The sequence below is a fragment of the Sarcophilus harrisii genome, chromosome 4 (genome assembly GCF_902635505.1).
Source record: "Sarcophilus harrisii chromosome 4, mSarHar1.11, whole genome shotgun sequence".
NCBI lineage: Eukaryota > Metazoa > Chordata > Mammalia > Dasyuromorphia > Dasyuridae > Sarcophilus > Sarcophilus harrisii.
In genome coordinates this window covers 61,704,699-62,679,698 of record NC_045429.1, presented here as the reverse complement: position 1 = coordinate 62,679,698, position 975,000 = coordinate 61,704,699, and the positions used below count along the sequence as shown (strand labels likewise).

The following is a 975,000-nucleotide window of genomic DNA, read 5'->3' as shown; positions in this document are numbered from 1 at the left end:
TAGAGGTTAATTCTGACTACTCATCCCCTAAGTAAGTCAGTAAGTTTCAATGGATCTCTATTCCCTTAGAATTGGAAATAAACTCCTCTGACTTGAAAGTGTTTTATAACCTTCTACCCATTCTGTCTTTCTAGTCTTGATGCATATTTTTCCCTACCTTGTACTTTAGTGCACCTAAACAGACTTTCTTACTCTTCTTCCCACATGACAATCCATCTGTCTTCTGCACGTCTGGAATAGCCTCCTCCCTTGCTCCTCTTAGAATCCTTGATCTTTTAGACTTATTTGGGACAAGGACATGGCTGGTCTTCTCCACCCACCTACCCCCAGTTTCTAATGCTGATCAATCGTTTCAGTCATGTTTGACAATTCATGATCCCCTTTGGGGTTTTCTTGGTGAAGATACTGTAGAAGTTTGTCATTTACTTCTCCAGGTCATTTTATAGATGAGGCGACTGAGGCAAACAGGGTTAAGTCACTTGTCCAGGGTCACACAGCTAGTAAGTAGTATCTGAGATAGAATTTGAACTTAGGTCTTTGTGACTACAGGCCCAATGTTCTACCTACTATACTATTACTATATTACCTGTTCCCAAAGTTAATTAACTCATATCTGTTTTGTATACATTGGGTAGCCCAAAAAAACCCCGTTTGCCTCTTGTTTCCTCAACTGTAAAATAGGAATAATAATAGTACCAAATATACATTTCAATAATTATATTTCAATATAATTAGTTTTCTTTGCCATCTGATGTGTTTTATTTTAGTACTTTTAAAAACAGTGTTCTGAGAAGGAATCCATAGATTTCACCAGACTCCCAAAGGGGTCCATCACATGCAAAAAGATTAAGAATTCTTAAACTTATGAAGCTGTTACCTCAAACAACTAAAAGTAGGTCTCAGCTGAAGAGGAACCTCACAAAAGCCTAGACATTATGAAGCACACGTTTTGATGTCAGAAATCAATAAGTACTTGAGTAAACTAATAAAACACACCAAGACTTCTATCCCTTACTCAATAAAGCTATGTCATTGGTTAATAGTGCCCCAGGTGGAGAATCCTGACTTTATTGAAATAATAAAACCTATCTCACTTAAGTAATACCCAGATCTTGACGGGTTAACTCTTCAGAGGGAGTTGCTAGCTTATGAATTAACCTGAAATCAATAAGATTATTAAATTCAGTTCAATTAAAAATATTTATTAAGTGCCTATTAGAGTAAGGATAATATGTTGAGCATTGAGATGAAAAATAGCACTGCCCCTGAGACCTTCTCAGAGGAAAGCAGCATCTTAAATTCATTAGTATGGATCTGAAATGATTTAATATTTATTTTAAATCACTAAGAATAGGATCTTTATACCCTCCTATTCTAGTAGAAGTAAACTCCTTGAAAACAGACTCTGTTTTGTCTTTGTCATCTGGTGCCTAGCACAGTGCCTTGTATATAGTAGCAACTATTAAATGCTTATTGGAAAGAATTGGACAGAGGAGCCCTTCCTCTCCTATCCAATGACTATTTCTTTTTCATTCACTCTTCTCTTATCTTTTCAACAAAACAATCATACTCAAAAATAGCTATCACAGGCCTTAAACATTCAGTGACTTTGGAGACCCTTCATTCAGGGTTTGAATCTGTCTCCTGAACAACACCACCCCTCATAGCCCAAGTAAAAGTTTCCCTAATGCAAACTCAAGAGGCGCAGCATATGGATTCTTTTGAGTTAGGCTGGAGTTTCCCAATATCCAAACCCCATTCTGGTCACATATCAGTGACTTCCAGTATGAGGCAAACCTGCGAGATCTGCCCAGGAAGGAAGCAAGAACTTTTTTTTTATTATTATAGCTTTTTATTTACAAGTTATATGCATGGGTAATTTTTCAGCATTGACAATTGCAAAACCTTTTGTTCCAACTTTTTCCCTCCTTCCCCCGACCCCTTCCCCCAGATGGCAGGTTGACCAATACATGTTAAATATATTAAAGTATAAATTAAATTCAATATATGTATCCATGTCCATACAGTTATTTTGCTGTACAAAAAGAATCGGACTTTGAGGAAATCAAAAATGCAGGCAGACAAAAATATAGGGATTGGGAATTCGATGTAGTGGTTCATAGTCATCTCCCAGAGTTCTTTCCCTGGGTGTAGCTGGTTCAGCTGCTCTATTGGAACTGATTTGGTTCATCTCATTGTTGAAGAGGGCCACGTCCATCAGAATTGATCATCATATAGTATTGTTGTTGAAGTATAAAATGATCTTCTGGTCCTGCTCATTTCACTCAGCATCAGTTAATGTAAGTCTCTCCAGGTCTTTCTGAAATCATCCAAGCAAGAACTTTTTTAAAAAATTCAATGAAGGTTTCTAGCCTAGTGAAGGACTTTCGGCCAACTTATTCTTACTTATGAAGCAAATGAAAAGATATTCGATATAAAATTCTAATATGTTGAAGAGGTCAGCCTAGTGAAAAGAGTATTGAACAAAAGATTCAGAAATCAGTTCTGTTCCTGGTTAATCCACTTCCCCCTCTATGACTCAGTTTCTCATTCTGAAAAAAAAAGTGTAGCTGAATTGGTTAATCCCTTGGGATCCTCACAACTCTCAAGTTCTATGAGGCTATTATCTAAACCATGAGTGATGCTCAAGAAAACTCTGCTGGGATATATATAATATAATCACCAAATCTCTTGCCTTAACCCTGACTCTCAAATGGGGTTCACATGAAGCCCTAAGAAAAGGAAGGTGGAATAATTGGGTGAAGATTTTTTGCTGCTTTATCATTTCTGTCATGAAAACTTCTTGTTATACACACATACATACACCCGAGAGAGGGCTCAATGTGTGTTACAGACCAGGGAAACTGTCAGGAGGACCCATCAATATTGATACATAACTTTCCAGAACCAACCCAAAAGGCATCAGGTTAATAATAGAAACTCATCATGTTCCTCCAAGGCACCATGAGAGTGATAGACTGTGAAAAATAGATTCCCCCCCCCACCATTTTAGGCAAAGGAAGAAACATATAAGGGACATTCTTTGAAGGACGGTCCCCAGACTACAATACTGCTTCATTTTTATTTTTTTCCCAGCTATATCATGTTGGTCTATTAAAATACAACACCAGTGTGGGAGTAAGCCAGGGGCTTAGTATAGAAAGAGTAGCTGATCTCCAAAATGAACCACTTGCAAACAGGAGATTCCTTTCTCAACGGGCAACTCCCAAAGGAGTACAGGGACTTTCTGCATCCCAGTCCCAGTCAAACTAATGCTCCCACGATTGAGCAAGCTGCTTCACAGAGTTAGGTAGCAAAAGGAGAGAAAGAATAATAATTAATTAATACACAACTGAAAGCAAATTTGGGAGACTTGTCCTTTACTTTTGATAATCTCCTGGAGTTACTTCAGTAAACTCACCTGAGCTTTGGGAACTTCCAGCACATCCGGCTTAGACCTAATTCAGGTTGCAAACCAGATATATTTAGAGAGGTATGAGGCATGGAATCTATATACAAGAGACTTGACCTGATATTCCTTCTCTGACACCTTACTAGATGTATGTCCAATCACTTACTATACCTTGAGTCTTAGTTTTCTCCTCTGTAAAATAAACATAAGATTTTGATCTAGAAAATAAATAAAGTATTTATTAAGGAAACTGTATCATGTTAGGTGCTGGATAATATAAGTCAGAAGTACAGTATATATATATCTCATCCAGTCATTTCAGTCATGATCCCATTTGGTGTTTTCTTGGCAAAGATAGTGAAATGGTTTGGTATTTCCTTCTCCAGTTCATTTTACAGATGAGGAACTGAGGCAAATAGGATCACACAGCTATTTTGTACCCAAGGTCAGATTTGAACTCAGATTATCCTGACTCTGGACTCTTAAACTTTAAAGCTATACAAATTCTGGTATTGATGATGACTGATGATGATATAAATATCCAAGAACTGAGAGTGAAACCTTGATTATCCATCTCCAAATCCAATATCTTATCTACTGTGCAAAATAATGACACTATACGTTTGTGGGGTAGATGAGGAAGAAGAAGGAGGTAAAGGAAGAATACTAATAATTCTTTAAATTGCTGAAGACACTTTAATACTCTTCACTCTTTCTGGATGGAAAATAACAGATATCTTAAGAGAGAAAGAAGAGAAGATGAGTATTTGATAGTGGGAAGACAGACTCAACAGGGACTGAAGGAATTTCTTTATGGGTTGACATTAACCGAATGAAGCACAATAATTAGCCCTGTTCATCATAGCCATATATATAGGGCATCAAGTCAAAAGGGCCCTGCATTTTTTAAGAGAATTGTTGTACTATGCATAAATATTATGTTTGAGGTTAACTGAGTTTTAGTTTCTTTAGTTTGATGAATAAAAATGACCTTTATAATTGAGTAGTCAATAAATATTTGCCATTAAAAAAATAGGCCAGAACAGACCTATGATTTCATTAGCATTGGAAACCTCCAGAGGAAAAGACTGTTTATAATATTGTTCTGCACTTTCTTGGGTACTTGTATCTTCTCCACTTGCCTACACAAGGTGGTTAAGGGTGCTGTGGTTGGACAGGATTTGAATCCAAGTCTCATCTGCAAATTCAGCTCTTCATCCACTAAATCACACATTAATAGCACTCTATAAAGCACTTATCCTTACATAAATGAGTTACTATTACTTCTGCTATTATACAAGATATTGTGATGGCTATGGATATGGATAATAAATCAATGGATACGGTGCTAGAATTGGAGTCTGGAAGTGATGAATTCCAGTGCTGTTTCAAAAACTGACTAGCTCTGTGACCCTGGGCAAATCTGCTTCATATTTCTCATCTAAAAAATGGTAATAATAATAGTAGCATCAACCTTCTAGGATGGCTGTGAATTCTAAATGCAATAACATAGGTAAAGGGCTTGGAAACCTTAAAATGTTATATAAATACTAATTATGATGATAATGATGAAGATATGATCCTCGTCCCTCCCCCAGCTTACAAACACAGATCGATAACAATAGTAATTCACACTTTTATAACACTTTAAGTTTTATAAGGCACTTTTCTTATAACAATTCTATCCAATAGACCAAAAGTATTATTATCCCCATTTCATAGGGGGAAAAAACTAAGGCTCAGAGAAATGATATAACATAGTTATAATTATAAGATAATAGCATTTACTTATATAGTGCTTGTTATCTGCTGGCCCTATGCTAAGCACTTAACAAATGTCACTTCATTTGATTTTCATAGCAACTTTGAGAGGAAGGTGCTATTATTATCCCCATTTTACAGGAATTTAAGGAAATTGTGGCAAACCTGCATTAGGTGATAAGAGTCACGAAGCTAATAAATGTTTGAAGACCAAGATCAAACAACTAGCAAATATCATGGGGTTTAAGAGATGATCCAAAACTTTCAAGTCTTTTCAATGCTAGATATTGTCAGGCTATTCAAAATTATCAAAGAAGTGGACAAGCCAGGGAAGAGAACGCAGCCCCCCTGATTCCGGACTTTGTGACCTAATCCATCAATCTTCCCTTCAGGTTTTTTTTCTTCCCTGGCTGCCTCTACCCCTCCTTATCCTGACCCAGAGTCCTCTCTGCTATCTGGCTGCTGGACCTCTGAGAAATAGAAGTCATCGGAGGAGTCTGGTGGCTTAGATTAAAATGTCCAGTTTCATTCATGACCCACCCATTTCAAAATGAAAACTACGGAGTGAAAGGTGAGCTTCATATATAGCTAGATTGCAATCCCCAGAATCTCTTTTCTTTGCTAGCCAAAAATTCCACTCCAACCCTCTGGAATATTGGGATATTACCTAGGACTGCAGCTAATTAGTGGGGGGTGGGAGTAGGAATAAATAAAGCAACAAAGAGCCTCATGTTACTGGATGCTTGAAGGCTAGCTGATTTCCAACTCTATTGCTAACTAAACTATCACTATAGGAAACCATCAATTTTTCCAAGCCTGGAGAAGGATCTTCCTATAAAATGGGTACAAGAATGCTTGTATTCCCTGCCTTGGGTAGTTATTATGTGAAAAACACCTTTTCAATGAATTATTGGAATGGATGGCCCTAAACAATAAGTGGAGAGAATTTCTCATTTTCCAGAACTGAGTCAGAAAAAGGCAGCAGACATTATCCTTCTCTCCAAAGCTGTCTGAGAGCTAGCAGAAGGAGACATTGAATCATTCTGCATGTGTCAGTGAGCCATGATATGAGAACGAGGTCAGATGGGCCTGACAAATATTTTCAAGGAACAGGATTTCTGGAACTTAAAAATCCCAATTCCAGGAGAGAGGAGAGAAAGAGGAAATCTCATCCTTCCAGAAGCCATGTGAAAACTATCAAACCAAATTTAATTTCCAGTTAATAACCATGTGATTTTCAATAGACTGACCTTCTGCACTTTCCCTAAAGCCTAACTTCAATTGTCAAGAAGCTTTCCCACTATGATAATAATTAAGCTAGCATTTGTATTAGAATATGTTTGCAAATCACCTTGTGCGTGTGTGTATATATATATTATCTCTAGCAAGAAAATTTCATTAATGACTAGGACTTGAGGTGGGAAAAAGTATGAAAAAGGAAGGAGAACAAAATGAAATGGTTATTTTTATTCTCTTTACCTCCAGGACTCCTCCCAGAATATGAAAGAGGAAAATAAAAAGAAACAGTTTAAGTGTTAAGCCTGGAATAAGAAAGATCAGGTTCAAATCCCGCCTTCAGCACTTAATGGAGGACCATGAAACCAGTTTCTTTATCTATAAAATGGGCTCATAATACTTGTAGTTGTTGCTCACTATTGAGAGGCTTAAATAAAATTGCATATAATGGTGTCCCAAAAACTTTAGTGTGATTTTTAAACTTCTAAAACTTAAAACTTTATAAGATTCTGGGGACACCCTGCATAAATTGATTTGCAAACCTTGAAGCATTACTAAAAAGCATCAATTAATACTGTTGGAATCTTGAATGACTTTCACATGCTCAGACTCAGACCTTCATAGAATTTTAGCATTGGTAGGTGCCTTAAAGGAGAATTTGTCCTACTTCATCCCAAAATAGAAGCCTAGAGGTCTCAGCTTATGGTTGTGCAGTATTTGAGGCAGGTGCAAGACATAATGGAGTTTGGGTAAAAGAAAGCACTGAAATCTTAATGCTTTGAATTTTTGACCTAAGTCTTCTATGGGTTGTATGTTCTGAATCAATCATTTATTTCCCATTCTGCAAAAAGAACCAAGAAATTTGTAAGAAATATATATATATATATTTTAATTTTTTAAAAAAAGAAGCATTGTGAAAAGTCGAGCACCTACTCTGAACCTGGCACAATCAATACCAAAATATGCCTCTGGGACTCTAGTTTCAAGCTCACACCTGCAGACCTCAGCCTTTCCTTCCCCACCCACACAGAGTTCAAAAGAGAACAAAAACCAAACTGTTTGTTTTCTTCCTGCTTGCTGCTGCTGCCAATATCCTGATCTCTCAGGCTTTGGTCCCTGTCTACCCAAAGTTTTCTAACCTATCTGACCCTTCCAACTCACCTGTGATAGTCCCCTAATTCACATAGTAGATGCTTTCTCCCTCCTTCTCTTCTTTTTTCCTTTGTTCCTTCCTTTGTCCTTTTCTTCCTTCCTCCTTCCTTTCTTTTCTTCTTTTCTTCCTTTTTCCTTCCTTCCTTTCTCTCCCTTCCTTTCTTATTCTTTTCTTCTTTCCTTCTTCCCCTCTGTCCTCCTATCCTCCCTCCTTCCCTTCCTTTTTTCACTCCCCAAGTCACACAGGTAATAAGTAGCAGAAGGGGGATATTAATTCAAATCCTCTGACTCCAAAGCTAGCCTTTTTCCCATCATATTACCTTCCCGTAGCTCCTATAAGCTACAACCATTTCTATGTAGAAGTAAGGCAGGTAGATTTGCCTGCATATATTTGTATATTTGAAATACCATAATTGGCCTCCAGTTTTGAACCCTAGTAGCTTATGAGACTGCTATAAAATAGAAGTATTAACCCTATGGATGGACACAATGAAAAGCCAAATCTTAACAGACCAATTCACTCATGATGTCCTTGACCATCTATTCCAAGAGTCATGGCTCATTCCCTCTTCACTGAGAGTCAATCAATCAATAACATTTATTAAGAACCTACTAGCTGCCAGGCACTGTGCTAAGCATTGGAGATACTAATAGAAAGCCCATGGCCACAATCTAATGGGGGAATACAATACATAAAAGAAAGATGAAGGGGTTGGAGGAAAAGGAGAAGAAGAAAGAAGAGAAGCTATGGATTCAGTGACCAAGGTGAAGAAACTAGTCAGAGAAGTCTCAAAGCATTACAGCCAGTTGAGAAATGAAAGAGATATTTCTCTCCTCAAACGAAGATCTTCTTAAATGGAAATTTGGAGTTCAGGGCCCCACCTTCCAGCAGATGATGAGATAGAATACCAAGGCTGATGAGATTTCAGGATGATGAAGTTCTCCCTATTATGAGCTTCCTAGAGCAAGGTGAGAAGTCTCAAAGTAGCGCAAACAGGTGAGAAAAGAGGACATGTCTTGTAGAAAGTTCTATTGGAGCTGAAAAACTCCATCAGCTCCACCATATTGGAGAAATCCTCCAGTATCTCTGGGCCCTATTTTAGCATCAATCAGTTCTGTAGTCTGGAAATGTTGCCTTCATGGTCAATGCCCTATCACCCAAGTCATACTGCAATAATTTGGTTTGGTAAGAGGTGAGAAAGGGAGAAAGGGAGGGACTGGGGATCAAATTTTCACTTAAACTGCCTTCATCCAAACCACAGACTCAAGTGAATTCCTGGCATTGTAAAGGGCTCTTCATTGGAATGCAGCAGAGATTAGAACAGCTGTACTCTGGGAAAAAGAAGGCTGAGGGATGAGGTTGTGTAATTTGTTTAAATGTTACTAAGACAACTGTAAATCTGGTCTGCTTAGTAACAGTGTGAGATTGGAAGCCATGGGATTAAAAGACCATTCTGGGTCAGCTTCTCCTTCTCTAGCCAGTCATGCCTATTTGAACTTCCTAGCAGTGTTTCTATAAAACACTAAGACTCCCAATCCTCATGCTTTTAGTATCAAATATATAAGTGACCCAAGCTTGTGAAGCAGGAGAGGGGGAAAGTTGTCTTCTTAATGGAAAAGTCTTCTACTTCATAAAGAAAGAGACGTTTCTTTAATGAAATTTTCTGGCAATGCCAGTCGTCTAGTGAGACACCAGGTATCACACACATAAATGTTATACTCAGTCTTGTAGTTGCTTGGTGATGGAAAATCATCAGCTGAAATGATATAGCTAAAGTTTTAGGCATATTTCTTCTCACGGTCAATCAGGATTTTACATTGTGGTGACAAATGTCTTGTAAGGTGATAATGTCCTTTTAAGTTTTCACCCAGGGAGATAATCATCCATATTTATACTCTAGATAGACAGAATCAAAAAGGTGGGAGGCACCTTTGAGGTCACTGATTCTAATCAGTACCTGAGCAAGAATCCCTCATGTAATATTAATGTCTTCCACAACTGGTCATCCAATCTCTTCTTAAAGACTTGCAATAATGGTGAATCCAATTCTTCTGAGGCCGCCTACTCCACCTTTGACTAATTGTCAAGAAGGCTTTTCTTTATATCAAGATGAAGTCTGACTCTATAAAACTCCTACCCATCTGTTGCTCCTACACTGTCCATGAGACCAATCAAAACAAAGCTAACCCTTAGTCCCAAATGACCATCATTAAAAAAAAAAAAAAAAAAAAAGAATCCAACTATCGTGATCATGTGCTACTGGAGGATTTGTTAAATATCATTGAGTCAAGGATTTTGTTTGAAATTTCCCGTGTTCCCTTCTCCTTACCCCTAGCCACATACTCTGCCCCTCTGTGTTTGACAATTTCCATATCTCCTATCAGAACCGAATTGGCACATGCACAAAGGAGAAAGTATTTTAAGAGAAAGTATAATGGATAGAACACCAGTCCAGAAAATGGGACACCCAGTTTCTAGGACTGACTCTGGCAGTAGTTAGCTTAATGACTGGGAATGAATTAGTTAAATCACTCTGCTTTTCCATTTTTTCTTCTGGAAAATGGCAATTGAAATAGGGTCATAATATTTTCTGCCTAGGAGGAACCATTAAGATCACCTGGTCCAGTTTCCTCATTTTATAAATTAATAGACAGAAGGATCATGCAATTTACCTAAGGGTCACTCACAAATGCAGTCCTGGTCAACACAGATCTGAGCTCCCTAACCATCTTTGTACTTTATCAAATGAAATCATATGTGTGAAAAGTTCTATAAAATGGAACATTTCTTACACAAACACACACCTCAAGAAAAGGATTCAAATTGAGTATCAGGCATTAGATACCAGTATATATGAGTATATAGTGCTTTGAGAAGATAGGGATAAAGATCTAGAGGCTATCTAGTTCAACCCTATTATTTGAGGAGGGGAAAACTGAGGTCCTGAAGTCCCCAAGGCCATGAAGGCAGTAAGCAATAGAGGTATCATTAGAACTCACATACTTGGATTCCAGATTCAGTCCTCTTTCAACATTTCTATGATTAGAAGGGGATTATTCAGGCAATCAATAAACATTTATTAAATGCCAGACACTGTACTAAGTATCAGGAATACAAAGAAAGGCAAAACTCAGTCCAGTTCTTAAAAAATTCCATAGTCCAATGGGGAGACAATATGAAAAATATTGTGCATAAACAAGTCATATACAGGAGAAATTGGAAATAATAAAAAGAGGGGAAAGTACTAGTATTAAGGCAGATCAGCAATGCTTTCCTGTAGGAGGTGGGACTTTAGCTGAAACTTGAGAAAATCAGGAAGTAGAAATGAAGAAAGGGAATATTTTAAGAGTGGAGTAAAAATGCAGAGGTCAGAGATTAAGGGAGTATCTGATGTGAAGAAGAACAAATAGGCTAGTGTCATGGATCATGAAGTCTGTGAAAGGTTGGGGATGAGAGGCAATTTATGGCTTTGAATTCCAAGCAGAAGATTTTGTATTTCACCCTAGAGGTGATAGACGATCCCTGGAGTTTACTAAGTATCTGGAGAGGGAACATGTTCAGACCTGCTATTTATGAAGTAAGTTTAGCTGGTGAGTAGAAGATGGCCTGAGGTAAGAAGACTTGAAAGGAAGCAGGCTTCTGCAATAGTCCAGATGTAAGGTGACTAGGGCAGGCTTACCCATATGTGGTGACAGTACCAGAGTAGAGAAAGGGGAATATTTCAGAGATGTTACAAAGATAAAATCCACAGGTCTTGGACACAGACTGGACATAGAGGGAGGCGATGAGAGAGACTGAAGAGTCAAGGATGGCACCTGGGTTGGAAGTCTTGGTGATTGAACAGCTAGAGGTACCCTTGACAGTAAAAAAGGAAGTTAGGAGGAGAGGAAGATTTAGCAGGATGGATGATGAGTTCAGCTTGGAACATGCTGAGTTTAAGATGTCTATGGCACATCTACTTCAAGATGTCCAAAAGGCATTTGGAGATGCAAACCAGAGGTTAGCAGAGAGGTTAGAGCTAGATAAGTAAATTTGAGAATTATCAGGGTAGAGATGATAATTGAATTCATGGGATTAAGTCTCTCTAAGGAGGGACAGAATTTCTCCACCACCACTCTCTTTAGGCAGGCTCTCTATCTCTTTAATACATTCCAAGTTCATTTTTACCCGAGTCATTCTGATTTCAATTTAGGAAACTTTTACTAAGTACCTTCCCTAAGAAACAGAACATCTCCCTATTTGTTCAAGAACATATAAAATTTACATAAAACTTGGTTCTTTGTCTTCAGAGGACTCATGATCTAGAAGGGAAATACAGTGTTCAGTCATGCAAAACAGCATTTATTAAGTAGTTACTCTGTGCTAGCCAGTGCCAAGCTCTGGAAATGCAAAGGAAAAACAAAACTCTCTGTCTTGAAGGAACTAATATTTTAATGGAGGAGTCAAAGTTCTCATTTTATTTTATTCCTATGTCTCTCCCCATTGTCATATTAATATTAAACTGAAGGTTCTATTGCTGGTAGCTCAGGAATGTCCCCTTTATGTAAGAAGGACAGCCCATTATTAGAACCACTTTTTTCTTTTTGTAATTTAGAAAATAACCTAAGGCAGATATCTACATGCTGTCAACAATCCACTTCTAGGTCACTGAGGGGATAATGCAAATCCTATATTCCTCACACTCTAACTAGCCTATGGCCTGGCCCCACTGCCTCCTAACAATGGATGGAATGTGCTTTTCAGAACTTGCTCAGCAGGACGGACATGCTTGGTCAACCCCTGGAAAAGTGACTGAGGTCACTGGGACACAGACAGGATCCAGATGATTGGACCTCTAACCAGGCTGACTTGCTTCAGCAACATGCAGGGGATAAATTCTGGTGTTTTGCAGATGGAAGACATAGGGAGAAAAGAAAGGGAATCCCTAAAGTGAGGGAAATTTTCATGGACATTCCTACTCCAACAGTCAACAGGGCCAGGTTTCTGCAGTGTTATTATTAAGCAGGTGGAGGTGGTCCTTCAGAACTACTCTCCCTTCATATCATGAGGATTTTGCTTCTTTCTTTTGTTTCTGTGATCCCATTTTTGCCGTCCAATCTTATGTTTTGATAGCCAATCTTATGTTTCATGGACAAGAATAGATAGGGCCCTCCCCCCACCCCAGGTCTTTCCCTCCCTCTGCATCATAACTTACTTCTTCTACCCCATATCTGAATCCTCCAGGTCCTAACTCTGCCAAAACTTGTGTGATAAATCAATTTCTGCTAGGTTGCTAATGAATGATAAGCCTGCTCCTCCTAGTCAGCTCATTCAAAATTATAAAGAAGAGGCAGCTAATGGGTCTCCTGGCTTAGCTGGCTCCCATTTGTCTTTTTTTTCAAGTTTATGTTATTTTTAAAAAAATGTATAAACTTATTAGTCACTAACATTTTCGACAAACAAATACTTCTATTTGAAAGTCTAAGCTTTTGTAGTTTTTGTTTTTCCTACTGGGATAGATTTTTTATTTAATTTTTTTATTAATATCTAGTCTCTCAATTGAACAAATAAAAAACCCCGAGAAAATAAAGCCCTTGATATATACATACATAATACTGCAAAACAAATTCCCACATTGGTCATGTCTAAAAATGCATGTCTCCTTCTGCATTTTAAGTTCATCACCTTATTAAAGTATATAGTGAACATTAAATTTAACAAGGTAGTAACAAAATTGCATTGTTTTGTGTTCCCTTCTGAGCTTCTTTTTCTATTCTTTTTGATGAATTTTTTATGTCTTATTGATGTTCTTTTATTTCTTTTTTGGTGACATCTTTATCATTACCCACTAACTTTTCCCACTCCAATAAGTCTTTCATTTTAATGTTAGTCTACCAACTTCCCATTCTTCACTATGTTTCTCCCCTCTCCCACCTCGTAGAATCATAAAACCATTCTTAAAGTCACCATCAACAAAGTGCCTTCTATGTACAGAGTACATAGCACTGTAGGAGATAGCGCTGTAGGAGATACAGAGGAAATTAAGACACCTTTTCTATCTTCATAGAACTTACAGAATCAAAATCTCTAAGGACCATCTAGCCCAAATCATACCATGTCACTAAAAAGTGATCAATCATCCTCTGCTTTAGCAACTCTGTTAATAATAAACTCATTATTTCCTTGGACTGTCCATTCCATCATTGAACATTGCTAAGATGTTCTTCTTTATATTGACCTGAAATCAATCTCCATGTAACTTTCACTCATTAGTCCTATTTCTGCCTTCTGGGGTTTAGCAGAATAAATCTAATTCCTCAGTTATTAAAAATTCCTCATTTTGTTGTCTTTTTTTCTGTGTGTATTTGTACCCCAGTGCCCTAAGGCTTAAGTGCTTATTAGTACTAAGTGTTTAATTGACAATTGTTGACTAAACTTGAATTTGTCTTAGCTCAAAACTTGGTCTCAAATCCAATTTCAAGGCTTAAATTAAGTCCTTCATTTTCATAGGCAAAAGACACTGTCAACTAGGAAATAGGTAACAAGGGAAAGTTTAATAAAGGACATATCTTTGTGTTGACTTTTCAAAGAGAGGTATGTAACCAGAATGAAGAGAAAGAAGGATGATACCGTAGGATTAGGGAATAGCTTGGAGAAAAGCAAAGCGGAAAGCAGAGGAGAAATGGCCAAAATCAGAGTGGTGTCAATGGGTATAGATGAGATAGAAGTGAGTCATCTTTCAGAGGTTGAATTGAATAACCTTGATAACTTAATGTATATAAAATATAGGGGATAGTGGAAAAACAACAGATCTAATGACAGTCTTGAGATCCATTTGTGGAATCCATTTAGGGGTTCATTTTGTGGAAAACACAGAGTCAGCTGCCACTGACATAGAGGATCAGATTTAGGGGAAGAAATAACAAATACAATTTTTAACATGAGATCTGGGATCTAAATCTGTAAGGTACCTGCGAGCCATCTTGTCCAATCTTCTCATTTAATAGATCAGAAAACTGAGGGGCAAAAAGAGTAAATTTCTTGTAGGTTATAAACTCAATCCAAATCCAGATCCATTGCTCTTTCTACTTGACTATATTTTATCAATATTGAATATGAGATGATAATGGAACAACCAAGAGAAGATATCCTGTAGGCAGTGGATTTGAAACTTAGGGAAGTGGTTTGTATTTAAAGATGCAGATTTGGGAGTTGTCGACATAGAGGCAGTAGCTGGTAAACATGGCAATGAATAAGATTTCCCAGAAAATATAGAACAGCAAGAAGGACAAGGAAAGAATCTTAGAGACACATCCTGTTAGAAAGAAGACTAGGAGATGGTAAAGAGCAAAGAGGGAAATGAATAATAGTAAGAAAACAAAAAGAATATGGTGTCTCTGAAGGTAAAGGATGAATGAGGATTCAGAGTGATGGAGTAGTCAACAGTATCAAAAACCTAGAAAGAAGAGAAATTGAAAACAGGCCTTTGGATTAAGCTATAAGGAGGCTGTTAGATGTCCCCTGAGAAACAAGTGACTGGGGAGAACGGGGAATCAGGGGCATCCAGTATAGATTACTTTTTCAAAAAGTTTGGGTGATGATTCTGAGCTTTGATGAGTAGAAGAGTTGAGGAGGTCCCAATCAGAGAGCCTTAGTGTTCTTCATAATGATATGATATTGAATTTAATGGGAACCTTCAACACCCATTCTCAAAAGAATGAATAATGATTGTTTGGAAGCCATGGAAGACTTTGATGAAAATGTTGGGCGTTAAATAAAGTCTTTCAGCAGATTCTACTTATATTACTCAAACCTATTTGACCTGGGACTAAGGTCAGTTCTAATGCCCTGAGAGCAGCTTCAAAGCAAAGATATATATTGGGCACCACCGGATGCCAAGTTCTGGCAGGTTCTAGTTTTCTGGAATTAATCATAAGAACCAGAGCCTCAAGTGGACTATGTAAAAATGCCATTTGCTTCACAAAAATCTGCTGAAACTCAAGCTGATTTTGTGTGCCCTGTCTACTAATTTTTTTTAAACTGAAAAAACCTATCCTTATGCAATATTAAGAATACAAATGTAAACACACACACACAGTGGGAAAGTGAAATCTCATCTTTTAGCAACATTAACTTTCCCATTCAGCCCTTCTGTTATGATGAAATAGGCAGTGAAATGCCAGGCTCCTTTCAGATATTCTAAGTTGAACATTCCAAAGGCTTGGGTTAGACTGTGTGGGAAATCTATGCTTTTCATTCCCCAAAAATCTTGCCGTTAAATTGTAAACCTTAATGTTACATTGAGGTAGCTTTGAGAATTTAATTGCCCTGAGCTTAAGTTAACACTAAAAGAGGGGGGAATTGTAAGGAGAAGGGGAAAAAATACCCTTATCTATATTGCTTTGGAGTTGCATAATTGTATTCTTGTGCCACTCCATTAGTTTTAAAGTAGCCTAGACTATCAGAAACCAAAAAGAAAAACAAAAAAGAAATCGTTCGGTAACTCTAGAGAATTCTGCAGAATTCTAGGTTTCTTTATCTAGAGCCAAAGAGAACAATGACACTTAAAATTCAGTAAAAGAAAAGGGAAAATCAACACCTGTGTGGGAAATCTGAATCCCATTTACTCCTTTCATTTTAAAGTGTTTTCTGACTTCCCCTATTTACTCCTACCCCAATAAAAAAATTAATCATGTACTCTTTTCCTCATAAAGGATGTAACATTTGAAACTTTAGGCATCAGCTAGTAAAGCTAGCCAAGAGCAGAAAGAGTCTCACAATTATTTTTAGAGCTGAAAAAGCACATTTTTCCCATCTCCTCTAACTCACAGAAGACTTGAGAGAATTATCTCAAACTTTCCAAAAATAAAATTTTACCTTGGTAATGTAGCCACACCTAAAAATATTTGGCCCCCAAAAAGGTTTAAGAAAGTAAAAAATAAGAGCTTTGTAACCAACAGCTTGAGTTGTGGTCTTGGCTACAGTATTTATTAGCACTAATACTAGGAAATGTTCTTTATATATATACACACACACACACACACACACACACACACATATAAGTAGGTATATATATATATATATATATACCACATATATATTCAAAGTTGCAAGAAAAGGACACTTATAGTTGAATTAAGCCACAGACAACCAGCATGGGACTGTAGAAACCCAGAGGTTCCCAGTTCTAATAAGCAGGGGATTCAGGTGACCATGATTCATCAAGAACCAGCCTCTGTTTGCATGTGTCTATGTCCTTTGCCTTCAGTATTTCAAATCTAGCCTTAATTTAGTGATTCATGGCATTTTTATTCATATTAATTCTTCCTGCAAACATCTCTCATTCTTATATTTAGGCTGAACAATAAAGGACCAATAAAATCCATCAAGGCAGAAATGATAGCTAGAAAGCAATTATTTCCTTTATTCTTCAGATCTTACTTATGGAATACCCCATATGGTACATGGAAATACTGGAGATATTTTATAGCACATAGAAAAGACCAACATGGTCCATTTTTCTAATGAAGCTTATAACCTATTGCTTCAAATGATGTTGCCACAGAAACTCCCTTTGCTCTAAGGTAAAAAAAATCATTTTCCTTTATTCTCTCTTTTCCATTGTCTATGAAAAGTGACCAGACAGACCTCAAATTCTCCTTTTTTTGCTGAGGCAATTGGGCTTAAGTGACTTGTCCAGGGTCACACAGCTAGGAAGTGTTATATGTCTGAGGCCAGATTTGAATTCAGGTACTCCTGATTGCAGGGATGGTGCTACAAATTCTCCTTTTTGTCATTGTGAACTCCTGGAGTAATTCAACCAGAGGATGCTAAGACAAGGGAAAAGGAAAATAAATATTTTAGGCAAAATGAAGAGAGATTCCCAGAGACTCTGTGATACATTGGAAAAAGTGCTGGCTCTGAAGTTAAAATACCTGGATTCTGAAACTTATTACCTGTGCAATCATTGGCAAATTTCTGTATGCCTCAGTCTCTTCATCTGTAAAGTGAGTGTTGGGACTTGATGGCCACAGAGATTCCTTCCAGATCTATACCTATGATCATGTGACCATGAATGTGAAACAATTCATGTACTGGCAGACACAATTAATACAGTCTCCCTAGACTGTTTTTTTCTTCATTTTTTTCATCTTTATTATAAGGAATGTCTCTGTAGGTCAGGAACGAGGGAAGAGAAGAATTCTATTTGGAAATGAAAGTTATATAAAAGCAAAAAACAACAAAGGACAATGTGGAACTCTCCAAAAAGGTAGATATTCAAGGCTGATTTTCCATTCTCACTCAGGTAAGTGAAGGAGAAGCAGCCAACAAATGAAGTTACATAATTTTTAAAAGTATGAGGAAGGACGCTGTATCTTCAGAGAACCCAAACACTGGGTCATTTCAACCTCTAAACCAATCAGTTCTGTGAAAATTCAGATAAAAGCTTTGTGCAGAGCAAAACGATACTTAGTTAACCGAGTTTTCTTACTTTTAATGAATTGTTTTGAGACAGTATATACATAACCAATATGTTTCCAGTTAATCCCAAGAGATATCATGAAGTTTCCCAAATAGGGTCAAAACAGAGGGAACTGTCTGATTTGTTAATAGGATTGGGAAATTGATTTTGTTTCTGGTTTGGTTCCTTATGAATTTTAAGGAAGTCAAGGAAAGAAAATGTTGTTCAAATTAATTGGACTTTTTTGAAAAAGAATTATTCCATTATTAGAAACCTTTTGGAGAAAGGGAAGCAGAAGGAAAGAGAAAGAATGAATAAGTAGAAGGGAAAGAGAGAAGGAGAGACAGAGACAGAGGGACTGAAGCAGGGAAGGAAGAGGGAAGGGGGAAGAATGTGCTTTTCATTCCCCAACAATCTTTCCATTCATTATAAACAGCTCTATTTTATAGAATAAGAAAAAAAGAAAGAGAGAAGAAACAGAAGATAGAGATATTAAAGATAAAACAGTTCAAGTCAGAGACTAGAGAGACATTTGAATTTAGGGGTCAAAAAAAAAAAAAGGAAGAGCCATGGTTATCAAGGCCATGAGAAGGAATAATCAGAGAAACATAAAAGTTATGAAAATGCTATATCATATAACCCAAGAAAAAGGGCCTCATCAAGAAGGAGGGCTGTGATTTATGATGCCAAATGCTACAGAAAGGTCAAGGGAGTTGAGGAGCTTAGAAGAAGAAGAATAGTTTTTATTTCTACATCACTTCTAGACTTACAAAATACTTTACTTATGTTATCTCTTGTCATCCTCACTACAACCCTGGGAAGTTGATGCTATTATCATACCCATTTTACAGATGAGGAAACAAGGGCTAAGAGAGACTAATTCCCTTCCCCCGTATCACACAGCAAGTAAATCTCAGAGGCAAGATTACGAATTCAGCACTTTCTGACTCCAAATTCAGTGATTTATCCATTGCACCCCTTAACTGCTCTAAATGTAAGTTGGCTTAGAAAGTGATAGGACTGAGCCAAGAGACAAAGAAATGAACTTAGAATCTTTAACATTCCTTCCAACTATAACATTCCATCAGAATCATGATTTTTGAAAGTTGAGAATTTACGAGATCTCAATAAGCCTCTAATCCAACATATACACAAAAGAACTCCCTACTGTGATGTAACCAACAAGTGCTCATCTGGTTTCTGGTTTGAAGAGCTCCAGGGAGGGGGAACTACCCTATCCCCCACTACCTTGTGATCTCTTTGAAAGTAGGGACTGACTACTTTTTGCTTCTCTTGCTATTCCCAATGCTTAATATAGTGTCTTGACTTTTGAAAACTAATATTTAGGAAGTTTTATCCTGTCTTTCTCCAATTGTTACCTACCGCTTTTTGTTCCGTCCTTCCAAGTCAAATATAAATCTAATAGATACTACATATAACAGCATATAGCAGTCCTTCAAATACTTGAAGGCAGCTATCTTCAGATCTCCCTCAACTAATTCTTCTCTTCTATAGGCTAAATAACCAGTTCCATCTGTCAGTGCCCATTGGATATGGACTCAAGGACTCTCCTCTTCCTACTTTCCAAAAAGTATGTCAGCTTATCATTAAGCTGACATTATTCAGCTTATCAATGTTTTTCTTAAACTCTGGCACCTAGAAATAAATAGAGACAAAATTATGAATTCAGTTCTTCCTGACTCCAATCAGTGATTTGTCTATTATTATACCCCTTAGCTGTCCTAAATGTAAGTAACATTAGAAAGTGATAAGGGCAAAATACAGTTAGATGGTTGCCTCTGATTCCTTGGAAACTCTACTCTCAATGCTGCTCTTTTAAGCAGCTACATTAAATGTCTGATTCTCATTGAGCTTCTGGTCCACTGAAACCCCAGACCTTATTCAGAACTACTGCTGTCTAACTGTGTCTCCATCTTATTCTTGTGAAGCTGCTTTTTTTATACCTGAGTATAAGGGTATTTATCTCTATAAAATTTCCTCTTGAGAGCTTCAACCCAGTGCTCTAGCGTTTCAAGATCTTTTGATGTTCTAACTCTATCATCATGTGCATTGCTGTCCCTGCTAGGTATGTGTCATTGGCAGGGTACATAAAGGGGAGCAGAGTATATTATATCATATGGTTCATGGTATATATCATGCTGCAAAACCTTTGTCCAAGTAACTGATTTTTTTAAATGGAAACAAATAAAGATCCCCCAGGGTTACTCTACTGGAAATCTCCAGACACAGGAATAGTGATTTGTTAACACTTAAAACTTTAATCCTTCACCCTTTGTTCTTTGGAGGCAACATGATGTAGTGTGGAAGGGTCAAAACCCAGCTTACCGCCCACAACTCCCACTATCCTCCAGACGGTATCCTGAACCAAGACTAAGTATATATAACTGGGAAATATTTAATAAAATTCAAGAAAATACAATAAAGCATAGATAATGTTAATATGTGGTTTTTCAAGTAAATGGGTTGCCCAAGGGGATCCTTCTGCATAGTTTAGTGTCTCCCTTTTCTATTGGAGTAGAGCACAGCATAGAGTGCTAAACATGGAGTGAAGATTAACTCTGGTTTAAATCCCACCTTTGAATTACCAGTTACATAAACTTAGACTAATCACTAAAGCTCTTTTGAGCCCCAGATTCCTCATCAGTAAAATGGAGTTTAAATGTTTTTCTTTGTATTTATCCCCAGCACATAGTGCTACACCTGACACATAGTGAGCGCTTCATAAGTACTTGTTGAATGACTGATGAGTCCTGGGCGCACTTTTAAAAAGACATTGAGAATCTGGAAAGTGTCCAAAGAGAGGCAACTGTAATGCTGAAGAGATCGTGGGATATGAGAATCAGATGGTAGAATTGGGGTTGGGATAGCCTAGAGAAGAAAACACTTGTGCAGGAAAAATACTATCTGTCTTGAAGTATTTAAAGCATGTGGAAGAAAGATTAGACACATCATGGTTGACCCAAGAGGACCAATGAGAGAAAGAATGGTCTCCTTGTTTGCCTTTTTATCCCAATACATAGCATAGTGCAAGATACGTGATGTTTGGCTGATGGTTGAAAAACAATTTTAGAATTAATGTAAGGGAAAAACTCCTAATTTGAGCTATTCAAAAGTAGAATAAATTACCTTAAGTAGGAAGGAATATTTTCCCCTTCACTGGGCATCTGCAGCCAACATTATAATATTATCAAGGTTACTCTAATTCAGGTATACCTGAATTTTGGGGAAGTTTCTTTATAGCCCTGAGTTCTGTACTCCATAGAAACGCAACAGGTCTCACGAGGGGGTTCCAGGACCCCGAATGTCTGCCTCCCCCCAGACCAAATAGAACAGAAATTTTATGTTTTATAAGGATTTCACAATAAGGGCCGAAAATCAGAAATAATAAATGAATAGATCGACTTGGGGAAATTCAGTTGAACATTTCATTGTAGCTGAGCCATGTTTAAATTGCAACAAAATCCTCCACAAGCCGAATATTTCCTGGTGGTTTAACACTATGTACAGGACAGTACTTACACGTCTCTTAGAGGGCATCTGAGCATACCATGTTAGCAAGTGGAAAACCATCAAGAAATATGTAGCCAGTGCAGTGCCATTAATAACCACTGCCTGAGGTTCTATCCTGTGCCCTCCTTTCTAATAACACTTGGCTTTCAAAGGATGGGATATTTTAGTAACCAGAGGAATTTTTCTGACACTGTATTATATAGTTCAGTAGATGAGGTGAGGTTTGGGCCGTCAGGGTGGAGAGGGCTGGTATTGAATGTTCCAGTTCTCCAGTGAATCTGTGCTTTCAGTGATGTGACTATTCCCTCCAATGATGTACATAGCAACTTAACCATGTCTGCTTATGCTATACAACTCTTATCCATGACTTCCTGAAAGTTTGCTACATTGGGATCTACCCAACATACCGGTTGTCCTTCCCCAAGTCTTTACAGCAAGAATGGATGCTGGATAAGAAATCAAGAAGATACTAACAGAACACCAAGACTGTGGACTGTCCATCAGCTATTCCTCATTCTTATTCTGGCCAGTTCATCTATTTTTTATCACATGTCTGTTTAGTTACATACACCCTTTGCCCTATTTTTTTTTTTTATAATTCCTTGTATACACTGGAGCTTGCAGAAAATATTCTATCCTTTCCTCTCCATTTTCTCTTTTAGGGAAGATAGATAAGAATCTTTCTTAGGCCTCTCAATTAGACCTCTCCTGTTTCGATCCTGACCCCCTTACTTTCTCATGTCTAAGATGGCAATTTATTTGGCTATATCCAAGTGCAAAGGCTAGTTCACTCTTGGTTTAAAAACAATATAAAGGTTCCCCTTTCTCTGAAGTTTTATGAACTTATATCAGATAAAAAAGTTATTAATATAATCAATAGCTCAGAGTTCCCAATTGAGAAAATTCCTAACATTCATTAAACCTCATTTAGAGATTTAGCTCTGTATAATAACTAAAAGTCTGAGGCATCTCAGTCTTTGTTTTTGAGTCAAAATAAAGGTACAGGAAATATTAAAGTAAAAGAAATAAGTAATACATATTATGACAGTGTGTGTGTGAGAGAGATACAGACTGAGACAGAAAGAGAGAGAGAGATGGAGGAACAGAGAGAAAGAGAGAAAGGAGCACCAGAGACAGAGATAGAGAGACAGAAAAAGACAGAAGAGACAGAAAGAGCCAGAGAGACAGACAGACAGACACAGAGAGACAGAGACAGAGAGAGGAAGAGAGACAGAGACAGACAAAGAAACACAGAGAGAAAGACAGAGAGACACAGAGACAGAGAAAGAGGAAGAGAGAAAGCACAACAGAGTAAGCCTTTAAGATCTTCTAGGTGTGACTCAAGCGTGCTTTTCAGCCCAAAGATAAAGAAGTTCCGAATCACTCTCAGAGCTAAATGGTAATGCTGGTTGGAAGTACAAATCATAGCATGCTGTTTAGTTCTCAAACCCCTATTACATTTGTCACGTCTTGCAGGTTGCTCACGCCTACCTCATGCCTCCTTTTTGCATTTTGAGTAATCCACAACTTCCATTCTTCAGAGACTTCAGACTTCCATGACTCACAGCCATACAAAGCTCTCATATTTGGAATACCAATAGCTCAGTTAATGTTTATGGATGGTTTAAAAATCTGTGCTTCTTGGCAGCTATTGTCCCCTTTGCCACCATTCTGTCACTGTCCCTGCCAAAGTGAACTGAGAACCATTTTATATTTTTCTTTGTATCATAGATTGCCATAGCAGAAGAATTCACAAGTTGGGGACCTCCTGGTGAGGTACATCTCTCTCTCTCTCTCTCTCTCTCTCTCTCTCTCTCTCTCTCTCTCACACACACACACACACACACACACACACACACACACAAGAAAAAGTGACTTGTGTATGATTAGAGATCATATACTGAACCCCAGAATCAGACAGTGACTCCAGGAAAGACTAGGAACTGCTGAGAAAATATGTTCTTTGGAAGACACCAGTATAGGTGAGAAATGGTCCTGTACTCAGAAAACTGAGTTTGAATCTAAATTCCATTGCCTACTAGGGGCAAATCAAGGGACAGATGAGGAGAGGACTGGCTAGGAGGAAAGGAAACCTTTGAGTTGCCAGGCGCAATAGCATTTCACTGAGCAACTGCATCTCCTTCCCTCCCTTCTCTGGATCCCATGGCGTTCTCAGCTGCCTCACAAAGATTCCAAACATCTTCTGCAAGAAGACTTCACCAAACTGAAATTCTCAGTTGGTATTGCTGGATGCCAGAATCCAGACTTACTGTCATAAAGTGGTAGACCGGTGTTAAAGGGCTAGGTCCCCTGTGAATCACAACTCATCTTAAACAACTAGATGACCTGTGATAATATAGGTGTGTGTGTATGTGTGTGTGTGTATATATATATATATATATATGCATATATATGTATGTATTCATATATGTATAATATATATTATCACAGGTCACCTACTTATATATAATATAATTTATATTTATTATTATACAATAATTATATTATATATTTCAAATTTTGGAAGCAGGTCAAAAAAAGAACAGGAGGAGATAATCATCTCTTTAATTTTAAAGTTAGAATTGTATCACATGGACCTATGATTTTGTTTCTTTATGGAGCTCTTAGGACATTTCCCCAACAATTGCTTTGCAGCCTCTAGTCTTGGAGAGTTTTCTGGGGACACTTGAAAGTTAAATGACCTATCCAGGGTCATGACCCAGTCTATGTCAGAGGCAGGAACTGAACTTGGTCTTCATGACACTATCTCCTTTTTCATAACTGTTTGTCCTGACATGGGACCTTTATAACAATTCCTTTATTTTGAACAGCACCTTTAAAAAACATGCTCAAATTGTTTTCATATCTCCTCCTGCTTAGAAATCCTTCTGGAGGATTTTTGGGAGCTCTAGAATGTTTGGAAAAAAGGTCTCAAGTGTTAATAAGCCAAACTTCAGCATAGGCCTTTTAGCCACTAGGGAGTCTAAATAATAGCTTTAGGTTTAGATGTGAAGCCAAAGCAGAAGAGAAAGAAAAAAAGATGGAAAAGAAAATCAGTAGTTCTCTTGAAGACATACACTAGATTTATATTCAGGAGACCTGGGAAGAAAGACTTTTAGCTGCCAGGCTTAATAACTTTACACTGAGCAACTGTATCTCCTCCTGCCTCCTCCCTGAGTCAGACTGTAGCATTCTCAGCTGCTTCCTGCCATGCCTGAAGATTGCAAAGCTCTCCAGCAAAAACCTCCACCAATCTCCAATCCTCAATCCCTATTACTGGATGTCAGAATCCAGAGTCATAAGGTTGTAGACTGATCTAAAAGGCTAGATTTGAGCCTGAACTCTCCATTTGCCATCCAGGTGATACCATCTCTGTATCTTCAGGCTCACTCCTGAGCTAGAGGGTCTCAACTCTAGATCTTATGAATCAGTGTTTAAATTTACATAATACTTTGTAAATTTAAGATCTTTGGGATAGGTCCAAGAACTTATTCATAATTGTACTTTCTCAGTGAACAGTAGGACTTTAATAGATACTATAAAATGATTAAGTGGGTGAATGAATGAGAATGAAGAAAGGATCAAATCTGAGTCTGTGATTTCATTGATACAGGAAATTTCAGAGAGGGAGAGAGAGAGACAGAGACAGACACAGAGACAGACAGACAGACAGACAGAGAGACAGGCAGAGAGAGAGAGAGAGAGACAGAGAGAGAGAGAGAGAGAGAGAGAGAGAGAGAGGAGAGAAGAGATTTTGTCTATGTAGGTCAGCAGCTTCTCTTCAACTTATACCCTTAAAGAGTTTTCTAGGACACTGAGAGATTAAATGACTTCTCCAAACTCATATAACCAGAACCTGTCAGATAGCAATTGAACCCAGATCTCTGGAGCTAGCTTTCTGTCAGTTGTGAAACATTGTCTCTGAAGAAACAAGGTGCCAATCTGAAGAAAGTAGGTGCTGAGTTTCCATGGAAAGAAGACTAGCAATACTGTCAGAGGACTCTTAAATTCAAAAGGGCTGGTTTTAGGCAGAGGGAGAATGTGTAATGAGTTTGGGTGTTTGCTCCGTTTTCTGTTGTTCTCCAGGCCCAAGAGTCTGGACACAGAATCTCCTGAGCTTGACTTGTGAATTTTCACACCTTTTTTTTCGATTAAATGATGAATTTGATTTTAAGTCAGAGTAGTCACATAGTTTTTATAAACTTAAACTCAAAAAGGGCTTGGGTTGCAGTTTATTTTGTGTGTCTCTGGGTCTTTTTGAGGCATCTATTGCTATAATGCTTAGAATCTGGGAGAGTGATGGGAAATAAATCTCTTTCTGGCCTCTTTTCCATGACACTTGTGTGAATTTTGAAGTGATTATAGGGAATAGTCAGAAATGGTGACATTCTATAAATCTTATGCTCCCGTCCAAAAATGAATTAAATATAATCACAAGGGGTAGAAAGTAAGGTAGGGAACAATTCATCCCTTATCACAGAATCTTAACATCATTTAAAGCTGGAAGAGGTAACCACCACCTATGGGGTTTCAGAGAAAGCAGCCTGGACCAAGAAACTCTGCAGGTTTTAGTACTCACTGTGAATTCTCCGGGCAAGTGACTCAATCACACTGTGTCTAATACTGATTCATAAAGAAATTATAATCTGGCAAGCAGACTCTACCCCTGTGAAACCTAAGGTCATTAAAGCATATGTACACATATATACATACATTTGAATATTATTTATTATTGATCATCTATTTATTTATATGATAGACAATCCAATATAATAGAGTCATCCTTGGATTCAGGATTGTTAGGAGGACTAAATGAGATAATATTTGTGAAGCTCTTTATAATCCTCTGGATAAGGAAAAGAATTATTAAAGCAGTGCTGATCAGCCCCTCACCTATAATTTATAATCTTGGAGAGTTTCCTGGATAGCAGAGTTTAAACAGCTTGCACAGGGTCACACATAGCTAATGTGGGTCAGAGAGACTTGAACTCAGGATTTCCTGGCTCTAGGACCAAAAGTTTGGAAATGATTATGGGGGAATAGTCAATAAGAATCAGATTCCATCAATCTTGTGCCACTAGCCAAAAATGAGTTATTATAAAAATAAGAAGCAGAAAACAAGGTGAAGAACAATCTATCCTTTATCATAGACTTACAGACCATAGCATACCTCTTTAGCCATACTGCCTACTATGTAAATATAAAGAGTCACGTAAGTGATCTATACTTACAAGTATTTATAAAAAACCAATATGCTGCAGGCACTATGCAAAGTCCTCACAGCTACAAAGACAAAAGTGAATTGGTCCCACAACATAACATTTCCACTCTTTTTGTTATTGTTTCCTTGCATTTTTGTTTTTTCTTCTCAGGTTATTTTTACCTTCTTTCTAAATCCAATCTTTCTTGTGCAACAAGAGAACTATATAAATATGTATACATATATTTTATTTAACATATACTTTAACATACTTAACATGTATAGGACTATCTGCCATCTAGGGGAGGGGCTAGAGGGAAGGAGGGGAAATTTTGAAACAGAAGTTTTTGCAAGAGTTAATATTGAAAAATTACCCATGTATATGTTTTGTATAAAAAGCTATAATAAAAAATATATATTAAAAAAATGAATTGGTCTCAGTCCTCAAGGAGTATACATTCTATTTATTATGATGATGACTTTTCTGTTGTGTAGTCTCCCTCTTTTTGGTAGTTGTTCCCCCACAAAATCCAACTGAGTTTATTTCTAATGTCACCCTCCTTTTCCAGGCTTAAATGTACATAGGGTAAAGAAGAGGTCTAGCCTATCCTGGGTTAAAGCCCATAATTTACTGACAGAACTTGCTACCATTCTCCTCAACTGTTGTCTTTTGTCTTCTCAGGTGCTATCCTGCTGAGATTTCTGGATCTTTTTCATCATTCATAAAGACAAGATACAAAGGAAGGACCATACATCAGAGACAGACAGACATTCAGACAGACAGACTCAGTGAAAAGCTGGTGAGCAGAAAGATTTACTCCACTCTGTTCTAATCAACTCCCATGGAGAAAATCAGCTCTTTCTTCAGCAACCTCTGGAGCCTCATCTATACCAAACATGAGCAGGGCATCTTTAACACCATATGTCTGGGAATACTCCTGGGCCTCCCTGTCCTGGTCCTTTTAGCCCTCCTTTTCGTATGCTGTCATTGCTGCTGGAGTAGGTCAGGCAAGAACAGTGGGCAGTCAGAAAGGAACAAGAAGAAGAAGAAGAAAAAGAAGGGTGAAGAGGATTTATGGATCTCAGCCCAACCGAAGCTTCTTCAACTGGAGAAGAGGCCATCATTACCCGTCTAGCAGGAGGAAGGAAGCAAAGGCATCCTCCTCCTGAGACTTGGGATCTTAGATCCAGCCACCACTGTTCAGGGAAGAAAAAAATCCATGAATGGCTACTCTAGGTCCTCAGAGTGACTTCTAAACTAAGAAACGCCAAAGCTAGCAAAGAAAATAGCCCTGAGACCCATCGTGACTAGTAGGACTATATGTATACATGCAAGGGGTATTTTAGTCAATTTGACTTAGCCACTGTGGATGCTCAAGAGATGAGCAATATTTAATAATACCCATTGCAATAGGTGCATGCACATGCTTATGCCTACATTAAAAAAGGCAGATAGCCATACTTGGGTAGGTATAGCTGTAGTCAAGGGCACAAATGCACTGTTATACACAAACTTTGGGGAAGTTTGTGAATATACCAAAAAAGAAGATAAGGAAAAAAACGTGCTTGAACACACACACACACACACACACACACACAAAACCAGGTACATAGTCAAGGGAACAAGCACAGCACATACTTATATTCACCAGTTCACACCTGTATAGTCTCTTGTCTGTGCATGTGTACAAACATTCTTTAAATGGCAGGAATGCTTTGCTGACCACTATCTCCATTGCTCAAATTTCTAGATATAGGTCAACTTGTAATTAACATAGGTCAAATCAGTTGTGGGGTGGGGAGGATTTTTAGGTCTTTCCATCCCTGTAGGGACAGTTAACCTTTCACCTGGAAGTGCCTAGAACATTTTTATTGGGTAGTCCAAGGCCCTTGGGTTTCTGAGATATTACACAAATATTGATTCACATTTACATGCCATGTCCCAGGGTTCTTGACCCTCACACTGGGTTAACAGCTAATGTTGCTAACAGGATGGATCAAGTGGCATTTCTGCTCTCCTTACCTAAGATACAAGTGTTATACTTCCAAACGCCATTTAGTGTTTAGTTCTCACCCTCAGGGCTACACAGCTGAGAGCCCTCCTCCTAGCAACAGCTAAGCGAGCTGCCTAAAAAGACCAGGGGGATGTTAATAGCCAGGAAACTGTGGCAAACTAGTGGCTAGGTTGAGTGTACTCTTGTCCTGTCATGTACACGTGTAGTCATAGTTGTTCAAGTGAAGATGTAAAACAGATGTGAAAATGAGGAGTATGTTATACAAGGTAAAAAGAAGCCAAGGAGGCAATGCTGGGATTTGCACGTTGAATCCAGTGACCATTGAGTTGGTGGGAGACAGTTGGGTGAGTGTATGATTTGTTGGAAGTAGGAGGCAAAGGCTTTTGTAAAAGAATGAAAATGGTGGCACTGAAGAAAAGCAATGAAAGCCAGTGGATGAGCCCCAGGTGCATTTTTTAAAGGTCCACACTGCCAAAGGAACAATAATTCTGCCACTATTGTAGAAAACCTCAAAATGAAACCCTGAAAGCTTTTTTTCTTGCTTATCCCAAGACCCAACATTAAACTTTACTTATTGCCAATTATGGCAATGTTGATGACTATTACAAGGGTGAAATCTTAACAAAACACCATCTCAAAACAAAGTTTCTACCCACATAAGTGAATATTCCAATTTCTCTAATGGAAGAAGTATATTGAATTTGGATAATAAGGTACAAGAAAGAAACAAGTGAATGTAATATATGTTCGCAAAGTTGGTCACATACCCATAATAAGCAAAAAGTCAAGATATATTCTCAGTTTATCCAAGGCCAAAGAACTTTGGGAGGTGGGCCATGTTCCTTATGGAATATGCAAAGAACAGGCCATCCCAGTTAATAAAGGAGTGTGTTTCAAAAAAGGAGTGTGAATTCTAAGTCAGTTTTTTTAAAAAATGGGAAATATTTCCCCATGGAAGCAATGTTATAATTGGTTGTTCAGTGCCTAGAGCCCTTAAAAACATATTTAATCCAACATGTCACAATAATATAGAGGCATCCAGTCACAGGAATAACTTTACTAAGCTTGGAGTCAAAAATATCTAGTTTCAAGTCCTGCCTTTAACACTAGCTGGGTGACCCTGAATTAATCATTTAACTTCTGTATTCTTCAAGTGACTGACTCCCTAGGACAACCCACTGAGCCATAAAAAGTTGGTGAAGGGAGCCCCAGGGAATGTATTACAGAATTTAGAAGTTTCTGTAGTGCTTTCATGTTTGCAAACCACTGTCCTTAACAACAGAAGAGAATAAAAGCAATAGAAGAGAAACTGAGATTCCCCAAAGATGCATGAGTCACTGCCTAAGGTCATACAGCTAGTTAGTTTAGAATCAGGTTTCAAACTCAAGTATATAACAGATACAAGTCTATGATAATGCACTCACTGCCACCAATGAGGTTGGGTTCTAGTTCAACCATAGTTCTGTACCTTACAACCTACCATTCAGTTGGATACAACTAAAGAAGTGTTTCTAGGAGAGACTATATTCCAATCTCCAACCTGGAAAATCAAAAATGGCATGGCAGAGGACATGGAGACTCCATCCCACTGGTCTCCTATCCAGACTGTGTTTTCTGATACATGAATGGGTCTGGAGGGTTCTTTAGGAAAATAGCAAAAGTTAAGGGAAACTTTTCTCATCTCTAACCCCATAGCTTGAGAAAAGAGAAGAAGGCAGAGAAGGGACCCCAGTGAGAATAAATGATAGAAAACAAAAGAAAAGAAGCAACTGGATGCCTTGGAGAGAAGCCAACAATAGTAGCTTCTTATGTGGCTACAATCTTGACTTCTCTAAAAAGGACTCAACACAGCCCTAGGGAAAATTTGAGCAGAGGCTTCCCCTTCTACAGTTGTAGAGCTGAGTCAGAGACAGCTTAATGAAATTCAGCAGGGCCATGTCAAAGGATACCTCTCCCCAAAACTCAATAAATTCATTTTGTTGGTTTATTTTTATCTTTTGAAAAAATATAAATGAAGTAATATACCTGCACTTCGTTTTTTTATTTTCTGTACAGTTTGAACAGAGAAAAAGTATTTAAATAAAAAAGTCAACTCTTTCTATATTGCTTTCAATCTTACTGTAACTTTTTTGACATTAAAGATCACCCTTTGTACCCTGATGGACAAAAGCCGTTCTTGGAGACTGGGGTATGGAAGAGGTCCCTGCCCTAATCAATTCATAAGCATCATTCTACATCCTTACAGACTTTTTGCTTATTCAAAAAAAAAAAAAAAAAAAAAAAAAAAAGGGAAGAAAAGTTTCAACAGGAAGAAAAATGACATCTTTGACCACTGGTGAAAGTGACTTGTGGTTAGACACAAAAATGACATGTTCCAAAGGACTAATTTCAGAAGGAATGCACTGATGGCCCCATGCAGTGTTTAGGGTACTTTTTCTGCAGTGAAGTCAGTCGATCCCTTGTTAATTGGGAGAGAGGCCAGAGACAGAATTCTAATTCTGGAATAGTGTAGATGTGGGAAGAAATTCAATCAAAGGTTTTTATTATTATTATTATTATTATTATTGATTTGATCCTGACAAGGATTTACATTTAGTGGGGTGATTATGATGGTCTCTAATTTTTGTCCTAATGAAGATATGTAAAAATGATTTGTTTTCCTTTGTCTTATAGAGAGACAGACAGAGACAGAGACAGAGAGAGAAGAATGAAGGAAAGGAGGGAGGGAGGGAGAGAGGAAGGAAGGAACAGTGAGAGAGGAAAAGAAAGAGAAAAAGAGAGAATCTTCCTCAAGGGAATATGGCATTGACATTACCATCTGATCTGAACCTCCCTGTGGTAAACGGTTGTTACCATCACCTAAAGGAGCTAGGTGATGCAGTGATTAGACCTTTTTATGTGGAATTAGGAATTAGGAAAAGCTGACTTATTCAGTCTCAGATATTTACTAGCTATGTGTCTATGGACAAAGCATTTAACCCTGTTAGTCTCAGTTTCCTTATCTGTAAAACAGAGATAATCGTAGTATCTCTTTTCTATTCTTGTACATACTTCCAGGGTTGTTGTGAGGATGAAATGAAGTAATCTTTGCAAAGTACCTTAAAACTATTAAAAATATAATTGCAGATGATGATGATGATGATGATAATGATAAAGGTGATGATGATTCTTCATTTCTCACCTGGATGCACTACTTTGGGACTTCCCTTACTTTACCATGAAGGTTTTTATTGCAATAACCTCCATCATCCCAGAAGAGCTCATTATAGCTTTTCCTTCCACCCCCTCCAGCTTTTCCAGCTTCCTTTTATGTTTAGTCTTCACACATGAAATTTTAAGTTGCTTAAAGGCAGTCGCTGCCTTTCTTTTTTCATATTTGAATCCTCTGTGCTTCCCACAGTGACTGACACCTACTAGACATTTAATACATGTTCACTGACTATTGATTATTGACTATTAACTACTGTCATCTCACTGGGCTCATTTAATCCACCACTTCTCTCCTATGATGTGTCAAACGCCCTTTTAGACCTGCAAGGTGGGAGACTGGCTGTTCAAGACAATAGCCAGGTACAGATATTAGCCAATTGTACAGACCAGAAGAATCTCAGCCCATCCAAGACCCCTCAGATCTTGTAGGTCTTAGAACTGACTTGTGACTAAGAATGACTATATTGGTTTAGACTCAGTACCCCAATAAAAAGGTAACTAGAAATGTGCTTTGGAAGGACATGGTTGCCATCTTTTTGATGCCTTCCATAAATTTTTTCTTTCAAGGTCCAAGTCAGGTACCACCTCTTCCATGAAGCCTTCCTTGAGCTACTTGAGTGAGGGTGATCTCTCCCTTGCTTCTAATTTCAAATAGAACTTTATATGGACCTCTTTTTTGAGCATTGCATTTACAGGCAGTTCGTGACACAGTAGATAGAGTAACAGAGGCCTAGAGACAAGAAAACCTTATATATCAGCTGTATAATCCTCCATTTCCTCATCTGTCAAATAGGATATTAGGATAATAATAGCATCTGCCTCCCAGCATTGTGACAAGGATCAATCACATGGGGTAATAATTATGAAGGACCTGACACCTAAATGTTAGGTATTACTCTTATCTCATTCCTTCTTCTATCAAAGTTATTTGTATACAAGTTCCTCCCCCTATTGCAAACCTGTAAGTTCCTGAGGCCTAATACAGGATCAGACACACAGTAGAGACTTAGTAAATACTTGCCTGTTGAAAAAAATTGAATCTCCCTTTTCTGCCTCTACCACCACTAAGTTCTCTAAGTTAACCATCTTCAATCATCCAAGTAGGAAGCTTCAGTCATTAACTAGGACATGACAACGAGGGCTTTGTACCAGGGCGCCAATATTTAGAGGGATTGGACAGCACCTATTACTTCTAAGCAAATAGGTAGAAATGACTAAGCTTAGCATATATTTAGTAATAGCATAATTAGTTAAAATAGGAAGTTTCCTCCTAGAGGCAACCCAAAGCAAATTCCTGCTCCCTCCTCCAGTGGAAATTCCCCATAGCAGTTCCCAACTAACCTAGAGTCTCTTTGTGGGGCCGGAGAGCCAAAGTTCCCCTTCAAAATTTGAATTTCTCTTGATTGGAGGGACAGGATGGTGGTATTTCTTTCATGCTGCTCCCCAGTTGTGTTTCATGTGCTAGCTTCAAGCAACAGATTTGTTAGGATTTCACTTGTTTATTTAGATTTATATATTTATTCACATATAAGATCCTATTGGGATGAAAAACAGCAATAAATGCCCATTTATTTTAAAGGCTGTCTCTTCACCTGTCAGGTCACGAAGGGCAATGATCCTGAGCTGATACTGTCACCTGGTGGCCAAAATGGGAAGCTCTCTGTCCCAACATCTCTTCCTGCAGAAAGGAATGAAGCAGCTTTTATTTTGTTCCATCCTCCACCCCCATCAAAGCTTAGTTTGGTCATCCTCAACACATCTCTTTCACAAATGGACTGACATCCTCTTAATTCTCTTTCACTTTCCTCTCTACAACTTCTTGACTAATTATCTTAAGAAAATCTCTCTCTGTGTCTCTGTGTGTCTCTCTGTTTGTCTCTGTGTCTGTGTCAGTCTCTGTTTTTCTGTCTCTCTGTCTCTATCTCTCTCTCGTTCTTTCCCTTTGTCTGTCTCTCTGTCTCTGTCTATCTCTGCTATCTCTATCTGTGTCTGCCTATCTATCTCTGTTTCTCTCTATCTGTATGTCTGTGTCTGTCTCTGTTTCTCTCTTTCTGTCTCTGTGTCTGTATCTGTGCCTGTCTGTCTGTCTCTGTCTCTGTCTGTCTCTTTCTGTCTGTCTGTCTGTCTCTCTCTCTCTCTCTCTCTCTCTCTCTCTCTCTCTCTCTCTCTCCATTCCATTTGTGAGTTTAAAAAGAAAAAGGACAAAGATGGTAATAATAGATCATGAGAAACATCTTGACTTGGTACAAAGGGCTAGCCTTGGAATCAATAAAACTAAGGTTTGAGTCCCACCTCAGACATTTATTAGCTGATTGCCCCCGGACATGTCCTTTAACCCTTGATGCTCCTGCACTTCTCAGCAGTGGAGGGAGATTCCATAATAGTTCTCAACATTGATGAAACCACAGGTCCAGAGCCCCCCAAAAAAATCATCACTTTGAACTCTAGGCCATGTGAGTTATAAAGAGGAAGGGGTCACATCTTTACTCTAGCATTATGGTACAGTGGAACAAAGGACCTGGATTTAAATCCCTACTTTTCTTCTTACTTGTCTGCATTGGTTAATACAGGAGACTATGTGAGGAGTATCTTGCTAATGCTAATGATAGCTAGTATTTTGAGGGACATTTAACATTTCCAAAGCACTTTATAAAAACTATCTCATTATATGTATATTACATAATATAAATACTATATTTATAGAATATTGACATTTCATTAATAAGAAATTCAATTATAAGTTCTTTAATGGTAGGAATTGTCTTCTTTTTTTGGATCCCTGAATCCTGAAATACAGTAGGTGCTTAATATATGTTCATTGACTCATAATATAATAGCTAGTATTTATGTAGCACTTTAAAGTTGTGAAATCCTTTACATGGGCTTTACTTTATACGGAAATGATACATGTATATTTGATATGTATCTATTATACATATATATGATAAAAATATGCAATGCAATTTAAATATGTGGTATATTTATAGTATAGTACTGTACTATAATTATATTATAGTTATAGCAAATGTTTTATACATGCTCTCAGTTGATCCTCATCACAACTCTGTGAGGTAGATGCTATCATTACCCCCATGTAAGGGAGATTTAAGGGACTTGCCCAGGATCACCTAGAAAACATGAGCGGCAGCCAGATGGCATAATGGACCAGCTCTGGAGTCAGGAGGATCTGAATTCCAATTCAACCTTAGACACTTACAAGCTGTGTGACCCTGGACATGTCATTTAACCCCAATGGCCCTGCAAGAAGAAAATAACCAGTGTAGATTTTGAACTCAGGACTTCCTGACTCTAATTCCAGCACTCTCTCCACTGCCCCACCCAGCTTCCTTCCTCAGCATCCTGGAGAGGGAGGAGGATTGGTTTCAAGGATGGCTGGTGTATTTATTTTCCCCGTGGTCCTAGAGAAGAAAATCTGTTATTTGCCAAGTAGATGTTTGAGAGGCTCAAGGTGAGTTCATACTGCCACCTCCTGGCAATAGGGGATAAAACCCGGCCAGCCACACCAAGCTTCATGGGCAGCTCCCAGAGGACCTATTCAGTCCCCATCTGATGGGGACTCCCTAGGGAAGTGTTCACAGTAACGACTCACCGCTGTTTTAGCTAAGGACTTTCAGTAACAAAAGATGAAATCTCTCCTGGAAAGATCCCAGAACGTGTCCCTCCCGGTGCCTTTCTCTCACACCCTTAATAAAACTATAAATCAAAATCCTTTTCTATCAGAAAGCATCTCAATTCTCAGTCTTCTCCAGGCCCTTCATCCCTTCTTTCCCTATGCTAGGCTCTAAGGCTACAAAGTGCCTCCTTTCCAGGTGCTTTCTGCCTAATGAGACGATACGGGATATCCATAAATAACTATTAGAAAAGGTAGAACTATGAGAGCAAAGGGGAAAGTCACAGGGAGTGCTCAGAAGAAATCTGAGAAGACAGAGATCACTTTAAGCTTTTCTGTGACGGTTTCTCAGTGGTGGCACCTGAGTGAGGACCCGAAGCCCTGAGAATCTGGCATTAAATATAAAATACCCCCGCAATCCACCTTGGAACACATTTCTCTGTTACACGCTGTTCCCAGGGAAAAGCCGTTGCCTATAATGAGCAGCCTTTAACTTCATCATCAAAGACCATAGTAAAGAGGAAGGAGAGAGAGAAAGAGTATAATGAATCAGGTTTCAGCTTGATGACAGAAAAAAAAAACTTCCCGACAATAAGAGCTATCACAAAATAGAAGGACTGACTCAGAAGGGAGGCATGGGGTCAACCTCACTGGAGGTCACTAAGCAAAGGCCAGGGGACCACTTGTCAGATATGATGCCTTATGCAGGACAGTTGTGTCTTGGTCTCCTCTGAACATCTGGTAAAGCCTCTGGACCTCTTCTCGGAGTAATACCTTTAAATACATAAAATGAACTATGTGGGATTATATATTTTCTGATACCAATTATATGGATGTGATTTTTCCCCATCCGAGTATAGGAGTCTTCTGAATTCCTTCCATGAAAACTTTGAGAGTCTATGGAATCCTGCTTAAGAAATCCTGCAGTGGAAGGTTTCTTATTCAAATGTCCCTTCAGATGCTGAGATTCTATAATCCTGGGACCAGACCTCCGACAGCCTTTAAGACAATCTTTATCTTCCTAAGACTGGCTTTTTTCTGTTCAGTTATCTCTTCCAAATTGCAGCTCTCCCCATCTCAGTTCCAATTTATTGCAGATCAGCATAAGAAATTAAATGAGATGTATTGGTCATCCTGCCATCTGGGAGAGGGGGTGGGGGGAAAGAGGGGAAAAATTGGAACAAAAGGTTTGGCAATTGTCAATGCTGTAAAATGACCCATGCATATAACTTGTAAATAAAAAGCTATTAAAATTTTTAAAAAGAGAGAAAAAAAAAGAAATTAAATGAGAATTTGGTGGGGGGGGGGGGTTGCAGAAGATGCAGATATACAAAGACCTGCAGATAACAGAAAAGGTTTAGAAAACTCAGGAATGCTTAAAATATATGTATATCAATATATGTATATGCTGTAGCAATAGTAAATAGTAGTAGCAGCAGAAACAGCAGTAGTGGTAAGTAGTATTAGTAGCAGCAACGGGAGCAGGAGCATTAGTAGTAATAGTGTCTTCTGTACTGATCAGATCACATTTAAACTATTGTATCAAGGTCTTGGTAACCCATTGTAAGAAGAGCACTTCCAATACAGAGGAGAGTGACCAAGATGTGAAGGGGCCTAGAGATTCTCCCCAATAAGTCAGTCATTCTATGTAGATCAGTTGCAAGAACAGGAGATGCTCAGCCTGGAAAAGAGAAGACTCAGGAGAATACTTTGGCCACTACGATGGAGAGGATCGGCTATGTTCTGCTTAACCTCAAAGGGCGGAACTGGGATCAAAAAAGCAATTATAAATTGCTGAGGGAGCCACTTAATGGAAAATGGGGAAAAAATTACAAAGAGCAAATACAAAATTACAAACACAAAACTTTGGGTTCAATGTTAAAAACAAATTCTTGAAAACAGTAAAAGCCAGCCCAAGTAGGCAGGGCTGCCTCCAAAGAGGGCTGCCCTTCACTAGAGGTGCCCCAGCCAAGACTGAGTGACCACTGGGTGGATGCATTACAGGACTGATCCTTGTTCCGGGTTCAAGTTGCATTAGATATCTTAGGGGAATTCTGGCTCTCTGTGAAATGGATGAGTGGGACCTGCCTTACAGGGTCATGGAACCAATGGACAATAGCAAGACTGAAGTAAATTAACCAAGAGGAATCTGAAACCTTTGAAAGATGGAGCCTTTAGGCTTAATAGAAATTAATTAGAATTAATAGATATTAATTAGAAACTCAGACCAGCAGGTGTTGGATTGGACCTAAGAGGCATCAAGATTTAAGCTAATATGAACGTGATGAAATGTTTTCAAGAATAAGTCATGGTCCTGATGCTGCCCTCCTACGCCACTGCTCTTGTCATTCAGTTGCATGGAGCAGTTCTCCTGTTAAAAAAAATAAATAAATAACTGCACTTCAAGACTAATCCAGTGTTTTTCTCACAACATATTTCCCAGAGCCACCCACATGCATTCTCTGGTGACAAATGTCTAGATGCAAGCTTGGTTGGTACAATCCAGAAAAGTCACAGAGACTGGAGCTGGAGCAGACAACATGGTTGTCATCATCAGTTGCTTCCTCACTTCTGATTGTATACTGAGTGAGGCCATCGGAGAGGCAAGAACCAAAGTGCCACGAGAAACCTCAAAGCCATAACTACTCCTCCACATCCCACAATAATGGCACAAGGGGAGAAGGCCCCAAACCAACACCACAGGAACCACAGCCTGGTGCCTCCCAGGGTCTAGCAGCTTCTCCCCTGCCACTAAATCTAACCCCATCTCTTCTCACCTTGCTGCCTCCCCATCTTCTCTCACTCCTACCTCTGCCTAAGGTAAGCTAGACCTCCTACACTTCAGCCCACTATCTTCTTTCCAATAGTCAATGATGGACACCATCTGCCCTGTCATTGGCCTCCAAGGTCCCCTGGGTTTCGTCCCCTTTTCTGCTGGTTTACCCTTCAAGCCCCAAGGACCATCTGGCTTCCATTTACTCCAAAGATGAACCCTCCTAAATGTGCCGTCTACTCTAATTAAGATGTGAAGTCTTTGAGAGTAAGAATTGCCTCATTTTCCTATTCTATTACTTCACTTAATATGGTGTTTAATTTAATATATAATAATAGTAGCTAGGATTTATATAGCACTTTAAATATTACAAAGTGCTTTACAAAAAAAAGAACTGATTTTTATTCTCCAAAAACTTTAGGAGGTATGGATTATTATTATTATTATTATTCCCATTTTAAAGATGAGGAAACTGAGGCAGATGAAATTTAAATGACTTACCCAGAGTCACCCACCTAGTGTTTGAGGGAGGATTAGTGCTCAAGAGTTCCAGGGCTCCATCCACTGTACCACCTGGCTAGCTAATATGTGTCTGGCACATAGTGAGTGCTTTGTAAAATTTTTTTTCCTTTCCACGCCATTCTATAGAATAAAGATTGATCTGTAAGTCACTTGTACAACAGCTAACTTTGAGAAACAACATGGCACAGTGGAAAGAGCCCTGGTGCTGGGGCAAGTCGCCCAACGTCATGGTAAGTTTCCTCATTTGTAGAATGACAGGATTAGACTAAATGGACTCTGAAATCCCTTCCAACTCCAGAGCTATAATCTATGATATCTACATTTCAGTATCCTTAGCATCTCTTTCCCCCTTCGTTACCAGCTCCTATATATCTGTTCCCCATGTTGGAAAGAACGGGTTCAAGGAACCATATTAGTCACAGGGAGGATGGAAAAAAACAAGATTTGGCAACAGATTGGATACGTGGGTGAGAGTGCGGAATCGAGGGTGATACCAAGGTTTTGAGCTTGGGTGAATGGGAAGATGGCAGGACAAGGGGGAGCAGATGGTCTTCTCCACTGCTGTCAAAACCATTTGATGTCCTTGGACAAGAGATGTCAGAAGCTTTCTCTAGACAGATTACCTCATCTCTGCTGTTTTAAATCAAATGGACTGCTTAATTGTAAAAATATATTTAGTCACTCCCCTCTTTCCTGCCCTTCAACAAGGAGTGTTTATTTCCCTCCCCAAATTACAAATTCTTCCAGCTATATGACAAATGATCCCCTAAAAATACCCTCACTCCCATTTGGTTTTTCCTTTCCTGGCCTCCTTCAAAAATCTTAACCTGGCTTAAGAAAGCTGATTGTTAAATGGTCACTGATACCTCAAAAACTAATAAATGCTACAAATCAGAGGATGATTTATTTTTTTGCTCATTATCAAGATTTAAGAAAGTATGGAGGGGGCAGCTAAGTGGCACTGTGAATAGAGCACCAGGACTTCAGACATCTATCAGGTAGGCTGGATAAATCAATCATCCCTATATGTTTTAGTTTCTCCTGTGTAAAAAAGACTGGAGAAGGAAGTGGCAAATCACTGCAGAATCTTTAACAAGAAAAATCCCAAAATGGGATTACAAAAGGTCAGTGAACAACAAAATAGAAAGTGGGGGGAAAGAGATTAATAATATAGATTAATTATTTTTTATTTATTATTTATTATAGATTATTTTTCTGAAAGCCAGGTTTGGGGGGGGTTGTTTGTTTTCAGAGAGTTAATTGTTAAATATTTACCAGCACACCACTGTCTATTCCCTTTTTGACTTAAATTGTTACAGAATGTTGTTTATTAACTTTGTAACCTTTGCAGAGGGAGATGGATATGGACACAGTTCTACTTAAAGAAAGTCTAGTCCATTGGAGACTCATTTTCCATTAAGTGGCTCCCTCAGTTGGTTTAGAACAAACTTTCTAATTTCATTCCAAGGATAAAATGAGATAATATTTGTAAAGTACTTTGCAAACCTTGAAGCACTATATAAATGCTACCTAGGTATTATTTCCAATTAATCTCTGAAGGTGTTTGTCTTCCACTCGGCAGACGTGCTGATGGGCAAGATTTTCTCAAACCAGATTATGTCAATCCAAGCTGAGAAATTCCTCAACATCCTCAATAGTAATGAGAAAGCTGAGAAAAGGGAAAAGTTTGACTTTGAAATGCCTACAATTCAAAATATATAAAAGACCATTCATGATGCAAGAAAGGAGCTTAGGAAAGAGTTGGATCTCAGAATTATCAGCCAAGATGATCATTGAATTTATGGGAGCTAATGACTATGGATCTCACAATATTATTATAAGAGTAAAAAAAAATTAAGAAAGAAAAGAGTTCTACAAACCTTAAATTAATTTATATATACTTCACTATTATGATGATTATTATTACTTTTTACCCCTGTGAAGTAATAGAAGCATTATTATTGACATTTTACAGAAGAACAAACTGAGGCTCAGAGAGAAGTGACTTATTCAGGATCACTCAACTAATAAGTATTAGATTGAGGACCTGAAGTCAGTTTTCCTAACCTAGGGTCAAGCCTTTATTTCAATTACACCATATTATAATTTGGGAGAAATACTGATAAAAAGGGGGGGGGGAATTATAGGATGATATTCATTCTTACAGGTGGTTTCAAAATCTGGAGATGTCAAGGCCCTCCTTCTGTTTGAAAGTATAATATATAACTTAATACCTGAGTTCTAAACCATTTCCTTCCCTCTTCCCTCTCTCCCTCTCTCCCAGCTCTTCACCTTTTTCACTATCTCTATTAGTCATGAAGCAAATAATGCGGCTTCATCCCAAGTTCCTTCACTGTGCCCAAATTGTAACTTTCTGAACACTTGAGCAAAAATGTTGAGTTCACATGCATTTATATGGGGTAGGAGTGAAAGTAAAAAAGAAAAACAAAGAAAGTAACTTGGAGATTTGTTTTTTTTTTTTTTGTAATCAAGTGATTTATTTATTTTTTTTTCAGAAATAGAAATGTAAGGTACTGAATAGTAACCAAATTACCTAATAGAAAATGTTCCACAATGGTAAGAAAAAAACCCAAAATTATCTGACCTTTCTGAGTTTCCCCTAACAAGAATCAAGGCTTCCCAACCTACTGTTTGGAGGGTTTATAATATCCAACAATTTCAAAAAATTCAGGCACAAAAGGTTGCTTAACAACACCAAGCATTAGGAAAGGGTCTGGACAAATGAGTGAGGTTAGGACTTGATGAGTGGTACAGCGGGGTGGAGTAGAAACTCTATGAAAAAACAGTTTTTAAAACATGCTAAATTATTTTAAGTCTGGGTGAATACAGGCTAATCCACAAGGCAAACAGCTCTATGAAAGCAGTTATATAGATTAGACTAAGAATTGTCTTGAGATGGAAAATGGGCAGCATAATAAAAGCTTTATTCCCTAGAATATTAGAGGAATAAGATTTCATAAAAATTTCCATTAACCATATGTCTCAGGGAGTCTCTCTAGCCCTGCCGTCACCCTCTCCTTGCTTTTCCTCTCAACACCTGTTGGTGAGAGAAAGAGCAATGAGGGACCCAATGCCAAAGAAAGAATGATGGACTACAAACTTCTGGCAAATGCAGTAACTTCATCATTCTGTTCCCATTGGGTGGTCTTACTGGACAGACTTGTGTCAATCAATCAATTAACAAGCATTTATTAAGTGACTGCATTCAAGGAGCTTCTGTTCTATCAATAGGATGACATGCTCATACAAATACATACAAAATATATACTGAGGGAATCCAAGAAGTGACAGTTCCTGTAGCTTTTCAATTGGTGATTTATAGAATTCTCAAGCCATTTCATATCACTAGAATATCACTGGGGTAAGGTTGAACATCCTTGCCAGCATGGTATTAATTTGCTATGCAACCACTTTTTAAAAAATCTAAATCCTAAGTGCAGATAATGTTGCATCAGTGAAGATGGAGAAGAAAAGAGAATTGCTATGGCTTGGGGTTTGTCAGAATGTACCTGTAGATTGGGTTTCTGACGAGAACAGAAATTGGAGATCACACACATTCCCCCACACAGCTCAGATCTTAATTCAAGTTTAGCCAATGAGTAATCTACCCACCCCCATCCAAAAATCTATGCAACTTTATATGATTTCTTATTCCACCTCCCAGTCAATTGGATCTTCTGTTGATTATTCTCTTCCCTGCCAACATCCTTTTCTTCCTTCCCAGCACTTGCTTCCCACTGAAACCATGAGGGCGGATCTTCAGCTCCACATAAGGGATGGAAAATTCATGTCCTTTCCATGGCTCCCAGTTCACTCCCTAGAGGAAAGAAAAAAAGCCAAGAAGACTCAGGATATTTAGGAGACGAGAAGAGACAATGGATTGTCTTCTTTGCCTTCTTTGCCTGCTAAACCACTTCCTGTTTGTCATAGAATGGTAGAAGAAAACAAAGAGTGTGGTACACACTGGAGATTAGACACTGACAGGAGAACAGAATTCTAATCACAGCTCTGCCCATAACATAGACACTCTACCTCTCTGGACCTCAGGTGTCCTTTGTCTAAAATAAGAGCCACAACTTACCTGCTTAAAGGAGGAGGATGACTGGATGTTTTTCAGAGGTCCATTTCACCCCTATTATTGGGACAGCTAGGAGGCACAGTGGATAATTGTTAGAACTTGGAGTTAAGAAGACCTGAATTTCTTTTCAGGTCTCAGATACGTAGTAGCTGGGAACAAATTTCTGGATCTCTGTTTCCTTGTTTGTAAAATTAGGGGATTGGATTCAATAGCTTCCAAGTTCCTTCCAAAAATTATATGGTTCAAGCACTAATTAGAGGGTCTCTGATGAGGAAGATGAGGTCTTTGTCACCATATGTCTACTTTTGGGGGAAGTCTTAGCTTAATCAGAATGATATTTGGAAATGGAGCTGCCTTCTCACTCCTGGCAGAAGTCGTAGTAGGTATCAGTGTGAGCACAATGACAAAGCAAAGCAGGGCAAAGAACCCACAGAATCGTCTGCCTTCTGCAGAAAGAATATGTGATTCCAGTAGAGAAAACAAGCAGTTAAAACAGAGGTGATAAGGCTGAAAGGAACTTTAGGGACACTGTTCAACTCCTTCATTTTATAGAGAGGAAATTAAAACAGTGACTTGTCCAAGGTGTCACAGGTTGAAAATGGCACCCAGAGTTCCATCTCCATATCCAGCACTCTTCCCAGTGCACCATGCTGCTTCCATGACAAATGGGTCAACTTTGACATAGAGGACCAATTCTGCTTGATTGGTATTGAATTTAATCCCTTATTCCTTCCTACCCCTAGCACAGACACATATATACACACATACTCACCCTCACAAAGAGGAAGAGGCATCAATTACTAAAGCACTCTTATTGGCAAGATGTGCAAAACCAGTTTCATTTCAGATTGTTTGTTTTCTCCTCTGGAGAAACAAATAGCTCACTAAAAATTAAATTCTGTTTTCTGTCATTTGACTGGTGAGTTCAATAATATTCAATTTGCTTAATAACCTTGTGACCTGGCCAAGAGATGACCCAAGTGACCATTTTTGTGTATTTTAATTTGTGAGGTAAATAATAAATAAGAGTTAAATGCCTTGTAGCCGGTAAGGCAAACCCATTAACCAGATGAATGTCTTTCATTAGAGAATCTAGGGGAAGGTTTAAGGAATGCTAGTGGCTCATTTTAAACACCTGCTCGGAGGTGTTCTTTGAGCCTTCCTAAGCTATTTTCATCACTCAAGGACCTGGCCCTTCCATTGCTACGGGGCTTACCCTCACTTTTCCTATCTTCTGTGGACTGGGAGGAATGCTGATCAAGCCAGTACTAAATAAATCAAAATGGAATGGAGAATCTGACCTTTAAATAGTTTACAAAATGTTTTATCCACATTATATCATTTGCTCCTTTTTGTATATTTTTTACTTTTTTTTCTTTTTATTTATTTTCCATTTCAGCCAAGCTGGCCTGCATGCTATTCCTCTAGGTTGGTACTCCTTCTCACATCTCCATGCCATTGTCTAGAATAGATGCCTTTCCCCATCTTATCATCAAGGCTTTCAGAATCCTTAGTTTGTTTGAAAGTTCAAACTCAGGAACCAACTTCTACAGGAAGTCTTTCTTGATTTAATAGTTTCACTTTCCTCAAATTACATTGCATTTTGGTACTTAAAAACTGTATCTTTTAAATAGCCAAAGGATATGAACAGACAACTTTCAGATGAAGAAATGTTATGGAATATTATTGTTCTGTAAGAAACAATCAGCAGGATGATTTTAGAGAGGCCTGGAGAGAGTTGTATGAATGGATGCTAAGTTAAGTGAGTAGAACCAGGAGATCACTGTACACAGCAACAAGATTATACAATGATCAATTCTGATGGACGTGGCTCTTTTCAACAATGAGATGATTCAGACCAGTTCCAATGATCTTGTGATGAAGAGAGCCATCCATAGGAACTGAGTGTGGATCACAAAATAGCATTTTTATTCTTTTTGTTGTTGTTTGCTTGCATTTTGTTTTCTTTCTCATTTTTTCCTTTTTGATCTGATTTTTCTTGTGCAGCAAGATGTGTATAAATATGTATACATATGTTGAATTTAACATATATATTAATATGTTTGACATATATTGGATTGCTTGCCATTTAGGGGAGAGGGTGGGAAAAAGGGGGAAATTGGAACACAAGGTTTTATAAGGGTCAATGTTGAAAAATTATCCATGCTTTTGTTTTGAAAATAAAAACCTTAAATAAAAAGAAGAAAAATAAATAATAATAATAAAAGCTTATATAATTATCAATTCTGATAGACTTGGCTCTTTTCAATAATGAGTTGATTCAGGCCAGTTCAATAGACTTGTGATGGAGAGAGCCCCAGAGAGAAGATTGTGAGGATTCAGTGTGGATCACAACATAGTATTTTCACTTTTTATTATTGTTTGCTTGCATTTTGTTTTCTTTTTCATTTTTTCCTTTTCCATCTGATTTTTCTTGTGCAGCATGATAATTGTAGAGATATGTATAGAATAATTGCATATGTTTAACATATGTTGGATTTCTTGCTATTTGGGGAGGGAGTGGGGAGAAGGGAGGGAGAAAAAACTGGAACACAAGGTTTTGCAAAGGTTAATGTTGAAAACTATCTATGTTTCTGTTTTGAAAATTAAAAACTTAAAAAAAGTTATGTCCTTGAAGATAAGAATAGCATTACAATTTTGTCTTTGTGCTCTGCACACAGTAGATGCTCAATAAATGCTTATTAAGTTAACCTTCACAAACCCAGAGAAGCCACTATTATTTTCCTTCTGAGGAACTGAGGTAAAGAAATGTTAAATACCTTGACCAAGATCACCTAGTTAGAAAGTAAGGCATTATTCACATCCTTCTCTGACTCCAAAGCCAGTGTTCAAGATTCATTCCACGCATAGCAACATGATGATGTTTGTGGAAACAAGACCCAGGAAAAAGGATTTGAAATGACCTGTGCTAAACCCATGACATAGAAGGTATGAAAATCGGTGCTACTCAGAGACATGAAGGGAACAATTAATGAAGAAATCTTTGGAGCACAGAAGGGCAGAGGACACTCTCAGACACTAGCCTAGGTTGGGCAAACATGAAAACAAGAAACCGATTCAGGAAAATTCCATGGGTAAAATGTAGGGGAGTCTCTGAGTTAGAAGTCAGGTGGTTTGGAAGAGAGCAATTTTATGTGCTCAAACAGAAAGCACCTTGTTTTCTGAGGCCTCCAAGAACCTGAGATAAATAATTATGAGTCAAGAAGGGAAATGATACACCCACTAAGAAAGTTTGATCCATATTTAAACCTCTGTGAGAGTGAATGCAGTATACAGTGTCACAGTGTATTTTTTCCCTAATTTGTACATGATTTGTTCCCCAAGCTCACCCTTGAATTTTAGCAGGGAAAAAGAAGTGTGTTCTTTAAATGCCTGACTCAACTGGTTAGGCTGATGGGATCACACAGTAAAGAAAGGAACATATTCCAAGAAGAATCTGGGGAAAGGTCAGGTCCCAAAGGCACAGTATTTGAAGAAACAGTTATAGTAAGGTCAGCAAAAAGTTTCCCAAGCAGTAGAAAAAACCAGCCCGGAGAACTTTGTTCAGGAATAGCTTTTCAATCAATTCTTTTCAACAATCATACGAGACTACTATGTGCCAAACATGATGAGAGGTAAGCTCTGGCATTCAAGAATCAAAAGGAAACAATCCCTGTTTTTCAGGGGTGTATATACCATGCAGGAAGTGGGGGGAAGAAGAAGAAATGGGATACAAAATGTGCAGAGATGAGGACGTGCAAAAAAGTAAAACAGCAAATAAATAGAAACTAGTTTTGAAGCAAAGGGAGCACCAACCACTGAGGAAGCAGGAAAGATTTCTTGAACAAAGTGACCCTTGCAAAAAGCTACTCTTGGGAGAAAACACAGATGAGGAGGAGGAATATTCCAAGGATGAGCAACAGCATAGACATAGGTACCGAAGGGAGAGGGAACATTCTGCACAAAAAACAGCAAGTAAGCCAGTCTGCCTGAAGATTTCTTTGAAGTCAACCTGGAAATACCAGTTGAAGGAAGATTGTAGAGGGCTTTAAATACCAAACAGAAGATCTTGTAACTTATCTTAGAGGCAATAGGGAACTACTGAACCTTCATGAGTCACAGACTTATGTTACCACACTTGTGTATCATCCTGTACAACTAAGGAGCGACCTCTTGGAAAGAAAGTGTCTGAAACTTACCTCACTGTGTTTGGTTTCTCCGTATCGGCCATTGGGGTTTGCCAGGTGGCAGTTCTTATACCACCAGCCTCCATGATGCGTCAGGGCACAGTTGCTGAGAGCAATATCATTGTCTCTGTCAAAGGTGGTGAATTTCCATCCATTGTGGTAAGAGAGAGCATCACCTGTAAGGAAGAGATGGAAGAATAAAGTCTCAGAAAGTTACCCAAAGTGCTGACACTTTCATAAGGAAAAAAAGCATTAGACCAGGATTACAGATTTAAAGCAGAAACAAACCCAAAAATCTATCTAGTATAACTCCCTTACTTTACAGATGAGGAAACCAAGACTCAGAGAAGAGGTTAAGTGATATTCAAACAAACATCATAAAGTGCCATGTTCTAAAAATGACATATGTCCTCTTGATTATTTCTTGGCCAGATATCTCTTTGCTACAAATTCACCAGATAGCTTGGAGACAGAGAAATAGCATTATTTTAAATGTATACCTACAGTCTTTAAAAAAAAAAAATTCACAGTCTAGCTCTGTACTTCTACTGGACATTTCTACTGTTTCTTCAAATTCAACATATTCAAAAACCAAATTAACTCAATTTCATCCCAAAGAAAGATCTTCTCTGGAATACTCCTCTGACAATGCCATTGTTGTAAGATCATTGGATCATAAATTTTGAGCTGCATGAAGCCTTAGAGGTAATTTGATTATCTATTACCTTGCTCATTTGCTGTTCATTAGTCATTTTCAGTCATGTCCCAGTCTTTGTGTCACTATCTATAGGTTTCTCTTATAATCTTTCGGATATCTTAGATTCAGATCTCTATAATCCATCTTATTTTCTCATTTTCCATCCAAAAATTATTCTCATTGTCAGAGAAAAGAGAAAAAAAAATAAGGCTTGAGTAGCCCTTTTGTTCATTATCATTCTCCTATCTTCTTTTCCCTAATACAACAAAAACTCCTTTTTGTTGTCCACTGCCTTCTTCATCAGCCTTATCTCATCAAGAGAATGAGGGCTCCTAACACTTTTCTTACAGGACTATGACATAGTTTTGTGTTAATCCTCTATTATTCTCTTTCGTCTTTCCTGCAGATCTTTAAAAATCTACACTGGGTGGTGAGTTCCTTTGTCCAAACTTATTAGTCTCTTTTAAACAATTCTTCCTTTTCCTTATCATTCAGCTCATCAAAGAGAAGTTCTTTGCAGCTTCAGAATTTCATTATTAAGAGTTTCCCATACTTCCTGTGTTGACTTCTGTGGTAGAATTTAAGTCAGTCATTTAGAATGCATGTCAAAGAATGCCTGCCTCTATCACAAATGCTAGTCTACTAAGTCGCACAAATAACAAATAGGAGCCTTGCTCTTATTTGCTCTCCTCACCTTCCAATCTTAAACATCCATTAAAGACCAGCTTGAATCTTTTTTCTCTTCATGATTAGTCCAGATCTTACTGAATGTTTTCCAATCCCTCCTCTGAAAGGAAGAAAGAAAGAGAAGGAAAGAGAAAGAAAGGAAGGGAGGGAGGAAGGAAAGAAAGAGAAAGAAAAGGAAAGAAAAGAAAAAGAAAGGAGGGAGGGATGGAAGGAAGGAAGAAAGGAGGGAGGTAGGAAGGAAGAAAGGAAGAGGAAGGAAGGAAAGAGAGAAAGAAAAAGAAAGAAAAAAGAAAGAAAACAAAGAAAAAAGAAAGGAAAGAAATAGGCTTTTCCTGACCTCTTCCCTCCAGTTGCCAATGTCTTCCACCCGAAATTATCTTGTATTACATTGTATATATTTTGTATAGACTTATATTTATGCTTCTTTCCCTTAATGGAATGAAAACTCCTTGTGTTTGTAGTCCCAGTGCTTAGTATCTGACATGACAGAGGCATTGGATAAAAATGAACTTATTGGTTGATTAGTGCCATGCCCGGGCTTAAAAACTGTCTGTGGCTGGTGGGTGATGATGCCAGCCTGTGCCATCCCCAGATTGCCAGCAAGCAATAACCAAGCTGTCAGAGCCAAGAGTGAGCCTAGCATCCTTACCTGCTGTGCCCCTGTATTTCCCCACTGTCAGCTTGTATCTGTCCTTGCTAGAAGCCACTTGGAAAAAATCATAGACTGCATAGGCAGATTCATTTGCTGTCTGTAAGTCCACCCGCACCTCATATCGGACTGGTGTTCCAGTGGTAAGATTGTGTAGTTTCTCAAGTCCTGAAATAATAAGGAATAAGAGTTTAGTTAGTCCACCATTCAAGAAACTGACTACCCAACAAGACACCCATGTGATATCTAGGCCCATAATATAAAACCAGTCTCCTTTGCTTCTCACCCTAAAATGTATTTCCCACTATGAGGAAAGGAGAGAAAAGAAAGGGGAAGGAAGGAAGGAGTTCATGGGATCGGGCCACCAAAGATTTATGACCTCCCTGGGCAAGCTACCTTCCAGCTATCTGATCTTTAAAATGAAGGATATACTATTTGTCATTCATTTAACTCCCTGAGTAGGCACATACATTAACTAGAAAAGCCTTAGAAGGATGTCTGCAGTTAAAGGGAAAGCAAATACTATCAATTTTTGTTTAATCAGGGGCTAAGGATCCAATCTGGAGGTCTTTGAATTCTCCAACCAAGTGCTTCTCACTTTCTTGGCCTTTTCATTACTCATTAACACCTTCACCACAGCTGGGACAGGAAAAAGGAAAGGAGATAAAATCTTAATAATTACTGACATTAGTGATGGGGCCTCGGGGAACACTAAAATTGCTAGTGGGACAGCTTTGAATCCCATTCAACTTCCCCCAACTTTTTCAGTCTCTTTCCACAGATCTGTTATTTAATTTTTCTGGTGCTCCAGCCAAATGATAAAAGACAGAAACACAGGAAGAAAAGCTGCTTCATAGTATCTATCTTTAGTTTTCTTCCAAGCTCAGAGTATCAGAAAATCTGACCAGAGGCCTTCCCATGTGGTCACTCCATAGAATCATAGACTCTGCAAGTCCACTATTAATTATTGGGACCTGCTCTGAACTCATAACGCTTCAACAAACTGCCCAACCTTCCAAGGTCAGGATTATCCATCCAGCCATCCAGCCATCCACTCATCCATTGAGCATCCATCTATCCATCCATCCATCTTTCAGCACTATCCCTTAAAATTGTTCAGAGGTCATACCAAACCAGAATTCCCTCATGGGATCTCCAAAACCTTCCACATAGCTCCTCCAACGCTTAAAGAAGTCCAACTGACCAGTGTTTCGTCTCTGAAATACCTGTCATGGGAGAAAAGTTCATGACATTTCCCACTTTCAACATATAGACAGTTTGGCAGTTATTATTCCAATTGCATCTGACTCCCCACGACCTCATTTTGGGGGTTTTCTTGGCAAGGATACCAACGCAGTTTGCCATTTTCTTCTCCAGGTTATTATACAGATGAGGAAACTGAGGCAAACATGGTTAAGTGACTTGTCCAGGATCACACAGCTAGAAAGAGTCTGATATTGTATTTGAACTCAGGACTTCCTGACTCCAGGCCCAGTGCTCTTTCTTCTGTTCCACTTAGCTGCCCAGATAGAGAGAGAGAGACAGAGAGAGACAGACAGACAGACACAGACATAGACATAGCTATATCTATATCTAAATCTATGTCTATCACTGAGTACAGAAAAAGAATAGTATCCATTTTCCCCCAGATACTATTGAAGGGGAAAGGAATAAAAATTGTTACATATAGACTTGTTGGTTTCTCATTTATTTGGGTATTTATATTTAGTTATTTATTATTCATATTTTATAATCTATAATTTTATATTCATAATTATTATAGCAATATTAAAGTACCCATTTTGTGTCAAGCATTGCTCTTTTATAGGGGGCTGTCTAAAACAATGAGATTCATATTCTCCATCCTTAAGAATCTCATGTTATCATGAAATCATAGAGAAGGGAGTGATAGGGAGTTTGGATTGTGGGAAAGAAAAAAACATTCTTGATTTCTCTCTTTAAATTATGGGCCTTTTAGCATCTGTACAATGCACTGAAGCACTTTATCACTGACCACCTTGTGTTACTATCTAGATGTTTCATGTGAATTTCTCTTTGGGGGTACAATTAGATTCAAGGTCATTAATTCTTTGGCATGTCCTAGATCCCTTTGTCAGGTTAGGTAAGCCACACTGGATCCCTTCTCAAAATCATGTTGTTAGGTGCATAAAATAAAATATACAGGATTATTAAAAAAAACTATATTGAAAAAGTTATCAAAATAACTTTTTTAAAAAAGCAGATTCATGGACCCCAGGTTAAGTTTTTGGTCTTTTTTTTTTCAAGATCCCTTTTTTGCCTAGTCTGTTCAGAAAACAAATAACTGACATTTATGGGATGTTTTCCCCTGTGAGACCAGTGGTGCTCATTAGCCCTGTTTTGAGATACTTAAGGAGGTATCTACATGCCTCTATGTGTATTGAAGCGATTTACTCCACAACCACAGAACTTGGGGCAGGGGCAGCCCTGCCAGAGTTCAACCCAACATTTTCTAGCTCCAATTCCACTGTTCTTCCCACTGCACCACACAACCTTTTTAATAAATATTTGGTTGAATTGAATTGTTTAATGGAGACAATGAGAGCTGTTTTCTATTTCCTTTTCAAGGTAGCTTCCTAACAAGGGTAGTGGATAGAGACTGGAGTCAGGAAGTCTCAGTTCAAATGTGATTTCAGTCACCAGCTTTGTGACCCAGGACAAGTGACTTAATCTGTTTTCTCTTCAGTCAAAAGAGCTAGAAAAGGAAATGGCAAAGCACTCCTTTATCTTTGCACACAAAACAACCGAAATAACAACAAAAACAAATGGGCTCATGAAAAGTAGAACTAGACTGAAAACTTCTTCCTTCTTCCCTCCCTCCCTTTCTTTCTTTTTTCTTCCTTCCTTTCTTTCATTCACATTCTCTTCCTTTCCTTTTTTTTCTCCCTTCCTTCCTTCCTTCCTTCCTTCCTTCCTTCCTTCCTTCCTTTCTTCCTTTATTTCTTCCTTTCATTCATTCTTTCTCCTTTCTGTTTGATGGGGGGAACCCTGAAATTGTCCTCTTACTTTGGGGGGAATGCTTGAGAAGTTCTCCTTGAACTCTTGGGAAACTCTCCCCCTACAAAAGACCCGCTCCAGGGAATCAAGATGAAGTGGTTTCATTCTGTTATCTTGGTGGGACTAGTTGAGTCCAGAACCCCCTTACTTAGCTCAAACTTAAATTGTCTCATTTAGCTGGAGATCTATGTTTCTATAGACCTCTATTGAGCTGAAGATTGGCTCAGGACCACTCTCAATAAATGGTCCCATTCTACTGGAAATTTAGGCTTGGGGGCAGTAACCTCATTCAATTGCAACTTCAGGTTCAAATTTCTTTTAAAAGAGCAACTTTGGGGCTCATTTCTTTGCAGAGGACCTAAAAGTAGGACCATGCCAGGCCAAGGGATCTCTCTCTCTCTCTCTCTCTCTCTCTCTCTCTCTCTCTCTCTCTCTCTCTCTCTTCCTTTCTTTCTTCTTTTCATACTTTTTGCTAGTTTGGAAGGGAAACTTCTTTCAACCAGGGTAAATTGAATCCTTTCAAATGTGACAAACATGAAAGTCCCATTATAAGTGCAATGTCTCCACCTCTGTGTACTATCAGGATTGACAGCAGATAGCTCAGCTTGACCTCAATGGCCAGGCAAAATGCAATCATAACTAAGCTTAAAATGGATTCTTTCTTAGCAAAAAGGGCAGCCTGGCAGTTCCCTACTCTTTTCTGTCTACTTTCCTTTATATTCATTTGAATGCAGAGGCAGAGTTGAAAACCCAGTCATCCATCCTTCTTCCCACCCTGCTTCACAACATTTGCCTTGAGGCAAGAGAATTAGAATGCTAGCTCTCTTGTATTAATAAGACACACTGAATCTTGATTGTGTGTTCCTTCTACTCTTTTCAGGAGGGGGAGCAACCTTTTTATCCCTTCTACTTCCTTCCAAGGATGCTAAAATCTCAGCTATGGAAGCTCATACTTTTATCCTTCCTTGGGATTAATAGTCCATAATATGGTAGCACAGGAGTCAGGACAAAACAAAAAAGGAGTAAGTACCTTCTATTTAAGGGGAGCTAGGTGGCCCAGTGGATACAACACTAGGCTTGGAGTCAGGAATCCTTAAACCCTGTTTGAATCAGTTTCCATGTTTGTAAAAATGAGCTGAAAAAGGAATGCCAAACCACTCCAGTATCTTTGCAAAAAATAAATGAATAGATAAAAATAAAAATAAAACAAAACAAACAAAAAAAAACTCCAAATAGGTGTCACAGAGAATCAGATACTACTGAAATGACTGCACAACAACTACCTCACACTTAGCTGAGATCCTTCTTTACCCTTTATCCTAGAGCCCTATTTCTTCAAAGTTGTCCCATTCCACTCAATCTCTTTGTGGGAAAAGTAAGGAGTCCAGACACATTTTTAGGTTTGCCCTTCCTAAAACTAAAGGCAATGTTGGTTCCATGAAAACAGGACTTTAACTGAAACAATGTTAGGGAATATTCACCTACATAAGAGAGTCGAATAGAGCAAAAGTGGAACAAGGTGGGTGAGTAGTAAGCATCAGTAAAAGGAGATGGAGGGAGTTCTAGCAGGGGCAGCGTTCGAGTTGTCATGGCAGGATGTGTTTCTAATGTCTTCAAGACACTGTGAAATGATCTTATTTGGAGCACTTCAGGTATATCTGTGTTCTCAAGCAGGAATAAAGAAAATGAATGAAAAGATTGAGCTAAGTCATAAGATAATTGATCAATAGCTAGAAAGGACCTCTAGTCTAATGCTCTCATTTTACACATGAGTAAACTGAGATCCAGGAAGGTTAAGTGATTTGTCTCAGGTGACTAAGATAGTGTGGTAGGAGAGGCAAGATTATAATTGAGGTCCCCCGCAGCAGTAGTATAATCCAAGTTTCCTGATTTCCCAGTCCTTTAAGAATCTGACGTTTTGGGGCAACTAGTGGCACAGTGTATAGAGCACCAGCCCCAAAGTCAGGAGAACCTGAGTTTAAAATCTGATCTCAGACACTTAACACTTCCTGGCTGTGTAACCCTGGGCAAGTCACTTAACCCCAATTGCCTCTGCAAAAAAAAAAAAAAAAAAAAGACTCTGACATTTCTTTGTAGACCTATCATAGCACCTGCACAGGAAGTATTCTTGTATTTATATGTATAAGGTATACAATGACACCCCTTATATAAAAATCACTCATGTGAAATCATTTGAAACTAAAGCCTAATATAATATAGCTTTTCCATAACACAACCATGTCCCCCCACCACATTTCTGTCCCATCTCCCAGCTCCAGGATTATAGAGATATTTTCACTGTATCTCCCATCAACACTAAGGAGTCCAAGGTAATTTTGATATTAGGCTGTACTTTTTTGTTTGTTTAAAGAACATTGGACAAGAGAATAACATTGTAGAAGGGGAAGGCTGGGTTCTGGAGACTCAAGATTTTAATTTCTACCCTGAAACTATCTTTGCTATTGGTTCTCGGTCAGACCTCTCTATGTTTCAGTTTTTCCATTTGTTAAAATGAGGGAGTGTAAACTAAATGATCTCCAAGCTCTTCCTCAACTTTAATTAGCCTCTGTATGATTTAATGAGGCTTTCTACAGGCATAGTAATAGCAGCCTCAATCAACCTACTTTGTATTCCTTGATCTAAGAATCTGCAAATATTATTTGCCCAATTTCTATTAATTTGCCCATTCTTCATAAACTGCATGTTGTTTTTGTCATTTCAATCAGGTCTGGTTTGTCATAACACTTTTGGAGTTTTCTTGACAAAGATACTGGGGTGGTTTGCTATTTCCTTCTCGACTCATTTTACAGATGAGGAAACTGAGGCAGACAGACTTGCCCAGCGTCACACATCTAGTAAGTATCTGGGCTTTATCCACTGCACCACATAGTTGTTCTCAGAAACTACATAGTAGTTTATGAATAGAACACAAATCAGGAGAGATCTGAGTAGTGAGAAGGCCAGATGATTTCTCAGGTCCCTTCCAGCTATAATATGAATGCCAGCTGTTGCTGCCTCTTAATCATCTGAGCTTCATAAGGCTTTCTATGTTGGTAGAGGCACTCATTGTTCAGTAGTATTTTACCTTGAAAGCAACAAAACATCAAATAATTTTTCTGATGAATCCTAAACCATTCTCTACTTGGGACCTAAGGGAGCCGTATCTGTCATATCTCCTCTTACTTTGAGCAACAGCAAAGTCAGGCGGCTTTGGGAGGATTTTTAGTAGTGAATAAGAAAGAGGAATTTTGAAGAAACAATAGGTGATTTATATTGGCATACAGAGATTTAAGACTGAAGGGACCATATTTGAAATTGAGAAATCTTACACACTCATAAGCAAAAATTTAGAATAAATGAGCACTGAGCTCCTTCAACTCTCTATAGATTCTCCTCTGGAATCTTAGGCCACATTTTGCCACAGGAATTTCTTAGATAAATCAGATACCGATTTAATTTCTTTTCAATACTTCCCTTAATTTTTAAGCTATTTCTGATCTCCTGGTATAATGAATTAATTCCTAAGGCAAGGGGGGGGAGGTTAGAGAATAAATCAATACATGAGACCGCAAAGAAATGGCTCTTCAGGGAGTTCACCAACCTTTTGGTCAGGTGGTTTTCTAATTACTTTTCATATTTTTCATTATATTGGAGACTTTTTTCTGCCTTCTTGCAGGTGAAGTGCTATGTCTTCCCTCCTCTCTGGGATGTACTTTTAATTCTCTAGACTATATGGTAAAACTATTCAATAAACTCCAATGGTTCCCTGTCACTTCCAGAATCAAATATAAAATCTTGTTTGCTCTCCATAATCTGACTTCTTCCTCCCTTTCCATCTTTCTTACCCTGCTTCCTTCTATGGACTCTGCAGTCCAGTGACATTGGCTTCTTTGCTTCAAACAACACAACTCCATCTCTAGCTCAGAGCATTTTCTCTTGGCTCTCCTCCGTGCTTGAGACTCCTTCCTTCCCTCCCTCTGCCTTCAGACTTCCCTGATTTCCTTCAAGTCTCACTTTCTGCAAGAAACCTTTCCTATTTTCTTAATTTTAATATCTTTCCTCTAAGATAACTCCCAATTTATCCTGTCACATAGTAAGTATTTAATAAATGCTATCTGCCCAACTGACTGACTCTCCAGAGGACCCTAAAGCATGGATTCTGAAATCATAGGACTTGGATTGAAATCCTATCTCTGCTTATTTATTGCCTGGGTCACTTTGGATATGTCCCTTAACTTTCCTGGTCCTAAATTTTCTTATATGTACTATGAGGGATTAGATTAAATGGCTTCTGAGGTAACTTTCACTTCTAGAAATTGTAATATTATTATTGTAATTGTAATATCCCCCTGGATTCAAATCCCACCTTTGACACACATATTAACTATATGACTTTGGGCAAGTCTTGAACACTCTTAAATTTCAAAGCAGGTTCTGGCCTGCATTGATAAAGAAAATGTCCTTTCTGGGGATTCCCTACATCAACAAATCATAGATCCATTTTTTAGTTTTAGTTTTTGTTTAGTTTTTTTTTAAGCCAGTGGAATTATAATCCACAAACCTTTCAAGATGGAGAAGATGGAAAACAAAGATGGAAATATGGCTTTAGTCTACCTAATAGGATCACAAATGCTCTCTGACGATTCTAATTCTAACTCCCAGAGAATTCAGCTAGATCAGGGAAGTCTCTTCTGCCCTCTGCTAAGCAGTGAACTTCCTGCTGCCCACTTTACAGATTTCTTCTGGAAGGGATTTAGAGTCTTGGGCAGCTTAGTACTACTTTCTAAAGATGGCCCATAAAAATTGATGAATCTCCTGACTACAACAGATGCTGGAACTGTCAACAAAATGTACTGGGGAGAAGTCAGAGAATTCCGAAGTGTACTCACTTTGAGGAAAGAATTGGGAAAGCTTAAATATACAAAAACTATCATGGAGACTTGGACAGAAAACAAAAGCTGGGGAAGGTTGGCAGTGACTAAACTAATAGCTGACTTGGTTGTTGCTAAGTAACTTTATGCTTTTTTTGTTTGTTTTGGTGAGGCAATTAGGACTAAATGACTTGCCCGGGGTCCCACAGCTGGTAAATATTAAATATCTGAGGTCGAATTTGAACTCAGGTCTTCCTGAATCCAGGGCCAGCGCTCTATCTACTGTGCCCCTAGTAATTTTATTATTATTGGGTTCTAGGAAAAAGTCAGGATGGACTGCAGTCAAATAGGGAGGATGGACATTTCTGAGCAAGCTGACTTATTTTTTCCTCAGGTTACCATGAAGATATCTCTTTCCCTTCTCTGCTTTGGATTTCAGCAACCATGAAAGACAGCTAGAAAACGTTTGCCTAGTGGTCAACTATTGGCAAAATTGCCCAGAATTAAGACTTTGAGCCTGAAGGGACACTATCTATTGAGTTACAAAGATACAGATGAAAAGCAGCAGGTACAGCCTTGTGTGTCTGGTCAGGCGGAAGGCCTCCCGCATTACTCTCCTTTCTGTCCCTTTTACAAATCAATCTGGAATTCCCCACCCAAGCCAATTATTGCCTTTCAGCCATCAGAGGCAGCTGTGCGGTTAATAAGTTTTCTTCTTCACTGCTTATCAGACAGGATCATTTTATCTGTGCTTGCTCCAGTCCATTTGGCTTCAAAGGGCCCCTGAGCAAATGGGTAAATGAATAAAGTTTGAGCGTCCTGAGTTTATGCTTCCTTCTACCTAAAATGAGCTGGGGAGGGTACAACCAGAACGCTGCAGGGCAATGGGGGAGAGGAAGCAATAAGGTCTAATAGTGTGGGACACAGGCTAGAGAAGATCACATTGTACTTTATGGCATCTCTTCAGTTAATTGGATGAGTCTGATTGGATCAGGATAGGAGCCTCCATGAATTATATGGACACTGCTCAAAGAGAATAGAGCCAAGAAGCAGGAGCTTCAGAGAGGGCCAGAAACACCCCGCTTTTAGCATCCTGACCCAAGTCTGAAATGCCCTGGTTCCTGTCAGACAGAGTCAGGACCACTGCCCTTGGGCAATAAGCCTTTATTCAGATGGTTGAGGCAGATGATCTCTATGTAGATGGTCTTAGTCCAGAATGTCTCCAATATGTTTTCCTGGCACGAGTGGATTCGGTTAGTTGGCTATTAACAATGCTATTGCAGTGGGAAATGTGGGATAAAAGGAATCTAGTCTCAACTCTGAGACTTGCTTGCTGAGTGATGTTGATCAATAAATAAACATTTATTAAGCACTTACTGTGTGCCAGAGATTAGTGCTGGTGATACAGAGAAAGAGAAAGGAATTCACATTCAGTGGTGAAGAAAACATGTAAATAATTAGGTACATAAAAGATAAATACAAAACAAATAGAAAAAATAGCTTTGAAAAGGGGAAAGGACCATGGATTAGTATTGAAAGCCAAACGGTTCAGACCTTTTATTTTTGTGTCTACAGAGAGGCAAATTAAGGTTTGATGGATGTAGGAAAAAACTTCCTAACAATTATTGCTGCCCAAAAGGGGAATTGTCTGATTTAGGAGATAAATTATTCTCCCTCACTAGGCGTCTTCAAGCAAAGGTTGAATGACTGCTTATTGGTGATATAGGAGGGATTCATTTCTGATTTTAGATTGGACTGGATAATTCAAGCCCAGTTCTGTCCAAACCTGGAGACACAACTTTTTTTTTTAATAACTAGTATAAATCTTCTTAAGTAATGCTGCAGCTAAACAGCTCCTCCATTCCAAATAAAATGAAAAAATTAATTTCCCAAGGCTTTGTGGAAAAGCTCTTGCCAACCCTTTGGCCTAGAAATGAATTACTAGGTAAAAAAAACCCTGTAAGAACCAAATTACTCACAATCCATCCGCCTCCATCGGTGTCCATGTCACAGTACACTTTCATGGGCTGGTGGACATCACCATGCAGGTAGATAGTGTACATCCCACTGCCAAAGTCTCCATTCTGTTGCACCTGACTGCAGTCAGACGGGTGGGGGAAGCGAGCCCCGACTGGGAACCGAGGAGAGAAAGCACCATTAGGGAAAGGCAAAGAAATTATAAACAGTGCTTCACATTATTCTGGGAGTCATCCTCTGTTTGGCTGTTACCTCACATTTTGTTGTTTAATCGCTTCAGGCCTGACTCTCTGGGATCCCATTTGGAGTTTTTGTTGGGGCAAAAACATTGGAGTGCTTTGCCATTTCCTTCTTCAGCTCATTTTTCAGATCAGCAAACTGAGGCAGGCAGGGTAAGTGACTTGCCCAGAGTCACCCAGATAGTAAGTTTATGTGACTAGTTTTGAATTCAGATCTTCCTGACTCCAGGCCTGGCACTCTATCTACTGCTTACCCTAGCAGCCCACATATCTTTTGTATTCTATCTTTTCCACTTTGTTCTCCAGATATTCTCAAACACACCTAACAGTGTTATCTGTGTGTGTGTCTCTTTGTCTGTCTCTCTCTCTCTTTCTCTGTCTGTCTGTCTGTCTGTCTCTCTCTCTCTCTCCTCTGTTGCTCTCTCTTTCTGTCTCTCTCTCTTTCTCTTGTCTCTCTGTCTCTGTCTTTCTCTCTGTCTCTCTCCTCCTCTCTTTCTCTCCTTCCCCCTTTCTCTCTCTCTCTCTCTCTCTCTCTCTCTCTCTCTCTCTCTCTCTCTCTCTCTCTGTGTGTGTGTGTGTGTGTCTGTCTCTCTAGGTCTCTATCTCTCTCTCTGTTTCTATATCTCTGTCTCTCTCTCTGTCTCTGTGTCTGTCTCTGCCTCTGTCTCTCTGTCTCTTTCTCTGTGTGTCTCTGTCTCTATCTCCGTCTTTTTCTCTTGGTATATAATATACATATGTACATACATTTCCACACATATTTTGGGGGACTCCTGAGACGAGCCCTCAATCACAACACAGTTCCCTTTCTTACTTCTATATAAGCCATAATACTTCAAGCACTCATTCCTCTCTAAAGCTCCTCCATCCTTTTCCAGCATCTGCTATATACAATGCCTATAATAAATTATTCCCAGGCTCCGGACCCCATATTACCTGTGGATAAGTTAGTAGTTACCGTCCTGCTCTGCTGATCACCCTTAAAGGCTACCAGAGAGATGGTGTACCTTTTTCCTAGACCAAGGCCTTGCAGCTCAAACCTCTGCTCCCAAGGCCCCAGCTTCACCTCCTGGAATGCAAACACATGTTAGAAAACTGGTTATTCAATTTGAGAGTTTGCATCAGCTACAACATAACTTGTGAGGGAGGCATTGCAAACCGGCTCTATCATGGCTAGAGTTTGTGCTAATTTGATTTTTAAACAATTTTTATTATCTGCTGATAATCTTCATTGGTCCCCAATCTAATCAGAATTAATCAATCAAAAAACATTTCTTGAACACTTATAAGATATGAGAAATTTTATTAGGCACTACAGAAGACAAAAGGAAACATAAGATGGAAGCTTTTTTTCAAAAACTTTATAGTCTAATTTAGGAAACATAAAAAAGATAAACGAAAAAAGATAACTAAAAATATAGAAAGGGCAACATGACACGGTGGATAAAGAACTGGGCTGGGAGCCAAGAAGGTGGGTTCAAGCCTGGCCACAGAGACATATAGTCACTAAGTGACCAAGGGGAAAGATTTAATCTATCTTCTCACAGGCAATTAATTCCCTGACTCTCAATTACCAGTGAATTGCTGATCTTAATGGATAAAAGGGATTTCACTACAATGGGGAGTACCCCCACTGATAAACCCACAGATTGATACTGTACCTTTCCAGTCCCCCCCCCATCTAAAACAATAAAGGACAAAATTGAATATGGTAATAGCCTATGGACAATAGCATATGATACCCACAAAAAGAGATAAAGGAGTTCAGAGAAGAGAGCAAATGCCATGAGCTATGCTGTTTGGGAAAGCTTCATGAAGGAAATAAGACTTGAATGAAGCTTGAAGAGGCAGAATAGAATTGTGGAGTAAAAATGGAACAACATTCCATGTGAATTTTTATGAATAATAGTACAGAGACATATGCAGAATATGCTCAGGGAGCAATAGTGAGAGATAAGGCTGTAAAAATAGGCTGCAGCCAGAATTTTGCATCCTCAACACGTAGTTTAGTGGTTATTGATTTGATGTGACCTTAAATATCAGGATAATGAGTTTGTACTTTATCCTATAGTTAATGAGAAGTCATTGAAAGGTTTAAAGCAAGGGAATAACCTCAGGAAAGCCATATTTTATCAGCATTGAGCAAAATGGCTTTGTCTCATGAGAAATTGGACATTATTTAGGAAGTTACTACAATAATGATAATAATTTACTAAGAAAGTTACATTATATAACATTTTCACATTTACAAAAGAATTTATATTTTTTTATTTCATTTGAAAATAGAACTGAGATTCAAACCTTGCTTGGGCCCTGCTGACTCTAAGTCCAACAATTTTAACTGTTTCCAGACGTCATATTTTTGAGGTTTTTGTTTGTTTGTTTTTATGGAAGTTGGAAGAGATTTAACCTGAAACTATGAGTTAGTCCAGTAGGCAGACTTCCATTATGGAAACTCCCCCCTCAAAGTTTAGCAATTCCCTGGTAATTTACCAAGAGTAAATTCAAAGGGGGTCCCTGTGAAATTTAGCATATCTAGTCCTATAGAAATAGCATTTTAGACTTCTAAGATTGGTCTTCTCTGATCTCAACAAGTGGTTGTTTTGTTTAATAATTAATGTATAACAAACATAGGCTTAAAGTATGATGGGGTCATCTGCTTCCCCATCAGAAAAACAAAACAAACCTCAAAATAAAAGCAATTTCAAAGATATCACTCAATTCCAACATGAAATGAAGATGTGAAGGGTTTTGGATTGAAATTTAAATTCTTAGATGGAATAGTGGGATAGTGATACTACCAAAACAGGCATCTATGGAACCTATGGTTGCTTATGCTACCGGAGACTAAAAACTATTGAGCAGAGAGATATTTTTTTCCTTACACAGACCTCCTTCACTAAATCCAATCCACTTGCGTGCCATAGCATTACCTCCCTGGTGTCATGGTTATTTCAAGAGCAAAAGTCAAAAAATATTCCTCCTGCAGATCTCAACATACACGATCAGCCAAAGACATAAAGCTAGAGAGCAATAAATCCTAAAGCTCTGAAAGGGGAATGTCCTATTTCTAATGCTATTTTCTAATTTTCTACATTTCTAATTCTATTTTCTAATTCTAAACATGTTCAACCTGAAGATAATTAATGGTTTTTGAACCACTTTTTTTTCAGGATGTAAATTTCTTAAAGGATATGACCATTTTTTTTTTTTTGTCTTTTATCCCCAGTGCCTGGTACTTTAAGGAATATTATGTAGAAGTGAACCAAATTGAATGAAATCAAATCAAATTGAATTGAATCAAATATATTTAGGGTGAAAAAGATAATCTTTTGGGAGAAGAGTAGAATGTTTACCACAACTATTTTTTTAGAGGGGAAGTTTTTATTATTAGGTCTTATTTTGACAAGAAGATCTCAAAGGCAGTCAAAGAGTAAAATATTGTGGAAAATGTGGTCTAAAATGTTACTGCCCCATAAGATTCTTTTACCCTAGCCAGGTTAAGACTGTAGCTATCATTCATCTAAATTGGATATCTATCCAGAAATCATTAAATTGTCACTTTCCGAGAGTTGTGACATGGCACTTGCCTACTACTATTTCAGTAAAATGGGATCCTCTTCAGAATGACCAAGTCTAGCATGGTAACTCTGCTCAGAGTGGACACTCAGAGTGGACACTAGATAGATAGATAGATAGATAGACAGATAGATTTATCATATTGTCACATTGCCCAGTGATCAACAAGATGATCAACTGAGCTCAGGTACTTTAAATACAGGTGAGCAAAGGAAAGACAGAAAAAAAAAAGATATAAGAATTCAAGTACCTTGCTGGTGCCATCTGGAGCTTGATAAGTTAAAATATAGCCATCAATCTGAGCAGAAGGTGGCATCCAGGTCACAACACCACTAGACTGTGTCACATCAGATGCACGAAGGTTTCTGGGAGGGTCAATAGCTGTTAATAAAGATTTGGATAATTATTAAATTATTATTATTCTATTATTAAAATGAAAAGAAAAATGAAAACAAGGAATGAGGAGGAAGAGAGAAGGGGAAGAAATAGAAATGGAGATAAAAAGAAAAATAGAATATGTAGAATAAATATATGTATATACATGGTTGTATACACATATGTATGTATATGCATACTTGCATGTGTATTATACACACACAAACAGGTTTTAGAAAGTCATTCAATTCCAATTTGCCATGAAGACATGAATAAAGAAAAAAATGAAGACAAAGAGAAAGAGAAAGAAAGAGGTAAATATGTATTTATTAAGAGATTTGTAAGTCCTAAGCACAGAGAGACAGACACAGAGACAGAGAGACAACAAAAAGGAACTTTTTTTCTGTCTTCCATGTGCTCCTCCATACAAGCTCCAGATGTAATCATAGGTTATGAGTTACTCTGTAGGGAAGAAAATCTAAAATTCGGCAGGAGTATAATTCTCAATTATAATATTTGAGCATTTATCTCAATATTTTTTTTAACCAACCCTAAGATGTGTCTTGAAATTTCCATTTTAAAAAAAATCTTTGTCGGAAGTTATTTTAATTTAGCAGTCCTCCAAAAGATGCCTCCAGGCTAAAAAATTTCCATACAAGGTCTCAGCTTACGAGTAAATTACTGTGTTTTAATAGGAATCAAACAACTATTATTCTAAATTAGAGTTTTATGGGCACTTTGAATTTCTACAACATCAACTTGGTCTGATTTTCTCCAGTAAGAGGATCAGCATACCTTCTGTTTTTTCTGTTATATGACAGAATCTAATTTCCTGCTTTGGAAATCAAAACTGAATTTAAAAAGTAAAAACCTTAACATTAAAATCCAGTTTGTTTTGGTCTAACCCCTTGAAACCATGGTTCCTCTCAGAATATGTTGACTGTTAGACTGAGAATATAAATTAAATGAAATCTCTTGTGGAATATGTGATGCAAATAAGAGTTGCAGAGTTCAAATGATCTAGAGAAGAATCATTTAAAGGTCAGATAGTACATCTCCATCATTTTACAGAAGTAAAGCACAGAGAAGAGAGTTGGAATAGACCTTAGCAGTCATCTAGTCCAATCTCTTCATTTTAAAGAGGAGCAAAATGAAGCCCTAGAAAGTTAAATTATTTCCCCCAAAATTACACAAATAGTGGTGAAGCTGGAGTTTAAATCCCTCATATTATCTAACTTTACATCCATTGTTCTTTCACCAATCTGTTCATATATTTGTTAGTAATATATCTGAGAGGCTTTCCATCTTCCATTTCTCAGTTCCAAGTCTCCCCAAAAGAGTAAAGATACTATTGAACTATTTTGTACTTCCTTTTGCATCTCCTTAACTTTCTTTATGACCTCAGTCCAAACTCCAATGTCAGATTAGTACAACCAAATCTTCTTTCGGCAGGTAAGATTGTTCAAAGAACTAAACAATCTCAGAGACCAATATCATTGTGATATGAGACAATAAATAGTTTCCTTAATATCTTTTTTAAAGTCTGGCATTTTATACTTGGGTTATAGAAATCAGCATTGCAACAAGCTGGGTATGTTGTGTCAGATGTTGCTAGTTCTGAGACTCTGAACCAAGCAAAAAAACATTTTTTCTTGTCTTTCCCCATCCAAAATAAAATGAGAACAATACTGTGTGCCATCTTCTTAACTTACAGAAATGAAAAAGTAAATGAGATCGTGGCATATGATCTATGGTTTTATCAGAATGAAGGACTTCCCTTCACCAAATAGCAACATATCTATGACTTCATGGATAAATCTTAAGGAATTTCTTGGGGAGATTTAAGAATTTCTTTATTAAAGAGATGATGAGTGAACACCCAGAAAAAGGACCTGAGTGTCTGGTACCTTATCCTGCCAGGTGATCTTCAGAATCTTCCTAAGACAATTCACATGGAAGACATTCACTTTCCTGGCATGGGGCTGGTATACTGTCCAGGTTTCACAGGCACACAACAATGAGATCAACACGATGGCTCTATAGACTCAGTTTGTTGGTCAGGCTAATAATACCTCTCCTCTCTCACACTTTCCTTCCAAGCTTCCCAAACATTGAGCTAAGTCTGGCAATGTATGTGTCACTCTCATTATCAATGTGGACATCCCTGAAAAGTTTACTGCCAAGAAAGTGCACTTATCCACAGCATTCAAAATTTCACCATTTATTGTAATGGATGATATGGTGCTGGCTGATGGAGGACCTGTGTTTTCTTGGTGTTAGACCAAATTAGCACTAGCAGCAGAGAATTGATCCATATGCTGTTGCATCTCTGCTTCAGAGGTTTCATTGAGTGCACAATCATCTGCAAACAAAAAACCATGCATCAAGGATCCCTCCACTTAGTTCTGGCTTGTAGCTTTTCAAGTTGAAGAATTTACCATCAGTGGGGTAGCTGACTTTGATTCATCTTTGTCCTCGTTGAAGGCATTTGACAACATGGCGGAAAGCATCATTCTAAAAATCATGGCAGCAAGCACATAGCTTTATTTCACTCCACTGATGACTGGGAAAGCTCAAGAGCACTGTCCATTGTTCATAACAGGTGCAGGACAGAGGTCTGTATACAATATTTGTAGATTTGACCAAGGCCTTTGATACTGTCAGTCATGAAGGCTTATGGAAAATTATGTCAAAATTCGATTGCCTGGAGAAGTTCATCAACATAGTACATCAGTTTCATGATAGAAAAAGAAAGAGTGATCCCAAAGTACTAATGCAACCAACAGTTGTAGATCAGAGAAATTCTATAGGGTTTACCTAGCCTTCAGAAAAGTCTTTCATTGTATATGCATAAAAAAGATAAAGAAATATGGACTAAATAATATCTCAATTAGCTGGACTCAGAACTGGCCAAATGCCCAGATATGAAGAGTAATCATTAATAGTAACACAATTGGGCAAGAAGTTTCCAATAGATTGACTAGATATTTGGTGCTAAGCTGTTAACATTTTTGTCAGTGACTTAGTTAAAGGTACCAATAAGTAAAGGACAAAATCTGAAAGAAGAGCAGGATCCAAAAAGATAAGCTAAAACACTTGATTAAAATTAATAAAATGAACCTAAATAAAGACGAATGCAAAGTCTTTCATTTGTGTTCAAGACATTAATTCAGCACCAAAGGTTAGAAGATAAACAAAAGAGATTGACTCTGCAAAATCTATGAGCTTGACTTCAATTCCCAATAAAATCCTAAAATACATTACTAAAAGATAACTTATAAATATCTAAAAAAATAAGGAAGGGATCATCACAGAGAACCAAGCATAACTTTATCATGGACAGATCATGGAGAAAAAAGATTAGATCATACTTCTCAAACTGATAAATGGTAGAAGAATCTGAAAGGCAGAACTCAAGAAATCCCAATTACTTTTGTGAAGAAATATTTCAAGTCACCAATAATTAGGGAAATGCAAGTCAAAACAATTCTGATGTTCCATTTCACACCCATCATGTGATAAAATTGACAATAAAGAAAAACGACAATATTGAAGTAACAGTGGGGAAAATAGGCACATTGATGCGTTGGTGGAGCTGTGAATTGGTAGAGCCATTCTGGAAAGTAATGTGGAACTTTATCCAAGAAGTTACTAAACTGTACATACCATCTAACCCAGTGTCACCATTATTAGGCTATTCATAAAAGAACTAAGAAAAAGAGAAAGGGGTTCTTCCATATAATAATATTTATAGCAACTCTTTTGACACGGCAAATAACTAGAAACTAAGAAGCATCATCAATTGGGAAGTGATTGAACAAATTATAGCATATGAAAGGAATAGAATATTATTATGTGAGATGAAGAAATTATTTCTTAGAAACTGGAAAGATCTACATGAACTGATATAGAAAAAAAGTGACCAGAATTAGAAAAGTAATATCTACTATAATATCAATATTGTAAAAATGAACAATTTTTAAGATTGAGTATTGTGTTTAGTTTCTAGGACCACAATTTAGGAACATTGATAAGCTGAAGAGCAATAACTAGAATAATAATGGTACTTGATTTCATGGCACAAGAGAATTACTTAAAGAAATGGGTTTAACATGGCAGAGAAGATTCTTGGGAGAAGGGAACATGATAGATGTCTTTCAATACTTGGAAGACTATCATGGTCATGTGAAAGATGCGTTAGACATTTGTTCAATGTTGCTCCAGATAGGAGAAATGAGGAAAAATTGCAAAGGAACAACTTTTAAGTTTGAAGTCAGGAAAAACTTCCCAGCAATGAGAGCTTAAAAGTAGAACTGGCTACCTCAGGAGAGGGGGAAGTGTTTTCCCATTGGAGATCTTCAAGAAAAAGCCAAGTGATCACTCGTCAGTTGTCTTGTTATGAGGATTTTTTAGGGAGTGTGACTTGGACTAGAACCACAAAAGTTCCTTCTAACTCTGAAATTCTTCAAGTTGCTTGAGATAGATATAGGTTAAATAGCTTGCAGAAAGATGTTCTCTTCCTCTTTCTCCTTCACCCCTCCTCCTCTTTCTCCTCCTCCTTTTTTTTCTTCTTCCTCTATTTCCTCTTCTTTTTCTCCTTCTTCTCCTCTCTCTTCCTCCTCCTCCTCCTCCTCCTTCTCCTTTTTCTTCTTCTTCTTCTATTCCCTCTTCTTTTTCTCCTTCTTCTCCTCCCTCCTCCTCTTCCTCCTCCTCCTCCTCCTCTTCTTCTTCCCATTCTCCTTTTCTTCTCCTTTTCCTCTTCCTCTTTCTCCTTTTTTTCTTTCCTTCTTTTCCATCTCCTTTTTCCCCCCATTTCCTCCTCTTTCTCCTATTCTTCCTCCTCCTCATCATCATCATCTAGAAGTAACGATATAGTACACAAAAGGTGAACCTCAAAGCTGGAAAGATTTGGTTGAAGTCCAAAACTTTGACATATCTGCTTCTGTAATACTGCACAAGTCACTTAACCTCTTAATGCCCTAAACCATTTCTCAAGGATTGTAATAGGCAAAGAAATAGTCAATATAAGGAAATGGGGGGAGTTTCCTTGCCATGAGCTCCCTATAACAATACATGAGTTCTCAGCAATTAGCACAGTGCCTGATGTTTAATAAATGACACTTAATAAATGTATATTGATTAACTATACTAATGAAGTCACAGTTTTAAATGATAATAAATGGTATACGCTAATACAACATTTTAAAGTTACAATACATTTTACCTCTATTATCTTCTTTTTTCATCACTTTTATGATATAGGTAGAATATGGATAATTATTCCCATTTGACAAATGAGAAAATACCACTCAAGATCACATAGCTATTTGGGCCTTGAACCCAATCCAATTCCTCTTTCACAATGTTGTCTTCCAACCAGATAAAATCTATGATCTGAGAATCAGGGCATGAGTTATGGTAAATGAGGGGCTCACGAATAGTTTGAAAACAAATCCCAGTCATGCTTGACACAAATTCTTCCCACCCATACAGGAATGTTGTTGGCTTTGAGAACACAAAAAAGGGAATTCAATCTACCTGCTTGAGCTACTCTGAGTTTCTTTCAGGGTCATGGAAGATGGGGGAGAGGAATTAGATAAAAATAAGCATTTCAAATTTAACCAAAGAGTCAATTATAAATATGAGCCAGAGGACTAGAATAGAACTTTGTTTTGGTACCAAGCAACTGTCTAAGACTTAGCTACTAAGTGATCCCAACTTTGCCACTTCTCATGTGTGACTTTGAGGCAGACATCTGACCATTCTGGGGTCTCATCTTAAATACACAATGAGAGAGTTAGGTTACAGGATATCTGTGGTGTCTTCCAGTTCTAAAACTGAGTCTGTGATTTTTTAAATGATTGCTACCAGCATCAGGGAGGGTCTGACACAAGAAGTTTCCTTTGTTGACAAAAATCACAGATTCTTCTCAGAGTCAAGTACCCCCCTATATACGTACATAGTTAGCACGTACACGATTTGGCACACACAACCCAAAGGAAGAATTATTCAGAGACTGTTGTACATGAACTAGGATTCTCTGAGGTCTGTACTCTGAGATTTTCTGCCCATCATTTGAGGTCTACAACACATAAAAAACAAATATACAGTGCAAGAAGACCACCTAGCTACCAGAAAAAAAATAAAAATTAGAGGCAGAATGCTTTATTTCCTTCTCCCTGAGCCACACAAACTTTTAGAATTCATAGAGAAAATAAGAAAAATGAAAGAAAAGAAAAGGCTTCATTTCCTCCTCTAGGTAACAGTGGGTCCCTTATTACCTGTCAATGCTTTTGTGTTGGCTTTTTTGCTCTCCCGGTCTCCCTTCACAGCCCAGACATAAACAGAATAATCCATGCCAGGTCTCAGACCGGTCAGGATGGTGCTGGTCTTGTCCTTCCCCACTGGGATCTCCTTGGTCTCTCCATCAGCGGAGATGTAGCGTACCATGTACCTGTCTATGGCAGCCCGGACTGGGTCCCAGGATATAGTGGCTGTGTCCTCTGTCACCTGGTTAGTCATCAAGTTCTTGGGATCATCAATTTCTTCAAGAAAAAAAATTCAGAAAAGGATAAATATTGGCTTCAAGCGGCCCATCCTCATCAATTTATCCCTATCCTCTTCTCAGGTTTGGAAAGAGCAAGCTTAAATGATCAGGGATCACCATGCTCAACACAATAACAGTTATTTCCTTCATGACCACCCGGGGGAGCTAAAGGAGCAGGTAGCACCCAGTTCCCACTCCCCCAGCTTTATCCCAAATTTACTTTTTTTAAAATCAATAGTAGCATTTAATTATTTTTTTTTATTTTTAAGATATATTTTATTTATAATTTATGGACTAAAGTTTTTCCCTAAAATAGTACAATAAAAAGAAGCTGCAAATCTACTATGCACAACTTGCTATTCCTTTCAAATATATAACAAAATTAGCATGTAAATTTCTTTTTTTTCCTTTTTCCCTCTAGTCTCCCACCCTAGAGATAGTTACTATTAAACACAAAACTTCTCCTATTTATCAGTTTTTTCTCTTAATGCAGATAGTCTTTCTTCATGTGCCTTTTATTTTTAAATATAATTTTTTTATTTTTATTTTATAAATGTAACTTTATTTTTCATTAAAGAGCATTTTTCTCTCTCCTTTATAGCTTCCATTTTAGAAGGAAAAAGAGGAAAAAACCCTTTTAATAAATAATCACAGATGAACAATCAAAAAGTGAGAGGAAAGGGGTCTTCTGAGCAACATTTTGAGCCACAAAATCACTGATTAAACAGCTTCTGCTATAACTTCCAGGTGTTTACTTAGAATTAAAGATTGCTTTAGAGTTGGGAGAAACATTAGAAAGATTACTTAATATAGACTTCTCATTTTATACATTGTCCCACCTAGACACTCCTTTGGACATCTCCATCATACCCCCATACCCTCAATATCAGGAATCTTATCATCCTGTAAGATCACATGAATCTTAGTATTCATACCTTATCAGTACCTTCTGCTCCTCTGATTATGGCATGGAACAAAGAGTTCCTCCCACATAAGATTATAAGCTTTTTCATATTTTTATCTCCATTTTTTAGCATAGTGCCTGGCTTATAATAAATATTTATTGAACTATTAACTGATCTTAGATGAAGAAAGTAATAGAGGTCTCAGTGGGTTCACTGGCTTGCCCAAAGTTGCACAAAATCATGTGACTACTAGTCTAGTGTTACTTCTATTCTGTCATGTTGCTTTTCCTTACTTAAATATTGTTCTGGTAAATGTTTAACAAGTGACTCTCCAGAGAGATAAAATCAATATGCTTTTTAAATTTAATTCATATTATTAATTTTTCCTCCATTACTTTCTTAAGTCTAAACTATCAGCAAAATAATAAATCAAATCCTTATTTGTAGAATTTGCAGATTTCTGAGCTTTAAATGCTCATAACAGAAATTTGACTATTGGCTTTCACTGCTCATTTTGAGTAGGTTCCAGCATAACCCTGCCATATCTCTGTAAAATGAGTCTTTCTATTGCAACAAATCTATATAAGGGTATCTAAAGTCTTTGACAAAACTGACTTCTGCTAGTTTCCTTTAGTTAACTTTGTCTTTACCTTTTTTTCATGTATATATATATATATATATATATATATATATATATATATCTGTGTGGACATAATCACTACAGGTGCATGTACATGCACCATACATGCACACAGACACAGAACAGAAGCAACTTAAATTAAAGCAATAGTTTCCTTATTTAAAAACAGAAATTTCCATGGAAAAACAAGAAGACATGAAGATGGATGAATGATAAATACTAAAGAAATAATTCTCTTTTCCCAATCCCACCTAATTTTCTTTCCCTTCTTAACTTTCCTATTCAAATGTATTATTTTCTCCTTATAGATACAATCATGGTATCCCTATTATTTCTCCAATTTCTATTAATATTTTATTCCCCTTAATTTTCCCTCATCCATCTACTGTCCTTCATCCTACATCAAAACTTACTTTACATCATACCTCATTTCCTGTCTTAAAAGATTGTAGACTGGCACCATGGAGAGGCACGAGCTCCCCCATGAACTATAGTATTTCTCTGAAAATAAATCATTCATTACCCTTATCTGAGATCCAGTTTCATTATCTTTAAAATATTGTAGAAGCCAACTCTACCTTGCAAAATCATAGGAGCATAGTGGATATTATTTTCATAGTCCTTCTTCAAAGAGAATATAATTTGAAAAGGATCCTGAATGTTATTTTATGTGGTTCAATAAGCAAAACTCAAGAAAAAATTTTTCCTAGTATCCCAAGAGCATTTAAAGGTAAAAAAATAATTTTAAAAATCACAAGATGCTACCATCATATTTCTTTAAATCAAAAGGTCTTGTAAAAAAAAGTTTCATCTGAATCATTGGACAACACAGGACTACCACCATTTTGTTATTTTGTCTGAAGAATTCTAACATAAAACCATTCCAGAATGAGTCCTCAGTACCTTGATACTCTCAACATCAGGCAACAATAATAGTTTAATATCATATCATCATTATATCAGTCAGAGTTTAATGTCAGCTGACAATCTCTGAGTCTGTGAATTGGTTTCTGTTTCTCTCCTTTCCTATTACCTGTAAGGGCTTTAGTGTTGGCTTTCTTGCTCTCCTGGTCTTCCTTCACAGCCCAGACATAAACAGTGTACTCCATTCCTGGCTTTAAGCCTGTTAGAATAGTAGTAGTTTTGTCCTTCCTCACTGGGATCTCCTTGGTCTCTCCATCAGCTGAGGTGTAACGCACCGTGTACCTGTCTATGACAGCCTGGACTGGATCCCAGGATATAGTGGCTGTGTCTTCTGTCACTTGGTCAGTCACTAGGTTTTTAGGGCTATCAATCTCTGAAAGAAAAATACAGAACTATTAATAAGAACCAAAATATATGATCTGAAGTGCATTTATCTTGGTCTGGAACAATTTCAGGACTTTCTTGCAAGCATTTTATTCTGTCTTATTATATTATTTTGAACTTGTCTCATTTGCCCTGGGTGGGAGCACATGTCCCCAAATTATTGATCAGATTTACAGAAAGAGACAATGCTATATTAGAAAAAGCACAAAATTTAAGATCAGAATTCATTCTCTTCCCCTCATAATCCTATCCCTCTCGACTTTACTATCTTGGCTATAGGTGCCAGATCTCCACCATTCTTTCAATTACCCCTTGTCAGAATTTGTCATCCTTGACTCTTCACTTTCATTCCTCCCTCAATCAGTTACAAAGTCTTATACATTCCACTTTTCAGTATGTCTTGCATCCATCTCTTTCTATCCACATAGCCATATCCCTAGTTCAAGTTATTCTAATAGCCTGCTAATCAGTTTCCTTGCAACTATTCTCTTCCCTCTCCAATCCATCCTCCACAGAGCTGATAAAATGATATCTGTAGAGATATCTGTGCATTTCATTACTCTGAATTATAACTTTCAGTGGCTCCTTACTGCCTCTAGGATAAAACACTTCTGTTTAGCATTTAAAGCCCCTTACAAGCTGGTATTCTCAGGTTGATTGTACATGTTCCCATTTACATGCATTATATTACAGACAAATTGGCCAGATAACATGAAAACAGTTAACATATAAACAACAGAAATAGGATAAATTGGAACTAATCAATAGAGGAAAGGCACAAGTATTAAGGGGCATCAGGAAAAAAATTATTATAATTATTATATTATTAAGATAGGATTTTAACTGGGACCTGAAGTAAGCTGAGAGGTAGAAATAAGTAAAGATAGTCTTCCAGGCATGGAAGGACTGGCAGTGAAAATGCCTCATGAAGATAGAGTATCTTGTTTAAGGAACAGCACAGAGACACATGTCGTTGGCAGGTGAGTAAGATGTTAGAAATTACTATTCACAATGCGGTGTATATGCAGAAGCATAAATCATTCCAGTGATCAGGAGTCTGCACCATGACCCAGACATAAGAGGTACCTGTTTCCTAATAGTAGGGACCTTCTTCCACCTTGAGATGATTATATTTTATATATTGGTCTGCCACTCTCACAGACCAAGTTTTCTTCCTGCCCACTTAATGACAAAGACTAGACTTCCTATCATATGAACCATCCCCTTACCGATGTGACTGATTTCCCTGGCTAGACTCTGTTCTTCACATGTGCCCCAGGTGAGAGAATTTCTGGTTACAGCTCCCTCAGTATAGCACTACTTTCTCATTAAATCTCACTAAAGAGACACATCCCTCATCATTTCCCATCTTATCACACATTCAAATGACATATATATATCTATCACAGGCATATCCCCCTGAAAAATCTGTTGTCATTCAAATTTTTAACTTGAAGTTTTATTGCAGCTACTGTAATGGCAAGCGCTTCTTGATTTTGTATTCTCTTTTCCCTCTCATTTGTTCAGGGGAAGACCCAGAAGTATAGTCTAAGACAAAAGGAGGAGATAGAATCAAAACAAGAGTCGCAGAAATTTTTGCCCAATCATGATTTAGAGGATGCTAAAACTAAGTCTCAATTAATATAAATGTTAAATATCATTAAAAGGTCTCATGTATTCAGACTTATGTTATTCAAAGTTATAGGTAGGTAAAATATGGTCATTGGTTCTAGCCCAGTGGAATTCAAATAATGCTTCCACTACACGAGATTCATTATTTGTATTAATTGGGACCTTACTCATACAAAAACTCCCATTTAAAAGAAGTGGATGGAATTAGAAATGTGGGCTATATATAATGAGAGGAAAGGAAATATTGCTGTTGCTCATACAATATCATTCTGTACCACTTTTAAAGAAAGGAAAAAGGCTTGGATAAACCAGCTAGAAAGCAGATGGGTAGATAGGGACTGAGCCTCAAGTCTGGAAGCCCTGGGTCCAAATTGGTCTCAAACTCTTACTAGTCTCTTGTTTTTCTCAACTGTAAAATGGATTTAATAATAGCCTTAACCTCTCAATGTTATTATGAGGATCATATGAGATTCTACAAAGCAGGGCTTCTTAAACTTTTTCCATTTGCAATCTCTTTTAGTCCGAAAAAATTTTACATGACTCCAGGGTATATAAAATAGATATATAATATACAATATAAAATAGTTATATCAATCAAACATTTACTGATAATAAATCATAATTTCCCCATATAGGGTCATGTAACAAAACATGGGAGTCATGAAATTATGATTAGGGATGAGTAAAAGTTTATTAATTTATTAATGTGAGGTCATGTAAAAATTTTTCAGGCTAAAAAGGATCACTAATGGAAAAAATTTAAGAAACTCTGGCATAAAGCACTTAGGACAGTACATAGTAGCTGTTTAATAAATGCTTGTATCCTTTTTCCCCTTATAGGTCTACTTTGTAATCTCTAAGGTTTTCATCTTATCATGATTCATCACCTGTTGGAGCTTTCGTGTTGGCTTTCTTGCTCTCCTGGTCTCCTTTCACAGCCCAGACATAAACAGAGTAATCCTCTCCTGGTCTCAGACCAGTCAGGATGGTGTTGGTCTTGTCCTTCCCCACTGGGATCTCCTTGGTCTCTCCATCAGCGGATGTGTAGCGTACCATGTACCTGTCTATGGCAGCCTGGACTGGGTCCCAGGATATGGTGGCTGTGTCCTCTGTCACCCTTTCAGTTATCAGGTTCTTTGGGTCATCAATTTCTTTAAGAAAAAGTTTGGGAAAAAAATAAACATTGGCATCAAACAATCTTCATGAGTATTGGTGGAGGTATAGCAAGTCTCAAGGACTTTTATCATAGCCACTTTCTGCACAATTTTCAGGCTGTTCCTTTCATAGATACCTGAAGGAGTTCATGGAACAGTTAATTCCTGGTCCCCTTTTCCTAGGTCTATTTTAAATTTATTCGTTTAGACTATATAACTTCTCAAAGAAGGAGAAGAATGGATCACCTGAGGAACAATTCTTCTACCACAGAAGTAGTTCAGTCTTACTATTTAAGGCCAGCTGAGAACATCTGAATAAACAAATTAAGAATTTCCAGCAAGATGACTTGTATATAAGCCTCTCGCTTCCTCCTCACCTTAAAAATAGCTAGAAATGTGCCAAATAAAGTGGAAGAACAAATAAAATGTTGAACGGAAGGAAATTCCCATAGAAAAATCGGAGCAGATCTTTTGGAACTGAGGAAGTAAAGAAAAGGTCCTCATGCAATAAGAAATACTATGGGATAAGATAATACAAGAAAAATTTTTCAAAAAAGAATAAAACTATAGGAACTTATCTATAACAAAGCAAGAGGTGTTCATCTTTGCTTGAGGACTCCAGTGAAGGGGAGAACACGACCACCTATGGCAACCCATTTCACTTTTTGCCCTGATTGTTAGGAAATTGCCCAACATAAAATTGCTTCTTTACAGCTTAAACCAATTTCCCCTTGTTTTACCTTTTGAGCCCATGCTGATCTTTTTCTCACTTTTCAATCCTTCACATACTTAAAGACAGCCATTATGGTCTTATCTTTTTTTACTTTCATTTTTTATTTAAAAATTTTAATTTAAATCTTCCTATCTCCTTCCTTCCTGGATGCCTTTTTTCCAGACATCGTATAGTTTGTCAATATGGCCCTCATGACTAAAACAGTATTCTACAAGTAATTTGATTGGGACAAAATACATATGGAACTATTAAGCACCCCTGGGCCTGAAGTCCAGAAGATCTCAGACCTTAAACTCAGTCTGAGATACTTACTGACTATGTGAATCAAAGCAAGTCCTTTAACCTCTGTTTACCTCAGTTTCCTCAATTGTATACAATATACCAATATACTGTAAAATGAGGATAATTATAGAGGGTTGTTACTAGAATCAAGTATTTGTAATGCACCTGGAACATGACAGGCACTTCAAGAAATTCTTGCTCTCTGGCCTTCTCCCTTATCTTTCTGGTTTTGAATACTATACTTCTTTTATGGCATTTAATATTATATTCACTTTGTAATCCACTAAAACCACCCTTTTCGGATAAAAAGCTGTCTGGCCAGACTTCTCCAGTTTTGTACCTAGGAAGTTTGTTGGTCTGTTTAACCCAACTGTAAGACCTTTTATCTTTAGCAAATTTTCTTATTAGATTTTAGTTCAATATTTTATTCTATGATCTGGAAGGTCATCAGGGAAAAGTGATTGCACTAGGGTGACAGGGGAGTCAGTGAATTAGCAGTGATAGTAGCAGCAGCAGCAGCAGTATATAATCTCTCTCTTTCAGCTTTGATATCACTGGAACTGGGTAATCAGAATATCAGAAATATTATATCAGAATATATCAGGAATCTCAGAATGTCAGAATCTCAGAATATCTGATATCAGCTAAGCAGTAATCATCAAAATTATTCAGTACTGGTTAAAAATAGAGGGGTTGATCATTGGAACAAATTATGTGCACTATACAGAAGCAAATAAATATAATAGCATAGTAATCAATAAATCCAAAGATACTCACTAATAAGGTAAGCTCCAAATAAATGATAGGCATAATTTATTATACCATAAACTAATTCAAAAAGCAAAAAAGAAAATTCCCTTTCAATTATGGATAGGGAAAAATAATCAATTAAGGGATAAAGAGGATCAAAAAAATAAAATGGACAATTAAAAGTTGTGTATCAAGGGTCCAATGTAGTTATATTAGAAGAGAAGAGAAACAAATTACTTTGAGGGGAAGAAGGTCTTTGTAGCAAATTTTTCTGATAAAGATCTTATATCCAAGATAGGAATGGACACTGGAACTGACACACAGAACTATAGAAATTTAAGAATAAGAACTATTTCTCATTAGATAAATAATCAATGGATATAAAAAACAGCTTTCAAAGAAATCTAAGCTCTCACTACTATTTGAAGAAACGTTCCAAATACAAACTAAAGCACCTCTGAAGTTCTGCAGGACACACATCAGATGACAAAAAAAAGGAAAATGACAATTGTTTGAGGGGCCGAAGGTAAACAGACACACTAATGTCCTGAAAAGGGAGAAGAAAAGATGAGAGAAAATAGTTAAAATGCCAAGAAAAAAGCAAAAGGCCAAAAGGAATCACGGAATAACAGAAGGTTTTGTGAAATTTATGCATTATCTTATTTGGGCCAGGTAAGGGAAGGAAATTTTTTAATTTTTTGAATAAAGGAAGAATATAAAATTAAAGGAAAAAATGCAAAATCTATTTGTGATTAGGTCTGTCCCAAGAAGAGAGAGTAAAAAGAGAAGCCTAGTATCAAATTATTACAATGCAAAATTTGAGTACCTAGTAGCAGCTAAATGGTGAATAGAATGCTGAGCTTGGAGTCAAGAAGTCTCATCTTCCTGAGTTCAAATCTGACTTCAGACACTAGCTAGGCTGGTCATGTTATCCTGTTTGTCTCAGTTTCCTCCTCTAAAAATGAGCTGAAGGTGGAAATAGCAAACTACTCCAATATCTTTGCCAAGAAAACCCCAAATGTGGTTTTGAAGAGTCATACACAATCAAACAGCAACAAAAGCTCAAAGTAAAGATTTCTTTCTTTTGAATGGGCTGAAGGGGAGCAAGGAGAACAAAAAATAGATTATAGCAGCATTTGATAAAGAGAAAACAAATTAATCCCAACTATGAATATCAATAGGATAAATCTATCCATAAATAAGGAGTGTGACAGAATAAATTAAAAACCAAAACCTAATAATTTTTACAGCACAAGAAAACACACTTAAAACATAAAGATTCTTACTGTTAAAATGAAGGGTTGGAGTATAACTTATTATAGCTTGACAGGATCCAAAACAGCAGGAGTAGCTATCATGGTTTTAGACAGATTTCAGATGCAGCCAGAAAACAAACAGGGAAACTATATAATATTATACCTAAAGGCACTGTACATCATAATAATTTCTAAAAATCAGCCCAAGGCCCAATGAGTAAATTAAGGCATGAAGAATAAAAGATTTCTCCCTTCTTAGGAATGTGCATTACTAGAATATTTCTAGATGCAAAGGAGAGAGAGGTATAGTAATTTCTCAAATTATAATTCTTTCTGCATATGACAGTCTCTAAGCATTAACTTCATTGCCCCAATAAATTTTTCAATAAGAGAAATATAACAAAAATTTTGTTTATTCGCTGCATTTTTCCTTTGTGATGGCAAAGGATTAATGAGTCTTTCTAATTTCCTTTTTATTACTAGGGAAGTTACTTAGGTTAAATCTCCATATGGTCACTGCATAGACCATGATATGGGTGATGTAGTCATTTCAACTACTTTTATAAATGATATTAACTAATGTAGATAAATGAATAGTGAGGCAAGACATTATTCCTTAGAAGGAATGATTTAGTACTCCATACTTTACTCAAAACATTTTCTAAGTGTAACATGTATAGCAATAAAGAGGCTTACCTACAAATGGAAGCTAAAAACTGGCTTTCTCTAACCAAAATCTACAGAATGACCAGTTTACAAGCCATTTACCATAATCCCCTCTGGTACAATCTATGGTCAGGAAATATAAGAAATTGCTTTGTCATCCCCCAAAAATAAATCTGTGATCCTTAACAAGAAGTCAATGCACGTGGTCAGCTCCATTACCCTAGTTACAATTTTCCTCTAAGTCATGGGGATATATGAGAACTAACCAGGAGTTACTTATGGCATATGCTATTTAATAGCTAGCATTTATATAACATTTTAATTATTATAAAGTATCTTGCAAATTTAGCACTTTTTGCCCTCAAAACAAAAATATTTTTCCCGTATTTTGTTGAAGAAACTGAGGCAGCAAAGGTTAAGCAGTCACAAAGCTAAATAACTAAGCTTGGATTTCAACTCAGGTCTTTTGACTCCAAGTCCAGTACTCTGACCATTGTATCTCCTTGGTGTTAGGTTTAGCAAGCCATATGCCCCATCAAAGGAGATAGATTATATGGTCAGTTCAGTGAGAAATGTCCTATGCCCCAGATCCTCCAGTTATCCTGTTACATATATATTTCCAATTCCTCTTGAATCAGGATTCTGATGCTCCTGACTGACATCAGCTTGCAAAGCCATCATTGACTGGTATGTCTCTTCTGAACCTCAATAAGGAAAAATCATCTGAAAAGCTTGTGAGAGTATTACCTTTGTCAAAGTGCTTCTTTAATTTAGGAGTCTGATCTACCTGTCTGTCAAAACTGACCTTTATATGATGCAATACTTTTTTAAATAACAATGCTTTTTTATTAATAAAGTATTTTTTAAATCAGACCTGTGAATTTCATTGATATAGTAAACTGCTAACAAAGAAATTCCCTCTACCAATTCAATTAGTCACCTCCTCAGTAATCTATAGTCCTGGAGTTTTACCTGAAACAATAAGAAGTTAAATGATTTACTCAGTGTTTCTCAGCATTTATACTCAATCAACCTTTATTAAGTACCTACTATGTGCTAGACACTGTGTTAAAAGATTGGGGGTACAAGTGGAGATTAAAAAAATCTCTGTCATCAAAGGAGCTTACAATTGAATGGGAGAGACAACATGCAAACAAATATCTATAAACATATATATATTAGAAATATATATTTATATATAATAGAAATATAATAAATAGCAGGAAGGAATTAGAATTAAGAGGGACTGTAAAACATGTACCAGAAGTAGGTCTCTCTCACTCCTCTATGCAATAAACACCACCACCTCCAATAGCAAATATAAATTTTCTGTTTAATATTTAAAGACTTTTGTAACCTGGCTTCTTCCTACCTTTGCAGTCTTTTTGTATCCTACTGCCCTGCACATAATCCACAACTTTAGCCTCCTTATACTGCTACTCACACATGATGCTCCACCTCTGAACTCTATCTTTTTCACAGGCTGACCCACATACCTGCAATTCTCTCCTGTTTCCCTATCTCCTGTGTTCCTCAGCTTTTTTTAAGTCTCTCTTTAAGTCTCCACTAAAATCCCATCTTCTGCATCTTTCATATTTCTTGGTTCTCTAGTTTTCCAATATACAGTATATCTTATTTGTGCATAGCTATTTGCATCTTGCTTCCCCATCCCCAATTAAATTATGAACTTGTTTAAGCCAATTACTGGGGTTTTTTTGTCCTTTTTCTTTTTTGGATCATCAGCAGTTAACCTAGTGCTTGGTACATGGGTAGATGCTTAATAAATGCTTGTTGTCTTCATTTCCTGATTCTGAGAGTAGCAATTAAGGTCCCTCATATTGCCTCTCAAAGTAATTCTTAATTGGGAGAGGTGGTATAGACAGCCTTACTAGGAAAATTTTAATTGCTTATGAAAGTAGAGAGAAGAGTAGACTTTGAGAATTAAGAAGGATATTCAGAAGTGATCTAATTCAATCATCCTGTTTTATGAATGAGCACATCAGGACTAAGAGGGATGACATCACTCCTCCATCACAGAGCAACTCAGTCAGTCAGACATACATTTATCAAGCACTTACTATAGGATGGACACAAAGAAAGACACAAAACAATCACTGCTTTCAAAATTTTGATATTTTCAATATTTTATCATCTAAATTCTGGCTCCATATGCAGTATATTTTCCATTATATTCACTTTCTGACTAGAGTAAAAAAAATAAAGAAATGCAGTGTAGTATCTTGGAAAAAACATTGAATTTGTAGTCAAAGAACTTGAGTTTGAATTCCAGGTCTGGTACTTACCATATGTTTGGCATTGAGCAAGTTATTGAATTTCATTGAGTCTCCTTTTCCCTATCTATAAACTGAGGGAGCTGGACTAGATAACCACTAAAATCCAACTTAGTTTGCTTGTTTAGTCTAGTTTCATCCTATACCTGAAAATATGACTCCTAAGAAAATAGAATACCAATTCTAAAATAAACAAATCAAGAACTGAGGTTAATTATATAACAGCTGCAGAGCAATTTTAAATTGATTTTACAACGAAACAATTGTGTAGTGAGAAATGCCCAGATGGATCACAAATAAATGCTAAAACAACAACAGTGGCAAACTTCTCTATTCTTTTGTGGCAGCCTAATGGAGAGACCAATAAATCTGAAGTTAAAGAATCTGAATTCAAGGCTTACTGGATAATGATCCTTGGAAAAGGACTTACTCTGTACTCCTCAAGTGTCTCTTCTATAAAACAGAGATCATCATATTTGCATTATTTACCTCACAGAATTGTTATCCAGAAAGCTCTCCATGAACCATAAAGTCAATGTAAGGATGTGAACTATTATTACCTGTTGGGGCTTTCGTGTTGGCTTTTTTGCTCTCGCGGTCTCCCTTCACAGCCCAGACATAAACAGAGTAATCCTCTCCTGGTCTCAGACCGGTCAGGATGGTGCTGGTCTTGTCCTTCCCCACTGGGATCTCCTTGGTCTCTCCATCAGCGGATGTGTAGCGTACCATGTACCTATCTATGACAGCCCGGACTGGGTCCCAGGATATAGTGGCTGTGTCCTCTGTCACCCTTTCAGTTATCAGGTTCTTAGGGTCATCAATTTCTTTAAGAAGAGTGTTTGGAGAAGGATAAGTATTAGTATCAAGTTGACTATTGCCCCAATCCATCTTTTCAAGTTAAGTGAAGAAAAGTTTCTAAGACCATCATCACCTCCCCTTCCTTCTGCATAATAATAAAGTTATCCCTCTCATAGCCTCCGAGGGAATTCTGTAGAATTGGAAATACCTGATTCTCAATCCATAAGGTTTATTATTGTTAAGTTAATTCTTTGGGACATCTCTAAACTTGCAATTTCTCAGAGTTGAGGGAATTGGGTTTCTCTTTGCAGCAACAATTAAAACCACCAAAAAAAAAAAAACTGATTAAACTGGCTTCCAGTGGGATGTCCAAGTCATTCACTTAATTCATTTATGGTTTCTTCTCTAAAGAGCTCTGTGTATCTTTTAATAAAAAGTTTAGGAAATTACAAGCGTTACAAGTAGTTCAATAACTAGACCCTAGGGGAAAAAATAGACAAATTCCATAAAGGTACACTGTCAAAATGAAATATTCTCTCTCTCTCTCTCTCTCTCTCTCTCTCTCTCTCTCTCTCTCTCTCTCTCTCTCTCTCTCTCTCTCTGTCTCTCTCTCTCTCTCTCTAACACACACACACACACCTTATTGCACCTTCAAGCCACATTACTTTGACACCATAGAACAGAATCATGGTATGATATGACTTAGAGTACAGTGGTACCTGGTGGAATCTCTAGTTCTATTTTCTCATTTTGCATTAGAAGAAATTGAGGCCTTGAGAAGTTGAATGACCTGCCTGGAGTAGTATTTAGTATTTAGTATTACAGGTAGTAATTATCAGGACTAGACTTTGAAGTTAAGTTGTCTGATGCTAAATCTAGTGCTTTTTCCAATATACCTGTAATAATGGGGGGAATCAGAAGAGTACCACTGAGTTCCCAGACAGAGCATCCTTCAGATGATCAGTTCCCTTGTTAAAAATTCTGATTGGTCTCTATGTGCTTCCAGGTTTGCTTACTTTATAGAATTTTAAGGGAAAAGCATTCATTTTCACTCTTTTCTTCCTCCCTTGCCAAGATACGGCCTGGAATTACGAGAACTCATGGACTCCTCTTATGACCAGAGAAGGGAATAAGGATGGAGAGGAATTTTTCCCTCTTCCCCACCACTGGAAATGGAAAATAAGAAAGGAAATATGTAACCAAATGAATGTACATGTCTTTTAGATGTTAACTGGGGAAAATACATTTTTTTAAAAAAGGAGATTAAAAGGGGACAGGGTAGAGAAGAAGTACAGAAAGTCAGGAACAGAACCAGGAAAGGAGTGAAGGAGTGAGTTTGGCAGACTAAGGCATTTCCTCACAACGTAGGTTCCAGAGGAAACTCACCGATGGTAGAAAGGTACCTCAAATTATTTCATGTTTTGATATTTTAAATACCAATCTGCCAAACAAGTATAATAGGCAGATATAACAGACAAGTTTTATATACTTTCATTTTAAATCTTTGTCAATGCATATTTAGGAATTTTCTGTATAATAAGTATCTCTGTTGTCGTAGGGGAAATAAATAGTTGTCCAATACCTGATACAAGTAGTAAATTGAGTATCTTTCTAGAAAGAACCATAATTATCTCTTTGAGGCAGCTTCTAGACCATGAGTCAGACATAAATTCTGGATGATTTTTCCCTGGGGCTCTGGGTAGTGTATAAAGAACTAGAGGCCAGAAGATCATCCCTTTAGAACCTAGCCTTCTTCTGTAATGAATATGGTCCCTGCGAGTCTAGAACTTGGCCCCTCTCAGTGGCAGAAAGAATCCCTCATCCCTTGTCCTAATAGGTTTTAGGTCTAGCACCATCCCTCCTTCCCTATACCACATGGCCATCCCATTGTTATATCTTCTAAGATAGAAATACTCTTACAAGTTAACATCAGCTAGATATTTCTAAATAAATAAGCTAGTTTATGTTTTACTATCTTGACAACATAGAGTACTGGAAAGACTGCTTAATTTGGAATTAGCGGAAATGAATTAATAACAATAATAATAAAAAAATAAAATAGCATTTATGTGGTGTTTTAAGGTTTCCAAAACACTATATGAATATAATCTCATTTTATCCCCATAATAACCCTGGGAACTAGGCGTTATTATTTTACCATTTTACAAATCAAAATACTGAGAAATAGATTAAGGGACTTCTCCAGGGTTGCACAGCTTATTAAGTGTCTGAGACTATGTTTGAACTCAGATCTCCAGATCCAGGGCTCTACCCATTATATCACCTAATTACATTTGAAATCATTAGATTGATACTTACTAAAACATGGTCCTTAGAAAATTATCTATTCTCTATGTGTTATAATTGCTCCTTCTATAAAACAAAGACAATAATACTTGAATACCTATTCTACAGGACTGTTATTAAGAAAACACTCTGAAAGTTAATATAAAAATGAACTGTTATTTGTAATGATATTGTTACTAGGGGTTACCTGTTGGGGCTTTTGTGTTGGCTTTTTTGCTCTCTTGTTTCCCTTTCTCAGCCCAGACATAAACAGAGTAATCCTCTCCTGGTCTCAGACCGGTCAGGATGGTACTGGTCTTGTCCTTCCCCACTGGGATCTCCTTGGTCTCTCCATCAGCGGATGTGTAGCGTACCATGTACCTGTCTATGACAGCCCGGACTGGGTCCCAGGATATAGTGGCTGTGTCCTCTGTCACCCTTTCAGTTATCAGGTTCTTAGGGTCATCAATTTCTTTAAGAAGAGTGTTTGGAGAAGGATAAGTATTAGTATCAAGTTGACTATTGCCCCAATCCATCTTTTCAAGTTTAAGTGAAGAAGAAAAGTTTCTAAGACCATCATCACCTCTCCTTCCTTCTGCATAAAAATAAAGTTATCCCTCTCATAGCCTCCGAGGGAATTCTGTAGAACTGGAAATACCTGGTTCTCAATCCATAAGGTTTATTATTGTTAAGTTCATTCTTTGGGACATCTCTAAACTTGCGATTTCTCAGAGTTGAGGGAATTGGGTTTCTCTTTGCAGCAACAATTAAAACCACCAAAAAAAAAAAACTGATTAAACTGGCTTCCAGTGGGATGTCCAAGTCATTCACTTAATTCATTTATGGCTTCTTCTCTAAAGAGCTCTGTGTATCTTTTAATAAAAGTTTAGGAAATTACAAGCGTTACAAGTAGCTCAATAACTAGACCCTAGTGGAAAAAATAGACAAATTCCATAAAGGTCCACTGTCAACATGAAATATTCTCTCTCTCTCTCTCTCTCTCTCTCTCTCTCTCTCTCTCTCTCTCTCTCTCTCTCTCTAACACACACACACACACCTTATTGCACCTTCAAGCCACATTACTTTGACACCATAGAACAGAATCATGGTATGATATGACTTAGAGTACAGTGGTACCTGGTGGAATCTCTAGTTCTATTTTCTCATTTTGCATTAGAAGAAATTGAGGCCTTGAGAAGTTGAATAACCTGCCTGGAGTAGTATTTAGTATTTAGTATTACAGGTAGTAATTATCAGGACTAGACTTTGAAGTTAAGTTGTCTGAGGCTAAATCTAGTGCTTTTTCCAATATACCTGTAATAATAGGGGGAATCAGAGGAGTACCACTGAGTTCCCAGACAGAGCATCCTTCAGATGATCAGTTCCCTTGTTAAAAATTCTGATTGGTCTCTATGTGCTTCCAGGTTTGCTAACTTTATAAAATTTTAAGGGAAAAGCATTCATTTTCACTCTTTTCTTCCTCCCTTGCCAAGATACGGCCTGGAATTATGAGAACTCATGGACTCCTCTTATGACCAGAGAAGGGAATAAGGATGGAGAGGAATTTTTCCCTCTTCCCCACCGCTGGAAATGGAAAATAAGAAAGGAAATATGTAACCAAATGAATGTACATGTCTTTTAGATGTTAACTGGGGAAAATACATTTTTAAAAAAAGGAGATTAAAAGGGGACAGGGTAGAGAAGTACAGAAAGTCAGGAACAGAACCAGGAAAGGAGTGAAGGAGTGAGTTTGGCAGACTTAGGCATTTCCTCACAACGTAGGTTCCAGAGGAAACTCACCGATGGTAGAAAGGTACCTCAAATTATTTCATGTTTTGATATTTTAAATACCAATCTGCCAAACAAGTATAATAGGCAGATATAACAGACAAGTTTTATATACTTTCATTTTAAATCTTTGTCAATGCATATTTAGGATTTTTCTGTGTAATAAGTATCTCTGTTGTAGTAGGAGAAATAAATTGCTGTCCAATACCTGATACAAGTAGTACATTGAGTATCTTTCTAGAAGGAACTATAATTATCTCTTTGAGGCAGCTCCTAGACTATGAGTCAGACATAAACTCTGGATGATTTTTCCCTGGGGCTCTGGGTAGTGGTATAAAGAACTAGAGGCCAGAAAATCATCCCTTTAGAACCTAGCCTTCTTCTGTAATGAATATGGTCCCTGCAAGTCTAGAACTTGGCCCCTCTCAGTGGGAGAAAGAGTCCCTGATCCCTTGTCCTAATAGGTTTTAGGTCTAGCACCATCCCTCCTTCCCTATACCACATGGCCATCCCATTGCTATGTCTTCTAAGATAGAAATACTCTTACAAGTTAACATCAGCTAGATATTTCTAAATAAATAAGCTAGTTTATGTTTTACTATCTTGACAACATAGAGTAGTGGAAAGACTGCTTAATTTGGAGTTGGAGGAAATAAATTAACAACAATAATAAAAAATAAAATACAAAAATAAAACACCATTTATATGGTGTTTTAAGGTTTGCAAAGCACTTTATGAATATAATCTCATTTTATTCCCATAATAACTCTGGGAAGTAGGCATTATTATTATACCATTTTACAAATCAAGATACTGAGAAATAAATTAAGGGACTTCTCCAGGGTTGCACAGCTTATTAAGTGTTTGAGACTATATTTGAACTCAGATCTCCAGATCCTGGGCTCTACCCATTATATCACCTAATTAATTTTGAAATCATTAGATTGCTACTTACTAAAACATGGTCCTTAGAAAATTATCTATTCTCTATGTGTTATAATTGCTCCTTCTATAAAACAAAGACAATAATACCTATTCTACAGGATTGTTATTAAGAAATCATTCTGAAAGTTACTATAAAAGTGAACTGTTATTTGTAATGATATTGTTACTCAGGATTACCTGTTGGGGCTTTTGTGTTGGCTTTCTTGCTCTCCTGGTCTCCTTTCACAGCCCAGACATAAACAGAGTAATTCTCTCCTGGTCTCAGACCGGTCAGGATGGTGTTGGTCTTGTCCTTCCCCACTGGGATCTCCTTGGTCTCTCCATCAGCGGATGTGTAACGTACCATGTACCTGTCTATGATGGCCCGGACTGGGTCCCAGGATATAGCAGCTGTGTCCTCTGTCACCTGATCAGTTATCAGGTTCTTGGGGTCATCAATTACTTTAAGAAGAATGTTTGGAGGATAATGAGCATTAGCACCAAATTAGGCAAAGCCACAATTCATTCTTATGAGTTTGGGCAGAAATAGCAAGCTTTTTACAGAAATACAGGATTTAATAATTATAGGACAGGAGAGCTGGAGGGACCTTATCAGCCAATGATGTTACTGCTTTCCTGGATTGGAAGTGGGGAAGGGAGCTAAGGGAATAGATTTATAGCTCTCCAAATTGCTGGCAGAACAGTTTCTCCAGAGTAACCTTTTCATCCAGCAATACCACTGGTTAAATTGATCTCTCCCATGCCATCCAGGGCATATAATTCTTATTTAAAGACCACCATAACCTAGCTCCAACCTGTACGTTCAGTCTCTTTGGATATTATTTCACCTCCGACATCCTGCAATCTAGCCATATACCATATGTGGTCCCTCCTATCTCTTGTCTCCATCTCTGAAATATACTCCTTTCTTACTTCTACCTCATGGGAGTCCTCTTTTTCTTCAAGATATCATTAGGGCTAATATTTATATAGCACTTACTATGTGCCATACACTGTGCTTTATAATTATTATCTCATTTGATCCTCACAGCAACCCTGGAAGGTAGGTGCTATTATTATTATTATTATTATTATCCCTATTTTATAGATGAGAAAGCTGAGGCAGCAAGTACTACCTTCTGCATGAAACTTTTCTTGATCCTTCCCCAACAAACTACTGCTATTCTCCCTCCCAAACCACCTTATATTTAACTACCTTGTATTCATTTGTATTTATTCTCCTTATATTTATTATTCATTTATACACATGAGTTTAATGTCACTCTCATTAGAAGGTAAGCTCTTTGGGAAGAGGAATATTTCATTCATTGTATTTGTATACCCAGGCTCTAGCAAAATGCATGGCACATTTTTCAGTCAAGTTCAATTCTTCATGACCCTTTTGGGGATTTTTCTTGGCAAAGATGCTGCAGGGATTTGCCTTTTCCTTCTCTAGCTCATTTTACAGATGAGAAAACTGAGGCAAATAGGTTAAATTACCTGCCCAGGGTCACAGCCAGGAGTTGTGCCAGAGCCTAGCACATAATAGATATTTAATAAATGTTTATTAAGTTACTTAATGGTTGATTTTATGTAGAACTTCTTTGTGGAAATCCTTACCTTATATTTTGTAAGAATCCTAGACATGGTGCATAACTATCTCAATAAGAAAACCTTAGTAAAAGTTTAAGAAGTCTCTTAAACAGGGGTCATTAATACAAAATGTCATTCATTCATATAAATTCATATAAAGACTTAGAGGCTATCTGAACAAAATACTGTGGCCCTTGCTGTTTTTCTCAGACCTTCGACACTACTAAACAATAAGTTATTACAACTTGCTATCACGGATACCAGACAGCAAAAAATCTTAAAACTGGCCACCAGGTGGCCATTTATGAATCAGAAAATTTGTTCTCATTGACAACCAAGGGTAGTGAAAAGACCACAGAATTTGAATTTAGAGAACATGGGTATCAAATATCTCTATCGTTTAATAGTTTTGTAATCCTGAACAAATTATTTTACCTTTCAGGCTCAGTTTGCTTGTTTTTAAACTGGATTAATAATACTCATTAGCTACAGCTTTTTGTTTTTTAGCACACAATGGGCCTAAATGTTCTATCTAATGTGAGCAGTAACAGTTCTGTTACCTGTTGGGGCTTTGGTATTAGCTTTCTTGCTCTCTTGGTCGCCTTTCTCAGCCCAGACGTAGACGGTATAATCCACGCCTGGTCTCAAGCCAGTCAGCAGAGTGGTGGTCTTGTCCTTCTCCACTGGGATCTCCTTGGTCTCTCCATCAGCCGTGGTGTAGCTCACAAGGTACCTGTCTATGACAGCCTGGACTGGGTCCCAGGAGATGCTGGCGGTATCCTCGGTTACGTGTTGAGTTACCAGATTGGTTGGGCTGTCAATTTCTTTAAGAAAAATATCCATGAAGAAAAATTTAATGTTTCTCATTCTGAAAAACCAGTGTATACACACACACACACACACACACACACACACACATACACACACAAGAATTATCGAGCAAAAAATATCTAAGTCTATTTAGCTACACGGCGACTTCATTTTCCCAACCTAAACTAGGGACACGTGGCCAGACAAAAGATAGTCTCACAAAAACCAGAACATGTGGTTTTTCTGAAAACCTCTTTAGAAGTACTTTCTTTTCATAAAATAAGGAGCATCCCATTCCTTATCCCATCACCTTAATTACATGCCAAGGGTTGTGGTGGTTTAAGCCTTTAACCAAGGGGTGGTGAAATTGGAAGCTAATATCCTATAATCAGAAGTACATCTTTTAGATAAAGTCAACAATCCATTCTAACTGCTAGAACTTTGTCCTCAAATTGTGTTCTTAAAAAGTTTTCATCAATCTCCGGTTTCCTCCTCTCCCTGTTTTTATGCAATATGCTATTTTAGTTCCTGTTCTTTGAACTTCAAAGAAGTTTAGTTCGATGATTCATAATTTCACTAGCTTGGGTAATCCTGCCACCAGTACAGATTGCAACCCCTCTAGGCCTTAGCACACGGTCTTAGTGAGTTTCTGTGACTAAAAATATCATCTTTAACCGTTTGATGATTTAAACCTCTACAAAATTAATTTGTCTAAACTAGAATAATAAATATACTTTTATGTGTTGCCAGGCAATATGAAGATAAGTTTGGTCAAATATTTGGACGGGGGATCCATAAACAATTGGAGAAGGTCAGGAAAGGTCTTTTGTAAGAGGAGACATTTGAATAGAACTTTGGATAAAACCCCAAAACATAAAAAAAAAAAAAAAAATAGATGAGTCAAAAGGGAGAGCTAGGCCAGTCTATATTATGACTACTCTGGAGAATGGGGTCTGCCCAAATGGTTGTAAATATTGTTTCTCATGTCAAATGCCAATTTCTATTCATAATCACGAAGCTTACAATTTATGTTGATGGCAGAGAACACTGAATTAACTACAAATGAGCTTTTTTTTTTTTTTTTTTAACAATCTGTCAAAAGGCCATTTTTTTTTATCTCTGAAAGCATGGGTGGTCTCCCTAAGCAGGCGGCCCTGGATTAACAGATAACACCAACCAGGGTGGAGCGTTCAACAGAGAAAGAATTGCATCGATGCTCCAGAGTGAAGTTCTCTAGTGTCGGTGGGTCTCACAGTTGACTGTCTATAGGAAGGATGTAAGTAAGCTTCAGGATTTGTGAAAGCTTAAAGGCATATTCAGTACATTTGTTTCTGTTGTATTAGAATGCCAGCCACCTCCTTATTCTCTGAAAAAGAGCTACATTATATGCACAGTACCCACCAGTCACTGCAAGCCAAGATAAGCTTTCAACTCTTTGTCAGCCAAATGTTTCAAGCTTTCATGTCCAGAAATGAAAATTACAAAGTGTCAGCTAATTCTAGGAAAATGTTGCATGAACTTACAGTCTAATTAAGTGTGACTTACAATATGGGGGTGGGGGAGAGGGAGAAAACAACTTATGTATGTGAGAAAGCTTATTTGAGGCTAAAAAGACAAAAATTCAATTATAAAAAGAAATCACGTTTGTTTCTCTGAATATTTTGACACCCCAGCTGTCAAAACTGGGCACCAGTCTCCTGATGCAAGATCACCCTTCTCCCTGAGGGAATTTCTCAGTTTTTATTTTTTCTTTTCTCCTTGTGGGAGGCAGTATAATGTAGTTCTCTAAATACGATTTCTTGAGCCATGGGATTCAATACCAGTTCTGAAATCGTGTAACTATGGGCACACAATTTAACTTCTTCAAGCCTCAGTTTTCTCATCTGTAAAATGGGCCTAAAAATGCCTATTCTTGATGTTCAGTTTTGATGGGATGTAGCTCTCTTCAACAATGAGGTGATTCAAACCAGTTCCAATGATTGTGTGATGAAGAGAGCCATCTACACCCAAGAGAGAGGACTGTGTAAACTGAGTGTGGATCACAACATAGCATTTTCACTCTTTTTGTTGTTGTTTGCTTATATTTTGTTTTCTTATTTTTTTCCTGTTTGGTTTGATTTTTCTTGGGTAGCAAGATAATTGTATAAATATGTATGCATATATTGGATTACTAGCTATCTAGGGGAGGGATTTGGGGAAGGGTGGGAAAAACTAGACACAAGATTATAGAAGGGTTAATGTTGAAAAATTATTCATGCATATATTTTGAAAAAAAAAGTTTTAATAAAAAAATTAAAATAAAATAAAAATGGCTGTTCTGTGCAAGATTATTGCAAGAAGCAAGTGAAATAAGATCTGTAAAAGCACCTTCAAATCTGAAAGCCACCGTATACATTTAAGCTGTCAGTGTTACCTGTTAAGGCTTTGGTGTTGGCTTTCTTACTCTCTTGGTTCCCCTTCTCAGCCCACACATGGACAGTGTACTCCATGCCAGGGTTCAAGCCTGTCAGCAGAGTGCTGCTCTTCTCCTTGTCTACCGGCGTCAACTTGACCTCTCCTTCGGCAGAGGTATAGCGCACCACATATCTATCTATGTGAGCCTGGACAGGATCCCAGGAGACACTCGCTGTATCCTCTGTCACTTGGTCAGTCACCACATTGGTGGGACTGTCAATTCCTTCAAAAACATCAAATAAATAAAGTTAGTACTGGAGGATTTGGGGGGGGGCTGTGGATGAGGAAGATGGTTAGCTCAAAATATTCCTCATCTTGCCATTTTTGTCTTTATCTGGAAAATTGAAGCAGACTTATGTAAGTTTTCCCTTTCTCCCATTTAACTCCTTTCATAAGATACCTAGCACTGTCCCATATCCAGATACTGTTCCTCATCTTGCCATTTTTGTCTTTCTCTGGAAAATTGCAGCAGACTTATGTAAGTTTTCCCTTTCTCTCATTTAACTCCTTTCATAAGATATCTAACACTGTCCCATACCCAGAGAGAGCAGCTAAGTGGCACAGTGGATAACATATAGGATTTTGAATCAGGAAGACCTATTACTTCAGATTTGTCCTCAATCTGTCTAAGTTTCTTTATGTGAAAAATGGGAGATAATAATAGTATCTAATTTGTGGGATTATTGCAGTATCAGATGAGAAAACACATGGAAAACTCTTTGCAAATTTTAAAGTCAACTCTAAATGGATTTCTTATAGAGATCCAATAGTCTAAAAAAAGGATTGCAATGACTGCTCATACTTTGATAGGAAACCCCAGAAAACTTCTGGGGCAACCTCCAAGGGAAATCTCCAGAGAATCTGTGGCTATACTAGGTAAAGCCTCCACAATCATATTCCCAAGAATGAGATCTCTGACATTTTTTAGCACCTGTTACAGATGATCAGGGTACCCCCTTGATACTCCAATCCTTCACTGAAGGAAACATTCTTTGATCCTTTGCTGAACAAAGAGAGATGACTCTCAGCCATTTCTTATGGCTGATTCCCACGACTAGGGGATTGTGTTAAAGATTCCTGGTGACAGGACTGGGAAGAGTTGCCCAACTAGTGAGTTATAAGAGCCACAGAGGAGAAATAATTTTTTTTTAATTTTAGAGATTATCTTATAGCAGTTTCTCTCCTCCTAGACTCCATATGTATGCGGGGGAAATAGGAGATTTCTCTCCAGAGGAACTCCTGTTTAGATTTGCTGCATCACATCAAGAAGACATGGATTCTCCAACAAGGAGCCAGAGACCAAAGGAGGAGATCAGAGTACATGTCCAGCTTCATGAGACCTCCTTCACTCCAGTAAGTGAGGAGATTCCTCTGATCATCCTTTTCTCATAGGAATCTCTTTCTGTTCTTCTCATCTTCAGTCATGGTTCTAAGGGGCAGTTCTAAGAGTTTTAACATGCCCACTGTTTCAAATCCTCACCTGAATCCAAAAAAGTTGGAAGGGGTGAAGAAATGAATAAGAAATATTTGGAACAGAAGCAAGAATGCTAGCAAGAATAGGAAGAGAGATCAGGACTTTCTCTAAGTCTCAAATCTTTCTTAATATGCACATCATCCATTCCAAGAGCTATAACACATCCTCAATAGCAATAGGAACTATAATTAACAGGGAAACTTCCTGTATGTTTCAGGTATCCAACTACAGGATGAAATGCATGAAAAGAAAGAAGGGAATACCATCTGAGCTGGTAAGAATAAAAAGAAAAACATATTCTCTTCCCCTCTTTTTTCCTCCCTCTAATCTAAAGATGGCTACTGAAAAGAGATTTCTCCACTAGGCCATGCTTCCACTTCTCAGTACCCAGGAATAAATAAATGTGGAAAGGTAGATAATTTGGGGTATTTCCATGATAGAATCTTCAAGGAGGAAGATCACTACTAGAAGGGGCAAGCTCAGCAACTCTAAAACCACTCAGCATTATATCAAAAGCTATGGGGATGATTAAGCAAATTTTCCATTACAGATCCAAATGCTGGATGCTCTTTGAGTAGCTAAGGATTCCTGGCCAAGTCGGAGATGAGTAACAGCTGCAGAAGATGCTAGACTTCTCTCCCATATCCTTCTGCTCTGACCTCCTCCACACATTAAAGAGATAGCCTCCTACCATTCAAAACTACAGGAACCTGCCTCTGATCAGCCTAAAACAAAAAACCCAAAGGTTCAGACACATGGGACCAACTTTTGGATTTAAAACTTTCATTTTAATATAGGAAAACATCTCACTTTTTCAAGGGATGGGGGCAGGAACTAGATGTATAATTTCAGGGTACATAGAACTCCTTGGTGAAGAATTTCCCTTTACCAAAACAGGTCTTCACTCTCACTGAAACATGTTCTTCAAGAATTGCCTAGAGAGCTGAATTTAAGTGAATTGCTCAAAAGGAAACCCAACTTAATAAAAAATCTGAATTTAAATAACAGACAAGTTAGGAAAGACTTGTGACATTACCAGGGATGTATTCCAATATTCTCACATTTAAAAATTGAACTAAGTCTATCCATTTGCAATGATAAGACCAAGTAACATGTGCCCACAGGCAAGAAAGCCTGAGTTAACATGTTCATCCCATAATTTTTTTCAACTTTTTCTGTTAGGTGACAATAAATTGTAGGAGCTAATATTGGAATATTAGGGATTCAAGGGGGAAAAAACTTTCTTGTGCTAAGCCACAAGAAAATAAATGTGGAAGTAAAGATACTATAGGCCTCTAATTAAAATTCTGTTTCTTTCTGAAAATGTATAGTAGTATTTTAGGTCAAGGTTTCAGCTCAACTCAAAGCTAGAGACAGTAGTGACCATGGCCATGCATTAAAGGCATGCACTCCACCAAGACAAAGCTCCAAGGGCCTAGAGGCCAAAAGGAACAATTTGAAGATACCATATAAAGGTACTGGGGGAAAGGGAGTAATATTTAAGGGAAAAGTTGCCCTTGGCCATATAGGTTCCTATTAATCTTCTATAAATTCTTTGAGTATGTATTCTTCCCATTGACTGTGCATCCATGTAAGAGAGTGTATTCCAGTTTTCTAGAGATAGATTTTGTTGTTATCTTTCTTACTCTGCTTTTGCTTTGAGCTAATTGTTTCCTTTATCTGACTATTAAAAAGTAAATGCAGATGGAGACTTATGAACTATATGTTGATGTGTGCTGACTCAAAAAGTACTTTGAACTTGGGAAAGTAAACTTCTAAAGGGCCCAGCTAAAATTTTGGATTGTGATGGTAGTTATTGGAGATGCTACTGCCTATTTCCTGTGTTCCCACCACCACACTCATAACTTTTCCTTCACAGATTTCAGTTACGTTTCATTACATTTTAAAGAAATTCAGCTGCTTACCTCATCTTGGGCTACCTGTTTTCCACTTGTTTCCTACCTTCATTTCAAAGAATAGTAATTCAGCAGCTGAAAATTTCAATTCTGACTCCCAAAGGAAATTGTCAAGATTGTTCTGCCACCAACTTATTTATGATTCATTGAAAAATAAAGAATGTTTATGTAGGTCAATTCTTCCTCTAAAACAAGAACAGCCCACGTCACATCAACTTTATGGCCATCATCCATTCTCCTAGCCCAACAAATAGGAAGTAATAAGGAAGATAGCTTGGAAGTTTGCTCCCAAGGATTCTTTTTTACTCATTCTTGTCATTGGAAGCAAAGTGTGACCGTTAAATAATTGCTCCATCACACCCAAAAGTAAAAATTACAATCCTAGGCCCAAATTCCAAGAGCAAACTAGGGGAGTACTGTGATTACTACAGGCCAGCAAGAAGATTTTTAGATCTGCCCAAAAATCAGATGAAAGAAAAGCTAACTTTCTTGATCAAATCCTCAGCTAATCATTTATTGGTATGCCTTGTGACAGCTGGGCCACCATGGTAACCGAATTCAGTAACAGATTTATACTCTGAGTTGCCAATAGATTTTTTTTAATTGTATGTAGAGTTGGCCCACTGACAGAGCCCTTCTTCAGCCTGATTGCAAACCTGAAGTGCCAGTAACTCTACAGAAGTACAAGGTCTACAATGTCTTGAGCACTGTTTTGTCATTATACCCAGGAAGAGCTGGGATAAAGCATCGTTATCCTCGGATAGGGCAGAGAGAAGTGTGCTCAACTCTTTTTGAAAAAATGAACACTCCATTACTGTCTACTTTGCATCTTAATTATAGTGCCTTGCCCTTGATATCCCCAAATAAATAAATAAACTCACCATATAGAGAGTAAACTCTCCATAGCACACATGTATTTATTTGACTATGGTATGAAAAATATATGTATTATAAAATACAATATTAGCTAGGATTACATTGTATTATTGTTATTAACTTGAATAGATAATAACAATTGGGGGTAGTCACTGAGCTAATTTATAATGAGCTGCATCCAAAACTTAACAAGAGCAGAGCAGGCTAGATTGTTCTTTTAATGACCCAAAACCTCTCCTTGAAACAAAGGCTTGTTTTTATAATACCAATAAATTCTCACAGTATTGTATGGTTGTGAGACATGGAACAATACAATTCTGGAAGAATTTAAAATTAATATATCACTAGAAGACAATAGTGGCTGTGAGTAGGCAGCAACACATTATGAAGAGGAAATTATGAAGGGGAGTAAGGGATATTGTCAAAGAAATATATGAGTGAAAAAGAAGATGAGAGAACAAGGAATTGATAGACACCATATGTCCTCCATTGGTATCCTTACAATGACAAAAGAAAACCCATTGGGTGTATTCAGGAATAAATAAATGGTCAACATATGAAAAGGCAGTTTTCAAAGAAAGAAATCCAAGCTATCAACAACTTTATGAAAAAATATTCTGAATTCTAAAAAATACAAATTAAATCAGCTCTGAGGTTCCTGCTACCAGAAAAGCTTGTTCTTACCCAGAGACTCCAGTCAATAGACTTTTTTTCCCCCATTTTCGATTCCCCTGGACCCTTTGCTGTGGTACATAGAGCTCTAGTTGGGATGAGTCATACCAATCTCTTGTTGATAATCAATAAATGCAAAAGAAAAAAAGTGAACATTTTTCATGTTAAAGGATTTCTCTCTAATCAGCAGTCCTTAAACTCAGTCTTTAATGTCAAAGTGTGGGGTAAGAGAGCAGGGTCTATTTGGAAAAAAGGAATTTTTTAGCTAAGAAAATAAGTCTGAAAAGATTGTTCTGTTTTTCAGATGAAAGGTTTGATTAAAAGTTTCCCTTTGCAAAATACATATATTTAAGTCGTTTCAAATCTTTGTTGAATAAAAAAATAATGTCCTTTATAGTTGAATATTCATAATAAAATTCCCCGGGTGCATATCCCAATGAAATGTTCTCTCCATAACTATCACTTAGAAGTCTGAAGGCTGGTGAAAATAACAGAGAGAACTATTTTCTCTTTCCATATTCTTTCCCTGCATTCCCTTGTCATAGTACCAAGCACTGAGTTCGGTACACACAACTACCCCTTCCCAGTCACACCTGAAGGATTGAAAAATCACCAAGGAGAAAGTTTTATAAGGTGGCTGGGATAAATATCTCCAGCTAGGAATGACACTTTTTTCTTATTTTCCCTCTGTTTGATAATATGTGGACAAAGGTGTTGAGTATCTGAGTCCTGCAAACAAAGGAGATAGACAGAAGAGTTCACATTTAGAGCATTGTTTCCAGTCATTTCAGTTGAATGGACTCTTCATGATCTCATTTGGGGGTTTTTTGACAAGTACATTTCAGTAGTTTGCCATTTCTTCTCGTTTATTTTAAAGATAAGGACACTGAGACAAATAGGGTTAAGTGACTTGCCCAGAACCACACAGCCAGATTTGAACTCATGAAGATGATTCTTCCTGATTCCAAGCCTGGCATTTTACTTACCGTACCACCAAACTGCCCTAATTCTCTCTCTATTTCAGCCTAAACCAAGCTTCGGCAACCTATAGGGCACAGTATCCAAGGAGGCCATGGGAGACACATAAAGCAAGTTCTCTAATAAGACTTTCTTCTTGACATCTCTCCAGATCACCATTTAACTTTTTATGTACCTATCCTATGTTCCTTCTTAATTTAACATATTTGAATTACATCTTCCTTAGGTATTAATTAGTAATTATCAACTACTAAAGCTTAAAGCATAATGTCTCCTCTGAAATGTTTGAATTATACAAGAGAGCCCTGTTTAAAAGACACTCCTTAATCCTTGTCAATGAATAAATAAAAATTTGAAACATTGCCAGTCCTTGATCTACAGAGGTCACAAATAAGAAGCAAAGATTAACTATCTTTCTGTCTATCCAACTATAGGAGTTCTAGTAAAAGGTGTATCCTACTTAAATAGCAGGAAATAGTCAAGGATAAGAGTACATTGTTACTGCAGCCTTTCCAGAAGGCCAAGACAAATGAGTAATGTCATCTAATCACAGAGTAATCCAAATATGATCCATTTTTATGTTAGAAATAGAATAGGACAGATTTACTGTTGAAGTCATTATCATTCTCCTTTCCTACGTGAAAGTAAAAGAAAGGACAAAGATTTAAAAACCTGATATAACACAAGTAAGCCATTGAGACAGAGAATTTAATTTATATCAGTAAATTAATTCACATCCATCAATTAACATCCTCCTTATACTAAATTATTGGAAAACTCAGGCACATGTTTTAGATACTACTAATTAAGGTACTACTCTAAGGGGATTATCTGCCTGAAATTGGATCTGAGCTGATAGGGTCTGATTGAAGTATTCTAAAGTCTGTCCAAAGCTAGAGATATCAATACTATCTAAATTGCTGACAGAGCCGTGGAGGCTTCTGAGAATCAAGCTGGTGTCTTTGGCATATATCAGAGATTAAGATAGAATTACAGCTTCTCATCTGGCAGAGGAGAGCTATGACATCATTGTATTTTCCTAAAAAAATGTTAAAGAATTCCAAAAATTTAAAAAGAAAAGATGTGGTCTTGAACTGGTTGGTTTTTTTTTTTTTTATCCCAACATATTTCAGCTTTGAGGAACTCAGAATGGCAGCTTTTTCTGAATAGTTGGTGGTAGTTTGTGGGAGATTACAGTTAGAGATAACATGAATATGAATGGCCTACATGTGAGACTCAAGAAAAAAATCATAGAAATCGTATCAGTTACTAAGCAGTGATTGTTTCTAAGGCTCTGAGGGAGAAATTTCATCAACCATAATGTTGGTCTGTATTTTTATTTGCTGTTTTGAGGACCAGCCTGGTTCTGAGTCTTGGTCTTATTTTTCTACGAGCAAATGCTGAATTGACTTCATATGAGTGTCTACTGTGAATCAAGCCTTTCCCTTTCATACTCTTGTTTTAACTAGCAATTCAAACTTCAAATTCCCTAACTGTACTATTTGTTCTCTCATTCTTGCATGTGGTACTCTTGAATTCCTCCCTAGTTTGAGGACAAGGTGATTACAAAAGTCTGTAGAAAACTGACTTTTCATATTAAAGAAAATGAATTGGATTAGTATTAATTAATGGTTCTCCTGAATTGGGGGCTTTCTTCTTAAATCCATTTTCATCTTTTTTGTGTACAGATAAAAAATATAATCTCTGTTTGTTTTGAATCCAATTATCTTTGCCATGCTTTTGAGATTTAGCTTCCTCCAGCTTCACGATTCAACAAAAAGTCAGTTGAACAAATATTTTCACTAGGAGGCAATAGTGAAGCTAGGCACTTAACTAGGCATTATAAGCAATACAAAAATGAGTAAGTCATAGACCTTTCCTTCGCTTGAGGAGTTTACAATTTTATTGCAGAATCAGGACTTAAAAAGTGAAATAACAGCAAAAGACAATGTGAAATTCAGGCCTTGCAAATTCTGATCACTGTGGGTTAGAGCATCTTTATGGAACAAACAGAATGTGAATCAGGCTTTGTAGGATAGATAATATTGAGATAAGGAATCTTTCCAGGCCAGAAGAACAACTTGAGGGAAAATTGGGTCAAGAATGAACAAGTCATGTCTAAGGGACAATAAAAAGACGGGTCTGACTATATAGGGAAACAATGGGACATAAATTTGGAAAGGTATGATGGGTCCAGATTATGAAGAGCCTTGAGAGAAACAGGGGGAGTAGGAAATGACAGAAGATATGACATGACATGATGAGAGTATCATCTGAGGAAGATTAATCTGGCAATGAGGAGTAAAGAGGCTATAGCATATTTCTAGTGATGACTTCTACATAAATGAGGAATAAAGACATATATGACTGGAAAAGGAAAATGTTATCTTTTATATCTTCCACCAGTTACAGAGTGAAAGCAAGCTACAACATGTAGACAACTTGTGCATTTCATGGATATTCAAAAACTCAAGGAAAATCTTCAGTGCATTAGGTAGGTCTTTAATTGAATGTGGACAGGAATCAGAAAATAAAAAGGTATAGAAGGGTTGCAATCTCTACTGGTAGAAGAAGTATGCTCATGTTAATTAGATCATAGATCCGTGGAAATACCCAAGTGGACTGGAGTAGAGAAAGATTATAAGAAAAGTACAGTTTATCAACTCATTAAAATTGTATCTTAGCCAAATTGCTATCCAAATTTGATATTGTATTCATTATACTTCTTAAGCAAACAAAAATATGAACTTAAAGAAGCATTTTTTCCTCTGATCCTTTATATAGTGACATACCCCACACAGCAAAGGAGTAGCTACAGCAACATCACATTGAATTTTAGCCCTGTATTGTATTCTACTCCAAGCAGTCAAAACTAGCTATTGTAAGAATAAAACTGACCAGAACAAAGAAGAGTTTTCTCAGAGAAAGGTTCTTGACTAGAAAATTCTCTTCTTTCTTTATGTCTTGCTAAAGAGATTCATCTCAGTCCAATAGCATTATTTTCCACATTAAAAATGTAATTCTCTTTCTAATAATAATGATGATGATAAAAAACGATAGTAAGGATAATCATACCAACTATACTTTCCATGTTTTCCCACTTAACTTCAATTGTCATGAAATGTTTAGAGCAGTTTTCTTAAACTATGGCATTTTGGTTACTTTGGCTAATGGATAAATAAGACAAGATCATGGCAGTTTTTACAGTGTGTATATTTATTCTCCTCTTAACTTTTCTCTATCCTCACTGCTGTCAATTTCTGGTGTAAGAAATCTGAGTCAATTATAGATGGATAAACTTATAAAGCATAGAGAAGTAACGGAGGGTAAAAACAGCTTAAAGAAAACTTGACAAGATATCCAACAAAGAAAAGAGATCCCAGGGACATTAAAAGTAAAAAATGAATAGGAGAAAATAGAATAAAATGGAAAACACCTGTAAAGATAACACTGACAAACTGTTTTCACAAAGACAGTATAACTACATTTGGATTCTAACATCACAGGCCCAAATGTGTCAAAAACAGAAAGAACTGGCACTAAAGAGAATAAAAATGGCAAAATTCACTGGGATAGACTTAATGTATGTAGAAAAAATCTGATGGAGGCAATCTGATGGGAATACATTAAGGGACCGATATATACAATCGATTATCTGAAGAAAGGGAAAATACCACAGGGGGAAAAGATTCTTAGATTTAAAAAAAAGGCAACTAAGGAATCCTCAACAAGTACCAACTTATAAGTCTCTTCCCATCTATACAAGATATTCATGATTATCACCTAAATCCAAATGCATACCTTGATAAAGATATTATTAGTGTGGAACAAATAAATTTTTGCAAATGATATTCAACAATAAACCCATGTTACAAGATGACAAAAGTCTTGGAAATGATCAACTAATCAAAAACTGGTCAAATGAGCTTTCAAGTTATCAGAAATAATCTTTCTCTTCAAGACTCTCACCTTTAAAAGAAGATTATTGCCACCATGAAATTTTCCAATAAAACACTAAATCTGCCTCCCTCCTCCTATCCACCCCCATAGATGTCTATCTGGAAAAGGAATATATCTTCCCATAAACTTATTCTTCCCTATCTCTCATTAGACCCAGAATTTTTATATAGGGAGAAGGTAAAATAGCCAAAAGAAACATGATGAGGAGAGGCAGAATTAAAGTCTGAGAACATTTCCAAAGGAGTCCTTACCAGTCTTGCCATTCAGGGAAATTGCTTTGCCTTCCAATCCATCTTTTATGGGTACCACAGTGATCTTGTATTCAGTGCCAGGCTGCAAACCTATAAAGGAGCCAGCAGAAACAACATTGTGGATTACTGAAAATGACTTCATTCAACAGAGCAGCATTTTTAAGACCCAGAACAGACATCCTAGAGATTGTCCAGGTTTCCTTTGGATCAGAAGCAAATGAGATACCAAGCTCCTCCTTAGAGTATACATCTAAAAGGCATGCTAGCTGATCCAATGCAATCAAGAGGGGCCCATAAAGAATTCCTCTATATAGTGGTCTGACATTCAGTAGATATGAAATCGGAAGTATAAGGACACTTCCTAAAGCTGATTAGATTTTCTCCATTTGTGAAGAAGAAAGTCAGTAGGGACCACCACTTGCTTTTTGATTTGATCTGTGGACACAAGTGCTTTTCTAGTGACTGAAAACACTCCTGAAAGGGTCTTTCCCTCTCAACACAGTAATCACTTCAAGACTTTCAAAGGCTATTCCAACCACTGGAACAGCTCAGTTGTCAGTAATTTGGGGGATGGGAAGTTAAATTCAGTAGATTAAATCTGCGTACATGGAGTCTCTCCCTCTCTGTCTCTGTCTCTGTCTCTCTATGTCTCTCTTCTATCTCTCTGTCTCTCTTTGTCTCTCTGTCTCTCTCTGTCTCTGTCTCTCTCTTTCTATCCCTCAATCTATGTGTCTTTCTCTCTCTATCTCTGTCTCTTTATCCCTCTATCTCTGTCACTCTGTCTCTCTCTGTCTCTTTCTCTCTCTTCCTCTCTTTCTCTTTCTCTCTCTTCCTCTCTATCTTTTTCTATTTCTCTCTCACACACACGCACTCATGAGAAAGGAATTCAGATCCATTTTCTGAAATATTAGACCCCTCTAAGAAATGCCCTACTTAAACCTTCTAAGTAGGCAGATCTGAGAGAAGGTAGGCAGCAATAGAATATTGAGGCAGGATCTGAAAGGCTGAGGTTTTAGCTTGATCAGAAAGTTTATCATGTCTACGAAATTCAAGGATAGGGGTTCAAGTGTACCTGAAACTCTCTGTGTGGCAATTGTGTTATTGAGAAGTAGATTTCCCAGAATTACTGAGAAGCAGACTCCCTAGAAGTAGATTTCATCCTCACAGACAATTCCTTCCTCTCCCATAGTTCCCTCAGCCTTTGCACTGGACATCACCTCCCATACTGAATTAAAGTTCCATTAGCAATTTAAACTTTTCTTACCTGTAATGTCGTATCTGCTCTTGGGGTCACTGCTCTTGGGCACAGTCACTTCCTCCTCTTCTTGCCCTTCTAAGGTGCCATACCTGAGTTTGTAATAATCAACCTCCGCAGGTGGATTCTCCCATTCCACATCCAGAGAGTACTCTGTCTCATCAGTCACCCAACCAGTGCCGATCACAGAGGTGTCTAGGGTACAAGTAGAGAAAAGGAGAAAAAAATTAAAAGGGAATAAGATAAAAGGACTGGAGCAGACCTCCAACCAACCCCCAAATCTTTGCCACTGTTTTATGTGTGAAAACTTAAAACCAGCTCTGACAACCTTGTAAGAGAAACCTTAAAGATATACATGATAAATGAACAGAAGAGTTGGGCTTAGACCTTTTCCTCTTTCCTGTTATCCCTTCCTTTCCATTCTTATTCCCTCGCCAATAGACCTTTGTCTTGAAACCCTCATCTCTCTCCATGCCCATTATGTCAGACATCCTTCTGAGACCTAGATCAAGGAACAAAGGCTAATATAAAGTACTTCAACACAGTGGCCAGATTTTCTTGCATTGATATATTTGTCTCTGCCTCTGCTTTGAGAGAGCTAGCTACAGGACATGAGGTCTAGACACCTTGATAAAGAAGTTCAAGAATTAGCCTGGGGAAGTTTAAGCCATTTCCTATTGATTAATTCTATGGTAACCTGACCACAAATTTCCTCAGCTTTGCCAATTCTATTGTCCTCTTCCACCTACTTTCAGCCACCATAATTAATCAATCAATACACATTTTTTAAATCTGAATGCCAAGCCCTGTATTAGATAACAGGTACATATATAAAAATGAAACAATATTTGTCATATTCTATCAGAAGAAATAAAATGTGTACATCAAAGAATTTACAAAATATATGCAATATAAATCTAAGATAAATAGGGAGGAGCACTAGCAGCTGAGAGAATCAAGGAGTTAGAGAGTAAATGTGGGACTATGGGAGAGGAGGGAATTGTCTGTGAGGATGAAATCTACTTCTAGGGAGTCTGCTTCTCAGTAATTCTGGGAAATCTACTAAGGGTGCCTTAGTGCAGAATATGGAGTCTGGAGTCAGAAAGATTCATCTTCCCGAGTTCAAATCCAATCTCAGACACTTAATAGTTGTGAAACCCTGGGCAAGTCATTTATCTCTGTTTGCCTCAGTTTCCTCATCCTAAAACAAGCTGATGAAGGAAATGGTCAACTACTCTGCCAAGAAAATCCCAAATGGTATCAAAGAGAGTTGAACATGATTGAAAACAACAGCACAAATGGATTTTAAACATACAGGATGCCAGCAACAATCCTCTAGAAATCCCTTATTCCTTCTCCTCTTCTCAAGCCTTTAATGTAAAGGTTTCCCAGGGGTCTGTGCAAAGACGTGGAGTCAAATGTTAGATCTTGCCACTCTGGGACTGTACAGTTTTCCAGATTCAGAATATTTCAAATTCCACAACTTCCTATTCTCTTTTTTTATAAACATTAAATTCATTATTTGCCCTCATTTTTACCTTTAATCCTTTGCCCCATCCCTTGCTAGTCTAAATAATCAAATCTCTCCACTCCTCTCCTACGAATGCTGTGTTCTTAAAGAAAGTCATAAATTAGGCTGATTTCATCCTCCATAAATTTATGCTATATAGCTTCAATTGGCTTCTCACTGTGGCTCAACCATCCTTCAGTTCTACCCTTATCGACTCATTTCATGCCCCAGATATTGTGTCAATTATTTTCCTTCCCTCACATATATAGCCCAGCACTTAGTACACAGATGGTTTAGCCTTCTACTCACTTTGCTGAGATTAAAGCAATTTCACATGAACTGTCTCAAGACCCTACCTCCTATGTTCCTAAGCATTTCTCAATATGATTTCCCTATCTCTTCTTCCTTCTTTCTCTTCCCTATCCCATTCTCCACTGCCTCCTCCAAAAATATTCCCCAGGAATTGTCTTTCAGTTCTCCTCCACTGGCTCCTTTCCATCTCTCTACAAATGCCCTCATCTCACCACAATCTTAAAATAATCATCTCTACTTTTCTACTCCATCAAGCTGTAATCCCATCATTTCTCCCTCATTATTGCTAAACTTCTTGAAAAAGTTACATACATCCCACTTCTTCACAACCCATTTCTCAAAGTATTGCAACCTACATTCTGCTTGCACTACTCTATTGTAAATATTTCCTAAAAGAAACCAGTTCTCATCTCCCATATTACAATAGGCAAATAGCAACCTTCCTAGGCTTCCGCTTTTTCATTTGTATAGAGGGGGGCTTTTGAAGATCATCTAATGTAGGGGCATCCATAATAGGGCTTGCCTGATTGTGTCCAGATTCCCTAATGTGGAGGTCCTCCTCCTTTAATGGGTTATGAAGTCTGAACAAGCCAGAAAAGGATATGATCTTAAAAGTGGGAAGATTGAGATAGTCCATTTCTTTCTGTCTCACACTCTTTCTTGTTCTGTCCAGGGAGCAAAGATTACAGTTCACCTAAAGTACAGTAATCATGAATTGAAATTTTGGAACTGTTATAATAGTCTTCCAGATTTTATTATCTATTCCTCTATCAATCCATTCCTCATACCATCAATCCATTCCTCATACCACTGCCATAATAAGCTTTCTTTTTCATAAATTTAGACGTTATATCTCAAAATTTCTGTGAGAAGGGAAGGACTTTTTCCCTCTGCTCTCCCTTTTCTAGCTTGGATCTAAAATATGAGTATTTGTTTCTGTTCCCTTTCATTTGTCTTTCAAAAAGTCATTTCAGAAAGACAAACAAAAGGGAACAGAAACAAATACGCATATTTTAGAGCCACTAGACATGGGAGTCTAAGCCTTGGTGGCCAGGATGCTGAGACCAGCTAGCCTGGTAGAAAAATATGGAAAAGCCAGGGCACCTGAAACTCAAGCCAGAGGGAAATTTTGGATTTGAAGCTGGAACGGTGTTCTATAGGAACAGAGCTAAACTATGAACCTAATCTCTTGTCCATCCCTAGAGAGTGAAGTGATACAAAGGGAGAAGGAGATGCCTCCCACAGATTGGGAGAGTCAGTCTGTATATTTATGATTATACCTTTAAAGTAAATATTTCTTTGTAAAAATGATGATTATGTTGCTATATGGAACTGGGGTACAGGGGACTCACTCCTAACATTTGGGGAAACACCATCCTTGGTCTGTAGCCATTTGCAGAGAGCTTTGACACTCTCTCAAGCCTTTTCTTTTAAGGGTCTCAGAGAGCCCAAGTGGAGAGGGCTTGGAACCTCCAAGGAGGAACTGTGGAAATGTAACCTACCTGGACCTCATTCAATGGGGAACAAGATAGCAAGGTTACACGTAAAGTGAGGAGATTGGACTTGATGTCCTTCAAGACTCTTCTCAGCTCTCAAACCCTATCCTGTGATCTAATAACCTTCTAATTACCAAAGCCAATGGCATTTTTCTAATCCCCATCCTCCTCTTCTTCTCCAGAGTTTTGGAAATTCTTGCTCACCCTCTATAGCAGAGATATCATATTCTCCTGGATCTTTGACCACCCTTCAATGTGGATAGGGTCTGTCTTTAGCCCTTTTTAATCCCTGCACTCTTTCCCTTGGCAATCCAATTTATTATAATGGTATCATGACTATTGAATCTATATATGCAGTCCTGACTTCTTCTCACCTGTCATATCCAGAATCACAGAATTTAAGGGTTGGGAAGGACCTCAGTAGCCATTTAATCCAACCCATAGAATCCATACTTTAACATAACTGCCAAGTGGTCAACTGGCCTCTGCTTGAAGGTTAACAAGATAAAGGAACCTACCACCAATCAATTGCCAAGTCCTATTTCTTACTCCACCTCCACATTTCTTACATTCTCCCTTCCTCCACTGCCTAAAGGTCCCTGTATTATTGTAATAGTCTTCCAGATTTCATTATCTATCCTCTGTATTCATCCATTTGTCATTCCACTGCCATAATAATCTTCTTTTGACATAAATTGAGTTACATTATACCTCCGCTCAAAATTTCTTCAGCAACTCCCTATTATCCTAGGAATAAAGTTCAAATTCATTTTCCTAGAATTTAAGACCCTCCAAATCTTGCACCAGCCTGCCTTCCTATTTTTAATTCATATTGCTTCCCTCCATGCACTCTATAATCCAAACAAACTTTGATTCCAAACATGGCTCTTGCTTCCCTGCCTCAATTGCCTTTTCTTGCCCTGATGCCTATGCCTGAAATGCTTTCCATCCCCCTCTTCATCTGTTGAATTTCTATCCATTCTATAAATTCTAACATAAGTTCCCAAGCTTCCAGGATCCTTTCTTCATTCATTCATTCAATAAGCATTTATTAAGTTTTTACTATATGCCAGACATAGGTCTAGGCAGAAAACAATATAAATGTAGAAAATTAATTACAAAATATATACAAAGTCTTAGGGAAGCAGCACTAACAATTTGGGGGTTGAGATGGGCTGCCTAGAAGAGACGGAACTTGAGCTAAATTTTGGAGGAAACCAGAGATCTACAAAGTAGACATGAGGAGAGAGCGTATTCCAGCCATGGAGATCAATCTTTGCTAAAGCAGAGAAACTAGAGATAGAAAGTCCAATATGAAGAACAGCAAATAGCATGGCTGAGATCAAAGCCATTTTCATGATAACAAAGATGTCTTAATTTCAAATTAGATGTCGATTTAATCAAATCTAATAGAAATTGATAGATATGATTCACACAAACAAAAATTCCTAGGGGGCAAGGTGGAGGTGGTCCCCAATCGTTTTTAATATACAAAGGAGTCCTAAGTCCAAAAAGCTTGAGAACTGCTGCTGTAGCTAACTAACTCTCAATGAGGAAACTCCCTCTGCCAATATAAATTAGTACTCTGAGGCAAAAACTTCTTGAATATGAGAGTATAGGAAATATATATATATATATATATATATATATATATACTTGATTTGATATATATATACATATAAATATATATACTATATTTAGTATATATATATAGTACTTTTTATATATAACACTCTCTATAGAGAGAGAAAGAGTTATATAAAATTGTGCTTTTGGAATATCACTTTGACAGCTATGTGGAGACTGGATTGAAAGAAAGAGCCTGGAGGCCAAAGAACAATTAGAAGGCTATTAACAACAGTACAGGGTAGACATAGTGAAGGCTTGAACATGGTTGGTGACTAAGAGAATGGAGAGAAGGAGATGGATGCCAGATATGCAAGACTTGGCAACTGATCAGAGAGAAGAGTGAAGGAGAAGAAAGAAAGAGATAAGAAATGTAGAAAAGATGAAGACAAAATTTAACCCTTTTCCTTCTTTGCAGAGGTAAGAAGGTTGATTTATAATATAGTATATACTGTCAGAATGAATGACTTTGGCTAAACTGGTTTTTCCTCTCTTTTTTGTTATTGCATATTACATAGGATGGTTCACCAAATGAGGACGCAGGGAAGAATATATTTAGAAAATAAGGTGATATAAAAACAAAAGATACAAATAATTTTAAATATGTTTTTTCCCTAGAGACTGGATCTAAGGAAAAAAACTTGAGATGGTTCCAGGGAAGATTAATGAAAAAGGTTATGAAAGAAAGATACATTTGAAGAAATTGGGATGATTTTTCAAACAGAATAACAAAAACTTAATAATCACATTCAAAAAATATTTTAGTGAAAGTGACTCCCAAATCAAGTTCTTCCTGAGGACAAAACCAGAGATAATATGTTTAACTTGAATCAGGAGAGACATAAAGACAAACTTCATGGTTAGAAAATTTTACAAGTTTTTGGAGCAAGGGAGATTATGTAATCTTTCTTGCTCTTAAGACCTTTCAGAAATAGAGTGCCATTCATTAGTCTAAAATGGTCCTAGTGCTAGTTATTCTGCCAAAACCAAAGATTTCACCTAGATGGTTTTAAGATGCTCTTTAATCATTCTTAAATAAACACTTGATTATCTTACAGCTATTGACTTTTCGCCCTCAGTTTCTTCATCTGTAAAATGGGTATAATAATAATACCTACCTCGCAAAGTTGTTAAAAGAATTATATGAAATAATGCATGTCAAGAGCTTTAAGAGCTATATAAATGTGATCTATTATTATTGTTATGAATAATATTGAATTAGCTTCCAATATGAGCTTTCTTCTTCAAGTCTCTCACCACTTCAGTCCATTCTCCATATAACCACCAAAGTGATAAAGTTGTAAGGGACCTCCCTCCATGTACAGATGAAGAAACTGGGATAGAGTGACTTGCTAAAGTCACACAAGGCGGGATCTGAATGCAGGTCCTCTGCAGTTTGGGATCCCTGCATTATAGAATGGACTCTTGTTCAGCATCCTAAAGTCCTTTAGAACTTGGCTCTAACTGGCCTCTTCAAGGCCAGTTATTTATGAGAAATTACTCCCCTTCAGGTATTCTATAGTCTCATCAGGACTTGTTGCTATTCCTTTCAAATGATAACCTACCTTCTTTGTCCTTGTCTATGCCCAAGCCATCTCCCACAGCAGGAAAGCAGTCCTTCCTCTCCTTTGCTTCTTGAAATCCCTGTCTTAAGGACTCAGCGCAATACAAGGTCTTTTCTGATTTTTCCAACTACTAGTATTCTTCCCTTGTTGATTTTGTATATTTCATATACATAATACACATATATATGCATATACATGTATATATAAACATGCATGTATACACACACACATATATATATATACATATGTGTTTTTATATATATATATATATATATATATATATATATATATATATATATATGTATCTTCCCAGTAGAATGTAAACTCCTTAAGAGCAGGGACTGTTTCACCTTTTTCTTTTGTATTATCAACAACTATTACAGTGTTTGTCACACAGTAGATGCTTAATAAATGCTTATCAAACAATTGTCACATAGGAAGAGGAGTCACTTGAATCTTCAATTCACTCCCTAGTGAAGTGTTTAAAGTAACAGGGAAGAACAAATTCCACTCCAGGGATTGTCAAATCACTTAAAGATTATTTTTCTCCCCCCTCCCCAAAGTAAAATTAAAAAGTACCAAAATTCCAGCTAAGAGGCCTCATTGAGTCATGGCAACGTGACAATGACCCTGTAGAGCTCTGTCAGCAAAGCATAAGCTCTGGCTCGTCTTACCAAACTGGACAGGCTTTGGACACCAGCCTAACAATGGACTGTGCCTGGGATCTGAGGACCAGCCTAGTTAAGTTTGAAGAAAGCTAGTGACCAGATGATGAATTTTTCCATCTCAACAACTCATGAAGACTCTTCATGAAGAATTCATGAAGCCATGAAGGGCTCCACCCTGTGGTCCAGCGTCTGTTTTGATTCTTTATAATCATTGAAATAAGTCAAATTAAGCAGCACTTACGTGCCTAACACCATTGTGCATCAGGGGTAGCTAATCTTGACCTTAAATCTGGGTGTGACTCGGGAGCTACTTGGGCTCTCCAGTACCAAACCACTCTAAGATGGACCCAAGAAGCCTATGGTCACTCGAGGAAATTGAGGGCATAGGGTCTGGGGTTTGGCATTCCAGGATACCTTGGAAATCTCAAGGTACTCCAAGATTTTTCATTGGGTGTGGTAATTTGTAGGGAATAAATCACACCTCCCTTGCCCAGCCAACATCAAGATACTACAGGCTTCCAAGGTTTACCCAATCTAAAAACCTCCCAAGTTGGTTTCAGTGAGAACCTTTTTGTTGTTTTGGACCACAGACATCCTGATAAAGTCTATGGACCCTCCTCAGAATGATGCTTCTAAATATATAAAATAAAATACCAATTATCTTGAAATACACTCATCAAATACCCTTTAAAACAGTTAATGGATGCCAGGCTAAGAAACTGTCATGGAATTTAGGTACAGGTCAGGACACTCAGCTGCCTAAATGTAGAAGTTAGATAATAAAATCTATATGGATCTAAGGGTAATTGATGAGTACTTGATATATAGTGAGTGCTTAAGAAATGTCTATCTTTCTATCTAACTATTAAACTGTTGGCTGCCAACAGATACAAAGATATGGTTTGAATGATTTTTTATTTGGTTTGGGAGAAGAGCAGAGCGAGGTTCTTCTCATGACCATCATGGACATCCTTATGTCCTTTACCTGTAGAAGCTAGCAGATGCTGTGGATTACTGGAAGTCCCCTTTTTCACATTGCGTAAGGTGACAATATACTTGGTACTGGGCTGCAGGCCAAAAATCTCATAACTTAGCTGATCTTTGGGGACTTTAGCCTGCTTCATTGAAGTTTCCAGTCCTAAGGGATGGTAACTGAGCAAGTAATGGTCTACATCCACTTCTGGATCCCAGTTCACCAGCAGAGAGTCTTCTGTCCTCTTGAGTAGCTGCAGACTCTGGGGAGGAGGAACTAGAAACAAAAAGAGTGGGGAGAGACAGAGGAATCCATCAATAGACATTTATTAAGCAGCTCCCAAGTCTTTAGGACTAGCCTTTAGGGGCTAGGACAGAACCCAAGAAGGTAAATGAGGAAGACAAGTGACAGGATGTCAGAAAACAAGGGACATGATAGTCAGGGTACTTTGCCATGATCAGACCACACTAGACTAATACATACAGTTTTGGATACAACATTTTAAGAACATTGACAAAGTGGAGAAGGAAAGGAGAGATGGAGGAAAAATGGAGAGAAGGAAGGAAGGAAGGAAGGAAGGAAGGAAGGAAGGAAGGAAGGAAGGAAGGAAGGAAGGAAGGAAGGAAAGAAGGAGGGAAGAAGTAGGAAGGGAGAGAGGGAAGAAAAGTTGGAAAAGGAGTAGCCTGGGAAGCATCTGCTTCTCACCCTGGGAACAGTCAAGGCCAGTGAAGCCCTCCTCACAGTAGCACTCTCCTGTATCACAAAAGCCATGGCCGCTGCAGTCATTGGGGCATCTCTTCTCACTGCAGTCCTCCGATGTGAAATCCTCATGGCAATGGCAAACGCCCCTCACACAGATCCCATTCCCACTGCAGTTCTCGGGGCAGGGCAGATACCCACAGTCCTCACCAACATAGGGCTCATCACAAATGCATCGACCATCCACACAGCGCCCATGGCCACTGCATCCCCCAGGACAGCTGGGCAGAGAGCAGTCAGGACCTTCCCAGCCTTCGTCACACCTGCATCCACAAGTGTCTTGGGTGAAAATGCCGTGTCCACTGCAGAGGTTGCTGAGACCTGGGAGCAAGTATTTCAGAGCCCAAAGAATAGAGAAGGAGGAAGGGGTAGGGGAGAGGAAAAAGGAAAAACAAATGATGATGATTTGGAAACACCAAGGGAGATCTGAGAATCTTCTTCCCTAGAAATCTTAGAGAAATAACATTCTATTTCATGTCAACTCTTCTATCACTCAACATTGATTCAAAAGTGCTTTGCAGACTCAACTAAACAGACTCCCCCACAAAACCATCACCCAACCCAGTTCTTCAGTTCTCCATCACAAGATTAGACAAACCATTTTATTTCTCCTTTTCTTATCATTCCAAGTAACATTTATAACAATTCTCCTGATGCTTCCCTTTTCTGTGATTCTTTTTTTTTTTTAGGGGGGAAGGTGTGAGAACAGAAAACTAGCCTTGTGATTTTTGTTTCTATGAAGTGCAAACAAAATGAGGAAACATACTATGTCAATATTGACTGGCATCTACCCTACAATTTATAGTAACAGAGAATTGTGACTCCAAAGTCAATTCTCTATTACACAATGGTTGCCTCTTCTGGTAAATCCATAATAATAAAAATAATAATACCTCACATTCATGAGAGGCTGACCTTAGAATGATGAATATCTGAGCTTCAATTCTTCCTCTGACATATACTGGCTCTATGACCCTGAGCAAGTGATTTAACTTATCAATGCTTTAATCAGTTCTCTAAAGTGATATGTTCAAGAGGAGATGCTGAGTTGTACTGAGAGGAAAGGAGCTTCCTCATCAGGGAAATCTCTGTACCAGAAAAACCACAGGGCTGGTCCTCCTATCTTATATTTTCAAGGCCCTAATTTAAAGTTTTCAAAGTGTTCTGTGCATTAGCTCATTTGATCCTTACAACAAAGCTGAAAGAACTGAGCATCAGAAAGGTTAAGTGAAATCCTTGGTCAAACAGCAATAGTAGTGACAAGATGTAGGATCCAGTCATTTTCTTACTCCTAGTCAAGGGTTTTCTCATATTCTACTTGTTGCAAAAAGGACTCTAACTGCTTTGGGATATTAGATTTCTGAATAAAATAAAGAAGTTCTTAATTTCAGAAAGAGCCAGGGACTATTTCCCCCAAAACTGATGACTTAACTAGATTTCAGGTCTCCTGGTTTGTGAACCAAAGAATGAAGTCTTTCCTCATTACATAAGAACTGAAGCTAGGGTCCGATTCTCTGAATTAAGGCCAAATAAAATTCAAGGACAGTGGTTCAGACCAATTAGAACATGGTACAAAACATAGCCAGGTAGTTGTGAAACATAGTAGAAAGAACTTTGGCTCAGGAAACAGAAGACCGACTACCTCTGGAATGAGAGGATAATGTCTTTCCTTTTCTGAAGCTTGGTTTTCTGATGGGTAAAATGAGGAGCATAGACTATTAAATGAACTTCCTACTCTAAATCCAATAATTTTCCAAGGATAAGCATATCTTATGGAGGGATTAACCAGGTACTGGGATTTTTTCCCCCCACAGATGTTAGTTTTCACTGTACCTATAATCGAGACATAAGTGATGGGCAGATTAGTAATGGAAATAGGGTCTTGGATTTATAATTATTATGTCTTTATTTTTGCCTCCATATTGCAGACTCCTGTTGTATCGTACCCTTTTCTGCTTTCTGTATTACCTCTCTTTCTTCCTATAATAAGTTTCCAAAATGAACTATGCCCATCTTCCCTTTCTTTTGGAATATTTATACTATACGAATAATGACTCTGTTCATTATATTAGGGATGCTATTGTACCTCTCAGCCTACTTCTTAAATAATTAAAGTGAATTTTGTTAAATTTCATTCAGATTAGGGAATCTAATTGGGCCCCAATGAAGAAAAAAATAGATCACAAGAGCACGGAGCACAGTGATAGATGGCCAGTCAACTGTGGGACCAAATGATCTAGACATGGTATCTCTCATTAAAACCCAGGGCTTGGAACTAAAAGAGGCTTCCTCCCCTCAGTTACCAAGAAATTTCTGTTTTCTGGGTCTAGTTTCTAGTCAAGTAACTATACTCTAAGATTCTATTTAAGGGACAATTAGGAAACTAAGGGGCAGATCTTAGTTGAAGTAGTGATGGGGTGGGATAGGGAATGGATGAGAGGAGGAAGGAAGCTTAGCTTCAGAAATAGTCTGAGTATTGCCTAATCCACCAAAAATAGAGCCCTCCCCCACCCACTCATATTAATTTGTCAGGAAAAGTTCTGGGCCTTACCTTTCCTTTTCAGAAATATTGTGGCACCTGAAGTGCTACATTTTGTTCAAGCCATTTCCCCACACTAACTTTTTCTTCCCATCCATTGCTTCTATCCAAGACTCTGTCTTAACTCTAGGTAGGTGGGTAACTTTGTAAATAAAGCTGAGGATGAGGCAGCCCCAGGGGAAAGGATTAACTAACTACTGGACAAAGTTGGAGGAGGAAGCAGCAAGGTCCATTGTAGGCTGCAAGGCAGTGTGGCCCAATGGAAAGAGTATTGGACTGGAGACAGAAAACTTTCGTTTGAATGTTGCCCATGTAAGCTGTTTTAACTTTCTAGATCTCCATTTTTAAAATAAGAAGAGTGTTGTTGTTGTTAGTGATGTTGTTGAGTTGTTTCATTCATTCCCAAATTTCTCTGACCCCATTTGGGGTTTTCTTGGTAAATATATCAGAGTATTTTTCCATTTCCTTCTCCAGTTCATTTTACAGATGAGGAAGCTGAGGAAAATAGGTTTAGATTTATTATGATCCCTTCCAGCACTAAGAGAATTCTGAGGAAGCTTTATCTGAATGAAATAAACAGCATTCACATTTTAAGTAAAATAATATGCAAAATAGCATATGATATCTGAGTCAACATTTGGGACCTGTTCTTTTTTTATTTGTTTTTAATTAAAAATAGAACTCTATTACTGTTTGTAACTCAGGCTTTTAACATCTTCCTTGGGGCTAAGACTGAATTTGTAGGGAACAATAATAGCTAACATTTTTGCAACATTTCAAGGTTTGAAAAGGGCTTTATATTTTGTATCTTATTTGATTCTCACAACAACACTATGAGATAGATGCTGTTAATATCCCTGTTTTGTAAATGAGAAACTGAGGCTAAGGACTCTTCCAAGGTCTAGTAAGTATCAGAGACCAGTATTAATATTTCTAACTCCAAGTCTGGCCCTTTATTCCCTGCCAAATAACTGACTATATGACCGATTGGAGAATTTTTTTTAATTACTAAATTGGATTTTTTTCAATTAGCAAACATTTATTTTCTCTCCTTCCCATGTTCCCTTTGCTCTAAGAAAACCTTTGTAATATTGTTAATCAAAATAAATTCCCACATTGGCCATATTCTAAAATGGAACCACTTATAAAGACTTAAGAGTTCTGATCAATACAACGATTCTCCATGAATCCAGAGGACTCTAATGAGACCTTCTGACAGGGAGGTCATGAACTACATGTGTAGCTGGATAATTCTTGACTGAAATTCTTAATAAAAGTTTCAGGGCAATTCCGGAGTTCTGGAACCTGACCCTCACCCAGATTATGTTCCCAGGAGCTGTCATCCTGGGTTTCTGAATAATCCATGGAGCTCCTGTCTATCTATACACAGGATCCCAGCACCCATGAGGACCAAAGAGCAAGGACTAGAAGGGCCATAGATATCAGGGGCCATGGCTCACCCTGGAACCATCCCTCACAAGATAAGACATGGATTCACCTGGAGCTCCCTGGCAGCACTGTTGAGTGCCACATTTCTCCTTCATCTCCGCCATCTCTTCCTCCAGCTTCTTCACCCGAGTCAACAGGTCCTGGAGTCTACCTGACAATTCACAGTCTCCCTTTGGGGTCTGAAGGCGGATATTGTGCCGGAAGATGATGTTCTGTTCTTCACTGGTCTCCCCTGGGAGAAGAAGCCCTCCTCCATCATCTCTGAGTGGTTCAGGATCAGCCTCCACTTGGATCAGAGAGGACTTTGGTACATCAATCTTGTACGTGTGGCTAAACATAACTTGCTTCTCTTGATTATTGCAGATAGGAGGGTCAGGAGTTGCTGGCGCTGATGCTGTCTGTACTATGGACCAGAGCAGGAGCCCCAAAGGGCAATAAAATATATGGCAGAAACTCATCATGGGCTTCCTTGGAACTGATGAGAGCTGATTCTTCCTGGAGGCCTGTACCCAGAGGAGGAAATAAAAAAAGAGTCAAAGGACCACAGAATAGCAGAGTTAGAGACCCTGGTAGTCAGCCTCACCACATACTTTACAGATGAAGAAATTGAGGATCAAAGAAATCAATTGATTTGCCCACAGTCACACAGCCAGTAAGTGGCAAAGCCAGGACTCACAACTAGTCACTGGACTTCTGGAATAGTGAATAATTATTAAATGGATCAGGGTTCTTAAGTTCTTCAAAGTTATTTTCCTTTACAGTGTTATAAGTATTATTATATAAATAGTTTTCCTATTTTACTCTGTATCAGTTCATGTAAATTTTCCCAGGCTTCTTTGAATCCATCCCTTTCATTATTACAGTACAATGATATTCTATTAGATGCAATTGGGGGACAGTAGAAAATTATGGTATATGAATATAATAATATAAATGTGCACTGTGACCATATCAGAAAATGATACGATTTATTCCACATTCATTCATCCTACTTCCTGACAAAGAATGATGAATGAACTAATAATATGAATGAAGTTTATGTCATCCTTTTCTCAGGACTGGGTCCCATGGTAGCAGTGGAAGCAGAGCAGTTGATATCTGGGCTCAACATCTTGTTCTGAGAAGCTATAAAGATTTAGTGGAACAATTTGTGCTTACATCTCCTTGGAAATCCTTGAAATCCATGAATGAGGATTGGTTTAGTGAAAAGAGCTCCGGACTTGGGGAGAGGGGTCTCATTTTTATTTATTTTACTTGACTAAATTTATTAGATGTGAGGATCTTTATTTTGTTTGATAGAGGAAGAATCATCAACACTTTCCTTCCTCTCCATTCCCTTTTCTTGATCTTTCCAATTTATCCAAATCATTTGTTCATTAACAACAAGTAAGTACCTATTGCATGCCACTGTCAAAAATGCCCACTTTCTGGTCAAAAATAAAGTTGTAAAAGTTAACTCCTCCTCTCTCCTTGTCCTTTTCATCTCACTAATCCTCGGAGACACAAATCGAGTGCAGATGGCTTTCTAAATAAGTTTTGAATCAATGTAAAACAGCCCACAGGCTCTTGCCATAAACCACAGCAGGGCTGCCCAAAACCTTTCTTTACAGTGTTTTTTTGGAGGCTGGAAGATGAGAGCCCCCTAGAACCTCCCTACCATTAGCCCCCAATGTTACTTTTCATCATCAGCTATAACATGATGTCCTTGCTAATTACAGTCCCAAAGATTCTGCACATCATTCTCAGATTTTCCTGAACAGGCTAATTGCTCGAAAGAAATTGGGAGGGTAAGGGGACCTTTTCAACCTAGTACATCTGTCAAATATATAAGAGGGAAAAAAGAGGTCTGAATTTTCCACCCAACACACTGAAGGAAAGAGATTTTCCTTGTCTTAACATGTAGAGAAAAGAGTGACATAATCAAATTTCTCAACATAGACAGATGTCTGTTGGTGACAAAAAAGGGACATATGGAGTGGAAAATAGAAATTAGTGGTTCAAAGAAGTACCACTAATGGATGAAGAAGATTTTCCTAATGTTGAAGACTATTAAAATGAGAAATAGTTTCCCAGGAAATGTAATGGAAATCCCACAGAAATGTATTGTAAAACTTCCCTGCCAGGTTCTTAGGCAACAGAGAAGATGATAACTAGTAGTTCTTTTTCATACATAATTTTTCTAGTTCTGCTCAGGACAGCTTTGAGGGAACATAATAAGACTCAAAACATAAGATGATCCCCATTTTCTTGGGAGAAGATCTATGAATTCAGTCCCCCTGATCATTAACTAAATGAGATCATTCCTTGCTCTGTCTACTCCCCAAAGACAGACTCTGTCTGGGTTAGTGTACACATATGGAAAGAATCCACTAAGAGGTTTGTTAAATAAGGTGAATGTTAAATTTAAAAGGACTAGGATTTTCTTTTGAAAATAAGGGATTCAAGGCATTTTGTGGGTACTTTATTGGAATTTTCAAAGAAGCATAGTATAATGGTTAGACTGCTGGAAAATATGGTTTCAGATCCTATCTTTGACACTTACTAGCTGTCTGAGCATAGGCCAATTTAAGTCTCAGTATCCTCATTCATAAAATAAAACTAAAAACACCTCCCAGTGTTTCCATGAAGCTCAAATGTGATAATCTACAGAAATGCCATGTTAGTCGATCAGTAAATCCTATTGCTACCTTTCTGTGGCATGGCTAATTCCAGCCTTATCGTGAGACAAAGAACAGATCAATTGAAACTTCTCCCATCAAAGAAGTGGACTTGTTAACATGAGAAGTTATAGACTTCCTTTCCCTGGATTTTGTTAGAGAGTGTTAAATTGTTCATCTATTGGATTAAACAGGAGAAATTATTACTTATATTACTTATATCCCCATCTATATGGGATGGCTTAGGGCAGGGTTCTTAACCTGGGGTTTGTGAACTTGTTTTTAAAAAATTTTGGTAGGGGGCAGTTAAGTGTTGTAATAGATAGAATATCTATCTAGAATGGAGTCTGAGGTCAAATCTAGTTTCAAACTTCTGACCCCAGTTGCCTAAAAAAATTGATGATTATATTTCACTACAATTGGCTTCCTTTATAATCCTATTTATTTTATTTTACACACTCAAAAACATAATTCTAAAAAAGGGGTCCATAAGATTTACCAGACTATTAAAAAAAGGTTAAGAACTCCTAGTTTAGATAAAGTTCTGACTAGGGAAAGGGCACGTCATAGATGATTCTTCCAAACCAATGGCTAGATGACTTACTTTCAATTCAAATTCTCTGAAAAGAAATTGGCACACTAAGATAGGGATGAATAATACTGTCTGCTCTGAACAAAGAGCTGAAACCAATTTGTAGCCACTGCTAGGGATATTTATATTTAATGACAGGGTTTTCTCCCTCCCCCTCTTCCCTTACCCCAACATTACCATTTACCACAAATTGATATAAATGAGGTCAGTTTCTGGTTTTAGAAAAATTCATACTATCTGTGATTTCCAAAAGAGTCATTTTTTGGAAGATATTCCTAATGGTCTAAGCATTTGAGCAGACACTAATGTATTATACATCATCTCCATCTCTCTTCCTACTGACTATACACTATTACATATATTCTAAGACAGTTATTTCCTCACTGCATGTCTCAGTCTCTTTATCTGTGAAATAGGAATAACATTCTAATTCAGCCTTCTATCCTAACCCACAGGAGTAACAGGAAAATTGCCCAAAGACTGATTTCAAACAATGGTAGAAATTCAGGTTTAAAATACTGCTCACTCCCACACAGATGTGTTTCTAAACTCAATAAAAACGAAACAAATTTCCTCCTATGGGATGGGAAAATTGATATTGATGTTCTAACTTTCAAGAAAATGTCTGACATCTGCAGAGAGAGACATGTTCATAATAACCAGTAGCAGATCCTGACATTTTAGGGAGACAAATGGACCAATGTCAAGACTTTGACTTTTGACACAGTCTCCTGAGGAATCTAACAAGCCTTAACAAACAAGGTGTTATTCTTTCACAGAAAAAAAGAGATGTGGTGATCAAGAGCTCCCCAGAATTACCACCACAAAGATCAAGAGTCAGACTTTCTGACCAGTCTATCAAGAAAGACTCAAACATTTAACCAATGTTTGAGCCAACTGAAAGTCTAGTGTCCTAGTGCCATGAAAATGTATCTGTCATGCTTTGTGATGGAAGTTTGACCCTGCTCCTACATCATTATAAGATTCTGGGTCAAGCTGTTCCCTGTGGGAAATAGATGGAGTGGATAAGATCTCAGTACAGAAGAGCCATTTACTCTCCCTCTGAGCTCATTTAAATTCTTTCTCTGCACTTTGGTCCCATTGATCTAATTTGGGTGACTTTGCAAAGGCCTTTGGCTCAAAGCACCAAGGTGCTGACCTGCATTTTGATGGGTAAACCACTCAGCATGTATTGACTTTACCTTAGTGTCATATCCATCATCCAATACTGTATTTATTTTTATAAATGTTTCCATGGCAATTGGGGAAATTCCATGGTCAAAGTCAAATGAATAAAATAAGCTGACTTAAAATAAGATGAGTTTTTCTGAGAGATCCCCTGAACTTGGGGGCCAGCCAGAGTCCAAAACCGAGACCATTTTTTCCTGGATAATCCAGGCCTAACTTCCTCTTTAATTTCAACAGGCAAAAGATCAGTTTAGAGAGGAGAGGGAGCTTGAATTATCAAGATAATTGAGATTATGACTCCCTGATCAGTCATTGGAATTCCACAACTGTCTGTCAACAACAACTTTTTCCTGCTAGGGACCAGAAATTCTGCAGTGCTTGAGAGGCAATATAATGTTAAGGGGGGAAAAAAAGGCAATGTGGTGGAGGGAAAAGGCCACCAGCTTCAGAGTCAAAAGGCCACTAGCTTCAGAATCAGGAAACTTGGCACCAAATCTTGGCTCTGACATTTATTTGGGTGACTTTAAGCAAATCCTTTCTCTATGACCTTCAGTCTCTACCTCCCACAGTGGGGATAATTATTCTTATTATCCAGAAGATACTTTGCAAAGTTCTATGAGGATTGTTGTGTTTATGAAGTGTTCAGAGGGAAATAAAATTGATACTCAGAGGATGCTCTGAGGAAAAAATTATATTCAGAGGATGCTCAGAGGAAAAAGCAGTATAGGGTGATATGCTTAGCTAATAGCCAATAAGCTGTGTAACCCCTGAAATTCAACTTCATCTCTCCACATTTCCTCATCTCTCAAGTGGGGATTGTAGATTTATATATGAAGGGGACCTCAGTGTCTTTTGGACTAGCCCCATCATTTTGCAGATAAATAAAACTCTGAGTCTCATTCAGCCTCAGTTTCCTCATCTGTAAAATAAAGATTATATTAACACCTACCCCATAGGGATGTTGGTTCAAATGAGATAATATAGATAATGCATTTTGCAAACATTAAACAACATATAAATGTGAGCTATCCACTCAGCCATCCATCCCACTTTTCCACTCACACATATAATACATACAATGGGAAAGAGACCTAAATGAATAAATACATAAATGTATGATACATGAAGTCTCTTGGTTTGGATCGGGTCAGCAGGTAACCACTGGTCCTTCTGGGTTACCCACACTTCACATCTCAAGGAAAAGATTTGGAGTTATCCCTATCTAGGAACAGAAATGGAGATTATAGGGGAGAGATCTCTTCCATTCTCATGGGGCCATGTGCTATCTAACTAGAAGTTAGTTAATAAGAATAAATTTGATGTTACTTTCAAAATATCCTCTTAGCTGTGTTTCCTTCTGAATATCTTTCTGTTCTCTATTGTGCATTTTAAAATACGTCTTTGTGGCCCTCTTTTGGGGGGAAGGGAAACATCACTCTTGCTAATCCTCCCTCCTCTCACCCCACCCCAATTAAAATCAGAAAAACAAAAAGAAATTTTCCAATAACCACGTATCAATCTTCACTCTTCTCAAGATTTCAGAGTAAGTTTTAACACTGATGATCATTTCGCAGATACGCTAATACCTAAGATTTCATGACAATGATCTCTCCTGCTTTTTCCTTCCTGCCCCTTCCCCACTCCCTTTGCTAAATCTTCATCCATGTCCCAATGCTTACTAAAGCACGGTCCTGAGACTCTCCTGGAGCCTCTTCTCTTTGTTCTCATGCTCTTTTTCTCAGTGATTTCATCAATTCCTATGGAATCTGTTATCATATCTTTAAATGATTATCAGATCTACAAATTGCAGCCCTAATTTCTCTTCTGATCTCCAGTCCTGCTTCACTAACATAGGTATCTCAAACTAAAAATATTTAAAAGAGAAATCATGATTTCCCCTCTGAACCTGAACTTCCATTTATATTGTGCAGTGGAGAGAACTCTGAGTATGGAGTCAGGAAGTCCCAAATTCATATTCTGCTTCATATACTTTACTAGTTATGTGGTCTTGGGCAGCCTATTAACACTTCTGTTTGCATCTGTTTCTTTATCTGTAAAACAGGGATAATAATAGCACTCTTCTTTACAGAGCTGTGGTCAGGATCAAATGAAATAATATTTAGAAAGTGCTTATTTCAGCCCCCGGCATACAATAAGCAGTATGCTAGTTCTTATTTTTATTAGAACCAACTTTGTGATCATCCTCCCTTCTTCCTTCTCCCCTCTTCCCAATATACAATTACTTGTCAAGTCTTATTCACTCTGCCTCTACAATATGTCTCCCCACTTCTCCACTCTTGTGAGGAACACTCATCTAGGACTTTATCTACATTTAACTAGCCAATGACCACAGTCTCCTCCAGATTTTAGTCTTTCTCCTCTACCATCTGGCTTCTATTCCGCTGCCTGAAGTGATCTTCTGGATGCACAAATCTGGCCATGTTGTTGCTCTATTCAAAAACCTTCTCTGCCTCCATTTTACCTCTACTGTAAAATAAAATTTCTCTGCTTTTAATTAAAACTGTTCATAATCTGGTTCTGCTCTACCTTTTCAGGTTAGTTTCATATTACTACCTTTCCTGCACTCCATCCTCCAGGTGAATTAGTCTGCTCACTGACCTCTGAATTTGGCATTTTATTCCTTCCCTTGGGTCTTTGCACATGCAGTGGTCAGTTACTGCAATGCACTCAACTTCCTAGAGTCCCTATTTTCCTTCACAGATAAGCTTATGGACCCCCTTCTGTCAGAAACTTTCCTGATCTCTTCAGTTATTAGGGCTCTCAAATTATCACATATGTGGCATACTTCTATCTTCCAAGCAGAGTAGAGCATAAGCTCCTAGAGAGGGGAGATTGCTTTTGTCTTTTGGATTGAAACTATTACCTTGTTATTGTCCCTGCAACCATTTTACCAGTTAGAAGAGTAAGTGAGATCTAAGTAGCCAGAATAAAATAACAATTAATACTAAGAGTATGAGGGAGGAAATAAAGAAATCACTTACCAAACATGCCTTCTAAATTAATTAAGACCATATCCAGATATACTAAATTGAGAGAAGTTAGGTAGACCTGGTAAATGACTCTTGGTCTACAAGCTGCAGATAAATACCAGATACTTACAGTAAATCCAGAAACTTTACTCCAACAATACAACCCTAAGAAGGTGTTGGGTAACTTGACATAGTTATGTTAATGAGTCAAAACTAAGGGGGTACAGATAAGGCTTAGGCCATCCTTCCATTACAACTCTAAAAAAATCAGAACCAGAAACCTTACCCCTTGACCATTCTTTGGGTCCAAGCTGTCCAAGTATTCTCTGAAGTCAGCTTCCCTCTCCCATCCCATTTCCCATGCCATCTGCTCCTCTACAAGTCATTTCCTAATAAAGTATGATTGATCCATTGCTCGCTGCCAGGGTGATCCTTCTCAGAGAGTGTCCCAAGAACCAGGCTTGTTTGCCCTAACCCAACCAAGATCTCCTTATAACATAAGCCAGATACCTGGGCTGAGACTTACTCTGTCAACAGCCATTGCTACCATGAACAAACATGGCACCCTAAATCCTCTGGGAAAAAGCAAGAATCCACTGGATGACATGGAACCCTGTGGCTTTCTGAGAAGGACCTGCCCTGAGACTGGGCTTAATAGAACAAAAGTCTTTATAAATGCTTATTAGATTGGATTGGAGTAGGTTAGAAGCTGCTAGATGATCCAAATTGGTGAGCTTCTCTCTCCATTCATGTCAGGATTTTATAGTTTGTGTCCCTATCCCCCACTCCCAAATGATAGCAACTGCCCTATCTCTTGTCTCAAGGCCAAAAAGTTCTAGTTGTAGCTCTGTAGATAAGAGAACTGAGACCCAGAGAGGTAAGTGATTTTAGAGAGTTAGGATGACTCCTAATCCATCACTTCCACAATTCCCCCACAATGGGCTGTCTTCAAAAAACTTTAACCCAATGTGATAAAAGCTGCCCTTCCATATCTACCTTGTCCATTTATAGTCAGAATCAAATGAGAGCATGTTTGTGAAAAATTTTTGAAAGACTAAAAGTAAGAAATAATAATAAAGTATAATTATTATTCCTCAAGCAAATTATAATTGAACCAAATTAGATTTTGTCCAAGTACAAATTAAGAACATTATGTTTGCTCTTTTCTTGACTTTAAATCACTTTCCCATAGGAATTTGAACTATGATGAAAGAGAGAAAAATGTTGGAAGGAATAATAATATTGATATTATTAATGGTTGGTATTTATATCACTCTTGGTTTACCAATCACTTTTTAGAAATGCACAAAGCACAATGAGCCTTGAGATAAGTAGTAGTATCCCCATTCTTTAACAGATTGAAAAATTGAAGTTCAAGGAAAATGAATGATGCCCAAGGTCACATAGATAATAAGAGACAGAACTGGAATCTGAAATCAGACTTGGTTTCAAAAAGGAACATAGAATTTAGTTCATAAAGGGACCTTAGCTATCCTATCCCATTTTATAGATAAGGAAACTGAGACTTAGGAAAATCAAATGATTCTTCTAAGGTCATTGTGTAGTAGTAAAAGTTTGAGAGAAATGATTTCTGGGTAACTAATCCTTCTATTAATCATGCTAGTACATAATTAATAAAATATGTTGGTGACATTTTAGATACCAAAGACCCCTCATGGAACTTGCTCAATGCTTATATGTCCTTAGAAGAGTGGGTGTTCTGAGGGTATTGACTCTGACTGGTAAACAAGTAATGAGAGAGAATAAATATTATAATGAGAGGTGAACCTATTCTAATGAGAGGCTGTGGGATGTGGCTTTGATCATGTCACTTACATCCAAATCACCCCCCCCATCTTGTGCAATTTAGACAAAGGGTCTGCTCCCCTGACCAGCCTTGGCTTGTGGAACACAAAGGGCTGGAATTCCCCTTATTTTAATTTGTAAGGTATTCTAGTCCCGTGAGATACCAACTCCACCTAGGTAAAATAGTCTAGGTGGGGTGAAATTTTGGAAAGGTCAGAAATTCCCCCCAAAAAAATGTGCTATTTAATAATCATTCCTGCCAGTCACATAAGTGATAAATAGCACCCCCACGCTCTCTGACTTTAAATCGAGTGATGTTTCTACTAGATCGTGCTATTTATACCTTATCTATCTTCCTCAATACCCTCCGTTCGTTATTTCCAAAATCTACAAGCAGCAATCCATGTCTTCTGAAACACATCTAGCCTCTATGTCATTTGGAGATCAGGCTCTGCTGAGTTGGAATTTCTGTCCTTTTGAACATGGACAGAAGTGGGTAGATCTATAACTAAGGCAGGTAATATGGGCTTTGACTAGGACAGGAAATTTAGAGGGCACTGATTGAACCTTCCTGAGAGCACTTTCTCCCTTCCCTGCCCCTATCTATGTCTTTCTCCAGCAGCAGTGGAGCTCCCTACCCTAAATTAATTTTTTTCCACCAGTCTTCTTGCTCTTTTGACCACTCCTTCTCTGGGTAGCCCCATTTTCAGAAGGTGAGAAACTATAGTGTCTTGATGTGTATACATTCTCCTCTACAAGCATTGAAGTGGTACATCACATAAAGTTTTGGGTCTGAGAACTTTATGTAGTTCCTGAGTTCAATCTGGCCTCAGACACTTATTAGCTATGTGACCCTGGAAAAGTCATTTAACCTCTGCTTACCTCAGTTTCCACCACCATAAAGTGAAGATTAATAATAGTACCTACTTCCCAGGTTTATGGTGAAGATCAAATAAGATAATAATTGTAACTTGCTTGGCACTATGCCTATACTTAATAGGCACTTAATAAATATTTATTTGCTTCCTATGCACCACACCAAGACTCTAAGGGAGAATTCCCATCTCCCATCATTTGGCCCAGGGGAAAATTTTTACTAGTGATAATTGTAGAATGTAATATCCTAGATGATAATTTGAGTTCCTTTTAACAGAAAATGCCATCTTTCATATATGAAGATGATACCAAAAGGTATTTCTACCCTTGAAAGGGTAAGTTCTCTAAAATTCTCGGTAAATTTACACAGATTCATTTTCACTCAATCTCCTTGGAGACAGGTAACACACATTTGTCAGATATAGCTTGGATACCAACGTGACAGTATTTAACCAGCTTAGCCAATATTTTATTGCCAAAGCTGGTCATTAAATAAGTAAGGATCTATGACCAGCCTCATACTGAGCTAGTTTTTTTTTAATAAGCTAATTTATAGTTACATATATAGTTTTATATATATATAGTTAATAAGAGATAGATATAATCTATATATAATATAACTGTAAATAATATATGTAATGTAAATATAAAATAGCTATAGATATGAACTATATCTATTTAATACATATCTGTCTATATACCAAATTAGGCTGGATTGGGAGGAAAAGAAGAGGTAGAGGAAAGGGTAACTCCACAATAATAAGTCAGGCTGGTCTATAATGTTTAGACTTTTACTTTTTGTTTGTGAATTTTATGGGATTTTTTGGATAATACTATGTATGGGATTTTTGTGAGTATGGGAAAATCCCTCAACCTCTCAGTAACCCAAGAAACTCTCTATATTTACTCACAGATGAGTTGCCAAACCAAATTGATAATGGGAGCTTTTATGATAAAGGTTCTTACACTGAAAATCACAAGTCTAGACTAAAGAAAAAGAGATATGGGTCATTGAGGTAAGAAGTGCAGTCCAAGCCCAAGGAACTGTGTGGCTAAGACTACTGACCTGGATGGGGAACAAATGTTTTGCTTTGGTTTCAGAAACATGACATTCAGAGAATCAGCCTAATTTAGTAATAGAGAGTTGGCCTTTTAGCTGGGAAGTGCCTTAGATGCTATGTGTCCCTAGGAAAGCCATTTAATCTTTCTCAGCCTCAATTTCTTTATCCGTATAATGAGGTTGAGCTCAATGGTCTTGAAGGTCCCTTCCATCTCTCAATCCATGATCGTGTCACCTGAGATGGTCTCCTGAACATGACCAATTTGACTGAGATGGAACCTCCTGCGTTTCCTACCAAATCCCCTGCCATGTGAAGATGGGTAGCCTCCTCAATTAACTGTTTTAAACTGGTGATCCCAAGAAGATTGCTTTCTTTTGTACCATCTTTTTGGCCCTTGCCTCCAGGTTAGTCAAGCTAAGCAAACTCAAAAGGCCGACCTGGGTTACAATCTTATGTCTGGCTCATAATAAATGCTTCATTAATGCTTATTGATTAATGAGATTCAAGTTCCGTTTCTCATGCGTACTGGCAATACGGTTCTGAGAAAGTCATTTAACTTATCTTTCTGCATTGGTAGAGGGAGTTTCTTTCTCTAAACTAAGGAAATCATGTGTCCACTTAAGAAGAAGAATACTATTCAACTGGAACTTTAGCACAATACAGAAACTGGACTTCTTGGGACTCGTGCCGCCCCTATGAGACCTTCTACAATCTGTAGCACAAACAGTTGCCAGTAGAGGCAGGGAACACTGTCCACAGGCACTTTCTCGGGAACAGTCTACTACCCACACTTTAAACCAAAAAGAAAATTTTTGAAAGCAAAACCTCCAACCACAAGGCATCTGAGAGCAGCCCTACAATTTGCTTTCTTCTTCTGCAGGAATCTGCGCAGCAACCCAAACCAGTCTACTTAAGGGAACGGGTACTCAATGAGGAGACCTAGGTCTAAATAGGTGACCTTGAACAAGATACTTCACCTCCTGGGTTTCAGTTGCCTTCCCTGTAAAATGTAATATTTGGTCTGAATAATTCTTAATGTTTCTTCAATCTCTAAGAACTTATTCTCCAAGGCTCGATACATTTTTGTAGAATGATTCATCATTGAGAAGGAAGGAACACTCTATACTAAAATAATGTCAACCAATTTTTTTTTTATCAACCACCAATGGTTTTTTCCTTCCCTCAGGGAAAAAAAACATACCAAAGTTTTCCCTCTATTTTTCCCCTGCCTCTCAAGTGAGGCAAAGTTTGGAAAATGGCAAATTCTGAGGAGAGCTATTTCTATATGGAAATACATTTCACCTCCTACTCTACTACAGGGACTAAGCTTTGCAGCAGTTCTTTGCTTTTACCAGGTGAGCTTTCTGCTTTCATACAATCAGAGTGCCTTTTGGTATAATGCCATAGTCTCTTAAGATACCTCTGGAAGATATGAGTTCAAATTCTCCCTTAGATACTAATGAAATGTGACCCTCTCTCTTCCTTAATTTTCTAATTTGTAAAATGGGGATAATACTAATACCTACTGCCCAGGACAATTGTGAGAATCAAATGAGAATAGATATATAAAAGGGCTTATACTGTTACTCTGAGCAATATACTCTATCTAATATCCAGAGAACATTAGTTCTCATTGCTAAATCATTGTTCTCATAAGAATAGTTGATTATTACTACTTTGAGATTTTTCTTACAGTATATTGTAATTCTTGGTAACTCAAATTCAGCACTTATTAAAGGAAACCCTGACTGTTGCTGATGAATGGTTTTCAACATGAGTATATCTCAGCATTTCTGACATGTGAAGTTATAGCAAGGGAACATGGTAGAGTTATAAAGATATTTTTCCTCTTAGTTAATAGTCAAAAGTAAAAAACTGGCATCATGCTCTGGTCCAAGGCAAAATAACTCAAATCCTAATGCTAGTACTTTGTAAGGAAAATGTCATAAGATGATCAAGAAATTAAAATTATAAAGAAAATCCCTAAAGAAAGCACAATAAATAATGACAGAGACACAGAGGAACAGAGACAGAGACAGACAGAATTGCTCGAATATAAATGAAATGAAAATGAAAAATAAAAAATAACATCTTCAAGATGGTTTTTGGTTGATTTGGAGTTGGGGATTTTTTGTTTGTTTGTTTTGCCAGATAACCAAAGGACAGCCTTCCTAGTAAAAACTTTCTATTTATATATTGTTTATTGATACTTTCATTTAATTTTAATAAATTCCATAAGGTAGATAGGCAGCAAGTTTACATTTTTAATTTAAGGACAGTGAGGTAAAAAAAAATATCAAAATGAAATAGTGAATATCATGTGATAAATCCAGACAAGCGGCTGGAAGAGTAGAAGTATTTTCCTTAACTACCTCTCTAACACATTGTCCGTAAAACCTACTGTGCCCTTAAGTCACTTTTTTGTTTCTCATAGATAAGGGTTTGAAGAATAGAGATCCTTACCTCAGTAGTTCCTGGGCATACCATCCCACTCCTTTTGCCACCTTAGGAGAAAGCACTCTTGAAGGCTCAAGATTGTTCAGGATCTCTTCAGCCCTCCTTTGTCCTGGATAACCCTTCTTCCCTCTCTGAGTTTAAATCCCTTCTGGAAAAGACCAGGATAGCCAATAGGGATGCTTGGGTGTTGCCCTTTCTTCCAGAGAGGGATTCCATTTGAGATCTAACAAGGAATTTCTTCTCCCACTCTTTATATTAACTGGAAAAAAAATGAACAATTTTCCCCATTTCATCCTTCTGTTTTGTTTACACGGCAGCTAGAAACACTAAAGGATGTTTCCATTTAAGCAGATGCAAAACTAGGCTATTAAAAGGAGTAGAATATCTTGTGGCAAGGAAGAAAGGTCTTTAGATTTGAATGTGCTTATTTGTACAGTCTCATTTCTGTCTCGGGGGTTTCTGAGCCTTTTCTAGGCTGAACTCCCATGTAAAAAGTTCTTTGTGGTCAAACAGAATGGAGAATGCTGCCCTCTTGCCATTAGAGTACTTTGCCATCCAAAGCTGTGTAATACAGTAGAAAGAGACCTTGATTTGAGTTCAAATACTGTTTCTGAATATGACTGTATAATCTGGGGAAATGATACCCCTTCTTTAACTGTTTCCTCATCTGTAAACCAAGAAACACTAGACTATATGGCCTCTAAAGTCTCTGCTCCTAGAAAGAGCTAGGAGACAGAAGCATGGTTCAAGACCACCCTTCGCTTTCCCTCCTAGATTTCCCTACAGCATAAGCAACAAGGGGATCTAGGGACTCAGAACTGTGCCCTGACTTTCAGGACCACACCGCGATCCTTGCCATCATAACAAAAGTCTTACTCCAACCCTGACAAAGATGGTAGGGTCATAAAGAAAAGGCCAATAGAATCTCACTTCCTGATCCCTTTGCTGTTCCATTAGCTCTTGGGATGTCTGTCAGATAGCTCTCAACAAAGAATGGGAACATGAGTAAAAAATCTGCAAATGTACGCTAATTCCACTATTCAAATTTATAATTGTGAGTAATATGGCCATTGGTTCTAGCCCAATGAAATTATGTAGTGTGAATTCAAATAATGCAACCATTTTGTAGGATTTATTATTCAACTTTAGCTTTTAGGGATGACTATTAGCTTCTAGTTTCCTTCCATTGATACTAAGTGAAGGAAGAGGGAAGAAAGGAGGAAGAATTAAATTAGAGATTTAAGATCAGTCAACAAACATCAAAAATTCTTGGACCTTTTTATTTCCTTCCTTAACCCTCAACAAATGTTATTTGACACTCTTTACCATGACCCAATTCTCAGCCCCTAACATTGTCAACTAGTATGTCCCTGCCCTTTCTCAGTCTCATCTTTACAATACTTTTGTTATTTATCCTTAGAATAAGAGTTAACCTCATGAGTGTGCAATTGCCTATACAATATGATTACAAAGAAGGCCCTTTTGCCCACCAATAAACATACATTTTCCAACTAAATCCTTTGAATTTTCCTCATTCCTTCCCCAGCCAGAACTCTCCTGAATCTGTACTTTCAAAATGGAGTACTAATGAGTTCCATTTTACTCTACTCAATCCAAATTCTCCTTTACTTCTATGGACCTTTTAATACAAAGTTCTTAGGACAACTAAGTAGGGTAATGTTGGAACTACTAAATTTAACTTATATATATATTTTTAAAATATTCTTCCTGGACCTTGTTGATAACATATAGAAATGCTGATCGTTTATGTGGGTTTATTTTATATCTGCAAATTTGTTGAAGTTGATAATTATTTCAACTAGTTTTTTTTTTTAGTGAATTCTCTAAGTATAGCATTATATCATCTGGAAAGAGTAATAGTTTTGTTTCCTCATTGCCTATTCCAGTTTCTTCCATTTCTTTTTCTTGCCTTATTGCTACAGCTAGCATTTCTAGAATGATATTGAATAATAGTGACAATAACGGTCATCCTTGATTCACCCCTGATATTACTGGAAAGACTTCTAACTTATCCTCTTTACAATTAATATTTGCTGACCGTTTTATTCTCTTAGTCTGGCTCCTGTGGCACTTGTCTTTGCAGGTTTCTTTCTACTTTTTTTTTTCTTTATGCCTTTTTTTGTTATTGTTGCTGTCTCCTCCCATATTTTTCCTATCCCCGTAAAGAGGAATATTTGTCAAACTTAACTTTCTGTTCACTTTATATATTCCCCTCTCCTCCTGCCCCTTCAGAGTTTGCCCACTCCAGAATAATAAATACTATCTATCTATCTATCTATCTATCTCTATCCATCCATCTATTCATCTATCTATTAAACCATTTATCCACTGATCAACTTATCTTCCTCTGTTTTACATTATATGTCTACATGACCTTTCAGCTGACACATTCTGTGGTTCTAGTAAACCATTTTTGGAAGAACAAGCAGCTTCTTCCTCTTCTTTAGAAAGAACCTCAGATCTGTTTTGAGTTTTTCAATTCTCTGCATCCTGGCAAGTCAAGTCTTCCCTTTTAAAACCTCAGTTCTTATATTTAACATGTATTGGTCAACCTGCCATCTGGGGGAGGTGGTGGGGAGAAGGAGGGGAAAAATTGGAACAAAAGGTTTGGCAATTGTCTATGCTGTAAAATTACCCATGCATATAACTCGTAAATAAAAAGCTATAATTAAAAAAAAAACCTCAGTTCTTTTTTTCCATATTGAAGCTTTATTTCTTTTTCAATCCTAATAACTTTGAGGGGCAGAAGGAGAGAAAAAAGAGTAAAGACTGCACACTAAAGTTCAGTGCACTTCATTTTGAATCCTAGAAAAATTATAGAAAATATCATTAAAAACTGGGCAGCAGATATCCAAATAGTGGATGAAAGAGTCAGGATTTGAAAAAGTGCCTGATAGACTAGAACACTGAGTTAAATCTAATAGGATAAAATTCAGTAGGGATAAATATAACATCCTGCCCTTAGGTTAAAAAAAATCTTTAAAAGTATCATAATGTCTAAATAGGGAAATGGTGATCACAAAAGAGTTAGCATGGCTTCATCAAGTATAATTCATGCCAGCCTAACTTCATCTCCTTTTTTTGACAGAACTAACATATGGGGAAAATGTTATAGATATAGTTAACTTTGATTTTAATAAAGTCTCTCGTTCTAGTGTTCTTCAGAAAACAGGAGACAGGGATTAAATCAGTGAAGTCATACTCAAAAAAGAACAAAATTAGGGCTACTGAACTATACCTAAGATTCCTGCAGCCTGCATATTAATTTAGAAACATACATTTTAACATTATTTATATTGTATTTATATTTATTTAGTTAACTATTTCCCAAATACATTTTAGTCTGGTTTGAGGTCCATTCATAGGTTTTGATTCCCTATTAGATTAGATTAGATGATAATATAGCCAGATGAATTCAGAACTAATTAGATTTTTAGACTCAAAATGCAGCTGTTAATGATTTAATGTCAATATGGCAAGAGTTGGGATATCCCTCAGGATCTTTACTTGATTCTCATGAGTTTCTTATTACGCTCATTCAATTTGCAGATAACACAGTGGATAACAAAAAGTGATTAACAGATTAGAGCATGGAACTGAATGTGATAGGATGAAGTTCAAAAGGGATAAATGTAAACTCTTACCCTTAGATACAAAAAACATCTTAAAGGCATTATAATAACTTCTGCATAGACAGCAAGTATTTGAAACAGACTACAAGCACAATTGTATCATGATGTACCAGCCAAGAAGGTAACGTGATTTTGAGCTACATGAAGAGAACCATGGCTTCCAGGAACAAGAATGTGATAGTATCACTGTACTCTTCCTTACCAGACTCCAACTGGAAAATGCTGTCCAGTTCTGGGACCTGGAGCTGAAGAAAATCATTGATAAGCTGGAGAGTGTCCAGAGAAAACCAATCACAATGATGGGGTCTAATCCAGTGTCAAATGAGGATCCATTAAAGGAGGTGGACATGATCAGCATGATGAAGAAAAGGCTCAAAGAGCCTTCAAGTAATTGAAGGGCTGTCACATGAAGGAAGGACTAGACTTGCTCCATTTAGCCCCAGAGGACAGAACCAGAAGCAAAGAGTGGAGGAAGTGGCAGTGGCAAATTTAAGCTCCATGTGAGAAAAAAACTCCCTAACAATTTGCTGTTGAGTCATTTTTCAGTCATTTCTAACTCTTCATGGCTCTTTTCTTGGTAAAGATTCTGGAGTGGTTTGCCATTTCCTTCTCTAGTTCCTCAAATGAGAAACTGAGGCAGGCAGTGTTAAGTGAGGTCACACAGCTACTAAGTATCTGAGGTCGAATTTGAATTCAGGTCCTCTGATTCCAGGGTCAGGGTACTGTCTATCCACTGTGGCTCCCAGCTGTCCTTCAGAGCACTTCTAAAAGTGAAGAGCTACCTCAACGTGGTAGATTCTCCCCTCCTTGGAGTATTTCAAACAAAGGCTGAACAATTGTTTGTCAGATATTGTTCATTTTATGTAGGGGTTAGACTAGATGAATCCTGAGTATCTTTTATTTCAAACTTTGTGATGCTGTATAAAAATGTCTGTATATAAAGACCTATTGCTCTAACTATCACTGGCCTAATTCTTTTGTAAAAGCCTCCATAAGTCATAAAATGACTGGAGTAACATGAGAAAAAAGTTTTTAAAATTTTTGTAAGGAAATAATTAGCTCAAAGCAAAGCATTGCATATTATCTTAGTGTTTCTGAGAAAAATGTAGGACAAAATGTTCAGAATACTGTCAACTTCATTGTGTCAGTTTTCTGTCTTACAAAATCCCCAAACCCAAGATAGACCAAGGAATTTAATCTAAGGAAGCCTGAGACAGTTTCAATTGGTTTGAAGTTGGTTTGAGCTAGTTTTAGTTGAAGGCTATTTTTTCCCACTGGTTCAATTGATATTAACCTAATTCAGTTGAATACAAATGAGTCTCAACTACAGTGTCGGAATACCTGTTTTGACTCTTTGCTTAAGGTATAAATAAGTTATTTTGAACCTATAATTCTATTTGTCCCTCAATGTGTTTTTGCAAAATAGGAGGAAACAAGCTGATAAGAATGCATGTAGGGAGGTGAAATACTATCCTGTTAACTGTGCAAGAATAAGTGACTCTTAAAATAAACAGCAGACTGTGGGTTTAGCAGAGTAAGAAATGAATTCCTCATCAAGGCTAAGACCTCAGTCTTGCCTCAGATAATATTTGTCTCGCTCTTGGATCAATAGATTTTTTATATCTATCTCAGCAAAATGCATATATGCTCAGGATTTCTTTTCCTATAATGATTCACATGAACCAGTGATATATGGGAACAGAGGAACAAAAAGATGCTATTAGGACAAGGATGGAACCAAGTAAATGTATCTAGAAGGCTGACTCTGAGGATCATTTTTCTCCTCTACCACTGATTGTTAAAGAATTCATACCATCTATGCTAGATTAAGATTTGTCCTTGTACTTATTACTTGTTATTAATAACTATAGCCAACTTTGTATCTATACATAGCACTCCAAAGTTAATGAAATTTTTTCCTTATATTATCTCTTTGATCCCCTCCGTAGCCTTGAAAGGTAGAATTTATTGATATTCCCATTTTACAGGTGGAGGACCTGAGGATAAAAGAGAATAAGTGATTTGTGCTGGCTCATATAACTAAAAAGTTTCTGAAGTGGGAATTACACTCAGGTCTTCCTGACTCTAGTCCCAGTTCTCAGTCCACTGAACCACCTAACTGCCCCAGTGGTCACAAAGTTTTTGTATATATAATCTCATTTGATTTATTATTTCTTAATTTCTCAGTTCTTAAACATGAGTCAAATGGCATTTCAATTTAAAATTGGATCTATGAAACTATACAGAAGAAATCCATGCTGGAGTTGAGACACAAACTTGATAGCATTGAAGGGTTGGTTTTAATAAACCTGAAAGAAGAGAACTGAAGGATTAGGGGAAATCCTGAACTATATTATTGGAGATAATGACTGGACCTGTGATTTCACTGGCAAAGGGCCTCTCCCAGGTGAGAAAACTCTCTCTACCAACACAGGACAGCTCCTTCCTTCCAATCTTAGAGCACTGGGAAGTTCAAGTTCTCATAAGACGTGCTCATTGGAGACACCTCTTAAACTCAGAGGCCATCTCTCTACACCATGCTCCTCTTATTATACTTTATTTACCACCATTATCATCCCCAAAATGATCAAAATGAATCTACATGCTTACTTTCTCATCTCTTAATCTTAATTAGAATGATCTATTTATCTATATTTATAGCTAGACCTAGATCTAGAATATCAATTGAAGGTATCTGGATGAATACAGAAGAAGGAAATAAGCAGGATTTCACCAGAAACTTTTTATGGTAGACCATATCTTTACTCTTACAATAACTTGTGGGTCATGATTGAGGGATGAGATAGGGAGGAGTCAGATCTATGAATCCATTTGTAAATTTCCATATAAGTAAAAATATCTTTGTAATTAGATAAGTAATATCTTTCACACTAGGAATTATTTTTTTTCAAGTTTTTGCTAACATTTCCCTGATTAATTCAATAAAAATTCATTTAAAAGTATTATTTGATTCATAGTAGTTTTTTGTCATCCTTTTTCTCAATCAACATATACTAATAGTACAAATATAATTATGTAGATCTCTTTAACAGCTTTTTACTGAATCAGACACTAGTAACTCAGGAGCAGAATTTGATGTTCTGATGAGAAGAGGATGAGGATGATGGCCTGAGTGTAGGCAGAAAGTGTGCAATGGAAGGATGATTTCAAAGAGGCCTGAAGAGACTTACATGAACTGATGCTAAGTGAAATGAGGAGAACCAGGAGATAATTGTACAAGGCAACAAGAAGACTATATGATGATCAATTCTGATGGATGTGGCTCTCTTCAACAATGAGATAATTCGGGGCACTTCCAATGGTCTTGTGATGAAGAGAGCCATCTGCACTCAGAGATAGGACCGTGGGAACTGAGTGTGGACCACAACATAGTATTTTCACACTTTTTTGTTCTTGTTTGCTTGCATTTTATTTTCTTTCTCACTTTTTAATCTGATTTATTTTGTGCATCATGATATTTGTGGAAATATGTATAGAGGAACTGCACATGCTTAACATATATTGGATCACTTGCCAACTGGGAGAGGTGGAAGGGAGGGGGAATTGAGAATACAGGGTTTTGTAGGGGTAAATGTCAAAAATTATGTATTTTGAAAATAAAAAGCTTTAATTTTTTTTAAAGTGTTCAATGGAGACAGTAGTGAAGCATAAAGAATATGATGTCACTGTGGCTAATGTATGTCTTTGCTCTATTCCTATTCAGTAATTTCTTCCTTCTGTTTCCTTTCTCCCCACTCCCCCCACCACTCTCCATCATCTCTCAAGTTCTAACCAAGGTCTTTGATCAAATCAATCATGCTACTGTTCACATATGAAACATATCAATCTACATCCCTATAGTCTTACTATCCATAGTGTCTCTTATGAACAGCTATTGTCCTCATTAGAATGGAAGCTCCTTGAAGGTAGGGACTGCCTTTGTTTTTGTATTTGTATCCCCAGAATTTAGTAATACCTGAATGCTTTTTCAGTCAGTCAGTCAGTCACTCACTCACTCATTCACTCATCCTTTAAGTATTAATAAAGTAGAACAGACTTTAAACTTTAAAGGTCCTCTTCCAACAATGTGGATCTCATGCACATATTATGATCATAAGATTCCTTGATAAATGTGACCACAGAACAACTGTTCAACTATTCCTTTGATTATCAATATATGTAAGGTAAAGAATTTATGTCATTGGTCCTTTTTGAGAATGAGGCTCTTCCCCTCCCAGGTTGATTTTTTTTTTTTTTGAGTAGATAAAAGAGGCTATCTTTTGCCTCATTTCTTATATAGCCTTAATCTGATATAACTGAGTCTGTTGCCTCAGACAAACTGACACCTGGGAAAGACCTTAGTTTAAAAAGGCCAAAATACCCCACTGCATCTGGAGCTATTTCTAGTATTCCTGCTTTAGATCTTGCCACTGAAATCAGATGGCTCTGGAAGAGAGAGAGTGAGGCTGATGATTTTGCACAGGCTTCATTTAAACCCAATTCACTTGCAAGTCTGATATCACTGTAATATATTTATATTATAACATATATTACATTATATATTTATTCAGGAATAAAGGAAAAACAACATCAATAAGTTAATGAATTGAACAAGAAAATATATGCTTACTAAAAATATTTGCTATTGTCATCGAAGAAATCATGAGGAGAGTACAAAAAGAAAAGAGATTGCCTTAAAGATCATGAATCCTCCCTCCTCCAAATAATCCTGTTTTTAGATAACATCTGATTACATCAAAGCCTAGAATACTATAAGGCCTCCTTAAAGAAAACCATAATCACTCAAAAGGCATCAGTCTCACAATTCACAAAGGAAAAAATCAAATACATGAAGAAATCCTGTTCAGAATATTAGGAGGGGTTAGATGGATAGCATCCTGAGTTGGTTTGTCATGACCTGCTACTGTACAGAGATACTGCAGGAGAACAATGAACTGAGCCCAGAAGAGACCAGGGGGTAGAAAATACTGAGATTTTATATGGGAACATTTACAGCATAATCATTGATTCCTTTTGACACAAAAATCCATCTATCTACCACCACTGTTGTTCTGTTGATGCTATATAGCTACAAATCATGGAACACCAAAATCTCTGAACAATCAAAATTGTGGATCTCTTCAAAGTCAATGGAGAAATGAATCAAATCCTTGGATGGGGATTTGCTTTCAAGAAAGAATATAAAAGATATCCTTCAAGCAATGTATGACTGGAAAATAAGATAAGCCAGTCTTCTGAGAGAGTGGTAGCTTATAGATGGAAAACTTGAGTGTTTTAGTAGCACCTATGGAATGTTAAAGAATCTAGAAGAAAATCTCTGGTATACTGGTAGATGTTCAATTATATATTTATAGAAGGACATGGACAGAAATAAAACAGGGTTTTCACTAATAGAATTGAGAAATTTCCATAAAATTAAATCACAGACGTATTGAATTGAAACTGAAATGACAGAAAATACCAAAAAAATTTACTACAGATCACATAGATAATAACCTTTCTTCCCCAGAGATCCTTCTAAACCAGAACTCAGTTAGATCACTATAGGTAAGAGGTAGCGAAAGGGAGAATTCAAATCACAGAAATGTAGAAAAGTCCAAGAAACAAATATTAAGTATCAGTCCACTATTAAAAAAAAAACAAAACCACACACTGCCCTGTCCTTGAGTCTAGAAATATTCTGAAGTGCTGTAACTTTTGAGGAATCTTGTCTCACATATGTGTCCCCAGAAAAGCTATTCAAGATGCTCTATGGATCTGCATCCATTCAAAATCATTATTTGTGATCCTCCATTGTTATGTTTATTCTGACTAGTCATCTACCTGAAATTATCAGTTCAAAACAATGGCATTTATGAAATTGTGTGCTAAAAAAGTAGTAATGATGTGTTCCCAAATAAAGCTGGGTCACACCCTTCCACACAGAAATAGATTAGTGGGAAGAGTAGCTAAGCATACAGGTAAATCGTGGTAACACATATTAAGGGAGCATATAATGACCAGGCTACACATATGAAGGATAACTTGTGCTTCCGATGTTGCAGGGCACTTATGTCTCCTGGTGACATCTTCACACTGCTCATTTTGACCCTGCACTTTGATGAGCAATGCAATTGGGTATTGCATTATGTCTGAGCCATCTCTAAATGGTTGTTGTTATGGCAACCATACCCTGCTTCCCACTCCCACCCCCTTCTCTCTATCTCTGTCTTTTTGTCTCTGTCTCTGTCTCTCTCCGTCTCTCTGTCTCACTCTCTTCCCCCCTTCTCCTTCCCTCTTTCTGTCTCACTGTCTTGTATGTCTCTTTTTCTCACTCACTCTTTCTCACTTTCTCTCTGTGTCTCTGTTCTCTCTCTCTCTCTCTCACACACACACACACACACACACACACACACACACATCTCTTTCTTTCTATCCAGAGTTTCTCAACTGAACTCAACATCGCTATAATGGTTTCATTATCTCTGCCATCAACTTCTAGACTTCATCCCATGAGTATCACCTGTCAATCATCTCAATTCCACTCCCCTTGGATATGGTAACTGAAAAGCCTGTCCCTGATTGGATGACCTAAAAATTTTTTAGTCATAGACCGAGACCCTGTATGAGCTACTATACCTAATAAAAGTCATGCAAAGTATTCCCATACACAATTCATATATGTATGTTATGTGTATATACACATATAGCTAAAATGTACACATAGATACAGGGTATGTGTGTGCATATATATGTGTGTGTGTGTGCATCTCAGAGATATCTAGGTTTGATAGTACATCTTGGCCAGCAAAACAAAAACAAAAAATTCCTAAGCTTCAAACAAATTCTATCAATGAAGTCAGGGTTTTTTTTTCCCCATTTATCTGATAGAAATGACATTCATCTTAGTAGCTTTTAAACTATGTATATTTCTACACAATCCCAGGTATATAAAATGTTGCTTGATGTCTAGCACAGTAGTAGATACATAGTAGATGATCAACAAATACTTAATAACTTTCTTTTGCCAAAAAGTAATTTAACTTGTTTTTGTTTTCTTATTTGCTTGCTTATTCGTTCACATATTCCCAAGTCAGCCCAACTAATTTGTTTATATGCTATAAATTGAGTCTTGGAATTGCAAAACTGCAAATACGAACCTCCAGTCTTCTCTTTTTTTGTCTGCCCCTAAACTACCTAGAATAAATGGTTATCAGGGGAATGCCTTTCTTTGAGAAGAAAGTGGGGGCAAATGGCTTTCTAACTGCCATACATTGGAATGCCAGAAGTATCTGCCTTGGGGGAAGAGCAGGAGGAGGAGGAGGAAAAGAACTTGCCATAATCTGAAATTTGTAAATGTAGGTGGACAGTACTATTCACATTCACTAGTGAAAAGGTTCTGATTTCAGTCCTAGATGTTGCTTTTCCCAAAGTTTTCACTGAGATTTGAGTTACAAGAATTTAGTTTGATTGTAAGTGGAAAGCTATGTAGCCTGGGATATGTTCTTGCCACTAAATTAAGGACCACCCGGAAAGAAAAACTCCTCTTCTCTGGGCCTTTATTTCTCATCTGTAAATTGGAGACATTTGGGAGTGTTGATACGATGTTATCCTTTAATGAACTCATAATCTCTGGAATAACAGTGCCTAAAAGTGTTCCAAGATGTCAACCAGAAAGAGAAAACTGATAACACATGAGCAAGATGAAATGAAATCTCTCCACTTCCTAACTCTAAATGAAACTCTAAACCTCCAAATCAAAGCAGGAATGAGCCCAGGAGATCTCCTGAATATGATTACTCTCATATTATAATAAGAAAGCCCATGTTCTCCTGAGTCACAGGTTCCCTTCTCTAACCTTCTCTAATGCATCTTCACATCTGGAATGCAGACATCAGGTTCATATTACTTCCCATCCCTACCCCAAGAAAATCCAATTTCTACTTCTTGTCATAGGGTATCTTTTCTCAGGGGTGTAGGGTTACTCCTAGGCAACTGTGGGACAGGCAACTATCCCATATCACGCAGGGGAAAAGCCACACAGTAATGATGAGTTCTGCAAGCTAAATGCAGAAGGTCACTCACTGCCTTTTAACCATCTTATGCTCTTTTTCCTTGAAACCCAGAATTTATGTGTCATTTACTGGGAGAATAAGAGCAGCAGTTCAGTCAGATCATCTGTCTTTTACCAGGGAGATTCAATGCTTTCACCCAAAAGCATGGTCAATAGTATTAGAGATATTAAAGGAAGACTGATGGAGTAGAATTTGCAGCAAGTTCCTCAGATGCCCTTCAAATTAACCAAAATATTTAAAATTCATCCTATAGCTATCGTCTCTTTTTTAGATCAGGAACTAACTGGATAACCTAGAAGGAGGAAATAGAAAAAAATTCAAAGGGTGGCTCTCTAACAGCTGTGTGTGGTTTGATCAAGGCCTGAGTTTGACATTCTTGCCCTCTACCCAAACTTTTTAATGATAATATACAGAATTTAAATGCTACAGTATGACTTCCCCACCCCTCCCTCTGATGTTCCACCCTGCAGTCTGGCACGGAAAATTCTCCTTTTGAAGAAAATTATCCAATTCTGACTTTCTCTAATTGTACAATGACAGAATCTGAGTGGAAATAGTCTTCAGTCCCCATCCTCTCTATCCCTTATCTGAGCTAGAATACTTTCTGCACCTTACCAATAAATGACCATTCAGCTTTTACTTAAAGACTTCCAGGGGGAGAGATGAAGGGGGAGAGGGGGAGGGGGAAGGAGTCCCATAATCTTTTAAGGCATTTCTAATTCTCCCCAAGTTTTGTATGACATCAAACCTAAATCTGCCTCTTCCACCTATTGCTCTGAGTTCTGCCCTCTGGGCCAAGTAGAATAAGTTGAATCCCATTTTTAAGCCAGCGAATAATCCAAATATTTGAAGAAAGCTATCACACCATCAGATCCTCTGTGAGGATATCTTCTCATCCCTGTTTCTTTCGATCAATTCTTTTACTGCATGATGTTCAGGCTCTTCATCATCCTGATGGTCCTCCTCTGAATATACTTCAGTTTATAAATGTCCTTTCTAAAATGTGACACCCAAACTCAAGACACATATGATGAGGGAAAAGTGCAGCAGAAGTATCACTTCCCTAGTTCTCAACCGTTTGATTTTTTATTCCTATTATTATTCTGTTTCAATGTTTTCAAAAAGTGCTCCACTCCAGGCCCTTTCAGAAGATCTGGGAAGTCAACTATTTACATAATAGTACTAAGATATTATTTTTCTATTAAAATAGTCTTCCTTTTTCTAACTACATAACTTAATTAAGACTAGATTTTCTTCATATACTTCCCCCAGAACAATATATCACAACAAATGTAGAAGCAGATATGAGATTCCAAGTGTCTTCTAAACCAAACATTAAAGATTTTTTTAAAAATAGGTAAAACAAGGTCACTCTTCTTATTCATTTTAAAAAGTTATTTTTCACAAAATATGCTATTTATATAAATTTTTATTGTTACTTTAAATTAATAAATATTTTAAGTTTTGTCATTTTTAAATTTCTACTGTGGTAAAAAAAAAAAAACCCACATAAATAAAAACTCTTTGGAGGCTTCCACTTTCAGGAGTATAAGAATCATGAGAACAAAAAGGATGAGAATTGATGTTCTGTTCTAAAATTACTATTTTAGGGTTTGATACCATAAGCTTGTTACATAGAACTGAATTAAAAGGGGAACTCCTTGAAGGAAGGACCATCTTTGTGCCTTTCTTTTTTATCTCTAGCAGTTAGCAGAGTGCCTGGCATATACAAAATGCTTAATAAATGCTTGTTAATTGACCATTTGAATAAAGATCTCTTGTTGAGAGTCACTGGCTTTGGATTCTGAGAACTTAAGCTCTTACAATTTGTATGATCTTGGGGAAGTGATTTAACTAACCAGTTCGGTGGAGTCAGAAAGATCTGAATTTAAATTTAAATATATATATTTACTTATAATGTGGGCTGGACAAATCAGTTAGCCTTTTTCTTTCAACTGCAATATTGTGAGAATCAAATGAGATAATATCTGTAAAGTGCTAAGCAATAGCTCAGTAAGAGCTTAGTAACTGCTTGTTCCCTTCCTCAAATTCTCTAGACCTCAATTTCCCCCTCTATAAAATGAGGGAAGTAGACTAGATTGCTTTAAGGTCCCTTCCAGATAGGATCTTACATTAATGAAGTGCTAACTGCATGTTGGGCATCTCTACAGAATAGATTGCATACTGGAGTCAGAAGTGGAATCCCAGGTTCTTCCCTAGTTTGGAATTACATATTTAAAGAAAATCTAGCAACTTTTTGTAAATCATCCACAAAGAAGCCTGGCCGGCGCTGAAGACATTTGTGTCAAGTTTAGGCAGTACTTAATGAAGTCAATATTAAACACTTACTATGCGCCAAGAACTGTGTTGAGTGCTGAGGAATGTTTGCTGTTCAGCTTTCCTTTTCTCTTTTTTTTTTTATTATAGCTTTTTATTTACAAGATATATGCATGGGTAATTTTTCAGCATTGACAATTGCAAAACCTTTTGTTCCAACTTTTCCCCTCCTTCACCTCACCCCCTCCCCCAGATGGCAGGTTGACCAATACATGTTAAATATGTTAAAGTATAAGTTAAATACAATATAAGTATACATGTCCAAACAGTTATTTTACTGTACAAAAAGAATCGGACTTTGAAATAGTGTACAATTAGCCTGTGAAAGAAATCAAAAGTGCAGGCGGACAAAAATAGAGGGATTGGGAATTCTATGTAGTGGTTCATAAACATCTTCCAGAGTTCTTCGTTGGGTGTAACTGGTTCAGTTCATTACTGCTCCATTAGAACTGATTTGGTTCATCTCATTGCTGAAGATGGCCAGGTCCATCAGAATTGATCATCAAATAGTATTGTTGTTGAAGTAAATAATGATCTCCTGGTCCTGCTCATTTCACTCAGCATCAGTTCATGTAAGTCTCTCCAGGCCTTTCTGAAATCCTCCTTCACCCTTCCTTCTCAAAGAGAATTAATGGTATCACAGGTAATGTCTTAATTTGCTTGTGAATTAAATTTAAGTGAAGCAGAATTGAGCAAAGTTGCCAGTCTCCCTCTCTTCCAGAGTCAAAAGACAAAAGTAGAGATGACCGGTGGTAGCCAGTGGTAGCACTGTCTCTGCCAAGAAAACCCTTAATGGGGTCACAGAGTCAGCCACAATTGAATAACAACCATTATATATTAAGAAGATCTCCTCATGTGAAGAATTTTAAGAAACAGAACAGGGGAACATAGCGGAGAAAATTTGAATAAAGATAAGTGTCGGGAGAGACAAGTGATATTTTTTCATCCAAATATACTATAAATCACTTGGATTGAATGAGGGAATAGACAAGGAGTTTGAGGAACAGTACAAGCCTGGCACTGAGGCATAGCATAATGCTGATGGGAGAATTCAGTTGTGAAGGCATCGGGGGAGTTCTCTCCAAAAAAATAAAGCAACTAATAGACTCAGGGCTTGTAAATCCAATATGATGTTAAAATTCCAGTGTATCATCCTTTACCACTGCAAAAACATCTGACTGACATAACAATCCCCACTTTAAAGCTGATACATATATTTTTATGAAAATACAATTCTAATCAGACCAGCAAGAGCTCAATAATTATTGATAAATGTTCAAAAAAAAAGGAAGGAAGGAAGGAAAAAAGGAAGGAAGGGAGGGAGGGAGGGAAGAAAAGAAAAAAGAAAAAGAAATAAAAACATTAAGCACAAAGTGGTAAGTATTATATTAAGCCCTAGAGACACAAATATTTTTAAAAATAGAGACACATCTTGTCCTTAGGGAATTTATATTTTAATAGGAAAAGATAATGCATAAAAAGGAGAGCTGATTAGAGAAGAGAATTTTGTTCTGTGGAGGTGATAGAAAGTGGGAAAGAGGAATCTGGTAACCTTTGCCAACTCTCATCTCAAACCACTGACCTTCTCTAAGAGCTGCCCCAGAAAATTGTACACAGAATAAGACTTCATTCTCCTAACCACCCAGAAGATAATACTTCTCTGAATTCCTTACTGTAACCACCAGCCTAGAGAGGTTGCATACAGTTCACTCAGCCAGGGAAGAACGGTTAGGTGATCAACAGTTGTACTATTATCATCTCACTGATGACAAACATCTCCCTACCAGGCATCCATCAAAAACCTCTGAGAAACCTCAGCATGTTAGAGCAATTAGACTACAGAATGATAACCAGCAATGAATAGCTTCCATTTGCTCTGGCATCCAATTGCTTTTATGAAGAGTTGTCTAACTGCTGGACTTACAGGATAAAGAGAGTCACCTTGCCAGCAACTCTTAACTAACAGCTGATAATTGTGTCCTATGTCTGGTCTGAATCCCTTCCATAAAGAGGTAATCAGCACTGATCGTGAGAGTCCAGCAAATAACTGCTAATCCATTTATGTCTGTGTCTATGATGTTGACACTGAGTTATAGAAATACCTTGCACTTCTTATTCCTTTGTTTAAAATTACAAGCAAGCTTTAAGTAAGGCAAAAATGAAAGAGGTGGCAATATTTCCCCTATAAAATTGTGGAAATGTGTGTTTCATTCTTCTTGAACCACAATTAGCTAGAAAATGAAATCATGTCTTTTAAAAAATTAGCTTTGTTTGCTAAAATGTTTTACATGTAATTCAACAAATATTAGTTGAAAATCAGGTACGTGTAAGAAACTGTGGTAGGGACTAGGGATTCAATGAGAGCAACAAAGCCTCTACCTTCCAGGAGGTTACATTTTAGTAGGGAAGGAGGTTACCATAAACAAATACATATTTTGCATTTGTTAAATCCATTAATGCCCACAAATTGTTGCTTTGGGGTTTAAATTTCATTACTAACAAGTGTGAATTGATCATTTTCCTTCTTTGAAAGAAAATGGCTTGCAAGTACTTCTGAGAAGGTGAAGTTAGGAAAAGCAACAAGAAACATTTCATAGGATATTGGTTATCTTATAATGCAATGCTCATGATAAGGACCTGAAAAAAGATCGTGATGAAAATAAATGTAGCTAATATAAATACACTAACAATGTTTGCACAGAATGAACAAGAGGAATTTCTCAAAGAATTATCATATCTCAAAATTAAATCAACATGCACTTTGATACTCAATGCAATGGTAGGAAAAGATCAAGATTAGAAGAAATATAGCTGATGTCATGGCTTCAGAAGAAGAAATGAAAAAGGTTAAAGACTTGTAGATCACAAAGAAACCTTATGCCTTTACATTTTGAATATTTTCTTTTAAAAAAGAATTGATAGGCCCTAACCATGGTGAGTGCCAAATAATATTTTATAAATGAAATTGTATTTTGACAGAAGAAGATTTATTATAAAATGTAGGAGTCCTCTTTGGACCAATTGTTTTTGTATAGTCAGACCATAGACTTGTTTGAACAAAGATCAAAATTAGTAAAAAGTCTGAAAAAAAAAGTTACAATAAGGAAAAGATAAAGCATAAAATGGAAACAACTCAATTCTAAGTTAAATATTTAAGCAAGTAATTGATAGTGAAAAGAGAAAATTGATCATATGAATTTTATCAAATCCAAATATAATGCGAGCATTATATAATTTATAATTATGTAAATTAATTGCTACAACAGAAAGATCAAAAAAGCCAAGAAAATATCTAAGTCAATGAGCATTTAGCATATTTAGTAAGCAGAGAAATATGATGGCCAAAGGCAACATCAGTTTAGAATGTAGATCTATTTGTAAAAATCTCAGCAAGAGGAATGATGAATTATAAACAATATTATCTCATAAAACAGAGAAAAGCAGTGGATAATAAAATCAATTTAAAGAAAGCTTGGCAAGAGAGCCAGTGAAACAAAGTCATTCCCCAAAAATTTGAGCATGAAAATAGAAAGGCAACAAACAGGGGGGAAAAATAGAAAAGATCTGCCAAAGATTATTTCAGAAACTTATTTCAACCAAGGACAGTGGAACCATCAGTATATGAATTCTTTTATCACAGTACCAGATATTCTTATTAGGGTAGAAATAGTCCTTAAAAGAATGATGATTAAAAAAAGGAGCTGTATTAGACAAAGCTTCTATAGAAGATATTCATGCCATAGATGCTGCAATTGTAAGAAACTGATTCACCAAATATATGGAAGAAGGGGGGGGGGGAATCTTGAATTTTATTAATACCCTCCCAAAGTGCAAGAGAACATCAGCAATTAGTAATCTTTATGCCTTCTTTCCCATCTACACAGTCCTCAACCCTGAACTACCACACTGGAATGGAGACACAAAGTCAATGGCATTAGAAAGTCACCTCAACTCCTCAGGAGTACCCCTAGAATTCTAAAGGAGGAGATTTAGTCATCATGCAACATTAGTGGATCTAACTCATCTGGTATTGAGTGCAGGATAAGGATCCCCAGAATTAAAAAGGACTACATTATGAATTAGAAAGATTATATCCACCAACTTCCCATAGAAAGAAAAGAACTACAATGACTCGCTGATCAGCAATGACCCTCATCCCTCTGCCAGTGGAGTAGACTTAGCCAGCAACCAGAGCAAGGTTGCCAAGATGTGCAAAGGATCTGTAATCCTCACTCCTTCCTTTGTAACTGAAGAAGTGAAAAACAGGAAATACCAATGAAAAAAGTGATCATGTGATATCCTCACTAATTGGAGAGACAAGAAAATTGTGTTTTATTGTTTTTGTTTTTTTTTTTTTTTATATAAAACTTTGTTTATTAAGAAGTTCTCCTAAAAGAACCGTCCAATTAAGCCAAGGCTGTAATTCAAAGAAGCTGACTGGTCAGGCTCTGAATTTCAAAACCTATTATTACTTCTCTCTGAGTTATGTGTCCAGTTCCTCAGAAATGACAAAGGACAGGAGTCCTGTTTGTCTGGCCAACATAAAAACCACAATTCAGTTTATCAGTAAATTTTGTTTAAGCATTGTGTACTTTAGCTAGCATATTCTGACTGGGGTCATTAATTTGTACCATAAAAAAAAAGCTGAAGAATTGTTCACAAACCACTGGTCTACTTAGTCCATTTCACCATTTCTTGAGTAAAAGATCATACTAAAGCTGAGGGAAGAGCATTCACCATTCAATTCCATTTCAGCTCCATTTAACAAGTGTTTACTAAGCGCCTACTCTGTGCTAAGCAATGTATTCCATGCTGGAGACACAAAGACAAAACAATAACAACAAAAAGCTATTTCTGCCTCTAACAAGTTTACATCCTACTGGAGAAATGTAAACAGATGAGTAAGTACAAAGAAATTTGAGAAGACTAAATGCTTATAACTTTGGGAAGGGAAGGAAAAATGGGGTATGGCTCAGTAAAATATTTTAATTAAAGGCAGCACCTGGGCGAATTCTCAGAGAAAAATAAGGATTCTGAGAGGTTGTAATAAAAAGAGAAAACATCTAATTCAATTTAACAGGCTTTTATTAAAAACCTACTATGTTCAAGGCACCATGCTAGGCACGTACATTCCCAGGCATGATGAGCAATTTGGGTAAAATTATGAAGGCAAAAAATAAAATGTCAAGTTAGTGGATGTGGTACTAGTTCAGGTTAACTGGATCACAGTGTAAAGGAGAAGAATATGGAGCAAGAATGGAAAGATAGTGGAGGGTCTTGAATACAAGGCTGAATAGATTATATTTTATCTTAAAGATAAAGACAATCATTATAGGTCTAAGTAACTGATATTATCTGATCTACTCTAGATTAATTTGGTAGTTGTGTCTTAGATAGATAATAGAGGGGAGAGATTGGGAACAGAGAAATCAATTAAGCAACTATTAGAGCAGTCTACCTGAGAGGAGCTGAAAGCCTGGGTGAATAAAATGAAAGAAGGTATCATATTCAAGAAACATCATGGAAATAGAATCAACCAGACCTGACAACTAACTGAATATGGAAGGTAAGAAAAAAGGAAGAAGCTAGGATTAGGTTACAAACCTGAGTGACTGGGTCAATAGTAGTGAAAGTTTAGAGAAAGATGATGTTTTCAATTAGCTACAAGTTGACTCTGAAATGTCAAAATGAGCTATCTAAATGGAGCTATCTATCACGCAGTTGTTGACCATGTGTCAGAGTTCAGAAAAGAGGTTATCACTAGATAATAAGACTTGGGAATTGTCTTTCTAGAGATGAGCATTGAACCAATGGGAGGGAAGGAGACTGTCAAAGGAGAGAGAATAGAAAAGGGGAAAACAGCTCAGAGCAAAGAGCATGGAAGATAGATGCTTTCTCCCAAAGAAAACTAAAAGGAACAAATCAGGTGATGATTTCCTATCATTCAAACTATTTTACTTCAATTTGCTCACTAAGCATCCACACATAATATTGCAAATGACACCACTAAGGGAAATTAGGGAAATGTGATCAAGGCTAGGTAAATCCTAAATCATTGAAATGGTGCTGTTAGAGAAGATATGATGGGGATCTTCTCCTGGAACAAGCCAGAATGGATCTCAACAACTATTCTAAAATGAATAAAATGTGAGCATCCAAAGACCTATCTAATAGATAGAAAAATATCTCTAACTTTATAATCTCTATTTTGATGTAATTTCTACCTACTATGGTCCTAAATGTACTAAATTAACACTTCAAATAGATTTAGATTTTTAATAGCATTTTATTTTCTCAAATACATCTAGGAATAGTTTTCCACATTAATTTTTATAAAACTTGGTATTCCAAATTTTTTTCTCTCCCTCCTTTATTTCCCCCCTTCCCAAAACTGCAAGCAATTTGATATAGGTTAAATATGTGCGATTCTTTTAAACATATTTCCATATTTGTCATGTTGTTCAAGAAAAATCAGATCAAAAGAGAAAAAACCTACAAGAAAGAAAAAAACAAGCAAGCAAACAACGACAAAAGTGAAAATACTACATATGTATTTTGCTAAGGCAATTGGGGTTAAGTGACTTACCCAGCATCACAAAGAAAAATACTATATTATGATACACATTCAGTCTCTATAGTTCTTTATTTAGATGTATATGGCATTTTCCATCCCAAATCTAATGGAATTGCCTTGAATCAATGAAGTGTTGAAAAGAGCTAACTCCACCACAGTTGATCATCATATAAACTTGTTGTTATTGTATACAATGTTCTCTTGGCTTTTCTCACTTTACACAACATCAGTTCATGTAAGTCTTTTCAGGCTTTTCTGAAATCAGCCTGTTCATCATTTATTATGGAGCAATAATATTCCATTACATTCATATACCATGACTTATTTAGTCATTGCCCAACTGATGAGCATCCACTCAATTTCTAGTTCCTTGCCACTACAAAAAGGGATGCTACAAATATTTTTGCACATGTGGGTCCTTATCTCTTTTTTATGGGATACAGACCCAGTAGTGAGACTGCTGGATCAAAGGGTATATACAGGTTTATAGCCCTTTGGGCATAGTTCCAAATTGCTCTCCAGAATGGTTGAGTCATTTTACAATTCCACCAACAATATATTAGTGTCCAAATTTTCTCACATCCTCTCCAACATTTATCATTATTTTTTCCTGTAATCTTACCCAATAGATTTGGACTATTTTGAACAAAGGTCTTAAAACTAATGGAAGGAATTGCTACTGCTTATCAACATAACTCTGAGAGTGGAAGGAATGGTAACCTCTGGTCTAGATGATAGTGCAGTTAGGTTAATTTGAAACTAGTAGAATTAGTAGGTCCTACTATCAGTTTGGGCTGATATTAACTTGAAGTAAAGTATCTATCCGAAAGCCCCAGGGATATGTCCTTGGCCCTATAATGTTTGGCATTCCTAACAGTGACTTAGATAAAGCTATTAGTGTAATATTTGCTAAATTAATGGATGGCACAAAGAGAGGAGAGTTAGTTAATACACAAGATGCCCCAAAATAGCTTTGCAGTCTAGAATGATGGCCTACATACAACAAGTCCTGCACATGGATTCAGAATAAAATCAAATTTATAAAAATAGTATAGGGAAAGAATAGCTACTGATCATTTCCAATGGAAAAAATCTGAGGCTTTTAGTGGATACAAAGCACAATATGAATTAATAGTGTGACATGATGGTCAAAAAAGCAAATAAAACAATAGATGATATTAAGAAATAACAAGTATCCGGAACTAGAAAGGTGATTATCCCACTATTTTCCCATATTTACAAGCATTACTACATTCACCCATGATTATTTTGTATTTATAATTTTTACAAAATAAAATATGTGACATTTTTGTTCATATTTCTGGAATAAATAGTTAATTCCATCCTACTTATTGGCTCCTCCACTTCTAAAAATTTGGCCAATTATTTAGTCAATAATATTTATTAAATACGTACTATATGCCAGGCATTATGTTGTACACACTGATGATACAAAAAGAGATATAAGATACTCCCTTCTTTTGAGGAGCTCATAATCTTATGAAAGAAACATGTAAATAAATACAAACCAGCTATATATAGAATAACTTTGTAAATAGTCTACAAAAGGAAGGCATTAGGAGTAAGAAATGTTTCCTATATCAGTTGGGATTTTAGCTAGGACTTAAAAGAAATTAGGGAATTCAGGAAACAGATGAGTAAGAAGAGCATTTCAGCCATGGGGAATAGTCCAAAGTTTGGAAATGGTTTTGGGTGATGAATAATAAGGGGCCTGAGTCACTAGATTGCATAACGGGGTCTGTATGGTATAAGATTGGAAAGATAGGGGAAGGGCAGGTTATAAAGAACTTTCAAGGTCAGCGTATTTTATATTTGATACCGAAAGTGAGAGGAAGCCACTGGAGTGTATTAAGTGGGGGAGAGGGGTGACATGTTTAATCTAGTTTAGGGAGATGACAGTGGAAGGAAAGATGAATTGGCAGATCAACCAGCGGGTTATAGCAGTAGTCCGTGTGAGGGTGATAAGGGCTTATACCAAGATAATAAGAGTATAACGAAGTAGTAACAGTGTTACTTTGTTTATAACAAAGTAGTAACAGAGGAGAGAAGATAACATACTTGAGAAATGTTATGAAGGAAAAATGAACAGGCCTTGATAATAGATTGGACATGAAGGGTAATAGAAGGTGAAAAGTTGAGGATATCTAGGTTTTGAGCCTGTGGGATTGGGAAGATATTCCTCGATGATGATTGGGAAGTTTGGAAGTGGGGAGGGTTTGAGAGAAAAGGTAATGAGTTCAGTTTTGAACACCTTGAATTTAAAATGACCACAAGACATCCACTTTGAGATGTTTAATACACAGTTGGAGAAACTAAAGAGCATAGATCAGTTTGAGAATCATCAGCATAGGGATGACAATTGAATCCATGGAAGCTGGTGAAATTACCAAGTAAAATCATAGAAAGGGAAAAGAGAAAAGGATTCAGGACAACTGTGTGGGATACCTAAAGTTAGCATCACCTGGGAAAAGATCTAGCAAAGGAGGCTGACAAGGAGCAATCGAATAGAGAGAAGGATAACCAGGAAGAAATAATTTCATAACAATCTAGAGGAAAGAATATCAAGAAGACGATGACTAATAGTGTCAAAGGTACAAAGAGATCAAGAAAAATTAGGATTTCAAAAGGACCATTAGATTTGGCAATTAAAAGATCATTTAATTTAGGAGAAAGCAGTGTTGGTTGAATGATGAAGTTGGAAGCCAGACTAGAATTCAAGAGAAAGGGAGAAGAAAGCAATTGAACCATCTATTGCAGACAGTCTCTTAAAAGAATTTAGCAACAAAAGGACAGAGAGATATAGGGTGATAATTAGCAGGGATGGATGGATCAAGTTAGGCTTTTTTTTTTATTTCAGGGGTCCTCAGATTTTTTAAATAGGGGGCCAGTTCACTGTCACTCAAACTGTTAGAGGGCCGGACTATAGTAAAAACAAAAACTTTGTTTTGTGGGCCTTTAAATAAAGAAACTTCATAGCTCTAGGTGAGGGGGATAAATGTCCTCAGCTGCTGCATCTGGCCCACGGGTGTAGTTTGAAGACCCCTGCTAGATAATAGGGTAGCATTAGGCTTAGTTTTACAATGTATAAGAATTAATGATTCCTTCAACCTGTCTCACCAGATCCTTGAGGATATTCACAGTCCTTTATCCTATAAATCTATTCATTAATAAGGTTATGCTCCTCTGCTTCTTTTGGTTTCTTAAATTGAAAGATCATTATAATCACCAGATTTTATTATACCAGAGAGCAATTATCATTGCTCCCATCACCAACTTTCATTAGTTTGTATTAGTAATGTAACTCCCTTGTTCTGAAGTAGAAGGGAAAACCAAAAGCAGTAAGAAGGGGGGGGAAAGGGATTCTGACAAAATGTCTCTTCAGTAATTATGTACATCCCATACAGACAAATGTACTTAAAAGCAAAGTAACCACATATGTGGTTCCCCCTTCTTCATTACATCACATTTTCCTGTTGGAACATCATTCCCTATCATTCCTACAAATGTTCCTCTCCCAGAAGCAGACCCCTGTGGTTTATACAAATCATTAAGTTGAGGTTTTCTGCAGGCTGCCAGTTCAATTCAATGATTGAGGCCTGGAGTCTGACGTCACCCACTGGGGGACAGCCTTCAGATGACTAAGCTTGCTAGGAGTTTGGCTTTGCCAATCCAACAGGAGAACATTTCTACTTGGTCTTGTGGTCCCATGTTGGGGGTGGGAGGTGGGGGGGCGGTATAGGGAGAGAGAGTTTAGAAAAGAACCAGCTCAGAGTCACAGAATCACAGAATAACTAATCGAGAAAGGATCTCAATGATACCTCAGTTTATTTTGGAATTGAGAAAATGATTGTCCATAGTTACACAGCTCAGTATAATTGAGATTGAGATTGGTAGTTGTGGGATTTGAACTCAGTCTTTCTAAATCTAGTGTTCTTTTCACTTATATCCATTGGAGGAATTCTCATGTTAGAAGGATACCAGAATTATCATTCCAATTCTAATGTCTTTCAGTGTCAATAAAATAGGTCTCGTGGTCTCTTCATTACAAATTCATGACAAAGTCCCAATTTCTCTACTAGATAATTAGTAAAAGAGAATGCAATCCAAGCCCTGTGTTTCTATTGCAGAATAGATATTAGAATTTTAAAATGTGAGATGTAAAAAAGAACCTTAGTGATCATCTCATCATGGAATCAGAGATTCAAAGCTAGAAGGAACCTAATAGATCATCAAGTCCAACCTTTTCTCTTTACAAATGAGGAAACTGAGGCTCAGAGAGGCTAAATAATTTGCTCAGACTTATAAAGCTGGTTAGGGGAAGAGCCCACATTTAGAATCTAGGTCTGCTGACTCCAGTCCATTATATTGTGTTGTTTTCAGCAACAACAAAAAAAATTGTTCCAGTATAGTCACCAATGAACTAATGAATTTATAAGCTTCAATTATTCTTTTAAGAGTATTTGTTATCGGGGCAGCTAGGTGGCACAATGGATAGAGCACCAGCCCTGAAGTCAGGACAACCAGAGTTCAGATCTGGGCTCAGACACTTAACTCTTTCTAGCTGTGTGACCCTGGGCAAGTCACTTAACCCCAAATGCCTCAGCAAAAAATAAATAAATGAATGAATGAAAATAAAAAGTATTTGTTGTCTTATCAAGGTGGTATCTGGTGTTAAAGAACCCATGGTCCCCTTTGTATTCTGGGGAGTGAGAAGCAGCATGACAATGCATAGGGCAGCAAATTTTAAGTGAAGAAGATCCAGCTACAAATCTTGTCTACTTACTGGCACTGCCTTTGCTCACTTTCTTCATCTGTAAAATAAAGAGTTTAGATTTGATAGATTCTTAGGGTCCCTTTCAGCTCTAAGTCTATGAGTTGTACATTTAGAATTCCTTCTCCCCTCCAATTTATTTTTGTTTTTATCTCTTTCTTCATTAAGTGAGAGGGGCAAGATCTATATATCTATGAATTATATCAAGGGAAAGGAAAAGAGAAACATACTATATTCTAGAAAGCTCATAGCCAAAGAAGTCAGCAAGTCAAAGAATATTTATTTAGCATTTATTATATGACAGGCTACTGGGAATACAAGAAAATCAAAAAATAGTCTCTGCCCTAATTTTAATGGGAGAATCAACATGCTAAAAATTATATACATACAAAATATATACAGAGTAAACTGGAGGTAATCTCAGAGAGAATGTACTAGCAATGGGGAGCCCACCTAAAAAGCTTTTGTAAAAGTTCAGGAGTGAAAAGATGAGAAAACTGCAGTAGGATGGCAACTGTATGATCAGAAAGAAGAACATTTACAGGAAATATCATATTAAGGTAAAAATCAACATGCCTTGGCAACAGATTGGAGGGGTAAGAAGAAGGAGGAGTTGAGATTGACGTCTAGTTTATGATACTGGGTCACTAGAAGGATAGTAGTACCCTCTACAACAGTAAAAAAGGTAATCTGGAAGGGGAAAAAGCCTTGGAGGAGAGAGGATGAGTTTAGTTTCAGACATGATGAGTTCAATTTTGAGACAGCTGAGTCAAGATGTCCATCAGACAATTGGTGATATGAATAGAGATCAGAGTAGAGGTCAGATTGGGACTAAAAAATCTGAGATTCATCTGAAGAGAGATTATAATTAGATCCATGGGAGCTGATGAGATCACCAAGTGTGACAGTATAGAGGGAAAAGAGAAGGCCAGAGACAGGCCCTTGGAACACCCACAGGAATTTAAACTTGTAAATCAATTTATTAAACAAAATTTTTTCCTGAACATCTTATACTGAATACAAAGCTGAGCACCATGGATAATAAAACACATGTATAAGACATGGTTAATATCCCTACTATTTGTATCAATTCAGAAGGAAAAACAAACACAAATAACACAATAAAAAACAGTGCTACAATTAGATGCCTGCTGTAGTTGAATTTATAAAGAAATAAAAGCAAAATACCCTCATATACAATTTTTTACTACTCCTATTCCTGGAAAATCGGGACAAAATTAATTTAGATTAATGTAATCAGCAACCAGCCAAATTCATTATGGATTGGGGTTTTATCTGTACATAGAACCTTAGCAGTTTCCCTTATATGCTAATACAGTTAACTTATGTTTCAAAGAGTTGATCTAGAGTGAACTTTAAAATCCCTTATTATTCTAAATGATTCCATTGAAATGAAAAATGAAAAAAAAGGAGAAAATTTTATGATTGTATAGGAACTTGTAAAGAAGGATTGAAAAAATGTTTTATAAGAGGAAATGAAAAGAGAGAAGTACTGTTGTTTCTCTCCTCAACTAGAAACTGATAAGGGACCATGTAAGCAAGAAAGATTAAAAATCTGCACTGCTTTATTTCTTTGAGTTTTCCAGAGATGGCTATATAAGTAACAATGATAAGTACTAGAACCTTCTGATCTGGAACCATGAGCATTTACCTAATCTACTTTGTAGAAATTTCTTAGATGTGTCTATCATTAACTTAGGTGCCTCAACCTCTTGCAATACATCTAATTCCCCTTCCTGAAATTGGAGATCAACTTGAGTTTTCATTAGAGTAAGATTTTCAAAAGGACAGAGACAAAAAAGAGAGAGAGAGAAAAGGAATATTAACTAAAAAGTCATTTTCAATAAAAATTTGGATGTTGTGTGTAGGAATGTAGGGGAAAAGTTGCCACCTCTATGACCTCTCAGTCACGGTGCAGGATAGTCTAGCTGGTCCTGTTGTTAGCTGATGAAGATATGTTAGGAGTTGAAAAGAACTTACTTATCCCAACCAACACAGCAAATGGGCTTGGAAGAGTTGCTTGTGATGAGAAATGACTGTGTGCAAAATACAGATTTGACTTTAGGGACAAATCCTGCTATGTTGGCTAGGTACAATTTAAGATTTGCTTCACAAAAGAGTTATAATAATCCTGAGTTTATTGGATAGTTTACAAATTAATTGGAAGTATACCTTGTGAAAGTATCTGGTAGATGTGATTCAATGGAGAAATAGCAAGTGACAATAAAAGTACAGTTGAAATAAGAGAGATAAGAAAGCAGCCCAGCGAGTAACATCAAGAGATCAGCAAATGACATAAACAGCTTTATAGGAAGTAATAGGATATAACTTTCAGTACAGCCAAGTGTTCCACATAGAATATAATCTTTGGAGTGCAAGTTAAGCAGACTCTGTTTTGTATTTTTCCCCTCAGTGATAGCACAGGAATTTGTGGGAAAATGTGCCCCTGTGTTTATAAGAGGATTTTTCTTACATATATATATTTGTACTATGTTTAACTAAATACCTTTGCTTTAAGTTAAGGTGTAATATAATTTGGCTGTTTGTTTGTTTTGCTTCTTTTTGTTTTGATTTTAGAGAAAAGGATTGGAATGGGGCTCATGATATATGGTTTTAGTTAAATGCCAGCTGAAAGAGTAGATTGAGTACATTGAACTTGGGTATCACTTTGTGGAGCCCACAACGAGGAGAGCTTGGGCTACAAACTAAATGTTTTGTTTTGTTCAAATGAAAACCAGTCAAAGGCATTGCAACAGAAAGTGGGTGTTTCCTCATCAGTAAAGTCAATTTGAAACACTGTGTTTCAGTCTAAGCCACAAGAAAGCTGGCAAGTATATCCCCAATGAAAAAGGAAGCCAATCCCAAACCCCAGAACAAAATATACAATTCATTTTTAGGAGTTATGAGGTGGTATTCATCTGCATACATGTGTACACATATGAAGAGAATATGTTCATAATAAAAATAACAGTAACAAAGAAGACTAAAAAAGTGTGGGGGAAAGAAACTCAGACCTAGCACAGGATTTGGAGTCAGTCATTCTCTTTCCACAGTTGATAGGTAAACACATTTCATTTAAGTGAAAAACAGTGAGTCATTGCCACTTGTACTGAAGGAGGTGAGCTGAAAATAAGTATTCTGAATACCATCACCATCCCTCAAAACATTTATTTAAATGCCTGGTGTTTTCAAGGTACTGTGATATAAAAGCCCTGGATGTGGAGAAATAAAAAACTCACTCTCTGTTCTTCAATGATTTACAATATAATAATTCATAGCAGTTACTGCATTCACACAATGCGCAGAAACAACAAGAGTGCTTCCCATATGTGAATTCATCAGATCCTCATGTCCTCTGATCTCTAGGACAGAAAAAGTGAAGCTGTTATATTCTCTGGTTTACAAATAAGGAAAGTGCGATTTGGAGTGGTTAAAGGGACTCTTCAGGAACACAAAGCTACTAAATGGCTATTCCAGAAATAGAATTTAGGTGTGCTGACATCAAGTCTAGGACTCTTTGAGGGACATATTTTTTTTACAAAAGAGGCTCATCTTAGAAAGGATGAAAGAACATATTCTTTTTTCTAAGACCCAGAGTCTGGTGAACATGGGTCTTGATGTCAGTTTTGCCATTTGCTTTCTGTATGACCTCTGGCAAGTAACTTCTGTTTCTTGATCTTTAAATTAAATTAAATTTAAATTAAGGGAGTAGCAGGACAGACTTCAATTAGGATATAAATTTCTTGATAATAGTGTTTATTCTCTATTTTGTATTTTCATCCTTAAAACCTCGCACATAAAATAAATACTTTGTGATTGTTCGATTGGTTGGTTGATTGAATGGTTCTTTTCATATATAAATTTTATGATCCCATGATTGTAAGGCAGGCACACGGAGATCTAACCTGAGAAAAGTCAAGGAACCATTGGAAGAGTTAGCTGGTACTTTTGTGCTCACTCTTCCTCATTGTCTTGACCTGATAGTGTAGTCAAGGTAATAGATTCCTTTACTCCATGACTTTAAACCAAGGAAGAGCAGTCTCACAAATGTGTGAAGTGTGCTGGTGGGTCTGGACAAAACTATTATAACTAATGAACAAAGAATACCACAAATACTTTCCCTTTTGAGGTGGGTTAGAAATGTCAACTTCAAATAGAAAGGGGGAAAAACCCATTTTCTTTGTTTCCCTTTTTCCTTCCTTCCCTTTTCTCTTCTCTTTTCCTTCCTTCTTTCTTTCTTTCTTCCTTCCTTTCTTTCTTTCTTTTCCTTTCTTTCTTTTTCTTTCTTCCTTCCTTTCTTTCTTTCCTTTCTTTCCTTCCTTTCTTTTTCTTTCTTCTTTCTTTCTTTCTTTCTTTTTCTTTCCTTCCTTCCTTCCTTTCTTTCTTTCTCTTTTTCTTTCTCCCTCCCTCCCTTCCTCCCCCCCTCTCTCTTTCTCTCTCTTTTTCTTTCTTTCTTTCCTCCCTCCACCTCTCCCTCCCTCCCTTACACAATGCCCTCACAAACTGAATAGAACTCATTTGGGGGGCATTCAGCTCAGATGAAGCATCAGCACCATCTTGTGTGCAAACCATAAAACTTGTGTCTATAGCACAAGACTGAGCCTAATTGTTATGCCATACAGGTCAGTTCCTGCAGCAGTAGCTAGCAGTAAAAAGGTGTTTTCCACACTTTATTGCCAAGTTACTAAGTTAATCACATCTGGTATTGATGTTTAATAGGTCCAGATGTATGAAAAAATACAGATGTTTCTCATCCCCTACATATATATAATACGTCATCTCAGAGTCTGAGTGGAAGGAACTAACTAAATGGCCAATCTGGTGATATTATAGTGAGCATAAAATTTTCTCATGGTGCAGTCTTTATTACATAAGTGACTCTTAATTTGAGGAACAAAAATAAAATGCAATCTTTATATTTCTCCCAATTGCAACTGTGGGATCAAAGGAAAAGAAAATCTTCCCTCCTCTCCCCACCCTTCCCACTGGATGTAATTTTTATCTTCTCCAGCTTTCTTTTCCTTTCCCTACCCTTCTCCTTTCCCCACCCTTCTCCTTCTGTGCAGTTTTCTCCTCACAGTCACTACCACCATCAAATTGGCCCCACATACAAATAACGTGCACTGAACACATATGGACCACCCAAAGGCTCTTCCTCTTTCCCAGGAATCTCTCACTTTTGGCCAAACCACATCCATCTCTTATGTGGGAGAGGAAAGGCAGGAACATTGTGTCCTCTCTTGGAAAACAGCTGCTGGTCAGTAGGGAGGAGCTGCATATGGAAGGAGTGTTAGAGCCAGGCACATGGGGGTATGTATGTGTCAGCTTTGATGGATATAGACATCACATGGTAGGTTCAAACCCTGCCATCTGGACTATTTTTTCCACCCCAATGTCTAGGCTGCACTAATATAAAATTGTCATAATTTATTACTTTCCATTTTAAAGCAATTAAAAATAACCATAACTACTTATTGGAATATCTTCTCTAAAACCAAAAGCTGTTAAGGAAATGCTATCCATCCACATGGGAACAAAGGGGCAAGGATCAATTCGTCCAAGAAGAGCAAATAACACAGAAATGAAGAAGAGAAGAGGGGAAGGGGAAAGGACTGACAACTTTCTAGCTAGGGCTCAACTCTTCTGAAGAGAATGGCAGCATTATAGATTTAGGTTTGGAAGACATCTTAGAGATCATCTAGTCCTACTCTCTGATTTTAAAAATGAGGACACTGAGATTCAGAAAAATTACTTGCCATATTTGTCATTAATTTACATGTGGTTTTTGACATTAGAACGTAAACTCCTTCATCAAATTGGAAATTGAAGGGATGCCCATTGGCAATGGGAAATTGGGAAATGGCTGAATAAACTGTGACATGTGATTATAATAGAATACTATTGTGCTATAACAGAAAAGCCTGGAAAGACTTACATAAGCTGATGCAAAGTGAAATATATTGTTTTAAAGTAATAGCACTATTAAGAGATGATGTGAATTACTCAGTCATGCTTAGTAATATAATGATCCAAAAGAAGCTTGAAGGATTAAAATGAAAAAATACTATCCATACCCAGAGAAAGAACTGATGGTGACTGAATACAGATTGAAGCATAAAATATTTTACTTTATTTTTCTTGAGGTTTTTTGTTTGTTTGTCTGTATTTTCTTTCACAACATAAATATTATGGAAATGTTTTGCATGATCACACTTCTATATTCTATGTCAAACTGCTTGTCTTTTCAGTGGGACTGAGATAGGGAAAGGAGAGAATTTAGAAAGAAAAAATTAAAAAACAAATGTTAAAAATTGTTTTTATTTATGTGTAACTGGAGAAAAATTGAATACTAGATACATTTAATTAAAAAAATAATGATGATGAAAAGAATGTAAGCTCCTTGAGGGCAGGCACCAGGTTTTTGCTTTTCTCAGTATGTCATATAAATAATAAGAGGCTGTGCAGGGATTTGAATAAGGCCCTTCCTCCAAATGTAGGGCTCTGGGGATATAACCAGAGGCTCATCATCTATTACCTTTATGCAACTGAAAAAGAAAATAGGTAACTTAAAAAGAATCAGAGGACTATTAAGGGTAAAATAACCTCTAGATATTTTAAAATAAAGTACTACACATAGAAATCCTTAAACATAAAACCTGAGGATTATTTCTTCATATCTTTGTAATTTTTAAGTCCCAAAACATCCTTTGGGACCTCTGAAGTAGAAGGTAGAATGTAAGGTGTCCTTCTGAGAAAGAAACATTTTTCTTGTATCCCCATCATCCTGCCTATCATTGTAGGTCCTTCCTCAATAAATATTTTCTTGTGTGTTGAAAGATTCTCCTTTCCTCTTCTTTCTTGTTCATTTCTATTTCTTGATTGGGCTTTTTATACTCTTCTCTCATAGGTCATGACTGTTTCTTAGAATGATATTAGCAGCCCAATTAACAGACTATGCTGCCTTATATTGCTTTTCTTCATTCTTCCTTCTCACTAGTTAGCAGCTCTACTCCAGAGAGCAGGGGTGAGAGCTTCTACTTCTGTGGTATCTGCCCCATTTCCCTGCACAGACTTGGGCATATTGTGGGTACTTACTGTGTGCCAGTCACTATCCTGAGTAAGCCTGGAATGAAAAGAAAGGAGAAACAATTGTCTTGGAGGAGCTTACATACTAACAGAGAGGAAATGGAAATAACTGTTCATAGAGATTATGATATTCATGTAAATCTACTGAGATTAACCAGTTTTTCAAAAAAGAATAAAATCCACAGGAAGAAAGCTTTAGCTATAAGATTACCTTCAATTTACTCTGTGATAATGATAATAGTATTTATATATTTATGTGTATTATAGTATTTATATTTTATATATTATATTTACATTTAATATATTTTCATATTTATATATTTATATAATAGTATAGTATTTATACTTATGTATATTATAGTATTTATATTTTATATATTATATTTGTGTTTAATATATTTTCATATTTATATATTTATATAATAGTATAGTATTTATACACTTATGTATATTATAGTATTTATATTTTATATATTATATTTACATTTAATATATTTTCATATTTATATAATAGTATAGTATTTATACATTTGTGTATATTATAGTATTTATAATTTATATATTATATTTACATATAATATATTTTCATATTTATATATTTATAATAGTATCATATTTATACACTTATGTATATTACAGTATTTATGTTTATATATTATATTTACGTTTAATATATTTTCATATTTATATATTTATATAATAGTATCATATTTATATACTTATGTATATCACAGTATTTATATTTATATATTATATTTACATTTAATATATTTTCATATTTATATAATAGTATCGTATTTATACACTTAGGTATATTACAGTATTTATATTTTATATATTATATTTACGTTTAATACATTTTCATATTTATATATTTATATAATAGTATCGTATTTATACACTTATGTATATCACAGTATTTATATTTATATATTATATTTACATTTAATACATTTTCATATTTATATAATAGTATCGTATTTATACACTTATGTATATCACAGTATTTATATTTATATATTATATTTACGTTTAATATATTGTCATTTATATATTTATATAATAGTATCATATTTATACACTTATGTATATTACAGTATTTATATTTCATATATTATATTTACATTTAATATATTTTCATATTTATATATTTATATAATAGCATCGTATTTATACACTTAGGTATATTACAGTATTTATATTTTATATATTATATTTACATTTAATATATTTTCATATTTATATATTTATATAATAGCATCGTATTTATACACTTATGCATATTACAGTATTTATATTTTATATATTATGTTTACGTTTAATATATTGTCATATTTATATAATAATATCATATTTATACACTTATGCATATTACAGTATTTATATTTTATATATTATGTTTACGTTTAATATATTGTCATATTTATATAATAATATCATATTTATACACTTATGTATATTACAGTATTTATATTTTATATATTATGTTTACGTTTAATATATTGTCATATTTATATAATAATATCATATTTATACACTTATGTATATATTTATAGAGTATTTATAAAAATTTTTTTATTTGTCCTTTACAGATGACTAATCAGACTTCCAGGATCACTGGGCTAATTATCTGACGCAGCATTTGAACTGGGAACACAGCTTCTGGGTGCCATTCACTAATTACAATTAAACACTATATATAAAACTATAAAACACTAATTACAAGTAGTTTCCAAATTATTTGTTCTCACCCTGGGAAGTTATTATTATCTCTACTGTTCAGATGAGGACACTGAGGCTGAAAGCGCGTTAGATGATTTGTCTCCAGTCATACTCTATACCTATGGGCTGCTCCAACAGATTTAGTTATTATATATATATAATTGTTATATTATTATATATAATTAAATATATTATTTTATTAACTATATTAGTTTTATTTAATTAGTATTAAGTGTTATATAGCTTAATATATTAATTATTTAGTATAATTTTATTAATTTCATTAAATATGATAATACAATAATTAATAAATTAGTATAATATATTAGCATATATAACAGCTTCATGCTATGTTTTTAACACCGTTTAATGGTCCTTATTCAGCTACACCGGTCTCCGCCATTAGGACGCAAGCTCATTAAGGGCGGGCACCGGGATTTCGCTTTCCCCCGCGTCCCCAGCGCTTAACAGCGCGCGCTTTTCACTAAGGAGAAGCAGGAAGGGCGCCTTTGATTTTTCACGTCACCGACGGTCGCCCTGCACTACTTTTTCACACACAGGTCCTACAGCAGAGCGCGCCCCGCCGGGTGAGACCAACTTGACCTTCACGCGAAAGAGGCCGCGCCGTGACGTCACGAGAAAGGCGGATCCTGGGCCGAGGCCGCGCGCCCTCCCTGCTCACCCTCCCGGCGCATGCTCAGTGCTCACCGCACCGTCTCCGCCCCCTGCCCCGGCCCGAGGTCCCGCCTCCCCGCGTCTCCCTGCTTCCCGCCCACTTCCTTCCGTGTCAATAAAGTTGCGCCCCTTTGAATCCCGCATCCGGCAAGATGGCGGCCTCCATGCTGTGTTCCCTGCTACGGTCCGTGCGCCAGGTCAGTGGCGCTCTTAGTGGGTCCCCCGGCAGCTCTCGGGACCCCGAAGCTGACCGGCCCGGGGCCTCCCCCCGGGGAGCCGAGGGATGCGCGCAGAGAGTGTAGATGGGGGCCAGAAGAGCCCGCGAGGTCACTGGACAAATGAGCCGACCGCCCCGGAGAGTGATGTCGATGTAAAAAAAGAAGGAACGAAAAGCCAATAACGGGCATTTAGACGGTGCTTTTAGGGTTTGGAAGCGCGTTTTCTGTTGCTACTAGCGGCCTGGGGAGGTAGTGAGTGACGCCGGTTCGGCTTCCGTTTTACCGCCGAGGGGACGGTTAGACCACAGACCCAGGGTCTGAGCACGCTTGACCTCGGTCCGATCCCTCCGAGACGTTCCCAGGGCCCGCGAGTGGGGGCGCTCTTGGAGGAAGGGTGCCCCCGGGCTTTGCTTATGACGCGCTGCAGGCCCGCGCCCCCTCCCCCGCCCGGGGGCCCTCCATCCGGTTGGGCGGTTCCGGAGTGATTGACAGCTGTTACGGCCTGGCTCCCCCGGAGGAGCGCCCGCCCTTATCCCCATTTTATGCGGGAGGAGGGCGTAGCTCGGGACTTCCAAGCCCCGCTCTCTCCCGGTTGCCAAAGCTGCAGAAAGCAGCTGGAAGAGAGCGATCTCCTACTGTTTTAAGCCCTTCGCTTTAAAAATGAAAAATCCGAGAAGGGACATTCTTTGCCTGATGTCGCACAGCCAAGATGGGCATTTGGACGCTGCAGTCCGGGAACGCTCACCTTTTCAAACATTTCCTACGCCTTCCCTTCGCATGTTTTGTGTTCTTGCCACACGGGCTCCCTTGATATTTCTCCAAAGTCAATGTTCTCCTCTCCCAGTGCCTCCAAGGCTTCCCTCCTTATCTCTAAAGTCTAAATTCTGAGGGTTTTTTTTTTTTTAATGACACAGCTCAGCTACAAATCCCTCTCCAGAACCTTTGCTGATGCTCTCAGTTATTATATTCTTTCCTCCTCAATTTTCTTGTATTTCCTAGCCTCTATGCATTACTTTCTCTCAGCGGGAAGTCAGTTCCTAGGGCAGAATTTGTTGTTTTTGCTTTTGGGTTTTTTGGTATTCTCAGTACCTAGTTCTGTTGTTATGCATAGCAACCGCTTAAAAATATTTATTAAATAAAGGACTTTAAGGAAATATATGAGGAAGAGAACGTGGGTTGCTCATAAGCCAAGAACAAAGAATAACAAGTGGTCAATTGGAGTGATCCAATGATATTGGGAGAAATTGAGTAAGACTTCCAGTATATTGGATGGACTTATTGGGAACTTTGGGGAGAAGAATATTGAGAAAAGTCACATAGGATAAGAGTGGAATGAATGAATTGCCTCATCATTCACCAAAGGAATTTGCATACAAAAGAGGATACACATCTCTTGGAGTCCATGTCCCATGATTCCCCTTGTATATCCCCCTTGCTTCAGGAGAGCAGAAATTGTTTGATTTTTCTCTTTACTCTCATCACCTGGTATGGTGCCGCCTTCAGAACAAACATAGATACCAAATTAGAAACTTTAAGTGACATTTCACAAAAGCTGTAAAAGGAATAGATGATTAAGACAAGGAAAAAAGCATCAGTTTTACTGTGTCTGTTTTTTTTTCTTTGACCATCATTAGATGGTTCCTTTTTCAGGTACAGGACAGATACGAAGTTACTATGTGGACTGGAGAATGGTGCGTGATGTAAAGAGAAGAAAGATGGCCTTTGAATTTGCAGATGAAAGGCTTCGGATCAACTCCCTCAGAAAGAACACTATATTACCAAAAGATCTCCAAGTTAGTTTATTTTTCTAATCTCAGAAATTATACAAACTATTTCTCTTAAAACTGGCCTCAAACTTAACTGCCCCTTCACCCATAATTTTAAATTATCTTAATTGTTGTGACATTTTATCCAACATGTATTTATAAACTATGTACTAGATGCAAAGCACTGTGAAAGACACTTTTGTGGCTAGTCTAAAACAGAGAATTGGAGGGCTGAATTGGGAGGCCCACTTGAGGATTCCTTGCTTATCACTTGAAGTCAACCTGGCAATATCCATGACAGTTCCTGTCTGCCTTTCAAAGCCATATCCTTCTTTGGCTCAGTCATCTCCTCTATGATCTTTGATTTGCTCTTTATTGTTCTCTAAAGATCTGACACAACTTTTTTGTCTCCTCAAAAACATTACATAAAGACAGGCTCTGTGTTTTAAACTTTTGTAAAAAGCTTTATCAAGGGTGGGGTTTTATTTATGACTGAAAGAAATTCACGGAAATCAGGAGGTAGAGATGCTCATTGGATCATAGAGTACATAAAAGGTTAGGTAGGAAGGGACTGGATTATGAAAGACTCTAAAAGTCAAATGGAAAATTTTACATTTGATCTTGCAAGTAATAAGGAGCCACTGGAATTTATTGAGTAAGGTACCATGGGCAGACTTGTGCTTTAGGGAAATCACTTTGATGACTATGTGTAATGGAGAAAGACTTGAGATAGGGAGACTAATTGTGGAAAAGACTATTCAATAGTCCATGCATGAAGTAATGAGGGCCATCATCAGAAGGAAAAAAGGAAGGGAAGTACTACAAAGTAGAAATGACAGAAGTTAGCAACAGATAGGATGCAGGGGGTGAAAAAGAGTGATAAGCTGAGGATAAAGCTGAGGAGGATGGAAAGATAAGAGGGAAGGGGGGAAGTTAAAGAGTTAAATTTTTTAATATATTGAATTTAAGAGAGAAAAGAATCAGCTTTAGTAGACTGCAAACTCATTCTGAGTCACCAGTATCACAACCAAAAAACCAAATGTCATCTTAGGCTGCACTGAAGAGGGATACTAACCTGCACTGTACTCTCTCTTGGTTGGAGCACACCTGAAGTGCTTTGTCCACTTTGAGAAAGTCTATTCACTGACAGATTGAAACATGTTCAGAGGAGGGCTTGATTCAAAAATTTGGTATTTCGCTGTGCAAGTCAGCTGAAGAGATATTTAACTGAGAAGACTAGGGTGGTAGGGGGTGAGAAGGAGGAGGATGTCTTTTCTCTAAAATATTTAAAGAGCTCTCATCCAGGAGAAAGATTTAGATTTTTTCTTGATTCCATTGTATGGAACCAGATGTAGAGGCCACCTGTTCAAGCTTGGGAACCCATCAGTGAGATGTAGAAGCTGCAGAGGTAAGTGTAGACTCATTGTGAGGAAAAGCTTTTGCATAATTAGAACTGTTCATAAGTGCAATGAGTTGCCTCAGGAGAGTGGCTAAAAGACCCTTTCTCAGGAGTGGGGGATTCTTGATGACTGGACTAGGTGACATCTAAGTTCCTTTCATTTCTGAGATCTTTTGAGAATTTGAGTCAATGCCTAAAAAGCCTAAGAAAAAGCTTGTTGACCCTCTGCCGGAGAATTCACATAGACTGCTAATATAACGAATGACGATCTATGCAATAATGCTGCCTTTTTTTCCCTAGGAAGTAGCAGATCAAGAAATTGCGGCCCTTCCCAGGGACAGCTGTCCTGTCAGGATACGAAATCGTTGCGTCATGACATCTCGACCTCGGGGTGTGAAGAAGCGCTGGAGACTGAGCCGGATCGTCTTCCGGCATCTGGCTGATCACGGGCAGCTTTCTGGGATCCAGAGAGCCATATGGTGAATCGCCTTGGGCACCCCACAACAGCAGTACGACCCGTACTTGAGTGTTTGGCATTGATGTTAAAGATTGTGACCCCCACTGGAAACGAATGAGCAGTAAGCAGTAGCCATAGGATAACCACTTTTCTTAAGCTGAATTTTTTAGCAGGGAAAAATCTTGGTATTGTAGAACTCTGTAAAGGACTTGGTCTGTGCCTGAATTGCTTTCTGGTCACTGAACTTGTTATTTCTGGTAAAAAAAAAAAAATTTTTTTTTTTGATGTGAAGAATTGTTTGTGTTTTGTTATTTCTGCTTGATTTAAAGCAAAAGTCGACTAAAACCTTGCTGCCTGAATTTTTAAGAGTCCAAGCTGTGGTGGGTCCCATGAAGCTGGAGTCAAGTCAGGTCCACAAACATTCAGTGCCAGGTGTCGCCTTACTGCTGGGAATGCAGAAAAGGGCAGCAGGGAGTAGTCCTTTCTTCCAAGGACCTCATAGTTCAGTGAGGGAGACAACACAAAAACAACTAAATATAGACAAGACAGATGGGATCAGCTGGAGGTACTCTGAGAAAAGGCACCCAGGTTAAGGAAGGTCCGGAAAGGCTGCTTCTGAAGGTGGGATTTAGCTGAGTCTCTATAGCCAAAAGAGGAGAACATGGGCCCCAGAATAGGGGGAGGTGGGAGAGAAGAGGGGAAAAGGGGAGCAATCCTGAAGCAAGGAGACGTCTATACGTGAGGTCACGAGGATCACAGCAAAGAGGTGGAAATGACAGGTTGGTACAGGGGGCAAAGAGAGTTGAGGATAAAACCCTAGGTCTCAAGCCTGGATGCCCGAGGGAAGATGAAGCCCTTTGCAGGAAAGGGTTTTGTGGAGAAAAGATAATGAAGGTCTGAACCTATTTAAGAGGTCCATGAGACGGCCAGTTTGTCCTCTTATAGGCAGTTGGGGCTAAAGAAATCGATCTAAAAATCACCTACATGAAAAAGAGTTGAATCCATGGAAATTCATGAGATCCCAACACTAAAGTTTGGAGGAGGAAAAGAAGGCCCAGAACAGTGCTGAGGGTAGGCTGGGATGAAGGTCAGCGAAGGAAAGAAAGGGAAGGAGCTAGAGGCAAAGGGACAGGAGGAAGCCAAGGGACTTGCCCAAGGCCATCCAGCCTCTAGGTAGGATTTAATTCAAGTTTTGGAACTCCAAAGCCGCCTCCGGCTAGCTGGCCAAGAATCAGATGGGTAGAGAAGCAGGAGAGTGAGGGCAAGAAGGCACAGAGATCAAGGAGAGCCTAAGCCACAGCATCAGAGGCTGCAGAGAGGAGGGAAGGAGGCTGAGAGGATTTGGGCAATTTGATAGCTATTTTTCCATATGTAGAATGAGGATAACATTTGTCCTATTATCTAGCTCAAAGAATTGCTATCAAAAGTATTTAATGAATATGAACTGTATTTAAATAGCATTTCTGAAATACCCCAATCTAATCCAGTTTTAGTTAAGTTTTTAATAAGCAGAAGTTGGGATGGAGGTTCTTAGTATTTTTACTGCTATTTTAGGGGTTGAAATTTTTTGTCCTGAGGTAAATTACTTTCCTTCTTTCCATTTATAACTTAAGGAAATAGGAATTTTTACATGAAATTTCTAGTATTGTCCTAAGGAATTAGATAAAACCTTTACTGTTATATTCCTCTTCTGTAAATAATCTCTAGCACTTAATGATGAATGCCAAAAAAACAAAAAAAAAACCCACAAACCCAAAAAAGACAGATTGCTAGTTGTTTTTTCTTTATTTCATTACTGTTATTAACTGTTAAATTCAGGAGAAACTTGAGATTAGTTCTCACCATTATAGGCTCATCTGCTCACTCAGTTGTCAATTTTTTGTATATTTTAAAGTAATTTAATATTTATAGACATGCCTTGTGATGACACCTGATTTTAAACTTTTAAACTCAAATCAAGTCCTCTTTATACCTCATCATATAACAATAACTGAACATTCATTTCCCCCTACCTGTTTCTTAAGAAGCAAGGGCCAACTTATACCATAATCTATTAACCCAAGCTCAATAACTCATTTTATACCTGCTGCTTCCAAAATACCAAGTTGAAGGACTCAAGCATAAATGTCCATGCCAATCTTGAAGGAAAAGCAAGAATACTTTGAATGTAGGTTCAATCCCTTTAATTGTGCAGATGAACAGCAGAGATAATGAATATATAGCTTTTTAATTAGCAAGACGAAGTGAGGAAACAATGACCGTTTTCCTTGCACACAAAACAAACAGGGCACTAAGGCAACTTTCCTTGAAAGAAGTGTTTTTAAAATAAGCATGTTTTATTTTAAATAAATCCTCCAGCATGAAATGGAAAGAGTTCAGGATCTTTGCTTGGAAGAAGGCTGTGTAAACAATATACTTGTCAAATGCATCTGTGCAGCTCAGCGACAGTTCCTTATTGGAAAGGACATTTCCACATTAGTGGCTGAAAGAACTTTTGTCTCAAAATTCACTCTCTCCTTTGGCTTGTTTCTCCCTTGACTCTACCCAGGCTTTATTAATAGTTCTCTTCATTTCATCATCTCCATCTTCATAAATTTTCTTCAAAACATTCATCAACCCCTCACTAGGATCTGTGTCATTATCAAAGGAAGACTTTCTGTAGAGAGAAAGAAAACAAACCTTTACAACAAAGCTTCTCTGCAATTAACAAACAGTAAATTGGGCCATAGGTAAATGAGGTAAATATGTTGTACATATATTTGTGCCACTTCTAACAGCCAGTAAGAAGACAAGCTTAGATGCTTCATAGAAACTTGCCATCAATTCACAAACTGGCTGGCAGAAAGGAGGTGGTTGGCTAGCTAGCTTAGCTCAATTCATGATTAAAGCATGATACTATTAAGTCTAATACATATTCTGTCTGTCTCTCTCTCTCACTCACACACACACACACACACACCCTATGCCCCTACATAAATATCACTAGACTTTAAAATGTGACAAGTTAATTCTTAGCCACATGCTTTCCTTAGGATCTGCTGTGATAATAGAGAAGCAGCAAAACAAAGAACACCTTGATCTTTGCCCCTTTCATATGTCAGGTCAAAAAGTGGAAACAAAAATCAGTCTGTAAAAGCTTAAATGTCTACAGTCATCTAAGTAGCAATTCTTAGAAACATAAAGAAAAAAGACTCACTCCTTCTCTTTGCATTCTTTCTCCACCTGGGTCAGATAATCCCATTTCTGTTCCTGCTTCTTTTTGCATAATACAAGAACTGTATCAGTCTTGATCTAGAAGAGCCAGGGAAAAAATACAAACTTGATATGACAGATTTTTCCTGTGTACACTTTAAATATTTATTCTTAACTTTTCCAATCCAAAACAATTGATTGTATTATCTCATCTGACTCCTAAAACAATCCTCTAAGGTAAGCTCAAAAAAGTGGCCTGACTTTCCAAGAGGGACAACGAGCAGTGCCCATGACTCCAGCCTTATCTTCTGACTTTGTCTAGTAATTTTCCTAATGTGATACACACACCATAACAAGGAGGACTATAACAACTTGTAACATTTATGTTAATAGGGTTGCTTTAAAGAGCAATGAATGTGTTTTGGAGATATTAAATGCCCTAATACCCAAGGATCAATATTTTATTGTGAAAATACTACACAAATTGAAGGCAAAAGAACTAAAAGATACCAGCAGTTCTGCTACTTACTATCACAATTGCTTGGATGACTCATTTTATTTGGGGAGGGGGATTTCAGTTTTCTGTTTGTAGATAAGCAAATTGGCCTATGTGACCAACAAATTTAATTCTAATTCTAAAATTTTTCCAGAGGCTATTATTGTTGGTAAAGTGAAGGGTTGTCATGTAAAAGGGTATAGATTTGTAATGTGTGATCATCACAGAAAACACAAACAGGAAGCAGATTTTGACTTCATATAAAGAAAAAGATTCCTATTAGAGCTGTTCAGAAATGGAATGGAGCAGCTATCCCAGTTGTTTAAATAGTTTTCCTGTCACGTGAGGTATTATGAAGATTATCACATGTTGGAGATACAAAGAGACTCCTGTTTAAGATGGAGATTTTTCTGGATGACCTCAGTATTCCCCTCCAATGATAAAATTGTGTGATTCCAATCCTAATATTTCTTATCCATGTACTTCTCACAAATCCTCCATAGATGTTTCTGCATTTCTTTGCATGCTTCAGATTTAACCTTTTTCAGTTCCCTGGGTAATCCCTCAATGCTTTCAAAAATGTTTCCCTGCCCACAGATTTCTTTTGTGGACACTTTTAAGTCTAAATACATCAATTCTAACTATCACCATTTATATCATTTTAGAAATAATGGCAAGTCTGGGTTCTAGTCTCATCTAGAAATGCTCTTGGGATAATATAATTCATTTATGTTTTTCATCAATCTTTTTGCAGACTCGTTTTCCCCCTTCTTTTTTCCCAGTGATTTGTGCTAACACACTGTTCTTTATTTTGTACAACACCTCCCTTTATAACATTTTGTGAACAAAAATTTATTTTGAACTTTTGTTGCTCTGGCTCTCCATGGAGATCAAATGTTTGCTGAATGCAACTAAGCAGCTACTTTGGTCTACTTACTGTGAGGACATTTTCTATCTATTGAATTTCCAAGGAAAAAATATTGGCATCACTACCTTTTATCACCTATTACTATACATTTATCTCACTGTGAACAGTTTTATGATTTGATTTATTGCTCATTAATCTCACTTTCCTACCAATTAAATTTTATTGAAAGCTTTCCACCTCTCTGGAAACAATTGAGATTAGTGCTTTATTTTCAAAGGTCATTTTTATTTTTAAATTTCGACCACTGAAAAAACACAGATGGGAAGAAAAAGCCCCACTACTAAACAATGCCAACAGCAGAAATTAGGAATCTGTAAAACTGTATAATCTTGTGCCAATTGCCCAATTTTATCTTAGAAAAAAATTACAGAATGATAAATATAGTTCCAGTATATGATGCTAATTAGAAATAATGTGAGACTAGTTTATATTAGTGATGAATATAGATTATAGAAATTTACCCCCCCCCCCCTTTTTTTTTAAGTATTTATCAAACCTCCTGGTAGAAAAGAGCCTTAAAAGGCTGGCTTTATTTATATCTTAATCTAAATATTTCTCTTGAGGCTGAGTTGGAAGTACGAGCCTGACCCCACTGCTGATTCACAGAAGCTGTGACCACTTCTATTTCCAATATGGGCCAATTTATCTGGTCGTTCCCCATTTTCAAGGGAATCACTATACTAATGCCAGACTTTGTTGATACCCCACTGTTACGGGAGCAACCTACTTGTGGCTGCTAGGAATCTACTTCTGACCAGCAGAATAGATCCCTTCGTGTGAAAGGATATCAGTACAAGGAGACTGAAAGGCAGTTGCATTCTCTGACCTCTCTCCTCTTCCCTCTGATTTATTTCCTAATTCATAAAGCAACATCTGTGTCAGTAAGTAAAGACTGATTTGCAATTCCTTCCAAGTATGTTATGATTCATGGCTACGGGGACTTCTGGAGAACTGACCTGTCCCTTAACACTTAGGCATGGTCCTTAACAACCCACCCCAGTAGTTCAGAATTCTCAAATTTAAAGAGTCTATCAACTTAAACCCATTGTCCTTTGTATCAGGATTATAGGCTTGTGCTATGCTATCACACACCTGGTCATAAACTGCCACCATTGTTCCACTGCATTTTTTTTTTAATGTTCCAAATAGATTTTCATTATTTCCATGATCAGTAGTTAATGATAAAGTCAACTTCAGCCCAACTTCTGAATTTTCACTTAGCAGGGTCTGAGTTAATCAGACTATACAATATACAATGCAATTAGGCAATGTCTAATAAAAAAACAAGGAAAAAGTTAAAAGACTCACCTTTCTTAAACTACCTTCTACAGAGATGGGCTTCAAAAGATTATTGACAGTCATAGAGTAATTTTTCCCATTAAGATTCTTTACAAGAACTTCAAATGACCTTTAAAGTAAATAAAATGACAGATGCATTATCTTCTTGATTTTATGAGATTCTTAAGCTGTTATGAAGTCAAAAAGTTTGAGAAATTAAGGTTTTCTTTTAAGGGTCTTATAATCCTGCTTACTTCTTTGCAGTATTTGATGAATAAATATAAAGACAGTTTTTTTTTTTTTCAATCATAGAATGGGGAAATTGATTATAAGATTAAATAGATCTGAAGGTCACCCACGGAAAATTTTATCATGACCAACAAAGCAGTCAATGAGCCAAGGTAATATATTGTATACTTACCTTTCCTTGAACTGCACCTGTACATTCTCAGGGGGAACTTGCTGAACACCATTTAAGGTGATGTAGATTTTCACATATTTATCTGATTGATCCCATCCTACACACACAGAAAGATAAATCAATCAGACAATTCTCTGAATCTGCTCCATAATACAATAGGTAGCTATGGCCCATACTACTACTTGGCAATAAAAATAGAAAATGGAGGGAATGTAATAATGGCAGTGTTTCTTATGAATACAGTAAACATTTGTAAAATATCTTATTAGTTGAAAATCATTTCTCACAAGAATGCAGTACAGAAGGTAATCCTCCATTTAACAGAATGGTAAAGCTCAAGCTTGGTAAACTTAGGTGATTTTATCTTGTAAGCTAAACTGCAATAATTCAAACTTAATTCTGCTTGTGTGCGTGTGTGCATCCCCCACATTGTTGTGCTGACTCCATAATATAATCCTTTCAATCACAAAAACAAAATCTAGAATTAAGAAGCACAGAACTAGAAAAGACTTCAGACTCTTTTATAAATGTGAATGCTGAATATATTCTTCCCATGTACCTTCTCTTCCACACTTATTCTAGTGGTTTACTCAGCTCCACCACCTGGCATTTAAAAAAAAACTTTTGGTTTCACAGAACTTTTCTATTTCTTTATGCTTCTTTAAATGTCCAGTTCTTCATCCATTCAGTTACTTTATAATCAATCACATTGTTCACAAATCCAATATCACATGAATATAAAGCAGAAAAATCAGGGCTTGAACTCAAGTCTTATGCCTCCTAGACCAATAATCAAGGGATTTAGAACCAGCAAAGTACCTTAGAGAACACACTCATCTAAACCCTTCCATGTTGGAGATAAGCAAAGTGAGGATAATAAAGATGAAATTACTTGCCCAAGATGTACACTAATCAGCAGAGGTGGGCTCTGAATTAAGGTGAACTGGACCCAATCCAGAGAGGCCTATTATTAGATCAATGAGGATCCCAACCTTCAAAAACATTAGTAAATTCCCTTTATCTTAAAATCCTACTTATTCAGGTATTAACAAACATTTATTATATGCCTCATTGGTCTTTTGCTTTTCTTTGTATCCCTAGTGCTTAGCATAAGGCCTGGCACAACAGTAGATAGGTAATAAATGCTTGTTAACTAACCAGAGATTTTTTTAAAAGAAAAGCTTGTATTCCTTGAACCAAATGTTAACGTACACATAAATATACATAAAAGGCATGGTTTAATTATCAGGATGGAGTAGAAATGTTGATGTTATGTAAATGAATATTAACCAGGGCAGACTTCTAACAAAGAAGATGTTGAGCCAAATTTTAAATAAGAATAATGCAGGAAGGTAGAAAGAACACTCAACTGGAAATCAGGAACTAGGAATGGAGTCCAAGCTTCCTTAACCTTTTTTGCGAAATGGACCCCTTTGTCAGTCTGGAGAAGCCCATGGACACCTCAGAATAAAGTTTTTAAATGCATAAAATAAGATAAATAGGATTACAAAGAAATCCAATTATAGTGAAACATCAAAATATTTCTTTTTTAAAAAAATTTAATGGATTAAAATGGATTAAAAACCTGTTATCCACCAAACTCTACTAATTAGCTACAACATAAATATATTCACTACTTCCTAATGCAGCCCATTCTACTTTTTTAAAAAACAACTTTCCAAATTCTTAGAAGTTCCTTCAAATGAATCAAAATCTATTTCTTATTTCTAGATCTGCTCTCTAAAGCCAAATAGACTTTCTGCCATAAGACAAGTCTACAAATATTTGCAGAAGAAAACATTTCCCCTACTAATTTTTCTCTTTTCCAAGCTATACAGCTTTCAGAGTTCTTTCAACTAAGCACACTCGCAAAGCATTTTCAACCCTTTGAGCTTCATTTTGTCACACTTAATGTCCATTCCAATACTAAAAACCAGTGATCCTGCTGTAGAGATAGATTCTTTGTCTCATGTAACTTTTGTGGTTGGTTTAGCAAAGGACAGAGAAAAAACGATTAAACATTGCTTTGGATATAGTTGATACCCATCCTTCTCATCATTGCTCCTCCCCCACCTTGCACTTGTCCTTAATTTAAACAGTCTCATTCTCTTGCATAGGCCTTTTGTATGCAGCCTTGTTTTTCATCTATACTACAGAAAAACAATTCCTCAGATAAAACAAGAATTCTGAGACTCTTACCTCTTAACCATTTACGATAAAAATTAAAATAACAGAAAGAAATTATGTGTGATGAATTCACAAACAAGCAAAAGAGCTGAACGTGGCAGAAGTGGCCATACCATAATTGTTGATTTTCACTGTGTAGCCAACTGAAATGGGGGCAACCACAGCTGCTGGTTTCTCATTATCAATAGTTTCTCCTTTCTCCTGTCCCTTCTGCTTTGTCTTGTGCTTGATTTCTGCTTCTAACTTGGACTTCTCTGCTGTTAGGACATCACGAACTCTTTTCCTAGTGGCCTTTCCCAGCAAATCCTTTACTTCTTCCAGATCTTTGCGTAGCTATTTAAAGACAACAAAGTATGTTTATTGTGTGACCTGAAGAATCAAGATCTATTATACCCAACTTATTTTCTAATTGCTGAAATGGAAATAGAAATAAGTTCTTCTATGTTATTTTGTCTTGATCTCAAGGCATCTCAATGTGTGATTCAGAAAGACAGGTTTTGCTTGAAGCCTTCCTGTGAAAGGAAACTAGCTCATGCCACTTTTAGATAACAAGTTTTCCCTTTTTATCCAGTCAAAATTTGCCTTTTAACACACACAAAAATTCCACCAATAGTTTCTAATCCTCCCCCTCTCCCCCAAGGTGGGACCTAGCATAATAAATTTTGTCACTTCCACAGTGACATCACTTACAAATACTTACAGCTATCATGCTTTCTCTTCTCCAGGCTGAACATTCTTAGGATCTCCAACTACTCTCATGCAATAACGCCCATGGCCCCTCACTGTTCAGGCTGTCCTAATGTTCTGTGGGCCATCCCTTAAGTTTCAGAGTCAACATATAATAGAACTGATGTGCCTCACTGGTCAAGGAACTATGCGCCTTGACCTCTCTTAGGGACTCTAAATTCTAATTACCTTTTCTGCTCTTCCTACTGAAAAAAACTTTTTTGGGGGGGACTCCCCCTTTTAAGTTATCTCAAATTAATAGTCCATTTTGAATTCTCTAACTAATATGATAGGTTTCACTGGATATTTTGTAATGTTTTATTCTTTCATTACATAATGAAAAAAGAGCTCTATAATTAGAGTTGAGAAGAATAAGAGAGATCTCTTATTCTGCCTAAACATCTGCCTAAAACATCCAAACAACACTAACTTTCTTTCTGAAGCTCTGCTATGACTGAAAAGCCATAAACTCCCTCAAAACTGCAAAGTTAGACTAGATGTGCCGAGGTCCCTGTTTAGCTCTAGATCTATGACCTTATGAAGCGGGAATACATCTTTAAAAATCCACAGCCCACATTCCACACTACTTTTGTGATTATAATGCTATATTATCTACCAAATTATTTGGAGATCATATTTACACTGTTGTCCCTGTGGTATCAGCAAATCTATGATGTCTCTGAGTGCACTTAATGGGCTATCAGTGCTGCTTTTTGGAACTTAATGATGTAATGGTGATTTCAACAGTAATGGCATATCTACAGATATGCTTCTTATATGTTCAGATCACACATATGGTATTGCTGCTTATGGAACAAACATTTATTTTTCTTTAGTATGTTAAGCAAAGCAGATTTATCTAATACTTCTTTATTTCCAGTTCTTTTTCTACAAACTGAACTGTAGGATGATTTCTTAATAGTCAATGCACTCAAACTCTTGTCTGGGAAAACAGATGTAGAAATGATTTAAAAATTATTGTTCATCCTGTGTTTTATGGAAACTCCCAGAAACTTAATTATCTATCTTTGCCTTGTGCTAAGTCCTTTGTAGTTCAGCCTGGGATTCAAAGGGCAAAAAAAATTGAAGAATTGAGGAGGGGAAAATGGCAAAGGCTAAATGGGGAGAAGGGAAAACTGCAAATGATCGCCACCCACTCAAACCACCTTTCTGAATAATTGATGGCTGATCATTATAAGCCATCTTTTAAAAAAGAAGAAGATAAAAATCTAAAAATACCTATATGTATGTTGTTTTCTATCACACAAACACACAAAAGCCTATGTACAAGCTATCTGTTTATTTTAAAATTCTACCCTGATGAGAGTAGAACAAGTATTTTAATGGGTTTAAATGGCTTAAAAAAAAAAAAAAGTTATCTGATAAAAACTGACTAACTTGTATATGAATAACAGCTGCTAAAATAAAGTTCTCAAGCGGTCAAAGTGACACTTTATTAAAAATAAAAACACCTATTTAGAACATTAAAAAATAATTCAATGACAGCAAAGAAATTTATATAGTTGCCTTTTCTAACAGCTTCATAAATGCATTGTTCACAGTGGTTTTCATATTTAATTTGATATAAATCAGAAAAAGGCATTTTAGTTCAAAAGCCTCCATTTCTATCCTAACATTTTTAAGGAAAAGTAAAACTGGGAATATGTACTATATTGACACATTTTACAAAAAAAAAATCTTAATCCGCAAGAATGAATCCAAAAATTTACCAATTCTTTTAAATAAAATTCTGACAGACTGATTTTTTTTAAACATTATTGATTTATCAAAAAGTTATTAGACTAGTAACCACCAATTATTCAATAAAATAGTACAGAGGGGGGGAGAATCAGAGTTCCATAATTATCAGGAGGGGCCTACATGAAGAAGCCAGAAGAGAGGGAAGAGAGGCAGGAGAGGGTCAAAACAGCTTAAAAAAAAGCCAAAAAGATGATCAACAGTGTCAAAGGCTGAAGAGATCAAGAAGGATAAGTGATGGTAAGAGTCCTCAAGAAGGATAAGTGGTGATAAGAGTCCTCAGATTCTGGAAAGACTAGTTTCTGGTGAATTTAGTTAAAAGTCTAACTGCAAGGTTGAGAAAGAAGAAAAAAAGCAAAGGAAATGCAGATTGTAGACAAAGTCTTCTTTGGGAGTTTGGCTGCAAAAGGGAAGAGACCCGCCACAATCTGCAGGTGGGGAGGGATAATGGCAGGGACTAAGGCATGTTTGCAGTTACTAGGAAGCACTAGTAGATAACGGGAAAGGAAAGGAAGAGACTAAAAACAGTTGAGAAAGGATTCAATTGATTAAAGAAGGAATGGGATAACTCGTGCATGTAGAAGTGCTTGCCTTGGCAAGGAAATGAGCTACCTCCATGTAAAATGTGGTAAAGATGGTTAAAAAGGTGAGTGATAGGAAATGAAAGAGGACAGAAAAAGAGAGACCTGTTGGTAAATGGCCTCAATTATTTCAGAATCGGTATCCTTTGACGATTCATCACTGCTATGTCTTTATAAGTTCCATTTTGGGACCTTTTGTCTATTTTGGTCATTTGATCTGCCTTAATCGGAGTTATATAAATTATTGTATTTATGCAAATGACTCCCAGAACTATCTACCTCCCTCCCCAGTGTCTCTCCTTGGCTCCAGTCCCACACTGCCTGCTTCCTGATGGATATTTTTAACTATTTATTCTTTAGACATTTTCAACTCCACATGTCAAAAATGAAATTCACCTTTTTCCCTAAATTCATTCCTCTTCCAAAATATTAAACAAGGAAAAGTACAAATCACCAGGTTACTGGCATTTAAATATCTTCTCAAGTTGGCTCCTTCCCAATTCTTTAGACTTTATACATTTTACCTACCTGTCCTCAAACCCTCTAGTCCAGTTTATGTATATACTAGCCTCCTTACTATTTAGTACACAGGACTTCTCAATCTCCTGTCCTTGACTTTGTCTTACCTACACCCCATGCTAGAATTCATTCCCTCCCCATGCTAGAATTCATTCCCTCCCCATTCTGATCTGTTGGAGCTATTGGTTTCCTCCAAGACTCAATGTTTTAGGGTTGCCTAAAAATGCAAGGTAGATATCTCCAATTTGTTGTTTCTTCATCTATAAAATAAGAATGCCTGCTTCCCATTCACTACTGCATTCCGTACTCTTACAAGTCCTAAGCACGCAAAGCTGCATTATTAACACTCCTAGAAATGGCCTTTCACAGACAAGAAAGCCGAAGCCTGCAAGGTTCAGTCACTCCCCGAGATCACCTAACTAACTAGCGGCAGAACGGGACCTGGGAACTCCGTCTCTATGCTGATAGTTCTTTGTACTCAGAGTGGAAAGGGACGACTACGTCTCTTGGGGTTAACCCTTTCTCAGACAGGCTGATGTACACGTAGAAACGTGATTCACTAGAAAACTCTCCCCAGTCCTAGAGTTTGCAAAATGAAGTTTTAGCCAAACAAGTTCACGTCTTAGGAGCAAAACACACTGAGGATCCAGAGGCAGAACGAAAAGTCTATTTCTCTCCTGCTTAGCATCTCTCCGGATGCCGGGCACTGCTGCCAGGCGCCTTGGGTGGCCACTTTCCTTTTCCCCGAATAGCCCCCAGCGCGGATGACGAGGGACAGGGGTACGAGGCTCCGGACCGTCGGCCCGAAGTGACCCACCACGGCGCTGAGAGCAAGGTCATCTCCTCGAGCCGAGTACTTTGCGAACACCCGGCCAGTTGCCTGCATCCAGCACCTCTCCCCACGCGGTCTGTCCATAATTAACTTTCGGGAGTCACACCCTGGGGGGCTGGAGGCCCTCGGCCCAGGAAAGGCTCCCCCCCCAACCCCGCCTGCTCCAAAGTTGCGCGCTGCCCTGTCACGTGGGCACAAAAAAGCGCCGAGGGCCGGGGAGGGGGTGGGTCGGCGCGAGCAGGGCTGACTTCGGGCGTCCCCGAACTCGCCCCCCCTCGCCCGCTATCCCGCTCGTGTCCCACCCCGCTCCCGGGTCCGCGAGGAACTTTCTCGCCGGAGCCCAAGGCTTCCAGGGCCGCGCCCCCGCAGGCCGGAAGCCGGCGGGAGAAGGGGCTTTGCAAGGAGAGGGTGCCGGGACGGCCGCACGGGCCGCGCAGGGCTTGCAGAGGATGCTCGAGCGGCGAGAGGAGGAGCGCACGGGCGGGAAGGCCGCAGGGGCCAGGGCCTTACCTCCTCCAGAGCCGCCGCCATGGCTTGCCGCCAGCGCCAGGAGCAACGCGCACTGCGGTCACGCAGAAGGGAAGCCTGGGGATCCCGCACCGCTAGGACTTGGCTCTGGTTGCTGCTCTCGCCGCCGCCGCCGCCGCCGCCGCCGGAGCGCAGACCCGACTGGCACGAGCCGCTGCCCACAGCGCCGCCTGCGCACGGGCCGGACGTTCGCGGGACGCCTCTTAGGACGCCTGCGCGAGGATCAGACCGGAGCGAGTCTTTCTTTAGGCCGCCTGCGCAAGGAGAGGCCGGGTGCGACCCGGCCTGCTTCCCGAGCCGCGCCCCCTTCGCATTGCCCCTCCCTTCCTCTAGCGCGAGGTGTCTCTGGAACCTTCGTGAGGCACCCACGTGGAGCCTCCGCCAAATCCTATGCCCCGCCCAGTCTTTCGCGCACGCGCCGGCGTCGTGCGCAGGCCTTCGGGAGCTGCCCGGCCTTTGGAGGAGAAGCACACATCCTTGGCAGCCGCTACCTCCTTGTCCCGTCTTTGCTCGCGCAGCCGCAGCTCGCCCTACGGCCGGAAGGAATTCCCGATCGGGGGCGATCCGTGGCTGGGCCTGCGGCGTGAGCGGTTTTGTTTCCTTTAGTTGGCTGGGCTGGGCCGGGGCGCTGCCATCTTGCTTAAGATAACAAGGTTGAAGTTGGTGAGCCCCGGCGCAGACAGGCCCAGCGGGGGGAGGAGAGTTTGATTTAAAGCCGGGGCCTGTGGGGTCGTTACTGTTTGGGCTTCCGTTACATCACCCCCGCGGTGACGTCACAGCCAATTTGACGACACAGTCCCCGGGGCTGCTCCGGTGGGGTGGGACGGACAGGAACGGGCATCTGTTAAGCGCCCCCTCCTCGCGGCAGGCCCTCCTCTAGGGTCTGGGGACGCAAGCACAGAGGTGAGACCCGCCCCCACGTGCTTTCCTGCTCTGTAGGCCGCAAACTAATTTCGGAGGCAAGTCCGGGCCGGCAAGTCCAGGGAGGCCTTTCTCCTCCCCCTCCCAGGTATCCTGTGAGGGAGCCATTCCCGAGCGCACGCAGGGAATTATGGGATTACCGATCAGTTTGGCGGACTGAAAGGGGGGGGGGGTTGCAAGGGAGAGCGACGTTGAACTTTAGTAACTGAGGAGAAGGGAGCCAGTGAAAGGTTTTGTGGGGAAGAATGGATTGGAGTGGGGAAAGTAGAGACAAATACCTGGAAGGAGGTTTATGGTAATTTACTACCCCTGAGAACAAGAGGCTGGATTAGACTTAGAGTGGAAACATCCCCTTCTTCTGTTTCTCAGTCCTTTACAATCTAGATTCCAACTTTATTTCACAACAATAAGGTTGTGACTTTTTAAGATCTATCTTTGGACTCTTCCTCCCTCCCTTCTCAGAGCATTTGATTTCTTCCTGGGTAATTTTGTTTCTCCTACCTGTTAAGACCACTCCCCCTTTTCACTCTGTTGCTGGATCATCATCCAAATTTTATCACCTGGATAAAGGGTAAATCTGTACTAATCATGTCTGTGTCCCAGGCATCTCATTTTTTTTCTGCATCATTTTTTCATGATGGTTTCTCCATGAAACTTCAATTAACTATGTAGATGATTAATCCAGCCTATGTGTCCAGACCCAGTCTTACGTCCTGAACCTGTTTCATGTTACCAGATGCCTGTTGGCTATCTCCACTTGGATGTCCTATAGGTAATGTAAATTCAGTATGTCCAAAATTATCTTTAGAATATTAAGCCATTATTTTGTCTTGAATACATGCTCCCCTAAACTTCCCCATTTTTGACATCATTCTCCATTCTTTCCCTTACCTTCCCATATTTTTTTATTTGCCAAGTCTTGAAGATTCTCCTCTCACAACAATTCTCAAATCCATCCCCTACTTTTCATTCCCATGGCTAAAACCCTAGTATGAAATTCGTTACCATTTGTAAAGTACTTGTTTACAGTGCTTGGCATAAAGTAGGTACTTAATAAATGCTTGTTTCCTTCTCCCTTTTAGGTCTTCTATCACCTCTTCCCACCTCAGGTAGGCGGTACAGTATTTAAAGGAGTACTGGGTCTGGAGTCAGGAAGACCCCAGTTCAAATCAACCACACACACCAACTGTGTGACCCTAAGCAAATCACTTAATCTCTGGCTGTGTTTTCTCCACTAAGAAGAGGGGATAATAATAGTAACTCCCTTTCAGGGGTCTGTCTGTAAAAGTGCCTGGCAAATATAGGCATTTTATAAATGTTTGCTCCCTTCTACTTCCTTGAAGATTATAGTAGTCTCCTAATTGGACTGCTGGCTTTCTAGTCTTTTCTTCTGTCCAATCCATCTAACATACAACTGCCAAAATAATCCTTCTAAAGCACAATTGTTTCTATGTCACTTTCCTGCCCAAGACATTTCTGTGATTGCCTGTTGTCTTTAGGGTAAAATACAAAGGCCTCATCTTGGCCTTTACATACCTGGCTTCCAACTTAGTTTTCAAGATTTCAACATTATTTCTTTTTGCACATATTACATTTCACTAAAATTAATACCACTAAATAATCCAAAGCACAATTAAATAAATCTTCCAGATCCATTTCTTGGCTCAAGCTGTTCCCCATGCCTAGAATTCATTTTTTCTATCCTCTACTTCTTAGAATCCCTACCTAGCTTCCCTCAAGGTTTAACCCATGTTCCCGCTCCTATAGAAACCAGGTTTCTATAGGGATTAGAGTATTTATTTAAAAGGGAGAGATTTACTGGGACCAAATGGATCCATGATTTGGTCCCAGGGCTGAATGAGACTATCCTTTCCAAAAATCCAGCAAACAACGAGAGTTCTCAATGTCACATGGCTCAGATTCAGGGGTAGGGAGGCAGGAGTGAGGAAGTTAGGGTGCTGAGAGCTGGAACGGGACTCTGACAGGGTGGCACCCCCGATATGGGGAGAGGCATCTTGGTATCTGATATTCTGATAGCTAGGGTTGGAGAGAGGCATTCTGATATTCTAAAACATAAGATCATTTATCCTTATCAAGTATTCTGATAAAGGGGGAGGGGAGGTTTTACAGGACAATTATAAACTGAAGCAGGACACTTAGAGAAACTGAGGACAATAAAAGAGAACTGTGGCATAACAATTATATCCCCTGGAAATATGGAATGTTTTTTGTTTCATCCTTATTTTCCTAGAACCCAGCACAATTACCACTGGGGGTTGGGAAAGCAGGAAAGAGGTAGGTCCAGACCTATTATTTCATTGGTATTGGGAATTCATGTAGAAACTCCCTCCACCTGTGGTAGGCCATAATTTTCTTAGTACTTATATAGTCTTAAGAGAATTGCTGAGGATATTGAAAGATTAGGTGACTGGACTAGGATCACACAATTAGCATGATTTGAATTCCAGCTTAAATAGTTTATCCACCTAGAGCATGGTACTTCTGGCCTTGCACTTAGTAATAAGGGCTTAACAAATACATATTGGATTGCCTTATAGAATCTCTAGCTTCTTTTTTTCTAGTTCAAGTGTCACCCACAGAAAATCCATCCTTGCCCTTCTTTTTCTTAGTGTCTTTTCCCAGAGAATACTTTATATGTATGTATTTTGTATAGAATTTTCTCTATATATGTTGTCTCCTTAAAAATCAAATTGTTTCATTTTTGTCTTTGTATAACCAATATAACAATTAACACGGTGCATAAAATAACCACTTAGGACTTGTTTGGGAGAGTGAGTCTGTAAAGATAGAATAAACTAGCATTAGTAACTGATAGGATATCAGAGGTGCTAAAAGGAAAGGTCAGTAAATAGAAAGTGGAGTGAATAGAGTTCCCATAGACATGTAAATTTCCCTTCTATATCCAGAAGTATCCCTTATAAAAATGCTCTTTTTAATTAAACAAAAAGAGACAAAGAAAATCATTCACTGAAGCCAATTAATAAACCAAAAAAAAAATCTAACATTACACTGCAGTATTTCACAACTTTGGATGTCCCTCCCTGTAAAGCAATTGTGAAGTGCTTGGCCCATAATAGCCACTTAATGTTATTTCCTTTCTCCTTTTAGTCCCTAACATCTGTTGTCATTAATTATTCCTATCATCCCCATTCCAACTGTAGGAGAGATCTAATCATATTTCTACTTTGTAGCCAAACTTGTTTAAAATTTTGCATGGCTTTTTTGGGGGTGATTATTGTTCTTTCCAGTTGCATTATGGCGCTCACTCTGTATTATCTCCTGGCTCTATTTCATTTTCTTACAGCACAATAATAATGGATTATATCCATGGCCCACAATTTGTTTTGCCATTCTGCTTCAAAGGGCATCTCCTTGGGTTCTAATTCTTTGCTACCAAAAAGTGCTGCTATAAGCATGTGGGTGTAAACGAAGCTTTGATGATGTCAACTTAATCCTTTGGGGTTCCCCCCAGCCTGATATTTAAGCCTCTTAAGCTCCAGTCTACTTTGTCCAGACATATCACATTATTTCCCATCACTGGGAATAAAAAGACTTTGCAGAATAATTAAATAAACAGGTCCAGGGTGGAACAAAGGGATGGGGCTTACAATCAAGCCAATCAACCAAGCCGACCTCAAACCTACTACATACCTGGCAGAGAGGATGCAAAGACCAATGTGAAACAATTCATCCCTTCAAGGAACTTGCATATGTACGAAGCCTACGTGGATGCAAAGAAAACATTGAGCAGAAGGGATCTGGGGGGAGCTAGGGCAGGGTAACATTTGCGGAGCACTTACGTATTCCAGGGACTCCGTTAGGCTCTGAAGTACAAAGGTAGGCAAAATAGAGTCCCTGCCCGCAGGCAGCAAGCAGTCTAAAAAGGGAGACATCACTGAGTGCATGAAAGCTCTGTGCAGGACAGACGGAAGTCATGGGGGAAGGGAAGCTCTGGGCACCTGGGAACCGGCTAATTCCCCTGTAGAAAGGGGGATTCCAACCAAATGCTAACGGAGGCCGAAGACGCCGAGGGGGCGGTGAGGGAGCCGAGGCCAGGGGGCAGACGTGGGGCGGGCTCCGCGGGGGGTCTCAAAGAAGGAAGGGAGCAGAGGCTTCCCACCGGCCGTGTGACCAGCGGTGCCAGCAAGGAAGGGGTTACTGAACGAGCGAAAGGGGGAGGGGCCGAGGCTGGCGACTGCAGGGGGGGCCTCTGATGGGAACTCTGTGGGCGGGAAGCTGGCAAGTTCACTTTGGGGCCTGTTGCGCGTGCGAAGCCTTCAAGAAACCCCATTGAAATGTCCGCTAGGCCGCGAGGTGAGCGCGAGGCTCTGAGCGCGGCGGCCCTCGGGGCCCAGCCTGGCTCCGGCTGCCGGGGGAGGTAAGGGAGGGGGGGGGGGGGGGGGGGGGGGGGGGGGGGGGGGGGGGGGGGGGGGGGGGGGGGTGAGAAGCAGCCCCACCTTACAGAAAGCAGTCTCCGGGGCCATTTCCTTTGCACGTCTTTTTATTTTACAAGGACCAGTCATTCACACGATGAAAACAAGATGCCCTCCAAACGAGTTCTTGACAATTAGAAAAGTAAACGTTTATTGAGACAATGCACAATGAGTCGCACTTTTATAGCAAGCGTTAACATTGACAGCTGTACCATACAGAATACAGGGGTTTATGGGACACGCCCGAGTGCTGGCGGTCCGTGATTTGGGAGACAATGTGGTCGGCGAGTTTCTCATAGCGTTACAGGATTTGCACGGGGGAATCAATTCGTTTGTTTTAGAACTTGTTTTGAGAGGTATGGATAAGTCATTGTAACGTTACAGCAAAACAATTTGCACAAAGATGCTTTCTTTTACCTCCTGATCAGAACAAAGACGGGGATCACAAAAAGAGAAAGAAGGGTGGGCTGAGAAGGAATCTTTTTTTTCCCCCTTTTATTTGAAATGCAACATCCATGAATTACGTAAAATACTAAAAAGAGAGAAACTGGTGCAAAATGCTATTAAGAGATATTGAATTCTGGGACCACCTCCAGCATCACTTCTGTGCTTTGATGACACTAGAGTCCTTGGATGTCTTTATATTCTTGTAATTCAGTTTCATATATATTAGTCTGTGACTAATATGCAGTTTTCTCCAAATTACATGCATATTTTCAAAACCTTTGTACATCAAATACTTCCCACTGGGGAAAAAAAAAAGGAATTTTCTGAAAAATTTCCCTATCCAATGTTTTTAAAATAAAAAAACTTTCCCAATAAAACCTTCCAGAAAATGTGGTTTATAAGGTAATGAAAATATGGACATGTCATTAATGGTTCTGTTTTGCTAAAAGAGTTCCCTAGACATGTGCTAGACAATAATTCTGTATCAAAGGTGATTTACTCTCAAACTGGGAAAGGAAAGCCCTACCAGCCAGCTGTTATCTATAAAATGTCACATTTTCAAGTCCTAACTCTGGATCTTTTCATGCTCATTACTCTCTACAGAGTTAGTTCCTAGTTTAGTGGCTTTTATAGGGTTAAGGAAGTTCCAGAGACAGTATCCATTCCAGTTATATATATGTGAATATACTACACAGGTATTACATGTAGACAAACCAACATACATGTGGAATTTCACTGTTCAGGAAGTCTACTTTAAATCTTCAATTTACTGAAATTTGCTTATTCTTTTGTCTGTCTGGAGATGCAAGCAAGAGAAGCAAGTTATTTGGGATATGTTGATCAAAGCGATTTTTTTCTAGAAAGAAAAATTAAGTAAGATGCTGAAATAATATTTTACTGAGATACAAGAATCACATAATCCACATGGCTGTTTGATGAACACAGCTGATGATTCTAAATGACTGATCATCTCTTCCAATATTCCATGACACTTACTATGTTGAATTCTTACTGTGGTCATTCTGGTTTTACATTTTCTCTCATATAAGAAATTAAGCCATTAGGTTATATTACTTATTAAGTGTTTAAAACAAAGCGGTACAGAAAGAGAAGTAAAAACCACCATGTAGGGAGAGAAATTCAAAAAGTTGGGGAAACGTTTTCAAAACACTATAAAATGTTAGTGACTTCAGCAAAAAGATTATCTTGATTAAAAAAAAAATTTAACCCAAACTAATGGAAAAGAATATGCCGATTTCATAGGAAAGATAGATATTGGTTGCCTTACAAGATAAAGAGTGTATGCTGAACTGGTACATCTACCAATGTTTCTGATTAGCACTTGGAGAGAGGGGTAAAGTCTTATCTAAATGAAAATGCCTAATTAGCTAAATATACTTATGAGATGCTTCAGGATGTGGGAAGCTATTAATTAAACACATGCACTACTAAATTCAGCTTTGTTTTCTTTGACTTTTAAAGAAAATAAGAAATTTTGAAGAAATAAAATCCTCAGGATACATATATATATATATATACATAAACTAATTTAATAAATAGCACTTAATTTAGTAGGCAAAGAGGTGGAATTTGTCTCAAAAAAAAAAAACAATCATTTTTCAAAATGTTGTAAACAATGGATTTTGGAAGGGATTTGTTCTGCACTGTGCATTTTAGGAAAAGACTGTAATTGAACTAAGATTAAAAAACCATGTCAGAAAAGCACTCCATTGGTCAGAAGAATTTTCAGGGTGCTTGGCTGTTATTTGTTTAGTTCCTGAAAAGAATATAAAGTGAAGAGAGGGCAGTTTACATAATCCTCTAAAATTAACTGAAGTCAATCAGTTAATCAGCATGTAGTTATTAAGGGCCTTCTAGACTCCAGGCACTATCCTAAATGCTAGACCTAGAAAAATGAAGCAGTTCCTACCTTCACTGGGAAGTTGACATTTTCAAAACTTCATTTATCTCTTGGTCATATAGTTGGGAAAGTGATATTCCAACATGTTAAATGAAAATTACACCTTCCATATCAAATTTTGGTCCTTTCATCTTCCATCTTTCCTGCTGCTAGTGGCAAACAGATACTTCAGCATGGGACAGATTAAGCTGGCATGGCAGATCATACCATACATACATCACTGCTGGCACTGGATGAGAGAGGAAGCAACTCCGCACTATTAATGTAAGTCACTGAAAACACTAAACAGAATTCTGAAATGTCTTAATTTTCTTTCAAAACAAAATACCAGTTTCTAAATCCTGTACAACATGTACATATGTTTTTTTCTTGATCAAATATACATCGAGTTGAATTAATTTTATTTAAAGTGCTGTTCTTGACAGAAAAATGATGAAAATTATGTAGAATTTTAATATTCACTCACTTCTACATAAACTCTGTTAATCAAAATATAACTTCTAATATTAAGTTCTACACACCCTTCATCTTGGGATATAAAAATTCAAATGAACCTCAAGTTTAGCCAGCTAAGTCCAAATATCAATTTAAGGTAAGGTTTGGGTAGGGGGTGGGGGTGGTGAGGAGAGCAATAAGGAAGGAGTCTGTGACATTAAACAAACACCGTCCAGATAACTGTTCTGGAGGCATCTACAAGCCTCCTGTCCAAGTCTGAGTGGGCAGCATGTAGCCACTTTAATTTTTTCTTCTCAACTAAAGATAACCCTGCATCTTAAGCCCATTCTGCTTTCCACAAAAAGTGGAAGGCAACAGGGTAACTCCATGGGATCAGACTCCAGAAGAAATGGGCATCTTCTACTTAGTTGGCAATTTCATTCAGGAGGCTGAATCAAGGTGAAGGGATTTATGGGCACAAATGCCAAATTTAATGTTACTACATAACTAATAGAGGCCAATGTATTAAGTTAAAAGGTACCATTTTACATAAGAGATAGCATTTTCTAATTATTATTATAATTTGAAAAAGAGTGCTTTAAAAACCAAATTGTAGGGAACATCCAAGTCAAAGTTGACACACTAATAATGAACTAGGTAGGTAGTATGACCATCACTTTATAAATTAATACATTAAAAGCTTATAAGTTCAATTTATCAAAAAATGTTCATATTTCTCAAAGTGTAGCTGGCCATTAGCAAGTGAATCAATAGTGCTTATAATAGTTTTTCATTGTTTTGGAAATATTGGCGTTTCCCTATTTTGAAATTTTTTTTTCATGAAAAATGGCAGGCAAAACTTTTTTTTTTTTTTGAAGGAGCTCTTCTCAAGAAATGTGGTTTTGTTTTTTCCTAAATGGGTTATGTTTGAGGGATGTACATACATTTTTAGGATTAAGTAGTCATTTTAGGGGAAGTGGGCAAGACATTCCCTATGAATGAATTTTAATAAATTATTTAGGAGTAAAATGGCACAGATAAGAGAATCCCACTGCAGCTTCAGATGCTTTGCAAGCAAAAAGCTTGACGTTGAAGCCAATGATGAATGTTTAACTTTATTGTAAAGACCTGATAGAAGAATTAATTTGGGTTAAAAGCAAATGGGTCCAGAAGATCTCTCCCGCCTTATTCTTGAACAGATAAGATGGAAAACTTAATACACAACTAACCTCTTTGGCCCTGTTTAGGATATTTCCTGGCAAGACCTTTTTATAGACATGTTAAATATAATTTAAAAACATTTTCATCAAATTTTAAACAATAGTTTTACCTTTCAATGAAATAAGCATTTCTATAAACATTTTATATTCAATCAAAAATGTTACAAATGCTTTTGCACCTCTTCATCTTTGGGATAAAAAGGGCACATTTTCAGATAGTTACAGAAATCAGGAAGAGTTACACAGCATAAGACTAGAAAGTTTCAAAGTTGGCCTTTACTTCCCATTTCCATGTCTTTAACACAGAACTGTTACAGTAAATTAGTGTTTCCTTAGCAGGTGCTCATCGAATTTAAGTAGAATATAAATTCACTGCTCTTATCCTTCTGTTTACTTTTCTGTTCTGATTCTGTACTAAGCCCAATAGTTGTACCTGGACATTCCTAGATGTTCTGGTGAAAGTTTTCTAAGGCTACTATTCACAAAATACCCTTGGCATTACACATCCACAAGACTGTCACACCTGGGGCCATGCACATAGGCAGATTTTTAAGATTCACAGATTTCTTAAAATAATTGAGACCAAGGTGATAACAGGCTTATTTGAATTTGCTGAAATTCCAGTTCCCTTGGCTCTAGTGTACATGCCAGAAGACAGAGAATAAGAGAGCCTCAGGAATATCAAACTTCTATGAAAGGAGTTCATTTTCAAATGAGCCCAGCAAAAGCTTTTTTTTTTTTTTAAATGAATCTTTTTTTCAGGAGACAGGTCTGTGGTCGGTCATTCCTCTTTCAAAAGCAAAGTGCTTCTCTATAGGATGTATCCATCCTTCTTGTAAACTACTGGGATCATGTCTAGGATAAGTCCTAGACAATAGTCATGGCCTGCCCCTACAATGTGCTTTATTTTAAGTCCTGAAAATGATCAAGGCTTAAATTTTTAATCTCTTTCTCGCCCTGACTGATACCCCATCTCCCACCATGTCAACCCTGAAAGAACAAAAATTCTACTGTTTTATGCAAGATACAAAATAATTAGGAATAATTAGTTCTAAATAAAACATTTAGCTCTGAATTATTTATTTTCAACTTAACATCTAGATATAATAAAATAAGGTGTAAGAAGGTTGATGGTGGTTTTCAGTGAGGAAGGTGGAAAATAGATATTCAACATAAAACAGGACTCTAAATAACTTTCCTTTGAAAAGCATCACACCAGATGAATGAGAGACGCTGAAGGATTTCAGTTCGAGGCTTGCCTCCCTGGCCTTCCTTACTTCCCCTCAAAGGGACACTGGGACAATCTGCCAGGGCTTCGGATGCTTGAATCATTGTGTTCTTGTGTGTGAAATTGGGCAGGAACTACGTGCTCTCTTTGGGTGATTGGGATGGCTGAGGCTGCTGGGGTGGCTGGGTGCCTGTGGCTGTTTTGATAGAGTTCAGGGTTTTGCTAAACCAAGAGTTTTTTGCAGCTTGAATTTCATTCATGAGGGCTCCTCTCTGGTGTTCAAGCTCCTAGAAAAAGGGAAAAGGACAATCAATATTTTTTGTATTTAAAACCCTTCAGTGTAGTTGTTTAGCTATTTCTGGGCCTTATTGAAAATAGTTTTCATATTAGCAATAAGTAAATGGGCAGTGAAAAGGAGGAGAAAAAATAAAGTAGTCAATTCCTATGTTTAATGGCATGCAGCATGGTCTAGGAGGGAAAAGTGCTGGCCTGGGAGTCAAGCCTGACTTGGGTCACTCTCTGACCATCTAACTGGCCTTCAATATCCTCAGCTGGAAAAGAGTCAAGTTACCTTTAATGCCCTTTTCTGCTCTAAAACAATCGTCTCTCTGTTCTAGGAAAAGATAGTAGAGTTAGAATTAAAGAGTGTACTTATTTCTTCTGAGAGGTGAACTAGAAGAATTGTTTTTTGACAATGTTATTTGACATTTAATAGTTCCAATATATTTCATTATAGTGAGAGACTATGCTAGGGGCTATGCACAATTAAAACAAAAAGATAAGCTTCTTTCCTTGGGCACTTAAAAAGGTGTCTCACAAGAGGTACATATAATGACAATGGGTGTTTAGTTGTTTTGGGGCACTAGTGCAAAACATGACCACTATTAAGAAAATGTCCAATCTTCTCTTTTTCCTTTTGCTTGTCAATCTCTGTGGGTGTGTGTGTCTGTCTGTCTCTATCTCTCTTCTACCTACATCTTTTTCCCTCTCTCCCCTTCTCATTGGTCTCTACTTTGCCCATGATGGAAGTGAAGCAGGCACACTCTGAGTATTGAACAGTATGTCCAACCTAGACTGGCTTACCCTTCCTTAGCCAGATGAGCCTTCACTCGAAGAATCACCATATTGCTGTGGGATTTAATGCACACATTGGATCAGGTTTACTTTTAGTGCAGATCAGAATATGCCTGATCTGAAGTGATCCACTATAGATGGAATTTTTCCTAAAAGAAATTAATTTATAACTAGAAGAAGAGATTATGTAGAAGAGAATTTCATGAGACTGTCTAAAAAAAAAAAAAGTGCTCAAAAGAAAAGGGTGAGTGGCCAAACAGAAAGAAAAAAACGAATAAAAACTCTCAAAATGAGGGGTACGCAACGCAGTGTGCCTATGCACACGTGTGAACAAAGACTTGTGATCTGATCTCCTTATACTAAGTGGTCTCTGTGGGTTGTTAAGACTGAAATATTGTGGCCAAGATGGTAATAAGCCTTTCTGAATTTGGCCAGATCAATCAAGTGGTTCTTCAACAAGAAAAACATGTAGCCTACTAACAGACCCACATCTGCAGCCTGTCCAGCTAAAGAGGAATGGAGCTTTCAGGTTGGTCTCCAAGCCATACAAGGCCACAAAGTAGAATCGTCCTTTCTCAGCTGGCTTTAGAAACGGTACACAGGATCCAAAGGCCAAGAGGGGCTGGGCACTTAGAGTGAAGACAGGGCCCTCCCCAGAGTCTGGGAGGGGGCTCTCCCTCAGTGAGTCTCTCAGCTGGTCACTAACCTGGATTTTACACTTGGCCTCCACAAGCTGCAGCTTGGTCTGAGCCAGTTCCAGCTCCATTTCTCGCAGTTGTTTCTTGAGCGAGTCCTTCTCATCATCGATTTCAATGCCCTGGCTTTCTTTGCTTATAGTCGCTAGCTTCAGGGCTCCTTCCTTATTGAAAATCTCACTGCAGTGTTTGCACGCCATCACCTTGCCCTGCAACGTCCAAGCAGATCACCAGTTAGACCCCATTTCATAGGACTAGTCATTCCTGAGAACACTTTCACTTGGTGGTCGTTTGTTTAGTGATACTGTCTTCAGAGAAACTGTATGGGGAAAGAGAGCTAGACATCAAATGGGAGAAATCTGAGCTCAAATTCTCAGATCAAATCACAAAAGTGCTAGGAACCTCAGTTCTTTAATCTGTAAAATCAGAGGCTGTACTAGATGATCTCCAAGGGCCCTGATGTTCTAAATCTTACATACCATGACCTTCTCTGACACACGGGGGCCTGCTCAGCACCAGGTATTTTTCTTGTACTTCACAATACATAATAACGGGATTGGAAGAAGTCACAAGGCCATCCAGTATTTATCCCTAGAAACTGACAACATTATTATATCCAGGATGTCTAAGAATAACAACCTTCTCCAAAGGAAGGGGGAGAGAATAAGCATTTATATAGTGCCTACTGTGTGCCAGGCACGGTATGTACTAAGCCCATTAAGTCCTCATGACAATCCTGAGAAGATGCTATTATCCCTATTTTCTAGTTGAGAAAACTGAAGCAAACAGAGGTAGTGTCCAAGATCACACTGGAAGTGTCTGAAGTAGGAACTGAACTTCTTGGTTTTCTGATCCCAGGCCCAGCATTCTTATCCACTGGGCTACCTGGCTGCCTGAAAGATCTTCACAGATCAAAATTTCCTAGAATCATATCCTAGAATCTGAGAAATGTCTTCTTTAATGACCTGCATAAATCGAAAATGTCTTCTCAGTTCTCAGAATAGGTAGAAAATACATGGACACTCTCTTGGTTTGAAAAAAAAAAAAATCAACTCCCCCTCTCTCCCAAATAAATGTATGTTTTCCAAATTTAACACATTAATAGAAGGCTGACCACCAGGTGGCAATATAAATATATAGGCAGAATCTTTGTTTTTTCTGTCCAAAGGAAATTAGTTTGGCTGATTTGGTTGAAGATAACTAGACAATCAGCATACAAATATTTAATATCTACTAAATATTTTTCTCTATATTATTTATGAAAATATAGAGGGTGTTATAAAGAATGGCACATCTTCCAAGTCTGAGGGCTCTCAGGGAAGTTGCTAAGAGAGCTAACTTACAGCTCTTAAGCAGAGACAAAGCACAGCACTGGGGTCCCAGAAGGAACATCCCCCTGCAGGGAACACCTGTTGAGGCTAACCTATTCCTGAGGTAGCCACCCAGCCAAAGCTTCCCTTTTGTGTCCTGCAGTAGCATGGGGGGATGTGAAGGGGACATGGGGGCCAAGGTTTCACTCTCCTACCTTGACAACTTCTAGTTCCTCCTTGTTGGCTGCTTGTTGCTTTTCCAGTCTGGTACTCAACTGGGAGCAGATCTAAAGGAGAGAAAGAGAGTTTCTTTATGGGAAGAGGTCAGCTTTTTTTTTTTTTTTTTAAACGAATTGTGCATGTAATTGTTACCAGCATCCATAGAGAAGGTATAATTATCCTCACACTTTACAGATGAGGAAACTGAAGCTGAGAAAAGTTAAGTAATTTTGCCCATGGACAGATAGCTAGAAAGTGCTGTCTGGGGCAGGATTTGAATGAAGTTCTTTCAGAGCCCAACTTTATGCACGGCTACTAAGTTGCTTAGCTGTAAATCACCTCTTAGGTTTTAAAGGACACATCTAGTCCTCTAAATCACTGACCCATCTCCTCTCTGTGTATTTGCAGGAAGAAGCCTAAAAAAATACCACTTCAAATGGAAAGTGCAGATCTGAAGAAATATTTACTTTTCTCATTTCACTGACGGTCACATATAACTTCATGTTTCAACCTAGGTGCAAGCAACCAGCTAATATGGTCTGAGCCCCAACTTGTTCAGGGCTGTGGAATCTGATGAGCCACTACTTTGTATAACCCTCCTTGTCCAGAACCACAAAAAAGTTCTTTGAGGAGAAACAATGGGTCCAACATAAAAATTTATCCTTCGATAATATGGTGTGAAATGATATGTCCCAGCAAGAAGAATAGGCTAATAAGTTCAAATTTTCAATGCAGAAAAAGGCCATTTGTATTTATAATCTATAGCAATAAAAACTACTATTCAAACTTAACATTTTCTCTCTGTCATAATTTTAAAAATGATAATTTTATTGTTTTCCCAATTTAACATTAAAGCAATTTTTAACACTTTTTTTTTGAATTTTGAGTTTCCAATTCTAACTAACCCTCCCAGTTTCCTTCCTGTGATGGTAAGCAATCTGGTACAGGTTATGCATGTGTAATCATGTAAAAAAAAATTCCATATTAGTCATTTTGTATAGGAAGACTCAAAAAGAAAGTGAAAAAAGTATGTGTCAATTATATTCAGACAAAATCAGTTCTTTCTCTAGAGGTGGATAGTATGTTTCATCATGGGATTATTTTATTGCTGAGAACAATTAAGTCATTCACAGTTGTTCACTGTATAATATTGCTGTTATCATGTACAATGTTCCCCTGATTCTACTCATTTCACTTTGCAAGCAGTTTATGTAAGTCTTTCCAAGTTTTTCTGATAGCATCCTGCTTGTAATTTCTTAAGAGCACAATAATATTCTGATACAATCATATACCACAAGTTCAGCCATTCCCTAATTGATGGGTATCCCCTCAATTTTTCAATTATTAACTACCACAAAAAGAGCTGCTAAAAATATTTTATACAAGTAGGTCCTTTTCCCATTTAAATAATACCAGTAGTGGTACTGCTGGATCAAAGGATATGCAGTTTTATAGCCCTTTGGGCATAGTTCCAAATTGCTCTCCAGAATGACTAGATCAATTTACAACTACACCAACAGTACATTAGTGTCCCAGTTTTCTGATAGCCCCTTCAATATTTATTATCTTCATTTTTTTGTCATGTTAGCCAACCTGATAGGTGTAAGATGGTATCTCAGAATTCTTTTAATTTGCATTTTTCTAATCAGTGATTTAGAATATTTTTTCATATAACTCTAGACAGCTTTGATTTGTCTAAAAACTGTCTAAATCTTTTGACCATTTTTCAATTGGAGAATGACATATAAATTTGACTCAAATCATAAATAAGGGGGCAGCTAGGTGGCATAGTGAATAGAGCAACGGTTCTGGAGTCAGGAAAAACTGAGTTCAAATCCAGCTTCAGACACAACATTTCCTAGCTGTGTGACTGAGCAAGTCATTGAACCCCGACTGCACATGTCCTTCCCCCTCTCACACAAGCCTTTATTAGAAGGGCTTGCTGCAAAATGTCTTTCTGCTTTTCTTCTAATTTAGGTTAGTTACCTTGGGGTTTTTTTTATGCAAAACCTTTTTAGTTTTATATAATCACAATTATCTATTTTGCATTTTGCAATGAATGCTCTATCTTGTTTGATCATAAATTCTTCCCTTACCCATAGATCTAACAAAGCTATTCCATATTTGCTTAATTTGCTTAGTATCTAATTTGCTTATAGTGTCACCTTTTATGACTATATCATGTATGTACTTTGACCTTATCTTGAGATATTGGTCTATATCTAGTTTTTATCACATTGTTCCCCATTTTCTAGAAGTTTTTGTTTAATGACTTTTTCTCCCAAAATCTTGGATGTTTGGATCTAATATATGATAAACTAGATTACTATAGTCATTTACTACAATGTATTGTGTATCTAATCTATTCCACTGATCCACCATTCTATTTCTTAGCCAGTACTAGATTGTTTTAATAACTATTCCCTTATCATACAGCTTGAGATTTGGTCACTAGACCTCTGTGGGTCATTAAAAAGCAAATGAAATATTAAAATAAAAATGACCCTAGAAATAACATGGACTCTCTGGAATTTATTGATTGGGAAGGTATGTGTGTGTACGTGTGTGTGTGTGTGTGTGTGTGTGAAAGAGAGAGAGACAGAGACACAAAAAGAGACAGAGAGACTAGACTGACTTCATTTTGGTAACTGTGGAGAATAGACTGGAGTGAGTATAGATGAGACAAGGCAAGAATCGTATAACAGCCAAATGGAAGGCACAAGGGCCTGAACTTCAGTCACTGTGGAAGTGGAGAGAGAAGGTTGTTGGTGAGAGATTGCAAGCAGAAACAATGTGATTTGTCTGTCAATTGAAGAAATAGAGGAAGAGATGGAGAGTCAAGGATGAGATTCATCTTGTGAATCTAGAAGTCATTTGTTTTCAATCTAATCATTTTTCATTAACATTCATCCTCCTTACCCAAGTGATCTCTTCCTTGGAACTATAACAAGGACAACAAAACTTAAATGTGTATCCTCCATGAAAGCAGAAACCATATTCTAATCAAATTCTGTATCTTCCAAGCATCCTTAATAAAGGGTTTCTTGAATTAAGCTGAAGGCACACTGGTTCTCAAACTAACTTAAAAACTTACAAAGTCTTGCTGAAAGAAAGGACAGTTTCTGGTGCCCTCTCTGAGACAAAGGGCCCTCTCTTACCTGTTTGTACTCAGCAATGATGGCCGTTGTTTTCTTTATTTCTGATTCTGCCTTCTCGAGCTGTCTCCTAAAGACTTCTTTTAACTAGGAATTATAAGAAGGAAAGAAATAAAAGGGAGCCAATGAATGGAATAGTTTCACAAATATCTAAGTTTTGTTAATCAAATTATTGACAACAATAACAAAATGAATACAGATGTTCTTCACTTCAGATGGAGTGCCATTTTATAAAACCCAATTGACTTCAAAGACGTGATGAAGCTTGTCTTTTTTCTTGAAAAAGATTTTTTTTTCTATGAACAACAATAGCTAGTTAATAAAAATCTAAAAAGCACCCACTGTGTTCCAGGCACTGTACAAAGCACTAGGGATTGGGGGGGGGGGAAGGTAAAAGGCAACCCCCAAAGGAGTATAACTAGAATCTAATGGGGAAAGACAAAACACAAAAGGAAGATTAAAAAGTGGGGAGGAAACAATTAGAAAGCAATGTTATTGTAATATGAATTATATTTGTTATTTACTGATTGGTACTATTAAATAAACATAGTACCTATATAGACACATTCTGGAGTCTTAATATAAATGCAAGGTTACTGAAAAGTAGCAAACCCCTGTTATTTCTAGTCTGCAATTGCCTGCCTCTTGTTTCACTAAAAGACCATTCTCTGCGTCTCTAGACAGAAAAGTCTTATAACTGAATTATTAATAAAGAAACAAAAGTCTGCACATCTACCTAGTGGCCACTGCAGCTACCTTCCTAGAGGTGAGGGAGTTGTGAAGATGATGTCAAAGACAAAAGCAGTCTGTCTCCCTGACTTGGACTCTGGAAGATGAAGGAGGCAGGCAGTGAACCAGAAAAGCAAGGTTTCAGCAGGAAGTCAGCCCCTGCTCCAGGCATGTAGGCACCTGGATTTCTTACAAGCAATGATCACAAGATAATTATAAATACTGCATTTAAAATCATAACCCTGTATTTTAGCTTGAGAGTTCTAGAATTTTAGGGGCAGAAGCGTTCAGATGGAAGCCCCCTGAAAAGGTGAGCTCAGTTGTACCAAATTCATGAATGAGAGAATTCTGCTCCATATCATAGTATACTAGTCCAAATGAACGAAGAAAGAGCATCTTTGGGTACAGTTGCCTATATTATTAATGGGCTAGAGATTCAACAATTTGTAAAACACTGTAATTTACAGCTGGTCTCCCTCTAATTAAGAGTTCGTTTGTGAGATCCCATCATGCTTGTTACCTCCTGAGATGCTGAGAGCAATCTATAAATTTTGCTGATATAGGCCTAGCTAGTCATATTTATTTCAGCCTTTGAGAACATGTTATTTGGAAACATGAAGTAATGATACCAAGGAGAGGAAGAAGACTAGATTCCTAGACAAATACAACTGGTTACCCATTGACAGAGGCAAATTTCATCTAGATCTAAAAGGAAAGACTTCCCAGCAATTAGAACTTTCCAAAAGCAGAATGGGCTTCTTCAATGGGGATCCCCCATTACCAAAGATCTTCTAGTACCGGGCAACTGAATGAGCGCCACTTGTCAGGGATGTCAGAGAAGAAATTCCTATTCAGTAGTGCCAAACTAAAATAAAATGCCAGTAGTTCCCAGAAGGCTCATATTGATTCAAAAATCACAAATTAACAATCTGTGGTCCTATATTTTTATCTTGTCAAATATTATCAATTACAGTTTAATGTGGTTCAGTTGTCCCCCAAAAAGAAGGGGGTGATTAAGATCCACTGTCAGTTCAAATTTTCTCTGCCGATATTTTCTTCCTCCAAAATTAAAGCTCCTACTGAAGTTTCCACAAAACAAACAAACAAGCAAAAAAACCAACCCCACCATCACCACCACTATCACCACCATCACTACCACTGAAAAAAACCCATCCCAGGAAAATGATGTTACACTAGATAGCATTCCGGATCTGTAGTTGGAAGACCTGAGTTTGAATCTTTATCAAACTTGCTTAGGTAAATTGACTTAACCTCTTTGAGTCTCAGTTTTCTCATGTACATAGTAAAATGGTGAGAATTAACGGCTTCTCTATTCCATTTCTGCTCCAAATTTATGATTTCAAGGCCATAAGTTTCCCCTCTTATCTTTCGTTAGGATGGTAATAAATGTCCTTTGTTCTCGAAGAGGACCATGACCTCAGGGAGCTGATGCCATGACATGCAAGTGAACTGGATTTAAGTGAGGGAGGGCTGTTCAAGGTCCCCTGCAAACTTTTCCCTCCAAAGCCATCTGGGTCCAGTGGCCCAAATAGAGATCAATATGACTGGAGATGGCCCTGGATCTCTTTGGTCTTGTTAAGCTAAAGTCTTCAACAGTTCTGAGTTTGACTGAGACCATACCCATTCAGGGATGAAAGGTAGGTAGCAAATAAGGCAAAGAATGTTCTCTTTCCTCTCCCAGGCTGAAAGATTGATTTGTTTTTATTAATTTATTTTAGGTAATAAATAATAAAATAGAAAAGAGATAGGTGGGAAGGTCGAAGTTTCTTTTTTAAAATTTTAAGGTCATCCATAAAATAGATATTAGCTCAAACTCTAAAAAAAAATCAGGGCTAGGGTCCATGCCAAATAGGCCAATACTTTTTGCCTGTCACTCTGCTGAAATTGAAATGACTAGCTGATTTATAGCTCTGAGAAAACACTAAAATTACAGGCGGCCTTCAATAAATGAATTTATTAGTGGTTCTCTGGTTTACCCAGTTCTAAGTCTTTGAAATGCTAGGTATTATAAGCTAAACATTTGGCACTATCTCTATCTCAGAAGGGAACTCAGAATATACAAGTTACCAGAAGTTAATAATCAAGATTTAAGAAGTCTACACACTTTATGACTGCTTAGTTCTCCTAGTAAAATTCTAAATAAACACTTTGAAAACTGGCTTTTGGCTGACGCAATAATTGATTGTGAAAACGACCTAATGCATAAAACAAATCTACATGAGCTTTTTTGGTTCTTATTTCTCACACACACAAGATTTAAGAGATCCAGAGCACGGATAAAGTGGTACTGTTCCTTAGGGAACCTACTAAGTGACAACACTTGGGCTAAAAGTCTGTTCTGTTGCAAATACCATATTGTATCTTATCAGTTCTGTCTTTAATGGATCACTTTAGAAGTCACTGCATGTAACCTCCAGCTAGCTCCCTGAGGCACTGAGGCAGAAAGAGGTGACCTGACCAAAGTTGCACAAGTCTACAGTGATAGATCTTTTTTCATGATACCCTGTTGGAAGGCGATGGCCTGAAGTCTGGTCCCCAAAGAATGTTAGAGCTCTCCTGGGAACACTTCGGCATCATGTTCTAAGAGAATTTCTTCTGACTGGCTAAAGGAGTGTGTGACAATTCCCATTAGAAGTCACCTCCAATGGCCCCCATAGGAGTTAGCTACATCGTAGGAGTTTGATATCATTCATTGTCTTACTAAAGCTCCTGGATCATGTCTCTCATGTACTGAATTTAAAGCAGACTATTCAATGGCTTTACTAGAATACTTCACTGAAAGCAAATTCCAGTAAATATTCCTTTTTTTTTTTTTTGGTAAAAGGCTGCACATCCAGAAAAGAGAATAGAACCTCCCACCTCCCTACTCCCAGTGGAATTTATAGGTTCAATGTTTCATTTTAAGAAGATAATTCTAGAGGTTCCCTCCAAAAGTTTCTTGATTTTGAATGAATATACTGCCATAGCTTGGGTGGTCGTTATTGCTTGATTTTGTTTTATTTCTGCAGATACATAGTCCTTAGTTAGTAAACCCTCTATCCTAGAAAGTCAAAATACCTGAGCAGTTTCTTCCTCTTGTTTCCTCTTCTCCTCTTCAGTTTCCACTAGTCTCTGTTTGGTCAGGAGCAGCTCTTTATTTAAAACATCTGCCTTGTCTTCAGCCTGTAATCATAGGGAGATTGTCATTAATGGGTGTACATTTATAATATTTCCTATGATCCCAAATATTCAATTCAAAATTTTCAATCCTGGGCAAATACTGATCTGGCTATCTACAGATAGATGGAAATTATATTACATTATATCCATATTTATCATCTATTATTATATCCATCTTTCTATCCACAACCATGTATGATTAAAAGATGATGGTACTTTGCATGGATGTCTCCCAAGGTTCTCCCTTGTTCTTGTCTCTCTGCATCCTTTCTCTTAGTGATAGTGGTTCATGAATTAATTTATTTCAGAATCACAGAATTTTGGGTGAAAGGGCACTTAATGGTCATCTTTAATCTAATTCATAGTTGAAAAAGAATCTCCACAATAACATACCTTAGAAAGTCACTTAGGCCTCTGCTTTAAGACCTCCATCTTTATACAAATGATGCTGAAATCTCTTTATCTAACCCTCTTCATTGATAACTGTTTGCTGGCCATCTCCATCTGGCTATGCCATGAGCAGCTAAAAATATATCAATATATCCAGTATGGAACTTTCCTGTTCCCCTAAATCCACTTCTTTATCTTGATTGAGGGCATTAGCATCTTTTTAGTCACCTAAGATTTGGAACCTCAGAATTCTCTTGGATGTTTCCTTCTCCCCAGCCCCCCAAATCCAGTCAGCTGCCAACTCTTATCAACTCACACCTGCCCGTCTCGCCACTAAGAGAGCCACCACCCTAATTCAGTACCCAGCACTTCTCAACTCGAGAACAATGTCAGGTATGGTCTCTCTCTGCACCTCTTTCCCATCTCTAAATCCATTTTCCACATAGCTGCCAAACTAGTATTGCTGAAGAACAAATGGAACCAAGTCATTCCTTACTCTGCAACTTCAGTGGTTTCCGATTGCTTCTGGGATAAATTTTTAAATACTCATATTAGTATTTAAAGCTTTCTGCAGTATTCCTCCCACCTTTCTTTTCAAACACAGTTCTCATTGTTATTATGCTTCATGTTTTCCCCAAGTCTTTGCAACAGGTATTCCAGGTCTTTGCCTGGAATAGTATTCCATCATCACTTCTGCTTTTTAGCACATCTAAGTCTCCTCCAAAGCAGCTGAGTGGAGAAATGTATAGAATTCTGGGGCTGGAGGAAGGGAGACCTGAGTTCAAATAGGACCTCACACACTTACCTGGGCAAGTCACTTAACCCTTTTTGTCTCAGTTTCCTCATCTATAAAATGAGCCGAAGAAGGAAATGGCAAAGTGCTCCAGTATCTTCACCAAGAAAACCCCAAATGGGGTCACAAAGAGTCAGTCAGATGTGACTGAAACAAATGAGCCACAAGCAGCAACAAAGCACCTCCAAAGCACAGTGGGACAGCGGCCCCTTCCATCAAGCTTTTCCTGATTCCCTGGGTAGTTGGTATCAAAGTCAACGTGCCGAAATTTGCCCATCCTTACTGTTACACTAGTAGTGTTTCTTCTAGTGGAAGAGAAGTCCCTCACAGTTGAAAGAATTATGATCTCCTTACAGCTGGAGATTATTTCATGTTTGCCTCTGCACTCCCTGGCTCCCAGGCTGTTAAGTAGGTGCTAGCCGACCTAAGGATGATACACTTATTCATCCCTGGGCAGTGGCTGCAGAGGCTGACAGTTCTTCTCACACCGAGCCCCATCAAGACTTTTCTCAGGCTGCGGCCCCTAATAGTAATGCTGCCATGATGTGCAATACCCTGCTTCTTGAACACTTTGTTGGATATGTAGACTTTACTTCCCAAGATTCATCCATCCCTCGCAGCCGTGTGCTGCTAGCTTGTCTTAACCCTCTCAGTGCCGTTTCTGCTTCTATGACCATGTTCCATTATTTGAAACTGTGCATCCTTCAAGACTCATTGACTCTCTTGACTTGACATGCAACAGCCTTTTGACTGTCTTGTTGCCATCTTTCCTCTGTAGAGACTCTACATGTTCCCATGCTCTGCCAAGAGCCAGAACAATCAAGCCCAATGACTCCCCATTCCCTCTAGGATATAAATTCTTCTGTATAGTGTTTAAAGGCCTTTACAATCTGCCCTCCATCTACTTGCTGGCCTAATTACACCTTACAACCCTTAGAATCCTTCCCTATAGTCCAATTGGCTTTCTTATTATTCTTCATGCATCTCTCAGCCCTGTTCCTCTGTCCCTCGGGCTGGAATACACGACCTCCTCACTTCTACCTCTTGGAATTCGTCAGTATTCAGTTCCAGCACTATCTTCCACAAAAGTGGAAGCTTCTCCTGCTCCCTCCAGGTGCTCGTGGCTTCCCATCCTGTCCCCAATCACTTTGTGTCTTATTTTGCCTTTACCTATACACGCCCAAGTCTCCTTCAATAGACTGTAGGCTCCTTGATGGGAAAGGCAGTAGTAAAGACGGTACCTGTCCCAGGATTGGCATTGAATATTTTTTGATAAACTGAAATTGGATTTCGGAGATACTTGTGTCAATTGTTGGTAACAAGAAGAGACTGCGAAGAAGTACATGCATAGGTTAGATGAACAACCTAAGCAAAATGTGAGGAGCTAGAATAGCTCTCTGAATTGGAACTCTCCAAATCCTAAGAAGCTTGGAATGTAAAGAAAGAAAAGATTGGATCCAGATTGCATGAGAGGACACTGTCATTAACAAATGTCTCAAAAATGCACACTTAGTTGAATCAGCAAGAGTGGGTCAGGCAAGCTAACTCCAGGAGCTAAAGAAATTCTATAGGCAGAATCCCGATAAGCTGAGTTCTAACATCTGTGCAGAAAATCCTTTCAACTGAAGACCTCAGGTGGAAGACAGAAACTTTACTCCCAAAGTGCTCAAGAAGAGATGAATGCTGGGAAAATAGGAAATGCCCAGAGATGTCTGAACTGTGTAGTTTTAACTTACCTAATGTGTATAAGTTGTATTTCAAGAGCCTCTCAGATAACAAAACATTCTGAGCTGCAATGCACTTAGTGTGAGAGAAGGAGTCCTCTGGGACCTGTAAGGAGAAGGCCACGGACTCATTTCTCCCTGAAGGAGAAGGACTAACATCCTGATGAGAGGCAACCAAGATTCACTCAAGCAGTGCAGGGCTCAGTCAGGAAGCTTTCTGTTTGTATTCCTTCTTGTGCCACGTGTCCAGCCCCGCAGAGCTTTAGGCTCTCTGCTTGGTGGGTTTGGTTTAGTTCTGTTTTTGGGGAAGGCTATATTCTGAGTCTCTCCCAATCCTAGAGACCAACCTTTGTCCCAGATATATATGTAAAACCATACACTACATACTTCCGTGTTCAGTTCTTTCTCTGGAGGTGGTTAGCATCTTTCTACATAGATTCCTTGTAGTTGATTTGAATATTCATATTACTCAGAATAGCTCTGCTGAGTTTTATGGCATAGCAAAGTTGGCAGAGCGGCCACACTCTAGGACTGCACACGTCATTGTCCTAGAGCATCCTAATTTTTCACATTGCAACTGTCATATTTTTGTCATTCGGGATTTTGCTGTTACCAGGAATTTATGGTACAACAGACTCCCTTCAAAGACACGATCATTTGTAGGTGTGCTAGAGATTTTGGTCAAATATTAACATACACAAATCTAGAGTATACCCAAAGTCTTCCACTACTTTGGGGGCATCCTATATGTCTCTCTGTGCACATATATAATAGGCTTTCTATGTATTTTTTATGCATTTAGGAACATCGTTTTGAGAAGGGAGCCACAGGCTTCACCAGATTGCCAAAGGCTTCTAGGACGCAGCCAAGGTTAAGGATTTTGGAATTAGTCTCACTCGATGCAGAAATCTCTTCTGTTTCTTCTCGGATGGATAGTCATCCTGGAGGATGTTAGATAAAATGACAGGGAACTCACTTTTCACTACTTTGGGAGGCAGCTTGTTATGTTGTTGAATAATCTAATCATTAGGAGTAACTAACATTTTTATGCAACTTTATGGTTTGCAAAGTCCTTTACAAATACTATCTCATTTTAAATAGATGCTATTACTATCCCTATTTTGCAGATAGAAGCCAACACAGAAGTGTTTTGCTCAAGATAACACAGTTAATAAGTGCCAGAAATCATATTCAAACTGTCTTCCACACTGACCTGAAGTCTACCTCTCCTGGAACTTCTATGGAGCTCTATCCTCTGAAGAAACTCTGAACATCTGAAGACAGCAATGGTATCATCTCTCTCTTTAGGCTTTTAACCCTAAATGCTAAACAGCACAAGACTATCTATTTTTGGGAAAAGATTTCTCTCGTACCTGAGAATAATTCCCTTAAATTTATCTGGTTTGTTGATTTTATTTTTTTATTTCAGATTTTTTTTTAAAAATGTTTTTGGTTTTTATCTGGGGTTCTGTAGTGAGTATTCAATCAACAGGCATCCTACTGTATGCTTATGCTGAGAGTTGGTTTTAAGGTTCATGACACAATGGTCTTGATTTGGGCCATAGAAACATCAGTGACAAAGACGAATGCCCCAAGAAGATTTCTCTTAGTAAGTTTTAATTAGCACTCAAATGAATGTCTACCTTAACCACCCTTCATTAATAATAACTAAGATTCTTTGTGTAAAGAGTCTTTCAGCCTCATTTTATCCAAAGATCTATTGATTCATATTCTGGTTTTTCCATGCAACAAAACAGATCAACTAAAGGCAACTGTCAATAGTACTGTGGATCTACTAACAGCAGGATCAACCCTAGGCTGGGACTGTTAATGTTATGAACATTTCCCTAAGGCAAGGGAGAATATGAAATGAAAGGAAAGGGACAGTTCTACTATTTTTCTAAAAAGTAAAAAAGATTAAAGTTTTTTATTAAAGCAATAGGAAGTTAAGAGCTCCTATTGAAGAGGCACCAGTTACTTTTTTTTTTCTTTCTACTTAAAAATTCCTTTTCAGGAATGGAAGCGATGAAAAAAGTCAGAAAAAGATACAGTGAACTACATTTTTCTTTCCTCCTTGGCAGACTCTTCTCTGCTAAGAGAATTTTTAAAAATTTAATTTCAACTGGACTCTTACTGTTACAAAGCAATTCTTTTATTTTTCTCTGAATGACTCTTGATGATACTTCCTCTCCGAGGCCAGTGGGTGCTCCAAACCTCCAGTTTCTTCTCAAGTTCCCTATACCATACTCATCCATCTACCTCAAGCTGATAATTCTGTCTTCTACTCAACTGAAGAAATTTCACCTCATTACTCCTCCTTTACATCTAACATTCCACTACATCCTCTCCCAACCTCCTTTCCTTTATTTGAATCTCAGAGAAAAAGACTTCTTGCCAAGTCTAGTCCCTCTCCTTCACTGAATCACAGAATCTCTGACCTGAAAGAAACCTCAGAGACCATCAAATACAATTAAGGTTGGTTTCTATGTTTCCCATTTAACAGGTGTTTACATCCAGCTTTTGTAAGAAGTCTTGCTTCTTGGGAGGGAAAACCCATTTTCGTTGGAAGCAGTCCATTTATTTTGGACACTTCTAACCTTTAGGATATTTATACATTAAACATATACATTAAAATACATTATATATGTGTATATATATATTATTTACACACACACACACACACACACACACACACACACACACCCCTTAATCAACCTCTCTGAAACTTCCAAGCATTACTGCTCATTCTGGCCTTGGGAATCCCATTATCACCTATTAGTCCTTCCAAAGTGTCATACTCCAGCTAAGTCTTCTCAAAGCCAAGAAGGCTTCTCAGAATGATACTCAAATTAATGTTATTATCTGGAAGCCATTCACTATCCTGACTCCCAATTTCCTCCTCTTTCCATCTCCTCCAGAATGATGCTCTAGCGATTTCTTCTGTTTTCTCAATCTTGATCCTTCCCTGAAGCTAGATATGCCCAGATCTTTCTTATATTTATCCTAGATTTTCCTTTCCTTTCCCAACCAAATTGCTAAGAATAATGGCTATTTGCTGCTTCATTTTCTCACTGTCCATTCACACTTGTCAATCCTTGCAGCTTTACTTCTAGTCCCACCATTTTACTTGTAATCAATGATCCTTTCGGACTGAAATCCAACAGCCATTTTATCTGATGCACTTTTCCTGACTTCTGGTAGCTTTCAGCAGTGACATCCATTCCTTTCCTCCTACTTATGTGCCTCTTTTCTCACTATTTCCATAACATGAGTCTAATAATTCTGTTCCTTTCCATTATCTTCGACTGTATCATCCATCTCTCCTCCATTATTCTAAGATTATCTCAAGGCTGTTTTAGGTTCTCTTCTCTCTCTACATATTCTCTTATCAAATCATCATCTCCCACTGGTCCATTTATCATCTCAAAATCACAAAACCCCAGAGTTGGAAGAGATCTTGGAGGCCATCTAATATAATCTGTGACTGAAATAAAAATCTCCTTTCTAGTATCTCTGAAAAGTGATGATCCAGCTATTGTTTGAGGACATCTAGTAAAGAGGAATCTATCACTACTTCTCATAGTGTTTGTGCCATTGCCAAGTCCTTCTTATCTTAGATTCCTGGGCAAGATTATAACTAACATTTGACGGTTGCAATTTCTTTCTGGACTGTTTGGGACTGGAGTAAGGAGAGAGCTGTGGAATAATCCTCCCTTCCACCTGGCTCTAACAAATACAGGAACTGTCCTCAGCGGGTCATGGACTTGATTCAAAACTGACTTTTGACAGAACAGCTGACTCCTTCCTTATATAACATAGCCAACAATTTTCAGAGCTGGCAGAGTTTGGATGGAAGGAGAGAAATTATTATGTAACCCTTAGGGCAAAAGCTAAAGAACAGTATTAGATACTGGCAAGAAGGAACATGATTAGGATTATGTGACTCGATTTCTCACATGATAGGGCAGTTAGGGCAGCTAAGTGGGGCAGTGGATAGAGGGATGGACATAAGGTCAGGAAGACTCATCTTCCTGAGTTCTGATCTGACCTCAGATACTTACTAGCTATGTGATTCTAGTCAAGTCACTTCCCTGCTTGCCTCAGTTTCCTCATCTATAAAATGAGTTAGAGAAGAAAATAGCAAACCATTCTGGTGTCTTTGCCAAGAAAACCAAAAAAGGGGTCACAAAGAATCTGACATGATTGAACTGAATAAATAACAAGAGGAGGGTTAGCAATTGTTAATTGTCATCTTTTCTCTAAGAACAATTTTGTATCTCATTTCTATAACTTTAGGAAAAAAATTTTTTAGAACTATGATTTCTTTGCTACAATGGATTTCCCAGGTGAAGACAGTACCGTGCTAATGCAGATCTGTATCTTCTCTTCTACTCAGAAGTCTTATTGAGTGGCCTAGAGCAACAAGAAGTCACAATGGCATGCCCAGTCACAACAGCGTGCCCAGAGTCACAACAGCGTGCCCAGAGTCACAACAGCCACTTATCTCAGAGGTGGATTTAGGATTATTGTCAAAGATATTTTAGTTACATGAATAATTTCTTGTTTGCAAGTTGAGCTAAATTTCCTCTGGCTTTATATATGCTTGATATCAATCTTACTGTGTTTAGATTATAGATTACTGATCTAACAATTTGCTCCATAAACTATGTGCTTCACAATCCACATTATAAGGCCCTTCTCTCTTGAGTAATACAACTGCATCATTCAACTTTAAGGGATTCTTGTGACTGAACAGAAAACCCCAAGAACACTTGCCCCCACAGATATGGAGACACTAACAAGCCCGATAACAATGCCAATAACTCCCAAATCTATATATTTAAACAAAATCTATATCCTTAACATTCATCCTGCATTGTGAATTACCCACTACAACACCAGGAGGTTCTAATTGTACCTAAAACTAACATGACCAAAATAGAACCTTTTCTTTTCCCCTAGGGAGTCAATCAATCCCTCTTGAAAACTTCTCTATTTCTGCTAACAACACTTATCTCTATGTCATTCAAATCTGTAAACTCATCAATCTTGACTCTTACTTCTCCTGTCCTCCTTACTGCCCTGCTGAAGCTTATCCAAAAAGTTGTCAAGCTTTGTTCATTCTATTTCTTGACTACATCTCACATTAACTCTCTTCTCTTCATTTATTTGGCCATCACTTCCTGCCTGAACTACTGCAGGACACTCAGTTCTAGCCTGCTGAGCCTGCTGGCAGTTTCTCCCTTCTCCAAACCAGTCATTCCACACAGCTGCTCAAACGATTTTCACGAGGCCTAAGTCTGTCTCCACCATTTCCTTCTGAGAAGCCTTCCCTCCTCTCTCTAGAATAAAACAGAAGTTCCCCCAAACTTACCCTTTCGGACTTATTTCTTATCACTCTCCTTCGTGGGATTGAAATTTCAACCGAACTAGACACTTGCCGATTCTCCAAATGACACTCCCATCTTTCATCTCTGTGTAATCATACAACTTGTCTCCTGCACTTGGAACAGATTCCCCCTTCATTCCAACTGTTCAGAATCCTTGTCTTTCAAGCCTCAGGTCAGGTTCTAACTCCACCCCCTCAACTTTCCTTGATCCCCCACTCCTCTTCTCCCATTTTTCAGTTCTCTATGTGCAAAATTCCTTGTGTTATCTTTATTCGAGTTTTTGCTGTATCACTTCCAGTAGAATGTAACTTCTCATTTTTATTTTTCTCTTTTCTTTGATTTTGTATCCCTGGCACTTGGCATTATACACACTTAAAAGAGGTTTAATATGTGTGTGGAGAGGTTCTGAGGCTAAGGAAGCCTAAAGCCCAGAGGACTGAGAATAAAATCAGATTCTTATTTTGAAGTTAAGCAAAAGAGGGAATGAACGAAACATGACCAAAGTTAAGATAGAGTAAGGAAATTGCAATTAAGCATAAGGTACAATTGTACCTTAGTGTTTTTTAGCTTTTAACAAACTGAAGAAAAATCATTGAGAGAAAAATGATTTCTTCCTTATCTTAGTATCTCAAGAAATACCAGCTTTATGCTAGTAACCAGGAAATGCTTATAACAAAAAATTGTAATTGAACAATTTTATCAAAATGCTATCAGTTTTTTAAAATCGTGTGTTATTTCAATAAAGGTTTATTTTTAACCGAGGCACAGAAAATCTGTAACTTGAATCAAGTGTGAACATTATAGTGAGTGATGATCATCAGTAATGACTCTGTGGCATCCTTCTGGAGCCACAAAAGCTTTCTTGTACAAGGGAGTGGTTTTATGCAATATCCCAGATTCTCATTTTTATTGTAAACATCATAGTTAAGGGTATCTTATAGCTGGATCCCTAGTACCACCATCCCTGATAATGTTATATAGTTAACAGGGTAGCCACCTGGAAAGTCAATCCTGTGGACTCCAAGGAGGTGGTGTATGTCTGTTCACTTAATGTTTATCAGATTCCCCCAAGCCCTCCCCCACTCTTCCTGATTTTCCTATTTCTGTCAAGAATACCACCATTCTCTTCATCTCTCAGTTTGCAATCTCAGTGTCACCTTTGATTCCTCACACTCAAACTCATCCCACATATCCAATTTGTTTCTAAGTCTGTCTATTACCTTCTTAATAAGTCCTAAATATGTCCCCTTGGATGTCCATTGAGGCTGATACAGACACCTTGTGACTAGACAATGGCTTTCTGTTTTGGTCTTTCTGACCAAAGTCTCTCCCCATTCCAGACCCTTGTCCATTCACTGGCCAAAGTTATCTTCCTGAGTGCAGGTCTGGCCATGTTATCTTATTAATAAACTCTAGTAGTTCTCTATTACTTTTAGGATCAAATAAAAAAATCCCATTTTAAAGTCCTCAGACCTTCTCTACCTACCCAGTGCCTTTTCACTGGCTGTCCTCCATTCCTGGGATGCTCTTCTTTCTCCCTTCTATCTCCTGCTTCTATGGTCTCTTCCCAGATTCAGTTAAAGTCCCATGTACTTAAAGAAGTCATTTCTTATATCCCAAAGAGATCTTAAAGGGGGGAAAGGGACCCATATGTGCAAGAATGTTTGTGGCAGCTCTCTTTGTAGTGGCCAGAAACTGGAAACTGAGTGGATGCCCATCAATTGGAGAATGGCTGAATAATTTATGGTATATTAATGTTATTGGAATATTATTGTTCTGTAAGAAATGACCAGCAGGATGAATATAGAGAGGCTTGGAGAGACTTACATGAACTGATGCTAAGTGAAATGAGCAGAACAGTGAGATTATTATACATGACAACAAGAAGACTATACGATGTTCAATTCTGATGAACATAAGATGATTGAGGCCAGGTCCAATGATCTTGTGATGAAGAGAGCCATCGGCACCCAGAGAGAAGATTGTGGGAACTAAGTGTGGATCACAACATAGTGTTTTTACTTCTTTTGTCATTTGCTTGAATTTAATTTTTTTCCTTTTTGATCTGATTCTTCTTGTGCAGCAAAATAATAGTATAAATACTTATGCCTATATTGGATTTACATATATTTTTACTATGTTTAACATATATTGGATTACTGGCCATCTAGGGGAGGGAGTGGAGGAAAGACAGGAAATTGGAACACAAGGATTTGCAAGGGTCAGTAGTGAAAAATTATCCTTCCATGTTTTGAAAATAAAAAGCTTCAATAAATAAAATATTAAAAAAGTCATTTCCCTTCTTCCTCCTTCTGCCCCTAGTGCCTTTCCTCTGATATTACCTTCTATTGTTGACACTGCTTACATTTTGTATGTATGTAACTATTTGTATATAGTCTCTCTCATAAAAATGTGAGTACTTTTGAGGTCAGGCACTGTTTTTACTATACTTTAAATATCCAGTATTCAGCATGTTGCCCCTAGTATATAGGAAGCATTTAATAAATGTTTATTGACTAACAGAATTCTTGCAAACTGATTTACTCCCACTTTTATGGCTTCCCTTGTAGAAAAGTCCTTACTGCATTACTTTCAAGCTTCCAGATATGGACAGACAATTGTATCACCTCCAATGAGAGGAAGCTGAGAGGGGACATGATGACTAAATGTGTGGTCTAGCAATAACAGCACAGGCAGGATTTCTGGGGTTTGGTCTCTGACCCTGTCTTCCATGGAGAGAGCAAGAATTTAGCAGGCAAGGTTCTATTTCTTACCATACCTAAGGACAGAAGAGCAGGGCTGCCTTCAGCTTTTTTTTCCTTTATGAGGCTGGGAAAGAGTAACAGGGTCCTGTCCCTCTCTCTTTCTCTCCTCTACCAGGAGCTAAGAGATCTGTTACTTTTTTGTCCAGGCAGGCCTAGCTGCGCTCAGGTCAGGTATCACTGGGTGCTAACTATTTTTAAAAAGGATTTTATTTTTATTAAATAGGAGTAATTACTGACACACTTGTATAGTACTGAGCTGAGAGGAGCCTGAATTTGGTAATTCAATTTATACTCAATTGATATACTTAGTACAGAGCTAAAAATTCCTTCATAATCTACATTGTGATAATCCCCACTTAATACATTCCTCTTTAGAGCAAATCTAAGTAGTTACTTTGGTGATTCACTTTTGCTGGTAGGCTACGAACAATGTCAAAAATCCTAGAAGTCCCAGAACCTCAAGAGATTTTTTGTGGGACAAAGCGTGCAGTGTTCCTCTCTGCTACCAGTTTCAAGAACAGTTAAGAGCAAGGTGCTTTCCCACCTAAAACAAAGATCCACTTTTGGAAGTGCTTCCCTCTGAAGCTGAAACTTCAGGAACAGAGTGGTTACTGAACTCCTCTAATCTTCCTCATGTGCCGGGAAGCTCTTCATGCTCAAAGATCGCTCCCCCCACTTCATTTGCACCCTTTTCCCCTGGGGCCCCTCCTAAAACCTTCCTCTGGCCTCCCGCAGCCAGCCTTTCATCCCCCCACTCCCTGCCTGCATGTGCTCCCATCCTGCCCCTGTGCCCTCTTCAGCTCTCTTCTCTATATAGCCTTTGGAAGCTCCTCCAGGGCGCAGACTCATTTCCTGTATTTCCCAGACTCGGCACAGAGCCGGACACACATGTTGTTGGCTCTGTTACATCCGGCTCTTCACCACCCCAACAACAGGGCCCCGGTGCTGTCCATGGGATTCGTCGTTTCCTTCGTCCTCAGAGAGGACCATGACATCGGGGAGGTGACATCATGACATACAAGTGCTGCGTGAGGGAGGCCGCACCAGAGAGACCAAAGCTAAGTGACCCGGCCAGGGGACGCCCAGGGCCCAGGCTCCAGCCCCCTGGCTGCTGCACCCGAGCCCCCGAAGGACTCAGACGTGTCAGCGTCTTCTCCACAGGGGATGATAACGTGGAGCTGACGTCCACGCTTTTAAAAAACTGCTCTCACTTCTCAGCTCACATGGGGCTGTGCACGCAGTAGGTGCCCAGTCATTGTTCAGTCACGGCCAACCTCTCCCAAGGCCGTTTGGGGCTTTCTTGTTCACTGTTTGCTTCTCCAGATCATTTTAAAGATAAAGACAGAGGAGGCAGTGACTGGGTCAGTCGCCCAGCCAGGAAGGGTCTGAGGCCATATTTGGCCCCAGGAAAATACGTCTCCCTGACTCCAAGCCCAGCACGCTGTCCGTTGTGCCATCCAGCTGCCCTAAAATATCCTGTAGGATACATCAACTTAGGGACATTTGTATTAACAGCCATTATAAACTGGGTTTTGTTGGGAGGAAAAAGGGGAAGGCGCCTACTGATGAAACGTTTTCAGTGCGATGGCTAAGAGGCCACATTCTGCTGGACACTCTGCTGCCCCCCCAGGCTTCTCAGTGACATCATTATTTCCTGAATCTGGGTGCTCTTCATTGTGAGAGGGATGCTCTCATTTAAAGTACAGTTTTTTCAGACTAGCTAATCATAAGAAGAAAATGCTGAATGTGTGAGAAAGCAAAAGCAAGTAACTAATTCTCCTGTGAATCAAAGCTAGTCTTCTCTCTCTCTGAGGACAAAGGCAATTTCTAGAAATAGGTTAGGAATAGCTGCTTTCACTATCTTCCCAGCCACCTTTCTAAATCATGCTACCTCTATTCTGCCCAACATCTCCACCTGCCGTTCCCCACTTCTCAGAACCTTCCATTCTGCCCCAGGGATCAAGTTAGGCTCTGCAAAGTGAGCCATCACCTTTCTTACCTGGAACCAGACCTCCAGAGGCCACTTCCAAACCATGCTGTCATGTCTGTATTCTCCCACCCTTTTTCCAGCTTCCCTTTCTGTGTTGTTTTCTACCCATAAGAACATAAGACAGAGACTGTGTTGCTTGCTTGCATTTGTATGCCCAGTACTTTGTATTATCCATACAGGTATATTACTTCTAACTTTTCATCACATCAATTACATATAAATGAACTTGGACTAGCATCCCGATGACTAGCCTTGAAACTGGAAAGTCCTGCGACACCAGCTACATAACCACGGGAAAGTCCCTAAACTCTCAGGGCCTAACTCTCTAAGACGATATGATACCGATGACCTGTCTATCCATATGATGGAGGAAGCTTTTTCACCAATGAAATCACAAACCTAGACAATGCCAATCCTCAGTTCCAAATTTTATACATAATATAAAGAATAAGTGGGAAACTTATGGATTTAATGATGAAAAATTATGGAGGGAGGAGAACCTGGACAAAATTTCCTCTCCTGTTTACACTTTCAATCATACCTTCACTTGAATAACCTCCACCAATCATCTTGAAATGCATATTTGAAAAATAGAAAGATGTCTTATGATGAAGAGGAAAAGTGTCTTATGCGAAAGTCTTTCCTATCAAATTTCGTTTGAACCTCCTGTGTTTACTTACAGCTAAAGAAGTGTAATACTTTGGAAAGAAAGGCAGTGAATTGTTATTCTTTAGATGGAATCAGGCTTGTTGATAACAAAACCCATAACACGGACAAGTCATTATGTCAGAGGCCCACCTGATTTCCACGTCTTATATATTTCCTTGGCATCTTAAGAACTGACTGAATGTCACTGATATTGTAAAAAGGTTACTGAATGAGATAGAAGGTAGAAGTAGACCTCTTAGGAATATCTCCTTTTCCAGGGCTTCCTTTCCTCATTTGACAATGACCCCCACAATTACTCTATCAACAAATGAATTATTTTTCTTCAAGTTCTATTACTTATGGTTTTAAAAGACAGAAACTTAATTTTTTGTCGTTGTTGTTTTTAAAGAATAACAACTCAGTGCCTTTCTTTCCAAGGTATCCAAATGCTTTAGCTGTCAGTAGTCACAAGAGACTTAAAAGAACCTCTTTTGAGTATTCTAAAAGAATACTCTTTTAGAACCAAGAAGCGAAATCTTGCCTTCTCTCACCAGAGGGAAGATTTTTCTTTAAGGTGTAGAAGTCACATTCTTAATTTTGATTCATTAGTTTTACCTGGTCCAAGTCATTTCGGAGGGCAATTTTGCTGGTTACAAGTTCATGAGCAAGGTCATCGTTCTCTTGTTCTAGCCGCATGCTGGCTTCCTGTAACCTCCGGTTCTCCCTCTGTGAAAAAAAAAAAAAAGCGACAGCCAAAAGGGGAAGTTAATACCTGGTCAGACTAGCAGAGACAAAAGGCCAGCAGATAAGGGAGGACTGGGAGTGGGGCACAACAAGGGTGAATCTTAGAAGTGTAGGTAGGAGGAGGCGGAAGTGGCACAGTAAGGCAGGATTGCTGTTTGGGGGAAACAACAGTGAGTTAAGCCAGCGGTGCAGATGCAGTACTCTACCCAGCAAAATTCACAACTCCCCAGTACGCCCTCAGATCAAAACTCTCTCTGCTATAAAAAATGTGCCCTGAAAGGAAAAATCTTGCAGACGTATTCTCGGCTCTAAGACTTTTACCTCACTATGTATTAATATAGATTTAGAACCTACATGTGGGCCAGAAAACACAGAAAAGAATCAGTTTCTCATTCCCAATAGGAAACTGCAGGTCATAATAGGAGAATTGAAAGGAGGGCGATTAAGAAATACTTCTAAATCTTTTTTTTCAAACATTAGACAAAAATCAATCATGTCTGATTTAGACTTCAAGCCTGGGAATCAAGATACTCGGGTTCTACTACAGCTTTGGAAATAATTCATAACTGTGACCTCTTAGAATAATTTTTCTGGACCCCAATTTCACTGTCAGATGGAAGCAATGGTATAGAATAGATCAAGGAAATCATCAGATGAAAGCACTGTATAAATGTAAATTACTGATCTAAATTCCTCTAGGTCATTCCTAGAGTTTTCAAGTCAAGTCAATGAGAACACAATTAGCAAAATATATGGCTGAGATCCCACCACCCCACTGAAAAATCCCCTGACACTTCCACTCTTCTGTAAAGAGTCCCAGAATTACATTATCAACAAATGACTGGTTTATCTTAAAGTTCTATTACTTATGGTTTTAAAAGACAGAAACTTAAATATATATGTATATATATATATATATTTTAAGAATAACAACTCAGTGCCTTTCTTTCCAAGGTATCCAAATGCTTTAGCTGTCAGTAGTCACGGGAGGTTCAGAAGAGATCTGACAGGAAAGACTTCAATGTAAGATACCTTCCTGTTTTTCAAATATACATTGTCAAGGCAATTTTCTGCAAGACAGGCAAAAAGTCAAGCAAAGCAGTCAAATCCACAGCTTTGTGAAATATTGCAACAGAGTGATCTGAAGAGAGAACTAGGAAAGACACTGTTGTTTGTGGACCTCATTTTGAAACAAAATGCAACAAACAAGCTGGAGAGCTCAACAAAGTAGGTGACTAGGATGCTCCAGATATATGCCAAATTATCTCATGCGTACTGAGGACTGAGTGCTTATGGGTACACCACCCCTACTGAGCTAAGCTCCGGGGGCTCCACTTGGGGTCTTCCCAAGGCATAGTAGGGTTTTTCCACTTTCCATTGTGAGAAAAGTACAGAAGATAGATAGTGGCAAATTTTGGAAAATTATTTTAAGAGCAATTTTTCTGTTGATAATTTTTTGGGGGAGGGAGGAACTTTTTTTTATAAGAACATTCTTCCCTTTCCAAGGTTATTTCCTATATAGGACACACTGTATCCTCTGGAACAAAATACAGCATAGCAGCTTGTAATCAAGTCTAAAGTACTGCCTTGCCAATAAAACTTTCCAAAACACTCCTTAAATAAAAAAAGTTTACCCACTGGTAGATCAGCTTGTACCCAAAAGTAATTCTGTCTGTTCTTCAGTGGAATCTTTCTGTTTTCTCCCACCCGCCTACAGAAGCATGATGAAAACGTTTACATGTCACAGGTAAATACAATCAGTGTCCCCAGCACCCCTTTCTAAAATCTATGAGATAAGCAAATGGTCCACAAAGGCCAGACAATCCTGCTTTCAGTACCCTCTCTGACAGCAGTTTTTCTGACTGGCTGTGAGCTATATACAGGGACTTTTCTGAAGATTTATTTTATTTAATAAGTTTTCTCAGGGAAGGAAACAGGTATTTTGCAAACAACCAGAATTCAGTTTTAACAGAAGTTGCGCAACACAGGCTGCACCCTAAAGGAACTTTGTAACTTTTCATTTTTTTTTTTTTGTGAGCTCCTTTTATCTTAGTCTTTTATGTTAGCTGAATGACTTCACTACAGCTTAAAACATTCTTGCACAACTGTCTAATGGGCACACAAAAATCCCTTCAACTACATTTCTAATATACTGATTTGACTATAAGGAACAATGACAAGTTTGCAGCCACTAGGATTCTGCAGGTTACACTACTGAAGTAAGGTCAAATGAGTCTCCAGCTAAAGTTGCTGAACCTTTCCAGATCAGGATTTGGTTCAAAACATTCTTAACCATGTCCCAAAGTAATCGACCACCTGACTTTGGGTCAGAGATCAGCTGATCATGATTTTTGCTGAACAACAACAAAAAAGATGAATTCAGCTGTCTCCCTATAAAGATAAATTACTGAAATAAATTTTAACAATCCTTCCTTATAGGATATAGGCTAGAGAAAGATCTTAGAGAAACCAGGAATGTCAGATGGCCCCTTAAGATAAATACAAAGTAATGGGAGGGGTACTGTCCCTCTTTTGCAAGAAGCTTCAGTTCAAGTGTCTGCAAAGCAAGCAGCACAATGTGAGGTCTCAGGCTCCTGCTTCACTCACAGACAAGTGGGAAAGCAAGCAAAGTGGCTAAAAATGCAGTGTCCTCCTCCTCTTCCTACTCCGAGGATGTTACAAAAAGGGGAGATTATCTGTTGTGCTAGTGAATAAATCACTGCTACCAACACCAAGGAAACCGCCTGACCCTCGCCTCCCACAGCCAGCCACAAGCCAAAGGGAATCGGGCTGCATTATTGGGCTGGCTGTGCTGGACCCTCCCGAGGAGAAACTGGGAAGGGATGGATTCCTTGGAAGAAATCTCAAGGTGAAACAAATGAAAACTGGACTAAAAAGGAAGGAAGAGAGTTTCATTTTGATGTATTTCAGAAAGCTCTGTCTGGGTCATTCTGAAAGCCGGACAAGGAATTGCTCTCTGACTATGCATGTTGACTGATTTTTTGAGATTTAGTTTGGTGATCATGGGGCTCCTTTTGTCTTTGTGGGAGCATTCTATGATCTTGCACAAGCAGACTAGTCAGACTTGCTGAATGCTCAGAGCTGGTAAACAGACAATTGCTTCCTGCTCCCTCTCTGAAGAGACTGCAGTAGGCACTGTATTTCTAACATTTACAATTCTCACTTGACTTGAAGCACCCTCCAATATCACTTGGCCAGAGCTCTGAATAAAAATAGGTAGTCCTTTCCTCCGGGATTCCCTTCCCTGCTCTTCCATAGGGGAAGGATGCACAGCTAGGAAAGTTTGGTGAATAACTTTGGGAGGAGGATACTGCATTTTCCAGAGACAAACACAAATATTACAGACATACACAAATGAAAAACTTACCTCCTGCAAAGTCAGAGACCAACTACTGTTTTCAATCATAGGTACAAAAATAATAGAAAAAAGGATATCCAATGAAATGTAAGTGCCTACTAATAAAATTAGGAAACAGCAACAACAAAAGAGACACTTGTTAATTCTACTTGGTTAATATTTCCCCTTTAGAGCCTTCCCTGTGACAGCAAACATTTGGTGAAAGAAAGCTGACTTGAGAAAGCCAGTGGGCAAGTCCCAACTCAGGAAGCCCGATAAAACTCAAACTCCACCCTCTCCATGATGCTATTCTCAGCTTGCATGACGGATGAATATGTTTGTACATAGGATGATTAGTAGTCATGGTGTAAGTTGTTTCTACTGCTGTCATGAAAGCTGGGTGGGACTCATTTACATGTACAGTGTCAGAAACTTTACAAAATAGCTAATCTTCAGGCAACAGAGGGAGGTCTCAGTGCACAAAGAGCTGCTTGGCGATGGGTGTGTGTGTGTGTGGGGGTGTTGTTCAGATTCCCATTTGTGTGTGTCTGTGGGCTTAGGTTTGGATGAGGCAGGACAAGGAATTGTAACAGAGTTAGTTTCCAGGATGAGAGACTTGAGAAATATTCGCTGGCAATCAAAAGAAAATGTGGTTAAGGTTAAAGGGGGGAAAATCATCTAGAGGAATGAGGTTTTAGAAACCCAACTCTGTTTTGGGTGTGTTGTCTGCTGCTATGATGAATTTTTGGCACACAGATTTAAGTGACTTAAGGGTCAGGAAAAATGCTTCTCTAAGTGAGAAGCATTATTTTATTAGCAAGTATATACTCAGCTAGCAAACATTTCCTTTTTTTAATCTCACTCTTGAAAAAAATAAGTAACCAACAATATTGACATTTTGAGCTGACAATCTTAAGGCACACAAGGACAAATGTACCCAGATGACATATTTTAAAATTCTACACAATCTAAAAAATGAAGACTTAAAAATAACAAGTTTTCATTTTTGAAGCTTTAGCTTAAGACCATATGTGGTAATTTCCTCCCTTCTTTGCCATATTCCCTAAGGAGAATCTCTTACACTGAATGGGAACAACAGTTTCTGATCTTTTAAAAATCTCAACAATAAAATTAAATGACAGTTGGCAATCCAGATTGCATTGCTTTTCTGCATCTAAGACTGTCTTTGGAAATACCAGCTGATACTCCAACACGAAAATGAGATTTAAATAAAATAAACAAATTTCATAGGTGTTACAGAAACCTGTTAGTGTGATGCAAATTTTTCTCACTGAAACTAATGCAACAATGAACCATGTCTACTAAAGACAGAAGATTAATTCTGAATCATATCTTTCTCTAAATGAAAGTCACAGCACCTAGATGGCCTTGTTACTTTTCTTCTAAATCAGCTGACAATGTTTCGAGTATAGGCATAAACTGGACACCAATTCTTTAGCTTATGTCACCTTATCAGGTTTGGGTTAGGCTTTCTTTGCTTCCAAAAACTCAAATTCCTTAAGTTCTTTAATATCGAAGGGAATGTGTATCAGCTTCTTGGAGTTTATCACAAAGTTTTCCTTTGGAAAGGTAGGATCTTAGGGTGTGGTGTACTGAGCACAGCATTGGATTTGGAATCTGATTGTTAACCTGGATTCAAATTCCAATTTATGGCTTACTAGCTATGAGACTTGACACAAATCAGTTCACCTTTATGGGCCTTTTTTCATCAGGATGGGGCTAGATTTGATCTCTACGGTCCAGATTGAAGTCCTATATTCCTAGGAAAAAAATGTGGTATATAGCATAAAGAAAAGTAAACCAGGAGTCAGGAGACTGGGTTTTTAATTCCAGTGATTTTTGGGTATGATTTTTGGTAATCTCTCTGAGCCTCAGTTTCTTCATCTGAAAAAGAAGGAACTATACTGAATGACTTCTAAGAGCTTTCTCAGCTCTAAATCTATGCTCCTTACATAGAATTCAATATTGTAGAAACATTCTTCTTCTCTCGTTAGTCATTTTAAATCCAATATTTCATAGCAGAAACATTTTTCAAAAGCTAATAGTTGTTTCTGTGGCATAAGTGAGATTGAGTCAGAATAGTGTGAATTTATCTCCCTTTGAAGAAGAAAACTTATGCCCAGAGATGGACAAATTTATCTTAACTTCACTGCTTCAAGAAAAATCTAACCTCCATAAGAGGCACAGGCAGAGTACAGAATTTAATCTCAATTCTTTACCTCCTTTAGTGGGCAAAACAAAAGTTAATATGTAAATTCTTTCAATGATTGACACCCCCACCCCTTCATTAATGATAACCAAATAAGCTGACAACGTAGAAGCAATTAATCCATGCCACAAACACCGTATATCCTTGCATGAACAAAGCCCAATAAAATGGCTTAAAGAGTTCAAGTTACTTTAGCGAGAACCATCAAAAATCAGCACTTGTGGGAAGATTTTTCAATAAGCTTACAGTATAACTGGCCCCCATTTTTCTCTCAACCCCTTTATTATGTGAATACACACATATATTTGCTGAGGCAATTGGGGTTAAGTGACTTGCCCAGGGTCACACAGCTAGGAAGTGTTAAGTGTCTGAGACCAGATTTGAACTCAGGTTCTCCTGACTTCAGGGCTGGTGTTCTATCCACTGAGCCACTTAGCTGCCCCTTATGTGACTATTTTAAAAATATATCAACAACATGTAACCAATTTCAAAAACAAACAAAAAATTAAAACATTTAGACTTTGGTTTGTTTATATTGTATATGAATATAAGACTATCTAAAAATTAAAACTACCTATACAACAATTCAAAAGCATTATGAATTCTTACACCCTTTCCTAGATTTCCTATCTAGACCAGATAAGAAATTATAGCTTTTTATACTTTGGGGGGCTTCATACAATTTAATTATTAGCAAAATTCTTCAAGGCCCAATCCTCATTTGTGCAAGCAGTTCTTTTAATTAAACAAGAAACCATAACATCTTCAAAAATCAAGTTAATTTGACTTTTTTCTAAAGTTCTGCATGTAGAAAACTTATGAGGATCTTCAAACAAAACAAATCTGGTTTTTATAAGATTAACTGAAACTTTCACTTGATGAACTGATAGTCACAACTCAGGTATCAAGTTATTAGATGCAATCAAGACAAAAGTGAAAATGAAGCATGATGCTAATGTTTCCTAACACAAACATTTAGTCTACATTTCATTCCATTTGGAATCCGTGAATTCCTTCCTACCCTAAATTCTAGGTTTGATAGGTGAGCACTATACTAAACTGACAAGGTAATGAATGACATTTAGTAAGAGTTAAGAGAGTTAATATTCTATATTTTTCTGGCCTCGGCTGCTTTTCTTTCTACCTATGGGTTAACTTTCAATATGACAAAGAACAAGAAAATCCCAATGACTATAGGCTTCCACTGTGGGATTCAGAATACTAGATGCAGGCTAGTGTAAAGCTAAAGGCAGTTAGTGTTTTGAATTAAACCTAGAAATAGACAAAGAGTCAACATAAAAACACACAATAGGCTCAGGTATAACGCACAAGGCAAGGGCTCCCTCTCTCACACAAGACTGTGCTGACTTGGGTGGGGCTCAGAAAAGAAAGGATTTTTTCATAGCAGAGACATTTCCTAGAAAAATTTAATTTAGAGCCCTCAGATTTATACTGCTATTTTATCTACCTCCATAATTTACATTTGGGTGACACTGAGGGGTGGCCCAAATATGAACTCTGAGGTCTAACCCATATAAATGTATTCAGGGTCTATACAGGCTTCCATATATACTCTTCCAAAACAACTCTAAAGTAAGTGAAGCCAGAATCATTATTATTTACTTCTACATTACTAGAGATCTAAGCCCATTTCTGGGGCAGATCCATTGAAAGCTGTGACCTTCTTTATAACTCTTTGCATCTCACCTCCCATTTCTTTTCCCCCTCATTTCATACTAAGAGCAGGTGAATAATTGTCAGAATGGGTCCTAAGTATATTACACACTTCGATTCCAGTATCATTTCAAGTTGGCAGGAGATCTTTATCCTCTGCCCACCAGTTACCTTCCCATATACTTTTGCATGCAGCAAATGGACTTAAAAGGAAAGGGGTGATTTATGGGGAGGGTGAGGCCATCCCACAATTGCTTCATATTTTTTTTTTTTAACCCAACCTCTTCCTTTAATGACCTACATTAACTTTTCAGTTACTCTTTAGCTAACTACATTCCAAGGTCCCTATCTAGGTATTATATAACTCTGAGTGGGAAGATTTTAATCTTAGATTTTATAAGACACTGGTTGGCACTCACCAACGAGCCTTCACAATCTACTGTGACACTGACAGTTGAATATTTCTAAATAATATGGCAGTTTGGAAGATCGTTGCTTTTGATTTGCTAGGAAATATACACACTACCACTGCTACCTTCAAAACGTAATATAGCTGGGCATAAAAGCACTTTAGAAAGTCTGATGGCTATATATGTCTCAGAGATTTTCCTTAGCCCGGTAATGTATAAAAATGTTATTTTAATCAATCCACCACAGAAACACAGAACTTAAATCCATGACCCAGAATTCACCACATGTAGCCAGAAACTAAGGATTTATTTAACTTTAAAAACAACATTATGTCTTTAAGGAAAAAAATAAAAGCAAAATTAAAAAGGTAAATTTTACTTTCACCTTCCAAATACAAGTGTGTTATTGGTAGCCTATTTTGATGATATTAAAAAACAACAACAACAACAAAAAAAACAACTTTTAAAATTTGTATTTAAATTCCCAGAGTTTCCAGAATGATTTCAAATTATGATGAAAATAATAATTGACATTTATAAAGTGCTTTAAGGTTTGCAGAGTACTTTACATACTTTATCTTCAACAATCCAGTGAGCTAAGCACTACAGATATTACTATTTCCATTTTATAGAAGAAGAAACTGATAGACCCTGAGAACAAGTGTCAGAGATGGGATAGGACACCAGTTTTCTCATGATCACAAGTGCAGCATCCCTCTGATACACTCAAAACTGCCTCTCCACACTTGTAGGCTGTCCAATATACTTCTGACCTGTCATTCTTCCCTTTATCTCAGGGGTGTATTTGGAATCAGAAGACCTGAGTTCCAATCCCAGGTCAGCTACATAATCCCTTTTAGACCTTGGGCAAACCATTTAAGCTTTTTAGGCCGAAGTTTCTGTATATGTAAAATGTGAGGATATTGACTTTTCAATCTATCACCTGTGGCCTTATTCTTTATGTATGTATCAAAGGTGACACTAATCGGAAAACGGATGGTACAATCTGCGCTGTCTCCATTGGCTAGATTTCATAAACAACTATGAAGTCCCTCTAAAACAGCAAACCAATTATGATGTCTGAAGATTCTAAAAAAAGGTACTTTCGAATATTCTCTGTTTTGTTAGCATAGAGACAAAGAAAACAAGAGCATTGGGATAGGATGGACAAGGAGGAAGAAGTATGATGACAGACCGGTGCCTCAGGTCTCCAGAAATCCCATTGTAACACAGGAGACGCCCATGGTGAAACTAGAAGGAAGGAAGCCCATGATGACCTTCTCTTCCTCTCTAGTACAGAGGCCAACCTGGTAAGGAAGAGAAAAGGCTCCCCACTGTGGCGAAATGGAAGTCATGCATGTTAGAAGGATGCTTTGGAAGTAACAGATGATGAGTAGGTGTGGGAGCATCCCAAAAGTCTGAGTGTAGTTTTCAGTTTTAATGGCTGCCCTCAGACTGTTGGGACACTGTGTAACAGGACAAGCTCCAAAGCAAACCTCAGCCCAAACCCTGCTTGGAGATGGAAGTGCTGCAAAATGTTGGATAAAATGGCAGATGTTTCCATTGAAAAAAAGGAACTTTGCAAAGCTGCAGTGCTCCAGCAGTGAGGTCAACACTAAGAGCTGTGTATTAGTAAATGGCCCGTGGCAATCACTAAGGTGATGATGCACCAAAGCCGGCTTGATTCTGAACCTGCAGGGAGTGGGCAGATGTCACTGGTAAAGCTGTAATTTACGTTTGTGGAAAGAAGTGTCGTGAGAAACACCATTAATCTGCTTCATAGACCTTTGAGGGTTTATTCTTCTCCCAAAAGTATGAATGCTGATCATTAACAGCTACAGACAGAGGGGAGTTAAAAACATCCTTATGTCAGTCTTGACAGAGTTCACCTTCTAAAAAGTCTTTGGGGACGTAAGCACGTACAGCTAAAAACAGTATCTGTAATCTCTTCCTTTCTTATTCTGTAAGGAGTTGGGAGCCATTTTTTTCTCTCTGTCTCCCCCTTTCTCTGTCAGCGTCTCATGTGGGATCCCAGTATAAACGCAACAGCGGGAGTTACCTACAAACATACAAACTGAAAGAAAAGAAATATTATGTTTGGCTACTCTGGAGCCCCGATGTAAATAGAGGTAAAATGAAAACATTCCTATCAATGAAGCATTACTGTAGAGTTTCCAAAGCATCCACGAAGAAGAGAAAAAGCTCCCCCCCTCCCCCCCATCATTTTCCACAGGCTACAATGATGAACCGTGGGCACATTCTTTGGAAAGAATTTTTTCATGCTTCCCATACCTTGTATCTATCCATAGGGTCTTCTTGCTGCAGCTGACTCTCTCGCATGGTTTGATACTCTTTCTCATATTTCTTCAACTTCTTGGTAGGTACCTTAAGAGTGAAGGGAAAGCACATTTTAAGGAAAAAATCTAGGAAAGATCTGATTGACATATTCCCCAACAGATAAAAAAACTTAAGAGAACCTTTAGGCACTTCCCACAAAAGCTTGTTTGGTATAGAATCTGAAACATTGCTGGGACTGAAAAACTTTCAAAATTTTTGTAACAATACATGTAATAGTGTTAATACTTCTGCTTATAACGATTTCACAATCATGTATACTTACTCTACCACTATAATTGCTGCTTAGGGGTATAAGTGAGGAATAGAAAGAAGAATGAAATTTATTTTTTAAGTCCTAATGTTATTATTATTATTATTATTATTATTGCTAGGCAATTGGGATTAAGTGACTTGTCCAGGGTCACACAACCAGGACGTGTTAAGTGTCTGAGGCCAGATCTGAACTCGTCCTCCTGACTTCAGGGCTGGTGCTCTATCCACTATGCCACCTAACTGCCCCTAAATTTCTTTTTAAACTAAAGCATTCAACATGAAGAATTACTTTAACTGAATAATATTAGGATTATACTTGGCTTTCCCACCAAACCTCTTCATATTTGTCCTCAAATAGACTATACAGGAGAAAAACGTTGAGGAGGACTAGATTTGTGGGCAAGGGAAGGAAAGGGAATAAGCACTGATATAACCCCTATTATGTGCCTGGCACTGTGCTAAGCAATTTTACAAAAATCACCTCATTCGATCTTCATAACAACTCTGAGAAGTAGAAACTATTATTATCCCCATTTTACAGTTAAGGAAACTGAGGCAAATTGAAATTATGTCACTTGCACAAGGTAACACCACCAGTAAGAGTTTGAGGAAGCACTCGAGTTCAGGTACTCCCAACTCCAAGCCAGTTCTCCAAATTTCTGGCTCTTTCCACCATATCATATCATTGAGTAAAATGAAGGGACTGAAGTCTATCAATCAATAAAGGTTTATTAAGTATCTACTATGTGCCATACTGTGCTTTTCAAATGTAAATCCATGTGATCCTCATGACAATCCTGGGAAGTAGGTGTTATCTCTCACACACACACACACACACTCCCTCATTTTACAGTTGAGAACACTGAGGCAAACAGAAGTAAACTGACTTGCCCAGGATTTTACAGCTAGTAAGGCTGAACTTAAACTCAGGTTTTGATTCCAAGCCCAGTATTCTATCCACTGGGTTACCAGCAGCACTGGCATAGAAAGGGCCCTTCATGATAAGGAAACTTCTCCCAATGGAAGTTGGCACTTTCTCTGGAACTATGTCCCAAAAAGTTGCCTAGAACATTTGCCCAGGACTAGTTGGTCCATGCCAGAGGGAGGATTAAGACCAGATCCTCCTCCTCCTCCTGTCAGGTCTCTGCTTACTATGTCACTCTGTCTCCTATACACCAGAAAGCAAATCTAGAAGTTTGCCAAAGAATAAGAAATGCCAGAAATTGAAGCAGTATTGAATAAAGGTTCTTTTGGTTCAGGGTGAACTTTGCCTAATCTATGCTCTGTTTTATGTTTTCGTCTTTTCTGAAAAACTGTTCTCCAAACTCCCCAATATTCTTTCTCACAACACTCTTATAGAAATTAGAAAAAGCTGTTCTAATATGAAGTCCAAAAAGAAAAATAGTTTCATTGTATTTTATTCTATTCCCTATGAAATATTCCTGTTATCACAACTTTTTCTAGAACAGGTTAATTATCCATCCTCTTTTTAAGTTTTTAAGTTAAAGACAAGAAAAGGGCGTTGTAGGAATTATTTGGTGAGTCTATCTGCTGAATTCATGATGTTTTTCTTGTGGATAAATAACATTTCATAAACTTCTTAGTAGTGCTTCTCTACATTCCTAACATACAATGCCAAGAAGGCATAGTTGCTGATCAATACATACTTCCCTGGATATCTGATGTAATTATCCGTTACTGTTTTTAAAACTGTACTTAGTCAAATTGTCTTGTTAGTGTCATAGAAAGGCAAGAAGCCAGAATGAATAGAAAAGTGAGTTTACTGCTTGCTAGGGTTTAGGCCCATTGTCAATTAAATCAGAAGCTTTTGGTTTGTTTCTAAACTCCATGGAAACTGGGTATAGAATTTGTTAGATGAAAATGAGGGTGTCATTTGTTGTTCTTCATCTTCCTTCCTCTTTTCAAATTCTGTCCTTTCCACCAAGTGATATCCTTTTTGAATTTTGGGAGACCTGTAATGCTTGCTTCTGACCACAATGAGGAAATTTCACAAGCTTATTTGATTAAATGTGACAGCTTGCAACAATTCAATTCAATTGAATTTCTGGTAGGTGCAAGAAACTGTGGGACTATGTTAGGGTTGAAGATAAAAAGATAGGAAATGGCATGAATCCTGTCCTTAAAACTAACAATCCAATGGGGGATTTTCGGGGGGGGGGGCAGTGAGGGTTAAGGGAAGGAATAGGAAAAAGGAGAGGAGGAGAGAGGGGGGGAAGGAGAAGGGAGAGGAGGAAGGGGAGGAAAAGAGGGAAGGAAGGAGGGAAAGAGAGAGAGATGGATGGATAGAATTAAAATTATGGAAAAAGGGACAAGGTACTCAAGAAACATGGATGATGAAATGATTTTCAGCTTGGGGGATGATCAGGAAAAACTTCTTGGCAGCCTAAGCCAAGTCTTAAAAAATGAACAAGATTTCAACAGATAGAGATGAATAGACAACAGATCCCAAGCATAAAGGAAACTTATAGGAATTCAGATAGAGAATGCAGGAGATTGGGGGATACTTCTAGTACAGATGGAACAAAAAAACATGAAGTGGAGGAATAAATAGAAAGGTAGACTTTCTAGAATCAAAAAATAAACATTTCTATGTGATAAGAATAGCCATTGGATATTTTTGATAATTTGATAGTCACAGAATTTTCATTTTATGCTATAGTTACTGAATATTTTTTGGACAAGGTAGTGACACGGTCAGCAAACCTGTAGCATTAATTCTACTTTATAGTAATTCTACTATAACAATTACCTCCAAACTTGGGGATTACCTGAACTATTTCCTCAACTTCCCTTTATAACATCATCTACTTTTCAGCTTTGTTTTCTGGTCTCAAGTTTTTTTCTATATTTTGCCAACAATTGTCCACATTTCTTTTAATCAAAGGAAAAAAGTCACATAGAGTACAAATGGCTGGCAAATATATTTTCAAAGGAGTTGCTAAATTTCATAGCCATTGATGAAGGTTTCTAATTGGTCATGAGACACTAACTCTTTATTCTCTGTCTTATAAGACCATTAACAGCCTAGCTGTGACCAGCTGCAGTGCAACAGAGAGTAAGCCACTACCAGCTAATTGTAGAGCCTATGGGGTGGAGAGGGAGAAAAAAGAGAAAGCGAGGGAGAGAAGGAGGAAAGGAAGAAAGGAGGAAGGGAGGGAGGAAGAGAAAAAGGGAAGGAGGGAGGGAGGGAGGGAGAGAGAGAGAGAAAGAGAGAGAGAGAGAGAGAGAGAGCGAGCACGAGAACATTAGATGCAACATCATAAGTTCTTTTAAAAAAAAACAAACTATTTTCTGCAACTAATTTAGAACCAGCAATCTCAGTTCCCTACAGGGATCCTTCTTGTACATGTATATTAAGATATCCCAAGGCCAATAAAAAGAGACGTTCAAATTAAAGGAAAAAAATCTGGACAAAAAAAAAAAAAATTGGATTTAAGTACAGTCTCCTGAATATCACTGGGACTAAAGAGCAATGTCTGAAGAAGCTAAGCAAGGTTAAGGTCTTTTAGACAAGCTGCCCAAATAGACAGCTCTTCTACCTACCACAGGAAGTTTAGTTCACAGAAAGACTTTTTCTAAAATCAATTGCCATTATCATAATTCCTGTGATTCAAGTTCATATAAAAAGTTGACTAGTTTTACTCTTTACGCTAAGAGTTGAATTTCAAAATGAAAATTTAATGAAATCTGCTGAATACCCTCAAAAGGTAATCCTTTCCCATCTGGCCAGGAGTCTAGGCTGCTTGGCTTGATCTTGCTCAGGGAAACATAGCAGGTTCCCAGAACAATATGTTGCTAGGATACCATCCAAGCTTATTTGTCTTGTGCCTGTGGTGTGATGTTGAGTATCCACCTGTGACTGGCACAAAATGAAGGGAAGAAAAAAAGATGGGAAGGAAAGAAAGGGGTAATGGTTTAGGACTACTGTTATTTATGAAATAACAGAAAACACAAAGATGTTGTCATTTAAAAAACTTCATTTCAGGGCAAGACTGGTTATTTTAGACAATAAAACACGGGATAAAAATTTTCCTATCAACAAAAGATCTAAAGATTTAGGTGATGGGGAAAAAGATCATATCCAATTGTGAAGAAACAGTAAGAAAACTCTTTAATTATGCATTCTAATGAAAAGAACAGCAAGTCTCTCCCTGCAACTATGGGGCATGTCATAAAACAACCTATTATTCTCAATGTGGAGCGTGGATATCCCTCTCTTTAGTAAAAATTATTTGAATGTAATTCAAAACTTAAGGAATTCATTAACCTAATCACCAGTCTACTTGAAGGAATAGCAGTCTACAGACATTAATCATTTTAGGGTCCTACCCACTAAACTAATACCTATCTTATCTATTATTATTCTCAAGTGGAGGACATGATTCCCTATTGCATCCATTACAGATAACCTCTAGAAACTGTATAATGCCCATCATATAAAAATAATGCTTTATGACAATTAATAGCTGACACTTGGTGCTTTGTGGTTTGTAAAACACTTTACATATCTGATCTTTCTTGCTTTTCCCAAAATCCCTCTGAAGTAGAGTAGGAATAGTAAGTACTCTTCTCATTTTACAGATGAGAAATTGAGGCCAGTAGAATTGGTCACACAGTAAGTGTCCCAGACAAAATTCAAATCCAGATCTTATCTAATCACAAGAACAGGACCATTTCCAAAAGTACATTGCTTTTCATAATAATAAGTACTGAGCATTGCATAAAAATAAAAAGAACATGAAATAAATTAGGAGATATCCCAGCAATAGGAACAATATACATGAGAACCACCCCAGATTGGGAATGCTTTCAGTAGTTTATCATTATGACCTATTGTACAATTCCTTGTGTTCTGCCAGCGGTAGACCAATAAAGATACTTCCATCTTGGCAAATTAAACCAGTCAAACCAGTCTACTGAAATTTTCCAGGTGACAACTCAGAAAGACCTCAGATTGAAATGTGTTTGTAATAAACATAATAAGGAAAGAGGGTGAAACATAGTAGGCACTTAATGCTTACTGATTGATAAACCAAAGTCTGAATATATATTAATACTATTATGGATTCTGTAGGAAATTAAAGTTAGAAACAATCCCTGGCTCTCTTGAATAGATATGAAGTTCCTAAGCTATCATACACTTTAAGATGACATGGCAGGTGAAGAAGTAGAGTCAAAGAAAGGAAGGTGAAAATTCCAGGCAGAGGTATTTAGGTAATGTAACCTGGAGGGAATAACAATAAGCCAATTTATCTGGAATGGGGATTGTATAATGGTCACTTCTGGGAGACAAAGCAAGAGCTAGCTTCTGAATGTCTTAAAAAGGCCTTGAAAGTCCAAGGACGTGGTTAAAGATTACTATTATTCATTCTCACACTCATTCATTTCTTTATTAAACACCATGTGCCAAATACTATACCAAACAAACCTTTCCTCTTCCTCAAATTGATATTATTGTCAAGAGCACTATCATCCTCCCAGTCACCTAGGCTTATAACCCAAGAATCACTCCTGACTCTTTACTCTTTCTCCCTCCTCAAACCCAACATAGGACATCAAGGTTTGTCAATTTACCTCTAACATTTCTTGTTGTTCTCTCTTGATACTGCCATCACTTTACAGCACTTTATCACCTCACCTCACCTCACCCCTGGACCACTTCAACCGTGTTCTGCTTGATCTCCTTTTACATCTCTTTCTCTACTTTAGTTCACTTTCTATTCAGCTTTTAAAGAGATCTTCTTCTAGTGAAAGTCTGCCCATACCACTCTAACGTCTCCCTACTCACTAAATGCCAGTCTTTTCCTATCACCCCAATATCAAACAGAATTTTGTTTGGCATTCAAAGCCCTTCATAATCTGGCCCACTCCCACCTTACCAATTGCTGCTGCTGTTTTAAACCTTAAGTCTTTTCCCATGTACTCTTCAATCTATTAACACTGGTCTCCTTGCACATAACATTCTGTGTACATTCCCATGCTTGGGATACTCTCCCTCATCATCTCTACCTCCCAGCTTTCTTCAACTCTCATCTACAATTTCACCATCTGCAAGAAGTATTCTCCCCAATTCTCCCTTCTCTCTGCTGACTTCTCCCATTTATCCTCTCTATTGCTTTTTTTATATTTAATTTTTTGCATGCTGTCTCTCCTTCAGTCTGTGAACTCCTGGAGAGCAAGGAGTGCTTTTGCCTTTCTTTATATTGTTTGTGCTTAATACCATGCCCATCTAAATGCTTAATAGAGGTTTGCTTGCTTGCTGTTGACGACTTACCACAGGAAGACTGTGTTCTATAAGAGTACACATTCTTTATCTCAAAGTCCCAGTCACTGCTACACTGCACAATTCCCTCTGTACAACTGGCTTGCCCTTTTACCAGTTTTTCTATCTTCAAATTTATGTGTGCATGTGTACACACACACACACACACACACACACGTTCCCCTCCCAGCTTCAGTTAGATATAGTCTCAGAAGGCTCAGCATGTAATCATAATATTAATGAGGAAATAAACCAATTGTGATGCAACTACATCTTGGATCCCTTTATAAGATACAAATATTTCTCTATATGAAAAAAACAACATATTTGGTTGAGAAAACAAACTAGCCATATCCCTGGGGGTTTTAAATAGGTAAACTAGCCATATCCCTAGGGGTTTTAAATAGGTAAAATCTTTAGGTACTTGCTTCAGTCAAGGCACAGAACAGTTTAAATTCAAGAGTGGGAAAGACTGCAAGTGGGAGCAACTTTTAGAAAAGAACCCTTCAAAGCAAGGGAAGGGAATTTTTCTTTCATCCTCCCACCCCCACAATCAGCCAGGTAGATTTGAAGAGGAGTTCTTAGACCAGCATGAGACAACTTTCAGTAGGGAACAGAGAAAAACAAGACAGGAACACATGGATATGGAGAGACAGTAATCTGATGGAAGAAACAGCTTCAAGGAGCATGATCCCTGCCAAATGAGCATTGCAGAAATAAGATAACTGCAACCCAGGATGAGGATTCTATAGATGGATCTTCAAAGCACTGTAATACTAGAAGTTGTGAGTTGCCTTCACTATGTATATATCACATGTGTGCCTCATTACTGCTGCGCTCTTATTTAAGCCTATTCTTTCCATGGGATGCTCTGTATATTTATTGAAGAACGTGTTTGAACAACACCAACACTAACAACACAGATTATTTTGTAGCAACTAAAAAAAAACCCACTAACATCTTAGTAAATGCCTTTATCAGGAGTTAATTATACCTATTGGTTGATTATCAATGACAAGTGCACCAATTGGGGCTCATGAGTTAAGAGTGATAAGAGTGTAGTCCAAAAGGTTTATCTCTAGAACTTGAGAGTAGCAGCCACCATTTTTCAGACCTAACCCTCAAATGTGAGCAAGGTTGGGGGAGCATCCCCAGAAAGGATACAACAATTATTCTTGACAGTCAAAAAAAAAAAAAAAAACCCAAACCAATTTCACTTCCAGGTGTTGAGGGAGGTACAACGTTTAGATAAGGGAGTTCTACTTTCAAAGACCAAACAATCCATTGGGAAGGGGAATTAAGACACAAAAATAACTAAATTGCATATTATTATATGATAAATATGTTGTTCAGTTTTTCAGTTATGTTTGACTTTTTCTTCATGACCTCCCAACTGAGGTTTTCTTGGTAAAGACAGTAATAGGGTCATTTCCTTTTCTAGCTCATTTTACAGTTCAAGAAACTGAGGTAAATAGAATTAAGTAACTTGCCTAGGGTCAGTCACACAGTCTTAAGTGTCTGAAGCCAGACTGAAGTCAGGTCTCCCTGACTCCAGGCCCAGTGCTTTATCTACCACATTACCTAGCTGCTCTAATACATTAGAAAAATGCAAATTACAAATTACGTGTGAAGGGAGCATTATCAGCTGAGGAGGTGATATCTGAGGTTGACTTTAAAGAATGGGTAGCTTTTACAAACCAAGAAGAGAAAGGATATTCAAGGTATAGGCAGCTATGTATGTACTCATGTGTATTCAGGGTATGTAGTTCAGTTCAGATAGAGGGTACAGAGTAAATAGAAAATAATATTTATAGATAAGACTGGAAAGGCAGCATGACACCAGATTGTTGAAGGCCTTGAACAGCAGGAAGAGATGTTTGAATGTTCCTTAGGAGGGAATGGGAAATTACTGAAGATTTTAGGACACTATCTCATTGAGGTATTTTCTCAATTATTCTTCTCCAGGCTCATTTTAAAAGTAAGATTTGAAATCATGACAGATTTAAATTGATTTGGCCCTTGGTGCATCTTTTGCATCTGAATATGCTTGTAAAGATTTTATACATTAATAAAATGTTAATATACATTAACTATTTACATTTGTATTAAGTTGAAAATTTGTGGATCTGCATTCTTCATTTGATTTCTCTAGCTTTTCAAACTATTTAAACCTAATGACTTATAGACTTGTCACAGATTTTAGGACCCATTTATAAATAACAGTATTGTGTTAGCTACTTTTCATTCTTCATGATTTACCTCAGAATGTAGTAGGCTCATAAAAGTGTCTGCTGACACTTTTGCAATATTGATTTCTACTTTCTTTAGCAAGATCTAATATAAGTTGTCTGATCCCATGTTAAGGCCAACATTAGAAGCTTCTTGTAGTTTACAAAACCTGCTTATCTTTTCATCACTAATCCACTAAATTTTGTCTTGAACTTTCATCTGGACAGTACTTTTCATATCTGGTATGATTCTGACCCTACTCTTATATGTAAATGAATAGGGTATAAAATAATGATTCAAGCTTCAAAATTTACTGGTAGGGTCCTTATTAATCAAACAGCAGTACAGGTATCTCCATGACAACTGTGGTGGTCTAACTAACTAAACTGAGTCCCAAGGCTATTTCTATTCAATTTAATTCTGCAAAGATGGCTTAATGTCTGCTATAAAGACCCTACCAGTAAATTTTGAGGCTTGAATCATCCATGCAAATTTTTAAAAAATTAACTAATAAATATAATTTGACTTTTCATCAGCAAATACTTAAATGCAGCTTCCTGATTCTTACGTAAAACTGGAAACATTACTAGAATAACCAGTTTAGTCAGGCAGAGGGAAAAAAATAGCATAATGTGGCTGGTTATACAAACTTCCTGTTGCAACCAGGGGATCTAACAGGAAATCACAAGGTAGAGAGTGCGTCACAATATTCTGCAGGATGAACCTGCGAACCTAATGATAAAGATTTCATTTGAACTTGGGCTGTAGTTTTACGAGCACGCTCTACAAAATTTCTCTCTCCTAAATGAACAAATTTGGAAGGTTTTCTCTCAAATAGGTTATAGTATAAAAATTAATAAAATAGCTAGATATTTGAGTAATTCCAATTCACTGACTGAGATCTAATTTTGGAGAATCAGTCAGCATCAATTAATGAGAAGTTATAAATACCAACATACATAAATTCAAAATGATTGATCTAATGGTATTGCTAGAAAAGAAACATTCCTCGGTGATGCAAAACCAAAGGTCTATAAAGATTACAATTCCCTATCCATTGTGGGGATTAATAGCTTGATTTCTGATGGGAGAATTATGGGAATCCTACTATTAATAGTGATAATCACACATTAATATAACATGCCAAAAGGGAAAATATGACCAAATAATTCCCTTTTCCCCAAATCCATGCAACTCAAGACAAACAAAATGTAGTAGATACTCAGAAGGAATCTATCCTGGTGAAATATTCCAAGAGTAAAAAATAAATAAGAAAAATGGTCTAGTGGTTTAGTCAATGTGTCAAGAAAGTTAAATTCTGCCCATTTAATCACTGGTGGACTATGAGATCTTAGAAGGTCACATAATCTCCATACTTGTTTCTCCAATTTGTGAAATGGAGACACTGCACTAAAAATGAGAAATAAGATTGGCACACTGTTAAGTGAATTAACCTCCTCAAGCCAAAGTATAACATGGGAGTATAACATGAGAGCCAACAGAGTCAAGTGGGAAAAGTGCTAGATGCAGAGTCAAAAAAATTTGGATTCAAATCACAACTCTTGGTATGGTGACCCCCAGGGATGTTATATCACCCTTTATGAGTTCCAGAGTTTTCTAATCTGCAAAAATGAGGGGAATGAGAATAATAATACTTATATGACAGACTTCATAGGCTTTTGGGAAACCATTTTGTAAATCTTCAAGTGCTACAGAAAAGCAAGTTATTTTTAGTTTGCTTTTATTATTAATAAATCACTATTTCATTGATTAGATTTGCTCAACTAAGCCCAGTGTGAAAAAAATAAACTGTAGGGCAATTTAAAAAGTGCTAAATTAAGTGGCTTAAAAAGGGCAGATGCAATCTGTAGAGTCACTGGGTCCCAGACAAAGAGGAGTTTATTTATTCCCCTCTCAGGTCCAATGTTACTTGCCAGCCAGTAAGCTTTTATTAAGCTTTCACAGGATGTGGTGTGATATTCTATTGAGGGTAAAAGGATTAGAAACACCTTGGAACAAACAACACAAACACATTATTCATTATATTGTAAAAATCATCTAAATAACTTCGATTGATTTGAGCCAATTGAGCGCTAACAAAGTTTTGTACTATTAAAAAAAAAATTAGGGATAAAGTACCCTGACCCAAAATCATTCCCATTTTATTAACTTTTGTATGGAACAAAGGATCTAGCTTCAGGCATATTATCTGAAGGAAAATAGGAAGGAAATGTTTCCTCCATCAAAAGCTCATGTCCCTTGGTGTTAGTCTTTTTGCATGTTTCTCTCTGGATTTACAAGTGATATCCTTTCCTCCATTCCCTTTCACATTGAAACTCATTTTCCTGAGTTCAAATCCAGCCTCAGACACTAAGACACTCAGACAGCTGTGTGACCCTGGGCAAGTCATTTAATCCTATCTACTTCAGTTTTCCCCATCTATAAAATAATCTGAAAAAGGAAATGAAAAACTATCCCAGTGCTTTTGCCAAGAAAATCCCAAATGGGGCCACAAAGAGTCCAGAGATAACTGAAAAACAACCCAACAACAAATGCATACCCATTCTTACTCACTGTATTCATTAATCGTTAATTTATGTTCAAGCATGGGGATACAAAGTGCTCATTCTCTTTAAAAGTTGTAAAGCCACATCTTGAAAATTTATTAAATTGGGGAGTATTTCAATGCTCTTTCAAAAAAAAAAAAAAAAAGGTATAGTATGTCTAAAATTGATTCGAGTTTTTAAGTGATTTTTTGGCTAGAAGTTTATCAGTTAAAGATTATAGCACAATGTTGAACTAGAGAATAATAGCAATGATTAAAAAGTGCTAAAAATTAAGATCTAAGATGGTATACAATCCACTAGGATCCTGTTACATGTTACAACAGTATTGGTCGGGATCCAGATAGTACATTAACTAGATGTATTCTCAAACTTAGGTCAAGGAAACATGATACTCTTCTTTTTCAGAAAGTTAATTAAGTTTATTTAAGACTCAAATTTAATAGAGTTGCAGGTAAAAAAAAAAAAAAGTAACCTAAGATTTCCTTGTTCTTTAAAATCATCCAAGCAGATAAGATAACTGTCCTGTCCTTTTCACCATAGTAAGACTGCTAAGAAGCCTGAGTTAGTACTTTAAGATTCTGGTCAGAATGAATTTGATAGAAAATGAGATACATAAGTATTCCCTTCCCTTAAAAAGCTATAGCATACAACAGATATGTTTACACTATTAAGAAATGTAATTCAAAAGACTAATATGCAAAACTGATGGTGATCAAATCTGAAAAACATTGTCTCTTGGAAAGGTGGATTGAACAATAACTCTCCATCTGGGAGGGGAAAACAAAAAAAAAAATTGGGGAACAAAGAAAAAGAAGTAATGTTTTGTATTATTTCAGTTATTTAGATTTTACTTTTATGAGTGAGGAGAAACTGAATCAAAGTGACTTGGCTAGTGGAAGCTCAAGGATGATTCTAAAACCATCCATATAAGATTCAAGTTTTCAACCCAAAGGCAAAATTTAGAAAAAAAAGACCTGAAAAATCATCACTAAGAAGAAATTTTACTATGTATAGGAAAAAAAAAGTTACTATTTTACAAAAGAAAACAAAAGGATTATGAAAGTATAGAACAAAAAGGAAGTGAAAGATTCCTACTGTCCCTACGCCTTAAGTTCATAATTTTTCAGTATGCCTAAATTATCAGTTTTAGATATTTTCCTTTTTTTATTTTCTATTCTTTCAATTATCTTTATCTATTAATTTAGGTTTTCCTCCTTTCTTCCTAGACTAGCTCACTATATTTACTTAGAATTTTATTTAGAATTTTTAAAAAGGCAAACACTTCATGGACTAGCTGGCACAGGAATGGTTTTGTAAGTGAAAGGATTTTCGTGCAAATTTTTCCATTTTCTATATCTAAAGCAAAAGTTGGCAGAGAAGACATTGAGAAATAAATTTAAATATGGACTTCTGATTCTAGTATTATAGAACAGCATTAACATTATACTCTAGCCTTTCTTTCATTCTGAACTAAAAGTAAAATTCAGTTTTTATGCATTTTAGCAATTATCACCTACTCAAGTGGAAACTGTTTACGCAGTTAAAAGGACACTGTATATATAACTTTGTAGCACTTTACTAGAGTTAAGAACTCTACTTACTTTTTAAGAACTAGAAATTCCATTTAATATATCTTTTTCATTTCTCTGACAAGAGGTGATTCAATCTTTGCCAAAAAACTTCCAGGGACATCTCAAGAGGAAAGTAATCCATTCTCTACTCCCTTTTTGGATACTTCTAATTATTAAAAAACTCACTTAGAGTGAACTGAAATTTGCCTCTCTACAATTTCTACTTACCAATCTTAATATTGCCTTTTTGAACTATTTATTCAATAATATTGCACCAGACTCAGGGAACCATAAATAAGACACTGAAAAAAATACAGTCTAAAAGATATTTTAAAATACCTTTAAATTGCCTTATTTATAAGACAAAAGCTACAAAAATGTCATAAGGAAGATTCCTCATGATGGCATCCTGGGAACGTTTTGCTGAAGAAATGGCATCTGGGGTAGGTTACCCTTAAAGGATGGGTTAGAATGTAAACAGGCCAAGACATGGAGGGAAGGCATTCAATAGCATCAACCATGGAACATTTATTAAGCACTTACTGTGTGCCAGGCACAAAGGAAGAAATGGAAAGGACAAGCTGTGTTTGACAAGAAGAAATGAATATACTTTGACTAATGTATAACAGGGGAGCTAGAACTAAAACATTGGTGACATAGCATCTTGATCTCCTAAAGGCATAAAAGGCCCATTAAGCCCTTCAGATCAGGCAGATGTCTTCTCCTCTGTGGTACTATGACACATTTTACTGGGAGATGGGGAGATGGGAAGATAGGTTACATAACAAGGATCCAACATTTAGCCTATCTATGCTATGGGTTTTGTTAACTGTTGAATGGTTTATGAGAACCTCATTTCTTTCCAATAAGGGGCCAGGAAACTGGCCTGAGAAAGGTCCTAATTCACAATAAACTTATCATGTGGACATGGTCAAGTCATTGAAATTGTCTGGATCTTTTCTCACTTGTAAAATTAAGAACCTAAGCTACATGACCTGAAAGACACTATGATGCAGCAGAATGAGCATCTGGAATCAAGAAAACATTAGTTCAGACCCCTCCTCAGCCATTTATTATTGACTCCCAGGCTTAACTTGTCAGTTTTCTTACCCATAAAATGAAGAGATTAGATGCAAGGTAATTTAAGGTTGAACCCATGGTATTTAAATTTCAGCTTCAACAGTTTATGACTATGCTCATAATTTTTTCAGATGAGTATTTCTAGGGATTTCAAACATGACATCTGGGAACTTTTTAAAAAATATTTTCAATACAAATGATTACCTTTGTGATGCTATGAATTTTACTTGATACATTTAAAATATCATTTTAAGAAGGAGTTCATTTTTCTGCTAAGACAGTTCATGAAAAAAAGTTTAGAACCCCTGATTTAGAGTAACATTTATCACGCAAATACTGCCAATATTATAATCTCTAAACAACAATAACTAGTGATGTATACATCATAAAATATCTAGCTCAATTCTTCAATTAGGATTTTCTGCCTATCACTGTTGGAATCTTTACTAAAGTGTTAAGACATTACTTTACAAAGTGTTAAGACATTGGAGTTAATTTACTCTTAGAAAGAATTGTTTTGGGCCAGAACCTGAAACAAGATACTAAGTGGAACTGATTGAACAATGCTTGTGTTCACACCTTTAGAGAGCTCATAAGTATCTAAGTACTGAATGGAGTTCACACGAGAATTCAGGGCTGGCTTAGTCTGAGTTCACACCTCTAGATAACCCAGAATCCCTCTCCCTCCAGAAGGCGGAGTTAACCTTTGGGAGATCACATAAATGAAGGAAGCTCTTGGAGCAAAAGAGGAATTTCTCCAGAACATCAACAGGGCTCTGAGACAGAACACTCCGGAAGAAAAGACTACTTCTTCAGGTGGGATAGACTGGAGATTGAGAAGCCACAAGTCGGAGCTGGCTGGAGGCTGAAGAAAGCAGAGGCAGAAGCCAAGGACAAAGCGGCAAGAGCTCTTGGAGCCAGGCAGAGAGATAGGCCTCAACTAACCAGGCTAATTCAGAAGGAGAAACAAACGTTTGCATTTTTAGCAGCTGGCTGTGATTTTGGATCAATTGATTGCAACTGAGACTAAGGCTGCCTTCCAAGAAGGCCTTCCGCCATGACCATCTGCCAGTTCTTCCTGCAGGGCCGCTGCCGCTTTGGGGAGCGTTGCTGGAACGAGCACCGGAGAGGGGGCAGTGGCGGGGGTCGGCCTCTGCCGCAGCAGTACCCGGCGGCGCCCTCCGGTTGTAGCCGAGGGGGATGGAGCAACAGTTCTCAGAGATATTCTAATGTCATCCAACCATCTAATTTCTCCAAATCCCCAACTTGGAGGGGCAGCAGAGATCCAGGGAAGACATCCTTTGGGTCCTTTGACTCAGGAGCTTCAAGTAGTGGAAGCAGAAATGTGGGGTTTTCTCAGAAGAGATTCTCTTCACTGAACTCTAACCAAGTGGATGGGCAGAAAAATGAAGAGGATAAACTGACTGAAGGAATAGTAAAGGACATGGAAGTTTGGGAATCTTCAGGGCAGTGGATGTTCTCTGTTTATTCACCAGTGAAAGAAAAGCCAAATATATCAGGTTTTACAGATATTTCACCAGAAGAGTTGAGACTTGAATACTCTAACTATATAAGCAGCAATAACTTACAAAGCTATCTGAATTCTATCCAGCAATTAGTAAACCTGTGGAAGAGCAGGTTACTTGAACTGAAGAACATAAATTCAGCAACCAAAGGAGCATTGTTTTCCAAACTGAAGAATGAAGGGGTACAAGTGGTTCCTACCTTTGGATTTCAGAGTCAGCCAACCTCCACATTCGGTTCAGCAGCCTTCCCGGGGAGCAGCAATAACAGCCGCAGCAGCAGTGTCCAGAATTTCAGTTTTAAGCCTACTTTGGGATTTGGGGCCGCCCCGTCAGGCAACAGCACCTCTGTCTTTGGCTCACCGGCCTCCCTGGCGCTCACAGCTGCATCTTCCTCCGGCTCGACAATGACCTCCTCCACTCCCACTTCCTTTGGGTTCGGGGAGTCCTCCACTGTCTCGGCAGCATCTTTTTCATTCAAAAGCCCGGAAGTTTTTAGCTTTGGATCAGCGGGGTTTTCAGGATTTCCTGCTTCTTCCCCATTAAGCACAGCAGGTGCCACCAGCACCCCTGCTTTTGGGGGAGGGAGTGGCGCAACAGGGTGGGGTGGCTTCGGCCCCTCGGGCTCGGGGGCCAACTTGTTTGGACTGCCCACCAGCGGCTTTGGGCCCGGCGACCCCTCCTCCTCCTCTGAGCCGCCGACCAGGGCTGGTAACACGGCCGAGAACCTGTTCACACCCAAGAACGAACTGACAGCCGAGGAGCTCAAACAGTTTGTGGCAAAGAAGTTTACATTAGGGAAGGTTCCCCTCAAGCCACCACCGGAAGGGCTTCTGAGCCTTTAAAAGGACACTTTAAGGAAAGGGGGAGCCACGGGTAACCCTAGAGAACTTCTAAATTTACTTCTCTATACCATTTAAAATTTTTAAATTTTTGATAAAAAGATGCACTGGCTCCAGCAGACAGGTTTTATAACCCACCAGAAGAGCAGTGTCCAGTGCGAGCAGCTCCACTATCTCTAGATAATCGCCAGGTGATGTGGAGAAATCCAGAAAGTGGTGAATGGAAGGGACCAGATAGGTTAAAACTGCTTGGGGAAGAGGATTTGCTTGTATCTCTACAGGAGAAGGAATCAGATGGGTGTCAACGAGCCGTATTCGCCTTGTCCATCAGAGAGAAAGAGAAAAAGAAAAACCTCTAAACAAAGGAGAAGATTCAAGAAACATCTGATATTGGAAGAGCATGGATGATAATGAGACTGTTAAAAATCTATTATTGGATTCTTGGCACATTAATGGACAATGGACTTCTTTGGGACTATTTCTAGGACTTAGGGACAATTGTACAAATTCTCATGTTGATTCATGTTGTTACATTGCTACTAGACTGTGTTATATTGATGGACAGTGGGTTCCTTTTGGACTATTTTTAGAACTTATGGACATGTATAATGTTGTATATGAAAAATTGTTTACTTCAAAATGTTTTAATGTGTAAATTCTCCTGTTAATTCATGTTGTTTGTTACACTACTACTAGCCTGGTTTATTTTGCTATGTGCTTATGTAACTATGTGTAATGCCTCCCATATTGATGGATAGGCCTTAACTAACCGAGCTAATTCAGAAGGAGAAATAAACGTTTGCATTTTTAGCAGCTGGCTGCGATTTTGGATCAATTATTGATTGCAACTGCGACTAAGGCTGCCTTCCAAGAAAAACCACAACATATCACCTTTTTGTTTATGTATACATACTTCATCCAACTGAGAAAGATTTTAAAACAGGTATTAGGTAATATCCTCCAGGTATTCTGTACAGGGGCTCTGTTCCTATGGCCCATGTCTAAAGGATTACCAGGATTCTTTTCGAGATACAGGCAATACTCAGCTCAAAGACAATACATCTTAGGAGGAATACAAATCTTTGAGAAAGTCACAGGTTAGATTTGGCCTCTTGGGAGACAGAGAATTAGTAAGAAGTAATAATACAGATCATCACCATCATTGCTAACATTTATGTAGCACTTCAATGTTTGCAAAGTACTTTATCATATATCATGTTACACATATCTTACAATCCCACCATAAAATAGTGGCTAATGTTTCTCCTATTTTACAGATGGGGAAACTGAAGGCAGATACCGGTTAAGTGACTTGCCCAGAGTCATATAGCTAATAAGTATCTGAGTAAAGATCTGAACTCAGATCTTCTTGACTCTAAGTCGGACACTTTACTCACTGTGCCTGACTCCCACCAGAGTTGATATGAGTTAGAAAATAATCTGCTGACTGTGAAGCAACAGATTGGGAGTACTTCTGCAGGGTTCCCTTGGACCCCAATGGTAGGGGGCAGAGAGAGGCTCATCAACTAGCAACTCATAACACAGTTCTCTTAGATATTCTGAGATGTAGTCTCCTTTTCTGTCCTTCCACACGCTTAATGATTATTAAAATATGAATCGACTAGACACATGCTAAAGCTAAGGGTGGTGCTTTTAGCCATGTCATTTGATGTTAAAGGGAATGTGTAGATCTCACTGATGAAAATGCTTGAGGGAAGTCTGATGTGATGCCTGTGCTGGAGTCATACCTTACATCTACATAAAACCCAGGCTCGATTAGCTAAAATCCTCTAGGGAGCAGACATTCTGTTAAGTGAAATGTCTAAGCCACAGTTAAGGCAGACAAGTCTTTTAGTTGAGCATCTATTTCCCCACTGAAAAGAATTGAATCTTTCTTTGATGTCTGATGATCTCACAGTGCCACGGAACCACCATGGAGAGGCAAGGAGAGGAAGATCCCTGGTTCCGCATTCAAAGTCCTGACTCTGCCATTTCCTGGGGGTACCATCCAGAGCAGGTTGCTCCATCCCCCTTCTCGGGAACATCCCTTCCTCATCTAGAAAATCAGAGCAGTATCTGTCCTATTCATGTCCAATGTGAGTCATGAGAAAAATGCTCTGTAATCTACAAGATGCATTAGAAATGTGACTTTTTCCCAGCATCCATTTTCACCACATTGTGCTACATATATATTTGGGACATACTCAAATCACAGAGAGGATTTTGTTAAAGATTATGTGGATAGTGTTGGGCCTCAGGTCAGGAAAATTCATTTTCTTGTGTTCAAATCTGGCCTCAGATACTTTTTTGTTGTATAATCCTGGTCAAGTCACTTAAGCCTCTGCTTCAGTTTCCTTGTCTGTAAAATGATCAGGATAAATAAATAACAAACCACTCCAGTATCTCTGTCAAGAAAACTCCAAAAGGGGTCATGAAGTCATAGTGAAATCACTCAACAAAAACAAAAAGCTACATGTGCTCCTCATGGATGGTATGTATAATTTGAAATCTGTTTTTCTTGACTCTTTTATTAAATATATTTGTTTAAAATTGTGCCTTTTGACTCTCCAGTAAAAGTAAGCACATCAGTAGGGGTTCATGATCTATGCTTTTGAGCAGACAGACACTCACAGATATATGGAACTTGAAATACCATCATCTGATGAAACTACAGACAAGTTGTGTGTATGTAGGGCAAGGAAGCAGAAGAGGGATGTATTGAATTCTGGACCTTCCCTGGAAGCAGGCTTTAAAGAAACTATTAAGTTTCAAATACCCATGGGTATTCAACGTGGAGGCAGTACATCCCATAAGAGTCATGAATTAAAAGCTTACATTATTAGCAGGATTCTTTAAACCTTTTCCACCTGAGACTCCTTTTCACCTGAGAAATTTTTACATGACCCTGGGCATATAGATATATAAAACAGATACACAAACTAGACATTTATTGATAATAAATTATAATTTCAAGACACCCCCATCCCATATGGAGTCAAGGACTAGAGTCCATGAAGTCAGATTTCTCTCATTCTCAATGTCCTTGTCTTTTAAAAGGAGAAGGCCAAAAATAATGGTGGCAGAGGAAGATTTGAAAATGAGAGGGAGGTGCAGAGCATGTATGCCTGTTTCTCCCCATACCTTTCTTTGTAACCCTGGAGCAGAGAGAGGTAAAGGGTAATAAATACTTCAGAGATGCTTGTTGACTGAATGGCTGACTCATGACCCAGTGCCTCCAGAGGCATGAGAAAGGGAACATCAAGTACCAGACAGGATAGACAGTGACAAAGTATCTTCCCGGAAAAGTCGGGTTTCTCTGAGTGAGAGAATATGGAATAAGACAAAGATTTAACATGAAGACAGTGTGGTAATGATGGAATGGGAATTCCAGAATGCTCAGTGAAGGGGGCAGAAACTAGAGAGAGAAGGCCGAGGTGACCAAGGAAAAGGCTACAGGAGTGGTGTCAGGAGAGGAGATTTTTCATAGAGACAGTCACTGACCCAGGAATCACAGGTATTTGTAGAGGAGACAATTAGCCACAGGACTATGAGGGGTTGGGGCAAGGATGGTTCTGCCCTGATCCCAGCCTCAATCTGAATGGACAGGAGAGGAAAGGCCTAGTGAATGAGTCCTCACTGAATTTCCACATCATCCCCAAGTAGCAGTGACAGCTCTGGCCTAGGAAAAGAGAGGGGTACCAGCTGCTGACACAGTGGACAGAATTCTGGGCCAGGAGTCAAGAAGACTAGAATTCTAATCTGCTTTAGGCACTTCCTGGCAGCAGTGACCCCAGACAAGTCATCTAACCCGTTTGTCTCAAGTTTCCTCGCCTATAAAATGAGGATAATAGCATTTGGTTTGCAGGGTTTGTTGTGAGGATCAAACAAGATAATATTTATATCCTTAGCACATAGCACTATAAAAATGTTAGCTCATATTTATTAGTATTATTATTACATAAGATATTTGCCAAAAACAAAAACAAAAAAAAAACCCCTCTTAATGCAGCAGTGCCTGGTGCACATCACTGCCTCCCTTCCCCCATTCTTTATGTCTCTCCTGCTTAAGAAGTTTCGCAGCTACCTATTTATCTCTATGATAAAATACAAACTCTTTTGGCATTTAAAGCCCTTCACAACCTGGCTTCAGCTTACCTACCCAGAGAGCCAAAACTGGCAAGTAAGTGGGTGCTCCTAGTACAAAACGTTCCAATGTCTGGAAAGCCCTTTCTCCTCACTTTGACCCCAAAAGCTCCTGTCCCTTTAAGGGTCAGTTCAACCTTCCTTTAGGTGGCTTTTCCTGAAACCCTGTTATTAGTGTACTCTCCCCACCTTGTTCCCCCATCACTTTGCATTTGATTTTGATATGTTTTATATTTCTTATTTGTATCCATATTTTTTTCTTTTTCTCTCAGGAAAAGATATGCTGCCTAAGGGCTTCATTTTTAATATCATATCTCCAAAATCCAACATGGCATACCTGGCACATCATCTATGCTCAATTAAAATTTATTCAATTGAAGCATTTCTTGAGATTTTTGTCTCCTCATCAACCATGGAGCATTTATTAAGCACTTACTGTGTGCCAGGCACAAAGGAAGAAATGGAAAGGACAAGCTGTGTTTGACGAGAAGAAATGAATATACTTTGACTAATGTATAACAGGGGAGCTAGAACTAAAACAGAGAAGCCTATGAAAAGTAAGCAGGATGATGCTTTAGTAAGATAAAATGATAGAGGGAAGATAAATTGGGGAGAGAACATTTATGAGGTCACTCTAGTCACTCAAGTATGAGGTAATAAGGACTTGGTTGTTTTTCTTTATGGAAGTGGGAGTGGGAAGGAGGGGATAGAGATAACAAGAGACATTGTAGAGGTAGAATTGACAGATAAAAAGGCCATCTGGTGTGGGGCGTAAGACACAGGTGAGAGTCATAGATACCTCTTCTTCAAGTATGGGAAACTAGGCCAGTTATGTCTCTTAGTGCTCTAGATTTGAAATCAAGAAGGCCTGAGTTCAAATTTAGTTTCAGGAATTTAGCCTGACTAGCTGTGTGAGTTAGGCAAGTCATAAACTCTCCCACAGTCTCAGTTTCCTCTCCTGCAAAATTGGGGGTACATCTGGATAGGGGGGCTGGAGTCAGGAGGACTCCTCTTGATGAGTGCAAGTACGGTCTCAGATCTTATTAGCTATGTTATGCTGTTTGCCTCAGTTCCTCATCTGTAAAATGTAAAATGACTTGGAGAAGGAAATGTCAAACCACTCCAGTATCTCTGCCAAGAAAACCCCCAAATAGGAAAGTAAAACATGACTGAAATGACTAAACAACAAAAATTGGTATAATAAAAACATTTACCTTCCAGTGTTATGAAAGCACTTTGCAAAGCTTAAAGCACTATACAATTATTAGCTATAATTATTATTCAGAGAATAGTAATAATTCAAAAGTAGCTTGTCTATAAAATAAGCCAATCTTTTGGACTATCTCCTATTTTGATCATTCACCAAGGATTTGTATTCAATTCCAAATGAACTCATTTTCTATCCCAACAAATTTCCTGACTTACTTCTTTTTGTTATTGGAACCAACATACAGAAGGGGTTACCAATGAAGGCTGTGGTAAGCTTTTTCTGGAGGCCCTTCAAATAGGATAGATTTTCACAGGTCTAGGATCATTCTGTTTCATTTCCATTTCAAGGCAAGAGGATAATTCAAATAATCTTTCCTGGTCCTTTTCCAGTCTTATTATTATAATTATGTAAGTAGTATGCCATTGAGCTCAAACTTAAATGGATGTATTTTTCAGCTCAGTTGAGAGTATTAAGAGAAAAATTATCTGATGTGTTTTGAATACTTCACAGTTAGGAATAAGTACATCCTGGTGTTAATCTCTTCTGGAGCTTTCAGAATGGGCATTTCTCTGGGGGCAGCACATCAGAGCAAAATCTGAGTAATGAACAGATGTAATTGCCTCCAAAAGATTCCTTTACTGTAGGTTTGACAATATTATTGTGGGAAATGAAAATTCTTAGCATTTTTCACAGGTGTAGATGTCTAACTATAACGATTATTGCAATAGCCTTCAAACTTATTTCTCTGTCTTTAGTTTGCCTGCTATCAAATCCATTCCACACAGTGATGCTTTTGATCCACTAACTTCCTGTTTTCTTTTCTGATCAAATCTTCAGTTGTTTCTCAAGGCCTACATATAAAGTCCAAATATGTTACATTTGGTATTCAGAGTCCTCTCAAATCTTGTGCCTGCTTAATTTTTTTCTCTTAGGTTCTACTAGTCCCCAATCCAGACCAGACAGCCAGGCTATTCTAGTGTTTGCTTAACACAGGTTGCTCTGTGCTGAATCTCACTTCACTTGTCACTCACAAAACAGTCCCTTCCTATCCAAACCTAATTCATGTTTCAGACTTGTTCAAATTCCACCTCCTGCATGAAACTTTCCTCTTTTATTTCAGCTCACAATGATTTTTCACTTTTCTACACGCTCCTTGAGAGCAACATTTGTCTTTTACCTTTTTGTAGATCCAATGCTTAGCACAATGCTTGGCACAAAACATGTGCTTACTCACAGCAGCTGGATTGCACAGTGGATAGAGCACTGGCCCTAGAGTCAGGAGGATCCGAGTCCTGCCTTAAGACATTTAACACTTACTAGCTGTATGTCCCAAAGCAAGTCACTTGCAAAAACAAAAACCAAACCAAACCAAACAAAAAAAAAAACCCCAACAACCAAAAAACCCCCACTAAAAATGCTTGTTGTCTTGATTAAATACTTATAGCATCTACACCTGAATCACTCATTTGACATTTATCACATATTTCTAATTGTTTAATTTTTCATATGTAAACATCAGTTTTCCAAATAAGCTGTATGATCCCTGAGAAGTGACTGTACCATATATTTCTTTATATAATTTAAAATACTTAGTATGGTCATCTGTCTGGAAGGTAATTAATAAATAGCTATCAAATGAAGTATTTTCTGAATATATTATGGTTAAAAATTAATATTATTTGTTTTTTTAATTTCAAGCATTGAAATGTCCTAGAACTGATCTACTAAATTACAGAAGGGCTGCAGCTCAAATCAGTAAAGGGAGTTCCCAATCTGGAGTGTTCTATGCTAATGAAATCATAGATCCTTTGCAAAATTTTGCACTTCAATATTGGAGCCAAAAAAGACATAATGATAATAATGATTAATTTTTAGGGACAAGAAGCTGTCTTAATACTATGAAGATTAAAAAGTGGAAGACCTAGTATGTCTACCATAACAGGATTCATCTATTAACTAAATGAGAAGACACTGAGGATTACTTAAAATTGGCAAATTTTAAGCTCTCCCCAGAAGAAAAGGGCACTGGATTTGGAGTCAGAGGACCTGGGGTTAAATGTAATCTCCATCTCTATCTGTGTGATCTTGGCCAAACAATCTATCCCAGCCTTCCTGCTGTACATCTATGACTCAATAAGCTTAAGGTCATAGTACAAGCAGAGCACAGTCAGGCTGTGGGTAACACAGAAGCTTCAATAAGACATGGTTCCAGCTTCCATGATGTCTTTGTCTGCCTGCCAGGGAAGATGAAATATATTGCACACATGACAATACACGCCAAAGTGTCAAAGATAGACGGACAATACAGAGTGAAGAAAGGAGAGCCAAAAGAACAATATACATAAACAACTGTAGTGATATAAAGACAATGTGGAGAAGCCACAAAACTAGTAAAATTCATCATTCACTGATATTGTTATGTTATCAAAAGAAAGGGACCCATGAATAGTTGAAGGAAAAATGTATCAACAAAACAAGGAGCAGCTAGATGGCACAGTGGATAGAGTACCAGCCTGGAAGTCAGGAGGATCAAAGTTCAAATTCAGCCCTAGACTTACTAGCTATGTAACCTTAGGCTTAACTCCACTTAACCCCAATTACCTTGCCAAGACAAAACAAGACTCAGAAAGTAAATTATATATATATATATATATATATATATATACTTATATGTATGTATGTATATACACATATGTGTATGTATATACACATATATGTATGTATAACAGATTTTGTTTAGAGATATACTAAAATTAATTGTTTTTCCGAACAAAGGTAAATGGCAGTATTTTAGAGTGAGAAGGCCCTTTCAAGGCAATCACATTTATATGTGAATCTGAATGCTTTCTATATCAGCCTTGAGACCCTATCTGTGTGACCCTGGTCAAGCCCTTCAACTTTATTGTTTGCCTTACTTTCCTTACTTTCCTCACCTCTAAAATGAGCTAGAGAAGGAAGTGGCTAACCTTTCCAGTATCTTTGCCAAGAAAACCCCCAAAGGGGTTATAAAGAGCCAGACATACTGAAAAAAAAATTTAAAAACCAAGAAAAATAAAAATAATGTACTTTATAAACCTTAAAATATAAGATATAATTAAAGTACCATGTGAAGTTTCATGGGAAAGATTATGACTAATCGAGAAAAATTATGATCATGGAAGGCTTCAGGGAAGAGATTATATTGATGCTACATTTTAAAAGATGGGTAGAAATTCAAAGGAGAATGAGGAGGAAAGGAACAGAATATCCAGACATAAAGTATTATGAACCAAAACCTCTATACAGAAAAGCATCAGGCATGCATAAGGGACATTGAATAGTACAGTTTGCCTGATACAATATATGTATAAATGAGGAAATTGAAGCTGAAGGAAGGTAAATAACTTGCGTAGGGCCATACAGCTACTTAAGTGTCTGGTATCTCATTGAACTCAGATCTTTGTGACTTTAATCGCATCTATCTACTGAGCCACCATGCTGGTTTTATTACAGAAATCTACCAAGGCAGGAGTTAGGGCAAGTATTAAGGCATAGCAGGAAGAAGAGACAAGATTAACAGTAATATCTCTTCAATGCAATCCACAGTCATTTGAAAGAAATCAGTAAAATCAGTAACTTGGGAAAAGCAAGTTGAACAAAACAATTACTGTGTCTTTCATCCACAACAGCCCACTGAGGTAGTCTATTAAATCTTAGCTCCACAGATACCAAATTATGCCCAAGACTGAAATGGTGGAAAAAAAGGCTCTAATCACATTTGGGGAAATGTATGGCACTTTCAATGATCCCAAGAAGCTCACTATCACAAAAATCTATTTAAAAAAAAACCAGTAATATTTTCCTTGTGAAGCTACATAACAAGAATCTCTGATCACCATGATTTCAATAACAACAAAAATTACAAGCGACACAAAGGGAAGAGGCTTGCCATTATTTCTAGCACAAGCTAAACATGATGTCTTAGAATGATAAAATGGAAGAAGCAGTTAATTTGAGACAGAAAACCCAGATTTGCTTTTTCTAGGTTTGCTATTAGTCAATTGATGAGCATTTTTTTAAAGCACCTGCTATATAACAGGCATTATGCTTAACACTGGGGATACAAAAAGAGGCAAAAGAAAAGTTCCTGCCCTAAAAAAAAACTCAGTCTAGTAGGGAGACCATAACAAGTCATTAAATCCACCCCAAATTCCATTTTAAGATGATGAATATGAAGACCCAAATTGGAGTTAAATGATTTGATCAGGATCATGTAAGTATCTGAGGCAGAATCTAAACCCCAGTTCTTTCCATTTTCCTTCATGTCAATGCACAATCCTTTACACCAAATTGACCTCCCAGCCTTCCTAGCTTCTTTTGCCTGAAATGGTCCTAATAAGAATTTGGATTAAGAATTCAATTAAATTCAATATTATTTAGCAAGTGCTTACTGTGTGCCAGGAACTGCAACTCATTTTTTCCCCAGAGGAATGATGATGAAACACGTATCATTCATCTCAGGGTGGGAAGGTGCTAATCTATGACTACAGAAGGATTCATAAGGTGCTGGAAACAGTCACCATATCGAACACATCTTAGCTGTAAGGTTACCAAGAAGTGGTTTCAAAAAGAGAAAGTATCAATAAAATATTGTGGAAAAAAATTAAATAGGCACCATAACCTCTCCCCCAAGACACGTTGTTTTGAGAACAAAATGAAAATCATGACAGTGAATGGCCTTTGAAATTCTGATATATAAACGCAGCAACCAATACTCAGTAGAAATTTAAATGGAAGTAGAGCCTGCTTAGGGTACAGCTATTACAGTCTCCAATAGAATTGCTGCTCGACAGCATGGGTTGGACTCTATGTTCCCATTTCCATGGAAACCATTGGGAGGAAAAGGAAAGGAAAATGTCTGTTCCAACACCCTTACCTTACTTCCATCTAGTCCTCATTTCCATGGGAACAGGAGTTGAAAGACCTCCAGTAGCTGAAAGTGAAAGCTCAGTACTAGATTTCAGCAGCTGAATGTCAGCTGAGAGCACCAAATGACAGTTTATAGCAGCTGTTAAAATTTTTAAGTGGTGTTTTCTCTAATAAATTCCCCCTCTAATAATTTACAAGAGGGGAAACACACTATACAACTCATGCTGTGAAGAACACTCCAAAGGGAACTTTTCAAACTCAGTCTATTGCCTTCCTTCATAATTCTAATGTCAGACATCATTTTAAAAAAATAACCAGGAAAGGCAAATAAAGAGGAATGAGTCGTTTGCTGATGGAGCTCCTTTGATGTCATAGTCATCTCTCCAAAGGGTAGATGAGGGAAAAGTGAAGAGAGGAACTAATTTAAATAAGCTGAAGCAATGGGTATATTTAATACCACATCTGGGTTGCAATACATTTTTAGCAATATTAACTACACTTCACACATAAAATCTCTGAGATTAAAATCAATAGGTGTTCTCAAATAGGCATATTTGGAGTTCACCTGACATGTTTCATGTGAAGGGAAAATTTAAATGATCTACTCGTTGAATATGTTATACAAGGCTTCCCAAAAGTCCTAGTCAAGATTTAAACTTTAATTTCTTCACTAGGACTCTTGGGAGACCCCAAACTCATAATTAGTCATTGTGGCACTCTAAGGAAACAGCATAAAATGCACTTAAGTCAACTTGTTAAGACAAATTCAGATGGATTTTCTTTGTCTTTTTTTGGGAGGGTGGGGGTGGGAGTGAAGGAGGTTGATGGAACAAGAAAGAGAAAAGAGACCCTAAGATGGAATGAGGAGGTCTCTCGGGAGCTGCCATATTGGGGCTGGAAAAAAGAAGCAAGTGCTATGAAGAAGAAACATGTACTACATATGGTAGTATACCATTTTAATTAATTATTCTTGTTAACGAGGTGCTAAGCTTAATTGCTTCTATACTGCTGCAGAAGGGTAAGGACTGTCAGCATCTATTATCAAGCACACAGTTACTACCCTGTTGTTCTGGTTACAGTATTCTTCTCTCTGTGTGCATGTGGGTGTGCATATTACACATTTATGTTTCTCATATTTTTGTATTTTAAAAAACAAAAGTGAAAATAAAACATGATTGAAATTTGGTTTATAAATTTTCAGCTTGAAGAGAAATGTCTCCCTGTACTAAAAATAAATATCTTCCTTAAAATGTTGAAAATAGTTTTAATTTTTTTTTATAAAAAAGCTTATTTTGGTTTGACTACCCAATAATTTAAAGAAAAACTGCAGGATATCAATTTTTCCAACTCATTTTTAGTAGAACCATACTTCAATTTGTTATTCACCATAATTTGACTCAATTACATTTTCCCAAAGCAATACAAAAACCAGAATATTTTCTAAGATAATTCAATGCAATAGTATTGAGACATCTGCCAAAAAGAAAAAAGATAAAGAAATAGTTTACTAGACTGATGAGACATACATGGATCTTTTATCACAGTCTCAAAGGGAGTGATTCTCAAGACAAGAATGTAACTGAAATCGTTATAAATTTTATTTTGCACGGAGAAGATTCTTAACCTGGCTGTGGGCTAGACTAAGTATTCTTTTTCCTCGAAAATTCTGTGATCCACAACCCACTTCTTAAATCCTATAGGTGATCTAATTTATAATTAAATCTAGTATGTTTTCATAATCAAGTTAGTACAACTTTACTTAAATTATTTTTAGTGTTGACACAAATTATTTTACAAATCATCATCACTAGTTACATCTTTGAGATTCACTTTAAAATATTACAAATTAACATTTTAAGATATATACTTTTTTTGTAAATTAGAGAGGCAACCAGTTATTAAGCAATGACAATGGAACCATAATTCAGAATAATCAACTACTCATGGGCAACTAATTACCTCAATTCTTGTCCATGTAACTTGGGTTAGTTCTTGGGATGCAGGTAGATGCCAGGGAGTCTGATCTCATATCTTTATACCACCAAGCTATCCTTCAAGGATGTTTGCTTTGTTGCCCAAAGAAGTATGGTCCACTATTGTTGGTGGTTTTCCTTAGTCTCAGTTGCAATAAATAATTAATCCAAAATCTCAGCCAGCTGCTAAAAATTGCAAACGTTTATTTCTCCTTACAAATCAGCCCGGTTAGTTGAGGCCTATCTCTCTGCTTGGTTCCAAGAGCTCTTGCAGCTCTGTCCTTGGCTTCTGCCTCTGCTTTCTTCAGCCTCCGGCCAGCACCAAGGTAGAAGATATGATGAATCTCTCTCAACTCGAAGATAGGGCTTGTAGGCTTTCTTCCAGAGTCCTCCCTGACCCTGAGAGCTTCTTGCTTATATGCTGTGCACTGAGTACACACCCATCATTATATCACTGGGAAACCATTATTTGTTGTAGGATTAAATCAATGCTAAACTAGATTTAACCATTGTTTCTGTCAGTTCCACTTAGTACCTTGTTTCAAGTTCTGGCCCAAAATATCTCTAAGATCAAATCAACTCCAATGGCTTAACAGTTTGTAAAGATTCCAGCATCTCCCCCTTTCTTTTGATTTAGAACATAGGCAATCATAACCTCCTTGACTTCTTAAGGAGGTGAAAACTCCAAAAAGGTGATCACGCCTTCCCTGACATCTCAGGAAGGGAGATGAAAATACCAATAGACAATCAAATCAGATTAGGGGGTTTCTAAAGGGGCTCACTTGAAACAAGGTGAATACAGATATCCATCAATATGGGAGGCATTACACACAATTACATAAGCACATAGCAATATAACACAGGCTAGTAGTAATGTTAACAAATAATATGAATTAACATGAGAATTTACACATTTACACATTGTCCATTAGTTCATGTGCCAGGAATCCAATGATTCCTGTAAACTTTGAAATAAACAATTTTTCATAACATGAATCAACATACAGAATTATACATCTCCATAAGTGCTAAAAATAGTCCCAAAGAAATCCATTGTCCATTAGTTAATGTGCCAAGAATCCAATATCAACCATGCTCTTTCAGTACAGATGTTTCTTGAATCTTCTCCTTTACTTTGAAGAACTTGAAACAGTCTCTTCTTGTGTTAATACTGCCCTGTTTGATTAAAAGGCCTGTATTCTCCCCAACTGTAATCCTGATTGCTTTTCTGTTGGTTGATGACATCAGAGTCCTGAATTTCTAAAGACTCTCTGGGTGTAACCTCAGCTGCTATCATGCCCCACCTGTCCTTTGATTGATACTTAGGAGCTGGGCCCTGCTTCTCACTTCTCTGAGTCAATCTACATTCAGAGGCCCAGTGAAAGCCTTGATAGCATTTTGGACATGGGGTTTTGGGTTTTCTCTCACCCTGTCTTCTCATTCTATCTCCATATCTGCATTGGGCTCTCGAATGTCCAACTTTTCCACACTGAAAACATCTACGAGTTTCTCTAGAATTCTGTTGCCAAGAAGGACCCTGTCTTTCCATGTTCATCATAGTTTGGGTATAATAAGCATTTGTGCCCGCTGTGGCACAGCTTCTTATGATCTCCTCTAAAGGAGCATCTTTGTCTAGTCCCCATATAATTCTTTTGCAAATCTCATTGGCGTTTTCCTTAGCCAAATGCCTCATCATTATTTCTGTAGCAGCATTATCTCCAATGGTTCTGATCATAGCCATTTGCAAACGTCCCACAAAATCTGCAAAAGGTTCATTGGGACCTTGCTCTATTTTTGTGAAAGCTTCATTTCCATCTTTTTGTCCAGGGAGAGAATTCCAAGCTTTTATTGCAGCCTTAGAAATTTGCTCATACACTGGTATAGGATAATAAATCTGTTCTGAATTCTCTGCAAACTGACCTTCACCAGCTAGTTGGTCAAAAGTGATTTGTCCAATAGTTCCTGGTTGCCTATTGTGTAGGGCTTGAAGCCTACATAATTCATGATCCTCTGAAAGCCACAACAAATTTTGTCCCGGTTCTAAGCATGTTTTCGCTATGGATTTCCAATCATTCGGGGTTAAGATTTCATAAGACAAATTATCTAGCAACATCTTCACATAAGATGATGTAGCCCCATAAAGAGTGCAACCCTTTTTCAAATCTTTTTAAGTTTTTCCAAATTAAAAGGAGTGTATTGTCTTTCTTTTTGACCTGAAGAGTCAATCTTTTCCATCACAGAATATACATTTATAAAACCAGATATATCTTCTCCTTTATTTTTTGCTTTAATTAATGCTTCTTCTAATCTTGTCATATTCTGCTTCACAGGAGAAGCTGGCTGTGTTTCTGCCTCTCTCTTTTCCTCTTCTTCCGGAGATGAAGAATGATATAATTCTTCCTGCTGTGAAGTATCACACTCAGGATTGTACTTAACTCCATTATCTGAATTTTCCTGCTTATCACGTAGTTTATTTAGTTGGCACTTTCTTCTTTTTCATTTTAACACTTAAATAACTTCTTATGGCCAGTTGTATTAAATTATATGTATTAAACATGTCTTTAGAAATTGAGTTAGGGCCATTTTTATTACAGAATTGACAAAGATCCTCTCCTACTAGGTTCCATTCATCCAGATCCAATTCTTTCTCCAGAGAGAAACAAGGACATATTTTCTTAACAGTTTGTAAAAGTTCAGTGATCTGCTCCATAATTATAATCAAACCTTGGCTTTCCATAACTTTAACAATGCTCTCTAAACATTTTCCTTGTACAGAAACAGAAGGCTGTTTTCTAAAGATCTGTCCCAGCTTAGCTGAAATTCTACAAAATTTTCTTTGTTGTACTCACTCTAATTTCTCATTTGAGAAGACTTTTCCACTCGATCAGGATCACAGGCTTTTCCACTTAAGATCAGGATCAGAGGCTTTTCTACTGAAATCAGGATCGGAGCTTTTCCACTAAAATCAGCTGAGGGTCCTGTCAGCCCCACGTTGGGCGCCAAAATGTTGGTGGTTTTCCTTAGTCTCAGTTGCAATAAATAATTAATCCAAAATCTCAGCCAGCTGCTAACAATTGCAAACGTTTATTTCTCCTTACAAATCAGCCCGGTTAGTTGAGGCCTATCTCTCTGCTTGGTTCCAAGAGCATTTCAGCTCTGTCCTTGGCTTCTGCCTCTGCTTTCTTCAGCCTCCGGCCAGCACCAAGGTAGAAGATATGATAAATCTCTCTAAACTCGAAGATAGGGCTTATAGGCTTTCTTCCAGAGTCCTCCCTGGCCCTGAAAGCTTCTTACTTATATGCTGTGCACTGAGTACACACCCATCATTATATCACTGGGAAACCATTATTTGTTGTAGGATTAAATCAATGCTAAACTAGATTTAACCATTGTTTCTGTCAGTTCCACTTAGTACCTTGTTTCAAGTTCAAGTTCTGGCCCAAAATATCTCTAAGATCAAATCAACTCCAATGGCTTAACAGTTTGTAAAGATTCCAGCACACTATCTCTAACTTTGCAGATAGACTCAAACAATGAGCATTTCTTAGTCACAGAAGGAAAGATGAGGGTTCTTGCTAGCCCCTCATTCTCAATTTCCAACCAGTCATAATGTCCGCTTTGCTTCAGCTCTGTAACCTATCGTTGACTATGCCATCCATGATACTGAACTTATTTAGCTAATCATGACTTGTTGCCTGCCAGGGTCTTAGCTTTGCTGAGGAAGCTGTGATCCCATTTATTGGTAAATTTATGTTTTACTAATAAATTGTTCATGCTTAGAATTTTGCACCTTAGTTTACCTTATTTTGACCGTAAGAGAGTGAAGGCTCTAGCTCTGCTTTGCTATAGTTAACAATAGCTTCCAGATGGCTTCAATCCTTGGTGACATAGCATCTTGATCTCCTAAAGGCATAAAAGGCCCATTAAGCCCTTCAGATCAGGCAGATGTCTTCTGCTCTGTGGTACTATGACACATTTTACTGGGAGATGGGAAGATAGGTTACATAACAAGGATCCAACATTTAGCCTATCTATGCTATGGGTTTTGTTAACTGTTGAATGGTTTATGAGAACCTCATTTCTTTCCAATAAGGGGCCAGGAAACTGGCCTGAGAAAGGTCCTAATTAACAATAATCTTATCATGTGGACATGGTCAAGTCATTGAAATTGTCTAGATCTTTTCTCACTTGTAAAATTAAGAACCTAAGCTACATGACCTGAAAGACACTATGATGCACCAGAGTGAGCATCTGGAATCAAGAAAACATTAGTTCAGACCCCTCCTCAGCCATTTATTATTGACTCCCAGGCTTAACTTGTCAGTTTTCTTACCCATAAAATGAAGAGATTAGATGCAAGGTAATTTAAGGTTGAACCCATGGTATTTAAATTTCAGCTTCAACAGTTTATGACTATGCTTATAATTTTTTCAGATGAGTATTTCTAGGGATTTCAAACATGACATCTGGGAACTTTTTAAAAAATATTTTCAATACAAATGATTACCTTTGTGATGCTATGAATTTTACTTGATACATTTAAAATATCATTTTAAGAAGGAGTTCATTTTTCTGCTAAGACAGTTCATGAAAAAAAGTTTAGAACCCCTGATTTAGAGTAACATTTATCACGCAAATACTGCCAATATTATAATCTCTAAACAACAATAACTAGTGATGTATACATCATAAAATATCTAGCTCAATTCTTCAATTAGGATTTTCTGCCTATCACTGTTGGAATCTTTACTAAAGTGTTAAGACATTACTTTACAAAGTGTTAAGACATTGGAGTTAATTTACTCTTAGAAAGAATTGTTTTGGGCCAGAACCTGAAACAAGATACTAAGTGGAACTGATTGAACAATGCTTGTGTTCACACCTTTAGAGATCTCATAAGTATCTAAGTACTGAATGGAGTTCACAGGAGAATTCAGGGCTGGCTTAGTCTGAGTTCACACCTCTAGATAACCCAGAATCCCTCTCCCTCCAGAAGGCGGAGTTAACCTTTGGGAGATCACATAAATGAAGGAAGCTCTTGGAGCAAAAGAGGAATTTCTCCAGAACATCAACAGGGCTCTGAGACAGAACACTCCGGAAGAAAAGACTACTTCTTCAGGTGGGATAGACTGGAGATTGAGAAGCCACAAGTCGGAGCTGGCTGGAGGCTGAAGAAAGCAGAGGCAGAAGACAAAGCGGCAAGAGCTCTTGGAGCCAGGCAGAGAGATAGGCCTCAACTAACCAGGCTAATTCAGAAGGAGAAACAAACGTTTGCATTTTTAGCAGCTGGCTGTGATTTTGGATCAATTGATTGCAACTGAGACTAAGGCTGCCTTCCAAGAAGGCCTTCCGCCATGACCATCTGCCAGTTCTTCCTGCAGGGCCGCTGCCGCTTTGGGGAGCGTTGCTGGAACGAGCACCGGAGAGGGGGCAGTGGCGGGGGTCGGCCTCTGCCGCAGCAGTACCCGGCGGCGCCCTCCGGTTGTAGCCGAGGGGGATGGAGCAACAGTTCTCAGAGATATTCTAATGTCATCCAACCATCTAATTTCTCCAAATCCCCAACTTGGAGGGGCAGCAGAGATCCAGGGAAGACATCCTTTGGGTCCTTTGACTCAGGAGCTTCAAGTAGTGGAAGCAGAAATGTGGGGTTTTCTCAGAAGAGATTCTCTTCACTGAACTCTAACCAAGTGGATGGGCAGAAAAATGAAGAAGATAAACTGACTGAAGGAATAGTAAAGGACATGGAAGTTTGGGAATCTTCAGGGCAGTGGATGTTCTCTGTTTATTCACCAGTGAAAGAAAAGCCAAATATATCAGGTTTTACAGATATTTCACCAGAAGAGTTGAGACTTGAATACTCTAACTATATAAGCAGCAATAACTTACAAAGCTATCTGAATTCTATCCAGCAATTAGTAAACCTGTGGAAGAGCAGGTTACTTGAACTGAAGAACATAAATTCAGCAACCAAAGGAGCATTGTTTTCCAAACTGAAGAATGAAGGGGTACAAGTGGTTCCTACCTTTGGATTTCAGAGTCAGCCAACCTCCACATTCGGTTCAGCAGCCTTCCCGGGGAGCAGCAATAACAGCCGCAGCAGCAGTGTCCAGAATTTCAGTTTTAAGCCTACTTTGGGATTTGGGGCCGCCCCGTCAGGCAACAGCACCTCTGTCTTTGGCTCACCGGCCTCCCTGGCGCTCACAGCTGCATCTTCCTCCGGCTCGACAATGACCTCCTCCACTCCCACTTCCTTTGGGTTTGGGGAGTCCTCCACTGTCTCGGCAGCATCTTTTTCATTCAAAAGCCCGGAAGTTTTTAGCTTTGGATCAGCGGGGTTTTCAGGATTTCCTGCTTCTTCCCCATTAAGCACAGCAGGTGCCACCAGCACCCCTGCTTTTGGGGGAGGGAGTGGCGCAACAGGGTGGGGTGGCTTCGGCCCCTCGGGCTCGGGGGCCAACTTGTTTGGACTGCCCACCAGCGGCTTTGGGCCCGGCGACCCCTCCTCCTCCTCTGAGCCGCCGACCGGGGCTGGTAACACGGCCGAGAACCTGTTCACACCCAAGAACGAACTGACAGCTGAGGAGCTCAAACAGTTTGTGGCAAAGAAGTTTACATTAGGGAAGGTTCCCCTCAAGCCACCACCGGAAGGGCTTCTGAGCCTTTAAAAGGACACTTTAAGGAAAGGGGGAGCCACGGGTAACCCTAGAGAACTTCTAAATTTACTTCTCTATACCATTTAAAATTTTTAAATTTTTGATAAAAAGATGCACTGGCTCCAGCAGACAGGTTTTATAACCCACCAGAAGAGCAGTGTCCAGTGCGAGCAGCTCCACTATCTCTAGATAATTGCCAGGTGATGTGGAGAAATCCAGAAAGTGGTGAATGGAAGGGACCAGATAGGTTAAAACTGCTTGGGGAAGAGGATTTGCTTGTATCTCTACAGGAGGAGAAGGAATCAGATGGGTGTCAACGAGCCGTATTCGCCTTGTCCATCAGAGAGAAAGAGAAAAGAAAAACCTCTAAACAAAGGAGAAGATTCAAGAAACATCTGATATTGGAAGAGCATGGATGATAATGAGACTGTTAAAAATCTATTATTGGATTCTTGGCACATTAATGGACAATGGACTTCTTTGGGACTATTTCTAGGACTTAGGGACAATTGTACAAATCCTCATGTTGATTCATGTTGTTACATTGCTACTAGACTGTGTTATATTGATGGACAGTGGGTTCCTTTTGGACTATTTTTAGAACTTATGGACATGTATAATGTTGTATATGAAAAATTGTTTACTTCAAAATGTTTTAATGTGTAAATTCTCCTGTTAATTCATGTTGTTTGTTACACTACTACTAGCCTGGTTTATTTTGCTATGTGCTTATGTAACTATGTGTAATGCCTCCCATATTGATGGATAGGCCTTAACTAACCGAGCTAATTCAGAAGGAGAAATAAACGTTTGCATTTTTAGCAGCTGGCTGCGATTTTGGATCAATTATTGATTGCAACTGCGACTAAGGCTGCCTTCCAAGAAAAACCACAACATATCACCTTTTTGTTTATGTATACATACTTCATCCAACTGAGAAAGATTTTAAAACAGGTATTAGGTAATATCCTCCAGGTATTCTGTACAGGGGCTCTGTTCCTATGGCCCATGTCTAAAGGATTACCAGGATCCTTTTAGAGATACAGGCAATACTCAGCTCAAAGACAATACATCTTAGGAGGAATACAAATCTTTGAGAAAGTCACAGGTTAGATTTGGCCTCTTGGGAGACAGAGAATTAGTAAGAAGTAATAATACAGATCATCACCATCATTGCTAACATTTATGTAGCACTTCAATGTTTGCAAAGTACTTTATCATATATCATGTTACACATATCTTACAATCCCACCATAAAATAGTGGCTAATGTTTCTCCTATTTTACAGATGGGGAAACTGAAGGCAGATACCGGTTAAGTGACTTACCCTGATTAGTGTACTCTCCCCACCTTGTTCCCCCATCACTTTGCATTTGATTTTGATATGTTTTATATTTCTTATTTGTATCCATATTTTTTTCTTTTTCTCTCAGGAAAAGATATGCTCTCTAGGGCTTCATTTTTAATATCATATCTCCAAAATCCAACATGGCATACCTGGCACATCATCTATGCTCAATTAAAATTTATTGAATTGAAGAATTTCTTGATATTTTTGTCTTTCAACAACAATACTATATGATGACCAGTTCTGATGGACCTGGCCATCCTCAGCAACAAGATCAACCAAATCATTTCCAATGGAGCAGTAATGAACTGAACCAGCTATGCCCAGAGAAAGAACTCTGGGTGATGACTAAAAACCATTACATTGAACTCTCAATCCCTATATTTATGCCCACCTGCATTTTTTAGTTCCTTCACAAGCTAATTGGACAATATTTCAGAGTCTGATTCTTTTTGTACAGCAAAATAACTGTTTGGTCATGTATACTTATTGTGTATCTAATTTATATTTAATATATTTAACATCTACTGGTCATCCTGCCATCTGGGGGAGGGGGTGGGGGGTAAGAAGTGAAAAATTGGAACAAGAGGTTTGGCAATTGTTAATGCTGTAAAGTTACCTATGCATATAACCTGTAAATAAAAGGCTATTAAATTTAAAAAAAAAAAAAAAAAAGATTTTTGTCTCCTCAAAATGGGGGAGAGAAAAAGTCTGGTGGCCCAAAGATCAGCTGAGTTCCATTTGGTTGGAGATGCCTCTTTGAAAGCACACACTTGCCATCTCTGCAGACCTGGACATGGATCACAGCTTGAAGTCACTCTCACCATCATCCTCTCTGGCCATCTGCTTCCAATTTAGCTGACTATAGCATCGCACACAGCCTGTGAAACAAAACTAAGGGGCAGCTTTCAGCTCTGCCTGGCCATCAAATTCATTCGGTAATGTTTCCCTGATGTAGGTTTGTTTGCAAGGAACCAAGGCTGTTCCTTTCAGTTTAATAGCAATCCACAGGGCTATACTGACATTTAGCAGAAGGCTAAGGAGAAGGCTCCTATTGAGCCTTCAATAGGAACCATGTTTAGATTGTGTGACAGCTATGAACCTCAGGAGGTTTGAACTAGTTAAACATTATTGGTGTGTCTAACTCTCAGCCAATTAAAATTTGCTGATGATTCTGAATAGGATTACAAAATGACTTCTATCAATTAAAGAAGTAGGCAGCTGTAAATGGAATGGAGCATGAGTATGGAATGGAACACAATCTTGGTCATGGAGCTCCAATTTAGCACATTAGATCTTACAGCTACAGTGGAGCAAGGACATACCACCTAACAGCTCCAGGGCAGAAGAGAGTACTTGGGATCAAATTCCTAGAAAGATTTCTGAAAACAACTGCACAAAAATCCTGAAGCTTGGGACAGTGCACTTTCCATCCTGGAAACTGAACCCTACCATAACAGAGTTAAAAGCAGATTAATAGGCTAAGAAAATGAGCAGAAAACAAACAAACAAAAAAGGTTTCTGACCATTGAAAGTTATTATGGTGACAAGGAGGATCAAACCACACACTAAGAAGATGATAAAGTCAAAGCTGCTACATCTAAAGTCTACAAAAGAAAAAAAATAAGAATTGGGGCTCCAGGCCAGGGAAAAATTCAAAATGGACTTTGAAAATCAAGAAAGACATGAACTGATGCTAAGTGAAATGAGCAGAACTAGGGGATCATTGTACACAGCAACAGCAAGATTATACGACAATCAATTCTGATGGACATGGCTCTTTCCAACAATGAGATGATTCAGATAAGTTCCAATAATCTTGTGATGAAGAGCGCCATCTCTAATCAGACAGAGGACTAGGGAATTGAGTGTGGACCACAACATAGCCTTTTTACTCTCTGTAATTGTTTGCTTGCATTTTGTTTTCTTTCCCAATTTTTTTCCTTCTTGATCCGATTTTTCTTGTGCAGCAAAATAACTGTATAATATGTATATATTGGATTTAGCATTTATTTTAACATATTTAATATGTATTGCATTGCCTGCCATCTAGAGGAGGGGGTGATGGGGGAAGGAAAATTTGAAACACAAGGTTTTACAAGGGTCAGTGTTGAAAAATTACCCATGCATATGTTTTGTAAATAAAAAGCTTTAATAAAAAAAAATATATCAAGAGAGATAGAGGAAAAATTTGGGAAAGAACTGAGAGAGGTGCAAAAGGAAATTCAAAAAACTAATAAAGAAAAGAATGTCTTGAAAAGCAAAATTGGACAATTGAGAAAGGAGATACAAAAGCTCACTGAGGAAAATTCCTTTAAAAAATGGAATTGAGGAAATGGAAGCTAATGACTTGATGAGAAATCAAGATATAATAAAGCAAAACCAAAAAATGAAAATAATATGAAAAAAGTGAAATATCTCACTGGAAAAACAATTGACCTGGAAAATAGATCCAGGAGAGATAATTTTAAAAGTATTGGGCTACCTGCAAGTCATGATCAAAAAAAGAGCCTGGACAACATCTTTTAAGAAATTATCAAGGACAACTGTCCTGATATTCTAGAACTACAGGATAAAATAGAGAAAGAATCCACTTCCTGAAAGAGATTCCAAAATGAAAACTCCCAGGAATATTACAGCCAAACGCCAGAACTCCCAAATCAAGGAGAAAATATTACAAATATCCAGAAAGAAACAATTCTGGTGGAACCACAATCCATATAACACAAGATCTAGAGCTTCTACCTTAAAAAGATCAAAAGGCTTGGAATATGATATTCCGGAGAGTAATGGACTTAGGTTTGCAATCAAGAATCACCTACCCAGCAAAACCGAGTATAAAATGTCAGAGGAAAAGGTGGTCATTCAATGAAAGAGGATTTTCAAGCATTCGTGATGAAAAAACTAGAACCGAATGGAAAATTTGATTTTCAAATACAGGGCTCTGAGAAACATAAGAAGATAATCAGGAAAGTGATATCACAAGGGATATGACAAGTTTATCTATTGACAGTCCTACATGGGGGGAAATAATACTTGCAAATTAATAGAATATTATTATTATGGCAGTTAGAAGAAGAATGTGTGTGTGTTTATGTGTGTGTGTATATATATAAAGAGTGAGAGAGAGAGAGAGCGAGAGAGAGAGAGAGAGAGAGGAGGGAGGGAGGGAAGAGGGGATGGGTATGAGTTGAATATGAAGGGATAATATCTTTTTTTTAAAGTAGCTTTTTTATTGACAAAACATATGCAAGGGTAATTTTTCAACATTGTTGCTTGCAACCACTTCTGTTCCAACTTTTCCCTTCCCGCCCCCCCCCCCCCGCCCCTACATGGCAGGCAATCTCATACATGTTAAAGTTATGTTAAACATGTTAAAGTATATCTTAAATACAATATATGTGTACATATCCATATAGTTCTCATGTTGCACAAGAAAAATCAGATTCAGAAAGGTAAAAATAACCTGGGAAGAAAAACAAAAATGCAAGTAATCCACATTCATTTCCCAGTGTTTCTTCTCTGGGTGTAGCTGATTCTGTCCATCATTAATCAATTGAAAACTGAATTGGATCTTCTCTTTGTCGAAGAAATCCACTTCCATCAGAATACATCTTCATACAGTATCATTATTGAAATATATAATGATCTCCTGGTTCTGCTCATTTCACTTAGCATTAGTTCATGTAAGTCTCTCCAAGCCTCTTTGTATTCATCCTGCTGGTCATTTCTTACAGAACAATAATATTCCATAACATTCATATACCACAATTTATTCAACCATTCTCCAGTTGATGGGCATCCACTCAGTTTCCAGTTTCTGGCCACTATAAACAGGGCTGCCACAAACATTCTTGCAAATACAGGTCCCTTTCCCTTCTTTAATATCTCTTTGGGATACAAGCCCAGTAGTAGCACTGCTGGACCAAAGGGTATGCACAGTTTGATAGCTTTTTGGGCATAGTTCGAAATCATTCTCCAGAATGGCTGGATCCATTCACAACTCTACCAACAATGCATAAGTGCCCCAGTTTTCCTGCATCCCCTCCAACATTCGTCATCTTTTCCTGTCATGTTAGCCAATATGACACAGGTGTGTCCTGGTATCTCACAGTTGTCTTAATTTGCATTTCTCTGATCAATAGTGATTTGGAATACTTTTTCATATGAGTAGAAATAGTTCAAATTTCATCATCTGAAAATTGTTCATAAGGGATAATATCTTTTTTTAAAATGATGAAGAAAATAAGAAGTGAGAGAGGTATGTACTGGGAAAAAGGGAGAAGTGGAATGGTGCAAAGTATCTGCCATTTAAAAAAGAGGCAAGAAAAAACTTTTACAGTGGAGGGAAAGAAGGGGAGTAAGGGTGAATGAGTGAACCTTACTCTTATCAGAACTGGTGCAAATAGGAAATAACATACATATACAAGAGGGATAAAAAAATCTATTTTACTTTGCAGGAAAAGAGGAAGGAAATAAAATATGGGAAAGTGGGGGAAGATGATAAAGAAGAGGCTGTATTGAGGGAGAGAGTGGTCAGTAGCAAAACATTTTTGAGGAGGAACAGGGTGAAAGAAGAGAGAGAAAATAAATGGGAGGAAATACAATTAATAATAGTAATTAAGAAAATTTTTTGAATTTTCTGGTAGAATATTAGTGTTCTCTAGAAATATGATGAGCAGGATGCTATCAGGGAAAAAAAAAAACAGAAAGTACTCCTTAAATAAAGTGAAATATACTGTATACAAAATAATAGCAATGTTCTGGCATGACCAGCTGTAAATGACTTTGTTATTCTCAGGATACAATCATTCACACCTATTCTGAAAGACTAATGATGAAGGAACCGATCATGTCTGAATATAGATCAAAGTATTCTCTATTAGTCTGTCTTTATTTTTAACTTATTTTTTTTCTGGAGGGTTTTTATTTTCATTAGGGTGGGAGATCTATGTTTTCATTCATGGAAATGTTTTGCATAACTTCACATGTGATTTCTTAATTGTGGGTGGGGATTAAGAAAAGAACCTAGAACTCAAAAATCTTAAAAACAAATGTAAAAAAAATCTTGTTTTAAATGTAACTGAGGAAAAAATTAAATAAATAAAAAATTTAAAAAAGAAATTGGATCTAGGGAGATGAAAGGAGCTCCTTTCTAAGCTTTAAAGAAAAGGGTAAACTATTCTCCTTTTGACCAATTTTTAAAGAAAAAGATTTGCTATGTTTCAGGAAAATTTTTTGCTACAGTCCTCTATAGAAGCAGAATTAGAAGCAGCATTAGACAATTATTTCATGTCCTTTCTAGCTCTACAAAGTCTATATATTCTGTTCCGTTTTTAATGTAACTGTTAGAAATGCCTTAAAATGGTCTTCTGAGTTGAAATATTGTAATGTATAGAAAAGAAATCTAAGAGTATCCCTACCTTAGAGATGCCCTGGATTTATTTGAGAAGATGAAACTAATCAAAAAATGGAAGTTATGCAACTTAAGCAGGAAAAATATTTCATAGAGACAGAAAAGAAAAAAACCTCAGAGACTTTGTGAACCACAAACACAAGATACTGGGGTATGTAAAAATGATTATTGTCACAGGAATGAATATGTTAGTCTCCTGTCTTCTCAGGCCTGATTAGGCAATTAATAGAATAAGGCATACAATTTTATACTCTATAACTGAAGCATGTTATAGAGAAACTGGAAAGAAAAAAAAATGCTTCAAAGTGTGAGAGGAATAAGTTTCAATTTGGGGAAGGAAAAAGAAGAGTTATCAAGTTTAGAATAGGTTTATGGTGGATGTTGGAAAGAAAGCATAAAAGGAATATAGAGCAATAAGTATCCCTTCTCTGTTTCCATTAAGAGTAAGGGAAAATGGAAGAGGTTTTCATTTCAAAATAAGGGATTGTGATTAGATATGGGGAAGCTTTCCAAACTAGAACCACTTGAATAAGTAATAAAGGAATACAGAATCTTTTAAAGAAAAAGGTATACTATCTTTCTGGGAAAATGTTACAAAAGTTCTATATAGCAGGATCATGGGAGACATTAAATGATTATTTCATGTCCTTTAGAGATTTATAAGACTTTGAATTCTATATCATTTTTAGTGTAACTGCTGAAATTGCCCCCATTGTTTTCTGAGATAAATGTTATAGTTTTAAAGAGTTCTATATGGTTGGAGAATAGTTGAATAAGTTATGGTATATGAATGTTATGGAATATTATCGTTCTGTAAGAAATGATCAGCAGGATGATTTCAGAAAGGCCTGGAGAGACTTACATGAATTCATGCTAAGTGAATAGAACCAAGAGAATATTATACACAGCAACAACAAAATTAGCCCATCATCGATTCTGCTGGACATGGCTCTTTTCAACAGTGAGGTGATTCAGGCCAGTTCCAATGGTCTTTTGATGAAGAGAGACATCTACACACAGAGAGAGGACTATGGGAACTGAGTGTGGATCACAACATAATATTTTTTTTGTTGTGGTTTGCTTGCATTTTGTTTTTTCTCATTTTTTCTTTTTTGATCTGACTTTTCTTGTGCAGCATGATAATTGTGGAAATATAGAAGAATGATACATGCTTAACCTATATTGGATTACTTGCCATCTAAGTGAGGGGGTGAGAGGGGGAAGGGAGGGAAAAAAAATTGGAACATGACGTTTTGCAAGGGTTAATGTTGAAAACTATACATGTGTTTTGAAAATAAAAAGCTTTATATAAAAAAGGAGTTCATTATGTGTAATATGCTGCTATATTCTCAACAAAAATTTCATATAAAGACATAGAAATAAATTCCATAGAATTAAGGACCATATTCAAAGTAACTTAATTAGTAAATAAAGACAGGATTTGAATTAAGATTTTCCTAATTCCTATTCTAATTATGCCATGAAAATAATTTTAAAATTAAAAACTAGTGAGCTTGTTAGTCTTCTAGATAATAGAACGCTTGTCAGAAAAATACCCCTAAGATAAAGAACAGTCATTGTATTTTCAAATCTATTCTAGAATGACTGTAATTATTCCTTATGAACATTAATTTAATTCTGAAAGAATAACTTAATAGCTTATTCTTAAAAGAGCATTACAAAATTATCAAGCAGGAAAAAAACATTTCACAATCAGGGATAGAGCTGGAAAAAACTTCAGGATTTTATTAATAAAAACAATAGATACTGGGATCTGTATACAAAAGAACATTACAAAACAGCATAAATGTCTATAAAGAATGAGCTGAAGGTTTCTGAGAGAAAAGGAAGGAAAAGAAAAGAAGATGGGAGTCAGAGTGACAGAAAATTTAAGGCACTCATTTTGGAATTGCTTATTGCTGAGAAAGGTTAACAACTAACAAAACTCTACTTTGACTTCAGATACTGGTCCACATTTCACATATATGAGTTTCCAAATAAAAATACTAGTCAGACCTTTGGGTGTAATTATGGTAGTAATACCATAAGTTCTTATGTGACTTCTAAATATTTTTACTTTTTCCTTTAAGATATTGTATTTCCTCCCATTTGTAACATTCCTATTTTCTAGTACTATAATAATAAAATTGCATTACCTAGCAACTAGAAGAGAACACCATAACAGCTCATTTTGATCTGTATTTAGATACAGAAGATAGAATCAAGTGGTGTAAAGGCCTTCTAGAACACAGTTCACAAAACTTGTAGTCCTTTCAGTTCTCATGTTTCATTTCATGGGATATCACTTGATTGATAAATATTTTTTCATATATCTGTGCTAGAAATAAACAAAGATTTATTTCTCTGCTCCCCCCCCCCCCACTCTGGTATTATTAAGAGCATTTAGAAATAACATAGTCTGCAGTTTTTAATTAATCTAAAAGTTTGTCTTGCTCCCCACTTTCTGTTCAGCCTAAGAAGGACTCTTTCCTTAAAGTAAGTAAATGGTGACCCAACAAGGACAAGGGGGCTTTGGTAGAGCCAAGTAATCTCAATACTCTGAAGGGATTAGGATCATGATAATCACAGCTAACAAGTATACAGCATTTTAAGATCTGGACAGTGCTTTTATAAATACTCTTTGTGACTCCTTTTGGGTATTTCTTTGCAAAGATATTGGAATGATTTGCCATTTCCTTTTCCAGCTCATTTTACAGATGAGGAAACTGAGGCAAAGAGGGATTAAATGATTTGCTAAGAGTCACACATGTGAGGGTAGATTTGAACTCAGGGAGATGAGTCTTCCTGACTCCAGGCTCAGTATTCTGCCCCACTGCAGCTGTATCACTTAGTTGTTCAAATAATCTTCTTAGCAAAGTGTTATATCACCCAGAGATTTGTAACAGAAGGGTATGGGAGAGCAGAGAATTTAGAATTCTATTAGTAGTGCCACCGACTAAGAAATGAGGTGTGTGAAGAAAGTTCCTTCCTTAATGGAAATATTGGACTTCACAGCTCTACCCTCCAATCAGAGGGAGAATATAGTGAAGAGCTTGTTTTTTATTCTAACCAATAGAGGAGTCTGAATTTTATCCTAAAGTCATTGGAGAGCTTTTCTAAATTTCCTGAGAGACAATCAGATTTCCCAATTTAGGAATAACAGTTTGGCAGCTATGCGGAAGATGATTTACAGTCAGGGAAGGAATAGATACAAGGAGACCAATTAGGAGGCTAGAACAGTCTAGGGTAGAGGTGATGTGCTATATGGGGGCTCTGGGAAAAATGAAGATCCTGTGATGCTGAAGATATTTTTCAAAAGAAAAAAATTGAAGCCAGGGAGTGAGAGTAAAGAGCAAAGACAATTCCTACATGACAAACCTTGCTTAGATGACAGAATTAAGGAAGTCAAGAAGTTAAGTAAGCTTAGGGATAAAAATAATGAGTTTTGCTTTAGATATATTAAGGTTGAAATAACTAGTGCCTTATTGGTGAAGATGTCAAACAGGCATTTGGAGGTGTGAAACTAGAGCCATCCTAAGCCTCAGAGGAAATAATGGAAGTATATTTATGTTAAGTCCTTGCCTTCTTATTATGTCTTCCTCATTTATATCAAGTCTTCTTGTTATGGGAGACATGACTTAGACAGAAAAAAAGAATATTACAAAACAGCATAAAATCAATCGCCAAAAGCATATCAACTGATATTCAAGAATATGCAAATGCTAATCCTCACCTGAAAAGCTTAACTCTACCAAAAATCATTTCCTTGAGATATTTTAATTGCTTACACATCAAAAGGGAAGGGTTAGATAGAAAAAAAATCTTTTTTTCCATTAGAGAAAAGTTGGCCTAAAATAAAAAATACTTCTCCTATGAAAAACTGGCGTCTTGTTCTTCATGAAAGGATTTATAGAGTTAGACAAAAAGGCTAGGAATGGCCAGAGAAGGGAACAATGAGTGTGGGGTTTTTATTGCTACTTCCTTAATTAGGACAGATTGATGACCCAACTAAAGGGGCCTATTATGTAAGCACATTTATTTGGTGTACTGCGTCACACTTATATTCCTCAGGAACTCAGCATCATTTCCCACCTGGCTGCTCACCTTCCTGCACTTCATCATGGCCTCCACAAACTCATCATCCAGAAACTCTGAAATTTCCCCCTCCTCAGTATCCCCTGGTCCTGGCACCTTTCCTTACCAGAGAGGGCATAAGGGGATCATTGGAGAGCTCCTCCCAGATCTTTCATTTAAGGAGGCCATTTAAGGACAGCCTCTTCCTCCTCCTTCACCTTTTCCTTTTCCTCTTCCTTTTCTTCCTCCTCCTTCTCAATCATCATCTCTCATCCAGTACCTCCTTCCCCTCCTACTATGTTTCCCTTCCTCACTTTTCAGCTTCTTTTTATGCATCATCAACTCCCAGCTAGATTGTTAATTTCCAGAGGAAAGGATTTTATTTTTGCTTTTCTTTGTATTCTCAACACTTAGTAGAGTGTCTGACACATAATAGGTACTTAATGTTTACTAACTAAATGACCTTAGACATCTTAAAAAAACAAAAACAAAAAAGACTCATTTTTGCTACTTCATGAATTCTCTAAAATAAAGATTTCATACTTTTAAAATAATTTTTAGTAGTTCATGGGTTATTTCATAAAACTTTTATCTCAAATTAAATTTCACTGTTCATTACTGAGATGACAAGCTGCCAATCAAACTGTAATAATATTACTTAGACATTATATTAACTAAAATGAACTAAATCTAATGGCAAACAGAAGGTGGACACATTTTCAAGGTGAGATCAGAATTTGAGTTTTTGTTTGAAATTTGTTAACTATTTTACTATAACTGTTATTCTTTGCAATCCTATATATTTTATTTTATGTATTTATGTTCTAAGGGGTCAGTTTACCAGGCCAACAAAAGGATCCAGGATTCAATGAAGGTTACCAATCCCAACACTAGATAGAGGATGCTGGGTGTGGTAGTACTCAAATATGGATTTGCTTATTCACCTATATAACAGTGTGGTTTTATAGACAGCCAAAGAATGATGGATGAGAAGGACATCATTTCTTTCTGTTTATATATGATCTATATCTTTCAAGTAGGTTTGATAAGTTCTGAAAATAATAAATTTCTTGTGTAGGTTGCTATAATTCTGAAGTGCTCCTTGAGAACAGGCTTTCCACTCCCCCCTCCCCCCTTCTTGGAATTCTCTAAAAAGTGTGTGACTGGATCAATATTAAAATTGGCTTTGTTCAATTGTAATGTCTTCCTTTATTTCTGGGTTCCCTTCACCAAATACCTGATTCATTCATGTCTCTTTGGTAGTAAGGAGGATAACAAATCCTTTACTGATCTGATCCAAGGACACTTTACTTTAGTTCCTTAGGAAAACTAAATAGATCCCAAATATGAATGTCTTATCCCTTGCAAGGGAAAATTATTTGTACATTAGCTATCTTACACTGGATCTTCCTATAATCCAGGGGCTCTTTTCTAGGAGATTCAGACATCCTTTTAGCAGAAGGGGCTGGGGAAAGAGGGATCCTTTGGTTTACATTATTGCAAATTTCCATCTGCTATAATCATCATAAAATAAAATTACTCCCCAGTACTCTTTATGGTACAATATGAAATTCATAAAATGTAATATTTTTTAAAAGGGCAAGTGCAAAATGCATCCCTCATCCATGAATGTTTAACACTTGACATCTGAAAATCAGCTCAGGAAACAGCAGACCAACATTCACATTGAATATACAAAGCAATGAATGAGTTTGTGAAACAACTACAGTTAGTTTTCTATTCTTAAGTATCTCTTGCAAATAAATGTGCTGGAAAATCTATTCTGGCCAATGGTACACAATGTAAAATTTTTTAAATGGAAAATTATTTAGATTTTGATAGCACATGCTATTTCTTCATCATCAATCAGATATGAAATCCTGTGTGGCGATACTCATTTTCATTTCATAGAAAGCTTGTGATCAAGTTTATATTTGTAATTTTATGGATATACAGGTAACTCCTAAGTAAGGAAATTCTCTCTACCATGCAGCTCAGCATCTTCTGTACAATTTATAGTCTTAGAATAAGAATTCTTCATTTTCTTTGTGTTATGGATCCCTTTAGCAATCTGGTGAAGCCTGTGGATCTCATTTCAGAATGTTTTAAATGCATAAAAATATAGGTCAAAAAAGGTAAAAATTATATTGAAATAAAGTTATCAAAATATATTTTTAAAATAAGTTAGCAGATCCCAGGTTAAGAACCTATCTTAGAGAATTGATTACAGCAGGTATCACCTGTGCAGTACTCCCAAATTCTCTGAATCAGATTAAAATGTAATTTGGGAAATATTTAACAAATAACAATAAAATCTAACATAGAAAAACACATATATTAACATTATCTAAGTCAATATGTAGTTGCAGAAAGCTTTGTGTATGGTCTTCTGGCCCCTGTTTCTACTTGAGTTTGACAAACTGATCATGTGTCTTGCCAAACATCTCATAACCTTACACATACATGTGAGAAGCATGACTGGAATTCAGCTCTCCCTGGTTCTATTATGTCATGCTTGTTCAATATGACAATATCATATAACTGATGTTATTAGCATTAAATACTAGTATTAAAAGAATACTCATAATTAAAGGCACAGAGATTCACTTTTGGGACATAAGTACCTAAAGTCAGAAATTGATGACCAAAAGAGAATCTGAAAAGTGCCCTTTAGAGCAAGCCTTCTTAAACTTTTTCCACTCTCAATCCCTTTTTTACCTGAGAAATTGTTATATGACCTTGGGTATATTAGTTATATTAAATACTTACACAAATCAAACATTTACTGATAACAAATCATAAAGAAATTTATTTTAAAACAATTCTTTGTTATACATATAACTTTGCCATTCATTAAAGACTAAAACAAACTCGCGTACTAATAAGATGAATGTACTTGTTTATTTTTACATAAAGAGGTAAATCTTGGTAGAATATTTGATCCTCCAGGATATAAAACATTCAGAAATCTTTTACTGTTGCCAAATTTTTCATGACTCCCACATTCTGGGGTTGAGACCCACAGTTTAAGAAATTTGGCTTTAGAGTCAGTGGAATCATAAGATTGCTTATTAGGAAATTTTAAAAAATTTCTTGATCTTTAGAGCAAGAAGGTCAAGTATCATATGGAAAAGAAACTATTACGAAATATGAAACCTGAATGAAATGTGGATATCATTTAATTTTACAGGTAAGGAAATGAAGGTCAAGAATAGAGTTACCAAATTATAGATGAGGCCTTCGACTTTCTCCATATATTAGGGACTTAGAAACCTAAATTACGGTATTGCTTTACTCATGAAACAGTAATTCAAGTCAAAATAGCAAGAAAACAAAATATTTTTAGGGTCATATAATTATACCATATAGTCCTTGAAAAATACAGCTGCAGATAGTTTATACATGAATCAAGACTGAAAACTTCATTAGGTAACAAAGCAACAGTCTGTGTTATATATATTAAGAAACAATGTATTATTTGTCACACTCTGTTGAATGGTAATTAAACTTTATGGAATGATGTTGTTTAATGTGCCCACATTATAATGGATCTGCATATGATAATGGATATGCAAACAAAAAGAAGCTGCTGACATTAAAATGCTATTATTCTCCACCATCCCCCATCCTGTCATTGACATTTTCTATATTAATTATACATACCATAAACTTCAGAAACATTCATTACTAGATTATAAACCTTAACTGGATACAAAGAGTAAGTCAAAAATCATGCTTTAATTTAACTGGCGATCCAAATTTCTTGCACTTCTTTGCAATTTTTATATGGTATAAGACTACTTAATGAAATCCAACTGGCTCCAATTATTCCTAACTGTTCTATATGTACTTAATAGAATTATGTTCCCATATTAGTGTACATTTGTCTAAAAGGCTTTTTTTTCATGGTCTTAAATTGTGTTTCTGAAAGTAATTTTAAAAATTGTGTGTGTGTGTGTATGTGTGTGTGTGTGTGTGTGTGTGTGTGTGTGTGTGTGTGTTCGTTCTCATTAGGCCACATGATCTATGAAGGCAGTTTCCTTATTACAGCTTTACATAATTATCTGCCACACAACAGGTAGCTATTAGATATTTAATGAATGAGATTAATTTTAATTTAATTTAAATTAAATTAAATCCAATTTCTTTTTCATATAATTTCATGTCTTTCAGTTTTAGACTCATTATGTTAGTATTTGTATTTATTTTTCTGTGACAGTAATTATATATAAATTATATATAAATACATTAATATACTGAAAAAGCATAGACATCAATTACACAATTTTATCCAGAAAATTTAACTGATATCGATCAGTTGCCATAACAAGATGACCAAAAGAAATTAAAAGTGCCTTTAGTTTAACAAACACATTGTATTATACAATGGACTAAAAACACACGGTGCCATAATTGTAAAGAATATGATTCTACTGTATTCATTATTTGTTGATTATGAAAAAATACTTGCCATGACTGAGTAAAATAACACATTAAAGGCTCTTTCACTAAGTTGTCTCCTATTTATTCATCAAAATTACCCAATATTCCTTAAAAGATGTAATAGAAATAACCCATGTTAAACAACTCTGTGATAAGTATAATCAAAAATGACACTAAAAAGAAACAGCAATCTGAAAAATTGTAAGGAAAAGTTATAATGAACAATCTATTAAGAGTACAGGTACTGAAAAAATGAAATATCCCTTTCTTCTCTGAACAATGAGATGGGGGCATACAGGTACATCTTATGCATTGCATAACATTATCATAACATAGTTTGCTTTTGCCACTTTAAAAAAAAAAGAAGCAACTTAATGGTTTTTCTTTGTTACAGGAAAGAGTCTAATATTTGGGGGGGAGAGCAAAGAAGTGTATACAGAAACGATTGATGGAAAACCAAATGGTATCAAAAAAACATTTAACAAAAGAAATAAACAAGAACACCCAAAATGTAAAATGTCATGCCAAAGAATTACACAGAGGGGCAGCTAGTTGGTACAGTGGATAAAACACCAGCCCAGAAGTCAGGAGGACCCGAGTTCAAATTGACCTCAGACACTTAATACCTCTTAGCAATGTGACCCAATTACCTCACTTAATCTTATCCCAAATGCCTCAGGAAAAAATAATTACACAGATTTCAAGCCCCCAGGGTCAGTTAGGCTACTAGCATCTATTAAATACCTAGTAAGTTCCAGACACTGTGTTAAGCACCCAGTATGAAAAGGTAAAGGTCAGTTCGTCTTCTAAAGAAGCTACAGGCTAATGGAGTTATGGATCCAGATTCTGTCATTAGTTGTCCTTTCCATGAAGTTTTCCCATAAGGCCATCAACCACTCAGCCAAAGCTATTTTATTTTATCCCATCCTACATCTGCCATATCTTGAATTTCTCCCAAAACGTAGATCTTTTTTTTACATTTGTCTCCTAAACTGAATCTGATTATTTTCCTAAAATGTGGCAGATGGCTTATTTCCAGATCCTACCTACCTAGAAATTATACTGCATTCTAAATACAGAACAAAACTTTCAATAGAAATTGCATATATCCTAATATTGCCAGAAGCTTCACTGACATATAAGTACCCCCTTTTTTTTATCAATATAGGTTCATTTCTGTGCCTTATTATCTAGTGAGAATATGAACTCATCTGATTAGAATTCATTTTGCTTCAAGACATGAACACACTCATCTCACAGGTGCACTGTTCTGTAGCATAAAAAAAAAATCGTCATTGAATATATAGTGGCTTCAATAGAGCAACAGAATGTACCAAGGATCTATGCATCCATGACAGGGTAGAACGACATGACACTTGGTGACTCAATATACATTAACACATATTCTATCTTGGTCACAGTGTAACAGTTCCCCATATCTCACTAGATACATATTTCATGGACTGAGAGCACTACATGAAAGAAATCCAGTTTTGCCTTCCTACTCAAAAAGAAAAAAATATTCCACAGACACCTAAGATGATATGTATATACTTGGAGCTGGCAAAATGTTCTATGTGACCATAAAACCATTTTTTAAAAATAGCCAATTAATTTTTTAAAAAGTAGAAAACAGGTTATTTTAAATACCTTCTTTGCATATTTTTTAAAGTTATTTTTCTTCCCAAGAAAGGCACCATGGTTGTGAACAGTGATGTTCACTCCTTTGATCCTGTCATTACCCAAAAGAATACCTACCACTTCCAAGATCTATAATTCCTTTATCTAATTATTATCTCTCCCGATGCCCTTATTTCTCCTAAACCCATTCTTCATCATTAAAGCTTCCATCTTTAAGTACCATTCCTGGTCTATCACCTCTGTCCGGACTATATTCTTCTCTGTCTCAAAACTTTTAGTGAACCACATCAGTTCAAAATTAAATATTTTCCTTGAGACTCTTGAATCACTTGTCCTTTCAATGCTTGCCCTTTAATCTCAAGCCTGGGTTACTCCCAACTACCTCCCTGCTGCCTACTCACATACTCCTGAATAGAGTCAGAGGGACTAGGATGACTAAATAAATTACAAATTTATTCACATTATCAACTGGGCACCCATCACATCAAGGCAATCCTTTTATTCCCAATTGATTTTTTTTTCTTCCTCAAGATAGTATCTGTTCCAAACCTTTCTTATTCTACTTTCATGGTGTGCTTCTCCCCAACCAGATGACCTAGGATCTCAACTCTTATGTCACCAATAAAAACTGAGGTCATTTACTAAGAGTTTCCTCTTTTCTCCTATTTTCATAACTTCCTCACCTTATAAAAAGTTGACATAATCTCTGACAATTTCCTCCTTTACTCTAATCCCTTTTCTCCATATCAAGGCCAATTCCATTAGCTTCCATCTTTTCAAGCAGTTTGTGACCTTTTGTAACTCCCTCTTGTGGTATTCTCTTCTTTTGTATAATATATATGATGGTTCTCTGTGAGCAGGTTTCTTGGCGAGGTTTTCTGGAGGCAGCCTTAGTTTCAGTTCATCGTAATAATCACCCCAAATATTAGCCAGGAGTTAAAATCCAGTCCTTTATTGTGTCCTTCAAAGTCTTGAACTTCAGCCCTTAGCTCCCTCTGAATGTCTCCAGCCAGCACAAAGGTGGAATATGTAATGAATCTGTCTCCGCCTCTGAGAGTGGGCTTCTGTCCCTGGCCCTGAGAGCTTCTTGCTTATATGCTGTACACTGAGTACACACCAATCATTACATCATTAAGAAACCATTATTTGTTGTAAGATTAAATCAATTCTAAACTAGATTTAAACATTGTCTCCTCAGTTCCACTTAGTACCTTGTTTCAAGTTCTGATCCATAACATCTCCTGTAGGATCAGATCAATCATACTGAACCATGCTAAATTAGATAACTATTGTCTCTATCAACTCTAATGACTCAACACTTTGTAAGGATTCCAACACCCTCTCTTTTGCTGATCTTCAGTCTTTCTTTGTTCTTTCCTTATGCATAAAAACACACTCATATCTTTACTATTCTGGGGGGAGGGGAGAACCCTCTAGATTTTACCATATCCTTTCTCAGTGAAACTCTTTGGAAAGGCTAGTTTCTCTTGATGCTCCTACAACCTCTCCTTTTATTCTTTTCTTTTCTTTCTTCTTTTTTCTTTTTGCTGAGGTAGTAGGGGTTAAGTGACTTGCCCAGGGTTACAGCTAGGAAGTGTTAAGTGTCTGAGACCAGATTTGAACTCATGTCCTCCTGACTTCAGGGCTAGTGCTCTGTCCACTGCACCAACTAGCTGTCCCTCCCTCTTATTCTTTTCTAAACTTTTCTGCCATCTATCTTTCAACATCATTATTTAATTGAAACCTCTGTCTTAGGTAACCAGTGAGAACTTACTTGGCAAATTTAATTTTTCTCAGTTCTCATCTTTCTCTTCCATTAATCATGTTTTGGATAGTGTATTCTCTGTTTTATGTCAAGACAGATGGAGTTCTCTCTTGTTCTTTTCACATTTGTCTGACTAGTTTTTCTTAGTGGATCATGGGTTAATGTCACACTAACTTGGGGTACATAGTCTAAAGCTCTGTGTTGGGCTAACTTCTTATTTCTCACCATTTCTCACTTTTCTACTTAGTATTCTCATCAACTTCCATGGATCCTATGGGTTCAGTTATAATCTTTTTTCAGATGACTCCCAGATATATACATCCTGGTTCCAGTATCAGATTACCAAATAGCTTTCTGGCATTTGGAACTGTTTATACCATAGGTATTTCAAAGGCAACATGTCTAAAACAGAATTGTCTTTTCCTTTATGCCTACCCCTTTCTCAACTACTCCATCATCATTGGGGGTCCCACCATCTTTCTAGTCACCTGGGATCAGGTATCCCTGATCCCAGGAGATCTCAATCTCCTCACTCTTGCTCCTTATATCCCAACAATTGTCAACAATGATTACTTGTCACACACAATCCCTTCTCCGTGCTCTTACAGCCCACTTCAGGCCTTGAGCATCTCTCCCCTAAAATACCACAATATTTCTCTTCTCCATCTACCCTCCACATTGCCAAAGTGATTTTCTTCAAGTATTACTCCAACCATGCTACCCCTACACAAAAAAAACCTCCAAGGGTTCTTTATTATCTCTAAGATCAAATATGAATTCTGTCTGGCTCTTAGAGTTCTTCATGACTTCTTTCCAGACTTATTCATTACTCCCCTCTATGCAAGCTATGGCCTAGCCGTAAGGATGCTGGCCTTCTTGCTCTTCCTCACATATATCATTATATCTCCCATCCCTGGGCTTTTGAATGGCTATCTCCTATGTTTGGGATACACTCTCTCTGTCCTTACTGGAACTACTAGAATACCTATTTTTCTTCAAAGCCCAGTTTAAATACTACTTTCTACATATTCTGCGCGCGCGCGCGTGTGTGTGTGTGTTGTTTCTCTCATAAAATGTAACCTTCTTGAGAACAGGAACTGTTTTGCTTTTGCTCTATGTACCCCAGAGCTTAGCACAAATGTTTGGAATACAGTAGGTATTTAATACATAAGCCTTGACTGTCAAGAGTGCTAAATTTGGAGTCAGTAGAGATTGGCCTTAAAATCTCACCTCTGACATTCATTATGTGATCACAGGCAGATTAAACCCCTCAAGTCTACAGAATGAGGGTAATAATACCTAAAGTATTATCTGAATTATTTGGGGGCTCAAATGAGCTAAAATGTGCAAAATACTTTGGAGACCTAATGACTGTTATAAATATAAACTGATATTATTATTGCATCTTGTTTTACAAATTTCCTCACCAACTTATTTTGGGGTTCTACCCAAATGAGAACAGTTGTGCTTTAACTACCTGATCTTAGTAAATATTTCCTGCATAATAAAGCATACCTCTCATGCCTTATATACTTCAGTAACTCCACTGATATACAAATAATTTGCTCGGTAAAGGCAAAACTCTATACAATCTGAATCTTAAAAATCCTTACCATATATACCTTGGAATATTTTGAACTAGCTCTATCCATCCAATTCTATATATAATTAATTTTGGTGACAATATTTGTTCATTAAAAAATTATTTAATTACCACCAACAAAATTATCATAGATGAAAAGACTCTAAAAACATCATTAGTGATCATAACTATAAAATAGGTCCATTAAGATAGGCTGTCAACTTAACATAACTTTTTAACAACTGATAAGCCAGTAATTCTAGTTCTCTGAAAAGTACATTTCATTTATATTCTTTAATGGCAAAGAATTTTTATAATCCATCGTTTAAATATTTAATTAATTCTCCATCAACAACTAATTGTCTCTGAGCAGGTGATTCAAAGGACAAACTGAGAAGTCACATATCTACCCAACTTAAATTTCAACTCTGCCCTGATGTGAAACGAAAGACAATGAGGAAAGTTAAGGTGTCTTATATTACTATTCTGTTATACATTAATAACCTCTTTAAAAGATCCTCAGATCTTCAGGGGTAGCTAAGTGACGCAATAGATAAAGCGCCAGTCCTAAAGTCAGGAGGACCCGAGTTCAAATTTGGTCTCAGACACTTACCACTTGCTAGCTGTGTGATCCTGGGCAAGTCACTTAATCTCATTTGCCTTGGGGGGGGGGGGGGGGGGGGGGAGGGAAGGGGAGGAAGAATCATCAGAATTAGAGATTACATTGAACTATTCCTTAAAAAAAAAAAAAAAAAAAATTTAGCTTAATTCTTCCAATGAATTCTTTTATAATCATCGAAAATGCTAATATGTCAGGATCCCAACACAAAATCCTTACTATAGGAATAGTATTGAGATAACTACTCTAGTTAAGAAAATTCTCAGAAGATACCTTCTACCTAGTAGAAGGTACCTACTAATACGCTAACATTTGTGACCTTTCCTTAACAGATTTTTCCTGGGAACGTTGCTGAAGCTGTATCTCGTAATCTATAATTAGCAACAGCTTTGCTTGGGGAGATATATATTCACCTGTATTGCCCTCTAAAATAAGGTACAGTAACTCTTTTTATACTTAATACAAAATTCTCTTCATATGCTGACAGATCACAAAGTTATATAATGGATTTCAGGGTTCAGAAATGAGTAATTGGTTTAATAACAGACATAAACAAAAAGCCAATGAGTAAAAGCTAGATTATAATAGTCTAGCTGAAAGTGCTAAATAAAGCAGGCTTTCTTTTAAAAGATCAGGCTTCACAGATTAAGGAAAACATTTGTTTCTAACCTTCTCATCACTGTTGCAAAATTAAAGTAATAAAGGTCAGTTATCTTAACAAAAGTAACACTGTGTGAAATAACTAGTGTCATTGCAAAGTGCATGTGTAAAGTATTCTTTATAAACTTTTATCGATGCTATGAGGCCGATAAGACTTTGTGAAACAAACAGACAAGATATAGAGACCCCTTTCCTGATATCAATGGATGGATGGACCTTCAGTAACCCAGAAGATCACTTTGTACTATTTATTGATTATCTACAGTTCCCATTTGTAAGATCTCTTTCTTTCCCCTTACTCGGTTATCACTACTCTCCCTCAAGTTATTGGTATCCTCTCCCTAGCCTAATCTTTAAATCTGAGGGAAAGAGAAAGAAAAGAAATCATATTATTTTTCTCTCTGAAGAGTCAGCACTATGAAGAATCTACTCTCATCTCCTCTGCCTTTTCTTTTTCTCTTCTTATAAAATGGTTATCTTAAAGTAATTTATAGATGACACTCCAGCTCCTCAAGCCTGGCCTAATGGTGGGTCAATATGATGCTAGAAATGATGTCATCCCATCAGTTTCATACTTACAGGTTTTCACTTCTAAAACAGGTAATTTGGAAAAGGACTGGACCTGTAATTCATTGGTAATGTGACCTCCCAGATGAGGAATCACCTCCACCAAGGTAGGTCAGCATGCTCTCTGCCATGAGAGTTACCATGCCTAGAGAACTGAACAGTTAAGGGATTTGCACAAGTTCACACAGACAGCATGTGTCATAAATAGGGCCTTGAACTCAAGTTTTTTGGGTTCAAGACTGGCTATTTAATACACCATGACGACTTTCTAACAAACTAGCGCCAATAGAGGAGAAATCCTTCTACTTTGGTCCAGTCAACAATCATTTATTTAGTATTTACTATGTCTCAGAAACAGTGCTAAAGGCCAAAGACTGGTGAAAGTGATGTTGTAGTACATTAACTCAACTGGTAACTTGATTGTGAAATTCAAAACAAATTTAAAATACTTTAAAAGTCATTTTATGACTGAAGAAAGTGAAGTAGGATCAACATCTTTTTATGACCTAATTGAGAAATCTCTTGAGGGATATTGCATTGAGTTTTATACATTCTTTTAAAACAGATGATAATAGGTGGTTCTCCATTTCAGGATAATAATAAACCACATCACTTCCACAGCACACAGTACTTTTCAAATTGCTGTATATTATACAATCCAGTAAGGTAGGAAGGTATCATTATCCCTATTAACAGATTCACCACCTATCAGGTGAATAGAATGGCTTGGTTCATTCCCTGGGGGTGAGAAAGTGATAAGGTAGAAAAGAATGGTATCATTTTATTGCTTTGGAAAGATTACCAAAAGATAAAGCTTTGGAATTGGACTGAGTAGAATGTTATCTCTTGGCAATGGTTTGCTAACCAACCAAAATTTTCCTTTATCCTTGATCCTCTAACAAACTTATTTCTGGTGCCTTAAATGTTCTTTTATTTTATACACTTATTCCCACTGTCTGGGATTATTTCACTGAAGTTCCCTTTAATTGCTGTGTTCTTTTTAACTGTAGAATCCAACTAACTCCGTTGTACTACAGAGCATTCCTGCCTCCCCCACTACCACTGCCCCAGTATAGGTGGGTCATTTTGAATTCCATTTATTTTTATAGCTCTCAAGCAATATAGACTTAAGAGTTGTATATGGTTGTTTTAAATATTCTCTCAATTTCAAATTAATAATCAGATTACCTATTTACAGAGAGTTAGACTACTTTAAAGGGGGGAAATATTTTCTATTCGAGAAGGAATCTAAAGATCCAAAAGATCTGTTCTTTCCAATACAGGAAGTTTCAATTTAAGAGATCTAGGTATTCATTCGTGTCAGCTCTACCACCAGTTCTATGGTTGGAAAGAAGTCAAACTTTCTATGCCTCAGCTTCCTAACTTATCAAATGAAGGGATTTTAAACTGTGTCAACAATGAAAATATACACACCAATGAAATCATAATTCCTTGAACTTAAAAAAATTGTAATTGTGTATTATGAAAATTTTTATTTTAAACATATATGGAATGTGACATGATTTAACAAAATTATCACATTTATTTCCCTTTCTAAACTTTTTTTTTGTTTCTTCTTTATACTTTAAAATTATTTTACTGATGTTCTTTAAGTATAAATAGGGGAAATATTCCTTGTTAACCATAAATAGAGCAGATTTAGTATTGTGAAACAATGCAAAATTTCTTTTTTTGGCTAAACTCTTACTTAGTTTATTTCCAGTGAGTCCCTAAATGTCAAATTCCATTTTTATGACCTTCTGAAACACAAAAGCCCTGAAAAGGCTATGGATCACAGCACTTTCAGAAACCAATTTTTCTGCAATCATAGCCCATCAATAGTTGTTGCAGTCATGACCAGGATTTCTGAGAACCATAAAATTCCAAGTCTCATTTTTTTTATTCATATCTCATTTCCACTAATCACCTTTTATGAAGTCATGTAAACTTTCCAAATTTCTGGCTATGCTGTGTTTATAAAATGCCTTTAGAAATTCTGATGCTTGCTGGCTGCAGGGAAATAAGTTGATCGTTTGTGTCAAATGACTGCTAGATAAATTTTAATGTGAGGACATCATCCAGAGATGATAGGAGGTAAACTTGATACTGAGGCCAGGTATCAGACAGTTTCTAAGGGGTGCTTAAATTAAACGAAGTCTTTGTTTAGTTGATAATTCGATATCAGAAAGTGGATGTTAGTGTCCTTTCTTTTTTATTATAAGTTTAACAATAATCAAACATGAATATTTCGTATAATAAAGGATTGACTATGAAAATGTGAACTTGTATCACTTTTTTAAACATATATACTAAATTTGACACAATATTAACAAAACCATCCTTGTTTATTACCCTAAACTTTTTGTTTTCTTCTGTATGTTTGAAATGGTCTGTTGATGCTTTTATTTTTTCTTTTTTTGCATCCCTCTCATTACCCACTAACTTCCCCCTCTTCCTTTCACCCAATTCGAAGCTTTCTCTTGCAATAAATATCATCAAGAAACAATTCCATACACTGGCCAGGTCTTATTCTACACTTCTATCTAGCCCATGATCTTTCAACCTTAAAGTAGGTTTATGGTCATTCTAAAGCCATGAATAGCTACGACACTAAGAGTTCTGTAATATTTTCCAAGGTTAATTCCCTTTATATTATTGTGATTTATCAGATAAATTGTTCTCTTATTTTTATTTCACCCTATATTAACTGATCATATAAAAGTCTCCCTAGCTTGTGTGTGTCACTTACATGTGGATAGTGTCAATACTCTTGGGTTTCCCTCCCAATTATAGGGCTTATAGCTGATTCACTACATGTCACTAATAGTTAATGTCTTACGACAGCCCTGAGGTATTGTGAAAGAGATGGCTGGTTTGTCCTACCTTCCCCTAAAACACTGGGTAAAACTTATTTTTGTTCTTTAGCACAGAATATATGAATTATTACCTCTGATTTTGCATTAACTGAATCAGCAAAGAAAAACCCAAGACTTTTGCCTTTGAACCATTTATAGCTGAAACAGACATTATGTGATTTAGTCAGAAATCAGTTCTCCTTCAGTTGCACATGCTGTCTATTTCCAATGGGAAAAATCCTAACAACCTAAGCTGACCCAGACATAATCTCTCTTTTAGGATCCTGCAAGAGAATCTCCTTCCCAAAGGACTCCTCAGAGTTATCAGCTCTAAAAATCCTTAAGCTAACTTTAAAATATGATCTGACAAAGGTCCAAGAGGGACCTACCCATAGAAATAAATGGAGCAAAAATGCAAGGTATAATGCTATTTGTTTTATCTACAACACTTTAACCAAATATTCAAAATCCTAGCAGTCATTATAAGCTAATTAATAACCAAGGAAAAAAAAACTTTGTGTATAGTACTCTTGTACTAAATTTTTCAGAATTTTAGTTTTCGAAATAAATCCAATAATATTATCTCAAAGATATGAAGGAAGAAAAATTTTAAAAAGAATTTTATTTTTGTTGCCTTATTTTCAGAATAAATATATGAGGACAGAAAAACACTATCCTCATATAATTTTTTTTAACAGATTTTTAAAGCAGGGTTAGGAATAGACTTTAAAAAAAAAAAAAGCTATTCCACTCCTAAACTATTAATAAAGTGTTATTTACTCTTTTTAAGATTTTGAATTTAATCAAAAATAATGATAGAAATTGAAACAGTGCTCACTTGAATAAGATACTACTGTATATAGTGCTAAGGCACAAAAAGATTTCGGATCTCTCCTTTTATTTGTATCTGTGAGTTGATGTTGTTACTGTTGTCATCTTTCATTCCTGAGTAGGACCTTAATATCAGGAAGGTGATGCCATGACATGCAAGTGAATTGGAGATAAGTGAGGGAGGGCTGGGCAAGGTCACCTGCCTCACTTTCCCCTACAGAGCTATCTGCATTCAAGGGCCAGATAGAAATCAAGATGACTGGAGATGGTCCTGGATGATTTGTGAGTGTGTGTATGTATACACACACACACACACATACAGTACATCCATTCAACTGGTATCCTCATTCAGAGAGACCTGTTCATACATGTGTGTAGGTATCTCAACATGTAAATTTCCATCACAATTGTGAGTTGAAATACTTTTACATATTCCAATTGCAGCTAAAGTTCTACCTTCCCACAGTAAGCCTTTCCCAATCCCTCAATTCTAGTATCTTTGCTGATTATCCTATCTTGTTGATAAAGCTTTGAATGTTGTCTTTCCTCATTAGATTTTAAGCTCCCTGAGAGTATTCCCAGTGCTTTATACTGTGTCTGGCACATAGTAGGCACTTAATAGTTGTTTACTGATTATCCAAATAATTCACTGTCTAATTAAGAGGGTAAAGTATTGAAAGAGAACTGGATCTAGACAGCTAAACTAGCCAAATCAGCCCTCATGGCCAAAAAGAAGCTATAGCAGAGGTTCTCATAGGATGAGGGATTTATCACTAGAAGGAATCTTACAGGCCAAGCCCATCCCTCTCATTTTACAAATAAGGAAATGGAGACCTGCACAAATTAAGGTTCTTGTACAGGGTCCTTCAAGTAGAATTTGAACTCAGATTTTCCTGGCTCCAATTCTAGCACCTTATTCACTAGACCACATTCTCTCTCCAGACTAGTCATTAAAAACTGAATAAAGAAACTTTAGAAAATAAAAGCAGGAATCAGAGATTATATGTTGCAGGGATATGCCTGTTTCTACCCAAACCTGGGAGAGTTTTGCGATGTTATGTACTGTGTAGGATGAGGGAGCTGTGACTACTAACTGACTGATAGAATTCCAAGCCTGATGGTACACACCTATATAAAGAACTTACTTTAGTATAAAAACTTCAGTAACATGGAAAGAAAAGCTAAAGGAAGGGAACTGAAAAGCACATTTATTCTTATATATTCTTTGATATGTTCTAATCTACAGATCAACATCAAATTTCTGTTTGTTGCTCAGACAAAAGATCTGATCAACAGATCAGATATATTGCTTGGATATATTGATATATTTATTTTATTTATTTAACTATTATTTATTACTAGGTATTCTATATAACTAGTAATTAATGGGTTAAGTTGGCTAGTATAAGTTAATGGCTACTCTCCTCCTTAAGAATGACCAGAGAAACAGCTTTTTCAAAATCCCTAACTGTGGTATAATAAAAGAAAAATAAATGAGGGGTGCATATATAAATTCTAGCCTGATACATCTCTTAAAGATAGGAAAGCATCAGTCAATGCCCAGAAGTCCTGCATCTTGCTGGTCCCTCCAGTAAGAGAAGTGTAGACATGGAGCTCTTGTACTTTCTGGACCTGAAGTAGGCCAGACTTCAGATCATTCATATCCTTTGCTAGCCACAGAAATACATACTTTCACACTTCTTACACAAGCAAATTGATAGGAGGAAAAGTAGAGTTCTCCATCTCTATCTTCCAGTTGAAACTCAAAGAAATGATGATTCCATAGAATATTTATTTGATATTGTGTTCCTATTTTGGCATCTGTCTTCACCAATATTTAAATGTCAGTATGTCTAATGAAATGAGCTAAGTAGTATACAAAGTTTTCTAGAATTACTTCGTATATTTGGGAGGAAATACACCATTCACTAAAAGGCAGATGGTTCAAATTCCTTACAGAACAACAACATTGGACAATAGAATATCAAGGAGATGTAGGAGAGTTCTAGAGATCATCTCATCTGAAATGTACAAGAAAACCCTCCATAGCAAAAATTCCTAACCTTGTCATGGACCTCATCTGACAGTCTGGTAAGACCTGTAGACTTCTCCATCTTACCTGGGGGTAATTTTATTAATTGTTCCTCATGCCTCAATTTGTTTCCCTTTTCATTTCCACTTCCTAGTTTTCCTGGCTTCCTTTAAGTCCCACCTAAGTTACATTCTATTAATCAATCAATCAACCAACAAACATTTATTAAGTATTTATTATGTGTCAGGCACTATTCTAAGCAATGGGGATACAAACCAACCAACCAACAAACAAAAACCTCAAAGATAGTTCCTGCCTTTCCAATCTAATGGAGGAGACAACATGCAAACAAATATGTGCAAGGCAAACGATATACAAAATAGATAGGAAATAACAAAGAGAAGGCACTGGAATTAAGAAGGTTGAGAAAGGCTTCCTGTTAAGTGGTAAGATTTTATTTGGGACTTAAAGAAAGCCAGGGAAGTCAGTAGTCTTAGTTGGAGGAAGAGGGGCGTTACAAGAATAGGGGATAGCCAGGAAGAATGTCCAAAGCTATATTGTCTTGCTTATGGAACAGTCAGGAATCCAGTGTCACTGGATCAAAGAGTTTGTGCTGGGGAATAAGATGTAAAAAGACTGGAAAGCTGGGAAAAGGTAGAGTTCAGGAAGGCTTTGAATGCCAAACAAGAGCATTTTGTATTTGTTCCTGGAGGCAAAAGGAAGCCACTGGAGTTTTTATAGATTAGGAAAGTGATCATGGATTAGAACTGCATTTTAGGAAAATCACTTTAGTGGATGAATGGAGAATGGATTGGAATGGGGAGGTAGCCAGACCCACCATCATGCTAATGCAATAGTCAGGCATGAGGTGATAAAGCCCTGTGCCAGAGTAGGAGCAGGATTAGAGGAGAGAAGGAGGTGTATTTGAGAGGCACAGCAAAAAGGAAATCAATAGCCCTTTGGCAACAACTTGGGATATAGGAAATGAGAAACAGTGAGGAATAAGTGAATGAGGGACTGAGAACATAGCATTGCCTTTCATGTAATAAGGAAAGTAAGAGGGGAAGGAAGATTACGGGGAAAGATAATGAGATATTTTTTGAATATACTGAGTTTAAGATTTCTATTGGGCATCCAATTTGAGATACCTAAAAGGCAGTTGGAAATGTGAGACCACAGATCAGCATAGAGACTTGGGCTGGAAAGACAGATTTGAAAATCACAGGCATAGACATGCTAATTAAGTTCATGAGATCACCAAGTAATGTAGCGGAAGAAAAAGGCCCAGGATAGAAGCCAAAGGAGCTCCTACAGTTAGAGAGTATGATATGGATGAGGATCCAGGCAAAGGAGATAGAGAAAGAACCATCAGATAGGTAGAAGAAAAGCCAGGGGAGAAGAGTATCCCAAAAACCCAGAGAGAAGAGAATTGTCAAGGAGAAAAGGGTGATCAGTGTGAAGCCTGCAGAGAAGCCAAGGCTTCTTGTAGGAACTTGGCTGAAGTTTTCTTAATACTAGTATCTTCCTTCTGTTGATTCTCTCCAGTTCATGTTATATACACCTGCAAATTGTTTCTACATAGCTGTCTGCTTTTGCTTCCTCCCACCAACACTCCCAAATCCTTGAGAGTGGAACCTCTTTTTTTCCTTTTTCCCTAGCACTTAAAATACTGTTGGGCACATAGTAGGTGCTTTATAAATGCTTCTTAACTGACTTCTCAGAATGTTTTAAAATTTATAAAACAAAATATATAAGATAAACTGCTGAAATACAGCTATCAATGTTATTTTTTTTTTAATTCATAAATTCCAGCTTAAGAACCCCTGTGCTCATTTATTTTTTATTTGAACCAACCATTCCCTTTTGACTTTTGGACATTTTTAATTATTAAGGGATTTGTTCCCTTATGTAGGGAAACATGCCTCTCTGCATTTTCTACCTAGTGCTTCTAGCTCTATTCCCCGAGTCTAAGCAGACCAATTCTTTTTCCACATGACAAGTATCTTTCAAACACTTGAAGATAAAGAGAGCTATAGAGTGCCTCCCAAAGTGATTACATCTTCCCGAGGCTGGAGAAATGGGATTTTAAAACTGAAACTTGTAGATCATATTTCTCATTCTTTTACTATCCTGTTACGTCCTTTTATGAATACCATTCATGACACTCTCCAAAATGCAATACTCAGAAATGAACAAAATATTCTAGATATAGTCTAAGACATTACAGAACAGTTACAAACCTGTAGCAAGAACCAGAAACAAAGTAGGTAACCACCAATTGGAGGAAATGAACCATGTGATACATGACTATAATGGGCCAAAAAATGATGGGAGGGAGGGGGAAAGAATGGAGGGAAGTCTCAGGCTGGGCTCTAAGAACTCTATAAATATTATCTCATTTTATCTTTACAACAACCAAGAGAAGGAGGTGTGGTGTTCTCTTCTTTAAAATATAATGGTTCTCTCTGGGAGCAGGTTTCTTGGGGAGGTTTTCTGGAGGCAACCTTAGTTTCAGTTCAGAGTAATAATCACTTCAAACGCAGCCAGCTGAAAAAATCCAAACATTTATTTTTTATCTCTTTCCTTGGGCCCGGTTAGCTTTCTTAGAGGCCTAGCTCTCTCCTTGGTTCTAAGAGCTTTTGCAGCTTGTCCTTTGCTTCTGCCTCTACTCTCTTCAGCCTCCAGTCAGCACAAAGGTGGAAGATGGAATGAATCTGACTCCGCCTCCGAGAGTGGGCTTGTGAGCTTCTGTATCTCCCAGAGTGCTCTTTGGCCCTGAGAGCTTCTTGCTTATATGTTGTTCACTGAGTACACACCAATCATTATATCACTGGGAAACCCTCATTTGTTGTAAGATTAAATCAATGCCAAACTAGATTTAGACATTGTCTCCTCAATTCCACTTAGTACCTTGTTTCAAGTTCTGGCCCATAACATCTCCTCGTAGGATCAGATCAATCATACTGAACCATGCTAAATTAGATAATTATTGTCTCTAGCAACTCTAAGGAGTTAACAGTTTGTAAGGATTCCTACAAGGAGGTATTATCTCCATGTTACAGATGAAGAAACTGAAATAAACAGAGGACAAGCACCTTGGCCAAGGCCACATAGTTATTAAATGTCTGGAACAATTCTGAATTCTGGAGTCTTTCTGACTCCAGGCCTCACTTATTAACCACTGTATTACCTAGCTACAAGGCTCCTTATAGATAGGAACAAATTAAACAAAATAGAATACTTGGAGGTGGGGGGATTATTTTTTAGTAGTGTCATATAATATCACTAATCTGTTGTTTGTTCAAAAACAAAACTCTTGGAAGGAAAAGAGGAAAAATGGGGAAAGAACTGTGGGATTTATGGTCTAAAATTCCAGCATTTTCCTTTCATAGGAAAATGCTGAATGTAATGAATTTGGAGAGCAGAACTTAATTTAACAAAGTTTTATTATGCCCCTTCTACAGGCAAAGCATTACTCTAGGTACTGGATTAATCTGGTTTATCCTTAAATAACCCAGATATATTTTTGTTAATAAAAAGAATTGTTAAATGAAGTATGATTAAAAGCAATATAAGAGTTGTGTTGCTAGGGAAAGTCTCATCACTTTATGGTTATATATAGCAAAAAAGCAAGTTCCAAATAAGTCTCAAGAATTGCTCAACTCAAGTTAAATCAATTTAAAATAAATCAGATAGGATATAGACTGTAGTCACTTCTATTTTCCAGTTAAAAGAAAAAATGTTCATAGACTCAACTTGCATTTCTTATTTTCTAACCCATGCAACAGAGAGAGATCATCAACATGAAGAAGAATGAACAATTCCACAAATATTTTTTGTGTACCTATATACATATTTTTAATAACTTATATAGACATATAGAAATACAAAATCTATATAAATATCCATCCATGCTTACATTTTATAGTCTAATAGTATTTTATTTTTCCAATTACCTGTAAAGACATTTTTCAAAATTCACTTTTTAAAAAGATTTTGAGTTTCAAATTTTTTCCCCTCTTTCCTCTCTCTCCAAGACAGCATATAGATTATATATATATATACACATACACATACATATACACTTTTTATTTTTTAAATTATTATTATAGTTTTTTTATTTACAAAATTTTAACATTGACCCTTGCAAAGCCTTCTGTTCCAACTTTTCCTCCCCTTCTCCCGACTCCCTTCCCTAGATGGCAGGTAGTCCCATACATGTTTAATATGTCAAAGTATATGTTAAATCCAATATATGTATACATATTTATACAGTTATCTTGCTATACAAGAAAAATCAGATCTAGAAAGAAAGAAAAAATCTGAGAAGGAAAACAAGAATGAAAGCAAACAGTAACAGAAAGAGTGTTCCACAGATATTTAATAAGCACCTAAGTGTACAGAAAATTTTCCTAATGTTGGGAAAATACAATATTTAGAGAAAGCCCTGTCTCTGCTCACATGAAGCTAACAGTCTAGTAGGAGGACATACTATATGAATAACTTTAAAACAAAATAATGAACAGTACATAAAAGTTCCAAGGAAAAAAGGGTTTTTTTGGGGGGAAAAAAGGAGCATTTCCGGCAGTTTTAAAGGCTGTATAGTATAACAAAAGATAAAGATGAAAGGAAGAAACTTCAGTGGAAATACTGTATAGGAAAGTACATGTATATATTTTACATGTATGGAAGATGATCTATTTTGATTATAGTATAGAAGGAAAGAATAACCAAGTTAGAAAGATGGAATGGGACCAGACTAATGAAGGCCTTAAATGGAAAGATAAGGAGCCTCAATTTGGTAAATTTTGTTATTCAATCACTTCAGTCATGTCCAACTTTTCACGACCTCATTTAATGTTTTCTAAGCAATGACACTGAAATAGTTTGTCATTTCCTTCTCCAGCTCACTTTATAGATGAGGAAACTGAAGAAAACAGTTTGAATTAAGTGACTTCCCCAGGGACACACTGCTGCTAAGTATCTGAGGTCAGATTTGAATTTAGATCTTTCTGATTCCAGGACCTGAGCGCTATCTACTGGTCCACATAGCTGCCCTTACTTGGTAAATAATAAAGAAATGGAGGGTTTTGTGCAGGGGTTTAATATCGCTAGATTTAATTATAAATAATATATCTTAAATGTTAAAATAAAGAGGGCATCTCAACTTGGTAAGGAATTGACAACAAACAGGGCAAGTTTGTGTCATCATTAGAATTACACAAAAGGTAGGTATCCTGACTACACTAACTTTGGGATTACTCTGATCTACTTCTCCACCATTTCCCAGCAGCATAATGGTCATCATTAGGATAACTTCATTATCCTGTGAGAGAGCTCATCAGATGCAATACTCTTAAGATTTTATCATTACCTTCCGTCTCCCTGCTTACAGAATGGGATCATGAATTTCAAACCTCCATTGGAGAAGAGAGCCCAGATCAGCCTTTTCTCCATTTCTCACTTTACTACTTTGGAACTCCTCCCATTGTCTACACTAATATGTCCCCACATCACTACTTTTTGCAGTTTTCAGTTTAGTAGGATACTACTACCATCATCACCATTCTTTTCCATCCCTACGAGCTTTTCAGGCTCTTTTTGTGTATAATTTTTCTCAACAAGACAGTAAGCTCCTAGAGGGCAGGAACTGTCTTTTTGTATTTATATTCCCAGTTTGCAGCATTGCGGCATATAGCTGATGATTAAAAAATGTTTACCAACTATAAGTATAAGGAAAATAAGGAAAAGAAGATTAGATCATCTGATTTGTAAGGTATGTTCTAGGTCCATACCTTACAAATCAGATGATCTAATCTTAAGTGTGAGGAAACTGAAGTTTAGAGAAGGGAATAATTTGCACAAGGGTCACATGTCAGAGTTCAAACCTAAATCCTATGACACCAACTTCTTTGTCTGTTATCAACACAGGGCTTTCTCTCAAAACATGAAAAAGGTAAGGCAGGATATTAAGACACTGTAACAACAGTCATGCTATTAGTAATAGAGCCTATACTAAGGTAAAAGAGGACAAAGGAGACATCTGGCAGCAGCAGGACCTACATGAGTTGATAATGGATTGGATATAAGAGAGGAGGGGGAAAAGCTAGTCAAACATAACACCAAAGTTTAATGATTTAATAGTGGTATCATAGAATGACAAAAGTGAAGTCCAAAGAAATAAACAAAAGAGAGAGGGTGTTAGAAGAGTCATTAACCCTGGGTATAGATCGTTTGCATAAAAATGATCACCAAAAACAAGTGAATAAGACAGTCAAAGGAGAATGCATATATGAAGAAAGGCAGTTCCCACCTTCAAGAAGCTTACTATCTAACTGAGGATGACAACACACAAAAGGAAGCTGAAAAAAAATCTAGGAGAACATCTAAGGTCAGGAAAAATATGAGGATGACGAAGACAAAGGAGGTAGATGAACGATGAGAAGACTAGGTCTGGTCTAAACATGAACTTCAAATAACTCTTCAAGAAAGGGGGAAAAGAAATGTCCTTTGCCCAGATATGTCTGGTTGTTGTCCTCCGGATCTGAAGAGGACTAGAATGGATTTACTATGTTAGAGTCAAGTTAGTGTGTCCAACTGTGGCTGTAAGACCAATATGAGCTCAGAATGCTCTGCCACAGCTAGGATATAGAGTCCCTAATCAACATTTCAGGTGGACTCACTAACTTTGATCATTTTGTATTTCTTCTGATCTACTTCAATTCTGCTTTGCTCATAGAGCATAGCACCTTCTCTGATGAGGGCATGCCATGCTGAGTGGTCCTGTGCCAGTGTTTCCCATGCCATACAATTGATTCTAAAGTTCTGATGAGATACCTTGAGAGTGTCCTTGTATTGTTTTTTCTGACCATCTTGTGAGTGCTTGTCCTGTGTGACTTCTGCAAAAAAGTCTTTCTGGCAAGTATACATTTTGCATTCTTTACAATGTGGCCAGTCCAATGGAGTTGTGCTCTCTGCAGTAGAATTTAGCTCAGGGAGCCTTGTGCTTGTTTTTTTCTCCCCAGAAAGTAATACGTAAAGCACAGAAAGGGCAAGGTTGGGTCAGTTACTGATTGATCTGCGATGCCTTCTTAAGTTTTTGATATTTGGGGTTTGTCTTCAAGATAAAAATGAATTATTCCCACAAATGTACATTTTTAAGAAGTATATGGGCTTCCTGGAATTTAACTAATGACAATTTCAGACATTCTAACAATAGTTTTCAGGAATTATATTTTAAGTTAATGTATGTTTAATGTGCGAATTTATATCATATCACAAAATCTCATTGGGAAAAAGTGAGAGGCAATCTAATCTAATCAGTACCCAATCAAGATAACAGGATGAAATAATTTGATAGGATACAATTAATAGTTACCTTTAAATGAAGGAGCTGACCGGAAAGTGTATTCTGTTAGGCTAGTCAAACTTAGATATGTGTAACTTATTAAAGAGTTTTAAAATGTAAATTCTAAACTCAGAGAATTTTAGGATTCAAATACTTTCTTATTTTCTTCATTGCACAAGATTTAAAAAATGAAATTACTCCAGAACTTGATATATAGATGGGAAGATTACTAACAATAGAGAGAGGGAGACAGATTTGAAACCAGTGGAAACTATCTATGCCATGTGGTTTAAAAGGTTATTCAACTCTATCTCTATTTCCTTCTTACATAATCTGGATTAATGGCATAAAATTTGATTATTAAGATATTAAAAAATTTCACAAACGGTTGACATAGTAGTAGAAATATACAGAAATGGATTTCCACAAATTACATAATATAATATAGTTGTGATATATGTAAATGTAGGCTATATGCTTTTTTATTTATTCTTCCTATTAAACATGTTTCAAAAAAAAAAAAAAAGGTTATTCAAAGCAGAACAGAAAAGGGTGAAGGGGTATTAATATGGATGAGTGGGCTTACTACTAGTAAAAGCTCAATACAATAAAGAAATTGTATATGGAAGGATGGTGGAAGAGAACCACCTAAGAATAAAAAAGAACAAAAAGAACGTTAAATTAGAAAACAGAAAAAAAGCTTTCAAATTCTAGCTTGGGCATTATCACCTTAGGTAAGTCGTAACCATTCGGAACTTCAATTTCCTCACAGGGGCTAAAAATACCTCTAACAATCTACCTTACAGAGTAGATCGAAGCTGAGGAATAAACGAGAGAACATATACAAAGTGTTTTGTAAACCAGAAAGCATTATTAAAATGTAAGATACTATTATTAGGTCTGATTAATAATAATGGGTCTCAAAGCTGTCCTCATTCTATTCTAAGTTATTTTTCTATTTGTAACCATCAGAACCTTTTCAGTCTGTCCGATTCCTAGCTATTAAAATAGTCTTTCTGCTAGAGTTATAATAAATGACTTCAGGTCTTTGTGTCATTTGTCCTAGCAAATAACCTGCAGAGTCTTTCCCATTCCCAGGAACACTTTTCAGTTTAGACCGGCCATACAGGACTTCCAAAATTTTCTTACATTAATTTTTCTTCTCTCTCTGAGAAAGAGTGGAAAGAGGACAAGTTCAAGGTTAAAGTACTAATAACTGCTACCAAGAAAATGTCCAGAAATCACTTTTGAAAACCACAGTAGTTAATGGGATTTCACTATCATTCACAAGATCAGGGACATTCCACTGCTAAATGATGGGTTAATTCCAGAATGGAATTCAATTAATGCTAAGAAACTACTGAATAGCTTTAGGAAAAAAAAAAAAAAACCTAAATATTTATCCTATCCCCAAATTCGATTTATATAATGGCAGGAATATTGCACAGCAATGAATCAGATCATGTAGCAAACCAATGGATTTCATACTGAAAAAATCCATGAGAGCTCATCTCTCTTTCATATAGAGATGCTTCCCTGACCATAATTTTAAGAGCTTCTACCACACATAAAAGAGGAATCAATACTGAATCAAAAGGAGATGGCAAATATTCTCTTACAGCTTTTATAGCTGCACCAAACCAATGTTTCAAAAGAAAACTGCCCAAGAGGAAGCTCAGCACTCTGTAATTTCTCAACTAGTTAAAAAAAAAAAAAAAAAAAAAGTAACTATCTCACAGAGCCAACACAATGGAAACCAAGAGGATACAATGTAAACCACTAACCACCATACCTTTATTATTATAAAGTGTGATAAACGTATTTACAGAGCAGTAACATCTATTGCCAGGCGGCTGGCCAAAATCTGCAGGGCCATTTTTGCCTTCAGACACAGAAGAAATACCTGAAGACACTGTGTTTACAACAAAGCTAATCCTCCTGTCAATGGCTTGTAGAGCCCAAAAGGAGAAAGGTGTTTACTGGGAGGCATCTTATTAGGTTACTCATTTCTTGGAAAAAAAAATACATATGGATTATATGTGTGCATATAGCACATGTGAATGATTAAATAACTGCCCAAATGACGTTCAGAATCATTGTTCCTTCACAACAATGTAACCATTATAAAGACTCTCTTTTTAGATTATAGAGTCAAGAAATTTGACCCCGCTCCCATCCCCTCAAAAGCAAACACAAGTACACAATGAAGTTACTTCATTACTTCACTAGAAGGATGCCAGCTTTTTAAGAGGAGATTCGGGGACAAGGAGAAAAGATAAAACTCAAATTGGGTATTTACAATCACTTCTGATTTTTTTAAAAAATGATTTGAAGTTATTAGCCAAAGTGTGTTTTCACCTCGGCCACATACTTCAATGATTCTTGCAATAAATTTTAGATAAAGGTACTAACACCATATGGGATTGAATCACAACTACCTACTAGCCACGTGACCTTCTTGGGCAAGTCACTTCTGAGCCTCAGTTTCCTTGTCTGTGAAATGGGCATAATAAGATATGATCTGCCTCACAAGATTCTTTCGAGCACAGAGATTTATAAAATGTAAAGGGATATATGATATGTGAATGGTTATAATCACTGGCTATAGATATATGCATTATTTGTATATATTGTTTCATGATACTGGGGCAGCATCACACAGTTATGACAGCACCAGACTGGGTCAGATGTTCATTCAAGTCTCAGGTATGCCCAGATTTTTTATGTCACCTTGGACATGCCACTTCAACTAACATTCTTCCTTCCTCTATAAAGTAAGAGCCCCTCAGCCTATCTACCCAACAGGATTGGTTTAAATTAGATATTAGTGTTTCGCATGGCAAAGCGATCCAAAGGAAAAGAAAGATTTTTTTAAAACTGTGTTATAAATATAAATAGTAGACAAAAGGTCCAATTTATCTATGTGAATAAACAACTGTTCTAAAATATCAGATCCCTTTAGAGATGAATCTTGGTAGAATCAAACGACTGTCAAGAAAATAGTTTATATACTTGGCACACTCTTGAGATTGTTATAGGACAGTATTTCTCACTGATTGTCCCTTATATTAAATTTCAATATATTCACAATACCTCTGAAAGTTAGCATAATTTTGGGGGGGATCATCACCTGCTATAAGAGTGACTTTCTTGGAGCACTAATGACTAAATACAAACATTTCCTTTTTCTACTGGCAGCTCAGGAAGACAAGAATTATAAACAAAAAACCCTTTTTACTTCGCTCTTTAGAAAATGGTTGAAATATTTCACAAACACAAAATCCCAAACAAAAGTATACCACAGAATATTTTCACAATCATTTCCAAGACAAGTACCTATTTCTAGAATCTGAAAATTATCTGATTTAGTTATGTAATTGAATATACAATTGGGGTATCTGTGTTCTTGCCCATTTATGGAAAAGGGCCTTTGCAAAAAGGCAGAAATAATTACATAAATAACTGTACCACTTGTATGTGTATACATACAATATGCTTATATATGTATATACTTGTGCATGAAGAATCATCTATGTGAATGAATACAAATAGACACATATACATATGCACAGACACAAACATATACATTTCTGTGTTTGTGTAATTGTACACATATATAACTACACTTATGTAAACATATCTATTTACATGTGTGTGTGTGTGTATATATATATATATATATATATATATATATATGGCAGGTACTTTGAACCAAATAGTTTTACAATTGAAAATTCTTTCATTATTAGCACTTCTTAAACAATTTACCTAAAATTTAACATAGCTATCCTGTACTATTCTAAATGTCTTACAATAGTATATAGTGTGCACAAACCAATGAAAAAATGTAGATTCCCACTGTTTTCTGTACTTGAACTCACAAACAATACTCTTATTTTCAACCTAGTAAACTAAAACTTGGCTGCAGTAGGGGGTGACTAGTCTATTAGACATGGATAATAATATCTATCTCTGCATTAGTTCCAAGAAGTATTACCTACCATAGTTTTGGGTTTGCTGATTGCCACAAGACTTGTAAGGAAGTCTTCATCATACAGCTGGCTAAAAACATGAGCATCGTAGGCAACCATTATGGAGATTTCTTCCATCATCTTGCCAGCTGGCTTTCTAACAGCAGCAGCAGCAACTGCACCAGAGCCAGACCAGGTTCACTATCCAAAGAAAAATCTTGCTGCAAGCTCAGTGCCAAAGAACACACCCACCTGAAGAAGATACAGTGGGTGGAGTGTCACAAACCAAAAAAAAAAAAAAAAAGATACCAAAGCCTTGTCTTGCAGTTCACCCCTGGTGGGAAGAATAAGGGAGGTTGCTGTTATCTCTGTAGGAAGTGAATGCTATAAATTCTTCTTGAATTCTCAACTCAGAACTTGGGAAAATTCAGTTTCTAAAATTTTTCCTCAAACCTCAGGAAAAAAAAAAAATTCTCTTAGTTAACATTAGAAACTGAACGCCCACCAAGAAAAAGGTAACTTAACAAAAGTTTTTCAGTTCTTGGTAGAACGATGAAAATTTCAACCAAAACAAAATTCTTCTTAACAGTCCATCTTTGTCGAGTATGTCTCTATATGAAGGTGCTTCTTCTTGAGGGGGAGTTTAAGATTTTCTTAAATACTTCTTGTGAATTCTGCACGTTCAAAGGAAAGGATGGGATGACAACTTTTAGTTTTTTTTAAATAGCATAGTTTTTAAAAGATGTACAAATTTTAAAAACATCTTCCACACTGCAGGAGCAAAGAAAACAATTTTCTCTAATAGTATTTTTGTTTTTAAAAAGTTGCAAAAAAGCAAAATGATATATAGAGAACAACAATAACCACACCCCAATCTTCAGCTCTCTAAGGGAAGAAGGGGAAAAAAAAAGTAACATCCAAAATCTTTCAACAGAGCTCTTGATCTTTTCTGTTGTTACCAAAAAGTAAAGTTTCTGCTTTAAAAATTATAAAGTATTTGCTTAGAGAAAGGCAAGCATTTCTAATCAAAACAAACCACTCTTGGAGAGAAGACTCCCTGCATTTTATTTTATACAAAAGAAAAACAACATAAATTTCCTCCCACAAGTTTAATTTTCTTTGTCACTGATTTTCAAGGGTAGATTTAATCACAAAAGTGAGAAGACAGCCATGGTTGGTTATTGCTTCAGCCAGACACACGGAAAAGGTTCAGCTGTGGAAAGCACAGAACTTCCGGAAATACCTCCAATGAAAGCAAAGAGGGTGGGAGATGAATTCTGAAAGCTCTTAAACATTGATATTTTAAAAGTTATTTAAATGACCTCACAGAAAATACCACCAATATGCTACTCTATGGAGGAAGGATGAAATGAAGAGAAAAACAAAAAGCAGAGGAAATACCTTCAAAGCCCGTATTTAAAGTGATCATAAAACTTGATAAGATGTAGCCTTTCTTAGAAAGAATCCCATTATAAAAACCCTATCCTAAAGTAAAGCTGGAGAACTAGCTCTGTTGGAAGTATATTCCTTCAAATCTGAGAATGAAGGGAGTCCCCAAACCAGAGGACTATAGGTCATATGGAAATTTCTCTCCAAAAGACCAGCAGCAAAGATACAGCCCAGCCCGTCACAGGTTTGCTTTCCAGAACAAAAACAGGATAAGCCCCAAGGCGTCCTCCTCTTTCCCTCCTCCTTCCCCCCCCCCCCCCCATTTTCCTGGTCTATCTCTCAACAAGAACATGGTTATTTAAATAGCACCATGTTAAATTTGCATGTGAAAAGATCTAAGCAACAGCTGGAGCATTCTGGATTAAAAACCAAACAAACCTTCCCCTTAAAGAGGAAGGGGGGAAAAAAGACACCTTATTGCTAGGAAACAGAAAAGCGTTTTAATAGGCTTATTAGAACAAAAATGCAACACTTGAGGTGAAATCCTCAAGATTAAAACAGCTGCCAACTCTATTTAACTCTTGCTAAGGCAAGTTAACATTTTCATTTGAAATTTTCCTGAACCGCAGCATTGCGACTTCGGTGACTATTTCTCTTTTAAAGATTCTCCCCCTTGCCCCAGGATATTTATATTCTTTAACACTAACGTTTAAAAAAAAAAAAAAAAAAAGCTGACAATTAAGCAAACAAGGCATTTTACGAGGAATTCAAACAGTTCGTACCTGGTAGGCTTTTAAAATGTTCCTGGATCTTTTCAGAAGTGCTTTAAAAGATACCAGGCACTTCCTGGTGCACTCACTAGCATCCGAAGGCTTCAGCTGTATCTAGCAGCACCTTTTGCACTGGAGGGAAAAGAAATCTTTCCAGGCTTTCGTTTTCTGCTCTGCTATTGAGACTTAGAGCTGCCCAAAGTACCCTGTGATGTATGAATGAGGTACAGACACCTGTTGTTGAAGGTAAGAGAGTGGCTTCCCATAATTCCTCACTCTCTGCTGTCAGCCACCCAGTGGCAAACAAGAATTATAACTGCCTTTGAACAGTCACAAAGGCACCTAGGGAGCCAGTGTACAGTGTGACAATAAACATTATTATTCCCTACTAATGAGATCACTACACCTAGTCAACAGAAGGGATGGAGGGGAAGAACAATACAGAGAAGTCTAGGTGATTCACTGCATTTTATTTATTCCTAAAATCATAAGATTTTAGCCTTGGAAAGTATCTTTAAAAATCATCAAGTTAAAGCTCCCTCATTTTATAGACAAGAGATGTTAAATGAGAGTATGATTACTTAGGAGTAAGCAGTGAAGATGAACTCAGAAGGTGGGTCATTCCATTTCAAATCCAATGTATTCTTTTTCCTGCCTCATTTAAAATGCATTTAAAATTATCATATTAATCACAATATTTTAAAAATATATACTTTATTAAAAAATTACAGAGATTTATATTTTCCATTAACACTCCAAAGCTCAAATAAACGGCATATCTGCAATGCCATAAAAATTATTTGGAATTTAAATATTCCAAGTACTGATTTGCTGTCTTAATAGAAATTGTACTTAATTAGGCAAAGTCTGACTAGGATTATATCTGAAGAGTTCTCATGTTAGAGGTCTTTTAATATATCCACAGAAATGACATAAGATGTTTTATAAAGTTCCCAGTCTCCTCCTGCTGTTTAGGTGTGCTGTTAACTAGGTTTTTATCATGTTAGTGGTATTTTGAAAATGTTCCCATCTACTCAATTTTCAGAGGTTAGGGATAAAAGAGAAGTATGAAGCTATTCTCTTTTGCAGAAAAGGCTATTTTAAATTCTGCAAAAAGTTGTGTTTCTAGTAAATACTCTTTCAAAATGAGTTTTCCTATTCTGGTTTTAATACCATAATAATAAAGCAATCAAACTGACACAGACAGTGATGGGCTTTCATCTTCACATTTATCTACATTCACCAAGTTCTGAAGGAAGAGTAAACTCTAATTTTCCTCAATGCCCACAGTCCCCTTTTGCAGTTTCTAATTGAATGACTCACTGTCCAACTCCAAAAGGAAGAAAGAGTATTCCCTTTCAGATGTAGCTAAATAATTCCCAAATTTTTACAGGAAAGAACACTATGCAAAAGATGTTTAGTGTTAAAACTGCAGACAACCTTAAAACATTCCTAGGCAGTCCATTCCAAAAGACAGCCACAGATAGTTGGGAATAAAAGATCCATTAAAAAGGTGATCTGAGTACAATCATATGCAATCTAGTGTACAAACATTTATTAAGAGCCTCCTATGTAGCAGTAATGAACTGAGCCAGCTACGCCCAGAGAAAGAACTCTGGGTGATGACTAAAAACCATTACATTGAACTCCCAATCCCTATATTTATGCCCACCTGCATTTCTGATTTCCTTCACAGGCTAATTGTACAATATTTCAGAGTCTGATTCTTTTTGTATAGCAAAATAACAGTTTGGTCATGTATACTTATTGTGTATCTAATTTATATTTTAATATATTTAACATCTACGGGTCATCCTGCCATCTGGGGGAGGGGATGGGGGGGGGGGGGTAAGAGGTGAAAAATTGGAACAAGAGATTTGGCAATTGTTAATGCTGTAAAGTTACTCATACATATAACCTGTAAATAAAAGGCTATTAAATTAAAAAAAAAAAAAAAAAAAAGAGCCTCCTATGTGCCAGGCACTGTGCTAAAACTATCTCTGCTCTCAAGGAGCTCAAATCCTTACTGGAATCTTTTTCTGAAACGGGAAACTTGAAGTTTGGGCATCTCTGTCATTAAGTAGCCTTATGATCTAAGGCAAGTGACCCTATTCATTTAGTCATCATTGAGACAATTGCTATATACATCTGCTACCAGCAATGTATTGGCTAATTCCTGGACTTCTCTAGAATTCATTTTATTTATCTGTACAATGAGGGGAATGGGATTAAATGATTTCTAAGATTTGTACCAGTACTAATAATCTGGGATTTTTTTTAAAACAATCTATCGTTGTTTTGGAAAGGGGGGCAGGAGGGAGAGAATAATGACTTGCTTCCTGTAATAATGCAGCTTCAAAAACATATGGTGGATGGAAAAAGGAATACTGCAACAGCCATTTGGAAAACAGCTAAATGAGTTTCCTTTGGAAATTCACACACACACACACAAACATCCTAGCCAAATTTACTACACCATGAGATAGGACAAAAAGAGGATGATATGAGGTGATCAGGACAATAGTAAACTAACAAATATCATTCCTGGAAGTAGACTTTTTGAGGATGTGCTACAGATACTGCTAAATTATATATTTATTGTACTGCTTCCAGATACTACTTATTTAACAGATCCCAAACAGAACTCTATTGGGAATGGTTTTACTGCCAAAAAATCCAAGAACTTAAGTTTTCCTGAAATGCCAGTTTAATGTTATTCACCCTAGGCAAGAAGAGGTCTTCAAAGTTTCTTCTAAAATTTTTATGTCAATCGCTCTGCATGTTAAAAATTTTTGGATCTTGGCATTGCTATAGCAATTCATTGTCAGAGGTATACTCTCAAACTATCTGCATAATTGTTTTTTTTTTTCTTTCTACTACTCCTCCAAGGAAGTTGTCCTGTTTTAAGGAATCCTCTGACCTGCAGAAGAAAGACAATGATTCTATTTACCTATTTTTAGTGTCCCTCTGTACATTCTGATTCAATACTAATAATGAAAAGAGTAGACTCCTCCATATTGCTTTATAGATTACTGTGTGTTTACTGATTGATTGCAATGAGGGAAGCAATCAGGGACCTACTAAGCATCAGGTACAATGAAAAGATCTGAGGATACAAAAAAAGAGGGAAAAGACAGTCTCTGTCCTCAAGGAACTTACAATCCAATGAGAAAACATATAAACAACTATACACAGAGAAAGCTTTTTATAGGATAGATAGGATGTAATTAAAAGAGGGAAAAATTAAAGGGAATGGTTCCCTTTTAAAAGGACTTAAAAGAAAGCTGGAAGGACAAGGAGGAAGTAGGTGGATCAACCTCTTGTGGGGCATTATAGCAGTTTGTCTACTTTATTGCTTTAAACCAACAAATGAGAGTAAGCCATGTAAGGTCTAATGGTCTCTATATTATTCCCTTCCCTTAAGTGGGACCTGGAGCTTTCTGTATAGAAATATCTATCATATTAAGACGTGAAGAGCAACAGTCCAAAGTAACCAATAATCCGTGGCTCATGAAGGGCAGCTCTCATCAATCAATCAAGAGGTTTGTATTAAGTGCATGCCATGTGTCAGGCACAGTGCTGAGTACTGAGGATACAAGTTCAAAGAATGAAGAAATCCTCACCCTTAGCTTCCTTTCTAATGGAGGAGATGACAATTCCATGTAAAAATGTATATAAGACAAATGTAAAGTTAGTTGAAACCTGAGCTGATTCTTAAAGGAAGCCAAAGACACCATGAGTTAGAGATAAAGGAGGAGTGCCTTCTGGATATGAGGGATGGCCATGCAAAGACATGAAAGAGGAGGAGTGTTTTGTGTGTGAAAAACAGAGAAAAAAGGTAATTTTGACTGGTTTACAGAGTGTAAGAGAGAGGAATAATGTACATGAGGTTGGAAGCATAGGTAGGGACCAAAAAGCAAAAGTGTTTATAGTTCTAATCTAGTCAGTAGAAAGTCCTTGGAATTTCTTGAGCAGAGGAATCATATGGTCAAATCTTAAGGAAAATTACTTGGGGAGCAGTATGACCAGTGGACTAGAATAGAAAAAGACTTGAGCCTGGGTGGCTGGAGAGGAGCTTGTTGAAATAATCCAAGGGTGATGATAGCTATGCAGGTGGAGAGAAGGGGAGAATGGGGGAGATATCGGGGAGAATAGGGGAGATTTCGGGAAGAAATAGTAGGAATTGGCAACTAAATGGAAATATGGAATCAGGGAGAATGAAAAGTTGATGATGATGATGAAATTAGGAATCCTGAAAGTGAACAGGTGGGTTACTTTATGAATAATAATCATATTAATGATTAAACTGAAACATATGTGATTATAAAACAATTGCTAAATAAGCTACAGACCAAGAAACCCATTAAGAAAAACAATATTCTATAAGGATGTGTTGCTGATGCTTTTAAAATTTGTTCATTTCATGTTTTCACATTCAAAGGGTAACTACAAGATCTCTGGGACACTTGCTGATTGAGGTCTGAAAAATCACTCTCATTGGGCTATTTTTCTTAGCCCTATGCTCTACTAAGCAAATCAAACAGCCCAGGTTTCTGCTCTCAATCTTTAAAGCTGGTAAAGTTCATGAAGACACAAAATGAAGAAGAGATTTTTATTTAATAAGACATGAATCATAGAAACCAAATCAGCAATATTTCACAAACTTTGCTATTTTGTCATCGATCCACATAGGCAAACTTCAGGGCATTAAAAAGAACATCAATTTTGGCCTTTGGTGTCAACCCACTTCTGCACCTTGTCTCAAGCTCCAATCAGTGAACAATGCTGCCATACTCTCTCATAGATCTGTCAGAGTTATATGTGAAGGAGAAAAAATACAAAGGAAGGACAAAAATATGTAAGACAATAGAAAGGGCTCTGAAATCTTAGAGCCAGGGCCCTCCTTCCACTCTGGTGAGATGTTTCTTTGTTTAGTTCTACATATAGATTTTTTTTGGAGGGGTAAAAAATAATAGCTTTTTATTTTTCCAAAAACATCCAAAGATAGTTTTCAACATTTACCCTTGGAAAACCTTGTGTTTCAAAAATTTCTCCCTCTCTCCCCTAGACAGCAAGTAATCCAATATTGGTTAAACATGTCTTCTAAACATAATTCCACATTTATCATGTATAAGAAAATCAGATCAAGAGGAAAAAATATAAGCAGGCAAACAACAAAAACAAAGGTGAAAATACTATCTACAGGTAGATCTTAAGAATGACTTACTTCCTCCTCCTCTTAAACAACAAAAGGATGATCTGCAAAGTCTCCAAAATAAATTAGTATGTTACATAATTCAGCAATTATTCTCTAGTCATATTAAATTCAGCAAGTACTTATTAAGTACTTATTGAGTGTAAGGCCATCTCTTTCTTTTCTCTCTCCTTCTTTCCCTCCCTATCCCCCTCTTCATACATACATATTTATGTATATATAAGTATCTCAGAAATAGCAAACTTTTTACAGTATTTACACAGGGGACAGAAATGGCCCCAGAAAGATAGGCCATTAAAGTACAAGAAAGAGAAACCCCATAATTATTTGTGTGACAAACCAAAGTGTGAGAGTACTACAGGCAGGATCTTGGTTCAATTAAATCAGGGGACTTTACAATGTCTAAGGAAGGAGTCTGGTTGCTCAAGAGATAGAATGCCTGGAATCAGGAAGATACTAGCTATGTGAATCTGGACAAGTCTTTTAAGCTTTGTCTACCTTAGTTTCCTTATCTCTAAAATGAAAATGATAATAGCAGCACATACTTCCCAGGGATTGTTGTAAAGATGAACTGTGTTATTTGCAAAGTGCCATATAAATGCTAGTTACTATTATTATAATAATATCTGCAGCCAACAATGAAAATTTTGCTTCGAGTGATGCTATGTATTAATTGATGGTAATTCTGTTTCCAGTTTTTACATGTGAACTAAGTATCATTATTTAGAGCCTAGCTTCTTAAACTGTGGGTCTTGACTCAGATAGGATCTCGTAACTGAATGTGGGGACTGCAAAATTATGATTTGTTATCAATAAATATTTCATTTATATTCCTATTTTATATACCTATATACCTGGATTCACATAAAAATTACTTGGGTAAAAGGAGTTGTAAGTGGAAAAAGTTGAAGAAGCCCTGGTTTAGAGGATCATAAGATTTAAAGATAAAAGGTATTGTAAAGATTATTAAGTCAAACCCCTTCATTTTACAGAATCCCAGAAGGCATAAAATGATTTGCCCGAGATCTCACAGGGAATAATTAGTATTGATGAGATTCAATTCCAGAGCCTCTGATTCCAGATCTGGTGGTCTTTTCATGATACTTTCTTACTTTTTTGTTTAAAAAAAAAAGGAAGCAGGAGAAAGTGGGATTTGCTGTACCATTTCAATAGAATAAATAAGAAACTGGGCTTGTAAATTCTAATACTTGAAAAAAGAATGTTGATAATAGTCATAAAAGAAATAGGGATAAATTCAGACTCTTCTAAAAAGACTAAGGTAATGGCTGAATGCTACAGCTTATTCTACTCCAAGCCTGGATACCACAAGATACTCCTCCCACACATCTTTCTTCTTAACTTCATTTAGGAAGCAGTCTTTAGCCATCTAATGATTTCAAATAATTCATTCATGACCACAAGCTTCTAGCAATAAAACTAGTGTGCTATTTGTTCCTTGCAAAAGGCTCACATTGGGTACTCAGTGCGTGACGAGGCAAGGACAGGCACAGATAAAGAACAGAACGATAACTGGATGATGGTCACGCGTCACAGAGCAGTGCCTGGGTTTGGTGAAAAGCCTAACAAAAACATTTCTTCCCCATCATGAAGAAATAAGGGAGAGATGAAGTTGATGCTTTTTTAAATAAAACTTCCAAAATCCAGGTTTGATTTCAAGAAATGTTATTTGCCAAACACTCTAATATGGATATAACCTCTACTAAATGTTCTGAAGGAATGATGAACATCAGTTTATGGATCCTGTCTTTAACAAGACAAGATATACAGAAATGAAAAATTAAATAATGTGATGTCATATAAGACCAAGAGAAATACAACTGGAACAAATGTTAAAAATTACACCAAGGATTTAGAGATAGAAGATATCATGCTGGCAAACTGGTCATGAAATATTTCCTGGAGGTGGGGGAGCCCAGTGTGACATGGAAGGTTGGGCCAAATGTGGTGAGAAGCAGAATCAACGAAGAATCCTCAAAGTAAAGTAAATTGTGCAGCCTCAGGGGCAGCTAAGAGAATATAAGCCAGGGAGTTAGGAGGACCTGAATTCAAATGTGAACTCAGACACTTGATTCCAGGGGTTTACTTTTTAATTTACAAGTACCCAGCTAAGGGGTACAGAGGATAGAACACTGGGTTTGGAATCAGGGAAGGAGGAAGGGAGAGAGTGAAGGCAGAAAGGAAGGCAGGGAGGAAGGCAGGCAGGCAGGCAGGGAGGAAGGCAGAAAGGAAGGCAGGGAGGAAGGCAGGCAGGCAGGCAGGGAGGGAGGGAGGGAAGGAAGGAAGGGAGGCAGGGAGGGAGGGAAGGAAGGAAGGGAGGCAGGGAGGGAGGGAGGGAGGGAAGGAAGAGAGGGAGGCAGGAGGGAGGGAGGGAGGGAGGGAAGGAGGGAAGGAAGGGAGGCAAGGAGGGAGGGAGGGAAGGAAGGAAGAGAGGAAGGAAGGAAGGAAGGAAGGAAGGAAGGAAGGAAGGAAGGAAGGAAGGAAGGAAGGAAGGAAGGAAGGAAGGAAGAAAACAGGGTACTCTGGCTACAGCTGAAGGACAGTAGGAAATAATGTGGTAAAGAAAGATCAGGGATAGATGATGTGTCTAAGCTAAGTAACTTAATTGAATACCAGGTTACAGAACAGCCACTTAATCTTGTTAGATAATCAGGATTTGGGATGCAGAGAAGTCAGCTAACAATGTGACGCTAGCAATGAGGAGAAGGGATTGGAAAGGGGAAGAGAATGTAGACAAGGAGATCAGATGAGAAGCAAGTATAACAACCACAGGGTCATATATTTAGAACTAGAAGGGACAATATTGGGCAGTGACTTTGCATAGGTTACACAGATGGCACAGTCAAGATTTGAACTCAGGACCCCTGACTCCAAATCCTGAATCTTTCCACTCTATCATCACTGCCTTTTCTCCACTCCTATCCCATCCCCAAGGGTGAAGAAACAGGAGATGTGACTAGGTTGTCTACCAGATAGAAAGACAGGGATTTATGGAAGAGCCTTTATAATAATAATAAATAAGACTTGATGCCTGACTGTATATAGGGAAATGGGAATGATGATATTAATGACTAACAGGAAAGACAGGAAGAGGAGGATCATGGCAGCTACTTAAAAAAAAGACTTGTTACATGCATGCATGAATGAATGGTAGTTTGCAGTTAAAGAGAGCAGAAGGGGCAAGGAATCAAAGAAAGGAAATAGAGGAGAAGGACTCCTAATTGGACAGACTGTTTGGCAGAGACTAGGAAAGGCTCAAGCTGAAGACTTTGGTGGCAATTTGTTACGGTGGAAAGAACAATCAATCAAGCATGTATTTAAGTTTTTATTAAGCACATACTAAGAAAACAACCCCTGCCCTTCTATAGTTTACAATTTAATTCTCATCTAGGTGGCACAGCAGACAGAGCACTGGGCTTGGAATCAGGAAGGCTCATCTTCCTGAGTTCACATTTACTTAACTAGCTGTGTGACCCTGGACAAGTCACTTAACCCTGTTTCTCAGTTTCCTCATATGTAAAGTTAGCTGAAGAAGGAAATGGCAAACCACTCCAGTACCTTTGCCAGGGGTCTTGCAGAATCAGACATAACTGAAAGGGCTCAATAATAACCACCACCTTTTAATTAGACAATCTAGCTGGAATCCAGGCTTTGCTATTTAATTATCTGAGACTAAAGAATCCCTTTCTTCTAAAGGGGCATCTTTTTTCTTATCTCTAAATTAAAGGGACTGGATTAGATTCAAACCCCCTTTCAGCATAATGGATGAGCATTAAGATTGGAGTCAGAAAGACCCGAGTTTAAATCCCGCCTCAATAATAGCTGTATTACTAGCCTAAGTTTCCTCATCTGTAAAATGGAGGTCAAAATAGCACCCCCCTCCCAGGGTTCTTGTATAGATCAAATGAGATAATTATAAAGTACTTAGCACAGTGCCTAGCACATAGTACTATTATATATATATATATATATATATATATATATATATATATATATATATATATATATATATTACTATTTCAATGAAGTGTAAGAAAGTGAACACTATGAAGGGAAGAATGGGGTAAATATAAATAGTTGGGACGAGATTCTTAGAAATTGAGAAGAATAGAGAAACGAGCAAAGATAAAGAAGTTAACCTTTGAAAAGAAACACTGGAGTGAAGATTAAAGAGACTCTTTCCTCAAGTAAACTTAATAAAATAGGAGGCAAGAAAATCAATTTCTCAAGTATCTCCTCTGTGCCAGTCATAATCTGTCAAGAGTGGAACAGTAGTGTTGAAGGTAAAGGGGGACTTGAGAAGAGAGGATTTAGGGGACTACAGGTGCTGGGACAAAGAAACTCATTGTTCTACCAGGAGAAGCCAGCATGGAAAAGGAGGGCGTACCATGTACACACAGATCAGCCTCATGCCCTTGTCCTCCCAAGGCCTCTATCCTTTTTTTGTACTTTGCTCTGTTTTGGTGGATGATTTGGAAATTTCATTCCTGTCATGGATGACTGGTAAAGGTCAGTGGAGCTGCAGGTTAAATGTTACTTAGTAGAAAGGAGAACAGAAGCTCTTCCTTCACATTTCCCTGACTGCAACAAGCAGCACATCATTGATTTTTATTATGAAGAATGATTTGTCCATTTGGACAAGAAACAGAGAATAACATTTATTGTGGAGGAGTATTTATTTATTATAACCATTAACAAAACACTCGTTACTATAGGCCGTGTCATGGAAACAGCTTTGTCCTGATAGTAGAATCTTTCTTTGTGTGGATCTGGTCATTGGGTTTTCCAATGCCCCAGTTTTATGTATTTTTATCTTTAGTAAATATCCAAATGAAATATCTTGTTCAAAGCAGCAGGATTTTTTTGTCAGGTACAAAAGTGACCTTTAAAATTTCAGCCAAGTGCAATTCGAAAATATCACCTATGAACTTTGAAAGACAATTTAAAATGGATATGGTTTACTAATACAGGGGATTTAGGGTTCTGTTTAAGAGGCTACCAAGCTTCCAAAATTTATCTATGTGTTCTATTTCTTTATTAAAATTGTTTTACTTTATATTGAAAAGTAATAGAGAAACGCTGAAAATAAAAATATAGCACTAATCTCACATCTATAATATAAAATATAAGGACAAAGACAACTTTAAGAAAAAGATCATTATAGTGTCTTTTTCCACATAAATGTCAAGTTCAGTTGATTAATATGTCTCTACCCACAATGTATAGGTAAAAGAGAACAAAAAGGCAATAATTAACAGCTGGCATTTATATAGCACTTTAAGACTCACAAAGTGTTTTACAGATAGATATTACATCACTTGATTCTCATAACAACCCTGGGTGGCAAGTACTATTATTATTTCCCGTAGTTAGTTCTATATGTGCCTTTATTGACAGAATTAGATTATAAACCCCAAGATGATAGGAAGCTATCTACAAGGCTATAAATTCCTAATAATAAAAATAGCAAATCAAGTTTATATGGTGATTTAAGGTACACAAAAGACTTTAAATGTTCTTATTAACCGAATTTTATAAAGTAGGAAATTGAGGCAGACAGCAGTTAAGTCTAGAGTCAGAGAGAGCAAATAAATACAGTATTTGGCTCTGAATCTGAACTTGGTTTGTCCCGACATCAGCTTTTGTACTCTCACCCCTGAGCCCTCCGGTTGCCTTCTGCTTCCAAGTTTAACAGTTTTTTTTTTTTTTAATTAAAAAATTACTTAGTAAAGTTTGTCATTTTTATTTATTAGTTTATTTATTATTTTATTAGTTTTTTTCCATTAAGTGTTGTTATGCCACAATTCTCTTTTATTGTCCTGACTCAGTTTCTCTAAGTGTTCTGCCTCAATTTATAATTGTCCTGCAAAACCTCCCCTCCCTCTTTATCAGAATATTTGATAAGGATAAAAGATTTTATATTTTAGAATATCACAATGTCTCTCCCCATCCCAAGCTATCAGAATGTCAGATACCATCTTATCAAGATGCCTTTCCCCATCTCCGGAGTTCCTCCCCCCCCATTAGGTCATCCCATCTCCTATATCATCCAATCTCCGAAGGCTCACCCCACCCTGTCAAGAGTCCCATTCCCACTCTCAGCACCCTGACTCTACCCCTAATTCAGTCTACCCCCTGAGTCTGAGCCATGTGGATATAGGTCCTCGAGAACTCACATTATTTGTTGGATTCTTGGAGACAATAGTCTCATTTAGCCCTGGGTACCAAACCATAGATCCATTTGGTCCCAGTAAATTTCTCCCTTTTAAATAAACTATTAAATACTCTCTAAATTCTATCTTGCCTCAGTTTCTCCAACATTACAGTGTCAGAGAAATAAAGTCATTTCTAGATCACAATTTGCCCATCTGTAAAATGAGAGAGTTGTACTAACTGATTGCTACAATCCCAGTCCAGTGTTTTTCCCAAAACTCAAATGAATTGTTAATTGCCTGGTCTTTAATAGTTAATCCATCGATAATTTTTACAAATGTCATTTGTATTTTAGGAATAATTCTAACACTTGCCATCTTAAAATGTGTTTTGGGAATAATAGCATCAGAATGAGCCACTTTTAAATGTTAAAATTAGCCACTTAAAAGTGGAAGTTTGTGCTTTTGCCACAATACACTATAAAACATATAGTACAAATGACTGGAAGATTATTTTTGCTTTATTAATTGTTTAGATGGTTTTGTTAAAGAATCACAATAATAAAAGCTTCTTGATACAAATAATCCTTCCAATTCTTCAGGTAATTTGTATAACAGCCAAACTCTTTAGTCTATTATGTGAGTCTTTAGATGTTTCCATTCCTTCAACTTGCCATTATGTCCTTGATTAAAAAAAATTATCTGACATATGAACACTTGTGCATCAACAATGCACAAAAAAAGTACTTAAAAAATATAGTTAATAGGCCCTCTATTTTCTAAGGAAGTATTATGTTCCCCCTTCTACTACTGACGTATAAAACAACTCTATATCCATTAACAATTCCAATTTTATCAGTAGCTAATTGTAAAATTCTTTACATGAGGCAGACCTCTTACTGGAGATCTATAATAAAAGCATAATTAATCATTACACAAGTGATAGCCTAGGAGTTTCTTCTTGGTAAAAGATTGCTGGCTAAAAACTTTCCCTAGCATCGCCTGACTGGCTCTGAATTCAAAAGCAAACACCCTGAACTTCAGCTTCCTCCTAAGCAAAAAAGCCCTGAGTCTATTTCATTGCACATATTCCACCTCTGCTAATATCTTTATAACATGAGATGACATTTTCCTGGACCACACCTTTTTACTGCAATACCACAGGATACGAACTGGAAGTTAGCTTATTGGACTCGAGGTTTTATGTGAATAGTGTTGTTAAAAAAAAAAAAAAAAAAAAAAAAAAAAAGAGTTGGTAAAGGAAACCAGAATGGGGGATGCGCCACTTTAGCTTTAGATAAATGGATAAACTTCATGTCTGTACTAACCAATGAGACAATGCAATGTGGCAGTAGCTTAGGAGCCCTAGATACATTTAGTGAAGACTGTTACTGCAGTGCTGCTAGTCATATAACTGAAAAGTGACTATGAGAGATGATATCAGTCATTTAAATTTAATATCCATGCAGTTTATTTCCTAGGCCTTTGAATGTTTCTCCTTTAATTAGAAAAAAAAAAAAAAAACTTGAGATTTTACTGAAATTTATTATCCTGATGCAATCATTTCTTTAGCATACATCATTAATTAACTAGGAGAGACTGTCTGAAACAAATGCTGAAAATATAGCAAACCTAATTCAAGAAGAAAAATTGTGTCAAAATGAGAAAGGAATACATATAAAAAATAATGGATTGTTACTGCATTCAATGCATTGCCTCCCAGCCCAGAATCCCCACTTGTACCCACAAGGCCGCTACAGAAATAGTGCCAAAATCGGAGGAAAAGGAAGGGAAACCACTTCCAGTCTGTGTGAAGGAAATGTCTTGCTCCCTTTTAAGAGTGCTCCTCTCCTACTTCCCGCCCCCCCACCCCCAGAAACAAACAAACAAATAAATAAATAAGGCCTTCAAGCCGTAGGAAACTATAGACCCATTAGTTATTTTGTCAGTTGCTAAGCAACAAGCTTTGCTGTAGGGCGAAAGCATGAAATTAGCACTTTTTGAGAGAAAAAAAAAGACAAAATTAATATAAAATTAGGAAATGCCACTTGGATGGGAAGGGAGAATAAAGTATCAAGTGGCAATCTTTAAAAAGATGTTTTTATTGAGTAACAAAAGTGATTGATATGGTTGGGTTTTTACTTAGTATGAATACCATTGAAATTCTAAAGAATACCTAATAAGTAAATATGGTGATTTCTATTTAAACAATAGCAATTTATAATCACCTTATGCTAATTACTTATTAGCTTCCCTCAATATCTCAAAACAAAATCTCAGGATGTTGGAATGAACCTCAGATGTGATCTGCATAACTCAAGATTTAAAACAATGATTCCTTTCCTACCACATCAAGTAGCAACACTAAATTTTGCTTGGAGATCTCAGTGGAGAGGAAAAGTTATCTCCTGAGGTATTCTTTTCTATTTAGGAGATCCTCTAATTGTCAGGAAAAAATTCCTTACATCAAATTTGCTTCTGAACAATTTATGTGTATTGCTCTGAGCTCTGTCTTCTGGGGTCAGGCAGAACAAATCTACTCCCTTTTCTAAACATGGCCCTTCCAGCTCTACTTCATGCCAGATATGATACCCCTTCCCAAGTTTCTTTTTCCCTAGGCTAAAAATCACTTTTTCCTTAAGTGGATCCTCAAAAGACATGATCTGTAGGCCCTTCATCTTTCCGTGTATCAACCTTTGGGTACTCTCCACAGCTCAGGAGTGTATAACCTAAATGATGATCAAAGAAATAAAAACAATACTCTTAGATGTGGTCAGACCAGTAAAGAGTAAAGTAGGCCCCTGGTCCTTCACCTCCCTTGCTAGGAGATACTGTCTCCTACTAATGTGGATGATGTATACCAAATGGAGTTTGGTCATGTGAAGAATTCACAATAGCCATTCTCTTTGGCAAAAGGTAGATTTACTCAAAAGAGATTACAGAAAAAATGAAGGGATACAACAGACACCAGAAATGATAAATATCAAATAGAGTGGAAGAGCATATAGTTAGTAAGAAAGGGGTTTTAATAATTAATGATGGAAAGGTCCAGTTCCCTGGTGGAATTTACAATCAGCCAGGAGAAAGGAAATACCCCAAGAGGTTGGTGCATGCCTTAGCTGGCAGGCTAAATCCTATAAAGAATTTAGCATCTTCAAAGAGTTAGCTGTAAAGGAGAGACACCTCATGGCAAAGTGGGGGGAGTGGGGGGGGTAAAAGGAGAGACCCCACGGAGCAGAGTATCATGGCGGACTGACCCAAAGTGGGTTCTGCAAAGTTGACGTCGGCTACAAGCTGATAATTTCTGATAGGCTTATAACTGGGCCCATAACCTTCACAGAGCCTCAGGAGTTTGCTATAACTTGGATTTCTGACTGGAGGATCTTTACAGAGAATGGGACCACTAAGTTAAACTGATTTTTAATAGAACTTTTTCCTTGTCTACTCCAGGAAGCAATCCATCAACGCTCCATTGTCTCTCTGCCAATGGCATATAGCTACTGAGAACATCTATATCTGGCCACTGGACTCAGATGGCTCTGGAGGGGAAAGTGAGGCAGGTGACCTTTCACAGCCCTCCCTCATTTAAATCCATAATTCACTTGCCTGTCAATGGTATCATGTCTTTTTCCAAAATGAAGGACAAACAACCATCTCATCACTATGATACTTCCCTCCCAGGACTATTGGGAGGATTAAATGAAATAGCATAATGAAGCATTTAGCACGGGGCTTTATATTTAACTAGCAGCCCACTCAACCTTCTATATCTTCTTCACATAAACCACTAGCCACATATCCCCAATCTTGTAACCATGAAGCTTATTTTTTAAAATACCTTAGTGTAAGACCTTAAATTGATCTCTATATTAAATTGTATTCAATTAGGCATGGGTTGGCTTTCTGGTTTGCTGGGGTTTTTTTGGATCCTGACTTTTCTCATCCCTGTGTGTATTAGGTAGTCCATCCAGTTGTGTCATCCACAAATTTGATAAGCATGCCATATATGCCTTTATATGAGGAACTGCTAAAAATGTTTAACAGCACAGAATAAAGCATAAATCAACCCCCAGGGCATTCCACTGTCAACCTTTCCAAATTGACATTGACCAACTAACAGTCAATTATGGCCTTTAAGTCTACCTCTTTCCATCTTTTTCCACAATAGGAGCCAGAGAAGTATAACAGTCTAGCAACTCTGTTAAAAAAAAAAAAAAAGCAAATGTGTTTAGTCTGGCATGGCCTCTTCCTAGTTTTAAATTTTCATTCTCAACTTTAACACACCAAAAAAAAAAAAAGGGGGGGGGGAGGGCAATTCCCCATAAACATGGTAGAACAGGAAAATAAAATTTATATAAACTGTGAATCTTTATTACATATAGCTTGCTTTTCTTTTTTAAATGTACAATAATCTCAATTTGTAACTTTCAAAGTATCGGCAAATGTTTCTGGCCTTCCTTCTGTTCCTTTCTATGAATTTAAAAATACTTCAATGATTTTCTTTTCATTTTATTTTCCTTTTTGGGGAGGGGGGGGATTATTCTATGATTAGACCTGTATCTATCTGTTCCCATTTCACCTCTATTGGAATTTTTTTTTTTTAAGAAAAAACAAAGAAACATTTTTTTAAAAAACTTAAACAACTATGCCCAGTCAAGCAAAACAAATTCCCACATAGGTTTTGTAGCATGATCTGTTCTTGATAAAATGACCTGAAAGATCATTATCTGCTCTTCGTATTTGTCGGTTCCTTTCTAAGGTTCTCATTTATCTTCCCTTTGATAATACATTCTGGAATTTTGCTGAGAATTGATACCAAGGCAAAGTGTTAGTATTACTGAGAATCAGTTATAAGATCCCTTTTCTTTTATAATGTACTAGTCTCAAACCCAGTGTCTAGTTACTCTTGATTTTTTTTGCATATATATAGGCACATGTGACAAGAAAGTATTACAGTTGCATAATTTTGCCTTCCATAGCAAATTCTTTTTATGACAACTCTAACTTGTTCCTGAAAATTCTGTAATAATTCTAGTCTTCTGGAATGCTCACTTCTTTTTCATAGAGAGTTCACAGAATCTACTCAGAAAAGAAATTAAAATGTTCCAGAGAAAATTAAGAGAGAGGAAAAGCTATTTTATTAAAGAGTTCAGGAAAATATAGAGAAGAAAAATTATTGTCGAAGTCCAGCTGATGAAAGGGAAAAGGAGGAAGTGAAACACATTATTACATTAACTTGAGGATTTAAAGGAAGTCTTTCTTCTCCTTTTATAGTCAAGCCCATATCATTTCCTTTTAAATGCAATTCGGACATGAGTGGAATATAAATTGTTTAGGAGAAAAGTAATGTTCTGATCTGAAAAATATGAAAATTATGGAAACACTGATACCTTTGAATATTCCTTAATTGAAACATATCATTTCCTCTCAGTATTAAATAACTAGCCTTTGAAGAAGAATATTAAAGAAATTTCCTTTCCCAAATTTTTAAATATATATCACAGGAGGAGGGAAGGGGAAAGGACATTCATTTATCAAGTGTCTGCTATGTGCCAGCCACCATGCTAAAGCTTAACAAACAGAATCTCATTTGATCCTTACGACAATATGACTCTCTCTTGGATTTTATGATCTCTAAGAACTCAACATTCCTCAAGATGAATAAACTCTGAAATTCACTCTTCCTTAGCACCCCTTCCCTCAGATTGACAAAGATGGGAGGGTGTGGGAGTGTGATATTAGACATCGGAAACCTCTCCCAGATCTTCAGGGCTTAGTACAGTGCCTGGCATATATAGTATGTCCTTAATAAATGTTTAATGGCTCTGATGACAATCCTAGATAGTGGGTGTGAGGAAATGCGAGGAAACTAAGGCAGACAAAGGTTACCCAGTAGGAAGAATCTAAGGCTGAAAGTGAACTCACAGAGTTTTGAATATGACTCCAGGTTCGGTGCTTCATCTACTGATCCATGAACTATTATGATGAGTATAACTCATTAAAGGAGCTATTTGCAGTTAACAAATCACATTTATTCGAAGAAACTCACAAATGAAAGACTCAAATTCTGTCTTAACTATCCTTATATATAACATTAGTCAATAAATATCCTGTTCTTTGTTTCACTGTGATAGCTCAAGATGATTAGCTATCTATTACTAGGTGGTAATGATGGATCCCATTTATAGAGGATATATATATATATATTCTCACCCTCTCAGAAATATTGCAGAAAATATTTTCTTATATTAAATCAGTCATCTTCTCATAACTTTTATTCTTCTAAAGTGCTTTAGATACTTGAAGACAACTATTATACCCTCCCAACCTTTTCTTTTTTAAAAATTAGTCTTTAGTTTTTTCACTAATTTGGTCTCTCATTCCCTTGCATAGCTTTAGAAATGCTCTGCCTCACCTAAACCCTCCAGATATAGTCTTGCCAGCACAGAATATTATTTTGGACATTATGTTGCTTTTAACATAACTTATTTGACTACCCTGTCATAATGCTGGCACGTTTTGAATTTTCAATTCATTAAAACACTTAGAAGTAGTCAAACATCTCACATCTTTCTGAAGATGATCTCTCAAACTCAAGGATGGAGCTTTACATTTATTTCTAATAATTTCTCCTTATTAGATGTGACACATTATTCTAACCCACTGATAGCTTTTTGAATTCTAACTCTTATCACCTAAAATATTTGCTATCTCACGAGATTTGTACAACTGTGAATTTGTAAGCATATCACATATGCCTTTATCTAAATCACTGATAAAAATATAGAAAAGCACAAGGCCAACAGCAATCTCCTGGAAGCATATTATACCAGAGATATCACTCCCTCACTGACATCATTTGGGTACAGGCATTCAATAAGTTCCAAAATTATTGCATCAGAAATTTTGTAGATTTTTTTTTTGCTAAAAACTATAGCATTTCCCTTGTTTACCTGTGTAATTACTTACTATAATTAAAAAGAACAGTTAGTTTGGAGTTGTTCTTTTATAAAATTAAAATATAATATTTACACATTTGGTTTTGAAATAAGACACTTCCCTAAAATAATAATCTTATCATCCCACTCTGACACGTAGTCTGAAAAAACGGAAATAACTTCTGAAAAAAAAGTTAAGCAGAATTACCTAATAGAGTGACTGTCTAGTAGTCTCGCAGTGAGGTGACTGTTCACTGAAAGAAAGCACCATACTTTATCTTTGATAGTACAGAACCAAAGCTACCTATTGTACTTGACTTTTGTTCTATGACCTGTGTTTGGTAAGACTATCCTACTTCTATATAACTGCTATTTCCCTTTCTAAGTAGCTACAAATAGTTTCTTTACTATCCAAGAACTTTGCCCAAAATTGAATCAGGCTTCTCTTGTCTATGTATTCTGCCTCACCTTCATACCACCATTCTCTCTCTCAATTATTTCTTCTTCTCTGGTCTTACACTTCCTCTCTTGCTCTCATAGTTCTATCTTTCAAGGATTACAAACAGTAACTTAGCAACACTTAGTATTCTAATTCTATGGATATGAAATAATTTGATTTCCTCTCACATATTATTATTATTTGACCCATGGGTGTCTGATACTAGTTAATTATTAAATTTCTTTTTCATGAGTCTAGTCAATTTGAATATGGTAAGACAAGAATCCCAGCACTATGAAATCTATGTTCTGAAAAATAAGCAAAGTGATAGTATGTTGAAATTGCATAGATTCCTACAATTATCTTTTCCCTTCCTTTCCCCTTTTGTGTGTCATTTTTACTTTCCAACTACCTGACAAGAACCAAGTTTCTCCTAATCATTCAGCTTTTTGTTTCACTCATTGAAGCTCAGTCTCCATCTATTGTTGTATTTAAGAATGATTCAATGTCCCTGACAATATGAAGTGTGAAGAGATAATCCTACAGTGACTTCCCTTAGGTGAGTTATACCAAGATGAATGAATGAACAAACAAAAAAAAAGGCATTTATTAAGCACTTATTATAAGCAAAAAGCAGTATGCCAAGAAATGGAAATACAAATAGAAAAGACAATTCCTGTTCTCTGGGAATTCATATTCTGATGAGGAAGATATAACTTATGAAAGGTTTAGAACATAGTAATTTGGCTATGGCAGAAAATGCAAACATTGTACACTCAATGCATGCCAATATAAAATTACTCCCACTAATTTGTAAATATGTTGGGTTCCTTCAGTGGAATAGAAACTCTTTGAGGGCAGATGGTCTCACTTTTATAACTTGTGTTCCAAGAACATGACTGATTCTATTTATATTCCAGAAATTCTGGAAGAATCAAAAGCTCTGTTTATAGGTAAGGAATAGGGTACTGAAAATAATGATGAGTATTATTACCAAGTGGAAATGAAGATTGATTTTATAATATTAGGTTATTAGGCAGGGTTTAGAGTGAAGAAAAATATATTAAGGTTAGAATATTCAATTCAAGGTGCATTCAAAGAAAGAACAAAAAGAAGTTAAAAGTATTTTGGCATTGGAACTAGAATAGTCATTCATTTAACAAATAATACCAACTGCCCCATAGTAAAGACTAAGTATATAACCTACCATGAATATGCCTAAAGTATAGATCTCTGAACATATAGTGAGTGATAAGAAACACTCAAAACAATAACACATCAGATGACTACCTGTATGATGAACTACCATTCTTTCTCTGAGAAAGCAGCATAGCTAAGTAAATCTTGCTTTTTGAACTTATTAGCTATGTAACTATAGCATATCACTAAGCTTCTCTGATGATGAACCTCAGGCAATTCTAAAAGCCTTATTTACAATATTAGACAAAATGTAATCCATCTGTTAAAGATGGGAGATGATTCCACACCTTGGAATTATAGATGCTTCTCAGCCAAGTTCAAGAGATTTTCCCGATTCACGCAGCTTTTTAATGTTCATCCTATTCATTCTCTCTGTGTACACATACACACACTACCCACAATACATTTTTATATATTTGCTTATTTGATTCATTTTAGAATAACAGTTCTTTAAAGGCAGGGAAAGTCTAATGTTTATATTCATATGCCCAGCTCTTCGGTAGGTAAACATTTATTAAGTGCCTACTGTGTGTTGTATTAGGGATACAGCAAAAGACAGTCAATGAAAGCCTTGAAAGCCTCCTAATCTAGTTCATCATATGACTAGTGTTCATTTCAAAGAATGCAGTCCTAGATTATAAAATTTTTAAAAAGTTATTCTTCCATTAAGATTTTAAAATCTATTATAGATAATATTTCTCAAATCAATTGGCAAAGACATTAATTTTAAAAAAAAATAAGCTCTCAATGAATACTTTTTGAAGAATAAGCCAGATAAAGAAAAAGTGAAAATTAAGTAAAATTGTCACTGTTCAGTAAAAGGCTTCTTCCATTAAAAAATTCTGTTCATTCATCTTGAAAGTAAATGTCTCAACACAATACATATCTACTTCCTGTAAACCACAAGGCTTTCTCAGCTTCAACAGATTCTCATCTTGTTCCTTCCTGATACAGTTATATTTTAGTATGTTTTGTTTTACTTATGACTTCCATAGTGCTCTCTTTCAATTTAGCTTACATTAAAATGAAAGTCAGATTTTTGTGGCCTATTGGGAGCTGAATACCAATGCTTCTAGCCTTAAAGAATGATGACTTTTCTAGCACTGTGATTTGAACTTATTGATACCATCCCAATAACCTATCTATTATTTATAGTAAAGATACTGACAATTTCCCCCATGCCTTTGGTTTACTATGGGCTTTCCAAGTAACAGCAGGGTTTCATTTAAGGAATCAAAAGATATAGTTTTTTAGTTCAAATGACAACAGGAGACCAGAGAAATGACTGTGGATACAATTTCACACCACTAGAAGATATAAAGGCAGATTTTTTTAAAAAGATAAGAGAGGAAAAAGAAAAAAGTAGACAAGGAAGGGATAAAGAAGAAGAAAGAAAGAAGAAAATATTAAGAAAAGTTAAAGAAAAATACATAAGGTAATGAGTAATAAAGTGATATCAAGCAATGCCTCAAGTTTTATTCAACTTCAACAATATCACACAGGTTGCCTACACTGGGAATAATTTATGAGAGGTACATTCTGAAGAATTTATGACAGCTATTCTGAATAATGTGCACGTTGCTATTAGAGATTGTTAGTAGTGACTGGCACAATTTTATAGCTCTTCAGTGATCAGGCAATAGGAAAAAGGAAAGGGGTAGTGATGACGGAAAGGAAAGAAAGGCCAGAAAGTATTATGTTATTACAACCACTAATAATAATGCTTTTTTACATACTGTTCCATCATTTTTCAGTCATGTATAATTATTCATGACCCCATTTGGGGTTTTCTTGGCCCAGACACTACAGTAGTTGGCCATTTCCTTCTCCCACTCATTTGACAAAGGAGGAAACTGAGGCAAACAGGGTTAAGTAACTTGCTCAGGGTCAAACAGCTTATGTGTTTGAATTTGGATATGAACTCAGTTCTTCTTTGTTACTGTAGGAAAAAGAAGAAAAAAAAAGAAAGGAAGGAGGAAGGAAGGGATAGAGGAAAAGAAGGAGAGAGGAAAGACAGAAAAAGACCCACTCACTCTGATTCTCATTAATTGGCCACCAATAGACCAAAAGCCCCATTTGGTCATTGTTTGGGTTCAGATTGACTCAAAATGAAAGTAAATAGCAATCATTTCTGCTCTGTATAGAAACTCTCAGGGTCTTCTCCTCCCAGATTTATTTATTTAGATCATTTTGGACTAGGTGAAAGAGGAGATTCTTGATCTCAACTGCCACTTTGCCTTCTTAATCACTGAATGGGTATGGCCTCAGACAAACTGTGACCTGTTGAAGATTTTAGTTTAAAAGGGCCTAGTTCTCCCACTGCACCTGGGGCCATCTCAAGCTGTCCTGATCTATATCTTGCCACTGGACCCAGATGGCTTTAGAGCAGAAAGTGAGGCAGGTGACCTTGCACAGCCCTGGCCCATTTAAATTCACTTTCATGTGAATACCATGGTATTACCTCCTTGATGTCATGATCCTCCTTCAAGAATGAAGGACAAACAATAACTATCTTATAATGGAGTAACCTGAAGAAATGAGAGCTAATGACTTGTCCGACCGAGGTCCTGGAGCTGGTAAGGAGAACAAGATGCCTATCCCAAATCTTCTGCCACCAAATCTGGTACATGGAACGCTCTTCACTAAACCAGCAGCACGGAAAGTAGATCATACTCCTTAGACTTCTGGTTTTTTTTTTTTAATACACTTAAAAATCTGTTATTCCTTCAATATACTGATAATCAGACTTATGCACTGAAGGTCTGTAGCTAAAGAATGTGAATTAAAAAATATTCTAATGTATTTGAGATAATATAATTCATATAAGCCTTTTCATTCTTTGTGAACTTGTTCTAGGTATTCCCATAAATCTTCCACAGAACACTTTATCTCAAGCTCTGAGGACCTTCTTTTAAACTGACATTGTGTAGCTGGAGGTACCTGACTTTTATCACAAGAGACTCACTTATTTCCAGAATTGCAGCTATTCTATGACATTATTTATACCTCTACCAATTCTATGCAATTCATCATTCAGAATGCTGAATCTAAGAAATCCCATCACCTACCACACAAGTACCTTTCTAGTGAGTCTCAATATTAATTCTTCAGACTGTGGTAATTTGTGATATCAAAATGTGAAGAATAAAGATAATCCAAGAAAGAATATCTATATCTAGAGAAAGAGCACTATGGAGTTTGGACTACTAGTGCCTAATTTTAAGGTTGCACTTTAAATCTGTTTTTGTATCCTAATAATCAAATAGTTTGACACAATGAAATAATATTGCCACAAATCAGTAAATCTAAGTTTTTGCATTCTGAAATGCACAAGTAAGTGATCTATATGTCTTTTGCCAAAGTTGATATACAGATAATCCATACATTACAAAAGATTTCCCTGAAAAAAAATCTTTTTTTTTGCTGGGGTTAAGTGACTTGCCCAGGGTCACACAGCTAAGAAGTGTTAAGTGTCTGAGAACAGATTTGACTTCAGTGCTGGTGCTCTATCCACTGCACTACCTAGCTGCCCCAGAAAATAATCTTTTTTATGGGATGATATGATTCTCAAATTTCTCACTTATAGCCAATCTCTTCATGATGGATCTCTCAATGTTCAGTTATCATGATCAGATGGCAGGTATCCTTTGTTGCTAGATTCAAGTACTATTATGACCTCCATTTTACAGATGAGGAAAAAAATAACTTGCCCAGGCTCATATATCTTGTAAATGTCTGAACTTATATCTTCCTAACTCCGGGTCTTGTACTTTATCCATGGTACCATATTGCTTTCTATGTACCAGATACAAGTGAGAGATAATCTCCAGAGGTGGGACTGCTAGGTGGCACAGTGCATAGAGTACAAGGCCTGGAGTCAATAAGACTCATCTTCCTGACTTCAGATTTGGCCTCAGACACTTACTAGCTGTGTAATCCTGGGTAAGTCACTTAACCTTGTCTCAGTTTGCCTCATATGTAAAATGAGGCAGAAGAGGAAATGGCAAACCACTCCAGTACCTTTGCCAAGAAAAACCCAAACGGACAGGAGTGAAATGATTGAACAGCAGCAACAAACTTGGAAGTGAGGCATTAGCAATGTAGGAAAGACCTTCTAGAGAAAATGAGGATTGAACTGAATCTGGAAGGAAGCCAGAAAGCAGTGGTGAGAAGGAAGAGCGTTCCATGCATAGCAGATAGCAGAGAATCAGGAGGTACAAAGTTGTGTTCAAGAAATAGGAAGGATGTCATTGTTGCTGGGTTGTATAGAATGTGGAAAGGAATAAGGAATAAAAAAATTGGAAAGGAAGAAAAGTGAAAAGGAAGGAGCCAGGTGGTGAAAGGCTTTAAAAGCAAAGAGAGGATTTTATTTTTGATATAGAAGGAAGAAGCCACTGAAGATTCTTGAATAGGGGGTTCACAGCAGAATGGATTGTTGTTGGAAAAGAATTGGGGGTAGGAACCCCATGAGAAGGCTCTTGCACTAGTCTGGATTTAAGGTGATGAAAAACTGCACCAGAATGTTGGTTATGAATGAAGGGGGTGTCTAACAGAGAGGCTGTCAAGTAAGGGGTGACAGGAGATAGATGCCAGCACCCTGGGGATATAGAGTGCGTAAAAATGAGGACTGGAGAATGATGAACTGAGGTGCAGTCTTCAAGAGCTCATGTTCACCACCTCCACACCATAAGGCAGACTGAAATAGAACTTATCACCTATGAAGACATTCAAAGCTTATTTAAATATTTCTTTTTGAAAAATTACTGAGCCTTGTCACGTTAAGTGAAACCCAAGAGTTGAATCAGAATTATTTTATAATCAACATTCTCTTCCCTTGAATCTAGATGGAATTCAACAGATCTAGTCTGGACCTATGCCACCCCAGGTTAACAGAACCTTGAATTTGGCTGATTCACATCCAAAACTAGAGCTGATTTAAAGCCATGTTTGCTGGCTTTGTAGGCTGAATTACAGAGACAACATATATAGACTCAGACAAGAGTTGATCAGGTCAGTATCTTTCATACTAATGAAAACCTAGAGCTGTAGACACAATAACTTGAATCATTTTGCTGTAATTCATATTTCAAAAACATTTTCAAATGATAGATTAATGAATATTTTGAACATAACTTGAATTCTGAGTTAGCTTCTGTATGTTTCTTCCTTGAACAACCGCAAAAATGCATAAAATTGTTCCAATTCACAATAACTCACAAGCTGCAGCCTTTCAATGCACACTTCCACATGCAAACATCAGGTCTCTAAAAAGATAAAGTTCCATGCTTATAAATTTTTCACATTTATTAAATATTTACAGTAAAGGCGGTGAGTGGAGGAGAATGAGTCTATATTCTTCCATCTCTAGCCTCATGGCACCAGGCCAAAGTTCCAGAGTTGAGTCTGTCCAACTTGTTCTGGGTAAACTAAGCAACAGCCCAAGGCTGTGAATGGGCAGGCTTATTTATTAGAGAATTTATGTATTTCTTAGCCATTTTATATGTAAACTGGGCTACCATTTTTATTTCTTTTTTTTTTTTTTTTAACATGTCACTGATGACAGTTTTGAACTACTGTGCCTCTAGCCCTAATGACTCTGTGGTTTGTATTGCTTGCTTTTGCATAGTCTAATGGCTTTTGTTTTTTGTGTTGTTTTGGGTTTGTTTTTTGTTTTTTTGGGGGGAAGGGAAGGAAGATATATGTCATGTTATAGTAGAACTGCCTATCTAGTGATGCATATTTTAATGACTATTTACCCCAATATATACTTTCCAATCCTTGATAAAATTTCTGGTAATTAGTTCTTTGGCACACATGTTGACAATATATGCTAAAAAAATTAGCCTAGGAAAAGGAGGCTTTATCAAAGATCTCTGTTGGGGGAAAGATGGCTAAAGTATTTAAGAAGACAGTTTACATTAAGTTAACTGGAGCCAGAATTCTTTACAGGCAAAATGTTTGCTTTTAAATACAGAGGTAGAATCTATAAATATATTGCTCATTTCCTGGTTGCTTAGGCCATTAAGGTTCTAATCTATATCCTGAGTTGAAACTAGCTAATGGAAAAATATTTATAATAGTAATCATATTCTGAGATGAGTTTTTTGGCATCTACTGACCCCAAACATATTCACAGTCATATTTAACTATGGTAATTTATGGTTGTATTTTTTTTAAGGATTCATTTAATTTCTTATCATGTAGAGATCTTAAAATGCATAAAAAAGAACATTTTTGCTGGTTTTGAATAGGAATACCTCTCTGTAACATTCTTTAATCTCAGGAGTCCTCAACACATGCATTATAAATTTCTGAAATAAGTGTTAATTGAACTCTCACTTAGAAATTCATTAAAGCTTTACATACTGTACTAACAAGACTGAAATCACTGTTTTCACATGTCACACATCTGGGTGGCATGAAACTTAATTAAAACAGCACATGATAGCACCAACTTTGGAATATTATCAGTAAGTACAAAAGTTAGAATGACTAAAAGGAAGACAATAAGATAACAGAGTTGAACATAACATGACCACTTAGTATATCACTATGCACTATACCCTTTCTCTTGCATCAGACACATTTCTACTGTACAATCACATATCTACAAGAATCTATACTACATCTACAAAGAAAAATTAATTTCATATGAATATTGACTTATCCTTGTTCTTGTACATGGCTTTGATTCACCTATTTAGTTGTAGTATCTATAGTATCTATGGGTATGTTCACAGATATTTTGAAGCTCAGATGAGATAAAAGAATATAAAGTGGCTAGAAAACTTTAAAGTAATATATAAGGGTCAGTTTTTATCTCATACATGCACAGGGAGAATAAGCTCATTTTACTATTAATCTAAGTGAAACATAATTATGTAAATAGGCCTTTAAAATAACCCATAATTGCTAAGATAGCTGGAGGCGGGGGCCGGGGGGAGGCTGTGCAGAATCAGAAGAAAATCCTGATCAATATCTGGAGGTAGGAGAGAGAACAACAACAAAAAAACAATTCTCACAGAAAAAGATAGTAAGAAGGGCCACTGAATGCTTTAAGATAAAAAGTATATTTGAAGCTACTTTTTTTAAAGAGGGGACCTCAGTGTTGAGAAAAAACAGACGCTATTTGGCCTGTATGGTAGCAATGACAAACCCAAATAGAAACAGGTCTACTAAACATTATATGTGGATCTCTGCCAGACACAAACTGATTCAGAAAACCATATCAACATTACCTATGTTCTACTGTACTTTTAATTATTTTAAGTATTCCTAGTTACATTTTTAATCTGATTTCAAGGCACTTGAAGTATCACCAAACTTGACACCTCTGCTCCAGGAAATGATGATGTAGTTTCACAGATGCTATCAGATGGTTAAAAAAATTAGCCTCACTGGTAGCACTGAAATTTGATAGGATGGGGCCTCATTACTGGAATATAATACTGGAAGGATATTCTTTAGCCAGAAAGCAAAGATGATGTGAAAGTATTGGGGCTGGAGTAGTATTGTGTAAGAAGATATATTCATGAGAAGAAATACATGAATCATAGAGGGAAGTTGAGAGAGAGAGAGAGAGAGAGACAGACAGACAGACACAATATGATAAAATTTTAAGAGGAACTGACTACTCCATTTTAGATTTAATCCCAGAAAAGATGAGGAAACCAGACCAGATGTAGACTGGTTTAATATCCACCTTAGAATGGGGAAGAGCAATTTTCAAAGAAATCGTTAAAAATGTATACACAAAGATAGGATCCTATGGTAGACCTGTGCATGAGAAAATCACTTTGGCATCATTGTGGGAAATGAACCAAAATAGGGAAACACTTCAAGCAAACAAACTGTTGCAATAACCTGGGTGAGAGATGATGAGGTTGGTAACTGTATGAATGAAGAGGCAGATATGAAATTATGTGAGGTTGACTATATGAGAAAAGGAAGATTAAAGAGTTCCACATGTGTCCTAAGCATCTGCTAAGCTAATATAAATCTCTCGTTGCCTAAATGTCCTCATGTCTATGTGTCTTTGTCAAATCATTCCCCATGACTGCAATGCCCTCCTTTTTTATCTACTAATTGAAATACTATTTTACCATTTCCCCAAATCACTTGCTTCTTGTTTCATGTAACTGACCCCCTGACCTCCATAGTCAGAAGCAGTCCCATCTCCTTTAAACTCTCTTTGTACTGTCTGTTATGTCATGAAATCAGTATATATTACATACCACATTACCACATCTTATTTCTCAGCTAGATTGATTAGCCTTTCAGGGCAAGTTCTCTGTCAATTAATCAACCAATAAACATCTATTAATTACTTACTGTGTGACAGGCATTGTGGACAGAGATATGAAGAGAGAAACAAGCCTTACTGGCAAGAAGCTTATATTTTCAAGATGAAAACAAGTATATATATAAGTATATGAGGAAAAAGTGCAAATAAATACACTTTTATATCACCACCAGATTGCAGGCATTCACTATGTGTGTCCAATTAAGTATTCCTAAACAGTGGAGTCCAAAGTTCTATATTCCTGACTCAATGTACACTAGGTGAACCATTCTACTATCCTGAAATCTCTGTACCAAGGTATCATTTTACTACATATTTACTTATATTAGCCATCCTGAGTAACAATCAATGCTAAGTCTCAGTTTAGAAGGCATTGTGTAGATCTTCATATGCAAAAACACTATAGGAATATGAATACTCACAACAAATTTAGATTGTTTCACAGCAAAGAACAATCATTTATTCCAAATTGAGAGAAACTGTAGCATCCAGGAGATAAATGCAAGCTATCTTTATTCAATTCTGGATAGAATTGGCTTCAAAAAGCACATAATTAAATAATCTAAATGAAAAAAAAAACTACTTTAGTGCCATTTTAAACACCAATGCTGTATCCATTCTGTGAAATTTTTGTCTCAGTAATGGCACCCAAAATGAAAAGACCTCATTTCCCCCAAAAGAACTAAGAAAATGTTTAGAGAGGAATGCAACATGTAATTAAGATAGTCATCTGATGGAGGAAAAAAAAGTTGTGAGACTAGTTTTAAAAAATACAAACCTGTTAACCTCCATTCTCACCCTGAGAATGCCATTCTACAATTAGATAAAACAAAAATGTAGCCAATCTGAACTGAACCTGTAAGAAATGAACTCAGACAAGAAGGGATTAAGGCTCCCAGCAGAACCCAGCCTGTTCTAGACTCTCACTCCCTGGGGGGGAAAAAAAAAAAAAAACTCTTGACCTGGGCACTGCTCCAGTTCTGGTTGGTGTCACCACAGTATCTGGCCATCAGGGCCATACTGTCCTCAGACCAACACACACGTTTAACAGAGTCATTTCCTTAAGAAATAACAAAGCAACAAAAATAGATGTGTGAAAAATGAAGCAATTTCAAAACAAAGCCGATCAATGTTTAGTTCAGGTTTCTGAATTGAACTGTCAGAAAAACAAAATAAGAAGCTCAAGGTTTTTAGCACAAGGTAAATTTAAGTTTAAAAAAGCTCCAAGTGTTTTCAAGATACTTCTTTCAAGGAAGTCTCCTTCTGGTCTGACTTGTAGGTCTAGAGTCTGCTCCTGGGGACTGACTCCTTATCTGCAGCTGCACTTGGCCTCCTTGGATCCAACTCTGGTGGAAGGCCCTGGGTTTGGGGTCCTCCAGCATGGAGCTGGCAGTCCCTCTTCCTCCTGACAGCAGGTCTCATCTCAGTGGCTCCAAGGCCTGACTTGGCTCCTGACATGTCTCTTTCTTTCTGTTTGGTTTCCTTGAAGCACAGTCATTAGCCTGTTAAAGGAAGTTCTTCAACCAGATAAAGGTAGGGTTCCTCATGTACTGATAAGAAAGGAGTGTTTCCCTTTAGGCTCTCCAGGAGTCACATGACCTTAATAGCAGCATAGTTTCTCCCCAGACTCTTCCTGTATCATATTGGTTTACTCCAATGGCCAGAAGCAGACCCCATTGACTTTCAAGTTTCAAAAACCTCCTTGTTTTGTGGAGACGGTAAGGAGAGTATCAACGAAGCTCTTATTTCCTCTCTGAAAAATGGTCCACCTTGCATCTCTTTTATACAAGAGTTCTGGCTAGTGTGGACTGAGTCCAATGAGTCAAACTTTGATCCAGCTTCATCCATTCCTCATATTCTGTGGACAAGTCATAACTCAGGGGAGTGACTTTCAATCCTCACATTGAAGTTTTACATGAAAAATATTTTAAATAGATTCAGATTGAAGAAAAAGTATTCTATCATAGTTTCTGGTATATACATAGTAGGCACACAATAAATGATCACTGAACTGAGAAATGACCATAAACTGAGTATTTATAATAAACGGGACAGGTTTATTTATTAAAGAACCTCCCATCTATTGTGGTAGAGAGAACATTAGACCCAGTCTCAAAAAAGCTGAGTTCTAATCCTCACTCGGTTATTTTCTACTCAGGTGACTAGGGACAAGCTATCAACTTTTTTGGTTCTCAGTTCTCATACATAAAATAAGAGAAACTAAATGCTAAGGCTTCTTTTGCTTCTAGAAACTTATGATTCTATGATTCTAAAAATCTTTGATTAAGTTGGCTGGGATTCTGGATGGATAAGCATGTGTTTTCAATCTCAATGAAGGCATGAGTCTTATAGTCATTAGGTTATTGCAGTAAAATTCATCCTGGCAACTGAACTGAGACAATGAAAGGCCTGCCAGCGTGCCAGACATCTGTTTGCCTAAGCCTGTCCATATGCCTCTAAAAGCTGGAGAGCAAAGCTTTCTCTACAGGAAGAGGAGCTGCCCCCCCCCCCCCCCTTAAGCTTCTCTACTGGGTATGTGCCCCACCTGCCAATTTGTACATAAAACCTGAGCTTCAAATTGCTTCTTAGAAAATTTTGACTTAGAGAATTCTTGTAACAGAAAAAGTCACATTCTCCATGGTACACAATCTTTTGTTCAGTTTATAAGCACCGTATTTTTAGAATGAATACAATCCAAGTCCAGTTATCAAAGGAATGATACAAATTGAGTCAAAAATCTTATAGAACAAGAGTAAAAAATCCAAAATTATAAATACTGCCTTGGCCTACAGGCCCCCTTGAATTACAGTGCATTATTCATTTTATTGATGTGTTTTCAGTGAGATTCTCTTCAAAAACTATTTCCCAAAGTAGCCTGAAGTCCTATCTATAAAACACTGATACTTGACAATAATAACAGCATGTATAGTATCACTACTAATAAGTTCCACCTGCAGTCATGCAGGATTAAAATACATTTTAGAAATACTATATTGTTACAAGTTGTTAACATTAAGCAACACTTACAATCCAATTCTATGAATCAATATTGACAAACATTAGCTAATTTTTTTTTTTTTTTTTACAGGACACCATTCTGGAGATTGGAAACAAAGAAAAAACAAAACAGTTCTCATCCTCAGGGAGTTTATATTCCATCAAAAAAGCCATTTTTAAGTGGTAAATTTAATGGCTGCAAAATTGGGGTGGGGAAGGGAAGCTAAGCTGCCCTCTTTCGGCATATTTACTCTCATCTCTTTCCCAGCTACTGCTGTTTGAGAATGGGGTGGGGGTGGGGGGGAGAAGGCATGAGAATTTTGTTAGAGATGTAGGTAAAGAATCAAAGAATATCAGAGATGGAAAGGACTTCTGATGCTTGTTAGTGCAATTTAGACTATATGGAATCACAGGATCACATAGGATCATGGATTTAGATGAGAAAGGGACCTGAGAGACCATCCAATTACACCATTACCTCCATTTTAGAGTTTAGACATAATCAAGGCAGAGGCAGCAACTGACTTGTCCAATTGTCCTGTAAACTCATAATGAGCTTAAAATGCACTACAATAGCAGGATCTTTTTAAAAGTTGTTACCTATCCATACTGAAATAGATTTTTCTTTTGAGCCCCAGTGTAAAATTTTACATTTAATCCCTACCAGATTACCTCACTGGATGTAACTCAATTTCCTGGTCCTTCAAGATCTTTTTGAATCTTGTCTCTGCCATCCATATATTAGCTATGGTTTCTAATTCTGTGCCAACTACAAGTTTACTAGAAATGGCATTGATGCTTATTTTAAATAAGTTATTTATAACAATTTTAAACAAAACAGGGCCTGAGCCCAGAACTGATAGAGACCTTCTAATCTCATACCCAATTAATTAATAACTACATCTTAATATTCACCATTCAGACAGTTCTGAAGCTTCCTAAATGTCTAGCCCACACTGCCATCTTTTCCACACACAAAAAAAATCATGACAGACTTTATTTAAAATGCTTTGGTAATGCTGCATTTTAGAACAGATTTTACTGCTCACCATCTTTTTATTTCAGTATAAATGTGGCTGCAAATATACACTGAAAAGCAGAGTTCAAAGTTTAGGTGAGAACAAATTTTTGCTAGGAGTTAGAAAGAGAAGGAGCAAAGGGGAGAGAATGCTATTCTAAATACATAGAAATTACCTTTCAAGTTCCTTTACAAATGCAGGCATCCTAATTCACTTCTGTTCCTCCAAAAAATCCATTTTCTCAAAGGAATAACTATGTGCCAGGCTCAAAGTAAATGCTTAATGAATGCTTATTGATCAAAAACAGCATACAATGCACACACAAGTATATGATAAAGGTATATGTGTTACATTATATTTTTCGGAAAGCAATACACATAACTATTTGCATTAGGGGATGCATTTTCCTCTTAAAATATGTTCTGAGCATTACTGTTAAATTCCATTTTTGCAGCTTGGGAATGCTTTTTAGTTGTATACTTCTTACTATGAATTCCACTACTGAAAAAATGTGGTTATCCTTTGGAATTTACAGCCACAGGGATTTGGCCTGTAAAAAAGATCAATCTTCTTCATTATCGCCAGCAATTGATACATTAAATCATCAGCAAGTTCAAGTAAACACAAATCACTTTTTTTTAAATCACTTTGGGGATAAACCATAGTAGGCATCCTTTGATAAGCTCATACTGAGGTATGATGTATTTGATGATATAACTGACTAAAGTCTAACATTAGTTGATTTTTTTAAATGGAGAATAAGGGATATAAAATAATATAAAAGAAAATAAATATTTAGAAAATATTTACTACCAATATTTTGAAATTAAAATCAACTATACAGATTCAGAAGGCAGAAGGCAAATTTATATGGTTAAAGAAAGTGGACTTGGGGCTTCAGAAAAATTTTAAAAGCAACTAGTCCTGCTTCCAGAAGCCTACATCTTTGAGGTAAGCCACTTATCTTCCTGGGCCTCTGATTCCTCATCAGTTAAATGAGAGGTTTGGACTAGAAGGCCTCCATTAGCTCCTCCAGCTTTAGCTCTATAAGCCTATTGCACAACAGATGGGCAGGCAGTAGATGGACCACCGTGGGGTAGTAACATGGGGACAGAAAAGAGGAGCTAGATAGTCCTATATCCATCCTCTGTACCAACTACCCTGATTCAGTTACCAACAGTACCTGCATGGGAAAAGACATATTTGGATTCATTTTCTGGATCACCTGGTGACATCAGTTGGTTCCTTTTGAGAATAACCAGTATGCAGTAGCATCTGTAACAAGTAAGGTAAGTTTCCCTATAATATCAACAAACTTAATAATGCTATTACATAAAATATGTAGGTCTTTTTTAATTTAAAAAAAGATAAAAGTATTAGATTCTTCCTCCCTCCCTGTGCCCTTTTCCTGCCCTATCCACTTCTTTATCCCCTAATGCTGAAAGATAATACATTTCTCCCTACCCTCATCAACAAAATACCAGACTGAACTAAATGAGATGAAATGCATTAGGGCGTAGGCATTATGAGTTCTAAATTTAATTCCTGTTTATTAGGAAAGGAAAAAAAAATTACTTTCCTCATGTATAATTTTTATCACTGAAAGATATCTCATATCACTCCCTTACTGAATAAAGCCCAGTGGTTCTCTGTTCCTTTTAGAATAAAATATAAACTCCTCTGCTTGGAACTGAACACAACCTAGTCCCCATCAACAATTCTAAGGGAACTATAAACCCCTGCCTACATTTTCCATTTAAGCCAACAAGCCTGTACGTCACATCCAACATTAGATCCCATCTCTAGGCCTTTGCATTGTCCCTAATGCCTGAAATACAACCTTACCCACATCCATTTCTTGAATCCTGTTTCCTTCAAGACTCAATTTAAGCACCAACATCTTCATGAAACTTCTCCAAAAGTTCTACTTTTCTTCCTCCCCAAATTACTTTAGATACGTATCATGCACAGTCCAGACATATTACATATGAGCTTGTTGTCTCCCTCCATCAGGAGACAAACTCCTTGAGGGCGGGAATTATTTCACTTCTGTCTTTATATCTTCAGAACTCAGCACAATGCTGAGCCCATAGCAGACCATTTAATAAATGGTTTAAATATATTTTGTGATTTAAATACACGGTGAGCTCTTTTAGTAACTGAAGTCTCTTACTTATGGCTCTCCATGACAGATACAGATGAAGATAAATAACACCTGTCAGATTTCATTTTGAATAATATAAGTCATAAAAGGTTCTCCAGTTATACTTGCTAAGATGAAAATGGTAAAGGGTGGAGCCTAAAGTTATTTTCAGAAAAAGCAGACTAAGTGGGGCCAAGGTTAATTTGAAAGGAAGCATAGTACAAAAGCAGGAACACAGAATTTAAATTAGGAGACCTGGGTTTAAATCTTGGCTTTACCTATGTGATTTTCAGCAAGACCACTTAACTTTTTTGGGTTTCAGTTTCCTGATTTGTAAAACGAGAGGGCTAGACTAGATATATAGCCATGAAGATTCTTTCTAGCTCTAAATCTTGATCCCATAATCCTACTAATAAAATGTCCCAATTGAAACAATTAGGTAAACACACTTTGAAAATTGTTCTTATTCATTTAAATTCAGCAAATATTTATTATTCAGCTACTTATTAAAAAGAAAAATGACAGTGTCTGTTTTTAAGGATGACATATGCTACTGAGGGAGGGAAAATAACAGGTACAAAAATAAGTATATTATAGGGTGAAGTGCAGGAGGGACCAAGTTCTCTAGATAAATTTGAAAAGTAAAACTCTTTGTTTTTGTTGTTTGGTAGGGTGAGGGGTGGGAGGAAGTTTATGGAAAATTTAATGGAGAATCTGGCACCAGAGTTGAACAGCATTTCAACAGGCAAAAACCAAGAGCAAGTTCATTATTCATGCATGAGGATTGCCATAGTCAAATGCATGATGGTGGGAGAATACAAGGCATGATCTAGAAACAGCCAATAATCCCATCTGGTTGAAGTTCAAAGTATGAAGGAGAGAATATATTTTAAAAGCTGGGGAAAAAGGTTAGAACCAGACAGTGAAAGTTTTTACATTCTTGAAGGTTTCTGAGAAAGGGAATATTATAATCAGATATAGACACTAGGATTTAGAGCTATAAGGTTGTTAAACATGACCTAGTCCATGACCTAGTGCAGTTTTTATGCACGTGAAAACTGAGGCCCAGACAGTGATAAAAAAAAAAAAAAAAAACACAAAATTAAATCCTCATCCTCCCTATCCCAACTCAAAACTTGTTCTCTTTGCAAAAAGTCAGACTCCCTCTGAGGCAGCTGCCTGAAAGCTTACATGCACAAGACTGGACAGGGGAGAATATGAAGAGAGAGATGAGGATATTCCATTAGTGTAGACAAGAAGTGAAGAGGGTCTGAACTAGAGCTGTAGCAGGAAGAGTGAAGAAAAAGTACAAAGATGCTTGAGGACTTTAATCTAGGTTATTGGGAAGGATGTTATAAAATGACAGGAATAGGAAAACTTTTAGAAAGTGTAGGGTTAGAAGGAAAAAATGAGATGGAGTTTGGGATATTTTGAGTGTGTGGTGGCCAGAATATTGAGAGAGAGATTCTCCTGGGTTTTTGGCCTAATGATTATGATTAATGATTAATTAATTTGATCAATTCACCCTCCCTGTGCACATGCTTCCTTCCTACTCAAATCTAATTAGAAGATGGGGATTGTTTGTGCCACTTTAATTAAAAGAGCTAAAATTGTTAGGAATTCCACAGAATAACTGAAAATTACCACAAGCTCCTAAAACCAACAAAATTTCATGCCCAGAAATACAAGGCAAACCATAGTTGATTTGTTCTTTTTTTTTTTTTTTTCTTCCTGATGGATTCAATTTCTTTTTGTTTTGTTTTGTTTTTGGTGGGGGGAAAGGGGGATGAACTTATTGGCCTGATGACCTTTAAACCACACTATAACAAATATTCTCAATTCAGAGCCTCCATTCTGCATCAGTGACCATGACAGCTGACTTATGTATTGCTTCTATCATAAACTATTCAGCTGAATCAGATAGCTTCACTAAAATTTATTGGAAAAAACAGATAAGCATCTTAAATATTCTATTGTCAGTTTAATGCTAGTTTTTGACCTTGTTTAAATTTACGAAAAAGTATGAGAAAAGCTGGGTTTCTAGGGTGCTTATAGATGTCAGGAATGTCAAACATCCAGGCCACATGTGGAATCCAACATATAACTAGGTTTCAATTTCTTGAGAACTTTGCAATGGTTGTCACTGTAGTTCAGTTATTTTTCAGTCACATTTAATTATTTTTCAGTGAGGCCTGTGTAACCTCACCAGGGGATTTTCTTGGCAAAGACAGTAGAATAGTTTGCCATTTCTTTCTCCATGTATTTTACAGATGAGGAAACTGAGGCAAGCAGGGATCACATTTGCCTAGGATCACATACCTAGTTAAGTGTCTGAGGCTAGACTTGAACTCAGGAAGATGAGTCCTCCTGATTCTAGACTGGACATTCTATCCATTGTGCCACCTACCAGTCCCTCTAAGGAAATTTAGAAAGATGCTATAATTGGTATTAGCATCATTTTGAACAGTATTTCTGCTAAAGTCATTCCTATGCTAGCTAGAATAATAATATCAACAAGTAAGAAGTGTTAAGAGTAAGTTTTCACTTCAGTTTTATCACAGTTATTTTCACTTGGGAAAATGGAGACTATTAAGGTATTAAAAAAATTAAATGATGGAAGTATCACTATACAATAATATAATTATAATGATAGAGCTTCCATGTCACAGAATTAATTCCCTTGCATCTGAGCCAATTATTCTATAAACCAAGATAGATGATGTCTCATCTATTCTTAAAACTTTCCAGGGATGGAAATTTTTCTTGATAACTTGCTTTGGTGTTTAATTATTTTGATGGTTCAAGAGATATGGGACTAAATGCCTTGAAATCAGGATGTAAATCAATAGGTTTGACTAAGCCTTTTCCCTCTCCCTGGATTACCATAGTTTGCTTTATGAGGTCACTTCCAGGAGAGATTGATTGTAAAGCCCCAAGTCCTACATGGGCAAGATCCTGAATATGTTTAGCCCATTCTTTTTCAAAGTAGAAATAAATGACTCCATTTCAGAGGGAACAGAAATAAATAAATAAAAAAAAGTTAAAGAATGTTCCATCTGCTTCTATAGGGGACAAGAAGCTGGAGAATGAAGTTTCAAAACATGGGAAGAATGGATATAGAAGAGGAAGAGGTCAAGAAGAATTAGGAACTAGAAAAAGCCACTGGATGTAGAAACTAGTGAAGCTTGAAAAAAAGAAGCTTAATAGAGAACTGGGGAGATGGGCAATGGAATAAAAGCAAGATAAAAAATCCCAAATCTCAGAATTGGAATCCTCTTCTTTGGTGGCTTTTAACCTCTTTTGATCATATATCTTTATCAGGAAAAACAACAATCAGCCACCACTTACAACAAAATGTTGAGCATATACTCCAATATGTTAATTTACTCATTGTAAATTAGTTGATCAAATGGTTGATATAAATAGTACATTGGCCTTGGAGTCAGGAAGTCCTCAGTTCAAATCCAACCACATTTATTACCTCTGTGACCCTGGGCAAAAATGATTAGTGGTCAAGTGTTTTTTGTTGTTGTTTGCCAAATTTATGAAATAATTTCATTTATTATAAATGCCATAATCAAGGATACAGTTTATGCTGAATGGATGTCCATCAGTTGGAGAATGGCTGAATAAATTGTGGTATATGAAAATTATGGAATATTACTGTTCTGTAAGAAATGACCAACAGGATGATTTCAGAAAGGCCTGGAGAGACTTACACGAACTGATGCTGAGTGAAATGAGCAGGACCGAGATCATTATATACTTCAACAACAATACTATATGATGACCAGTTCTGATGGACCAGGCCATCCTCAGCAACGAGATCAACCAAATCATTTCCAATGGAGCAGTAATGAACTGAACCAGCTATGCCCAGAAAAAGAACTCTGGGAGATGACTAAAAACCATTACATTGAATTCCCAGTCCCTATATTTATGCACACCTGCATCTTTGATTTCCTTCACAAGCTAATTGTACAATAATTCAGAGTCTGATTCTTTTTGTACAGCAAAATAATGTTTTGGTCATGTATACTTATTGTGTATCTAAGTTATATTTTAATATATTTAACATCTACTGGTCATCCTGCCATTTAGGGGAGGGGGGTGGGGGGGGGTAAGAGGTGAAAAATTGGAACAAGAGGTTTGGCAATTGTTAATGCTGTAAAGTTACCCATGTATATATCCTGTAAATTAAAGGCTATTAAATAAATAAAATAAAAAAAAAAAAAAGAAAAAAAAAAAAAGGATACAGTTTATGAGTTGTATAAGCATATATTATTAAAACTAGAGAACAATAGAGAGGAGAAAGTACAAATGTAAAGGGCATTAAAATAAAAGGAATTACCAGGACTATGGGGTGGGAAAAGAGAAATCTCTGTGTCTCACTTTCTTCACCTGTAAAACCAGTAGGTTGAACTGTATAGTTTCTATGGATCCTTCTGCCTCTATATCTAATCTTGAACTGGATAGTTTCTATGGATCCTTCCGCCTCTATATCTAATCTATGATCCCTTGTAATTAAGCTCTTAGGGGTCAAGGGCCCCTGCTTTGGAGATCATTGATCTAGTCTATCTCAATAAATTAAGAAGTGAAGAGAGGTAAGGAAGTGGAGAAAATATGACAAGACATTTTAGAAGAGTGACATTTAAAGGAAAGAAAGAGAAGGCTGAAGTTTCCCTATTTATTGGCTTCTTTAATGCTGGCTACATATATGCCCGTGTCCTCCATACTTCAGAAACTCTCACTTGATCCTACCATCCCCTCTAATCTTCAGCCTATTTCTCTCTTACCTTATAAGCTAAACTTGAAAACATCTTATATACTCAGTGCCTCTATATCACCTCCTCCCTTTCTCCTCTAAACCCTCTGAAGTCTGCCTTCTGGTGTTATGAATCATTCATTAATTTATGAAATTATGAAATGGGGCAGACACAGCTGGTTCTCTGGGTAAGACTTACCAGAGAAAACCACTATGGCACTAGGCTGCGATCATACTTTAAAAATAGGATGTGGGAGCAAACAGGCACAAAGAGCAGAGAGAAAAATATAAAAAGGGTGCAGGGGCCGACAGCAGATGGGAGGATGGAGTGGTGAAGTATCTCTCCATGGGGAAAGGCAAAGGCACAGAGTACCACTTATGTTACCATGGATTAGGGTTGGGAGCACTTGGTAACATGGAACCAAGAGAAATGGAAGAAGACTGGGGTTGGGGGGGGAAGGCAGGAGTTTGAGGTTTTATTTTTATAGGGTTTTTGGAGAACAGACCCACTCTTATCTGTGCCATCTTGGGATTGGTTCATTAACATATTTATATCATCTATAAGTTATTTGGAGTTTTGCTGATCTTCCTGTGGATGTCTGGAACTTGTCCAAGATTTACAACTCATAAGGCCAAAGGGTCCTAATGGTAAAGCCTAGATTGTTTTTCCTGATTTACCATATATTTCTAGGATATTATTTTTGGTTAATATATGATACAGTGTGCAAACTACAATCCTTTGATCTTTGGACTGATCCTAGAAGTCATATAGGCTCCCCTTTACAATCTTCCTTCCTGCTATCGCTACTTTATACTGGCTAATTATAAACTGCAGTGATTAGGGGACCAAAACAAGATGAAATTTCAACACAATCTATCCCCTGGTTCCCTGACCACTATCGAACTCTATCATGTCTACAGATTCTTTCCATTGAAACTGGAATTGAAATTGGCCTCTCCAACATTGGCAATGATAGCTTAACTGCCCAATCCAGATGCCTTTTCTCAATCTGGATCCCTCCTTAATGTCTCTACAGTATTTGACACCACAGATCACTTATTCCTCCTGAATATTCTTACCTTTCTATGCTTAGTGCATCAATCCTGATCCAAGCCAACCACTTTCCAAATTCTGACTCCTGTGTCAGGCTTGATCTAAGTTATTCTAGTCCATTCACCTCTGGCCTTTTGCTCCAGTTCTCCAGTTCTCTGGAGGTTTTTCTCAGACCTGATCCACTCTCAACAGCAAGTTCCCAGCTCTGAACAGAACTTCTGCAGGCCATCCCTTTGGCTGATCCTTCCTGCTGTGAGATGGGCCTTCTGATTCTCACTGGACAAAATTGGTTACTGAACTAGACCTCCACAAAAGACCCTGAACAGTCCTTTGGATTCATTCCTCAATGGTTAGCACACTCCTGTTTCCTTATCTTTTCCCTATTCAATGGAGAACAATGGGTCACAGAAGTACAAACCTTGTTCCATGTCCCCAACTTCCTGCACCTTCATTCTTATCTCCCTGAACTGCACACTCCAAATGTTTCATTCCCTATCTACCTACCCCTTCCCCTGTGCTTTCTGGAACAGCTATTCAACAGGTAACTTTCTTTCAACTTAAACATTTTACTTTCTCCATCTTCTGTCTCACTAAGACTTGGCTCACTCCTGATCACTCTCTCCACCGAGCTACTCCTAGCCCTGAACTCACTGGTAGAGATGAGGCAGTTGGAATACTTGCTGTTTCTCTTGTCATCTCCATATTTTTTCTGTAACATCATCCCTCAGCATCCTCTTGTCCATGGGGGCGTATACTGTTCATGTTCATCATCCAAGGGAAATCCTGTTAACTGTTATCTACCAACCCCCAGGACATTCTTCTTCCTTCCCCAGTGAGTCCAGTGCTTGATTCACCATCTTTCTTCCTATTCCTATCTTCATACGTAAACATATCCATTGATACTCCCTCAAAAACATTCACATCTACTGCCTCAATCTACTCCATTTTCATGAATCACTCCTATACTCTACTTCAGTTACTAAATGGCCATTAACTCAGAACACCAAATGTTCAGAACCCCTTTTTTTTTATCCTTCATATTATGTCAATTTGGCGATTTTATAACTCTAACTGGTTCAATTATTATTTGTACAAAGATAATTCCCAGGTGAATATATCTCCAATCTTTCTTGTAAGTTACAGATCTGCATCATCAACTGCCTTCTGAACATCTTAGGCCACATATCTGATAAGTATCTCAAACTCAAAATATCCAAAATATATATTATGATATTCCCCACCTTGAAATCATTTAACACTAGGGCATCACCATCCTCCCAGACACTCCAATCCAAAGCCTTGGGGTCATCCTTGACACCTCAGTCTCACTAATTTCATGCATCTTATCTACTAAGCTGATTTTTTTTTAAGTAAAGTTATCACATGTAATGTTCTTTTCTAAAATATAAAGTTCTCTGGGAGCAGGTCTCTTGGGGGGCTTCTGGAAGCAGCCTTCATTTCAGTTCAGTGTAATCACCCCAAATGCAACCAGGAGTTAAAATCCAAATTCTTTATTGTGTCCTTCAAAGTCTTGAGCTTCAGCCCCTAGCTCCCTCCAAATGTCTCCAGCCAGCACAAAGGTGGAATATAGAATGAATCTGTCTCCACCTCTGAGAATGGGCTTCTGTGTCTGGCCCTGAGAGCTTCTTGCTTATATGTTGTACACTGAGTACACACCAATCATTATATCACTGGAAAACCATTATTTGTTGTAGGATTAAGTCAATTCTAAAATAGATTTAAACACTGTCTTCTCAATTCCACTTAATACCTTGTTTCAAGTTCTGGCCCATAACTGATCCTTGTAGGATCAGATCTATCATACTGAACCATGCTAAATTAGATAATTATCGTCTCTTTCAATTCCACTGTCTTTGTACCTTATAGGAATCTTAACAATCACAATGTCATCCATCTTGTTCAATGAACTCCAATGGTTCCATATTACATACAAGATCAAATAAAAACTCTTGTTAGGCATTTAAAGTTCTTTATAACCTGTGTCCTATTTTTCCAGATTTCTGATATTTTTCTCTACTTCCTACTTAGCTTATAGTAAGCCTCAGAACATGAAATTTTACCTCCCATCTGTCTTTGTACCTTGCCAGTGGCTAGTCTTCACTTCTGGAATACTTTGCCCCAGTCCCTCACGGCCACTTTTTGGTTTCCATAGCTTTCTTCAAGATCAGTTCAAAGGAGGCCTTCACTGAAGGCCATGGACTAATGCTTCCTCTTTGAGATCACCTCCCATCTATGTCAACATATTTGTAGGGACCTAGTTATTTACATGTTGTCTCCATTATTAGAGTGGATAATAGCTGAGGGCTGGGTCTAGTTTTGTTTGTTTGTCTCTTTTCTTTGAGGATGTCTTTCTTTATAGCTCCAGAGTTTCCTGTAGTGTCTAGTATGTAGTAAATGTTAAAGAAATGTCTGTCAATTGACTGACTGAAGAAGAATCTAAATAAATATAGGTTTATATTTTTTAGGTTATTATATATAAATATAAATATTTATATACATATATAAATATTAATAAGGTTTATTAATTTTTGTTGTTTTTATTTTAAAGTTTGGAAAATCTGAGAGCTAAAAGAGTCCAAGAACTGAATTAATCCAAAAACAGCAATAACTAAATTAAATAGTATCTCTGTACCTGTGACTTTGATATTTTTTCCTCACAAATATAAAGGACTTCTCTTGTGGGATCAATTTTTATACTAATACTAATTCTTCTCCTTAATTTCTATATGGTAGTTTGTGTTCATATATAGTGGAGCACCACTTTATCAAGCTGAATGTGATTTTTCATATGGAACAAAAAATGATCCGAGACTGGCAGAAAAAAACAGTCCCCAAAGGCATCCCTATATTGTTAGGGAAATTAGCTCTGGGAATAAAAAATTAATTTCCATGGCAGAGTGACGCTAAAGATTCACAGTCTAAGAGGCTAGTCTGGGTAGCATGCCTCACAGGGGTGGCAAGTTAGGCTATGTCTAGGAGAACAGTGGCTGGTAAAGGAAGCAACAATGATTTGAAGAGAAACACTTGAGAGTAAGTAAAAATGGTCCATAAACGAGTCTATAGTGTTACAAGGAAGCTAATTATAAGTTTTAGTATGAGATTTTTAAAAAACAAAACTTTCCTGTGTGAGAAATATGTCAGGAATAAATGATCAATAAATGATTTCTATTTTAGATAAATAAGAAAACATTCCTAATAAAATAAACTAAATCATTTAAAAAGGATAGAGTAGGTATAAAGAGACCCTGAGAATAATAGGAGATTTAGAGTTGATTAGGAAAGTCTAACAAAATGGAAGTGCATACACAGGGAAGGGGTTGGTATGATTGGTGAAGTCTGGAAAAGCTTAGTGCTTATCCAATTCATCTATGTAATGGAGTTTTCACTTTTCTCAAAAGGAAAGGAAGAAATTTTTTGATCTCTGTACTCAAAAAGAAGCCATGGTTCTCAGAAAATCCTGAGAATTAATAAATGCTGGTTAAAGCTTAGAAGAAGGAAGCAATACAAATGTCTAAATGTTTACACCCACAAATGAGCTCTTTACTAACTTTTTTGGATGACAGTGGAACTTTCATGTTTTCCCATAAACACTTCCATTCCAGAGTTTATGAAACTTTAAAGGTTCTTAAATTCAGTTGAAACCTTAAATAGCAACAATTTTTATTTATGAGAAAATAACACAAGATGTCATCAAAAACACAATCTTTTAAGTTTTGAAAAGCAAGGAACAATTTAAGAGCCATGAATTTAAAAAAAAAAAAAAGCCTTTGTGTAACTTCATTGCTAATTCCAAGGAAGCTTATTTGGAAGAATGCATTCTTGTTTCTATACATTAATGATAACCAACAATAAATGGAAGCCAGCAAAAGAAAATTTAAAATAAATTGCTTTTAGTCAAATTGTTCTCCATTTTCTATTTTATCTACAGTGTGAAAGTCATTGGCAAATAAATACACTGTCATGTTTACAGATATAGACACAAAGAGTCTCATTAGGAGGAATTATTACATTTCCAGATGATTTTTAGTAAAAACATGATTTGTATAGAAGCAAAATAAAACTGTACTTATCCAACTTGAAAAAGGATTCTTATCTAGTAATTGTAGTGTAAAAAACAGTGGGGTAGAGTAGAAAGAAGGTCTTGAAGTCAAGAAGGCCTGGGTCAAATAAATAAATAGTTCTTCTATGGCCATGGGTGAATAACATTAATACAAATAGTGGTAAAGTCTCAAAAGTTCCCAATTTCAATTGACAAAAGAATTTTCACAATAGTATTTTCCTGTATCAATACAATATACAATACAACATCAATCAACACGCAATCAATACAGGTCCAAATGAGAAAAAACTATCATATGGACAATGAGAAAAACCATGCAGTAACAAGAAAATTTGGGATTTTTCTTGGTAAGATGCTCCCTTATGAATACATCTTCAGAGCAGGGCAAGGAATAAGAATGAAGCAAGTGTGTTACTATGATGCCTTTTCCCACCTTGCTCCCTCTTCATTTCCACTATCTCCTTCACCAACTTAGAGTCTTCCTTAGATAATTTAAGACTACTGTTCAACAATTTTAACTTCGTATCTTCTTTTATCATCATTTTTAATTGTTGTTATCACTCTTGTGGAATCTATCCCAAGAGAAAGTAGTTTTTGCAAAGTGATAAGGTAATAATAATTTGTTTATAAGCCCCTTCATCAATTTCACCCCAATTCAGGTGAAGAGTCTATTGTTAGTATGTTTAAAGTAATGGTGTCAACAATCTAGATGTTCCTCTCAGATATCATCTTCTTCCCAAGATTATGTGAACTAGAGGAAAAAATATTGGTTCCAGAATCAGGGGATTTAGGTTCTAGTTCCATCACTGCTGCTTATTACCTATGTGAATTTGAGTAAATTTTAAGCTCCCTAGATCTCTTTCCTCATTTGTAAAATCTGAGGGTTTAAGAGCAGGAGAGTTTTGTTGTTGTTTTTTTGTTGAAATCTTTTTCAGTTTTAGATCCAGGATCCTACAAATTGGTTATTCACTCCTCAAATTGGATCTCTTCTAAAGCACCATCTTTTATTCAACAGCAGTAATGAAACAATGCCTAGGTTCATGAGACCTTCAATCTCTTGCCAAGAACTTCCTAACAATGTTTCCTAGGTTCCTGCCCATTTGTCCCTGCATAAAGCATGAGGAATATTAGTCTGTGTTCTGGCGAGCCTTGGGAAACCTTTTATCTTTATAGAAACTCCAGGTCGGCAGTAGATCTCTTTTGCTCATGTCAGATCAATAAATGGCTATTTCTCTACCCTCTCAATGTGAAGTCCCCTACCCCCATTGCTTCTCTTCTTCTTCTGACCAGTACTGTGCATTTTTTCCTCCTAGTGACACCTGTGGAGCCACTCTCTTTTATTCCTTGGAGCACAAAAGGCCGGTGTGCTGCCTTCTCTTCATAGCTACAAATGTTTATTCAATGGTTTTTCTTTCCTTCCTTTGATTACATATTCTACCTTATAAAGTCCTGATAAAATTAGAATTCTCCTCTGCCTCTTTATAAATGCCTTCTGTTATCACTAAACAATCTTTCAAATATGAAAACTTTAGGTGGAAATATTTTGTTTTCATACACTAATTACAAATTTTTCAAGACTTAATTTGCTCAGAAATAAGTTTACCAGAGGAAAATATATTAGGTTTATATTTGACAAGTTCCTAGGTTGTAAAAATTACTGAAAAATTATGCTGAGTTGTATATTTTATCAATGTTTAATTGCTGTTATCACTCATGTGGCATCTACCTGAGAGAAATAAATCCTCTGTAATATTTACTCTTTAAATTTCAAATTCCTATTTTGGAGAATGACTATATGGGACTTTGCTTAAATATAAAAAAAGAATCTAAACACTGGATGATACTTTCTAATTATTAAATGTTTCCTTTAAGTTATCTTTTCAAATTTCCATATAACATCAAATATAGAACTACCATTAAATTTAAAAGGGACATTAAAATAATCTGTCATTCATATGACTAGTCCATAATATCTGAGGGAAAAGCACAGAACAGCATAATACTGAATAAAAATAAACATGCCTACAGTGAGACAATCGAGCTAATCAACAATTAAAGATGGGCTTATTTGCATTCACATAGACACTCACAGAAAAAAGGGCTTTTGTTATAAACAGTAACTTTGGAATCCTGACAAGTATGAGGTTGTCCTATTTATTAGGACAGCTTTAAGAAATGGACAGTAATTATAAAAGAGAGAGGACACTGATTTCATTAATACAGATAAGTCCTGGATGAGTAAAGGGCTTCTACGGTTTTAGCCAACACCTTTTTTGTAACTTTTAGGGAGCTGCCTTGAGCTCTGAGAGGTTAGGGACTTGCATACAGTTAAAAAAAACAGACGCATTAGAGGCAACATGTGAACCCAAATTCCTTCTGATTTTTATTATGACAGAAGAAATCATTTTAATAAAAAATTAACTTTTTGAGCAAGTAGTTTTACAATCTTGAATATGAGGGAGTCAAGTCAGGTGACCTCTTAGATGATCTTTTATGGAAATCCTGAAATGAATCTTAAATAGGCTGTTAATAAGGAACTTGGCAATCAAAATATTTGGCTACTTGTGCACAGGACATCATCTTTTTTTGAGATTTCTAACAACAATAGCTGATAGTTCTATATCACTTTAAGTTACATAATGTGCTCTTTTCATATATTAACTCACTTCATTCTCACAAAAATCCTGTAGGTACAATTCGTGATGAAGAAATTGAGGCTCAAAAGAGCCTTAACCAAAATAAGAAGACAATTATCTGAGCCAGAACTCTAACTCAAGTCTTCTGGTTCTTGACCATGGATCTTTCCACTACACCATGCTGCCTATCTTGTTTACATCCCTTTTTTATAAAGCAAACATCATCTCTTTAAAATAATTGGCACAGAACCCTGTACTGGTGATTTCTTACTCTCATTCTTACCTACAAACATGCTTCCATTATTAAATGCTATGCTATGCTTTGAAGTAGTCTATGCAAGTCTTCACTAAGTTGCAATAACCAGATCTCATATAATCAAGGAAAATTTCAGGAGAAAGAGCTTCCAGACTCTGCTCCAATCCGCATGATGATAGGACACATATTTTCCATCCCTCAGTTTCCCCAACTTTCTGGAGATTACATGTAATCTGACCAACTTTTGTGGATATTACATGTGAAAAGAAACAACCTCTGGAAATACTTTGGGAGAAAATATAACCACAAAAATCATATGTATGATTGGTTATAATTAAATAAATTATTTGGCTTTCATATAACACTTCTACCCTGGGCATTTTCTTTTCAAACCACATTTTAGATCTGTTCAACAACATCTGCTATTTCTACTTCTTGTGAATCCCATTTTCCTCATTTGGCAATCACTAGCTACCTTTGCTCCCTATAAAGATTCATCAGTTCTGTGAAAAAAGCAGCCCTGTAGCTCTTAGCAGTCTTGGATGTACATTCCTGGTTTTTTTAGTCTCTTTAATCCTCTATAGTTTGGAGAAAATAATTTCCTTTAAAAATATGCCTTAAAAATTCTTAACAATAGTCCTTTATTTTCCACCATTTCATTTTTGAGATAAATGCTTTAATTTGTCCCATATGATATTCTTAATTACCCCCATAAAACTGAAACTATAGATAACCCAAAAAGCAACTGAGAAGCATAAGATAACAATATTTTGATAATGATAATTTGTGTTCATAGAATAGTACAGATGTTACCCAGAAAATATAAGCAAAAAAGACAACTGGGTCTGTTCTGTAGAATGAATGAATAGAGAAGTGACAGATAACACAGGTGTTACAGTGAAACCCAGAGAATGGCAAAAGACTTATAAGACGACCTTTAACCTTTAAAAGAGTGACAGGATCTGAACTAGAACTTCAAAGCTAAGATGATGATAATGGTTTGCAATCAGTATTACTAAGGCTTAAAAAAAAAGTAGTCAACTGAAATGGGTAATAAAATAGTTGTAAGAAACAGATATTTCTTTGAGAGGAAATTAAATAACTGCCAATAAAAGACAACAATCAAAATATTACATTGTATATTTACCACAATTCTAACTTTCTAAGATTTCTACGACATCTTTTAGGAGTGTGGATCCATCCATCCATCCATTCATGTGTGTTACCCACCTCACCCAGATGCGTACATATACACATTTGTACAACCTCACCAAGCCTATGTAAAGTTGGATGGTAAAATGAGAGTTAAATGATCAATAATATCCCTTTAAGATTAACATTCTGTGATCCATTATAAGAACAAATCTCATGTTATGTATAACAAATAAATGGAGACCTCTATCTAATGTAGCTATCCAGTGTAAATTTAGGTACATCTTATGTAGAGACAGATATGGCTGGGTAAGAGCTTGAGGTTTTATCATTTTTAATGTTCAAGGCTTGAGCATCACTGTCTGAAGAAATTCTTTCTCATCCTCAATGTCACTTAACACTCCAAATATCTAGAGAGATAAAGATGTGACACCCACAGGTTTAAAATATTAGTGTGCTTGTTTTTAAACATAATCACCTTTCCCCAGTCAATGCATATGAGATGGATGGAGGCAGAGGTCAGATGATTAGTTGCTCAAACCTTTTTAGATATTCACAGAGGTTTAAGAACTGCATAGGTATGCTTTTTTTTTTTTTTTTTTTTTTTTTTTTGCCCTAACCACCATGAAGCCAGATGGTGAATGTGAATATTAAGTTTGCTGCTATGGAAACCACCATCACTGCAGCCTACTCAAGGCCCTAACCAATTGGGCAAGTCTTTGATTACTTACTTATCCCTAACTGGACCTGCTGTCCCTCACTAAAAGCTACTACATAGCCACCAACCTGACAGAAACCTCTTTTGCTACATATATATTCATAAATATATTCTCTCATATATTCATAAATCTCTTAAAGAACATAAATGATATACTTTTATGACATATATCCTTCACTCTAAAAAAAAATCCTATTATGACAAAGCAGATCACCAGAAAACCAAGGCAAAACACAACATGTTTTTCTTCACCAATCTAGCCAAAACCCAGCAACTCACAAAGGAACAATTTAATATCTCTTTTCATATTTACTTGTCATTCTTCAAATTGTACCTTTATTCAGTAAACAGATAGATACTACATGTGAAAGTCAAGAAATGAAACTGAGACATCTTACCTTAATGTTACATGCTTGTTCCATTAATCTCCGGGCATTCTCTTCTGCCCTGTATCTCTTTGGAAGCTGGACTCTGAAAAACTTTAAAGCACCTTCGAAGTCAGCCTGCAGAAGGTCTTCCTTGGATGTCTGTAACATATTTCCAAAGGAAAATATGTAATTTTTGTCTATATTGATAACAATTATAATGACAATGTATTTTTCCTGAATAATTAGTGTTGCAAAGTTTCTAAAGCCATTCTCGAAATGGGAAAACACACTTGTGCTCTCTGGCATAAGCTACAACTGATTGCATACACACAAAAATCCCATTCAAAGAAGCAATAACAAAAGGGTCTAACAAATTAACCTGCTTGTCCTCTGAAAGATGAAAATCAGTAAAGTTCATCCTCCAAAAATTTACCCAGGCACAGGCTTTGGATAAAGAAAAAATCTTGGAAATAAGACTTTGATATTTTAAGGCTAATTTATAATTCTAGGTTTTTGTTTTTCTTTTTAGGGTGTTCTTCTGAAGATGTGGAGATGAGTGATCCTTGTACTTCAGGAAAACCTTCCTAAGAAACTGAGAAAATTTTAAAAATAGGCAAAACAGAGTTATGAGATTTAGAAATGACCCAACACCTTGCAATCTTCACATAAAGCACTAGGAAAATGGTTGTGAAAGTAAACCAATCAGACTTAAACCTCACTCCTCAGTTAATTATAGAAAACATATTTATAGAAAAATATGTTTATATGTTTTAATATCTAGAGAAAATATGTTTGTGTGATTTAGTGTTGAAAATGCTTCTTTAGGACAACACAAATAATTTTCATTTCAAAAGCTATGAATATATATTAAAGTTCAGATAAAGGATATACATCAGAAGAAAATGTTCTTCAAAGGCTAACTTAATAAAGAGAAAGAATGAAGAATGAAATAAAAAATCAAAATCATGGAGACTGGGAACCATACGTAAAACTTTTTGTTATTTAAATTCTAAATACAGGTAGAATTTACTAACCTTAAGATCTATGTTTGAAAGAATTTAAAAAAAAAAAAAAAAGAGAAGGCAGAGAAGGTGAGGGAGAAGAAGGAAGTGGCAGACATGAAGGGCATCTAGTAACCCTTCTGCTACTCTTCTTCCTGTGATGAATTCTTCTGTATTCCTTCCCCTTCCCAAACTCCATTTCAATGTACAGAATTATTAAATTTAAATAAATAAAAATTCCATTGCTCTTAATATTGGGCAGGACTTCATAAAACAACCAGAACAAGTATCTAATCCTCTAATCAGAGAATGGAGCTAATAATAATAATGGTCATGGAAAATTAAGTTTAAGCAGCCATCTGATCTTACATGCTTCTTAGCACCTCCTTATTCATGGCAGGACGCAGAGGGAGTTAGAAGAATTTTACACTATCTTGAGCCCGCATTTCTGTAACACATTCCATTTCAAAGATATCACTAGAGGCAACATTAAATACATATTGATTAAATGTGGGCATCACAGAGTACCTCCTTATCTAAAATGCAGCTCTGAGATATCTTGAAAATTGTTTGGGGTATCCATATCCCATTTCTATATACTGTATATCCTATACTCCATTATGCCCATAGAGCTTTGTTCTTCAAGTAAATATAAGGAATGAGGGGGAGGGGCAGCTAGGTGGTGCAATGAACAGAGCACTGGCCCTGGAGTCAGAAGGAACTGAGTTCAAATACAGCTTCAGACACTTACTAACTGTATGACCTGGGCAAGTCACTTAACCCTAACTGCTTCTCCCCCCCCCCAAAAAAAAAGAGAAATAAATAAATAAAAGGAATGAAAGACAGTAGGCTCTTAAATAGTCCTTTTCCCACTATCTCAGTACCCATCAGCTGACGGACATTCCTCCTTTATACACTATATATCCTCTAGGCCATTATGTCCATAGAGATTGCTGCCCAATTATTATTTCATTTGATCCTCACAAGAATCCTGGAAAGCAGGTGCTATTATTATCCCCGCTTTACTGAGGAAAACAGAGTTAAGAAACTAGGAGAAATAAAAAACTGGAGTCCTGCTTTTTAGGTTCTTTCTTGTGTTGTTTCTTTTAAATTTTTATTTTTTTATGTTTTCTATCTCCATATCATGTCATCCGCTCTCTGGCCACATCCTCATCTCCCTCCCACCATGAAATCTTGAGCTCTACCCCGAATCCCTGGCTCCCATGACTGAGCCTTTGCTTGATCTAGCCAGGATCCAAGCCCTCCAACACTTCCTGGCCATCCCTACAACAGGCCTTCTGCACAGAATGCTCCCTGCCCCATTTGGCACCACTCTATTTTGTGTTAGTAGATTTTTCCCACTTAAAATGTAAGTTCTTTGAGGGCATAAACTGTCTTGCTTATTTTTATTTAATAATAATAATGATGACACAACGATGACCACTAACATCTACATAGCACAGGGACTGTGCTAAGGGTTTTACAATTTCATTTGATCTTCCCAACCACCCAGGGAAACAGGTGCTATTATGGTGCCTGTTTTACAGAAGGGACTGAGGCAAACAGAGGTTAAGTGATTTGGTCCAGATAAATACTGGAGCCTAGAAGTGAACACTTCTGAAGAAGGGACCCCAAAAGTCTCTAAAGCTCCTTGAAGGAGAAAATCTCCTTCAACTCTGCCTTAGTGAGACCCTGCCCCAGGGAATAGGATAAAGTAGTTTATCTAGGTGGGGTTGGTTCAGTCCTGAGTTCCATCCCTATTGAACTAAAGAGACTCATTCAATTCTCTTCAAATTCCAGCCCAAGCTGAAACCCAGCTTGCAAATAAAAAGAGCCAACTTGGAACAACTCCTTACAGAAGACCTGACATGCCACGCCATGCTATGCCATGCTAGTTATGCCAATGAAACCTCTGCCTTCTGGAATAACATTCTCTTCCAGCGCAACCCTCTCTCTGTCTCCCTCACCTATTTCCCTAACGAGACTTTTGGCCTCTCTGTCTGGATTTCTCTAAACTTCACCTCTCTGCCACAACTCCTCCACTGAGGAATTCAGCCTTTCTATTCTTGCATAGCAAAGGCTGACTTCCCAATGCCAATAATAAACCTCTTTTATCAGTCTAGTCTTTTTGGGTCTGTAAATGTCTTTACAGAGAATCCCTGAGCCGCCAGAAGGGGGTTCCCCAAAACTCCCTACCCGTGTGCTGAAACCCAAGGAGGTATAGGGGAGCCAAACCTCTCCATTTAGTTCCCTGAACCCCAAACTTGCCACTAGACTTTATCATTTAACTCTCTGACCACCAGGAATCCTAAACTCATTTTGGTTCCCTAAATCTAAACCTTTCCATTTGCTTCCCTGACAGAAAGGAACCCCCAAATCTAAAACTCATCACTTCTGAGTCCAGATCTGTCACTCTATCCACTATACCACCTAGCTACCTTAGCTATATAGTATGTGTATGTTGAATATTTAACACAGTGTCTGATACATAATGAACACTAACAAATGCTTGTTCCCTCTATTTATACTGACTGTCTGTCTCTGTCTCTAGTTTTTCTGTCTTTGTCTCTCAAGTTGCATTATCACTGTATACCATGATTAACTGGAAAAAAAAATCTAAAGAGATTAACTTTTCATGTTCCAACCTAGTCTATATGAGGTGCCTTCTCTCCTTGATAGAAATAATACTTCAATAAACTACTCTCTACTGGTTTATATTAACAAATATTTAATAAAGTGTGTCATCAAATAAATGTCACTCTGAATAAGGGATAATAAAATCCAAAGTAGAATATCAAGCTAAGCCAAGCTTCCTGTGTTTTAAAGGTAAAAGAGATAGACCAGTAATTCAGTGAGGAGAAAAAAAAAATCAGATGCTCAGCTGGCAGTTACAATGGTAGTCCTGAAAACATTAAAGGAAGGAGGATACAATCCAGAGCATGTTGTGTGGTTCTTCAGGGAGGAGTATACAAGCAATGAATAAGAATCACAATGCAGAGATATGAAGGGATTCCAATCTACAGTAGAAGAGGAAGTAATAAAAGGGAATCATTTGGAATTCATTTCACCTAACTCAAAAAAATCTCCCCCAAATAATATCACCTCTCTAATCAATCATAAACATTTATTAAGTACTATGTGCTAAGCATTAGATATGCAAAAAAAGCAGAAACAGTCAGGACCTCAAGGAATTTACATTAGAATGGAGAAGAGAATATAAAGGAGAAAGAGGAAGAGGAGAAGGACAGCATTTATGCAGTACCTGAAAATTTACAAAGTGTTTTACATATAGTATCTCACTGAATCCTTGTCACAATCCTACCAAACAGAAGCTTCTATTATCCTCCTTTTATAGAGGAGGAAGTCTAGGCTGAAGGTGTTAATACCAGAGAAACTGAGGTAAGACAGAGATTGGTTCTTAATCTTTAATGGGGAGAGTTTTAGACTAGCCAACCAAACAGGACTCATGTCCAAAACATTCAGCCCCTAAGAACTGAGGCAGGGTATAGGGTTTTAGCTAACTAGGATTTGCAAGCAGGATACAGAAGCCAAGAAAGCAGTTAGTCTAACATTTTACAGCTATTGTTATCTTTACTTCAGAGAGAGAGAGAGAGAGAGAGAGAGAGAGAGAGAGCAGGAAGAAAGTGTAATGCCAGAGAAACTGAGGCAAGATAGAGATTAGAGAGTTTTTAACATTTTATTTGAAAGGGAGAGATTTCCTGGGACCAAATGGATCCACGGTTTGGTCCCAGGGCTGAATGAGACTATTGTCTCGTCTCCAAGAATCCAACCCTGACATGGGTTCTCATTGACATATATGCGTGCGCGCGCACACACACACACACACACACACACACGTGGCTCAGCTATGGAGGCAGGGGCGGAGTCAGAGCGCTGAGAGCTGGAACAGGACTATTGATGCAGTTCTGACAGGGTGGGCAGAAGGCACAGACATTCTGGGATGGGGAGAGGATTCTGATAAGTAGGGAAGGTCTGGGGTCATGATGTCTAAAATAGAAGATCTTTCTCCTTATCTGGATCATGTGATTAGGAGGGAGGGGTGGTGTTGCAGGATTGAACAGAACAATTAGGAACTGAGGCAGAACAATTTAGGGAAATTGAGTCAGGACAATAAAAGAGAACTGTGGCACAACAAAAGGAGTTAACTTGGTATTTACAACTTGGAGATTGTGGCTCAGGCCCTATCAGACAAGGGAGGACCACCATTCTTGGACAGATAGGGGCTATAACTTGCATTTTTAGGCAGGAGGCGGGATAGCATAGTTCTATTCCAGGGTAGTTTTGGACAAGGATGTCGGTGTCAGGTACTTGGATATTGTTTTTCTTTTCTATCCTTCACTGTATCACAATGGTATGTGAAGATGGTCAGAGCTTCAAGGTTTTTCCTGACTCAATTCTTCCAGGCCTAATTGCATGTAAGATAAAAGTGGCTATGATAATTTTTTTTTTTTTTTTTATTTAGGGCATAATAAGAGGTTAATTGAGTTTCCCAGGGTCACATGGCTCATTATAATGTGTCAGAGGTAGAATCTGAAGCCAACTCTTACTGATTCTAGGTCTAATACTCTGTTGTACTACGGAGCTGCCTCAGATAAAAAGTGGATGAAAAGCAACCTTAGCTTTTCTAGGTACTAGCAGCTAGGCAGAATTAGAAAAGAACTCTGGAGATAGTAGTATTTGCATAATGATTAGTAATATACTAACTATGGTAACAAGTGTCATTCTTGAGAGCAAAAATATGATAATGAGAATTAATACTTTACCATATCAATGAATAGAGGCTTACTATACTTACCACTCTGATGATAACATCTGAGTTTTAAAATATATCCCAATATTTCAGCAACCAAATGAGTAAGCTCTAACAGATTATAGCTTATTTTCTTGGATTATTGCTTTCTAGCTAATATCACCATAGGAAGAGAAATTTGATTAAAACTAAACATGATGTTCTTCAAATATTAAAATTATTTAGGTTTTGTCTAAATTTCCCTCAGGACAGCACCCAGGAAATATTTTCATTATATGTATCAGTACTTTAAGGTAAAAAAAAATGGTGTCCCACTCATTTCTTCATTTTCCAAAGTATTTTTAATTTTTCTGAAGAAAGTTAATAAAAGATAATGCCAACCAGAGCTAAGGGAGTTATAGCAAGGAAAAGAACAAAGTAATTTGCTTCAACATTCAGAAAAGGCTCATTTTGATTTTGGAATAAACCACTAGACTGGATACCTTAAAACTATTGAAAAAAGAAAAAAAACTTGTTATTCCCTTCTTTCTATTCCCATACTCTTGAAAAAATTCAACAGGAAAGACAATGTAATTGAAAGAGATTTTATTTACTCTTTTTACAGCATTAAGGGTTGTGTTTGCTCTTGCAGATAATTAGAAACTTTTCACTAATCTGGAATCAAATGGTGATATGAAGCTCAAATGCTCAATTTGATGTTCAAATACTAGCCTTTCCCACATTTAAGTAGAAATTACACATAAAATCAAGCAATTAATAAACATTTATTATTATGCTATATCTATTATGTGCCAGGCCTATGACTGAATTAATAGGTTAGTCTAAGACAAGTTCTTAATGTAGACAAGATAGCATATCTCTACATCAAAATGATATGTTATAAAGAGCTATAGAAAATATGCAAAAGAAGGAAGAAAAGGCAAGAAGGGTATTAATTTCCTCATGGTTCATTTGTACAACATCATCTAAAATGAGAAGGCACAGATATATGGGGGTATACTCCATTTTATACCAATCCAATGAAAATCTCTATTTACCACAGAGATAGCAGGTCATTATTCACTCTACAACAGGATTCATCACTGAATTCCTTTAAGTAATGAGTCATTACATCTCACATCTCTCCCCCCAACCTAATGCATTTAAAATTAAATTTTGTAAAAAAAAAAAAAATTACAAATTAATTTAATCTTCAGTCTTGGGCACTTCTGCTCTTTCTTCTAAATAAGGCATACCAAAGCCAGTGAGCATCTTGGGAATTGTTTGGGCCACAGGAGAGATATAAGAATTTTGGGGTTAGATTTTTATTGTTGTTTCTGCTATTTTTAAAATATTAGTACTTGACAGCAAAACACAGTTTGTTCTGGTCTCTTTATAGGAACCTTCCCTTATGAAGAGGAATATCTAATGTTAAATTTCTTATAAATGGTTTCTAAAAGCCATTTTTTGACTCAACACACTGCAGTCTCAAATTTAAGATCTGTCTAAAAAGGAAGTAAGTCTTTCTATTGATATCTTCTTTAATCACACACAAGAATTTAATGTATCTGTGACAGGATACTTCCAACAAGGTTTTAAGTTACAAATCCATAGTGCCATATCTCATTAATTAATAAATTCCCAACGTTCTATACTTCTTTTAAACAATTTAAACTTGCCCTTCTAGTTTTTCAAAAGTGAAGGGATTCCTTCAAGTAATTAACCAGATTTTTCTAGTGTAGTTTAATTCCTTCCCATTTGTGTTCAAAATATGATTAAAATCTAAAGAGTTACTGTAAATTTCTAAAAACTTGAGCTCGTGCCCTTTTGACTGATGGCAGTGGGGCTGCAATGCTGCACATGGCGAGATTCCTCACAGGTTTTTCCTGTAAGGATTAGCCACTGATCCTCTATCATTAGACAGTTCAATAAAACAAGGCTGAACAACTGAACTTCCCCTTTGGCATAGGTTATTGAGAATAGCAATTCAGATGAATGGTATTCCCCAAACGAAAAGTCATGTTACTAGACATTATACATGTAATGGCTGTCAATAGGAAAAGTAACATGGTTCTCCCATAGATCTTGCTCAAATGCAACCTTGTGGAAGAGAGTTCTAGAAACGCTTTTTCATAAGCTTTCCATATGTAGTAATGGCAGCAAGTAGCTATTTCCCAGGATGCTAGTGTCAAACATCCTAATGACCAAATGGATATCATATCTACAATAGCCCAAACTAGTAATGATAAATGTTGTGTAGCTGAAAATGTAAAGTGAATGAAACTCTTTCGGAAAGCTACAGACTGAGATCCAAAATATGCTTTACAGAACGTTACTTCTAGTTAATGCTAACTAGAGAAAGTTTTTATCCCTAAGGCAGATACCAACATGAGGGAAACTTTCCCTATCAAACAATCTTAAAATACAGAAAGCAACAAGAGGAGTCTCTTTTGTTCCCTGAAGAATTACCATCAAAAACCATTGGATCATAAAGTTCAATACTTTTTGAAAAGATGTTTACACATACGACCCAAAATACTGATATTCCCTTCTCTACCATGGAATGACAAGAATTTGGTGGGTTTTCATAACTTGAGATTCTCAAGTGTCAAAGGTGCTTGTTGTTCCTAATGTTCTTTAATTTTATATCTTTATATCTTTTTATCTAATTTTATATCTTTAATTTTATATTTAATTCATAATCTATTTAGTTATAAAATTAAAGTTCATGAAATCAGAAATTTAATGACCAACAGGGATCTGAACTAGGCACAGACATGCTAGGTTCTTTTTATTTATTGCATAAATGAAAATGGAATTACACATCTTGGATAAAAGCCTTGCAAAATCTGCAACACAGTAAAGAGTAGCACAGAGCCTTCCTTGCATATAAGTAGTTCCCAAATGCTTGCTGAATTAAAAATGAATTTAGATTGTCCACAATTTAAGAATCAAAACAAATGTCTGTAACTCAAGACATACAAAGTATAGGATTCTGGTAAACAGACCTTTAAATAACCATAACAGCCTATTTGTTAGTGATCCATCTACAGAGCTGCAGAGCAAGGAAGATGATGGAAGGGCAGAAGTAAATCAAAAGCAAGATGAGGGGATGGAGGGCTGGGAAATGGGTAAAATTCAGTAAAATAACTCAGGAAGTGAAAGGATTCCAAAATAACAGAAGTCTAACAAACTGGAATCCTACTGAGCTGTACCATGCAAAACAGGCAGACAAGTACTGTGGTCCAATTACCAAATAACGGTGTAAATCTATCATAGACATGGCAGAACAGTGGCAAGGTGTAGTTACCAACACTGAAGGGAAATGGATAATAATCTTGTATCACTGATTGCTACTATTTAAATTTAACTCTTTGTGGGAAGGAAGTAGCATGTGGTTGTTTGGTTTTTATTTTTATTTTTCCTTTTTTGACAATATAAGTGATAAGCAAGTCAGACTTCTCAGTACCATTTGGGAAATATCAGTTTCAGATCATTTCAAAGATCCTCAGTTCAGTTGTCCCAGTAGATAAAAGCATCTTTAACTATTTCCTGCCTGGATATTTTTAGACACCCCCCCCTCCCCACCAAACACACACACACACACACACACACACACACACACACACACACAAATGGGAATCCAAGATAACAACCAAAGAATGGTAAAATGGGAAACAGCCTATGATATTACAGGTTCAGACAACTAGTCATAATGATGGCTTTTAAATTCAGCTTTGAGATGCATGAATAACAGAACTCCTCACATCAAGTATGGGTGCATTCTGCTTTATCATCTAATGTAGCAAACCCCAGAAATACACTTGCTAAAAGGGAGTTAAACCCAGGAAGAAGATTCCTCATTCTAAGCAAATAGCCTTTGGGATTCAGCCCTTCTAAGCTAGGATCCCCTCCTGCCAATTAAGGAGTGGCGTGGACCAGGTTCAGGAACGGGGCCCCTTGGCAGTCCTCGGCCAGAAGGATAATGACCACTCAGCAATTACTTCAAGATAGGGTGGGTAAAAGGAAGAACACAGAAGAAACCACAAGCCTCCTCCTCGGCGGCAGGGGATTCTCCTAGGCCAAAAAGGTGACAGCTTTCCTAAACATGAAGTTCAATAAAAAGTGGTCTCACCGCCAGAAGCCGTGGCACAAACAGGCGATGGCCCATCCCCAGAAGCTCCAGCACTCGGCATGCGTACTCATTCACCAGCTTGCTCCGCTCGTCGTGCATGTCCTGGGACTTTTTGACAGGAGGGGTGAGCTTAGCAGCTGGGGTTGGGCAGGGAACCCCTTCTTCCATGAGCAGTAAGAGGTAAGTATCCAGAATGAGAAGACTGGGTCTCTCTAGCCACAATCTGAAGAACTACAGGAGAAGGGGAGCCGAGCTAAGGTCTCCCCTGGAGGATGGTGGACACGCCTGAGTGTGGTGGGAAGTGCCAGCTAACGTCTCAAGAAGAGCACTTTGACTCTGGCCACCATAAAAGCCAACCAGCCACTGTTCAGGAGCCCCGAAGTAGGTGGGCAAAGAAAACAAAAAACCAAACGTTGATCTAAATATAAAACAGGGAGAGCCGGTGAGCTGAGAAAACAGCCAAGAGTGAGTGCACCAGAGTTCAGATTTTAAAAAGCCCCCCTAGCAGGGCCTGGGCTGTGAGTGTGTGTGCATGTGTGTGTTTGTGTATCAGTGAGCAGACAGCAGCGGCAGGAACCAGAAAGCTCGGGCAGTTGTGAGGCTGTGAGGAGAAAAGGATGAGCTCATTGCAATCCTTGATTCGTGACAAGCAAGGCTGCTGCTGCTGCTGCTGCTGCTGCTGCCTCTTGCTGTGAATCAGTAATGAAGGGGTAGGAAAAGAAGGGGAGGGAAGAGGAGAAGGAGGAGGTAGGTGAATGAGCATGCAGGGTGTGTCTCAGGGGAGAATGCTGTAATAAGAAGCCAATGGCAAGCCAGCCATTGGACAGATGCGCTTCCCCCTCCCGGTCCACCTTCAATCAATGTTAGTCTGACAGCTTATGCTGTTGAAGCCTCAGCCCCCAGACAGATGAACTAGCTCCTCTTAACATGTGAAAAAATCAGACAGCCTGCCAGCAAAAACCCTGACCTTTATTGCCTCCTGCTTTCTAATAACATGAATAAAAATCGAGGATTATCCTGGGCTTTCCGAGCAGGATGCTCTAGTCCCTGTTGGATCCCTGGCGCAGCAGGAGGGGTGGTACAAGGGCAAATGATGGAGCGCAGACAGAAGACCAAGGACTGAGCCTCAAAGAAACAGGAATGACACACCCTGTGTCTGAACTGTCTGTAGCGCTAATGCTATTTTGCAGTGCCAGGATGTTCCCAAGCCTTTCAGCATGTTAGAAAGACCGGTCGCAAGGACACGACTGATTTTATGAGAACCCAGAATTACTAAAAGGCGAAAATCTTTGATGTGACAAGATTATTATTGGAAATGCAAACCCTTGGAAAATATTAAAGTTGAGCTTCTCAGATTAATATGATCCCTTTTAGAGTCCTTCAATATTAAAGCCAAAAAATTTCATCCAAAACATTATTCTTATATTCATATAATTTTTATATTCACTGGGTAAATTAATTTGTGAGTGAGAATGGCATTAAATAGGCATCATCTCAATAGTATTATCTTCTGCAACATAGGAACTGTAGAACATCCAAGTGCTCTTAACCTTATTTTCTATTATTTACATTATTTTTTTTATAAACAACCAGGCATAGGTTAAGTTGAACACCAAGAAATGGGTCAACTCTTAGGTAAATGGTCAGATATGACAGATTCAGTTTAACTCTTATGCCCCAATAAAATGTATCATGCAAAATACTTCCATGTATTCTCTAAGTAAGATGTGACATAGGACAATGGGACTTGGAACAATTTGTTTTACTTTCTGAGCCACAGTTTCTTCCATTACAAAATTAAGATCTAGAATTCTAAGATGAAGAAAGTGGACAAGTAGCCAATGATGATATTCAGGTGCAATATTATTTAAGAGCTATAACTGACCCACAAAAAAGTGGAAAACCACTGAAATACAACAAAAAGGCTTTTATTCTTTTTTTTTCCCATGAAAAACTAGAAAATCAAAGATTTTGACTTTTTTTCAGTATAACAAAATATTTTGGATAAAATGTTTGTATGTTATTACTTAGCCTATACTCCTCCATACTAATTTGTAAAAACAAAACAAAAAACAACTATTCAACAGACAGAATTCAGAACTTAAAAAGACCTTTAAAGATCACCTTATAATCCAATTTCCCTCATTTTAAAGATGGGATAAATGAAGCATGCAGAGATTAAATTCAAGATCAAACAACCAGTGAGTAGCTGCTGAGATTCAAATTCAGTTCCTTTGATGTCAAATCCAAGATTCTTTCAACTATGCTACACTACCAAGTTTTTTGGGGAAACTGGCAACAATAGCAAAAGATCATAGGTTGGAACAAAACATTCTGTCTCTGTCTCTTCTTTCTCTCACAATCCAGTACACAGGCTCTTAACCTGGACTCCACAGATCCATGAAGTACCCATCAGTAGATTATTTAGATAGCTAAATTTTGATATAGTTGTGTTTCCTTTGTAATCCTATGTATTTTAGTTTATGATTTAAAAACATTATTCTGAAAAGGGCTTTACCAGACTGCCAAAAGAGTTCATGACATAAAAATCATTAAAGTGATTTGTTCAAGGTCACACAGCTCTAGTAAGTAGCCTAGGTCAGATCTGACTGAGACTTTCTGCTTCTAAAGCCAATATATTTTTTCTGAGTTGTTCTCGAACGACTGGACACTGACCATGAGTTCTGGTTCCTCTTCCCACCAGCTTCAAGAAGAGCTGGATGATAGCATGAGGCAGCATAACATCAGAAGCAAAGTGTTATTGCAGCTAAGTTACTTGATTCTCTGGTGCACAGTGTATTTATTTGTGAAATGAGATTTTGGAACAACTTTTGTAGATGACTTCCAGCACTCTTTTAAACACTAGAGCTCTGAGCTGATGATGCATATCATTTGTTTGACCAGCAACTGAACAGAGTGCTTGGCTTGGGATGAGAATATGAGTTCAGATTTGACCTCAGGCACTCAATAGTTAGGAAAGTCACTTAACCTCTCTTTGCCTCAGTTTCTCCAAATGTAAAATGAGGATAATAACTGCATCTACCTTGCATGGCTATTATTAAGATCAAATGAGATGATATTGGTAAAAAAAATTTTTTTTAAGGGTACTTGGTACACAGTTGGTTAATAAATAATAAATACTCTCTTCTTCTTGTCTAGTGGGTTTTTTTTTAAGGTTTTAGATAGTGGGAAAAATTGGGACACATGCACTAATGATGAAGTTAGTAACTGGTCCAAACATTCTGGAGAACAATTTGGAATTTTATGCTCAAGAGATTATAAAACTGTTCATACCTTTTGACCCAGTTATACCACTACTGTATCTGTATCCCAAAGAAATTTTTTTAAAAAATGAAAATGACCTATGTGTACAAAATATTTAGACTGGCTCTTTTTGTAATGGAAAAGAAATGGAAACTGTGAGGATGCCCATCAACTGGAGAATGGCCAAACAAGATGTGCTATATGATTGTGATGGAATACTATTGTAATATATGAAAATATAAGTAGGATGCTTTCAGAAAAACCTGGGAAGACTTAAACAATTTGATGCAAAGTAAAGTGAGTAGAACTAGATGAATATTGTACACAGAAACAACAATTTTATGATGATCAACTGTAAATAACTTAGTATTCTGATCAGTGCTATTATCTAAGACAATTCCGAAGGATAAAAAATGCTATCCACCTGAAGAAAGATATGGAATAAACTGAAGAATAATTTCTTCACTTTCATTAATTTTTTTGCATTTTTTTGGCAACATGGCCAATATGGAAATATTTTTCATGATTATATATATATATATATATATATATATATATATATATATATAATTGATATCACATTGCTGGCCTTTAACAGTGGATGTGGGAAGGAGAGAGGGAAGGAGGGAGAAAGAGAATTTGGAATTCAAAATTTAAAAAGAAAAGAATGTTAAAAATAAGTAAATTTTTTTAAAAAATTAATGCTGAAAATACATATATAATATATTTATATATTTATTAAAAATAAATGAGGTATCATCACATAGATACAAAAAAAGAAGAAAATTCTTCATGATATTAAACCTATTGTTCCTATTTTTATCTTTTAAGTCTAAATTGGAAAAGTCTAAAAACCTTTTTCATATGACAGTTTTGTCATGGCCCCATGAGTCTCCTCTTTTCCAGCCTGAAGAATCTTAGTTCCTTCAATGATTTTCATAGGCCATAGACCCCTGACCCTGTATGAGTCTGGTTACCCTCTTCTGAACATTCTCTAGATTATCAGTGTCTTTCCTCAATGACAGCACTAAATGCAATTCAAATAATTGAAAGTAAGGTGATGACCCTCTATTGGGGAATGGCTAAAGAAATTGTGATATCAATGTGCTACAAGAAATAAGGAAATAGATAATTTCAAAGAGACATGAAAAGATTTATATGAATTAATTCAAAATAAAGTAAATAAAATCAGAAGAATAATATATGTAATAACAACTTTGAAGACTATAAGATTAATATATTGATCATCTATGTTTCAGAGAACCAATGATGAAGCAAGCTGTCTATCTCCTGAAAGGGAAGAGGAAGGGAATAAACATTTACATAGCACCTACTGTGTGCCAAGCACTGTGCTAAGCATTTAACAAATAATTCTCATTTGCTCATCACAATAAACCTGTGAATTAACTACTGCTATTATCAGGGGTTTTTTTTTTTTGTTTTTTTGTTTTTTTTGCAAGAGGCAAACAGAAATTAAGTGACATGCCCAGAGTCATAAAGCTATCTGGTATAAAAAGCTAGATTTGAACTTAACTTCCCAATTCCAGGTCCAGCACGCCAACCACTGAGCCCTCTAGCTTCTTCTAGGAAGGAAAACAATGAATTCAGGACAGAATGAGACATGTTTTCTGAAAACAGACAATGAGGGAATTTATTTTGCTCTATTATGCATGTTTACTACAAGAACTGTTTTTCTTTTCTTTTTTATGGGGGTGGAGATGGGAGGGAGAGAAAACAGATTTCTATAAATTAATTTTTAAAAAGAACTGAACATAATACTAAAGATGTGATCTTATGCATGCTGAGTATAGTGGCACTATTACTTTCTTATTCAAGGTGACTACAGATCTATAAAGGGCATTTAAAATAATGTAAAAAAAATCCAAATTTCCATTCCCCCCCAAGGCTTTGTAAAATCCAGATATTTAAATGTTTAGTCCTATTTACAAATGCCTCGTGTACTTATGGCAGAGGGCACTAAATGGCATGAAGAAAAGTATTATGCTGATCATGTGAAAGGAATTAATTAATCAATTTTTGTTAGACGCCTGCTATGTATCAGGCCAGCAATTAAGAATTTTTTTAATTTTAAATTTAAAATATACTGTAAATTTAGAAGGATAATCTTAGCAGCTAAAGGGATTAGCAAAAGATTTAAGCCAAAGGTGATTCTTGAACTCTAACTGGAAGGAAGAGATGATTTCTATGAAGTAGAGAAAGGAGGAAGTACATTCTATGTATGGGAGACAGTCAATGAAAAGGCAGGTTGTCAGCTAAGAAAAACAAAGAGATCAGTTTGGATGGACTACAGGGTGGATTGAGGTCCAGTTATGAAGAGCTTTACAAGCCAAATAGTTTAAGTTTTATACTAGATACACTAGCAAGCCACTGGAGTTACTAGGAAGAGTGTCTCCATGGTCACATCTGTACTTAAGGAAAACCACTTTGGCAGCCGTGTGGAGTACGATGGAGAAAGACTTGGTAGGAGTCTAAGCAAAGAGTGATAAGAGCTGAACAAAGGGGCAATTGTGTCAGTAGAAAGAAAAGGCTGAATGTGGGGGACTTTATAGAGAAAAATGACAATATCTGGCAGCTGTAAATGGTATGAAAGTCAGTACTCAAGGCTAGCCCTATGATTATATATGTGGGAGACTGAAAAAATTGGTGTGCTTTCCAAAGAAATCGACAAGTTTGAAAAAGGGATGGTTTAGGTAGAAGATAATGAAGTTAAAATGTCATCCAGTTTGAAATGTCCAATAAACAAATGGTGATATGGAATCAAAGTTCAGAGGAGAGATACCACGATTAGCTATGCAGACCTGGGAGATATTTATATAGAAATGTTGATTAAAATCATATAAGTTAATGAGACACCAAGAAAAAAAAAGAGTGAGAAGAATGCTTAGATTTTGCCCACAAAGAAGACTGAAGAGAGGTAAAGAGAGGTGAGAAAAGTTAGGAGAACTCAGGAAGAGTAGTGTTATGATATCACAGACAAAAAAAAACCTAAGTAAAAGGCAAGGGCAGCAATAGCAACAAATGCAGCAGAGAGGTCAGGAAGTACTAAGAAAAGACCATCTGAGCTGCACGTCAACTCAAAACAAAGGATTTATTAAGGAGTGCTAAACTCTGGAAATTCAGAGACTGTTGCTCCTTTGAGAGAGCAGTTCTAGTTGAGTGATTAAGATGGAAATCTTATTGCAATGGACTAAGGATGAGTAAGACAGGAAATGGAGACAGTAAGTGCTGACAGCTTTTTTTAGGATCAGAATTGGAAGAATGGTTTACATGTCAAACTATGAAATCCTAAAATTATGAATTTGTATTGTTCAATGAACAATTTATTCTCTCTCACCAATAATTTGCTCATTGTTGGATGAGACCCAGAAAAATATTAACTTGATTCATATAATTACAATCCTAGTTATGAAATAACCACGAAGAAAAAAGATGCTATAAGAAAGTAAATTCTTTGTGGATTGACTCATTAATAATATTATTTTTACTGGGAGTAAGAAGAGTCTATAAAACAACTTGTCAGTCAGTCAACAAACATTTATTATGATATACCAGTACTGGGGATACAAAGAAAGAGAAAAAAAAAACCATCAGTCCCTGCTCACAGTCTGATGAGGGGCACAACATACACACAATTGTATACAAATAAGAAGATAAATTGGAGATAATCAACAGAGGAAAGACACGTGAATTAAGGGAGACTTCAAAAGGCTTCTTGTAGAAGTTGGGAATGAGACATTTACCTTTAATATCAAAATTTTTATGCTATTATCAAAATATCTCTGAGAGTTTAATTGTGGTAGATGAATAATTATTCATCAGACATCAATTCTATAAATCAGCTCCTTATTTGAGACAAGATGACTAACACAAGGCCCTTTTGAAAGGATATAATAGATACTCCATTTTGAATTTGAAAGCAGGTCTTAAAAAATTGTTCTTATCTAAATACTGAAAATGAGAATGAAGAAAACATCCTAATTACTTTACTATCTGTATACCTATGAAGAAAGAAAACTGAAAATCCTTTTAAAAATATTTATTTACAAAGACAGGATCCAAAGATGAACCTAACACTGAAAACCAACAGCCTCTAATCTTTTTAAGACCATTCAAAATATGTTTATACAAATTTTGCTATATTTCAGCAAATGAGCAGGAATTTTCAGTCCATTTTATCAAGACCATTTCCAGCTTTTTATTTGAAAAATGAGAAGGGAATTAGCTCACTACATTAAAATGCAAAAATCAGCTGGTATCTGTCATTTAGTTGCATACCAACTCAATGAATTTTGGTTCATGATAACCAGATTTAAAATGACAATGCATTATAAATGCTGCCTACTAAATCAGTATCTGTTAATACTCAAGTAATATGTTCAAAACACCGATCACACAACTAGAAACTGACACACTATGATAAGCATTTATGAAAATACTCATGAAATGAACAAAATTTAAATTTGAACAGCTTTGAGATTTGGAAGCCAAACTTCTGGAGAGATGTCAAATTAATTGGAAAACCCATTTAATATGACATTTCCAAAATGCCAAAAGGATTCAGTTGCCCAGACAGTGTAAGCAGGGGAAAAGTCATCTCTAAGATAGGCTAATCTACCTAACATTTTATAGATGGATAGAGAGAGAGAGAGAGAGAGAGAGAGAGAGAGAGAGAGAGAGAGAGAAAGCGCTATATCTAGATATAGATAGATAAATAGAGAGAATACAACTAATGCATGTGATAAAAGAAAACTTTCTAATTACATGTCTTCTTTTTGTTTTCTCTATTTGGTTTGAACAAGAACACTCAACATAAATACGAGTGTTTTCTAATTTTAAATTGGCAGCGGATAAAGGATTGCCCCTGAATAGGTAGAAGTAAAAAGAAAAATGTGTTTGGAAATAAAAGATAGTTTGAATCCCTTTTAGAAGAGGGGATTTAAGAAAAAACCTGAAAGTCAGGGAAAGGAAACCTCATTAGAAATGAGGAAAGAAAAGTGGTGCAGAGAAAAACTGCCCTGAATTGTAGCCTAGGGAGAAGTTGACACTTTAACAAAACTCTTATTTCAAATCTATAAAGCAAAAGACAAACCTTTCAGAAGTTTCTGGCAGCTGCCATGAAGTGCATTGTTAACTTCAATTCAAGGAGTAGTAAATGGATTACAATCAGAAATAATCTCCTTGTTTTGAGTTTGAAACAGGCATTTACAAACTTGACTATATATTAGGTAGAGTTAGGTAGACTTTGTGACTCAACTCTGTATTTGGTAAATGGTCAACTCTCCTATAGTTAAAATTTTCCACCTTATAGAAAGGGGATTTTATAGTTTAAATTTCAGGCTCATACCAATATTCTCTGGATGACTCATTAACGAGGAAGAAGGAAGGAGAGCCAAAAAAGTATTTGGCCATTTTTAGAAGAAAAGAAACATTATTTTAAAAGAATAAACTTCCAGTAAGCATATCCATGAAAATGAAAGAGACAGAATCAAAGCCATGCTTTAGGAAGAATAACATGGGATCAGTGAGAAGGACTGATTTTCTCACTGCAGAGAGGCCATTTAGGAAGTTATTGGATAGTCCAGGTGAAAGATAGAGAGGCAAGCCATGTGACATAACAGAAAGAATGCTGGAGTTGCATTCAAATCCTGCCTCAGACAATTATGAGATCCTGGGCAAATCAATTAAATTCTCTGAACTCTAGTTTCCTCATATGCAAAAAGATGATAAAAATAACACGTACCTCACAAGGTTGTCATGAAGATCAAATGAGACAATGTATATAAACTGCTTTGCAAATCATAAACCATGCTATGATTATTATCATTAATAATAAGGCACTGAAAAGTATAATGAGAGCTTTTTGTCAGTTCATGTTTTCACATTTATCCATTCTTGAAGCATTTTAAGATCCCATTGGAGATTCATACCACAAGTTCCCAATAGATAAACATCTACTCTGTTTTCAATTTTTCGTTACTACAAAAAGTACTGTCATAAATATTTAGGTACTTATGGAGACTTTCTGTTCTTGATCTCCCTGAGTTAGGTACCCCACATTTGTTATTTTCAGAGTATAATTTCAAATTGCTTTATATCTATCAGGAGTGGATAGTATGCCTATCTTTTCTCAGTCCTACCAACACTGACTGTTCATAGCCTTTGTCATCTTTGTCACTTTGTTGAATGTGAAGTGAAATCTTAAAAGTATCCAAATGAATAAAAGGAAGGTGCTTGTTGTTTTCCTATAACAAGACATATAAACAATTATTTTTAATATGTTTTGTTAAATTGAGTTTTAAAGAAGAAATACAGTTATCAATTTTAATACTGACAGATCACCAATCATATTAAAAAAAAAAAAACTAAAGTGTCCAAATTATAATAGTAAGATAAAATTAAATGGATAAACCTTATTTTAAAACCACCGAGTAAGAGGCTTCCTTGCACTCCTTTATTCCAGATACACAATCTGATTAAAGGAAGTGGTTATGTGAATGGAAGTTACAATTCAAATTGTCACTTTTCCCCCTTTTTGCTTATTCATACTTTACATAAAGAGTCATAAGCAGGGAAGTACATCACAGGAACCACAAAGATAACTGTGAGAAGAAGAAAATTAATTCAGAGAAGCAGGTCAAAGGAATTTAGACTAGGGAAGAAGATCAGAGCTAAGAGGAAAAAAAGTTATTTTTAAAAAATCTTTTCCTTCAATTTTTACAACCAATATCTTTAAAATATATAGAGAATGAATATAGAGTCAAATTTTAAAAAAAACACAAGACATTCCCCAATTAATAAATAGTCAAATGATATGAATAGACAATTTTCAGATGAAGAAATTACAGCCATCTGTAGTTATATACAAAAATGCTCTAAATCACTATTGATAAGAAAAATGTAAATTAAACAACTCTTTTTCAGTTTTCTTTAAAAAATTTATAGCTTTTTAATTGTCAAAATACACGTTAAGATAGTTTTCAACATTCACCCTTGAAAAATCTTGTGTTCTAAATTTTTCTTCCTTCCTCTTCCCCCCTCCACCACTCAGTGAGCAATCCAATCAATATAGGTTAAACATGTGGATTCTTCTAAACATATTTCCACATTTATCATGCTGAACAAGAAAAATCAGATCAAAAAGGGAAAAAATGAGAAAAGAAAAAAACAAGCAGCAAAAAAGGTGAAAATACAATGTTGTGCTCCACATTCAAGTCTCTATAGTCCTCTCTCTGGATGCAGATAGCTCTCTCCATCACCTTGTTGTTAAAAAGAACTTTAATTCCAAATGATATCGCTTTTTAAAGAGTTTATAGATGCTGTATAAAGACCAGCCATTACTTCTACTTTGGAAAGAAAATAAAGGTAATATAATGTCTCATTCTGCTTCTTGCATTACACCACAAATAACACTTTTCAGTGACTCTCTAATTACAAATATCAGATAAGGCATAAAATGCGATTTATGCTTGTCAAACAAGTTCACCACAATGAACGTAAATATCCAACAGAGAGGGTGCTAGTTGAAGAAGATTCCTGATAGATTCTGAGATTTTTCTAAATATTCTAGTTAAAAGCATTGGGACAGAGAGTATAGATGGACAATGAGTTCAGAACAATGGTTAACCAAGTCAAAGAGAACAGACTGGATTTCCCCTGCAAAACTGTGGAGTTTCTTTAATGACCCTGTGTATCCCACTAACATAAAGAATCATATTTAAAGGTGACTTGTTATTAGTCTTGCTGTATAACTGCAAAAGATGGAATAGAACACTTTTTCAAGAATTAAAAATGAATATCATCCAGAAGCCAATAGAAAGATACATGGTTGATGTGAGCAAGGTGAAACAAATGACTAATGAGGAACTTTGAAGAACAGAAGTAAAAGATATCAATAAAGTGGGGCAGCTAGGTGGTGCAGAGGATAAACCATGAAGTCAGGAGGACCTGAGTTCAAATCTAGACTTAGACACTTAACACTTTCTGTGTGTGACATGGGCAAGTCACTTAACCCCTTGCCTCAGGGGAAAAAAAAGATATCAACAAATTGTCTGATGGGAAGAGATATGGGTTGGTCATGTGGCAAAGACAAGAGATCACAGGCAGAAAGTGAGATTTCTCTACTGATTCCCTTGAATTGTCAAGAGAAAGTAAATTTGTTGTCATGTGCTGAATGACACAGGTTTAATTTGTTTAATGACATGAGTTAAGAGAAGATGGAATTTTTTCCTGTGTCCTAGTCCTACTTTGTTTTGCAGTGCTGGAATGCTTGTCTTATGGTTTCCAGGGTAGAAAAGATGACTTGTCATTGTAAAATGAGATAGCATCATCTTCATTCAATATTGTGGTCTCCAACAAGACATATGTACTACCCACAATAAAGAAATGTTTCTGTGAATTTAATGATGATCAGATTATTAAATGTAAAATTAATTAACAAAGGATGGTTTCTAGCAGTAAGTAAATCAGTTTACAGATTAATATTATAGGCTTGGGCACAAATAAGAGTAAAAATTTTGCTATTTTTATTTAGTCTGATTTGGTTTTATCAGTATCTTTAAATGGAATTTCTCCATTGAAATGGAATAAAGAGAAACAGGCTCTTTCTCATCTGTGCCAAAATTTTGTTGCTTCAAGTTTTAATCTATATTGGAAACACATCTAAAAATGTGATCTAAACAAATAATTGTTAAAGGAGAAGTATTTATGAAAACTGTCAAACATGAGTCCCTAACTCACATATACGAACCTTTTTTTAGAAGACATTCTTTGAAATACAAAGTTCAAGTTCAAATTTGTATGATTTGGGTCTCTAAAAGAGCTGTTAGAACATTCTAGGAGATATAGAAACAAGAATCACAAATTATAATGATAAAGAAGAAACTTCTTAGTAAACGATAAATCCAATGGTTAAATTTAGAAATGATACAAGCAGGTATATGGCATCACTGCTACCTTCAGAATATGAGTTAAAAACTTTAGGTAAAGATTTCCAGTGCACTAGTCAAATTCTCTATTAAAATTTTTTGTGAGTCATCACAGAAGAACTTCTTAGGATAAGAAAATGAACCACTGATAAATGGTTTCTGGTAAAAGCAACTACATCAATAAGACCAGAGAGTCACTAAAATAAAAACAAAGAGTAATTATTTGATTAGGATTTTTAAATGAGATTATTTGGTTTCTAGAAATAGTTGGTGAAATATCTCAAATTGAATGTCAGCCTTATACTATTTTTTGAATTATAGCCTGCAAATGTTTATTGACCTGAAATTATTAGGCTCTTTTATATTTCTTTTTAATGTATTTTTTTCAATGAACAAGCATTTATTTTTCTTTCCTTCCACATTTTCCCCTCTCCCAACTGAAAAGGGAAAAAGAAAAAGCAAAATCCTTTAAAAATTGCATAGCGACACAAAATTGCTAAATCGGCTCTATCCAAAAATATATTTCTGCACCTTAATCTACAAGGTCTGCCAGGAGTTAGAGGGCATGTTTCATCAGTGATCCTCTAGATTTGTGGTTAGTCACTACATCGAATATAGTTCTTAAGTCTTTCAAAGTTGTGTGAATTAACAATATGTATAAATGTTTTATCTTGATTCTATTTACTAAACTTCAAAATAATTCATATGAGTTTTCCCAAGTCTCTCTGAAACCATATCTTTATTTCTTGTATCAGAATAACATTGTATCATATTCATAAATCAAAATTTGTTCAGCCACTGACCAATAGAAGCATGATCCTTTCCTTTCTTGTTCTTTAGAGGAGTAAAAAGAGTTACTACAAATATTTTGTACATATACTTTTCCTCTTTCTTTGATCCTTTTGGGATTACATTCCTAAGTGTACCATTGCTAGATCAAAGGGAATGCAGAATTAAATGACTTTGAGGGGCATAATTTCAAATTTTATTTTAGAAACACAATATGAATTCACAGTTCCACCGTGTGCCTATTTTCCAACAATGCCTCTAACATATCATAAACTTTGTTGTTATCTTTGCCAATTTCACAGGGATGAGGGGGGACCTCAGAATTTCCTTAACTTGAATTTCCTAAATTATTAGTGTTTTGGAACTTTTTTTTTTAACGTCATGATTGATAACTTGGATTTCTTCTTTGAAAACTCTGCCTGTTTTTTTCCTTTTATATATGATGCCTTCATAACTGATATAAGACTATGGTTAGATGAAATAAAAATATCCAAAAATAACACTAAAACTTCAGACATTAACATATTATAGTTCTAAAAACACAGATATTCAATTATAATTGAGGGGTCTGGAATCTTCCAATAGTCATCACTGTCTTAACTATTACTGGGCCAGAATTCAAGCCAGGAAAGTGTTGATCTTAAACACTTATCCCCATGTTAAAAAACACAGTCAATTTTCATGTCTGTCACATGATTCCTATTGAAAAAAGAAATAGGCAATCCATTTTCCGTTCAAATGTCAATACCCTTCTCTATCTCTGCATTGCAATGAGAATGACTCATTTTCAAATAAGAATGCCTCTGCATCCAATATATTTTGCAAGAACAACTTTGTTTTTTTAAATTTACTCTAAAATCAACCTAAAGCCAGCAGTAGAAAATAAATTAAATTATTATATTTGAATTAATAATCTCTTAATTAAATAATCTCCACAAATTTGAAGCCCATAGTTTGATTCTCTGTTCTGAAAATACCTGATAGAAAAATAATGCATTTAAAATATCTTAATATTTTAAGAAAACATTTTAAGTTAAGATCAGAAAGATCAGAAAATACATATTTAAGATGTTAACATTTTAAAATATTAAAATTTCTTAATATTTAATATATTATAATATGATATGAAATTATATTAGAGCTTACAAGATATATATACCCTTTTAAGCAGAGTCTATTCAAGGAAACACAGAATGAAAAAAGCAGGATGGAAAGCATTTACAAAATGCTTCTCTTTAGGTAATTTGATAGAGCAGGAAAAAATAGAAGAATATAAGAGAAAGATATATGAAAAAATGGTAAAAAGATGAAAACAATGAAAAGCTGATTCAACAAAATAAGTTAAGCCCATAGTTATGTAATACAGTGACTCTGAATGAGACACAAAAGAAATAAAAAGAATCTTTAGGCAAGTCTCAATTATCTGCATTACGTTACTTTTATGAAAGGCATAAATAATTCTACACACGTGAATTGAGGTATGTTTTTGCATTCATATCATTAATTATTGTTGGAATAACTTCAAACAAAATACTTAAGTATTTTTTTCATCACCTTTTTGGTGAAGATATAGCTGAGGCACATACAGTCTTTCAGCAAGAAGGCTTTTGACTGGAAGAATGCAACAGGGTTTAACTAGACTAATAATCTAGTTCAAAAGTCTGATGTTGTCTTGCTTCTTCTTTTCCTTACCTTCCCTATACTTTCTAAGAATCACAGATTTGGAGTAGTAGAAAAAAGCCTCCATGCATGTCAAGCCCAGCTCTTACACCAAATGATTCCTACTATAATATACCAGACAAATGGGTTTCCAGCCTCAGCTTGACCTATACAAAGAAAGAACCCATCATTTCCCAAGGCAGCCTATAATGGGCTGAGACTTGAGTTGATGCACTGAGGTCCCAAGCACGTGAGGCTAAACAGTAATTGGCCTATACTCTATTAATATACATGCTTGGATAAAGAATGGCCCCGCCCACTCTCTGTGCAAGTCCTCATGTGGTGTATAGGAAATGATGATTTTGGTGGGTGGAGGCAGAGAGACAGGAAGAGATTGGGCCTGGGTTCTATGCTTGTAGCTGCTGGTCGTGTGGCTTCTGGTCTAGCTAGCTTCTTGACTCAGCTGCACACATTGCTGTTGCCCATTCTCTTCCACCTCCGATCTTTCTTCACTGAAAAGAAAGATTGACGATTTTCCCCTAACCTGAATTCCTGACTCCGGCTGATTTTAAAATACGCGATCTTCACAGCAGCCTTTCTCAATCTTGGACAGCTAAAACTATTGGGAACTTTTCTTATTATCACGTCCAGATTGCTTCTTTGCAACTTCCACCCTACCTCTGCCATCTGGGGCCAAAAACCCCAAACAAATATCAAATCAAATTCCTGCTCAACACAATAGATCTTCTAATACTTGAATATGCAGTCATGTTATTCTTGAGTCTTCTCTTCTGAAAGCTAATTATTAGCAATTTCTTCTCAAAATCTTTTACCATGGCTCATCAATGTTTCTTAAAAACTTGGCACTCGGAACTGAACACAACACAACTCCAATGGCATTGTGACCTTCCTGGCTGCATCCCCTTTTGGACTGACAAAATATAAGCCACCAAAACTCCAACTGCTTTCAAAGCCACTGTCTTACCACCTCTCTCTGATCTTATGTGTCTGGAGTTGCTTTTGTGAGTGTGTGTGGGGATACATAAATACAAGCTCTACATTTATATTTACTCAATGTCACATGCTAAATCTAGTAATATTCATACCAATGTTTTAGCCCATAAAGATCCTTTTGATCCTGACTCAATGTTGTAAGCTCTCCTTCCCATCTTTGTACCCTTTGTAAAAATGATGACATCTATATCTCCATTCAAGTCACTGATAAAACTGTTAGCACAGGATCAAGCCAAGATTCCTAGGGTACACATTTGGAGACAAGCTGACATCAAACCATTAAAAATTATTCTTGAGTCCAGGCAGCCAACTTGTTCTGAATTCATCTCATTTGTACTGTCACCCAATCCAGACCTCTTCATTTTCTTCATATGAGGCACTTTATAAAAAGTTTTGCTGAAACATAAGTTAGCAGAGGTTCTTAGACTGGGAACTGTAAAGCTGGTTTTTAATATGTCATTTTTAATAATTATGTCAGTATAATTAGTTTTCTTTGTAATATTATGCATTTTGTTTTATACATTTTAAAAACATTAGCTAGAGAAAGGGTCTATCTATAGACTTTACCCATCTGCCAAAGAGTTCCAAACAAAGATATGAGCCCTTACAGTAAATTATGTCTGTAATATTTCTCTAATTTATTAATGCTGGCCAAAAAGTAAATACGGTTAGTTTAGTTTGATCTGTTCTTGACAAAACCATGCTGATTCTCTGCAGTCATTTCCTAGATGCTAGTATTTTCACAGAAACTGAAGGCAAAGGTCACATCTTCTAAATTCTTGTTCTCCCTTTTGGAAAATGGAACTCTTTCCCTTTTCCAATCATCTAGGGCCTCCCCTTATTGTCCATAGTACTTCAAGTATCACTGGTAGTACTTGAAAAGCCCTTCTAATTATTTTGTCAGGCCCTAAGGCCTAATCATTTGAGCTAGTTAACTGCAGGAGCAGTGAGATAAGCTTTTAGTATCTCCTCAGTCATTGTGAAGATCATTTCTAATCGAGTCATTTTTTGGTTATATCATTTTCAGTTCAAAAATCATTCTCTTTGGCAGAGAAAACAGAAGCAAAATATGAATTTAATGACTTTGAGATTCTTCTATTGTCTCTCATTGTCCTATGGATCCCCAAGCAAAAGTTCCTATTGCTTCTTTAATCTTTTTTCTTTGGACATAGCTAATGAACAAAATATCCAACACCTATTTGTTTACCTTAGCTTTCTTCCACAACCTCAGCTCAATCTGAATTTTAGCAATCCTCATACTTTTTTTTTTTTTTTTAAACAAGATCATGCCATGCTTTTATATTTGTTCTGTTCTACCTGGCTTGGCTTCCATTTTCTGTCAGCATCACAATTTACTGGGGCATTTCTCATTTCAATTGGGCTGACCTCCTCTGTCAAATTTTAATCCATGGGATACTACTTGATTTTCCTTTTTTCCCCCAGAAATAATTATTTTTGTGTTTTAAATTATCACTAAGCATTCCATTTTCATGATATAGATAATTTTATATAATGACATTATTATTTAGCTAAAAAATATACTAGGCTATACTCCAATGGTCCCATTTTAGTCCCTTACTTAACCTCTCAAGCAAAATTGTGTTGTTATTTTGTGGGCAATCTGAAAGTATACTATAACTATAGTCTCAAAGACCTTAGAAATACTGCCCCTCAATAGATTTGGAGTAAAATAGCTACCTACTCCATGGTCAGAGGCTTCTATCTTCTTAAAGGTTTAAGTTCCCCAGCTATCCTATGTCTTTCTGGCCTCTTATTCTAAGCCAGGTTTTTCAATATACTTAATCACCACTCATTTTTCCCTATGGTCACTTTTTCATTAAAATTAGTGACTACTAAAGTATGTGTTTATTTAATTTGCAAAGTCTTACTGTGTCATTTGTAGTACTTTCAATTTCTTCAGAAATTGATATGTTAACTAATTGCATTCATAGTAAGCTTTTCTATTTAGGCTTACTGTGAGCAGGACAGAGTGAGAATGATAAAGAGTTCCATAGAAATGATGTTTCTTGTTGCCTTTAGAATCTATCTTAAAACCAGCTCTGACAACTCAGTATGGATCTTTCGAAGGAAGACCTTTACACTATCTTTACAATTAGCTGTTAACTCCTTTATGATTCCTGCTTCTACTTGTAACAAAAATGTCAATACTGACATTTGGTTTTTTACAGTATGTCCACCAAGGAATTCCAAAAAGTATCAAGTATTTAGCTACAAGTTTTTAAAATTTTGGAAATGATGAACCTTATAGCAGATAGAATCATGTTTTCTACTTTCTAATTGAAAAATTAATTGCCTGATAGCCTATACAGATAATTCTGTCTCTCTTTATTTGGACTGGCCCCTCAGGAAACATTTTTGTTCCCTTCCATGCTAAACATTTTCAATTTCTTCAACTAATCCTTTTATGGTTTGACCTAGTAATTTTTATCCTGGAAAAAACTCAGGCAGTCAACTAGCATTTATTAAGCACCTACTATATGCCACACACTGTGCTCAGTGTTGGGGACACAAACAAAGATTAAAAAACAATCCCTGCTCTTGAGGAGTTCACAGGGAAGAGAAAATATAAACAACCATGATATATATATTATATATATATATATATATATATATATATACACATACATATATATATATATACATATATATGCATATGTGTGTATGTGTGTGTTTATACATATGGGGAGGGAGGAAGAGGGAGAGGGAGGAAGGGAGAGAGGGAAAGAAAGAGACAGAGAGAGAGAGAGACAGAGAGACAGAGAAGGAAAAAGGAAAAAGAGAGAGAATGTTGTTTAATCATTTCAGTCATGTACAACTCTTTGTGACCCCATTGCAGGTCTTCTTGAAAAAGATAATGGAGTGGTTTGCCATCTCCTCCTAAAGTCCTTTTTACATTTGTGGAACTGAAGCAAAAAGGATTAAGTGACTTGCCCAGTGTCACACAGTTATTAAATTACATACACTTAAGTGTATGAGGCCATATATGAACTCAGGAAGATGAATCTTCCTGATTACAAACCCAGGGCTCTAGTAACTATGGAGCACCTAGCTGCCATATATGTATACCTCTGTGTATGTGTGTGTATGTGTGTGTGCGCACATATGATAAGATGAGGAAAATGAAGGTCAGAGAGGTTAAATGATTTGGTTCAAGTTTCACAATTAAATGCTGGATCTGAGATTCGAAGCCAAGTCTTTTCTTCAATTTTGTCACATATTCTTGTCACTATATCATTATTCCTCTCTGTGCAACTAGTCTATTATTTAATAAGCACTTATGAAATACACAGATCTATGTTAAGTATTCTCTGGTACACAAAATAATTATAAGACCTAGTCTTATTCTTTTGGATAATACAACTTATTTGGGGGGGGAAAGATGTGTATATATAAAACTCATATAGGCTGAAAGTATAATGATAGAGTGACAAATTACAAGGAACTCTTATCTTCCTTTCAGAAATGACAAAAGAAATGCTAAACAGATTTTTAAATGCCAGAAATCCTCAAAAAGAAAATTGACAAAAGACACTAAATACCTGAGTAAACCATGGTTCTGACACAATGGAAAAATATTGTGAATTATAAGAAATGGAAAAATGGGAAAACCAATGGAAATAATTTACTGAAATTGTTTTGACAATAATATTTTTAAGAGCTAGAAATAAGCAAATACACAATCAAATGAATAACAAAAACACTTAAGGAATTAAAAAAAGAAACTCAATTAGCAATCTCCCCCCCACCTTTTTTTTAGAACAAAGGAGGAACTGGATATAGCTAAAGCATCTTAGGGGAAATGATGTAATTAAATTTTTAAATATGCTTGGAAAAACAAACAAATGGAATTGTGAAGATAACAGGATTGTTTTTACTGGAGGGAAGATTTGTGAAAGAAAAAAAAAATATACGTTAAACATTTAAGTAACAATATAAGACACTATATGATAAAATACCAAGGAGAACAATGTGGTCAGTCAATAAGCATTTATTAAGCACCTACTATGTTCCAGGTACTGTGCTAAGACTGAAAAAAAGCAAAAACAAATCCTAATCTCAAGATGCTCACATTCTAAGGAAGGGGGAGATAAACATACAAATTCAGAACTGTCTACAAAGATTAAGACAAGACAAATTGGAGGTAATCTCAGAAAGGTTTCTCTTGGATTTAGAGGCACCTGAAAAGGACTTCTCATAGAAGATGAGTATTTAAACTTTTTTTTTTAAACTGAAACTTTTAAGAAAGCCAGGAAAACTAGAGGCAGAAATGAAAAGACAAAGTATTCTAGGCTCAAGAAAAAGGGAATGAAAATGCACAAAGGCAGAAGATGCAGCTTCTTATGTGAGGTGAAAAAAAGGAGGCAAAAAGGCTGGAGAACAAAATAGGAGGAGAATGGGGATAGTAATGGTTGTGAAAGCTTAGGAAGGTACCAAACTCTCAGAACAGCCCTGCAAAGGCGTGATAAGGTTAGAGCAAAACATGAATACCTTTGTGCTTCTGTTCAGGCACACGCAGGTTTGTCAGCAGCTTTTATGACTTATAAAACAAGGCCAGCATACCATTTTGCTCCATTATTGGAATTTAATTCTCATGTGATCATATTCCCATTTCTCCCAGTTACCAAAAATTTCTGGCCAGATTGCTTCTTCCTTCACATTCAGGATCCTTTCAGTTTATCACATAAAACCATTATGGGCCTGAACACCAATAAAAACTTTTGGTAGCATTCACATTGGAATAAAACCCTTCTATCTGCAGACTGCCAAACACATTGAGAATAGCTTTCAGGTGAGATGCTCTCTTGTGCTACTTCAGCCAACAGAAACTCCTTTTTTCTTTCTTTCTTTCTTTTTTTTTTTTCTCATTAGAGGCTAGAACTCTGCTCAATGTTAATTTTATCCATAGGACATTTTCACGGTGGGATAGAAAATGAACAAGCTTTTATTAGACACTTACTTTATGCTATCCACTGTGCTAAGCACTGGAAATAAAATGCAAAAGAAAAGACAGCTTCTGACTTCAAGAATGTTACATTCTAACTAGAAGAAGATAACCCTCCTACAGTAATGATGGCCAGGGAAAGGTTCTTTGGTCTAGAACATGAAAGGAATTTTCAAAGAAGTCTAGGGGAGTAAACTGAACAACCTTTTTGGGGAACAGTGTCAAAGTTCCAGAATTGGAGAGAGGTTGGGTGAATAGCAAATGAAGTAAAGAATGGAGAAGGGTTGGGGGAGCTGCCTATAATAGTGTGCCAGATGAGGCCATCATCGAGAACAACAGGAAGCCAGGGCAGAATTTCCAGGCATAAAAGAGTTTAAATCTTCCAAGGTATAGTCTCCAGTGGTAAGACCTCTGAAGATGAATGTTGAGAGATAAAAAGCTACTAAATAGTCACTAAACATTCATTAAGCTACTATAATGGGCCAAGCACTGTGTTAAATGCTAGAAATACAAGAATGGAAGGGGAGAAAAATGATCCCTGACCTCAAGGAGTTTACTATCTGATGGAGGAAGACAAGATAGCTGGAAGCAGGAAGGAAAGGAGAACATGGCACTACAGCCACCTGGAGAATTCCAAAATGAGTACTATTGGAAGAAATAAAAAAAAGTCCAAGAAAATATGGTATAGTTATTTGGCTATAAGTTGAAAGTCACTAATCAGTGGGCACCAGTAATGCTCTCCAAGTTAGTATACAGGTGTCAGCTTGAAAACAATACTGTTATACCACAAACATAACACAAAAAAAAGCCGATTGTGAAAAATGCTCTTTATAAATATTAAAATGCTACTTGTTTCTTATCTCATCTTTAACTTCTGTCACTTACTGAATGTTAATACCACTTCAAAAGATGTATATCTTCAAATATTAGTTCCCACGCTATCTTTTTTCCTCAAGTCTTTCTGACTAGTAAATATAAAATCCTTAAAGAAAAGGATTTCTTAATTGTCTTTATATACCTAACACCTAGCATTAGACTTTTTCTTTCTTTTTTTTTTCCTTTTTCTTGGGGGAAGGGATATAAGGGAATAGGGAGAGAAGATCTAAATAAAGGGTCAGAAACTGCTGGCAAAGAAACTCCGTTTATAAAGAATGTTTACATTTATTTTGTACCTTCCAGTACAGAAGCATTGCCTGGAATGGCCAGATTCCAGATAGTAAGTGATTTGTTCCAGTCAGTATGGGTCAGAAGCTACACTTGAAATCAGATTTTTCCAGACTCCAAATGCTTAGTGAATTGAATGAGAAAAGTACCAGACAGGCCAATGTCCAGTACAGGTATAAAGAAATAAGGAGGAATTAAACAATGTACCATCTTAACCATCATTTTTTTTACTAGGATATTGTCATTATTGATCATGAACTTGAAGGACTGATTCATAAAGGTGGCAATGATTACTGGATATTTTGCTTGTCTACCTCTCTCAGATATTTTATTTGGAAGGTAGACAGATCAAGAATTCACATATGAACTTCTCAATAATTAGAAGGAGAAACTTTCCTTCCATCCAAAATAAGTCTTCAGTACACATTTGTACTGTGAACACATTTGTGAACAGAAGATGACTCTATAGGGCCAGTATTAGGAGACAACTCTCAGAATTAGAAGACAGCTCTTAGATTTGTGATGGGAGTCTTAGTATGTGTGTGAACTTCTGATATGGATAATTATAATACACAGACTCTTATGTAACATATGACTTTGCTATAAAACCTCAACGATTCAGGAACAAGAGAAAAATGCATTGGTCATATTATAAGCAGTCTGTAAAAGAGGTTTTAAAATGCTTAAAATATTTGTTTACTTTCTCTCAACTTAAACATCACATTTTTCATGCCCCCATTCAATTATTTCAATTCACTAATTCAATATTCACCTATTAACGTTATTTCATTGCTTAGCAATCATTTCTTTCTTTCTTTTTTTAACAGCCTTTTATTTACAGGTTATATGTATGGGTAACTTTACAGCATTGACAATTGCCAAACCTCTTGTTCCAATTTTTCCCCTCCTTCTCTTCACCCCCTCCCCCAGATGGCAGGATGTCCAGTAGATGTTAAATATATTAAAATATAAATTAGATACACAGTAAGTATACATGTCCAAACCGTTATTTTGCTGTACAAAAAGAATCAGACTTTGAAATATTGTACAATTAGCCTATGAAGGAAGTCAAAAATGCAAGTGGGCAAAAATAGAGGGATTGGGAATTCAATGTAATGGTTCTTAGTCATCTCCCAGAGTTCTTTCGCTGGGCGTAGCTGGTTTAGTTCATTACTGCTCCATTGAAACTGATTTGGTTCATCTCATTGCTGAGGATGGCCAGTTCCATTAGAATTGGTCATCATATAGTAATATTGTTGAAGTATAAAATGATTTCCTGGCCCTGGCTTACCAATCATTTCAATAGGTTTTTTGTTTTTGTTTTTTTAGAAATCCAAATCTCTGAGTTTATTCATGAGAAGAAATCCCAATGTAGAAACTCCTTCCAATAAATTAATTAATAGATAATCAATCTAACTTAATTTTAGTAACTGATATATTGCAGGAACTTAATAAATACTTATTAATTGATTAAAGAGTCATCTAAGGCACCTAGGTTCTGATAGGCTCAAGCTTACAGAAATCATATTTGCCAAAGGTGAAAGCCTGAACAAAGCTCTTCAGAACTACAGAGTGAGGTAGGTAGAGCACTAGACTTGGGAGTCAGAAAGTCCTAAATTTGAATCTATCTTTGAACTCAATTATATGTTATCAGTCAACCATAAATATCTATTAAGCATTTACATATGGCAGGAATCATACTAAATTTGTGATTAAAAAGAAAGGTTAAAACATGGTCCCTTATCCTCAGTGAACTCATTCTAATGGGGGAGATCACATCAGAAAAAAATCCATACTAGATCTAAACAGTATAAATGGAAAGTGCCCTGAGAGGTATGAAACTAGCAGTGGAGATAGAGGGAAAGTAGGACTTGGAAAGGGCTCTTGCAGAAGATATGAGTTGAGCCAAATCTTGAAGAAAGCCTTTAATTCTACATTAGAATATCATATTGAATTACTTCATATCATGTTTCCAAATTATATTTATCATAAATTCTGAATCAGTTAATGTTTAACAAAGTTTTGCAACATTAATCCATGATTTCTGAGGTCAGAATCAACTGGTTGATTAGAATGTGAAAGACAATGACAAGTTTATTATTCCTGAATCTTTCAAATTTCTTAAGCGAAATAACAGAGAGAAAAGTGTTTTGAAAAAGTAAAAAGTGCTTTAGAGTGTCCTAAAAGTCAGTTTCATTTTAAGTTAGAATAATTCAAGTAGCTTAAAGTAGCACCAAGACTTTTGGGGTACTCTGTATCATACAGAATCTTCTTTGTTCAATTCCTCTGCTGAGTTCAATTGCCTTGCTGGGTTGTGTCAGACTCTCAAAGGCAATATATACCCATGGGACATAGAGTCTTGGATATTTTACAGAACTAAAAAGGTGTAGGTATAAGAGTGGGTATGGATGCTCAACCAATGACCACAGATGTTGAGCAAGCTTATCTATCATCAGAAGGGTGGCCACCAGAACACATTTTTTCACCCTGAAGAATACCCAGAGAAAAGAGTATGGACCACAACATAACATTTCTACCTTTTCTGTTATTGTTTGCTTGCATTTTTTTTTCTTCTCAGGTTATTTTTACCTTCTTTCTAAATCTGATCTTTCTTGTGCAACACGATTACTGTATAAATATCTATACATATATTGTATTTAATATATTTAACATGTATGGGACTATCTACCATCTAAGGGAGGGGTGAAGGGAAGGAGGGAAAAAGTTGAAACAGAAGTTTTTGTAAGGGTCAATGTTGAAAAATTACACACATATATATATGTTTTGTATATAAATTGGTATATAATCTTCAGAGAAAATTCTGTAGAAACACACAAGTTATCTCTGAAAACTGACATTCTAGAAAAGACTTCTAAGATTTTTCTAATTTTTCAGAGTTTGGTACTAAAAATAAAACTGAGGAAAACATTAGCATAACTAAGAAGGGGGTTGAAAAATAGGGCATAAAATAAAATAAAGATTTAATAGTTAGCCAATTAAGGAAAAATTGGATTCAAGGGAAGAAATGCTGAATTTTTCTAACTTCATGTCAAGGCTTAGAAGCTTTAACTTTTAGAGCCAAAAGCTGGATAATACTGCCACCAACTGATCAAGATAGTCCTTCATAGGAATGATACAGCTCATTCTATAAAATTCTGTAAAATAGTTCTGGAAGGCTGAAATATTCTATAAAGCTAGTTGTTGGTTTGTTTAAAAGTTCTTTAGAACTCTGATTTTTATTACAGAAATGTAAATTAAAATAATCCAAACTAGAAGTGCTGAGATCATTGTGCTCAATTACTAAACAGAAAATGAAGCTGTTAGCTTAGGTGCACAAATTAGGAAGTAGAAGGCTTAAATTCAAAAACCAAAATAAACGAAACCACAAGCAATGATTTTTCTGGTGGTTCTCTGGGTATCAAAACTTATTTTGCAGTCATTGGCTTACTTAAATGTCCTCACTGGGAAGCATGAAAGAAAAAGTCCAAACTATTTCTACGGTGATCAAGCCCTCAAGAAAATAGAATTTGTCCTTTTATGTGTTGTCCTTCTTATATCAAAGGAAGAAGAAATCTGAAACTACTTTATGAATGAATATATAACATTCCTTTGAGAACATGACCATGCTACCAAGAGAGTAGTTTATCGCTCTGAACAAAACAAATACTTTCTTCTATACACACAGCTAGAGGAAGACCTGACAAGAGATCTGTCATGCCAAAGTTTTTTTCATAGATTTAAAAAAAAAAAAAAAGAAAAGAAAAGAAAGAAAGAATGATAGCACGGACCTCTCAGAGTTCTAGTGATAAAATGAGACAATATTTTCTAAGTTCCCTGAAAATCTTAAAATATTATATTACATAAACAAATGCTTATTATTATTATTATTATTCCCGCCTTCCCTCACAGAAAAATATGATTAAGGCTTGTGCTACAGAAATAGAACTGAAGTTCGCGTCATCCTTATATTCTAAATGGGAATGATTATTATTTTAACAAAGTAGGTATGAACATTTATGAATATATGAACACATGCACACTCTCTTTCACTCCCCCTCTATAATCATTTGTAAGAAGTCTACTGATAATAATTAGTTTTACTACTCACCAGCTGCTTCAAATGAAAAAGGCAGAGACAAAGGGAGAAGAGCATACATGGTAAAATTAAACTAGGGAAGAGATATGGTCAGGTAGGTGGTGCAGCCCATGAAGAGTTAGTTGATCCTGGAGTCAAGAAAACTCATCTTTCTGAGTTCAAATCTAGCTTCAGACACTTACTAGCTATGTGACCCTGGGCAAGTCATTTAATCCTGTTTGTTCAAGTTTCCTCACCTGCTAAATGAGCTGGAGAAAGAAATGAAAAACCACCCCAATATCTTTGGGGAAAAAAAAAAAGTCCAAGGGTATCACGAAGAGTTGGACTCAACTGAAATAGCTAAAAATTCAAAAAGATGGAGGAGGGATAGTTTTTCAGTTTTGGTTTTTGATAACTTTGTTTTCCCTACAGTATCCATTCCTACAGTCCACACTCTTTCACTTCTCCTTCCCCTGTCATTCCATTAACTGAACAGTAACTATTAATTTCACACTTATTGACCAATTTTAAAATGTTATAAGGAAACCTGACAAAGTTCCTGCTCTCTAGAGATTCAGAATATAACTCAATAAGAAGGATGGTGTGTAACTTTCTTTTTTTATTGATGTAGTTTTCTTTAACTTTCTTTTGCCAGGAAGGTGGAAGTGGGGAAGGGTAGAACGTGGGAGACCATGTGGGTGAGAACACTGGAGGCATGTATATGAAAGGAATAAACAAATGAGTCTAAAAGTGGGGAGAGAGAGAGAGAAAGAGACAGAGAGGGGGGGGGGGGGGGAGAGAGAGACAGAGAGAGAGAGAGAGAGAGACAGAGAGGATGAAAGAGAGAGACAGAGAGATGATGAAAGAGAGTGGAGATAAAAGGAATACAAAAATGTGATAAGGGATTCAATTCTAATAAGTCTAGGGAAAACAGGTGACAAGAATAGTTCTGTCAGTGGTCAATACTGAAAGTAAACAAATTTCTGTGGGGCTTAAGAGGATAACACACAGACATATTGCCAGTGACACAACAGGGACAAAGTTTGGCTTAGGAAAGGCATATTCAAGCTCAAACATGTAAACTTGGATTAAAAGTAGAAGCAACACCACTCAAAATTAATTGTTCAGGGGAAGCTGCTTCTTTCTGAAAGGGCAGTAGAGATGATCAGAACACCTCTGTTCATATCAGATTCATCTGAGAAGCAAGCAACTAACCAGTAAATGCTGAGAGGGTGGAATTTAAATGGAAAAAAAAAAACCTGGGCAAGCATATTATATAACTTTTTTTTTTAAATGAAGCCCTATTTCAATGCTTCATTGTAGAATGGAGGTGACCTTAGATTCTTAAAGGCTGTGTCAGCAAAGTACAAACTCTGATCATCTTATCCACCTGGAAAAGTTTTAAATACTGGCTCAGTATCTATGTGTCTATAGTATAAGGACCAGCCTAGTCAACAAGTTCGTCATCTGGAGTGTTGACCAGCAGGTGATAAGTTGGGGTAAGGAGAAATAGAAAAGGGGACACAATGAATTATATGATAATAATATATTAATACATTAAAGCATGGAAGTATTACATCCTGTATTGGTGGAAGGAGTGCTCAAGCTAATGAAGTCACAGTTCTTTTAAAGTATATGAAGAAGAGTTACATAGGTATCCAGTGAATGGAAAGAATATTTAAGTGCTTACTAGGTGGCAGTAACTACACTCAGTGTTTGGACTACAAATATAAGCAAAAAGAAAAATAATTCCTGCCTTCAAGAAGCTTACATTTGAATGGGGAATGGGAAGGTAACACACAAAAGAGAACAAAAGAGTGAACATGTTGGAGGAAGGGATGGAGGGATGAACCCAGTTGGATGGAGGTTTCCAGCAGGAACTCCTCAAATAAGGAGAAGAAGGTTCTTTTAAGGTCTGAACTCCTGGGGCATAATAGAGTAAGGTCCAAAGAGTCAGAAGTAGAGCTGGGGAGAAGAGTGAAAAAGTTCCTTTTTTCTTTTTAAAATAGGTAACTCTCTGGTGGTCATCAAAATTATTAGGTCATTAGGTACAGGCTAAGAAATAAGAGTAATGGATCAGTGGAACAGATCAGGTATACAAAACACAACCATCAATGACTATAGTGTTAGATAACCCAAAGTCTCCAGTTTCTGGGATAAGAACTCACTATTTGACAAAAATTGCTGGGAAAACTGGAAAACAGTATGGCGGAAACTAGGCATTGACCAATATCTTGCATCCTACACCAAGATAAGGTCAAAACGGGTTCATGATTTAGAAATAAATGGAGATACTATAAGTAAATTAGTAGAGCAAGGAATAGTCTACCTATCAGATTTGTAGAAAAGAGAGGAATTTATGGCCAAAGAAAACATAAAGAACATTATGAAATAATGGGTATTTTTGGATATGGATAATTTTGATAACATTAAATTAAAAAGTTTTTGCAAATACCAACATAGCTAAGATTAGAAGGGAAGCAAAAAGTTGGGAAACAATTTTTACAGCCAGTTTTTCTGATAAAGACCTCATTTCTAAAATATATAGGAAACTGACTCAAATTTATAAGACTACAAGTCATTCCCCATTTTATAAATGGTCAAAGGATATGAACAGACAGTTTTCATATGAAGAAATTAAAGTCATCTATAGTCATATGAAAAAGAAGGCTCCAAATCACTATTAATTAGAGAACTACAAATTAAGACAAATCTGAGGTATCACTTCTCTCAGATTGGCTAAGATAACAAGAAAAAATAATGATAAATGCAGGAGGAGATGCGGGAAAATTGAGACACCAATGCAGTACTGGTGGAGTTGTGAAATGACTCAATCATTCTGGTGAGAAATCTGAAACTATGTCCAAAAAACTATAAAATTGTGCATAACTTTTGATCCAGAAATGTCACTACTGGCTATGTAATCCAAAGAGATTATACAAGAGGGAGAAGGACCCACATGGACAAAAATGTTTATAGCAGCCCTTTTTGTAGTGGCAAGGTTCATGATTTAGAAATAAATGGAGATACTATAAGTAAATTAGTAGAGCAAGATATAGTCTACCTATCAGATTTGTAGAAAAGAGAGGAATTTATGGCCAAAGAAAAAGAACATTATGAAATAATGTTGAATATGAAACAATTTCCAACTGTGGAGATGTCCATCAATTGGGGAATGGCTGAGCAAATTATGGAATATTATTTTTCTAAAAGAAATATTGAGCAGATGAATTGCAGAAAAGCCTAGACTTACATGAACTGATGCTGAGTGAAGTCAGTAGAACCAAAAGAATATTATACATAGTAACAAGAAAATTATGTGATGTTCATCTGTGATGGACTTGGCTCTTCTCAACACTGCAGTGATTTGAGGCAATCCTAAGATTTGGAATGGAAAATGCCATCCACATACAGAAAAAAATTGGGAAGATTGAATGTAGATCAAAGAACAGTCTTTTTCATCGTTTTTTGTTTCTTCATTTGTTTTATCTTTCTCACACTTTCCCCCTTTTTGGTCTTTTTTTTCTTTTACAACATGACAAATAAGGAAATACATTTAAAAGAACTGAGCATATTTAACCTAAAAATTAGGCCATGTTCTTGTATACATGGACCTTTGTAGCTAATACAACAAATAAGAAATGCCTATACTTTTGCATAAGCAAAAAGCTAATTTCCCTGGAATTAAATGAAAAACTACTCATTTCCTTTGGAAGTTGTAAAAAAAAAAAAAAAAAAAAAAAACAAACAAACAAACAAAAAAAAACAATCATCATTTTTACTAAACGTTAATCTCATTTTTTCCTCTTCTGTTGGGATCATCAAAATGATTTAAGTATATAATTCAGGTTATCAGGCAAGAAGGGTAGTGGAGATATAAAGAAATGAAGCTCAAAGGGATAGAATTTATGAAACAAAATTAAATACTAGGACCTGCAACGGTTAAGTGCCACATCTATGAGAGGCAGATGATTCTTAAGTTTATAAATAAACCAGAGTACTACAGAATTCTTATCCAAACACTTCTATACCAGACATTGGAAAGGAAAAAAAGAATGATTCCTCAACTTAATTACTAAGATATATATGTGTGTGTCTATATACATATATATGTTTATGTTTATATAATACATACACAACATATACACATCCACAACTCTCAAATTCATCCTCTTCTCTCTAAAGACAAACCCACCAACCTAGTTCAGATCTTTAGCATTGTTTTCTTGAATTACTAAGATATTTAAATGCTCTTCCTTGCTTGAAATCTTTAATTCACTCTCCATACATTTGATAAATTGATATTCATAAGCAAAGCTATTATTACTCCTCTGAAGAATATTCAGGTAGCTCCCTATTTCCTTTAAGTGTAATATGGAGCTGGGACCAGTCGATAGAGAACTGGACCAGGAGTCAAGAAGATCTGACTTCAAATCTGTCCTCAGACACTTACTACTTGTGGGCCCTGGTGGGTAAATCATTTAACCTCTGCTTGCCTTAAGACACTGGAGAAGGAAATGGCAAACCAGTAACTCTGCCAAGAAAAGCACACGGACAATATAGTCCGTGGGGTCATGAAGAGTAAGACACAATCAAATGATGGAACAACAAACAGCAATACTGCCTTTAAGACAAAATAAAAATTCAGCTTGGCATTTGAAGCCCTTCATAATCTAGCTTTAGTCTATCTTTTCAGACTCACTTCACAATGAATCCCTTTACTTTAATCCTAAGCCAAACAAGGTTGCAAACTTTTCCACAGAATTAACATTCCTTTTCCCATTCATTTGATTCCTTTCCATTTTTCCAAGACTTTCAAATATTAAAAGTGATATTTATTTTAAGCTTTGAGTTTGCTAAAGAGTTCACCCTTCTATTTTCTATTAAAGTTCCACTAGGAGTCTTCCATTCCATTTTGAAATCCCATCTATGATCCAGAACAACTGACTTTTGCTTATGTTACAACCCATTATAGGGTAATTCCTCACCAAGAGTCCTCTGATGCCTTGTGATGGCATGGTATGTTCTCAAGGATGATGACAGCAGAACCAATCTCTGGTGGGTCCCACAGCCTGAAAAGCTCTGCAAACAGGCCTGCCAACATCTTTCTGTCTGTTGATGTCTGAAGACCAGATTGACTTAAGTTTGGTCACCAGGTTTATCTCCAGAATGGCAGCTCTCAAATAATGAAACCTTGTTTCTGTTTTCAGTTAACCTCAACTCATTAAACAATCTATGATGTTATGGAAGGGGCACAATAGTGAAACGATTCCACTGAACAAGCTCCTTAAAAGTGCTGATCATGGGAGACAAGTTAATTAGACTGTTGTATTTAATGATCTAACAAATAAAAAGTTGCTAAGTTCTGGTGGTTTTTTATTTTTACTTTAAAAGGAAAACTCAGTAGTCAAGGTATACACATACACATACACACACACACACACACACACACACACACACACACACGTATATTTGATCCACCCAGGGGGCACTTAATGTATCTTACAAGATTCTGTTTATACCACCTACCTTGCTGAATCATCCTTACTTTGCACAGCTTCTTCCTTACTTGACAGGCTCAATGCCCAATGTGGCATTCAAGCACTTTTCAAAAAGTAGGCACCTTTAAACTCTTCTAAGTTAACCATTCTTATTAGAAAACAACATCCCTACTTTCTTTTTTCTCTAAAGCAAGGAATGTCTTCTCCCCAAATACAAAAATAGAACAGAACACCACTGTACCTATATATGAAGATGTGACCCAAGTAGGTCCCTTCTACCTCCACAATTCTTACATTTAGGAAAAATCCCAGATGTTTCACTTCTGTGTGATCTGAATATATAATCTCACTCTTATAGGCCTCTGCTGTCTCATCTATAAAACAAGGGGGTTAAACCAAACGATCTCTCCTGTCCTTTCCAGCTCTAAATTAATGACCCTATTATTTCATTTCAAACCTTCTATGAATCCAATTATTTACAATTTTGGAGTTATTTGGGAGACATACTTCTAGACTCTAAGAGTCCTGTTCATAGCTACAGTCAAGTTCTCTTTGGATAATTTCTTATGGATATGATCTTGTTGTTTGTTCTTCATGCTCGAAGAGGACCATGGAGTGATGCTATGGCATGCAAGTGAATTGGATTTAAATGAAGATGGGCTGGGCAAAGTTACCAGTCTCACTTCCTCCTCTGGAGATATAGATATATCTGGCAAGATACAGATCAGGACAAATGAAGATGGCCTTGGCAGCAATGAAAGACCTTGGCCTTTTTAAGCTAAAGGTTTTAATAGTTCTCAGACTGATGAGAGTCAGAGTTTAAGCACAGTGCTAGAAAGTGGCTAAGTCATTAGCAGATGAGCTACATCCACACAGGCCACATGGTTTCTGCACATGGAGCTTTTCCCCGATACGTGTGCATCCTTCTCTATGAAGCCATGAGATCTTGCTCTCTCTGTAAATCTTAATCCTGTATTCACAAGCTCACAGCCAATCTATGGATCACATGAGACCGTAACTCTCGATCCACTGTAAGGCTCCGTATTCAGCAGAACTTCCAGGAGAAGAAACACAGCAGAGACTGAAATCCTAGCATTGACCCTTACTGTAAAGACTGATCATGGAGGAGATACTTAAATGTGCAAAAAGTATGAATTTCTTCATCTGTGAGATGGCAACAATAATATCTACATTTCCTACTTCATAGGGTCCTTGTTATTTCAAATGAGATAATTTATGTAATGTACACTGTAGAGTGCTATACATTGCCAATTATTATAAACTCCAGGATTCTTAAGATCTACACTACCCCAGTAACAGGAAAGAGATAATGTTTTAGTTATTTTATTCCCTATTCTTCTCTTATTTTTTATTCCTTCAATTCACCACTAAGCTTCTTATAATAGATATGTAAGTCATATATTCCACCTTCCTTCTCCATCCTCACCTCTCCAATAGGAAGAAGGCTTACAATACTTAGAAGAAAAGAAGAAATTTTTCCATATCAGAAAATTGCTTTATGTAATCAGAATTTTTGCAACACAAATATGATTTTGTATTTAATATTTTAGAGGAACCTTCCACCCAAGTCCTTCTTTGATGTCTCTACTGTGGTATGGAATTGACCTTGGGTTCTTACAGAATATATCAACAGAACATAAGAATTGGCAGATCTTGTTGGGCTATAGAGAAACTTTGAATATGCATCAAGAATATTATGTTTTTCATCCAAAGACTAATCTAGGTAAGGTCACCAGGTGATCAGTCAAAGATCATCTAACACTGTGTAAAGTTGTAAAAACCTCAGTTGGTAAAATTATCCCTCTGTGACAAAATCCCAGATCTCTGAAATAAGGATGAAGTATTTTAGATGAGAAAATACCACTGACATGATCATATTTTATAATTCCACTCTCATCCCCACCCTTTGTTCATATCACTTAAAAACACTAGGGTTCTAAGGAACAGAGTGGAAAATGCTTATGCTTCTGTTCAGTATCTAACAGAATATTCTCCAAATTGGTCTTCAGAAGAGAGAACGTAAATTAAAATGATATTATTAAATCATCATTTTATTTCAAATGTGCCAGTGGTGCTTTGGAGAGGATCTCCCAGGATATCAAGTCCAATATTTTTTGTATACATGAGGCTGAAGAGAAAACTGGGACATGGGAGAACATCAACATTTTTTTTTTAAATAAAATTCTTTCAAATGATAATGATCTACACATACATAACACTTTAAGGTTTGTAAAGTGCTTTACATCCATTGTCTCATTTGGTTCTCCCTACAACCCTGTGAGCAGGTGCTATTATTATTATCTCCATTTTTCACATGAGGAAACGGGAAATCAAATAACTTTCCTAGAGCCATAAAGTTGATACATATATAAAATGGGATCTAAATTGAAGTTTTCTTGACTCAAAGGCTACTGCTTTAAAAATTGTGACACTAAGCTACCATTTCAATAATAGAATGATGTAGGGCAAAAACTGCTTTAGGCTCTTTTCTTTAACCCTCATAGCAAATGTCTTGTTCAAGTAAGAGTATTAATATTATATGGATTTATTGGTATAAATTTACAAAAAGTAATCATTGAATTCTAATATGTTTTCTAATTATTCCAACAAGTAGGAACTACAACTTTAAATTGAACTCTTGCTACCTGAGACACTGTAGAAGCATCTCTATAATTGAACTATACATTCAGGTTATCTCCAGTGACTTGATTTTGGCAAGAAAAATTTAAGAATGATTGTCATTGTTTTGAAGCAATGCAGATTTTATCATTTTCTCACACGGTCCAACCACCATTAAAAGAAACATTATCCTTCTAATGCATTAGCAAAGATTTCACACATTACTCCCCAACTTTTTATCCCCAACCTCAACTGATTCACAAATAAAGCAATAATCCTAAAAGACAAATGGCAACAGCAATCCTGAGATTTTAAATGGATTCTTTTTTTTTTATACCTTGTATTCTAGGAAATAACATTGATGTAACAGAAATAAATATTGATAGTCAATCTGATGTAATGTAGCTTTTAGGGGAGACAGGAATAATTTTGAGGTCCCATGACCTTAAGGGGCTTCTGTTTTAACAAGATGTTATTAATTCTAATTTCTCTGGCTTTGAAGTCTGGCACCGAAGGCTCTCACATTCTGGCCTCAGGATAATCCCACAAATCAAATCCTGAGACAACAGTGAATAAACCACTCCTCAGTTCAATGCTAACTGTCAGATAGTCTGTGGTCAGTGAGAACCAAATTTCAGAGATCACTCCTTGGTCCTATCTCTGGGCCATAAAATGAACATATCTATAACATGAAGAACTAGAAAAATGGGTCTCCTTGCTTTTGTTTCTTTGCTACATTCTCTTGGAATTTAAACCGCCTCCAATTAGAATTACAATAAACTTCGCCCCTTGACTTGGATATGGGTTGAAGTTGGCAAATTCTTTTGAGAAAACTTGTGACACCAATCTGTGACCCCACCATTTGGGGGGCTCCTTTCCCAACCTCAACATTTGGTAGCCTGATACAGGGAGAGTCTGGCCTCCCCTGGCTTGATTCCCTCCTTGTCAAGGTATGCCCCTCCATTTTTTCTCTCACAATCCTAAAGCTGGGACACCCCAGGCACTAGGAGAGGGCCTGTCTGGGTCATTGTGAGCTCTACACTCAGCAAGTTTTCCTTGATTGGGGACACCCAGACTGGGAAATTCTTGCAATGTTCAACAAAGTTCTGGGATGCCAGAGAAGACAAAATGCTATAGGATAGCTTTTGTCCAAATTTTATGGCTTTTTGGCGAGGATGGAACAGTCCTTTTTCATATCATTTTGTCTTTGTCTATGTCTCTGTGCAGAATGTCTGTTTCATGTTTGTTCTGTGAGCTAGATTTTGTTACCTGGAAAGATTTAAAATTCAACCAGCAAGGAAAAAACCTCTATGCTACAGTTAGAATGCTAAGGAAATGTCTTAAAAAACCTAACTTTTTCTCTGTGGACTTCATCTTTGACCAAGCTAGGGCTTATACCAAAAAGTGAGCTAATTGAAATTAGATTAACATCTTAGTAAATTCTCAAAATTTTGAGAGAAATGATTAAGAAAATTTGGCAATTAGTCATTTTAAGAATCCAAGAAAAATTCCTAAAACATTAGAGATAATCCCAGGAATTTATCCCATTCTGGAAGAAAAGAAAAAGGAAAAATAAACTAGGTAAATAGCAACTTTATCTAATCCTTCCTTGACTCTTATCTTATGGGAGTCCCCCTTTTATCTTGTCTGGTGTCCTCCTTCTGCTCCTTTGGGAAAGCACCCCAGAAAGTATTAAGAGACCCTCTCAATTATGAGGATAACTAACAAGATCAATATAGCCCAAGTCCCTCTGTTTACTAACTCTTCTCAACTCAGAACTGTACCAAACTCAAATTCTGACTCACCTGTAGAAATAGGGAAAGCAACCACAGGGACCCCACACACTCTTGCCCAAACACCTCCCCAGCCCAGCTTAGGAGAATGGGGATGGAGTAGAGCTACAGCTCCATGGTCAGCATTCCCTGGGCTCTGGCACCTAAAACTACCATTAAAGGGATATCCTGACACTAGTCACCCCAGCTTTCAGCAGGCTCTGTCCAGAAACTGCCTGGGAAGAATTTGGGTGCCCCTGGAACCACCCAGCATGGCAGTGTGAGGTGAGAAAGCCAGTCAGTCTCTGCATTTGGTAAGATCACCATTCTCTGTTTCAGTTGTGGATATATATATTAGCTATGTAATTTATGGCAAACTGTTTTACCTCTGCCCAGTTTTCTGATTTGTAAATAGAAATGACAGTTGTTATTGTAAAGATCACATGATTGTAAAAGTGCTTAGCATAAATCATGCTATATAACTAGTAACTGCTTTATTGGATATAATTCATATAAGATAATTTTATGTGTTTTTTAAAGATGTGAGCAACAGATAAATGATTTCTGTGTGTGTACAGTAATTTGGAAAATTGTCTATGATATGATAGTGAAAGCATTTTCAAAGGAGCTCTAATTAAAGCCCACTAACAGGGGCTTTACATAGTAATCTATTTGTACTAATAGTGTTAAGAGAAGAATTTGAGAACTTAAGGAAAACAGAAAAGCTATTTGCTACTACTTTAAAAATTCTAGTTATCTAGAGTCAGACTTCTGAAGGCCCTCAGTTAAAAACTGGCTAACTCCTTTCCTGGCTCACAAAACAGAAATGATTTGTGCGAATTGGAAAATTGCAATTCAGTTTGTCTAGAACATTTAATCAGAATCTAGGGAATCTCATTAACTAAAGTTAAGTCAAATTAAAATCAGTTCTATCTCAATTTTAAGAATTGTCTTGTTTTCTCCCTAAAACAAAACAAGAACTTATTTAAGAAAACAGAAATTATCGCTAAGACTATTTAGCTATTACTTAGGAAAATCCTAAAATTGTTAACTAAGTTACTTGGAGTTATTATCATCATGCTAAACTTATCAGTTCACCTCCTAGTATGAGGTATGCAACACCTTTTCCCCTTCACAAAGTGGGGGCAGGTACCAAACATCACAGCCCATGAAAACATTAAGAATAGGTGGGGTGGGAAACAGCAAGCTCAGCCCTTCCATGGAGTCTCTGTCAATTCCTCTTAATTTGTAAACTTGCCAGTTTTCTTGAAACTATCAGGGTAATAATCAGTCATCAGCTCTGAGAAATGAGCCTGTCTAGGATTTATAGTTTACCAAGAATTTATAAACCTGTATAATGATTGATCCTTTGTACCAGGATAAGTTTAAACATATAACACATGTTAAACAAAATCTCCTATGTATGTAAGTTCTGGTAAACTTTTAAAATAATGTATCTGGCCCTAAGCTGTGATTGGTAGAATTTGCTATTTAAAATAAAATCTCTTTGGACCATAACTGATATTCTTTTGAGTTCTGAATTTGATTGCCTGATCATTAAGTCAGAAACCCACCCTTTGAGAGAAATGCCGTAAGTTACTCAGAGGAATGCCTTCCTGAACTGTCACAGGTGGACATCTTATCTGGTCAAGAGCTGAGAGGACAACCTTAGCCTCTGCTTGAGGTATGATCTTTCTGACTCAGTTACCCACTTCTCTATTTCCCACCTGATTATTCCTGAGTCTGACTATGAGGTGGAATTATTACTATATGATCAGTTGTCAAACAGATCTAAGGATGCTTTATCCTGTCATGTATACGCTTCTCAGGCTAAAGCCTGAAGGGCCTGTTTTGACATTCTTATAATTATGTCCCTTCTTTTTTCTCTTATAGCAAATTTCTATAATCAGAACAAATGGTCAGTAGAAGCCATGAGCCCAATACAAGTATTCCAGGGGACACAATGGTTCTCTACTCTAGATCTTAAAAGAAGTTTTCTTTTGCATACCTTTGCATAGACTCACAATTTCTTTAGCCTTTAAATGGGCAAAACCAGGGGAACATCCCCACCAATTAACTTGGACAGTTTTGTTCCAGGGCTTCTGGGATAGCCCCCACATATCTGGATAAGCATTAGATAAAGATTTAAGAGATTTGAAGCTGCTTAAGAGCAGTCTTATCCTGTATGTGGATGATATTTTGATCTGTAGCTCAATCTGAGAGGTTTCCTTAGCGGCTGCCAAAAAACTCTTTAATTTTAAGGTCTCTAGGGGCTTTAGGATTTTTTTAATCTGCCAGTCTGTTGTCTGCCAGTCTGTCAAATATTTGGGCCATGAATTAACTCCCATCTCCCATTCTCTCACAGAGGAGAAAAAACAGACAATCTGATCTCTTCCTGAACCTGCCTCAAAGAAACAGCTACGCACTTTCCTGGGCATGGCTGGTTTCTGCAGAATTTTGGGGATTTTTGGGATTATTGCCAAGCCCCTCTATGATTCTATTCATAGTCCTAACACACTTCCCATTGACTGTAGGCCTGATCAGGCCAAAGCTTTTAAGACCCTGAAAAGCCAAAATGCCTTCTGCTCCTGGCCTGGCTCTACCTAATCTAGAAAAGCCTTTCACTTCCTAATAGGAGGCTCACCAGGTATCAGGCTCTCCTGCTAGACATCCCCCACCTGACTCTCCAGGTGTGTCACACCCTTAACCCTGACAACATTCAGTCTGGAGACATCATTCATAGTTCTGAGGAAGCTTTAAATTCTGTCTGTTCCAGTCGACCTGACATGAGAAACATTCCTTTTGACAGCCCAGATGGTGAATGGTTTACCGATGGGTCCAGTTTTCTTGAAAATGGGGAAAGGAAGGCAGGTTATTCTGTGGTGATCCTCAATAGCACCAGAGGCTAAGTCACTGCCCCCCTCCCCCCCCCCCCCCCAGAACTTTTGCCCAGAAAGCTAAACCCATTGCCCTTAGTAGGGCTTTGGACCTGGGGAAAGGAATGAGAGTGAGCATCTATACAAACTCCAAATATGCTTTTCATATTTTGCACACTCATGGGGCTATATGGAAAGAAAGGGGACTTCTGACAGCAAAAAATTCTCCTATTAAATATGCAAGGGAAATTCTATAGCTAACACAAAATGTCTGCAAACCTAGAGAGGTTTCTGTTATGTTTTATAAAGGACACCAGAAGGGAGATTCATTTCAGGCCAAAGGGAACAGGCTTGCAAATTCAGCTGCCCATTTGTCCCTGACTATGACCCACTAGGGAAAGTTCTATGCCCCTTATCAGCATGAAGCAGCTCCACAAAATGAGGTCTCCATCCCTTTGTCCCAAATGAATCTGGGGTGCAACTGCTTGAGAGAAGAATGTAATGCAGCTTGTAGGGGAGATAGCAATAATTTTAAGGTTTCCTAACCTTAGGAGGTTCTGTCTAACATTAAGTCAGAGAATTCTAAGTCCTCTGGCTTTGGAGTCTCGCCCTGGAGCCTCCCATACCAACCTAAGATTTCTAAAGTCTCAGGGCCTCAGGGTAGTCCCCACAAATCAAACTCCTGAGACAACAGTAAATAGACCACTGCTTAGTTCATTGATGACTGTCAGAGAGATAGTCTGCTGGCAGTGAGAACAAAATTTCAAAGACTACTCCTTGGTTCTACTGCTGGGCCATAAAATTAGCATACCTATAACATAAAGTACTAGATAAATGTGTCTCCTTGCTTCTGTTTGTTTTGTTGTTGTTGTTGTTAGTTAGTTTGTTTTTTGCTAAATTCTCTTAGAATTTAATTGCTTCCAATTGGCGTTACAATAAACTTTGCTCCTTGACTAGGAAATGGGTTCAAGCCTGCAAATTCTTTTGAGAAACCTTGCAACACCAGTCTGACACTCCAACCTTTAAGGATTCCTTTCTCAACCTTAACAATTCTAGTCTTATGGATAGGCAGAAAATCCATACAGTTTTAAAATTCAGAGACTCACCTTTAAGAGTGCCAAAGCTACATGGAAGATTATGTTGAGACCCTAAAAAAGAAAAGAAAAGAAGGGCTAAAGACAATTGTTATATTTATTACTATTTTTATTTACTTTACTGCATTTTTGCTGAAATTCCAAATAGCACTCAACAAAATTCAGTTAAAAGTTCCCACATGCACAAATATAACTAAATTTTCCTAAGGATATTAATGATAATAATAATGATATATATAGCATATCTTCGAATAAACTGTTATCATTATATTAGGATACCTTTCTAGTAGCCTGCTACACAATAAAAGACTTGCCCAGGATGAGACAATGATTTGGGGGAAAGTCTAAAAACCAAAAGGAAATATCAAGCTTTTACTATGTAGTCTAACCTTTAAACTCTAATTTATGAAATGAAAATTCCTATCTGCCAAAGATTTAATAAGTCCACTTAACTGGATTCTTTAGTTAACAAATAGCTAAGAGACTGTTGCTGACTGTGATGAGGGCAAGATTCCTTTCTTTGTGACTCCCAACCCCTTCCTAGCTAATATAATTACCCTTTGACTCACAAATCCTAGTCCCTTTGTATTCCAATAGAAGATCTGGACCTGTCCCAACCCCCATCCGGATCTGAACCAACTTTGGGGCTACACCCACAGGCCCCTCTAGCTAAATCTCCCATTATAAAAGGGGCCAAGCTAGGACCCCCCTCTTTGCAGAGGTCCCAAACATGCTAGCCATGTCATGACTTTCTGTTCACTGGACCCTCTGTCCGGTGCCTTCCTTATCTCTACCTTCACCTATTTCCTTAACTATGCTTTAACCTTGCTTCCAAACTCAATAATAAACCTCTTTTATCAATCTAGTTTTCCGGCCCATAAATGCCTTTTTGGGGACTTGCACTGCTACTAGACCTCATTTACCACCGTATCCTTGTGCTGAATCCAAGGGGGTTGCCGGGGAGCTCTGCTTGACCTTGACCCAAACCTGCTACTAGACCTCAACTAAATGCTGATTTTACTTAGGTACCCCAAATGTAGACCTCATCAATTGCACCTCATCTCCAAGTAATAATGTAAGTGCCCAAATGACCTTATATTTATTTTATATATGTTTTCTAATCAATAAAGGGTAAGCTAAGGGTAAGGAATTTAAATTTTTTCTTGTGCCTAACAGCTAGCAGAGTACATGGCATATAGTAGATAGCTATTAAATATTGACCAATTATAGAGAAAGTATCTTCATTGCATATGTCCAAATTCTTCCTCTCTTCTCCATAATTGTTTATTCAATAGATCCTAACTTGTCAGAAAAATAGAGAACTAACTTGAACTGTTGGATTTTCTCTCTTCCTCCTTTAATTTTAAAAGGAAAATTATAAAAAAAAAAAACCCCAAAACAAACAAAAAACTTTCCTTAAAATCAAGCAAAACCTTTAAAGAAAAATAAATGAAAACATGAGAAGTCACACTGGACCTAAAGATAAAATCTCAATTCAGCCCAATGGAGTTTGAAGAAACATTAAGTTAATTAATTAAGCCCTAAAGGCAGAGAACATTCATGGAAATATTTATAAAGCCATAGACTAGACCAAACTATATCATACTGAAAGTAGTAGAAATAATAACATGAAAATCTTCAGAAATTTTTTTCTTGATAGGTTCTTTCCTGGCAGGTTCTCAGCCGCTTAGCATCATCTAAAATGAAGCACGTAGGCACAAGTGAGTTAGGAAGACTCATCTTCCTGATTCAAATCTGGTCCCAGACACTTATTAGGTGTATGACCCTGGACAAGTCACTTAGCCCTGTTTGCCTCAGTTTCCTCATTTGTAAGATGAGCTGGAGAAGGAAATGGAATCCCAACAAAAAACAAACAAACCCAAAGAGTCATACAGACTAAACAATAATAATAAAAACCTCTTAAGTCAGTCTCAACCAGACAACCTTCCTATCAGAGTACTATAGCAACAGCTCAATGATCTATAGCTATAATCTCTGGGAATTCTCAACCAGGTAAAGTCAGATGAACAAACTTTTATTACAAACCTACTCTGTGTCCAGAAAACAATCAAGAATCAGATGCTGGAACACTATCACCTAAGATTGACCCTCATTCAGAGCATATTGGTTTTTATTTCATATGCAAATTTAATAAGCTTGATTATGTGGTTTCCCAAGCCATTGTAAATTAGAAAAGAACAAGAGTGGGAAGATGATAGAAGAAAAAATATTTGTGGCCATGTCCCACTTCCTTTTAAGGCAGACATATTATTGGGAGTAAGAAGCTAAATTTCATAAGGGAGAAGATAGAAACAATACAAAAAGCACATCCTAAAACTTTTAAACAAACATTAAATGTTGGGTAAATAGTAATAATAGTTCATGCGTTTAGAACCTGAAGGTTTATAAAACAAGTTTCTTCTAACAACCTGGTGAAGTAGGATTGTAAATATTTCTTTTGCAGATAGGAAAACTGAGTTATGACTAGAGTTCATATTTTGTGTCAGAGCAGGTATTTGAAACCAAAATTATTTCCAACACATTTAATCAAAAATTCCTTAGGCCATCCCTATATTACAAATATGATCCCATCAGTGTGGCTATTTCTACCTCAGGGGCAGAGTAAAATCCTCCATGACATTTTCATTCATGTCCTTCAGTAAAAGAGCCACTCAATGTGCTAGTGGGAGGCCTTCTTCTGATTGGTGTCTTCTTAAGAACTGAGGGAGTAGTTAGCATGTCCATCTATTTAAGAAGGCAGTAAATGTATACTTTAGAACTATTTCTATTAAAATGTTTCAAATTAATGGGGAAATGAGCACTTAGAAAATCTATTTTTATGGAATACTTCTTTTGATAGCATCAATTAAAAGATATGTAGCTGTATTAATAATTTACAAAAGTTCAGTTCTTATCCATTTAAAAAAAATTTCACAAGTGATCCAAAATTGAGTCCTGAATACTTCAATGGCCACAACAAATTCACAAATATTAAGATAATTTTAGAGTCACACTTGAAGAATTGCCATATGAAAGAGGGAAATACTTGTTTGGCTTAGAAAGAGAAGAATGCAGATCATTAAACAGAAGTTATGGGTAGGGAGATTTTGAACACAAAATGTCCAAAAATGGAACAGGCTGCTTCAGAGTATCATAAATCCTCAGACACTAGTGATTTCTAAAAAGCAAATAGATTTCCACTGTCCAGAGATGCTCTAGAAGGAATACACAAGTTAATTAGTGACTGACCTAGATGGATGACCTTTAGTGTTGGTCCCTGCCAACTCTAAGATTCTAATTCATCAGATCTAGGAAAGGTCAGAGTGCATGTAGAATAATAATTGAAGAAAATCACTATTCAATTGTAAAAAGTTAGGTCTAGAGATAGCTTAATTATTACGTCAAGTTCAATATCTTCAACAAATCCATAAGAAAATATTATTAAACAGTAAACCCCTTCATGTTTGGAGTTGAAGCTCTACGGGTCCTGCTTTGTTTTTAAAGACAGACCCTCACTTTGTAAATCTAGAATGCAAGAATAGGAACCTTCAGGAACTTTGCTCATATCAAATAAAAATAGATCCTTAACTAATAAAAATTTTCTTTCTAAAAGTTTCTCTTTATAACATCTGAACTCAAAATCATATCACACTTTACCACATTTTTTACTTATCATATATGCGCTGGCTGAATTCCTTCAAGGACAGGAAAGTTTCAAGGTAATTTTGAGATGTTGGGACTTTGGGTATAAAAATGTGGGTAAATATGTGAATAGTTTAAATAAAGTCTAGCCTCAACAAAGGATTATAGGTATCCTCAAATGTCATTTCCTTCCCAAAGAGAATCACTGGCAAATTATTCTCCAGGGATTCTAAAAGGGCCACAAGGGTGAGTTTTGGATAAAAGCGTGTTTCATTCCTACAACTGTCAATACTATGGCCACCACCCTATATTTTTCTATGCAATAAAACATTTTGTTCAAAAGATTGTTGTGCCTAATGTGTTTAAAGAAATATGCATAGGAAATGGGTAAAATATAAAAATAAAAATGCATTACCCTCATGGACCTTAAGAGCCATAGAGAAGGAAAGGACAGAGATACAACTAACTATAATATAAAATAACTCCTCTGGAAAGGTATGAGCAAAGTCCTATGAGCAATCCATAGAGAAAAAGTTATTACTAACTAGAAAAGATAAAGAAATGCTTCCTAGGAAAGATATCATTTAAGAGTTTGATTTTAAAACATAAGCAGTAAGAAATAAATTGGGGACAGGGATGAGAAAAATCATAAACATGCACAGCACATTTAGCATGTGTATCCAGGAAATTTTATTTTTAAGGTAAGTAATTACTTTAAATATTTTATATGCTATATAATATATAATCATGATTTTTAAAAATGCTTTTTATAGGACAGCTAGTTGGCCCGATGGATACAGGGAGAGCCTGGGAGTTAGGAAAACTCATCTTTCGAGTTCAAATCATCAGGCAGTGCAATATTCCCTTTCTAGCTATGTGACATTAGGCAAGTCACTTAACCTATTTGCCTCAGTTTTCTCATCTATGAAATGAGGTAGAGAAAGAAATAGCAAATCACCACAGTGGTTTTCTTTGCTAAGAAAAGCCCATTAAAAAATTGGACATGTCTGAAACAAGTGAACAACAAAAACAGAGACAGTCAACATTAAGCCAATCATTGGTTGTCCTAGGAAATCTTCCTAACATTCCATTTTGAAGAAGAATGAGTTGTTGGTCTTTTATAAGTAGTACAATTTTGATAGAGCAAAAGAGAGGACAACAAGGAACACTTAAGGATTAAGGTTGTAAAGCTATGATAGTGGCAAGACAATGTAGAGCTTTGAATGCCAGGTAAAGGAACTAGAAGTTTCTTTGGTAATCATAAGGGAACAAATTGCTTTTTTTTGGCTGTTTTTCCAACAGATGCACAAGATATGATCTATGCAAAGTAAAGCTTAGTTTCTCAGCAGTATTAAAAGTAGGGAAAAGCTTAGAGATGAGACAATTTATCTCATAGGAAAGCATTAGATTAATCAATATGAATCATGAGTGCTGGTAAGAGCACATAGCAATGTAAATATAAAGAAGGAGACAGAAGAAATAGACATTTCAAAAGTAGTTTTTCTCCATATGAGAAAAACTTAAAGATAATTCAATAGTTTTGAATCTAGGCACTAGGATGGATTGATGGTGCCAATGAAAGAAGTAGTAAGTCAGAAAGTAGGTTTTGTGGAAAAGATAAAGAGCTTCATTTTGAACATGAGTTTGTGGTTCCAGTAAGATGACTAGGAAGAGCTATCTGGAAGGCAGCTGGAGATGAGGATTTTGGGTACCACTTGTTCTCTAGCACACATCAACCTCTTATCAATAACTTTTAACCTACTTTTCTATGTAATGGTCTTTCCTTCATCCTCCTTAGTATAACCTTAAAAAACCACAATTGTATTTTAGATTAGAAAGAGAAAAGATGCTATCATCCCTTCTTATTTTTATATTCCTTTATCAGCAATGTATAATACCTAACTGTTTAAAGTAAAGAGCTGACTAGAGGGAGCAAATATTGCAAAAGTCCTCTCAAAGAATATAAAAGTTCTGAGAACCAGAGTGCTTCAAGCACTCTAAAGCAGAAATTCCTAATCTTTTGGGGGCAATAACTCTTTCTGGCAGTCTATGAAGCCCTTAGACCTATTCTCTGTATAATGTTTTTAAATAACTCAAGGAAAACTACACACCTGTCAGATTGGCTAAGATGACAGGAAAAAATAATGATGATTGTTGGAGGGGATGCGGGAAAACTGGGACATTGATTCATTGTTGGTGGAGTTGTGAACGAATCCAACCATTTTGGAGAGTAGTTTGGAACTATGCTCAAAAAGTTATCAAACTGTGCATACCCTTTGATCCAGCAGTGTTCCTACTGGGATTATATCCCAAAGAGATTATAAAGAAGGGAAAGGGACCTGTATGTGCACAAATGTTTGTGGCAGCCTTTTTTGTAGTGGCTAAAAACTGGAAACTGAATGGATGGCTATCAGTTGGAGAATGGCTGAATAAATTGTGGTATATGAATATTATGGAATATTACTGTTCTGTAAGAAATGACCAACAGGATAATTTCAGAAAGGCCTGGAGAGACTTACACGAACTGATGCTGAGTGAAATGAGCAGGACCAGGAGATCATTATATACTTCAACAACAATACTATATGATGACCAGTTCTGATGGACCATGCCATCCTCAGCAACGAGATCAACCAAATCATTTCCAATGGAGCAGTAATGAACTGAACCAGCTATGCCCAGAAAAAGAACTCTGGGAGATGACTAAAAACCATTACATTGAATTCCCAATCCCTATATTTATGCACACCTGCATTTTTGATTTCCTTCACAAGCTAATTGTACAATATTTCAGAGTCTGATTCTTTTTCTACAGCAAAATAACGTTTTGGTCAGGTATACTTATTCTGTATCTAATTTATATTTTAATATATTTAACATCTACTGGTCATCCTGCCATCTAGGGGAGGGGGTGGGGGGGGGGTAAAAGGTGAAAAATTGGAACAAGAGGTTTGGCAATTGTTAATGCTGTAAAGTTACCCATGCATATATCCTGTAAATAAAAGGCTATTAAATAAAATAAATAAATAAATAAAAATAACTCAAGGAAATACTAAATTTTATTTTGAGGTTGATGAAAATAAAGATGCAATTTTTTCCTATCCAAATTCTCAGACTCACTGCTATCTATCCATAGACTCCAGGTTATGAACTCTACTTCTGAAGGAACCAATAATTTTATAGTATATTGTTATGACCATTAATCCATTGAGTAAATAGTGGCTGTACTGCTAAATAGACTTATGCTGATGATGATGGAGATAATAATGACAGTGTGTTAAACTTTAAATCACTAAACAACTATATTCTTTCAATCTCACTATCTTGGGAGACAGGTGCTATTTTCCTACTTTATAGCTGAAGAAATTGAGTCAGAAAGAAGTTAAGTGACTGTCTTAGAATCATAGCTAGTAAGTATCTGAGACTAAATTTGAACTCGGGTCTCTTTGACTTCCTAAGCTCTGCTCATTGTCAGCTAGTTGCACTATACATATATATAACAGAACTGTTCTTTATTAGAAATGGAAATCATAAAAAAGATTTCTTTTATTACTGTAGAATTTGGAGTATCTTTCACTTCAGGATTAAGTACAGCATATGAGGAAGGGAATGAAATAAATACATGCCTTCCCACCTCCAAAAACTGAGGATTAAAGAAAGAAAAGGTTAATTGCTTTAAACATGAAAAGTCACCAAAGGATAAGCTTTCTGTGAAACGGCCTCATCCTCTTGCTGACAAGTCTGGGGCCCAGGTGCATACAGAAATACTTCAACACATTAAAATTCTTCTGCTTTAAAATTCAGTCAAGATGTGACAAAGATTGTGCACCAAGGAACCTATAATTAATTGCCCCCAAATTAAATAATTGCTTCAAAGTACAGCTCATAATGTGCTGATTGAGGTAAGCCAACAATAGAACCTCCACAATCCCCCACAAAGAAGAGCTGATGACTGAAAGAATGACGTGACCCTTCTGACTGACACGAGGCAGCTGTGGGCTAGAAGGAGACTGCCGGATTGTGCTGAGAAGCTGTCAGGAGCCAGGCTACAAATGCTGAAAGGACAGTGTCTATAAGTGCCAGACTCCATCCTCACCTGGGGTCCTCATCAAACAGGAGACTAAGATAGGAAGAAAGTGAATGGTACCCAGAAAGAGATCTTCAGAACATCCACTCAGAGCACAGAGGAAAGATTACAACTGGGTCAGCCAGAGATGCAGGCAAACAAAATATGCAGTCAGGATTATCAGCTCCAGTTGGTGCTGGGGATGGCAAAAAAGTTCTTTCGGACACCCTCAAGTCAAAACCTATCACCTGATTTGGGAGATTAATGAAACTTTGGGTGTCAAAGGCAATGTTGGTTGGCACTAGTGTAACAGAACAGACAACTGATTTTGACTCAAAATCAGAAGGGTCTTTGGATGGGAGCGAGCTTCCAACCTGCTGTGAGACGTAAACAAAGTCTCAGGTTGCCTGGGGCCTGGAAAGAGAATGTGCAGCCTCCAATGATGAGAGAGATGCTTTTCCTAAATTCTGGGGTGGCTGTTGCCCAAAACTACCACTCCAACCTCACCCCTTAGGCTCCAAGTTAAACAAGGCTTATTACTCTCTTACAGGACTACTTTTTAAATAATGGAAGACAATTTCATGTCTCTCTAGATTGCTTTCATACTCAAATTAAATATCCCTAATTCCTTAAATCAACACTATTACAGCATAGATCTGACACTTACTAGCAATGTGACCCTGGGCAAATCACTTATCCTTGTCTACTTTAGTTTCCTCAAACTGTAAAAAGAGCTGGAGAAGGAAATGGTAAATTACTCAAGTATCTTTGCCAGGAAAACCTTGAATGGGGTCACAAAGAATTAGACAGAAATGAAATGAATGAATAGTACCACATCTGTTAATTAGTACATGGTGCCTAGAACATAATAAGCATTTAATAAAAGTTTGATTTGGATAAACACAGCCTATGATCAAACTGGCTTTATGGACTGCCATGTCACAATTTCGACTTGTGGCACCTATCTATCTCTGTGTAATAGTAAATTCCAAGTTTTTTTTTTTTTTTAACTTGTGGTATTTCTATTTCTATATTTATGTCTATTAAACTTCAGCTTATTAAGTTTAACCCATTTATTACAGTATGTCAAGATCTTTTAAAATTCCAGTCCTAAAAATATAAATCTTTAAACATATCAGTAAGAGAAAAGGAGCAAATTAATGAATTGGATGTGCGACTAAAAAAAATTAGAAAAATAACAAATTAGAAATGTCCAATTAAACACCACAACAGTAATTCTGACAAGCCAAAAGAAAAATTAATAAAACTGAAAGCCAGAAAGTCAATGAATTAATAAAATTAAAGAGTTGACTTGAGAGGGAGGGGTTGAGAATACATAAGATGGATAAATCACTTGTTAATGTGATTTAAAAAAAAAACAAGCAGAAAACCAAGTTACCAGAATAAAAAAATAGAAATAATGAATGCTTAAAAAAGAAATTAATACAATTATAAAGAACTATTTTGCATAACCATGCATCCCCAAAACTGACAGTCTAAATGAAATGAGTATTTACAAAAGTATAAATTGCCCAGATTAATAAAAAAGGAAATACATATATTTAAATAACCCTAAGAAAAAAGAAAGGAACGAGCTATAAAAGTGCTCCCTAAAGAAAAAGGAAAAAACCCAACACCAAATTGACTTAAAAGCAAAGTGTACTAAACGTTAAAATTAATTCTAATACTATATAAGTTATTAAAATAGTAGGTGGAATCATATAAAATTCTAAGCAAAAATATGGTATTTATACCTAAACCAGGGAGCATTAAAAACAGAGAAAGGAAATTATAGATTAATTTCCCTAACGAATATTAATGCAAAAAAATTAATGAAATTCTAACACAGTAATTACACTATGACCTAGTAGAATTTTACCAGGAATACATGGTTAGTTCAATATTAGGAAAATAATAAGCATTATTCTTAAAAACAACAAAAACAGAATTATGCCAATAGACACAGAAAATTTTGACAAAATACAGTCCCATTCCTATTAAGTACATTACAAAGAATGGGAATAACTACAACTTTCCTTAAAATGATAAGCAGAATTTATCCAAAGCCAAAAGGAAGCATTATCTGTAATGGGGATAAACTTGAAGTTTTTCCAATAAGATAAGAGATGAAATAAAAATGTTCATTATCACCATTGTTTGTTACCCTATTTTATTCTAAAAATGCTACTTATAGCAATAAGACAAGAAAAATAAAAGAAGTATTAAGAATAGGCAACAAGGAAACAAAATTAACGCTTACTGCAAATGAGTCAACAAGAGTGGAGAACCTGAATCAACTAAAACACCAGTCAAAAAATTTAACAACTTTAGAAAAGTTATCATAAAAAAAATCATCAGCATTTCTATATATTACCAACAAAATTCAGCAAAAGATAAGAAAATTCCATTTAAAATCATTGCAAACAGTATAAAATATGAGGGAGTTTACCTGCCAAGACATACACAGAAACTATATGGACACAATTACTAAACATTTTTCACACAAATGTAGACAGATCTAAAAAACTGAAAAAATATTTATTGCCTACCTACCTATTGCCTACCTAAATTAATTTACTTATTCAGTGCCATAACAATAAAACTATCAAAGAATTATTATATAGTACTAGAAAAAATAACAACGAAATTAATCTGGAAGAACAAAAGGTTAAGAATATTAATAAAAAAGTGAACCAAGGCAGTCTAGTAATACAAAATCTCAAACAATTAAAAAGCAATCATCAAAACAATTTGATAGAGGTTAAGAAATAGAGTAGTCAATCAATGGAAAAGATTAGCTATATAATATATAGATGAAAATGGCCATAGTAATCTAGTGTTTGATAAACCCTAAAAATCCAAACAATTGATTATTCAATAAAAAAAAATGCTAGTAAAATTGGAAAGCAATTTGGCAAAAAGTAAGCAAAGACCAACATCTCCACTATACTAAGATAAGCTCAAGATAGCTATATCACGTAGACATAAAGGGTGATATAAGCCAATTAGAAGCATGGAAAAAATTGCCTTTCAGTTTTATTGATAAAGGAAGAGTTCAAAGCAAAGATAGATAGGATTACAGAAGATAAAATGGACAATTTTGATTACACTGAAATAATGAGTTTTTGCACACACACACACAAAAGCAATGAAATCAAAATTAGAAGGAAAATAGAAAGGAAAAATTTATAGTAAGTTTCTTTAATAAAGGTCTCATTTCTCATATACATAGGAAACAGACAAATTTATAAAAATAAAGAGTCATTATACAAATGATATTTGGTAAATAGAAATGACAATCAGTTTTCAGAAAAAGAAATCAAAACTATCAATTGTCATATTAAAATGCTCTAAATTAAATAATAGAAAAATGCAAATTAAAGCAACTCTGAGGCTGTAACCAACAACAGTAAATTGAGTAACAAGATAGAAAAGGGAAATTACAAACACTGGAGAGATATGGAAAAAAAAGGTACACTAATGAAATATTGTGGACTCCTGAGCTGGTCTAATCATTATGGAAGAACAATTCGAAACTATGTCCATCATGAATATCTGTCAACTCAACAAAACTACTACTAAATATCTCAAAGAAATGAAAGAATATGGGGGAAAATTCATATATACAAAAAATATTTTAGTAGCTCTTTTTGTGGTAGCAAAGAATTTAAATAGGATGACCATCACTTGGGAATGGCTAGGCAATTTATGTTATATGATTGTGATAGACTACAATTGTACTAGAAGAATGATGAGCAGGATCATTTCAGAAAAACCTAGAAAGGCTTTTATGCACTGATGCAAAGTGAAGTAAGCTAAACCAAAAGAGCACTGTAAACAGTAATGTTAATGGTAATGTTAATTAACTGTGGAAAACATAGCTACTCTGATCAAAACAATGATCCAATTTCAAAAGATTCCTAATAAAAAATGTTATCTACCATCAGAGAAAGAATTGATGAACTTGAGTAAGGATGGAAGCAGATATTTTTCTACTCTAATTTGGTTTGCTGCTGTTGTTGTTTTCATGGCAACATGGCTAATGTGAAATGTTTTGCATGACTTCATGCACATAACAGGAATATTTCTTGTCTTTTCAATGAATGGGAGAGGGGAGAAAATTTAGAATGGAAAAAACCCCAAATCCAATCTTTCTATTCTATGTATTAAACCATACCTCATGGCTTTGCATCATTTTTCTATACAGAATTACCAAACTAGTAGATGAAGAAAATGTGTTCATAAAGTATTCCATAATATTTCAAAATAGTATGGAGAATAATATGGAGAGAGAAAAAATGGAGAGAGATTTTAAGAATAAATTAAGAACTGGTTGAATGCCAAGGCTCAGAAATATTTGTTAAAAGTTCATGGGATGGTATGATCAACAAATCTGTAGATAACAAAAAGCTGGCAGGGAAAGTTAACACAGTGGAGGAAAGAATTAGGACCCAAAAAGATATTGAAAGGTTAGAGCATTAGGCTAAATCTAATAAGATGAAATTTAATGGAGAGAAATAGCTTCCACTAGGATTCAGAAAATCGTTTTCCCATATACAAGAAGAGAAAACAATGGTTCTTACCCTCTTGCCGCCTTTGAAGGAAAAGGCAAATAGGGAATTGGGGAGTGGAAAAAAAAAGAATAAAAAAATGTTTAAAAAAAAATATCTTTAAAAGGAATAGGCTATTTCAGGAGTTACTAAGGTCTCCCTTATTGCAGACCTTAAGCAAAGAATAAAATGCTACTTTTGGGGTATGCTATAGGAGAAATCCCTTACTGGTTATATCTGTCTCTATATGGCAAATAAGGTCACTTCCAACTACTCTGTAATGATGGTGTTAATAACAGCAGTAATGGTTATGATTTATTAAATCATTTTAAGATTTATGATATTATTACATACTTTATCTCATCTGATCCCCACAGCAATACTATAGAAGTACTACAGGTATTGTTATTCTGTTTTACAGATAAGGAAACTAAGACTGTACCCAAGAGGCTCATCTGTGATCATATTAAATATATCATAGTAAATGCTGGGGGTGGAATTTGAACCTATCTTCTTTGACTTCAATATTCTTCCATGGATCTGTGATTTCATTAATATAAGTCACAGGAAGTTACCTTCTTTAATAAAAAACATTTGAGAGATTTATGGTTCTGTTGTTAGGGGGAAAAAACCATGCTAGAAAGGATATACGTTTATCCTTTCAAGTATACATTAAAAATATTTTGCCAGTATTTGTTTTTGTTGAGTTAGGCATTTGGTGCATATTAGGCCAAAGGTCCCTAGTAGATCAAATTAGACTTTATAAGATTGTCTAGAAGGGATATACAGGAAGAAATCTAGGTCATAGAAAAGATAACTATTTTAAAAATCTAATTAAATGTCACTGGAAATTGATGTTTATTATTATTGCTTTGAATACACCAGAACGTTGATTACCATTGCCTTCAAAAATGCTTTAATTTCTGATACTTTATTTTCTATACTAGAAAAGGTCTTTTAACTTCTTCTAGACACAATGTGGACTTGGACAACTCCAATTTTCCTTGTCTGTTAGACTAGCTTACAGAAAAACAAATTATGGAGAATTTTCTCCACTAGAGGGTAGCATCACAGCACTAAAATTCAAACTTTTTTCCCTGAACAGCTTTGGATGAGATGCTGATGATAACTTTTCATAGTTCTTCATTTTATCTATTGGATTTAAATGTAATTTTTTATTATTAGAAATTCTGAAATAGAAGATCTCTAGAGGGTAGTAGATATTCCATGATATCATAAACTACTGCAACCTGGAATTAGACACATAGTTTTCTCAAATGAAAGATTATTTTCAACAATCTTAGCACATATCCATTCCATAAGCATTTGCATATCAATTGTGCATCTATTCTTAGGTTATATGCTCAGGGAATATAAAAGTAGACTGTGCCAGGCCCAGCTTGGTAGGAATATGTAATGTCATTAGGGAGACGAATCAAATGAAACAAAATACGAACAAATCAAAATCACAAGCAACTAAGCATCTATGTGTCCGTGGTATAGGCAGTCAGTGAAGATGGGAATTGAGTTAGTTCATGCAGGAGAAAAGAAAGTACATTTTTCTGGAATGTAAAAACTATTAGGTTATGGTCAAAATTAGATTTTCCAATAACCACCTGAATGAGAAATGAAGTTTATCTGTTCCCACAAAAGATAACCTCAAAAAACCTTTCGCTAAAGGACATTTCAGAATAATAAATTCTTGAACTAAGAAAACATACTGTTAAATGAGATGTGTACATAGCCAGTCTTCTGATTAAATCTTCTAAATATTTGACTGTTTTGGATTTTTTTTTCTTGTATGTACTCAATATATATGTTAATCTAGAGGTTCCCAACCAATGGACTGGGAAAGGTAATGCAGAAAGAGCTTTGGCCTTGGAATCAAGAGCTGGGTTCTAGTTTCACTTACTAGAAACAACCTATATCCCTGGGAAATCATGTCCCTTCTTGGGGCCTCAGTTTTTTCACCAGTAAAATATATGTGATTCTGATAGAATCTTGCTTAAACCAGACAGCTCTCTAAACTAGTACTAAATTAGTATTGCCATTACTATTTTCTCCTTGTTTTTCCCTATCCTACCCCTCACCATGGTTTGCTGAGATGACACCAAATTTCATTCCCAGTCTTAAAACTGTCAATCTTCAGCCTCAATTATATCCTCTCCCAACCCCAGACTTTAGTATCAATCTCCCCCTACAGCCATCCACTGAAAGGTTTATTTGTGAGTACTGTCAGAATCACAAAGCTCTAATGAAGAAAGGTGATGATGACTACTGGTAGGCACTGGCCTGATCAATTTAATAATTAACAACAAACTTGAAACACTATGACTACACTATTTACTTCTGTCAGTCTCACTATAAATTATGGCAGATCCTGCTTCTACAAACTCCTAAAGGTTGCCAGGTTCCAGGTTTCTCCCAAATAGATGTTAAGGAAGAATTAGCAGCCATGAGCTGCACCACTGAAAATAATTTTTCTACAAATGTTTGATAGTATCTTGGTGCATGCTTTTGGTTTTGCTTTCTTTCCAATTTCTTTGCCAAGACTAAAGTATTGTCCTGAATTTTGCATAAAATTTGAAAAGCTAACTTCTGGATAATTACTAGCACTAGGATTCCAACAAATCGCCAAGAAAAATAAAGGCACTACATGATTTTATTCACTACTGATACAGAAGGAAAAGGGACAGTCTGTATCTCATTACTCAACTTTAAGAGTAAAAAAGAATCTATCCAATGATACTGAATCAAGTCAATATGTGTAAGGAGGGAGAAGAAGCCAAACCTTGGATTAATTATCAACCTGAAAGCTAAGCAGAAGCTGATGTTTTAAGCTGATAAACAGCAAAATTCATGCAGACTTGAAGGAAAACTTGCAGTCAAGTGTGCAGCTTGAGAGACAAAGAAAACAAGCAATGTTTCCTTTTCCTTAAAAAGAAGAAGAGACCTTAGGAAAAATGTGAGAAAGAGGAAGAGGGAAAGGAAAGAGAGAAGAGGGAGAATGAGAGGAAAAAGGGATGAAGAGAGAAGGAGATAAAGACGAAGAGATATAAAGGGAGAGGAGGAGGATGAGAAGGAAAAGATAAAGGAAAGGAAGAAGAAATGAGGGAGATGGAAAGGGAGAGTGCAAAAAAGAAGAGAAGGGGGAAGGGAAAAGAAAGCAAAAAAAATCACAACAAAAAATGAGTAATGTGTTTCAGAGAAAAAGAAGTAACCAAATGGGAGAAGATATAGAAAAATGAGCAACATCATGAGGGCTGTACATGGAAAGTGAGGAGAGGATTTGTTGAGAAGTAGCTGTCCCCAACTCTGCCACAGTTGCTTGGATGATCCGTAGAAATTTGTATGTTGATTATATGAACGTATAAAGTCTTTTTTTATTAAAGTTTTTATTTTCAAAACACATGCACAGGTAATTTTTCAACATTGACCCTTGCAAAAGCTTGTGTTCCAAATTTTGCCTTATCCTCACTCCCTCCCTTAGAAGGCAAGTAATCCAATATAGAACATATCAAGTCTTTTGGAGTTTTATCTTCTTTGCTTTCTAAAACTATTTTGCAAATCCAGCCACCTGAATCTTAGAGCATAAGTGTCTAATTGGCTGGCCCCAAGGAGAAGTTTTGCATTCTGCTTTTTCTAATTCTATAATCTGCCTTTTAAAAAAAAAATTACAAACCAGCTGTATTTTTAAAATTCAATACTATTTTTTTCAATTACATGTAAAGAGAGTTTTCAACATTCATTTTTGCAAGATTTTGAGTGCCAAATTTTTCTTCCTCCTTCCCTTCCTTCCCTCCTCCCCAGGACAGCAAGCAATCTCATTTAGGTTATACATGTACAATCATTTTAAACATTTCCATATTAGTCATTTTGTGAAAGAAAAATCAGAACAAAAGGGGAAAATCACGAGAAAGGAAAAGCAAACAAAAAAAAAAGTGAAAGCAGTATGCTTCAATCTGCATTCAGTCTCCATAGTTGTCTCACTGGATGCAGATGGCATTTTCCATATGATCTGGCATTTAAATCTCCTCCTTTTTGGCTAAGAATTACACAGGGAAAGAGTGTTACATAGGAGAACAGCTTTAGAGAGATTTGATACAGAACTCGAACTATATACAAATCTTGGAATTAGATGACTTCATATTAGAAGATAATGAGTAACAGATTTAGAATTTTAATATATTCTAGAGGCCGGCTAATCTACCCCATTCATTTGAAGTCTGAAGGAGCAAGGGGCTAGCAGTGTTACCCAACTTGCTCAGAAGTCAAAGAGGTAATAAGTAACAAGAGTTCAAGGGCAAGTCTCCAGATATCGCTGCTCTTTTTACTATATCTTGATGCTATAAAGTTAATACACTTTAACTTAAAAATGACAGAGATGTCTTTTAGTAGTTAGATCTCACCCAAAAGGCAAACTCTAAGGGTCAAGATTTTAAATCTTTTTACAGCAACAGGCATTGTATTATGTATGCCAGGATTAACCAACACAAAACTGGAATTGAAAGTGAAAAGATGCCATGATGAATTTTAGCTTTGCCACTAACTAATTGAATGACTTTCTCCTGAATCATTTAATCTTTTTCGGCCTCAGGTTGGGATACTTAGCAAAATAAAATGCTCTCTACACTATGATTACAATTTTTTAAATGTGGAACTATAATTGGTCATGCAAAAATTTAGTCACTTTGTTTAAAAGAATCAAACTTGACAAAATCAAAAGCAAGGAGACTTATAAGCCCTATCACTATGATGGAAAAAACACTAGATCCACAGTTAAGACCTGGATTAAAACTGCCTTCAGCTACTAGCTGCTGATATAACTATTATGGAACTCAGTTTCCTTATCTCCAAAATGACAAGTTAGGACCAAGAGATCTTTATTGTCCTTTTCAGGCTCCATAGCTAATTTTCATAAAATGAAGGATAAAAGATATTCTAATGAGATTAATATTAAGCAAACAAAATTTTAAACTGAAGTACACGTTTTGTCAAACTTGAAAAAGAGAAGCATGAAATCTGAGTACAGAATATCAGACTAACTCTATCTTAATGAGTATAAATTCTGAAATTGGATCACCAGCTTCTGATCATGTCATTTATAGAGTGCTTTAAATTTACAGTGCTTCACATATATTCTTTCATTTGAGTCGCAATATCCTTGTGAGGAAGACATATTCAAGATATTATTAAAAATAGTGAGGTGACACAATGGATAAAAAAGAATTATCTGAGTTCAAATACAGGCTCAAAATTTTATTAGTTATATCACCATAGGCAAGTCATTTAACTTCCCTCAGTGTCATTTTCTTGATTTGTAAAATGGAAATAATAACAGTATTTACTTTCCTGGGTATTTTTGAGATCTAGCAAAACTCTACATACTTTAAATGATAATGATGATGATTTCATTTTGCATATAAGGATTGGGGGGGAGCATAAAAGGTTTCAGTGACAATGTCATACAGTTAGTAAGGTAGGATTTGAACTCAAGTCTTCCTAACTCCAAATCTAGTACTTTAGCAACACAGTGATGTAATTTACATTTTATAAAACAAATGGAAAACTTCTTTGGTTCACCACATATCAACATTCCCCTGTAATGATAGCCAAATGGACTCATGTTTCTCAAGTGAGTAATAATACCTTCCTACTTCCTCACTCAAAAAAAAAAAATCTAATGCTTAAATTAAGAAGGAAATTATTATTAAGTTGTAATTAAAAGGAGAAACAAGAAGAAATAATAAATGCTAATCAAATATTCTCATGAGAAATTAATTTTCCTGACTCCTAAAAACACTCCTGGGATTGGCAAAGCTATCATGATTTTTTACTTTTTTTCATAAAGTACAAAGAACAAATAAGGACAGTTTATATTGTACTTTTTTCACTCACACTATTACAGAAGAAAATGACCTCTTAGCACTGAACAATAATAATTATCCATTTTTTTAATAGAGAAGACTAAATTACTTTCAATGGATTTTTGACTAGGAATCATGATTTATATGTCAAAGTTTTTTCATGGATTAATTCCTAAAGGAGTAAAGCACACATATTTCAGGAATAATTACTCCACTCCGCATTTATTGTTTTCCCTGGTTTCAACACCATAGAACAAGATGTCCCTCCCAGGTTAGGCTCATGAGCTCTCTCTTCATTCTGTTGACTCAAGCCTTGACTGCTACCATCTTGCTTAAAGCCTCATCTCTTTTCTGCAGGGCTGGTGGGTAGAGTACTAAATCCCTCCCAATTCCTGTGTCTGAGGCCAGATTTCAAATCAAAATTTCCTGATTCTAGGATGTGTGCTCTATCCCCTTAATCATTTCTGTCTTTGTGCTCCATCATTTGAACTATTTCTGTCCTTACGGTAAAAGGAGCAAAGAGTGAGCAATCGGAAGATCTTGCTCTAATTTTACCTCGTATAGGAGGTATGACTTAGTGGACTAAGTAATCTTCATAGTTCCTTCCACACCTAAAATTCTATGACTTCACATCAAATGGAAATTCAATGAGTCTGTGAATCCGGTTCAGGCTGCTTCTTCTAAAAAAAATGGAAAAAGAGAAGTATGAAAGGCATACAGTCCTGTTGCGAGGTTTGTTGATTGACAGACTAAAAGGGCTCCTAAAAACCACCAAACTTTTTATTTTACACAAATGAAAACCAAGGTTCTGAAAAGTCAAGGAACTTAGTTAAATTCTATAAAAGTGATAGAACTCACCTACCCTCAGAGGCAAGTGGCAGAATTGGAACAAAAAGTCAGATTCCTCTGAATCCAGTACTAGGATCCCTTCAACAATTGGAAATGTTAGGTGGGATCTAACATAACGCGACTTGGAAAATATAGGCAAAATGTCTGATGACACTCTATACTCTTGACCTCTCAGGAAAGCTATTAGAAACTACAAGTTAAACAGTTAAGCAAAAATAGATCAAGAAACTTAATTTATAAAATGAAAGAGCAAAAGTGATATGCTCACAGCTTGTTCTAAGCATTGGACTATTGGGTGAGTTCTATTCATTTGGGCCCTTGCATACATTCCTTATTGCTAGTCAGAACTTTTAAAATGGCTTCAGGAAAGAGAAAGTCCAGTAGGGACTTGAAAGGAAAAGACTGACAATCTCACAAATCAGGCTTCAGGGGAGAGGAAATCATTTAATTTCCAACTTCCATTTTGAGAAAGAACAAACAGAATCACATGACTAAATAGGATATCTAGATGTCATTTGTTCCATCTATCCTTCCATTTGGGAGAGCAGAAACCATGCCAATGTAGAAAGACCTTGAAGATAACCACAAAGTTGATTCCATAAGCTTCTCCCATTCCGGTGTTTTAAAATCCTTACTCTAATGAATGATCTGCCTTTTGTCTCACTGACTTCTCTTGCTGCAGTTTTTAAAACTCTTTTCCCTTTTCTGTCCTCAAAGGAAAAGCAGAACAGCTGCTAGTAATCCTTCATGTACTGGAAAAATTCTTTTCAAGGAAGCATCGTGAGATAATAATAACTTACATTGGTGTATCAGTTTAAGGTTAACAAAGCTTTACATTACCTTATCTGATCTTCACAATAACTTTGTAAAAATCAGCAATAAAAAAATAATTATCTTCATTTTGGTGATGAGGAAAGTGAAGATCAAAGATATAAAGTGATTTGGTCATGATCATATGGATTTTTCTGACTCCAGTCCAAGTTCATTGCTCTTCAAATTAGGAAATCCTAAATCTCCAGCAGTATGAACTTGAGCATCCCATTCACTTTTTCTGAACCTCAGTTTATTTTCTAAAGAAAGACAGTAATATCTATTTCAGAGGTATTATGTAAGATCTCCAATGAAAAGATTATGTGCATAAAGCCTAAAAATTATTTAAATGCTAGTTGGTATTAAGAAATACTAATTCCTTGCATCTGTCTTTATACTTACTAGATTCTCCATTCTTTGGGAGGAAAATATATATATATATATATTTTTTCCCTCTACAAAACATTTATTGCCTTCTCTACAAAACATTAAGCTATGGAAAGCAAAACTGATTTCATTTTTTGACAAGATGACTAGTCTGGCAGTTGAGAAGAACTAAAGATAGAATGCAATAAACTTAAATGATTTTGTAGAGATTTTTAACAAAATCTTTTGCTTTCTCTCTGGAGGAAAATTAAGAGATAGGAGCTACCTGCTTATAGTTTGATAGATTCAGAACTAGTTGGTCAACTGACTCAAAAAGTGCTGACTGATGGGTTAATGTCAAGCTGAAGGAAGGTCTCTTGTGTAATGCTACAAGGTTCTGATTTTGGCCCTGTATAGTCTAACCTTTTTTGTCAATGCAACAGATGAGGTATGCATGGTGCACTTATTAAATTTTAAGATGGCACAAAGTTGAAAGGCATGGTTAATAAGCTGTGTGTGAGAACTGGGATGCAAAAAGATCTCAGAAAGTTAAAACAAGTTATAGATAATAAGGGAAAAAAAAGAAATTTAAGTGAAGTCCTTCATTTGTGTTTAAAAAAAAAAAACTGATCACACAAGTACATGATGAGGGAAACAGCTAAACAAGGATTCATGAAGAGCTGAAGATTTTCATGGAATGCAAATTCTACTGAATCAATAATACATGAAACATGGCAGAATTTCAAAAAGTTATTATAAGATATGATATGAGCTTGAATCATGACTCTACCACTTTACCTATATAATTTTAGGAAAGGCACTTTCTCTCTTTGAATCTCAATTTCCAACTCTAAAACAAAGGTTCTCTCAGCTCTATAGAGTCATGATCCCATGATTCTATGGTCCATTAACAGAAGCATAGTATGCAGAAGCAACACAGTAATAGACCTAAAGTGATCAATTTGGTCCACCACCATTTTGAATACTGTGCTTAGTGCTGCACATCATTAAGGATAGTGGTGAGAAGGAATATATCTAGAAGGGACTTTATATCATAGCATACAACAATTAAATGAGAGGACATGGCATAGTTAGCCTAAAGGAGTCTTAGGAGAAACATTCTAATTACTGTCAAGTATCTATAAAGCTATATTATGGAAATGTTATCAGGCTTATTTTGCTTGGCCCTAAAGAACAGAATAAGGAATAATTGATGGATGTAATAGAGAAACATGTTTAAGCTTACTGTAAGGGAAAATTTCATAACATAGTTTTGCTAAAGTAGAACAGACTATCTTAGAAGTTAAACACCCCAACTCGTGAGCTTTCAAATCAAGGGTTGGGCAATTAATTGGAGGCAAGGTTTCTTTTCAGGTAAGGATTGGACAAGATGACTTTAAACTTAAAACTCCTTCCAATTCTGAGATACATTGTCTGAGATTAATAGTAATAATATTCTATTACTCTAATTTATGAAAGAACAGGAAAGCTTATCTACTATACTTGGAGGTTTAGAGCTTATTGTCTACTATGGACTTTTAAATGCCTGTTACATTTGTACAGACATTTCATTTGAAAATTTTAAAAAAAGCAAGTGTGACTGCATGAATTTTAAGATTTTCTTCAACACTATCTGTAATTTTAGGATTCTGTATCAATGACTTTGCTAAAGGCAGAGATGGCCCAATCATCAAATAGGGAGACAATTCACACCTGAAAGGATTAGCTAAACACACTGGATGAGAGAGTCACAATCCAAAGAAATGTGAAAAGACTAATGCTGAGCCTAATCTAATAAGCAGAAATTTAATGATGACAAGTGTAAAACACTTTGACCTTATAAATGGATCATCAAATGTATGAAGAAAAGTACAAAATGAAAAAATGCTGGGGTGAAAATGATGTAAACTTTGGGAGCAAATGACTACTCCATCCTAGAATATATAATAGGGAAAGAGGAAATCCAGAAATTGCCTGACATGCACTTGAGATTTCAGGAAAGTAGATTCCATTGAGTTCAAGGGAAAAAAAAAAGATTCCCATGGATTAAAATGCTTCCAGGGAAATTACATTTAGAGGGATGGAATATGCTCAAGAATTAAATTATGAAGACACAAAGAAAAAAATCCAATGAAAAGAAAAAACAGAATTTGTCTACTGATATGCATACAAAGGGAACTCCATACATTTAAAAAGAAATAGCCAGGTAAAAGAAATAAAGCCTGGTAAAAAGATGATTATGAGCAGGTGACCCAGTCCTATAACAACTGTGTCAGAAGTGCTAAAGTTCACAATGAGCTGAGAATTAGGAGAGGAGGGAAAGAGGGAAAGATGGGGAGAGGGAGAAGAGAGGGAGAAGAGAGGTAGGGGAGAGGGAGAGGAGAGAGAGGAAATGGAGGGGAGAGGGAGAGGAGAAAGAGAGCAAAGGGAGGGGAGAGGGAGAGGAGAGAGAGAGGAAAGGGAGGGGAGAGGGAGAGGAGAGAGAGAGGAAAGGGAGGGAGAGGGAGAGGAGAGAGGGAGGGGAGAGAGAGTGGAGAGGGAGGAAAAAGGGAGAGGAGAGGGAGAGGAGAGGGAGGGGAGAGGGAGGGAAGAGGGAAGGAAGAGGGGGGGAGAGGGAGAGGAGAGGGAGGGGAGAGGGAGAGGATTAGAGAAATGACAGAACCTTTGCTTAGTGTAACTGATCCCAGCAGAGAGAAAACAGAACTAATCTTATTTTGTTGCTTTTTTCTCTGCCAACAAAAATGACCTTTACACTAGAAATAACAGAACAAAAGTGATTAATTAGAAATTAATGCTCAAGATAAATAAGGACATAATAAAGCAGCACTTAGATGCTCTTGACGAATTCAAGCTACCTGACCCAGATTTCCCACATCATCAAGTCCTAAAAGAACTAGCAGTGATGAGCACTGAGAAACTCTAGTAATACTGGAAAAACCATGGAAAATAAAAGTATCATAGGATTGAAGAATGTCAAAGTGTCCTAGTTTAAAAAAAAAAAAAAAGTAAGCGTTCAGTTTACAAACTATAAGGCCAGTAAGCTTGACCTTCTTTCTTTTTCTTCTTTTTTTTTTTTAAATTTATTTACTTTAAACTTAAATGCAAAATAGGAAAAGGAAAAAAAAATTACCATGTGCACAGCAGATTAAAAAATAGAGCAGATTCAAAATATAAGGCAATAAATTTCCACTTCAAAAAAAGCCTATATAATAAATACTACACATTATGTTCAAAGCTGTCCATCTTTTCTTTTCTTCCTTGTAGTTTTGACCTCCTTTCCTGGAAAAATTTGGGATTATTAAGGAAACTGTTGCCAAAAATTGAGAAAAAGAAACAATGAAAACAGTGTTCACAAACAACTAGCATATTTTCAAGAAAGGTCATGCTAAACTAACTTCATTTTCTTTTTTGAACTAATAACATAAGAGGAATTCTGAAAACATTGTTTACTTAATAAAGTTTTTGGTAAGATATCTCAGACTATTCTTGTGGAAAACTAAAGAGACATGGATTAGATGACAGTATAATGAGACAGATTCATAACTGGTTGGATGATTACAGATTTCAAAGAGGAGATGTTAATGGTTCACAATCTATTTCGTGGTGCTCCAGTTGAAGATGCTGAGGATCTTTGCTTGGTTCTACTGCTTAATAACTATCAATAATTAGGAGAAAGCCATTAATTGAATCCTCAGGACATCTACAGATAAAACAAATCTGGCGAGGGGGAAGGTATGTGGATAGCTAACACACTGAAAGACAGAGTCAGGCTCCAAAAAAGATCATGACAGATAATGATATTATATTAAAACTAATAGAATGAAATTTAATTGAAAAATCTAATAACTTATGCTCAAGTTAAAAAAAATCAGCTTCACAAGAAAAAGAAAAATCATGATGTGGGGGAAAGCTGGTATGATGAAAATGTTTTATTATTTGATAATCTTGTTTGAATCTAACTTTATTTAACTAGAAACTGTCTAACCCAAAATTTACTTAGGGAATGCTGAAATCTCAGACCTTCCAGGGAAGTTGGCTGAAAGCAATGCTTAGACTCCCATCCAGTCTTGTTTTAGGTCAACCCAAGTCTTGGGTAAACTCAAAACATTTTTTTCATAGTCTTGGGTCTACTGAAAAGGCTTGTCTTCATTCTCCAAAAGATTATGTTTTGACATCACTCAAATTTTATTGACTGTTTAACGTTTACTTGCTCATATACATCTCAAGCAATCTTACCTGGAAACTATACTTTTCTAGAAACTGCTTACTGCCTACATACCAGGCAACCAAATACTTGTTCTTACATCCTTGTTTGAACTCTATATACATAAATTTCAAGGGATTTGAGGAGGGAATCAGACCTTTTTCTAGCTCTCTCCTCTGTTGAACTGACTTAAAATTCTTTCTAAAAACCCTTTTTTATATATTTGGGGTTTGTTCTTGACCAATACTAGTCTAAAAAAAATTAGAAGGCATTAGTAGACTGCAAACCATTGGGATAAATCCCACTCTAGCCTCTGTTCTACTGAGAACTCATCTGGAATGTTCAGCTCTGGGTGCTCTGGCTAAAGAAGGAAATAGATAAACTGATTGAATGTCCCAAGAATAACAACTAGAATGGTAAAGTGATGGCTTGAGCCTATGGCATATGAGAATCAGGTGAAAAATGAGTATATTTACACTGAAGAGCAAAAAACTCATGGTAAACACAAAAGCTGTCTTAAGATATCTAGCAAATGTATCACAAAAAGAATTAGACTCATGAGTGGCTCTAGAGAACAGAATCAGAAGCAAAGGATAAGAGCTAGAAAGAAGCTAATTAAGGTTTGATGTTAGGAAAAGTCTTTTTTAATTATAATAGCTTTTTTTTTTAATACATGCAAAGATAGTTTTCAACATCTACTCTCATAAAACCCGAGGTTCCTATTTTTTCTCCTTCCCTCTTCCCTCCCCTAAACAGAAAATAATCCAATATGGGTTAAACATGTACAATTCTTCTAAATATATTTCCACATTTATCATTCTGCACAATAAAAATCAGATCAAAAGAGGAGGGTGGGAAATGAAAAAGGGGGAAAAAGCAAGCAAACAACAACAAAAAAGGTGAAAATACTATGTTGTACTCCACATTCAGTCCTCTCTCTCTGGATTCATATAGCTTTCTCTATCACAAGTCTATTGGAATTGGTAAAAAAAAAAAAAAAAAAAAAAACTTTTTAAAATTAAAGTTGTTCAAAATTGAAATAACCTGCCTCTTGAAAATGCAGTGAGTTTCCCTTTCTTGGAAATAGTCAATAAAAAGCTCACTGCTACCTTGCTGAGGAGCTAGAGGCAGTCAAGTGCTGCAATGCACAGACCACAAAACCTAGAATTTGGAAGACCTGAATTTAAATGTGGTCTCAGATACAGATAGATGTATGACCTGAAAAAGTCATCAACTTTCTGCCTGCTTTTTCTTTCCTCATCTACAAAAATAATACCTACTTCCCAAGGTTATTATGAGGATAAAAGGAGATAATATGTGTTAAGTAATTTGCAAACTTTAAAAAGCTGCATAAAGCTAGCTCTTATATATTTAATATTATTATTCAAATAATATATAGTTTATGTATATAAAATACATAATTTATATTTTTATATTATGACAATACATTACATATAATTTATATATAATTTTATTTGTATAATTTAAATATTACATAATACTATTTAATGATGGGAATTTCTTTTGTGTATGGCTGTTGAAGTCCCAATTCTTAAATTCTATGATTCTGAGAGCAGGAAGACATGACTGATAAATTATCTTTAAAAGATCTGGACTTGAGGCAGCTATGTAGCACAGTGAATAGAGCACCAGCCCTTAAGTTGGAAAAACCTGAGTTCAAAATCTGGCCTCAGACACTTAATACTTCCCAGTTGTATGACCCTGGGCAAGTTACTTAACCCCAATTGCCTAAGAAAGAAAGAGAGAGAGAGAGAAGAAAGAAAGAAAGAGAGAGAGAGAGAAGAAAGAAAGAAAGAGAGAGAGAGAAGAAAGAAAGAAAGAAAGAAAGAGAGAGAGAGAAGAAAGAAAGAAAGAAAGAAAGAAAGAAAGAAAGAAAGAAAGAAAGAAAGAAAGAAAAGAAAAGAAAAGAAAAGAAAAGAAAAGAAAAGAAAAGAAAAGAAAAGAAAAAGAAAAGAAAAGAAAAAGAAAAGAAAAGAAAAGAAAAGAAAAGAAAAGAAAAGAAAAGAAAAGAAAAGAAAAGAAAAGAAAAGAAAAGAAAAGAAAAGAAAAGAAAAGAAAAGAAAAGAAAAGAAAAGAAAAGAAAAGAAAAGAAAAGAAAAAAGAAAAGAAAGATCTGGGCTTTAAGGTAGACTATATACTCAATATGAATCAAAAGATTGCTATCCAAAAAAAAAAAAAAAAAAAAAAAAAAAAAAGCCAGCATCATCTTAGACCATATTAAGAGAGGTCTCTTGAATAGGGAGGTGACAGGTGTGCTATACTCAGCCTCAGTCAGAATATATCTTGAATATTGCATTCAAGCCTAGCCAACACATTTTAATGTTAAAGAATTGTTTGCAGGCATCATTTGTTTTTCACATTGATTCCTTCCATATTAAAAAAGAAGAAGAAAAAAGAAAAGAGGAAGAAAAGAAAAAAGCAAATCCAATCAATGCACTGAAAAAATTTTGAAAATTACATGCGATGGGCCACCCCTAGAAAGTTCCCCACTAGGGAAGGAGTAGAGGAAAGTGTCTTCTCATAATTCTTCTTTGATGCTGGGTATCACATTTAAATAAAAAAAAAAAAACTGATAAGATGAAGAACACGCAGAGGACTGTAGCCATGACAGTGAGCAGACTTATACTCATCCTGCCTGAGATTCACATGAAGGAAGTAGGAATATTTAAACTTGGAAATGACATAAGAAGGAGCTAACAGTTGTCTTCAATATTTGAAGATCTGTCATATGGAAAATTTCAGCTTGTTCTGCTTGCTACTGAGTGGGAATTGCCAAGAGGCAAGTTTTGGTTGAGTATCAGGAAGAAAAAAAAGTTATTAACAACTCAAGCCCTCCAGGAACAGAAATCCGAAGACAGTTGGTTTCCTGTTGCTAGAGTCTACAGCAGAGGTCAGAAAACCCTTTATACGGTATATTTTAGAAAAATCCTATTCAGGTGTGTATAAAAACTGGTGACCGCTGAAGTCGCTCTAAACTCCATATTCTACAAAATATTGTAGTAACTTTGGGTACTTGAATTTTGATAGACTGGATTCTCATTATTTGACATAAGAACTCTCTCCCTCATAGAATCTTCCCTTCAATGGTGTTTTTCTCCTTACTATATGGCTAACTCTAGTTAATCTCTTAAATTCCTCTATTGATCTAACCTGACAATCAATGGCACACTCAGACCTCATGGCATATTCCTCTAACGTATTCTTCCAAACTCCTTTTCTTGGGAACCCTATTGCTCTCCCAAATCTACTTCATACTGGCCATTCCTGGTACCTATTTTACCTCTTCATTTTCTCTGTAACTTCTAAATAAATCTACCTTTTGGCAAAAAGAATGGCCGTTGTGAATATGTCCCGTATTTATTTCAAATTAGGATTTGCTATTCTGATCTCATTATAAGCATTTTTTTACATATGCAAAAAAACAAACAAACAAATAAAAAACCCAAATTAATACTTAGAAGATTTAAAAGACTTGCTTTATCAAGGTCATACAGATAGCAAGGTGGGGGAGAGGGATCAGAATGCTTAAGTGTGTCACACTACAAAATGCTGCCTTTCTCAATTGAACAGACTGAAACAATATGGATGTTTTTGAGATCTAGGTCATGGGCAGATATGTGGCACACAAGTTACTAGACAGTATAAAATAAGGTTCTAGAAACAGACTTATTTACACAGTATGGAGTAGTTTTATAACCATTTTGCATGGAATACAGCATTTGTTTAGACAAGTGGGTGTTCTAGACACCCCGCAATTTGAAACTGTAACAATAAATTAAGGATAAAACAATGAGCTGGAGTAAAAAAAAAAGAATACACACACAAAACAAAGACTGGCTAGTTGTACTGGATGAAAAATCTTATTGCAGAAAAGCCATTTTTGACAGTCTACCCTGTCCTGGATGCAGTACTTTTTCATCTTCACATAAGGAAAAAAACCACTGTAATTTATTCTTTCTAGATTCAAGAAGATTTTAGGAGAGCTATAAGGGTAGTTAAATTCTGAAATAAGTCTCTCTTTATCTAGAAATTTTAAAGAAAAATGATGAACATCCATTTAAAAGGAATGTCTCAAGAGTAGTTCTGCCTGCTTGTAAGCAGAAAAAATGGATTAGGTCAGTCTTAGAAATGCTGGCCTATAAAATTTACTAATTGTTTCAAAATTCTGAATCATGGTGGTGCAACTCTGTAGGAAGAATAATCTTAAGAGCAGAAATATGAAAGTTCCAGCCTTTTTTTTTTCTTTTAAACAAAGCTCTTACCCTTTAAAAGATGTAATTTTAAGACTAAATGTTTCTTTTGGATTGTTAGTTGATGTGTCTGGGTGTCTGGGTTAAATGAGTCCACAGGATTTGTAGAGACCTGTGAACCTGCTCTGATATGAACAAGCCCAATTTCATTTGGTATATAAACTTGAAACACAACTTCTAAGAAGAAAAAAAAAGTGGTTGCAGAGATACTCTAACCTGCAAAAGTTTACCCCAGTGTTTAAGATTCACACAAATTCAAATTCAGATGAAATAAATAAGAAAATATTTGACATTGAGAGAGGGGCAAAATCTATTTTTTCTGGGGATTTTGTATTCAAGTCATAGAGCAATTTCTATTTCTTCCAAATTTAGTACTCAACCAGAATTTATACAGAGCTCTTTTGGTAATTACTTGTTCAGCTCTAATTTTTTTTTAAAGGCACCAGACAGGGTAATTGGGGTTACAGATTTTAAATGGAAGTAAAAGTTACAGTGAAATTCTGAATTGATTCTAGTGAAACATTTTGTTTGATGACTGCAATCTTCAGGCAAATATGTTAAGGCCTGGAGGAATATAAGTCCCATTAGGGGATCTCTCCGAGCTTAATGTTACTGCTGTGGGTAACTTGATCTTTAAACTGAAAATCATTCAGATTCCCAAACCCAGTAAGTAGAATCATAAAATATGAGAACTGGAAGAGACCTCAGAGACTAACTAATATAATAGCCTTACTTTATAGATGAGGTGACCGAGGCCTAGAGGGAAGCTCATTTATTCAAGGTTAGTTAATCAACAAGCATTTATTAAGCACTTACTATGTGCTAAGCACTGTGCAAACCGGGAGGAGATACAAAAAAAAAAGCAAAACAATTCTTCATGCCATCAAAGGTAAATGCCTTAATGACATAAACAACATGCAAACAATAATAAATACACAAAGACAAATACAGGGGAAAGATATCATCATATCAACATGAAGGCATAAGCAACAGACACTGGTCTAAGACCCAAGTCTTCTTGATTCAACTTTTTCAACAATTCTACGCTATTTTGAATTCCTCATGATATTCTAGTGATCCAAATGTTGCCACAGAGCAAAAATATGGTACTTTTCATGCTTGTAGCTCACTGTAAAGTATACCAAGTGGTATTCATACAACAAAGGTAAAGAACAAGAAGACTGGATGTGTTTTACCAAGCAGCGAATGCAAAAGCTTGAGGCTTCAGGGAAAGGAGCAGGGATGGGTAATGTGGATAGGACAGAAGAATTATCCTAAAGAGGAAAACCCAAGGGACTCATGCAAACAAGTTTAATGCTCACAATGAAATTCATTTTTGGACACCATTTTTATTGGTAGCTACAATAGTGTTTCCATATCTCTGATAGCCCCCCACAGAGAGAAATTACTTTAGATAAACATTAACACTGAAAGCTAGAAGTAGTAATGTATACACTGGGATATGTCTATTGCCTTGATAATATGAAAGTATTAGACATTATAATTCAGGTTAATTAAATTTAAAAGTACATTCAACCTAAATTCTAAAACTTTCAAAAAAATTTTCACCAGAAATAAACTGAAAAAAGAGTTTGCCAATCCCATTTCCTCAGATAGGTAAAGAACTTATGGCTGAACAATATATGATGAATGCTGGCTTAATTCTGCTCTAAATTTAATGTCTGCACCCTTAGAGAATCATTTGCATGTGCAAATTCATCATTTAAAGTGGTGTGAGAAATAACTTATTTACTTTAATTCCCTCCTTGACACATGAATGTTCTTGGTACAATCTCTGACAAATGATCCCTCACTTCTGCCAGAACATGCCCCATGGTGAAGATTTCGTTGCTTCCGGAGGCAGCAGCCATTTGTGCTCTGCTCTAATTGTTAGGAAAGTTCTTTTTTCCCCCTTTTATATTTAGCCAAAAATCTGTCTCCTAACAACCTCTGTCTCTTCATTTAGATTGGCTATCTGAAGGTAAATAGATGAAATTCATTTTCCTCATGAAAATTCTTCAAATGGCTGAGAAAGTTATCATGTCTATGCCTTCCCTTCTCTATTCTAAATATCCAGTTCCTACAAATTATTTTTATGTATAACATAGCTTGAGATCCTATACTGGCCTGGTCACATTTCATTGACTTCACTTTAATCCTTATCCTCATAAGAACCAGATTGAACAAGATATGACTACTAATACCTAAGCAGTGCACAATAGAAAGGGATCAACTAACATTAATAAAATTAAATTATGAGAAAACTTCAAAAATCTTAAACCACTATAAAAAATGTATATTAATATTATTGTTATTATTATTATTACAGATACTAGCCTTCCAATGCATCTTAATAGTTCTAACCAAAACCCAAAACTACGTCCCTAAAATATTATACATTTTTTAAATTGATGACTTCAAAAAATTTATTAAGAGCTACATTGTATAATACTTATGTCAAAATTCCAATGAAGATCGAATGTGGATAGAACTATAGTATATTCCTTTTTTTCCCCCTTTTTCGTAGTATTTTCCTTTTGTTCTGATTTTTCTTTCATAACATGACTGATACGGAAACATGATTAAAAAATTTAAAAATTGCTTACTGGGCAGGGAGAATGTAAGGAGGGGAGGAGAGAAATTTTGGAATTCAAAATCTTACTATCTTTACATGTTAAATGGCAAAAAAAAAAAAAAAAAAAACATAAGGAAGGAAAAAATAGCCATTTCAATCAATCAGCTGACATTCTAATTGCATATCCAGGACTATGCTAGGTCTAGAAAGCATGTGCATATAAGAAACAGATCCTGGAATGCAGGGGTTTGTAAATATAGAGAATTTTTATGTAAGAAGACTTAAGAGAATAAAATAAGCCAATAAAATGTCAAGAATTAAGCTCTCTTACAGAAAACAGGTGTCATAGGACTTCAGAACTAAAAGACTAGGGGTTTGAATCATTGCTATCCTATTTAAATTAGACGCCATAGATTAATTTGAATTACTATCCAGAATACTTTAAAATGATCAGTTATCCAAGGCTATTACTATTTCATTTCCTCAGCTTAAGAATTGTTGGGATTTTTAAAAAAATTTTCATTGAACTACAGAATCAACATTTGCTTACCAGCAGCAGATGGCACTATGCATCAGGAAGGGATTATAAAAAGTTACTAAAATCAAGCTGTCAAAACTGATGCCTGCTGGAAAATGGCACTAAATCCAACTAAATCCATAACTGAGATGGATAATTAGCAGACTCATTGTGACAAGGCATAAACGTGAAGAAAAGTTAGTTTTTGAGGGGAAAAAACAATTACGGTGATTTATTATTTGGTAGTTTGTTTTTTAAGTTTATTTTATTTTTAATTCATGGAATAAAACAAGCATTTCCATAAACAGCATCATTAAAAAGATTATTGCACATGAAACTACAAAACCATTATTTATAACTTGCTTTTCCCTCTAAATATACAACAAAATTATCACATAAATTTCTTTTTTTCTTTTTTTTTCTTTCCCTACTGTCCTAGAGAAGTTTTTTAAATGAGAAAGACATCCTAGTTAAGAAAAAAATCTGTTATAAATGAATTTATAAGGGACATTTATTACAATTTATTGTCCCCAAAGCCAAATTTAGAAAATTTCCCCAAATATTTGAAAATAAAATTCTATAGGAAAAAGAAAAATTTTTAAATAGATAAAAATATAATCTTTTTTAAAAGATGCTAAAAGATGATAAAATTACTATCTTTTCCTGAGAATTATTTGAACAACAGGCAATTAAAAATATATTTAAATTAAATTACCTAAATTACTCTAAATTACTTATATTTTTAGGTCATTGAATAACAACTATATTTATTGGCCTCTCATTAATTATTTACTGTGATGTCACACTTTACTGAGCACACTTACAAAATACTAGGCAAACCTAGAGAGAAAGCCAAGTGAAAACATTGTTCTTTTAAATACAAGTCGATATGAACACTATCCTCCTTAGATCATGGTAAAAATGAAAGGCCTAGCCAAGGCTTCAAACAGAAAGTATCCTTCAGCTGCCTGATCCTAGGAGAAACAATCTCCCAGAGCTTCTCTTTAAATAAAATAAATAAATAAATAAAAAGACAATCCATTTTAGAGACACATTTCCTACACAATTTTCAGGAGTGAAAAATTAAAGAATTAAAAAAATAGAAATGTTGGAGGAAATTGAGAGAGATAAACCATCATTTAGGGTTTCTGGTCTGTGTTGTGCCATCAGTCAAATCTCTTACCAAAAGATAAGGAAGAGGTAAAGAGAAATGAAGGAACCACATTTTTTGGAAGAAGGGTAAAGGTCAAAGTTTCTCTAAATTATACTCACTTCCCTCCCCATAATATTGTCCTAAGAGAACCAATTTAAACTTTCTGTCCCACATCCTGTGCCCAGAACAAGGGTAAGGCAATATGTGGCTCTGCTTATTCTTACAGATGTAATTTCACTGGGGCCTGGATCTGGGACTTCAGGAAAGCATTTGGGAACTATGTGAATTCAAAGAAAAATATGAAACAATCAGACGTCTTTGACTTTAGTTACTAATGCCATGCTTAAGACCAGAAACTTACATACAAATGATAAGGGACAGGTATTCTTTCCCTTAAAAGGGCCAAGAGACAATGTTATTGACGAAGAGTCCTCTGGTTTCCTACATTTTCTAAAGGTAATGCATTTCTTATGTATTTTAATTTCCTGGTAGACAGGTATCAAAGCCTGACTCTGTAGATGCATTCTCCGGACTATACATATTTTCTTACCTTTAAGCTATCACAAAGAAACACTAGCCTTGCCCCCCACCCTCAATTTTTGTGTCATTCATTGATTCATTGTTGGTGGAGTTGTGAACGAATCCAACCATTTTGGAGAGTAGTTTGGAACTATGCTCAAAAAGTTATCAAACTGTGCATACCCTTTGATCCAGCAGTGTTACTATGGGATTATATCCCAAAGAGATTATAAAGAAGGGAAAGGGACCTGTATGTGCACGAATGTTTGTGGCAGCCCTTTTGTAGTGGTTAGAAACTGGAAACTGAATGGATGTCCATCAGTTGGAGAATGGCTGAATAAATTGTGGTATATGAAAATTATGGAATATTACTGTTCTGTAAGAAATGACCAACAGGATGATTTCAGAAAGGCCTGGAGAGACTTACACGAACTGATGCTGAGTGAAATGAGCAGGACCAGGAGATCATTATATACTTCAACAACAATACTAGATGATGACTAGTCCTGATGGATCAGGCCATCCTCAGCAACAAGATCAACCAAATCATTTCTAATGGAGCAGTAATGAACTGAACTAACTATACCCAGAAAAAAGAACTCTGGGAGATGACTAAAACCATTACATTGAATTCCCAGTCCCATATTTATGCACACCTGCATCTTTGATTTCCTTCACAAGCTAATTGTACAATAATTCAGAGTCTGATTCTTTTGTACAGCAAAATAATGTTGTGGTCATGTATACTTATTGTGTATCTAAGTTATATTTTAATATATTTAACATCTACTGGTCATCCTGCCATTTAGGGAGGTGGGGGGGGTAAGAGGTGAAAAATTGGAACAAGAGGTTTGGCAATTGTTAATGCTGTAAAGTTACCCATGTATATATCCTGTAAATTAAAGGCTATTAAATAAAAAAAAACAAAAACAAAAAAAAAAAAAAAACCAAAAAAAAAAAATTTTTTTGTGTCATTAATTAGACAATCAATTTATTCATTCCCATTCTCAGTTCTTTTGGTACACAAAGCTTTTTTGGATTTTAGTACAAACATTCTGTAGAGAAATCCTTATGGAACTGGTATTAACTCAAAAAACTTGGCTATCCTTGCAATGTACTATATTATTTTATTTCACTTGTGGTTTCTTCTTTGTTCCAATTCTGAGAAACCACAACAAAGAAATACAAAAATCCAAACTATACAATGCGTTATGTACCAGGTCTAACATTCTCTACAACTTTATTACATTGTAATTTTGTTTAAAACCACTATTTAAGTTGAAACCACTATTTAAGTTAATATCATTTAGCCCTAAAGTATTTTTGAACATGAAAGTAAAAATCAGATTAAGTGGGAGAAAAGCAAAGATAATTCATAATGATGGTCTTCATTTTGAATTTCTTATGCTCCATGGATGTGTCTCAATTAATATTAAAATTAAAAATATGATTTTTCTTTTTCTGTAAAATCCTCAACATTTCTATAAAAAGTGGTAGAGGGGGCCAGGAAGACAGGTCATCTGTTCATTTCAATTGACCTAGCATCCATTTTAGGTATCTACTACCTTTCTTATCTGACTATAATGCTCATCAGGAAAGAACTATGGAAATTCAATTAGAGTATCACAAAAAAGTCTATTCTGTTAAACAATATAGAAATCAGCTAACAAACATTTATTAAATACTATATGTCAGGCACTGTGTTAAACACTGAAGATAACAAAGGGGCAAATAAATGGTCTCCATTCTTAAAGGATTTACATTCTAATGGAGCATAGAAAGGTAGATTGAGAGCCAGTCTTAGATTCAATACAGATCTCAGTTCAAAACCTGCCTCTGACATAAAATGATTATGATCATGAGTAATTCACTTAATATTTAACTTCCTTAAGGTAATTCTCTAAGACTATATACATCACTGAACACCTGCCACTCTGTACTAGTAGAAGAAATTTCCTTACTGAAAGCTCCCTATACTAATGAAATTACATGTCAGGGCTAAATATTGTCAAGCTCTCTGGGAATGCTTTGCAAAGAGAAACTGAAATGAATTATTATTGTTCTATAAAAAATGATGAGCAGGTTGATTTCAGAAAAGCCTGGAAAAGCTTAGATGAACTGATGCTGAGTGAAGTGAACAAAACCAGAACACTGTTCACAATTACATCAACACTTTGTGATAACCAACTATAATAGACTTAGTTCTTCTCAGCAGTACAATGATTAAACACAATTTCAACAAATTTGGGATAGAAAATGCTATCCATATCCAAAAGGAGAACCATGGAGAATCTGGAATGAAGCATATTTTTTATTTGTTTGCTTTTTCTTTCTAATAGTTTTTCCTACTTGTTCTCATTTTTTTTTACAACATGACTTATATAGAAATATATTAAAATGACTATGTTAAGTAAAATGACTATATGTTAAAATGTATAACCTATTTCTTGCTGTACTGAGGAGAGGAAGGTAAGAAATGGAGGGAGAAAAAATTTGGAACTCAAAATCATACAAAAATGAATGTTGAAAACTATCATTACATGTAATTGGAAAAGTAAAATACTTTTCAAAAATAAAAAGGAAAAAAGGGAGGGAAGGAAGGAAGGAGGAAAGAAGGGAGGAAAGGAGAAAGGAAAAAAGGAAGGAAAGGAGGAAGGGAGGAAAAGAGGGAGAGATAGAAAAAAGGCATAAGGAAGGAGAGTGAGGAAGGAAGGGAGGAGGAAGGAAGGGAAGAAGAAAAGAAATATACTTCACTTGCTATTTGGAGTACATCAGTTCTCTCTTTGGAAGTGGATAGCATTATTCATCATGAATCTTCCAGAACGGTCTGTATTAATCAGAATAGCTAAGTCCCTCACAGTTGATCATTGATACAATATTGTTATTACTGTATACAATGTTCTCTAGGTTCTGCTCACTTCACTTTGCATCAATTCATATAAGTCTTCCCATATTCTATATATCTTGAGTATCAATTTCTTTTTTTAACAATAGCTTTTAATTTTCAAAATACATGTAAAGGTGGTTTTCAACATTCATCCTTGCAAAATCTTGTTTTCCAAGTTTTTCTCCCTCCCTTCCTCCTACCCCCCTCCTAGACAGCAAACAATCCAATCTGTTAAACATGTACAATTCTTCTATATATATTTCCACAATTATCATGCTGCATAAGAAAATATCACATCAAAAAGGGAAAAAAAGAGGGGGGGAAAAAGCAAGTAAACAACTACCAAAAGGTGAAAATACTATGTTGTGATCCACAGTCAGTCTCCATAGTCCTTTCTCTCCATCACAAATCCATGGGAATTGACCTGAATCATTCTTTGTTGAAAGGAGCTGCATCCATCAAAATTAGAGTATCAATTTCTTAGCAGTCATTTTTGTTCTGTCCTTTTCTCTCCAAGAGTTATTATTTTTCCACATGCACAAAAAAAGAATAAAAAAAGAACTGACCAGTTCTGTATGCTCTTTGATGTAAATTACTATTATCATTTCCATTTCAAGCAAAGGTCCTAACCCTTCTTTGTTTCTTTTTCTCAAATAGCATTTTTAAAGACCCTTTTCTGTAGTTCTTAGCTTTCTGCAGCAGTTTTAGGTCACTTCTGACATTTAGTAGTCCTCATAATGTTTTTACGGAACTGTTCCATACTCATATTGATTTTGATAGTCAACAAGTATGTATTAAGCACCTACTATGTACTATGTACACCTACTATGTATTAAGTACCTAGTATGTAATTCTGGAAATACAAAGAAAGGCAAAACTGGTTCATGAAATCTCAAAGAGTTCTCAATCTAACAGAGAAAATAATAAGCAAGTATGTTCAAATTAAGATATAAATAGGATAAATTGAAAGTAATCTCAATAATAAGGGGATTTGGAAAACGCTTCTTATAAAAAGTGAGATTTTTTTCTAGGACTTAAATGAAACAAGAGAAGTTAGAAGGCTTAAGAGGAGGATGAAGAGAGTGCCAGGCATGAGGAGGAGTGAGAGAAAATCCTTGGAAATGAGAAATAAGGTATCTTGTGGGGGAAACAAGAAACAGGTCAGTGTCACTAGTTCATAAACTATATGGAGAGGAGTAAGGTGTAAGAAAAGTAGAAAGGGGCCAGGTTATAAAGAACTTTTAAAAACAGGATTTCCTAATTGACTAATTTGACCTAATTGACGCCTCCATTTGAAAGTAAACTCCCCATGAGTTCCAAGTTCTATTTAATGTCCAGTACCATTGTGAGTACACAACTAGAATGCAACCTGATGAGAAGGGTCTCTGTACCAAAGATTTGTATTATTTCTCTTCCCTAAAATAATATACGCATTTTTGTCCCTATAGCAAGAGATTCCTTGTTAAGAAACTCAAGGTACCTCAGAGGAAAGTACAAAATAGGTGAAATGTTAGGGAGAAGGGAGTTTTATACTACTTCAAAATGCATGGTATTACACTGATACATAAGAGCAAACATTTATTTTTTTATTTTTTTTTATTTTTTTTTCTTTTTCCAGTTTCTTTTTTTTTTTTTTTTAATTTATTTAATAGCCTTTTATTTACAGGATATATACATGGGTAACTTTACAGCATTAACAATTGCCAAACCTCTTGTTCCAATTTTTCACCTCTTACCCCCCACCCTCCCTAGCTGGCAGGATGACCAGTAGATGTTAAATATATTAAAATATAAATTAGATACACAATAAGTATACCTGACCAAAACGTTATTTTGCTGTAGAAAAGAATCAGACTCTGAAATATTGTACAATTAGCTTGTGAAGGAAATCAAAAATGCAGGTGTGCATAAATATAGGGATTAGGGAATTCAATGTAATGGTTTTAGTCATCTCCCAGAGTTCTTTTTCTGGGCATAGCTAGTTCAGTTCATTACTGCTCCATTAGAAATGATTTGGTTGATCTCGTTGCTGAGGATGGCCTGATCCATCAGAACTGGTCATCATATAGTATTGTTGTTGAAGTATATAATGATCTCCTGGTCCTGCTCATTTCACTCAGCATCAGTTCGTGTAAGTCTCTCCAGGCCTTTCTGAAATTATCCTGTTGGTCATTTCTTACAGAACAGTAATATTCCATAATTTTCATATACCACAATTTATTCAACCATTCTCCAACTGATGGACATCCATTCAGTTTCCAGTTTTTAGCCACTACAAAAAGGGCTGCCACAAACATTTGTGCACATACAGGTCCCTTTCCCTTCTTTATAATCTCTTTGGGATATAATCCCAGTAGTAACACTGCTGGATCAAAGGGTATGCACAGTTTGATAACTTTTTGAGCATAGTTCCAAACTACTCTCCAAAATAGTTGGATTCGTTCACAAGAGCAAACATTTAAGGCTTATGAGATCATAAGAAATCACATAGATACCCCTGAGTTCAAGACACCAAGGCTAAATAAATTACGTTGTGGGGGTTCAGAAAGAACTGGTAAATGCAATGACTAACTGCTAGTGATTCCTGAAGAAGTATGAACAGTGACAGAAATACCACTATTCTGAAAGAAGGATAAAAGATACTATGTGCAAACTGTACTATGGCAAGCTTAACCTCCCCCTTCCTGGCAAAATACTAGATTATTAAGAAGATGATTTTTAAGTTTTTAGAAAAGAAGAAAGTGAACACAGCCAGCTAAATTTCATCAAGAACTGTTCATGCCAGATAAAAATTATTTCCTTTTTTTGAATAGCTAGTAGATTGGTAGTACAGATAAAAATCACAGCCATAGTATACTCTGGCTAGGGAGAAGGATGGGAAGGAATAAGAATTTTAAAACACTTACTCTGGGCCAAGTACCATGCTAAGCTCTTTACAAAAATATCTGTTTGATCTAGGTGAACAGGATGCAATAAAGAACTCTCCAAAACTTGTTCTACCTTATGACTGTTATCCAAATTTAGTGATACATGCAAAGCATAACTGACACCACCAGAAAAAAATCTAAAAAGCATTGCTAAGGACTGGGAAGTCTTGAACAAAGAACAAACGACCCCAGGAATACTGGTAGTCTTTTCATCATCCTTAGCACTTAAGGCAAGGGCCTCAAAAGAGGAAAACATTGACCGGGGAAGTGAATGCTTAGTTAACAAAGTAGGACAGAGAATTAGACTTGGATTTAAAACATAGGAATAATGGTTTGGCAACACTTTTTTGTTTGGCAACAGTGTTTTCATCAAACCACTGGAGATAAGAATATAAAAGAGAAAGACAGATTTAGCAAGTGACTGTCTGGTTAAAAAGGTAGTTCAGAACATTAGACCCTAATTTCTAGACCACATTGTGGGGAGAGGGAATAACTATAATGGATAACACTCCATGGCAGAAGTTTGTACAAGCAAAGAAACCTCTTCACTATGATAGCAAACATTTGTGCCAAGTCCACAATGTATACCAACCTCCTACTTCTTTCTGGCTAGGGTAAACTATTGTATACTCCAATAACAAAATACAAAATCACTATTTTCTCTGCTTTAAATGAACTTTACCCAAATGTAATCTACATTACGCTTATTTCACAAGTCCTTGGAGTTTCTCACAGGAGAATCTTTTCTTAATAAATAATCGTAACTATTCTACCATTCCTTTTTTACATGTCCTATTTCTTTTAATGAAGTTATATCCGTCCAAAGATAAATTCCCATCAAAGATTTTAACCCACCAAGTCTCAGTGATACTTGGGAGGATCAAACTTGCCTCTTTTCATTAGAATCTTGAGTTATTCTTGCTTGTTGCCTAAACTTGAATGATCTACCCATAGACAGTTTAAGCTACTGATTCTGCCACAATATCTTTATTGTCTCCTCCACACCTACCAATCTGTGTCACAAACCATCCTAGTTCAGTGCTTTATGACCTCATACCTAAGGCTCTAATGTCCTTCTAAAGGCTCCCTGTTTTCAGGCTCAAATCTTTTCAATCTATCAAAATTACCCAGCTGTCAATGTTGTTTTGATTCCGAACTGCTCCACTAACTTTGGCTTCCAGTTCTCTTTAATGACTCTCCATTGCCTGAAACACCACCATCTCAGACTCCTCAGCTTGGCCCTGATGGTGCTTCACACACTGACTCTACCCCTCCCTCCTAGCTTTCTCTCACTTTTCCCCTTTTCACATACTCTTATGTTCTAGCCGACCTGGACTGTGCATTATACTCTGAATTAAACATGCACCACCTGCCTCAGTGTGTTTGCACAGGCTGTCACTCTCATGCCTGGAATGTACTCCCCTGGTAGCTTGACATTTCAGAATCCTTTTCTTTCTTCAAAGCCCAAATCAGATGCAACCTACTCCCTCTGTAGGAATGTCTTCCCTCATCCCTTCACAAGGTGTTCTCTCCCTGTTCAAACTGTCTTATATCAGAAATCCTTTTGCCCTTGTCATACCCATATAATTATATTTATATATCCATCTCTCTACCACTAGCTGTATTTCTCCTCCCACTCCAACTCAACCTCAGTAGAATATAAACTTTTTCAATGTAGGTATTATGTCACTTTTTATACATCTTCAAGATCTAGCATAGAGCTTTGTAGAGAGTAAGCACTTAAATGTTGAAATGAACTGGAAAAGACAAATATCAATAAGAAAGTTTTATCAATAGTTTGAACTATATCATCATTATCATCCTCTCCCCCTTCCTTTCCCCTTACCCCCACCCCCACCCCATGGATAAGTTTGTAACCAAAAAATTCATCTTTAAGGAGATTGTCTCAGCTTTGGCACTCACACATCAGAAGTACGCTCAGCCCCATTTTAGCTTCCTTTCTTGTATCATCTTTCTCCTCCCTCCTTAGATTGCAAGCTCCTAGAGAGTAAGGCTTGCTTCTTTTTTTTTCTTTTTGGTATTCCCAAGCTTAACATAATACCAGTCCCATATGCACTATATTGTACAGGATTGTATTGTCATTGAATAGTCAACATGAGAGGTCTTTTATTTTGTGGGGAGGAGGGGAGTAAAAAGGGATGAAGAGATATAGTTTGTTACTATTTCTTCCATGAAGAGAATACATAAATCTGTCAAACAAAAAAACCACCCTTTCATTCTGTTTTATAAATGAGAACTAAGCTGATTTTTAAAAGCAAAAGATGAAGAAGAAGGAGAAGGCGAAGGAGAAAGGAAGGAGAAGAAGAATAAGAGGGAGGGAGGGAAGGAAGGAAGGAAGGAAGGAAGGAAGGAAGGAAGGAAGGAAGGAAGGAAGGAAGGAAAAGGAGAAGGAGAAGGAGAAGGAGAAGGAGAAGGAGAAGGAGAAGGAGAAGGAGAAGGAGAAGGAGGAGAAGGAGAAGGAGGAGAAGGAGAAGGAGAAGAAGGAGAAGGAGAAGAAGACACAAAAGTAAGAATAAAATAAGGTTTATGCTATTAATCTAAAATGAGTGGACTTACTGAATGTTAAAAATGGGAGGAAGGGACAATAGATGGCTCTCTAATTATGACTCAGGGAATTGCTATGTAACAAGGAATGCTTAGCTTAGAAAATGGAACAAAAAAAAAAAGATAACTCCTCAGAGATTGTGGTCGATCACCTCAAATTATGAAAAACAGAGGCAACACTGAAAAGGACTATTATGAAAGAGTTGCAAATGTACTGTTTTTCTGCAAAGATCACAAGATTTAGAACCAAGATGAGAATAATGGTTTCCAAAAAGGTTAAGGTGAGGTATGGTCTCTAATGCTGATTACTTTTGTGGACAAGTCTAGAGATTCAAAGTGAAAAAACAGTAATATATTATCTGAAAAACTTTAGCTAATTTTTTCCCAATGCATATTATTTCTGTATTTTTATTTTATGTACTTATTAATCAAATTGGAAGCTTGACAAATAAAAAATAAAACATTGTTTGCTCATATTTAATGGGAAAGGATTGGGTGCTATCTAGATACTACTTTAGTGCTTGGTACTCTTCAGATTTCTAATTCTCTTATAAGGGTCACAGAAATTCGGCCAAGTGATTTTTTAAAATGGATTTGCATAATAAACAATCTGCCAGCTAAAAATGTTCTAAATTTCTTCTCTAAGAGCTCCTGTAGATGGAGCATATTGCTTCTGCAACTTCTATTTTTAATCTTTCCCTCAAAGACTAAGGATTTAAAATGTCTAAAAGCAGAAAAGATGGCTAGTTCCTGGCAAAATTATATAGTATATAAACTTTGATTCAGCATTCCTCTTTAAATGGGTGGCTGTCTAATCTATTTAATTGAAGTGACTTATATGATAAATCTAGCAAATAGAATTCTAAAGCAAAGGAGCAGAGTGGAATATTTTTTGTAACAGTTCTGATAAGGAAAGTCTGATTTGGTTATTTTAACTCGCTCTTTTCTCTTGCTAAGTAATTCCATCCCTTAGCTAGCTTAAAAGGGTATTACAATAGAATAAAAAATGTACCCATATTTGACTTACAGATATTCAAACATAGATATTTTAGAGTAAGAGGAAAGTGGGGAGAATAGAAGGAAAAGAGGGAGGAAAGGAGAAAGAAAAGAAGGGAGAAAAGTGCTAAGAAGGGAAAGGAAAAAGGAAGAAGTGAAAAGGAAAGAGAGAGAGAGAGAAAGAGAGAGAGAGAGAGAGAGAGAGAGAGAGAGAGAGAGAGAGAGAGAGAGAAAGAGAGAGAGAGAGAGAAGAGGAGAGGGGTAGAGAAGTGGAGAGGGAAGGAGAGTTGGGGAAAAGATTTAAACAGTCCGGGACCACTATTTGACTTGATAAGCATAAGATTCTGAGTCAAAGAAAAGAGACCCAAATGTACTATTTCTTCTGTCAATCTCAATTCTCATTAACCTTCATAGTTTGAATATCTTGGCACTTGAAGTGGAGTTCTAGAAGATCATCATCATACCTATAAGTGTCTATTCATTCTGTTTAGGGTAGTAGAACTAATGAGAAGACTAGCAGGCCGCTGGTATTTTTCCTTTGATTTCCTTGTGTTTATGTCCTCTCTAGTTGCATGGTGAAACTGAAAGAATAGTCATACAATCATATGATCACCTTAGATTCTTCTTCTCAAACATTATTTTTACCAGCTAAATTTTTGTCTGTTTTTATTTTTGTTCTATTGGAATTGAAAATTAGCAGTTCATTTGCATGACTATAATAGGAAATAAAGATGAAATTTAAATCTAAGCTATGTCTTTGGATAAAGCTATAGCTGGTATGTTCATCAAATATACCAGATAACAGTTAAAGGGATATTCACATTGGGATGACTAGATCAAGACACAAAAAGGATCTTGAAATGTTCAAGTCCTGGACTGAACCTAATAAAAAGAAACTGAATAGGAATAAACAGGAAGTCTTACATTTTGGTCCCAAAAAAGAATCATTTCTTAAGTACATGGTAAGAAAGGCATGGTTAGAGTACAAGTGTTCTGAAAGACATCTGGGAGTTAAGTAGCTTATAAGTTCAGTACTGTGATGCAGAAGGCAAAAAGCAAATGCAATCCTAGTCTACATTAAAAAGGGGCATTATTTTTTTTTAAAGGGCATAAGTCATTAATTGAGGAATGGCTGAATAAGTCATGGCATATGAAAATAATGGAATATTAATGTTCTATAAAAATGATTAACAAGTTGATTTTAGGAAAGCCTGCAAAGATTTACATGAACTGATGCTGAGTGAAGCAAAAGGAACCAGGAAAACACCGTACATGGCAACAAGACTGTGTGTGATCAAATATGGTAGATTTGATTCTTCTCAGCAATTCAATGATTCAAAGAAATACCAAAAAACTTTGGAAAACCCTATCTGCATGTAGAGAGACTACAGATTGAATGTGAACCAACAACACATACTAAGTTTCACCTTTTTTTCTTTTTTTTCTGTTTTTTTTTTCATTTCATGGTTTTTCCATTTTGTTCTGATTGTTCTCTCCCAATATGACTTATATGGAAATATGTTTTTTTTTAAATGTATATATAGATATAACCCAAAAAATAAAATACAAACTATAAACAAAAAAATTTTAAATGAAAAAAAAAAAAAAGAGGGGCATAAGTTCCACAAAAAGAGAGGTGATAATTCAACTATTAAGTGTCCTCATCAGACTTCAGCTGGAAAATTATGTTCAATTCTAGTTTAAGGACATCGGTAAATTGAAGAATGTCCAGAGGGGGACAACCAGAATATGAAGGATGACATGAAGATTTGTGGAAGAACTTGTTAGGAAAAGGGAAGACACAGTGAGGCGGGGGGGAGAAAAGAGGGAAGCTAATAGCTATTTTCAAATATTTGGACAGAAGGACATGTGTTTGGACCCAAAAGCTCATTAAAACAATGAGCAATGGAAAATGAAATACACACACACACACACACACACGGCAGGAGGGGTGAGAGAGAGATAGAGAAAGAATATGAATATTTAGATCTATTAATAAATAAATTCCTAAAAGTTAGAATTGTCCTTCCTGGAGTTCTCCAAATAAAGGCTGACCATTTGTTTGACATGTCATACTGGGGATTTTTTGGGTAAGCTAATCTAAATTGCCAATGAAATTCATTCCAACTCTGACATTATCCATTTTTTTGATGCCATGTTTCTTAGTCATTCAAACACTCTTTGATCTTCTTTAGTCTGGCTAAGTCCACTTCTATAGCGACCATTTCAGATCCATCTACTTTCCTAAAAGAGAAGTTGACTTTTTAGAAAAGACACTTTTGTCTGTTTTTATTGACTACTGCTATCAGACACTGTCCTTCTAGATAACGTAAGTAATTTTCAGGGTTATTTTAATTATGCAGGATTTTCAGTTTACACAGTGATTTTAGAACCTAACCTCCATGTATGATGGGACTCTACTATATGAAAGCAAGGTAGTCATGTCTATCAAGTGCTTTTACTTCCTGAAAATGGTAAACTAAAACTATAAATTGCCAAACTTTAATCTGGTAAATAAGTATTCCCTATCTTGAGGATGTTAGACTAACCATGACAATTTTTCTTCTCCATTACACTTAACAGTAATAAGCTAAGTAAGACAACTTTTACTACAGTTTCAATCTTGTAGGACTAAAGAGAAGACAAGAACAATGCTAAATAATCTCATGAAAAGGATGAACAGTAGCAAGTTTAGGGAGCAAGAACAGTAGTTCTTAGCAAACTACTTTATTAACCACAATACAGGGATAAATCAGGGGCAATATCTTTGGTTAATACTTTTGAACTTACCCAGACTAAAGAAGATCAAAGAATGATTGAATGTAAAAAACATGGGCATCAAAGAATAGAGGATAGCTAGCAAACAACTGAAGGATCAGTTATTTCTAGGACCACTGAAATAATTACTTCAATATGGGAAGAAAGAAGCAAGCCCTACTGAACTGAAGAGGAGGAGGATGTTATCTGCAAAGTCTGTGATCATGTCAAACTACAATGATTCAAGAGACTCCTTAGAGCCTTGTCGTCAAACTCAAGGTGTAAGTGACAATTTCTTGCATGAGACGAAAGGCTCCAACTCTCTTTATTAGTTGTACAGATAGAAGAGAAAGATTCCCCAACAAGGTAACTCTAGGTAAGTAATTTATACCTTTTTGCCTCAGTTTCCTCGTCTATAAAATTAGCTAGAGAAGAAAATGGCAAAGCACTAATTATATTTGCTAACAGGGTAACAAAGAGTCAGACATGACTAAAAAATGACTATATAATTACAAAAACTTCACAGAGTGTTCTGAGGATCAACTGAGATAATATTTGTAAAGAGGACTTAGCACAATGCAAGGTATATCATAGATACTGTATAAAAGCTTATTTCTTCCCTTTTATCCTATCACTACATTATATTTCTCACAAGCAGAATTATTCATCTGACAAGCCAGCTACAACCCTCAAAAGAATGTCCCATAGAAAGAACAGATGTCACAAACAATCCTTGAGAAAGAAGCCTGATGATTCTGAAAATGACAGTTGATTCTCCATGCAAATGAAGTGTTTTTCTCCATCTGATGGAGGCAGCTCAGAAGACATATAGTACCAAACCAATGGAAATTGTTCTGGTAAAGCTCATACATAGCTCCCTAAGGTTTACAAAGTACTTTACATCTATTGTGGGCAGCTATGTGACACAGAGGATAGTGTCAAGCCTGGAGTCAGGAAGGCTCATCTCTGTACATTGTCTCAATAAAGTCCCCATAATCCTGCCAGGTATATAATGAAAGTATTGTTATCCCCAATTTACAGATGAGGAAATGGAAACTCAAAGAGATTACATGATTTACCCAGTCACCCAGAGGTTCTCAATCCTTCCTGCCTCCAAGTTCTAGTATTCTATTCTGTATTGCCATGTAGCTTTCCCATGGCCCTTGACATTCCTTGATTCTGTGATCTTAGGGGTTGTTATTGTTGTTTTTAAATATCAATAACTGAAATCATTTAAAATTATAGAAGAGTTTCCTATAATTACAAAATTTAAAATATCTTGAAAGGAATGTCAGTTCTTAATGAGTATTAGTTAGAAATTATTTTCACAATTCAATTTCCCCCAAATCAAAACTATTTACAGAATTCCATATAATTTGCAGACAAACACTAAAATAGTCAATATAGATCTGAAATGAGACAGTTACATGGCACCTTTAATAAAAAACCACTTTAAAAACGCATGCTATGAAATGATTTAGAAGTCTGATATCATTTCAACTAACAGAGCCATAGTGAATATATTTCTACACTACTGTGGAAAAAAAAAGATGGTTATCAGGGCAACTGTGAGTAAACATCACATGTTTTACATTTGAGGGACACTGCTGTTCGATAATGAAGTTTTTACCTTCAGTATCTATACTAGGGGAACAATCTGTAAATATATCAATTAACTTTTACATAATTCTTTCTAAAGCAAGAGAACAAAACTATTTTCCAACATGCAATACAAAATTCAAAAGCTGACTGGGAAAGCATTTTATAAAGAAACTGGTTAAGGCTGTACTTTTCGAGCTTTTAAAATTTTTCTAGAGCTTGAATATAGGTGGCTTAACTGTTAACAAGTATTTTCAGTTTCAAAGAACATTGTAAACTTGAGTATCTAGAATAATCAAGAACAGGAAGACAAAGATAGTTTAAAGCAAATAGAGATAGCACAGGTCTGCTTACCTACCCACCTACTTCACCGAGAAAAGAGCTTTCTTTGTAAGCTTTAAAATATTACTCAAAAGTGAGTTGCTGTTATTTGCTAACCATTAACTATAGGAATTAACTGGTAGGTCTGTATTATATATATAAATATCTTTCACAACCTTCTACAATCAACTTGGGTTAAAAGAATAGGATCAAGGCTCGAACTCTGCAGTATGATCTCATGTTCATACAGGAATAGGAGCTCTTCTTTTTATGAACAACATGACAATGGACAAGCCATGTAACTTCTCTTATACGACTTCTTCTTCCATGGTCCACTGGAGCTGGACATTAAATTATTGTATGATTTATAAGCAAATCCTTAAAATTTTACCTTCTAATCTGCCAAGGGGAGGAATCAGAATGGATGGGTAGGCTCCTATATACGAAATTTTTCCAAGATTCCAATTAGGAAATTACAGTAGTCACATAAGCCACTGTGGGATGCTCTGTTAATTAAGTAATAGATTACTGTAGAAAGTTCTGAGAAATTGGTTTCATCACAAAAAAAAGAAAGTATTAATAGAGGGCACCCAAATTTAAGCTTTAAAATTTAATAGGGTGCTCCAATTTAAGCTTTAAAACTCCCCAGAGACTTTTGGAACACTTTGTATGGGATACTCACTTGTAATAAGGACAAGTCATAAATTTGTACAATCTCGTGGGCTAAAATGGAAAATCATATAGAGTAGAGCTGGATAAATGAGGTTGTCTATATCAGTAACAACCAAGAATAATTCATCTCCAGTCTTATAATCAAGAGGTTAATGAGAGACCATAATGCCATTTCCCACTAGGAAGTAACTACATATGTTTAAAATATCTTCCTCAGAGATATGGATCAAGGCTCTGCATAAACAAAGGCCTTGTTCAATGTATGGCCACATATAGAGCTATATGCAAATCAAGTCCAAATCAAATGAAGATAGTGTCATTGTAAGAGTCAGAACATTCTCAATTAACCGTTAAGTTCAGAGTCAACTTCAAGAATAGTTAATGGTAAGGGTCATGGTACCATAATTTCTTATTCATAAATGGTATTTCAAATAAGGTTATCAGATTCATGGGTTTCACTTATGGGTAATTACATAGTCTTCCCTAATAACTCTTTGTAATCTTGCATTAGAAATTTAGAAATGTTTGAGAATGCACATTTTTTACTTAAATGCCCCAGGTAGATGCAAAAGGATCAAATATTATTGCACAAATATAGGCTTACAGTTAAATGATGAATACATAATGAATATATTGTTTTCAACCACTCATACTTTGGAGAAGAAAAGCAAAAAGGACCAGCACCAAAATAAAGTGAAGGTCCCAAAGCTATCTCAAAGGAAAGAAATTTACATTAGTTGTTTTATATTTTAATAATTGATTACCTTCACACACACACGTACACTATAACCTTTTTACAATCCAGACAAAAACATTATGAATAAACATGGAAGGAATTTGAAGTATGGAAAATAAGGAGTACTGAATGTATGGGTATTTTTACAAACCACAGAGTACTCAACTTTACGGCTACTTCTTGCTTAATATTTCTCATGAAAAAGAAAAATATTTTAAAATAAAACTTAAGTGTCAGGCAATAATAATTAGCTAGCATTTATTTTAAACGTTAAACTTGCAAAGCTCTTTACAAATATACTCTCATTTTGCACCCATAACAACCCTGGAAGGTAGGTACTATTATTGTCTCCATCTCACAGATAAAAAAGCTAAGGAAGATTTGGCCAGTGTCCCATTTATAAGTGGTTGAGGTGACATTTGAATTCAGATCCTTCTGGTTCCAACACCAGCTCCAGCCTTCATGCTATTTAGCTGCTTCTGGGGAGGCATTTGAAGATCTGATGGAGGGGAACGAGGGTTTGTCTCTATAGAAGAAATTTTGGCTACTGACCCAGAATTCATATTGAAGCATCCCAATTACCTTTTGTCAGGCTCAAGGAAATAGGTGAGTTTAGAATGGGCAATGTAGAATGAGCAGAATTCTGAGGGATTAGGCTAACCTATTTTGTTTACAAACACAGAGGAAAATGCTATAAACAGGACACTATCATGAACCACATGGAAGTCTGAGACTAAATTCACAAAATGAAATGTCATCTAAAGTGTGGAAAGTCAGAACTCTCGGTCTGGGAAACTAGCGTGGTTAGCATAATTTAACCCAAAGCAGGGTTAAACAGCTGCTGCACATTGCTTTGATAAGGCTGAAACTGATTCCATCTCTTTTTAAAGTGGTCATGGGTACCTTCTATCCTGGATTCAGAGGAACCAGGTGAGACAGATGATAGCACTGAAGTACCCTTGTACTAGATGGCATACTGCTATACATCATAGCCAGAACTGAGGGAGCTCTTTTAACAACTATCTTCCCCATGGTGCTTTCAATATGCCAACTACAACATATATGGTGAAGTGACAGCTTCAACAATTTATTCTGCTACCTGGTTAAATTATGAGAAAAGAAAATCTGATCTCTTCCCTTCTGTGATTTAACTCATGAGTTCCTAAGATTGGAGACTGAAGACAAATTAAATGTAGCCAGAAGCTGGGAACCCCACTAGGAGGAATCTAAGCGCGACATGAATGACCAGCTTATTTGTGCTGATAAGAAAACTCCTCAAAAATCCTAAAAGTTTATTGTGTTAGGCAGTTGAAGCATTTATTCTTGAGACTAAATGCTACTTTCAAGAAAACTCTAAAAACTATAGTTTTCTATCTTTCTTATACTAGTGAAGTTTGGTGACATCTAACATTGCTGAGAAAGGGGAGAAAAGTCTAATAATGAGAAAATCCCACAGCTACATTTCGTTGGAAAACAAATTCTGGAAAATATCTTTAAGGAAAGATTCATCCCACTCTACTTAGCACTGTGATGCTATCCATTTTGAGGTTTTTCAGCACTCAAAAAGTTTAAAAAGAAGAAATCTGCTGAAATTTAAGGGGTCAAAGATGCCTTTAAATTTCAAGAAATATTAGAAAAGGGAATTTCAGTATTGGGTTGTCAGTTAATTTGTCAAGACAAAAAGAAGCGCTAGAAGATGCTGGTGTCTAATAAATATTGAAGATGGTGTTGGGGATAGGAAAGGGCAGTAAAAGTTCCTAAATCCCAATTGGCTAAAGAAAGACAGTTAGAAATTTTCCAGTGAGGTCAATAGTGTACCTTCTGTCTACTTTTAAGTTGTAAATAAACAGGTCATTAGCACAAAATGTTTTTTTTTTTTTAAACAGACCCTTATATATGAATGCTATGGAATATTATTGTTCTGTAAGAGCCACTACACACAGAGAGAAGACTGTGGAAATTGAGTGTGGTTCACAACATAATATTTTCACTTTTTTTGTTGTTTGCTTGCATTTTATTTTCTTCATCATTTTCTTTCTTGGTTTGATTTGATTTTTCTTGTACAGCAAGATAATTGTATACATATATATGCATATATTGGATTTAATAGATATTTCTACCATGTTTAACATATATTGGACTACTTGCCATCCAGGGGAGGGGAGTAAAAGGGGGGAAAACTGGAACACAAGATTTTGCAAGGGCTAATGTTGCAAAATTATCTATGCATATTCTTTGAAAAATAAAAAGCTTCAATAAAAAAATACTGTAATGAAAAAAAAAAGATCCTTCTCCTATATTCTGTCTTTCATTTTCCCATATTGTTTTAGAAAATAATGAATCTGTTTCAAACTATGATGCTCTTTCTGACTCTGGGAGACCCCTAATTTCAAGCATCTTATCTACACGAGAACGTTTTTGGATTTTTTTCAATCTTTAATTTCATTTTTGCTTCCAACAAAAAGCATCATCAACTTTTGCTTCCTTCCTTTTTCTTCTTGAAAGATTTTCTCCTCACCCAAACACAGCTTCTAAATGACTAAAAACATTTAAATTTTTTTAAAGAAATGTGGGAAAGAATTGAGTGACTGCATGCTTTTTAGATATTAATATATTCTACCTAATAATGTTTCACTTTGTAAAAGAATCCTAAAATAAATGAAGTTGTAGAACAACATAATATATCTTTTAGATTATGTGAGATTTTGAAAATCAACATTAGTTTATGAACCACATTATCTCATTACTTTACAGTGGCATGTTGAATAGAGAGCCGGCCTCAAAAACAGGAAGACCTAGTTCCTGACCTGCCTCTGAAATATTGGTCATGTGATCTACACTGAATCTCTCAGTGCTCTAGGCAACTCAGAGACCTCAAATTGATAAAAATGTGCCAATCTGCAAACTGATAAATAAAATGCAATTTTCTCTTATGAGAATAAAATTATAGGTTCAGTCCCTACCCCTATCTCACTGAAGTTTATGATAGTATTCAGCGGAGACAAAACTATATTTTAAGAATATATCCTACAGTTGAAACAAGATTTCTGCTCTATATTCCAAAACAGTGAACTTTTACTTCTTCTGAATTTCTATCTTAATAACTAAATAATTTCTTTTAATAACTAAAGCAGAGAAAACAAAAAACTGTGAAATTTTCAAAATGAACTTTTTCTAATTTGGCTTAGGTCTCCAAGATAGAGTAACTGTACCTCACAAAGCAGTAAGTCAATGATGTGGAAGACCATGCACAGGGGGAACTTGGCAGTGAAGAGAGTGAGAAACCACTGCGACGCATACATATGAGCTTCCAGGTTCAGGTCACAGAAGTGGCTGTGTAGGTCTGGTAATTGCTCCTAGAATTTAAAGAGAAAAAATGAGGAAGGAGGAATTCAAGTCAGCAAATATTCATTTCATATCAACAAGGTACAAGGTGTTGTGCTAGGCAATGGAAATGATGAAAAAACAATATAATCCTCACTCTTAAGAACTCACAGCCTTCTGTAGGGATATTACATTTACACAAACAAGAAGAAAACAAGATGGGAAAGAAGTCAAGCTGCACAAGATTTTATTGTTGCCGATTTAGAATTTTATGGCAATACAGCCATTATTCCTCAACGCTAGTCCTGCTCAAATGCCTCAATGTGTAGAGGTGACCTTGTATTCTCCAAGGCTGTGCCAGCAAATCACAAGCTCTGCAAGATTTTGTCAAATTTGACAGTACAGGCTCAGGAAAAGACTGTATTTGTTGTCCAAGGGAAGTTAAGCCAATATATAGGAAATTGAATGTTGCATTTTTTTGGCCACAGAACTTCCCAAAGACTATCTCCTAAGTTATAGAATGATCTATATCAGTGGAGGGAGCATACAAAGTGATATAATCACAGATCCTCAAATTATTAAAACAATGAATTAAAGTTGACTTAATTACATTACCTGTAATATAAAAAGGGGGAATTAAGGGAGTTCTCCAGATCTATTCGGGTGAGAGCATACCCATGGAGCATACATGGAGTTGAGCTGAATTCCCCTGGGCCATTTCCAGAATCACATGATCAGGGTTATATGACAATGGGACATGGAAGTCAACTCTTGAATCTCCTTCAGCCCTGGGTACCTTGAAAGTGTATGAGTGTGTGCAGAAAAGCTCTACAAACACTCCAAAGCTTATGCTCCAGACAGATTATGGAAGTTCCATTATATAAGTGTTTCTATTATTGCTTTAATAACCTTCTAAGATGTACCATTTCAGGAAACATCAGCAAAGTGACATAAGGTCAAGAGTTAAGAGTATATAAACAGGCAAACTAATAATATAAAGATATGTTATGAACACATCAAGTCTACATCATTTGTTCTTCAGAAAACCTTTATCCTTTGACAAAATAAGACTACGTCTATAACTCCAATTCATGTTTTGATAGCCCCACCAATGGTTTAATACTAAAATATTTGAAAAACAATTGTATTCTTTCCTGTGATATCAACAATTATCAAGATTTGTAGAGAGGGAAACAGACTGCCACAGGAGGAAAACCTTGCAGGAATCAGAACATTTGATTTCTAGTCCTATTTTTTGAATAAATTAATTCTTTTAATTTGAGCAAGACATTTAACCACTTTGTGTCTCCATTTTCTTATCTATAAAAGGAAAGGGTTGATTTGAATAATTTTATTTTCCCAGCTCTAACTTTTTATGCTTTAATCCATCTAGTTTCCAAACTATAGAACCATCACGGTGACTTCTTGGGAACCTAGACAATTTCAATAACATATACAACAAATTTTATTTTGCTTTTATAATAGTGCTATAGCATAACACTATATTAGAATTATTTGAGTATGCTGTGGGAGATTATAATGACCTTACATGAAAATTTCATTTTCTTTCTCCCAGGAAAATGATTCATATATTAAGAAGTTAAAATTTATCTCCAAAAGAATGGAAAGCAAAATATGAGCCATTAACACAGCCATTTCCATTATTAAAAAGCCAAGATAAAAATATAGATGCAATGCTTACTCTAGTTTCCATAATTAAATCATTGGGCACACATCAATGATTGCATAGGGTGACTATTTTAAAACTATCACAAATCCACATATATATATTCATTCTCCAGGTAGTTTAAGAGGGGTCCATTTTAAATGGTCACATTGAAGATAGATTATATTACTAAAAATGCTAATGGAAGAAAATAGGTTATTTCACAACACTTTAGGACTATATTTAATAAGCTAAGTTAGGGAGATCAGAGAATTAAGCAATAATATTCAATATAATGTCCTAATTACATCTCATGAAGAAAAATATAAAAATCAACCCATATCAGATAGAGCCAACAGCCATCAACAACCTCAACCCTTTATGTATCAATATAATGCTTTATATCTTCAGATTATAAACCTAAAACAGGATGAGTTATTTTTTTTCTATAAATGAAAACTTTAAAATGACTGAATGACCCCAAAAATTACAACTGATAGAATAAAATCTTAAAAATCTCGCTTCTTGAATGCTTAGAAAGATCCAAATTTATTATATTTTTTTTTTCTCCTTCAATTTCTTAATGACCTTGTTCTTGAGTCTCACTTGATAATCACTTTTAACAGTGAATAGAGCCACGAGACTTGTGTGGAGAAAAACTGAAAACATTTCCTGCTTCTAGACCTATATTTGGCCAGTATACTTGTTAATTTGGGAAAAGCTCCTCACATTTTGAAAGCTTTCTCAATAACTTTCCATATTCTTTCACATCAATTGGGTAGCAATCTGATAGTTAACAACTTTATAAAATGCCTCACCAAATAAATGCACAAATAAAGTACATCTATTAAAATAAAAACCTTTAAAGTGTTAGATATAGTAAGTTTCAAAATATTAAGCACCAATTTAATGAAATTTACTTTCTGATGGGTATTAAGATTGATATAGAGATGCCATTTCTATCATCTGTACAATACCTAAGAGAACTTTCTCCCTCACCCTGGAATATCCCAATAATGGTTTATCAAGTTCTCCTAACCAATAGATAAAAATAAATAATGCTCTACTTACCTGCATGAGCCTTTCCAGTTGATAGAATTTACAGTGAAGATCCTCAAAGTTATTTTTATAGAGATCCCTCAAGCCATAGTCATACATAATCTTCACCAAAACACAGAATGCCTGTTCTTCAGGCATCTAGAGAAGGAAAAATAGTGACTAAGTGACTGAGGAGCATGAAAAGTTATCACTTTCTTGTTTTATTTTGTGGTATAAATAGCTACAAGTCTTCATGAGAAATCAGTACTATATCTTCCCACAAAACAGTGATGTAGAAAATATTTTTTCTGTAATGCCCCTAGATCTACCTTTTTAAATCTTTTTACCACCTCAATGATACTACTCTCCCCACAAAGTAGTCACGTACCTCTTCCCTATAAAAATCTGCTATCAGCAGAGGATTTGAAGCTTTTTTTTTTGCATTGGAAAGGGACTTTCATTTTTATATTTGTTTCTTTGATACTTAATTCAGGGCCTGTCACAAAGAACTGGAATTGATAGATTGCCTCAGGAACTAAGCAATTAGTTATGGAGAGAATCAAAAAAGATGCTCTCTTACAGAAGGTGAGAATTTGAGCCAAGTCTTAAATGAAGGCAGCAAAACTAACAGGTCACCTACAGAAGTCTTTCCTGATCTTTCCACCTACTGGTGCCACCTCTTCTTTCCCCAAAACAATTATCTTTTATTTTTGAAATATAATTTATAAATACACATATACATACAGACACAGACACAGACACAGATATGCATCTCTTCTAAGAGAATGAAAACTCCTGGAGTGTAGGGAATGCTTAAATTTTATCCTTATTAAACTTTAATACTTAGCATTTTTGTTTAGTTATTTCAGTCGGGACAGATTCTTTATGATTCAGTTTGAAGATTTTTTTGGCAGAGATACTGGAATGGTTTGCCATTTACTTTTTCAGCTCATGTTACAGATAAGGAAATGAGCAAATAGGGTTGAGTGATTTGTCCAAGGTCACACAGCTGGGAAATGTCTGAGGCTGGATTTGAATACATGAGTCTTCCTGATTCTAAGTCCAGTGCTCTATCAATTAGCTGCCCCAGTACTTATATAGCACTTGACATACAGTGAGAACTTAATAAGACTTATAAGGCAGCCTAATGGAAAAGTACGTTGAGAATATCAAGAAGCCCAAAATCTTATCAAATAAGCAGCTGCCCAATCTACTAGTCATGAACCATCCATCCATCAAAAGTGTACACATATTCAAAACCATCTATTTTGAAATGTACTCTGTCTAACTGTCTCTGTCACTTGTGTTAACAGTCTATGAAATATTTTAAAAATTAGAAAAAATAATCATCCTTTCTTTACATGTGAGTTAGTCTAGCTGTCTTCAGACTAGGCAGGCTACAATTAAATGGTTAACAGAAAGTTGAAACTCAAGGTAAGTGGTGACATAGAAAGCACTATTATTGTTCAATTGTGTCAAATTCATCATGACCCTAAGGACCATACTGTTCATGGGTTTTCTTGGCAAAAACACTGGAATAATTTGCCATTTTCTTCTCCAGTGGAATAAAGTCAACAGAGGTCATAATAGTCTAAGTCTGGATTTGAACTCAGCTCTTTTTGACAACAAGCCCAGTTGTTCTACCCACTGAGACACCTAGCTGCCTCCTAAAAGCATTAAGGTGACATCAGTGAAAGCAAGGTACCAAATCTAAATCAACAACCTCCTAGATATAAGTAATTTGGGATTGTGATTGTAAAGATATTGTCAGTTATCTCTAAAAAATCATTAAGTATAGAAATGAAAAAGGTGCTACAGAACTGGAGATAGGTAGATCTCTCCACTTAAGATAGAAAAAGTAGAATCTATAAAATACTGGGATGGTAAGCTTGATTTCCAGGATGTATCATTTGTTATTTTGTGAATGTTTTAACAAGATAAGTAGCCATCAATGAGCCAACACACCTTCATCAAGAATATGTCATATTAGAATAATGCTACTTTTTTGAGGGGAAGTTTCAGGAAGTTGGTAGATTGGAACAGGTTGGAGGAGGGAGTAATGAGCAGGATGTGTGTATATGGCATACCTGTATTTCAAAAGACATTTAACAAAATGTCCTTTATTTCTACACTTGAAGAACATTATAGAAATATCAATAATCTAAATGATAGCAGTAAGGTGAATTTATAACTGGCTGAATGACTAGATGTAAAGAGTAATCATTAAAAAAAAAAAAAAGCCTTCATCATATAGTCCTATGGACTACAACTGACAGCTGTGCAACTCTCATGGTGCAGCACCTTTCTCACACCGCCACAAAGACTTTGAGCAACTCAGGCTTATTCAGAGTTAATCACCTCAGAGACCAAGAAGGTCACCTGGAGGATGTATACAAAGAGGATGTCTTTGTATCCCTAGCGTAGCACATAATACTTAACTGGAACTTAAGAAAATAAATGCTCTGGAAGAAAGTTGTAAAGTTGTGTTCATTAAGTGTATCACAAAACCATGCTTTCTAAAGCCAATTGGGCTCTCACTGCTGCAAGGCAATCAATTAGGCTGGTTTTCCTCAAAGCTGTTCTAAATGTTCTCTTCTGTCCTAAATCTCTACCGCCATCAAGCCAATACCCTTCTTTTCCTTTCTCTTCCTACTTACAAGGCTTCTGTGAGATTTTCTTATTTTCCTACCTCTGTATTTCAAAAATTTTATACCTTCATTTGCCTTCTTTTCTTTCGCTCACATCTCTAAGGAACTCCCTAAATCTTGACTCTTTGTTAAAGCTAATATCTCTCCTTATGTCCTCCTTTCCATCTCTTCTTGGCTCTTCTATTTAACTCTTGAATCATCGACTCCCAACTTCAAAGTCTCCTGGCTCATGCCCATTATCTCCTACTCTGAAAACAAAACTCCTCTAGACTATCCCATCCTCACATTACTGTTTAACAATTCCCTGTAATAAGTAATCTGAACTAATTAACTTACCATTGCTGTTATTGAAACCATCAAGCACTAATCAGTTGAAACTAATAATCTTTCCTCAGTCCTCACCATACTTTTCTTCTTTGTAGTTTTTGATCAGTCGAGCTGAACAAAGCTTCTCCTTGAATATTCTCTCCTCCTTTTGAACCCTGAGACATTACTCCCTTCTATCTCCTGCCTGTCTGCTGTTTGCACAGCTATGAGTATAAGCCATCTGTCAAAGTACCTTTTAGTGACATTCAAGTGTTTGTGTTGCATGAGAATTACATAAAAGTAGGGATTATCTCATTTTTGTCAGTATCCCCAGAAACTTGAACAGTATCTTGAACACAGAGAAGCTTAATAAATGCTGAATTAAATTTAATTGAGTTCCCTAATTCAGGCTTCATCACTGCCTGCCTATGCAACTATAATTGCTTCCTAATTGGTCTCCCTGCCTGAAGTTGCTTCACTTTCTAATTCATTCTCTTTATATTGATATAATTAATTAACTGTAAGGCTGTTTTTCTTCACATCTCTCTCTCTCAAAACTCAGGGTTCTAAAGGCCCAACCAACTCAAGTGCTACTATCTACACAAAGCCATTCTCCATCCATAAAATTGTTAGTGCTTCCCACCCTCAAAATTGCTTTATATTTATTTTGTACTAGTTTTTATATTTACTTATTTAGGAGTTTTTTTCTTCTAGTAGAACATATGCTTCTTGAAAGCAGGGATTTCTCATTTTTATCTTTGTATCCTTAGTGCTTTGCACTATACTTGATACATAGTAGGTTCTTAGGTCACAGAATTTAGGTCTATAGATTTTGAACTGAAAAGGACCTTAATGATGCTATAACAATAATTATTATAATTATAATAGAAGCTAGCATTTCTATAGTATTTTAAGGGTTGCAATACACTTTATAAATACTACTCACAACAATACTATTAGAGGCTGGTATCATTATTATCCCCATCATTGTGTATTTGTGTATGTCTTAGCAACTCTATGTTGTTGGAATCATTACAAAATGCTAATTTAGCATATTAACTTAGCAAATCCTCTAGCTCACTAAAGTATTTAAGCACTCATTGGAGTTCACACGTTTGGGAGATTTCAGGGTTTAGTATGAGATATCCAAATTCACATCTCCCTTAATCCCTCCCTTGGGAGGAGTCAACCTTTGGGAGATCATATATATAGAAGCTCTCAGAGCTTCAAGTTAGTTACTTCAGAACATTGCCAGGGGTCGGAGAGGGGCACTTTTAATTGAAACTAAGGCTGCCTCCAGAAAACCTCCCCAAGAAAACTGGTCCCAGAGAGAACCATTATATTTTAAAGAAGAGAACACCACACTACGTGATAATAAACTTAAATAATTATAAACAGACTTGTGACAGCCTTACTTTCTTCAAGACCTATCTACAAGGTTATAAATTCCTAATACTAAAAAAAGCAATTTTCATAAGACATAACAGTTTTACAGTATTACCTTATAGTTTTACAGAAAAGGAAACTAAGGCTGAGAGACATTAGTGATCTATCTAGGGTCATACAACTAGCAAGTGTCTGAGTCAGGATTTGATCTCAAGTTTTTTCCATTTTCACAGCAAGCATTCTACTAATCATCCCACATATCTGCCAAATCACTTTGCCTGTGAGAAGCTGAGACAAAAAAAAAAAAAAAAATAGTGAAATAGACTCATTAATGTGGGAACTTCCTCTACCAATGAAGACTTTAAATCAACATGCCTATCCATGCTTTGGGACCCCTGACTCTAAGGCTAGTTCCCTATCTAACTCTATGCCATGCTGTCTTAAATATGATGAGTGCTGTTAAGGAATAATAATTAGAAAAATAAATATGTTGTTCAACAGCAAACTAAAATAAAATATAAAAAACAAGAAAAATCAGGTTAAACATTTTAAGAAACTAGGGATTTAGCATATTTTATTTTTTTCATCATATAGTCCTATGGACTACAATTGACAGATGTGCAACTCTCATGGTGCAGCACCTTTCCCACACCACCACAAAGACTTTGAGCAACTAAGGCTTATTCAGAGTTGATCACCTCAGAGACCAAGAAGGTCACCTGGAGGATGTATACAAAGAGGATGTCTTTGTGTCAATTCAGAAGACAACTCTTGTAGACACTATCTCTCTTCAGAGATTTCCGTCTATGCAAATACAACAATTAATTTGTGTATCAGGGAATACACAACTATGATCTTAGAGATAGGAGTACTGAAATAAAATAATACGGTCTTGTTCTATTTTGAGACTATTATCACTGTCACCAGTGATAGCAGCATTGTGGCTATATCATATCAGTGTGGTACATACTGTAAAGTGTTTTATTTCTCTTACATGGTAATGGGCTGCAAAGACCAATCTATACCTATATTTATCCCGACTATATTTGAAATGTAAATAAAGAACATAACACATACATACACACGCACACAGTGGCAATGGCCTTGGAACACAAGTCTGAGAATAAGAGATCATGACTTTGACTTCAGAATCAAATTCATATTAAAAAAGCAAGCTAACAAGCACAGCTAATTACAACAAAAATAACCAAAAACTTTATAATGAATGAAGACTTATAGATACCATTATTTCAAAGTCTTAGAAGTGGAATAATACCTATGCATGAGTAAACACAAACAAAAGGAACATTCTAGCTTTCAAAGAGTTTACAATATAATACACACACAAAAATAAATACAAGCACAAAAATTGATTCAAGCAAAATCGGAGAAGAGAAATAATATTAACAAGGTTGGAGAATCTGTAATGACTTGATGCAAATGACAGCATCTGAACTGCATATTAACAGAAGATAAAGTTTCTGAGTATGAAAAAAGCAATGGAAGTTCATTCCTGAAATGTAAGACAGTTTATGCAAACACAAAGAAACAAGGTAATTTATTGACAAACTCTTTCCAAAGGAAATAGTAGTTTCAATTATTGTGCCTAGAGTGAGAGATGGGAAGTGGAAGGAGGGCATATTTTTGCAGTGATACTAATTATTTGTTAGGAATATTGATATGTAGGTTTATTTCTCTGCTTTATCTCTACCAAGTAAAGATATTAGTACTCTATTTATCTCATAGGAATTTGGTAAGATGTTTGCATTTCCTATTTTTGTGAACAATTTAGGTAATATTGGAATAGATCATTTCTGGTTTATTAAAACTACCCATTTGATTTCCAAAGTCCTTCAAAACAAAAGACACCAACAAATACCTTGTTCAATTCTTCCAATAAGAACTATATTATGGTTCTTTGAGTTGAGGTATTATATTTTATTTAATACCATATCCTAACACAGCAATAATGTTTAGCATCTAAAAGTCACAAGTATTTTTTGGCAAATCTTCTCAGTTTTCTTTCCATCTTCTCTATAAAATCTGTATGTATGTAGTGATTTATATGATCTCTCTCCCATTAGAATATGAGTTTCTTGAGGGCTGGGAAGTTGCTTTTTAACCTTCTTTATATTACCATCTCCCTAAGCATATATTAATAAATGCTTTTTTAACTAAGTGATAAAATAAGTGCCTCAATTAGGGAACATAGTTTACAGACCTCTTTTAGAAATCCTACAATCTCATTTTGAATAAGGGAAGAGAATTTTTAAGCATATCTGGAATACATCCCCAAAACAATAAAGACTGTGAAATTCTGAAGTTAATTCTCTTCATGTTCTTATTGTTGTACTTTATTTCTTTGGAGGTATTAAATTTGCCTACTTGTAAGAAATATTGGGTAGCAATCTGTATTTTACAGATATGCTACCCTTATGTTAACTTTTGAATCTTCCTAGGTTCATCCAAAAAAAATTAGTAATTCTTTTGTTAACTAGGAAGCACGTAAACTCCTGTCAATAAGAGTAAAATAGATTAAGTGCTTATTTAATTCAAAGGCAAAAATATTTAGATCCTCAATAAAAATATAAACATTGTTTATTTTTTTCTGGCATCAATGAGAGAAAATTTATCCAAATGGATTTTAGTCAATCTAAGATAGAAAACAGAATACTTGGAATAGCATTTAATTCCATCTGAAATCCAAATGTTAATTATTAATTTATTGAAACTACATCAGTTGAATCCAATAACACTTATCTTTAAAGTGTCAAATTTCATGGGAAAAAGTGAATAATATCTTAATATCATTCACTAGTCTTAAATATCTCATTCACTGTGTATTTCTTCCCTCATATGCTGTGAATATAAAATACAAATCAACACAGACCTAGGAGAAAAAAAGCACTATTAAGAAAAGAATTCTTTGACAATGATTAATCTGAAGCTGCCAACAATGTCTAGAAGCAACAGTCTATGTAGCTGATAAAAAAAATTTAGCTTGTAATTCATCTCCCTGTAACCTAATATAAATCACTTAGGTCATCTATTTTTTAAGGAACGCTATATTTTGCAACATTTTATATGTGACAATTTTTTTTAAAGAATACAGTTAATTTCCAAACTGAGTGGGTCTAGTTTAAGTAATATTCTAATTTTAGCTGAAAGGTACTCTATGTGGATAATAGATATTAACTATGAGCAGAACATTACAAAATTTACAATCATGAAATTATGTTAAAAATAATCTAATATCTAATTTTTTCAAAAGGCACTTCAATACCTTGTAATCTCAGATCATTATAAATATTAATTCTCTCTATAAGGAACTACTGATGTCAATGAAAGTGTAAAAACCCCAGAACAAGAAAAAGTTAAACTGTGATCAAACTGATATATGATGTATCCCAAAAGTTCTTAAGGTCTATGAACTTTAAAAAAATTTTTTTTTGATAACTGCATTCAATTTAATGGATTTACTTTGTATTCTTACATATTCTATCTTCCACATTTACAAATATTTTTCTGAGAAAGGGTTAACAGGTTTTATGAGCTTCCTTCAGACAGATGACACACAAAAAAGTTAAGACGTGTAGATGCAACCTAACTACATCTCATATAGATGAAGAAAGTAAGAGAGAAAAGGATTTGTCCAAGTTATAAGTACAGGTAGCAAAATAAGAGAGCCAAGTTTTAAAACTAGGCATTTTCATAATTTCCCCCTTAGAAAACAAAATAACTACCCCAACTTTTAAGGACCTGGAAGAGACCTGGTAGAAACTATCAAGGCACATCTCTTTATCATGAAGAAAGGGATATCTCACTTAATGGTAAGCTGACTGAAAACAGTGACTTATCAAATGGCACAAAGTATCCTCAATCTATCCAAAACTCATATGATTTCTCTAATCATCCAATCAATGATTAAAGCTGCTTTAATGATAATGTAATATGATGTGAAAGGTGTTACATCATCAATTTGTCCTTTATTCCTTTCTTTCAAAATCAGACATCACATTCACTGAACCAAAAACTAAATTGTTCATGTGATTCTATTGCTAAGACCCTTAGAGGTAAAAAGGAAAATAAATTAACTATAAATACAAAATATGTATAGCTGTTTTATTCATGATGGAAAAACCTGGAAGCAGTCTTTATATCCCTCAATTAGAGGACAGGAGAATAAACATAGGAGAGGATATCAGGATGTCAGAAAAATAACAAGAGAAAATATTTGTAAAAAAAAAGGTCATTAGAAGCAGAATAGAATGTAGATTGGCTATAGCTCTGTATTTTTAAGAAAGAAAAACACTTCAGACAAATTAACAAAAGGACATAAAGCATATACAATGTTTGTTTGGTTGTCATTTGTGAATCTGTTTAAATTTTTTTAGGATGCACATGATTTTGCCTTGGGGGTTGTAACTAAAAATTAGCTTCATGTATAGTTCAACGACTTATAAGCATGGCATGGTGGCTATGTAGTTGGGGACTTAGAATTAGAGGACCTAGGTTCAAGTCCTGTTTCCAACATTCACAAGCTGTGTGAACCCTAGTAAATGGCTTTACCTTTTACGCCTCAGTTTTCTCATCTATAAAATGGGATTAATAATACTGATAGCCAATCAAATCAAGTATTAAGTGAGATAATATTTATAAAATGATAGCATAATGCTCGACACATAGTAACTATTTAATAAAAACTTATTTCTCTTCCCCCATCGCCTCTTCTCTTTAAGGATTAAAAAGACCAAAGTTGGAATAAAGATAAACTTAGAATACTGTAGATTTATGCCATTTCACAATATTAATACTCTTGTAAAAGTCCAATCTACTCATTGTTCACTTAATGAGAGAAAGAAAATAACAAAGTAATGGAATTATAGTTAGGGCCTTACGTGTCCTAAGACTGAAGCAGAGAAATAAAGTATCTTATTTGTAGTACAGCAAGGAGGCCAATATCATTGGATGGGAGAGTATGTGTTAGATAGTAAGGTATACGAAGACTAGAAAGGTAGAAGTTGATTAGGTTGTGAAGAATTTTAAATTCCAAGCAAAGCATTTTATATCTACTTTTAGAGGCAAAAAAATAAATAAATAAATAAAGCCATTGGAGCTTATTAACTATGTTAATTAGCTTGACACAGAACAGGGGAGAATACTTCTCTGTGTTTTGATTTCACAAGAAGAAAGGATACACTGGGGAAAACAATCAGAAATACCAATACCTCATATGCCAGAATGCTTCAACAGAGAAACAGAAATGAACAGGGAGAATGAGAGGGAATTTATAAGAAGACAGGGTCAAAGAGGAAGTAGTTATAAGCAAAACAAACTTCAAATTCACAAAGGGATCACACAGAGAAGATTAAATGGAGAAAAATAAAACTTAAGAATCAGTTATTGGAGTCTGGATTAGATGAGAAGAGGAAGACTAGGGGAATGAAAACATTACTTTATTTAATGATTACTTGTTAAATCATTTCAGTTCTAACTCTTCTTGACACCATTTGGGGGTGTTTTGGCAAAGATACTGGAATACTTTGCCTTTTCCTATTTCAGCTCATTTTATAAATGAAGAAACTGAGGCAAACAGGATTAAGTGAGTTGCCCAAGGCCACATAATTTATAAGTGTCTGAGAGCAGATTTGAACTCAGAAAAGTGAATCTAACTTCAGGCTCTGAACTCTATACACTGTGACTCCTAAAGATGCTGTTCATAGTCCTTTTTTAAAAAGCATTTTCTTTACAAAGAACATTATTATTTTGTAAAGATGGGGTACTGGGGCAATAAGAAAAAAGGCTAAAAGGATATAATGAAAGGAATCTTACAATTAAAAATCATATCAATAGGTAAATGGGATTAATTCACTCATACAATGGAAGAGAGAAACAGAATGGAATCAAATAATATGTTGTTTACAAGAAACATACTTGAAACATGATGACTTACTCAGAACTAAAACCAGAATCAGGAGAATTTAATGCTTAAGGTGAAATAAAAAAAGCAGAAGTAGAAATCATAATTTTCAATAAGCCATTAAGGAAAAAAAACAGACATAGTTAGGTGAGATAAGCAGGAAAAGTACAGAGGTACTATAAGTAATGACATCTACATAAAAATAATGCTCAGAGGTATCATAAATGATGACCTCTACAGTTACCTATATAAATAACGATGAAATAACTGTAAGTTATACACATACACTCAAATTAGTTCTTAAAGAAAAGACTATACATATTACAATGAGAAATAGAAATCAAAACACAATAGAGACCTGTGTCCCCTATCAGATCTTAAATAAGCTTACAAAAAGAAAGATCTTAAGGACCTGAATATTTAAAAAAAAAAATAGATATAAGTATCTGAAGACAACTAAATAGGAAATTAAAGCTCATTATTTCTCAGCTAAAAGTGACACCTTTGCAAAAATTGACTGTGTGGTACATTATAAAAATATAAAAAATAAATAAATAAAAATCATTCCAGATCAATAATTTAGTCCCTTAACAAACAGTTCCAGTGTGAAAAATTTGGGTTAGAATAAGGAAATGTCCTATTATGAAAATTTTACATATAATCTTTATTAGGAAAAAAGGCAATAAATGGCAAAGGAAGAGTGTTCTTGAAAGTAGTTTCATTTTTTATAGAATAATTTACTCACATGGAGCAGTAGTACGGCAGCAAGAAAAGACTGTCCTTGGCAATATCCAATATCTTCATCATAGACAGAGTATGCCTAGATGAGGAGAAGAGGAGAGAAACAAAAATTAAAATGTTATTACCAATGATGAATTTTGACATTAAGGTCTTCTTATGTACCTGAAATGTTAAAATACACTGACCAGGCCATTTAGGGAGCTGAGAGAGGAGGAATGGTGAGAAAAAAGAGCCAGAAGGTATCCAAATGGCCAGTCATTTTTTTTTTTACTGTGATAATAATTCCCGTTATACCATCTCCTCAAATCCAATATGTACATCACAACTGTTGTTATTCTCAAATGATATCAAAGGTATAAATGAGAACATCAAGGGAGGTAAGTCTCTTCTAGATCCCAAAAGACAATGTAAAAAATTGAATTGGAACTTTCCGAGTACTAAATTACTATCTAAAGAATCCTATGTAAGAAAAATCCAATTCCTGATCCAGCAGTGTTTCTACTGGGCTTATGCCCCAAAAAGATACTAAAGAAGGAAAAGGGACCTGTATGTGCCAAAATGTTTGTGGCAGCCCTATTTGTAGTGGCTAGAAACTGGAAAATGAATGGATGCCCATCAATTGGAGAATGATTGAGTAAATTGTGGTATATGACTGTTTTGGAATATTATTGTTCTGTAAGAAATGACCAGCAGGATGAATACAGAGAGGCTTGAAGAGACTTACATGAACTGATGCTGAGTGAAATGAGCAGAACCAGGAGATCATATACCTCAACAACGATACCGTATGAGGATGTATTCTGATGGAAGAGGATTTCTTCAACAAAGAGATCTAACTCAGTTTCAATTGATCAAAGATGGACAGAAGCAGTTACACCCAAAGAAAGAACACTGGAAATGAATGTAAACTAACTGCATTTTTGTTTTTCTTCCTGGGTTATTTCTACCTTCTGAATCCAATGCTTCCTGTGCAATAAGAGAACTGTTTAGTTCTGCACACATATATTATATCTAGGATATACTGTAACCTATTTAATATGTATAGGACTGCTTGCCATCTGGGGGAGGGGGTGAAGGGAAGGAGGGGAAAAGTTGGAACAGAAGTGAGTGCAAGGGATAATGTTGTAAAAAAAAATTACCCAGGCATGGGCTCTGGCAATAAAAAGTTACAATAAAAAAAAAAAGAAAAGAAAGAAAGAAAAGAAAAAACCAATTCCCTTGGATTGGCAAATTCTAGGATCCATTTGAGGATTATTGTATCAATATGACTGGATTATTATGTAATCTGTTTTTGTTTTCTCATTCTTAAAAATGGAGATTTTTATCTCATAGGGTACTAAAAAGACCAGAAGACATAACATAAAGTAACTGCAAACTTTAAAGTATCAGATACCATAATTATTATTATCTTGAGAAGGGGTGGAAGGGCTCAATTAAAAAGTAGAAGGAGTAAGGTCTCACCTTCCCAAATAAGCTTGTCTAAGATGTTTCCCCTCTGCCCTATCTAAAGATCATATATAGGGTAATTGGAAAGTCTTAGAGCTAGGTCTCTGTTAGTGGATATAATGAATCCCCTGCAATGGTCCCATTTATTCAAGTTTGCATATTCTAAGTTATATAAAACACAGTAACTGATTCAAACACAACAGAAACATTCAGTATACTTCAAATAATCTTCCCATTATAGGTTCTAAACCTAGCTGTGTTGAAGTTTTAAACCTTAATAACTACTAAAAACAACTTTTAAGTTACTAAAGGTTAAAACTTCATTAAGCCTTTTGGAATAATTTGTGTTTAGACCTGAAAGAGACCCCAATGGTCACAGAATTTATCACCCTCATTTTAACGATGAAAAAACCAAGGCATCAAAAGTTTGTTAAGTGCTTTAATAAATTCATCCAAATAGTAAATTGTAGTCATTGTTTAAGCACAGTTCCATTGGCTCCAAATTTAGCAATCTTTACATTGTCTTTCACCATCATCTCAAAGTAGCTTTAGGATTAGAATGAGTCTTCCTACAATTCCATTCAAGAACTAATCCTCACCACTAGAGTGTGACAGGTGTCCTTGTACAGACAACACAACCATCCAATATGGTAGTCAGTAATATAATACTCTATTGTGCATACACCATCATGCAAACTCTGAACAAACAAATTTCTAATAAGCCTATAAGGCATTTGATATGTAGCCAAATGGCAAGGGAATAATAAGATTTACTATCTCATGCCGAAGGCACCTAACTATCATATAATGAATGCAGCTTAAGCATCACCTATTTTTCTTCTTCATCAACAGAAATTAATTTAAATTACATGCTTAATTGATTCCTAATTTAAAAAAAAAAATGTATCCTTCCTAAACAGCTGTAGTTGTTTGTTTTTTTAAACCAAAAGTAAGCTGGATTGTTTCTAGGATTTTCTGATTATTTATGGTAAGCTAAACAGAACAAAATAAAGTAGAACGGCAACTCATTCACAATTATCATAAATACTACCATATGCTTTTTGAAAATATAAGAGGACAGTCAAGATTTCGAAAATTATATTCTATAACAGATCACATCTTTCCAGTGATAAAATTGACTGAAAGGTATAGAGAAGGTAGTTGCTACAATAAGTCATTTTAAAAACTGAAATGAGGCAAAACAACCTTGTACACCATATACACAATATTGCACATATGTATCTGCTCCTAATTATTAGCAGGTAAGTGGCATAATAAATAGGGTACTGGGTCTGGACACAGACCAGGGCCTTAGAAACTTGTTGGCCAAGTGATTTTGCTCCATTTGCTAAAATTTTCTCAATTTTAAACCGGAGGATCATAATAGCACCTACCCTCCAACATTATTGTAAAGGATCAAATGAGATAATATTTGTAAAGCACTTAAGCACAGTGCCTGCTACACAGTAAACACTATATAAATACTAGCTATACTACTACTGTTGTAATTTCAGATATAAATATTATGGGTTTATGAATAATCAAGTCATATAAAGACATTAGGAAACCTTCAAATAAATGGATATATGTACAGATATAGATACAGATAGAGTAGATTTCATATGTGTTATATCACAGGCTACTTAATTTCTATGAAATTGGATCTTTTTTTCTTTCCTCCTATTGCTTCCCTTTGTTTCTAATTTGTTTCTTTGTGACAACCAGCTCCTGAAGATTTTGTGATTGTGAGTAACTACTTTTACATGAAATAAGATTTATTACTGTGTGTGAATAGATATCTTAAAACAGATTTATACCAATTAATTTTTAATTACTCCATCTCAAAAGGTCTATGTGGTCTGTTCATAAATAAATCTACACAACTGTTTACTTTTTATCAATCTGTCTGCATTCTGCCATTCTCACTTCTGATTTCTGCTTCAGTTATTAATCATGAGGCCCATATGTTGATATCTATTACACTAAACATTATTCCCTCCAGTACTGGAATCATAATCAAATAAACTCTGTTCCTGAAAAGTATGTCAATCTATTCCCTGATGTCCCCTCTCATCACTATCTCAATAACTTTCCTAACAAAGTGTTCCTCTCACTGTCACTACCCCCCTATATCAAGTCTTCCCTGTATCTATAGTCTTCCCTATTAGAAGTTAAGCTCCTTCATAATGAGAACTGTCTCTGATATTTTGTTTGTATAGAAATAGACCACACATTCACTCATTCATTTTTGTTGGTTTAAATCTTTTGATGTTTCCTAAATTCCAAAGAGCTAGTGACACTTTTTTTAAATGAGTAGAACTCTATAAATATAGGCCATTTTATATAAATGCAGAATTACAAATAAATAAAAGCCAACATTAGATTATTTATTTCCCCAAATTCTAAACAAATATGCCTAACATAATTAATATCTTTACAATATATTAAATCAATCAATGACACAACAAATATGAAACAGTGCTATATATTAACATGCTGCCAATATACTCCTGGAGGGTCCAAACTTCATTTTTACAAAACAGTTCAATATAGAAAACTATGGTTAAGAAAATGAGTTTCTGTTGTGATTATTTAATTTTAACTGTGTGGACCTTTGTGCTTTCATCACTTATTTTAACTTCTCAGAACAGTTAAATTCCTTTCTGATCCAAGAGCAAATCAAATGAGTATTTAAAAGGAACTCCAACAGCTGGCTTTGAACCAAAGAATAAATACAAGCATAATTTATCACCCAGTCAGGTTCAACAAATGTAGATTTGATTTGCTAAGAGTCATTAATAAGGACACGAGCCATTAGCTAGATAAATAAACCATTAGATTGAAATCTGAAGAATGGACACATCTATACCCTACTGAGCTTTAAAAAAAAAAAAAAAAAAAAAAAAAAAAGGTGCAGCAGGGAGAAAAAGGCTGGATAGATATAGAAGAAAAGACCTGAGAATTAGAGCACTATCTGCAAAACATCCAAGGAAAGTTATCAAATATTAGAACTAAAAGAAGTAATGAAGCAAGGTTCAATACAACCAAAAATGAAGAGCTTTGTTCCATTTACAATCAAGAGAGGCTCAAGCTGAAGCAATCCAGCACTCTGGATAACTCCATGGAAGAAAATAGGTCGTAATCTTACAGCTGACTGTTGGTTTTTTTAAATGTTTTAGTTCTTAGGTTGTTCAGTTGGCTTGCCCTCTCAAATGAAAAATATGTTAAAGAAGTCATGCCACATTTTGATGAACTTAGTAATCATTAAAAAATAAAAAGCAAACAAACAAAAGTTGGGTATTTCAATCAGAAGGAAAGATGGATGGGGAGAGGAAATGGACTATATCCTCAGCATGTATCACAAACTGATTAGAGAGAAGTTGGTACTCTGGAGTCCTTATATTTCTGAGTTAAGACTAAAGTGGGGGTTTGATGTGATATAATAAAAAGTATAATCCATTTATATGTTGACTAGACAAACTTAGACCTTAAAACACAAGACATGGGTAAAGTTTAATTGTATTGGCTTTAACATTTACCTAAGACATAGGTCCTAGAGGAGAAAATGAATATAAAAATAGTCTGACATTCTTCATTGTGCTTTTTTTAACTTCAATGACTTTTAATGAGTTTTAGAAAGAGCATGGCATAATGTGTTGAGAGATATAGCCTCAGTCAGGATGATCTAAGTTCAAAAGTCCCTCCTGTGACTCATATAAATAGCTATGTGACCCTGTGCAAATTACTTAAATTACTATGTAACCCCTTTTTCCTCATCAGGCAACTCTCAAAGACTGCAGTTGCTCATCTGCCTTAGTAAATGGAACTTTTTCACCATAGGACTTCCTATAAGAATTAAGTCACAGATGTAGGAAAAAATAATTAAAGGAGTACACTCCTACAAATTCAGTGGCACTAGACTGAAATCATCAAAATCCTTAAAAACTCATTTTTATTCAATTTTAAGTGAATAAAGAAAGCTTCCTACAATTTAGTCACCACATGGAAAAACTAGTTTTTCCAGAACCCACAACATTGCCAGAAAATAAACATTGATGCCAAGATTAAAGTACGCTATTTCTATACTGTTGTTTCAAGAATGTAGATTCTCCTTAAAAGAAAGCAAGACAGGTTATTTCATTTGATCCTCACAACAAAGATTGGGGGTAGAAGCTATTATATTTCACCTTAATTTTGCAAATGCAGAAAATGAGGCAGACAGAATTTAAGTGATTCACTCAGAGTCATACAGCTAACAAGTATCTGAAGTTGGATCTGAATTCAAGTTTCCCTGACTCCTAATTGCATCTGATACAAGATACATTAGAGAAAACATCAAAGGGAAGATACAAAAATTAAGAAGGACAAAGAAAGGGCGAGGATGGGGACAAACTTTAGTTGAAACTTGAAGGAATCCAAGGAAGTCAGAATGAGAAAAGAGAAATTTCCAGGAATGGTGAATAGTCAGTGAAAATGCTTAAAATAGGGCAAAGAAGTGTCATGTATGAGGAAAAGCAAGATGGCTCCATGTCATAAGATTTCAGAGTATGTGGACTAGAGATCATCATCATTATTGTCTATATTTACATGGCAAAGTCTGGTTATAAATGCAATATTAGGTGTCTCAAGAGGTAATTAGCTTAAAAAATGAACTAGCAACAATAATACTTTATCTTGAATATGAACAATTTGACCCCATTATTGTAGCTTACCAATGGGTTTCCAATAGAACCAACAGAATATCATACTGAGGTTAGAAATGCTAAGTCATGTAAGATCTTTTGAATTCTTTGGAATAGAGATAAAAGATGGAGGGAAATAAGGAAAGATGTTAATGGAAAAGGTCAACCATCACAGAATCAGTGCTAAGTGAGGAATGAAGAAGATTAACCCCAATTAGGGAGACCAGAAATAGTACTGGCAGAAAAAGTTAAAAGAGAAAAAGAAAGAGGCAGCATATTGGGGAGAATGGGGTGAGTTCAGATGGGAAGAATATATGTGTAGAGAAAGAGGCAAAAAAGAACCCTCTGCTTCTTAACCTTGCAAAGAAAACCAGAAGTAATTTTATGATTACTGAGATATATTAACTTCACTAAAAGTAAATCTTTAGCAGTCTAATCTCAATTCTTAGTTAGCCTGCTTTTTCTTCTAAAAAAAAATGGTTTCCTGATACTCTTTGTTGTCATATCATAAGCATTTCTAGATATCATTTCTCTCACTAAATGAACTCTTTCTTTTACTGAGGCAATTGAGAGTGACTTGCCCAGGGTCACACAGCTAGGGAGTATTAAGTGTCTGAGACCAGATTTGAACTCAGGTCCTCCTGACTTCAGACCTAGTGCTCTATCCACTGCACCACCTAGCTGCCCCAAACCTTTCTTTTAACAAAGAAATGAGGAGAATATGCCATGAGCTGTTTTAGATGAAGAAATGATGAGTTTCTATGCTCACTATTTCTTTTCTAGACATAGGGTTCTTCATCATTTTTGCGTCATGGATTCCTTTCAATGTCTGATGAAGCCTAGGTACCCCTTAGAAGAGACTTTTTAAGTACATAAAATAAAATACTGAAGAAATACATTACTGAAATATTATAATTAGAACTTATTTTTTAAAAATTTACAGGCCTCAGGTTAAGAACTTGTACATTATAGAATGAAACAGAATAATATTAAGTATTTAATATGTGCCAAGAACTCTGCTCAGCATGACTGGTACAAACAGAAAACTGAGATAGACACTGTTTTCGAGGCGCTTACACTCTAATGGGGATACAATACATAAAAGAGAGTTCATGCTTATGTTCAGTTCATGGCAGAGGAAAAGCCAGTTATTATTTAGGCAGGGAAAGTATCAGGGCTGATACAAAGATCCAGATATTCTGTTTATCTGCTAGTCCCCTCCTTGCTGGCTACACACATCTTCAAATTTTCCCAATTCCATTAAAAAAATTTCTTGGTAATTGCTACCATACATTCCAGATATTATTCTATATCTCTCATCCCTTCCACAGCCAGGCTCCTAGAAAAGTTGTTGCCATTTCCTCTCCTCACTTATCAATAAATTAGAGTCACTCAATACAGCAATTTGAAAGAGAGCTCTCTGTCTGAATTGAAGGACTTTTGAAAAGAAGGGCACAATCAATTTTCTCCTATCCATTTCAAATTCTAAATTTGTTGGTAAATGTTTCTCCAGGTGAATGATTAGTGGTAACAGTATAAAAACAGGTCAGAGGAAAAGAACAAATTATACACTTCAATTATCTAAAGGGACACTAATAGAGAATATTTTTTGCAAAAAGGTGGAGACAGAAGAGGAAGTGGTACTATAGTTATTCAACTATGAGTCTAGCCTAGATGCTGGTTTGGCAGCTACGTCAAGATGACTTTCCAAATATTCCATCTATGATGTTAGAGATGCTCCCTCCTTTCTGAGGTTCCTGCATTAGTGAGGACAATCAATTATGCTTTATAACACCATAATAGGATATAATCCATCATTTCTACATCCATATCTATACTTTGGGCTGGGATCAGAGTGTACTAACTGCTTGAGAGAAATAGAACTATGGAACAGGAATTGTCTCAGAATTGGTCCCCAAGGAAGATAAGGTGCTTATCTACACTGCTAGGTTCTCCTACCTGGACTCTTTTCTAGTCTTTTTTGTTCGGTCCTCATCCATAACAAACTCTCTTCCTGTAGCTGTATCTCAGCGTTCCTGTACATCTTCCTCTTCTTCAGATACTCTCTGACTCAGTGACTTTTTCAACTCTAATAGGTTTAATTAGAATCTTTATGCATACAACTCCTAAATCTATATATCTAACCCAATATCCCTCCTGAGTTTCAATCTCCAATTGTCAAATGCTTATATTGGACATTTCAAATTGGATGTCCCTCAAACTAAACATATCCAAAAAAATTCTCATTATCTTCCCCATTCTCAATTGCTTTAAAGCTATTAATTGCTTTTAAATCTCTTCTGAACTTTGTTTGTTGTTGTTGTTATTGTTTTTTGGTATAGGTTTTTTTTTTTTTTTTGGTACCTTTTTTTTCAAGATACTGCCATTCTTCATAGCCTGCTATGTTCAAAAGTCTAGTGTTATCTGTAACTCCTCCCTCTTCCTCTCCACATACATCCACTTAGTTACTAAATCTTGTCATTTCTACCACTAAAGCATCTCTCACATTCAACCCTTTCTTCCTACTCACATAACCATTAACTTAGTTCAGGTTCCCATCACTTCCTTCTGGAAGACTTCAACGGCCTTCTAATTAGTCTCCCCCATTCAAATCTCACTTTCTTCAATACCTCCTTCTCAAAGCGATTTTCTTAAAAGCACAAGTTTGACCATAACCTCCACTCAAATTCTAGTGGCTCTCTACCACCTCTAAGTAAAATACACAATTCTTTCTTTAGCTTTTAAAGCCCTGGACAACCTGACCTAAACTTATTCCCCTTTTTGGGGGGAGAGGGTTATGAATTTATATTTAAGGGGTAAATGTAACCTCTCCTCACCTATACTTCTTCCAATTCCTTGTTTCCTTGACTGACTGATCCATTATCTTCTACCTGGTGTATCTGTAAATTCAAAAATATGACTCCTCATCCTGTGCTACTCCTTGCCTAGGGTCCTTTGTAAATATTTTACAGAGTGACCACCCCCTTATCCCTCAAATTCCCAATCTAAAAGGCCTAACTCCCTTCCTAGTCACCTGTTCATAGTATCTTTTATGCCACTTCCTTTTAGGGGTTCTTAATTGCTAATATGATATAGCTTATTTACATCTATTTTGTGTCTCTTTATTGTGCTTTAACTGACTTCAAATTTTACAATTGGCATTTATTAAATGTACACTATATACTGGATTCAGTGCTACGTACCAGAGATACAAAGTCACAACAAACTGAACATTCCTTACCCTTAAAAAGTTTCCATTCTATTTTCGGGGAAAGAATGTACATAAATAAGTACCTTAAAATCTTTATGAGAAAAGCACATACATGTATTTATTTCAGTCAAGAAGGAAACAAGAAACCAACTATATAGCAATGACAAAGGGTATAGAGAACACACATTTGACTGTGCTTATGATTTAGTAACTGAAAAATGTTAATGACAGTAATTGTAACAGCAATTGAAATGGATATACAGATTTAAACTTTGCAAAATATTTTCCTAACATCTCATTTGGAACTCACAAAAGCCTATTAGGTTGGTATTAGAGACACTGTTAGTTCAATTGTACAGGCAAGGCAACTGAAAACTCAAAAAAATTATCCATAGCTATGCACCTAGGAAACATTAGAGGCAAAAGAGAACCCAGAGTCGCCTGACTATAAATGCAAATCTCATTCTACTATACAATGCTGCCTTTAAATAGAACTTATTGCAATGAATGGAGGAAATACTGGAGAATTTCACTAAGCAAAAGTATACTTCAAAATCAGAAAAATGGCAGTTTTCTGCTTTTAAAGTTTAATCTTTTGAAGACAAATGGTGAGGCAATGGAGGAGTAAGGAGGTTATTACAACTCTCCCACCAGATACCTCTTGGAATCAGTTGTGAGAGACCTAATAATAAAGTAGGTGTGTGTGTGTTGGGGAGGGATGTCTGACATGGTATTTCAAATCTAAGGTTCACTGCCTTTTTAAGAATAGGATCTTTACTACTTGCAGTAAACACACACACACACACACACACACACACACACACACACACACCTCAATTAATTTAGAAAATAGAATGGTACTTCTTGTCATCACTTAGTGTAAAGAGACTTTGCTTTCTAAGACTAGGAGAATTCCAAAATAAATACAAGAAAAGATGATGATGATTCCACCAGCAAATATTCTTTAGAAAACAAAAGCTTTACTTGAAAAAAGTCATTAAAATCATCCTATATACTTGGGGAAATAAGGAACTTGATGTAGCCACTAAAAATAGATCCAATGATCTAAGCCCTTGAAAAGAAAAATGCAGAAGTTTAGATGTGCTCACAAATATTCCCTTAAAAAGTGATTTTCTTATCTAATAGAGCTGGAAGAATTCCTAGATATATGCTTCCCTTTATATAACACTAAAGAAAAAGCTCTTTTCAGTACCTTAATAGTAAGCTAAAGCACACTTTTTAAAAAAAAATCTTATAAAGAACAGAAAACTTCATCTTAAAGATAATTTACAGACTGATATTAATAGTTACCTATCAAAGGGAAATTCTCAATGAGGAACTGTAGAATTTATGGTTCAGAACACTATTCACATAATTTCAACCATAGCATTAATATGTTATGAAACATATAGAAGAACAAGCCCTGGCTCTAAGGAGATGATATCTGATATGTCTGGATAATGAGAACACCTAAAGAAGCCCAAGAGCTAAAGAATTATATCTGTGTTAGATATGACTTCTGTCCTCATGGTGAAATATATGACACAATCATAGAACAAAATGTTTTATATGATTAATACAAATATTGGGCTTTTTATATTACACATGGTTCTTTCTGAACATAACCTATGTTAAATCATTAAATTATATAAAGGGGATAATAAATGACAAGGGAGTTCCAGAGGAGAATGTGATCATCTTATTCATCTCCAAAAACATATTTCTTATGTGTTTGATATTTGTTAAGTCATTGTGCTAGACCCAGAGACAAGGACATGGAAGAAAACAATCTGTCCTCAAGAAGCTTACATACTACAGGGATAGAAAGAAAATTACATATATACAAATATGTAATGAGATGAAGCTCCAGTTGATGCACTGAGGTCCCAAGCATGTGAGGCTAAATAGTAATCAGACCATACTCTATTAATATATATGCTTGGAGAAAGAATGCCCCCCCCCCTCTCTGTGCAAGTCCTGATGTATTGTATAGGAAATGATGATTTTGCTGGGTGGAGGCAGAGGGGCGGAGAGAGGAGTGGAAAGAGAAGGTTGGCTGGCTTCTTGTCTCAGCTACTCACATTGCTATTGTGATCCCCCATCACCTCTGCTAGCTGGGTCCTGTCACAGCTGCCCATATTGCTATCGCAATCCCCCTTCACCTCAAAAAGAATAAAGATTGAAGATTTTCCCTTAATCTGAATTCCTGACTCCAGCTGGTTTTAAAATACACGGTCATCACACAATAAATACTCCAGAAATCTTTCTTCTGAAAAGAAGTGTGTTAAATTTTTAAAAGGAGATGGAAGCATTTAGTCCATGCATTTTATTTATAGATAAGGAAAAAAAAGCTCCTTGTTCTAGATCATATAGTTGTTTGTTTGTCTTGAAGTAAAAACAGAATTTCTTTAAAGATAAAATTTTAAAGTGACAGATTGAATAATACTGTTCTATATCACAATACTCTAATTTCATTAAACTCCTTGACATAATCCTTCATCCTCTCCTCCTTTAATGTTGTGGTGTTGACTTTTCCTCCTCATCACATTCAGAACCTCTGCTTACTCTGCTCCCTCCTCCCTTTCCCCTTAATCTCTTATAACAGAATAACGCAAACTTATTGACTCTTTTCAAATCCTCAATCTCCTTCACTGCTCCTACTCTACTCTATCCAGTTCTCTCCCACCTTAAAAACAAAAACAAATCCTTCACTTATAACTATCATTTTCTTTCTACAACTATCCTCCCTTTCGCAGCCAAACTCCTAGAAAATTCTACCTATGATCACAATCTCTCCTCTCATTCATTCCTCAATCCTTTGCAATTTGGCATCTGTCTTCATCACTTAATTGAAAATTGAAGTTCAATCCAAAGTTATCATTTACCTCTTTTTAATTTTTTAAATAATTTTAATTTAATTTAATGTAAATTTTAAAATAATTTTAATATTCTCCTTTCATTGGAATCCATTGGGAAAAGATTAAGAAAAAAAATCTCTTGTAACAAATATATACAATGAAGCAAAACATATTCTCACATCCACTATGTCCAAAAATATATGTCTCTCTAATTTATCCCATCTCTGTCAGAAAGTAGCAGCATTCTTCGTCATCAGTCCTCTGGAATCATAATTTGTCTTTGAATTGATCAAGTTATATATATTTACAACACAGTTCAAGGAAAATCATACTAAGGCATTGTTGGTGGTATAGGGTATTGGTCTAGTCATTTGGGGAAGTTTGGTACTATGCCCCAAAAGTTACTAAACTATGTTTCTTCCACCCTTTGAACCAGAAATGTTCCTAGGAGATTTTTATCTCAAAGAGATCAAGAAGAAAAGTATCTATATGGATACAAACATTTACAATAGCTCTTTTACTGGTGACAAACATCTCTTAACTGTATTTTCTCAGTCTTCATCCTTTGTGACCTCTCCACAGTATTTGACTAAATGTTTATCCCTCTTTCCTTAGATAGACTCTCTTGGTTTTCAAGATTCTACTACCTCTTGGTGCTTCTCCTACCTAGCTGACCATTCCTTCTCAGTTTTATTCTAACTGCAGATGAACTCCAAGAGTAACCTGGGCCCTGTATGTGCAAGAATGTTTGTGGCAGCCCTCTTTGTAGTGGCCAGAAACTGGAAACTGAGTGGATGCCCATCAATTGGAGAAAGGCTGAATAAATTGCGGTATATGAATATTATGGAATATTATTGTTCTGTAAGAAATGACCAGCAGGATGATTTCAGAAAGGCCTGGAGAGACTTACATGAACTGATGCTGAGTGAAATGAGCAGGACCAGAAGATCATTATATACTTCAACAACAATACTATATGAGGATCAATTCTGATGGACATGGCCATCTTCAGCAATGAGATCAACCAAATCAGTTCCAATAGAGCAGTAATGAACTGAACCAGCTACACCCAGAGAAAGAACTCTGGGAGATGACTATGAACCACTACATAGAATTCCCAATCCCTCTATTTTTGTCCACCTGCATTTTTGATTTCCTTCATAGGCTAATTGTACACTATTTCAAAGTCCAACTCTTTTTATACAGCAAATTAACTGTATGGACATGTATATATATATATATATATATATATATATATATATATATATATTGTATTTAACTTATACTTTACCATATTTAACATGTATTGGTCAACCTGCCATCTGGGGTAAGGGGTGGGGGGAAGGAGGGGAAAAGTTGGAACAAAAGGATTTGCAACTGTCAATGCTGGAAAATTACCTATGCATATATCTTGTAAATAAAAAACTATAATAAAAAAAGTGATTAAAAAAAAAAAAAAAAAAGACTAACCTGAGTCCTTTTGTTTCTCAACATCCTCTAATCATAAGACCTGATTGGTTCAATCATCTCAATGCAAATGACTCCCCAAATCTACATCTCCTAGTGTCCCACTTAAATTCCAACCCTCTTTTTAACAACTTTTGAGTAGACACTTCCAATTGGATGCTCTGTAGGAGCCTAAAAGTCACTATGTTCAAAAAGAATTATCTATGCCCTACACAAATGTGTCCTTCTTCCAAACTTTTTATTTCTGTTGAGGGTATCACCATCTTTCCATTCACCAAAGTTTGCAACCTCAGGATCATCCACAAACTTTCACACTGTCCCTAAGCCTTCCTTGTCAAAATCATCCAACTGCCAATTTTACTTCCAAAATATATTTTGCATGTACTTGATTTGCTCCTCTCAGATATAAGTACTCCTTCAAGTTTGGTTATTTATCACGACTTACCTAGACTACTTTGATTATCTCCCTGCCTCCAAGTTCCCCTACCTGAAAGCAGTCCTCCATATAGCTCCCAAAGTGATATCCCTAAAGTATAAGTCTAACCCCACAAATCCCCTCTTAGGAAACTCCAGAATATAACTATTGCCTCAGGTAAACTACAATTATCTTTTTTTTTCCCCAACTAAAACCGTTCATAATCTACTATTTTTCTTTTTTCTTTCTTTCTTTTTTTTTTTTAAATAATTATAACTTTTTATTGACAGAACCCATGCCCAGGTAATTTCTTACATTATCCCTTGCACTCACTTCTGTTCCGATTTTCCCCTCCTTCCCTCCACCCCCCTCCCCCAAATGGCAAGCAGTACTATACATGTTAAATATGTCACAGTATATCCTAGATACAATATATGTGTGCAGAATCGAAAACTGACTACTATTTTTCTGGATTTATTGGAAAAACTAGTAGGAGTAACAGCCAAGGGCTACTTATACCCTAAAAGGTATTATAATCAATCCCAAAATTTTATTGGCTAAGGAGACTTAGCCTCTGACCCCTGAAGTGATTTCCTTAGCCTAAGAATTCAAAGCCATATTGGAGTTTCAGTGGGAAGCTAATGCTGGACTGTTAAACTGTCATGGGCAGTAAAAGTGTAATGCCTCAGTTTCCCTGAATTGTAATACCTGTTTTCCTGAATTGCTCTGCCTCAGTTTCACTGGTGGCCATCCCCCCTCCCTGCCCCATTGGGACTGAGAAAATTGGGGCCTAAAAGCTCTGGCCACTCTCACATTCCAAAGAGTTATAAAATTCAACCTGGCTTATCTTAAATACTTGGTTATCTCCTGCCTCAGACTCCTATCTCCTGCTCAATCATCTTCTTGATCTCCAACCTGTCATAATTTAAAAGGTATAGTCCTTCCTGGAATTTCCACTCACCCAGTGTTCTGCCCCCCCCCCCCCGCCCCCGCCCCGTGCCTTTGTTTCCTTGCTAGATAGAGCCCTATAAAAGTCTCTGGAATTACTTGCTGGGTGCTGGGTGCTGGATGCTTTGAGACAAAGAATCCCAGCCAGCCAGCTAGTATGGCTAGCCCAAATTCTCCATTATTAAAATATTAAAAACCCTAATCTCTGTCTTGTCTTAGTTTTTCTGGCATTACAAAAGGAGGAAGGGGAACTGAACTCAAATGAATTAATCCCTGAACATCCTTGATGAATATCTGTCTCCTGCCATGACCAAGCAAATCTCCTTTTTCTACATGACAGTCACTTCTACCAATATTTCATATTGTTCCAATATCAAACCTGAGCAGATAGATAGGCCTGGTCAGCCCTGGACCACAAGAGTACTATCTTTCAAAAACTCCACAATCCAGTGACAATGGCTTTCTTCTAGTGTTGAAGTAGCTCTCCTCTCTGGTCTCCACATCTTTGCACACGGACTGTTATCCATTGCTAGAGTGCCCTTTTATCTTAATTCTTCCTCTGTGAACTTCAAAGCTCAGCTCAAACATCATCTTCCATCATGAAGCTTTTCCTTAAGCCCACCAACTATTAATTCCTTTCCCATTGTCCCCCAAAATCTCACATTTGCCTTTTATTCATTTTGTATCTAATTGTGTTACTTCCCATGATAGAAAATTAGATTGCTTCTCTTTTGTTTTTTTATCCATATGGCCTAATGTATAGTAGATAGTTCATAAATGTTTGCTGGGTGATTGCCAGCATAGAGCTACAACTTGTCCAAGTTAGGATCTGAATGTGTTTATTCCTGAAGCTGGATCCAACATTTAAAAGACATTAACTGCTCCAGTCTAATTAGTCAGTAAAAAGTAGGAAATGCAATAAAAATCCTATCAACTGCAGATTATGCTGACTAATAGCTAAGAGCTAATTATCTGTATTGGAGCTAAGAAGAATGCTGATCATACTGAAAACCACAGTGTTAAGAAATTTATTTGTAAATCTTAGAATGACACAAAAATATGAGTTGTTATCATTATTTTATGAAAAGTCGTGTTATTTTCTCAATCTGTTGTGTGTCATTGTTTGCCCTACCCCCATTATTTTTTCTATTCCCTTATTTTTCAGTTATAGAGTAAGCTGTTCAGCTGCTTCACTTCTAGTCCTTGAAATTAATTTTACTTTCCAAAAGTAGTGCCTAATATGCAACCCTTAGGATTTGTACCATTTCTTTTATTTCTGCCTTCCATTTTGATTTCCATTTTAATCCTACCTTCTTCTCTTTCCCTTAGCAATGGCCTGATGGCTGCAATTAGCCTTCCAGGCAAAAGAATAGATTGGCTCCAGAGAAAGTACAAAGCCATCCCAGAAAAGCTCTTGTGGGACTTCTGACTGAGAGCCTAGAGACATTTTTTAAATCTCTTCAGGCACACTTAATAGCATAACAAATCATTCATTCTCTTTCTAGCACTGCAGCCTCAGAAACTTGACCTTTTCACTGCTACAGTTTCAGAAGAAAAATCCATATTTGAAAATCACATTACAGTTTCTCAGCTAAGCACAGATTCACATAAGAAATATCTTATTAATATGTAAATTAAAATAATAAGATTGCAAAAAAATATCCTTTTCTGGGAACAATAATAAAGTTCACAACTATCAGAAATCAGCTCATAAAAGGCAAGACCCAAACTATTAAAAAAAAAAAAAAAACAGAAAAAGAAACTAAGACTCTCTTTGTCACCACTGATAAATATATTTCACTAATGCCCTGAATAGAAGAAGAGTTCTCAAAAGTTTGGAGACATGATCAGAAATAGTGACAGGCAAAAACAAAACAAAACAAGAACAAAAAACAACAACAACAACAAAAACTCACTACTTTTGAAAAAAAGTAATAATTGGAAATTCTTTGATCTTAATTCATATTTATATATTACTTTCCTTGACACAATTTGTTGATAAAAAGAAAAAAAGCATTATTATCTTTAACATAGAGAAAAGGAAACTGAAGGTCATATTACTTACAGGACTGCTAAGAATAATTAAATCAATATTTAACAAATCATCGAAAGATCTTCAATTCAATTATCTATCAAAGTACAATTTAAGCAGTTCATAAAAAGTGTATCTTTCTCATTTTTATTTCATATTCAGGAGAGGATAAGTTGATGTTTTCTGTCAAAGGTGAAATTTAAATTAAATCTAAGAACCTTAGGAATACAGTCAATTTGATGATCTACACAAATGAAAGGGATTACCCTTGAAAACATACCTGTTCAGGGCAGCTAGGTGGTGCAGTGGATAGAGCACCAACCCTGAAGCCAGGAAGACACCTGAGTTCAAATTTGACCTCAGACACCTAATACTTCCTAGCTGTGTGACCCTGGGCAAGTCACTTAACCCCAATTGTCTCAGGAAAAAAATAAAACAAAACCATAGCTGATCTTGAATCAACCATTGCAATGTATATAATTAAGGATATTGAAGATTCTTTTAAACTGGTATAGAGGAAAAAAAATTAATGTTGGTCACTGACATGACATGAGATTGATGGCTATTCTTCCCACTCTGACATCTACACCATTTCAGTATAAAATGCTACGATATGAAATATTCTAATACGCCTTTGTGGTCTGGAGAGAACCCATGGTTATCTCGTCAAGTGATCTTTCACTATGGTAAATTCTAATGGACAGATGCCCAGTAAAAGATTATTCAAAATATGCATAGACTCTTCACTGATGGATATGACAGCTGAGGTTAGTGATCTCCAAACTCTTTAATTTATGCATCCTTTTCACCAGTAAGGAGGCTTCTCATGCATAATAGGTCAGAAAAAAAGGGGAAAGTAACATTTTTATGGTGGAAAAAAAATACTACATTTATATATATACATATGGTAACTTGGGGGAATATGCCTTTTGCCTAATGATCTATCAAGAACCAAAGAGGAGTAACATTTATATTTTTTGAATAAAGATAGATGTCACTTCCTTCTTGGTGTCTCAACTTTCAGAAATCTGTGGAGACAATACTGTCTAATCTTTTCTCCTCATTATTACTTACCCATAAGTGTCTAAGGCCACATGTGAGCTCAGGTCTTCTTGACTATAGGCCTTGTGCTATATTCACTGAGCCAACTAGATTGAAATTATTCTTTTTTGTATTCATCTAGAGAATGGGAATGTTAGATTAGACCTTTTAAGATCAGATCTTCTAGTTCTAAGCCTATAATGTTATGAATTGCTCAGATAAAAGACTCCATCTACTGACTGTGTATTCCCACTGAAGTTAACCTTCCCTGGGATGATCTCCTTCCTCATCTCTGCCTCTTAGCTTCCCTCAAATTTAAGGTAAAAAACCTGTCCTCTTCCAACAAGCTATAAAACTCTGCATACTTTTGATCCAACAGTGTCCCTACTGGGTCTGTATCTCAAAGAAATCATAAAAAATGGGAAAAGGACCCACATGTGAAAAAATGTTTGCAGGACCTCTTTTTGTAGTGGCAAGGACCTGGAAACTAAGTAGATGCCCATCAATTAAGGCATGACTGAATAACTAGTTGTGGTATGTGGATAGTATGGAATATTATTGTTCTATAAAATATGATAAACAGGCTGATTCCAGAAAAGCCCGGAAAGACTTAGATAAAGTGATGCTGAATGAAAGAAGCAGAAAGAAACAGCAAAATTGTGTAATTATCAAATATGTTAAGACTTAGTTCTTCTTAGCAATACAGTGATCCAGGACAATTCCAATAGACTTTGATTAGAAAATACAGTCTACATCCAGAAAAGGAATTATGGAGACTGAAAGCAAATTAAAGCTATTTTCATCTTTTTTGTTTTGTTTCTTTCTTGTGGTTTTTCCCCTTTGTTCTGGTTTTTCTTTCCCAGTATGACTCACATGGTAATGTTACAAATGACTATAGATGTACAACCAAAAAACAAACAAAAAACTCCCCACCTTGTACAAGAACATTTTTTGATACAATTTAATTATCTTAACTTCCCCTTTGTCAATTATCTCCAAATAAGCCTGCCTTTAGTTTGGTTTGTACATTGTTGTCTCTCCATTGGGATTATGAGTTCCTTGAGAGTATACAATGGTTTTTGTGTATTCTTGTATCTCCATTATTTAGTGCCTGACACAAAGTAGATATTTGACAAATGTTTGTTGTTGGACATACCAATAAAGTTTCAAAATAATATCAATAGCACATTGTTTAATTCAATTCAAGGATTTACTATGAGACAAAGAAACAGCCTCCAGAAACAGCCTCAGCCCTGAAGAACTTTACACTCCATAAGGAGTTACCACATGTATTCAGTTAAGTAAATACAAAGTAAAACCAATTCATTTCAAGATTTCCTCCAAGTGCAAATGACAGTATGATCTTCCTTGAAGAAGTCATCATCACAAAGAGAATAATTTGAGGCAGTCCCTACCATTGAGATAGTTTTCCATGATTCTACTGGCAACCATTGTTGACCAAATATCAAGTAGAGAGGAAAATACAACCTACAAAAGTGAGCAAACTGGGTATGGCATAAACATTCAAATGTATCCATTATTACTCTCTATACCTAGAATCCACCTGCTCAACAAAACTCCTTAGTAAACCAAAATCATTTCTGACATTAAAATGAAAATCAGTCGGAAAAAAAGGCTTTGGGTTACTGTCTGAAACTCATCCAACTCGAGCCAAACCAACATTCCATGACAGATTAATTCCTTCTATTTAGTGGCACATCAGTTTTCAATTTATACTCCTAGATCTTTCTAAAAACCTATAATTAAGTATTTTTATTTCATACTTTGGTCACCCAAGGCTCTAACTTCTAACTGTAACATTCTATCTTAAATTAGCTGCCCATTTTATACTGTTTCATTGCACTCCGTTTTTGCAGAGCCCAGTAACCATGAAACCCCTACTTTAGTCAGCTATACAAAAAACAAAACAAAAAAAACTACAGATATTATTATACAGCTTTAAGAGCTCTGAAAGAATGTTGGGAGAAGACGATATGAGCTGAAAATCGGAAGGAGAGTTGAAAAAATAGGTTGAGGTTCTTCTTCAATATTTCTACCTATAAATATAATGCTATTCTTAGTGATTCCTGGGGATCTAGGAAAAAATAGGGAGAGCAGCTAGATGGTACAATGGATAAATCTGACTTTGGAACTTACTAGCTGTGTGAATTTAACCAAATCACTTTATCCTGTCTGCCTCAGTTTCCTATTTTGTAAAGTGAGCTAAAGAAGGAAAAAGCAAACAACTTCAGATTGCCAAGAAAATCCCAACTAGGGTCACAATTAAACAACAGTGGAAAACCAGTGGAAAAAATGACAATATGAATAGAGCACTTCTCTCTATATAGTGTTTATCTACAATCCACAAAGATAAAATAAAGTATTTCCAAGAGAAAAGGTAAGGAAGGGCTTCTTATGAGAATTACTGCTTAGGGGTTATTTTGAGGAATTCTGTTTTTAAAAATTTTATAAATGGTTTGTGAAGAGTTAACAATCAAATATCTAGAAGACTTTTTTTTGAAGAAAAGACAAAAAGAAAATTTCTAATTCTCAAGAGAAAAATGAAGATGATTAATTGATTTTAATCACTATCTGAAGAGAAGTGAATGATTTAAGATTGAGGTTCAAGAAGAGTACACAGGAATGAAATATCAATATTTTGAGGGTTAGAGGAGACTTTGGTGTTGAAAATGGTTAAATCCAAAATACTATTTAAAAAAAAATTATCATGGCTTAAATTTTTATTAAGCTTTTCTGGGACAATATGTGAATATGTGTATATATTTATATTTATTTAAATATATAAGTAGGAATAATTATCCCCTTCAGCTGTGTATAAGCATCATAATCTTAAGGAAGTCTTTCTTGACTCTTCACAATTTCTAATGCCCCCCCCATCTTATATTTATTTGACAAAAATCTGTATTTACTTATTTTTTTAACATTCATATTGTAGTCTCTCACTACAACAGAAGTTCCTTGGAAGAAGGATTGTTGCATTCTTTGTACTTTTACTCTTGATGACAAGCACTGTGCTTGGCACATAATACATATTTAATAAATACTTGTTGATTAACTAATAAATGGAGAATGATGTCTCGAGTTCAATGGATAATTAACATTTAATGAATCTGAATGAAGGATGAGCTAATTAGTTAGGTAAAAGTTTGTTAATGGACTAAATTATACAAAATACTGCTAATGTAATGGTGCTGTACAAGATCCAAATAAATTAACAAGAGGAGGAGGTTTGTATTTTAGTGACACTAAGTTTCATCAGAGATGGGCAATGAGAAAGGACAAATGGTAATGAATGCCTTTTTATGTGCAGCAAATACTATCATTAAACTCAAGGATATTTATGTGCCCCTGGTGTGAGATCTATATTAAATCAGATAGACAAAAAAACAAAATTTAAAAAAAAATCAACAAAGTGAAAAATAATTCATACCTATTATTAGAAATATTAGCTGAAACACAAAAATATAAATGGCATAAGTAGATTTTGTGATTACATTTGAAGCTAGAAAACTCAATAATGATTAGCATATTACAGAATCACAAAGCCCACTCAATAGTATCATAGCCAGAAATGCAACTTTTACCTCTGTGGTAAAGGCTAAGTAAATATAGTTTGCTAAAAGAAGATATTATCTGGGGGGGGGGGGGGAAGAGAAGTTTATTTTTGTTTTGTCTTTTCAAATCACTATACAATCAAATTTTTAACCTAGAAAAACCAGGCTATTGATTTCTCTGAAATATATTCAATTCCCACTATTATAGTCACAGCAGTAGTCTCTTTTCCAAAAAATAGTTACTTTAATCAGAAAATGAGAAAAAGCAATGTGCCCCAAATTAAATGGTCCATGACAGGTCACTTTAATCTATGATGATGAGAACTGTATTTTTGCCAATTGCTTTGACAGGCTGGACTGATTGTGTCCTTAAGAAGTGTAAAGCTGAAAATAGACCAGTAAACACTAATCGCACTGTTTGCAGTCACAATCATGCAAACCTAATGAGAACAATTAAAGCAAAAATCTTCAAAATGACAGTTAGAGGTCCTTTGGAGCACTAGCTATAAAGAAAACAACCAGCATCTAACATATAAGTAGAAATCACTTGAAATACTAAGAAAAACTTTGAACTTAAAAGAGTCAGAAACTTTTGACTTAAAGAATCAAGTCTTGATTCTTACCACTTACTAGCCATAGGACTAAGGGGAAAAGTCACAAGCTCTCTGAGCCTGTTTATCCATTTTCAAAGAGTAGATATCATTTCTTACGTTACTTAGCTTACAAAAATATTGAATGCTTTATCTGGGCTTACTGGTTACTGGTTACATCATAAGATACATACAATGTTTTCTTTTGTGAGATAGGACTGGTGCAAGTTGTGCAGAAACTCCTTTAATGATGAATTCAATTGAATTCAATGAATTCAAGAGTTCAACTCAACTGGCTTAAAAAAAAAAAAAAAAAAAAAAGGCAAAACCAAAAAAACTGCTAAGCAGTTCTTTCTTGCCTAACTCCTCAAACACCATTTTGATACGTATAATTGGCGGAACAAAAACCAGAAGCAAAAAGCTAGACCTAGCTCTTAAGCAGTACAAAAAACTCCAAATTTTTGATACTATTTCCAGCCCTAAATTTTTTGACTTAAGATATTCAACTTCTTCACACAAATTCATGAAAACAGAAGAAGCTTTGAACTGTCTTGATTTCCTTTTAGTCAGAAGATAAGATTAAGAGAAGAAACTAGAATTGACAGCCCCATTAAAACATGACAGCAAGTTTTTAACAGTCTTCCCTCTTATCTGACAGCTCAGATCATTCTTCATTTCACCAGGGTCCATAAAAAACTTTTTTCAACTCCAATGTCAGACTCTTCCATCCTTAAAACTAGAACTATTTTTCAGACTTATATAATTGGAATTTTTCCAATACCTTCTTGATCATTCCAAGAACACTGCATATTATGTCTCTATTTTTGGCCACTTTAACTTAATTGGTAGTGATCATTTCTGTTTTTGTTGTTGTTCAGCCATTTTTCAGTCATGCCTTACTCTCTGAGACCCCATTTGGGATTTTCTTAGGGAAAAAAAAATTTGCCATTTTCTTCTCCAGGCTCATTATACAGATGAGGAAATTGAGGCAAACTAGACTAAGTGACTTGATCAGGGTCACACAGATAGTGTTTGAGGCCATATTTCAGAAAGATGAATCTGGCACTGTATAAACCATCTAATATCAATCAAAGAATACTGAACAATCATTTTCTGATTAACAGGAATGAATATAAATGTCTAAAACAAACTAAAAAAGGTGATTTTCTGTACTGCAAGCCAGAATATTCAGAGAATGGCATTCCAATTATACCTAAAAATAAATAGTTTTAAACAAGATTTGTGAACTAAAGTGCTACTACTGGGCTTATACCCCAAAGAGATACTAAAGAAGGGAAATGGACCTTTATGTGCCAAATGTTTGTGGCAGCCCTCTTTGTAGTAGCCAGAAACTGGAAAATAAATGGATGCCCATCAATTGGAGAATGGTTGGGTAAATTGTGGTATATGAATGTTATGGAATATTATTGTTCTGTAAGAAATGTAAGTCATTTCTTACAGGATGACTATAGAGGGGCTTGGAGAGACACGAACTGATGCTAAGTGAAATGAGCAGAATCAGGAGATCATTATATACTTCAACAACGATACTGTATGAGGATGTATTCTGATGAAAGTGGATTTCTTCGACAAAGAAAAGATCTAACTCAGTTTCAATTGATCAATGATGGACAGAAACAGCTACACCCAAAGAAAGAACACTGGTTAATGAATGTAAACTGTTTGATTTTTTTTTTCTTCCCAGGTTATTTTTACCTTCTGAATCCAATTCTTCCTCTGCAACAAGAGAATTGTTTGGTTTTGTACACATAGATTGTATCTAGGATATACTGTGATATATTTAACATGTATAGGACTGCTTGCCATCTGGGGGAGGGGGTGGAGGGAGGAAGGGAGGGAAGGGAAAACTTGGAATAGAAGTGAGTACAAGGGATAATGTTGTAAAAAATTACCCAGGCATGGGTTCTGTCAATAAAAAGTTATAATTATGGGAAAAAAAAAAAAGATTTGTGAGCTAACCACATAGCTTAGGATATCTTGCTTTCACTGGATTTTTTAAAAACTAGACTGCAAAATAATCAATAATAATAATAATAATTTAAAATAGAAAGCATCTTATAATTTTACTCTCCAGTAAAGTTATCTTACATTCTTGCATGTTTGTTTTGATGTTGTAGGATAGATATAGATATATATAAATATAGATATATAGATATATATATATGTCAAACTCAGTGTTGCACTCTTGACTTCTAAAGAGAGGTCAGTATGCTCAGAAGAATACATTCATAATCATACTATTATCCTTCACAATGGCCAGGGTTTTTCCTCAAAAAAGCACACGGAAAAAAAGCAGAAACGACCCAAGTGGGCTGATCATATAATCCTGAAAATGCTAATATTCTTCAGAGATCCTTTTTTTTGCCATTGGTTAAATTCCAAGCCTATTCAATGAATAAGGGCAGACAGACTAATATTACTAAATGCAATTTTAAAATTAATATCCACCCAATTAAGAAAGAAACTACTTCTAAAAGTACAAGTGACTGACCACTTAAAGATGTTTTAAAAGAAATTCAACTCTTAATTATTTACAAGATGATTACTTGATTTAATAAATTAACCAAGTGCTCTTCTCCTCCCCAACCCCCAACCTGCTGGTTACTGACTTCTGGTTATTTTTCTACTGATTAAAAGATTAACTTAGAAGTTCTTAAAATAAGGCCAATTGTTAGCTGATCAGACAACCTATTTGAGGGGGTGAAGGATAAAACTGTTGGTTAATATTGGGTCTCAGGATACTTTGTATTATTTCCTTTATCCTTAAAAGACAGTATAGAATAGTGTACAGAATACTAAGCTGAGAGTCCAGAAGATTTGTATCCAAATGCCATCTTTAATGGTGACCAAATAAATTGGTCAAGTCACAAATTGTGTCTTAGCTATGTTTTAGGATTTAAAGATCATGTCTCAGAGAGCTCTCATCATAGGCATTCCCTCATAACTAATGAAATCACATATCCTTTACTATATATTGAAACCCAAGTAAGATAATTCTGCACATTTTATATAGTCTGAGAAAAAGAGATTTTTTGAAGGACAGCAATGAAAAACATTGCCAAGGGCTATGCTACTATATTAAAATGCTGGCAGTCATGAGAAGCTTTGGTTTCCACGCAGATCAAAATTTTAAGTATGAAAACTGTTTTTGCAGGCATTCTAACATGAGAGGGAAGAGAGACACATCAGAACAAAACATTAAGTAAATAATGAAGACAGGTCACTGGAACGCTATTATCAGAGTAGATGGAGGTTTTCAGAAACAAGAGCCAACCTCATCTTTTTTCTTTTCTTATCTCTGGTTAAAAAAAAATTAGCATGGTTCAGTTTCTATCACTTCCTCTCCTTTCTCACTTCAGCCTCTAGTCTTCTCTGGCTTTTTTCAAGACTCAGTTCAAAACCCACCTTCTGCAAGAGGCATTTCCTAGAATCTTACCAATTTTCCCAGTATTCCTTTCCCACTTTGACTATTGCCTTTCCTCTGAGATTACCTCCCATTTACTCTGTGTATGGAGGGGGAGGGGGGAGAGATAGGAGGGGAGAAGACAGAAGGAGGGAGAGAGAGATAGAGAAAAAATATCCATTATTGTTTGCACACTGTCTCCCCTATGAGACTGTGATTCCTGGGAAACTAGATGGCACAACGGATAGAGCAGTAGCAAGTCAGAACCTGGATTTAAAGTCTGGTCTCAGACACTTAACATTCACTAACTTTGTGACCTTGAACAGGTCATTTAATCCCAACTCCCCCATTAACTTACCACCCAAAAATAAGTGATTTTTCACAATCAAGAACCAGATTTTTTTCTTCTTTATATGTTGAACATTTAGCACACTTACTAATACATAATAAATGCTTAATAAACACTTGTTGACTGCCTACCTAATATCCTTATCTCCAGAAAGGCATAGCCAACTGGCAATTCTTTTTTTCTATTTCAGTACTGAAAGAATCTTTAGCTCATCTCATTATAAAAGCAAAGCAAAGTGGAGGGCATACTATGCTCTAATCACATAAGACAGGCTTCCAAGTAAAGAGGATGATGGTTGGGGATTGAGAGTATATAAGTAGTATGGAGAAAGGGTAATGAAAATATTGTGCATCTACTGGCTACTGATATTACACATTCTAAAGTTACAAAATGGGAAATAAAATAATTCTTAAATATAGAATAAGTCTGCAGAACTTAGGATGTGGACTTGGAAATTAGTCCTTTATTTTTACTTTGTAAGAAAGAAGAAAAATCAGGATCAAGAGGCTGTACCTTGCAGATTTTATAAAGGGATTCTTGACCATCTCCTCCAGTGTCTTTGAAATGATCATGTGCAGGAAATGTTCGATGGATGTCTCGTGTTATAACACTCTCCTGAGCTGAGTCCTAAAAAAATTTTGAAGAATAACAAAACACAAACATGAAATTGCCATAAATGCGAAAAGACTCTTACAACAGGCCAATTGTTTACATCAAATTAACAATCTTGTTAGGTCAACCCTCCAAAAAGTAAGGCATACAAATTCCTAAAGAAAATAACATCTGCCTAAAAGAAACAGTGTTATTTTTAAGAAAGCCAGGCTCCAGAATCTCCAATATGGATGCCATTCTAAGATCAGTAGGAAATGATTACTCATCCAGTTGCTGTTCTGTTATTCTTGGAAACGTTGGTTATTGTATCTGTCTGAATGTCAAGAAAAGTCTCTGACTCCTTCTAGCAACCCTAGTGGATATATTTATTAATCCACACATTTCCAGCCAGTATCAAAAGAATGCTAATTGCAAATTAAAAGCACTGTTTAATGTCTTCTATGATCAAAGATTTGACTATATCCCTTTCCCAGTCTCAAATAAAAGAAAAACGAGTTTTGAAGATGCATTTCTTTAATGAATTTTAATTCTTATTCTCTTTTGCCCAGAAAATCAAAAAAAAGATGGGGACAGCTCTGATAAACCATGAGTTAAACCTATGTCTTCTCTTCCTATCTCTTTTCAACTCAACTTCTACTTCATGCTGGGTGGTAATTAGATCTTATATCATCTACTGGAAAAAAGGAAACAGACTGCAAAGCTCTATATTTGTCAGCAAGCACCCAAAACATTGGCAATGAGTTTCAAGGAAATTCTCCTAGCTTATAGGGGTAAATAAGAGACAAAATATCCCTTCTGACTTGCAACACAAGCAAAGTCAAATGGCTCTTTACACTCCTCAACTTCTGAAATGAGACATAGAGTCACTTTCTAATTGCAAAAGAAAAAGGAAGAATCCATTCAGGGCAATAAAAATGGCTTTAGGGAAGAGATTTTGAGATAATTTTCATTTTAAAAAAAGAGTGCTTGAGTATTCAAGCTTTGTTTTATCTGGTATGGCAAAAGTCCCAAAATTGGAAATGAGTTTTTCAGAAAGACAAGATCATGTTTTTATTATCCTGATTTTTCCTAGTAGGAGAAAGGAGATCATCTTTTACATAACAGCCTTCATTTATGTATAGCTTGAAGAGTTGATCAAAGAAAACATCACCCAAGGTGGCAGTTTATCAGGAAGTAGTGGTCTGACTGCTAACAGTTTTATCAGGAAATGGCCTAAAAGATACTAGAAATTGCCTGGGGAACAAGCCATCATGGGAAATTACTTAGCTTCCTTAGATTACAGAAACAAAAATCTAAAAAATGTATAAATTTAAACTGTGAAGGCAACTTAGAAATTACCAACTTTAATTATTCTTGACTAAATTTCCCTTTTTTAGGCTTACTTTTTAAAATTCCGTATCTGGACATTTATATATTCTTCCCACATACTCAGGTGCTCCAGAGAATAATGTCTGGAATTTCACTGGAGGTAGAACAGGCACAATTTGTTTTTCTATTCCCTTCTCTATTTCCATTCTGCAAACTAAATATGCACTTTAGCTACACCGCTTAGATATATCTTTAATGACAATGAAGGTCAAGCAATATAACACACTACTACAATTGTTAATAACAACAATAAAAATAGCATTTATATACAGTTTTGAGATTTGCAGAACACTTTACAAATATTATATAATTTGATCCTTGCAAAAACCCCTACAAAGTAGGTATTATCCCCATTTTACAGATAAGGAAATGGAACAAAGAGTATTGAAGTGACTTGCCCAGGTCAAACAAACTAGTAAGTATCTCAAGATAGGTTTGAACTCAGGTCTTCCTGATTCTAATCCCAGTGCTCTATCTAGTGCAAAACCTAACAACTTCTAAAAGTTCAAGAAGTAAAATAATAGTGAAAATCAAGATGGATGTGAAGTCATAGAACCTGGTTTTGAATCAAGAGTCTTCTGCCTATGTGACTTTGAACACATCATTTTGCTTTGTAGGCCTCAACTTATTTATCTATAAAATTACATCAAATGACATTTTTTTAAAATTCCTCTGTGGTGTCCATAAGAAGCAGAGAGAAGAAAGAGCAACTTAATACTTCAGAATTTGCTTCCTCCATGGAAGGATGAATATCCTTTCCTCTACTACTATTCCCTCTGAATATCAGAGGCTTAGATCCCTTTTATACCATGGGTAGATGAATCTATCCATGATATAAAAGGGATCTAAGCCTCTGATGAATCTTGAAATGATCTGTGAGCTCCCTGCTATAGTGAGATAATGTATGTAAAGAGCTCTGAAATACTAAAGAAATGCAGCTCTTTAAAAATAAAATTCTTCGCAGTAGATTTTATACCTTTTCTGTGGAAGCCTCCTAGACCTAAAGCACAACTCTGCACAGTAATAAAGCACAACACTGCACACTAATGATAATGGGTATAAACTAAATGATTCTTAGAGATCTTAAACTTGAAAGATCTTTAATGTCTTAAAATTTCTAAGGTAATCTCCCCCCCCTCATCCCCAAACATGGAAAGACATTCTCCATATAAAAAAACCTTTATGCTACTTTTTTTTCTTTCTTTTTTTCAGTGGGGGGAGGGGGAGAAGAGAATAGGAGGAAATGAAAATAATAAATGCTTGATAATTGAAAAAAAATATTTTAAAAAATTAGCATGTATACACATATGAAAAAAACAAAAGATTAATAAGAAGGCATAGGGCCAAAACAGAATCATATTTCTCAAAGGTCATATTCTTGTGCTGAACTGAGATGCAATGTAAATTGCTGAGGTATAATAATAGTGCTTCTAGGGGAAAAAAATGGAGCTAAAGGGAAGTGAAGGCAGGCCCTCCTTGACTACCAAAACTCATTTAAGTATTTTGGAAATACACAAGATCTGCTCTGCTTCCCAGGGCTTTTCTGGGATAAAAATTATATAAGGGTTGAATTCTGCATATTCTTGAGAACACAGAATCCACATATCATTCTTGAAGACAATTTAAACTCATTCTATAACTCACTTTTTTTATTTCCAAATTTTTGAGGCACAAGACTAAATTATTCATGAAAAAGACATCAGTCTGAAGAATTATAAAAATCTGTGTTCCAAAAAATAAAGGACATGGGGATTGCACTGGAAATCCATTTAATAACAGTTTCTAGAATATAGGATTAATATCTCGATTAACTTTTGAACATTTTAGAAATGAGTTCAATTTCTCCTGCCAGTACTGCAAGCATTACACTATTTATCCATAAAGAATTTTTCCCACTGACATGCTTATAATAATTCATGCTCTTATGGTGTTTTTTTAATGGCCCTTGGAGAAAATCATCAGCTACTCTTTTGTTATTGGGGAAGGTGGGGAGGAAGAAACAAAGAAGCAGCAGCAAGGATGACAAAGAGAAGTTTGGATGGTTTCAATCTATTGCTTTTGATATGGTTGGTTCTGTATTGTTAACAGTGGTAAAGTGCTCAATTGGAATTTTTCTAGTGTGACCAAATTGATGAAGTACAGAAGCAATGGACGACTACAGGGCTAGTGTTCCTTGTATCAGACTTAGAGTCGGGAAGATTCATCTTCCTAATTCAAATCTGGACTTAGATACTTAGCTACCTGTGTGACCCTGAGCAAATCACTTAACTTAGTTAAATCCCTCACTTTCCTCAGCTACAAAATAAGGTAAAAGCAAACCACTACAGTATCTTTGTCAAGAATTTGCCAAATTTGGGGAGGATTCTGGGAAGTTGATGGAGTAAACTGGTAAATCTCAAGCTCTCCAGATTTCTCCCACAAATAGAACGTATTTGCACCTCAGGGTGAACACAGACTGGTGAAAAATCAAGAACACTTTAGGCATAACAGGGATCCTCCTGACACAACCCCAGAAGATCTGAAGAAAGACCCTGGGCTGGGGATTATTAACCTTCTTAAGTGAAAAGATCTCTGAGCTAGCTCTACAGAAACATCAAGTAGGGACTCCTCCAGCTAGCTGGGTTTGGCTGGAGCCTTGGCAGGAATCACAGAGACTTTCACTTCTCAGATTATTTGTCAATTCAGGGTTTGAGTTCAGAAAGACTAAGTGAACATCAGCTGATTGGGAATGGCAGGCTTAGTTGAGCTGCAGAGCCCAGGCCCTGGGCGAGAAGGAACCAGCACCTGGTGAGTACAGAAGCAGTGGAAAAGGGACGTTGCTGACTGTGGACACTTGCAGCAGGGTGGAGTTCTTGGTTTGGGGTTCCTGGTCAGAGTAGAGAGTTGAAGGAAAGCCTGAGGCACAATCATCCTCCCCACCCCATGATTGGAGGTGCTTACACTAATACCCCCTTTATTTTTTTTAATGAATTGGCAAAGAAGAACCTCATTATTGAAACAAATCTTCAGAAGGACACTTTAGGAAAAAAAAAACATTCAAGAAAAACAAGACATTTATGAGGAAAAAAAGTTAAACTAGGAAAGGAAATACAGATTATAAAAAATGAAAATAATTTTTTGAAAAGTAGAATTGGGCAACGAAAAGCCAGTGAAGCTATGAAACCAAGAAATAACAAAACAGATTATAAAGAATGAGAAAATTAAACAGAATGTAAAGCATAAGAAAAATGACAGATTTGGAGAATAGAGCAAAAAGAGAAAACATAAGAGTAACTGGACTGCCAGAAAGTTGTGACCAAGAAGAGAACCAAAAAGAGAACACAATAATGCAGGAAATAATCCAAGAAATTTGTCCTGGAGTGATGCAACATGATGGGAGAGTAGAAATAGAAAAACCCCACCAATCATCATCTCAAAGAGCTCTTTTGTGAAAAACACAAAGGAATATTATTGCCAAATTTTGAAACCTTCAGATCAAAGAAAAAATTCTGCAAGAAACAAGAAAAAAAAAAAAAAAACAATTCAAATACACTGGAGCTGCAATCAGAATTATACAAAACTCATCAGCAACTAAAATAAAAGACCACAGGTCCTGGAATCCTATCTACCAACAATCAAAAGAACTAGGCCTGCGGTGAAAAATGTCATATTCAGCTAAATTATGTATAACTTTGAATGAGAAAACAGACATTCAACAAACTTGCAGATTTTCAGGAATTTCTATCAACCAAACCCAAACTTAACAGAAATGTTAATATACAAGAGTTAATATAAAAGATCAATTTTAAGGAATTTAACACGAACAAAATGTTTAAACATGGACAAATTAAGTTTTGCTTTTTTTTTTTTTTTAAACAAAGGAACATGTATAGATTCACATTAACAATAGGGTAACTCAAAAGAAAGATTGGCAAAGTAAAGGCTAAAATAGTAATCATGTTATAGAAATGAAGTGCAGAGAAAGAATACGGGGGGGGGGGGGGGGGGGGGGGGGGGGGGGGGGAGAAGAGGTATGAGCTCATAGTTCTGAAAAGCTACACACATCAGGAATGGGTTCAATAGGCAACATTACACATATACCATGAATGGTATAACACCCTCCAAAATCTATATAAGGGGGGAGAGAGGAGTGGATAAGGAAGCAAAGGGTGAGAGAAGAAGACAAAGAAGGGATTCTTGGGTAGGGGAGGTGAAGTTATAGCAAGGCAAGTCATGGAGCAGAATTTAATTAAAGAGGTAGTCGGGATAGGAAAGACATGTCTGTATAAATGGAGTGTGTGTGGGTGTAAGTGTGTAGATGTATGTATGTATCTACATATGAATATACAAATATATCTTTTCTTAACTGTAGCTTCTTAGGGATGGGAGGGAGATGAAAGGGGAGAAAGAATAAAATAAATAAGTTATACATCAGAGAATCAAAGAACAATTTACAAGGAAATTTAAAAATTAGACATTCATGAATTTAATTTCTTCAACTAATATAAATACTTTCTTAATCTGGTAATTTGTTGTTATATATTTTGAATATCCCCTGATGTTCTGCTGGGCACAAAAATCTACTTTTTTGTTTTGCTTTATGTTATTTTGTATTTCTTTTCTGTTTTTCTTAGTTTTTTCCTAATAAAATAATTTTTTTTAAAATTAAATTAAATCTAAAAAAATTTTTGCCAAATTTATCAAAGCAGGACATGACTGAAATGACTAAACAATAACAAATAAAAGCAATATCCCAAAGAATAATCAACATATCACAGAATCACAGATCTGGAGGTAAACAGAAATTCAGAAACCATCAAATAAATGTCCTCATTTTATAGAAGAGGAAAATGAAGGCCAGAAAAGTTATCCAGAAAATAGCTTATCCAAAGACAGAGATAAAAGAGATAGACACATTGATGAAGATCTGAACCCAGATCCTTGAATCCACAGCCAGTGCTTTTCTCTACTCATTAACCATCCTTTGCTTTGCCCTATTTTCACTACTTTACTTATTCCAGTACTTCAATGTAATAGGCTGAGGCTTGAGTTGATGCACTGATGTCCCAAGCACGTGAGGCTAAATAGTAATTGGACCATACTCTATTAATATACATGCTTGGATAAAGAATGGCCCCCGCCCACTCTCTGTGCAAGTCCTGATGTGTTGTATAGGAAATGACGATTTTGGTAGGTGGAGGCAGAGAGAGAGAGGAAGAGAGGCTGAGAGAGATTGCCGGCTGGGTTCGATTCTGGTGGCTGCTGGTCTTGTGGCTTCTGGTCTGGCTAGCTTCTTGACTCAACTTCTGACATTGCTATTGCCGATTCCCTTCTACCTCCAATCTTTCTTCATCTCTGCTAAGAATAAAGATTGATGATTTTCCCCTAACCTGAATTCCTGACTCCGGCTGATTTTAAAATACACGGTCATCACACTTCAATCAAAGTATTGGCTGCAGTTTTTCTCCTATATTAGACATAAAAGGGCTAGAAAGAAAAAGACTCACTTCAAGTCTACTTTTTGACCTTGGGAAAGCCCAATAACTCATCAAAGCTTCTTTCTTTATATCTTGAAGTTTAAAGTTTTTTCAGAACAAATGAACCTTAATGGCTTCCAGGCTCCCTTCTAACTTTAAATTCTATGACAAATGACAACTTCCATTAAATACATGCTCTGTCATGGTGTTAGTCTGTAAAGACAATTATGGACAGGTTATTATAAACCACAATTAGTCAGCTGATAGCTAATGTTAGGCCTTTAAAAATTTTGACCTTTAAAACACGCTTTCTGTTTGAACTCCATGGGGACCCCCTCCTTTAGTTCCATACTGTTGTCAGATCCATGCTGAAACACTACTAACAAGTCTGCTTGCACTTCCTTGCAAACAGATGGGTTTACAGGGGTAGATCTGATTTAGTCATCCTTGATGTTTGCAAAAGGGAAAGGAGAAAATGTAAAAGCAGCTTCCTATTTCAAGCATACTACAAAATCCATTAGTTGAAAACAGCAACAGAAAAACCTTGAATCTCTGCCAGTTTTCATTCTTTGAATTATGGGTAAAGGTTTGAACATAATTGGAGAAATACTAAAGCAAAAAGCAAGCCCTGTCTTTTCAAATAAATCATATTAGGAATAATCTGCTTTCTGGGCATTTCATGCAAATTGCTAGCAATGCTCTCTGAAAGTCAAAGTATTGACTTAAAGGTCGAAGAAAAGAGACAAGAGAACAATATAGACTTCAACAGTAACTATCAAAAGTGAATGCAGGCAAAAAGAGAGGCTTGAGGGATAAAAACAAAAACCAGACAAAATCTCCCAGACTCATAGAAGAAAACCTGTTCAGAAAGGAAAGATCATTATAAAAGAAATCCTATTTAACATATATTTTAATATATTTAACATGTATTGGACTACCTGCCATCTAGGGAAAGGGGGGGGAGGGAGGAGGGAGAAGAGGAAAATTTGGAACAGAAGGTTTTGCAATGGTCCATGTTGAAAAATTATGCATCCATATGTTTTGTAAATAAAAACCTATAATAAAAAAGAGATCCTAAAAGAATTCTTGAATGAAAAACAGCCTCGTTAGACAAAAACCTGAGGTCTTGGTGTCTACAATCCTATATTTTATTTCCCAGAGATGTTCCAGCACCTGGGTCAGTAATATAATTGAATAATTTCAAGGTACATCAAAGTATCTGGCATTGGTCCTTGTTCATATACTGACTCAAAGATAGAATAACAGGAACATATACAATTTATTTATTGATCATTGAATTTACATTCCAATAGGGATGAACAACATGCCCCGGGTACTGATGAACAGGGAAAGATATTTGATGTAGGAAAATTACAAGAATGGGAACCAAGTGAGTGGAGCCACTGGGGAGTTAATTGATATACTTCTTCCAGAAGTAATAATAGAATCATTTTGATTATGCTTCCAGAAGTGTAAAAGGGGAGACAGATGGAATGTGCACCAGGATGATAGCTGTTGAGAAGGTAGCTGTGGAATGGCTGGTGTCAAGCCCATATTTGGTGGATGATAATGTCAACCCCTAATCGAAACAACAGAGCCCCAAAACCGAAGTTTCAGGAGTGAAAGAAGTAAATGAAAAAGCAAAGAGATATGTAGAGCACAGTTAAAGAAAGAATTTCAAAAAGAAGCATGTAAAACTTGCTTTTATCACTGACTCCTAATACTTCACTATTAACATTTCTCCAAACATTCTCTCCATTTATCCCTATCCTTTCTTTCCTTTTTTTTAAACCATCTTTGTTTCCAGAGCAAAACAAACTCTATCTTCCTTCTTACATTAACTACTACATTAATTATGATTGTACACCTTACAAAAGACATATTTTTAAGGTCTATATAAGCTGTACATACTGGCTATTCTGTTCACATACATATAATCCCATTCAAAACCTGTAGCAGATCTATGGAATGTCAACTTTTTAAAAAGAGGACAATCTGTATATTGACTGAGATATATTTTACCTAACTTGCTTACACTGTCCAACAAGGAACATGGTAATTTGAGACAAACAATCCTCCCCATTAAGGAAAAAATGGATAGGAGATTGCTTAATTCTTAGACAAATTTTAACAATTTCAGCGGAATAAGAAATGTTTGGGATATGTGGTAATTCTACATTTAAATACAAATGACAACACAGTCTATTAAAAATATGTGATTATAAAATGTCACAGTATTGTTACTTTCACTTAAATTGGAGCTTTTAAAAAAACTATAATTATTTAAATACTTGTCATATCCTCTTCTACATCCTTTTCCTTCCAAATGAATTGCAAGCTCTTTAAGAACAAGGTCCAAATCTCAAACTCATATTTGTTTTGCTCCCAAAAGAGTAACTTAAATGTTGGATTCATCCCATAATTATTTGTTGAATTGTACTTAACTGAATCATGAAAGATTTATATTCGATTTTTCATAAGGAACACATCAAATTATGGTAAGGAACACACAAATATTTTTATGTTTCACTTTGTGCACTGTCAGGTGCATCCTTAAAAAATGATAGCGGCAGTTAGATGGCACAGTGGATAGAGTGACATCCTTGGAGTCAGGAAGACCTAAGTTCAAATCCAGCCTCACACACTTAACACTTCCTAGTTGTGTGACCCTGGGCAAGTCACTTAACTTCAATTGCCTCAGCAAAAAAAAAAGATAAATATTCCAAGACCTACCATGAAAAGACACGTTAAGATGCCTGAATAAAATACATTTAATGGAATATATCTATAAATGTATTATTTTTTGCAAGATTAAAGAACATGGAGATAACAATCATCTTTTCTTAAGAGTTTCAACAAATAAAAACTTCTTTCTGTAGCTCATACACAAAATTAAATCAAAAGTAGTATGAAAAATAAATCATCCCTTAGCAAAATTTACCTGCATGTAAAATAACTTTAGGGAAAAATTAGAACAAAAATCCCACATTGATTTTTTTTCTCCAAATCAAAATATTGTCAACAAAATACACATGATCAATACTTTTATTTGGAATATCAAAGAAGGACAGTACTTACTCTGCTTGATCCCAGAATTCTAAACTCTGCTTGATCCCAGAATTCTAAACTAGAATCAAGGGTTGGTTATCAATAATAAACAGACTGTGGCTCAATATAAAGAACTTATAAGCAATCAGAACTTAGTGTGATTATCAACTCTTTGTTAGTGACCTTTGTCCTATCATTTCTAGAGCAATAGTTTGTTATCCTTGTTCTGTCCATATTCAGCAAAAGTACTACACTTTTTCTTCAGTCCTCCTTTTCTCTCAATACAGATTTAAAAGAAATTAAAAACAAGCCCCCCCTTCTGTTGTCCTGTGATTTGCTTACCAGTCCCACTTCAGGCTGAACTTTAGCCTCCCTGATATTGTTATGGGGTTTTTCTTAAAACATTTTATTTTCAATGCTCTAAATTACTATTGATCAGAGAAATGGAAATTAAGACAACTCTGAGGTACCACTATATACATCTCAGATTGGCTAAGATGACAAGAAAAGATAATGATGAATGTTGGAGGGGATATGGGAAAACTGGGACACTGATGCACTGTTGGTGGAACTGTGAATGATCCAACCATTCTGGAGATAAGTTTGGCCTATGCTCAAAGAGCTAACAAATTGTGTATACCTTTCAATCGGCAGTATCTCTATTGGATCTGCATTCTAAAAAGGGTCTGTATCATAAAAAAAAGGAAAAGGACTTACATGGGCAAAAATATTTGTAGCAATCTTTTTTGTAGTAGCAAGAAACTGAAAACTGACTGGATTTCCATCAGTTGGAGAATGGCTGAATAAATTATGGAATATAAATGTTATGGAATATTATTGTTCTATAAGAAGAGATCAGCAGGCTGATTTCAGAAAGGTTTGGAAAAATGTACATGAACTGATGCTGATGACGTGAACAGAACCAGGAGAATATTGTACATGCAACGACAATGATACAATGATCAATTCTGATGGACTTGGTTCTTTTCAACAATGAGGTGATTCAGGCCAATTCCAACAGACTTGTGAAGGAAAGAGCCATCTATACCCAAAGAGAGAACTGTGGGGACTGAATGTGGATCACACCTTCTTTGTCATTATTTGCTTGCTTTTTGTTTTCTTTTTCATTTTTTTATCTGATTTTTCTTGTGCAGCATGATAATTGTGGAAAATATGTATAGAACTGTACATGTTTAACATATATTGGATTAACTGCTGTCAAAAAGAGGGGGAAGGAAAGGAGAAAATATTTGGAATACAAGGTTTTGCAAGGGTGAATGCTGAAAACTATGCATATATTTTTAAATAAAAAGCTAAAAAATTTTTTAATTACAAAAATTTATCTTCAATTCATGGAACAAAACAAGTATTTCCATAACAATCCAATTTTTTTAAAAAATGATTGCATATGAACCTGCAAATCTAATCTGTACAACTTGCTTCTCCCTCCAAAATTATCAAGTAAATTTTTTTTTCCCCGTCTTGATGTAGTTTGACAAGAACATGATGCCATCTCATGCAGGCTTCTTTCCAAGTTTTGTTTTTTTTTTAATGCATTTTTTTAATCTAAGTCACCTAATAAATTCTTCATATATCCAGCATGACAAACACTATTTGTCTCCAGACAACAATTTTCTCCATTACAAAAGGTTTTTTGTTGTGCCTTCAGAAATTTTGTTACTGAACCATCTCCCAACTCTCTGGGGCTGACTTCCCCTGTAGTATGGACTAAAAGTCTATGTGGACAAAGTTCTATACTTCCTCTGAATCCCTTAAAATTTCCTTTTTTCCATTTTAAGATATGTCTTAAATCATGCCCCAATTTCCTCTCCTCTATCATAAATTTTAAGACAGAATGATCATGTCCCCTTAGGATTCCCATCATCTTGACCACCCCGGTAACTAGTTACTCCCTGTTGGTGATTAAGAATTGCATTTCCAATTGCTAGTTCGTTCCTCCACCTATCAGTAAGTTAAGTTAGAAAGTCATGGGAGTTTGGGGGACAGGGAAGGGAAGGAGTGTGCAACTGAGGGGAAAGAGGAAGGAAGGCTAACACACAGACAGAAAGACAGAGTCTGGATAACTGGAATCTGCTTTTACTACTATTTATCATTCCAAGCATTTGAGTGTCTCTCCTACTTTCCATCTACTTCTTCTTCCTGACCAAGTGGTCTATAACTTTAAGCAAGTCCTCAAAGCTCAGCTGATAATTTCACTCTCTCACACAGACAGAAAAGGAAAACTAAGGAAGCCTGCCAAGTCACTGAAAGTAATTGAACTTCAGAAGGCATACCATATTTTCTTCCCATCATCCCTGACAAACAGAACTCATAGTTTGATTTGAATTTGTCCTCAGGCGAGCATGGTCAAGTATGGTATTAGCAAGACTTATTCTGCCACTGATAGTATCCTGTGACAAGATTATCCACACTATCCTCAAACCACAGTGGGGAAAAAAGTGGTGGGGTTAACCATTTTGTTTTTAATTACAATCACAGTAAAATGATACTGTCCTTAAGGACAATGCAAACAAATTAAGTATTAAGGCATAATTAAGTCAGCATAAAATGGCATATTTGGGTGATCTAAGAGATACAGCAAGTCCAGATACTTCTGGCTTCCACAAGCCAGGGTTCAGAGGGACATCACCATTCAATGACCAAGGGGACTTCTCTAATGAAAGAGAGACCCTCTCTCCCACAGAAGAGCAGGAAAGGGGGCCTAGCTAAGATTAGAAATAGATTCTTCACAAGTACACCATAGATAAAGTGTATATCTAAGTGGGTAGGAAGGAAAAGATTTTGTTTCATTAAAAAAAAAAAAAATGTTTAATGAGTAAAAGAGCTAATTTGTGTTTGTTTTGTTTTAACTAGAGATTCAAGTACTTGAGAAGTACCCAATGAATCAGTGGCCTGACTAAAAAATGTTATAACATTCCCAACTAGAGTATCATCCTATTTTATTAGTTTTGAATGACTATATTGACCTACTTAAGCAGTTAACCAGCTGCCTCACTGTACTCCAGAGTACTGGAGTTGAAATAATCTTATACTCTCTCTGTCACAATGGTCCTTGGTGTTTTGGCCTAAAAGAAACTCTATACACTATTAACTAGTCATATTGACTTCTCAAGCTTTGCTAAATTGACTTAAGAAATAAAGACGAATTAGTTAAAAGCTTAACTTTCCACAATGAATAGAATCAGAAAGCTTTGGTTTAAGTCTAAAAGAGGCTGAGAGGGAAAATGAGGACACTGAGATAACAATAGATAGACACTATTGTTAATGAGAATACCAAGTCTGTGAGACACAAAGAAATTGAATTGATGACCTAGAAAATATGATCAAATTAAGAAATAATAGGATAGTTTGACATTCCAAAAGACATAAAAGATGATTAAAGGAAAAATAGTCCCTCCTCCTCATGAAAAAAAGACAAAGTTGCTAGAAAAAGTTAATTCACTGTATAATGTGTTTCATCTGACACAAATAAAATAAATACCAATCAACTAACATGACAGAAATTCATGCCCCATAAAAAATGTGGCTTCAAAAATCACACCTAGTATAGAGCTTGGAAATATTCGAGTCTTGTACTATACAGCCTCACCAAGGGAAGATACATTTCTTTCACAAGACTACTTAGCAACTATGGGTACAACAGTAATGCTGTAATATTACTGTGATAATGGGTATCTGTGGGGCAAATGCAAGATGAGGTGAGATCTTTCAAGACAGTTGTGAAAATCGAGTAAGGCTTCATCTATTTCAAAGTTTGAGTAGGCCTGAAGGACTTTAAGCATTGAGTCAAGGGCATATTTAAGCCCCCTCCTCCCTGCTATCCTCCTAAGGGCATACTAAAGTCCCCATGTTATCCTCCTATGACATCAGTGTCTTTCTGTTTAGGTCAGATATGGGCAACTATGTACTTATTGGTCAAGTTCAATTTCTTGGGTAGTTCCCAAGTTTAGAATGTAAGATCCTCAGCCAATAAGGATGAGGGTCAGTGGTGGGAGGGGGTATTTCCGTTAGGGGCAAAAAAGTGTTGACCCTGCCCCCTAGGGTGCCTCCTCCCTTTGATTGTCTGTTCCATGGGTGCAACACCCTATTCTCACGAGAATGTGTAATAAAATAAAGCTGGAGAGATCTTTTTTTATTAAATGCTGTCTGAACCATACACATTTGACCTAGTCCTGAAAGGGGGTGTACTGGTATAGATTTCAAACTGGAGTTCACTGCCTTCTGACCCCATCCCTTAACAACTGGAAACAGGAAAAGATCGTGTTGGGATTTAGAGATAGAGCTGTAATTTGGAAGAAGGTAACTTTATGGCTAAGGAATGAGATAGTTCTTTAAACTAGCCTAGCAAAGACCCATCAGAAATTTTAGAAAGGTATTCCTCACCCTCTATAAATTACAAATGAGCACATCTTTAAGGTAGTAAGTAAGTGCTGAAGTCTCTGAAATCTACACTATCCAGGAACTAGTTAAGACTGTGCATTAGGCTAGATAATTATCAACGTTTTACTGGACTAATTAAGGATTTTTTAGAAGGTTTTTAGAACTTTTCTAGTGACTGACAAAAATTATAAAAGTAATTTAATAAGGTGTCATAAATTCCAAAGGTAAAGGTAAAGAATTATGATAGAGAATTAATCCTTTCTTTGTTGGTGAATAATTATAAGAAAACAGATTTATTTGGAATTTTATTAACCATGGCAAGTAAAAGGACTGAAAAGAATATCAGTATTCCCCCTTTTAAAAAAAAAAAAAAAAAGGCTGAAAAGGTATTCCTTTCATAAGTTTTGTTCTATTCAAGTACTTGTAATTAAGATAGGTCCCTTTACTAGCCTGCACAGCTCCCAAGAACACCAGCTAATTTCAGAGATTCTGGGGTCATCCAGAAATTTAGAAAATACACAAGTTGGGAGATGCACAAGTGTCCCAGATTTCTTCTCTGAATCTCATCCAATTCCTGGCTACATAATGTTACATTAAGTATATGGAAAGGATCATTCTTCCTTTTTCTATTTCTCAAAAGTTCAAAAACATTCTAAAGCTCAAGAGTACTTTCAACCATTCAGAGCAGACTGGAATCTTGAGAAGTCTCTGGCCTACTTAAGATTACCAAATTTAATGAAATCAAATTAGGAGTAAACTACAGAGAACAAGTGAATTAAAGTGGCATTATCCCTCATCAGAAATGCCCTAAAATGTGGTATGTGAACTGAGTGTAAGGCAAATAATAGTACCAGCACTGAGAACCCACACTGTAGCTGAGCTATGTTCGAGGGTCTAAAAATTATTTTAGTATAGAGGTGGTTACCAGTGTCCACAGTGACTTTAAAACCTAGTCATTCTGTTATTCAAGACTATTCTAAAGGACTTATGATGAAAAATGCTCTTCACCTCCAAAGAGAAAACCAATGAATTCAGTGCATATGGAAGCACACTTTTTTCCACTTTATTTTTCTTACTTTGGGGGATAGGGTGCAGAGGGAGAGTAATGTAGAAATACCTTTTGCCCAACTTCATGTGTATAATTTATAAATAGCTTGCCAGAGGGTTGAAGAGAAGGAGAGAATTTGGAGCTCAAAGTTTTTCAAAAAGAATGCTAAAAATAATCAATGAATTAAAAGCAAAACAAATAAACAACAGCAACAACTTTGTCTTTGTACCAGATGCCCTGGGATTCCAGTAAATATATGAGGTCATTGTCCTCAATAACTTAATCAAACTTCTCGAGAACCTTTTTATAATACTAAAACTTTAGGTTATAGCCTAATGAAAGAAATGTTCCTAATTTTCTAAGTAGGCTATAATATAAATCCTTTATGTATAGAGTCAGAGATTTACGTAATTCAGAGATTCTTAAAGTACAACACAGATGCTATACTTTGGATGACTATTTGGGAAAAAATGAAGCTAGATTAAAGCATATCTTTTAATATATATATCTACAGACTTTTATCCTGTGGTTTTCTTTCCTCAAGCCTAAAGACCTTTTGCTTTTTTTTCTTTTTTTAAATTATAGAGGATGGATTGAAAATCTTTAGGTTTGGTGCTAAAAAGAATTAAGGATAGGAAAATGTTTATCTTAATACTGGTCTCCTTTCTTGAGCTAATAAATGGCACCCCATTTTTAAAGGCTAAACCAAATTCTAATTCTTCCATGAAGCTTTTCCTAAACCTCCTTCCATTGTTAACAATCACCCTCTCATAGCACTTTTTGAATCCACTTATCAAAGGATTATGAATTCTAAGATGGAGGGGACCTCTGATGTCATCATTTTAAAACTGAGAAAATTGATGTCCAGAGAGAGTAAGTGACTTGTCCAAACTCAAGAAAACAGTAAGTGGTAGTGCTAAGATCTGAACCAAAATCTAGTTCTCTTTTCACTCTGCCCAATTAAGATATTTTGTATATTTTGTACTTTGCTGATCTGTGACTGTGTCTCAGCTCCCTCCTAGATTTTAAACTACACAAAGGAATATATTAGATCTTATCTAACCTTTGCATCTCCCTCAGTAGCTACTGTACTGGAACCTGGAGATACTAGGAAGTCCAATACAGTACAATACCAATACAGTAGCTACTGAGGGAGATGCAAAGGTTAGAGATGCAAAGGAAGTCCCTAGAGTTACTAGGAAGTCCCTGGAGTTTATTGAGTAGAGAAGTCACATGGTCAGTCTTTGATATGAGGAAAATTATTTTGGTAGTCAGTGTGGAGAACCAATCAGCAAGAAAAATTAATTTCTTTCCCCACAAACCACCTACAGAACAAATATTAATTTGCATTCTGGCAAAAATTATTTGTTGTCCCTAGAAAATTTAGTGGATCTATTTGGAGCCTTCTCTACGAAATGAGTGGTTCTTCAAAAGCCATATTTGATTACAGTGGGCCTTATTCTACAAGAAGGGCCAGCTGGCAAATCTATCTCTGCTCTTCCCTTCATTCTCCCTCCCACTTTCCTTATTTGCAGGCCAGTCATTCACTATTTTTTTAATATGGAAGGTTAAAAAAAAAGTTCAATCCAGCAAAAATCAATCAGGGTTTTTATTCTCCTGTTTTGCATTTCTGGTTATATTTATTTTAATGTAAAAGAATAGTGTTCTCATTAGTTCTTAAGTTGTCTCCAGCTGGACAATGTTTCTTTCAGCATTTAACTGAGTGTTAGCAATTGAAAGAGGGGAAGATCAGTGTGATTGGTTAATTAAGATTTCAAAGAACCTGCTGCTCCCCAGAGAGGTGGCTGATTTCTCATTTATAAGCCCATTTATAACTCCAGCTCTGAGAAATGGTCCTAATAAAATTCACAGTTAAGTAGGCCTTCAAATGCATGCCAGCCATTAACATTTGTGCTGCCTGCTGCTAGCAAAATATTAATATTTGATGCTACAGCATTTTCATTTTATATGTCTATTTAGCATTCATCTGTTTCAGGGTCTTATGAAACAGCTTTCTTTTTTCTATTTAACAGATTGAGCTCAGGCGACAATGGTTGGTTTTAGGCTGATTTCAAAATCTTTCTTCAGTTTTTGGTCATTCAGGATGGCCTTTCCAAACTTTTCCCTTACTCACCCCACTGTGTGGAGTTCTTAATATCTTCACTTTTTTGTCTTTTTGTTTTACTCCCTCGGTTCTTTCAGCCTGGGGTACCTTCCACTCTCCAAATTCTATTCATGCTTTAAGAATGAATTCAAATGTGACCTCCTCTATGAAGTTCTTCACAGAATCACAGAAGGACAGAGGTGAAAAAAAACTTGGCAATTAATTGATCCTTGAATGAGCATTTCTACTTTAGTCTATCTGACAAGTGGTCATCCAGAATTAATTTGAAATCCTTGGGCTAGGAGAGGGCAAGGGACTCACTTTTTGCTCTTTCCACAATGCCATTTACTTATCCTAGGAACAAAGCCCTACTTTTCAGAGCTGTCCTAAAATGGAAATAGGATGTCTCAGGAAAAGCAGAAAGATCCGGCCTCAGCACGCACCCTGGGTAAACCATTTAATCTCTGCCTGCCTCAACTTCCTTGTCTGTAAAATGGGTATAACACCACAACCTACTGTAATGCCAGAGAAACTGAGGCAAGATAAAAATTAGATAAAAAATTTAATATTTTATTTGAGAGGGAGAGATTGTACTGGGACCAAATGGATCCATGGTTTGGTCCCAGGGCTAAATGAGACTATTGTCTCCAAGAATCCAGCAACAATGTGCACTTCCCATGAAGTATATATGCACATGGCTCTAAGCGACTGGGGTAGACCAAAGCAGGGGCAGAGTCAGAGCACTGAGATCCGGGTCTGACTATCAATCCGGTTCTGACAGGAAGGGGGCAGGGAGGAGGCACCAGACATTCTGATAAGTAGGGAAGGTCTGGGGTCATGATGTCTAAGATAGAAGGTCTTTCTCCTTATGTGGATTAAACATTTACTGTTTACAGTCCTAATGCGGCCAGCCCTAAACTATATCAGTTCTAATGATCAGGAGGAAAGGGTGGTGTTGCAGCCAGAGGGACTGAGGCAGGACAATTAGAAACTGAGGCAGAACAATTTAAGGGAAACCAAGGCAGGACAATTAGAAGGGAACTTGGCACAACAGGACCTCCCAGAGTTGCTGTGAAGATCAAATGACAGATTATTTGTAAAGCACTTATCACACTGCTTGGCACACAGTAGTTAATAAATGCAGAGGAAAATTTAGGTTGCTTGCCTGAGGTCACATGGATTATGTCAGAAGCAGAATCTGAATCCAGGTCATCCAGACTCCAAGCTTGAGAGTCTACAATACAAATGCTACCTGACTTTCCTAAAACCAGTTTTAAAATTGAAACTTTTCTACTGCTTTATTTCAAAATATTAAATCTCCTCTATACCAAATAAATTTCAAAACCCAATTTTAATCTTTTAATTTCTATAACAACCTACAACTATTACATAAAGTCTGTGATGAGGCTAAAATCAGTTCCTTCCCAACTTTTCTGGTCACACTTCCTGCAATGAATGAACAAACAGGGACCTCTTTTACTAGTCTCTGATATGTAAATCTGTCAACTAATTAACACTTCATAAATGCAGTGTTAAAACAAAGCCTGCTTTTGTTAGTCCAAAGAGACAGGAAATGATTGATACAGAATGGAACTAAATGAAATTATCCCTGCTTAGAGGTCCATGAGTGAACTTTAATTCTCACAAAAACATTTTTGTTGAAAATCTTATTATCAAAAAGGAAAGAAAACCAATCAATTAGTTCAGCTACCCTAACTCCAGGCAAAATCTGCTTAAATTATCCTATTTTGTTAACTTTTAAAAGGGCAAAAATGTTTACATTTTCAAAGGATGATACAGAAATGTCCTAACTATAGGAAAATCTTGGCATGCACATGATAACAAAGGGTAAAAAAGATATCCTTAAAGCATTATCTAGAAATCAACAAACCAATAATCAGTCACATGGGTCACACTTTGCTATTTATTTATTTATTTGCTGAAAACTACGAAGACCAAATAGTGGATACTTTTGTTTTCTGTGGAAGTTGTCATTTAAAATAAAACAAAATAAAAATTCTTTAAGAATTCTTTTTCTTTTTTACAACAGAATATAAAAAATTTAACAGATTTAAATAATTAAGAACAAAGAATCAAAAAGTTATTTCCATGAGTTAAAACATGAAACTATATAGATATGCAGAGGTAAGACTGCTTTTTCTTGTTCTCTGTATATTCAGCATTTAGCACAGAGGAAGCATTTCATTAATGTTTATTGACTGATTGGGTGAATGGGAGGAAAAGGATAGTAAAAAGAGCAACAGTAGGTAGTAAAGCATTGATTAAGTTTATTATTTGCTATAAGCACTGCGATACATAAAAAAAAAAGTTCCTGCCCTTAAGAAACATACATTCTAACGAAGGAAATGATGTAACATAACTGGATATATACAAAATATATTCAAAACATAAATATGGAAAGTAATCAAAAAATGAAAGCAATAGCAACTGGGGGAACAGGGAAAGAAATTTTTTCGACAACTCAGAGGAATCCAGCAAAACCATGAGGAAAAAAAAGAAAAATAGATGAAAAAAGGGGAAAAACAGGAAAAAATGGAAAAATGACAGAGACAAAGAGAAAAACTGAAATAATGATAATACTATTCTTTACATTTATATAAGAATTTTCAATTTAAAATTAGACAAACTATTTACAATCAACAAACATAAATTAAGTGCTGATTATACACGCTACATACATAGCTACTCACTCATCTAGAGAGGGACTTGCTGCCAAATGAGGGAAATTAAATGGGTAGAAGTCCCATTTTTAAACTCTCTAAGCTGAAGAAATCCTTATTCTAATTGCTATAGTGGGAGGCTCTAATTTATACCCTCAATAGAAATAAGTAAGTGAGGAGGAAGAAGTGGAGGAAGAAGAGGAGCAGGAGGAAGAGGAAGAGGAGGAGAGATTAAAAATTTTGAAGGAAAAATATAAGATTATGACTTCTATTTTGGAGATGCTCCTTTTAAGATGCCTGTGAACACCTAATTGATGATATTCAATAGGTAGCTAATGATGTAGGAATAAAGTTGAGGACAAAAACCAGGGCTGGATATACAGGTCCAGTAGTCATCTGGGAAGGGATAACAGAACCCACTGGAGCTGAAAAGATTGACAGTAAAATGCATATGGTTTCTCTACGTTCTACCTTGACTTATTAAAATTATTTTTTAAAGAACAAAAAGAAAGAAAAAAGAAAATAGAAAAAAATGTATAATTAGAAGGTAAGGTAGTTTATGTTTCCAACTTAAGCACATATTGTCTACCCTAATTACAATGTGAAATCTTTGGGAAAAGAGACTATTTTTGCTTTTTTTCTTTGTTTTTACAATGAGGCAACCAGCATAGTGCAAGTGCTTAATAAAATTCTTGTTGATTCCTTGATTCCAGTCTAATTTTGCATCTAATGCTGAAACATGAAACATGTTTCTTGAACACAAGTACTAGATATTACAGTTAAATTGTTGACTGATATTTTACTGTTAGTAAAAACTAAAACTTATTCTGAGCCCTAAGTAGATCAAGTTAGTTAGGTTCAAAGAATACATGATACCAGAGAATAGTATTTCAATATTTCACTAAATACAAAAATCATTTCACTGATTCAAACATGAATCTTTTCAAAATAAAATAAAAATGATTTTTTGAATATTTGACTGCAACACTTAGAGACAAAATAAAAACAATTTAAATAGGATAATATGAAAAAGAGACTGACAATGTCTTTTTAAGTAGTCAACATATCCTTCAATCAGAAAAGTAGATATAACATTGTGTGTCTTTTATTCCAACCAACCACCACAAAATGCCTGCCTACAAAAGCTACTACAATCTTTGTTATAAGGATTAATTCCAATATATCATTGATCTTCAACTCCTTTTTTGTTTATTTTTGATAAAAGTGCTAAACTAAAGCACTGATTTTCATTCAATATAAGACCATTCATTAAAATCTCCTTTTTCCATAGAACAGTATCAACTTACTGATATTATTAGTTATTTTTGGAGGACTCATCTTTGCATGAAAGTGAACCTAAATTTTTGAAGGTTCTCCCAACATAGCATAAGCTCTATCTTCAGCTAAGGTTTATCAGACATACCCAAGGTGTTAAAAAGAGTTCAGAAACCATTTTTGTAGCACAGATTCCCGTGAGAGTCTGAAGAAGCCTATTATTATCCTTTTAGGAATAGTGTTCTTAAATGTACAAAAGTTATAAAATATATACTTTTACAAAGAAAAAAGATTTTATAGAAATATATTTATCAAAATATTTTTAAAACAACTTCATGAACCATAGATTAAGGATACTTGCTTAAAAGGTTGGACCTGATGAGGCTGAATAATTAACTTCTTACAGAGATCAAAACTAAAAGGACAGCCACCACCAAGTCATGAAACTATACATTGCATTTTCATAAAGAGGAGCTATATTGAACAAAAAGAACTATATAAGAGGAGGGAATGCCCTTTCTTAAGGAATCAAACCTTTTTTGCTGTTAAGTCATTTCAATCATATTCAACTCTAATAACCCTGTTTGGGGTTTTGGCAAAGATGATGGAGTGATTTGCAATTTCCTTCTCTAGCTCATTTGACAGAAAGGAAACTGAGGCAAATAGAGGTTAAAGAACTTGCCCAGGGTCATACAGTTTGTAAGTATCTGAGGTCAGAACTGGACTCAGGGAGATGAATTTTCCTAATTCCAGGCCTGGCATTCTATCCACTGTGCCATCTAGCTGCCCATAATGCTTTTAGAAGACTATTAAAATATATGTGGGAAAGAGTGGGGAGACAAGCATTTATATGCAGCATCTTCTATGTCGCAGGAACTGTAGTAAGAATAAGTACTATTTCATTTGATCTCCTAATAACCCTTGGGAGTGGGTGCTATTAACTAAAATCTATCATTTCTCGCTGCAAAGTAGTCCAAGGAGAGAAAACAGGATGATGAAGGAACTTTAGGATGTTATGAAAGAATCGTGCATGATTAGCCTAAAAAAGAGAAGACTCAGTGGGGCAGCTCCATGGAGCAGCTAGGTGGTACAGTAGATAGGACACCAACCCTGAAGTCAGGAGGACCTGAATTCAAGTCTGACCAAAGACACTTAATACTTCCTAGTTGTATGACCCTGAGCAAGTCATAAGCCTAATTGTCTTAGCGAGAGGGAGAAAGAAAGAAAGAGGGACAGAGGGACAGAGGTCTTCAGATACATTTAGGACTGACATGAAAGGAAAGTTTAGATTTGTGCTACTTAGCTCTTAAGGGCAAGCTCAGAGGTAATGTAGAAGCTTTCAAAAAGCCTATTGGTTTCTTGTCAGAAAAACTTCCTGTCAGTCCAAAACAGTTTTCTCCAAAAGCAAATGGGTTCTCCCTCTTTGAAGGTCTTGGATATGTTATAGAAGAAATATTTTCATGTACAGATAAGACAAGGTAATCACCAAAGTAGTTGAGCCTTCATGACTCAAATAATGTTTTGGTACTCAGGAAACAAACGTTAGCCAATTTTATCTATCTGTACTAATGTACTGGACTAAGTGGACCAAATTTTAACCGGTTCAGATTAGATAATATTTCTTTCTCCTTTTTGAGCAAACTTTTGCTGGAGCTTCTATTCATAAGTAATTAAATGGAATGTCCCTTCCTGCTTTCTAAAAGTAGAGATAGAAAGAAACAGTGAAATTACTATGGAAGCAGGCTAACAGAGGAAAAAAGAAGCTCCAAGTCCTGGAAATATTCAGTGAGAATATAATCAAGAATCATAAGTTAAAAGTTTGCATTTTTAAAAAATTATGAATCCTACTGTGGCTCAGCAGCATCAAAGTTAGGACTAGGAAAAATGTAGGTATAATATTATAATGTTATTAAGTAGACCACCTGGATATCTAAATTACAGATTAAGATTTCATACATTTAGGTGTTGATGAAGGCTACATGCTTGCTTTGTAATAAAATGGGAAAGACATTTGATGAAAAGCTTTCAGAAATTACCACTACATTTTACATGAACCTGAACAGATCATATCTCTTCTGAAATAGTACCCCATTAAAAATGTTACTGTGTACCCTGGTGACCTCAAGTTAAGTGGGTCTTGGTAAGGGAAGCCTTTATTTTGACTTTCCTTGGAATTGTAATGTTATTTCTTGAGCACAATTTCAACAATTTTAGTCTGCCTTACAAATTTAAAGTCATCTGTGTCAAGAAGAGCCCAAACATTGGTTTCAAGCTTTGACACTGAATAATTTATAAATGTTGTGGGTACATTCAGGTCAATATTAACACATACAAAGGAGTTCTGTGGAAAATAGAAGAAAAGGTGAGACTAAAAAGGTGGTTGGGGGCGAGGGGTGGCAGAGGCTTGGAACAGATGGAGGAGGTAAAAGGAAAAGATAAAGAGCAGAGGAGTGATGAAGAAGGAAGTTGTGCTAAAAGGGAAGGAAGAAAAGGATGGGGGAGGGAAAAGGCTAGAGAGAAAGAGAAAGAAGGAGGAAAGTGGATAAGGAGAGGGGAAAAGAGAAGAAGAAAGAATGGGATTACCTGGGTACAAAATTCAATCATTAAGGTTATTTATAACCTTTAAAAACGGATTTTTGTGTGTATATAGAGATAATATTTTAAGTCAGTGTCTAGGTTTTTTGTACCACCTCTATATAAGGGAAATTGGGGACGGAGAATAGTGGAGGAAAGAGAAGGAAATAGTTAATTGGGGAGAAAAGGAACAAAGCAACAAAGTCAGCAGAAATTAAGGTATTTGCCCTTGTAATGTCATTTTTCATTATTGAAAATATGTAACATATTATGAAATAAATTAAACTGATGGAAATAAGAAAAAAAAAGATAGTATAATGTTAACAGAAAGAGCACTATATTGGGGGTCACTTGTGGGTTTTATTCCTGGCTCTGTCTTTGTATGACATTGGGCTTTCTTTGGGCCTCAATTTCCAGGGTTTAGTATCAGATAACCTAACAGTGAAATCTCTTCTGGTTCTAACATTCTAACATTTGAAATTTGGGAGATTTCTACTTCCTGTCTCTTTAGAGAAGCCCTGGTTATTAGCAGCCTGAATCTTTCCTTCTGACAAACACATTAAATCCACTCTCTTCCACAGAAAATAAGAAATCTATGTTTCCTACTAAAAATGTCCTCATCAAGCTTAGGCATCTACTGAATCACTCATCCTTCTAAGCAGACTCATAAAATTGCATATACTCAGAGGAGGCATTTCTGAGGAAAAGAGATTAGATTTAATAAAAGAAAACTGTATGCAAAAGCTACATAGACTTCTTAGGAATGGTATAGAAGGAATTCCTATTTAAGTAAGATCTGAGTTAAGTGATATCTAAGGTCTTTTTCAATCCAGAAAGTCTTTGATTCTATGAACTCTGTTTCTATAATTTATTTGGGGAAGGGAGGAACAGGAGTTTCCAAGGGGTTTCCAGTGGTGAGCAAATAATTCACGCAAAAAAGAATCAGAGTTAAGAACATACTCTAGCATAAAAGAAAAAGTAATCTGTGTAAATAGAAAAAAAAAAGTATTAAAAATATTGCTAGAAAGCTTGGAGAGTTTTTAGTTTTTTAAACTTTATAGCTTTATTACTATTAGGCATAGCCAGTAGATAAAGTGTATCATCTATAGTCAAGAAGACGGGAGATCAAATTCAGCCTCCAGACAAGTCACTTAACTTTGTCTGAGTTTTCTCAGCTGTAAACTGGGAATAATATTTAACACCTACCTCCCAAGGTTGCTGCAAGAATTAAATAAGACAATATCTGTAAAATGCTTAGCACAGTTCTTGTCACAAAATAAGCACTATATAAATACTAGTTATTCATTATCATCATTATTATTCCAAAGAAATCAAAGTAAACATTTTGAAAAGGAATGAGGCATCTTTTAAAGTGGTCATTTATTTTCTCTTGTTCATAAAACTCATATTGACAACTTCTTTTGTGAACTATACTATATACAAGCCTCTTGTTGGGATTTAAAAGGTCTGTACCGAAGCCAAATCAACAATTTCTTATCCAACTAATAGCAAAATAACAGGGAGAAATGAACTGAAAATCCTTGGCCCTGAATATTGCAGCAATAATGGAAGCAATAAAATAAGTAAAATTATTTACCAATCAATCAACAAGCATCCTCTGAGATGATCCACTCTAAATTCATGACTGTATATATATTGCTATATATTGCACTGAAATTCATCCACCATAATGATGTCTCTTCCACTTCCCCCCCCCCCACATCACACACCCCCTTGACACAGATACCCATATGGGAGACGGGAGCAAACAAGATCACTATGAAATTCAACCAGTCTAGCCCAGCTCCTCCAAAGGTTCAGAACTCTCAGTAAAGAATCAAATTTACCCACCTCTGCTTTCAACAAGAGGCATCTGACACACCCACATAGAGCAGAATGAACTTTATTTCTTCACTAAAAAGAAGGGAGTTTAAGAATTGAAGAGACTATTTTGAAAGGCTTCTTCCTTCTTTCCCTAAAATCTTAACACAACAAATAATCATAGACTCTTAGAATAGGAATGATACTCCAAAGACACCTGAGGCATAAAAATACCCTTTATAACCTGACAAAGATCATCCAATCTCTACTCAATGACCTGTTTGGATGGGGAACTTGGTATGGAGCCAAGCAGTCCAATTACATTTTTGAACTACTCTGTTAAGCGGATTTTCCTTATCTTATGTCAAGGTTGATGATTTATAGTCTTGGTTTTATACCAACCCAGGATGTTCCCATTTATGTCAAGGGTTATCATAACATGTTCTGAGCTAAGAGAATTTTACTCTAATTTTTTAAATTGTTTTTTTGTCACGAGTGCTAAAAAAAAAAAAAAAACACCTTTAGTGGCTCCTTACGACATCTCAACTAAATTACAAATTCCTAAACTTGACTTTTAAGACATTGCATAATATGGCTCCCCACCTAACTGTATACCTTATTTTTTTATACTTTTACTTGTATCTTTGTATTTGATTCACTTTGTTTTTCTTTACACAATGAACATTCCATCGAGTATGAATTAACAGTTCTGCTGACATCAACATTATTAGCTTTCATGACAGCAGAGAAAGCACTGGTGAATCTGAATTCAAATTCTATCACATATACCTAAGTGTGACTTTTGACAAATAACAACCTTGCTGAGCTCCAATTTCTCATTTACAGAAAAGTCAGTTGAATTAGATGAATTCTGAGGTTCCCTTCCAGGTCTAATTCTATGATCTTGCAATTTCTCATGACTAAAATGAATTTATTCTTCCAATCTACTTTTCTAAATTACTATCTTCAAACCTACTATCCAGTTTTACTATCATTACTACTATTACAATCTACTATCCAGTCTCAACTCAGATATTTTACCTTCGAAGCTTTCCCTGACTACCTTAGTTGCTCATATTCTTGAATTCTTCTATTTATATATAGATATTGTATAGTGACCCCTGTTCCCTCCACCAAACAAATATCAGCTCCTAGAGGACTAGAATGTTTTAGAATTCAGTATACATCAACAACTTCATGAGGCAGTCAGGGAGTACATGTAGTGAACAGAGTTCTAGGCCCTGAATCGAGAAGTCCAGAGTTCAAATCCCAATTCAAACACTTAATCTGGGAAAGTCAACTTCTGTCTGGCTAAGTTTTCTTCATTGTTATAAATGTGGATTATAATAATACCTATATTTCAGGTTGCTTGTGAAATCAAATGAAATAGCATTTATAAAATAACTGGTACAAAAGAGCCATATAGATGCCTGTTTCCTTCTTCCCTTCCTACAAGGGACTCAAAGTTGACACACACATTTGGATTTGGAAGTGACCTTGGAGAGAATCTGAGATTAATGTGGATATTCACACAATTTCCTGCAGATGTATACTTTGAAGAAATGACAGTCTTTAGTTCTAACCTGGAGTTAGAAACTGTTGGAATCCTTACAAACTGTTAACTCATTAGAGTTGATAGAGACAATAATTATCTAATTTAGCCTGGCTCAGTATGATTGATCTGATCCTAGGAGGAGATGTTATGGGCCAGAACTTGACACAAGATACTAAGTGGAACTGATAGAAACAATGCTTGTGTTCATACCTTTAGAAAGATCATATAAGCAAGAAGCTCCCAGGGCCAAGAGGCACTCTGGGACAGAACCAAAGGCATTGTTGGAGGGGGGGTGGGGGTGGAAAGGGGGATTGAGAGCCAGAAGCCCTCTCTCGGAGGCAAGTCAGATTCATTCCAACTTTCACCTTGGTGCTGGCTGGAGATATTTGGAAGAAGAGAAGCCGAAGCTGGCAGAGGCAAAAGATTACCAACGAGAGCTTTCGGAACCAAGGACAGCTGAGGCCTCTAAGAAAGATACGCTGGCCCAAGGAAGGAGAAAATAAAGATTTGCCATTTTATCAGCTGGCTGCATTTGGGGTGATTATTGATTTGAACTGACACGAAGGCTGCCTCCAGGAAACCTCCCCAGAAACCTGCTCCCAGAGAACCATTATATTTTAAAGAAGAAAAACACCACAAAAAATGAACAGGGAAACTATTTCACATCAGCCCCCTCTATAGCCAGGGCAGCTGGAGGATGGAACTGGCTCAAGAACTGGTTGTCTCTGGGATTATATCCCAAAGAGATTATAAAGAAGGGAAAGGGACCTGTATGTGCACGAATGTTTGTGGCAGCCCTTTTTGTAGTGGCTAGAAACTGGAAACTGAATGGATGTCCATCAGTTGGAGAATGGCTGAATAAATTGTGGTATATGAAAATTATGGAATATTACTGTTCTGTAAGAAATGACCAACAGGATGATTTCAGAAAGGCCTGGAGAGACTTACACGAACTGATGCTGAGTGAAATGAGCAGGACCAGGAGATCATTATATACTTCAACAACAATACTAGATGATGACCAGTCCTGATGGATCAGGCCATCCTCAGCAACGAGATCAACCAAATCATTTCTAATGGAGCAGTAATGAACTGAACTAGCTATACCCAGAAAAAGAACTCTGGGAGATGACTAAAAACCATTACATTGAATTCCCAATCCCTATATTTATGCACACCTGCATTTTTGATTTCCTTCACAAGCTAATTGTACAATAATTCAGAGTCTGATTCTTTTTGTACAGCAAAATAATGTTTTGGTCATGTATACTTATTGTGTATCTAATTTATATTTTAATATATTTAACATCTACTGGTCATCCTGCCATTTAGGGGAGGGGGTGGGGGGGGTAAGAGGTGAAAAATTGGAACAAGAGGTTTGGCAATTGTTAATGCTGTAAAGTTACCCATGTATATATCCTGTAAATAAAAGGCTATAAAAAAAAAAAAAAAAAAAAAGAACTGGTTGTCTGTTGGGTGACCCAGTAAAGAGGAATGATAAAGGACAGAAAAGGAATTAGGAAGACAGAAATATAGCACAAAAATGTTTTGATAGAGAAAAAAGATTCAGAGTTTAAGCAGACCCTTGCATATACAGAGAAGTCCTGTAAAAGTCTAAAGCTTTTCTAATAGACTAATATTAAATAGTCCATCCTCATTTTAAAGCTGACTGGCATAGACTCTCATCCACTTCACTGTCAAGTCAAGGCACCCCCCACCTGATGTCACTGTTCCTTTTCCAAAACAAAGGGTGAATAACAACAACAATACATAATCCTTTTTGGGAGAACCAAATCTCTGGCCAAGAGGGTCAAAGTAATGAATTGAATGAAACAAGTTTAGGGACAGGAAGATCTGAATTCACATCCCACCTTGGACACATTCTAGTTGTGTAACCCTGAGCAATCAGATAAGTTCTCTCAGCATCAGTTTCCTTAGCTATAAAATAGAAATAATAATAACTCACATGGTTATCCTGAGGATCAAATAAGACAATGCATGTTAAAAAAAATTTTTTTTTAAATCTTAAAGCACTATATAAACAGTAACCATCATCAGTATTGGCCTCATCAACTTAAGCAAATTTGAACTTTCTGAAAGACTCAAAGAAAAACTTTTACTCAATATTCAAGTTTTATCTTCAATCCCATTTAATAGTGAAAAGTGACTGGACCTGCTATTGTTTTAAAACCAGAAAAATCTGAAAGTACTACCAAGGTTAAGAAAATTATATGGAGATCAGGTCTCTCATGTTCTTAGTCCAGGATAGTTTGGCCTTCAGCAAAGAAGAAACATATTTAGCAAAAGGGTAATTTTAAAAACAAATCTACAGAAATGTAGCTCAAGAACACAGGTACTCCAGTGGTCGATCTCCTGTACTCCTCATCAGAAATTCTGCTCAGATTTCAAGGGTAATTATGAGATATTTTCAAAAAAGTTTAACAAAAAATTACTGACCTTTGGTTTTTAAATTCTTACAGTGACAGAATGAAATTTTAAGAGTCATTAATGTTTCATTCATGTTTTTAATGCTCAAACATTTCATAATGGAAAAATAAAGGAACTCTACTTTCCTAGTTTGAAAAAAAAGGGATGACAATTATTTTGAAATTGTTATCATCGAAGATTAAGCTCTCATTCTTTTGAAAAGCTGTATTAAGAAGAGTTCATGTCCTCCTCTATTCTGCTATATTAACTAATGCAGAAACAGATGACTCTTTTAAGATTGGTTACTCTTCCTTTGATGATGCATACTACCATAGACTCACAGGAATTTTGAGGTGAAAGGGACCTTGGGGATCCATCTAGTCCAATCCTTTCATTTTACACATGAGGAAACAAGGGCCAGCACTCCCTATGAAGCAGACAGGACAATGAAATTTCTAATTGTGTTATTTTAGTTTCTCCATGATAACGTAAAATATATGATTATGTAAAATTCTTCCTCTGTAAGAAAATCTAGTGAGATTGGGTAAATGGCCCTTCTGTTTATAACAGCAAAAGTTTGACCATTGTCTTAAAAGACACTCCTCCTTTATATATAAATAAAATGTTTAGATTTGTATAGGGAGTTCCTCATAAACAAAATAAATTTTGTTCAAGAAAAGATGATGTACTTTTCTCAATTATGTTCACCCCCCATCCATGATTTGTTTACTGTCCAATACCCATTCCTATGTACCGTCCTCTTCCCTCCCAGCACAACATTGGGGGTGACTAACATTTTTGTGTTACTCATCTCAAAGATCACAAAATCAGGGAATCCTACTCAATAGAGTCTACTAAATTACAATGTCATTCAGAAGGATAATCCTTCCCACTGAACCAGTTTGTTACAAGATGTCAGGCTGCTGAATATGATAGCAGGTGTACACACAGTTACTTAAGAAACCAGACTGAAAGAAACTACTAGGAAGTTGTGAAGGTAAAAAGGTGGAAAGCTATTAAAAAGTAAAAACAAAAAACAAGGTTGTGCTAGCAAATTATTTGAATATACTATGGACCATTGTGCTAGCAAACTAATTGAATATACTTTGGACCAGAGAACTGAATATCCAGATCACTCAAAATATCACCACCTTCACATTCATGTGCAATAAACTATAAAACTCACTGTCCTCTATGAATATGAACCACATTATTCCAAAATGATAGTCTAGAATTTCTAGATAAGCTACTACCAAGAAATCATGGTGTATCTCTCTTAAAAGTTGTTATGCTCTACTGAAACACATTTTGAAAGCCATATTCAAGATGCATTAAGCTTTTCAAACTCTAAAATCTTTTTGAAAATGGTCTTTCTGTAAAACTAGCTAAGTCCGCACATACAGGATGACAATGAGAACAAGTATAAGAAAGTACAAAGCCGGAAAGGGAAAAGGCAAGCTTGTTGTTCAGTTTGCTAGTCATGTCTGAATTTTCATGACCATTTGGGGTTTTCTTGGCAAAGATACTGCAACAGTTTACCATTTCCTTCTCTAGCTCATTTTACATATGAGGAACTGAGGTAAATAGGGTCACACAACTAGTAAGTATTCAAGACCAGATTTGAACTTAAAAAGTTGAGTACTCCTGACTCCAGGCCAGGTACAGTATCCACTGTGCCACCTAGGTTACCTTAAGGACAAGACAGCCCCAAGGGAAAAGGAAAAATGGATGGGCACGCAAAGACCTGTGATATCACAATAATTTATCTCTTTTTGGCTCCCTGGACAAGCTGGGACTGTAGCAGTGAAGTACAAAATGTAGCCTTTCCGTAAATAAGTGATAAGGTGGCAGCTAAGAAGTCAAATGAATGCAATATGCCAGAGCTGAAACTGCTCTCTCCAAAGTCACCCATGTTCTCTTTCTGGCAAAATCCAAGGGCCTTTTCTCAGCCCTCATCGTTCTCGACCTCTGTGCAGTATCTCATACCACTGGTCACTCCCTGTTTCTGGATACTCTTACTTCTCTGAGATTCTGTGACATGCTTCAATCCTGCTTTTTCTGCCACCAATTTATCTTGTCCTACTCGGCTTCTTTTCCAAGACAGATAAAACATTAAACCTTCACTTCTTCCCAATTATCATCTTAGAGTCAAAGTCACTACTCTCTTTGCAGTCAAATGGGTTTAAGTAGCAACCTCAGTGTCGAACTGGGCTCCCTCCTTGAACTCACTGAACAGATCCCTTCCATGGTTAAATATGTTCATTTCTATCTTAATGCCATCTTCCCTAGAAGTTCCCTCCTCTCCACTTACACAACTTCACTCTGGTACAGGACCTTATCCCTTCTCAGGGTTTCTTCCATTCATTTAGTTAAGCAACCAGTCAATCAATAAATATGTAGCTAGCACCTAGTAAGTGCCAGGTACCATGCTACACACTGAGGATACAAAGAGACAAAAAACAGTGCCCGCCTTCAAAGAGCTTATGATCTAATGGGGGAGACAACATGCAAATAAGTATATATATATATATATATATATATATAGAGAGAGAGAGAGAGAGAGAGAGAGAGAGAGAGAGAGAGAGAGAGCGCGCGCGCAAACTATATTGGGTGTTCTAATATTCTTTTTTAAATACAGAAAAGTATGTTATTCAACTCAATTGAGAGAGAGAGAGAGAGAGAGAGAGAGAGAGAGAGAGAGAGTGTGTGTGTGTGTGTGTGTGTGTGTGACAGAGAGACAGAGATAGAAACACACACACACAGAAAGATAGGCAGACACAGAGAGGGAAAGAGAGACAGTGAGAGATAGGCACACAAGAGAAAAAAAGAGAAAAAGAGAAGAGACACAAGAGACAGAGACAGAAAGACAGTGAGACAGAGAGGGAAAGAGAGATAGAGAGACATACACACACATGGGGGGGAGGTTCAGAGAGAAAGAGAGAGAAACCTATAACATTACTATACATTTAGAAGTAGCAGGTAAAGAACCCAGTAAATAAATTAAAATAGCCTCCTGGGTCACTGGCTTTGAAAATATCAAACTCTAAAATTTGGTAAATATCACATTCATAAATTTTATTATAACTGAGATATTTAATGAAAAGCTATTAGCCACAAGAAAGAGTAAAACTATCATTTTAACAAATTTTTTAAAGGAATTTTTAAAAGTTTTGTTTAAATTATCTTTAAAAACAACTTGACAAGTGATCATGTTATCACTTGTTAAAGCTGCATTGCTGGTAAACAATTTCTACAGAGAATCAGTTCCTTAATTTAGTGGGAAAATGTTAATTTTACATTTCTAAGAATGTATTTTATAAGAAGCTACAAAAAATTATTTCAAAGAGGCACAACATGTCTTTTTAAATAAAGGAACTGACAGAATCACAACATATAAATCAAAACAAAAACTTCATCTTATCTTACCCCATCATGCCATATTTTACTTAGATGTAAAAGCACTGTTTGATGAAAAGCTATCATCACAAAATTCTAAGGAATCAGTTACAAATGCAAAGCTGAAATGGTTGATTACTTGACTTAAATTCTAACTGATTTCAACTGAATAACCTGCAGAGTCAGCTGTTAAGAGGAAAATTTCTACTTTGTACTGATCACATTTCAACAAAAAGGAATAATTGCAAATACACAGTTTTTTCTTTCATTTTTCTTTTTTAGAGGATAGTGAGTTCAGCTATGAATGGCTTAATACTCATGAAAACTGAAAAACTAATATTTGGGGAGTTATGTATTCAACTAATGACAATATAACTTTTCTAATTAATAAGTTTCTGGTAGTAGTAGTTATATATATATATAATTACCTTTGAAAAATAATGACAATGCAAATCAACTCCAACTTCAGAGGTCCTTAACACAAACTGACAATAATCAGCATATTAGACTGAAAAGTTTATTGAAAAGTATTTGAGATCTGATTTCTACCCACTCTGGAACTAGTTGAGTGATCTTGAGAAAATCATTTAACTCCACCAATCCTTAGTTTCTTCATTTATAATACAAGTGTAAACTAAGTAATATCTATGGTGCCTTTAGTTTTTATAAGCTAATCTGAAAGTGATCTTTACCTACTGGTAAAGTTGCTTGTGCTGTTTTAAACTGAAGGGCCGCTGAAGTTTGCTTGAAATTCAAATGCAGCAAGATTTCTGGTGATCTGTGAATTGTAATGTTTTTTTAGGGGATGGCATCTTTATTTTTACTAGCTTTTGGTTTCCTTTGTAATTCTGCTTCACCAAATTGCCAAAGAGGTCCATGAAAAAAAAAAAAAAAAGAAAATATTAAGAAATAGAGAAAGCAAAGCCAGCTCTACTTACCATTCTACCCAATATACATTCTCCCTTAGCTACATTAGTCTCAGAACATTTGATATTGGAGTCAGGCTTAGCCTAAAGCCATTTCTTTCTCCATGGTTTCAGGACCTGGGTTGTCAGATGTAGGTCAATCAGGCTTCAATGACCAGGGCTAATTAAGGTTCCTCTCCGTTGCTTTCAGGATCAGCCTAGGCTAATTTTAGACTCCTAGACTTTGGAGCAAACTAGTTTAGCTTTGCAAAAGTATTACTCAGTTTATTCTGTTTCCAGTGATATCTTTAGAAACTTTGCAACTTTATTCTAATTGCACACAATCTAAATTCAAGACCTTAATTGTAATGAACTTTACACTTGTTCAGTGTGGGCAGAAATACAGAGTGATGTCAAGAACATTGGACTAGGGGTAAAAACTTGGTTTGTAACTTAAGCTCTACAATTTAAGCTTAGACTTAATCTTAGATGCTTGGGACTCAATTTCTTTATCTCTAAAATCAGTATTCTAAACTGGGTGATTATTAAGGTACATTCATTCATTCATATACCTACCTCTTCACTTATTCTTTCAACAAGCATCAAGTTCCTACTATGTGTAAGGCAATGTGCTACCAATTTCACACTGTCCCATAAATGGCTGCCTAGAATTCGTGCTTAACAAACACTGATTGAATTGAATTAAACCAATGCTATAGATTTTCTTTACTTCACTGTACTGAACTTGGACCCTCAGACAGGAAGGGTCATAGAAATGTAAGATTGGTAATATGCCACTGGATAATAACAAAGCAGTCTTCCCCGACATGTCCAGAAGAGCATTTGGCTTCACCATCTCCTTTAGACATGGACAAAAAAAGACAGATGGGTTTGAAAGTGTGAATTTAGTCTTCAGGGTAATATAAAACTGTTCAAGAAAGGCTCAAGGACAGCTGTTCAGATACATTAACAAATGACAGCATATGCTATGTAGCATCTGGCTTCATTAGCTGAGGCTTTTAAGTCATCGAGTTTTTCAATTTTTCCTTGGATAACCATCGTAATAAGAAAATATTTAGAGTAGAAAGAGAATTTCTTTTAAAATTCTATATTGATTTTGTTATAGTTCTCATTTATGTATTAACCTCCTTGGGAATTTTAGCCTGAGTCTATAAAATATTCAGTATATAAAGATGCAAGTATGCCTTTTTTGGTTCCTGAAATACATGTTATTAAAGTAATACCACTGTTAAGTTACAAATGATTGGAAATAGAAGACAGTGAAAACATCTGAAGCATTAATAATTGTAAACATAATTAGCATCAAGGATTAATTTTAATAGACTATGGAATGATTTCTGGATCTTGACATACTAGTCTTTTTCCTGCTCGATTCCTAATAATTAAATAGAAATAGAAACAAAGCATTCTAGAATATAGACATTTGAAGTTTTTGCCATGTTGCTTATCATTTAGAAAAGACAAACTACAGGTAACTAGTGAAATTGTTCACATTTCGCTAAAATGAGCTTTCAGATAATTCTATTTAGCTCAAATTTCTAATTCATGAACTAAAAGCCACAATGGCAAAAAAGCCTACCCAAGTTTTAATAGCATTGTTTATTCATTAAGTTGTGGCCAACTGTATATGATCCTATGGACTTCTATTTATGTGGTTTTCTTGGCAAAGATATTAGAGTAGTTTGGCATTTCCTCTTAATGGTGTCCCCATTTTACAGATGAGGAATTGAGGCAAAAAGGAACTAAGTAACTTGCCCAGGGTAAGCCAGCTACTAAGTGTCCAAGGCTACACTTGAACTCAAATCTTCCTGACTCCAAGTCCATGCTCTATCCAGTGCACCTACCTGTCCCCTTAACAATATTACTTCTCCCAATTAGAAAGAAAAAAAATAAGATTTTCTCCTTTGTTAGTCTTACATAATTCTTGACTCCATGAAGCTAGAAAGGGAAATTAAGGTCATTAACATTTTAGATAAATACATAATAACTATCTACATCTTAAGAATTCTACTATTATTTCCATTTAAAAAACCCAAAACATAACTGCTTGACAGATTCATTTTATTGTTTTCAAAAGCCCTTATCAAGAGGAATTACCTCCCCTTTTAAAGACAGGCAACCAGAAAAGTAAAGGATTTCATCAAGATCATCTTGTAAACAAGTACAAATCTGAAAAAGAAAGCACAATTCTTTGGCTCTAACCTGAAGGTCATGCTCTTTCTTAACTGCCTTCACACAGTGAGATCATTCACAGGTGCTACAAATTATACAAGCAATGGCAACCTGGAAAAGGGTCCATAAATTTGCCTTTAAATACCAGCCTCCTGAGCCACGGAGAGCACCACTCAGGCAAGCCCCCGGATCTGCTCAGAAGACAGGGTTGCTGCACTTAAGAAGCGCAGTGTTTCCTGGCATGGCTGTCCACTACGCCTCTACTTTGCCATGGTGCTCTTGTGCAAACCTCCTAATGAGCTTATCACCTCTGCTGCTCAGACCAAGAGTCTCAGGTCTTAGTCTCTTTGTGAGCTGCCACACAGGCTCTGGGTGCTGAGGGCTCCCTGCCTCCACACACTACATCAGCTACCTTGGAACAAAACAGAAAGCAAGAGTCGAGCCTTCTGGAGCAGGTGAAAGATTTGTCCGTTTTTTGGAAAGTAGCCCTCCGACTCTGAAGGGGCTTCCTTGTGTTCTCATTCTGTCAGAAGAAATGCTCTGACGGCTAAGAGACAAGGGGGCATTAAACAACATTAAAGCTTGCGGGTGGGGGAGAAGAGGATCTTATTAGATTAGCTCCCTATAATTAATTGCCTCATCTCAACACAAATGATGCACAACCTGAAAATTACACCAAATGGTGCACTCCAGAATGCTCGGCCTTCAGTTTCTCACTGACTAATTAGGTTTGGAGCACAGTGAAAACAAGGACATGCTTTAAAAGATGCAACTGCAGAAACAAGGCCAAGGAGAGGAGCTGGACGCCCCTTCCCTGACAGAAGTGACTCCTGGGAGAAAAGAGCCCATACCCAGGGGAGCTGGCACTTCTGAGCAGCTCCTGGCCCGAGGACATGGCCCAGAGCACAGACTCTTGGGAAGCTCCTCGGCCAGCACCAGGCAACCAGAAAGGACCTGAGCCCAGCTCCTCAGAGGCCAGCCTTTCTCTGCACTCTGACGTTGCCTTACCCACAGTAAGATCCAGATTCGCAGTTTCTCTTTATGAACTTAAGGACACAGAGACGGAAATCTGTTGAATTTACAAAGACGGAAAATACTATGAGTAAAAAAAAAAAAAAAAAAGAAAAAAATGGTGTCCCTCATGAATTTCAGAACAGTCAGTGATAGAACTTTTGCTTTCTTTTGCCTCTTCCCATTCTTATCCTCCTCCCCCCAACCTTGGATTTCTTCAGGTTTGTCCCAGACCCAACAATAGCCTGGAACTCTAATTCAGCCCAGATATTTAGCAAACACCAAGGAGCAATCAATCACTCTTGATGTTCTGTAGCTTTCATTTGAAAGGCATATGAAAATGCTTCCTTTTTCATTGTCACTCATGCACAACCTTTGAAATCTTTGGATTTAAATACCACTCCAGCCATTTACTAGCAGTAGGCCTCTGTTTCCCCCTTGTAAATTAAAAGGGTGAAACAAGATCAGAGGTGTCAAACAGGAAGCCAGGCCTACAACATTCCAGCCTGTGGCAGCATCAGATTGAAATGTGATCAAAAGTATTTGACAAAAATGAATAAAAATGCAATAGTACATAAAGTTAACATTCACTTTTCTAAGACAATATACAATCTGTGCATCCTGATGTCATGTTTAAACCCATCTTTTTTTGACTAAATGATCTCTGAACTCTTTTTGTGCTGTAAGTATTTGATGCTATTATGATGCTTCTGATCTCAATTTCCTTATTCATAAGGGTGAAAGAGATAAACTGGATCATCAATAAAGATGACTAATATAAATTGATAGTTCAATACAAGATTTCACATCTCCCCTCATCTTTCTTCCATAATTCATTTTAATTTCAAGATAGAAAAAAGAAGGCCCAGAAAGAAAATCTGATGAAGGAAAGTACAGAAAACTGAAGAATCTTGATAAAATAACCATACATAGTTATCAATGAACCAGAAACATGAAAGCAAGTATCATATTTTATATAAGAGGAAGCAGAGACTATTTCAAGGAGTGGTGGCATTGGAGCCAAGACAGGAGTTCAAATCCTAGTTTTATCACATACTAGTTGTATGGCATGAGCATGACTTAGTTTCATTACCTATGGAGCAAGAAACACTCTCTCTCTCTCTCATTATATTGTTGAAAACATTGTTCTACAAATCATTACAATGTTATATTAAATTGAGCTATGATGAAAATAACTTCATAGCAGATTAAGAAAACTCATAGAAATTTGCCCTGATCCATAAGGGATCGTAGACTACTTGATATCTTATTTGATACTTTTTTTTTTTAAACATGTGAATTTTGGCCACAAAATTTTGTATGTCTGGGTCTCTCCCCCAAGAAAGCAAATGAATTAGATAACTGTCTCACTTACCATCTTTCTTCCATGAAGCTTAAAGTTTACTGACATTATTTAATGCCTATCACGTGCAAAGCATTCTTACTACATGGAATAAAAGACAAAAGCAAAAACAAAACCCCCATCAATCCTTGATCTCAACAAGTTTTACAAGGAGGCTACAATATAAAGACAGAAAAAAAAAAAACTACAAAGCAATTTGAAGGAGAGAGCACTAAGAATTTGGGAGGATTTGGAAAAGCATCAAGAAGAAGATGATATCTGAGCTAAGCTTTAAAGGAAGATAAGTAAGTGATTTGGAGGAGGAAGGACTGTATTTCACTACTGAAAGATCATTTCTAATGCCGAGCTCCTGTAAAAGGAGCCTGTTAAACAAGCTTCTGGTTGGCCAAAAAGGCTGCTGCCCACTGAATAAGGAGAGGATGAGAGCCAGGAGAGACAAACACCATCGTAGGGGGCTGTGCACTTAGGATGGTGCACATGAAGGCTGAAGCAGGCTTGCTATATGGGGCAGAGCAGAGTACCAGAGGGCACACTGCTCCTTGTATTCTTGAACAGTTTACTTTTTTACGGGTGGAGAAAGTTGGGTTCATAACACAGCAAATATTAATATTGCTTCCCTCATCAGAAAAAAATCCTTTATGTTTCACTTTTAAGTGCTTCTGTCTAAAATATTTATTATTTGGAGATTGCTTCCTAAAGGCCAAGTGTTTGAGTAATACTTTATGTGATGCTATACATTCATGTACTTAATATATCAACATGCCCAAAACAAGATAAAAGGATTCAAAATTTCTCCAAGGGTTAGTAAGATCACAGTATGTTCAATACATGTGACCTTTTGCTAGAGGGGAGAGAATGAAAATCACCTAAAAATGGTTTAATCAAAGAAAATGAAACCAATGAACTAGGAATCTGTTTACATAATTTTTCTTCCTTATCCTCGCTGAGCCAAAGTTTTTCCACCTGTAAAATGAGATCATTAAATAAGTAAGGTTCTTTCCAGTTTTATCATTCTATAATCTTACTTTGGTCATTTTTCGAAAGATCCTCAGATTCTCCACACTTCTCCTAAAGAAACAGACAGGGAGGGGGAGGATTGCTGAAATCTGAGGAAACAAAATGATTTCCTTTTTCCTTTTCTCCCATGAATTCAGATGGTGTCATTATTTTTTTCCATTCTAATGTCCCAAATAACAAAAGACAAAAGAAAAAGAAAAGGAAGTACAAGATATAAATATATCTGTTTAAGAGAACATTAATCAAAATTTTCCATGAAAAATCAGTAATTCTTTTGGGATTCAGGAAATATTAACAGTTCTGCAGGAGTCCACAGAACACATGTTTCTTGTCTAACACCTGAGCCCTTCAATCTCCAGCTTGGTGTTTTTGAATTTTAAATAACAAAAACTTTATCAGATAATGAAGTGTCACCAATTTCAACAGCCTATGGTTCCTTAGTCATTTTGGAATATGAACATATATTTCTGACATATATGTTCATTCTTTAAATGAACTTTCTTTGTAATTTCTTCCTATCTTTTGCCAGGACTAAAGTCTTCTAATATATCATTACAGAATTAACATGATGCTTACATCACCAAAGCTAGATAAAAAGGACACAATTCCACAGCAGGTAATAACAAAAGTAGAATGCCTTCACATGGGCTTTCTGAAACTAGCCCATCCTCAAGTTCCTATCACCCAACTAGATTGTAAATTTTCGTGCATATTAACTCATGAAAATCAACTACTAGAGTTTGGAATAGATAGTGGTGTCAGACCAGCTGTCTTGTCCAATATTTTAGCCTAATGAGAAAGGAACCTTAGAAATCCAATCCAATCCAAAAAACATCTATAAAGCTTCAACTATGTGCCAGGCACTGTGCTGAGTTCTGAAGATATAATCATTGTCATCAAAGAGCTTTCTATCTAATGGGGGTAGGGAGAGAATACACAAAAGAAGGGTAGAAAGCAGAGGGTAGAGTAGAGGGAAACTGGGGGAAAAGTCTTTCTACCAGAGCAGACTGCTGGATATATAGAGAAGCAGGAGCAGAAAGAATACCTCAGTGAGAGTCAGGAAATGTCAGTTCTAGTCCAAGCTTTGCCAATAATTAGCTATGTGGACACTTCTGTTTCTTCATCAGGCAAACAAGGAATTAGATTGAAGGATTTCAAAGAACTTCAGAAGTTTAATGGATATCAACAGCCATCTCACTACAAATATTTGAGATAAAACAGCTTGTGGTTAAAGACATAAAATAGAAAGGGAGCCTACTGCCCATGTCAGTCCATTCTCCTTTTAGTTAATTGTTAAGAAGTTTTCTCTTACAACAAGGATAAATACACTTTTTTGTAACTTTCCCTCAATTCTTAATAGTTCTGTCCTTTGAAAGCAGACAGAAAAAGTCTATTCCCTTTCTCACATGACAGTCTTCCAAATACTTAATGAATGTTTTAAAATTCCTCTGGGTTTCCTTTCTTCAGGTTAAGAGGCCTATAATTATTCCTTCAACCACTTTTTCTTAGGGCACAAAATCAAGGTGCTCTCCAGATTACAAACATATTTTTAAAAATTGTTCTGCACTTAAATATAAAAAGAATAAGAATAGTATTTCTGTATACTCAGAAGAAAAAATCAGATTACATATGAATCTGCATAAGGATTGCTTTTTTGAAGAATGTACTTTTTACCATGTGATGCCAGTGATATGACAAGGGCAGAGTGTAAGAGCATGATCACCTGCTTAGTTTGGGGTTACAAAAGTCCTATCTATCTCTAACATTCTATTAAAATATTGGCTAGATTTCAGGGAAGCATCTGTAGATGAGACATAGCAAGTAGCATGGTCTCAGCAAATATTTGTCTCCTGAGAGCCATTTAATCAGAACTACAAAGGGAAGAAAGAGTGCCCTCTTTGGCAAAGGTGAAAGAAAGTGGATGAAAATCCAAGCTCTATACCTGGCCTCACTGGATAATATTAGACAAGACAATTTCACCCCTCTGGGCCTAAAGTTTCTTCATTTATAAAATGCCATAATCCAATTCTACAAGTAGTGATTAACATTGTATTAGTGCCAGGGAATTGTGTGGAAGTTACACAGTTACAGAGTCAAAAATCAATACAGTCTCTGAACCAAGCACGCTTACATTCTATTGTGGGAAAACACAATCAAAGGTGAGTGGATGTAAAGTAAAAATAAAGGAAAAACATACTGGCAGGAAGGGAGCCCCACTAATAACTGAGAGAAATGGTAAAGACTTTGTAAAGAAGGGAGTGGTTTAACTGAACCTTGAATAGATCTAGGGATTTCAAGAGATGATGATGGAAGAATACTCCCGGGTATTCGTTTAGGAGTAATAGGGAGTTACTGAAACTTTTTGAGCAGAGAAGTGATATGATCAGACTATGCTTTTAAAATATCCATTTGGAATCTATCAGGAGGATGGATTGGGGAAAGGAGATTAGCAGTTGAGACCAATTAAGAGACTATTTTAGTTTTCCAGGAAAGAGGTAATAAAGGCCTGACTGCATTTTCAATCAGCATCTCTGCTTGATTTCAACTCCAAAGAACATCATGCTTCTTCCAGGATAAGCTGATAACCTGAAACTTCATCACTTAACAGATTGACTTTGTTTTTGATGCTGAACACCCTTCTCAGTTGCCTCTCCCCTTTGAAAGAAGGGCTTGGGGGCGGAGCTCACAAAGACTCCTTTTATAGAGGGCCCTGAAAGTAATTCTCCATAGACTCAAACAGATTTTACCATTGATTGTATATGGGCAAGGGACGAGATAGAAGAGTTGAAGCTGATGAGATTAGGCAACCTGAGTACCTGGAAGGTTGTTGGTGTTCTCCATAGAAATAAGTAAAGTAAGAAAGAAAATAAATAGGGTTTAATGGGAAAAGATAAGAAGCTATGTTTCTGATGTGCTTAGCTTAAAAACGGGTAGGAATAAAAGTTCTGTGCTTATGCGATATCCAAGTGAAGATCTCTTTGGTAAAGCAGAGGGAACTGGGGAAAGAGATGAAACAAGAATAAGTACATTTAAGGATCATCTTCATAGAGATGATAAATACATGAGAGTTGATAAAATCACTAAGAGAAAAAATAGAGAGCGAGGGAAGCTGAGAAAGCCCAAAAAGGAATAGGGGCTGGACTATCCCTTTAAATGGAAGGGAAGGGATAAGGGGATTAGAAAACAGATGATGAGACTTAAGATCAACTGGACAGGTCTGAAAAGAGCCAGAAGAAAATATCCTGGAAACCCAGAAGGGGAAAGTAAATAATAGCTAAGATCCCTTCCAGACACAAATCTATATTCCTAGGACTCTGAAAGCTGAGTCTACCGAAGACACTACCAAAGAGTCTTTAGTAGTAATGAACCAGGTTGTTTATTCAATTTATTCTGAAAGTTCATGCTAATTACAGAAAATGTGTTTTGCATTTTGGAGGTACAGGGCTTAAAGTAAGAAATTGAAAATAAAGTGGCTAATGTCCTCATTAATATTAGATAAAGCTCTTAATTTCCCAAATCTCCTTAAGCCACTTTTTATATTCAGTTCATACACATAATGTGAACTGTCATAGCAACTCATTCAGTTGTCACTTGCATTTAGGACTGTGGTTTATTTTTCATTTGATTTTCATCTCTGTCACAGAAAAACTAGCAGAATACAAAAGCTCATCTTGAGGGATAGATTGGTACAAAATTATTTTCACAGGGAGGGGAAGCAAATGAGATCATGATTTCAAAGAATCTAGTGAAAATAATATTGAAAGTGTTGCCTCAAGTCAGAGGATCTAGTATTTATTTATAATGGAATAAAACTAAATTTCAAATGGCAGCAAAACTTCAGCAACCTAAAGCTATAAACTTCATAGAAATAGATCATATATCCTCTGTTATCAGCATTGGAAGTGAGATATAGCACTCCTCCAAAAAATTAACAATATAGAAGCTGTCCTTATAGTTAGGAGTTTTCCCAATAATGTCTAGGCTCCCCTTTTTAGAACAGGCACAAATATCCTAGGGGCAAAAAAAAAAAAAAAAAAAAGCATCAACTCTGAAACAGTGGACTTGGATTTAAAATCCTGCTCTTCTATTTCCTAGTTAGGTGATTATGAGCTACTTCCTTAAGCCTTTATCATCTCACTTTATTCATTAGCAAAATGAAGGAGGTAGATTAGCTGCTCTGTAAGATCCCCTCTAGATCTAGGTGATCCTATTTAACTAGGGCCGTTTCCATTCCCCACTGATTAAGACATAGATAAAAGTCTCCCATCTTGAAGATAACATGGATTCATGTTATCAGCTAAGGTTACTGGCACATTATACTCTGTTTGATATGCTTACTCTTTGTTAAACATAGAATCACTGTTACCCTAACTATATTGTTGTTGCTTCTTTTGAGAAAAACAATTAAAAAAAACACACAAAAATGTCTAATTCCATACACAAAAGGTTTTTCTTTCTGTTTGATATTCACTTAAATTGTTATTCTTAGTCATCTTAGGAATGTGTCACAATTTCATGGAGGGCTTATATGCACACAAATGCAGTAGAGTTCAAAGCAGACAAATTATTTTCTCTTTGAAATCTTTCACAACCAATCTTGTCCTTTAAAGCAGGCAATATAAAACACTGTGAAAGGGCAATACATTTAAATTTCCAGTGAGGTTTTTTTTTTCCTACCACTAAAATTATTCATTTTGAATAGATGCTACAAGTGCCAACTTCATCAATATTTAATATACTGATGAAAGGAGACTTGCACCAGGAAAAAATACACACAATGCTGTGGTAGAAAACCTGAGGTGAAACAAGGGTAAAAGATTCTTACTAGAAGAGCAATACTTATATACTATCTGAATATCTATGGATGCTGTTTGCATAGCAGCAATGTAACCCATTAAATCAATGGGGAAAGATGCCTTCTTCCAAGGTCAAAACATTGTGTGTGTTTTTTCACTATAGAAATTGAATTTAATCTTTCAAATTATTCAGATTTTTTTTTCCTAAAAAAAGAAATGCATAGAAAATTATGGCTACTTGAGACAAGCTACTTCTGAAGGATAAAAAACTGATGTAATGTCAGACTGTTTTTTCATTAGCAGAGAAAATCTTATTTTCCTTGAAGTTCATCTTTAATCTTTTCAGAACTTAAAATTCATAGCAAATTGATTATTTCCCTTCATCCCTATATATGTCACTTTCAAAGGGTCAATGCTAGAAAAATATGATAAAAAAAGAGAGAGCAAAGTGAAGGAGACCTTATGTTAGAGTAGAAGAGAGGCAACTTTGAAGTTAAGGATCTTCCTCCAACTGCACCATGTAAATTGATATGAAAGAATAAGTGTGCATGTGTGTGTATGTATACCAGACTCCCAGACAAGATGCTTTCCTGAATTGAGGCAGACAGATCAGTTCTCACATACCTACTCTAACAATATGACGGGAAACCTATAGCAAATCCAGTGACAGAGAAAGTTAATTTACTTAAATGGACCATGTAGCCTGAAAAATATCAGAAATTATCTTCAATCAATCAATGAATAAATATTTATTAAAAGCCTACTATGTACCAGGCACCTAGCTAAATGCCAAAAATGAAAATATGAGGCAAAAAGTAGTCCCTGCCCTCAGGAGTTTACAATGTAATGGGGAAGACAACTATAAATAAATATGTATAAACAAAATAAGTAGGAGATAATTAAAAGAGAGAAAACACTGCAATTAAGAGGGGTTAGTGAAGGTCTATATTTTAGTTAAAACTTAGAAAGAGGTCAGTAGTTGGATTTGAAGAGGAAGAGAATTCCGAATGTAGTAGACACCTGACATGGAGAGATGGAGCATTTTGTCTGTTGACAGGCCAGGTGTCACTGGATCATAGAGTATGAGTGGGGGGAGTAAAGTATAAGAATACAGGAACTTGTGAGGTAGTCAGCTTATGACATTTGTAGACAAGGGAGAAAGTGTGATATGAGCAGACCTGACTTAGAAAAATCACTTCATAAGTGAGCAGAACCAAGAGAACATTGTACACATCAACAACAAGGTTATGTGATGATCAACTGTGATGGACTTGGCTCTTTTCAAGAATGAGGTGATCCTGGCCAATTCTAATAGACATGAGATGGAAAGAGCTGTCTGCATCCAGAAAGAGAACTATGGAGACTGAGTGTGGTTCAAAGAGTACCTTGTTGCTGTTCTTTACTTGTTTTTTCTTTCACATTTTTTTCCCCTTTTGTTCTGATTTTTTTTTTCATCATGACAAATATGGAAATATGTTCAGAAGAATTACACACATTTAATCTATATCAGATTGCTTGCTATGTTGGGGAGGGGCCAGAGGGGAGGAGAGAGAGAGAAATTTGAAACACAAGATTTTGCAAAGGTGAATGTTGAAAACTATCTTTGCATGTACTTAAAAAAATAAAATGATATTAAAATAAAATAAAAAGAAATTAGAAGGAAAAAAAGAAAATCCCTCCCGGGGCTCAATGGATAATAGATTGAAGACTTGAGGCAGGCAGAGCCACCACTGGATATTGCAATAAAGCAGGTAGGAGGTGATGAGGATTGGAAGCAATGTCAGAGAAGAGAACATATTTAAGAAATGTTGCAAAATAGAACCAACAGGTCTTGGTAACAGCTTAAATATGAATGAGAGATACTGAGGAGGCCAGGATGACTGACAGGGTACAAAGCCTGGGGACTATCTGGTAATAAATCTTGTTTGTATGTGGTTATCTGCATTTTATCTCCCCCTTCAGACTATGAACTCCTTGAGGGAGACAACGTTTTTTTTGCTTTTTTGTGACTCCCCAGGGATTAGCACAGTGCCTGGCACATAGTAGGAGTTTAATAAACTGTTGACTGATTTGGTGTTTTCTCATTCTCCATTTCAGCTACATGCTAGTCAGTGTACCCTCATTTCCCATAATCATAACTCCTTTATTCTTTCAAATTTTGAAATTATACTTTCCTTCTCCAAAATCCCTCTTCCCCATTACATGTTTTCTTTCTCTTCCTTCTTTCCTTCCTTCCTTCCTTCCTTTCCTGAGGCAATTGGAATTAAGTGACTTGCCCAGGGGTCACACAGCCAGGACGTGTTAAGTGGCTGAGGTCAAATTTGAACTCAGATCCTCCTGAGTTCAGATCTTGTGCTCTATCCACTGTGCCACCTGACTGCCCCATTACATGGTTCCTTAACCTTTATCATACCCTCTACAGCCTTGACACATCCCTGTTCTCCTAATCCATCTCCTCTACTCTATTATTAATGTCTTGCCAGTGAAATTCCTCAAATTTAACTTTTAAATACTTTTCATATTTTTCCTTGGTAAATATTTGCCACTGACTAAAGTTAACTTTAATGACACCTATGGGCCATAATGTCAGATCAAGATGACTGACTAGTCTTATACTCTACCCCCTTCCTTTCAAAGTTCAAATGAAAAAAGAAAAAATGCAGTCTTTTTTTTTTCTTTTTAATTTTTGCTGAGGCAATTGGGATTAAGTAACATGCTTAGGGTACACAGCCAGGAAGTATTAAGTGTCTGAGGCCACATTTGAACTCGGGTCCTCCTGACTTCAGGGCTGGTGCTCTACCCCCAGCACAAATTAGCTGCACACACAAAAAAAAAAAAATGTAACCTTTAAAAAGCTCAGAAATGCCAATATAGTTTCTGGGGAAATTATATTGTAATACAAATTAAATGCCTTCAAGTAAATGTAGTTGTCATCACAGAATTATTTGCATTATTTATTTTTATGTTTTAAAAAGTGTTTTTCAAACAATTACTTAAGTCATCATTGAAAAGGAATGGCAAGTATTAATGTAGGTCCTACTTCCATCTATAAAAGGTGGGAGAAGAGCCTTTATATTCATCAAATTTCCTGTCATATCATAATTGCTATTCAACTCAGTGAAAGAAATTTATTAACTGGGTTTATCATAGAAAAATTAGACAAAGAGAAGTTTTTTCATGGTAAATACTACTTTCCAGTTGATTGGTCATCATGTATAATAAAATGTATAATTACTTATTTTGCTGACATATCTTCCACCAAAGATTTGTGTCTTTCTAAGACTGGGCACTTGGAGGTTTTGTTCCTGTTGTTTTTATTAATTTTCTAATCTGCTCTGTAACCTGATTCAAAGGAAAGAAGTCTTGTGAAATTCAACCACTACATGTATCTGAAAAAGCAATAAGAAAAAACTTTTACTGCTATTCAGTTCTTCATGACCCAGTCTGTGGTTTTCTTGACAAAGATATAGCAGTGATTTGCCATTTCCTTCTTCAGCTCATTTTACAGATGAGAAAAGATACAAATATAGCAGCCCTTTTTGCATCAAGAGAGAACTATGAGGACTGAGTGTGGATCAAAGCATAGTATTTTCATGTTTGTTATTGTTTTTTCTTTCTCATGTTTTCTTTTCCCTTTGAATTGATTTTTCTTGTACAGCATGACAAATATGGAAATATGTTTAGAAGAATTACACATGTTTAACTTATATTGGATTACTTGCTGTCTAGGGTAGGGGGGAGGTGAGGAAAGTGAAAAATTTGAACACAAGGTTTTACAAAAATGAATGCTGAAAACAATCTTTGCATGTATTTGGAAAAAAAATTTTTAAACTACTGTTAAAAAAAAAAAGGGAAGAGAAAAATGAGATAAAGTGATTTGGTCAGGATCATAAGGCTAGGAAATGTCTGAAGCAAGATTTGAACTCAGGTCTTTATTACTCCAGACCAGGCACTTTATCCACACTCCACCACCACTGCCTATTAAGAAAGAATAGCATATATCCCAAAGAGACACTAAAGAAGGGAAAGGGACCTGTATGTACACGAATGTTTGTGGCAGCCCTTTTTGTAGTGGCTAGAAACTGGAAACTGAATGGATGCCCATCAGTTGGAGAATGGCTGAATAAATTGTGGTATGTGAATATTATGGAATATTATTGTTCTGTAAGAAATGACCAACAGGATGATTTCAGAAAGGCCTGGAGAGACCTACATGAATGAAATGAGCAGGACCAGGAGATCATTATATACTTCAACAACAATACTATATGATGATCAAATCTGATGGACGTGGCCATCCTCAGCAACGAGATCAGCCAAATCATTTCCAATGGAGCAGTAATGAACTGAACCAGCTACGCCCAGAGAAAGAACTCTGGGTGATGACTAAAAACCATTACATTGAACTCCCAATCCCTATATTTATGCACACCTGCATTTTTGATTTCCTTCACAATATTTCAGAGTCTGATTCTTTTTGTGCAGCAAAATAACAGTTTGGTCATGTATACTTATTGTGTATCTAATTTATATTTTAATATATTTAACATCTACTGGTCATCCTGCCATCTGGGGGAGGGGTTGGGGTAAGAGGTAAAAAATTGGAACAAGAGGTTTGGCAATTGTTAAGGCTGTAAAGTTACCCATGCATATAACCTGTAAATAAAAGGCTATTAAATAAAAAAATTAAAAAAGAAAGAATAGCTTGCCTTTAGTGGGTGCTTTGACATAATACAAGTGAAAAGCTACTAATTTCCATCAAGAAGACAGTTCAAAGAGTGGTCAGAGTAAAGAATCAGAAGTGGACAGCTAGATGGTACAGACATAGAGCACTGGTCTGGAATCAGGAGGACTCAGATACCTTACTCATATTAGCTGTGTGACCCCCCAGGTAAGTCACTTAACCCCAACTGCCTTGCCTTCCCCCCCCCCCCAAAAAAAAAGAAAAAATCATAGGTGACAGAATTATAGAAAGGGAAGGGACTCTGGAGACCAATTGTTTTAATTCTCCTTCATCTTAAAATTGAGGAAAGGGAAGGGCAGACAAGTCTAGGGATTTGTCTAAGGTCATGCAGTAAGTTCATTGTTGCGCCAGCACTGGAATGCAGTTCTTTGGTCATTCCAAAACTAAGAAGTGTCTTTTGGATTATTTCTATCACTCCTGCACCAGAAGGCTGGGTAACCAAATATTTGCTATAGTATAAAAAGGGTGTCCTTTATTCAAAGTCAATAAACATTTATTAAGGATCTACTATGTTCTTAAATCTACTAAGCATTGGAGAAGCATGGAAAAGTATGACGGTCAAATTCACAATGTAATGAGAGAGATAACACATAAAAAGGAACAGAAAAGCGGTGGTAGGGGATGGGGGTAGGGGTAGGGGAAGCAATGAAGTCATGCAGCTGGAGTGAGAAATTGTCTGACGATTTTCTGGAGGTGATGAAGTCCAGGAAAGCAGCCAGATGGGAAATGATAAGGAAAATTCCCTGAGAAACCTTTTTAAATGGTGAAAAATCAGGGAAAAAGCCCGATACTCACCTCCCACCTTCTCTAAGGAAAAGGAGGGAGGAGCTTCAGGGTAAAAGGATGCTAAAGAGGTGTACCTTTCAGAAATGTATTTCACAAAATTTTGAATTTTAGAGATAATGAAGTCCAGGAAAACATGAGGAAAATTCCCTGGGTGCCATCCTTAAATATAATGGCAAGGTGTGTCTAGTTGTCTTCTAGATTATGGAACATTCTCTTCAAATGACTTCATATTTGGCAAGCACTAAAGATAGATTTATTAGACCAAAAGAGAAAATCATATTCTATCAATTTCATTCAAATCATAAACATATAGAAAAAGAAGAGGAGTTGGAAATCATTTAGAAGACAGAATAATATTGCATTATTATTATAATCAAATCATACTTACAGATATAGAAGAGAATTTTTAAATCATTTAGAAGAGAATTAAAAAGAATCAATTTTCTTTACTATCTTATTCAAATCATACTTAAAAACACAGAAGAATTCAGAAATTTTTTTAGCCTACACTCATCATTTATGAGAAGAGAAAATCCGTGATTCAGAAAAGTTCAGAGCAGAGAATCCAAAAAGAGAAAATGGGTCTCCAGACTCCCAATACAATTCTGCTTCTTAGACACCAGTGAGATTTATTAATAACTTTTTCAAACTTTCTTCAGATCTCCATTGTCTGTTTAAATATTTCTTCAGATTCAGTAAGATAGTTGGGTATATGTATTGACATTTTATTAATATCTAGGGGATAAGTCATGAGGCCCTACTAATTTATTTTTCCTAGCTTCCCAAATATCTTCTTACCTTGTTCTAACAATCTATAAAAACATAATTATTTTTTATTTTTCTTTATCTGTTTTTACATAATTATTTTGTAAATGACAGGTCACAAAAAAAAGAACATCTTAACCCCTTAACCTTTTTCTAATCATCCTCAATTTAATCTTGCTTCTTTTATCAGTGAACCAACTTTCCCTCCATATTTCCTTTCCCTCAATATACTTACACATTAAATTGCCTTTCTTAATCCCCCAGCTGGAACTCACTTGGTGTTTTATTGCTTCCTTTGGCTTTGCTGTGTACAGCTTAACTGATTATGTGTATCATTATTTAGTTCCAGTCTTAAATCTAATTCAAGGTTTTTTTTTAATATCCTCTTTATGCTTCTTGCATTTTTCTTTAACAAGTTAATTGGATTCTGTTGTGCTTTAATTACAATGATTTTAAGTTGCTCTACTTATTTACCCATTCTCATAGATTTGAATTTGTGCTATATTTGTAGGTCTCCAATTTTTTTTTTTTACTAGAAAATAGAAAGTCCTTGTCCTGAATTCATCTAATTTCTACTTGCTTGAAATAGTAAGATATTTGATTTTTCAAAAAAGATTCTCACAAATGTAAATAAGCATAAGTGATAGAACTAAGCAGTAAGTAGTACACGTTTCAGGCAGGGATAAGGTGCAAATAAATCTCTTTAAATTAGAATGAATGCAAAATTAATTTATTTACCTAATAAAAAGACAAACAAAACCCCAAAGAACAAATTAAAGTTTTAGAGATCATTAAGAATTTTGCCTACAATAGTATAGCTCAAAGTATTCTTTTTCTAGGGAAGCTAAATGGCAAAATAAAGTCCCCCTTTCCACCCCAACCCTAACTCCACCCCCAGTCCTAAAGACATCTTCACAAATTCAAATCTGGCCTCTGATACTTCCTAACTGTGTGATCCTGAGCAAGTCACTTAACCCTGTTTGCCTCAGTTTCCTCATTTGTAAAATGAGCTGAAGAAGGAAATGGCAAACCATTCCAGTACCTTTGCCAAGAAAATTGCAAATGGCATCACTAAAATACAGACACAATTTTAACATCTCAACAACAAATTCTTTTTTATAGAGTGAGTGATAGTGTGGGGACAAACCCCAGTTCTTTTGGAATGCAGCATAAACATGTAGATCAGACATCTCCTCTAAGAATCTGTACACCTCAACAATCCATGGAAACAGATTAAAATTATTATATGAAATAAATTCCTTGACTGTTAACTAACAAGACTCAAATGGCTATTCACCTGAATGCCGAAAACATCTAATTCCCTCAGACTTTAATGTTCCTTTTTAATCTTCTATTTAGAGGTTATAATACTGGATTCTAATACTTAAGGTAAATGCAAAAGGACAAAATATCATACAGAGTCTGAATGCCTACAACTCTCTGTATTCAAATCACCTCCAAATGGGCATAGAGACAATGCAATGTCATGCTAAATAGATTTTTATATAAACATTAAGGCTAAGAGATCATCACCCAAAAATAAATAAATAAATAAACCCAACAACAGTACTATAATCTTTCAAATCAAATAGTCATCAAACATTTATTAAGCACCTTCTATGTGTTGGGAATTATGATAAAACTCTAGAGATATAAAGATAAGCCAGTAATAATAACAAATGGTCCTTGCTTTCAAGGAGCTCATAATTTAACTGTGGAGACAATATACCAACAACTAGGTAAAAGCAAAATATAGACAGGTGGAAAAACTGGAGGAAGTCTCAAAGAACTTTGAGCATTAAGGTAGATTTAGGAAATTCCTATTTCAGAAGCACTTTTGGATTTAAATTACCATCATGTTTAAATATGCAGTTTGCATCTTTTATTTGTACCAAATACCACTACTACTATAACTGTAATTGTAGTCACTTCAACAACCCAATAAACATTTATTGAGCACTTTCTATATTCATGTCACTGTGTAGAGGGCCACAGACAGGTAGGGAACTCTGGGTGAGGTTTAAGACCCATCAGCCCAAAGGGAACCTGATGACAACTTCTGGTTCAGCTCCCCATATCCCCTAAGGGCTCTCAGCTGTTCTGAGAAGTGAGAAGACAACCTGTGTTGTGACTGAAGCAGAGGGATACCAGGTGGCAAACTATGTTCAACAGCAAGTTGTTTATGTGGTCCCACGTGCGTAGTATATACTTAGTACATACACAGTGTTGTTTTGGTTACATAAGGATATTAAGGTATATAAAGGGGAAAGACCTTGGAATAAATGGACTCCATTTTTCCACCATCTCAGGAGTCCCACCTCATCACTTCTCCATTAAGATGGTATATTTTAATCACCCCAACCTGGGGGCTCTAGAAAGCAGGACACAACATCACTGTAGTAAGTTCCTAAGTACACAATGGCCAAAAAAAAAAAAAAAAAAAAAAAAAAAATCTCTCCTCTCAAGGGGATTTTTTTATGCTGGTGAGAAGTGGGAGGTGGAGAAAGATACCATTTGCACAGATAAAGTTAAATAAAAAAAAAAAAACTACCCACTATATACATCTAATTATGTATATATTTATTTATACATACATACACACATGAAAATATAATTGTACACTTATTTCTAAAGGAAGATAGTATGAAGAGACAGAATCAGGAATGGCTTTCTGCAGGAGCTATCTTTTTAAGGAAGACAATTTGTTTTTCATGAGAAGACATGCTAAACGAGTACATATAAGCGGGTTGCAAAAGAAAACACAAAATAAAACAATAAAAATAAAGAAAAAAATTTAAAGTATAATTCAATTTGCATTCATCAGTTTTTTCTCTGGAGAAAGATAGCATTTTTCATCAAAGGTCCTTTGGAATTGTGTTGGATCATTGTCTTGTTCACAGTAGCTAACATATCCAGTAATAGTATTGCTGGTTTAAAGTGTATGTACAATTTTATAGCCCTTTGGGCAAGTTCCAAAGTACTCTCCAGAATGGTTGGATCATTTCATAATTATACCAACAGTACATTAGCATCCCAATTTTTCCATATCTCTTCCAATATTTGTCATCTTCTAAAAAACTGTCTAAGAATTCTAAGAAATTGAAGAATGTGCATTTGAAATATGAAAGTATTTCTGTATCTTTGTAAAATTATAACAGTATGAGACAGAGTATCATCTATGGAGAAAAACAGTAGGTGAGTTTGAGAAGTAGGAAGAACAAATAAAGTAATATGAAATAAGATGGTAAAGATAGATGAAAGCCTACTGTAGAGGATTCTAAATGTCAAGATAAGGATTTTGTATTTCATTCTATAGTAGCAGACAATAAAGATTTTGAAGGGGAGCGACATGGTCATCATCTGTGTATTATGAACATAAATTTCACAGCTATATGAAAGCTGGTTTTAGAAAGAGAGAAGGAATAGGTCTATGAATTACTATGCTATTATAGTAGGTGAGACAAAAGATAATGAGGACCTGAGATGATGAGACAATCCAGGTTTTAGTATTAATGACAAATGTTGCAAAGAAACTGATCGGATCTGGCAACTAACAATATTTGGGTTGGGGAAGGAGATTTGAGGGAAAGGGAAGATATCAAACATGTTGTGGATGATAGTAAGATTCTGAACTTGGATGACTAAAAAAGTGTTGCTCCCAACACAATCCACACAAACAGGTAAGTTTAGAGAAGTGTCTATATGCAGTTTAGAATATGTGGAGTTAGAGATGCCTTCCCAAACTCTAGTGGGAGATGTCAGCAGTCAGATGCTAATGCTAGACTCCAAAAAAGTAAAAGAATAGAGTCTGATTTGCTCATGGAAGATATAGCATTCTTTCACCAAAATAATACAGGATTCGAAGGTACTGCTCTAGTATATCTTTGAAACCAGACATAACCGATGCTATTTATTGAAAGCAAAGTCATGACAAAAGCAAGGCTGTTGTTGGTTTGTTTGGTTTTAGGTTTTGGGGGTTTTTTTTAACCTAAAAAATAGAATTAGTGTGTGTTAGAGAAGCATTCCAAAGGATGAGCATTTACAGAAATAATCATTTCACTAAACAGTCACTGAGTACAACAACCATCAAAACTAAGAAGGATTTCTTTTTAGCCAAGGCCACCTTATAAATTAATTCATCTAACATAGTTCATACTAATGGTTAGAATTTGGAAAGATGTGCTACATCAATTAACTAACTACCTCATTCAAACAAGCAATAGCTCATGAACAAGTCAAATATATTCCACTGTGAAACAAAATAGAGATGAATCATAAAAGGACCTAACAGTGTATGATCAACCATTCTAAGTCAGTGCTCTCACAGGACACTTGTGGTTTGTTTAAAATAACCTTTCGTTAAATCTCATTCCTTCATATGTGATTCAGAGAACATTTTTAAACGGGATTTTTTTTTTTTATCTTAAATAGCAAACTATATTCTAAGAACAATAAAAGAAGGCCTGAATTGTGAACATAATAGTGAGAACCTCGTTTACTATTACTGTATGACTATGACTATGCATACTGATTTAGAATGCCCAGCCTCCAAGGGACAGCCAGTATAAAAAGAAGTATCTGAAAGGTAGAAGTATCCGGCTCCTGCAGGTTTATGTACTATAAGAATAGATATTAAGCACCATTCATTCTCAATAATCCACCCTCTTTTACCAATACAGAATGGAGGAAAGAAAAATTACAGACATGCAAAGGAATATGAAAAAGGAAGGAGATATAAGGAGACTGCCAAGGACTAAAGGAAAATGAGGAGGCATAAATTAACTGTCCAAGCAAGAGAAGTTGTCTTATCTATACAGGCCAAACAATTTACATTCTTCACATATGGAAACTTAAGCTGTTTTATAAATATAACATTTACTAAAGTACAGTGCTGAGGAGCTCAGAATGTTGGAGATTTCTACAACACAAGCATAGGTTGAAGTTATAATCTTCTCACTGGCTCTCTCTTTATCATGATGCACATAGCATTTTTATAAAACGTAATTGCCCATGATGATTTTAGTGCATATATAAGAAGGATATATAGATACGAATATTGAAACTAATGAAAATAGACCACAGAAGATGTGTGGTCATTATCACTGATTGTTCCCTTTAGGAAAGTAAAACATTTACTATTGAAGAATATCCAATTTATCCATTTAACAAATATTTATTAAGAAACTACTGTGTTCATGACACTGTACCATGCAGGGTAGGGTTGGGATATGACAAAAGATCTCAAAGAAGAGAGAAAACAAGATAAATATAAATACAGACAATCTTACCTGACAGTGAAACGCAACACTTAAAAAATCTATGTTCACTGCAGTACACTATATTTTTCGATAAGTTAGCATACAAAATACTTCAGTGAGCAATTGGGTGTTATTTACTTATAATTCTAAATACTGTATGATTTAGAATCCATTATACTACAAACATGTTACAAACTACTTAGTGACAGGGCTAATATTTACTAGTCAACAGATGGTTGAAAGTGATTTTAAAACTAATCTGTGAATATGATGTTGAAAATGTGATAATTCAATGTGATATTACCGTAAATAGACAAGCATAAGATGGTGAGTGGGAGATTACAGAATGCTACTATACTAAATAGAAATCTTTTTTTTTTCTTTTCCCCTTTTCAGATATATAGATGATCTATGTTCTATTTGGAGTGGTTCCCAAACAAACTCATGGGAACTGAACTATCACAACTATAGCCCAGGACATTTGCACTTAAAGCCCCTCCTAATTTAGTTAGAATATAACTTTCTAGGTTTATTTACATATAATTTCCCTTCCTACAAATCTCTTCAGTAAAACCAACCTACTTGTTCTTCCCTCATACAAACTATTCAGTCTTCTATTTTTGGCCACCTGGACTACCACTCATATCTGGAACACTTTTTCACAATCTTCTCTTAGAACCCTAATTTCCATTAAGCCTCAAGTGAAAAGACTAGAGGTTTATTCTGATCTCTAATGACTTTTCTCCACTCTCAGAATTACTTCACATAAACTTCATATATATTTTACATTGACTTCCCAGTCAATGGAAGAACAGAAGTCCCACCAGTACAGGAGCTGCCTATGACTTTTAGGATAAAATACAAACTCCTCTGGCTCTTAAAGTCATTTACAATGTAGCCTATGTGTATGACACACTACTCTCTTTCACATACTCCTCTTTGTACTCTGGTTTCTAATCTTATCATTCAACTCAACATGATCTCTCTATAGTTAGAGATGTCTTAATTGCCAATCTAAAGGCCTTTTCTCTGTGCTTATCTTTCTTGACTTCTCTGACTCCTTAAAGATTTTCAATCACTTTCTTTTCTCTGATGTTCTCTTTTCTCAAGGTTTTCATGACACTGCTCTTTCCTGGTTCTCCTTCTCTGATTCCTCACATGTGTCAATACCACTGATTATGGGGATCCCCCAAGCATCTGTCCTAATCCCTCTTTTCTTCTCCCTCTCTACTATTTCATTTAATAGTCTCATTTGTTCACAAGAGTTCAATTATTGACTCAATGTTGAAGATTCTCAAATCTACTAATAAATTTCCCAGCCTCCAGTCTTGCATTTCTAATTTATTAAACATCTCAAATTGGATGTCCCCGAGACATGTTTAAAACTAAACTTGTTCTCTTTCTTCCCCAAATCCTCCCTTCTTCCTATCTTACTTATTGCTGTCAAGGACAACACTATGTGGACCAGTGATTGCTCCCAATCACACAGGACTACCTAGATATTCTCAAACCCTTGGTCTCTTTTACCACCCAAATCCAATCCATTGTCAAGTCTTAATGTTCACAACATCTCTTGCATCTACCCTGATCCCCCTTCTGTTTTTGCCACCAATTTGGTGCAAACATTCATCACCTCAAGCATGGACTATTCTAATAGCCTTCAGGGGGCCCCACCCTTCCTCAAGTCTCTCTCTATCCCGGGCCAATTCCCAAATGGGGAAATGATCTTCCTAAAATACCAAAATTGATCGCCCTAAAACCCAGGTTTGACCATGTCAAACTTCTATTTAATAAATTTCAGTGGTTCCCTATTACCTCCAGAATCAAAGATAAAATTCTATTTCGCTTTTGAATCAAAGATAAAATCCTATCTAGCTTTTAAAAAATTCATAACATGACCCCTTTCTTTTTTTTTTTTCCTTCTTTCCTTTTTTTCTTTCTTGTCTTCCTATATTTTATTCCACATACTCTCTACCTTTCAAGACGCTGTGAGCCAATGATACTGGCTTTTTTTGATGTTACTCATACAGGACAATCCATCTCCCAACTTTTAGTGCTATTGTTGGCTTTCCCCCATCCCTAGAATTCTCTCTCCTTTCTGTTTTGGGACTTTCCTGGCTTATTTTACTTCAATATCTGAGCAAAGGCCCATTTTCTGCAGAAAGTTACTGCCATTCTTCCTTAATCTTAAGTGTGTTCCTTCTGAAACTATTCCCAATGTATCTGGCCCATGCATCGTTGTTTGCATGTTTGTTACTGCATCCCTAGTACTTTTGGCACATATTAGACACTTAATAAATACTAATAGAATACTAATTGACTGGATTCACGGATTCAATGCCTTAGTTATACTGATTTACTTTTTCTTTCCCTTCCATGCTACTCCATTTCATGCCTCTATGTAAGGTTCTCCCTCCTTACACTTACCACGTAGACCTCTGACCTTCTTTCCAAGATTAGTTCAGATACTACACGCTTCAAAAAGACTTTCTCAATTTACCCAGTCAATGGAAGTACTCCATTCAGTGCGAATACTACATACACTTATTTTGAACAGGGTACATCCTTCCCCTAGTAAAAGGCAAGTTCTGTAAAGAAAGGTATTTTCTTTAGAAGAAATTTAGTGATTTCTAGAAGAATGCCTGTTATATAGAAGATTCTTAAAAATACATGATGATTGATTTCCAAAGAACCATTAGGCAGTTGTTGCACACTAACTTAGCAACTTTTATTAGATGCTTTCTATAAATATAGAAAAGGTGCTAAATAGCACCTTATGGAACACTTGGGTACGATACAAAAATAAATTTTCTCAAGGATTTCAGCAATTCTACCATCTATCAGAGGTACTGAGGTAAGTACACAAAAGTATAATTCAAATTAAAATATGTTAAATACATAAGAGGAGTATAAAACACTTAAAAGAGGAATGGCATTAGCTTAGCAGCAGCAAGGAAAGTTCCTTGAAAGAAAGAGCATTTGCCAACTATGGTAGTTCATGGCATCTTTGATACTAGGCAGGACTATTGGATCCTTCTTTTGTTATCATGTGAATCAAGGAATTTTGAGCTATGGTAAGGTAAAAGACAATAAAGAGAGGGAGAGGAAAAGAGGGAGGAAGGAAGAAAGAAAGAGAGTGAGAAAGGTAGGGAAGAAACAAAGAGACCAAGCATTTAAGTTGGTGCTTGGAGGAGGAATAAAATATAAAAATGATATGAAAAACAAATTCCCTTCAAAAGCAAATATATGTGTGTATATACATATACACATAATTTAAAATTTTTAACTATTTTGTTGCCAAATATTTTAAAAATTAGGTATCATCCTAATTAATCCAATTAAAATTGTGTCAGGTAGTTGTCAATAAAAAAGACTGCCAACCTTTCCCTAAGTCATTTATAATGTATGCATGCCATCTCAATCATCCATTTAAATAGTATAAACCAATCTACCAATAATCTATCATGTGTCAATAACAAGTATTTATTAAGCACCTAACAGGTGCCAAGACTTGACATATATTTGAAGGCAAAAATAATGGTATGATTTTGGGGGGCTGTGAAGGAAGGCACACAAGTTCTATGACAGGGTTTCACGGGTCATCTCAGTTATACTTCAAAGTATTCATGGATAATATTACAAGTGAGGAAACCCATTGGCCTTTGAAATTGAGCATCTAGAAAAATAGACAGAAAAGAAAAAGAAAGAAAAAAAGAAAAACGGAAAAATAGAAAGCTTAAATGATTCATATGACACCACAATTTTGAATATCAAACAAATTTCAACCCATGAAATAACCACATGTACATGGTTTAAGGGGAGCTTTGAGCACTTCCAAAAAAAAGGAATACAATGTGAAAGAACATTGTTTTGCTTTGTTTTTTTTAAAAGTAGATGAGCAATTAGAGAAAGAGTAACAAAGCAACAACAACAAAAAAGACCCATGAGTAGTTCAGCTACTCCAGTAAATGATTAGTTTTTATCAGAAACCTACATTTTTCCTAGTAATTAAAATTCATTTTGCCCAAGTTGCTATGGCAGCAGAACTTCACTGAACAATAAATTCCTCAAGCTCAGTCATGAATAATGCTGCAAACCTGAAGTCTTTATTTGGGGGGGCAGGGAGAAAAAGATATGATTTTTCCAATTCCAGAATGACTAACCAATTGCTTTGCAAGTTATAGCAACATTTTTTGTTCTCAGAGTCCTAAGGACTGTGGCTTTTCTCTTTGGGTTTTATTTCCTCATCGTTTTAATAACTGAAAACATTCTTGATAAGAACCATTTCGGCAGTGATGCTCACCTCAGGCAGATCGGCTCTGCTATAAATAGCACCATCTGCCATCTGTCTTTCTATTCTGGGGCTCGATGCAGTGCTGGCATTGTGTTCACACTTCACTGGTGCCAAGCCTGATGCTGTAGAGCCAGCAGCAACAGAAAATAATCGTGCAAGACAGAGATAATGAGGTGAAGAGCAGAAATGGTACTACTATAATTAACTGCTGTTTTGATATTCATCACTATAAAAGCATACATACACAATGGTGCTGAAAGGACCTGAAAGCTGGATTCAGCCTCTGCCTTCGAAGTGGTTGTATGCTGAGAATATTTTTGGAGTCCAGTGACTTCACATCACTGAGGATTAATTAAAATGTTAATAGCATAAGCAGAGTTAGCAATGTATGGCTGTCATGTAAGCAACAGAAAAAATAAAAGCACCATATTCGTCTTTCTACTAGTGATCAATGAGCCATTTCTTGTTAGAATCAGGAATATTTTTTCTGCACTATTTCCAAACAGGTATGTTTGTTTTAACAGTAACAACAACATAGCTGCATCCCCTTTTCAGATTTCTCAGTCTGAGCCCACATGTGACTGATTTTTTCTCCACAGCACAGACCTCCCACTCCTGCACCAAGTAAATGCTCAGCCAGTGTGGAATGAAATGTGCTGTGAAGCAAGAACAATTTGCTTTTAGTCTGGTATTCCCTGTCTAGTCCAGTGCTTTCTACAGAGGAGACAGACACTTCGTTTAATCAATGCAAATATGATGACTTAAGGATATCTTCTAATTCAAGTAAGAGCTGATCCAAAGATTTCAACCTCAGTAACTACTCCCCACACCTGCATAAAAATTAGAGCTGACAAACACTATCACCCTTAGAAAAATGCAAATTTCCATAAATAGGAGAGCCTAAAATCACAGGTATAAACCCTTCCCCACTGGACAACTCTGAGACAAGAGCTTAAGGCAAAAGGAAGTCAAACCCTGACAGGACTAATATATATTTAAAGTGTTCACACTGAACGAAACTAGGACTGCTCTTCCTACCCCTTACATTTAGAACAGCTCCCTCTATACATTCAACTTCTGTCTGCAACTCCCTCCCTTTTCCATATTAAAGAGAAACACATATGAAGTTACTGTCCTCTGTTGAGGTCAGCCATTATGGGTTTATCATCTTCTATTTGGACAGCTTCTTGAATTATATTGTGTCCCAGAATGCTCTTGCTCAATAACTGTAACTGCCTATTTAAAGGCACCTTCATTTATATGTCCTGTTGGCATTTTCCAGCAATTTTTACTATAGACATCCCTCAGATCACTGCCACAGTTTATTTCTAATGTTTTTAATGATAGGTGTTTCCTATTGCAATTCATATTACAATATTAGCCACTATTTTCAAGAAATGAACATCTGAAAACCACAAGTTCATTAGAGGAAACACAAACAGAACCATAATTAATGGGTCAGCACCACTCTGCTCAAATTCTTGAGTTCATTTCCAGGATAATATCCAAAACAGGCTCACAATGGTAGACTGTTTAGCCAACCCCTTTATAAGAACTCTATGATTTATCATAAATAGTAATTACCTTGGGATTTACAATTTTATTCAGATTAGTAATTGAATAATTAAATTACACCCCCTTCTTAATTGTTATGGCCCTCTGATAGCCTTTCCCCGCCCCAGAATTTATCATTCACTACTTTAATGGTGTTGGGGGTTTTGCTCAACTAGAAGTCAAGAGCAGGGTTTAAAATTTTATTTACTGTCATATTTCTACAAATCTATAATCAGGATCTGAAAAACTGATCTACTATATGATTCTTTAAAGGAGATCCTTTTTAAAGACGTGTTTAAATCTCACTTGCAAAAGATGGGCTTTCCTAATCTCCTGGATGTCAGTACTCACTCCCCTCTTCCCCATGACCCAATATCAAGTTTTACAAGATCTCTCCTAATAAAATATAAATTCTCAGAGGATTGGGACAGTTTCCATTTTATCTTTGTATTCCCACCACCTAGGAGAGTTCCTGGGATATAAGACTTACTGATTTATTAGCCTTTTGAAATATAAACTCAATACAGATGTTGTCTCTTTAAGCAAACAAATATCATTATAGAAAGAAATGTTTTATTTTTCTTGACTCCAGTGACTGCCAGTTGTCCTTTGATACGCTCTTACTTGAACATAGGGGATTCACAAATACTATTTTTGGTCACATTTTAAATTAAATATTCCAACAACAATAAACTCAGGACTAAGGAAGGGCTCATAAGTTTTAGCAGATGCCAAAGTAGGCCATGATACTAAAAAGTTAACTTCAGTGTAAATCTGACGCTATGGATAGAGTTCTATGGTAGGTACTTACAAAGGAAACAGAAGATAAGACTTGCTTACAGGAATCTTATAGTCAAGTGAAAAATGCAGAATAGCATTTCTATAGACCTTTAAGTTTTACAAGGTGCTTTCATTTACTGATCTTCAAAACAATTCTGTATCTGTGATCTCATCCAAAGATGGAGTTTGCAACCCATCTGTGTATGTCCAAGCTGTCCAACTCTTGACCGTGTCTTAAAATAATTGCATTACAAAGGACCAGTTCAACATGCCAGAGAGTTTCACTTTACATTCTGGGTCAGTTACAATGGTTGTCCACCAGCAATCCATTACCATGTGATCAACCCAACTTTTCTTCCTATTATATAATTTCTTGATGACACTTTTAACTTCTGTTTTTCTTGGAAATTTCTTATTAAAAATACAATAATCACTATTTCTATTTAAACACAAGGAAACTAATTTGGAAGGCAAAGAGCTGACCAATAAGGTAGTTTCTGAAAATGGATTTGGGATTTTTGAACTATAGCTTAAAACACAGGGATAATGACAGATTCCTGGCAAGGGACGGGGCATACTTAACAAAAGCTGGTAAAAATGTATTCTTTGATTATTTTCTAAATCTGACGAAAAGGGCTTTAAACTACAAAAGCATGGGAGGAGAGAGAAGACTGCCTATCTCCCAACTTAGAAACCAGAAACAATAGCTACAAAGAAAGAAAAAGAATAGCAGTTGAGATATATAGAAGTTTGCAAGGGACAGAATCTGAGACAGAAAATAATAGTAAAACCCTTGGCTTCATATGTCTACATAAAAATGCCCTACTTTTAATTAACATACAAGTCTCAAGTAACTTGAAATTCTACCAGAAGAAAGCAAAGTTGATCTCACAAGTACCACTACATTTGGTGGGAAAAAGAATATGACATATAATCATGGCTGGGTAGACCTTATTAAAATATATATACATATATATATGTATATATTTATAGATATTTATAAAACAGGTAAGAGGCATATATATGTGATGGGGGTAGCACTGTATATTAAAAGCCTACTCATATGAGGAAATTCAAGAACCAGAGAAGGGTGGTAGGATAAAGATTATTTGGGTGAAGATAAATCAGGGAAGAATCTCAAATGATTTTGTCACTAGAGTCTACTACAGAAAACCTGGACAAAAAGAAGAAATAAATGAAAGATTTGAGAAACGTATCATAAGTCTGATACAGAGACAATAATGAATTTAGTAATAATGAAGGATTCCAATCATTTAGACATCTAACAGAGTTCTCTCTTTACCAAACGCAAAATAGATAAAAACTTCTAAATTTGATTGTGTGATAATTTCAAACTTCAATAGGTAGAACAACAAAAAGCAACAACTTGCTAGGTAAAGGAGTAAAAGAGGGGAATATTAAGAAATTAAAGTGATGTAAAAATAGGAGACTATCAATTAAAAACTTTTCCAAAATGTTATAATCTATTTGTAACCACTATGGCACGATGCCTTTCATATGATTAAAACTATGGCTCTTCAGATACTGTAATGTTACTTTATTTTGCTGTGTTTATCAGAATTATAGGTAATTTAATATTTCAACTTCAATTTAAGTGATTTATATTCCATTCCCAGATCTATCTACACAGCTGGTTGTAAATGGTTGGAAAATAGGGTAGAAGAGTATTAATAATTAGTTTTTTCATTTGAGGTATATTTGGAGGGAAGGTACAAAGAAAATAAGAACCAAGGTAGATTTTTACAAGACAAAGAATATATTAAATTCTTCTAGAATTAGAACAGATGAATGTAATGGGCTGAGGTTTGAGTTGATGCACTGAGGTCCCAAGTTCTTGAGGCTAAATAGTAATTGGGCTATACTCTATTAATATACATGATTGGATAAAGAATGGTCCCTGCCCACTCTCCCTGTAAGTCCTGATGTGTTGTATAGGAAATGATGATTTTGGTGGGTGGAGGCAGAGAGAGACAGGAAGAGAAGCTGGGAGAGATTGGCCTGGGGTCCATACTCCTAGCTGCTGGTTGTGTGGCTGCTGGTCCAGCTAGCTTCTTGACTCAGCTGCACACATTGCTATTGCCGATTCTCTTCCACCTCCGATTCTCTTCCACCTCCGATCCTTCTTCACTGAGAATAAAGACTGATGATTTTCCCCTAACCTGAATTCCTGCCTCCTGCTGATTTAAAAATACACGGTCTTCACAGATGAAAACAGCATTCTGACCTATAAGCATTATATGTAAACAATAGAAGTTATCAGTTTGCATTAAATAAGTAAGCTTGGCTACAAACCACTGATATTTGTATAATACTTTCAAGTTTTCAAAGCACTTTCATATATAGTATTTTGTTTGTACAGAGGAAAAAATATGCAGCATAAAATACTATAGGAGAAAAGCAGTATTATTTGAATCAAGGAAATTTTTACTAAAAAGATCCCAAGACTTCTAATATAAAAATCAAACTGATCAATCAGTAAGCAATTAATAAATGTCTACTATAAACCCAGAGTACTTAATATTAGGCAATCAAGAGGTCAGTCTTAATTGTGGTTCATCTGTCCACATGGGGTCTCATAACTAAATATGGGGATTGAGAAATTATGATTTATTATAAATAAATGTTTTATTTGTACATTACTTCACATATCTAGGTATCTGGAGTCACATAAAAATTTCTCAGGCAAAAAGAGATTGCGAGTGGAAAAAGTTTAAGAGGCCCTGATCTAGAAAATATTTGAGACAAAAGGAATGAGAATAGAAGATTACCTATCTTGCCATCAAAAGATCAGTAGTTATTGAAAAATTAAAAATTTCCAAGTTGGATTTCACTTTGTTGATATTCTTTTTTCAACACTAGTATAAGAAAGAGCTAAATAGAAGAATATGAATCTATATCCTACCACCAGCGCTTGCTTATATGATATGAATCTATATCATTTACAATTAGAATTGTAGCTGGGAATTTCTGAACCTACAAGGGAAAAAAAATCCTGGAAACAAGTTTACAAACCTAGGATTTTAGAATGAGGAAGGACCCTTGCATCTAAAGAAATGTACATTATTTATATGAAGCAAACATTTTGGCATGTCTTTTTGAAATCCCATTCCCTTTGACTTCCTCTTGGATGAGGCTCCAAAAATTATTCCCTTCTTTGGCATTTATAATCTTTCCTTTTCAACTGACTCCTCATCTGCCTAAAAACCATCACTGCAAAGCTATAATTCTCAGTCTTCAACACGACTCTTTCCTTACAATCTTATTCCATTCTAACCACTCAACTGAAATTGTTTTTTCAAATAATCACTTAACCATCAAATCAAAACCCTTTTTCCCCCCCAAGTCATGTTCTTCTTGGCTTATCTGTAGCATCTGACTGTTTATTACTTTTTCCCCTTTCCTTAAATTACCTCCTACCAACATTTCTCTGGCACTAACATCAACTAGCCCTTCCATTTTTCTAATTGATTCCTTCTCTTTTTCTTTTCGTAGATATTCCTCAAGTTCTATCTTTAATCTCCTTTCCTTAACCAAATACCCAAGAATTTGTTTTTTAAAGGACATTTTGAAAAAGTATACTTCAATATAATCATTTTCTTTCTTAATCCTATAAATGTTAAGAGGTTATATAATAAGAAAATTAAGGAAGCTTGGAAAAGATTACCTGCCTACATGTAGAAAGAGACATATGAAAAATATTGAAGTCCCGTTAGCGTGAAGGCTATGGAGAAGTCAGCCGTGGTTAACATCACAGCAGATGTGGGCTACGGAGGAGAAAGCAGTTAGGGTGTCTGAAGTGTAGTGTATTGGAGGAAAAGGCCTGTAAGGATTTGGATGATTAGGCATACTCCTAATAGAAATCCAAAGTTCCATCAGGAAGAGATGTTAGATGGTGCAGGGAGGTCGATGAATGAGTGGTTAATAATTTTTAAAAGGGTGTGGGTTTTACATAGATTGGTCATTAGTTTTTGTAGTTGAATTACAACAATGGTTTTTCATGCCATAGGCTATGGTTAGAGTCCATACTAAAACTAATATGGAAATGATGCTTGTTTTTGTATTGTTTTTGTTATTAATTTTTGGGTTTGTTGCTTTTGCTTCTAAGCCTTCTTCTGTATATGGGGGTTTAAGTCTTGTGGTTAGTTGGGGTTTGGGTTGTGCTATTGTTGTAAGTTTATTGGTCTTAGGAACCAAAAATTTTGGTGCAATTACAAATAAAAGTAATTAACTATTTATTAAATTCTTTTCTACTAGTGGCCATTATTATACTTACTTTCCCCCTAATCTACAATATACTTCTCCCGCACAAAACCAGCAATTGCCCACTACTATGTAAAAACACAGTCTAACTAGCCTTCTTTACTACCCTTCTTTCATTATCCCTATTCATCCATTCGGGACAAGAAGCCACAATTACAAACTGATAGTGATTCTCAATAGATACATTCAACCTAACAATAAGCTTTAAGCTAGACTATTTTTCCATCATCTTTATCCCCATTGGATTGTATGTCACAAGATCCATTCTAGAGTTCTCAATATGATATATACACACCGCTTTTTCAAATACCTAATTATCTTCTCATTCACCATAATCACCCTTGTCTCTGCAAATAACCTATTCCAACTTTTCATTGGATGAGAAGATAGATAAGGAAGTGAATTTAAGACTAAACAAGAGGTTGAAAAGAATACAAGAAGTAAAATGTATCATTTTTATTACATGCAATTAAAAAAGTTTAGCACGAAACAAAATCAGCACAGCTACAATTAGAAGGAAAGCAAGAAACAGGAAAAAAATTACAAGTTTCTCTAATAAAGGACTCGTTTAGAAAATATACAATGAGCTGGAACTAATTTATAAAAAAAAAATAAGAGTCATTCTTCATTTGATAAAAGGTCAAAGAATATGAATAGGTAGTTTCCAGAAGAAGTCAAAGCTACTAATTGTCATACAAAAAATGCTCTAAATCATTAATGATTAGAGAAATATCAATTAAAACAATGCTGGAGTGCCATCTTACACCTATCAGATTGACTAATAAGACAGAAAAAGACAACAATACATATTGGGGGGATGTAGAAAAATTGGGACACTAATATACTGTTAGTGGAGGTATCATTTTGGAGAAAAATTTGGAACTATGCCCAAAAGGTTATGAAACTGGGCTACAAAAACCCTCTGACCCAGCAATACCACTACTAATTCTATACCCCCAAAGAGAGCAAAGAAAAAGAAAAAGATAGACATATCCAAAAAAATGTATAAGCAACTCTGTGTGGGGGCAAAGAATTATGGCTCAAAAATTGTGGTATATTATTATGATGAAATGCTATTGTGGAGAAGAAATGACAAGCATGATGACTTCAGAAAAGTCTGAGAAGACATATGAATTAAAGCAAAGTGAAGTGAGCAGAATCAGAACACCGTACACAGTAACAGCAATATTGTAAGAATGATCAACTGTGAAAGATATAGCTACTCTGGGGAAAGGGACCTGTATGTGCATGAATGTTTGTGGCAGCCCTTTTTGTAGTGGCTAAAAACTGGAAACTGAATGGATGTCCATCAGTTGGAGAATGGCTGAATAAATTGTGGTATATGAATATTATGGAATATTACTGTTCTGTAAGAAATGACCAACAGGATGATTTCAGAAAGGCCTGGAGAGACTTACACGAACTGATGCTGAGTGAAATGAGCAGGACCAGGAGATCATTATATACTTCAACAACAATACTAGATGATGACCAGTTCTGATGGATCAGGCCATCCTCAGCAACGAGATCAACCAAATCATTTCTAATGGAGCAGTAATGAACTGAACTAGCTATGCCCAGAAAAACAACTCTGGGAGATGACTAAAAACCATTACATTGAATTCCCAATCCCTATATTTATGCACACCTGCATTTTTGATTTCCTTCACAAGCTAATTGTACAATATTTCAGAGTCTGATTCTTTTTGTACAGCAAAATAACGTTTTGGTCATGTATACTTATTGTGTATCTAATTTATATTTTAATATATTTAACATCTAGTGGTCATCCTGCCATCTAGGGGAGGGGGTGGGGGGGGTAAGAGGTGAAAAATTGGAACGAGGTTTGGCAATTGTTAATGCTGTAAAGTTACCCATGCATATATCCTGTAAATAAAAGGCTAAAAAAAAAAAAGATATAGCTACTCTGATAAATACAATGACCCAAGATGATTCCAAAGGACTCATAATGAAAATTCTTAACTACCTCCAGAGGGAAAAGTGATGATCTGAGACTCAGACTAATACAATTTTTTCATTCTATTTTTCTTTGCTTTTTCCCAACCCCACAACATGCCTAATATGGAAACGTTCTACATGATTGCATGATGTAGAAATGGTATTAAATTGTTTGCCATTTCTATTGTGGAGGAGCACCATAGCATATGCATCATAGCAAAATAGAGAGAGAGAATTTAGAACTCAAAACTTTAAAAATGAATACTAAAAGAAATCAATGAAAATCATATATATGAATTTTATGCATTTTAAAACCTATTGAGAAGGAATCCATAGGCTTTGTAGGCCAACCAAGAATCCACATCTGTCTCTCTCTATCTCTTTGTCTAACACACTCTCTCTCTCTCTCTCTCACAAACACACACACACACACACACAAAATGTTAAGAGCTTCTGCTCTTGTCCCTGGCTCCCTGGGGTCATCTATTTATTCCTATGACTTCAATGATCATGTCTATGAAGATAAAACCCAATTAAATTTCTACACCTTTGATCTCCTTCCCAAACCCCATCCAAAACAATATTTGTCACCTTTCCTCTAAAACCAGTTCTTTCTCATGCCTTTACCATTTCTATTAATATCATTTTTATTTCTATCAGTCACTGAGGCTTAAAAATCTTGAGTCATCTTTAACTCCCCTCTTTACCATTGTCCTTACATCTAAAACCAGATCAAGTTAAATATACAATAACAATAAGAGGAGTTAAAAGTAATTAGCTCCTATTTTATTTCTTTTTGGAAAACTTAGCTTCAGATGGCAAAGGATAGAATCAAAATGAATGAAGAAGCTAAAAAATCTATTGTCAATCACTATGAAAGAATTACCTACTTTGAAAGAACTGAAGTCTCTTAAAGGATTTACAGATAGAGATTGCTGAGAAAGAGTGGAATGAAGCAGACATAGGAAGACAGTGGGATGAACAAGGTTATACTTACTCTGCCTACCTCTGCCTCTAGCTCACTCCAGGCCTCCCTTTACTTACTGACTTAATTGTTATGAACAGTCTTTGCTGAGCTTCTATCACCTCCCCAGCCGACTGGGCTACAATAAACATCAGGATCAGGAACATAACACTCTGCTTCCAGGTTCATTCCTAGTAGAATTTTGCCCATATCTCAAGTCTTTTCTTAATGAAATTCATTTCTTTATTTTAAAATATTTAAGGATAAAGAGGAACATGTTTCATGAGAGGAAGGTAAAGGTTTAGAAGAATAAAAAGTTAAAATAAGGAAACCTTAACAAATCCGAAAAGGGATTTCTCTGATCCCATGCACCGTAGCACACCAGGCTGCTGCTCTATCCTCCTCTTGTTCCCAGAGACTATCCTGACTGTTGTTCATTGTTTCCATGACACTTAGCTACCCATCTCACCCTCTGCTTTCCTCTTCTTTTACTTTCAATCTTTCCTAAAATCAGGATCTTTTCCAATGCATGCTGTTTTCTCATTATGAGGACAATTTAAGCTTTAGCTTCAGTATTTGATCTTCCAGTGACTTGTCTGAATTAATTTCTTTAAGTATTTAAACAGCCTTTACAATAATTTATACAGACTAGATAAAAGGCTAGGCTTATAATGTAAATGCCACATCTCTGTCTAAGGTTTTTCTTTCTCCAGTCTTCTAAGCATTGGTTACTTTGTACATAACAGGTGTTTAATAAATGTTTGATATATTATGTTAAAGGTACTTTAGATAATTTAAAAGAGCTAAGGAATATTGTCTTTAAAATAAAATTGAGAATCTGGAATTAAATGCCTTTATCTAGCATAGAAAGTTATGATTATATAGAATAAACACAATAGACTAGCTCCTAGTCTAAGCAAAGCAATGGTACAGGAATTAATAGAGACATATACTTTCAAATGAGAAAGAAATAGATGCTGTTAAGAAGGCAATTTTCTTTAGCAATAATGGAACCTCAACAGCCTTTAGACAATACTAAATGTTTACAATTAAGCCAGCCTGTTCTAGATTGCACTAATTCAAAACAATGAAAACTAAATTAATTAGAAAGTTAATATTTCAATTTAAATGAAATTCAAATTGTGGTCCTCCCCTTCCCCCCAACACTATTAGAATAATTGTAAGTATTCTGGGCTTGTTTTTTCAATCTGATTAAATTTCCTGACTTTCCATCAAGTCCTCTGGGTAATCTCTCCCAGCAGGTTTTTCAATGGCATGGCAGTTTCTTTACTTGCCTAATCATGCTCTAAAGTATTTCTAGATTATCTTTAATGAATGATAACCTAATTTTAATTTTAATAAAATAGGAAAAAACAAGAACTCCTTCATTATATTTAAATACAGTTAAAATGAACTCATGAGAACCTAAGATTTGCCACTTTAAGCCAATGCTTCTAGTCCAGGACTCTGTCTGCCTCTAGCTGTGGTTAATAGCTGGCATCAGTAATAGTAAAAGAGGAAACTGAAATATATCCTAGTAATAGCAATACTAATGGCAATCATGCTAACTCTTGTTCCTCAGTGCTTTCTGTAATAATAATAAGCACAATGACTTGAGTGTTTGACATATCATATTATGTACAATATCTCATTTAACATTCACAACCATCTTAAGAGACAGAGAATGCAAGAAATGTCATCTTCAGGTTTGAGATACAGAAGACGAAGTTCTAAGAACTAAGTGATATGTCCAAAATTCCAAGCAAGGTGAGTGGGACTGTAATGGAATTCTATTTGCCCTGAGATGTGTACTCTGCACACTCTAGCCTGTATAGAAAGCAGCAAGTGAAGGAACATAATAGCCCTAGAAGACAGGAAGTAGTATACTAATTTTATACAAAGAGACAAGCTGAGAATTTTAATATTTGAATCATGTACACTTAAGTAGCAAATTCCTGACTCTAAAATAACGTGCTGTCTTATTCCCAGGCAATTGGGAATCATGTATATCAAGTATACATGTTCTTCGAAAGAAAGGTCAAAAGAAAACCAAGGGACAGCTAGTTGGTGCAGTGGATAGGACGTCAGCCCTGAAGTCAGGAGGTCTAAATCTGACCTCAGACAATTAACGCTTCCTGGCTGTGTGACTCTGGGCAAGTCACTTAATCCCAACTGCCTCAGGAAAAAGAGAAGGACAGGACAGGAGAAGGGGAAAGGGGAAGAGGGGGAGAGGGGATAGAGCAAAATTTTTACAATGTACCTGAAGTCACATTTTCAGAGCACAATAATTCCAGTGGTCCAAGGATAAGTAAATAAGCCCTTCTACTTTCTCTAATACTCCATAAATCTGCAGGTCTATCATAGCAAGCTAGGAATTTGATACGCTGTAATGTAATATCAACACTTCTGTTTACCATTATGACTATCCCAAATTTATTTCAATCTACCTTTTAGAGCAGCTAGGTGACAGAATGAATCAGTACCAAGCCAAGTCAGGAAAAATCATCATGAGTTCCAATCTGGCTTTAGACACTTATAAGGTAAGTGATCCTGGGCAAGTCACTCTGTCATAGTTCCTCATTTATATAATAAGTTGGAGAAGGAAATGACAAATCACTATAGTATCCTTGCCAAGAAAATCCCAAATGGAGTCAAGAATAGTCAGGCATGGCTGAAACAACTTTTTCTAACGTTAATATATGTTATTCCCGTTTCTACACTCTTTGATCTAGTCAAATAAGCTTTCTCGATACTCTTTACAATCATAGGAAAAAAAAAAACAATTAATACAGACAAACATGAATAGATGGTATGATAGCATCAATTAAGGAGAACCTTATAAAGAAACTTTATGCTGAATTGAAATCAAATTATTTGATTTTTGATTGTGTGTGTATGTATGTTTTAATTGTCTAGGCAAATTCCTATACACAGAGAGCTATCACTCCTGCTTTCAAATTTATGCACTTTTGTAACCTAATTTAATTGTTAAATAATACATCTTTCAATAAAATTTTTTCTTTTAGGAAAAAAATTTACCTGCTTTGGCTAGTTACCTTAATCAAATTCAATGAACATTTAATTACTATAAGAACAAATATTATTTACAAATCTGCCCTAATGAGGATGTTCTAAAAAATAATGAAACCTAATCAATCATACATGCAAAAACTTAATATTTTTATACATGCAAAAAAGTTTTACATCATTTAATAAAATAATTTTAATTTTTTGCATGTATTTTTATATTATGTGCAATACATTAATTAGCATTACATTCTGTAGATATATATTACTTTCTACATAAACATATTGGGGGTACATGCTAAAAAATGTTTGATTAATGGGGGCCCAATCAAGAAAAAAAGGATACAGCCTTTATCACACTAATTACTCTGTGCTGCTTCTTCCCAGAAGATGTGTGTGTGTGCTTGTAAACACACACACGTAATTTAGTGATTAATCTAGAGATGAAAATGGAGTTCTCCCATCAGAGAAACATGAAATTTGAAGAATCTCAGAAGCCATCCAGGCCAACTCAAATCAAAATAATCCTGCTACACCCTATCTGATAAGTGGCTGCTCGGTCTTTGCCTAAAGACTTACAGGAGGAAGAAGCCACTATCTCTGTCAAGGTAGATGAGTCTACTTCTAGACAAGTTTTATCTTGAAGAAGTTATTCCCGACATAAAGCCTAAATTTGCCTCTTTGTAGCCCTTTGAAGCTAAATAGAATAAATCAAATACTTGAAAGCAGTAGAATGATACCCCTGAGTTTTCTCTTCTCCTGGATAATTGTCTCTAGTTCCTTCAACCGAGCACACCTATATAGCATTCTTACTCCATTTCTTCACCAGACAGATAGATATAGATATAAAATTTTATTTTACTTTATTTTTTTTTTATTTTTATTTTTTTTGCTGAGGCAATTGGAGTTAAGTGACTTACTTACCCAGGGTCACACAGCCAGGAAGTGTTAACTGTCTGAGACCACATTTGAACTCAGGTCCTCCTGACTTCAGGGCTGGTGCTCTATCCACTGCACCACCTAGCTGTCCCAACTATATATACATATGTGTGTGTGTATGTGTGTGTATGTATGTGTGTGTCTGTGGTGTGTACACACACACAGGGAGACACAGAGTTGAGCTAGGGATACTACTGAGGGAAAATACACAAAGGTTAGCTGTGATTATGGTGAAATAGATGTGGGACATGTAGGATAATGGAACTCGTCATGCTATTTACTGGGTGATTACATAAACCTTGGGGTCATGCTATGGTCTCTTGTTTTTGACCCTCTATGTTGGACACTACTGAATTAGTAAATATGTGTGAGGGGTATGAGTATGCATATATGTATTTATGTGTGTGTGTGAATATACATATTCAGCTTGGAATTCTGAAATAAAAATATCAGTATCACTGTATCAATATAGAGCTAGTCATCTCAAATAAACACATTTTTTAAAAAGTAGAAGGAAGAAACAATGATGTTTCATTTATGTACCAGATGGACACTAATAAATTCCAACCTTCCAGGAGCATAGAAAAAAGGAAAAGGAAACTCATCTCAGCTGAGGGGAAAAAAAAAAAAAAAAACAGGTGAGTTAGTCTTTATTACATAGAGATTTCCAAGCAAGGACTCAGTGTTTTGATTGTAGGGTACTAAACCTGCCATTAAAAGAAAGTAGCAAAGCAAGGGGTATTTTTTCATTATTCTCCATGCTTTAATTACCTTTTTCCAACACCATCTGAGGCTGGCTATTTTTAAACAGAGATTTTCTATCCAATGATGCTGTAATTACCTTACCCTGAAATAGATTCTGTTCATCCCTATTTATGTAATTCTCTGAACATTTAAAAATTACCAATAGATTTTCTTTTAAAAAGTAAGTACAGTGCAATTTTCCTCCAATCCAATTAAAATCCAAATTCCAATTTGCCAGGAATACAAAAGGAATTAAAATGAATATACCAAAAAGGGTACTATTGGATATGTTACAAACAAATAAATCTTGTTTAGTTATTCCTAAAGAAGAGCTTCAATCATTTCCTGTGACAGAATACATTTGATGTCATTGTTAGTAGTGTGAGATGGGATTAAACAAGGCAAATTCAGCTAGCTTTATGAGGAAACTATATAGTTCTCTTTCTAAAAGGAACATTCATTTCTTCGAGGTATCTTTGGTCAAGATCTGTCTCACAGATGCATTACTAGAAATAACATTTCTGATGGATGATACTATAACAATTCCCCCAGCACTCTCAGGAGAAAATCTCTTTCAGAATACAGGACTAGTTATTGGGTAGGACATACAATTGCCAATGACATGTGAATTTATCATGTGCCATCAAACCATAACTAATTTATTTCTGGCTGTAGTTTCATTTAACTGAAGAAGCAGTCAACACCCTCCCAGAAAAGAGATAGAAGAAATGATGGAAAACTAGCAATAAAAAAGCAAAAAAAAAAACAAAAAAACCATAAATGACCCCTTGGGTTTCACAATAACAACAAAACAGAATAAACTAAATAGAAAAAGAGGAAGCATAAATAAAAAAAAACCAAGTACTATTTGTATATGTATACACATGTGTATATAAGTGTATGTATATATATATATATATATATATATATGTACATATACATATATAGAAAGACAGTGAGAGAAACAGAGAGTATAGATTTAAATTAACAACAAATGCAAATTAAATATATGTCAAATATAAGGGATAGTATAGTAAATCTTCATATCCATTTCATAGAATCTGCTCTCCAGTGAATCAGATTTAAGAAAAAATAGGATACTTTAATAAACAAAATTTGACCCTCAGAGGACCCCTCAACTATATGGAAAGAAGAGGGCTAGTCTCCTCCAAAGGGAAGCAAGGCACAGAATAATTTCATAAGCCTTGGCATATGTCACAGAAGAGCACTGAGGAGGAAGGAAACATTTATCAAAACCCCTTAAAAAAGCCTCATCCTTTCCAACATAGATGTGACCCTGAGATCTGTGGGGCTCTGAAATTAAGCAGAAAAATCCAGTACAAAGTTGGGAAGGTCCCAAATACAAAGATGGGCTGTAGATCTGACATTCAAGGATTAACAAAGTTAAATTCAAATTGGCTACAGGGAGATTAATTATTCAGTTGTGGAAATTTTCAAAAACTATCTAGTAAGTTACAAAGAAATTACAAACTAGAGGCAATACTCATACCAAACAATACAAGGATCTTCAAATTATTGAAATATTCACAATATTTGTACGAGTATTATATAAACTCACTCTGGGCATCAAAACCCCCAAAACAATGAGCAAATGAGGCTTGGGTTGGGATTTCTTACTGGCCACTCAGTGAGAGTCAATTATTTGGGCTTAAAAGTCAAGCACATGAAACCAGTGATGCTAAGAGGCAGAGTGAGGACAGAGAGCATTTCAGGAAGGATTTTAGTCACTATAAAGGTATGGAGTCTGAAGATGGAGTAGATAGCATGCTCAATATGGAAAATGTCTCAGTTAAAATCTTGCCTTAGATTAACTGTGTGACCCTAGGCAAGCCTCTTAATCCTTCTCAATCTTAATATCTTTTTCTTCAAATTTTCCTCTAACTAGGTTCTCTCAAATAAGATACAATGTGCAAAGATATTTACAAATGTTAAAATGTTATATAGACACTATCATTATTTTCATAATCATCATTACATTATTGAAAAAATATTTCAACAAATAGGGTTATCCAACAGTAGAATTAGATTGCCTTGTGAAGAATCAAGTCCCCTCACTGAAGATTTTTTAAGAAGCTAGATATGTTGGGTATGCTATGCTGGAGATTTCTTTTATTTTGAGTTTAAAAAGATGGCAAATCCCCTTCTTCTGACCAAAAATTTTTTTGATTCTATGAGTATTATTTTACTCAATAAACACATTAAATTCATGCACTAAATTTGTAAATTACTATACTAGATGTTTGGGCTTGTTACAAATAGAATAAAGGAAGTCGTTCCAACTTGTAAGGAACACACATTGTTTTGGACAAATACAGTATTTGCTCAGTCAGATAGAATATAAGTTATCAGATGAGAAAGAGAATATAAGACTGTATAAGTTTGGGCAAGACACTTAACCCCAACTGCCTCACCAAAAAAAAAGGGGGGGGAAGGAATCAGGAGGAGGAGAAAAAGAAAGAAAAGGCGGAGGAAGAGGAAGAGGAAGAGGAAGAGGAAGAGGAAGGGGAAGGGGAAGGAAGGGAAGGGAAGGAAGGAAGGAAGGAAGGAAGGAAGGAAGTGAAGGAAGGAAGGAAGGAAGGAAGGAAGGAAGGAAGGAAGGAAGGAAGGAAGGAAGGAAGGAAGGAAGGAAGGGGGAGGGAGGGAGGGAGGGAGGGAGGGAGGGAGGGAGGGAGGAAGAAAATAGAAGGAAATGGAAGGAAATGGAAGGAGGGAGGGAGGGAGGGAAAAGGGAGAGAGGAAAAGAGGGAGGAAAGGAGGGAGAGAGGAAAAGAGAGGAAAGGAGGGAAAGGAGGAAGGAAGGAAAGAAGAAAATGAAAGGAAATGGAAGGAGAGAGGGAGGAAGAAGGAGGAGGGAAAGAGGGAGGAAGAGGAAGGAAACAAGGAGAAGGAAGAAGGAAAGGAGGGAAGAGGAAGGAAGGGAGGGAGGGAGAAAGGAAGGAAGGAAGGAAGGAAGGAAGGAAGGAAGGAAGGAAGGGAAGGAAGGAAGGAAATGGAAGGAGGGAGGAGGAAGAGGAAGGAGGGAGGGAAGGAAAGAAGGAAATGGGAAAGAGGCAGAAAGAGGAAGGAGAGAGGGAGGAAGGGGAAGGAAGGAAACAGGGAGAAGGAAGGAAGGGAGGGGAAAGGAGGAAGGAGGGGAAAGGAGGGAGGGAGGGAGGGAAGAAAGGGAGAGAGGGAGGGAGAAGAGGGAGGAAGAGGAAAAGAAGAAGACACTCAACACTTCCTATCTGTGTGAACCTGGGAAAGTCACTTAATCCCAATTGCCTCAGGAAAGAGGAGAAGGAGGAGGAGGAAAAGGAAGAAGAGGAGGAGAAGGAGAGGGAGGAGGAAGAGGAGGAGGAGGAAGAAAAGGGGGAGGAGGAGGGGAAAAAGGGGAGAAGGAGGAAGAGGAGGAGGAGGAGGAAGAGGAGGAAGAGGGAGAGGAGGGGGAGGAGGAGGAATTATTATTTCTATATTAGGCATGAGGTTGATGTTATTCTTTACATTTTTCTCTTATTTTAAAATCCTAATTGGTATAACCCAAAGAAATAGAAAACAAGGGAACATTTAAGTATGAATACCGATAGGAAAAGTCAGAGAAGGACAAAAGGCACAAAGCTATACTGAGTGAGGCACAGGACAGACACTTCAGGAATAAGGAATATTTAGGATAAAAAGAAGGTCCTTTTGACCAAGGAAATCGATTGCCTAGTCAGCAGATATCAAAACAACTCAATTTTATCATAAATAAATTACAAATAAAGTTCTTATTGGGTTTGTTTGTTAAGCAAACAACAGGGACACCCTGATGTTTAAAGATTATTTTAACAGTACAGAGAGGATGGACAGAAGAGAAAAGAGACTTAGAAAGGTAACAGAGGAAGACCATGGTAAAGTACTCTAAGCAAGAAAAAGGTCAGAAGGAACTGAAAGCTACTTATGAGAATAGAAAAGAATAAAATGGATGGAAGATATGGAGGTGAAATCTACAGAATGTAGGAAATTACTGGATATGGAGTGAGGGAGAGGGAAAATCCAAGGTTACAAATCTCAGAGGTAGAAATTGTTTACTTTATCTGTTCTGATTGAGAAAATGAAGGTTAAGACAGTCATATTTCACAGCTTTACAAAAATCAGTCTTAATCAGCATTTTTTAAGTGAATAAACAAAAATCAATATGCTAAACGAGAATATCTTTCCAGACCTGATTGAGAATTTTTAAAAAGAATGAAATAACTTTTAAAATCATATTTCTAAATTTGATTAAAGTAATAGTCTTATTAACAAGATCCGTAAAACAAGTCAAGTCTGCAAGGTAAGGAGTTGATAGGCAGTTTGTGTTCTCCTCAGAGAGAAGCTACAGTAATCACCCCACTGTTAAGGCCTCAGAGATGGAAATCAGTAAGAACAGAATGCATTTGAAAGCAGTCAGCACAGGGGAACAAGTGTCAGGACATATCTTCCAGGCATTAATAGAAATGCATATAATCAGAAATGAAGCACTGGGGACTTCTAGTCTGCTTATAATCTGGAAACCAAACAGCTCCTTCATTTACAAAGTTAATAACAAAACCTAGTTACTGGAACCTTTTGGTCATATAACAAGATTTGTAGATTTTGGTTTTTGGTAAACAAAAAATAAGTGTAAAAAATAAAAGTTAATGACATGATACTTCATTAAAATCAATATTCTAAGATTCTGACTGCTAGAAATTCTTACTTTGTCCAATTTAATTTACAGATAGGGTTATAAAAACAAAGGAAACAAAAACAAAATTTTCTTCATTTCATTAAAACCCTCTAAATGGAAGATACTAAGGTAAATATAATAATAATAATAAACATGTATCTAAAGCTTATTTTTTACGTGACAGGCCCTGTGATAAACATTTTACAATTATCAACTTATCTGATCCTCACATGGGATGTAGCTGCTCTATTCTCTCCATTTTACAGATGAAAAAACTGAGGCAAATAAAGGTTAAGTGTCTTGCCTAGAATCAAATGATATTTGTCTCTGGTTATTTCCATGTATTTTTTTTCTAGTTTGTAATATGCCTCTGTTTTCATATATTTCCCCCACTAGAAGTAATCAAAATTTTAATTCGTTAAGTCAGTCTTTTAAAAAAATAAAATCTAATATCTATAACTAAAGAATTCCAAGGTCAAATAACAGAGGGGACATGTCAAGTTATACCAAGTATATGCCATTCCTTTTTGGATGCCACCTTTGCACTAGAGAACACGATGGAAAGCAATATGAGGAGTGAAAGTTCTTAAGATTACATCATATGAGGAAAAGTTGTCGAAATTATTGTTGTGCTACAGTTCTCTTATTATCCTGCCTCGGTTTCCCTAATTGTTTTGCTCAATCCTGTAAAACCTCCCCTCCCTCTTAATCAGAATATTTGATAAGGATAAAAGATCTTATATTTTAGAATATCAGAATGCCTCTCCCCATCCCAAGCTATCAGAATATCAGATATCATCTTATCAAAATGCCTCTTCCTATCTCTGGGGTGCCTCCCCTCATTATGTCATCCCCATCTCTGGTGGCTCACCCCACCCTATCAGAGTCCTGTTCCCATTCTCAGCACCCTGACTCCGCCCCTGCCTTGGTCTACCCCCGTGTCTGAGCTACATGTATATATGTCATTGAGAACTCAGATTGTTTGCTGGATTTTTGGAGATGATAGTCTCATTCAGCCCTGAGACCAAACTATGGATCCATTTAGTCCCAATAAATTTCTCCCTTTCAAATAAAATATTAAATATCTCAAATCTCTATCTTGCCTCAGATTCTCTGGCATTACATTTTCCTGAGAATAAAAAGACCCAAGATAAAAGATGTTATCCTTAGCTTTTGTAGTCTCGGAGGAATCAGACTTAGAATTATAAATCAAAGATTAAAAGCTCCTTGGTTCAATTCCCCCAGTCTCCCCATTTCACAAATGAGGAAACCAAAGTCTAGAAAGAATTTGCACAAAAAATACTCAGATTTAAGAAAAAGGTTAGTGATTTGAGCCCAGTTCTCCTGAATCTTCTGTACTAATAGGACTTTTTCCGGTTGACCTCAAAGGGCAGATAAAGCAGCAGTGTGCCAATAAATGGAAAAGAGGAAAAGTCAGGAATAATGTGAGAATAATTCTCCCAATGATTAAGAATTGTCTAATGTAGAATGGGTCATCAAATGTGGGGAGATACATTCCCCCACACAAAGCAAAAGCCAGAAAACTTTTAGTTAGCTATGTGGTAAAGGGATTCCTTATTCATGTATTGGTTAGTCCCTGAGACTCAATGATGAAACTCACTGGCTTTCATCCCATAATGCAACATGACACCCAATGTTTAACCTACAAATAGTCAGTTTTCTGACTTTTTTTGTTCTAATCTTTTTCAAACTTATCAGCCTCAGCTGATAGAGGACATCAGGTACTATAGGGCTGGAGTTTTAATGTGTTATTCACCTTTAGTTATTTCTATATAAGGGATGCTTTTTTTTTTTTTTCAGTTTGTAACATAAGTCCATCCTTTGTTTTTAATTTTTTCCCCAACTGTAAGTAATCAAAATCTTAATTCCTTCAGTCAGTCATTTAAAAAATTAAATATAATTTTACAAAGTAAAAGAACTTCAGGGTCAGTTATACAGGAGACAATACCAAAAACTGCATCTTGTCTACCAATGGAAAATCTCAAACTGATCAATCACTTGTTCCCTAAACTTCAGACCCATTGGATTTTCTCTTTATATTTTCCTAATTATTACAGCTCATTCATTGTGCTTCAACTCTGCCAAGAAGGGAGAGTGATATATGTTCTCCTCTCAAACTGATTTTCTCCCCAAGACTTTAAACCCAGAAAAGTTAAAATCTCTCTCTATTCTCAGGTGCCCAAGTATAGTTAGTTCTACATGCAACTTCTCTTATTCTGTTTCTTTTGCTTATTATTACTGGAAAAAAAAAAAAAAAAAAAAAAGTAAGCTCCTTTTTATATGGTTGGACCTCTTAAGATACATTTTTTTATCTTGACTTTTTGTGGGCTTTCTCTTTTTTCCCCCTGCTTCTGATAATGGCAGATGACCATCACACATTTGAAATTAGCTTTCCTCAAAAACAGATTTTCATATTACTTCAAAGGCAACTCTGTTCTACCACAGAAAAAAGATACAATTACAATGCATATATGCTGAGAGAAGTTACATTATCACAATCTGGAATTTGTCATACTTGCTCCTATTTACAAAAGCATAAAAATGAAAAAAAAAATCATTAGTAGGACTAATTTATTTAACTGCAATGTCCTCATTGTCTTGATTTAGTGTGAAGTGAAAAATGATTACTAAGTTAGTCTTAGTTTTGATTTGAATAGAGGCAGCACACTAATTGGTTAGAGAGCTGGCCTTGGACTAAGGAAGATCTGGGGGTGTTGTGCCACAGTTCCTTTTTATTGTCCTGCCTCAGTATTCCTAAAGTGTTCTGCCTCAATTTCCCCAAATTGTCCTACCTCTATTTCCCTGAATTGTTCTGCCTCAGTTTCCCTGGTTGCAACCCTCCTTTTCTGCTTATTAGAACTGAGATAATTAGGGCTGTGGAGATCTGACATTCCAGAAGATAAGACTCCAGATATCCTATTTCAAATACCTAATTGACATTGTATATAACTCTAAGTTTCAGATTTCCTGGCTCTAAGCTGGACACCTCCTTAACTCCCAGTTTGTAAGAATTTATGGTCTTACCCTCCTCCCCCCTTCCCCCAATCTGTCAGAACTGAACTGATGGTCCCTGCCTGGAGATTCCTGCTTACTAGAGTTTGGACTCCACCTCCCCCACCACCACCACCTTTGTTTAGCTACCTGAACTAAGAGCTATAAATATGTCATTGAGAGTTCACATTGGTTGCTGGATGCTTCCGACATCAGCCCCAGCACAACCTTTCCCTGTCAGAAATCCAAATAAAATATTAAAAACTCTAATCTCCATCTTGCCTCAGTTTCTCCAGCATTACTGAGGTATAGTATGATCTCTGAAATATGTTAGCTATATGATCTTAAAGTTATTTATTATTATTATTGTTATTAACTATTAAGTTATATTTAACATCTTTAAGTGCTTTAGACAACTCCATAAGAGTCACAAAGAATGTATCCATCTGAATTGGGAGAGGGAATTTTTCACCTGAAAGCTTTCCAAACTAATGATATCACAAGACTAGTTTCTATCCAGTGACTGAGAAAGAGTTAAAGTTCAAAGATAAGGCTTAAACTTGACATCAAGTTAATTAACAAAACAAACATAAAATATTTCATTTTAAGAGAAAATTGGATTACATTCTACCAATGATTGTATTATTCTCATTAGCAAATAAATGAGCTAAAGACAACTCTTCATATTAACCCTTATCAAATAACTTTTATTTTACATATAAATAGCAAAACCACCATTTCTAAGGAGCAAGCACACAGCTATTTCTGATGCAATTATTTCTTCTTCAGAAGAAGAATTAGAGAACATTCCAGTTTCACGATAAGAAAATCATGAAGCTCCAAGAAAAAAATTCTCAAGTTAATTCCAAGAATATCAATAGAGTTAAACCTAGTCTCCAAATTATTAAAATGACTGGCTACCATTTTGGAGAGTGATTTGGAACTATGCTCAAAAAGTTATCAAAATGTGCATACCTTTTGATCCAGCAGTGTTACTACTGGGCTTATATCCCAAAGAGATCATAAAGAAGGGAAAGGGATCTGTATGTGCCAAAATGTTTGTGGCAGCCCTCTTTGTAGTGGCCAGAAACTGGAAACTGAGTAGATGTCCATCAATTGGAAAATGGCTGAATAAATTATGGTACACGAATGTTATGCAATATTATTGTTCTGTAAGAAATGACCAGCAGGATGATTTCAGAAAGGCCTGGAGAGACTTACATGAACTGATGCTGAGTGAAATGAGTAGGACCAGGAGATCATTATATACTTCAACAACAATACTAGATGATGATCAATTCTGATGGACGTGGCCCTCTTCAACAATGAGATGAACCAAATCAGTTTCAGTAGAGCAGTAATGAACTGAACCAGCTACACCCAGTGAAAGAACTCTGGGAAATAAGTGTGAACCACTACATAAAATTCCCAATCCCTCTATCTTTGTCCACCTGCATTTTTTATTTCCTTCACAGGCTAATTGTACACTATTTCAAAGTCCAATTTTTTTTGTACAGCAAAATAACTGTATGGACATGTATACATATATTGTATTTAACATATACTTTAACATATTTAACACGTATTGGTCAACCTGCCATCTAGAGGAGGGAGTGGGGGAAGGAGGGGAAAAATTGGAACAAAAAGTTTTGCAATTGTCAATGCTGAAAAATTATCCATGCAAATATCTTGTAAATAAAAAGCTATAATAATAATAATTTAAAAAATGACTAGCTGCCTGGAAACTTCATTCATTTAAAAAAAAAAAAAGAGGAGAAATATTTAGTAAATGAACATTTAACCAGTATTTGACATGAGGCTGAAATCAGAGCCCATTTAGATGAGACATGTGAGATAACTTCTGGGTAAGGAAAATCCTCCTAATGAGGATGTTTAGTTTTTGGGGTTCCTGGTTAGGGAACCAAAAATATGATGAGGTTTAGGTTTTGGGGTTCCCTTTCATAGGAAACCAAATGATAAATTAGTTCTTGTCCTCAAGGAATTTATGCCTTAGAGTTTATTAATGTGATAGACTATGATGACATCATAAAGTGATGTACATGGATTAACTGAAAAGAATAAAACAATCAGTACCTAAAACATTTGTTTACTATGGCCAACATTAGGAGAAACTTGGGAAGACCTAAAAGATGATAAAATATCTTATAAATGTCTTATATACTTGGTTTTTGTTTATTAATTTTTTTTTCAGTTTTTGTCTTGTTGAACTTGATAAGGCTTGATTGACTATTTTGTTGATAGTTGTGAGCAAAATGGGAAACTGAGGACTTCTCAGAATAATAACTGTGGGTAATTCAAGACTCAACACCAAGGGGCTGTTATTAAGGCTCTGGGAAGAAGAGCAAAAGACTTGATCTTCTAGCAGAAATACCTGAGACAATATCTCCTTGACCTTTACTTAACTGCTTAAAGAAGAACCTGACTAATTATTTAATGGCCTGAATATATTCAAGAAATCTTCAAACTAGCTGTCTATTTGTTGATTGAGAAAGCCTGAGGTAAACTCAGTCTCCTTAGTTATTCTAAGAAACTTTAACCCCTCTGGCTTAATCAATTACTTACCTTTAATTAATTTAATTAAAATTAAAATTTAATTTGATTTAATTTAAACCTCCTTAGTGTGAGGGATTATGTGGTTTCCCATAAAATCATTAACTAAAGTAGATTGAACCTATAATCTAAATTTTAGTTTATAAAGGTCTGATGGGTTTGGGAAAATGAAATTCTTTGTACAAACCTTACAATAGAGTGTTTATACCAGCTCAAACACACCTGGCAAGTATTTGAAAACATTGTAACAAACTGACCACCATAAGTTAGGCAATTGTCAATGCTGAAAAACTGTCCATGCATATATCTTGTAAATAAAAAGCTATAATAAATTTTTTTTTTAAATGACTGGCTGCCTGGAAAACTTCATTCATTCATTTTTATTCATTGCAATAAGTCAACAATACTGGCTTGATTAGAATTTAGCAAATCTTTACTACTTCTATTTAAGTAGGAAGTGCAAATTAATCAGATGTGGGGAGAGTTTGCGGGTTCCTATTTTTTTTTTTTTAAACTATTTAAATCATATCTTGGCCTCTGTAAAATCAGCTCTCCTCTCTTTGAAACTCCAGTGAGCAGACTGCCCACTTCTCCCAAGATTCTAATAAAGCTTCTGTTCTTCACTTTGAGAAATCTCTCAGGAGTCATTTTGAGTTGGGGGTTCCCATCCCATACAGTTGCTATATTTGTTTTTTTGTTTTGGCTGAGGTAATTGGGGTTAAGTGGCTTGCCCAGGCTCACACAGCCAGGAAATGTTAAGTGTCTGAGACCAGATCTGAACTCCCATCCTCCTGAATTTAGGGCTGGTACTCTATCTGTTATATCATTATTCTTAGTCATTTTTAAAAAGAGTTGTTTAAGAGGAAGCCCATTTCATTCTATGTCAAATCAGACAAAGACATGAAAGAAGTGAAAAATCAGTGGTACTTGGCAAGTAATAATTATTCTGTAGCTAAAAAAGATATATTTTTTTCTCCACTCTTGAAAAATGCATTCATTTTCAGGTCCATGATAAAATTTCCACTAAGAATCTAATTTTAAACCTAATTATTAGGTTTTCAGAAACTATAGTAGACAAGTCATCTACATAATTTATGCTACATACTAGTCTATCTTAAGTAAGTAGGATAAACAATGACAGACCACTCCTCCTACAAGTTAATTTTTGAAGTAGCAGTAAAGAGGAAACTACCTAGACTATCAGTGATTGAAAATAAATAAGCAAGCAAATAAAGAATTAGCCTTATCTCTTGCAAATCAAAAAATAACAGGAAGCATTTAACTTTCCTCTCTCAATATGATATTTTGTTTTCCTTCTCTTGATTCTCTAAATCTCAGAGTGGTATGATTAGACATTTTTAAAAAGTGAACAGAAAGTAGTACCTATTTAGAAGAACTGATAGAAATGGAGAAACAAGTAGCAAATATAAGGTTTTAGTCTGACATGGAATAAAATGTGTACAACATAAAAACAATAAAGCACTGACAGAATTAATAACAACATTTCATTTTTTGGAGAATAAAATTACTTTGTTTGCAGTGTGTGGTAGCTATACTACCCATTAGTCAGAATTCTAAGAATGTTTTAAACTGTTACCAGTTTTTGAACAGTGAAAAATCAACAGCTGTCATTTCTAGCTCACTGCTACCTATTCACTAATAATCTCAAAGTATTAATGATTGGTCAAGATTGACATGGAAGACCTCATTTAGAAGGAAAGGTTTGCTGTTCTACAGCTCTACTTCTACAGACTTCAAAACTGAAGTTTTCTCTCTGGTGGAATAGGACACCACTGCTACAAATAGTGCCAGGGATATCCAGATGCCCAAGTCACATCAAGCATTTATAAAGTCCCTGCCACACAGTAGTGGCCAGCCACTGAAGATATAAAAAAAGGCCAAAAAAACCACAGGCCCTCCTCTCAAGAAGTCTGATAGAGGAAAACAACATGTAAACAACCAAGTACAAACAAGATGGATGTGTGTGTGTGTGTGTGTGTGTGTGTATACTGGGGAAGGCTTCTTTCTGAACATTAGCTTAGATTTTAAGAAAGTCAAGAGGCACAAATAAGAAGAGTGTTCCAGCCAGAAAAGTCAGTGAAAAGAAAGCCAAGAACAGCAGCAAGGGAGTTAAAATACTAGCTTATTTAAGAGAAGATGCCATTTATTGAGTACACAGTGGGTGGTGGCAATGGGGATTATTCCCAATTGACTCAATGACTTCTAAACTCTCTTTTGCTACATCATTTAAAGAAAATTGTACCATCTGTTTTCTAGTCCCTTAACTAAGATTCAAAGTATCTGTCAATATATAAAACAGTTACAGTTCTGGAATACTGCCTAGGAAGCTAATTTATATATGTTGAAACAGATTTTTACCATTAACTTCTGTTAAAGGTATGAGCTTCTGAAAAAAACTTCAATCCTGGAAAATAATGAAATCAAACCGAGGACACAGTAATTCCCTAGATATAGTTACTGAAAGGAAAATAAAAATATATTAAATATCAATAAAACATAAAACACAATAAAAGACAATTATCTGTAGTGATTTTTGATTTTTTACAGAAAATAAAATTTTTTACAGAAAAATTGCACTTCCTCCCAGGGCTGCTGTGAATATCAAATGAGAATAATTGTAAATTGTTTACCATAGTACATGGTAGACACTATATAAATATTTTCTTTTATCATCAACAGTGGTAATAGTGGTAGAAATAGTAGGAGTACTAGGAATAGTTTTTGTTGTAGTAGTTGTTGTTGTAATAGTAGTAGTAAGAGGAGAAGTGGGAGGAAAAAGAGGAGGAGGTGGGGAGGATAAAAGTGTTTGCTTTTACCAGTAGGAGGAAGAGGAAGAAAAAGAGAAGTGCTAATATATAGCTAATATCATATTTGTTTTTAAAACAAAATGTTTTTGAGGAATATATCCCTTAAATTTTGGCATTTGTTAAATACATACGATGTGCAAAGTATCTTAATTGGCTCTAGAGATCCCTGCCCTCAAGAAACTTAATTTCTACTAAGAAAGGTACAGCACATACATTTAAGTAAGTAAAGTCATTCTTTCTATCCTTGATCCAACCACCTCTACAATTATTTTTGAAAGTGTGTCTCTATATTTTCCCCCCAAGTCTCTGTAATCTCTGATCTTTCCTGATCTGGCTCTTTCCCTGTTTTCTATGTGCTCCAGTTCTCTCCTCCATCCTTTAATCTCACCTTCACAACCACATTTACAAAAAACTTGTTTCCTCTATTTCCTAGACCCTCACTTCTCAACTTTCTGCAATCAAGCCTCAGACCTCATTATTCAACTGACACTGTTCTCTCCAGTTACCAATGTGAAGATCGTGTATTTTTAAATCAACAGGAGTCAGGAATTCAGGTTAGGGGAAAATCGTCAGTCTTTATTCTCAGTGAAGAAGGATCGGAGGTGGAAGAGAATCGGCAATAGCAATGTGTGCAGCTGAGTCAAGAAGCTAGCTCGACCAGCAGCCACACAACCAGCAGCTTGGAGTCTCGAACCCAGCCCAATCTCTCCGCCTCCACCCACCAAAATCGTCATTTCCTATACAACACATCAGGACTTGCACAGAGAGTGGGCAGGGACCATTCTTTATCCAATCATGTATATTAATAGAGTATAGCCCAATTACTATCTAGCCTCATGTACTTGGGACCTCAGTGCATCAGGTCAAACCTCAGCCCATTACACTCACTCTTCTGGATCTCTCTGTAATAATTGACATTAAAGTCTATCTTCTCCTCGTAGATACTATTATCTCTCTGGGTTTTCTTGACATTATTCTCTCTTGGTTCTCCTCCAACCAAGGAGATTTCTCCTCAATTTCCTTTGCTGAATTATAATTCTTAGCCCACCCACCCCTAATTGTGGATATATTAGAAACTCTACGGATCCCTCTTTTCTCTCTTGTTGACTTCATCAGCTTTCAGAGGTGTAATTATTACCTTTATGTACACCTAGCTAGCTATCTGGTCAAATTCAGTTCCCCAGTGACTTCACACTGGTGACTCCTCCATCTTGAGAGTATCTTCCTCTAATTAGCGAATTCCTCCTGAGAAGGAATTTTACTAAGTACCCATTCTGTGTTCATTTCAAACCTGGTTTAGTCCAGGACTTCCCCAACTACTTCTCTACCTGAAGAGTGTCTTCTTCTCCTTTTTGTACATTGTATAAGTATATTACTTCTCCGTTTTAGAATATAAGCTTCTAGTCAGCATAAACTATCCTTGTTTTTGCTTATATTTGTAATCCTAGGGCTTAGCACAGTACCTGGTACATAGTGACTATTTACATACCAATTCTGTCCTTGGTGTGTATGTGTGTGTATGTAAATGTATCTCTATGTGGAGGGGGGAGGGGAAAATGGGGGTGGAAGTATGTGGGTGTTTGTCTCACCACCCCCCCCATTCCAAATTTCCTATCTTAGTTGAATGGACTATCTATCACCTTTCCAGTCACTCAAGTTAGTAACCTGACAGCCACCTAGGTTTCATTTTTCCTCACCAACATATCCAATCAATTGCCAAAGTCTTATGAATTCCTCAATGTCTCTCACATCAATCCCTGTAGGTTTTCCACCCACTACTCTAGATCAGGCTTTTATTACCTTTCTTCTGAACTTTAGAAATAGTCTCCTAAATGGGCTCTCTGATCTTTCTTCTATCCAGCTGTCACACTGAAATTCTTAAAAAATGACAATTCCTCCTCAATGAACTCCAGGCATCTCTAGGATTCAAATCCAGAATCTCTAGGATTCAACATAAACATTTGTCTGACAACTAAAGTCACCCACAATTTGACTCCAATTGCCTGTTCATATTATTCCTTATCATACACTCTGGGATCTAACCAAATTGAACTTTCTTTTCTTACATTCGATAATCTGTCTGTCACATTTACTTTTACACAAATTCCATATCTGGAATGCATTCCTTCCTCCTCTCTCCAAAACTGTAGTTTCTTTCAAAGTTCACCTCAAAGGCTATCTTTTATGTTAAGACTTGCATGAAAACTCTGGTTGCTAGTGATCAACCCTGTCGCTTTGTATTTTTTTTTTCCATGTATTTTTATGAGTATGTGGCATTTTACCCAAAGAATGTAACTGATGGGAACTTTAAACAGCTTGTTTGTTTATGTTTATGATGTCCTCTTGTTAGGAAATGCTAAAAAGAACCCATCCTATGATTATCAATCCTAATCATCATATAAAAATGACAGTTTTTAAAGACTGTCTTATTACCACAGTTAAAAAATTCACTATGTGAACTCTATCAACCATAATCACATATAAAAAAAAGTTAGTTTTAAGACTGTCTTGTTAGCATATTTGAGACAATCATGATGAGAACTCAGTTCTCCCAGACTTTCTTGTTAGCATATTTAAGACAACCATGATGGGAATTCAATTTTCCCAGCCTGTCTTGTTAACATCTTTAAAACAGCCTCAATATCTCATTCCATATATTGTCACTCCCTAGATCCCACCCTTTCTGCTTCCTCCCACTGGGTCTCTATTAAAAGTCCTTCCTCCAAAAGAATGACAAAATCATCTTTGGATTTTGTCCATGACTTTTTTTTACATGAATAAAAGGTACCTTTTGGCAAAGAGAATGCCATTGTGATTTTGTCATATGTGCCTTACAAACTACAAAATGCTCTCCCAAACCCCATTACAACCTCCTTGGAAGAACCCTGTTCCTATATATTCACTTCATCAGAATTCATCATATTTTACATGCTATACAAAACCACTCTTATCCTAACCCAAGATATGGGTAGAAAACACCCTACCACTTCAGAAATTCTCACTCTCAGGCCAGATATACTACTTGGGTATGCATATGTAGCCCACTCTGTCTAGGTAACATCAATCAATCTTCACCTTAAATTCTAATCATCATCTCACCGTCTACCCAGTAATCCCCAGTACTCTCCACAATCTTCCACTAGTAGAACACTAATCAAATCAATACTGTCATTGATACTAGAAAGGTCATATCAATCTCCTCCCATAAGGCTCCATTGATTAACTCAATAATTTTCAAACTAGAATAACATTCTGGCCACAACTATCTTAAATGGGCAAACTCTGAATTAGAATATGAACTCTTTGAGGGCAGGGACTATCTCCACTTGTATTTAGAGAATCCTTAGTACTTAATACAATGTTCAGGACATCTTAGACATATAATAAATAAATATTTTTCATTCATTAATTCATTCATTATTTCGTTTTTATATTCCCAGAGCTTAGCACAGTGACTAACATACAGCAAGTACTTAGTAAATGCTGCTGACTAATGAATTCATTAGGAATCTAGATGTTAACACTATCATAGAAGACAATAACTGTTATAGGTATAAAGTCCCATCATGCAAAATGTCAATATGGTAATGTTATTAGTTATAATGCTACTACTTGATTTTGGTTAAATTGATTTCTTATGCTTTCTTTTTCTAATACTGAATCAACTACTCTATTTTTCTTCATAATTACAAAATTGATAAATGGCCACTTCTTAGACATTTCCACTAGTCATTACTTGTACCTACTCCCTCCCCAGCAGAAAACCGTAAATCACTTTTGATACCACTCAGAGCTTTAATAAACCAGCTTCTCCACCTTATCTAATTTCTCAGACTCTGTAACATGTTGGGGAAATCTCCAATTTCCATTTCTGTATGGTCCTCTCACATTACAATGTAAATTGTAATGAGGGTAGAAACTGTCTTGTTTTCTATTATGTCAAAATCCTTAATGAATGTTTTATTTATCTAAAGATAATAAACACTAAATAATGTTTCTGCTATTTCTATTCCATTTGTAATTTGTCTTACCCTCAAAATATTTCGGGTTTTTTTTTTCAAGAGAATAGTCTAAAACAGTTGGGTGGTTTGAAGGATCTAATAGCATGATAGTGAAGAATAAATAATGTAAAGAATATAATAGTGCAAATTTCAATAAGCCACTTCCCACTGCATGGAAATAACAGTGAATATTTTAAACCCAAATTTTAAAAGTATTATTTTCTTTCAATTTCTAAACATAAGATGTCTTTTTGTTAAGAAATAAGATGAACCTTGAGATATATAAAGGGAAGTTTCAACATTTTTTAAATCCATCACCTACTATATGCAAAGTACTAGATATATAAAAATTCATTCAACATTAGAGAAACAATTTCTTGAAATATCTCTACTTTTCGTTTTTATATGACATATATTTCCCAATACATTTCTTTATCCTGACATGACTATTTCCCCAATGCTCTCCCATCATCTCTTAGAACTCAGGATAAAAAATAAAAATTTACATTTCAAAAGCAGTTACACATGAAACACGTCCAACATCACAAGTTCTACATATAATGTTCCATGCCCATAGTCCCCCACCTCTTCAAATAAGGAAGGAAAATATATTCTCATGCCTCTTCTTTGAAGCCAACGTTGGTCATTATAATTTCTAAGCAGTTTCAATTATTTTATTGTTGGCAATGAATATGTATTAATCAAATATAGTACACAGAGCACTCTGCTAGGTCTTATTTAACATATACAATTTAGATTAAATAGCATCTCTGACCTCAAGTAGTTGCCTGGGAAAGACAGACAGACAGACAGACAGAGAGAGAAAGAGAGAGAGAGAGAACGAACAACAAAGAAAAGTAAGCATTTTATCTTTTTTTTTTTTTAATCATAAGTGCTTTCTATCCCAGCACTCAATTCCTTCTTGTCAGTGAAAATCAGATTGAGAATAGTAGTCAGTGACCCTTTTTGATTTCTATACTTTTTAAAGAATGAGATTTATATATATGGAGAATATGGAGAATCAAGAAATTATTTGGCATTCTGCTTTTAGCAGAGAGTACATTAGTGAATTTCCAAATAAGAATTGTTTTCTAAACTGGCTTTTTTCTTATAGTTTGACTTCTAGAGACTTCAAGATGTTTCCATTGCTATTCTTAATCACAGTTATTTGCTCTTAGGGGGATGATCCAAGCAGTTCTTTCTTTTCCCCATTATTTGCCAATGTAAATAAGTGAAGGTTTCATGACAGAGAATGAGCAGCGAAGCAAAGGAAGGATTAAGAAACAGGGCACATTGGGAGCATAAGGAATACAACCTAAGGAATTTCACCTGCCCTAGCACAGAAGCTTCTTCACTTTAGAAGGTCATCTCACCCTCTGGCTACCCATCTCCAAGACTCACCTTCTCGACTGGCTGGTCCCTTCCAGAAGCTCCGGGCCAGAAACTTCTAAAGCCTTCTTCATCTCTTCTCATTCATTGCCACAGGATCATTGCACACAACACACATACACACACACACCACATCACACACATTATATATGCACATCACACACATGCACACAACATACACACATACATCACACACATATACTAAATGTAGTTGTCCCTCCCTAGAAAGTAAATTCCTTTAGGCCAAGGATTGTTTATCTTTCTGTTATATTTGCATTTCCAGAGCTTAGCACAGATACTGGTACACAGCACTTTAAAATGCTTGCTGACTGATGGATTAATAGCTTAGAGACAATCAAGGACAGGATGCATCTGAGGAAGAGTATGAAATGCATAAAGAGGAAGAACAAGAGATATGCTTGGATAGGAAGGACAATCATATGGAAAAGTAATTTCAAACACTTGCCTAAGGATTTTAGATTTACTGTATAAAAAGAACATTGAAATGAATTTTGATAGCTGGTGGGGAATTATGTGAGTACCTCTTTTAAGTCACTTTCGTACATGCTATTCAATCTGCGGAAGAGAGCACTCTAGATGGCACTAATTTTTTCTGATATTATCTAATAACTGCAACCTCTACTGTGCCCTTTTGTTTTAAATAATTTGTAGAAAATCAATTAAGTCTTATATAAATACCACCCACATACTTAGAACAAAAAAAGACATGAGCAAAAGAATCAATTTTTAGATGTGAAAAGATGTCATTTTTTTAAAAAAAAACTTCTGAATGACAAGCTTTTAAAATGTTAAACACTATCTTAAAAATTTCATCAGTTATCTGAATTCCTAAGTATCCTTTTATTAAAGAAGTACCTTTGTCTTTCAGATAGAGAACAATTTTGATCCTTTGGCAAATTAAGCATAAATGTAATAACTGAGAAGTACTGAAAGATATGGATGTTATAGAGAATTTTCATCCAACTTCATTCATTCATTTACTAAATACCTACTATGTACAAAGTCATTATGTTGGGTTTCAACTTCTTGCAAACAATCATTTAATCGGAACATATGGGTTGCAAAAGAAAATACATAGTTCTGCTGCTCCCTTCTTTTCAGAGTCTATAATATTTCATTAAAAATGATACCCTTTAGGTATAATTGGGCATAACAGAAAATGTACATTAATTATTTTGTTCCACTGTTTCACCATTCACTAATTCCTCCATTTGCATAAGTAAGACTTTACAGATGGGACATCCACTGTACCTTAGACTTTAAGATACTTTAAAACCAGTAGAGACACTGAGTGTTAAACAGATCTCCAACTCTTCAGTCAATACTTCCATACAATTTTTTGATCAATACCTGAAATAAACCAGCAGTAAATGCAAAATCAAAGCTAAGTACTGATTATAGCATTGATAAAAGGTTCCTGATTTCTCTTTATGAATCTGAATATGCATCAAGGATTATTATTACCTTCTTATTCTAACTAGCACAAGGAGAAAAAGGAAAAGATTTGGACTGAAGGAAATTATGTGTAGAAAATTTTCACAGACTATGTGCCAGGCACCAAACTAAATACCGGCATAGATGAGGTGTCCAATGGAGCATACCAAGCAAGACATTTCTAATGGAACCTTAGGTTAAGGAACTTCTCTTTCTATAAATAATCTTCCTCATCTAAAAGATGAGGGGATTGGCCCTGATCACTATAAAGGTCCATTTCAGCTCTATCATTCTATATCACAATGTTTTATACCAAGTAATAATGTTTCACTTCACTGATCAAACAAGAAGGTCCTGCCAAACACATTTAGTTAAAGTATCAGTAAGAAGATCATGGGGTCAAGCAGATACATGATTCCATTTTTCCAGGTTGTACCAATAAGGTATCAACATCCCTATCTGTCTAACTATAACAATGGTCAAAAGGTTTTTAGGTATGCTGGCAAAGGATCAGAGCTGGAACAATGTGACTTATGATACTTATGGTTCTCTTTAACCCACAAATAGTCATTAAGCTCTTTTCCTAGGTAGAATAGAGATCCACAAGAAAATATTCTGTGTCCTCAAAGGCTTTCTCTTCAGACTGTACTTCTGATTCTCTCAATTTCTCTACTATGTTATGGAAACCTCCTAGAAGATAATCCCACACCAGGGCCCTCTATCCCGAGTCTCTCCCTCTGGTTAACTTGTTCCTTCCAGAACTTCTATTTTTAAAAAAAGAGACCACCATCAACCATGACTTTATTTTTCTCTAGGCTGGACATCCTGACTCTCTGGCCTGGCCTGGATTGATTGGACTATTCCCACCACCATCACTCCTTCCATGCTTCTTTTATGAGTCTTCCCCCATTAGAATGTAAGCTCTTTGAGATGAGAAAATGTTTTTCTTTCTGCTTATGTACTTGTTAATAAGCACTTAATAAATACTAAGTGGCTGCTTTACATCAAGTTTAATAGAGAAAACTACCAAGAAAATAATCACAAATTAATATATTAAAATGGATAAGCTGCCAAGGTACAAACTGAGTATATAATATTTAAGTATTAAGTAGTATGTAGGGGACAAGAATGACCAGAATGGGGCACAGTTAAGCCAGAGAAGGCTTCCAGGAAGAGATAACATCTGGACAAGATTCTATAGAAGATGAGGGGAATATATTAGCAGAAAAAGGAGAGAAGGCAATACAAGTAAAATTGCTTTTCTAGAATGCAGGGATTATTTAGAGACTAACAAAATTTCCTAATACCAAAAGTCATTTAAATTTATTTTTTTTCAGCTCTCCATCAGCCTCTTTTATACAATGTGCTCAGTTCCTAGAACTATTTCTAAGCATTTCCTGAACTATTTTTGAGCATTTTGTAAAGCGGAAAAGAGGATCAGGCCTCTTTCCCCTCTCTATTACTGTTTCTATGACAAAATTCAACTGGGCCTGAAAGCCTGAATTCCTTTTACCTACAGGCAAATATTGGATTTTTCCACTTATAATTTCTCTAATAGAATTAGAACATTTTCATCATGCAGGCTAAAATGGGATCTTTGAGGTGCCCATCAGATTTAACACAGATGACCAAACAGCAAGACATTCACCCTAACATTCTGAGAGAGAATTCAAAAAGCATCATGCAAGAACATGTCGCTTCCATTTCCAAAATTCTACTTAGACTTTTCTAAAAATCCCATTGGTTTGGGCTGTCATTGTTTCTAGATTTTCAGTCATCTAATCAGCTAATGGCCTATCTCATGCCTCATTACAGGCACTCCTAGAAAGAAAGCTAAACTCTATTAAATAGGATGGGTAATGCCACATTGTACAAAGCTCTACTATTCTGAACTGTTCAAATGGAGCCTCTTGGAAATTAAAATAACACAGCTCATTTGTTTTTCAATATGTTCAGATTTTAGCCATGACCATTTTTAGCAACCAAACAAAAACTCATTTTCATGGTGTGTTATGGAATCTATTACAGATGAAATTGAATGAAAATTTCTTTGTTTCAGGTTACGTGGCTTTTAAACATTAACATATTCATTTTAATAAGAATCAACTCTGAATTATTTTGGGTATCACATGAGACCTTTACTCTATATTCTCCTCTTCTCCTTTACAGTGAGTTAGTAACTAAAAGTTTATAAGAGCCTCCAGCAGAGGGTGTACAAAAGATTAAAAAAAGAGATGAAACCCAAACCAGTAGTTTGCTACTTGTTAAGTACTTTGAAGTAAAAGGTTTGAAGAATAGAAAAACATAATTTAAAATCTGTTTAAAAGAAACGTTTAAATGTACCTGTGTGTTTCAACTAAGCTGTCTTCATTTCACATTAAGAAACTCCAAAGTTACTGAAAAGTTGAAAAATGATTGTGTTTGTGTGTGTATTTAACCCCTTTTATTTGATCATTATAAAATAGAGTACTTTATTATGGCAGCTGAGTGGAGTTTAAAAAGTTGGGAAGATGCAAGTTTCCCTAGCTGCCCTAGCTTCCCTGGCAGTCCCAATCAATCTTTTACCTCCTATAAGAAACCTTTCTTGATGTCCCTCCTTAAGTCTAAAACATTTCCTCTTTACAATTTACCTTGTAAACAGTTGGTTTGTATAGAATTATTTATGCAGTTTCTTCCTTATTGGACTGTTAGTTCCATGAGGGTAAAGATTATCTCTTACCTTTCTTTAAATATCTGTTACAGAGTACCTGGCTCCTAATAGATGTTTAATTAATATATGTTAACTCACTATGGACTATGTTCAAATCTCTTTGCAGATACTAAACAGCTATAGCAACCTGGCCAGATTTTAATGTCTCTTGTCCTCAGATAAGAGTTAATTTAAGAATAAAAATCATACTCGTATCATTATCTTAAAGGGTTGTTTTGAGGCTCAAATTAGATATTATTATGTGCAAGTCATTTTATTCCTCTTAAAGCACTATGAAAATGCCAGCTATTTATTATTATTATTGTCTTCCTAAATGAAAAACAACACAAATTTCATAGCTCTCACTGACATACAAAGATAGGAAAAAGTTTCTTATTGGGGAAAAAACAAACTGGCATAAGAGTATGTAAAAATATAAAGAAAAACAAAAATATAAATATGAAATAATACAATCAATATAATCCTCCACTAAAACATTACCATAATAATTCATAATGACTGGAGATCATTATCATGGCGTCTTAATGGTTCTGCCAACATAGAACAAGCTCAGACATATCTAAACTAGAATTTTAACTCTGTGGGGATGGAGGAGCCACAGGATAATGGTGGGCAATCACCTGGGGACCAGCCTAGATGTCTAACTTCAAAAGGGATCATCTCCAAGAGCCTGGGCACCAGATGATGAACTTTCACATTCAGAGCAATTCACAAAGACCTTCTGTTCAGGCAAGGAGGATATATCCTTAGCATCAGTAAAGAGAATTGCTCAGCAAGAAAATTACAGTCCACTGTTAAATCCTGAAGACAACATAATCCTGCATAAAACTGGCAATATTATAGTGAAGTTCCTATTAGTATAAGAAATGAAATCTCCATAAATGTCACAGAATATTATCTAACTGAGGCATATTGAGACATTACACATTTTTTAAAGGTAAATATACTCTTCAAATGCAAATAAAGATTGAAACCATATGGATTTTGTTTGTCAAGGAAAATTTTTTTAAAATCTAGCTTTCAGTTGTCACTAAATCAGGAAAAAATTTCTAATGGAAAAATTCATAATCCTCATTTTAAATACTGACTACAGTTATCTATCTAAGCCATAGTAGTCTCTTAGTAATGAAAAACCAATCTCATCATGACACTGACAGAACTCTGTGGCATTTGTGTCATAGGCCAGTGTTAAAATTTTTCATTTTTATTCTAGAGAAGCAGAGAGGTACTGTAGAAAGAATGCTAGATCAGTCAGTAGAGGTCTAATTTTTAATCCAGTGACTCACATAAACCATGTGGACAGGGACAAGTATAATATAAATTATATTATAATTACATATACTCTGAAGTACAATATAAATTCCCTAATAAGACATTTAAAGGTCACCATGACCTAGCTCCAGACCTCCTTTCCAAACACTTAAGGTCTCCAAAGTGATCTACCTGTTACTTTCTTTTTGCAGACACCCTCCACTCACCCTTGCCTCATGCCCAGAATTCATTCTTTCTTCTCTCACCCCAAGATACCAAGCTTCTATCCAGAAGTAATAGGGAGCCTTTTGAGTATATAAAGGTGAGGAAGGAGAGTAGGAAGAGAAAGAGTATAATATGGTGAGACTTGTACTTCAGGAACATTACTTTGATAGGGTTAGTGGAGGATAATCTAAAGTAAGGAGATCAGGCAGGGAAATCAACAAAAAGACTATACTTTTGTAGGCATAAGGTAATGAGGTCTGACTCAAATAGAATAACATATGTTAAGCACTTTTCCAATCTGAAAGTGCAACATAAATAAATATGAGCTATGATCATAATTAATCATTGCTGTTGTACAGTAATATATCTAGCAAAAGAATATCAAGTACAAATCTTACCTGTGACACTTACTGGCTGAGTGATTCTGGACAACTCACTTAACCTTTAAGTGCCTCAAGCAATTCCCCAGGACTTATCCATTAAGTCAGTCGTGGAAGCATTATTTCCTCACACTAACAAAACTAGAGATACTTCCCATACTAGCTTTTCAATAATAATGAAGGCCATCTGGTATTTTCAAGCACTAGATAAAGTCCAAAAGGAAAACTCACTTTCTACTAAGTGTTGTGTAGTAATTGAGCATCTCTGTCAGAATATTTTCCCAAATGCCTTTATGTTTTTAATATGTTGAATTCCACTCTTAGCACTATTTGTGGGTACATGATCAGAAGCATGCATTTATCAGAATCTAGCACAAAATGATATTTGATACTGTCTACTTTGCACTTGCTATTTCAAATTCCAACAGTGAAACAATGGATTAGGACCCCAAAATATAGAAAGGGTCTGAACTCTAAAGGACAGGAAAATTCAGAAGTCAAAGTAGGATTAGTCTCGGTTAGCAGCTTGTAAATCTTTATAACATTTTCATCGAAAGAATAAAAGGAAAGGCAGATGCATAAAGAAGAAAAGTTACAGTTAATGGCATGTATCCAAAATTGAAAACTTTCCACAAGCTATCTGTTATCAGTCTTGAGTTATTTAACATTTTATAAATGACTAAGGTAAAGGTGTCAAAAGGTTTCTTTCCTAGCAGTTTTAAAAAATGCAAAGAATTACAAAAGGAAATTTAAGAGAAAAAAGTAAGGATTTTGATTTAGGTTAAAATATTGATTTCAAAATTAGAAGACTGGGCTGATTTAGCTCAATACTATCCATCCAAAAAAAGCTGAAAGTTTTAGCCAAATAACATTGCCAAATGAGTCAACAACATGATTTTTTTCTTTTTGATCTGGCCTGGGGATTTCAGTACTGTAGGAAATTCCTGATGTGGAAATGCCCTTTCCCCCATATAGATTAGCAATTGTTCTACAATCTCTGAGTTGCTTGAATAACCAAGAAGTTAAGTCACTTGCCCATGATTATATCACCAGTATGTGTCAGTGATGGGACTTCTTGACTGAAGCCAGGTTTCTATTCAACTTGTTCAACAGTATGATCAGAGCAAAAAAAAAAAAAAAAAAAAAAAGCTAACATATTCTTGGCCTTCTTGAGCTTGAAAATGTCAAGAATAAGGCAAGGGATATTTTCATTTTTTCCATCTTGCTCAAATAATACTTCTGAAATATGATGTTCAGGTCTAAATATTAGGAAGGATATTGTTCAGCCAAAAAGTATCCTATGGAGAATGACCAGGATGGTCAGGCTCTGATTATTATGCCCCAAAGATTAGTTTAGATAACCAACAGTACTTGAAAGGGACACAAAAGTTTTCTTCAGTTATTTTAAGTGAAGTGGCAGGGAAAAGGAGTGAAACTTTCTGGATTTAATGCCACACAGAAAAAATAGGAATAACTAAGTAAAAATTACACAGAGGAAGATTTGAAGCTAATTTACAGAAAGACTTGCTAATGATCAGGGCTGCCCAAAAAGCAAATGACCTGTTTTAAAAGGTAGCTGGTTCCCTAGCACTAGAGGTCTAAGCAGATGATACAATGAAGTTGTAGAATAGATTTTTGTTAAGGTATAAATCAGCTAGACTAGAGAGCTTCCAAAGTGCTGTCAAACTCTATGTGAAGTCTTTTTAAAAGCCTACTGATTCATGGAGAAATAGGGAAGTAAATAATACCCAAACAAATATTTGTGAAGCATCTACACTGTGTACTACATTGAGCATGACAGGAGTCCAAAGACAAAACCAAGTGAGCATACTGCCTTGATACAAGGTCTCAGTAGCACCAGAGACAGCTCCTGGCACTTCTGCTAAAGGACGAAAGCAAAGGCTGTTATATTTTTATCTCCGGTAATGCAGGTCTTTCTTCTTCAGTCAGCAGATTCTTTAAGACATAGAATTTCAAGACTTGTTAAAAATGAAAGAAATTTTTTTTTAAACACGAAGAACGCTTAGAGACGATGTAATTCAACGCCTTCCTTTTAAAGGTAATAAAATTGCCCTACCTAAGATTATATGGCTAACTGTGATAGAGGCAAAATTATATACAATGCAATTAAATTTACACTATGACCTTGAATGAGTCTGGGGGCTTATGAGCTGAGAATTATGCAAGTAAAACATATGCACATGACAAGATAGGGTAGATTCTCCAGGTGGGTTCAAGGCTTAACTTTTAGTCTGATAACTAATTTCTCAGGATTTTTCTTTAGCATTTCTAAAGCCCTTCAAAACTTGGCCCCTTTCTAACTTTCCAATCTTCTTACACCTTCCATCCATTCAAGTATTCCATGATCCAGGAATGGTGGCCTTCTTGCTATCCCTTGCTTATGACACACCATTTCTTGCCTCTAAGCATTTCAAAAGCTCTTCTCCTTGCCTGAATTTTCTTCCCCTCATGTCCATCTCTTGCATTCACTGGATTCCTTCTACTCCCAGCTAAAATCCTATTTTCTAAAGGAAGCTGTTCCTGATCCAGTTAATACTAGAGCATCCCTTCTGCTGAAAATATCCATTTTTATCCTGTAAACAGGATATACCTATATAGATGCTGTTCCCACCCACCCCATTCGACTGTGAACTGTCTGAAAGCAAAGACTGAGTTTTTTAGTCTGTTTTTCCAAAGGGCTATAAAACTATGCATACTATTTGACCCAACAGGGCCATTACTGGGTCTGTATCCCAAGGAAATCATAAAGGAGGAAAAAGAAGCCACATGGACAAAAATGTTTGTAGCAGCCATTTTTGTAGTAGCAAAGAATTGTAAAAGAAATGGATGACCATCAATTGGAGAAATGGTTGAAAAAATCGTGGTACATGAAGATAAATGGAATATTACTGTTGTATAAAAAATATTGAACAAGCTGATTATATACAAAGACCTGGAAAGAATTACATAAAATGATGCTGAGCAAAACAAGCAGAACCAGGAATACATTGTACACAATAACAGTAAGAATGTTCAATGATCAATTATGAAAGGCTTGGTTCTTCTCAGGGGTTCAGTGATCCAAAGGAATCCCAATAGACTTTGGACAGAAAATGTCATCTACAACCAGAGAAAGAACTAAGGAGATTGAATGTAAATCAACAGATGCTATGTTCACTTTTTTCTGTGGTTTTTTTTTCTCTCTCTTGTGGTTTTCCCGGTTTGCTCTGATTTTTCTCTCTCAACATAATTCATAAAACAATGTGTACTAAAAATAAACAAAAAAGAAATGATAATTGACCAATACAGATCCTTATGACAAAAATATAATTTCTAACAGTAAACACTAGGATAGTTACCTAACAATACTTCATGAGTATGTCTGTATCTTACATGGCACCTAATTTTACTATCAGGAATAATTTCCTTCTTGATATGATTGCAGCCTTCATATGTTTGAAGGGCTTCCAAGCAAAAGACTGAACTTAATCTGTTTGATCCCAGTACGAACAATAGCAATAATAGATGGAAATTGCAGAAGCAAGATTGGGTTGATACAAGAAATTCATAGAAGCAGGAAAACCTTCAAGACAGTCTTCAAATTCACAATGGATTTTGTTTTTCTTTTAAATTGTGATGATGAAGAAAGGAGTGAGGGAAAACAAGTGCTTTTTAACTGAAAAATAATAAAAATGAAAAGAAAGGAAGGTGGGAGGGAGGAAAGGAAAGAAAGAAGGAAGGAAGGAATAGAGAAAAGGGGAGGGAGAGAGAGAGGAAGAGAGGAAAAAAGAAAAAGAGAGAAAGGAACAAAAGAGAACATAAGTGCTGTGCATATTGTAGAGGGGATTTCTAGACAATTTGGACTAAGTGGCCTGGGAAGATACATTAATGGCTAAGATTTGTTTGTGACTGACAATACTGGTCTATAAGAGCTCAGTTCAATTTCTAGCTTTCCTGTTTGCCAGAAGTGTGACCCTGAAAAAGTTGTATGGTTATAAAATTTAGTCAACTAATCTTTCTGGACCCGTTTCCTTAGATATAATAAGTATTATTTTTTAAAATTTTACATCAACCACAAAAGTATTACAAGGATCAAAAGAGACTATCTCATCATGCCTCCCTCCTAGTCTAGAAATGCCAGTGGATCCTTATTACCTCTAGGATTAAATATACAAAGTTCTTTTGGGTATGTAAAATCTTTCACAATGCTGTACCTTTCCAGTCTTCTTTAACTCCACATACTTTATGTTTCAGTGATAGTGGTCTTTCCTGCTGCTCCTTAAAATTCACCCGCCACCTCAAAGCCCTTAAAACAGTTGGACTTCATACCTGGACTGCTATCTCCAATACCCCTTACACTGCCATAGGTTTTCTGGTTTCCTTCAAGTCCAGGCTCAAATTTTATCTTCTCTAAGAAGCCTTTCCCCATTCCTCCCACACTCTCCTCCCACCCACTACAATCACCACTAATGCCTTCCCTCAAAGATAATCTATTTGCTCTGCAGCTATCAGTTTTTTGTTTTGTTTTGTTTTGTTTTGTTTTGTTTTGTTGGCTGAGGCAATTGGGGTTAAGTGACTTGCCCAGAGTAACACAGCTAGGAAGTATTAAGTGTCTGAGGCCAGATTTGAACTCAGGTCCTCCTGACTTCAGGGCTCATGCTCTAACCACTGCACCACCTCGCTGCCCCCTGCAGCTATCTTTTATACTTGGGAGCTTACATTTGGTTTGTTACATCCTCCATGTCTTTCCTTTCCTTTATATCCCAAGCACTTACTGTAATGACTGTCATGTAATAAGTACTTACTAAAAGCTTGTGGCCTGAATGCTCCTTTCCAAATCAATAGACAAGCATTTAATTTCTTATTTCTTATTTCTAGTTTCTTATGCCTTACTCCACCTCACAGACTTTGTGATACTCACATGCCTTTCCTTGTTCTTCCCACAAGACAGTCCATATCTTGGCCTGAAGCACTTCTTGGGCTATACCCAAGCCTGGAACTCTCTGCATCTTCATTTCTCCCTCCTAGCTTCCCTGGCTTCCTTTAAATCTCAGCTAAAGTTCCATTTCTTACAATAAAATTTCCCAGACCCTTTAATCTTAGTAATAAGATTATTTTACTGCCATCCTCTGCCATCCTCAATATATTTTGTTTGTATATCATTATGTGTTGTTTCCTGCATTTAAGTACGAGCTCCTCGAGAGGAGGGATTGTTTGCCTCAGAGGAAAGGGAGGTTGTCCTGACACCCTGTAGGGGTTTAATAGCCCTTGTTGACTGAATGACTAACTACATGTCCTGTATAAAGTACCACAAAATATAAAAAAGCATATATAAAAATTAAAAAACAGATAAAATATAGTTTTGAGAAGTGGGGGAAAAAGCTAAGAACTGGGTGGGGAGAACCCCATGCAGTGTGGGCAGTTTACTAAGCGGGGGCTTGAAGGAAATCAGAGATTCAAAAGGGCAAAGGTCAAGAGAGAAAACCTTGCAGCAAGAGGCTACACAGGCCAGTGCAAAAGTAGAGATGGGAGATGGAACATTGCCTGTGAGGAATGCAGCAAGAGCTGGACTATGGAAATATGGAAGCGAGTAATATACATTAAGGCGACAAAGATCAGGCTGTAATTAGCTAATGTTTATATAGCAACTACTGTGTGTGGGGGATACTAGATTGAGGCCTTCACAAATATCTCTGTTGATCCTCACAGCTACCCTGAGAGGTGCTATTTTGATCCTAATTTACAGATGGGGAAACTGGGCAAATAAATCAAGTAATTTGCTCAAGGTCACAGAGATCCTGTCTAGAGCTGGATTTGATCTCAGATCTCCCTGACCCCCAGGTTCAATACTCTAACCACTTCACTACTTAGTTGTTATGGAAGCTGATGGGGTCATTCAGTGAGAATTTATAAAAAGAAAATACACATAGGTCAGAGCCTTTGGTATAACTCTGGTCAGTAGTAACATATCTGATGTTCCAGCAAAAGAGACTAACCATGAAGTACTATAGAAAATAAATGTTGTTATTATTTACTTACTACTAACAAAAAAAATGCCTTTAATTGGTCTACCAAAATATAGAGCAATACCTAATTTCTAAGGCAACAAATTCAAATACTTAAATGACTTCTAGTAATTTACCTGTGTTTGTTTTTCATTCATAATCATATTTCTATTACTAGATATGAAGACATGAAAATATATATGAGCATATGTTTAATATTGCTGTACAAAAGCAGAAACATTTGTGTTTTCTTCCCTACCCCCAACCCATACAACTTTGCTCAGCTATTTGGAAATTCAAAAGAATAAAACAAGCCCTTTAAAATTAAATGAATAAAAAAAAAATCAAATAAAAATTCAATATGGTCTGTGCAAATGCAAGAATATTCTCTCTTATTTTAATTAGTTTTTTTTAAAGTATATTGCTTAGCTGTGAGGCCAAGGAGAAACGGAAGCATTTTAAATTCATAGATTATAGGATAATTTTATTTTCAGGATGTTAAGGTTACAGGTAATATTTTAGAACAGGCTCATCCCAAACAGCCTGATGTGCTATCTCCCACTCAACATTAATTGTTAAAAAAAATCCTCTCTTCTCCATAGTCTCACAATCTTTTCAGATGTGATCGATTCAATTTGTCTGGTTATAGTAAAATGATGGCAGTGAGGATACAGGCATACATTATAGTCAATTGCTGACCAGTTCCCAGCACATCAATATAGCATAACCTGTTTCAGGATGATGCTATATGATCTCATTTGGTTGATTATGGTAATCATTTTCCTGATATTGAACCAGCCCTCCATTCCTGATATAAATCCTACTTGGTCATGGTGTATTATCCTGATGATAACTTGTAATATACTTGCAAATATTTTATTTAAGATTTTTGCATCAATATTTATTATGAAAATTGGTATATAGTTTTCTTTCTTGTTTTGACCCTACTTGGTTTAAGTGTATGTATGTATGTATGTATGTATGTATGTATATATATATATATATATATATATATATATATATATATATATATATATATCTCATATCCTGAAACAGGTATATTTCTCTATCTGCCCTCCTGACCACCTATAGCTCTCATTTATATTTACTTTCTGAAGCTATGTAATTTCTTTTTTTTTTCATAATTATAACTTTGTATTGACAGAGCCCATGCCTGCGTAATTTTTTACAACATTGTCCCTCGCACTCACTTCTATTCCGATTTTTCCTCTTTCCCTCCACCCCCTCCCCCAGATGGCAAGCAGTCCTATACATGTTAAATATGTCACATTGTATCCTAGATACAATATATGTGTGCAGAACCGAATAGTTCTCTTGTTGCACAGGAAGAATTGGATTCAGAAGGTAAAAATAACCTGGGAAGAAAAACAAAAATGCAAGCAGTTTACATTCATTTCCTAGTGTTCTTTCTTTGGATGTAGCTGCTTCTGTCCATCATTGATCAATTGAAACTGAATTAGATTTTCTCTTTGTTGAAGAAATCCACTTCCATCAGAATACATCCTCATACAGTATAGTTGTTGAAGTGTATAATGATCTCCTGGTTCTGCTCATTTCACTCAGCATCAGTTCAGGTAAATCTCGCCAATCCTCTCTGTATTCGTCCTGCTGGTCATTTCTTACAGAACAATAATATTCCATAACATTCATATACCACAATTTACTCAACCATTCTCCAACTGATGGACAGCCACTCACTTTCCAGTTTCTGGCCACTACAAACAGGGCTGCCACAAACATTTTGGCACATACAGATCCCTTCCCTTCTTTAAGATCTCTTTGGGGTATAAGCCTAGTAGTAACACTGCTGGATCAAAGGGTATGCACAGTTTAATAACTTTTTGAGCATAGTTCCAAATTGCTCTCTAGAATGGCTGGATGTATTCACAATTCCACCAACAATGCATCAGTGTCCCAATGCTATGTAATTTCTTTATGAGGTTCTCCACATAATACCCACAAGGCTATATATATATTACAGTGGTCCCAATAAGTCATTTGCTCATTAGGTTATCTGGATACTTATGGATGTTCTCTCACCTGCAGATAAAAAATTCTGAGACAACTCTGAATGCTGAATAATCCTAGTTTTCACATATTAGCATTTTATAAATGTTGGATTTATGACAATGCATTATACTAGTATTATATAAATTCACTAGAAATTGACTAGAATCTAAATTCAATGAAAGTGTCCCTTGAACTCCATTTGGGACCATTTAATTAATGAAAGGTCAAATGACCTCCAGATAAAGTAGTTTTACCTAATCAATCCTTTGATATGGATCTTGGGGGTCTCATCATATACATCTAGAGTTAAGAGAGACCTTGAAGGGTACTCAGTCCAACTTCCTCACTTAGAAAAGAAATAAATGAAGCTTCAAGTTACATAACTTGTCAAAAGCAACAAAGACAGAAAATGCCAAGGTTATAATTTGAACCCGGATTCTTTGACTTTAAATTTACCATACTGCCTCTTGACAATATATGTTAGGCCATAATGAATATTAAAGAGTCCTTTAGCTTGGGGGGGGAGGGGAATGGCTCCTGAAATATCCTAAACTTTTCTACATAAAGTCATTTGTCAATATGGTACATCATAATTTTTATCACCTCCCTCACAATGTCATTAACCCCTTTTGTTTCCAAACCTACATTAGTTTCCAAAAAAGATCAATTTAGAGAAGACAAGGGAAACTATAACATTGTTACAAAACCTCCTACCAGTTTTTCTGTAATTACTAGTAGACATGTTGTTGACTGACAAAGTGCATAGAAAATCCTACATAACATAAGCCAATTCAGACTGCAGATAAACTGCTGAATTTAACAATATAATGGAATTCCCAATTTCACTTTGGTCACAAGTTTCAGTCAATACAATATTTCACTGAAATGGTTAGCAGTAACTTATTGAATTAAAAGTCATGGCTGGTATGGGAAAAGATGCAATGGAATACAAATGAAATGGAGGACACAGTTCCTCTTTACAAAGATTTCATGTCAAATGATTGTCTTTTTCTGTAACACTTCTCATATTAACCTTATCTTTGTGCCCTGTGCTACAGCACTCAATCTAGCCTTCCTTCTCTTTTCCTAAGATCAGTGATGTCTGAAGTAGGATGTGGCCTAGATGCACCATGGGATGTGGGAAAACAATATTAGAGCAAATCTTAAATTTTGTTTATCTAAAAACAAAATATTAAGTTCTAGTAACAATTAACTTATGGGTTAACAGTGGCACCCTCATTAATCCATATGTAAGATGCTCAGACATCATGAACTATACTGAAGGCATTTGGAGGGAAAAGGGGAGAATTTCACAACCCAGAAAAGTTAGTTGATAGTGTTATTCATACTTGTTTGCTTTAAGCACACTGAAAAGCATCAAAGTTTACATTACCAGTTAAATGGATGTATGCATTATTTTATTTATTTTTGACTAAATCATCACAAAATGAACAAGTGACTTAACAAGACTCCTACCAAAAAAAAAAGCACAAAATAAGGATACAGCAATAATGTGAACACTAGAGAGCAACTGATATATCTACCCTGGTGTGAAGTCTTCATCAGCCACATCAGGAGATAAAAAGAGTGACAATCTAATCAGATAAGACAAGAAGTCAGCCAAAAAAAAAAAAAAGATGAAATTATTAAGATAGCTAGATATGAGTTTACATGCCTTATAGTTAATGATGAATTTCATTATGTACATATTGTGCACTGAGCTATAAGTTAATGATAATATGAAGCCATCATGATGGAACAAGCCTTTTAAAAGCTAAAGTTTTGTTGACAGAACAAAAAAAAGATTTAACTATGTCATCTATTAAAATTTTAAAATCTGCACACTTTAAAAAGTTGGAAACCAAATTTTCCAATCTGATTAAAAATTTTCCAAAGGAAGAATCTAAAATTGTGTTTTTTCAAAAAAAACATAAAAATGCATACTTTTTGATTACTCTGCAACAACAATTGACTGATATTAAGGAAGATGGAAATTTACTAGCTGAAATTCCACAGCTTTGCCTAATTGGTAGATGGGACTGAAAAATGAGTCTGCTGATTTACTAAATACAGTCAATGATCCACTGCTTTCATTTGGTTCTCAATATCTTTGGAGATATCCTTTTTAGTTATGATAGTCATTTAAACCAAAAAGCAAATAACTGAACTAATTACCAGTTCTTTGAATCACTAAATTACTATATGTCAAAAGAAGATTACTTTTGAAATAATAAAACATATTCAATCACAATGCTTTTTCTGTGGATGGTAAAAAAAAATTGGTACTAATAGTAAATAAATTGAAATTTGTTTTAAAATAATACTTTTCCTTTCATCTGGTCTAAATTTTTATTTTATGTTTTATGATATCCACAATTTATTATAATAGTACATGTATATAACTAATAAATATACAAACACATATATATTTAGAATTCATGATCAAAAATATTTTACTAATAGGGCCATACTATTTTAAAAAAACCTTTCGGAATCATTTATAAAGACTATAAATGCATTAATGGAAGAAGATGACAAGAATAAATGAGGGAGAATAGGAATAATACCATTATTTTCTTGCAGGAATGTTTCGAATAGGTTTTTCTGCCAGATTTTAAAGATGAAAGCTGACAAACTATAGAATGATTAGAGGAAGGCTATAACAGTGCTTTGTATTATAGATTCATGATATAATTTTATAACACATAATTTATTTTAAAGGGTTTAAGCCTTGTAAAATATTGTACATATCATTTCATTTGGTCCTCACAATAACCTTTAAGGTAGATGCTATTTAGTACCCCCATTTTACAGATAAGCAAATAGAAAAAGAAGTTAAGTGCCTTTCCTGGGCTCACACAGTTAGTTTATTAGGTAGGATGTGAACTCTGGTCTTGCTGATTCTAAATCCAACGTGTTTACCTACTGTTGCCTGGCTGATCATGATGGAGAAGAATCTGATAACAGATTTTTATAGAAAATTATATAAATCCATTCTTCCAAGCGACTTTATTTAAATAGAGTCGTAAATAATAAAAAGTATGTACTGAAGTCATATAGGAAGCATGACAAAGTGAATAGAGTGCTGGATCTGAAGTCAGGAAAACTAAGTTGAAACCCAGTTACAACATAGCTTCTGGAACAAGATAGCTATTGTCATGGGGAAAGCTGATAAGACAGGAGTTCAAAATCTTGCCTCAGACACTGATCTGTGCCCCTAAGCACGTCATAACTCAGGTCCTGGCTTCTTTATTAAATGAAGATAATAGTCCCTACTTTGGAGGGTTATGAGGATCAAATGAGATGATCTGCATAAAGCATATGGCAAATCTTAAAGTATCAAAAAATGCCAGTTATTATTATTATTATCCCTTCTGTCAAACAGGCATATTCTCTGTAGTTCCTAAAAAAATGGATTAACTCTCTGCAATCCTTCCAACTCTTCAGTCTTCTGATACCTCAGAGGGTTGTCATGAGGCTTAAATGGCAATAGCTTTTGTTGCCAAGAATTAGAAATGTTAAAACTTCCTTGGGCAATATATTAAATAAAGAGATATAGATATGTATGAATATATTTACGTAGAAATACATGTATATACAATAATGGGATGCTTTCAACAAACATATTTTGAATAATCCAGGAGATAACAAAAAATAGTTGGCATTTGTACTTCATGACCTTAAAATATTAACAGAAATTAATAGGCTCAAAATGAATATTTTTAAATTATACCTTTTTATTAACAAAACATATGCATGGGTAATTTTTCAACACTGACCCTTGCAAAAACTTCTCCTCCAACTTTTCCCCTCCTTCCCTCCACTCCTTCCCCTAGATAGCAGGTAGCCCCATACATGTTAAATACAATGTGTTAAATACAATATATGAATACATAAAATGAATATGTTTTAAACAAGTCAGTCATAAAACAAACTAACCGACTAAAACAGGGTATCTGTGTATTTAGTATTACATCCAGTTCAGAATTCTTAGTAGATAAAGAAAATAGAGTTTTCCATGTTCCATGGAATACCTGGTGTTTGTCAAGCAGACATCCTTTGAAAGATATTTAGGCAGGATATTTTAAGTCATGGAGTTTAAATGCTAAAGTTTTCATTTATTGCACATTGCTTCTGCTATTTCTCCTATGTCTTAACATCATGAGTTAATAAACAGGATTAAAAAGGTAACAATAATAAAAATCCAAATGTATTTTTGAGTAGTAACAAAGGAAATACAGATTCTAAAAACTAAACAGAAGCCTTGGGATTCAGCCATTTGGGGACATGGAAATTGAACAGTCCAAGAATATCACATAATTAATAGGCAGGAAGAAAAAAGGAAGGTAGCTGTTTTTAAATGTGTATATATAAATGTGTGTATATATAAAATATATAATGTGTATATGTATTTGTGTATATGTCCTGCCCCATAAAAATACCATGTACTAGAGTTACTGCTATGAAGAAAGATATACAGAAAATAATACCCTCCATTAAAGTTTAATTATATAAAATTAGATATTTTGGCTCTTTAAAGCTCTAAATCCATAAAACATTACCTATTAAAAGAAGGACCAGAGAAACAAGGTTTAAGTACAGTAGAGAATGTCTCAAGATACTTCCAAAACAATACATTCTAAAAGGCCAACCTCCCATCTTTCCCCTGCTCCCCACTCTAACACTAGTCTTCCTCACCTCTGCCTGTACTATCTGAGAGCCCCAAATTGCCCTCTCTGCTTCTCGCCTCTCCTTTCTTCAATCTTCTCTCCACAGAGCTGCCAAAATAATATCCCTAAAGCTGCGGTCTGACCATGCACACATCTGCTCAAAAAAAAAATTCTCTGCTGGGAAAGAGATGTGCTACAATGAGTCAAGTCAACTCAAGAAACATTTATTAAATTCTTAGGATTGAGCACTGGGAATACAAGCGGGGGGAGAAGTGGGGAGAGGAAGACCCCTGTGCTCAAGGAGATTACAGTCCATTAAGAAAGGCAACACAGTTTTTTTGGGTTTTTTTTTTTAAAGTTGGAAAATGAGAGGGGAAAGAAGCAGGGCCGGAGAAGGGCAGAGATCATAGAGAAAGCAGGAATGGCACCTAGAGAGAATGAAGACCCAGGGGGGAAGAGAGCGTACTAGGGCATCTTCCCTAAAATGGAGGCAATGGAAAGAAACAACTGATGAGAGTTCCTGTCCCCAAATTTCAACTCAGCCACTTCCCCATGGAAGCAGCCACTTCCCCTCAAGCAAGTCAGGATGTCTCTGGGATGAGCCTCCTTCTCTATAAAAGGAGAGATACAGCATCGAGTCCTGTCCAGTTTGAGGCTGAGGGACTTGTTACATTGTGCTGCTTCTAGGACACAAGACAAACTTCAAGGTCCAGCACTGCAAGCTCGTGCCTCCGTCCCAGGCATTGTGTGTTACTCCCTTTCACAAGCCCTAAACTCCAGCTTTTCTCCTTCTTCATATTACCCCAAGGGGACAGTCCATTCACCATCTTCACCCTTTTGTTCCCCATGGCTGGGAAACACCCTTCTCTTCTCCTCTCTTCTACTTCTTGGCAAGCCTGGCTACCTTCCAGACCCAGCTAAGGCACCACTACCTCCTCCAAACCTCTCTTGATCTGGCTCTCTCCCTTCTCTAATTGCACCTACTAGTAGTAGGGGTGATGGTGGTGGCGGTAGTGGTAATATTTAGAAGAAGAGGAAAAGTAGTAGTAGTAATTAATACAAATAACATATGCTTGAAGATTTGCAAAACATGTTATCTCATCTTCATCACATTATTTAGCATGTGCATTTTAAAATAAGCTAAAGACATTCATTTATATTGGTGGATGCATTTGACAAAGAGACGTTATTTATTTTGAATATAAGGAAGAAAAATTTGGGAGTGGCATTAAAAATATAGTTAACAAAACTAGTTTTGAAATAAGGTAGGGAAATCTGAGCTTGTGGTAGAAATGAAAATAAGAAAACTTAAAAACATATAATGACATACATCTTACTTGGTCTTTGACTGAATGAAATAGAAAACTGGTAAAAGGGGAAAGAAGATAATAAAATCCCAAGAGTCAAGTCCATCCTAACAATTCTGTTCTAGCCTGTTTTTAGCTGTTGGCCCTACAGGTTTTAGAGTCCTAGTGTTTCAATTTGTTTTATTTACTTTTACCCTTGTCATATTAGCTAACATTCAACATTCAGAAATGTTAAACCTAGTCAAAAATGATTCTTGCTTTCTATAAACAAAACAACAACAAATGTCTGACCTGCTGCTGTACACAATACTGGAGCACTTTTTAAAGTACAGAAGGCAGATCCGAGCATGAGAATCACAGGCCCTCTCTAAGTACTTATTAACACAATAAGGACCCCAAAGTTCTTGTTGATATGACATAAACATTCAAATCAACTAAATGATACAAGGTCTATAATCTAACATTACAGATGGTTCCTGATTAAAAATTAAGGGTAGAGGCTGGCAATAATACCCTGAGAAGCCAGAGGAGAAAGGATAAAACCTGAGCTAAGGGTGTGATGAATAAGTCAGAGTTACCATTAAAGAAAAAAAAGCTCATCCAATGTGCTCCTTCTCTGTATATCACAAAAACAGTACCTGGAAGGTAGCCAGGCCTTCCAAGAAGTAGAAGAGATGACAGGGCGTTTCCCAGCCATGGAGAAAAAAAGGGTGAAGATGGTGGATGGACTGTCCCCTTGGGGGAACATGAAGAAAAAAATAAGTCATGATGGCTTCGTCTGTTTTTTTTTTTTTTAAGTTTAGTGCTTAGCACAGTACCTAGCATATATTGAGTAATTAGTCACTGCACAATAACTGAACAACTAAAGTAAAAGGAACCCTTTAGGAGAGCATGGGTTGAAATCCAATCTCTTCTTCTTATTTAAAAAAAAAAAGTCCTTTCATTGTTCAACCCTTCAGTTTCCAGAGTTATTACAAGAAGAGGCTTATAACCTTTTTAGTGTCATAGATCACTTCAGCAATCAGGTGAAGTCTAAAAAATCCTCCTGAGAATTAGATCTTTAAATGCAAAAATAAAAATACAGAACATAACAAAGCAAACTCATTTTGTTCAAATGCATTTAAATAAATATTTGAAAACACAAATACACAGATGTCAAATTAAGAATCCCTGGTAGAAGATCTCTAAGGTCTTTTTCAGCTTTAAGTCCTTTGTAGGACTTATATTTGAACTATTACTTAACAAAATTGTAAAAGATTTTGTAAATCTGAAACTTTAAGCAAATGAAAATTATTATTAGGACATTCACCCCAGGTCTCACAGATGAACCCTCTCACTCTTTGGCCCTTGAGTTAGCTCTCCTAAAACAAACTCCTTGCTCTCACTCATCCCCACAGTCAGGCTGCCTATTGGTTAGGTTTCTCCTCCCTCAAATTTCTGCCTGTTCCAGCCCATTTTCCACTCAACTGTAAAACTGATCTTCCTATGGCACAAGATAGACCATGACATGAAACTCCAATGGCTGCCTCGCTGATCTGATATAAAATCTGTTTAACTTTTAAAGACCTCCATAACCTGGCCCCTTCCCAACCTTCCTGGCTTCTGGCTTCTACCGACTTCCTTCTACTTATTTTGTAATCAATAGAACATGGTCCTCTTGAAGTTTCTCACACCAAACACTCCATCCATTGCTTCTCCCTGCCTCCTCACTTTGTTAGCGTCAAGTCTCAGTTAAAATCCTATCTTCTGCAAGAAGCCCTTCTCAATCACCCTTAATTGCCTTCTCCCTGCTGATTATCTCTAATTTTGCACATATCTTGCTTAAATATAGTTATCTACATGTTATGTTCCCCCCATTAGATCCTAAGCTTCTTGATGGTTAAGTAACCATCTTTTGCCTTCTTTAAATTCCCAGTGCTTAGCATAGTACCTGGCACAAAGTTGGTGCTAAATAAATAATTGCTGACTGACTTGGCAAATGAAGGTAGGGAGAGGGGCTGGAGGAATAATTCTCCACTATGCAGTTTGTCTTAAACAATCAAGTACTCCTTTTTTAAAAAAAAAAAAAATGGACAAAAGATTTAAGTGATAAAAACAAAAGGGAAAACAAAAATCTAAAGAAGAAGAAAAGAATCCTGGCCTGTGTCAGAAGGCAGAAGATTTTTACATGGAGGGAAAAGCAAAAAAAGTAGGAGGAGTCAACAACAAAAGCTAGATAATAGGTAAGGAGCTGTCTCCAAAGAGAGAAAGCCAAGCACCTCTGAAGAAAGGGCAGCTGATTTGTCCTACCAAAAATGATGAGGCTGAACTGTGACTGCTGCCAGATAATTGAGTATGCAGCAAGGGTCAAAAGAAGAGGAGAAGCAGCTAGCAGCTCCCTGCTGAAAGGTACAGAAGCAGCCTCTTGTTACCTTAGCAGATTAAAAGCAACAGAGAAGTCAACTATCTTCCTTGGGCATGTTTCCAGGGCAAGACAGTGAAGGTCCCAAGACTTGTCAAAATGAATGACTACTCCCCAAATGTCTGGCAACTCACGTGGACAGAAATGATTCTGCCAGAAGAAACCTAGAAAAAAACTGCTAAGATTCTGAAATCCTGGGCAAGAACTAAAAGTTTTAAAGGAATAAATAGTGCTTTGTTTTGTGTGAAATTTTGGTTTCATTTCTATAGGGATTGCCCATCAAATGAAAAGGCTTCAAGAGAAAGAGGCAGATTTGAAAAGTGAACAGCTGGCAAAGAGACAGAATCAGAGACAGAGTTGATGCCTAGACTATTGCTTACCATACAGGAATAGCACCTTCTGGCCCTGCCCCTAATAATGGGCATTTAGAATGTATTTCTGAGAGGTCCTGTTAAGCTAACCAAAGGGAGTTCAAACTGAAAGGGAAAGCAGAAGAAGTTAACTGAAATGGAGGCAGAAATATCAGATATAAAAAGGCCATAAAAATCTGTGGGGGACAATAAGAAAACTATCTACAGTCAAAAACATAGAGACAGGAAACAAGGAACACAAACTAAAGTTCCAAATGTAAGGAGACTCACTCAACCTCACAGGTATCAATAAAACAGAATGGAATAAGATCCATGGAGGACATATATATCTAGAAGGGAATAAGTTTTTCAAAAATAACAGCATAGGTAAAAGGGAAGCAGAAACATTAAGAAGAGAGATTCATTTGAAAAAATGCAGGAATAAGAAGAGGGAAGTATGACAGAAAAAAATTTTGATTTAAAAAAAAGTAATCTAATACTACAAATGGATTATACTAGAGACTATACAGAAAGAAAGAGCAAAATGGATGAGAATTCTCTGAAACATCAGAACTTCTGAGTTCTTCTTCTTTGTCCCTCTCTGTTCTTCTCGTGTGTGTGTGTGTGTGTGTGTGTGTGTGTGAGAGAGACCCCCATTTCCTCTTCTGTCTCTGTCTCCCTGTTTCCCATCTAAAAGTAGAGCACCTGGAATTTATATTATTTATATTTATTAAATTTAAGGTGTAAGAGATATTGTGCTGGGAAACAAAGGAAGACAATTCCAATGATCTAGAAAAAAAGAAATTATGAGCTGACTTGAATTTTAAGAAGAAAAAAGATAGAAGGATATGATAAAGGGAAATAAATATAAAGTGGCATAGTACTATATGAATAATTCTGGAGTTATAAAGCTCAGAATGAGATTAGAAAAGTAAGGACAACCCAAAAAAAAGCATTTCTTTAGCTAAATTAGGAGAAGAGAAGACTAAATATAAAAAGAAAGCCCATTCAAGGTAAACAGAATAATGAAAATAAATGGTACAGTAAAGGTGGAGCTTATTTTGCTTGCCTTCTGCCTAGGAGAATGGTCTTTGAACTAGAAAGGACAGAATCAATATAGTCAATAGGGATCTGATGCCCAGAATGAGTAAAGAGATAATAGAAGAGCATCTGGCTGCTACTGATGCCCTCAACCCAGCAGGGCTCAAATGAATTACAGTCATGGAGATTGGGAGCTGAGGGAGGAGGAGGGGGAGAGAAACCAGGCATGTCACTGGTGGCCTAATATCGGTGAACTCTGAAAAACTAAAGAACAGGAAAGATACTACTGCTTATATGGACAAATCTTCTGATTAAAAAAAGAAAAACATAAAGTAGAAGAGAATAAAGTTCTAAAGATAAAAACAAAGGAGCCTGAATTTTATTACTGCAAAATAGCAGAACATATTATTAAAGTGATTGTTAGTGAACAACTAAAAAAAGAAGTGATTTCAAAGGGCCAGAACAGATTTGCAAAGAATGGAACATGTCAATCTAATCTTATTTCCAATTTTTTTTACAAAATTAAATTGGAAAACCAAAATAGGAGGTAACAAGGTGGCCCAGTGGATAAAATGCTAGACCTGGAGTCAGGAAGACTCATCTTTCTGAATTCAAATCCATCCTCCAACATTTACTAGCTGTGTGACCCTGTACAAGTCACTTAACCCTCTTTGTTTCATTTTCCTCCTCTGTAATTAGAAGGAAATAGTCAACTAGTACAGTGTCTTTGGTCACAAAACTCCACATGTAGTCAAGAAGAATAGGACATGACTAAAATGATTGGAACAATGATGCAAAAATAATACAACAAACCAAAATAATCAGTAGTAGACTGAATAAAATTCTGGCGATCCAGTCAGTAAGACTTTAGTTCAAATTCTATTGAGATACTTATAAGATGAGTGACTCTGGACAGTTACCCTGCCTCAGTTTCTTCATCTATAAAATGCAGATGATGGCAGCACCTATCTCAAAGGGTTGTTATGCGAATTGAGTGTTTTGTCAAATTCTCTGTCAACATTAAGGTTTATTGGATCTATACAGAATCATGAAATTTTACAGCAGAAAGACACTTTAGAGATAATTTAGTTTGCAGCCACAAAGCTTGGCGAAATTAAAAAAGGGATGGGGAGGGAGGAACAGAAGGGAGAGAATGTATGAATGGTTGAGGTAGTAACTTATTGGGGCATTCAGTGAGAGCAGATAACAGAGCTCCAACTTCCTAACAAGACCGACACATGAGAGCTTCTGGAGATAGTGGAAGCCCCACACCTGATGATGGGGACAGGCAAGAGGATGGGAAGCAGATTATCGGGAGGGGGGGGAGAGAGGGACTGGGAAGTTATCAAGGATTCTACTCATCAGCGTTTTCTCAATGCTGATAAACCTTAATATTTCCAGTTTCATTTAGGGGATAAGGAACCTAAAGGACTAATGGGCTTCCTCAGAGCTGTGTGGCTGGCTACACCCCCAGTCAGATCTAACATGGAGGTCTACAATTCCTCTTTCAGTATTCTATTCCCAAACCACATGGTCTCTTAATTCAACATACATTTTTAAATGCCTTTAATCCCTACTGTATGTCAAGCCAGAAAGTGCAGTTGCTGCCCTCTTGTAGCTTATAATCTACTAGGACTAGTGATGATTGGGTCATTAAAACATTCAGTATTATATTATTAGGGCATTTCAAGAGGAAAAGAATCACATATTATATGAAGTAGAGCAATGGTAATGTAATCAAGCTCATTAGGGAAGGCTTCACGGAAGAGATGAATGACATTTGAACTGGAATTTAAAGGCTAGAAACCCAACAGACAAGACAGGGAGAGTATTTTAAGCTCTGGGAACAGCATGAGCAACAATCTGGAGTCATGAGAAATCACTGCCTGTTTGGAAAAACAAGGAATACTCCAATTTGTCTAAAATGTAGAATGCAGAGGGGGGAAATAATACCAAACAAAGCTTGAAAGGAAGGGTGACCCCAATTTATGGAGGACCTTTCCTGTCAAGAAAAATATTTGAACCTTACTTAGTAAGCAATATAGGGCCACTGGAGTTTTCTCATTTTGGAATAACATGACATCTCTTCATAAGAAAGATTATTCTGACATCTGTTCAATATAGTGAGCTAAATGTCCTTCAAGGTGAAGAACATTTATTTCTTTCTCTACCGTGTCTGACTGAATAGACCAAGAAATTCATTATGGATTAATGTTAAAAAAAAAATTAACATTCTGACTCAACAAATTACCATTCAAGTCAAAAATTAATAGTATTCCAATTACTTATCATTCAGTGTCGCACAAAGATGAGGAAAGATATTTGATTAGCTCTATTTAAATGTAAATAGTAGAAAGCTATTCACAGTTGTTTTGTAACCCCAGCAGAAAACTTCAGATATAAATGGTTCAGTTTTAACTGCAGTTTAAAACTTATTAAGAGTCTAAGACTATATCATTTATTAATTCATATTCTAAACTGACTTTGGTTTTATATATTCTGATGTCAAGAGTCAAATTAAATTCCAGGTATGACTACTTATTAATTATATGTTATATTTCTGCTTCCAAATTGCCTTTTTTCCCCTTCTTAAGAGTGTTTAAAAATATTAAGTCTACTTATCTTTGAGCTATAAATCAACTTCTTCAAGCCCCTGGGAAGGCCCTATGGTTGATGGGAAGGGTATAGGATTTAGCCAAGAAAATCTGGATTCAGAACCCTGTTTCATTACTTCCTGTATGATTCAGGCAAGTCACTTAACCTCAATGACCCTCAAATTTATTTTATCTATAAAATGAAAGTATGACAGATCATCTCCAAGTTTCCTTCTAGTTCTTTACCTACAGATTATACCTATTCAAATAATCATTGAACAAGTAAGTGAATAATCTCAACCTAAAAATGAAAATATTTTGGTTGCATCTAACTGATTAAGAGTGGAAGTGAATAAGTAAATTATTTAGAAATATGGCCTGTCTACTTTCAAAAATGATGCAAGGCAGAACTTGGATTTTTTTTTTCCTCAAAGGAAAAATTTAACCTATGTTTATATTATTAAAGTCAGAAATATATAGGTGAACCCAATTACAAAATGGCCCAATTCCCCCTAAAATAAATACAATTACTTCATTAAAGATAATGAATATGTTTCACTAAGTCCAGCTGTAAGCCCAGCCAAACTTAATGAAACATAGATTCCTAGATAGGGAAGAGGACATCAGAAGTCATCCAGTTCAAGGCTTTCATTTTAAAGATGGGGAAAATGATGCACAGGGTGGTTAAATGACCTTTCCAAGCTCAAATAATGTAGTTAGCATCAGAAAGGTAATATCTGAACCCAAGACCCCAGACTCAAATGCCAGTACCCATTGTTACATGTTATTGCAATAATAGAAGAAAGCGGGTTTCTGGCATCAAAAATACTTCCTAATATTTGCCTATGTTGGAAGTGATCATTCCCTCTAATGAAATTCTATAGCACTTATTTATTGTTTGACTCATGTATAATGGGCTTATGTAATGCCTTTTACTGTAGTTATTTCTTCTCACTATTAGGTTGGCTATAAAGTACTACAAAGTAGAGAAATACATGTCTCTCACAATGCTGAATACAGATCTTTGTACAAAGAAATTTCCAAAACTATGTGTTGTATAACTACTCAGCCTGTAACAGGTATTTTCCTTGTTTGGTAAGCAATGGGAAGACTGACAGAATTTTAGAATTTTGGAATCAGCAAAGGCCTACGAGACTTTCTAACCCAAACTGCTCAATTCACAGATAGGATAACTGGGACCTGGAGAGATTAAATCACTTGACTGGATCTACATCCAGTGGCGATTCTAAAGTACTGTGCTCTTTCTACTACCCTGCAACATCTCTCAGTAGACAATCTCATATTTGAAGAATGGATCTTCATATAGTGATAATTACTTAAAATGGCATCTATCATTGGAACGTGTACTCATCCTTTTGCTTGGCTTACAAGAAATCTTTGTTGTTGTTTCTAATGTGAAGACATGGATTTTTAATATGCCTAACTTGCTTTTTTTTTTTTAATTACATAATAAATTCAACATAATACTTTTAATGCTGTTTTGCATGCTGTTTTGGCAATGACTTTTTTTTCCTGTTTTCCTCACTTAATGGTTGAGGTAGCTGAAGTTACCAGAGAGAATTCAAGATTCATCAAGTTGTAAAGAAGCTCAGAAATCATCCAATCCAAACCATATCTGAACAAAAACCACCACAACAGAATACGTGACCATTAGACATCCAAACAATGACCTAAGAATAAGCGAAGTTTTATTCTTCTATTTGGTCAAAAAACTCACATTTTGTCATTGTTTAGTTATTTTCATTCATGTCCAATTTATGACACAATTAGGGATTTTTGTAGCAAAGACACTGGAGTGGCTGGCCATTTCTTTCTCCAGACCATTTTTACAGATAAGGAAACTGAGGCAAACAGAGTTAAGTGACTTGCCAAGAGTCACATAGCTAATAAGTATCTGAGGCCAGGTTTGAACTCACAAAGATGAGTTTTCCCAACTCCAAGCCTAATACTCTATCCACGAAACTACCTAGCTGCCATTCCTTTCTTCCATATTTATATTTGTCTAACTGTATCATGGGTTTTTAATCTGCAGTCTATGAAGTTCTTTTTTTCTTTTCTTGTTATTTTGATAACTATTTTAATATTTATACATATTTTATTATGTGCAATTTAAAACATTTTGAGAAGTTCGTTTACTTCAGAATGGTAAGGAGGTACAAACACACAAAAAAGTTCAAGAATCCTTATACCTACAAATACCTATAACTTTTCAACTCTGTACTTTGTCATCTAGCTTTGAAGATTCTCTGCTTCTTTGTCACCTACCTTTGGAGTTTCCCTACTTTTAAAATGATATAATGGCTTTTTCTACCATCATTGTTATTATTATCATTATTGTTGACATTGTTATTATGGGCATGCCAAATTTCTAAGATATAACAATGAATTGGGAAAATTTAGGAATAAATACTTTAATGGATGCCATATTTCTCCATACGCATACTCTAGAAATTATGTGAATGAAAAATTTTCAAAATATAGAGGAATAGCTGAAGAAATCAAAAATGATCATCTAATTTGCTACTAGAATTCTTCCAAATATGCTTTCGTGATTTTTCTGATGAGTTTTCTTGCCATTACTTTTTACTCAATTCCAAAAAGCTTTTGTAATCACAAACATTGATTTCCTCAATCTATGCAACTGTCCAATGAACACTAAGTATAAAATAATAGAAGAATTATCATTAGAGAGTACGTTTTCCCTCAACTCCACTGAATGAGAGTAAGAGTAATAATAATAAATAATAACTAATTCACATTATAAATGATTTTAAAGTTGACAAAGCACTTCATGTATATCATCTTATCTTTTATCACTAAATGGGCATTATTATCCCTCTTTCAGAGATGAAGAAATTGAGGCTCAGAGAGTTTCAGTAACTTGTCTATGATCACTTACTAGTAACTGTCAAAACCAATATTTGAACCCAGGTTTCATTTATTCCAACTCCAGCACTTGATTCACAAGCATTCCACAGTGTTTCAGAGAGACAGAAGTATATACCTCCACTTAGAGTATATTTCAGAATTCTTACAGACCATCTCTGAAGACATGGAGCATCTAAGAGTTTCTTTCACTGCCTACATTTCAGAAATGATTATAGGATATTTTCCCCACAATATTTCCCCAGAGAATAAAACAAGTCTTTGCCATCTACTCTAATATATCTCAAATATCCAAAGATATTTCTCTAGACCCTATAATCTATTCTGTACATGTGCTGAGTATCAGTTTCGTGCACATAACAGGTCCTGGATATGAAAAACAATAAGAATACTAAGTCATGATTTAAGCCTTTAAGAAACTCATAATCTAATGGAAGAGATGATGTGTATACAAATCCAATGCAAAATAAAATAATAATCATAGCTAACATTATATAGTGCTTACCTATATACCAGGCATGATGCTAAACACTTTGCAGTGGTTCTCACAATTCTGGGAGATAAGTGCATCATGATTTTACACATGAGGACACTGAGATAAACAGAGGTTAAGTGACATAGCTACTCTGAGACTGAGACCGAGACTGAATTTGAACTCAGGTTTTCTTGACTCTAGACCCTGCATTCTATCTGCCCCAAGATATACAGAAAGAAATTATTCAGGAATAGGAGAAATCACTTGAGGTTGGGGTAGCCAAGACTTCAAGGAAATGCTAATAATAAAACAGGATTTTGGAAAGGCAGCATTTTCATAGTGATGCACTTAAGTTTGACTATGTTCTCATTATCATCAAAGCAAGTGATTCAACCAAGGGTTACAGATTTTAATATAAAACTAAATTTCTACTCACACTTCTTAGTAATTCAGAATGGTCATTCCCCAAATAGTCTGAATAAATGAGAATTAATTCTGCACATCTATATCTATAGAATCTTCTAATTAGAAAACTTTTTTAAAAGCCTTTAAAACAGAAAATCTCTTTGTCTAAGTGAACTAAAACCGTGTCCTAAAATGATTCTGAAATACATTAAATCTCCATTATAAGCTTAATGTATAAAGAATATATGATTTTAACATATTTAATATATTGGATTGTCATCTAGGAGAGGGGGTGGAAGGAAGGAGGGGAAAATTTAGAACAGAAGGCTTTGCAAGGGTCAATATTGAAAAATAATCTATGTATATGTTTTGAAAAATAAAAAGCTTTAATTAATAAAAAAAAGAATGGAGTATGAGATAGTTATTTTCCCTCCCCCAAAATGGAAATAGTGTAAATCTGATCACTATTCAACTCTGTGGTACAATTATTCAGAGGTATATAGACAGTCTTTTTAAATTCAGTCAATACATCTCAAATTTATATGATTAGCTTGTTTTTTTAATTAAAGATAATTTCCTTATTATATAGATATATTAAGTGGACTCAAAGCGTCAAATAATTAATAAATCCACTGGAACTCTATTTTGACACTGTGGTTAACCAATGAATTCCTCTATGTTGATATTCCCTCTAAGAATGCAAACCTATCTATTCTTCCCCATGCTGGACTGCTCTTTTTCCACAGTCTCAAAAATCCTTCAAAGGTGGCTCACCCAATATTCTGGCGGCCATCCCAGAAATTTCCTGACATTATAAGGCCACTAACCCAGCTAAATCGGTGACTTAATAGTTATTCCTCAATGTCAGAACATGTATCCTTTAAACCACGCCCCCTGAGAAATTCTTTGTTTCTAATATGCTAGTAGCCTTCTGCCTACCACTGTTCTATTTCTCTTTGAGGCATCTTCAATTGTGAAACAGCAGAGTTGAGAACATAACAAGATAAACTTTTCCAGATTATAATATAAGGTCCTCAATATTTTTTATCTAAATCATGGATTAAAGAAAAATCTTCCTATTTAAATAAATGCATAAGCATTTAAAAGAATCATTTCCATTATGTCAGCAAAAATTAAATTTCATGCTCTATTTTTCTTATATCAACCAACAAATACATACTCAGGAATATAAGTTTTTTATACTCAAGAATAAGCTGTCAGACAGTCAACCATCTGCATAAAACATTATTCATGAAGCATTTTACTTAGACAACGCTATTAAGAGGCAACCCTGACATCCTTTTCAAAGTGTTTCCAGTGATTAGATAGTTGATCCTGAGAAGATCAATGTGGTACAATATTAACAACAATGTAATGATGGAGGGGATGTGGGAAAACAGGGACACTGATACATTGTTGGTGGAACTGTGAATACATCCAGCCATTCTGGAGAGCAATTTGGAATTATGTTCAAAAAGTTATCAAACTGTGCATGCCCTTTAACCCAGCAGTGTTACTACTAGGCTTATATCCCAAAGCGATCTTAACGAAGGGAAAGGGACCTGTATGTGCAAGAATGTTTGTGGCAAGTCTCTTTGTAGTGGCCAGAAACTGGAAACTGAGGGGATGCCCATCAATTGGAGAATGGCTGAATAAATTGTGGTATATGAATATTATGGAATATTACTGTTCTGTAAGAAATGACCAGCAGGATGATTTCAGAAAGGCCTGGAGAGACTTACGTGGACTGATGCTGAGTGAAATGAGCAGGGCCAGAAGATCATTGTATACTTCAACAACAATACTATATGATGATCAATTCTGATGGACGTGGCCATCTTCAGCAATGAGATGAACCACATCAGTTCCAATGGGGCAGTAATGAACTGAATCAGCTACATTCAGCAAAAGAACTCTGGGCGATGACTATGAACCATTACACATAATTCCCAATCCCCATATTCTTGCCTGCCTGCATTTTTGATTTCCTCCACAGGCTAATTGTACAATATTTCAAAGTCCGATTCTTTTTGTACAGCAAAATAACTGTTTGGACATGTATACGTATATTGTATTTAATTTATACTCTAACATACTTAACATGTATTAGTCAACCTGCCATCTGGGGGAAGGAATGGGGGGAAGAAAGGGAAAAGTTGGAACAAAAGATTTTGCAATTGTCAATGCTGAAAAATTACCCATGCGTATATGTTATAAATAAAAAGCTACTAAATAGCTTTTGAATATAAATATATTTAATATATAAATATATAAAATAAAATAAATATAAATAATAAATAAAAAGCTAAAAAAAAAATCCTGAATTCTTAAGAAGAAATCTGAATCCTACATCCTTCATTTTCTAGCTGTGTTTCCTTAGATCACTTCTCAGGGACTCCTATCTATAAAATAATGTAATAGCATTAGATCAGATGATGCTGAGGTATCTTTTTAGCCTTAAATTACCATAATTCTAAATACTTTATCTGTTTTCTTCTTGTTGTTTGAGAGACAACTGGGGTTAAGTGACTTGGCTAGGATCACACAGCTAATAAATGTGAGAGGATAACATCTGAACTCAAATCTTCCAAACTCCAGTTCACAGTGCCACCTAGCTACTCCATCTGTTTTTGTTTTTCTTTAAAATAAGGCTCTAGGAGAGAAGGAAGGGAAAGAGGAAAGGAAGGAGGGAGGAGAGAAGGCAGGGAGGGAGGAGAGAAGGAAGGAGGGAGGGAAGGAGGGAAAGAAGGAGGGAGGGAAGGAGGGAGAAAAGAGGAAGGGAGGAAGAAAGGGAGGAAGGAAGAAAGGAAGAAAGGAAGGGAGGGAAGAAGGAAAGAAGGAAGGAAGGAAGGAAGGAAGGGAAGGAGGGAGGGAGGGAGGGAGGAAGGAACGGAGGAAGGGATCAGTCAATTCAAAAGCATGTTATACAAATAATTACTTTTATGATAATTGGATATTTAGTTTGCACAATTATACCTGACAAGACATATAATTATTATTTCTATATTGTACCAAAGAAAATCATTTTACCAAAAAAGATTAATTGTAGACCATGGTCATATGAAAACTGAAAGAAATATTCTGTATTACATATCTTTAATGCTTTCTCCAGAGAGTCATGAAATGAATCCACTGGATATTCCAAGTAGGCTTGAGTAATTAACTATATGGTATTATCTTCAAATAGAGACAGATTTTGGCAACCTAATGCCATGGGTATCAATGTACTTTGTAAATGACACTTGGAAAAGTATCAAAACTCTCATTGTTTATGGCCATCCTGTCAATGAATGATATTGCCTCCAACTAAAGCATATAAAAACCAAGAATAAATACTTGAGCTAAAATACAGCCCTGTCATAAATGTTAATATGCGTTAAATAATGATAACTGGTCAAGTGAGTCAACAAAGAAAGAAGGAATAATGAAGACAAAATATTCAATGAAAACTGGTGCACTCAAATGACCCCTTTACATAATATTTTATAGGACTATACAGGGTGCCCCAAAAGCTTTAGTACAGCTTTATTCTTTATAGTTTTAATAGGTTAATATTGTACCAAATCTCCTGGAACATCCTGTATATGGATTTCCAAAATGTTTCTTTTTTACTCTACATATAAATGGATTTTCTCTGAGAATCCAATAATAAGGAATATAGGCTGTGTGAAAGCTCAACACTCATCTATAAGTGAGGGACGAGAAACAAACAACCCTCAAAGATTAAAGTTTTAACTGTCAGTTTTGATTTTTATTCATGACTATTTCACCTCCATATAAGAGAAAACCTTGATCCAAAAGATAAAAATTCCAAGCACACACAGTGGTTGTTTTGTACAAAAGGAACTTGGATTTATTTTTAAAATCATTCTCTTAATATCCCATCCTAATAAGAACTTCATTTACTTGAAAATTCAGAATCAAATTTTACTTCAAAAAATGTTTTTTCTAGGAAAATCTAAAAAACTATTTTGTGGGTTAAAATGTTATCATATTTGCCTATTTTAATCTTAAATTTTTTTCAAAAATTGCAATTCTCTTCACCTGCCTCCAAATCTATCATATATGAAATAATAGATCACTAATTTTATATTCTATTTAACTTAAAATTATATAACTATGATACTTTCCTGATTTTACTATTTCATGATTCCTACTTATTAAGTCATATTTTCTTAAATGCCATTGATACACATGTATATATATATTTATATATAAAGATATAGCTCTGGTTTTCAAAAGTGCACTTGACTATAAGAAATTGATAATTTTTTCTTATGATTTCAGTAAACAAATTTTGCACTATTATCTACTACAGTTTTTATTTCCTAAAGTATGATTTTATTATGCATGTTATTTATCATCATTTAAAACTAAATCATTTTCATATCGTCTACCTATATTTCTGTAATAAACGTAAAGCTATTACTTTGGATCTATATAAAATTACTAGCTAATTTTAAAAATTATTTAATTCAAGCTAGAATCTATAGATAATATTCAGCTAAACTTTCAAAGCTTAAAAAGGTCATTTCTTTCACACAGGATGCCACTTTACATTTTAAGTTTTGGCATCCCAGTAAACACTAGATTCTACAGTAAACACTATTATCAGAAAATTCTTACAATTTATTATTCTACGTGACTTCAAATATATGTATACTTTGTATATGTTTCATCCAATAAAAAACAATACTATTTTATAAAATAGGACAGTAATTAAAATGCAATTTTACAATTACACTTTACAATTAACACTTAATTCTTCTAAATTATATTATATACTAGAGAATATATATTACATTATCCTCAAACACTATGCTTTTGCTTGCTGAATATGTCATTCTTCTCTGTCTTCTTCAAACCTAAAATATAACTGAGATCAAAATTGAAGACTAGCAACTGGTCCAGAATATCAGCAGAGGTAATATATAAATAAAGAACTTTCCAACTGACTTAATACAATACTTTAATTAATTCAACAATTATATTGCCTATATCTTGATATTTGCTCATTACAAATGTACCCCCCAAAAGGTAAGATTCCATTTTTTAAAAAACCTGAAAGTTTATGTTTATCAAGGTTTTTTTTTTACTTTCAAACTTAGATGACTAATATCAATAGAGTAGCAATGCTCATCTGAAATTATTAATATGAACCTTAAGGCTAATAATCATGTTATCATGATATTAACAAACTTAGTTGATATATTTAGGATCTTCCTAATGAACATGAATGCTTTTCTAATTTTATTTGATTAAACACTAAACAATCTAGGATAAGACAAAAGGAGAAGATATGGATAAATGCTTTTTTTAAAATGAGGAAACAAAAGTGAAAAAAAATTAAGTGAATTGCCCATAAGTCAATAAGACTCTGAATTCCCTTTCTTATTCAATGCATAGAACAATAAAAGCAATATCTATTTGCTACATCAAAGTCATTAAGATTGGGTTTTGAATAACTGACATTCTGATTTTCCCAATCTTCTTATTAAATGTTTTTGCTCACTGTCCACAATTGAAACCAAAGACTTACTGAAATATGGACGCAATAGTATGTACATTTTCCTCTGTGACTGTGATGATAAAGATTTAGAAGGTCTCCAATGCAGTGCCCAAGAGTTCTGCACTTAGTTCTTTGTCATACATTTTTAACAGGGATCTGGAGATAGGTAGAGATGGCAAGTTTATCAAATATTCAGGTGCCATAAAGCTGAGAGGCACATCTAATAGAGTAGATGACAGGGTAAAACCCAAAATGATCTTAACAGTCTGGAATATTTGTGAAATCATGAAAGATGAAATTTTTTTTTAAAAAGCAAATTCTATATTTTGTCTGTTTAGGGAGGTTTGTTTTGTTTTGTTTTATAAGCTTCACAAGAACAAGATCGGAGAAGGCAACAAGTCACCTGTAAAAAAAAGTTGTGAGTTTAATATAAGCAAAAAAAAAAAAAAAAACTAACATGGTGGCCAAGAACAGTAATGTGATCTTACCCTTCATTAAGACACAAATCTCTCTCTCTCTCTCTCTCACACACACACACACACACACACACACACACACACACACACACCCCTTCCTGGAATAGGAAAGTGAGAGTGAATCTTCCCCAAACAAAAAAATTTACTAGTTACCATGTTGTAGAAAAGAGATTGATAAGCTACAGAATGCCCAGAGGAAGACAACAATAATTGTGAACAACTTTTAAGTTCATGCTATATGAGAATAGGCTGAAAAAAAACTGAGGTTGTTTAATATAGAAAGGTGACAACTCAACAAGGATAGGATAGTTATCTTCAAGAACCAAGTTACCAAAGTTACCAAATGGAAGAAGGAGTCCATTTATTCTGCTCAGCTCCAGAGGGCAGAACTCTGAACAAGGGATAAAGGCTACATAAAACAAAAATTTAAGCCCAAACTAAGAAAAATTCTCTTAACAGCTCCAGCTATTACATAAGTTGAAAAGGCTGCAAGTAGTGGAGGTCTCCAAGTAAAGAAGAGATAGTCATTTGTTGGATATAGAGTAGTGGGAATTCTTTTTCAACAGTGAGTTGGTCTAAATGGTCACTGAGGGAACCCTCTTTCTCTTCAATTTTGTGCTTCTTATGAAAATTTCACCAGAGTTCAGTTCCATTAATGGTAGACACAATAAATCCAAACTAAGAATCAATTAGATATTTTGTGAAGGACTTAACATTGAAAAAATGCCTTACAAGTTCAGATGGTCATATTTTTTTCCTTAGAATTCACACATTAGAAAACTTATTGGAAATAAAAAAATATACATTATCATTCAACCATAACTAGTCACCTTACACATCTGAAAATCATGACTGTCTGAGCAGAAACTCATTTATATTTTGGATATACCTAGGAAGATACTATTTAAAAAACAGCACAAGCGTCTATATAAAATGATGTAAAATTTGTAATGAAACAAACAGCAAGCATAGTTCCTATTAGTGAATGGCAATTATATGCTTCAAGATGGTGAAGCACTGTCATGGTTCAGTCTCATTTGCATTCAAGTTCCTCATAAGAATCAGCCTGGTGAAGATAAACATAGAATCATATCTATAGCTGGTTGCCCAGAACATTATTTCATGGTTGTTATTCTCATCCCTGGTGGATAACAACCATGGAATGCCACTTAACAATGGTAATACAGGGGAGTAGGAGTGGGGTGGTCAGCAGTCACCCAAAAAACATGTAGTGCTTTCAGTCAGTAGGATCCTCTTGTTATAGAAAAATACACAAAAGACTCCGCAGAAGCAATTTAAATGAAACGTGATTAAGACCTGTAATTTGCCTACAGTCTTTTAACAGATCTTAGAGTGATTGAGAGGCCCTCTTTTTTTCAGTGAAAAGGAAAAAAATGGGAGGAAATCATTTTTCCATTCACAAGGGAACTTTAGTTTGACCTTAAGAAAAAATGACAAGATAGGAACTGGATGCCCCAAATCACTGTGCAGGAAGAGGTGTCTATATTAAAGGGGGAGGGGCTAACTAAGGGATAAATTCAGAGTAGGAGCAAATAACAATCAGTTTAGAAGTCCTGACTCAAGGATAAATTAAAAACACCAGTCACAGAAAAAAAAAGGAAAAGATTTTAGGGGTTCTGGGAAGAAATATGTGTGGAAAAAAAAGGACAGTTCTAATGCACTAGCAAGGCAGAAGCAATAGGTGTTATGGGCAGAGTTATAAGGATAGGACCAAGTCCGGTCATCATACTTCTAGTCCAGACAACTCAGATCCCTCTTTTCAGAATATAATTAAGCCACATGACAAAAGATTACACACTCAAGCAATGGATCAAACATAAAGGATTATGTTTCAAACACAAAATAAGTTGCAGTATTGAAGTTTCTTAATTTAAGCTTACTATTAGAGGAATCCTTTAACTTACTATCTAGTTCAAGGAACAAGACATTAATGAAGGAATTAACAAAAGTAAAAATTGGCCAAAATCCAAGATAATCAAATTATCACAAGATATCAAATAATCAAATTATTTAAAATAACCAAATCTTCATCCCTTAAAAGGGAATTATTCTAAATCATTTTAAATGCATGATTTCATTAAACTGAGGCAAAGTCCAACTTTGAGATATATATATATATATATATATATATATATATATATATAATTATTTTATTCTTTATTTTCAATCTTTCTTACATTTTAAAAAACACACAGGGGTTCAGAACAACCTTAACAAAATAACATATTCATCTTTAAAGGACCTCTGAAGTCAAATCATTGACTTCACCAAAACATTGGTGTGCAAACATGACTGGCTTCCAATGTGAAGAATCCTAGGCACAATTCATTCAATATATTTGTTTTTTGGTAAAACAAGGAAATCATAGTGCAGCTGTTAACATGTCCAATACTCTTTAAGTTAGACACTTAAATCTATCTGAAAGACTGGCAGCTTCAGTCCAAAATAAAATTCGTACAAACCTGTGCTGTTCCCCCCCCCCCCACCCACTCTCAACCCTCCCCAAACATGCTGCATCTGAACCCCTGGTAACTTATTACACAAACCCATGGAATGCACTTACAAAATCAGTTCATCTCTGAATCTGAAAGCAGATTATTACAAAGGGAAATACTGAAGCTCTTACCTGTATTTGATAATTAAGTAAACTGTTTTCTCATCTCTTCCAAGAATACAGCTTTGTCTAATAAATACCTATTTAACAACGGCACAAAAAGTACTTTTTTCTTAAAGCAAGTTTTTGTTTTTTTTTGTATATTTTGCTTCAATCCCGAAGACTGAAAACAGCATTGACCTATTCAATGTGCTATGAAAATATTAGGCACAGACCACATAATATAATTTACACTTTTTGTTTTGAAAAATACAATTATATGCAAGCAGGATTGACACAAAGGACTTGCAACTACCATAGTAAGCTATGTAGTAGACCCAACATAAAAGGGTTAATATTTTACTTGAAAGCAAAAAAAAAAAAATTTCGAACTAGCACTGAGTGATATCTCACTACTAGGTGCATCTCTTATATCTGCATTAGAACAACCTTGTTAGTGAAAAGAGAGTAGGAGGAGGGAAGCCTTAGTTATTTGGGGAAAAAAAAATACAGGAACTTATTTATTAGGACTCGAAGGGAAAAAAATATTTCTAAACGCTATTGGAATATGTTGAATGAATATCGTCCCTTCTTCCCTCTAACCAAGCAGCTAGGCTGCTTTTTTGGGAAAAGGTTATTAACACTGTAATTACCTTGTACAATAAGTTCTCTCATTAACTAAGACACTTCTGAAATAAAGAACCAAAAGATTCAGTGCAGGAAAACTGGGAAGGTTGGGAAGAAGATTGAGAGGAGGCTATAGAATAGGAGACTCTGAAAAACAGAAAAAAAGCTTTTACATTAAAAAAAAAACCTGATTATTTAAAATTTGTTTTTTGATGATCATTTGTGCAACAATGAATACTGTAAAAATATATGCAAGGGTATTTTGTGGTTAGTTATTAAGCTACATTTACTCTGTAGGCTTTGTGAAGATTGTTCATGGATAGTAGCCTACTGTAGTACATTTTAATGAAAAAAGTTATCAAATGCTACATATATAAAATGCAGCATTTATCTACAGGGGAAAAATAAGAAAAAGAAATAATTTCCTAAAAAGAGAGAGAAAGATTCACAGGAGGATCCTGCTTTAATGTGCCAAGTTATTTTATGCCCTGTGGAAGATTTGAGATACTAATTTGTTTTTTTGTTTGTTTTTTTGTTTTTTATTTTTCACTGATAAATTTCTCTTACCACCATACAAATTCAAAGGAATCATATTCACATGATAAATGTGATAAAAGTGTGTTCACTTTCTAGGTTTCTTTTCCATTATTAAAAAAAATCACTTTTAGTTTACATGCCATTTCATAGTGAACTATTCAAGTAAATATTTCTGTCATGGAAAATCCCCAGATGTACCAAACACTATTCCAAATCACTCTCAGGCTACTACTCTTGATTAGCTCTGCAGTTTTCTTTATATGGAGCAGGAATTAGCCCGTTTTCTGGGCTTGGGGTCTTGAAGATCCCGGTCTTTTAAACACATACAGGATGAGCATATTGTCTGTGATAATCTTCGGAGGCCCAACCTAAAAACACTATTGGAGAGGCTATATATTACACAGTTACAGAAACTATTGCTTATAGCAAGCCAGGTTGTTAAGAAGGAGAGAGCGGGATTCTCCAGGACTCGGGAGCTCTCCAGAAGGAAGTAGATGATGTAGGGGAGCCAGAGCATATAGAACACGCTGGTTATCCGGAACAAGACCATGGCATAGCGCTTGTCAGGACTATGTCCAGTCTCTCCAGCAGCATCGACTTCGTGACTGGGAAATCGGGCCCTCCGGTCGTTGATCTCTTTGGTATGCTGCCGACAGATTTTGAAAATGTGGAAGTAAGTGAAGCAGATGACAAAGGCAGCAGGAGCATAAAGTAAACAGACAATAAAGCCAGTAAAGTAGGCGTTGGTGAGCCAAGAGGTGGCACACCATTCAAAAATGTCACCGTGGTAACCAGGTTTTCCCCAGCCAAAAAAAGAAGGCAAGAAAATCAGGCAGGAGTAGATCCAGATCAGAATAATGCAGATTCTCAAGCGGCAAGGAGTGACCAGCTGATTGTAAGAGAGAGGTTTGGTGATGGCAAGGTAGCGATCCACACTGATGCAAGCAAGACATGCCATGGAAACACTCTTCAGCACAGAGATGATGTATCCGAAAACTTGGCAAGTCAGTGACTCGTGGACACCTGTGGAATAATGAAGCAAGGAGAGAGTGGGAACCAAGCAGCTCACTCCCACGAAGAGATCGGCATAGGCCATGGTCTGTATGAAATAGCTGGTAGTATAGTGATGCAAAAGGGGAGCACAGTGAAAGACAAAAATGACCGTTAAATTCCCAGCAATGATTAAAAAGGTCAGCAGGACAATAACAACTGTCTCCAAGATGCACACGTCCTCTGCATTGTAATGGCCAAATCCGAGTGGGCAGGAATGATGCTCAGAAACATTCCCAAAGCTCATATTGTGAGTCCCTGGTTCGGTCAACCTGGACCCATTCATGGTTTGGGATTAGGAAGCCCTGGAGCCAGGATGACAGCAGTCCAATGGTGACCTGCCCAACATCTGCTAACCTCGGCACTTTGGGGGCTCAGGCTCTGTCTCTGCTGACACTGCCAATCGCTTCTGTCACAGATAAGCTTCCCAGAACTGCTCAAGTCTCTTCATCAGCATCAGTACAGCACTGACACACCTCAGCTGTGGGGAGGAAAATAAGCTAGGAAGGAGGTGAAAAGAAGGCCACCAGTTAGCTCCCTCCAGTGCTCTCAAACTACTTTTAACAAACACAAGGCACTTCTAAAGGAAACACAGATTCTTTATCTTGCACTACAGAAAATGAAAGGCATTTTTTAAAAAATTTCAGCCATCAGGAGGTTGGGGTGGGAAAAGAAAATGCTTCTGAAGACTGTTCTCCTGAGCAAGGCAATTTCTTTGGGATCCACTAGAGAGAACAAGAAAAAGACAAAAGTCTTCCTATGACTCGGGCTTCCTTGATCAGCAATGATATGATGTAAATTAATGTTTCAGATTCATTTAAATCATGTTATATTTCAGGAGGTCAGTAACCGCTTTTAGTTGGAAATCTAGAAAAAAGTTCCCTCTAGCATTCACTGCCTTTGGGATTTGTTCTGGAGATGACACTCCCTGTCTCATTCCTGTGATCCATCCTTTCATTAAAGAGGTAAGGAAAACCGTCTTGCCAAGGTTAATTCTCAAAGACACAACACTACTTGGATATGAATAGAGTGGATTCTTTTTAGAGGCAGAATGAAAAGGGAAGAAAAGCAAGGTTTATCCTCCAACTGTAGGAGAGGAAAACAAAACATTTCGAGCAAAGCAGATAATGTACAATCAATTCACACTCCCCAAATAAGATGAACCCATGAAATTTTAAGTCGGTTTTCAATTTAAATAGTTTTAGTCCTTTCTGATATTGGGTAGTACAGACAGCAGCATAATTTAAGCTTCTCCTCTATCCACCTCCCTCCCCTCAAAAATCATCCTTGCATTCACTTTCAGTCTCGATAACTGAAAATATTTTTCATTAGCTGGCTTGTCACATCTCTTATAATGAATCAGGACAATAAAGTGCATGGTTCAATCAATGCTATTTCTCACCTTTACAAAACTTCAGGAATCATTTCAAAAGCTCCAAACCATAACAGAAACTTCAATCTGCATTCTACTCTGATGCTAATGAAATGCTGATTTGACTAGAAATGTTGCCACTGTTTACTACCCAGTTATTTTCAGTCAGATCTTCATCTTCTAGGCTGTTCTACCTTGTCTATCTTCACTAGATGATCAGCATATTAAATAATTACTTCAGCAACTAGCTTTCCCAGTATTGGAAAATTACCTCGTTTATTACATTTGCAGTTACAGAACAGCCATATGTTAAGAAAATGCTTCTTTTCTTTCTGTGCTCTATTTTGAGGAAATGCTCAATTAGTGCAGGGGCCATGAGATAGGTTACTAGATAGTCTTGTTTTAAAATGTCCCCAAAACATCGAGGCAAATTTAAATCCTAGAGTCTGAAATGCTGAAAATCCGGCAGGGCTGAACGAAGCAATCCCAATAGAAAGGTCTCCAAGGTCATTCGGATAATGTGCTGAAAATCCTTTAAAAAGTGCTAGTGTTTCAGAGGTCCTTTTGTTACTTGTCACTGCCTTTGAAGGAATTTTTCTGAAGGAAAAATTTCCTCTTGTTCTGATGCAGCACTTTAATAGAAAGCATTCTTTTTAAAGTTCTTTTCTCCGATACATCACCAAGCCATAGAGGGAAGTCCTTATTCCTTATTCTTTTATAACATCCACAGGACGGTCCTCACCAAGCATTTCCCTCTGTTAGTAGCCAATTTCTTCTAATTCAAAGGAATCACTTTAGGGTTCTCTTGTTACAAGAATAAGGCAACGCTTCTCCCCTAATCAGCGGCTATGCTGTGCAGCCTGATTTAGGAGTCCGACTGTGATGCAGTTACAAGGAGGCTGTAGCGATTCCTCACTTCACAGTTGCGCTCTCTGGCTTACTGCTTGCACCTGAGCCCCTGCACCTCCTCATCACCCTGAGCTGATGCAGAACTCCCCATCAGAAAGGTGACTCGATCCTTCTGCCCCAATCAACAGCCCAGCCAATGGCTACTGCAGCTGAAACTGTCACTAGGTAACAGTTGCCAGGCACATACAGGCTTCCAGCCTTACATGGCAAGCTGCGATCAAGAATGACAAATGAAGACAATGGAACTGACCGATGTTTATAAGATGTTAAAAGCATTTTGGAACTTTCAGGGATACTTTCCTTCTAGTACTCTGAAAAGATTCTGCCCAGGGATTAACAGAACATGAGAATATCTGTGCATGCACCTTTAAACCTCATAGATAAATTAGCCCAGATACCATGAGACCCAGACTAAAGAAAGTCAGCAGAAATTTAATCCTTATTGGCAGAAAATACTTATTAATTATTAAATGTGCCAAACCTTTATAAGCCGAAACTAATGTGACTATTTCCTTTTCCTCAAAATGGTTGTATTTTGATTAACAGAAATTGATCATTTTCACACTGCTCTGAAAAAGTCAATTGCTAAAGTTTGAAATTTAAATTAATTATCCCAGCAATAAAGTCATACTACAATAGAGTTAATGTTGCATGCTAATTCTCCTGTGTCAAAGTCTAGCCTGTAAAATGGTTGAGGTCAAATATAAAGGAAAAAGCTAATGGGGGAAGGGGGAGAGGGGCTCTGAAAACTGTTGTGTCTAAAACTGCAAAGAATTATTATGACCCACCAGAAAGGCTTTAACCAGCTTTTAAAACATCTAGTTTCACTTCGGCTTTAAAGCAACTACATGCCATTTTGAATAATTTTTATAAGTCTAATAACTCATTTTTGGAAGTGTATTAAGAATGGGGAAAAGACATTTCTTTAATGTCTTAATTTAAAATTTTTAGAAATGGGGAAAAGAAGTCTTATTGCAGTCATTGAGACTGATGATAAAATTACAGAAGAATACATGGATCTTCTGACAGTTGACATTCTACAAAAAATTTTCATTCCTATGTTTATCAAAAAATAACTTACATCTAAATATCAGAGACAATGTGATTTCTCTTTTTGTTACAGACTTATGAAATAATCGGATATTTTGTTCTATTCCTCAGTTTAAAAGAAATATCAGAGCTAGTTACAATAAACTATAGAAACAAAATGCAGAATGGATGATGAATTTAGATTTGAAAGTAAGTATCTTAATTTTGGGAACAAACTCCTAGAAAGTACCATTTTGAAGGGAACAAGTTTCATTTTTAGGCATTCATCACAAACCTAAATCTATCTGGATTTTCCTTTCTTCAGTTTCAAAAGTTTTAAATATTCACATTACAAATGGAAAGGCAAAAATGGAAGTTGGTTTCAGTCACAAAAGAGGCTCACCCTTTAAAGAAAGACAAAGCACTCCAGAGATGCTGACATGGAGTTTTAATCTAATATTTACATAGAATTCACAAACTTGCCCACTAAACCCTTATGAGTTTGAGTTGCAGAGGCACAGAAGGATGAGATTTCATCAACTAAGCAGCAGCATTGTAAAGCATACAAATCTGGGTTCAAATCCAGACTAGATCACGTTCAATACTCTAATCACCCAGACTTCAACTTTGCTGCCATTTTTGTTCCACATAAACAATCACTGCCAAATATTGTCCTTTCTTCACAATCTCTCTCTCATGTCCCCCTCTCTTTACCCACCTAGTCACCAGTTACTGGTTCAGAACTTCACTAACAACAAATCAACAGTCTCTTTCCTCCCTTCAATTTCTACTCAGTACTCTACTCACACAAATAAAAATGTGATTTTTCTAAACTTCAGATGTGACTGTTTCATTCCTCTATTCAATAATGGAGGGACGGCTATATGGTATAGTGGATAGAGCACCAGTCCTAGAGTCAGGAGGACCTGAGTTCAAATTCAACCTCAAACACTTAACATTCACTAGCTATATGACTTTGGGCAAGTCATTTAATCCCAACTGCCTCACAATAAAAATAGACAGATAGATAGACAAACAGGTAGATGAGAGTGTAAGCAAATAAATAAATAAACAAGATTAAATGGCTCCCTACTGCTTTTGTGATCAAATATCAACCCTTCCCTTTAGTTTTAAAAGTCTTTTATGACCTGATTTCCATCAACTCCTAGTGTGTCTACATTACTCCCATTCCCCTCCTCACATTCTGCAGTCCTACCATTCTTTACATTCCCCCATCTCCCTGCTTTATTTTGGTGGCCCTCAATCTCAGGAACATATTTTTTCATTTCTCTCTTAGGATTCCGAGCTTCCTTCAAAACTTGGCTCAAAAGCTGCCTTGTATGTCAGATCTTTTCAGACTTCCCCATCCCAGATATGGCAGGCTCTTCTCATCTAGTTACCTTGTATTACTTTTCTTTGTATTTATACACATACATGTTGCCTCTTTTCTCAACCTTGGCAGTTAAGGGGGGGGGGGGGCGGTAATGGCTTCATTTCTTTCTGTATAATGACTGTATATGTATAGGTGCCTATTTAATGCCTGTTAATTGTATATCTCTGAGCAAGTTATTGAACCTCAGTGTCCTCATCTGAAAAGGAGAAAGATGAACTGTATAATCATTTAAGTCCTTTTCCTATTTTTGTTGCTGTTGTTCAGTTGTTTCAGTCATGTCTAACTCTTCATGACCCTATCTGGGTTATTTTTGATAGAGATAGTAGAATGATTTGCCATTTCCTTCTTCAGCTCATTTTATTTTACTTTATTTTTTAGCAAGGCAATTGGGTTTAGGTGACTTGCTCAGGGTCACAGAGCTTATAAGTGTTAAGTGTCTGAAGTAGGATTTGAACTCAGTTCAAGGCCAGTGCTCTAGCCATTGCACCATCTAGTTGCCCCCTCCAGCTCATTTTATATATGAAGAAACTGAGACAAACAGATGAAGTGGCTTACCCAGGGTCACACAACTAGTAAAGGTTTAACCCAGATTTGAATTCAGGAAAATGAGTCTTTCTGACTCCAGATCTGGTGCAGTTTCTCTACACCACTTAGAGTGTCCCCCTTTTTCACTAGAAATCTACAATTTTAGTAAACCAACTAAAATATATCTACTATGTGATTAAAAAAAACTATACTCTTATTCAGTAACATAAGTGTATGTGATTTTATTTCTCACATTTGGGGAAAATGTGAACATCAAACACTAAATAACTTTATATTTGCATTTTTCTAACTGAACTAAGAATTTGGGGCTGCCTTATATAATAGAATGAAAAACAATAGCAACAATCTATAATTACAGACACTTCAAGATACAAAAAGGGAAATCCATTTTGGTGACAATTTGGGTTGGCAGACCACTTTAATTTCAAACCAGATCACAGGATCCCAGATTTAGCGATGAAAAGAGATCTTACTGATTTTACTCATTTTATACATGAAGAAACCAAATCCCACGGACTTTCCCAAACTCACATTCTGGTAAATAGCAGAGCAAAGTTAACTCAGATCCTAAAACTCTGGGGTCAGTTGGGTTTCTTCTGTCTGTCCTACCAGCATTCTGCTGGGAATTATCCTGGCTCTGCTAACTAATTCTTTTGCTTCTTTTTCATAATGATACTTTCTTCTTCAACTCCAATATCATTTTCTTATCTCCCCATCAGCTGTTTTTTGCTACTTTATAACTAGATTTTAATTTACATTTAGACTAAAGTGTTAAGGAATCGAAGTTTTTTAGTGAACATTATTTGGATATTTTATTATTGTCATTATTAATTTCCCTATTCTACCTCTTATTGGTGAATTATGGCAAAAGAACCTCTAAAGGGAATATTATCAGAGAGTCTCCGGAGGGCTTTGCATAAATCAATTTAACAAACAGAATAAAAATCAAATAGGCACTGAGAAGAAACAATAGATAGAGGAAGTAGTGAAACTGGAGGTATTTCATCAGTGTAGAATCACCAGTTCAATCAAGCTATCAGACAAAACTATTATCATTATTGTTCCTCCTTTTTTGTCAAAGAGGACCAATGACATTATGAGAATGATGTCTTGATTTGCCCATGAACTGGATTTAATTGAAGCAGAGCTGCTAAAAGTCATCTCCTCCAGAATCATCCAAGTCACCAATAAATAGATAACAAATGCACGTCTTAGTTTTCACAATATCTTCTCTCTGGTCCCTGAATTTAGAGTATTGACTATTTCTTTAAATGACTAAAACAGTAGAATAATTCATGAGACTGAAGTTCTACCAACTGAAATGAAGAGACAGGGAGAATAGGAGCAATTTTTATACTGTTTGAGATTTTTTAAAAAGTTTGAGATCCACTTAGAAGGCATATAATGCTCCCAGAAGGACAAAAATCAGAATAAATTCTAAATTTCAAAATATTACAACAGCTTTAAATTCCATATTCAAATCAAGGACCCTAATAATGTGTCTTAATTTCCTTACTTCACAATATTCAAGACATTTTTAAATATTCATTTAATTCATTGAAAAATCTGTTTCAAAAAAAGGAAATTATTATTCCATTCTTTGTAGTCTGCCAAATATTCCAGCACAAGAAAGTTACCCTGAGAAGGAATCTCTGGGAGAAGTTGAAGGTGCTTTGGTCTCAGGCTAGGCTATCTTTCTATCCTTTGGTTGGAGAAATACCTTGAGATCTTTGAAGATTCTAAAAGATTTGAGGATTCCCACTTTCCATTTACCATTGCAGCTGCATCCTTGAACTCTGAAGAGGCAAAGCTTGCATTAGGATCCAAGGGAAAACTAGTGTAGAAGATGAGGAAGACTGACTCAAGATTTTAGAGAGAACTCTGTGGAAAAGTGAGCCCATATTTGAGGGGAACAGTTTGAGAACTCCAACAAAAAGACTTCCAGGAGGGGTGAGCTATTCCTTTTGCCACATGTGTCCTTGCTAAGCTTAGATCTACTTTTCCTCAACACTTAGCACAGTGCCTGGTCCATAAATATTTACCAAATGGCTGACTGACTAAGAGTGTCTTAGATTTTGGGGAGGATATTTTGTACCAAATGTTCTCACTATCCCATTTTAGTAAATAACAATTCATGGAAGCTAATTACTTAACTATGGGGATTATTTTTAACACCCTTTGTATAGATGATGAAACTGAGACAGATAGACGTTAAGTGAATTGCAGTCACATACCTTTAAGTAACTCAGGTCCTGACTGCAAATCTAGTATTCTATATACTATGCTGACTTGTTGTCACTTAAAATTTTTGTTGAACTGAAATCACAAGAACACGGAATTATATCTGAAAAGGATTTCTGAGATCATCTGCTCCAACCTTATTATTTTAATACTGAAAAAACTGGGACCAAGAGAGACCTACAAACTGGGAATCTGTCCAAGCTCACACAAATAGTAAGTATTAAATTCAGGAATTAGCCAAAGACTGTGTCTCCAAATCAAGAATTCCTGCCATTACAAGCATATTGCCTTCACTAATTTAAACTGTGCTATATATTTAAAAAGCTAAAGGAAATGAGAAATCTAGATTCTTAAATGGATTAGAAAAGTGACTACAAGCCAATTAAGAGGACCTAACCAATATTAAAAGTTGTCCCAACCTCTTAGCATTTCAAGTGCCCTTAAAGGATAGAATGATCAATCAGTCCCTTTCTGTCTCACCACCACAAAGCCAGTCACCTAAAAATCACCCAAATGATTGTCAAGAAATGCCCAGAAAATTGTGTCATACTGAAAAAGCGCATTTTAAGCAGAATACTAGAAACCTGTTGAAGTAAAGTTCCATTATGTATGAGAGAGAGCAGTCTATTGAACAACCTAAAAGGGCCTTTGATAAGAATGGGGAAAGAAAATGTGCCTGCTTTCACACAGTCTCAGTACACCTGACTCAGGGGTCAGCATTTGTACTCACAGACACAACATCCTAGATACAAGTCAGATGCTGGAGTGAGAATTCACTATTAAATGCCAATTATACAACTGTCTGGAACTGTCCAGGCTAGCTATGATCTCAGAATCAGATTGTCGTACCACTTGGCCAAATGGATCAAAACTGGTGGCTGAAATGGAGTTTTAATCTAATATTTACATAGAATTCACAAACTTGCCCACTAAACCCTTATGAACCTCCTTGTTTCTCTCAAAGGCACCAACATCCTTCAAGTCACCTAAGCTCAAAGCCTCAATTTTATCTCCAACTTCTTGAACTCAATTACCTAATAGCAATCTCTCTCTCTCTCTCTCGTGTCTCTGTCTCTGTGTGTATGTGTGTGTGTCTCTCCCTCTCCCCTCCTCTCTCTCTTCTCTTCTTCTTCTCCTCTCTCTTTCTCTCTCTCTCTCTCTCTCTCTCTCTCTCTCACACACACACACACACACACACACACACACACACACACACACACACACTTCTCTTTTCACTCTAGTTCAGGTCTTTATCACATCTTGCCTGGACTATCAAAACCACTTTGATCACCATCTTCTCTCTTCCTTCTCTAATGCATCTACCACACAGGGGTCAGTGATGTCCCTACAAAAGTCAACCCCCACCTCCTTCCACTTTATGAAAACACACTTCATTTATTTGAAAAAACTCATAGCAGCCTTATTTTTATAACTTTGTTGAAAATCTACTAAGAGTCAATGCCAAATTGATATATAATATGGTGCTTAAATGCTTAGTGCTCAATCAGAAAAATTTTCAGATAAGTAATATTACTTGAGCTGAACAATAAAAAGAACTAAGGATTTCATAAAGGATAGGTAAAGAGGGGGTGCATTTCAGGGAGGAGTAGCCTATAAAAAAGAGGAGACAGATAAAAGAAGGGACAAAGAGGTCCAAATATCTTGTAGGACCTCCTCCCTCTTCAAATTACCTTGTATTTTCTTTACATGTTAGATAGATAGATAGATATGTGTGTATGTGTGTGTGTATGTACATGTTGTTCCTATTTATTAAATGTTTGTTCATTCATATTTATCATTCTTTAAGGCAAATAATCATGGGAATATGGAGTTAACTAGAAGAGACCCCAAAAGTTTGCTAGTACAATTCTCCTGGCTTAAGGCTGAAAAAGTGGAAGCCACATACCCAAGACCATACCATACCATAGTGACGGCACAAGGCTTCAAAAGCAGAGCCTCTGCCCTCACTTCTTTTGCCTACATCCTGCTATTCGTCAACATTCTCTCTTATTCATATAACACAGAATGTTCAGCCTATTATCAGGCCCATATTTTGATTTACAAGTTCATTTGCATATAGGCAACACGGCATAGGGGAAACATTATCTCACTGCCAGGAAAAACTAGATTCAAGTTCCATTTCTGACATATATGGCTTTATAAATCTGAGCAAGTAACTTACCTTCAAAACTATAAAAAAAACTAAGAGTCTAAAGTTGCCCAGAGACTTCCTAATTGCAAAATCTTCCATCCAATGAAAGCACAATGAAACTTTATGAATTTTTTTTCTTGTGATGGTTTTTTCTTGCTGTAATTAATTTTCTTGTGACATAAACATAGCAATATGAATTACCACATAGCTAATTTAATAGTTTTTCTTTGAATAATTCTAAATTGTTTTCCAGAATGGTTGAAATAATTCATATCAACAGTAGAGTGGCTTTCCCCAGCATCTCCAACACTTAATTTTCTCATTTTTGCCAATTTGGTAGTTGTAAAATAAAACCTTATTTATTTAAATTGATCCCCTAGTTATTTGTTTTTGAAAGACTTTTCAAATTATTTCTGCTAAATTGAATTTAGTTCATTTGGATGAATACTTCCTCATCTATAAATGGCTAGAATTTCATGCAGATTTTCACAAATCATTCTCAGATTATCACAAATATCTAATGCAATGATGTTGTTAAGCTACATGTTTTTCCATTTCTAAATGCACTGATATTATCTAGGCAAAAACTTTTATTTATTTTATAAAAGTGAAACTGTTTATTTGTCTTTATCATGTTTTATCCTCTGTCTATGCATTCTTCCCAATCCATAGTTTTCAAATATATACTTGGCTTATCTTCTAATAATTATATCCTATAACTATATTTAGGCAACTTTCTCCCTCTGTGGTATTTAGCCTAAAAACAACTTAATTTTTATTTAATAATAATGTTTATGTGAAATAAAAAATTTATTATTATTTTTCAACCTATTGGATAACTAAAAAAAAAGTCATCTAGGTATTTTCCTAGAGGGAAAAATACTATGTAAAAGCAGAAGCATAACAATTAAACATACCTTCAAAAAGACTATTCAATAGTCTGAAAACTAATTAATTTTAAATTTTAACTGAAGGCATGGCATGAGAAAAAATGTTTTAACTGAAAAGAGTTAATTTCTTTATTAGAAGAAAAAAGAAAGAAATGAAAAAGAAAAATTGTTACACATTTTAAAAAGTGATATTTATTGTTATGGTAACTGAAGTGCTAAAAATAATAAAGAAATATCAAAGTTGTTATAGCAACTGGAATTTTAAAAGCAGTGAAGTGTGGAATAATCAAACCTTCAGCTGGCTTGAAATGTAACATCTATGACTCAGTTTTGAGAAGCAAACTTGAAATACAAATGTTCATGCATCCAAGGGCTGTTTCAAGCTCTAGACACTAAATTTTAAAAAATTATCCAGAGTAATAAAATCCAGGTCATTTTAAAATCAATATCTCAATTTTTTTTTCCTATAATGAATTGCCAAAAGAAGAAAAAAACCCCAAAAAACTGATTTGAATTAGTAGACCTGAAGTTGCCACATGTCAAAGGCTGGAAATAATATTTGTTATTTGAACCAAATTTGTATTCAACCTTTTGATAATGTTTCTTAGTTCCAATTTTTGTAGTGTTTCTCTAACAGAACTGAAATAAGAACAAATGCTTCATACACGTGCATGCACGTGTACACACACACATATAAATGCTATACCTAAAATTCATTCATTCTGAATTTCTTATGATTTATTACAGAGATACTAGGCAAAAGGAACAGTTATTACATCCTAGTTTATATATTTCATATTATCATTTAAATATTAACATATCCCATAAGTTTTATATACATGGCTAATAATGGTAAATAATAGAAAGGAATATGGTATAATAGAAAAAGTACTGATTTGAGGTCAGAGGCCCTTGGTTCTCTTTTCCAACATTACCTGTGTGACCCCAGAGAAGACCTTTAACCTCCCAATGCCTTAGTCCCTTTCAACTCTCCATCTATGAACCTATGAAATTCAATTCAAAAGCATTCATTAAACAGCTCTTCAGTACTAGAAAGTGAGGAGGCACTGAAGAACAAAGACTAAAATATAACAATCCCTGCCTTCAAGGAGCTTACAATCAAAGGGGGGAGTGGGAAGAAAGAAGGATAACAACATATACACAAATAATCAGCTGAACAGAGTCTTAAATGGAGGCATAGGATGAGGAAGGAGTATATTCTACACATGGAGGGCAGTATATGAAAAAACATTAAAGCAGGCGATGAAGTGTTATATATGAGGAACAGCAAATTTCAATTTGGCTGGAACAGAGTATGTGAGGGGGAGTAATATAAAATAAATCTACAAAGATGGACTAGAGCCAGAGAGGGAAGGTCTTTAAATGTCAAAAAGAAGAAAAGAAGAATTTGTACTTTATCTTAGAGACAAACAGGAAACCACAGAGTTTCTTTAACAGGGGAATGATGTGCTCAGACCTGTCTTTGAAAAATATCATTTTGGTAACTCCTTGGAAGGATGGATTGGACACTGGAGAGTTGAGAGGCAGAGAGACCATTTCTGACATTATTGTAATGATGCAGGTGAGGAGAGTTTCATTGAGGGTAGGGGCTTTGTGAGTAGAAAGAACAGGATGAATATGAGGGCAAGAAGAAAGAAAAAAAACTTGGAAGTGATTAGATAAAAAAAAAAAAAAAGAATATTAAGGGGAAAATGGAGTCATTTCCCATATCCCATAGATTACTCTGCTTTTGAACTTCGTTGGACTTGTCCATCACACCTTCCTTCCCTAGGAAACTCATCACTATGAAACCTCATTATCTGCCTGATAGTGACATCTCATCTGAACCCCATCTCTTTAATGAGGTCCTTCTGAAATGAGGGTCCTGGACTCTTGGGTTTCTATTTTAAGAAGGAGCCCAAAGAAGCCTTCTCCCCATTTCCCACCAAATATTCTCCTTTTGGATTTCTCTGGGACTCTCCCTCTAGCCTCTGTGCTTATGAGTAAGCCTTGCTAACCCCTTTATTTTTCAACTTCCCTCTGTGTGTAGTCTTCATTCATCAGATTTTAAACTGCTTAAAGGAGAGGTAGTGGTTTTATTTGCATTTGTATTTCTATTGCTTGGCATAGTATCACATAGTAGACTCTTAATAAATGTTTACTCTAATTGAAACTGAGTTGAAGAAAGGTTCTGCGTTTATAAACTTGCATGGAGAGAAGGATGATGGTAACCTTAGCAGAACCAGTACAATGGAAAAAGCATAATATACTACTAATGTGGCAGACTGTTAATCCATTCTGAGAGTGAAGCAAGTTACAAACCTTTATGTGTGTTTCTGAACATTCTTCCACTCCAACTGAACCTCTTTTCCAAGGAAAATCACTGTCTCATCTATCAGGGTTCTTGGGCTTCAGTTTTCTCACAGACCATATCATCTCTCACCTCCAAATCTTTTTTAGCCTAGGTTATAAATTCTGAAAGTGAATGCCTTCATGATGACAGGACAAGACACAATGACAGTACCATTTGATTTAAGCTACTGGCTACTCTCATAATGAATAGTGGTATGTGAACTTTTAATGATGATCTTTAATTATTCTGCTTTAATTTTTATCCTTTCCAAGAAGAATGTCTTTATTATTATCTAAAGATTTTTTTCTAAAGGAGGGGGAAATAACTGAACAGGTCACTAATTAACATAAGACATAATTCGACATGATGTTAATAGATTGTTCCAAAGTGACAAAATGTAGAGATTTGACAATCATAACGTTAATATAATTAATAGTTCACAGCAATATAGACCCTTCCATCCCACAGATAAGTTTCCCTGCACTATCATATTCAAAGGGCTGGCAAATCCACAAGGGCAGGTCAGTAAATGATTGTTAATGATGAAAATGCATTCTAGAAAAACATGAATGTTAAACAAGAGAAAGGCAAAAAGCTAATCTCTCTGTTTAGATGACTATTAAAGAATGTTACAGAATAGATTCTTGGGCTAAATATGCTCAGAGATTTAAGGATGTTGTTAATAAAATAATACAGTCTGGAAAACACAAAATTATATAATACATAAGTAGATAGGCACTAAAGTTGAAGAAAACAGTTGATTTCTATATTTTTATAACTATTCAAAGGAAAACAACTGTAGTAAACATGTCTGCTAAAGAGTTCATGACATATTCATATACATACATAGCAACAACAGAAGTTAATTCAACCAAAAAGGCCATTTGAAGAAGAAATAAAGAAATGCACTTTCCATCTTCCAGAAAAGCAGCGGGGGACTAATGATACAGATTATTGCAAGCACAGCTGTCAAGGTTAACATGTTAGTTGCTTATGTTAATTTTTTTTCTTTGTTAAAATTAAAGAATTTCTGAAAAAAGGGAGGGAAGTTTGGAAATGACTGTGATATAAAAGGGACTATGATATCTAGAAATGACTATGATTTTAAATAAAATCTATCAATGTTAATATTTTCAAAAGTTTATGTTAAGTGTATTCTGTGTAACTCGATTTGATGACTTGAGGTTAGAGGTGAGTCACAGTTCAGCAGAGAGAATACTGAATCTGAGATGAGAAAATTTTGATTCAGTTCATATTTCTGGCACTTACAGAATCATAGATTTTGAGCTTCAAGGAATTTCTGAGATCACCTAGTCCAATTCTTTCATTTTAAAAATGAAAAGCCCATATTCATGAGAAGTTTAGTGTCTGATCTATGATTACACATGAAGGACATGCATGGAAATGCATGAATAAGGGAGTCACGATCATCATGTATGAAAGTGCCAAGAAGCTCAGATTGGCTGAACTAAAGAGAAAGAGAATAAGTATAATGACAGAAAGGTAGGTTAAGGCCAGGTTATAAAATCCTTAAATGTCAATATAAATGTTATATTTGATTTTAAAACAGCAGGAAGCTTTTTAAGGCTAGGGGAGCAACATGGTCAGCACTATACGACCAGCATTATAGGAAAATCTTCTGCCTTCACATTGGCTAGGAAAAGAAATATAAAATGGGGATAGAGGAAAGAGGCTATTGTGGAATTCACCATAAACAAATGGAAGATTCTCTTATTTTCCTTACTCCTGCCCCCATCCAAAGCCAGCTATCTATTGGCATCCCTATTAGAGAAGCCCTACACTTAGAAAATCTCTGGTCACTGGCTCAGTTCTGTTGGATGACACTCCAAAGACACATTCCATTTTATTAACCAGTATTCCAATCCAGTACAATAAAGGTTTGCTTTAAAAGCAAAGGATAGAATGACACTTCTATTCTTAATGAGAATTCAAACCTATACAAAAGAACAATTAAATCATTAAATTGTTCTATCCTCCATTGTACCTATTACAAATCTGAGGTAATGTGAACTCAAACACATCAGCTTATGTCAGCAAAACACCTCTATTATTTCAGCAGCTATTTTTCAAACAAAATGATAAAATTAACTAGGCAAAATAAAAAATTGGAGAATAGAACCCTGACAGAAATCACTTCAATGGACAGCAAATTGAAAATAGTAAATAATATGTGTATCCTCTTCTTTGCCAATCATGGATAAAAGGATATGTTGGTTATCAAACAAGGAGGAGGTGATTTTAAAAGAGTCTCACAAGATTATTTTTGAAAATCAAACTAGAAAATGTGATGGAAGAACTAAATTGGATGGTTAAAGCAAATGTGTCATGAATTTTTAGGTGATTAGGTTGTCAAAAATGGCATACATTTATGAAATTTCATGTTGATGGAAACAAGGTAACAATAGAGAGCTACATAAAGATGTATTTAAGCTGTGTCTCAAGAGCAGACGGTTTTATAAGATAAACCCCATTACATGATATTAACTGACTAAAAATAGAGGTCTGTACCTAAAAAAACATAAAGTATTATGAAAGATGTGGAAAAAGCATTGACATGAACTTAAACGCTGTAACACATGAAGCTGCCCACAACCATTAATTTCCTATCTATTACTTTCATATATATACCTACAGGGTCAATGTGATTTATTGATTTATAAATTGATTTATAATTGATTTATATTATGTAATTGATTTATAAATTTTATTACATATATTGATTTATAAATTTGTAAATAAAACTGATTTATAAAGGACTCTTTTTTGCAAATGTTTTTATTTGGTTTGAATATATAAGGTCTTGCTGAGTGGTTTATTCTTTTTAATTAAACAAATTTTTCCTATATAGATATTTACAAATAGCAATGCATGCAGGTTGCACATTCCTAGTTACCCAAAATTAATTATCACAAAAATATGCTCTGCTGAAATTTTCAGTACCATCTTGACAGTTAAGGCATTAAATGGTGGCAAGTGGAGCACTGCTCCTCATCTTCATTGCCTTCCATGAATCAAAGAACAAGCATTTATTAAATGCCTTTTATGGACAAGAAGATGTTCTGAATCTACAAATGCAAATATTAAAAACAAATAAAACTCAACATCTGCTCCTAAGTTTACATTCTATTCAGGCAATCATGTATGCATATAAATAAATAGAAAAGGCAAACCAAGTTTTTGAAATGCCATTATATGTGAAGATGGAGCAAACTGGCCAGTATGACTACATTGTACAATATGTGAAGGAAAAGTTGATCCTAGACGTAATAGGAAGATCATGGAGATTTTTTGAGTACACTTAAACTTTACTTTTAAAGTACTTTAAAACTTTACTTTAAATGCATCACATTGGTAACTATGTAGGAAAAAATGGATTCACTCCCCTTCTGGCTTTGTCACCAATTTTTTTTTTTTTGGGGGGGGGGGAATTTTAAAACTTCACATTTTTATGAATGTTAAGGTTTAAAAAAAAAAAAAAAAACTTTCCTCCTAACAATCTTGTGAGGCAGGTAATGAAAATGTTATTCCCTATTTTATAGATGGGGAAACTCAAAAGATTACCTGACTTGGTAAAGATTTTACAACTAGTATCAGAGTCTGAGTCTAAACAAAGTCTCTTCCTTTACACCAAGTTGAAATTCAGAAAAACAACAATGTGAGAACGGGAAAAAAATGTTCTTCTAAAGAGCTAATACTAAACACATGCTAATCATGATTTTAGGAACCATTAGTTTTTAGAAAAAAAAAAACAGCACTCTCAGACTATATTATAAAGCCATAATTGTTAAAACTTTCTGATGATGGCTAAAATAAAATTAACAAGTCAATAGAACAGACTTGGCAAGAAAAACCAGAAATAAATGGCTTAGGGTACAATAAATGTCAAAATATAAATTGTTTTGGAAAGAGTTTTTTAGTGTTTAGAAAATGCTAAAAAAAAAAAAATTAGAATGCAATTAGGTTTACTCCGGCTTCTTGTACACATAATATAAATATACACAAGACCTAAATACTGTGAAAAAATAAAAAATAAAGAGAGAGTTAGATCCAAGTCTCTTTCAGGTATTATTGGTGAACTCCTTTTTTTTTTTAGTGAGGATAGAGATAATTAGAAAAGATAAAATAGATTATTTTGAATACAAGTAATTGTGTACCAAAAATAACATAAAGAAGATGAAAGACAATGGAAGAAAATATTTACATCAAAAATGTTTGATAAAGAGTTTGAAAGCCTAAATATGTTGGCAACTAACAGATATATAAAACTAAAAGGAACTCTGCAATAGAAGGGTATCAAATCATATGAATGAATAATTCTCAAAAGAAGAATTTCAAAATGTTAACAGCAATGTAAAAAAATGCTCTGAGCCATTCCCCAATTGACAAATGATCAAAAGATAGGGACTATGCCCAAAAGACTATGAAACCATGCATACTCTTTGACTTAACAATACCAGTACTAGGCATCTAATCCCAAAAGAGATTTTTTTAAAAAAGAGAAAGGATCAAGGCAGCTAGGTGACACAGTGGATAGAGCACTAGCCTTGATGTCTGGAGGACCCAAGGTCAAATCTGGTCTCAGACACTTAACACTTCCTGACCATGTGACTTTGGGCAAGTCACTTAATTCCAATTATCTGGGGGGAAGGCAGAGAGGGAGGGAAAAATTTATAATTATGATATAACACTATTGTGCTACATACAAGAAAGGATGAGCAGGATGCCTTCAGAAAAACTGTAAAGTTCTCCATGAGCTCATGCAAAGTGAAATATACTGGGTACAAAATAATAGCCATGTTGTAGGATGATCAGCTGTGAATGAATTTACTTTTTTTTTTTTTTAGCAATATAATGATCTGACTTCAATGAAGAAAATGTGAAAAATGCTATCTACACCCAGAGAAAGAACCAAATGTGTCTGAATAGTTTGAAGCATTTTTTTTTTACTTTTTTTTTTTCTTTTCTTTCTTTTTTGCTGAGGTTTAAGTGACTTGCCCAGGGTCACACAGCTAGGAAGTGTTAAATGTCTGAGGTCAAATTTGAATTCAGGTCCTCCTGACTTCAGGGCTGGTACTCCCATCTACTGCCACCTAGCTGCCCCCTAACTTTATTTTTCTTAAAGATTTTTTGGGGGAGGAGGGAAAATGGATATGTTTTCTTTCACAACATGACTTTTCTAGAAATTTGTGCCTTCTCAATGTGAGGGGAGGAGGGGAATGAGGAAGAGAAAAAAAATCTGAAACTTAAAAGTTTTAAAAACAAGTGTAAAAAATTGTTTTACATGTAACTGACAAAAAACAAAATATCAGATAAAAATAATTAAAAAGAAAAAAGTGCTCTAAGCAACAAGAGAAATGAAATTTTAAAAAGATTCTGAAATTTACTAGGAAATTAATAAAGATAACAAAAGGTGAGAATAGTCATTGTTGGAAGAGTTATGGCAAGATGGATCTTTGCCTTTTTTCCAGCCATTCTGCAATTTGTGAAGAAAGCGTTAAAAATATTCACATCCTTTGAGGCTGAGATCACACTGCCAAGCATATATCCAAGGAGGTCATTTTTTTAAGGCCCCCACTTACAAAATGTTTATAACAAATTTTTTTTTGTAGTAGAAAAAAACTGAAAAACAAATAGATATCTATTGACTAGAGAATGGTTAAAGTTGTAATACTGTACATGAATCCAATGGAACATTATTGAGTTTTAAGACACAATGAATAAAATAAATCTTAAGAAACTAGGAGTTATTTGAAATAAACAGAAAACAATATGCTAAATGATTCTAACAATGTAAATGGAAAGAATAAGAAAAATCAAAACTGAATGGTGAGAAATAATAATAACCAAGCTTTATTTCAAAGAAGGAACAAAATAAGAACCTTTTTTTTTTTTTAATGAAAGGGAGTGACTGATAAGGTTCACTGAAGATTATATCAGGCTTTTCCAATCTGTGCTCTGCTAAACTTTTATCTTAATGAATAAATAATATAGAAAAATGCATTAAAAAGCATATGTTAAGTACTGTATTAAGTATTAACCACCAACTAGCTATACAGTCTCAGCCTTTAAGGTTCTTACATATTAATAGAGGAAGATAACACAAATAAGAAATGCTAGCGAAGGCGGAGTTTCATTTAATTGACATATCCTTACCAGGAAGGGTTGGACTGATATAATTATAGTTCTCAGAGCTAGAATAAGAAAATGGGGGAAGACATAATACCATCTGGAGTGTCATGGCTGCAGATGATTAGGAAGTGAGGTGGTGAACCTGGATATGGACAAGTTCTGGGCAAGCCCTTATCCTCTTTGCACTAATCAGAGCATAGGGTCCCAAAGTTGAGAGTCTAAATGGAGAAAGGTAGGAGGCTGGAATATAAGTGTTTCAGGGATAGCCAATAAGTGCCATAGAAGCCATGGATAAAAAGTAAGATGAGGTGAAAGTTCTGGTGGCCCAGTGGATCTGAATACTGAACCTAGAATCAGGATGTCCTAAATTCAAATATGGTCTCAGACAACTTACTAGTTAGGTGACACCGGGCAAATAACTTTAAAATCTGTTTGCCCCAGTCTGCCCAAATGTAAAATATAGATAAGAAGAGCACCATTTATTGTGAAAATCAAATGAGATAATTTTTGTAAAAAGTTCTCACCATAGTACCCAGCATGTAATAACTGTTTATTACCTTCTCTTTCCTTTCCCTTCTTAGATTATAATGGATGGATCTCTAGAAGGGAAAAAGATGATGGAATTGAGAAATAAAAATAAAATCTATCAACTAAAATTTCAGGGAAAAATTTTTCAAGAAAAATGTAAAATTACCATTTATGAATCAGAATAAATATGATTATTTAATCCCCTTCTTAAGGATCTCCAGTGGCTCTCTATTGCCTCCAGTATAAAGTATAAACACTATTAGTTGGTATTTAATATGCTTTTTATGATATGGATCCACTCTATCCTTCCAAGTCTTTTTACTAAACAAATTAGGCCATTTGTTATTCATTGTAAATGGCCATTTGTTATTCATTGTAAATGACATTTCCCCTCTTTTCTCCATTACTTTGCATGGATTATCTTGAAGGCCTGGACTATACTCCCTCTTTAACTATGATTGTTAATCTTTTCAAAGCTCAATTCAAGTGCTACTTCCTATCGGAGATCTTTCCTGATCTCAGTTTCCAAGAAGTTTTAACCATTCCATAACATAAATGTGGCATTTACTCATTTTTGTACGCAATATTTTCCTAGTAAAATTTAAGTCCAATGACTAACCCACATTATACATAACAAGGTCTTAACAAATGTATTTGGAATAAACGAATTAAAAACAATAGTTTGGAATGACTTTTTTTAAAGGGGGAGGGGGGAAGAGACCCCATGACTAGAAATAAGAGAAGGAAAAATTTTGATGTTTACATCAAAAAAGTGAGAAAAAAAATTAGGAATGAAGAAATGAGACAAGCTTATTTGTCCTTCATATGAGGTCAGAGTTATGAAATTTCTGGTTATTTTTTCTTTTATATTAGATTAATTATTTTCATAATATTCCTTTTATTGGGTAATAGATGAAACATGGGCCCTTTAATGGTTTAGTCTTTCAAGTAAGCATGAAGTGTTCAGGAAAACATTAAAAATTTTCTTTGATAGGTTTTTGTAAAGTGAAACAGAAACAATTAATAGTTTTACATACGTAAATATGTTGGTCCTATTTGTTTAAATGTTTACATATGCAATTTATTTGGGTACCAAAATTTTAAAGACAACATGAAGCATTCTATGAATAGTAATATATTAGAAGGGTATTGTTCCTTAAGTTTGTCTTCTACCTAGAATCAACAGCAAAGCTAAATACTATTGTGGGACTACTGATATTAAGAGCTAAGAGGATGATTTTGTGATCTGAAGTAGCAGTCAACAAACTACAGTTTATGTCCCAACTTAAAGGAAAGAATACTTTCAGGCTTATTCAAAAAATCAGTTGATTATTTAGCCCACACTGATTCAAAAGATGGTTAAAGGTCATTTCCTACTTAAGGATTTATAAATCTGGGAGAAAGAGCAACTCTGAGAAAGTGTGATGTTGATACAATAAATGGAGGTTGAAATTAATAGAGGTTTTTAGAGATCATATAAACTGGAGTTATAATGATTACTGAAAATTAATATTTTCAACATTAATTTATCATAGAAAATCAAATTGTAGTATGTCAAACAGTACAACAAATACCAATGAAGAACTATATGACAAGATTTCTATGTTCTGACTAACATCACATACCTGAAATAAAACATGACCTAAGTATAAGATCAATATTTACCAGAGTCTGTCATTCCCTATCCCTAACCATGTTACAGGAAGCAAGTCCTCTGAGAGCTTCGATTAGTCATTAGCCCAATAGCACCGCTAATGAGGTACCTTCCTGGAGGTCTCAATTCTAATTGACATGGTTTCTTGATTCCCTAAGGTAATTAATAATAATTTTTAAAAGCCTACCCACTTAGAACCAGTCCCTTAAGACTTGACAGAAGTCCCAAGGCCAAGTAGTTCACTACACCCCATCCTACTATTACAGAAGGGATGAGTTCCCAGCTATAACTACCCTTAACTAAGTATGATATCCAGGTTGAATATCCTTTTCATGTTATAAGTAAAATTTTTGGTAACTATTGAATGATGTATGAGTGTCTCATTTTGTGCTAACTTCTAGTGGATACACCTGAATTAAGCCAGGGAGAAACAGAGGGGGGAAAAGTAGAAGGGGAGACGAGGGGAAGGGAGGGGAGGAGAGGGGAGGGGAGAGGAAGGGAAACAGGAGGAAAGGGAGAAGGAAAATCATTGTGATTTTTGCTTTAAGGAGACTGAAAAAGCAGTGTCAAAGTATATATTCAACTTATTGATGGAAAATTATTTTTGTTTATTTCCCTCCCAAAGGCTGTTTTCCAAATGCATTTTTAAATTGCACAAAAAGTATAATGCCACTAAAGTGTTAATTATGGACTCAAATGGAACATAAGGTCTACTGTGAACGATGTTATATATAAGTCAATAGAATGTGTTAAAGGATGACATTTATTCCTGTTTTGATTTCATAGTAGCAATAAGACACTTGAGAAAGGGTGTGATTTTTTTCAAAAAGGTTTCTGCATGTCATGTGGTTGAAATTACTCAGCATCTTTCTCCAGCACCTTTTCCTCTCCTGTGAGGGGAACCAAGAACAAATTGCTGCCCAAGTTTGATTCTGATGTAGAATACAAGAAGACAGCTAAAAGCTGCCTTAAACAAGCAGGAAATGCAAGTATTCCAGAAAGTCCATGTGCTGTTTACATTTCTCATTGCCTTTGAAAACCATTCAGCTAGCTAAAGAAAGATGGTAATAATTGCATCTGGAGGGAAGGATTAAAGGTTAAACTTGGCTCTGTTCTACATTTCACTGATTCTCAATGCCAGGTGGAGAATGGAAAAGTACCATAATATCAAACTACACAGAACAGTGTCTTTACCTACCCTAGAGGCCAAAATCTGGAAAGGGAACAATTATTGTAAAACACAGGAAGGTTAGTGCTCACTCTTGCCTTAAAGTTCTATCCTTTAGAAGCTGTTTAGAATAGCAATTACAAAATCTTTGTTTGGTACTCACTGGACAAAGAGAAGATATACACTAGTCTATGTAAGGTAGTGTAGGAATTGTGGTTTTCTTTTTAGAATCCTTTACAAGTCCCAGAGGTATTTTTTCCTTTTCTCTCTCCAACCCCAAGAAATGAAATGAGATTATTTTAGCCTATGTATTTTTAAAAAAATATTTACACATAGACCCATGTGTGGGTGTTTACATCCATCACTAGAGATATTCAAGTGAACAATGGGCCACCAAATCTGCTGGTCATATTCTGAGGAACAATTATACTTCAGAAAAAGATTAGACACAATGACATCTGAAGCCCCTTCCAATTATGAGATCATATGGTTCTACAACATAAATTATCATACAGATAATGAAGAGTCTTTCAGAAAAAAAGGTCACATGTAGATCCAATATTTGTGAAAACTCAGGCTACCACCCAAGTTCTCAAAAAACTTTAAATGTTCTTCCAGAAATAAATGTTAGGGACTGGCAAATCACAAAACCTGAGTCTTAGAGAAGCCAACTTCTTATATGTTTTCAAATGACTGTGTTGAAATACTTCTAAAAGCCCTTCAAAAGCTAAAATACAAAAATTATTAAATATAAATATTTATAGAGCATTTTAATTCCAAAGCATATTACTTAGCATTTAAATAACCTTCTAAAGTCTGAAAAGTGTTTTACAGTCTTTTTTTTTATTAGTTGCTTCAAAAGTCAAAGCAAAAGCACACAGCATTCCTGAAATCCTCTACTTCATTTTATGATGAAGTAGAAGAAGAAATCTGACATTTAAGTATATTTTTCCAGATGAGAGAGGAAGGAAAAGATTACTAAGGATAAAAAGACAAATGCAAACTCTCCTATACTATCATGAAGGATCTTGTAAAGCTGTCATCCACTTGACGGAAGTAACTGTTTTTTCTATCATAACCAATTATCAAATTAGGATTAAAGCTTTTTCTCTCTATTATTCTCATTCAGGAGCCAGCCCCTGTAGGTCAGCCAGTCTCTGAAGGATACTAATGATAGATGAGATTGCCTATATCCTTGCACCCTTCTATGAGAGTTTAGAGTAATCCAGCTCACAAAGAAGAAAACCAACCAGAGTGGTCTGAGTAGAGACAGATTCCTTTGTCCAGATTGCTGGAGGTGGCTCAGTATGAGCCACACTTTCACCCACCTTCTCCTTTGAAAACCCACATCCTACTTATTCAGAACTATGCCTAAAGGACTACCAAACTGTGCTTACCTTTTTTTTTTTTTTTAAAACAAATCCAATCTGATCCATTTAATCAAGCTGAAAGATAGGAAACAATGTCATAAATGATCACTGTTTCCTACAGAAGTTTAACAGACATAAATCAATCATTATAACAAGGAGCTCCCAAGAGCCTAGAAACTGCCACAGTTTATGAAGACTTCATCATATCCTAGCCAAGAAGAAAGAGATGACTCTATGCTTACCCTTTGATGCAGGAGTGTATCTATTTGATACAGGGGCTGTATCCCAACGAGAACATAAAAAAAGAGAGAAGTACCTATACGTACAAAAATGTTTGTAGCAGCTCTTTTTATTGTGGCAAGAAACTGGAAACTGAGTGGATGTCCATCAATTGGGAAATAAATGAGTAAGTTATGATATATGCATGTTATAGAATATTATTGTTCTATAGTAAATGATTGGGAGGATGATTTCAGAAAGATCTGAAGAGATTTAGATGAACTGATGCTGAGTGAAATAAGCAGAACCAGGAGGTTATTGTATATAGCAACAGGAAGATTACACAATGATCAATTATGATGGACATGACTCTTTTCAACAATGAGGTGATTCAGTTCAATTCTATGATGAAGAGAGCCATCTGCACCCAGAGAGAGAGGACTGTGGGGACTGAATGTGAATCAGAAATATTTTTGCTCTTTGTGTGTGTTTTCTTTCTTATTTTTTTTTCTTTTCTGATTTTTCTTGCACAATGTGACAAATACGGAAATATGTTTAAAAGAATGGCACATATTTTATCTATATCAGATTATTTGCTGTCTTGGAAAGGAAGAGGTAAGGGAGGAAAGGAGAAAAATTTGGAACACAAAATCTTCCAAAAATAAGTGTTGAAAACGATTTCTATGAATAATTAGAAAAAATAAAATACTATTGAAAAGTTAAAAAAAAAAAAACACCTACCTCATTAACTATTTACCTTTTTCCCCAAAGATATTAAAGAATTCAGCGATCTCTACAGTTTTATCTTTGGATACCAAGAGAAACCACTGACCATCAATGTATTGATTATCAGCTAGCCTAATTAAATTATTAATTACAGAAACAACCATCTCTATGGTTTTGTGATATCAATTGCCCCTTATCTCTAGAAAGCACTCCCTCTTCACTTCTGCTTTGAGATTTTGTTCTAAACCTTAAGAGTCATCTTTCATGCTTTTCCTGGTTTCCCCCAACCAATGCAAAAATAAGCTTGGAATATATCTGTGGTCTCTCCTAATATCATGTCAACTACCTAAAGATAGAAAGGGTGTCATTTTTGTTACACTGCCTAGCACAATGTCTGTCACAAACTAGGAATTCATAAATGCTTGATAAATGATTGAAGGCTTATAAGATCAAAACAAGGGGAAACAAGATAGCAATTTACAAAATAATTTAAGAGAAAGAACACTGAAAGCCAAAAAAATCCTGGTCAATACAAAGAATAGTCAAGTCCAGAAATTTGATCATTTAACCTATGTCCTTAAGCTGGAACCATGGGTAGAGAATAGCAGACTATAGACAGGGAATGAGACATTATTTTTCAGATGAGGCTTACAGGTTAAGTCTGTTTTATTTAACTATCTTCACATGATGAAGGTTTCTAGAAGGAAAAAAAAATTATTGAGAAGAAACATTACTATTTTCAAAAGTACCAATAAATTAAACTATATATTAGAGAGGGCAGTTGAGAAAATCACATTTCACCATATTTTGTCATTTATCCTTGCTGTCCTTGTTCATCATCACTTCCCAGGACCACTGATTTTGAATGAGCTAATTATTTAAAGTGCTTCTCTTACTGAGAAGCTACAAATTGACTTCCTAAAGCAATGCTTGTCTTAATGCTTAAATCTAACTAATAAAGAGATCAGTATTAAGGATCAAACATCCACCCTTGGCAAATGGGGGGAAAAAAACAACAGAAAGTATTTTCCTAATTTTTAGTAATGGGCTGGCTGAGCAAGACTAAATTGCTTACAAAGAGGGAAAGACAGATAATGAATATGAAAATAAAATGCTAGAATATCAAATCTCTTTAGCAGTTATTATTGTAGTAGATCTTGAATAATGTAGTAGTCTTGAATAATGAGTGTTATTAAAAACATATTCCCACAAAAATTATTTGTTACATGTTTTAACTTAATATTGAAAATATCTATAAATTAGATTAATAAACAGCAAAAATATACAAGGGTCATGTAATAAGGTCAATGTGGTAGGTCAATCATCAAATAGTTCATGCAATCATTGACTATTATAAATTCTATGCATTTCTTGAAAAATGTTTCCTTGAGGTTCCAATTATCATAACTTCATTCCAAAACTGATTGAACTTTCTAGTCTTCACCTCCTTACCAGCTGCCTTGCCCCAACCAGATTATACTCTTTCTTCTAGCTCCCTTTTCTAATTAAAATATAAGTTTCTTGATGCTAGAGACTGTCTTGTCAGATGAAATCAGGATGATTTCAGTACATGCCATTTCATTTCAGAAAAGTAAGAACAATATCTTATCTAGAACAATATTCATCACATCTTTTTTATTTTTTCTCCTCAAAAAAGTTTTCCCATGCCTTTAAATCTTTAGTGTTCTATACCAACTTAAAGAATAATTTCAAATTAATGCCAACAGTTGCGTGTAATGAAAGAGGTAGTTATTTTACTGGTTTCTATTAAAGGTACTATTCTTCTAATTGGGCCTGATACAGAACAAGGAAAGGAAAATAAGCCTTGTCATTCTAAAATGCATTACAATTTTTACATGGATTGAGAAGTAGAGCAAGCATTAAAAGAAGCAAATTTTATTTCTAGTTGTTTGCACTTAATGGTTAAATTAAGGGATAAAGTACATTCCAGGAGTTAAAGCAGAAAGTCAAGCCTGGAAGAAAGCTTCCCTTTCAAAGTAGTCCTTTTTTTTTTTTTTTTTTTCCTTGTTTAATATTCGGACCTTCTTTCCAAGTTTTCCCTTAAGTGAAATGAAAGGATCACACTATTATGGATGGTGTAGTAAGCCAAAATTAGGAACACTTTAAGCTGAGGCATTAACTATTTTATTACCGTTCTTACGGTTATCATCTTTCATTTATATAAGGCACCATAGTGAGGTGAACAGAATAATGAACAACAGCAATCAGGAGCGCTAAGTATGGTCATAAGTTCTGGTACTAATAGACCAGTGATCTAAAACAAATCATGTGACCACTCTGAAACTCAGCTCCCTCTTGTGTCAAATGTATATTTTCACTGTTTAACTCAGAAAAAAGAAAAGCATTTTCTAAGTTGAAAAATTGATATGTACACAGAGAATAATACCACTATATTTTCATTAAATTTTATTTTATTTTCAGGTCTGCATTTGCTGCCTCTCACCTCTACTAACCTCACTGAGAAAAAAAGAAAACCAAAACTCATCCCAAAATGTATAGTCAAACAAAACAAATTCCCATATTAGTCAAATAAAATAAAGGGAGGGGGAGTCTCAATCTGTACTCTAATCCCACCATTTCTATATCTAGAGGTGAGTAATTTGTTTCACCTTGAATCCTCTTTGGAATTGTGATTAGTCAAAGTTTTAAAGTCTTTCAAAGTTGTTTATCTTTACAAAATTACCATTAGTTTTATAATTTTTCCTCAGTATCTGTTCACTTTACATTGCATCAGTTCATACCAATCTTCCCACATTTCTGCATTATTTCTCAGAGAATAATTGTATTCCATTACATTCATATACCATAATTTATTCAGTCATTCTCCAACTGATAATCAGTCCTATCCATTTCCAATTCTTTGTCACCACAAGAACAAAAAAAAAAAAAAAGAGCTAAGAGCTGCTATAATTATTTTTGTATATGTGAGTCTTTCCCCATTTTCTCTTATCTCTGTGGAATACAGACTTATTTGTAGTATCACTGGAATATATATATATATATATATATATATATATATATATATATATAGAGAGAGAGAGAGAGAGAGAGAGAGAGAGAGAGAGAGAGAGAGAGAGAGAGAGTGAGTGTGTGTGAGTGTGTTAGCTGATCATTAAATTTGGTTTTGGAATTTATTTATTCTTTTTCTTGAAGCACATTTACAAGAATATCCATGGCTAAGACCACTATTAAAATTTCCATTTATCGAGTACACATGTGACAGAAAAAGGAGATTCAGTACATTTTTAAACCTAAACTTTTTTCTTTCTGCTATTGAGCAATTTTCTGAATTTCTTTTTTTAATAATTTAAGAACAGATAAATTGAAAATGATCGCCTGTTTTAATTCAATAAATCAACTCTTCCACATAGTAGAAGATATATTACCTTGAATAGTGGTGAGAATACATGCTTAGAGGGAGATCTGGATTGACAAATTTCATACTTTGATGAGGAATTTAGCGGAGAACAGGTACCTTCCTAACCAGATCTAAATATGGTGGGGAAACTCTCTTAGACTACTTATTGATACCAGATTCTAACAAAGGAATTTCCTCATATGGACTAAAAATTGGGTGAGGATTCAAGTGAATAATTTGGGACTCACAGTATTTACATTCAAGTGGGAGCACCATCCAATCAAGGATATTTATTTTATTTGTTTGACATAAGGTCAGAATGAAGCAGGAGTATAGGTTGTCTGCCACTGCTTAGATGTTATGGCCATTAGTGCTACTTAGCCTAAGTGACTGAAAATTGGAGCTCTATCAAACAATTATACCAAATATCACAGTTATCACAGAGCTATTATTAGAAAAAGGATATAAAATGAGATCTTTCCTGAATCTAAGTCTAGCCCCCACCCCCCCATCCATTATGCCCCACTCTCTCTCCAGCTTGGTCCAAACAAAGAATGAATTTAACAAAAAATCCTGTGACAGTTTCTTATACTGTAATGCAATGGTGCAACATAAATATGGACCCCAATTGCTTCCCCTGCTCCAAAAAAACCAAAAAACTACATTGTTTTTAAACAAAACTAAGATGTACCACACTTTTCTTGAATCTAAATAATTACACTGCTTAAGTATAAGAAATTTGACAACCCATCAGGATTAGAGACAGTAATATCCCGCTATTACATGTCCATTTTTTAAGCAAATAGACTTGAAATAAATAGCAAAATTCCTATCTATGTATAGAAATCCTTAGAAAGGATTTCATTACTCAGAAAGGATCTTCCCAATCCCTCCAAAATCAGATCTACATCTGAAGACCCATTTAACCATGAGTAAATTTTTTAACATTGCTGTTGTAATTACGTGTCGATTGACAACAAAGGCAGTATGAAGACAGCTAGGTGGCACAGTGGATAGAGCACCAGCCCCAAAATCAGGAGGACCTGAGTTCAAATATGATCTCAGACACTAAACACTTCCTAGCTGTGTGATCCTCGGGAAGTCACTTAACCCCAATCGCTTCAGCAAAAAAGACAATAAAGGCATCATGAAAATCAATTTAAAAGTATGCTGTATATAACAGAGACCTGCAATTTGATATACAATCCTCTATTTTTCTCTTCATTGTACATGCAAGCATCCATTTCACTTGGTACTTGTTAAATTCAAAATAATTTAAAAAAAAAAGAATGTTAATTTACATAAAATTTCTAAATCAAACCTTAAATCCAATGAACTCAAATAACTGAATTTAGCGATATTTTGGCAAAGCAGGCAATATATATTCATGTGCTTCATCCATGTGAATTAACACAAACCCCATTTTCTAAAGGATAACTGGAATAATAACCCAAAAAGAAAAATCTTGATTAAATCAAAGGGTTTGCGAATTAATTGACTTCCTTCAGTGACATGATCTATAAGATCAGTAGGCACAGGACAGGCTAATGACCACTTTAAAATTTTTTTTGTTTTTAATAGATATAAAGAAAAACAGAAACAGACATATGAGTGTGTGTGTCTGCATCTGTGTGTACATCACAAAGCTGGAAGAGTTATATTCCTCCTAGTAAAGTACAATTACTCAGTATTTGTATCAGGCCATGTTTATACTAACCAAATATATCACAGAATTTTTAAGTCTTTTTCCAAATTGTGGCAAACATGTTTCACAAGTCTACAGAATAGCAAACAAATTAAAGTCTCCTAATATGAATGGAGTTGGGTTTCTATTAAAGAATTTTGCAATGATTTCTAAATAGGAATCAAATATCTTACACACCATAGTAAGCATCTTATTCCTACTTTTACAATCTATGTTAGTAATTTCCTACCTTGAGACCATATATTTTAATTATAAATATTCTGATTGGCTAACATGACAGGAAAAGATCATGATAAATGTTGGAGGGGATATGGAAAAATAGGGACACTAATAATGCATTGTTGGTGGAGTTATGAAATGATCCAACCATTCTGGAGAGCAATTTGGTACTATTCCCAAAGGGCATAAAACTGCATATTGTTTGATCCAGCAATATTACTGCTAGGTCTATATCCTATAGCCATCCATAAAAGGGAAAAGGACCTATTTGGAACTATGTCCAAAGGGCTTTTATAAAACTATGCATACCCTTTGATCCAGCAATATCTTTACTGGGTCTGTATCAAAAAAGAGATCGTAAAAGAGGGGAAAGGATTGTTTGTACAAAATGTTTGTAGGAGACCTTTTTATAGTGGCAAGGAACTGGAAATTGAGTGTATTCTGATCGGTTGGGGAATGGCTGAGTAAGTTATAGAATGTAAATGTAATGTAATATTATTATCCTATAATAAATGATGAGTAGGCTGATTTCAGAAAAGCCTAGAAAGACTGATATGTTGTGTGAAGTGAGCAGAACCGAGAAAACACTGTACACAGCAACAATAAAATCAATTATGCAATGATCAATTGTGATGGACTTGGCTCTTCTCAAAAATGCAGAATGATTCAAGGCAATTCCAATGGACTTGGGATGGAAAATGCAGTCTATATCCAGAGATAGAATTATGGAAATTGAATTTGAATTGAGCATAGTGTGCACGAATGTTTGTGGCAGCCCTTTTTGTAGTGGCTAGAAACTGGAAACTGAATGGATGTCCATCAGTTGGAGAATGGCTGAATAAATTGTGGTATATGAATATTATGGAATATTACTGTTCTGTAAGAAATGACCAACAGGATGATTTCAGAAAGGCCTGGAGAGACTTAAACGAACTGATGCTGAGTGAAACGAGCAGGACCAGGAGATCATTATATACTTCAACAACAATACTATATGATGACCAGTTCTGATGGACCAGGCCATCCTCAGCAACGAGATCAACCAAATCATTTCCAATGGAGCAGTAATGAACTGAACCAGCTACGCCCAGAGAAAGAACTCTGGGAGATGACTAAAAAACATTGCATTGAATTCCCAATCCCTATATCTATGCCCACCTGCATTTTTGATTTCCTTCACAAGCTAATTGTACAATATTTCAAAGTATGATTCTTTTTGTACAGAAAAATAACGTTTTAGTCATGTATACTTATTGTGTATCTAATTTATATTTTAATGTATTTAACATCTACTGGTCATCCTGCCATCTAGGGGAGGGGGTGGGGGGCTAAGAGGTGAAAAATTGGAACAAGAGGTTTGGCAATTGTTAATGCTGTAAAGTTACCCATGCATATAACCTGTAAATAAAAGGCTATTAAATTTAAAAAAAAAAAAAAGAATTGAGCATAGTATTTTCACCATTTTGTGTTGTTTTTTCCTTTCTTGTGTTTTTTTCCCCTTTAGTCTCATTTTTCGAAACCATGTTTAAAAGGAATGCACACTAAAAAAAAAAATCATAAATACTATGAGCAACAACTGAATACATGAAAAAGTACTGAATAAGTACCTACTATATGTACCAAATAGTATTGACCATTTTCAGACTATAAAAGCAAATGTAAACCAAATAAGCTTTATACATGCTTGCGAAATTCATATACATTATAATTAAGAAGCAGTTAGAAGAGTAATAAACTTAAGGAGATGGGTTCAACCTAAATGAACATTAAAATTAATAACAAAAATATAAATGTACTTGAAAAAATGAACAGGCTAACAGCAGTACCCTAATCAAGAGCATTAGTTAGTCTTTACCCTGAAAGATTCTGATGATTTACTGTTTATTAGGATCATTTCAAAGTACCCTAAGAATCATTATAATTTAAATTGACCAAAATTCCCTTTTCATAAATATAGTAATATTACATGTAGTTGATTTAACTGGATTTTATTTCTGTTTTTACTTTTAATTGTCTTATTTTGTGACAATAAAAATTCTAATTTTTAGAAAGTCATAGGTACAAGCACAAAATGAAAAATCACCACCTTAAGTTAAAGAAGCTTTACAACACAGAGAATAGAGTGCTACGCTTGAAACCCAGAAGATCTAGACCCATTCCACCTCTGATATATACTAGTTCTGAAACTACAAGAAAGATACACTTATCCTCTCCTATCAGATAACTCTGTAAGAATATATATTAACTTATGTGGGAAAAAGTTCCCAAACCAAAAAAATCATGGGCCCTTATAAGCTTTTAATATACCTTATTTGACAATATACTGTTCTACTGAAAATCTATTATTTTATTAAAAATCTATTATTCTTTACAGTTAAACTTCCTCATTCTAAATACTAATACCACTATTTATAAGTATTTAGAATTAAAGAGTAGACTTTTAAACATCCAAGACTGTAATCCTAAAGGTTCTTAGGTAGGTCATTACAAAGTAGGATCTCCTTGAAATCCTTAATTCACTCTATTTCACTGAGCACATAAGAAGGCAGAATGTAGCCAGAAAGTTGTATAAGTAGCCAGCTTTACAGTTTCACTCTAAAACAGACTGAGCAGGCAGCTGGTAAGCAGTTTCCTTTTTAATTAGAGTTCTTTCCTGATTAATTAGCCCCAGAACATTTAATGCAGGACTACCCCATGCCACCAGAATGAAACATGATTCTTTTTACAGCATTAGCTTAGCACTGCCTTTTCACCACAATCAACAAGCTTGATTTATTTCCTATACAAACCCAAAAGGGTCTTTTCAAGGAGAAGGGAGCAAAAACACTCATGTTTCGATATGCCAAAGTTCCCAGTTCCAGGGAGAAAAGCCAAGTCTCACCAGAGCAACAGAGGATAAAAAGTATCCAAGGGACATTCTTGTGGTTTTTTGTTTTAATTTTAATCACTAAATAAATCACCAACTATTTTTCTTCTATGCCAGTGAAGTAGTTTATTCATTCATAAAGATGTGGACTATTAGAAACTAAGTAAAAGAACTCATTTACTCTCACCTTGTAGAGATCCTTATCAGTAGGATTGTATGAGTCAAAAACGCTGTGAATGAGGATTTGTGGAGAGGAAAGGACAGGAAGAAATATAAGGGAAAGAGCTCTGGATTTGGAAGCCAAGAACCCGAGTTCATTTCTCAGGACTACTTCTTGTGTAATCTTGAACAAATTATTTAAGTTCTCTGGGCCTCCATTCCTGTGCTGTTGCTCAATCATCTTTCAGTCATGCCTGATTCTTTGAGACCCCTTTGGGGTTTTCTTAGCAAACATAATGGAGCAGTTTGCCATGTCCTTCTCTCCTTCCGTTTACAGAACAGAGGCAAACAGGGTTAAGTGACTTGCCCGGGATCTTGCACCTAGAGTTAGAGGCTGAGACCTGATTTGAACTCAGGAAGGTGAGTCTGACTTGAGGCCTAGCACTGCATCTCCTGAGCCACCTAGCTACTCCCACTAAAATGGGGTTGCTGTCCATCCTTCACTTCAGAAGAGGACCAATGACATCACAGGTGACATCTTGACTTGTGCAAGACTAAGACTGAAATGACCAGCCTCTCCCTCTCCTCTAGAGCCCCTGGAAGTTTAGTGGATGGGGTGCAGAGGATGACTCTGGCCTCTCCAGTGTCTGACCAAGCCGCCTCTGCCTGCAGGGCCATTGGAACACACTGTTCTCAGCCACCTGTTCTCCTGGGGGAAGTCTTCATGTGCTTGGGGCAGACATCACCCTAACTCGCCTAAAGGAGTGAGGTCTATTGGTTATCCCCAACCTATTTTTGGTAAGTCTATTTGCCTGACTCCAGTCTCAAGCTCCTGAAGTGATTCTACTTTTACGTGCATCCACTTGTTCTTTCTACAAAGTGAGAGGTGCTGGAGGAGAGACAGAAGACATAGTTCCCTCATGAAGCTTACAGTCTAGATAGGGAAGGAAGGACTCCATCTTTGACCAGCCACGTGGTAGCTCTCCTGCCTCCTTCATTCCACCCCACAAAGACCAAGGACTCGGGCTGATCCGGAGGTCCTCCAGAGAACTAGTCTGGACATCACAATTTGTATCCAAAAAAAAAAAAAAACACCGCATATTACATTCTAATTTGAAGTATTCTAAAAGAAGAGTAATTCTTTTTTTAAAAATAGGAAAGAAAATCTTCAACCCAAAAAAAAAAAAAAAGATAAGAAATTAAGCTTGTTTAGAATACATATTCAGTAATCAAGGTGTTATAATGTTAATCTACTGAAATGGATTAAAAGAACAAAATCTTTAGTTCAACATTCAATTTAGTTTGAATAATGGAGATTTTGAAGTTTTTCTTCCATGCATAAAAGCTATAATAGCATTATCTGGTCTTTGTACAAATATTCTTCATAAAGAAGTAATAGCATTTTACAAAGGGATGAAAAATTCCCAACTCGAAATGGACTCAAACTCAATTGGGGTCCACTTGCTGAAAAGGAAGGCAGATAAGTACTGATAAATTAACCTGCATGCTAGAATTGGAAGTTTGCTGACATTAAGCATCTGCTATAAAGAATGTATTTCTTTCATAGAATGCATTACCCAAAGATGCCCACTAAATGAAGTTACCAAAAAAAAAAAAAAAAAAGAACTTAAATGTTTCATAATTTAATACCAAATTCATAACTAATTTATAATCCAGTTTTCTAGCCATTAAATTGGGAGAAGGAAGCTCATAAAAAAGTATTAAGGAAAAAATGGGGAAAAAAGAAGAAAGAAAGAAAAAGAAACCAAGAGTTAACTGACCTATAAGAAAAACGAAAAATTCTAACTGAAGGCTATTAAAATGAAATTAAAACAAAATTAACTAGGTGATATTGGAACTTTTAGTTTTATGATTTGAGAGGCATAAAAATGTTTCATTTTTAATGCTTTAAAAAATTAATAAGACATAGGAAAAAGTAAATAAAATAAATAATTATAAACTAAATTCAAGTTTATTTTATGGACATCTTAAAAAGATTTTTTAATAGGATTCAAAAATGAGAATAAGAAGAAAATTTTTTAAAAAGAGAAAGAAAAAAGGTTAGGATTAGAGAAATTTTTTATTTGTGTAGCACTTTAAAACATATAAATTCTATTTTCCAAGTCTGTCGTTTTTGCAAGTAGATAATTCGTGGTTTTTTCCAGTTTGTCATTTTTTTGTTTTTGCTTGACTGTTTTTGCCCAGAAAAACAACTCTGGGAGATGACTAAAAACCATTACATTAAATTCCCAATCCCTATATTTATGCACACATGCATTTTTTATTTCCTTCACAAGCTAATTGTACAATAATTCAGAGTCTGATTCTTTTTGTACAGCAAAATAATGTTTTGGTCATGTATACTTATTGTGTATCTAAGTTATATTTTAATATTTTTAACATCTACTGGTCATCCTGCCATCTAGGGGAGGGGGGGGGGGATAAGAGGTGAAAAATTGGAACAAGAGGTTTGGCAATTGTTAATGCTGTAAAGTTACCCATGTATATATCCTGTAAATAAAAGGCTATTAAATAAAAAATAAAAAAAAAACATATAAATTATTTTCTTTACAATACTATGTTAAGTTGTGTGAATATTACTATTCCTGTTTTATAGGTATGGAAGCTGGAGCCCCAAGAAGCAAAACAGCTAGAAAGCATTTGAGTTATATCTGAACCCAGATCTTTGGTATTAATAGCAATGCTTTTTTCTCTACCAGCTGTGACATACAAACAAAGGTAGACTGAAATTCAATTTTAAAAAAGGTAATTACACAAAGAAATCTATTTCATGGTGTACAGTTTTTTTTAAGTGCTGTTGTGTTTATATAACTATAAATTCAAAATAAGCAGGTGGCAGAAAATGCCATACCCTTGCATTGGACAAGGCTTCTTGCTTAGAAAATAAAGACTAGATTTTTACTCAAGGTTGGAAAAAACTTGTGTCAAATAACCCTGCTCATATTAACAGACCACAGATATACCTATACATAATACAAAGAAAAGAAGCAGTTTAGAGAAAAATAAAAAGTCCTGGGAAATATTATTCTACAGTTCTTAATTCACAAACCACACTTCTTAAATGTTTGATGATGATCTCAATGAGTGGCCCTGAATTCAAAACTGAGATCTAAGAGCCAAGTTTTGACTCCACACTTATACAACGAACTGTGAGTAATCCAGGTAGAATTTACTGAACTCTTCTTGTCCCTACTCTCGACATCTATGAATTTGCAAAAAAAAATCACTGCCACCCACCTATCTCAACCAGATTTAATGAGTTCCAATGAGTAAATGAGCCTTTGTGCCACAGAAACATTAAGCCTTTCAATGAACTACGTTAAAAAATAACCTCCCTTTGAACACTGTACTTCCCACTCCAATTCCATATTAAGTAAGATAACTCAGAAAACCATCATTTTCTTCAGTTATTTTAATCCTAATAAAATTACAAATTAAAGAATAACGAACTATATCTGCTATGTAAACACTAAACAAAACACTCAAAAATACAGTGTTGAGATTTCTTCTGTTAACAGGGAGATTGTACAAGCACTAAAACCATATGAATAAATTAACTCCAAGGTTTCATCTCATATGCAGCAAATAAGCAAAGATGACAAATCACAATTAGACTCAATATTGGTGAGGTTACAGGAAGACAGGCACACTGATAAACTGATGACGAGGCTCTGAGTTGGCTCAAACATTTTAAAAAGCCTCTTGGAAATAAATAGGGGGAAAGTGACTAAAACGTCTATACCTTTTTAAATAGAGGTTCTATTGCTGACCTCAAGGAACTAAAAGATGGAACAAAAACTTTCATATGCACCAAGATATTCACAGCAGCACTTTATACAAGAATGGTAAACAAAATCAGAACAACAAATCTGAGGAATTCAAAGAAATATGAAGACATAAAACTAAAGCCCACTAAAATAAGCATAAATAGGAAGACAGCATATTCAATTACTGTCATAATGCAAAATGAAGGGACATAAAACCAAACAATATTTAATTATAATGAACAAGCATAGCCTTGAATCCCAGAGGAAAATATATTTTCTTTTCATTGAAGGCAGGGGGGGACAGAGCACGAGGAATGTGGAATGTTGCAAATGTTATTGGATATATCATCCATACACTAGCTACTTTTGATTAAAAAAAAATTTGTAAACTTGATTCTAAGAGAAGATTTGTTGAAGATTACTAAGATGAAAAATCAAAAAGACTCCATAAAACTAAAAACAATCAAAAAGGAAATTATATGGATGTTTTGACCTTAAAAACTGCTGGCTTCTTGAAAACTGTTAGTCTGTAAATTAATGAGTCTGATTTAAAATATACAATGAATGACATTTATATACACATGAAAAATACCATGTATATATATAATATGTATTTTGTCTATACATTTTATACATGTATATAACACAAATGTATAAATCATACATTTTAGTGTATATTTACATAAATATTATATATATACACATATATACACACACAAATGAAATATACAAATAAGTGGCAACTTAAGGCTATATAAAAGGCCTCATATAAATTATATATAAGGCTATAAAAAGGCACATACAAGAGCCTTATACAGCAAGCTGTGAGCAATCCCGGTAGAATTTACTGAACTTCTCTTGTCCTTACTCTCAACATCTATGAATTTGTAAAAAAAAAAAAAAAATGCAAGAAGTATAATCATTTTTACATAGACTATACCATTTGAGAAAAGACATTTGCATTTATATTCCCATCATTCAGGTAAAAGAACTAGAGTAAGTTGTATTTTCACAAAAGAATATCTCTCCCAATGATACACTTTGATAGGTAAGAGTCTCTTAAGAAAATCTATCCTCACAATTAAGTCATTCAAATTACATAATGAATATTTTCTCCTAATTCATCACTCTCTACCTTGGAGGGGCCAGAGGAGAAACACACAAATCTGCTGAAGAAACACAGTGGTACCATAGCTCCATCAGTAATGCCCTAGAACAGAGTCTAACCATGACTTTTATAAATATCAGCAGTATAGTCCCAAATGGGATAACCCCATTCTATCAAAAAGCTCATTTCTTACAACTAGACAAGGTGATGACACAGAACAGAGGATCATTGTAATTAAGCAATGCCTGCCTCCTGGTAAAGCTGAGTATCCTTCTGATGAGCTTCATTTATTTTATATAGTTTAAAATTAATTAGCTTTTAAAAGATACAAATTATGTAACAGAAAGTAAAATCAACCATTTATCCATTCAATTAAAGTATAATTTTTGATTTGCTTGTGAAGTATATAATAAAATTACATGTGTCTGAAATTACAAATCTGAAAAAATCATCACTGGACATCTTTTAAGCATTAAAAACTAGAATTTTTCATCTACCACCTTAGACATTTTTCTTTCAATGTTCAATAATGCAACTTTATTGTACATTATACAGTATTCTCTTAAAATTTAAACACTGATTTTAAAATAAAATATGCTTCAATCAATGGTTATATATGGCAATTGCACATTGGGGAAATCATTTTCCCTTAAGTCATTTAGCATCATATAAGGAAAATGTTAAGTATACTTTTGAAAGATACCTATAGTTGGAAAATAACAAATCAAATGAAGCTTTTTGTGTATACACATGCTCAAGAAAGCAAAATACAGGAAAGAATATGTATGATATTAAGAAATAGTTTTTCTCTGTAGCTAGTTTATTAATGTTCTGATTATTTCACAAAATTTAGTTCTCTCTGTAATACATACTCGTTTTTTATATTTTAGCATCAATAACTGCTTGTCTCTGTCTCCCTCTCTCACTGTCTTTGTCTCTGCCTGTCTCTCTCTTTCTCTGTGTATCTGTCTGTCTGCCTCTGTCTCTCCCTCTCCCTCCCTCCCTCCTTCCTTCCCTCTCTTGTCTCTGTGTGTATGTGTGTTTCTGTGTGTCTGTCTGTTTGTCTTTCTCTCTCTCTCTCTCACACACACACACACACACACACACACACACACACACACAACCCTTTGAGGTGCAGGAGAAATGTGACTAAGAGGTGAAATATGGTATAACAATTAATATTACAAGCATTTATTGAGCACTCATTGAACACTAAGTGCTATATTAAATCTATAAGTATAACATCTTTTCCCTTAAAGGGCTTCTAAGCAAGGGGAGATAAGAAACAAGCATAATACACAAAAGGATAAGCGAGGTACAGACAAAATACAATGATCAGTCCAAAAAGAGAACGGTTCTGAATAGAAGGCTCTCGGTGAGGTTTAATTGGTGGAGAAGAGGAGGGGGTTGACAGTGACGTTCATGAGGGTAGAAGGCACATTCCAGAAAAAAAGGAATGGTTAGGACAAAAATACAGAAGCTGGGAAGCATGAGACAACTACTTATCAGTTTTTGCCTCTGGTATCTCATTTGATCCTCACTACAAGTCACTTTCTGCAAGAAGTTCTCCCTCATCCTCATACTCTTTCTGAAACTAACCTGCAATTTCTCCTCTTATCTACCTTATTTGGGCATAATTGTTTGCATGTTGTCTCCCACATTGGAGTGTAAAATCCTTGAGATCAGGGACTGTGTTTCGCCTTGATTTGTGTATCCTCAGCAATCAGCACAGTCCCTGGTAGATAGAAGGTGCCTGATAAATGCTGGCTGATAGAGAATATGAGGAGGAAGATAGAATTTCTCACAGTGAGAATGACTGAACTATCCATAGTGTCTGATTTATTATTTGGGGGAAGGGGGAGGGAAATTTTCTTCTTGATATGATTACAGCTTTCATATATTTACAGGGATTTCATGTGAAAGAAAAAACTGAACTTACTCTGATCCCAGTGGCAACAACTGCAAAAATACAGGGAAATTTCAGAGAGGGCAACACTAAGTTTGTTGTGAGAAAAAAAAAAAAAACGATAATGAGAACTATCTTAAAGAAAGAAAATTTCTTACCAATCACACTCCCAAAAAACTATTTTAATGACCTAGAAAAAATAACAACAAAATTCATACGGAAAAACAAAAGGTCAAGAATTTCAAGGGAATTAATGGGAAAAAAAATCAAATGAAGGTGGCTTAACTGTACCAGATCTAAAATTATATTATAGAGCAGCAGTTACCAAAACCATTTGGTATTGGCTAAGGAATAGATTAGTTGATCAGTAGAATAGGTTAGGTTCAAGGGACAAAACAGTCAACAACTATAGCAACCTAGTCTTTGACAAACCCAAAGACCCCAGCTTTTGGGATAAGAACTTACTGTTTGATAAAAATTGCTGGGAAAATTGGAAACTAATATGGCAGAAACTAGGCATTGATCCACACTTAACACCGTACACCAAGATAAGGTCAAAATGGGTTCATGACCTAGGCATAAAGAATGTAATTATTAATAAATTAGAGGAACACAGGATAGTTTATCTCTCAAACCTGTGGAAGGGGAAGGACTTTATGACAAAAGAAGAACTAGAGATCATTACTGATCACAAAATAAAAAATTTCGACTATACCAAACTGAAAAGTTTTTGTACAAACAAAACTAATGCAGACAAGATTAGAAGGGAAGCAATAAACTGGGAAAATATTTTTACAGTCAAACATTCTGATAAAGGTCTCATTTCCAAAATATATAGAGAATTAACTCTAATTTATAAAAAATCAAGTCGTTCTCCAATTGAAAAATGGTCAAAGGAAATGAACAGACAATTCTCAGATGAAGAAATTGAAACTATTTCTAGTCATATGAAAAGATGCTCCAAGTCATTATTAATCAGAGAAATGCAAATTAAGACAACTCTAAGATACCACTACACACCTATCAGATTGGCTAAGATGACAGGAAAAAATAATGATCTTTGTTGGAGGGGATGCGGGAAAACTGGGACATTGGTGCATTGTTGGTGGAGTTGTGAACGAATCCAGCCATTCTGGAGAGTAATTTGGAACTATGCTCAAAAAATTATCAAACTGTGCATACCCTTTGATCCAGCAGTGTTACTACTGGGATTATATCCCAAAGAGATCATAAAGAAGGGAAAGGGACCTGTATGTGAACGAATGTTTATGGCAGCCCTCTTTGTAGCGGCTAGAAACTGGAAACTGAGTGGATACCCATCAGTTGGAGAATGGCTGAATAAATTGTGTTATATGAATATTACGGAATATTACTGTTCTGTAAGAATTGACCAACAGGATGATTTCAGAAAGGCCTGGAGAGACTTACACAAACTGATGCTGAGTGAAATGAGCAGGACCATGATATCATTATATACTTCAACAACAATACTATATGATGACCAGTTCTGATGGACCTGGCCATCCTCAGCAATGAGATCAACCAAATCATTTCCAATGGAGCAGTAATGAACTAAACCAGCTACGCCCAGAGAAAGAACTCTGGGTGATGACTAAAAACCATTACATTGAATTCCCAATCCCTATATTTATGCCCACCTGCATTTTTGATTTCCTTCACAAGCTAAATGTACAATATTTCAGAGTCTGATTCTTTTTGTACAGCAAAATAACGGTTTGGTCATGTATACTTATTGTGTATCTAATTTATATTTTAATATATTTAACATCTACTGCTCATCCTGCCATCTGGGGGAGGGGGTGGGGGGTAAGAGGTGAAAAATTGGAACAAGAGGTTTGGCAATTGTTAATGCTGTAAAGTTACCCATACATATAACCTGTAAATAACAGGCTATTAAATTAAAAAAAAAAAAGAAAGAACGAAAGAAAAAAATATCTTGAGGGAGATCTTTTGAGAAAGAAGTCAATTTTATATGTGTTTCATTATTCTCTTAAATTAGGGAAAGTGGGGAAGGAGGGAAAATAAGTGCTTATTAATAAAAAAATCAGAAATAGTTTTTTATAAAGAAACCCATATAAAGAAATATTGCACTTGTTACAGAAATTAGACATTTTTCAATAAATGCCTATTGAAAACCATCCTAAGATACTGTGGTTAGACTTCAATTAAATTCCAAGTCAATTGGTCATTTAGAATTTGTAAGTGCATATTAGGTGCCAACTACTGTGCAAAGTGCCAGGAATATAAAAAGAGGCAAAAGCCAGTCCCTAAACTCAAGGAGCTCTCACTTTAATGGAACTGTGTACCTAATGGGAATCATATTTTATAAAATTTAGTCAACTATCATCTCTGAAAATATTTATATGGAAAATGGAGATGAGAATATATTGATTATGCCAAACTCACTGAGTTTTATAAGCAAAAAAAGAGATAAAGTATGTGTAGATCCATGTCACGACCTCTCCACCCTCCTTAATCAATCAACTCCAGAAACTGCCGCTGATCTCCAGGATCAATTATTAAATGCTCAGGAACACCAATAACACCAAGAAGTGCCATCTGCCGAGAGTGGAGTATGAATTAAGAAGCTAGGAAAGCCAATTGAAAAAAGTGGGGCAGCATGCCAGGCAGTGGGAATACAAATATAAAAACTGAAAAAATCCCTATTCCCAAAGAGTTTACAGATGCCACATCTGTAATACCAACTCAATGTCTAGGCATGTTTTAAAAGAGACACTGCAAATACAAAGCTTGTTAAGAATAAGGTGATAATGACAAAACCACCATTAGAGCCTGAATTAAAGTAAATAGTGATGCAGAGCCTGTCTCTCTCCTTACTGTCATATTAGTATTGTGTTACGATCTATAAAGGATGTTCCTTCATACATTTGTTTTTTGCAATATCTCTGTGCCCTACCACATGATCGATATCTGTAAAAGTTCCATGTGGCACTGAGAAATACACATATTCTTTAGTAATCATATGTAGAAAATGCCATAAATCATTCAGTTGTAGCTTTTATAGTATTTAGTTCAATTCTACATTTCCAAATATAGAAAAACTAAGAGAGGAACACAATTTCTCCTACTTTGATTTTTATTGTTTGTGCCTTCTTATAATTACTCATTTTTCCTCTCTAAATTTAGATGGTATTGCATTTGAAGCTTTTAAGTTTAATACTGACATTTGTCAATTATGTTCCTTTTGGCATAATATAGTGTCTTTAATTATTTCTACTATAAATTTTTCATTTTGTTTTGTCTAATACAACATCCTGCTATGTGGAATGGGGCAAAGATAGAGAAAAGAGACAGAAAGAGAAAAAGAAGAAAGAGGAAGAGAAGGATAATAAAAATGGAGATCATAGGGGACCAAATATCAATCTGTGTAGTGTTTAGCATAGTACCCAGCACATAGAAGAAGCAATATAAATATATATTCCCTTTCTCTCCCCCAGTCTAATCTGCCACTATCATTCAAAACACACAGCAACCAAAACTGAAAGTGGTGCTCCACTAAGGTTTGATCAAAGCAGAATACACTAAAGAACTAATATGTTCATGATGCCTCTCTCAATATCAACAAGATAACACATTTTTTTGTCTGCTATGCTAATCATACTGGTGAATCATATTAAGTTTACAATTCCCTGAAATCCTCCCTCCCACAAAAAAATTTACTATTTTCTAGCCACACATCCTTCTTTCTGAACTTAAATGGTGCCTTTTTTTTTTTAACCCAGAGCAAGTCTCTATATTTCTTCTTATTAAATTTCATCTCAATATATGATGACTTTCTATGAACTCAACTCTTCTGTGTGAGTAGGCACTATCTAAGAAAACAGCTCAGGGTAATTTTTAAAACAACATCTGAGTCAGTTTATGAGGCTAATCTGCTCCCCAAAGAAACAAATATATAGAAATAAATGAATATTAAAATACAAATCAAATTACCCACTATCAGCTGCAATTATTAGAAATAGCTGAGGGGAAAGGAACAATTAATAAAGGAAAAAAGTGAAATTATACTGTTTTGGCTAAAAAGCTATGTAGTTGTCTGATTCCTGCATCTTATAGAGAAAAGAAGCATGCATTCCATATTGTAGGAAAGGTATTTTAAAGCTAACTACAGTAACTATTTTATAAACAATTGGCTTCTTTATATCAGAAATACTCAAATTAAAAGAACTTAAGAAAAATGATGCTGGAAAAAATAAGTCTCCTTTACAATAATGTAAATTACTTTACAGCAAGGAGATTATGAGCACTCCGGGATGGATGGTGACTTAAATATAGTGGATTCATTTGGTGGGAGTGATATGCTAGCTGTGTGACTCTAGGTGAATCACTTAACTTCTGTCTGCCTAAGTCCTTGCCTGTAAAATGGGGATAATCATTGTACCTGTCTCCTAGGGCAACTATGAGGATGAAATAATATTTGTAAAGTACATAGCGCAGTATCTGGCACAGAGCAGGTGCTACACACACACACACACACACACACACATATACACACATGTGCGCGCACATATATACATGCTTGTTTCCTTCCTTTTTCCCCCCATCCTTCCTTCCTTCCATTAGAGGAGGGAGCTAGGTGACTTTTGAGTTGCCTTTTCTAGCTCTTCGAGTCTACTATCCTATGTCTCTTTTACTAGTATCATGCAATTATAGGTCAGGACTGCAATGTGACATTCTTTATTCAACAGAAGGAACAAAATCAAAGATGAAGGTACCACTTATGGTTAAAACACAGAGTAGTTTGATGCTAAGCCAGCTCAAAGATTGAGCACAAATAAAATAAGTTTGTATTTTTTTTACTCTAAAAAAGATCTTACTTATAACAACAAATACAACTTACTTACAACGAATGCAAAAGATGGTATTATAATATAAAAGTTAAGAATTAATGAGAAAGATACCAAATTATATGGTATCTGTCTTTTTAAAGCCAAAATATTATATTTGAAAATCAAAAATCCATAAGAAATTATATTTTGACAAATAATTTGTGGGAAAATTAATGGATATATAATTCTAGAACCTTAAACAGGAGATCTGAATTTCATATAAATATGACTAGAGAATAAACTTTCCAATGTGATCCTTGAAACTAGTATATATTGAAATGGCAATTCAGTTTAATACAGAATAAACCTATCTCCAAGGCAGAATATTTTAAATAGCACAGATACTCAACAGTAGCATTAAAATACAAGAACCCACAGACCACTTGAGTACCCTGCTACATTTAATAAGTTTTTTTTACAACTACATATTCTGATATGTTTGACCATGCTAAGTGTTAGAAATTCTCCCACTGACATAACAAGAAAGGACATTTTAAATTGGGTCAAAAGTAGAGATTAACAGTGAGTAATTACCTCCTTATGTTCATGATTTTATAACTGAAAGATAAGTTACTGTACACACAGATAAATTTATATATCTACTTGAATGTCTGTTAATAGCTTACCTGATTTCCATCTCTAAATATAAAAAAAAGTGACCTTTAAAAAAATTAAAAATCCCAAATTTGATTTTTTTGCCTGGGACTAGTCCCATTTCTTCCCTCATAAGAAAAAAATTAAATAATCTTTTTTTTCTCAAAAGCAAAGACTGAACAAAATTTAATATTTCATTTTACTAAAGTTTGAAAAAAGGCTATCAGAGTAGTAGGATTCTAAATTATTTGTGTTAAAATGCTAGGTTTGCAATTTTGCTTTGTTTTTTAATCATACTGCATAATTAACAAAAAAAAGTTACTATATATATACATATATCTATATATCTATATATATCTATATCTATATCTATATCTATCTATCTATCTATATATATATATATATATATATATATCTGTAATGTCATTTATCAACAGAGTGAATTGGAGCTGTGTAGATTAATTTCCTTAAAATTACACTTATCCAGGGTGAAGAATCAATAGTAATTAAGCATGTAACAATTAGTTCATATTTGCTTTTTAAAATAAATTCTGGTCTATATACGTTTTTGAAAGAATAATATTCCACAAAAGATTTTAACTATTGTTCTTATAAATAAAAGCAAAATACTGTTACTATTACTGATATTCTCTACCCTGTCTATTGAGTACATTTATTTTTTTTTAGAAACAAAATATCACATATTCAATAAAGTTGTCCAAAAATAGTAGTGGAAGATATAGGTTCTTGGCCTTTTTTTTCTTTACAAATCATTCTTACGTTGAAAACTAAATATCATAAGCATATCATCAACACAATTAGATTTCATTACTAATGGTAAATAACAGTGTGAGTGGTGGCAGAATTATAGTTCTTAAGAAAAACTCTTACAAATGATTATAGGAGATCTTTAGTATTGATAAAAGATATGTTCTAAAGGTTTTACAAATGTGAAAATTCTGCAAATATAATATTGCACCTAATTGGTAATCAACAATGAGAGGGGGAAAAATGTACAGTGTCTCTATACTCTCCTTTTTCTTTTTAATTACTGCTTCCAATAAAGAATGGCTTTGATTAGGAGAGAGCAGTCTGAACTATCTTAACAGAGAAGACCAAAATGAACTGGAGGATTCTAAAGTTTACCGATATTTAAACCAATGCTAACATTTCAATTTTGACATCAGCACTTTATACAAGAGCACTAAAGAAAAATTAGAAAATAGGCCATATGCATTTTTATCACCGTACTTCTTCATGCAAACTCCATTGGGACCTCTTGTTCTTTTTTCTTTCCCCAGATACCCAAAGTATTCTGGGTGCCTTCTGGCTGTCAAAATTCTTCTCCCCATTTATATCTGACAATTGTTTACCTTTCTCCTTGCCCTAAAGAAAATTCCCCAGCCCTTAGTGTTTATCTGGGTGGTAATGTGATTAGAATAATTACATACAGAAGTGATCACCAGGCATATGTTCTTAACCTTAGTTGGTTGCCGTAGCATTTTGTATAAGCCATGCCAGAAAGAAGCCAGAAGTGTTTAATACACATTACTACTAAAAAATGCCTCCTAAATATAATCATCTGGAAGTTACTCTACTTCTAACTCAGGCTAACTCAATTAGTGGATGAAAGAAATCTCTGCATCATTTCTTTCTACTTACCAACAAACTACCTAGAAATTATAGAACAGGAAATGTTAGACCGGTCACATGGCAAGAGAGCAGAGTAACCCAATGGACAAAAAGAGTAGTGGGTTTGACCCAATGGCCTCTCAGGTAACCCCAACTCCACAGTCAGAATCCTATGACCTTAAGGGCATGGGAAGACAAAAGAAAAACTGAATGTTCCACTATCTTCCTAAAATAAAAAAGTCCTCCAAAACTTTGGGCAGATGCCCTAGGGTGAATTTTTGGGAGAACATATATGAAGATCATTGAATGGGCAAGAACAGATCGGTGGTGATGTGTATCACTGAAGGGAATTCTCAAATCAATGAGGTGAAAGATCCATGTGAGTATTAGAAAATTCAATAAGGAAATGACTAGACCTCGGCAGGTAAGGAACAAGATGGCCTCTAAGAGTTATGTCAGCTCTAGTTTGGTTGGTAATTGTAGAGGGATAATCCTAGTCATCTTCAGGTCACAGTACAGGAAATTTTTCAAATTCATTGTTTCATTTTGCCTATTAGGTTTGACTAATGGCACTGAAAAAATTTTGAGATGATCACCAAGTAAAAGCTAAGAGTAGAATATTCAAATGGACAAATGGAAAGGTTTTTAAAAAATGGGATGCTTATTTTCCTTTTGTCAATTCTAGTTATTGCTGGTATCCCCATTTAAAAATAAACATCATGGAAATCACTGAATTAGTCTGACAAACATCACAATTCTTGGATAATTCTCACAATCACCTAGCTTTTAGCAAGTTATTTTACATCTCATAGGCCAAAAGGCTCTTAGGCTCTTATATGATGAGACTTCATCTTTCCTTCTCCAGCTGAAATCCAAAATTTTTAAATCTCAAAATTTTCAACAAATATAAAATTTAGAAGCAAAATCACTAATCTAAACCTAGATTTATCATCATCATGTTGGAAAATTAAGCAATAGAGCTCACAATGGTCTCCAAAAATGCCCCAATGAAAAAAGACAAGAAGTTACTATCTGTCTGCAGCACTCATATCATTATGCTCCCAAAGATGAGACAGCTATTAAAAATTAAATTTCCCAAGTTGTTTTCATTTTTCAGTTACATTTGTGTATCTGAGGCTTCAGTGAAATTGATATGCATAAATCTTATAAATGCACAATGTTAACCAAAATATGTTAGAAAATACTTAACATATAAATAAACCCAATATGCTACATCCTTGTTATGAAATAACACAAATCCAAAAAGGAAGAGGCAAGACCAGAAACACAAAGGTAATTGGGATTTTTGTTTGTTTGTTTTTACTGTTTATTACAATCCAGTCCAGTTTTGTAACAAAAAAGGAAAAGCTATTTATCACAGTTTTCGATCCCTTTGACAAGAAAAACTGAATGTGCCATCTGAGGTCTATGCAAAATGGATTCTTTTAATATATGTTCCTAGGAAAACAAAACAAAAAATAACTCTTACCTTTGTAATAAGAATTCGGTATTTATCCAGCATAGTCTGGTTGTCATGGCAGCCTGCTAGCAACTGCCATACTTCTGCTCTTAATGCTTCTGGAACCCCACTCTTCACCAAAGTAGACAGCCCTTTGGGCCGTACACCAAGGTTATTGTGCCTAGGGGAGGGGGAAAGGGAGAGTAGGAAGAAGAGAGGGAGGGAGGGAGGGAGGGAGGGAGGGAGGGAGGGAGGGAGGGAGAGAGAGAGAGAGAGAGAGAGAGAGAGAGAGAGAGAGAGAGAGAGAGAGAAAGAAAGAGAATGAATAGTCAATAACCTTTATCAATCCTTTTACCACATAATGTTAGGAAATCTATAAAAGTATTCTCAGGAATCATATATTTGCTATGGAAAGTATATTTATGAATTTAAACAGTTAGCTTTAGGTCAAGAAAAAAATGAAAGGGGTTAAGAAAAAATAGGAGATATTAAACTCAATGGTATCACTACCTTCATTATTTAGTTCTATTTTGTCTTAAATTATCAAACTAAGACTATGACCTTCAGTGAAATGCTCTTCTTTTCTATTTCTCAATGACTATGTTCTTAGTTGACTAAAAACTTATATGAAGGAATCAGGGTACCTCCTGAATCCTAGATCAGAGTAAGAAGGAAATTGAAAATGGTATATCACCGAGGTGGGGGGCAAGGAAGAGGGGCAGTGAGCTGCCTAATTGTTGATGTTTCTAATATTCCTCATTAAAAATTCACTTGGAAAGAAGGATAATTTAGGATTAGCATTAAGAAAATGGAACCAAACTGGAAGCATCACAGGAGTATAGTCAAATTCTATGGGGTAAACATCCAAAAATAAGGATAAAATAACAAATACCCCACACCTGGAAGCTAGACCTCAGTTCCCATTATAATAAACAAAGCTGGCCTTAAGAATTAACTCGACTTTAGCACTAAACTCTATGATTTTGTCCTTCTAAAATCTACTTCAAATAGGAACAATGTGAGGTCATTTGTACCACTGATTCTTTCACCTTCATAGAATACTAAAACTTGTACAAGCTCCCCTCAGAGGACAGAGCTCTCTGAAGGAATAATTGGCCTCCCACTTCCCCCAGTCAGTGCATTCATTCCTGCTAGCACTTAGATACCTATATCTAAAAGGGGGCAGAGAACTAGGCCAGACACTCAGTGGATCAGCAACCTTCCTTTAGATATGATACTGTTTCCCCTCCCTACTGAATTCTGCATCCGCTTCAGATCAATTACAGTGCCCACTAAGCACAAAACACTAGCTATATATATATATATATATATATATATATATATATATATATATATATATAGTGCTTTATAGCACTCTAAAGACAAAAACAAGCCCATCCTTGCTTTCAGGGAGCTGATACTTTAAGAAAGACATACAACTTACACACAAGTAAGGAAAGATAATTTTGAGAAGGGACAAAAAACCAAGAAGATGATGGATCAAAGGAGAATTCACAGAAAAGGCAATATGTGACCTGAGCCTCTAAGGAAGATGAGGATTGTAGAAAATTGAACAAAGAAAAGAACTGCAAACCCAGGGTATTCTCAGAGGGAGAACTTGGCTTAAGCCCTGAACTTGGAGCCATGACTGGACACTCAGATTCTTCTGTCCACTGATCTAGTTTAGACCTGGACACTCCAAGCCAATCAGCTTTCTCTGATCTATAAAGCTCTTAATGCAGCTCAGTCTTGTATCAATATTAAAGGGAATGAAGGAGAAGGCATTTAGGAAGTGCTGCTATATGTCAGGCACTCGTGGTAAGGATCAGAAATTGTAACACAAAAAGTAAACAGTCTCTGCCCATAAATTAAGGATCATAATAGTCCAACAGGAGACAAAATGCAAATAATGAAGAAGTGGCCACAGAAAAGAATTTGATCTGGAGATTCAAATAGATTGAGTAGAGTCACAGGGAACATGAGTGGCTGTAGGAGAGAGATGGCAAAATGGCTAGGTGGACATCTCATCAAGGGGTAAGAAGGATGGTTTAGTCTCAGACCAGAGACATACAATGGGTTGGGTGAATCAGCCATTGTCACTTACCACAACAAATCACCTACAAGGCAGGAGACCCAAAGCTGAGTGAAATAGTTCTCCAAGATGTAGGAACACTTTCTAGAGATAACACCCAGAGAGTTATCTTCCAAGTGAGAAGGAGCTGGGCAGCCCCAGTCTGGGGGAAAGGCAGAGATAGCTGGCTTGATAGCAGTTGTTTTAAATAACAGAATGCCACTTTCCATGCAAACCAGTGTGTCACTCGTGATCTCCAACCTACACATCATATGAGGTTTCTACCCCAGTGAACCATATTCTCACTATTGGCTAGCCCTATATGTGGAGACTTATAATCCAGGACCAAATGAACTAGACTCTCACCACATACTACATTCTATACAAAGTAGGTTCTTCATAATCCTAAACTGCTCAGATTCTATATCTTTGCTTACTAATATTCCATGCATGAAATGGTCTACTTCTATATCACCTAATTATTGAAATTCTTCCCTTCAAGGCCCAGCTAAAGTGCCAACATTTCTGCAAAATATTACTCGATTCCTCCAGTTCTGTAAGTCCCTCCTAAAATCTCTCACACAATTTAATTATATTGTCATTTATAATACAGGGCAGTTAGGTACTATAGTAGATAAAGTGCCAGACCTGGAATCAGGAAAATTATCTTCATGAGTTCAAATTCATCCTTAGACAATTCCTAACTGTGCGACTCTGAACGAGTCCATTTAACCTGTTTCCTCATCTATAAAATAAGTTAAGAAGAAAGTGCCAAATCACTCCACTTTACCAAAAATAAAAAATAAAAAAACTAAACAAACAAACCCCAATTTGGTCACAAAGAGTCCAGACATGACTGAAGTATTTAAACAACAACAACAATTTATACTACAGTTCTTTGTGTCAGTAAGTTAACCAACAATCATTGTATTGTATGTTCAAAACAATCATTTTCATGCCAAGCAAAATGTAAAGCAATAGGAATGCAATATAAAATTCTCCCTGCTAATAAGTAAGAATAGCAAGAAAACAAATTCATGTGTTTGTCTTTTTTGAAAATATAAGTCTCATTCTGTACCCAATCTCAATCACTTCTCTGCCAAGAAGTGGGAAGCATGATTCATTATCAGGTTTCTGTAGTCATAATTGACCAAGAAAATTATTTCATTCAATCTCTTTGGATCATCAGAATCTTTAAATAAATGCTTGTTGAAAAACTTGTTAAAGTTTATTAAATGTTTCAAATGTCTTTCATTATTGTCATTATGTAAAGCAGAGTTCACAAGTATGATTTGTTGATTTCTACAGTACTAAAGTGACAGTCTATTTTTTTTCCTTCTTTTGATCACTACTCTGCATCAGTTCATGCAAATCTTCTCAGGCTTTTATCTCTTTAATTATTTCTTGTAGCATAGTAACTTTCTATTATCTTCACATGTCATAATTTGCACAACCATTCTTCAATAGACACCAAATTTGTTCCAATTCTTTACTATAAGAAATGCTGCAGGATGAATACAGAGAGGATTAGCGAGACTTACATGAACTGATGCTGAGTGAAATGAGCAGAACCAGGAGATCATTATATACCTCAACAACGACACTATATAAGGATGTATTCTCATGGAAGTGGATTTCTTCGACAAAGAGAAGATCTAGCTCAGTTTCAATTGCTCAAAGATGGACAGAAGCAGCTACACCCAAAGAAAAAACACTAGGAAATGAATGTAAACTGCTTGCATTTTTGTTTTTCCTCCCGGGATATTTATACCTTCTGAATCCAATTTTCCCTGAGCAACAAGAGAACTTTTCAGTTCTGCACACATATATTGTATCTAAGATATACTGTATCCTCTTTAACATGTATAGGACTGCTTGCCATATGGGGGAGGGGGTGGAGGGAGGGAGGGAAGGGAAAAATCCAAACAGAACTGAGTGCAAGGGATAATGTTGTAAAAAATTACCCTGGCATGGGTTCTGGCAATAAAAAGTTATTTAAAAAAAAAAAAAGAAATGCTGGTATAAAAAATCTGCATATATATGGGCTTTGATTTTTTGGAAGTATATATTTCAGAGTGGTACCTCAGAGTCAAGGTATATTGCATCTTCGGATAGTTCTAATATGAAGTTCTTCTTTATATGGAACCAAAGTCTGTTTCTTTCAACCTGTCCAACTAATGATGCTTTCTGAGTCAAGCGGGAAAAAAGATGCTAATTCCTCTTCAGTGGGCCAACCATTCAAATACTTGGAGGCAGCTATCATGTTCCCCATTACTCTCTTCTTTTCCTGGTAAAATATCTCAATGTAGCATGATCTCCAATCCCTAAGTCACCTAATTATCTTTCTCTGAACACATTATACCTCATTAACATACCTAAAATATGTTGCCTGGAGCCAAACAGCATTTTGGATATAGTCTTCTCAGAACCAGGTATAGCAGGGCTACCATTCCCCTTATCCTGGAGCATTCTATGCCTCTGTCCTGGTATTCTAAGACAACATTAACTTTTGCTATTTGCTATTTGGGTTCTAGTCTCCTCCCCAACACTTTTTGAGGTTCTCTTCAATCAATAAGTTAAGGGAGTTTCTGGATTCTTCCAGAAATCACTGTGACAACTCTTCTATAAGATAAACCTTCATAAGAATTTACATGAAAATCAGTATTTTGACTTTTGTCCAGCTCCAATTTTTTGGATTTGACAAATCAAAATGGATTAAGACTAAACTGTTGTTATAATGTAAAGCATAAACTTTTCATATTTATTATTCTAATTTAGTATTCAATTTACCTTATCTCTGATTTTGAAATGACTACTACATCTATAATCTCTCCATTCTTGTCTCTTAAAATATTATGCTCATGTTTCCTTCCATTGCCCTTAGAGGAAGTTATTAAGGACATGATGTCATGATACAATGAAATATAGTTGAAAGTCATAAATTTGGAGTCAGGAAGCCTGGGTATAGATTGCCGAACACTTTTCTTCTATCCTCCTCACCTTAAGTCACTTAAATATCTCCCCTCCCCCCAATCTTTTTCTTCACCTCTTTTGCACATAAGGATATCATCCTTCTTCTTGACAAGGCAAACCCATCAACATATATGATAGATCACATTCCCTCCAATCTGGTCCAACAAAATGTCCCTCTCTATCTTCCTATCTAATTCTCAATCTTTCTGTATCTATTGGCTCTTTCTCTACTTCCAACAAACAAGCCTGGGATCTTCTATTCTAAAAACAAACAAATATCAATCCAATCATACCTGCCAGTTATAAGCCCATTTCTCTCCTTCCTAAACTTCTGTTAAAGTCATCTAAATTAGGGAGTTTAGATATCTCCTCTCACTAGCTTCTCAATCTTCTGCAATCTGGCTTTTGACCTCATCATTCAATTGCAACTACCCTTCCCAAAGTATCTAATAATTTCTTAATGGACAAATCAAAAAGCCTTTTCCCATTCTTCGCCTTTCTGATTTCTGTGAAACATGTGAACTTGTTAATTACCCTCTTTACCTAAATACCCATGCCTCTCTCGGCTTTTTACAGGTGTTCCTTTTATCTGTCTGACCTCTCCGGTTTAGTCTTCTTTGCTGGATCTTTATCTAGGTTACTCTCACTAACAATGAGTGGCCTTTCCCCTTCTCCTTCTATACCATCTCAATAGGTGATCTTATCCCACGGGATCAATTAACTCCATGCAGAAGATTCCCAGTTTCATGTATCTATCTATCCCTAATTTCTTTTCTGAACTTCATTCTTAAATCACCAACTGGCCTTTTTAGCATTTCATATTGAATGTTCTATACCTATCTTCCAGTCAATATGTCCCAAGAGGATTCAGTAGCTTTTTTCTATCAAATCCATCACTTTTCCAGCTTTCTTACTGCTGTAGGTTAAGATCCTTAATTTCTTTAGCAACCCTGGCAACACGGCAGCAACTACATTACATATAGTAACTATAATAGTTAGGCAAGTCATCTTTCAGAAAGAGGATAATGCTTAATGTCATTAAATTATAGCTATGACCTTGAGAATGAGGAAGAGGATGGATAGACAGACAGAAATCTAACTTGAAAAATTATCTACAGGCTGTCTCACCCCTAAGAGATAATATGGTCCTTGAGGGCAGAAGACATGATTTTGCCTTTCTTTGTATTCCCAGAGCTTTCTAAGCATAACCTTGCCTTATGCTAAGTGCTTAAAAATATTCACTTATTTATTTGACTAGCTGCATTATCACGAACATGCTACTTATCCACTCAGAAGCTCAGTTTCATCATTTATAAAATGGGAAGAACAGAACACTATCTGCTTTGAAATATTCTTTTAAGGAAAGTGTTGCAAAAATAAGAAGGCATTGGTGAATTGACTATTGTGCAATAGAGGGCATAACTATGGTGATGGGTTCATATATGCATTGAAGAACTGATTCACTTAAGTCAAGAAACACTAGAATTTTCATTTATCATGTTATTAAGTACCTGGCACATCTAGATTTTCCAATAGAACCAAACTACCAGAGAACCAGTATGGGTAATATTTGTATTTGTTGGAATGTATGTGTAGACTATAATTCTTTTAACATATGGTAAATTCCCGAAGTGCAAGGATTTTATCTTTTAACCAGCAACTAACAGTTGTTATATATTATAGGTGTTTAATAAATTTCTTCAACTGAATAAAACAATGCTTACACACTGTAAGTGCTTAATAAATGTTCAAATGAATGCAGTGATGATGCAGATGTGTATGCATGCATCTTTTTTGACATTTTCTTCATATATTTAAATATATACATAGGTATATATGTATATGCACATCTGCATCATCACTATATTCAATCGAACATTTATTAAGTACTTAGATATACATATTAAAATATATAGAAAACAAAAAAAGTTAAATTACACAGAAATTGTCAAAAAGATAAAATCCTCATTCATTAAAAACTTTTAAGAATCTTAAGTTATGCTCATGTTAATATGTTGTTTATCAGTAAGAACTTAATTTAAAGTCTTGAACTAAGGTACTGTGTGATTGCACAAATAACAGGAATATCTTTGATAGCTCTGTTTTTTCATAATAGCCCCAACCCAGTTAAAATTTCTACCTGTCTTCCTCTCCTTACCCCCCCCCTCTTCTCCATATCCCACCTGCCTATCATGTATAGAGCAACTCCTATTTCTTCAATGCTTCAACAGTTACTTGTTCAGGAGCTAAGAATCCTCACTCAAACTCTTAACACTGTAAATAAATATTAGGCTTCCTTCTTGTGCTTGTATAACAAGGTAAACATAACAGCTTTCAGTGGTCCCCCAGCCATCTGTTTGGTCAGGCTTTATGAAAGTATTTCATCTACCCTCTTGTAAAAATCAAACTACAATTTATCTTAACTAAATAGTATTTAAAAAAAAAAAAAAGAAACTGATAGATTAACATCTCTAATTCCTTGGTTATCCTGGTAATACTATAACAATAACTACATAATATATAGCAACTGTATTACTTAATAGGTCATCAGTTAAAAATAAGATATTATGCCTAATGCTATTAGAGTATGTTGATGATCAATACAGATACATAAAAAGGATAATTAAAAAAAAAAACTATCCCTGTTTTAAATATTTCTGGTAAAAATATGAGTACATAAGGACATTATTTCAACAACATCATCTGTTGTTATCAGAATCCTTGAGGATATACAACTGGTTATAACACATGTTTAATTCCCCAAGTTCAACAAATTATAAAACATGTATTACCTAATCTTTTAAGGAGTGAATAAATTTGAAATATATACAGTAACTTTTTCCTTTGACATGGAAATAAGGTGCTATTAGGCTTATGTAATATTTTAAATAAGAGTTAAGTACAAAGCTACAGTATAAAGAACAGTTCTAATCCTCTTTAAAATTTAATCAGTTATTTTAATATAACCATAACACAGACATATTATCTAATAGGTATGTCCTCTAGACATATCATCTAGTATCATCTAGTTAAATCACCCTATGAAATGAGAAATTAATTTCTGAAATCTCCAAGGAAGAGAGATTTCAAAGACAGGCTAGTCATTGTTATTAAAATAAGCAGAAAGGTCACGAACAGCAAAAGACAAAAATACATCAAATATGGACATTAAGAGGTCTTTGATTTTGCAGAAATCAACTTTGATAGAAAGACAAAAATAAAAGCTATATTACTAAGAATTAAAAAGAAACTAGAAATCCTACAAATTAAAGATGATTTTAATAAAACCCCATTTATTAATAAAGAAAACAAGAAGTCAGTTTTATGAAAAAACAAATAAAATAAACAATGTTATTTTTTTAAAAAAAAGAGAGAAGAAAACCAAATCACTAATATCAAAAATATGAAGAATGAATATACCAATAATGAAGATGAAATTAAAGCAATTATAAGGAGTAACATTGCCCAATTACATGCCAATAAATTTAACAATTTAAGTGAAAGAATATTTACAAAAATATAAATTGCCTAGATTAGCAGAAGAGGAAATAGAATATTTAAATAAACCTATTTTTGAAAAGAAATTGAACAGGCCATAAGTGATCTTCCTAAGAAAAAAGCACCAGGCCAACATGGATTTATAAATGAATTTTATCAAAAAGTTAAAGATCAAACAATTTCAATATTAAATTATTTGGAATAATAGGCAAAGAAAAGATCCTACCAAATTCCTTTTATGAAACAAATAGGATACTGATAACTATACTAAGAAGAATAAAAACAGAGAAAGAAAATTATAGACCAATGAATTATAGACCAATTAATAAAACTTAATGAATATGGATACAAAAATCATAAATAAAACATTAGCTAAAGATTATAACAATATATTACAAAGATTATACATTGTGATCAAGTGGGATTTATACTGGGAATGTAGAGCTGGTTAAACATAAGGAAAACTATTAGCATATTTGATTATATTAATAATAAGATTTTTAGAAATCATGTAATTACATCAATAGATACAGAAAGTGCTTTTGATAAAATACATCACTTATTTCTATTAAAAACATTTGGAAAGACTGAAGAGAAAACAACAATAAGTTGAAGAGATTTGGCACATAGCAGACACTTAATAAATGAATGTTCCCTTCCCTTTTATCCTTCCTGAGGGAAAGAAGTGGAAAAATGGAAGGAGAGAAGATTCATAATTTCAACTTCCTTTCTCTACATTGCATTGTCCCATTCACCTGGAATGCTTCTCTTCTCTCCTCAGCTAATCCAAAGTGTATCCAATTTTCCAAAACAAAACTTGACTATTACCCCTTATATTTTGCTTAGAAAATTCATTAAATATATACAAGTTTAAATTGTGGGAGTAGAGGTAAAATAAGAAACATGTTGTTATATAGAGCTGATTACCAAAAAAAGAAATTTAGAATTTCTCTAGGAGGCAATAGGCAGCCATGGTAGGCCATTGAATAATGATGTAAAATGCTGAAACTAATCTACATTAGAAGGATTAGAATGATAATAAGATATGGAATAACTGGAGAAGGGAGATGCTTTAGGAAGGATGAACATCAAAGAAATTTACAGCAATATTGATTAAGATATAGTGGCAGCCTGAAGTGAGGAGGACCTGAGTTCAAATTTGGCCTCAATCACTTAACATGTCCTAGCTGTGTGACCCTTGCAAAGGGTCCCTTTGCAAGTCCCTTAACCCCAATTGCCTCAGGTAGGGGAAAGGCATGATCTGGATAAGAATTCAATAAAGAAGAAAATGTAAAAGGAGTGGTAAGGAGGAAAACCAAGAAAGGATGATGTCCCAAAACCTAGAGAGAAGAGAGTATTAGGGAGAAGGTGATCAACAATGACAATAGCCATATCTCTTAAATATAAACAATTAACAAAACAATAGATTAAGCCCTCAAAAAAAAAAAAAAAGATATAGTGGCAGCAAGAATGAAGCAAAAAGTATCAATCTGAGAAACATTATTTTTTTAAAATGTTAGTAAAAATGGGGATCAGAAATTAAAGGAAAATGAGGATAGCTGCCATATTCCAGATTTAGAGGACTGAGACCCTTTGCTAATATTGTGAAATTTGGGAAGCATTTACTTATGAAGTCAATTCTATTTTGGAAAGTTTAGGTTGTTGTTTTGAACAGAATAAATGAGATGATAATATTGTATTTAAGCCTAGGGTCTGTGACCTACTTTTTTTTTTTTTTAAGAGCATTTGGTAATTGTATTTCAACATATTTAGTCTCCTTTAAAAACCTGTAGATTTTGCTCTGTCTATTTCAAAACATTATAGGCTGTCCTAGACTGTCAATGAAGTCCATGATATAATAAAGGCTAAAAACTACTGCTCTGAATGGAGCTATCTTAACTGAAAATACAGGTTAGAAGCCAGAGTCAGAGATAGAAATGTGAATGTTACTAGCACAAGACAGAAATATTAAACCACATATCATAAGTTATCCCTAGGAAAAATAGAGTAGAAATCAGACCTAATGTGCCCTGTCTTGTGAAAACATTCATTTTTAGGGGTTCTTACTAAGGTTTGGAAGAAGAGAAGGAGGAGAAAAGAGCATATATAAGATAAAGAAGGAAAACAAAGGTAATACACCATCAATATGTCCCTCTAAAAAACGGAGAAGCTTCAAGGACATGTATTCAAGTATTATCAAGAAATCAAGGAGAAACGGGAATGAGAAAAGACAAGGACAAAACATAAAAAAAAAAAAAAAGTCCCTGCTAACACCTTCAGGAATTTAAGTTTCAACAAAGAGAAAAAAAGATTTCATAGAACTAAGGAGAAAATACATGGTGAGGGAATGCAGGCAGTGGGGGTGGACCAAGTATTTTAAAATTGGCACTGAAATATAAAAGAAACAGATGATGATGGCTAGAAAGGCCAGCAGAATAGAAGGAGTTGTGTGTGTGTGTTTAAATTAGAAAGAATTGTGTGTTTATAGGCAAGGAACTAAATGAAAAGAAGAAAAAGAAAGTTCATCTATTTTACTCTATGAATCATTATCTAATCTTTTTACTATTTCAAGCTCTATCTCGAACAAAGAAATATATTTTGTTTTGTTTGGCTAAAATTTGGAGGTTTGGAGGTAGTGAAGGAAGTTTTATCCATGGTTGTCTCACTAAAGTTTTGGTGTTTTGCTTTTTTTCTGCAGCTTCAATGAAACTCTTCAAAAATTTCAGTGAGTTTAATAATTTTATTCTACCTACATTCTTTTCCTTCTAAAAACCAGGGCAGGGGCTCTCAATGGTTTTAAATGTAGACTTAACAAGCAATTACAGTATTCTAAATTAGCTCTCTGAACATTGGATTTAGATTTGGAGTGTCAACAAAGCTCCCCAAAGGTGCTTGGTTCCTTCCTTCCTTCCTGGATTGGCATTAGTAGAAAAAACATAAAAGCTCATACAAAGAGATCATAAAATTATGTGAAAGTGAATTCAAAATGGGATGCATCTAGTTCCATACTATATAGTATGGTGAATATATATACACAAAGTGAACATGTAATAAGAATCTGTAGACTTTTCCTAACATCCTACAAAGAAAAACTTCAGTTAAATATAGATGTGTAAATATAAATCCAGATATATAGATCTCAATTAAATGCTATCAACAATTATTAGAAATCCAGAGGTATTAGACACAGGGAAAAATATGGAGTATGTTCTACTTAATCACTGTCTGATCACAGTGAATACTGAAACATATTTTAAAACTGTTATTTGTCAGTTTTCCAATATAAATTTCCATACCGTAATTTATAAAGGTTTTATTTTTATGCCAACTAGAAACTTAATTGCATCTGAATCTAATTTTAGCACTTTATTCACATTACTATAAGAATACCTAAAATTCAAGTTGTGATTTATAGATATCTAACATAGATTTTGGTTCAAAAATATTAGAGACAGCATACTCTTTAAAAAAGATTTTTACTATGTACTTCTATTTGGAAACAAGATAAAAAATTCATCTTAATCCTAAGCCTTCTTAAAAACAAACAAATAACATGCCTTTTCAAGCTGAAATTCTTTGACAATAGAAATTAACATCAATTACAAATAAAGTTTGTAGTGAAGAAGGGACCCCAAAACTCTCTAAAACTCCTTGAAGGAGAAAATCTCCTTCATCTCTCTGCACTGCCAGAAGGGGGTTCCTCAAAACTCTCTACCCTTGCACTGAAACCCAAAAGGGTACAGGGGAGCCAAACCTCTCCATTTGGTTCCCTGAACCCCGAACCTGCCACACTAGACCTTATCATTTAACTCCCTGACCACCAAAAACCCTAATCTCATTTTGGTTTCCTAAATCTAGACCTTGTTGTTTGGTTTCCCTACTAAAGGGAACCCCAACACCTAAACCTCATCACATTGGTTCCCTGACTGGGAACCCTGAAAACTAGACTTAACCTCACCAGTAGAAAGACTGAATCTGCCCCTCTCCAAACCAGAGATGGAAGGAAACATGTACGTGGCACATAGAAACATGTGAGACAAATATAGAGCTGCAGGCATGTCTAATACAAATGAACAGGTCTCTGTGAAGAGTATGAGAAGTTAGATTTCCACAGATATGGTCAAAACAGGGTGAGGGGAGGAGTGAAAGAGCTTATCTCCAACCAGTGACTGTGTGAGTTAAGGAACTGACTAACCAATAAGTTCCAGATAAAACAGCCCAGGTCTACACAGGCCCAAACCAGGTAGGATCAAGGACAGAGCAAGCCTTTTGAACTATGAAATGGGTGAATAAAGAGGATTGTAAATTCAACAAGTTGTAACTTGGATTGTGAATTCAACCAATTATAACTCAGATGGTGAATCCAATTAACTGTAACTTGGATTGTAAATCTGACCAACTGTAACTCAGACTGTAAATCTGACTGGACCAACCTGAGCCTTGAAGGGAGAGAGAAAAAACAAAACCAACAGTATTAAAAAAACAACAACAAAAGAAAAAAAAATGCAGCAGAAGCTCTCACTTCTGTATTTGGTGTGTGCCTCACTTGAAAGCACACCCACTTCTCATAAGAATTGCCCAATAAAGAATTTTTCTCTCACTCTAAAATAGTGTTGGTTCTAATACTACTCCTGGACGAGCTTGCAACTGCGAAGCACTGGGCAGTGGCAGATCATCTTGGGCTTGTTCCCCAATTCTACTGAGCTCCAAGTGATCTTTCTGATAAGACTTTTAATATAAGAATTTAAGAATTTTGACCAAAAATAATTTGACTATATTTTGACCAATATACCAATATGGACTATTCTGTACAAAATAATGACAGAATAATGATTAAAATAAGTATCTGAAAATGCAATGACAATGTTTTTGTTGATGTTCAAGACAGATATTAAATATAGCTACAAATTTATATTAAAATTGATTTTTCTGTGCTATTTCAAACACACTGCCATCTTAAAATTCTTTTATAATGATCCAAATTTAAGCATAATCAAAAAGGCTTTAATTTATATAAAGAATTTAATTCAAGTCTCAAAATTCAGTTCAAAGAAAACTTAAAAGATGATAAGTTGTAAAGGATAAAACTGAAATTTACCATCTTCCCAGCAATTCTCCCCATGAATATAAGATCTTCTCAGGGCAATCCTTAGACACATCACCAGTACCACTTGAGAGTTCATTATCACTCTCTGGAAAAAAAAATAACAGAAAAAACAAACATTCGAAAATTTATCAAACAAGAAATACCAAAGTACATTCAAATAATAATAAAGGTAACACTTATCTCTCTAAATTTAAAAAATAATTTGACAGCTATATAATCATCAATAATAGGTAGTAATACAGTTAAACATTTCAAAGAATTATCTTTCCTTATGGAAATTCTCACATATATATATATATATATATTATATATATATATATATTTTTTTTTCAGTTTAGAAATTAAACTGCCTAGCTTTGCTCAAAGTAATAGATTAAGTAAAAACATAGAGATCATAATATAATTAGGAATTCTGAATTCTTAATCAATTATTCTACTCAACTTATCCTGTAATAATCAAAAATAAATTTACAAAGACAAGAAAAATCAATAAATACATGTATATATTTAACACGTATTGATCAACATACCATCTGGGGGAAGGGGTGAGGGGAAGGAGGGGAAAAGTTGGAACAAAAGGTTTTGCAATTGTCAATGCTGAAAAATTACCCATGCATATATCTTGTAAATAAAAAGCCATAATAAATAAATAAATACATAGGAACCACAAAATACATGCATAGATGTACAGACAGGCAACACATGTACCTAGACACCTGCATATCCAACATCTTTATACACATCTCTATAAAGTCTTGACAAACGACATTATTTTTTTTTTACAATATATATATATATATGCCCCCAAACTTTTAGATTTCTAAAACTAGAACATTTTAGTGATTTAACTTTTGATAAAAGACAACTTAAATACTTAATTACCAATATATTTCTTCAATTCGAAATTAAAAAAACAACAACTAGAAAATGTGTGGAAATCATGACCAAATACTTTAATGATTACTGTTATATGAAATAGTGTGAGATTTAGTAGTACTATTCTCTGCTAATGCTGATCCATTTTGATTTCTATTGATATTTTTGATATTTTCTTCCTCCAAATGAATTTAGTTATCATTGGTCCAGCTCTATAAAATACCTTTTCATTATTATCACTATTTCTGTAGAGGAGCCCAAAATTATCCTTTCAGTTTAACTTTATTTGCTGCTTTAAGAAGCCTTTTGTATCTGTAATGATGTTGCATGTACTCTAGTAGTCTGACACTTATTCAATTTCGTTGAGTTTATTTTTGATTGGCTCTTGCCTTTAGCTATGTAGCTGTGTTGTGGAATTTGTGAAATTATTTTGTCCCGATACTTTATTAAAACCATTCAGTCTCAGTTCCTTTGCTAGTTCTCTAGAATGTTAAACTATTTTTTCATTAATTTAAAACAAAAAGCTTTATCTTCACTTTTCCTATTTTTAAAAAGCTTTTACTTCTTTCTCATCTTTCTTCTATTATTAAAATTTCTAAAACTTTGTCAAATAATAGAAAGGAAAGAAGAAATCTTTGCTTTATATCTTCAATCCTTGGCAAATGAAAGGATTCTTAACAGTTAGTGTTGTGAACCACTTTCACAATCTGACCTCTTTTTAGAATCATGTTTAAAGGAAAATCAATTACACTGAAGTAAAGGAATGATTTTTCCCCATCAAAATATCTACCAACAAGGAGTCTGTAGACCCTAGGTGGAAAAGGTGTTTACTTTCCTGTTCACATTAAGCTATTTTTTTGGTTTGGGTTTTGGTTTTAGAAAGATACATGTTAGTCATTTTTAAAGATTCTTCCTTTTTCTTTTATAGGGCTTTAGTATGACTATTATATTTACTGAAAGAATTGTTCTGTATCTATTAATAAAATCATATGGCTTCAAAAAGTTCTCTTTTAAATTTAATTAATCATTGTTTTCCTAATGTTGAACCACTCTGGAATCTCTGATAAAAATCCAATTTGATCATAATGAATGTTTTGTTGTCCTTATTTTTAAATAAATAGCCATAATCTTTTTGCAATGATTTAACTTAAAATTTTAGAATCCATATTCATTAATGATAATAAATCCTAGTTCTCTTTACCTAATCCTTTCCAGTTTTAGTTATCAAAATTATATTTGCCTTACAAAATAAGGTAAGAGTGTTTTTGTCTCAATACTTTAGGATAATTTGTGTACAATGGGTAACAATGCCTCTTTAAATTTACAGTATCATTCTATACGTCCATCTAAACAAGGATTTTTTTCCCTTTGAAAGTTCATATCTAGCTTCATCTTCCGAGACAGAATAACAGAAGATCTCTATATTCAGTTAATTTCAGTATTTTAGATTTTTGTAGAACCTTTTACTTTACTTGAATTCTCAGTTTTCTTAGAATATAAGTCTGTGTAGTAAGTATTAAGAATTCTTTTTTTTTTTTTCTATTTGCTTAGGTTTCCTCTTACTTGTTTTGCTAATATAATTTCCCTTCTCTTCTTTTCATTCAGATTACTGGATATTTATCAATTTTGTAAACATTAAAAAAAAAAACAGTTCTTAGATTGTACTAAGTTTCAACATCTTTTTTTTCCCTATTTATATGTCTATCCTGTAATTTTTCAGATTTCATCCATTTTTCTTATTTTGGATTTGCTGAATTTCTAATTTTTTAAATGCCATGATTAATTTCCCTTTTTCTACTTTGCTACTATATGCTTTTGTTGTTGCTTACGAATTTTCAGTCATGGCCAACTCTGTATCCCTTTTGGGAGTTTTTTGGAAGCCACCGGAGTGCTTTGCCATTTCCTTCTCCACTCATTTTTAAGATCAGGAAACTGAGTCAAAGAGGATTAAATGACTTTTCCAGGATCACACAGCTTGCATGTCTGAGACCAGATATGAGCTCATCTAATCCTGCCTCCAAGTCCACACTCTATCTATTGCAACATCTAGCTATCCCATGTTTTTAGTAGCGCTCTTTTTCAGATGGGATAGCTTAGATTGCATTCCGGAAATTCTATTATATTGTCTCATCATTATTTTTTCCTTTTGCAATGTTTTTGATGTTTCTGATTTCTCTTCTGACCCAATTAATAGCACATATTTATCAAGCTCCTCCAATGTTCCAGGCAATGTGCTAAATGTTATAAATACAGAAAATTCATAAATTAATGGGAGAGTCAACATACAATCAAATAAGGATAAGCAAAACATACAGTATAAAATTAAAAACAAATTCATGAAAAAAGGCATCAACATTAGAAAGTATCACAAAAGAATTCTTGAAAAAAGATGGGATTTTAGTTCTGATTTCAAGGGACCCAAAAGAGTCAGGCAGAGGCACAAGAAGAGTATTTCAGGGATGGAAGATAGTCAATAAAAATGCAGAGTAGTGCCTTTAGAAGTAGTGTTTTAAAATAGGGAGAAAAAAGGAAGTCATTGAAATTGAAAATATATGGAAAAGAGTAAGGGAAAAAAAGATTAGTTTCATCACCGTCTTTATTTAGATCTACGTCATTTGCCTGTGATTTCTATAAAATTCTATTTATTATATTATGTTCTGAAATTTATTGCTTCTACATCCCTTATATTTATTTTCAATTCCTTTGTGTCTTGCTCAATACATTGTCTGTTAAGATGCCATATGGTACTGAGATATGTGTATCTCGGTGGTGGTGTCATTAAATAAGTGCCATATATCTTTTAGCTCTAAATTCTTCAACAATTTATACTTTTCTCTATTTTCCCTCATTTATCTTGCTGTTAGAAGATGCAGACCAAACAAGAAAGAAGTGGAGATAACTGGATTCAATTACTCAATTATTCAATAACCTGAAAACATAAATTACCCAGGAAGATTTACTGCCTATTTTACAAGAATAGTAAGGGAGAGCGAAGGGAGGGGGGAGTAGGACAGAAGAGGAGGGGAGGAACTGGAAATTTGTACGGCAAAAATTAAGTTTAGATCAATATCTTATATGACAAAAGGAATAAGAATTTCTATTCCAATGGCTATGAAGCTCCATAAAGAAGGAAAGTGTGGGAAAGGGACCTGTATGTGCAAGAATGTACCAGCCCTCTTGTAGTGGCCAAAAACCGGAAACTGAGGGGATGCCCATCAATTGGAGAACGGCTGAATAAACTGTGATGTGAATATTATGGAATATTATTGTTCTGTAAGAAATGACCAGCAGGATTATTTCAGAAAGGCCTGGAGAGACTTGCATGAACTGATGCTGAGTGACATGAGCAGGACCAGGAGGAGATCATTATATACTTCTACAACAATACTATTTGATGATCAATTCTGATAGACGTGGCCCTCTTCAACAATGAGATGAACCAAATCAGTTCCAATAGAGCAGTAATGAATTGAACCAGCTACATCCAGTGAAAGAACTCTGGGAGATGAGTGTGAACCACTATAAAGAATTCCCAATCCCTCTATTTTTATCCACCTGCATTTTTGATTTCCTTCACAGGTTAAGTGTATACTATTTCAAAGTCCGATTCTTTTTGTACAGCAAAATAATGGTATGGACATGTATACATATATTGTATTTAACATATACTTTAACATATTTAACATGTATTAGTCTATCTGCCATCTGGGGGAGGAGGTAGCAGGAAGGAGGGGAAAAGTTGGAACAGAGGGTTTTGCAACTGTCAAGGCTGAAAAATTACCCATGCATATATCTTGTAAATAAAGAGCTATAATAAAAAATAAAGATTAAAAAAAATAAAAAATAAAAAAAGAAGGAAAGTGCCTCCAGAAAGGCAGGTCAGGACATTTTTTTAGCAACTTCTGGTCTTACAGAGCTATCTACAAGGTTAAGTGACATGTCCACTGCATGTGTAAGGAGCAAGAGTGGACCACAGATCTTCCTGACTTTACATTTACCTGTGTCCATTATATCTCATGATTTCTGTCTTACACCACATACCACAATATATCCAAAATAGATACATCTTATACATTTGAGATCATATGAAAAAAAAAAAAAGGAAAAGAAAAGAAAAACAGATCGTATATTGGAGCACCAGTCTCAAGGATGGAGTAAGAAGTCAAGAGAGGTAAATTTGTAATCGACAGAGGAAAGTATAAAAGATAAAACCAATCATTTTAATTTCATAAAATTGAAAAGAATTTTCATTAACAAAATAGATGCAAAAAAGATTTTAAAAGTTTTATAATAAATATCTGAGAAGGTTCTGATAATCCAAAATATAGAAATATTTTTCTATAGAAAAGCAGAAATATATAAAACCAAAAGTCATTCTTCAATAGGTAATTATTCACAACTATATGAAAGAATGTTTTAAATCACTAATAATAAAAGAAATATAAATCAAAACAACACTAGTGCTTCCCCTTCACACCAACCATATTGTCAAAGATTTTTTTTTAAAGAATGGGAATAGCTAATGTTGAAAATGGAAAGATAGGCATACAAATATATTTCTGGAAGATCTATGAATTAGTACAATCGTTCTAGACAACAATTTAGAATAATTCGAAGAGAGCGACTAAAATACCCTTTGATACAGAAATACCCTTCCTAGGCCCAACAAAGTCAATGACAATTTATCTAGACTGTAACCAAGACTAATATATAATGTACTATATAAAAACACTTAGGTGGGATGAACACATTTTATCTTAATTAAAAAAAAAAAAAAACACCTGGATGAAATCTGATAAATAAGTACCAACAAGTTTTTATAGTGGATATGATAATTGAATAAAGACAGACATTAAGCAGACTCCAATAGGGAAGAGTAAGTATATTATTTCAGCATTATTATTATTAATCAATGATTAAGTTTCAGAATAATGAAAATGTATAGGGGACTCCTAAAAAAAAACCTGCCAAAAAAGACAAATATGATAAAAAAAACTAACACAAGTAGCTTGAAGATTCAACTGAACTCATATAAGATAAGATTTTAAAATAATATATTTGAGGTAAAAGAGCCACAGCACATAAGGATCTTCAAACCTTTTGGGGTGAGCAGGACAAGAATTCTCAAAGCAATAAATGGTACCATCTCAAAAATCAATCTTATTCTGGGATTGTTGAGGCTAAAGGGTTGGATAAAATAAAGACTGAAATAAAGGATTACATAACCAAAAAAGAATGACAAAAAAGAATTAAGGAAATAAATTATTGCCTCTTTTAAAAATTCATGAAACTGCTTTATAAGAAAATGATTTCACATAAAGCAGGCAGCATAGTGACACAAAACAAGAAATGTTCTGATGTCAGAAAACATAGAATCAAATCCTAGCTCTACTTTTACCAGATGTGTGACAGGACAAATTATTTAGCTAATAACAAAAGAAAAAACAAAAAAACAAAAAACTTTTATTTAGCTCCTGCTATGTATACTGAAATCTGTGCTAAGTGATGAAGATACAAAGATATCAAACTTCAAGCAGCTCATGATTGAATGAGATACAACAAACAAAATAGAAATACAAACAAGCTACATACAGGATAAATAGGAAATAATTAACAAATGGAAAGCTCTAAAAGAATTAGGGAAGGCTTTCTATAAAAGTCAGTAGAGAAGTGAGGGAAAGATAGGGAGATTTGAGAATCATATTTAACTTCTCTGGATCTGTTTCCTCGTATTAAAAAATGAAGGAGTTCATTTATAATATTTCTAATGTCCTTTTCAGCTTTTAAATCCATGATCCAATAACCTTATGAAATCCATATACTCCAATTCCTGGAAAATTTTACAGACCATATGAAAAAAATGATCAAGAAAGAGAAAGACTTTGTAGAGGCAGAAAGAAATCAAAATTAGTGTCAAGAAATTCATAAGTAAAAAGAGCAGTATCCCACCAAACAGTTCAACTTGTAGAAGTCACTGGTATAAAATCTCAAATAAATATGAACCTTTATTTATCTAATGAAGCTTGTGTACTGCTTTCAATTTGTCCCAGCTAATACAATCTTATTAGATTTAGCTCATTGTTGTAGACAGTAGAGCACTTTTTCAATCATAATTCTGTTATATTAGCTCCTTATAAATATTTGGAAAAAATTACTTCTCCATAACTTAAAGTAAAATTAATAAAATCCTTCTTCCCATATACCAAATCATCAAATACTTTAAAACAAATTATTGCATCATTATCACCATTCCCATACACCCCAGCACCACGCTACTCTTCTCCCATTTATTATCGGTGGTTCCTTCATGAACCTTCATCAACAATTAAAGGGCACACAAAAAACCCCAGCTTTTGGGATAAGAATTCATTATTTGACAAAAATTTCTGGGAAAACTGGAAATTAGTATGGCAAAAACTAGGCATTGACTCATACTTAACACTGTATACCAAGATAAGATCAAAATGGTTTCATGATCTAGGCATAAAGAATGAGATTATAAATAAATTGGAAATTCATAGGATCACCTACCTCTCAGACCTGTGGAAGAGGAAGGAATTTGTGACCAAAAAAGAATTAGAGGGCATTATTGATCACAAAAGAGAAAATTTCGATTATATTAAGTTACAAAGCTTTTGTACAAATAAAACAAATGTGGACAGGATTAGAAGGGAAGCAATAAACTGAAAAAACATTTTTACAGCTAAAGGTTTTGAGAAAGGCCTCATCTCCAAAATATAGAGAGAATTGACTCTAATTTATAAGAAATCAAGCCATTCTCCAATTGATAAATGGTCAAAGGATATGAACAGACAATTTTCAGATGAAGAACTTGAAACTATTTCTAGCCATATGAAAAGATGTTCCAAATCACTACTGAGAAGAAAAATGCAAGTTAAGACAACCCTGAGATGTCACTACACACCTGCCAGATTGGCTAAGATGACAGGAAAAGATAATAACAAATGTTGAAGGGGATGTGGGAAAACAGGGACACTAATACATTGTTGGTGGAGTTATGAACGGATCCAACTATTCTGGAGAGCAATGTGGAATTATGCCCAAAAAGTTATCTAACTGTGAATACCCTTTGACCCAGCAGTGCTACTACTGGACTTATATCCCAAAGAGATACTAAAGGGAAAAGGACCTGTATGTGCCAAAATGTTTGTGGCAGCCCTCTTTGTAGTGGCCAGAAACTGGAAACTGAGGGAATGCCCATCAATTGAAGAATGGCTGAATAAATTGTGGTATATGAATATTATGGAATATTATTGTTCTGTAAGAAATGACCAGCAAGATAAATACAGAGTGGCTTGGAGAGACTTACATGAACTGATGCTGAGTGAAATAAGCAGGACCAAGAGATTATTATATACTTAGACAACAATACTACATGATGATCAATTCTGATAGATGTGGCTCTCTTCAACAATAAGAGGATCCAAATCAGTTCCAATTGATCTGTAATGAACAGAACCAGCTACACCCAGAGAAAGAACACTGGGAAATGAGTGTGGACCACAACATAACATTCCCACTCTTTCTGTTATTGTTTGCTTGCATTTTTGTTTTTTCTTTTCAGGTTATTTTTATCTTCTTTCTAAATCTGATCTTTTTTGTACAACAAGGTAACTGTATAAATGTGTATACATATATTGTATTTAACATATACTTTAACATATTTAACATGTATTAGTCTACCTGCCATCTAGGGGAGGTGGTAGAGGGAAGGAGGGGAAATTGAAACAGAAGTTTTTGCAAGAGTCAATGCTGAAAAATTATCCATGCATATGTTTTGTATATAAAAAGCTATTTAAAAAAAAAACAAACAAACAATTAAAGGGTACAGTAAAACTCTTTCTTGTAGCCACTCTTGATTTCCAAGCGTCTTTTTAACAATGGGACATCTAGAATTGGAAGCAACATTCCATGTTAGTGGAACCATCACCTCTCTCATACAGAATACCATAATGATGTTAATGTAGCTTTGGAAGAAACTGCTCATTCATCCTGACTTTGAAGTATACTAAATCCAGTATTTCTTTTACTCAATTTTGAGTGTAAAAATGCACCTGATTTGGATGTATAAATGCTCAAATGTAAGGCTTTCAAATTGTCCCTATTAAATAGAAGCTTATGATATATAATCCATGAAACTGAGTGGATGCCCATCAATTGGAGAATGGCTGAATAAATTATGGTATATGAATATTGTGGAATATCATTGTTCGGTAAAAAATGACCAACAGGATGATTTCAGAAAGGCCTGGAGAGACTTACATGAACTGATGTTGAGTGAAACAAGCAGGGTCAAGAGATCATTATATACTTCAACAACAATACTATATGATGACCAATTCTGATGGACCTGGCCATACTCAGCAATGAGATGAACCAAATCAGTTCCAATGGAGCAGTAATGAACTGAACCAGCTACGCCCAGCGAAAGAATTCTGGGAGATGACTAAAAACCATTACATTAAATACCCAATCCCTATATTTTTGCCCACCTGCATTTTTGATTTCCTTCACAGGCTAATTGTACAATATTTCAGAGTCTGATTCTTTTTGTACAGCAAAATTAACGGTTTGGTCATGTATACTTATTGTGTATCTAATTTATATTTTAATATATTTAACATCTACTGGTCATCCTGCCATCTGGGGGAGGGGGTGGGGAGATGGGAGGGGAACAATTGGAACAAGAGGTTTGGCAATTGTCAATGCTGTAAAGTTACCCATACATATAAACCTGTAAATAAAGGCTATTTAAAAAAAAAAAAAGATATATAATCCATGACTTAAACTATTATCTCTATTTTATCTTCATTCTGTTACCCAACATGTTGGCTGTAACTTCCACCCCCATGTTATGTGCACATCTGCTAATAACAGCTTCTTGTGAGTCACTGATAAAAATGCTGAATAGAACAAAATGAAAGATATCACTTTGGCAAATTCCACTAGGGATCTGCCTCCAAGTTGGCATTCAACCATTAATCTCAACTATGTGGATTTTGTCCTTCAAGCAGTTTTGAGTTTAAACTTAAAATTCAAAGTGTGATTAATTTTCATTTCATATAGTTTTTGAGCCATATAAACTTTCTTGTATAATTTGTATAATGTTAATAAAAAGCTAATTTACATTTCCAATGTCATAAGAGTAAAAGGCAACAAGACATATGACATAGGGAGCCAACCAATCAGTAACACTTGGGTTCAAGTCTACTCTCAAACAATATTGGCTCTGTGAAACTGGCTATATCACATAACCATGCATAGTGACCCAAATTAATGCTCAAAAACTAAGTTATTGACCTGCAATAGTAGAGCAAGTTTTTTTCACAAGAAGCTAATTCACTATATAACTGAAGTCACAGGTCTAGGAGAGTAAAAGTGCTTCCAAATAGTAAGCATTACAAGGAACAACAAATCTCTTGATGAGAGTCAAGCACTATAATTATAAAATATAATTTTCACAGTCATCTATGGTATTTAAGAGAATAATTTTAATGGTTAATAATTAGCAATTATTATCAAATGAATAATTTAAAATGGCTATAGCCCTGTGGATGAAAAGAAAGACAAAAATGATGAATTAAGAGAGGATCATGGAAGTACTCAAATTTAGCTCAACAATGATTTTTAATTATTATGTGAAAGGCTCTGTACTAGAGTAAAAACTAAACAAGTACTACCTTCAAGGAGCTTACCAAAGAGATGTAGCATATCAGTGTTATGCTATAGAGTTTATATTTTATCCTGTAAGTAATGTGTAAAGTATGGGCTAGTTCCCTGGAGGGCCTCAGGATGGGCCAGAGTCTGGATAAATCAAAGTCCTTAGTCTTTAGGGGGAGAAGTGAAGGGGGCAGGCAAGTTGCATCAAGGCTTGCCAAAGATCTATCCTGGTTTCTGGAGTCCAGAGTCTCCAGCCTCTCTCCTCCTCGTCCTGCAGCCAATTCCTCTCTCCCCCACCCTCCAATCCTTGCCTATGATTATCTTAACACCAAACATTCAGCAAGCACCAATGATGAGGAGAGCCATTTATCCAAATATATGCTAATAGAGACATTGTCTCACATTGAATAGGTAATTAGCCTTAACTGCTCCATTGTCTGATTCAAGCACAACTTTTTAGAGTTTCAGCCCTCTACAATAATGGGGAATGATGGAGAGATTTGGTACATGTTGGAATCTTTACTAAAGTGTTAAGACATTTCTTTACAAAGTGTTAAAGACACTGGAGTTAATTTAATCTTAGAGTTATTTTGGGCCAGAACTTGAAACAAGATACTAAGTGGAACTGATTGAACAATGCTTGTGTTCACACCTTTAGAGAGTTCATAAGTATCTAAGTACTCAATGGAGTTCACACAAGAATTCAGGACTGGCTTAGTCTGAATTCACACCTCCCTTGAAATTCTTAGGACCAGAGAGCACTCTGGGAGATAATCCATAATCCCTGCCTCAAGAAGGAGGAGTTAACCTTTGGGAGATGATATATATAGAGGAAGCTCTTGGAGCTAGGAAGAATTTCTCCAGAACATTAACAGGGCTCTGAGACAGAACACTCTGGAAAAAAAGACTACTCGCCACAGACTGGAGATTGAGAAGCCTTGAGTCTGAGCTGGTTGGAGGCTGAAGAAAGCAGAGGCAGAAGCCAAGGACAAAGCTGCAAGATCTCTTGGAGCCAGGCAGAGATAGGCCTCAACTAACCGGGCTAATTTTGGAAGGAGAAATAAACGTTTGCATTTTTATCAGCTGGCTGCATTTTGGAATAATTATTTATTTCAACTGAGACTAAGGCTGCCTCAAAGAAAACCTCCACAGGGACAAGGGAGTGATGTGAGCAGACCTTTATTTAATAAAGTTTATTTCTGCTCCCTATCATCCTCACATTTTGAAGGTCGTATTAGAGGAGATGAGGCAACAGAAATTCTAAGTCATGGAAAAGATGTCAAAGGAATTTTAGTCCAAGCTATACCTGAAGAAGACTAATGCAATAGTAAAGGGGAGTATTGCTGTACTTGGCTTGGCTACATCTGGAGGACTTAGGCTAGTTAGGGCGTCATATTTCTGAAAAGATATTGATAAGCCTCAGAATGTGAAGGGAAAATAAAAGAAGAATTTTTAGTCTATGCTGAAAGAGGGTCTACTGAAGGAACTACAGAAATTTAGCTACACACACACACACACACACACACACACACACACACAATTTAAAAACTCAATGGCTAGCTTCAAGTCTGAAAAATTGTCATGAGAAAAGGAGGGTTTAAAGGTTTGTTTTTGGTTTGGGTTTTTTTTTTTTTTTTTTTTTTTTGGTTGGTTGGTTGGTTCGGGTTTTGGTCCCAGAAGGAAGGATTAGTACCAAGAGTGAGTGTCATAAGAGCAAAGTTCAGATTGTATGCCATGAGAAACTTACTAACAATTAGAGCTATCTACAATTAGAAGTAGATTTCTCAGGAAGGAGTGGTTTTCCCCCTCATTGGAGATCTTTAAAAAAAAAAAGATGGATTACTACTTGTTGGTTGTGTTTTAATGGGGATCCTTTAAAGGGCATAAGTTAGACTAGACAGCCACTAAGGTCTCTTCCAACTCTCAAATGTGGTGATTCTATGATTTTGAGATGAGAATGGGATCTCTGTTATATGTGAGTCAGGAGGGGTTCAAGGTATGAAAAAAGAGATAGCATAAGTGGACTCTTCTACCTCAAAGACTGAGACTAACACATTTAGAAATTTTGTTTATTCAAGATTAGGGGCATTTGAGAGGGGCTTTATAGAAGTAGTAAGAAGTGAGAGATTTATTATATCAGATATAATGAACAGATTGAAGTACAAACGTAGGAGAATCATAAGTAGAACAGGCTAGTTGTAAAGGTGCACTGAGGTCAGACAACAAAGCACCTAAGGCTAATTACTGATTGGACAATATTCTATTAGCATATGCTTGGAAAATGGCCCTTCCCACTATTCTGTGCTGGTTCAATCGTTTGGTGTATACAGAGAATTGTGGGAAGGATTAGGGGGGATAAGATAAGCCAGGGTCACTTTGGAGGTAGAGGAAGAGAAGGAAGGTCCTGTGTCCATCCTGTTCACTTCTACCCCTAAAGACCAAGAATAAACACCAAAGAGTTTTGCTTATCCTGATTTTGGCTGATTCTAAGGTATCCAGGGTGCTTACTTGGTCTTCACAGCTAGTGACAACAAGAACTTGATCTGAACAGCCCAAGAAAGAATCAAGAAGAATGGTAAGGAGTAAAAGGCATTTCAGAGCTAGAATTAGGAGTAGAGTAAAGAATAACTACAAAACATAGAGCATGGGCAACAGCCAAGGACCAAGTATTGAAAGAGCTTAGCAAATAAGGCAGCTCTATTGGAAGACAGAATACATGGAGTGAGTAAAAGGAGATATGACCGGAAAAATTCTATGTTGACAAATTATGACAGACAGTGACAAATTCCATACAGAGTTATTTGAATTTTATCCTTTGGTAAAAGAAAGCCAATGGGAAATTTTAAGCAGAGGTGAAACATGGCCAAAAAAATCAATCCATAAGGAAACCTGATAGCAAGATACATTCAGAGCAGAGATACAATGGGAGGCTATAGCAAAAATTCAGATTTGTGAAGAAAGCCTATAGATGAACAAGAATTGTGCATAAATTGACACAGGATGTTTCAGAGGTAGAATGCGGAAGAGAAAAAGATTCTACACTAAAAAGATTCAATAAGTAAAGAGGTTCTCACAGATAAGGAATCTGATAAAGAAACAGTAACTTCCCACACAATCACAAAGAGGATATACAACACAAGCAGATATTTAGATAGGGGTGTTTTGGTCAGGAAAATGACAGAGAAAATGAAGTCACAATAACTTTGACCGGCAAGCTCTTGGGCAGACTGAATGTTGGTGGGAGGAGGGAGACACTCCAAGGTACAGAGGCAAAGCACAAAGATAGTAAGCAATGAGATGGGAGGGTTCTGGGCTTGGCTAGAAATCATGTAACTCAGAAACCCAGAACCCTCAAGAGAGGAAACTGGAATGTCTAATGAAAGGTAAGCTGAAATTTATTAACATGGGCTAAATATTTTTTTAAAGTATTTTATCTACTATTAGGAATAAGGAGAACAAGGAAGTATGCCTAAGTTTGAAAAGCCAATGCACACTTGGGATGAAGGGGCTCACCTGGAAAAAAAAAAGGGGGGATTTTAGATAATCACAAATACAAATTAAGCCAAAATCCGATGCTACTCTAACAATTTAATATAATGGCAGAGTAAATTCATTTCTAAAATGAATCCCACTTAAAAAATTAAATAAAATGGATGCCTTCTATATGTTTTTCTTAATCAGACCACAACTGGAAAATCATTTACTACTGGCCATCAGTTTTAAAAAAGAGTGGCATTCTCCTTAGAACATCTAAAACACATTTAGACACAATACCACTTTTAAAAAAGTAAAGACATTTATAAGACTTCTTGTACTAATGAAAGAAAATGAATTTTAAATTGACATTAAAGATACACTGATGAATGAAACATTCCACTAGGCCTTAGAGAGTGGATAAAAGTCAGTCTCAATTTTTAAGACCTTGCTTTATATGAATGTTACCCTTTGGTTTTTGTCCTTACCTTAGAAACTGCTCTTTAATGTAAAATGGTATTGATTTGGAATTTTTAATAATCTGAACAGGGTCTAGGCAGAAATGTACCTTTGCAAAATCAATTTTTAATTACATGTTAAGTAAATGAGTCCAAGAAAATGGAATGAGACTAAAGGGACAGTATAGTGTTAGTCAAAGGACTTTTGATTTTAGAGCCAGAGGGTCTTGGTTAGATTTCTGTCTCTAATCATTACAGTGTCACGTGGTGCTTCTCCATTCTTCAGTCTCTTCATAATGAAAATCAGCATTAGACTAGATGTCCCTGCTCTTCTAACTCTAAATCTAATGGCCCCATGAACAGCTTTCAAACCATGTTGTATAAGAAAAGGTGAAAACTAACAGTTTTAACTTGATTTTTTAAAAAAGGTCTTCAATATAATTTACAAACTTAAAAACTTATAAAATTTATAAACAAAGACCAAGGAAAGGAAGTTAAGGGGAGACAGATTTTGGTCTGACATGAAGAAAAGTGAGTAGCTTTGTCAAAATGACAGAGAGCAAGTCACGGACCCAAGAAATCTTGTCTCTGACGTCTATGATCAACTCAAACCAGCCCTGTCACCTCTGGAATTTCTACCTTGAGTCCCACTCGGTGACTCTCTCTTCCCGATTACTATTTCAGGAAAGCCTTGGCCATATTTCATTTCACTCCCTAATTAATTAGTCGGCCAACTAGCACTTATTAAGAAGCTACCATGTGCCAGGTACTGCAATGAGGGCTAAAGATAACACTTGCTTTTAAGAGGTTCATCCTAATGGGAAAGACAACTGTCAATATGCCCAAACAAGATGGCTATATGTGATAATTGGGAAGTAATCTCAGAGGGAAGCCACTAAGACTGTGGAGTCCTGGGAATAGCTTGTGGCAGAATGAGGGATTTTACCTGAAACTTGAAGGAAGCCCAAGAAACTAGGAGGCTTCTGAAGAGAATATTTGAAGCACAGGGGAGACCAGTGAAAAGGCCAGGAGTCTGAGCCTGAGATCTGACTTAAGAGCATCTGGGCTGGGACATAAGATGGAAGAAGCCTTGAAAGGCCAGAAGGAGCCAGGAGATGGAGGTCTTTCAAAAAGCCAAACAGTTTTGTACTTCATCCTGGATGCAATAGGGAGTCGCTGGAGTATGACATGGTACATCTGAGCTTTATGAAGATCACGTTGACAAGTAAGGAGAGGAGAACGGTCATTTATGTAACTTCAGTTTTCTCACTTTTAAAATTATGAGACTGGACTATAAAAGTTTCTCTTAGAATCAGAAATCCATTTGACTTTAAGAAGTGGATTCTTTTGGAGAGGTTTTTTTTGGGGGGGATGAGGAAGAGGTGGGAAAACAATTAGGGTTAAGTGACTTGCTCAGAGTCACATGGCTAGTAAGTGTCTGAGGTTGGATTTAAACTCAGGTACTCCTGACCCCAGGGCTAGTGCTCTATCCACTATCCAGTGCACTTAGGGGCACCTAGTTGGCCCTAAGGAACAGATACTGAGAATATACCTAAGTATAGTAATAAGGGAAGCATCACAAAAGCCCTCGAAATAGATATTTTTATTTCTAGTGTTCTGCTCGTTCAGTTTAATTTTCAATAGCAATATTTGAGTAAGAGAAAAATTATAATTAAAATAATGAGGTATTTTATACATTGCTCTAGAATATTGAAATTATTACTAATTAATTATGAAGGTTTGGTATTAATTATGAAGGTTTGGTAATTTTATTTCAAATACAAAATGACTACAAAGAGACACTGTGTGTATTACACATTTTAATCACATTCAAGTGATAATTAAGAAAAAAAATGTTACAATCCATGTTCATATTATTCCATTTCTGATCATATGTTCCTACTTTCACCAAAACTCCAGATTATTAATCTGGAAAAGAGAAGACAGAGGTATAGCTTGATGGTAATCTTCATGTATCTGACAGTTGCTCTATAAAGGAAGAAATCTGCCAATATCCACTTAGCTTTAGAGGACAGATCTAAGAATTGAAAATAAACAGATTGGGTCAATATAAACTTTCCAACAGTTAGAGCTTCCTAAAATTAGAATGGACTACTTGAGAGAAAGTATGCTGATTAGCAATAAAGGTCTTCAACAGTGACTAACAGCCACTTGTCAGAGAGATCATAAATGTCAGGGATAAAAAAAAAAAAAATCAGAGTTATCTTATCAGGTATAAGTTGAACTAGGAAATTCCTAAAGTGTTTCCCAACACTCAGTCCTATATTAGTGCTACTGCATGATCCAAAAGCTATCCCCAAGTAGAGGAGACTACCTCACTTAGCAGCTGAGTTCTATATCACTGGATGCATTTAGAGACAAAACAGCTATCTATAAAGGAATCTTACTTTGGGTGGGGGATTGCCCTAAATAATTACTAAGTTCCTTGTCGATTGTAATATTCCATATTTTTTACAAAAAGCAGTTTCAAGACCAAAATTGTATCATGAAAGATAAAAAGAGAAAATATAAAGAAAAAAAATTTACTACAAGTTCTAAATCCACTCATTTTATAGCAAATATGAAAAATCAAAAGTTAATATTTTTATATATCTATATTACCAGCATTATACTTTGGCCTGCTTGATCTACCTACACTTGGGAAAAATGATTCTCAATCACCATAGTTATTTATCTACAAGAAAATTAAAAGCAAAGAAGCCTATTAGCTACAGAGACAGTCTTGGAATTGAGAAACTGTGACTTCAAAACCCACCTATAACATTTATTAGCTATGGAACTTTGAGGATGACACAGCATCTCTGTGCCTCAGTTTCCTCATCCATAAAATAGTGGTAATAACACCCATTAGTACCTACCTCAAAGAATTGTTGTAAACTTCACAATATGTGTAAAGAACTATACACATCTTTCAGCATTAATAAGTATTAATTACTGCACTGATTTTTAAAGAGTATGAGTATAAAGTAGGTAGCCTTTTCTGATTAATATTTTATTGACTGAAGGGAACAGAAAAAAAATTTGATAGTTGTGTAAAAATCATTAAAAAAGCAATTTCTCAGAGAAATGAACATTTACTTAAGTGAAAGATGGCAGAAATGTTTTGTTTCTGAATATCTAATTTGTATGTGCTCACATGAAGAACTGGAGATTGATTGCTGTGACACCATATTGCCTAGAATTGTTGGGTGACCAGGGAACAATTATATACTTGTGTTTGGCAGACAGAAATGTGTAAAATTTTCATTCTCCAGAAGTCAACATCATTTAATCACAAGAGTGAATGAGAGTGGAGAGGTGAATAGAAGGAAGAACAAGAAGCAAAAAGTCGTAAAAAAAAAAATTGACAAATGTATAATGTTTTGAATTCTGCAAAGCACTTGACAAACACTATTCATGTGATGCTATAACAGCCACATGATATGGGTCCCTGCTGGTTTTATCATTCCCATTCCACATATGAGGAACAGAATGTCATCCACAGGCCTGGAGTTTTAGTACAAATTGCAGAGAAGGTAATCATCTACCTTTCTCAAGAAAGTTTCTTCATCTGACAGTTCCTTAGACCATTGTCATCACAAGTCCAACCCCTATCCAAAGCCTGCCTGCCACAGAAGGGAACGATGAAAAGTTATTGCTCAAAAAAAGAAAACAAGAGATTGGAAGAAAGTTAATGACTCTGGCACATGAGTTCACAAGACTGAAATCCAGTCCTACCCTAAACTTGCATCACTGGTCTCCTTTCAATAAACTAAAGCCAGATGAAATGGCAGCAGCATCAAACTGGGAAGAGAGCTCATCTAAGAATGAAAAAAGTTCTCTCCTGACATTTTCTGTACCTTTTCACCTCCTTTTGAAGGCTTGCAGTATCTATTTTCCTCATAACTGTTAAATCTCTGAAGGTGCCTTAGAAATTCATAGCAAACTAGAGATGGAAGGGATCTTAAATGATCAAGTCCAAAACCCTCTGTTCCTGCAAGATAAATTTTCATATCATAAAGAAGTCCAAATTTCTTTAGGGATTTTCTATTTCTACATAAAGATGTTTATTTTGCTGCTGAGGACAGCTGGTAGCATTACTGAAGAAAATTACATTAAATCTTCAAAATAAAACACATATAATCACACATTTAGTAATTTGAAAGACAGTGCCATACCAATCAAATTCCCAAGAAATTATTTTATAGAATTGGAAAAAATAATTAAACTAAGTTCATCTGAAAGAACAAAAGGTCCAGAATTTCAAAGGAATTAATGAAAAAATGCAAATGAAGGGTACCTAAAACTATATTATAAAGCAGCTATCATCAAAATCAGTTGGCATTGGCTAAGAAATAGAGCAGTCAATCAGTAGGTTAGATTCACAGGACACAACAATGATTATAGCAACCTAGTGTTTGATAAACCAAAAGACTCCAGTTTCTGGGATAAAAACTCACTACTTGACAAAAATTGCTGAGAAAATTGGAATTAAGTATGTCAGAAATTAGGTATTGATCCTATACCAAGATAAAGTCGAAATGGGTTCATGATTTAGACAAAAAGAATGATACTATAAAGTGATTTGAAAAACCCAACTAACTAGGTTTAACATTAAAAATTCTAAGAGCTTTATAGATGATATAAAAGAGGACTAGTAAATTTTAACACAAATAGTGACATCACTTTTTCAGGAGAATAACGTGAAAAAGAGAAGACATTTCCAGTGAACTCAATGGTATTACATCAAAACGAAGTAGTAATTCATCACAAATTTTCTTCTGCATCTTTTTTCCATACAAATGTAATAGTTTTTTTAAAGCTAAGTGGCAAAGATATAAAAGATATCAAATTTAGATCAAATAAAATAAATATACATGATATATCAATCAATCAAAATAGTATAAGACATTTAGTTTAGCTTTTGTGGCAGATTTCTGAGAAAAATTACTATGCATCTATTAAATTATTTTATCCCATTTATAAGGAAAAGGAAATTTCCTACTTCCAACTGGCAACAGATAGTTTAAATTTGATGATATTGTCTAATAAATATGATCAAAGAACATCACAAGATTATGATTATCTAGCAGCACAAAATAAAACCCAGTTTCCTAACAATGTAATTATTCATGAAACAAAAGAAAAAGAAGCCAAATCATACAAAATAGAATTACTAAAGAGTTTTCCAGAGATGCTTAACTTTCACTTTCTAATTTTTTTCATAATCTCAGACTATCAGCTATAATTCAATAGGAACTAATTCCTATTAAGATAATCTTCTTCTCTTTAGCATGCTACTATATTAAATTTTTAAATTACCATTACAATTTTCCCCTAAGGGTAGGGAAATAGTTTTATTTTTATCTATAGCAGTAAACACACTCTCTTTAAGCTCATTTCAAGTAAGCTCATATTTGAGTTCATTAGAATAAAGGGATATATACAGGTCAGTTTCCTTTTTTCCAACTTCCTTTGCATATCCCCTAACAGGATACAGTATTATCCTAGCCTCAGAGGAAAAAAGCAATATTTATTTTAGTTTATTAGTGGGGTTCCTCTGAAAGGCAAACAGACTATACAGACCTTCTTAGAGGCTAAATGCAGTTTCTCCCCAAACTGATCTATCACAGTACTGCAAAATATTTGATTTAAATTTTTAATCTATACCATGGAATGATGGAAAAAAGGAAAGTAAGTTCTGACTAACCAATTCCTGTAAAGTAACAAAAAAGAAAGAATAATAAAGATACTGTTCTTTTAAAACATATCACTGCAAATTTAACCATGAAATAAAAAAGAAAACCAAGAAGATCCACTTACTGGAAAAGAGTAAAAGAATAATGGCAGCTTAGCAGATAAGCTCATGAAAACTATGCATGAGAGAATAAAGAAGAGATTATTTATTATTATTATCATCATCATCCTTGTCATCCTTATTATCAATAATAACAATAACAACAATAATAGAAGACATTTATATAGTATGTTACATGCATTACCCTTATCTGAAATTTACAACAACCCTATCGGAAAAGTAGGAATACCTAACCTACATGTCAATCTAACTAATCTAAAATGTTATATACCATTAGCTCATTTTAGAAGAGGACAGTGAGGGTCAGAGAAATTCAATGTCTTACCCATTATCACTTATCTAGTTAGAAGAGGTGGAATTTGAACCCAGATCTCTTCTAAAGATTAAATAAATGCTTGTTGATTGACTAGTGATTAACACAAGACCTTGTTTATATGGACATCAAATAATAAGCATTTATTTAGTGACTACTATATGCCAGACATTAGAAGATACACATTATGTATATATATAAATCCTGTCCAACTCTCTCACTCTTTTACTGAAGCTACCACACAAGACCATCTAGTATTGTGAAATATTATAAAATGTTGTGATAATGAAACTGAGCCACACAGAAATGAAGAGTCTTGCTAATAAATCCAAAAGCAGGGAGTTGAACCCAGCTCCTTTAACTCTAAGTACAACAACCTTAAATCTCTCTCTAATCTCCTTTCCTGATTCCTACAAACATATTCAAGTCATCTCCATCCCTTAAAAACAAACAACAAACACTTCAAATCTCTCTCTCTTGCTCCCCTCCACCCAGTTAAATTTCTTTTTTATAAAAATAAATCTGTTTACATTTATCACCTCTATTTTGCCTCTCATTCTTTTCTAAATCTTTAACCTGGCTTCACTCAAAACCACTAATTCTAAAATTACCAATGATCTTTTCCTTTTAATTAAAAAAAAAAAGATTTTATCTTCTTATGAACTTAAGCACAAACAAGTAAAAATTTCAATATATACAGAATAGGAAATAAAGGATGGCATAAGAAATAGTCATTATATTACCAAAAACTTTTTGTTTTATACACTTAAGTTAAACTTAACGGGATAATGCTACTCAGTCTTGCTCATCTGTACCTTCTAAACTTTATTCTGCTTTTCGATATAATAGTTCATTTTGTGATGATACTTTTCCTTTTTTGCATCATTATTAATATCTAAATTCCATTATAAAGTTCCCCCAAGTTTCGACTCCCAAAATAATAGCCTTTCCTTGTAACAAATAACCATAGTCAATCAAAACTCATTCACACATTAGCCACACCTAAAAATATATGTCCTGTTTTTTACCTATGATTGGTCATCTCTCTACCAAAAGATTAGCAGCATGGATGCTTCATCAATCTTCAAGAGTTATGACTGGTCATTGTACTAATGTCCTCAAGTCCTTCAAAGTCATTTTATTTATACTTTTAGACATTATATAAATAGTTCTCTCAGTTCTATTCAGTTCACTCTGTATTCAATCATAAAAGTCTTCCCACATTTCTCTGAATCCATTCCTTTCATCTTAAGAAACGACTATATTTCAATCCATTCCTATGCCATAATTTGTCAGCCATTCTCCCAGTCGATGGGCACTTATTCTGTTCCCAATTCTCTGCTTTAACAAAAATAGTTACTATAAATATTTTTGTAAGCTCTCAACTCTTCAACCATCCTAGGTACCAGTGCCCACTGCTGTCTCCATATTACTGAGACAAAATGATACATATCAGAATTAATGAAGTTGGTTGAACCAAGTGCTTAGTGACCAGATCTGCAATATGGAAGAGTCAACTGGGAAAGGGGAGAAGGAAAGGGAAGATTTCCTACCTTAGAAAATGTTGGGGCTCATTTGAAGAATGGACATAACCATGTCATCATTTCTATTCCTTTTGCTCATATCCCTCCATTTATTATGGAAATGGGCCATGAGAAAAATAATAATTATCTTAAGATTGTTGGTAATGGCTTCTACACTACCAACTGCTTGGGTTCACCGATACACTCCCAACCATTCTAGACAATATTGGTATTGTGAAAGGACTCATGACCCCAGTTCTTGTCATTACTGCTACTCAGAAGACAATATATGCCCCTACACCCCCCACCCCAGAAGTTAACAGTTTAATTTGCGGGAAATCATTTGCCCTCCCCCATTTTTTGCTACTTCCATATTCCATAATCTTTTGGAGGTCCCCAATACTTGCTCAGCAATCTGCCAGTTCTATTAATACATGAAAATGCAATTCATCTTGGTTTTTCTCCAATTGAAACAATGAAATTATCATTAATTAAGTAAAGAAATTTTAAATTACTTCATTTTTGGTTAAAAAAAGCCAGCAAGTATTTGGATTAAATTCCTCAGCCTTTTGTATTCACTACCAGATATGGGAGGGGCGGGCCTCAAAGTTGGGAAAGGCAAGAAGGTAGGTTACCCAAGAAAAAAGGAAAAAGGAAAAAGCTAACTCTCCTTGAAGATTTTTCCAAGGTTTTCCAAGGTTCTACCAAGTGGTAGAACCAAGGCTAACGATGTCTTTAGATTTCCATTTGGTACTTTTCTCATTAAAATAGGTTGTCTTGTGGAATAGTGTTACTATGATGCTAATGTTCCAGTTATTATTTGTTATATGGAATGAATCCCTCCAAAAAAAAAAAGAGGGATCCTGGGTAAAATTTTGGAGATATAAAAGACCCAAAAAAAATCAATAAAATTTTACTATAAAAATAACTTAATCTAAATTAATAATCACTTAAAATCAGATATATCGAGAGGAAGAATATTTTTAAGTTTGAATAGTAAATTTGAATCGATAAAATTCTTATCTATCTCACGATAACCTAGTCTATTCTCAATTTGTTTTCATATTCAATAAGATTGTTGTTATTATGCATTGTATTGTTATTTTAATTTTATCACCGAGTTATTAGAAGGAATTCAGAGACATAATACTCTTAAATATTACAGCTGCCATTGACGGCTTTAATAAAGCCGTTAGTACAAGAAAAATAGTGTATGCTAAATAATTTAGTGCTTTTATGCCAAAATTATCTATAGTTATCACTACAGTAATTGTTAAGCCTCTTCTCTAACATTACAATGACTGCATTTTTCCAACTTTTGTGGAAGTAACATTTTTTTAAATGTCAAAAACATCTTTCCTTTAAATTGTCACAGTCAATTATTGAACTTCCTGGGCATGTAACAGCATGAGGCTTGGGGTTGGGGGGAGGGGAAGGGGGAGAGATTTGGCTCATTCATGCACAAATTTCTTATTATATAACTGACATCTTTCTTTGCTATATATGGTACATTTTCATTCTTAAAAAAAATGATAGATTGTAAAACATTGAGGTACAATCTAAAAAGAAAAGCTCTCAAAGAAATTCCCAGAATATCATAAGGCATTATCACAACTTTCTAAGGGTCTCTTGACCCTTATTGGATCAAAACCTAACAAATCATGTTTTGGAGTTCCCCGCTCCCCAAGAAATACAAATACATTTACAATGAGTCATTCACCTTTATCACACAATCCTCCTCATATCTCAAACCATCCGCTAAGAAGACAGAATATCCAATATGTGGGAAAACATGCTTCACTGTGCAATGCCAAATGACCCATACTGGCATGGAATCTAGTCCTGAGTTTATGAAGATCAGGTTCTCACTAATTTATCCAATCCAAATGTTCTTTTCTAAAATATGTGTCAGAGGATAAGTCAATTCATTAAACAAAATAAAAATAAGTTTTGGGGCACTGAGGAGATAAAAATTAAATAAATCTTTAGGTTTCTCTTTAAAAAAAAAATCGATATCATTAAGAACAATCTCTTTAATAAAGAAATGATAATCCAGAAGATGATTTTTGAACCATTGCTCTCTACCTTAAAATACAGGAAGAGGTTTTGTTTTGTTGGGGAAGGGATTGCTTTTTTGGGGGGGTGGCTTTTTGGCGAGGCAGTCAAGATTAAGTGACTTGCCCAGAGTTCATAAGTATCACTCTAGGACGTCCAGAGTTCAAATGTAAGGAAGTAGGAAGCTGAAAGAAAGCCAAGGGAGGCAAAGCAAGACATGGCAAAGAATAGGAAAGTGGTGAGATTAAGCAACGCAGAAAAGAGGAAAAAATGTGGAGAGACTTTTAATTTAAAAAGGAAAAAAAAGTAGCAGCCCTCAAACAGTCTACTTTCTTTCAAATCTGTTTTGATGCTTTCATATTCAGATAAGTGTTAATGCTAAAATACTCAGGGAAAAAAATCTTAATGTGTTTGAGTGGATATTATTAGGATTCTTAGACTAGAGCAATCTTGCTTTCTCTATTTACAGTTTAATGGAAATGCTAACCATGCTGTATAATGTAACCCTTCTGCTGACATACACTTTACAAATGTTGATTCCATCCCAAATATTAAATCAAATGGAGTATTTTTAGCAACACTTTTCAAAATGCTCAGCTCTATTCCTCCTGTTTTAAGACATTTGAGTCTCAAATTCTTGGTCCCAAATCCAAATCATTAGACCATATAGTACCGAAGCCAGTGGTCAATAAGCATTTATTAAACCCTTTCTATTTGCAAAACACTGTGCTAAGTACTAGGGATAAAACAAAGGCACAAACAGTCCCTTTTTCAAGAAGTTTACAGCCAAATATAAAAGACAACACAAAAACAGCTATGTACAAAGACTATATATTCATGGTAAGTTAGAGATAATCTTGGAGGGTTAATAGCTTCTAATCAAAAATTCTTTTTTTTTAGATTTATATATATTTTTTAATAATTATAACTTTTTATTGACAGAACCCATGCCTGGGTAATTTTTTACAACATTATCCTTTGCGCTCACTTCTGTTCCTACTTTTTCCCTCACTCCCTCCACCCCCACCCCCAGATGGCAAGCAGTCCTATACATGTTAAATATGTCACAGTATATCCTAGATACACTATATGTGTGCAGAACCCAACAGTTCTCTTGTTGCACAGGAAAAATTGGATTCAGAAGGTAAAAATAATCTGGGAAGAAAAACAAAAATGAAAACAGTTTACATTCATCTCCCAGAGTTCTTTTGCTGGGTGTAGCTGGTTCAGTTCATTATTGCTCCATTGGAACTGATTTGGTTGATCACATTGCTGAGGATGGCCAGGTCCATCAGAATTGGTTATCATATAGTATTGTTGTTGAAGTATATTATGATCTCCTGGTCCTGCTCGTTTCACTCAGCGTCAGTTCGTATAAGTCTCTCCAGGCCTTTCTGAAATCATCCTGTTGGTCATTTCTTACAGAACAATAATATTCTATAATATTCATATACCACAATTTACCCAACGATTCTCCAACTGATGGGCATCCATTCATTTTCCAGTTTCTAGCCACTACAAACAGGGCTGCCACAAACATTTTGGCACATACAGGTCCCTTTCCCTTCTTTATGATCTCTTTGGGGTATAAGCCCAGTAGTAACACTGCTAGGTCAAAGGGTATGCACAGTTTGATAACTTTTTGGCCATAATTCCACATCGCTCTCCAGAATGGTTGGATTCGTTCACAACTCCACCAACAATGCATCAGTGTCCCAGTTTTCCCGCATCCTCTCCAACAATCATCATTATTTTTTCCTATCATCTTAGCCAATCTGACAGGTGTGTAGTGGTATCTCAGAGTTGTCATAATTTGCATTTCTCTGATCAATAGTGATTTGGAACACTCTTTCATCTGAGTGGAAATAGTTTCAATTTCATCATCTGAAAACTGTCTGTTCATATCCTTTGACCATCTATCAATTGGAGAATGGCTTTATTTCTTATAAATTAGAGTCAGCTCTCTATATATTTTGGAAATGAGGCCTTTATCAGAACCTTTAACTGTGAAAATGTTTTCCCAGTTTGTTGCTTCCCTTCTAATCTTGTTTGCATTAGTTTTATTTGTACAAAGGCTTTTTAATTTGATATCAAAATTTTCTATTTTGTGATCAATAATGATCTCTAGTTCATCTTTGGTCACAAATTCCTTCCTCCTCGACAAGTCTGAGAGGTAAACTATCCTATGTTCCTCGAATTTATTTATAATCTCGTTCTTTATGCCTAAATCACGAACCCATTTTGATCTTATCTTGGTGTATGATGTTAGCTGTGGATCCATGCCTAATTTCTGCCATACTAATTTCCAGTTTTCCCAGAAATTTTTGTCAAATAATGAATTCTTATCCCAAAAGTTGGGATCTTTGGGTTTGTCAAACACTAGATTGCTATAGTTATTGACTATTTTGTCTTGTGAACCCGATCTATTGTACTGATCAACTAATCTATTTCTTAGCCAATACCAAATGGTTTTTGTGACTGTTGCTTTATAATATAGTTTTAGATCAGGTACAGCTAGGCCACCTTCATTGATCAAAAATTCTGAATGTTAACTCTCTCTCAAAAGCTAACATGGAGAAGATTAGCATGTGAGAAATGTTTTATCTGATAAGAAAAATAATTCTCAGGATTTGTTTTTTGATACTATGACATTCTAGAAAAGATGTATGAATAGGAGTCAGAGAATATAGATTCTATTTCTATCTCTGTCACTAAAGCTATGGGACATTAGCAAGTCTCAACCTCCCTAACCCTCACTATCCTTCCTATAAATTACAGAGTTTAAATAAATGGCAATCGCTTATATTTGTAGTGATTTACCATTTACAACATGCTTTCCTCTCAACAGATCTCCCTAAGGTGCTTTAAAGGCTTAAAATTCTATTACATTATATTAAGATTGCTTACAATTCTGTACAATGATAAACTATGAACAGTTTAAAAGGATGGCTTTTGTCTGCTGACATCTTGTCCTTTCTAAATTATTCAATCAACAAGTATTTATTAAAATAAGTTTTAGGAACTACAGTGGGCACTGGGGAAATATATATATGTAATAAAACAATCCTTATTCTTAAAAAGCTTACATTCTGGAGGAGAGACAATAGAACATCCATATCTAAGTATATAAATAAATGTAATCAGAATAAACATAAATAAAACACAAAGTATTAGAACAGAACATATTTAGAAGAGATCTAGCAGCAGAGCAGATCTGCAAAGATTACATTTGCTCAGGAGGATCCCTGAACTATTTCTTGAAGGAAGAGAGAAATTACACAAAGCAAGAATAAACAAAGGATACATGCCTGAGGTTCAGAACAGCCCAACATGGGAACAAGATCAGGAAACCAGAAGATGGACCATTAAGTAAGAGAAACAGAAGAAGGCCCCTATGATTGGACTGCAAAATGAGGCAGGGGTCTGAATATATAATGAGACTTGAAAGATGGACAGCAGAAAAGCTGTGAAAGGACTTTAAAAATCTAAATAATAAAATTATTCCAGAAGCAATAGGGAGCCACTGGCATCTACTAAGCAGGAGAATGATGCTGATCAATCATGAAGACAATCTTGCCAATGACCCTCAGAGGAAGAAGGAAGGAAATCAACATTTTATTGTGTGTATATTATGTGCCAGGTACTGTGCTTCATAAATAATATCTCATTTTATCCTCACAACAACTCCTAAGAGGCAGATGCTATTATCATCCACATTACACAGTTGAGGAAACTGAGGCAAATGGACATTAACTTGGCCAAGGACACACGGCTAATAAGTATGTAAGATTGGATTTAAACTCAGGCTTTCCTGATTTCAGACCTATTTTTCTTACCACTGTAACACCCAGCAACCTCATCAATAAGCTACTGTAATAACTCAGGCAAGAAAGCCTAAATTTAGATGGTAGCTTTATTTGAAGGGACAGATGTGTGAGCTACTTCAGAGTTAGAATTGACAAGATTTGGAAGCTGAATGAATACATGGAGTGTAGAAAAAGAGTCACTGATAACATCAAAGCATCACAAAACATACTTAGTTTTTAAAAACACTAGGCTTCCTACTTCTGAACATTTATATTCTTATTTGACTAACATAATTCCAAATGGTACAAGAAAGAATAATTACAATTTATACATTTTGGCTGGAGTAAAATTATTACCATAATTTACTACATGTGGGTCCAATCAAGGCTACTACCGTATTTCCACACTATTCAATTGAATCATTTTCACTTATACTAACTGGCTGTATGGATGCTTACCAAATTATCAATGACTTTCTTAAAATAATAGTACCCAGAAATGAAGACAATACATCAAATGTGATTAGACCAGGACAGAGAACAATGGAGCTACTGCCTACTACTAGAAGCAATAAAAATCTTAATGAAACCCAAGATTACATTAGTATAGCTTTCCTGACTGTTATATCACTGAGTCTGCCAATCATTTAAATACCTGTACTTTCAGGATGTACATTTCCAAATATGAAAAGTTTGTAAATTTACTATTTTTCTAAAAGTTGAAAAATTTCTAAATATTTTCCCAAATCAAACCTTTATTAAATAGCTACTATATTCAGTGTACCTTGCCTACAGTCTGTGTCACTGGAAGGATGTATTTAAGAGTGTGCTTCCAACCCTCCTCCATTTGAGCCTCTGGTAATTTTTCTGGCTGCAAATAACAAGGGCAAGGCTTAATATGAGACTCATATATGAAAAACACTAAGAAAGTAATCTGCATAGAAAATAAACATATCCAAGTCAAAGATGAGCCTTGGTGCTCTGTTTCTCAGTTGCCCGCTTGTATATGAACAAGAAGAATTGGGATTTAAAAAATGGGGAGCTCTGAACCCCACAACTATTTTGTGATTACTGGGCAAACAGATATTTCCTGGTTACAGTTAATCCAGTAGAGATTATAATTTCATCAAGATATTTGTTAAGCACCTTGAGCTCAAGTGAGACTTCTTTCTAAGGGGACTGAAGCTTGAAGAGGGGGGAGCAGTCTCAGATCTCAGACCAGTGACAGAGAAGTCATATCTTTATGCATTGTTCCCTGCTTCCTAACACCTCAGGGTCCAACCATGGGAACAGAATAGGAGAAACAACTCCCAGTAGCAAGCTTGGGGCCTTTGTCCTTTTTGAAACAGCAATGTGGTGAAAAGGCCCACTCCCAGAATGGCAGGCCCGGCCTCACAGCGGCGAGAAGCAGCAGAACAGTCTGGTCCAATAACAGAACAGCCAGCAGAGAAGAAATCCAACTCAGTCTGCAGCAGAGTCACCAGGTTCAAACAAACACTGCAGAAAACTTTGTGGGATATTCTCCCCCAAAGAAATAGCACTGCAAGGATCAACCCCGGTTAAGAGTTGCCTTGGCCACATGCATTCCCTATAAATGTACCTCACCACCTGGATATTTTAAATTTGTTGCACTTTCCACGCAATAATACCCTGTAAGCTGCTGGAAAGAAAACGTAGGCACTATTTAGTAATTATTATTCTTGCTTTGCTTTCTGAGGATATTTGGTAAAAGTTAAGTGAGTTGGCAAGTATATCAATTGTGGTTCAGGAACTACATTAGTAGGAACATTTGTGACCTCAGGGAAATCCCTTAACACTATAGGGCTCTAGTAACCTCATTTAGGAAATAAGAGAACTGAACTAGATCTTTAAATTCCTTTCTTAAAGATCCTGTGGCATACTGGATAACACCCTCAGGACTCAGAAAACAGGTCAAAACATTTCCTCAGATAATAGTAAATATCGACAAACAGAATATATATAACACCTTCACACAGGTAACATACTTTACAAATTTCTCAACAAATAGGAGCTATTATTATTACTATTTTTACTATTATTTACTATTATTACTATTATTATTATATTATTATTGTTATTTCTGCTTTACATATGAAGTAACTGAGGCCTACAAAAGTCAAAGTTGTTCCTGGGGTCACATAATTCACATATGTCTGAAGCCAAATCTGAACTCGTGGTTTCCAGATGCCAGGTCCAGGACTCTAACCATTGTTCAACACAGCCAATAAATCACTTGTGTATTCTGGGACAAGTCATTTAGCTTCCAACTAGGCCAAATGCATCTAAAGTCCCTTTCTGCTGTAACTCTGTGATCCTATATCTAACAATAACAATTTAAATAATAATAAGATCAATATAGCTATTATCACATCTCAGGCGCTGTGCTAAATACTTCTCTCATTTGATTCTCGCCATCTCTCTTTGATCCCCTCCTATCTCTAACTGTATAGAGCCTTGAGGGCAAATTGCCAATTGGAGAGAAGGCAGAGGTTGGGACTTGGAGACAGGAAGACTTTGATCCAAATGCAATCTCAGATCCTCACAAGCTGGTTATTGCTGTGCAAGTCACTTAACCTCTAGGTCCGGTTCAGTTTTCTCATCTATAAAATGGGGATAATAATAGCCTCTATCTCACAGAGTTATTATGAGGATGACATAAGATAACACAAGTTTAAAAATCACACATTTTCCTCATCCAAAAATGGTGGGGGTGGAATAGATGATTTCTAAAGGTCTCTTTCAACTTTAAAATCTTCTGATCAAAGAATAGCTGGGGAAAAAATAGGCACAAGAATGCTGAAAACATGAAGAGTGTGACACAGAAATTATTACTAATCAAAAGGCCAAAGGTGATGACTATATTTCTTTTTTGGAAAATTGGCCAAGGTAGTGCTCATTTTCTAATGTCCATGAAGGATTATAAAAATAGAGAGCAAAACAGGCAAATGGCCAGAAGCAGGGGATATGGTGGAGAAGCAAAGAATGTCTAATTTTTTTTAATGTCTGACAATGTCTCTTGGATGTTTCCCTCCTACCTTGATTACAAAGCCAATTAATAGCTATACAACTGATAACACTCCTCTAAGGACAAACAGCACTTTTATGACACATCAAATCACTTGAATTTGATACCAGCATGAAAAGAAAATATAAAATAACCCCATAAAAGTTCAGTATGATAGGTTTTGAGTTGGATCATTTTAAATACATATATATTGAATGGAATATTACATGAATTTTCTGCTACCTTTCTATCAAAGGGATCAGCTGTGTGGTCCACTCCATTCTAAGAATACCATTATCTCCCAAGTGAAGAAGAAAACTTAAACATTTAAAAACATATACAAAAATATAACCATATTCCTGCCTTGAAAGAAAATAGCATTAAAATTAAACTGCCTTCAAGTACGCATAACTCTTTCAAATATATTGTGCAAAACACATAGGATGGCAATATTAATATCACTGAAAATAAACCTTATGTAGACATTTTCAGGAACATACTTAAATTATGTATGCAATGTTATGTTATGAGAACTAGAACAAGAGGTTTGGGTTAGATTTTTTGGGTTTGTTTGCTTTGCTTTCTAACATAGAGGTATACATTAGTAAATCCATTTAAAGAATAAAAGGATAAGAAACCTATGAATCAATTCCATACGTGGGGCTCCCCAAATCAACACATATTAAATATTCAGCCCTGAATGATTGACAAATGGCTCTTGTTTATTATACTGCATGTTTAATGGCCAAGTCAGAGAAAAGAAGCAGCTCTTGCTGTCCTAGTCAGATGACTATGAAAAACTTTTACTTCTCAGTGCTGTTCCTCTTCATGTGTTTCCCTTCAATCAATCAAAAAAAAAAAAAATAAGGATTCTCTCAAGGGCAATAGGGACACTTCAAATTTAAGGCATTCTCCTTCAAAGGCCTCACAATCCAAGTGAGCTCTTTAACCTTGCATTGAACATAATTTTTAGCAGAAATACTGAAATAGCCTTCTGACATTATGCATAATGAAACAAATTTTAGTCAAAATTCAGGTTATCCCGGGTACCTTATTCTATGGAATTAGTTCCTGATATATCAAAGTCAATCTCAATTACAAGGTGGCCCCACAGAGAAGCTGAAATACAGTAAGTTTGGTGATGATGATGATATCTAAAATGTCAACGGCCACCTGCAAACTAAGCATGCACTATAAACATCATCTCTTAGCTATAATTCACTTTTAAAAGACTGACTCTGTATTACTGAAGAAGTTACAGAAGATATTTTCCATTCAAAATGAGCAGTCTTACCATTTTAAAAGGAAAAATTATATTTTATCTTGAAGGACAGACAACGTATGTTTCCTGTTTCCAACAAATGTTATAGCGAACTTTAGTTCCATCAAGTCTATGATCAATTCAATAAGCATGCATTAAACATCTACTATGTGTCAGGGTCCTATTCTAGAATGAAAAGCAAAAAGATCCTTCATCTGTTCTATGTACTTTGGCAGTTTGGTGGAGGTTACAGACCCCTTATAAGAGTACTAGTTGTTAGCCCCAATTGAAGGATATGCCAAATTTCCATCAGAAGTGAGTGAAGATAAAGATGTATTTTTTCCCAGTCAAATTCAGATACTAATATCTATAAGAATCCCTGATCTAGACAGACAAACAGAAAAACAAAAATAGTCCTCCACTCAAGGAGTTTATCTTTTAACCAGGTCAACATATAAGAAAATATAAGTTATACTGCAAGAAAATATAAAGTCATCTGAGTGGCCATAAGAAGCACTTACAAATAGGGAAATAAAGAAAGGGCTCTGGTGAGAGGCCATAATGGGCTGTACTTTGAATGGAGGAAGGGAAAACATTATATTCCAATGAATTTTCTACCAGTTAAAAGAGAAAGAAAAGCTTCAAAATTAAATAATTTTGCTTTAAGAACCAAAATATATTTTTTGTGTAAAAACTGAAAGGTGAACTTGTCTGTTTACATAAGGATTTTATGATATTAATCTAGGATTTTATATGCAAATGTGTTTTCTTGTCTACAGAATGCTATCCATTTACATTCTTTAGAACTTGCATAACTGATTTCAGAAAAGCCTAGCAAGACTTACAAGAACTGATGCTGAATGAAGTAAGCAGAACCAGGAGAATACTGTATACAGTTAATAGCAAGATTATATGATGATCAATCTTCCTGCCTAGCACTATTCTATTTCTCTTTGAGGGATCTTCAATTGTGAAACAGCAGAGTTGAGAACATAATAAGCTAAACTTTTCCAGATTATAATATAAGGTCCTCAATATTCTTTATCTAAATTATGGATTAAAGGAAAATCTATTTAAATAAATGTGCAAGGATTTAAAAGAATCATTTCCATTATGTCAATAAAAATTAAATTTCATGTTATATTTTTCCCATATCAACCAACAAAGACTTTACACTCAAGAATAAGCTGTCAGACAGTTAACCATCTGCATAAAACATTATTCATGAATCATTTTACATAGACAACGATATTAAGAGGCAACCCTGACATCCTTTTCAAAGTGTGTCCATTGATTAGATAGTTGATCCTGAGAAGACCAATGTGGTACAATATTAAGAACAATGTAATGACTGTCTGAATTTAGGGTTAGGGTTAGGGTTACTAGCTGTGTTTCCTTAGATCACTTCTCAGGGACTCCTATCTGTAAAATAATGTAACAGCATTGGATAAGATGATGCCAAGGTCTCTTTAGCCTTAAATTACCATAATTCTAAATACTTTATCTGTTTTCTTCTTGTTGTTTGAGAGACAACTGGGGTTAAGTGACTTGGCTAGGATCACACAGCTAATAAATGTCAGAGGATACATCTGAAGTCAAATCCTCCAAACTCCAGCTCACAGTGCCACCTAGCTGCTCCATCTGTTTTTGTTTGTTTTTCTTTAAAATAAGAAGGCTCAAGGAAAGTAGGAAAGGAAGGAGGGAGGGAGGAAAAGAGGAAAGAAGGAAGAAAGGGATGGAGGGAGGAAAGGAAAGAAGGAGGGAGGCAGGACTTGCCCCCCCCCCATCCCTTTTCTGTAGTATTCTCCTCTAAAATTCTCTGGGAGCAGGATTCTGGGGGGGCTTCCCGAAGCAGTCTTAGTTTCAGTTCAGTAATCACAAGTGCACCCAGGGACTAAAGTCCAAATCCTTTATTTCTCCTTCAAAGTCTTGTCTCTCTTCCTGGGGCCCAGTTAGCTTTCTTAGAGGCTATATCTCTCCTTGGTTCCAAGAGCTCCTGCTGCTAGCCCTTTCTTTGCCTCTGCCAGCTTCAGCCTCCAGCCACAACAAAGATAGAAGATGGAATGAATCTGTATTCCTCAGAAAGCTTCTAATGCACTTTCTGGCCCCGAGAGCTCCTCCTTACATATTTCACATTGAGTATTCACCAATCATTACATCACTAGGAAACCATTATTTGTTGTAAGATTAAATCAATGCTAAACTAGATTCAACCCATCTCCTCAATTCCACTTACTTAGCACCTTGTAAGAACCCTAACATTTTTCCTCTCCCAAAACACACACACACACACACACACACACACACACACACCCCATTAGCTCTTGTGAGGCTAAAACAAAGGTCAGCATGGGACTGAAGTTAGAACAAGATCAGACCTTAACAGATTGCCTCATGAATTTAACGTGGCTATTTTGTATTTTTTTAAATGCATGATAAAACAAACAGAAAAGAGGAAGTAGGAGAGAAGAGGCAATGTGGTGGGGAGAAAGCCCAGGGGCTCAAGGATCCAGGAGCCGGGTCCCCATCTTTCCTCCAACACAACCTGTGTGACCTAGGACAGGTCATCTCATCTTCCTCATTTTTAAAACGAGAAGCCCAACGAGACAGACAGCCTCTGAAGTTCCTTCTCATTCTGGATCTAAGCCCCTTTGATCTTAAATAAACATTTAAGACTTGGTTCAGTTGTCTGGTCAAATACCCTTCACCCTGCGCAGCAGACAATGTAGGAATGCCAATGCTCCCAAGTGGGAAAGGAAAAAACTTCTTCCAAGAGACCAGAGAGGTCTTGCCCACGAGGGCGCCAGTGAAGAGCGAAAAGGAGCAGCAGACCAGAGGACGGCTGAGAGGCTCAGGCACGGCAGGCCCATTTTTCCAAGCCAGGTTAGCAAAGCAAGGAAGCCAGAAGGCCCAGAGCCGCAGTGCACAAGCAGGGCTGCTGGCTGAGGATGGAGCAGGGAGCAGGAGGGGAAGGCAGCAAGGACGAGAGGGGGCCTGCAGCTCCTGCTGCACCCCAGGAGGAGGAGCACAGAGCCAGCCCCCAGCCCTGACTGCGGCCTGCAGCTGAGGGGCCAGCACAGCAAGTGGGAACTAAGGGCATCACCAAGCCCAGGGCAAGATCACAGAATCACAGGGCTGACCACTCAGTTATAATAGGCATAAAGTTCAACTGAGATATATATAGAGACAGTTTTCCAGAATTCTCCAGATACCAGAAAGGGCTAAAACCAACAACTTTCTCCTGGAGTTCCAACCAGGGGAATGTATCATTTGTACAACCCAGACCCAATGGGGTTAGGAGCCTAAAAGCTCAGAGCAGGAGGACAGGCCCCATCGAGATCAGATGCAGTACCACGCTTCCAGATTATAGGGGCAATGAGGTAACACAACAAGCTGAACGCTGGGACTGGAGTCAAGAAGCTCTGAATCAAATTCAGCCTCTAACTGTAAATAACTCATCTGAATTTTTAAAAAAGCAAACCAAATGATCAGCAGCAAAATTTAAAAGGAGAATTCAGAGCAAAAGAAGATATTATTGGCAATTATTTTTGCTATATGCCAATAAAACTGAAAACTGGATTTTAAAAAGTGGATTATATTTATATATTCATACATTATATGTAAAATATCCAAATTAACAGATTGAAAAAAAATTTAAGTGATCCAGTCTCAAAAATATGCATTGAATAAACCACAGATAAACTCCCAAAGATGACAACAAAAAATTCATATCAGCAGTAGTATTTTTAAGTAACTTACTTCAAACCATTCAAAGAACAATGAATTCTAATAGCATATAAACTATTAACCCCCAAAAAGTGGGGAAAAAGGTATCCTACCAAATTCCTTCTAAAGACACAAATATGGTCTTGATATCTAAAACCAGAGAAAGACAAAACAAAAAAGAAAAGTGTAGCCCAAAAACCCTAATGAATATTGATGCAATAAAATACTAGCAGAGAGCCTATAGCAATATATTGCTAAGATTATATATTTGTGACCAGATTGAATTTATACCAAAATAAATGCAAAATAGATTTAAATTGGAAAACTTGTTATGGATATAAATAAATAAATAAATTACTGAGGGATTAACTGTACATTTTTAGTTTGTACAATGTAATAAAAATTAAAATACCACCTAAATTAATGTACTTAATCAGGGCCAAACATATCAAACAACCAATGGATCAACTCACAAAGAGAGAAAAAATTTTGAAATCTATCTAGAGAAATGAAAGATTTTTAAAATCTCAAAAGAAATAATGAAAAATGATGGAAAGGAAGGGTAACCAGTAGTATCAGACCTTGAAATATATTACAAGGCATTAATGATAAAAACTACCTACTATTGATTTAAAAACAAAGCAGTTAAGTAGTGGAATAACTTAGGTACACAGAATAAAGAAACAACTGAACATAGTAGTTCACTATCTGCTAAACTCAAAAATCCAACCTCCTAGGGAAAGGACCCACTATTTGACCAAAAAAAAAAAAAAATGCTGAAAATAAGTAATCTGTTCAAAATTAGACACACAGCAATATCTTACAAATTCCAAAATAAGCTCCAAATGATATAAGAAATACTACAGTGGGTATCATAAGCAAAATAAAGAAATAATGAAACAATTACCTTTTAGTCAAGGGATAGAAGAATGTAAAAATTTCCAGATAACAAAATAGATAATTTTGATTATATAAGATTTAAAAGTTTTCTACAAATAAAACCAAAGTAATTATATTCAGAAGAAAAAGAGATATCTGGGAGAAATTTTTAAATTAAGTTGCTTTTCTCATTTCTAAGCCATATAAAGAAACTGATTCAAATTTACAATAATAAGAGCTATTCCCCAACAGATAAATTATGAAAAGATATGAAAATAGGCCATTTTCAAAGGAAGTAATTCAAGCTATGAATAACAATATGAAAAATATGTTCTAAATGACTAATAATTTTTAAAATGTAAATTAAAGCAAATGTGAAGTATCATCATACTAGCAAATACAAGTGGCCCCCCCCCTTCCCCAACTCTTCCAAGCTCCCTTGCCAAATACATGTAGGAGTGGCCATGAGAAAATAGAAAACAAATGCATTGTTGCATGAACTATGAATTGGCCTAGCTATAATGAAAAGTAATTCAAACTAGGCCCCAAAAGGAATTTAAGCAAGATCCTTTTGATCCAACAGATGACCTAAAAAGAGCTTTTTCTTTAAATAATAATAGAGCTCAAGTATACAAAAATATTTGTAGCAGTTCATTTTGTGATTTTAATTAAAGTGCTCATCAACTGGAGAATAGCTAAACAAGTTATGGTTTATGAAAGGAATGAAATAAATTTGTGCTGTAAGAAATGATGAAAGGAATGGCTTCTCAGAAATCTGCTAAAATTTGCTTGAATTTAAGCAAGATCAGAATGAGGAGAATAATTTACACAATAATAACATTATAAAAAGAAAACAATTTCTGACCATATACATCGACTACCAACCATAATTCCAGAGGATCAGCAATTATCTCTCTAAGAGGGAGACAATCAATTTGGGGATCTGCTTCATTTTAATATGTGAATTTGTCACAAAGCTTTATTTCTCTTTTCTACATTGATATTGTACATAATTAACTTTTCATCTGCCCCAAGAAAAATACAAGACAAATTAACTTTATTATGCTTTTAAATGGTCTAAAACATGCTTTTATGCTAAGAAACATACTATTTCATACTTCTGTACATTCCAAAAAAATACTAACGTGTAATTGGTATCATGATTGATAAGTGATCAATTATTTAAAGGGCCATCAAATGAACAGGACATCAGACAGAAAAGGGGAGAACAGAGAGAGGAGAGAAGACATAGGAGAGAGAGAATGAGAAGGGACAGATGGAGAGAAATAGAGAGGGAGGAAGAAAAAAAATAGAGAACCCTTTTTTTAATCATTGATTCATAAGGAGAATTAGGAAGCTAAGATATTTGAAACTTCATTTAATATCTACAAGTTAAATCCTTGCATAATCATGTCAAGAAGTCATATAGGGAGACTGCAATATAGCAACAGGTCCCTAATACAGGATGCATAGGAGATAAAATTAGAATAGTAAAATCTTATACAAAAAGAAATCTGTGGTTCTTTTATCTCACGCCTTCTCTGCTATACTAAGCACTGTTTTTGAATGAAGGTTTCCATACACAAGTACAGGCTGAGGGCTGGGATAAATACTTTTGTGTTGGCCAATTTCAAGGCCAAACTGTACTGGATTAAGTCTTTTCAACATATGAGTGCTTCCATTGAAAGAGTACTAAACGAAAAACATTTTCCTCTACTAGATGATTAAAATGGTACACCTGTTTTTGAAGCATGCAAAATTTTCTCCCCTTCCATTTTTCTTACTTGCTGAAATGGATATTTAAAAAGTAATACAACCACAACAATATTTTAGCATCTTTATTACCTAGATTTATATAAATATGTGAAATTAGTCAAGACAAAAAAATATATTGTAGATGAAGAAATATCCTATAGCCATTCCTTATAACAGACTTGCTACTCAGTAGACAAGCTCCTTTTTTTTCTAATAGGTTTTCTCTATGTCCTTTTTATTTGCAAATGGAGAACTGTCATTAGTAAATCTGTTACTATAATAAAAGGTTATTTGTGAGTGCCAACTTGCTCTAGGAAAAGGGGCTATGAAATAATTTGTTTTGGAGTTGATATTTTCACTATACAATAAAATGAGAGGAAAAATGATGGGCTAATTTAATAAAAATGATGGTCAATTTAATTTATTTGATTTTATTCCTAAAGATCCTGAAGATGATCAATCGGATTAATTCCAAATTAAATTAATTATGGGCAGTTATGAAGCACAGTGGGTAGAAAAATGGACCTGGAGTCCAGAAGTATCCCCTTCCTGAGTTCAAATCTAGCCTCAGGCACTTACTAGGTATGTGACTCGATTCCTCACTTGTAAAACAGATTGGAGAAGTAAGTAGCAAACCAATCCAGTATCTTTGCTAAGAAAACCCCAAATAGGGCCACAAAGAATTAGAAATGACTGAAATGAATGAACAATAGTAAAAAAACCAAATGAGAGAAGGGAGAGGAGCTGAGTTTCAGTTACCTAACAATTTATCAGTTTGGACTTTGTCGAAAACCAAGCCATCTGTCTTCAATGACAACACATCTACCATCTGGCACCTACATCTAGAGTTATTCATGTGAAGAGGCTACTCTTGCCACTATGTTCCAAATGACTAGATAGATATAGAAGAGATATAAAATCAACGTCAGAAAATCACTGCATGAAATTCATTTAAAACTATACAAAGAACAACACATTTTTCAATGGCAGAAACAATTCAGGATATCTGAAATACATATATAATTATCATGTGTTTATTCTGATAGTCTTCAGTTTTATGCATCTGGACCTTCTGCTATATCCATTTGAAATCTGTACACAGAAAGCCTCACTCATTTCACTTTAGACCTCTCCTAGAAAACTGATAATCCAGTCATCTTAAATCTTGATCCCTTTTTAGGCAAATTACAGGCTGAATTAAAGAGAGCTGTTACCAAGGCAAGACAATTTAGAATGACTTGAACTTCCACTTTTGCTTTGACAGGCAAATTGTTAAAAATAATTAAATAAAAGAATGCTGTGATTCCCCCCACAGCAGGGAAACATTTATATGCCACCTACGACTCTGACTTTTGATGTTTGAGTTGACAGAAACATCAATTACAGAACTAATAATAAAATGTATTGAAAATGCATGAAAGCCTGATCTATAAAAGAAAAGAAACTCTTAAGCACTACTCTGTGATTTTTGTACCTTTCACACAGGTGATGGCTAAGAGACTTTCAAAAGACAAGCTGACATTTTGAGTAGTGACAGAACCAAAATCTGTTGTTAAGAATGGAAGAAAAATTTGCAGAAAAACAGACATCTTGGATTACTTGTTCTTACTGATTACATGTATTCACAGAATGAGAAATACTTGTTTTCAGCATTTTGCAACGAATTCTAGAAATCTAAGTTATCTTTGCTTTTTCTTGAAATCCTACAAAGACTAAAGTCAATACAAAATTTTCTTTTAGGGAAACAAAGGTAAAATAGAAGAGAAGAGAGCAGAAAAGGGAGGTAGGAAGGGCAACTGTAGGGACATAAATAATTCTTCCTTTATGTTAAGTATTAAGGCTTGTGCCAATCAATACTGTGACTATGTCCAAGTTATCTAACTTCTGACTTCTTTTTGCTTTCTAAAATGGATCTGATGCAGATTTACTCAGAATGTAGTTTTCTCAATTTTTTAAGGCCATAAATTAAACTCCTAATCATCATGGGCTGCCATCTTTTAGTTTTGCAATCCCAATGCAAAGGAAGCACAGTGGTTTTCATATAACATTCATGCAAATACTGGCTGGATGTTGAATCAAAGGCAACTCACATTGCCTAAATTTGTTCTCCTTGCTCCTTTCTCGAGGTTCACGCTATACATTGTCCGCTATAAAGATTCTATTCTACTCTATCTATGATCCAGGAATCCCATTCTCCCCAAGACCTAAATTCAGACATTCATAACTATCAGTTCTCTAGATTAGTAGGCTGTGATAAATGCCAGTCAGGAATGGGACTTAGTCTGTCAGACACTGAACTAGTCTCGGGATAGCAGCAATATTGTATGTGCAACCTAATTATAATCTCAATACCCTTGTATAGAGATGGGGCCCATCTATGCCCTGATGTAATTACATCTCCTTTCACAAAGGTAGCCCAGAAAGTCAAACTTGCTTCTGAAAACAAAGCCAACAGGGAGGACCAGAGAGGAGAAGAAGGAAAATAAAAGCAGAGAAGCCAACTCCTTGAATGGAGAGAGTCAGGGCAGCGAGCACTATGGGGCTGGAGAACTGGCCTTTATAAGAAAAGGAAAAAAATCTTGCCCTAACTTGTGGAGATCTGGAAAAAACAATGAATGGTCTGGGTCCATAATTAGACCAATAATTACTGACAGATTTTCTTGGTGCAAGATTAAGCACAGCAGAAAAGCAGGTTGCAAAAATCAATTACTTACAGAACAAGCTTTACAAATCACAAAGGTTCTAGAACTTGATGTGGCAGGATGTGGCAAGAAATCAATTTTTCACCAAGTCTACCTTGTGAAAATATATTTACATACCAGTCACACTAATATCAATTCCAAAGAAGCAAAAGAATATTGAAAAGAAAATAGAGAGGTCTCAGTTCCGGTCTAAAACAGATCAAAAGCCACAAGGCCCTGTAACCCCAGCATGCAAAATTATGTAACAGTTTTCAATATCTAAAATTTCCTTAAAAATTGATTTTCAATAAATGTTCCAGCACACAAATATTTTGGCAATTAAAGAGAAAAGGAACAAGGGAAAGGGAGGTTATTCTGCCACACAGAATTTCTACAGTTTATGATCTTAAGCATGTAATCTAGGCAGCTATGTAGGGTAATGGATAGAGCACTGGGACTAGCAACAAACAGGAAGGTCTGAGTTTGAATGTGTTCACACATTTACTAACTGTGTGACTGTAGACAATCCACTGCATTTCTGTATAACTCAGTTCCCTCAACAGTAAGAAGATCATAATAACAGCACCTACCTCCCAAAGTGATTGTAAGGATCAAATATTATTTAAAATATTGAAATATTTAAAGCACTTAACAAAGGCCTGGCATAAAGCCGATGCTATACAAAGTGAAATGATCAACATTGTTGTTATCTGGATCGTACAGAAATCAGCTTGCTATTTAAAAGTCCATGCTCACAAAGATGAAACTCAATAGCAGTTTCTATACAACTCCATTAAGATCATTTCCCAGACGACAAATATTAAAGAAAGTAAATTTCTTCTCTCTCTGACTCATGCCACAGTAATTACTCTGGGGGCTTGAATGGCCCTTTCAACATGTATACAAAACAATCTTCAGTCAGTCTGTTATAATCAGCTTGAAATAAACATCAGCTTAAAGAAATGGTATGCTTCCAGAAAATGGTTTTTAAGAGACAATATAGCATAATGAATAAAATACTGGATTTGAAAGATAATAGGTTTAAATCTTACCTAAGACATTTTGTGAGAGTTTTTGGTGGGAATTGAGTTTTTTCATTAATAAAGGAGGTTCTGTGTCGTGTCTCTCTGTGACCCCATTTGGGATTTTCTTTGCAAAGTTTCCTTTGGGTGGTTTGTCATTTCCTTCTCTAGCTTATTTTACAGATGAGGAAACTGAGGCACGTGGGGTTAAATGACTTGCCCAGGGTCTCACAGTTAACGAAGTTACATTTGAACTAATGAAGACGAGTCTTCCTAATCCCAGACCCAGCACCCTAAACACTATGGCGCTCCCTAGCAATCCCAATAATCAGAGTAAATCCAATGCCATAGGACTCTGAAAGAATCAAAAAAGAGAAAACATATAAAGCACACTAAAAACCTTAGGGTACTAAATAAATGTGAGCAATATTCATCATCATTATTTCTGTTCATTTTCGGGCATTAAATACTGATCTTGAAAATAAGACTTATCACAGTCATTTGTGACAGTGTTTTTAATCCAGTTAACTCTTACTCTTCTAATTTTAGTTGTACTCAGTTTATCTATGGAAATTTTTTTTTCATTTTATGTAATAAAAATTATCCATTTTATCTATTTTGATCTTATCTATTCTTTGGTCATGACATCTTCCGCCATAACTCGAAAAGGAAATTTCTTGTGGCTCAAATATGTTTAAAACATAAGCCTATTGATGATGGCTACCTTTGATGATAATTTATATCTTCCTGATAAAACGCATACTTCCATAAAGGCAAAAGAGTAAAAGATAGAATGATAACCTCTCCACAAAATCTCTTGCTAGTAAAAAGAAATAAAAGACAATCATATATAATCACTCCCAGAAGAAATGAGAAGTACTGAAATGGCCAATGTAATGGGCTGAAGCTCAAGTTGATGCACTGAGGTCCCAAGCACATGAGGCTAAATAAATAGTAATTGGACCATACTCTCTTAATATATATCTTGGAGAAAGAATGGCCCCCGCTCACTCTTTGTCCAAGTCCTGATGTGTTATATTGGAAATGACGATTTTGGTGGGTGGAGGCAAAGGAGCAAAGAGAGAAGGCTGGCTGGCTTCCTATTGCAGCTGCTCACATTGCTAATCCCCCTTCACCTCCAAGCCTTCTTCACCTCTACTGAGAATAAAGATTGAAGATTTTCCCTTAACCTGAATTCCTGATTCCAGCTGATTTTAAAATACACGGTCATCACAGGCCAAAAGTCAAATAATATACAGACTAAGCAGCCAAAGACAGATAATCTGTCCCTAGAATAATCAGTAGGTCAAAGATTTTTAAACTGTAATTTCCATGAATTCAAATTAAGAAATAAAGGGGGGGAAATGCCAGAGGAAATATTTTGACTAAAACTTTTGTTAGGCTAAAATTGTTATTAATTTTTTTTTTTGCTTTTAAAATGCTTTAGTTGACAATCCTGAATTGTTTTAATATTACTCAGAACCATGCCAAGGAGTTAATATTCACATTTTGTAATAAGCCCATTGAAAATAGCAGTAGTTGTTTACTATCAATGACCAGAAAGAGGAATAGAAAGGAAAGAAGAAAAAAGAGGGACAAACAGAGAGGGGAATGGGAGAGAGAAGAAAAGGAAGAGGAGGAGAAAGGAGAAAGCTAAGGAGCAAAGTTTAGATAATGTGATAAAGGCTTCAAACAAAGTATTTAAGACAGACTGTGAGCTCCATGAGAGTAGAGATTGTTTTTTTGCCTTTATATCTCCAATGCTCAGCTATGTATCTGGCATGTAGTGAGTATATAATAAATGTTTACTGACTGATACTTGTATTGTTGATATGTATTATTTATATGTAGATATTTGTGTGTGCATGTATTTTTTCAAACACATAACAAGTATATATACCACATAAAAAATCATAGTAAGATTTTTCATTGCCTTGCTTTCCAATCAAATTCAAATTTTCCATAGTACCAAGGTTCAAGGTAAAAAATGTAAATGACTCAAAATGAAAGAACACAGAATTAATGCCAATTGTATCAAATTTGTAGTTAAAGATTTACACAAAGGTTCTGATTATTTAGTTTAAAAAAAAAAAAAAAGAAGGGGAGAAGAGGATCCTGGGAAGATGATCAAGTAGATTGGTAAATTTCAAGCTCTCCCAATTACCCCCACAAATAGAACAAATTTGTGCCCCAGGGCGAACATAAGATAAGTGAAAATCAAGAAGATTTGGGGCAGAATGGGGGTCCTCCAGATATAAGCCAAGAAGAACTGAAGAAAAATCTGGGGATTAACCTGTCAGAGGTATAAACACCTCCTGGCCATCTCAGCAGAAATGTCAAGTGGAGTCCCCTCAGGCTAGCTGGGTGTTGCCCAAATCTTAGCAGGAACCAGAGATTTTCACTTCCTGGGGTTTGAGTCTGGGAAGACTGGTGGAACCTTGGCAGATCAGGAATGCCACGCCCAGCTGTGTTCCTGAGCCTGGGCCATGAGTGAGAAGGAACCAGCACCTAGTGAGTGCAGAAGCAATGGGGTAGGGACACTGCTGGCTTTGGGCTCTTTGAGGAAGGGGGAACTCTTGGTTTGGGGATCCAGGTATTAGGAGAAAGCTTGAATCACCATCTCCCTTCCCCACATTTGAGATGTTTACACTAATACATATTATAGGAACAAGGAAGACCAGGGTTCATCTTCAGAGACACTTTAGTTAAAAACAAAACAAAACAAAACAAAACTTTTTTCTTACTCAATTTTTTCAAATAAAATAATTTTTGAAAAAATAAAGAGTCACATGAAATGGCTCCCCACCCACAAAGAATTTATAGAAAAAATCAAAAATCAAATGAAAAACATTGAGGAAAAACTAAGAAATAAAAACAAAAACAAAATCATCCAAGAAGAACAATATTATTTTAAAAAAGAGTTAACTAACTAAAAAAGGAGGTACAGATTCTCAAAGGTGAAAATAATTCTTTGAAAATTAGAACTACTCAAGGAAAAGTCAGTAAAGCTATTAAAGACCAAGAAATAACAAAAGAGATTATAGAGAATGAGAAAATAAGAATGTGAAACATCTCATTAAAAACAACAACAATAACAACAGATCTGGAAAATGGAGCAAGAAGAGAAAATATAAGAATAATTGGAGTGCCGAAAAGTTGTGACCAAAAACAGAACCCTGATACAATAATGCAGGAAATAATCCAAGAAAATTGTCCTGAAGTGACAGAACATAGGGAGAAAATAAAATAGAAAAAATCCACCAATTACCACCTCAAAGAGATCCTTTATGGAAAACACACAGGAATATTACTGTTAAATTTCAAAATTCTCAAAGAGAACATTTTGCAAGAAACAGAAAAAAAAATCCAAATACACTGGAGCTACAATTAAAATGGTACAAGATTTATCAGCAGCTACAATAAAAGACCACAAGTCCTGGAATCATAATTGCCAACAATCAAAAGAACTAGGCTTGCGGCCAAAAATATCCTATCCAGCTAAATTATCTATAATTTTGAATGAGAAAAATGGACATTTAGCAAACCTATAGATTTTCAAGGCCTTCTACCTAACAAAACTGAACTTAACAGAAAATTTAACATATACAAGTCAATATCAAAGATCAATTTTAAGAAATTCAACATGGACAAACTGTTTAAAAATGGACAAAATGATTTTTTAACATAGAAAATGTATGTGTTTAAGATTCAAGTCAACAATAAGGTAGCTCAAAAGAAAGATTAGCAGAGTTAAGGTAAAAATAGTAATCATGTTATACAAACAAGATGCAGAGAAAAAATAGACAAAGGCATTAGAGGGAGAAGAAGGGGCTCATAGTTCTGAAAACCTACTCATATTAGGAATAAGTTCAATAGGCAACACTACATATATACCACAAAGAGTACAGTACCCTCCAAAATCGATATAGAAAAAAGGGAGCAGGGATAGGCAGACGGAGAAGCAAAGGGTGAGGAAAGAAGACGAGGGAGGGAGGTTAAATAATAGCAAGGCAAGTTATAGAGAAGAATTTAATTAAAGAGACAGCAGGGGTAGGAAAAACAAGAGTGTGTGTGTGTGTGTGTGTCTATATATGTACACATAAATATATTTTTTCTTAATTATAGCTTGCTAGGAGTAAAGGGGGGGGCGGTGTAAGGGGAGCAAAGAATAAAATAAATAAGGTGCACAGCAGAGAACCAAAGAACAATTTACAAGGTGGCAAAGAAAAAATGGATATTCATGAATATAATTTCTTCTAATATATAGAGTATTTTGATTTGGTAATTTGTTATTATATATTTTGAATCCTGATGTTCTCCTGGGCACATGACAATGTTATCTTTTGTTTTGCTTTATTTTGTTTCGTATTCCTTTTCTTTTTTCTTACTCAGTTTTTTCAAATAAAGTAATTTTTAAAAAATAAATAAAATAGAAAGGAGCTCAAGAAAACAGCAATTTCACAAAGAAAAATGCCACAAGAATCCTAAAATGTTTTATTCAGTCATAACCATATATAAGGTCAGGAAAGAAAATTTTAAAATGAAGAAACAACTTTAATCTTTTAACCTAAAAAAGATGATTCAAGGATATTATTATAATCCAGTATACTTCAAAGAGTACAGGGTACCATATCAAAGGCTGTGAGGAAAGGAAAATTACATGGGATTTCTCTAAGCTTGTCGATAGGTGTCTTCAACAGGACAGATACCAAGACTGTAAATGGAGAGAAGCCAGTGATGCTGCTGTAAAGATTTTGAAATCAGTACCAAGGAAAATCAAAATTAAATAATAACAAACATGAAGATATGCAGATGTCACTTCTAAAAACACTTCAGAGAACTGTTCCCACTGAACTTTATCTGTCGCTTCAATTACTTTTTCAATGAAGTATAACAAGCAACAAAAACAGCGAAATGATGCCGACAAATATCCAAAAACCTGCCAAGTCTAACCTGAAGTACTAAGCAACTGAGAAGTGAAATCATTTGCTCTAGCTTCTGAGAACAAGAAATGGATTCCAGCCTAGGATAACTCCAAGGAAAAAGGAGGATGAATCAATTTCCTCGCTGTGCAATCTTTCATCCTTACCTTCTTCTGGCTCATCCTCCTGAGATGACATTGGGCCTCCAGCACTGGTTGGAGTGACTGGCTCTTCCTTCTCAGACGCTCTCTGGAGAGTAACTACTTCATAGATGGCATCCCCAGCACTGGCATGGCCTCTTCCCTCAGACTGAAAACACATTAAGTATTTCTCAATATCAGAAACATCAAGTAAATACAGAAATATACTCAATAGTTCATTCAAATAAGCTCAATCAAGGCGCGGCACAAAGTATGTGATCTGCAGTTTGGTTTAAGGACAAGTAGCCTCAATGTAATGAAAGAAAAATAGTTTACTTTTTGGAAGGCATTATTTGAAATTAGTTTGGTTCTGTGACTTAATAGTTATGTGACATTGGGCAAGACTCAGTTTATTTGTCATAATATCGTAAGATTTTATCAGCATCATTTTTATTATCATAGTTATTATTAGCTAGCATTTATGTAATGTTTTAAGTTTTGAAAAACCCTTATAAATATTACTTCATTTGATTCTCACAACAATCTAGATGACATTATTATTCCCCTTTTCAGATATGGAAATTGGGACAGGAAAAGGCTCTATGACTTGCAATGAGGCACACAACCTAGAAAAGGTCAGAGGCCAGATTGGAATTCAGGTCTTCCTGACTGCAAATCTAACATTCTATCCATCATGTCATCTAGGTGACTTATAGCTGAAAGAGCCCTTAAAAATTATCTAATTTAACATCCAAATTTTATGGATAAGAAAACAAGACCCAAGGTTTCACTACAGCACAAGATCTTAAACTGCAGTTCACACACCCTAAGAAGCCCATAGATATGGCCTGCTGAGGGGCCATGAAATAGAATGAGAGGAAAATTCTATCTTTATTTTCAATAAACTTTGACTAATATTTAGTATCTCTTAATTACAAAAGTAGGAAACAGTCATTAAACTGAGGAGTCCATAATCTTTAATAGACTCCCAAAGAAGTCCATTTTAGAAAGAAACATTTAGAAACCTTGCACTAAAGAGTCAAGTGAGAAAGACAGAGAAGCACAAAAGCCCAGAATCAGAGTCAGGAAGGCCCACAGAGATCTGGCACTCCACTACTCCCACCAAGCAGCCATGCCGCCTCTTCAGAGCTGCCCATTACACTTTCAGACAGACAGCCATTAAGTCTAGTGGCTGCTCCTAACTCGGCCCAGCAGTCACAAACAGGGCAGGGCTGATCCATCTTCTTCATTATAACCGTTCAACAAAACAAGGAGAGACTGAGAGGTCCTCCCCAAGTCTTCTTCAAGCTAAGCATCCCTAGTTCCCTTGGCTGATCCTCACATGAGGCTGGCTCAAGACTCTTCACTAAGCTGGATGCCCTTCTCTGGACATTCTCCAGGGTCCCCAGAACTGAACAGAATTCTCCAAATGTGACCTGATAAAGGCAGACTATCTATCACCTTGCTAAAAAGCTTAATGCAGCAACTGAGGACTACTTAGCTTTTTTAGCTGCCATATCAAAATAAAGTTTCAGGCCTCTACAACACACCTATTTTTCAGAACTATTTTCTAACTATCTCGCCTCCATCTAATACTTCAGAGATTGAGCTTTTTTCACCCAAATACAAGATTTTACATTCCCTGTTGAATGCATATCAACTCACAGGTATAGAAAGCAAAAATTTTATGAAGTAAAATTTATGTTTAATAGATCCATTTTGTTCAATCTCATAAGAAAAAAAATTCAATTTTAGATCAACCAGTAGGTATTTATTGAGTGTCTACTAATTGCTAAACATTGTGCTAGGCATGAGAAGATAAAAGACAAGGCAATATAACTCACACCATAACCCTGTCTCTGAAGGTTAAAACTTTCTGTGGGTGTTATTTTATTTCAGAATGACAATCTCGATAAAAAATTGAGTGTAAGACATATCTCTTTGCACCTCAGTATTATATCAAACAAGAACAAAATGGTCAAGTCCTTCAAAATTATCATGGAACAAAAACGTACACTGAAATAGCATTTTGAATCTTCACATTGAAATCAGTCCAATATTTATTGAATAGTAGTCCAGTTGGAAGCAAGAAAACAAAGATCTTAATGAGATGAACTGGCCTCATCAAGATCATTACAGGGATCTGTCTATCTCATGGCTAATTAGAATAATGAATTCACTCTGGTTTCTACTACCATCTATTACAAAAACTACAAGTACCATTCAATTAAGCAATGTGGATAATAGATGTCAAAACTATTTAAGAATCTGCAATTAAAATAAGCCCAACAAACCAGTGAGAATAGTTTTATAGACAGGGTATCATCAGGAAAAAAAAAAAGTGGCACATTAACTATGAGTGACCAAGTACTGGTAAAGTACAGGTGTGCCAAGTTTGAAAACTGCCTCTTCTCGTAGGCCATGTTCCCCTCACACCTCCTTGTGGCCTGGAGAAAACAAGACCCAGGACTATGGCAACTGCCCTAGTTATAGCATTCTATACATGACCCCCCACCTTAAGGGTCCTAGCCCCTACTGTCTTATTTTAGGCTTTGGGTCTTCATTTCTCTGAACTGAAATATGCCATGATAAAGTTCCAGTGTTTTAATAGGATTGACTTATTGGAATCTTCTAAGATTTTTTTTTTGGGGGCTATTTGAGGTTTTGCTATTAAGAAAACCGCAATAACTGATTTGGGAAATAAAGTCATCAAAAAGAAACAAAAAACAAGACAAGACAAAGTAAAAACCTTACAGAGTTGCAGTCAATATGCATACATTATTTTTAGTTTTTTTATTATATTATTTCATAAATGTCTGTATTTTCTACAGTTTTTAATTAATCAGATATAAAATTTAAATGAGATAAATGCATAGAAGACTGTGATGTATAATATTTTTTAAAAAATGATCTGGACTTAAGAAAACCTGAGTTCAAATGTAGATTCTAACACATTTATTAGTATGAGCAAATTATTTCATTTATGTTTGCTTCAGATTCCTCAAATGTAAAATGGGTATGACAATAGCTCCTCCTTCTCAGAGTGTTATAAGGATCACACAAGAATCTCAAAGCAATTAGCAAAGAGCCTAACACATAATTGTCAGTAGGGAAGAGGAGGAGGAAGAAGAAGAAGAAAAGGAAGAACAAGGAGAGGAGGAAGAGAAGGAGGAAGATTATAAGAAAGACAACCTCTTTGGCTCTAAGTTCCTCCTTTACAAAGTGGAAGGGGTGGATAGGTGTCCTCTAGGTGTCCTCCTAATAACCCTGACTGTATCCAGTTCACAAGCTCCTGTACAACGAGAGATGCAGCAGATAGCCTCAGTTGAGCTCATGGCTTTCCATTTTAAGGCAAGAACTTTTTTCTTTTTTGTATCTTGAACACATTTATTTTAGGGATATACAGAAGGCACATAGTATTTGTTGAGTAGAAATGTCTTTTTGAGTCTGGTGTTCCAACAGCTAAACTTTATTACATAAAATTTCATATAAATGGACTTGGATCCTCCCCTTGTGCATGGACAACTACCTTGGACAAGCCCTTTCACATCAATATTCTACTTAGAACCTTGGTGGATCCATTTCATCTACAGGCTTCTCACTACTTGGTATTCTCCTGAGCTCATAGTTAACAAGTCTTGACCTTCTGCTCTTCTAATTCCTGTGTTTCAGAATGGCTACTTATCCAGGTGAAGACCGTGCAAAATTTCTAACCTCCACCCACACTCTCATATCTGTCCCTAGTGCCCAGCCTCCTCTTCCATGATGCTCTACTGAACATGAACTTCCTAAGTGACTTTAGTTCGCAGACTTCTTCTCCACTCAAATCTTGAATTTACCTTTAGTATCTTCAATATTCACATTCAACATTCACAGGTTGGCTTCTGAGTTCAGAAATCCTCTTAACTTCCATGATCTCCACATGCACCCAAACATTAATGCTACACACAATATCATTCAAAAATCCTCTACCACAAAGATCTTGAACTCTTATCTACCACTCTGATCATGAGGTTCTGGCTTTCTTCTCCTACTCACTCACTCATCCTAAATTGTCCACTGTGATTAACAATTCTTTCCCTATTTTCCAAGGCCACTAATGTGTTTTGGTCTTCCTTCCTTAATCTTAGAATTATGCAATTGGTGATGAGTAGGATGATCCTCCTTCTCCTCCTCGTCATCACCATCGTCATCCTGACAACAATAATAACACTTTACAGTTATATGGCACTTTAAGATTTGCAAACCTCATTTTATCGTCACAATGAGACATGCTATTTTATTGTTTGGTTATTTCAATTGCATCTGACTCTTCATGACCCATTTGGGTTTTTCTTGGCAAAGATTTTTAAATCGTTTGTTGTAATGTTCTTCACTAAAATATATTGCTCTCTGGGAGCAGGTTTCTTGGGGGGCTTCTGAAGGCAGCCTTCAGTTCAGTTTAGAGTAATAATCACCTCAAATGCAGCTAGGTATTAAAGTCCAAATCCTTTATTGTCTCTTTCCAAGTTTTGCTTCCTTTCTCTGGCCTGGTTAGCTTTCTGGAGGCTTATCTCTCTCCTTGGTTCCAAGAGCCTAAGCTGCCTTCTCTGGCTTGTGAATCTCCTCGACTGAATCCTGGCTGAAACTCAGAGCCTCTAGTGGGCTTCCGTCTCTAGCTCCCTCCGAATCCAAAGGTTTGTGCTTCAATCTCCAGCCAGCACAAAGGTGGAAGATGGAATGAATCGGTCTCCTCCTCTGAGACCTTCTAATGGGCTTATCCTTTAGTGGACTTGTCCTCCTTGGCCCTGACAGCTCCTCTTTATATATGCTCTCTTAAAGGTGTGAATCTTGTGGAATTATAGTAAGTCTTAAGTACATGTAAATTAGAGAATCATTATCTCATCAATTCCACTAACTTAGCACCTTGGAAGAATCCTAACATCTCCCCCTTTCTTTTGATTTAGAACATAGGTGATCATGACCTCCCTGACTTCTCAAAGAGGGGAACCCCCCAAAAAGAAGATGATCACATCTTCCCTGACCAAAAAAGGAGTGAAAACATAATAAAAAGAGGTTGTTATCATGCCCTCCCTGACGTCTCAGGAAGGGAGATGACAACAGCAAAGGAAATGGGAAATCAAATCAGATTAGCGGGTTTCTGAAGAGGCTCACTTGAAACAAGTATACATAAATCCATCAATATGGTAGATATTATACATAATTACATAAATTACAAAATCACATAGTAACATAACACAGGCTGGTAGTGATGTAACAAATAACATGAATCAAAATGAGGATTTACACATGTCCATAAGCCCTAGAAATCGTCCAAAAGGAATCTATTGTCCATTAGTTCATGTGCCAGGAATCCAATAATTCCTGCAAGTTTTGAAGTCCTGCAGTAATCTCATCAACAATTTTTCATCTCAAGAAATCCAATGATTCCTGCTGGTTTTCAAGTCCTGCAACAGTCTCATCTTGTGTTAGGGAATCCAGTGATTCCTGTAGATTTTGTTCTTAGATCTCCTTTTTTTCCAGATTTTTCTCTTTTTCTGTCTCTCTCCAGGTGCTCATTGCCACCCATCTATTTCCTTCTCCATCCGTAGGAATACAAGCAAACCCTTTCTCCCAAGCAGTTAAACTATCTAGTCCCTTCTATTTACCACTTTCTAAATCTTTCCTCATCATCTGGCAATGACATTGGAACTGCTCTCACTGGACACTGCTCTTCTGTTGGGTTAAAAAGCCTGTATTCTCCCCAATTGTAATCCCTTTCTGACATCTGATTGCTTTTTGGATGACTGATCACGTAATCCCTTTCTGCCATGTGATTGTTTTTTGGCTGATAGATCACATCAGAGTCCTGACCTTCTAAAGACTCTCTAGGTGTAACCTCAGCTGCCATCATGCCTCACCTGTGTTTTGTATGATATCTTGGAGTTGGGCCCTGCCTCTCATTTCTCTGGGTCAATCTACATTCGGAAGCCCTTGTGGCATTTTGAGATAGGATTTTAGGTGTTCTCTCACCCTGTCTTCTCACTATCTCTGTATCTACACTAAGCTCTCAGATGTCCTAGTTTTCCACACTGAAAACTTCGACAAGTTTCTCTAGAAGTCCCTTGTCAAGAGGGACCCTGTCTTCCCATATTCATCATAGTCTGGGTATAATAAGCATTTGTGCCCACTGTGGTACAGTGTCTTATGATCTCCTCTAAAGGAGCATCTTTGTGTAGTCCCTATATAATTCTTCTGCAAACCTCATTGGCATTTTCTTTAGCCAGTTGTTTGATCATTAATCTTGTTGCTGTATTTTCTCCAATAGTTCTTGTGACAGTTGTTTGCAAATGTCCCATAAAATATGAAAGCGTTCAGTGGGACTTTGCTCTATTTTTGTGAAGGCTTTACCATCATCTTTCCCTGGGAGGGAACCCCAAGATTTTATAGCAGCAGTAGCAATCTGTTCATAAACTGATGTGGGGTAATTAATCTGTGCTGAATTCTCTCCATACTGACCTTCACCGGCTAGTAGGTCAAAAGTGATTTGTACATTAACTCCTGTTTGCCTATTGCATCTGGCTTGAATCCTACATAATTCATGATACTCCAAAAGCCACAACAAGTTTTGTCCAGGTTCTAAACATGTCCTTGCTATGGATTTCCAGTCACTTGGGGTTAAGATTTCATAAGCCAAATTATCTAGTAACATCTTAACATAAGACAATGTAGCCCCATAAAGAGTGCAACCTTTTTTCAAATCCTTGATTTTTTTCCAAATCAAAAGGAGTGTATCTTCTTCTTTGTTGACCTGAAGAGTCAAGCTCTTCAATCACAGGGTATGCATTTATTAAATCAGATACATCCTGTCCTTCATTTTTTTGCCTCAACCAATGTTTTTTTTTTTTTTAACTCCATTTACATAGTTATCTATTTTGCATCACAAGTCTGTTGGAATTTCTTTGAATCACCACATTGTTGAAAAGTGCCAGGTCCATCACAGTTAATAATTATATAATCTTGTTATTACTATGTACAAAGTTCTTTTTTTTTTAATTAAGTAACTTTTTATTGACAGAACCCATGCCAGGGTAATTTTTTTTACAACATTATCCCTTGAACTCACTTCTGTTCCGATTTTTCACCTCCCTCCCTCCACCCTCTCCCCAAGATGGCAAGCAGTCCTATACATGTTAAATAGATTACAGTAGATCTTGGATACAATATATGTGTGCAGAACCGAACAGTTTTCTTGTTGCTCAGGGAGAACTGGATTTAGAAGGTATAAATAACCTGGGAAGAAGAACAAAAATGCAAGCAGTTTACATTCATTTACTAGTGTTCTTTCTTTGGGTGTAGCTGCTTCTGTCCATCCTTGATCAATTGAAACTAAGTTAGATCTTGTCTTTGTTGAAGAAATCCACTTCCATCAGAATACATCCTCATACGGTATCGTTGTTGAAGTATATAATGATTTCCTGGTTCTGCTCATTTCGCTCAGCATCAGTTCATGTAAGTCTCGCCAATCCTCTCTGTATTCGTCCTGCTGGTCATTTCTTACAGAACAATAATATTCCATAACATTCATATACCACAATTTACTCAACCATTCTCCAATTGATCGGCATCCATTCATTTTCCAGCTTCTGGCCACTACAAACAGGGCTGCCACAAACATTTTGGCACATACAGGTCCCTTTCCCTTTTTTAGTATCTCTTTGGGGTATAAGCCCAGTAGAGACACTGCTGGATCAAAGGGTATGCACAGTTTGATAACTTTTTGGGCATAGTTCCAAATTGCTCTCCAGAATGGCTGGATGTATTCACAACTGCACCAACAATGTATCAGTGTCCCTGTTTTCCCACATCCCCTCCAACATTCTGCATTATCTTTCCCTGTCATTCTGGCCAATCTGACAGGCGTATAGTGGTATCTCAGAGTTGTTAACCAATGCTTTTTGTAATCTTGTCATAGGTGGTCCTGAATGTGTTACTGCTTCTTCCCCTCCTCCTTCTCCCTCCACCCATGAAGGGTTAATTGAGGGAGGTAGGCCAGGGGATGGGGAATGACCTAATTTCTCCTGCTGTGAAGTATCACACTCAAAATTGTCTTTAACTCCATTCATATCTGATTCTTCATCCTTTTCACCTAGCTTATCTGGATCCTTCCCCTCCTGCTTTTTCTTCTTATAACTTATATAATTTCCTAAAGTCAGTTGTATTAAATTGTATGTATTAAGTGTGTGTTTGGAAATTGAGTCAGTTCCATTTTCATTGTAGAATTGACATAGTTGCTCTCCTATTAATTTCCATTCATTTGGATCCAATTCTTTTTCCTTAGAAAACCAAGGAGATGTGTACTGTACAGTTTCTAAAAGTTCAGTGATCTGCTCCCAAATTATAATCAAATCTTGGCTTTTCATAAGTCTGACAATGCTCGCTACACATTTTCCTTAAATTGGAAAAAAAAGCTGTTTTCTAAACATCTGTCCCATTTTGGCTGAAATAGTACTTTAGTCCTTAAACAAAGTTTCCTGTCTCTTTTTGTACTCATCCTAATTTCTGGGTCGAGGAGACTTTTCCACTGAAATCAGAATCATGTCTATCCCACATTTGGGTGCCAAAATGTAATATTCGCTCTAAAATATAAAGTTCTCTGGGAGCAGGTTTCCTGGGAGGCTTCTGGGAGCAGCCTTAGTTTCAGTTCAGTGTAATCACCCCAAATGCAGACAGGAATTAAAAGTCCAAATCCTTTATTTTCTCTTTCCACGTTTTGTCTCTTTTCTCCTAGCCCGGTTAACTTTCTGGAGGCTTATCTCTCTCTTGGTTCCGAGAGCTTAAGCTGCCTTCTCTGGCTTGTGAATCTCCTTTACTGAATCCTGGCTGAAGCTCAGAGATTCTAGAGGGCTTCCGTCTCTAGCTCCCTCTGAATCCAAAGGTTTGTACTTCAGTCTCCACCCAGCACAAAGGTGGAAGATGGAATGAATCTGTCTCCTCCTCCGAGACCTTCTAGTGGGCTTGTCCTCTAATGGGCTTGTTCTCCTTGGCCCTGACAGCTCTTCCTTATATATGTTCTCTTAAAGTGTGAATCTTATGGAATTATAGTAAGTACTAAGTACATGTAAATTAGAGAGTCATTATCTCATCAATTCCACTGACTTAGCACCTTGTAAAAATCCTAACAGTTTGCCACTTTATTATTTAGCTCATCTGACATGAGGAAACTGAGGTAAATAGAGTTGAATGACTTGCCCAGGGTCACACAGTTAGTAAGTATCTAAAACCAGATTTGACTCAGAAGTGCTATTATCCCTATTTCACAAATGAGGAAACTGCAACTTAGAAATTAAATGATCCATACATGGCAAAACAGATTTTCCTGACTCTATATCCAGCATTCTATCTACTATGTCATGCTGCATATATACAAGTTCATCAAGGCTTTAGATACCTTACCCCCCAGCCCTCTTGCTCCTTATTCAACCCTAAGTCACTCCTATCAACCACCTTCTCTGCTTTTATTCTAAAAACACTGATTGCTGCTGGAGAAAGCTATAGAATCTTACAAATAGCTCCATGACAAATTAAACGAAGACCTTATCACTATGTTACACCCTCTCTTCTCAAGCCCCTCACTTAACTTAAACTTTTCTTTCTCAAATGAACTCTCCTAAGAGCGGAGGTGCATTCATCTCCCCCTTCACATGAAAAAGCTTCTCTTGATCCTCATGTATTCTCTACTCCCCCATAGTTTCTTCCATTCACACGGATCCCCAACTTTGGGAGTTTGCTCCATCGGTCATTATTGGCTAATCATTCACTGCTTACCTGGAAACACACTCTCCTGTCTTACTTACTTTTAACAACCTTCTCTCCATCCCATTATCTACTGAGGCAATTGGCCTAGACAGAACACTCCCCACTCTCACTGCCAAACTCCCAACAGTGCAACCTACACTATAAAGTCCTTAATACTCATTCACCTTTCAAATCCTTTGGTCTGGCATTCCTATCCCTGATCCTTTACTATTCAGCTTAATCTCATTTATTATAAATTAAATAGGGCTTTTCTCATTCCTCACCTACCCATCTCTTTCTGCAGCATGTAATGTAACTATAATGCTTCCTTCTTCTAACTCTCTTTCATTCCTTAGTTTACATGATCCTGCTCTCTCATGGTTCTCCTTCTCTCTATCTTAGTCTTTAGTGATGATCTGCCATCATTAGCTGGCCCCTTAAGTGAAGGTATATCCCAGGCTCTCTTTCTCCTTTCTCTATAATCTCTGGCTTAGCAATCTTACCCACATCTATGGTTCAATTATTACACTTGGCAGATAGCTCCCAAACCTATAAATGCCTCTCTTAAACCCTCTTGAGTTCTAGTCCTACATTTCCAGCTGGCTATTCCTCTGGGTGCTCAAAGATAAGAAGTTCAAAACTAAATTGATCTTTCTCTAACTCTAGTCCCTCCATTCTGGTTCTCTTTTATCTGGTCTTGACCTATTTCTTTCACCTACTTTAAGTAAAATGGATTACCAGATGTTGCTCAAAGTCAACGCTCTTTTTTTGCCATCTTCCATTTTTGGAATAAACTCCCTGATCTTCTATGCCTTTCAGAATCCTCCTCTCTTCTTTCAATGGCTCAGCCACTGACATTTCTGTCAAAGCTTTTCCTGATTCCTTCAGTTCAAAAATATTTTCTCCATCTGTCACTATCACAACATGTAATGTCACATGCCCCTCCTGCCCAATGGAATATAGACAATAGAGATTATACCATTCTTTATCTGTATCCCATCTTTTAGCATAGTGTCTTGCACCAAAATAGGTATTACACAGAATTAACTTATATTTGTTCGATGAAATCTGCAACAGCTGAAATTATATTTCTTCCCAGAATTCCATTTCTGTATTAGAGCTCTTCTCTGGAATATCTTAGCAATACTAATAATAAAATGTTCTTTATCTTGAAGACTGTGGATACGTACTGGAAATGTACCAACTTTCCTATTATGAACAATTGCCTTCCAAATTAAGCTGCTAATGCTGTCTGTCATGTTGAATGTGATTGTTAAAGAACTAAGTGTTGTAAGGCACTTTTTCCTTTACTACTGATATGCCCTATGTTTATTATACCTCTAAATCCCATTATCTTAATTCTTTAGAGAGTACTTAAAAAATCAAGTTGTCCTTTGAGTAGCACATCAGACATCCTCAAAATAAGCAAAAGTGTAAGAACCACCCCCAGAAGGGCATTTCATTGCTTAAAATGCTGCTGACTCAATTATAGCCTTGATAAGTAAGCCATTTTTTAACCAAAATCTTCAACTATAACACTCATATAAAAACCACTTAAAATTCTTTTTCAAGATTTGTGTAATCCTTGTATACTCTTAACAGTGAAACAACAATTAATAAGATATCACCTCAGAAAAGTACATCATAGAGTACTTAATTCATAACAGAATTGTATTCTTCATGTTTCTAATCTTATTTTGAAATAACTTGGCCCATCATCTGGCTGTGTTCTAAAAATCTGGGCAAAAAGAGAAAAAACAAAGAAAAAGAATAATCTACTACAGAGAAAAATGAAATTAAAAAATATTATTTTACAAGTCTTCCATCATTATGACAAAAAAGGAGAATTTTTCATTTAATTTTAATTTAAAGGTATTTACAGCACCTCAAAAGTTTAACTACAGAAATAGCTGAAAACTAAATTTATCCTGCAAAATAAAATTGCTGGGAAAAAATTCCATTTAAGCATATTTATTCCCTAACCCTATAGAGACACAAGCCAAAATCAACATACATTTTTGCAAAACAAATTAAAAACAAAAACAAGAAATTAATTTAAAAGCTTCTTTTCTTTTTTTTTTTTTTTAATCTGGAGCTCAGAAACTATAGCCTTCATATATACTACATAAGAGAAAGCCTTTCCTTCACTAAATTTGAATAGTAGCCTTTCCCAAGTACACAGCTTACCACATTTCTTTTTTAGACAATGGTCAATCCACTGGGTTTTCTATTGCTGATATCCTCCAAGAAAGCTGTCAAATATAGCCTATAGCCAAATACAGCCTGAACTAGATTAAAATAAGTTGGGAAATATTTAATGAATTTTAAAATGCAATAGAATAGAAATAACATTACATCTATTAAGTCAATATCAGGCTCACAGGAATCCTTATAAATAGTTTAACCACTCCAATTTCTATGATAGAACTGTGCTACAGGATCAAATTAAAAAAATAAACCAAGTCCTTATATCGAAGGATTAAATTCATCTTATGAGTTTTTTAAAGATTCTCTTTTACAATTTTTCAAGTGGAATAATAATCAGCTTTTGTGCAAAATATGGTATCTGATATTTTTTTAAACCTGCTGCAAAATAGGGAGGAAAAGTGGAGCTTTCTTAGAAAAACTTTGTTATTTTTCAAATGAAGTACAATTCAGTATTATTCAGTCAGCCATCTACCTGTCATACTATGACACTGGCTGCTCTGTCTTCAGACAAGACCTAAAATCTAACCCCCACCTCAATTTTGATTTGATAGACACAACATCAGCATATGATGCCCTAGCAAGTCACACAACACACAAATGACAGAACTGAGTTTGAAGCACCTAATCCAAGTTATTATATAATATAAATGATACATATATGCTATATAAAATATATATCATATATTATTATTATTATTTTAATGGATCAATTCAGAGAATATGAGTAATTATATAAATGGGTTTTATATTCCTCTCTTATCATTAGTCATTTTCTATTTATTCTTATAGAATTTTTCTACTACAATATACAATGTTTCTACTACAATGTTTCCATTATTTGCCAGAGGAATGTATAATTTCTGAAGATCTTTGCAAGAAGTAGACTGTAATATTGGCAATATTAATAGCAAATGCTGCTCTGGTAAGAAAATACAGAAAGTTTAAAACCATGTAACCAAAGGACACTAAAGACTTGCCACCCAAAATGAACTCTATTTCCTAAGGCACATAATAATGCTTATTATTGCTATTATTATTAATTATAAATAACATTTATGTAGTACTATAGGCTCAAAAAGTACTTGATGATTGGTGTTTTATTTGATCTTAATAAAACAACTCTAAGAAATAGGTGCTATTATAATCCACATTTCATTGACAAGGAAACTGAAATTTAAAGAGGTTATCTCTGATCACATAGCTACTAAGTGTCTAAGACCAGATTGGAACCAACACTTGTGACCCAAAGTCGGGAGTCGGGAGGCTATATGGCACTTAGCCACCTTTCACCAAATGGGAGTTATGACAAAGACAAATTCTTTAGAGTGTACAATAACCTAAACAAACACACAGTGGGACCTGAATTTGTAGGCAGTGCTTTATAGTCTACAGACCATCAGTAGCATATTGTACTATTGCTATTGCTGGATTATAGTAAAAATGCCCTATTTTAGACAGCTTACCATCAGCATTTTGACATAGTACTTCTCACAACACTCTGGATAACAGGGTACATGAAAACAGCATTTTCAGTAATTAAAAAAAAAAGTAATCAAAGTTCATAGGGTTGTATTAGAGTGGCTATATCTAGTGCCATTGTAAGCTAAAGCAATGAATATTTGTAATAGAAATCCTATTTTTGGATTCTTCAGCTCCACTATAAAAATCCATTTGTGTTGACAACCAAAGCATAACATATTTGTCACAGCATGACATTCCCAAACTTTCATTTTCTTTTAGCTGTTATAAAAGTATGTTGTATTTACTGTAAAAAAAGAAAAAAATTTAAGTCCACTCAAATATAACCAAAAGAAAAAAGGCTTATTTTGCAAATGATATCTGACATTGCCTAAACACAAGGAACAAAAAATGTATTCAATTCTATACAACCTACACTACTTATTGCAAAATGGCCAAAAATATGTCTGACAGCACAAGCAAAAGCAGCAATATCAAAAGGACACAGCTAATGACAGTGGTCAGGGTTTGGCATCTATAACAATACACCAAAGATGCCAAAAATAAACCAATACATCTATATCCTGTTTGTTTCAATCAAGGATTAGTACTCAGATATCAAGCTCTGATAAATGTTCCCAAGGATAACTATGACTTCCACCATCGGGGCAGAATTACTTAAGATTAAAGCAGGTCAATTTTGCCTTTAAGACTCAGATGTTACTCTCTTAGCTCTATAAAAAGCAAAGCCAGTTACTAAGAAGTGGAAGGAAGTTAAATGGCACCATCCATACAGATAAAGGAGCCTAAAGTAGATAAGGAAGATTAGGAGAAGGAAGAAAAAAAGAATGACTTGTTTACATATTGCTTTAAAGTTTGCAAGTTACTTTACAAATATTATCTTATTTGATACTTACAACAACTGGGGGACTGTAGATGCTAGTATCACTCCTTCTACAGATTAAACAAACCGAGGCAGGAAGAGGTTACATTGACTTGCCTAAAGTCATGTAGTGATCAAAGTCTAAGGCTAAATTTGAACCAGGTTCACTTGACTCCAAACCCAGCACTCTAACCACTGTGTTACTCAGATATCAAATGTCAAGGGAAGCCAAAGGTGATAAGAAAGAACATGTAATTCTAGAGCACTGGTCCAGGACAGGGTTAGAAATTCAAAATAGGAGAAAGAAAAGCAAATGGGAGACTAACATCAAGAGAAGTCCTCCATGAAAGAAGCTTTCTTTAAGAGCACAAGGAGGAGAAACGGACAACAGTACAGATCTACAATAACTGTCTTCTTGTTGCTCTACTTAGGTGGAATACAACAGAGGAAGAAAGAGAAAAGAATAGAGAAATTTAGAGAAGTATGCCCAGCATTACAAACCCAAGGTGCCCAGGGAAAAGGCTAACAGAGGCTCAAAAAGACAATGATAAACAAAGGTTCTAGTGAGGTTGAGGAATACAGGATAATCTTATCTGTCAATTGTCTCTTTTTTTATCTTGTACTTATTTTATTTTTCAATATTCATTTTTATAAGATTTTGAGTTCCAAATTTTTTCTCCCTCACTCCTTTACCCTCCCCCTCCACAAGACAGAAAACAATCTGATATAAGTTATAAAATCATTTTAACATAATTCCATATCCGTCATGTTGTAAAAGAAAAATCTGAACAAAAGGGTAAAACCACAAGAAAGAAAAAAACAAAACAAAACCAAAAAAAAGTGAAAACAAGATGATTCAATCCACATTCAGTCTCCACAGCTCTTTCATATCCCAGGTCTAATGCAATCTAATGGATCACTATTTCTGAAAAGAACCAAGTCTATCATAGTTAACATACAATTTTGCTGTCACTGTAGACAATGTTCTCCTGGTTCTGTTCACTTCTCTCAGCATTAATTCATGTAAATCCTTCTAGGCTTTTCCGAAATCAGCCTGTTCATAATTTTTTATTGAGTAATAGTATTCCATTACAATCATATATCAGAGTTTAGTCATTCTCCTATTGATGGACAGCCACTCAAATTCTTTGTTACAACCATTTATATATATAGATCCTTTTTTCCTCTTTTATAAACTCTTTAGGATGCAGTCACAGTAGATACACTGCTGGATCAAAAGGTGTGCAGTTCCAAAACTGCTCACCAGAATGGCAGAATCAGTTCACAACTCCACCAATAATGCATTAGTGTCCCAGTTTTCCCATATCTCCTTCAACAGTTACCATTATCTTTTCCTGATAGGTGGGAGGAGATACTTCAGAGCTGTTTTACTTTTCATTTCTCTATCCAACAGTGATTTAGAGCACTTTTTCGTACAGCTATAGATGGCTTTCATTTTTTTTCTGAATTATCTGTTCATGTCCTTTGACCATTTATCAATTGAGATATGACTTATATTCTTATAAATTTGACTCAGTTCTCTATATTTTAAGAAATGAAATCTTTATCAGAAATTTTGGCTATAAAAATTGTTTCCCAACTTTCTGTTACCCTTCTAATCCTGGCTGCATTAGTTTCCTTTGTGCAAAAACTTTTAAATTTAATGTTATCAATATTATCCATTTTGCATTTCATAATGATCTCTTGTTTTTCTTTAGCCATAAATTCCTCCCTTCTCCAAAGATCTGACAAATAGACTATTCCTTGGTCTTCTAATTTGCTTATAATTTCACCCTTTATGAATAAGAAATAATGAACCCACTGGATCTTATCTTGATATATGGTGTGTGAAGTTGGTTTATGTGTAGTTTCTGCCATACTATTTTCCAGTTTTCCCAGCAATTAGTGGGTAAAGTTCTATTCATTTTCTTAATTTCTTTCCTGTTTATTTTGTGGTCATGTTTATCTAATTCTGAGAGAAGGAAGTTGAGATCTCCCACTAGTATTGTTTTCACATTTTTTTCTTCCTATAACTAATTTGACATTTCTAAGAATTTAGATATTTTACCTCTTCATTGTCTATGATTTCTTCTAGCAAGATGTAGTTTTCTTCCTTATTTCTTTTATTTAGGTCTAATTTTTGCTTTTGCTTGGTCTGAGATCAGGACTGCTATGCTTGCTTTTTTAACTTCAACTGAAGCATAATATATTTTGCTCCAGCTTTTTACCTTTATTCAAATGTTTTTCTTGTAAACAACATATTGTGTAGGATTCTAGTTTTTAGTCCACTTTCCTATACACTTCTATTTTATGGGAGAATTCATCCCATTCACATTCATAGTTATGATTACAAGGTATGTATTTCAGCACATCCTATTTTCTTCTGTTTATACTTCTTTCTCTCTTTTTTACCCTATAACTCCTCACTAGTGTTTTGCTTCTGATCCCTCTCTTCCCATCTGCTCTCCCTTCTATCTAACTCCTCCCTTTTCTTTCCCCTTTCTTCTCTTACTTCCCTATAAGATAAACTTCTATGACAACTGAGTATGTTTATTATTCTCTCTTTGAGCCAAATTTGTTGAGATTAAGCTTCAGACAATGTTCATCTTCCTCCCCTCATTCCCTCTACTGTAAGAGGTCTTTGATGACTTTTCATGTACCATAATTTACCTCTTTTTTCCAGTACAATCCTTTTTCTACCCCTTAATATGCTTTTTTATATCATGAAATCAAAATCAACTTATGTATATTCCTTTTATGGTTATACAAAGTCTGTCTATGTATACCACTTCTAACTTCTGAAAGATTATGCTCAATTTTTCTGAATAGTTGATTCCTAGTCATCCTCTACAATCCTTTAATGGAGAGCTACGAAATCCTGGGCAATTCTGACAGTGGTTCCTCAATACTTGAATTGTTTCTTTCTGGTAGTTTGCAGTACTTTCTCTTTGTCCTTATAATTCTGGAATTTAGCTACAACATTTCTTAAAGTTTTTCTTGTGGGATCTCTTTCAGGAGGTGGTCAATGGATTCTTTAAATTACTGTTTTGCCCTCTGATTCTAGGGTAGTAGTTTTCTTTGAAGATTTCTTGAAAGATTATATCCAGATTCTTTTTCTGATCATAATTTTCAGGTAGTGCAATAATTCTTAAATTATCTTCCTTAGATCTGTTTCCCAACTTGGTTGTTTTTCCAATAAGCTATTTTATATTTTCTTCTATTTTCTCATTCTTTTGATTTTGTTTCACTGATTCTTGATGTCTTGTAATGTCTCGGGGCTAGCTTTCTGGAGGACCTCCGGACAGGTTTTGGTCTCAGCAGGATAGACACCACAAGGATAATCAGGAATAGAGTCTAAAGTCTTTATTGTCACAGTCTGACCCAGTCTTGATCTTAGTGGAGGAGTACAGGAGGCAGGAGAGCCACTAGGAGGATGGTCATAGATGGAATGTCTCATTTCCAGTCCTCTCAGCCCTTTAAATACCCTATTACATGTTTTGGTCATGTATACTTATTGTGTATCTAAGTTATATTTTAATATATTTAACATCTACTGGTCATCCTGACATTTAGGGGAGGGGGTGGGGGGGTAAGAGGTGAAAAATTGGAACAAGAGGTTTGGCAATTGTTAATGCTGTAAAGTTACCCATGTATATATCCTGTAAATAAAAGGCTATTAAATTAAAAAAAAAAAAATACCCTATTACAATTACATCATTACAGCAGAATTTGTGTGAACTAAAGAAGCATTACATCACCATACTAAGTACTAAGTATATATGTGAACCAGAGAACCATCATCTCATCAATTCCACTGAGTTAACACCTTATTGTAAGAATCCTTGTTTCAAGTATACTTCTCCAGAGTTCAGGCCCTCTACAATGTCTCAAAGTTATTATCTTCTTTGTCCCAGTTTATAAAGTATGACTTTCTTCAATTAGCTTTTGTACATCCTTTCCCATCTGGCTAATTCTACTTTTAATGCCCTTTTCTTCAGTAGATTTTTTTTTTTTAAATTTGGCCAACTTTATCTTTTAAGGAATTGTTTTCTTCAGTCAATTTTCCCTTCCTTTTTCAAGCTGTTGACTCTTTTGCATACCTCTCATTTCTTTTCCCAATTTTTAGTCTCTCTTATTTGACTTTTAAAATTTTTTGAAGTCTTACAAGAAAGCTCTTTGAGCTTCAGACCAATTCCTATTCCCTTAGGGGTTTCACATGTAGGCATTTTGTCCTTTTCTGAGTGGGTATTGTTCCCACCATTACTACGGTGATTTTCCCGTGTCACCATAGTAGCTTTCTATGGTCAATATTCTTTTTTGTTTCTTGCTCATTTTCTTTCCTTTTTTGGGAGGAGACTTACTTTGTGATTTTTAAAATTGAGCAATGCTTCTGGGGTCCAGGCAATGCTGTTCCAATGTCTCTCTGCATGTGTGAGTTTTGACTTTGAGCACAGGGACCACTGATATTTAGTGACTTCCTCACAGCACTGGGAATAGGCCCAATCTTGTCTCACCTGTTGTTGCCTGGCTTCTAGGACTGGCAATTTGCTTTCTATGTCAAAAGCCTGGTCTCCACCACTGGTCTGTTGTGCTACTGTCCTGTTAAGCCAGTTATAAGGAGTTTCAGTTATTGATCTGTGCTGTGGCTAAGATTTTAGTGTGACTTGGATACCATCTGAGCTGAGATGCATATTCCTTTTACTCAAATAAGACTGACCTTTCCTGACTGACCTTTCAAGCTATCTTGAACAGGAAAATTGCTTTATTTCATTTTGTTTGGTGAATTCTGTCCTTCCAGAATCTGTTGAAAGGCTTGGTTTGTCTTGAGTTGCCTTTTTGAAGGATACTTTTTTTCTTTCAAAGGCTGTCTTATGGAAAGACAAGCTATTTTGATGAAATGGAAAGAGTGCTGAATTTCAAGGACTTCTGTTCAAGTCCTAGTTTTGCTAACACCTGTTTTAGTGACAAAGAAGTAGTCATTTTATCTGTCTAGATTTCAAGTTCGGTCATAAATAAGAGTGTTCAACTATATGATCTCTCAGGTCCCTTTCAGCTCTAAAATCCATTTTGGGGGATCAACATGAAGCACAAAAGACAAACATTTGGGAGCCTGAACAGCCCTTGAGGGGGGAAAGTACTGAGGAATAAATGAATGAAGGAGAATAAAGTAGTAGTAGAAACAGACCCTAGGACTGGCTATCACTGGGAATGTAGGCTGTAACTATTCTTTCCAACTGTTTTATCACATGTCCCTTGGGGTTTTGCCAGTGGTGTCAATTTGCATATCACTACTTCCAAATAATTATAAAAACAACAAGCAAACAAAAATGAAAAAGAAAGAAAAACTTAACATTCAACCAAGAATATATTACATATCCATCATTCATTAACAGGAAAGCTATGGAAAATAAAAAGGTCAAAAAAGAGATTTCCATTATGATTGATTTTACCCACAAATGCATGTGCATTCACATCTACAGAAATATTTCTAGAAGAATATTATTTATGGCTTCCAATAAAAACCAGTACCGATTCCACCAAAAATGAATTATTCATACACCACAGAATGAAGCACTTGCCCACTGATTTAAGGCTACTTTTTTCTTTAAACAACGAGATGGTCAACAAAATTACTTTAAAAATTTTCCGAAGAATTCCTTTTAGACTTCATCTAATGAAAATAATGACTATTCAACATTAAACCATTCAAGCTGGAAGCCATCATCTCACATTTAAGATTCATTTGAATTAGAATGTATATTTAGCAGAGTTGAATACTTTCAAATTTAATCTCTTTGATTCACAGATGACCTTTTCATATAATATTTAAAGATGAGGAATTACTAAGATGGGGCATATGTCACTAATCATTAGATGCTTTAAATAAAATAAGAACACAAAATTCCATAACAAAAATCTTTTACATAAAATTGAGGCAAAAAGTCAGATAAGCTTTTGTAACCAATTGTCTATTTCTCAGGAACCTAGCAGGAGGGATTCATAGATTTCTGAACAAGTTTTTAAGCACAGGCACCTAGGTAGCACAGTAGAGAGAGAAAAGGGCTGGAGCTGGAATCAGAGTTTGACTCCTGCCCCAGACATTTACTAGCTGAGGACCCTAGAAATCACTCTACCTCTCTCTCAGCCTGTTTCTTCACATGTAAAATGAGTACAATAATCTCACCTCACAGCAGTGCTGTGAGGATTCAATGATATATAAAGCACTGGGCAGACCTTAAAGTGATAGATAAATGCTCACCCCGGAAGAATATCAGCCTCTTGGGCCACACTACTAACTGGCACCCTCCGTCTACAATGCCAGAGAGCTGATGAGTACGGAAGCTCACTGCATCGCTAGATCTGCCTCCCACCTGAAGCCTCTTGCTCAGACTGGCTCCTTGGGAAGAAAGATGCCCAGGGTGACCATGGCTTCATTCCTCTCCAGGTAGCACTCCTAGCTCTCTGTACTTTATCCAACTTGCCCCCCCAAGCGGCACCTTCTTCATCTCTTTCCCTCCCCTCTGTTTTTCTGCTTCCTTTTATGATCTGTCTTCCCCAATTAGAATATAAACTTCTTGAGGTCAGACACTATCACTTTTTCTGTTTGTATTTATATCACCTTGGAGCAAAAACTTCTGTCTGTCCAGACAGAAGGAGGTTTTGTTGTTCAAACAGTTTAGTTCCAAAGAAAAAAGAACTAAATTCCAAGTTCTAAGAGATACTCTGAACACACTCCAGAACTAAACATTGTTTTTTTAAGTCCTCATTAGAATATCCTGTGGGATGTAGTGCAAGGAATAAGGAAAGCTGAGTCACATCACAGCTCTAATCATTTTGGGAAATAACATAACTATTTCGAATGAAGCATCTAGCAAATTAGGTTTAACTGAGTCATGATGAAGATCATTTTTAATATTAAAATTGGTGGCTGATTTCTACCATTTTTTCACCCTGTTGGTATTTTCTTCTATTACACTATATTCAGCCTCCTCTCGTAGATTAAAGCAACTATCATTTTTAAACATGAGATAGTGAGAGTGCCACTGACAACAGCTTAAAAGGGATTTCAATTTAGTTAGGAGGATTAGGTGTCTTTTTCTATCCTTTACTAAATAGCCACAAGTTTCTTCTACTGAATAACACTCAATCTCCAATCTTCCTGACTGCTAAGGGGGAAAAAAAAAAAAAAAAAAAAAAAAAACCAATTACTCTTCCCACTAAGAAAAAAAGAAATCTAATAATAAAACAGTACTTTTTAAAGTAATATTATCATAGAAACACTATTCTTTCTATTAAGGGACTTTTAATGCCATGCTATAAATTGTAACTATTTCACATGCATAATACTGACCAATGTTTCTTAGAGAAATTTAATTTGGGTCATGAGAGAGCCCTTCTAGAATACACGTGCTACAATGGAAGACCTAAGTTCAAGTCAGACCTCACAATTCCTAGCTGTGTGACCCTGGATGAGTCACTGTCTGCCTGTTTCTTTAAATGTAAAAGAGGAATAATAATGGCACTTACTTTTCAAGGTTATTGTAAGGATCAAATGAGATAATCATAAAATGCTCAATATGGTACCAGTACACTGTAGGCACAATAACAATACTTTCTGGTATTCAATGTATATCCCTAAAAGAATAAACTAATCAAGAAATCATTAATTGTACACGCCTAAATCTAAATTCCAAATACTATTGGCACTTTTAATTGTTCACGATTTCAGTTGTTCCTTATTTGGACACCTTTCCTCAGAACAACTATGCACAAAAAGAAGAGATTTTGCTTTGTTAAGAAAAAGATGACCATACCTGTTTGAGTTTCATAAAGAAAGTCTCAGTGAAAGTCTTTCTGCTGAAGTACCAAAAGCGCTCATTAGTGGGGTACACACGCACCAAGGTCTCTAGCAAGAAGCGGACTGGCTCCACCACCTCAGTGACGACCATATCCACAGCTACAGTCATGAATACCCTTTTATCTAGAATTAAAAATAGGTTTATGGTCACAAATCATGTTATCAAACATTGAATATCTCATCAATGTACAGACAGTACATGGCCCATGGTAAAAAAAACAGAACAGGATTCAGCATTCACTTACTAAATGTCCACTCAGTGTCTAGACCTAGGACAGACACAAACAAAATTTTAAAAATAAGTTCTTATCTTCAATGAATTTACAATCTCAGTAGGGAGACAATAGCCATGGAGGAAACAAATAAGACACTATGTGATTAAATGTCAGATACTTGCTAGACATAATAAATATCAATTGGTTGAGAAAATGGAGAAATTAGTGTGGTTTGAGATTGCTATGTAACCTTAGAAAAGTATCAACTTTTCTGGAGTCATTGCTTAAGCTATAAATAATAACAATTCACATTTGTATAATATTTTCATGTTTATAATGCCCCTCCACCTAATAATTCTGTGAAATAGATATTTTTTCTTTTATTTTTTATAGTTCTTTATTTATAAGATATATGCATGGCTAATTTTTCAGCATTGACAATTGCAAAACCTTTTGTTCCAACTTTTCTCCTCCTTTCCCCCCCACTCCCTCCCCCAGATGACAGGTTGACCAATATATGTAAAATATGTTAAAGTATATGTTAAATACAATATATGTATACATGTCCATACAGTTATTTTGCTGAACAAAAAGAATCAGACTTTGAAATAGTGTACAATTAACCTGTGAAGGAAATCAAAAATGCAGGCAGACAAAAATAGAGGGATTGGGAATTCTATGTTATGGTTCATATTCTTCTCCCAGAGTTCTTTCGCTGGGTGTAGCTTGTTCAGTTCATTACTGCTCTATTGGAAGTGATTTGGTTCATCTCATTGCTGGAGATGGCCACATCCATCAGAATTGATCATCATACAGTATTATTGTTGAAGTATATAATGATCTCTTGGTCCTGCTCATGAAATAGATAATTAAAGTAAAACTGTCCCCCATAGTAAAGCTCAAAATATCCTTTCCCATGGTGATATAGTTAGTAAATTGTTAGAAGCAAGATAGAATCTAGACATACTGACTCCAAATGCTCTATCTGCTACAACCCATATTATAGAATGGCTGGGATATAAAAGAAATACACAGTATCTCAGGTCTCTGCTCAATAATATCATATTTTGCAATATAGGCTCTAGCAGACCAAGGTCTCATGAAGAAGGGACCTAAATGTGTGCTTTGTTAGTTTCTCTTAGAGACCGTTCTCATTTTTTTAAATTGTATACTCAATACCTATGTACCAGGCACATAGTGAGTGCTTAATAAATGTTTACTAATTGACTAAAACATTTGGTAGACTAAGAAGAAAGCAGGAGAATTATGGCACAAAGGAGAGGGTGGATCCAAAGAGTACCTTCTGCTTCTAATTCATAAAGTCTGAAGGCTAAAAAGCAAAATATCCTATGCCTTCCCAACACCAAATGGGATTATAATCTCATTGAAGGAAGCCAGGAAAAGATGAAATCACATAAATACTTATAAATAAATAACTGCATGTGGTGTATTCATGGCTCCAAGGAAGTCTTAAAGGAAGCTAGCCTTGTATTCAACTATAACATTGTTATTTACTCATCTTATTTCCCCAGATTTCTTTAAGGGCTTTTTTTCCTTGGACCTCATTATACACTTTACATTATATCTCAAAAGCACTGAGGCTGAAGGGAACTTGTCAGCCATCTAGCCCAATGAACAATTGTAATAGTACCCCACCAAAGCTTGCTCAACCAGTTTGTGTGCATCCAATTTCTGCTTGAACATCTTTAATAAGGGAGAACTCATCACAGCCCATACTAATCTATTTTACTTTTGGGCTATCCAATGATGTTAGGCAGAGTCTCCTAACATCAAATCTAAAAGTGCCTCTTTGCAACTTCCACCCAAGGTTCCCATGTCAGTTTTTTAGCACCTAACAAAGCAAACCTTAAGCCCTTTTCTAGATGACAGATTTCCGAATATTTGGAAACAGCCACCATATTCTCCTCAAAGTCATCTCCCTCATAAGATAAACATGCCCAGTTCCTTCAATTGCTCTTCATTTGACATGGCCTTCAAGGTCTCCTCTACCCCAGTCTTCTTCCTTTGTTAGATAGCTTATAAATACCCTTCTTAAATTATAGGGCTTACAAGTGAACAAAGTATTACAGATGGACTCAAAGCAAAGTGAAGACTGGAAAGGCTATCACTACTCTAATTCATTTATCATATTCTATTTTTGTTATGGTTATATATATATATATATTCTAGTACTCTCTCTGCAATATAGCAAGTTCTATAAGATCAGGACTGATTTTTATTGTCTTTCTTAATACATAGTGTTTTGAGCAAAATTGGTACTTAATAAATGTTTATGGAGGCTAACCTAATATTAAACAAGGATATAAATATTAAATGCTGTAAAGTTATGCCTGTTCCAACTCATTATTTAAATTTACATCACTATATAGCTTACATTCATACCCACTAGGAAATAGTCACATTTTCCCCTGATAAGTGCTTATTTTTTTTAGGATGAATTTGTAAAATTGTTTTGAAGGATGAATTTGTAAAAATAAATGACAAAAGGTATGGGGTTTGTCAAATGAGACCAAAATCATTTTACACCAAAAATTGTGAGATTCTCATCCAACACCATCTATACCCCGATTCCTCAAAAAAAAAAAAAAAAAAAAAAAAAAAAAAGGCTAGTATAGAACAGATAAGATCTCTAAATTCTGTTTCTGGTTCAGCCATACCAATATTTGAACCTAAACAAATTATTCAATTTCTATATTTCTGATTTTCTTCATTTAAGAAACTAAGATAATATTTACAATCTCTGCCCTTAGCCAGAAAGTTGTGAGAATTCATATCCACAAAGCAGCAAAATACAGAATTATAAAGTGCTATTTCAGGATTTTAAAAATGTTGATGTAAACTCAGGTCACTTTCTATTACTAAAATACCTAAGAAAATGTAATGTAGCAATGTAATTAATCAAAAGTTATAAAAAGCTGTCTTCTTATCTAAGCCAGAATCATAAACTAGTCATTGGTTTAAAAAAAAAAAAAAAAAAAAAAGGCATCTCTTTTCTTTCATCATTAAAAATCAAACTACAATCTACAGTAAAATGGAAAAACCTGAAACAAGAATTATCTTCATATATTCACAAACATGTTTTGGTTCTGCAGTTCCAATGCACTTCTTCAAATTACAAAAAAAAAAAAAAAAAAAAAAATCTCAATACTTTCTTACCCATGCAGATCTGGCACTTTTGCCAAGAGTTTATTCTGCTCCTAATATGCAAGGAAATCCCTTATTGTACAAGCAAAATTTACACTAAACTAATACCTGAATTAATGGGCTGAGTTTGTGCTAGGGATCAGTCTTTATTACAACTAATCAGGTTCAATTCTGTTTTTTCAAAGATTACTAGGTCAAATAAAAAACAAATTTCATTATGTCAAAACTCTTCATGGCCTCTTGCTGTTGTCATCACAACTCAAGTTCAGATCCTCATCATTTCCCACCTGGCCTGATGCAAGGTTCTATAAATTAGCCTTCCTAATTCAAGGCTTCTCCTACCACTTTACAATGCTGAGAGCCATAATGCTAAAAATAACAGAAATCTCACATGAGACTCAGGACTCTATCCATTAAGCATGAAAAATAAAGCAGCACAGAGATTTAGGGGACTTGGAAGCAAATGGACAATGCAGCTTAGAATCTGTTACAGAAGTATAGAACAAAAGCTTCAGTCTAATGTGCATAACAGGTTTGACAAGGCCAGATTTCAAAAGGTTCAGGGGAAAGGTGGTCAGCATCCCATGACCTAAAATTCTTTACAAGTGTGTATCTCTACAAGAAGGGTTGAAAATGCTCAAGACAAAGTAAAACCAAAACAAACAAACAAACAAAGATATGATTCTGATCAGTGAAAGAAGTAGGAGTAGTTTGAAGAGATCTCTGTAGGTTCAAAGAGAAATATTTGATTAAACCAGATTTTAAAAATACATGCAGGAAAGAATGAAGGAAGGAGGGAGGAAAGAAAAAGAAGGAAGAATGGAGGGAAGAAAGAAGGCAGAGAGCAAAGGAGGGCTGACCATTCCCTTTAAACTATGCCCAAATTTCCTTCATCCTTATTTTTAAAAAATCTTTCACCCAACCTTACTACGCCTTCAATTATTCTCCCTTTTTCTATAAATTCCTTGAAAAAACTGTCTAACAGAAAAAGATAATGATAAATGTCGCAACGGATGTGGGAAAACTGGCACACTACTGCATTATTAGTGAAGTTGTGAACTGATCTAGCCATTCTGGAAAACAATTTGGAACTATGTTCAAAGCGCAATAAAACTGTGCATACCCTTTTGATTTAATAGTGTCACTAATGGGTTTCTATCCTAAAAATATCATAAAGAAGGAAAAGGACACACGTCCAAAAATGTTTGTAGTAGCCCTTTTTGTAGTGGCAAGGATCTGGAAACTCAGTGGATACCCATTAATTAGCAAATAATGGCTGACTAACTTGTAATATATGAATTAATGGAATATTCTTGTTCTATAAGAAGTGATGAACAGACTGATTTCAGGAAAGCCTGGAAAGACTTACATAACATGTTAAGTGAAGTGAGCAGAACCAAAAGAACACTGTGTATAGTAATAGCAAGGTAGTGTGATAATCAGCTGTTAGACCTAGCTTTTCTCAGCATTGTAGTGATCCAAGACAATTCCAATAGACTTAGGATGAAAAATGCCATCTGCATCTAGAGGGAGAACTATGGAAAGTAAATGCAGAATAAAGCATACTATTTTCACCCCTTTTTACTTACTTACTTTTTGTTTCTCATAGTTTTTTTTCTTTTGTTCTTTTTTCTTTTTCACAACATAACATGATTGTACATAAAACATATATATATAAAATACCTATATCACTACTTGCTACTTGCTGTCTTGGGAAGAGGGGAGGTAAAGGGAGGAAGAAAAAATTTGGAACACAAAATCTCACAGAGATGAATTTTGAAAACTATGTTTACTATAATTGGAACAATAAAATACTATTGAGAAAGGGGGAGGGGAAAGCTGGCTAAACTATACTTGCACTGCTCAATCATTTGCAGTCAGGTTTCTGATCTCATCACACAGCTAAAGCTTCTATTTTTCAACTATCAATAATATCTTAATATCAAGAAAGACCTATATGCTCAATTTGACTCTGTTGCCTATTCTCCTACATGTTTTTCCCCTTTATAAGTTTTCCTCAGACTACTTTTGTCTAATTCTCTTTGATCTATTTCTTCTCCAGCTCTTTAGTCAGATCACCATCCAAATCATGCCACATGTAGAGATATACAAAATTGGTAAGTCTCTTATCTCTCTCTGTATCATCTGCAGAAAAATCACATGTAAATCCATAGGAGCTGATGAAATCATCCTGAGGCACAATACCAACACTCATCAATTATGGCCAAGATACAGGCCATAAATACAAGCCATAATAACTCAAGAAAGAAATAATAATCCAGCCAAGGAAACAGAGATGGAGGATCCAGACAGGTAGGACAGCAAAGAAAAGACCAGTATAAAAAAACAGAGAGGAAAATGTACCTCACAATGGTCAAGAAAGATGGGGACTGAGAAAAGGATACTATACTTGACAATCAACAAGCCAATGATTGCTCTTTAGAGACAGCAATCTCAGTTGAATGACAAACCAAGAGTCAAAATGCAAGGTGTTGAGAAATAAGTGAAGAGGAAATAGAAGTAATGGACATCAACAGATTTTTTCCACATAGTTTGGCTGGAGCAGGGACAAGAGATATAGCCTGACAGCTTGAAGGGATGATGGGGGTCAAGTGAAGGGTGGGTTTTTAAATATGAAAGATAACTAGTTATATATAAGGAGCAAGGAAAGAGTAAAAGAGCTGCAGTACTGCAGCCATGACACAGCTGGAATTATATAACAGATTTTCAGTGAATGTAGTAAAAACAATGATCCATAATTTCTTCCAACACTGTTCAATGGCTAATCAAAAGGTAAGGAGAAGGCAGACGGTGGTAATCCAGAATTGAAGCTTTCTAAAGCATAAGCAATGCTATAGGACATAGGGGTAAAGGATTTGAAAACAGGGGAAAGAGTAAAGTTGAATTGGGTAATTACAGAGTAGACACTTAATAAATGTTTACTGATTAATTGTTAATTAGCTAATAAGAACTCACAACCAGAGAAACTGTAAAACCTGCAATGAAGGGGATCTGTATCAGTCTGCTCTTATATATTTGACCATACCTCAGTCTATCTTGTTTATCATCAACCTACACATCAATCTTAGTCCCTCATCTCAGTCCTTGGTCCTCCTTCAATAATCTGATTAGCTTTCAAGGGTTCAATCATCATATTTATGTAGAGGCATTCAGTCTTACTCTTTCTCTTGAAGTACAGCCCTTAGTCATTCATAACCTCATTAAATTCTTAATTTGGAACTCAAACTTTCAAACTCCTTGTTTTTTCCCTTAGGGGGAATCCTTTTCTTCATCCAAATGTCCATATTTTCATTAACAACCATGTTTTCTATCTTTTATATTCACAATCTCTCTCCCCCTCCCCCACTCTCCCTCTCCCTTTCCCTCCTCCTCTCTCTCTCTCTCTCTTTTATTTATTTATTTTTTTTTTTTTTTGCTGAGACAGCTGCGGTTAAGTGACCTGCCCAGCGTCACACAGCTAGGAAGTGTCAAGTGTCTGAGGTCACATTTCAACTCAGGTCCTCCTGACTTCAGGGCTGGTGCTCTATCCACTGCGCCACCTAGCTGCTCCTATATTCACAATCTCAAAATGCTCCTTGAGCCTTTTTATCATCTCAAGCCCCAAATCTTATCAACTCTACTTCCACAAACCCCCCCTCACATCCTATTCTAATCACTTTGATAAAAGCTTTTTAACTTGGTATCCCTATTTCCGTTACCTCCCTTCTCTAATCGGTCCACCACGCTTCTATGACATTGATATTCTTCAAAGACTTGAGACTGTCACTCCCCTGTTCTAAATCTGTAGGACATCCCTACTCTCTCTACTATAAAGCACAAACACCTACATCCATTCTTTAAAATCTTGTGAAATGTAGCTCCCATCAATCTCTGCAGATCCATTCCCTGTCTGATTTCTTTTCCATGACTCCAGATGCTGGCCAGATTGCCTACTAACTGTTCCCCAAACTCATTAGATTGCCCCCTCTGTACCTCTGTACAAATTATCTAATGTTTGCAATATTCTTTCTCCTAACACTGTTAGAATCCCAAACTTCCTCCCATCTTGAACATTTTCAGGTGTCTTTCCTAAGAAGTCTCCTGATCCCCATCCCTACTGCTAGAACCAAGTTCCTCTTGAAATTACTTTGTATTTTCTTAAATGCTCTACATCAGGGGTCCTCAAACTTTTTAAATAGGGGGCCAGTTCACTATCCCTCAGACTGTTGGAGGGGTGGACTATAGTAAAAACAATAATTTTGTTTAGTGGGTCTTTAAATAAAGAAACTTCATAGCCCTGGGTGAGGGGGATAAATGTCCTCAGCTGCTGCATCTAGCCCGCAGGCCGTAGTTTGAGAACCCCTGGTCTACATAGTTTCTGTCTCCCATTCCCTCTTCTCCCATCCAGCTTCAACCCAAGTAGAATGTAAACTCCTTAGGGATCAAAACTATTTTCCTTTTGTCTCTATATTACCAGAGCTTTTTACATAAGCAGATCCTGAATTACTATTTATCACACTGAAGTTTTTTTGTGATTTTAAGCAGGAACAACTACTTTTGTATTTTAAGGCTAATATCATTACCAATCGGTAAAGAAAAAATTTTCAAAGTATTTCATTATAGTATTATTTTCATAGAGCAATATTTTGAGCCAAACAATGAACAATCTTTTCAGAAAATTCACCTTTAGGAGTTTCTTCATTAAGCGCCAAGAATGTAGGTGTATTAGGGTTCCACATTCCAGTAATAACATAAGCTCTTCCATCACAGCTCTTTCCCATGGATTCCTATAGATACATAAATATTTAAGCAAGTATTATTTGGAGTCTCTTTAGAAAACTAGAATTTGTAGAAGCTTGAAAGAAACCAGATATTATATGAACATTTTAAATTTGAAAATATGAAAAAAAGCCTTTTACTTCAAAAAAAATTCTTCTCTAGAAAAATATTTGCCATACAAGCCTCTAAATAGTAGCTTCCCTGAGGGCACCAAAAATACAAAAGTATAATTTTGTCAGGTTGTTAGGAACTCATCTCATGAAAAAGACAAATTACATGAATGAGCTGAAGCACAAAAATAGAATTGCTGTAGCAATCATTAGTATTTTAACTTCATTCTGATTTCATATACACCTATTCTCCAAATACATAAAATTATAATGTGGTTACCTTTTCAAGCTAATTAATCAAGTAACAAGTTTTTATTGTATGTCTACCATATGTCAGGGCATCTAGGGACAATGAATAGAGGGTCAGGCCTAGAGTCAGGAAGATTTGTTTTTCTGAATTCAAATCCAGCCTCAGATGCTTCCTAGTTGTATGACCCTGGGCAAGTCACTGAACCCTGGTTTGCTTCAATTTCCTCATCTGTAAAATAAGCTGGAAAAGAATATGGCAAAAAAGTACAGTGACTACCAAGAAAACCCCATGCTATTGGCATGAAGAGTCAGATACAAATGAAACAAGTGAATAACTATATATAAGGATGAATGGGGGTAAAAAATGAAAATAGTCCTGCCCTAAAGAAGTTTAAATGGAAGAAACAATGCAAAGATCAGGCTATAATAGGAAGGGGCTCAGGGGATAGAGCACCGGGCCTGGGGTCAGAAAAAACCCAAGTTCAAATGCAGCCTCAGACTCTCACTAGCTGTGTGACCCTGGGCAAAGCACTTAACTCTGCTTGACGCCATCCACTGGAGAAGGAAATGACAAGCCTCTCCAGTGTCACTGCCAAGCAAAGTCAAGGTTCTCAGGCTCACAAGAAGTCAGAAACAACTGAATAAATGAACAACAAAAAGTTATCAGTGATGAAACTGATGCTAGCCTCTTCCTTGAACAATAAGTTTTTTTTTTTAAATACCAACATTAATCTCCCTTATGCCATCATCATACCATTAACAGCAACCTTGTTTTCTTTTTTCCTGTATCCATTAACTCTGAATCATGTTAAATTAAAATCACTCCTCTCCTTAATGAACCCTTCCTCCGTCTTTCCTAGCATTTAAAGCCCTCCACAACCTCACCTCCCTTTCCAATCTTATTAGACTTGATCACTCCACTCACTATCTGAGGTCCAGCCACAACAGCTTCCCTGCAACTTCACTTTTTCATGAGCTCCTAAATGAGCTCATACAGAACACAACCTTTCATTGCTGAGTCTTGGCACTGGCTGCTCCCTCGGTTTGGCACATCCCCGCCAATGCCTGGAATCCCTTGTTACCTTCAAGACTCAGATCATATTTCACCTTCTACAAGGATCTACCTAGGATCTACCCAACTCTTGCAGTCCTATCTCTAAAAATTACTTTGCATCTATTTTTTAAATTTTTCTTGTTGTTTATCAGTTATATCTGATTCTTTAAGACCCATTTTGGGGTCAAAGATACTGGAATAATTTACAATTTCCTTCTTCAGCTCAATTTACAGATGAAGAAACTGAGGTAAGCAGGCTGAAGTGACTTGCCCAGAACCACACAGCTAGTAAGTGTCTGAGGACAGATGGGAACTCAGAAAATGAGTCTTCTTGATTCCAGGTCCAGCACACTATCCAATGCATCACTTAGTTGCATGTATCCTATACATGCTTATGTATGTACTTCTCATCTTCTTTGATAAAATGTAAGCTCATGAAAACAGGAACTATGTCCTTTCTATTTCCACATTCCTGGCATGGAGCATGGTTCCTGGTATACAGCAGTCAACAAAAAAGTACAAACATAATTTTCTCCTTAACAGCATAGTCTGATGGAGTCCAGAAGTAATTCCAAGCTTTAGCAAATATAAGGACAATAGGCAACATATTACTAACGAATGGTTTGCAAGTTTTTTTATAATTTTTAGCATTTTATAACTTGGTTTAGATTTATATCTATTCGTGTATGTTACCCTCTTTTCTAGATTATAAAATTCAAGAGGAAGAGATTGTCTTATTTAGCATTTTATTTCCTTCATTAACAAACACAATGCTCTAAAAATAGTGAATATTTAATTTATGGTGTTAAAAAATGTTGATTTAATATGATTTCTTCCAAACTTTCCCAGCAATCAATGGTATTAAATTTCATTTTTGTTCTTACTCTGGGAGCACAAATACCAAAACTGGAAAAAACACTAAAATTATTAGCATGGGTTTTGCTCCAGGATTACACACAAATTCAGGAAGAACTTTATTTTTTTATTTTTTACTTACAGATTTAATGCCATTCCAAATATCAAGGGGATTCTTTTTTAGAACTAGACAAAATAGTATCAAAACTCATATTGGGAATCAAAAGGTCAAGAATATCATGGACAAGGAAAAAAAAAGGTGCAGAAGCAGCATAACATTACTGAATCTCAAATTATCCTCTAAAACAGTAATCATCAAAGCTGCTTGAGACAGGTTTTTAAAAATAGAAAAATTGAACAATGAAACTGATTAGGTAAATGAGATCCAAAAGCAATTGAAGATAGCATCCAGTGTTCAACAAACTTCAGAACAGCAATCATTAGGTGAACATAGATACCCTATTTGGGACAGGATTAGAAATAACTGCTGAGAAAATCTGGACAATAACATGTTTAAGCCAACAAGTCATATTCCATAACCTCCAATACATGATCTAAATATAAAAGATTACATCATTAACATACAGAAGAAGAATAGAAAGAGTTAACCTTTGGTTCAAGAAAGAATTCTTAACTAAATAAAGGATAGAAGTAATCCCAGGGATAGATTTTTCCAGTATATATAACTTCCTCTGCCAGTGCAAGTTGGTGCTGTTTCTACGCCTTTTAGTCTTAGTTATCTAGAATATTGAAAAGTTAAGTGGCTTAGCCAGGGTGACAGAGTCAGAAAATCTCAGAGTCTCTGAGAACTGAACATAGGTCATCTCTGCTCTGAGTCTGGCTCTCCTTTTCCTATGACATGCTACCTCTCATTACAGAAGGTAAAACAAAAGAGTTAAATGATAGAAACTGAAAGGTTTTTACATGAATCAAATCGCGGCAGTTAGTATTAGATGAGTAATTAACTTGTGGGGGATCTTTATCATTTATCTCTGGGAAAAGGTTTAATGGCAAAAACATATACGGAACTGAGAGGAATAAATAAAAATAAGAGACAAATCTCAATGGAAAAGTAGCAAAGAAACAAAAAAAGGCAATTTTCAAAATAATTAAAAGTTAGCAATATAATATTCCAAATCATTTATAATAAAAGAATTGCAATTTTCTTTAAACTGAGTTTTAACCTGTCACCTATCAGATTTGTGAAGATGACAAAAGACAAAAATAGTCAATATTAGAAGAGTATCAATAAGAAAGGTATAGGAAGGTATTCTTGAGAGAACCTGTGAATTGGTCTAACCATTGTGGGAAAAAATTGGAATTATCTATCAACAAGCAATCATCTGCTATGATCCAGGTACTGTTCAACAAATGGAAGGTACAAATAAATGAAATTAAATGAAACAAGTTCCAATCAAAAGAAATTTTTAAAAGTCAATTAGTCAATAAGCATTTACAAAGCATTGATATGCCAGGCATTGTGCTAAGCATTGAGGATACAAAAAGGGGAGAAAGAAAATCTTTAAATGATATAGTCAATGCCTTACTGTTGGAACACATAGGAGCCACCTGACAATGGTTGCTGGAGATCCAACCCAGAATGGATCTCCTCTTGTAAGAGGATGATACAAGGAGACTGAGAGGCAGTTGCTGTTCTCTGACCTCTCTGAATGAGAGGCCGTTGCATTGTCTGACTTCTCTCCTCTTCCCTCTGGCTCCAATTTATCTCATTCCCAGTCTGCAACACCTGTGTCAACAAAGGCTGCCCTGCAACTCCTTCAGATGTTATGATTCACAGCTGTGGAGGCTCTCAGAGAATTGACCTGTCCCTTAACACCTTAGCATTACCTTAGCAACACACCACAACTAAACATAGACCCCAAGAAGAGCAAAGATAGAAATTTGTACAAGGATATTTACAGCAGTAAATAATAAAGAAAAATATTCCAATCAACTAGTTCAAAGTTGTATTAGAGAAGAGAAAACAAAGATAAAGAGATTTTGTAGAAGTAAAATGAATGGTAAAGAAACAATAAGTAACGAAATAAGTGAAAGAGGTACTGAGTGAAAGGAAAGAATAAGTATAACTCCAAAGTTATGAATCCATTTGACTGGAGAAATAACGGGTTTAGAGGTAAGATAAAAAGTTCCATTTTGGCCACAATATGAGTTACTCTTACCTTTCTATTTCTATTCATATATTTTCTTTTCTAGTCAAACTAGTCTAATAGTCATCCTCTAAACACAGTATTTAATTTCCTATCTTTGGGACTCTGAAGAAATAAAAGTACAATCCTACTTTACTTCTACCACACAGAATTTTTACATTCCTTTAAAACCTAACTCAGGTGTCACAGGCCTCAAATGGCAGCCAGGTGGCGCAGCTACACCTAGAATCAGGAAGACATGGACTCAAATCTGGCTCTAGATAATCCAGAACTGTATTATCTTGAGCAAGTCACTTAACCCCTAACTGCCTCAGTTTCCACATCTGTAAAATGGGATGATAATAACAGCTCCTACTTCTAAGATTGTGGTGAAGATAAGATGCAATAATATTTGTAAAGACTTTAGAAAACATAAAAGTATCATATAAATATTAGCTATCATCATTATTAAAACGCTCCTTTCCTTTTCACTGTCATGCTCTTCTTAAAAGTGCATGTACAATTCTGATATATATACTTTATATTTCATTTTCTGCACATAGGTCATATCCATGCCATCCCCACTGAGATGTAAACTCATTGAGGATAGGGACCATTTTGGTTTTGTCTTCTTATCCCAATGACAATAAAAACATCATAAATATTTGTTGATCGGAACTAAATCTCATCTAGGGGGCATTTCTTTTTGTGAAATAGTAATTTTTAAAATTATTCAATTCTCAATTACTTAAAGTCATGAAAAGAAAGAATAATATGGATAAAACCAAATAACAAAAAATCCACAAAATCTAATATACCAGGCATCCTACCTGTACTAGTTTACTTAGTTTCCCTTCACCAGATATACTGATGATAATGCCCTCTCTCCATCCCCAACTACATCCAGCCTTTAAAGGCTGGTGTACTGCCAAAGATTCAAGTCAAGAAAACACCAAATTGACCAAAAAATCTAGTACCAAGACTGGCTTCTTCCTAGAGGACTTGCACCAAGAGTCCTAGGAATAGCTGGTACTTCTGGTAATTAGCTATGAATCTGAATGTTAACTTGCAGCTGCTATAACAAATATCAATTTTTATAATCTCATGTTGGTTTTTAAAGACTTCCTTTAAATGCCATGGCTAAAGGTAAGATATTTTGCTAAGGCCATCAAAAAAGATGGTGGAAAGAGAAATTCTTTAGAGAAATGTCAATCATAATATTCAAATTAATAGTACCATCTTAAAATAAGTGAAAAAAAATATATATCCCCTCTGGAGATGCCTAGCATTTTAACATCCTTACTATTCTTAACTCATCAAAAAAAAGACATTTTCCTAAGAACTTAACAACACATAAATAAAGAGGACTATATCAAAACAATGCTTGTACTTGCCATGTAATTCCTTCAGTGGGAATTTACCTATTTCACACCTTTTTCAGTCATTTCAGGTTAAGGTTTCCAAAAGAACTTACTAAATACAAGCCTAGGCTAGAAAATAGTTCCTTAAGGAATTCATGATAAATATCTCAACAGGTGCATCTGACATCAGGAAAAAATAATTATGATCTATACTCAGTTAAGGTGACTTAAGATGATCATTACCATATCCAGTAAATGCATGTCACTGTTCTTCACGTTTCGACCTGGGCTTAGTAACATTCCAAAACATCTGAAAATAATCAAAGAAGAAAAAATATTATGAAATGATAAACCATTAAATCAAAGATCTTAGCCCAGCAGACAGAAAATCAATTTGTACAATTATTTTTACATCTGTGTACCTCAATTCATACAAATGGCTATTCATATTTTATCATATATAAACTAAAAATTTCTATAAAAATACATTAAATTGCACAATATAACATGGAAATGATAATATCAAATGACCAGTTTGTCATTTTCCATTAAAAAATTGATAATACTGTGAGCATTTGCCATAAGGCATCCTAGAAATGGTCTTCAAATTAAGTGATCAAAAGAAGAAGGAAGAATGCCTAAGGAATTAATTTTCCAAATAAGACATTTTATTTAAGTAGGTTATTTTTAATATCTACGTCAAGAACCACTAACCTAGTTAATTTGTCAAAGGAGTTTCTGAGAATAAAAATCATAATTACAGTTTTCCAATGCCTTAATCTTAGGTAAATACAAATTAAGTGTTGGTTATCATTTAAGACAGATTCATGGTTTAGTTAGGTTTTGTACTAGACAACATCTGAGGTCTCTCATTTCCCAAGTTTCAAAGATTCTGTGATTTCCTCCTTCAAATTAGGACACATTACAAAGAGTCCTTCTGATTGAAAGAATTCTTCCAAGTATTTTATCGTTTACCTAAAACTAACTTTGATGTCCTATTCCCACCCAAAAGGCCAATAAGACTGCCAATTACATAGAATCATCATTTATTAGAGTTGAAAGACTTAGAAATTGCCTAGTCCAACATCTTCATTTTGCAAACAAGGAAAATGAGTCATAGCCAGGAATAAAACTAAGGTCACAAAATGAGTCAGTAGAAGAGATGGGAATATATCTATATCTATCTATATCTATCTATCTATCTATATATATATATATATGATTTAATGCAAAGTTAATTTACACACACACACACACACACACACACACACACATATATAAAATACAGAACTCACTACCTTTAGGAGAGACTACTGCTAAAGCCAGAGCTCCTCTTTCCTAACTTTCTTATTTCTCTTGAGACCAACAGCCTCTTTCACCAAACATCCAGACATACAACCTGGGATTCATCTCTGACAACTCACTCTCTTACTACCATCTTCACGGCCAATCGATTGTCAAGTCTGGTTGATTTTATGTCATCAACACCTTCTATAATCACACTCTTCTCTATTCATACCACAACCACTCTATTCTAAGCCAGTAGCCATCACCTCTCAACCGGACTACCGAAACAGCTGCAATCCCAGCTCTCTCTGATCCATACTTCAGAGGAATAAAAGTTAGGACACCCACATGTCACTCCTCTATTCCACTGATCCTGCCTTCACAAAATCACTCACATCCATTACCTTCTCTCTAGTCATAGAGCCTTCACTCTATATCAGGGTATTATCCTGACTTTTTTACTTCTTATAACTTTTTGCCCATTTCTACTTCTTATGACTTTTTGCCCATTATTTTCCTTCCCTGAAATAGTTTCCACCTACATCTCTGCTTATTAAAATCTGTACTTTCTTGGAAGGCCCAATTCAAGTACCTACTACCTCCACAATGAAGCTTTTCCTCCACCCTCACCAAAATGGTATGAATTCTGTCTGAAATCTTACTTGACAATCTATCATAACTTATACTGCTATTTCTTTAATATTCTTTAATAGTTATCACCTCCCCCTAACTAATTCTAAAATTAATATTTATCACCTCCCCCTAAGTTCCTTGAGGTCATGGGACTATAAAATCCTATTTCATTTTGGTATCCCCAAGGATAGTACAGTGAATGGCACATAGCAGATACACTCAAATTCCAGTAAATCCCTACTAGGACTGGGATCAAATATGAATTCTCCCATTTAGCATTTAATATCCTTTATAACTTCACCCTCACCCACTTTCTCCTCTTCAGACCAAGCACAAGTAGCCTCCATGGAGCTCCTCAAACATAGCACTCTTGTCAATTCCTTTATACTGTCAGGCCTTCAATTCCTGAAAAATAGCCTTTTCTCACCTCTACCTTTTAAAATCCCCAGTTATCTTCAAGATTTAACTTAACATCATCTTCTATATGAAATCTTTCCTCACCTCTACAGCTACTAAAGCCTCCCTCCTCCCCAAAACAAAATATGATATTTTGGTTCATTTTTGTCTCCAAGGTTTCAGTTTCATCTCTATTTCCAGTACCTAGCACTAAAGTGTCTTTTTTACTTTTTGGTTTACTTTTCACTAAGTTTCTCTTTTTCTAGATCTCTTCCTTTAAATCCTACTAATTCTATCTTTCTTCTATGATTAGAACAGCTATTTGTCAAATAGCTGTATTTTAGCTAACATATATACAAGTTAAAAATTGCTGGTGTTTGCCAACTAATCTGAAAGGGAGGAAAATGAAATAAGCTGTTTACAAAATGCATTTCTTACCTATCCTCTATCTATCCTAAATAAATCTTCAGTGATTTTAATCTTAACTTAATAAAAAGCCTATGAAAAATAAAATTTTTATGTATTATATACCCTCTTCTAGAACCAGGTTAGTTGCCCCCTCAAAAAATATTAGCTGTATATTTCTGATGCAGAACAATTACAATGTACCAGTCCCAAATGCAGGATGTAAAAGAGACATCACAGAAAATAAAACCACCATTCTGGCCAGTTTTATGTTCTCCTATAGCAAAACTATGGACATTACAATATAACTATTCCATCTTTATGTCATCAGAAAAAGCTCTTCATACTAATGTATTTATAAAGCCAAGAAGAAAAGAACTTTTGAACATCAGAACAAGACCTCACAGGACTTCACAAAAGAAATATACACTACCTGAAACCAATATAAATTATGGGAAAAAAAGAATATGATTACTGAATAAGAATGGATCTTAGATGATGAATGAGGAATAACTAAATGTCAATTTCCTGCAATCATTTCTCAAAATAAACCTATATTATAATATCAAAGGATAACATCTGTGGGAGAGATAATATAGACATCTTAGAAACTCAATCCTATTTAAAATAAAGAAATTCAGGCATGTATAAATCTTGGATCATATTTTGACAAAAGGATAAATAATCCTACACAGCTATAAAAAAATAGCAAAATCTATTAAGAATGAGTATACATGATAATTGGTTAAAAAAATAAACAAAGAAGAAAAATGTAGTTATGTATAATTAAATAGTACTTGAAATCAGAGACAAGACAATTAATATTTAGATTGTCAGAAAAAAACTCAAGTTCAGCCACAAAAATAAAATCATTCTTTATGGTGATTTTTTGATCCAACTATTTACTTGATCTTCATGGAACGGAACTAGATCTTAATGCAAAGTTAATTTATTCACGAGTGAATCAGGATTGTTTAAAAAAAAAAAAAACAACCTGCCATTTTAGCTAGCACTAAAATATTATTAGCCAAACGGAAGACCAAAAAAACTATATTAGATTCATGAGGGCCTGAAATTTCAAAGAGATCTCACAGATAACCCCTACCTCAAAGGTGAATCCCTCAACTAAAGTTCTTTATAAGTGACCTTTCAACCATAACCCAAAAGTTCCATTGATTAAATATTGCTAAATCCATTTCTGGACAATTTTAACTGGTAGGAAGTGTTTTCTTATACTGAGCTGAAATCTGTTTCCCATAACTCATACTCACTGGCCCTACTTGTACCATCTGAGGTCTTCTGGGCAAAGTAGAAAAATAATCTAACAATTTTCATACATTTGCTCCTCAAAGGATTGAAGATATTTATTTTACACCCAAAAAAACCCCCACAAAACTTCTCTAAAGATTCAATTAGCTTCAGTAATTCTTATGTAGGGTACATATGGAGCCTCCTCAGCATTCATTTTGTACTCTATCAGTACTACTCAAGTTTATTTAGAGACCTCCTAAATATTCAGATGTAGAAAAATATACAAGATGGCATTTGACATGGGATGTATCCAGTAGAATTCTTTTGAACACCATAAAGCTTTCAATGAACTTTGTTCATAATTAATAATATTAATTCTTACTAAATTTACCATCCACTAAAACCTCATTGTTCTTTGTCATTTAATCAACCTCCTACCTCTATCTTCCCATGAGTATGGGATACTATTGGGACATCTAAGTAGATATGTTCAGCAAGCATTTGGTGATGTAAGAGAGAAGTTCAAGAGAATATATAGATTTGGATGTCATATGCTGAGTATGATAACTATTCATTTGTTATCATATAAGTTCACCAAGAAAAAGAAATGAGGAGTGATAACAAAAAGAACTTTGAAAGCAATTTCTATAGGATAGGGAGCAGTGTTATAAAGAGAAGAAGAAAGAAGAACAAGAACAAGAATGAACAAGGAAGAAGAAGAGAGAAGAAGAGGAGGAAGAAGGAAGAAGAAGGAAGAAGGAGGATGGAAGGAGGAAGATGAAGAAGAAGGAAGAACAACAAGAACAAGAACAAAAAGAACAAGAAGAAGGAATGATCTTGGGGATTATTTTTTAATCCACTGGTGTACCTTTAGGCAAAAAAACCCAGAGACAGCAAGAAGTGATGATTCATAATATCAAAAATCCCAGAAAAGCCAAGAAAGATGAAGACAAAACAATAGTGAATTTAGCAGTTGAAAAATGGCTAGAAATCTTAAAAGGAGTAGTTTCTGTAAGAGTTAAAAAGTGAATCAGTGGAGTTAGCAGTGAGATGGAAGAGAGATCTAGGATAATAATTTGAAGAAAGAAACAAGATCAAAAGAAGATTATCTTACTCTGAGATACCACTTCACACCTATCAAATTGGCTAAGATGACAGGAAAAGATAATGATAAGTGTTGGAGGGGATGTGGAAAAACTGAAAGACTAAAACATTTTGAGTTAGGAAATGATCTAACCATTCTGGAGAATAATACGGAATTTTGCCCAAAGGGCTACCAAACTGTACATAGCCTTTGATCCAGCAGTGTCTCAAAGAGATCATAAAAGAGGAAAAGGACTTACATGTGTAAAACCATTTATAGCAGCCCTTTTTGTAGTGGCTAGAAACTGGAAACTGAGTGGATACCCATCAGTTGGAGAATGGCTGAATAAGTTATGGTACATGAATGTTACAGAATTGGATGTGGATAATAGCATAGTATTTTCACTTTTTTGTTGTTATTGTTTGTTTGGGTTTTTTTTTTTTTCATGTGTTTTTTTTTTCTTTTTGTTCTAATTATTCTTGTGCAACATGATGAATATGGAAATATGTTTAGAAGAACTGTACATGTTTAATCTATATTGGAATGCTTGCTGTCTTGGGGAGGGGGAGCGGAGAAAGGAAAACAAAGTGGGAACACAAAGTTTTGCAAAAGTGTATGGAGAAAACTATCTTTGCAAGTATTTGGGAAAATGAGATGCCATTAAAAATAAAATTTGCTATGCCCAGAGGGCTATAAAACTATGCATACCCTTTGACCCAACAGTGCCACTATAGGGTCAATATCCCAGAGAAATCATAAAGGACAGGAAAGGATCCATATTGTAAAGGGCTGAAACTTGAGTTCATGCACTGAAGTCGGACAACTGAGCACTTAAGGCTAATTACTAATTGGACAATACTCTATTAGCATATACTAGGAAAATGGCCCTTCCCACTATCCTGTGCTGGCTTGATGATTGGTGTATACAGAGGATTATAGGAGGGACTGGGGGTGGAGTAAGACTAGTCAGGGTCACTTTGGAAATAGACAAGGAAGAAGGAGGTATATGAAGGTAATGGAATATTATGGTCTATAAAAATGATGAACAAATTGATTTTAGAAAAGCCTGAAGTGATTTACACAGATTGATGCTAAGTGAAACAAGCAGAACCAGGAATATATTATACACAATAACAGCAAGATTGGATGATGATCAACCATAAAAAACTTGGTTCTTATCAGAGGTTCAGTGATCCAAGGCAATCCTAATAAATTTTGAATAGAAAATGCCATCTGCATCCAGAAAAAGAACTATGGAGAATTCAATGTAAATCAATACATATTATGTTCACTTCATTTTTTCTTTCCCATGGTTTTTCCTTTTTGTTGTGATTTTCTCTCTCAAAGTTATTTATAAAGAAATGTGTATTTATAAAGTTTATAAATGTATAAAACCATTTTAAAAAGTTAATAAAGGAAAATAAATAGATAAAATTTGGATAGAAAAAAAATTTTAAGAGAGAGAAAGATTGTCTTAAAGTTGAGGAAAATCAAGAAATCTCTGTAAGTTTCAAGGAAGAAGCCAATACAAAAAAAAAAAAAAAAAAAAAGATGAGTAAAAGGCAAAAATTCCTCCCTATGGCACAGAGGAAGAAACAGTATCCAAGACATAAATAAGAAAGGCAAAGGAAAAGAGAACCTCTTCCACAGAGATTAGAGCAAAAGAATCTGAAGACACACAGGACAGTCACCTTTGAGAAATTTTAGGAAATACTTTTGAACAATGAATAATAACGGGGGAATTAATATGTGCCTCTAATTTTTATAACAGAATACAATAACTTAAGAAAATTATACACATACATTAAGTCTAAAAGACAAGTGGGCTACTGAATTACTGGAAAGTCATTGTATAAATTCAGTAAGAATTACTTATTATTTATAAAATAAAAAAGAATCAATCTATAAAGCAATGAATAGTCCAAGTTGTCTCATTATTCCATTGTGGTTTTTAAAAATCTTGGTCAAAAATATTATTAATGTTTTGTTCCCTTTTAAAAGAACACAAACAAAATATTAGAAAGCAAATTCTCCAATATTCCCATTTTTAGGTTTTTTTTTAATTAAATGAAATCTATATTTTGTCCTTTCCACTCCCTACACCTTTGAAGAAAAGAAGAAAATACAAACCAAATTCCTTATAACAAATATATACAGTCAAACAAAACAAATTCCTTAACTGGCTTGTTAGGTCACCTGTTCTTCAAGAAAATAACAACAGAAAATGTATCCTTCAATCATTCACTCAACAAAAGATAATCAGTATCACGAATTTCCTTAAATATGATTTTTGCTATAAGCCAGCAAGCAGGAAACAAGAATTTAATGACAAGTGATTATTAGTGCAAAAAGCAAGCACATCTCTTTCAATATACTCATCAAAAGTTGAAACAAAATATTTTTTAATTCTACTACAATAAATTGAACCCATATCACTTATTTACTAGCCATTCAGTGCTTTATAACTCAGTATGTGTAAATATCATGGAACTCAACAAAAATTCTCCTTTATTTCTAGTTGTTGTGAACAAATGTCTCAGCACTAGTTAGAATACTTGTTGGTCTAGATCTGTGCTTTCATGGGATAGGTACCTTTTTGGAAGGAAAATCATTCTACCAATAGCAGTCTGTTACTATTCCAGAATTATAGAAGAGGCCAGATGCTAAACGCCCAGACACAAAATACCTCTTTGTGACAGAGGAAGAATTTAAATCTCTATCATCCTGGCTCCAAAGAAAGCTCTCTTAGCCACCATATCACATAGTAACTAAAAAGCTGAAAACTATAACATAATGATCCAAAGCATACCTGTCTGAGGTGGTTCATATCCGATTCCTATCAGCAGTGGTTTGAATTTAAATAAAAACAGGGCCCCTCCTGTCTAAAAAGATCTCCCATTATCTTTCCAAAATACCATAAATTCTAACAGTCTCTTCTTTAAGATACAAGTCACTTCTTCTTACAATACATACATATATAACTGAAAAGCTCCCTGATCCTGTTCTTCAGCTTCACTATGTTAATCTCCATGAAACAATAGTGAGAAAAAGCCAGACAAGAAATTAAGAATCAATTAGATACATTTCTGAATGATTCAACAAGAAGCACACATAAACTAATATTTTTTTACCATTATACCCGATTTATTATAACTCATAGATCACGAATCTAGAGCTGAAAGGGGCCTAAGAGTCCCTTACACCATTCCCTCATTTTATAGGTGAGAAATTATAACTCAGAATGTATTTGCCAAACAACACAAAAGTAATAAGCAGAAGTGGGCTTAGGAGAATATGAACCAACGACTCCCTAAATGCAGAGACAGTAACCTTTCTACTGTATCAAGCTACCTAAATAACAACTAAACTTTACTTTATATGGCTTTTTACAGTTTACAAATCCTTTCTATTGATAACTCTATAATAGAGTATAATACACACATATAATACATAACTACATAACTGGTTAATAGAGCAAATAAGCACCACCACCACTTTTTAGATAAGAAAATTAAAGCTTTAAAAAAGATTGTCACTTTTCACAAGTTACATGGCTACTGAATATGAAAATTGACATTTCAAGCCCTATGATGATCCTGATATTTTTAGGGTAGAAAAGTCTCAGGAATTATAATAGGAAAATGAATTATTCACTAACAGACATTCATCAATCAATTAATAAACATTTATTTAGCACCTACTATGCACCAGGCAATAGGAAAATATGGTTTCCATTTCAAGTGAAAAGTCTCCTTTTTCTTAAAAGCGATAAATAAATTTGTTACCACCGAGATCATAAGTACCCCCAGCTCCTTCTCACTCACCACATAGATCACTTAGATGGTGAGGCAGTAGGATAGGAGGCAATAGTCTCCTCTTAGGTCTCCCTTGCCTCAAGTCTATTGGTTTATTCCAATCTGCCTTTCAAATGGCCACCAAAGTGACATTCCCAAAGGGTAAATCTGACTATGTCATTTCCCCTCCTCAGTAAACTCCAGTGACTCCCTATTATCTCTAGAATCAACTCTGCTTTGGCATTTAAGGATTTTCCCAATGTGGACCTTTCCTACCTCTCCAGGCTCCTAACACATTCAACACAGTTTATAATTCAGCCACACTGGCAACACATTTGCCACTTTAGCTTCCACCTTCTTGCCTATGATATACTCCTTCCCTCTTAGAATTCCCAGCTTCCTTTATTCCACTGTCTGAAGGAAACCCTTCCTGATCTCCCTGCTGGAAGAGCCTTTATGGCCAAGATTTCCTTCTGTTTGCTTTCTAGATCTTCTTATGGTAGATCTCCCTCTCCATGCTGGATCATCCAGCACCTTCTCAAGGCACCTCAAAGACCATGTTCCATCTCCTGATTCCTTGTCTTGTCACTGGTGGGCTCTCATGTTTGCAGTGGTTTCCCTCTTCACCTTCACCTCTTGGTTTCCTTCAGGAATTGGCTCAAATTGAGACTTATGGAAGGTTTTTCCTCCTCACCACCATTAGTAACATCTTCCACGTCCAGCCTTGCTCTAACCTATGTAACTGTGTTAGTGCTGGCTCATCATTACATGGGTTTCCTGAGAGCAGGGAGTTTTGTTTTTGTCTTTCCTTGTATCCTCAAAGTGTCACATCACACCTTGCATAAAGTAAGAACTTAGTAAATGCTGGCTGACTGCGGATCTCGTATGTCCACAGAGATGGACCAGCACAGTTCTATACTGTGAGCTCCTGGGGGCAAGGACTGCTTCACTTTTTAATTTGTATTTCTAGTCCTTGGTACACAGTAAACACATAATAAGTGTTTGCTTGTTACTAATAAACATATAAAAATGCCTTCTTCTGAATTTTTGCATATTTTAACCAAATCCAATAAAAACTCTACATAAATCTATGTATAAAATCCATGTTGTTTGATGATATTGTTCGACCATTTTTGAGTCATGTCTGAATCTCTGTGACCCCATTTGAGGTTTTCTAGGCAAAGGTTCTGGAGTAATTTCCCATTTCCTTCTCTATCTCATCTGACATATGAGAAAACTGAGGCAAGCCCAGAGTCACATAGCAATAAGTGTCTGGAGGCTGATTTGAACTCAGAAAGAAGAGTTTTCCTGACTCTAAACCCAGCACTCCATTATCACCTCACTACCCTCTTAAAACAATAAATTTTGAATGTTTTAACCAGATTCATTACATATGATGAAAACTATATATATATATATATATATGTAATTATAATAAAGTAGAATTACAATAGTACCTATTTCCCAGGGTTATTAGGAGGATAAAATAAGCCAATATTGACAAACAGCTTTGCAAATTTTAGAGCACTCTATAAATGCTAATTATTATTGTTATTTTACTTCTACTTAACTAGTTGCATGAAGAAAGATATCTCCCTTTAGTATATTTATGTAATCTATAATTACTACCATTTTTCATATAAAATGCATGCAATATCTTCTAGACTATAGCTTCTTACACTTCTTAAAATTTTAGCTGTCTCCAAAATCAAAGTAGATTTTGTGCCAGATACATATAGGGAAAAGATTTTATTCTTAACTTTTCCCCAAGAAGGTTGCAAAAGGAGAAATATCAACATTCTCTATATGTTATCAACTTCACAGAAAGCTAAAATATGGATTTCCCAATGAAAATTAATTGGCAGAGCAATAAAAGTAATCTTTTCTTAAGATGTATTTAAGTTTCCAAACTGTTCATTTGGATGGAAATGTTGTAAATCAATACTTGTGGAAGTAAGTTAAAATTCTGAGTAACACAAAGAAAACACTGTCATCATACCTGGTAGAATCATAGAGGATAAAAGAAAAGAACTTTCTTGATGTTCCACAAATATCCAAAGGAATCGAAGAAATGATATGACTAATAAATCTAAAATTTCAATTTATGTACTGCCTGTTATTTTTCCCAATTGTCCTTTTAAAGATGGAATTAATGAACCGGGAAATGGTCAAAAGACAGACAAAGCATGAGGCACCTAGATGGCACAATGGATAGAGCAATGAGCCTGGTATTTACAAATAACGTGACTTTGCACAAGTTACTTCATTTTGTTTCCCTAAATTTCCTCAACTATAAAAGGGAAATAAAAAGAGTAACCACTTCTCTGGATTATTGTGAGGATAAAATGCAATAATTTTGATGAGGCTTTTAGCATAGTATTAGGCATATAGTAAATGCAATGTTACTAGTTATTATTATTAACAATTATGAGGGGAAAAAAGATACAAACTGAATAGGGAAAAGAAAATATAGCTATTTACTAAAAAGAAAACTTTTTTTAATTAAATAAAACTTACAGGATGAAAATCTAGGAAAATAAAATCAGCTGCAGGTGAGCTTTAAACTAGTTATTTAATTCAATTGTAAAATAGCCCTACAAAGAAAAAGTACCGGTGGTAAAACCTGCCACCCACTACTACTGTTAGCAATCTCCCATGATTCAGAGCTCAGATTAAGCAGTTAAATCGTGAACAACTCTGCATTCTGCAACTGTTGTGTAAAAATGTATCAACAGACACTTATCCAGATGTATATGCAGATACAATGATGCATGAGTCTATGTTTTTATATATGCAAATATGTATATATATGTATGTGTGTATGCATGTACATGTATGTATATTCTCTCTTTCTGAAAGTGCTTATTAAGTGTAATTGATAGTAAGGGACTATTTTAGGTAGTGAAGATACCTAGTTCATGCTTTCAAGGGACTTAGCTAAATGTATACCATAGGCAAGATTTGCCTAGATATACACATCTAGTTTGAAGTGCACATATTTCAATGGGATAATAGGAAATGTGTTTTTTTTCCATGTTGTTGTATAAACAAAAAAAGACAGAAAATAATTGTTTTCAATTATTTGAACTATTATTTCTTAACCGTAACACCTGATCTACAAATAAAGAAATAAAGTCCCTTAGCAAAATGCATTTTCATTTTCACCTCAAGTAGTTATAAGAAAATGAGATTCAGGCTCCTCTGAAGTTACTCTTTCCTGCAGATGCTCTTTCACAGTACAGTATAATACAATACAGTGAAAAGAGCTTTTCCCACAACTTCTAAACTCTATAATCTTGGGCAAATCAGCTAATTTCTCTTATTCACCTGTAAAACAGAGATCGCAATATTTCTAGGACTTATTTCACAATGATGTTGGGAAGATAAAATGAAAGGATGTAAATAAACTACATTGCAACCACACAGCATCATGTAATTACATTCCTACTGTTTACGAAACAAAATTATTCCTCTTTAACCAGTCAGTTTTATAAGCAGTGCATGAATTTTACAAATTCACTTGACAAGACTGCCACCTGCTGGATCATTGTAAAACTGAAGATTTAGTCATTAAGAATAAGGATGTCTAAAAGTTAAATTACTAAGCTCATTCATGTACTTCTTCCTGTGTGAAACTTTGCATGGCTCTTTCTATTTCACAGAGAGCTATTTATATTTATGTTCACATATTGCCACTTTTACTCATTTCAAAATGGTTCTAAGTTGCAACAGAAATAATAATACTATACTGAATATAATGAAGTACCCTTTTTCGATTAGTTCATTAGGATCTAACACAAAAGAGGTATTCAAATTATCTCTAGTTAAGATGGATCAATGAGGTGATGAAGCAAGTAGTTTGCCAAAGGACATAATTATAAAAGTCTCTTAATTACCACAGCCCACTAAGTTCATGTACACACACGTGTACATAGATGTACATGCACGTGTAACTATAGGTACATAAACATAACAAGTATGTAAGCACATACATGTATCTGCGGGTACTAAAAGTGCACATCTGTACACACCCATGTCACACCTACAACACCCCGAGTCATTTTTGTCCCAGATATTAAACAGTTTTTAAATTCTCGATAATGAAATGACTTACCTTTCAATTGCTAGTTCTTTGTTGGACAGTTGTTGCACTGTGATCACAACCTTCTTTTCAATTCCTTGTCTCAATTTGAAGTAAAATTTCTCCCTGTCCTTAGGCACAGGACTGAAATGTACACAATAACAAGAATAAAATATAACACAAGAAATTATCTAAAAACATAATTACATCAATCCATGTAATCTGCCAATAATCATTTTTGCTAAAAGCATACCAAGTGCTCACTACATACATAAGTACACATAAGCAGTATAGATTCAACAGTTAAACTACAAAAAGCTCACACAAATAGAATGCTATCAATATTTTTAATTGGATTCCAAAAGCTTTCTTTCCAAAGAAATTAATTAACTGTAACTATCAGAAGAAAATATATATAAAGGTCAATTTTTAGATCTTACAGGATATATTATGTCTTATTTTTATACATGCCTAATTTGGACTCTTTGCCTATTTATGCCCTCCTCCATTTAAAGGAGTACCTCTCTTCCTCAGACTTCAAATGCAAACTCCAAATCATTATGCTTACTACTTTTTAATATTCATAGCAACTCACAATTTGAATAGCATTTGAAAGAACACAGAGAAGTTCCTTTACAACAACTTTGAGGCAGCTAACAAAATTTGTAACAAAATTTTAAAGATGGGGAAATTGATAATCAGAAAAGTCTAGTGTCTTGCCAATGGTCACACAACTAGCCATTGGTCAAATCAAGATTCAAACAAAATCTTCTGAGCTCAGGTCCAGGTTCACTTAAATATTTCAGCATTAAAAAGAACCAGTGATCTCACTCATAAGGAGCTTCCTTCTACTTGAACATATTCAACACATACATACATTCCTGTGTAACACTCAAAATGGTTCTCTCTAACTACTTCATAGGGAGCTTGCTGGAGTCCTCCTAGTTCTTTTAATTGTCTGAAGACACCGGAGCAGTGCCCAGGCCATCTATCATCTATCCTTTAGTCTCCCAACACAATCAATCAACAAGCCTCTCACATCATTTTTAAAACCAAGATAAATTAACATAATGAAAAAATTCTCAAGATAAAAAGATAAGTCATATAAAGAAAAGATAATGTGAAACAAAATGTAAATGGAAACAAAATGTAATTGACACAAAATTCACAAAACATAATAGGCTCATTGTTATCAGTAGTATTTCTTAATCATCAAAAAAGCTATAAAACTAATTTTCCAAAATATGTCTTTCAATTCAACATAATCCTTTACAATAGAAATGAGCAAATCTGCTTTGAATATGGAAGCTAAATAGAATTTTTACCTTTTAAAAGGAAATTAATGCAAAAAAAAAGTAAGATCTAACCACAGAGTATTAGATTCTAACCCTGGCCTAAAATTCAAAAGAGTTTCAAAAAGAGCTCAAAAAAGGCTCAAATTTTTTGTAAAAATTAAAAAAAAAAAAAAAAGTAGAAGATGAAAGAGAGATAGCAAAGTAGTCCTTTGTTTAGAAAAGATGTGAGAATTTCAGGAGTCTACAAGTGGAAAAGAAGTCAGTCAGTGGTGGGAAATGTCAACTATATTAAGAAAGTCATGGGAGAAAAGACAAGAGATGGATAAAAAAAAAAAAAGAGGGGAAGAGAGAAGTTAGAATGGAGAGAAAAAGGAAAAGAGACTCAAATCAAAGGGAAAGGAGAGAAAAAGAGCTATTGGGGGAAGTGAAGGAAAGAAGCCTTCCCCAATGCCTCATTCCAGTGCTTTTTCTCAGTTATTTTCTATTTATCCTGTACAAGATTTGTTTATACATAGTTATTTGCTTGTCTTAACTATAAGTAACTTGAAACAGAAACTATCTTTTGCCTTTTCTGTATCCTAAGTACTTAGCACAGTGCCTGGCACATAATAGGCACTGAATAAATTCAAAACAAGGAAAAAATAATAAAATCATTACTAAATTAACATATCAACAATTAAATCCCAGTGTGGTTAGTAGTGGCCTCCAGCTGACTAGTCTTCATTAACTACAGTCTATACTTATGAATTGGCTTAGCCAACAAAGTGATCTCTTCTGCTCACACACAAAATAACATCAGTAGCTTTCAAATTCACTCATCACGAATGCAAAATATATTTTGTCCTAAAACAAAATGCTACCTAACAATATCATCAACAATATATTCACTTGGAACAAGGAGATTCATTCCACATTTAAAAAAGGAAAAGAAAGCAGGAAGTCACTTTCTCACACACCCAGACTCCATCTCTTTTAGTATTTTTACAAGTATTCTTCATAGTTAAATTAACTATCATCACCCTTCATCTATATTACCTACCCATTGCTCTTCTTGATGCAATATATTTTAAGCCTCTGTGTCATTGCAGAAATCAAGCAAGAAGTCAATTGCCTCAACTTTCAGCAATGTATGACCTAGTTTCTTCTTTTATATTTCCAAGCAAAGATTAGTTAAGTCTGATTATGGATTTCCCCAATTAGTTTCATCCTCCTTTTAAAAAATGTTTCTGAAAATTCTTTCAGCTGAGGAAATAGTAAACAGTGGGTAGAGAAAGGTGGCTTTAAAAAAAATTATATTTATATACACATATATAAACTAACAACAAATAAATAATTTTTTTAAAGTCACCTTTTATCACCTTTTTGATTTCTTGTTTTAGTATCAAATGGTCTTTTTGTGGAAGCCTAGTTTCCTGCCTCCTAGTCAGTAGAAAGCCATGAAAATTACAGAGAAAAATTATTTCAGATCAGACAAAGCTGAACCTGAAAAGGTCCTTGAAAAGCCAGACTTCATGTTAAGATGCAGGGGATGGGTGTACTTAATACAGGAAGAACCAAATTTCACACACGCCCACGTGCCCAAACCTCACAAATTTTCAACACCATTTTAAGGCATTGTCCTACCATTTTGTTTTCAGAACTTCTACACAGGCTGTTCTTCTAATCACAGGCTATTTGCCTTACCTGAAGTTCCCTTTTCCATCATCTTCTTTGACCTCCAAAGACACACGGAAGGTAAATACATCACTGTCTGGGGTAGGGAGAACAGAGTCCTTTACATCTGACACTTGCCTGGAAGAACGTTTAAATGCTGTACAAAAGCTGTATAAAATTCTGCTGACCTAAATGAAAAAATAAAGGAAGAAATACGGTGAGACAAAAGTCTTATCTCCTTTCTAATTCTCCCCCCACCCCCTTCAATACTAAGATACTAAGTGAAGTCTACCTGTCTCTTTTTCTCCTAGTCAAAAATGTAAAATGGTAAATTAAGTACAATTTCAGCAGATATGTTAGAAGACTAGTAGAATCTTCTGTAGAAAACAGGATTAAAATGTTAAATGGGATCAGTAACAAAATGCTCTCCACTTCACATCAATGATTCTTTTCCAGAGTAACTGCAAAGGAACACTGAAATCTGCTACACAACTGCCCCCCCATCAGCACTGGGATTCCCCCACTTGCTTGTACATACAGTAGTCCTGCTCCTCCTGCAACCTCCTGCACCCCCAAACCTCAAAACAAATAATCCCTCAGTTTCCTCTGACTTTGACCAAAGGCTTTTACTCTTATCTCGTCGCACCAGAAAGTGAAAAGGAAAGTTTGTCTCAGCTTGCAATATCACCTTGACTTTTACCCCTTTTTCCATATCACTCAATACTAACGTAAAACTTTCTGTGTCTCTACCTTATTAGACCATTTTAATACATGAATTTACTTTTAGAAAAAGTTAAGCTTATGTTATGCTAGGCCATAGTCAGCTTCCAAGAATATGTCTATTTAAGTTTTTTAAACCAATATGGTAAATTTATTGTATGATTTGAAGTTAGCTGTTTACAGATCACTGGTCAAGTACAAAACGATGAAAATTTTTTTAAAAAATTTTAAAAATCAATGAAGATAGAAGTGGAGGGAAATATAATAAAAATGATAAAAATCCTTGCCTACTTCTTACTACAATATTTTGCTCTGAATGAATTCATTTGGAGGCAGGTGGGTGGCATCAGGCTAGAGCCAGGAAGACCCGAGTTCAAATCCTGCCTCAGACACTAGCTAGCTGTGGGGGACCCTGGACAAGTCACCTAATCTGTCTACCGCAGTCTCCTCCTCCATAAAATGAGGGTATTAACAGCACCTGAGTCCCAGGGCTGTTGTGAGGATCAAATGAAATAGTAATTGTAGTGTTTAGCATAATGTCTGGTATATATTAAACATGATACCAATGTTTGTGGTTGTTGTCACTGTTATAACTATTATTTGGACCAAGACTTTCATTCCCTCCATGCAAAGATCAGTTCTAATTCCTGACATCAAATCACTTAAGTAGGATTATTCAGTTTCTCTTTCTCACTCATATGCAAAATCCTCTTCAGGAGGGTTTTGCAAGACCACGCCAAACATATCTTACTAGCTCTCTGTGAACATTTCTAACACAAAGACCTAAGGGGCTGGGCCAGAGCCATCTCCGGCAGTGAGCTTTTCTTCCACCACTCTCCATCAGGGTGTTCTGCTCACAAAGGTTGGGAGAGAGAGAAAACGACTGATGCTCACAGCAAATTCTAATTCTATTAATAGCTATTCTCTCAGAAAACATCAAAACTTGGCCAAAACCTGCAAAAATGGAAGAAACTAAGTGGGGAAAAAAACCTTTAGCAATGTCCACTCCAATGCCAATGAGAACATGGGTCAATGGGTCAGTCAGCAAGCATTTCTGTACCAAGGGATGGCAGTAAGGGTGCAAAACAAGCAAAAACACAGCATCTGCCTTCTAAGAATTTGCATTCTAACAGAAGAGAAAATGTGTGACAATACAGGCATGTATGTGTATGAGTGCATGCACGTAACAAACGTGTTTGCATGTGTGCAGAGGACAGATACAAAGCCAACAGAAGGCAGCTTTGGCAAGAAAGGCACTAGCAGATGGAGAAACCAGGAAAGGTCTGTTCCAGAAAATGGCATTTCAGCTGAGTTTTTAAGGAAACCAGGAATTCTAAAATGTGGAGGTAAGGAGAAAGTGCATTCTAGGTATAGGGGAATGGACAAAGATCGATATTTACAGTAAAACTGATTATGTGAGGTGAGAAAGAGCAGCGAGGCAAGTGTGAGAACCTGGATGTAAAGCTGGTAAACTAAAAGAATGGAGGCCCTCACAAAAAAAGAAAAAAAGACTCCAGAAAAGGATGGGATTTGAAGAAAGGATGAAAGATTAGCTCTATTTTGAACAAACTCAGTTTGAGATGCATATGGGATATCCAGTTCAAAAGATCTTATGGTAGGTGGACATGAGAAACTTCAACTCAGGAGAAAAACTAGGGAAATTAAATGAATAGACCAACAGACACACACACACACACACACACACACACACACACACACACACTTACTTGTTTATTCCTCAGTCATTTTGAAATAGATGAAAACCGAACTGAACCTATAACACAACTATGAGGTACAGTGAGAGTACAGAGAAAACAAGAGGGACCAGCACAGACCCCAGCTTCAAATATGCCCACAGTTAGGAGACATGATAGGCCCGACTTTCCCATCACTTTGCTGTCCCTTTGGACAAATCACAAATTCCTTGATCCTCAGTTTCTTCACTTTCAAAATGATGGGAATGGACACTCAACAGTCCCTTTCAGCTCTAATATGGGTGATATCTACAATAAAGTTCAGGAATTACTTACATAAATACTAATTCATGCTCATTCTTACCCCCCCCCCCAAAAAAAGAAAGAGAATTTTATATTAAAGATTAAAGACACTTGACCACAGAGCCACAAGTGCTACATAATACAAGGATATGTGGACTTCTTTTAACAATCTGTACCATAACATGTACTTTTGGAAGTGAAGGTATGTACCATTTCCAAAATGACTAAAAGTAGAATACAACACAACTCTGTTCATTCTCAAAAACTATTACCAAAACTATAATAAACATTTCCCCACACACTCCTCTACATCACCATGAAAAAGATAGAGAGATAAGTGTCCCCAAATTAAAAATGTTATATACATCACAATTACATAAAATAATGAAAAACACATCCCTTTAATTTGCTTTTTAACACTCTCTGACTCTTCAAACAACAGATTCTTCCCATTTTGCCAAATCCATTTCAATGCAAGTAGGCTCCAGGAATCCAAAAATCAGACAGGTATAAAAGTAACAGCTGCCAAATTTGAACTATCACTTCTCTACCATCTGTTTTTTCTCGCCTCTAATGGAATGTATAAGGATCAAATATAGTTCTCTTCTCTCTTCTCTCTTCTCTCTCTCTCTCTCTCCTCCCCTACCCCGGCCTCTCTCTGTGTCTCTATCCCCCCTCCCTTCTCTTTGTCTCTCTTTGATTCTCTTTGTCTCTCTTTTTCATTGGATCCTCATAACAATCCTATTTAATTTTCTTTTTTCGTCTTCCCCCACCCCCAAAGAAGGCTACAATTAAACATGGATATATACACACACACACATATAGATATCTATAAACATACACACACACACATATATATATATGACTGTACTGTGTTTATTTTCTTCTATTATCTTTCTCTAAAGCTAAATAGCATCTTCTTTCATATGTCCAAGTCTTGTCATGTTTTTCTAAATAAACCGACGATCATTTCCTACACTAGAGCAATATTCCAGCCCAATCACATCTTATCTGAGAGATAATCTATTAAAGTTTTTCCCATTTTTCTGAATTTCTTCTATTCTTGGCTACATAGGTTTTATTTATATAAAAAATTTAATTTAAAATAATTAAAATTATCCATTTTACACCTCAACAATAATATTGGCAACAATTATATTGGCCTTACCTACCCATGTACAATACTATTACTTCAATTATTTACATCTAACTTTATGCCAAAAAAAAGTGTTTTGTATTTATGTTCACATAGTTCCTATGTCTGTTTTGATAGGTAGACTCTCAAGGATTTTACACTATCTAGTTATTTTAAATAGTCTCAAACAATATTAAATAATATTGCTCACACATGACGGTTTTTCTGTTTTATCCACATTTTTAAAAATATAAATTAAACTAAAGTATCCTGGCATAAAGGTCAGAGACCTAGCCTCAAAATCAAGACGATCTGGGTTCAAATTCTACCTCTGTCACTTATGACCTATGTGACTTTGGGTAAGTCACTTAGCCCATTGGAGACTTCCTCCTTATGAGAATGATGATCCTTCATCACTTTAGAAGGGCTATCTGGTCATTTCCTACCTAAATGCTTTCCTGAGCTTCATGATCTCCAGAAACTCATCATTCAGCGAAATGAAATCAACTATGGCCCCTCAGCTCATTTCCTTTAACTGCCTGCAGGACTCCGCCATATCCCTGCATCAACAATAGCTTTCCCTTCTCTTCTCTCTACTTTTCAGCTTCTTTTATGTGCTGTGTACTCTCATTAAATTGTGAGTTCCTTGAGGTCAGGGATTGACTGACATGACTTTCTATGTTTCTCCAATATTGAGCACAGAGTCTGGAACATTACAGTAGGAGCTTAATAAACATTTACTGATGAAATAGTTGATTGATTGGTAGGGGAAATTGGCTAGGAATTTGAAAATCCTTTGCATTAAGCAAGAACATTTACACATTAATTACTCAGTTTTTCAGAGCAAAAAATAATCTTTTAGTTAGCCACTTCACAAATAAGCATTGGCTGAAAACAAAACAAAAACAAAAATAACAAACCTGTAAAAGCTAATTTTACATAAAGCAACTACCATCATGTGATTTTTTTTTCAATCATCTTTAACAATCCATTAAATAAGAATGCTGACAGATACTACTTCCTTTCTTTTTGATAACATAAGGAGGAAAAAGTCTAAAAAAAGCCTCATGCTGTTTGAGTTGTCTACAACATGGTGCTAAATTGAAATGATCCAAGCTGCTGACATTGAACAGAGCACTGGGCCTAGAGTCAGGAAAACCTAAGTGTGAATCTATCTTCAAATCACTCTAACCTCTGGTTGCCTCAGTTTACTCATCTGTATAATGGCAATAATGACAATAGCACCTAACTACCAGGATTTTTATAAGGAGCAGAGATAATATTTGTTTGTTTGTTTAAGTGCTGTGCACAATGCCTAGCATATAATGGTAGGCACTATATAAATGCTTATTCCCTTCTTCATGGAAGTTGTTTCTCAACTAAACTAATTTAACTCTGCACTAAAATAGGCACTCTCTATGATTCAGTTCTTTCCATGTAGCTCTAGGCTACCACAAATCATCACTTCATTTTAAGAAATCTATTCAAATCCTAATATTACAGTACACTCTCTGTACACCTATATACCACATGCTACTGATCTTGGAGGTGTAAAGTCCTAGGTTTTAAGTCTCTCGTCTCATACAAAATGGCCATGTGAACCCAGGAGAGACAACTTCTCGGTGACCTCAGTCAGCAATTCATAAAGTATGAGGAGCCCCGGGACCCTTTCTGGAAGTATGAGAAGTCAAAATTATTTTCCCAATACTACTAACATGTGGGGCAGCTAGGTAGCGCAGTGGATAGAGCACCAGCCCTGATGTCAGGAGGACCTGAGTGCAAATCTGGCCTCAGACACTTAACAGGCTCTAGCTGTGTGACCCTGGGCAAGTCACTTAATCCCAATTGCCTCTCAGCAAAAAGCAAAAAAAATCCAAAATAACAATAATAATAATAACAACATGTTTTAATTTATAATATGCTAAATATCAACAGATAGAACCCATAGAAACAAAAGAACTTTGGTTGGGGTGCTGGAATCCTCAATAATTTTTAAGAGCAGACCAGGGTCCCAGCACTAAAAAATGAGAGCGCTACTATTCCAAGCAGGTTGTGAAGAAGATGCCCACCTGCACTGGCACAGAGAGTTTCCTCAAGGAATAGAAGTGAAACACAGGTGCCATCCTATCCCAACACTAATTAATGCAGATGTAGATCCTATTAACATTGTTTTAATTAACTTTCTCACTACAGCAGATCACTAGGATATGTGATACTTACTGCCTCTTGAATCTCACAGGAGAAAATGTGTATCTGAAAGTCTTCTGTCCCACGAGAACTCTCTGTAAATGCGAAGCAATCACTTTCTGTTGTCCCATCATGGCCACGTGCACAAAATAGTATTTTGTAAATTGGGAATGATGCAATTTCCACATTGCTAGATTGGTTTATTATTCTGCAAAACAAAGGTAACAGAAAAAGCCCAAATGTATTTTTCACTGCTCATTCCTTACTTTAGGATTGTAATTAGAAAGAAGGACTATTCCCATACAGGGCTCAAAAGAGTTTTGAAATAAATTCAGGCTTAAGCTCAATAACTAGATTTAGATCCCATTAGCATGCATGGTTTATAAATTATAAATGTAAGCTCAGAAGCACATGGCGGTACATTAAAACCACCACAACAACTACTAGTCTCTACTTTCTAATAAAAAACTGATGGCTAGAATGGACTGATATTACAATCAATAGCCTTTCTTTGGGATCAACAAATGTACATCCAACATTTAATTCTCTTGCTTGCTTTCATGAACAGTCATTAGCCATGTCACCAAATGACATGTGCTTTACATGTAAAGTATTTGGCAAATTTTATAATCCTACATAAATGTTAGTTATTTGTTCTATTTCTTTAAGCTATTTCTATTTTGTAGTTTTTTGTCTTCCACAAACTACAACTGGTCATAAGTGATCTGTTATATCTATTCAGTGGTACAGGAGAAAATTCAATGGAGGACACCAGTGACTAACCTGATAAAGACAAAATACTAAGAGGTCACAATTTTAACCCTCCATTAGGAACACTGAAGTTTTTCCTTCTCCTAGGAGAGGGCTGAGTATATTGTGTTATGAATCTTATGTTTTTGATTTTATAAGTCATTCTCATAAAGCTCTTAAATAGCAGAAGCAAAGAAAACATTTGACTCAAGACCTTGCTTAACAAATGATTCCATTGGTCTAGGGTTGTGTGATACAAGTGGTTTAGAATGTAAACACCTCAGTGAAGCTTGTCCTCCAAGGAAAGGTACAGAGGCTTGGACTAAGGGAAAATCATGTTCTAGAATCAATGGAAGGAGGAAGGTATGATCTGGCAATGAGCAGCCATTTCTCTAACTACCTTGAAATTCCAAAGGAAGGAAAGAAAGGAGGGAGGGAAGAGAGAGAACTATTGTCTACTTTTGTTTTCCATTTAACCATCCAAACCTAATCAGATAGTCTTCTTGTCACCCTGACCCATCTCCTCCTCTTTTAGCCAGAGTGGTAAGTTTTTGAGTGGCCAGTGTAAAGGAGCAATGGAAGAAAATGAGATTGCAAAGGGGAACCTAGAAATCACATCCAGACCATTCCAAAGATAAAATGAGCATAATTTCAAAACTGCATCATATAATAACTAAAATTTACATCCTGATAATATGTGTTCAACCAGGGGAAACCCTCTAAGGGCTCTTTGTCAACATTCCATAATAGAGCCCCACAAAGGTGGTGATAAGATAACTTTGAGGTAAAGAGTTTGAAGTTTTACTAATAACTTTGAGATAGTTTCAATGTTAATAAACAGAATAGCACAGATAGAAGTTGGTCAAAAAAAAAAAAAAAAAACACAACCATATAAAAATGAGACCTCAAACTCCTACCCCCAACATTCTCTTCCATTGGGTCCATCCTGCTGAGTGCTCCCAATTCTAATCCACAGTGATGTCAGTGATTCTTTCTGCCTCTCTCTCTCCCCATTCTCTTTCCCACACTACCTACCATTCCCTTCATTGTCCTATTTCCTTTCTCATGTTACTACTGGTCAGTTTTCACCATTTATCTCTGCCTTTATGGGATTTTTGTCTCCATATTCTTCATGTTTGAGTAAAGTGATTGACACCCCATTTCATGATGTCCACTGTAATCCTTCCCAATGAGTACCCACAGAACTGGGCATACCTGGCCCCATTTCATAATTTCACAAATTATCAATTCATCCCAAGTTATACTTGGCAAATAGAATGCATGCATTTAAAACTAACTTGGACTTTCATTTTAAATGCACACACAAAAAATGGATGAATTCAAAGGCAATTTTATATGGAAATTTTTTAAAATTAATTTCAGGGCATTGTTTGTGACATGGCTAATAATGGAAATCTATTTTGCTCAATTATACATGTTTGTGATGAATTTTGTTGTTCTTACTTTCTTAAGGTAAAAAGGGACAAAGTAAAGGAGAAAAAGAATTTGGAGCTAAAAATAAAATTGAATCAAAATTAAGCAAATAAATAAATCTATAAAATTCAGCTAAAAATTATCTCTTTCTTCAAAATGGGGAAACAGAACTTACCTTACAGAGCCTTCTGGAACATTTGGCACATAAAGAGTGACAGGAAAGGGAAACTGGCAGGAAGATTTCATGGTTGCCATTGCTCGTAAAGCTTCTACTTCATTTCGAGGAGAAGAAACTTTCATACATCCTAAGTAAGTCAGTTTATTAAATAATACACTATCTTCCTCTAGTGGTTCATTGGGAGAAGGCGGTCGGAGAGCAGAAACTTCTAAAAAAGAAAAAATAATAGAAAAGTATACACACATTAAAAAAAAAAATCAAACAAAAACCAATCACATATTTTGGTGATAAAATGGCTGTGTTTGGTGTCAGAAAACCTAGATTCACATCTTGCCTAAAATTTTAAATACCATTATGTGACCCTGAAAAAGTCACAATCTCTTTGGGCCTCAATTCATTCATCTGGGTGTTAACTAAATGGTTGAAGTTCCTCTAAAAATCAATCGATTAGTCTAGAGATATTTGTTAAAGAATCTATGATTATGAGACACAACATGGCAAAAAGGACAGAGAGCTGGCCTTGGGGTCATAAAGACCTGGAGGTTCAACATCCACCTCTGATACATATTAGCTGTGAAAATCATTTACTTTTCAATTGCCCTCAGCAATAATTCGGCAAATACCTCAAACTGCAGAAAAGGTTCTCATCCACACTGATGGAGGAAGCTATCAGTCAGAGACTACCTACACTATGAAATCCAATTTTTTAAAAATCCATGATCTTATAAACAAAAATTGTCTCTGACTGCAACTTTTTTAATTTTCTTGATGGTACCATCATATAGTATGTATATATAGTATATACTAATCAAATAGTAACAGCATTTGCAGACAGTTAATACAAAGAAGAATCTTATTCTTGTAAATCAAAATTGAAACAGAAAGTTATTTCCTATGCAAAAGTTTTAAAAAATAACTTTGAACTTCAAATGTCTAATGGAATTTACATAAATTGCAGTTTCAAAATGGTTATTCCATATCTATCTACAACAAGAAATAAAGAGGCAGTTGTATGTGAAAAAAGAATAATAGCATAAAAAAAGATTTTGTGTAAGCCAGATGGAGCTCTCAGCATGTAAACTATTTTTATCATTTGTGAGTATGTGTGTGTGTGCTCGCACACACGTGTTTCCCTAAACAGCCTGATTCATAGATATTCTTTTTCTCATTCTCATCCTTTTCCTACAGAAGTATGTGTTTTTCTCTGTGTGTGTATTGGGGGGGGAGGAGGGGAAGAGTTTAATGTCTCTGTGTGTGTCTGTGTCTATATGTTTTGAAGGGACAGAGATGGGAAGGACTGTGCATGTACAGAGAGAGATAAAGAAAGGGAAAAACAAGATAGTTTGATAGTAGAAGCAGTTATAATATTGCAGTTAAATATATAATTCAACTGACATTTATCAAATTCCCATATGCAGCACAGGCACCAGAGAAGATATAAAGAAAATCTCAATACCATATACCCCCACATATAGGAATATCTTATTTATACAGAACAATGTGGAGAAAAGAGAAAGATGGATATCAGGGCAAGGAAGTAGAGAAATAAAATAGAATTAGGGAATGAAAGCAAGAGCAAAGAAGAGAGGTTAATTAACCATCAAAAAAACAAACTTTAAACACATCTTAGTGGAAATCTAGGCAAAACTTTCCTGCCTTAGAGAAAAAAACATATTCTCTTAGAGAAGACTCAAAGTCATTGCTATGAATATCCATAGCTAAAAGAATTTATTATACTAGATTTTAACACAGCAATGCCCTTAGAAGTTTTAGTAACCTATATATTAATGCATTCTAAATGTTCCTTTTTCCCTCTCCTTCTATTTGGCCATGTTTGTCCCATTCAGTGAGCTTCTCATTGTTCTTGTCATCTAGATCTGCATCTCCCAATCATTTGCTCTCTTTCCTCTTCATTTTTTTTCCTTTTTTTCCCCTCCCTCTCTCTTTTGCTTCTTCTGCTCCAAGCTTATCAGCTTTGGAAATGCTAATGCACGCATTTGTGACCACTGCCAAGGATAAGCAAGGGCTTCTTTTATTCTAGTGGGTGGATTGACCAGTCATATTAGGTTCAAAACTCTCAAGTCTACAGCACCTCAACTGTTCCCATGGACATTCAAGCCTAAAAAATTCACTATATTCATGACTATTCTTGACAATTAGTCCAAGGGTGTGGCTACTGTACTCTCACTATATAATGGGCTCTATACCTAAGAAGTAGCAAATCAATACACATTTATTAAGCATTCGTGGCTTGCAAAGCACTATGCTAAATGCTAGAAATATGAATATGAAAAACTAGAACCTGCCATAAAAGTGTTTGCAAACATACAAAGGATGGAAAATACAATATATACACAAGTAAATAGAAAATGAGATAATGGTGCATGAGCAATGTTCAGACAAAGAATTTTAGGCCAGTAATCTCCAAAATGAGGGCCACGCGGGCAGTCATAGCATGATTCCCAAACAACGATCGAAAAAAATCAACCATATCCCATCCTTCCAAGATAGCCAATCAAAGGAACTGTTTCTAACACAACCCATATTTACCCTTCATATACCCTCATTCCCTCCCTCTAAATGGGCAAGTCCCCAATCTTCTTCCTTTTCAGCCAGATTCAAATGTCAGGAGCTCGGGGGAATTACAACTTAACTCTGAAATATGCACCCACACAAGTATCTGGACAGCCCATTAGTAAAAATTTCCAGTTCTCCACCCTTAGCAGAAGTACTAGGGGGAAAAAATTCTTGATCAAAGTATATGATCAAAAAAAGTTTGAAGGTCATAGTTCTAGAAAATGTTGACAAGGGAGAACACATTCAAGGAACTGAGGAAAGTTTCACTGAGGAAGTAGCACCAAGTTAAGTCACAAAGAAAGAGAAAGAGTTCCACAAGTAGAACTAAGGAGGAGAACATTTTATAAAATGTGGTGATAGGTGGGAGACAGCAATACAAAACTAAAGCAGTGCAATGGAGATCATGTGCATAGGCTCAGAAAACAGTGCTGGAAAAATTGGTTGTAGTCAGAAAGAAAAAAGCCCTGAATGTTTACCAAGAAATTTTCCTTAAATATGACTTCACTACTCAAACAATTCCAGAGTCTCTCTATTAACTTTAAAATCAAATATAAACTCCTCTGTTTACCTTCTAAAGTCCTTCACAATCCAGCCCCAATCCATCTTTCCAACCACACTGGACATTATCCCCTCTCTTGCACTCCATGATCTCATCAAACCCTGCCTGGATGTATCTCTCATCACCCTTGCAGAATCCTTCTGTTCACAGCTCAAGTAACTTCTACATGAACCCTTTCCTGGGTTCTTACCCACCCAACTGTATCCATTGTTACTCAACTCTTGTCCCTCAAACTGCTGGCCTCCTGACTGCTATCTCAAGTTACAGTCTCTCAGAATTATATACCTTTACCCCAAACCAAGCCCCTATGGAGGCAAAAGTCCACTAATTCCAACATCTCACATCTATTGCCCTTAATTTCTCTGGCTGGTGCCCCAGAATAAGGTGCTATACTGACTCCTTTTTCTTTCTGAATGGGACAGAGGGCTTTGCATAAAACAAACACCAGCAGACTGCTACCTTCACTGCAGATTTCATTAAGTGACCTTTCTCACTCAAAACCGAACCACTTTGGAACCTGCCTAATTTTGAGCATCAACAAGCAACCATACACATCCTCAATTCCTCACTCTCCCTCTCACACCATATATCTAATCAGTTGTTATCTATTGTCTTTTCTACTTCCAAAAATCTCTCATCAATATTATTTCCTCTCTACTCATAGACACCATCCCTGTCCAGGTCCTCCTTATTTCTCATCTGGACTATTGTAATAGCTTTCTAATTGTGTTCCCTGTCTTAAGTTTTTCCCCAAAACTAAAATCTATTCTCCACATAGCTGCTAAAGGGATATTCATACACAACAAGTTTAACCATGTCACCTCCTTATTCATTAAACTCCAATGACTACCTACTAAGTCTAAGATGTAGTAATAACAACAAAAATAATAATAAATAGCTGGAATTTATTTGCACAACACTTTAAGGTCTACAAAGCACTTTACAAATATTTCATTTATTCCACAACAATCCCGGAAATTAGATGCTATTATTATCTCTATTTTATAACTGAGGAAACTGAATTTGCAGGATATTTAGTAATTTACCCAGAGTCATAAAGCTGGTAAGTATCTGAGGCTAGATTTATACTCGGGTCATTTTGACTACAGGCCTAAAATCCATTCTTCTACTTAGCTGCCTAATTCATCTTTTACTGCTCACTTTGTAATTGTATGTTTCCATTTGCCAAACTCATTGTCATCAACACCAACTGTTTATCACATGGCATTGCGAGCTTGGTAAACAGCAGGACTTCCCCCTATTAGTCTAGTCCTGGCAGTCACCATTCAGTATTACAATTCCCACCAAAATTGTCAGAGCAGTACTCTTTGTAATACGCAAAGAATTGGAGACAGAAATGAATACTTGTAGATTGGGATATGGTTGAGTAAACTTATGGATTCCGTTGTTGTTCAGTGTCCAATTCTCTTACCCATTTGGGGTTTTCTTGGCAAAGAAAATAAAGTGGTTTGCCATATCCTTCCCCAGCTCATTTTACAATGGAAGAAACTGGAGCAAACATGGTGAAGTAACTTAAGGCTAGATTTGAACTCAGGAAAATATAGAATTCCTGACTTCAGACACTCCATCCAGAGTGCTACCTACCAAAACTCCATGAATATTAATTAGGGTTTAATAAATGCATTTTCACTGATTTAAAACAGATAAAATATGATAAATATGAGGAATTCCTAGAAATACAGGAAAATGTGTTCTGATAAAGAAAAAATAAAACATAATAAAATATGGCCCAAAGGCCATAAGACACAATGAGTATTATACATTACACAATGTCAAAGACTTGGGCAAGTGACAACTTCTCTGGGCCTCAAATCCTAATGTTTCCAAAAAAAAAAAAAAAAAAAAAAACTGGCACAATGGTACCCTAAAAATTCTTCCATCTCTAAATATATATTCCTATGATCCCCACATCAAAAAGGTAGAGCAAAATTTACATTCTGTCAAATACATATGACTGCTTCATTGTTTTTCTTTGTTGAAAAGTGTTCAATCTAGGTATGGATGGGAAGGTAATTCTTGAAATGGCTCATTTAAAAAGAGAGAGAGAAAAGACAAAAATAAAACTCTAAAAATGAAAAAAAAGGCAAAAAGATTCAATTGTTCCAAACTCCTAGGACATACATCATACATATGTATATGTACATATATATTCATTCTCTCTCTCTCTCTGTGTGTTTTCAAAAATTTCAATAAAATTTCTGTGAAATTTGGCTCACAGACCAGTCCCACTTCTCGAGATTCTAATAAATAATTCTGTTTTCTATGAGTGATCTCTGTAATAATCAAGTTGGGTTCTTTTTGTCCCAAACAAGGCTAAAGGGAGAAAGGGTAGAAAGGGGAAGAAAGTAAGGAAGCAGCACATTTTCAAGGATCACCAACCTAAGGCTGTGACCCAAATTACAGAAGTCAAAGCATTACAGAAGGATCTTGGAAAATCTCAAAATGAAACTGAGCCATCTATCCTGAATATGTCAGTCAGCTAAGAATGCTGGTAAAGTCTACATTCTACCTATTCTCTTCTTTCCTATGCTACTATATGAAGCATATAGAGTCCAAACTTGATAGAGGATATATGATAATAAATGAAGTTGTTATAATAGGGACCATCGGCATCCCTACTGCAAATAATACTGTCTATTGGCACAAATTACTATTGGGTGAAAGAGGAGATGCAGAGGATTGGAAACTCACTAAAGATAGTAGAACTACCACATGACCCCAACAGATTTGTATCAGTGTTGGAATTCATTCTAACCATACAAGTGGCAACTCATCTATGCCCTACACTGTTTGTGATTTTTGCCCAAGTTTTTCCAGAAGTCCTCCACATCTATTAAGAGACAATGAAAGCCATTTTCTAGGTCTTCATAGCTTTAAAATATACCATTATAACATTCAGGCTACCCATCTGTTATTACTAAATCAAGCCACAGCAACGCTTTTTCTGTTAAACATTTCTTCCAAAAAATTACTTATTCTTGTATATATCTGATCAATGGAAATATGCTACATCTTATTTATACCCTCTATGTATTTCTCTACTGGCCTTTTATTAACCTTGCAACTTTAATTACAGAGAAAACTGCTTTACGATAAATAGTTGCCTAACTACCTTTCAAGAAAAATACAAATTAAGACAACTCTTAGGTACTACTTCACAGCTCTTAGATTGGCAAAGATGACAGGAAAAGGTAATGATAAATGCTGGAGGGGCTGTGAGAAAACTAGGATACCAATACCTTGTTGGTAGAGTTGTGAAATAATGCAGCCATTCTGGAGCGCAATTTATAACTATGCCGAAAAGGCTATAAAACTGTAAATACCCTTGTATTCAGCACTGTTTCTAGTAGGCCTGTATCCCAAAGACAACTTTGAAAAGGGAAAAGGATTTATGTGTACAAAAATGCTTGTAGCATTTTATTTTGTAGTGGCAAAGAACTGGAAATTGATGGATGTCCATGAGTTGGAGAATGGCTGAATAAGCTATGGTATATAAAATGTAATAGAATAATATAATTCTGTAGGAAACAATAGACAACCTGATTTCATTATTATTTTTGTTTGTTTGTTTTCGCTTGAGGCAATTGGGGTTAAGGGCAACTTGATTTTGGAAAAGCCTGGAAAAACTTAACGTGAATTGATGGCAAGTGAAGTGAGTACACAAAAGCAAGATTATATGATTATCTACTGTGATGGATGTTGAAATCCTTACAATGTGTTAACTCATTAGAGTTGATAGAGACAATAATTATCTAATTTAGCATGGCTAAGTATGATTGATCTGATCCTAGGAGGAGCCAGAACTTGAAACAAGGTACTAAGTGGAACTGATAGAAACAATGCTTGTGTTCACACCTTTAGAGAGCTCATATAAGCAAGAAGCTCCCAGGGCCAAGAGGCACTCTGAGACAGATACAGGAGCACACTAGGACACACATAGAACACTCTGGGAGATTGAGAGCCAGAAGCCCACTCTCGGAGGCAAGACAGATTCATTCCAACTTTCACTGTTGGCTGCAGACATTGGAAGTTGAGCTAGAGGCAAAAGATTAGCAACGAGAGCTCTCGGAACCAAGGAAGCTGAAGCCTCTAAGAAAGCTAACTGAGCCCAAGGAAGGAGAAAATAAACGTTTGAACTTTTATCACCTGACTGCATTAGGTGATTATTACTCTGAACTGAAACTAAGGCTGCCTCCAGAAAACCTCCCCGAGAAACCTGCTCCCACAGAGAACAATCATATATTATAAAAAAGAAGAGAACACCACAGATGGATTTGGCTCTTTTCAATAAGGCGGTGAGTCAAACCAGTTCCAATAGACTTGTGACAGAAAGAACCATCCACATCCAGAGACAGGACTATGAAGAATGAATGAAGATCAAAGCATAGTATTTTCACCTCTTGTTGTTGTTTGTTTGCTTCGGGTTTTTTCTCCCTCACGTTTTTTTTCCCCTTTTGACCTGATTTTTCTTGTGCAGCATGACAAGTATGAAAATGTGTTTAGAAGGATTGCGCATTTAACCTATATTGGATTGCTTACTGTCAAGGGGAATGGATAGAGCGAAGGGAGAGGAAAAAAATTCAAACACAAGCTTTTACAAGTGTGAATGTTGAAAACTATCTTTGCATGTATTTAGAAAAAATAAAAGCTATTATTAAAAAAAAAAAAAAAAAAGAAAAAAAAAAAAAAAAAAACCCAGGTCTCCTTGACGCCAGAGTCAGGGGCTTATTCCCCATAATCCATAGCTGCCTTATTACCTCATAGCAAGCCATTACCTCAAATATAATACACTACTAAAACAATTTAGAGAGGGCCAAAAAATAATTTTCATGAAATCTGAGGACACATTTTTTCCTATTACTTTACATTGACACATGGGAACTTAGAAGAAAACCATTGTCATAAAATCCTAATTTCTAGTAATATACAATTAGTACAATTTTAACTAAAAGGATAACAGAAAAAAGTAGGGGCAACAGTGACATCTTGTACCAGCTGCCGATTTTTACACATGTGTGTCCTTTTCCCTCTTTTGTGAGATCTTTGGAATCTACTAGAAATCAGAAAGTATGCACAGTTTGATAACTCTTTGGACATAGTTCCTAATTTTCTCCTGAAAATTCTTTCTGATCTTTATCCAATTGTTCTTATGCACTAGTAGCAAAGTACCTGTATTAGAAGGATCCAACACTAACTGGAGAGAAGGCCTATTTGCTTGCTTGGCTGAAACATCAGTAAATGAATGATCACAAATTTCAGTCGAACTTTCACAATCAAAAAGATGGTTTTGACCTTTTTCAGAATCCCTCAGAATCTCTTCCATTGCCTTTTCCAACTGTTCATCTCCATTGGAGACGATCTGCAAGTTAAAAAAAAATTCTGTAAGTTAAAAAATTGCAATAAACTTTAAACTTATCTACATACTTAGAATTATGTAAATATAAAATGCAATATATATGTTGATTAATGTCAGTTACCTGCCAGACACAAATCAAACATTTTATTGCTTGAAACAAAACAAATTAAAGCAATCATACATTACAAAAAGAAAACAAGCTGTACCTAACGACATAAATCTCACCTCAAACATTTTTTAAAAAGTAAATGAAAGGATGTTTATTCTATTGTGCTTTCACCATGAAATTATGGGGATATAATTTTTTTACTACATTTTAAAAGTGATTCAATTTACAAAAATCAAATATATACATTTTAAAGACAACCAGACCATAATATCTGCAGGAAATAAGGAAAGAAAAAATGCAATGAAGTTGTAGTCAACACTGTCACTGGTAACTATCTTCAATCAATACTCACCCTTTACAAAGATCTTATCTCCTACTAATAGTGGTTTAACTTAATAAGGAAAGAGCTTGATGTCCTATTTGATTTCTTAAATTGCTTGTCTGAGGTCATTTTAACACATATGTGTTATGAAAAAAACATCTAATTATGCAGTTAAGATTACAGTATACAATATGTACTCGGCAAAGGTCTATCGTACACATAATCTAACCAATCTTGTTTTCTGTAATAACTTTTTGCTGTACGAATGTTTGTGGCAGCCCTTTTTGTAGTGGCTAGAAACTGAAAACTGAATGGATGTCCATCAGTTGGAGAATGGCTGAATAAATTATGGTATATGAATACTATGGGATATTACTGTTCTGTAAGAAATGACCAACAGGATGATTTCAGAAAGGCCTGGAGAGACTTACACGAACTGATGCTGAGTGAAATGAGCAGGACCAGGAAATCATTATATACTATACTTCAGCAACAATATTATATGATGACCAGTTCTGATGGACCTGGCCATCCTCAGCAACGAGATCAACCAAATCATTTCCAATGGAGCAGTAATGAACTGAACCAGCTACGCCCAGAGAAAGAACTCTGGGAGATGACTAAAAACCATTACATTGAATTCCCAATCCCTATATCTATGCCCACCTGCATTTTTGATTTCCTTCACAAGCTAATTGTACAATATTTCAAAGTCTGATTCTTTTTGTACAGCAAAATAACGTTTTGGTCACGTATACTTATTGTGTATCTAATTTATATTTTAATGTATTTAACATCTACTGGTCATCCTGCCATCTAGGGGAGGGGGTGGGGGGGTAAGAGGTGAAAAATTGGAACAAGAGGTTTGGCAATTGTTAATGCTGTAAAGTTACCCATGCATATAACCTGTAAATAAAAGGCTATTAAATAAAAAATAAATAAAAAATAACAAGGAGGAAAAAAAATAACTTTTTGCTGTTATTTTAGATCTGTGATTTCAATGCAGGAATTCCCTCTACCAATTCATAGATCCTCCAAGGTAGAGAGATAAATTGCCTGTGATTTACAGCTTTAGAGAGTTGCCCAAGACACCAAAAAACTAAATTATCTAGAATAGGTAGGAATTTATCTTAATTCTAGGAGCAGTTCATTATGCCACAATGCCTCTCAATAATACTGATAATATGGGAATAACCAAATTCCTTTATGAAAATGGCATTGGAAGATCATTTGGTCCATGTAACTTTGCTGTACCTCATCCATCACCTTGTTTTAGTCAGGCATATTTTCAGAGAAATAATGACACAAGACAGAGTATATACCTCTACAATTAAAATTAGGAGAAGATACATCAAATTTACTATCAAAATATTTTTAAATCAATGTAATTTTCATTAAATTAATAAGTGTTATACCTTTGAAGGTATAAAGTCAATATTTTGTAACTTTCACCTACTTTTCATTCCAAGGCCATTCTATTCTATTTCTATTTCTATTCTAAATGTCTTACTTGCTCCTAAAGCTTTCACAATTCCATCATCCAAAACAAAACATAACTCAAGAATGAATTGAAAATATGATAAATAAAACCATTTAAACTTTTTACTCCTAAATTTTTCCATATACTCGTGGCATTCAAGTCTCAGTTTCTGGACATCAGTCAGTCAACAAGCATTTATATATAAAACAAAATGTGATTGCATTGTCACATTGTTCTCATGTGTCTAAACACTTAGATTGTTACTACTGTTACTTTTTTTCATTAAAAATTTACAATCATCTCTACATAAGTACTCTCAAATGTTAAAATACTGCCAAATATGTATATCTAAATCACAGTAACTGTAACAGAAGCAATATACCAAAAGGTTTTCTTGATACACAATGTAAAAATCCCACTAAAAACAAAAGTAAAACATATATTATACTTGATTACTTGCTCAGCTATCTTGTGTACTAAGGGAAAGACACAGAAAGACAGCTAAATGAACAAAAACATCAGAAATTCAATAATCCCCTTAAAAAATAAGAAAAAGTTTCAACTACTTCCCCAAATCAGCTTCAGGGTAAATAAATATTAACTGGAGCCTTCTGAACACATCAACAATTAAGGGGGGAGGAGTAGAAATCTGATTTCACATAATTATTTAGAACCCATTCAAGTATTAAAAACATACAACAAATAAATGGAAATCATTTGAGGAAAAAATATATACCTTTAGTTGAGGTCTTTCATCATCCTTTGTAGAGCTATCACCTGCTTGCTGGGGTACCAAAACAAATTCTTCACTATTGAGTGTGGTCACAGAATCAGGTGACCCACTAACCTTCGGTAAGGAAGCTCTGACCTCCATTTCAGGACTGCAAACTTCCCTTGCCACATTCACCTTGCCAAAACTACAAAGAGGGGAAAAAAAATACTGCCAATTAAAACATTTTTAAAACGTTTTAAATAACCTTCAGTTTAAAAAAAAAAATTGCTATAGAACAGGAATCCTAACTAGATAATAAACTCAAAGTTACCCAGATTGCCTGTTCAAATTGAGCTAAGTACAAAGGAAATGTATCCTTTTCACCCTGAGACTCCAGACTGCCAGAATCATATTGTTTCCTGAAAAACAACACAAACCCCACCCAAATGTAAATTAAATAAAATGTGCAAATTATTTTAATATCCCTAAACTTCCAGTAGAAATAGTGATCCCCCTTTTTAATAATAGATAAAAAAGAAAAACAAGTCAGAAGCAAGCAAAAAAAAAAGTCCCTGAAAGAATTTCATTAATTCAATCTGGATGTTTCAGATAACATTCCTCCTCTAGTGTTTGTTAGACCACAAAGTGATTTTTCTAGGTCAATAAAGTTTTTTTTTTAAACTGAAGATAAAGTTACAACCACTTCAAGCCTTGTGTCTTTCCTAGATACTACACTAATTATCTAGACAAAGAAAAAGCTCTCAAATGACAATCATTTAAGAAAACAAGTGTCAGTCATAATGTGCATTTGTTTCTATAAAAGCTACAGTTAACAACAGTTAGGTAAAAAGCTCAAATTGCATACTACAATTGAGTCTGCCACCCTTATCCTGAGGGCAGGTGAAGAAGACAAAGATAGAACGATAACAATCATTTACTCTATTATTTTTTGTATATCTTATCTGGATAGCACTGTACCTCCTTCCTCTTCATTCCTTGTCCCCTTCCCCGAGAAGAATATAAGTGGCATGAGGGCACTCAGTCATGCAGTTATACTGGCCTACTCAACAGTTCCTTAAACAAAATACTCCACCTCCTGTCTCCCTATTTTTGTAATGAATGTCTATCTTGGCCTCTTAGTTTCCCTGGCTCCTTCCATCAAGAATCAACTCAAATGCCATCTTCTACAGGAGGTTTCTATGGTTCCTCCAATTGGCAGATCAGTCTGCTTAGCCATTATCAATAATCTGTGGAAAGTAGTAGAAATCACATGAGGTGCTAAAAAGAAGGCAAAATCATGGAGTCTGAAAACTACAGACCATAAATCTGACAAAATTTTAATAAAATTCTAGAATATATTATTAAAGGAATGGCTTGTGATTCTCCGGAATAAGCAGCAGAATGGCATCATCAAGATTATGTGATGCCTGACAATTTTATTTTATTAATTGACAAAGTTATTAAACCATAATATAAAGAGAGGAAAGGAAGGAAGGTGAAAAGAAAAGGGAGGGAAGGAAGAAAGGATCATAGGAAAGAAAAGAGAGAAAGAGACTCCATTACAAGTATGGAGTTAGAAGGTACATAGATGAGAGGAATTGCTATAGCTGATCAGCACTGGGGATAGTGGCTGGGTCAAAATAAAGTTCTAAAGTTGTTGATCAAAAATATAGTAGGAGCTATATTATGATGTCCAGCCATTCTGGAGAGCAATTTGGAACTATCTCAAAAAGTTATCAAATTGTGCATACCCTTTGATCCAGCAGTGTTACTACTGGGCTTATATCCCAAAGAGATCTTAAAAAGGAAAAGTATGTGCAAGAATAGTTTGTGGCAGCCCTCTTTATAGTGGCCAGAAACTGGAAACTGAGTGGGTGCCCATCAACTGGAGAATGGATGAATAAATTGTGGGATATGAATGTTATGGAATATTATTGTTCTGTAAGAAATGACCAGCAGGATGATTTCAGAAAGGCCTGGAGAGACTTACATGAACTGATGCTGAGTGAAATGAGCAAGACCAGGAGATCATTATATACTTCAACAACAATACTATATGATGATCAATTCTGATAGACATGACTCTCTTCAACAATGAGATGAACCAAATCAGTTCCAATAGAGAAGTAATGAATTGAAGCAGCTACACCCAGCAAAAGAACTCTGGGAAATGAGTATGAACCACTACATAGAATTCCCAATCCCTCTATTTTTGTCTGCCTGCATTTTTGATTTCCTTCATAGGTTAATTGTACATTATTATCCGGCCTTCATTTTCTTGCCATGTCAAGACAGTGGAGTAGGGTTTTCACAGGGTCATAAAAGGCCTAGAAATTAAAATCCTGTGAAAATCAATTAAGATAATATTTTCAGTTCCCATTTTAAAAAATCATTATTAAAAAGCTAAATCTTCACTTCAACAATCTACTTTTGATTGAATTGTCAAACTAATGTGTACATTTATAATAATTTAATTCAATTACATAATTTTTAAAGAAATCAATTGTATTATTAATCTGTAGTCCATAAAAAATCTAAAATTATTTATCAATCTATCTAGCTATTTCTCCAGAGGTATATATATCCAAACTGAAAAACCTGTTACCGTCCCTTTCTACTTCTAAGATATATAGTGCTATTTCAAGATATAAGAAGCTGTTTCAAACTGAGTTAAATTAAAAGGACCAAAGTAGTATCTAATTCCTATTTACTCAATTCAAAGTGTCTTTATTTAGTGAGACTACCAAAAGCTCAGCACTTATACCAACACTACTAATTTCCCTTTAAGTGTGATAACCCTATTCTTATTTGTTGACTAAAGACAAATAAAGTGATATAATATAGGAAATTTTTAGAGTTCTATGATGTCCACCATTGTTTGTAAACTAAAAACTAAAGGTGTCTACAAGGAGGAAACTCCACTTCAAATGTATTCTTAAGATGTCAAATATGTATATCACAGCACTACAAGTCTTGATTAAATTAACAAATATATAGTTGTTCTGTATGATCAGATTAATCTGTATTTTTCCCGATCATCTTTTTTCCCCACAGTGGCAGGTATAATTCCCTTCATCTCCTGGACAATATATAAATGATTTTAACTGCAAATGAACCAAACCTACACCAAACCTTGGGCTGGAAATGAGTCCCACCTAATTTTGTAAAATGAACAAACATTTGAAATTTTCATTGATAAATTCTAAATTAAAACTTCATTAGAATGGCTAAAATTGTAATCCTATATATTAAAAACTAGACTAGCAGCATTGAGACAAGTCTAACTAAAAGTGATTTTCTTATTACATAACATTTCAATACATAAAATCAGAGTGTAAAATGTAAAGCTCCCTTCTGAAATGAAACAAAATGACATCAGCCCTCTTGCTTTCAGTTTACATGGTAGACTCATATCCATTCATTTTCCAAGTAACTCTTGAATTAAAATAGTAACCTAAATAGTAACCCAAAAACCTAAGTGTGAGTCAAAGTTTGGACAGTGTTAACAGCCCAGTCAGGAGGAAGTCTAGAAATGACTACAGCTGAACCATTACCAAAATGGAAAAAAGCAGTACTGTGGATTTAAAAAAAAAAAAAAAAATAGCAACAGTTTCAAAACATTTAAAAAAAAAAAAAAACCTTTGCCTTAGTATTTCTGGGGAAAAAATTCTAGTCAGAAAAATAGAATAGCATTTGGCCGTCAGAGCTCTTTGAAACTTTGAGATTGTTTCAGTTTTTAAAAGTGGGAATATATTAATCCCCATTGCCAAATACTCTTAGTATTTCTTCTCATTCAGTAGGAAGGACTTGCCAATACAGTAGGAGCTATATTATAGGTTTTGACCTAAAAACAATCTATTTCTGAGCTATGGAAATACTGGCTTGACCATATTGCCACGCTCAGGTCTGGGCTTGCCAGCCTACTTTCCTCATAAACTTTCAGTGAATAGAAACTTTATAACAGAGAGACACCTGAACACATACAAGCAAAACAATTCCAAAACAAGACATTCATGAGTAGGAACAAGTATGGAGATAATCCATTAACTGAAGCTAGAATATGGCCACCATTATCCCTTCATTTAATTCCATTAAATCTTCTCTGCTCACCTCCAAAATACTACTCTTTTGCCCTCTCAGAATGACTTCAGCACCTGGCTTGCAGTTTTCTTTTCCAGGAAGGTAGGTGTCATAGTGGATACAATCCTGGGCCTGATGTCAGAAAGATCCAAGTCAAGGCTAGCCTCAGGAACCTCCTACCCATGTAACTACAGACAAGGCACTTAACCCTGTCTGCCACAAAATGTGGATGATAATATTACCTACCTCATAGGGTTGTTGTAAGAACCAAATGAAATAATATTTGTACAGCCTTTATATAATGCCTGGCATATAATAAGCATTTAATTAATGTTTATTCCCCTCCTTATTCCTTCCAAACCTGCTTCATCCTTATTGATTACAATGTTGATATTTACAACCTCCTAATTAATCAACCTCCTCAACATCCATCTTCATTCTGCTTCAGCCATTCATAAGAATCTTTATGACTTTGTCCTAATCCCAAAAGACACTGCTACTGACACTCTAATGGATGAGACCCCTCTCTTTAGTCATAGTTTCTTTGTCTCCCACTTTTCCTACTGTCTCATTCTCCCTGCCTCATGCCCTCTAAACATGCTACATAGTTATTTGGTCTACTAGGAGGCCCAGTGGATACAACATTACTATGAAGCTCAACGTAAACGTCTTCAACCCACAGTAGAATATGTGGCACAATGGATGTTTACAGAAGATTGATTCAGAAAGTGTTAAGAAATGCAATCGATGGGGCAGCTGAATGATGCAGAGGATAGTTCCCTGGCACTGGAGTCAGGAGGACCTGGATTCAAAGTTAACTTCAGAAACTTAACACTTCCTAGCTGTGTGACCCTGGGCAAGTCACTTAAGCCCAACTCCCTCTCAAAAGAAAAAAAAATTTTAATGCAATCAAAGTGGAAAAAGATAAGTGTTCACTGACTGGTCCAGTGGAATAAGTATATGGTTTATTACTACTTTAAAGGCAGCATCATACTTGACTTTACATATGTTATCTCAATGATATTTATAGACTGAGGGAGATACTATTGCTAATATTCTACTATTAAACTATCAGGTATTTTTTAGCATAATTCATATACTGAGTGTAAGGACTGGGTTTACTAAAGAGTCATTTCAATGTCCTTTCCTCCATCTCCCCTCCTTCATTTTTTTGCATTTTTCTACAGGAATTTGGGTAAATTTTAAATCACTCTGTTTATGGGAGTAAATGATTCCAAATCTGAGCTTTATATTTGAAGTCAAAATGCCTAAGTTGATCTGCCAATAAAACCTACTTGAATTATTTTGAACTATGATATCTCATATCTATGTATTTTATCACTAACTAGACAGAAGTAAACTTTGCTTGCTTCCAAGGAGTTTATAACTTTGGTGCTCTGTGTTTTTATACTTCTCACTTGATTAAAATGATTGTCCAGCAATTATGCTGAATTGTGGTTATAAAAAAAAACTTTAAATTGTATATTTGTATATTCATTTGTTGTCTGGGAAACCACTATTCCATGCCACCTTTAAAAAGAAGTGTAACATTCCGTCAAGTGGTCCTAGAAAGCAATGGATTACAAAATGAATTACAAAACAGAATAGCCTAACCCATCTCTTCCTAAATATTATTTATCAATCCTTCTACTGAATGAATCCAAGAACATATAGAGAAAAGGCTCAACACAGGGAAAACACAAAATGATTTCTTACTTACTACAAACCCTTCCTCTTTCTTAAAATGTTTATCCATTCTATATCTTTCCTTATAATACAATATCCTATCAAAAAAAGTTGGGGGAATTACTCTGTTTTTAATATGCAACAGATATCCAGCACTATTTCATTTTTAACTTTGTCAGAACTCATTCCTTAAAAATTTCCCATTTCCATACTTTGGCTCAGTTTTGAGCTAAGTGGCACAGTGGATATAGAGCACCAGGCCTGCAGTCTGGAAGCCTCATCTTCCTGAGTTCAAATCTGGCCTAAGGCACTTATTAGCTAAGTAACCCTGTTACTTAACCCTGTCTGCCTCAGTTTTCTCATTTGTAAGATGAGGCAGAGAAGGAAATGGCAAACCACTGCAGTATCTTTGCCAAGAAAACCCCAAATAGGGTCATGAAGAGAAGTGCATGGCACAACTGAAAAAAATGAGACTGAGCTGAATACTTTGCCTCGTACTGGTCCCAGCACCTATGTATGCCTCTATACATGCTGTTTGTCAAAGTCCAACCCATGTGTGGTACAGACAGTGTGACAGCCTTTCTTGATCTTCACCATTTCATGTACTTCTCTCTCCTTTCAGCTCCCAGAATCTACTGTGTTGGTCATAGTTGACTTTACACTGTTATATGTTATTTGTGTATATGGCTTATCCTGATAATTAAAATAGAAACTCCTTGAGGACAGAAGCTAACATGTAGTAGGAAGGACGTCAGTAAGTATTTGAATCAAATTATATCATGGCTTTTCCATCAGTCTGACCTCAGTCAAGTCGTATAGCCTCTCTAAACCTATTTCTTCATCTAAAAAATAAGGAAATTGGACTAGATGAAGGTCTCTTACAACTCTAGATTTACAGTGCAGATGGCCTCAAGACAGGGGGTTAGAAGATGAAATCAGAGTCAGAAGTTTGTTTTATTGCATGTTGTACTCAAAGGCTGATAGTACATACAGCAGCAATTAGAGAGAATTCTAATAAACCCATACAAAACTATTCTTTGTCCTTTCATTATTTCTCTAATTTTAGGTTAAAAAAACCTGTGCAACGAAATAGGCCTTACTCAAGTTTGATACAAAAGGAAATGAAAAGATAAAGTAGATCTCAACTACTTCAAAGTCTGTCCAGATCAATGACTTCATGTGATGCTTATGGGGGGGGAACAAGAAACTTTATTTAAAGAAGCAGGCCCTTTTCTACAACCTACTACCATAGAGACTGATTTTTAGAAAGCAAAAGAATCCAAACTACACATCTGTGTCTGCAGATTTAATTTTCCTTTAAAACACGTTGTAACTCTAGCATGTATGCAAAATTTCACAAGAAGGGCTTTGTCCAAGATTATATAATGAATACCAAAGTGTTTACAAAAGTAGAAAAAGAGGGCCCTGCCTGAGTGGAGATGCTGGTTTATGTGCTAAGTCACCAGATCACAAAACAAGAAAAGAAGTCAAAGCAGAAATTATGGATCACTGTACTCACAATTCGAATTACAGTAACTTATTTTAATTGTCTAGTAGCAATAACAAATATACAAATTTCCAAGCTACAATTTTCAAAATAACATATTTTGTTTGTAACTGTCAAAAGTTACAAAAGAAAACTATTCAAAATCATTTTTCTATGATCACTTAAGTAGGAAAAGTATACTTTATAAAGTCAATAATTTTTTTCACTTTAAACAAAGACTAATTAAGCACCTGGGAGGCTACATGGCCCAGCAAATACAGTGCTGGGAGTCCCGATGACCTGAGTCCAAATTCAATCTCAGACCATTACTAGCTGTATGAGGCTGGACAAGTCATGTAATTTTCATTTGCCTTAATCCACTGGTGAAGGAAATGGACCTATTTTTGCAAGAGGTCACCAAGAATCAAACACAAGTGAACAGCAAGAACAATTAAGTACCTACTATTTGCAGAACATACTTAAAAGTATCATTGAATGGGTCTGGAAATTTTCATTCTATCTTCCTCACAGCTTTTGATCCCAAAACAAGAGGCAAGCTATGTATGCAGCAGATGACTAATAAAATATATATTAAATCTGATTGCATAAAGTTAATCAAGGGAAATCTGCTTCAGGAATCCAAGCAATTGAGTTCTGCAGAACCTGAGGAAAAGTTCACTTCCTCACACTATACCTCCCTTACACATAACAAATTCAAAAGCCCAATGTTATCTTGGGAAAACTAACCTTCAGGGGTACTCAGAAGCACCAAAACTAGTTCTGTACTAGATCTCCCACCACAACCCCAACAGTGTCCATATAGTGAAGGCATCCAACAATTCTAAAGCTTTTCTACAACTTTCACACTTCAACCCTACTTTTACATAGTTTCTTCCTTTGAATAAAGTATATTATTCAGAGCCATATTATATAATCAAATAAAACTCAATTCAGTCATTGGCCTCACTTATTCCTCAAAGCCTCAAAGACACTTATGAGGCGAAATTTGCATCTTTCATTGGAATCTACTTTCCTTCCTAAAGGATCTCAGGGACTGGAAATCAAGAGACTCTTCCTCTAACATTATGGGATTTGCCAATCCACATTATTAACATTTCACAGAGCACAGGAAGCTGTTATTTCACAGGCTGGTCCAGCTTCTCTTCACCCCTAGGAAAGCCTCATGCTTATTTCGTAAGCAGCCATTTCTACCTTCTCTACATTGGATTCTTCTCTTGGCAATGTTTCTAAACCAGCTTAGAATTCCCCTGTGCCTATTTCCACCTTTTCTCTCCTTTGTTTCCATCTCAAAACATTTTCAAAGAAGAATTCGTTCTTCTTGATAGTTTGGGGATATATTTCTCCAGCTTTTATCTTCTCTTACATTTAGGCCAACTCATTCTTTGAACCTATATTAGAGACCGCATTGCAGAAATTCTAATACCACACTAACAACTCACTTTAAGTTGCCAACAGACATTAGACTACAAGGCAAGCCTCCATTTTTGCAGACACTCCTGAACAAATAAGGTGGCAAAGTGCTGGGTTGCCATACCTGCTTACTGGGCTCTGGATTCATCTGCTTAAGATCTTTGGATTTCTGCTTTGCTTTTCAAGTTTCTGTCCTGCTGCTACTGTCCTAGCAGCTACTTTTTTGTCCAATCAATCAATGCTGATTATTTGGTTTCAGTTCAATCCTGCCTCCCATCAGCCTTTTATCCTCTTACTAGCTCTTAGTCTCCTATAGGCCAGTCCACTGAAACATCTTGCCATTGAAATGTAGCCAGCAGTCCTGCTGAGCCTTTAGCCTCATGTGCCATCCTGTACTTCCTCACCCTCTGCTAGTACAACCAGGAAACTCATACCACTGTCCTGACTAACCCTGGGGGAAAAAATAAAGAGCATGTGTGGTAGGTGTCCATGGCACCTTCACAAGTGCAGCAGAGAAAGGAGCCCCTAGAGATCTTAATCAAATCACAGCTTCTTTCATTAATACACACTTACCTGACACACAAATGTGAAAAGCCAGAACAAAGAAACTAAATTACAACCATTTCATAAAATTTTTAATTTGCCAAAATTTATTCAATATTAAGATTTTATTCTGTATAAAAATTCAGGTTCTGATCAATATTTTGATATCTTCCCTAAAGCAAAGAGTAATTAATTCTCCTTACTATCATGGAAAGATAACAACAGGTTGGATGTCCTGGGCTCCATTTTTGCTGGGCTGCTTTTTAAAAGGGGAAATATTCCCCCCACCTAAGCAAATGACAAATTAACACTTTATCAAAGGAGTAACAGAAAGTCCAAAAACCCTTACATTCTAGGAATGGTCAGAGTTTTAATTTTGTCCATGAGATAGATAACTGGAGAGCAGAGAGATGAAATGGATAGATGAATCCAAAAGTCCACATGGCATTCTCTCAAAGAAAAAATGAACATTGTCAACTACTAAGCAAAAAGAGAATAATTGGTACCCCAGCCTATAAAATATAAATGAGGAGAAGACACACACACACACACACACACACACACCCCACCAAACAGACACAGCCATAAAACTTTAAGGCCAACAGGAATATTAGAGATCATCTCTCAACCAGATGGCCAGATTAAGAAGTGAAATAAACACTAAATTGGAAAAAACAAAGTAACTTTAGGATTCAACAGATCTTTTTATAAAAAAAAAAAAAAAAAGGATTTTTTCATCAAACAGAAAAAAAGAGTTGAAATTGTAAAACATTTCCATTGTCTGTAGGCCACATAGATACCTCACACATGAATGTTTTCCACGAAGAAAGTATGAATGCACTGGATATAACGAGGACAAAAAGACATTATCAAAAAAATGAAGGCCTTCTCCCTATCTTATCTGAAACTCAGTTTCCTCATCTACACAAGGGAGTTGGACTAAATGACCTCAAAGGTACCTTTCTCTGTAAATCTAATAATCCAATGTCTAATCATACCACATTCTAGATCCTGATTATTACTATTGTCCTTTCAGTTGTGTCTAACCCTTTATGACCTCATTTGAGGTTTTCTTGACAAAGTTACTAGAGAGGCTAGCCATTTCTTTCTTCAAATCGTTTTATGGATGAGGAAACCGAGACAAATAACGAAGTGACTTGCCTAGAGTTTCAGAGCTAATAAGCGTCTAAGGCCACATTTGAATTCAGGTTTTCTTGATTCCAGATCCATTGCTTTATCTACTGTGTCACCTAGCTACCCTATGATCATTATAGCCACTACTTTTTCAACAGTATCACACAAAAAAAGTAGTTTTTCACTTTCTAATCTCTCCAATTCATCAGTCCTTCAATTCTTTCCCAGGATATCATCCAAGATACATCCTTCCCCAGCTTGAACCATTCATGAAACAGTTCAACTGTACACCTCTTCTCTTGTGACCCCTTCTTCCTTATCCTAGCACCAATTTCTTCTGCCATCCACTGCCTTCATTCCTACTGACATCTTATTGAATTAAGTAGGAGAAAAATCACAAAAGCCTGACTAGATACAATACAAATTTATGTAACATAATCCCAAATTGACTCTTGGAATAGCAATCTTTTTATACCTCCCTAAATGAATCACTATTCCACTCACCACACCATCTTTTCCAAACCTTTTCCTCCCTCCTCAAATTTCTAATAGGTGCCCTATTCTAGCTACTCCTACCCTCTCACCTGAGAAACTTACCTCATATTCCACCCAAAAAATTTTGAAAATTTAATAAGCTTTATTTATTTCTCATTATCATCACTCAGATGCCTCCCATCACTATCTCTTCCTTTAGCACAAGTCTTTCTATTTGCCAAAGCCAGTCCCTCTAAATACACAAATGACCACATGGCACCTTGCCTTCTCAGACAGACTCCTACCTCTATCATTCTCACTCTTCCACTCTCCTCTAGATGCTAGAGAAAATTTAAGAAAGAGAAGTTTCAGTGGGGTGATAAAGTTAGAATTTAGACAAAGGAATTGAGAATTTTCTAGGAGTTCAGCTGAGAAAGGGAAAAGAAATAACAAGGAGACAAGAGGGTTATTGGAATATATTTTAAGGATGAAAGATACTTGAGCACCTTTGTAAGCAGAAAGGAAGGAGTCAATATATAGGAATAAATTGAATATTAGAGACAGTATGAGGAAAGTTTTGGAGGCAACCAGTTATAAAAGACCACAAGAGATGAATAAATGACTCAAAAATCATTTATTAAGTTCTTTCTATGTGTCAAGCATTGTGCTAAGTATGAGGATAAAAATGGGGAAAATTCTATGGTTTAAGTAGAAGAGCTGACAAGGAGAAAAAGCACCTCTTCATCTAAAATTGGAATAAAGATGAGAAAATGGAGGGGAAAGGGTAATGAAATTTTGAGATGTATGGTAAGGGAGGAAAACGAGACAAGTATAAGTTATCATTTTTTTCCCAATAATATATAAGGCAAGATTCTTTAATAAAATGGTGTGGGGAAAGAGGGAAATAGGAGCTGTGGAAAATACAACAAAAAATCAATTAGGGAAATGCAAATGGATTACCTCTGATTATTGAGATATAGATGAGATTAAGAAAAATTTATAATGGATTGCATGACTTCTTCTAGCAACTTTGAACAGCATGCATGTAGGAGCAGAGGAGTAAGATGTTCAGAATAATGTAGCTCTATGGCTCGGCAAGGAAGGAGCTGCAAGAGGACAAAGAACCAAGATATATGGGAAGCAAATAACGGTAAATTTATTAAAAGATAATGATGGGGGGGGGAGAAGGGAAGAGGCTGCTAAGTTACATTTGCAACAAGATGGAAGACTATGATATTTTCTCTGACACCCACAATCTCTCAAATTTCTCCAAAACAGAAATTATATATCAAAGATAAAGCAATTTCAGTTGACTCCATGGTCTGGAAAACCTTCTAAAAGAAGAAGGTTAAAAAAAAAATTTACTAACGAACAATGACTCCTTGAGCTCATTCAACACTTCTGTTCTATTTCCCATACTAATACTAGTGACTCTGCAATAGCAAACCTAACGAACACACAACAAAATCCAACCCCACCCTCTAGTACTGTCCCTTTACTTTTTCCAGTGTAGTAGAGACTCTGAGCTCCAGAATGTGGAAGTTTGCTTGGGCAGCGACAAACAGCAAGAACATCAGGAGACAAGTCTCTGAGCAGCAAAAACCTATTGTTGGCTGCAACCCTGTGTATCAGTGCTACAAATCTCTGAAATGCTGGTGCCTGGGATGATAAGCACCTGTAATGTCCAGGCTAGCTTTCTGGAGGTCCTCCAGAAGCGCCTTAGGTCTCAGCAGGATAGACACCACAAGAATGGACAAGAAAAGAGTCCAAAATCCTTACTGTCTCTTAGACAGTGTTTGTCATAGTCTGACCCAGTTTCATCCAGCAGTCTAAAAGTCTCAACCAGTCTCTTCTGGAGTCTGACTTTTTCCCCAGTTTAAATACCCTATTATAATTACATTATTATTTAATATGTGTGAACTAGAGGACCATTATCTCATCAATTCCACTGAGTTAACGCCTTGTTTCAAGTATACTTCTCCAGAGTTCCAGCTCTCTACAAGCACCAGTAGCTCTTCAAAGTGTCATTACCAGGCCAGAAAATTGGGGAACAGAGAGAGTAGCCCAGGATATCATATATGGGAAGGGCTATCTATTAAGTCTGATAGAAAGAGCACAACATCCAGCTAATGTTAGTTCTATATAAAAAAGTCACTTGGAGAAGAGACCAAGCCTCTTCCTGAATTTCTCAGAATAAGAGGAAACTAAGACAATTTGAAATCAGACCCCAAGGAAATCACTTAGAGGGAACAGAGTCAGAATAAGAATTTTAAAAAATCAGGAAGAGGAAAAAAATAGGGGAAAAAAAAGCAAATATCTCAGGAAAAATAAAATTCTAAGACTATGAATATAAGCAGATAAATCAACAAGGAAAAGATTAACAAAAGAAATGTGGCCTCCAAATCTAGTAAAAGAGTTCAGGTTTCCATAAATAAATACTGCAAAACAAAGAAAAATGATCCAAAATTTTATGAGACAGAGGATTTTGTGGAACATGAGAACTTAGAATCACAATATACAGTTCCTGAGTCATTCAAAAGAGAAATGACAAAAAAAAAAAAAAAAAAAACTATTGAATTAATAAATAAAACAGAGTTGGTTTTATGAAAAAATCCAACAAAAGAGATAAACCTTTAGTAAATTTAATTAGAAAAAGGAAAGAAGAAAATCAGATTGTTAGTGTTAAAGAAGAGGAAATTAGAGCAATAATTAGGAGTTACTTTGTCCAACTTTATGCCAATAATTTGATAACCTATGTGAAATGGAGGAATACCTACAAAAACATAAGTTGCCCAGATTAACAGAGGAGGAAGTAAATTGCTTAAATGGTCCCATTTTCGAAAAAGAGATAGAACAAGCTATTAATCAACTCCTTAAGAAAAAATGCCCAGGATCAGATGAATTTACATGTGAGTTCTACCAAACATTTAAAGAACAATTAACTCCAATACTATTTAAACTATTTGAAAAAAGAGGGAAAGAAGGACTCCTATCAAACTCCTTTTATGACACAGACATGGTACTGATACCTAAACCAGGTAGGACAAAAACAGAAAAAAAGAAAATTATAGACCAATCTCCCTAATGAATATTGATGCAAAAATCTTAAATAAAATATTAGGTAAGAGATTACAGAAAAATCATCCCCTGGATAATACACCATGACCAAATAGGATTTATGCCAGGAATGCAAGGCTAGTTCAATATTAGGAAAACTATTAGCATAACTGACTATATCAATAACCAAATTAACAAAAACCATATCATTACCTCAATAGATGCAGAAAAAGCATTTGATAAAATCCAACGCCCATTCCTATTAAAAAACATTAGAGAGTATAGGAATAAATGGCCTTTTCCTTAAAATAGTCAGTAGCATTTAATCAAAACTATCAGTAAGCATCAAATGTAATGGGGATAAACTGGAACCATTCCCAATACCATCAGGAGTGAAACAAGGTTGCCCAGTATCACCATTATTATTCAATATTGTATTAGAAATGCTAGCTTTGGCAATAAGATGAAAAAGAGATTAAAGGAATTAAAGTAGGTAATGAAGAAATCAAATTATCACTCTTTTCAGATAATATGATGGTATACTTAGAGAACCCCAGAAAATCAACTAAATAGCTATTAGAAATAATCCATAACTTTAGCAAAGTTGCAGGACACAAAATAAATCCACATAAATCATCAGCATTTTTATTCATCACTAAAAATCCAATTGGGAATCTATCTACCAAGGAAAAGTCAGGAACTATATATATGAGCAAAAGTACAAAACACTTTCCACAGAAATAAAGTTAGATCTAAACAATTGGAAAAATAGCATGTGCTCTTGGATAGGTCAAGCGAATAAAGATGACAATACTACCTAAACTAATCTATTTAATTAGTGCTATACTAATCAAACTCCCAAGAAACTATTTTACTGATCTAGAAAAAATAACAAATCTCAAGAGAACTAATGGGGAAAAAAATGAAATGAAAGTGGCCTAGCTGTAACAGATCTAAAACTATATTATAAAACAATGGTCATCAAAACCATTTGGTCCTGGCTAAGAAAAAAAGTAGTTGATCAGTGGAATAGGTTAGGTTCACAGAACAAAATAGTCAATAACTATAGCAATCAAGTGTTTGACAAACCCAAAGACCCCAGCTTTTGGGATAAGAATTCACTATTTGACAAAAACTGCTGGGAAAATTGGAAACTAATATGGCAGAAACTAGGCATTAACTCACACTTAACACCATATACCAAGATAAGGTCAAAATGGGTTCATGATCTAGACATAAAGAATGACATTATAAATAAATTAGAAGAACATAGGATAGTTTACCTCTCAGACTTGTGGAAGAGGAAGGAATTTGTGACCAAAGAAGAACTAGAGATCATTACTGATCACAAAATACATAATTCTGATTATATTAAGTTTAAAAGATTTTGTACAAAGAAAACTAATGCAAACAAGATTAAAAAGGAAGCAATAAACTGGGAAAACAGTTTTACATTCAAAGATTCTAATAAAGGCCTCATTTTCAAAATATATAGAGAATTGACTCTAATTTATAAGAAATCAAGCCATTCTCCAATTGATAAATGGTAAAAGGATATGACCAATTTTCAGATGAAGAAATTGAAACTATTTTTAGCCATATAAAAAGATGCTCCAAGTCATTATTAATCAAAGAAATGCAAATTAAGACAACTTTGAGATACCACTACACACCTGTCAGATTGGCTAAGATGATAGGAAAAGATAATAATGAATGTTGGAGGGGATGTGGGAAAACTGGGACACTGATACATTGTTGGTGGAATTGTGAATACATCCAGCCATTCTAGAGAGCAACTTGGAACTATGCTCAAAAAGTTATCAAACTTCATACCCTTTGATCCAGCAGTACTACTACTGGGCTTATATCCCAAAAAGATCTTAAAGAAGGGAAAGGGACCTGTACGTACAAAAATGTTTGTGGTAGCCCTCTTTGTAGTGGCTAGAAACTGGAAACTGAGTGGATGTCCATCAATTGAAGAATGGCTGAATAAATTGTGGTATATGAATGTTACAGAATATTATTGTTCTGTAAGAAATGACCAATAGGATGATTTCAGAGAGTCCTAGAGAGACTTAAAAATGTTTTTCCTCCTTTTTTCAATTGTATAATTATGTAACTGTTCTCTCATAATTCTGCCATCTAGGGGAGGGGATGGGGGAAGGAGGAGAAAATTTGGAACAGAAGGTTTTGCAAGGGTCAGTGTTGAAAAATTATCCATGCATATGTTTTGTAAATAAAAAGCTATAATAAAAAATGTAAAAAATAGAAATAATAACTAAAGAGAGAGAGAGAAATGAGAATTATGAGAAAAGAATTTATGGCCTGAATAGCAAAAATAATGAGCAAAATAGAAAAACCAGAAGTAGTGATGGCAAGTATCACCAAAGAAACAAAAAAGAGAACAGTGAGTTAGAAATGCAAATATATAGAAATGAAGAACAATCTAGAAAAGAAGCAAAAAACAATAACATTAAAAGAAAATATATTCACTAAACATGGAAAAAATACTTATTGAAGATAAGGTATATAGAAACAATTTAAGGATCACGGGTCTTTCATAATTATACAATTGAAAAAAAGAGGAAAAAAAATTTTAACACCATAATTCAGGGAGAAATAGGAGAGAACTACCCAGGACTTCAGAATACAGAATACAATTGAAAGAATACACAGATCACCACCAAGAGGGAAAAAAGTCAATATAACAAACTCTAAGACACTTTGTGGTTACATTTAACAATTCAATTCAGAAACAGGTTTTACTAGCCATCAGGAGCAAGACTTTCCTCCAAAAAAATGAAATTAGAATTATGTTAAAACTATTTTACATCTACTAGAAACCAAAGGAGGGAATGAAAGCAATGGAGCTTAGGATACAGTCCAGCATGACCTATGCTACAAATCTGAAGTTAATGATGTATTTATAATGGATTTAAAATATCGACCTATTAATAAAGAGCTTTTTGAAACATTTTTAGAAAGAAAACCAAAAGTGAAGAAATTTACTTCTACAGAAGTAAACAGAATTGCAGGAAGAGTGGATAAAATGCATCAGTCAAAGAACAATAGTGTGTGGGAAAAGGTGAGGAACTTACAAATTCTAAAGTAGATCAAGCCTTATAGGCCTCAGTTTCAGCTTCTCTGGAGTCACATGATTTTAGATAAGGCCTGGACTACGTGGCCGAAGAAGCTGTATATCACCTCGTCTACTACATTCCACTGACCAACTAGGGGAACAGTAGAATTATGTGGTCAATCACAACATATAGAGGGTTGGATTTTGGAGGTTCTTTGTCTGAAATGTATAAAAGCTGTAAGAATTTTCAAGGTTCTGGCCCTATCCTGCTGTGAAATTTTGCTCGCAGACCAGAATGGGGTCCGCTTCTCAAGATTCTAATAAATAATTCTGCTTTCTTTGAGTGATCTCTGTAGTAGTCAATTTGGGTAGGTCTTTCTGTCCCAAACAATAGCAACAGAGTGACAACAGAAAGATCAAGAAGAAATTCCTTTTTAAATGTACAGAAGGAGACAGAAATGAAGGCATAAGTACAAAGGAGGTAACAAGAAAGAGGAAGAACAAGGGCATTATGGGTAGAACCTAGTGACAACCTGCCTATAGATAAATCATTGTCGTTAATGTTGTTGTAGTGTTTGGGATGAACTATGCTCCCCCAACATGGTAGACTACATGAAAGAGAGGAAAGAACAGAGTAATATATCCTCAAACCAAAGGCTAGCAATGAGGGGAAGAAAAGCCTGCAGGGAAGTGTGTGAAGAAAAGGTGGGGAAGGACAGAAAAAGTGGGTAAAGAAGGAGGCTCTGTTTTGGTGATACTAGGTACTATCATATGTTCCTATGGGTAAAGATATATGGTTGTGAAGGAGATGGGGACATTGAACTGAATGTAGCCTGGGGGATTTGGCATTTGAAAAGTCTATTATATCTATTACAGAAGGGGGAAAGTTGGAACTCCTAGGGACAAGTGCCACTTAAAAGAGTGGGGAAACATGACCCTAAGAAAAAAGATGTTGAGGCAAATGGGGGGAAAATGTAAACAAGAAAAGTGATGAACTGCTAAATCAGGAACAAAAAGAGGTTCTACCATGGGAAAGTGTCCTTTCTGACAGCTGCAATGATTGGCATTGTTCTGAGAGTAAGGAACAATAGAAAGGGGAATCCAAGGGGTAAACTCTATTAGGTAGTGACAAAGAGTACCTAGAAGAAAAACCTGAAAATAGCTACCTTGGAAGTGTTGATTATAAGAGGAATACGGAGAAAAGAGAGAGACCACATCAATATAGGGCCAGAAATCAGAAAACATGGATCTAAATGAGAGGGAAAGAGGCAAAGGATAATGAAGAGAATAAGAAGAATTCTTTTTGGAAAGTGGCTCAAAAATGAATTTTTAAAAACTAATAAAATTAGTGAAGGGAAAAGACGAAACAAGAATCCACATGATTAAAAGAGAGAAACAAAAATAAGAATTAGATAATCAGATAAAAAGCAAGAGAAAAAAACAGAACTAATAAACAAAATCAGAAATGGAAAGATGTTATGGGCTAGAACTTGAAACAAGGAGCTAAGTCAGTGGAATTTATAGAGACAATGGTTATTTAGCATGGTGCTTAACAGTTCTCTAGTTCAGTACATGTACTTAGTACTTACTCTAGTTCTACAAGATTCACACCTTTGACAAGAGTGCATATATAAGCTAGGAGCCTCAGCCAAGATTCAGTCAGGGAGATTCAGGAGCCAGAGAAGTCAGGCGGGAGCTCAAGCTCTAGGAAACAAGGCCAGACTGAAAGGCTCTCCAGAAAACTGCCCAGCCCCAGGAAGGGGATAATAAAGGATCTGGACCATAAGAAACCTAACTGGGCCGCAGGAAAGGAGACAAGACTTCGAAGGAGACAATAAAGGATTTGGACTTTAACCCCCCATTGCATTTGTGGTGATTACTGAACTGAAACCAAGGCTGCCTCCAGAGACCAAGAAAACTCCAACAAGTGAAGATTACATTTTAGAGAGAATATTACAGAAAGACTTAACAAATAAGAGAGCATGATCAGAAGTGTGGGGGAAAGAGCCAGTGAGAATAGGGAAAGAGCCAGTGAGAATAGGGCCACTTTTTAAAAGATTAAGGTAAAGTATTGAAGAAATACAATTATGTATTTATAACAGAAGAATGGAAAATCATACCTTGAAAAATCATACTTGAAAAAATTATTAGGGAGAGATAGAAGAAAATTTAAACCTAATTCTCATAAGTTTAAATGTGAATAGATTAAACAATCCAATAAAATGAAAATGACAAATTAGACAACAAAACAAAATCTTACAATCTATTCTTTGTAAAAGGGTTTTTCTGAACAAAAAAAAAAAATATTTGGAAAACTTGACCCAAACTTGACACATTATGAAAAAGTAAGCTGTTGACTTAGAAAGGTTTTCTTACTAAGTAGCTATGGTCTGGTGGAAAGAGCATTGGATTTAAAGTCAGAACCTGGGTTCAAATCTTAAGTTTGCTGTAAATAATTAAGTGACTCTGAGCAAGTCATTTGACTTCTCTGTACCTCAGTTTTTTCATCTGTAAAGTGGGAGGGGTCAGCAAAACTACCTCACAGTATTGCCATAAGAAAAATATTTAATAGAAATATGTTTAAAACAATTGTAGTACATGTATAACCTATATTAGACTGCTAACCAACTTCAGGAGGGGGGAAGTCACAGAGGAGGGGAAAAAATCATGAACACAAATCTTACAAAAATGAATGTTGAAACTATCTTTTTATGTATTTAGAAAAATAAAATACTATTGAGGAAAAAAAACATTTAAAGCACTATATAAATATCCCCTTCATAATCTATTGTTCTTCAGTCATTTTGGTCATGTTCAATTCTCTATGATCCTATTTGAGGTTTTCTTATACTGGAATGGCTTTGCCATTTCCTTCTCCAATTTATTTTACAGATGGGAAACTGAGGCAAGCAATGTAAAGTGACTTATCCAGGGTCATATAGGTAGTAAATATCCAAGGCCAGATTTAAACTCAAGAAGATGAGTCTTTCTGACTCTAGATCCATCTTCTATCCACTATATTACCTAGTTATCTTAAGATAATACAAAACAACTTTTCAAAATACATGGTGGTGGAGTTGTAAAATGATCCAACCATTCTGGAGAGCAATTTGGAACTATGTCTAAAGGGTTATGATACATATGCATACAATTTTGATCCCGCAATGCCCCTACTGGACCTGTATCTCAAAGAGATCATAAAAAAGGGGAAAGGACTCACATGGGCACAAATGTTTGAACAAGCCCTTTTTTGTAGTAACAAGGAAGTGGAAAATGTGCTCATCAACATCAGCTGGGGAATGGCTGAATAAGTTATGGTATATGAATAATGGAATATTATTGTTCTATAAGAAATGATCAGCAGGATGATTTCAGAAAAGCCTGGCAAGATTTACATGAATTGATGCTAAGTGAAGAGAGCAGAACCAAGAGAACATTACACATAGCAACAAGATTATGTGATGATCAACTGTGATGGACTTGGCTTTTTTCAACAATGAGGTGATTCAAGGCAATTCCAATAGAGTTGGGTTGGAAAGTGCCATCTGCATCTCCAAGAGAGAACTACAGAGACTGAATGTTGATCAAAACATAGTATTTTTACTTTTTTGTTGTTTATTATTTGTTTGCTTTGTTTTTTTTTTTCTCTCTCATGTTTTTTTCCCTTTTGATCTGATGATGATGAAGCATGATGAACATAGAAATATATTTAGAAGAACTGCACATTTAACCTATATTGGATTGCTTATTGTCTTGAGAAGGTGAAAGGGAAAGAGGGAGAAAATTTTGGAACACAAGATTCTGCAAAAGTAAATGTTGAATACTATCTGCATGTATTTGGAAAAATAAAATACTACCTAAACACACACACACACACACACACACACACACACACTCTAAAGTGATGAATGGTCCTCTACTTCTGAATTTTCCTCCTGCTTTTTTGACCTAGCTAATCTCCAATCCTGGAAAGCCTCCACCTTTTACCAATTCCTATTCCAAAGACAACCAAAATTCCTCCATGTCCTAAAACAATATTGATTGAATCTATTGCCAATTTATGCTATATAACTTCAACTGGGCCCCTCGACCTAAATATGTAACTATTAGTAAAGAGGTAAATATGTATTTTTTTCTATAAAAAGTGAAATCTTAATTAAACTTACTCAATTGTCCTAAAACTCAACTAGATACTGGCAAGGTCTAAATATTGGCTCTATACTGCCAATGTCAACTATTACATAAGATCAGAGATGGAAGAAGAACCTTCCAGGTGACAGATGACTGAATTATGAGCACCTCAATTAAGAAGAAATAAAGGAATTCTATAGTGTCAGATGTGCAAAAGCTAAACTGAGCATCATCAAATGTTATAACTGTGAAGACTCAAGAACTGCTAAACCGAAAACCAGGTACTCTCATGAAGGCATACTTGGCAGAGTGAATTATATTGGAAAGAATAGAAATCCCTACTCTCCTACTTTACTACCTCAAGGTGACACAGTGAAGAGAGTGATAGACTTGTAGTCAGAGGACCTCTTGAGAATTTAACTCTCATACTTACTCTGCTACTAACTGGTTGAGAGTCACTGCCTCTCACTGAGTTTCAATTTCCTTATTTTTAAAAGAAAGATGGATTACATAATCTTTGAAGTCCCTTCCAAATTTAAAATCAAGATCTTAAGTTACATACAAAGAAGCCTTCAGCAATTAGAAGTCAGAGAGCCTGTTGGATTACTATGAGCTGCTCAGCAATATGTTTTACCCTTATGATATAAACCAACCTGGACTTACACCATCACTTTTTTTACTATTAAGGAAACACATAGCACTGGCTGCTATGCTAAGAAATTAATCAACATATGAGATGTTACTTGAATGAACGATGGTAGTTCCCATATTAGAGAAAAGAAGAGATGGGAGAACCCTGAACAGTCAAATCAAATCAAAACCAATCAAAGTAACAGAGTGATAGAATACTACTAGGTCAAAATATTACAGGCATTATCAGACTATTAAATGTTTTTCTTATTTGTTTTCTTTGTCATGAAGAGAATAATTGTGAAATGATTACAAAAGGGATCAGTAAAATGTATTTTTAAAAGACTGAGTCCCATCAGCCTAATTTGGAATACTTAGGGAGAAATATTAAAATAACTGGCCAATTTTTTGAATACCCAGGTTACAAAATAAAGAAAAACTAACTTTGAGAGGTAAAAATAATAATGAACTAGCACATTTTAAACTTTTTCAATGTATTGATCAATTCTCCAAGAGGGGAAGAGGGATACTTGAGATAACAATGATTACATATAAAAAAGAAAATAGCAATAAAAATGTATTTTTTTTTAAAAGGGTTAAGAACAAGTGACAAAGACAGGATAGAAATTCTTAGAAAAGAAAACTATGGAGGTAACCACATGCAAAGAAGTATATAAGACTGCAGAAAAGATGGAAGTCATGGTAGACTATAAATTAAAAAAACAAAGTCAAATATCTTGGAATTCATTAGCAGCAGATGTCCAAGAAAAAGAGACTCCAACTAATACTCTCTATTGATTATCCTATCTAGTATACTACACCATAATTACCTTTAAATTTTTAAAATAACGTGACAAAAAATGTGGGGAAAAAACTGAAAAAGTATACAGATTATTAAAGGGATAAAACTTTGCCAGAAATATTAAATTTGTGACTATAAAAACTAGATTTAAGGAAGTTGTTCATTATTTACCAGTATTTGAAAGCTTAACATAAGACCTTTAATTATCTAAACCACTCCATAAAGAAGAAAATAAAAGACCTCAAATTAAACAAAAGTTCATATTAGAAGCCTCCAAAAACTCCCAGGAAATAAAGTCTTCTAAGAAGATAGATTAATTCCCAAGGGATAAGAGAAAACAGCTAATTGTCTATCAGTCATTAAGCCCTTTAATATTAAGCACCTACTATGTACCAACCACTGTGCTAAACTTTGATGATTCAAAAAAAAAGGGGGGGGATCAGAAAAAATCAGGAGCTCACAATCTATTGAAGATAAGTTGCTCACAAACAATATATGCAAAGAAGGTAAATACAAGATAGATAGGTAGAATTAAACATTTATTAAATACCATCTATGTGTCAAGCAAATACAATGACAAAAAAATAGCCCTTGCCCTCAAGGAGCTTACATTCTATTAAGGGAAAAACATTTACACACATAAATATATACAAAATAAATAGGAGCTATTTTGTGGCAATATACAAACAGTTAAGGGGCTATTAGGTTGCGCAGTAGATAGAGGACTAGGTAATCCTATTCCCAAAGCGTCCAATTTAGGTCTCATTTACTCTAAGTAGAAGAGTTAGATGGTTCAGTGGATAAAGTACTGGGCCTGATGTCAGAAAAATCATTCTCAAATTCTAATCCAACCACAGACACTTACTGGGTGACCTTGGCCAAGTCACTTAACTCTTGTTTGCTTGAGGTCCTGTTGACAGGACTAAAAAAATGACTGAACACCACTGGCAGTGAAGGGATCAACTTGAATCATGGCACCTGAAACAAGACTTGGAAAAAAACTAGGAATTCAAAAAGGTTTGGGGAAAGGGAGGAAGAGGAGGAAGCAGATTTTTTAAAAGTGGGAGACAATCAGTGCAAAGGCACTTGAGAAAGATGTGAATGTGGTTTGAAGAAGATAGCCCATTTTACTCAGGAAATGTAAGTAACAAATAATATCCTTTACTCTTGTCACCTAAAGAATCCAACGGAAAATCATTCCCCCCACACACACACACACATACACACACTGTATGAGTCAAAAGATGTCAAGAAGTCCCTTCAAGAATGTGGTTCTAGATTTGGGGTAGATCTTAAAAGCTATGACAAACCAATAGTTCCCTGTATATACAATTGTTTTAATTCTCCTACATATACAAATGTGAGATACTTGAGTCATAAGAAGTAAGAAATAAGCCAGTTTGGCTGGGAGAAGGAATGAAAAAGACTGGTTACAATAAACTCAGCATTATGTTTAACTGACGAGGCCATAAATAAATCTGGCATCTAAATTATATAGAAGAGAGCTACTTATTTACAACCTCTTTAATTTAGTTCCCATATCAGATATTTCTTCTACCTTCACATATTTAAGGACTTGGGAAGTAAACATTTCAAAGCAAGGAAAAAGACAAGAGTACTTCCAAAATGTAACTGACCTTTTTCCAATACTTTTTAACCTACCAATTTAGCTATTTTCAAAATATTATGTATTTGTCATAGTTTTACTGATGAAGCTTTCAACAAAAAAGAGAGTAGCAGGGAATGGATCTTAGAAGGGGGTCAAAATGCCTACCACTAAATAAATTCCCTCTTACCTGAACTCGAGTATAAGTACCTCTACAGATGCCAAATTTTCTGTAACAATCTGAATTTCTTTTTTTTTTGTTTGTTTGTTTTTTGTTTTTTTATTTAATAGCCTTTTATTTACAGGATATATGCATGGGTAACTTTACAGCATTAACAATTGCCAAACCTCTTGTTCCAATTTTTTACCTCTTACCCCCCCCACCCCCTCCCCTAGATGGCAGGATGACCAGTAGATGTTAAATACATTAAAATATAAATTAGATACACAATAAGTATACATGACCAAAACGTTATTTTGCTGTACAAAAAGAATCAGACTCTGAAATATTGTACAATTAGCTTGTGAAGGAAATCAAAAATGCAGGTGTGCATAAATATAGGGATTGGGAATTCAATGTAATGGTTTTTAGTCATCTCCCAGAGTTCTTTCTCTGGGCATAGTTGGTTCAGTTCATTACTGCTCCATTGGAAATGAACAATCTGAATTTCAATTCTATATATATTTTTAAATCTATAAAGATGAAAAAGCCATATTTACCCAATCATCTATATTTTTAGTCATCTTCTTAAAAATAAACTTTGTCACACAAAAAGAGAAATTATAGCTAGTTCTGCAAGTCTGTAAATTAAGCGTGGCACAAACTTCCACTAATAAATTATATAATAATAGGTTGAAAAAAGTAATGTGCAATAAGTAAAATAATGGGAGTTCTTATAGTTATGGCTGATACATGTTAATGTCATAATTTTTCAAATACAAAAATCAAATTATTAACACATCCGACAAAGTATAATAATATCCATTATTTTAAATTTCCTTACAATGTTGTTGCTTATAAAAACTCTTTTCTAAGTAGAGCAGTTATAACGATGAAAAAAGATATATAAGGGTATATATAAAGGTGTTAAGAGGAAAATTGTTTCCAAAGCTAATTATCAAATATGATTAGATATAGAAGCCCTAGACTACTGGTATACTCCAAAGCCCTTCTTATTAGGCAGCGAGATGGCACAGTGGATAGAGTAGAGTGCTGGATCAGGAATCAGGAAAAGCTAATTCAATTCTGACCTCAGACATATATTCACATAATTAATTGTGTAATACTAGACAAAAGTTACTTAATTGCTATCTGTCTCAGTTTCCTCATCTGTCAAATATGAATAATAATAACACAAACTTAAATGCTTTCCAAACTTTAAGGGGCTATATAAATGCTATTATTGTTATTTTACCTATTTAAAACTATGAGGAACTAAAATATAATCAAGTATTCTATCATTAAAATATTATATAGGTTGCACAAACATACAAAATTAAGGCTAAAGTGGAGTAAATGAGAGGGAGTATTGGATTTGAAGTAAGGCCATCTGAATTCAACTCCCAGTGGTCACACCTACTAGCAGGGTGACCACATGTTAAATCACTTAATTTTTCATTTTCCTCATCTGCAAAATTCACATTAAAAACTTGTACAACCTACCTCTAAGGTTTTGTAAGTTTGAGTTATTTCTAGTGTAATTTAACACACATATAGTAGACAACAAGTATTTGTTGAATTAAATTGTGCCTGATGCTTACAAACCCAAAGACTAATATTTAGTGAGGCTAATAATTCATTTGATTCTGTAGAGTATTTTTTATATGAGCCCAGGCTTGGTCTTTAAATTGCTGATTTACAATTTTTCACAATTTAGAATTTTCACATTTTAGATCCAATGAATAATTAATAACTTTGAGAAATAAAAGGGATTCCCCCCACCACCACCATAAAATTCTGAGTATTGGAGATGTTCTCATAGAAACCAGCTGAATTCAGAAAGCACCCAAATCCTGTTACCTGGCCCATGTTTTCCCTAACCTGCTTCCTTCCCAAGCTTGTAAAATTCTCAAATTCTATGTCTCTTTCTCTTCTGTCCTCTTGCAGCTATAATGAGAGGGATAAGAGATGGTTGCCTATTCAACAGAAGAGATTCTTGGGGACAAAAAGCAATATTAGAGCTCACAAAACCAATCTTCACCTCTGAGTCACAGGGAACCCCCAAAGTTACATACTTCCTGCTATATTTGAACAGGAATCTCCTTCTCTACAAAATCCTCAATCACTCTCCTGGGTTAGAACTGCCAATAATAATCAATTTTGATTTTGGACAGCTCTACTGATGAAGAAATTTTTCCACTGGTGGAAAATCTCCACCCAGTTATCTTAAGTCTAATTAAGTTAGGACTAAAAATACAAGGCAACTAACAAGAAAACACTTACTGCTAGGGCTAAAGTTTACTTAAATTTTATTGATGAATGTTGAAAAATTACCCACTCATGTGTTTTGAAAATAAAAAGCTTTAATAAAAAAAGTTAAAGAAACAGGAAAAAAATAAATTTTATTGCTGTCTAAATTAACTGAGTAAGTCAAAAGAAACTGTCACTGAACCAATTGAAAACTGTTTCTCTTAAAATAATTCATATAAAAATTGGTAAATCAAGTAAAAAACAGACCTAAAAGACATATATACATATATACATACATAAGTTAAACATGAAGAAAGCAGCAATCACAACAAATAAAATACATTATGTATTCCTACTGGAACTCAAAAATACTTCTATTAAGATTTTTATTTTATAATTCATGTTATTAAATGACAATAAATCTATGTTTTGAAAAACAAAATATTTTATATCAAAATCCATGTACAAAGCAAAACTAAGTGTTAAACTTACACAAAAGCCTAGATATTAACTTTCATTTCTAAGCTGTCTTCCAACTTACCTTTAAATTTTTAAAAGTCAAATTCAGCTTCCCATTAAATCTAAGCACCTCAAATGAATCAAACTGTCGTCTATCTAAATGTTTTTTTTTTTGCTAGCACAGCCATCCCAAAATGCCAGCTGATGCAAATAAAATTTTATTAGCCTCCAAAACAGTCCTGGTATACAACTTCAAGAAGCCCTGGTACTATGAAAAAATAGATTTGAATAATATTGCTAGTGGCCCACAAAAACTGAAATTTAAAAAAATCCTTTCAATCAAAATACTGTTGAAAGATGAGAAAGCACTTCATGGCCTAGCATATCGAAAAGACTTACAACTGAAAAGTATAGATACTCTTTTTTGGAATCTTTACAAAATTCCACAAGCCAAGAACATCAATCAATCAAAAAGCATTTTTTAAGAATTTATAACATATTAGACACTGTGCTAGGAATACAAAGTCAGAAATGAAATAGTCCCTTGCCTTAAGAAAGTGACAATCTATGGCATTGGCAGCTGCAAGCATCTGTAAGGGCCTTATGTAGGAGGTAGTGCAGAGCTGCAAACGAAGTAATGAATTTGGAGAAAAAGATAATGAATTCTATTCTGGACACATTGAGTTGGAGAGGCATCTAAGAACATCCAGTTTGAAATAATAATCAATAGGAATTGATAATGTGGAACTGGAGCCCAGGAAAGAGATTAAGTAAAGAATATATACATCTGGGAATTATCTGCAGAAAGATGATAAGTATATCCATGTGAGGTGATGATGTCACCAACAGAAAGATCAACTTTAAGAACAAAGTTTCAGGACCCTGGGGTTTGATGGATAACTGTTGTAAAAGGGATTTGGAGATATGTTTAAATTCTAGGTTGGCGCCTTACTATTGATATGAACCAATTAGACAAGAGCCTCCCTTTCATCTGTAAAATGAAGGTGGTTGGATTAGGTGACCTCTAAGGTCATTTCTAACTCTATAATACAGCTAGCTAGGTGATACAGGAACCCAAGTTCAAATACAGTCACTAGTTGTATGATTCTGAAAAAGTCACTTAATTTTTGTCTGCCTCAGTTTCCTCAATTACACACACACACATAAAAAACACACATCTACCTCACAGCACAGGGTTGTTATGTGGACAAAATGAGATCATATTTGTAAAGCACTTAGCATAATGCCTGGAATATAATAAGTAAGAACTTAATAAATGTTTGTTCCTTCCCCCTTTCCCCTTATTCTTATGATTAATGCACCCAACTTCATCTTCAACAGTGGTTTTCCAAACTACAAGGAAGGAAGCTTTTCTTTTGTTGCTGTTCAGTCATTTTTCAGCTATGTCAAACTCTTCCTGACCCCATCTGGGGTTTTCTTGGCAAAGAAAAGGTCATTTTATAAATGAGGAAACTGAGGCACACAGTGTTAAGTGACTTACTCAGGACTGCTCAGCTAGCAAGGGTCTGAGGGCCAGATTTGGACTCAGAAAGTTGAGTCTTCCTGAATTCCGGCCCAAGGCTCAATTCCCTGACCAATAGCTGCCCCAGTGCTTTTCTATTTAGTGTAAATCAGACCATAGTTGGATATTTGGGGAACAGGATTACCAAAATAAAAAGTCAAGGCCAAAAAAGACATAGCATATCTCATCATTAAGTAACAACAGAACTGCAGGATAAAATGACAAATATGTGTTAGCTAGTTGGCAACTTGTTACTTAAAGGAAATCAAGCAACTCAGCTAGGTCAGGCGGCCCATCTACAAATTCATTGTTTAATAAAAACGCAGGGAGAGAGCAGAGAGGGAAGGGGAGAGAAAGCAGGAGAAAAAGGAGAGGAGGAAGGAGAAAGGGAAATATCATGCTCTAAAGGTGCTGTTTCCCATTCTAAAACAGACGAGTTAAATGCCAAAATTCTCTACTGAGAGATCCATGGCACTGTCCCCTCTGACACTGCCAACACTCCACTCCAGGACCTCTGTACCTGAAGACTGGACTATTGCAAAAGCTAACTTTTAGTTCTTCCTGCCTCAAGTCTTTCCAGGTCTGATCCATCTCTCACTCTGCTGACACAGGGACCATCCGAAAGTACAGGCCAGACCATGTCACTCCCTCCCCCCCATATGAATTCGCCTTTCTCCCTATTACCTCCAGGGTCAACAATAAAACCTTTTTGACTTTTAAGGCCTTCATCAGTCAGTGCTCTTCTCTTCATCCTTTGGTCTAGCAATACGGGAGACTTTGACACTTTATCTGCAACTCCTAGCACTTTCATTAGCTATTCCCCAAGCATGGAAGGCTCTCTCCTCAGCTCCATCTCCTGCCTTCTCTGACTTCCTTCATCTAAAGTCCCACTTTTCTACAAAAAGGCTTCCCAGTTCTCTTTATTCTTAATGCTTGTCCTGTGAGATCCTCTAAAATGTTAACTATAAAGTTTGAATCTGTGTATCTACTACCTTCCTAATGAAACTGTTAAGTTCCTGGAATATAGGGAAGGCCTATTTTTTTCCCATTTTCGGATCCCCAGTGTTTAGCACAGTACCTGGCACTTAGTGCTTAATAGATGCTCGCTGACTTGACTTGACAGAGCACTGGAAGCAGGGGAGAAAGAACAAGTTAGGCATAAGAAGAATAGATTGAAGGCATGACTAGGAGTAAGTTTTAAGTTTGAGGCACTAAACTAGAAACTTTTGGTAGAAAAATTTGGCACCCAATAGGCCTGTTCTTGGTAAACCTATCTATATCTGATGGAAGTTAATCTAAGAAAAGACAACTTTATATAAGAAACCTTTTGATTTATAATCATTGTTTTTCATTTGACATTAGGAAAATACTTCAGGTCTATTTATCTATCTATATCCACATAATAAACATATGGATATATAGAGATATATTTAGAGAACAACTGGGAGCCAGTTATATATTTAAACTAAATATTCCTTATGTTGCTTTAAGTTTCTCCCAATTTTTATCTAAGCTCTAGGAAGTTAATTTGCATCTTTTCAAAGCCTGCTGCCAAAATAGGATGCTTAAAAAACACAAGGTAGGGGTTTGGGACAGAGAAAATGACTGAGCAGATCAGCCTCAAGTAAATGTAACAACATATGAACAGTTAAAAAAATGAAAGTTTAAAATGCTGGTGGCATGATGCCACATCAGATGTGGTAAAGGGGGGAAATTGTCTTCTTTTGCAAGCATCTTGACAAAGGTATTAAATGCTAGCTGATCAAGTCTGTGAGTCTCAAAATCTGGAACTGATAATATCCAAGTTGTTGAAGTTGCCTCCAAAGACTAGTATCACAAGCGGATGGTGAAGGTCCTCAAGATCCTGCTACATTAGAAACTGATGAGACTGAGGATATTTTGTATGAAAAGAGAAGTCAAGTCACTGGAAGAACATGAGATCACAGGTCAGAAGTAAATGGATCTTGGATTTAAACCCCAAGCCTCCACTTCCAAATGTAGTGGGATTTTTTCCTACTACCCTACACTGACTCCCATGAATAGGTGGGATCACTTATTAGTCTATCTGGTTTCAAATGCCAGAATTATGGGCAACAGGTAAAATCTGCAAAGGGAAAAACTTAGACTTAATAAATGGAGTAATTCCTAAAAATCAAGAAATATGCTAGAGTGAAATAGGCTGCCTCAAAATAGCTTCTCAGGAAAGGGTTACAAGTAATGTTGAGTAATCAATCACTTGTCATTTATATTTTAGGCTTCTGAAGTCCCTTACAACTAAGATTCTGTACAAAAAATACTTTTTTTTAATACCTAAGAAGTAATGACATAACAACCAAAAAAAACAAAAAAAAAAACAAATAAGCATTCCATATCACAATGCTTTCATATGATGACAAAAAAATCCATGTGACTAAACTGTAAACTTGCAAATGTAACAATAGTATAAACTATAAGTCATTACTAGAGACTTTTTTTTTTTTTTTTTTGCTAAATGTTTCCACTTTTAAAAATGTAAACCGTTGTTGAGTAATCCGTGGCCCTAATGCCACCCACAGATTCTAGTGTGAAAACAGGTTAAGTTTTACTCCTCTGCTCTCAGGTTCAATCTTACCTCTTCCCTTTACTGAGAAAACTAAAGCAATAAAACACAAATTCCCTTATCTTCCCAATTCCACACCTTGAAAATTTTCTGTTAGCATCTTCTATCCTCTATCAGGTCTAGCCCTGTGATCTTGAAGGATCAATCTGTCCTCATCCTTCCTAAACCTAAATCCTCTACCTATGTCCTTGATTGAATATAAAGTCAATACTCTTCTTCTCTAATGGCTTCTTCCCCTCTGACAACAAACATGTTCTGAGCTCCTATTTCTCTCACACTATTGCTTTTGCCCTTTTTTGCCCTCTCTTCCCTCTCCCTCTAATAATGTATATTGAATAATGTATATTATAGAGATTATTCAACTGTCAATGAAGGCATTTCAGCATCATTCCAATTTAAATTTTTTTTCTTTCTTTTATTAACTCAGCAGAGTACTCAAATCATTTGCTGGCAGGCACATCCTATTCCCACAAAAGTAAGGGAATTCTTATTAAATATTTAGGAAATATTTTTTCATAAGGGCTTTGTTGCCCCCCCAATCTATTTTATTTTTAATTCCCCTTCTCCTTTAACTATTACTTTTCCTCCCTCACTCCTCCACTGCTTAACTTCTTGAAAAATAGTGTATTCATTCCTGCAATCTGACTTCTTTTTATATTACTCTACTAAAATTGCTCTCTCCTAAATCATCAATGACCCCCCCCCTTAACATTCATTTCAATGGCTTCTTCTAAGAGACAGAGACAAGAAGAGAGAATGTTCCAAGCGTAAGGGTCTTCTGAAAAGACAGGTACAAAAGTAGAAAGACAGAAATATCATGTAAAGGAAACATCAAAAAGGCCAGAATGGATACATTAGCAAGTTAAGCTCTTAAGGTCTAGTCAAACCCTCTTAAAAAAAAAAAAAAAAAAAATGAGGACAACTGAAGCTCTTCAGTGGGTACTTATTGGCTACCCAAAATAAATAAATATATAAATGCAAGCTCCTTAGCTTGTCATCAAGTCATTTGGCGGCAACCTACCCTTCTAGGTTTGTTCCATTCTCTATTTTACCCATTCTAAATTTAAGTCAAACCTGACTACTATTTCTAATTTTTACATGTCCTCTCCCATTTCCAAATATTTGTACATTTGTCCCTACTCATTCCTGGAATCAATTAATTAACAAACATTTAAGTGTCAATGTTCTAGATTTTAGGGATGTAAAAACAAAAGGAGCCCTCAAGGAACTCATAGTCTACTTAGAAAGGGCTAACTTAGGGTGGTGGTCATGTAAATAAAGAAAAATATGAATGGGAGAAAGTTTATGGATATAGATTCAACAAGACTTGGTAACAGATTACATATGTAAGGTAACAGAAAGTGAAGACTTAAAAATGACTCCAAGATTGAGTCTAGGATTCTGAAATAATAATGGTATCCTTAACAAGGACACTGAGTTGAGTACAGAGGCACAGATAATGAGTTCTGTTTTAGACATGCTGAGTTTCAAATACTTTGGAACAGCCAGATGGAAATGTCCAGCAGAAAGTGGGAGATACAAAGCTAGAATTCCCCTCCTTTACCATGTATTTAATTATTTTGCAGATTTCTATATTTGCTAATTTTATATTTTTTCTGTATATTTTTATAAATATTTATTATCCCCCTCCCTCCCTTAGCTCCTTGTGTGCAGGGATTGTTTCCTTCTTTGTACTTGTATCTCCAGAACTTATATTTTATTACATGTCTGGCATATAGTAAATACTTAATAAAAACTTGATTGACAGTAAAGGGTTCTAAAATATTTTTATTTGATACAAGAAGCAACAGGGAGTCACTGGAATGACTGTCATTGTCACATTTGCCAATGATAATCACTGAAATTTCTTAACTCCAATGGGACATGATCAAACCTATAATTTAGGAATATCATTCAGCAAGTATATGAAGTATGGATTGGAGAGAAAACAAATGTGAGATAGGGACACCTATTAGAAGTCTATAGCAAGATATGATGAGAACCTAAACTAATATGGTGGCCATGTAACAAAAGAGAAGGGGAATTATGTAAAAAGTTGAATGGAGAAAAGTTTATAGACATGAGAGTTACCATGGAAGTAAAATTAATAAGACCTGGTAGCTGAATGCATATGTGGTGTAAGGAAGAATGTAAAGTACACAAAATTATGATCCTGGGTCATGTCTACATGTAAATGAGAAAAGCAGAAGGGACTATGAAATAAAATGTTCCAACATTATAGAAAAAACCAATATGAAATCTATGATCTGGTATGATGAGTTACCAGAAATAGGAAAACAAATTATAATACATTCCAATTAATAGTTATTAATACTTGGATCTTTTCTATAATCTGTATTTCTGGGCTCCATTTGCATAAAATGCTTTCAACCTTGACCTGGACCATTGTTGCCTCCAGCTAAGATCTTTTTGATTCCACACATTTAAACAGCATAGAATTTCAATATATCTTTAGTAAAATTTTATTTAATTCTACTGTATAAATTCATATATGTTTAGTCAATAATTCTATACTATGTAACAGATACCTACGCAAGTCTTTAACATGGAACCATTGTTCAAGTCCACAGTGATCTCGTCCCTTTTTTAAAATTCCTATTACATGCTGAATGAAATGAGCAGGACCAGGAGATCCTTATATACTTCAACAGCAATACTATATGATGATCAATTCTGATGGACGTGGCCCTCTTCAACAATGAGATGAACTAAATCAGTTCCAATCAAGCAGTAATGAACTGAACCAGCTACACCCAGCGAAAGAACTCTGGGAGATGACTATGAACTATTACATAGAATTTCCAATCCCTATATTTTTCCCCGCCTGCATTTTTGATTTCCTTCACAGGCTAATAGTACACTATTTCAAACTCCGCTTCTTTCTGTACAGCAAAATAACTGTTAAGACATGTATAGTTATATTGGATTTAATTTATACTTTAACATATTTAACACGTATTGGTCAACCTGCCATGGAGGGGGAGGGAATGGGGGGAAAGGAGGAGAAAAAGTATAACAAAAGGTTTGGCAATTGTCAATGCTGATTTTAAAATTATCCATGCATATAACTTGTAAATAAAAAGCTATTTAAAAAATTCCTATTACACATAAACTATTATACTATTAGTCACTTTTTTTATGCTCATCAATTTTGCCATTATAACTCAATTATAAACTATTTCAAGGACAGAGATCAAATCTAAGAATCCTTAATTTTTCCATAGAAAATAACACAGTAACACAAATTTCAAGTATTCAAAACCATAGTATATTAGATAGCAAAAGGACCTCAGAAATCATCTAATAAAACCTCTTCAATTTTATAAATACAGATACTGAAGTCCAAAGAGGTAAAGCTACTATGGATGGCAAATTACTAGGTAAGGTAACACAGTTAGTTTAGTCTATGGTAAAGAAGAAACTAGAAGCCACATGCCCTGGCTCCCAAGCAACATTTTTCTTTCCACTATACCACAATCAGTACAAGTTGAATGATGTGTTCCTAACATTACCCTAGTTACAGATTTCTTTTTAAGTAGTTTTATTTCAGGAAATAGGGAAAGAATTTGAAACTCAAAAAAATATGTGTACACACACACAAACACAGAATGTTAAAGAGAAAAAAATTTTTTGCAATGAATGGATACATAATGCACATTCAATTCAACCCAAAAATTAAGTATCTAGTCTATGAAATTCAAACATTTATTTAACAGCCACCCCCAGGAATAGTTTGTCCAAGGTGCTAGCGGAAGCAAGATTAAACTATCCTTGTTATGCTTTTTGAGTTTGAACTTCTTAATTTAACCAAACATTGCCTTATAGGTATGTTCAGAAATCACACAATTCTATTTCTTTCCTTACCTATTTAGTGAATACAGGGATGCAATTCATATCTCAGCGATTTCTCTGACATGAGTGCCACCTCATGCCTTTTTATTCATTTTACAAATATTTATTCAGATTCTATTTTATATAAAACACTGAGCTAATCATCATCATTAGGGAAAGGAGAAAAGCAGAAACATATAAGATGGATCCAACACCCCCCAAAATACATTACAACCCAGTTTAGACAAAGCACAAGCACATCAAATCTTTAAGTTACAATGCAGGGTAGTACAAGATTTACAATTAAATTAGTAATTCAGAGATATATTATTAATAACAGATTTCTGAAAGACAGAACATCAAATGGTTCCATTTAGAACTTCATAGCAGAAATAAGCTTTGAAGCAGAATAAAGAATGACAGGGAAGGCACATAGAGTAATTAGAATGGTATCAATATACTAACAGAGGCAGTAAAATGTTAGCCTGTTTTAGGGACATCCAAGAGATTGATCTAAAGTAGGCTGAGAAATTGGGAAAAGGGGGAAAAGGAAGAATGATGTCAAATTATAGAACTTCAAATGTAAGAACAAAGAGTTTAGATTTGATCCTAAAGGTATTGGAGAGTCACTGGTGTTTTCTGAACAGAAACATGACAAGATAGATTTTAGAAAAAAGTTACAATTTACACTATCAGAAGATTTTTTCCCCTAATCTAGTTTACTGAAATACAGTTTCCATCTCCTTTAGTATGTTTCACCCATCAAGAGTTTTTACCCTTTATAGTGGAACTTTGTGTTTTCTATATCATTTCAACTTTGATTTCTGTTCATCTAAAGTATAGATGTTTGAAAAAATATTCAGTCAAGTAATATTTAATCAAGGGATGACATTAATATTGTAAATACTGTATCTTAGGATAAATACAGTAATCAAGAATATTGTAAATTATTATTAAGTCTTGATGGCTATTCAAAAGATGCCTTTCTTTTCAAACAGTATGAATAATAATCTGTTGATTAATGCCTGTTTCATTTTTCATTAATTTCATTAACAGTGTGCATTTTTGCAAAAAACTAATTTTACAAGCTTTGAAATCTTCAAACTTCATCAGTGTGTGCTCACTTCTGAACTGAGATTTATGCCTCTAGCTCTCTCATTTCTTCATCTTTTTGACCAAAATCTTTGTCCTAATCTACCACTTCTCTTGACATTCATTCTATGCTGGTATTTAATTACTCTTAGTCAGGAAGCACTTTTTTATCTCTAACTAAACCCTTTTTGTTATAATCTAAGCCAATTTCCTCTTCTGTGGAAATAAACTGGTTAGTATATTATTGTGTTAACCAATGATATTAATATAAATAATTCTCCAAATTTATGGAAAGTTACTCAATTAATATTCTCTTATACAAACAAATCCAACTCCAAATCTTAACCTGTCTTTATTAGTCAATCAACAAGTATCTATTAAGTACTTAGTATGTGCCAGGCACATGAGGATACCAAAATAAGGCAAATGAATGCCACCCCCCCAATCTCAAGAAGCTTACATTCTAATGAGGAAGACAGCATGCAACAATCATATATATGTATAAATATATAGATATAAATATACACACATACATATATATTACACATATAAAACAAAATGGAATTTCATTGTTTTTCTCTGAATTTTATCTTTCTTCCTATCTTCCTTAAGATAATAAAACTGGACACAACATCTAAATAATGACCTAAGGATAAATAATGTTAAAGTAATACTTCTGAGCTCTTACATGGCATTCTTGTTCATTAGTAGCAGTATTACATTAGCATAAAAAGTGATTTGGGTTAGGCTAGAGAGTTGGCCTCGAAATCAAGAAAAAGGTGTTCAAATCTAATCTAAGATACATAGTAATTGGGTAAGGTTAGGCAAATCATTAAATTCTCAGTGTCCCAAGCAACTTTCTAAGAAAATATAGTATATACTACACAACTGTCAGATTGGCTAGAATGACAGGGAAAGATAATGCAGAATGTTGGAGGGGATGTGAGAAAACTGGGACACTGATGTATTATTGTTGATGGAATTGTGAATACATCCAGCCATTCTGGAGAGTGATTTGGAACTATGCTCAAAAAGTTATCAAACTGTGCATACCCTTTGACCCAGCAGTGTTACTACTGGGCTTATATCCAAAGAGATTTTAAAGAAGGGGAAGGGACCTGTATGTGCCAAAATGTTTGTGGCACCCCTCTTTGTAGTGGCCAAAAACTGGAAACAGAGGGGATGCCCATCAATTGGAGAATGGTTGAATAAATTGTGGTATATGAATATTATGTAATATTATTGTTCTGTAAGAAATGACCAACAGGATGATTTCAGAAAGGCCTGGAGAGACTTACATGAATTGATGCTGAGTGAAATGAGCAGGGCCAGGAGATAATTATATACTTCAACAACAATACTAGATGATGATCAATTCTGATGGACATGGCCCTCTTCAACAACGAGATGAACTAAATCAGTTCCAATAGAGCAGTAATGAATTGAACCAGCTACACCCAGTGAAAGAACTCTGGAAAATGAATATGAACCACTACATAGAATTCCCAATCCCTGTATTTTTGTCTGCCTGCATTTTTGATTTCCTTCACAGGTTAATTGTACACTATTTCAAAGTCCGATTCTTTTTGTACAGCAAAATAATGGTATGGACATGTATACATATATTGTATTTAACATATACTTTAACATATTTGACATGTATTGGTCAACCTGCCATCTGGGGCAGGGGGTGGGGGAAAGGAGGGGAAAAATTGGAACAAAAGGTTTTGCAACTGTCAATGCCGAAAAATTATCCATGCATATATCTTGTAAATAAAAATCTATAATAATTTTAAAAAAAAAGAAAATATGGTATACAATAATAGGGGGGGTTGCATTAATAGAGTAACCTACAGATTCTAACCCCCCAAAAAATTCACATTAACATTTTATTATTCATTCATTTATTTTCAAGATAATCTACAAAACACTCATGTTTTATGGGTCCTAAAATGAATAAAAAAGCAAGTATTAAACAGCTACTAGTAGCAAATGTAATACTGAATGCTGCAGATACAAAAGGAAAAAATTCCTTGTCCTTAAGGAGTTTCCATTCTAATAAAGAAAAACAACACATGTAGGAGAATAGTAGCTAGAGTATTTAAGCTACAAGAATGATAAACAGAGCTATAAAAAGGGTAGTCACCAATCCAATTATCTCTAGAACCCAAAGCAGTAATTATTCCTTGCCAATATAAATTGGGAAGTGCCAACTTCAAATCCAGTCTCAAATGCTTACTAGCTGTGTGGCCATAAGTCTACTAAATGTAAAAAGGTTGATCTTTTCTTTAAAAAAAAAAAAAAAAAAAAAAAAAGGCTCATTATTGTTCTATAAGAAATGATCAGCAGGATGATTTCAGAGAGGCCTGGAGAGACTTGCAAAAACTGATGCTAAGTGAAATGAGCAGAACCAAGAGAACACTATACACAGCAACAACAAGATTATATGATGATCAATTCTGGTGGACGTGGCTCTTTTCAACAATTAGATGATTCAGGCCAGTTCTAATGATACTGTGATAAACAGAGTCATTTACACCCAGAGAGAGGATTGTGGGAACTGAGTGTGGATCACAGATAGCATTTTCACTCTTTTTATTATTGATTGCTTATATTTTATTTTCTTTCTCATTTTTTCCTTTTGATCTGATTTTTCTTGTGCTGCAGGATAACTGTATGTGTGTGTGTGTGTGTGTGTGTGTGTGTGTGTGTGTGTATATTTACATATATATATGCATATATTGGATTTAACATCTTTAACATATTGGATTACTTGCCATCTAGGGGAGAAGATGGGGGGAAGGGAGATAAGTTGGAACATAAGGTTTTGCAAGGGTTAATATCAAAGAATTATCCATGCATATGTTTTGAAAAATAAAAAGCTTTAAAAAAAAAAGAAAAAGGCTCACATGTGAGATTAAGAAATAAAATAAACAGTCTGCTGACTAGCATAAATAAAAAACAATACACATAAACAGAGTAAGAAAGTTAAGAGATAAATTATACTTCAGCAAAACAGGAAAGGCAGAAATAACATTAACAATATCCCCCCCAAAAAAAATCATAATAAAATATACTGAGAACAAAAAATTCTAAACGATGATAAAATTACATTAAGATATAAAAACCTAAAAATGCAAATATTTTGAATGTCCCCAAAACAGCAAAATACAGAAGTAACATAAATGAAAAAAAAAATAGAATCAAAAAATTGGAGATCAACATTTCACTATAATGACATCCATCAAACAGAGAAAAAATGAGCTAAAAAAATTCAATAAAAACTAAAATTAATAGGTAAGAGAAACTAATTGTAAGTCATAGTTGTACCAGACGTAAAACTATATTATAAAGCAGCAGTCATCAAAACCATTTGGTACTGGCTAAGAAACAGAATACTAAATCACTAGAATTAGTTAGGTTCACAAGACACAATAATCAATGACTATAATAATCTAGTGTTTGACAAATCCAAAGACTTCAGATTCTAGATAACATCTCACTAGTTGACAAAAATTTTTGGGAAAAATAGAAAAATAGTATGGCAGAAAGTAGGCATTGACCAACACCTAACACCCTTTACCAAGATAAGATGGAAATAGTTTTATGATTTAGACAAAAAGGGTGATACCATAAGCAAATTAGGAGAAGGAATAGTCTACCTCTCATATCTGTGAAGAAGGAAGAACTTAAATGTATAACACTGATAGCATTTCACCAATAAAAAAGTGGACAAAGGCCAAATAGTTTTCAATGAAGAACTGCAAATTATCAACAATATGAAAAATACTTCAAATTACTAACAAAAGCAAATTTAAATTAACTCTAAGATGCTAACTCTAATACTTGCCAAATAAGCAAAAATTATAGAAGAAACAGCTGATGACTGGCATAGCTGTGAATTGGTCCAATTATTCTGCACACATGAGTCTTTTTGTTCTTTCTGCAATCTCTTTTGCAAGCAGAAGTATCAAAAAAACTGAGTCAAATAGTAACTTTGAAACCATAGTTCCAAACTGCTTTCCATAATGGTTATACCAACTCACAGATTTACCAACCGTATATTATTAATGTCTCTATTCTCCAGTTCCTCCTGATCTGAGAATTCTGATGTGAAAGATGTATGAACCTGAATGTTGCTTTAATTTGCATTTTTCTAAACAGTAGTAATTTGGAGCATTCCTCACAAGGCTATTAACAGCCTATATTTCTTCATAAAACTGCCTTTTCATATATCTTAACCATTAATCAACTGGAGAATAATGCTTATTCTTTCAAATTTAAATCAATTCCTCATAACATCTTAGAAAAGAGATCCTTAGGTGAGAAATTTGCTACATATTTTCAGCCCAACCTCTCTGAAAAAAAAGGAGGGATGGGAAGATTATGAATAAAAAGTTAATAATTATTGACATACTTTAATCCAGTAATTCCATGGCCCCAGGACAACAAAAAGGTCTCCTATATACTAAAACAAATATATGTATTTCTGTAACAGCAAAAAATGGACACAAAGTAGGTGCCCATCTATTGAAGCATTAACAAATTATAGTATGAGAATACTACTGCAGAATAAATAATCATAAATAAGAAAAATTCTGAGAAACATGGAAAAACTATGAACTGAAAAGGAGCAAAGGAAAAAAACTAGGAGAAAAATATATGTGACTACAATAATGTAGATGAAGATAACATTAAAATAATGGCTGAGCTTTCAGTCACTCATAATCTTTTTATTGAAAAAGGATCTTGCTTTGATGTTTATGGCAGCTAATTGTTTGGGGTAGTGTCTACTGAACGTTGGGTGGTTATGGCAATTTCTTAAAATAAGATAGCCTCATTGATCCTTTTCTTTGAACATTTAGAAATCACTATAGGATTATTAATTGGCCTAATTTCAATACTATTGAGTCTCAGGAACTAGGAAGAAGATAGAGACCAGCTGGTAAGTGAAGCAGTCAAAACATCCGTCATTTAGCAATTAAGTTGACAGAGTTATGAGGGTATGGTTTGTGCCCCAAAACAATTAGAATAGTAATATCAAAGATCATAGATCACTATAACAGATATAATAATAATGAAAAAGTTTGAAATATTGAGAGACTTACCTAAATGTGACACAGAGACACAATGTGAATACATATTCTTGGAAAAATGGCACTGATAGATTTGCTCAAAACAGGAAAGCCACAAATCTCTGATTTGTAAAAAAAAAAAAAAAAAAACCACTATCTTCAAAGGACGATAAAATGAAACATACCTGTACGTATGTATATGTTATAATATTATATGTATACAAGAGCTATTCAAAATTTATAGAACATTGTCAAAACTTTACTTCCATTCACTTAGAGAAATAAATTATCCCATATTAGTAAGCAAAAAAGAGAAATGTATTAGGTTTCTACTCAAAGAACTCAAGAGAACAAAACTATTGAGTTAAAAGAGAAGGGAAAAGCAATAGAGCAATAGAAACAAAATGAGAAAATTTAAAAATACAATTACCTATTGACCATTTTGAAATGGATGTCCTTCAAGCATCTCAGGCTTAACCAACCCAAAACAGAAATCATTACTTGTCCCCTAAAAAAAACATCCCTATTCCAAACTCCCCAATCTGTAATACAAACAATCCTATTTCTATATGAGGGCACCACCATCTATCCAATCACCCAGACTGGCAATTCTGTAGTCATCCCCGAATCTTCGCTCATTTTTAACGAATCACTTAGCAAATCTTGTTGATTTTATCGTATAGCATCTCTTTTTCCATGACTTTTTCTCTATTATCACAGGTACCACCACTGATCAGGCCTTCATTTCCTCTGGCTTGGCACATTGCAATACCCCCCCTAATTGTTTTCTCAAATTCAAATCTCCCCCTTCTCTGATGGGCAATCCACACAGCTGCCAAAGTTATTTTATTAAAACTAGTGTCTACGAACTGATGCTGAGTGAAATGAGCAGGACCAGGAGATCATTATATACTTCAACAACAATACTATATGATGACCAGTTCTGATGGATCTGGCCATCCTCAGCAACGAGATCAACCAAATCATTTCCAATGGAGCAGTAATGAACTGAACCAGCTATGCCCAGAGAAAGAACTCTGGGAGATGACTAAAAACCATTACATTGAATTCCCAATCCCTATATTTATGCCCACCTGCATTTTTTATTTCCTTCACAAGCTAATTGTACAATATTTCAGAGTCTGATTCTTTTTGTACAGCAAAATAACGTTTTGGTCATGTATACTTATTGTTGTATCTAATTTATATTTTAATGTACTTAACATCTACTGGTCATCCTGCCATCTGGGGGAGAGGGTGGGGGGGGGGTAAGAGGTGAAAAATTGGAACAAGAGGTTTGGCAATTGTTAATGCTGTAAAGTTACCTATGCATATATCCTGTAAATAAAAGGCTATTAAAAAAAAAAAAAAAAAAAACTAGTGTCTAACAATGTTACTCTCCTGCTCAAAAAACTACAATGGTCCCCCCTACTCTCTATAGGGTAAGTGCATACTCTATGATTTAAGATTTAAAACCTTCGCAACCTGGCTCCAACATTTTTCCCATTTATTATAATACATAATTCTCCTTTTATGTGCAGGCCAAAAAGGCCTTTTTGTTTCTCACACACAACTGCCAATCTCTTCACCTTTGTACTGCAATACCCCCTTACTTGTACCTCTTAGAATCCCTAATCTTTCAGAATTCAGGTCAAACCCACTTTCTAGACGAAGCCTTTCCTGTTTTTCTCCCTGCTTCTTGCTCCAAGCTGTTAACACACATTATCCCAAAACTTATCTTTTACTTGTTCCTTGTGTTTTTTATAGGACAGGTAGCCAAGTATAGTGTACAGACTATTTAGGAAATGCAAATTTAATTGCTGCTCTAAAACATATCAACTGTGACCCCCAGTTAATCACTGAGTCTTTCAGTGCCCCCCAGAAAACTCACCAGGACTATGCAATAAAAAGCACTGATTTACATTGGTGGATGGAGTTTCATCTGAGAATTCCCTATTAAAATTAAATCTAAGATTCTAACCCCATCCTGATGATTTGTATAACACTTCTATGTGAGCATCTCTCCTAAGAGAATAAAAGTTCTTCAAAGGCAGAGACTATTTCATTTTTGTCTTTGTACTCCATAGTCTCTTAGCATGCTACTTAACTAACACATAGGCATCTCTTTTTTGCTTAATTTTTTTTTATTAAAATACAGTCAGCACTTAAATGTTTGCTGATTAATTGAAATGATAAACAAAAACAATAGTTAAATTTTTAAAATTGACCAACAAAATAAAAATAAATCGTTAATTCACAAACAAAAGAGAAATAAAAGATTTACCACAAGTTTTTTTTTTTTTAACTGAGAATAGAATTTAAATATTTTAATAAATTTGATGACCATTTCCAAAATTTAAACTACTAAAAGTGGAACTAAGTTAAAAGTGGTGGAAGTATTAAACAGGTACTTCATTCACAATCCTACTGAGGACATTCTGAACTGGATAAAAATGTAACTGGAAAATAGTTAACAGAGTAAACAAAAATACAATAGAACATACAAAATATTAATATGTAGTTTTCTAAGTCATTATACAGCCCATGGCATCTCTTTTGTACTTTTTAGTGGCTCCTGTTTCTATGTGAGTTTGGCATCACTGATCTAAAGCACAGAATACCAGTAGACCAACAACAGAGAATAATTAAGAAAAGGTATTAAAAAATTACCCATCCTTCTTTTATCCTCCCCCTCCTTGCCTTCCAAAAAGCATCTGGGCCCAATAGATAAACTAAAAAATTTCCAAAGAAAAACTAATTCCTCTAATTGCATAACTAACTGCAAAATATAGAAAAGCTAAGAGCAGCATGGTATATTGGAAGGAGGAGTCAGAACAGACCAGGGCTAAAATCCCATCACTGATATTTTAACAGCTTTGAACTTCAGTCTCCTCATTTGGAAAATAAAGATAATACAGGTACTATACCCAATTCAAAGGGTTGGTCTATCGAGTGAAATAACATATATAAACTTTCCTTGTCAGCTTTTCAATGTCGGCTATTACTTTTATCTGCACACCCCTGACTAAGCCAACAGCAAAAAAGAAAATTACAAGTTACTCTCAAGCAACAGACATGGCAAACCTTCTAAATAAAAATCTAACAAATATTTTTTAATTATTCCTTTTGTCCAAATAAGATGTGTACCTGAATTACAAGGGCAATATACCACAGTGGAAAAATAGTAAACATATTATTAAGAAGAAAGAGATTTAAAAATACTTTTCAAGAGATAGCAAGAAAATGTTCAATATAATACAATCTGCATGATTAATTTTAATTAGGGAAAGTGTAGTTCTTTGTTAACAGTTTAGAAATATGTATTTAAAACCATAAATCACTGTTAGTCTTAATGGAGATGCACTTAAATCATCCCCTTTACAAACAAGAATAAAACAAGGTTAGCATTATAAATACTGGAAATAATTATGAGAAGAAAATTATTTTTACTTATGCTTTTTGTAGATTCATGAATGTATTGTCAGAAAATCCAAGGAAGGATGTTAATCAAAAGTTGCTAGAGATAAACAATCAGTTCCCAGCTAGGTATATGAAAAATCAATAAGTATCATACACATAGGTAAAAAATATAATGGAATGAGATGTCACTTATAATAGATATAGATATATTACATACTTGGTTATTAGTATATAATAACTAGATATAACTGAATTATTCAAAGAAAATTACAAAACTCTAACGAGAAAGAGAAAGATACCATGCTTCTGAACATGAAAACTACGTGTAAAGATAATAAACTTCCAGAGACAAAAATACGAATTAAAACCAAACATCATCGCTGACAAAGTAACATTTTCTTTGGTAGAATCAGTAGTTAAGAATATCAATATGTTTCCAGAACACGTTTACTATTTGTATCAACTATCTCTGCAAAGGCAATACCCAGATTCTACTAGAAAAGAAACAATTTATATAGACAAAAAAAAAATCACCTGGAAAAATATACTGTCCAAAAATCAAAGAAATACATATTAAAACTATGAAATCAAAATACACAAGTTTTTTTTTTAATATGATGAAACTATAAAGCAGATATACTTACTGAATCACAGGAAATATAAACTTTACCGGAAAACAATCTGGCAATACTTAATATATGAATGAAACTACTCTTAACTTTTGACCCAATCATTTTGGGAAATAAGTTCAAAGGAAAAAACCCTAAAATCAAAATAATTTAATAAAGATGTTTAAAGAAGTACTATTTGGAATAGTACTGGAAACAACCTAAATATCCCCAAATGGAAAAGGCTACACAAACTTCATGAGCCAGATGGAAAACTTCTTGACCATTGAAAGAGCACTATTAAAATCACCTACTCCAAATGACAAGAATACAGGCTATACAGTCATGTTTCTAGCAGTTAAGGGTAGGAGGGAAGCAAAATACAAAATAATATTCACATATTGTCAACTATATAAATGTATATTTACTTTTAAAATGGGGGAAAGGAAGTTTGGAGAGACAGAATATAAAGTAAAACTACCATTTTCAGCATCCTTTGTGGACCTGATCCACCTCTCTTATGGTGAGTGTATCTCAAACCTTTGTTCTGGGTCCTCTTTTCTCTCCAAACTCTTTGTGATGAACTCAGCTATATAAACTGTTTCTATATAAAGCTATATAGTGTTTCTATGGAGTTGACCAACTGCCTATTAAACACATCCATTAAATGTCTATAGGCATTTCAATCCCAATACATCAAAAATAGAATACCCCCAAAACTTAAAACTATTTCTAATTTCCCTATTTCTATGAGAGAACTTCCATTCTTCCAAATACCCAGGATAGTATCCTCAAAATCATCTACAACTCTTCCTTCTCTTTTAACTACAATATATTTAGTCATCTGTTAAGTCTCAAAAATTCTATTTGCACATCTCTTATATCCTTCCCATTCTTTCCACTCACACTACCACCACCCAAATTCAGGACCTGATCACTTTTTGCTAATATTATAATTATAATAGTATAATAATAGTCTCATAATTGGCTTCCCTGATTCAAGTCTATCCCTTCTCCAAACCATCTTCCACAAAGCTGCCAAAATAAAGATCTGACTATGTTACTTACCTATTAAACACACTCTACTTTAGCTCAGCTCTACCCATCTCTTTTCGACTGCCTCTGCAGATAGCTGAGCTATGAATGACCACCCTCCCAAAAAACTTTTTTACCTTCCATATAATTTATCTTGTAGGTGTACATGGTCTTTGCCTTTGATAAATGTAAATTCCTGGGGGTGAGGAGAGACTGTTAGGGAATTTTGTCTTTGTATTTCATCTTGTGGTCCAATGCCTGGTACAAAGTTCTATTAAATGCTTGTTAATTAACTGACTCTTCCATTTCCTTTCCTCTCAACCTCTTCTTAACTCTCTATAGCCTGTTTGGTGGAGCAATGAATTGGTCCAGACATTCTAGAAAGTAATCTCTTATGCCTAAAAAGCTATTAAATTGTGCATACCCTTTCATCCAATGATACCATGACTAAAACTATACTATATATAAGAGAGACAGAGACAGACAGAGAGCTATATTATAGAGAAAGCACTATCCTATATAGAGAGAGAAAGAGAGCTATATATTCCAAAGAGATCAAAGAAGAAAAGGACTCATAGTTACAAAAGTATTTATAGCAGCTCTTTTTCTTTTTTTAATTTTCTATAGTATTTTATTTTACAAATACATGTAAAGATAGTCTTCAACATTATTTTTGTAAGACTTTGTATTACAGATTTTTCTCCTCTCTCTTACATTCCCTCTCCCTGAGAAAGCAAGCAATCCGATAGAGGTTAAATATATGCAATTCTTTAAATCTATTTTCATATTTGTCATGTTGCATAAGAAAAATCAGAGAAAGAAAAAAGAAAAGAGAAAAAATCATGAGAAAGCAAAAAAACAAAAGTGAAAATACTATGCTTTGATCCACATTCAGGCTCCACAGTTCTCTCTCTGAATGTGATTGGCACTTTCCATGCCAACATTGAGTCTATTTTAATTGCCTTGAATTACCACGTTGATGAGAAGATCCAAGTCCATCATAACTGATATCACATAATCTTCTTGTTACTATATACAATGTTCTCTTGTTTCTGCTTACTTTACTCAGCACAGGTTCATGTAAGTTTTTTCCAAGCCCGTCTGAAATCAGCCTGCTCATCACTTCTTATAGAACAATAACATTCCATTACATTCATATACCATAATTTACACAGCAACTTCCCAACTAATGGGCATGCACTTAATTTCCACTTTTTTTGCCACTACAACAAGGGTTTATAGCAGCTATTTTCACAATGACAAAGAATTGGAAAATCAGGAGGTGCCTATTAATTGGTGAATAACTAAATAAACTATGGTATAAGTAGTTGATAGAAAACTACTTACTGTGTAGCAAGAAATGAAAAGAGGGGGCAGCTAGGTGGCGCAGTGGATAGAGCACCAGCCCTGAAGTCAGGAGGACCTGAGTTCAAATTTAATCTCAGATATTTAATCCTTCCTAGCTGTGTGACCCTGGGAAAGTCACTTAACCCACAATTGCCTCAGGGGGGAAAAAATTAAAAGAGTAAGGTTTTAGAAAACCCTTTATGGATTGATGCAAACTAAAGTAGCAAAGCCAGGAGAACAATTTGTGCAATTGCAAATATTGTAAAAAGAAACAACTTTGAAAAATCTAGCAATCCTGATAAACTTAATGGAAAAAAACAGTTTCAGAAAACTTATTATGAAATATTTTACTTACCTCCAGATTGAGAGGTGATAGATTCAGAGTACAAACTAAAACATACTTCATTTTTGAATATATCTAATTTGGGAATGTGACTTGCTTAAATATATGTATGTGTGTGCTTGGAATAAACTGTTATTCTTGCTTTCTCAATGGATGGAGATTTGTAGAGAGGAGGGAAGGAATTTGGCAGTGAAAATAAAATTTACTTTTTATAAAATGTTTGACAGTTTGGTTCTAAGTTCATCATTCAACCAAACTTCTCTGTCCAAAGTTATGAAGGATCTCTTAATTGCCAAATCTAAGTCTCTTCTCACTCCTCATTCTCTTCACTCTGTCTGCAGCCTCTGATATTATCAATCACCTTCTTCTCCTTAATAGTTCCTTCATAACATTACTCACTCTTAATTCTCCAATCTAACTGCTCCTTCTCAGTCTCCTCTGCTGGATCCTGGCCCCCATATATTATTTCACTTGACCTCAGCTCCTATGGATTAAATTATTATCTCTATGCTGATGATTCTCGAATCTGTTTAGATGGACATAACTGTTAGGATTCTTAAAAGTGATAAGTCAGTTGTCTAATTTTAGCATTGTGCTTAGCAGTTCTCTAGTTCAGAGTTCACACCTTTAAGAGGTCACACATTAGTTCACACATTAGCCTTTGCGATTCACAAGTCAGGATTCAGTATGAGATTCACAAGTTCGGTGGAGGAGATTCACAAGTCACAGCTCCCACAATCTCACTCTCGGAGGAGTCAACCTTTGAGTTCACACCTCTAAAAGAGCATATAAAAGGACCAGTCTCAGTCAGGAGTCAGTTTAGGAGATTGAGAAGCCAGAGACTGACGTCAGGCAGAACTGGAAATTCGGAAGAAGAGAGGCTTTAGCTGGCAGAGGCAAAGGACTAGCAAGAGTTCTCGGAACCAAGGAGAATAAAGGATTTGAACTTTTAACAGCTGGCTGCATTTGGAGTGATTACTAATCTGAACTGAAACTAAGGCTGCCTCCAGAAGCCCCCTGAGAAATCTACTCCACAGAGAATGATTATATTTTAGGAAAAAAGGACACTACACATAACCTCTCTCCTGATCTTCACTACCACATTTCCACCTACTTACTAGACATCTAGATATCTCATAGACATCTTAAACTCAACACATTCAAAACTGAGCTCATTATCTTTATCTCCAAACCTTCACTCTTCCTAACCTCCCTATTACCACAATGCGTGAGTACCCCAAGTGTCATTCTCAACTCCTCTCCTCTTACCTCTCATATTCGCTCTGTGCCAAGGCTGCCAATTCTTCATAACATGTCCTGTGCAAAAGCCCTCCTTCTCCTCTAACATGGGCATCACTCTGAACCACATTCTCCTCATCTCATGTCTGGGCTATTGCAAGAGCCTGGTACTTGACCTTCTCAAAACAGTAATCTAACCATGTTACCTCCCCCTATTCAATAAACTCCAGTGGATTCCTGTCACCTTCGGGATCAAATATAAAACCTTCTGCTTTGTTCCTTTATAACTTGTGGCCCTTCTAATTTTCCAGGCTTTGTACACCTTACACATTGCCCCACCTTACCATCACCCTCATGTACTGGGATCCCAGCAACTTTGGCCTCCTCCAAACAGAATATTTTTTTCCCTCAGCTCCACTTCCCACCTTCTTTCAAGATCCAGCTTAAATCCAACTGAACTTCCACAATAAGTCTTTTATGCCCCTTAAAACTAGTGCTTTCCCTCTTCTATTTGCCCTGTCTATAATTTGTTTTGCACATTGTCTTCCTCAGTAGCCTGTGACTTCCTTGAAGGCAGGGATTGTATTTTGTCTTTCTTGGTATCCCTAGTTAAAACTTAGTTCACTGACTAGCATGTAGTTGGTGCTTAATAAATGTTGATTTTCTACCTGAAATGTTTATTAATTAATAGCATCTTCCTCGTTAAAAGAAACAATCTTATTCTCAGGTTTGGTTTAAAAAATGGTTTACTAAGCAATCCCAATAGACTTTGGATAGAAAATGTCATCTAAATCCAGAAAAAGAACTAAGGAGAGTGAATGAAAATCAACACATGCTATGTTCACTTCTTTTTTCTGTTTTTTTATCTCTCCCATGGTTTTTTCCTTTTGTTCTGATTTTCCTCTCCCAAAATGATTCATACATCAATGTGTATTAAAAATAAATTTACTAGGGAAAAAAAAAACATCCACTCAACCCTCATGAATTAATGGATACAATAAATTGACATAAGAAACAATAGGAACATTAATATTTTTTATTTCTGCCTTTTGTTTTGCCTATTAAGTTACATAAACAAGCACTTAGTAAGAACTATAAATTATTTATTTTTAATAGCTATAATTGTTATTATAAATAACTATTTATTGAACCATATGAACTAATGAGATAGGTATTATGCTTTACTAAAACAATTACTAAGCAGAAATTTTTATCCTTTGTTTTATCTGAAAAAATAACAATTTTCTTCTTTAACAAGTAGCAAATTATTGGGAATTTTTATAAATTTCACTTTACTCATGTATATTCCTTGAAATTTTTCTAAAATTTCCAACCAAATTTTTCAGCTTTCAAAGCAGAACAATTATTTCCTATTTTCTCTCCTGTTTTCATTTCCTTGAGCTCTGAAAGAGAATTGTCCCTAAAGGAGTTGGCACACAGCCATTGGAAAACACCTCCGAATTTCTCTTCCTAGAAAACCTCTAACTCATGTCTTTCTTTACCCAAGAAGCAAGAGCTACTTGAAAGGAGAAATCTGAATCAGCAGGAGCTGAGCAGAAAAAGTCAGAGTAAATTATTTCCTTACACTGGTAATTTAAATACCTGAAACTCATAAGATTTGACAATTTGCTACTGGACACATACCTGTCACCTCCTAGTAGACATGAAATTCAATATGGGACTAATAATGTCATCTATTATGCATTAGTTAATGAGATATACACTGTACCAATTATAAATTCTCTCATCTGATCCTCACAATAATGAACTGATTTAGGTATTCTATTATCCACATTTTGGAGATGAAGAAACCAAAGCCAATATCTCGCCTATAGAGTTTTTTTAAAATACTTGCTTAACTTTAGACCAGTGAAATTAAATAGCTGGACTAAACTAGTTCTAAATTTAAAAGTACAGCAAAAATAATGCAATGAATAGCATAAGAGAAACAGTGTGAAGTACACCGGGTTTTAAGAAAGGAAAACTGGATTCAAGTCCTCTTTAAACCACTTAGTCTTAGCTGTGTTAACTTCAGTAAGTCATTCATCTTCTTAGGATCTCAACTTCTTCATTCGTAAAACCTGGAAACTAAACTCAACTGGCTTACTATGATCAAATGAATGAATGAATGAAGACAAAAACACTGTGAGTTTGGGCAAGTCCTGGCTTCTAAGAGGAAGAAGATGGCTTTTTCTGTAACATGGGAACAAGGCCACTTTATCTGTCATAAAGTGGGAAGCTAGACATGATTACTAATTGATCCATAAACTCAACAATAATTAGGAAGGCAGAAAGGTACAATGAAAAGAAAACCAACTCTAGAGACAGAAGACCTGGATTGAAATCTTACTGCTGATTCTACGTGACTTCTCTGGACCTCAGTTTATTCATCAGCAAAATGAGGACTATAAACTAAATAGCCTCCTGCTCTAATTCTGTGATCCTTTGCAGATAATGTCTTTTCCAAATCTGGCATAGATTATCATAGAGTCATGAATTTGGAGCTAGAAGAGACCTAAGAGGGTACTGAATACAACTCCCTCATTTTAAAGAGAAAATGTCTGAGGTGTAATTCGAACTGAGGTCTTCCTGCCTCCAATTCCAATGCTCTATTCTCCTATATTAATGACTAACTTTAGATCCAGGATCCCTTATAATTTCCCGGGTGGTGGAGGGTGGGGGTAAGGTGGGGGGGGGGGTGGAATGAGGTGTAAGAGATCAAGTTTTTATATGGGCAGAATCAGTTGAAGAGATTGTGGCACAACTAATCTACTCAGTATAATTTGGCAAATATTGTCCCAGCTAAGATCTGAACCACCTGAAGGTCAATTCAAGTACAACTAGACAAATGATGGAAGTTGATTTCAGCCAACTATGTCAGGATGATTACAGAGTAACTTATCTAACTCGAAAAAGTATATTAGAATCCAACATTATAGACTTCCATTTTCTACAATAACAAACCCCTATTCCTTTCTAAAGAATAAACTTTTATGAAAGAAATTTGATTTATTTAGGGATTTTTTTGTAACAAGATGAGATCATTAACTCGATATACAAAAGCCTTCTTTTAGAATATTTCCCTAACCATACTACAAACATTATTTCATATACACTGGTTAATCACTAAATATATACTAAAGAATTTTTAAATACTTTCCCTCTAGAAAGAAATTAATTTAAATTGGTAAAAACTGAAGACAAATTCACTTAAGAAAAAAAAAAACATAAAAATAGGAGGCTATTCTGATGAAAAAACATGTTTTCTACCTAGAAAAAGTGGTTGACTTTAGCTTGAATAACAGATCAGTCTGTCAAATTAACTACCCAAACAAAACACTAGACATTACATACTTGACAAGTATTAAGATTCAAAACTGACAACAAATACATGTTTCCCACTAACTGACCTGAAAAGAAACACTCTGGCTTCCTAGCTTCCAACTTGGAACATCCGACCCTAGCAATCTCTGATTTGCAGAAGGAAAAAAAAAGAAACTTTTTAAACTGCATTAGCTGGCATAAATAATATGACAAAAGGCACCTGCCCACCATAGTCTATGGAACCCTACCTACCTTCAGGGGCCATACTAACAAATCTGGATCAAGGAAACTGCAAATAGGCTGACTCCTGTTCTACTTGAAAATGGCCACACCCCAGCTAAAGAATCTAAGACTGGTTAGGTAACCTAGATGATAAGACCTTCCAGCATCTTAAAATTTGCAAAGCAGTACGTATATTGTTTTATTTAATCCTCACAATAACCCAATCAAGTAGAAGCCATTATTATCCCTATCTTACAGAAAATGAGGTTGACAGAGGTAAGTGACTTGATCAGGTTCAACAACACAGGAGTATTTAGGGTTTTCTTGACAAAGATATTGGAGTGGTTTGCCGTTTCCTTCTCTAGCTCATTTGGCAGATGAGGAAACTGAGCAAACAGGATTAAGTGACTCACCGGTTCAGTTATCTGAGGCCAGATTTGAATGAATCTTCCTAACTCCAGGCCCAACATTCTATCCACTACATCTTCTCACTGCTCATATTGAAAAATATTATTGTAAATAGAGTAAATAATATAAATGACAAATAATATTCATTATTTCTTAATAAACAATGTAAAACTTCAATAAGACCTTTGGGACAACTTCTATATTCAATGTATCTCACTTACTACTTGTATTGTTGACCCCGATTAAGCCATTTAACAATTATCAACCTCATTTCTTCTACAGTAGTAAAACTTTAATAGCTTAATTATGAAGTAAGAATTTGAGGACACTGGAAATACAACAAATGTATTCATTCAAGCTCACATTCAAATGAGAAAAAATGTCTTTTATAGCCAATCAATCAATGTGCTATAAACACTGGAGATACAAGTGCAAACAATGAAACCATTTTAATGGAGGAGACAACAATATCTATATATTAAACTATGCACAGCATAAATATAAAGTCAATACAAAGTGGTTTAGAAGGGGGAGATTGGGAGGGGGGAGCAGAAGCCCTCATGCAGAAAATAGGGTCTGAGCTGTCTCTTAAAGATAGGGATTCTGAGGCTGAAAAGAAGATGGCCAGCAAAAATGGGTACCAAGCATGAGGAATAGAAAAAAGACTATTTGATTGGACTAGGTAGAAGGCTGGGGATTGTGTCCAAAGAAGCTGTAAAGATAAACTGGCTTTAAAAGGTAAACAGAGAAGCTCTCTCTAGAGCATCACAAATTCCTACAGCCCAAGGAAATTGGGTTACCAAAAAAACCTCTGTCCCACATATGCTCTGGCACCATTCTTAAACAAAAGTAACACAAGTTTCCAAGTGCTCTTTCCAAGTGCTATTTAATAGAAAAACTGTTCTACTTAAAATAGAGAGGAATAAGCAGAATATACTTTCATCAAACTCCCAATTTAATTACAAGGATGCTATCAGTCAGGGATTTTATGAGAAAAGCTTATGCTTAGAAGGAGCTTTTAAATGAGATTTCACCAAATCCTCATCCAATCAAGAGGAAAACAACTTACAATATGTAGACCATGAAGATAAAAGGAAAAAGAAGTACTTCATTTCCTAAGGGAACACATTGCAGGAAGTAATAACTTTATTCAGTCTTGTGTATTGAAGACGATTAAACCCTATAAATTTGGAAAGATATCGTTTAAAAAGGCTCTGGAAACCAAACCTGGTACAAATTAAGTCACTTAGTTAAGTCTAATCCAAGGAGGCAGTAGTGTTCCCAACTCCAAGATCAGCACTTTTTCTACTGCACCTCCCATTGGCCCATCCCCAATGAAATCATCAGCCTTCTCTTTTCTCATGTCCAGCTGGTTGCCTATCCCTTCCCCATAGGTGCTGTTCCACTCTTCTTTTTTCAAGCCATGAAATCATGGGTTCTTAATCTGGGGTCTGTGAACTTTTTAAAATTTCAATATAATTGATTTCCTTTAGCATCACATACATTCTTATGCTTATGTTAATATTATTCTGAGAAGGGGGCCAAAGACTTCGAACAGATAAAGGAGTTCATCATACACAAAAAAGGTAAGAAGCCCTAAATGAAGCTCTAGATCTTGCACTCGCTTGCTTTCTTTCTTTCTCTCCCTTCCTCCCTCCTTCCCTCCCTCCCTCCCTCTCTTTCTCTCCACACACTCACACACTCCTTTTACATTTTTGCTTCATTATATTGTAAAGTATAGACTCCATCATGTTATTTTTCTATTAAGAACAGGGAAGTCCATTTCAGTCACTCCACAGTGCCTACTAAATTAAGGATTGAATTAAATTCAAATTCAGTGCCCCCACCATTCAAAACCATCAACAATATGGTCCCAACCTTATCCAGACAATAAGACCTCTCAAGTGTTTCCTATCTTTCCATTCTACAAACACTTAGAGAAAGAATAGTGCTTTGTTGTTGTTTTTTCTTTATAAACTTTATTTTTGTTGTTGTTTTGTGGGGGGGGGTAGTTTTCAACATTTACTTTTATAAGATTTTTATTTCCATTTTTTTTCTCCTTTCCTTCCTTCCTTCCTCCCCAAGACAGTAAGCAATCTAATATAGGTTGTACAGGTATAATCACACCCTGCATCCAGACTCCATAGTTCTTTCTCTGGAAATGGCTAGCATTTTCTATAATGGTCTTTTTGAAAGTGTCTTAGCTCATCACATTGAAGAGCTAAGTCTATCAAAGATGATCATCACACTTACATTGCTATATTTGTGTATAAAGAACAGTGCTTTGGAAGTACTTTGGAGTCAGGTCAAATGAAGCCAGTTCCTAAAAACATGAACAGGTAAATCACTTCACTTAGAGAATCATTGTTTTCTCATCTACAAAATAAATGATACCCACACACTCTGATTCAAAGAACTGCTTTGAGAAACTCACTTTGTATATCTTAAAGTCAATCAACCAGCATTTATTAAGTGCCTACTATGTAGCAGAAACTGTGCTAAGCACTATAAAGCAAGACAAAAAATGGTCCCTTGCCCTCAAAAAGCTCGAATATGATGGGAGCAATAACAAAAAATAAAAATAAAAAACAACTACATACAAACAATATATTAAAAAAAATTGGAGGTAGTCTCAGAAAGAAAGCAATAAGACTAAGGAGGATTGAGAAAGACTTCATAAATAAAGTGGGACTGTAGCAGACACCTGAAGGAAGTCAAAAGAGCCAGGAAGCAGAGATGAAGAGAGATTGTGTTCCAAACAAGGGGGACAGCCAGTGACAAGAAGATTCATGAGATGAAATGTTGTGGGCAAGAAACAAGGAGGGAAACCAACATTGCTGAATCACAAAGTACAAGAAGGGGAATAAGGAGGAAGAAGCACAGGAAGGTAAGAAGGGATGAAGTTATGAAGGGATTTAAAAGTCAAATCCGGGATTTTACATTTGATCCTGAAGGTGATGGTGAACTAAGGGAGTTTACTCAATGGAAGAGGGGAAGTAACAAGATCAGACCTGCATTTTAGCAGATCAAGTTAACAAATTAAGTGAAGAATGTATTCTAATGGGGGAGGAAAATTGAGGCAGGGAAACCAAGCAGCAGATCCTACAAATGGTCCAGACAAGATGGGGAACCTGCAAAGTGGGAGCAGTGTCAGGAGAAAGGCAGAGGTATATGAATGATGTTACAAAGAAGAAACAATAAGACTTGACAGCTGATTAGATTGAGATGTGAAGAGACTGGAGAGGTTGGAAGGGCCCAATTTTAAGGATTTAAAAAAACCAAACAGAAGCTTTAACTTGAACATTATAGGGAGTCATGGAACTTGACAACTAACTGACTGAGGGGAGGGGGCAGGGAAATAGAGGAGTCAAGGTTGCAAACCTGTTCATCCTCGGGTTAACTGGGTGGATGGTAGTAGAGCCCCTGGCAGTAGTAGAAAAGTTAGGAAAGGGTAAGCACTGGGGGTGGGGAAGGCAATTAATTCAGTTTTAGATATGATGAGATACCTACAGGACATCCAGTTTGAAATGTCCATTAGGCAAGTTGGAGATGCAAGATCAAAAGCTAAAGAGAAGTTAGGAATGAAGAAGTAAGAGATCTAGTGTCACATACATAGATACAATTGTTGAAGCCATGGGAGCTAACGAAAAACTATATAAATGCTATAGGAATGAATTATCTTCTATGTCCACTATGTGTAATAGTTAGAGATAAAAAGATTAGAAAGAAATAATCCATGCCCTTTCAAGAAGTTTGCATGCAACTGAAGTGTTTTTAAGTTTTTCTAATTCCAGCTTTAGCTCCCACTCCACATAAGGCAAGTTCCAAAAAAATGCACATGTCATAGTATTTTCACCTTTTTATTTGTTTACTTTTTCTTTCTCATGTTTTTCTTCCTTTGTCTGATTTTTCTTGCACAACATGACACATATGAAATATGTTTAATATGATTGTACATGTATAACCTATATCAGATTGCTTGCTATCTTGGGAATGAGAAAGGTAAGAGAGGGAGGGAGAAAAAAATGTGGGGAAAAAAAATTTTACAAAAATGAATGCTGAAAACTATCTTTACATTTAGAAAATAAAACACTACTGAGAAAAAATAAACTTACATGTTGAACATGAACTTTATGTGGTTCCCCAAAGCTTTCTAGCCTCCCTGTTTTTGCCTACAATGATCCTTCCAAGGAAAGGGAAATACCCTTTCCCATGCAAATTTGCATCCGATCCAAATCTTTTCCAAACACCTGTAATACCAACTCTAATGCCATCTCTTCATAAGCTTCTCTGACCACTCTTCTCCTATCCACCTCAGCAAAGTAATACCCAGAGCACCCTGTACTTTTCCACTTAGAGGTTGATATGCTTCCTTAGAGGGAGAAGGTTTGGATCTGTGATTTAATGGAATAGGAAATTCCAAGATGAGGAACTTCCTCTACAATTAGAATCTCAGAAAATTGTTTGGGGCCTGAAAAGTGACATGACTGGCTCCAAATCACCCAGTCAGCATATGTCAGAAAGAGGCTTGAATATAGTCTTTCTGCCTGGGAAGTCAATGCTCTATCTACTATACCATACTGTCTCTCTATTCCCCCTAGTTTTAGATAAGTCTTATTCATTACTTGGCTCCTAGTTCCTCCAATTCAATCAAAAAGTACTTATTAAATGCCTACTATGAAGAACATGTCTTGTTCCTCTTTATATATGCCACAATACCTACCATATTTGGCACAGAGAATAAATCAAATAAATATTTGCTGAATAAACAAAATTACCCAATTCTGATTTCTTGAATCACTGACTGAATTAATATCTCATGCCAAATAATTAACTTAGGAAGCAGTGTACTTTCTTTTTCTTTTTTGGCAAGTGACTTGCCCCCAGTATCACAATGTGTCTGAGGTCAATTTGAACATCATTGCTTCTCCTGATTCCAGGGTCAATGCTCTATCCACTGTGCCATCTAACTGTCCTGGCAATGTGCTTCTTAGAATTCCATTCAATATCTTCATTTACCTCTATACCAATATTCTAAATTAACAAGAGATCATTTTTCCATAATGAGCAGTTAAGGATTCACTCCTTTAAGTACAACTTTATTTCATGTGTGGATCTTTTTGGATGGACATCTTTAAATATTCACGTATTTGTCCATTTTATTAATCCAAGCATGCTGGGGGATAACTGAACTTTGTGTTGATGACTGGGGGAGGAGGGGTAAAGGAGGGAAAGATTTGAAACCAGAACATCAGGTTTCAAATCTGTCACTTACCACCTCCTTGGTAACACTTATTATAAACCCTAAGATTTACAAGGAGCATAACTTTGGCTAAGTCACCCAATCACTCTGGACTGCAATCTGCTCACCTGTAAAACCACAGATTTGGACTAGATAACCTCTAACGTTCCTTTCAGGTGCAGAAATATGAACTTAAGAACCTTTATCGCTGTAGTATCCAAAGACACCTTTTATCCATTGACATCCATTGACATGGATGAAGCTATCTGTGTAAGTCCATTACCCAAATGGTCCACGTTATTAGAATGAATTTGTGTGTCTAGCTTTTTATAACTGCTTCCCCCTCTTGCTCACAGACCATCTACTGTCTCTTTTAGTAGTATCCCCTCTTCCAAGTTGCCACAGTGCTGTGGACTTGGCAATCAGACCCCAATCTCATTAGAGTTAGGAGTAAAAAGAGTTTAAATTGGCTATGATTGAGAGTTCACCAAGCAGGAATGCTGCTACATCTATTTTGACAGCTCAAGCAGATTTTTAGCTTACTTCCTGGTTCTCAGCTGTGTTCAGTTTAGATTCAGCATTATTTTATTTTCATGTGTCTGTCAGAGAACATAGCTGAATTTATTAGCAGCCAAAAAAGTTCCAACACTCCAAATACTAAAAATAACCTACTGTTTCCATAGTTTACTCATAGTTTCTAAAGTGCACCAAAAACATTTTATCATGAGAGCTATTTTAAAAGACTCTATTTCACCTAGAGATGAAAAATATCATCAAAATTTCTACAGAAAAAACATTGACACATACACACACTACATTCAGGATTAGCTATAAGTTAGAATGAAAATATTAACTAGAAGCATTTCCTAGAACTGGAATGAAAATACTCCAATGTGGAAAAGCACTGAATTAATTTTCTTTAAACAGTTTCAAAGAAAACAATGGGAACTCTTTTTCAAACCAACCATAATTAACTGTGGTTCATTTAAATACAAACAATTGTAATTTAAAGAAACTACTGCCTGTTGGATAATTTAAACAAAAATCTTTAAAATGAAATACCAATTAGCTGGCTGTTTAAAGAATATTCCTTAAAATAATGATGCATTACATTACTACATTGAATTACAATGCACTACATATAATCCACATTTTTAAAATGAAGAAATTGAAGCTTAATCTAGAGTCACTCTGCTAATGTGTAGAGATAAAACTGCTGTTTAGGTCCTCTGATTTCTGAAATGGTGCTCTTCCTACTAGACATTCTCATTGTGTAGCCTCAAACTCTGTCAGTAGCTGGTTGTGTGAAAATGGATAACTTATGGAAATTTTCTTGGGATTCAGTTTTAAAACAAGGGGATTAGATCTTTATTGTCCCAGAGATTACATTTTGTGATCCTGTAATACTAGCTTAATTGTCTCATCCATTCCAGAAGAGATTACTAGTACTATCATCTTCCCCAAATAATACTTCTAGCAGTTACCTAATTTCATCTAAAAAAAAAAAAGTTATCTTCTCTTAGTTCTCAAAGTATGATCCAGAGAATCCTAAGGGTCCAAACTTTTTCAGAGGGCCTACAAATTCAAAATCAGTTTTTATTTCAAAACTGAAAAGTATAAATATAACCTATATAAACAAAAAATCTTTAGACATATCCTCAATAATTTTAATAGTATAAAAATAAGAGTAAAAGTTTGAAAACCACTGTTCTTTATAAACTGATGCAGAGAGAAGTAGAGCCAATAAAATAATATATATAGTACCTGGAACAATGTAGGAAAGAACAACATACCCAAAAAATACCAAAATTAAATTAAACAAAATTATATAGACAAGATGGAAAGGTGACTAGATGGAGCACTAGTCCTAGATTCAGGAAGACCTGAATTCAAATCCACCCTCAGATACTTGACATTTACTTAACTGTGTGATCCTGAACAAGTCACTTAACCCTGACTCCCTGACCAAAAAACAAAATCAAATGGAACTTGAATGAAGAGATCCAAGAGGACCCTTTCCCATAACCTGCCTCTTCATGGATACAAGAGGTCTACAAGTGCTACATGTTGTATGTTTTCAGATTTTTTTTTAATCAGTTATGCTGAATTTCTTTTCTTTTTAAAAAATACTATTTGTCATATGAGATGGTCCTCTTAGAATAGGAGAGATAACTTTAGAAATTGAAGAAACAAAATATCAATAAAAACTTATTTTAAAAGAACAGTATTTGTTCCCATGTGGAAAGTACCATTACTCATCAAGACTAAATAGTGAAGTTTACTTACATGCAAAAAGAAAGGCTGTAAGTTATATGCAAGAGTGGAAAGAATCAATGTGATTTTTAATCAAACTGGTTTCTTCTATCAATAAATACTGAATTTTCTCTACAGAGCAGGTTTATCTTTGAACAAATTAACTGCTAAGCATTACTTCTTTGAAATTTGTTAAGCTGGATAAACTAGCTTGGTTAGAACTTCAATGTTACCCTTCAAGTGCTAGAAAAGTGACTCAACACTGGGCAACAGAAACTTATTGAGACTAGATCTCCTAGACCAAAACAAAGCAATTATAAAGCTGTATATTTAAAGACAAGCAGAATATAGGTGCTATATATAATACAACATGTATATTAGTCAAGTAATTAAAAAAGATGTGAAATAGCAGAAAGGACACAGGATGTGGCAGAACCAGATCACTTACTATGTGACTATGGTCATGGACTGACCTCTCTGAGCACCTCATCTATAAAACAAGGAAATGATGTACCCCCTGCCATATTGAAGTAAGGAAACTACTTTGTAAACCTTAAAGCATCACAGAAATCTGAGTTATTATTGAGGAGACAAAGAAATAAAGCCTAACTGGTAATTTATTTAGCTCTATTTTATGAGGTATGGGGCAAGAGGCATAATGTATTTTAATTTTCTAACACTGGTTCTTATACACTTTCCCACTACTAAATTGGTCCCCTAAATATGACCAAATCTCTACAAAGGAGATTTAAAAACTCAGATCTCCAAATCCAATAACAAGTTTTTGCCTTTCTTTGAATCCCCAGTACTTAGCACAGTGCTTTGTTATTCAGTCGTTTCAACATGTCCAACTCCTCATGACCCAATTTGGGGTTTTCTTGGCAAAGATACTAAGGTGGTTTTGCTATTTCCTTTTCCAGTTCATTTTACAGATGAGGAAACTGGAGGAAACAAAGTTAAGTGACTTGCTCAGGGTCACAAAGCTAATAGCACCTGGTATATATTAAATGTATAACATGATTTTTTGCAATCAAATGATAACTGCAATCAAAGATTGGAGAATCAAGTTTTTCTAGTAGTATTTCTCATTCCTCATATGATCTTTTGCATCCTTTCCATCTGAAAAATAGAATTTTTTTTATTCTTGTATTATTAAAGTAATTACATTAACACCTAGTTATAATATTAATATTACTAAAACAATTATATTAACACACACATACATATAAATATATGCACACAAGTCTTGTTCCCACTGAACTAAAGCTGAGGCTATGTCCCAAGGCAAGGAATTCAGACCAAGGACAAGCCTACAGTTCTACTGTTCTGATTATGAAGCAGAATCTCCAGTTCAGACCACAGACTGGGTCTAGAATATAGCAGAAAAACCCTGGCAAGAGGCTTGCAGTTGTCACTCTGAGCCTAAAGAGTTTCCAAGAAACTGACAGAGACTTGAATCAGTAGTTGTAACCCAAACACTCTAAACAGGGGCAAGCTAGAAGTTGTGTCCCCCAGATCAAATCAAGTTCAGAAACCATCAAACTCAAGAATAGGAAGGCAGCAATCAGAATGAACCTGAGGTCAGACTGATTAGAAAATACTGCATGTTTGTAGCTTCCTAGTCTGAACCACTCTAAGATTGTTGAAGAACGTAATACTCAAAGAACACAATAATCAATACTCAAAGAAATCAGAAACAGAATAGCAGAACTTCAAAGTAAACCCATAAAAGACCTAGATATTCCCCCTATTTGTACACTGAGCTTGACTCTAACACAAAATTCCAATTCTGCAAGACTAGAAAGATGACTAAACAAAAACCACAAAATCCACAAGCAAAGTCTCAAAGAAAAACAGCTGACCACAGTCAACCAGAATTCCTATGATAAAATTTTTAAAACAGAATTTCATTTTAAAAATTAGAAATGAAATAAAATCTTTAAGGAGAAAGAACTGAAAAAAAAATGAAAGCTTTTTTCTTTTAGAGAAAAACTTAGAAGGAAAATTAAGAGGTGTTAAAGTCATTTGTAAAATGAACAGACTCCCTGAAAATCAGAATGGACTAAAAAGAAGCTAATGAGACTACAAAAAAATATAAAAATATAAGCAAACATAAAGTATCTTATATCCAAAACAAATAATTTAGAAAAGAGAGGGAAAGAGCGAGGAAGGGAGGGAGAATATAAGAATCATTGAGCTAAATAAAAACTATAATCCAAAAAAGAACCTGGCTATATTTCATGAATCATGAATGAAAATTACCCAGACCCTATAGCTTGGTGTCTATTAAACCTAAAGATCCTAGTTATTGAGGTAAGGGAAATATTCCTCAAAAATTACAAGGAAAACAGAAAGTATGACAAAAGTCAAGTTTAGACTAACACCTAACAAACTCCAAATAAGCCTCAATAAGCTCTGAATAGAGACACAATTTAGAGATTTAAAAAAAAAAAAAAGTCACTTTATATACAAAGTAGAGGAGCAAAGAAGAAATTACCTTTCATAACTAAGGAAAGGGGAACAGTGTATAATCAAAAGCAAAGAATTAAGAGGATCTCAGAAGAAAAAATGAACAATTTTTTACTTAACAAAATTAAGTTATTTGCACAAACAAAACCAATTCAATTAAAATTAGAAAGGAAATCAGAAACTTGAAACATTCTTTACAGTAAGTTTCTCTGATAAAAGGATCTGATTTAAATTTATAAGATCCATTCCCTGATTCATTAATAGTTAAAAGATATGAGAGGCAGCTAGACGGCACAGAGCTGGATAAAATACCAGCCCTGAAGTCAGGACCACCCAAGTTCAAATCTGATTTCAGATACTTAACACTTCCTACCAGTATGACTTCTATGCAAGTCACTTAACCCCAATTGCCTCAGCAAAAAAAATAAATAAATAAGATACAAACTGGTAGTTCTCAAATGAAGAAATCCAAGCTATCAACAATCATACAAATTATAAATAATTACAGAAATTCAGATTAAAACAACTCAGATTCTACCTCACATACATTACACTGGCAAAAATGACAAGGGAAAATAATATGAGAGAGGCTAAAAATATATATGCACATTAATATACTATTAATGGAGCTGTAAATTGGCTGGAAAGCAATTTGGAATTATATTTGATTTAGTGATGCCACTACAAGGCTGCCTAATGAGATAAAAACAGCCCCATGAATATAAAATTATTTGTAAAAGTTATTTTTGTAGTAACAAAGAACTGGAAAGTAAGAAAGTGCCCAAAAGCTGGGGAATGACTGAACAAAATTATGGTAAATGAATGTAAAATGCCACAAAATACCACAAATGAGTGGGTCTAACTCAGTGAAACTTGGAAAGATTTATATGAATCACTGCAAAATCAAGTAAGTAAACCAGAAGAAACATTCTTATAATAATAAAATATTATAACAACAACAATGAAAGACTTAAGAACTGCGATTAATAGAATGGTCAAGCACAGTTTTATAGTACTCATAATAATCCAAGTTCTCCCTCCTTCTGACAGAAATTTGTTGGACTCAAGATTTAGTATGAAAAATATATGTTCATTCTAAAATATAGAAAAAAAGAAAAATACGAGAAAAGAACAGAAGGAAAGCCAGAAGGAATCAAAGACAAGCAGGACAGCTTTGAGAATTACATGTTAAATTTATTAAGTGCTTAAAAAGAAAAGCATCATTCACACAATAGAGATTTGCAATTTCATACATAAACCTTTTATGCTCTTTTCTTCAATGCATATATATGTGCTTATTTTATTTAGTTTTTGTTAAGTTCATCAAAAAATAAATGTTACTTACACTTATTGTAAGTAACAATAATCAAAGGAATGAGGAAATCTATGGGAAACCCCACTTTTTAGTTATCCATTTAAAACTGGGAAAAAAAAAAAATCCTAACACTGAATTCCTTGAATTACTTTCTATATGTCCTAAGGTTTTTTTTTAAATACTTTCTTTGTATTCCAGATGAAAAAAGTTATGAGGCACTATTAGTTCAATACCTATAGAGTCACTATCTCTGTCCCAAAAATATTTAAATAAGCCATTAATAGGATTTGTGGATAACTCATTGACTGCTCTAATAGTGTCTAGTCATTCTGAAGCAATAACCATCTTTCACAGATATCTAAAACCTATTACCATATGTTCTTTTGGTCACTAAGAATTTCACATAATAGTCTTTAACTAAGTAGACTATCTCATGATAAATAAAACATTTTTTATAAAGAAAAGGAATGAGTCATGTGATAGAATACCAACAGCATTTTATGCCACAGAAATAATTTGATTAGGATTTTCCATGAAATAAACCTAGCCCAGAAATCCATCTTGCCATCATGAGGACATTATATTCTATTAATAACAAACCTCACTGTTACATAATCCTTTCCAATTAAATAAGTATTTTTTTCAAATAATCCTCTGAGATAAGTACTAAAAATGCTGTCATCCCAATTTTACAGATGAGGAAACTGAGCTAAAAAGAGAAAGGACTTGCCCATGAGTCACACAGCTAATACATGGCAAAGCATGGATATTAATTCACATCTTTTGACTTCAAATCCAATGTTTTTTTCCACTACACCACAATCACATAGTGTTACATTTCTGAAACAAGTGGAAAACATATAACCATTAGGTGTGTTATCTTTTGCAGATAGCACATACAAAACTGCTCAAGCTTTCTAAGAAGACACAGTACTGTGTAGTCAATAGATCACAGTCATTAAACATGATCATCAATCATCAAGATACAATATACATTTATCTTTGTACTGATTCACACTTTCCACAAATATTTTCTCATCAATCTAAAAGGAGCACAGACTTGATAAAGTTAATACTGGTTTTGTTTCAAAGAAAGCCTCATGTGAAATGACATAACCAAAATGACCACAAGTCATTAAAATTCATTTGGAAATTATACTTTAAAAGCCTCATTTGGTACTGTTTTGAAAGGGTTATAGCAATGTTGGTATTGTCTATTCAGCATGGCAAAACAAGAACAAAAATTCTATAATCTCTTCAATTCTAACAAACATTTAATAAGCAATTACTAGATGATGCCACACAAAATACAAAAATAAGATAATTCCTGCACTCAAGCAGCCTAAATTCTATTTAGATATACAACATATACATATATGTAATAAAATTAGAATTTATATAGTGTTTTAAAGTCTATAAAGCACTTTACAAATATCTATTATTATCTCAATTTTACAGATGAAGAAATTGAGGGAGATAAAGTGGTCTGCCCAGGGTTATACAGATAAGTATATAAGGTCAGATTTAATTCAGATCTTCCTGATTCCAGGCCAATACTCTAGTCACTATTCACCATCTAGCTGTATAAAGATAGATGGCAGACAGATAAACTCCCAGAGATAAGTGCATACACTGCATAGCATCCAGTACTCATCTGTAAGAACAAATCCAGGAAAGATCCCTAATTGACTGCTTCTTAATGGGTCAGTATGAAAACAATCAGTATGAACTTGGACAGACTTTGAGAGAAAGTGAAAGACTGAAGACCTTGGCTTACTCTGGTCCCTGGGGTGAGGAAGAGTAGGACATGACTGAAGGACTCAACAACAACTAATGGGCCAGCATCATCTTCCAGGGTCAAAAGCCAGCTGTGGTAAAGAAGAGAATCCATCAAATCAAAAGTACTTATAACAACTGTTTCCTCCCATCTCAAATCTGGTCAATAAAGAAAAAAGAAACTCACTTAAATATCAGTACATAGTAGTCTAAAACTAGCATTCCCTACTAGTCTATGTCTCCTTTGAAAGGACTGAGTTAATAAATCAGGTCTCTATCCTACATCCTAAAATATGTCAATCCACTGTATTCCTGGAAAGAAATGTAGTTTATTGACTTGACTAGTGAAAGAACAATAGCAACTAGGAAGAATGAGAAAGGGCTTCATTGGGGGGCCAGGAGATGGGAAGTGTGGCAACAGTAGCCTACCTGAGCTTGGATCATGAAAGAAGCCAGAGATTTACTGCTTGGGAAACATTGCACAAAGGCATGGAGATGGGAAATGAAATTTGGTGTTCCAGCTACATTTAGCTAGCAGGCCAATTGGGATGGAACTGTATTTGATTGAGAGTAAGAGGAAATGAGTTTGGAAAGATAGGGAGAAGTTTGCAGAAGAATTTAAAGGAAAGGCTTGGACTGGTTTTTGTTTTTTGTAATCATAGAGACCATTCTGGGACACAAATCTGGCAAAGAAAATTCCCCTTTAAAAAAAAAAAAACTACTAAATTCAAGGTTCTGACCCTGATGCACAAATAATTCCACCCATAAGCATTTACTTACATTGTGACTGAGGGTCATACATGCTATCAGTAACACAGTATAAATAAAGCTTCCCTATTGCTGCAAATGCTCCTCCAGATGGCTACTGAAGCAACATGAAAAGATTATTAAATATAAAAAGCAGTCTAGGCTCTTGGCCTCAGATACAGCCATCCTCTCCCATTGTATCCTATACCTGACAACATCTACAAAAAATCAACTAATGAAACAATTCCAGCAAATCATGCCAGTAAATCTGGCCTGTCAGAGTCACTCTGGATGAAAATACTCTAGATGGAACCAAAGCTTCTTCTCCTTTCTTAGCAATTCCCCAAATTCTTCATTTTTGCCAATTTCTATCCAGAATCCTAATTACTGAGATCTCTCTAGAGTTCAATTTTTTTTTTTTTTTGTATGTGCAGCATGAACAGTAGTCATTCCCATTTACAGAATTTGAAAGGAATAGGTAAAGAAAAGATAATCCAATTATTTGCCATCTAGAAGAGGGGATGGGGGGAAGGGGAGAAATTGGAACACAAGGTTTTGCAAGGGTCAATGGTGAAAAATTATCCTTGCATATGTTTTGAAAATAAAAAGCTTCAATTTAAAAAAAAGATAATACAACATATCAAAAAAATGACTAGATTTGTCCAATCTAAGCAAGTTTGGCTTTTGTTCTGAGGGTTTTTAACTCTTTAGTTTCCTATTTTTTTTATCGTACGTGTAACTGGATTTTTTTAAAAGAGGGAATGGGAATTCTTGGAAGTGTTTATGATTCTGTGCCTTATCATACCTGTGAATATATTCTTCATGATTTTTTTTTCTTAAAAATTGTGTTGCTTTTCTAAATAATTTTTTTTAAACAAAAAAGATGAGGCCTCAAGATCTCACTCCTAATCAACTAAAAATGTGCATAGATATTATATCCTCCTACAAGTTTACCATCCAAGATAAATTAGACAACAAAAATATATAAGACCAAAATCCAGTCCCTAGAAGACATTTTGTCAAAGGATAGAAACAGCAATTCAAAAGAAGAATTGCAAACCATTAATACTGTTATGAAAGAATGCTTGAAATCCTTAATAAAAGAAAGGAAAAGCCAACTATGAGATTTCATCCTACAAACTGAAAAAGATTACAAAAAAGTCTGGAATAGTCAATGTTGGGGGAGTTGTGGGAAAATAGGCATACAAATGAGTTGTTGATGAAACTGTGAATCAGTAGAACTATTTTGGAAAACAATTTGGAATTATGCAAATAAAACAACTAAAATATCAATGCCTTTTTACTCAAAAGATTTCTCTGCTAGGCCTATATTGCTATGAAGTCAGTAATAAAAAGTCTATGAATACATCTAAATATTTATATTAGCACTTTTTATGCTAGCAAAGACTTGCAATAAAGTAGATGCCCATCAACTGGGAAATGGCTAAATAAAATCATGATGAGTTATGAAATATATATGATATAAAAATATTAAAATGACATATGATATGTATAGAAAGGTGTGGAAAGCTTTATATGGACTGATACAAAGTGAAATAAGCAGTGAGGAAAACAATTTACACAATCATTACAACAATGTAATCAAAACAATAACCACAAAGCAATCAAAAAGGAATATACAAAATTACACAGCAAGTGTAGCTCCAAAATAAACATGAGAAAACATCATCTTATCCCTTTGCAGAGATGGGAGATTGCTAGATGTGGAAGACTACACATACTATTAGATTTTTTTTTTTTAATGTGTTGGTTGGTTTTGATTTTTTTTCTTCTTCCATTTTATCTTTCTCTAAAAATAAAGGGAATATTTATCTTTAATAAAGGAATAAAGGTGTTTTACATACTTAGACATGCATAACCTATATCAAACTGCCTACCATTTTTGGAGGAAGGGAAGGAAGGGAGAGAGGGAGAGAAATTTGGAACTCAAAATCTTGTAAAAATGAATGCTGAAAATTATCTTATATGTAATTGGAAAAAATCTATGAAAAATAAAGGGATAAAAGGAAAATGAGAATGAAAAGATTTCTCAAAAACCAACAGAATAATTTAAAATTTCAGTAAAATTTTATTTCAAAAAAAAGATTTTAAATGTAATAAATATAAAATTATACTAAATGCAACAGGTTAAAAAACAAAAAGAAAGAATATTATAGGAAAGTCCCAAATATTTATTCCAAAATTTCCCCCAAAATTACAGTCAGCTATAGAAAAACAATTCAAAATCTGCCCTTGATCTTAAATTCTCTGCTTCTAAGGAAGGCAACATCATTCTTCAAAACTTCAGAGTCATATTTGAGCCTCTTCTCACGTCCAACATCCCATCAAATGCCAAATTCCATAAGTTTCTCTACAGAATAACACAAGTCTTGCCTTGATTTCTTTTTCCATTATTATCTGGGCAATTCTAATAGCCACCTAATTGCTCCCCCTCTCTCCATCCTTAATACTGCTGTCAAACTAAACTTTTTAATCCTCAGATTTAATCACACAACTTCTGACTCAGTTATTTATTACTTATGGGACATGGGGAGAATCACTTTACCATTATAAGTTTCCTCAGCTGTACAATGAGGGGACTGGCCTAATTCAGCAATATCAAACTCAAATAGAGAAGGGTTCACTACATAGGGATCACTGAAGGCAGCATAATGAGTTTTAAAATATAATATTGTCTATGTCTTATTTATTTTGTCAAATATTGTCCAATTATATTTTAAACTGCTCTCTGCACTCTAGAATGTTGGAAGTGTTGTAGGCCATAAGTTTGACACCTACTATCCTGATAACCTCTAAGATCCTTTCCAGGTCTGGCTAGTTCTATGATCCTAGTTATGACATTCAAGGCCTTCCACAATCTAGCTTCTCCCAGCATTGCATACTATTTACTTCCTTTAGTGGAATTCTGTTTTCCAATCAAATTGAGCTACAACCTATTTCCATCTTGCTTTCTCTTACCTTAATTTACTTATGATATATATCATCAGGGACACTCCTCTGCCCCAAATCTTGGCTTGCCAAAATCTCTCCTTTCAAAGTCCAACTCAGATACCAAATCTTTTATGCACAGTGTCAGGCACACAATAGATAATAAATAAACGCTTGTTCCCCTTCCCCGATTCCACCAATTAAAAGAGATCCTTTGTCACTAGAACCTATCATACTATTTACTACCTCTTTCCCTATGCATTTAATTATGTTGGTATATGACAGTTATTTTGTATACATGCTCTCTTCCTCACTACATATGGCTGTAAAATCTTGATCGTTTTTGTTTTTTTTTCATCTCTGAAACATTTTGAACACTGAGGCTTGCACAGTAGACACCTAAAAATGTCTACTGGATTATTACTGAACTTGTTTAAATAAAACACCCCATCCTAGAGAATGATATGGGAAGTGAGAAACTATAAACAAACGTCAATTCTTCTTAATTCTGTAAAGTGTGCTTTTTTTGTATCCACTGCCGGTCAAGAACTTAAAGTCAGTTTCAAATATTGTCATCACAGTGAAACAAACTCCATTCAATGCTGTCTTTTGCATACCATTCCACTTTGAAACAATGTCAGAGAAAACAGACAGCATTTCTCTATCAAGTTTCTGAAATTAAAAGCCACTTCAAAACGGAGTCTTTTATCACAGCTCAAAATAAGTTCATATATTTCCACTTCTATCATGTCTTGTGGCAAATAGATTACAACTCCAAAAGAAATCCCCGAGTTGTCTTTGAGTGTCAGTAGTTGAAACAGTTTTAAGCTGCCACTAGACCCTTAGGCCACCCTATACATAATGTAAAAGTTGTACAGTAAGGAGCACATGGTAACTTGTGCACCCAACCTCCTGAATCTCACAGACTGCATTTTCTTTACTTCCATTTCCCTGCAATCATTGACCCAAGTCTTAAACAGAGCAACTTGAGGACAGTCATCTCCTTTCACAGCCATTTAAGTCACAAACAGATGGCACTCTCCAGGATTATATTCTCAAAATAATGGAACTAAATTACTACTCAATGGTCACTGCACATTAAAGCCTCAAGGCTTTAATCTCAAAGACCTAAAATTAGTAAAGCTTTAACTACTTGTATCAGAAGTTAGCTTGTTTTTAAATATTCCAATGGGGGGAAAAATCTTTACCTTCTCATTTTGTCTTTTCAGTTCAAATGTCACATAATAGCTCCAAGGGTGGCTTGAATGTGAAGTAATTGAGTAATGTGAATTTCCTGCTTTGGCTAAAACAACTGATGAGATTTTTTTCAGCTGGGGATCTTAAAAAACCACCCATTTCAAAATTCAATTGAGTTAATACTGAGCTGACTTTCTCAGTTGACTTAACATAAAGAAATTCTGACTCCTAAAAGATTGCCTAATGAAAAGAAAACTCTAAAATTAAGGTTCAAAATGTGCTATATAACTACTGGAGAGGTCATTAGACACTGGACTGTTAGTAATATCTCAATGGGACCAATATGTAAATTAAATAACAGCTTACTAATGAAAACAATCCATGATATTCAAAGTACTTAAACAAGTCCCCAGTGTACCCATGTACTCCAAAACTTAGCAGACACCCTTACTTAATATATACTCTCAATCCTATTCAATAAAGTTATAAAGTACCTATGAAGTGCCAGGCACATTACTAAGTATAAAGAATACAAAAAGACACAAAAGAGACAGTCCCTGCCTTCAAGGAGTTTTCAATCTAATGACTATGAATGCAAATTAATATGGACAAAACAAGATCCCTATAGGACAAAGAAGAAATAATTAAGGTTTCCTATAAAAGGTGGGATTTTAGTTGGAACTTAAAGAAAGTCAGGGAAATCAGTAGGTGGCAATGAGGAAGGAGAGCATCACAAGGATGCAGGATGAACAGAGAAAAATGCCTGGAGTGTAGAGATGGACAGTGGAGTAGGTGAAACAGCAAGGAAGTCAGAGTAATGAATCAAAGATTATATGGAAGGGAATAAAGTGAAAGAAGACTGCAAAGACAGGAAAGAGCTAGGTTATGAAGGGCTTTGAATAACAAACAGCATTTTTATTTGCTCCGAAAGGCAATAAGGTGTTTATTGAGTAGGGAGGTGAAATGATTCAGACCTATGTTTTAGCAAAATCACTTCAGTAAGCTTAATGGAGAATAGATTGAATTGAGAAGAGACTTGAGGCAGGCAGACCCACCAGCAGGGTATTGCAGTAATCAAGGGACGAGGGCGATAAGGGTTTGCACTAGAGTGGCAGTACTGTCAGAGGAAGAGGGGGGCTATGTGAGATTTTGCAAAGGTAAAATTGACAGGCCTTGACAATAGCTTGGATAAGGAGGGGGAAGGGGAGAGATGGAGTAGTGAGCCCTAGTGAGCATGCCTCCCAGGGGATGAATCTGAAGGGCTGGGAAGATGCTATTGCCCTCTCTTTTGGACATATTGAATTTAAGATGACTAGGCTTCAAGAGTTCATGCTCTGTGACAACTAACTAGCTCGAAAATTTGTATGTCAATCAAAAAACATTTATTAAGTACCTACTATATGCCAGGCACTGTGTTATATCAGTGGGTATAACAAGAAAAGCAAAAGAACCCGGTTCAAAGAGAAGAAACAACAAACCAGCCTAAATGCCTCTACACCTTATTTAAAACATAATACCATGAACTGTGGACACCTTGTCCATTTTCACATTCAAATAACCCTATATAGCAACTAATTATTCTTTGATTATTTATTAATAATATCCCATGTAATAACACAATATTCGTTACTTAGAGCAACAAAATGCCTGGAGTGGCATTACTTGCAAAAGCCCTGCCCAATACCACAGGCAGGTAGGGACTTAATATAATTTAATGATACCAGTGATCCATAATACTATTAAATTCAACTTCAGACTTTGCTTTTTGTCATCTCACTGTCAGTGAGTTTCATGCATAACTTCATTGAAACACTGAGTCATAAATAAGCCAATATTCCAAGATCGAGCGATCTGGGTTCCAATATTTTCCAGAAGCAAAATCCATTTTCAATCTGACTGCAAGGAAGCACCATGCCAGTACGGGATGATGGAGACCAAATTCTGATACTTAAAAGTTCAGAAGTTTTCCAAACTATGACACACAATAACCTGGTGCACCACTCAGCCACCTTGCAAGCAGGTCTTAAATGGACCAAAAACCCCTAAACGAGAAGGATTTTTGTAGGCCTTCGGATGAGCGCCTCAAAAGCCGGAGGCTGTCAAGGCGAGCTCAAGTGCTCCTGACAAGTTTTGCAAGGCACTGGGCATCCCACCTACATCACGCACCACCCGTTCTGCAATCGGTGTGAATTAAGGTTCGGATCCTGAGAACTACTTTTTCCCCCACCCAAATTTCAGGGACCCAAGGGAAGGGGGGAGGGGAAGGGATCTGTAAAGCAGTGCCGTCCAAATGAGACAGACAACACCTGGGAAACTAACCCGAGTCCGCAGGAACGAGTGCGGGGCCCCGGGCCAAGGGGGGGCAGACCCCCCTCCGGGCGGCGCCGTGCAAAGTGCTCGCCCGACGCCCCAAACTTTGAAGCCGGGGATCGAGAGCCCCGGGACCGTCGGGGCGGGGGAGGGGAGGCGTTCCAGCTTCCCCCATCAGCTACTTTTCAGGGGGGACACCTGGGTCCCCGGGCAGGTAGCGATCCCCGGCGCCCCTGCCCCGGGCAGGCGGCACAGCCCCAAGCGGGGCCCCCGCCCCCGCCCCCCCCCCCCAGTCTGCCTGCGGGGCGTCCGGGAAGCGGCGGGTGCCCCCCGGCGCGCGCCCGCCCGGGCGGGCTCGGCCCCCGGGGGCCGCCGCAGCCGCAGCCCCCGCCCCCCCGCGCGCCCGCTCCCCACTCACCGGGGGCAGCGGCGATCCCAACTCCTGGTCCTCCGCCGCGCGGCGCGGCGCCCTCCTGCCCTCGGCCCGGCCCGTCCCGCTCACTCCGACTCCGCCGCCGCCGCCGCCGCCGCCGCCGCCCGGGGGAGGGGGAGCGAGAAGTGAGCGAGGGAGGCCGAGCGAGCAGGAAGGGAGGAGGTGCGGAGCGGGGCGGGGGACAGCAGGGAGGGGGGAAGAGCAGAGCGCGAGCGTCCCGGTCCCGCTGAGCGGCGGCGTGCGCGCTCCCCGGCCGCTGGCCCCGCGCGGAGGCGCGCGCGCGCGCTCCCCGCGGAGCGAGCGGGCCGTGCCTGCTGCTCTGCCCTCGCCCACCGCCGCCCGGCTCCCTCCGCGCGCTTCCCCGGGCGCCCGGAGCGCGGCGCTGCGCAGGCCGAGGAGCGGGGGCTGCGGTCCTGCCCAAGGGTCAGTCCCAAGCCGCCGTTATCCGCGGGAGCTCTCCTCCCTCCCCGCCTGCCGGTCTCCCCCCGCCGTTGTGCACCCCCTCAGCCCCAAATCTTGCCAGTCCCCTGCTGACCTTCAAACCACTTTCACGCCCTTCCCTGAATCTCTACTTTCATGCTCCCTCACGCAGCTTCTTGTCCGTCCGTTTCTCCATCGCCACGGCACCCTTTCCTCATCCGAAGGAGCTCCTCTTCGTTCTTAATTCTGACCCAGAAACTTCCCTTTCTGGTCCCTCTCCTCTCTCAGCTTTGCTCCTAAATCTATCCTTTGTCCTCACGGCGACCTTCAGGCTTCCCTGCCCCCCACTTCACTCAGTCCATCAAGGTGCTCCGGACTCACCTTTCAGTCCAGTCTTGATCCTATGGTTGACGAGTTCAGTTATACGCCGTCCTCCGCTCTTGGCTAACCCTCAGTTCTGGCTCAGTGCCACCAATTCCCCTTTTCTTTATTTGTGCTTCTGAAGGGCTGCTAGGCTTGTCACCATATTCCATTGGCTCACAAGGTCGCAAACTACTCTCACACCTCAATCCAGCCGCAGGCTGCCAGGCTGCTAAGGTGAAGAACGAACTTTTCTTCTCTTCCATCTTCCTTTCCCTACAGTGAGTCCGAAAACATCACCAACCTGATGGATTCTTAGCAAAACTGTTCCCTCCTCGCACCTTTTCTCCTCTTTCCTAGACTTCTCGTCATATCCCACATTATAATCTCCATACAAATAACTTGTCAATCTAAATATCCAGTTTTGTGCCTTTGCCAGCGGTAGATTGCCAACTGCCTTCCAGAATCTCCATTTTAAGAAGGAAGCCAAAGTCAGCCACATCTATATTCCTTTAAGGGACTACTAATATAATCCAGTGAGTGACACCAAAAAGAAATAGTCCATAATCAAAAGAAAACAATGTCACTGAAGCTAAAGGATATAAGTGTATATAATTGCAATAGATTTTTAAGAATAGTATGAATTGAGATTTATGAGAAAATGTATAGGAACTGATGAAGAATGAAGTAAGAAGAATCAGGAAAATTTTCCAGAATAAGGGAATAAATGGAATTTTTTTGTTGTTGTTGTTTTGTTTTTCTGTAACTTTTTTTTTAATTTAATAGCCTTTTATTTACAGGTTATATGCATGGGTAACTTTACAGCATTAACAACTGCCAAACCTCTTGTTCCAATTTTTCACCTCTTACCCCCCCTCACCCCCTCCCCTAGATGGCAGGATGACCAGTAGATGTTAAATACATTAAAATATAAATTAGATACACAAAAAGTATACATGACCAAAATGTTATTTTGCTGTACAAAAAGAATCAGACTTTGAAATATTGTACAATTAGCTTGTGAAGGAAATCAAAAATGCAGGTGTGCATAAATATAGGGATTGGGAATTCAATGTAATGGTTTTTAGTCATCTCCCAGAGTTCTTTTTCTGGGCATAGCTGGTTCAGTTCATTACTGCTCCATTGGAAATGATTTGGTTGATCTCGTTGCTGAGGATGGCCAGGTCCATCAGAACTGGTCATCATATAATATTGTTGTTGAAGTATATAATGATCTCCTGGTCCTGCTCATTTCACTCAGCATCAGTTCGTGTAAGTCTCTCCAGGCCTTTCTGAAATCATCCTGTTGGTCATTTCTTACAGAACAGTAATATTCCATAAATGGAATTTTTTTTAAAAAGCCACTACAACTATGATGGCCAAACTTGATCTTGGAGAATATTTTATAAAATGTATTTCCCTTCAGGGGTGGGAACTGAGAATCTGAAATATGTCAAGGAGACAACTAGTAGACTGTTCTCTGGCTCAAATTCTGCCTCATTTACTAGCTGTTTGATTTTAGGTAAATCATTAATCTCTGTCTACCTCTGTCTAACTCTATCTACCGAGTTCAAATTCTCCCTCATTTACTAGCTGTTTGATTTTAGGTAAATCATTAATCTCTGTCTACCTCAGTTTCCTTAACTGCAAAAAAGGAGAAAGTAACAATAGTATTTACCTTATAAGATTTTTGTGAGAATCAAATGAGAAAATATTTAGAAAATGCTTGAACAAAATAATAGGTACTATGTAAATATTTATTTTTGTTAGTTTATATCTAACAATATTTAGTTGGTTTTGCTGAACTACCTTTTTTTCTCTTTTTATTCTTTCTTAGAAAGTGTGGTTCAGTAATACAGTGTAATATAGAAATAAAAATGATATGAAGGTAAATATCATTAGTCAACAAAGTAAAGACTGCAGCAATGAAAGGTCATTCTTTTCCCAATAGTGGAAACAAATGGATTCATTTATATCTAGAATGTGTTACTGTTTTTTAATAAATGTTTTTCAATAAAATGTTTTTAGTAAACATGTTGCTTAGAGCATTGAGAGGCAGTATGACAATAGTTGGAGAGATTTCAGGTAAGAAAATCAAGTCAATAAACATTTATAAAACTCCTACTATGCACCACACATGTGCTAAGTTCTGAGAATACCAATACAAGGAAAAATAAAATGCCAGCCCTCAAGAAACTTATATTACCATGAGGAAAGTCTGTAAATAAAAAAGGGCAGGGGATATTCGTGAAGTCCTGACAATCAGAAGAGGAGTAAAGAAGGATGGCTGACCTAGGCCCTTCCTCAAATTTTAAATGCTGGCAGCAATTCACCAATGAAAGAAGGTAGTTAAAAGGGATATTCCAGGATGAGAGGGTACAGGAAAAAGAGGAAAATTTCCAAAGTGAGACAGTAACAGCTGAAAAAGACTAGAATTCAAGTCCTGTCATTGATACTAATAGCAGTTTGACTCTAGACAAATCATTTAACTTATCATTGCTCCAGGTAATTCTCAGAAGTAATAAAATTTGCTGAGAAGATGACCAGCCTGCATCAGGACAAGTTTCTTCATCTGAAATTTCTATATACTGATAAAACCATAGGTTTAGTGTCTAGGCTCTTAAAATGAAAAATAAAGTAGTGGGCGGATAAGAATTCCACAGGCAAAGAATAAGAGGGAGAAAGAACATTTTAGTCCCAGGAAATAGCATTGACAAAGGCATGGAGTTGGAAAAGTTCAGGGCACATTCAGAAAACCATAAGTAATCTAGTTTTCCTGCAACATTGAGTGGGTAAAGAAACTATGTGAGATAAGGCTGAAAAGGTTAGCAGTATTTTCTACATTGTGTATAGCTCAGGTTAAGGAGTTTAAACTTTAAGCAAAAGTCACTAAAGACTTTTAAACAATGATATGACAGTACTGGATTTCAATTCCATGCATGTGCAAACCCAGTAGCTTTGGGGAAAGAGGAGTTTTATTACATTGCTGCTCCATGGACAGACAGACAGACAGACACTCACACACTAACTGTGCCTTAATCAAAATTAGCTATCTCAAAAATATATCCTATTGGTCAGAAGGAGGACAAAGTGAAAGGATATAAATGATTTTGCAAAACCTCTTCCCTTCCCCAATCATAAAAACAACTCTCTCAGCACATGCTGATTGACAGTGGACTCAGGGGCTCAGTTGGGTCACTTTGAAGTAGAAAGGACAATGTATCCCATATTATTTATTACAGTCACTTCTCAAATGAGTGCTTAACTATACTGTCCCCTATGATTTTATTATCTCTTGATAGCAATATTATCCCAATAACTATGAAAAGACTAAAGGTAAGGGAGCTAGAGAGAGAACACATTTTATTGTAGTATTCATAGAATAATTGAGCGAAAATACTATCAAAAATCTTGGCATAGACTCTGATAAAATACAAGCTATATAAAGTCATATAATGTTGTCTACAATCAAACCAAATTTTGTTTTGTAGGATTGTTTGTATAATTTGGGCTAACATTCTTAAAGTTTGCAGTACACTTTACAAATAGGATTTCATTTGATCCTCACAACAACTCTGTAAGGAGCATGCTGTTGCAATCACCTTTTTACAAATGAGGAAAATGAGAGTGAAAAGAAAGTTAAGGTCATGCTGGCAGTGAATATCTGAACTCAGTTCTTCCTGACTAAGGCTCCCCATTTCACAGATGAGAAAAATGATTAAGTGATTTGCCCAATGTCACACTATCAGTAAAATATCTGAACTCGTCTCTTCCTGGATCTAAGCCTTGGACTCTATGGCACCACCTGGCTCCTTCATGAATAATATTACATTAGGTGACCACCTAGGAAAGCTTCTTTTTTACCTACCCCCTCCCACTTCAATTTAATTCTGATACTTATTTTCTACTACGCAGAGCATGACAATTCCTCTCCAAAATTCTAGCAATAAAGAATATAGTTATCTCTTCCACATCTCAAAGGTTAGGGGCACCCTGCTCCCACCATCAGGACAGATGGGGAAAGTCAAGAAGTAGAAGAGATGACTGTCATTATTTTGGCTTAAGGAAGAACTAATACCCTTCTTAACCAGGCAAATTCCCCTGAGAAAAGTATTGTACTAATCTTTATCACTCATTTATACTTCCTTGCAAAGTCTATCCATACCTCAGAGAAGTTTTCAGGGAGAAGCTGGAGAGATGTTAAGGATAAAGGCATTAGGTGTGGGAAAGAAGGAAAAGGGTCACAGGAATAAAAGAAAAAAGTATACATAAGCTAAAGGCTGGGACAAAGGCAAACTTACTTCCTTAGGCAAGATTGCCTTAAGACCTTAAATTGCCCAGTACCATCCTAACTTCTTCCAGATTTTGGTCACTTACAGATATGTCACTTTTGACACTTCTACCTCTATAAAACGAACAACTGAGTGCATGAGCTTTCCAAGCTTGGGAACATGACACTTTCTCAACCACAATAGGAGACAGAGTCAGATTTGCCCAGAGGTAGAATAAGTGATATGAGTGAAGGACACATATAGGCCCTATTCCTAAAAGTACTTTTCATCAACCAGCTGTCACTGGTATCCCCAATTTTTGAATCTCTGCTTTGGGTTAAGGCATTATGCCTTTGGAAAGCTACTGATAAAATATAAATCTATTCTCTGGAAAAGTAATACTTTCATTTCTTTAATTCAGTCCATGTAAGTAACCTGACACTTAGCAAGGCACTAAAAATACAAGATTATGATGAAAAGGAAGCCTGAGAAAAAGATTCTCAAATGCCAAACTCTCTATAAGCAGCCTAAAGTCAAATGCCATAGTAGAAGGCAATTTTAAATTAAGGGCCAGCATAAGGACAATGAATTACAAATGTAGGGATGTTAATATGGGATTGGGAAGACCAAAAGGGGAACCCTGAATGGAGAATTGAGGAGTTGGATAATGCTACAGACAAATATTGCCTACTAAATAATTTTGCTTATGACTAGCACTTAGATGAGATTTTTACTTTCCTGAGAGTTTTGTGGTAAAAACTATTTTGAATGTTTATTGCCAATAAATTGTAATACAATGTATTGACATCTTAAACTCTTAAATGTAAGAATAGGCATTTCTGCTTTTGGCAGATATCTTTCATAGCCTTTGTGGTTTAGGCTGGTGAAATGAGATTATCAAGAAGACTCACTAAAACACAATCAACGGTTTTTCTTTCTAATGAATTTTACCTTTTATTATTTTATTTCACCCCATTCTCTGTTTTTTCCTAAGCCACTGTAGTTGGTAACTTAGTGTTTGTAGTAATATTAGATTCTTTTAAAAATAAATAAAGCTATTTAGCTAGCCTCTTTCAAGTATCATGAAAGCCTTGTAGTTGAGTCACTATAACATCAACCATTTTACCCAGCACTGGCCCCACAAAAATGCAGCTTTGCCTGGGTACCTCAAAAACATTTAACTCCACAAACTTGCTACAGAGCCAAGTAGTGGGCTATGGATATATGGTAAGAATTAATGTGCTGATTTTCCGAGCAGAAATTTGAAGAAGGAAAAAAAAAGTAAAGGGAGAATTATTAAATGTGGGAAATAAAAAATAAAAATTGAGAACTGAAACAGCTCTTAAATAAGCCTTCCCCGATAGGGAGTTTCTTTAAGGATGGCTGTGATCCCTGGAGGTAATGAAAGTGTAAATGTAATGTGGTAACATTTCTGGGAAAAGAGCTTTTTATAATTCTGAGAAGATGAGTAGCATACAAAGAAAAATGTCCCTCTCTAGGGTTTGTGGATTTGAAGATTTTTCTCTCCCTACTTGGAGTTAGAATATGGGGTATTAAAGCAACAGATCTGATCAGTCTTGCTATACCTAGCTCCTGCTTAACCTGGCTTGAAACTCACAACTCTTTCAATTCCATAAACTTTTTCCATACACATAATCTGCATGTCTGTGGCTATCAGGAACAGTGGCACATGCTATTTGTGTTCCTCTGTATAAGTTCTTCCACTCTGATCTATAGCCCACAGATCAGGAGTAACTTTGGTGTGGCTAATTAGCTAGTATGTCTGGCTACAAGAAATAAAGTTGTTATTGTTTGTCCTTCATTTTCAAAAAGGACCATGACATTGGGAAGGTGAAATCCATTTCAATGAGGTAGCAAAGTGACCAGCCTTACTGTCTTCTTCAGAGCCATCTGGGTGCAGTGGCAAAATATAGATTGGGATGATTAGAAATGACCCCAGATGCAGTGGGAGACCTTCGCTTTTTTAAGTTAAGGGCTTTCCCAGGTCTCAGTTTATCTGAGGCTATATCCATTTAGTGATTAAGGTTAGGTTTAAAAAAAAATGAGGCAAAGAATTGCTTCTTTTACCTAAAAAAATCAGTCTAGGAGGGGAAGATCTTCATTATGCCCTAAAAGAAACAATTGCTATTTATACTAACTAACCAAATGAGGCTTAGGCTGGGACTGACTGTTGGCCAATGAATGAGAGCTAGAATGATTTGGATTTAAAACATTGTCCTTAAAAAAAAAAGAAATCTAGCCCATAAACCCCTAGATATCTTGTGAGGTTTCCGTGACCAAAATTTATATTTCTTTGGGCAGATTGACTGCAGGTAATAACATGATTCCCTATGTGGACAGAGAAAGAGGAGGGAGGGAGGTAGAGGAGAAAAGGAGAGAGGTGAGGAGGAAGGAAGGAAGGGAGGGAGGAAGGGAGGAAAGAAGGAAGGGAGGGAAGAAGGAAGGAAGGAAGGAAGGAAGGAAGGAAGGAAGGAAGGAAGGAAGGAAGGAAGGAAGGAAGGAAGGAAGGAAGGCAGAGAGGGAGAGAGGGAGGGAGCTGTGTTGTCCAAGTGGAATTGGCTAGTTGGGTTCCCAGTGGGACAGCTACTGATATAGATTGTTGGTTGTTATTTGTCCATTCTCAAAGAAGATCATGACATCAGGAAGAGAATGTCATGACCTCATTTGGTCATTGTTTGGGCTCATTGTTCAATAGCAATTGGCCAGAAACCCTAATTTTTTTTTTTTTTTGAGGAGGTAAAAGAGGCAATTCTTTGCCTCATTTCTTACTAAACCTTAATCACTGAATGCATATTGTCTTATAAACTGAGAGCTGGAAAAGACCTTAAAAAGGCCAAGGTCTCCCACTGAATCTGGGACCACTTTTAGTCATCCTGATCTGTATCTTACCACTGAACTTACCACTGAACTTATGGGTCTGGAAAGAGTGAAATGGGTGACTACACATCTTAGCCTTACTGAAATCCAAGTACTAAGGACTCATAGCCTAAATCCCCTGAGAGGCTGGGATTCAAGAAGAATGAGAGGGTGCCTTGGCATGGGATTACAATTAATATATTTTGGTTATCTTTGTCCTTGGGTGTTTCTTAATGTCATAATGCTTTCCATTTTAAATTAATTGTTAATATGTGCTCACATGGAAGATACCAATTGGTCTTAAAAAAAAAAAAAGGCAAAGCACATGGGTATAATTGTTTTGAATGGATGCTGATCCTAGTGTGCTATAAATGGAGTAGAAACTTTCAAGAAGTCTGTGATTAAAGGAGTAGGTGTCCAAGGGTTACTGATCTAAAAATTCAAGTTGCAGATTCATCACAGTAATATGTATAGGAATTAATAGGACTTTTATGGTAAAGGGAAAATTTTACTCCTCTCCATACTGATAGGGCAGCCATCCTAAAATAATTTTCCTATACCCATTTTTTAAAAATGCTACATTTAAAAAAAACAATAACTAGAACCCCTGTGCAAGATATAAGTTCCTACAAGATCCCATTTAGTATAAAAACTGGGTATTATTAAACTGCAACAGTTGGAGTTTAATAGTATTTTTAAAATCCCTTGTTTTTTCCTCTTGGTAAATGAACACTTCCAGGGAAACAACTAGTTTCAGGAAGCAGAATAATGGAAATTCTTCAATCTATAGATACGTGAACATTCAAACAAATCAGTTTGAGTTTTCAAATATTTCACTGATTTGCGTACCTTTCTCCCATATATCCATAAATGCTTAGCTTCTTTGACCCTTATCCACATCTTCCTACAAGGTCAAGCACAGGAACAGCAAAGTTAGGGGTCTATCCTTGTTGGGAAAGAATAATCAGTTTCAGAAAGAGAACTATGGAGACTAGATGTGGATCAAAGCATAGTATTTTCACCCTTTTTTGTTGTTGGTTGTTTGCTTATGTTTTTTTTTCTTGTGTTTTTTTGTTCCCTTTTGATCTGATTTTTCTTGTGCAGCATGATGAATATGGAAATGTGTAGAAGCATCGTACATATTTAACCTATATCAGATTGCTTGTTCTCTAAGAGAGGAAGAAAAATTTGGAACACAAAGTTTTTTTAAAGGAAAATATTGAAAACTATCTTTGCATGTACTTGGAAAAATAAAATACTATTTTAAATTTTTCTTTTAAAGAATAGGTGTCAATATTCTCTTCATTGCAAAAAATCATCAGTTTATGACTTCCTGATTTGAATTTTTGATTCCTAGCACTTGGGATCTTCTTGATTTGTCCATCACAAGTTGTTAAATTTTCTTTATTTGATCTCTTATGGTTATAAGAATAACATAATAATACTAATATCCAACTTTTATATCTTTTTTTTTACAAAGATACCTAGTTATATGCAAACATTTGTTTATACATATGTGTGTGTGTGTGTAGTCATTTGACTCTTCCAACAACCTTGTATTATAGGAGCTATTATTATCCTCATTTTGCAGATAAGAAAACTGAAGCTGAACAAATATTAAATGACTTCCTCAAGGTCATACAACTGGTAAATATTTGAGTTGTGATTCAAGATAGGATCTTTTAACTCCAAGTCCAATCCTCTATCAATCAAGCTGCCTTTAATGACCACCAAACTACTCACTAAAATAGGTTTTTTTTTATCTTAATATGTAATAAACTCCCTTCTTTGATAGTCTGGTGAGGTCTATCATTCCTTCGTGGAATAATGGGTCATAATTAAAAGAAATGTTAAATTTCAGTTAGAAATTAGGGAAAATAAATATGTGATTTTTTTTACCCATCCAAGTTCATGCACTTTGATATAGCTAGAGGTTACTGAGCCCTAAGTTAAAAATTACTACTCAAAAAAACCCACCTATTTTAAAAACACTAATAATCTGCCAGCAATGCAATGCTAAAGCATGGAAATAACAACCTTTGAAGAACTAGTTACAGGTTACTTCAAAGCCAATGTAGAGTCATTTAATGGAAAAGAATAGGCTGAAACATATTAGCAATGAAGAATTTTGTGCCAATAATGTAAAAGAAACTACCAAAGAAATTACAACTAAAAAATAAGTTGATCATGTAGGAAGAAAAAGGAATGGAGATTTGGACAATCCATGGGCACCAAAGATATACATTCAATATTAAGAAAACTAGAAAATGACTCCCACTAGTAAGTAAAATCCCCCATAAAGGATTTACAGAAGGATATAGACAAGAGTTCCACAGGAATGCAAAATGAATGTAGACTGACTATAATGTCCATTTATAGAGGGAGTACTCTTATCAAGAGAGCTCTCAGGACTTACATGAACTGATGCTAAGTGAAATTAGCAGAACCAGGAGATCATTATATACTTCAACAACGATACTGTATGAAGATGTATTCTGATGGAAGTGGATTTCTTTGACAAAGAGATCTAATTCAGTTTCAATTGATCAATGATGGACAGAAGCAACTAACCCAAAGAAAAAACACTGGGAAATGAATGTAAACTGTTTGCATTTTTGTTTTTCTTCCCGGGTTATTTTTACCTTCTGAATCCAATTCTTCCTGTGCAACAAGAAAACTGTTTGGTTCTACACACATATATTGTATCTAGGATATAATGCGACATATTCAACATATATAGGACTGCTTGCCATCTAGGGGAGGGGGTGGAGGGAGGGAGGGGAAAAATCGGAACAGAAGTGAATGCAAGGGATAATGTTGTAAAAAATTACCCTGGCATGGGTTCTGTCAATAAAAAGTTATTATAAAAAAGAGAGAGGGAGAGCTCTCAGGTTCATACAAATTAAAATTTATCAATTAAAAAATGTCTTAAGTTTCCAGGTATAGCTGCTACTAGTTTAGTGACATGACTTGTTACTTTTCCCCCCAGCAAGACACTATCTGTAACCTGTTGTTGGTAGGATGCAGCTGTGGTGGTGATGGGAGAGGAAATATTTCTCCAAGAAAGATAAGGGCTCATCTTTTCACTCCAATAAAACTGGCAAACCACAAATTTATATCATATTAGAATTGGAAAGGATGTTAAAATTGTTTAAACCTATTTGTTTTATAGATGAGAAAAGCCAAAATTGCAAGAGATGTAATAACTTACCCAAAATGAAAAAAGCAATTAGTGACAGAAGTGAAACTGGACAGAGTGGATATTTATGTCTTCTTACAGCCAGGTTCAGCCTACGAACCTAAGTTCATTTAGACTCTGAACCTCTGCAGTCTCCCAGAATTGTGCTTCATTAATACTTAACTAGAAAGATTAGCTCATAAAAATTAACTTTTGTACTGTCAGGATTTGAAAGCCTGATAGATTAAATATATCTGAGATTTCTAGGATACTACCATGTAGGAAAAGAATCATATTGAACAGTAGTATTTGAAGCCACATATAAAACACCAATATTCCTATTTAATATAATTTTTATGGCTCTGCTTCTACTGAGTTATTATGATGCCTCATTGTGTCATAGATCTACTCTAGGAAGATCATCACACCACTGGACAATGATTTTTCAGCCACTTCAATTTTTGAAGACATTGTGATGGTACTACTAGGCCTATGCCCCAAAGAGATCAAAGAAAGTGAAAAAGGACCAATATGTACAAAAAAATTTATACTACCTCTTTTTGTAACAGCAAGAATTAGACACTAAAGTTGCTATATTTTCTTTAGTACATGTATGTTGGACAGATACTGAGAACGTAAGACATATAAGTTCTGATGAAGAAAAAAGATAAGAAAAACATTTGTGGCAAGCCAGACTCTCCACAAAAACCAGTTTAGTACAAACACAGTGGAAATCTGTGTCCTAATGGGAAGCTAATAGAATTGGGAGGACTGAAAGAGAATTTTGTAGAAAGGGACTGAGCTCTGTGAAGGATGAACGTTGCTGATTCAATCATTTTGTTTAAGATCAAAATATTTTTTTTGGAAATATTTCCTCTCCCATCACCACCACAGCTGCATCCTATCAACAACAGGTTACAGATAGTGTCTTGCTGGGGGGAAAAGTAACAAGTCTTGTCAGTGAACTAGTAGCAGCTGATCTTAACACTTATATGAGTGTTAAGAAGTAAAAATTATTAGATGAATAAATTATTTATGAATGTAATATAATGTGATATGCAATATGTGATATGATTTTACTTACTAGTTGGGACCCAGTTTCTAATTTTCTTGACACTGATCCTTGGTGCCTATGGATTGTGCAAATCTCTATTCCTTTTTCTTGCTACATAATCAACTTATTTTTTAATTGTAATATGAATGTGATATAAGAAATGATGGCTGAAACAATGTCAAAGAAGCCTGGGAAACTTGTATAAACTGATGCAGAGTAAAATGAACAGAGCCAGGAGATACTTTAAACACTAACATAAAATATAACAAAAGAATTTTGAAAGACTTTGGCAAAACTGATCAGTACCATGACAAGCAATGATACCAGAAGAGCTGTGATGAATCATATTACCTTTCTTCTGATAGATAGTAAACTCAAAATACAGAATGAGACATACATTTTTGGACATAGTCAATGAGGAAATTTGTTTTGCTTGTATATTTATTGGAAAAGTTATTGCAAATTATATTATTTTGTTTTTAATTTTTACTTTCGAACGGGATAGAGATGAGAAGAAAAAAGTCAATTTTTGCTTATAAAAAGATTAAATTTAAAAATTGTGCTAATAGAACCAAGAAGACTTGACAATTCATTGGATGTGGATCAAGGATGGCTCTCAGGTTATAAATCTGGATAAAGGGAAAGACATTGAAAGAAGAATCATGGAATTTTTCTTTAATATAACAAACTTTTTTTATATATGTTGATTTGGAGATGCTTAATGGTAATAGAAGATGTCCAACAAATAATCTCAATTATTTGGATTGGAGGTCAGGAAAGAAAAGAGATGTGGCTACTTAAATATGTGAGTTTTTTGCATAAATATGATATTTGGAACCACCAGAGCTCTTCAATAGGATCAGTAGGAAAGGGAGCCTAGGACAGAGCTTTGAGGGTATCATTGAGGCATAGGTGCAGGATATGAATGATGCTCCAGAAAAAAAAAAAAAAAAAAAAAAAAAAAGGATGGTCAGACAAGTAGAAGGAAAACTAAGCTCAAGTACCATCTCCTATCCAAGGCATATCCCAAACAACCTAGTTGTTAATACTTTCCTCCTTTGAATTACTTTGTTTCTTTTCATGGTTTTTTGTGTTTGTTTATCTGTGAACATGAGTTCCTTGAAAGGAGGAACCATTTCACTTTTTAAAAAATGTTAGTACCCTACTCACAGTAAGCATTCAATAATGTTTGTGGAATTGAATTTATATGACCCTAAGACTTCTGACTAATTTCACTTTACAAAATCACTTTACAGAAAAGCTTTTTCTTAAAGGGCCTTTATCTTCTGGCACAAAGCATTATAGTCTAAATAACATTTTAAAATTAAATTTAACAAAGTTTTAATAAAGAGAATTAAAATATTAAGAATTCATAATAGAATGCTTTTCTTTATGTTTAAATTATTCATACTTGACTGCCACATCCAGAGAAATGAGGAAATAGTAACCTAAAGGTCTCTAGAACACATCAGATTTGAGAAGAGATTTTAAAGAGTTCAGAGAAAGAAAGAAGGAATACCATGAACTAAAATTCTACAGAGGAAGCTAGCCCACAAGAGACAGGAAATTCTTAAGAATGAAATTGTGAAAGCACAAAAGGAAATAATCACCTCTGATAGGGGGAGTGAGAGGAGATATGATTATTTAGAGACTTATAGGCTCACCAAACAAGTACAATTGTAAAAAAAAGTCATAAACTGAAATGAAAGTAAGAAAAGGTAATAGAGGACAATTGCAAAATTATAGTACAATTTTGTTCAAAAATAATGTCTGGAGTGATAAAGCTCAAAATAAGTTGAAATTGATGAAGAAAATTAAAGATAATGTGAGGGGATTTTTTCCCTCTATATTGAGGAAGAGAAGAAATAGGACTGCAGATTAAAGGTGATGGAATGATTATCATTGACAACAGAAAGAAGGCAGACCGGATAATTTCTTTTGTTCCTTATATTTTGTTTGCCAAGATAAGCTTTACTGGCATAGAATAGACTAAATGACACTAAATAGTCTCTTTCAACTCTGAAATTCTGTGATTTGGTCAAAAAGAATGATCTTTGGACTAGAAAAGATAAAACAAAAATCATTAATGGATATTCATTCCCAATATAAATAAGTAGTTTATAAAATCTGTCAAAGGTAAGTTCATTCACCTGACCCAGATGAAATATTTTCTTGGATACTGAGAGAACTCATATTAGATTGTTAAATCATTATAAGGGATCTATGAAAGCTTGTGAATGGGAGACATACTGCAGAAATGAAGAACAGCCAATGTTGTTCCTTTTTTTAAAAAAAAAAAAGGGGGGGGGGAGAAAATATACTCTTCAACATCTGAGTTTTATTTAAACTTTTGACAAAATTCTACTACATATTATTAAAGTGACAAAGAATATCTAGAAAGTCTTCAGCTAGAATAGGTCCTGAGTTGGTAAAGAAAATCCAGAAACAATCAAATATAGTAACATCATATTTGATAAACTCCAGGACATAAATTTCTTGGGTAAGGACTCTCTGTTATATAGAATTTCTGGGAAAATGAAAATAGTATGGCAGAAATTAGGTGCAGACCAGCATCTTTTGCTATATGTCACAATAAACTATGAATAGTAAACTAGTCAGTCAATAAATGCTTATTAAGTACCTACTATGTACCAAACATTCTCAGTATGCTAAATACTGAGAATACAAAAAAAGAAAAAGAAAATCTAGTCCTTACCCTCAAGAAGGTCACAGTCTAACAAGGTAAAAGATATGCAAACAACAGAGAGGAATATCAGAGTTTAAGAGAGATTAGGAAAGGCTTTTTATGGAAGGTAAAATTTTATTTAGAACCTGAAGACAGCCAAGCAGCCAAAAGGCAGAGATGAAGAGAAAAAACATTCTAGGCATGGGGGACACAAGTTAAGATGCCCAAAGCTAAGAGCTAAAATGTTTTGCTCAAGGAAGCCTGTAATCTAAATATAAACAGTAAACTCATAAAAAAAAAAAATTCAAAGGAAGGGGAGACCTTTCATAAGTAAGAGAGATTTCATGCCTAAACAAGATATAGAGAATCATAATATGATGCCAGAGAAACTGAAGCAAGATAGAGATTAGAGAGTATTTAATATTTTATTTAAAAGGGAGAGATTTACTGGGACCAAATGAATCTATGGTTTGGTCTCAGGGCTGAATAAGACTAGACTATCATCTCCAAGAATACAGCAAACAATGTGAGTTCTCAATGAAATATACACACGTAGCTCAACTATAGGGGGTAGACTGAGGCAGGGGCAGAGTCAGAGTGCTAAGAGCGGAAGGGGACTCAAACAGGGTGAGAGGAGGCACTGGAGATGGGGATGGCATAATGGGGGAGGCACCAGAGATGGGGAAATAAAATGTATCTGATATTCTGATAGCTTGGGATGGGGAGAGACATTCTGATATTCTAAAATATAAGATCTTTTATCCTTATCAAATATTCTAATGATTAAGAAGGAGAGGTGGTTTTGCAAGATTGAGCAGAACAATTAGAAACTGAGGCAGAACACTTCAGGAAACCAAGGCAGGACAATTTAGGGAAAGTGAGTCAGGACAATTAGGGAAACTGAGTCAGGACAATAAAAGAGAACTGTGGCACAACAATAATAGATAAAATTGATGATTTTTTTTTTATCACATGAAATTTAAAAGTTTCTAATAAGAGAAACAAATGCAGTTTGAACCAGAAGGCATGTAAGTAATTGAGGAAATCACCACAGTAAATTTTTCTGATTAAGATATAATCAAGATATACAAAGAATTAATACCAACATATATATGTATATGCATATTTGTATATACATATACACACATGCATGTAAGAATAAGAACCATTTCCCCAGTTAAACAAGTAGTCAAAGAAAATGAACAGGAATTTTCAAATACAAAAAAAAATGCTATCAACAACTATATTTTTAAAATATTCTAACATGGTCAATTTGGGAATTTTTTTTTTTTTTTTAGCTTGAACATGCATATTTCTTATAAGGATTTTCTTTTTCCTTTTTTTCCCATTGGAGTGTGTAGAGGGCTAAAACTCTTAAAAGGTGTGCTTGAATCACACAACCAAGCATTTAAGACTAATTACCTATTGGACAATAACTCTATTAGCATATGTTTGGAAAAATGGCCCTTCTCACTATTCTGTGCCAGCTCGATCTTTTGGTGTATACAGATAGTCATAGGAGGGATTAGAGGGTGGAGTGAGAGAGGTGAGAGGCCACAGGACAGAGAGGAGAAAAGTGTGGAGATTCTGGACTCTAGAATCAAAGAGAAATCCTTGGCAAAACTCCTGGCAGTTTTGTCCATCTCCTTCACTCCTCCCCCTAAAGACCAAGGACTTTTGCTTATCCTGACTCTGGCTGACCCTGAGCCTCCAGGGAGCTAGTCCGGACTTCACAGGAGTGGGGAGAAATAGAAGGAAAAGAAGAGACAGCTAGTTGGTGTAGTGGTTAGAGCACCAGCCCTGGAGTCAGGAAAACCTGAGTTTAAATCTGGCCTCAGACACTTAACACTTCCTGGCTGTATGACCCTGAGCAAATCACTTACCCCCAATTGACTCAGCAAAAAATAAAAAATAAACAAAAGGAAAAGAAAATAGATTTTAGTACAATAAAAAATGAAATTTTTAAAATTAAAAAAGCTCCAGTCACAAATAATAAAGTAAATTAAAACAATTATGAGATTCTACTTCATACCCATGAGATTGCAAGGATGACAAAAGAGAAAATAGCAATGGCTAAAGGAATTATGAGAGGATAGTATACTAGTCCTTTGTTAGAAAAGCTGTGAATTGGTTCAATCATCTTGAAAACACTGCCCCAAACTCTGCCCCAAAAGTCATAAATGTATATATAATTGACAATACTACTATTAGGCAAGTACTTTAAGGAGACCAGAGGAAGAAGAAAGGGGCCCAAAGGCATAATAAAATTTATAGCAGCAATTTTCTTATAGCAAAGTCTTAGAAACCAAATAGATGTTATTTGTATATAGAATGGAATAATATAATAGATGTTGTATTATACATATGAATATAATGAAATTTTATTGTGCTATTAAGAAATAATGAATATAAAGTAGCCAACAGAGTATAGAAAGAACTGTATGATCTGATTTAGAATGAAGTAAGCAAAAAGGGAACAATATATGGGATAATTACAATAACAATATTAAAGGAAACAACTCTGAAAGATCTCAGAAATCTAACTAAAAAGCAACCAAACATGACTTCAAAAAACTAGTGAAAATTTGACAAAAACTGCTGGGAAAATTGGAAACTAGTATGACAGAAACTAGGCATTCACCCATATCTAACACACTATGCCAAGATAGGTCAAAATGAGTTCGTGATTTAGACATAAAGAGTGATATTATAAGAAAATTAGAAGAACAAAGGACAGACTACCTCTCAGATTTGTGGAGAAGGAAGGAATTTGTGGCCAAAGATGAACTGGAGTTCATTATTGAATGCAAAATGGATAATTTTGACTATATTAAGTTAAAAGTTTTTATACCAAAAAAACTAATGCAGACAAGATTAGAAGGGAAGCAATAAACTGGGAAAACATTTTTTACATTCAAAGGTTCTGATAAAGGCCTCATTTCTAAAATATATAGAGAATTGACTCAAAAAGCCATTCTCCAATTGATAAATGGGTAAAGGATATGAACAGACTATTTTCAAATGAAGAAATTGAAACCATTTCTAGTTATATGAAAAAGTGCTCTAAATCATTATTGATCAGAGAAATACAAATTGAGACAACTCTAGGTACCTCAACATACCTCTCAGATTGGCTAAAATGATAGGAAAAGATAATGACAAATGTTGGAGGGGATGTGAGAAAACTAGGATACTAATACATTGTTGGTGGAATTGTGAATGCATCCAGCCATTCTGGAGAACATTTTGGAATTATGCCCAAAATGCTATCAAACTGTGCATACTTTTTGATCCAGCAGTGGTTCTACTGGACTTATATCCCAAAGAGATTTTTAAAGAAGGGAAAGGGACCCACGTGTGCAAAAATGTTTGTGGCAGCCCTCTTTGTAGTGTCAAGAAACTGGAAACTGGATGTCCATCAGCTGGAGAATGGCTGAATAAGTTATGGTATATGAATGTTATGGAATAGTATTGTTCTGTGAGAAATGATTGGCAGGATGATTTTAGAGAGATCTGGAGAGACTTACATGAACTGATGCTAAGTGAAATAGCAGAACTAGGAAATCAGTGTACATGGCAACAATAAGATTATATGATGATCAATTCTGATGGACATGGATGGCTCTTTTCAGTAGCAAGGTGATTCAGGCCAATTCCAATGATTTTGTGATGAAGAGAGTCATTTCACCCAGAGAGAGAACTCTGGCTACTGAGTGTGGTTCACAACATAGCATTTTCACTCTTTTAGTTGTTATTGTTTGCATTTTATTTTCTTTCTCATTTTTTCTTTTTGATCTGATTGTTCTTGTGCAGCAAGATAATTGTGTAAATATGTATGCATATATTAGATTTAATATATATTGTACCATGTTTAACATATATTGTATTACTTGCCATCCAGGGGAGAGGATGGGGGGGTGGGGAGAGAGGGGAAAATTGGAACACAAGGTTTTGTTAGGGTTTGTTATGTGCCAGAACTCTGAACTTGAAACAAAGATTCTTACAAGGTGCTAATCAGTGGAATTGAGGAGACAATGGTTTAGCATGGTTCAGTATGATTGATTTAATCCTACAACAAATAATGGTTTCCTAGTGATATAATGATTGATTAGTTTATACTCAGTGTAGAGCATGTAAACTAGAAGCTCTCAGAACAAAGGGGAAAAATTCAATTCAATCTTTGATCTTCCTGGTGGCTGTCCTGGACTTCTGCACTTCCCCCACTAAAACCAAGGCCTGACTGAAAGGCTCTCCAGAAAGATGCCCAGCCCGAGGAAGGAGATAATAAAGGATCTGGACTATAAGAAACCTAACTGGGCCGTAGGAAAGGAGATAAGACTTTGAAAGAGATAATAAAGGATTTAGACTTTAACACCTGGCTGCACTTACAGTGATTACTGAACTAAAAGGAAGGCTGCTCCCAGAGACCCCAAGAAAATCCAAAAGAGAACATTACAAGGGTTAATGTTGAAAAATTATCTATGAATATGTTTTGAAAATAAAAAACTTAAAAAAAAAAAAAAAAAAAACTAGTGACAAAGCCTATCTGCCTCCTCTTGGAGGAGAGATAATGAACTAGAAGTATAGAGCCAGTCATGACTTCTCAGACTTGGCCAATGTGTTGGCTAGTTTCATTTAAATATGTATATCTACTACAAGGAAGATCTTTAACTGGAAAATGGCCTAGAAAGTTGGATTGGTGGGTAACAATAGATATGAGGGGAAAAGACATCATTAAAATATTTTTAGAATAAAAAAGAAGTGCAAAAGAGGAAACAAATATGACAACTTCATTACTACTTTATTAAACTTTAAATGTTTATATGTCATCAATATGTATATTTCTTTTTAAATATTTATATAATAAAAATTCAACTTTTTATAAAATTCCCTTCTTGGTTCTTCTTTTTAGCTTAAAATTAATCTGTTTCTTGAAGATTAAATTGATAAGTTTTTTTAAATAGATCATGCTTGGGATAGAGTACTATCTATATCCAGAGAGAGAACTATAGAGATTGAATGTGAATCAAAGCATAGTATTTTTGCTGTTGCTTTTTGTTTGCTTGCTTTTTTTTTCTCATTTTTTCTCTTTTTGATCTGATTTTTCTTGTGCAGCATGACAAATATGGAAATATGTTTAGAAGAATTGCATATGTTTAACCTATATCAGATTGTTTGCTATCTTGGGGAGAGAGAAAGGAGGAATAAGGGAGAAAAATTTGGAGCACAAGGTTTTGCAAAGGTGAATGCTGAAAACTATCTTTGCATGTATTTGGAAAAATACTATTTAGAAATAGGTCATATCAGAATCATACTTGTTTTTCTGACTAAATCAGTAGATAGAGAAAATATTATAGATAAAGTTTCTACATATTTAAAAAAACATTTGATGAAGTCTTTCATGCTATTCTTGTAGAAAAAGATGAGATTTAGATAATAATACAATTAGGTGAATCTAAGACTGTTTGAATGATCTATTAAAAAAATGTCATTCCAACAGGATGATTTCAGAAAGGCCTGGAGAGACTTACACGAACTGATGCTGAGTGAAATGAGCAGGACCAGGAGATCATTATATACTTCAACAACAATACTAGATGATGACCAGTTCTGATGGATCAGGCCATCCTCAGCAACGAGATCAACCAAATCATTTCTAATGGAGCAGTAATGAACTGAACTAGCTATACCCAGAAAAAGAACTCTGGGAGATGACTAAAAACCATTACATTGAATTCCCAATCCCTATATTTATGCACACCTGCATTTTTGATTTCCTTCACAAGCTAATTGTACAATAATTCAGAGTCTGATTCTTTTTGTACAGCAAAATAATGTTTTGGTCATGTATACTTATTGTGTATCTAAGTTATATTTTAATATATTTAACATCTACTGGTCATCCTGCCATCTAGGGGAGGGGGTGGGGGGGTAAGAGGTGAAAAATTGGAACAAGAGGTTTGGCAATTGTTAATGCTGTAAAGTTACCCATGTATATATCCTGTAAATAAAAGGCTATTAAATTTAAAAAAAAATGTCATTAATGGAGTATGGCAAAAAGAGCACTAGCTTCAGAGACAGAGGACCTCAATTCAAATCCTTCCTCTATCACTTACTACCTTTGAGACCTTGGGCAAGTCCCCAAGTTTTTAAAGAACTCAGATTTTTCATCTGTGAAATGAGGGATTGAATTAGGTGCCCTCTGAAATCTTTTATCTCCAAAATCTATGATCCAGTGTCAAGCAGGGTTGGAACAGGGTTTTTAAACTTAGGATTCAAAGACCTCCAAATGGTCCATGGTTATATTTCAGGAGATCTGTGAACTTGAATGTGGGCAGGATTGGGGGGTGGAGGGGTAGAGGAAATCTTTATTTCAGTATAATTGGTTTCTTTTGTAATCCTCTGTATTTTGTTATACAATTAAAAATATGATTCTTAGAAGGGATCCATAACTTTTATCCCATTCTCAAAGCTATCCATAACACAACAAAAATTAAGAAGCCCTCGATTAGAAGGAGGTTTCTAGTAGAACGGTCAAAGGATCTGTGATTGGCCTTTGCCGTTTAGCATTTTTATCAGTGATGCTAATAAAATTATAGGTGGTATGCTTATCCAATTTTCAGCTGACACAAAGCTAGGAGGGGAAGCTAATAATAGATGAGAGAGTTAAGATACAAAAAGATCTTGGCAAGCTAGAACATTGGATCAGATCTGAAAACGTGAAATTTAATAGGGATAAATATAAAAATCATATGCTTCACTTCAAAAAATTACCTTTGCAAATCCAAGATTGGGAAAGCATATCTGGATAACAAATTTCTGGGGGGAAAGATCTGGGGATTCCAGGAGACTGTAAGCTTAGTGAATTAAAAAGACAGCCAGAAGTCAATAGACTTGTCATGGAAAGAGCCATCCACATCTAGAGAGAGGACTATGGAGACTCAATATGGATCATAGCATAGTATTTTCACCTTGGTTGTTTGTTTGCTTTGTTGATTGTTTGCTAGCTTGGTTTTTTTCTCTCATTTCCCTCCCTTCCTTTGATCTGATTTTTCTTGTACAGCATGATAAATGTGGAAATATGTTTAGAAGAATTGCACATGTTTAACCTGTATGGAATTATTTGCTGTCCAGGGGAGGAGAGAAGGAAGAAAGGTGGGAGAAAAAATTGGAACACAATGTTTTGTAAAGGTGAATGTCGAAAATTATCTTTGAATATATTTTGAAAAATAAAAATCTATTATTTTAAAAAGAAAAGGCAGGCAAGAAAACTAAAGCAATCTTAAATAGCTTTAAGAGGCAGAGCATATAAAATTAAGGAGGTGATAATCCCACTTTACTCTTGCCTTCATCAGAACACATCTGGAGTATTATAGTAGATAATGCCTACCACATTTCGGAAAGTACTTTATAGAAATTATCATGTTAATGGTAATCTAGAAAACATTCAGAGAAAAGAGACAAGGATGATGAAGGGATCAGAGTTCGGGACATATGGAAATGGATTGAAGGAACTGAAAATGTTTATTCTACATAAGAAAAAACTGGTGGTCGAGTAGGGGAAGGAGTCATGGTATCTGTCTTCAGTTTTAAGCGTTCTCACAAGTGATCCATCCATTCTGGAGAACTATTTGGAACTATGCCCAAAGGGCTATAAAACTGTGCATACCTGTTGATCAACAATGTCACTACTGGGTCTGTATCCCGAAGAAATCAGAAAAGAGGGGAAAGGACCCACATGTGCAAAAATGTTTGTAGTAGCTTTTTATGTAGTAGAAAGGAATGGGAAATTGAGTAGATGCCCATCAACAGGGCAATGGCTGAATAAGTTATGGTATGTAAATATAACTGAACACTATTGTTCTATAAGAAATGGTCAAAAGGCTGATTACAGAATAGCCCGGAAAGACTTATATGAACTGATACTGAGTGAAGTGAGTAGAACAAGGAGAACACTGTATATAGTAACAGCAAGAGTATGTGATGACCAACTATGATAGACTTAGCTCTTCTCAGGAACAATGGTGATCTAAGATAATTCCAATAGACTTGGGATGAAAAATGACATCTATATCCAGAGAGGGAACTATGGAGACAGTTGGCAAGTGTAGCAAAACTCCCAACAGTTGGTTCTATAGTGATCAATTATTGATTTTTACAATTTACATGGCAGATGGTGGTCATTTTCTCCTGCTATGGGGTGGGGGTGGGGGTGTTTCCTTAGATTTTTCTTTCTTCATTTTCTAAAATATTTGTTTGGAGTATATTTCAATAAACTGAACATGTTTCAGTAATGTGCTAAAAAAAAGTGATTGGAGAAGCAAACATTATGATCACCACACTTATTAATTCATAATTTTGGCAGTATGAAGATAGTGGAAAGAGAACTGGAAAGAAATCAAGAGATCTGAGTTCAAAATTTGATTGCCACTTACTATGTCATCTTGCTGCTTAAATTCTCTTTGCTTAAATTTACTCATATGAAAAATGATCAAGTATATGAAATTATCTTTAAGCTCTCTTCCATAAATAAAATCTCTGATTCTATGAGAAAGGCAGAATGGTTATTTCTTCCTAGAGGCCTCCAATTCTGATATGCTGCATTAATTTAGTGTGGCATTTTTTATTTATGGCATTGTGGTCTAAAAAGGCAGGCCTCTCATAGGCTGAACTGAATCAAACAAATGATCATACTTTTTGTTTTTCATTCAATTGGGCTAAAAAAAATTCTATATTAATACACATATTGATTTCTATTATAATCATTATGTTTATAAACCTAATTTCTAATTAGAAAATATCTGAATAATTAAATGTCTAAGAAAAATTTAGCTTTTACTATCATTAAATCACTTCTTAATCTAGTGCTGATATACCCCTTCCTTATTCTGACTCCTAGGATTAAGTATATTTGTTCCTCACACACAACAATCCATCTCACATATACACATCATTTTGCTAATCATCCCCCATCCCTAACATGTTTTTCCTCCTTACCGATACCTCATAAAATTCATCTTTTCATTTTACATGAAGGTGATAAAGCAGAAAGAAAGACTTGAGCATGGAATAAAAAAGAACTGAGGCTAAATCCTGCCTTAGATACTTAATTAGGTGTGTGATTGAGCAAATCATTTTAAACTCTTCCTCAGTTTCTTCTCTGTAAAATGGGGATAATAGCACCTACCTCCCAAAGTTATTAGGAGGATCAACTAAGATGATATTGGTATGATACAGCATAATTCATGGTGAAGAATCCTTGTTCAATTCAGTCCTGTCTAACTCTCCATGACCTCATTTGGGGTTTTCTTGGTAAAGATACTAGAACAGTTTGCCATTTCCTTCTCCAGCTCATTTTGGAGGTGAGAGAATTGAGGCAAGCAGAGTTAAGTGACTTGTCTAGGGTAACATAGTAAATGTCTGAAGTCAGGAATATGAGGCAAGGTGAAGCCTGATGAGAGTATTTCTGGCTATGAGTGACTGGAGTGCTCTTGCTGTGTGGTATCAAGGAGTTGTGTAGTTGGCTAAAAAGTCAGAAGGACTAATTGCACAGTAGACATTGAGCTAGACCTGACTTGGAATACAGAAGGATTGACACTTCCCTTCCTCAACCTTTCTAGTACCTGACTAGCAACCAGTCAAGAAAGAACTGCTATGAGCACTGGCGAATAGGGAGAGCAACTGAACCCCACTTTTTCCCCAATCTATCATGTGTCCCTGGGTACACAGTACCTGCTTCTTTCCTGCAGGTGTACAGTGTGTTCCTGCTTTCCTGATCTTAGATGAGTGAGTATCTGGAGGGAACTAACTGATTACCCTCTGAGCTTTGAAAGACTGTCAGAGCCATCAAAGATCTCCCTCAGTCCCTAGAGGCAGTAGCAGAGAGCACCAGAGCAGAGAGAAGCAGTAGCTGAATCTGGTGAGAAACCAGCAAAGTTGAGCAAGAGAGGGATTAATTCATCACCAATGCCATATTTAGAAGTGAACTCCTTAAAGGAGAAAAAGGACTTACAGGCAGTAATCCTGAATGTGACCCCACATATTCTTTATGCTTCCTAATCTACTCCATGCCTTACCTTCTCTACTCTATCTGGAACTTTACCTCCTACCCATCAGTAACTTTGACATATATATACACATATATGTATATATAAACATATATATCTTCATAATATATACATATATTTTTATATATGTATTATGTATACATGGGAAGAAAGAAAGAGAGAGAGAATTCAGTCCATAGCCCTAGACTATGATAAATACTCAATAAATGCTATATCTATCTACATATGTATTCACATATCTATGTGTGCCTCACTAGTATCATAATTCAAGTTTGAGATCACTCTGTTAAAGTGTGACTGTGTGCACACCCCCAGTTTGAAGGGTGTTTTATTATTTGTGCTCTTGGTAAGTTACTCCAGCCCTTTAAAAAAGCTAATTGGTCAACAGGCTAATCACTATTGTGGAACACACTGGATAGGAGCTTTTGGATCAATAATAAAAGAAGATAAAATCTTTTAGGTTTCTGCTAGAATTCCAAAAGGAGAAATAGTTAGCCTTCCTCAGGATACTTAACCTTCCAGTATCAATTGGGTTTGGAAGAATGAGTCCAGAGTAGGAGCTAAAAATTTATTCATTTATTCTATTTATATAAAGAATCTTCATATAATATTATATGAACTTGATATCTCTTTCATTGAAATGTAAGCAATTTGAGAGCAGGGAATATTTCATTTACTATATTTTAATCCCCTAGGTTAGCATACTGCCTGGTGCATAATAAGTACTTGTTGATAGATCATATCTATCTAAACTGATCCCATGTTATGTTACCCATCCTCCCCCAATTTTTTTTTTAGAAAAATATATTACCCATCCTCCCAAATACATTCTAGAAAATCATAAGAAAGTTCAGCTGGCATAATTCAGAGAATAATGCTATATTATATCTTATCCCCATTGTCATCATTGCTTTACTTCTCTGTTTGTGATGTTCAATGTGTGGGGCTACTTTAGGAGCATATAAGAAATATCTGTGATTACCAACCACATGTTACAATAGAAATCAATACTTCTGGCACTGCTTTCTCTCACCCCCTAGTCTCTATTGGTCTTTCCTTTTCCTCTTGACAAATATTTTACAACCTGTAAAGTCTGGGTCTCTCAAATGCCTTCCTGGAAGGATACCGTCTCAGATAAATTTCACAGATATTCAGTCAAGGCTACATTTATATTAGTCTGATCACAGTCTTGTCCTTCCTGTGAAATAATCATTTCTTATAAGACAAGGTCATAATACTCAAGATGTCTGGGAAAGCACTACAATAAAACATAGATCTGCTACCTACTGCAAACTCAATATTTTCCTAGCAGATTAGCGCAACAGTAAAGCACATAAAACTTAAGATTCAACTTGAAAAACGATAGCTATATCACATAACTGTGTCTGCACACCTTTCCAAGTGCTAAAGATGTAATTACTTATGTCAACTCCTCAAGCCAAAGCTAAACTGATTCTTGCCAAGATAAAGTTTCAGCCAATCTTATACCTTACATTTTAACTTTTCTGCCTTCTCCTTTAGGGACATTTCTAGGGATTGGAACTGTGATTTCATTAGCATAAGGAAATCCTGTTTGAGGAGAGAGCCTCTACTAATGTAGGTTACTACCTTCTCTGCAACTTGTAGTCTCAGAGAATTACTAAAAGCACTGAAAAGTTAAATGATTTGCTCATGGTCACAGAGCTGATATATGTCAGTGGCAGGATTTAAATCTAGATCTTCCTGATTTTTGAGGTCAATCCTTCAACCATTTATTTCCCTAAATTTTTCTTTTATTTACCTAAACTAAATGGCACCTTTCATGCCAAAAATGGTGGTTCTTCTAGACATTTCAGCTGCTCCCATTGCTTCCACAGAATTTCTCTTATAATGATACTAACAAAACCAAATATCTAGAACTCTTTGTTCGCGTACTTTACACCAACTAATGACAGAAAATTTCTGCATCTACCAAATGACTCTTGTCCTCAGAAGACTTCATTCTCATTGGAACCCTTACATAGTGCAAGAAAAGTTCTCATACCAGCTTATATTTACTTCCTTTCCCCAAGAGCAGTGAAAAAGACGCTCACAACTAGACTCCCATTCAACTATATTAATGGTATTCCATGCAACCCTTTTCATAGTGGCAAGAAATTGGAAACTGAGTGGATGCCCATCAGTTGGAGAATGACTGAATAAGTTATAGTTTATGAATGTTATGGAATATTATTCTATAAGAAACGATCAGCAGGCTGATTTCAGAGAGGCCTGAAGAGACTTACAGGAACTGATGCTAAATGAAATGAGCAGAACCAGGAGATCATTGTACATAGCAACATCAATATTATACGACAATCAATTCTGATGGACGTGGCTCTTTCCAACAATGAGATGACTGATGCCAGTTCCAATGATCTTGTGACAAAGAGAGCCAACCACACCCATAGAGAGGACTGTGGGGACTGAATGTGGATCACAATATAACATATTCACTCTTTTTGTTGTTGTTCGCTTGCATTTTGTTTTCTTATACATTTACTTTCCTTTTTGATCTGATTTTTCTTGTGCTGCAAGAGAATTGTGTAAATATGTTTACATGAATTGAATTTAACATATATTTTAACATGTATAACATATATTGGATTGCTTGCCATCTAGGGGAGAGGGTGGGAGGAAGGAGGGAAAAATCTGAAACATAAGGCTATTCATGGGTCAATGTTGAAAAATTATCCGTGTATATATTTTTAAAATAGTATTCTATGCCCTGCTATATTAATAGTATTCCATTCTAAAGCCTTTCTCCTTTTCTTAATGTAGTCTGTCCACCCAAGGAAGAGCCTGGGTTTAAAAGTTTTATCCATGAAGATTTCTTTCTTTCATTTCTCAGAAAAAAAAAAAAGAATGAGGAAAGAAAAGAAAAAGAATCCTGACCAATTCTTTTCTCTTCTGTGAGATCATCTTAGTAGCTAGCAGCCTTTCCCTCAGCATAACTCTCAAATTATGCTCCTGCTTTCATGAAAGGATAAATGGGAGAGATTTGGATCTACTTTTGTGAGCCTTATTCAAGGAGATACATTGCCTAGATATCCCATTGAAAATGAGGTTGTGCTGTTTATGCTATCAGACCAGATAAATAAGGTACAGATACCAAAAATAAGACATCTAGAAACAAGTCCCAGTATTCTTGTAGGCACTAAACCTTAACCTTGGATTTCTAACACTACCAAGCTAAATTTGGAGATACCTGAAATACAAGCAAAATTATGTTTCGAGAAACCTATCATTGATACAGGGGGGAGATGCTCCAAAAGAGTTAGTTTCCTCACAACACCTTAGTACAAATAGTGAAAAAATGCAAATACACACACACACACACACACACACACACAAACACATTCATGTATGTATATCTACATGTATATACATATATATAAATATTAAAATTTGCCAAACAATAAAATGAGCAAATGAAGAGGTTTGGAGTGAATCAACTAAAGTAAATATCAAAATGACTGATATATACACATAATTTATATATGCATATAATGAATCAACGGAAACAAAGTCAAAGCGCCTGAAGCAATATAAACAAAGGAGAAAGAAAAAAAAAGAAACGCTGATATCCCAAAAGCTATCCTCAAATCAGTATGTGATACATTTGAAAAATTCAAGAAATACTGGCAGATAAAAGAGAGGAAATGAATGAAATTACATGCAGTAATTTAAAAATCCCAGAAAAATTTAAGTTGGACTAAATGATGCAAAAAAATGAGAAGGAAATAATGTCAGAAAATGAATAATACAGAGAAGATTTTAAAAATCTGAAATTATCAGTGAATGGAATCAAGAACAGAGTTAATTAATACAGTTGGAAATATAATTATAGTAGAAGCAGACAATCTCAAAAATAACTCACCTGGGATGGATATAGAACTCAAATAGCTGTATGTGGAAAATCTGAGAATAGAGCAAGCTGTAAAAACCTAAGGATTCCTGAGATATTGTGAATATGTATATGTATATGTGTGTATATATGTGTGTGTCTTATAGTGTCATGTATGTGCATATAATATAATAAAGTATACAGCTTCGTGTGTGTGTGCATTCCAGTGTATGCATAGTATATTGATTACTATGATATAAAACATTCGAGGAAACTTTTCAAAATTATTTTTAAAATAATCCACATTTCTCTAAAAGAAAGAATTGTATAAATCCAAGAAAGAAATTAATATTCAATCCTCCAAGGCACATTATTGTTAAACTTCAAAACTACAACAGCAAGGGGAAAAAAAAAATCTTTCAGGCTGTTGGAAGATAAATAGACATGATCAATTCAATAAACATTTATTAAATGCAGTACTATGGGAAAAAAATGGAAGGGAGATTCAAGACAAAGATACATTAAAAAGACTGAAGATAAGACAAAAATTTGAGGTGATCAACAAAAGATAAAAAAGACAAATAATTAGCCAAATTAATCAAACAAAAGAGAAATTGAGCCAATTGGAATCTCATTTCTATTTCTTTAATCATAGGAAATGAGAAATGGGAGATTACAAGAACTTAAAAAAATAAAAAAATGATTAGAAACTACTAAAACTTCATGTTTAATAATTTTGGGACCTAAAATAAATGGATGAATAACTACTGAAATTTAAATACCTAGATTAATAAAAGAGAAAGTAGCAAATCTAAATAAGCCAAACTCAAAATGAAAAATTGGAGAGGACATTAAAGAGATGCCTCATAAAAACAAAAGCCAGAGATCAACTATAATCACAAATAATTTCTTCCAAAATGATGGGTCAATATTATTAATGATTTTTTTGAATTGGACTCATGATTTCACTGATGTAGAGTAGGGAACTGACAACATGAGGAAACTCCCTCTACCAATGAAGATTGGCAATTACTCTCAAATCCATAGTTTTAGAATACTGCCTAGGACACCAAGCAATTAAAGTGATTTACCCAGACTGACAAACTCAGTATGTATCCAAAATAGACTGAGGTCTTCTGACTATGAGGCCACATTTTCATCTACTATGTATTATTGCCTTTCCTGTTAGAATGAAATTATATTAATGAATATTAATACAAGGTTATAAATAGAATAATTTAATGTTATCATACTGACACCCTGAATTTTTAATTTGGAGTTTAAAATTCTATAAAACAAAGCCCCATGCATTATAGATACTTCAACATACTAAAACCTAAGTGCCCTCTTTTCCATATTGCTACTGAATAGTGAATAATTCCCTACCAAATCTCACTCCTCTTTTTTTCGCATTATAGCTGAAAAGAAGTTGGACAAGAGAGAACTTATCAACATTAGCCCCCTTATTTTAACAGCATAATTTTTTTCATAAATATTTTTTCATTGACCAAAAAGTTTTTCATATCCATGACATTTGTACATACCTATTGTTGATGATGATGTTGATGTTGTTGATTTGTTGTTGTTGTTGTTGTTGTTATTGTTGTTATTTTTTGGTCTTATGAAGCAAATTGTTTAAGTTTAATTTCTTTCTCCATGAACAGTAGCTGAGTGGGATATAAGAAAAAAAGTTTCACTTCTTTCCCTTGCAGTTAAATCATACAAAATAAAATATATTTTCTTTATGAAATAAAGTATCTGATGGAAGACTATGAAGTTACAAAATGTCATCCATACTAGAATACATTTGAAAGAATATAGCAAGGTTAAACAAGAAACTTAACTGTCTCTGCCTGACACCTCTAGGACCTTGTTCCAGCACTATACTTAGTTTCTCCTTTTTTCAATTACTCTTTTTGACTACAAACATGATGAGCCCAACATAGTCCTAAACAAATCTTTTTTTTTCTATTAAGTCTTCTGACCCATGCAAGAATTATACCATGTTCATTTCATAATGGAAAAACAAAAACCCTCCATTACATTATTCCCTACTCTTTCCAGTTCTTTGTAATCAGGCTTCCATCCCAATCACTCTAGAAAATCACTCTAGAAATATTCAGAGTTCATTCTTGACTTCTTAATCACCAAATCTAGAAGTGTATGAGAGCTAGTGCAAACAACCTTGCAAGAGTCCATTGTTAAATTTTCATTGCTAGCACTTACACATCAGGAATAAGCAAACACTACAAATCAGAGCTTAATTTACTATTTTGCTGATTGCCTAGAGTTTTTAAAGTGATAGATAGAATATTAATAATGCAAATTACTAAAAAAATATTAAAGGGACATCATGCCTTTTGGAAAGCCAGTTGTTAAACCTTTGGTAGCATACTACTGACCAAATCCCAAATACCACTTTTTCAGTCTTCATTATCTCTTTGCTACTTTCAAAATAATTAAGCACTTCTTCCTAGGTTTAAATCACACCTTTGATAGTTGATGTTTGTGTGACTTTGGACAAGTCACTAAATGTCTCTGAACCTTAGTTTCCTCATCTGCAAAATGAGGTTCAGGCTCTTCCCTTTATTTTCTTGATCATGTTATTCTAATTCTGTGAGTCTCAACTTCCTTATCCAGACATGGAAGATGGAACAAAGATGGGAGAGAAAAGACCGGATCTCACCTAAGTTCTCCCATATTTCATTCAAACGACTTCAAATAATGCCTCAAAACATATTCTAAAATAGCAAAATCCACAAAGGGAAAGAATAAAATAATTTTCCAGCCCACCACAACTTAAGTCAGCTGCAAAGGTCCATGGCACTGGGTGAAGGTAGAACATAGGCTGCACTAGCACAGGCCACATTCCAGCAAACCAGTAGCAAACCTTGGAAGTGAATGAATTAACAGTGGTAATGGGGGAGGTAAGGGAGGGAGGGAGAAAAATTTGGAACATGTAGTATTACAAAAATAAATATTGAAAACTATCTTTACATGTATTTGGAAAAATAAAACACTATTGAAAAAATCAATAAATAAATGTTTATTGCCCAATTAACTGACCAATCATGTTTGAAAATAATGTTCCTGAAAATATTGCTGTTCAGGAATAATGAATTCTATATAAAGAAATGAAAACTACTATAAATGCTCATCAAATTGAAGAACCTTCTTATCCTATTGTTTTACTTCTCTTCAGTGAACTGTTTGATAAATAACAATAACATTTATGTTATTCTTTAAAAATTGCAAAATGCTTTACAAACATCTCATTTTAGCCTCACAATAACCCTGCGAAAGAAGTGCTATTATTGTTCCCATTTTACAGAGGAAGAAACTGAGGCAGAATAGAGGTAAAGAGCCTGTCCTATAGTTACACAGCTAATGAGTGGCTGAGGTCAAATCTGAACTCAGAACTTTGGATCTAGAGCTCTAATCACTGTCCTACCTAGCTGTTCCTAATAAATAATACCATTAATATGATATTGTTGAATGAGCACTGTTCTTCATTTCAGAAGTGAATTCATTTTAAGAGAGATATGAGGCTCTATATTCCACTTTGTATCCAAAAGATCACTTATCTGCAGATATCCTCTATTATTCCTGTGGTCTTCTACAGGGGAACCAATAGTTTAAATGGTTTTCATAGACCTATAGAATTTTAAAGTATGTAATAATAGAGCAATAATAATTGTTCGGTTGTGCAATGAGATGCTGGACCTAGAATCAAAAAGACCTTAAGCCAGTCTCAGATCCTTCCTAGCTGTGTGATGCTAGGCAAGTCACTTAACCCTGTTTGCCACATCTGTAAAAAGAAGGAATGGGAAAACCACTTGAGTATCTCTCAACTTAACAACAATAATAGAGATCTTCTCATCCTTCCTCCCCACTTTGCATATGAGGAAACTGAGGCACAGGGCACTTAAGTGACTTAATCAGAATTATATGGCTAGTTTGTGGTGAGGTTAGAAACTAGGATCTTAAGTCTTCTCACTCTTCTTCCAGAGCTATTCCCAGTACATTATTATACTTCTCCATTAAAGAGCTTTGTTACCTCATTACAACCAGGGTGAAACAAAAGTTCCCAACAAAAAGGCCAGGGAATACACTGGTATCTACTATGTAAGCAAAAGAATGGTCACTTGTATGTTCCAGCTGCCATTCCTTAGCTGGGCTCCCTCACAGAGCTGTTTTGGGTTAGGGTTTTTATGCATTCATTGTGGATACAGCCCATAACTGTGCAGACCACAAAGCTCTTGGGGTGGAACCAAGAAGCCTGAGCCCACATTGTTAAAAGAGGATGAGGGGCTGGAATCTGTGCAGCCAGCATCTCCTTACACACATGAATATAAGTTTTGTGGAGCTCCATCTTAGATCCGCTCTGCATACTGGACTTATTATTTTTTTTGTTATTCTCTGTCCTATATTTACCTCTCTGTGATTTTCCCAATTGTGCTTCCTGACCCTATCTCTAAAGCAGCCTTCCAAGATGTATTTAAAGGAAATTTAAATAAAAAATAAGCAATATAAATAATAAAGTATACTTTTTAAAGCTTTCTTTTTTTAAAATGGGTTTTGTTGTGGTATAGTTATTTTTGGATAAAATTACCACTGCTTTGGATTAAAGACATGAGACATTAAGCAAGTGTCAACTTTTTACAGCTTAGTTCTGATTAGTTTATCAGACTGACTTGCCAGTCATATCTAACTGCACTGACATCAAATTCAAATAGAAATAAATGGAAGCCACTAATTTTTATATAAGGATCCCTGCAGGCTGCATGTTGACAGTTTTTAAAATAGAATGTTATCTAGGTTTGCTGTTTTTTATATATTTTGTTAAATAATTACAGTTTAATCAAATTTCATCTTGTTCAGACTGTACTTGGGAATGCCCACGGGTCACATGTCTGACACTTTTGATCAGAAGACTGTAGGAAGCCAAGATTCAGGACAAATAAGTTGTGATAGAGAAAAAAAAAATGATGCAAGGACCAGTGAAGAAATTGACAGTCTTTAAGGGATGTCTAATCTTCATTTATATACTTTTTTGACCTGCAGGCAGCATAGTGTTCACCCATCACCTAGAAATGCTAATACAGTATGAAGCACTCCATTTGGAAACACCCTAAGAAAATATTTCCCTTAGGCTCTGACTCCTGGCAATGAAGCCAGAAGGTCAGGAAGAGGTCTGGAGTATCTTTTTTTTTTTTTTTTACAGAGAGAGAGAGAGACAGAGAGACAGAGAGACAGAGAGACAGAGAGACAGAGAGACAGAGAGACAGAGGCAGAGAATAATCCTCTCTTTAAATTCCCAACCACTGTTCCCAGGACTGGTCTTATGAGTGGGAGGCCTTGAAAACTTTTCATTTTTAAAAGTCTGTTTTTAACATGCAAAGATTCCTGGGAGAGGATCACATTAAAGTCTTTATCATAAAAAATTTTAACAAGAATTAGATCTACTATGCCCAAAGGGCTATAAAACTGTGTATACCCTTTGATCCATCAGTGTTACTACTGGGCTTATAGCCCAAAGAGATCTTAAAGAAGGGAAAGGGACCTGTATGTGCAAAAATGTTTGTGGCAGCCCTGTTTGTAGTGTCAAGAAACTGGAACCTGAGTGGATGCCCATCAATTGGAGAATGGCTGAATAAATTATGGTATATGAAAGTAAGAATATTATTGTTCTTTTAAAAAGATAAACAAGTAGATTTGGGAAAGGTCTGTAAAGATTTACATGAACTGAAGCTAAGTGAAGCAAGCAGAACCAGGAAAACATTGTACATAGCAACAACAAGATTGGTGATGATCCATTATGATAGACTTGGTTCTTCTCAGCAATTCAGTGATCCAAGGCAATTCTAATAAATATTCAGAGAAAGAACTAGGAGGAGTGAATGTGGATCAGTGCATATTATTTTCACCTTTTTGATTGTTTTTTTTTTCTCGTGGTTTTTCCTTTTTGTTCTAGTTTTTCTCTCCCAACATGACTCACATGGAAATATGTAAAAAGTGAATGTCTAACTTAAAGTTATGTCTAACTTAAATAAATGATTTTTTAAAATTAGACTTAAACATTTAGAAAAAAAACCTTTCTTCTAGCCACAGTATCAAAGAATCTCAAGAGTTGAGTGAAATTAGAGGCCATTTTGTCCAAACCATACCCCACCCAAAATATTGCCTTTTACAATGTATCTGACACATCATATTCATATATATATTTTGTTTCAAGACCTCAAGTATTAGGGAACTCACTTACTGACGAGGCAGCTTGTCCTACTTTTGGAGATTCTAACTATTAGGGAGTTTTACCATGCATGAAACCTAAATTTGCCTCTGCAACTTGCATCCATTGCTCCTAAATCTATCTATTGGGACCAAGAAAAAATAAGTCTGTTCCCATTTTGATAGGATAGCTCTTCAAATATTTGAAGAAAAATATTAGATCTCCCTGAGTTTCCTCTTTTTCAAGCTAAATACATTCCTAGTTCCTTTAAAAATAACATGTTTACTAGATTACAGAAATATTGGAAAATAAATTTCTCTTCCCTTTTTATTTCCTTGGCATGGCATTATTATAGTTTTATAGCAAAGCAAACTCATCTAAACATTCCCATTAGTTCCACAGAAAAGTGGAACTTTCAAATAGAGGTTAAAAGTCAATGATTAAACAGCAATAAATATTAAAAAGCACTGTAGTTATTAATATTGGGCCACGACTTACAACTTTATCAAAATAAATTTCAATTATAAAACAAGGGAATTTATAACTTGATTTTTGCTTCGTTTTTTTTTAAACTACACTTGCATTTTTACATGAAAAGCTACAGATTTTAAACTTTTAAGAATAAGCAAAACATTTAGACAATTTAAACATAGTACCAAAACTTCTCCCCCACAAAAAAATTAAATATCTAACTTATTTCTAATGTCCAGAATCCTTTTTTTCTCAAAAGAAAAATCTCAATTATTCTTCCATATAGCATGGAAATTTTGATGTCTTCTAATAGATATAAAAGTAAAGTCCAGTCTCAAGGAAGATATTGTTTGATGCCTAGATAATGGTAAAGATGACAAAACCAGCAAAACATATTAAAACATTTCTCTTTTTTTAGAAAAAAATATAAAGTTGTCTATGAAATGACAAAGTCCATAGTATAATAAAATATCTGCAGCAGTAAGTTATTACCAGGAGTTAGATTTTACCTTGGTAAAAATGAGTAGGATATTTCAACAGAGTTCAGATACCATCACTACGTGTGCCTCTATTTGAGTTAGACTGTATTCTAACCATTACATATTTGTTGGGGTTTTTTATTCTACAATATTCCCTAGTAAATGCTATTACTGGCTTACTTGAAAGTGAGCTGCTAAAATAGCCAGTCCTGTAAACTTGGCCCATTGTTTGCCTAAGAATTGAAATCTGGAATGACCTTGAGCACTGTAGTATCTTTAAAACTTTTCAGATTCCCTTTAATATCCAGTACCTTCCCTCTGTTGATTATCACCAACTTATCCTCCATGCAATTTGTTCATGCATAGTTTTAGCATCTTGTGTTCCTCCATTAGACCGAACGTATTGAGAGGAAGGACTGTTATTTTTTTTTAACCATTCTTTATATCCTCCAAACTCAGCACAGTGCCTGACATGTGATAAGTTCTAATTGTTGAGTTGACTTGAGTGTTCCCTCTCCTCAAGTCCAGTAATTTCTCCAGCAGAATCTGACACTTCTGCCTTCAGGGATGAAGTAAACTGATGCATATCCTTAGTTTCTTCAAGAAATCCCCATATCCTTCCTCATGTCCAGAACTGAACACAATACTTCAGATATCGTCTGAATAGACCAGAGTACAATAGGACTATTACCTCCCTAGTTCTGGATGCTACTTCATTGAACATAGTCTAAAATTCTATTAGTTTTCTGAACTACCTTAAAACATTGTTGTTAACTGTCCACTGTTAGGATTCTTACAAGGTGCTAAGTCACTGGAATTGATAGAGACAATAATTATCTAATTTAGCATGGTTCAGTATGATTGATCTGATCCTACAAGGACATATTATGGGCCAGAACTTGAAACGAGGTACTAAGTGGAATTGAGGAGACAATGGATAAATCTAATTTAGCATTGATTTAATCCTACAACCAATAATGGTTTCCTAGTGATATAATGATTGGTGTGTATTCAGTGTACAGCATATAAGCAAGAAGCTCTCAGGCCAGACACACAAGCCCATTAGAAGCTCATTCGGAGGGAGCTGGAGGCTGAAGCTGGCAGAGGCAAAGGACTAGTGGCAGGAGCTCTGGGAACCAAGGAGAGAGATAAGCCTCTAAGAAAGCTAACCGGGCCCAAGGAAGGAGACAAGACTTGGAAAGAGACAATAAAGAATTTGGACTTTAACTCCTGGCTGCATTTGGGGTGATTACACTGAACTGAAACTAAAGTTGCTTCCAGAGACCACAAGAAAACCTGCTCCCAGAGAGCATTACATTTTAGAAGAGAATAATACAGTCCACTATAACCCCTAGATCTTATACAGACTGCTATATAGCCATGCTTTCCCTCATCTTGTACTTATGAATTAGATTTTTGGAACTCAAATTTCCCATTTTGAAGAAATTTCTACCTTGAGACCCTCTCTTGAGTGGTAAATTCCAGGCCAACATATCATGCATGATCTCAGCCATGCTCATTTCACTTCTGACCCAACTAATTCTCTATACTCCCTTCTTTCACCTTTATGAACTTTATTCTTTCATTGGAATGTAACTCTCTTGGAGGTAGACACTAATTTATTTGCATGTGTACTTGGCACATATTATTTAATAAATGATCATCTATCTATATTCACATCAATCTTTTGTCCTTATCCCTGTTAAATTGCATTTTATTTATTTTGAGCCATTTTTCTAACCTGTCGAGACCTCTTTGTATCATGCCCAATGTGTTAGCTGTCCTTCTCAACTTTGCATTCTTTGCAAATCTTATAGGAATAAGAGAAAAATTTCTAGAGAAAAATTTGGAACTGTCTCCAAAGGGCTGTAAAATTGTGCATTCCCTTTGACCCAGCAGTTCTTTTAGTGGTAGCAAGGAATTGGAAATTGAGGGTGCATTATACATAGAAAGCAAAATTATGTGATGATTAACTATGATAGACTTACCTCTTCTCAGCAATGCAGTGATCCAAGACAATTCCAATAGACTTGGGATGGAAAATGCCATCCACATCTAGAGAAAGAACTATGGAGGCTGAACATGGATCAAAGCATATTATTTGTTATTGTTGTTGTTGTTGTTTTCTCATAGTTTTTCCCCCTTTTGTTCTGATTTTTCTTTCCCAAGATAACTGATGTGGAAATATATTAAAAATTGATTGTACATGTATAGACCTATTATCAGATTATCTGATGTCCTGAGGAGAGGGGAGTGAAGCACAAAGGAGGGAGAAAAAAAAGGAACTCAAAATCTTATTAAAATGAATGTTGAAAACTATGTTTACTTGTAATTGGAAAAATAATATACCATTAAAATTTTTTAAATTAAAGAAAAAAAAGAAAATATTTAAATGATGTTATGAGAAATGCTGAAATAAAGGAGCAAAAAACAACACGATACAAAAGCATATATGCAAATAATCTTGATATGCCCTAGACCTCTTTCTGTCCTGCAAAAATGTACACCACCAAAGCTATTTCAGTGACTGGGCTGCTTTATGTAAACATGCCACTTCCTCTGAAGGGATGTTTCTATTTATTTGACTCTCTTACTTTGGTTATCACTTGTAACTCTCAGATCAGCAATGATAAGCTGAAAGTTCTGCCCATGATAAGAACTGTTTAATGTATTTTAATATCCCTTGATAAGTTTGGGAGTGCTAAAGCATCAATGTAGACATTATTATCCCATTTCACAGATGAGGAAAATACAGTATCAGAAGGATTTAATTTTTTAGCACCCATCCACCAGTAGGGCTGTACTAAGAACTGAATCATTAAATCTGTTTAAGCTTTTGGAGAATAGTGGTTTTAGATGTGACAAATAAATCCCTTGGAGATATTATTGCAAAGAGTCTATGAATACATATTTTCACATTTGTTATTTATTTAGACTTTTTGGACTAATTGCTTTGCTTTTCCACTTCTCCCTTCTAACTCCCGCCCCCCCCCCCCAACACCAATTTTTTTTTTTTTTTTTTGGTGTATGTTATCTTCTCCCATTGGAATGTAAGCTCTTTGAAGGCAGGAACTACCTTTCTTTTTGGCTTGTATAATATGGTAACAAGTGCTTAATAAATGCTTTATTATTATCCAACAAAACATACATAATTAAGTATAGTAAACTGGCAAATGCATGTTCCACAGACTAGACGTATATTTATGTATTATTATTTTCAAATGGATGAAAATGTTGTGATTAATAAACTATGAAATAATTTTAAAGGGTATTGAATGCACATAAATTTTTTATCATTGTAGGCATGTGGTATAATGGGTCAGCCTTGGAATAAGGAAGACCTGGATATAAGTCAGTCGGTCAATAAACATGTATTAAGCATTTACTATATTCCAGGCACTTTGCTAACCACTTGCCTCCAACACCTATAGTGTGAGCAAATTACTCAATCAGTTTCTGAGTGTTCCGGGCAACTCTCCAAGATCATAAATTACAGACAAACTGCTAGATTGATTTTGGTGGAAATATCTTCTACTTCAAATGAATCATAGGTCCGGATCCCTCTAAAATTATTTTTCTATCTAGAATAATAAGACAATTATTATTCTATTTAGAATAAAAGAATTACAGATCATAAATTTAGAGGAAAGGGATGAAATTTGGAGAAAAATTTCTTAGAGAAGCTATAGAGTGGAAGGAAGAGAAATTCATGAGCTTGGAAGTTTAAAAAAAAAAAGTTCATTGGAGTAGAGATGATGGCTTGGGAGAAGGTCCTGAGGTAGAAAAGGGATGAAGAATTGGGTAAATTGTGATTAAGTGGTCTGCTCAATCTCAACCAAATTAATTGCAGAGTTAAAAAGACAGCCAAGATACAAGAACTGAAGAGAGTCTTTTACCACAGTCCTCAGCACTATTGACTGGATTTTCTTACCTCTTTTGACCACCATTGATATTAATAGTTATTAACACTCAACAGGTATTAGAAGTGGGTGTGGGTTAATTTGAAGAGAGGTACAGTGATAAAAATAATCAAGTTGGCAGGGAAGACATCAATGTACTCTTCTAGACACAGGATCACACTTATAGAAGATATATTCTGGTACATATTCAAGAATTAAAACAATGTGAATAAGCAGCATCTATCTCTCATTGCTAAGAATGAAAGTGTGAAAAGGAATTTCTCATGCCTAGAGAAAAGTAATATTATCAAGAATGTTGAAGAAACATAGAGAAACATAGCATAAAGAAAACTGTTCATATTGACCTACAAAAGTTAATTAAATTCTTTTATCATTTTCGGAAAGCCATTCATATCAAGTTAGCTCAACTTAATAAGGATTTATGAAGCACCTTCTGTGTCAGGCACTGCGCTAAGCTTTGAGGATACAAAAAATAATAATAATAACAAACAAACATTGCTAAGTTCTGCTCCAAAGGGATAGAATAAAGATGTTTTTCTCCAGATCAGTTCCTCAAAGCAGAAAAAACAAAGCACAGGACTCTCAAGCTGATATGCAAGTGAGAGTGAAAGGCATTAGGGGGCAAGTTGTCTGTACTACATAAAAATTAAGGAAGAGCTTTGACAAATAATTTCCAAAAGACAGAAAGTTCATTTGCTTGTTCAGTCCATCATTAGCTTTTGTTTCTGTTTTTTGCTTTGTTTTAATTTGCTAAATTCTTTTGGTCTGGGAAATAGGTGGGAAAAGGAAGGTTGTTTTTGCTTTTTAACCATAGTCCCAATCTTTCAAGAAAACAACCTAAAAGTTCTTGTCATTTGATTTATTTTTAAATGGTTTTGCATTCTGCAAATGATCATTTCCCTCATCAAAGAAGGGAGGAAATGGTTCACAAAAAACCCAGCAGGCATTATTGCTTCAAACGGTTGGTTTTTTTTTTGTAATTAATATCTGTTGTTTTTACACTGTCAAAAAAAAGTCCCCAACATCTCTCTCTCTCTTTCTTTCTCTCTCTCTCTCTCTCTCTCTCTCTCTCTCTCTCTCTCTCTCTCTCTCTCTTTCTCTCTCTCTCCCCCCCTCTCTCTTCCTCTCATTCTCCCTCTCCCTCTCCCTCTCTCTCTACCCAGAGAGCCATTTCATATTACAAATGAAATTTTTAAAGAGATAAAAAGAGAAAGAAGAAAAAAAATCAATAAAAATATTCACTATATTTTAAAAATCTAAAAATATATGGAAGGTAACACACTTGTAAATTTTCCACTTTTGCAAAAGACTGAAAAGGTATCTTCTTATCTCTTTTTTGAGATCATTCTTGTTCCTTTCTTGTAATTTCACAACATTCACTTTTAATTGTTTTATGAAAGTTTATGAAAGTCATTCTTTTCATTTGTATTGTTATAGTCATTGTGTGTATTGTTTTCTTGGCTCTTCTTATTTAACTCTGCATTGTTCATGTATGGCTTTCTACAATTCTTTGTATTTACCATATTCATCATTTCTTACAGCACAGGAATATCTCATTAGATTCATGTCCCCCAATTTATTTAGCAATTCTCCCATCACTGTGCATCTACTTGCATTTCAGAAAACAATTATCACAAAGTCTATTATCACAAAAGGTACTGCCATAAATATTTTGATATGTAAGGGACTTTCTTCTTATTGATGGCTTCCTTGGGGTATGACCACTGTAATGGAATCTCTGGTTTAAAGGATATGTACATTTTAGCCACTTCATTTGCAAAATTCCAAATTGTTTTCCAGTTAAGCTCCTGTCCAGCATATATATTTTGTTTTATACTATGCCTCTAATCTTCCAGATTTAGTAACTTTTTTTTCTTCTCATAATATCTGAGAATTTTTTGAAGCACCTGTGAATGTCCCAAAGGGAGATAGATTAATGAATATAACATTATTCCCACACCATATTCAAAAAGTGAATTAGACTTCTAGTCTCCATAGTCCTCTATGGCATAATAATTTTCTTTATAAAGTGTTCCTGGTGCCTCATCTGATAGTTCCTCTCTCATCCATCCCCTGAGATATCTTATATATTGTATGTGTTTTATATAAATCAATACTCATCATTTCCGTATTTAACTTTTATGCCTTCAAACATTCAAATATTATTAATAACCTAATTTTCCTTTTGCATGTGTAACCATTTATAATCAAAGCTGTGGACAGTAAAGGAAAAAAATGAGACCACCGTTGAACAAGTTTGTGGAGCAGGTGGTATCCTACTCAGCTTTTCACTGGTCTTGTTCACCCTATCACTGTGGAAAAAAAAGCTCCCAGTGCTTTTATGTCTTCCAATAGAAGTAACTAAAGAAGCAACAACTTCTTCCTTGATTTTCAGAGAGCAGCCAAATAAAGAGGTTTAAAGAAGTTTGGTGTTTTCTGAAATCAATGTTGATTTTTTTTAATTGAGATATAAACACAAAAGATCCCAGATTTCTAGGGAATTACCACCAAGAAAAATGTTTTGCATGTTAGCAATTTTATTTTCTGAACTTCATTTAATAGGTTATTTCATGTTTACTATGTTAGGAAAAACATACATTATCAGATTAATGTTCTGTTATAAATAATTATATGCAGAAATATGTATTTTTAGCAATCTCTAGCAAAATATTACAATTTTCAGTCATCATAGGAATCTAACCTCATATCTCCCATATATTCAATATATTAACATTAGCATTTTTAACTTTTGTGCCATTAACTTGCCACCACAAAAACTGTGAACTGACCATGCCTATATATGTACATGTTCTCATTCTCATTAGAATGTGAACTTATTGAGGACAGTATCTTACTTTTTTGTCTCTCTGTAAGAGACAAGTATCTTACCAACAACTCTACAGACTCACTGATGTAGCCAAGAAAAAATTTTTTATTCATGATCTTGCAAGACCTGATTCCAGAAACAGGCACACTTTAAAATCACCACAACATGATTATTTTATGCTCTGTTCTCAAAACTGTCCCCAAAACACAAGTCCTTCCCCTGATTCCCTATTGACTGGGTACTAAAGAGGTTACAGTTCCCCCATGTGAGTGTGAGTTCCCACTACTAATTACATCTCATAGCATGTTTTTTATTCTAATTTATGATTTACTTCTTTAAGTTTTGTTTCCTTTGGTCCACATCAGCCTAATAATCTTTAGGTTTCATTTCTAAGGTTTCACTTTCATTTCTCTACATTTATCAAATTTAAGTTTCCTAACTCTATGGAAAGTAAACCCTCATCCATTTCTCACATCTCTATCCTCAATGTCTTGCTCAGTGACTGGGTACATAATAGATGCTTAATAAATGCATATAGATTTATTAATTAATTAACTCATTAATTTTGACAAGCTACAACTGATTAACACCCCAAACTGCAGATATTCTGGGCTGGCTTACTAGACCATGTGATTGGAGCCATTACAGGTAGTGTTAGTAAATTATTTATCTTATGAAGTAGTCATAAACTCAAGAAATTTTCTTTAGAACTAAAAAATAAAATCCCTACATATAGCATACAACATTCCTACATTTAAATCCTTACTACCGTTGTTGTATAATAAAGGTTTGATCCTTTTTTTTTTACCTTGTTCAGTCTAAGAAAAAGTAATTTCATCATTCTGTTTTTTATTTTCTAAAGGAGAAGAAAAATAATATAGAGAATTGATATGTTTGCCAAGGGAAATGGATTTTAATGGAGGGTTGTTATTTCTATTTATTTATTATCTAAAGCAAACATTTAAGAAAAACCATAATGAGTAGTACATTGATTGTGTACCTTTTTTTAGCCTTTGTCAATACATTTACCATGGTCAAGAGGTGAGAACAGAAGCCTAAAAGTCAGAACTCTTATTTTCATTTTTTATTTTCATATTAGCCTTGCATTTCTCTAACTGGGCAACTTTGAGCTTAACACTTCTTTTCCTTGCTTTGCTGAATTTGTGGAGCTGAGAAGGTTAATCTAACAAAATAAATGAAAATTTTTGATGCTGAAAGATGAAAGGTAAAAGGCACCAGATCAAGATTTCTTGCCCTGGCACCTTCACTTAATCGTTTTATTGCCATGAGGAAGTCATTTAATGTTATTGTTTCTGTTTTCTCATCTGGAAAATGGGGAAAAAGAATACCTGCTCTATCTCAAAGTGGTTATGGAGATCAAATGAGATAGTGTATGTGAAAGAATTTTAAAGGCATATAAAGCAATAAATGCCTGCAAGAGACTGTCATCGTTGCTATTTAAATATACTTTCTAATAATTAATGCTGTGAAAATGCAGACCGTATCCTGTATTGTTGCTTCTTTTCATTTTATTCTAAAAACCAAAGGTGGACTCTGAAAAATCAATTTAAAACTATGGAAACGGGAGGATGGTTCCATTTGAGTCAATTAAATCATCTGGGCTGTCCTGTGTATGCCAGTTTGGGGTTTTCATTTTTTTTTTAATGAATATTTGGTAATGTAATTTGCCTGTGTTTTTTTCCTCCCAGCATTTCATTCCTCTTTCAGGAATCTGTGAGTTTACTCTTTGGCTATCTTGCATTCTAAGATCCCCTTCTGACTTTGTATTTTATTAGTTAGCCCTTAAATATTAAATTCTATATCAGAAACCCTTACAATGAACATCTGAAATAGAATTTTATCTTATAGCACTGACTTGAGTAACAAAATTTCTACCAGCATAATTCTTAGCTTGTAATGAGAAAACATGGTGGGGCAAAGGCAGGAGTAGGAGTGTGAGGGTAGAATTTGGTGAAAGGGATTTTGATTGACAAATACACTGTTCTTACTTCGTGAATTACTTACAGCTCAATGACTTAAAAAGCACCCAAATACCCAGTATGAAGAGGCCTCTTTGTCTCTGGGGCTCTGACCCCTTAAACAGTGTCTAGATAGTCTGGTAAAGACTCTTTGGAGCAGTGATTTACAGATTGCAAGCTGCTAATGAAGAGGCAGCAATGCAACTTATTAAGATACTGAGAACACGACTGGCATACAAGATGCTAGTCTTAACAGCTCTCCCACTTTATGCCATCTCGAGACTCTCTCTTAAAATTGGATTGACCTCCCATTCCCTCCGCCTTTGCTGTCCAAACCCACATGGAATTCCTTTCTATTTTTAAGCCCCTTGGTACTAAGTGAATACAGTTTGTAAGTATTAGATCTTGCCTTCCATCCATCAACACTCTGGTTAAAGGCAAACTGCAGTACATGTTATCTGAAGTATGATAGGCCATTCAGATTGTATATCTCTCACATATTCTGGGAGAGAGTGTTAACTACAAAAAGATGGTCTTCACAGTCAGAACAAGAAATTAATCATTTTGTCACTGTTTCTTTGAGTGACCTTGGGCAAACTTCTGTAGAATGTGTTATAGGTCTAGTGAAAACTTCAACTGAGAGATGCCTCACACATGGTAGACACTTAAATAGTTGTCACAGGACTGACTTGTTGACTAGGATGAAATGTTTTGATTTAAGATATTGCAGAAGAGCAGACTATATGCGTCAAATTCAAGAAATATTTATTGAACGCCTACTGCATAGATTTTAGTTCAACAGACATAATAATTACATAATAGGTGTGAAAGGAAAAGCAAGAGAAGATCAATGAATTGGGCTTGCAACTCAAAAAGCTAGAGAGAGAGCAAATTAACCCCCCCCCAATTAAATATCTAATATGAAATTCTAAAAATAAAAGGAGAGATTAATAAAATTGAAAGTAAAAAGCAATTTAATTAATAAATAAAACTAAGAGTTGGTTTTATGGGAAAAAAAAAAGGAAAAGTAAAAATCAGTAAGTTGTAGACCATAGCCCAACACTTCTAGTCATGAGTTTACACATACTAGCTTTAATTTTGAGAGCAGCTCCCTTCTCAAAATTTTAGCTCTTTGATTTGATTTGTGTTGTTCCATCCAGATTTAGCCTCTGGGAAAATCTCAGAATATAGTTTCAGTATAACCTGTAGAAGTCATGGCTTTACGTAGCCATAAAGTTATGGCTGTCTCCAAAAATGCAGGTAAAACAGTACCCAGCTTTTATACATGTAAACAAAGTCATAATATATGTTGTTTTTGTTTCATTCTCTGGAAAATGTAGAAGATACACAAAGAGCATATAGTAGTTCATAAATAACAAATATAATTGCCCTCCTTCTCCAATGAATCCCATCTTTTGCCCAGGATTCTGTATAAGGTTATACTCTTGACATTCTGATGAACTTTGATTTTACCCCAGAGGCCTAGACTAGCATCTATCCCAGGTTTAGGACTCTTTAGAATTGAAACCAAATTTGAGTTATAATCTAGAAGATATCCCAATATTCTTGTGTTTCTAATTTCATTCTAAAAGCCCATATAAACTTCCACCCATATGCTACTACCATAAGGACCTGAACTTTTATGGAAGGTAAAATGTATTTAGGATTACTAGAGAGACATTCAATCAGACCTAAACCATTCAAATAATTCACAGTAGTATAAGAGGGTATAGTCCATGTTTTATGTCCTGCTATGTTGTGGCTTTAGTTCCTTGTGAATATTCCTGCTTCAGGAATCTTGTGTTTGATTCTTTTTTCCCCCAAAAGGTCAGTATTGTCTAGAAACTTCCCCTTCTCTCTTTAGAAGTTTGTATCCTTACTTTTCAAACTTGAGATTGCTAGATAGGTAATCCTAAACCTAGTACTGCTAAGGAGGCTAAGTTTCAGAACTCTCAAACCCCCAAATTTGGGGTCCAGGAACTCTTTTTCCATGCAATTGAATTTAAATAATTTTCCCTGAGGCAACCATTAGTTATTTCCAGATATGGGGCAATACCTTGAGTCCCAGGTATCCTCAACTATATTCTTTTCAAAAAGAGAAAAGACTAACTCTGCAAATGAGCTGTCGTTCCTTCTACCACAATTTTCTTTTTCTTTTCTTCTTTTTTTTTTAGGTCTACCACAAATGGGTGGCTCCGATACAAAATAAACCACGTCAACTAATACAACTCCAATTAATCCACAACAGTCCAAGCCAATTGTAGGATAATAGGATCATAGGTCTGGAATCAGAAGAGACTTCAGAGAGGATCAAGATCTATTTGTCCACAACCCTAGACTCTCCTCACCTCCAGTTTTGAATCTTAGAGATCTAACACTAGATGTCCCACACACATCTTAAACTCATCATGTCCAAGACTGAGCTCATTATCTTTCCACCCCAACTCTTTCCTCTTTCTAACTTAACTATTAATGTCTAGGTCACCTCTATCCATCCTTCCAGCCCCCGGGATTCAAAACCTAAATATTCTGGATTCTTTTCTTTCTCTCACCCTCCATATATAATCAGTTGTCAAGTCCCTTCAATTCTACCTTTATTTGTTCAGTAGTTTTTCAATCATGTCCAACTCTGCATGACTCCATTTGGGGTTTTCTTGGCAAAGACATTGGGTAGTTTGTCATTTCCTTCTCCAGCTCATTTGACAGAGAAGGAAACTGAGGCAAATAGAGTTAAGTGACTTGCCAGTAATCACACAGCTGATATATATCTAAGGACAGATTTCAATTTAGAAAAATGAGTCATCCTGACTCCAGGTCTTCCCATCTACTGTGCAACCTAGCTGCAACCTCCTACAAGTGGACTTCCTTTTCGATTCCTCAATTATTAATTCCATCCTCCAAATCATATATATATATATATATATATATATAGATATATATAGATATTTATCTTATATGTATCCTGTATTTACTTACATCAATAGTTAGTATCCTCCAAGGTAAAAAAGCAAGTTTCTTGAGGGCAGGGATTATTTCAATTTAATATTTATAGCCCCAGTACTTTGCATAGTGCCTGGTCTGTATCTAATACTCAATAAATGCTGATGGATTGATTTATTGATCTCTTTAACCATTACACTTAAAGAAAAGTAATATCAGACTTGATATGTGCTTCATATGATAGGTGCTTGATGGGATAGGTGCTAAAGGATATGTGCTTGATATGATAGGTGCTTTTGTATTGATTTTGTATTTTGATATGATAGGTGCTTTTTGATTGAAACTTTTGTACAATGTTTATATATTTGTTCCGATTAATTCCAATTTGGCTTTCTTTAATTTGTAAGTTTTATATAGGATGTCCCTAAAAGTTTTAGGATAGTTTTAACTTATTAAAGTTTAACATTAAAAACTAAAAAGCTTAAGATTATAAAGAGTTAATTTCCATACGTTTATCTTCACTATAGAAAATCCAAGTGGAGCTAGAACAAATGGAGATGTGTAAAAAGGTTTCTTGTAAGTTTCTCTGATTAGTTTCCCTCAAACACAGAGGGAAATGAGTCAAATTTATACAAAATAAGAACCATGTTCCAATTGACAAATGATCAAAAGATATGATCTGTGCCCAAAGGGCTATAAATTCACGCACATTCTTTGACTTCACAACACCACTACTTAGCATGAATACTAAAAGAGATTGGGGAGGGGAGGAGGGAAGGAAAATGATCTATATTATAAATATATATATATAGATATCCTAGCAACTTTCTTCTCAGAGCAAAAACAAGAAAAAAGAAAAAGAAAAGAAATTGAGGGGATGCCCATCAATTGAGAAATGGTTCAATAAACTGTGGTGTGTGTTTATGATGGAATATTATTCTTCTATGGGAAATGATGAGCAGAATGCTCTCAGGAAAAAAACCCAGAAAGTCCACCATAAACTCAAGGAAAGTGAAATGTATTATATACAAAGTAATAGCAATGTTGTAGGATTACCAGCTGCGAATGACTGTTATTCTTAGTAGTACAATCGTCCATGATTACTGTGAAGGACTTATGATGGAAAATCCTATCTATACCCAGAGAAGGAACTGATTGTGTCTGAATACAGATTGAAGCATTAGTTCTTTCTCCCTCTGTAATTTTTCTTGAAGGTTTTTATTTTCATTAGGTTGGAGAGCTATGTTTTTTTTTCCATAACTTGACTTTTTAGGGAAATATTTTGCATAATTTCACAAGTGATTTCTTAATTGTGAGTGGGGATAAGGGAAAGAACCTAGAATTCAAAAAATTTTAAAAATAAATGTAAAAAATATTTGTTTTGAATGTAACTGGGGAAAATATTAAATAAATATTTTTAAGTAAAAAGGTTTCATGAAGGAAAGCTATAAAACTCAAACTTTTGGGATATCTTATATTATAATTATTACTTTATTCCATGAAAAAATACTACAACTAAAGGAGGAAAGTTGGGGAAACAGAGTGGATAGGATACTTTTGACATACCGGTATGAAAATATCTATTTGCTACTGTTTTTTGAAGCAGTACATAATAACTTGTAAACAAAGAAAAGCTGTCACAGGAAAGCTGTAACAACAAAGACCAGAAGTAATAAAAAGCATTCCAAAGTGTTTGTGTATTCCAGAGTGGGGAGAAGAAAGTTAACTCCTTAAAAGTGCAAAGGTGCTATCTGGTGGATTCCTTGTAAAAGAGAAAATGTAAGGTAAAAGTTGTAACATGGGTTTGTAGCACGTGACAGTACAAATCTAAATTAGGGCTTGCTGTGTAACATCCCTAGACCCAGTAGCAGGAATGCTACCTGAACAATTCCTGCTAAATGTATAGGTTTGGGGAGGGTGGGTACATTCTATGAGGAAATAAAGTCCAAATCTCATCCAAAAGGATCCCAGGCAGGTGTTTTCTGCCTTCTTCCTTGGATGTTGCTTATTGATAAGGAAGGGCATGAACGCAGATCAAGACTTTCAGACAAAAGCTGGGCTCACCCTCGTTCAGATTCAGCTAGCAACATCTGACATGGTCTCTGTTGCAGATTTGTAGACATTACCTTGAAAGACCTTGGTATTCCATTATCTTCCATATCTATCATAATAGTTTGAAATACCTTCAAACTATTCAAAACCTCCTGAGTTCCTTTAACCTTCTATTGCACCTTTATGATCCCCCTAGGAAAAATTTCCAATAAATACCTTTGTTGTGACAGCCTCATGAATCTGTTTAAAATTATGCATATAGTAAAATGAACAGGACCAGGAGAAAATTGTAATAGTAACTGCAATGTTGTTCTATGAGATATAGTGAATGACTTAGCTATTCTTAGCAATAGTGATCAAGACAATCCCAAAAGATTAATGATGAAGCATACTACCTGCCTCCAGAGAAAGAACTCATATTGATTGAATACAGACTGAAGCATGCTATTTTTCACTATTTTTCATATACAAAATGACTAATGTGGAAATGTTTTACATAATTGGACACATATAACCCATATCTGATTGCTTACTGTCTCAGAAAGGGGAGAGGAAGAAGGATTAGAGGAAGGGAGGAATAAAATTTGGGACTTAAAACTTTAAATAAAAATGTTAGGAAATTTAAAAATAAAATGAAATCATGCATACCACTAATGCCTGGGAGTTTCAGCGGCCACGCATACAGAATGGCATTTAGCAAGTTAATCCAACCTTAGAAGAGATGAGTCTGAACTCTATTGGGAAACTGGCAGAGTTGTATCCACTGATGGCTCCCCTTTATCAGTAGCAATGACCTTGAACTTTATATTGGACATGGCCCAATCTTTAGGGTATGATAATCATATATGACACATCCTGTCCAAGATGATTCATTTCTTCCTCTATACAACACTTCCTAGTGACCACTAAAGCAATTTGCTTTTATCTCAAATTAACTTTTTGGCTCCAAGAGCTTTTTTTTTCTATCACCTCCAAGTTAAATTTCCAGTTTATCTCAGACTTTTAGGCTACACTACTCATTGTCCTCCAGGCAAAAGTTTACCTCTCTATGCAAATCACCTTCCGTTTCATGGACAGAATAGGTCCACTAACCACATGACTTATTCATCTTACTGGTTAATTGTGCTATAATTATAGTCATTTACTTGAAACATCTTTTTATGCAACCAATGGTATCCACCCTGGACTTTGCATGAAGTAAGTTTTTAATAAGTGTTTGTGAAAGAGAATAAAATGGAGTGGAAGAGAGCAATGGAATTCACAATGCTTATATTCTGGTCTTTGGTGATTACTTTAGATAACTAAAGAAACTGGAGGCTTACACACACACACACACACACACACACACACACTCACTCACTCTAAAGGTGGCCAACATTCTATAAAAATGGGAAGTTAAAGGGCATCACACCTCCAGGGTTTACTTACAGATTAGAGATCAAATCTGGCTGTCCACTTGAATTGTATAGACAAATCTCTCAGTAAACTGGCAGACTGAGACATAAATCCTTTCCTGGTCATATACTAAGCCCTAAAGTCTCTCCAATGGAATTGCCTGCTACTTTTTTGTTCTAAGAAGGAGAGTATGGTTAGCATTCAGCTATTATACTGTATGGGATAATGTGCTTGGAGTTCAGGAGCTCTGGGTTCAAATCCTTTTGACCCCTATTAATTGTGTGATTTCAAAGCTTTTTTTTCCACATGTTTAAAACCTGGATGATAATGCTTGTACTGCCCTCCTCATCCCTTCACATTAATTTTGTGATCTGTCAGACCAATTCAGGGGTCCTCAAACTACGGCCTGTGGGCTAGATGTGGCAGCTAAGGATGTTTATCCCCCTCACCCAGGGCTATGAAGTTTCTTTATTTAAAGAAATAAATTTCTTTGACACAGACAAAGTTTTTGTTTTTACTATAGTCCGGCCCTCCTACAGTCTGAGGGACAGTGAACTGGCCCCCTATTTAAAAAGTTTGAGGACCCCTGCAATATCTAGGTGCTTTCTTTTTAGTTAAATAAGATGTGTGTATATGTGTGTATTTAAAGTGGAGGAGAGGAATAACTACCAAGTTTAGAGTGAGAAAAAGCTTTGCAACTGTTAAAATAGTAATAATATAAATTATCATATTCATATTCTTATTTTGTTTTTTTCTTCAAATCTTGTGATTGGCCCACTATGAACCAGATTTGAATCCACTAAATCCTATTACTTAGCATAGTGCCTAGCATATAGTAGGAGCTTAATAAATGTTAATTAACTGACTTCTAATTCCATCAATCACAAAAGACAAAAGAATTGTGAAGTCTGACAGATCCCAGATTTATGGAGATGATCAAGCCATCCAAATTATAATTCAGAAAGATGTTGACCCTAGTTAAAAAAAAAAAAAAAGAAAAGAAAAGAAAAAACATGGAAACCTGATTACAATCTGCATATCTCAGACCTAGATTATATCTTTCCCCAATAGCTATGCTATGCCCTGAAGGTCCAGGAATGCATTCTGGAAGAAATGATAATGTTAGATATCACAGTTTCATTGCTTTCAGGTGAAAGACTATTGGAGAAGATGCCATTACCATAAATAATGGTGCTTTATTAAGTTTCAGGTTGAAAATTATCATTCTTCTAAATGGATCTCCCTTAGTTTTGGAATCTTGAACTTAGATCATATTTTCTTATTAACCTACTGGGTCTAAACAGCACAGATTTCTGAGTTTTAATTTCAAATTCTTTTGCTGGTTTCTTTTGTAAATGAACTTTGAAGAGCTATCTCTTCAAATCCTATTTTGATTTGAATAATCAAAATTAATTAATTTGAGGGAAAAGAATTCTTTTTGAGACTAGCATAAACTATATATACCACTATTCCTTAGACTCAGAGAGATTTTTTATCATTGAGAAGAAAATCTTATGAAGATAAAGAGGCACCAAAATAGAAAAGAATACTGAGGAAGAGAAGGAAAAAAGAAATGGCTGTCATAAATTAAGTACCCAATAAGTTGCCCTCATTCCAGATAGTTTAAGAAGGAGTGACCAAAAGAAGGAACACTTATTAAGCACCTATTACCAGGCACTGCATCTAGAAAGAGGTTTATGGGGACTAAAGGTGGATCACAACATAGTATTTTCATTTTTTTGTTGTTGTTTGTTTGCTTTTTTGTTTTCTTTCTCTTTTTTTCTTCTTTTTGGTCTGATTTTTCTTGTGCAGCAAGATAATTGTGGAAATATGTATAGAAGAATTGTACATGTTTAATATATTTAGTATTAAATATATTACTACATATTTAATATATTACTTCCCTGTATCTAGGGAAGGAGGTAAGAAGAAGGGAGGGAGAAAAATTTGGAACACAATGTTTTAAAAGGGTGAATGTTGAAAACTATCTTTGCATATATTTTGAAAATAAAAATTTATTATTATTTAAAATATATATATTGTCTTATTTGATCCTCATAATAACCCTACGAAGTAAGTACTAATATGGTCCCCATTTCACAGATGAGGAAGCTGAAGCAGACAGACTAAATGACTTGTAGAAGATCACACAGATAATATCTGAGGCTTTATTTGAATTCAGGTCTTCCTGACTTGAATTCATGGTAATATCTCTCCCTGAACTTAAAAAAAGGCACAGAACAGCTAGGTGGATCTTCACCAGCCAAAGAAGCCACCATCACTCAATACAATCTGGACTTTTCATGGCATCATGAAATCATAGACAAAGAGCTGGAAACAATCTCAGAGATCAAATTCACTCCCCTCCTTTTATAAAAGTAAAAACTGGATTCTAGAGAAATTTAGCAATTTTTCAAGTTCACATAGATAGCAAGTGACAGAACTAAGGTCTCTGATTTCATAGCACTGTTCTTTACATTGTACCATAATCAAAGGAATGGTTGATACAATCACACAGTAAAAACATCAATCAGGAAAAAATGAACTGACCAGCTACTGAATCATATTCCCTCTTTGATAACTATTTTCAATGAAGAAATTGTTTCCTACTGGAATGAGAAGTCTCTTGAGTAACAGCTTACTTTATTACTTCCACTAAAAACTACAATTACATTATAACAGATTTTTTTTTCTACTTGTGCTTTCCCAAATCCTTTTAAAAGGAAGAAATAATATTGACTTGCTTTAAAAGGAGCCTCTCTCCCACAAAATGAAGATTTGATTTAGAACATTTAAGTCTTGCTCTTACTCAGAAAAATAACAAGCAAACAAGAAGGGCAATATGTTATAGACCTCAAGAACAAAGATTTGGCAAACCTCTACTCCCTCAAAAAAAAAAAAGAAAAGAAAAGAAAAGAAAAAAGGTGCTGGCTTCAGGCATAATACAAAAAAGGTTTGGTTTCCACTTTGGTTTTGCCCCGTGATGTTCCAACCACAATTTCTCTGAGCTCTAGTTCCTTTTCATAATAGCATGTGAAAGTAATTGTTTTGATATCTGCACAGGAGTTGCAAATGCTAAGGAGCTGTAACTGAAATATGACTGTAATGTGGTACAAAGAATAGGAATCTTATCCAATTCTCCTTTGATGAAATCTCTGGGAGATTAAATATTTAGGGAGTCTTAGTCACAGAATAGGATGCAGGATTCTCCTCCTGGAATTTTCTCCACATGACTCAGTTACCATCACTTCTTGCCAAACTTCTGTGGATTTTACTTTTTCATTTAATGAAGGAGTGGGAGGAGCAAAAGGAGAGGAGACCAGAGGAGAAGGTAGACTGTTTCTTTGATGCACAGAACAAGGCATTATTCATTTAAAAGATAAATATGTTTGGCAAGAAATAACAACAATTGAAGCAATTCTCCAAAAAATAATTCACATAGCCAAGACATTTAGTATTTAGTAATTTTTTTTTTCATTAGCTAAAATTCGGCTTTAACTTGTACAAGTTACAAGTACAAGACAAATTCTGGAAAGCCATTTGGATCTATGCCCCAAAAGTTACTAATTATACCTAACCTCTGACCCAGAAATATCTCTATTAGATTTATAACCCAAAGAGATCAAAGGAAGAGGAAAAGAACCCATATGTACAAAAATACTTTTTATTGGCAAGGAATGAGAAACTAAAAGGGTGCCCATCAATTAGAGAATTGCTAAATAAATTATTGTCTATGAATGTAATGGAATACTATAGTACTAGAAGAAATGAATAATGAGATGGTTTCAGAGATATCAGGAAATATTTCCATGAACTTATACACAGTGAAATGAGCAGAACCACAAGAATATTTTGTATAACATCATTATAAAAACAAAGACCTTTCAAATACTTAAGAATTATGACCAACCACGATGCCAGAAGTCCAATGACAAAGTATTTCTGACAGAACAATGATGTATTTAAGGTGCATAATGTGATGTAAATTTCTGGAAAAAGCTAATGTAGTATTTATTTGCTTACAATGATTACTTATTACAAAGAGTTATTTTTATTTCTTTTCAATGGGAAACTGTAAATAAATACTTGTTAATTTAAAAAAAGAGAAAAACTTTAAAAATAAAGAATAGGGTATTATTTTAATGTATATTGAGGGTAATCCTAGGTTATCTGAGGAATATCATGGAGGAGGAAAGAGAACTTCAAGATAAGTGGGAGACCCCTCTTGGCAGTGGTGGCAAATTCAGAGAGATATCAAAGAGAAAGTCAGTAAGTCTAGATGTCAAAGAATAAATTTAGATAACAAGAGCACAAGAGAACAGGTTACTATGTAAATTTTTATTTCAAAATTTCAACACTTTAAGAGTATGTAATTTCATCCTTGTGAAAACTTCCTCTCGACCCAGATTTGCAAAACTTCTATAACTAAGTAGAAATTTTTTGAGAATTTCTATTATCAAAAACTCATTTAGCTTCTGGCCAACCTAAGACCTGAGTCTCATCAGATTTAATTCGTCTGGTTCAATCATTAAGCCTTTACCTTTCCATGCGTTAGGGTGTCAGAAAGGATGCTCCTCCACACCCTTATGAAGGTCTTGCTTGCAAAGATGATGCTGGTGGTAATTCTGTTACATTATATGCATTTTGTTAAAGTTTTGTAAAATAGCACAGTAAGTTTTTAGTCTATTTAGCATACGTGAAAGTGGAAATAAGGAAAATTAAATAACCTACAAAATTAGAAAGAATTTGAAGTCTGAACCATTTTCAAAGATCAATTTCTGTGTAATCATTTATAAATTAAGTATATTGTAATACTCAAGTTATTACAGCAGAGGGCACCAGGAGTACGAGACAATCTTAGCTTAAACAAAAAAATTATTATTATCAATCTCATTGAAGGGAAGACTTTCTTTAACTTATTTGCCTGGATATTGACTTAACCAGCAAGTAAAGTAAGGAAATTCTGAGATTTCGTGAAGATTAGATTGAAGAGATCCTACAAGAAAATGCCCAAGAGGCACCCAGAATTTGATGCCTTATGGTTCAGGTTATAAAGTAGTTCCTATTACTTACAAGCCTATAGAGCCACACAGGAAATGTCAACTCACCATCAGGAAATTAGCTTGGGCCAGTGGAGTTTGAGGTTAGGAAAAGCAAAGTTGTGCTGCAATGTAAAAGGCAGCTGGTCTGAAGCTGTCAGATCTGGTGGGGGGGAGGGAGAGGAAGAACTTGGAAACAAAGCCCAATTCTTCAGAATTCCAGTCCTTCCTGAAGAGGAAATGCTCTGGAGCTCACCAGCAGGGACAGCAAAGATATATCCTAACTGATGAAAGGAATACAATAAAGAGCTGGGTTCCCACTCCTTTCTAACTTTCCTTGAGATTCACCAAATCTTAGAGTCTCAACATTGGAAGGGACCTCAGAGGTCACCCCTTTTCTGGAAAAGAATCCCGTTGGCAATATAATTGGAAATTAGATTCCCAGCGTCCATTAGAAGAACTGAAGGAAGGTTTTTTTAGTGTGTTGGGTAAATCCTCTGCAGTGGTTCTCAAAGTATGGTCTAGAGAATCCTGGGGATCTCTGAAACCCTTTTAGAGGGTCTACAGATTCAAAAATAGTTTTTATTTCCAATATGGTAAATGTCTATAAATATAACCCAGATAAACAAAAACGCTTTGGAGAGATCCTCAATAATTTTTAGTAGGATAAAGATACTGAAAACAAAAGTTTGAGAACCACTGTCAATGGGATGATATAGACAAGAATACTCATTGTGTCTCCCTTTTCTCTTATAGAGTAAAAGGAACTTCTGCCCACCAAAATTTCCTAATACTTAATTTTGGTGCATAATTGTATATGACTTTTTGGGAGCTAGTTGGCGTTTTGTTGGGTTTGATCTGAGTAGTTCTTGTAAATCTTCTGATACTTTAGAAAAATAAGGATTGAAGTATAGGAATTCTCTTCCATAACTTGTATGTATAAGAGCTCAGTTTTGGAGGCAACAAATAGGTATGGACAGTGACCACAGAAAATGTCCATTTGAGTGGAAAATTCTCAAAGCTATTAACTCCTGAAGAAGAAAATGAAGATCTGATCATGTTTATAGAACTTTTTCATTTTTTTCTTTTTTAGAATTGGGAGTGATTGTTATGTAGTACTGACGGTATTATTTTTAGAAAATGTTCATTAAGGCAGAGACTTGGATGATGGATACTACAACTCCAACCAGAGAAAACCTGTGATGGGCTTTTTTCCAAATGAAGTAGCATTTTGACACTAGCCTTACATTGGTAGTGATGTTGTTTTTCAGTCATGTTAGTGAAACTTCATGATCCCATTTGGATTTTTTTTATTTTTTGCAAAAATATCGGAGTGGTTTTTGCCATTTCCTCTTCTAGCTCATTTTACAGATAAGGAAATTGAGGCAAGCAAAATTAAGTGACTTGCCCACAGTCACATAGTTAATGTCTAAGACTGAGGACTTCTTGACTCCAGGCTCAGCGCCTTTGAGCCCAGATTGTAATGCTGCAGATGTATAATTTCAAAGCATTGCCAGACCTTGTGTTCCAAAATTTTCTCCTTCTCTTCCCTCCACCTCCTCCTCTAGACAGCAAGTAATCCAATATATGCTAAACATGTGCAATTATTCTATACATATGTCCACATTTATTATGCCTTACAATTGTATGATTAACAATATTAACTAAAATAACACTTTGTTTCTCAGAGTACTTTTATGTTTTTATCTCATTTGAGCTAAATAACAACCCTAAGAGGTAAAATCCCCATTTTATGAATTAAAAACTGAATCTCAATGATGTTTAATGACATATAGGTAGTAAGTGTGTCTGAGGCAAGATTCAAAGCCAGATCTTTTTGTTGTTGTTATTTCTCTTCATTAAAACCTTTTATTTTAAAAATATATGCATAGATAATTTTTAACATTCACTCTTGCAAAACCTTGTGTTCCAAATTTTTTCCCTTCCTTCTCTCCCACCTCCTCCCCTGGGTGATAAATAATCCAATATATATCCAATCTAATAAACATGTACAATTCTTCTATACATATTTCCACAATTATCATACTGCACAAGAAAAATCAGAACAAAAGGAAAAAAAAAGAAAGAAAACAAAATGCAAGCTAACAACAACTAAAAAACAAAAATACTGTGTTGTGATCCTTACTCTCCCCACAACCCTCTCTCTGAGTATAGATGGCTCTCTCCATCACAAGATCATTGGAACTGGCCTGAATCACCTCATTGTTGAAAAAAATCCACATTCATCAGAATTGATCATCGTATAGTCTTGCTGCTTTTTACAACAATCTCCTGGTCCTGCTCATTTCACTCAGCATCAGTTCATTTAAGTCTCTCTAGACCTCTCTGAAATCATCCTGTTGGTCATTTCTTACAGAATAATAATATTCTATAACATTCATATACCATAACTTATTCAAATATTCTCAGTTTCCAGTTTCTTGCCACTACAAAGAGGGCCGCCACAAAGATTTTTTGCACATGTGGGTCCTTTTCTCTTTTTTATGATCTCTTTGGGATATAAGCCCAGTAATAACACTGCTGGCTCAAAGGGTTTGCTAGGTTTGATAGTCCTTTGGACACAATGCCAAATTGTTCTCCAGAATGGTTGAATCAGTTCAACAATGTATTAGTGTCTCAGTTTTACCACATCCTTTCCAACATTCATTATCTTTTTTTGTCATCTTAGCCAATCTGAGAAGTCTATAGTAAGCCAGATCTTCTTGACCCAAGCTCCAGCACTTATTCTCTCAAAGTTAAGGCAAATCCTAAACTGCTATGAGTGGTGGGAACCAAATTAAAATGTAATTGGAGACACTAGGTCCAGTGGTTCTCAAACTTTTGTTCTCAGTATCTTCATGTTGTTAAAAAACTATCGAGGATCTGTTCAAAGAGTTTTTGTTCACATGGGTTATATTTATAGCTATTTACTATATTATAAATAAAAAATAATTTTAAATTTGTAGACCCTCTGAAAGGGTTTCAGAGATTCCAGCAATTCTTTGGACTACACTTTGAGGACCACTGTACTAGACCATGGTCATTAACATCAATGCTTTGAATGCATCCTGAAGATCTTTAGAGATCATTTATTGAAACTCATTCACTTCACCATTTTATAGAGTTGTTCAGTGAAAAAAAAATGATTGGAAAATGCTTTTTAAAAAATAAATAAGTGATTTAATATAATATAGATCATGTTACTTTGAGGTTTCCTAAATTAAAATGCATTCTATTTTAATTTGGCACCAATATTTCAATGTAATGTTCCTTTTCTAACTAGATTTGGAGGCATCAGTCAATCAAGAAGCATGTATTAAACACTTACTACATGCCAGACACAGTGCTAAGTGCTTAGAAATACAAAGAAAAACAAACAACAGTTCCTGCCCTCAAGGAACTTATTTTCTCCTGAGGAGACAACATGTAAAAAATTGCACATTCAAAATATAATTTCACAGTGAGAGTGGAAGACAATATCAGAGGCATTAGCAGTGGGGTATATAAAGAAAGGTCTACTACAGAAAGTGATATTTGAACTGAATCTAAAAGGAAGCCAAAGGGGGCAGCTAGATGACGCAGTGGATAAAACACCAGCCTTGAAGTCAGGAAGACCTGAGTTCAAATTTGAGCTCAGACACTTAACACTTCCTAGCTGTGTGACCCTGGGCAAGTCACTTAACCCCAATTGCCTCAGCAAAACAATGAAAATAAAAGGAAGCTAGAAAGGAACAATGAGGGGATTGAATCAGGTGTGATGTTCTGGGAACAACAACAAGGTAAGTTGTCGGAATCCTTACAAAGTGTTGAGTCATTAGAATTGATAGAGACAATAATTATCTAATTTAGCATGGTTCAGTATGATTGATCTGATCCTACAAGGAGATGTTATGGGCCAGAACTTGAAACAAGGTACTAAGTGGAATTGAGGAGACAATGGTTAAATCTAGTTTAAAATTGATTTAATCTTACAACAAATAATGGTTTCCCAGTGATATAATGATTGGTGTGTACTCAGTGTACAGCATATAAGCAAGAAGCTCTCAGGGTCAGGGACAGAAATCCATTCTCGGAGGCAGAGACAGATTCATTCCATATTCCACCTTTGTGCTGGCTGGAGACATTCAGAGGGAGCTAGGGGCTGAAGCTCAAGACTTTGAAGGACACAATAAAGGACTGGATTTTAACTCCTGGCTGTGTTTGGGGTGATTATTACATTTAACTAAAACTAAGACTGCCTCCAGAAACCTCCCCGAGAAACCTGCTCCCAGAGAGAAAGATCATGTATTTTAGAAAAAAAGAGAACACCATAGTAAGTGTCATAGATTATAAATTACAAAAAGGGTAGTAAGATATAAGAAGACTAGAAAAAGAAGAAGGGGACTAAGTTAAAAGAACTTTAAAATCCAATCAGGATTTTATATAGATCCTGGAGATAACTGGAGTTTCTTGAAGGAGGTAAATAGAAAGGCAGGTGACATGATCAAATACATTCCCAAGAAAAGTCACTTTGGCACCTAAGTGGAGAATGAACTGAATGGGAAGAGATTTGCAGTAAGCAGACTAAGTGATGAGAGCCTGCTCCAAGATGGCAGGTGTGTCAGAAGAGAGAGATAAGGACATATATGAGCAAATTCATGAAGGTAGATATACCAAGACTTAGCAGCAGAATAATTAGGTAGGTTGAATCTGAGTGAAAAATCTAGGCTGACTCTGTGGTTGTGGTCCTGGATAACTGGATGGACAGAAATAGGGAAACAGATAAAAAGAGGGTTTAGGGCAAAAATTATTAAGTTCTGTTTTGGACACGTTGGGTTTGAAATGTCCAAGAGATGATTGGTGATATAAACTTGGATCTCAGGAAGAGAAAAAAAGGACTAGCCTCTTTGATTTGGGAATCATTTGCATGTAGATGATAAATGGACTCATGGATGTTGACAAGATCACCAAGTAAGATGGTATAGAAGGAGACGAGATGACATAAGACAGAGACTTGGATGTTCACAGTTAGCATTAGTGATCTGAATGAGGATCTAGCAAAAGAGATTGAAAAGAAGTGATCATACAGATAAAAAAAAAAGAACCAGAGAGGAGAGAAAATCTAGAAGAGGAAAATCAAAACTATTAAAGGCTGCGGAGAGGTCAAGATGATAAGGATTAAGAAAAAGACCATTTATTATATCTGGCTACTATATTATTTCTGTTAGCATTCATTATCTCTTAGTTGTTTAGAAAGGTTGACATAATTTGCCAAATCCAACTCAGCTCTGGCCAGGAAAATAGACCTCAGAAAATGGAAGAACAATAAATCATTGTGTATTAAAGAGGTGACTTTCTGTTGATTCAAAACTGATTTGCCCCTTAGAAGATCTGTTTCCCTATTTGCTTGGAATTGTGTGCCAAGTTGCAGATGGACTAACAGAGGTATTCTAGTTTTATTCTATCTATGGTGTGTGTGTGTGTGTGTGTGTGTGTGTTTAGCCATCTTTGTGATCTCTAGATAAAAGATTAAGTAGTGATAGAATAAATAAAAATCTGGTATTTCAAATAAACTTTAGGGGAAAATATTGTATTATATCAAACTATATCTAAGCTATGGAATAATAGTTGGTCACAAATGGAACATATTAGAAAGAATAAAAATTGTTTATTATGTACTTAGACAATGGTAATTCAGAGATAAGAGTGAGATATTCCTTGCCTTCACTCCTCTTGGCTACCTCATCCACAACCTCAACATCTTCGTATACTTTACATATGTAGTCCTCCTCCCATAGCTATTATTATTGTTGGTCTCTCCTAAGTACATCAGAATAAATTTCAGTCTGGAAACTAGAGGCAATTCTTATCCTCTCACACCCCATATTCTTATTACACTGAAAACAGCAGTACAAAGGGAGCCAAGATAGTGGAGGAAAGGCAACATTTTGTCTGAATTCTCCCCAAATCTTTCCAAATACCTTTAAATAATGACTAAACAAATTCTAGAGCATCAGAACACAAAAGGACAAAATGAAACAATCTTCCAGTCCAAGACAACTTAGAAGGTTGGCAGGAAAGGTCTGCTCTACCAGGGTGAGAATGGAGCACAATACAGCACAGGCTGTGTGAATTCAAAGCAGACCCCAGTAAATCCAGAGCAAGTCATGAAATACCTAATCACTGGAAGTTTCCTGACCTCTCAGCCCAGTGAAGATAAAGAGATCAGACAACTTATCAGAAGGACAATTATAGGAGTCTCTTTGCTGATGTCAGAGGCAGGACTTTGTTCCATTGCCTATACTTGGATCTGGGTTCCAGTCCCAGGAGCACTAGCACATCAGAGTGCAGCTGTAGGAACCAGGAGAGTACCCTGGTTATATTTCCAAGGTGGAAATGAGTGCTTGTAGCCATTCACAGATCAGTGCATTGTACAGGAGATTAATAAATACACCTATTCCTAGATCATGACACCTTGGAACAGCGAAAAATTTACAGGTCCCCAGAAGTCCTTCCAAAAACAGTTGCACAAAAAACTTGAAGCTTGGGATAGTGTCCTCTTTACTTCAGAAGCAGAGTCCCACTTTAGTATAGAATTAAAAGTCAAGAAATAGGCTGGAAAATGAGCAAACAGCAGAAACAGATACTGACTATAGAAAGTTATGTTGGTTACAGAGAAGATCAAAACACAAACTCAGAATGCAACAAAGTCAAAACTCCTACATCCAAAGCATCAAAGAAAAATAAGAATTGGCCCAAGGCCATAGAGGAACCCAAAAGTATTTTAAAAGTCAAATGAGAGGGGCAGCTAGATGGAGGAGTGGATAGAGCACCAGCCCTGAAATCAAATCCTCAATTTAACTCAATCTCAATTAACACTTTCTAGCTGTGTGACCCTGGGCAAATCACTTAATCCCAATTGCCTCGGCAAAAAAGAAAAAGAAGAATGAAGAAAGAAGAAGAACAAAGAAGAAAGAAGAAAGAAGAAGAAGAAGAAGAAATTATTCAAATACTGTGGAGACTACAATTAGGATAACACAAGATTTGGCAGTTTCAACATTAAAATACTGAAGGGCTGGGAACATGATATTCTGAAAAGCAAAAGAGCTAAAATTACAACTAAGTATTACCTATCCAGAAAAACTGAGTATAATCCTTCAGGGGAAAAAATGGATATTCAGTGAAATAGAGGATTTTCAAGCATGCCTGATGAAAGAGTAGAACTGAATAGAAAATTTCAAATATAAGATTCAAAAGAAGTATAAAAAGATAAACAGGAAAAAAGAAATCAAAAGAGGTTCAACAAGGTTAAATTATTTACATTCCTATGTGAGAAAATACTTATAATTCATAAAAACTTTCTCCCTATTAGGGCAGCTAGAAGAATAGAAAGCACAAATGTGAATTTGGATATAATGATATGAATATGATGGTATAAATATTTTTAAAAATTAAGGGACAAGAAAGGAAGAAGAAGAAAAAACGGAGAGATAGAATAGATTAAGTTATCTGACATTGAAGAATACTGAAAGAGATTTTACAGTGAAGGGGAAAATGGGGGCAAGAGAGAGAGAATAGAACACATGAACCTTATTCTCATCGGTGTCTGTGTTTTCTTCCATAATGTGACTTACATGGAAATGTGTTTTGCATGTCTATACTTGTATAAACTATGTCAAATTTCTTGCCTTCTTAATGAGGGTGATAGGAGGGAGGAAGAGAATTTGGAAATCAAAATTTGAAATAAGAATGTTAAAACTGTTTTTGCATGTTATTGGGAGAAATAAAATGTAAAATTACCACCACCACTAACAGCAAAAAAACAACCCAAACTCAATTATTTAAGACATATTTTAGCTATGCCCCTTATTTCTGCAACTCTACTGGGCTCCCCTAGTTACAATGCAACCCATCTTCTGTAACCTATCTTCTTCCTGGAGAAAGAATGATTGCTCTTATAAAAGTGGGCCTCAGGGTCTATAATACAATGAAATACTGTGAATGAAAAATTACTCAAGAATATACAAAAGAAAGGGATGTCCACACCAACTTTATTACAACAATGGCTCTGATTACTAAAAAGCCTGAACAATTTTTCAAGTGATTACTAGCATTTTGTTTTTCCTATTTTGAAAAGGTTGGTTTAGCAAACTGGTCTTGTACATTTCTTTCTTCCTTGGGGGACTTCCTTTGAAAAATTCCATAATAAAAAAAAGAAAAATTCCATAATAATTTCATTATTTTAGAGAACATAAAACAATATATTCAAAGGAAAAGACATAGATAAGAGTGTGTATGTATATTACCAACACACTTTACAAATATTTTTATATATAGACACATACTCTCATCTATGTCTATATGTGATATGTATACACATTATATAGATATATAATAAGTGTGTATGTGTGTGTGTACATGATCAATCAAAATATTTGTAAAATCTTTATCACAGTGCTTGGTACATAGTAGGCACTATATAAATGCTTATTCCTTCCCCTCACAGATAGGTATTTAAATGCTTATTCCTTCCCCTCATAGATAGGTATTTATATACTTATCTAAATGCATAATTGTGCATTCATATATATACATATTTATGCGTAAATATACATAATTAACATGAAATGGGGGGTCTAGCAAATGTGCAGACTCCATCAGCTTACTCACCTGATGCAACTGCTCCATATGATAGGGAATGAAAGGGAACTGCTTCCAGAAGCATTGTGATAACTTTAAAGAAGTTAGAACATTAGTAGACATTTTGCAATTAGTTCTGGGTTGTTAACCACTTGGTGAATGGAAGCTCTCTGATTGTCTTCAGAGGCCTTCCAAAAAGCCTATCAGCTTCATGAGCAGTGGTTCCTTTACAAAAGTGGTCCTCAAAGTGTAGTCCAAAGAATTGTTGGGGTCTCTGAAACCCTTTTGGTGGGTCTACAAATTCAAAATTATTTTTTATTTCTAATATAGTAAATAGCTATAAATATAACCCATATGAACAAAAACTCTTTGAACAGATCCTTGATAGTTTTATTTAACATGAAAATACTCATAACAAAAGTTTGAGAACCACTGCTTTATGGCATCTGATGAGAGACTTATGCTGTAAAGAATAAAGGCCTTAGAGCCTTCTCTCCAAGATGAAATGGCCCTCAGTCTTTTGCTTGAGGGCCATTTTTATTTTTCCAAGATGGTGGAAGGAGTGACCCTCCTTGATCTTGAGAATTTAAGGGGTCCTAAGGACAACTTTACATTCAGAGAATCAAAATCCAGGTAGCACCAAATGCTCTTAGGAATAGGAAACTATCTTCACTGTTCAAGAATAAATTTTGGGCCCTGACTCAAGCAGAAAAACTCACCTAGCAATTATATTTCATTTGGACATGAATTTTTCTAACTCAATGTTATAAAGGAACTGTTCTAAATTCTGAGCCTAATTTCCCACCCTATCCCACACCACCGCGATGTAGGGGATATTATAGCCCTGAAGTGTTTATTAGAATAAAGTTTGTACACTTGTTATTACACTTTTGAAGTAAATATTCCTTTGAAAAAGTTAAACTTACTTTTAAGTTAGATTAAATGGAATTGGGGTGCAGGGGACCGCTCCCTACCTCCCTATAACTAGGACAGCTAAGTAGCACAATAGATAGAGCTCTGGACTTGTAGTGAAGAAGAACTTGAATTCAAATCTGTTGTCAGATATTTAGTAGTTGTGTGAACTCAGGCACTGTTTGCCTCAATTTCCTTATCTGGGAATGATAATAATAGCACCTACCTCCCTGAGTTGTTGGGAGGAACATTTGAGACAATATTTGTAAAGCGTTCAACAAAGTACTTGCCTGGCATATAGTAGGTGCCATATAAATATTAGCTATTATTATTACAACTGGGGAAACACCATCAGTTGGATCTAGAGCCAATAGCAGAAATCTTATATAATTTAAACCTGATTTAAATCCTATATAATTTAAACCTCCTTAAGGATTGCAGAAAGGAAGGAGAAATCGTGTTGGCCAAAACAGTGGGAGCCAGAGTGGTTCTAAGCTCTCCTATTTATTGATTTCCCTATTTGCCAGAAACTTATGTTTTTTCATAAATATGATACTTGTTCATGGTGAAACTTCCAAACTTCCAACTTCCATTGTCTTCTTCCCTTTGCCTCTACCCTTACAGAAGCAGTAACGTATGTGTCTTCCATCTCTTTAAAGAGCATCGAAACCTTTCCCCAAATCCCTGTCATAGCCAACATTCATCACCTCCGACAAGGATCACCAGGTTTTTTGTTTGTTTGTTTTAGTCAGACAGATAAGAAACTTAAAGATGCAAAGGGTGGGGAATGAACAGGATTCTAATCAGAAGGGAAGCAGCCTAAATGAACCCTGGCCATTTTGACTATAGTCAAAAGCAAGGGGAATGTGAGCACTGTGATTCTCTTATTTTCTTTTCTTCTAATTGAACAGGAAGAAGCAAGGGTTAACAGGGAACTAGTGCCTCCTCAGTTCCAAGATTTCTGTGTCACACGCCCCCAAATCCCAGTGGAAAGGGGAAAAAAGCTGACGTCTCAATATCAGAGGCTGCTTGACCCCTCTAACAGCACTACTTCCTCCTCTATAGTGTGAGATGAATGCCTAATATGGAAATATGTTTTGTATGACTTCACCTGTATAATCAATAGCAAACTGCTTGTCTTGCCAAGAAGAGAGAGGAGCAGGAAGGAAGGAGAAAATTTGGAACTCAATTTAAAAAAATGAATGTTAAAAAATTCTTGCATATAATTAGAAAATATTTAAAGAAATAAATAAAAGTATATTGTGGGGAAGGTAAAGATAAATGCTTGAACTCTTACACTTCTGGCTTCCTCCCTTCAGATGCTTCCAAAGTCAAATTTATATAGATATCACCCAACTGATGAATTCTAAATATTCTCTTCTAGATCTCCCATCTTTGTTATAATACTAACTCAAGATGACATTCTCCCCGAGGCCAGAAATTTTGCTGTCCCTTATAAAACTAATCAATTGAAGTAACTTGAAATTTGTAATTGTACAGTGTACGCAGCAAATTAAATATTAACACTTTAAAGTAATAAGGGTGATTATTTTAACATCCTAGATAGTCATTCCACAGTATTTTTCAAAGCAAATGTACAGACTATGGACATAACACAAGATAAAACATTTCACAAAGTAATTTAGTAATGAAATGTCTAAATTGCATGCAGTGCTTAGTATGTACATACAATAAGAAAATGTGCATATACATGGCTTGTTGTTTAGTCATTTCAGTCATACCCAATTTTTTGTGACCCTATTTGGGATTTTTTAAATCAAAGATACTGGAATGGCTTGCCATTTCTTGCTCCAGCTCTGTGGAACTGATTAAATATACATTATATACAGGATTAAATGTATGTGTCTAGTATGTGTCTAAGGTCAAATTTGAACTTGGGAAGATGAATCTTCCTGACTCCAAGCCCAGCACTCTATTTATTCTATCTATTATACCATAACTGTCCCTTGCTGGGATTTAAATGGGATAGGATCCTGATGGAACTCTGCTGAAAAGGATTGATAGAGGATTCTGGGATGAATGGAAAGGATGCTAATTTACTGAGACAGAATCCTGGGCACATTACCCTCCCTGTGATTCTAGTTAAACTTTAAAATCTAAACTATTTACATTTTTATTGAAAAATGACAAAATGATAATTTTTGCAAAATAATAATAATGTATTAGTTTTGCATCCTTTTCTGAATCCATCTATATATTTATAAGTTGTGTTCCCTGCACCACATTTTAATGTGATTATAGAAAGTATGTATGTTGTTCTTTTTTTCTGGAGTATGATTTACATTATTTTATATGGTCTTTTCACACATATCTTTCTGCTTTTCATCTTCACTTTTTACAATAATTCAGCATTCTAGACTGTTAACTCTTTACTATTTGGATCTACCATCTCAATATGGGTACCTCTTCCAAAAGCTCGCATCATAAAATATGTTTGCTTTTTCATCTTATGTGATTGTTTTCCAGGTACTTCCAAAGGTACTATTCAGGGAGACCACTCAACATACTTGGTTTTTCTCTTAATTGATTGACTGTTATTTATCTCTTACTGATAACCATCATGTCATGATCATCCTTTCCCTTGAATCACCTTGAAAATAGTCTTTTGTGATGCTGTTATTTTTTCTCAATAGTATTTCCAACATTCATTTTTGTAAGACTTCTTTTGTTACCTCCTTCTTCCCCAAAACAGCAAACAATCTGATATAGATTAAACATGTGCAATCCTTTTAAACACATTTCCATATTTGTCATGTTGTACAAGAAAAACCAGACCAACAAAACTGGGACACTGATACATTGTTGGTGGAGTTGTGAACAAATCCAACCATTCTGGAGAGCAATCTGGAATTATGCCCCAACAGTTATCAAACTGTGCATACCCTTTGATCCAGCAGTGTTTCTACTGGGCTTATACCCCAACGAGATACTAAAGAAGGGAAAGGGACCAGTATGTGCCAAAATGTTTATGGCAGGTCTCTTTGTAGGGGCTAGAAACTGGAAAATGAATGGATGCCCATCAATTGGAGAATGGTTGGGTAAATTGTGGTATATGAATGTTATGGAATATTATTATTCTGTAAGAAATGACCAGCAGGATGAATACAGAGAGGCTTGGAGAGAATTACATGACCTGATGTTGAGTGAAATGAGCAGAACCAGGAGATCATTATATACTTCAACAACAATACTCTATGAGGATGTATTCTGATGGAAGTGGATTTCTTTGATAAAGAGAAGATCTAACTCAGTTTCAATTGATCAATGATGTACAGAAGCAGCTATATCCAAAGAAAGAACACTGGGAAATGAATGTAAACTGTTTGCATTTTTGTTTTTCTTCCCGGGTTATTTTTACCTTCTGAATCCAATTCTCCCTGTGCAACAAGAGAACTGTTCAGTTCTGCACACATATATTGTATCTAGGATATACTGCGACATATTAACGTATATAGGACTGCTTGCCATCTAGGAGAGGGGTTGGAGGGAGAGAGGGGAAAAATCGGGACAAAAGTGAGTACAAGGGATAATGTTGTAAAAAATTATACTGGCATGGGTTCTGTCAATAAAAAGTTATTATAAAAAATATTCCTCCTTATTATCTATTTATTTCTAACCAATAAAGCATGGATGTTTATCATGGTAAAAAAAAAATCAGACCAAGGCAGGGAAAAGCCACAAAAATGAAAAAAAAAAAAAGGTGAAAATATTATGCTTTTATCCACATTCAGTCTCTATAGTTCTCTCTCTGGATGCAAATGGCGTTTTCCATCCCAAGTCTATTGCAATTGTATGACACTGTTCTTTGACAAGGTCATCTACATTGGTGTGTCTACTTCCTTTCCTCTCATTCTCTTCTTAAATCTTTTTAGTCTGGCTCCAGTCTCATCATTCAACTGAAACTGCTCTCTCCAAAGTCACTGAGAAGCTCTTAAATGCCAAATCTAATGATCTTTTTCTCAATAATCATCAAGAAAGATGATTTAATGCTGTTGATCACCATCTTGATATTTTTCTCTCTAGGTTTTCATGACATTATTCTCTCTTCATTCCCCTCCTGTCTTGTCTGACCACTCTTCAGATTTTCATTTGCCATGGATTCAATTGCCATCTATAAGCAGATGATTCTCTCTTCTCACCTTCATTCACATATTGGACATTAGAAACTGATGTTGCTCAATAAGCATTTTTAAATACCCTAATATATGACAGACGATGTGCACAAAGAACACAAAAGGCAAAAACCAGTTCCTTTTCTCAAAGAGCTCACAGCCTAATGGGGCAGACAAGAAAAAACAACTATATATAGCTAAGACATGTACAGAATAAATTGGAAATAATTATCAGCAACAAGACCTCTGTGTTAAGGAGAATCAGGAAACATTAGAAGGTGGGATTTTAAATGCTACTTGAAGGAAACCAAGGAAGACAAGAGAAAAGAAGAGGAGGAGGTTGAGAATTCCAGGCATAGAGACTAGCCAGTGGAAATGTCCCATAGATAGCTCAAAATCAATATGTCCAAAACTCACTGTTCTTTTCCCCAAACCCTCCCCTCTTCCTATCTTCCCTATTCCTGTTGAGAGCACCACCATCCCTCTAGTAACCCTCATGCTTACAACCCAAGCAACCTCACTCCCCCAAGCCCATTTAATCTGTGGCCAAGATTTGTTGATTCTGCCATGACAGAATGCATTTTCCTTGGTGGTTCCCCATCCTAGGAACTCTTTCCCTCCTCATCCCCACCTACTTGCTCTCCTAAAATCCAATTTTCTTTTAGGAGTCTTTCCTGATCCTCCTTAATGCTAATGCTTTCTCTCTGTTGATTATCTTCAATGTATCCTGACTATTGCTTATTTGTATATTTGTATCCCTCATTACACTGTGAGCCCTGTGAGAATGTGGTCTGATTTTTTATTTAATTTCATTTTGTTTGACTCTTCTTTTATTCCCAATGTTTAGCAAAGTGCCTGGTACATAGTAGGTGTTTAATAAATAGGACTTCTCCTGACCAATTCTTTATTGCTAATAAATCCATTTGTACTGACACATCCAGTGTCTTTTAGGTGATCTTTGACTTTAATTCTTTGAAGGCTGATATTATGACTCACAGGGGCTGTGTTCTTGCCTTTCTTTGCATCCCTAGAGCTTAGCACAGTGTCTTATACATAATAAGAGCTTAATAAATATTTCTTGACTGATTGACTCATAACCATAGGATTACCAGAAGAATATTGATGTTAAAAATATGAGCCTTGGTTTCAAGTCATTAAAAGTGTTCCTCGTTTGCCCAAAGCAATCTAGTCTACTTCTAACCAGTGCTTAGCACAGAATCCAGCATTTAGCACAATGTCTGGTACATGTACTTAATAAATATGTCTGGATTTGGTTTTTCTCCAGTCCTGCTCTGGATGCAATTTATTATCCTTTATAGTGCTTATTTAAGAAATATTTATGGATCAGCTTTATGGACTGTCCATACAACTGTGTATATGTTATAAATCTACACAATAGACTTTTTTTATCCTTTTGGGCTTTTTGTGCACTCTTTTGAATGATTGTGAATCTTACTTAAGTTTTTTCAATATTCTGGGAATTGATAAAATCAGCCCAATATCATTTGCTTGCATGACCATCTGGGGCATCTCACCACATATAAGGAAAGCTTTTTTCCATTTGGACTCTGCTAGTTTTTGTCCATGACAATAGAAAATATCTTTGGTCTCTGTGTGTTATTTCTCAATCAATAGCAATAATTAAAGAATTATCAAATAAATGAATCTCTATTGTTGCATATTTCAAGGAATTGTATATGATTTAGATGAATGCAGAGGAAATACCTTGTTGGAGGAAAACAATTCAAGCACAATTATCCTCCACTAAATCAAATACAGGCATCCTCATTTTATTATGCTTTGCAGACATGGCATGCTTTTTACAAATTGAAGGTTTGTGGCAACCCTACATCAAGCAAGTCTACTAACCCCATTTTTCCAACAGCATGCTCATATTATGTCTCTTGTGCAATATTTCAAACTTATTCCATTATTATTATGTTTGTTATAGTGATCTTTGATCTTACTATTGTACTTGTTATGGGAAGATAAGAACAATGCCCATATAAGATATCCAGCATGATAGATAAATGTTGTTTGTGTTCTGGCTGCTCCACCTACCTGCCGTTCCCAGTTTCTCTGCTTCTCCTGGGCCCTCCCTATTCCCTGAGAGACAATACTGAAATCAGGCCAATTAATAATCCTACAATGGCCTCTAATTGTTCAAGTGAAAGGAAAAGTTAATCAATTATTGCCTTACTTTAAGAAATGATCACAACTATCCCAACCTTCAGCAACCACTACCTTGATCACTCAACAGCCACCAATATCAAGGCAAGACCCTTCCTTAAGAAAAATATCATGACTGACTGAACACTTAGATGACAGGCAGTATTTTTTTAAGGAATAAAGCATTTATAATAAAGATATATAATTTTTAGGCATAATACTTCTGCACACAATAAACTACAGTCTAGTGTAAACATAATATTTATATGCACTGGGAAACCAAAAACTTCGTGTGACTCACTTTGTTGAAATATTTGTTTTATTGCAATGATATGGATCTGAACCCACGTTTCCAAGGTATTCCAGTATACTGTTTTAATAGTCAACAATAAGTTCATTGAGATATTCTATTGTCTATATCTCTTACTCAATTATGTAACTGTAAATTGTGGTTTTCTTGCATGGAATCATTTGTGAGTTTTCTTTTGAAACCTTTACCAAGGATCTCCTTCGTACATATGTAAATTATTCTCATAATAATAAAATTTAACAGTGGGAAAGTAGGCCAGTAGTTTTTTTCTTTATGTATTTTCTAAATCATTTTCTAGGAGGTAGCTGGATTTCTGACTTCTTTTCAAACTTTTTATAGTATCTCTTCTCTCAGATATCTTGAGAATTGATCCCGGATGAATTTGTAATTTGCTGATGTCATCTGTGGGCCATTTTTCCTGTTGAGCTGCTGTCCACTGCTTCTCTTATGAATTACTACTTCCATCTACTGTTTCTCTACTGAATTACAGGTCCTCTGCAGCTTCTTCCCTTCTGGGACGTGTTTACAACTACACCCCGCCAGGACTACACTTAGTCCTCTGCTAAAAACTAACATTTTTACTACTTCATTTCCTCCTTAACACAAGTTCCCCCTAGATTGCTTGATATATGAATTGTCATTAATCAATCTTTCGGCTCCCATCATGCCCCTGGCAATTGCTTTTGGTGCAATCATGCTAATTTTTCTGGATCTCCAAGTAACGGTTAATTTTAGAGGATTAATAAGATGCCACGTAGGAGACATTGTCCTAAACAGGGGGTTGAAGGTCTCTGAGTTATATGATATAAACCATTGAGACTAGTTTTCAACAAGACACTACAGCCAAATTCAGTGTCATGTGATGGTTCAGAACAGATTCGGTCAGGGATGTCCAATGATTCATGTTATGGGATACAGGGACAATAAGATCCTTGGCTCATACTCATGTGACAGGAATCCCTCAGGAAAAAATAGCCAGCAATAGATCATACAACCTACTGCACTAAAGGAAGTTGAATAGTCATATTGAACCAAGTGCAAGGGAAACACTGTGGAACAATGTTTTTTCAATGAATGTCAGGGGCACCTGTATTCAATGTTATGAAACTCCCATTCGGAGGCGGTTGTGAAAAGAGGTGAGAGTTTGGAGTCAGAGGAAATAGGTTTGGTTCCCAGTTCTGCTATTTGCTACTTATGTAACAATATGAGAAAGTCACTTGATTTTTCTGGGCCCCAGCTTCTTCAACTGTGAAAATGGGAGGGTTAGATAGAGTAGATAGACTTAAAGGCTGTGGTATTTGCAATAGTTGTCTTGACTAGGGCTGCATCAATTGTGAAATCTTGAAACTAACACCTGGCCAAAAGGGGGAAAAGAAGCTAGCTGATTATGGCTCAGATCATAAGCTTCTTATTGCAAAATTCAAACTTAAGTGGAAAAAAATAGGGGAAACTATCAGACCATATAGGTATGACCTAAGTAACATCCCTTATGAATATGAAATAAAAGTGATGAATAGATGTAAGAGAGTCTATCTGATAGAGTGCTAAAGAACTATGAATAGAAATTCTCAATATTGTTCTCAAAGCTGTACAATTTTCAGCAACAAAAGACATTCCAAAGGAAAAAAAAAAAAGATCAAAAAAAGCAAAATGGCTATCTGAAGAAGCTTTACAAATAGTGAGGAAAGAAAGGGAAAGATATATTCTGAATCCAGCATCCCAGAGAATAGCAAGGAAAGATAAATGAGCAATGCAAAGAAATAGAAGAAAACAACACAATGGGAAAGATAAAGTATCTCTTTAAGAAAATAGAGGGAGTCGAGAGACTGTCTTGTGAAAAAACAAGTATGTGGGCAGCTAGGTGGTATAGTCCTGAAATCAGGAAGACCTGAGTTCATATCTGGTCTAAGACATGTAATACTTCCTAATTGTGTGACCCTGGGCAAGTCACTTAACCTCAATTGCCAGAGAGAAAGAGAGAGAGAGAGAGAAAGAGAGAGAGAGAGAGAGAGAAAGGGAGGAAGGAAGAAAGGAAGGAAGGGAGGGATGGAAGGGAGGGAGGGAGGAAGAACAAATATGATAAAAGAAAAGTAGACAAGATTAAGAGGGGGCAAGAATACACCAAAAAAGCTATACCAAAAAAAAAAAAAAAAAAACCGTATCATCACCAATAACAATGGTGTGGTTACTAATCTAGAATCAGATATTCTAGAGAATGAAGGGCTTTAAGAAGCATTGTAACAATAAGACCAGTGGAAGTGATTACTACCCCTGCCTTTTACTTTAGCTGAAGTGTGAGATTCTAAAATATAGAAAAAATTGACTCAAATATATGAAAATACAAGCCATTTTCCAATTGAAAAATGGATAAGGGATATGAACAGACAATTTTTAGATGAAATTAACACCATTTATAGTCATATGAAAAAATACTCTAAATCACTATTGATCAGAGAAGTGAATTAAGACAACTCTGAAGTACCATTACCTACCTCTCAGATTGGCTAAGATGACAGGAACAAATAATAATAAATATTGGGAGGGGATATGGGATACTAATACATTGTTGGTGGAATTGTGAACTAACCATTCTGGAGAACAATTTGGAACTATGCCCAAGGAGTTATCAAACTGTGCATACCTTTGATCCAGCAGTGTCTCTACTGGGCCTGTATCCCAAAGAGAGCATAAAAAAAGAGAAAAGTGCCCATATAGGCAAAAATGTTTGTAGCAGCCCTTTTTGTAATGGCAAGAAACTGGGAATGGCTAAATAAGTTATGGTATATAAATATAATGGAATATGATTGTTCTATAAAAAATGGTCAGCAGTCTGATTTCAGAAAGGTTTGGAAAGGCTAAGTGAAGTGAGTAGTACAAAGAGAACACTGTATACAGCAACATGATTATGTGATGATCAACTGTGATAGACATGGCTCTTTTCAAGAATAAGTTGATTCAGGCCAATTCCAATGGACTTGTGATGGAGAGAGCCATCTGCACCCACAGAGAGATTGTGGGGACTGAGTGTGGATCAAAACATAGTATTTTCATCTTTTTTTGTTGTTTTCTTTCTCATTTTTTTTTCCTTTTTTTATCTGATTTTTCTTGTGCAGCATGATAATTATGGAAATATGTATAGAAGAATTGCACACATTTAAACTGGATTACCTGCTGTCCAGGAGAAGGGGAAAGGAGAAGGGAGGGAGAAAAAATTTGGAACACAAGGTTTTCAAAAGTGCATAATGAAAATTATCATTGCATATATTTTGAAAATAAAAAACTATTATTTAAAAAAAAAATTCCCAGTAGTGTTGTTTCCTCTCGACATTCTATGGATGAATGAACAAGCATTTCTTGAGTGCTTATTCCCTGCAAAGCTCTAAAAAATGAGGATATGAACCGTAATGTAAGAAAGCTGCTGAATCTACCTGCCATCTGGGGGAGAGGTGAGGGGAAGGAGGGAAAAGTTAGAATAGAAGGTTTTGCAAGGGTCAATGCTGAAAAATTATCTATGCAAATATCTTGTAAATAAAAGGCTATAATTAAAAGAAAGAAAGAAAGAAAGAAAGAAAGAAAGAAAGAAAGAAAGAAAGAAAGAAAGAAAGAAAGAAAGAAAGAAAGAAAGAAAAAAAGTCCTTGAAGCTCATATTCTATGAGAGGGTTTTTTTTTTTTTTTGTTTTGTTTTTTTTTTTGAGGCTTGGTTTTTTTGGTTTTGGTTTTGGTTTTTTTTTTTTTTTTGTGAGGCAATTGGGGTTAAGGGAGTTGCCCAGTGTTAAGTGTCTGAAGTTGTATTTGAACTCAGGTCCTCCTGATTTCAGGACCAGTACACTGTCCACTATACCATGTAGCTGTTCCCCTCCTCATTTTTGAAAGTCATTTTGGTGTTAAGCATTTTTTGTATTAAGTGTTTTTGAAAGAGATCATGAGACATTTAGCTCTTCTTATATATCTACCTTGTCATTTCTAAAGAAATCAATGTATTTCTCTCAAACTTATAATTTTTGCCCTGAGAAGTTTGCTAAACCACTAAATTTAATTGGACATATTCTTGAGCATTGCAAAATGACGTTCAGAATCACTGAAAGTTCATGAATATGTGTGTGTGTATCACCATAGTGATATTTAATTGCCACGTATTAAGAACATAAAGTTCCTAAACTGTGTCATTTTATCTTTGTATCCCAAGTGCTTAGCCTAATGCCTTACACATAGTGGGTGCTTAGTAAATATCTGATCATTTGAATTGAATTAATGATAAAACAGATTGCATGTAGATTTGGCTACATACCAATATTACCTGAAATCAGAGAAGTAAAAACACATCCCCATAAATTTCCAGGTTTTTATTTAAGAAAACTGTACAGCCTAATCTCCAAACAATCATTCAAGCTTGGGCTCTCTAAACAGGTCTGGGCTTGCTCTAGATATAAGAATGAGACACCCAAGGGATAGTTGGGAAGGACTGAGTGCTGTTGATTTAGTCTATTTTCTCTGAGTCAATCTCAAATCAAAGTCATAGTTAGAAACAATGATCATTATTCAGCTTGTGGGTGATGTAGAAGACTGAAGTTGTAGTTATTAATCTATCTCAAAACCCCATTATTGGTGGTGGTTGGTTGTAAGAGTGCAGGTGTCAATAGAATGCTAAGTTAGTCATTGCTTGGATAATTATACTTTGCTCACCTGAAACTCCAGTGGCGGTTTGAGTTAGATAAGGCGTCAGGCTGTTTTTCCGGCCCTAAATTGTTTGGTGAGTGTTCTTCTATGTTATTAAGTGGCTGCCAAGTTTGTCTCCCCTTCTCCACCAAGGTGGTGTTTGGGTGTTAGTTTAGATGATTCATCTGCTACATACCATGTAAAAATTATAGTTCCCAGGGATGTCGTAAGAATTAATTAATGTTTACTATATGTTTTAAGAGCCTCAGATGAAAGGCACTGAGTTAACATGCTATGTGCCTGCATAAATTAACACACGCATTGTAAAGAAATGTGGGTATCTTACTACATAAAAGGTAAGGAGTTAATTTCAAGTTATTATGATTACTGTTTAACAAAGGATCAAGGAATATTAGAAGGAAAAAGATCACACCAAAGGGTTTTGAGGAAATTGTAGAAAAATAAAAAAATACAAAAGAATGTCAATATTTTTTCTTACAGTCGGTTATCCAAATTTGAGACTCAATACCAGTTTTAAGTTGCAGGGGAGGTATAATGCCTACTGTGTGCCAGACACTGTTAAAGATTTTTACCATGATTATCTCATTTGATCCTCACAATAATCTTGAAAGGTTAAGTGTCATCATTCTCATTTTACAGCTGAGGAAATCGAGGCAAAAAGAGATCAAATAACTTTACCAGTGTTTGAGGCAGAATTTGAACTCAGATCTCCCTGACTCCAGGCCCTGTGCAATGTACACCATCAGTTGCTTCTAATACAGAGATTAAGTTTTGTGCCATACTTCTATTAACAATCTAGTGAAAAAGAATTCAATTTTTTGCTTGATTTTTGCTCTTCTCATCTTCCCGGTATGGAACAAGATGAGGTAGAAGAAGAGACAACTTAGAAAAAGTAAAGAAAAAGATGGAGAAAAGCTCCAACCAGTGGGTAAAGTAAATGCTGGGGTGGGGGGACGAAAGAGGGGGAGTGGAGGAGAAGAATAACATTTTCTCAGAATTCTGATTGAGCTTCAGGGTTCAACTTGGGTGCCACCTCCTCCATGAAGTCTTTCCTGATCACCCAATTTTTAATGTTATCCCATCCTCAAATTGTTTCATATTTATTTGGCATCCTGAGATCATAAATTTAGAGAGAAAGGAGACTAGCAAGTCTTACTCTCCCATTTGGTATGAGGCAACTGCGGCACAAAAAGGGTAGGTGGTATTCCCAGAGACAGAAAGCAAGCAAATGACTAAGGGATGTATTTTAACCCAGGTCTCTCTGATTCCAAATCCAGCTCTTCATTCACTATTTTGTGTGTGTGTGTGTGTGTGTGTGTGTGTGTGTGTGTGTGTGATGCTCACAATAGAACTGAAACTAGCAGGACCTGTTTTTTTTTTCTTATACTTGTTCCCTAGATAGAGGCTTTGCACATAGTAGGTATTTAATAAATGTTTGGTGAATTATTATTAAATTGAATTATCACACAGTGATGCCATTCCCAGCCACAATATCTCGGTAATTTGAAAAGGTAGTATGGTCAGAATGAAGAAGACTGAGACTGGATCTTTATACCTAGCCATAAAACACTAAGATAGGGTTCAAGTATGGCTTGGAAGGGAGGAGTAATTTTTTTTAGCCTGAGGCAATTGGGGTTAAGTGACTTGCCCAGGGTCACACAGCTAGAAAGTATTAAGTGTCTGAGGTCAAATTTGAACTCAGGTCCTCCTGACTTCAGGTCTGGTGCTCTATCTACTATATCAACTTGCTGTTCCCATGGAGGAGTAATTTTTGACCAAACTCTTTCTTTCATTCCTTATATGTTAAGTCAATCACTCAGTCCTGGTCATTTTTCTTTTGGCAGATTAATTTTCCTTAACATTTCTTTCATCATATCATTCCTCTACTTAAAAATCCACTTTAGCTCCCTCAAATCTAACTCTGGCCAAACTTTCACCTTACCTATTCTTCCCTATATTCTACTGATCCCCAATACTAACCATTTGGTTCATCCAGATCAGGGGGATAGACTGTAAGTAAGTAAGTAAGACCTAGAAACAAATGGGCTTAATGGTCAAGTGATCAATAAACCCCAAAACACCAACTATTGTGTAAAGAAGGAACTCTTTAATGAGAACTGTTTGAAAAGACTGCAAAACAGCTTGGTGAAAAATAGCTTTGAATCCGTCTTACACCTTATAACCCAGTAAATTCCAAATGGATAAATGACTCAAATGCTAAAAGCCACACTCTTTCCTCCCTTCTTTCTTTCCTTCTTCCCCCTTCCTTCCTTCCTTCCTGTCTATCTTTCTTACTCTCTATAAACTAAGAGAATAAATCTTAAACAGCTATAAATAGGGGAAAAATAGATAATCAGACTGGAGTAGAAGAGATCATAAATCAGGAACATCTTAAAAGACAACTTAAATGATCTCAATTACATAAAATATAAAGGGTTTTGCACAAATAAAATCAGTGGAAAATAAAAATCATTGTTGGAGGTCCTGTGGGAAAACAGATATACTGACTCCAGGCTACTCAAGTTGTAAACTAGTTCAAGTCTTCTGGAAACCAATTTGGAATTATGCAACAAAGTTACCAAATTAAGCATACCCTTCAAGTCAGAGATTCCACTACTGTGATTATATTCCACTGAGGGTATTAATAGTATATCAAAGTTGGACGGGGATACTTCTCATATAACTGGACACTGGCTCCTTTTTCTGGAATATGTGGAATCTATTATTAATTGATCCTTGGTCCCTGTAACCAGGATTTTGTCCATTCAGTAGATTATGAAAGATAACTACAAATAATCTACACCCCTTTGGGGGGGCATGTCACTTGGAGATTAACCCTTCCAGTTCTTCCTTCCATGGGTGGAAGCAACAGAAATGGCAACATCCAGCTCAAATATATGGCAGTAAGAATGCAAACTTGTCTGGTTGAGCCCGAGTTGGTGATTGCCTTTTTCTTCATATATATTTCTTCTTTAAGTACAGGTCTGTGATCAGCAACCAATGATCTTGCCTTGGTAGTGACCCTTTGAGTGTGAGAGATTTAAGTTTCCAAATTGGTGCTGACTTCCCTTTGGGAGGAACTTCCTGAAACTACACCATTCACAGAACAGAACAGGACCATCAACAGGATCATCCTGAAACTGGGGGACTAAAGACAAACTCTTGTCTGGCTGGACAAGAGAAATGGACTTTGTGACTTGCTCTGATAGTAAAGTCTAAGATAAAAGTACATCTGCAGAATCACAGTTTAATTAATTAATTAAATTAATTAATAAATTTAAATTATTTAAATGCTTTTTAAAATTAAATAAATAATTGATGGAGAGTATAATATACATGATGGGTTACTGTTTTCTGTTTTTAGCATTTATTCATGTGACCCTTTATATTTTAATCATTTCTTTTATAGTAAAAGAAATTAAATAGCTGACCTATACTCAATACCTATGTTATACATTTGAGTATATTCTCAGAAAAGAAATTCTATTAATTCTGTTTGGAGAGATACTAGACAGGAGCCAACCCTGAGTTTTGTTTTAAAATTTTTTCCCAGAGTTTTATTCCAGATGAGTTGATAAGGAACTAGGGAAGGTAAGAAAACTCATGGGCTCAATCCATTTCCCAGAAGAAGCTGGACTTTGTGTAAATCCAAAATTGGACCTCTTTGTGAGAAAGGGGCCTTGGATCATAGGGTACGAAAATCAAGAGAAGATCCATTTGTACAAAGATACTCAATAACTTGTTATTCAGTCATTTTCAATCATATCTCATTTCATGACCCTATTTGGGGTTTTCTTGGCAAAAATTTGATTTGCCATTTCCTTCTCCAGCTCATCTTACATATGAGGAAACCAAGGCAAACAGGCAAACTGAGTCACAGTTTAGTGATATGCCCAGGGTCACACAAATAGTGTGACTACTCCAACTCATAACAATGTCTTCCTTTTATAAATAGTATTTAGAGCCAATTCAATTCAGCTCAACAAATATTTATAAAATACTACTCTGTTCAAGATACCATATTAGGAGCTAAGGATATACAACTTAGCCCTTGACTATATACTGCTCTATAGTTTGTTGTGTGTGTGTGTGTGTTTGTGTGTGTGTGTGTATGTGTACATGTCTTAATTTTGTCAATTCAACTAAATTATATGGGTATTGGGAGTAAAAGAACATGCCATATGTGTTTAGAACTTTATGTAATGCTAAGTATATAATAGGAGTTGCTTAATTGATTGATTCTGGCAATGGCAAACTGATTTCTCCCTTCTAGACTTAAGGGAAATCTGAGTAATCATGTGTGGCAAATCACTTTATCTTCTTATCTGTAACAGGAAGGAATTAGTCTACAAGGCCTTCAAGAAGCGTAACAATTCTAAATCAATGAAACTCTACAATTTCTGTTTTTCTTTTAGCAAGTCAAAAGCCAATATTTCCCTTATCTTTTATTATTTCTCAGCTTGGATTCATATTCACACATGGATAATTACAGAATATGTGAACTAGAAGAAAACTCAGAGATTATTTCTCTAATCCTGGTAATTTATATGTGAGGAAACTAAAGCCAGGAAAAATAAATTCTTAAAGGCTTGCAACTACTTAATGGCCAAATAAGTACTAGATCCAAGGTTTTTTATCATTGTTCCCTATGCTAGTCTTAAGAGAAGAAGCCCAGATCAGATCTATTTCATCCCTAGGCTTGCCCTCTTTCATCTTTGGAGAATCTGGTCTGTCTGAAAAATAGATCCTAATTTAAATACAGGCCTAAGTAAACATTGTTCTCATATTTCTTCAAAGGGATGACTTAAAGTCTCATAACAGATACAGTTTAAAAGGAATTTTTACTTAAAAATCCAGAATATGCAAAATATTCTTACACTTTTTTTTTTTAGTGGACCAAAATACATTGTTGTCAATATAATATTTGAGTTATATGATATCACTTACAAGACCTCTGGACTTTTAATCCCCCCATATCTCATCTATGTATAATAAGGGATTTTTTTTTTTAATCTCAAATTCCTTACATGAATTCTTTATGGATGAGCTCTTAGTCTAATTCTGGTCAAAGACCAAAGTGTGATAGTAATACTATATTGCCAGAAAGCATGTTTGGAGTACACATAGTACAAACCGGAAAGCTCAAAAAAATGATCTTCTTAGGACTCACTACTCTCTCTCTCTCTCTCTCTCTCTCTCTCTCTCTCTCTCTCTCCCCTCTGTCTCTCTCTGTCTCTCCGTCTCTCTCTATCTCTCTGTTTCTGTCTCTGTCTGTTTCTCTTTCTCTCTCTCCCCCTCAATACTGAGAATAACTCTGGGAGGTAGGCACTATCATTATTCCCAATTCATTTATTTTATTTGATTTTTTTTTCTAAAAGAGACCATGTTTCATTATCTTGCCAAGAATGAACCACAGTGCTTAAAAGACATGATCCCACTACAATAAGCATGGGAGTTTTGACCCACTTCACTTCTGACCTAAGTGGATTCATTCTTTCTTAGGCAACCTGGTGGACCCTCTTCCCAGAGAGTCATTATATTGCCAATCTTGTTGCAGACACCCAACTATCATGGCACACAGAACACAGAACAACTATGTTCAGGTGATCCTCGAGCCTCATCCTTCTGAATAGATAGGACTACAGGTATGTGCCATCATGTAACACTATATTATACCCATTTTATTAGCAAATTGAGATAAATAGAGGTTAAATGATTTGACCAAAATGTATGATATCAAAAACTGATTTGGAAAACTAACCAAGGAGAAATTATTCAAGAATCAGTAGCTTCCTTGAAAACCATGATTTTTTTTCTTTCTTTTCTTTTCTTTTTTTTTCCCTGAGGCAATTTGGGTTAAATGACTTGTCCAGGGTCACACAGCTAGGAAGAGTTAAGTGTCTGAGATCAAATTTGAATTCAAGTCCTCCTGACTTCAGGGCTGGTGCGCTATCCATTGAGCCACCTAGCTGCCCCCAAACCATGATTTCTTAAAAAACCTAGACACTATATTTTAAGAAATCATAAATGAAAACTATCCATCTCTTTTAGAACTAGAAGGCAAAGTAAATACAGAAACATTATATTAATCACTTCTTGAAAGGAATCCCAAGAAGAAAAGCTGTAGGAATGTCCTAATCAAAAGCCAAAGTTCCTACAGCAAAGAAAAAATACTTCAAGTATTCTGGGGGAAAAAATCCAACAGCAACAATAAACACAAGGAACTATAGTTAGGATCACACAAGATCTGGAAGCTTCTAATTTAAATGAGAAAAAATGTTGGAAGAAAATATTGCAGAAGACAAAAGATACAGGCTTATAATCAAAAATAACTTATCCTGAAGAGCAAAAACCTATAGGAAGAAAAATATTTTTAATAGAACAGAGGACTTTGAAATATTTTTGATGAAAAGATCAGAGCTGAATAGAAATTTTAAAATACAAACTGAAGGGAAAACAAAAAGCAGAGGAAGGTAGGGGGAGGTATGAAAAAAAGAGAAAAAAAACTGCAATCTAAAGAAATTGCTTTAGATTGCCTCTTAGATAATTAATGGCTTAAGAAATTATGGAATATGAATAGAATGGAATATTAGTGCCAATTATTATAGCATATAATTGTGTCATAAGAAATAATAATTTCAACTCTGGGAGATGACTAAAAACCATTACATTAAATTCCCAATCCCTATATTTATGCACACATGCATTTTTGATTTCCTTCACAAGCTAATTGTACAATAATTCAGAGTCTGATTCTTTTTGTACAGCAAAATAATGTTTTGGTCATGTATACTTATTGTGTATCTAAGTTATATTTTAATATATTTAACATCTACTGGTCATCCTGCCATCTAGGGGAGGGGGTGGGGGGGGGGTAAGAGGTGAAAAATTGGAACAAGAGGTTTGGCAATTGTTAATGCTGTAAAGTTACCCATGTATAAATCCTGTAAATAAAAGGCTATTAAAAAAAAAGAAATAATAATTTCTGAGAATTCCAGGTGCTATAAACTGACAAAAGTCGAGTTGCCTAGAATGGCAAAGTTATTTTGAACAGAAGCTATATGATTTCTCATCATTGGGGTGAAGAGAAGGGAATATTATTAAGGAAGAAGAGGTGAAAGAAGTGGGCACCAAATAAATCTCTTATCTGAAAAAGACAAAGATGTATGTGGGTTGAACATACAAACAAAGGTTGGTGTAGAAATATATCTAACACAACAAGAAAACAAGTGTAGCTAGGGAGAATACTGCTGAATAGGGAATAGTTAGAAACAAAACAAATTTCCTATTCCTGAAGGGGGCAATTAAGGGGCGGGGGGAAGGAATCTGGAATCCAAGGGGAGCATCTTAGACTATCCCTTAGAAAATTGGAGAATATTAGAATAAATTGTGATATATGGGATAACATTATGCCATAAGAAAAGATGAAAAATTTCAGAGAATCCTGATCTCTGATAGTTATAAACTATCTAGAATCAAGTGAAAAGAACAAATGACAATTATTATGAGAAGAATAACAGTATAAAAAACAAAACAAAAACAAAACAAAAAAAACTTTGTAAGACTTAGGAATTCTGATCAATGAAATTACTAATCTTGTCTCCAGAGCACTTATATTGAAACATGTTTTTCTACCTCTCACCAGACAGATAATGATCACAGGTGCAAATGAGACATACATTTGTAGATATGGCCAATATGCTGATTTTGTTCTTATTTGAGTATTTATTTTAAGGAAAGGCTTTTAGAGAAGGGGTGGTTGGAATTAAATTAGAAGGAGAGAGGGAGGGATAGATAGTGATGTCGGGAAGAAAAGAAAGATATCAGTGAAACATTTTAAAACATGCAGAGATGAGAATAGAAGGATGTTAGAGGGAGACACAAGCAGGATAGCTTTGAAACTTGAGCCGAAATTGTTATATAATTACAAAAATTATAAATGTAATTGTAAAAATAATTATAAATTGTATAGATAATTATAAAATGTAATTGTATAAATAATTAAAAATATAATTGTAAAAATAATTACAAAAATTACCCAAAAAAGTTGTACATAATAGTGAGATTCACTGTTTGCTGTACGATTCTCTTCTGATCTTTTTATCTGGAAATATTTTTGTTTACTCTTGTTTGTCAAGGTTATAATAATAATAATAATAAAATACTCACACAGACCCCAAAAAGATTCTGTTCCAATTCACCTTATTAGCTGGGCCTTTGAAAGTGAATTGGCCTTGGGAGGAAAGCTGTCTGAGGGGTAAAAATCACTATCAATATAAAAAATTCTTCTATTTACTTCCTAACAGGGTTGAGACTGGGCACAGACTTAGGAACTTCATGTTCCTAAAACATGGTCTCTTTTAGGAAAAAATAAAATAAAATAAATGAAAGAAAAATCATTCTTTCAACTTCTCCATTCTCCTTATCTATGGTGAGCACTGGGGGAAGATTTCCATAATCAAATTGCTTTCAATAGTTATATTTCAATACATATTTATATGTTTCAATAGTTAACTGTTTCAACAGTTATACATATCTGACATCCCAAGAAGAGGTTGGAAGAAGAGAATTAAGAAGGAGCAGAGGAAAAAGAAAGGGCAACTAGATAGCATATGGAGAGATCACTGAGCTTAGACTCAGAAAGATCTGATTTTAAATACAAACCTTATACAGTTACTAAACGTGTGACTTGTATTTGCCTTAGTTCCTCCTTTCTAAAATGGAATCACGCTCAGAAGGAAATGGCAAGCTTGGACACAATTGAACATCAATAGCAACAAATAGGAAGCAAGAAAAGTCTGGGAATCTATTATACAGGGAAGAGCACAAACTGAAGCATTCATTGTCCTAGCTGCCCCAGGACCACAAAATGCCACTGTCCCAACATTTGCGGCAATTCGTCCTGCTCATCCTGACAGTAGCCAGGTCCCTCTCCCAGGCAGTGATCTGCTGCCCAAAGTTGACACCATATATTCTGACTATATCTCAAGGTCAAGGAAGAAAGGACTATTATTTCTTTTACCACCTTCTTGGAGGGATGGGGATTAGGGGGAGAAAAAGAGTAATTGATGGTAGCCTGTTATGGGACAGAACTTGAAACAAGATGCTAAGTCAGGGGAATTGATAGACAATAGTTAACCTGGTGCTTAACAGTTCTCTAGTTCAGTACATGTACTTAGTACTTACTACAGTTCTACAAGATTCACCCCTTTGATAAGAGAGCATATATAAGCTAGAAGCCTCAGCCAGGATTCAGTTGGGGAGATTCAGGAGCCAGAGAAGGCAGGCGGGAGCTCAAGCTCTTGGAACCAAGGCCAGACTGAAAGGCTCTCCAGAAAGCTGCCCAGCCCCAGGAAGGAGATAATAAAGTATCTGGAGCAGAATTAACTGGGCCGCAGGAAAGGAGACAAGACTTAGAAAGAGACAATAAAGAATTTGGACTTTAATTCCTGGCTTACTCGTGTGGTGATTACTGAACTGAAAGGAAAACATTACATTTTAGAGAGAATATTGCAGTAGCCAGGTATGTCGTACTGGGAACAAGCCAGACTCCCTAGTCCATGGCCTCCTGGGTCAAGATGAATGAATGAACAAAAAAGCATTTAAGTGATACCTATGTGCCAAGTTCTATGTTAAGTACTCAGAATACAAATAGAAAAATGAATGTTGTGCTTACTCTCAAGAGGTTCACGCTCTAGTTGAGAGAAATTTCAGCTTTGTGCCAGATGGAAAGTCCCAAAAGTCTTTTTTCTTTTTCTTTCTTTCTTTCTTTCTTTCTTTCTTTCTTTCTTTCTTTCTTTCTTTCTTTCTTTCTTTCTTTTTTCTTTCTTTCTTTTTTCTTTCTTTCTTTCTTTCTTTCTTTCTTTCTTTCTTTCTTCTTTCTTTCTTTCTTTCTTCTTTCTTTTTCCTTTCTTTCTTTCTTTCTTTCTTTCTTTCTTTCTTTCTTTCTTTCTTTCTTTCTTTCTTTCTTTCTTTCTTTCTTTTTCCTTTCTTTCTTTCTTTCTTTTTCAAAGCAATTAGAGTTAAATGACTTGCTCAGGGTTACATGGCTAGGAAGTATTAAGTGTCTGAGGCAGGATTTGAACTCAGGTGCTCCATCCACTGCACCATCTAGCTGTCCTTAAGAGACAGAGGTCTTAAGGGTGCCGCTGACAGCTTCAACATCAAGTCCCAGGAGTCTTTAGGTTACATGAGTAGGTCAGGCAACAATGCTGGCGGTCTGGAGGGTATAGAGGCAGACCAAAAGGGGGATGTCTGAAAGACTTCAGGATGCAGTGATAAGGAAGAGGCTAAGGTCTAACAGTTATCCTCCAAAAGAAAATGAGTTGCTGATCACCATCCCATCCAGGCTATATGAGCAGTCATGCATCTGAATAGCCTGAGTCTGGAGCAGGACACAAGGTGGGAAGCCAGCAAGGGAAGGATACCTTTGGTCACAGAACTCATTGAACCATGAGTGGCTCACAGGAAAGTTAGCTCCTCTTCACAACATCCAGAACTCTGGATTTTCCACGGTCCAAATATCTTTCATGCTTTCTTCTCTGTTTGTCCCCATAAAAATCTACCCTCGGATCCATTAATCAACAAACATTTATTAAGTATCTTCTATATGTCAGACCCCGTGCTAGCAACTATACAAGGACAAAAATGAAGCGGTCTTTCTCCTGAAGAGCTTAACTTCTAGGAAAAGGGGAGGGAAACATACAAATAAATACAAAATGTACACATACAAGTAAATATAAAATATATACGCAACGGAGGTCACTTAGCAAGAAATTAAAATATATGGCCCATTAGAAGGAGATACAAAGGGAAAAAACTTTAGTCCAAAAGATCAGCAAAGGGAGAAAGAAAAAAATATATTAATACTGTACTCTGCATTACAGCACATCTGCTAGTCACAATTTTACTCAATGTAACATTATTCTAAATCCAAACATTTGTAGCCTCAAGTAAGAAATGTCCATATTGGCCCTGTCTACCCATGTTCTCAGAGCTCTCTAGGAACCTGATCAAGGAAAAAGGTTACTATATGTTAAAATACAGTTTGAAGTTGCTATTCCCGAGCAATTGTCACTAAATCTACTAAAGTCACAGAAACTACTGGATTTTTTACTTCACTTGTCCCCTCCTCTTCCTCAATCCCCTCCCCCCACTAAGATTTAAAAGACTTTTCTTCCCTGAGATTGATATCTTTACCTTGAATGTAAAAAGAGAATACGGGCCCCTAGGTGGGTCATAGCATCAATCACTTCAAAGGTTGGAGAGTTAATGATCTTATCGAGACAGGGTTAAGGTTGGTTAACACCATTGATCATTTCCAGGGATCACAGCCTTTGATCTACCCACTTTCCTAAAAAAAAAAAAAAAAAAAAAAAAAAAAAAAGGTCTACAAAGGGTTTTAAGCTTGAGAAAAGATTATTTCTTGAGATTTTTAGTTGGACTAATAAGGATTTGAACTAAAAACATGCTATCAGATTACCCTGTTACATTTATAAAGTAGATGCCAAATAACTGGGGGACTTTTAACAACTGAAGGCATGAAGAAGAGTTATATGTGGGAAGTGGTACTTGGACAAAGTTTTCAAGGGAGCTAAAACACATAAGTGGCAGAGATGAGAAAGGTTTATATTCCATCCAGGAAGCACAGCCTAGGCCAAGGCAGGGATGGGAAATCAAAACTTATGTAGACTGGTATTCAGTGCATATTTAAAGAATATGTTAAAATGCATTGAACTAAATTATTTAAATTCCATGATTTAAATCACCAAATGCGTAGTCAGAGCACCTATACGTTATTCATTGTTACAAACATCCCAGGTCTTAATTAAAACTAAAAATAAAGTCATAGTGTTTTACTAAAAACAATTAAAAAAAAAAAAAAACTTATGGACCAATCCATCCAAATTGATGGAAACTGAAAGAGGAGTCATGTATATAAAAAGTCTAGGAAGGTGGGCTTGGAGACATGGAAAGATTTAAAATGCCTGACAGAAGACTGTGTATTCGATTTACATATATATTTTTACCATGATTAACATATTGGATAACTTGCTCTCTAGGGAAGGGGGTGAGGGGAAAGAGGGGAAAATTGGAACACGTTTTTGCAAGGGTCAATGTTGAAAAATTATCCTTGTATATGTTTTGAAAATAAAAAGCTTCAATTAAAAAATAAAAAGATATATAAGGACAAGAAGATCTAAAAAAAAAGAAGGAATAAGAAATCTGTGGAACATTTTTGGGTTTTTTTGGGGAAAATAAAAATGATTGGACATGTTTTCATAATTTCATACTGTTACTATTAAACTATATATAACTATATATAAACTATATATAACTATTAAAAATGTAAAGGGTCATCTCTCCCTAAAGTACTTGCAAACTGACAAGTTGCAATGATAAATATCATCACACAAAAAGATAACAGCCACTAGGTTGAGACAAAATTTCGTGGGAGGGCTATTAAGCTGAAACCAAGATATGCTAAGTAACAGCAGCCTAGTCTAACTTCCTGAAAAGGAGGGCCAACTGGGGTGATTTGCAATCATCTACTAAGTTGTAATCAACTCACTTAAAGGAATAATCACTCTTCCTCAAGCTTGTTCTTCCCTGGAAGTAACATAAATTCAAGGATGTGCCTCTCAGAAACGTTTGAGAATTTCCCAATTTTCACACTTCTTACACTCTGAGAAAGAAGGGGAGGAAGAAACATAATAAATTAGCATATCTGGAAACTGCCAGTGGGTTGCACATCATGGACATTTGTCCATCCTGGAAGGAAATCATTCTATTCTGGCCACATCTTTTCCTAAGTTGTGGTTACCTGTTTTTCACTCTGTTAATAAACTTTTGAAGGCAACTTCCTTCACCCAATCAGATTCAAGTATTCCACCAATGCAAAGGCCCATTGACAAGATCAAGAATGCCCAGAAGCAATCACAGAACAGCCTGGACTGGTATAACCATGTGGAGGTTTCTGCATGATAAAGAATAATAATTAAAAAAAAAAAAAAAAAAGATTATGAAGCTCCTTGCACATATGAAATGTGATACTTTTACAAGATGTTTAATAATAACAGCCAGAGTATCAACCATTTAAGAAACAGTAAAAAGGACAAGTGACTAAATGCTAATATATTCGCTTTGCTTTGGAATCTGTAATTATCCTTAAGTAGTCTAAAGCAGGGCATTGTGAAGGGAGTCTAAAGGAGATTTATGTGAACCTGATTTGGAACAAATGATTCATATCTTTTAACACCTGGAAAATTAGTATACAGGCTAAAGAGGAAAGACCTAAAAGAACAGCCAAATTTTGCAATAATACTTAAAGGAATTCCTTTGTTGTTGGGGTGGATCAGTTTTTGGTTCAGTTTAATTTGTAAATTTTCCCCAGAGTGGTGGCAGGA

General features: G+C 35.7%; 6 protein-coding genes, 2 long non-coding RNA genes and 2 pseudogenes across 27 annotated transcripts in view; 6 read left to right on the top strand and 4 right to left on the bottom strand.

The window, feature by feature from the left end:
* KIAA0040 (KIAA0040 ortholog) overlaps nucleotides 1–29,650 on the top strand; it is a 41,851-nt gene extending 12,201 nt beyond the window's left edge. For 3 of the 6 annotated variants that reach the window (XM_012547679.2, XM_012547682.3, XM_031936926.1), the window contains 2 exons: nucleotides 5,566–5,744; nucleotides 27,417–29,650. In XM_012547679.2, coding sequence (XP_012403133.1) covers nucleotides 27,577–27,870 — 294 coding nt within the window. In that variant the 5' untranslated portion in view covers nucleotides 5,566–5,744; nucleotides 27,417–27,576 and the 3' untranslated portion in view covers nucleotides 27,871–29,650. The remainder of the gene's footprint in view (nucleotides 1–5,565; nucleotides 5,745–27,416) is intronic. The other 3 variants (XM_012547680.2, XM_031936927.1, XM_012547684.3) reach the window with 1 other exon arrangement.
* An 11,720-nt stretch (nucleotides 29,651–41,370) lies between these two features.
* On the bottom strand, nucleotides 41,371–130,254 carry TNN (tenascin N). Its single transcript, XM_031936924.1, has 21 exons — nucleotides 130,008–130,254; nucleotides 116,424–116,877; nucleotides 112,333–112,707; nucleotides 111,640–111,903; nucleotides 103,487–103,672; nucleotides 102,223–102,312; nucleotides 92,055–92,318; nucleotides 89,392–89,655; nucleotides 87,437–87,700; nucleotides 84,735–84,998; nucleotides 82,003–82,266; nucleotides 75,198–75,461; nucleotides 72,404–72,667; nucleotides 69,560–69,823; nucleotides 63,154–63,284; nucleotides 60,261–60,393; nucleotides 59,091–59,242; nucleotides 50,334–50,430; nucleotides 49,205–49,372; nucleotides 47,184–47,347; nucleotides 41,371–42,723 (listed from the first exon to the last, which is right to left on the bottom strand). The coding sequence occupies exons 1-21, from the start codon at nucleotides 130,029–130,031 to the stop codon at nucleotides 42,571–42,573; spliced, it is 4,503 nt and encodes a 1,500-aa protein (XP_031792784.1). The 5' UTR covers nucleotides 130,032–130,254; the 3' UTR covers nucleotides 41,371–42,570.
* Nucleotides 130,255–165,026: 34,772 nt separating this feature from the next.
* MRPS14 (mitochondrial ribosomal protein S14) lies at nucleotides 165,027–169,067 on the top strand. Its single transcript, XM_003767445.4, has 3 exons — nucleotides 165,027–165,133; nucleotides 166,789–166,947; nucleotides 168,620–169,067. Exons 1-3 carry the CDS (start codon nucleotides 165,089–165,091, stop codon nucleotides 168,800–168,802), a joined length of 387 nt encoding a protein of 128 aa, XP_003767493.1. The 5' UTR covers nucleotides 165,027–165,088; the 3' UTR covers nucleotides 168,803–169,067.
* A 1,875-nt stretch (nucleotides 169,068–170,942) lies between these two features.
* On the bottom strand, nucleotides 170,943–182,978 carry CACYBP (calcyclin binding protein; the record flags this gene model as incomplete). Its single annotated transcript, XM_031968379.1, has 6 exons — nucleotides 170,943–171,432; nucleotides 171,973–172,067; nucleotides 174,701–174,800; nucleotides 175,092–175,188; nucleotides 177,392–177,611; nucleotides 182,205–182,978. Coding segments are annotated over 6 exons (1,443 nt in total), but the record flags the coding sequence as incomplete, so codon positions are not given.
* A 153-nt stretch (nucleotides 182,979–183,131) lies between these two features.
* LOC116423523 lies at nucleotides 183,132–190,207 on the top strand. Of its 2 annotated transcripts, XR_004234131.1 has the most exons (4): nucleotides 183,132–183,231; nucleotides 183,816–183,915; nucleotides 184,226–184,252; nucleotides 190,119–190,207. It is a non-coding gene; the product is annotated as an uncharacterized LOC116423523 (long non-coding RNA). The 2 variants fall into 2 exon arrangements; XR_004234130.1 differs by having other exon boundaries at nucleotides 183,132–183,915.
* Nucleotides 187,648–884,718, bottom strand: RABGAP1L (RAB GTPase activating protein 1 like). Of its 12 annotated transcripts, XM_031968366.1 has the most exons (26): nucleotides 884,650–884,718; nucleotides 810,904–811,084; nucleotides 808,070–808,259; nucleotides 799,741–799,951; nucleotides 797,415–797,589; nucleotides 791,373–791,530; nucleotides 788,428–788,538; nucleotides 775,707–775,773; nucleotides 769,593–769,695; nucleotides 761,485–761,651; nucleotides 739,372–739,513; nucleotides 691,921–692,014; nucleotides 678,311–678,461; nucleotides 495,754–495,867; nucleotides 469,207–469,281; nucleotides 458,235–458,360; nucleotides 455,386–455,529; nucleotides 403,337–403,378; nucleotides 353,713–353,841; nucleotides 227,619–227,711; nucleotides 217,526–217,636; nucleotides 203,109–203,213; nucleotides 199,305–199,388; nucleotides 196,143–196,214; nucleotides 194,629–194,826; nucleotides 187,648–193,135 (listed from the first exon to the last, which is right to left on the bottom strand). In XM_031968366.1, exons 2-26 carry the CDS (start codon nucleotides 811,039–811,041, stop codon nucleotides 192,983–192,985), a joined length of 3,153 nt encoding a protein of 1,050 aa, XP_031824226.1. In that variant the 5' UTR covers nucleotides 811,042–811,084; nucleotides 884,650–884,718; the 3' UTR covers nucleotides 187,648–192,982. The 12 variants fall into 12 exon arrangements, with proteins under 12 accessions (XP_031824226.1, XP_031824228.1, XP_031824233.1 ...); XM_031968367.1 differs by lacking the exons at nucleotides 187,648–193,135; nucleotides 194,629–194,826; nucleotides 196,143–196,214; ... (1 more) ...; nucleotides 203,109–203,213; nucleotides 217,526–217,636 and adding an exon at nucleotides 225,155–227,400; XM_031968368.1 differs by lacking the exons at nucleotides 678,311–678,461; nucleotides 691,921–692,014; nucleotides 739,372–739,513; ... (8 more) ...; nucleotides 810,904–811,084; nucleotides 884,650–884,718 and adding an exon at nucleotides 529,037–529,132.
* Nucleotides 242,658–244,106, top strand: LOC116423521 (annotated as a pseudogene). Its single transcript, XR_004234129.1, has one exon. The product of XR_004234129.1 is annotated as a nucleoporin NUP42 pseudogene (transcript).
* Nucleotides 261,554–263,002, top strand: LOC116423522 (annotated as a pseudogene).
* Nucleotides 335,582–341,900, top strand: LOC116423524. 2 transcript variants are annotated; one of them, XR_004234132.1, is made up of 4 exons: nucleotides 335,582–335,673; nucleotides 337,354–337,460; nucleotides 337,680–337,798; nucleotides 341,721–341,900. It is a non-coding gene; the product is annotated as an uncharacterized LOC116423524 (long non-coding RNA). The 2 variants fall into 2 exon arrangements; XR_004234133.1 differs by lacking the exon at nucleotides 337,354–337,460.
* Nucleotides 627,583–634,971, bottom strand: GPR52 (G protein-coupled receptor 52). Its single transcript, XM_031968378.1, has 2 exons — nucleotides 631,297–634,971; nucleotides 627,583–630,394 (listed from the first exon to the last, which is right to left on the bottom strand). Exon 2 carries the CDS (start codon nucleotides 630,178–630,180, stop codon nucleotides 629,101–629,103), a length of 1,080 nt encoding a protein of 359 aa, XP_031824238.1. The 5' UTR covers nucleotides 630,181–630,394; nucleotides 631,297–634,971; the 3' UTR covers nucleotides 627,583–629,100.
* Nucleotides 884,719–975,000: the final 90,282 nt, after the last annotated feature.

Coding starts and splice junctions, on each gene's coding strand:
- TNN (XM_031936924.1), bottom strand. CDS start 130,031: ATGGTATGCCCAGGAACTACTGAG. Junction 63,285..69,559: donor CAACACAAAAGCATTGACAG/GTAATAAGGGAC, acceptor CTTTATTAACAG/CTATTGACCCTCCCAGAAAC. Junction 50,431..59,090: donor CCGATGGAGGCGGATGGATT/GTGAGTAATTTG, acceptor CTCCCATGACAG/GTATTTCAGAGACGAAACAC.
- MRPS14 (XM_003767445.4), top strand. CDS start 165,089: ATGGCGGCCTCCATGCTGTGTTCCCTGCTACGGTCCGTGCGCCAG. Junction 165,134..166,788: donor TGCTACGGTCCGTGCGCCAG/GTCAGTGGCGCT, acceptor GACCATCATTAG/ATGGTTCCTTTTTCAGGTAC. Junction 166,948..168,619: donor TATTACCAAAAGATCTCCAA/GTTAGTTTATTT, acceptor TTTTTTCCCTAG/GAAGTAGCAGATCAAGAAAT.
- GPR52 (XM_031968378.1), bottom strand. CDS start 630,180: ATGAATGGGTCCAGGTTGACCGAACCAGGGACTCACAATATGAGCTTT.
- RABGAP1L (XM_031968366.1), bottom strand. CDS start 811,041: ATGGAGGTCAGAGCTTCCTTACCGAAGGTTAGTGGGTCACCTGATTCT. Junction 775,774..788,427: donor AAAGAACTAGCAATTGAAAG/GTAAGTCATTTC, acceptor GATTATTTTCAG/ATGTTTTGGAATGTTACTAA. Junction 469,282..495,753: donor CCCTTTATAAAATCTGCAAG/GTACAGCCTCTT, acceptor CTCCTCATCTAG/GCATACTCTGTCTATGATGA.